The 1,153,433-nt window shown below is 41.3% G+C and overlaps 3 protein-coding genes, 1 long non-coding RNA gene and 2 pseudogenes across 8 annotated transcripts; 3 read left to right on the top strand and 3 right to left on the bottom strand.

The window, feature by feature from the left end:
- Nucleotides 1–103,987: 103,987 nt before the first annotated feature.
- MTCL1 (microtubule crosslinking factor 1) lies at nt 103,988–214,991 on the bottom strand. The gene is made up of 14 exons (XM_081149553.1): nt 213,894–214,991; nt 205,720–205,944; nt 204,216–204,374; nt 154,005–154,064; nt 147,591–148,892; nt 146,334–146,489; nt 138,248–138,478; nt 136,843–137,040; nt 125,191–125,358; nt 121,484–121,738; nt 116,205–116,498; nt 114,483–114,514; nt 110,401–111,940; nt 103,988–105,176 (listed from the first exon to the last, which is right to left on the bottom strand). Exons 1-14 carry the CDS (start codon nt 214,911–214,913, stop codon nt 104,982–104,984), a joined length of 5,835 nt encoding a protein of 1,944 aa, XP_081005679.1. The 5' UTR covers nt 214,914–214,991; the 3' UTR covers nt 103,988–104,981.
- Nucleotides 214,992–237,951: 22,960 nt separating this feature from the next.
- RAB12 (RAB12, member RAS oncogene family) lies at nt 237,952–263,834 on the bottom strand. The gene is made up of 6 exons (XM_081149047.1): nt 263,329–263,834; nt 248,170–248,230; nt 242,854–242,992; nt 240,806–240,895; nt 240,072–240,176; nt 237,952–239,139 (listed from the first exon to the last, which is right to left on the bottom strand). Exons 1-6 carry the CDS (start codon nt 263,831–263,833, stop codon nt 239,026–239,028), a joined length of 1,014 nt encoding a protein of 337 aa, XP_081005173.1. The 5' UTR covers nt 263,834; the 3' UTR covers nt 237,952–239,025.
- Nucleotides 263,835–279,271: 15,437 nt separating this feature from the next.
- On the top strand, nt 279,272–291,379 carry LOC308562303 (large ribosomal subunit protein uL5-like; annotated as a pseudogene). Its single transcript has 4 exons — nt 279,272–279,801; nt 286,833–286,914; nt 290,392–290,502; nt 291,376–291,379. The product of its transcript is annotated as a large ribosomal subunit protein uL5-like (transcript).
- Nucleotides 291,380–337,732: 46,353 nt separating this feature from the next.
- On the bottom strand, nt 337,733–955,004 carry PTPRM (protein tyrosine phosphatase receptor type M). 3 transcript variants are annotated; one of them, XM_081149148.1, is made up of 33 exons: nt 954,437–954,937; nt 806,269–806,391; nt 726,249–726,520; nt 709,408–709,486; nt 694,570–694,685; nt 677,013–677,187; nt 671,893–672,186; nt 598,594–598,902; nt 594,172–594,281; nt 588,465–588,666; nt 585,619–585,721; nt 562,222–562,495; nt 561,191–561,227; nt 554,651–554,725; nt 530,717–530,849; nt 462,097–462,248; nt 458,324–458,398; nt 452,954–453,141; nt 417,559–417,646; nt 407,479–407,555; nt 403,627–403,663; nt 384,874–384,971; nt 368,451–368,567; nt 367,694–367,744; nt 363,863–364,017; nt 363,489–363,624; nt 361,544–361,693; nt 360,701–360,874; nt 358,935–359,066; nt 354,497–354,622; nt 352,275–352,438; nt 346,735–346,870; nt 337,733–338,589 (listed from the first exon to the last, which is right to left on the bottom strand). In XM_081149148.1, the coding sequence occupies exons 1-33, from the start codon at nt 954,504–954,506 to the stop codon at nt 338,536–338,538; spliced, it is 4,482 nt and encodes a 1,493-aa protein (XP_081005274.1). In that variant the 5' UTR covers nt 954,507–954,937; the 3' UTR covers nt 337,733–338,535. The 3 variants fall into 3 exon arrangements, with proteins under 3 accessions (XP_081005274.1, XP_081005272.1, XP_081005273.1); XM_081149146.1 differs by lacking the exon at nt 554,651–554,725 and having other exon boundaries at nt 954,437–955,004; XM_081149147.1 differs by lacking the exons at nt 367,694–367,744; nt 554,651–554,725 and having other exon boundaries at nt 337,740–338,589.
- Nucleotides 955,005–956,374: 1,370 nt separating this feature from the next.
- Nucleotides 956,375–958,445, top strand: LOC308562706. Its single transcript, XR_013999664.1, has 3 exons — nt 956,375–956,569; nt 956,671–956,802; nt 957,433–958,445. It is a non-coding gene; the product is annotated as an uncharacterized lncRNA (long non-coding RNA).
- Nucleotides 958,446–1,050,402: 91,957 nt separating this feature from the next.
- LOC308562302 (G1/S-specific cyclin-E2 pseudogene) lies at nt 1,050,403–1,051,636 on the top strand (annotated as a pseudogene). Its single transcript has one exon. The product of its transcript is annotated as a G1/S-specific cyclin-E2 pseudogene (transcript).
- The last annotated feature ends 101,797 nt before the right edge of the window (nt 1,051,637–1,153,433 follow it).

Here is a 1,153,433-nt window from a genome sequence, read left to right as displayed (position 1 = left end):
GCAGCACTATATGAAGAGATTTGGAAGAGCTATGTAAGGATTAAGTCCCCGATCCCAAATAGAACCACATTAGGGAGGTGAAAAAATAAGATACTTCTCCTATTATTTTGCCTTGTCTCAGTTCTCATCTTCCCCTTATGCCCACATTCTAAAACCAAATCAGCAGAAAAGAAAATGACAACCCAAAGCACAGCCAGTGTGTTAGCAGGGCCATATTCCGAGTGCTCATGACTTAGGAGTTTGTGTAGACCCGGGTAAATCAGAACTACTTCTTTTCAAGGCATGTGCAGTTTAGCCAGACACTGACAAGCCCAGGTTCCTCCTGACCCTGTGCCACCTTACTACTCAGGGAGCATTTACTGCTCAATTCAAAATTAACCCGCCCGGCCAGGCGTGGCTCAGCGGTTGGGCGGCGACCTAGGATCCAGGCGATCGGGGTTCGATTCCCGGTCAGGGCACATGCCCGGGTTGCGGGCTCGATCAATGACTCTCTCGTCGTTGATGTTTCTATCTCTCTCTCCCTTTCCTTTCCTCTCTCTGAAATCAATAAAGATATATTAAAAAAAAAAAAATTAACCCAAGCTGCTAAACTGTTCCAGTGGTCTAACACCGCGGATTTGGAAAGCCGTGTCCCGTGAGGGCACTCCTAAAGAGAAAAGAGGAAATCGCCTGCATGTGTGTTTCTGAGACAACTTCAAGGGGTTTTTAGCGGCTAAAAAATTTCCAGTATGTAGGTTTTTTGGGTCTCATCTGAAAGACACTGTGGTTTTCAACTAGCTTGGTGCAGTTACTACAGTCATTTTACCTGACCTCTTTTTAAAAACAGGCATAAGACAAGGCTGAGCTCATATTTTCATGAAAGCCACTCTGCCATCTAAGCAAAAGTAACACTGTTAGAAGAGCATGCAAATTGTAATTTAAAAAAAAATCCTTAAGCCAGCAGTTTCTTTTGACCACAGTGGTTTTTTCCTCCTGCTCGTTCTGCTGAAATGGCAGCACTGGTGTATCCTGCAAGGCTTTAGCTTTCTGCTCTAATCTGCTGTTCTTCTCATGGGAATTGTGCATTTGAGGACGTTTTGTTTTGTGTGTTAAGTGTTGTACATCCAGCTGGATTTTAAGTTTCTAAAGCTCTGAACCCCTCCTTTCTTTACCCATCTTTTCTCTTCTGTGGGATTCAATACGGCATTCTGCTGTGGGTGCTTGATTACTGTATGCTGAGTGAATGTGTGGTTGAATAAATGAATGACTGAACAAATATTTACAGTCCCATTTTCCAAACTAAACAGTGCAAACTGGACGGGATCCATTTCAGTCAGAGAGGAGGATCTGCAGCAATGCACAAACAAAAGGATGAGCATTAGGACCCAACAGAATGAGGCAGGAGCTGGAGGTCACGGCCCCACAATGGCTTAGATTATGTAGGTGAATGTACGTAGTAGGGTATATACGTATGTATGTATGTGTGTATGTATATATAATATGTATTATATATTTAATTATGCACATATTTAAGCAATTATATATTTCTATGTATTCTATAATATGCATATGTATGATATGTATGTGTATATGTGTTTTTGTGTTTCTATGTGTGTGTGTATATATCTCTTTTTAAAGAATTAACACCAAAATTACTTTTTTTTTAAATCCTAACCCGAGGACATGCTTAGAGAGAGGAAGAGAGAGAGAGAGAGAGAGAGGGAGGGAGGGAAGGAGGGAGGGAGGGAGGGAGGGAGGGAGGGAGGGAGGGAGGGAGGGGGGGGGGGGGAGGGAGGGAGAGATGAAATTCCACAAGGCTTTGCTTGGGAAAATTGTTTTGGGGGAAATCAAAGAAAAAAACAGAAAAAAGATGACAACAGTGGAAGTGGATCCCAAGAGAGAGATGAGTTCAGAAGAGCGGAATTTTGGAACTAGATGTGAGTACAAGCCTACAAAATCTCAACAATTAATAAACAAATTTGGGAAGATCATTAGACTCCTCACAGAGATTAGAGAAAAGGCTCAAGCAAATTTTAATTGAATCTTAAAGGTGCTGCTACCTCAACTTATGTCTCTGGGTTCCTTAAAACCAGGCTTAGGGTGAATGATTGAGAAACCCCCTCTTTGATTCAACAAATCACTCTCATGTATGATCTTCTTAAATCCCAGAATTATAAAACAAAACAAAAGCAAGAAAATAAACAAATAACCGACCCATAGCCTCTTTCATAGGTTAACAATAGACATTTGAACTGGGGAGACCAAGTTAGGGACCAAGTCCTGATTCTGGTGCCAGGTCTGAGCAGCACTCCATACAGAAGGTCCTGGGTTCAGGCCTGTGCCCTCCAGACCTCGCTTTAGCAATGTGGGGAGATAGAACACCAATGGGGCAAACTGAAAATATGTCAGGTTAGGTAAAATGCTCACAATCTGGTATTAAAGTATTTTTATCTTTTTCCCCAGGGCTATATTAGTTAATATATTAAAATACCAAATAATTTTATACAGATGGTTATTGTTCCGGTTTTACAAACAGGAGGACTATGACATAAGCTTGCTCAGCACTAGCAGAGCAGGATTCTGCTTGAGGAATTATGATTTCCAGAGTAGGGGTTGGTTCACTGGACACCATTGTGCTTCTCTACAAAGAGTTTATTGTAAAATGTTTACAATAGCACTTTTAGGAAGAGTTCAATGTCTATTTCTATCTTGGTGAAAATGTGGGTGAATCTATTTGAGTGGTGGCAGAGTCCACTGGCAGAAGGAAGCAGGAAATTAACACTTGCTGTGTCCTTACCACGAGTCCAGCACCAGGATTCCTTACCTACATTATCTGCATGTGCTTAAAGATAAAGCAGAAGTGGGGTGATGTCATGTTCTATAACTTAATAGGGTGGGTACACAAGGGTCTGCATTTGTCAAAAGGCATCAACTGGCACACTGAAGATTTGGGCGCTTCATTCTTTTCAACTTTTACCTTAAAACAAAAAGAAGCATGAACAGGTATTGAACTCTAGTGAATGATATCGATGCTAGAGTGTTTAGCTGTAAAATGTTCTTATGTCTAACTTACTTTGAAATGCATCCAACAGACAAGATGGATTGGTGGATGGATAGAGAGAGGGATGGTTAGATGGACTGATACGTGATAAAGCAGAAATAGCATGATGTTCATTGTAGAATCCAGGTATAGGTACACAAGTATTCATGATAGATTTTTTTGTATGTTTGAAAATTTTCATAATTAAGTAAAGGGCGGTGGTGGAAGTGATGCAATTAGCTTCTACCAATCTGGCAGCTACAGAAAGCCCAGGTATGTGAGTGCTCGGAAATCAAATATTCCTGTTGGGCCAGTTTTATAGCTATGTGGGTAAAAGTTCCTCCTTGAAAGTAAAGAAGGAAGCCAATTACTTCTAGTTGAAGTTGAATTTCTAATATGCAGTGCTCTTTCCTTTGAACTACTGCCAGGTGCTTTTCTAAGACACAGGTTATGGCCCTGGTCTGTTGGCATCTCGGCAGCATTTGCACCCTTGGCCACTCCGCCCTCAGGACACTCCTCTTCTCGGCCTAGTTAGACGCCACCTCTCCTGCTTTTCCTCCTACCGCTCTATGTTCCTTCTCAAGCTCTTCTCCTGTTTCCGTCTCCTTTGCCTACTATTTATTTATTTATTTATTTAATCCTCCCCTGAGGATATTTTTTCCATTGCTTTTCAGAGAGAGTGGAGAGAGGGAGGGAGAGAGAGCGAGAAACATTGGTGTGACAGAGACACATGGATCGGTTGCCTCCCACATGCGCTCTGACCTGGCCTGGGGATCGAGCCTGCAACTGATGTATGTGCCCTTGGCTGGAATCACACCCGGGACCCTTCAGTCCACAGGCCGACGCTCTAACCACTGAACCAAACCGGCTAGGGCAGGTATTTCTTAAATGTTACATGGAAGAGGCAAGAAATAAAAGCTTAATGGCATATGCTAAATTTTCAGATTATTAATAAATACAGGCAGGATGATGGCTTCGACTTTACACAGCAGCAGTTCATCTGTACTGTCACAAGGAAAGGACCCGAGAATATTACTAATTTTAAATGCCAGCCTGTCAGTAAGAATAAAGCTGAAATCCTGGGATGGTCCAAGAAAAGGCAGAAACATGCCAGGAGCATTGAGTAAACTTTCAGGCTAGTTCATGTGAATTATTGGATAACCCTGGGTTTGTAAGTTCTGCAGCGCAGATGAACCTGTCAGTAAATATGGCTAAGGAAAGGGCTCTTCCTGTTCTAAATCGCCATCTAGTGGGCAATGATATGCTCTTTGGTGCATTTGCTTCAGACAGACTTGCCCTAGTTAGCAAATGAGCTGGTGGATATTATTTGAGACACAGAGGATGAACTAACCTTTGAGTTTTAGTTTCCTTTGGACTTTAAAATGTTTATTTAGTGAAGCAAATCTGGTATTTCGTCATCTTTAATCTGCCTGTAGGAAAAAATAAGCAACACTTATAAAAGCAGCGTTTCTTCAAAAATTAAAAATGCATAAGGATGTTAATATTTCCACTGAGTTGCCATCAATAATTAATTTTTAAAATCTCTCTCTCTTTTGCCCCCCCTCTGGTCTCTTCTTACCTGCTTCACACGTCTTCAATGCCACCTTTACTGTACTGTACAATTTAAAGCAAAAAACAATTCAAAGTCCCTTGTAATGAATGTACTTCAAACACATATGTGGATCCTGACATCAATACAGCGAGTCCTGACTGTATTAAAAAAAGAAAGGATCTATTTTACATTTTTTGAGGAGTCTTTCTACTGTTTTCCACTGCAGAATCCCACTTATAGGAGACATCTAAAATAGTCAGACACACAGAAGCTCCTGCTGGTTGCCAGGGGCTGGGGGGAGGGAGAAATAGGGAGATAGATGTTCAATGGGTACAAAGTTTCAGTTATATAAGATGAATAAGTTCGAGAGATCTGCTGAACCACATTGTGTCTATAGTTAACGATATTGTATTGTAGCCTTAAAAATTTTTAAGAGGGTAGATCTCACGTTATGTATTCTTACCACAATAATAAAAATAAAGGATCACTAAGGAAGACTATGAACAACAAAAAAGACTAGACTAGAATCTAAGATGCCTGAGTGCTTGTTGAGTGTGTAGTGAGTATTTTCTGTGAAACTTCTGTTACACATGTGTGCATTTGTGTGTACGAGGGTGTGATGTAAAGGGCTTTTCATCTTGTGGGTCAGGTTCAAACGAGTTAAAAAGCCTCTGCTCTATTGTTCTAAAAAAATCAAACTCAAGCTAAGAATCTGTTGTATTTCAAATGAATTAAGCTTCCTTGTATGTAAACATGTTTCTTTGTTTATTAAAAAAAAAGAAAAGCGATTTAAGATGCCCTGAGGCAGTAAACAGGATGGCCTTAGAGGTACATAAATGGGAACCTGATGTTTGCCAGCCCAGTTGGTTCTTTTCTCTTTGATGGAAGATAAGGTGGGACTGACCTGGAAGCTTTACGGGGTTAAGACACAGCCTTTGGGGCTGGACAAACCTGGTTTTGAATCTTGATACAGAAACTCCTAGCTGTATGTTAGCCTTTCTGAGTCTCGGCATCCTAACCTGAAAATGAAGCTAAGAATTCTTGCTGCATGGAGTTGTTGTGAGAAACAAATGGGTAAGTAGGTGATGTGCCCATCTCATGGTAGGTGCACAATCTAAGTAGCTATTAGAAACTGCAAGAGCCACCAGTTCACTGACACCGTTTTAAATAGTTCTTGTCTTCCTGCATTGCCCTAGATTTCTCATTCTTGGAATTGCAAGTATCCCTAAAACAATTTAAAACCTATGAACTAGCTTGAACCCCAATAAGGATTTTGTCTTCTTCAGGACAGTCTAGTGAGAGCCTTAACTCTGCACTCTCACATTCTGTTTAGGACTATTTCATTTATGGTAATCTCTGGAAGTGTTTTTCTTGCTTCTGTAATGCCTTCTATAGTTTACAGAGGACCTGGGTCTCTTATGGTTTTTCCTTCTCAAGATGGGGTGCTGTCCTGGGGGACTTACTGCCTAAACATAACAATAGTGTTTTATGTGAGCAGAGCAGGTCCCAGGAGAAGAGTGACATATAAATTGACATACAGCATTATATTAGTTTCAGGTATATAATATAATGATTTGATATTTTTATATCTTGGACTTCTAGCCTCCAGAACTATAAGAATCAATATCTGTTGTTTAAGCCACCTAGTCAATGGTACTTATATCAGCCCAAACTGACTAAGACAATGACCAATAAATACCAATGGTTGTTATTCCCAGATTTTATGTCTTCAAAGCACCAGAAAGGGAGTTCTTAAGTTAAAATTTCATATCCTAGCCCAGTGGGTGTGGCTCAGTGGTTAAGTGTCAACCTGTGAACCAGGAGGTCACGGTTCAATTCCCAGTCAGGGCACATGCCTGGGTTGTGGGTCTATCCCCAGCAGGGAGCGTGCAGGAGGCAGCCAATCAATGACTCTCATCATTGATGATTCTATCTCTCTCCCCCTTTCCCTTCTTCTCTCTGAAATATAAAAAAAAATTCATATTCTATAAAACCTGTGCATTGTGGAGGAAATGGGAGAAAGGCGAGAAATCTGGGGCAGAGGAGCCTTCTGGACACTCTGAAATCATACAATGTAAGCAACTACCCTGGCTTGATACTGCTGTGTATTGCATTAGTAAATTTTCACATTTACTTGAAATTTGGCCACAGAGTGGCCAGTGTAATGAGTGGCTCGAATGGTTTATTATTCTGTCTTAGGTTAACAATCTTTTCAAACCACAGGGTCTGGTTATTGCTTTCTGACTGCCATGATACTATCTGCTCAACAGTCAGAAATCACCTTTCTCCTTTAGTTAGTTCCTGCCTGTAGAAGTTTAGAGTCATAGGACGCAGGGAGAGATGAGGCACAAAAGGCTCCTAGGTGGTGAGGACCTGGGGAGGAAGGACAGGGAGGGGGAGAGAACAGTGCTAGAAGAACCACTTTCCTCTTATGGCTTGTTTTTAAAGGGAATGTCCGTCAACGGGTACTATGTGTACCATTCAGAGTGTATGAGGTGATTTTAGTTGGTACACAGTTAAACATTTTGAAATGTCATAGTTGCTGACTGTCAGCTCCTAAAAGACCATCAGAAAAACCTGTTGAGCAAGTAAAGCTGTGTATTAGACTTACTGCCGAAAGAGATCACTGCTTTAACAGTTTTAGTTAGTTATGCCTCAGAAAGGAAATTCAAGGAAGAATATTTATAGGGTTTTGAGGTCTGCGCTCAAAGGCTTGAAGGTAGATCTTTCAAGGCAGAGAATGGATTGGGATTGGGGTTGGGCACAGTTTACGATATAATGGTTCAGGCTTGGAGGGGACAGCAAGGCGAGGGTCTGGAGGAGTAAACTGCTGTCTAATAACAATTGGCTCAGGTAAGCAAACTGTTTACCTGAGTAAAGCCATTTGCGGAAATTTCCTGAACCAAACAGTAAAGTTATTTATTGGTGTATGGTCTTTTCTTCTTGGGCAAGAATTTTCTGGAATAAATAGTTGTATCATGTTGACGCAGATGGGCTCAATTCTCATAATTATGTGTTTAGTTAATGTGTATTTAAAAATATATAACAAGCACTTCAAACTACTAATCTTGAAAATGATATTTTTCAGGACAACACAAGTAAATTAAATTTAAAGTTAAAAGCTGACCTGGCCCAGCCAGTGTGGCTCAGCGGTTGAGCGTCGACCTAGGATCCAGGAGATGGGGGTTCGATTCCCGGTCAGGGCACATGCCCGGGTTTCAGGCTTGATCCCTGGGGGTGGGGAGGGGTGCAGGAGGCAGCCGATCAATGACTCTCTCATCATTGATGTTTCTATCTCTTTCTCTCCCTCTCCCTCTGTCTCTCTGAAATCAATAAAGACATATTAAAAAAAAAAAAAAAGCTGACCTGATTCAAAGAGAAACAGCGAATGGTATATAGGTGGTACTCAACCATGGCAGAAACTGTGTTTACGGTGTATGAAAGACTGTAGTGTGAGACACACTGCTTAATACTGAGGGTGTCCTGGTAGAAACTAGGCTGGAGGACGGTCCCCCCAACGGGGAAGATGTGTAATCCACAGATGAATAAGCAGAGAGAGCCAAGGGAGTAGAGTGGGTTGGCAAGAGCTAGTCACCTGGGCTGGGAGGGACATGGGAACCCCTGGGTTTAGTGTCATCTCTGTTGTGCAAATGAGCTAAGGACCAGAAAAGTCCCCCAGGGCTGGAAACTGACTTAGTGGTGGGTCTTCGTGGGGTTTGAGCTTTCAAACAGGAAGTAGCAGCTGCTGCTGGAAGGTCCCTGCGAGGCAGATGCGTTCCTCAAGAGTAGCACCTGCCATTGTGATCATCAGGCTCCATGGCCCCAGATGCCAACTGAGCAGCATAGTAAAGAAGAGCCAAGGCTCATTGAAGGGCAAACCGGCCAGAAAGGTTTGGTGATGAATATTTTGGACAAACTGAAAGGATAAGAGAAAGGGCAAGAGCAACTTTTGGTTTTCTAGGAGCCAGAGCCACAGCAACTTCCAGGCTGGGCTTGTTATGGGGGAAGGAGAACACACGCCAGTCAATTCAGACCAAAGTTAGCTTGACTTCAAGGAGAGGAACCTTCCGAGGAACCTTAAGATAGAGAGGGTCCTTTCTTAGGCAGAAAGCCAGAGATCGGGGCAGAATCCTGCAGGATCTGCTGTCCTCAGGAGACAAAGCCTGGGCCTGGGTCAAAGGGATGGTGGGTAGGAAGGGAGCGGGCATGAGGAGGCAGGTCCTGCAAGTTGCCGAGAATCTCACTAGTGTGCTCATCAGTGATGCCAACTGGAATGATCTGGGGCCTAAATCTGAGGGGATTTACCACCATTCTACTCAAACCGAATGAGATGGTCCTCACTCCAAAGCAAAACCAGGAGAACCAGGAATGGGGCCTTTCTAAAACGAACCCTATTACCTTTTCTCAAAGATGAGGACCAGCCATGGCCATGTTCTACACATTGACAGCTCCTAACGGTGTCTGTGACTGCTGCCATTTTGCTCACCACGCTGTCACTCCTTGCCAGCTTCCGGGACCATTGTTGCATGGTTTAGTAACACCAGCGTCCCCAGTCACCGTTGTCATCAGCAGGTGGCTTACAGAATGAATGACCGTTCAAAACAACAACAACAGAGCAAAGCAAAAAGCAGACAGCAGCCTTACCAAAACCAAAGAAACATCCCAGCAGTAAAGTAGAAGAGTAACCAAGATGTGGGCTTAGAATGTTCACTGTTATTCTTTACAAAGCGAACAGTTACAAAGAGAAACTGTCAGCAGGTGTTCCCAGCGAGCAGAAATCCCGGAATGCCTGCATCAAAAACAGAGCAACCTCTCCAGTTTCAGCAGCCACTCGGTTTATATATTTTTTCCTGGTTTTTACTGTTTCGGTGATATGAATTGAAAGAAGAAATACCAATACCACATGGGGAAAACCCCAGCCAAGGAAATATAAAGTATATAGCACGTGCTTTCCCCCGCTCCATCTTTATTCATTTTGGACGCTGCTACTAAATTTTTAGGTGTTGTGATTTAAAAAGAAATGTTACCCCCTTCTTGTTTGTGTCCAGGATGAAAGGAAGATAACATTTGTTCTTTCCCTCGTGACTTGTTTTTAAATTTAAATGTGCAGTATGAAGTTCCTCAAAAATAAAACTTTTACCCTTAAAGGAAAAAAAATAAGTGTTCCACCGCAGAATGCTCAGGTCGCCTGAGACAAGGTGCTGACCCTCCCCGAGCGAGGTTTGCGTTTGTGCCGACCTCGTGGTGCTACGAGGATCAATAGCAGAGAATGCGCAGAATCTTGGCACGTTGACAGTACTTACCACGTATTAACTGTTAGCTGTTGATTTTTACAAACTTGAAGGGGATTTTTTTTGGGGGGGGGATTCCTGCTTCCCATGGCCTTGGGAGAAGAGAAAGGCAGCAGGCCAAAGAGAGGGTGGTGACAGTGGGAGAGGCACCAGGCAGAGCTTCTGGGTCTATGGGCAAAGGAATGATAATTGCCTTTTAAGAAAAATGATATTCTCCTTTTAAGAAAAAGACACCCTCCCAAAAAAGAAACCTCACCAAAAACCAACAAAACACCAAAACTTCTAGGAATGTAAGACAAGATAAAAGGATAAAAACGCTGATCTTGTAACCCTGGGCCTATAGGGAAAGCTGCTGATCGATGGCTTGTTTGAGCCAGTTGACTAAAGAGAGAGAAGTCACCAAAAAGCTGAAACAGGGCGACTGAGAGGGTGTGAGAAAGCCACACAGACCATGTAAGGGAGAGGTGTGTGCAAATGAGGCGATATTCCATGAAAAGGTACAGATTTTAAAAAGGTACGTAGGCACATACAATTATAATTTTGTGAAACATATGCCCACATTAATAATAATGAAAAATAATTTGACATAATTAGAATATATTGTTCAGTGAAGTTTTAAAGACACCTAAGTTCAATGTAAAAAGTATACACTACACACTAATTTAAAATTATTTAAAAATAGTTTTTGTTGCTTTAGTTGATTCCCAGGCTATCACTTGTTTTTTTTAATGCTCACCTGAGGATATGTTTTTCATTGATTTTTAGATAGAGGGAAAAATGGGGGGGGGGGAGAGGGGAGAGAGAGAGAAACAACAATCGGTTGTCTCCCCCATGCTCCCCGATGGGGGATCAAACCTGCAGCCTAGGTATGTGCCCTGGCTGGAAATTGAACCTGCAACTTTTTGGTGAATGGGATGATGCACCAACCAACTGCGCCACCCGGCCAGGGCTCGGGCTATCACTTTCGATAAGTAAATGTTCCCTCATTTTGCTATTACCTATGAAGGCAACGACTGACACATTTACAATCACAATTAAAACAAAACCACCAGAACTCGTTGGGTAGGCTAGGATGCTGGATATGCCAAATCAGGACACGCAGGATGTCAGAGGGACTTCTGTGAGAGTCCTCATTTTCAAAACAATTCCCATCTGACTCTCCTCAATCCAGTCCTTCTTTCTGACCCTGGAATACTTTACATTTCTCTATATTTGGCCCTAACCCCACTGTATTATAATTTCTTGTTGATTTGTCTTTCCCACACTCTTGGACTGCAAACTGAAAAGATAGTAGGTACGTGTTGAATTAATCAAGTCAACAATCATTTATTGGAAGCCGAGTGTATGGCAGGAGCTGTTCTAGTCATTGGGATATAGCAATGAGCGTAAGTGGAGAAAGAAACTCTGACTTTCCTTCTAGTGGGAAATAGACATCTGTAGTGTGTCAAATGGTGGTAAATGCCATGGATAAAACTAGAGAAGAGGTGTGGGGAGCGCTGGGTAGGAAGGGAGCAGAGACCTATGGACATTTAGGGGAGGAGCTCCTCAGAGGGACTAGCAGTGCAAGTGCCCTGGCCCCTGTGTTTGGGAGCAGGCAGGAGGCCAGAGTGATTGGAGGGAGGCAGTTAGGAGGGTAGTCAGAGGTCAGATCAGAGAGGTATAAGCAGGGGTTACAGATTAAATAAAACCTGGCAAGTCAGTGTAAGGACTTTTTAAAATGTTGAATGAGTTGGGAGTCAATGAGAAGTTTGGAGCAGAGGATCTGGCTTTTCATATTGAAAGGATCACTTTGGCTGCTGGATTGAGAATTAACATGAGAAAACAAAGACTAAAGTAGCAAAAACAGTTAGCAGGCACTTGTAATAATACAGGCAAGAAATTATGGTGACTTCACCTTGGAGTGAGCAGCAGAGGTTAGGGCCTGGGTTCACCGAGCTGGCTGTGGAAAAGGAGGTAAGATAGCATGACTCTAAACTGCTGGTCTGGGCCACCAGGAGCGCCTCCTGCTGCGATGGGGACCCCAGGGGAGCAGGCATGAGGTATGGGGAAGACCAGAAGCTTGGTTTTGGACAGAGGAAGTTTGAGTTGCTTATTGGACATATATATATTTTTTATGTTGAATTCTCCATCCAAATTGGAGAGTAGGTGGTGTTTCTTTTTCAGTATTGCAATTTAACAGGAACTGAGAGTTTATGTAACAGTCTGACAGGAACTGAAACTGTGAAAGGGTTGAGGAAGGTATGTTTGAGTGTTTTTGTTCAAATATAGGAAGAGAGATTTACATACTACAATCCCGTTTTCCTTCAGCATTGAATACAACATTTGATGCAGTCTTTAACTGCCAGCCCAGAGCTCTTAGCCCTCGGTGTTGTGGGTTTTTGGATTAAGGTAATTTTGAATGGAATTATAAAATGTATGTGAGCCCTGCTGGGAAAGGTTGTCCACTATGGGCCCTTACTGTCCCAGCGTGCTTCTGCTGAGTGAATGAGCATGTTAGGCTGATCTGTCTTCTGATACAGAGCAGTTTCTCTGGTTAGTCACATAGGTGATTAAGTAGGTCACAGTGGAGGGGGAGTGGCTTGTTTGTTACCTGCTCAGGTGCTGGGCCTTTGACCCTGGGATCCTCTACTATAATAGAACCCACTGCATGTGCAGGTGTCACCTGAGACCAACACATCAACCCCGAGTTATGTGGGAGCCAGGGAAACATGCAAATGTGCTGATGTTGATGGCCGTGCTGTTAGTAATAAAGTCTTTTATCTCTGACCCAGGAGTCTTGTGTCTTCTGCCAGCATCCATAGAACAGTAACAGGATAACTTGTTAGAGTGTGAGTTGGGTAAAATTTCAGACACTCCACATTTTCTGACAGACCTCATCTCTCTCAAAGGAGTTGTCTAAAACCCCCTTCTGGGATGGAGAGGTAGTTGAGTGGAACATAAAGGGGATCAGGTCAGATGCCCAGGACCGGTGGACTTTCATCCCTGAGACTTTGCTTCTGAATGAAGTACTTGATGGGGCAAGATGAAGAAAACAGATTACATGAACATGAAGAGCTTAAGCTAATTTTCAATTTGTTTATACCCCTTTACTCCCCATATAGTGGTAAATGTGAGTCCTTTCTATAATCTCTTAGGATTGAATAAAGGATGGGGACAGGGACAGAGGAAAGATCATTTTTAGGATAAAGGTAGAAGATAGTGGCTGCTGAAAATGAAGGAAATCCTAGTCTACTTTTGCCTAGAGATAGACAGGCAGGTAGCCAGGCCACCAAAAATTTCAGGACTTCTATTTTTACAAATAGAAAATCTATTAACACTTATTTTTAAGAAATTTAAGACAGACTAGGCACTGGTCTGCCTAATTGTCCTCGTTCACATTATTCTAGAGTCCACCTCCCTCTTCTGTGGAACTGATGCTCAGACACCCCTGGAGATTGTTGGGAAGAGTACAAAGACCTAGAACAACTACTAAATGTCCAAGGGAACACGGGAATGGAGCACCATCTCAGCAAGTGTCAGCCTTTCAAAAATGTACCGTACTAATTTAATGCACTGAATTCATGCAGTGTTGCAAATCCAATCTTTCTTTATATTGTGTGCACTGTAATCTCTCTTCCTTCTATTGGAGCTCATCTTTTTGAATTGATATTAGTGATGACAAAAGGGAAGGAAAGCCTGATGGTGCTCCTATGGGACCATCAACACCAAGAGCACACAGATTAATCGATATTGCAGCACTGGGTTTGAGTGAGATATGGTGAGATTTCATTTCCCCACCAGTGAATTCCTCAGCGGTGTATCTCCCCCAGCTTCTCCAGCCCTTCTGGCTGGCCAAAATTGGTTCTTAGAGGAATGAAGGAGAGAGTCGGAGAGGCACACTGTGACAGACTTACCTAAATAAGCTGATGTTGATCTACATAGTCCATGCTCATGTTTTTTTCCCCAAGAAAATAGGAAATACTTGAATCCAGTGCTACTCTTTACGCCTCTGAACTATGCTGTCAGTCCAAATATATAAGAAAATGGAAAGGTAGTACTTTTGTTTTACATAGTGTGTTGGCTGAATGAAAAAAAATCTTTGTCTTCTCCCATATGAAATAGCCTACCTCATCTTAATTTGCAAAATTTCTTAGTTACTCCTATTACTCACTGCTCCAGGTGTTTAAATAAAAAACAGGCATAAGGTCTCAAAGTGAAATCTAGATCGCTGATGTTCAAATTAGATTTTAATCATTCCCATGCTCTTTTGCTATCATGACATACAACAACAGAAAAAAAAAAAAAACATTAATTGCAAACAGTCTGAAGCAGGTCTGCTGCAGTAGAATCGATGAATGAAAGGAAGTTTCCCCATTGTTTACAAACTGAAGAGGACAAGTGCAAATGCTCATTGCTTCTCCAGCAGGGATTTTGTGGGTAATCACTACCTGTTTGAATCCAAAGATAGAGTGATAATTACTTTCTTCCCCCAGGGAATGATTTGTTGAGAAAAATACAATTGGGTATGTTGTGGAGAAGCAGTATTAGGGTAAGAAATGAAAGAAATAAGTACCGCTTTTCAAGTGTCCTGGGAAGGGGTGGACTACTGGCTTGAGGAAGGAAACATTTGCACTGGGGAGTTTTGAGTAGAGGGATGTTTCTTCAGGTCCTGAACCTTTTCTGTGGGTGCCAGACCTTCTCCAAGTTCTAGGACTAGGTAAGTAAACTGGGCCATTTTTCAGGGAATCTGGACTGCAAAGAGCCAGCTCTCATCAGTGGGGCTCCATTTGTGCGCTGTCCACTCCTGGACATAGGATCTTCAGACATCCGCCACATGGGTACTCACAGTGTGGTTAGTTTGAACTGAGATGTGTCGTAAGTGTAAAATACAGGCTGGATGTTCAAATATTTTTGTGCTAAAAAGGCTATAAACTATCTCATTAATTTTTACAGTGTTGACATGTTGAAATAATATTTTGGATATATTGGGTTAGATAAAAGACATTATTAAAATTAACTTCACCTGTTTCTTTTTACTAGAAAATTTTAAATTAAATGTAGTCCTATCAGAAAGCACTGCTCTAGAAATCCAGAACAATGGAATGACTGCATGTCAGAAAGGGAGAAGAGCCCTGGCCAGTGTGGCTCAGTTGGTTGGAGGGTCCTCCTGTAGACCAAGAGGAAGTAGGTTTGATTCCCTATCAGGGCACATACCCAGACTATGGGCTCAATCCCAGGGGCACATGCACAGGTAACTGATCGGTGTTTCTCTCTCTCTCCCCATTCCTCTCTCTCTCAAAGCAATTTTTTAAAAAAGAAAGAGAGAAGAAATACAGAGGGGGAAAAAATAAGCGTGTTGACTTTTCTTCCTTCTTTAGGTTTGAAGGAATTTAGTGAGGAAAAAAAAATCTTTTGTCTTAGAATCTGAGAGCTAGCGAGGCCATTAGAAATAACCTAGTCTGATAATCCTCAAACTTGAAAACGATCCAGAGATCCAGAGATGTCCTCAGACTCCAGCTGGAGAATCCAACAAACTTATTTTATAGATTAGAAATGCAAGGCTCATGTGGAGACATATGACTAGAAACCAGGTCCAGTCTAACCGGTCTGCTCTCTGGCACCTTATGGAAATGTGTGTATGTGTTTTATATAACAAGAAGAAGTAAATTCCACTCTTTCATTTCCAAAAACATGTCAGTATATGTGGAAAAGTGACATGTGTCTCTACAGCAAAAGGAAAATATTAGGATAGACTCGAGGATATCCAAATAAATGTCAAGTTCAGTTCACTTTCTTTTACTCAACTGCTATAACATCTTCTTATTTCCTCTGTTATCCCAAATATTCTTAACATCCTCACTTGGATTTTGTATTCTATTTTATGCCAACCCGATGAGCCTTTTAAAAAGCTTATTTGGATATCTTCCGTTTTGGATTCACATACCATCTGAGGGGATTACATTTCCTTTCCAGAATTCTCTCCTCTTCAAATTCACAAGTTTCCTCTTAAAAATATATACTCTCTACCTACCTACTCCAAGTTTTTTCTTCAGGCCCCATTAGTGAAATATATGTCATGTAGCAGCAGTGTCTACGGCTCCCCTGCAGCTAACACAGCTAAGAGGCCGGCCCCAGACAGTGCCCTCTGGTGAACTCAGAGCTTCCTTCTATAGTAGCACGATGTTTCCTTCAGAAATAGAACATTCCTGGACTCTGCCTAGTCCCTGCCCACACTTCCCTTACTTTTTCTCTTGCTTGAAATCCTGGAGTGGGTATCTGAGCCTCTCCCAGAGCATTTCCTTATCTTAGGAAGTCCAGCCTTTTGTTCAAGTTCTTGGCCCCGGCTATTGTGAAATTGGCTTTAATGATTAAACAGAGAAGTTCTCGATGTCTCCTCGTTTTCTACTCAGAATCTTTTACAATTATTAAATATAATTAGCAGTCTTAGCCTTTAAGAGAATCTAAACAACCCACCAGCACTTTCTATGTCCACTCTTATAAGAAAAAAATAGATTTTGAAATCTCTGTGATTACTTTAGAGAAGAAAGATATGAGGAAGTAGTTTAAAGAACTGACTCATGCCAGACAAATGTTTCTGTTCACTCGATGACTAATAGCATTCTTCCCGCTATTAAGCGTAATAATTTAAAATTATTATATTGTGTAACCAAAAGATGGCAGTACTCGCTCTTCCTGTTTTCTCTTTTAGGACAAAATGGAAAGAGCATCTTGTTCTTATCCCATTTTTCATTTACTCGCCACAAAATGAAAATAGTGAGTAAAAGTTACAAAAGCAAATAAATAATGTCCCAAGCCTCTTTAGTACAACATTAGTAATTTGATACAGATACTTCTATAGCAAAGAATACAAGACATTTTCTTTTCTTTTCTTGATTTACTTTTCTAAGACTGGATGGCTGCTTCTATTTCTGAACATTTAAAACGGTGCCTCAAAAACATCTCCATTCATCCCAAAGTGAGAGAGAATAAATAGGTGGGTGTCACCGAATGCAGTTCATGTCTCTATGTGATGAGAAAATACTGAATAAAAATAAAATTCAGCAATAGTGCTAGTTCATTTCACAGAAACCTCTAGGCTCAAAGAGAAAGACTAGAGCTATTTCTAAAGAAGGATGTGTATCTACAGATGGTGAAGGCAGCGAAAAATTATGTCAGAAAGGTTGAGAATCCCAGGACGGGCAGGTCACCCATCCTGAGACTGTGAGTGACTTTGGATGCATTTCTTGGTTCGTTGAGCTATTGTAGGGCATTAAGAATTCTTCAAAAGCTTCAACTCCACATTTTTCTGTGAGCAGTTATTTCCACTAAAAGGTGAGGCTCTTCATGGCAAATGAATATCCTCCCCCTTTCAGCCAGGGAGCCAGCTTTTTCAGGTATGAGAGAATAACCTTGCTCGATATTTTATTTCCATCTCTGAGTTAAACCCAGTAAAGGCTGTAGACTTCCAAGGTTGCTTAGACCTAAAACATTAACTGGGGTTCTGGTTTTCATGGCCACAGGTCATTGCTCTGCCAGTTCTATCGCCGACCTTGGTGGAATGAGGTGCACTGTGCTTCATCATGTTCTGCCACCGCTGTCCGACATGCCGATTTTCCTAGTCTTTCGTTCCCTTTGTCACCCCATCTCCTTACTGCCGTGCTTTCTCCACAAGTTCCTCCCATTGTAGACCTCCTTCCCAACACTTTCCACAGTGCTTGCTGGGATCCTGATTTCATTGTAAACTCCCACCCTGTCATTTGACTTTTAATATTTTAAAAAATTGAAAAATGTTATTCGGTCCAATATAATGAGTTATTTTCTCAGTTTTCCCCCACTGTTTTTATGCTTAGGAAGTTGGCAGACCGCTTTGAAAATCTCCTTACCTTTGTTCCAGAATAGCTTTTTCTCACAATGGGCGGCCTGGGTGGTTTTAGAGCCAATGGAGTCCAGAATTGTGAAATTTCCAATAGCTGCTTGAAGTTGCCATGTAAGCACTTAGATGCCTACTAATGTTTAAATAATAGAGCTAAATGTTCATATGGTAAAGCAGGCTGTGTGAAGATATAGACCTACTCTATAAATAATATCTTCGCTGTTTATAACTTGCCTTCACATACATTAACTCACTTGAGCCTCACTGTGGTCTCACAGGGTAGATATGGGCAGCCTTGTCTCCATTTTATGGATAAAGAAATTGAAGTTTGGGGAACTAAAACACATAGGACAAAGTCATTATAATCTGTGGATTTGAGACCAAATCTATGTGTTTTTATCTTTATGTGCTATGCTGTATAAATTTACAAAACTAGACCAACTTTATCCAAGATTTTAAAAAAACATTAAAAAAAGACCTGCATTCTTGTGTGCTGTTGGTGGGAATGTAAACTACAACTATACTTTAGGAGGGCAATTTAGCACTATCTAATCACAAATTGAACAAGCATATATCCCATGACTAAGTACAATCACTTCACAGAATCTTTCCTTTAGAAAGATGCATCTTTCCTTAAGATGCATGTATTAGCTAGATGTGATTAATCATAAGACCAGCAGTATTTACTTAACCCTTACTATGTGGAATACACTATTCAAATTCTTTACATGTATTAAAGAATCTTCTCAACAACCCTAAGTGTCATATATTACCAAATCCCATTTTTAAGGATAGGTGAATGAAGGCACTGAAAGATTAATTGCCCAACATCACTGTAGCAACTAGTATTTTTCAGAAATGGCTGCAACAGTATTTCCCATCACAGGTGCTGTTCCAGAAACTTCCCATTTTCCCACCAAGAGGTAGAGTGTATGTCCTGATGGGGAGACAAATCTCCATGGGTCTGTCACATTTCTGGATGTTTTGTGAGCGTAAGCATGAGCAACCCTTGGAAAGCTTTAAGATCGCAGAGGGCACGTTTTTCTGCAATCCAGTGTAATAAAGACACTGTCTCCCTCTGGGGCAAAGGTCAGGTGGGGTTCTTTGTAGCTCGGGGTTCCTCATCTGTGATGTAAACCCCCTGTGTGTAAACCCACTTGGGTCCCTTCGTATTGCCTCTGTGGGACTTGGTGGAAAGGGTAACCAACACAGACCCAAAGCTCTGGCTGCCAGCACTTTTGTCTGGGAGAAGCTGCCCCCCCGCCCCCTCAGCACCCAAGCTCTGGGCCTGATGGCAGACAATTCAGCTCCTCCCCTATGTCCCTGGTGCCTTTCGAGCTGCTGCCCCAGTGCTGAAAGCTTAGAGGGAGTGAGTCCCAGTAAGTCCCTGCGTGGGAACGCCTGGGCTCCAGCGGCCTCCGTCTCCCTCAGCCTCGGTCCCCGCTGGTTTTTACAGCCTGAAGTTATGGGGACTTCTCTTCCTGGCACTGGAACCTGCGCTGTGGGGTCTGGTGTGGGGCTGGGACCCCTTGCTCCTGGGGCAGGGGGGCTCCGCAGCTGAGATATCCCTCCCTATTTTTATCTGCCACATGTGCATGTGGGACCAGCCCGTTCTGCATCTCTGCCCCTGCTACAGCCTTGATGTGGCTTCTTCAGTCCCCTAGCTGTAGGACTTCCATTCAGTTTGATTTCAGGTGGTTCTGAATGGTGGTTGCTCTATAGTTTAGTTGTAACTTTGGTGTGGTTGTGGGTGGAGGTGAGAACCACATTTACCTATGCTGCCATCTTCACTGGAAGTCCCTAAATAATTTTTTAAGACTTTAGCATCAGGCTGTGAGATGCTGGCCAAAGTCTGGGATTATTTCTGGAGATACTTGCAAAGAGGGCAGGTATCCTTGTTGAAGATACTGAACATATGGACCTCATTTGAGAATGATCATTTTCAGTGTCGTCACACACTCACATAAGCCACTTCTACCTGCATCTATCTGTCTGCCAGGGAGAGGCTTGTTTTACAGGTGCTATGAAACCTGTGGGCTCTCCGAGGTCCTACAATCCTAATGGCCTCTTGGGGAAGCAAATCTCTAGATTGTTTTTGCCAATTCAAATACCTGGCAAAGAGAGGCAAAGGGAGGCTGACCCTAAAGGGCCACAACAGCTCCATTTCTCCCCTGTAGGGTCAGCTGAAGCCTCTTTGTAAATGAATCACAATTGAACTTCTCCCTTTGCCCAATCCTGCTTATCTTTCCCTCTTACTGGTGGTGGTTCCCAATAAACTCCTGCATAAAACATCTGCTTCAAGGGTTTGTTTGTTTGTTTGTTTTGTTTTTAGGGAGGCAGGGGCTGAGGGAGAGCTGGAACAGGAGAACTTGATCTTTGACATCAGGTGTATATAACTCTTGTGTTTAAACCCCCAGCCACTATTTTTACTACTTCCATTTTTCAAGTACTGGTCTTAGATTCAATAATTGGGAGCAGTGCCTCAAAAGTAAAAACTTGAATGGGTCTCTGCCCAGGATTACATTTGAAGATGTAAAAGGGCTGACTCTAAGTCCATTGGCAGTTTTTGGTTCATCACATGATAAATCACCATCTTCTGCATGGGCCGGGTGGAGAGGGGAAGAACTGAGCTAAGTTTTGAGTTTTGTTGAGTAAGGTAGTTGGTTGTGGGATAGAGAGGAACAGGGAGGAGGTCATAACTGAGGTTCCATGATATTGAGATCAATGTTCTAGAAACATTTTGGAAGCAACTTTATACAGAGAGATGCAAATGAGAGCAGAGTAGCAATGCAGCTGCGGCCCTTCATGGTAGTAGCTGTCTGGAGAGGTGCCTCCTTTGCGAAGCCTCGGCTAGTGATCCGGTTGCTATAGCAGCAGCAGTAGGCTTCTACTGCAGACTCCAGCAGAAAAACACTCCAGCGAAAACACTCCCCTGAATTTCATTCTCTACTCCCCCCTCCCCAATATTTTGAAATATGCTTTTGAACTAAAATATTCAGGCAGGTAGCCTTCGTTCGGTATGCAGTAAAGCAATGCCCTTTCCCTCTTTTATCCTAGCTACATGTGTAAAACCAATACTTTAATACTTGTGATTTGTGTAGAATTTTAAAAAGAGGGTTTTATGTAGCTGTGGCCAAACAATTAGGTGAACATGACTGTGTCACAAATATTAAACATCTACTTAGCTGTCCAGATAATTGACTTTTTGTTAAATATTTTGCTTAAGTAACTCCTTTTAAATCAGAAAATGGAGGAAATCAAAATGATTATAAATCAATGCAATTTTGTATCTGGTTCTTGTTTGGATAGGCAGATTCATGAATAAAGATGCTTTTAAGAGTTTTCTTGTAAGGGATAATAATAGTTATAATTGCCATTTATTGAGGACTTACTCTGTTTCAGGTAATTTGCTAAGCACTTTCATACGTAATTTTATTTAATTCTTTTTTTTTTAAATTGATTTCAGAGAGAGGAAAGGAGGGAGAGAGACAGAGAGAGAGAAATACCAACTTGTTGTTCCACTTATTTATGCATTCCTTAGTTGATTCTTTTATGTGCCCTGACTGGGTATCAAACCCACAACCTTCATGTATAAGGGTGGCCCTCTAACCAGCTGAGCTCCCCGGCCAGGGATTTTATTTAATTTTTCTTCTTTCTTTTAAAACCTCACCAGAGATCATACTTAGAGAGAGAGAGGAGAGAGGGCCCTTCAGCTTAGACATTCCAAATGCCATGGCACCATATTTTGGGGTATGTGTCCAGAACCCCATCAGTGATTAAGAGAAAAAAATACCCATTGGAAAAATATTAATAAACATGCATGATCCAATTTTATTACTATCACTAGTAGCTGTCCTATCATATTTAGCTACTGAATAGAATTAAGTATATAGGTTTCATTCTGAATGTTTACCTACTCAGAATTCAGTAGTGAGATTTTCCCCATGTAATTTGGAATAAAAAGCCAAGAATGCCCAGACATATGTAAATTTTGCTTCTGCGTACTCTGAAGCACTGTTTTCTATTTGTATCATTTTGTTGTTAAACTTTCTAATTTGGTGTAAACAACAACAGCAATAATGTAAAAATTGTATTGATGCTGAAAGTTACTAAGTGAAACCCGCCACAGTGGCACCTGAGTGCCGTTGCCATGGGGACAGGATGTAGGAAAGGAATGGATGAAGCTTGAAATGCTAGAAAGACAATAAGTGAGTCATTCTTCAGAAAACCTGTGATTAAAATACCTTAAACTTGTGCACCTGGTTGCTGTTTTTTAACAAAACAAACAAAAAAGCAGTAGCAACAACAGAGAACATTATCAAATTCCTAAAAAAAGTAACTCCAGCTCAGATGGCCTGTGATTTGTGTGTGCCCCTTGCTTGTGATAATTACCTAGGTTTCTCTGTAAAGCAGTGCCCCTGAGTGACATGGCATCTGACACGACTGCAAATTAACAACCCCCAACCTCCTCATTTTCTGCTCCTGAAGAAAATGGGGTTTACCTGATGTTTATTCAAATACTGTGTATTAACTAGGAGACAAAAGGGGATTCTTGCATACGAAGCTGTAACTGGCACAAGAAACGTGTTCATTCTATCAGAAAATGCTTCTATATTTTGCCCTTGCAATTTCTCTGTTCCACAATATTCCTTCTCTGTCAGGTCATGCTATTTGTCTTGACTGAAACAAAGGGAAGCAAATGGTCAGTGGAAGATCACTGAGCTGGGTAAATTGGGGTTGTAATTATGACTTTATCGCTGCCACTGGGCAACTTATTTGAATACGACAGAGAAAAAAATACTGACGTACAAATATCTACAATTTTCAGCCCCTACCTTCCAAGAAGGAAGGGCTCTTTATCACCACCGGTGGAGCTTGTGCTTTGCAGATCAGCAAAAGGGTGGAGCTGTAGAGAACTGGATGTTGCTGAGGGCCGTCAAAATCAATTTCCATTTGACAGGAATGAATGTAATATTCCTCAGAAAGGGAGGGAGGAGTAAAGGGAGAAAGCTAAAGGACGCTGATCTGGGGAGAAGGGAAATACAGAGAAGAGAGGATTTCTTCAAACCCACCTTATTAAAGTATCGTTTACATACACTAAAGCACACCCATTGTAAGCGTACTGTTTGATGAGCCCTGACAGTTGTGTCCAGCCACGTAACCGCGCCTGTGGTCAATGTAGAACACGTCCATCATTCCAGAAACCCCTTTCTGCCCCATCTGTTTTCTGTCACTAAAGATTAGGTTCATCTTTTCTAGGGGTTCATATTGACAGAATCGTACAGTTGTACTTTTTTGTGGCTTTATTGGTTCCACATACTATTTTTGAGATTCGTCCATGTATCAGTAATTTGGTCCTTTTGATTACTGATTTCTATTCTGTCGCATGGATATACACAGTTTGTTTGCCATCTGTTGATAAGCATTTGAGGTGCCTTCTGTTGGGGGCTCCGTGGGTAAAGCAGCTTTGCACATTACTGTGTAGGTCTTTGGACAAAGGTTTTCTTCTCTCTTGGAGAAAAAACTTAGAAGTGGAATAGCTGGGTCATATGCCAAGGGTGTGTTTGGTTTTATAAGACATCGCCAGGCTGTTTTCCAAAGTGGTTATACTATTTTACATATTTGCCAGCAATGTATGAAAGTTTTAGTTGCCTCCAACCCTCCCAAACACTTGGTATTTTAGGACTTTGCAGTGTGCGCGCAGCAGAGCTGTCTCCTGTGGTTTCAGTTTGCTCTCCCTGAGGACTAATGAGCTTGAGCACCATCTTGACATCTCTTTATCTTCTGCGGTGAAGTGTTCATTTAAATCCCGTACTCATTTTAAATTGGAGTATTTGTCTTATTATTGAATTGTAAGAATTCTTAATCTTAGGCTTTTAAAACGTTGAGGTATAACTCACATACAACATTATACTCGTTTCAGCTGTATAACATAACGACTCAATATTTGTACCCAGATATATTGTGAAATGATTGCCACACCGTACATAGTTACAGAAGTTTTTTCCTGTGACAAGAACTTTTAAGATCTGCTTTCTTAGCAGCTTTCAAGTATGCGCTGCAGTGTTATTAACCATAGGCACTATGCCATGCGTTGCATCTCCGTGACTTATTTATTTGACAGCTGGAAGTTTGTACCCTTTGTGTCCCCTCACCCACCACACCTGTCCCCGCCTCTGGTAACCGCTGATCTGTTCTCTGTATCTATGAGCCTGCTTTTTTGTTTGTTTGTTCATTTCTTTTGTTATTGTTGTCTTTGTTTTTAGATTCCCCATGTAAGTAAGGTCATATGGTATTTTGTCTTTCCCTCTCTAAATTATTCCACTTAGCAGAACGTACTCGGGGTCCATCCATGTTGTTGCAAATGGCAAGATTTCATTTTTTATATGGCTGGATAATATTTCATTATAAGGAGGCTTCCATGTCTTGGTTATTGTAAATCATGCTGCAGTGAGCATGGGAGTGCACTTATCTTTTTGAGTTACTGTTTTTGTTTTCTTCGGATAAATATTCTGAAGTGGAATTGCTAGACCTTATGGTAGCTCTATTTTTAATGTTTTGAGAAACCTCTGTAGTGTTTTTCATAGTAGTTGCACCAATTTACATTTTCATCAGCAGTGAACAGGGGTTCCCTTTCCTTCATATCCTTGCCAACACTTGGTATTTGTTTTATTTATTTATTTATTTATTTATTATTATTTTTTTATAAAAGCCATTCTAGGTGATATCTTATTGTGGTTTTTATTTGCATTTCCCTGATGATTAGTGATGTTGAGCACATTTTCATGTACTTATTGGCCATTTGTATGTCTGTTTTGGAAAAGTGTTCATTCAGATCCTCTGCCCATTTTCAATTGAATTGTTTTTTTCTTTAATATTAACCTCTTATCACATGTATGATTTGCAAATATTTCCTCTCATTCATTAGGTTGCCTTTTTATTTTATTGACAGTTTCCTTTGCTGTGCAGAATCTTTTTAGCTTGATGTAGTCCCACTTGTTTATTTTTGCTTTTTTTGGCCTTTGCTTTTGATGTCAAATTCAAAAACTTATTGCCAAGACAAGGACCTTACCACCTGTGTTTTCTTCTAGGGGTTTCATGGTTTCAGGTCTTATATTCGAGTCTTTAATCCAAAGAAAGTCAATTTTTGCATGATGTAAGATTGTTGTCCTGCTGATAGGCAAAGAAGGTGTGCATGGTCGTTTGATCAACAAGAAATGTGATGAAATGGCATTCCATCTGTACTGACCTCGTCTGTCCCTTCCCCTCACCGCTCATCACCCCTCTTCTTTTGCATCCTCTCCTTTTAATACACACATACACTATTTTTATTTTGGTGCATCATCCCACACCCCTTATTGTTCCCAAACCACATGTGCGGAGGGTTAGGGCTGGATGGACAGGACAGATACCTCCCTCTACCCATACCCCTTCTTGGTGTGGTTGAAAAACATTTTTTTCCCCCCTGAATAAAAGAGATTCTACTGACAAACTAATAATAACAACAACCAAAACAACAGACCATAATACAGGCCATATATGACAAGCCCACGGCTAACATCATACTCAATGGTGAAAAGCTGAAAGCTTTTCCTCTAAGATCACGCACAAGACAAGGATACCCATTCTCACCACTTTTATTCAACAAAGTATTGGAAGTCCTAGCTAGAGCAGTTAGGCTAGAAAGAAAAAAGACATCCGAATTGGAAATGAATAAGTAAAACTGTCACTATTTGCAGATGACATGATATTATATACAGAAAATTCTAAAGATCCCACCAAAAACCTGTTAGAACTAGCAAATGAATTCAGTGAAGTTGCAGGATACAAAATCAATATACAGAAGTCTTTGCATTTCTATACACATTCATGAAATATAAATTAAGAAAACAATCCCATTTATAATTGCATAAAAAGGAATAAAATACCTAGGAATAAATTTCACTAAGAGGGTGAAAGAGCTGTATACTGAAACAATAAGACACTGATAAAAAAATCAAAGACACAAGGAAATAGAAAGACATTCCATACTCATAGATCGAAAGATTTAATATTGTTAAAATGTCTATACTATCCAAAGCAATCTGCAGATTCCTATCAAAATTCCAATGGTATTTTTCACAGAAATAGAAAACAACAATCCTAAAACTTGTCTAGAACTACAAAAGACCCCAAGTAGCCAACGCAATCTTGAGAAAGAAAAACAAAGCAGGAGGCATTACACTCCCTGATTTCAAATGATATTACAAAGCTATAGTAATCAAAACAGCAGGGTACTGGCATAAAAACAGACACACAGATCAATGGAACAGAGCAGAGAGCCCAGAATAAACCCATGCCTATATGGTTAATTAATTCATGACAATGGAGTGAAGAATATACAATGGAGAAAGGAAAGTTGCTTCAATAAATGGTGTTGGGGAAAATGAAGAGCCACATGCAAAAGAATAAAGTGCCCTCTCATAAGCCAATACACACTCCCCATGGGGGATGCCTTTGAAATGTGGGTAATGAATATGTTTGGGAACCTGTTTGTTAGACAAGAGAAGATGTCTCTAACAGGTTCCAGAGTGACTTGACACTCAATTCTGCCCTGAAACTGCTCTTACATACTTTCTACAATGGAAGCTATTCAACAATGAATTGGGTGCCTCATTGTCATTGGAAATGTTCAGGCACAAGACGAACACTCCACTGTTTTTGGATGTTAGAGTGAAGATGCTTATAAGCAAAAGAGGTTTAGAAGCCATAACCACCAAGGACTTTAAAAATTCAAACACCGTGGGACTGAAGGGAACTCTAGTTTTTCTGGGTTGAAGCATAAAACCCATGTCATAATCTCTCATCACAATGGATGCTAGTGCTTTTGTTAACAGTCCATGGAGCGTAATGATCAAATGTCTGTACATGAATTTACTGGCTAATCTAGCATAAGGAATCTAGTTACTGTGAGCAGTCAGGTGGAGAAAAATGATTATAATGAAGAGAAGACCCCAGGGAAAGGATTTTTCTGCTTGAGTAACTGTCAAAATTAAATCACTTCTGCTAAGAAAAGTGTATCAAATTTTAAAAGGAAGGAACCACAACAATTAGAAATGGAGACTAGCCCTTAGCATATGTGTTTTTTTTTCCAATTTTTTTAAAACCACAATCAGAAATACATTTTATTTTACATCATGATTCAGTACACACACACACACCCTTAACTGTAACTAAAGTTTCACAAAACAACATTTACCCTTATTATGGGCAATGTACTTTGACACTTTCTATTGTGAGTTTAGAGCCTGATATATTTTTGCACAGTGAGCACATCTATAGAACCTATATTTTATTTTATTTTATTTTATTTTATTTTATTTTATTTTATTTTATTTTATTTTATTTTATTTTATTATTTTATTTTATTTTATTATTTTATTTATTTTATTCTAATTATTTTTTATTGTGGTAAAATACACATAATATAGAATTTACAGTTTTAACCATTTTTAAGTATGCGGTTCTGTGGCATTTAGTATATTCACATTGTTGTGTAACCATGACTACCATCTATCTCCAGAACATTTTTCATCATCCCCAACTGAAATCCTGTCCCCTTAAACAATAACCCATTCCCCTCTTCCCCCAGCTTCTGGCAACCACCATTCTACCTTCTGTCTCTATGAATCTGACTACCCTAGATACCTCATATAAGTGGAATCATACAGTATTTGTCTTTTTGTGTCTGACTTATTTCATTTGCCATAATGTCCTCCAGGTTCACCCATGTCGTAGCATAGGTCAGAATTTCCTTCCTTTTTTAAGGCTGAATTATATTCCACTGTGTGTGTTTACATTTTGTTTATCCACTTGGACACTTGGGTTGCTCTCACCTTTTTGTTATTGTGAATAATGCTGCTATCTATGAACAAGAGTGTGTAAGTATCATTTAAAAAACATGCTATTTCCAACACATTAAATTGATTTTCTTGACTCTGAAAAACACTGGCATGCTAGTTCACCAATTGAAATCAAATGTACTCTTTCCTTTGAGCCAGATTAAGCTAACCAGGGCACTGTCAGATTCTTCATTTTCCTTTCTTGAACTGAGAAGAGCCTTAGTATGTGCCAGAAGGGATGACATAGCAGAGCACTTCCCTTTAACAATGGAAATTGCCCAACAATGAAGTGTGATGCATCCTGGAGAAAATTCCCCTAATCTAGCCACCGTTCTGACACATAGTAAGTAACCTTCTATTGTCTCTTTCTGAAAGTGAGATAGTTTGGTGCTCCAGCCAAATTTTTTGGCATGTTCAGAATTGAGGTGTATCTGAATAGTTACACCACCTACCACTGACCACAAGACTAGCCAAATTGGACTTGCTTAGAAAACTTCAGAGAGTTCACAGTCTCAGGCTTCAGGAATTGTAGGCCCACTGAGATGGAAGGAGAGGGCATGGCTTCTCATGCCCCTCGAAGCACTTTAGCCCCTGGGGCCGCTGCTTGGTGCTTGTGCATGAATCAGCCCTGACTCACCCAGCCCAGAAGAACAAACTTCCACTGAAGTTTTCCATCAAGGCAACAAGCTCAGGACTGCACTGTAAAGCATCCAGCTCGGAGGCTCCCATCTCATTTCCCAGGGAATCTGAGAGAAAGAAGGCAGCTGGGGAAGAAACTCAGAGTGCCAACTTAATTGTGCAGTGCCGCTGTTTTGGCCACAAGTGATCTGGAAGGTTTTTTCCCCTTTGCGGCTGGTCCTTTAATGGAGGCATGCCAGACACCCCAGAGGCACGGCCTCCTTCTCTGGGCAGGCGCACATTCTGTTTTTATCTTTGGTTGCATCGGGGGGAAACTGCCCTTTGAGGAGGAAAAAGGTTGCTTATTGTTAAAGAGGAGCAGTCTACCAGGAGACTGCCTGTTTGGGGCAGATAACACGCAAGGCACATCCTATGCTGAGTATCAAGTCAGCACAGGGTCAGCCTTAAGGTATTTCACAAGGGGCCCTGCTGGCCTGAGTCAGGGCCAGCTCAGAGTGACCGGGGCTGGCTGCTTCGGGCCATGTCTATCATCTGAGTGGAAAGACTGCCTCAGGTCCATCCTTTTGGTGCTCAAGTCACTTCCTTCCTCTCTGAGGTGTAGGTGACCCTGCGAGATGGGCATGGAGGGGACCAGACATCGCTGTGTGCCGGTGCTGAGACCTGGCTGAGAGGGACAGCAGCCGGGAAAGAACCACCGCTGAACAGGGCCCCCTTGGGCTCTGAAGGCTGGCCGCCTGGAGCGCTGGGCCTGCCACTCATAGTGTGTGCCATCTGTGTGTGCACTGCCTCATGGCCTCACACTGTCCCCCTAGACCTTGCCAGCCCTCTTTCCAACACAGGCCATTGGTCTCAAGGTCAAATGAGGTAAGGTAATAACAACGAAAGTAAGAATAGTGTTAAATGATTTCCACCTGAATTACGGTTCTTATCAGTAGCCCTCAGCCCCTCTCCTAAGGAGAAGTGATCTTTTGTTTGGATACAGCAGGCCTTTCTTGGAGGTGGGTAAGGAAGGGGGTAGTTCAAATGAGAGATTTGTTGTATAATAAAACAAGAACAGGAGAAGGGAGAGGAAAGTTAGAGGAGAAAGTTTCTAGTTCAGTGGGAGGAAGGCTGGGTAGGGAAGGGTTTTGAGAGACTGGAGGTGTTGGAGGGAAATTTGAGTAGCTGGAGCGGGGAATGGGACTTTGGGGGAAAAGTGATACTGAAATGGGAGTTTTAGGAAAGTTTTCCATGAGGTACGTGGTGCAACTTCCCTTCTCTTTACGTATTTTCAAAAGCACGTCCTTAAACAACCAAATTGCTTTGCAATGTGTTGGGATCTCATGTGTTTCTATCTATATTTTAAAATGCAGACGGATCCAGGGAGGCTATTAGCTCAGTCATGCCAGACTTGGCCCAGGTTCCCCAGACAACAGTGCCACCTTGCTGTATGGGTGGGAGGCGGGCAGTCCCGGGCTTGGGAGGGAGGGGAAAGGACTGTGAGGCAGGAAAGGAGGGAAGCAAATACAAGGTGTTGTGATTTAAGTCAGCCCCAGTCTCTGCCCCAGCCTCGGACCCAGCCTCACAAGGAAGAGAGCAGCTGTGCATAAGACATTCTGGGGTGGTTGGCTGAAACCATTGCTCTTGGAATAGCCAATGGGGGGTGGTGGGAAAATGAGTGAGCAATTTATATGTCAGCCCCAACTCTCTCCTGACTCTCACGATGCAAGTGTACTCCATGAGGCATTAACCCTCTCGTGTTTGTGTGTGTATTACCTACCTCCTCTGGCAGCCATGGGGCAGTAAAGCCTCTGGGGGTCCGCTTGGCTCACCCACAGTGGATATTATGGAGGTTATCCGAAAGCCCAGCCTTCTTTAGCCAGGGAGGCTAGGCAGGAGGCAGTGTTGGATGGTGGTGTAGCAACTGTGGCTGTTCCTGGAGCAAGCGGCTGGGGCTCAGGGGTCAGGACAAGTAAATCTGGTGGGGAGCACCAACTGGTGTAGTTCAGTGCCTTGATGTTAGTGGAAAATGGTATATCTTCCTCAGTGAATTGTATTTCTCTTTGTTTGGTGAATGGTCATAATTCATTGAATTTTGTTAGTACAAGATCTATATTTTTATATGCCAGAACCTTGTGTAGTATGCAGCATCTGTAACTGTCCATGGCCTTGAACTGGCCTCATGGGCTCAGGTCAAAAGCAGGTTAGCACAGGAAGTCCTTCATAAAGTCCTTTCATGTTATATGGGAACTTGTTGCCTTGTTGACTCTGAACACAGGTTTGCTGAAGGTTTCTGGAAGGAGAATCTCCAAATGGGAGTAAATGCTAAATGAGTGAGTGAGTGAAAGAATGGAATAGTCCAGTCACAGAGATGCCTTCTCTTTCCCACTATCCACACCCTCATCTCCCTCACTTCACTCCAGTTAGCTTCATTTTATATATTAAAATCCAGTGTAATGTTTCATTTTTATAAAAGATTCCCTTGCTTAGAAATTTAAACACCATTTTTCTAGCACACAGCAGGAATGCAGTTAACATCAATGACTTACTAGATTGGCTCAGACCTGCGTGAGCAAAACAGCGATACAGCGGGCAGTCTGTGTGGAAGTGGCATTGACAGGAGGCTGGGCAGGCTGTCCAGTGCTCCGCACCGAGGACTGGGGGTCTGCAGTTAGTGGACTGAGGGACTCGCTCCTGGGGACCCCTCCTTTTCACACATACTGTAGATTCCTTATTCCTTATGAACAGCCTCTGGCTCAAAGCTGAGGACAAAAGTACTATGGTGAAGGGATCTCACTGGTGTAGTGTTGAAGGTACATTGTTTAAAAAGAGACAAAAAGAAAAAAACCTGAGAATGAGGTTGTTTTGGAATTAATCAGGTGACCATTAACTCTCATACTGAAAGTATCTGTTCAGTTCTTGGATGTAACTGTTTCTGAGTCCAGAGGAAAAGATGCAAGGTTGTCAACACAGAGCAGCCTTCAAATGGATACACAGCTGTGCATAGCCAGGTGACCGCGTCATTTCCGTGCCGGAGCCGCGTTCCGCCAAGCCTGTGCTAACACAGGAAGGACGGCGTTCACCCAGAAAACCTGGGACGCCAAACTACCTCTGTTTATAAATTTTAAAAAGTTTATTTCTATCCCTATCTTGTTCCAATGGTGGTTTACCGAGATGCAAAGACTATAGCAAGAAGACATGACATTGAAGCAGGAGAGAAAAAATGAAAGCAAGGAAAAGATATGAAACAGAGCCTGAGGTTGATACAAAAATGTGCACTGATGGGCCAGACATTTGACTCTTAGCTTTTCTTTTCCTGCGAGACGAGAGAAACCTGATAAATTGATAAGACCGTGTTTAGAGTAAGTAAGACAGACAGGTGCTCAGGGAAAAGGGAAGGAGCTGTGATCTGTACGCGTATGAAAAGGAGATGGGGCACAGAGGAAGGCCAGCGCAGAGAACGCAGCGGGACAGGAAGAAGCAGGAGGTGACAAGACACAGGCTCCTGTGCCCATGGAAATTTCCAGAGAGAGGCCGCCAGCAAGGTACAGTTAGGCCAGTCCTAACTGGTCTGTTGTGGTAATGGGGTGCCTTATTGGCTCTGAGAGATCTGAGGAAAAGACACCAAAACAGTCTTGTCTAGCCTTCATACCACTTTATGTTTTTATTTTGCTATAAGGGTTATCCGATGTTTCACACGTCTTCTTACGACTTGACTTTTCACATGGATTAGTCAACATTACAAAATAGTCTCAAAACTGTTCTTTTCTTTTCGTCTGGGCAGCCTTATCGCAGGCACTTATATTATTTTCAGTAAGCTTTGCGCATTTTTGAAGGGTAAGGTATGCAGTGTTAATATGTTGGAAAAGACATCGTTTCGGAGAAAAAGAACTTGGATTTAAAATCCAGCTTCTCAGCTACATAGATATGTATAAGTGGCCTTAACTAGAAAAGGGAGATGATACACTCCATATTCCTCTTGTCCAGGGTCTGCTTAATAAGTGGCAGTTATTATTACTGGAAACAGTTTGTAACGCCCCCATTGCTTCTTTTAAGGATCCAAGGTTGAGAATCCTTAACCTATGTATTTCCTCCTATAGAATTAGGAGAGGGAATGCCAGGACCTGGTGAAGGGGAAATTATTCATTTATGGCAATGTGATCTAGTTCGGTGCTTCTCAAACTTTTTGACCATGACCTAGAATATGAAATCTATTACACCACTACTCTGTACACACACACCGATCTGTAACTTAAGAAAATACCTGAAACAACACTTGGATATTTTCTTTTCTTTTCCATTCCATTTCATTTAAAATGGCTTGTCAAGACACATTAAATTGATTTTATGACCTACTAGTGGGCCTCAACCTACAGCATGAAAAACACTGGTTAAACAGCTTTGTCCTATAAATATGTTTAGTGCTTATGGATTTAGATCTACCACAACCTTCAGACCAAGATACAGTGATTATTTCAGTTCACTAATTTTCTCTTTAGCTGGATCTAATATACCATTTTCCCACGCAGTATGCTTTTAATTTCAATAATTATACCTTTTATTTCTACTGTTTATATATGGTTCCCTTTCCAAAACACATGTTCTTTTCTCATATTACCTTGTACTTAGCCTATGGCTTCTACACCTTCTTTTATTTCTAAATATGTTAAACAAACTTATTTTATAAACTCTTTCAGCTATTCCATTACTTTTCATTTTGCGGAGTGCAAATTCTCCTGTTCATTGTTCCTTGTAACTCTCTTTTTCTTTGTGAGGGCTATAAATTTTTCTTGTGAATTCAGGGAAGGTACCCAGGGTACCATGTAACCAGGAATGCCTTGGACTGCTTGGGCTGTCATATAAAATACCAGAAACTGGTATTTAAACAACAGAAGTTTCTTTTCTCACATAAATAAATGTGGAGGCTAGAAGTCCAGGATCAGGGTGTCAACAGGCTTGTTTTTTCATGAGGTCGTTCTCCTTGGCTGGCAAACAGCCATCTTTTCACTCTATCTTCTCATGTTTGTGTGTGTGTGTTCACAGCCCTGGTGTCTCTTCCTCTTCTTATAAGGATACCAATACAATTGGATCAGGGCCCCACCCTTATGACCTCCCTTTGCCTTAATTATCTCTTTAAGTGTCCTATCCCCAAATATAGTCAAAATGGGGGGGGGGGAGGGTAAGGCTTCAAAATAAGAATTGTGGGGGGACACAATTCAGTTCATAACCAGGGATAAAGAAATGTCTCTGTAGAATAGTTTTGCATGGATCTCTGCTGTTTCTAATTAATTTTTGTATTAATAAAATTTCAAAATAATTTTATATTAATTTCTTAACTTGGGGGTTTTCTTACCATATCCAAATTGTAAATTCACACCTCACATCTCTGTTTTGATATATTGAAGGTAGCTCTTTCTATCCAGGGACCAGAGTAGATGGCAATCATCTTGTTTCTTCCCCAGGTATGTAAGAAGAGTTTATCTATTCTTGAAAGGGATGGGATTTTAAGATTCTTGACATTGTATAAGAGCTTCTTTTTCCCATGGCCCTAGGACTAACTCTCCTATCTCAGTATGTGTGTTAAAACTTCAACTCCCAGCTGATAAAACCTTTATTTCAGTATGACACCCCCTGGGCCATGCTGCTTGAGCTATTAATAACCACTTTAACTTTGGTTCCTTTTATTTTGGACTTCCTTTCTAAATCTTGTAAGATGGGCTATGCATTTAAATATATTTATAGGAGATTATATATACTTAGAGGAAGATGGTGGGAAGGGTAATGAATCTCTTCCATGTCCACTCAGTCCTCTATATTGACTGAAAATCATTATTCTGGAAAGCCTGTCTTTACTAGCTCCCTGCTCCTGGCCAATAACAGTTCTTCAGTTTCAAAGCTCATTTTCTCTCTTGTATATCATACTACCTTCTGTTTCCTGAGGGACACCTTTAAATCTTCACTTGTACAGTAAAAAATTATTATGGGTGAAACGGTCAAGTTCTTCATGGTTATAAGTTTACATTTTATCTACTTCTCCGCCTTGGGAAATCTGTCAGGCTCTTTCCTCCACTTGCTGCCTTGAGGAAATGGGCCTTTTTTTCTTACATCAAGTACCTTAAAATTAGAAGCCCAACAAAAATTATTGCCACCAAGAGAAAGGATGCTATTCCCTCTGGGGCCGTTAAAATGTGGTTGGTCATGGTTCTGTAAAAGGGGATGGAAAATACTGCAAGCCTGAATATCTTCTTTGACATGATTTTGTAAGTCAAAAGCATCCAAAATGTTTCAGTGAAGCACAGCTACAATGGAGACTGTGGCAATCGAACGCTAACCAAGCTCCTCAAGCTCACGTTTCCCGTCCTTTCTGGATAGACTCTCAGTGAGGTCTCCAGAGAGCTCTCTACAAACAGCAATGAACTGATCATGATGGAAAAACCGTGCCCAGTGGGATTTGCATAACAGATACGATAATTACAAAAATGGAAAAACGGCCAAGAGCTAATGGATTTCTCCACTGTATTTTCAGCAACACAGGTAGAATTATGTTTTAAGAAATTTGATTCTGTGCAACTTAAAGATCTGCTGATTTCAACATTTGGGGTCTCCTATATTTGTTCTGTCAGTTCCTTCTAAGGAAAAGAAATCAATTCCTTCTAAGGATAAAAGGAAAAGATGATATCCCTGACCCCCCCCCCCACTACTCCCCCTTCACAAATTACTTAAACTGGAAAAGATTCATTTAGAAACTAAGAAAGATTCTACTTTTAAAAGAATTAGCATAACAAACATTTCCTTTCAGATAGAAAGCTATTGGGCAATTACAGCTTTAAAGGCCTTCTGGTTGTAGCTAGAAGTGACAAAAACACTGCAGGTGAACTTAGATATCAATATGGACTGTGCTTTCATAATGTTCTGTGCACTTAAGTTATTTTCTTGTGTCAGCTCCTTCCACAGAAGAATTGGAGCATGGCTGTTCCCATTTTACTGGGTCTCTGAATCAACCCATAATTTTCTACCACCTGTCACAGAACAGTGATCGGTTAATGTCAGCTTTTGATGACTAGGGTCAACAGCAAAAGTCCCAGCTCTATCTCAGGTCTCCTGTATCACCTTTACTTACCCTCTCCAAGTTTACTCATCTTTAAATAGTTTGACCAAAAAAAAATATGAGCCAACCACATCCAACCTCAAAGAAGGTATAGTGAAGAAGCAGAATTCACCAAAATCTGAAAGCACCCAACTTCAACTGGTGCATAGGAGCCGTCACAGAGGATTAGCAACTATGAGGTTTAGGGGACCGGGCACTAATCTGGGATTCTAGAAGCTTGGGCTGTAACCAAAAGATAATACCCGTCTCACCCGATACTAGTTTAAATGCTTTTAAGCAGCACAGATATAGAGACATCTGCAGAATGAGGGCATCCAGCCATCTGTTACCATTCCCGAGCCCCTGAACACAAACTTCTTGTGAAGCTGTGCAGTCCTGCAGCCTGCAACAAAGGGTGAGGCTGGGAGAAGGGAGGGAGCAAAAGTTTCCAGAGTGGTCTGGGTACATCTGTGCACAAATAATGAATATTTTGGGCAACTTGTGTGTGTGGCAAGTTAATACTATGCTTCACTTTCCTGAAGAGGAAGGCCAAATATGTTATTGGTCCGTACATATCTTATCTGCCTTTGGCCCCAAGTTGCTTATTTATTTATTTGTCTACCCTTTTATCTATTCAGCCAATGTTTAGGGAACACCTGTTGTATGTCATGCCTCATTCTAGGTGCTGGGAGGCTGGTATTATATAAAAGATATTCAAATGAAATTCTATGAAGAAAAATAAAGCAAGATAAAGGGAGTAGCAATGACAGGAAAGATATCCTTAAGTGAAGGGATGGCTTATATTTGAAGGAACATGATGTAGACAACCAATTTGCATAATAGCTTTTAGAAAAACACTGTGATTTTTGATTCTCAATTGTTGTTTTTGGTGCTCAACTTTTCAATCTTTCATTCCAATAATCATGCTATAAAAGTATGTAGCCTTTTCAGGTTGTCTTGTTTCACTTTGAAATATTAACTTAAGTTTCCTCTATTTCTTTTTATGGCTTCATTGCTCATTTCTTTTTAGTGCTAAATAATATCCCATTGTCTGGATATGCCACACACATTTCATTAATCCATTCACTTATTGAAGGACATCTTGGTTGCTTCCAAGTTTTGACAATTACGAGTATATAGCTTCTCTAAACATTTGTGTGCAAGTTTTTTTGTGGACATAAGTCTGTTTAGGTTTGTAAGAAACCTCCAAATTAGCTTCTAAAGTGGCTGTACCAGTTTACATTCCCACCAGCAAGGAATGAGAGTTCCTGTTCCACGTCGTCACCGGCATTTGGTGTTGCCAGTGTTTTGGATTTGGGCCATTCTAATATGTGTATAGTGGATTAATTCTTTTTTAATTAGTATTTTTCTGAAGCTGTCTGCTCACATAATTCAAAAAGGTCCTAATTGTGAGCCTGAATAGAAGAATTGAAGAAATTAAATGGTTTCAACAGTAACCAGTTTCTGAGTACCACTACTGGCTCTACCCTGACCAAAGTTAGTAAAAGATTCATGCTTTCATGGTTTAAAACTGCTTTTTTATTATTTTTGGTAAATGATAGTTAAAGACAAAATATTAAACCAAATAAGAAAATACTATTTCCTTTTAAAAAATAACTATTTTGAAGTAACTGAAGAGTCACAGGAAATTGCAAAGAAAACACTATTTCTTAATTTTGACATCAATAAACAAATATTTGTGTGCTGAGATGATTTTAAACTCAAGTACTAAAATAATTCTAAAACTGCTTATAAACTTTCTAATTAACAGGTAGAAGTTGCTTTTCGTATAGATTAGATAAAACCGATTTTAGATTTGCACACCTGAAACCTATATAATTTTATTAACCAATGTCACCCCAATAAATTCAATTAAAAAAACTAATTTTCAATCTGATTCAAATTCTTCATAGTCAGCATTTTAAAAGATACCTTAAACCTGGGAGACTTCTTCAGGGGTGCAGGTATAGTATTGGAAATATAAGAAAACATCCCAAGGTATAGTCCTAGTGTGAATTCTAGGGACCACGGGCCTGCCTGAAGCAGCAGTAGGAAGGGGGAGATACAGGAGAAAGGCTGTATTAGAGGAGGTGACACTGACTGGGTCTTAGAGGGTGAAAGGGATCCTTGGTTTTTTCTATGCCTCCGTAGACAGGAGGGGATGAAGTCCAGGATTTTGGATTTTGTTCCCCTGACTGACCTCCACACCAAACATAAGACTGTTGCATGTAGAACTTTGAAAACATCTCTGGTATATTCCTTGGGAAAAACACCACCACGAAGTTACTCTTTTCTAGATTATTTTTTACCTAACTAGGGCAGATCTGGGAAGATGAGAAGGAGAGGAAATACTAAAAATAACTTTCCCCAATTAGTGATAGCCAAACACGTATGAGAAGACGGAAATAGTTTCGATGGCCTAAAGCAAAACTGTTATGCAGAATGAACTCCCCAAGTGCAAGGAGTAATCAGAAACAGCCACAAAAATGTACTCAAGGGAACAACTGCTGAATGTGGCACTAGCAACATTCAGGGACTCTGGAAAGGTGATTATGGTCTTTCAACTCTTTGCAACCGAAGATATCAAGGAACTGACTCTGAAAATATTTCTCTCTATTGTAATTTTCCACAAAGGCATGGGAGCTGGGTTCCTTCTGAGAAAGTCAGAAATTCTGGACTTTTAATAGAAATTCCAAGGGGTAGGGAGAGTGATGAGAATTGCACATTTTGTGAAGCCCAGAGGCAGATAGTTGGGCCGTTCCTTGTCAGCTGGCAGAGATTTTGTTTGTGACTCCAGCACGTGGGGAGAGCCACCTGTGGGCCGCGGGCACGGATGAGAGGGCCCAGGGGACTGCCAAGATCAGACTGCGTCTCATCACCGGGCTTGGACCCAACTGGCCAGCTGGCGACCCTGCCTCGGGCATGTGGGCTGCCGTCAGCCAGCTGGACAGGAGCTTCAGCCAGGCCGCCTTCCCTGAGCACGGCGGCCGCCAGACCCAGCGCCACGCAAGCAGGGGTGCGTGCCCCGTCTCACCTGAAGGGCGGCTCCTCTATGCCGCTGCCAATTTCCCTTTCCCCTGCCTTCCATGTTTGTTTAGGATCCCAAATATTCAAGTTTCTCTTTCCCACTCCCAGCGCAGATATTCAACCAGGGCATACCTGGAAGGAGTAGTGGTCAGTAAAATACCACACTGCTCTGTGTGGGTCAACAGCCAGTTCCCTAGCCCCCGGGCACCTGCTCGCTGCCAGGCACCTCTCCAGGGTCTCCTGAACCTCCCCACAGTCCAAGGGGTGAAGAGTCATGCCTAGCACGGCAGGGACTTGAGGATGGCAGGGTCATTTGTCAGATGACTGTCCTGCGTCTGCCCCACGTGCTTGTTCCATGTTGAGACCTGAACCTCTGCCCTCACTAATTCCTTTCTTTTCCTTTCCCCCACTGACCCTTAATTTCCTACCTACTCAACCCAAATTCTGCTTTGGCCGCCTCTCTTATCCCATGCTTCCCCAGGCACTGTGCAGGCAGGACCCCTTCCTCCCAAAGCCCTGTGCTTGCTCTTCTCCCCCCACTGACCGAGGGCTGCCTCCCCCCCTCATCCTGGGCAGGTGGCAGTGAGACTGCTCACCCCCTGCAGGAGGAATCTGCTCCAGGACGAGCAGGTGGAGGCCCTGGGGACTCTACACAGACAGCCAGTCGCTCTCACTGCAGCCAGACTCCTAAGGTTTTTGGGAATTGTTTTCTTTGATGCCTCTACTCAGCCTGCTCAAGGATGGAGCTCCCACACTGACCTTTTTGCTCACCTCCCCAGCTGCCAATCAGTTTACCAAAAAGTAAATGTAAACCAAAACTTCGTTTTCAGATGGGTCTGCTTTCAGGCAGCCGCGGCCCTCTCTTCAAATATCTATGCACATCACTAACGAAAGGTCCCGAGTTATGCTGACGCCAGGGATCCTTAGATCCACCTTTGGAAACTACAAACTCAGAACTTAGAATCTTTGGTACTTGAAGCAGTTGCAGTTTCACAAGTGAAGTGAATGAATGAACATGCCTTGCCTGAATGGGTACCTCCTACATGTGAGGTTCTGTGTGTACATAGATCACACAGCAGAGAACAATGCCCTCTTGGAGTTTGAGTTTCTAGTGTAGAGAAAGAGAAAATGTGATCTAAAGGGAGTGGGGGTGAGGGGGAGACAAAAATGGCATGAAGGAGACAGAAAAAAATACTAGCTGAGGATGGAGATACCACTTGGCTAGGGGAGTCAAAGAATGTGTGATGAAAGGAGTGTCCTAGGCCTGGGGGGCGGGGGGGAGGAGGCAACTAAGTTTAAATCCTATCACCTCACTATGCCTCAGTACCCTTGACTATAAGTTGGAAGGAATCATACCTACCTCATAGGATTGTCATGAGAATACAAGAAACATGCTCATAAAGCCCCTGGCACATGGTAAATGTGGAATCAGCAGAAGCCATTCTTGTGCAGCTTTCATGAAGGAGACAGCATTTGACCTGGCCTTAAAACCAAGGTGGGATATGGACATGTGCACGTGGGTGTTCATGGTAGAGTCAGAGAGTCTTCTTAAAAAGTGACAAAACCCACTTTTGGGGGCTGAGAAGACTTAAGTGATGTCAATCCTCAATGATACCAAATTTTTATATTTCTCTTTAAATGCAATAGCCTTGGAAACAACTACTAAAGAGGCTCCTAATAAAAAATACAAAGCACACAGGTGTACATCGTGGAAAGGACTGTCAATGACATTTGTGGAGCGATTTGCTCAGAGAGGACACTTCTCCCCAGGATGGCTAGGTGGCGATAGAAGCACGCAGAAGTAGTGAATATGTTCCTGAAGGTGTAGTTTGTGCAACGCACAAGCTGGTCCTGGGGCCTGCTCTGTTTACCCATGGCGTGCACTTCCAATCCCACCCCACATGGCCATCCTCTCATCCCTTCCTGCCTTTTTCTCTTCAAATATTTCCTGAAGGACTGATATGTCTCAGGCCTGCAAAGCACTAAGGAACAAACATGTGTAGAAAGCACTATAGAAATACCAAGCCTTAAACATATAGCACTAATCTGTTAGGATGTCATGTTTGAGAAATGCATGCCTGTTAAGAAGAGGTCCCATTTGAACTCTTGAAACTCATACCTATCTAAACACTTCAAAGTTTGGGGGACTACACTCTATTTGAGGAAGAAAACAACTCAACAGCCAAGTATGAAAAGGGTAAAACTTTGCCACCAAACAGTTCTGAGTTCAGTTTCCAGCTGCAGCATGAACAGCTGCATGACCCCAGACAAGATATTTAATGTTTCTAAGCCTCCGGTTTTACAACTGTGAAAGGTAATAAATAATTGTATATATGCAGTATGTGGCATTTAGTATGTGTTCAACAGATGTTAGCTCCTTCCACTCTGCTCTCCAGTGCAGGAAAAGAACTGCATCATGCTACTGAGAAAGGGAAGTGTCTGAGCCAAGGTGCAGCTCATACTCCACACGCTCGCTGGGTGGATGGCTGGCGGACAAAAGGCACCGTCTGTACGGACACAGCTCTCTATACACAGGGAACGTCAATGAACTCAAATGCTCCCAAACACTTGAAACTTCAGGGGAGAAAATCAAGATAGTCTGAAATATGCTTATGACCAGGTGAGAAGTGTTCAATCCAACAGTCATTTTGTGAATGCTCACTGCATGTAGGGCACAGGGCCAGGGTAGGGGAGAATTATGACAAGCTGAGACAGGAAACTGGTCAAGCACAGAAGCTTCATGAGCAATGGTGTGACACCTGGGCAAAGACAGTGAGAGGAGACGAGAAAGAGAAAAGAGGCAACAGAGTACGGATGTCTGCTCCCTTGCTTCATGTGTCTTATTAATAGTTTGTATCAGCTGGTTTCTGGGTAATTGGATTGATGGCTCAGCCTAGAGTTGATTGACATGTGAGCTGAGATGTACTCCCAGGGGGATCTTGAAGTAGCTTTAATCACAGCGAACTTTTCATATAACAAAGTATTTCATGAACTGCAGGTGCCTCAGATGGCATCAGTGAAGGGTTTATTTTGGGGACGTGAAGTTTGCTGTTAGAACAGGGGTGGGATGTGTAAGACGGGGCTTGAGCTCAGGACTCTCGCACTTGACTGCAAGTCCAATTTTGCTCCTTATTGCCCATGGAACTTTAGACAAGCACCTTATGACTTTTAAGACAGGGCTTGTGGCCGAGTTTTAGGATGTTCCTCAAGATTTCTGCCCCCTCGTGTGCATGCCGTGGGTAACCCCCTCCCCTGAGTGTGGTGGGACCTGTGAATACGGTGGGACATCACACCTGTGATTGAAAAAATATCCTCGGGTGAAGATTAACAAAACCCGAAAACAACCAAAAAGAACTACACATTGAGAAATGCAAAGGGACTGTTTTCTGCAGCGACTACACCAGAATGTGTGTCCATGAGTGCTGAGCAGCAAAGACAGGTCTGGTTGGATGCAAAAAAAAATAAAAAAACCTCAACCATAGAAGGGTAGTTCAGATCGTCACTGAGACAGTTAACGTCAGAGTCCAACTGCAGCTGGATATTATCTCAGCTTTCCATATTATTAGGTCTAAGTTAATCGTGGCCAATGGTAGTTTGTTAATCCCATTAGTTCTTTTGAAAGAACCCTCATGTTGTTCCTAACAAACCCTGTGTCTGAAGAACTTGTGAGGATTGTCACATGGGTGTACCCACTAAGCACTATCTGTAGACTGAATTGTACAGTGTAAGAGGGTGCTGCTGTCATCTATAAGACAGGAAACCAACTTTAAAGTGTTAAAAACGTTATTGTAGTTTCTTTAAAGTAATTTTAAAATAAATGATGACGTGTTCTTAGTAGGGCCTATACAGTTTTTTGATGTGGAAACATCTCAGACTTGAACAGGTGGGGAGCCATTGCCCCACAGGGCTATGTTGGGGAGGCTTCCCTGAACCAGGTGGACTGCCATTTGGTGACCTATGGTGAGGACAAGCTGAGCCACCCCTTGAGTTTGCATCTACAGTCAACAGTTTCTTATCAACTGGCACAGTCATAGGATAGGCTCCCCCTATGGCATCTGTTAAATCTGCTAAATCTGAGCCTCCTCCCAGGCTTAGAACTTACTAAGATAAGCCATAAAAAGCACAATATTTAAATAATGTAATTAAAATGAATTTATAAAATTTATTATATAAATAAATTTCTATGCTAATGCTTAATAGATTAGTTCCCTATGATACTTGTGAGAAGTAAATGGTTAGTAAAAAAATAACAACAAAAACCACATTAACATTGAGCCTAAATAGCTTTGGAACTAAACCCAGTGCTAGCCTGAAGCAGGTGGGGTGTTGTGAGGTATAAACTGGCCTGGATGGAAGATAGCTGGTACCACTGATAAGTTGTTTTTGTTTTCGACCATGACCATCGCAGACCAAACATGAATGTGAGGGGAAGCAGAGTTTGCCACCCCAAAATATGCCGTTTTGGAGCTATTGAATATTTTAAGCTGGTTATTTTTAAGAAACAAAGATTCAGGAAGAATCTCTGACCTTCCTGTAACTGCTGTGTTCCATTGTTAAAGATTACACAGCAAACATTTATCTACCAAACATTTGCTTTCTATCTGCATGTGAATTGCCTTCCTACACTCTGAAACCCCAAACGACAACCCCCCCCCCCCCCCCCCCCCGCTGCCCCTTAGCTCAACTGCCTTATTTGTCCTCAGATCCCATATTCTTATGAAACCCCTGTGTGTACATATGTAATAAATTTGGTCATTTCCTTCCATCAATCTGTCTTACGTCAGTTTGATTACTAGACCAGTCAGAAGAACTTAGAAAGGTAGGAGGAAACAATATTTTTTCTCCTACACAAATGATTAATTCTTAATGATTTCTGCTCCAAAGCTGTAGCTTCTGTGTCCCATGAAAGCTGTTTCTCCTACTCCACACACAGTCTATGAAACTAAGCAGGCCCTTGACCTTTACTGAGATTCCCTCAGTTCGGCTCCGTGGCTTGAAGTCTAAGCTTTTTGGATAGACTTGGCCTAGGTGAGGCATTTTATTAAACAAACTGTTATTGAGCATCTCTTGGTCAGGGCAGTTGGAAATTGTCAGGAAGCCACTAAGACCCTGGGCCTTTTCTTCGCACCTTCTGCTGGTCTCTCCCCCTCGCCTTTCCTCCGGGCCTCCTGTGCTCTCCCATCTCTCCCTGCCTTCCTGTCCTCCACCAACAGTGCGCAATGAGCAGAAGAACTGGGAGTTCAGTCTCTGTTTGCTATCTCAAGGGTATTTGATTTTAAAACCATTTCTATTACTGTGCATCAAATGTCCTTTAAAGTAGTTCTAGTTCCAGACTCAGTGGTGCTGGTGGGAGAGAGAATGTAAACTCCATAAATCACACAGTTACTAACTTTCTTTATGTGCCCAGTGTATAAAGCTTAAGTGAAAAACAGTGAAGAGAATGACTTTTTAGGTGTTATTCTGTCCTGAGTATGTGGACAGAAGGTTTTATGTCAGTCTCAGCCTATCCATAGTGATGCTATCAGTGAGGAATGCCTGGGGCACTTGCCTGGGCCCATCCTACTTGTGGCAGCCCCCACAGACATTTGGACCAGCCCTTGTGGTTTCTGTGATTGCAAGACACACGCATGTCTACACCAACCCTCAAGGAAAACAAGGTTATTACTCGTAGGTCCTGGAGGGTACCTGGCATGCCTGGAGCCACACAGCCAGGTCACAGGTAGAGAGAGAGGGAGAGAGTACAGACCTGGGGTTCTGCTTTTATTGGAGTTGAAGATGAGGTGCCTAGGGTTTTACAGGTTCATTCTTCATTGGTGAATTTAAAGCATAAGAGCAGGCGTTAAAGCCTGGAAAGGGAAAAGTAAGGTCACTCAAGTGCTCAGTTATCTAGGTCATCCAGGGTTTTCTGAAACAGAAACTGCTTGGGTGGGGTGGCCTGGCTGTTTATCTAGTTGTGTAGTGGGCAATATATTTATAAGGGATGGATGTTTTTGAACTGGATACCTCAGTAATTAAAATTTAATGTTAGGCACTTACATCACAAACACAAAAGCTAATTGTCAGGCACTTCCCTTACCCAGCACACACCTCCTTTCATCGTGGCTGTGACCCTTCAAGGCAGGAATTAGTTCCATATTATGAAAAAGGAAGTGGAGTCTGATGAGGTTAAGTAATATGCTCCAAAGAACCCCGGCACTGGAAACTGCAGCTGCCCCACCTTGCACTACTAATCCTCTTTAAATTGTTCGTTTCTTTTCTCTGTACCATTGATCACTTTCTCATTACTTTTGGAGCTTTCTTATTTATTAGGATTATTGTATATAGTCTGTCTCCCTGCCTCTTCTCCACTCCCCCTCAAGAATCCACCTGCCCTACAAAGGCAGGGATTTTTGTTGGTTACATTCGTGGGGGTATCCTGATGGCATAGAGGAGCGCCGGCCACACAGGAGACACCGAATAAACATTTGTTAAATGAGTGAACAAAAGTAGCCAAGGCAAGATTTCCAAAGAGGTATTTTACTCCAACTTTAGCACCAACTTAGGTATCACTCAAAGCCATCTTTTCTTTTTTTAAATATAAAGACACTCTTTTGTGTCCTGTGAGAAAACAGTGTTTGGGGATTTTACGCAGACAAAGGAAGCCATGTGGCTTTTATCTGAACCGACTCACGGGGCAGCTTCGGATTTCTTTTTGCCCACCTGACACAGAGGCATGTTCATTGCTGACAGATGGAGAAATCCATATTCATTACAAGAACTGAGCCACTCAAATACCATTATGGAGCACATTGCATTAGTGCCACTACCTCGAGAATCACTTCACTGTAAGCTTCAACACACACTTCCGGGCAGTCCTCCTTTTTGTCATTGGGTTTCCCATATGACGCTGGCTGCTTCTATGTTTCTGCTCCCAGACCGTCACACTTGTGAACACTGACACATCCTTCACCTCTCCTCCAGCCCTCCCTGCCAACTGCCTTCCAAAAATGAACCTGACTCTGTGATTTGAACATGTGTTTATTTGCATGCTTGTCTTGTACCATTTTTCTATATGCTCCTTGTATGAGATTGTTCTAGAATTTTTCTAGATCTCTGTATGTGGGATTCTATGTCTGTTTCAGTGCTGTCTTACAGATTTTCCCCTCTATTCATATAGTGGTTTGTTGGTCCCGAAAGATCACATGCTTGCTTTCTACAACCCTCCCACCAGCCCATGAGGTTGGCAACACAGGCATAATTGTTGGTGATATTTTACAAATGAGTAGCCTGAGACTCAAGGAAGCTAAATACCTTTTCTATGGTAACAAGCTGGTAAGAGGCAGCAGTGGGAATAGACTCAGGTCTGCTGAGGCTGTGCTCCCAGCCTTCCTCACTGTCTCAGCCTGGTCTGGACTGCTGTTGGCTGTTTCAAGTGCAGTGCCATGTATTAGGCGCTTAATAAATGTTTCTTAAGACTGATATTCCCTGAAGCTTAATGAAGTAATAGTCCATGCTGAACAGTGTAAAAATAATTGAGCTAAGGTGACAAAAAATAATCCAAGGTAATTTGAGAGGCATGGGGATATCTCATGAAGCATGAAAAAGAAATAGTAGATTGGGTGGAGAGAAGATAAAATCCAAGGGTGAAAGACCAGGGACAGACTGGAAAAGGAAAGAAAACCTTACACTGGTATGGTTTTCACATTCAAATAAATGATCTCCATTGTTGAACAAACTTAAAAAGAGTCTAAGGCATTGCTAGAAATAAATGATAAAGATTTATTCAAGTGCCTTAGGGTTTGGAAAATAGAAACACAACTAGGCAATACCCAGAGTGTTCCGAAGGAAAAAGAAAAGCTGAGTTCTCATAGTAAAAAGTGCCTGCTTGAGAAGAATCAGTCCAGCATTCTTAGCCTCTGGGTCGGTCTAATGTGGCAATCCTCTAGATGACCAGTGGTCTGAATACTGGATGTCAGGTGGTCTGGATACATAAACATTTTTTCTTTAGTCATTCAGGGGGTAATCAGAGGGTTATCTGGAGGTTTGATGTATATCCAGGCATTGATAAAGGACTGGAAAGTTCAAAAGTTTAATTCCCAGGCTAATTATAAGAACAGGATTGTTTCCTTATGCCTCAAACTTATTGATTTAGAAATGTAGCAGCTTGACTATAGCGATTTCATTTTATGTAACTTTTACATATTCTGAGGACACATCTATTTTTTTTCTGGGATTAAAATAATCATAATCATAATGATAAACATTCCTGATAATCCTGAAAGAAGCTTATTGAAAATTGACCCTGTTTGAACAATCCTTATTTTTCCTGGACATTTGAGGCCCCTCTAATCTCTCTCATCTCCAAAGCAGATTCTTTTCCTGATGACAATCTCCACCTCCTGGGTGCCTCCCAAGTGGACCCAGTTGTGCATATTTTCCAGTTAAGTTTCCTTTTAGAGGCCTTGACCCTGCCCTTCCACCCACACAGTGCTGTCTGTTCAGTGTGGGGTGACACTGCGAGCCTGGCTTCCTCCCCACAGTGGGTACCCTTTCCTTCACTCATTCTTTTCACAGAGCTTCAGATCTGCTCTCTTTAGCTTTTGAAAGCCTTCTGCTGTTTCTTGCCAAGGCTTCTGTCTTTCCTCTAAGTTCTATCTTAAGACATAGAACTTCTCTGAAGTCTTTTATGGAGCTTTTTGCATCAGACTGTTCCCAGGATTTGTAGCAACTGCATGGCGGTTTCCTCCTCTGGATTTGTCTTGAGAACAAGGAACAGCTCATGAGCCTATGTGGAAGGAGAAGTCACTGGTGGTACTTACTCCTGCAGCTCTCTAATAAAAAGGTTTTCCTTAAAGACAGGGATGTTATTGAAAACTGACAAAATGTGAATTCTAAAGCCAGCCTGAGTTTCCTGGCAGTTTATGTAACCGCTAAGGGCTGGTGGCTGGGGGACGACAATGAGGAAAGGTGACCAGATATGGGGATGTCTGATCTCCTGCCCTGGATACAGACACCTCAGTTCTGTAGAGCAGGATGCCTCCAATCTTTTTTTTCTTCTTTTTTTTTAAATCCTCACCTGAGGATATTTTTTCCATTGCTTTTCAGAGAGAATGCGAGAGAGAGAGAGAGAGAAGAAAACATTGATCAGTTGCCTCCTGCACGTGCCTCAACCAACCGGGGCCGGGGATCAAGCCTGCAATTGAGGTACGTGCCCTTGGCCAGAACTGAACCCGGGACCCTTCAGTCCGTGGGCCACCACTGCACCCACTGAGCCAAACTGGCCAGGGTGGATGTCCCCAATCTTTAGGTGCATACGAACTTGCCTGCTGTGATCCGAGCCTGCCTGGTCTTAATTGCACAACCCATCTGGACCTGTTTGACAACAGCACTTTGTGGCAAAAACTAGAGCAATGACCAGCTCTAAAGGAGACTTTATAAGTCTCTCCTCAAACAATCAAATGACACCCTTCAGAATCCCACCTTACTGGAGCAAAGCCTTGTCTTTTCTTCGTATATGCGGCCTTTCCCTTTGAACTGAGGCTCACTGAGCACACCTTTGAGGGAGTGAAGCAGCTCTCCCTGTCTGGCAGGCAATCAATGGAGCTTTGTTTCCTAGTTTAAAAGCTGTCTCTGCTATTGAATGAGAAGCGTAACCTTAGGCAACCTTACTGAACCTCAGTCCTCTCGAAGAGGGTAATAATAGTACTAGCCTCAGAGAATAATTTGAGGATTAAAAAGATAATCCACATAAGCACTTGACACAGTGCCTGGCACAGAGTAAGCATTTTATAACTGTTAGGGGAAAACAATGAAATGGCCATAAATAGACAGAAATCCCTAAGTAACTGAATTCCAGGCCTGGTTAGCTCTGGGATTAGCAAGTACACGAGACTTACTTATCCACTGTGTCATTTGATTCTCATAGCACCTTTCAGGAAATTCGGAGCGGGCATTTTCACCATCGTCTCACAGATGGGGAAATGAAGGCGATGAGAACTTATGGGCCTTAACCCAGGAAGCTTCTTGGCTAGTGTTGCCAATGAAACACCATGGGACTTCACTTTTACTCTGCATTGGAAACTAGAGTCTGGAAAATGGAAGAACAAAATGTGTGCATGACCCAGCAGGCTCGGGTTGTTCAAACCTTGCATGTTCCAAAGAAAGGTCTAGCCTTCGGCTGGCTTCTGGGAGCTAACTCTAAGCCCATGGACTCTCCTGCCCAGAGTGTCTTTACTTACCTGGGGTATTGGGCCACACTGGAGTCTATGCTACAGTGTGATTTATGGTGGGGTGGGCCATAAATCATTTTGGAGAAACTGAAATCTGAGTGGCTAAAGTTGGTCATGAGGGTACCCCATGCTTACATAATTACCCCAATAAAATCCTTGGACACCAAGGTTCATGTGAGCATCCCTAACTGACAGCATTTTGTACATATTATCACACCTCATTCCTGGGAGAATGAAGTGCTGCCCACAGGACTCCTGGTGTAGATAACAGGACGCTCCTTCCTGAAACTCTCCTGGGCCTTGTCCTCTGGTATTTATTATTCCTTTGCTGATTTTAATTTGTATCCTTTCACTGTAATAAACAATAACCATGATACAACAGTTTTTCTGATTGCTGTTAGTCCTTCTAGTGAATCATTTAATCTGAGGTGGTCTTGGAGGCCCCTGACACAGTGGGGAACCAAGGATCTGCTACCTCATGATGGGGAGGAATCGCATTTCCAAGAACTCCTTTCCTTGCATGTGTCCAGTCATGATGATCCATAAAGGAGATTCTTGTAGGAGGTGAGGAGGGTGAAAATGAAGCAGGAGCCATTCTGAAGCTGACACATGCGGTCTCTTGTCTGCCGCTCACCTCACTGGGCATGAGACGGGGGCTGTGCCTGTATTGCCCCACTTCCTAGCTTCCCCCCCAGCCTCTCCCACTCCCGGGCCAGGTGTGTATTTTGGTCCATGATAAAGGGCCTGGCTTGTGCCCAAAACCCACACCAAGGACAGGCAACAACAGGGCTTCTTTACCTGCCCACTTTACATCCACCTTTCCTTTTCAGACTGTCTGCTTTATGGACTTCAGGCTCCAGCGTCAGACGTGAAGACAACAGTCTTACAGTGTCTGTCTTTCTGTGTCTGGGTTATTTCACTTAGCGTAATGACCTTGAGGTTCATCCATGTTGTAGCATGTGTCAGAATTTTCTTCTTTTTAAAGGCTGAGAAACAGTTTACAGTATGGATAGGTCACATTTTGTTTATCCAGTCATCCTTCAGTGGGCACTTGGGTTGTTTCTACCTTTTGGCTATTGCAAATAATCCTGCTATGAACATCTGTTTGAGTCCGTTTCAATTCTTTTAGTTATATACCTAGAATGAACTTGCTGGATCCTATGATAATACTACATTTAATTTTTTGAGAGACTGACAAACTGTTTTCCTAGATCCTAATTTTTTTCTACCATCTCAGAGTCCAGACCAACAAGATTTGTCATAGGGGTTGTTACGTTACTATTAGATTGAGCTTTAGTCTGAAAACTGGAAGAGGGCTCTCAGCAGACAGTGAGTCTGCCGGCACTCTAATCTTGCACTTCTCAGTCTCTAAGAAATAAATGTCTACTGTTTTTTTTAAAAAAAATTGGCTTTGAGGCCCAGGCCAATTTAGAGAGCGTTACAATAAATACTTTAGGAGATGACTGGGGTTCAGGACATGGGTTCATCACATCCCAGGTAATGATCCTGGGAGAGCTATTAACCACTTTGACTGGTGTTCTCCTAACCTGTAAAGTGAGCATACTGCTTTACTTCCCAGGATCACTGAGAGGATTAAAACAGATAAAAATACACAGAAAGCATTTTGTGTAGTGCTTGGTAGAATAAAGGCTTGAGGAAAGTTAATCCCTGTAGTCCATTGCATTCCATGTCCACACCCTCTCCACCTGGAAGCTCTTTCTCTCCTCTCTCTGCACCCCGCAAAATCTGTTTTTCTCCTACACTCTTCTCTAGAATACCCACCTCCATTATTTCCAGGCCTCCCTCTTTGCAGATGCCATTTGGAAAGGAGCTCCTAACCCACTCATGTCGAGGGGTTCATAGTCCATAATTGAATGCATTGGGCTCCCTCAGGCATTTGTTTTTTTTAACAGTGATCAGGCTTTCAACCTAAGGTGAATCCTTAATGACAGTGCTTCAGACACTTGGGACAGAACCCTGGATGGTAATGATTGCAGTTGACCTTCACTATGGACTTTAGGCCTCACTGTGGGCCCCACCGTCTGCTCTTCCTGGCCTAAGAATAGTGCTGAAGTACAGAGAGCAATCAACCTGAGAAACTGAACATGACCAGCCAGCTGTCGGAACCTGAGAGGCGGCACGCGTTTCTGACCAAACTGCTCAGAAGCCAAGTGGTGCTTCCATGCCTGAAATGATCATCTCTCAAAACCCCTGGAATATTCTAATCACTGTAGGCAGAGCAGAAACCTTTCTGCTAAAGAGCGGTGTATACCACTGAGGAACCCAGTGAGATCACGTTCTGAAATGGATACTCCAGACTAAAGTGACTTGATATGCTGCTCTTTGGGCTGGAGTTTACTAAGGTGGAAATAAACCTCATCATATAGTGTGCTGGTATATGAAAGCAAAGGGAATTAGTTTCAACCAACAATTGAGGTAAAATGAATTTTTGTATTGAACTTAGTGTGAGAAGTTGTCTGATAGATGTAGTTTGTACACAAAAATATTGGAATTTCTGGGGCACTTTGATGGATTACAGAAACAATATTAGAAATATCAGAAACTGGGATGGTTTCAGAAACACTAGAGCATATGGTACCCATCCTAGTAGAATTCACTGCCAACATCGGGAACCAAAAACAATTGAGATTTTTGGTGGGTGAATTTGGAAACACTGCCAAAAAGTGGACTCTTCCTGTACCTACCCCTACTGCCTGCAGTCTCTGACCAAATGCTGTCCATAGACAAAAAACAAGGTCTCACAGGAGGTTGCTTGCTAAGTGGATGACACCACGCAGGGGGCTGGGTTTGCCTCACTGAGCATGCCACAGACTTGACAAGGCACATATGGTGCTATTCTTGCAAATGTCAACTCCTCATTTCAAAACCTAAAGATGAAATAAAGTGAATTTTAAACATTTGTGCATGGATCAATTGAGAATATGGTTCCAAGGATGTGAGTATGAAGCCATGAAGCTGTTTTCAATGTGTCTTGGATATACCCCTGGTAATCTGCCCTGTTCTAACTTACACTGTCGTAGGGGAACTGAAGGGCATTGTGCCTTTCAGCTCTCACACAAGTGAGACTGCAGACTGAGTAACTTTCCTCAGGTGGCTTTTAATCCTAAGATCCTGCCTGACTGATAAGATTGAGGTCACACAACAACTAAAGTTTGGACAAGAAAATATCCTCAGGAGCATTTATGAATATAAAATATACAGCCCCTTTGCCTTTAGCTTTTCCTTCAAGTGGCCATTGGCTGTATTAGTCAGGATAGGCTAGGTTATACTGCAGAACAAAAATCCTTCAACAAAGGAATATTTCTTATTCATCGTGTGTATCCAACACAGGTCAGCAGGTATGGAGGAGTAATCTATTCCACACAGTCACTCAGCAACTCAGGCTAACAGAGGCTTATGCCATCTATAAGGTGGCTGGTGGCCTAGGCAATAGAAGATCCTGCACAGAGAGTGAACACCTATGGTTTAGACCAGAAGAAGTAACACATATCACTTCTGCTTGTAGTCCATTGGCTAGGATTAATCATACATCCCACTTAGTGGTAGGGAAGTTTGACATGTAATCTATTAAGTACCTGGAGGAGAGGAGACTTGGAAGTGAGCACTAGTAATGCCTATCAGATTTTACAATTTCATTCATTCATTCATTCACTCATTCATTCATCTAATGAGCCTGTAGTAAATGCAATTCTAGGCCCTGGAGGGGATATAGGCACATATGAAATACACCCTCCTTCAAAATCAGGAGACATCATAGCTCAAGCTGGGAAAGGTGAGGTTTGAGAGTCTGACCATCCATAGTGAAACAACTATATCATTTGGAATATCTCTTCCCTAAAAGATGGAGAATGATTGGCCAGAGGAAGGGAAGATCAGATAGTGCCTGACAGGCTAATGCAGGAATTACAAATGACCTCTACCATCAAGGACTTAGCAATTCCCTCCCACCCCCTCCCACTGCTGCCAACCTTATCTGCAGGACCCCCACTCCTGGGCCCTGAAAACCAAAATTGGGTGGAAGGGGGTAGTGTTCAGAGAAATGTTAGAAGAAGATGTGAAAAGCAAGAATATGTGGTTGATGATTTATAGTAGGCTCCGAGGCAGGGCTGGATCTGCCCATCACAGTGGCTTCTCTTAACACTGCCCAAGAATTTCTTTTGATTTAAGTTATCATGCCTGCAACTCAATGACTCTGAGATTCACCATAGTTATTGAACATCTTCTTTCAAAAATCAACATACTGCCCAGAGGATTCTGAAGCTTATAGCTACTGAGTGTGGGTCCATTTGATCAGATATTTTTCCTTTCTAATACCTTGCTGGAGTTGGGGAGAGGGGTTTGATTGAGTAGAAGGGATAGCAGGACTAGCTGGAGTGAAGGGCTGGGCACCACTAGTAAACTGGGGGTGTTGTGGGGAAGAAACACATTAATCCAGGGAAAGAGGTGACTGTTCAGGCCCTTATCTAGGGCTGACTGCACTAGGATGGTGGGGAGGTGAAAGAGAATATTAATAGTTCACTGAGTCCCTCTTCAGTGCCAGGCACAGTGCTAGGAGCTTCACATACATTTAGCTCATTTTATCCTTACAATAGCCCTATGCAACTGAGGCTAAAAGTTAATAAGGCATTTGTTCAAAGAGCTAGCAAGGGTTAGAGTAGGAATTGAAGGCTCCGTGATTCCACTTTCCTTTAGGTCACTGATCTCTCCCTTATTCCTGCAATGATGGCCTCCTGGTGTCCAGAGGGGACTCGGGAAAGGCCTGAAAGGATCATAGTTCTCTGACCTTCATGGGCCAGCTCAGAAATCTCCCTTCTATAAGTGATGCCTTTCTATGGCAAAAGGCACACTGAACCCCAAGTTGCTTACTTACAAATGCATTTGGGGGGGAAAAAATCATGGAAACCTGCTCATGTAACTAACCTCCTTAAAGATAGCCAAGCAGTCCTAAGGTGTTATTTTAATAGACTGTTCTGTGATGTATGATGGTTTAAACCTTTTTAAAATAGATATATCTTTATTGATTTCAGAGAGAGGAAGGGAGAGGGAGGGAGAGATAGAAACATCAATGATGAGAGAGTCATTGATTGCTGCCTCCTGCACGCCCCCGATCGGGGATCGAGCCCACTACTCGGGTATGTGCCCTGACAGGGGATCAAACCCCGATCGCCTGGATCCCAGGTAGATGCTCAACAGCCGAGCCACGCCCGGCCGGGCTATGATGGTTTAAAATGTCGCTCTTTATTCTCCACCAGCTTCCTGGGGTGAAAAATTTGGAATCTGACTCAGGGATATTCCAGTCCTCACCTTTCCTGCACTTGACAAGTACTGTATACTTTTCTATGATAAAGTTGTCTGGTTCACAGCTTCCCCATGTTACTTATTGAATCTGACGGAGAGGGCTGTGATTTCTGACATGACATGTCTTCATCCTAGGTTCTTAAGTAACACAGAGTATTATAATAAATAGGATCATTTTTCTCTTGTGAGGTAAAACACCTGTGTCCATCTGGGTTCCTTCTCAAACTGGATCTGCCACCAGTTAGCGATGAATTGATGGGGATCTCATTTAACCTGTCTGTGTTTCGGGCAGTCTGAATCTCAGCTTGAAAAATGAGTGTGATGAACTGCAAGATTTTCAAGTTTTTTCAGCACTCTGGGATTCTAGGATCTGGGAAGAGAGGGATTGCTGGGAAAATCAGTTCAGGATCAATGTGAGGTTCTGGGTCTTTTAAATGAATAGACACAGAGTTCTGGCCAACTTCCTGCTGCCTGGTGGACATCTGGCATGCTATTTTCCTTTTGGCACCTGTTCTGGTGTGCGATCAAATATTGTAGACAGAATAATTTCTCAGAGCAGCAGAGAGGCTGCCCTTGGTTCTCCAGGGACTTGGGGGGTAACAAAAACAGGTGCAAGAAGCAAATAAACCATTTAATGTTGTCGCGGCCTGTTCCTCGGGAGAACTTCACCAGCATCACGTAGACTCCTAACGCATTCTCTGAGGGCAAGGGAATCACAAGAAGGTGGCCTGCTAGCAACCACCTGTTTTAAAGAAGAGGCTCACCAGAGACTCCTTTCACAAAGGTCCAAGCCCTAAGGTTCAAAATAAGGATAAGAATCTGTTGTTGGCCTTTCTATACATACAGTTCAGTGCTTTGGCCTTGAAACCTTGGGAACCTTCCTGCTCAAAGACAAAACGCCCTATGCTACATGAAATTCACTCGTTTTTCTACGGCTTTCTTTGGTGAATTCAGGTTGTTCTGAGATACCCAAACTATTGCTTACTCAAGTCAATTCAATAATTAAAACAAACAAACACTGGGGTGCATATATTCTTAATAATGAGGGGTTTTGTACTCTCTTTCTCTGGTGGGAGGTTGTGCCCTGAGGGGTCTGGAAAAAGGGGATTACAGTAAATCCTCGATTTTGTAGATCTCAATTTAATGGACTTTGGATTTAACTGACAAAATTTCCGGTTCATATGTCATATGTGAAAATTAATACCCTGTTAATCTTAAAATGCTTTTAACTAAGATTTGCTTATAACTAAATTAACAGGTTATTTTTTTTTTTTTGGTATTAATTCCCTGTTGTTGTTTTTTAAACAAATTTTAGTAAATAGGCCATATGTTGGGAGGGAAGAGGAAAAGTTATCCTCCCTAAGAACATGTAAACAGTTTTTAAGGTATGTTCACATGATCATTGTTAAAAAATCACGATAAAAAAGATGTTAAGAGAAAGAGTGTGAAAGCAGGAGAGTGAGACAGGTAGAGAAAGAGGTCTAATGAGTGATGTGTTTTTATGTTAATTATCCCACCCCAACGAAAGAGCAGGGCCCATCCCCTTCCCTACGGTCACCTCACCTCAGGTTGGTTCCTCCTAACATGGTTCCTCCTAACATTACACCTGACTGAGCCTCTGAGGCAGAGAGGATGGCCTTGAAATGGTGAATGAGATCGGCAAAGTCCTGGGGGCAGAAAAATCCCAAGAATGTGCAGAGAATATTGACTAATTCTATTTGGTTGGAGTCTGGATTGCAGAAGAGAATAAAAATTAAGCCTGAAATGATAAATAGGGATCTGATTTAGAAAACCTGAAATTTCAGCCCAAGGACTTTGGACTTTTATCAGCAGACAAAGCAAAGTTTTGTTTAAGGGAGTAATACAATCAAAATAGTGCTTTAAGAATAGGAACACCCTGAATATGTTTGAGAGTCTTTTTACAGGTTAACTACTTGGCAGAAAATCTTGGGTAAGCAGGGATGAGGTACTACTAGGACCCTTATTGAAACCAATTGCTCACTTGGCATTGATCACCTACTCTTTTGAATTATAATTACTATCTCATGTGTGCCGAGGGCTATGACCAGATAACCGGATTGCAAACTTATTAGTCAGTGAATTGTGCGTGGTAACTGCTCAGGACATATTCCTTATCAGAAATGATGATGAAACAGGATATCATACTGGAAACCAAGGGGAAAGGACCAGTTTTGAGAACCCTTGATTTGTACTCAGCTTTAGAGGAGTATCTATTAAGCTGGGAGAATTTGTGCAGAACTGCATGTATTTTGTGCATAATTTGTATTTGAGACAGAATGTGTGAAAAGTTATGTCTGTTACTTTTAATACACAGTAAGTGATGAGTATATTTCTAAACCCATAAAAATACATTTAGAAACTTCATCACAAATAACCACCACAGCAAATACACAAATCTTCTGCTAGGTCGTAAATAAATGTAAATCTCCTTTGTTTGCCAGAGTAACTACAGTGATTCTCAGATGACCAACTTGGTCAGTGAAGACTCTTGTTATGGGGCCAAAGTCTGCATCCATTAAAACAGACATTCCTACCCAATTCTGATCATTCCCTAAGTGCCCAATAGCCGAGGCGTGCTGGATGCTGTTCTTCACACCTCTAGCACACACACTACCCATTTGGCAACTATTTCGGAGCCTGGGAAGGCCAGTCAAAAGTTAGCCATTAACTAAGCAAGATAAATCTGATTCATCTGAATAAATGCAGACAAAGTATATAACATTTAAGTAAAATAAAGAAGTTAAGGGCATCAAAAAACTCTTACAGAAGTAAGAAATTTAACATCAGTTGTTATTTCCTCCCTCAGGTGAGGCAACTCTTTCCTTAACTCTCACATGTGAAGAGCATTCACTGATGTATTTCCTGATCTGTTTCTCAAATGTTTCTTACATTTTCTCTGTTGAGAAAAGGTGTGGGTTGGTACTAACTCAGGTCAGACACATCATAGGTGAGTAAAGTAAAAACAAACAAACAAACAAAACCAGGTCAGTGTCATGGTAAGAAATGTCTAATGTGCCATATTTATTCTGTATTACTATTATTCACATCTATTTTGTATTGACAGTTGTCTTTTCAAACATACCACCAGAAACACTTGTTGATCAAACAAAGCTAAGCGTGTTAGACCTACAGCAGGCTGGGAGAGCACCACATTGTCAGTCTTAGTAGTTGTCTCAAAATGAAAGAGTTAGAAAGGGTATTATGAAGGGTGTTACAGCCTCAGTTGAGTGATTTGAAGGTGTGTCTTGCAAGGCAGGGAACAAGATGAGACTGGGCAAAGTCTAAGACATAATAGCTTTGAATCTTTTCCATGCTGAAAGTCTTTGTTAAGACACATCCCTAAGGCCAGGAGAAGAGGTGGGGCCTCTGCAGCATCTGCCAGCTAAGCACAAGTACTAGACCTCACTAGGGCAGGGATGGCCACCTCTTGGGCCCAGAGGGTCCAAAGGGCACTGTGGAATCCTCCTCCTCAGGGCTGTCTATCGAGATGGCCCTGTCCCACATTTCGAGATCCCAGGCTTTCCCCACCAGGGCCCTGGCCTTTGCAGGACAGACCTGCCTTGGCTGAGCCTTGAAAGCTCTCTGGAGCTCCTGGACTCTAACAATGCGGTTTTCAGTCTGCATCTGGGCTGTGTCTGTCCCTTCTCTGCAAGAGAGAAAGGTCCCTTTGTGAGCTGTCACAGAGACCCTATGTTAACAGGTCTCAGTCACTCATTATTCTTCTGGGCAGCAAATCAGCTTAGCAGCATCCAGCCCATACTGCCGCTTCTGTAGGCAGTTTGACCTGTACTTGAAAAATGCCTGTGTCGTGGCACCTGCCACAGTATTCCCCTTCACCACAACATTTTCCAGGTCACCACTGGTGAAATCTTGAGCAATCGAGCCACTACCTTATACTAGGGCTCTCAGTGCCCCACCTGTCAGCCAGGATGGCAAGTTCCTCACCTGCCGGGAGGTGGTTGGGCCAGTTCCACATCCCCATTTACTGCCTGTTTTCTCAAACCATTCCTGTCCCTGCTTGTGTTATTCCAGGTCCTCCAAGAAGCAGATGCCACAATAGGGTTAATAGTGCAAGAAATTTATTAGAGGAAAGGCCTGTGAGAGGAAATGGGGAAGGAGCTGGGAGAGAAAGAAAGAGCCATCAGACTGCAATACAGGTCTGAGCACAAGCGGAGGAAGGAGGGGGGAGGGAAGTGTAAATGGAAACTTCTGGACTATTTTGATGTTCTCAGGGAAATTTAGCAAGGCTGGTGCCAGATCCTGAGCTAGAGTTGCCCATTAAAGTCCCAGGAAGGGCCTGCCTCAGTGTCCTCTGCGCTCAGTCTGTCAGTCGTGGGCAGGCCGCAGATCTTGAAAATGAAGGCCTTGGTGCAAACTGAGCAGCGGACTTCACAGCTCAGCACCTGGGTCCCTCACTCAGTCCCACTCCAGGCAGCTGGAGGTGTGAGAGACACTCCCCACGTCGCGCGCACACGCAGTCTCACAGTGGACAGAGGGATATGTAAGACAGTTTTTCTTTTGATTTCTTGCTATCATTTAAATATCAATTTTATCTCAGTAAAAGGCATACGGTTTAAGTTTTTATGATAATGTACTTTATAATTGCTAAACTGGAATTTCAAATCTGACCAAATGCCCTAGTTTCAAATTCAATTTGGGGGAAAAATGTGCATGTGATTAATTTAAAATACTAAAATTTTCTTAGCGTAATGATCAAAGGTCTCCACAACCTATCTCAACCTACCTTGTCAGGTTTCTCATGACATTTCCCAGTAAAACCGACACCCCGGCTGCACGATTTACGTAGCGTCACTCCCCACATCATTTGCTTTTTTGACTCTTTACCTTTGTTTCGCTCTTCCTTCTATCTAGAGTTCCTTTTCCTTTCATTTCCCACAAAGTAACATCTTGCTAATGATTCAAAATCCAGATGAAACAGTACTCTCTTGCCTTCCTGGTGCCTGATTTGGAATGAGTCACTTCTTACTAAGGCTGTAAGATTCCCTGGGAAGATAGAATAGAAAGTGTCCACTCGTTTCTGGGATTGTGGTGGCCACTCCCATATATCTTATGTTACCCTCACGTCAGTCTGGCAAGGCAACTGCTATTATCCTTATGTTTACATATCTATTCTTTTTTTTAATGCTGTGTACCAAATTAGTGGCTTAAAACAACACACATTTACTAACTCAGTTTCTGGGGGTCAGAGGAGTCCAGGTATAGCTTGATTGGGTCCTCGGCAAAATTGCCATTGAGATATTGGCCAGGGCTAGGTCCTCATCTGAAGGCTCAAATGGAGAAGGGCCCGCTTCTTGCAGGGCGTTGGGAGGATTCATTTCTTTGCAGATGTGGGCCTCATGGTAGCTTGCTTCTTCAAGCCTTTCAAGGTGAGCAAGCCTCTAAGCAAGTCTTGTGCACGACAGAATCTTATATAACATAATTATGAGAGTGACATCCCATCACCTTTGTGATATCGTACTATTTAGGAGCAAGTCACAGGGTCATGGTGGACAGTCTTACAGCCTACCTGCAGACACATGTAGAAATTTACACTCAGCTACATTAGGCAATATTCTAACAGGAAGAGGCAGATGCTGGAATTCTAGTCTTGTTCTAACTGAACTTAAAAGGCACATACTTGGCACGAGACTGTATGCATTTATTTTATTAGTGTTAGATAATAGAAGGGATGGGGTTACCATGGTGCTAAGAAAGCTTCATTTTGGGGGTTCCTCATTCATATAGACTCTTTTGAGGCCTTGGGAGGGCCCAGGGGAGATCCAAGTTATGTGGGCCCTGAACCTTGTACATAAATGCAAAGTAAGAAATATAAAATTGCTAGGGCCCCTCCCAGGGCCACAGAAGGAGCCCTACAGGTAAGGAGCCCTGAAACTTACGTGTCATGGCTTCATGGTACTGCGCCCTGCTGACCTGTCTTCACCATCACTCTGTCACTAGGATCTTTCCCTTTAGTCTGTTACAGGGTCTGGGAAAGAGTAATCACTCAAAAATACTGTGCATTACTGAATCAGCAGAACCTCTCTGAGCATGACCTCTTATCCTGCACTTGGCTTGCTCAACTCCCTCACCACGAGGGCTCCCTGCACTCACTTCACCTCCCAGTGCAGTGGCCTCTCTGCTCCTTCCACTCCCTCAGCTCTTTTCTCCACCTTTCTTCCAGCGGGCTTGGCTTTCACAGAACAAACTCCCTAGCTCTTCTTTCTTTTTGTTGTACTCATCTGGCAAAACCCCAATCATAGATGAGACAAAAACATTATCTATATAAAATATTATAAAATAAAAATATCAACTATAAAATTAAAATATATATATTCCCTCTGCTCTGGGAGTATTACACACCAGAGCCCCGTGGTCCCACCACACTTGGGATCATCGTGCTCTGTGGGGTCACAGAGCTGCCTCGAGCTCATATATCTCTCTGGTCACCTCACTCCCTCACTCTCCAGACGATCATTTCCAGCATCACCTCTCCTCTGTCCCAGATGCCCACTTCTCCTCCGTCATCTTGGCAGATGACTAAGCATCCCACTTCACAGAGAGAATAGAAGCCACCAGATGTATATGCCCTGTCTGTCTGCTGCCATCTCTGCAAACATCCTTTAAACTTCACCATTCGGATCTTCCTCCAGAGAGAACCCAGCCTTCCTCCAACTACAGGGCCACTCCCCACCTGTGCTCTGGGTGCCACCTGCCCCAGTCCCCCCTCCATCTCAGAAACCTCACACTCTGGATCATTCTTTTTTCCCCTTTGCATTATCTCTTTTATCTTTTTTATTCAACTTCTCCCTCCCAAAGGGCTCTTTAGAATCAGTTTTAAATATTCACAAATCCAACCAATCCAAGTCAGATGAAAGGAAACCCTTGGTCCTTTCCCCTCACCCCCGAAGCTGCTGGCCCTGTCTCTTTCCACTTCTTTACAGCCAATTTTCTCAAAATTCTTCATTATTCCTGCTGGCTTCACTTCCTTCCTTTGCATCCACTCTTCAGTGCTCCAATCCTGCGAGTGCACTGGTTCAGCTCCTGTTTGGGCAACCAGTGATCGCTGCGTTCAAGAAACGCTTTTCAGTTTTTCCTGCACTTGTCTCCGCATCATCCGACACCACTACCCGAACCACCCCCTCCCCGCCTTCTGTGCAAGATACCGGGGCTTGGCTCTGCCGCATTCATTCCACTCCCCTATTTGCATACCTTCTTGGCCCAGGGTAGAGACCTAAAAACAACATTTTCCATATTCCCTTGCCACTGGTTCCAGATGAGATTGAGGTTTTGCCAATCAGACGCCCTCTCAGAGGAGCGCCATTTGAAACTGAGACAAATGGTAGACAGGTGGGGCTGGAGGCCTCTGCTGGCTGGTGCGAGCTGTGGGGGAGGCAGGGGGTGCTGAGGCCAGCAGCTGGGTGTGGCTCCCCGAAGGGCAGGCCCCTGGATGCGCGCAGTAGCTCTTTTGGAGAAGCTACTCTGCAGTGTGGTTTTGGGAGTTATTCCTGGAAGTTCAGCCTAGAGTCTGTTTCCTTGCCTTTCCTAACAGTTATATAAGTTGCCTATGACTTTTAATAATTATATTAGCTAGCATGGACTCTATTGTCTGAGACTAAAAACATTGCCAAAATAACAAGTTTCTTTTTTTTTTTTAAACTGATGAATCACTTATTTGGACAAGACAAAAACATCCCCACATTGTTTCCTTTTATACAGAAAATGGAGCATTTCAAATGTATTCACATTTTTCTCTTTTTCAACAAAATTCATTTCACTCTGGTGCCAGGGCCTGTTTCCCATTTTAGAGTTCACATTTAAGTAACACACACGCGCCCATTGGAGCCGCAGGAGCTTGAACTCTGCATAGCCATCCCTTATTGTGGTGACCATAGCAACATGTGGTTAACAACCCTGGGGCTCTTCCCACCACGTCCTTGTTTGGAAGTCAGTTCTGGCCTCATTTGGACAAGCCTCGGTCATCAACTGCACTGCTCTCTCCTTCTGCCAGAAATGTGATGTCTCCATTATCTTTCATGAAGTTTGATTACTCAACTATTGGAATGTCTCACCCTTCAAGTTTCAAAACAACTGTTTCACCAGCTCTCATAGGGTCTTTCAGGACACTTGTTAAGACCAGAAGGTCTACCCTGTGAAAGGCTGGGTCCACACTGCCACTGAGTGCCCCCATGGGGCTCTGGCCACCAGGGAGGACCACCATCACTGTTCTCACCTTCCTTGCGCTGCATGGCTCCTCCTGATTCCGTTCGGCCACCACAAGAAGCAACCCCTGGGGCTCCCTCCGAGACTCCTTCACCTTCTTGGCCTCCCCCTCCCTGGACACCCTTCTCCATGTCCACGCTGCTCTCACTCCCTGTATAAAGCGATGCACAGTTGACATGTCCAGCCAAACCCTTTTTCTATATATAACAAATGTATTAGTTTTTTTTTAATTGCTACTCTAACAAGTGACCACGAATCTAGTGCCTTAAAACAATATCCACTTACTATCTCACAGTTCTGTAAGTTAGAGATGCCAGCCCTGTGGCTCAGCGGGACCTTCTGCTGAGAAGGGGAGGCTGGATCAGGAGCAGCCGGTAACATTCCCTTTGGAGGCTTGAGGGATGAGCCCAGTTCCAGTGTAGTCAGGTTGTTGGTAGAATTCCGTTCCTCCAGGTTGTGGCGCTGAGGTCCCTGTTTCCTCGCTGGCTGTCAGCTGGGCACTCCTCTCAGTTCCCCAAGGCCCCTGCCTTCCTCACCACACTGCTCTCTGTCTTCAAACCACCCATAGTGTTGAGAACTTCTCATCCCGCGAATCTCTGGCTTCTCCTTAAGCCTCATTTTTTCTGATTTCTTTTTTCTTTGTTTTTGCATTTTTTACTGAGATAAAGTTCACATAACATGAAATTCCTCATTTTAAACTACACAATTCAGTGGTATTTAGTATATTCATAATATTGTGCAACCATCGCCACTATCCAACTCCAGAACATTTCCATCATCCCATAAGGGAACCAGGTACCTGTTAGAAGTCACTTCCAATTCTTCCCCCTCTCTGGTCCCCGGCACCCGCTCATTTGTTTTCTGTCTCTGCGGGTTTGCTTGTTTTGGACATTTCATATAAATGGAATAGTATAAGGTGTGATGTTTTGTGCCTGGCTTCTTTCACTCAGTAGGTTTCACCCATGTCGTATCACATATTAGCTCTTCATTCCTTTTCATGGCCAAATAATATTCCATCATATAAATGTACCACAATTTGTCTATCCATTCATCAGTTGATGGACATTTTAGTTGCTTATACCTTTGGCTCCTGTGAATAAGGCTGCTATGAACATTCGTGCACAGGTTTTGTATAAACATATGTTTTTATTTCTCTTGGGTATATGCCTAGGTGTAGAATTGCTGGGTTATACGGTAACTTCATGTTTAACTTTTTGTGGAATCTCCAAAATGTTTTCCACAGTAGTTGTATCATTTTCTGCTCCTACCAAGTGATGTGTAAGGATTCCAGTTTCTCCACATTCTTACCAGCACTTGTTACCCCCCGCTCCCAATGTAGCCATCCTAGTGGTATTTCATTGTGTATTTAATTTGCATTTCCCTAGAGATTAGTAATGTTGAACATGTTTTAATGTCCTTATTGATCTTCTTTGGAGAAATGTCTATTCAAGTCCTTTGTCCCATTTTTAATTGGGTTTTTGTCTTTTTTTTTGAATTGTAAGGGTTCTTTATGTATTCAGGATATTAGACCCTTGTCAGACAGATGGTTTGCAAATATTTTTCCCGTTGTTTTCACTTCCTTGATAGAGTCCTGTGATGTGCAAGAGTTTTAAACTTTAACTAAATTAATCGGTTTTTTGGTTGCTTGTGATTCTGATGTGTCATATTTAAGAAATCTTTGTTCCTTAGCTCTGCAGAGGAGTAAGCATCTCAGGATGGCACTCCCTCCCCACCTAATGGCTTCCAAAGTATTACAGATCTGAAAGAGTTCATCCACCAAGCCCTAGCAGAGCCAAACGCTAAACACCGAGAACTGCAGTGGAGAAATATTGGCTATTTTATTATGAATGGTGCCATCCAGGACACCGGGAAGCTAATGCCCAAAAGCCCGAATTCCCTGGTCTCATGTAGGTTACCTCTGAGAGGTAAAATCCCCCCAGCCCCAGCCCCAGTGAGAACCACCAGTTTATAGTTAATAAACATGCATCTTGTCACTATTACGCTGACACAAAGCACAGTTAGAGTAGAAGTAACATCGCTCTCTCAGGATGTTTTTTTTAAAGTAGGAGGGATGAATAAATCTGCTGGGAATATCATGTTTCAGGCATTATGAAAGGTCATGAGGGTTATGGGAAAAACAAACATCACTGAAATACAAAACAGAAGCCAAAAGTTTTTGTTGCTTTTGGCAGAAAGCCTTTGGTTTAAGGGCAACTTGGGGGGGGTGTTCAGTGTCCTGAGGTCCCCAGGAACTGGCTTGGGGGAGGCCATCACCTGCCAAGAAAAGGTATTTGCTTTGGGTTACTAGGAATTAAAGAGACTGAATGCCTGAGGTATTTCTTCGAGCTGCATCTATCCTAGGAGGGCCCCATGGATAGTAGGTCGATTCAACATCCATTCACTCACTCACTTGCTCATTCATTCATTCACTGACTACCCAGCAGGGGCCAGGAGCTGTGTGCTGGGTGAGGAGAGGGCAGAGATCCAAGGCACTTTCCCTTTCTCTCATAGCCATGCTAGTAGCTTCTACTTATTGAGTGCTATGTGCTCATTGTAGACATCTTCTTATATGTTTTATGCTCATAATACTATGAGCACAGGGATGATTGCTTCCCAAGAGAGGAAACTCGAGAAGACGATCCAGCTTGCCCAGAGTCACACAGCCTTTGGCAGAGCAGGGCCTGGGGTGCAGCCTGCGTTGGGGCCGCTGTGCGGACCATGCTCCTCCCTCCCCACTGCCCTCTGCTTCATGCACGCAGACCTGCAGGCCCACCTACACCGGACACACAGGCCCACCTACACCGGACACACAGACCCACCTACACCGGACACACAGACCCACCTACACCGGACACACAGGCCCACCTACACCGGACACACAGGACCACCTACACCGGACACACAGACCCACCTACACCGGACACACAGGACCACCTACACCGGACACACGGACCCACCTACACCGGACACACAGGACCACCTACACCGGACACACGGACCCACCTACACCGGACACACAGGACCACCTACACCGGACACACAGACCCACCTACACCGGACACACAGACCCACCTACACCGGACACACAGACCCACCTACACCGGACACACGGACCCACCTACACCGGACACACGGACCCACCTACACCGGACACACGGACCCACCTACACCGGACACACGGACCCACCTACACCAGACCTACAGACCTACCTACACCGGACACACAGACCCACCTACACCAGACACACAGACCCACCTACACCAGACACACAGACCCACCTACACCAGACCTACAGACCTACCTACACCAGACACACAGACCCACCTACACCAGACACACAGACCCACCTACACCGGACACACAGACCCACCTACACCGGACACACAGGCCCACCTACACCGGACACACAGACCCACCTACACCGGACACACAGACCCACCTACACCGGACACACAGACCTACCTACACCGGACACACAGACCCACCTACACCGGACACACAGACCTACCTACACCAGACACACAGACCTACCTACACCGGACACACAGGCCCACCTACACCGGACACACAGACCCACCTACACCAGACCTACAGACCTACCTACACCGGACACACAGACCTACCTACACCGGACACACAGACCCACCTACACCAGACACACAGACCCACCTACACCAGACCTACAGACCCACCTACACCAGACACACAGACCCACCTACACCAGACACACAGACCCACCTACACCGGACACACAGACCCACCTACACCGGACACACAGGCCCACCTACACCGGACACACAGACCCACCTACACCAGACCTACAGACCTACCTACACCGGACACACAGACCCACCTACACCGGACACACAGACCCACCTACACCGGACACACAGACCTACCTACACCGGACACACAGACCCACCTACACCGAGAACAGGGCAGGCCGGCTGAGAGGACAGCTTCTCAAAGGAGGTGACATTTGAGCTTGGCCTTGAAGCGTGACTAGTGCTGGCATGGCCGTGTGTGCTTGTTCCCATCATCAAACATTTATGGGGCATCTTTACGGGCTCAAGGACTTTGTGCTGTGAATTTAAAACTAGGCTTCGCCTCACGGTTCATATAAATGAAATTATACCACAGGTGGTCTTTTGTGTCATATTTCTTTACTTAGCATAATGTTTTTGAGGTCCATCTGTATTTTAGCATAAGTATTTATAATTTTTGGAAAACATAAAATCAATCAAGATTGAAGTTATGTTTATTTTCTTTTCTCCACATTTAAAAAATTTTATTTTTAAATGTCCAGGTAACACAAATTCATAGAGAAGTATATTGGTGGTCACCTTGAGCTGGGGCTTGAGTACAAATGGGCATGAGCTTTCTTTTTGTGATGATAAAAATGACTTAAAATAAGATTGTGGTGATAAGTAACTATGCAAATATAATGATCATTAAAATGTTTACTTAAAATGGGGGAACTTTACACTATGTGAATTGTATTTAATAAAACTGAAATCATAAAAAAACACGAGGCTTTACCTCTGTCAGGTTTTTAACATTTAAAACCTGTTTTGGCCTGGCTGGCGTGGCTCAGCGGTTGAGTGTTGACCTATGATCCAGGAGTTCACAGTTCAGTTCCCGGTCAGGGCACATGTCCCGGTTGCCCCAATAAGGGGCATGTAGGAGGCAGCTCATCAATGACTCTCTCATTATTGATGTTCTCTCTCTCTCTCTTCCTCTCCCTTCCTCTCTCTGAAATCAATAAAGGTATATTTAAGCAAAACAAAAAACTTATTTTGTTCATAGGTTTATTTTGTTCATTAGAATCTCAGAGGGAAGGCAGGAGTGGGGGAGTGGGTGGGGAGAGATTAACCTAAGAATTTATATGCATATATGCATAACCCATGGACATGGAGCATAGTGTGGTGAAGGCCTGGGGGGGGGCGGTACAGGGTGGAGGGGACCAGTGGAGAAAAAAGGGGACATCGGTAATACTTTCAGCAATAAAGATAAATTAAAAAACAAAACCTATTTCCTGTCCTTTATTTTATGTGTAAGTTGTATAACCCAGGTTCCCCAAGTTTTCCAGAATCAGCTGCATGACTGCAAGGATTGCTTTTCCCCTTTTGTGTGTCTGAGGCTCCCCAGTTTCAGGATGGGGGTGCTAACATGTCCTGGCTGCACGCATTACCTCCTGCTTGGAACTCCTGGGCCCACTTTTCCTGCATTACCTCTGGGTTCTGGTCTCAGCCCTGCTATGCTCACCATCTCCCTTCTTGAGCCCTTGCCTGACCACGGAGACACACGTTCCCTCCGCTCCCCAGGAGGGTGGGAACACATGCTCCCCACAGCTGCAGGGGTTACGGTGACTACTGAATGCGGGTAAGGGAGGGTAGGGAGCAGGATATCCGCACAGCACAGAAAACAAGGCGAGGTGAATGTGCAGAATTATTACCAAGTTTATGCTCCCCATTAAATTGCTGAATTTGATTATCAGTGCTCTTATGCTTTCCTGTCTTTAGTCAGAATTAGACTGAGAATAAGAAGGATTGAAACTGCTTATTAACTAGTGAGACCCTTCTAGCTGGGGCTCACACTCCTTCTCATGGATGCAGGGGAAACTTCTAAAATACTAATTTATATTTTACAAAAAAGTTGGAACAGTTGCCACTAGTGGTTTTTTTATGGTTTGTATTTTTTCTTCTAATTGTAGTAAAACACACATAACTTAAAAGTTACCATTTTAACCATTTTAAATGTATAGTTCAGTAGCATTAAATACATTTACAGTTTTCATCTTCCCAAAGTGAAACTCTGTACCCGTTAAACAGTAACTTCTGAGTCCCTCCTCCTCTCCGCTCCTAGTAACCACCATTCTACTTTCTATCTCTATGAATTTGACTACTCTAGGTACCTCACATAAGTGGAGCCATTCCAATTTTGTGATTGGCTTATTTCACTTAGCATAATGTCTTCAAAGTTCATTCCTTGTTATATCTGAATAATATTCCATTGTATGGATATACCATGTTTTGTTTATCCATTTATCCACTCATAGACCTTTGGGTTGCTTGCTGCATTGAACATTGGTGTACAAGTGTCTGAGTCCCTGTTTTCAGTTCCTTGGGGTATGTGCCCTGGAGGAGGATTGCTCAGTCACAGGGTAATTTTGTGCTCAGCTTTTTGAGGAACCGCCAGTACTGCTTTCCATGGTAGCTGCGCCATTTCACATTTCCAGGAGGGCTTCCATTTCTCCGCATCCTTGTCAGACATATGATTGGCAAACTTTTTCCCTCATCCTGTGGGTTGCTTTTCACTCTTTCAATGGTGTCCTTTGAGGCACAAAAGTTTATCATTTTGATGAAGCCCAATTTATCTATTTTTCTTTTGTTGCCTGTGCTTTTGGTTTCATGTCTATGAATTCATTGCCTAATCGAATGTCATGAAGCCCTTCCCCATGAAACTCTTCTAAAAGTTTTATAGTTCTAGCTCTTACATTTAGGTCTTTGATCCAATTTTGGGTTAATTTTTGTATATGCTTTAAGGTAAAGGTCCAACTTCATCCTTTTGCATGTGTACATCCAGCCGTCCCAGCATCATTTATTGAAAAGACTGTCCTTCCCCCACTTAATGACCTTGGCACTCTTGTCAAACATCATTTCATTATATATGCAAGGATTTATTTCTGGGCTCTTTATTCTGCTCCATTGTTCTGCACATCTGTCTTTATGCCAGTACCACACCATTGATTTTGATTATTGTAGTAGCTCGGTAGTAAGTTTTGAAATCAAGAAGTGCGAGTACTCCAACCTTGTTCTTTTCTTTTCAAGACTTTTTTGGCTATTCGGAGTCCCTTGAGATTCCATATGAATTTTAGGATGAGTGTCACTACTGATTTTAATGGCACAAGTCCTAGAGAACATTCTAGTATTCAAATGTGTAGCTTCTTTTTGATGCTTGAATTCTCTCTACTTAATTATCTGACCAGCAGTCTACATCATTGCTTTTGATTCCTTTTGATTAACAGAAAAAATTCATATACCCTAAAGATTATATTATACCCTCTTGGTTGAGAATTATTGTTTTCTGTGTATCTCTAGAGTCTAGAGGTTTTCTGTTGCCTTTTCTTTTTTAAAAAATATGTTTTTATTGATTTCAGAGAGAGGAAAGGAGAGGGAGAGAAAGAGATAGAAACATCAATGATGAGAGAGTCATTGATCGGCTGCCTCCTGCATGTCCCTGAATGGGGATCGAACCTGCAACCAGGGCGCGTGCCCTGACCGGGAATCAAACCACAATCTCCTGGATCCTAGGTTGATGCTCAACCACTGAGCAACGCTGGCCAGCACCTTATTTCTTTTATTTCTATCTTGAAAATATTTTTTTCTGATTTTAAATAGAAAATTATAATAATAAATATGCCTTTTAAAATGGTACTCCCTTGGTGATGAGTCTGTGATACAGGGATTCTCCACCTCTCCTCCCTCTGGAATCGCTGAGCTGCAAGGACAAGACGGGCCCCACTCTGGACACCAATTCCTGTCAGAAGGCTCCTCCTGGTGCTCGACCATCTGAGGTTTGTGCACTTAAATCAGTGTTTCGCCTCCTCAGATAAGAGCTGGCTCTGAGGTTCCTTTTAAGAAACACGTAGGCTGCCCGGAGACAGCTCCATTGGAAAGCTGCCATGAGGCTGATGAACAGCCTCTCCTGGACCAAACTCTGCTCAGGCTTCTCCAACTTCTTTCTCAACTAGGCCTCAACTTTTGGGCTCTCATGTTTGTCTCTGCATTGTCCAGTTTTAGCAAGAATCCTTCTAAGTCAGTTTAGCCAGAATCTCCCACCCTTGCTCTCTCATCACCCTTGGTAATGACCGTGTTCGTCATGCCCCCAACATCCCCCCAGGTGATAGTTGACCACCCTGGCCTGCCTTCAGAGAGGTCACTTTAGCCAGAATCCCCCTTACCCCTGATGTTTCCCCTTAGTAATTGTCCACCCACTGACCCCTGCCCTGTTCCTTGGCTATACATGCCCACTTTTCCTTGTATTTGAAGTTGAGCCCGATCTTCCTCCTCTCCACAAAAGCCCATTGCATCAGTCCTTATATCTATTTCTGTACATCTTTGAATAGTGAAATAAATGAAATAAGGCAAACACAAAATTGGAATGATTCCACTGATATTCTTTAACAAGTATCATTAATGGTTTTTTCTTTCATTGCACCTTTTCATGAGAAGGTGTGGGAGACGTTTCTCTCAGACTCCAGCATCAGTAAAAGCTGTGCTTCTTGTGAATATCTGGTTTGTTTTAGCTTCTGGAAGAAACAAATATCTTACAATATGGTATTTTTTTCTCTATCAAGTGTGCAGAACTATATGGTGTGCATTTTTTTGTTATTCTTACCTTAGTTTTATTCTTTTCAGGCTTATTGTTTTTCTGACATCAAGTCCCTCAAATATTTATTCATCCTTAAACAGTATATGTATTTTCCGGTAAGCAGCCTCAAACCTTTACAGAACATAGTTAACATAAATAGCTTTTAAAAAATAGATTGAATTGTTGTTATCCTCAATGAAACTTAGTCTCACTTTTGCCCCCAGAGCCACACCAAATCCATCCAATCCTGTATCAGTTTGAAAGGTGGCTATATGTCAACCCTAAGCTTTTATGGGTTGAATCTTAGTGAGTAAAACTTTTAATCCAGCCCGGCCGGCATGGCTCAGTGGTTGAGCATCGGCCTATGAACCAGGAGGTCACGGTTTGATTCCCAAGGTAGGCTCGATCCCCAGCAGGGGGCGTGCAGGAGGCATCTCTCCTCATTGATGTTTCTATCTCTCTCTTCCTTTCCCTTCCTCTCTCTAAAGTCAACAAAAACATATTAAAAAAAAAAAGAAACACAACTTAAAAAAATACACACTTTAAATCTATAAATAAGGAAAGCTTAACTTCCAAAAATTATCTCATATTGATCCACTCGTCAGAGGGGTCAATAGAGGGGCCTATTAATAGTATTTCTAATCACCTAGCCCTTTACATGTTTAAACACTAAATAGGTTAATGCTAATGGGTATGCCTTTTATTCCCACAGAATAGTGTTTGGAGAGAATCTTGAGGCATTTGAGCTCTTACGATACAATGTAAAACCAAAGCATCCTTAAGCCTGTCAGTGTTTTAAAAAAGATTAAACCAACCAAACACAAGTACGGTCTTTGGCTAACTTTTTAGAGAGAAGAAAACAAGCCATCTGCCGGTAACAGGCTGCTTTGGGGCCGGCTGATCACAGGGCCGAATGAAACATTCATAGTAATTAGTGGCAGCACCAGAATAGAAACTTCAGCAGTGCTTTTCCTGTTGTTATGGTGACAGCCCCTCAAACAGCCCACCCCTCCCCTTCCAAGGCACTCAGCACTTTCTGCGGCCTCCCATCTGGTGTGCGTTCTTGTCAAGTGCAGTGAAATTAAATTGACTGCTCATTTGTCACCCTGGCATTGTGTGTGTGAGTTGGGTTGTGGGGAGGAGGACATGGATTAGAAGCAATGGGGGCTGGGGGAAGGCTGTCCCCTGTGTGCAGCAAGAGGGACAGGACAGCAGCTGGTGCATCAGGCCGATCGCCAGACAGGTGCTATCAAGGGGCCAAAAACTTGATGACGACTGATAGCGCCTGAGTGACAATGAATTAGAGCTGGCCTTGGGATCTTAACGTGCCAGGAGGGAAAATGGTGCCGAGGCCCTTGATTTAGCAAGACACCACTCACATAACTCTCTATTTCTAAGCTGCTGAGTAATATCCATGGGTTCTTTAGAAGCTGTGAAGTGTAGGAAATTGTGGACTTGCTGAAAATCCAAGAATTTGCCCAGAAAGACTGGTTTGTTCCCATTCAAAGACTGTAAAGTAGAAAGTGGGTTGCTTGTTTTTCTCAGGGTCTTGTTGATTTTGGAGCTGGATGTTAAGGACACTGGTTTGATGACCAACACCGTCTGCCGTTGTCAACAGCACCATCCCTCTGGGGCGCCCGCGCTGCACACTGAGGGGCCTGCTGAGGATGCCGCTCCTGTCACAGCACCGGGAACCACGGAGAAGGTGCGCGAAGTGCTCTGGAAGAAATGTGCGCCGTACTCAGGAAAGGAGCATGGTTTGCCCGTGGCATAAAATCTTTAGGTTTGGATGTTATATTCCCTTAATAAATCTTCCTCATACCGCGCTGCCCTGTGGCTTGGAGTGTTCCTGTAATGCGCAGAGTTGATGCCATTTGTCTGGGCTGCTTAGTGAAGAGATTTCCTGAGATATGTGAGTGGAGCCTGAGAGTGAGAGGCTGCTAACAGGGAGCACACGCTCTCAAGCCACACCTGTCCCTGTATGTATAAAGCACAGCCTCGGGGTTGCCAGTTAGACAACTGGTGTTTTCCACGCTGAGCTTTTGTGATGTTCGAAGACAACTTTGAGGTCCCTGCACTCGATGCAAACCTGTTTATTATTTCCTGTTTTGGGGAGCTGGATTCTGTCATTCATCACACAAATTTATTTCTAAGAACATGTTTCTAGTGTGACATTTTAAAAAAGATCCTACTTGGGGCTGATAATCTTCATTTAAGCTGGGTACAGTCCTGTGAAATGGAATCAATTGCAGTAGTAATTCACTGAATTATAAACTGTTAGAGCTGGAAGGTCTTAGGGTCAACTAAGTTGCATTTGGCAGAAAAGCCAACTCAGGTCAGAGAGCTGCTGCATGGTGCAGAGCTGGGCTAAGAGGGGACAACACCTCCCATCCCTCTGCAGTCTGATTTCATCAGAGATGTTTGCACAGATTTGGTGGGGAGACTGAAAAGAGAGAAGATGTGGCAACTTCTGATCTGGTCAGAGAGATGAGATGCAAGATCGTGTCCCAGCTGGGGAGCATTCTACTGTTGCAGGAAGCACGTGTATGATCGAGGGGTGCCCACGTCTGTGGGTGTGCCATGCCTTGCCTGTGGGCTCACTGTCTGGCCCCAATTGTCTGTTCACCCCTTGCTGGCTCTGTGTCCCTGAAAAAATTATTTGAATCCTATGACTTTCATTTTCTCAAATGTAATTGGCATTAAGCAGACTTCTTAGGAACGTTGCTGTGAACATTCAGAGAGATATCACAGAGAAAGTCTGGGCACATTGCTGGCACAGAGTAAACGCTCAGCCCATTAGTTATTCTCTTCAGTACAGCGAATCCCCATCGCTTCTTCCTGCCCGACCTTTTCCTCACTCATTTCTTAGACCTTAATCTTCCCTTCAGGCTCTCAGTAAATAGACTGTATGCGTCTCCCTGCCAGGCAGCTGTTCAGATTCCAATGGCAGATGGCCAGCGTCCTCATGCCATCAACATCTGATAGTCTTTGTGAACGGTAATGGCTCAGGCCTGCCTTGACCCACACCACCCACAGTATCAGACCCACGGGTTCCGTTGGCAGTTTCTGGCACCATAGGGGCAGGACCAGCCTCACCACCTGGGGAGAAAGGCAGCCTCACGGGGGCAGGAAGCCAGCATGAGTTCGTGGAGCCTTGCTCTCCAGACTGCCAGTCCTCTGGAGGCCTCCAACTGTAAGCCCGCTTATCTTTATTTTTCCAGATAAATTCATTCAACAAACATGGGCCCAGCACTAGGTTCAGTGCTGAAGACACAAACTGAATTTGATAGAGTCCTGGTCCTCGAGTTTCCCATGGTCTAGTGAGCTGGATGCCTAGACAATAAGACGGAGAAGACAAACAGCCGTAAAAATTTAGTGGTATTATCAGAGAGGGGAAGTAACACCTGCCACACTTCGGGGCCGACTCCACTTCCAGCGCATTCCTATAAGATCGTATGCCATCAGCCCTTACACATGGCCGGGTGTAGGTGCCCTTACTGCAGAGGGGGAGCAGCTAAGGCCTGGAGAGGTTCACTGCCTGGTCAAGGTTGCCCAGCCTGTCTGCGTGTGCTCAGAGTTGAAAGTGACACGCTACACTCAAGATGTGCAAAACCGAGGGTCCTCATCATCTGTGACCAAGCTCATCTTCTACTGGATGGGATTCCCACTGATGTTGGCATCAACTTAAACATGTTCCTTACATGTAGTTCCACCTCTTCTAGCCCTTTTGGGTATTGGTCATGACTCTCTATTATGGAAATAAGAGAATTCAAATAGATGTGCTCTAAAGTCCCTTCTGCTGGTTCTCGCTATTTCAGCTTGAGTCTAGGCTTAGCCTGGAAGTAGAGTTACTTTGGTTAGTTTATATTATTTCCTGAGCAGGCATTTCATCTCTGGCTAGTCCACAGGCAATTCAAGTGAATTCCTGCTGTCACATGCAGATTTTTAAATTGGTAACCAAAGTTAAGGGTAAATATTCTCAACATACGAGTCAGTCCATGATGTTGTGCAGAGAGGATGGGCTGGGACCCTGTCAAGTCCTCAGGACCTTGGAGAGAGACTGCACCTGATATGTAACATTATGTCGTAAATTGCTGAGTTTTTAATTCTTAGGGGAAAGAAGAACCTTTTCATGTTCATTTACTACTCGGTCATTAGATTCTATCATGTACTTAAGTTTTGTATTTTGTAGGGTTTTAGGGTCATCTATTGACATATTTGGTAACATAGGCAGAAAGTAAGACAGGGTTTGTATTATTAAAGATGTTATGTTATTAATATAATGCCTCTTCGAGGTTTTGTGATAAGAATCGTTCTACATATTTCCCATGATAGGATAAAATGAGATGAACTATGTGAAAATGCTTTGCATACTGCGATTATCACTAATAATCACTCACTAAATAGGTACCATGTGTTATGAAAGAGATTTTGTCTTCTCTTTTGTGCTTTTTCACTTCCTGTTTGGTCCCTGAATCACATTTTCTTGGTACTTGGGAAGATACATTGGCCAATTTGAAGTTGGACCAATTTCTGTAAATTGGCAATATTTCTTGATACAAATACCAAAGCAACAGCCTTTGAATTGCAAGAAGACTCGGAATTGATGCTGGCCATTTTCCTACTACACTGACTCACATTTTCATTTATAAAATATGAGTCAAAATTTATGCTTCAAAGAGTAGTTGCAAGAAATAAATGAGCTATTTGTAAAAGCGCTTCGCAAATATATAGCACTGAACAGTTGTATCACTTTACTAGTTGCTCAAAATATCCGAGGATGTAGTGTTACCAGCCTTATTGTCTATAGTCTATATCTTTTCAACTTTTCTAGGGATATTGGGAAACTTATTCTTAACACTGAGATTTATTAAGGCATAGCTTTATTTTGCCATCTTATCACAATACAGGCCGTAATATTTCAGCTATAACTAACATAAAAATGTCGTTCAATTACACATATCTTAGCCTAAATGAACATACATCATTATGCTGAATACTTTACTATTTGTAGGATCGTTGTCAGCCACAAACACATTAGCCTATCCATTAAAATTAGTTAACGCTGTTGTCACAGAAAATAGGACACTAAAAATGAACAAATGTCCATATGCTTATTGTTAAAATAAGAAACATTTATCTTGTTACAACATAGGTTTTCAGTAGCTTTATTTCCATTATGTAAGTGCCAGGCAGGAATTGTTAACTTTGAAGAACATAAGGACTAGTTACTTCATCATCAGAGAAAAAGTCTTCCCATTAAAGCCACATGTGGCTTAAAATTCTAGGTTCCAATTCAACTTCTTGATTAAAAAATTTTAAAATTGTATATTCTTTTGATACATATTATAAGTAATGATACAAAATTCAGAATTTTTAAAGGGTATATAATGAAACATCCCCTATCCCTCCCCATCATCCAGCTGTTTAGGTCCCCTCCTTGGAAGCAAATAGTGTTAATGGTTTCTTTTGAATATTCTATAGATATTTTATGCATATACAGAGATATATTTACATTTATAGCTATCTTCCTTTTTTACCCTATTATGGGCTGAATTGTATCCCCCTCAAATTCATATGTTGAAATCCTAGCCCCCAGTATATGACAGTATTTAGAGAAAGGGCTTTAAAGAGGTGATTACGGTAAAATAAGGTCACACTGATGGGCCCTAATCCAAAGTAACTGGTGTCCTTATAAGAAGAGGTGATTAAGACACACAGGGAAGAACATGTGAAGACAGAAGGAGATCTACAAGCCAAGGAGAGGGGTTCAGAAGAAACCAACCCTGCCAACACCTTGATCTTGATGTTCTAGCCTCCAGCCCCTGGTGTACATGCACCTTCTCCCAGTTATCCAATGAAATGCCCATCTAGGTATTGCTGTGATGTCATTTTGCAGATGTAATTAAGTGTTCCTGATCAGTTGGTTTCAAGATAAGGAGATTATCTGGTGACAGTTGTGCCTGGGGTGGGGGAGTGGGGCTTACCTGACACATAGACCCTTTAAGAGCAGAGTTTTCTCCACCTGGTTACAGAGGGGAAGTCAGAAATTTGAAGCATATGAAGGATTTGATGCACCCTTGCTGACTTGAAAATGGAGGGGGCCGTGTGGCAAGGATATGGGTGACATCTAGATGCTGAGAGCAGCTCCCAGCTGACAGCCAGCAAGGAAGCCAGAACTTCCATTCCACAACCAAAAGGAATTGAATTCTGCAGATAACTAGAATGAGTGTGGAAGCGAATCTTCCCCCAGAGCCTTTAGACAAGAATTCAGCTTGGCTGACACCTTGATTTCAGCCTTGTGATACCCTGAGCAGGGAACCCAGCCATGCCATGCAAAACTTCTGACCCACAAAACTGTGTTAATAAACGAGCATAACTTAAAACCGTTAAGTTTGGGGCAGTTTGTTACATATGCAGCAATAGAAAACAAATGGGGGGGTACTGAAGTAGGAGGGTCTCCGGATAAGCTCTTCCCCACCAACACAAAACTGCATTTAAGTGGGTCTATAACATCAGCTTCGAGAAGAAAGTGGGGAGGGCTAACATGAATGCGGCATGGTAAGTAGGATCTTGTATATGGTATTAGAGTGTCACTACTAAAAGGATACACTGAGTAGGTCCGGGTACATTATTTTCCAGTGCTATTCGTTACCAAGGAGAAAGCAGTCATTTCCGCTCACCATTGAGCTTATTTTTCAGAATACGCCGTCCTGACTGGGCTCCCCAAGAGCTGCCCTCCTGGACCACCCTGGGATGACTCCGCACGCAGCACGGTGGAGGTGGAGGTACCTGCCTGTGCTGCCTCTGGTCCCCAGAGTGGTCCACTTGAAGTGCTCTGTGAAGGTAAGTCACAGGAGTGGCCTACAGGCTTGGCGGAAGGATGACTGCTCAGATGGTTCTATTAGAGAAACAGGCAAGAAAGCCATGTCAGGGGATGAATGTCTGCCAGGACTTGTCTCCTTAGGACTAGGAAGGAAGAGGAATCTGGCATGGGACAGGGCCAGAGGGCGCAGAGAGGAGGCTTTTCTTCCCACTGTTCCCTGTCCTGCGAGCCCAGGGAGCTCCAAGAACATTCTCAGGATCTTGGCCTGGTGGGGCTGGCTGGGAAGCACTCGGCTGCTGCCTTGCACCGACTGGAACCCTTCCGCTCCTAATGGACCAGAAGCCATTAGCACCATCGATCGCTGGCCAGGATGTGGCCCAGCTCCTCCCAGGGTGATTAATGAGATGGGTGTCAGGACAGGAGCGCTGACTGACTGCCTTCCCAAGACATGGTCCCGGCTGCACTAGAATCCTTTTAACACGAGTCTTTAATCAGGAGTAGAGACATCAAAAGTCGAAGAGGGAAAAAAAGCCAGACAGAATTTAAGGCTGACAATTTGACATCAGTATGCTACTTAGAAAAGCGGCTGAGGGGTTTAGGAGAAGAAGGCTGGCTGGGGGAATGCGACAGTGGGAAGAGCAAATTTTGGGTTGAGCAGTTAAGCTCTGGGGCAGTCAGGGACCGAAGTAAAGGCTTAAAGCCTCACCTTCTCTCTGTGGCCTTTGCCTTCCCGGCTTCTTCTGGACGGGGTTTTGCCTGTGAGCCCCAGAGTCAGCCTGCGGAGTGTCTGCATCGGTCCTCAATGGGCAGAGAGCATATTAGCAACAGCCTATCCCCCCACCCAGGGGATTTAAAGATTAGAGATTTTGGGGCACAGGGAGGCCTACTGGGCACATAGCACAAATTCATCTTTTAGTATTGAGATAAAATATACATAACATAAAATTTACTGTTTTAACCCTTGTTAAGTGTACATTTCATGTCATCAAGTACGTTCACCTTGTTGGGCAGCCACCTCCCCCACCCATCTCCACCGCTTTGGCATCTTCCCAAACAGAACCTCTGTATCCACGAGACAGTAACTTTCATTCCCCTCTCCCCAAGCCCTGGTAACCACCATTCCACTTCTGTCTCTACTCGAGGTTCTTCATATAAGTGAATTCATACTATCTTTGTCCTGTTGTGATTTTCACTTAACCATATGTCTTCAGGTTTCACCCATATTGTAGCAAATGTCAGAATTTCCTGCCTTGTATGTTTACATAATAATATGCCACTTTATGTTTAAACCACATTTTGTTTCTTCTGTCATTCATTGACGAAACTTTAGTTTGTTTCTACCTTTTGGCTATTGTGATTAATGCTGCTATGAACATGAGCGCACAGATATCTTTTCGAGCCCCTGTTTTCAATTCTTTTCCGTATATACCTAGACATGGAATTGCTGGATCATATGGTAATTCTATGTTTAATTTTTTGAGGACTTGCTATCCTGTTTCCACAGCAGCTTCATGTTACATTCCCACCAGCAACTCACCAGGGTTCACATTTCTCTACATCCTTGCCAACACTTGTTGGTTTCTGTGTTTTGTTGTTGTTATTGTTTGTTTTATTTTTTATGGTAGCCATCCTAATGAGTATGAAGTGGTATATGATCAAGGTTTTGACTTGCATTTCCCTGATGACTCACCATGTTGCACATCTTTTCATGTGCTTATTGGTCTTCTGAATATCTTTTATTCAAGTCCTTTGCCCATTTTTAAAAAACTGGTTATTGATCCTTTAACAGATAGATGATTCACAAATATTTTCTCCCATTCTGTGAGCTGCCTTTCACTCTGTTTTTTGATAGTGTCCTTTGATGCACAAAGTTTTAAATTTTGATGAAGTCCAATTTATCTATTATTTCTTTTGTGGCCTGTGCTTTTGTCATATCCAAGAAATCATTGCCAAATCCAATGTCATGAAGTTTTCTCCCATATTTTCTTCTAAAAGTTTAATACTTTTAGTGCTTATGTTTAGGTCTTTGATCCATTTTGTTATTTTCTTTTTATGTATGGTATAAGGTAAGTAGGAGTCCAAAGTTATTCTTTTGCATGTGAATATCCAGTTTTCCCAACACCGTTTGCTGGAAAGACTGTCCTTTCCCCATTGGATGGTAGTAGTCATTCATTTTTGACTTTGATAGATTTTGGTCTCCCAACCTCTTCAGATTCCATGTAGCTCTAGGTAGATTCAAGTGTCCCTGTTGCAAGTCTGCGACCCATTCTCTGCATTCACAGGAAACAAATGTCATGTGTACTTACACAGGACTGAGGTTGTCTGGTCAGTACACATGGTAAAATTTGTACATAGTCAAAATTAGCCTTGAAAATCCTTCTATTAGCCACAAGTTACATTGTGATACCTCTCAGTCACTCACAGCTGGTTTCCTCTTCTGTGTTGGAACTGATTACTTTTGGGAGGAGTGTGTTAGTGTGTGTGTGTTGGGGGTGTGGGGTGTGTTGAGCATCAGATGCAGTGGTTAGCCTGCATTTAGAAGCCATTTTTGTGAAAAATATGAATCTATACCAACAAAATCACTTCCCAGATGGCAAGATGCTCAGTAGGTGTGCTGCCCTAGGCACAGAGATTGTCAACAGGGACAGCAGAGCCCTCGCTCCCACTCACTATTCATTCCAAGGAGCATGCTGGCCAGGTGAGAAGGTGAGAAAGTATGCTACTGGCACTAGTACAGTGTGTTTCTCTCACTCTGAAGATAGCAGATTGCATAAGTTAAAAGGCATATAATATGGCTCCACTGTGAGCCATAGGTATCTGGGCAGCTGGCTTGCTTGTGGGACTCAGAATCACTCCCGGTCTACCCTTGTCCTGCTCCTCTGTAGGCCCTGTCAGCTGGGAGTACCTTGGCTTTCTGACTCAGTGTGGCTTTGGCCTTGGCTCTACTCCTGGACTGATTGCTCCTTGTGATTTGGCTTCTGGATGGCTGGAACTCTGGTTCTTGGGTTGCTGTTTGTTGAAGCTTGGTTTGTTTTTGGATTTACTTCTCGGATTAGACTGCTGGACTGTGGGGCTCAGGTTCAAAACTGAAGGGCCTGTCCTGCCGACACCCTTGTGTGTGCCTGCCACTGCCCAGCAGAGGCTTTTTTTTACCTGCCCCATCTCTCCACCAGAGAGTGAGATCAGACAATGGAGGGCTCCCAGTCTTCTGGAATCTGCTTCCCAGGATGGCCTTGGATACAGCTTGGAATCTTGGGGTGGGGTGGGCTGCTCTTTCTCTGGGACGTCCTAAGAGAGAAAGGACATTTTCCATATCACTTCTGAAATACCATCTGTGATCTAAGTGGTCGCCATGAACACTTAGCCACCTCCTTTACTCTTCTATGGATGCTCCATCACCCCAAATCTCTGACAAATGTCTTCTCAATTTCCCTTTGCTCTTGATTTACCTCAGTGTGTCACTAGTTAAAGGCCACAGCTGGCTCTTCAAGGAAGATTCTTAAGTCCTGCAACAGGAAGTGATTAGCCGTTTCCAGTGCTGGCCACTGTCTTGGGGTTTTCTGGGTGGACCGGCTCATTTGTCAGATGACTCTGGGAGAAAGATCTTTCATGGTTCTCTCACCACTGGTTTACAGGAGAAAATCAAACCAAACAAATCAAGTCATAGCAGTATTTTCCATACTGAGAGGTCATAACCATTTCTACCAATGCTAAGAGGGTGGACCTTCTGTCCCACACATGTCCACCTCTGGAGCTGGTGGGGGAGCTGAAGACCCAGCAGATTGAAACAGAGGCTCCCACTCACCACAGAGTGAGCAGTTGAGACATCTGTCTCCTTGCCCATCTCCAGCACCCACAGCCTTCCTGATGGAGTTTCTGAGCAGCACATGAGGTGCCATTTCTTGAAGCCCTTCGTGTGTTATTTCTGTGCTGCATAGCTTGCCTACATAATGGACAAGCAATAGTCATATTTATGACCCTTTAAAATGTCCAATTTGTGATCGGTGAAAATGGCGATCCAGAAAGGTCAAGCAGCTTGCTCAGGGCACACAGTTGGTGACCACAAACCCTGTCCTGCCTGATTCCAAAGCTCTTATTTTTAACACTCTACCACACAAATGCCCAGAAAATTCTGAAGTAGGTAAATCTCATCTGTATTGCTTTCAGCTTTTTCCCTTCCCCCTATACTCAATCCACGAAGCCACAACTCACTACAATAACTCATTTTGTCCTGGGCTTTCAAGTGGAATCCTAAACTACAGTTCATTGCCTAACTTATCTCCTCATTATGAAATAATTGGTCCTGGGGCCATCCCAGAAGGCTTGGCACTGGGCTGGCTAAAACAGTATAAAATGGCTGCAATGTGAATGGGAAATAATGGCTCCACATGTCTTCCCTTTTATTAAAATGTTTGTACTTTAACAAACTCTAGCTCAGAGGACTTATTGGTAGAGATTTGAGGTATGTAACAATCTGGGAATGGAAAATATTTTTGGATAAGCCTTGTTAATATCCTGTTACTCTCAAGCCACACAACAGAGGTCACACAGATGGGTGAGGACTGAAACACTGACCAGCCCCTTAGCAAGGAGAGAAAAAGGCACCATCTCCTTCCTGACTCTCTTACTGTAAGTGCTGTGATGAGATGGAAGGACTTTGTGGTCAGCGCTCTAAGTACTTTAATGGGATATATGAGCTCAGAGACATTGAAATCACCTTCTAGGAGCCAGACAGAAAGGCAGGGGGACAGAGCAATAGGGAACCAGCCTGTATCAGACAGACATGATTTAAATCTGAGCTTCTCCATATGCTCCATGCAACCATCACCTTCTCTATGCCTTAGTTTCATAGAGATAATACTTAGTTTGCAGGTCTGCAAGGATTAAGGGAGTGCTCCATACGACTAGTTACAGATCTCCTGGAAGAGCACTCAGCAAATGACATTTCAAAAAGTGCAAAACACCACTGCACCGTACACTTAAAAATGGTTAAGATGGTAAATTTTATGCTATGCATATGCTGTGAACTGAATATTTGAGATCCTTCAAAATTCATATGTTGAAACCCTAATCTTCAATGTGATGATATTTGAGATGGGGCCTTTGGAGGTGATTGGTCATGAGAATAAGGACCTCATGATGGGGTTAGTGCCCTTACAAGAAGAGACAAGAGCCCAGCCAGCATGGCTCAGTGGTTGAGCATTGGCCCATGAACCAGGAGGTCACGGTTAGATTCCCGGTCAGGGCACGTCCCCAGGTTTTGGGCTTGATCTCCAGTAGGGGGCATGCAGGAGGCGGCCGATCAATGACTCTCTCTCATCATTGATGTTTCTATTTCTCTCTTCCTCTCTCTGAAATCAATAAAAACATATATATATATTTTTTTTTTTTTTTAAAAAAAGAAGAGATAAGAGAGCTTGTTCCTTCTCTGCTCTTCTCTATGTGAGGACACAGTGAAAAGACAGCCATCTGCAAATCAGAAAGAGAACCTTGCCAGACACTGGATCAGTTGGACCTTGATCTTGGGCTTTCCAAACCTCCAGAACTGTGAGAAATAACTGTCTGTTGTATATTTGCAATAGTGTAAATAGTGTAAAATGACACAGTGCTGACCCTCTGGCTTCCTTCCCTTGCTCTTCCCAGATTAAGTAATTCATTGGGGATGACACCTGGCTACATGCTAGGTGTATCTACAAGTTACATGCATAAATCAAACAAGAACCTGCCCTAAGGAAGCATGGAGCAGGTAACAGTATTGACAATATAAAAGATACGATCCCCAAAAGTCATAGTACAAGATAGCTAGTGATAATGTCCCTAAGAGAGATAGGTACAAAGTGACATCAGAGGTCAGAGTAAGGAGGAAGAACTGTGTTGGGCTTCATAGAGGCAGCATTTGATCTGGACTTTGGAGGAGTTGGGCAAGGTAGGAGAAACAGCAGAATCAAGGTAGGATGAGAGTATGTGTAGGAAGCAGCAAATTGTTCCATTTGGCTGAGATGCAGATTAGAGAGCAGGTCTTGAATGTCAGGCAAGAGTCTGGATTTTATTAGTAGGCAGTTGAGGGGCTTTGAGCAGGAATGTGATATTGGTGTAATATACAGGTTAGACTCAGGAGGGGGAGTGTGGAGGGTGGAGCCTGGTTTTTATAGCCATCTATAAAAGCCATCTTGCTACCCAAGAGTGACCCACAACCAGCAGCACTGGGGTCGCCTGGGAGCTTGTTAGAAAGGTGGACTACCTAGGCAGTCAGACCTCGTGAACTACAATCTGCATTTTAACAAGATCCCCAGGTAATTCTTATGCACACGGAAGTTTAAAAATCCCTGGTCTGCAGTTAGATAATGGAAGAGTGGTCTGTGTGAGGACAGGGAGTTCTGAATCAATCCTTTGTTGCCTGAAGTCCTGAGCACAACAGGGAAATATCTGTAGATAATGAATCTTTATGTGTTGTTCGGTGTGACTGGAAGAACTGTTCCTTTCTGGAGACTGAGGAAGGGCAAACGAAATCTCGGGGTAAGGAAGGGGTAGAAAATCCAAAGCAGATACGCAGTCACTGCTCTATCTCACACAGGCATCTTAGAAAGAAGGCCTCTGTGCTTGAGTAATGGTGGGATCAATATTCTTCTACAGTGAGTGGAAGCCAGGGTTATTTCATTTGAATAATTTATCATCCCCCAGCATTAGAAGTTGAAGACTTGCCAACTATTGAGTTCTTAAAAAGGTTGTGGTCCTTTTCTATCTTTTCCCGGATGCCGTTTTAGCTCAGCTCTCCATGTGTGTGCCAGACTTTGTCAAGATATTGCCAGTGTTGTTTTTTTTTTAAGCTACTTAGTCTTCTTTGAATTCTGCTTTGGATCACCATGTGGCCGGCACCATAATCATGACTTGTTCATGATGAAAACTGGAGAGGCAAGGAAAAGATAGGCTTAGCCCATTCAAAGGCTGACTCCCTTCGCCTTCCTTCCCAGCAGTTCAGCTTCCCTGGTGATCTTACATGACCTTCTGGGGAGAGGTGGAGAAATGACGGAACAGGTAGAAGAGAGGACCATCACGAGCATACTAAGAGCTAGTGACGATGTAGGGATCTACTTTTTCTATCCCACCCAGACTCACAGGGAATATTAGGGAGATGACAGGTCATGTTCTCCTTAACCCCAAACCTGACATAGGGTCTCAGGGAGTGCCTGACAGTTCCAAAGTCAGTCATGAATCCATAAAGCCACAACCTAAAATGCTAAGTAGAGACTCCCAGGCTATTATCCTGGTGAGTATTAGAAGGAGTGCTATAATGGCTGGAGTTGGGTAAAACAGAAATCCAAATACGGTGGCAAAAAGAACATGCGGACAGGCAGGACACCTTGCCTGGCCTGGTCCATCCTCGTACCAGCTGGACTACTCTGATGAAGTACTTATCGACTTGAGTCTTAGTTCTCCTTTTGCACAATATGGATAAAAGAACACCACATCATAGGGACCTGGGTAGAACCGATCCCCAAAGTGTTCTACAGCAACGTAACCCCAGGACTTTCTGACAAATTCCAGACCTGCAGGAGCATCTATGTAGCCCACGAGGCTCTCAATTAAATGCCACGAGAAAGCTCATTCTTCATGTACCAAGAAACAAATAGGCCCCCATCTCATTCGAAGAATGGTTTGGGAGCACTGAATAAAGAAAGTGGAAATGGACTTAATTTGTTTTAATGGAAACAGACTTAATTTATTTTAAATGCATCTTTGGGGGAGGTACTCTTGTCCATGAGGTAGCCCATCAAACGTCACTGTCTTCAGGGCACTAAGAAAATCAAACCTAAGTTGGCTCAGGCAGACCTTGTTTTGCAACAATGCCCAGAACCTGGACCCCACCTCCCAGCCTCTCAGAAGGCTCCCCAGAGGCTCTCCCCCCACAGGTTGTGAATAGTATAAGAAAAGATGTTTGTAGTCCTCATATTATTCCTGTCAGGTTAGACCCTGAGAGAGAAAAAAGAGAGAGAGAAAAGTGATTAAAAGACTCTCCTACCTCCTACATTGTCTAAGTTGCTAACCTAAACCGCCCCTAGAGATCTTGCAAAAGTTGAGATTCCAGGCCTGTTTCAGAACTCTTCCAGACTTCCTGGTCTACATCAGAATGTGCAAAGAATACCTCCAGTGTCAGCAAAAGAAAAAAAATATTTTCAACAGTAGGTCACTCAAAAGCAGTTCCATTCTTTTGGAAAATATCAGAGGTACAGATTGAAGAGGAGTAAGATTGACCTAGAAAGGTGATGTTTTCCATTTGTGCAGTCGCATACCTGCTTGTGACTTTATAATGCCCCACCGGGAGTGCTATTTCTGTATGTATTTGTTCATCTATTCAGTAAATGTTTATGGCGTGCCATATTTGCCCGCACGATGCCTGTGGGCTGACAGCAGAAACAAGAGGGAGAGATGGTCTCTGCCCTCATTAGAGCTTACCCTGCAGGACCTCAGGTCCTTATAGCCCCTCTGCAACTCTGGATCTACCCTCTGCCCAATCAGAAGAAATTTAAAGCGCTCTATTTTGACAACTCATCAGATCATCTTTGCTGTCAAACCTGTTCTAACTTTGAATGCTGGTTTGAGTAAGCAGTGGTGTGTCTTCCCTCTGGAGGTAGCAAAGGAGAGACAGCCTGGTGGATGAGCCCTGGGATCTGACAGGCCAGCTCTAAACTTGGCTCAGCTCCTTACTAGCTGTGAGGTGGGACTTTGGATGAGTTACAGAAATCCTCTTAATTTAGTGTCTTGGCTGTAAAATGGATTTGTTGGGAGGCTTAAAGGAGCTGACTTTTGAAAAGTGCTCTGTTCAGGGCCTCGCACAGTGAGTATCCCCTAAGTGATGGCTACTGTTGCTATTACCGCCTGTGCTTATTTAACTGGTCCTATAACTCAGATGCTTGAGACTCTGCCCTAGTACTCTGGCCTAAGACTGGCATCTTGCCTCACTCATTTAACAAAAATTTCCCCACCAATTTACATTATGAAATATTCAGACATAAAGAAAAGCTGAAGGGATTTTATAGTGACCAGTGATCTACCAACCACCTAGACTTTGCTATTATATTAATATTTTACTCTCCTTGTTTTATCACATATTTACCTGTTTGTTCATCTTTCCATTCATCAATACATTTACATTTTTAGATGCATTTATGTTTTTTCTCTTTTGAAGTAAAATTTTACAATCTTTTAAGGTCGTCACTTGTGGAGTTTGATAACTGCCTAAATCTGTGTAACTGAAAGTGCCACTACCTAGGTACAAAACATTCACACAGCCCAGAAAGTCCCCTCAGGTCCTTTCCCAGTTGGTTCCCAGCTCCTCCCTCCGCAGAGGCACCACCAATCTGATATTTTTTTCTATCATAGAATGGTTTGTTTGTTTTTTAAATAGATAATTCTCTTTTTTCATATAGTAGTTTTGCCTATTCTAGAATTTCAAATAAGTGGAATTATGCAGTAGGTATAGACAATGCTCTTTGTGGTCTGGCTTCTTTCAGTTCACATGATGTTCCTGAGATTCATCCAGGTTGTTCTGTGTATTGGTAATTTGTTCCTTCTTGCTGAGAATGATCACACTGTATGAAGGTACTGTGCTTGTATGTCCATCCTCTGCTGATGGACGCCTGGGAGTCTCCAGTTTGGGATATTATGAAAACGAGCATTCTTTCATAAGTCTTTTTGTGCACATGCTTCATTTCACATGGATAAGTGCCTAGGATGGAACTGATGGGCCATAGGGTAGGTGTATGTTTAATCTTACAGGAAACTGCCAGATACCACTATACACCCCCCCCCCCCCCCCAACAACAGATGAGCTCTAGTTGCCTCACTTTCTCACCAACATTTGGTGTTAGTGTTTTAAAGTTAAAACATTCTGATGACTGTGTAGTGTTATCTTTATGGTTTTAATTATCTCCATCTTCCTGATGACCAATGGTATTGAGTCATTTTTCATATGCTTATTGGCCATTTGTATACCTTGCCCGTAAAGTATCTGATCATATCCTTTGACCATTTTAAAAACTGGTTTGTCCTTTTGTTATTGAGTGGTAGGAGTTCTTCATTTATCCTAGATACTAGTCTTTAGTTGTGTGGCTGTTTTATCTCAGTCTATAGCTTGCCTATTCATTTCTTTAACTAAAGTCACTTGATGAGCAAAAGTTTTTAGTTTTGATGATGTCTATCCTTTTTTTAAAGGTCACTATTTTCTGTTTCCTGTCTAAAAAATGTTTCCCTCTTCTCACTCATAAACATGTATGTTTTCCCTTAAAAGCGTTGTTACACTTACAAGAACTTTTACATTTAGGTTTATGCCCCATCTCAAGTAACATTTTCTGCCAAGGGGAGGCAGGTACCGAGGTTCCTTTTTTCTGGGTGAATACCCCGTTTTGCTGCGAGTTTGTTGGGAAGGCTCTCCTTGCTCTATTGCATCGCTTTGGCGCCCTTGTTGAAAAAGCAAATGAACTTTGGCTCCTGGCCACGCTGAAGCAGGGGGACCGGCTTTACCACTGAGTCACAAAACACCAGAAACCTGGATGAGATCTATGAAACACGGTTTCGACATCGGAACACAGGCAGCACAGGAAAGCCATCCCTGAGAGAGGGGAGACAAGGGAGGTGGGCCCCGCGGCGCTTCAGTGACCACCTGCAGAGTCTCCAAGCTGCGGCACAGGGAGGGGACCCCAACAGGCCCTGGTGGTCTCCCTGAGTTGAGGAGTCAGAGGAGAGGATACATGGAGGTCAAGGCAGCTAGAACTGCCAAGGCAGGAAGCCAGGGAGGGGAGAGCTGCCGAGATCCTGCTCTGGAGAGCGGCAGGGGCCCGGGGAAGTGGGCTCCACTTGGCCAGGTGGCGAGTGGGGCTGGGGGGCCAGTCTGGGCAGAGAAGCACCACCCCTGTAACCACCATGGGATGTAAGAGCATGGCTGTCTTTGTGGGATCCTGGCCCCGATCCTCACGCTTGCTCCCAGACAGTCACTGCCTCAGAGCTCAGGCCTCTCTTAGATAACATCCAGTTATCCCAATGTTCTGCCAGATAACACTCACACAAACACAAGCCTAGGCAAGTGGGCCTCCCCAGGCTCCCACTGTCCCCGTTATAGCTCTGTCACACAACTTTGTGTTGCACGATCCATATCTTTCTTCTCAACCCCACCAGACAGTAAGCCCCTCAAGGGCAGTGACAGTTTTTGTCTCTGCATTCTCAGCACCCAGACAGTGCCTGGCTTGGTACGAACTCTGAAAGTGCTAGACAAACTGAAATAAAATAAGGTTTCTGTAACATCAGGGTGGTGGGACCACTCTTTGACTCTCAGGTCTGGACTCTTCTCTCACCCAAAAGTGGGGTGTCTGGGACGTTAACATACAGAACCTGAAGTCAGTTTGTTTATTTTTAACTGAAAAGAGGAGATCATCTTATTCTAGGCTGTCACTACCTCCTGGAATTGGCAAGCCTGGTCTCTTCTAAATGTTACCTTTTAGTGAGCTAAATTATTCATTCATTCCTCTAACCCAGTGGCATTTTGATTGCTGCGTTCACTGTTTAAATTTTGAATGATCTCAGATTTTATTTGAGATTCTCTCAACAGAGTGATAACTGGAACAAGAGGGGAAGGAGTCGCTTGTTCTGCAACACTGGTTTCAACTGTAATTTTACAGAGCAAGTAACTTGCGCTTAAACCGAGGAAACAACGAAGGCATCTGTTTTCAAATGTGACATTCTTTCCCATGGGAAAGGCTTTCAAATGCGTTTTGTTCCTGCCTTTTGCTTTCTCCTGCCTCCTTGCCTCTTACCAGCATAACAATGTCATATTTTTCCAGAACATAGCTCAGTCTTGGGAACATGGAAGAAAAAGATGACCTGAAATATAAAACACTAACATTTTCTAACTAGTAGTTAATTGTGGAAAAGTTTTGATTATCAGATGAAAACGTAAGGAACGGCTTCTCTATATATGCACAGGCCAGTAATTACTTAGATGTTTAAAATAAGCAAAACAACACATCCTTGTAGTGACGCATATCCATAGTTCTGGTTGCAGAGCTGAGGGAGAAATGCGATCGGGGCTGTAGAAAGGGAAATGGCTTCAGAGACATCACTGCAAAGCTAGTTTTTGGATGAGTGAGAGCTGGCTGGGGATGTCCTTCCAGAGAAAAATAGCATGTGCTAGGATGCTGGATTAGCGGCTATAGCAAATTTAATCCACCCGACTGTAACTAAATGTCTATTTTTTTACATGCCCATTTTATGTACCCTGTGTTTTTCCCTTTGTTTTTAAAGAAACCACCACACCACCCAAAACAGGAACTCTTTTCAGATTATAGATTCATGTTATTGCCTCCTTCCCTAACTAAACTCTTCATCTCATTTCTATCTGACTCCAGGACCTTCGTGACTTGGCTTCACGTGCCTCCCACATTGCTCCTGAAGTCCTTCTTCCCCTCTTGCTATCATGTGGTCCCTCTGTCCCCTCTGTGTGCTGGTGGGTAGTGGGCCAGCAGTTGGAAAGCTCCTTCTGAAGATGAAAGTGACCAGGTCTGAGAATGGTAGACTGATTAGCAAATAAATGCACAAACCTCTGTTTATATTTTCATCACTTACATACATTTAACAAATTCCTTTTGAAAAGTTATTATTGAGACAGGTGTCAAACCAGAAATGAGTTGATAAGCCCTACTACACTGTGTGAAGTATTAGACACAACATTAAAGTGCTATAGGACCCCAGAGGGCTTTCCTTTAGGGAGGTCATGGAAAGTTTGACAACAGTAGCGATTGGGGGTGGATCCAGGCTTTGAGGGGTCTGAAGGTTATACCATTTGGGCATCCCTTTAACAAAATATATCTTAATGCTGTCATTTTACAAAAACAACAAATGTCCACGTGAGCAAGTTGCTAGAACCCCTCCCTCCCTTGCAAGGCCTGAAGCTTACGTTTCATTGGCTTCACAGTAAATCTGCCTCTGAAGATGACATTTGAGTTGGGTTTGAAGGTTGTCTAGGAGACTGTGGGAAAGAATGAAGTGAATAAGCCACCTGACAAAGTTATTAGTGTTTGCAAGGACCAAAGACATGAAAATGATGCGCATCACAGCATTGACTGCATGGGGTTGAGTGATGGGGGTGATGGGGTCGGATTGAAGATGACCTTGACCTTGATGTACTGAGGCAATTTGATTATATTCTATATCACATGCTCAAGAGTTTTACACAAAGGAATAATATGGCCAGATTTGTTTTGTAAGACAATTCTTCTAACGTAAGGTGAATAATAGCTTTTCACTGGAGGTGACTAAAACCCTTAATGACTGATATCATCTAATTACTGAGTCTGGAATAACTATAGGGAAGTTCCATTAAGTGAATTAGATCTCTATGTTTCCATATGAATAGATCTTTAAAACATACAATTAAGTGGATAAAGCAAGTTGCAGAACATTGGAACCGTATAATATAATTTATGCAAAAAAAAGTATAAACCCTACAGAACCATACCACATTCTGATTATGGATACACACACCAGAGACTCCTGGGAGCCTCACCATGTTTCCCCTTACAGCAATGGTTCCGTATTCGCTAATTAAGGGCTGGGGCAACTTTGCAGAACTTTACTACCACCAATAGCAAGGATCAACTGTCACTAATATGTAAATGTCGACAAATGCTAACTATTCATTTTAAATAGTGGGTGCATGAGTATTGTTATTTAATCTTTATCCTGAATCTACATTTTGTTGTTCAAAGAGAAAAGATACAAACAATTTGCTTTGAAGTGTAAGCACAGGGTCATTTAAGAATTTTTTTCTTTCCTGTTACTGATATTAGCTTGATACACACTTACAATTCTCACATTTAAAAAAAGAACACTGAGCTGAGCCGATGATATTTTGTGGGGTTCACTTTTGTTTGCATTTGCTACCCCGAGGTGGAATTAGGCTCACTCTCCTCTGTGCTTCCATAGTGCCCTGTGCTTGAGTGAAAGCAATTATACCTTTCTCTTGGATGCTGAGGGGCTCCTTGACACAGGGTCTCTGCTCGTCTCCATACCCCTGGCTAGGAGGCTGGAATGTAGTAGATGGCTGATAAATATTTGTTGACTGACTGAGAGTCTTGACTGCAGTATGGACATGTAACTAGACTTGACACTGAAAACATAATCACATAATAATAATCCAGTTGACTTAGATTTATTGAAAAGGGAGACTACACTCAGGCGTTGTAAGATGGCTGCACAGTGTAATTCCCGGGGTAATTTAGTAAGAGCATGTGACCAGAAGTGGAAGGAGAGTAGGATCGTTGTTGGACTTGTGCTCTATGTAGAATTGCACTATGACTAATAGAATGACTCTAGAGACCTGTGTGAGCTGTATTCACGGCTCTCTCTTTTGCGCTTCATGCATATGAGAGAGAGCAAGTAGTCCAAAATAGCATGGCTCCTACCCCAAGAGATCCTGGTGCACAGTCCATGAACAGGAATGTCTTGGAGGGAGGGGAAAGGTTTCCCTACCTGCTTAGTGTAGGGCCCCACCTGGACCAGAGCTATGACTTTCTGAGAGATGGGCTGGCCCTCTCAGGAGGGAATATGGTTTTGGGGTGACTTGATCTCTGATGGCATCTTAGGTGAGGGATGACTGTTAATGCCCAGGTGGAGGTTATCAAGTGGTTCTTCCCTTGTGGGAGCCATGGATCTATTATCAGATGGGGCTTTTCAGAAAGTATCTTCTCACAAGTCCCATCAATGCTTTTATTATTCATATAAGCTTTCCCACTATAGCTTTTTCCTTTCTTTTCCTACAAAATTATCTCTTATTCGGAGCTGGTAGGAGACATAGGGGATCTCTTTGTAACCAGTGCCTCGGCATGAACAAGAGTGTGAAATGAATGGAGGATGGCCAGGCAGATAGATAGATGGCTGGACAGAGAGATGATTAAGCAACAGGAAGAAATGAGTAATAACAATAATAACAAATATTTCTATTAATAACATTAATTATTAATATATTGATTAATTATTGGTTAATATTAGTTATGAATAATAGTATTTTTTAAATTAAACCAGGAATTAAAGCAGACATTTACCATCTCTTTATCATCTGGCTTGGCTGGCAAGATAGCATCTAGAGTTATCAAAATCCAACAGGAGCTTAAAACACATTCTAGTCCAAGCCCTGCTTATTTGTTATCCAGTAATTATAAATTTTATGATGGCTTAACCTGCACAATTAATAAAAGAATATAAATTGGAGGGTAGTGAGCAAGACAGGAAAAATATGTGTATATTTTCTGGAAGATTTTGAGACATGGCTTATTCATGTGAATCACCTATTTTTGACAAAATGTCATCTTACAGCAACACAGTATTTGACAAATGTCAGTACATTAATGCTCTTGTCTCCAGGCTACTGCAGACACTGGCACACCTCTGTCCTCAGTCACCCTCAGCTCCCGGTGCAATGACTCCAACTTAAACCAGCTTTGTTTGCAACTGCATGCATGTGCCAGCATTTTCAAGTTGCACCACAGTAAATTTCAAAGTGCTGATACTTTAGTAAGTGCCTGGCTGGGCAATTTTTGAATGTGATATGTCTGATAACAAAGCTGTGAGCTCTATGAAGGCAGGAACCTGGCCTGTTCTGGCTCCTGCCATATGTGCAGCTTGTAGCAGACAGCCAAGTACATGGTAGAGGTCAAATACTTGCTGAATGAATGATAGTGACCACTGTGGGGAGACTGGGATGGGACTTATCTTTTGGGGACTCAGGGAGGTAGGTGTCTGCTCATAGGTCTTTGGGTATGAGCCCCTTGTATACCATCTGTGGGGCTTAAGCAGTGTTATTTGAAGATGACCACAGAGGACTGAGGGACTGAGTTTCTCATCTCCTCTATGGCAACAGTGGAGTTGCCACCAGCAGAGCAGCCATGCCTTCCCCTGTGTCTCATGGCACTCAGGCCCATTCCTGTCCTGTCTAGAATGCTATTCTGAACATATTTGCATGCCTATGTATCTCCTTCTATTGAGGGCATGAACCAGGTTCATTCGACTCTTGTCTAGAGTGTAGCAGAGGGGTCCATGGGGGTGGGTACTCTATGTGTTTGCTGAGTGAATGGACAAATAGACATAAAACCTCATTTCACAGATGCCTTCCAAATGGTACACGGGTAGGGAACAGATTACCAAAGATGTGTTTCCGGAATATTCAGAAATGCTACTGGGGGACTTCTGCCCTGAGCCAGGTGCAGAGGATGAATGGTGCAAAAGGATCATGTGCTGGCTGCTGGCTGCGAGCATGGTCTTTGAGCCAGACGACCCAGGATCTGAACCACTAGCTCCACTCTTAGTGCCTATAAATGACCTAACCTCTCTGAGCCTTGTTTCCTCATCTATAAGAAGCCTAGGATTGTTGTATTAAATGAGAAAATACCTGGCATTTGATCAAGTGTTCAATACATTATTATCATCATGTATATTATTAAAATTCTTGGACATATTAGGTCCAGCCAATAATCGTGAGGCGTAAGTGGAGGGAGGAATACAAATTGGAGGCAGAGGGGAGATGTGAGGTTTCTGACACTTCCCTCTCCTGTCAGCCCCTTCCTTCTTCCTCTGAAATAGCTCAGGATCTGCTTCAGTGTCTCCTGAAGGTCCCTCCAGGGGACTCTGATGGTGGGCAGGGGCCTCTGAGAGGCTCCGAGGAAGAGCAGTTTATGGCTGGGGGAGCAGCCAAGTGACCAGAAGACCTGAGCGAGGAAGAAGTGTGGAAAGGGTTGAGAAAGAGTGATTAATGGGAAACAGGCACTACATTCAGGCCCCCAAATCCTAGATGTATTAAAGGAATGATGTGTGCAAAAGCATTTTGTGAAGCCATGAATACATATGCAAGCTGTAGGTACTGGCATTTCAATGGGCTTATTAATGGGCTATGTGTATGTTTATGCCAAGCAATGTGTCTTTCAGGCTATGTGGTTAGTCTCTACCCCTTAAATTTTAATACACACACACACACACACACACACACACACTGGAAAGGAGAGTACTGGATCCAACAAGCATTTCTGGAGGGTCTACTAATTTGTGTTGCACTGTGAGGTTGCATGCAAGGAAGAGACCCCTGCCTTCACGGCTCACCACCCAATGCATTAGGGTGCCTGCAAAGCCCTAATGCATTAACCCATGGCTCCCCGGTGGCCAGGGAGAAGTTCCCTCAGCTTTCATCTCACTGCAAGGGGCAGAGCAGAACTAGGCTGAGGAGGTCAGAAACACAACCAGCCCTCCTTGGCAAGTGCACAGCGGCCTGCTGGGCGGGCCACCTGCTCTGGGCACCTGAGGGGTGTGCGCCTGCCCCGGGGAAAGGGGGGCTGGTGATTTCAAATACAGAGGAAGGGGCAGTGTTCGGACTCCGGGGCACACACCCCATTCGCTGTATCGCCCACCTGCAGCAGTGAACTAAAACCCTTAGTATGTTTTTTTAAAAAAAATGCTAGAGTAAGGTGCTCGCCAGATGCAGCTACTTAGGCTCCCCAGAGTTCGGGCTTCGATGTTGCCAGGCAACCAGGCGGTGCCCCTGCACATCCCCAAGGGACAAAGCAGTTTGCTGCCCACCTGATGCCCCAGGCGGCAGGTTAATATTGGATCAAACCTCCAAACTGGTCACTGGCTACTCTATGGGGCATCTGTGCCTTGAGTACAGCGTCCCAAATTTCATTTTTAAAAGGTCTGCTTAGTTCTGGCTCCTCCCCTAAATGGGTCAGGTAAATTGAGACAAGATCTTCAGTGCCTCTGAGAATTCAATTCAATTTGGACGTGGCTTTTGAGGACACAGTGTTCTCAGGAGGAAGATGTTCCTGTCCTATTTCTTGGGATTTTTGCCTTAAGCAGTATAGTCTGGGATTGATCTCCTTCAGATGGAGGTGGATCCAACAAAGCAAGAAGTGACTGGAGAGGTCCCCTTGGAGGAGAATGGTAGCTTTTCACACCAAAAACTACCTCTGCTTTCTTGGGGTGGCAAAATTGTCAGCACAGGTGGCCCTCCAGCCCTGCAGCTCATAGCCACGGGGATAAATTCTGCCTTAGCAAAGCTGCTCTAGGGTTCCTATATAAGAGCAATTTAGGGGCTTTGTTCTAGTTGAATGGAGACTAGGAAAGTTTTTGTTTTTTGATTCTTTGGAGGGGTGGAATTGCTTTTATTGAGGCAGGCACCACAGGCACACCCATGGCCAGGTTAGTGTTCTGCCCTGAGGCAGCTGGAAGCCTGGCCCTTCCACCTGCCTCCTGCCTGGGTTAGTAGAACATGTAAAACTTAGTCAGAGGGTGGAGGAGGGGTGACAGCCACCCCTGGGCTGGGTGGAGCAGGGGGCGTGGCACTAGGCTGGGCTCCCTGAGTCAGCACAGACGTCCAGCCAGCATCCCTGGGCCCAACAAAGGGCAGAGGGTCAGGACTAGGAAAGTTTTCAAAACTGTTTTCATGTCACCTTACATAGCAGTGGTAAGTCAATTGTTCATCCCTAAATAAAGGGTTGGGGGTTAATGGAGATGAGAGGAGGTGGGCTGAATGCCCTGTCTCCCCCTCCTTGTCCCACCCAACTAGGGGTTGGGGGAGAGGAAGTCCTGGGACAGGGCACAGACAACCCTTCCTTAGTGAGAACACACATTTTATGTAAATAAGGGTGGCCCATCTAGTCCTGTGGTTCTATACTTTTGTTCACATGTTGGGTCAAAATATTACATTATAAGTTGTAGAAGTGCCTTTGCAATTTCCTTGTCTTCTCCATAATCTATGCAGCAAATATATGTAATGTGTCCCCAGTGTCTGAAGTCATCCTTTTGTGTCAGGGGTTATGTGAGGATTTAACAGGCCACAATCCCTAGAAAGGATACCAGACTAATGAAAGAAAGAGTGGTAGGGAAACATTGCTTCTCCAGAACACACTGAGAAAAAGATTCTAGTCAAATGGGTCAGCTGAGGTTATTTTACAACCTTGAAAAAAAATGAAGTCAATGAAATTCAAGACATGATTTCATCTATTAAGCTCTGGGACAGAGCAGATGAGCTGCGATGACTACAGATCCACCTGACAGCTTAAATGTGTCCCATAATGGGGCCAGTTCCACAGCACAGGCTGGCCCATCTGCTCACCCGGGGCAGGGTGGCTAATGGAGTGGGCATGGACAGCGGCAAGCGTCTGCCCAGAAAGGCCTCAGTAAATGCCAGTTACTGCCATGTGATCTTGAGGCAGCCAACCACCTTTCTATCCTCCGTTCCTTTAGCTGTCAGCTTAGGACAATAATCTTGATTCATAGGATTACTGAGAGGTACTAATTGAATGGTGGGGTAGGTAAATGTGTACCTATCCCACCACCTTGACGGAAAGTCCGACCTGTTCTTTTAGATTAGGTTGTGCAGCGCCTATTACTGTGCCTTTCCAGCCCTCCCCCATCATTCCCACGCCCAGAGCTCTCAGTTGTCCTCCTATAGAGTCAACTTTAAAGAACAGAAACCCACGTTTACTAAATTACAATGACTGTTAATAGCTTACAAGGGCTGACTTCCTTTTGGAGAAGGATCAGACCTTAAAAACAAATCAATCAAAACAGGAGTGAGAACCTTGCTGTGTAATTCTGTGGCCTGAAGGGAAGAAGCTAAGAGGGCAGGCTGGTTCTTCCTGGCCCCAGGCCACTGACAAAACTGCTGGCCCAGCCTGAGGCAGCAGAAGAATAAACAGAGGCTTGGTTCAGCTTTTATCTGAACTGAGGTAGATTCTAGAGTATGGAAGCAGAGCCGTGTGGAATCCTCAGCAGCAGATTCTAAAGCCCAATTCTTAATGAGCAGCGTGTGGCAAGCCTTTGGTCGGTGATGCTAACAATAGCAGCATAAAAACTGTCCAAGCCACCATCAAGATTTCTCTGGGTCAACACAACAGCCTTCTATTGGGAAGCCTTCCAGTCTTGCCTTTTCTTACCCTACATCACAGTTATCTATTAAAAAGTACCTTCTTTGATTAATATCTTTCAATGGATTTTCCCTCCACCTAGCATAAAACCCAAACTCTTTCCTGTGGACCATGAGGCCTTTCCCAAATTCCTTGGTCTCTCCCCCTAGCCTCCCCCCACCCAGGCCTTCTTTTGCTTCCTGGAACACACCAGGCTCATGACCACCTTCTCATCTCAACGCTGTGTCAGATATTCCCTCTCCCTGGCTGACAGCTACTTCTAGTGCAATCCTCAACTCCTGTGGTGTCTCCCCAGGGAATCCTCTTAGTCACTCCCCACCACACTTCACTTATAATTATTTATTACATGTTTCTCATCACCTGAGTTATAAAGAAGCAACAGGGCCAAAATGGAGTCACTTGTGCTAAGCCCCTGTCAACAAACCAAGACTTAATAGCGAGCCTAACTGCAGCTTCAGCTTCTCCCAGAAATGTATAACCTTTAACCAGTAAACTTGGAATTACCAGTTCAGCACTAGTGAGGTAATCTTTGATAGGCCCCTTCCATTCCCCTTAGGAGGGCGGCCTTGTCTGAAACAATGCATTTCCTGCTAATAATTTCCTTTTCCTTTTCTGTCTTTAAAAACCTTCCATTCTGTACAGCCCTTTCGAGCTCTTTTCTATTTGTTAGATGGGATCCTGCCCAGTTAACGATTCCATAAAGCCAATTAAATCTTCAAATGTACTCAGTCAAGTTTTTGTATTTTAACACTAGAACAGTGTTCAAGAGCCAGAGAGGAGAAACAAGACGGCAGCGTAGGGAACCGCTGCACCCGCCGCCTCCGCAACCACATCAAAATCACAACGAAAACACAGAACCGCCATCACTCAGAGCCTCCTGAGATCTGGCTGCACAGAAGCCCCACAGCCAGGGAGCTGAAGAAGCACTGAGACCGGTAGGAGGGGCGCAGACGCGGGCAGGTGAGAGCTGAACCCCAGAGAGGCGGCCGCGGGCCCACACCGGGTGCCGCGGGGTAAACCTGGGAGGGAATCTCGGGGTGGGGGTTTCCTGGAGGAGCGAGGGGTCCCAGCCCCACAACAGGCCCCCAGCCCAGGGCTCCAGGGCCCAGAAGAGACGTCCCCACAACTCCGGGCTGTGAAACCAGCGGGGACTGTCCCTGAGGGTCGCGGAGGCTGCGGGAGCCCCAGCAGCCCTCTAAAGGGCCCGGCACGGACTCACTTGGACGCACCCTCTGAGCCCAGCGCCGGGCAGCAGCTGAAAGGACCCGGGACACTCGGGGAGGAACTAACCTGCTTGAGATCCGGGCGAGAGGTGGAGGGCGGCTGCCTCCCAGGCAGAAGGGCTGGTGGAGGCCATGGCTCCTTTGGCGGGTCCTCCCCGCACACAGCCGGCAGGCAGGCGCCATGTTTGAATCGCCAGCACCTGACTCCCACCTTTGGCCCCGCCCCGTGATTCCCGGAGGCCACGCCCCTCCCCACCTGCAGCTCATCCAGGCCATTTCCAGGGGCTTTTCTGTGCAAGTGGCCTCTGGAGCCTCATGCTTAGGACTTTCCTAAAATCTCTCAAACAAGCAGCAGCTACCCCATACGCCTTGATAAGTGGCCCCAGGCCTGGCACTAGTGGCAGCCTGCATTGGATCATAGCTTGGCCTCTCCTGGACACCTCCAAGCCCAGCACAAGTAGCAGCCAACTACGGTTTGCTGCGTAGCTCATGCTGGGTGGCCCTGGGCAAGGCACAGGCACAGGCTGACTATGCACCTCCCAGGAGGCCCCAGTGACAGTGCACCCGGTGGTCAGACCCAAACACACTGGATTACAACCCTACCACATCCACGAGTGACATACTCAAGGGGCACACTTGGTGAACACCAAAGCCCCACCTAAGTAAATCCTGCTCCATAGGGGTGTTTCCAGCATAGCAGCTCTTTCGCTATAGTTGCAGCTGGTCCTCACAGCTGAGTGGCCGGGGAGTCAATTCCTCCCAGTGACGCCAACAGCAACCAAGGCTCAACTACAACAGGACATTGCATACAGCCCACACAGGGGAGCACCTAGAAGGCCCAGCTCAGGTGACTGGGAGGCTGAGCCACTGGACACTACAGGACACCTACTACACAAAGCCACTCTACAAATTCCAGGGGACATAGCAGCTCTACCTAATACACAAACAAACACCAGGAAGCAGCCAAAATGTGGAGGCAAAGAGACATGTCACAAAGGAAAGAACAGAAGAAATCTCTAGAAGAGGAATTAAATGAAATAGGTCCAAGCAAGCTAACAGACAGAGAGTTCAGAATTTTGGTTATAAGGATGTTTAAGCAGACTATTAGGGAAATAACTCAGAAAATCGATAACATAATAAAGTACCAATTTGAAATGAAGGCTACACGAACTGAAATGAAGAATAATTTACAAGAGATCAACAGTAGAGTAGAGGATGCTGAGAATCAAATCAGGAATTTGGAACATGAGGAAACAAAAAACACCCAACCAGAAGAGCAAAAAGAAAAAAGAATCCAGAAATATGAAGATAGTATAAGGAGCCTCTAGGACAACTTCAAGAGGCCCAACATTTGTATTATTGAGGTACCAGAAGGGGAAGAAAGAGACCAAGAAATTGAAAACTTATTTGAAAAAATGATAGAAAACTTCCCCCACCTGGGAAAAGAAATAGACTTACAAGTCCAGGAAGCACAGAGGTCCCAAACAAGGGGAACCCAAAGAGGCCCACAGCAAGACACATCATAATTAAAATGCCAGAGGTTAAAGACAAAGAGAGAATCTTAAAAGCAGCAAGAGAAAAGCAATTAGTTACCTACAAGGGAGCGCCCATACGACTGTCAGCTAATTTCTCGACAGAAACCTTGTAGGCCAGAAGGGAGTGGCAAGAAATATTCCAAGTGATGAAACACATGTAACTACAACCAAGATTGCTCTACCTAGCAAAGCTATCATTTAGAATTGAAGGTCAGGTAAAAAGCTTCACAGCTAAAAAGCTAAAGGAGTTCATCACCACCAGACCAGCACTAGAGGAAAAGTTGAAGGGTCTTCTTTAAGAAGAAGCTAATGAACAAAAGAATCTGACGAACTAAATAGATCCAGAGACACTGACACATGCAACAGACAATCATATCTCAGAGGAAAGAGGGAAGAGGGGTGGAGAGTGGGAAGAGATTAACCAAAGAAGTTATATGCATATATGTATAACCCATGGACACAGTCAATAATGGGGTGAAGGCCTGGGGAGGGGGTGGGAGCAAAGTGGAGGGGGTCAGTTGGGGGGGAAAATGGGACACCTGTAATACTCTCAACAGTAAAGATAAATTTTAAAAAATAATAATAAAAAATAAAGAGCCAGAGTGCTTCTATTATGTAAATTGGTTGACGAGCGTCCTGGTTATCCATTGTGAATTGCCTCCTTTTGGGGAATGCGCTGGGCTGTTTGAGGTAACCAATAAGTACATTTCCATCAACTGATGAATGAACAAAATGCAGTATATCCATAAAATGCAATATTATTCAACTATAAAGGAATGAGGTACTGATACATGCTACAGTATGGATGAACCTCAAAAACATCATGCCCAGTGAAAGAAGCCCAAAAGGCCATATATTACATGATTCCGTTTATATGAAATATCCTGAAAAGGCAGATCCATAGAGACAGAAAACAGATTCGTGGATGCCTGGGGTTGGGTGAAGCAACTGCCAGGGAACGGGGAGCTAAATGCCTATTTCCTTTTAGGGTGATGAAAATGCTCTGAGACTAAGCAGGAGTGATGATTGCACAACATGGTGAATGTACTAAATGCCACTGAATTGTATGCTTTAAATGGTTAAAATGGTAAATTTTACGCTATGTGTATTTTACCACTATTTTAAAAAAACCCAACGAATTAGAAAATGATAGTTGTACTTCTCAGTTACTTTTTGAACTACACATAACTCTGATAAGCTTAATAGAAAAAGGGTGAAACACAAATGTACTATATAAAAATTAGAATTATGATATGCATATTTTTTAAAAGACACATAATATTGAAAACCTTAACCTTCTCATAAAGAGGAAAAAGGGAAGAGTGGACTGTGTCTGCTATGGCCCAGACTGACCACAGTTTGATGAGAAATGTCTTTGGGCTGCTGGTGCTGGCCATGACCCAGTGGGCAGGGCATGCCCTGTGTGCAAGGGCTGTTAGCTGTGTTGAGGAATCCACTCCTGACTTTCTTTAGGACATAAAAGCAAATGGCACATTAATGCTGGCTCCTGGAGTCATAAACAAACACTTCATGCAGGCTGTCCCCTGTGCAGCTGCTATCCTTCGGAGCCCTGCGTTGCCCACTTAGCTGCCTCAGCATTCATTTGGACAGGAGTGTAGAAAGTGATTTCATTCTACCATCTTGCCTTTGCAAAAGTTGGAGTGGTTCCACAATAAATGGATTCAAGAATACAATGCCCAACTATTAAAAAATCGGGTTGTTGGAGAAGTTCCAAACTGGCTTTCAAGGCACTGACGTCAACTGACATGGCTTTGCTCACCGCAGGACATGCTCCCAGCCCGGGTACCCCCTTATTGCCCTGGTCAGATGTTCATATCACCACCTCCTCACATCTCTGCTCCTACTGTTCTCCCACCAACCACTTCTGTCTTCACATTTAAATCCTGCTCTTCTTTCGAGGTCCAACTCAAGCCCTTTAATTTATATTTACTCACCTTTTCTTTTTCTTCATTTTGTTTTTGTGCCTGGGAATTCCTCCCCCCCGCCCCCCATTTAGATAGCAAGTTCTTGCTGATGACCGTTGGGAACCTTTCCTTAAAATTCTAGGGTGCCCTGTAGTCGTGAGCAGCTGTCATTTTTTTCCACACACTCTCTCCCCTCTATTCTAAAAGCTCCCTGGTTTTCCTTTGCTGGGCTAATCTGTCAGTGATGGGCTCAGGGCAGATTTGTGAATTAAAGCAGACCCAGGAGACTCATAAGTCCTGGGGCTTCTGCAGGAGCTACTGGCAAGAGACCCTCTTTCTGTAGGCGTTGCTAAACTGATAGGAGCTGCTGGGAACCATCACTGCCAACTCCTGGGATGCTTGTCTGAGAATAAAGCCACACGGAGAAGAGCAGAGCCAGGAGATAGAGCAGAGTCCTGACGGCTTTGCTCGAGGCTCTGGATTGCCCTTGACGCCAAAGCTTTTTCAGTTATGAGCACTGACAACTTTCCTTCTTGCTGCTGGCTGGGTGCTTCCAGCTGAAAGGATGTTATTGTAACTCCCAGCATTTACCCTGGGTACAGGGTAGGCACAAAAAAATTGTCAAGTTGTTGATAGTTTATTTGCAGCTATGTCTAGGGCGGTTAAGTGGAATATTTATTTTTTGCATTAAAACATTGTTATTGTGGTAAAATACAATGTCTACCATTTAATCATTTTAAGTGTAGAGTTCAGTGACATACACTTATAGTGTCACGCAACCATCACCGCTATCCATTTCCAGAACTTTTTTTTAAAAACAGAAATCTGTACCCATTAAACACTAACTTCCATTCTTCCCTCTCCCCACCTCATGGTAACCATTATTTTACTTTTTTTAATCCATGAATTTGACTACTCTAGGTCCCACATAGTGGGGCAAAAGTAGGTTTACCGTTGAGGACACAAAACAGTTTATTCTTGTGTCATTTACTAATTTTTGTATTATTTTCCATATGAACAGCTGTAAACCTATTTTTTGCCTCACTATAAGTGGAATCTTACAATATTTGTTATTTTTGTGACAGGCTTGTTTCACTTAGCACAATGTTCCAAGGTTCACCCACGTTGTAGCATGTATTAGAATCTCCAGCATTTCTAAGGCTGAATAATACTCAGTGGAATAATATTCCACTGTATGTGTAGACCACATTTTATATATCCATTCGTCCATCAACGGACATGGAGGTTGAGTACTCTGTATTGTAAATAATGCTGTTATGGACATGGGTGTACAAATATATGTTCAAGTCGCAGCTTTCAATTCCTCTGGGCCTATAACCCAGAAGCTGAATTGCTGGATCATGTGGAAATTCTGTTCAGCTTTTTAAGGAATCACCATGCTGGTTTCCAGAACAGCTGCACCATTCTACATTCCCACCAACAGTGCACCAGGGTTCCGATGTCTCTACGTCCTTGTCAATAGCTGTTACTTTCTATTTTTTGGAAAATATTTGAAGATGGAACTGTGATAATGCTCGGAATAGAACTTATTCTATTAGCCTGTCTAGATAAGAAAAAAACTGTTGAGTTAATGAAACATTAAAGCCAGATGACCTGGGCTGAAATCATCCTTCGTGTGCTCTGGGCAGCATCGCGCCTCTATAGGCTCCTACGCCATCGAGTACATCTGTGTCAGGGGTGGAAACACTGTTCTGGAGTCACTGGCCGCTCCTGCTTTCCCAAGGAGGGAGGAGGGACAGAGGCTCGGCACACTTTGACCTGTGGATGGCCAGTTTCCTCAAGCCCCCACACCCACCCGTTTTGGCTTTTTCAACAAGAATGAAGTTGCCTTTTTATCTACCCCAGGATGCTCTTACAGGGCAGTGAAACGACATCATCACGCACGTGGTGCATTCCCTGATAGACATGTTAGCAGCTGCTGCCTTTTACACGAGCTCCCCTTTCCCAAGGTCGCCTGGTTATGGCCACTTTCCTCTGAGCCCTCAGGAAAGAGGAGGGCACGTGAAGCATGAGGCCTGGGCACACGCTGCCGTCTTGTAAAGGCTTTATTTCTACTTCATCATCGTCTCATACAGACTCCGAGGACCATCCTTTGCTTCAGTTTGGTATCCTCATGACTTTTTATAGTATTTTTTTCTTAAACAGAAAATTTTGAGTAAACAGTGCATATTGCCAGTTACTCTTTTAACGATAATTTTAAAATGCCATTGCTGTTGTATCGTCGATGCAAGAAGACAACGAAAGTACAGTACAAGGGAATTCACAATGTGCCACAATGGGACAGATGACTCACACTTAGGTGATGGGGAGACCACAGCAGCAATATGTACATGCACCCCAGTGCTTCGAACCCGGAGGCGTGCAAGTCGAGTAGAATATGTGGATTATACAAAGAATTTGGTAAGCCCAGCTGAGGACTCAGTACCTTTTCCAGAACGCTGACATGTGTCCCCTCCAGGATATATCTGTCTTGTCTACTGGCTTCCTGGCTTTTCTACTACAAAAAGTTCACTGAATCACACAGTCTGAAGTTTTCAAAAATTCTTAAAAACCAAAAACATTGACAAAATAAAATTAACTTAAAACACTCTAATTCAACGTGGAAATAAACCAAACCAAAATGTAACAGTGCAAATTTAACAGACAGGCAGTCAGGATTGAGAGCGAGGGTGTTCAGAATCTCTTAAAATGTACATCTTTAAAACTTTTATTTTTTAAATTTATTTATATCTTATTAACCTTTTTTTTAATATACTGTGTGTAAAAAAGATGGAGACAAAAATAGTTTTCTGAGCTATGAAAAAAATTAAGTTATTACAGGCACATTTACTGTTTCATTCTAGAAACATCTCAGGTTCACAGGTTGAACATTCAGCAGCCATGTGTTTTTTTAAAAACACATTCTTTGACCTTGGGAAAACTAGATCTCTCCTTTTGGGCAGAGTTTGGTTGACGATGATGGTGTGGTTATGCAAATTACAGTGAATTATTCCGTGATAATCCATGCAAACTTGCATCACGTCACTGGTGCAGCTTCTCCCCGGGCAGCTCCTCGTCGCCGAGCTCCTCCAAGGAGGCCGGGTCTCCGAGTGACTGAGCCGCTGAGGCAGTGGGGGAATGTGGGGCCCAACGGGATGGAGGGCGACGGTTTGCTGGTCTCTCGGGCCTGGAGAAGCAGGGCTCTAGGGATGGAGCTAGTGCGGAACAAGGTAGTTCCTTCAAAGCCAGAAAGAGAAAGACAGGGTTACTCAGACTGATAGTTCCTCCGGGGCGTGCGTGCGTGTGCGTGTGCGTGTGTGTGTGTGATTTCCCCCAAACACACATCTTGACAGGCTCAAGTTAATGCAATAGACCAGGGGCAACTTCTGAATGCTAGCTTATATTTGCTCATGGAGCATGACTTAAAATGGTAAGTAAAGAATTCATCAGGAATGATCAGAGATGACAGTAATGGGAGGGTATCACATGAGGATTAAAATGGCCAAGCTGTGAGATGGGTGTGTTTACAGAGCACCGTGAGAACAGGGCCGGAGCATGTGGAAGGTGGAAGAACCACAGGCCTCATGTGGTCTACACAGGCCACGTGGTCATATTCTGACCCAGCTGGTCCCATCACTTTGGCCCTCCTGAATGATCTATTTAGTGACAAAGACGGTCCTAAGAGGCCAGCCTCCCTGTGCCTTGGCCTGTTGAGGGCCCATGATTTCATCCATCTGGATTAGAAATGAGACTCACCTTAACACAAAACTCTGCTAGCGGTAATTCCAAACTGACTGGCAGTGGGTGAAACAAATTCCCACAACATGAAAAAATGCTGCCGGCAGAAATTTTAATTTAGGTCTAGTTTTCTTTAATGACCCTTCCTTGCCATATTTTAAAAAGTGGAGCCAGAGTGTGCCTGTGCTTTTGTGTTGCAGGCATCCCACACCTGAGAAGAGGTAATGCGAGACACCCTCCACCACGGTGCAGACCACCTGGAGTGCTTCCTCTCACGGCCTAGTCTCCACGGCAGGGAACAACGACACCCACACTTGGAATGTGCTGGCACAGAGAAATGGGAGAAGCCATGGCATGAGGAAACGGTGGGTTCCACAGGGTGGGACCCGTCTGCCCAAATGACACTCAGAAGACAGAAAGCTGGGATGGTCCACCACGGCAATGGCGATGACACAGAGCAAAGACCCTCGGAGCCAGTGAGGAAGTAAGGCGGAGAATTTAGAGAGGTGACAAGCAACTGCAAAGATCAGAGTGAGGAGCGTTTCTTCAGCAGAGCAGGGAGCGACACAGGAAGTCAGCGGCTGTGTTGAAAGGTGATGTGACAAACACTGTGACAAGGAGGAAGATGGGAGGCGGACCAGGAGAGCGATGGTGAGGAGGCTGCCTCCCTGTGGGGTCCGCAGAGAGGGAGCACTGACACTGGGGGCGCTTCTGAAGGCACCCTGCCTCTTCTGTGGGTGGCACCTTATATGACAACGGGGAAGCCCCATCAGCAAAGCACTTATGCTAATGAGAACCATGGCAACCAGAGATACCTCGCCTGTGAAAACGCTGTCAGCCCTGAAATAGCTGAAATGTGAACTAATGCAGGGTGAGCCGTGTCCTCACCTCACCTCAGTGCAGGGTATGCGGGGACATGTGGTTTGGGAAATCAGCTATTTTGTGTCTTTTGGCGTCACTGCTCCTGGTTTTGTAAGAGTTTGTGTGTGCTTGCGTTGTGTAGGAGTGTGTGTTGTGTTGTGTGCAGGTGTGTGTGTGTGCTGGGAGGGCTGCAGCCAGTTTCCACCTGGCTGATGCTGGATGACGAGGGGCTTCCCATTAGTTTTGGGCTACCTCCTCACTCGCATCTGTTTGGGGACTCCTACAGGAAGAAATGTCGCGTGACCACACCAGCACACACAAGCAGACCATGCTGTCCTTTTCCTGAGGCCACTGCAGTGGGCTATGTAGGGATGTGATCCTTGGAGCGCCTCTCTGGGTAGAGAGACAAATGTACTTTGGTACAGAATGCTCTGAGTTGAGATCAGTGAATGAGCGAGATGGGTAATTACGTCCTTGATTAAAAACAAGGCTCCTGATTTCTCATGTGGCTTGATTTAGGCTCTGAAGTCATTTCTGAGAATATTTTTGGAGCAGGGATGACTGTGCTGTTTATCCAATCAACAGGTATTTATTGAGCACTTGCTAGGTCACCTATGGTGATCACCTGGAAGGACAAGATGTATTTGCTTTTATTCTGGTGTGGTTGTTGTAAAAAAAAAAAAAAAAAAAAAGGCAGCAGCAGCCTCATTATGGTCACACCTGACATAGCACATAGCAATAACATGTGCCACCAAATACCGGTAGCAGGTCCAGGCCCACTGGGAAAATATTTGGCTCAAAGATCCCCACACACAGTCCCCTCTCTGGCCAATGTCTCTTACCCCTCTGACAGCATATTGGCTGCAAACTGCACAGGAGAGCAGAAATCTCAGCAGGATCTCTACAACCTGGGAGCCTTCGTTTGCATCGAGCAGTCAACACTTGGCAAAAGGGACTGTCCAGGCCACCAATCTCCTTGCAAAGGGACCCAGAGCCAGTGTGGGCGGCTGCCTCTACAGAGCAGATCTACCTGGGATGATTCCGCCTTGTTTCTAAGTGTCAGATGCCAACCCCGAGTTACACAAATGACCTCTCCAGACAGTTTGGAAAGAAGGACAGAAAGCACTTACGGCGTGAGGCAGGCAGGGCTAGAGTCCCCAGGGGGCAGTTAGTAAGACAGTTTGGTTCTGGACAGAACAGACAGAGAAAGAAAAGAAAAGCAAGTAGGTTGAGAAGTGTTTTTAAAAACAGAAGAACAGTAAAGGTTTAATGTCAACAAGCTGGGGGCCAGCCCCAGGGACAGTTATCGGAAGAAGCAGGAGGCCCGCAGAAGCGGCACTGCATTCCCGGGGCGCACAGACCTCTCTGCCTGGTCCAGAGGGAGGGGGGACCTCACTGTGGAAGCAACAGCCCTTTCCCTTCTGATTTCTTTCTTCCCTGAGTTGCCCTTTGGCTTTTAACATTTCAAACACCCTTTGGCAGAGAGAGATGTAAGTCACGGGACTCTTGTATTTGAAAGGAAGCATAGAACAGCCAGTTTCAGTCACAATGATCAAGCGACTGCTGTTCACACTAAAAACTCCTCCCATTTTCCACTTAGACCTGGGAGAGAAGAAAATAATTACATTTCCAGATTACTCCCATTCGCCTCACACCAGAACTCCTCACAGCTTCTCTGCATCGCTGCATTAGTGCTATGGCTTCAAGAGAAAAATAAGTAGCTTGTGGGGTGAGAGTGGGATGTTCCGCTGTGCAGGGTCCTAGCCAGGATCCCTACATCCCCAACTAGCTGTCTGAACATTCAGGGAGAGTCCCCGACAGGCCTCGCACAGCAGGCTGGGAAATCAGATTTGCTTCTGGTGATTTTGGAATGAAAACCCAGAACTACCACAAAATTTATGGAGTGGCAGGAAGGGCTCTCCAATGGGCCTAATACAGTAAGTCAATTCAGGCAAGAAATAATTCCATTGGAATCTAGAATAAGCAAAATTGCAACAAAAAAAAAAAAAAAAAAAGGAAGAAAGAGCCGATGACATTGCCACAGCTCCAGGCAGGTTCTGGACCCCCGAAATTGTGCTGTGCTCCCATCAAATGGGCCAATCATCTCTGAGGCAGTGAACGCACCAAGTGAGAAGAGAAAGGGAGTGGGCACAGCTTTGCATGGATAAAACCATTTTCACACCTTAGAGCTGTGATTCAGTCATTAAACCATCCTTTATATTATCATAGATCACCTGGAGCATTTAACGCAAAACATTTTTTGGTTCCTAAAAATTAATAATTTCTATTTAGTTTCTAATATAAATGGACACTCCAGACACAGCCAGTTAATGCTTTGGGACAAAGCCCTGATTTCAGCTGATTCCTGCAGAGCTCCGAGAAATCAGGCATTCCCACAAAGGGGATGACTCACTTACCTGAGGGCCCCGAAGAATGGGGGTACAGAGGCCTGCAGAAGACATCATCTGTCACCTGAGAACACTCAACCACGGTTTGTGTTCTTCTCAGAGCATGTAAACCACTTTATCACAAAGACTCGCATCCTCAGAACATGTGCACCATGCACTGTCAAGATCAGGTTGAACCACATGGCACTGCCATTTCTACAGGTGACTGGCAACTTCACGTGGTTTAACCCATTTCACATTTAAACTCTATATTCTGAGTTAAGTAGTACTTGGTGGGTTAGACTGGGAACCTGACCATCACTGCTCCCCTTGTGGGAAACTTGGGGCAGAACGTAGAAATACACCTTTCTCCTCTCCTCACTCATGAGGCCCAGGCCATGGCGGGTGGGAAAGCAGCAGGCTGCTCGAGGAGGGTATTTCTCTCCTTCCCACAGACCCTGGCCATCTGCTAGGCTGCCTGCCTGGAGAATGCTTGTGGGTGTCTGGATTCCACCGGGGTGGACTTTGTCCATCTGGGCTACTGGTGAGTTGGGCTTGCACTGAAGTCTACATGTGGCATCGCTCCTGCACAGGGGCTGCCGAGGGGTGGGGGCCGTGTTGTCAGCACTGCGTGAGCTGTGAAGCTGGGGTCACTACTGCTTTCACCCCCAGCGTTGTCATCGGGCTTTGTTTTATTTTGCTCACTCTTAAAGTGGAAATGGGAATTGTCTTTTTAAAGTGGTGTGGTACAAATATACCACATGTGGATATGCGTCAGAACAGAATTCAAGGTTGACTGGTTTGAGAATATTGTTAATAGGGATATTAATAATAATTACATAATGTGATAATATGTGTGGTTATATAATAATAATGAGAAAATGAGGGATGTGTCAGGGGGATGACAATCATCACCCTGTATGAAGGCAGGGCTGTGACTGCATGTCTGCCTCACCTGGGTTTATTACTGGAGGGATTTGTGGACAGAGACAGTAATTTGTGAGATGTGTGACTGCTACTTCTCACTGAAGCCAACGCTAGAGTCCAGCCATTGTAGCTCCTCATGAGAGATGTTCTCGAATCCACACTCTCAAAACCCTCCCCACACATAGAGATCTGGAGCCAGAAAGCCCTAACGCAACCCTCCCATACTTCCCACACAGACATTCCTAGGACAATTTTATCCAGAAGGGTGGCAAATTATGACCCCAAGTGAAAAGCTCAGATAAACAGATGAGCAGCCATGACCTGGACCTGAGAACCTGAATCACTTCTAAGAAGTAGCTCAGGGCTAGTGTTTCTGCCCATTCCATTCTCCCATAGGCCAGGTATCTCCCCAGCTCACAAGAACCTATTATGGACCAGGATTCTTGAAGTCAGATGACCTAGTACAATCCCAGGTTCAAACTAGTTTTCCCAACATTTGAATGTAAGAGCTGGTAGGGTGAGGGTGTGGAACTCTCAGCTTTCATTACCTCGATGGACCCTGGTTCGGCTTTGATGGTTTCTCCCATGTGGCTGTCACTGTTAAGACTTGGGAGGCTGTGAGGCGCCTGCCTCCTCCCCTCCTTTAAGGCATGCTCCAACAGCTTCTTGTTGAGGATCCTGGCTACACTCTCTGTGAATGTGTAGCCAGGGGGAGCAGATAAGTCCTGCCTCACAGGCGTGCTCTCTCCCCCTTCCTCCCTATAGGTCTCTGAGCCAACCCCGATGGGGCTGGGTGACCGTCCCCGGGAACTGGGGCTGGTGTCTTGGCCTGGGCCCAGCTCCAGCTGGGGTTCAGCTGAGCGTGACCGACTCCCAGCCCGAGTCCCCTTCTGGAAGGGGTCCTGCACCACGGGGCTGTGGTCGATGATGTTGAAGAGGCTGGAGAGGCCATCATTGATGGCGGTGTGCACGGGGCTCTCCCGCGTGGTGGTGGAGCGGGCCCAGGCCGACTCACTGCATCCCTTCTGGGCCAGCCCTGGTGGGGTCCTGTTATTTGGCTGGTCAGCTTTGGGGAGGGGCTTCCTCTGCAGCTTAGGAGACCCATACTTGGGGGAGCAGCATGTGCGTTCGAACTTGGCCTGCACCTTCTCGATGGCGGGGGCCACCTGCCTGCTCCTAAGGCCACGGGATGGAGATGATGCGGGTGTGGAACCACCCCCTGCTTTTGGCGTGAGACACTTGTGGGGGCTGCTGGTGATGGCACTGCCACGCAGAGCTTCGGTCTGCAGGCCGACACTGATGGTCTGGGTGGTCTGTGTCCCCGTCGTCCGGGACCCATTGGTCTGGCAGGCCATGTCCTTGACCAGGGGCTCGGGGGAACTAGGGCAGATGGCATTCCTGACGGAGAAGGCCACTTCCTTCATGTCGTCACTCATGTTCTTGGACATCTCCAGGCTGTGCAGTGGGGAGGTGAAACCCAGAGGGGTACAGAGGGTGCTATCAAGGGGGTGCAGCCCTCTCTCCCCATAGTCTCGGGGTTGCCGGGAAGAGGCACAAGGCCACCTGCTAAGCATGTGTTCTGAGGGGCCCCCCTTAGTGTCTCCTGTGCCTCCTCTGGCTCTGCTTGTAGGAAACGGGACCTCAGGCTCCAGCCGGCCTGAGCTCTCACTGCCCGCCACCACGATGCTGTCCATCCTGCGGACGGCAGGGGGGCTGTGCAGCACCCGCACCCCAGATGGCTCAGTGCGGATGTGGCTCCGCAGGGGCTGCTTCTGGCAGTGCTCTGGGCTGGTCATGGTGTCTGTGGTCATGGTGACACTCGTGGTGAGGTACCAGGAAGAGTCAGGGAAAGGCTCAGCTCCGGCCTCACTCCCTGCCTGCCCCCCCTCGGTCCTGTCTGCCCAGGGCTCTGGGGGCCTCTCATCCCAGCTCTTGCTGTTGAACTCCTCGATGTACTTCAGATCATCAGGAGACAGGGGTGGGGTGATGTCCTCTTTGCTGCTGGCAGTGGGCAGGCCTTTCTCCGGCAGGAAGGGAGAGACATCCATCAGGCGCTGGAACTCAGACATGGAGGACACGGACACTGCCCTGGGAGAATGAATGGGAGAGAAGACAGTGTCAGCTGACCTGAGACCAGCCAGGGAGTCCGCTGACCTGAGACCCCCTGACCCAGCACAGCACGTGTGTCCTGCCCACGCAAGTGTGTTTTGTGTCAGCCTCTGCCAGAACTATCAGAACACTTTCCAGCTGCTTGATGTTCTCCACTCCTGAGCTAACCCTGTGGGTGTTTGATGGGCTTTTTACGGCTCTGGAATTGTTCCAGGAGCTTTGTATTGGTCCTGAATGTAATACAACCAACCCTCAAACCCTGGAAACAAGTGGAAGGGTGGGGCTATCGGGCAGGCATAGCTAAGCTCCAAATCTACTTTGGGGGTTTCATTTTAGCCTATGCTGCTTGGCAGGAGGAAGGGACACCTGGCTGTGGCGTGGCCTCTCTATCTATTGAACAGTGTGCCTTCAGTTCCCAACATACTGGGAGTCTCCTGAGTGTGGAGCATTGTGTTGGGTGCTCATCCCACAGACATGAACACACTGCAGTCCTGATCCAGAGCCAGCTAATGGTCTGGGGGCGGAGGAGATACCACAACAAAATAACTGTAATCTGAAGTCTTTCTCACCCACTGGTCTTATCCTCTACTGACCTGAAGTACTAACCATCTCCAAAGGCCAAAAGGAAGACGGAGAAGGAAGGAATGTGGAAGATGTAACCAGGTCGACAAATTCCCAAACACTATTTCGAATGAAAATTGCATCTATCCCTGCCTAAATCTACCCATGGGGCTCTGCTCTCCTCTCCCCTCTTCGCTGCCCCCTTTGCAGTCAAGCCTTCTCTTTGTTCTCACTCCCCCTGTATTTCTGGACAAGAGGAAGATGCCCACAGACACATGCACACAGTGGAAAGTGAAGACAGGAGACCTAAGGCAACAGCCAGTTTTGGGTAAGCTCTTGCCTAATAGACGTGGATTTGGATGTAGATTCCTCAATATATTAGCACTTTAATTCAATATATTTCTATTTGACATGAATTTACTGACTGCCTCCTATAGGCTGGGGCAGGCGCTGAGGCAGGTGTTGGAGATTCTGACACACTAAGACGGGAGGTTGCTGGAGGGCTTACGCAGCTTGTCAGCCCACACAGGGCAAAGAAGTGGTGGCCAGGAAGGAGGCTTGGGGCTGGCCATGCCTGTGGCTCAGACCCTGGGCCCTCTGACCTGGAGTCCCTCTGGTTGGGGTGGCAAGGAGGTGAGGTGTGTGCACACTCACTGTCTCTGCAACTAGACCGCTTTCTCATAGGACAAATTAATATCCACCTACCTCTGAACAGAGGCTTGAATACCTGGGGTTATAGACCAGCCCAGGCCTTGCAGAAGGGGTCTTAGATGAAGTCCATGGGCCTCTCCACTGTAGGATCCATTAATGGTGGTGAGGCCAGAATTGGGGTCTGTGTACTACATGGACTGGGCAACAGAACCAGCATAGCTCCCGGTGACTTTGCCTTCACCCCGGGGCACATGCTCTGTGGTCATCACCATGGGGTAAAAGAACAGGCTACAAATGCCACTGTTAAACTTTCCATCTTGTTATTTCTCACTGAAGGCAAAACTTAGTACTATTTCATGGACTTGAAGTTCATAGGAAAACCAGGGATGAGAAGATCTGAAAATACTGAACAGCCCAGAGAAAAAACTGCATGTAGTGGAAATGATACGTATTCATCTATAAAGAAAAAGGCTGCGTTATGTGGCCTGGTAGGGAGGTTGTTATGAGAAATCTCTGAACATTACGTCAATTGTATATTTTTAAAGTTTAAATTAAAACAAATTTGCTATATGTGTCCCATCACACAGATCACCTAAAATATCTGACTACAAACATCAACAACATCAGCTAGTTTATATCTACTTCAAGGATTACTGCAGAGAAATAGTTTAATAAATCCTACAAATAGAGCTTTTAAATGTACAGTGATTTTCAACTTCTGTGCCATAAGAATTTTTAAAACATGCAATACCTGACTATTTAGTTAGAGGCACTGACCTCTTTCCCCTTAGACTGTCAAATAAAAAAATGACACAATAGCCTCTTTTTTTTTTGGTCAGATCGGCAAAAAATATATTTTTTGGTGTGCCATAGAATTTTAGTAATTAGTTTATGTGTGCCATGAGATGAAAAAGGTTGAAAATCGCTGGTATAGTGTAATGTCTCATAGCCTATCAAAAGGGAGTTTTTTCAGACTTTAAGTTAGAAGAGAGGAATTTCCATGGACTTCTCAAAAACCGTTTACCACAATCATTCCTTAATATACACAACACACAGCTGTAATGGCAGAGTTCTTACCCTAACACTAATATACAAACACAGCACATCTCTGGCCTTTTTGTGGTTAATAAAAAAAGTAAAATACCATATTTATTAAATTAATAAGAATAAAGCAACTACTTATTCAGAAGTCTTATTTTAAGTCGTTTTTGAAGAGAGTATTATAATAGACCGCAGTGACAAGCTGGCGTTTTCAGACAAGAGGGTTTTATTTTGGTCGACTACTATTGTTTTCATCAGTCTCACTTACCTTTGAAGGTTTCCCTTGTGATTTTCTTCTTCCTACAAAGAAGAAATAAGTTCGTCTGAATCAGTTAATATTGGTTGCCTAGGAGCTTTCGGTGTGCTGTGTGATCTGTTTTGCTCGCCTGCCTAGGAAAGCACCACTGACAATGCACACGGAGCCAAGTTCTGCCCGGAGTGCCACTGCCCCCAGCCCTTTGCAACACAGTAATAAAACCATCACCCACCGCGTGACGAGGGGCTGGAGCTTCAGCATCCAGGGCGGAGGCCACATGAGTAAGAAAAGCTGGCTGTAAACTTTGTACAAATGTTGTCATGGAGAAAGTGGCTCTCCTGTGCTTCCTCAAAGGACTTCGCTGACTACATGGATTTCAACCTTGATTTGTAATGACCTGGATACGCCTGCGTGCGTGTGTGTGTGTGTGTGTGCGTGTTTCTGTGTGTGAGAGAGAGAGAGAGAGAGAGAGGTGGGAAAGGAAGATGAGGCTGGTAGAGTGAGTGAGAAGACGGATGTGCCTTGGTCTAAGCCTCGCTCTAGAAGTTGGTTTGAGATCCTTAGGCCCAAGTACTTTCTTAATTTTAAACTTTGCCGTTTGGAATCCAAGACGAAGTTCTGCTGATGAAGAAAGACAGCTGTGCTGGCAGAGGGCAACATGAACACGGGTTGACTTGAAACACCCTCGAGCTGACGTGGTCTGGGAGAAAGAACAAGGGCCCTAGCGAGCCCTTGACAAGGGAAGTTTATTTGTCGGCACAGTAAGCAGCCTGCTGCGCTTCCCCCAGTGAGCACCGCCCGCCAAGCAGGTCAGTCGGGGTCCCTGCCCCTGCCCTGCGGGGCTGGCACCAGGCCAGCCTCCTGACCCGTCTGACTTCTCGCTGCTGTGAGATTGGACCATGGGAGATCGCCAACAGGTCAAACAGGGAGGCACATTGGTAATGTCACATCAGCTGGGAATCTACTGCTGAGGAGAGGGCGCCTGACCTCACCGACATGTGACCAAGTATAATTTCCCCACATTTCAACAACACTATTGACATGAACCCTTCTCAGTCCATTAAGTACTTGGGACGGGTTAAGTGCATGTATAGCAACTGTTAAATGGACTCACAGATAACGATTCCTAAAATCAATTTTAAAACCTGGTTTTAAAAAGGGCTTAACCAGGAAAACCTAATGCTGTGCTGTGCTGTGGAAATTCCAGCACAGAGCTTAGCTCATCTACTTGCTCATCCAGTTTACGTAAGGTTTCTAAATACTGAATTGCCTTCCCCTTGCGCGGAATAAGGTGTTTATGGTATGTTAATGTTTAGTGACATTTGCTACTTCCAAATATCAGGTATTTTCTTTAAAACAGATTTTTTTCTGTTAGTAACAAGTTTTCAAGAGTCAGAAGACTGTGCTACGATTTTAAGTGAAGTTGAAAATCTCTATTCCCTAGAATGACCTCCTTCCTCCCATGTGTTTCACTGGACATGCCCATTCATGAGACCTTTCCATTTACATGGGACACGACATTTACATGGGACATGAAACCTGAGAGAAAGTGGCAGAATAAAGCTGACCACAGCACAAGCTAGGGGCCTGCGGTTAAGGCCACCAAGCAATGCTCTTGGCACTGTGAAGGTTTCATGTGTCCGTAAGCCCTGGTGCCTGCCTGCCATGTGGCCGGGTTTCCCAACAACCCCTTGGTCTTGCAGTGGTTAACTGGACCCGAAAACCCAGGCCGACCTCAGGGAGGCAGTTCCTGAAGTCCTGGGGCCCGCGGGCCGGAGGCTCCTCCGGTTCATCTTCCATAGACAGGGCGTCCAAGTAGAGGTTCTCCCGGGCCGAGCACCTGTCGGACTCCTTCAGCTTGGAGAGCGGCCGGTCTTCAAACGGGGCTGAGTCCGAGTCTGTGCCGGGCCACATCCCCACGGGTCGGGGCACGCGGGGGCTGCCCGGGGGAGCAAAAGGGCGGATGTCGCCTTCTTTTTGATCACAAAGGAAATTTCCACCTCTGCGGGGACTGTTTTCTTTCTGCAACTTGAAGGTTTAAAAATCAAAACAATTAGCCTCACTTTTCTATCTGTTCTCTCCTAAGACCTCGGTCTCACCACAGCTCACATCTCAAAGACTTAGAGAAGTAAATGTTCTTAAGTTCTGGCCTTGATTTCCAAATGCAACCCACCATTACAAACGCTTTTTAAAAAATCACAATTTTGTTTGGACTGAACATCTGCATTAACCACATATAAGCCAACTCCTTCTGACAAGAATCCATGTTACTGTACATCACTTTGAGTGCTGTGCTCACAGGAAACTATACATTTATTTTTTTTAAAATCTAACATTAAATGGCATATTTAGAACTCTTTTTATTTTTGTAATTACCTTCAGAACTTAAGGTATACTCAGTGAAAACCATTAGTGACAGCAAGCTTCTGAGGGTAAATTTGATTTTCCTAACTAGCAGAGTTTGCTAATAATAACAGAGTATTATTTCCAAATCATGTGGAATGGGTCTTATGTATAGCCCGGGGGATCAAACTATTATAATCACTGGATGTCAAAACAACTTATACTTTGCTTGAGAGGATTGAAACTTAGCTAAAAGGTAATTAAGATCTGCTATTACTGAAAACAAACAAACACAAGACAGATACTTCTGAGTCATGCTTTTTTTACCTGGCGTGGGAAGCTCAAGAAGCAATTGTGGGAAACACATAGGACCACTTGGAGTTAGAGAGACCTGAGTTGGAACCACTGTTGAGTGGCTTGCTGGTTTGCTCTCAGGTACAAGGTCCCTAACTCTTCTCAGCTCAGTCTCCTCATCTATAAACAGGGATAGTATACCGCCCTCCAAGGTTCAGGGGGGACTCATTGTTTGTCGGGAGCCGCCGCTGACTTCCCTTAGGCCTGCCCTCTGGGGCTGGGTGCACTAATAACCACCTTGCCTATTTACAGCGCAAGAACCAAGTGGTGGATGGTCAGGAAGCGCCCCGAGGTGAAATCACAGGGACAGTCAGAGAAATGCCTGTAGGCAGATACTCTCGCTCCTCCCCTCCCCTCCCCGGCTCTCCCTTCCCCAGCCCTCCCCTCCCCTTCCCTCTCCTCTCCTCAAGAAGCCCTGATGGTCGGTTTTCCCTCTACTCGCCTGAGCTTTCCTCACTCAGCTCTGCTCACTGCCTCCCTGTCAAAACACGCACAGAAAGCACCGTTGAGAACTGAGGGTGTTTCCACCTACATATCCTTAATGGGATCTTTGTTGAATGACATGCTCAGCACTCTACACATTGGCTACTCTTTTGAATAAGCAATTATTTGAATGACTGAAATGACATTTGGATTTGTCCTGAAGGGGTGGCAGGATTTCAATCCCTAAGTGCTGGGACAGTGCCAGGAAGTTCTAAAACTCCTTAGAAGCATTTTAATTAATATTTTTAAGAAAGCATCTTTCATAAACTTTACCTCTGTGTCCCAATTTCAGCCTTCATCCACAAACTGGCTGTGAGTGTGGCTGTATCATCAGGAACAAAGCCATGTGAAATAATGGGGATAAAGGACTTTGACTTATTTTTAATTTCTGAGTTGGTGGAACCAAAGTCCCCGAGTATTATCTTCATTTTATGAGAAAGATGAAGATTCGAGCAGCCAGAGCTTCAGTGTTAGGGTTTGAGGCAGGATACAGTTGTATTAGGAACCAACACATCACTCTGGGTTTCAGCTCCGCCACCTCCGTTCTCTACCCCTCCCTCCCCATGACACAGTTCTTCACAGTTCTCTTAAAGGATGCTAAATGCTTTCTTTAATCAAAAAAATGAAAAGGAAAGCTTTCTATTATGTTTATCCAATGCACGTCAGCGCAATTTAGTTTCAACACATGATCATCTCCAAGCTAATTTGGGCAAGGAATTAAAATGCAAGCATCACATTTGAAGCTGTAAATGTGCACCGGGGGTGTGTGTGAAGAGGGGAAGAATTACTAAAGAGGAGAGCTATGAACTAGCAGGTTCAAACTCAGTAAAGTGGAATTTCAAAAATAAACCCTGCAGCCAGGAGTGAGGAGCACTGGAGCTGGTGTTAGGTTTCCTAAAAATGAACCGGAGTGGTTTTAGCTGGAGGTGTCTGCTGCTGAGATGCCTCTGGGGTGTTGTAATAGAATAATGGGTCCTTAAAAGGATAGGGTTTCCTAGGAGAGTCATTTCAAATCAGGCGTCTGCAATTACTGTACTGAGAATCCTGCAGCAGAAGAACTTGTAATGCAAATAGAAAATTTTAAAGATTTGCATTTCAAATAATACAGGAAACAATAAACCCTCAAGAGTGTCACCTTATCTGAACTGGTCAAAAGAAAAAAAAGGTCACTTTGTGAACAGGTTTTAAAAGAATGGCCTTGCATGTTGTAGAGGCAACTGACTTAAGAAAGTCAGTTGGGAGAAGAATGAACTTTCCTTTAGCTCTTTATTGCTGCAAGTCCTAGATCATCAGCATGTTCATTGGGAACTTAGCAATTCCAAGGAGAAATGCAGTGTAACTCCATAAAAGTTAACTAGCACCCAATCGTGTTTGGATTGAGACAGGAGATGTGATAAGATAGATGATATGTGTTATATGACCTTAACCACATTCCCATAGTCATTCATCATGTAAAATGCCTCATGTGGCACAGAAATTATGTAGGAATTCAACGACGCCACACAAGTATGAAGCATGTGTTCTCAAAGTGGAAAATGGATTTAGTGCTACTTCTTTTACCATCTGTATTAGGTTGTCCTAGTCAAGGTTATATGGCTCACCAAGTAGTCAAATACCAAGAGCATATACTATGAAGAATGTTCATTCTTGTTTATCTGTAGAATGTGTAGCTAAAAGTTAAGTGAGTGAGCAACTAGTCACTGATACACAAAATCTATACACACACATACACACTTCAGCCAATTTCCTCTTTCACAGAGAATGTCTATAAATGCTTTACTTAATTTTCAGGATTGGGCACCGAGATTTATAAAATCTTCTTTTAAAATCTCTAATATTTGGGGGGAAAGGCCAGATTTATTTTTGAAAGCCACAATTGCACATCTGAAGCATCATTCACTGGCAACAAACCCTCTTCTAAAAACAGCAGTGAAGTCACTGTACGAAGCCTGTGGGATCTGCCACACACACAGATTTCAGAAACAGATGAATGCCCGGAACCTGTTATGCTCAAAGATGTTAACCTTGGGGACTAAAGCTCTGGTGCTGTCAGCTGGGTAGAGCTGTTGCAGTATTAACGATCCAGACATGGGGTTCAGCTCCTGTCTCCTTTTCTCCTTCCAAAATACAGTCTAAAAATGAGGCAAATGCTCATCCCTTTGTTGTTAACTATTTGAAAGCTGAATATCATCAAATGTCTTGCCAATTTTTCCTTTACAAGAAATTCCTCATTCTCCAAAGTAAAATAAAACCCTAAAGGACCTGCTTAACTTATATCCAAGGTGTCACTTTCAAAATGAAGCCATACAACACCAACAAGCCCACGGCTAGCAGGCTAAGGGGGCCCAGAAGGGCAGGGATTGGGATGGTCTTGCTGGGGTACAGCAGGGAAAGACAAGTGAGCGATCCTAGGGGGAAGACCAAGAGGGAACTTCCCTGGTACCAAGGTGCCTAGAGTTACTGTGATACTGATCAGCTACAGCTGGACATAGTAAATCTGTGACCATTATTCTTATGAACACATGCCACTTTGCTCCTACAATTTCCACTAACAACTGATGCACTCGGTAGAACACAGGCACACAGAGGATATAATACAGAAGAACCTCCTGAAGTGCTGGCATTTCTAGGCTGAACCGGAAGTGGCCGACTTTCCTTTGATGATTCTGAAATGAGCCATATCACATGTCAGTGTGGTGACTCAGTTGAGTGAGTAATCCGGCCTAGGAGGAATTCAGCTCCTTTCTACCTGCAGTGCACTTCCTCCTCCTCAAGGCTTTCTGAGCCAAAGGCTCCAGTTCCTTTTCAGTTCACTCTCCCTCCCTGACTCCCCTACAGCATGCAGAAACTAACCTTTGCTACTGCGCCTGCGTAACACAGGTACCATATGTCTAAGGATAACGAAGCACATTTTTTAAAAGGCTCCCTCATAAATGCAGGCAGTATGGGTATTTGTAATAGAATAGGGAGGTTACTTTTCCTGAACTCAGTTTCTTATTGATGAATACATTTCCTTGAGGCCTCATGAATTTATAAATGTGACAAGCTGAAATAAAATGTATGCTGTGGAAAAATCCAGCCAGGGAGGAATTCCAAATCTTCATCAATTTAACATAAAAATGTAATCTGTGCATCACTCAGGTACAGCCACAGCTACGCAAACTGTCCTAAGTCTGACGCAATGCAGAGAATAATGATCTGGGCATTAGGAAAACAACTACCCCTCTCCCCATGAATTCATCTGGGTTTCTGAATCATTTGTTTAGCTGAAGACAATGAGCTACCGGCTACCTCCCCTGACTATGGTCCTATCTAATTATAGCTCAGCAATATCCACAGCAGGTGCAAACAACCTGACTTACAATTTAATTTAACAATTTCTTAACTAATGGACAATAATCCCATTTAAGCTGGAGCAATCACTGTGACCACATCTTTAGTGGGAAACTTAAAAGTTAATTTGCTTTTTGGCAGAAATCACTTTAAAAGACCTGAAATAACCTCCTCTTTCAAGTTTAGTCTTTAAATTCCTTTAAAAAGTTACCTCCCACCCCAGAATATACACACACCACACATATACACCTACAGGGAAATTACCTACAAACTTTGCAATGAAGAGATCTGTGTAATGGAAGGGTTGAACCCAGGTTTCCAATACTAAAAATTCTAGCTTTTCTTTTCTTCTTCTTCCCCAGGAAGCCCATGAAAAATCCTGATGTAGTAAGGACCTCTGAGTAACCTGGTTGTTTTTCCCTCTACATGCTCTGATCTCCAAGTCAGTTTGGCTGTCTCCACTATCTTCCCTGTTCTCTGGTGTCTAGGAGCTTCCTTACCTGTTCTACTTTCCACAAGAGTTCCTTCTTTTGCCGCTCCCACTCCTGCCGATCTCTGTCCAGGCGGTCGAGAAGTTCCACCTTCTCCCGGTTCCAGTTCTTCTCATTGTGATGGATCTGCCAGCGCAGGTCCATGACCAGGCCGTGGCTGTCAGCGAGGAGCTTTTGGTGTGTCTCCCTCTCCTTCTTGAATGCCCCTTTGCTGTCAGGGGTGGAGCCTGGTTCTCCCAAGTTTTTCTCAGTCTTCTCTTCCAGCTGTCAAGGAGAAAAAAACTTAGGAACTTAGTCCTCACCAAGTCTCACATTAGTAGGTGAAGAAAATCTCAGATATTAATGTATTATGCCTGAAGACATGTTTAAATCAAGATTTGACCAATCCCATGGAAGAAACCAAAAGTCCTAATTACAAACGTTTGACAGAGTCACGCAGAATGTCAATGTTCTCATAGTCTGCTTCTCAGCTCTACTTCCCTACTGAGTCACCACCATCTCTTACCTGTCTTTCTGTAGAGCTCCTTGAGGACAAGTACAAGTCTGTCCCTATATTCTTAGCCCCTACTGGAACCTAATGATGGGGCAATGATGGAACCCTAGGCATCTACAATATATATTTGTCAAACACCCAGCAGGTTAAATACCAAAAACAAACAAACAAGCAAAATAACTCCCATCTAGACATATCATATTCAAACTGCTGGAAACTAAAAAGGAAGCCTTGGAGGCAGAGAAAAAAGACACACACACACACACACACACACACACACACACACACAGAGGCACATATATATGAATGACAACAGATCTCTCCTCAGAAACTATGTAAGTCAGAGGACAATGGCGTGACATCTTTAAAGGGCTGAAGGGAGAAAGTGGCAACAATATCTTTCAAAAATAAAGGAAAAAACATTTTTCAACACATAAAATTGGATTAAAAAAACCATTGCCTGCAGACTTGCACTTCAAGAAACGATAGAGGAACTTTTCAGGCAGAAAGAATATATACCAATAGACACTGTCCTACAAAGAAAAAAATAAAGCACAATGGAAATGGCATAAATAAATACAAATATAAAATTCATTTTCCCTATTTTTAATTGCTTTAAAAATCATTGAGTGCCCAAAGGAAAAATAGTTGCAACATACTGTGTGTTTCTAGAACATGTAGAAGTAAACTGTATGACAACAGCAGCAGAGAGGACAGGAGGAAAAATTTAGGAGTGTACTGTTGTTAGAAGACACAATAAATTCTAGGTAAAGATTAGTGAATATACAGACTATCTCTTTCCTATTTTGGTTCAGCTGATCCCATGGACCTATGTTAATCCATTCAATTCTAATAGCTTCTAATCCATTTTCTACCTTGTAGCCAGAATAACCTTTTAAAAAGCAAATCAAAATGCTTTACTTCCACGATAAAAATCAAGATTATCCCTTCAATTCTTTGAACACTCTTTCTCTCACACCTAACTAGGTGCAGCTCTGCAGATGTGGCTTACTCCCTTCCTTATGATGTTTATTTTCTGACATATCCTTTCTCTCCTTTTCCAAGTACTCACTCCTACTTATCCTCTGAGATTCATTCCAAGCAGGACTTTCACAAATAATCCTTCTCTAAGCCCTCAAGCTGAGGTGTGTGCCCTGCATGCCCCTACTCCCCGACAGCACTGTGTACAGGCCTGGCAGGGCACTTCTCACACTATTATAAGTTACAGCTCTTGTCTGGGCCTCCCACTGCACTGAGAACCCAGGCAAGAAATATCTTATTTGTTGTTTGATCCTTGGCATTTAGAACAAGGTCTGACTTAGGAGTCAATTGATGGACTCATAGATTTGGTAATTGATGCAACATGGCCTTCACTGAGAGAAAATACTTAACTTTTGGTAGAATTCGCCTGTTTTGCTTTTAAGTAGAAAAGGGTAAAGATGGGACTATGATAAATGAATAAGCATCTGCCCACATTCATTGATTCCTGGGCTGCAAATGTTTAAGAAACATCTTAAACAATTCGGGCAGAAGATGAATCTTACCTATAACCACCTGCCTTCTAGGCTTGAAGTCCTAGCATTATTTCATAGTGTTTAATGACTCTACCTGAGGCTTTATTTGTAGCAAACATGTGGGTGGATACAAGGTTTCTCTAAAACAAAGATGAAATGTTTTCAAACTGGTTTGCATCAAAGATTATGCCTCCTTTCTTTAGCTACACTTAATGTCTTTGAAAATAGTTCCCCTCCCATGAACAAATTTTTAAATAGGTTTAAAGGCAGCTCATCAAAAAGTGTTTTTACTCATATCCCCTCTGCTGCTGACGGTTCAGGCTGTGTCCTAACATAAACAGAGCATCTATTAAGAGTCTGCTACCAGGCAGTGGGCAGGATTAGTAACTGGGTCAGTGGCTCTGTCACCTGACCAGCTTGGCCTGGCACTTTGGTTTTCCTGTGCTTTGCAGCTTCCTCTGCAGAAAACACTGTGTCTCTGCTCTTCCCAGGGCTGTGAGCCTCACACCACTGCTCCCCTGAGCCAGGTGGCAATGCAGGTGAACCTGTGGGTACCAAAGGAGCTGTTTTCTATTTTTTTAAAGTACGTTTTTATTGATTTTTTTAGAGAGGAAGGGAGAGGGAGAGAGGGAGAAAAAGAGAGAAATATCAATGTGAGAGAGAAACATCAATTGGTTGCCTCCCTCAAGTACCGACTGGGGATCAAACCCGAAACTTGGGTATGTACCCCGACTGGGAATCAAACCGGCAACCTTTCAGTGCACAGGACAACTCTCAACTACCTGAGCCACACCAGGCAGGGCAGGAGCTGTTTTCTTTTGATATGATAAGTCCTTTCCTCTTTTATTAAGGCCATTTAGAAGATGTCTCCTTTCTGGGCGATTTCTTTTTCCATGAAGGACTGAGCCAATTAATATAAAATATTAATTACTTTATGGTTTGCTTCAGAACAGGGCCTAGAAAATAGATTATCAAAGATGCACAGACTTTTCCTCCCTCATCGTGATCAAAGGGCTGGAAGAAACCTGAATTAACAATCTGAACAAGGAGACACCCTGCAGGAAGTGACTGTGCTTTTAAGATTTCCAGGGAGAAAATGTTTCTGAAAATGTAGAAAAGGACGCCTCTGGCTAAGTCTGGCCTTAATAAACAACCATGCCACGCCTAAACTCTCCCTGGAGGCTGTGTTCTGCGGGAAGGGCGGAGGCAGGAACCCACTCTCCTCTCCACTTGGGCACTGAAGGCTCTGTGATCCGAGACCAGCCACTTCCACTGGGCTCCATTTCCTTCAGTGTGAATAAGAAACGGATCCGGCCTCTAGGGCGTGCAGTGGGAGGCCGCAGTGCTTGGGAAAGCCAAAGGAAAGCATGTGTGCGCCTTTCTCAGACGTAACTAAGCTACGATCTGCTTTTCCTCGGCTCCTGCCTGAATTCCCTCGGCGCATACTCTGATCCCCACTTCATGCCGGAGGCCCTCTGATGGGGCAAAACACAACCTTGTTCAACGTGGAGTGAGAAAGCAAATGCTACTTCAAAAATGCTGACCGTCTTCCACACGTGGGAGAGGGAGCATGGGGGAAGAGGGTGCCTTGGGAAGGCTGGGGACTTGAGAAGAGGCAGAAGGCGGTGCCCCGGTCTCCTCAGAGCCCTCTTGCCCTTGGACGAGGGTCGCCGCGGTGGCCTGGGCCCCCCCACCTGCCGGGGCGGTACCTGCTCCAGGCGGCACCTGAGCACGGCCCACTCCACGTCCCAGGCGGCCTTGTCGCTGGCGTATTGCCGCTGCAGCCGCAGCCGGGCGCGCTCGTCCTCCCGCAGCTCCGCGCGCAGGTCCTCCAGCAGGGTCTTCAGCGCGCGGAACAGCTGCTGGTCTTCCGGCACCTGCGGGGACACGGGAGCGGACTGTCACCTCGCGTAAGGGTGTTCTTTAGGTCAGAAGCGGGGAGAAGCCTGGCAGTCGCGGTGGTGCTAGGCCGTTTCCCAGGTGCCACTGGCAATGGGAGCAGAACCAGGGGTCCCGTGCCGGCCGTCTGCTACGGGCTTGTTGGGACAGCAAGGCCAGGGCTGGGGCTGGTGCGACGGGGACCGAAGTAGAAGGGAGGAGGGTGCAGGAGGCCAAGGGCGCCGCGGAGGCAGAGGCCGCAAGACACTCTGTGGGACGTCAGGCGTCCAAAGCCCTGGTTGGGGAGGTGGATGTAACAGAATGCAAACGCTCACCTGCGCGTGCTGTCCTTTTAACGCAGCTGTTGCAACAGCAGGGAATGCACAAAGGCCCCGCGCTTCTTACAAACGTGGGGTGGTCATCCTCTGACTTGTAGTTACTCAGAGGTGATATGAATGGCAAACATGGCCACGGGGAGGAGGGAACTTTTAAGGTTTAATAATTAAAGCCAAAGTCAAATGCCTACCCCGTTCGGCAGGCTTCCTCATGGTCCCCTGAGGTAGAATCGCTGCCCCTCCTTTCTGCTTCACTCACAGAACAAATAACCACTGCAGCTGTTTTTCTTGTGCCCCCCTCACCAGAGTAAGACAGAGCCTGGCTCACCCCAACATTTCCAGCGTCTTGCACAATGCCTGGCTCATGTGAAGTATGCAAACAGATTTGATAAATGAAAACGGGGTTTTTATTACTAATCTGCTTATACCTAACATAAAAGATTTTATATTTTCTAAAACCCGCTCTTTGAAGGCACATTTCAAAACTATGACAGCTGTCTTCGTACATTTCAGCATGGGCATTTTATCAGTAAGGTTTGTCCAAATGACTTAACTCTGTACCTCAATAATAATAGCCAAATCAGCCCATCTCTTCCAACCAGACAGAAAACACAAAGTGCGTCACGTGGTCTCGGGGCAATCTTGTTCGGTACATTTGTGAGACTGGGGGAAAAAAGCTCTAAGTACTACTGGATGCAGACCGTCTCTCCAATAGAAAGGCAGAGCTCCTACTCTCAGGTGGAATTCCCCCTACTTGGCAAACCAAGGACAGTCCCCCTGGCTCCCTAGCTTGGGATCTACGCACGCATCACCTTCTCCCCTCCATCACATGCAGAGTCAGTTGTACTTCTAAAACCATCTAGTTAATGCACTAAGCAAATACACGTACACACACAAAGATGCTCAGGCAACCACACATGGGAAAAATTCAAGATACTTTGGATATATGCTTGGATTCAAATAAAGTTTAATTAGAAAAGAGAAATTCTTTAACATGAACAGATTTATTACTGAAGACTCCATACTTGCTCCCATAATTTATATGAAGTTATAATATTAGATACAGTATACTTTTGACTGAGTAGAAAGACTTATTAGTTAGACTTTTTATGTATTGCTCCTTGATTTTTCTCACCTTGAACACCAATTTTCACTTTAATAGCTCTGAGATGAAAGGCTTATTAAGAGTACAATTCAGTTAACATTTGCAAAGCTCAGTAGATAGAAAACCTTCTAAAAATCCTATGCAGTCTTTCCAATCTCCCGAATGTAAATAAAGACCCCGAATATTCTCATCAGTCTTGAGAAAGACCAAAGTTGGAGGTATCACAATACCTGACATCAAACTATACTACAAGGCCACTGCAATCAAAACAGCCTGGTACTGGCATGGGAACAGGCATATAGATCAATGGAACAGAACAGAGAGCCCAGAAATTTAAACTCACACACTTACGATCAATTAATATTTGACAAAAGAGGCAAGAGCATACAATGGAGTAAAAACAGTCTTTTCAATAAATGGTGTTGGAAAAATTGGACAGGTACACGCCAAAAAATTAAACTAGACCACCAACTTACACCATACACAAGAATAAACTCAAAATGGATAAAACACTTAAATGTAAGTTGCGAAACCATAAAAATCCTGGAAGAAAGTGTAGGCAACAAAATCTCAGACATCTCTCTAGCAATATTTTTGCCCATATAGCTTCCAGGGCAAGGAAAACAAAGGAAAAAAATGAACAAATGGGACTACATCAAACTAAAAAGCTTCTGCACAGCAAAGGAACCATCAACAAAATGGAAAGGGATCCCACTGTATGGGAGAACATATTTGCCAATGATACATCTGATAAGGGGTTAATTTCCAAAATGTATAAAGAACTTACACAACTCATCAGAAAGACAAACAATCCAATTTAAAAATGTACAAAGGACCTGAATAGACACTTCTCCAAAGAGGACATACAAAGGGCCAAGAGACGTATGAAAAAACGCTCAACATCACTAATCATCAGAGAGAAGCAAATTAAAACCACAATGAGGTATCACCTCACACCTGCCAGAATGGCTACCGTCAACAAATCAACAAACCAACAAACAACAAGCATTGGCGAGGATGTGGAGGAGAGGGAACTTTAGTGCACTGCTGGTGGAATGCAGACTGCTGCAGCCACTGTGGAAAACAGTACGGAGTTGCCAAAAAATTAAAATTGGAGCCGCCCTTTGACCCAGAGATACCACTTCTGGGAATATATCCTAAGAATCCTGAACACCAATTTGAACAAATATATGCACCCCTATGTTCACAGCAGCATTATCTACAATAGCCAAGATCTGGAAACAGCCCAAGTGCCACCAGTAGCTAAGTGGATAAAAAAGCTTTGGTAGATTTACACCATGGAATACTATGCAGCTCTAGAAAAGAGGGCTCTTACCCTTTGAGATAGCACGAATGGACCTGGAGATTCTAAGTGAAATAAGCCAGTTGGTGAAAGACAAATACCATATGATATCACTTATATGTGGAATCTAATGAACAAAATAAACTGACGAACAAAATAGAAACAGAGGCATGAACACATGGAACAGACTGACAGTTGTGAGAAGGGGTGGGGGAGGGGAGACAGGGTGAAAGAAGGTGAAGGGATTAGCCAAAGAACATATATGCATAACCCACAGATACAGACAATAGTGTGGTGATGGCCAGAGGGAAGGGGGAGGGGGGAGGGAGCATTGGGGGAGAGGAGTGGGGGGGTGAGGACATCTGTGATAGTGTAAACAATAAAAATAAAGTAAATAAATTACCTCTATATTCAAAGAGGTGCTTTTGAAATGTGTGAAACTGTAATAAATGCAGAACAGTTTCTTTAAACTCAGCACCAAAAGTATTTAAAAATTATATAAGTGCAGATGAGTGAGAAAAGGTGTTGCAACAATCTTTTCAGAAATATCATTCTAAGTAAGGATTTGCTGAAAAACTATGTATATTTTATGGTAGATTTATTTGGTATTTTCATCTTTGGATTTTTAAAGTTTAAATATATCACTACTTTTTAAGGCAAAGTATTTTGAGCATAAAATAATGATAATGTTTGATCCAGTCTTTGGAGTAGTCATCTAATTTTCACTGAAAAGCAGAAAACCATATAATAAATTCTTATTTGTAATCAATAACTTCCTGTAAACCCCAGGTCACATCTGTGGTCAGCCTGTGGGGTTCTTAACCTTACACCAAACAGCTCTGACAACATTAGGGCCAGCACTTTGTGCTTCTTGAAAGCAAATTAAGCCTAATGTTTTCATGTACATTTGGGTCAGAGAAATCAACATAAGGTCCTATTATATCAGTATAATATTATTCATCATGGAATGAACTCAAAATTGCTTTGGGGTAAAGGTGGCCAAGATAGCCAGAGAGTTCAGAGAATCCATGCTATTGGTACTTGTCACTATAAGCACCCAGGAGTGGCATGTGGCATGGCAAGAAGCCGCACCAGCTCTCTGCCTTGGTGCACAACAGCAAGAACTGATGTCCAAGCAAAATTTTCTGAAGACCCTGAATCAGCCACTGATGGGCATGATCCTTCTAAACGACTTTTTTACATACAAATCCCCCAGTAATGATAACTAATATTGCTTCCAGTGGGCCAGGGGTACGCTACCTTATTCATCTACATGACTTGCATTTCACATCAGTCCTGGGTACGCACTGCCACGTTCCCCGTGTTACAGAGGAGGACCTACATGTGCAGAGGTTGCCGAGGTCTTGCTGCTGGAGTGCAGAACCCTGACTGCAATCCAGGTCTGTCCCTTCCAAGGCTGAACAATCCAAGTCAGGATATTTGAATTCTGACATCATACCCTGCCTAAGCTTTTATTATTATTATTTATTTTAACTTGGCCTTAGAGAAGTCATCTAATCTCTGTGAAATGAATTCCATTCCCATATCAAGGGAAATAATAATAGTGAGCCACCCTGAAAAAGTACCTAAAAGTTAATTCTCTCAAATTTTTCCTCTGGCGGTGGCCCTTATTGGGCTATGCTTTGGGTAAAAAGATTATCCAAATTGAGTCAAGAATGGAACAGAGACTCTCTGGTGTATTTAAAGGTCTTTAGGTGGAAGTATTTTTGATTCAGAGCTTCTAAACCTTCTGTGCAAGGAGCCCAGATATGCAACCTTTCAGCTATGTATCTGTTAAATGTAGGTCAATTTCAATGAAAAAAGGCCAACTTTTCGATCTCTTCAAGGTCAGCTGCTTGGTTTACTCACAAAGAAGCATGATAAAATGGCTCTACCATTTCTTCTCCCCAGTCTAAAGGCATTTCAGCCCTTCCAAATTCATCTCTCTTGGGTGAAGCTTAAAATAGTCCCAAAAATGGGATCAGGAGCTTGGCTGTGCTATAAAGTGTTAAACTTTACAACAGGTTCAAGGTTGGGCATCAGCCAATAGGACTGCTATCCAAATATACAATAAATATTATTAGTAGAAAGTGAAAAGGAAGCTTATGGAAAAGGTAACATACCAAGCTATAGTGATGCAATGCCAACAATTTTACAAAATCATTCTTGCCTAAAATTTCTAAAACCTGTGTATCACAATTCTGTGAAAGAGCTAAATTATTATCAACTACTTTGCTTGCATCAGAGCCATTAACTTTGGAAATGATTTTAATCTAAAGTTGGAAAAGATATATTGACCTGCTACTGTAGGCTGACCCACAAAAGCGAGTCACGAAATAGAGGTGATGGCCTTCACTTCCTATTCATTTAGGCTGTTAGACGCAGGCGGGGAGCTCTGGAACGCTCTGGTAGCTGCTCCTGACCACCAGCATTCACTGCATATTTCTTATTTGATACAAATGAAGAAGGGGAACTCATGCAGCGCTCAATAATAGTAACTCCTTTATTAGTGTAGTCCCAAGACACGTCCTTTTCAGTAAGATTAGCCAGAAAGGATACATTTGCACATCCAGCGACATTTTAATAAATAAGCCATTTATCATTCTTACCTTCATTGGTACATTCAGATTAACTTTAAGATTCTTTTCTAAAACCATTATCCCCCCAGGGATAAAAGACAACGAGTCATTGAAGACTGGCCGTGAAAATATGATATCTGTTGGAGGTTTGCAGAGATGATAGACTCATTTATGTACAGAAATCATTTTTCCTCTGGCTGAGAATATACCAGGTGATCTTGGCCATGGGGGCTCTGTGCCTGCAGGCCACCATAGTTTTCACTGAGACCTTCCCAAGAATAAATGTAGGTTTAGGAAAGAACTAATGGACATATATTTAATAAGTTATAAACCCAGCGATACCAGTCAAAGGCTTCAAAGGAGCCAGGGCAGGTCTGAGGAAAACCAAGTGGCTAGATGGGAAGAAATCACTCATCAGTGAGGTTTAGAGTTTGTTTCACACTTTGAAAGGTATGTTGTAAACCGTACACCTGGGTTAACTCTGGGAGGTGGGACTGGGGCAGACAGAGTCCTTTCCTTGAAAGTACTGGTGACTTTTCACCTCCAGCTGCTATTTCCACAGTAACAGAAAAAAAACAAATAAAAGTAAACAGAAAAATTAAATGTATCATAATCATAAGCTCTGGTCCGGTTCCTTTTATATAGAGTTGCATGTCTCCTAGGTGAGGTTATAAAGTTGCAGAGTCTGAAGAATAAACCATGGCATAACATACAAAATTGAAATGTGACAGCTACTGAGACTCAAGAGGAGAGTTTTCTTATGACCAAAAAAAAAAAAAAAAGAGGAAAAATTCAGTGCATGTTACAGTTCTGACATTCAGGCCTTGTCTGAAAGAGGTACTCTTTCTGGAAGTTTCTGTATTTGGGCAAAGCAAAAAGGTGGGCAGCCAAAAAGTGAGTTGCTGGGCACCCAGATGAGTCGAAGTCTAAGAGGTCCAGGGAGCCAAAGGCACTTTGGCTACAGAAGAAAGGCTGGTTTTTACGTAGGGTAGCCCCTGAAGATCCTAAGCTTCAGACTGAGCCTTGGATCAGTGGCAGAGGAGCAGTATCTGCTTGGTCCTAAGGATAGATCCTGAGTGAGACTCTTCAGTGACCAGTCCCAGTTGAAGACTTTAAGACTAATATGAAACAAAATTTCATTAGATCTTGCTCTGAATTTTAGATTCGATTCCTTATATTTATACTTAGATGCTTTAATGAAGAATATTCTGTCACATCCCTGAATGAAAAAGTAACTTCTCTTTTAAAAAAATTAATCCAATTCTGGGAAGACGAGCTGTTGGAACCATGGGGGTCATAATTCTGGCACTACTAATCACCTTGTTTTTTTAAAAAAAACCCTTGATTTCAGGAATTACTAATTAATATAAAATGCTCTCAGCCTTAGCAGTGCTGGTCCCAAAAGCTTAACATAGTGGCAAGTGGCGAGCATCTTAGAATTCACTGAGAACTGTCTACATGCCCTTGCGTATTCCCAGCCTCGGCTCTTCCACAAGGCAAACTGAAAGAGCTTACTGTTTCCAAGGACAATCGGGTCACTGCTGCCAGATAGTATAACCAAAGATCAGTCAACAGGGAGCATTCGCAGAGCCAAACATTTTCCAACCTGCTGATTTTCATGAACTATTTCCAAGGTTGATTCAATACATGTAATTTTAAAAATCTCATTGGACATGATAAATGTTGCCATTTACTGTGTTCGACTCTGAGAATGTTCAATATGACACAAGGCAAAAACCAAGGCCTGGGAAATTTTGTTACTTGAGAGTTTATCCTTGGGAAAGAAGTTGGGCCACATTTCTCATTCTGCTTATCACTTTGGGAGGTTCTCGGAGTTTCTGAAAGGGTGTGGCTCTGTTGGGCAGCTCCGTAAGACACGCAGGCTGCCTCCATAATGCCCAGGCCACTAAAGAGCAGGCAACACTTCTAACGAAGAATGTTCACTCTCAGGGAACCAGCTGTCGCCTACGGTAGAGCTCACTAATCTTCTGTCCTTGGAAGGATGGCACTGCGCACTTAATTACTATGGAAAGATGAGGCCATCAAAGGCAGAGCTGATTCCACCCATCTGGACTCTACCCTGTGAGCCCATTCACGAGCCTCTGCCACACAGCGCACAAGGTGACACCTCACGGGTCCATCTCCACGTAAAGGGGAAGCTCTAAAAAATCAGCGTTGGAAGAGGGGGAAAGGAAAGATATTAAAATACACTGAATGTGAGGTTCCAGCTGAGCGACTTTACATTATTTTCCACCCCAAGGGTAACATTTTCCATGACTATGGTTTAGAAAACCAGATGTTCAATTTTTTTCCTTTTTCCAAAGCATCTGGACACACATGATCTCAGCGCAGCAGGTTTTCGACTAAGTGGAAATCAAGAAATACTATTTGAGTTAACCACAGATGCTGTATAGTACTGATTGCCAATATCTCTTTTAAAAGTAATGAAACTGGTCCAGCCGCAGGGTTGTGCGGCAGGGAAGAGAGACAGACTTGTGAACCCCGGAGTGAGGTTCCGCCTACCCCAGGCCACCACTGTGCGGAGACCCCGGGAGAAGCCACCACCGTGTCTGACCAGGAGGCAAAACCTTCACCTGAAGGCTAGGTGGGTAAGAAGGGAGGCAAGCACATTCAACTCAAAGTCACTGGACAGGATCGCTGTGAGATCCACTTCAAATGAAAATGACGACACATCTCAAGAAATAGAGAATCGTTCTGTCGAAGGCAGGGCGTTCCAGTGACTTCGCTCCGGTTTCTCTTTGGAGAACAGAGACTGCTGGCAGTGATACTCCCAAAGAGCTAGGAATGGGGAAGAAGGCGTGACTGGCGTTTATCAGGAACCCTGGGGCGTCGGTCAACGGTTTAGATATTCTTGTTTTCCTCTCTTCCCTCAGTCCATTTTTCTTTTAAAAAATAGCTCTTTTGTAATGTGGTGTTCAAAATGGAACTGAAAACCGGCACCCATTTCTTTAAAACACCTGGCAATTGGAATTCCAGTGCCCATTATTCACTATTGTTTGTTTTCGTTGTGCTGATGACTGGTGAGCAAACCTCAGCCCCCCTCAGATCGCCCTCTCCTTTAGAAATATTACATGTGTGCACAGGGAGGCCACCTTCTCCAGGACCGTGCATTTGCAGGCTTGTGAGAACGCAAGTGCTCATAATGACTTCTAACCGGCCCCGAAGTCCTAGCCTGGGATGGCTTCACTCCTGGACTGACTTTCAGTGGGAGACGGGAAAACGTCCTTTCCTTAACTTGAAGCTACTTTTAAAATCTGAGGGTCTGGGCAAAAAGAAGAGGAATATGAGACTGGAGTCAAGAAGACAGATAAGGTGAGAGTAAAGGCTAACAACGATGGCTTCACTACAGAGAAAGCATTTGAAGAAATCTTGTCAGAAGACCCCAGAAAGTTCTGATTTTCATGAGCCATTAATAAAAGTTATCTGTATAGAAGTGTGTACAACAGAACACTGATCTTTTTTATTTTATTTGTACTTTTTGGCCTGGGAAATGGGTTTTAAATGGACATTGTCTGTGCCAGCTTCATTAAAATAAGCAAAATATTTGTTAAAAAAAAAACAAAACCTGGCAGATTTTAAAGGATTATTTTGCAAAGTAGCATTTTATTTTCTAAGTCATTGTTGGAAATTCATCCCATGAGCTAAATTCTCCCCATGGACGCTGGCATTATGACGAACTTCCTAATAACTGTAATTAAAAGCTCCTTTGAAAATTCCTCTTTCTTGAGTCATATTAGTCAGGGAAAATGAAGGCTGGATGGGGTGCAGAGAAAACAGCTCTTCAGAGGGAGCACTTGCAGCTGCTTGTTAGCATGGAGGACCTCTCCGTTCTGTCCAGGGAAAACCCAACGTGCACTTGACATAGCAGCAGACTGGTTCTGAACTACGAAAACTGCTATTAGTAAACTAGCAAATGACGCACATATTTTGTTTTTCATGTACTTGGCAATATAAATAAAATTACATCTGTCCCTTTTTCCCCCTTTGAATGAGGCTGCCCATGTTTGAAAAAAGTCTTGCACTATATTTTGGGTACACAGATATTTAATAGTTTCCATTTGGGGGGCCCTAAAAATTTTTTTTTCCTGTTTAAAACACTTTTTACACTTTTAGGGGTATATAGTACTTGAAGTTCTTACCAGAAAACTACTTGTGCATTTGGAAACCTTTATTCAAACTACTTTTAAATTAGTGGTTTATTGTCAGTATTTTTTTATAGTGTATTTTCCATTTACTCTCTTCTTTCTTTCTTTCATTTTGTATAGATATAAAAGTTCCAATCTAGGATATTGCCCTGCCACTCATGAAAAATGTTCTGGCACCAAAAGTAATGACAAATGTCAAGCATAATAGAAAATTAGAGCAAAGAGCCATTCAGCTTCAGTCTTTACATACCATGAATAAATCATTAAAACATCACATGGAGAAGTTTACATGGTGATTGTTCACCTGCAGTACTGTGGACATTTTGTTCCCTTTTTGGTGGACCAGAGTGAAAATATTCATGTACCATCCCTGTTACTTGCTGATATTTTTTCTTTTATGGTAATAGTCTATCCTTATGACATAACTGCAGCCAAATTGGCTTGACCATCCTGCTTTAGTTGGTATAGGAGACAATGATACCATCTTTATTGCTGTAACCTGGTAAGCATTATATGCTAATAGAATCTAGTTAAATTGTTTCAGGTGAAAAGAATTCTTTCCGTTTCCATTTTGAATGTGTTTGGATTAAACAATAAATTACTAATGCCTGCAGCAAAAAAAAAGAAAAAAAAAGGAAGAAAGAAAAAAGAAAGCAGCTCTTCCGTTGTGAAAATCTTATTTGTATATGGAGAGAAAGCAGTAAGTGCAGAGGGGAAAACACACATTTCCCCCAGGCTGTGCTCAGACCTCACCGCTCTTCCTCATCTGGATCTGAGCCCCAGTGCTGATGACAGCCCTCTCCCGCTGACCCTCGGAGGCTCTGGGCTGAGGAGGGGCTGCAGCTGTGGCCTCCGGGCACAGGGAGTGCCCAAATATGTTTGTGCTGGAGCGGCCACAGCCCGCACCCGCCCTCCCAGAGTGACTCCAGCCCCGCCCCTCACCCCAGAGCCAGGGTCCAGGGCTGGGGCCTCAGGCTCTGCTCTGTGGAACCCTCGGAGAAGCAACACAGGGTCCACAAAGACTCGGAACAGGAAGTCGGGGGGCGAGGAAGCTTTAACACCCGGTGCCTTCGAGGGTCTCCCACTCCAAACCCACCACAGCTGCTGTTTTGTATAAAACTGCAAGAAATCTGGGTGGTATCAATAGTCTCCTTTGGCTTATTAAGCAAGGTTTATCTTCTTAATAGTTAATAAACATGGCCTTTGGTAACAGCAATAACTACTTAATATTTACACGGAAAGCCCACCTCTCTTTAATGCTTTACTTTTTTTTAAGTGTCATCAAATATTTTTATATTTCAAGTGGCCCCAAAAGGATCTGAAACACTTTACATGCTTGGAATATTTTTTAAAAAGTACTTGTTCTTTCTTCCTTACGCATTAAGTTACTGAATTAGTGATACTGTCAAGTGCCCATTCGCTAAGCATCAACACAGAAGCCCTGTACTTTCGTTTTTCTGCATGATGAATGCGCGGCACTCGGTATTGTCCCCTCCTTGGAAGAATGGTCCACTTTCATAAGGCCTCGGACCACTCTACAGACTACTTTCCTTCTCTCTTTCTGTGGCACATTTGCTAGCGTTGAGGGGACACAGCTGATCTGCTCTCACTATGGTCCTTATTTATACATGTAAGCCAAATGAATTAACGGGCTGACGCTAACATGCAAGCCTTAACGATGTGATTTCTAGCAAAAATACAGCAACAGGTCAATCTGTTTAATAATTAACAAATGTGGCCTTTGGCAACACTAATAATTACTTAATATTTACACTGAAATCTCATCTCTCTCTATTTTTTTTAAGTGTCATCAAATATCTTTATATTTCAAGTGGCTCCAAAAGAAGCTGGAACACTTGACGTGTGTTTACAGGCCACCAGAGAAGTTTTCTGTTCTCCAGAACACCGGCCCATGATAAAAATGATACAAACATAGATTGGGAGTCTTCCCTCCCAGGTGCGGGCAGAATGGGGGGCTGGAACCTCAGCACCCACCTGCCCGTGTGGCTGTCCTCCATCGGCAGGCTGCACCCGAGATCCGTGGTTGCTGACATGCACAGGGGAGTGTGGAGAATGCTCCCCCACTGAAGAGCCACAGCCTGGACTGTCATCGTCTCGCTTAGGGCCATCCGCCTTTGGGTCCACCTGGACTCCAAGCTCACCAAGCCTGGGATAGAGCTCTGGGTGCTCACTCTGAAAACAGCAAGAGAAGACAATCACAGCTTTACCCAAATCTTCCTGCTGGGCAGTCCGATTTTTATGGCTTGAGGATTATTATTCACTTTATGGGATTTATCAACACTTCACTTCTCAGCCCTTACCCCTCATATGCTCATTCTGGCCATTTCACTCATTGGCCACTTTCTCCATTTAAATAGCATCAGTATAGTAAATACAGTTTACTAGACAAGACTAAAAATTTTACTATTTATAAACTGTTACTGCTTACAGTTAAGGTTTTATAAATTAGAGGAGAAAGTCCAAAGTATTGATCAACATGGAACTTTACAGCTACTTCTAGGTTTTGCTTAATGATGGTTTTCTATGTCATGGACATTTGAAAGCAGGCTGAATTAATTTTTGAAGACTTTCTCCACTCTGAGAAAAGAGTATCAGCTATCTTCCCATTCTTAAGATGACTTAAAATTACACGCACTGCTCACTAGAGTGAAGAACACATGAAAGGTCTCTGGGGACTAAAAGGAAACCAGTGTTCACAATGCCTTGAAGCAGCTGACAGAGTAGCCAGTGGTGCGGATACACCCAACACCAGTGACTCCAGCCCTGCGCTCACCAGAGAGCAAGGCCAGGAAAAAGCCTGCAGAGCTCATGGCCACTCTAATCAATAAAAATCCATCTGCAAACACATAACTCTGTTCTGGTTCTCTCATGAATCTTGGAATTGCTCTCTTTCTTAGGAGAACATACACAAATGTCAGAGGCGGCAAGGCCTCTTCCAATCTGGAGTTTAGAAGATACCTTTATAAAACTGTGTTGGCAGAATGGGCTCTGGTATTTAGGAATAAAAACTGAAATGGAAAGGGGAGAGAAGCACTTAGAGCTGGGTTTTACAAACTAACAAGGTAGAGGGAGACGTCGGGGATCTCAGGATGATCACTTAAATGAATTTATAAATCAGCAACAAGACAGATGGCAGCAAAGCTTTGTTGCAGAACGGAGTTACAGACCCATATGCTCTTAAAACGAGGTCAAAGGACAGCACAGAACTCTTGGTCTGACATATAACTGGATGACCCCTTGCATTTCCATTGTCTGGAGTGGACTTGACAAAATAATTTGAATAGAACATGACTTTGTGTGCAGGGGGAGGGGGACAGCAGTGTCTGAGGGTCAAGAACAAAACCAATACAAATAAAATAAGCTCTCCGGGTGAAGGTACCTCAGTGAAATCCTCTCCTTCCTCCTCCATCTGTTTCCCTTGCCGCCAGTGCTTCAGTAGCCACCTGAGTTTGACGTAAAAAAGGAAAATGTTCTGCTTCAAGGACCGGAGCTCCTGCTGCAGCAGAGTCCTCTCATCCGTCCAGGTCCGCTCGTGGAGGGTGTTCGGCAGAGCCAGGCTGTGCATTTCTAGTTCTTTCCACCTCCAGGCATAGAGGGGCTCCTCCTCCGTCTTGAACAGGAGAAAAGGGAGTGTGACAAGCAGCTATGCCCATCTGCCACCCACACCAAACGAAGAGTCTTTGCAAACTGCCAGTCAATCCATATCATTTTGCATATGGTACGTGAAACACAGAAGCCACCAAAAGTTTAGTGAACTCCTTGAGATGCTCACTCTTTACAAAACCTTATGAGTTTTCTGATTTAGAAGAACGTGCTATTTCAAGGTAAGGCATTATAATAACTTCTCAGGGCTAAGTCTCTCATTGTGTTTTTAGATGTTTCTGAATGCCTTCGGGAAAATTATTTCTTGGATGAATGGCTACCAGATTCCATCTGCCCTCCGAACCTGGGCTTGCACCCAAAGGCACACTGCAGTTGTAAAGGGGGAGGAAGTAGAAACCCTTCCCGCTGACTTCCTGGGCCCTCTGGTTCCCCTGCCCCAGCCCGACAGAAAGAGAACAGCAGGCTGAAGAGGCCCACAGAGAGCCTGAGAGCGAGCTCAGGGGCACTTTTTCTGAACACGGTGGTGAGCAAACAGGAAAGCAGGCCCGTAACCACAGCCACTTCCACGCTGAAGACTTCACATTCCTATTTCACGTGGGTAACTCTTAAGGAAATAAAAGCATTGCTGAAAAAGAAGTGTTTTCCATGTCTACATAAGTTCCTGCTTTTCCAACATAGGTCTAGGCACTTCTCCCAGCAATAAACAATTATTATATGTCAGTAATGACTAAGCAAAAGGGTATGAATAAAATCTTAAGTTACAGACAAGGGCACGGGAATAATATCTGTAGTAGCTGAAGTGGGATGAAAAAGGATTAGAGTGCCAGCCTTATCTTTATATCAGCTCTCCTCTCCTAATTTAACACTCCCTCTTGTGCCAAAAGCCAAGGCAGGGAGTTTTGTTCTGTTTTCCTAAAGTACTAGATTGATGCTCAGAAACCATGGGAATAGGCTGCCATTGCCTGAGGTTGACGAGCGCGACTGCTGTGCAAAGGCCAGAGAAGACGAGAGGCAGCTCTGGGGAGGGCCCGGGTCTGTGCAATGACTTGCGTGGTAACTGTCCTAACATCAGATTTTGTTTGCACTTCTTGCTGATGTAATTCAGCTTCTCAGCTGCCCTGAGTCCCACCATTGGTTCTCTCCCCAGTTCGGACACAAAAACGGCATGGGTAAGGGGGCAGGCTAGTGTACTGGAAATCCGGTGTTCCCAGCTTACTTGCATGTTATCTTAGGCCATTAACTGCCTCTGGTAAAGTTTCAGCTTCCTCAGCTGCAAAATGATTAGGCTAACAGGGAATGCTGTGCAGTGCCTAGCTCCAGGCAGGTGCTCCGGAGGCACCGGGGTATTAGTCAGAGGAGGATATTCTCTTAGCACCTCCTGGAAATGCCCCTCCCTGGCTCGCACGCACCTCCCCAGGCAGGGAGCCACTCCTCTGCCCTGTGTGTTAGAGGCACCTTAGTAAAAGTTGTTGGACACAATTCTGGTCCAGTTGCATTTAGGACACTTACTTTTACTTTTCTGGCTGCAGGAAATTTTTAATTAGATATTAAGAACTTTCTGAGGCCACACTGTAAATACTGAAAAGCATGTTTTAGAGCAGAGGTAGGTAGTTATCTTTATGAGATGTCTGAGGGGGCGCTCCGCTGGATGAGCTTTCCATACGCCCTCCAGCCCTGTGAGTCGAGGAGCCTGTGCACAACAGACACTGTTCTTTTAAAACATACCTCATCCTCTCTCTAGAGGGGCTCTGCAGTCAGTGACATGGTTGTACTGAAATCCATGTTGAAGAATGAGAAGGGAGCCAGGGTCCACCAGAGAGGTCTCTGCAACCACAGCAGCTTCTAGAAAGTTTTATAAACTGCTGGGGGTGATCAGAGCTGGCGGTTATGACAAAGTCAAGCATGACCCCTCACACACAGTCGGCCTCTTAGATTCACTGCCCAAGTTCATACATGTCTAAGTTGCATAATTAACTTGTTTGCATGCTTTCTTATTAGAGTTTGTCTGCCTCTCTTTTCTCCCGCAGTCCTAGCCTGGATGCTCAAAGTAACTGGGGTGGCTCCTTCAACTAACAGGCACAGCGTTTTGGGCCTCTCCACTGCACACAGTCTGTGCCTAAGAGGAAGTGCACAACAATCTGCTTGTTACATTTTAGGTTAAAAATAGTTAAAGGAATCTTTTAAAACTCTTTTTATTGGTAAAATCTATCTTTCATGCCTTTTGTATCCAAATGGCAACAATAGAGTCAGAACTACTACTTTTGAAAGGGTTTTTTTTTCAGAGATGGAAACACTGTTATATTAAAAATCTTAGGCATTGTTAAAATTGAAGCATGAGATTTTACCCCGATTTATGCTACCTGAAGATCGGTGATTTATATAGCTAGGAATTAGAGTGGGTTGTTGCAGTAAAAACCGGGATCATTTCACTAGTTCATTCTCATTACCTTTAACTAATCTGTTATTTCTCATTGAGGATATTGTTTGCTTTTCCTAATCTGATGTTACCTGAGTTGTCATGACTGAAAATCACACCTCCAAAACAGGAAAGACAGAAAATAAAAGGGTAGATCATGTCCCTTAGCACAAGGGATGACCAAGACAGAGTTTATAGAAAGAAAGATCTAAACAGAGAAAATCAGATGCTGGGGATTCACCAACTTTTGGATAACATTTTGGAAAGACTTAAGTTCATCCTACTTTCAAGAAACTCAAGACCTACTGAGACCATTAATGCTTCTTTGATTTGTTAGTTATTAGGGATTCCTATTATAGTCTTTTCTATTTACTAGGCAAGCTTTTGGGCTCTCTTTGGAGTGGCACTTGTCTACACATTGAATTTACTCCAATTCATTTCTAAAAGTTCTATCTTATTATTTTTTAATATGTGTGGTCCTTTACAATAACGACTGACTCTTTTCTCCTGTTTGCTTGTCTTTCATAGTTTTGAACACATTTATTTTATAGTGTCTTTCTGGTAATTCTAGAGTCTGAAGGGCTTAGCATTGAATCCTGCTGTTGGACACTGGCTGACTCCTGCGCCAGGTGTGCGTTTTTGGCTTGGGTGTTTGCAATTTTGCACTGTGAGGTAGTCTTCAATGGGGAGTTAGCTCTGATCTCATATGTGGCCTGGGCTGAGACTGTGCCTCCAGATGGGCTTTGTGCTTGCAAAAGCCAGCAACGGAACATAAACTTTCCTTTCCTTGGGGATTCCTGGACCTCCAGGTGACATCAGTTCAAAGCCTGATCCTGGCAAGGCTGGCGGTCCTTACAGCTACTTGGGGGAGACTCCATGCTGGTGGACAAGCTCCCCTGTTGCCTCTCCTGCTCAGTAGGCAGATGTTTTTCCAGTTTGGCCTTTCATGATGTGCAGCCCTTCAAGGGCTGTGGTTCATTTCTTTCCCTGCCCGTACTGGGCCCAAGGCCATGTCTCCTGTCCTCTTGTAGCTATTAAAGCCCACGGTTCAGGGGCACCAATTGTGGCAACTGTCCCCCCAACTTACCCACCTAAAGGCGACCAACACTGCTCTGGCTTTCGAATCTGAAATCAATTCCAACCCTTGAAGATTTTTCTAATTTTCTTGGCAATTCAGCTATATATTTTAAAGGACATTTTATATTTTATACAGCATTTTCTTCAACACATCTTTATTAAGCACCTATCATCCTAGGCACTATACTGGGGATGTAGCAGTTAGCAAAGCTGCCTCCAATCCCTGCTCCTGGGGCTTCCCTTCTGGCTCTTTAGGTGTTCTGCTGTGGTGTGTTTTCAGGTGACCCCAGCTGCTCCATTACATATTACTGTATACTGTTAAAATGTAGAAATCCCCCATGTTTTAACACATTTGGTATTAGCCCAAAGTTCCATATTAGATGTTAAAATGGGCACCCTAATCAAACATCTTTTAAGAAAAGATCTATTAATTTAGTTTCTATTTATTACACTAACTTATTTAATTCAGTTTTAATTTTAATAAATAATTATTAAATCATTTTTATTTTAAGCAAACATGAGTCTCGTCCTTTGGGCACCATTTGATTAAATGTGTGTCCCTCTGTGAGGCACACCTTTGAAGGGTGGCTCCTCTGGGGCACCTGGTTTACCTACAGTGGTTCCCGGGGTGTCTGCAGAGACTGGTCCACAACAGAAGCTTTTAGATTCTCATCTATTAGAAGTTTACTTTCCTTTACTGTTCATTTTTGCTAACAGAATATTAAAACTACAGACAGATAGGTGCTCCTACTTGGGATGCCATCACTCAAGTGTTACAAAACAAAATACAAACAGGCTACGGCAAAAGATTTTGTACAGAATGAGCCGACTGCCACACCGCCACACACAGGCACATACATCTGAAGACAGTTTCCACATGACACATAGCTCTCCTCCAAGAATATAAACACTTCCCTTCATTGCCCGGTTCAAAAGAGTTGATTCTAAAGCAATCCTTTGCCCACTTAGCTACAATTCCGATTACACATCAAACAAATTCATCTTGACATCTCCGGGAAGGCAGTTTATTTAAACAAATACCATCCTTCTTTGATTCTGAGGCCTACTCACCTCCACATCACAACCACCTTCCCTGTTCATGTTCTGAAACCCTCTGCCACGCTTTCCCCTCACGCCTGGGACCCACACCCACTGACAGTGCCCGTTTCCTGGACATCTTCAGGGAAAGTGGCTTGTATGTTACTTCCCACGCTTAGGAAGATAACTGCCCTACCTCCTTCTACAAAAGAAAGGAATGCTTTCCATGGCAGCCACTCTGACGCCTAGCAATGCTGCTGTGACATTAGGACTCAATGTCACCACCTATATCACCAGGGCTCTCAGTCTGGTGAGCTCCATTTTGCTCTGGCCACTTTTGTTACTGCTTCTTCCAAAAGCGGTTTATGAGGTCAACAAATGTGTACACATACTTGGCATGTAACCAACACACATCACTTTATCGTGGCTGGTATGTCACAGCTGAGGCATAAGTGACCACAAATGCTCCGTGTGCTTCGCTGATTAAAGGATCAAGGGGGAGCTACGGAAGAGAGCCCTTTGAGATTTCTGATGCAGAAACCCAATCCTCTGGGCACAGGCTTGGCTTCATTTATATCTGAAATCTGACCAGTGCCCATGCTTGGCTACTTCTCATTGAGAACTATTTTTAAGGTGCCCTGCACATTCCAAACCACATATTCTATACATTGCTCTCTCTTAACAAATGGAAATCTCGCATAGGGGCCAAGGTCAGGGAAGAATCTGGCGCGTGGTGTGAGAATCTCACTAATATCTACTGAGATGAACAGCAACAGGAATACTGGCCCCCTGAAATCTTTTTTAATTCTTTTTCTGAGCAGTTAATTTTTGTGTGGCCGCACTAACGGGTCAGTGGGTGTCAGTGGATTCTGACTTCAGCCTTCCCTGCCTGTGACTGTGTTAAGAGGCCTGGCGCGGATACACTGCTCACCTCCTACGGTTAGCGTGTGTGCCATGTGAGCAGCAGGCCTTCTTTGCAAACTTGTTATCTGCGAAAACGCTACAGCGCAAGGACGCAGATTTTCTTTTTCTCCTTCTGTTGTTATTCTTACTGCTACTGGTACTCCTAGTACAAGGAGTCATTTACCCTGGCCGAAATGTCAACATTTTCCAAAATAAGAACTTATCTTTAGAAGGTATTTCACAAATGGAACTTGAGCAACTGATCTTTTTTTAAAACCTCAGCTGAAATTCAGAAAGTTGTTTCTTCTTTTAATCCACCAATACCAGGTATCCTATAAGTTCCCACCCCACCCCCTGAGGAAATAAGGGCAAAGAGCTGGAGGAAGTTCACGCGTGGTCATAGTTGGCTTGTGCAGATAATTAGTGGTGATTTCAAGGGTAATGTAAGAGGAAATAAAGAAAACTGCTATGGGTACACCCAGCCTGAGTCTTGGCCTCATTCTAGATGAAAGCATCATGTTTTCCTTTCCCCCAGTTACTGGGGTGTCTTCAACAGGAGCAGCCTCTAAGTCAGCTGCCCTGACAGGAGCTTCGTGTAGTGTTTCCACCATAGCCATTTTACAGATGAGAAAACAGAGGCTGACCCTTGCCTGAGAAACAGCTAGTAATGGACACAGTGGGACTAGAGCCAGAACCTGGATAGGTGCCCATGCCAGGGCTGATTCCAGCACAGCATGATGGCCCTGTTAGAAATCACTAGTGCTGCAGCGTGAACAAAATGCCAGGACACGTGGCTTCCTGAGCTTTCGGTCTTGGAGATGGATCATTCAATTCATTTGAAATGTACAGAATTGTGAGTTTGCTAGTGCCCAAGCAACCAGCATTCTCAAATGAAGACCCTGTGTGGGGCAAGGATTGATCAAAGGGAAAACCCAAATATGTAGTGTTCTGTTTTACTTTTGGTATAAAACCTAGGAATGTCCTTGGAACGTCTTACCTGCAAATTTGGAATGAGAACACATTAAGTTGATATGCTGTAATACATGTCCAAAGCCCGTGCTCAGAAAACATCTTTAAAAATCACAAATGCTTATTCTGGGCACCGTGAACTCCTGACTGGGAGGGCCTGGGCATCGCCGCCCTGGGGACGGCCTGCAGCAGCCACACACAGCACGCTGGGCTTCCACATCTTCTGGGAGCTTGGTGCTGCTGTGTGCGTGGCCCAGAGCATGCAGAGTGTCTCCCTGTCACACCTCCGTGTGGCCCAGTTACTTCCCTCTGGGGCACAGACTTGGATGCTACCTTTGGGCGAGCCTGGCCTCTGCCAAGGTGATGTAAAGATGGTGGGACTACACAGACTATTTTGAAACTGTTGTTTTACTTGAGCTTTTTGGAGGAGGTTTTCATGTTACTGTGTGCCTATCAAGGAGGGTAGAAATGTGACATACTCTCTCACAGGATAAAGGACAAGCCCCAGTGGGACTTGCAGCCTAACCAACGCATTAGCTCCAAGCTGAGCAAAAGGCCCGAGCGCTCCGCTCCTAGCGCCTCTGTGCACTTCATTTCCTAGTGAAATGCCCGATTTTCTTGTTGAGGGAGCTTCTGTTTGCTTCCAGGTGTGAGAGCTCCTCCCCTTCTCCTCCAATCTGCCCTTTGGGAGACACTAAGAAGCCTCAGAGCTGGGTGGTAACATCCCCACTGAGACAAATAAATTAAGATTCTTTATCCAGATATTTTCTAATGTGGAATACGTTGCTCTAACCCTGAAGTAACCTGCCTTCACCATCAGTATCAGAGTCAGGGACTCACTCCTCACAACACCTGTCTTTTTGTCCTGGGTGGAATTACTTAGAGCTTTTGCTGACAGGACTGCTAACAACTGTTTCATACAACAGAGTATCTGTGGTGGCTAAGGGCTTTGTTGACAAGGGGTTACTGTGGCAACAACAGAGCCTGCTGAAGAGCTCCAGGTCAGGAGTGCACTCCTTGACGCTGCCACGGGCTAGAGAGCCGTTGCCAGAAATTATACGGCATGTGAGACACAGGGGACGGTGTTTTCTCCAGAGTAGCACAAGCAGTGCCTGGTTTTACCCCTGCTTTCTTTACCATTTGACAAGAAGCCAGGTGATGCTCACAAATCAGTCTCCTACATCTTGCTACATTTCCAGGTGCCCGCGGGCCCTGGAGACACAGGGGTACTGGTGGGATAAGGCCTGTCTGACAGGATGCATTCACCCTGTGCAGACCTTCCGAGCCTGGTTCCATGCAGTGGGTTTGCTTCTAGTTAAATCCCCGATTCCATGTTCTCCCACTGTGTTCCCTAAGGGCCTTGGACTCAGGTAGGAAGTGTGGCACAGCCAACCACACAGCACAGGGAGGGCTGGGAGGGCAGGGGGGAGTGGCCGGAGGGACCGGCCAGTTTGCTGACCTCCAGATTGAAGCAGCTCTGGCCTCCCGGCCTGCAGCTCCTGGCATCCCCGTCGGCTCTGCGGTGCAGCTCCCGTGTGGCTCGGAGGTGCAGGTGCTCCCGCTCGTCCCCTCGCTCCTGACCCAGCTGCCACTCCATCTGATCTCTCAGTTTGGACTGTTAGGTGCATGGAGGGATTTGGTTGTTTTTTGTTTTTTTAAAAATTTTAAATAAAAAACAAAGGACAAGAGGGTGAGGGTGGGGTGGGGAGGGGAGATAAAGAAAACAGAAATGGGTAAGGTAGACGACTGAGAACACTACCAGACGAAGAAAAGCATGAATAGAAAAACCAACTTGAACACAGTGGCATAAGAGAGTGAAGAGAACAGAACCAAAATGAGGGTGAGCAAAATGATGGGCTGAAAGATCTGAAAAGCAAAGAGAGAGGGGGAGGAATGCAGAACACTGGTTATGAGGCGCATGCAATGGGGGTGCGTGAGTCACAGACGCAACCACAAGCACACTACCCATGAAGGATACGGAAGCAAGGCTCCTCCTTCCTTGCTTGTGGTCGAGCAGCCAAAGCCATAATCCAGGGCGGCAGGTGGGTCATGCACCCGAGGGCGACGCATAGGAAAGCAGTCCTGGGACGACCACTCCACTCCTCCCTCACCCTCGGCTCGGGGAGGGCAGCGGGAGCAAGGCAGCAGCGAGTTTCCATCCAAACCAGCCTTCTCTCAGAGCCACGCTCCTCTCCCCCGTTCTGGTTCATCTTCCAGCGGGAGTGGGGGGGCCTGGCTGCCTAGGGCCTTTCAGAACTGTCCCTTTGGCAATAAACCCGCAAACGCTCCTGAGCGAGTCTGCTAATTATCCTGACTGTGAAATGAGTTTGTGCTTCGGTTTAAATGCCTCTTTGCTTCTTCATCAGGATAGCTGGTCGTTTGAGACACCAAAAAAGGAGAAAGGATGGGCTGCTTCCGTCCCTATCGCTTCCACTGGGACTGGCCTTGTGTCATGAGGGAAGACCTCTAAGCCGAGAGCAATGGCGCAGTTAAAAATAAGAGAGGAGCAAGGAGAAAGAGACAAGGAAATAAAAGAGAACTTAAAAAAAAGAAACCCAACCAATAGAAAGGATTTGGTTGACACTTGAGGCTTTAGTACAATGCAGGTTTGAAATCATAACCAAGCAGCCGTGAGCAGAATGAGTTCAAGTGCAGCAATGCCAGCAAGAAGGAAGAGCAAAACCGAGCAGGGAGGCAGAGCCAGGAGCCCCCTTACCTGCAACTCTGGGACCAGCTCCTTCCCCAGGTTCCCGATGGGGGAGTCCCGGGACACGGAGGTCACCGTAGAGAGGAAGCTGGACGACTCTGTGAGGTGGGGCAAGGGGGACAGGCCTTCCAGGCGCTCCCTTAGGCCGTCCCCGATCCGGTTCACCTGCTCCAGGAAGGCCTGGAGCTCTTTCCTGAAGGCCTTCATCCTGGCGTTGATGGTCCCTAACAGCTGGGGCTCCTTCTTGTCCCCCTCCCCCTGCACACCAGGCCCCGGCGAGGCCAGGTCGTCCACAAAGCCATTGGTGTCTGTGATGAGGCTGTCCACGGTCCGCTCCAGCCGCTCGGCCTCGTGCTTTATGCTCACCAAGCACTCGGAGTCCTCCCTGGCCCTCAGGACCTCCGCCGGACACGGCTCGCTGGCCTCCGACGGCTTCCCGCTGCTGAAGCCTGACGTTTTCTCGAACGTCTCCTCCGAGTCGCTCTCACCGCCAATGGGGCCCTCCCGCCTGGGCTGGGGGAGGCGGCCCTCCTCCCCGTCGCTCTCCTTCTTGCCGGCGTCGCTGTCGGCGTCGCTGTCCCGGGGGCTCGGGGCGCGCAGGCCCAGGTGGGCGGCCAGGTCGCAGCGCTGCACGTTGGATAGCAGCACGCGGTTCTCGTACTGGAGCTTCAGCACCTTCCCGCTCAGCTCGCTGATCTGCAGCCGCGCGGACTTGAGCTCCTCCTGCAGGGGAGCCCCACCGCCCGCGCCCTTGCCTCCGCCGTCCGCCAGCCACCCGGGCTCCGGACGCGGGTCAAACTTGAACTTGCTCAGCTCGTGAGTCAGCTGCCGGTTGTGGTCTTCGATCTCAGATATGGACCTTCGAAGCAGCTCCGCTTCCTCCTCCACGAACTGCAGGTGCCGGCGGAGCTCTGTGGAGGACTCCAGGGAGTCACCAAAGGGTGAGGTAGGAACACTGGGCATGTGGTCCCGGCCTAGGCCCTCTCGCTCGTACTGGCCCCGCATGTCCTCCATCTCTGCTTTGAGACCTCGGTTCTCCACTTCCAGTTCCACGATCTTCCGGCCCAAGATGTTGGCTTCCTCCTCCACCAACTTCAGCCGTAGCTTCAGCTCTGCCTCCCGGGTGCTGGGCGGCCCGCCGGCCTCGCCTGTGGGCAGGGGGCTGTCCACGTCGCCGTACAGGGCCTTGTACTTCTGCAGCTCCTGCTCCAGGTCCTCCTTCTCCCTCCCCAGCTTGGCCATCTTTTTGCGCATCAGGGAACCTTCCTCTTTGGCAAACTGAAGCTGGCATTTCAAATCGGCACTGTCATCCTGCCAGGAAAGAACAGCCCGAGAAAAGGGTTATTTGAAAATACCGAATGCTCGTGTTTTTGATGATTTCCCTCGCACCTCGCCCCCAACACACGCACAAACACAACACACCAATCTTTCTGTCAGTGCATCGGGTTAGGGTAGAAAGGGCCAAAACAAAGCCAAGGGGAGCTGGGGACTTCACAAAGTCTCCTGCTTTGTCACAGACACAAAAGAAACCAAACAATTAGTTTAGAAGAAACGTGCACATGAAAACCATCATACAGGTGATGAGTGAGAGAAGATGAAATGAAACTCAACACTCGCTGGTGATCCCGTGTTACCTTGTGATCCAATGTGACTCATGACCAGTGTCGAGGGGAGAGAGCAGAACCCCTTGCTAAGCCTGGTGCAGGCAGACAGGCTTCTGTAGTCACTTCCACCTGTTGCCACTCACTCCATGGTGCAGACTTCCCTTATCCAAAGTGGTCAGCAACCCACAGGTAGTACCAGGAGGGAGCCGCCAGGTGACCCCAAATCAGGGCCAGGCTTTCCACTGACTAGCTGAGAACCTGAGACATGGCAACTCACCTCTCCCTATCCCCTGGTCTCCCTACCCCCAGTGTATCACAAGGATGACATGAGGACAAAATTATGAGATGACAGGCATGAGGGTGCTTTGGGAGTCAAGGTGTGGAGTAAGTACCAAACTCTGACAGTTAGTATGAGTTGGTTACTGCAAACCTAAGCACCTGGGTTACTCACAACCTTCCGCCATGCAAGTGCAACTTCAGAGCCTGGGGTTACGTTCCGCTCCCTTTAGTTGCTATAACACAGCAGGAAAGTAAGCTCAGAAACCCAAGGCAAGGAGGTAAGTGTTTCAAAACCTGAGATGTAGTTCTTATTGGACTACCAGAGGATTCTGAGGGTCACAAACACGGACTCTCTCTCCTAAATGCCCACACGGTTTGGCTGAGGTCAAGAGGCACTTTTTGGCCAATTGGAAAGTTGACTCTGCCTTTACCATGCAGGTCTCAAAGTCATGAAGCGACATGAACCTGACTTGGGCTTGCACATAAGTTTTCTGTCACATTCAATGGGGAAAATGACCACTTTCATGAATCATTTCTCTCTGATTGGCTATCAGGAGTTTCAAAGGGCTGTCGTGGAGACAAAGACTTCAGCAGAGGCTTCCCCATCACACAGAGAAACTCAACAGCATGCTGGAGGGTAGTCAAACCCATCAGCCTCAGCAGAAGAGGAGTCATCAAACCAATGTGTGGAACAAGTCAACGCTCTGGGGGAGAGTGAACTCTCTGAGATCATACTTTGTGCTCAAATGGCCTGGTAGAGTTGACACAGCTTTCACACTCATGCTCTGCCAATGTTTTTGCCACACTCTCACCATTAGTCAGAAAGATACAGAAAGGCCTCCCTTGGCGACCCCCAACTTTCATCCGTCCACCCACCTAGACCCCTCTTCCCCACACCACAAATCTATGGAAGTTAAAAAAAAAAAAGGGGGGGGGATGTGACAGGGCAGACTTGAAGAAAAACCTAAGGCCAATGGTGCGCCAGTGCTGCATGGAAAGTAGGCCCTGGTGCTATCTGTGCATCTTCTGAGGGACAACACTCCCACTGCCATCCTCTTAGCAGCAGAAAAACCAGTCCTGCCAGTCCTGGGGTCAAACACACTGCCCTGAGTCCCACTTCTGCCCCTTCTGTCCCTGGCACCATGGACTGATCACAGAGCCTTGGTGAACCCATCTCCTCAGTCTAAAGCAGGATCCTCACTCAGTTGCAAGGTCATTTTGAAGGTCAAATGGAATAATGCACAGCAAAGTGGTTTGTATATGTATGATAAATCTTCATACTCTAGCACCCTGAAATTAACTTTCTGCTTTGTCGGAAACACAATTGATATTGGAGGAAGGAGCCAGTAACTGTTTTTCCCCCCTCTTTGTGCATCAGTAATATATAAATATCATTGGGAACAGAGCATTGTCTTCATGTTCTAACAACTTATCCCATTAAGGATTTGTTTTGGGGGGGGGATTAAACAGGTATAAAAAGGGTTTCTGTGACTATCTGGAAAATGAAGCTGTTTGCCCACTCACACCAAGCAAAATGGGTTATCACCACTGCTGGGGTAGTGATATATATATATATGTATGTGTATATATGTGTATATATATATTTTAAAGGAACCTACACTGAATAGATGGGCTATAAAAGACATATATTGTAGTCTCTCCTAATATTAAGGAGAAATCATGCTTATTTGTTCATTCATTTTTTCAGTAAATACTGAGTACCTACTATGAACCAGAAATTGGCATTTTACTTTCAAATGACCCCAGCTTCATAAAACTTTCTACAGTAAAACAATCAAAAGCACCCTTTCAATTTTTTGTTAAACCTAGATTCCCAAGAAATCAATGGAGACAGACTATCAATACTTTGTTAATGGATTAGTTTGGGAGTAAAAAGCTGGGGACAAGAAGACAAGGTAGTGCTCTTAGAGATATCATTAACTCGATAGCCAGTGTTTGTCCTTTTTCCAAAATCACCTAAGTGATCCTATCTCCACCTTGAAGCAGAGAAATTCACCTTAGTACCTGAGGACGGCGGCAGAGATCATGGGAGACAATGTCGCCAGCCACAAGGAAACTCTGCCCTCTGCCCACCCCAAGCCTGGGCAGACCCAGAGATGGACAAGACCACCTATTGTGATCAATGTCCTAACCCTCCTTCCACGGAAACTTGCAACTGGTGAGGCCTTGATATGGCAGGCCAGGTTAGAAAAGGGCAAATGAGGGGCAAAATTACCTGTTCGGTTCTGGGAGATTTTGTCTCAAACCTACATCAGGGAGTCTCAGGTGATCACTCCTGAGGGTCTTTGCTCAAAAGTGGAGCTAAGAAGTTGAGGACATGGGAAGGATCTCTGAGAGGCACATGGAACCCAGACCTCACGTGAGGGTTCTGAAACACTTGGTTATAAATGCTTAGGGTAGAAAAAGCCTATAAAACCCTCAAATCGCCTTCATCTCTGGAAACCTTGAACCTTGCACCATCCCTTTCCATCCGCCTTTCCCACAAGTCTGACTATAAACCAGAACCACTCTCCTCCATCTCCTTGAAACTAAACCCACGTCAGTTAAAAAAGCAAGATTCCATGCCATATGCTAACGATGTCCGATTTCTAGATGACCTGAGGATCTATAAAATATCCAAAAAGTCTTCTTTAAGGAGAACTATACACATAGCAGGAATTCTGACACGATCAGAGCATGCTGTCGTTTCTACTAAGCACCCATGCACTATCAGGCCTGCCACCAAGACTTTAAGCAGTTTTTGAAAGAACGACAATCTTTGAAGCCATGAGAGTGTGCGCAGTTCACAAAGGGGTCAGACATCCTTACTCCGCTTAGGCAGCTGGAGAAGGTGCTGGGCCTTCTGGGGCCGGCGTGTGGGAGGGGGAGGCCAAGGTGCTGGGCTCAGCCTGTTCTGGGGGCGGGAAGTCACTCCTTCTAGCAAGATGGGGAATCACAGCCTCAGCTAAAGCAGCGGGAGGCTGGCTATCCATCTTATCTTGTAACCACAGACTTTCCAAACTCTGCCAAAACTCTGGGGAAGGGGTCTAGGCCAAATCCTAAGCTGAAGGATATCAAGCTCTGGTTTCAAGAGATCATCAGATAGCTCCAGGAATGCAGTATGAAAGCAGAAGGTTGAGTCAAACTTTCCACATGACACTGTCCCTGTGGCAAGCAGAGAAGGCAAGCATGGCATGGGGCAGGACACACCCAGGACCACCACCACCACCACTACCACCAGCTGGAAAGGCCTTGCCAAGCAACAAAAATATATCACTATGGGTATATATTCTTTGGCTTGCAAGTCTGATGTCTAGCCAGCACCCCAAGCGCTGACTGCTCGCACTCCTACCTTGCGCCGGGGTGCCAGTTTCCTTTGAGTTTTGGTTGCAGACCTGCAGTTCCCAAGGCGCTCCGCTCCACCACTCTGCTGAACAGAAACTCCTTTCTCAATGATACTGCAAGCTGAAGGGGGACTGGACACCTTCCCAGTGCCCAGGGCTTCTCAAACACTCCCGAGGGGCAGCAGCGGCTGTTCTCAGCCTGATTTACCCACAGGGGAAGGCAATGCCATGCTATTCCTTCCAGAATGGGGCAGCAGTTACCATTTTAAGAAAAATATCTTCCCTGGTCAAGAGCCAGCAAGCTGAAACCTACTCAAAGCCCAGGAGGGCTCAAGCACCCAGCAGCGGGACGACAGGTTTAAATTTCCCTGGTATTAGTGAAGCCAAAGCGAGACTGGGGAGTAGAGACAGTAGAAGAGAACAGTTAAACTTTGGCATCCCTGCTGTTCACATGGCCTGGCTCCCCTTGAAGGGCACTCTGGGGGTCAGTGAGTTTGGAGACTGGAGAGACCCAAAGGAATCAACGTGGAGTTCACAGGGGCAGGTCAGCAGCTCTTAGTTACCGGACCTACTGTGTCTCTCTAATTACTGCTTGCTTTGAGAGCTCGGAGAGCTGATATCCCAGTAATACCTTTGTTCCATCCAACACTAATACTAGCAGCGATTTTTTTAAGAAAGAAGAAAGGAATCCAGTAAAGCAAGTATTCAGAAAAGCTAAGAAAGTTCTGAAGAACACATACCATGTACATAGAAAAGGCCACACTTTACCATCTTTTGGTAAGAATATTTCACTTTCATTTAGGACAATTTAGGATACTGTTCAGCTTGCACATGTGTATATATATACACATATATATATAAAACAACCAACGCTCAAAAACAGTGCCTTGCGAATGACCCAGCACTACAGTAGTCCTGCTATTTTACTGTGTGAATGACATTGAAGGCCCAAACACTTTTTACCACTTATGAGTACTGCCAGCTTATTGGTGCAAGAAACAAAAGGAAAAGCTGTTGGTTTGGAAAGAAAAGTTACACCCAAGGAGGTTTTGAATGAGTCCAAATTTTTTGGCAGGTAATGTTTTCTTTGAATATCTTAAATATGTTAAAGGCACTGCTAACATCTTTAAAGAAAAATCAAAATGAGGTGACGGCCCCTTGACGAGGTGCAACATCAGAACGAAACCTCTGCTTACCTGGTTAAAGGTTTTCTTTTCTTTGTAGGTTTCCCGACTGCCTCTTCTTTTCAGGGAACTCTGAAATAGATCCAAGTGACATTCTGTTAAGGAGGTGTCACACATGGAATTTGCCCTGGGTGGGCACTGTCCCCACTGGTCAGTGACACACAAGGACGAGGTCTTTTTTTTTCCTCCTCACTGAAATCAAGTAACCACTTACAGTCAATGTTTCAATGCAGTTAAATAGGTTGCTGAGGTCTTTGAATCCTAAAAGGCTTTAAATCCTTATTATTTTTCGGGTACTCCTCAGTTACTCAGTTTCATGAAAAAGGAGGGTGGTTTGGATAATTTGTACCAGTGGAGGAAAGATGAGAACAGGAAAAAGTAGAAAGTTTTGGAAATAGATATGTAGTATTTCTGGGCTGCTGTATCTTCCTAATTATGTTTTGTTTGGACTAATATCAAAATTATTTGATGCTTCCTGAATGCCTAAAAATAAATGGCCAGATTAAAAAAAAAAAAAGTGGTAGAGAGGGGAAAAAGGTGGCTCTTGTTTATGGAGAAAACCTAATGATGTAGGTTGCAACATTCTCCATGAACAAGCCCCAATTCATGATTAAACCTACATCTTAAAGCTCTAAGAGAGTTCATAATTTATTCATTTGTGGTGTGGCCTTGGCTGTCCTTCAGTGCACCTTTGCCTGCTATAGGCAAGAAATGTGTCTGAAATATAAACATAAGTATAAATACAAGGGCCAAGGGGTGTCTGAAATGGAATAACAGGAGGCAGACAGCTCCTGCTACAGTAAAGTATGAGGACAGAACTGACTGGAACAAGAGCGGGAAGCATCCTAGAGGAAGACAAAAGAATTTGAAACCTGAAAGAATTCATGTAATCCTGAGACAAGTTGGAAGAAAGCAGCTTGGAAAGTTAAGGCTGCTGGCTGTCATTCAGACCTTGGCAAACCTGTGAATGGGAAGAGATTCCTCCGAGGGCCGCCCCCCTCCCTCTGCCCTGCCTGAGGCAAGGACCTGGCTGCTCTGGGGACTCACCTTGAGGTGGGCTCAGAGCCCCCACATACCAAAACCTGGCAAGGGAGGCTCTTATGCAGGTCACTTATGTAACAGTCAGACCTTAAGTTAATAAACTCCGTTCTGTTTACATTTCAGTGTCTCACTCACAGAAGACTAGGCCATGCCATTTACTGGATGAATTCAGGGTTAAGAAACAAAATTCTAGTTTCCCTGAGCCTCTAGGAGGCTGGAGGCCAGGGTGAGGGGTGGGGGGGTGAGGTAATTGAACAAAGGGGTGAGACGGTTATAGAATCAGCATGAGAGTGGGTGCTCCTTGGTCACCGAGGGGGTGTGGACGCTTGTCTCTGCGCCCCTCTGCAGGAGCGGCTTTGTTTCCTTGAGGCTTTTTGGTAAAAGCAGGGTCACACTACACAGAGAACCAGTCTCCTCCTATAGGTGAAATTAAGCAAGTCTTAAGAAGGGCTTGAGTGTTCCCCCATAATAAGTAGGTTTTCCTGGACTCTTCACGCTGCAGTGAGGGAGTGTCTTTGATCTGAATGAGCTCAGTGAGATGAACACTTCTGATAATTCCCTACAGAGAAGACTTACAATAAGGGAGCAGGAGAGAGACTGCTCCCAACGCTTCAGCCGGAGGGACTTAATTCTGGGGCTGTGAGTGCAGGAACCCGCCTGCTGTGAGCCCCACATCACACCACATTCTCCCAATAAACACAGATTTTGCCGCACTGCAAGAAAAGTATCCAGAAGTGAGATGCAGCTAAAAGTGGAGACAGAAGTTTCTGAAAATCTAGGCAGATTCCCCGGTTGCCGCACTTCGGGGCTGGAGGAGGGAGCACATTCTGGGTGAGCCCTCCTGCTTGGAGGGAGGCAGCAGGGTAGCACTGCCCAGATTCCTCCAACCCCCTGATGGGTCTTTTCCCCTCGCTGAGCCCTGAATACAACAGCCTCTGAGTCCTGTGATTCTTCTAGCGACAGGCAGCACAGATCCCCCGTAACAGACCCCAGTCACAATAGCAACTGTGATGAAAAACGCTGCAAGGATTAAAGGTAACCAGAAATTTGAAGGACCTACATGAAAGAAACCGTAAAACTTTGGTGATGGACATGAAGCAATGCTTGATGTTAATGGTATCTGATGGAAAGGCCTTGTGTTATAAAGATACCACATTTCTCCCAAATCATTTTCTAAGTATGATAACATTTTAGTCAAATTTCTCTCTCCCTCCATATACATAATGTGTATAATGTAATATATGTACACATACACACAAAAAGTATTTGTATGTGTGAAGATATATATACACACACCTTTTGTTTATTTGTGAGGAAGGTAAGAGGATGGCAAAATGATTCAAAAATTCATCCAGAATGGGGCTGGCGAACTATGGCCCTCAGGACAAATCAACCCTCAGCCTGTTTTGAAAGCAGGTTTTTCTGAAGTGCAGCCTCCTTACTGTGGTCTGTGGCTGTTCCCGCTGCAAGGGCAGAGTTGAGTAGAGACAAATGGTACGGTCTGCAGAGCCTAAAATATTTACTATCTGGCCCTTTTCAGAAAGTTTGCTGACCTCTGAGCTAGAAAAACAGATTGGTAAAAACAGACAAAAACACTTTGAGAAGGAAGACTGATGACCGTAGGTTTGTACTATTAGATATAAAAATATAACATGATGGTTTGGTGCTGGTACAAGAATAGGCAGATCTATTGAACAAAACAAAGCTCCAAAATAGGTTAGAAAGTTTATAAGGTGTTAATAATTGATACAGGTAGCATTTTAAAACAGTGGGGGGAAGAAAGGGCTATTTGTTAGAGGTTGGAGGAACAACTGTCTAACACAGGAAAAATACAGCAAGATCCATGCCATGTACCAAGAAAATTCCAGATGAGTTAAAAAATCTAGATGTAAGAAATCATAAATGAACTAGAAAGAAAGGAGATGAATTTCTATTGTCCTTGGGGCTGGCCTTTATAAGCACAGCTACAAAAGCCAAAACATCTAATGGGGAAAAAAATCAATAGAATGACTTGGAGAGATTTTTAATTTTTATATATCAAAAGAAACCATTTACAGTATTAAAAAGCAAATGACAAAGTGGAAAAAAATTTCTAACCCAAGACAGACAAAAGAGTAGTATTTTGCAAGCAATAAGAAAATACCTTAATAAGAAAATAAACAAGTGGCCAATAAATACATGATTGACAATTAAAACAACAAGATATCATTTTTTCACTTAGAGATTTACAGACCAAAAGAAGTACAACACCCGGTGTTAGGGAGTGTCCACGGAGGCAGGCACTTCCACACAGATCAATGAGAGGGGGGGTGCTACAGCATTTCAGGCGGGCAACTCAGCCTCACAAATGCATATATTATAATCCAGCAATTCCACCTCTGGGAATGTACTCTAAGGAAAAATGCAGGAATACGTGTAAACATTTATGGGTAAGAATGCTCATCACAGTTCCTTTTTTAATAGTAAATATATACTGTGGAGGTTATTAAAATGATGTTGTTGAGATACTTAAAGATTCAGGAAATATTATACATTAAAAGAAAAATATAGGTTACAAACAGCATGTATTTTGTGACTTCCATTTATATGTAAACATGTATGTGTTACATGTGTTTGTTGGAAAAGTAGGCTGCAGAAATATGTATCAAAATGTTAATAATGATCATCATCAGGTGATAGAATTATGGGTGATTTTAATTTTTGTTCTTGTGGCTTTTCGTTGTCTGCAAATTATCTACAATAAGTACTATTTCTTTTGCAAAACAAAACAAAAGAAACCCAGGATAAAATTTGTACTTTAAAGAGGTGAGAGAAAAGAGGCTACTGCTCATCTCCAGTGTTGGAGCAGCAGAGCTTTATCGGAAGTTATTTGACAACGTCTTGGGCTTTTCTCCATAATTAGAAATTGTTTTCATTAGCCTAGTCCTTGAGGTGTAACCTATACATACACGGTTCTCTAAAAAGACCGAGGAGCCTGCTAAGGGTTAGGGGAACTGGCCAGGTGCCCCCTGCACTGCAGGTCCCTGGCATAGGGCTCCCTCGCCAAGTTCCAAGTAGTCAGGAGGCCCCTAGGCTGGGGTGTGGTCTCCCCGCTGCTCACCCGCATATTGGCCAAGGAACCCTGGGTGCCGAGTGATTTGTATGAGATTATTCATGGCCAGCTCGTTCCTCTGGATGACTCAAAGGTCCAGTGGAGAGTCTCTCCCAAGAAACAATGAAGGGAAAGAAGAAAATGTGGACTGTCAAATAAATGGGGCCCAGGATGGGGCTGTGCCCGCTGCTTAACTCTGCTCTTTCTTTTTAGTCTGGCCAGCTGCCCAAAACCCAACTCTAAATTCTTAGGGAAAGGGAAAAAAATGGATATGTGAATCCATCTAAGTCTGATGCCTTTGCTGAGTACCAAATATGATTAAATAAAATATGAAGTCAGGCAATTATCTGGACTTCCATATCAATTCTTAATGCTTCCTACTTTCAGTGAGCCAGTTTCTTCCAAGCAATTTCTGAAAAACTAACAAGCTCTCAATGGCTAAAGTGTCTTCAGCGTTAGGCTTTGGGCTTAAAATTTAAATTGGTAATAAAAGGAGGCAAATACAAATTAGATCGCCATATTAGGAGTCTATGCGGAAAAGCAGGTATAGATGTAGGCGGATGATTTTCAAAATTCTTACAGGTTCTTATTATTTAGAAAGTAGTCTGGGGTTTGGGGGCTCCTTTCTAACACACAGTTACAAAATCAGAATAAAATGACAGTCCACAGGTCTTCCTTTTAGGAGGACATTATCAGGATTCTTCTGCCCATATTGAAGTTCTCATTTGAGTGTTACAGGGTGTAAAGAGTAAAAACTATTAGCTTCCTCTTCAGCAGAAGCACCAGGTCCTGGCTGGAAGATGCCTCCTGCCCTTGTCTCCTCTCCACTTGCCCCTAAAACAGCTCCCAGGGAAGCAGGCTCCCTTCATGCCGCAGAATCACAGCGCTCCACTGAAGCAGCTGCACCACTTCCACTGCAGGCCCGATCAACACAAACCCCCTCGGACGCCGTGGAAAACCCTCCCCGGCCGCAAAGGGAAGGAAACCCTGTCTCTTGGGCCCTGTTCGGGAGGATGATACGATATTAACAACTGCATTTGTTGGGCACTTACGTGTGCCAGGCACAACGCTACTCTCTCATTTTTACACATCTAATCTAATTTAGTTCTGACAAGACCCTAAGAGGCATATATTATTATCACTGACTAACAGACAAGAAAACACAGCAGAAGTTAGGTAATGTTTCAAGGTGCCCAAGACTTGGAGACAGGCCACCAACCTGACCCTGACTCCAACCCTCGCTCCCAGTCACAGACTCCAACCTCAGAGCTGCCTTCAGGCCTTCCACAGCCCAATCTCCTAATTTGGGCTGTTTTTCCCTTTGTTTTCTCAAGGTTTCTAAGCCCCAAATTGCTGAGTGTTCTGATCCAAAGAGTCTCTCCTCTCTTTAAAGAAAGAGCACAAAGAACTATTCTAGGAATGGTTGCAAATTGCTCTGCTCACAAGATACCTCATGGCCATGAAGTACTTGTTGGCACTCTGATTATTTCTGAAAGGATCTGAGCTGCAGACAGCAAAAGTCCTTATTTGGGAAAGATATAAAGCTACTATCAGAGACAAAATACCACAAAGTAAATAAGAGGAGGAAAGTTATATTGAGACGCTGAGGCTGACGAAGGCCACAGCCGCGCTGTGCAGACCATGAGGCCCACCTGGAGCAGACAGAGGCCCCAGCATGCCCAGCCTATCAAATGGCACTTCTCCTGGGAAAGGACATGACGATAAGAAATGACAGGTCGCTGCACACTGGGGAACGTGGTACACATTTGCTTTGCAGTATGGGCTAGTTGGCTCATTTTAAACCTTCAAGACATGTATCTTGAGGCCTAATGATTGGAAAACTGCTGGCTAAAACATGCTACAACACAATGACCTCAACCAAACGTGATAAAATAAACAAACTGGAGATGATAAAGTAAAACTGTAAGTTATCCTTAGTATGAAAGAAAAAAAAAAAAGGAAAGAAAAATTATGACCATCGCAAGACCATGATGATGACTGCACCAAAAAAAGTGTCTTTCCCCAAATTGTAGGAAGCCCAAATCTTTTTTTTCATAACCGTCATCTGAGGATATGTTTTAGTTGATTTTTTTAGAGAAAAAGGAAGGGGGGAGGAGGGAGAGAGAGAGAGAGAGAGAGAAGAGAGAAACATCGATGTGAGAGAGAAACATTGATCAGTTGCCTCCCATATGTACCCTGACCAGGGATAGAAACCACAACCTAGGTATGCACCCTGACCAGGAATTGAACCCTCAACCTTTTGCTGTATGGGACGATGCTCCAACCAACTGAACCACCTGGCAAGAATCCCAACTCTTAATGTGCACATCCATGCAGGCGCTGAGCAACACCACCAAACATTATATGAAATGTAAGATTAGAATCCACACCTCAGAAGTCTCTACTGACTCACTTAGTAGGTGACCAATAAGTGCCCATTGTGCATTTTGAAAAGCTGAAAATTGATAGAAATGTATGCCATTTGCCTGTCAAAATTGAAGATAAGGCTTGTGTCTTTTAAAAAATAATCTGTTTCTGGCTTTCAGTGGTCTACTGGAAAAAATATATATATACCAGTCCATCAAGAGAGGCAAGTTATTTCCTTAGTCTAATGAAATAATACAAAAGAGAAGTGCTTTGAAAAACAAGGAAAGCCAAAAATACAAAAAAACATATAAATTAAAATGTTGCCCCCTTTTCAGAGAAAATCCATCACTTTTTTTTTCAGGTGCATATAACATGAGAAAATATTTAGTACTTTGTTTAGCTTTCAAACAAAACAAAGGGAAAAGTTTCTGAATTACTTGTGGAACTATTTCATAATAATCTGCCATCACACCCCTTGAACCTCTAATTTAATTGTATATTGTTCTAAATAATAGAGTGCACTATCATACTATTAAAATTTATATAACTTGTCAAAACTCAGTAAACCCAAGACCTGCACATTTCAGTATATATAAATCAAATCAAAGCAAAAATTGAGCTCTAGTTAACGATGTGTATTTAGGGAAAAGTGAATTGGTGTCTACAATTTATTTTTAATGTGTCAAAAAGTAAGATGGGTTAACAGAGGGGTGGATGGACAATAGATATGTGATAAATCAAGTATAGTAAAATGTTAGTTTAGAATGTAGGTGGTAAGCGTACAGGTGTTTGCTATAAAATTCTTTAAGCTTTACTGTATTTGAAAACTGTCATAATGTTGGAAAGAAAACCATTATGCACATTAAAAATTATGATTACTAAAAACTTTAAATGACATAGGACATTTTTTATTAAATGCCAGTCTTTGAAATAGAGGGTAAGAAACAAATATAATATCACCAAGGTTAAATATTTTTGTCTTTGAAACGTTTGGAAGCAAATACACTAAAATGCTAATATGCCTTGTCAATAGGCCGTAGAATTATGGGTGAGTTCATGTTTTTCTTTATACACTTTTTGTATTTCTCCAAAATTGTCAAAATTAATGTGTATTATTTTTTCAAATCAAGGAAGATGTTATATTTTAAGGACAACAGAATTGTCTGGTAATGCAAATGTCCCCACTAAACCTAATACTGCATTGCCTTTGCCCGGCCTCCTCTGGAACTGATGGAGAAGACTGAGGGACAAGACCGATTGTGGGCCTTCAAGGGAGGCAGAAATTAACGGGAAATTAAACTGGAGGATTAGCCCCCAGGCAGGATTAGCTCTGTGCTGTTAGGGATCATCAAATACATCTTCAACAGAGGACAAAGAAGGGCCTAATGGACATTTGGGGACAGCAAATGGATCTGAGATTCTAATCACCCTCCCAAGCTGACGGGAGCCCTGTTATCTGGAGCCACTGCTCAGCTCCATTAATCATCCACCAAAACGGTCTGAAATCTCAAAAGTGTCCCTGGTTAGTATTCTGCATAAAGCCAATCCTGTCCCTTAGGTAAATCTTTAACAATTCTTTTCTCCGTCATCGCAACTTGGATTCCCACCTTTAATACCAAGACGTGCTCTGAGTGATTTAAGGGGAAAGTAGGGATGCTTGCCCATGGTTTCATAATTCCTATGGAGCAAAAGCTCTCTCAAATGTCTAACAGCCTCCCCCACCATTCGGGAAACTGTGGATGATTCAGTTAAGCAAGACCAGTAACTGAGCTGCGGGGCAAGGGGCAGGATGCTACTTGCCCGTGTAGCCTGAGAAACCCTTAGAGGCCAAGGGCTGCTGGGACACAGTGGTAGGAACTGGCAAGCCCTGCCTTCAGAGGTGGGCCAGCCAGTGAGCATTGGGAAAAAAACATGCTTCCAGTAGAAGGAAACCTGGGCCCCAAAACACAACAATAGCTGTCTTGGGCTAAAGATAGGCACAGAGCAGAGCAGAGGGAGGGGCTGGCCTGCTTAGCCCTGCCCAGCCTGGTCGGGGAAGGCCTGGGGCATTCTGTGGAAAAATGAAAACAGCCCTGGGTTTAGGTGATTAAAAGCAAGGAAGCCAGTTTTATCATCTGTGGTCCTGTCTCCTTTTGTGAACACACAGGCTAAGAAGCTTAACACTCCAAGCCATGCATATTTCTGCTAGCATGTTATGTCGATGAGACAGCACATCCCAGACAATGTTTAAAAGCACAATCAGCCACCCCATACGCTGTGTGTCCACTGCAGCCCCTCAACCACCAAGAGAGCCCGAGGAGCTCCCCAACCTCCGACACACACACACACACACACACACACACACACACACACACACACGAAAGCTGCTCCTCTCCCCCAGAGAGTTCCAACAGCTCGTGGGTCAGCCTCACGGGACAGACTACACTGAGAATGAAAGAGGTGTCCTGCTAGGTGTCACTCCATGGCGTGGCCCTCCCAAAATGCAGGGCTGCAGTGCTCATTAATGCACTTCTCTCGTGTGGGAAATCTGCTTTGTGGTATTATAGCCACATCAGTCTAGTTTTTTGTCTTCTAAAATGATACCAAATCTATAACCAGTTTCGTATATGAAATGCTGGTCTGAGAAAAGCAGATGTTGTTGGATCTTTATAAGCAAGCTATGACAATTTAGAAAACCTTGTCCAGGTGTAGAGGGGCAAGGGTGTGCTTTATTCCCACTCACAGCAGCACTTTATTAGGATGGCTCCTCCCCAGGCTGGAGGCAAATCTATTTATACAATCAAGCTGGGTTCTAATGGCTTCAGAGCTGACAGAGCAAAAAGGGCTTAATGAGGAAGTGCCTTCTGCTAGAAGATTTATCCTGCTTCCTCCCTGACGCACCTTTCGTGGCCATTCCCAACTGGGAAACTGCTCGCCTCTGAAAAGTCAGCACACCTACTTCTGAGCCGTTGCCTGTCCAAGGACGAAAGCAGATGTCCCAGGTCCTTCCAACCCTTAGATTCTCTGATTCTACTGCTCGACACGAGCACTCCCACTCCAAGCACCCTGGGTTTGGAAAGACCAATGGTGCCCTGGAGGAACTGTGGGAAGAGGGAAGGATCCCCCAAGGTGTGTACAGCGCCTTGCTATTTGCATGGTCCAGGATGGTCAGTGGGAATCATGGTGCCTCACTGACCAGGAGCAAACTCAGGTTTGCAAAGGTATTTGAGCAGTCAGGGGCACGCAGGGCGGAGTCACGCCTCACTCTGGAGAGGTCTGCTCTGAGTGCTGTGATGAGGCCACCGAGAGTTCGGTGACTCCGAGTCCTGGTGTCTTTGCTTTGCCTATCTGCCAGCTGTTCAGTCAGCCATTTCTCACCCCTCGGGTTCTCCAGGGGTACTTGCCCTGCGGGGCTGCGCTATGTTTTCACCCTTTTCATGCCTCCATCCCTTTCACAGGCTTCTAGAGGAAGTCAGCAGCCACCTCCTCTGCTTCCACCTTACTCAGATGCACAAGCTTGGCGGCTGCAAACATTTACTTGGGGATGCAGAACATTAGCTGGTTTCAAAGAGAGTTCTTTGGAGGTTTAAGTAGCAAATACCCTGCAAATAGGAAAATGCAGTGGAAAGGCCTTTTTCCTCCCACTGGGTGTCCACGTACTTCTGTGCCACACAGCTCATGCTTCATGCCAGCACTAGGGTTTTGGCCATACATCTCTGTACTCCACTATTTTCCTTTGATTCTTTTTTTTAGCATTTTATTTCTTCTCTTTTTGTCATCTAGAGTAATAGCACCCGAGATCTCTCAGAGCTGAATGTGTAATTTCAACTGGTTTTTTAAAAGGTTTTACAGTATGGCTTTAAAGGAACTTTGAAAATTCAAATTATAATTCTTTCTGCATAAAATAACACATTTTATTCCAAAATTAGACAAACATCTTCATGAATTTTTCAGTTTCCCAGCAAGCATGTGAAAGCATGTAAGTCATGTGAGTAAGTGGAAAAGGAGAATTAGGGACAAGGGCATTCATGTTCAATCCAGGCACATCATGCATGGCTGTGACCTTGGACTAGGTCATTGGGCTCCTGGTGCCTTAGTTTCCTTATTTAAAAGTGGAAATAAAATTAACAATAAAATAAAAATAAAAGTGGAAATAATATTAATACCTACTTTATATAAAGGGTTCTTGTGAGGACTAAATGAAGTAATATGCTTAATAAGTGACAGCCATAAAAAGCAAAGGTTAGCCTGCTAAACAGTTATAATGCATTCCTTGGTTAATATTTTCAAATGCTATTCACCCCCACTCCCTTTTTTTTTGCAAATCGAGAGTAAAAGCCATTATTAATCACTCCAGCTTTCTTCTCTCCCTAGGAAAAAGACCAATTTTTACAGAAATGTGTTTTTCAGTCTGCGTGGGAAATGTGTGTTTGGAGTGTAAACCTGTACATCTGTGTGGTTTCTGCATGTTCTTTTCTGCATACGGAATGGAATTTGGATAATTCAGAACTCTAAATTCATATCCCAGGTCACATAAAACCTACTGTGAAAATATCTTACTCTTGTCTGTTAATAACTCACAGAACAAATTTTAACTTAAAAAAAAATCTCTCATATTAAGCGAGTGTTATTTGCACCATTTCAGGGAGATAAGTAGGTCAGATTTTCCACAAAGCAATTAAGTCTGCCAAGAGCCAATGGCAAAAAATGGCTTCACACATAATGTTTAGATGGAGTCAAACTAAAAGGAGAAAAGCGATGACAGCACACGCCCTCCCCGGATAGCAGATCCCAGCAGATCCCAATGACCAAAGGAGTGGCACTCATCTCTGTGACTGACAACGTTTTTCTTTAACATATTAACATTACGAGAATAATCAGGCTGCGGGAGATGGGCTGAGAGGGAAGATAGCAGAAGCACGAAGCAGAAGAAAAGGCGATGAAGAGAAGAAAGACTGGAAACCTCTTCCCCACAGCAGCTCCTGTCTGGTTTTTGACGGAACTAAGCACCCAGAGTGAGAGGCAACACGCTGGAAAAACCTCCTCTCTGGTCACGGCATCCGTCAGACAAGCAAACACAGGGAACTGCATCTGGATATAAACCAACATCCAGGTGGGAAAAATGAGGAAAGAGCGAGATTATGCACTTTTCAGGCCTCTAGACAAGCCGGGCCCACGTGTCCTGGGCTGGCCCCAGGCGGGAGTCCCTGCCGGCGGGCTCCCGTTTGTGCGGGGAGAGCCCTCCCTGTGAGGCATTGTTTCCCTCCTCCTTTCTTTCTAACCCCCCGGTAATTTCTGGGTTTTGGTTCTCTGTTTTCTTCCACATGACTGAAAACGGACACAAGGTCTCGTCACAAGGTCTCCTTCACTCTGGGCAGATAGATATTGCACATTTTGTTAGAAATTAGGACATTAGAATGGCCTTGTGAATTAACATTCTAGGGTAGAGATGTTCTTTGTGCAGTTAGCAGGTTATTTCAGGCTAAAAAGTGTACAGAAACTCTAGCTACCAAAAATTAATTAAGAATGCAATTGATAAAGAGGAGAAAAAAAATACACAGAAGCTGAACTGTAGAGCGGGACAGAAGCCACTGCTGTGAGAAGGGGCAGGATGTACACACCCCACCTCACCTCCTGGGCCACCGCTTCTCCTCACGTTTCTCTCCTCCTCGCCTATCTCCTGTAGAGCCTCGGATCTCAGGTGCCTGTAACCCAGAGAGGGTCCCAACTTATCATTCTCACCACACCCTGTATCCCATCTGCTGATACCTTCTCATGCTATGGACATCTCTCTGTCTCCATCCCTGGGGGCTTGGAAGGGGGGGGCGGGTTCCTGGGATCCCCCTCATCAGTCCCCAAGGATAGAAGCCATGGGGTTTTATCAGCTCCTCTCTCCTCACCCCACGTTTGTAACACGCCATCCACTACACATAATCTTTTGCATTTGTCCTTTCCTGCAGCCAAGGGAAGACTTGATCACCTCGATCATTCTGTTGGAAGGCTCCTTGGTGGTGACACCCGCCCTCTGCCATAGATGCTGAACTGTTTAGCAATGTTTTCTTCATGGGGGATCTGCAGAGACACCTCCATCCCATTTACATGTCACTGTGCATTTGCCAGGTGGTGGCTTCTGGCTTATGGACCATGTGCTTTGTGTTTGCAGTGTCCACAGGCACGTGGCCGGCTTTAACTACTGAGGCTGCACAGCACAGCTCCAGGAGCTGGTTTTCCTGATTGCATGAGGGTCATCAATGTGCCCTTATAACTTCTCTGTGAATATCTTTCAGACAATCCAAGAGCCCGCCAACAGATGAATGGATAAGTGCCCGGCTGGTGTGGTTCAGTGGTTGAGTGTGGACCCATGCACCAAGAGGTCACTGGTTTGATTCTCGGTCAGGGCACATGCCCAGATTGCAGGCTCTATCCCCAGTAGGGGGCGTGCAGGAGGCAGCTGATCAGTGTTTCTATCTCTCTCTCCCTTTCCCTTCCTCTCTCTCTAAAATCAGTAAAAACATTTAACGAATGGATAGCAAAATATGGCATAAACACACAATGGAATACTACTCAGCCATTAAAAAGAAGAAAAATCTGATAAATGGATGAATCTTGAAAACATAATACTGGGTGAAATAAGACAGACCAAAATAAAAGACAAATATGTTATGATTCTGTTTACATGCGATCCCTAGATTAGGCAAATTGACAGAGACAGAAAATAGAATAGAGGTGACTGGGGGTTGGAGGGGAGGAAGAGTTACTGTTTAATGGATGCGGAGTTTCTGTTTGGGATGATGAAAGAGTTCTAGAAATAGTGGTGATGGTGGCATAACATTGTGAATGTATCCAATGCCACTGAATTATATACTTAAAAAGGATTAAAATGGTAAATTTTAGGTTATGTATATTTCATCACAATAAAAATAACTCTATCCAAAATAGTCTATTTTAAAAGCCATACCAAAGCACCCCACACAAAACTCTATTGACCGCTATAGCTTATATTTTGGGTGTCACCATAAGATCCCATGACTTATTTCACTTTCCATGTGTACAATATTATACATCCTTTCTCTCCTTTTATGGCCAAGAAGCTAAGATGATCAAGTACTGTTTTTAATCTGTAAAACACACATTTGGATAGATTCAAACTGTTTATAAATGTTTTGAAGGCAGCTTTTAAACAGAGAGCAAAGCTTTAGCAAGTTTTTTCTCCAAAGGCCTTACATTTTTTTAAACAACAGCACACTTTTAAAATTTTATTTTCTTATACCTCTACAGCAGTTTTTCTCTTCTACTGATGTTTCAGGCCACTAAATTTTCACCAACTATTACATGAATGGTTTCTTTATAAGAAGTAAATCATTTCTCTCAGTGATCATAACTTATTTTTATTTACCAGTTGGAAGCAATGCAGGAATACCTGCTACGTTGTTTTATATTTGCTTTCTGTACATACACACACAAATACATTGCTTGTTACTAAAGTATTGGAAGAAAAAGAATGAAAGGAGTGAAGGGAGTTGGAAAGAATGGAGGTAAGACAAGAGGGAAGTAAAAATGGAAAAGTTCCAAGCCTCACATTTTCTTCTTAGATACAGCTCTAGCTGACCATCTATCTACCTTAGCCTCTGTGTCAGCTGAGAAGCCAAGATCATAAAACTCGATTTCTGACAGGTTAGGAGGGCAAACCTGATGAAATGACCACACAGCCACGGAAGGACACTGGTCAAGGACGTCAGGCGGGTCAGCAAACACGCTGTTTGCATCTTACATCTAATAACTTGCTCCATTATAGGCAAACATTTTATATTCAAGATCTTTTCTCCTCATAACCTCTATGAGATATTAGTGGTCTCATTTCATATGCAAGGGAAGAGGAGCTGAGAAAGTAACTTGTCCATCACCACAGGCAGGATTTGAACCCAATCTCCCCCCTCCTAGCCTAAGTTTTCCCACCAAACTGTGTTGCCTCTCAGATGAGGGAGTTTGGGAGAAACCAGTTCAGACGACTGGTGGGCCGCTCACCTCTGTGCTAACTGCTCATTCCAGGTGGGCCTGTGAGGTTAACCTACGTCCCAGGAGAGTAGGCAGCGAGGAACAGCGATGCGTCTTTGGTGTTCTGGGGGTGGCAAAGGGGGCAAAAAGCATACCTTGTCTTGCTAAAGTCACTTCACATTTATCCATCTTTTATAATGCAAGAAAGGACTCCATCCTACAATGTACCTACAAGGTACAGCACACCCAATCTTCCAGGACCCTGAGGCCCCACAAGCATGGGCCCAGCTCTTCAGGGATCCCAGACCATGCCACTGTGCTGTTAGTCAGGACGCCCACAGCTTACTGATGTGTCTCCCATTCTACCCTCTTCAAGTTCGAGAGCCCAGTGACCCAGGTCTAGTGTTTTCTGGGTTGTTGGTGGGCACAGAAGACTATTATAATAAGTTTATCACTTATGAACATTTATACTCTTCTCTAAAAATATATGCCAACTGCATGTTTTTCATAGTCCAGGGCTTGAGAGAACAACCTCATTATGGTGCTCTGCTTTTTAAACATCTTTTCTTCGCAGATTGTTTTCTCATTGTCTGCGTCAAATGAGAACCTCTTCAACTTCATCAGAAGGGTCTCAGAGGGCCCTTGTGGGGGAAGCAGTCTCACCATGAAGTGAGAACAGAGAAGAGACCTTCTTCCTGTGTATTCCTGGCTGTTTGGAAGAAACTGTAACTCTTCAATGTTATAGCAGTCTTGAGATCAGCAGTATCTTTTCAGAAACCCTCCTGAACTCAGCTCCTCCACGCCACTGGAGACTAGCAAGGGTCAGGAGTGATAACAGTATTCAGCTCCAGGAAGAATCTTGAAAACACGCCACAGTTTTCTTCTGCCTTAAGAAGCGGCATTCACTTTCAGACCTTAAGCCACACAGATGCACTTTACAGAAAGGTATGCTTGATGGCCTGTCAGACACTATCGATGAGTTTACAAGCACAATTTGTGTGTGTGATCTGCTACTTAGGTCTCCTACTCAAAGGCAATTTTCCTCCAAAAGTGATCCCAAATGTAAAATTAAACAATAACAACTCCTCCTCCCCCACAACACACTCCCGTCCCTTTCTGTTGTTTTACTCATCTGTTCCTCTGCTATCCTGGACTGACATTCTGGAGGAGGCATTTCAACTGTAGTTTACTGCCTAATAAGTGGAGGGGAAAAAGGAGGAATGTTTGAGAGAAATCTACAATGTTGTTATTGTCAGCCCTCTTCATCTCTCTTTTGAAAACCCTGCATCTGGTTTCTCCAGGTATCAGCACAATTTGCAATAACAGAGTTTTGCTTCCTTGTGCCACTTATTACTGTCTATCAGTTGTCTGATCACAAATACCTGATAACCAAGAATTCTCAGTTCACTGAGGTCCCTGGCCCTTGCGATGAGTGTGCCTAAATATGTGATTAGCATTTACTATTTTCAGCACAAAATAACACAGTCACAGCTCACTTGAAACCAGACTTTTACAGACTGATCAAGTCATTTGAGCTTAGCTAGTATCCTAAGGCAGAAGTGCCAATCTCAGCACAGATCAGATTAAGCAACCTGAAAAATTTACCCACTGCCTTTAATTATCTCAAATCCTATGGATTAAGGAAACCCGAGGTGACATGCACTGCTGTAATCTACAGAAGAAAACGTCACATGGAATTATCTCTACCTAGGAAAAGTGAAGTGAGTCACAGTTAGATAACCGGAAAAATCTCTCTGGTGACGTCTGGCATAATTCCTGAGGGAGATTAGCAGAGCGGGTGCTACCATCCAGTTTGTGAGTCATTATTGAAAACACTTCCTTTTATCTTTCTTGGATAAAAAGCTGACAAACCAGTCTTTAAAACCTTATTTAGCCAAATCCTGTTATAAAACCAGTTAAAGGGAAAATACCTAGATCAATAGAACATGCACATTTTATTAATACCAGCAACAATAAAAAAGACAATGATGGAACACCCTGGAAGGTGTGCTCAGTGGTTAGAGCGTCGGCCCACACACTGAAGGGTCTCGGGTTTGGTTCCTGGTCAAGGGCACATACCTGGGTTACAGGTTCGATCCCCAGCCCCTGCCAGGGCATGTGTGGGAGGCAACCAATTGGTGTGTCTCTCTTCCATCGATGTTTCTCTCTCTCCCCCTCCCCTTCCTCCCTTCCTCCCACTCTCTCTAAAAATCAATGGAAAAAGTATTCTCAGGTGAGAATTAACAACAAAAAGACAATGATATAGTAAAAAATATTGCTTTTAAAGAACTATAAAACTTTATCAGACCACTTCTATTAGAAGACAATATTCCTCAAAATCCAAATGACCTCCTTTTTTACACACTCATCTCCAAACATACCCTTGTGCTGGCACAGATGTGCTTCTGCAGTGTCCCGTGGGTTAGAACATGGAAGCACAACTCTCCCACTACTCAGCGTGCCATGACTTCTGATCGGCCATAAGACTCACACTTGCCATGATCACAGACCTCCTGGTGCCCTGGCCTTCTCAGTTTTGTTCCTCAGCAGTATTTCATGTGAATCACCTGTTACAAAGTCTGGTGGGGGTCTTCTTGGTCACCAGGACACACACCTTTAGTTTCCACAGTGACTGTTTGCTGATGCAGCATCCTCAGGTATAAGAGGAGTTCCACATGATTTCCAGGGAACTAAAGCTTTTCCCTGTAGGAGCTAAAACTCAAAACAATAAATAAATGGAGTCAACCATTATAGATGACTATGAAGTTCCAGGCTCCGGGGAGTTTGGGACTGTATAGGAGAGCACCGTGGTGGCCCACAGAACTCATCAGGGGGAAAGCCAGTATTTCTAGTTACCAGTTAGCATTTAAAAAAAATATATTGTGCTTTTTCCTGCCTTCCTAACTGGAATTTATAGGGCACAGGTCAACCCTGACCTGTGTATGGGGTTCCATTACCAACCTCAGGGACTCTGCTGTGGGCTCCCCGACTCTGCCCCAGGGCCAGTACTGCCCCCCCTCAGTCATCACCAGGGCATTAGCAAAGCCTCTCCTTCGCCCGGCTCCAGCCTGATCCTCTCACGTCAACTCAATTAAGGGCTGGGGTATGGATGACCACAGCCACTAGAAGTAGGTAAAAATCCAGCTAACATCAGGTAGAAGGGCTCTAGGAGGAGACCTCACCCAGTAAGTGCATCACTTGGGGTTCATAACAGCCCCTTTGAGGCTTCAGAGCCTTTTGTGAAATGCTCTGGGATTTGCGACCATGTTCTAGTTGCTTAAAGCTGACAACACCTGAATTCCAGTTAAAGACACACTCTCATCTTCATACTTTATCTTCTGTTTCTCCTTTCTCTGTAAAGTCTCTAAATTTCTCTTTTTTCCAAGAAGCTTGGTTCTATCCTTCAATATTCCTGAAACTGTATCTAAGTGAGAACTTGAATCTCTTGTCTTTGATACATGCAATTCTTTCTCACGGCTCGCTGAGGCTGAAATCTCACACTGTTCTAGACTGGAAATGAGACAAGGGCCAGAAGTCACCAAACACCTTACAACCTCTAGAAAGGCCTGGGACCTTGCAAAGGATACCTCAGCAGTCACGTGCTAAAGCTCAGCAACCTACTCCCCGGACAGAGCCTCTGCCCTCACTCCACCTGTGGATTCTTATCTTGAATATAAGCCTAACAAAATAGATGAGAATAATTGTATTTGTGTGATGTTTTACAACTCGCCATATAACCTCCATATCAAGCCCAGCTCATGCACAGGTCCCTGTGAGCAAACCTTCCATGGACTTTACAGACTGTATGCAATCACACAGGTGATGGTTTGTCTTTCAAAAGTGGCCGAGACATTAAAAATAGTCACGACCCATCACAAAATAGGCCAGGTTACCTGGGAGCCCCAGAGAGATGTCCTGGAATCTAAGAAGCTGCACTGGCTTCAGGAGGATTTTCTGGGACAAAGCTGGTCCCAGGGAAAGTGAGGAGAAGGGTGTGAGATGCCCTCAAAGTGTCCTTGGTAGAAGGAAGCCTTGTTCGGCTATCACTTTCACAGAGAGTGACAATTGCCCACGCTCAAGCGCCAAGACTAGATTATTATCTCTCTTCTATCACCACCACTTAATAAATTTAAGGTTGATAAGGGGAGGACTACACGTCATGCTAATACGGTAGTATTCATGTCCAAAAAATCCTGGTTTACATACAACAACAAAACCCAAAAAGCACCTGAGACCTTGGTGTCAGAAGGCCTGAGTCCTGGACCTTGCCCTGTCACTGGCTGTGTGAACTCAGGCAAGTTCCTTGGCATTCCTGAGCCACCCCTTCTGTGGGTAAACAGAGTGGAGGTGGGGCGTGAGACTGGCACAGGAGCACTTGGCATTACTCAAATGTGCTATATCATTACATAGCCATCTCAGCAGAAAAGTTACCTAGGGATCTAAAGTCATGTGTTCAGTGATTGCAAGTAAAGGGCCACCCCTGCATCCAAACAGGAGGAATAAGAACTGCTTCAGAGCCAGGTGCTCTCGGCCAGGTGCTCTCGGACACTGTCACATGGAAAGGATCAGAGTTCGTGCGGCATTGGGGAGACTTTTTCGGGTAAGTTCCACCTGGCCAGCTATTTTCTTCCCAACAAAAAGTCTGAAGAACTAAAGCCACTTTCCACTAATACTCCTACACTTCACACCTCAGAGACAGAGACAGAAAAATGGACATTAAGAGAGATACGATGGGGGGGGCAGTCTCAGGCAGCAGGCATTTTGCAGAACTGCATGCTGCTATTCTATAGCTATTAGGAAACAGGGTGGCTATGGCTATGAGAATACAGACCAATTAAAAAATGTGTAGCCATTCTTGATAGAAATGTTTCAAAATGATTTGGTTCACTCTTCCCTCTGCCGTCACTGGTCTTTCATTATCAAGCCACTGATAGATTTACACTGGTTGTCTCATGCAAGCCTGTCTCCATTCTAACATGTTACAAACCCAATGGCACTGACAGAACCTACTTCCTCCATATTACCAACAGCACCTGGCAGCATATTATGCACAAAGGGATTGTTTAAAAATAAGGGGGAGAGGAAGGAAGAAAGGGGAACATTTTTCAATTGGTTGCACAGTCTGTAGGAAAAGTGACAGGACTTTCAAATAGTTTGAAATAAGAATATCTATTTTAAATTTGGAATATATAATGTAATTATATGCTATGAAATGGTAATTTATTAAATAGACACCAGTTTTAACACTACTCTCAGGGTTTCACCTGAACATTGTGTTATTCATATTTTTGTATCATTAGGAGATGGTCTCCCATCATTAGAAGATCTCTCCCGTTCCTACATATCTTGCAGGGTGTGCCAAGGACACAAGGCTCAGATCAGTCATTACCTGGACTATTTCTCAGGACTGTGTTTGCAGTGAGCAACCCTGAGGGATGAGGCAGCATCTCCCTCTGCAGCAACGAGCATGCAAGCTTATGGATCCCCAGCTCAGTGCTCCCCAGCTGTGTGCACAGGCCCACTGTGCGCACAGCATCCATCTGACCCACTGGGTCCTGCTCCTTGGACTTCGAGATAAGGGAAACTTGACTGCTGATGCCAACTGCAGTGCCCAGAGAAATAAAAACCTTTGTCTCTGACCCAGGAGTCCCACGACTTCCTCCAGCATCCCTGGAACAGGCTTGATTATTACCTTGCAAGTAGGGTAAAATCAAATTCCAGATCTGCCCATGTCTTACTTCAAATAGTGATTGTCCTCACTTGACAGAAGAGTTGAGTCAAAGGCAAACGACTTAATTCAAAGGTCCTGCTTATAACAATAGAATTTAGCACTGAGTACTTTAAAAAGAGATTTTAATACTTTTTGAAAAGCATCTCACCCACCATGGGCTCTTCTACATCCGGTTCTGAGTGTGCGCAAAGATTCTATCTGTGGCCCAGCCAGGCACCTCCACGGCCGGCCAGGAGGTTGGCCTATGTGCTTCTACTCTCGTCTCTTTCTTAGGTGCTGAGGTTCTGCTGAAGGCAACTGGTTTTGTGGTCTGATAGTTGATAACATACATTTATTTATTTACTTATTTTTCTCTGTAAACAACATATTCTTTCTTTAAACTTTATTTTTATTGTTGACACTATTACAGATGTCCTCATTGACGAATTTTAAATTAAAAAAAAAAAAATTCAAGTGCAACCAGCCTCTGCCTTTGGCCCAGTTCCACCCTTGTCCCTGCAGTAGTAGGTCAGAATGGCCACGTGAGGGCCACTCGTTTCCGTTTGCCCTCTGTATTCTCTGAGGCTTTTCAGGTCCTCGTTGTCCATGGCCCAGTGCTTACGCCTCACTTACGGTTTACTGTTCGCTGTACGAAGCCCAGGGCCTCCCCATCTCATCCCTCTTGGAGGGCAGGAGCTATGCGGTTGCTCGAAAAGCAAGAGGGCTCCCAGTTGCAACTGCATAATACTTGATGAATGAGGCAATCAATTTATCATTTCTAGTTCTCCTCTGCAACAGTATTTTCCAGCATCATGCAGTTGGGTTTGAAAAGTGGGAAAGTAGCAAGTAGGATTTTTACTCAGTTAACCCAGGGACCACAGCACTGCTCTGTGTGTCTGGCCTAAAAAGTACAGCACACCTCAGACTGGAAATGTTTTCGCTCTTTTTTGTTTGGCTCTTCAGTTTGCCATTCCACATCATTTTCTCTGAGACAAGGAGCCACACCAGGCCTTTCTTAAACTTTCCTCCAGATCAAATCTGGAGAAACAAGTAACAGTTGCTAAAGAGCCATAAAACTTAAAATGGTTTTTTTTTTCTCTATTTAAAAGTTATCAACTAGCCTCTCTTTCAGTTATTATGCAACTAGTATGTGGAAGCCTAAATATGAAAAAACAAACAAACATTTAATTAAGTTTACAAAACTACTATTCAGTATACTTCTAATATGCAGATAATTTTTATAGCCATGATCTTCACATATCTTGCTCAAAATGACACTATTTAGATGTTCCCGCTTAAAATATTAGATGATGTTTAATTTTACCTCATTCTGCAAGTCAGCCCTGACCTTGTTGTCATCTTCTGCCCAAGTTGGCCCTCTCCATTTATCACCAAGATGTACCAGATTCAAAGCTCCAGAGTCCTCTCAACCTCTCCCCTTCCTTTTGGTCTTATAGATTCAACAACAAACTCCATTCAAGACACCTCTACATGATTGTTCCTCCACATTTTCAGCATCACTGCCCTAATCTAGGTCTTCGATACCTCATTCCCAGGTTAATGAACAACTTTCCAGTGAGAATATCACTGACGCCTTCTTCTTTTTGTTATTTTAAATATTTTTTTATTTTTAAATTACAGCTGACATACAATATTGTATTAGTTTCAGGTGTACACCCCAGTGACTAGACATTATATAACATACTAAGTGATCGCCCTGATAAATCTAGTACCCATCTAACACCATACACAGTTATTACAATATTATTGACTCTATTCCCTATGCTGTACTTACATCCCCATGACTGTTCTGTAACTGCCAATCTGTACCTCTTAATCTACTGACTCCTTCTGTCTCAACTCAAAGCATGTCTAATCTAATCTGGTCTTCAACATGATGTGATGCTCCCCTCTTCCTAAAAAGTCAATGGCTCTTTGAGCCAGGAGCTGACCTCACTTGCACGGTGCCTCCCCCATATCTCACCCAACACCCATCTTGCACTGGCTCTGTGGGGTTCAGAATGAGAAAGTTCATCCCATATCTCCTTGACTGGTGGACATGCAGCAAAACACCTCAGGAACAAAAGGTGATTATTTTTTAGTGTTGATAGACGAGAAATGAGTGTCAAAAACAGCATCCCAGTGAGAAATTATAGCACAAAATTTAAGTTATCTTGTTCCAAAACAACAGCAATCTACTCTGGAAGGACTGAGATGGTCCACTTTTGAGAGCAGCCCAGAACAGTAGTAGCAGCATTACTCATATCCCCAGAAGCAGACATAAAATATCACGTTACACTCCTGGGTGGTCACTAGAAGAGGCGTGCTTGATGTCTCCCCGCACAAAACTTACAACCGAGAACCAAGCACCTGGCGGAATACCCCACGGGAGACTTCTTTTGACAGAACACACACAAACTATATCCAAACATGTTCAAAATTCCTTGTAAATAGTCAAGTCAAAGTGCAGAGTCAGCAACAGCTTGAGCCTTACAAATCTTTTTTGCACAAATATTTTCTTCTCAACAGATTCCAAACATACACAATCCATGTGCTGAGAGATATGCACATGCACAGTCACACGTCCACGCCCATACCCCACTCCCACACCCCCATGCCCACTCCATGTCTGGTGCTTGGAGAATCTGTCTATTCAACCATCCTCGGATCCTGAGTGCCCGCCGTGGAGACCGCAGGGGGGACCTGGCCAAGGTGCACACTGCAGCGATGTGGCGTACCTGGCCTGCAGCTGCTTCCCACGCTCCCTTGTAACTTGCTTCCAATGCACGTCTAATATATCTACATATAAATAGAAGGCAGCTCTGCAGGCCTCAACCACAGCAAAGCCAAAGGTGACTATCTTGTGACTCCCTGAAATAAATTAAGTTTTGCTGGCAAGTCGCTTCACTGTAATGAAGATAAAACACTCTAGTGAGCCAAGAACTCCCTCAAGTCGGGTGGATCATCTGCTTATCATTGCAGTGTATTCAAAAAGCATGATAATAATCTTGATAAAACTCCTTCCACACTCAGAAAAAAAACATTCTCAAGCCTTTTGCAGAACGGTATCCTCTGGGTTTGTGCTTTGGGGGTCCAAGATTATTAGCCCCAAGGAGAGCTGGTGGCATTTTGTAGTTCCTCTCTGCCCTCCATCTGATTAGAAGATAGAAACGTCCTTCCTTCATCCAACCAGCCAGCCAAAAAGCACACGCTGCACTGATCCTGGGTGCCTGGACCTCTGCAGGGTGCCACACACACAAAAGACAACAGGTGTGGCCCCACCCTTGAGGAGGACAGGCTATGGGTTTGGGCTCTCTCCAGGCCGGTCAGGCTTTGGCAGTCACACATATGGCCACCCAGCTGACAACAACTTCAATATTCCCGATGGGTTAACAGAAAGAAATTCAACATATGTTTTTATGTTAGCCTGTACCTCCTCTTACAGCAAAGCTTTATCTCACTTAAGCATCAGAACAAGCTTACAAGGCAGGTACTGTTATCTCTACTTTATATTTGCAGACACTGAAGTCCAAATAATTCAGCAACCTGCCCAAGTCACAGATCTTTCAGAAGAGGATTTGAAGTCTGAACAATGCCCAACGCAGGCTACAGCCACTATACACTGAGCTCTAGAGCCACTACAAGTGAAAGACATTGCTCTCATGGGTATTTAACAGCTCGTAGGTCTTTCTAGTTCACAGACCTACCACCATGGCATCTGCCTTAGTTCAGGCTGGCTCTTTTCTCCCATTAGATTACTGCAACAGTCACCTAACTGGCCTCTCTCTTCTAGCTTCATGCAACCACCAGTTATCTTCCAAAGATACAATTCTGATCATGTCATTCCCCTTTTATAAAGTCTTCCTGTGGCACCCCACTGCCCTCAGAATAACATCCAACACTGAGCGGGCATTAGATGCCTGTGGTTGTCCTAGCCAGCCTGCCCTGGCCAGTCTTCCCTCTGCGCGCTCCCCACACTGAGCCCCCTGCAGTGGTCCCAGGCTGCCTGACTCCACCTCTCACTCCAGAGCTGCCTTGTTCTGCTGACTGAATTACTGCTATGGCCTGAGCCTTTGGCAACTGCGTTTGGGTATGCTATGGTCCATCTGTTATTTCCTAATTGCTCTTCGATGCCTTTATGAAATGAATTTGAAGACACTGCACAGGGAAGAATGTCCCAGGAACTGAAAATGCTGCTGGTTGATCAAAAGCGCCACCTTTTACTGCTGCCAAACAAATACGGTAAGTGGCCAAATATCTCATAAGGTCATCTGAGGCAAGCCCAGGGTCTCCATTTATAACAGAACTAAAAGTAGAGATGAGGCATGACATTGTGGGGGTGGCACCACGTGCTAGTGGTGCTAACAGAGGACACTTCATTTGTCCTTGTGCACAAGAAAGTACTTTGAAAGGACTGAACCTTTAGGTGACTGTGACAACCCCTGAGGAGCCTTGATCACCTATGACGTCTGGCTGTAACATGCAAGGATCTGATTTATGAACCATGTGGCTTCCTTGCTCAAAATCTTGCATTTAGTCTAGTGATTCCATCCTGAAAGACAGAAGTGGCTGACCCTGATGTAAAAAAAAAAAAATTCTGAAGAATCTGTACTATGTCAATACATTTCCCCTATTCTAAAAGAAATATATGTTTTATATTATATATCTTACGTGTATATTAAAATACATACACGGTATTTTCAGGCACCTTGGTACCTGAAAAATGTGAATCAGTGCTATTTTTCTATAGTTATGAATTTTCATTCATCCTCCATTATAAAATAAGTTTTCATCAGCTACTTTAGCTTTATTTCTCTTGGTTATAAATGTTTGGTTTCATTAAGTTTGTTGAGATTTTTGTTTAGTATTTTCTTCAAATGGGGATTTATCTCACTCAATATATGTATTGTGTAAAGTCCCAAAATATTTTACAAATTGTTGGTAAAAAGCAATCAGAAACCATGGGAAATTTTAAGAAACTTGAATAGAAATGTTTATAGTAGTTCCAAAAATTGTTTTTTATCAACAATAGCCAAGAGGTGGAAGCAACCCAAGTATCTGATGAATGAATGGATAAACAAAATGTGGTATGTACATACAATGATGATATATTCAGCCTCAACAAGAAAGGAAATTCTGATACATGGAATGAACCTTGAGACACTGTGCTAAGTGAAGCAAGCCAGATATGAAAGGACAAATGTTTTATGATTCTACTTGGAGGTACCAAGAATAGTGAAAGTAACAGAGATGGAAAGTAGAATGGTAATTGTCAGGGGCTGGGGGAAGGTGAGAATGAAGAGTTACTGTTTAATGGGAAAGAGTTTCAGTTTTGCAAAATGAAAAAGGTTCTGGACCTGGTTGGTGGCTATAGTTGCATAACAATGTCAATGAACTTAATGCCACTGAATTGTACACCTAAAAATGGTAAAATTTATATTATATATATTTTACCACCATTTAAAAAAATAGAAAAACGAAACTGAACATGTGCATATCCTATAGCCCAACATACCTACTCCTAGGAATGTACATTAGAGGAGTTACACACACAGGAACTAGGAGATGGCAAGGCATGTGCACAGAAACATATTTTTTTGATAACAGCAACCTGGACACAACCAAGCAACCCACAAGACAAGACAGAGATCCAGACAATGGAATAATAAAGGGAAGTAACAATGGCTAGACTACAGCTACATGCATCAGCACGGGTGAATATCTGCAACACACTGTCAAGTGATCCTGTCACAGAAGAGGACCTACAGTATGACTCTCTTTTGTTGCTTCTTCAGAAATAAGCAAAACTAACAATATACTTCTTTGGGATACACAGCTGTCAAAACTAACAACATACTTCTTTGGGATACACAGCTGGCAAACGATAAAGAAAAGCAAGAAAAAACTAACACAATTCAACAGAATGTTGACTTGAGGGTGGGAGACAGTCAAACATAGATTTTTCAAACCAAATGGTAATGTTCTATTGCCTAAGATGGGAATTCTTTCTACTAGTCTTCTTTAAATTATACACACACACATAATTATATATATATAGTTATATATATAATATGTACATATGTATATATACATATATGTGTATATATACACATATATTTAAAATGTTATTTTTATATATAATGTAGTTCATAATTTTTTAATCATTTAAAAAACTAAGGTCATGAATTTGGTTTATGACTGGGGATCTAAAATCTCAAACCCTCTCAAATATTCAGAGGCCGGAGGTGAATCTGTTCCTCTGATCGTCCGTTTGCAGCCCAGGCCACTCTCCAGCTGTCATGTGCTTGTGGATCATGGGATAAGTGCAGACCACAGACCACTGCTGGAAAACTTCAGTGGGGCTGGCTGCCCTGTTCTGGGCCACCAACTTTAAGACATTCCCTGCATAGGTCTTTAGCTGTCCTCAGAACAAGGGCACCTATGAGGTTGGGGGGGGGTGTGAGGGACTGTTTTACAGAATTTTAGTACAACTGAATCCTTACAACAAAGAGAAGGAACAGAAAACAGTATGTGAGTGCCTAGTTTTTAACAAAGGGGGCTGTGGTAGCTATTCAGAAAGCTGACAGATATCATACCATGGTTTCAACGGGACATATACATACAGGAGTTCATACACTTTAAAAAGTTTCCAAATTTGTTAAAGGAAAAAATAAAACAGACAGAAAGAATGTATCAAAGACAAATATATGGGATTCAATCCTAAGAAGCAGCAGGAGGCAGGGCAAGGAATGGAAACCAGGTGGCTTTTATCTTAGGATTTCCATATATATCTTCCGAGGTGTTTGAACTGGGTAATTTACAATAAAAATCATGCTCCAAGAAGATGAAAAAATTATAGTGTCCCTTAGAGAAGGAAATCAGGAGCCACAAAAGTTAAAAAGGCTTGAAAATACCAATGATATTTAAATCTTTCTTCAAAGAGGAAGTTGTGGAAAACATATTATTACTCATGTCACTGGAGGAAAATGTGAGCTGGCAGAATGGTATAATGGAAAAAGAATTCCAGACAGGAAACTGGAGATCTGATAGGTAACTACACACAGCCGGCACATGGTAGAAAGAGTGTGGATGGGCGGGGGCATCTCACGACTGTGGATATGAGATTCTCAGCTCTGCCACTTACCAGCTGCATGACATAGGGCAGGTTTGTCAACCATGGTGAGCCTCAGTTTCTTATCATTAAAGTACGAATATAAAATGCCTATTTTAAAGGATTGTCATAAAGATTAGACAAGCATTTGGAAGCATGTAATACGCAATGGTGCATGATAAATGTTATGCCTCCATTTTCCAAGAATACAAATGCAAGAAGGAATAAATGAGCTCTAACCTCACCAGCTCTGAAATTTGTTTCCCTGAGGTAGGAGGCAGAATAATTCCCCTTTCCCCCAAATGTCCGCTTCCTTAATTCGTGGGATCTGTGACTGCATGATGCCATATGGAGAAGGGTGGCTGTTAATCAGCTGACCTTAAAATAGGACCCACCTGAATTATCCAGGTGGGCCCAATACAATGCAGGGGTCCTTAAAATGGAAGAGGGAGGCAGGAGAGAGAATCAAAATATCTCCACCCACCATGGCTGGAGTTGAAGATGGGGGAAGAGAACTTGAGTGAAAAAAGGGAACATATCTAGAAGCTGGAAAGGGTAAGGAAATGGATTCTCCCCTGGAGCCTCCAGGAAGGATACAGTCCTGCAAACTTTCATTCCAGCCAGTGAGACCCAGTTCAGACTTCTGAACTCCAGTACTGTAAGATAATAAATGTGCACTGTTTTAAAGCACTAAGTTTGTGGTCATTTGTTACAGCAGCAGTAGTAAAATAATGCACCGTCTGTGGTACTAAGACTACTGTGCTTGGGACTAGACCTACACACTAGTAGTGCAATATGTGATTTCATTAATCAATTCATTCATGTATGTTTTACATTAGCATGTGGATATGTAATTTTTAATTGTTTAAGCCTTACTAAACTGCTAGAATATATTCTGTACTAAAGAACAGGAAGATATCAATGAATCAAGGTTAGAGTATCTTCTCCAGTTTATCCATCCTGAGCATGTCCACCCTGGGTTTCACCCAAAGTAATTTAAAGTACCTCATTCAATTTTCCCAGATGTTTTAAAGTCATTCAAATGTCCCAAATAAATTTAAGTTAATAAGGCAAAGTACTTCCAATTGTGATTAGTAAAAAAATAATATAATAACTTATATTACCAACCCTCAAGGCACCATCTGAGGCATACAGGTAACTGAGTAGCACATGCATTATGAAAACTCACAGCATTACGGCTGTCATTATACTTGCTCCCTGGAAATCCCATTTTGTGGGCTTTGTTAAAGGAAGCTGCATAAATTACGGATTCCTCCGCGTGTTATCACATGCTCTACATTTTTTGTTTGAAAAAAGGGAATTCAGAAGTACTAAGTACCATACGTGTCGATATCTGGGATTTGCTTTAAAGTCCTCAATGTAGAGAAAGGGAGGGAGAACAGAGAACTAAGAGGTCAAACATGAGTGGCCACATGTCGATAGTGGCTGAAGCTGGGTAATGAGCATCTGGAGGTTCGGTATACTTATCTCTAAAATGCTGTCTATATTCAAAACTCTCCTTTATTAAAAAAATTAAATCAGGTATGCTTCCTACCTGCCAGTATACTCCCACCCAACTTGGGCTGTGTGTCCTGTTGAGAAGTGGCTTTTTGCGTCTGGAGACAATCGGGCTGGCCCAGCAGCTGTGTAGTCTTCTGCCCTGCGCTAGAGCTCCCGAGAAAACAGGCTGCCTCTGGGGGAGCTGGGCCGGGGGACCAAGGCAGCGCCACCCCGTCCAGCCAGGGGAGAGGCTGCTCCTGGACGCCGCGGCTCACGCGGTTCCCACAGCTTCCCTCGGATACCGCCTCCCCTCGGAGTGCAGCCCAGCGACGGGAACACGGCAGGGCCTCCAGCTGCCCCTCGCCAGCTTGTTTCAAAGGCCATTTAACTCTCCATTAACTTGATTTGATAAGTTCCTGGATGGCCACCAAGAGTACTGAGAAATAAACTCCTGAACAGCATCCATTAACTGGTATGTGAGTCTCTACTGCTCAGCACAAACGTAAATCATTTCTGTTTTCTCATTTCCCCTCATGCCCTTCCTAGTTTGTTGTGCATTTAGTTGGCTCCTCTCACCTTTTGCAGTTTTCTATTTCACTGTTATTCCATTTATTTTTCCTATCGTATGATCTTTTACAGTTTGCTATTGCTATCTGTGTACTTTTTGCAGACCTGACCAAGCTCTTAAGGCAAAAATTCCTCAAACCTTCCACTCACCCCAGTTCAAATGTTTGCCAAGACCAAGGAAAACTTGGCCATGCCACTTAACCACTCTGCCCCCCGGGCTATTCTGTGCAAAGGGAGATGGTCTGGGGTTGCTTTGTGGAGAGAACACTGCATTTGTGGGGAGAAGACTTAAGAGGCAAAAGATCGGGTTTGATGTTTAATTTTCAATTCCATTCACCAAATATAAGAGCAACTACCGTGCCAGGTGCCATCTTGGCATTATGGCTACAACAGTGATCACAGCCCTGCCCTGAGGAAGCTTATAGGCAGAGCTACGGGGCTTTCTTAATGAATTATCTACGATTACCTTTGTTCCTTAATCTCCTCCAGGTAACAGTCTAAAAGGGGTGATGCAACAATCAGCTTGCCTCCACAGTGCTATCTATACAGATTAAATAAAACCAAAGCATGAGGCACTATCCTGAAATGCCCATTATCTTGTTTCTCAAGGATTCCTCGTGCTTGAGCAGGTTCTTGCATCCCTGAATGCTTATGAGTAAGTGAGCTCTAAAGACTGAAAGCTAGTCAGTGGAAGAACCACCCAGATAAAGTGAGTAGAAAGAGCAACAAAGAACTATTTCTTTACTAAACCAATTATCAAGACATACCTGCCTCCAAGCTCACTCAGCAGAACTGGCTCTAGGAGACATTAACACGTTTTCCAAGGAGACAGCAGTTGTTATCATAACGTTGAAAAGAAATGGCGCTCTCACCTCCTCTTTACAATCGTGGATATCTGCAGCCACTCTCTTTGTCCAGCACTTAAACTAAACATGCAGACAGGCCTCCCTCTGATCAAGGGCTCGAGATCAGACAGCGCTGCTTCACACGCTGACGCCCTCCCTGAGCTTGTCAGTTCTTGGATGACTCTGCTCTCTCTGTATATAAGACAGATGCTGATGGTGATCTCTGGAAAATGTATCCTTAATAACAAGGGGGGAAAAGTCCTGGGTAGGGTAGGATCTCTTATAAATTATGCCATAAACATGCTACGGGAAAGCACATTTGTGTTTCCGCAGAGCACCTTCCCGTCACTGCCTCTGCCCCGCTGTGCACACACGTGCCCCACGCACAGGCACACACCCCGTCCTGCTGGAGGATGTGCTTCCCCGTGGAGCAGTCCCCAGCCTGCCCCTTATTCTTGCCCCCACCCCTTGGACCCCCTACATTTTAGGATATATTTTTTCAGGATATATTTAGTTTTTTAAAAATATGTTTTTATTGATTTTTAGAGAGGGGCAGGGAGAAAAATAGAGAGAGAGAAACATCGCTGAGAGAGAGACATCATCAGCTGCCTCCTGCTGCCTACTGGGGATCTAGCTAGTAACCCAGGCAAGTGCCCTGACTGGGAATCGAACCAGTGACCTCTTGGTCGATGCTCAACCACTGAGGCACCCCGGCTGGGCTCAGGGTATATTTTTGGATGAACATGACATGCACTGAAACACACCAATTCCAAACTTCTGTGATGTCTCTTGAGTTAGGCGGGCTCACCACAGTATCTGTAGCTCGAGGTTTTAATTTGTGATTTCTCACTCTGTTGAGCCTGGTTTGCTGATGCGTTATAGCTGCTACAGAACCGTTCATGGCGGAAGGTAGCCAAGCAGGACTCCTTGGGCCTCCCTTCAGACTCTCAAAGCAGCGTATTCTACCTATACAAGGACCAGGTCAGTCTAACCTGACTTTAAAAGGCAGTTCTTGAGCAAAACTGTCTATTGTGTGGAGGGGTGGGAGGCAATCTCAAAATAGGCAGCTCTATTTTCTATTCTGAAAGCAAATGAAATGCCAAGGCTTCATTCTCTGCAAATCATATAAGGTCAACTAGACCTCCAAAATCTCCCCATGCTAGTTTTCTAATTATTTGTGTTTATTGGACAACATGTCTCAAAATATTAAAAACCATCGCTTCAAAAGCTGTGCTATAAACCCTCAGGGCTTCACTTTAAGAGTATCTATAAAAATAACTTGGCAAAGGAAGACAAAAATCACCTACACTCAGTCTTTGAGTTTCCTACTTTATGTAAACTGGGATAAAAATATGTCTGTAATAACCTATAAATGCAAAGATTTATTATTATATATAGAGTAACTTAACTAAAATGACAATATTGACCTATATTAAATGGTTAATGCCTAAAATTACCTTTTAAAAACTGCACTAGTAAGCTCAGGGCAGAGGCAGAAAACGGGCTCCTAAATGTTTCAGTCAGGTGGCTGCCCACTCTCCTTCCCAGCTACAGAAGAGAAAGGAGACGTCCTCTAGTGTGTGGATGGGGGACCAGGCAAAACGTTTTTGGAGGGAAATGCTTTTAGCCATGAAATTACTGACTAAACTGTTATTTCTTGAATAGTATTGAAGGAGAAATAACAAAAGTGAAAAATATGTTTATTCAACACAATCCACAACAGCTAAAAGGGTGCACTTTTTTGGTGAAAGGAGAAAAAAATAGGAGAGAAAAACCCAAAAACCTAGGGAGGCAGAGAGGGGTGGAGTGAATTTGGTGAGAGGCAGGTTCAAACAAATCTTAGATGTCATGCCTATGCTAGAATCTAGCCTTTGATGTGTTTTAGGAAAACTATAATGAATGCACTAGAAGCCACATTGTCACTGCCCTTTACAACTTCTGCTGTTGTAAATATACACCTCGAGACTGTGAACTGACTAACTCACTAGAGCAATTACATGTTGTAAGCTCAATCTTCTGGGGCCTCTGCTTTAATGGAAAGAGGGTACTCCAAGGCCTCATCTTCCCCAAACACCTGCTTTGGAAACTCTTACTTTACCCTTCATTAATCTACTCGACTCACAGCACTGCTTCTGGGTGAGAAATATTTAGCTATAGTTACGGAGATGCTTCAGACACACCATCCCGTGGCAGTGACTGCTGCTCATCTAAAATCACCGGGAAACTAAAAATACCAATGCCTGGGTCCCACCCCCAGAGGTTCTGCTGTCACATCAGGATTTTTAACAGCTCCCGAGGGAACAGAATGTGCAGCCAGGGTGGAGCTTCATGGGCTAAAGGGTTAGGTCCTTGGATCACATTTCTACAATCCCTTTCACTAACTGCCTAATAAAAGCAGAGGTGCAAGACACACCTTGTCAAAACCTGCTCTAAACACTGCTGTTCTCTAATCCTCCTGCAAGAAAGGCTCCACACATCTGCACAGTCATCTCACAGGGCACCTCTGAAGATGTTCTGCAAAAGTCTGAGAGTAAAGGTGAACATGTAGTGCCCACCCTCCACCCACCCCATTGCAGAGTTAGAAAATGTAGGCCCTTCAGAAAATAAAATAACCAACCAACCTCTAGACTTCTAGGACTTGAACCCAGGTATAGTAAGCAGAGAGACAAGACAGCTTGCCTAAGGTACTAGAGCAAACCTTGTGAAACTCCCTCACAATGTCAAATCCTCCGTCAAGAGGAAAGAGCCTGCCTGTCCCGCATGGCTCAGCGGTTGAGCGTTGACCTATGATCCAAGAGATCGAAGTTCAATTCCCAGTCAGGGCACATGCCCGGGTTGCGGGCCCAATGCCCAGTAGGGGGTGTGTAGGAGGCAGACGACCAATGACTCTCTCATCATTGATGTTTCTATCTCTCCCTCTCCCTTCTTCTTTCTAAAATCAATAAAAAAAAACAACCATATATATATTTTAAAAAAGAGGAAAGAGCCTAATACCATTGTCAAAGCCAAATGCAGCTCAACACCAACCACCACATGGTCCTCTGGTCAACCAAGATTCTTCCTCCAGGGGGTGAAGGGAGAGATGGCCTACTAGCCTGCTAGATGTCCTGCTTGTCGCTCTCAGCCAGTGGTGCTCAACTGCCCACCCCCTCCAACATTTGGCAATGCCCACAGACATTTTTGATGATCAGAGATGGGGAGATCTGTTTCTCCTATCTAGTGGGTAGAAGCCAAAGATGTTGTTATGCATTCTACAAGGCACAGGACAGTCCCCAACTACAAATAATTATCCAGCCCAAAGTGTCCAGAGTGCAGAGGCTGAGAACCCCTGCTCTAAGCAGATTACTCAAAAGTGATTCCTGAAGCAATTCCAATGTGTGATGTTTCCATGAGCATTGTATCACATCTGGGCCCATCACCTAGGTGAACCCAGGAGTAAACTTGTTTGAAGATAAATCTAAACCCAAACAAAAAAAGTCCTACACAAGAGAATTCTTAGAAATAAGCAAGAAACTCTCAGTGTTACTTCAAAATTGAAAAGTAAAAAAAACGGCTGGCTAACCCCCTCCATTGAATCAGTTAGCCAGGGGTAAAATCGTCTTTAATTCACACACGAGAATGTTCCTGCAACTCTCTAGCACGAATGTTTAAAGGTCTTGATCATTAAAAGGGTTTTAAACACACATATTAGACCAAAGCAGACAGGCACTTGTTGCAAAAAATTCTATCATCCTTAAACTGTAATGTTTCCTATGACTTATAGAAAAATAATAAATGGAGGATTTTTCAGAAGTGATTTTGTTTCATTCATTTATGGAGAAAAAAGTTGTTGCTAAACCCTGTGAGTACATACAAATAACCAAACATTCACAAGTCTCTTCGCATCCCACTCCCAGCGCGGTGGTTCAACAGTCCTGGGAGGCATGCCTGGTGCCCTGACCTCCCACCACTGGTGCCCCAAACTGCCCTCTCTCTCCATCTCCCAGTCCTGCTCAGGTTCCAGCCAGAAGAGACAAAACTACATGTGATGGGAAAACAACTGACAAAGGTCTACTCCAACTGTTCAGAATTAAATAAACACAAATATGTATTTGATAAATAAACACTGCTTTGCTTGGCAACCAGCTCACGTCAGCATCCAAAGATGAATAGCGTCTATATTCAAATGCCAACTGTCTGATAAGCGCATCCCACATTTTCTGCATTCCCTTGTTCCAGTAAAACTGTTGTGGGCCACAAGAAAGAATATCTGAGATGTTGGGAAACAAACGAGGACCCAACCATCCCACACAAATATTCTTTCAGAAAAAGAATTAACCAACCTGCACAAATAAACCATGAAGGAAAGTGCCCTGGGAGAGCTTAGGGTCTCTTCTCTCTGAGGCTCCTCCTTGGGTCAAGAATTCAAATGCTGCTTGATCAACTGCTCAACAGTAAGACATTCTGTATGATTGTATTATATATGTGTGTATACACACACACACACATATATATCATATATATACATATATGTATGTATGTCTTGGGGCCTTTTCAATGCTGAATAATTTTTTTATTACTAAGGGGGAAAAAAACCCTGCTTATTTGGTTCATAGTCAATGTATAATGGCTCTCACTTGAGTCAGAGAAATACAAAGAAAGTATACTCAAGAAATAGGCAATACCACATAGTATTTTCTAAGCATTTCTATATCTCTGACTCTTGATTCTGTATTTGAGGATATAAGTTTCCCAAATTATATTATAATTTAATATATAATATTATATAATATAAATAACACCACTTATAAAAATTGAACAGATCCCAAGAATCAAATGTAAATTTTGAAAAGGGAAATATTTTTCATTTATTCCCATAGCACAAGCTTGATGTAATTAACTGCCTAGTGAAAATCTAAATTATTCAGAAATGTACATTTTAATTATTTTTTAAGAAAAGCAACATGAACACAGTACATTTCACTAAAATTCACAAAAGTTCCATTCTAACACTTAAACAGTGGCAGATGACATGTTGAAGTTTTGTCATCCACATCATGTAAGATTCCCATCTGCCAAGAAAGGTTGTGTTGGGTGAAGAGGAGGAATGGCTACATCTTAAATCTCTGGGGGAGTGAGTGTGGCCTGCAAACCGACAGCTGCTCACACAGCGTCGCTGCTTCTCATGTGGCCATCCCAAACAGGCCATTCTCTGCCTGAAAGGTCACCTGAGCACCCGCAGTGCCTGTTGGTGAGATCCTACAGGAAACAGGTAAAGAGGAGGTGGTTGTCCGGCTCACAGGGAACAACTAGGTGTGGCGTGACCCCAGTGATGGACACTCCGAGCCTGGCTGGGTGTTCAGGAAGCCACAAACAGAAGCTCTCCTTATCACTAACTCACAGTGATTTTATAACCCAGGGTCATTGTCAAAATACCTGACCTAGAGTGGAATTACTGGTTTGTATTAACTGTCCAGGGGTAATCATTTACAGAATCAGAAATTCTTCACCAAGAGATTTAAAACTAATGTTATGGTTCTTTCTCATGGAAAACGAAAGATGATAAAACCTTAACACATTCAACAAATATTTATTGAATGCTCGGTCAGGGAGGGATGTGTACACACACACACATATATATCCTATAAGGCAGGGATGTGAGTGTTCTGAAATGCCATGAAAGGATCAGATGAAACTCAAACTGATCATTAGATAGACACTGTACCGAGAAGGCGCTTTCAAGATTTATACAGCTAAGTAATTAAGGCTGTATTGGCAGAATTGATGGAACAAAACAGAGAACCTAGAAATAGACCTACACAAATATGTCCAACTGATTTTTGACAAAGGTGCAAAAGTAATTCAATGGAGGAAAAGCAGCCTTTTCAACAAATGGTGCTGGAGCAACTGGGCATCCGCGGGCATTAAAAAAACGAATCTTGCCCGGCCGGGCGTGGCTCAGCAGTTGAGCATCGACCTAGGATCCAGGCGATCAGGGTTTGATTCCCAGTCAGGGCACATGCCCGGGTTGCGGGCTCGATCAATGACTCTCTCATCACTGATGTTTCTATCTCTCTCTCTCTCCCTCTCCTTTCCTCTCTCTGAAATCAATGAAGATATATTTTAAAAAAGCAAAAACAAAACAAAAAACAAAAAAAACCGAACCTTGAACAAAGCCTCATGCCCCATACAAAAATGAATTCAGAATGAACCATGGATTTAAATGTAAAACATAAAACTATAAAACTTTTCAAAAAAACATAAGAGAATATATTCAGAATCTAGGGCTAGGCAAAGAGCTCTTAGAATTGATACCATAAAAGGAAATATTTATAAATTGAACTTCATCAAAATTAAAAACACTTGCCCTGAGAAAGACTGTTAAAAGGACGAAATACAAGCTACAACATGGGAGAAAATATTTGCAACAGACAGAGAAAGACAAATACTGTATGATCTCACTTATACGCAGAATCTAAAAAGTAATAATAAATGAACAAACAGAACAGAGACAGATTCACAGAGATAGAGGACAAGTTGATGGTTGCCAAAGGGGAGAGGGTGGGAGAATGGGAAGTTAAAAAACAAGAAAAGAAAATTTAGAAAATAAAGAAAAGCTAGATAAATAAACTCTTATGCATAAAAAAAGGAAGAACTCTCAAAACTCAAAAATAGTGAAGAACAAAGAACAGTAAAGCAAACAAGTGATTCAATTAGAAAATGGGCAAGAGACCTAAAGAGACATGTCAGCAAAGAAGTTATACAGATGGCAAATATCCCATGAGAAGATGTTCGACATCATTAGCCATTAGGGAAATGTGGGTTAAAACCACAATGAGCTATCACCACTCAGAAAGGCTAAAATAAAAAACAGTGGCACTAAATGCTGGTGGGGATGCAGAGAAACTGGAGCACTCGTGCATTACTGGTGGCAGTGTTAAACAGTGCGGCCACTCTGGAAAATAGTTTGGCATTTTTTTAAGAAAATGAAATACGCAACTACTATATATGACTCGGGAAATGAGCTTCTAGGCATTTATCCCAGAGAAATGAAGATTTACATTCCCACAAACACTTGCACATAAACATTCACAGCAACTTCATTTGTAATAGCCCCAAACTGGAAACATCCCAGATGTCCTCTGGCCAGTGAGTGATGAAACACACTGTGGTACATCCATATCATGGAACACTACTCAGCAATAAAAAGCACAAACCATGGACATGCACAACAACCGGGGTGAATCTCCCCAGAACGATGCTGAGTGAAAAAAGCAAGCCCTAAAGGTTACATACTGTATGATTTATTTATACAACATTCTTGAAATTAGTCATAGAAGTGAAGAACACAGCAGTGGTCGCCGGGAGTGAAGGATATGGGTGGGGACAGGAGGAAAGTGGGCGTGACCACAGAAGTGCAAGGTGAGGGATCCTTGTGATGATGTAACCGTTCTAGTTTGAATCAACGTCAGTATCATAGTTGTAATATCAATTGAGAGTTTTAGAAGTGTTATCATTGAGGGAAACTGGGTAAAGGGCACATGAGACCTCTCTATATTATTTCTTAAAACTGCATGTGAATCTACAAGTATCTTGAAACAAAAAGGGTAATTAAAAGTACTATGCTAAGAAGTATACATGGTATGTTTCCAATTCCATATGAAAAGTCAGATATCTCTGGGATGATAGCATGATGAGAACTTTCTCCCTCTACAATTTTATTTACTTTTCAAACTTTCTACAGTAACCAGGTAATGGTTTAATCATATGAAAACATTTGTTCAGAGTTCAAAAAAGAATACGGTGGTATTTCAGGGAGAATCTTAAAGAATAGGCAGCATTTTAATAAGTAGAGGTGGGAATCTAGGTATAATCTTGGTGTGATATTGTGAGTTATAAGAAATATATATATTTAGTCATTCAGATGAGCAAAATATATTTCAGATATATTTGGTCTTCATCAACAGTTCCTGGCTCACAGCTTCCAAAACCCTTCTAATTTCCTGAGTGATAAGAGCAATGGGAGCATCTTTTATTATATTTGGTCTCTTGTCCTCAGTTCCTAAACGAGGTTCAGAGCCACCAAGGTGAAACGGGTGACTTGTTAGTCCCAACAAGCCCTTCCACCACAACTGGGTTTATATCAATGACAAGGACATTTGCAAAACACCTAAGAATGCAGGCTGGTTGCCAGGGGAACTAATCACAAACTGAGGGTTGAAACTTTTGGTCCCACACCCTGATTTCCAGGGAGGAGAGAGGGGCTAGAGGTTGAATCAATCACCAACGGTCAGTGAGTTAATAAATCATGCCTGTGTAATGAAACCTCCATTAAAAAGAAAAAAAGAGAAGAGGTTCAGAGAGCTTCTGGTTTGGAGAACCAGGACACTCCCACATGCCACTTTGCCAGGTCCCAAGTTCCGTGAGAGCAGCAGCTCCTCTGTTTGGGACCTTGCACCACGTAGCTCTTCACCTGGCAGTGGACTCATATCCTTTAATATACTTCGCAATAAATCAGTAATCTAGTGAGTGAGTGGGTTTCCCTGAGTTCTGTGAGCTGTTCTAGCCAATTAACTGAACCCAAGGAGAAGATTGTGGAATTTCTTCAGAAGTATAGGTAAGAACTGGGACTTACTTGTGACTGGCATCCTGAGATGGAGGGATTGTTGGAACCTATAGTCTGTAGAGCCAGTTTGGCCAGAAGCACCTGCTGGTGCCCAAGAATTGCTCGTTAGTGTGGGAAGCCTACACACACACATATACACACAGTGGAATTGAGTCCAGGAACCTTTAACCTTGGCGGGGAGAGGGAATGACAAGCACCACAAGCTGGATGGGAGGGAACAGGGGCATGAGGGCTCCCACTGAGCAGGGTGGTAAGGCAGGCTGGGAGGACCCACGCTCACTCTCTTCAAAGGTAAATCCTGGCCTCTTCCTATAATTTTCTCAGTAGAGATGAAAGAAGAAGCTTAATAAATACTTCTAAAAGTAGGAATTAATTTTATAGAGAAGCGTTAACGGGTCAAAATAAGATACAGGTGCCCTTCCTCGCCAAGCCACTGGAGTGAGGAACCTGGAGCTGCTTCTCCAGCGGCTTCCCCCAGAGACACTAGGTTCAAGCTGGCTCCACGAGCGCTTACCTCCGGTTCCCACCTGGCAGCTGGCCTCTTCCAAGCCTATGAAGAAAGGAGAGTGCAGGCCTAGAGCTAAAGAGGGAGATAAGAGAGCTGCTGGGAGTCAGGAGACGTGGGGTAGGTCGAGTCCAGCTCTGCTATGAATGGGCCACCCGACTAATGGCCAGACCTTGGTTTCCTCACGTAGGTAACGAAAAGGTTGGCTTACTCATCTCCAGGACTCCTCTGGCTCTAGCACTCAGCGAGCCTGACGTCTCGGGCCTAGGTCCGGCCTCTCATGCCTTCACACCCCTTCAGGAGCAAGCTGTCAAAGGAACTTATTCCTTCCAACATCCTTCCTTTGTCCTTCCCACTGTTTCCTTTCTTTCAACATAAAAAACACACAAAGTAGAAGTGAAATATTCCTTTGAGAGCAGAACTTAATGAAGAGCGTAACCTAAGAAATGAAAGCATTTCAAACACCTGAACCCGGGCAAGCCCGCGCCCCCCCGTGCCTCCACCACAGCTCACGGTGAAGAAAGAAAAGGCCCGCCCTGCACGTCGGAAGGGGCCTTGTGGGGCTCAACTGAGCTGGGCCCCCAGGACAGCACGAGGACTCACTATAAAGTGGGGTGCAGGACTAGCCTAGTAGAAGACTCCAATGTGATTCTGTCTTGATTTTGACAAGAAAGGGCTCCAAGGGCACAGGTTCTGAGTGACAAGGACAGACTGTGAGAGGCTGTCACTCCTTTCCAGCAACAGTGTGAATCAGCCATTTAGTGATATTTATGATTGTTTCACTGAACACAGAACCCCTTTCTTCCCAGACACCAAAACTGCTCCATTTACAGCTTATATATTCAAAACTACATATGCCAAATCTTCCTGTAGTTGCTGCCCTGTTCCTAATCCTCCAACCTCTGACCTCTGGATTTCCAGGCCTGGTATTTGCTCCTTGGTTAAAAGGCCGTTTGCTTCTAGATCCCTATGCAGACACTGTGTGTACACACACACACACACACACACACACACACACACACACACACACACAGAGACACACACACAGAGACACACACACACACACACACACACACCTCCCCCCCCCCCAACCCTTCTCATGTTTCAGTGTTCGGGAAAAAGACTTAACCAGACACCTCTGATTGTTTCTGCTCCCACTCTCATCCCATCTACCTCATCATGAAATTAGCAGGCCATGTAGCTGGGATATCATTCAGGGCACCAGATTTCTCTCTCCTTCCTGTTCCTTAGCTAGTCACCCTGCCCCTCCTCATAAACTCATGACTAGCAAATGAAACCAGATGCCACTATTCCTTCTGAGGTGTCCTAGAGAGCCCATCAAGCTAACACAGCTGCCTTTATCCCACATGGCCTGCTGTTCCTACCATCCACTGTTGACTGGACCAGGAGTGAGGTCCTGACTGATTCCCTGGCAGCCACAGACAGCCTGGTCAGTGCCCCAGCAGATGCCTGGCATCAGGACTCCACCCCAAAGATGCTTTACATTAGCTCACCCAAGCAAATCTCTTTCTTACAAGGGGGACCATAAACTCTGAAAACAAAGATAATATTATTTTATTAAAGTGTAGCATAATAGCAATAAAATCATTTATTATGTTGTACACCTATATCTCCAGACCTTATGGCTGCCTGATAGTTTGAAGGTAATGATATACAGAGAAAAGTGCTTGCCCACTATTGAGATGAAAGTAGAAAGACTATCATAATCTGTTCTGGCTGCTATAACAAAAATACCATAGATTTTAATATTGTAGCTTAAAGAACAAATATTTATTTCTTGCAGTTCTGTAGGCTAAGAAATCTAAGATCAAAGTAGGCTCCACTTCCTGGTTTATAGACAGACAACTTCTCACTGTGTCCTCACATGGTCGAAGGGCAAGGGAGCTTTCTGAGGTCTCCTTTATAAGGGCATTATTCCCATTCATGAAGGCTCCACTCTCATAACCTAACCACCTTCCAAAGGCCCCATTAAACATATGAATGTGGGGGGGGGGTGCACAAACATTCAGTCTACAACAGACACCCAGAGAGAAGACAGTGTCTTCTCTCAGCCATAACGTAAGAAGCCAGAGTTAAAAAGGGCCCTAAGGAAAATGAGAGCTGGTGAGTAGCAGGGTGGAAAAAACTGAACCGAGAAGGAAGAAGGAAAGTACTGAGTCATGAACTGGAAGACGACTGGTGTTACTCATGGACTCCAGAGCTGCTCTAGGAGAGCTTCTGCTGACCCCTGAGGGGTCACATCCTGTTTTGGCAGCATAGTGCACTGGATTATCATGAGCCTTCCCACAATAAACAGCTAGAAATGCTAGGAAAAATGTAACAAGCAAAAATCTATGCACAGCTGAACTCACAAAAAAAGGAAAATTCCCCAGTGTCAGAAATGCATAAGATATTGAAAACCAGAGCAATTAGCTCAAGGGTATGTGCTAAGCATTTTCGGGTAGGAGGAATGATGGAAGCTACCAGACGCAGAAATAGGCCCTCATAGCCAGAAGTGTGACAAGAAGCTTTCATGAATGCACCCGGCAGCCCGCTGAAGAGATGCACCCCAACTGGTAGTAAACTAAAAATCATTCAGGGAGGGGGAGAATTAACTTCTTTTTAGGACACTGGGTGGTGGAAAACAAAACCTCCTTTGGAGTATACAAATACCCTAAGCCTGTGCCCCCTGCAAATTTGATTTCCAATTGACACAGCCCATTGGGTACACAGCTTTATGAGGCAAAAATTAAGAATTATATTTGGACCAATGATACTACCAAGGCCTCTGGAAAAGATCAATGCAAAAATCTCACTAGAGGGACATTTTAACAAACTTCATGGAATTCCACCTAAGAGCTCATAATAAAACCCACTTTGAGAGAGAGTCAGCAGATAGGACGAACAGAAGGATTAGTAACACCAAGAGCTGAAAATAGCAGAACAAACTGAAAGAGACTATGACTTGAAGATGCTTAAAGATTTAAAAGAAGAAACAGATGGGGGGAAAAGAAATATTATGGAAAGGAACAAGCACATTTTTAAAAATTCCTGAAATGAAAGGTGAACTCATTGAAATGAAAATTTAGTGGATAAATAAAACAGTAGTTGTTTTGTTTGTTTTTTGTAAAAATGAGAATTAGTAACTTGGACAAGAAATGAAGAAATTATCCAGAATATAGCACAGAGAGATACAAAGACTTTTTAAAAAGGTTAGGTAAGATAGAGGATGGAATTAGAATGGCCAACAGAAGAAGAGTCCACGTACGACAAACAGGGATGCTAGAAGACATGCAGAAAATAGAGCAGAAACACTAATTCAAGGGGCTAATTTCACTAATGAACACTATTTTAAAAAAATATATTTTTATTGATTTCAGAGAGAGGAAAGGAGAATGAGAGAGAGAGAGAGAAACATCAATGATGAAAGAGTCATTGATCGGATGCCTCCTGCACGCCCCACACTGGGGATCGAGCCCGCAACCCGGGCATGTGCCCTGATGGGGAATTGAACCTCAATCTTTTCCAGATTTCATGAAAGACTCTCATATTGACAATAACTGCTGAGCAAAATAAAAATAAACCCAGATACATCTGAATAGCAAACATGAAGAGAAAAGTAACCAGGAAGTAGAGAGATTATTAACAAAAATGAGAATTATCTGACAGCAGACCTCTTCATAGCAAAATAGAACCAAAAGATAATAAAAATATTGTCTTCAAAGTGTTATAACTGTATGTTCAACTAAATATCTTTCATGACTAAATATGAAATAAAAGCATTTTCAGACACCACCATTTACTGAAAAAAACTACTAAAGGGCAATTAATAGATCAGTGAGAAGAAAACTGAACTCAGGAGGAAGGAGTAACACTCATGAAGCAATAATGACAGATTGGAAAACATGCAAATGAATCTAAACAAGCTGTAATTATTAACTTAATAACCTGGGGGATGCTTTTTAAAAGAAGAAACTAAAATACTAAACAATAATAGGATGAAAGACAGAAGTTAATTGTAGTTGAAGCCTTCTAAGATGCCTGTATTATTCATAATGGAGGCAATGGTCAGTTTTAGATGTTAAGTGAAGCATGTATATAAAATATGCAAGAAAAATCACTAAAATAATAGTAATAGAATGTATAGCTTCCCTACCAAGAGAGAGAACATGAGAATTAAAAACTCAATCAATCAAAGGAAAATCAATATTAAAAAAAAAAAAAAAAAGGAAATAAATGAAAGGCATGGAATACAAAAATCATAAAACAAAATAATAGAAATAAATGCAAATACATCAATAACAGCAATAAATGTAAATGGAAAGTTTTTTAAAAGAAAGAGATTCTCAGATTCCATTTTTCAAAAGGTAGCTACAGCCCCAGCCAGTGGCTCAGCTGGCTTAAGCATCATCCTGTAGACCAAAAGGTTGGGGGTTCAATCTCCTGTTAGGGTGTGTATGGGAGGCAACTGATTGGTATTTCTCTCTCACATCAATGTTCCTCTCTCTCTCTCAAATCAATAAGCATATCCTCCAGTGAGGATTAAAAAAAAAAAGAAAGGTAGTCTATTCACAATAAATACAGTTAAGTGACACAGAAAAATAGAAACTAACAAAATTACAAAAAAGCTATACTAGGCAAAAACTAACCAAAATAAATCTAGTATAGAAGATAAAACAAAGTAGACTTTATAGCAAAATGCATTACATGAAAATAAAGAGGTCATTACCAAATGATAAAGGGAACAATTCATTACAAAGAATAGTTCTAAATCTGTATGCATGTATATTCAAAGTATGTAAAGCAAAATTTGACAGATTACAAGAAGATTGAAATGCAAAATAATGCGTGATTTTAACATAACTTTATCCCACATAGATATATTTAGCAGACAAAACTATAAAGGATATAGAAAATTTGAACAGCACAATTAACAAATGATCTGATAACATTTTTTCTAAATTGCAGCAATCCACTAGTGGACTATAAATCAAATTTTCAGCCACACTAAAAAAATAAAACTGAATAGAATTGGAAATATCCGAATGTATCCCATATAGCAAAGATAAGCATTATTTTGTGAAACCTTTATATTTGTATATTGAGTGATAATATAAAATGTACTTCTTGCTGTGGGTTAAAGTTTGAAAATTTTCAATCTCATGAATTTAAATGTCTTTACCCCAAAATTGGAGCATACATATTATTCTCAAACACTCAAGAAATATTTACAAAAACTGACCATTTACTAGGCACAAAAGATGTCTCAACCAAACCCAGAGAATCATATCCTAAATGGTGATGACAGATGTCTCACAAGAGCTATCTGACTGCTAGTTGGTTCCCCGAGCTCCATTCAACAATCCCAGGGGTGGGTGATTGAAAGTAATAAAAAGAATCAGGAGGTATAAACTTCCAGATATAAAACAAATAAGTCATGAGGATGTAATGTACAGCATGGTGACGATAGTTAATAATACTGTATTGTATATTTGGAAGTTGCTAAGAGAGTAGATCTTAAAAGTTCTCATCACAAGAGAAACAAAAAATGTGTTACTAAGAATGATGTTGGAGATTACTTAGACTTACTGTGGTGATCATTTTGCAATATATACAAACAGCAAATCATTATGTTGTACACCTAAAACTAATATAATGTTAATTTTACCTCAATAAGAATAAAACAAAACACCAACCCTAGTTCCCTGGAATGATCTAGAACAAATTGCTGTCCCTTTCAAGTGCCAACTAAGTTAATATTAGTTGTGTCTAGCATGTAATAAGTACTAAAAAAATTTTGGTAGAAAAATATTTTTAAATTTTCTTAGGAGAAAGAAATGTTGCTAAATAGAAGCACTTGGGCAATCTTTGAGAAGCTGAAATTAAGTTAAGGTTAACAATTTTTAACCTTTTGAGATATTTTACCATAGAGTCGAGTACTAGAAGAAATATATCCCCTCCCCCCAAAAGGCAAAATTTTTGAGCTTGCACAAATGGAAGGGTGTATGGGTACACATTTGGGCACATGGACCATGGTGTGAACATGCTAGGCACAGGAAGCAAGCAACCAGAAGGGATAATTCGCAGCCCTCTTTAATCATCTCATCTATCAGTGGAGAAATAACTTTTCCTAGACACTCCTCTACTAGTTCAAAGAGGAGCAGAGGGCACAGTCTCTTTTTATCTTTCTCAGCTGCCTTTTATTCCACTCCAGGGTTTATAGCCATGGGGTGGGGAACCGAGCTGGGAGACAGAGATGGGCCAGGCAGGGAAGGTCCTCTGTGTCATGCTAGAGTTAAAAATTGGGAACCAAGGCAAGTCAGTTTGTTTGAGCAGAGAGTAACATAGATTTGGGGGAGATGTAGAAGATAAAACAGAGAAGGAGAGACTAGAAGTAGTAAATGGCTTAATGTGGTGATTACAGAGTGTCAGCCCTTAAATATTCATTTGAGAGGACACTGATGAAGAGTATTGATAGGTTACCATTGTAACTAGCTAGTTAATATTAATAATAGAATGAAGCAAATGGAAGGCCAGACATAATAAGCATGGCCATCTGGGCAGCTTCACCAGGAAGCTGCAAGCTTCCGATTCCCTAGGGAACCACTGGTCCATTCCCTGCAGATCACTGGGGGAAGGGATCCAACAAAGGGGAAGATGGGTGCATGCGCAGTGAAGTTGAGGTGACATAGGAAGGGTGCTTTCCTGTCAGTCTAGCCTGGGGAGCCGTGAATTGGCAAGAGGGGCAGAGCCACTGCAAGCTGTGAAATCCTGAAGGCTTAGTGGTTAAGCCCCTGGTTATAATCCTGAGACAAAGAGTTCTCACTCTCTTGTTCCTCCTGCTTTGCTCCTACTTCCTTGCACTCTGTGACCCGAGCTACTCTGTGACCCCAGCTAGCCTGTTATGTGGCCCTAGAAGCCGCATGCCCATTCGGACCCACACACAATGGACTGCAGCTGGGAACACAAGCTAAGCGAGCCTGATGCTAGACTAGACTGTGCTTTAATATGGAATGGAAACTCCGGGCAGTGGCTTTGATCCTAGCCCTGCTGAAGACAAAACAGAACTTTTTCCATGGTTGGCTGGAGGGAGATGGAGCCTTGCAGGGGAACTCCCTTAAGTTTACCTCATCAATAAAGCTTTCTACAATACCTCATCCTCCTGTGGGAACCTCCGGAAATTCATGTTCCTGCAGCACCCCAAGAACTCCACTTCCACCAGTAACAGGTGGGGATGCAGAAAACGCCCCATCATAACAGAAAGAATAGAGAAAGTAAAAAGTTTTCATTAAGGTTAAAATTAACCGTTATAAAGTATAAGACTCAGTGGCACTCAGTACACTCACAGTGTTGTGAAACCCTCACCTCTGTCTAGCTCCATTTTCATTATTCAAAAGGGAACTCCACACCCATTAGGCAGTTGGTCCCCTTTCTTCCCTCTCCTCAGGCCCTGGAAACAACTAACCTTTTTCTGACTCTATGGATTTACCTAGTCTGGATTATTTCCTATAAATAAAATCATACAGTATGTCTGACTTCTTTTACTTAGCCTATTTTTGAGGTTCATCCATGTTATAGCATGTATCAGTGAGAAAGGAAATTTCTAAGACTGCCAAGACAAGTAACAGTTGAACCTTAAGCACCTGGCAGGCAACTGAGGGTGGGGAGCAGGAGATGTAAGAACAGTCACAATCACTTAAGCTGGGTGACTAAAGGACAGGGGCACCATTAACCCAACTGGGAAAGACAGAAGAGGTACAGGTGGAGGTGAGGGTGATAAGTCTGCTTCTGACACACTGAGTTAGAAGTGTTAGCAGAAATCCATCTTGGACAAGCCCACCAGGCAGCTGAAAACAGTCTCCAGCTTCTGAGAGAGCAGCCCCAGCAGGGGCTACAGAGCCGAAGAGGCACAAAGATGCGCTGTTTCACTGTCTGAGGCCAAGAGGGACATATGCTTCTATCATGGACACACACACAAACTGACCTTGCCTTTTTCGGAAGTGATGGATCCATTTACAAAACTTCAGAGGTGAACAGTAATGAGGAAGGCTCAGGAGAGAGAAATATTATCCTTACCCTAGAGCAAAACTCGTGGAGTATTTTGTTCTGGCTTTCATAAAAAGAACCCATTCATGGAGACCACTGCTGGCATTTTCCAAGAAATACCTCCTCCACCGCTTTTGAAGCTTATCGCTGAGCTCTATCACTCCCTGCTTCCAGCATAGTATACCAGAGCCTCACCCTCCGCAGACTCCTATCGGTTTTATGATTTCTTTAGAACAGCGATTTTCAACCTTTTTCATCTCATGGCACATATAAACTAATTACTAAAATCCTGCAGAACATCCATCATATTTTTTGCCAATCTGACAAAAAGCGGGTATAATTTTAATTGATATACAAAAAATTAATAATAGTAATTACCTACCCTTTTTGCTCCAAAGTGACCTTTTTAAAAATCAATTACCTAAACTTGTATATAAGGATTGCTGGTACCAAGAATTAACCATTCAGATGCAACCTTATGCGAAGTGATCAATAGGATGCAACTCTGTTATATGACCCATATATTCATGGTTCAAGACAGGGCATCCACACCAGATGGCTATTGCTGTGTTGGCTGTTGTCATTTTTTATTTGATAATCTAAGGGAAAAGAGGTCAGTGCCCCTGACTAAGTAGGTGTTGAATGTTTTAAAAATTCAGCACACCAGCTGAAAATCACTGGTTTAGAAATTTGGTGTAAATACGCAGCCCCACCAGTCTGAGTGTAACTCTGGAGGGAAAATACTTATTGCGTTCCCACTGAGCAATTCCTCTCTGAGTAACTTTCACCCACAAAGGAAGGGAAGGGCTGACCACTCCACCTTCTCTCCTCATATCCAGCCTGACCCGACATCACAGCTCTGAAGATCCTTACCTCACACCTGCCTGTGGCTATGAATGGCAAGAGCAACAGGCAACAGTAATCATTTCTTTCCCCAAGGAGCTATTATTCATGACCTGATGCCAAGTCCTGCACAAATCCATTTAAATGCATGCAAAAGAATTTTTGCTTGCTTAAAATACATGTATTTACTTATGTGTATATAATTTATATATTTATACACAAACATACATACACATAAAATTTATAAAATGAACTTCTAAGTTGTTTTCTATACCCTCAAGGTCAGGATCAAACCAGAAGTTTTGAGGAAAAAACCATTATGGCACACCTTCTAGTAAGCTTAGACCAAAGGAAAAAGAGGAACGTAAACTACTAGGAACAGTAAGTGTAGAGATAAGAGATCCACAATCAGGGAATTCCTCCAGTCCTCGGGGCGAGGACGTGTGTAAGGTACGGGGAAGCGTTCCCGGAATGAAGAATGTCAGCATCTACCTCTTCCTCTGTGGAGCTCGCCAAGTCCCCGGGCAAGCTGCAGTCACCACAGCTCCAGTCTCACCCTCCTTCACCCCCTCACTCAGCAAGTCTCCAACGACGCCTATGTGCCAGGCACTGTTCTAAGCACAGAAACACCACAGTGAACCGAAAAACAAGGCCCCAGCCCATAGAGCTCGAATTCTAGAGGAGCATTAGCGAAGGGGGAGACAAAGAAATAAAACATGCCGCATTTTCAGATAAGTGGTGACAATATACATGTACTTTCCCCAAATCCATAGAGTATCAGATGGGAAGGCAGACAGGAATGGCCACGGTGCAGACAGGGGACAGCTTAACGTGTACGTGTTGAGGGGAGGCTGGGTGAGGTGAGACGTCAGGAGAGACCTGCAGATGAGGGAGTGAGCCACAAGTGGTTGGGTCTCTGGAAGGAGAATGCTTCAGGGGAGGGCAAGCTCGAGGCTGGATGGCTGTGAGGAGAGGGACGGGGAGGAGTCAGAGAGGTCGCAGCACTGGCTCCTTTGCTGAAATTTGTTTTGTCATCGTGAGCCAAACTGAACTGTAAATACCTTGAGAGCAGGGCCTGTGCTGCCACACTCACATCTGCACGCCCAGCGCCTAGTTCAGGGCCTGAATTAAGTTGGGTGGATGGACGGGGAATGGCTGGTGAGTCAAGAAGGTTAGCCAAAGGAAAACGAAGCTGCTAAGTAAGGCTGTCAGCAGGTCATATGCTGGCTTTAATAAGCATCTTTTATTTTTAACCACCATCTTAAAGCCTTCACCAACAGTTTTCCATTTCATCAATATGCAGAATATTTTCCAAGAAAATACTCGGCTTTAATCTTATAATAGAAGTCAACAACTAAACAGGGTTTACATTACTGTATGCAAATGAGTATGTGTGTGTGTGTGTGTGTGTGTGTGTGTGTGTGTGTGTGTGTTCATACACACACAAATAATATATTTTCATTTTCTAGACCACTTTGCTAGGATATAGCCACTTTCCGAAATTTTAAAAAAATCTATATTTTAATCATTTTGGCTGAATAACAGATATACCTAGTATATACATGTTACCTATTTACACAGACAACCATAACATATTTCCCAGCTTGTTGGAAGAGAAGACTTAATGTTGTATTCTAGTAATGGTACACAACATTTGGACACATAAAAACAATTCTTGGCCAGCTCACTTAAATAGAAATTATTAAAAATAGCTTCAGACCAGGGTTCAACAAGCCTTTTCTGTAAAGGGTCAGAGGGCAAATATCAAGTTTTTGCAAGCAACATACAGTCTTTGTCACATAGTCTTCCTGGCTTTTTTAAGTTTATCTTGTATAGTGGTAACTCTTTTTCAATGCTACAAGAAATGTAAAAACCATTCTTACTTCCCAGGCCACACATACAAGCCATAGGTTGCCCACCCCTGCTTTAAACCACAATAATAATGGGACACTTGGAGTCCCAAGTTCCTCACAATTAAACCCAAAGGAGAAATCCCCATACATTTCTGGGCAGGTTACCTCTTTCAGTCTCTCCAGCTCATTTTGGAGGGCCTGTTTGGATATTTCCACTTCAATCATCTGCTGTCGGAGGGTTTCGTTTTCATCTTCAGCTTTAGCACGCTTTCCCTCCACAGTTTCAAGTTCATGGTGCAGTCTGACAGACACATCTTTGGCTACCTGCAGAGACGATCATCAGTATGTGAAGCTTCCTGTGTGCCAAGGCTACATCCAAACAACTTTTGAGGCAGAATCACTAAGTGATATGGTATTACCCCAAAGAGCGAAGACCTCAGCAATACTAACAAACTTATTTTAAAGGAGGGTATTAGTTTAAAGTGTGATGTCCACATTATGAGGAAGAATACAACATTTATCTGGACTAAAACACTACTTCGGATAGCCCTAATTCCTTATAGGATATCACCAAGAATGATAATTCTGCTCAGGTGCAGATGCTTTAAATGACAAATTAGAAATAACAATAATAAACAACAAATATTTCCATTCCCTAAGGTAATACTAAACCTATCTGCTAAAAAAATAATAATAATTCTTTAGTAGATGTTTAATGTAGTCAAGTTTTAAATTGTCTACTGTGGTAAAATATTTGAATGTTAAAAGCAGTTAAATAGTTTTACACTCTAAAAGGAAATGAGAAAGAGATTTTGCAAAAGAAATATAAATCACCCTTATATCACATGAATGACAGTTTCTAAGTGTTTTATAAATCTGATAGAATGACATAATTCTTTTCCTGTTATCATAATGAAAGGCTAAATGAGGTTTCATAAGTACTCCCATAATAAGGAAGACATTATGCGTGGTTCATCTTTAGATGAGTGATCTGATAATTGGGCATGAGAGGAGCCGTGCTACCCATGGAGAGAGCAAGTGGTTTCAAGTCTAGGATTTCTTCATCTCCTTCCCACTTCTGTCCATGGTTCTCAAAGACACTTTCAACAATTAGTTATGACCCTATTTCTCCGCAGTTAAATCATCACTACACCATACAAATCTCACTTGGGTTCTGATAATTTCAGGTTTTCTACATCCTAGAAACTTAAATAACAATAAAAATGTTAAGTGATTATGGCCAACTCTTAAGAGTAGTCTTTGACTATAACTGAATTAATAATCAAGAGATTTTTAAGATATTTCAGATCTTTAGAAGGAGTTTCTGTATAATTTCTATACAACTGCCAAACCAATTGCTAGCTTTTAATTCTTTTTTATTACAGATCTATTACTACGATTTCTTTTCTTTCTTTTTTTTTTAAATTTGAGGATTCTACTTCATATGACAGATTTAAATCTTGGGCCATCAAAGCCATATCACTACACATACCCTATGAACCTTCGTTCATAAAGTGAACAAAATGTTCATGCTGAAATCTGTTGAGAGAGGCATGAACAGAACATTAGGACCACAGGTAAGTGGGGCCCAAGGGCTGCATTTTCAGACCTGCGACCCCGTCAGCAGCTCCTTCTGGAAGTGCACGTCCCATCAGCCCTGCTCGCTCACCTTTAAGTCCTGTTCCAGGCTTCGGATAAGCTCGCCGTCGACTTGCCCGGTCTCTGCCACTTTCAGGCTTTTTTGCTCGGCTTTCCTGAGGCGGTACTGCAGGATTCGGCAGTTTTTATTAGCGCGGTCCAGTTCTCGCCGAAGCTCCTGCAGCTGGTAAACATCTTCCTCTAAGTAACTGTCCCTCATCTCTTCCATTTCAGCCCGGAGTTCATCCAACTCATCCTACACAAGCCAGACGGAGTACATTTACAAGCCGAATACATCATAAAAAGGATTATGTCTCCCCTCCACCCCTGCTCCGTGATACTAAATATTAACTACCAGTACGCTTACCATTGGCCTATGGCCACACCTGTGTGATATGGCACAGGAGCCTCTGGAAATTCTTATATGAGAGAATATCGCCAGATGTCTGTTCAAATCTTATGGATCCAGAAACTAAAATCCAGCCTGGATTATTCATTGTGACCTCTCAATATTTATTCCATTTCCAGTATTTCCTTACATAATCACGGTCATAAATGAAGTAACTCTGCAGATAATTAAACCTCTAGATTCAAACCAAACACTGACCTCCATTTCTAAGGCACAATCCAGGTTCAAAGATGAGCTGGACAGATTCTGCCTTCAAAGCACATAAGCTTTAGTGAAATCATAACTGTGAACTATCCTGGAATTATAACACCGCTGCCAACGTCCCTAAAATTCTGTTCCACAATACGCATCTCAGCACTGACTAAGATAAAACCTTTAGCATTGTTTCAAATACACACGGGGTTTGTTTTTTCCCCACCGGCCTATCTTTTATTTCCCACCTCCATTTTACTTTGTTGTCAATATGAAGACCCTCTAAATATGGGAAAAACCCAGGCGTTGTCCCTGGCTCCCCTCCATCCCTCCTGTTCCACAGCCAATGCGGCGCTGTCAGCTCAACACCAAAACACACCAGGAGCCCTCTTCCTGGACCACACCCTCCATCCCTCTCAGGGGGCAGCTGCACAAATAGGTTAAGTTCACCACTTGGGACCCCCTGCTTCCCCTCTTACCCTCTCCTCCTCCACAGTCTATTCTCTACCCAGAGAGTTATCCTTTTAATATGTAACTCGGACCACCTCCCATACTCAACCCTCCAGGGGCCTCCTATCGCACCCAGAAATTCTTCAAAGGCCTCCCCAGGCCTCCGAGCTGTCCCCTTCTTCTCTGATCCCACGAGGCAGAGAACTGCTCCAGGCCTGTCACCTGTTACGCCCTCTCCTTAAAATGCTCCTTCCTCCCAGCACTTCGTGAGGCTCTATTTGGAGGGCACACAGTGCATTCGCTGACCAACTCCCCCCCAAACCCAGTCTCCCACCCTTTGTTTGCTCTATTTTCTTCCACCTCTTATCGCTGTCAATTTATCACCTGTCGCCCACACTAAAAGGTAAGCTCCACGAGGGCAGACACCTTGAGTGCCTTCCTCTTCTGCATTCACAGCACTCAGAGCGGTGTGAGCCATAAGCAGGCCCTCAATAAACGTGTGGCGTGAGTATGCAACGTAGAAACACCAAATCATAGAGATGACCAAAATCAGACATAACTGCACCTTTGCTTTGTTCCAGTACTACAGCCCAATTATAAAAAAATTTCCCAGTCCCCTGGACATAGCTGCAATATGTGAGATACAAATTCTTCTGAAGTATTATAAAAGATTTTAACAAAGAACAATTTAGAAAGAGGGAGATTAAGGAAAGCGTGCTAGGAATTTTCTTGATTCATTCGATAATTGATGGTTTAGATGCCTCCAGATTGGGATACACTCAGTCATTCCCATTTGTTTTGTTCAATTAATATTGAGGCTCAAGAAAAAAAAAACATCTCTACAAAACTTCACCCTAAATTGTCAGCTCACATGCTGCCATTCAGTTTGCTCCTGGATTGTCCCCACTCTTGCTAATCCTGCATTTGTTCTTCAAACTGTGGATTTACTTATAATGAAGCACAAGACTGTCCCAATACCAGAGTCTCAGGTAGATAAAAAATTCAACAGAAAGAAACCTCCCGAAGAGTACTGTATCCTGCATAAGATGAAGTACAAAAGTCTAACAAATAAATAAATTGGAAATCTTTAGGAAAAATACAGATTGGTACAAACGGCAAACACAGTTCTTCAGCCAACCTCAACTGTATGCAGTGGTCTATCGGAAAGCACAGAGGTGCCACCTCATTCTTTCGACCCGGCCTATAGATTCTCCCCACCCTGTCCACACTACCCTAACCAAGAGAATCGCCTCCACTGAACATACATAAGCAGAATGGACTGGCTGGGCTCTTCAGAGGCCTGGAGAACTCAGGTATTTCATGAAGGTCCTTGCCAACCTTCGGCAAAGAGGTTGTAACTGACGCTGGATCCCCCCACTGAGGCTTGGATGACACAGTGTAGGCAGGAGCTGTGCCCCTGACTCAGCCTGTGCTGGAGGAGACCAACTGCTCCAGAAAGCTTTACCATTCTTTTGATAAAGAGAGTATCCTCAAAATCAAGGTCAAGTTTCACCCCGGTTCCATCCACGAATATAATGAATCAGACTTTGAAAGAGTCTAACCTTTACCCTTGTGTCTGAGGACAGTTAAAAGGCATTTGTGTCACTGGATAAATAATAAAAAATGGTTCGATACAAACTGGATATGTTACATAGATGCGTAAATCATCAATGCAGGCTAAAAAAACAGTTTAAGGGCTGGAGGAATCCACACCTTCAAATCATTGAGTACGCCAGATTTAACAGCTAACTGTTTTTGGCATAAATAATTACCAATATTAATTGCACCAAGGCAAAGGTAGGGAAAGACCATAATTGCATGTATTTGAATGATTGCTTTTATAACTCATATTTTACCTAACTTTATAGAATAGAAGACATCCTTTATTAAGCACTTTACCTTCATTACTAACCCTATAATAATCCTTCTAGGAACCTATTACCCCCATTGTATAGACAATAAAACCAAACCCACACTGGTTAACATATCTGAAGTCCCAGATAATAAATGGAAGCTAGATTGCAAACCCAGGCTGTCTGGTTCCAAACACACGATCCTTCCAATAAATACCATAAATTATTTGCAACAACCAGGACAAATGAAACAATAATAGGCTTTAAATTGCACTTTTAAAAGCCCACTGTCAGTGTAAAACAACAAAAGCAGGCTAACATTTAGAGCTTGACAATCGTCAATGTGCAAGTATATCCATTATCACAATTGGTCCTCAGAAAAACACTGCAATGTGCAGCAAAGAGATTAATATCCCCCTTTTTAAAATGAGGAAATTGAGATTCTAAAAGTATAAATGGCTTCCCAACACTAGTCTGTTCCAGAGATGGGATGAAGCCAGTGTTTAAACTCTTTTCATAGAGCCTTGGAAAAAAGCAATTTTCAGGTTCAGTGAAAAGAAGTTACAAGAAAAGAAAATTATAAACCATGTAAGCTGGCAGCAGACATTTGGAAAGCAAAAACTGTGATTATTCAAGTGAGGGTCATGATGGATAATGATTTTCAAACTAACTACATTAATTTTTTGACAGCATGCTCTAATTTGTAAGATGTCTGCCGTTTAAATGCTTAAGAAAGCCAAATCAAGCAGAACATATAATGTTTCTGGCAGATATAGTTTAGACATAGTAAGTAAAAATGAAAAATTGCTATTTTTTTAATACACAGAAATTAATAAGAAAAAATTGCCCTTAAGTTTCATATTGAATTAGCATTGGGTCTGTCAGATACTTAAATGTTAGATCATTATCTCACTGAAAAACTCGTCTAGTTTTTAAATTAAATATATTCTTCAAATTTTGTATATAAAATGAAATCTTAAAGTGGTATGAATCTTTTCAACTATTCCCCTTTGCTTACAGATAACAAATTGAGCCTATTTCATATACCAAATTAGAGTAATAACAAGATATCACCATGTATTCACTAGAGTAAACCAAGATTAAAATGAAATGTTTCAATGAAAACCTCTATGACAGTAGTTTTAGCTTCAAATATAAAATAAAACCCGAATGCATAGTTTCTTAGTATAATTGATAAAAACTCTTGATCATACTGATAATCTCCTTTAAACAACCCAAAATCAATAACTACTATTGATTTAATAATCCCTTCTTAAATAGACCCAATTTGGACAGTAGGAGGAGTCATCTGGCTACTGCTGCAATAATTCCATCTTCTGGGAGTTGTAGACAGAAACTACTGCCTGTTGTAATACACAAGTAATCCACCTCATTTCCCTCTGGACAATGGAAATGTTCTCTGCAGAGTCCCAGCTGTAGCTAAGAAGGCTCAGGGGCTGCCACCATTGTTTACCAAGTGACAGTTCACCCAGCAGCTGACGGCCTGTTTGCCCTGGTCTACATTACCTTGCCACCCAAGATTATTACAGCCTCTCTTTCACAGAGTGAATAAAGAATGGATGTGGAAAGTGGAATGTCAGGAAAGAATTGAAATGCTGTCCACTTTAACCCTTCCAAAGGGAAGGGAGGAATAGCAGGGGTCAGAGAAGGCAGGAGGAGCTGAAACACTTTAAAACTGCTGGGGCCCTGCCTCATAGTGTCTCCGCCTCTGGGCCATACTGAGCGCTTAGAATCCAGACAGCCAAATTTAACAAAACCATTTCAGAGCCTGAAACTCAGGAGGCAACCTCAAGTGAGAAACAGAGTGGTACGATTAGATCAGTGCATCCTATAAAACCAAAAACCAAAAAGACCTTCCCAATGATCTCCCTTAGGAAATCATTCCTCTCAAAGAATTCAGTGTTGTCTGTCCTTGAAACTAGCACTGGCTCTTTTGTTTTAACCAAAAATAATTTTTATGAAATAACAGAAACAGAGCAAGAATAAGCAACCCTTCCCCACACCAATCCTTGCCCATCCCTACAGGACATCGGGATTATACTATTTGGGAGCAAGGGTGTGGGTGTTAGGAGTGCATCACCAGTAATATAAAAAGTAATTTTCAAAATAGGCCAAAGAACTCAGTTATTAAATCCTTCTGAAAAGCTTGTGGAAACAGAGAACATAATTATGTTCACAATGAGCACTGAGGTTGCCTGGTGATCTCAGAGCACTCAAGCAGAGCACAGCGGTGGCCGACAGGTGGGCAGGGGGAAACACAGCAACAGCATTTTGTAGAAGTGCTCATCATTAAGAAACATGCTTGGGATTGGTCTGAGAAAGAAGCAAAGACCTTTGGGTAACCGAACCGTAATTTCTGAATACTTCCAAATACATCCGAGTTCACCAGAGGTAAAGGGACAACAAGAGTGTTTTTCTGACTGTGTTCATGAAAAATGGATTGAGCGATTTTTGCATTTTTCATCGAGTCACCTTGTTGCCCTTGGATGAAGGTAGAAAGGAATAGAGAGCAGGCCCCATACAGCACAAGAGAAGGCATGCACTTCTCTGTTGACATTTGCTATTTTTTAAAAAATACAACAGTCTGGCTAAAAACCAAGAGAATTCCACCTGAATTTCCTGATCAATAGGACATTCTCCTATGGTTTTGCAGGGCTTGTGTTTCTGCTTTGTTAGCCCGTGGTCATTCTAGCTCAGAAATGACCATCTTGTATAGTAATAATGACAAAACTGACTCAGGAAAGAATGTTGTCACATTCCTCCAGAATATAGTAAAGTGAAATTTCTGGGCTGCATCTCTTCTTGTTAGAAAACATTTGAACAGAGAGATGCTCTAACCAGTCGCCAGAGTTCTGGGCAATAGTCCCTAGGAAAGCAGCAGGTCAAGGATGCATTTTTACCTACCATCTTAAAAAGTACTGCTGAGCAACAAGAGGAACAAAAAGAGAAGTTCCAACTTATAATGTGCATGCTCTAAACTCTACGTGCAAAGGCATGCCTACCACCGCTGCCCCAGGAAGTCATGGGCGCTCCCCTCCCCACTCTGCATAAGTGGGCGGGCTCCCTGACCTTTGGAAAAGTCTACCAGCATTGCTGTGTTTCTTTCCCAAATTGAACTGTTGTAATGTAAGTTTTCGAATGATCAAACATGTAACTCACATATATATTTGTTAACATTCTTCTGGCATCTTCTTCTCCTTCAGACCTCCTCTACCCACTTCTCTCTCCTGCTGTCAGAGAAAGGCTGGGAGATTGGACTCAGGCATAGTAAACAGTTGGCCGTGACATTTGCTCCACAGGAAATGGCAACTGAACATTTCCCACAGATCAAACATTGCCAGTGGGACTTATATGACCATTTGTATACAAGCTAGTGGAGAGATGTTCATTATGGCCTTTTCACCCAGAAAGAAAATAGGGTCCCTAGGAAAGTTAAACACTGGGAACATTTGTAGCTAATACAAACAATGCTAAGCAAGCAGCGTGCCCAGAAAAGCAGCCTTGCTGGAAAGAGGGTGCAGCCTGGTGCAGTGAAGAGCAAAGGCTCTGGAGGCAGAGAACACAGCAGCTGCACCCTTACCAGCTGTATGACCTTGGGGACGTCATATAAGTTGTCTGGATCTCAGCATCCTTGCCTGTGAAATCGGGATTATGATAAATATACCAACAACCATACCCTATGTTGCTGTGAAGATTCACTGAAATATCAAATACACCGGACCCGACTTCAGGATCAGACATTTATTCCATTCGCTGAGAAACTAGCAATGTAAAAAAACAATGCAAATAACCAGTTACCTACGAATGAACCCTGAAATGATGTCAGACTGCCTACCTTAAGGTCAAAGATGTAACATCTTTTCTTTTAAAATTGGGGTTTTTTCCTGCTTAGCAGTCATAATGTGCATAAACATCATTTAATCAGAAACACGGTGGGTCAGGGATTATGCTAACACGATTATCTTTCTCACCCTTAGGGAATTTGCATTTATTGAAGATTTACCACAGTGCTGTTTTCAGACAGTCACGAAACACAGCCGCCCTTTCTCTTCAACACCTTTGAATTTCACCGTCGTCTATTACATAAGAGTAGGTGACAAAAGCAAGTGCACTGTTTGAAACATCTCCCTGCAGGTCAGTCTGCTCGTCTCTCGGGTCTCTCCTCTGCCTCACTGTTGCTTCTTTGCACAAGATAAAATAACTGCTGGGTTCAGTGGGTCAGAGCCGCGCCGGGTAGCAGGTGTAGGGTTAGGAACGCTCGGCAGTTACCTGACCCCAGTTTGGGCCGCGCTTCGCACCATTCATCATAAAAGCACACACCTTTGGTCCCGCTGGCCAGAAACGGCCTCAATCGGCTAGGTGCAGCCCTGGCTGAGAAAGCCTCGAATCGCATAACCCGGGATAAAGGAGGGCCACCCCGGGGCTTCGGAGGGTGCACATCACCACCTAACAGAAGCCTGGACGTGCCTGTCTCACCGGAGCTACTTCCCAGCCCGAGGACTGCAATAAATTAAAACCACTGCCCTCAACAGAATTCCCCTCATTTTCCCCCAGGCCTCCTCGCACCTCGCCTGCCTTACCCCGCCCCCCGCCCCGCGCCGTGGGAGCCGCTGCTCCGCAGCACCGGCCAGCCCCCTCCTCCGAGACAACGTGGGTTCAGATCCGTTGCCCCAAAGCCAGCAGGGCCACGAGGCCCCGCCGGAAAACCCCCCGGGGCGGGCGGCGGAGGCTGCGATTCCCTCGAAGGTGCGGGCCTGCGCAGGGAGTCGGGGGCCCCCCGCGACCCGGGAAGACCGGCTCCCGGACGCGGGCACAGGCCTGAGAAGCAAAACACTGCTGTCCCCCAAACCAGGCCCACTCAAAGCACCCCCTCTTCCCGTGCTGTCTGAGCCCCGGAGGCAGGCACCCCGGGCGCCTGGTTTTCGGGGATTAGCAGACAAGCAGCTGGCTCCTGGGCTGCCTGGCGTCCCGCGCCCCGGGAGCCGGCACCCCCGCGGGTGGCGGGGACCCGAGCTCCTCACCGGGGTAACCCGCTCCCGCAGATGGGGGGCGGTGCGCGCAAAATGCGATCACAGCCCCTCTCCCCTGCACCTCGACAGGGGGAGGCGGCGGGAGGGGGCGAGGCTTCCAGGAGCGGGGCAAGCCGAGCGCCGAGGACCTGCCTGGGCCCACGGGGGCTGCCGCGCCTGCCAGAAGTTTTGGCCCGAGCGCCCACGCGCAGCGTGCTCGGGGCCGGGCAGGCGAGCGGCGGGGGGCGCCGGCCGGCCCGCGCGCGCTCACCTTGAGGTAGTCGTTCTCCGAGCGCAGCTCCTCCAGCTCCCGCAGCAGCTCCTCCTCCTCGGGCGCGCGCGCCGGCGGGGTCTGCTCGCCCGGGGCCGGCTCCTTGGGGGCCCCGGGCGCCGCTCGCTCGGGCGCCGCGCGCCCCCCGCCATCCTCCGCCCCGCCGGGGCTGCTGCGACCCCCGAGGAAAGCGCCGGCAGCTGGGGGCGCGGCGAGGAGCGCGGGGGGCTCGGGGCTGAGCAGCGGCGCCCCCCGAGCTGCGGGGCTCGCGGCGGAGGCCGCTCGCAGGGGCTCGCGGTCGCTGGATCCCGTCCCGGACTCGGCGTCGCTGCCGGCGGCGGGGAGCAGGCGCTGCTCGTCCGACAGGGGCTCCGAGGGGCAGTCCGAGAGGTCCGAGCTGCTGTCCGTGTGGCTGATGCGCGAGCCGGCGGCGGGGGGCCCGGCCGCGGCGGTCACGGCGAGGATCACCGCGGGGGCCGGGGCGGGGGGCGCCTGGGGCCCGGCGCGGGCCGGGAGCGCCCCGGAGCCCCGTTTGGTTCTGCGGCTCTTGGCGGCGGCGGGCGGCGGCTCGGCCGCGGGCGGCGGCGGTTTCCCAGCCCGGGGCAGCGGCTCCGCGGGCGCCGCGCGCGCCGCCCTCCTGGGGCCCGGAGCGGCCTTGGCCCCGCCCGCCCTGGCCCCGGCGCCCGGCGGCGGCTTGTCCTTCGCGCCCGGTGCGCCGCCGCCGCGCCGGGAGAGGCGGCCGGGTGCGGCCAGGGAGGGCGAGGGCGGCGCCTTGCCCGCGAGGCTGGGCGAGCGCGGGGCGCCGGGCGCGGGGGACCGGCCGGAGGGCGCGGCCGGGGCCGGGCCGGGCGCCGCGGGCCGGCCGTGCAGGTCCTTGAGGAGCGGTCTGGCGGGCGAGGGTGCGCGGTGCAGCCGCCTGCGCTCGGCCAGCGGGTGGAGGTGGTGGTGGCGGTGGGGCTGGCCGGGCGGCTGCGGCTTCGCGTCCGGAGCGCCGCCCGCGGGGCCATTCAGCGTCTCCATGGCCGGGGCCGGGGACGCGAGCGGCGGTTCGGGCGGCAGATGCTCCAGGTGGCGGCGGCGGCTCGCAGCCTCCCAGCGCGCTCGCTCATCACTGTCCCGGCCCCGCCCGGTCTGCGCCCTGCGCTCCCGCGCCGCGGCCCCCCCCCCGCACACACCCCTAGCCCGAGGATCCCGCGGAGCTCGCCACTGCCTCGCCCTCTCCTTGCTGAGGTCACGGCCGCCGGAGTTCTCCGGGTGCAGTCGCGCGGAGGCTCCCCGCCGCTCGCATCCCCGGGAGGCTGCGCCCGGGCTCGCGGGTGAGCCCCGCGTCCTCGCACACCCGCCCTCGTCCGGCGGCGGCGCTGCAGGCGCGCTCCCCGTTCCCGCGCCGAGCTCCCAGCGCACGGCCGGCCGGCCCCCTCACTGGCGCCCGCTCCGGACGCAGAGCTGCACGCGCGCTCCCCGCCTCCCGGCGCCCCGAGCCCCGCCGCGGGTGCGCATGTCCCGCCGACAGCCAGCCGGCGCCGGGCGGGGCGGAGGGCGGAGCCTCGCTCCGGGGCTCGCGCAGGCTGCGTCCCGCAGCTCTCTCCGCCGTGAGACCCTACTCGCTTTTTTACTCCCCAGAGACAGTCCTGGTACTGGAAGGGAGGGCAGGAGAGGCGCAGTGGGTGGGGTGCGGGCGCCGGCCACTTGGGGGGACTGGAAGTCGGGGAGGCGAGGGTGGGCCCCTGTGGAGTGTGCCCTCGGGCGCCTCTTTCCCTCCGTTGACCAACATCTGCCAGAGCCCCCTCCATCCAAACCCTGCCTCCCAGGCCCCTTGGCTGCCTGCCCCAGTGCCCGCCACGCCGTGCCCGCAGTCCGCACACTCCGCTGAGGATTGCTGGTCCCCGGTGCAGGTATCGCGGCAGACAGACTGGGTGCTGCACAACTGGCACCCTCAGTGGCCGCCGGAGCTCGGAGAAGGAGTTGCTGCTGTAGAAACAGGAGAAGCAGCTCGCCGAGCTCGGGGTTGGAAAGGGGAATCAAATTTATAGTTCCGGCTGCGAGCCAGACGTTTTATTTCAGACTCATAACGAGCCCCAACTGGAATTGCTGCCTTCTTTAAGGCAGAGGACACAAGCGCCGGGAAGCGCAGTCGGTGCCTCGGCCAGTCCCTGGCTGCATCGGGATTCGCACCCAAGCCCACAGAATTCTCAGTCCTGCATGGGGTCCCCTCAGAGAACCAGGAGCTCGAGCACCCCGTCTGCCACTTGCGAGCCTCACGCGGGCCACTGACCTCTTTGGGCCTCAGTTCCCCTGCCTACATAATTGGAAAATACTGCCGAAGTGTTTGTGGGGTTAAATGAGCAAGCCGGAGATAACACTGTATAAACTGTAAAGTGCTTTTCAAATACCATTGGCATAGTTTTAATCTCAGGCGTTGGAGGTTGGGCAATCCTCAAATGAGCAAGGCCCAGCCTGCGGTCTAGGTCCGACTTCGCCGGGAGGCAAAGGGGCGGCAGTAACTGTGAGCTGGGGGCTGGCCAGTCCCGGCCTGACGAGCTTGGAGCTTTATGGTACGGGCCGGCCTTGGAGGTGAGGGCCCAGGACTTGCCAGAGCAGGCACCCTAGGTGCGATGATGCAGAAGAGCGGGTGGGGCCAGCTTTTTTTTCACCAGGGGCTGGGGGAGCAGGCGGAAGATCCCGAGTACGACTGATCTTCTTTGCTTAGAAATACCCCACGCGGAGAGGGAGGCTGGGGAGGCCAGCCGTCAGTGGCTGTAGCAATGAGCACAGCAGTGGTCGTAGGGGGTAGAGAAAAGGGGACAGACCTGTGAAAATAAAAGGAAAACAAACTTCAAAGTCTGTCGTGTTAGCCACCTCTTTAAAAAGACGCAGGATAAAATGATTAAAAAGTAAACCCTGTAAGTCAATGCGCCATGCACCCAGAAGACCTCCTGTCTGCCCGGCCACCTCCTGCGACTGGGCTCTGGGCACCTCGCTGCTTCGGCGGCTGCCTCATGTTCTCTGAGTCGTTAACCTGGCAGTTCCTCTAAATGTGTGACAGCCCACACAAAATATAATCTGTACCGAATCTCCTTTGAAGCAATATTTAATAAGATCAGGGAGTGTTTGGGTGGGGGAAGGACGCTGGTCGCGACAACACTGCGGAAAGGTGCGCAGCCGGTACCAGGTCTCCCCTAGAGGGCGCCCTAACGTCCCCCCTCCGGAGACTGCCGGTTAATCCGAAAGTGGCAGCTGTCAGTAACCAGAGCACAAGTAACTGGATCTTGGGGTTCAGGACCTTCACCTAGAACTTACTCCAGAGCCCAGAAGTCTCCAACACCCTCCCATCCCTGAGGAATTATGTCCAAGACTCTTAGCACGAACTTGCCAGCTCCTTAGACCATATGTAATCATGTAAAAAGCCACCTTTAAAATGTTTCACTTAGTTTTCAAAAAATATGAGCCAGATGACTATACAATTTGTAGCCAGCTTCCATTTTCCATATTTTTCCAATATATAGTGAATTACAAGCAGTATTAAAGAGATATCTGCTTGCATAAGAGATGTTTTTAAAGTCACATGTGACAGAACATTTTTTTTGTTGTTCAATTGAGTTAGTCTAAAGCCGGGAGGTTTACTATTTAAAGGAGCCTTAAAGTGCATTATTCTAGAAAACAACAACAAAATCCAGCGAGGGTGTGCCTGTTGGGTCTGTCTGTCCTCAGACCCAGTCCTTGCCGTTTTCTCACTGAGTTCTGTAGAGAGGGGAACAAACAACCCAGAAAGCTTGGTTTTCAAGGTTGCTGGGTTTGGCCAGTTAGGAGGAGGCTGGAGTGTGAGGAGATCTGAGTGTAACAGCAAAGGAGAAACCAGGGTATTTCTTATCTTCTTTCTCTGCCCCAAGTGGCTACTTCAGAGTGGCTGGATCTCCTTTATGGACTGGCTTATTGGGGTTCCAGCTTTCACTGGAGGACCTGCTCCCTCTGGTAACTTTGCTGCCTCCTGTTGTCTCAGTCAAGGGTGTTAGTGGCTTCCTGTGGTTGCAGATCTCTGGGTTACTTTACCATTCCCTGTTTGACTCTTGATTCTCCCCTACCTTTGTAACCAATTCCCTTCATTGTAAGCCCTGTGTCATAAATACTGCACTATACTCCAAGGTTCCAATTTTCTCATTCATTTCCAGAGGCCTAAGAATAGGCCCAGGGAACTGCATGCAGAATCATTGGTGTAAGATGTAATTTGCTGTGACACAGCCATGACTTCCTTGCCAAAGAGCAGTGTAGTATGGTGACAAGAGCTGAGGCTTTGACAGCAGGTAAGTATGGGTTCAAATCCTGCCTGAGTCACCTGTACTCTGCATGCCCTTGGGTAAGATATTATTGTCAACATCTTCATTATGATTTCATACCAGTGGAATAATCTTCAGTACTCTTTAACTGTGAGCAAACCAAATTTGGCGGGGAGGGTTAGAAATCTAGTCTGAGTCTATACAGTTATATAAAAAGAAATATATATTTTTTTACTTTGACTCATAGAGGAAAAATATGACTTAGGACTACACTTCCTTTATTGCTCTATACTCACAGACAAGATTACATACAGAATTTCTGCACCCTCAAAACCTTATCCACACCTAGGCACGTATCTATATGCCGGTTTTTTCCCTTATTTTAACACAACAGCACATTTAGAATATAAGATTATTCCTGGTTTAAATAATAAGATATCATCCTCTGAAAAGAATGGAAAGAAGAGATTTTTAACAGTGGCAATTTTTTTGGTGCTTCGGGAAAGTTAGGGTTTAAAAGGGACAAGCTGAAGTCAGGTGACTCTCCTGAGGTTGAAGTCAATACATCCAACCCTGGGTGTGGGTAGGTGCCTCCCAGATCCTCTTGCAGGGCTACTGCCATATGGGACCTAGAGCAAGCCAGTCCTACATGGATCGCTGACTCCTCCTCATGGCCAGACTGACAGTTGTGTGTGGTGGTGGTGGTGGTGGTGATAATGATGAGGACTTCAGAGGCTCTTAAACCTTGAGTACAAGGTTTAAAATCATCTGGCAAGCCTGTCAAAAATGCAGATTCTATGGCCACATGTTTACATACAAAATAAGAATATGTTTATATAGAAAGCAAAAATAGAACAATTTTTGCAAATGGAAGAGTAACTTCACAAAAGGTTCTTTGGAAGATAGTACTTATGAAATAAATTTCCTGATTAATTTGGGAGATAGAATACTGCATAAGATCACACATAAAAATACATTTTAATTATTAGTTCTATGTAAAATTTCTGTCAAGCAAATTTTACTGATGAGGGGATAGAACAATGTTTGTTCTATGCCTGGTCACAATGATTGTTCAGTTACCTTGGATAAAATGGCTTTTGCACCAACATAATGTCATTTTATAATCTAGGCTACAGCACTCAGCCATTTCATGCACTCCTAAGTCCTCTCTGCCAAGCAACTGAATTTGTATTTATTTCTATTTTCTCTGTAGGATGCTTCTCAAATATAATCAGAGAGCTACTAATGTGAGTTTGGAAATTTATCTAGTAATGAAAAATGAAATAATTACAGAAGCATAGAAAGAGGAGATTAAATATAAGTCATTGCTTATTCAACATTTTAAACATTCTGTGTTTCATTAATACAGTATTTGAAAAATATAATTGTTTTCATCCCTAAAAAGGTAAGTAAAATAGAATGGAATGACCGTCTCCAAAAATATAATTGCAAGGGATTGCCTAGGCAGATGGCCATCTTTCAAGGATGCTATAGAGAAGGTTCTTATCTGGACAAGGCGTTCTCTCTCGGCTCTGTGGTTATATCCTTGATCTCTTCTGTAGAGTGTAACCTTCTCTAGTATAGAGCCACAAGGCAGTACAGAAATCTACACACAATAGCTAGTTAATGTATCTTTACTTGTTATATAACTAATATAACTCACCAGTGGAGCAAGTAGGTGTCAAGGAGGAAGACAGCTAGGAATTTGCATAGTTGGAGAGTTGCAAAAGCTGCCACTGTTACTATGGTTTTCCTTCTGGTCTTTATTCTTAAAGACGACAAGAGTAATATCTTTGTCCTTGCCTGGCACCTTGAATGTTCCACACGCTGAGAACATTCCACAATTGTAAGAGTTGCCTTTCTCTTTCTTTCCTTGCTCCTACTCTTAAAAGTTTCTACAAATGTATCATCAAATTCAAGGGAGTTGTTATTTAGAACTTAGAACAACTTAGCATTGTCTCCTGCTCAAATCCCTTCTTTGGGATGATGCCCTTCCATCTATTCACTCTGTAGGATCCCAGAATCTTAGACAACATTCTATCAAGTAGAGCATTCTGGATTTCACCTTTGCTTTACTCACTGAAAATTATGGAGACCAAGGCTTTCCTTTCTGCTACTTCCACACATATGCCCAGGGAGAGAAGAGGGACCAGAAGTATCATTTTCTTGTAGTTTTTCAAATAAAAACTCATTTTAATCTAAAATGATGAAGTGTAGAAAAATCACCATAGAAAGAAGCAGCAGTTAATATCTTCTCGATGCCTGGAACTTTTCAAAGTGAACTATAGAACAGATCTGTACCCTTTAAAGAATTTGTAAACTCAGGAACTACTGAGAACAGGCAAGTGCTCCTGCCAATTTTGAGGGGTGAAAATCGGCAAAGAATTCACAACGTGTAATGTTTATATAAATGTTGTGTCTTGTACCTCCTGAAATGGACATAAAGTGGATTGAAAGATGCAATTGAGAGGTAACTTTCTTACCTAAACCACAGTTGATATTTTCAGTACCACTGGGTCCTTTCTGTGAATCTTTAAGATGCCCAGAACACTTGCATTTCAACTGGGAATCCACCGATCCAAGTCTTCCTCTTGGGCAAAACAAGGAAACAAACAAAAAGTCAGCCACATTAAAACCATTTAAAATTGACAAAAGCTGACCGAAATGGAAAATACAAATACTAAACCAGTTGTCCTGATGTATGAAGGTAAACTAATTCTCAATTACATAGGGTGTTGAGACTCACCAATTGATTTCTGGCTTTGTTTCTTGGCCTCTGAGGACTGCTGATTAGGAAAGTAATCCAGAGGTGCCCTGGAACACATTCTTTAAATATCTGCCGCCCTTCATTCATTCATACTCACTTTTTATTTATTCTTTCAAAAGACATTACTGTGAAAGGCACTGACTATAAAAGATAAAAAAGCCTGTGCCCTGCCCTTTAGAAGTTTCTGAGGAAACAGGCATTTAAAAAATTAAAATATTGAAGGAAAGCTGCTGTACCAGCAGTAACCAGGGCCAGCTACATCACTGACAGGACTCAGTGCAAATGAAAACGCAGGTTCCCTTATTCAAACAGCAGGGGGAAAGTGTTATTAAGTGTTTAAAAACTGGAAGCTTTTCCTTTCATTCACGGTCTCTCTGTCAACTTGTCATCGTGATTTTATTTGCTATTTAACGTTGCTCTAAGTAAAGAAAAATTAAGATTTTCAAACAATTAGCATGAATTTTGCCATAAGTCTTTATATTGAGCAGTGCCACTTCTAAATGCAACAACATGAACCACAGAAGTTACACAATTTGTATTTTGAATCTCATACATTTACATGTATATTATTCTTGGCAGAACAGTGGAAATGCTTCCCCCAGACTAACTCAACTGTTTTTATTTTGCCTCTTTATAGTTGCACATTACTTATTACTAGTGGCATGAGGCAATGTATCATTGCTTTGTAATACCAGTATCTCTGAGTCCATACCACCAACCAACTTCCTGACAGTGGTTTAGCCTCCCATATAAATCTGCTTACAGGCAAAGAATGTGCTTGATAGTTCATTTGTCACTGGAAAATAAAAAACAGATTTTCTGTTTTATAAATTTAAAAAAAACAACACAGAGGGAAATAATTAGGTCTGGCAAGGCTTTAGACTGGAGACAGCAAATGAGCCTTATCAAATGGGCTAATGGGTCCTAGATATTATTGTTCTCTTGGTTTTCCAGATGAAGAAACCAAGGCAGGAGATAAACAAGTAATTCGCCAGCCTCACAAGGCTGCGGAGCGGTGGGGCCACGCTGGTGCTGAGAAGCCCGTGTCAATGCACACCCGCCCCACACTCTGGCCCAGCTCCCAGCACGGGCCCCTGCCTCCCCACCCTGGGCGTCAGGCGCCCACAGAGCCCTCTGGGCCTTCCCTGGGGTGAAACGAAGCCCACCTTGCGAGGTGCACAGAGGACAGAGCTGCCAGAGAGGCAGCTGGGAGGGAAGAACTGGTCATCACGCGGACGTCTTACTTCTTCACGGGAGATTTAATGCCAGATGGCTGCTCTCTGGGGTCAGAAAGCCAGGAGCATTTTTAGAATTTCCATTCATAGTGAGATGATGGTGGAAGGAAGGTTTAATATTGATCAGGAATCGGAGGCTTTGGGAGTACACGGAGTCGCTATAGGAAGGGCGAGTTCTGCTCAAACTAATTCTATATAAGCTGACATTTGAAAAGGTGGAGAAGTGGGTTTTTTTTAATTAAAAACTTGATTAGGCCATTGAGTGTGGAGCTGCACAAAGCCATGCGGTGCTCCAAGGAAAAGCTGGCCTTGAGCTCCTGAAATAACTGATTAGCTTTAGATGCCTTCAGAAGCTTAAATGTCCTGGGAGAATGATATTTGAGAAGATTGAAAAAAGAAGCAATTAGATTCTTTGAGATGTGGGAAAACAGGACCTACTTGTGAATGTCCAGTGTCCCTTCATTGACACCAGGGTGTCGGGACCAGTTTCCCTTTATTCACAGTGCCGCACAGTGAATAAATAGTGCGCGAGGGCCAGCTCGCCAAAAATGCTCTTGGCTGTGTTTACGTGCCATAGGGTATATTGAGGCATGAGTGTGACCCACGCTTTCAAAAACTGTAAGTATCTCAGTCTCAGACATTCATTGAGCACAGAGCAACATGATGGGATCAAATGCTGACTTAGGAAAGGCCTTGGTATGGTAATAATAGCATCTTGAATGCAAAAACCATGTTACCAAGGTACATTAGGTTACTGATGATTCTGTGCACTCACGTGTGTGTGTGTGTGTGTGTGTGTGTGTGTGTGTGTGTGTGTGATTGACTTAGCTTATTATGTCACGGATTTAGACGCTTCCAGCTCCTTATCTTCCATGGCAGTTTTTCCACATTAGTGATTAGGGAGAGAGTTGCCACAGTCCATGCTCCCTGTCTGTTCTGGAGGACACTGAGGTCTCATTGGAGTGATATTCTGTCTGAGGGGTGACCTAAGAAGAAAGAAAAAGTATGGCCAGCACTGAGCCCCTGAAATTCTAATAGGAAGGCACTTTGGAGGGCTGGGGAGCAGGCAGATGCTTAGAGGAGAGACCCCTTCTCTGTGTTTCCTTCCTGCTGCCTCATTAGTATGGGCTCTAGAAGTTCCAGAAGGTTCCAGAGCTTTCTCCTTCTCTTTCTTCTTCCCCAAAGACTTCTGAGCCATCCATCAGAGAGCACTGTGCTGTGGAGCATCTACTGCATGCCAGGCATAGCCATCACCTGTCTCCTTCGCCATGCCCCTGCCCCAGCCGCCCAGCTCCCCCCTTGCACACCATATGAGTGCTCTTAAGGCCTCTGGGTCAGGACTGACAACCAATCTCCTATCACAGCCTGCTGGCCAGCTCCAGAGCGGAGCACGGGGAGGGGAATGCCTACACTGGGCTTGTGGCATATAAATCACACCACCTCTGTATTTATCCTGTGTGAACAGCCAGGACCAGGCTGTAAAAATTTCAGGATAAGCCCTGCTAGTTGCTGAGAAAATTTTTGAATAAAGGAGGAATCTGTCTATCTATCTACTTACCTTTGTCTGTCTATTTTGCTATGCAAAGGTATAAATACTCCTCTTCAAATATGTAAGCCTGAATGTTTACTTTTTAATTTTTTTAAATTAAGAACAGAATATACCACATCTATCACTGTTAGATACACTCAAATGAGGAGGAAAATTTTTTTTGCTCCTGATCCTCAATGTTAGTAAAATCTTTGTTGCAATTTAGACAACCTTTGAATGGAATGAGGTACAAATATTTTGTTAATAGTAAGTTTGACCAGGAACCAACTAGAAGACTAACTAAATTTATAAAAAATGTATATTTTTTTCCTGATATAAGAAAACAACCTCTAAGTATAATCCTGGGGAGTTGGCTGCATATGCTCCTGGCTGTTTTAAGGACTGGGACACCCTGCAAATGTCCCACTTCGGGACCAGAATGATCTCAGCAGACACCTCAGCGGAACGCACTGGTCTCAGCGCTGGCAGAGAGGACCTGGGCATGCTGAGGCTTCACTTCTGCCCATGGGGCCTCCCTACCTCATGAGCAGCATGACAATAATAGTAATAAAATGCTCACCCAAGAGCTGTTGAGAGAATTAAATGAAATATTGTATATAAGACCTTTTGCACATTCAAAAGACACAGAAAATTCCCAATTAGTCAGCCATGTGGCCTTTGAGCAAGTCACTTAACCTCACAGGTTTCAGTTCTCTCCAATTCTAAATTCTCTTTCCAAACAGTCTACATCAATGATGACAGTATTATAATTAGCACCCAAAACACTGGCCCAGTGCATGCCAGCTCCTGCCATCACGGCAGTTACACTGTTTCTCTGTAAACGACACTCCAAGTCCCCGAACAGTCACTCAGCTAAGAAAGCGGTGTCTTATCTCATTGACACTCTTCCTTTCCTGCAAACTTGCTCACTGAAAACACAAAGGTACACTTCTGACCAGCCGCTAAGGAACTCACAAGGTTGACAAAAGGCAGTTTGAAATCTCAAGATATTTTTTTTTGTCCAGTGATAGGACTAGAAATGAGCCTGCATGTGAATAGGACCTTCCTTTGAGAGATGTGTGTTGTCTGGAAGTCAGGCGGTGGAAACGGATTCTATTCAGATGAGCTTTTGCAATTAGCTATGACAGCCATTTAAAGGTTTTTCTAAAGTGAAAGAGTATTTTAACTGACCTGAAATCACCATCAAGGGGTGTGTGTGTGTGCGTGTGTGTGCGCGTGTGCGCCTGTCCAACAGAGATCTGCAGAGTTGGGCAGGTTTGACTGAATGGGTCTTAGGATCTGCTGGCTGACTTCATTTCCCACCAAACAGCTGGATCAGTCTAGGTAAGGCTCATTCATTCAGCAAATAAATTTTGCCCAACACAGAGAATACAAAGATGACTAATCCTTGCTTTAGTCCTCAAAGAGTCTTGTTAAGGAGCAAGTACACAAGCAAGGATAATGTATTATGCTGTGTCAGCGAGAGGCAGGATAGCAAGAAGCTAGGAAAATGCCTTGGCAACTGGAATGGGGAAACTGAGGCAGGCAGCTGAACAAACTGGTCGAGCAATCTACCGCCAGATAATAAATCTTAAGGTCTGGTCTTCCCTAACCAAGGACACTTAGGAGCAAATGGTTTACACTGTGGGGCATTTTTTGAAGATGAAACTGACCAGAGAATGACCCTGACCCCTCTACACCCTCATTTTGCAGAATCAACAAGTTGAAAGATACACCTGGAAAGCTGATGAATATTCTACTGAGATCCTCCTTTAAATCTCCCCTAAAATTCCCGCCTTTAGAAAACAGATAAAAACCCTGAAGATAAAGAAAGCCTGTGCCCCTTCTTTTATCGGCAGGCACTCTTGCTCTCTTTCTCCTAAACTCTAAGGGTCCCCATGAGACTTGCAACTAGGGGAGCAGCAGGCAGCAGCAGCTTGTCCCGGGCTAACACCCTGAACCTGTCTCTAAGGCCCCCTTTTCTCTGACTTTTCAGTGAACTAACAGCAGCCCCACCTTCGCTCTCCTCTGTCGCTGTGATTCTTACTTTTCAGTGAGTCCACACAGCCCCTTGTGGCTCACTTCTTTCCTATAAGGTTTCTAGAGAGCCAAAGCAGCACCGCCTAGGCTCTCTCCTGTTGCCTCTATCCTAAACCCTTCCTTTGTTTCACTGTCTCCAGCTTTAATAGATGCACTCTCAAAATCACCTGAACTTGTGAAATCTTTCCTGCATGAAGAACCCACACTCTACAGACTGGCTGGAGGCAGAGATGCTCTGGGCCTGGTCCCTTTCTGGTGATAAGGGGAGATGGGGGCTGCAGTGGGGCACACAGCTTTCCCTTGATGGAGGTGGGAGGAGTTGGTGAGAAATGGTGAAGAATGGTCTGGAAAGGAGGTGATCATTTTCGTCTTTTCCAAATTTGTGTTCCCCCGATTATTAAGGCTCCTCCCCTGCTCCTCATTCTAAAGAAAGACGCCCTTGCCACCTGTCAAGTTTGAGGCCTTCTGTCTGGGGACGTGACTTACTGTGGAGATCATTTTGCAACATATACAAATATTGAATCATTATGTTGTCCACCTGATACTAATAGAATGTTATATGTCAATTATACCTCAATAAAAAAGAAACTTAAAAATTAAATTTTAGAATAAAAAAATCATTAGTTAATCGTGTTCCTGGGTATAAGATACACAAAAGCCTCTCTTTAGACAAGTTAAGCAAGTATCTTTCCACTTGGATTCCGACGGTCCACACGGGCTGGTGCTGCCCTTGGCCTTGCACACAGCGGTCTGCGGTCAGCAGGGAACAGCAGAGGACCGAGGGCCAGGCGCAGGAGTGTGGGCTTCTTCCTTCAGGCCCCGGTCACGCAGGACCGCGGGGGCGGAGGGGGAGCTCACCCCAGGTGTGCTGGGGAAGAGCCAGCCTGGCGGGTGGCAGCTGGGCTCCCGCCCCTGGGGTGGTCCAGATCTTTGGATCCCCTTTGGGGCTGAGGCCCGCGGGCGCTCAGGGTGGAGCCGCCGGGCTGCGCCCTCCCATGGCCATCGCTCGCTCTGGGGCCGGCAGATCCTGCCCCCTCTGCGCCTGCGGGCCCCCAAGTCTAAAATCAGAATACAAACAGTACCCATTTCGTAGGCTGTTGTAGGAATTAAGCCATTTCATACAAACGAAGGGCTTAGAATAGCCCCTGGTAGAGAAGGGTGTAGCTGCTGCTGTTACCTAAGGGAAAGGAGGAAGTCCAGGAAGCTGGTGCTAGAGAAACAACGCGCAAGGCCCACCCTGGGGACCCGCACTTTGCATACAGCTGGAGCAGGCTCCGCAGAAGTCGCCGAGCCAACCGGCACACAATGGGGCAGAGAAAGCAGCCGCTGTTGGCAAAGCCACAGAATAAAGACTTATCCTGCTGGCAAATGCCCCCAGATCCCTATTGTGCAAACACAATCTCACGGGCCCCGCCCCGGCCCGCCCTTTAAAAAATTAACATAGCTAACTGGGGTCCAAGGCTTTTGTCCCCCTCTCTCCCAGTCTCTAGTTCATGCTCATCTGTAGGCTCTCTGGGTGCACAGAGAAAAGAAAGGTGGTCCAAGTTAGAAACCACGGGTGTGCACAATCACAATGCAGAGATTGCATTATTTTTATTTTTAATCATTTTCAAAACAAAAATACTTTGCAGCCTCCTCCTCAAGGGAAGAAATGGGTGTGTTTAACAGTTTAAATAAGCTCCGGTTGAGGCAAGTCCCCTGCACCCTCCTTCACCAGCGTGATCGGATTAGCTTGCCGTCCTCAGGAGAGGTCACCCGGAGACCAGCTGCAAATGCAAATTTGTAGTGATAAAGGGCACTGTCTCCAATCTCTCAAGTGAGAACCAGTCTCCTAGGTGATAGACGGTGCCATTTTCCTGGGTAATATCTCAGAGAGAAGGAAGTGAAAATAAAAATAAAAATGATCGTTAGTGACGAATGAAACCCTCCTAACTAATAAAGGCTGGCCTCTGACAAACACTGAGAATTGCAGACCGTACTCTAATCTGTCCTACCTCCCTAATCCCTCCTCTGATCAGCATCATCAATGGCAAGTTGGATGACTCACTATTTATTATTCAATTTGTAGTAATAGGCAAACAAAAACAAAACAAAAAACGCACAACAGTGCAATTTGCTTTTTGTGTAGCCATTAATGTTAAATTCCGCAGTTACAATATGACAGTGAAATTTCAATGGGTGTAAAGACTTTCTCTGTCTCAGAATTATAGAGAAATAGCAATCTTCAATAACTTCGTAAATTTGTGGTTTAAATGTATCTGTGTATCCTTCCATATACCTACACAGAAACACACAGCTATATACAAGTACATTGTATTAAAAGAAAAAAACCAGATTCATGAATAGCTTAAAGCCAATTAGATCTTCAAATTTACTAGGCTGAAATTTGTTTATTTAACAGTTGCTTGCTCCCCTCCCCTCCCCCCTCGTCTTTCCTGGCACATTTATTGTCAGCATACATTTACTGAATGTTTGCTCTGGGTCGGAGACTCATTTACAAAGACTGAAATGCCCCCTGCCCTCAACTACTTCACAATCTGGTTGGGGAGGCAGACACAGGAATTATAACTCAAATATCAAACAGGCTTCATCAACCTGTGGAACCAAGAAAGTCACCATAACAATAGTGTCAACAATAAAAAATGTAAATCAAAAATAAAGAAAGAAAGAGAGAAGGAGGGAGGGAGGGAGGGAGGGAGGGAGGGAGGGAGGGAGGAAGGAAGGAAGGAAGGAAGGAAGGAAGGAAGGAAGGAAGGAAGGAAGGAAGGAAGGAAGGAAGGAAGGAAGGGAGAAAGTCACCATAACATTGGCAATCCTAAATTCCCGTTCTTGCCCCCACCTCCACACAGATCCTCCCTCCCGCTTTCCCTCCCCTCCCATGTGGCTAACAGCTAAAGCAGGATGGGCAAAGAAATGAACAAATAAATAAATGAATGAAATGCAAATACATTCCAATCAGGTATGTCTTCACATAGTATGTATGACTATGTTCCTGAAAATTGGTTCAATTCATTTTAGATGTACATATTTTAAAATGCAGAGAGGGAGCTCACTACCTAAAGCAACCTGATAGTGAATCATTTTGCAAATCAAGGAAATTACCATGACTTTGTTATGACCCTGATTAACCAACTTTATTTGGTTTGTATTTTCACATATGAATTTTTCTTAGACTACACATGTCTCACAATACCTAAGAGAATGGTCCACAAAGTTGCATAGAATCTGAGACACCAGGAGGCCAAGCTCAGAAGACCACCTGAGTATATACAGTTCCCATGGGGCATTTGGTAGGAAACCTTTTTTTTCACCCCAAGGTTTCTCTTTCCAGAAGTTGCTCCTGACTGTGCCTGCAAGCAGGTAAAGCTCCATGAAGGGGGAGCTCACCAGTCTCCAATATCAGAGCCCATAGAAACAAAGCCAGTTCTGTAAAAGCCCAACGGTAGGATACCTTGTGCGTCCGTTTGTATGATATTCAAGGCTGCGCAGCTGGTCTGCATTGGCAGAGGGCAGGTGGTGCCTTTGGCGGGGAGGGAAGAGCTATGCAAAGTGGAACGAGATGAATGCCTTCAGAGGCCTGCTAAGCGCTGCAGCCAGCCTAGGGGTGGGAAACAGGACGTGCGGTTAAGGAAGGAGGGAAGCACTGCCAGGTTCCTCTGAGCTGGGACTCTGGGTGTCGGTCACACAGAGGCCCCGAGTGTGAGTGTCCTCCGTGAAGTGGCTCTGATACCTATCCACAGGCTCTCAGGACTCAGTGACAGGAAGCATCGCCGAGGGCCAGGGAGGCACTGAGAGCACTCACAGCTGTGCTCCGGGCTCCAATTCCAGCTCCAACAAAGTCACATATTGTTCCTCTTCGGACACTTCAGAATCGTCTTCGAAGAGCCTCCACATGGCCAATAATGAATCCTTGAAAGCCAAGGGCGACTCCAGTTTCTCCTTGGGGAGAGGGGGCCGGTCACCTGAGGAGGGAGGGGAAGGCGCCGAAGTCAGAAGTCATGGGGCTGCAGGAAGAGGGTTTGTGGGCAGCTGGGCCGCAAGGACCCAACCTGACTTCTGCAAGGTTGCCTGACTCTCAGGGAATAGGCTTTTTCTTTTTTTCCTTTTTCACCAAATGAAGAAAGTTTGAACACTGTAGCCAGTGTTTCTCTCAGGACTTTTACATATAAGCTCCATCAGCTGAGATGTATTTTAATAAACACTGCCTTTATAATTATATAGTTTTTCTGGGACACCTTACTTGGAGACATTTTTTGCTCTTGTACTCCTCAGATTCTCATTTTATAGATGAAAGAACATCGAGGCTAAAGAAAATCCAATGAATTTTCCCAACTCACAGTTAGTACGTCGCAGACTTAAATCTGAAATTGAAATCTGTTGGAGTTCAGGGCCTCTCCCTAGTTACAGTCAGGGGACGTGACGGGCTGGGCCGGCTTTACCCGTCCCCAGGCAGACGAGCTGCGTCACAGCCAGCGGTCTCCAGCGGCTCCTTTTTCCATTTGCAGCCTGTGAGGAAACAGCTTCAGTCTGAGCATGGTTATTAATATCAGCATCATTAGTGGCGAAGTCACACAAGGCGAAGAATGAGCCCTTTTCAACTTCATGAGCGTGAGTGCTCAGACAACCGCCGATCAATAGGGCTTCCTCTTTAGTGTCAGCCGGCGGCTGCTTCTGCAGCTGAGGTCACACGCAGGCCCAGCACAGTGGAGCCAGCTCAGACAGCCAGTGTCCCTCCCCCGCCCCTCCGCCCCTGCGCCTGCCTCGGGAGTTGTTTCTCTAGGAGACTAGCGCCAGAGATCTTTTGTTACAAAGTGGTTTATAAATGATGGTGGATCCCTCCACGTTGGTTCAAGCTAGTTTATAGAGAAGCATTCAAGAGGGAAATTCCACAGGGCTGCCATAGGAACCCTTCTCGAGGAGGAATTGCTACGCATAGTCCAGGAATGGCGAGATGTTAAAAATGCAATGAAAACTGCCTCTGCAAAGGAGATACAAAATCTGTCTGGCTGTTCCCCTCCAGTTTCTCAGTCCTTCTGTCTTCCCTGCCCCAAGCACCAAGAACAAGTGGGGATTGTCGTATTAGCTTAAGACATTCATTCTTGATTTTCAGTATTGAGTGTTCTAAAAAATTGATTTGAGAGAGAGAGAAACATCAATGGGTTGCCTCACATACGTGCCCCGCCTGGAGATCCAACTGCAACCTGGGTATGTGTCCTGACCAGGAATCAAACTGGCCACCTTCTGGTATATGGGACAATGCTCCAATCAACTGAAACACACCGGCCAGGACCATTCTTGATTTTCAAATAAACCTACTCTGAGGACAGAATTATGACTGATTTTCCTGCAGAGAAATATGTACAGTTTCTGTGAGCCCTCAGTGGGCATAAACTTCATAAGTAACTGCCAGGACAGGTGACCACAGGGAGGTGGGTGATCCTGCTGGGACCTGGGGGACACCTTACAGGGTTGTTTCTGAAATGCTGAGAGGGGTCTGCTGGCTGGGCCAGCCCCAGGCCACAGCAAGCATGCCCTGAACTAGCTGACTCGGCAGGCTGTTAGCTGGGACCCAGTATGCCAGTTACCTCCCCCCTCCCTCTTGTGGAGTTCTAAGAGGAGGAAGGCCAGGGTCAGCTGTTAGACTTGCTTGCAGGGGCCTGGTGGGTTCAGCAGTTTGGGAAAGAGCTTCAAGTATATGCAAGACTGGATAAAAAAATAATAATAAAATGGTGATGATGAAGAAAATTGCACAAATGGTGGAGAAAAGGAAAGATGGCAGTAAAAACCTGAAAGGGACCAGCTGCTGGACAGTAAAAATTAAGGTGCGGAATAGTGAGAGAACAATATAATAGTGGAATTAAAAACCCTGCCCAAGGAGAAAAGGCAAAGGAAGAAAGGACCAACCTGGACCTTTCATGCCAAGGGAGAAAGGCACCTCCCTCAGCCTGCAGCCGGGGACAGTGAGTGACCAGGGAGGGGCAGGGAATGACCTTGGCAGTGGCCAAGCCAGGCTTTTGTTGGAATTGCTGCAGCTACCCTCAGCATCCAGGAACAAACCAACTGTTTTATGTCGGAGCTGGTGACGGCTAGAGGTTTTGCACGGCCTTGAAGTTAAAGTATTTCTTCCTGTGAAATTAGACCTTTCTTATAGTATGAAACTGGATTTCATTTAAGTGCCAATTTGTGCCACTTAAATTATGCCAGGCACAAAATGCAAAAAAATAATAATAAAAAAAATTTCCCTCTCTCTCCTCCTTAGAGAAGTTTTTACACTTCCAGCCTCTTTGTTCCCCATGCTGTACTTGACATTGTGTGTCCTCTTTAAACTTTTTCCCAGACTTGCAGGGACTGTGACCCTCTGTGGAAACTGGTCCCTTGTTACTTCCCTTTCACGCTCTATGGATTCCTTGCCCATCAGCGTTCTCACTGTGTCATCAAAGCCCCCGCTCCTTTCCTCACCTGGTCCTGAATAGATGCCCACAGCCATGAGTCATAATTTCTGAGTGCAGTCCACAGCTATAAATTAAAGGGCAAATGCCAAGTAGATTTAATGAATAAAATAGTTTTATCTTCCTTGAATGACACCTAGATTAAAAAGAAAACACTAGCCCTGGCTGGGTGGCTCAGCTGGTTGGAGTATTGTCCCACACACCAGAAGGTTGTGGGCTCAGTTCCTGGTCGGGGCACATACCTAGGTTTCGGGTTCAATCCTCGGTCGGGGGTGTATGGGAGGCAACCAATTAATGTTTTTCTTTCACATCAATGTTTCTTTCTCTCTCTCCCTCTCTATCCTTTCTAAAAACCAATAAATACATATTCTAGGGTGAAGATGAAAAGAAAACAATAATTTTTACCAAAATACTTATCTTTAAAACTATTATTGCCCTGGCTGGTGTGGTGCAGTTGGTTGGAGCATAGTCCCTGTGCACTGAAAGGCTGCAGGTTCTGCAACCCATCGATGTTTCTCCCTCTCTCTCTCTCTTTTTCTCTCTCTCTCCCTTCCCTCCCCTCTTTCTAAAATTAGTAAAAACATATCATTCTGTGAGGATTAAAAAAAGGAACAACCATTATTGCACTCTGTTTACCTCTTAATACTTCTTTATGCTTAAAAATATTCAGCCTCCTGTAGGAAAATTCCCCTGAGTTCAAACTGAATTCATTAGGTCTGTTCAAATTACTGTTAAAATGTAGGGCATAATTTTAAAGATTTACATTCCTCTTCCAAAATTATATCATATATAGATATCAAATGGTACATTTTAATTATATATGCCTTTTATGTATAATAGAAAGCATAGAAATGGCACAATTTGTAAATATTTTAATGTGCAGTTTTTATCATTAGTGCTCTGGCTCCTCCTAATGGGCAGTTTGAATTATTGCAGAAGCACCTCAGCAATGATTCCAGGACCACTAAAATATTTCATTGTATTATAGTCATATAATTTCCCAAGGGATCTGAGTAAAAAATAAATAAGTAGAAATTTAGGCTTACAATGCACTCCCTTACTAAAGGCAATACTGGGTTCCACAAGGCTTTTCCTAAGGTTGTTCCCTGTTAGCTGAAGGCATGACATCAGGGCAATGTGAAGACAATTCCAAGAAGCCAAGACCATGGGTTTCTTTTCTTTGTTTAAATATATCTTTATTGATTCCAGAGAGTGGAAAGGAGATGGAGAGGGAGAGTTGAAATATCAATGATGAGAGAGTCACTGATCGGCTGCCTCCCGAATGCTCCCGGCTGGGGACTGAGCCTGCAACCCTGCGTGTGCCCTGACCAGGAATTGAACAGTGATCTCCTGGATCCTAGGTCGATGCTCAACCGCTGAGCCATGCCCTGCTGGGCTAGAACATGAGTTTCTTTATCCAGCTCTCCTGTGAGCTATCCTGACCTGAGGAATACTACTAAAGGAACAGAGAGTGTGACTTTTGAACTCCGCAGCACAGAATTTTTGATAAAGTTGAGCAGCAGATATTTGAAGCTTGTGTTCAATTTTAACAGCTTGGAGTGTGGGTAATTTGCGTAGCCGATTAAGAACAACCCATATGTTTTATAAGCACCGAGCAGATGGTTGGGCTGCCTCCATTTCTGTGAAACATAAAAAGCCTAATGAAAATGCTAGACTGAATGAACGGTCACCCAGGCTGTTCCAGCGGCATTCTTGGTACTGTGTTCAGCTTCTGCACGATCACTTAATACTTCTGTTGGCTTTCTAAAACAGGCAGCGCTAAGTTGTTTTAGGATTACTCATGGGGAAGATGGAGAAGTCACAAATGAGCCAATATTTAAAGAGCAGGGACTGCATTAGCCACCGTCATTTTCAGTGTCATTCACTCTTAACAATCCTGTCAACCTGCTCCGTCAGGCTGAGAGGGCTCAGGACCTTGCTGAGAGAAAGATTCCCCCCATGTGTTCTTTTAGAGGGTTTATAGTTTTACGTGTCACATTTATGTTCAAAGACTGTGAGAGAAGACGACTTGGGGCTCTGTCCTAGCTCTAATCTTGCTAGATCTGCAGATTGGGACACGTTCTGAATCTCCCTGAGACTTGATGAAGTAAAACACGTAAGCCATTCGAGGAGCTACCTCTGAACCTTGGGTAGAGCTGGGAGAGAATCTCTTGATTTGGGCAAAATGCTCCAGAGATGATAGGATTTCTAAGTGTGTTTGGATGATAAAAGGGGATTTAATAAATAGTTGCAGTCAACTTGAGAGTATTTTTTTAGACAGAGGGAATTACAATATATACACAAATCATCAACTGCTGTGAGGATGCAAATGAAGAACTGTGAGGCTTCAACCGATGCAGGAGGCTGGGGAGAAGATTCAGTTCAAAGGGGTTTGAAGGCCAATTGGAAAGAGAGCACAGAAAAGGGAGAGGTCTAGGATCACTTTTCAAGTTTCAGAATTGGGAAGTTAGCACATGGCAGTTCCTTTCACAGAGACAGGGAAAACAGAAAGACTATTTGGAGGGGGCAGGCTCGTAAGTAGAAGGTAATATCCATTTCCATCAATGTCGATTCTTGAGGTGTGTGTGACAGACGAAGGTGGAGGTGCCAGGAGGTTGGCTTGATCTCTGTACTTGGAGCTCATGAGTGAGCTGGGCCAGAGACGTGGAAGACATTGGCACAGGTGGAGCCACAGGCGTGCGGCGAGTGTACACACTGGGAAGGAGGCTGAGGGCACACGGGACCTGAGACGTCAGGGAGGACGCTTTCAGCTGTTCGTAAGGGCAATCCCAAGCAAAGTGGGGTAAACTGTTACTTCCCATTGTGAGGTGACAAGGTTAACTCAGTCCTACAATGGAAGGACGTGATTCTTCCCACTTTCCTGGTCTGCCTTGACACTTTGTCCAAAGGCAGAATCCCTTTCCAGTTCTGAGGTGGCTGCTGCGGCGCCAAGCATGCCACGAAGATGATTAATTCGAGGCGCCGGAGTAGCTGTTTGTGTCTCTTTTTTATTTTTTTAATGGATTTCAGAGAGAGAAAGAGAGTGAGGGATAGAAACATCGGTGATGAGAGAGGCTCATCGGAGGGCTGCCTCCTGCACGCCCCTTACTGGGGCATGGATCTCGCAACCTGGGCATGTGCCCTGACCGGGAATCGAACCCCGATCTCCTGGATCCTAGGTCGATGCTCAACCGCTGAGCCACACCTGCCGGGCTGTTTGTGTCTCTTTTTAGGAATAAAACCCTTTCCCAGAAACCACTTAGTCAAGTTGAACTCCCGTTTGTTGGCCAAACTGTGGTCACAGGGCCGCTGGAGGCTCTGCCCACCTGCCCCCAAGTGCAGCAGCCTCTGCCTCTCACCTGGGGCTGTGGCTTAGGCTCAGCTCAATCCAAGGGTCTGACCATCTAGTTTCTGATTAAGTTTGATCATGTGAGAACTACTGAGCAGAAGTAGGAAGGATGAAAGAACAGCAACAGGACCACACGCCGGCCCCCTGTGAAGAGGGCCCATGCGGAAGGAAAGCAGCAGCTGCGTGTTCTCATCAGTGCTGAGGCCGGGTGAGGGGCGATTGTTACACAGTAAGAATTAAGCGGTGTGAAGTTTCCTACAAATGAAACTAATACATTAAAAAAAAACCACTCAAATCTTGAGGTAATCTTGAAAAAAAAAAAAAAAAAGACTGGTCACATGCTCATCCCCAAACAATCACAAAATCCTACTTATTAGATAAAAAACCTACAAGTATACCGGAAAACCAGAAAACAAAAATGTCATCAAACTCAAGAGCTATATAAACCACACTAGGGCTTTCTGCAAGTCCTACCTTTAATCCCAAAACTACTCTACTGAACAAGAAAGGTACTTTTGTTACTACTACAGCTGACAGGCACAAATGCAGGAGCGAAGATTGAGTTGTAAATATAAAACAGACCACAGATTACTGAATTAGCCACAAATGTCCATGGCACTTTTTTCTTAAACTCATCTTTGAGGATGTTTCCTGAGACCCCTTCTGATACCAACTACTCCAGCAGTCAGGAAAAGACACAGGCATCATTAAACAGAGGAATTTAATACAGAGAACTAGCCAGAGTTGTTAAAATGCTAAACTGACAAAGAGGAAATGCTAAGGTAACTCAGTGATCCACAAAGGAAGGAAGCAACTGGTATTCCCAGGGCTGGGGCAAAGAGAGGGTGTTGCCAAAACTTAGGAGCTAAGGAAGGATCCTGCAGGCTGGCCTAAGCTGCTGAGGAGGGGTGTGGACAGAGGTGCTCGGATACAGACAGGAGGACCTGGTGGGGACAGACAGGAGGGCTGTCCAGCAGGGGCGGGATGGCCCAGGAGCGTGGCAGGAAGCACGCTGACCAGCCCAGTGCTCCGCTATGTCCAGTGGGGACCAGTGAGGCTGGAGCTGGGGGGCCCACGGGACGCTGGAAGCTAGAGCCAGCTATGGGGTGTCACTACAGGGGGCTGACGGGAAGGAACAGGGCAAGCAAGCCCCTTCTTTCTCCCCTCCCCAGTTCCCAGTTTCTCCAGGCAGCAGGCCCAACTGGAAGAGCAGTAGGGTCTGGCAGGTCCCGCAGAGTCCAGCCCTGCGAGCAGACAGCAGGGCCTAGAGGGCAGGCGTGGGCTGGGCTAACAGGTGAACGGCCGGCACCGCCCGCGACTGACTGCTGGGTGATAAAAGGTACATACATTCAAAGCTTTGTGCTCACTTCGGTGGCACATACACTAAAAAGAAAGTTTTCTTGAGGACATCATATGTACGCTGTCTCCCCCAAAATGATACACACTTTGAATAATTATGTATTTATTAAATGCATTTCATTTTCAAAACTGAGCTCTCGGCTGTTAAAGTGTGCATACAGTTTTTTGGGACACCCTGTACATTTGACCCGTTTTTTCTTTTTTAATCCTCACCTGAGGATATTGTTTCCATTGCTTTTCAGAGGGGGGGGGGGAGAAAGAGAGAGAGAGAGAGATCCGTGTGAGAGACACACTGCCTGCCTGCCTCTCAGGAGACCTGACCAGGGCCGGGGCCCCAGCCTGCAGCCGAGGTGTGAGCCCCGGGCCGGAACTGAACCGAAACCCTTCAGTCCGCAGTCTGACGCTCTAACCGCTGGGCAACCGGCCAGGGCGGACCATTTTCAAGTGTACAGCTCAGCGGCATTAGGCACATTCACACTGCTGTGCGACCATCGCCACCATCGAGCTCCAGGACTTTCATCTTCCCAAACTAAGTCCAGGTCCCAATTAAACAATGACCCTTTCCCCACCCCCAACCACTATTCTTTCTCTTTATGAGTTGACTACTCCAGGTCCCTCATATAAGTGGAATCATACATTATTTGTCCTTTGGTGACTTCACTTAACATAATGTCCTCAAGGTTCAGTCACTGTGCAGACGCATCAGCATTTCCTTCCCTATCCCACTGTTTGGACATACCGTCCTTGCTTATCCATTGACCTACTGACGGATATCTGGTATGTTTCTACCTTTCACCAATTATGAATAATGCTGTTATGAACACAGGTGTATAAGTATGTTTCTGTTCCTGCTTTCAATTTTTTTTGGAATATACCCAGAAGTGGAATTGCTATATTTTGTTAAACCTTTTGAGAAAATGTCAAATTATTTTTCCACAATGAAGGACACTGTATTTTTCTTATCTAAAACAATCAAAAGATTAAGAAGTGGAGTATATGAAGAATTATTGTCAGATATTCAATTTATAATTACACAATAAATGTGGCAACTCAACCATCATTCATAAATACAAAATTTTATTTGTACTTCATTAGTGTAGAAAGACCACAATGCTTTTCATATCACAACACTCAAGACACGCCAAGTTATTCAAATACATAATTACTTATTTATCTTGACTAAACAAAACAGTGCAGTTTAATAAAAGATATACCAAAGATAGAGCTCACAAATTCATTATCAGACCAAAAAAAAAAAAAAAAAAAAAAAAAAGAACACAGTCTAGGATTAACAGGAATAAGCTTCATCATAACGGGGAGAAGTTTTACCATTACAAAGATATAGAATGTTTAAGCAAATACATGTATGTTCTTTGATATAGTAAAATGTGTCTCTTTAAAATTCCTTTAAACAGGATTTGGTTAGGACAGCAGCGTTTTCTTTCTTTATTGGATCTTCGTAGTTCTTAAAAGCTTAAGGGATATCCATTTGGAAACTATGAGAGAGACTGCAGTCTCAGGACCAAGTCAAATCCTACCCTCTAACTAGTAATATTCTACCATTATATAACATTAATAAATAACCTTCAGTGACGGCTATGAATGGAGCTTTGCTTTGTGGTAGAAACACTCCGATACTTCAAAGATGCTACAGCTGGGGAAATGTCTTGTAAGTAAAGAAAAAGCACTTAAGATAGCTTTTTTTTTCTTTCTTCAAAAAGTCCTTAGTTTTACAAATTTTCTTTAAAACAGTAAGCAAAGCACCACATTCTTTCTTCTTATCATAATATCTTCTGTCCTCATAATATAATTAACAAGGACAATTATATTATTTATTTCAAGAAACATTATACCTTTCATTTCTCCCATTCTTCATATTAGAAGTACTACATTTCCCAGTGTATGTACACTAGACACTGGGATAACGAATGAAATATAATAATTTGGAGGGATATATGTAATTTATAACCAAAACTTACCTAGGATTGCATATTTGCATATTTACAAATTAGTGTATAGCTCTGACTTGGATTACAAAGTGCGAAAGGAAATTTTCAAAATGATTGTAGTGCAGAATAGAACATTTTCCCCTTTCTAGGAATCGTTTCCACTTTGTCTCCAAAGTAGCAAATCAACAGCATCTGACGTGTGGTCTTGGTGGAGGCAATTCTGGTGGAATCTCAGGTTCTGGTTGTAATGAGAGGATACTATTGGACAACTCATTCCTTAAAATATCCAGGGGCATCTTCAGGATAAACAAAAGACAAAAACACATTTTAACTATACAGTGTGTATGTAAGTGCTCTTCAAATTGTACCATTACATATAAACAAAGTATTTTTATATAAAGTTCTCTAATCATCAATGTTTAATTAGACATTCAAATATTAAGCCGAAAACCAAAAACCAGGTTCAGGATGCATCATGGCAGAACATAAACACTGCCCAGCTCCCTTTACACCTGTGGTGGAAGAGACAAGATGGACCTCATACATGTGTATTTTCATAACCCAGTACAATGGAAACTCAGTGCATTAATAAATGAAAACACTGTTCTGCATTCTCAGGGGTACAGCATTACTGAAGAAAGAAATAACCTCTCTGAATTATGTCTGAACTGAGCAGATAAAATGTAATAACAGAAAGTTCTTACTAAAAAAAAATCTTTGAATGTAAGCCTAAAGACGCCTAAGAAATTGCTGCTGCTCAGTGAAGCTGTCTAGCAATTTTCCTGGAACTCAGCATCACAGAAAGGCTCTGGCAATGGAATCAGGCCCCTGCAAGAGAGCAGAGCACTAAGCGAGGCAAGGACCAGGGGCTTCTCAGCTGACATATCTGCACATTCCACTAATCTCTGTCTGTATCTAACTTAATTCTTGTAGGAAAGCAGGAAAAAAAGAAAAGCAAATGTCAAATAAATACAGCACATTGTTATACCAGCTCCACTCACTCCACCAAACTGCAAATATACTGGACATAATACCAAGGACACTGAAAACCACTGGATGGGAAGCAGCTGCCACTATAGCAGGCTGGATGCCTCTGGCCGAGTAATAACTTCACCCGGTTCCTAAGCCTGAGAAAAACTCCTGTACTTTCCTTTCAAAATAAAAAATTCTCAACCAAAAAATCGTAAGTTTCAGATGAAATACTTTCATGTAGGTATTTTTTTTTTACCTTTTTCAGAATGTCATCAACAAGTTTCAGAAATATCTCATCCACGTTGAAGTTGTCCTTGGCACTTGCTTCGCAGAACCGCATCCCAGTTATCTGCTGTGCAAACTAAGGGAAAGAGTCGTTTTTGCTCTGCGTGGGGTGCAATGTAGTCTGATGTATGGGCATGAGGCCACCGATGGGGGAATCATACCCTCTGGGCTTCGGCTTGAAGGGAAGGGGTGAGCTAAAGGTTTGTAAAAGCTCATTTATGCTTAACTGTCAAGTTCATAAGTGCGGCAAATTCCTACATTATAAGTAAATAACCAACAAAATGGTGATACTATGACCTTCAAGTCAAATTACGTGGCCAAATTTCTAAAACTGTAATGTATCTGACATTTAAAATGTGAATATCACTGATTCTCTGAGGAAGGTTAAAATACGTTAGAGTAAGAGAAAATCATGAAAACAATTTTATGCTTTTAAAAAAAAAAGTCTCTGTATAAACTGTCAGGTTAGATAATAATACAGCATACACTAATGTGGTTTTTCCCTTCCATTTCAAAATGAATTTAAGGAAGAAGTTAAAAAAAAAAAGCAAACATATGAGAGGGATGTGACTGAGTGATAATTGCACAACTATTTCATAATTTAAAAAAATGAGTAATTTGTTAAAAGAAAAAGTGTGCCAACTGCTGAATGTACAAAGTGTGGGAACTGTGACTTCTCTCTCCTGCTCCCCATATTTCTCTCACCTTTTCACCTTGCTGTCTGGTGATTTCTCTGTCAGTTTCACAGTCCAACTTATTTCCAACTAAGAGAAGTTCTGCATCTTCCGAAGCATACTGTGGAATTTCAAAAGAAGCTGCATTTCAAAGATGGGCATTGTCATATGCTGACAGGAAATGTAAACCAATCCAGTATTTTTCACTCATTTGTTCATTCACTCTACAAATCTCTGAGCTCTCCTCTGCCCCAGGCAGGCCTGGTTATCGTGGTGTGAAGGACGGCTCACGGCGTTTTACAAAGAAACACAGTCATAGATACTATGAACCACTATGTTCTTAGCCTTTCACCAGTAATTCCTTAGAATCTACCCTACAGACATGATTCAAAATACAGGCAAAGCTCTATACTTAAAATGATCATCAATAAAAAATCGTAAAAATCCAAAAAAAATAGACAAAGAATGAAATAAATTAAGGCACATAAAAGAACGCAGCCATTAAAAAAAAAAATGCTTTGAAGAATAGTTAATGACACAGGGAGGCCTTCATGATAGAATACTTAGTGAAATAAGCAGGATGGAACACTAAATTTAAGTAAAGTATAAATCCAATTTGGTTTTTCAGGGCAGCAGAACTACAGATTTTTAAAATTTACTTTTGTGCTTTTCTTGATTTTCCAAATATTCTATAATGTGAGGTATCATTAATTTTATAATCAGGAAAGTATAGTAGGTAAGCTACATTTCTAAGTTTTTAAAAATATATAGGCACAATAGAATTTCTCTTTAAAAAGTTAAGATGTCTTGAATAACTCATTTAATTTTGTGTATTCTAACAAATTATTTGAGATATCTAGACTGCAATAAAAGGCAACTGAATGATGTGACCTTGGCCAAGTTACTGGGTCTTGGTCTCCTTATTAGCAATGTACAGGGAAGAGTAATAGGCTGGTATAGAGTAAGAACAGTGCCTGGTACACAGTAAGCACCCAAGAAATGATTGTACTTCCTTAAAAATGAGTAAACAGCAAGAGAAAAGAAAGAAAGAGAGGAGTGCACTAGACCTCAACACTGGCATATTCACAAAATGAAGTACCTACTGGGACCCTTAAGGTTGAGGCCATTGCTTTCGGTTTTCAATTCACTACATTCTGAAAAGTTTAACCAGCAATTAGGACTGCCTTTTCTAATTTCCTTAGGAGCCCACCCTGTGGCTTCAGTATAAGAGGAAATCAGCATCCAGTGACACACCATCACAGAGCTGGCCTCAGGTCTCATCTCTGTAACCTTGGTCCCTAACACGTTTTAAAGAGGCACACACTGATAACAGGCTTGGTAAAATAGGCAGACAAACATTCTCCAACATTATCTAACAGATGGGTTTAATACAATTTGTAAACAAAAATTCAATTTATAATATATAAAATGTGCTTGTTATGCAAAGGAACTTAAACATCAATTTGTTGCATTAAGGAGAAGAAAACTCAACATGTGGTCACTGTATACCACTGCATCTCACCCCCAACTGCTGTCTTCTAAATGTGTATTTTGGGTACACATTTCTTAGAGGGGAACCCACAGTTTACATTAGTCATACAGACACAGGGTATCTATATGTAGTCGATCATGAGCCAAAGAGGAAAATCTGTTCAAAATGAGAAACCAAAGGACACCTACAATTTTAAGGGCAGATGTTGTATAGATGACCGAGGCCCTTGGAGTGTCCACAAGCACTGTGGACAAGGCCATCTCCTTGGTGTTTCTCTGCAGACACTCACAAAATGAGCGTCTAAGTGAATGTTATGCAGAAACGAGAATGCCCTTCATCTAATTCCACAGAAGCAGTCTGATATCGTGGAATGAGCATGTCTGGGCTCTGACATCAAACAGCCCAAGACACAATAAAAATCATGGTTTTATTCCTTAAAATAAAACTGACTTAATATGTTGTAATATGGATTAAGTGACCTTTAGTATGTAAAAGCATGCTTCATAAATATGTTTTCTCCTTCCTTTTATAAGGATTAATACCCACGAGCAAAGAGTTCACAGCTGAGAGAAAAATGCAACACTTACCTTATCAATCATCTTCATCCATTTTGGCAAATCATCAAATGTCTCCTTCTTTGTAATATCATATACTAATATGATCCCCTTGGCACTTCTGTAATAAGCTGAGGTAATGCTGTTGAATCTCTCCTGACCTGCTGTGTCCCTAAGAAATAGTAGCAAGAAAATCAGTTTCCAAACAATACCCATAGTAAGCAACCCCACATTCTGTTGCACAAGTGGAGAGCGCTGGCCCTACCAGGCCGAGTCCTTCTAGCCACCAGGCAACTCTTCACATCTGTGCATGTTCACTATTAGTGGGGATAGCTTTTCTGAGCTCGTTAGATTCAAACAAAAATATAAAGGAGTCCTGATGTCTTTCAAACCAAGTTTAGGGAAAAAAAAAAAAGAGAACTTTTATGGCAAAAAGTTATAATAAAAGGGGGGGAGAGAAGGTAGATCCCACATAATTTAACTAAAGATGCTAAAATTCTATACATAACAAAATCTTAACTTTAAAAAAAAAAAGTTTTTAATGTGAAAACTCATGCAAAAATATCATTAAGCATAAAAGTGATTTTTTAACTCATACCTAAGCGGCTCGCATAAGCTAACATTAACTTTGGGATAAATTTTTTGACATTCTAGAATGAAATTATGAAAGCATGAGAGAACTTAATACTATGAATTACGTAAGCACACTTGGCCACACTTTCTCCCCCCCACTCATAAACTTTGTTCCAGAAGGTCCTAAGTTTCTCATCTACACTGCGAGGAACTGTTCTGGAGGGAATAAGAGAGACAGCAGAAATGAACAAGGAGTTAGGTGGCAGGCTGACGTTCGACTTTCATCTTCTTTATTATTATTTTTTAAATCCTCACCCGAGGATATTTTTTCCATTGATTTTGGAAAGGCCGGGGGGCGGGGGGGGGGGGAAGCACTGATGTGAGACACACAATGATTGGTTGTCTCCTGTACACGCCCCACTGGGGGTGGGGACAGGGCCTGCAACCCAGGTACTTGCCCTTGACTGGAAATCGAACCCGAGACCCTCTGCGTGTGGGCCGATGCTCTAACTACTAAGCCACACAGGCCAATGCTCAGCTTTTATTTTTAAGTCATAAAGTATTATGCTCGAGTCGGTTTTTCTAGGTATTTTAACTCTATAATTGGTATATTAACAGGTATATATGCTGTTATTCCCCCAATCTCCTCAAAAGCAGGGACTCAAATCCTATCTGGGATGCATAGCAGCTGTTCCTGGTAAGCTCTGCTCCAGCAGGCAGGGCGGCCACTGCGGAGTCCCAGGCACCTGGGTGCCTAGTCTTGCTTCTTTAGAGAATTCAGCTTTTCCGGAACGAGCTCAGTTTTGTAAAATGGTAGAAAGAGTAACACCCTCTATGGGAGGCAGTTATCAACAAGGAGAAAATGTATGGACAGTAATTTAAACTACTAAGGTGTACAACTCTCCTTTAATCAACCTCAGTGGCTAACATCGGATTTTGTTGATAAGAAGCCCCACTAATGTAAAATGTTACAGAATCATCTTGTTCTTTCCTTAATCCTTTTGAACAGAAAAAGTGGTCAAAGGGAACGGGAGGGGAGATACCAAATAGTTTACAGATACAGTCAAGTTCATTATTCTCTGACTGCTACTTTGAAAGAACTATTTATTCTCCGGGCTGAAGCTGCCCATTTCGACATGAGAAATGACATAAGCACACTAACAGTGTTCAGAAGCTGGCTGAGACCTAGTTTCTCCATCTAATAAGCTAAGAAACTGCTTGAGACAAATGTGGCTCAGCAGGGCAGGGCTTGTGATGAGGGAAACAATTTCTCTAAAGATGATCTTTTAGCTTTCCCCCAAACCCTAACTGCTGGCATACCCCCAGGGGCCACAGTGGATGGAGTAAGCTAGGGGCGGTGGAGTAACAAAAATAAGGTTCCTTACTGCAAGGCTATTCAAAGCCTGTAGCAAGACAGTGCGTGACTTAGGGGAGAGAGTGTGCAACGTTTTCCAAATGCATCTGATTGAGGTGCAACTGTGAGGACTGTGTCCCTAAAATACCCTCTGGCAGCGGTGCTATAATTTATGTTTTCATTCAGACTGAACCTACCACTAATTAGTTCACATTACTAATGTTATGCCAAACAAATAAAAAAACTCGTTACCAAATTCATTTCACATAAAAAGCAAAGCCACTTGCTTTGTTCCAGAGGACATAAGAATCCCATGCTGCCCTTGAGTGGAAGGCCCAGGTGAGCCAAGGCTGGTCTGTTTTTGTCCACCAGGGTCCAGTAGGGTGCCTGACCCAGAGCGGCTGTCAATAAACATGCACTGACCAAAAGGTTACATGTTTAAAATGTAGAATTCAGTTCCATAAATATTTATTAAGTGCCTACTATATGCCAGTACCATAAAAAAACCTACACAAGTCTCCCCTTTTTAAAAAATCAGATAAGGTACCAATCTGATCATGCTTTCATCTTTCTATAAAGATGCACACTCTAGTATCCCCCCCCCCCCCATTATCACCATGAACCTGAATTGTCACTGTAATGACAAAGAGCTTATTTCTAGGGATTTGCAGTTTATTAGTGCCAGCGAAATCATCATTTACTATGGCTAGCATGTGATCTTACTATTATTTCTCTCTCTATTTTTGTTGTAAATTAAAATATTCCTGCAATTCTGTTTCCCCAATTTGGTAATACAATGATGTTTTAAAAATTCAAAGATTCTCATTTGTTATACTTATTATATCCAGTGAAATGATACAATTACTAATCTGAAGGGCAGGAACCAACTTCAGTATGTGAGATGCTCTACCTCTTCCAAGCACAGAATGAAAGGAAAGGGGTCTGATGTTAATATAAGAACACTGGTGAAAACCAAATTCCCCAACAGTGAAGACTGACATGATGGACAGAATGAGGGGCCCTTATATAAGCATTTCAACTCTTTGCCTAAAGATAGGAGACAAATTTCAAGGCTTCAAGTCCATTTGAACGCAATGACTCTAAGTCACTGTGTATAGTTTTCAGGATAGTGTTTGGATGTAAATTCATGAAACAGTATTCTAGCAGAAACATTTTAATTTTAATTATACTTTAAGCTCTTATATACATACACGTACAAACACTCTAAGTACAGAGATGGGAAAATGGTCCTTCTTCTAACCCCAGATATCAAGGAACTGAAAAATGTGACCTAAAAATGTGACACCTGTAGCTTTTGGTACCTTAAACCTTTAAGAATCTACAGTAAATACTATTTTCTTAGATTGGCTATATCCAGAAATCATCAAGAAAAAATGCATTTCTTCTGACGACATCTCTCTGTAAAGACCGACTGTCAGTGCTCCCATGGACTGACAGTGTACAAAACTGGAGCACAGCTATTATTAGCAGTCTCTTTGAAGAGCTCCTTCCAATTACATGAGCTCCTCCTATGCCCTCAACTGGTGACAGTAGTGACGAAAACATGCCCTTGACAAGCAAGATTACAGCAGCAACAGCACAAGGACTGCTGCTCACTCCAAAATAAGCCACGTGTTACTTTAAGCAATGAATTACGACTCCAGTGTGCTTCCTTTCTACCTACTGGACAACAAAGTCTTTCCCTTCAGGAGAAGACAAGTCCCACTTCCTAACTCAATCACCGGGCTAGTCCCATGCAAAACTGCCATCATGCTTTCAGCAGGTTCAGTGAATCTTGTTTTCCTCTTTTCCCCATGGACTGCGAATCATAAGGTAGGGCCCTCAAATCAGATTCAAAGGCACTGAAGTGAGACTCCAGAAGTACCCAATGTCACCAGCAGACTTCAGGGAGCAGAGCCAAGGGAGGCACAGGGCATTTGGACACACTTCTGTAAAACAGACTACTACTGCCCGAGATGAAAACAAAATTATTAATACATTAATTAAGGTATGTTTTTAACACAGGCCACCATGTCATCACTTAGACACCGCTGTCATCCACTAAGCAAGCTTCACCAACATTCTAATATTAGCTTTATCTTGTTTGTGAGGCAATGTCCATCAAGAAGTATCTCACCTACAGGTGCTATGTACAAAGGTGGACATACTCGATACTTTTAAAGATGGTTTTTTTCCTTGAAGAGCTTATAAAATTAAAAACAGCAGCTCATATGAAAGATACTTTGTTGCCATTTCCAGAGTTCAAAAAATAGACAGCAAAACACAAAGTTTGCTGCCTTTCTAATCATGGGCTAATCTAGTTAGAAATATGCATTATTTTTGGTATCAAGTATTTAGGCGAGACTGTTCGTGTTTCATAATTAAGTTAAAACAAAAACCAAAAAAACAACAAAAACCAAAAAGTCTTAAAGTGGGTTATATAGTCACAGATGGCCAAATAAAGATATTACCTCAGACACCTCCGGTGGGCAAGCAATGCTGGTTCGGCTGCAGCTGTGCCCCAGACAGGGACACGGATGAAGAATGAAGGCATGGCACTAACATTCAAGCATTAGGTGACCGATGATGCCACAGATGAGGCAGCAATTAACGCAGATGAAAGCAAACACACACATGGTGGACAAACACTCAGAGCTGAGGTTGACCTGCCGAGAGGAGTTAGTAAGCTGAGTACACTGCAGCTGTGCCGTTAAAAACAAAAGGGCATTCTCAGGACACCTCCGTGGCGGCTTTTAAACCACCACCAGACCTGATCCTTTCTCCACAGATCGGTTTCCTAATGACCCCTGTGGGCTGCTGAGAGCCAGCGGAGAGTTCTTAGAGCTGAACACAGTTGGTTTGGTCTCTCATACAATTATAATGTGAGAAAGGGGCTATGGATTCATTTCCAGTTGACATTAACTGGGGCTTACTTCACGTGGCATCAGCAATATGGCCAGAAGGAGAGTGTGTGTGTCCCACAGTGATACTCACACTGTGCCACCAAGGATAGTCTCTGAACTATCTAGAGGTTTTTTGGCTTGAAACTGCAAATCTGGTCAGAAACATACTGAACTCTCTTTGAATACTATCAAACAAAACAACTGTAAAAACATGAAGACAAGCATTGCAGCAATCATTTTAGTGGTGACAGTTTTGTCAAATGACTCTTGAAAATAGAGGCATAAAGGCTCCATATTAACTATCATTAATGTTCTTCTTTGCACAACTCCCCACGTGCGAATGGCATATGAAATAAGTCGACCCTTCTAAATTCTCTCTCACTGTTCATTGTATTTAAACATGAGCAAAGGAGAGGAAAAGTAGGAGAGGCAAACCAGCTCAAATGGTTAATTGAATTAGACAAGCATATAGATTGTTAAACATGTATGGCAATTACTGAGTACAGATTCTCCACTTACCAGATCTGTAGCCTAATTTTCTTTCCTCTTAGCTCTACAGTTTTAATTTTAAAGTCAACACCTGCAAATAAAACAAATGAAGATGAAGCAAAAACAATAAATATGCAATTTGTAAAAAACAAAACAAAACCCATTTATACATTTTAATATATCATTATCAGAAAAACAAATAACAACAACATGGACATCAATAAATCTCAAAAGGGAAAAGCAGAAGTAGCGAGTATCTGTAAGAGCCCAGCCATTCCACACTTCACAACTGCAGGTCAGCCTATGTATGTTTTACCCTGAACACTGTGTAGCATTTACTAGTCATTACATAATTAAAAAGAATTTTTAGTTTTCAATTACCATAATATAATTTATTACTACCATAAATTTAGCATAAAAATCATTTAAAATTACATTTATCATTTTAACAAATGGCTTGAAAAAATGTTATCTTGGGCAAAATTCTTATACAGAACACTGGACATAATCTTGATTTCTAACAGCTTTAGTCTGAATTTAGAAACTGTATTAAATTTTTTAGCATTCACACAAAATTTAGTTATATATAAATATGACTTCTTTATTATATTGTCAAGTGTGGGAGAGGAATTATTTTTTTAAAATTTACACATAAAAATTAACATACCCAATTTTTATTTATTTTAATATTAACAAGCAAACGATCATGTATTACTGTCCCTTTCCAATTGAGATAACATTTAAACCAAGTTTTTGTTTGTGTAGGTCACTTTATATGCTTCTCAGTTATAGAAAATGTAAATATTTCATAGTACAAATTTTTAAAACTAAAAAAAAAAGTAAATCAGAGGCATATGCTGGCTAAATTTGAGAACTAGAAACCTATTCTTCATAGGAACTACTTCCTGACTGCTTTTAGGACCCAGGGTGCCCATGCTACTTGGCCTCCAATAAGCAGGGGGAATGTGTCTACCAGTGAGTGTCACGTGGTCACACAGAGAGCAGGGACCCCACTCGCAGGCTCTCCATCTCAGGGGACTGATGAAGCACTTCAAAGTCAGATGATGTTCTTGAGGTGAAGGGAAAGGCATATGACTGGCTTTTATAAAATTAGTAACACACTGTAGACACCAATGCAGTACCAAAAGACTTGTTTACAACCTTGGTGGAGGCGGGGCAGTAGCCCTCATCTGTACAATACAGAGAAGTTACATGAACATAAAATGTCACAAGAAAACAAAGCTACAGCATATTCCATTAATTTAATCTCTTACACCAGATATAATTTCAAATGTCACTGAGTCAAACCTGGTTAATTCAATTTCACTTTCAGTTCTGGAACAAATTTGCTTTCCAGAGTCAAATGACACTGAAACAGCCTTGAAACAGGAAGCATGTTTGTGCACCACCAAAATCCTCAGAATTCCTTAATGGCTCAACCAGAGGGGAAGAGTGTAGCTTAAAGTGATCCTCTACAAGGCACAAAAAGCAGCCTGGAGATATTTGCTATGTTTTGATTTTAAAAAGGCACAGCTCAATGACAAAATACTGTCTTCCTTATATTAGCACCAATTTGGGACCTCACTATGTTACTCTGTGATGGCAATTTACAAATCAAATTCATATTTTGTTATGGCTATTATTCTTACTTTTGTTTCCAGTTATTTTTATTTTTTAAGCTTTAGTTAAGGGAACTGTAATTTTTGTAAAACGTATCACAGTGGCTGCTACTTTACTGAAAAGAAGTGGCAGATGATACTTGTGAGCTCTGCTTCAAATCAACTAAAAGAATCCTTTGAAACAGCCAGCGCAAATAATTTTTGTTTTGATTAGTCTGTTTTCTCTAAGAATTGCTCTGAGCCTAAACATGTCAGACACTCCCAATCAACTCGAATAACTTATCCAACTTTAGCAGTCCCACACTAGGACTATTTTGTAACCACAAAGTTTAATAAATAAAAGGTAAGGGCACTAATATTCAAAATTAATAAGTGGTAATGTTATCATTATGAAAACAAAGATGACAGTGAACAGGATTAATAATCTGTTTAGCCAAAATGAAAACTGTCTAGTTTTAGTGAGTAGATTAATGACAAAGTAACTAACAACAGAAAAGTATCCAGTGGCTAATTCTAAACCCCCATAAAAGAAAACAGCTCATTAAAATAGTCCTCTCTTGAATGAAATATCCTTTACATCCAACAAACACTAGGTGGCTGTTGGACGTACTCCAATTTATAGCTTAGAAACATATCATTGTATCAGAGCATGACTAAACTTTTTTTTAGTATGTCTTTATTAATTTCAGAGAGAGGAAGGGAGAGGGAGATAGAAACATCAATGATGAGAGTCATTGATTGGCTGCCTCCTGCACGCCCCCACTGGGGATGCAGCCCAAAACTCAGACATGTGCCCTGACTGGAAATTGAACCTCAATCGCATGGACCATAGGTCGATGCTCAACCACTGAGCCACACTGGCTGGGTACGACTAAACATTCTTAAAAACCTTCTTACATCAAGTCAAAGTATCTCTTAATGTTGGCCATTTTTTATATTTAAATGTCACAGAAATGGTAATGATCCCCACTAAAAGGTATCAAGTCATTAATAGTTTTATATATTCAGATTAGTTTTGGAAAAAGTCAGCAGAGAGGCTCCTTCTCACTGACTAGGAATGAATGCCTAGGACCAATGTTTATAAACAAACAGGGACAAAAAGGGAGACAACGGAATTTCCATCCACAGCACTTGCTGAAAACCCAGTTTCCTACAGGTCTCTTGACTGACAGAGGAAGTGATCAGGCCTACTACTCCCATCAGTTGAGGGGGACAGTCCCTGCCCTCAAAGAGCTTAGTCATACTGACCTAATCAACCAACACCCCATGTACTTGGCAAAGATGCTTTTCTCTCTGCTGTCCTCTCTTAGAGAACCTCCTTGTCTGCCCAGAAACCATTTAAGTCCTTAGTGATTTCCAATCTGAACCCTTATGATGGTCCTACCCCTTACGCTCATTCCTCATGTGTGTTCCATTCTTGGACCCTAACTCTTTTCTAGACCTTACCACCTAGCTCCTCCTTTGTTGTTGGTGTCCTCTCCGAGGACAGTATTTCACTTCTGAAAGCCTAGGACACTGCCTGGCACACAACAACAACTCAATAAATCTGATGAACGGAACTCCCCCTGGGCCCCCATCAAATGCTGGATATGTAAGGAGGAATGCTACTATTTTGGGGAAATTCAGGACTTACGTTTTTAAAACCCAAACAAACAAAGCACTTAAGTAGTAAAAAGAAAGGGCAGTCCAGCTAGCAGGGCTCAGCGGTTGAGTATCAAGATCCAGGAGATCACGGTTCAATTCCCGGTCAGGGCACATGCCTGGATGGCAGGCTCTATCCCCAGCAGGGGGCGTGCAGGAGGCACCCGATCAATGACTCTCTCTCATCATTGATGTTTCTATTTCTCTCTCTGAAATCAATAAAAATATATTAAAAAACAAAAAAGGAAAGGGCAGATGTCCTGTGTCTGGTGGGCAGAGCACTGGGATTCCTACAATTTCTAGTCCTAATATGTTCATGTCCTCTCCCTACACACACCCATCCCAGGAATTATGGTAACAGTTAATTCAGTTGCTTAGATGGGAAGTAGAACAATAAGTGAATTATCCTGACAAGAGCTTATCTGTCTTTTTAAAAAATCCTCACCCAAGGACATTATTTTATTAATTTTAGAAAGAGAAGGAGAAACACTGATGTGAGAAACATCGATCGGCTGCTTCCCGTGCCCGCCCCAACCCGAGAACCTATAACCTTTTGGTGTGTGGGATGACGCACCAACCAACTAAGCCACCTGGCCAAGGCGGGAGCTTACCTTTCCTTAAGCCAATGTTATGTAATAAGTCTTTCCAGAAATATTTTATTATTATTTATTTTTTTATATCTTTATTGATTTCAGAGAGAGGAAGGGAGAGGGAGAGAGAGAGATAGAAACATCAATGATGAGAACCATTGATCGGCTGCAGCCCGCAACCCAGGCATGTGCCCTGAGCGGGAATCGAACCCTGATCGCCTGGATCCTAGGTCGACGCTCAAATGCTGAGCCACACCTGGATGGGCTCCAGAAATATTTTAATCAGAAAGGACACAGGTCTCAGGGCTGTAACCTCTGTATCAATGGTTGTACAATGCTCTGAGTCACTGTGTCTTTTTTTAATTTTTATTGTTGAAAGTATTACAAATGTCCCCTTTTATTCTTCATTGATCCCCTCCACCCTGCATCCACTCCACCCCCAGGCCTTCCCCATACCAATGTCTCTGTCCATGGGTTATGCTTATAAACATGTAAGTTCTTTGATTAATCTCTCCCCACCCACACCCCCATCCCCACCTTCCCTCTGAGATCCCTGTCTGTTCCATGCTTCTATGTCTCCAGGTCCACTTTGTTTATCAGTTTATTTTATTATATTCCACATATAAGTGAGATCATGTGGTATTTGTCTTTCTCTGACTGGCTTATTTCACTTAGCATAATACTTTCTAGTTCCTTCCATGCTGTCCCAAGGGATAAGAGATACTTCTTTTTTACAGCTGCATGGTATTCCACGGTGTAAATGTACCAAAGGTTTTTTACCTACTCATCTACTGATGGGCACTTGGGCTGTTTCCAAATCTTGGCTATTGTAGATAATGCTGCTATCTACACAGGGGTGCATGTATCCTTTCAAATTGGTGTTCTGGGATTCTTAGCATATATACCCAAAAGTGGGACCACTGGGTCAAAAGACAGTTCCATTTTTAATTTTCTGAGGAAACTCCATACTGTTTTCCACAGTGGCTGCACCAGTCTGCATTCCCACCAACAGAGCACTAGGGTTCCCCTTTCTCCAAACCCTCGCTAGCACTTGTTTGTTGATTTATTGATAGTAGCCATTCTGACAGGTGTGAGGTGATATCTCATTGAGGTTTTAATTTGCATCTCTCTGATGGTTAGTGACCTTGAGCATCTTTTCATATGTCTCTTGGCCATCTGTATGTCCTCTTGGAGAAGTGTCTATTCAGGTCCTTTGTCCATTTTTAAATTGGATTTTTTGTCTTCCTGGTGTTGAGTTGTATTAGTTCTTTATATATTTTGGAGATTAATCCCTTATCAGATGAATCTTTGGTGAATATGTTCTCCTGTACAGTGGGTTTCCTTTTCATTTTGTTGATTTTTTGCCATGCAGAAGCTTTTTACTTTGATGTAGTCACATTTTTTCCCTCCCATTGGTTGCCCTTGCCTTAGGAGATATATCAGCCAAAATACTGCTCCGAGAGATGTCTGAGATTTTACTGCCTATGTTCTCTTCTAGGATTTTTACGGTTTTGTGACTTGCATTTAAGTCTTTTATCCATTTTGAGTTTATCGTGTATGGTGTAAGTTGGTGATCTAGTTGCATCTTTTTGCATGTAACTGTCCAATTCTCCCAGCACCATTTATTGAAGAGACTGTCTTTACTCCATTGTATGCTCTGCCTCCTTTGTTAAATATTAAGTGTAATGGCTTGGGTTGATTTCTGGGTTCTCTGTTCTGTTCCACTGATCTATATGCCTATTCTTGTGCCAGTACCAGGCTGTTTTGATTACAGGGGCTTTGTAGGATAACTTGGTATCTGGTATTGTGACCCCTCCAACTTTGTTCTTTCTCAAGATTGCCCTGGGTATTCGGATGTTTTTTTGTTCCATATAAATTCTGAAGTGTTTGGTTCAAGATCTGTGAAATATGCTTTTGGTATTTTAATAGGGATTGCATTGAATTTATAGATTGCTTTGGGTATATGTGTCTTCTTTTTGATCTTAATGACTTAATAGTAATGACAGTGGACATTTCTCAGGCACGCTGTGCCTTGACACCCAACACATGGAATCCTGCAGCAGCCCAATAAGGAATGTACTATTACCCTCATTTTACAGAGAACAGGAGAGTGGAGAGAGGACAAGGGGGTCTGCATTAAGGTCATAGCACATGCTGGTTGAATGGCAGAACCTAGATTGAAATTTATAACACTGCTCACAATGGAAAGTTGTTATAATGAAAATCAGATGCCTGAAAAAAGGAAAGTGTGAAATGTTCTGTAAATGACCCAGAATCACCACATCAAGCTGTTAGAGAACAGAGCTTAACTCTGCAATTTGTCTTTATTTTTGTGTTTAGTGAATTTTAGCAAAAGCATACGGAATTTGTGTACTTAGTGCTGATAAGACTTTTAAGTTCCCCTCCCTAAAAGCAAAACATTTCCAAAACATTACTGTATTTCTTTTTGGGCCATAAAAGTTACAAAAGTGAATATAGCAAAAATAAACAGAGGCTTCTTTCTGCACATTCCTTTCCAGCAAAAGCTAAAAAAGCAAAAATAACACCATGGCCCATGCCTACGATTACAGCTGAATGGATAGGACGTCTTCCCTTTTTCCTCTCTGCCCTACCGCACCACCAAAGATCAGTTTTTATCTTACTTAATGCTTCCAGGAAGTTGAAAAGATTTAGATATATTTCTACCAAGGGAGAAGGTGTCTAGCATTTTCACTGAGAGTGAGAAATTAAGAAATACATAAAGGTCACATAGAGGTAAATTTAACATTTAAAAACAAGTCACCCAACAGTGAAGCCGGTCTTCTGTCTAAATACCATCTACCAGAGCAGAGAACAACAGAAATTCCCACAGGGAAGCAGCACATAAAGGAAAGGAAATGCATACTGGCCGTCAGGAGACCACCTTTCGAGCACCGACCTTGAGAACTATTATTTAATATTATCTGGCTTTTCCTGCTTTCACTGTTATGAGTATTTGATGAAATAGAAACTAAGTACTATAACGTAAAACATTCTGATCATTCTCAGAAGTAGGTACCATTAAAATTAATAAAGCAACTGCACGTCATTCAAAACTGCTTATCAGGCCTGAGGATATCAAAAGTCCATCCTAAGTTTATGACCTGCCTCCGCTCCAGCACCTCTATGTCTCTGACATATACAGGAGCACAAGGAGAGGGCCTTGCACTTGGCTGCAACAAACACAGTGACACCACGAACTACATCACGCAGGGAGAGCAGGGAGTCCGAAGTTATCAAAGGAGAGGCGTGGGGAACAGAATGCATGTGCCACCCGGGAGCCCATCAGAACAGACGGGCAGTTCCATTTCCATAAACCATACATGTATAAAAGAAATTCACAGACGGGTTTATCCCCTTCTTAACAAAAAGATTAAGAACTATTTTATCATGTTTACTGTTTCAGGTACCAGTCTAAAGGCTTTGTATTTACTCACTATACATTAACTCACTGCAGTATATCCTCTTAACAATGTATGAGGTAGATAATATCACTGTCCCCATTCTACAGATGAAAAAACACATCAGAGGTTAGCTACTTGCCCAAGGTCACCAAGCTGGTATTAGATAGATCTGAACCTGGGCTGAATGGCTCCAGGCTATGCGCCTCCCTGCACAGCCTGATCTGATGAATGAGAATGGCTGGAAGAGAGGTATAAACAAATATTCAATGTTAAAAAAGAATTCTGCATTGTTAGGGAAATACTGTCCGAGTAAGAGTAAGGGTTGCTGATTGGCTTGGACAGGCTGCTCCTGCATCGCAGGCCTTCCTTCCTCAGCTCCCTGGTTAAGCAGGCCCTTATCTGAAAAGGCAGTCATTTTGACCTTAGTCACAAGAAAATATGGATGGGGGAGGGGGAGGCAGGAGGGAAGAATCTGGAAAATTAAACACACACACACAGAAGCCCAGATATCAAATGGTGGATCAGTAATATTTTCTTCTTATGCAAAAAATATTAACTTTACTACTATTCAGGCTGGGTCCCTAAACCTGCAGCGACTGTCAAGTAGATTCTGTACTTCACGCAGGCCACGTGCTTACATTTTATTCATGTTCTCCTGTATGTATTCAGTAGTCATCTCTACAGGGAAGGGTGATTGTGGGGAGTGTTTCAGAGTTTTTGCATCTGAATTAGGAGAAGGGAACATAACTGGCATTTATAATAGCCTTTTCTAGGCCAGGTACATAAGATATTTTATCCCCACTTACTCCTATACCAGGAGATAGAAAAAAGAAGGTAAGCCCTATTTTTTTTCCTCCTTTTTAAATGAGGAAAATGAAGTTAAGTCACTTCCCTAAAGACACAGTGACAGCTGTGGTAGAACTGGGGCTTAAGTCCAAGACGTTGAGCCCACCTCTGAAACCACACCCTTCTCACAATTGCCATCACCTGGGAGAGCTCCCAGAATGAGAGTAACAGCCAAGAGAAGGTCAAGGGGTTTTCTTCTGACGTGAAAAATTAAAAGTGGATATTTGATGGTAGGTGTGTGATTCCTTTTCAGTCAACAAGAGAGTGGAGTTCTGCTGCGTAACAGGCCTAAAGAGGGGAGGGACAGTGTATAAGGGTAACACAGCTCCCCATTTAGAAGGGGCGTGTTCCTTCACCTGGTTTAGGGGGTCTGAAGCTTGTGCATTCAATTAAGCCTGGAAAACCAGAGGAGTTTTATTCATCAGCTATTTCCATCATAAGTTTGCCTGAGGAGGAAATGCAGGTTGCTGGGTTTTTTGTAGACTAAGAAGGTATTATGTTAAGCACCAAAAACCACACTGGAGGCTGTCAGATTTGGTGGGGAAAGGTTTTCTATGGAATACAGTGTTCTGTTAGGCATGTGTTATCTGTTTTTAAAGGAAAAGCATTAACTGCCACCATCAGCACCACTCGCCGCCCCAACCATCACATTCAATTAAGGGCACTATTTTACGTCTGTACAGTTTTGGTTTTCCAAATATTTCCCAAACGTCAGACGTGCAATCAAAGGAGGAGAAGAATCCGGTTCCTCCTCAGCTGTAGCACAGCAGCAGGGCACTTTACCTTTCCTAATGTCTCATTATGGCTACTTCCCCTCATTATGACTCACTTCCCCTTCTGAAAAGGACAGGCCAGGTAAGCAGGCCTTAGCTTTGTGTCCTACAAATGGTTAGCAGAATGGCATCTTACGTAAGTGTGAACAGCCTGTCAAAAATATTTGCTGACTACTGTACAAAGCAATGTTTTCTTTACCAATTCAAACAAATACTTAATTAGAACAATGTATGTGGCACCCAAGGCTGGAGAATAATTTGGACCTCTCAAGGGAACCAGCTCTGCCTTCAAAGATCTGTACCAGATTGCTCCTGGCAGGCTCCACAGGCTGGAGGGAGAGAAGCAATCTCTAAGAATCTGGATCTCTCTCATGCATAATGAAACCTTTCTTCTTCAGTGCCAGTGCTGAACAGGGAAAGGCTGAATGCTTAAGCCAGGTCTTTAAATAGATTTTTATTCAACCTAAACAACCCCACTGCAACTACATTTCCATGTTTTCTGTGAAAGATAGCTCCTTTATTTCACAAAAAACGGATACACTCTGCACAGGCCTATCAGTTCATTAAATAAACCTAACCACACAATGCACAGCATATGCTTGTATACAAACTAAATATTAACCACGACGCACTGGTCCCTTTCACACTCACATCTCCCTGAGTCATCGTATTGGCAGGGAAGTGCTGGGCTTCTGCAGTGGGAATTCTGGACAACTTTCCCTAATTCTCTTTCAAGTGAAACACTTGGGCAGATCAGTGATGGCTTGGAAGACTACATACGAATACAGAAGAGCAAAATAAAACACACAGTTTAGAATCTGAATCCAATAGATGTTCATTCTGGGTTTCTGAAAAATCTCTAAGTTTCCAGAATAAAGGGCAAATCACCAACATCCTTATTAGTGGTTCCACTGCTGCTAGGTAAAGTTGACCAGGCACTCGTGATCATGTCTCCTGACTTTCAAGGCCAGACCCACAGACAGCCATTTCTGCCAGGGGTTTATATTCCCGTTTCTTGGACCCCTCAATTAGGCTTCCAGTTTGACTGCTGGTCCTGATAAAATGCAGTCAGTTGCACCACCAAGTTTCCCAAACTTTGAAATGGGCATTCTGAGTGCACCTTCCTCTCAACACTAGACTCAAGAAAGATGAGTTCTCATGGAGAACACAGGCACTACGGCCAGCAACGGAGTGAAACCAGGGCTTCAGTAAAGAGCACCATTTTCTAAGACCAGTTACACTCAGGGGGCAGCCTGTGAAGTTTAACGCACTGCTACAAAACAGAAAAACAAAGACAGAGTGGGGGGGGGTCTCAGGACTAAATTTTAAAAACTTTTTAATTCGGATATTCTGTTCTTTCCTAATTTGGGGAGGTTCTACTTCATCTTAAGTCTTTTTTCTTTTCTTTGGAATAGTTGGCAATTTGTTTTCATTAAATGTCTTTATTGGCAAAATAAAAAGAATTAGCAATCCCTATGTTGGTCTCCAGCACTTGGGGGGGATTTTTACTGCCCAGGAAAACCAGAATTCTGGTCTTGATGGCCTTACTCCTACTTTACTTAAAATGTCAAATTTTGAAAAATTTTTTATAAATGTGTAGAAGGCTTAAGACATATAAGTGACTGAATATTTAGGTAAGAAATCTAATTCTTAGAGCATTATTTTAATATCAAGAAGGCAAGTGACAAGTGATGATAAGGGCATAGAAGTCAATTTCATTGATATCATAAATCAATGACATCACTATCTTCAAAGAGCTGTAGGGAGAACCAAATTAGATAAGCAGGAAAGGGCTTCATGATTCTGATTTTGATCCATCAGAAATGTCACAAAGCAAAGTAAATATAAATCTCAAAGTAAGCTAAGGAACATAGAAAGAACTTATTGTAGCCCTGCCCTGACCACTTGCTGACCAGCTGTGCCACAGTGGCTAAGTTGTTTCTCTCTCTGAGACTTTGCTTTCTTATCTGTAAAATGGGGATAACCTTCAGGATTGTTAAAAGGATTAGAGTGTACTTTTGCTGATACATAGTAAAATGCTCAAAAAATTGTAGCTACTAAGAGAATGTTGTATTTTATATGTAGACAACTAAATTACTTATCCAAAGTCACAATCTATCGAGTGGCAGAGCCTAAATAAAGAACCCAGGCAACTTAATCTTACTCTAGTGTTTTTTCTAGAATGCAATGCTGCTGGAGTAGGGGGTGGGTGCTGCCTGATAAAAACCATTTCAGTCCAAATAAAATTAACAGGTAGCTTCCAATAGTTACAACTATTGGAATAAAACAAAGCAACAATTGAAATAAAACAACTATTGAAATAAAACAAAAGTGGTCAAACACATAATTTTATGGTTTTTTTTTGGTATATTAGATAGTTGTGGATTTCTACAGCCAACTAGTTCCCCCCCCCCCATTTCTCAAACTTTAAAAAGCTGCTCCTGTACTTTTTAAAGAGGCTGTCAAATTATGCTAGCTGTATCAGACTAAGCAATTCAATTCCATGAATACAAGATACCAATTATTTGAAAATAATCCTCTAGACAATTTCCATTAGTCAATTATTAAAAAGTCTTTTTAGCTTTTCATATCCTAGTGAAAACAAATCAACTTCTGACTTAATGATTTTTTTTAAAAGTCAACATTTTGCTCACTTAAAATAGGTTATCTAAAATTCCCCAGGACTTCCACAATGATCTTTTATAGGAAGTCCAGGTGAGTGTGATTCACTTTAAAAAGGCACATGGAGCCAGGCCAGTGTGGCTCAGTGGTTGAACATCAACCCATGAACCAAGAGGTTGCCAGTTCGATTCCTGGTCAGGGCACATGCCCGGGTTGTGGGCTCAATCCCCAGTACGGGGCATGAAGGAGGCAGCAGACTGATGCTTCTCTCTCAGCGATGTTTCTCTCTATCCCTCTCCCTTCCTCTCTCTCAAAGCAATAAAAAAATATTTTTTAATTTATTTTTTATTTTTTTAAATACATCTTTATTGATTTCAGAGAGAGGAAGAGAGAGATAGAAATATCAATGATGAGAGAGTCATTGATCGGCCGCCTCCTGCACACCCCCAGCTGGGGATCGAGCCTGCAACCCGGGCATGTGCCCTGACCGGGAATCGAACCCTGATCGCCTGGATCCTAGGTCGATGCTCAACGCCTGGCTGGGCTATATATATTTTTAGAAGGCACTTCAGAGGCAGTCTCTTCTAAGCCTCTCAATTACACTGGCCATCACTTTAGTGAGGCACCTTGGTCTGTGCATGCTCAGACTCTCCCCAACATGCTGCGGGACATGCGCATGGTCTTTTCCAGACTGCTGTCACGAGCAGACCACATCTGCAAGTCCAGACAGGGTAAGGGAAAAGTGCTACTGTGGAAGAGAACCTTTCTCAATGTGGAGCTGACTATACTACATGGAGACGAAACTCAACAAACTGGCCTCCTCAGAAGGACCTATGAGCTAACTGCTTACACGGCAGGCATTCAGGTGAGGCAACCACAATTCTACACCACACCCAACGCCATATTTAAATAGCATTTTTCTAAAGGAACTTGAGGAATGAATTTATCTTTACAGCATTCCAATGGGGAGGAAGCCTCCCCTGACCAGCCCTCATCCTACCTCTGGTTGGAAAGTCTTCCACTAAGCTCCTCAAATATTCTGTACACATCTCCACCGCTGCCCTCATCAACCTGGATCACCTTGTTCCCCAGGACTCTGGGCCACATCTGGATAAACTATGTCCTATTCACCACTGAGTCCCCAGTGGGGAGCATAGCATTCAACACATGGTGTAAGTGCTCAATAAGTAACCTGGTAAATGGAAGGAGAAAGCAACTCGGAGGCAGAGCTCTTGAATGGGGATTAATGAGCTTTCTTAAAGTGTCTTCATACTCTGGACCAGACCGGAAACTATCATCTTTCTCTGAACTTCCCACAATTAATAAACACTTACCAAGCCAAGGACTACAGGCTACGTATGGAGGAAACAAAAATGAGGAAGCAAGAATCCAAGCACACGGGAACCTGGCCGTGGTAGTGGTAGAGGAGGCATGTGCATGTGTATGTATTTATGTTTGTCAGGGGGACAGAGGAACAAACTGCCTGGCCTCCTGGCCTCCCACTTTCTTTCTCATTCCCAAATATCGTATGGAATCCTGCCCAATTAGTTTCACTGTCTTCATGCCAAAGCCATCCTCAGAGGCTTTCTGGCTCCAGCTGCTACAGAATAAGGTCCATGCTCCTCAGCATCCAGCCAAGGCCTTGAAGCATGCATTTCTGATGTCCCCTAATGAGTCTTTCTCAGAATGTGGGGGTGCTGCTCTACTGTGGCCCCAGCTTAGAAAATCCGCCCGGCCGGGCATGGCTCAGCGGTTGAGCATTGACCTAGGATCCAGGCAATCGGGGTTCGATTCCCGGTCAGGGCACATGCCCGGGTTGCGGGCTGCAGCAGATCAATGACTCTCTCATCATTGATGTTTCTATCTCTCTCTCTCTCCCTCTCCTTTCCTCTCTCTGAAATCAATAAAGATATATAAAAAAGAAAAAAGAAAAAAAGAAAAGAAAACCCTTCCTTATCTCTCCTCTGCCTTACTCCAAAGCACACCTTTGCTCATCTCCTATCTCACCTCCACCCACCCAAGCCCTGCTACCCACCCATTAGTGCCTGTGCTGATTTCTGTTCATTAAACAGTACAACTGTATTATCCCTTATTTTTATATATTTTAAGTGTGGAGACATAAAAGATTGGTAATTCTAAAATTGCTTTTGATTCTATTTTATATATGTCAGGCACTACAGTAACAGTATAAACCCTCATTTGATGGTTTAATAACTCCCTGTTACTTTATATGATCCAAGATTAGAATTTGAAAAAGTTATAGTTATGCTACTGAATTTTACTAGCCTGCTCCCAAGGCCAACACTGAAAAAACAAACAGGGTACAGACAGCACAAGGATTTCCAAAGTGATCTACTCCAAACAAGCAATAAGGGAAAGAAATTCTCACAAACAAAGCAAAAAGACAACACAAAATTTGTGGTTTTTTTTGTTATATGGTAATTTAAAACCAATTTGCCCCAAACTGTAGTGCCTTGGAGCTACCACTGGTTACAGTACTAAATATATGTACAAGAATACAGAATGATATTTTTAACTCTGAATTTCAAATTTAAATACAATTCAATGTTTCTTGGACATTCCCTAGGGAAACCACTCACTGCCTATCGCTGAAGGTCAATGCCCTTTATTTTGAAGAACCACCTCATTTATGTGGTTCCCCCAGCTTTGACAGCTTTTAAGGGGTTTTCCATAGAAACTGTTACCCACCGCCCACTTGAAAGTCCTCAATGCCAAGTACGGTACATTTGACCTCATTAAAAATTTCCCGTGCAGTTTCAATTTTAGGTCCCGAGGGCATTCTACTTCCTGACCTGGAGTGTTACTGTATTTACTTCATTGTTGCACTTCATCCACCTGGGTGGTACTGGATGACTTATCTCGACTTTTGTCCCTGGGTTATTTGAGGTCATGGACTGGTACAGCCGATGTCCCTCTGCCCCACATTTATAGTTAAAGCAAAATATTTAGTGTAGTTTTCATCTTAATATTCTCCAAAGATCCTCCACAGGACATTTGAAACGTCATTATTTCTGCATATCATAAGAGTGAGTTCAGATTTATAAAATAAGCCCTGGTTTCAGGGGGAGCGCTCCCCGCGAGGTAAGGCAGAGGCACCAGAGCCCGCTATAGGTGACCCTTTGCCTCCAGCCAGGGGCGGGGCTTCGCCCTCACCGCCCCGCCCCCCTCGCCCCCCCTTTCCCTCGATGAGTAGCGTGAGGGGCGAGCGTTTCCGCGGGGAGATGCTCACCCCGCGTCCGACAGCTGGACGGGACCAGTGCCTCACCCACCTCATGACCGCCCTGCGGGTGCGGGAGGGCACGCTGTGCCCTACAACCCGCGCCCACCGGGACCTCGCGAGGGCGTGAGGGGTCTGTGCCGGGAGCCGAGGCTCCGAGAGCAGGTCCGCGTGGAGGCTACACCACATTTCTCCCTCTGGCTTTGGGGACAGGATCGAGGGCTTCCACCGGGCCCCTCCCCTCCCCCCAGATTTCACCGGGAGACCCAGCCCCCAAAGGCAAGGCCCTCCGGGGCCATCCAGCCGAAGAGGAGCGGCGCAGGGACGCGAGGAGAAACGGGGCGACAGAGCCAAGGGCACTCGCCGGGCCCCGGGCCCCGGGGGAGGCGGCGCCGGCGGCGGGAGGCCCCGGCCCCGGCCCCGCCGCGCAGCCCTTACCCACGGTGGACTTGCAGGCCTCGCAGAAGGTGTCGTCGGTGAAGCGCTCCATCAGGCTGGTCTTGCCCACGCCGCGGGAGCCGATGATGATGACCTGCAGCTTGAAGTCGGCCGGCCTGGGGGGCTGCTTCCTCCGGCGGGCCTGGCCACCCGACAGCGCCGGGGAGCCCGTGCCCAGGCCGCCGCCGCCCCCTGCCCGCCTCTGCAGCGCGGCGCCCGGATCCATGCACGCATACGGCTCCCGCTCGGCCCGCCGCCCGCCGCCGCCCGCCCCCGGGCCGCGCGCCCCGGGCCCCGGTGCCCCCTCGGCCTCCGCCGCGCGCCGGAGGTCGACGCCGGGCTCGGCGTCCGCCCGCTCGAGCGGCCCCGGCGGCCCGCGCGCTTCGCGCTGCAGCTGCGCCGCCGGTTGGCTCCCCGCGCCCGCGTCCAAGCCGCCGCCGCCGCCGCCGCCGCCGCCGGGAGAGGAGGAAGGGAAGCAGCTACTCCGCAGCAGCGGCAGGAGCATCCCGGACGAGGAGGGGCAGGAAGCGCAGGCGCGCGGGGCGGGGGGGCGGCGGGCCCGCGGCGGGCGGCAGGCCGGGCGCGCGCGCGCCCCCTGCCGGCGGGAGGACCGCCCGCCCTGCGCGCCGCGTCGGCCGCTGCAGCTTCTGTCTGCACCTGCTTTGCGTTCCTGCAGCCCTTCCGCTCCGCTTCCACGGTGTCCTGCTCGCCAGCTCTCTCTTCCTCTCTTTCTGCCGACACTTTTATCTTCGGTCGCAAGTCCCCGAGCCAAGCCCCCACCGTCACACCCGGCCACCTCGGGTCTCCCCGAGTCACACCCGCGCGCACCCCTTCGCGCAGACCCCACTCCCAGGCAGAAGCCCCTCGCACCCCCGACCGGGAGGGAGACTTCATCTTTCCCTAGCATGTGTGTCTTCCATTTCCCACAGGAAACGCACGAAATCAGTTATTTTTAGCCCCAATTGCTGCCCTATTCAAAGTTAGGAAGCTTTTATTCCATTTAACTTTCAAAGTAAGTGGGATGCTCTTTCGGGGGAAGAGAGTGAGTAAGCACTCAAACAATAGTAAGAAACTCCCAGACTGAAACTCCAAAAATTTAGAATGATGGACTGGGATATGCCTTGCTGTTTCTCTTTGAAAAGATTTACGGATACAGAAAATCACTGCTCCGACTCATTGCCAGGGATTTGTTTAGCAAATTCCTCCGTGTAAACCTGAGCGCCTCAGAACACGGGGTTCTGAATATGATAGGAGCTGGCACGTCTGCCGAGAACCACGTAACCCACCCAGACTTCAGCTTTATTTAGAACTGGGTTTAGTAATGCATAGGACACGTGGATGTTAGTTTAAAAACTTGATTTGTAAAAATCTAGCATTGCCCACAAAATAAATTGGAAGTTTGCATTTGTGAGAGAATTCTTAGCTTTCCAAAAACAATCACAGTGGGAATCTTTTCAGTTGTTCTTGAGATATTTAAAATAAAATTGGATCTTACTATTTTAAACACAGCTCCATCACTTATAAAAAAATCAGGGAACCATTCTGAGCTGTGGATTTCTCTGCTTTTCTACAGGAATGAGAGTAGTGCCCACTCTTGCCATTTAGCATTTTAGGGGGGAGGGGATCAATGAGCAATCTATGCAAAGTCTGTTGTAAACCATAACTCACTGTGTAAATGTAAGGAATTAAAGCAACTGATTTATGCATGACTTTTTGGGAATCCCATGATTTCACAAAGCAAGATACATCTGCAAAGGTAATCTCAAGATTTTCAGTGAGGTCCATTCTGATTTTTAGCACTGCCTGTCCTCATGGGCAGATGGGTGTGGCATGGCTTGTGGGGCTGAAGACTCTCTTGCCCAGAATAAAATATCTTCCCCATAAAGCAGCTCTCTAATTTCCTCCACTGGAATAATCAGTGGGTTAAATGGCAACGGTTCCAGTAGCACCTCCAGAGGGCGTAGTTAAAAATCAAAGGTAGCTCAGTCGGTTAAAGAGTGTCATCTGTGTACGCCAAGGTTTCAGGTTTGATCCCTGGTCAGGGCACGTACAAGAATCAACCAATGAATGCATAAATAAGTGGAACAACAAATAGTTTCTCTCTCTCTTTCCCTCTCAAATCAATATTAATAATAATAAACTGAATGTGCTGCTTTGCACCAGCTGTCGGCCACTGCCTGTGTTCTAGCACACAGAACTATACCAGGTACACAGTGCAATTAAGCAAATATTTGTAAAAGAGTGAATGACGCTTTCTCAGATATCCGTATCGATAAAGTTAGTTGGCTTTTCTCCGGCTCTGCCCTACATCCAGACTGTGAGATAAAGGGGACGCGCTGCCACCCTTTTTCTCCCCCGAGTTCCTTCCTACCATTTTGCAAAGCCCCTTTCATCCTTATGGCCCTAACACCACTCTCACCGCCTACGGCAGAGAAGGCGCAGCTCTCACAAGAGGCCGTGTTTCCCCCACTGATTATGAAGATCATTTGGCACTTTTTGAGCTTGGTCATTGTTATGGTCCCTCAGTGCCATGCAAAGTGAGGAGTGCCTGTACTTGTTTTATATAGCCATTATATAATTTTTGTCAAAACATTGGAAACTGACTGTTGGGTTATAAGTGTATAAAGAAATGTAAAAAATAATAAAACTAGTATTTATTTAGGACATTAACGCGTCTGAAACGTTGAGAATTAGAGTGTGTTCTTTCTTTCAATGTTATGAAATATCTTCAAAAGCCCCCTTCGTGTTAAACTTTGGGTATCGCTCCCTGTGGGCGACCCTCGTCCGTTTCACCCACCCGCCTTGCCCCGGGTGTTGACAAGCTGGGCTTCACCGGGTTCCTCTGTCTGCACATCCAAAATCTCTTGCAGGGCGGCAGGGTCACCACTCCCACAGCCGGCTTTTCTTCTTTAAGTCCATTTAGGTGGATTAGAATTTTACCCCCAGCATCCTCACTTTTTGTTTCTTTGCTTTGTTGGTCAGTGTCTTCTTTTCAGTATGCGTCTTTGTAAAATGTCATGTGAGTTTAGCATTGGGAGACCAGGAGGTGACACAATGACACGGAAGGGTCACGGGTTCAATTCCAGTCAAGGGCACTTACCTGGGTTGCAGGTTTGATCCCCGGGCCTGTGCGGGAGGCGACCAATCGATGTGCCTCTCTCACATTGATGTTCCTCTCTCTCTCTCTCTCTCTCCCCCCCTCCCTCCCTCCCTTCCACTCTCTCTAAAAATCAATGAAAAAATTATCCTTGGGGGAGGATTAACAAACAAACAAACAAACAACAAACAAGAAGAAGCCCCTGCAGTGGCCCAAGAAGCAGGCCAAGGTCATGAATGAGGAAGATGGGGCATCGGGGCAGAAGCAAAAGCAGGACCAGGAGGAACTAGAGGACCTAAAAGCAAAGGCCGTGGGGCAGGCCCCCTGGTGACAAGTGGAACAAGAAATCTGGCAAAAAGTGAGCTGTTCTTGTGCCTGGGGCAATGGTGATCCTTAATTCCATTCCTGTTTTAATAACTGAATTCCTTGCTGTACCATGTGTTGCCACCTATAGCTAGCATGAAGTGTTGTCTTGGAGCCTGTTGTACATTTAAGAATAAACCTTTGTAAAACAACAACAACAATAATAATCTCTTTCGTTCTTCTCACTCTGCCACTGCAGCCTTTGCTGTGAGGTCAGAGTAAACCCAGCCCAGAATCCCGCCAAAGTGCGTTCTTCAGTCTTTGTTCTAACCTGAATTCTGCACTGCCTGGAATTAAATCAACTCACTTGAAAAAAACACATACAAAAACTTTGCATTTTTATTAATTGTCTGGATCACTTCTGTAACTTTTTTTTTTTAACTACATGTGCTGGCTGCATACATTTGATTATATGACAATGATTTTGTAATACCACCTTTTACAGAGAAAGTTAAAATGCAGCCTCTCCTTTAGCATGGTTGATTGGAGTTTTCTATTTTTTGTTACTGAGTTAGAATGTGTAAAACATGAAACTTCATATTAAACATATTCTCTGTTTATAGTTCTGCTATAGGCGTATGTCCTACAAACACAGAATTCTGACTCCTTTTCACACCATTTTCATCCAAAAAGAAAACAAAATGTATCATATGTTTGTAACTGTCTATGCTTCAATCTGGAGAGAACCCCACGCCACTCAGGCATTGATGAGAACAAACTTCTGCACTTACAATTTTATGTTTCTGATGATTGGAAGAAAGTTCCATGGGCGAGTTTCTGGTAGCTGCACCTGCCATTTTCCCTCCATTGCCCATATATTTTTGGTCCTGGCCTATAGGACATGATTTAATTACAATATGACCTCTGAACATGAACCTTGGTGTCACAATCCCAGAGCTCATTCCTACCTGGAATTATTAGCAATCCCTTGACTATACATACAAGGGACTACGAATCACGTAATATATCCCATTAAGCCTAAACTAAAAGTATTCTCAGTTCAACTTCCCCATAGGTGCGGCCACTCAAACACCGCCTGACATACAGGGAAGTGTGAGAAACGAAGAGAAGGCATGGGAAGAATCAGCGGCCTTAACAAATTGCAGCAAAATGACTCTTACAAGTTTTATAAACACTCGGTGAGACACTCATGAGCACAGAGTGAGGGCGAGATTTTACGGCCCAAGTTCCCTCTCTGCTGGATTACTGCAGGTCAGCTCCGTCTCCTCTTAATGACATGTGACTTGCATATTTTATTATGCTTTATCAGTATGTTAATTTTATCAACATGAAAATATTTTCTGTTGAAATTTTTATATATTCTTTTTCATTTGATCTGAATATTTTTTTACCAGCATGAAATGGCTCAACTGAAAAAATACGCTTGTCTTAATTGTATTATTTAATAACATATCATTGCGAGTTATGCTGCTTAATAAACTGATCCTTGGAATAAATGTGTGTGTGAGGGGGGTGTCATAGTGTTCCCTGTCAAAAGGATGGGAAGTTTAGATATCTTGGTAGAAACTTATATAGTGCAGGCTACATCAAAATCTTGCACTCCAAAAAATGAAAGGAAAGGAAAAATGTACACACACACAATGGTTTTTTAAAAAAAAACCATAAGTGGGTATGTTCAAAAGGTGCCATCTCTTGGTCACAATGTTCTAAATGTGAGCTTTTTTCTTCAAAGGAAATGACTATGGATGAGATTCAGAGTTGGTTGACTAAAGCTACCCAACTCTACCTAGGAGTTTACTAAATCAGAATTCATTCCTTTAGTTAATCAGAAGTTCTATAAAAGTCTATTGTTTTTCATTAATTTACGGTTTTTCTTGTAAAGGAATTAAATGTGGACCGCCTACCCTCTCTTTCTTCTTTCCAACATCTCCTGCCTCCTTGTTTTGTAAATGAGCCAAAGATGGCCAGGGTATACTGGCCCTAGCTTGATTATTTCTTCACAGCTGGCTGAGACCCTCCAGCATAAAAGCCTGCTGGTACCAAATTCCATTTTTATACATCCAGTTGTTTTAAACATAGCCCAAATAAGAAGATTTTTTTAGCCAGTTAGAGCCTGCCTTTGTGTGTGTGTGTGAAAGAAATAAATTCATTCTCATGTAAAGACATTGATTAATGTACTTGGTTTCAGATTACAGAAATTTAAGATTTTCAAGCTTTAGCAAAAAAGGGAAATTTATTTTTAGAGTATGGACACATCACATAAAAACCACAGAGAGAAATGCACGTGGACCACTCTGACTCAGAACCAGAGACTCAAAGGCCATCAGCATCTTCTCTCACCTTCCAGCCAGGCCTCTCTTGGGTGCCAGTTCCATTGCTTATCTCTTGTTATCACTGTTTCCCAGTTTCAAGAAGAGGAAAAGCTGTTATCTGCAGCCCCCAGAAAGAATGTAAACTTGCATCTCTTTGTTCTATTGCCAAGTTCCCAGGGAAGGCCCCTGATTATCCTGGCATGCTCCATCTTTAGACCAATGAAGAGAGCAGTGAAAGTGCATCACCTGAGAGCATGGCAACTCTGACGCGGTCAGATTCATGCCCAGGAAGGCCTGACTCCAGGGAGGTGCAACCAGGCGGCTGGTGTGAGCCGGGAGCTGGGGAGACAAAATTACAGCTGTCTCCTTCCACAAACAGGAAAAAAAGAGGGGAAAGACCTATAATCACACCATTTAAAAATAATAGGTGGAACATCTGAATATCATTGTGTTTTCACTGTGAAAGGACACTTTCTGTACACACTTTAAGACAGAAATAGTGTTAGGTTTGTGCAGGTGTTTTAAAGTTTTCTTTTAATATTTTTATGTAATTTCTAAGTTCCCATACAAGTCTACTTCTGTTGTTTAAAAAAATGACCTATTCTTAAAAGGCAGTAAGAGAGGTATTTCAGGAGACATTGAGTTTTTCAAAGTGTTATTTCTGTCTTCTGAACACTTGTGACCTATGCATTGAACAGATATGATTCATCGGGTGTCAATACGAAGTAATTTTATTGTATCCGTCACTGTTCTTTCTTTTGTTGTTGTTGATCCTTACCTGAGGACATTTTTTCCATTGATTTTTTAGAGATAGTGGAAGGGAGGGAGGGAGGAGAAGAGAGAGAGAAACATTGATGTGAGAGAGACACATTGATTAGCTGCCTCCCGCACACCCCATGACCTGGACCGGGGATTGAACCTGCAACCCAGCTACATGCCCTTGACTGGGAATTGAACTCAAGACCCTTTGGTGCACAGGCCAACGCTCTAACCACTGAGCAACACTGGCCATGGCATCACAGTTCTTTTCAATTTATTCAGTGGGGCTAATTTTTCTCTGTACCTGGACAAGAATTCAGGCAGCTCTATGACTTTACAGATCACTCTTAAGTAATACAAATTGTCTCAGTGCAGAAATGAACATTTCCAGTTCCCTGCAATTTTCTAAACTCAAACTTGATTCAACTGAGGTGTCTCTTCTCTACCAGGTGGAAAGCCTACAGTTGGGGGAAGGGCCGCCTCTCTCTCCTCATCCAATGTTCTATTTCTTCCCAAACCCCTGCAGTTTGCCAACCATGGTTCCTGATGCCTATAGGGTTGGGGGGTTTCATGGAGATAAGGGGGAGACAAGGAACACTCTGGATTAAAGTGATACTGGCATGAGTTGGCTGCTTGTTCTTGGTGCTGGCAGGTGTGTAAGGCTGATTCTTTTCTCTTGTGAGCATTTGTGTGGAGGCCTCAGAGATCTTCCTCCAGCCACCCATGTGTGGGAATCTCCAACTTGTAGTTCCCTATTTGCGGTGGATGACTTCTTCTGGCTCATGTGTTTGGCTCAGAGCCATGGGAACCTAGCAATGTCTTCCTCATACCACAGCAGCCTTTTTTCCTGAGAGGTGCAAGCCCCTCCCAGCAGCAGCATGGGGAAAGGTAGTTACCCTGCACTTGGGGATACAGCTCTCCCTACCCTCAGGAATCTTGCTCCCCCAACCCTTGGGAGTCCCACTGGTGCCACCCGGCATCTATCTCAACCTCTGCTGAGGAGGCAGCAGCAGAGGTTAAGCCTATCCCTCTGGGCAGTCTCAGGGGGTGACAGTGACTGGCTTTAAGGTAGGGCCATTCCCCCCACTTTTCCAGGAATCAGACTGGTGCCTCTCCATCATGGGAGAGCTGATAGAAGCTCCCAGCTTCTGGCAGACCCCACTGGATTGCTTACAAGGGATTCCACCCTGCCAAGGTCAGGAAAATATTATGGGACAGATTCAAACTATTCAAAAAAATTCAAGAGGAGGGTAGATTTCCAAGCTCTTTTCATGAGGCCAGCATTATTCTAATTGCAAAACCAAATAATGACATCACAAAGAAGGAAAATTATAGACCAGTATCCCTGATGAACATAGATGCTAATATCCTCAACAAAGTATTAGCAAACCAGATCCAGCAATACATTAAAAATATCATACACCATGACCAATTGTGATTTATTATGGGGATGCAAGTCTGGTACAAATTGGCAAATCAATAAATGTAATACATTACATCAACAAAACAAAGGGTAAAAATCTCATGATCATATTAATAGATGCAGAAATAGCACTCAATAAAATCCAGCACCCGTTTAGGATAAAAACTCTCAGCAAGGTGGGAAAAGAAGAATCATACCTCAACATAATAAAGGCCACATATGAAAAGCCTACAGTCAATATCATACTCAATGGGTAAAAACTATAAGCATTTCCATTAAGATCAGGAACAAGACAGAAATGTTCATTTTCACCGCCCTTATTCAACATAATATTGGAAGTCCTAACCACAGTGATCAGACAAGAAGACAAAATGAAAGACATACAAATTGGACAGGAGGAAGTAAAACTGTTATTATTTACAGTTGACACAATATTATACATAGAAAACTCTAAAGACTCCACCAAAAAACTACTAGATCTAATAAATTAATTCAGCTAAGTTGCAGGATACAAAATTAATTTCCAGAAATTGGTGGCATTTTTAAACATCAATAACTAACTCTCAGAAAGAAAAACTAAGAAAACAATCCCATTTACTATTGCAACAAAAAAATAAGGTACCTGGGAATAAACTTAACTGGAGGTAAAAGACCTGTACAGTGGCACCTCGGTTTTCGAATGTAATCCATTCCAGAAGAGCATTTGAGTTCTGAAATATTCCAAAACCGAGGGATCAACAGCTGACAGCTAGCTCTCAGGATCTTGTACTCAGCGGAAGCTGTGTGGCATGTTCGACTTCTGAGGTGTGTTTGGAAACCAAAGGATTTACTTCTGAGTTTACGGCGTTTGTAAACCGAAATGTTTGTCAACGGAGACATTCGAAAACCGAGGTACCACTGTACTTGGAAAACTATAAGACGTTGAAGTAAGAAATAGAGGAAGATGCAAACAAGTGAAAGCATATACCATGTTCATGGATTAGAAGAATTAACATCATTAAAATGTCCATACTACCCAAAGCAATCTATAGATTCAACACAATTCCTATAAAAATACCAATGGAATATTTCGCAGATCTAGAAAAAGAAAAGAAAAGAAAAAAGGACACCAAGTTGCCTCAGGAATCTTGAGAAAGAAAAACAAAGTTGGAGGGATCACAATACCAGATATCAAGCTATACTACAAAGCTACTGTAATCAAAACAGCCTGGTACTGGCACAAGAACAGGCATATAGATCAATCAAAAAGGACAGAGAGTCTAGAAATCAACCCATGCCTCTATGGCCAATTAATATTTGATAAGTGAGGCAAGAACATACAATGGAGTAAAGACAGTTTATTCAACAAGTGGTGCTGGGAGAATTGGACAGGTACATGCAAAATAAAAATAAAAATACAACTAGATCACCAACTTACACCATACACGATAAACTCAAAATGGATAAAAGACTTAAATGTAAATCACAAAACTATAAAAATCCTAGAAGAGAACATAGGCAGTAAAATCTCAGACATCTCTTGGAGCAATATTTTGGCTGATATAGCTCCTCAGGCAAGGGCAACCAAAAGAAAAACAAAACAAATGGGACTACATCAAAGTAAAAGCTTCTGCATGGCAAAAAACACACACCCATCAACAAAATGAAAAGGAAATCCACTGTACAGGAGAACATATTCACCAAAGATTCATCTGATAAGGGGTTAATCTCCAAAATATATAAAGAACTAATACAACTCAACACCAGGAAAACAAAAAATCCAAATAAAAATGGGCAAAGGACCTAAATAGATACTTCTCCAAAGAGGACATACAGCTGGCCAATAGACATATGAAAAAATGCTCAAGGTCACTAACCATCAGGGAGATGCAAATTAAAACTACAATGAGGTATTACCTTACACCTGTCAGAATGGCTACTGCCATTAAATCAACAAACAACAAGTGCTGGTGAGGGTGTGGAGAAAGGGGAACCCCAGTGCTCTGTTGGTGGGAATGCAGACTGGTGCAGCCACTGTGGAAAACAGTATGGAGTTTCCTCAGAAAATTAAAAATGGAACTGCCTTTTGACCCAGTGGTCCCACTTCTGGGTATATGTGCTAAGAATCCCAGAACACCAATTTGAAAGAATACATGCACCCCTATATTCATAGCAGCATTATCTACAATAGCCAAGATCTGGAAACAGCCCAAGTGCCCATCAGTAGATGAGTGGATAAAAAAGCTTTGGAACATTTACACAATGGAATACTATACAGCTGTAAAAAAGGAACTCTTACCTTTTGAGACAGCATGATGGACCTGGAGGTTATTATGCTAAGTGAAATAAGCCAGTCAGAGAAAGACAAATACCATATGAGCTCACTTATATGTTGAATGTAATGAATAAAATAAACAAATGAACAAAATAGACCAGAGGCATGGATACATGGAACAGACTGACAAATGTCAGAGGGGAGGTGGGTAGGTGGGGACTGGATAAAGGTAAGTGAAGGGATTAGTTAAAGAATATATATGAATAGCCCAAGGACAAAGATAATAGTGTGGGGAGGGCCAAAGGAGAGGTGTGTGGCTGGGTGGAAGGGGACAATGGGGGACATCTGCATTATTGTCAACAATAAAACATCTAAATAAAAATAAATAAATAAATATTGATTCACTCCTCAATGCTGTTTTTTGTTTGGAAAATTTAAAAATGCAACCATAGCTTGTTCTCAGTACATTTATTCTTAAGCTCTGGGCACATCTTAGGGTTTTACATCATGCTCTGCTTTAGAGTTAAAACTGGAAGTGATAATACCTTTCATTTATATAGCACTTCAGGGTTTAAAAAAGTGTGCTTCCAAATTGCTTATTTCTACACTCAATTGTTCAGAATTAGGAGACATAAAAGAACTGTCAGAAAGAAAGATAGAGCTATGAATAATGTATCCCTCTGTGTCCACCTCAAGCAGTAAGCAAGTGAGCAAGTACATAACAGACTGTACAACTTTGGGAGTTTTGCACCTCAATTGAGATGACCATTTTATTGTTTATTTCAAATATTCTTCTGGATTTACTCATTGATGGTCATGCTGCTAAAAAAAAAACAAACACACACGCAAAAAAACACCCAACACAAAAAACTCAGGTTTTTCTGTTCTTCCTTGAAAGGAGGCATTCAAACTTGAAGATTAAACTCAGTGATGCTGTATTTTAATGCCAAACATGTTCGCTGGCGTTAATGGAGTGAAATGACTGCTCTCCAGGCGATGCTGTCTTTCAGAGTTTCACACATGCATCCTGAGATCAAGGGGGTCTGCCCCAAGCAGGGTGCTTGCAGGGAGGTCAGGGCTTCAAGCCACTTCTTACCCAGACAATACCCGTTGCTTTTACTGCTACCTTAATTTCATTTACAAAGTCTAAGTTCCTTTTCCCCACGGGGGCTAGTCATTTTCTCTGGAATAAAGGTCTGTTAATGGTGGAACTGTGGCTTTCGGCCACACACACACACACACACACACACACAGCAATTTTTAAAAATCTCTCTCAACTTCTTTCCTTCCTCCTTTCTCCCTCTGCCTCTCCCTCTCCCTCTCCCTCTCCTTCCCTCCCCATTTCTATTTTATTGTACATAAACCATTCACTCCAACTTCAAGCCCAGCTAAAGATGCCTATCTTAGCATTTGCCTGGTGACTGAGCCTCTAATTTTTTCCTGTGCTGGAGAAAAACCTTGTCAGTCACAAACTAAGGCCTGCCTTCCCTTCCAGTTGTCCTTCCTCCAGTGCCTGGGCAGGAAACACGGAAAGTCCCCCACCCCACTGGCCACCCCATACGTGGTCCCTCACCAGAGGAAGCCACCAGCCTTTTTGAGGAAGCGGGCTAACCTTCATCTTTATCTCCTGATGACTTCTTCAATTTCTTAAATCTGACTATGTATTTAAGAAATGTGATGAGAGAAAATGGCTTTCTCTATGAGCAATATGGGACCTATCAAAAACCTCTTCACCCTGGCAGCCGTCGGCCTGGGGCCGGTGCTGTATTCTTCAGTCTGCGCCAGGACAGCCGTCACCGCTACCCGGCACCTCCTCTAACCTGCTCCCAGACGTACGCAAGCAAGCCTGGCTCAGCAGTACTGACTTCAGTGCTTTCCCTTTCAGGGCTGTCAGGTACGACAAGATCCAACCTTGCCACTCCTTTTAATGTGACCTGGATCTTTCATTCAATGTTATTTTATCATTTAATTACTTTATTAGCGTATGCAGCCAACACGTTACTCTGTCTGCTGACCTGACACTCCTGTGTCAGCTGATACAGGAGGTCTAGAGAAGGATTCCTGCCATTAAAGAGCTCACAGTCCAGGAGAGAATGTGTGTCTCTTTCTGTGTCCGCCTCCTAGCACGCTAAGAACTCAGTGTATTGATTAGCTCTGGAGCCACTTTAAGTCTCCTGGTCCCACATTGTGCTCCAACTACAGCTGCAGCCGCCTGCACAGGGCGGGCTCCGAACGGCTGGAAGGAGCACCCTGACAGCGTCTTGCGTCTTGGCAGGTCCGTGTCAACAGCCGCTCACTTCTTACCCCCAGGGTTCCTGAGTGTCGGCGTAGGTCCCTCCGTGGGTACCTGCTTAGCACCTGTGCGTGTAGCCAGGACGTGCGGCAGTTCACTCTGGTGGGGCACCCCGACCCATGGGCAACAGGAGCGTCCCCTTTTCATTGCTTGGCCAGGACGGTAAGCCAGGAGCAATACCACACCTTGGGAGACACTGCGGCCACCAGCAGTCATCCAGACAAAAGATGTCGGGGGCTGAGCCCCGTCATATTCTGTTCAATTCTCTGTTTGGTTCCTATAGTCTCCAGGTATATCATAGAAGAGACCAACGGGTCACTGAAAATTACACAAATGGTAGCCAAAGGCAATGGCTGTAAAAATACATACATATAAACCTTTCCTGGAGCAGATTAGCTCCTCTTTTGGCACTCAGCATGCAGCTCTTGATCTGGTAAATGAATTTCTCTCAATGACCTTGCCATCAATAATAAGAATAAAAAGCAGTTTACTTTTATAGAGAGGTGGACCATTACTTTCTTGAGCTCTCCTAATCTTTGTCATAATATAATCTATAGGAGCATTGATTATCCTGACAGTCCCCAAACCACCATATTGGTCCACTCTATTGATTGTATCATGCAAATTGGACCTGGTGAGTATAAAGTGGCCAGAACTCTAGATGCCTTAGGAAAATACAAGTATGGCCTTGGGGGAGAGATAAATGGCATAAAGATTCAAGAATCTGCCACTTTTGGTAAAGATTTTAGGGATCTCTAATAGTTTGGGGAAAGAAGGGAAATCCCTTCTAAGAAAAAGGGGAAGTGGTTGCACCTTATATTCTCAACCAGTTTAAAAAAATAAAACAAAAAGACAAAGCACTTGGTGAGACTCTTTGGATTTTGGAGACGCAGCACATGCACTTGGGAATACTACTCTGATCCACTTGTTGGGTGACTCAGAAGGTTACCAGTTTTAGGTGGGGCTCAGAGCAAGAGAGGGCTCTTCGAAGGTCCAGGCTGCCCTCCCATGAGGCCATTTTACTCAACAGAGCTGATGTCCCCAGAGGTGTCCATGGCAAGTAAGTAGAGGCTGTAAGGGAAGTAGTGACATTCTGCAGCAAAGAAATACATGTATTACTAAAATTCAACAGTAATAGCAGTTGTTTAGAACAGCAGTGCTCAGACATTTTATTCTCAGGACTCCAATGTACTCAAAAAATTTCTGAGCTCTTTGCTCAGAAATTTTCCAAAACGAAACAAAATTTGGTGATAAGTGACCTTGTTTCATATTTATGCAGCTGGAGTCTCATATGTGCTTCTGCATTCAATCTGTTGCAATATACTTGCCATTTGAAATACAACTCCCGGTGTGCTACCAGGCCCTATCAGAGGCTGACTTCCTAACCAGAGACACCAAGCACCTGTGTGACCAGAGCTGACCAACACCAGCTGGTATTATCAGACCTACCACAGTATAAGAGCAGAGGTTAATGCTACATTCAGGATCAGCCCAAGAAGGTTTATAAAACCCAGATATTTAATTGGGTGGCCCCAAATCTCATGGTAACAATCTCCTTGACGACAATGCCTGTGTCCCAACTCAAACTTGTGGCTTAATGGGGCTGGGGTGGGAGGAAGGGTTCCTAACACTAGCTGGCACAGGAGGAAGAAATTCAGGTTTTCTTTACTGATGGTTTATCATGATATTTTGGTGCTAGCTGTAAATGGACAGCTGCTACACTACAGCCCTGCTTAGGAGGGGCCTCCAGGACAGTGGTGAAAGATATCCCTCCAGTGGGCAGAATTGCAAGTAAGAGTCTTCTTTGCTCACTGGTGTGGAGAAGTCACAGGTGTGGGTATATAACCACATTAGTTTATGAAGTTTGCAACACAAGTAACTGGGCAATGATGAGGATCCTGGGCTTGAAATGGGCAAGGGAGTGTGAGCGGAGCTGTCAGAGAAACTTGATGAATTCAAACTATCCGGGAAAACTGGGGTTCATTAAAATTACTAGTCAAGATGTGCATAAATTCCAAATTTATTACTATAAAATAAAGCTGGTACAAGGATAGTCAAACAAATGGGACAGAAAAAAAATCCCACAAGCATACATATGGACATTTGATATGGGATAGAGGTGCACCATAAGACAGTGAGGGAAGGACTGTGTTTTTTAAGAAAGAGCCCTAAGACCACTGGGCATTCATATGGTCATAAAATGAAATTCAGTCTCCACTTTATCCCATCCTTCAAAATAAATTCCAGGTGGATCATGGACTTAATGAAAAGACAGATTGTAAATGGCTTTACAAGTTCATTTGGGAGAAAAACTTCGTGATCTTAGAAGGGAAAGATTTTTTATACAAAACACGAAAAGCTCTGTGCATACAGAAAAAATCGCCTCTCTGACTACATTTAAAATGAAGAATTTCTGAGCAGCCAGGACATCAATAAGGAAAAGAATACCCGAGAGAAAAATGGGCAAAAGGCTTGAACAAACATTTTCCAGAAGAGGTGTTCCAAATGCCATGATCTTATTAAAAGTGCTCAACCTCCCTGATAATCAGTAAAATGCAAATTGAAACCACAATTAAATACCACTGCACACCAGTCAGATGGGCAAAAGGGAACTTGAACTGCAGTGCCCTCTCTTTCATAAATTCAAATACACACGTCTCTTTTTCTGGACACTTTATTCTTTTCAGAGACTCTCTGTTTCACCTGCCTAGAGAATAAATCTCCTTTCTCCTGTTGGGATAACTGAGGGGGAGTTTCTATTGCATAGAATTAGAAAGCGGGTTGGCATTTTTTTTTATTAAACATACAACCAATTCTCATTTCTCCTTCACATAGGCTGCAATTCCTGAGTCCTTTGGAGGGTTCTTCAGTATACAGTCGGCTCTCCATGTCCATGGATTCTGCCTCGGTGGATTTAACCAACCATGGATCAAAAATATTTGAAAAAATAATGTTACATTGTTGCTGACGTGTAATATGTAGACTGGCCTACGATGCATCTGTGTCTGTGTCTGTGTCTGTGTCTGTGTCTGTGTCTGCGTGGTTGTGCTGAACACATACAGACTTGTTTTTTCTTGTCAATATTCCCAAACAATACAGTGTAACAACTATTTGCATAGCATTTACATTGTATTAGGTATTATGAGTAATCTAGAAATGATTTAAAGTATATGGGAGGATGCGCATAGGTTATGTGCTAATACTATGCCATTTTATACAAGGGACTTGAGCATTCGAAATTTTGTATCTGCAGGGGAGGGAGGGGTGCCCTGGAATTAATCCCCCAGGAACACGGAGGGACCACTGTATGTCAGGTTGCTTCTCAGCTTTCTCTATTGCTGACTTAAGATTCAATTTCCTTGCATTTACTGAGTCATTTATCACTCTTCCATCTGCTTCCAAACTTTGTCGTCTCTTTTTTTTAACCCTTGAGGGGTTTTTCCTTTAAAAAACCCACACACCCTGTCTTCTGTTTCTCATCATGGCCAGGGATCAAGGTGGAAAGGAGGCCCCATGCGGGAGCTTCGCATCCGAAAGCTCTGCCTCAACGTCTGCGTGGGAGAGAGTGGAGACAGGCTGACCCCGGCAGCCAAGGCCCTGGAGCAGCTCACAGGCCAGCCCCCCCCCCCCGTGTTCTTCAAAGCCAGACACAGGCAGGTCCTTTGGCGTCAGGAAAAACGAGAAGATTTCCATCCACCGCACAGCCTGTGGGCCTGAGGCAGAAGGAATCTTGGAGAAAGGTCTAAAGGTGTGAGACTAAGAGTTACCAAAAAATAACTTCCCAGATATTGGAAACTTAGGTTTTGGGATCCAGGAACACACTGATCTGGGGGTCAAATGGGAGCCAAGCCCTGGTATCTACGGCCTGGACTTCTGCGGGTACTGGGTAGGCCCGGTTTCAGCATCGCAGACAAGAAATGCAGGACAGGCTGCACTGGGGCCAAACACAGAATCACAAAGGGGAGGACATGTGCGGGTTCCCACAAAACCCAACCCCTTATTATCATCTTGGTGAGATTTCGGAAGGAAGAGAATGTCTATATCTGTATATAAATCAATTCTCTTTCTTTCTCCCTCTCTGTTCTTCTCTCTCTAAAAATAAGTAAAAATATTTTTAAAAAATTCACTCTGTGCACTAATTCCAAGAGAGGTTAAAATTTTAAAGATGCTCACAGATTAGTACACCAGACTGAAAGGCAGCTTCTTGTTTAAAGCACAGATTTATGTAGATGGGTTAGGTCAACAGGTGTGTGATTATTGACTAATTCTTGCTTCATAAATTAATGAAGAATCATATATATTATACGCTCTTGGACTAAGCCACTTCTCTTCATCAAAAATTATCAATATAGACTGATTTTGTTAGAACGAGACACATTACTGCCATCTCCTGGAAACTGTAATAATAAGCACATAAAGGCCCTCCTTTGAAGTGTGCAAACATGTAATCCCGCACAAATCATCCACAGCAGCCCAGCCATCTGTGAACAGCGTCCCCTTGGATCTGGGGTCCTTGTGCAGGGCGTCGCTTCAACAGCTGTGCTCTTAGCTACCTTCTGGGTTCACTCATCTGGGTTTTTCTGGAAACCTTCCTTGTTGAAGGATGGCTCTGAGGAGGAACTTGGGTTTTCTCTCTGGCTGTTAGTAGAGGGGATGGTGAAGGAGAATCCTGGGGGACCATTTCCTTCCAGATTTATAGACAGGGCTTGGGCAGTTTGTAGAGAGGAAGGAGGCAGATACCTCCCTGTACCTGAGTTATCCTATGTGTTCCTGCCCGTCCTAAAACTGTCCCCTCGCCAAGGCTTGGTTTCAGAGACGAGCAGGTGAGGGTGGAAGAGGAGAGCCCCGTGCCTCCTTTCTCCCCCCTCTCCATACCCCGTTCCCTCTTCCTCCTGCCTGCCACGAGCCCAGAAGAGCAGGGCACCCTCTTATTTCCTCTCCTGCATGCATATCCTGCCTTTTCTAACTGCTGAGCCCTACAGGCTGACAGGGTTCCTTCTTTACCCCAAGAGAAGGTCTAGAACTTGCCACTGAGCCTCCAAGAGAGAGCTAACGACCCTCTTCTAGCCCCGCCAGGAAGGCCCGTGCTATGGCTTAAAAGCTCTTATAGTTTTCTGGTAAGCAAATTAGAGTGGCCAGTTATAGAAATTCTTTTTTTTTTAGATTTTTTTTAAGATTTCTGTTTTGTTTTGTTTTTAAGAGAGGAAGGGAGAGGGGGAGAGAGAAACATCGATGTGAGAGTGAAACATCAATTGGCTCCGTCCTGCACACACCCTACAAGGATTGATTGAGCCTGCAACCCGGGCATTTGCCCTGACCACCTTTTAGTGTGCAGGCCAACGCTCGAACCACTGAGCCACACTGGCCAGGGCAATTCCTAACTGTTTTATTGTTACTTGATGCTTTGGTAAATGGAATTGTTTTTCTTTAATTTGCTTTTAAGAGACACACTGATTGTTAAGTGTTGATTTTGTAACCTGAAACTTTGCTGAATTTTTTTATTAGTTCTAACAGGGTATAGCGGTGTGGGGTGTGTGTGTGCACACGTGCGTGTGTGTGCAATGGAATACAACACTTTGAATGCTTTCAAAACCATCCTCTACCTATCTATTAAGAGGCTATCCATGAATACTCTTAGCATCCAACAAATACCGAATGTGGATATGTAGGAAATCCTGACCACTCTCTGCTGGTTCATCATTCATGAAAGCAGCAGATCACAATGATTGCCAAGTGTGCTTTGAATCTCTCAGTTACACAAATCAAGTGTAAATGGTTGATGTTCCAGGTTGAAAATGTTGACAGAAGAGAGAAATGTTTAAGAGGTCTTTTTAGATGTTTTCAATTTGCTTAGTGTTAAAATGTGATCTCTGAATAAATTTAAATTGTGCTTATCCTAACATGTCAGAAATTTCAAAGAAAATGATAAATATTTAGCAGAAAATCACTTTGCTTTGTGGAATCTCCTACCACACCATAAATGAGGTATAAATAGTTTTCTAATCTAGGAAAAACAATGAGAAGATTTTCCTGCCTGAGACAAGCAGTTTTACCTACTCTTAAAGTAATTCGAATGCCTGATTGAAAACATCATAATAGGAGAACACAGAGCTCAGAGAACTTCTGCAATGTCAAATTAGAGCTGCAAATAGAAGATGTGTGTATTAGAGCTATACATATAACTGGAAAGAAGAAGATGTGATTAAAAAAGTGAAATAGCCTTGGCTGGTGTGTCTCAGCTGGTTGGGCATCTTCCTGTGCACCGACAGGTTGCCAGTTCGGTACCCAGTCAGGGCACATGCCTGGGTTTCAGTCTCAGTCTCCACAGGGGGTGTGCAGGAGGCAGCCCAACCATGTTCCACTCTCACATCAATGTTTCTCTCTTTCTCCCTTCTTCTCTCTATAAAAATCAATAAAAAATCTTTTTAAAAAAAGTGAAATAATTTGCAGCTGCTGCCACTGTTTAGGGGGATGTTCTGGGGTCCACTCTCCCTTCTGCTTGGCCTAGCCCTCTGGGGTGATGCCTGCATTGCTCTGAACCCAGGACAACTTCACCTGAGCCCCAGGAGTGTGCGCCTTGGCCTTATCCCAGACGTTTCTTGAGGTGGTGAAGCCAGGGATTAGAGCAGGTTAGGCCATGTGTATTTGCAACCTTGTAGCTCACCAGCTTCCAAAGAGCAGATCAGCAGAACCCAGCAGCTCTCTCAAGCACAGTTTCAGTAAGTGAAAAGCATTCCCCTTCCTCCTAAGGGACAAATTACCACTGAACTCCTCCCCAGATGTTCCCCCTGGTGGAGCAACCAGACCCGGGTAGCCTTGCCTGTAATTACTATTTACTTCCATTTCTCTGGCTCACCTCATTGTAGTTCATTAACACCATGAAAGGATCTCATATGCAACCAGGCAACCGGGGGTGGAACAGGTTCAGTTCAGACTCTGACTCACTGTGTTCCATTGGGCCCGACTCCAGTTGTGCCTGCTCTTGGCTTACCTCACTTCTGTGGGCACCAGAACACAAACCACTCCACTCGGCGGGTACTTTCCCTGCCTTTGCTCCCCCTCTGCCACTTCCTCCCTCACCCCCAACTCTGACGACCTACATAGTTTCCCCTGAGTATAATGAAATGGCTCCCCCCTACCTTTATGCAACAGATCCCTTCTCCCCCCAGTACCGTCCATGAGCATCTACTCCACATTATTCCTGTGCCTTTCTAAATGGTTTTATCCCTCTGAAAAGCAACTGATTTTAAAACTTCCCCTCGTCTCTTCATCTTGTTTCACTTTCTTGGCATAATCTTTTTACTTGCCTCTTATATTATTATCATAAGAAAAATGTTGTGTTGGAGACCTGGTGTTAGACCTGTTAGAGGGAGACCTGTTGTTAAGGTCACGACTCCACCAGACTCCACCACCAAGAAGTGCCCTAAGAGGGCCTTGTCCTTCCCTGGGAGTTACTCAGATCAAAAGGCTCCGAACTGGCGCTAGCACTCAGGCCAGTCTGCATGTTGCCCGCCTCCACTTCTGCATGTGACCAGATCCTCTACAGCCCTCTATCAACTTCTGAGCCAGGACAGGCTCCTGAAGTTTGGGCGCTTGGATCACCAAAATATAAGAAACTGTGGGGGAAGGAGAAACTTTCATCTACTCTTAAGATTCTTTCAGCTGGTCTAATAATCAAACAGACATGGGACTGTTCCAGCTTCACCCAGGCCCTGCGAGTTTCCCCAGTCCAGCACATCAACCATTTCAAGGAAGACTTCTGGAAAGAGGGGAGGTTTGACTCGAGCTGTGGTGCCACAATTCTGGCGGTTTCAGCAGAAACCACGCTCCTTTCAGAGTGAGGAACTGCTCCCTGGCTGTGAGACAGGGGATGGCTGCGTGTGGAAGTGCCGTCCCGGGGGACAGGAAACGGTGCTGTGCACTTAGCGTAGCCACAGCCTCATCAGAAATGGAATTAAAGTATGGCCTTCTGGTAGGGCCTTGCCCTGAGAGGTGCACGGCCGAGAAAATGCTGCCTTTTCTTTCCTCGGGAAATCTCTGTGGCAGTGAACTTGCTCCCTCCTCCATCCTGAGGATAATTAAGAGCCGCCCACGCGAAAACAGACAGGGCTTGCTGGTGCCTGCTTTGTTCTCTGCTAGGACCACACTCGCTTTAATTCCAAGTGGGGAATTTGCTTTTTTCTGTACCGTTTGTCTCCTTTTCATGGTTTTCAGGGGCTCACTTCCCAAGCCTGTAAAATCAGTGACATGTATGTCCAAAGTGGAGGGGATGGAAACCTGGTACTGGGGACAATTTGTATGGGATCTTCATGAATGGAGTCAATCTAAAAAGAATCACTGACAAATTCATATTTAATTTGTATATTATAGCAAGTAGCAGATAATCACAAATTGTAAACTGTTGGAAAATTTCATGAGATGCCAAAGTTAAATAACCTATCAACAGGATTATTCAAGCCCTCCTTTGCTGTATCTTCTTTTAGTGAGTACTAAAAGATAAGAACTGGAAAATGTATTCTTTATAAAGGACATAAGGTTCCAGATATACATTCTAAAAAGTACAAGTGTTCTTAGTTGCCCAATAATAATGCCTTACATTGAAGAGCTAAAGCTTGTTACAGCTGATACTGTTACCAGGAAACCCTGCTGGGGTTCGGGCTGCCTGTCAGGGTATCCAGTTCAACAGAGGCAGGTGTTTATTGAGAAGGCCGGCCAACCAAGAAGGCAGGGAGCATACGAGCATCCTAAATCTGTCTTAAGGAATGGCCTGAGGGATAGGGTTCTATAGGGAAATGGGGTAAACTGAGGCTGGGAACGGAATGCAGCTATTGTGCAGCCCCAGAGGCCCGCAGGTGTCAGCTATTGGTCTTGGTCTTCTGGCGACATCTCAATAAGATGGTACCTTGACTCCTGGTTGGACTGGCTTGACCATGCATCTTGGTGGTCCGGCGATGTCTTGATGAGGTGATACCTTGACTCCTGGTTGGGCCGGCCTGACCATGCCCATTCAATAATACATTGTCCATGGCTGTGTCACCTCCTTAGTTGCTTCTTCCGGGATCAAGGGGAGTCTATGGGCCCAAAGGCCTAGGAGAAAGGAACTTAAGGAAAAAGAAACTTAAACCCCTGTTCACATGAGAATATGTGTTCTGTAATTTATAAGTAATATACTTATATTTCGGATTAATTCAGGTGCTCAATCTTTGGACATTATAAGTGCCCCTATCGATACAACTCTCAATCCCTGTCTTCATTGGTCCTCTATGACCTCTTGAGGCTGTCAGGGGAGCTATTATCTCCTCCATTGTACAGACAGGAAAATCAAGGACCAGATGGCTCCTGGAGGAATCAAATGGCACTTTCAAACTGGGTAATTTAAGGAGCATTTAACAAAGGGACTACTTTTAAATGCATGGGCAGGGTAGGGGGAAAGCAACATCTGGGAGCTGCTACCCTCCTTCAGTCCGAAGCTGCAAAAGGAGGCAGAATCCAGAGCAGGCAGCTTTGTGTGAGTGCTGCCTGTTAGGAGCTTTAGGTAGAAGGACAGCCAACCACAAGATTTTGTTCAGGAATACATACTCTCCCTCCATCTCCTGGCCCTCTGACCTATGCTAACCTCCCTTTCTTGGCTGAAACTAATGAGAAGCCAGACAGGAGAGGCTGGTTAACACTGGCCTCCCAGGTCAGCCCCTAGGGCATAGCACAGAGCAGAGAAGATGCCAGTGGGGCTGGAAGGGAAGACATCCTGCGGAGATGGTTAAGTGATTTGCCTGAGGGAAAGATAGGAAGGAGCAGACCCAAGATAAAAACTCAGGTTTTAGCACTTAGTTAAATGTCTTTCTACTGCACCTTCTGGAAGAGTAAATGAGTTAATCAGAGTGTGAATGTGGCAGCAGAGATTTCTCTTGCTAAATTCTCTGTGAAGATGAAAATTACAATGCATTGCTAAGGTTATGATTTCAGGAGTATCTTGACATGGCCATTTAAGCCTCGAGAATTCTAAATGGAAAATGGCTTTAAGCAAGTGATAAAAAGAATGAACATGTGTAGCACAGTAAGCAGCTGGCCCATCATCTCTTACTCTTTCCTATTTAGTCTTCCATTAAAAAATTAAAATTTCAGAACTATTAGAAGGGACTTTAATTGTATGTGTCATTTTTATGAACAACAGAGGCAATAATTCTCTCTTAGCTGGCTTGCATCTGAAGAATACAGACTGAACCAGGCCCTTAACTTTTCCTGATCATAAAAGAACTTAATGAGATCAACTACAAATGGCTTTTGATGCAACTGTTATATTCAGATCAAGAGTTTCACTGCCAACGATATTTAGGAGTATTTTGGCATAGTCATTTAAACTCCTAGAGAATGTAAGAAGTTGAGAATTAAGTGAGAATTTCCTTAATTAAACTCAAAGAGAATTAACTTAGACATAAAATTCACTTGAGAAAAATATGAGAAACAAACAAATATGAGCTACTGTAGACTGGATCTATGATTTTTGGGAGGTTGAGTAAGTGAGAAAAACAAACAAACAATAAAACACCAGGTTTCTAGAAGGCATACAGTAGAAAATGAAGACCGGTTTGGGGAGATGAAAATCTCCAGGATGCGAAAGTGATGCCTGATGATCGGATCTGCCACTTCCTACATCTGACGCCTCAGGCAAGTCGTTTGATTAATCAAGGCTTCATTCTTATCTATAAAATGAGAAAAATGGCTTTTTGGCCTATCTTACTAGCATTTGTGAGGATCAAATGAGACCAGGGATATGAGAGTGTTATGCAAATTGTTTTAAGCTTAAAAAACTAAGGTGTTATTTTTGTTCAGCTCAAAACATTTTCTCCAGAATGTACAGAAATAGACACTGCAAATCTGAAATCCCTACATACCCAAGTGTTTATTAGTATGGGTGCAGTTCCAGTGATGCCCTCACATTAAGGTTTTCTGTGATCATCTTCGCCTCGAGTGCACAGTTCTTAAATCTAAGATAAGCAGAGGCCTGCTGTCTTAATGACCAGTCTTGGGTGCCATATTGGAAGCCGCGACAGATGCCCTGACTGCAGTTCCAGAAGAGGAAGAACTGAGCAGCCAGAGGATCCTAGAGAGGGTGTTTGCATCCAGGTGAGTCACGGCCCGGGCCTCTGGAAAGAACCCAAGAGCCATCAAGTTGGGCCCAGAGTGTGGATTCTGGATGAAGGAGAGGGCAGCCTCCACAAGAGATGTGGTTAAGCAGGTTGAGCCACATAGGTGGCTCCAATCTGGTGGACCCTGGACACTCAGCCTTTCAGCCAGTTTTGCAGCCACAGCCTGCCCTGCCTCCTAGAGCAGTCCCTGCCAGCCTGTGGTTCTCAGAACTATCCCCACAAGTGGAGACTGAGAGCTGCATTGATTCCTCCTTCACTGAACAGTCTTTGCCTAAAGTCCATGCAATCCCAGCCTGCCTGGACCTTTGCCATTGACAGGGGGACTCACTCCATTTACTCTTTTAGCCTCATCTTTAATTTGAGGAATAGCAATTCTCTCCAACAGGAGCTGTCCCTGAGATCAGTCTGTGGAAGGGCTCAGTTCTGACTCTTCCCATCCCTTTATATATCTGACCTTCTCCTTTTACTTCATGACCTAAACCTGCTGAAGCTCCCAGACACTGACTGCTTCACCCTGTTCATCCACATTTCTTTTGCCTTCACACTCAGAAAGCTCAGGGGGAACTGGAGGTTTGAGTGTTTGGAGGGAGTGGGAAGGGTGGGAGGGTAGAGGCTGGGCTTTGCATCTGCCCCCTCCCTTCAGGAATGGGGTAATAGCAGAAGCCCAGGGAGGGGGAGCAGGGTGGGAGGGCTGCCTTTGACCAGAGGAGGTTCAGCTGACACACTAACAAACTCTGTCCTGTAAGGTAGTTTTATAGCTTTTAAAGTTTTAGGCGTGCCCTTTGACCCTCCTCTCATACCACGCCAATAATTTAACCCAAGATTTAAAAGCCTGGATCAAATGCAACGGTATGCTTTATCTGTTAATGTCATTAATCTAGCATCATCATCATTATTATTTATTTGGTGATTTTGAGAGTGCTTTTGTTAAAGCTGGGGGCAGTGAAACAAAGGAATAACTTAGGGTAGAAGAAGCAACAGGAGAGAGCCTAGGCGGTGCTCTGCTTAGTCTCTCTAGAAATGTTATAGGAAAGCAGCGAGCCAAAGTGGGGCTGCTTTAGCTCACTGGGAAGTCAGAGAAAAAGGGAGCCTTGGAGACAGGATCAGGGGGTAAGCTCGGGCCAAGCTGTCGCTGCCCACTGCTCCCCTGGCCGCAAGTCTCATAGGGACCCTTGGAATTTAGAAAGAAAGAAAAATTCTTGCTCGCTAGCATCATATTTTTAATAATAAAGATTATTCATTCTTTTGATTACAAATTATTGCAGCCCACATGATGTGAAAGTCTGAAGCTACAGAAACTGTTCAGCAAGATTAGTTTAGAAGAAGAAATGAAATTCAATTTTAGATCCACACGGCCCCACTCAGAGATGCTTCTGGAGCCAGTGGTACATATAAGGCAGCAGAACATAGGTGGGTGTACAGCCCTCACCCTGAGGTCTCCTTGGGACTGTGGTGCCACTGACAAGTCACTTCTGCTGGCACCATTACCCCAAAGATGGAACAGAAGGAGGGTGGGAACTGGATGTGAGATATTGAAACTTGGCCGAGTGAGGATTAGGAGGTACTTGCTATCAGAGTTAGTTTGAATTCAGCTAATAAACAAGAGCATAACAAATCTAAGCAGGGCTTCCACTGGAAACTCCACAATTGAAAATACTAATAGTCTTGTCCTGCCATGAAGCCGAATTCATTTTTTACTGACATTGCTTCCGGAAAGAGATCTTCCAGTAAGCTAAAATTTAAGCCTGCTATAAATTCATGCCTAATATAATATAACATTTCTTTTCTGCAAAGGAAAATAAAGCCATTCAGCCCATGAGTAGATAAAAAAGTGAATTGGAGTTTGGTGTTCAAATAAAGTCATGAAATTAATGTTCTGTAAGACTGGCCTTTATGACAGCATATAAGAAAATGCACCAATAATGAATTTGCTCAAAGGATAAACTATTTTTTTCTACCTAAAGCTCATCTGGCTGTCACCTTGAAATGAGTATTTATTAAGGGAATAAAATAAAAGCATTTTAAGTCCACTAAAGGAATGTGTTTAAATATACATGATGACAAAAATATAATAACAGATGATAAGATAGACTGGATTTTTAAAATACTAGAATAAATCACATTCTTCAGTTAGAAAGTGTTAAGAATATGTGTTTGGCATCTAATGCACAGCTCTTCAATCAAGATGTGAAGTCAGCAGAGTAAGAGCTGACCAGGTTTTGGAAATGGGCGCTTTGCAGCTAATTCTAAAGAACCTCAATCTATCGATTATCTCGATGCCCAATTGGATTACTTGTTAGAAGTTCTCTATGGAGACCCTCCTGCAGGCCTTCTACAGGGTGACATCCTCTCTCACATTGCCCATGGCACTGCTCCCAGCCAGTCACCTTACCCACCTGGCTCAGGTGCCATCACCAAGAAACAGAGGTACAAAACTAGATGCCAACTGAAGAGTTCTGGAACAAGGGGACTATACTCCTCAGGCGATGCCCTCCTGCCACCCTGACCTTGCGCTTCCTTCCTGCAAGCAGCTCTGCTTCCTGATGGTGTCGGTGGGAAGGACCTGGTCACCCCGGCACTCCCAGAACTGGCCCCACTGCATTCATAGATAGGGGTGCTCTCAGCACGAGCTCCCTCCTCAGGACCTCCCATCTTAGCATCTCAGTAGTGAAGGACAAGTGTCCTCTTTTCCTGAGCACCGTGGCTAATTCTGCTGTGGAAATTAGGACCACATGCTAGAAGCAGAAAGGGCTGTTGTGAGTCTTGTGGTCCTGGGCACCTGGGACAGAATGGACCAAATCAGCCACAGTTTCAAATGAAACAGGATCTGCAATCAGGTGGAAGGAAGTTTCCTACAGAAAACTGGCAGAAAAAAAAGGTGCAGTGAGAGCCATTGATGAATATGTGTTGATAATTTTTTCTACTAATACAGCTCTCTCCCTCACCTGCTAAATTCCAAGCACCCACCAGGACGCATTGGTTCTCCCTCGGAATCAACCATTCTCCATAACCCACCCTCCCACTCTAACTCAGGCCTTCGCCTCTCTCCCCTCTGCTATGAGGTGGTCTCCATGCCTTCAGTCTCACCCCCTTCCAAAGACTGTCACAAACTGCACACCATTCCTAAGTTCACAACCTCCAGGAGTTTCTTATTGCCCACTGGGATCAGGCTTTAAGGCTCTGGTCACCCGGTTCCAATTCCCTCTGTGGCCTCGTCTCCCACGGCTCTCCCAGCACCAGGTCCCCCGGATGCACACACAGCAGCTCCCTCTTAAACATGCCTTCCTCCCCCTCCCCCCCCGCTAGAACGGGCTCTGCCCTCTCCTCAGACTGCCAGAACCTCGGAGGCCTGAAGGAACATGGTCTCTTCTGGGAGGACTTCTCTCCACCCAGCAATCACACTTCTCAGGGCTTGCCCATCGGTTTTCTCAACTTCTGTCACTGAAACCTTCAGAGTTTCTCAGAATGAGTTTCTGAACCGAAACCCATGGCCTGAAGGGTACAGTGTTGAAGCTTTTGTCCTGGAGAGTCTGAGGGATGTTGGCACCCATGACTGTGGCCTCAGGTAGGTTTATCTGGGAGCTCTAGAAGGCAGGACAATGGCATCTGGCCCCACAGTCATGACACAGTAGCTGCTCATGAAAAGCCGGCTGTGTTAAACCAGCCTCAAGGGGCTGATTTTTAAAATACAAAACATTATAGGTAAGTATATTTCCCTCCTTCCCCAAAAGGAGGGGAGGGTGGAGAATATTGAGATCTAGCCTCTAGACCTAGTACCCCCCCCCCTTTTTTTTTTGCCAGTTCTGTTCATTTGTCTGGAAAGGAAAAGTGGTTAAAAATCCTTTTTCCTTAACTTTTAATTTCATGTAACGGCGGCACATCATGGCATCAGAGCATTAAGGAAATAAAATGGATACTCAGGTAGTTCTCCAATGAAGAGGGAATTAATTTAATGCATATTTACTGTTTTAAAAAACACATCCATTTACGCATCACTCAGGTTAACACGTGTGTTAACATTTTGTCATATTTACTTCAGATCATTTTTTTAAAAGACAAGAAATAGTATAAGTAAATATAGTCTCCTCCTTCCCCAGAAGGAATTCCTTTTGGTGAATCCCTTTCTGTCCAAACAATTTTAAACTGGCCTTCTGTCACTTGAACGGAAAGCTTTTACTAACGAACACGCCTCTCGCCCACTTGGACAGCCAGCTGCCGCGCTGACAACCCTGAATCTCCTCTGATTGGTCTGACAGATGCTGGCGCATAATGAATATTCAGTAGCAGCAACAACTGTGGCTCAACCTCATGCCAAGTCACATGGTCAAAACGCGAAATATTTGGGAGTTCTTAAAAACAACAGCCAACTATTTCTAGGAGAAAGATAAGAAAGTCTTTTATAATAGCAGGAAACTTTTTGTTTTTTTGATTTTCACAGGTAAGCTCTTTTTTTTCTGTTTGAATTTTAAAGAGCAAAAAACAATGTTTCTCCCACCCAAAGCACATGCAGTAAAAGAAGAAAAAAAAAGATAAATTGGATTTCATCAAAATTAAAAATTTTGTGCATCAAAGGATACTATCAAGAAAATGAAAGGCAAACCACTGAATGAGAGGAAATATTTGCAAATCATAGTTCTGACAAGGGGTTAATATCCAGAATTATAAAGAACTCCTACAATACAACAAAGCCCAACCAAGCCAATTCAGCTATCAAACTGGCAAGGAATTTTTTTCTTTTAATAATTCTTAAGGTTGCAAGAATTGAGGGGCATGGAATCTCTCATACACAATGGTAGAGTAAGAAGTGGCCCCTTTAAGATAATATTTAAATTGCCTTTAAAATATGTATAATCAGAGGATTTTTAGGACAGTAAAACTATTCTGTATGACACCATACAGGTGGATACACGTCATTACACATTTGTCCAAACCCATTCAGGGTGCACCACTAAGAGCGAACCCTAATGTGAACAACGGACTTTGGGCGATGGTGATGTGTCAGGACAGATTCGTCAGCTGTAACAAATCCACCACCCTAGTGAGGGGTATTGATAATGGGGGAGGTGCGCATGGGTAGGGGCAGGGAGTGTATAAGAAATCTCTCTACCTTCCTCTCACGTTTTCTGTGAACCTAAAACTTCCCCCAAAAGTAAAGTCTTACAATAAAAATTTTTAATGTGTATAACACGCTCTCTGAGACAATCATTCTACTTTTAGAAATGTCTTCTGAATAAGTCAACAGAGGTGTAAACAATAATTTATATATACAGATTATTCATTGCACCATTATTTTTAACCAGAAAAATGCACACCCAATGTTCAATAATCTGGGAATGTTAAGTAAATGTTGGTACGGCTGCAGGATGGAATACTATGTAGATGTTAAAAACCATGAGCAGACGATTACAACAACAACAACAAAACCGGTTCATGCTATATTAATGCAAAAATCAGACGGCAGTGTTAACAATGTGGTCTCAGTATGGATGTAGTATGCATGTGGTGTGGAGTGCACAAGCGTCCTCAGAAACAAATATTGGAAAAATGTACAGGAAATATTAATTACAGCTGTCTCTATGTGATACAAGTGCAGATGACCTGTATTCGCTTTTGTAGTTTTCTGTCTTGTTTACATTTTATTTTACATTGAGCACATATCTTTCCCCTAAACAATAAAGCTAACAAAATTATTTTCCAATGTATTAGTAACCTATGTAGAACTTATGATATTCTAGTTTGCAACAAACTAAAATAATGCTAGAAGGATATTACCCAACAGAAGTTGGATATTAATTTTTTAAAAAGAATACCTTAATTATTCACATTAAAAGTACACTCTTATTTATACTGGCTTCTGATATATTGGTGGAAAGTCTGGTGACCCTCATTCTGGAGAAGGAAACTGCATTATTCTGATGGACATAATACCAGCTGAGGTTATTTTTGAACAAAGAGCAGCAGCAGCACTTAGAGTCTGAAAGAAAATCTCAATTTTAAAGTTGCATTTTTTCATGGTTATAAATGGTTAGTTGAGGCTCATAGTACGAGGATTTTCCTGAGCTGGAACCTACTGGGTTGTGTTTTTTAAAAACACGCAATTAAATAATTAAAATGATTTTGTTCATTTTAGTTTAGCAGTTTTAGAAATTAAATTGTTGAAGGTGGAAGTGTATGAGCAAGCATCACGTCTTCTTTTTAATCCTATGGTCGTTTCTAAACTTACTGCTAATATACAAAGAAGCTGGAAATCAGCCTGGTACCCAATGGGGCAGAAAACTTACCTTGATGAGAAAAGGAAAGATACCGGGGAAGCTGCCCAATGTTACATTAAAAAATGAACAAACTGCTTCCTGTATGAATTACTTAATTTGGACCTGTCCTCGCTGCCGCTTGGGTTTACTGCCTTTATTCAGGCTTTCCACTTGTCACTGCATGTGGGTAAATTAGCCATGAGCTGATGTTTGGTGCCTCCCGAGGAGTTACTGAGGCACAGGTAACCTTCTGCGGGTCCCTTTTAGAAGCGATTATGCTTTCCTATCATTGACTGTTTCCTTCTGCTTTGCTAACATCCATCATGGAATCAACTGTCGATGATTTTAAACCGTATCTCCAGTTGTCAGTGGTTTTAATAGAAATGCAATTCTTTCCAAAACCCATTCCTTGGGGTTTGGAGTCTCTTTAAATAGTGATTTTCAACCAGGGGCTCCAAGAAGCAGGCCTTATGAAAAAAGGTGAAATTGATAAGATTATCTGAGGTATTTGAACATACTGAGAGATTATATAAATGGTAGAGAATTTGAGGATAAATGAACAATACCTACAAAGAAAACCACAAGAGCCACAACAAAATAAAGTGGTCAAGGAAGAAAATTTAACTAGTGTACATATATGGCTCAGCTGAGAATAATATTTAATTATCACAAGAATGTAAGCCTTCGTGTGTGTGTGTGTATGTGTGTTTATGTGGGTCTGGGTAAAAAACAGCTATATCTTCATCTTCTACAACAGAAACTAATAAGCACTATCTAAATATAAAAGAAAAATCCAGAAATCACAGCATCCACATTGTATTTAGAATTATGGAGGCAAAAGAACAGAAGAAAAAGCTAAAAGAGTGGCTGCCTTCTAGGGAGTCAGACCTGGCAGTGCTGGAGAAGGGGACTTCTGTTGTTTGTTATAAGCCTTACAAATCATTTGGCTTTTTAAAGTGTTTATATACATGAAACTTTGCTCAGAAGGGAGGAGAGGAAGAAAGAAAGGAGGGAGGAGGGAAGGACCTGATAAATTAGTTCATATTAAGATAATTATGATCCCTAACAGTTTAACATATTACCATTCCCAAGAGTGCTTGCATTTTAAAAGGTGATAAGAAAATTCACTTACACTATAACCCAAGAAAATGAATCAGGCCCCATGACGGGGAAATGGGGGGTACGTGTGGGAGTCATGTAAACTGAGGGGATTACCCAGCATTTGCAAACCACAAGGGGAAGGATGGGTAGAACTTGGATGGCCAGAGAAGGTGCTTTATTAATTCCCAGCCTCTAGAGCCTGGCGCAGGGCGGTGAGCGCTGGGACGATGGAGTGGAGCCTGGGGGTGGGAGGTTAGGCAAGTGCCTGGCCTGACCAGAGAAGAGGAATCGAGTGTAGACAGGAAAAAGTCGGAAACTACGTTCATTTACTTCTGTGTACTGTGTGTGTGTTCGGGGTTGGGGACAGGTGCCTGTTATGAAGCGCCTGGGATTCAAACTCAGGAGCCAGAGGTTTCACGGATTCACCGAGAACAGAACGATGATCTGGGGGCAATCCTGAATCCTTTCCTGACTCATGCATCTAGTGCAGAGGATACGGGTCTATAACTATTCTCAGATATTATTTGTGAAATTGCTAATGGGGTCATCCTTTTGAAAAGCAATGTGGTAAGAGAGGCCTGTGAAAATGTTAATATCCTCTGATGCAGTCATTTTATTTCTGGATTTGTATCCTGAAGCAATAATTCTAAATCTAGACAGATTTTTGCACAGAGACTCACCCTGCAGTGTTATTTATAATGGTAAGAGATAAGAAATAATCCTAGTTTACATATTGGCTTCCTCTGTTTTGTGTATCTTTAATAACGATGTAAATGTATATCTGTGCCTAACTTTTAGTCTATATTAGAATTGTTGAGCTGTTATTAAAATGATGTTTATATAGAATTTGGTAACATGGAGATATAGTGTTAAATAATAGAAGGAAAAGGAAACAATATATCTATTATTATCACAACCTATTTTTAAAAAAAATAAATGACAAGACAAAAAACCTTGAAAGCAATACAATGAAATATTAACAGCAATAGGTATATGAGTAATTTATTTTCTTTTTATATTCATGCTTTTTTTTCAAATTTATGTAATAGACATGTATTGCTTTATAATTGGAAGTATAACCAATGCTTGTAAGCAAAGCTCCTATAGCATTGAAATCAGGTAATATATAACCTCTTCAAAAATATCCCAAGATTTTAAGTCCTTTTAAACATACTTACCTACTTTTGTTTCTGAGCAACTATATAAAATATTGGATTTTAAAAAATTAATCAAAAAATTATAATACCTATCTACAGAGTTATTGTGTATCTCGAGTTATTCTGCATATTCTCGGCTAGAGGTCTCAAGCCTATTCCAAGTGGTTCAAGAAATTACTATACTATTCCTTTCAAATGATTTGATAAAGATCTTTATTAGATTTTCTCCAGGCTACACAGCGGTCATAATTAACAAGCCCAGCTGTCATTCAAACCGGAACACATCAGCTCCAAAGGCCACAGAGCCTATTCGCAAGCAGTGCTGTGCTTATGTTCCTGAAAGCAAGATAATGTCAGGCGAGAGGGAGGCCTGTAGATATTGCATGCTAGAGTGCCAACACTGACCTACACTGTTTGACAGAAACATTAAAACACGGGGGGATCTGACACATTCTGCCGAAATTCCTTTTCCCAAAGGCAGCCTGGCTCCAGGCCTTGAGAACTGTTGAAAATTCTGAAATGTCTCATATCTATTGTTGCTGTTTTCTTGCCACTCAGAAAAGGCTAGATGGCTTTTTCTCCTGGCCTTACCAGTAAATTGGTTGTGTAGGATCGTGGTAGGTAGATGAATATGTTATTCCTAAAGCTTTAGAGATTTTCCAGAGCTCAAATTCTTATCAGCTTTAAACCTGCCCTCCTCTTTACGTGGCCTTTCGGTATTACTCACATTCCCCTACTCAGAACGGTTCTACAAACACTTACACAGCGCGGTGTGAAGGAATGGTTTTCACTGATTACAAACAAGGATTTGTTCCAAGCTGCATTTTAGCAGAGCTGAGCCATTGAGAAAGGCTGGGCACCTCGCATTTCCTTGTAACAAACACTGCAGGGAACCACAAGGTGGCTCTGTAGCTACAGCAAAGGTGGTGTTAGAGCCCAGCCACTCTCCCTGCTAAGGGATCTTCAGCTGGGCCAAGCACTCACCAGGCCTGTATGTGGCACTGTTGATGGTCATAACTACATCCTGGTGAAGTTCTAGAGGCCGCTGGGCTTTTCCCTTCTTCTTTAATGATTGCTTAATTTGTTACTTAGGTGACTTTAATGTGTAAACAAACAGGATACCGACACTATATAAAAGCACATCTGTAAATAAACATTTTTATGTGGCTATTCCAGGCACCACCATATTTTCCTTACAAACTTTGTTTAAATGGGGGAAAGATAAGCTTAAAAATAACAGAACAATTTTTTGTTCCTATAAATCCCCCAAGAAGATATTTCTCATTGCAATTTTCAAAATGGGTTGATTTCCTGCTATTAATAGGCAAGAAGCACACTGCTCCTTGTAGCCCGATTCCATTGAAAGCACTTAATTCAAGGTCTCAAGGGAAAAGACAGTTTATGAGGGCTCAGGTAGCTCTTTTTTTCCAGTTATGGAAAGAAAACAGCATGTCCCTGAACAAACTAGGTGCAGTGCTGTGGTTCCATAAGCAGCCATGTCTGTGTGGGTTGTTCTCGGCAAAGTTACCTTTTCTCCAAGACATGGCGATGACATCTAAGACATGTTCTCTCAGCCCAGGAGAGCTGCAGAGCATGAAGCGTGAACCAAGGGAACTTTCAGACTGAGGGGTGGGTGGTCATCTCTGCAGAGGATGTGACATGAGAAGTTTTGAAAGGACCCATCATATCTTCTCCACCACCCTGCCCTGGCAATGACTTCCAGCAAGGTATCCAGAGCCAACGGAGAGAGACGCAAGCTGGGAGCACCTTAGAATCACATCAAGTGATTCCTGTGTATGAATTTATAGTCGAGGGTGGGGACAGACAGTGATGTTTGAAAACCTTCCACCCTTCCCATCTCCCACCCCGCTCCCCCAGCTAGTGATTTTCATGTGCAGACAAGGTAAAGAACCAATGGGTTAGTGAGCTAACTGGTCAGAAGGTACTGGAGTAGGAGACACACCTTCACCCCCTCCCCCCTTAGCACCTTGCCAATATTTGAGACATCACCCCACAGTGCCTTAGACCTTCTGGGAGGCACAGAGAGGAAAGATTTGTCATAGCTTTGAGTCATTAGTGACAGGCAAAGTAATTTCTACAGGAAGTGTTGGACTTCATCCATCCTTGAACGGGGGCAAGGGAGAGACAGAAACAATGCCAGCGGTCAGGATCCTCAGTATATCAGGTGCCTGCATTGGTGCTGCTACGTTTAATCTTGCCACTGCCCTGCAAGGTATTGCCCCATTTACCACAGATGAAGATAAGCGTCTCTTGGTGACTGTTTTGTCCAGAGTCACATAGGAAATAAGTGACAAATGAGAACACCACAGAAAGCAAGCCCGGGATGAAAGGAGGAAGCCTGGAGAACAGACAGGCGGCACAACAGAGACTGGCACCAGCCAGCAAACGGGCATCGGGCTCCAGCAATACCCAGCCTCAGAGCACAGACCCCCACTGTGCCTGGAGCCACGGCCTAGGTCCTATTATCCTGGTCCCCATTTTACAGACACTGGGCTTCAGAGAGGTTAAGTAACTCTCCCAAGGTCTCCCAGAGCGAGTAGATGTGGCCCCAGGCACCGCATTGTGCATCCCACTCCCTCCCTGGAGGGCTCTGTGCTCCTTCCCCTCTGGAAGCCTTTCTCCTTTACCTCTCAAACCTTTGCTTTGCAGCATCCTCTTAGCATCCTCAATCTCCGACTCTCCACCTGCTGGCCACGTGAAACTGGGCTTTCCCCAGGGCCTCTAAGAGGAGCGCCTGCCCACCCTGTACCCCCAGAACCACAGGGCCCAGAGGCAAGGTCAGGATTCACCTGCTCCCCAAGCTGGTTCTGAGGAATTACCAACCTCTCCCTCTTCAAAAATCTCTGTTTACAGAATCTGCCATTCGATTTTCCTTTTCACTTGCCTACACCCCTTGTGTACTGAGGCTCCACCACCCTCTGATTATCCAAAGTCCCACATTCCCTGAGGGAAATCACGGTCCCACAACAACAAACCCACTCCCTAGTGTCCCTGTGCCCTGAACTCCAGTGACCTGAGTCTTGATTCCACATCAGCCACACACAATATCCTGGACCTTTCCAACTCTGCAGATCTCAAACTCCACTGGTCCCTCTCAGATCCTTTAAGGGGTGGTTCTCAAGCTTTAGGGTATATCAGAGTCTCCCAGAGGGCAGTTAAACACAGCTGGAAGGCTGTTAAACAGCTGGCTGGGCCTTACCCCAAAGATTTTGGTTCCGGACGTCCAGGATGGAGGCTGTGAATTTGCATTTCTGAGGAGCAGCCAGGTGATGCTGCTGCTGCTGACACTTGAGAAGCTCTGCTTTGAGCTGTGCTTAGCCCTGATAGCATATTTGAACCACCTGGGGAGCTTTACAAGCCAGCTATGCCCAGGCTCCACCCTAGGCTAATTAAACCAGAATCCCTAGAGAAGGGCATTCCTGTGCTTTAAAAACTCCCGGGTGATTCCCAGGGATAGCCAGCACGGAGATCCACTGCTCTAAGTGTCCCCATCCACATCTGTTTCCTCAGTCCCTGCCTTGCTCAGCAGAGTTGCAGTCCTGGATCAGTCCAACTTTCTGCTGCTTCTGCTTCTAACACTGGGCTGCTGAACACGCACGATCGCGCGGATCCGGACCATTACAAGTGTAGAGTTTCTGGTCTCCGTCGGCTAATCAGCGCTGCTCAGCAGTCCTTTGATGGGTCCCTCGTCAGCTCTGTCCCGCTCCTCATGACAGCTCTTTCTCCCCCTGGCTCCTCAGGTCTTCCGCCCCAGTAGCAGGACCCCTCCAGGTCACAGAGCCTCTGTGCCTCAGTCATCCTGTCAGGAGGCAACAGCAACTACCCAGCAGAGGGTGATCCAAGGGTAGAGACCATGCACAGTGCCAGGTGTATAAGGAACTCGCCACAGTAGCATCAGTGTCGGGATATGGTGGTTGGTGCTTTATCAATAAAGGGTCCCATCGCCAACTGCATAAATAGCTCCGAACCCCTCAATTTCCTCTTTGCCTGCCTCTGAATTTTTATGGAAGTGTCAAAGGAAATATTATCTCTTTCTGTCATTTCTGCCTAAGTCCATTAAATATGAAATATTACCCTTCCAGAAAAAGTCAGAAGTTGGGAAGAGGCTCCCTGTCCTCTCCACCTCCTCACTTACTCCCATGGCCAGGAGTTTTCCAGAAGGAATGAGTCCAGGGGCCCTGCCCATTTCTCTCTCTTAAGGGTGGCTGTCCTTGGAAGCCACACCTGGTAAGTGGCTTTCTCTGACGCTGATGCTGTGATCTGCAGCTTGTCCTGTGCCTGATGGGGGAAGATGTGATGCCTCTTTCAGTGCCAGAGTCAGGGGAGTGTGCGGGGCAGGATGCGGGGCACAGTGAGAGGAAAGGCCCGTGTATAAGCCAAGCTCTCTTAGCACAATTAGCTTGTGAGGTCTCTGGTTCCTTATTTCCCAGTTGGTTCCACACAGGGAAGGAAGAGACACAGGGCCATGATTATTTTCTCCAGGCCCCGTGACAAGTCACATTTCCTGGTACCTCTCCAATCTAATTTTTCCATCTGTGCCCTGGATCCTATGCCGTCTCCCTTCCTCAGGGACAAAGGTCCATCAATCATACCTTCTCCTAAGTGCATCTTCATCTTTTCCCTTTCTGCAGGTTCTTTCTCTACAGCATTTATATCTATATATAGTATCTATATAATATGTATTATATATAATATAACTTGTTTAAATATAGGAAATTTATAAAATAAATTTATAAATATGTTTATATTTATAAATATAATATATATAAATATAAAATTTAAGTCTTTTCTCTCTTAGGAAAAAGAAACCCCAGACCAACTCATTTCCTTTATGTGCTCCTTCTCTGCTTGTAGCCTGGCCAAGTGCACGTGTTGTCTTGTCTACACTCCCCCTTCCCACTTCCTCACCTCCTGTCCCCTCTTCAACCTGCATCCTACCTGCAGCTCCAACCATTCAGCTGAAACTGTTCTCACCAAAGCTGCCCCTGGCCTTCTTGCAGCTAAACTCAGTGCTCATTTTTCAGTGCTTGTCTGACTTATCAAGTCTGCAGCACTTGACACTGTTGGCCAAACCCATCTGTTTGATAGTCAATTCAATTGATTTCTTTTTCTGGTTTTCCTTTTGAGAACTACTTGACCGCTCCATCTCTGACCCTTTTGAAGCCTCCTGTTTCTCTTGTGTCCCTTAAATGCAGATGTTTTCTGGGGTGGGGCCTGTCCCCTTCTGCTCCGCTCTCTTCAGACTTTCTTCTCTGTGGTCTGGACCCTCTAACTGCTCCTTCCTAGAGAGCACTCTCCAGCCCCAGGATCACAACTCCTGCTGCTGTGGACCACCTGCCTGTGTGTCCCAGGGGCAGCTCAACCAGAGTCCAAAACTCACCTTGCTGTCTTTAGCCTTCCCCCTCCCCACACCCCCACTTTCAAACTCCAACAAGAGTGGAAAGCCTTTAGCACTTCCCCATCACCTACATCAGCATAGGATGGGACCGGAGGTATGCCGTGATATTTCATCTGACTAACTCTGCTTTGGCATGGGCCTGGAATCACATCCCAGGCCAGCTGGTGTGGTTGACTAAAGCCAACTGCCCTGGCCTGGGATTTGGCCCCCACTGGGTATGTCACACGAGGGGAGACTAAGACATCAGAGAGCCTTGCTGTCATTAACAATGTTCATCAACAATGAACTTACTATCTAAGTTTGAGGGTCAACCCAGAGAGGCATTCACTGTTTACCTATTTACTCATTTCATTCCATCAACATTCTTGAGTGCCACATTACAGAAATTACTTATCAAAATAATAATAATAATGATAATAGTAACAATAAATTTAAACTCATAGGCTGTTTTGGATGAATCCAGGTACTTCTTTTGTTCCTTGGGCCTTTGGTTTATTTCCCTGCTGCTTTGGATCTTGCCCTCAAAACACTCAACCTGATTTTCCAAGATGATGACAGCAGGGTCGGAGATGCAAATAATCAGAACTTGGCTACCTGCATATTTGAAGATACAATATCACAGCCTCCAGTCTCTAATTAGTTTAACGAATCTAGTCCTCTGATGGCGCTGAAGGAAAATGTATTCCTGAGTGCAAAGGATGGTCAGGTTTTCATTACTTCCCGGAAGCTGGGTGCCCGTTCAGGAAGGCTGCATCTGACTGAAGGTTTCACCACTGAAGAACAGAGGTTTAAATGGCCTGATGCCGTATTTGTCATCAAAGGCGCTAGAAAAAAATCCAATACATAGTCCCATTCTCAAAATCAGTGTCCCCAAACTTACCAGCTCATTCCTTCCCCTCTTAGAAAGGCCCCTGAACAGTAGGTAACTGCACTAGCCTCTTTCTCTCCTACTTACTCAACTGTTGAAACAGACCTATGTGGCCAGATTTGAACGAACTCAAAGTACAAATATCATCAATTCTAAGATGAAGGCCGATTTCCTAATTTTCTACAGAGAACTGTGTGGGTTTTGTATCAGGGGAAAAGTAATTTTTAATGTAAAACACTGAATAGTGTTTCTTGATATACTGAAGCAGACCAGACACACCACTTCGATAAGAAACACGAATGCTTCCTCCCAGAAACTGAAAACGAGCTCCCACCTTTTGTCAACTAGCAGCACCCGATAGAACTGTGCTGGGAAAGCCACATCCGACGGGCTGAGCATGTGAGCCAACGGGCAGAGGGTGGCGCGCACACATGCCTGAGGAGGGTGTCGGCTGAGCAGAGACCAGCCCAACTTTTTATAAAAGGGCACATTATAGGTCTTTCCTGTTGATCAGCCAGAGCGTCAGTAGTGGCTGAGCTTCCCGAGGCTTCAAAGCCTGCGGTGACTCACTTGATCTTTCAGTTCTGCGGATGGGAACTCTCAGGCTGCCAGCCCTGGGCATGGGAATTACCCATGTGGTTTCTTTGGACATGGGAAGGTTCCTCAAGCTTGGCAAGTCCTAGAAGATGGCATGAGTCCACTAGAATAGTGGTTTTTTCCCTCTGGAGAAAAGGGGGTTTTTGAAAATCGTGCTCTGAAGCAATTTTCTTTAGACTATGGGAAAGGATGGATCCCTCCATATACATAGATCAACAGGCTACCATTTAGTGAGACCTGCCCACGTGCTGGCCACTGTACTATGCTTGACATGCATTTTCTCTCTATACCCTTTCAACAAACCTTCGAAACTGGTGTCATGATCTAGATTAACAGATGAGGAAACTGAGGCTTTGAGAAGCCACATGGCCAAACCAGTGATGTGCAGACACAGAAAAATATACAATAAAACAAGGTACCCAGATGTGCAGTCTTTGCGGATTTCTGTGGTATAATATTCTCTTTCTGGCCAGTTTCAAGGCACTAAGAGCTTACCACTGGCTTACCATCAACCCCCCAATCTGATGGAGCTAGCTCCAGCACAGCCCTGGCTGCGGCATGAAGGCACTTTTGAATAATCCTCAGGCCCCACCCCACTGCACTGCCCTTTACACAAGCAGATGTAGGTTCAGTGAGGGCAAGGCCAGTATTTAGAGCAGTTCCCCAGGATGTGGGAATGGAGGCTTAGTGATTCACTAATTCATACAACAAACATTTATTCTGTTTCTGCAGGTTCACCGGATAACCAAGGCCAACAGGATTTCATTTCCTATGAAAGGATTTTATCTCATGCAAGGATGATAGATTTTACTGCCTCTTAGAGGGCACCCACAGCCGCTACAATGATGCAAGTGGCTGTCAAGCACAGGGGAACAGAGGAGACCCATCAACAAGCCCTGTCTGTACTCTATGCCTTTATCACCTTCTCAGCCAAGGATATGTTTTTATTGATTTTTAGAGAGAGAGGGAGGGAGAGAGAGAAACACTGATGTCAGAGCTATACATTGACCATTTGCCTCCAGTACGCACCCCAACCGGGGATCAAACCCACAACCCAGGTGTGTACCGTGACTGGGAATCAAACTCACCACCTTTGATGTTCGGGACGATGCTCTAACCACCTTATATCCTTCTGTCCATGTATTATTTTCTCCACCCTGCTAGTGTCATCTCCCAGTGTTAAAGGCTTATCCCTCCAGCCGACTCAACTTCGTTAGCAGGACTCGGAGAATAAACCCTCTGAGCACCCAGCTCAGCATCTTGCACAAAGTGTAGGCTCAAAAAGTGGTTTGGGCCTCGAAGTACGTGTACTCATTTCAACAGCCCACTTCCAGTTTTGACAGTGCCCCAGAGGGTTTTGTGATTGTCTCAGTTTTCCAGCTAAAAAGCATCGTGCACAGAAAAATCTCAGTCCATTGTAATTAGAGGCAGATCATGGCATGCAGAGACTATCCTGGCAGATGAGAGCTTGGGTTGAGGTGACTTCAGTGTTTGCAAGTGCCATGCCCAGGCTGGCCCCCAGGGCTCAGATATCCTTCCCTAGAAACTACCTAGCAGGCAATAGTCAGTCTCCAGGTTAGAGTCAAAGTATTCCTCATCGAGAGAGCAGGAAGCAGTGTTCTGGAACTTGGAAGAAGCCTAGAACAATTGGGACTTAAAAAGCCAGTGGGGAGCAGAGCTCTCTAGATCCCCTGTCAACGGCTAGATTTAATGAGCTTGGTGTCAAGGTAGGAGACCGCTGTTAAAAAACCTCAAGTGCCTGCAGCTGGTCTCCATAGAGCTCATGGCAGGGATTCTGCTCCTGGATCACAAGAGAGCCTGGGAAAGGGCTGCAAACCTTGACATTGACCCAAACCCAGACACTCCCAGCGTCTGCGGCAGAGCCCAGGTTGTGTGCTGTGTGGTTGATTTGTTTTGTATCTCGTCTCACAGAGAATACCACATTCCTCCTTTTGCTCAGATGATAAGGCTAAACCCATTTTGTTCTAGTGACAGCATCTGGCGTGGTGGCCAAAAGTGCAGAGCTGCGAGCACTGAAGCCAAAGGCTTGTTTGTCCACGAGACTTTGTGACTTGGGGAAGGTCATTTAAGCCCACAAATCCCGATAGAACCTGGCCTCAGGTCTGGCGATGGTTACTCTCTCCACAGGTATTTTATCTGCCTCATCACCCAGCAGACAGAAATGTGAGAAAGACAGGTGTTGGGTTAGCCATTCACATTGAGTCTCATGGGAATTTGGCAAATAGAATGGAGAAAGTGGCTTTGATGGTTCTTCCATAGGAACGATTCAGGGCAAAGCAATTTAGGGCAAAACAGAGCATTTCTGTTCTCCTGTTTGCTCTATTTAATGTTGTTAGCCCACCCTGATCCCAAGAGAGAACTGAAGTGGGTAGGAAGACATGTCAAATCTGGTAGGAAGGAAAACACAGCCGTGGTTCTGCCACTACTGCGCCTGTGACCCACTGTCTAGGTCGGTGTCCTGCCTGGCTCTGCCAGGAAGCTGACAGGGCGTGTGGGACAGCCAGGTGGCAGCTCACTTTTCCAAGCTTCTAATCCTTTCTGGAGAACCTTCAGGCCGTCTGCCTAAACTCTTGTTATTCCCCCTTTTCTTTTGTCAGCATTTGGATCTCACAGAGAAACAAATCATCGGGGATACCACTTCCCCCCGTTGCTTTGAACTGAAAAGAATAAGTCCCGTGAAGAACTCTTCCCACAATCTGGTCTCACCTTAATAACATTAACGACAATGCAGACCAGCTGCTGTGAGGTGAGTCATTTCTAAGAATAAAATATAACTGCTCCCTGACACAGGTTTCCAGGCCTGAAGCTTTGCTTCTGGTGTCCCTGAATGGAAAGCTGCTGCACCCCAGACCAGTGGCTGTCACGTTCCCCGCCTGGTTCATGGCACCGTGCTCCTAATGTGTGCTCTGAGCAGATAACCGCCCTGTTATCAAGAAGAGGCTATTCCAGCGATAATGCTAATATCCAGTGTGCTGGGAGGAACCGTTTAGTCGTTTCCCTGCAGGGTCTCCTTTCACCTGCTGTTCTATTTTACAGTCCACTTACATCCTATTGCAATCGATAGACACATCAGCACGTTCTGCTGCAACCAGGCACATCGGCAATCCGGGAGGTGGGCTCCCACAGGTCCCTGGCATGGCGCATTAGGCAGTGGGCCAGCAGGTTCACATCTGAGAAAGCTCTTCATCTCATTAGTTTCTCCCTGTACAGCAAAAAGCATGGTCATCTAGGTTATAGCAATCAGGGCAGAATTGCTTGCAATTGTGATGGGAGATGCACTAGATTTCGGAGACTTTAGACAACGCCGTTCTGTGAACTGTAGAGTTTTAAAACCGAGATAATGTGGGGATGGGAAGTGAATTTATCCAGCCCAGAGGTTTTGGTTCTTGCAACCTTGTTCTGAAGGGGAAGCCGAGAAATGCTTCCAGGTGTCAGCGTTAGATCATCAATAATTTCAAGGAAGCTCTTCTCTCGGCTTCACAGCAAAACATAACATGTTCCACGAAGAATCAGAAAATGTATTTTGCTCTGCCAAGAATCCTAATAGGAGCTTTAAAAGTCAAATAGGGTTTGAGAGCCGAGAAGTCTTTTTATCTATAAAGTTAAACTAGGCCTGAGACTAATGCTGAAATGCCCACGGTGTCTGGACATAAGTGGATGGACGAGGGATACACTGTTCCACAAGGCTATTATTGATCCTACCATTAATCTAATTTTCAGTGGGCCATTCATTTTCTTAACTGAAAAAAGCAAACGGGTAGATGGCAGTTGGACTTAATGTTCATGAACACAGTATTTGAATTCAGTTTAATTCAACACATTGAGAATCTGCTAAATTTCAGTCACTGTGCTGGGCCTGAGATTGGTTCTTGAAACCTTCTGGTTTATGGGTTGATGGGGGAAGGGTAAACAAACACTTAAACATAGTTTCAATAAAATGAGAAATATGATGGTGGTTTGCACAGAGGGCTCTGCCAGGCTTTATCCTGGTCTGGGACTAGAAAAAGCCTCCTGGGTAAAATGAGTCCTAGGCTGAGTCTTGGTCTTTATCCACGAAGGTTCTGGAAGGTTGTTTTCTGGTTTGATCTGGCCTGGTTGGTCTAGTGGGCCCTCCTACTGGTGGCAGAGACTCAACGCCCTCATGTGCTTAGACCAGCTGGGTGGCCAGGTGTGTAGGTCTCTGGAACTGGCTGTGAGGTCTCGGGTCTGGGGCTGGGTGAGAGAGTTCTGGAGGAATTGGCAGGGAGGAATAGAACTACTACTAGCTATGGGAAAAGTAAACATGTCAAGGTGAGACCTGCTATGCTATTATGAGCTTGTCTTCTTCCTGACAGGAGCTTCCAACCTTGGGGATACAAGTGGACAGTTAAGAACGGTCAGAACTTTAAAAGCAGTTTGCCTTTGAGCTTTTGAAAAATATACAGGCCTCCCCTGGGCCTCCCTCTTCTGCCTTCCAGGTCTCTGGATGGGCGGCATGTGGGCTGTGTGGTGGGGTCTGAGAACCCTCTGTGTGAGGTGGTTGGAAGGGCAGACGCACTTCCTCAGATACCCTGGGCCAGGCCTGGCCTCCTTCTGCCTTCTCTTGGGATGGCTTTCTTGCAGAGACAGCTCCTGGGATGTAATGTTCACCCCAGGAAGGCCGGAGGAAAGGGCCTGGGCCAAGGAGTGGCAGTGCCCAGGTTCCAGGCCTGACTTACTGCACGGGACTGCAAAGCATAGCTGAACTGTTAAGGAGCAGCCAGAACCCCAGAGGCCTGCTTTCTGCATATTTCTCCGCATCAATCTCTGAATCCAAATGATCACTGATAGCCTCCATTCTGCCCTGTGCTACGCCTCTGTTTGGGTGGTGGGCAGGCTGGGGCCCATGTGTTCCTTCTCAGAGCATGCCAAGTTCTGTTCAGGTTTCTGCCCCTCCTCCTGGCAGGCCACATGCTTAAGGGACAGTCGGCCTGGTTGACCTAAGGGCCACTGAGTGCTTCTTCCCTGGAACTGGACAGGAACCCCACTGTAGGCATTGGTTCAGAATGACAGACAAGATTCAAGGACACTTGAGGGAAAGAATCGTCCTTGCTCTGAAAAGTAAGCCACAGGAAGACTGTTCATTCTTCCTGGAGACTTGTCTTTGGGGTGAGACCTGAACCCACTGCAGCCTTCCAAGCTGAGTACAGGTCCCAGTGAGGCCACAAGGAGGGCAGAGCCAGGAGAACCCACAGGGTGGAGGGAAGTCAGAGCCTCCACAGGTTTCTCCTTCCCTAGTGTGAAACCCAGGTGTTGTTTAGGCTGATTCTGGTGGGCTTTTTATTTCTTGCTCCCAAAGCATTTAACAAAAGTCATCTTTTGCTCACTGAGCCTGCCAGCTTCATTTAAGGTGTTGCCACCCGACTTACCTGAACCAGCCTGGCCTCCTGTGCACCCTCCACACAGGGCCAGAGGGAGGCGCCAACATGCACAACCACCCTGCCCCTCCCCTTTCCACAGTCACCCTTGCCCACCTACAAAAATGCAGGCCATCCCAGTCTGTCCGCTACTTCCAGCACCACCTGCCACCACCCAGCTTCTCCCAGGAAGGCTTGGGATGAACACAGGCTGCAGGTTCACTCTCTGCTCCTCCTGGAATCCTGTCCACACTCCACTGCTTGTGGGTGACTAACTGTGCCGGCTTTCGCTGGCCTGAGAGCGCTGCCTGGACAAGTGCCTCTCAGTGCTAACACCCAGAAAGCCCTGGCCTATCGGGATGACTTGGTTGCCCTACCTCTCTGTCCTTCGGACTCCTAACACAAGGCCAACTCACATGTCCCCTCTTCCATGTAGCCTAGACAGTGGATGACGAAACATTCAAACACATGTCTTTCTGATGCCCAAAGCCCTGCTCCTTCTACCGTGTCATGCAGCTTCCTAGTAGCTACCTGGCCCAGCAGTAAGAATGAAAGGAGAAGCTGGAAGTAAATATAGGGTGTCCCCCAAAAATGTTTACACACACTTTGAATAATTATAAAGGCAATGTTTATTAAAATACATTTCATTTTCAAAATTGAGCTATCAGCTGTTAAAGTATGTATACATTTTTGGGGAACACCCTGTATATGTTTAGAAAGTCTTATACATTGGAAGGTGTTCAAAACTCCCTTATCATAGACTTAATTGTGGTCTTGCTCAAAATGTGGGTATGATTTTTACCATATTGCAAAATGTACCCATTTTCTGTGTGTTAAGGAAAAATGCTATACATTACAACTAGCAAGAAACCAGTGAGGATGGTTCTCCAATTTATATGCAAGTAACTCTGTGGATGGTGGATACAGTTCTCTGCCCAGCAGTTCTAACACCCCCTAATCAGCAGAATGGTCATGTCACATTAGCAAGTTCTGTTGGCACACCCCAATGTGGTGCCAATGTGCTGACTGATGTCTGGGTATAGGTCTATTAAAAAGTACCTAAGCTGTTGGCCAAGAAAATATAAGAACATAAATCACATGTAGCTTTACACAGAAATTGCACGTTAAAAATTTAATAACCACACAGCCCTCCTTACTTCTTCCATTATATTGTGAGAATATTCCTTCCTCCTGGCAAGGAGCTGCCTACCCTAGAAGGGACTGGAGATTTGTTTGTCCCATTCCCCCAAAGTGATGTAAAAATAGTAAAGGCTGTCAATAGTGATTGATTAATTTCAATAACGTAAATAATGGTTGTAATTGCAATTGAGAGAGAAATGCTTTCCTCTCTGATTAATCTGACCCTCTGGGCTACCGTTAACACAAGCACATTAGAATGCTAATCAGGAATAAATGCAGTCTAGCTCTGCTGGTCTCCCCAGCCCTGTCCCCTGCTCTCCATTCTAGTTCCAACCCTTTTATCTTTTGCACTGTAACCTGGAACATCCCTCTGTCAAATAGGAAACACACTTCATCTTCAAAGCTGGCTCCTCTCTTGGAGTTATTATCACCAGAGGAGCATCCTGGTTGTAGCACCTTGAGTGTTGCTCTTGGTGATTTTAAAGCTGTTTGTGACCATCAGGGGGTGGGTGAGTTGGCTAAGTGGCTAGATGGTTATGCCCATTGTACAGATTACTGGGTAGGACACTGAGAGGTTAGGTGACAACCCCAACCAGCCATCAGGTGGGAGGCAATAACAGAAACAAATGTGTCCCTCCACATCCTACATTTTAGCTGTGTCTCTCCAATAAACTACTGAAAGTGCTCCAGGGCCGCCTCCCCTGCTGATTGACTCTGCTGTTCCTTCTTCCCGGTCATCCTCAGGGCTCTTGGGCTACTCACTGCCTCCTCTCACCCTCTCTACCTGTCCCACCCAAGCCATTTGGAGCCCTTCAAGTGCCTCTATCACAGTGGGCAGGTCTGAAGGCCTGGGAGAGAGTCCAGGGGACTGACCCTGAGGTCTCATGTTCTTCAGGTCTGTGTCACTGCAGAATATGCATTTATTGCTTCCTTCCCCACTAAGCTTCCTGCTGGCACTGTAGGGAGCTTACTTTCACATGATCTGACTCTACCTGGCAAAACTAGCCAAAAACTGCCCTCCCCTACACACTCACACACATACTCATGCACTTCGTAAAAATTCTCAAAATTTAAAAAGGACATTGTGTCCTTTGTCTTCACATCCCAAAAGTATAGAGACCACCCCCAGAGTCTGCTCACCATCATCCACTTCTGCTCGGAGGTCCGAGGCTGCAAGGTCAGCAGCCACTCTCACGTCACCGTTGGAGAATGACAGCATAGACAGTGACTCTGAAGGAGAGTAATTGGATGGAAGGGTTTTCGAAGGTTGACGTTACATTCAGAGATTTGTATCTAGTATTTCTATTGGTAAATGAAAACTTATAAAGTATATATATGTGTTTATTCAAATGTGTTCAATATAACTTGGAGGACAGGTAGCCTCTTCTCAAAAACAAACCCAGAAAAATAACACTAATTGGGGAATTCTATACCTTTTAATACAAAGGCAGAACTTTAAGTATGTCATAAGGTGTCATTCATCTTAAGTGGAAAGCCATTTGAAATGATTTCCTTTGAAGGAGTGACAACCACGATTTGCTGTGCCCAATGGGCAGAGTGGCCACGCCCATCCTTCCCAGCGGTTAGCCCCATTTGTCCTGTTATAACAATGCAGCCAAAGTGCTGCGCGGTTTTCTGCTGCACAGGCCGAAGCCTCACTAACCCACGGGGAGATGCCTGTAGCATTGACATTTTCTTTTTATTCCCATCAAGCCAACAAAAGATAATTTTTCAAGATCACACTTATCTGTGCCTTAGATTTCATGTGTCAAATTGCAGTAATTTCTTAGGAGAGTGAAAAATATTCACAGCTCAAAAATAACTTTAGAAAGTCCCCCCCCCCCCCCCCTTTCTGGGCAATCACTAAACTTCAAATAGCCACTGGTGAATAGCCTCCCTCCCCATCCTCCTGTCAGATTAAAAACAAAACAAAACAAAACAAAACCCTTCAACTAGCAGGAAATAGGACAACGTACACTGCATTTAAATTCAAGCAAAGAGAAAAATCTAGATTGTGTATTTTATTCTGCCCAGGGCTAAAGAAAATACCTTGGCAAATAAGTGTCTCCTATAAACAGACCATTTTTTCTTTCTTTTCCAAGAGTCTACCTTCTTGGGAAAGGCAGTATTTTCTTCAGGGTCTCCTCAGACGGCCAAATCACACCCTCGGGCAGCCTAAGCCAACCCCAGGCCAGCGATCACTGGAGCCCGGCCCGCATCTAGACCTGGCCCTGGCCACAGGCAGCTGCTTCCCCAGCTTACCTCTTGCTTGGGGACTTTAGTTCCAGGTGAGTGTCTGTTGATTATGTGTACGTGCATGTAAGTGGCAGTTTAGATATCTCTTCTCTCAGTGGATGTGGCCCCATAGAGGGGTGTGCAAGCCTTGATGAGGGAGCAGGGCTTGATTCTGGTCACCACTTACCCGTTGACCAGGTGTCCTCAGGCAGGATCAATCTGTACAAGTCTAGAACGCAGCCCTGAGGATTAAGTGCTCTGACGATTCTTCATGAAACCTCCTCACTAGATTTGAGGAGGAAAGTATCTCCTTTCTCCTGCAGTGTCAGCAGTGTCTCTTTACAGGGTTCCTTTTCTCTAATCTTTACATTGCAACAACTCTCACCTTTGAAGCGGGTATTGAGCTAAGGACTGTAGGGTATAGATTTCCCCTCACCTTCTTTTGGAATGAGGAAGTTACTGAGACAAACACTCATTTTAACTTCCTGCAACACATGTTTATTATCTGCTTGCTCTTTTCATTCTGAAGCTAGATCTTCTAGCTGAGATTGCCTCGTCTCAGCTGTTGTTTGTGGCCTTGGAGCCCAACCAGCCATCTTTTTTGGGGAAAGAAATGGCTGTCACAGCATGATGTAAGCAGTTCTCTACTTTGAGCCCCCAAAGAAGGGTGAGGAGGATGGGGTGGGTGTGCTGGCTTAGGGAGAACATCTGGCAAAGAGAATCTACCTGTCTTGGACTAACAACTGCACAGTGGAGAAGTTGTGGGCCATCAGATCTAAATGACAGTCACCTAGGAGAGGAATGTAGTAGCAGCTTTTCCCTGCACTTAAAGATCATTTGAGATAAACAGAAATGACAGTCCCTGTTCCAGCCTTACTGCTCTCATACATACATGTCAGAGGCATGCTTCTGAAAACCCCAATAAGGATCTAACAGTGGTGATGTCTATTTTACTGCCACTGGTAGCTAAAAACAGTATAGAAAATTGTTCGGATTGCCTTGGCCATTGTGGCTTAGTTGGTTGAGTGTTGTCCCATGCACAAAGCGTTGCTGGTTCGATTCCCCATTATTGATGCTTCTCTCTCTCTAAATTCAATTAAAAATTTGTTAAAAATTATGCTTTGTTCTATAATTTAGTTTCTAAATGAATCTCCATGCTGTTTGTAATCATCAATTGTAAATTAGAGTTTTTTTTAGTTTCCCTTTCTGATAGTTGATTATTGGTATATAAATGGTCTCAGTGGTTGAGCATCAACCTAGGATCCAGGAGGTGGTGGTTCGATTCCTGGTCAGGGCACATGCCTGGGTTGTGGGGGTTGCAGGAGGCAGCTGATCAATGATGACTCTCTCATCATTCATGTTTCTCTCTCTCTCTCTCTCTCTCTCTCTCTCTCTCTTCCTCTTTCTGAAATCAATAAAGATATATTTTAAAAAAATGCAACTGCTTTCTGAATATTTGTTTTGTATCTTGCTATTTTACTGAACTTATTTATCAGTTTTAATAGGGTTTTTTTTTGTGTGGAATCTTTAGGATTCTCTATGTACAGTGTCATACCATCTGCAAATAATGACAGTTTTACTTCCTCCTTTCCAATTTGGATGCCTTTTATTTCTTATGTGATTGCTGTGGCTAGGATTTCCAGTACTATGTTGAATAAAAGAAGTGGGGGACATCCCTGTCTTGTTCCTGATCTTGAGGAAAATGCTTTTAGTTTTCCCCCATTGATTATGATTGTTAGCTGTGGCTTTGCCATAGTCTTTATTATGTTGAGATATGTTCCCATTATTTCCACTTTGCTGAGAGTTTTTATCATAAATGGGTGCTAGATTTTGTCAAATGGTTTTTTTTTTGCATCTATTGATATAATCATATAATTTTAATCCTTCATTTTGTTTATGTGGCATATCACAATAATTGATTTGCAAATATTGTATCAACCTTTCATCCTAGGAATACATCCGACTTGGTCATGGTGTATGGTCTTTTTAATGTATTGCTGAATTTGGTTTGCTAATATTTTGTGGAGGATTTTTGTATCTATGTTCATCAGGATATTGCCCTGTAACTTTCTTTCTTTGTAGTGTCTTTATCTGGTTTCAGAATTAGGATAATGCTGGCCTTGTAAAATGAGCTTGGGAGTCTTTCTTCCTCTTGAATTTTTTGGAATAGTTTGAGAAAGATAGGTGTTAGTTCTTCTTTGAATGTTTGGTAAAATTCACCTGTGAAGACATCTGGTTCAAAACTTTTGTTTGTTGGGAGTTTTTGTTTTGTTTTGTTTTTATTACTGCTTTAATTTCATTAGCTGTAATCAATCTGTTCAGATTTTCTGTTTCTTCTTGATTCAGTTTTGGGAGATTGTACGTTTCTAGGAATTTATCCATTTGTGGGTATCCTTACAATCTATCCAAATCTCAACCATTTAGTGATGGCACAAAGATTAAATGATAGAAAAAATACAAAGGGCTGAGTACAGAGCTTGGCAGATAGTAGGTATTCAATAAGTCTTGGCCTTCCTCATCTATGACATTTTATCACCTGGTAAGGGGAGGACCCCCAGACCCCACCTCCATAGAACCTACCAGTCAGGAATGATGATGGGATTAATTAGATTTAAAATGGCCTGGTAAAACTGATAGTTCTTTAGAGATATGCAGGAAGTAAGATTAAGATGTTATTACATTATTATAGTTTCCCCATTCTGGCTGGGGCTGCAAAATCAAGACTATCAAATATTATAAGCCTTTCATTCTATTTTTTACTATTGGAGTACTGGATAATAAATTTAAATGGGAGAGGCTGAAAATAAGATGACCTTTTTCCTACCAACTGTATCAATTGAGAATTCAGGTCTAAACCTTGAGAACTTTGTATCTTTTTCAAGGGGGAAAAATGACTTAGTAGTTTTGATTCATGCATATGGGTTTTTGCAAAGGTGGTAAAAATAGCCTGTGGAGCTGATGCCTCCTTAGGAAACTATATTGAGTGAAATTTAATGGTGACCAGTCTTAGCAGAACTAGAATTGTTTTTCCTGTCTTTTTCCATCGTGTCTAGGTTCATATCTTTCTTTTTCTCACATATTTCAAAACATGATTTTAAAATATTGAAGTAATATTTCTCTTTCCCTTTAAAGATGTTTGTTCCAAGTTGAGAACCTAAGTTTTTCCCCCCAAGCATTTAATCTGTAATTTTGTAGGTTAAACTCATTTGTAGATTTTAGAAAGTGCCTTTTATTCTTCTCTAAGTGTTAAAGCAATTTAGATTAATGGGCCTTGGACTCTTTGATACCAGTTTTTAAGGCATTTCAAAATGTGTGGAAGACGATACCCTTTCATATGTGATAAGTAAAAATCCTGGCAGATGAAAGACTTTTTTTTCTTTTTGTTTTTGCACAAAAGAAATCTTTGGTACTGCAGGAAAACTGCAGAAGAGAGAGGAAAGATCTTTATTATTGTGATTTTTCTTTGCCCCACCCCCTCAACCTGCTTGAGAACTCAGCTGCTCACAGGAAATGGTAAAGGATGCAGTGTGAGGCCAGCTCCATGGAGAGGGGGCAAGAGGCAGGCTAGGCTGATGTTCATCCTGAGCTACCCCCAAGTTCTGCACCTCATGCTCATCACTTGTTCCAGAAACAAAATTTTTACAGATCTTAATACTCTGCTCATTCTCCTTGCATCAGAGCATGACAACTCTATGAGGACTAATGTTCTGTAATAAAGATAGCGGCCCAGGCCCCTCAAGGGTCAGTTGGTCGTTAGAAGTCCTGAGTGGTGCTGACAGACTGAGGTGCAGGACCTTTGTCCCCCTGATCTCTGGGCAGCACCATGAGCTGGAGACATGGGTGTACAGGGCAGAAGCAGTGCCAACAGTTGCCAATCACTTCCTTTTGAATAAGGACTGTCAGGTCCTGCGTCACCACTGCATTTGAAGGGGGCTTAAGGGAGGCAAGGCTAGACTGTTGGAGCAGCTCCAGGTTGCTGTATGTCTTTGTCCTTGTACTTGTATTTCTGTCCATTTGTCTGTCTTGTGGAAAGGAGGGTTAAAGGTGAGAAGAAAAGGGTAAAGAAATCACACAGTTGTTTACTGCACTTGTTTACAGACTCACCCTTTTTCTTTTTCTTTTTAAATTTATCTTTATTGTTGAAAGTATTACAGGTGTCCTATTCCCCCCCCCAATTGACCCCCTCCACTTCGCTCCCACCCCCTCCCCAGACCTTCACCCCATCATTGTCTGTGTCTATGGGTTATGCATATATGCATATAACTTCTTTGGTTAATCTCTACCCACCCTCCACCCCCCTTCCCTCTTCCCTCTGAAATATGATCATCTGTTACATGTGTCAATATCTCTGGATCTATTTAGTTCATCAGATTCTTTTGTTCATTAGCTTCTTCTTAAAGAAGACCCTTCAACTTTTCCTCTAGTGCTGGTCTGGTGGTGATGAACTCTTTTAGGTTTTCCTTGTCTGAGAAGCTCTTTATCTGACCTTCAATTCTAAATGATACCTTTGCTGGGTAGAGCAATCTTGGTTGTAGTTCCATGTTTTTCATCACTTTGAATATTTCTTGCCACTCCCTTCTGGCCTGCAAGGTTTCTGTTGAGAAATCAGCTGACAATCGTATGGGTGCTCCCTTGTAGGTAACTAACTGCTTTTCTCTTGCTGCTTTTAAGATTCTCTCTTTGTCTTTAACCTTTGGCATTTTAATTATAATGTGTCTTGGTGTGAGCCTCTTTGGGTTCCTCTTGTTTGGGACCCTCTGTGCTTCCTGGACTTGTAAGTCTATTTCTTTCCCCAGGTAGGGGAAGTTTTCTGTCATTATTTTTTCAAATAGGTTTTCAATTTCTTGCTCTCTTTCCTCTCCTCTGGCATCCCAATAATACAAGTGTTGGGCCTCTTGAAGTTGTCCCAGAGGCTCCTTATGCTTTCTTCATATTTCTGGATTCTTTTTTCTTTTTGCTCTTCTGGTTGGGTGTTTTTTGTTTCTTCATATTCCAAATTGCTGATTTGATTCTCAGCGTCCTCTACTCTACTGTTGATTCCCTGTGAATTATTCTTCATTTCAGTTCGTGTAGCCTTCATTTCAAATTGGTCTTTTATTATGTCATCGATTTTCTCAATTATTTTCATCATACTCTTACTAATATCCTTGAGCATCCTTATAACCATTATTCTGAACTCTGTATCTGTTAGCTTGCTTGGAACTATTTCATTTAGTTCCTTTTTTAGAGATTTCTTCTGTTCTTTCCTTTGTGACCTATTTCTTTGCTTCCCCATTTTGGCTGCTTCCTGGTGTTTGTTTCTATGTATTAGGTAGAGCTGCTATGTCTCCTGGAATTTGTAGAGTGGCTTTGTGTAGTAGGTGTCCTGTAGGGTCCAGTGGCTCAGCCTCCCCAGTCACCTGAGTTGGGCCTTCTAGGTGCTCCCCTGTGTGGGCTGTGTACACTGTCCTGTTGTAGTTGAGCCTTGGTTGCCGTTGGCATCCCTGGGAGGAACTGACCCCCAGGCCAATCAGCTGTGAGGACCAGCTGCCACTACGGCCAGAGAGCTGCTGTGCTGGAGACACCCCTATGGAGCAGGATTTACTTCAGTGGGGCTTTGGTGTTCACCAAGTGCGCCCCTTGAGTGTGTCACTGGTGGATGTGGTAGGGTTGTAATCCAGTGTGTTCGAGTCTGACCACCAGGTGCACTGTCTCTGGGGCCTCCCGGGAGGTACAAAGCCAGCCTGTGCCAGTGCCTTGCCCAGGACCACCCAGCATGAGCTACACAGCAAACCATAGTTGGCTGCTACTTGTGCTGAGCTTGGCGGTGTCCAGGAGAGGCCAAGCTATGAGCCAATGCAGGCTGCCGCTAGTGCCAGGCCTGGGGCCACTTATCAAGGCGTATGGGGCAGCTGCTGCTTGTTTGAAAGATTTTAGGAAAGTCCTAAGCATGAGGCTGGAGAGGCCCCTTGCACAGAAAAGCCCCTGGAAATGGCCTGGATGAGCTGCAGGTGGGGAGGGGCGGGGCCTCCGGGAATCACGGGGCGGGGCCAAAGGTCGGAGTCAGGTGCTGGCGATTCAAATATGGCGCCTGCCTGCCGGCTGTGTTCGGCGAGGACTCGCCAAAGGAGCCATGGCCTCCGCCAGCCCTTCTGCCTGGGAGGCAGCCGCCCTCCGCCTCTCGCCCGGATCTCAGGCAGGTTAGTTCCTCCCCGAGTGTCCCGGGTCCTTTCCGGCTGCTCCCGGCGCTGGGCTCAGAGGGAGCGTCCGAGTGAGTCCGCGCCGGGCCCTTTAGAGGAGCTGCTGGGGCTCCCGCAGCCTCCGCGACCCTCAGGGACAGTCCCCGCTGGTTTCACAGCCCGAAGGTGTGGGGACGTTTCTTCCGGGCCTGGAGCCCTGGGCTGGGGGCCTGCTGTGGGGCTGGGACCCTCCCTCCTCTGGGAAAACTCCGCCGCTGAGATTCCCTCCCGGGTTTACACCGCGGCACTGGGTGTGGGCCCGCGGCTGCTTCTCTGCGATTCAGCCCCTACCCCCCGGCGTCTCCGTCCCTCCTCCCGGTGTTGGTGCTTCTTCAGCTCCCTGGTTGTGGGGCTTCTGTGCAGCCAGGTCTCAGGAGGCTCTGAGTGACGGTGGTTCTGTGTTTTAGTTGTAATTTTGATGTGGTTGCGGGAGGCGGCGGGTGCAGTTGTTCCCTACGCCGCCATCTTGTTTCTCTCTTCTTTCCTCGATAGAGACAAATGCCAGGATGTGGGTGAGTGACAACTTGGTGCCTGTGTGAGCAGAAACACCCCAGCCAGACCCCCAGAGAGGGCTGCGATCTGCATAGACTCAGGCTGTGCGCTGGGGAGGGAAGGGCTCCTGCAGGGGTCTTGTTTACTCCCCTTGGCTTAGGGCCTGTGACAGCCTCCACCAGCTTCACTGGGGTGTGATTAGACTCCTGGGGATTCAGGGTCAGGCAAGGTCACTCTAGAGGTTCCCGATAGTAACACCACCATGGACACATTTTATTGTTTTCCCTCCAAGGATATCACATTTTGGGATTTTGTTTGTCAAATTGCACAGAATTAGGTTAGAACTGAAGATACCCCCCAAATTTGAAATTTGATATAATGCATTTCATTCTGATGATAGGTTTTTGAAATTTTAAAAATATCAAGTAAGTCCTTCTACTTTTATGTTAATCAAAGCATTTCAAGAATTCTGTGTAGTCGAAGTAATGGCAGCTGCATCAATCTGGGTCTCTCAACATACACTCCAAAACTCAATGGGGAATGACAGAAAGAGCCGGGGGTCATGTAGAGCCCAAATCAGCAGCACAGGAGGACAGAGAACACCTGAACTTAACTACCTGCGAGCAGAGAAACAAACGCCAAACCCCAGCCGGCTGTTTTTCATGACCCCATCTCAAGACTATAGAAGGCACGGGAAGCCTGGGAAAAACAGAATGGAATAGATGCAGTGACCTGGTGGTTGGACTAAGATTGATCTAAAACACTTAAGTGAAAACATGCCGATTGAGGGAGCATGACTAAAGGGAGTACTCTTCAGTAAACATTGCTTTTGGGGGAGAAGCTATTAAGGAAGGAAACATACTCTTTGGAGAATGGGTATATGGAAGAAAGAAGCCAAAGAGAGAAGTTTTAGGGCTCTGCAGGGCAAGAGAGAAGCAAAAGACATTCACCCACACTCGTCCAAACAAAAAAGCCAGCCATTAAAGAAAGCACACTTCCACACACTGATGGAAGAGGTGCCCTGGATGAGGCATCTTGTAAGCCACTCAGTGAAATGAGCAGGGAAACACTAAATATATACACAACTACTGTAACAGAAAGAACCCTTCAGTTGATAAAATTCTTCTTCCCCCAAATGGTCACAAAGCAGGGCTAAGTGTAACATAACACTCAAACTGAATTCAATATCATCAAGCAAGCATTTTAGGATGTAAAATCCCACCTTGACTCAGAAATTCAAAAGCTCAACCATCAACAGATAGGAAGGAGCATTTAAAAAAGGTAGAAAAGTAACTAAAAAATATAAATAATATAAAGAAAGATGTAAAAAAATGGCTCAGAGAAAGCAATTGAAATGCATGAGAGGCATTTCTCCCACTCACATGATTTTTAAAAAAAATACCATGACTTTATTGATTTCAGAGAGAGGAAGGGAGAGGGAGAGAGAGATAGAAATATCAATTATGAGAGTCATTGATCGGCTGCCTCCTGCATGCCCCCTGCTGGGGACTGAGCCCGAAACCTGGGTATGTGCCCTGACCAGGAATCAAACCTAGATCTCTTGGATCCTAGGTCGATGCTCAATTGCTGAGCTGTGCTGGCCAGGCTCACATGATGTTTTAAAGGTTCTGATTTTCAGTGTTTCACAAACTAATGCAACAAACAAACATACAAACAAAAATCCCCAAACAAACAAAAATGTGTGTGGCCTTAAAAAAAAAAAAAACGGAAGGGAAAATTTCTTCAACAAAAGGGCTTATATGAGCTTATATATAATTGTAAATCCATGACTACAATAAGTCAGAACAAGGGTGGGAGAATAACATTTTATACACTATATGTCATGTTATGTGTTATATAGTCTCACAAAGGATAAATCAACCAACAGTGGGAGAAGAGAACAGAAAAGAAGCAGAATAATCTCACTGATTGTTTTATATGCAATTAATGGGAGACATGGTAAAGATAAAAATAAAATAACAAGAGACTAGTGGCAGTTAAAAAGGTATGAGTATAAAAGTAATCACTAGAATAAACTTTAAACATTCTTAAATACCAAAATAAAATTAAAAGCTAAAAGAACAAAGAAAACACATCATAACAGAAAAAGAAATGTAGCACCTTCAACATAATGGTGTAAATTCAACATAAAATAATCTGAAATAGTTGAGATCAAATACAGACTTCTAGCATCCAGAACAAATGTTAAAGCATCCCTTGTTCTTGGATAGAACTACTCAGCAAGATAAAGATGTCAATTCTATTTTATAAACTTAACAAAATCTTCATCAAAATACCAACAAACTTTTAAAACCCAGACAAGTTGATACTAAAGTTTGTATGGAAAAAAACAAGAGTGCAGAGATAGCAAGAACATTAAAAAAAAGGGGGGGGACTACTGTATTGGACATTAAGATATGCTATAAAACCTCTATAATTAGAGCTGTTTTACTGATGTATGAACAGATAAGAAGAGCTGTGGAACAGATGAGAAAGATCAGAAATAGACCCAACTACATCTGAAAATTTAGTATATGATAAGGGTGGCATTTTAAGTCACTAGAGCAAAAACAGACTTCTTAGTGGTGGTGGGACATCTGGTTAACCATTTGGAAAAAGATAAAAATTAGACCCATACGCACACCATACACAAAAAGAAACTGGGTCAGGGGCCCAAATGTAAAACATGAAATCACACAATAACCAGAAGAAAACACAGATGAATTTCTTTATGAGCTATAAACTGGGTATAGGGAAAAGCTATCACTCAAAATCTAAATGAAATAAAAGACTGATAAGTTTGACTATGGAAAAATAATTTTGCATATCAAAAGAAAATGAAGATCTGGCAGAAAATACTTGCAACATATATGGTTAACATATATCCGGGCAAAGACATGAACAATCACAAAAATAAATAGAAATATTTCTTAAATATATGAAAAAGAATTCAACATCACTCTTAATAAGAAGAGAGCAAATTAAAACGAAAATATACTGTTTCTCACCTATCAGATTGGCAACGTTAAAAAGTGGATGCTATGCTCTGAATGTGTCTCTCCAAAATTCATACTTTGAAACCTAACTTTCAAGGTGATGGTCTTAGAAGGGGGTGTAGGGGTGGTGGTGATTAGGCCATGAAGACAGAGCCTTCATGGGTGGGATTATTGCCCTTATCAAAGAGGCCTGAGAGTACTCCCTCCTCTCTCACCCTGTAAGGATATGACAAGAAATCCGCAACCCGAAAGAGGCCCCTCACCTGACCAGGCTGGTGCCCTGATCTCAGACATCGTCCAGGACGGTGATGTTTTGCTATAACACTCCGAATGGATTAAGACAGTGTAACGACACGTTCTTTTGGCAAGACCACGGGGCTGAAGGATTTGCTTCCAAGCTCGTTCATGTGATTGTTGGCAGGCTTTGTTCTGATAAGCTACTAGACTGAGGTACATGAGATTTCTTAATTCTGTTCTTGCCTGTAAGTCTGAAATTATATCAAAACTGTGTTGTGTGTGTTTTTTGTTTTGTTTTTAATGAAATCATACTGGAACTACACAAAATCTACCAAAGTACCACTCACAGCCTTTGATCCCCACTGATAAGCCGATCTGTCACATGGGATTGGTATTTATCAGCACTCTTCTGGCTTACTGCTCCTAAATGCATGGTTTTCTTAAGCCATGTTAAATATTGAACATCAGTTGATTTCAGGAGAACCTCGGATCTCAGACTGTGAGCCGTGATTAGTCCCTCTGCTTTGCAGATAAAGACACAGAGGGGTTCTGCTGCTGTCCTGGAGTGAGCCCCCTGAGATAGTGACAGACTGGTTGGCACCATGGGGGTGGGAGGAGAGGATGGTGCAGGGCTGGCACTCTGTTTTATTGACATTTGTGGCTTGAGGAGTTAAAATGTAAGGTTTATTCTTTTCTGTCCTGTGCTCAGTTCCACCCTTTGTTGGCCTAATTCCAATAGGGGGCTTGAGTTTAGAGCTTACAGATGCATAGGCTTTCCTGAATGAAAAACTCAATCCATTACAGTTGTTCTGTGGAGCCACTGGACAGCACTGATGCATTATTAGGGAGCAAGCACAAATTTCTAGTATCAGTAGTGATGGTCAGTACCCCATGCATTCATTTGTCACTTCCTCCGAAGTTTCTCTCCTTCTGCCCCGTGATATCTCACTCATCTTCCTTATATTTTCCTCTTTTTGAACTTTCTGCACAACAGAGGTGAAGAAAAGGGGAGTTGTTTATATCCATTTACCAAGAAATGGTGCAAAGCTCAGTGAATTTGTTTGGGTTAATCTCTTGCAAATATAACAGGCATTTTTATATTCGGAATCTAGACTTTTCCCAACTCCTTTCTTGCCCTCCCACTGCCCCCACAGGGAACTTTGTAGGTGTTGAAAAGGAGCCAACTTTTAATGCTGCCTGGCCTGGTGCCCCTGAGGGAGGCCTGAGATGGCCTGGGGTGGGAATATGCCTGTGCTAAAACAATCATTTTGGAAAACAAGCCAGGGAAACCCAAAGCCAGCATCTTCCCCATTTTAAGAGAGCTGGTTCGAATAGTGACATTTTTCCAGCTTGCAGAGATGGCTGGGTGTTTGGGGGATGTTCCGGTAAAATGTTTATGAGGCATGTGGGCTCTGGAGCCACTTACCAAGGTTCAAATTTCAGTTTGCTGGGGACCTTGAGAACATATACAACTTTAGCTAGTTTATCTTAAATGGGGCTAATAGTTGTATCTGACTCAGAGCAGTGGTGAAGATTAAACGAGGTAATAGGCTCAAGCAGACAGTTCAGGCAAACACCAAAAGGCAAACAAGGCAGCCTCTCCTCTCCCCATGCAAAGTGTGTGTGGACCAGGCATAGCCAGACATGCGGTGAGCTGGGCTCCAGGAGCCCCCCTGCTGCGCTCTCTTTTTTAGGGCCTTTGGGGGCAGACCAAGCCAGAATAGTGAGGGACTTTATGGCATTGAGGGAACCCTTGCTGGATGAGACATTAACTGCCTAAGGGGGCTGCTGCCATGCTGATGGCCTCCAGGGACCTTGTGCTTATGGCAACTAGAGACCTCATGCAGCCCCTCCTCTCCTCTGTGGGGGGAGGGAGCCCTCACTCCCAGGTCAGTCTCCTGCTGGGTGAGGTCAGCAGAATTCTAAAGATGTCCCCCCAAGATTCCCATCTGTGACTATCCAACTGAACAGTAATCTAGATACGGCTCTAATGGGGCTTTGCAGTTGCAATTAAATCAGCTGACTTTAAAATAGGAAGGTTACCCTGGATTTTCCTGATGGGTCCAATGTGATCACTTGGGCCCTTAAAAGCAGAGAAATTTCTTTGGCTGAAGTCCACGAGATATGGTGAAACAAGACAGGAGGAGAGATGAGGTGGGTGAGGAGGTCAATGAGCTTCAAAGCTTGGGACTCATTGGCTATTTCTGCCTTTAAAGGGGCCAGGAACCAGGGAATGTGGTGACCTTTGGAATCTGAGCATCACCTCTGGCTGCAAACAAGGAAACGCCCCATGCCAGCCAGAAAACAGTCCTCTATTTACACGGAATTGAGTTCTGCTGACAGACTAAATGACCTTGGAAATGTGTTCTCCCCTAGAGTCTCCAGAAAAGGACATCTGCCAGTTGACACCTTGATTTTGGCCTTGTGAGACCACTGGGGCACCTACACCACACGTGGCATGTGGCAGACACTCAAAAGTCAGCCAGAATGGGACTCACAGCCTGTCCAACCCAGTTTATCTCCACTGTGGGAGGAGGGAACCCAGCTCTGGAGCTCGAGAGGGTTGTCTTCCCAGCTCGGCCAAGTGGGAGAGTGCATTGACCACATGAGGCTTTGCTCCCCTCAAGACCCACTGAGGCCCCTGCTCCATCCCACATAATAGGTTTCCATTCTATTTCCCGCATCCCCCCACGGTGAGAGCAAAAGCCGGACCATGTTAGACAAGCCCCTTAGAAGGAATGGCTCTGGGAATGAGCTTCCAGGTGAGGTCGTCAGGAAAGATGAAGCAACTGGAACGAAGGCTAGTGCAGAACAGCGGTCAGTGTCAGAAATGGCAACAAGAAAAGAATGAGAGGAGAGAAGGAGGTGAGGAGACAAAGAAGGAAGAGAAGGGAGGCCCAGCAGGCAGCCAGGCAGCCAGGCAGCCGGCGCTGCGCCCGCGGGGAAAGGAGCAGTAAGAAAACAGAAGCGCGGCCCCCACGCCTGGCGACCGTGTCTTGCTTAGGAGTTTCCATCGCGCCTCATCCTGTCTGCACCCTGAGGCTTAGGGGACAGGCCAAGTCTATTCTCTTCTTGTCTCCTAGCTGGCATCGGTCACTTCAGGGAGAACCTGTGGTTGCCCATGGGCTCTGCCGCACCTGGGAGTTGAGGTTGCCCGTCTGGGCCTGCACTTGGGGAAACTGAGGTTCTGCTTTCCCCAGTGAGCAACATGAGGGAGGAGAAGGCTGGAAACAGGTTCTGCCTTGGTCCTGACACTCAAGCCGTACCTGAAGAAGTACTTTCCTTACTTCCTTTTATCTATTGTGTCACTGAGAAAATAATAATAGGAGCAAATGAGTGGTGCCAGCCACAGTTCTAAACTCCCTGCACCTGCTAGTTCACTTAGCCCTCTGCACAGCCCTGTGAGGCAGCTCGACGGCTGTCCCCCTTCCGCAGGGGGAATGGCCGCCGGTGGGAAGAAGAAAGTGGTTGGGGCACTCAGAGGGGCAGAGCTAGGCTTCAGGGCCGCCCCCTTCAGGGGGCTTTGCACTTAGGGACATGGCGCCTGTGGCTTTGTTGCTGCTGTTCTGTTTAAATTGTATTAGCAGCTCATTTATTTTACACCACAATAAACCGCGGCTACTTCATAAAAACGGAAGTGGAATTTCTGTGCCTCTGTAGCAGTTTGGGATGTTTACTGGTTTGATTGAGATTTAATGACTGGAAATAAAAAATACTTTCAGTGTATGTACATTATCAGGTAATATATATTCAAAGCAGGATATTAAAAATTAAACATCTGCTAAGATACATTAATTGGTGTGGGAATGTTACTGCCTCATTCTGATATAGATTTACTGATGAAATTCATCAGTCTGAATTCACAAATCAGCTTTCAGTTGTGGGCAGGAGCCTCCCCCTGGATGAATGAAGTGGGTTATGTGGCATCAGTAGGCTAACATGCCATTAACCACAAGGAGGACAGGAATTGTAGCAGAGCCCTGGGTACAATGATAGAGTTATGAGCACGTTCTGTGCTTGTTGACGGAAGAATTTATATATTGGCAACCCGTCCTTCATTGTTGCTATAGTCAGCTGGGTTCCTGCTCTTGCCAGCTGAAGCCCCTGCCCTGGCTCCCTGCCTCCACCCTGAGGAATTGGATTTCAATAACAGCAGCGACACTGTGACAACTGGTGAACACAGAGTGTACTGCTGTAATTAGTTCATCAAAGCAGGCAATTTCATTGCTGCGAAGGGGGCCATCCGTGCATCAGCCCCAAGACGGCAGGCCAGGCGAGGAGGCACCAGCTCCTGCTGTGGAATTGCACCCCACTCTGAAGGCCTGCAGCGGGGGGTCAGAGCACTCTGCCTCTGCAGCTGGGCTCAGGGGCATTAGCAGCCTGTGGAGAGTGGAAAGAGGAAGCTGAGGGCTCTTCTCTCCTTCTAAGGCCAGACAGGGGCAGCTAAGGAAGTAGCTCCTGGACCTCGTGCTTTCTGATGACCATGCTTCCTTAGAAGAAGGACTTAGCACCCTCTGTTCTGGACACCAATGCCAGGATTGGGCTCAAACAGCAAGGGCGCAAGCTGTCCAGTGTTTAGTCTGTGAGGAGCCCTGGTACCCTGGGGCTTTATGGAGAAGCAGAGAACTCCCTATTTCCTACATTTAATTTAGGAGAGAGGAGAGGCTCCGAGTCAATTTTTTATATTACTATCATATTACAAGTTTGCCTCATTTAATGAGGTAATCAATTATCAAAAAGACGCTGGGTGCTCATTATGTGCCAAGCATCCTACTAGGCTCTATGGGAAATTAAAAATGAAGTCAGTATGTTCCCAACTTTAAGGAGCCCCAGGACACACACATAAGAACACTGAAGAAACAACATCAATGATGCACAGGCGACACACAGGGAAAGGGGGAAATATCTGCCCAACCACAACAAGTGTGAGTTGAGACGAGCAAGGGGTGATGGCCTGAGTGAGCTGGAGGACCTCCTGGAAGAGGTGGAATATACTTGCACCTTGAGAGGTGGGCAGGCTCTGTATGGGGGGGAACCACCACATGAGACCTTTTCCCCTTCATTCCAGTCTCATAGAAAAAAAGATTTGCCTGAGTTAGACTCTGAATGTGGAGATTGGAAATGCTCTGGTTGGTAGAGTGAAGGCTAAGGGCTCTGGGCAAAATCCCAGAGCATGGCCCAGAGCTGTAGATGTTGCTACAGAACAGAAAATCCACTTTAAGTGACAGACATGTTGCTCCAGAAAAAGTTAGGAGGGAGGGCAAGAGAGAGGAATGGAGGAAGGGATTTACACGACCTGTTTAATGTACTGGTTTTATACAATCTCATTTACATGATCTTTTAAATCCTCAAGTCGATAACAATAGCTACCATTTATTAAGTGCTTGTTAGGTGCTTTTCATACTAAATCAGTTAGAATGCTTTTGGTTGTAAATGAAAGGAAATGCACTTGAAATTTTTGAATAAAAGGAATTTCATGCTCACATAAGTGAAATAGTAGAGGGATCAGATGTGGTTTAATTGGGCTCTGGCTCAGTTTCTGTCAGCTCTTTCCTCTCTGCCCTCCTTTGTGGTCAGCCTGTTCTTCAGCCTGGCTTCCTTGGTACCTAATGGCTCTTAGGGTTAAAGGCCTCATAGACTATATGTCATTGAAACAAAAGGAAATTTCTCCTCCTCAAATCTTCTAGGTCCTGAGCTTCACTGATTGGGCCAGCCCATGTCACATACCCTAGGTCACAAGATTAAGATTAAGCCAATCAAGCTTATTTCATTTAATCCTCTTAACAACCCCATGACTTGGTCATTAGACTTTTTCTCTTATAGATGAAGAGACTAAGGCTGACAGACAGAGTAGCATGTGCAGGATCACCTTGCTTACAAGAGCTTGGATTGAATCCATGTCTGCCACTCCCTGGCTCATGCTTTAATCACTGTATCTTACTGCCTCTCATTTTAGAGATGGTTAAGTGCATGGCTGATTGAAATTAGGAAGCGTGTGGTGGAAAGGGGCTGTATTTACATGGAAAAAGGCACTTATAAAAGGAGAGGTGGTAGAAGCAAGAATGAGGGTTTGACTCTGGTCAGAGTAGCTGCAAGACCCTGCTGAGGAGGGGTAAGGTGAGAAGGGCCTGAAAGCAAGGGATGACTTCAGAGAATCTCCGTGAATGGGAAAGGCATGGGGAGAGGGTGCCATGGAATCCAGATGAGAACCACAGTGCCATGGGCAGGTCACACACACACACACCTGGCTCTGCCCTAGATATGCTCACCTAAGGACCTGCTTTCCCCATATAAATCACCTTCTGTAAAGATGCCTGGATGTCAGAGCACAAACCCTCCAACACATCTCAGCATCTCAGCCCAGGCTCAGTCTCAAATACTATTAAGTCCAGCCAGATCAGTATTTCCTGCTCAGACATGAGAGATTTGCAAAAACACTCCCCTCCTCAGTAGACTACACTGGCTGATCACAGAGCTCTGCAGTGAAGGTGCTAAGACCAGCAGCCAGGGCCATTCTGGGGCACTGCCCTCAGGTGGAACTCTGCCTTCCAGCCCCGCTGAAGCCCCTCTCGGGGCAAGGAGCACAAATTTATGTGGGGTTAAATTGGAAACCAGAGTATCTGGCTCCCTAACTGATTCCCTGGGCTGAGAAATCCTTAATGCTTAAGCAAGCAGGTGTGAGAGTAAACTTGTGGCCAAGTTGCCAGTGATCAGGAGGGAATGAGCAGGCCCTGGGAAAGAGTGAGGAGTTTCTGCCTCTTGCCGTGGCAAGCTTTCCTCTCGAGCCATTTTCCCTGGGTGCCTGCTGTCACCAATCCCTTCTGCACCTGGGATGGAACTGTGTGTTCTGCTCCTGACCTCGCGGGTCCTTTGGAGATGCTTTGTAAATGCCCAAGATCTTCTTCCTGTTCTTTGTTCCATGTCAGGGAAGTTCCAAATATAGACACTCAGCTTTATGTAATTGTCAAACCAGAGTGATCATTTGCTTTACTCGTGTATTTTAACCATGCTGTGTTTTGAAAACCTTTGATTTACAACTTTTGGGGAAGAAATTAATTATCTAGAGCAAAGATAAACCTAAGGACTAAAGATAGGCTCAGAGGTGTCCATGGAAACAGAAGTGTAATGTTTGTGGGAGTGCATGCACCTTTTAAAATGGAACAGGGTTTCAAACTTTTTTAGAGTCTCCGGTGGATTGGTAATCCAGAAACTGGCTAAGGCCCCTTTTGCATTTTGGAATTTTGTCTCTCACATTGATGTTAGAACCCATGTTGCTTTGGAAGCTTAACAGAATTTACTGAGGAGCCACAGCAGAATCTAGTGTCAGTCACAGGGAGGCATGAATTAGAAGTGGGTGAGGAAGCAAAAGGAAAACACGGGGATTGGAACCTAAAACAAAACTGAGACACTTGAGGCCAATACCAGCATTATTTACAATAGCTGGGAGGTGGAAACAACCCAGATGTCCATCAATAGATGAATGGATAAACAAAATGTGATAAATACATACAGTGGAATATTATTTAGCCCTAAAAAGGAAATTCTCACACATGCCACAATGTGAACCTTGAAGACATTATGCCAAGTGAAATAGACCAAACGCAGAAGGACAAATACTGTATGATTTCACTTACATGAGGCACCTAGAGTGGTGAAAGTCATAGAGACAGAAGTAGAATGGTGGTTGTCATGGGCAGGGGGAGGGGAGACTGGGGAGCTGCTGTTTAATGGATGCAGAGTTTCAGTCTGGGCAGATGAAGAAGCTCTGGAGATGAATGGTGATGGTGGTTGCTCAACAATGTGAATGTGTTTAATGCCCATGAGCTGTACATTTTAAATGATTAAAATGATAAATTTTATGTTTTGTATATTTTGCCAGAATAAAAAAAAAAAAAAAAAAGACAAAAAAGACTTTAGAGGCCAATGTCAAAATACCAGCATCCTATATGTGTGTTACCAGTGGATTACACATTTGGCTTTCAGCAGCCAAGTCTCAACCATTTTTCCTTGGAGAGTCAGGGGCTTACCTGACTTATGAAGCAAAACACTTCGTTATAATGGCCACTTAAGTACTGACAATTAAAACCAATACCTATTACACGGTCATTTAAACGTGTGACAATTTGCTAATGCTTTTATAAGCTAATGGGTTAGGAAAGAGTAGGTGAATTATGTTGAAACTGATCTATATAATTTAAAATGAGGGTAATATCCGATAAATTGGTGCTTTACAAAATAGATGGAGACACTGAGATAGTGTGAGGAAGAGGGAGAGACTTGGGTGGATGAACACAGACCCCTCATTAAATCAGATGAGCCTAAAGCCAAGCATGCTGCCTCAGGTTGGGAGGGAGAGCCAGCCCTTGGGCACACGCACCCAAAATCCAATAGATTTTCAGCACCAAGAAAATCTCTCTTTAGCCTAGGGAAGGCTGCCACTAGCTTCCCCGTTTTGCTAACTAGCCAGGAGCTAACTAGCTGGAAGGATGCAGAAGCCCTAAGGCATAAGCTGGAGCAGGCCCCCAGTAACCCACAGCTGCCCTGCTGGCTTGGACTCTCTGTGGCCTGGCTCCAGCACTGAGATGCCTGGAGTGTGGGATCCCCTGGGAGTTGCTAGTCCTGTAGTCCTGGTCCCCTGCTGGTATCACCTCTTGGGGGAGTTCTAGGCTGATCTTTCTTGTCGCCAGCTCACAATGCTTGGAGGTGGCAAGTCACCCCTGAAATACCATCCTGAAGCAGCAGTTACCTGCTCTCCCAGCGAGGCCAGGGTGCTCCCTCTGCCAGCTGAACTCTGGGCCTGAACTCTCAGGAAAGGAACCCTTGCATCTCCTCCATGAGATGGCTCCCCGAATCCCACCTCCAAGCTGGACCCATTGTGGTTCAGTACATACCTAGGGAGCACTTGGTTGAAAAACCCGTCTTCAGGTGCTGTGACAAGGCCAGGGCAAGGGTTCCCTGACTCATAGGCCTGCATTCTGCTGGCCTGTGGGAAGTAGGCCAACCTGCTATCCCTTTGGCTTCCTCCTAGGGAGCAAGAGTGCGCTCCAATGCATTAACTCAGGCTGGTGGGGCAGGTGAAGCAGGAGGCCTCAGTTCCAGCACTCCCCACAGGCCCACCAGTTCTCCATACTTCCCCCAGGTTAGTGGGGAGAGACGAGTGGTGTGGGGCTGGTGAGGTGGGAGCAGAGGGCAACCCAGGCCTGTGTACAGGAGGGAAGCTGCCACTCAACCTTTCAAGCCCCAGGAGGCCTCTCTGCGCTGCGGTGCTATGTCCTGAGAGGGCCAAGCTGGGTGGGCCAGCAAAGCCTTTGCCAGTTGCAGTTCTTTCAGGTGGTCAGGGGCTTTGTTCAGAGGCTCAGGAGCTCATGGGGCACAGCTGTGTGCCTGTCGTGTATGGCAGGGTCTGAGCTGGCCCTGAGAAGCCCAGAGCAGATGTTGACTTAGCTCCCACTCTGGGCGCTTCTGAGTCTTTGCATCATGGGCATGGGTATCCCATCTGGGAGCTCCAGTCCTCTCAGCAGTTTTTGTCTGGTCTATTTTCCAAGGCCACTAGGAGTGATGCTATAGCAAAGCGATTTTCTGGCCTTCATCATGTGTTCACAGGCTTGCTGATCCACCTGTGTTTCTTTTCATCCTATGAATTAACTGCAAACCTTCTGTCTCCCACGTGGGAGTGAGTGAAAGGAAGCTCAGATGCCCTGGGGTGAGACTGCCAAGTCCAGACTAGTCACAAGACAGAGGTTCATTTTCAATAAAGGAGAAAAAAAGGGAAGAAAAGAACCCGTGTATTTTCTAGATCTATGCCAATTGCCAGGAAGCACCTGATTGAGTTGCCCAGATGTAGAAATTAAGACAGAAATTGGATAAATTGCCAAAGATCCGACAGCCAAAGAGCCAGTGGCTGTGGCTTGAGCCTGGGAGGTTGGCTCCAGAGCCCAGGCCTCCCAGCAAGGGCCTATGGGGCCTGTGGGTACAGCTAGTTCTGAGTTCAAGCCGTGCAGCAGCCCCTTGGCGATGGTGCTACCTCAAGGAAGCCACATCTCTGCTAACCCCCACCCCTATCAGTTTCTTCACCTGCAAAATGGGGCCGATTAAACAGTCTCCTGGGATTGTTTTGGGGGAGGAAATGGTGCAGCTGTTGAGGACAAATGACTCCGTCTTTTCTATACCAGGGAGAAGGGGCAACTTTCAGAGATGTTCTTAATTAAGTTAGCTGTGGTAATTACATTTTCATTCTATTATTTATATTAAAATAGAGGGAAAGGGGGCATCTTAATGTTGCTTTAATGAACCGAGAGACAGCCTCCACGGACTGCCAAGCTGAGCATCTGCGCCCTGGTGGTGGCATTATCTTTGTTTATGGCCCAGCGGGCTGCTCTCCCAGCTCCGGGCCTGGGGGCCCATCTCGATCATGAAAACAGCTGGGAGAGCTCAGAGTCCACACTGGCATTGCTGCCCAGATATAGCAATGAGGAGCAATTTCTTTCTATGCCTGCCCATTGAATTTAGCTATACCAATTAACATTTTATTTACCACAATTTTTACTTTTTCTATGTGAAATCTTTTTGGTAGATAGGATTTCTTACATCTGATACCCGTAGTGGCTGTATTTTACATTTGCGTGCCTTTTAATACCTACCACGCCTTTCTATTTCTTTACGTGGTAGCATATCCTACTGTCACAGGGAAAACCCTACTGTCAGCTGGCTGAGGGGTGCAGGCAGGGAAGGGGCTGGACAGGCAGGCCCCCAGGGGGCTGTAGCTAGTTCAATTTCACTTCCACCTGACAGGGCCACCAGGGCTTTGGAGCACAGTCTCTGCTCTGTAATGGGAAGACAAAGTGGAGCGAATCACTGTCCTGTACTTTTTCCAAACACCCTTGATAAGTACCCAATGAGGTCAAGTTTCTAAGACCATCTGTGATTTATTTAAATGTACATTGAGATTTTTACCAGAGAGTGCTGAGGGGGCCGCGTTGTCTCTCTTACAGGAAAAGGTGAGGGGGTTAAACTGCTGTGGCCCCACCCCCATCACTAGCACATGATTAGGCAATCATAATACAGGGGCTCTGATAAACTGCATCTTTATTTAGTGGGTTCCAGCTCAGTACTAGCACAGTAACAAAAACTGGAAGTTCAAGGTGGGGTCAGAGACAGGGATCTGGTCCAACCCTTTCCTTGCAGAAGCTCCCCCACCCTTTGTGAAGAGAGGAGGCGTGGGAGAGAAGGCCCACAGAGATGGGGGGATTCATCATAAGACCTATCATCCAGTCTATTTTGGGCTGATGCTCACATATGCTGTCTGCCATGGATGTTTCCTGAAGGATGAGATCCCACTGAGAAACACAGTGAGGGCCCGGGTGTGCCATGGGTTGCAGTGAGCTGGAAGAATCCAGAATGGTCAGCGAAGCTTAGAGGTTTATGCAAGCAAATGTTCTGTCACTGTTGTATGAGTCATCTGCATTTGTCAGTTCATGCTGCTAAGTGAATCCCAGGTTATTGTAGCTGGTGCAAAGATGAGCATTTTTTTTTAAACATTTCTGAATTTATTTTATTGGGTGTTATAAAAGTGCTGGCTTCCTGTCAAGATGGTAGCATAGGTAAATATGGTACTTGAATCCTCCCACAACCACATCAAAATTGCAACTGAACTACAGAACAACCATCATTCAGAACCACCTGAAATCTAGCAGAAGTTTTACAACTAAGGATATAAGGAAGAAGCAAAATTGAGACTGAGATTCACTCTTTTCATGACCTCATGTCAGAAGTCGCACACTTTCACTTCTACTTCGTCCCATTTGTGAGAGGCAAGTCACTAATTCTAGCCTCACTCAAGGAGAGGATAATCAGGCTCCACCTTTCGAAGCAAAGCATATCAGAGAATTTGTGGACCTATTTTTAAAACCACCATGGCTGCCTCTAAGTATGAGTGCTGGGATGAAGATAGGGTTGTTGTTCTGAACATGGAACCCAATAGCCTGTGTGGATGTCACTCCCACACTTCAGATTTCCTTCTAGAGCGTGTGTGCATGGCCGAGACACTCTGAATCGCCACAGTCATTATCACGCCATTAGCTGGAATAAAAACAGAGGGAAAACATCACATTGTCTGCTAATTGTCTGCATTTTTAACTTCTACTCCTTTAGAGTAGGTACACTGACTTAGCTTTCTTAATTTTTTTTCTGTCAGGGCCAAGACAAATACCCAGTTCCTTTCCTTCTAACACAGATGAGCTGGGCTTTCTAGCAGTTTCTCAAGTAAGACCAAAAAAATGTTTTTGGATGTTTCAGAGTATATGTGCATACCAAAGGGCATAGCTAGTTGTTTCTAGTCTTCAGGGCTAGGGAAGGCTTTCTAGAATGAGGTAGGATACCTTTCTGAGTTGAGGTTTCCTTCTGGTAGGTTACCTCTTCCCTTTCTCCAAGGAAGCAGGAATTGAGGCTCCACTTCCTGGCCTTGGGGATCTTCGTGGGTGGGAGGAGAGCAGAAGTTGCCTGAGAGCCTACCATTGGAGCCATTATCAGTGTCCTGAAGGGGGTGTAGGGGGCGACTAGGAGAAGAAGCACAAGAGAAAAACAGTATCTCAGGACTGGGTAGAGAGAAAGAGAGCTGTGGATTCTCAGAGAGAAAGTGGGGGAGCAGTGCACCAATCCATGGTTGCAACCCAGGGAGGTGATGAGACCCCAGAGGAGCTGGCTGTGCAGTGCCCCCAGAACATGGGGCCCTCAGTGTCTGCCCAGCCTACCCATGTCCTGTGGTTCAGGCAGTTCAAGGTGGTCTGACCACATATGGGCTGGACAAGGGTTTCCTGGCTATCACAGGGAGATGGTGAGAGGCTCCTAACTACTTAAGACCTGGGATTTTACACAGTTGGGAGATGTGGTAGAAAAAAGCCTCAAGAAAAACAGATCTAATTTCCCTCAAAGCCTGGAATGATAGGACCTGGAGTCAGATATAAACTGATTTAAAGAAAATAGGGTGAAGCTTCTTGCATGCTCTGGGTTGTAGTCTGAGTTATCCTGCTGTATGGAGGGAGACATATTTAAAACCAAGCTGAGAGCTGAAGAGTGGGCCCCAAAGAGAGCCACAGGCTGAGGCAAGAGCACCTGAGAGCATTTTGACATGAGCTGTGGGAAGACGTGGAGATGACTGTGGCCGAGAGGACTAGAGAGGTTGGAGGGGGATGATGTGACCAGGTCATGTTAGGCAAATTGAACAGCCAGGGCTTTTCCTGGAAAGCAATGTAGTGGGGAGGCAGGGACGAATTAAATGGGGGAGGGAGGTGGTGATAGGACTACATTTGGCTTTCTAACAGGTCACTCTGGATGAAGCCTGGAGAATGGGTGGGGAGGGGATGATCACACACTAGTCAGCAGTTTGAAGACTACTGTGGAGAGCAGAGAAATGGTGCTTAAGAGGGTGTTGTTTTGGTTGGGGTGGAGTGACAAGAATGGATCTGAGAGATTTTTAGAAGATAATCTGAAAATGCTCAGGTTTCCTGATTAAGCAACTGGGGGAATAGGGTGTCATATAAAGAAGCAAGAAGGTTATCCCAAAGAGAGAAACAGCAAACCCCCTGTCCATCCCCTCAAATGGTCCTAAACCTGGGGCCTCAGAAATGGTTCTTGCCCTCAGGACCTGTCGTCTCTTAAAGGATAGTTTGTCTGAATTTAGTGAACAGGAGGTGAGGATGGGTGTGGGGATAAATGCTTTTATAGGTATGAAGGTTTGTGAAATAGGGACTAAAACCATTGTTGCAGCATATGTAGCTTGAGTGTGGAAAGTCTTGGATTATTTACCAGAAACGGTTGGAAAGGAAAGATACGCATCATGGATTTACAGCAGCAATAATATGCCCATTTGGGTAATTATTTTTTCTAGCAGCTCTCAGCAGCTTGGGTGTAGAAAAGAAAGCAGATGAATAGGTTTATTTGTTTATGTTCAAAGTGGGTTTCTTGTATGCAACATACAGTTGGGTTTTGCTTTTTATTTAATCCAACAATCTCTGACTTTTAATTGGGGCATTTAGCCCATTTACATTTTAATGTGATTATTGATATAGTTGAGTTTAAATCTACCATCTTGCTTTTTGTTTTCTATTTGCCCCATCTGTTCTTTGTTCTGTTTTTTTCTTTTTCTGCCTTCTTTTGGATAATAATTGAGTCTTTTTTTATGATTCCATTTTTATCTCCTTTGTTGGCTTAACAGTGGTAACTCTTTGTGGCGTCATTTCGTGGTTGCTATAGTGGTTTACAGTATACATCTTTAACTTGTTACTGTTTACCTTCAAATATTTTTTCTGTCACCCTTTTTCCCCACTTTGGAGAGACTCCAACAGTTCATGGGTGCTCTGTTCATTTTTGTTCAATCTTTTCTGTGTGTTTTATTTTGAATGGTTTTTATTAATGTCTTCCAGTTCACTATTTTTTTCTTCTGCAGTCTAATCTGCTGTTAACCTGATCTTTTTATTTATTTCAGGCTTTGTACTTTTCATCTTGACATTCTATTTGGGTCTTTTAAAATATCTTTCATGTCTTTGCTTAAATATGCTAAATCTTTTCTCTAGCTTCTTGATCATATGGCATAGTGATAAAATAACTGTTTTAATGTGTTTGTATACTAATTCTATCATCCATGTTATTTCTGGGTCAATTTCGATTGATCAATTTTTCTCCTCATTCTGTGTCATATTTCCCTGCTTCTTTGTGTGGATTGGATGCCAGACATTGTTAATTTTACTTTCTTGGTGCTGCATATTTTTGTAGTCCTATAAATGTTCTTGAGTTTTGTTCTGTGATGCAGTCAAATTACTTGGAAACAGTTTGATCTTTTCAGTTATTGCTTTGTAAGGCAGAAACACAGCTGTGTTTAGTTTAGAGATAATTTTGTACCACTTACTGAGGCAAAATTTTTCTGAGTTCTCTATCCAATGAGAACAGGAACTATTCTGGCCTCTGGTGAACTCTGAGTGTTGTTACCTCTAATCTTTTTGGGTGGTTCTTTGGTCTCAGGTAGTTTCTTTACATGCTTATCCTAATCAGTACTTAGCTAAAGACTTGAGGGGGACACTGCAGATCTTCAGAACCCCTTCTCCATGCAGCTCTCTCATTTCTGCTATTCAGCTCTGCAAACTCTAGCCACCTTGACTTTTCCAAATCTCAGCTCAAATAAAGGAACACTCATTTCCAATCCGGGAGACCACTGGGCTCCAGCTGGATTTGGCCTCCCTCCACCCATGGTCTGGAAATTTCTACAGGCTGTAAACTGGAGCAATCCTAGAGTTTACTAATTTGTTTCCTGTTCCCTTCATTACTTGATGTTTAGTTTCTTGAAAACGATATATATACACACAGATATATATACATATATATTCCCCCTGCCCTTCAGTTTTTTTAGTTGTTTCAGTTAGGAGGGTAAATATGGTCTTTGTCAGACCAGCTTTTCTGGAATTGGAAGTCACTCAGAGAATGGACTGAACGTTTTCATAAATTCAAAGAACAAGGATGGCAGGAATGAAGCAAAGAGAAAGCTAGTGGTTGAAGATAAGGAGGTCAGAATTTGGGGTGTTGATTTAAGATTTCAGAGGTGGGGTAGTTCAAGGTAACAGCTACAAGGCATGACCATCAGTTAGCTCAAGTGGAATGACAAGTAGCATGGACTATATACTCAGTATAGTGAAATCCTGCAGGCCTAAGATGCAGGTGTCAATTTTAGTGTCCTTGGTGAACGACCTCTGTTCTAGGCATCTTTGCTCACCCAGATCCCCTGAGTGGGTGGTATTCCTGTACCACCCTCAGGCCTCCCCACTTTCCAGAGTAGGCGATGGGCATTGTCTCCTCCTCTCAGGAGGAGTGGGATTTCCTACACCATGTGTTGTAACAAGGGTGCCTGTGCTACTGCTGCCATCCCTCTGCCTCCTTGGGCTCTGAGGCACCTGGTACCAACCATCTAGGATGACTTTGGATAGGTTATTTAATCTCTTCTGACCCAAGGCTCCCCAGCTGTAACATGGTTCCATAACTGTACCTGGATCATTCTGTCGTGGGGAGGATCTGCTGCCACTTGGGAAAGCATCCTACACAGTTCCTGGCACAGAATTGGTGTTTGATAAGGGTTTTCCCCATCGTCTACTGGTCATCATTTAACATAGCCTGGAACTGTTTAAACTCATGTTGTGAGTCCATAGCCCAGCTTTTTCCTCCTGCAGAGGTCAGGCAGAGCCATTGAGTACCCTGTGGTGACTTCCCTTCCCAGGAACTGTTTAGCTTTGTGTCCTGTTTAAATACACTCTGATCCTATAACCCTTTAAAAGTGTTCTCTCAGCAAGTTTCAGGTTTGAACGAACTTGGAGAGGACAGATATTAACCTCAGTTAACAGGTGAAAGAGAGAAAGAGGAGAGGTGGCTCCCAGTCAGAAAGTTACAGCCCTGGTGTTTGGCCCAGTGCCCTTTGTAACTGCCTTCCCACCAGGGGAGAATTCACTGCCCAGGCAGACTCTGTGGCTCGTGTTTCCTCAGCACCAGGGGAGGCTCCCAGGATGGGCCTAGGTTTCTGCCAAAAGTTCTGTTTCAAAAATTTCAACTCTACTTGTTCCAGGCCAACAGTTTCCATGTACAATCTCTCTGCCAGTGACTGGGGGTGACCTGACGTGGTTCCACCACTTGGGCGCTGGGACACTAGGAATACACCACGACTGCTCACTGGTCTTTATTTATTGAGTTGAGAATTCACACAAGGTAACATACAGTAAATCATTTCCTGGGCTTAATAAAAATGATTGTCACTCACTGTGCTTCACAAAAATTTCTTTTAATGAATAAATAATTTGATGAAATCAAAAATATTTACAATATAAACAAATGGAAAAGCTTTCGATCTGTGAATCTGATCGCTGAGCTTTGCATTTTTGAACTGAATTCCGCCCAAGCTTTCCCCTTGGAAACAATACAAATCTGATAGAAACAACAACTCATACAACATATCTTTGTTCATTATATGTTTATCTGTTAGTCTTGGAAAGCTACATAAGCTTATATTATGCAACATGTTAAAATACAAATATTAACTAAAATAATATATTATCATAATGCCAGGTAGCATTCTCCACAGAACAAAAATGTACACTCAGCTGTAACAATAACAAAGGTTCACGGGCCACAAAATAATACCCCAAAGGTACAAATTCCTTCATAAGAATATAGTTGTGCTCTTCAATTTACCAGTTGTCTACGCTGCTCTAACAGGCCGATGCCCAGGAGTACAGTATTGGACGACTGTATGCTGTGTGTGTGTTTCTGTCAGGCAGCAGCATTACTGGGAGTTGGGCAGTGCAAGCAGTTTTATACATACTTCCTTGGGCTCTTAAAAAGAGCCAATTATGCAAAGCAAAATAAGCATATTGAGAAGTCCTGATCTCATCTTCACAAATGCCACGAGACGTCTCGGCTTTGTGGGATGGAAGGGTTGGTTTGCAGAGCTGCGATGTCGTCAGCCAGAATTCAAGTATTCCAGGGCCACCTCGTAGCAGAATTTGTACTGATCCTGGAAAACGTAATCAGAAATAAATTAGAAAGTCATGGTTCTGAATCACAAATTGTTTGTAGATGTTCCCATAAGGCCTGATAAAAGGTATTTTGATATCTATGCTCATTAGAATTCCTGGAAAGTTCTAGACAACTGAAACACATATATATATGTCTGAACACATATATGTTTACCTGTATATCAACATGCTGAGCACGAAGCATGGGGAAATCATGAGGTATAAGGAGAGATAATGAGTGCTGGAGGAAATGCCTTCATGACTTGCTCATATAAGGCCCTCAGTAAATGAGTGTAGCTTCACTCCTGGTCCAGCTTTACCTTTGACTTTTGGTCAGCAGGATTTCCTCCATTTTATGAGCATTTTTAAAGCATCTCTTAAGTACTGAGCACCTGGACCTGGGCTCTGACTTTGAGAAGTCCATGTCCAATGAGGAGGATGAGACAAATGGCCCAAGACAACCGATAAGACTGAGCTGAGCAGGGCCCATGAATGGTCCTCCAATGTGCATGTGGGGGAAGAGAGAGTGGAACTTCTTAGGGAAGATCTGGAAACAGGTAGTAGGTGATAGGAGGGAGGGAACAAATATATAGAGCTGGGATAGGTGGTAATGTGCCTTGGTTTGCCCAGACAGAGCTGGTTTATGCCTATTGTCCTGGCATAAGCATTCTCTTTTACTCTCAAAAGTATCTCGGTTTGAGTTAAGTATATGGTCATTCTAACTGGCATTAAAACAGGCATTCCAGGTAGAGGGAACAGGATAAAGGGACAGGGAGGAAATGTTTGATATCCTCTGGAAACCACATACCAGCTCTTAATCAGGCAGTGACTTCTGTTTTTTGGTGTTTTTTTTTTTTAGCACAACTTTCTCAGATCATGGACCTTGGCCTGAGCAAGCTCTGTGTGAGGTCCTGGTCCAGCCACCTGGGGTCTCAGGTGGCAGGGGAGTGTTTGTGCACTGTGCTGATGGATGCTTACCTGGGTATGGCCTCTGCACCAGCAAAGGGACACAGGGGTTGAGGATGCAGTGGCCCAGTGTCTGGAGCACAGGGGCTCAGCAACTGTAAGGCTCTCTTCTCAGCTCAGTAAGAGGCAAACTTTCATGAGTTGTGAGAGTCAGTAGCACTATCTCATCGCCCAACACAATGGTCACAACCAAGGAAATAGGTCTTTTATTTTTGGGTTTGCCAAATTAATTAAAAACAAATTTCTAATTTTTTTGGGGGGGGGGGATATGTGCCTCCCGATTAGTCACTGCAATTTCCTTTTCTTCACCTATTATTTGTTCTCTAAATGCTCCACCAGTCCAACTTATTTATTTGGTGACAAGGGCCAAAGCTTATCTGTCTCGCTATAGCACACCAGTCGTTGGCACAGAACCTGACATATGGTTGGGGGAGTCAAATGTTGGTCATATATGTAAATGATGACAAAGGGTTTAGCAGCATTTTTCAGCCCAACAAACATGAAAGGCTAGAGACTGGGGATTTCAAGGTATAGCCTTAGTCCTCAGGGAGCTGACATCTAGAGGTGAAGACAGAAGGTACACAGATCATTTCCATACACTGAAGGTGCCACAAGATCAAGCACCAATAGCAGTAACACCTACCAGGGTGGCTAAAATAAAAAGAGACAACAACAAGCACTGGGGAGGATGGGGAGAAACTGGAGCACAGCCACTCTGGAAGACAGCCTGGCAGTTCCTCAAAAGGTCAAACATAGCATTACTCATAGCCCAGCAATTTCATTCCTAGGTATATACCCAAGAGAAATGAAAATAATGTCTACACAAATACTTTGTGATTCACATTCCAGTATTTTTTATTTCAGGATTTGATACTTTTATTTTCAGAATATTTAAAAGAAGTTACTTGAATTTCAAAATTCTGATGTCAGATCACTCCGCTAACCTATTGGCTATAAAGTGCTCCCTTTTTAATTTTTTTGTGAATCAGAGAGACAACTTTTATTTTTCATGGAAATTTAAGAGCTCCAATTCCTTATTGGATAAACATGATTTTGTACAAACCTAATTGTGCAACTAATTTCAGTGTCTACTATGAACCCATCCTTTTAACATATGAAAATGTTAAAATTTCATTTAGTTGAAAATGTGGCTGCTGGCCTCCGGCCACATCACCGGGAGGAAAAGACTTCAGGCTTCATTGCCAAGAGGCTGCTGTGCTGGTCACTGAGGTTGCCGTTGCAGGCATGACTATAATTTTCAAATGAATTCTCTCTCTCATTTTACCCATCCTAAGCAAGCTGACAGTCCCTATAGATTCTGTGATGACTGGTTTCTGAATCAGAAAAATAAGAGGAATGAGGACAATGATCATAAATTGTGTCCCTCCCCCAAGTGCCTCAGGAAATGCCTGAAATCTTCCTACCTTGGAAACTGATTACATTTGATCACCAGGCACAGGCCTGTCTTCTAAGGTTTCCTCTCAACTCACTTGCTTTTGAACTGTATAATTAAAGCCCATGAGCTATTCCTGTGCTTCAGGGAAAAAAATGTTTATGCCTTGGTCCCAAGCTCTCCCGACTTGGGGGGCATTAGCTGGCTTTGGGCATGAAGAAGTGATGTGAGCAGGGGCTCATCCCTGTGTAGGATGGTGACCAGGGTGACCTGCTATTCCTCTCTGAGACCCTGACCCCACTTCAGATCACACCTCCTGTTCCCACAAAGAGGGAGAAAGTGAAATCTGAAAAGGCACCTAAGGGTGAGGTTATATTTCAAAAGTCCTCACTAGCTCAGGGAGGGCTCTGGGAGCCTCCTTGAAGGGCCCCAGCTGTGCCTTTGTCACACAGGCTGCCCGTGTCTGAGGAACTGGAGCCCTACAGGCGGCCTAGTGCTTCAAACACCCCACGCCGCCTGCCTGAGAAGAGTCAAAGGGAAGAGCCTGCTGGCTCATCTGCCTGCAGCAAAGATTCCCTCTCTAGTGCACCTGCTTTTTGAAACTCAGATGAGTTTCATAGTTTCAGCTGGATCCTGTGCTGACAGATCCTTCAGTGTGGAAAAGTCCTGACAGATGCCTCTGTCAGGAGGGTAAAGTGGTCCCCACATTGGGTTCATTGTTCTCGGCCAGCCACAGTACCAAGGAGACCCCTCGATAAGACAGCTGGTTGCCTCTGACAATGAACGAATGGGTCATTACTCTCATCTATATTTTAAAAAATGCTTGGAGAACTTTCTTCCCTCAAAGCCCCATGTAGTCTGTGCCTATTTCCTAGGCGTGTAACCACAGCCTTTCCCAGGTTCCAGATGGCAGCCAGGGGCAGCTTAGGATGGACGTGGGTCTGGGTACAGAGAAGAAATGCCATCACTCAGCAAATATTTACCGGTTACCCCCTTAGAGCCAGAAGCCCAGCTGGTGCTAAGGGGGTTGGCCAGCCCCTGTCTCAAGGAGACCAGGGTCTTGGGCAGAGAGAGGGCATAGGGCATTAGCACAGATTACCCTAAATGCTTCTTAAGATGCAGGAAAACTGACCACAGGAGGAGTTAAGAAGAGTGCATGGCAGGGGCTGCTCCTCTAGGGCTGTGAGCCTCTGGGGCGAAGTGTCAGTGGCAGGGCCAGGCCTAAGAGAGGTGGAAAGCCACCTCAGATTGCCAGCCACAGCTGGTGGGGCACAGCTCAGGGGCCTGAGTGCACATCTCTGATTTCCCACCTGAGTCCTACACCCTCCATTCCAACACATACACCTATACCTACACCCACATACACACACACCTGAATATATACCTATACATACCACATAGCTATACCCACATCCACACATCCACACCTATACACCCCCACACACATGCCTATACACACCCCACACCTACACCCACATATGCACCCCCTGCATATATACCTATACACACCACACAGCTATATCTATACCTCCACCCCCCCCACACACCTATACACACCCTACACCTACACTCACATATATACCTACCCATATATACACTCACACAGCCACACCTACACACCCAAACACACCTGTACCTACACACACAGCCACACACCTCTATCCCCACAAAAGCATACCTCCCCAAACCCACACCCACACATCCACATCCCCACACCTCCATACACCCACACCCTGCCTTTCAAATAGTCTGCAAGTTTCATGCAAGTTCACAGGTAGAAGGGCAGTTTATACACATAGTAGATTCACTGTGTATGGGGGGAGAACGGTAGCCCCACAGCACGTGCCATTTTGCAGGGAGTACCTTGTACAGCACATTATATGTATTACCCTGAAGAGGAAAGTGGGCTGAATCTGGGTGGCCAGCTCTGCATTACTAGTGGGGAGATACTGGCAGAGACATGGTCCAAACAGGAGCGCAGGAGCTGGGGAGGTGGGGAGGTGGGGAGGTGGGCTTGGGCAAGCAGCCTGCTTGGCAGGAAAGGGCGGCCTATTGACCCTGCTGAACCCTGTTTCTCACCTGCAGCACTTTACAATCACCAGGCCCCAGGTCACCTGGGTCAGAGTCTCTGCTGTTGGCTGAGGGGCTGAAATTTTTTAAATCTCCCGTTAAAAAAACAGCCAATGAGACAGAAACAGAAACATCCTAGAAACAGAGACTAGGATGGTGGTTGTCAGAGGCTGAGGGGAGGGGGAAATAGGGTGATGTTGGTCAAGGGTATACATTTTCAATGATAAGAAGTTTGACAATATAATGTACAGCATAGTGACCATAGTAAGTGATACAGTATTATATACTTCAAAGTTGCTGAGACTAGGTAGATGCTAAGTATTCTCACCACACACACACACACACACACACATACATACATACATACATACGTATTAACTATGTTAACTATGTGTTAAATACCTTGATCTTGGTAAGTTTGGCCAAAGTTCCCACCACATCCCAGGGGATAATATGTATCTCTAGGCAAGATCTGTCCCTGAAGGCTGTTTCTCTGTTAAAACAGAGCCCTAGACACTTCAAAAAGCCAAGTGAGGAGGGCAAAGGTGAGAGGGAAGCTGTTTGTTGAAGTAGCCGGTTTCCCCACAACTATCACAGCTTCAAAGGAGTTCAGAATCTCAGGCTGTGGGTCCTGGCCTGCCCCCTGGGACCTAGTCCTTTGATGAAGACTGGAGGCTGGTTGAAGAGATAACTTAGAAGCTGGGCTGAAAAGGGGGGTAGGGAAAAAATATCCTGCCCCTGCTGGATAAAAAACACCTAGCTTTGTGTTATAAATTATTTTGCTTTCTAGCAATCAATTGGCTTTTCTCCAGAGCCCCCACAACTAAAAATTTGAAGAAATAAATCTTTTAGGGCTTTCTAGACCTCTCTTCAAAGTGCCATGCTTCAAAAAAGATGGATGGATCTTCAAACTCAGAAGCAATTTAGAAAAATCAGAGCCTCAAAGGGAGATAGAGATGGAGCCCTCTCTGAACATTCATCCCACTCTGGCAGGGAGGGGCAGTGGTTTTGAATGGAGAGGACCACTGTGGGATTCAGCCTCTACATGTGATACATGAGCAGGTCTAGCGGGGTGCAGGCCAGGGCTCTCCCTACCCCAGCCCACCTGGCTCCCCATTGACAGCACAGAAATGCCCTCCAAAGCTTTCTGGCACACACGGTACCTTCTATGAAGATGCAGCTAAGAAGACTCAGCACTCCGTACTTTCAGCTGCTGACACAACATCTAGTGCTTAGGAGAAACTCAGGTCTCAGGTGACCTTTGTTGCCCAATAGAATTGTACCAGATTTTATCATCATAACCTGAATTAATCCCCTTAGCCAATACACATACACGTATGAGTACCAAACTAAACAGAAATTGTACTTAAAGGCAAAAACAAACAAATGACAAGAGCCCTTATTTAATTCAGGAAACTTCAAGCCCACTGTAAAGAGCACTGTGACATTTTTTCTTCGGTCACTAGATATTACCTTGCTAATATTCACTGTGACAAATTTATCAGCTATTTTTTTCTCAGGAAATTGCAAAACTTTCCTACATTTCTCAGTCCCGGAAACTTATCCTAAAATTGGTGCTAACCCTCCGAGTGCTGGGCATCCAAAAATCCTGTTTACTCTAGTTGAATTACACATAATGACAGAAACCTCTAAGTAGTGAGCTGGGATCAGAAGCTCCCTTCTGGTCCAGACACCCAGGTCTCCATTCCATGAAGAGTCACCTTGTTCCATAGTCAGCATCAACGATTTGGGAAAAGCCACATTGTTTCTGCCCATAAAAATGTGTGAGCGATGAAAGCTGCAGCCAGAGCCATCAGAGGAAAAGCCTGGAAGGGGTCTGTCCTAATGAACTGCTTAATTTAGGCTGCACCGAGAGGGAAGTGACTTTTTTTTTTTAAGCAAGGTCAGCTTTGCTCAGGTACCAACCAAAGTTTGGAAGCTACACATCTGTCTGTGAACCGGGAAGGTTAATTACCAAATGAAGACACAGAATATTCTAACTTATGCACTTCTTTTCATCTTCTGCCAGGCCTTCTTGTCTGTCTTAAACTCAGGCCACCCCTGACTACCCGACTGCCCTTTTCTCAACTGCGTCCAGCCCAGGAGATTGAGAATTCTGTGCTGATAGAACTCTTTAAAATTCACGGTGGGTCCTGCCTCTGGGAGGGTTCTAGTGACCACGGACGCACTCCTCAGCCTTTCAGCCCATCCACTTGAGATCTGTGACAATGTGAAAGGCACTTGGAGTGGTGCCTGGCACACAGTAAGCCCCACATTAAGTACTAGCTGCTAGCCGCCACCTCCTCCTCATCTAACGCTTGTATGTAACTACTTTAGAAGGGTTGCTGGCTGCGAGGTGCCTTGTGGGCACCTACACTACCAAGAACCACCTTTCTCACCTTTGCAGTTTCCAAAACATTTTCAAATCACATCATTACATGGGATCCCTTCTATAAGCCAATACCATCTCTACTTGACACAACTCAGACCCAAGAGAGTGAAGTGCCTTGCCCAAGGAGACTTAAATTGACAAGTTAGTACTCTATTGTTTCTCTTCAGAGCATATAATCTTTTGCCTTTTAAATTGACAAGTTAACTTGTCTGAGGTCACAACCTGAATTAGTAGCAGGCTTCCCCCAGGGCAGGAATGAGAGGGGAGCAGTTGGGGGGGGGGGCACAGTTCTTTTCCCACAGAAGCCAATGTGATAACCTCTGATGGCTGTGTGGGTCTACACCTGGCCAAACAGGTGCTCCTGTTCCAGATTCCCTAGCCAGCATCATGCTTCTTGAAACAGAATAGCTCTCAAACATGATACACATGTCTGGGGAAAGCAGATGCTTCTGGGGAGTGACTTGGTCGTGTCCCAGGAGTGAATGTCATGGGTCACTATCATTACCGAGCCCCTGGTACTGTGTAATAATGACGGGGCCATGGCTCCTTCCTCAACTTTATCTTAAATCTCAACTCTCTCTTTAGTTTATGACATTTTAAATTTTAACCCCACTGCTGCAGTGCTGTGGCCCCGGAACACTGGCTTTCCCAGCTTGTGGGCAATGGCCATCTCTTCTTCCCTCTCCCCAGGCCATTCTCCCCACCTTGGGATTAGTCCTCCCATTTCCTTCAGATCCTTCCTCCACGGACAGATAAGTACAAAACCCTAATCTAAAAAGCTTCCTCCTTTAAACGATTTGACTATTCTTGAGTCACAGTGGTTGGCATTTCAACAGCTCCACACACACACAAAAGGGATTTCACGAAACACTCTAAGAAAATAATTGCACAGAGTCCTTTGTTTCTCGACTCCTCTAATCCTTTCCTCAGCTACGGCCACCATAATTAAGTGCAATACTCTGATGTCAAACTAAATTCACAGCTTTGATAAATATTAGGTGATTATGCTATTTATAAGATATGTAATTTGAAAATCTGGCATTTCATGCGCTATGATTATTTCTTTTCCTGAAGACTAAGTGCTTAGCCACGCGGAAGGCACTGCCAGGAACGGAAATTAATAAGGATGTTCGCTTGTGAGTTTCAACTGTTCTCACATTTCACATGCGCTGGGAGGAAGTCGCTTTGTGACAAAGCAAAGCGAGGGAGCGGGAGAAACACCCCTGCAAGCGAAGCGATTACGGTTTGTTTGTGAAAACGAGCTGCTTCCTGCGCCTCGGTCCCCGCCAGCGGGACAGCGCCCCCTCGGGCGGGAGGACCTACCAGCAGGTCGACCATGTTGGGCTTGTTGTTGCGCAGCGTCTTCACCGCGTGGAACACGTCCACCGCCCGCTGGTGCCGCAGCATCTCGCACACGATGCTGATGGCGCAGAAGGTCCCGCTGCGGCCGCCCCCGTTCCTGTCGGGAGAGGGGTCACACGGTTGGGCCACGTTTGCCCTTAACTTGCACACGACCTGTGGGCTCGCACCACTTAAACCCAGACGAGTGCTGCTGGGAGGCCTCCGCGCCGGGGACCCTAGTGAAAGCGGGAGGCGCTCCTGAGCCTCGGCGCCGCGCCCACGGCCCACCTGCCTGGAGGCGATGAACTGCCCGGCCCGGCCTGATCTCCCAGCTTCACCCCAGCCCTGGATTATAGGGTTTAATACAGCACCTTATCACTTTTATAGCGAGGGCCCACCTCTGAAAATTTTCAATGAACAAACACAGCTTTGATAAATAATAGGATCTGCCAGGAAAATTGGTGCCGGGTGCGGGTTCTGCTCAAAGATGGACTTGGCCTTAAAAATATCCATTAGTATTTCATTATTTATCTCTAAAACATAAGGGTTCTTTTTAAATAAAGCTTTTAATTTTGAACGAAGTTTAGACATACAGAAAGAATCTTTACAAAAATAGCACAGGGTTCCCTTGCATAGCAGCCTTCCTCTGATGGGGACATCTTACACAGCCACAGCACATCGTCAAACCAGGAAATTAACGCTGCGGCAAAATTATTCCTATACTGCAGACCTTAGTCAGATGTCACCAGCCTTTTCATGAATGTCCTTTCTGGTCCAGGATCCATTACAGGATCCCACCTTACATTTAGTTGTCATGTCTCCTTAGTCTCCTCCAAACTGACTGCTCCTCAGTCTCTGTCTTACTTGAAGAGCACTGGTCAGTTATTTTTTGGAATACAACACAGAATGTAGATGTGGGAAGTAGCCATGATCCCCATCCATAATTTGAGAAATCATTACAAAATACAAATTGTAGACTGCCCCTTCATTTGGGTTTATCTGATATTTTCTCATGACTGGAAATAGGGTTATACATTTTGGCAAGAAAACCACAGAAGGGCTGTTGCATCCTACAAGGGATTCATGTTGAGCTGTCTTATTGCTGGTGATGGTAACCCTGATCACTTATTGAGAGAGTAGGTGTCTGGCAGATTTTTTCCATGTGTAGACGTTACCTTTCTCTTTGTAGCTAATAAACATCTTGGGAAGGATACTTTGGGATTATGCAAATATCTTGTTTCTCCTCAAAGTTTCACCCACTGATTTTAGCATACATTGGCGGATCCTGCAACAATGATCACTGTGGTGTTTGCCTAACTGATTTCCTACCTCCCTCTCTCCTTCAACATTCTATTCTGAGAGAGCTGTCTCTTTTCCCCCACTTAACATTGTTATTTGCTTATTTATTTTTATTATTTATGTCAGTTTAGATTTATACATACTAATTCTATTTTATGAGCTAAAATCCAGGGATACATATATTCATTTTGCTGCTGAAATTGTTCTAGCTTAGGCCATGGGGAGCTCCATCAGGCTGGTTCCTGTGTTCTTTTGACAGCCTCCATCCTTCTTTGAGCATGTCCTTACTTTCTGAAACCACAAGACATTCCAGACTCATTCTTTATCATCCCTACACCAGCTCTAGAATCAACCAACCTAGGGATCTTTTAAAAAATAAACCCAATATCATTATCACAGTTAAAATAAATAAACATTACTGTTTTAATATAATCAAATTTCTAGACACTATTCAAATTTCCCAGGTTGTTTCTGACATTTTCTTATGGTTATTTCATATACACATCCAACCACAGTCCACGCATAGCATTTGGTTGAAATGTCTTGCGAGTTTATTTTAATCTATAGGTCCCTCTTCCCTCTCTTTTTTTCCTTGGCAATTTATTTCTTGAGGGAATGGGGCCATTTTTCCTGTAGAGAGCTCCATAATCTGAGTTCTCATTCATTGTGCCTCTGAATAATTTAACATGTTGCTCTCTAATCCTTTATTTCCTGTAAATTGGGAGTTAGCTCCAGAGTTTCATAACAATTTTTTCTTTGAACAAGGATACTTTATAAGTATACTGTCATTAGGAAGCAAGCACAGATATCAAATTGTTTCTTCTTTGGTGATTTTAAGATTAATCATTGTGTTCAAATGCCAGCTTGATCAGTCCATAATTAAGTTCCAAATCAGTTTTTTAAATAAAGTATAACATACCTACAGTTAAGTCCATGAATGCTAAGTATATATCTCAGTTAATTTTTACAAATGCATATGCCATGTAACCACCACTCAAATAAAAATACAGACCATGATCAGCTCCCTCACCGACACTTGGTATTATCGTTTTTATTTGTCTTCTAAATTTCAGCGATTCTGGTGAGTATGCATCGGCATCGGATCCTAATTGTAATGTGTATTTTCCTGAAAACTAATGGTACTGAGGACCAGTTCTATGCTTGCTAGCTACTTGGACATTCTGTTTTTTTAAAAAATGAAGTTCTTGTCAAGTGCTATGCCCAAACAACTGTGTTGTCTTTCCTTTTCCTATTGACTTGCAGTAGTTCTTCGGTATTCTGGCGGCGAGTCCTTTGTCAGATGCATGCATCGCAAAACCCTTCACCAGCTCTGTCTCTCGCTTTTTCACTCTCATTGGTGTCCTAGGTGAACCGAAGTACTTAACTTTACTGAAATCCAATTTATCAACGTTTCCTTCATGGCTAGTGTTCTTTGTCCTGTGCAACACGTCTTTGGTTACATCATGGTCATAAAGATTTTCTCCTAGAAACTTCATTGGTTTCCTTTCACATTTTGGCCTACAGTGCATCTGGAAATGATTTCTGTATGTAGTGCAAGGAGGGACACCAGGTATATAGGCAGCCTTTTCCTGCTGCTCAGCAGTAGGTGTGTTGCTTTGAGATCTTTGTTGTAAATCAGGTGACCCTGAGGTGTGGCTCTGTTCCTGGATTCTCTCTTCTGCTCCATTAGTCTATATTTTGTCTTTGCACTAACACCACACTGCTTTTCCTCCCTTAGCTTTTCACCTAATGCTTTCAGCAGCTGTTGGCAACCACTGTCTACACCCATCATTTTCATCAAGGATTGCAAAATGGTGGTATCTTACATTTCTTCTAGTTTTATAAGATGGAAGGTATGTATATAAAAAAAAATCCCCTCTTTGTTTATTGTGAGTATATCTGGCTTAAGGAACTATTCAATTCACAGCACCTGGAAGTCTGTCTCGGGTGGGGATGCTCTGCCCACAGCCATTAGGTGGTGCTACATTCTGCTGAATAGATGTCCTTACCTTAGAAGAATGGCAGGGAACAGTTGTGGTTCAAAGCATTCTTTGCTGGCCTATATTGGAAGATACCAATTTAACCTAATTTTGTTTCTCACAGCTAAAAAATCTTAGATTTAGATTTAAAAACCTAAACAACAATAAACCTTCTCATCAGACCTGGGTCTCATGGCCACCCCACTGTCAAGAGAGCAAGAGGCAGTCCCATAGGAACTACAGGACTTTATAATGGGGGAGGATGTCCCCCCCCCCCAAATCAAGGCTTTCCTAACAGAGAAAGGGGAAGAAACAACAGATTCCCACCACCATCCACTACAGTTAAATAGCAGTCCCCTGTTTTAGATATCACATGGAAAGGTGATATAATTGTTTAGATCTATGGCCACAGCTGTGTCCTAGAAGATTACAGTCAGTGGTTGTCTATGAGGTCAGTGATGCAAGGGATCCTTGTATCTTCCCCTCAGGCTTGTCCTGGTGCCTCAACTTCCCCTACTGTGACTTAGTCCTTTGGGTTACAGCACTGGCCTGTGTAAGGAAGCCACTTATCAAATTGGGTACCATGCTCCTAGTTCTAGAGCTGGCAGACTCCAGATGCAGAAATGGGTATTGCAAACTACTTTTAAGTTTTTTTTTAAAAAAACTTAACAGATATAACACAAACTCTAATTAAAATGTCAGTTTTCCTTGCCAGGATTGTATCAGCTCACACTGGTGACCTGATCTTATTCTGATCAGAGGTTATATTTGGAATGAAAAGGAATAAAAATAGGGATGTGAGTTGTTAATCATTCTTTTGGCATATTCTTGGTAGAGATGTTTTTAATGAACTGGGTCCATGAAAAGGAAGGGGAGAGTAGTGAGGGGGGAGGGGTTTATAAACAGCTTTTTAGGAGACAAAGGATTAGGACCTCCCGGTTAGAGTTCAGTGTGAGGAGATTCATAAGATTCTTTCCAAGGAATGACATACCATGTTATGACTTGCTGAGAGGCAGGGCAGAGTTCTAGGCTTCCAAGAGGTCTCCTACGGCCCTGACTGGGGGTTGGCATTGCATGAGATACAGGTACCTACTGAGTATAAAGTAACCCAGGCCCCTAGCCAAGCTTGTCATTTTAACTAGGGTAGTGGGCTCAGAGTAAAACTTTATTTTCCCTTCAATTTGGGAGAGATCTCATTGTATACTTCTAATGACACTCCACGGAAAAGAGACATAAGCTTAATACTTTTAAATTTCCACAAATTTTCTAAACATCTTCCCTAATTGCCTTGACTTTCTAATTGCCTGCTCCATTAAGCCAATTCCAGCTGGCTGATTAGCTACATATCATCACCAATGAGAAACTGCAGGTGAAAGTGTTTTGAAAAACATGGAAGTCTCTTTTCAGTGGCTCTTCATCTTGGCCAAACATTGAAATTATCTAGGAGTTTAAAAAAATACCAACGTGTGGGCCTCATCCCCCAGTGATTTTGATTTAATTGGGCTTGGGTGTGGCCAGGACATGGATTTTTTTCTTTAAACTTCCCAAATGACTCTCAATGAGCAGCTAAGGTTGGGAGTCACTGCTCTGTAGCAGAGGTTCTCCCATTTGAGCACCTGGTAAAACTGGTGGCCTGGAGACCATACTTTGGAGACAATGGCTCTAACCAAATCTTCCCAATATATACATCCCCAACCCCAAAACAAAACCACCAAAAATTCTCTTAAAAGCCGCTAAGGAAAAAGAGACAGTTCCTTTGAAGCCTCTGACATGATTTCCAATAGAATCACCTAACTACCTTTGCTGGGTGGGAGGGAGCCCTGATTTGTAGTATTTGCTAATTTCTGTGATGTAGATGCTTTCACTATGGATAGTTTCTCAAGTTTCCAACAGTTCAGAAAGTTTAACCAGCTCAGAAAATCCCCTAAAATGTTAACAACTGGCTCTTAAGAACTGCTAGGAACCCAATGAACCCACACAGGTGTTGTTTTTGGGGGGAGGGTGTTCCTAATCACAAGGTCAGGGCTTGTTTTTATAGGAGTCACAGTCCATCCAAATGCAAAATGAAAATATGCATAACTTGTTTTCTGCAAAGCAAACCAAACCCTCATCAAGTAGACCATCTCCTCTCACCCACACCTACTTATTTCTTCTCCATTTATAGTGAAACAAGAGATAATGAACGAGGAGGTGACTGAGGGCCCGCTGGTCATTCCGAGATGCAGAGCTCTACCCCACACTTACAAGCAGTGTACAACAGTGCGGCCTTCTCCACCGTTGTATTCCTCCTGCCACTTGTCCACTTGGCGGATGAGCTTCAAGAAGGAGCGCTTGGACACTGGCGTGTCTCTGTACATCGGCCAGCCCAGGAACTGGAATTGCTGCACCATCCGATATCCGTCTTGGGGCTGGACAGTCAGGCAGTGATCAGGGAGTGAAAAGAAAACAGGCATTATTTACTTTATTGAATTCCCACGGGCTGATCCCACCTACTCGATCTTCTCATCAAAGCAGGGCAATATTAAAGGAGAGGCTTGCCTATCAATAACAAAGGAAGCTTCTACTGGCTGGAGAGTTATGAGTTTTAATACCGAGCTGTTATAAAAAACCAGGTGTTTTAAATGACAGACCAGACAAATAAAAGTGAAAGAGAGGGCTCACGATTTTGCAAAAGCCAAGTGAAAAATAACACACAACATTGTGCAATAAATGGTACAATGGCTTTACTTTAATTCCAGGTAAATTAAAGGTAAAGGAAAATTACAATCAGATGTTTGTGAGCTCAGGGTCTTATAGATTGCAGTGTGTTTCTTGTGAGCATAATATGGTTTTGCTTACTGGTGTGAATCTTGCTAAGATATTAATAGTTAATCTTTAGCCATAATTAAACAGAATTGCAGTATTCAAGAAAGTGTTAGAAAAGGCAAGTTTTAATCCTGCCATGGCTAAACCATCTGCACTACGTCCTCCGGGACCCCCAGCAGCCTGACACCGGTGGTCATGCTTTTCTCATCACTCCCTCACCGCTCTCTCCCCTCCATCTCGGCCTCCCTTTCTCCCAGGCCTCTTGCTGATGGAAACCCCAGGCTCAATCCTTGGGTCTTCTTCTTTTTTGTCTCCTACTTGATGATTTCATGGCTTTAAATATTCCAATAAGTCATCAATGCATATCTCCAGGTCAGACTTCTGTCCTGAATTTCACCCTCATAGATTCAAATGCTGACTCGGTATTTCCACTTAGGTGTCTAATAGTCATCTCAAACCTAGTATGTTTCAGATTGAACTCCTCACCCTTCCTCCACATATGACCTCCCCCCCCCCCCCCCAACAGTCCTGTTTATACCCACTGTCTTTCCTAACTCGGTTCATGTCAATTCCATCATTCTAGTTCTCAGGACCAAAATCTAGAGAGTCACCCTCAGCTCCATAGGATCCAAACTGCCAACAAATCCTATTAGTTCTGCTATTAGAATATACCAGAATCTCTCTACTTATTACCTCCAACTGCTACTACTCTTGTCCTGCCATTGTCATTTCTCACCTGGACTGTTACGATAGCCTTCTGATGGGCCTCTCTTACATTCTGTTCTCAACACAGAAACCAGAGTGGCCCCTTTTAAAGGTAAATTATATCATGTGATTCTTCTACTGAAACCCTGTGATGGCTCTTTATTTCCTTCAGAGCAAAAACCCAAATCCTTGCAGTGGACAGAAGGCCCTACATGATCTCTGCTACCCCACACCCATACCTCCCATTCCCTCTAGGTGACCTTAGCTTACTGCTCCAGCCACATCAACCTCTTGACTGTTGCAGGAACCCCACCTCAGGGCCTTTGCACTGACCATTATTTCTGCCTGGAAAGCTAACTTCACAGAATGTTGGATGGCTGCTCCCTCACTTCCATCAGGTCTTTGCTCACACTGCACATCTACTTAAGACAGAGCCTTGCGCTCCCTCCTGTTCATGCCCTAGCACTTTCTACCTCCTGCCTTTTTTTTTTTTTTAAAGATTTTATTTTTTCAGAGAGTGGGAGAGAGAGAGAGAGAGAGAAACATGGATGAGAGAGAGACATGGATGTGAGTGGTTGCCTCCTGCTCGAACCCCCACCAGGGCGAAGCCTGCAGCTGAGGTACATGCCCTTGGCTGGAATCAAATCCGGGACCCTTTGATCCGTGGGCCGATGCTCTAACCACTGAGAAAAACCAGCTAGGGCCCTCCCTGCTTTTTATTTTTCTATAGCATTGATCAATTTCTAACATATCTCATTATAAATGTTATATCTATTATTTATTGTTTATCACTTCCCATTAAAATGTAGGTTCCATAAGGTCAGGGAGCTTTGTTTTGTTTACTGATATAGTCCATACTCCTAGAACAGTGACTGACACAGAGTGGCACATTAAATATTCAATGAATGAGAAAACAATGAAACCACAATATAAGTGATATTGGCCGTGAGTCTTACTCTGGATGCATTATAAATACGGAATATCCTGCTGATGATGTCTTCTTCTAAATCAGCAGAAACAAATTCCACTTGGATCGGACCATGTCTGTGTACTCCGTTCTCTGGCCAGTACTGTGGACACAACTGAATTCAAAACAAAGAAACACGAGGTTATTTACAAGAAAAGTTTACCATGAACAGTTTGGATAAGGTCACTATTGACATTCAGTACTTCTTAATACTTCTTTGATTCACTTAGTTTTCTTTCCTTTTCCTCTTTTCCTTCAATAAAATAGACTTGAGGACTTTCTTATTGGCTGATTCCGCAGCTCCACCTTCATTTTCTCGGAAATGAAGCCATGAACAATCTGCTTTCTGAGGAGGTCATGTGGATGCTGTTTTACAAATCCCATTGACTCTGGGGAGATGTCACTAGCTGCCATTACAAGAGCTAAGATACTTAAGATGGCACACATACATGCAAATACCCAAATCTCCATTGTCCCCTGGAATTGCTTTGTAATTTGTAATCACTTTGGGGAATAGGGCTATTTTGTGACAAGATACTGATAACAGTGTTGGGTTGCATTTCCATGCTCTGGTCCAAACCCTCCCGGCTCTGTTCTAGAAAACCTAGTGTAATGAGAGTAAATGTTTTACTGTTTTACCTGGACGTGGCTTTAATAAAAAACTCAATTTCTTAGAGTCTCAGATTCTAGGTACTGGTGATACTAGGTTACCAGAACTTTTGCATGAACGGGAAGTGATGCGCAACTGTATGTGGTAGAAGTGCAGCTGGGCATGGTGGCTTATGAAACAGGCACTTCCATTTGCCACCACCCCACAGAAATACTAAACTTGGAGATAGGTGAGAGAACACCGAACATCTTTTCTTCTTACAAACATTTCCTAAAGCCCTAAGACTTTAATAGGCATTTAAAGTTGGAAATTAAACTTCTTTTGGGACTTGATATTCCAGTGACACTTTGGGGAGTATTGTGTAACTTTTATCTTTCTGATTTACCTGAGGGAAAAATAGCCGTGGTGAGGCAAAAAGGAACTATTTGATTACTTTACAATCAGTTCCTATTAGGCCAAGAGCAGAAGAAAACACATATCACCTTGCTTTAAGCAGAATGATGAACCACAACAGGAGAATCCACTAGTTGAATTTCCTTTTTGATGACTTTTATATTTCAAAGGACCTCAAATCTCATTGTCAAAGGTTGCAAAGGTTGATTTATATGTAAGAGTTTTCAGTTAACAGTGAGTCACTCTAAGAGCAATCTTTCTCTATTGTAAAGAAGTTAGAGATTTGGACTTTATGATTAAGAATGAAAGTAGGATAACTAAGGGTACTTTCTTAATAGTATTTTAGAAATTACATTCATTTATTTTTAAAATTCGTATATTAGTTTCAGGTATACACCCCAGTGATTAGACATATTACCTGCTAAGTGATCATCCAGATAAAGCTCGTACTCACCTGGCACCATACATAGCTACTAGAATATTATTGACTCCATTCCCTATGCTGTACTTTACAGCCCTGTGAACTATCCTGTAACTACTGATTTGTACTTCTTAATCCCTCCACCTTTTTCACCCAACTCCCCAGCCCACCTACCATCTGGCAACCGTCAAAATGTTCTCTGTATCTATGAGTCTGTTTATGATCTGCTTGTTTATTTGTTTTTTAGATTCAATTGTTGACAGATATGTATTTATTCCCATTCTATTCTCATCCCTGACCCCTTCTTTCCCTTTCTCCTTCTCCTTCTTCTAAAAGAAGGCCCTTTAACATTTCTTATAATACTGGTTTGGTGGTAATGAACATCTTTAACTTTTTATTGTCTGGAAAACCCTTTATCTGTCCTTCAATTCTAAATGATAGCTTTGCTGGGTAGAATAATCTTGGTTGTACGTCCTTGCTTTTCATCACTTTGAATATTTCTTTCCACTCCCTTCTGGCCTATAAAGTTTCTGTTGAGAAATCAGCTAGAGTCTTATGGGAGCTCCCTGGTAGGTAACTGCTTTTTACTTGCTGGTTTTAAGATTCTCTCTTTGTCTTTAACCTTTGGCATTAAAAAATAAAAAAATAAAAATAAAACATATATATATATATTTCCAAGAGAGGAAGGGAGAGGGAGAGAGAGAGATAGAAGCATCAATGATGAGAGAGTCACTGCTCGGCCCACAGCCCGGGGCATGTGCCCTGACTGGGAATCGAAGTGCGATCTCCTGGATCCTAAGTCGATGCTCAACTGCTGAGCCATGCCTGGCTGGGTGGCTTCTTTATATCCTTAGTTGTAAGACTTCTGTTGAGCTAGATTTCAGGTGGTCCTGCATGGTGGTTATTTTGTAGTTTAGTTGTACGTTTGATGTGGTTGTGGGGGGATTTGAGTACCATGTTACACTATGCCCCCATCTTTACCAGACATTTATTTATTTTAAAATAATGCTTTCATGATATTTTTCCTTCCTCATCAGCACTTCCTGGTGACAAGTTATAAAAATGCCTTATCAAACTACAGAATGCTAATGTTTATTTTCTTTTTGATATCCAAGTGTACCCACTGTTAAAATTAATAGGCATTGTGATGGGAAGCCGAGATGGTAATAAAAATCCTAACACGCACATTTGAATTGTTCTGCCCATTTTGCTCCTGACTGAGCTAAGCTTTGCTTTTTGCTTGCTCTCTCATTTCAAGCCCTGATCAAAAGCTCGTCACTTACACCTAAGAAATATGAATGGCCTAGGCTGGCGCTTGGCACACTGCATTCTGTACTCTGTCCAAGTAAGCCATGTAGAAAATGGCTTAAATGGTGTATAACACATCCATGAACCAGACCTATAAATACTTAAAATAGTTGAGTGCTATTCTTGTACAGTTGCAAAGCCTTTAAGTTCAAATGCTCAGTTTAGTGTTCTCTAAAAGACTAACTCCCAGGAGCCTCTTTTCTCTCACTCTGAAAATCAGCTCTGTCTGCTGAATGGAATTACAGTCTCTTTGTCTCTCCTCCCACTGGCCAGGCAAGGCTTGGTTTGAGTCCAGGCAGTTTGGGTTTAGAAAGCAGCTTTAGAATTCAAACACTGCTGTTCAAAAAGAACACACAGAAATCACTAACGTCTGGCTCACTAATATGAACAAAACAGTACATCACTGCATTTCAGGATTCCCATTAGCAGAAAAAGAATGATTCTGGAGAGGGAACAAGACCCTTATTCTATAACTGTCTATGACTAAGGAATCTTGAAGTAGTGAAATTTAACCCTGGACATAGTGAGTTAGAAAACCAGGATTCTTGGTTCTATTTTGAGTTGTGTCTTTGAAGCTCTCAGAGCTGTGGTGTCTGCTTGTCTTTATAAATGGCTGCAATCTATCCTTTGGAATGGATCAGTCCTAAAACATTTAAGCTTCTTAGACAAAAAGGACTAGATTAGGACAAGGATTATCATTATAATTTCATTAACTTTCAGGCTAGAGCCTTAACAGTATAATGTAGTATCTCAACCATAATTAAAAAATTACAGAATTAACTTGAATGTCCATGCCATTTACAGCAGATTGATGGCAATAAAGTGGATTTTAGGAAGGAAACAGCTTATCCAGTTTGGATGCTGAAATACTTCAGTCCTTTTTTTCTTTTTTTTTAAAGAATTTGTCTCTACTAGATAGGAAATGAATTTAGTTCCAGAGCAAGTTTATTCTTAAAACACACTAAGTTCAAACTTAGCATTACTGTCATGACAGTTAAGCCTGTGCCTGGTATAGCTGTACCTTAAAGCAGCTCCTAAAGGGCCACTGTGCTAATGTTCGCCTGACATGTCTCTTTAAGAAACTGTTTTTAAACCCCATTACTAATATAGAGTCATTACTGTCCATTCTATATCTTTATGTTTAAGAAGAGGAGCTATGAAAAAGCCCCATTTATCATTCTGAGCTTCTCTTATCTTCAAGTCCCAGTTATTTCTTTTTAATATCTTTATCAAAGAGTTGACAAAACTAATTGCTGCCCCTTAAAATCAGCAGTTGGTGTCCACTGTCACTCTACCATGACAATATCCCTGATGGGATCAAGAACTGAGTTAGATGCTGATATCCTCGTGGCTCTCTGGTTTGCTTGCTCTGATTTCCTGTTCCTGTTCAGCTCTGACTCTGCACATTACCTTGTTCTCCATCCAATCAGTATTTCCATCCTTTCTGACCCTGTCTTGCCCTCTCACTTTCACCATCTATAATTCCAGCCTGTCTTTTTGGTTTCAGACGACTTTCTGCCCCAATTTCTAATTCCATCTGATTTTTAACATTCGTGTTTCAGCATCTCCAGTGCTTAATCCTTGCCTGGCTTTTGTGACCTGGAACTGGAGGCCACACTTCTCAATGTGCAAACAAAGCAGACACAGATCTAACCGTGGGCATGAGCTTTGGCTGTAATAACTCATGAGTCTCACCTGGGCCGGATCCACATCATTTAGCATAACCACAGATGTGCAGTGATAATCCAGGACCAGTCTCCAGAAGTCTTTCACTGTATTTGGCAAAGGGTGCTGGGTGACTATAAAAGCTGAAGGCTGTTTATAGCTCTGCAAACACACAAGAAAGATCCAAATATACCAGGAAATATGAAGGGAAAAAGCTAAGGTTATTTTGTATACATACAAATTTGTGACATAAAACACTGAACATATTTAACAACTGTTGAATTCTATCACCGTCAATGTCAAATAGACTAAATATAAACTTATATGCAGAATAGTAATGATAAAATATTCTTACTTTGACACTAAGGAAACAATAGCATCTCATATATCTGGTTGCAAAGTAATATTGGCCTTATACACAATTTTTTTCCCCTGAGGAATAAGCTTTTGTCTAGGGCTTGGGATGTAGCTCTCAAAGCATTTTAAAAATTTAACCCTTTCTCATCAGTAACTGATAGGAATATCTCTGTGGGAAGCACTTAAATGTTTTGGTCCCCGGCTGGCAGGAGGTGTATTCAATTGTTCAATACAATGCTCTACTTCTGTCGTTAGGTCTAGTTTCCTGATTGCTTTTTAAGTTTACTATGTACTTAAAGGACTTTTTGACTGTTTCTTTTTTCAGGTTCTGAAAGAAGCACAATACAGTCTCCCTATATGATGATGAATTTTTCCATTTCACTTTGTATTTCAATTTTTGTTTTATGTATTTTTGATGCCATAATTTTAGTTTAGCATTGTTATTTCTTGTGAATGCATCAAACATTATTTCCTATGAAATGACTCCATAAAATAATAGTCATCTTATCTTTTTTAAAGATATCTGTAAAGTCTTTTTTTACCTCGAAGCCTATTTTGCCCGCTATTAATACAGCTACTTTCACTGCCTTCTAGTTAGTACGTAACCATATTTTTCTATTTCTTTTTTTCTTTCAAATTTTTGTATCCTTTTGTTTTAGTCAATTCTCCTATAAATATCATAGAGTTGGATTTTTATGTTTTTAATAAAGAAAATTTAACTTTAATTTTAAAAATATGGATAATTAAAATAGTTCTGCTTTTCCTAAAAATCTTCCCTTGTCATTTATATGTGTGATGGTATTACTTATTTTTGCCATAAAAGGATACACATGCTTTTAATAGCTCTGGAGAGCTTCAAACAAGTTTAAGCACCCTTTTACTGAAATCACACCAAGAGAATTAAAATTTCCTTATTAGCACTAAAAATAGCCATTCACTTTCCCATCAATTGACTAGCAACTGTTCATTCAGCTAGAAGTAAATAATGAGTTGTGCACTCTTTTCGTACTGTTAGGCAATTCCTCCGCACTGTTAATTACTGCTAAGTTAGGAAGAAAGGGCACTAAAATAACGCCGCAAGCCGTATTGTCCCCCTTCCCTGCCTCAGTGACCGGTCTAAGAGCGGCCTCTTGCTCTCTGGCAGCAGGTTAGACATTTAAGTGCTCAGAGAGTAAGTGGGACTGTTTCATTCATCAATACTTTGGGACTAGTGGTTTCCCAGAGACCGAGATTGTTGGTGCGGACACAAAAACACATGTGGAATCTGAAATGCACTTTGCTGAAAAACCAGTTTCTGTCTTAAAAACAAAAATCCCCAAAAAGCAAGGGCAGATGAGTCAAAGAAGACCCAGGCCGCACGCACTTGGTCATCTCCCAGCTGCTCCCCTGAGAAAGACCTTCCCGGGCCCTTCCTGGCGAGGGAAGGCAGGCGGGCTTACGTCCATGAGGGCGGCGTTGATGTAGTTGCTGCTCTCCCCGTCGATGGTGATGAGGAAAGGCAGGCAGCGGTCCGGGGGCAGGACGTCCATGCACCGGTTTTTCTCATGGTTCCGGGGCAGCAGGGCGATGCTACAGTCTTCCACGCGCAGTGTCGGCGTCACCATGTTCAGGGTCTACGTGACCAAACAGACACGTGGGGAAGAGAACGCCGGATGGCACACCGTCTCAGGTCAGACCAGCACAGCCGAGTTTCCCGCCGCTGAGCACAAGACGGGCCCCTCCTGCGCCTCCCCGTCGCCCACTTACACAGTGCCCGTGAGACGTAAGGGCCGCTGTGGCTCTGTACGATTACGGGCCATGGAGCCCAGCGAGGGCTAGACCTGGGCACTGGGGAGCAGGAGTTTGGTCTAGAGGCAGGTCCATCTGGACTGAATATGAGGAACTCTTGCCTGGCAAGTGCTCTGTACCTTGTTTGTTTTTGCTGCACCCATGTGGCATTATGGGACTGCCTGGTGCCTGCTTTTGAAGCAGGGAAATGGCATTGCCAGACCAGTGGTTCTCAACCAGGTAACTTTGACCCCATGGGACACTGGCAATGTCCACACACATTTTTGGTTGTCACAACTGACGTAGTGGAGGTCTTGAGGCATCCAGCTGGCAAACGCCAGGGATGCTGCTCAACATCCTCCAGGACAGCCCCACAGCAAAGAATTATCCAGCCCCAAATATCAATATTGCTGAGGCTGAGGAACCCTGTGTTGCCTGATGGTTCAAGATGTGACTTATATATTTCTTGAGGAACAAAGTCACAGCCACTTGCCTCTCCCTTTAGCATGACTTACCCGGAATTCCTCTTTAATCTGGCTTGAATTTGTCTGTGGATCCAGTTTGTTCATGTCATAATACAGAGATCTCACTTGGGAAGCGGGGATGGAGGTGTCTCCACAGAGACAGGCTTCTAGGATGGCATCATGGATAAACACATATTGCTCCTGGTGAAGCAGACGGGACTAGTTAGTAACAGAGAAACCAAGGTAACTGAGAGGTCTAGAGACAGAGGGAAGATAGGCCCACATGGTCAGGAAAATGGAACAGTGTTCTGATGGAGAGAAATCCAGTGTCAGGACCTGACTGCTGGGAGAGGGGGTATTCTCATGTGGCACAGCTGGCACATTACCAAATGGAGGAAGAGACAAATGGGCTCAATGCACAAGTATTATATGGACTGGTTAAAGCCAATCAGACATTGATAAGTACTAGGGCAAGCACTGTAATGCTAGAGTAACTACGGCTAAAATACTTCTGTAATTCTGATTCCATGAGTTTGAAACTCAGTATTTCAGATGAGGAAATGAGCAGAATCTTATCTATAATATAAAAAGAATTTGCTCACTCAATTAATAATGCAAAGAAGGTCCAGGGAAACTTGACATTACAGTGGGGGGGGGGAGTTCTGAGCACTTAGAACTATTTATTTTGAAACATTAATTAATGTGATAATTACGAAAGTCCTTATGTGTCCAGAGAAGGGCTCTTGTTTGTATGTAGAAGTCCACAGTTTAAAAATGGGTCCTCTAATTCAGAATAGGCACTGAATTTCCCTACAATTACTTACTAAAGTTTTACTATGCTTATTATTGACTTTTAATATAGGAGATGCAAAAGAGTCTCATTACTTTAATTTCTATAAATAACCAGGATTCTTAATCCTCAAAAACAACCCATCACTATTAAACATCACCTCAAAAAAGAGGAGCAAGTCAGAAAGTGGGGAGACAACATTTGATCAACTGCGGGCTCGATCCCCAGTTGGGGACGTGCAGGTGGCAGCCGATCAACGAGGACTCTCATCATTGATGTTTCTCTCTCTCTCTCTCCCTCTCCCCTCCTCTCTCTGAAATCAATAAAGATACATTAAAAAAAAGATATATTTAAAAAAATACATTATCATCATCATATTTTAAAAAAAGAATCCCTATTCTAAAGAGAAAGAGACCATGAAAGTAGCATTTACAGTTTCTGCTATGTTTCATTATGTTAGTTAAAAAAAAAAAGAAATTAGGTTTCCCAGTGGCTTGTGTAAACTTGATGCACAATCAAAATGTAATATTCTTTTTTGTTCTTCTTCCACTTCATGAATCATTTTTCAGGTGGTAGGTGTAATGTTTACTTAAAACAATCAAATATTAGTAAAAACATGAATTTCCTAGGAGCAGGATGTAATACTTTCCCTCAAAAGCTCAAATTCCTGATATCCCTTGAATTTCAGTTGATAGAAGTACTAGTTGGTAGAGTGCATCTCTAAAATGGGCAAACTCTCACGATGCCAGGCCACTGGGCAGAGCTTTTAGGGACCAGGAGAAGAACAAAAGGTATAGACATTACCCTTAAGCTGCTTGGCAAATGCCTGGCTAGTCTCAGGAGTGGTCTTGCTCTGGTTACCAGCTAGTTTAAAAGACTTAATACGAAGAAAGGTATTGGAAACCCGAAGCCGTAATGTAGAGACTCACTGGCTCCTTGACACAGAAGCACGTGCAGATTTAGGCTCATGGCTACGGATCCTGTTACCTGGGAGACTCAGGCCTCTTTTGCTCGTTTATGAAAGGAAGAGCCAAAGGAAGGAGGGAGGAAGGAAGGAAAGAGAGGCTGCCAGGTACATCACTTTCTCTTTAGGGAGTTGGGAGAGCGAACTGCCAGCCTTTCTCTTCTCCTCGGCTCGGGGGTGGGGACGCAGAAGAGCCCTGGGGACCAGCCCAGGACCCGGTGGGCCGACGGGGCGCCCAGTACCTCCGTCTGCACCATGTTCACTCTCCGGGACCGCAGCTCCCTGACGCAGTTGTAGATGTCCACCACCCCTTCCCTTTCCGCCATGTCCAGCATGATGTCGATGACGATGAAACAGCCGGTCCTCCCGGCGCCAGCACTGAATGGAGAGACGTGTCTGTTAGAGGAGGCAAGGGGCCCCCTGCGCTGCTGCTGCTTTAAAAAAAAATCTTATTATGGCGAATTTCACATCACATAAAACGAACCATCGAAAGCGTACGATTCAGTGGCATTTCACACCTTCCCAATGGTGTGCTATCACCGCCTCCGTTGGGTCCCGCGGCGTGTTCACACCCAAAGGAGGCCCGCGCCCCCGCCCACTGTGCCCCGCCGCTCACCTGCAGTGCACCACCAACGGGCCTGAGTTGGGCGGGCTCTTGGATTTGACCTGCCGGACGAACCCCAGCAGCCCGGTGGCATGGTAAGGGACCCCGTGATCCGGCCAGCCAGTGAAGTGGAACTGCCTGATCTCTCGGATTTCGTGAACGCCCCTCTGCCGTCACCAGTCAGCGCAGTGCAGGGAGAGAGCAAAGGGAAACACAGGATGAGCGGCCGGCGGAGCATCGGGCACCCCTCAGCAGTCAGTAAGCCTGGGGATAGAAACTATGAATGCTGGGAGCAAGGTCATTCTTATTAGAGTTTTTACACACTTTGAAAACCTTATCACAGGCAGGGAGATATTCATGGGGTGAAAGGGGGGGTGATGTTTGGGGAAAATGTTAATTGACAGTGCAATTCCAGCAAATGAATGGATTTCTTTGGTTCCTTGAAATTCCTTTCTAAAAAGTAGACTCAGTTAACAGTTTGTGTATCACTTAAATCCTACTGTGTGAGGTGTGAGTTCACAGAGAAAGAGGCACAGAACAGGGACCTGAGGAAAAATGGTATCTGTGTGCTCGAGAGATTAGCTACTAAAATCCAAGACCCTTATTCTGGTCCCTCTGTCCTAGGTCCTTGAGCAGCAGACACTCTGGATGCAGAGAGAGTGTCACTGGAAGAATGAATGAGGACTACTTTCTAACTACATAGGCCAGAGAACTAATTTTCATTTGCAACTCATTTTGTTAGATTTCTCTTTTTAATTCGGATAAACACTTAATCCACTCATCCATTCACCGAAAATCTGAATGAATGCAATGCTTCCTTCAGATATGATGCCAGATGCTGGGGACAGAGAAATGTTCAGATAGTGCCTCCTGTCTTCAAGTTGTCACAGTTGTCTTGTGGGAAACAGGCATGCATGCAAATATATACCACGGAAATGAAATTTTGCTGGAATTCTATGTTGGATCAGTAAGTTGAAGTGGGAGAGATGCCTGCCACTGAGGTGAAGGGAAGGCAGAATAAAAGAGACTCTAAGGTTTTGTTTTTAAAAAATTTACTCTTGTTTTGAGAATATTTAAGTTGATTTATATCCATCAAATTTTTTTAAAGTATGAGCCTATGTACTAAGACTGCATCTTGAAGCCAAATTCTGTTTTGAAAACAACAATTACTTCCAGAATCAAGGCTGGATGTAAATTTGAGATCAAATTTAATTTTCTCCCTTCTCTCATTTGGTGACTGTTCACTGAATACCATTTTTGCGTTAGTCCCTGGATTTGGTTTTATTTATCTTAACATTAAATACCCACTAACTTTATCACATTCGCCATCAGTCATTGTTCACGTATACTTAGTGAACAAAGAAGAAATCAGAATTTTATGTGCTTTGAAAGACTGGAAGAGGCTAACAATTTACAGATTTTAAGATAAGACTTGTTTGCTATAAGTGTATTAATATGTCTTAGCTTAGTAACCCACAAATATTGAAGCTTTATTACTCTTTGAAAATCATGCTATTCTTTAATGAAGTTTAAGCATTAAGGAATTAAGCTATCAGGGAGTTACAAATGAAAATCAACACTGTCGTCTGCTAAATAAGCTCTATGACCCCAGAGTAACATTATAAGATGGTTAGGAGCCCACATTTCTTATCATTGACACCATGGTCACATTTGGCCAGTCCCAAAGCCTCCATCAGAAGACAAAGGGTTAAGCTGGGTCATCCTCCAAACCCCCAGAGAGCTCCCCTGGTTTTGTGTGTGACAACTGGGCCAGCGGTGGTCCCAAGCAGTGGGGAAGACTCTAATACATATTTACTTATTCCAAAGACCACTACAGGGATTTTTCTCTTATATACTGTTTTGTGTTTTTTTTTAATTTTTATTTTTTGAGAACTTCCTCTTGTAGCTTTGCTGGACTTCAGCTCCAGCATCCTGTGTCCTAAACTCCATCCATCCGATCTCTTTAAGACTCACTTTCAGAGCAAGGTAAATGTCAGTTTCTGGGATGCAGAAAACCTTTTCCCAAAATAAACCTCCACCCTCTTCTATGTTCAAGATTGGCAAAGGAAACAGCTTCTGAGCTAATTCATTTTGGGGGGGGGAATTACAGATGTGATTATTGATCACAGCAGAAATACTTCCCAATTCGATATCATTATACATTATTTTTATTTATTTTGCATTATAACAAGTATTAATGCAATATAAAAAAGTAATATTCACTTCATTTTTCCATGTAATTTAATGGGAAAGAAGAACCCAAGATATAGTGCCTAGAACAAAGTGTGTACTTAATGTCTGTGGAATGAATGAATCACTAAGTGTATGCTTGTCTCTGAGACAGCAGGTTCATATTCCCACTGCCTTCTTGGAGCCCCAAACACTTCCTAGGTAGAGAGAATTCGGTGGCCACTGTCAACTTCCTTTCTGCCAGGACAGATGGGGACAGGTTCACCAGACAGCCTAGATCCAGGGAGACTTTTGAGCTGCCTTCCTCCTGACACAATGGGCACTACACCTTATTTAATATCTATTTAGCTTTGAGTCATCAGCTACGTGGGAAAGGAACGATGACAATCCCACGCAAAACAGGACTTCATCAGTTTCCAATTGCAATGTGCCTGCTTGTTTTGCAGAGTGGAGCCCAAATCCATTTTTCACCTTAGGTCCCTAGATACAACATACTCTCAAAATAGAATCAGAACTGCAGGCCTCTCACAGTATATGCTCGATTGCTTTCCCCCCCCTACTAATGAGAAAGTTTCAAATCTACAAGAAGTGCTCCACAGAAGTGCTAATGATTTGTTTTCCTTAAAGTTTCCAATTGCCCAGTTAGAAGAATCACTAACAGGTCATTTTGATTTCCCCAAATTTCTGAATAGGCTCCTCGTCCTTCCCTCCACCACTTCTTTGCTTGTCTGGTGACTAAAATAACTGGGTATTTGTAAAACATTTCTGTGTAAATGGGGATGTAGGAGAGTACAGTAAGAGGTTTAAAAAGAGCAAAGAAACAAACAAACCCTTCCTTTAGCATCGGAGATGCATTTTCAGCTTAATAGAGAGCTGGCTACTGTTCAAAGAACTCCATGTTTAAGTGATGGCTTTTGGATGATTTTTTTTTTTAAGAAAAAATACTGAGGGTCCTTTATCGCTGTCTCTTTTAATGCAGTCATCGTGAGTGCTCTTGCCAGGAGCCATACAGAATCCTCCATATCCTCCCCTCCCCCAAACCTGCCCAAGAAGGAAAAAAATCCAACATCAAAGTGTGAGGTTCAGAACTTGAAGAATTGAGGCAACTAGAGCTCCACATTCTTTGAAGTCCCCAAGCCTCCTGACTGCTTATTAAAAATGACAGGCTGAAAAAAACAGTATGAGAGACAGATTAAAATAAAGTGTTTTCAGCCTTGTGATTCTATGACGAATATGGATTTGAAACCCAAGACAGGTAGTTCAAAACATAAGGGTAAATTAGCCAATAAGCAGATGCTGCAATTTCCTTAATTTCCTGAAACTGGTCTTGTTAACCCAAAAAGCGCCCTTAGGAGCAGTGTGAATACAGAGTAGAGAAGAAAGCCAAAGCCAAAGGCCCAGCAGCCCATGGACAACCCAGGTCCTCCAAGGGGACCTGCTACTGTAAACGAGTACAAGCTTGCATTGAACAAATTCACAACAAAATTGCAACGTCCAGTGTGACAGTGTAGGGCTCAGTTCTGACAATCAGCTCTTGACCAAGTCTGTGGACCTCAGACACAATATCATGAGTCCCCTTCATCAAAGGCAAGATGAGGACTGGAAGGAAGAACGTTTCTCGGCCATGTCACCTCCACTTTCCCCACAGCCTACCTGTGACACTTCTCTGGATGGGCTGCAGTTTGCTTCACTTCCGGCCCCTCCCTATATCAGCAGAAAGAGGGGGGATAAGGAAATTCCCTGTTATGCCCTACAGTGCTTCTCGGGGAAGCAGCCCCATCCATGCACATGGGATGAGGCAGAGGAGAGCCAAAGCAGAGCATTCACGACCCAACACCAGCAAGTACCAAAGGCTGAAACGAGTATGGGAGTGAGTATGGATGGAGGTGCTGGTTCATGCAAAGGTATCTTATGTTTCCAGGTAAGTCACCTCTACCTGGAAAACCCATCAGTCCGTATGAAACCCGAGGCTGGAAAAGCCTCAGGGAGTAGAGGGATTCCAGGAGGAGTTAGGATCTGGGTCTCGACACTGATACTAACTCACTACGGGAACCCCATATGGACATACTACGTGAAGCCATTTATCAAACTGTCTATGAATGAAGAGAGAGAGAGAGAGACGGGCTGCACAATATCAACCAGGTTACAAAGAAAAAGGAAACAGACAGATAGGCATTATCTTTCGGTTTAGTTGCAAAATATAGACTTTTATGAAATGGGAATGATTTGTTTCGAAGATGAAACTGAGCTGTTGTAGAATCAGAGGGTGAGATGCAATCTTGAGAAATTACTAGATAGCGCCTACCTGCAATCAGGTGTGACCATGTATAAATTATCCTAGTAAGTTAATAAGGCTAGTATCACTAATGTCTGACCGCGGCTTTTCAAAGTACGTAGTGTGAAAACTTACCTTTTCAACAGCAAATGTTCTTATCACATATTCTGCCAGTAGTTCTGTTTCTATTAGGGTAACTTTAATGTCTTTATATATCTCTGTGTCATCTGGCCAGTATTTGCAGCATTTGACCTTTAGAAAACACAAAGAAAATAAAAAGTTTAGTTTTTTTTTTTTTTAGTTCCCCAAATGATGGGTCACAGTATGATATAAAGGATAAAATTTGCACAAAGCAACAGAAATTAAGCTGTATACTACAGAGCAAGGTTTATTTTTTTAGATCATGTATGCTTTTCTTCTCTCCCCAGGAAAAAAGAAAATGTGAGTTATGGAAGGAGTAAAACCTAGGGAAATGGTCTAAAGTTAACAAATTGTATTTATACTGCAAATATCCCAGTTACAGTAACCATTCATTTCCTGTTTATCTCTACTCAGGGAATGGCCTGGAAAAATGAACTATAAAAGGTAGTTTGCAATATTTTAGCTCCTCTGAATGTTAAATTCCTTCTAGTTTCAGGAATCGATTGAACATTTTTGTGAAGGAGTGAGCAGGAAATCAAAACCAACGGTAAGATTAGAGATTTTTTTTTTCTTTCTGAAAAAGGAAGTAACTATGTGGCTTTCCCAAGTTAGAATTACAGATTCATTTTAATCTAAATAAAGTCAATATACAAAACTTGGCAGAATATGAACAGTCTTTCCATATTACTGGAAGCCTCTAATCTAAGGATTTTTCAGGTGGAAAAAATGTTACACTTGGCCCCTCCTGGTAATTTTTTTGTCCTGTAGCTCTTGCAGGCTTCAGTAAAAGCTTGGGAGGAGGGAAGAGCAGGAGGAACCTGGGCAGGGCCATGGAGCTGTCCTCAGGGCTCTGTCTCAGCCTCTGCTGCTCTGTCTTGAATTCCTGGCAGCTTCCTCCACTCCTGTCACCCCTTCTCCAGGATAAACTTTTCTACCTCTGGCCCTATTTCTCCAAGTGCTGAATCGATATCTAACTTCTTTTGTGGGTATTTCCCTCAGAGGTCCTGCCAGCACCTCAAAGGCAATACGCCTGAAAGAACTCTGTGTCCCACATCAAGGGGTTTCCTCCCGATTGCCTGCGTTAATGATGCTACAATATCCTCAGTTACCCAGGCGCAAAATCGGTGATTCCATCTCCCAAACCCAACCAGTTGCTAAGTGTAAGACATTTTTGAAATATCTCTCAAATACGTTTTCCAACTTTTTATTCCCTTTGCTACCATCTTAGTTCAGGCTCTGGTAACTTCCTGCATGAACATTCTATACACACACCCACACCGATGGCATTTACTTGCTCTGCTCAACAAGCTTCTGTTTCCAATGACTGCTCATGACATTAAGTAGGAATTGCATGTGGCCTGGCCTTCAGGGGTCTCTTTCATTTGGCCACTACTACTGTTTTCATCCTTACCTTTCACTGCTCCCCTTTCTATCCACTTATGTTCAAAGACAAGTGGTTTGCAGGGACCCCAAACAGACCTCATGATCCAGGCTATTCCTGCTGCTCCTTCTGTTCAGAATGTTCTCCTTATGACCATGGGGTCCCAGCTGAAAATCTCATCCTTTCTTCAAAGTATATCATGAACGCTATATCCCTTCCGAGTCTTTCCTTCATAGACGTGAGCTCTCTCTCTTTTTGATCCTCTGGTCAAATGTGCATGTTTTGCTAGGATATTTGATACCTGCTTATTACCTGCCAGCACGTGAAAGCATTTTATAGCTAATTTCTGCAAATCCTGAAAGCATTTTATTGCTAATTTCTGCAAATCCTGAAGGCATTTTATTGCTAATTTCTGCAGTCCCCCATTGTGTCTCAGACACACTAAATATGCAATAGATACACACAGAGTTGAATTTTATGGAGAAAATAATAGGGTCAGAGTAAGAAGGAAAATCCCAGATTGGGAAAGTTTACAAAAAGAAATATGAGGTGACCTTTCCCAGAATGCCACGCACCTTGGTACTCTAACACTTCCAGTGCGGGGCTGGCTGGCTATGATCTTAGCTGCTTCCTTATGGAACTTCCTGGCAGCTGTTTCAGGGAGGTTTTAGATAAGCCTTACTACCCTGACTTGGCAAGATGTAAGCCAGACACACCAAGAGTTGCAGATACAGTGCAGCATAAGACAATAATGGTCCCTGCCCTCATTTAAATTTTTAGTTTCCATTGGGAATCATTTTATTTCTCATGGCAACATTATCTGTGACTTTACTAAGTATGAATACTTATACATATTATGGTTTATCCATAACGTTTCGAAGATTTACATCATGGATCTAAAATGTTCCAGTAAAAGAGAGACCTGTAATCTCTCTGTTCCTTTCCTGGATGCAAAGTGGACCTGAGCAGAGCATGTATAGTTGTGGAGATGTCTAATTTGATAGGACCTCTAATTTCACCTACAGAATGTCTAATTACTTTCACAAGGGTAATTAACAAAGATGCTTCAATGGTCCTCTATAGTGGGGGATTTGTTTTTACTTTGTGTGACTTCAATTATGCAAGCAGAGGGTAGTGGATAGACATAAAAATTACAAATAGAGCATATATGTGCACTTGTGAAATGACACAGTTCTCAATGGAAGGGACATACAATTCAGTGAGGTTTTAGATAAGCCATGTTTCAAAAAGGTTTCAAAAAGCCATGTATTTCTCCAAAAATTAAAAGAGAACCCCCCCACCCCCTGCAAACTGTTATAGGATGCAACTGATAGAGAACATACAGGGTGGGGTAAAAGTAGGATTACCCTTGTGATAACCCGAAACAGTTTATTCTTGTATTATCGTTTCCTTGTAAACCTACCCTTGCCCCACCCTGTGGGGCATGGTCACCTATTTTATCTCCGTATCCTTCCCGCCCCCAGTCTTCAATGAGTGTGTGTGTGTTTTTGGGGGGGGGCTCGAACGTCTTCAAGTCAGGGAGGGCAAAGGCCCCTGCAATGCATCGAAGGCCGAGTTCTCTTTGAGACTTCTCCCAATTCCCGGGGTGCGCGCAGGTTCCCTGGGAAATCGGATCCTACGCGCCCACCCCAGCCGGGCGCCCCCTCGCGTTGGCGGCAGGAAGCGGCCGCGAGACCCAGAGGTCGCCAAAGGGCCAGCCGCGCCCCGCGTGGGACAGGTGCCACGCTCCCTCCGCGAAGCGAGCCACCGATTTAAAGAAACCCGCTCTGCCCCAAACGCTCGGTAAGATTCTAACCCGCACCGCCCGGTTTCCTGCAATGGGCGGTCACCGGGAGGAGGGGGGCCTGGGGGTGCCTCCTGCCTGACCCGCACCTGCTCAGGACGCGCCTTCTGCGCAGGGCACCTCCGGGGCGCACCCGAGGCGGCGGCCGGGCCACTTCCCACCCCGCCCCTCCCTCTCGTCTCCCGAAGATCCTGAAATGGTTCACCACATCTGTCTGCGCCTACTAAAAACCTTTCTAAATTGGGCTCCTTTTAGTATCTTTTTGACTGCTTGGATTTGTGTCAAGTTCTTTTGCTTTAAAAAAAGAAAAGAAAAGAGGAAGAGGAGGGGGGTGGAGGGGCGGAGAAGGGGGAATGTATGCTGCTTTCTGGATGCAGACTCTCCACGCCTGGTGTTAGGGGCTTGAGTCGCCTCCTGCTCCTAAGGTCTACATACAGAGGTGTTAAGACGGCTGGTTTTGTGGCACCTGCTGGAGCAGAACCAGACACGCCTCTCCTCGGGAGGAGGCCAGGCTTGGCTGCCTTCTGCAGCCGGGGGCTACCTGCACAACATCCAGGAGAGGCCGTGCTTCCCACACATCCTAATCCTAAAGCAACAGCCTTCAGCCCAGAAAGGGGGGCCCTGATCAGGTTCATTACCTGGGTGCTCTGCCCTGGTTCCATCGGCCATCAGTCAAGCACCTGCCACTGAGCCCTGCTGTGTGCCATACAGTGAAAGGCTGCGGGGTAGCATGGTGTGGTCCCTGCCTCCAAATGGGGATCATTGTCGGATTTAAAATTCACAAACATGAAACAGTACAGAAAGCAGAATACCTCCAGGATTTCGACCTGCCTGAAAAAAATTATTTGAGGTGGGTCATAACTGCAGCCTAGATGATCCCCGTGTACAATAAAGTCAGAGGAGCCTTGGTGGGCTGGAATTGTAGCTCCCCAGGCTAGCAGCACATTACTGTGACCTTCAGGGCATCCCGAGATGGCGAGAGCTGTGGTGGTCAAACTTCAGCAGGCAGCAGAATCCCCTCTGGGGCCCGTTACAACACCCCAGTGCCCCACCCCAGGAGCTTCTGATTTGGTAGGTCTGAGGATGTGGGGCCTCCCGAGTTTGCATTTCAACCCAGGTGCCAGGTGATGACCTGGAGACCACACTTTGAGTACCAAGGATTTAGACAACACAAGTTGACTGCAGAGTCTGGTTCTCCCTAATGCTGATATGAGCTTGCATAAGTTACTCAAGTTTGCTTAAGATTCTTTGTCTGTAAAGAGGGGATGGTTTTAGTTCCTATTGCAAAGTAATCTAAGATTAAATCAGGGGTCATCAAATTTGTCTGGACATTAGATTTATTTTTTGGGGGGAGTATTAAATTCCAAAGCCCAGGAAGCACTCCAGGACAATTAAATAATAATTTCTGGGGTGAGACAGAAGTATCTGTAGTTTTTCGTAGCTCCCTAGGCAACTCCTAAGACCAGATGAGTTTGAGAACCACTGGATTAAATGATATAATGCAATTAAAACATCTGCCCCAGTGTGGGCTCATTGTAAGTGCTCACAAAATGGAAATTCATATTTTTATTAAATGATAATTTTGTGATCTGGACTCTAGGTGACACAGGACTTCAGAGGGCAAGGGCCCACTAAGGGGGTGGAGAGGTGAGGCAGGGTTTCTGGAGAAGTAAGAGGGTAAACGGAGCATTGCTAACTTGCATGGTTTATGGTGGGGAAAACCCTGGGTGAAAACAAAACAAAGGGAAACTCCAAAGCTTCCTTTAAACCTCTTTCCTGCAAACTTTATTCCAGGGATGGAGAAGACTCGAGAGAGCTGCCAGCAGGCCTGTTCTCCGACTAGGGTGGTCTGGTGAACACTCAGCAGAAATTAGGAAATGCTGCCTGTGATTTGTGGGGAGGAGATTCATATCAAATGAAGCTGCGAGGCATCACAGAGACAGCCCAGTTTCCAAACACTCACTTTCAAGATCATTACAACTGCCACATAAGCCTTTCATGCTTGGATTTTGTTGTTTGGAATCACTCCATTTTCACGACTGGGGCCTCATGTAGTGACTCAGGGAGGGCAAGTGACTGGCCTGAGAGAGGAGGGCTAGCTCTGGACAGGGCTGCTCACCATCCTCTTCATTGCTTCCATTTCCTCCTGTCCTCAGATAAAGAAACAAAGGACAGGCCCAGGGACAGCCAGTGACTTGCTTCAGGTGTCGAAGGAGAGGCTGTGGACTCAAGCTCAGCTCCAAGCACAGGGCATTTGGGGAGCTGGAACTCAAGGGGCATCATCCTTTCTTCACCCTTGCCAGGTCTGGCTTCAGGAGCAGATGCCAAGTGGGAAGCCCTAAAATGACTTTAGCTTCCTTGCCTTTTGGGGGGCTGAGAGACAGTATGTGGGGTGGAGGGGCAAGGAGAATAGAAGCACACTCTGAAACCATCACTCGTTTTTGACACTGATCACAAGTTGCTATGCTTCCGCTGGTGCCATCACCAGCTCCACCAGTTGCAGGGAGGTGCATGGGGCAGAACGGGAAGGCCTGTTCTGTGCAGGGGTCCAAGGACTAAGAAAACCATGATTAAGAGGATTAAGGAACTGAATGTTAGCTCTTCAGTTGGGGCCACCACAGTGTGATCTAATAACTAGTACTCTACAGGGGTAGAAAGGAGTGGGAGGGGAAAAAAGGCACTGTTAGGAGTTTTGATTTCTCAAGGGGTTTTCAACAGCCTCTCTCTCTCTCCCCTAAAAAGAGACACCCAAAAGGAGTGACCACAGCTCTATTAATAGTTGTGTTCTGGGCCAGCCGAGTTCAGCTTTGACGGCAATACTGGACAGCAAGAGCAAGAAGGCTGCTTGCTACGCAGCGCGGTTACCAAAAGAACCCCAGCCATGAGCAGCTGCCAGGGAGGTTTCCAAGAGAACAGATGTATTGTATCCAAATTATTTTTTATTTTACAGAGCTTTCACAGCAATAAAAACATTCACTCATTTAAATATCTTGGAAATACAGATTTTTTGTTCTCTGTGGGATGAAGAAGATGGAAGTACATTCGCTCTTTTTTTTTGCTTACTTTTGACTTATACCCCTGAGCCTCAGTTTTATCATGCATAATATGGGGTGAAAGCATTGAATTTCTTAGGGAGGTTGTAGAAGTTAAATGAGATAATATGTATAAAGACTTTGTGTAAGTACCTGGCTTATAATAGGTTTCCCAGCTCCTCCCTTCCAAACCTGTTTCATTTGGTCCTGGGGTCTCCCTTGGGCACCATCCTTGAAGCCTATTTGAAAACTGGCACAAAAATCAAGAACTTCTGAAGGTCTGGACAGTTTGAATTGGGAAAATCACTGTCTAGCCTGAGTAAATCCAGTTTTCACACTGCCAGGCTCCTGCCTGAAGTTCCTCCCACCTGGTTTCCGGTTTTCTATCTGGTCTTCCAATGGCATCTATTAATTAATATTATTAACTGATGGACATATAATACGATACACACAAAGAATTCTCTCTCCATCTGGAATTTTAAATTATAAGGGTACTGTATCTATATCATGGTAGACAGTCCGAAGCCAAAAGCTAGAAGTAAACCCCATACTGGTTTTGAAATATCTATTTCCCCTTAGTTTTCATATTCCTTCTGCAGGCAGTGTTCTCCACTGTATGCCACAGGTCTCCTTTAGTGTTTCCCTGGCAGCCTCTGCTTCTTTTTAGTAACTTCCAGCAGGTAATCCAGTGACATCCTTGGCAGTTAACTCATTTTGTTACTATACTCACTGTTGGCTATGTGACCAATCCGCTTCTGTAATCCAGCAGCACCCCCATAATTTTCAAATCATGTTATCCAAATGCATATTCCTGGATCCTGAGTCTTACAGGATAAAGAAGCAATTTACTCGACACCTTCTTGACAGGTGTGAAGGGGGCTCTTTAATTGGATTTTTCATCAGGGAAGTATCCAGAGCTGTCCACATTCTCATTGCTAGAAACCTGGTCCCAGAGAAATGGGGCAGCAGCTTCAGCCATCAGATGTTGTCTTCTATAGCAGGTACTTTCAGAGAAAACGTTCTGAGGCAGTGGCTTCTGTTTGTCTGTTAGCCTACCAAATTAAATCCCTCATCACTTAAATTCCTTAATTAGTTAAACTAAAGTAGAGATAATGATGTCTTGCCACTTGGCTAATCTGAAAGGAGTTGTATACAGACTATAAAACTACTCACTGGATTATTCTGCCTCTTTGGCTCTCTTCTCCTGAGAAGTCCCCAGCATTTCTCACATATTTACTTAGCCAGAAAACCTCATGCCTTCAGGGAGAGGCAGAGCCAGGCCTCAGAAGATGAAGTTAGCAGATTTGGAGAGTTGAGAAGGGAAAATAGAATTCTGCACTCCAGGTGAGACATCATTTACTGTTTTCCAACAAATTATTCAAGAATAGGATATACCTATAGTGTGCAAAGTGAGGGAAAAAACCCAATTTTCAAGAGCTCATGTGAGCAGAACAAAGGAGGAGGGCTGTTGCAGCTTTGAGACCATCCCATACTGCATCCAATTACACTTCTAAGAAACTACAGATGTGCTGCCTGAGCAAGTATGAGGGTGACAGGGACTGGGCTATAAAAACTCTGAGGCTAAGGCACATTTGTCCCAGGTGCACCTGTTCATCTGAATTCTTTGTGTGTATCGTATTATATGTCCATCAGTTAATAATATTAATTAATAGATGCCATTGGAAGACCAGATAGAAAACCGGAAACCAGGTGGGAGGAACTTCAGGCAGGAGCCTGGCGGTGTGAACGGTTCACCTGTTCATTCAGGCCCCCTACCCTCATGAGTGCCTTATAGACAGTAGGGAGGTTACCACCTACATGCACCCCCAAAACAACGGCAGATATAGTTAGAGGTGACAGAGTGAGACAGCCGAGGATCCACGCCCAGGCCAGTAAAATGATGAATACACGGGAAGCCCAGACACTGATGCACATGAGGACTTATCCAGGGCCAGGCAAATGTGGCAAAGAAGCAAGAGTGTCTGCTGAGGGCAAGCAACAGGGCTTGGCGAGGGTGACCCTGAAAGCGGTACTCAAACGCAGTCATCTCCATGGATTCGGCTAGAGACTGTTACACAGCTGAGCTGCACGCAGCTCGTAGTTACCTGGGGCGCCAGGAGAGTGTGTGCTGAGAAACACTTCTGATTCAGACCTGCAGCTTGGCTTTGATCCTGCAATATCCCACCACTGTGGCAATATTAGAGACGGCTGATAGGAAAGTGTCAGATGACTTAGTGCACATAAAGAATCATCTCTGAAGCCTATTTTATAATTCATCACTATTTGGGTAAAAATGACAGCTTTTTAAAAAAGGGACATAATGAATTGCTAAGAACTTAATACGTAAGTGTTAATTAGGTAGGCTAAATATCACACAAGCTGTAGAACGTCACTCCCACCCCTAATGACCAGGTTGCACATATACGCGTGTGACTTTAGATTTCAGTCCGTTCACCCAGTGTATGAGCAGTCAAGGGAAGGACAGCAATACACAGAAATTTCCCTTGTATGAAATAAATGATTTCCACTAGTTCATATGTTCCTTTGTAATTCTTTTCCAACTCTTCAGAAACATTCACTGAATGCTCTCTACTACTTTCTATGTGCCCAGCCTTCTGGGACTCAAAGGTGAAATAACCTAGTGTTTACTCACAGAGGCCTGGCCTGGTGGAGGAGGGAGAATGGTACCCAAAGGTGTTTTGTTCCTTCTGGCACCAACTGCATGTCACTCCTCTACATTTGGATTGTAAGTGTCTTGAAGGCAGGGATCCCCTCTTCCGTTTTTCTGGCCTTCACTGACAGGAGGGCGAGAGGTCACCTGATAACCAGTTAACTAGTTTCATGTGTACTAGGAGAGAGGGGTACTAGACTCCAAGGGATTAAGGTCTCTAACACTGACAACAGCAGAGCAACAGGAAGTGTGAGAAAAAGACAGGTGACTGATGCTGTCTTTCCGCAGGAAATTCATGAATCCACTGTGACAGCCCACGCAGAATTCAGGGAAAAAAGAGACAGTGGTCTGCACTCAGAACAAATAGCAGCTCGCTGTTCCCAAGAAGGCAAAGAACGTTTCTACAGCTGAGCAAGGACGTGTGAGCAAAGGAGCGTGTGCGCGTGTGTGATGCTTGCATTCGGCAAGAACCTTTTATCAGGTACAGAAAATGTGTTCATGGAAAGGGATCTAGTCTGGTTACCCACGTGAGCAAAGGTAAGGGAGGGGAACAGCTAGCCTTAAAAAATGCATGTATGTATACACACACACACCACACTTATTGGCAGGGACACTACTGAGTAAAGTTTACAGAAGCCAGGATTAGCATTACAGATATGAAATTTTACATAAGAAACCCCACTACTTTAAGCTTTCAAATGCGGTGCTTAGGAGTTAATTTAAAAGACTTAATAAGCCTTCAGTCAGAATGAAGAATAAAGTTATGTGGTTTTCTCCTTGCTTTATTCTGAAAGTATTTGTTTTCCTTTAGTCTCACATTTTTCAAAATCACCACCCAATTTGGTAGTCAATGAAGTGTTTCCTAGTTAAATGAATTTGTTTTACAATTGTATCTGGTTTTGCATGTCCCTTATGCCACAGTTTACCTTTCAATTAAATACATTTGTTCTCCAAACTGGAATGATGGACATTAAGTGATGATGCCGACTCTCTATTGATTTCAGTGGGGGAGGGGAGGGTAAAAGAACTATTTCTGTGCACAAGGAGATCTTCTAGATGCAAAAGCTACACTTGCAGTTCTGCAGAATACGATGGGTGTGCAGAGACATCTTTATTAGATGGTTGCGAGAGTTCTCCAAAGTAGCCCTGCTCTCCCCAAGGGCCCCTCCCTGCGGCAGGCAGGAACCAGATGCGGTACTGCTGATCATGGGTTCCAGAAACAGAAATGTGCTTGGAAGGTAAGACTGCTTGACTGTGCCAGCTGATAAGCCAGTGAATTGCTATAAGCAATTTTGAGAACTTTTGAAAAGAAGATATTTTCTCAAAATCGTAATTTACTATAGTCAGATTAGCTCATTTTCAAAGGAAGGTCTATAAATTTTAGACTGAGCATCTTTTTACAGTCCGTATAAATTAAAAATGGATAGAACACTGGCAGAATTCATCTCATTGATACCAAATCACACACTACAATATTCTGCTCTAGATTTTCTATAAAATGTGTATAAAATAGTGCAGAGGAAATAAAAATGGACGGCCCTCTCTTAAGGAAAGAGCACACATGTCTTTTTATGGACTCATTCCCTTTTGAAAATCCAGACTCCATGCTTTTTTCCTATGGCTGGCATTCAGAGCAGACATAGTGAGTGAGCCAGGAGGGTCCGGAGGCCACGTGCATTAGAACATATCTGGGCTGCAGATGCGCCTGTTATTTAAATGGATTTCTGAGACAAAGTGGAAACAACAAACATAAAAATTCTTCATATAAACATGGAATTTTAGGGTTCATTCAGCCAATTTCTCTTCATTTTAGGGATGTGTAAACTAAGGCTCAGGGTGAGAGTTCACTTAGAAATGCACACATGCAGCCTGAGCTGTGGTAACCTGTCCCCCTCAGAGTCAGTTCTGTGAGGGCTCTGGCTACTGCTGTCCCAGGATTCCCATTACCCAGGTCCTGCTGCCACCCCTGAGTCTGGCTTGCATCTTCCCCTATTCTTCTCTCCAAGAAAGGAGCAGGCCAGCTCCTGCTCCAGGCTAACCCTTCACCTGTGTCCTTCACGCCTCCATAATCTAGCTATTTCCCCCATGTCTCTCAGCCCCCAGATCTTCACCAGAAAACTGAGGTCATCAGGAGAGGGTGCCATTCCAAGTGTTTTTGTTTATGTTTTAGTTACAGTGACTTAACTGCATCCTCATGTGTCTGTGTTCTCCAGGCTCAGAAAGATGTCTCTTACAAGGCTGCAGGGCAGACCTGCACTCTGGACCCCTTCCCTCCTGCCTCCATGGGAAACACTCCCTCAGCACTCCGCCTTCTAAGGTGTCAATCGCTCCCTTTTTCCTGATTCTTTCTGTAACACATAAACTTTTCAAAGGTCTTTCACCTTTAAAATATCCTTTGATTGTAAATGTTCCTCTATTTCTCTCTCTTCCTTTCTCATCTGAGCTTCTGATGAGTTTGAACTCAGTCTACACATCTGTATTTTCTACTCTTGCCTTGACCCTACAGACTGCCTTCAGTCCTCACCATTCATAGTGAATGCAGGTTGTTTTCTGGTCACTCAACATCACTTCATCCATTCACCTTTCCTAATGGTCCTTGATGTCCTTTTGGGGAATTGCTTCTTCCCCAAAGGGTGGCTTGTCAATTAGGGGCCTTGGAGAGCAAGGGACGAGCACATGAACCAACCTGGGGGAGTCGGATGCTCTGTCTTTGTTCTCTGAATCCTGAACACAGTGAGAAAAGCCTGGAAATTATTGGCGCTCATCCTCTCAGCACCAGCGTGACCAGACTGGCTGGCTGTGAGACCCCTCCACTCACTGTCCCTCTGAAGCTGGTGCCTTTTCTCTCTCTGTTTGCAAGACTTATCCTTTACATCAACACTCTGAGCTCCTGATTTTCTTCTAATAAATTTTCCTTTGGTTTAAATTAGCCTGAGTTGATTTCTGTGGCATATAATCAAAGAACTCGGATTTGTCATTCCTCTGAAACTACTCAAGCAAAAGCTTACCAATGACCTTCTCCGTGTAAAATCCAGTGACTATGAAGATTAGATTAGACCAGCAACTCTAGAATATATGATTCACCAGCTCGACGCCTTCTATTAAAACAAACACACCATCCACTTCCTGCGTCTACCTTTGCTCCTAGAAACGCATTTCAGACCCCCATTGAGAAGGCCTTGACAGGCCGAACAGCCTCAGAGTTACTATACTTCCCCATCAGCTCTCTAACACAGCCACACCAGGCCACTGGCTCCTTCCCCACCTTGCCATTTGTTCTTTCTCTTTTTTTCCTCCTAAAGTGTCTCATTCTTGCCATTTAAAGTTCTTTCTCTTATTAAGGTCCAGCTCCTCACCACATTCTCCATTAAGTCCTCTGAGAGTCCCTCAGGCAGAATTGGTCCCTTCACTACTGTTGTCATCATTCTGACCCACATGTATTACAGTCAACTGTTGGAATATTCCTATTATAGTATTCTACGTTCTAAGTGAATTATAAACATCTTTGAATTTCTTAGTGCCAGGTATATAATAAGTGTATCATTAAATAATGAAAAGGCATTAGAAAGCCTACTTTGAGTTAATTTGTAAACAAGACAAATCAGGCTCTTTGGTTGATTTTCTAACTTTTTACAGAGAGAGTCATATCTTTGGGCAGAGAGAATCTCCAAGGGAGTCATCTCTTCTGGAAGAGCCCTGCTGCCATGGAGGGCTCTGTAGGGGGTCCCTCTCCTACTGATAATAGCTCAGTTAGTGCCTTGTTTCTTGGGTAATATGTTGGGGGGAGGTGATGTGAAGTGTATCATTGCCTGGGTGGGAATTATGGAGGGAGGCAAGGCTTGAATCAGCTACATTAATATGATTGTTGAAATGGTTGACAGTAGGTTGAAATGGAGAGGAATGTTTATTGAACAAGTATAAATTGATCAAAGTTAGAACTATAATTACCCAGGTCAAAAAATATCCATCTTAAAAATTCAGTTCATTAAAAAAGAGCTATGAAAGGTAATAGTGACAGTTCAAGAGAGAAAAAACTTGGCAGTGTCTATGAAAAGAATTTGTTTCTTCCCTTTCATGGATGGGTTTGATGTCTTGGAACAACTTGAGAGATTTTGCAGAAAATATTATCATTATTTTGTACTTTTAGGCATTACCTACATTACTTTTTCTACTAAGCAGTATTTCCACATTTTATAAAGGGCCAACCTTGCCTCCTTGCTTTTTCCATTGACCCTGGCTCTGGTGACTTTTGTAGAAAAGTCAGATGTTCTTGGAATGTGAAAGGGACACTTGGAATCTTAATATACTTTCCTTGCATGTGAATTAGAAAGTTAATTCTGATGTGTGGTGTTGATCTTAAACTTTTTTCTTTCACTACTCTTCAGTGACAAATGTTACGAAAGGAATTACAGGTGAGCTTCTTTGGGTGGGTAATAATCTTTAAAGCATCCATTTAGGTGGTTCCCTCTATACTGACAGAGGTTAACATCTCAGTCCCTACATCTTTTAGCTCCAAAACACTTTGTTGCCTGTTATAAGAACTATTCAGAGCAACTGGACAATAATCTTCCTACATGACTAAGAGATCTTATTTGGATTTTTAATACACAGTCACATTCTAATGAGGTCTTCATAAAACTTACTAAATATGTTTAGAAATCATTAGCTTAAATTACCAGTGCAAAATCTCCTTTGGGAGTCCCACAGATTTGGTTACAAGACTTTTGGCAGATGGATTAGTACCACACAACAGAGTTTGTGAACCTCCACACAAACAGTGTAAATGGGAATGCCTGGGAAACAGGCGACTGGATGAAAAGTTAAATGTCCCTCAGGTGGGTTCATTAAAGAGGGAAAACAATCACAACACATTCCACGCAATCTAAATGCCAGGTGTGCAGCCGTCGGGCAGGTGCCAGGCAAACTGACAAGGGTCCCATCCCAGAACACACGGGCTGAAAGGGGATGCTCAGTGGTGACAAGGAAGTCTCAGATAATGACAGGTCCTGGCAGATGTGCCGGGGACCCTGCTGGAGGGAAGCGCAGCGTCGGTGTCTTCTGCACCAGGTGCTGCGACAGGGAAGGGCTCCCAGTGGCCCAGCACCGGCAATTACGGCGCCTGCTGCAGAGAGCTTCGGGGCAAAATCAGGGGAAGGCGGCTGCTGCCTGATGGATCCGCAGCCAGGCCGCGTAAACAAGCGGCACCCAGCTCACTCATGCCTAATTCATGAAGGGTGCCGTGCGCAGCAAACATGTAAGTAGGTAGTCGCGGGCCTCAGAAACCATGGCATTTCGATTTCTTCGGTGGTTTGTTGTTGCTGTTTTTCAGCGTGGAAAATGGGGGAGTCGTCTCCAGACAAATGTGCAGCATTAACAATGAGAAACGGCCTGGAAGAAGGTCAGCACCTTGGCCTGGAGGGAATGTGACCTCTTGTCAAAACCACCAAATCAGGACAGACATTTCAAGGGCAGATGCCATTAAATTCATTACTGATTGAAGACAGGCCCATCCAAGGGGCTGATGGTAACGAGGGGGGGACTCTTCAGAGCTTACCACATCCCCACAACCTTGGTAAGGATTTAGAAAGCTTTAAAACAAAATTAGCCTCTGGGCTTCCATGTATGGGTAAACCTGAAACCTAGTCACCCTCTCTCCATCAGCTGCACACTTTTAGCTGGAGTTTCCATGGTTATGTGTCAGAAGGAACAGTTTCCATAAAAAAAAAAAAATCAAGTGACTACCCTGTATGCGACGGGTCCAAGTGCCTGATGGAAGGAACAGAGGCCACCACTGCTGCATGGCTTTATTTTTTGGAGATTTATTATTATTATTATTGATATTAGAGAGGAAAGAAGGGAGAGGGAAACAGAGAAAGAGAGAAAGAAGAACATCAATGTGAAATTGAGACACTGATTTGTTGTCTCTTATATGTGCCCCAACCAGGGATTGAACCCGCAACACAGGGATGTGCCCTGACTGGGAATTGAACCTGCAGCCTTCCCGTGCACGGGGGCATGCTCCAAGCAACTGAGCCACAAGGCCAGGGCTGCATAGCCTTTTTATTTTTTAAGTTTCTAAACCCAGGTAACTCAAAATGGAACATGGCTCTCTGCAAAAGAGACAGTGGGCTTTAGTGTAGGTGGTTTTTTTCTTTTTTTATTGCATACTCTTTTTTTGACCTTTTAGCCACGGACTATACTGTCTTCATATTTCCTTAAACAAAAAAGGTTTATCTTATGGAAATAGCCTTTCTCCCAAGACACTGAGTCTGGAGACAGTGTACTTTCGAATTTCAATTAAGTAACAAATATAGGGTGTCCCCCCAAAAATGTATACACACACTTTGAATAATTACAAAGGCAGAGTTTATTAAAAATGCATTTCATTTTAAAAATTGAGCTATCAGCTGTTAAAGCGTGTATACATTTTTTGGGACACCATGCACATGTGTGCCATTATTTTTTTAAAAATTCAGGAGTTATTTTGAATGACTTTTTACTTTTCAAAATAATTTACCTTGTAATTATTTTAAGTAAGGTCTGATGCACATATGTAACATTTTGAGGAGGTGAATAATTTTCAAGGAATACAGTTATTGTGAAAGTACAGTACTGAGAAAGCAGTCTCCAGATATTTTTTCTCCTTCTGTGACTGGCTTTTTTCACTTAGCATAATGTCCTCCAGGTTCATCCATAAACGGTTTATCTTTTTAAGGCTAATCAAGAATCTTAAGAAGCAATACCTTTATGATTTCTGCCCCCATATTTTAATTCTAGGCTGATCTCTAGGCTGCCTTTGCTGAGGGTAGATCTCACAATGTCAACTTCTCTAAGAAGTAATGGGTTCTGGAGTTGGGCAGAACCATGGAACTGACCCTACTATAAAACAAAGCAATTGCCCTCTTTTTATTTTCTCATTTTAAAATTTAACTTTGGAAATAATCCTGCAGCATACCAGCCCCGGGATTAGAAATATTTTAAGAGTTTCCTGGTTAAACAAAAATAGCACTCATCACCGGTTGACACAGATAAAGTAACCCAAGATCCCGGGCAGATAATGACCCCCATTTTGCAGGCTGGGAAGTGGAGGCACAGGGAAGTAACATCTAAGCAAGAGGAGATGCTGGAATTCTAACCTAAGGACTGAAGCCAGTGCTGCACACTGTTTCTAGAGTCAGTTTTCCTGAAGCAGGGAATGTAGTTATGTCTAATGCGGCACCCATGAGTTTTGACATCCAACAACCAGCATTCATGCTTAGAGGTGTTTCTGTGTGCTCAATAGAGTCAGATAGCAACTGCTTTTAAATCTTCAGTCAGTGCCTTTCCTGTCTGTTGCTATCGCAACAAATGAAAGCAATGCAGACTATGTTTGCTGATAATTTATAAGCAAGTGCAGCAGGCGGTAGGAGGAGCTGCGGTAGTTAATGTTTTCTGGAGTACACAAAATACTACTTCAAAAGCTTGCTCTTGCCTTACTTCATATCACCAACTAAGCAAGGAACAGACGGACAGGCAGGTGTCTCACTTACCCTCCCCACTTCCACAAGGTTGGTCACCATTATGATGCTCGCGGTGTTTTCGTGCCACACCATCCTCCAGAAGTCATAGATGGTCTCCTGCATTGGTCCTGCAGCAAAACAGAACAGAAACTTTTCTTTTTCCTTTGTAAGTTTGCGACTGGAAAATTTCTGGGCTTGCAAATAAATCACACGCAGCTCTCTCACTTTTCTAGATGGGCATAGCTCTCCTTTTTAGTGCTGATGAAAAAGGGCACTCTTTCTAAAAGAGTACCTACAGAAATACTGAATTTGTCACTCACGGTTGAGTTTTCTCATGTCATCAAATGCGTCTGTATTTGAGCTCTTTCTCCCTCTTAAACTACTGCCATGAACGAAAGTGACTTTCCCGTCATTTAGCTATTTGTCGCCGTGATACTCAAGAGTGATATTTTAAAACAGGGATAACATTACTCTCCCTCCTAACAATTGGCAGACATCCCAGGGAAATGGTATATAGAATGAAATGGGCCTCTATAGGAAAATGTCCTTTTCTTGTGTCTAATATTTTTCTTATTCTGTCAAATTAATCCTTTTTGGGGGTCTGACTTCCTAAAGTGAGAGAAAAGTTAAGAGTTTTAAGCAGTTGTACTTCCTGTCACTGAACATGATTAGGTTCTCCTTTCTTAGCTCTTGGGAGATCTGAGAATTACAAAACTCGTTCTAATGGACTGGAATAAAAAAGTGGGAAAATATATATTACAAAATGCCAGTGCTGCCCTGGCCAGTGTGGCTCAGATGGTTGAGAGTCATCCCCTGCACCGAGAGGTCGCTGGTTCGATTCCCAGTCAAGGCACATGCACGGGTTGTGGGCTTGATTTCCAGTAGGGGGCGTGCAGGAGGCAGCCGATTGATGTTTGCTCTGGCATCGATATTTCTCTCTCTCCTTCTCTCTCTCCCCCTCTCCTCTCCTCTCTCTAAAATCAATAAAAACATAAAAAATGCCAGTGCTATAGATACTAGCACATATAGAAAGCTGAAATTCAAAATTTCTTTTAATCCAGATTTTAGAAAACCCCCAAACTCCATTTGATGATCATGCATATTTGGGGGTATAACTGTACCCATATAAATCTTTCTAAGCCAAGCAGAAATGCAAGGAAGTGTGAGGAGTATCGCCGCAAAGGCGTGGAGAGTCCCACGCTGCGAGCGGAATCCGACAGACACTGGGGTACGTGCTGGGACCGGCGCCCAGTGGGCTGTGGATCTGGCCGTCACCGACTACTGGATTTGGAGCTCAGTGTTTGAACTGGAGACCGGCCCTGCCTGTGAACTGGCTGTGCGATTTTGGGCAAGCCACTTAGCCCCTGTGAGCTTCAGTGTCTTCGTCTTTATCTACATAATGATTTCAAGAACACTTGTCGGCGTTATTTTGAAAATTCATGGAGGTGATTCACACTCAGGCATCTTATAAATAGCAAAGCACTAAACAGAAACAAGGCGCATTGAAAGGTATCTATTAATGGTGTTTCCTCGGCTGAGGATCGGATACTGAGCAATGGTGGCACACGCAAGGGGCCCCTTCAGTCACCTCCTGTTTCTCTTGATCAATTATCCAGTGGTTCTGTGTAATTTTTTTCTCCTTCCTCACTATCCAAGTCTCCCTCCTTTCTTTCCATGATACAAGTCTCTACCATTCCTCCTTGTGCTTCTGGAGACATATTTCAGCTTCCCCGTGAAAACCTGACTCCACTTCTGGATATCGCTGGGTCTAGTCCCTGTATGGAGCCTCGTACACAGCCGCCCGGGAAGTTGCACCTGCCATTTCGGCCCCTGTCCCTTGGCACATGCGTGCCATTCTCTTGATGTACAGGCTGAAGGTTACAGAGGAGACAAGTGCACAGCGGATCCAGCAATCACTACATTGCTAGTTTGCAGAGAGGTACCTCCACTGTGTACTTAACAGCTTGTTGCTTATTCCCAAGAAACAAAATACCTTGAGTCCATCTTTGTGCAAACAGATAGTCTTCCCAATGTGACCCATGAAATAAAGGCGTGGCCTAGCCACTTTCTACCTCCTTCATTAGATACACAGGCCTGTGCCACCTGCTCTGAAACTTCCAGGAACAGTTTTGATGACAAGGGCTACAGTGGATGCACCCGGTGTTCCGGCATCCTGCCCGGCGTGTGCAGGCAGGAAGGAGAGCTACCTCTCTCCTCAATGCCCAGCGGGAGTCTTCCCCAGAGACATTCTAGGCTATAGGGCTGAAACCGGGGGAGGGAGACCATGAGAGGGCCAGTACTCCTCTGCCTTCCATGTCTGTCTCCCCAGAGCTGGTGTGGCAAGTGCCCTTACCATGAGGAGAATAACCCGTAGAGGTCACTGGGATCTCACAGAAAACAGACAACTAAACTCCCAAGACAAGGAATCTAGGATAGCAGGCAAAGGACCGAAAGCCTTCCCTCCTTCCCTCCTTCCCTCCTTCCCTCCTTCCCTCCCTCCCTCCCCAGTGTGAACAGCTGCGATCCAGTCCCAGGATTTGATTTCTGCAGTTTCTGGCTGGGTGGGAGCTGACACAATTGCTGTGCCTGTGCATTTACAGATGTTTGCACAGTAGGCAAGCAAGTTATTCTCAGCAGTCATCCCCCTGTGGGACTAAAGCATTTAAAAGGTAAGGCCTTGAAATTTCAATAATATCAGGCCAGTAATACATTCCATTTCCCTCACATTAGTTGGCACACGCAGACCTCTGCTGAGAGGGAAAGGTGTGGGGGGGCCATTCTTACCACCACCAAGGCCTGAAGGAACAACAACGAAAAAAGGGCAGAAAGAACTAGAGCACAAAGAAGAAAAATTAAAAGCAATGAAAAGCATTAAGTGAAAGACATTCAAGGATAGACTCTATTGTGTAAGATGAATTCTCTAGTTCATGAAAAGTGAGACATATTAAAAATTATCATTTCAAACCTTGATAGATGGCTTGTATCCTTCTTTTCACATTCTAATTTCTATGCAGTATGTTTTGTGTGTTAACTAGAGCTGTGGGAAGTCAAGGTCCTTTAAGCTCACAGTGGCATATTAGGGGAGAAAGATAGTACAAATAAGAACTGGTATTCAATCATAAATACAATAATACCTGACTCCTTTTGTGCACTTACTATTTCTAAGATCCTGTTGGAAGTATTTTACATGCATCAACTCACTGAATTTAAAAACCACCATCCTCTGTAATAGGTGTTATTGTTTCCCCCCATTTTACTGAAAAGTCAGGTAAGTTGTCCAAGGTCACAGGGCTGGTGAGTGTGGAGCTGGGTTCTGGGGTCTGACCCCATGTGTCCCACTGCCTCCATTTGGACGTCAAAGCAACTCAGAAGGGTTCTACCTGACAGGCCTGTGTGGACAGTTATCACGGGCCCGGAGAGAATAAAATATAAGAAAACCCACGTGAATCTCTGAAAACAACCTCTTTAAATGTGTTTTTACATCAGGTCAGTTCCCTTCTTTAAACGTCTCAAGGTCCCACTGCTACAGGATAAAATCCAACTTCATGAGCACAGCCAGCTCCCCAGTCCCCTTCTCTGAGCACTCGGACCTCTGCACACATCCAGAACACAGCATGTTCAGCTCTCTCCCCGGGCCTAGCCCATGCCATATAATCTCCCTCTGAATACCAGACGAGCCTCATAACCCGCCAGAGCTCATCTCTAAAAAACATCATTGTCCCACCTAAAGATCTTCCAAGAGGTCTCCATTGCTCATCAAGTAAAACCTATTTTCTTTAAACGGCAAATGTGGCCCCACACACTTGTGCCTGCATTGGGTCTCTAGTCTCGGCTGTTACTGTTCCATGTGCCACCCATCCCTGGCCACTTTCCTGAGACCTCCTCATGGATCCTCTGCCAGGAGCCCTCCTCCTCCCACTCATGCTTCATTTCAAGCCCACGTGGCCTGCTGGTCTCAGCTTGGCAGACTAAATGTCACTTCCTCAGGCAAGTTTTTCAAGACCCAAGTCATGACTCCCATTTCTTCATGACATCTGATGCCGTGGTGCCCGTGTGTTTTAAATGCATGTCATCCTCAGTGGTCTGTGGATGTGGATCTGCCCATCCAGGTCACACAGCTTCTCTGTGCCCTCGGGTCTTATACCCACCTTGCTTTGCTCATTCAAATCCCCTTCCTGACCCCAGTGGGAATTTCAGTGTGCAGCCCAAATTTACAGGTAAGCACTTTTCCTGCTCTGTGCCAGGCACTCTGTGAGGTATGGTAAGGGATACAAAGGTAATAGAAATAGAGCCCCTACTTTCCAGAAGCTTGCAGTTGTCTGAAGTAGAGACAGGCAAGGACATACCACACTCATACGAAGTGCAGTAAGGTAAGCATCCTAGGACACTTAAACTTCATACTGAGATATGCATACCTCTGAAGACACTTGGAGATTTTCCAGGGGGTACAAGTAGTTTTAAAAGTTTTAATCTCCAGGTATTTATTTTCTGTATGGATTCTGTCCAAACTGATCACCCTGAGGGGTCCCCATGCACAGTCATCATTCTTGCACTTGACAAAAGACATCTCAAATATTAATATGGGTGAAAAAACCTCCAGATCTGCAACTAAGAGATGGATTGAAATATTGACTCCAGAAACTTACAGAGCTTCCTGCCTTCCCTGTCTGAAACATATTTCTGTTAAGGATAAAACTTGGTGTTAGAAATGGGATATTTTGGTTCAGGTTGGGATGCTCTGAATTCAGAACTCCCGAAGTGGTACAGGCTGGTAATGCTCATTCTTTCAAATCGAACTGGAATGTTGGGCAGGAGGCCGAATTTTCTTGGATGAAACCCATGTGCCTTATTTCAGGTTTGATATGCTTTAATCTATCAGGTAGTTAAAATATATTTTTCACATGTGTCCACGGTGGAAGGTTCTTCTCTATTTATTGAACAAAAACTCCCAAGAAATAGGAGTATGTTGAAAATGAACAGTAAAGAAGAGTAAATAAAGAGACGATGTTCCATATTGATTAATGAAAAGTAAAACTTTTAAATATTTTGCTCCAGATACATTTAAAATCATTAAAATAGCTTATTTGGAAGATGGTTCCCTGGCATCCAAATGGCCAGTGGAGACCAGCAGCAAAAATGTCCAGGCTGAGATGCCAGGAATCCCAAGGACAGTGGCAGTGTGGGTCCCGGTGGTGATTCAGTTTGAGAGGCACAGGGAGCCTCAGGGTAGGAAGGTGAGAGGTGTGCTGGGCAGGGTGACAGGCCCCAAGCTGGCCTCACACCGCTGGCACACTCAAGGCTCCCCAAGTCCAGACACAAGGCTCAGGTGGGCCTGGGCCAGGCTGGCTCAGGAACTGGGGGGTCATGGACAGGTTTACGTTTGAGTCCCACTGGGGAAGGGGCTGCCCTTGGAGGGCAGTTCTGAATGAAAACGAGCAGGATTCTTGCTGTCCTAGTGCAAGACTACTGCTTTGTCAGCAAAGGCTCTGGGCTGGAAAGTGTGGGGGATCCAGGAGCAGGGCTCACAAGGATGGTGGACAAATAAAGCACAATGTTAATAAGTCCCGTGGGCCAGGTGTGTTTTATGTCCAGGGTCTCATTTGTTCGCCACTGCAACTGTGTAAGTTTCCACCTTCAGATGAGAAAGGCTCAGGACACTAAGAATCTTTGAAGATGGGATTCCAACCCGGGTCCCTTTTTGAATTTCAGAATGACCTGAACAGAGTGGTGCCTTGTCTGCGCACATCAGTTCTCTAAGCCCCTGATGTGACTAGTCCTGGGAGTGGGAGGAGGGGCTGTGTGGTGTGGGGTACACACTGAGTGGTGGGAGTGAAGAGGGAAGGGACAGTGACCCTGCGGGCAAAGTAGCTGTAGGAAACCTAGAGGTCCTTGCTTTGGGCACTGGCCTGCCTTGGCTCGGTCAAGTCCTTTGGCATCCAATTCACGCCATCAGAACTGAAGACTGCTGAAGGTGGAAATGTGGATGTGGGAGAAGATGAGCCCGGGATTGATGCATTTATTTTAAAGCTCTTGCTCATAAATAAAAATGGCCCTGTATTTTTGATGCATTACTGTTACTGTTGCTGCTGGCGATAATCTAGAATATTATGAAGTCGGTTATTCAGTATTCAGAGCATTAGATGTCCCTTCAGTGGTTTCTGAATAAGTTTTTATTAAAAAACTTTATGCGATTTTTCAATATGATGCTTCCGTAACACCTACGTCTATAATTTTACATTAAGTAGCTTTTCATTTTTGTGGGAGTGAAATCTACAAGGTAAAATATGCCACCATGCTTTACGGACTGAATCTGCCTCGCGTGTCACAAAAGCGATAATGGTGACACAAAAAACAGCTGGCTTCGGCATTAATAATCCTTAACAACACTTATTTGATAGGTGCATTTGCTTTCCCCTGAGGCTATGGATGTTAAAATCTTGGAATTTTGATGAATAATTTTTGGTTTCAGCTGCAGAAAAAGAAAACCCAAGTTGAGATGGCTGGGTGCATGGGAAGTGATTAGTTCATTTTCCTGAATTGCTAAGGATCCCCACCCCCCACCCCATTAAAGAAACAATAAAAATCAACTAATGAATTAGAAGCAAATGCTGAGAATTGTTCTATGATGAAGAAAACTTGGGAATACTTTATTTAACCTAAATTCAAAAATCTAACTGGCAGCATGTTACAAGAGCATTTTCTAAGGATAGCTCTCAGGTGAAGCACCCTCCACACCCAGAATTACTGGGTTAGAAATGCTCACCAGTCCACTGGAATTTTAATTTAGTGGCAGTAAAAGAGGAGAGAATAGGCATTGGAGCTATAATAAAATACACCTTTTTAGAAGTAGTGTCAAAAGCAATGACTTAAATAATGATGTTAAACAGTGGTTTCAGTTAATAAATTTCAGTGGCTCCCACCCAGTGATAAATCTCTGCTCAGTGGAGGAGGTTTCCCACGGCGTGAGCCTTTTTCCTTCACTGCCTCACTCTGCTGCTTGGCAGCCACTTGCTAATTACCCGGTTTCCTCTAAATTGGCTCACAGGTGTGTGCTCTTCTTGTAACCTAGAACTAGGCACACACTTTCTATTCTATGCATGAATAGCATTTCCTCTCAAACATGTACTCCACATGCTGATGTTTATAGTTCACTCATAACATTCCCTAAAGCTCCCATTTCAGACTGAAATAAAAAAGTCTGTCAACGTTAACTGCAAATATTTGTGGCTTTTTCTAGATAATTAGTTTCATGGAATGCTGGTGTCCAGGCACAATTAGAGAACATAGGAAATGCTGGCTCTGGACACCAAAAGGTCATGTCAGATTTAGGTAAGAGAAAATTGGTATAAACCAAACACTTAGGGGCAGGCTACATAGAAATTCTAACATAGCTTCAGCAAACAACAAGTGTTGGCGAGGCTGTGGAGGAAAGGGGACCCTCTTGCACTGTTGGTGGGAATGCAGACTGGTGCAGCCACTGTGGAAGGCAGTATGGAGTTACCTCAAAAAATTAAAAGATGGAACTGCCTTATGACCCAGAGATTCCACATCTGGGAATATATCCTAAGAATCCTGAAACACTGCTTTGAAAAAATCTATGGCCCGGCTGGGCGTGGCTCAGCGGTTGAGTGTCGACCTAGGATCCAGGCGATCGGGGTTCGATTCCCGGTCAGGGCACATGCCCGGGTGGTGGGCTCGATCAATGACTCATCATTGATGTTTCTGTCTCTCTCTCTCCCTCTCCTTTCCTCTCTCTGAAATCAATAAAGATATATTTAAAAAAAAGAAAAAAAAAAAAAAGAGAAAAAAAAGAAAAAAAATCTATGTACCCCTATGTTCATTGCAGTGTTATTTACAGTAGCCAAGATTTAGAAGCAGCCCAAGGGTCCATCAGTAGATGACTAGATAAAAATGCTGTGGTGCATTTACACAATGAAATACTACTTGGCCGTGAAAAGGAACTCTTCCCCTTTGTGACAGCATGGGTGGACCTGGAGAGCATTATGCTAAATGAAATACGCCAGTTAAAGAAAGACACGTACCATATGATTTCACTCATAATGGAATCTAATAAACTAAATTAACGAACAAAATAGATACAGACTCACAGATAGAGAAAAGACTGACAGCTGTCAGAGGGGAGGGGGGGTTGCAGGGTTGGGTGAAAAAGGTGAAGGGATTAAGCAAAAAACCCCCAAAACTCATAGACAAAGACAACACTATGGTGGTGACCGGAGGGAAAGGGGGTGGGGGAGGCAGAGAAGGGTAAAGGGGATAAATGAAGATGGAAGGAGACCTGACTCCAGGTGGTGAGCACACAATACAATATGCAGATACGTATTACAGAATTGTACATCTGAACCTACGTAATTTTAGTAACCAATGTCACCCCAATAAATTCTCAGCCCCATTTAGTTCTCCAGTGGTTTCTTAGCCTTCCAAACCTCCTCTTTAAAACGCCCTTGTGCGAGTCTCACAAGCTGGTTTGGACAAAGTCTTTCGGGAAGGAACCTGTCTGGTCTATGGAATTAAGCTGTTTTCACTTACGTGTAGTCCAGCCTTAAGGGTGCGTCAGGGCAGCTTCAGACACAGCCAAGGCTGCTGTTTTGAGCTGCCATCAGAGCTGCTCCATTTCTGCAAGACTTTAAAAACTGAAGGAAAATATGCTTCTCCCAGTTTATAATCTAGCTTATTGCCTTTCTAACCCATGTTTGTTTTTTGTTGAAAAGTTTAGAACAATGATGATAATCTTTGTACTTTGGAGAAAGATGAAGTATGTTGGTGAAAACATAAGTGGTTCCCTTTGACAATTCTTTCTGGAAGGAGGCACTGACATGTGTAGAATGTGTTAGCTTTTATGAAAGCTAGGAGTATATACTATACTTGGGTTAAAGCCTGAACTACCTACGTGCTACTGAGATATGTGTTCTTTGGAACCCAGTTAATCACAATGATAAGAATGTAGCTAGTATTTATTGAGAGGGTACTTCCAGAGCTGGTATCTGAGCCTAGCCAGTCTAGCTCCAGAGTCTACACTCTAATCAACCACTCTGCTCTATTATCTCTTGAAGGGAAAAGGTATTGTTCTGGTTACTGACATAAAACATGTTTGTATATGGAAGGAGTTTTAGGGCCAAGTTTGAAAGACATGACTGTGACCATGTTGCATGAGCAAAGAAATATTTGTAAATAAAAACCAATAACGGGGTGACTCCTAGCAGGACTTAAAATTATAATGTTCTGAAGCATTTCTGGAAACACCATCTACCTAAAAGAACCATTATTTGGATTGCATTCTTTTTGGATTATATTCAGCCCTCCCTAGCAGTTAATAAACATTTCCAGCTTGCAGTGGTACCACTGTGAGCGGGAGTGCAAAAGCTGCTATTATTCTTGACATGGAAAGCAGAATAATAAAGGCAGACAAGTCAGATTTGAGTGACAGGGGTAAACATTAGGCCTCCAAAGAGAAACTCTTATATAGAAAAGAATGGAAGGGTTGGTAGGCAGGGCGTGGCAACAATCTGCTCTGCTACCAGAGGGACCTTTGGTCCTTGATCCCTGAGACAGGTTGTACAGCAATATTGTATGAAGAGCTGGGAAGAGGCACACAAGGAAGTGTTTGTAGCCTCAGAAGGGAGGAACATGACAGATGTTCACACTACAAGAGCCTCCCACTGGCTGAGTCACGGAGCATTCATCAGGCCTGTCTCCAAAGAGAACCCTCATAAACCCATCCCGAGTACTTGTTCATGCCGTAAAGAGAGGAACAGAGAGAAGGCAATCAAGGAGAGAAAAAAGAATGGCAGCCTTCAGAATGGAGGGGTTTGGTGACCCAAAGGATCTGGCTGCCTTCTGTCACAGAGAAGGAAAGTGAAGGGAAAAGCCTATATTCACATGCTTCGGGGCCACTGCCAGATAAATAAAAGCTTTCATCGCTCTCTATCTTCTTTAATTAAGCTTTTCCCACTATACAAGTGGGATTGCTTTTATTTAAGAAAGGGGAATAAATCTAATAAATGAGTAAAATAGAGGTAAGTTGACTCCCTAGACATAGCTCAGTGCAGGCAATCTCAAATTTTCAATGGCGGGGGGGGGGGGGGGGCATCACACCAGGAAATTCCCAGAGGCACTGAGTGAGAAGGAAGACAAGGGAAGTAACTTGCAATGGCCAGAACTTCCTAAACTGTTTGCTGCCTTGACAAACTTGTCCAATGCTGTGTCCGTGTGTGATAAAGGAACTTGTCATGAAAGTCAGGAAGAGTGGTTCTAGGTCCTCACTGGGTCTCACTTTTTCACCTGCTATACGGGGTAGAGATGGGGAGAAAGAGTCTAAAGTAGTTTCCAAATCTGGTGTTGCAGCAAAATCACAAATTAGTAAGATCTGGTTGTTTACAAAGATACCAGTGCTGTGTAATTCCTGAGGTCACTGCGGGGGTCCTGACCCCTTACTAAGCCAGTCACTTGGTAGGTGCACAGAAATGTTTGTTCAATTTTGGATGAACTAGGCCTGAAGGAAATTGCTTTGCTTTGCAAGGGATGATGGTGCTGGAGGCCTGGGGAAGCCAGCACCAGGGAAAATACCTGGACACTTAGCTCCTTGCAAAGGGCTGAAGCTGGAAGAAAGATGTGACCTCATATTTTCCTTGCTGTTGAACAAAAGGCCCCTTAGGAGATCAGAAACATACGACATTTCTCCTAAGTTGAACACTGCATACACGCCATGAAATATGCATGTTAGTCCATACAGTTTGCAAATACTTTTGCACACATAACTCATTTGAACTTATGTGGAGGAAGACCAGTTAAATCCATTTGTTCTTTAAATTTCAACTGTTTCAATTACAAAACAGGAAAGTTGGGCTTCAAGATTCTGAAGTTTTAACCAGCTCAAAAAGATTTTATACCTTTCTACTTCAAGTGAGGAACACCTCTAAAGTACTCTTAAAGATTGAAAAAGCATTTGTTTTAAGATAGTCTAAAACTGGGTGCCTGCTTAATAGCAGGACGTCATTCATCTTCAAATTATTTTATATTAATTTAGGCCCCATTATTCGATGGATATATTCCCACTATGGCATCTCTAACAACATGGGTGGATGCTACCTAATGCGATCTATTTTTGGTTTTAATATTTATTTATTTATTTATTTTCAACCCTCCCCCGAGGATATATTTTCCATTGATTCTATAGAGAGGAAGGGAGATGGAGAGAGAGAGAGAAATATCGATGTGAGAGAGAAATATCGATCAGGGATCAAACCCACAACCTGGGTATGTACCCTTACAGGAATCGAACCCATGGCCCCTCGGTGCAAGTACAACAATGCAACCACTGAGCAACACCAGCCAGGGCAATTTTTTGTTTTATCTTTTAATTTGCAACCTGACTTTAAACATTCTCACTAGTAATGAGCAAGTTTATTAAGAACACAGGAATGAGAGATGTCTATGATCTGACCTTTTAGCTAATTGGCCAATATCTTTTAAAATTAATCTGGTGAAGAGAAACTAATCTTTCAAAGGAAGTTTGTGGATAAGCTGTTAATTCTAATTGTTTAATTGTTCATTTTTCCTTGGGAAAGTAGAAAACGAGAGTGAAATTCGGGCAGGCCCTGCATGGAGATCTTGGCACTGTTCTTTAGAATACTTAGACCTCATGAGGGTCTCTGTTTGCCTGAGTATGAATCATACTTCCTCACAGCCTCCCTATTTAAATTTGGGCCCCAGAGAATACTCCAATTTATGGGGCAATACTTTTAAATCAATCTCAAACAGGATTGAGTAAATGAATCCAAACATAACCTGCCACGCCCTGACAATGTGGGGACATCTTAGCCGGGAAGAGCAATGCCAGCTGACCTACAATCTGTACTTAAGGAGTGAGCTGTACTGGAGCTTGGAGGGATAAAAACAAAAGTTGTTTACAGAAGGCTTAGCTTTTGATTAAAAAAACGTTTTTCTTTCAATTCTACTGAGAAATAATTTCAACTGTTCACCTGCATCTGGGGGCCAGAATGCAGGAGCCGAAGCTCCTTTATACAGTGTGGAGAACTTGCGTAGATGCTCGCACGAGTCTTGGCTGCAGGGGTAACAAGCTGAGGAAAGCTGGGTCTTATTCTAAGAACTGTTATTTATTGCTTCAAAGGCCTGAAGGGGAACTTTGAGCTACGAAAATATAAACCATATTTATCTTTCTGAAAATCCTTATTAAAAATGTTCATTCCACATAGAGTATGTGGAAGAGATGCAGAAGAAAAACAGATGAGCAGCAAATAGAAGAAAGTCACTAGAGCCAAGCTTACTCTGTGCAGAAGTGGAAGTTCTAAAGGTATTTCCACTTTAATCTTCCCTCTCTGCACCGTTATTTTTTTCACACAAAAGTTTGCTCCTAGCTCAGAGTCCCTGGAGGAAATCTCTTTTAGGTTTCTCTACTTCAAATTATCAGCAAATTATAATTATGAACAAATAAAACTTATTACATAAGGTGTAGATGGAGCTGGGGGGATATGTACGAAGAGGTAGGTCAGTGTGGAAATAAGCATTTAGTTTAACAAGATGGACTATCACTAAAAACAGTGCCTTGATTTCCTGACATGTCTAAAGAAAAACTGTTAGGAAGACTAGGAGTTGCCCAGCCGGGCGTGGCTCAGCGGTTGAGCATCGACCTAGGATCCAGGAGGTTGCGGTTCGATTCCCAGTCAGGGCATGTGCCCGGGTTGCGGGCTTGATCCCCAGTCGGGGTGTGCAGGAGGCAGACAATTGATGACTCTCTCATCATTGATGTTTTAACTCTCTCTCCCTCTCCCTTCCTCTCTGAAATCAATAAAGATAAAAAAAAGAAAAAAAAAGAAAAGGGGTTGATTAGCCCTTAACTTAGAAAAGAAATAGTCAGAGGTGCTGGAGATGACGATTCTCAAATTCACCCAGGTGAGTAGATGCTTTGTTGGGCCAACATGAGGTATCCTTCTTGCCTAGTTGGAATATTCTTCTGCTTAACTGGTGTCTGGCACACAGTAACTCCCAACTCGTTCATTCATCATTCACTCGTTCTTGGCTTCTCATTGAGCATCTGCTTCTGGCCAGCTCTCTACGAGGCAGCTGGTAGGTACTTGCTGAATCAATGAATGCGCTCTGTGGTGTTCTTGTGGTGTGAGGTCACGAGGAGACATTCTGCTGAGGCATCTCCCTCTTTAGCTGGCCTGTGACACAAAATGTCCTTGCCAGGCTGAGGGCAGTTCTGTCTGATGGACAGTGACATTTCTCATTGCAAATAACTGTCTGTATCTGGTTGTCTATATCAGTCCCTGTGATCTATGCTAGTGTGACCTGAAGTCCTGAAGCATGACACTGAGCATGCAGAGTCTCTGAGCATCACAGATGTTGTAACTTTAACTCTACATTGTTAAAATCCATGCATTGTGCTCTTCTTGAGTACAGGTGCCCTGACATCCACTTCATCATTTCTTTTGTCTGAACTTCGCTAACTTGGTGGGTTGGCTACTGGACTGGAGCTCTGAGCTTAGCTTTGATCTCACCATGTAGGGTCTCCCTTTTTGTCACCATCAGCGTGAGCCCCATGCAGCACCCTTGTGGAGCCCTGGACTAGTGAGTCCCCAAACAGGTGCACAGATGCCTGTGTGGGAACAGGGAGACTCTGGATGCTCAGTGTTATATTTGAGGACACCTAAGACAATTTTAATTAAGAGGTATTTTCAGATATGACTGTATTATAGAAAATTTGCATTTTTGGAGAAACATTATAACTTAGAAGGAAGGGGTTGCATTGGAGATTCATTTATTAAAGACTAACCATGTGATTTTGAGGGGTGTGCTATGTAAAGCCTGTGAAAGAGGCCACATGAAATACATGGGAAGGAGCGTAAGCCCTGAGCCTCTTCTCAGGGGGGGCATCACAGGTCATCACACATTACTAGAGTCCCTGTCCCCACACTGCAGGCATGCAGCTCCATGTTAGTTCTGTTCCTAACCCCCACTTCTCACCTCACGGGTCTCAATTCTTCTATTTATGAAATGAGATGAGTAATACTAATATAGTCAGATAACAAAATACCTTAAATTGGTTATAGCACAAAGCCTAGTACATGATCGGCACTTCATATTTATTGAATGAATAGACAAAAATGCTGAGTTTCAGAAAGAAAAGTATTATATCAACCCAAACTACTAATGGAAAAAGTACATATTTATCACTTTTTGTTAAATGAGAAGGAAACACACTTAAAAATAAATAAGCTTTGACACTATATTTAATATTAGAAAACATATTTTAGTCATATGCAACCTAGATTATTGAATAAAGTAAAACCTACAACTGCCCCACTGCTATTACTGTTGTCTGAATTACTCACTTCTATCCCAGATTTTTCTGATTACTCCCTATTATCTTTGTTTCCAGTTTTCTCTCCAGGATAATTCCACACTAATTAATCTTCTTAAAGCACTGTTTTCACCACTACGTAGCTTAGAAACATCCCTTTTCTCTCCCTGCCTTTCTGCCTTTCATTAAATAACACCCCTTATTCAAAGTCTTTTCACAAGTGTCCTCACTTTAGCTCTCAGCCCTTTGTTCTTGGCCCCCTCCAATTCAGCGTTTTTATCTGGGGTGTACAGATTTTTTCAGGCTGGATTTTATTAAGTTTGTGAATGCCTGAACATCTACATAAAATTGTGTGTACCTGTGAATTTTTCCTGAGAGACGATCCATTTCAACAAGTGATAAAGAAGACTCAAGATGCCACAGAGGTGAAGACCTTTCCCACCTCACACCTTCTGCAGGGGGCAGTGCTCCTCCCTGACCTCTGACAACAGAAACCCCCCTTCAAGGCCGGCTGACGACTTGCCCTGCCTCCCTCACAACCCCCATCCAGGCCCCCCACGCCCTCTACCCTTCTTCGGCTCCTGGAAATCCCAGCCAAGTGCTGGGGCACTGGCACCTGACCATGATGTGCCCTCCAGATTTCACGATGCATGGCCGCTCTCCCTGAAGGAATTGGCAAGTGCCTCTGGCTGGATCCTCTGATATTCTGTGTATCCAACCCACAGACGAGCTTAGAAGTGAGAAAGAGGGACTTGGTGCTGGGCAGGCCGTGCCTGTCACCATCTTACTGAGTTTCCTTCCACAACGACCTTGCACCATCTTTTCTGAGTTCTCTAAAGCAGGAGTCTTGAAGTCAGTTTTGAAATAAAACTAAACAATAATGAAAAGAACACTACTCCAGGGCTCCCTCGTTTGCACACCATGTGGCTGGCAGGTGTTCTCCGAAATCATTTTGGAGGAGTGGTTCTAAATTTGTTCTAAATGTGTGCTTCCCGCTCAAGGCCTGCATGCTCTGTGGGGTATGTGGGCATCTTTCATGTGAAATATGATAAGTTCTGGGCAATCCTACCCACCTGCGTGCTCATCTGCCCCTCACTGGGAACTGTGCTTTTGAAATCCCAACTCTGCCCTGGCTCTAAGTGTGGACATGCAGTAACAGGCATGCTTCCTCTCCTTTGATCTCTGGTGTGACAAATCCTAAATCCTAAATGCTACAGTTGTATTAATGGCTGGTCAGGCAGATGTGATGAAGTGAATACTGGGTCATCAATGTATTAGCCGCCAGACGGGAAACAATTAAATGGAGGGGAGACAGGAAGAACACACTAAAAAAGCCACAGATCTGGCTTGAATGTGGTCCCTTCAATTTGCAGAAACATTATCATTATCATCAAAGGTCAAAGTCAGTTACTGGTAGAAAAATCAATAAAGTCGAGGGGCGGCGGTACTGAATAGATAAATTCATGACATGCCCTTTGTATTGAAGGAACTTTTGAAAATCTATGTATTTCCAACCCTTGGGAATAAAAGTGTTTGTCAATAAACTGGACCACTCATGTAGTTTCATGGGTTCCTGCTGGGAATAGATTTTAAAGAATTATATCAGTATAAAATAGAGGGGGGAAAGGGAGCAGAGATGTAAAAACTGCATTTGTCTGTTAGTATTGATCACCCATTTTGTTAGACTCTTAGAATAAGGTGTTTGTGTTTTTATTTTAATGAAGGTGATCCGTGAGCATGTGCTACCTGTCCATGGCAATTACTGAGGTGATCAGAGTCTTTATTACTGGCAATCTGAGACCATCAGTTATATTATACTTGTAGCATACTACACAGGTATGCCTCATTTTACTGTGCTTTGCAGATGGTTTGTTTTTTTACAAAACGAAAGTTTGTGGCAACCCTGCGTCAAGCAAGTTATTGGCCCCATTTTTCCAACAGCATCTGCTCACTTCATGTCTGTGTCAAATTTTGGTAATTCTCGCAATATTTTAAACTTTTTCATTATTATATTTCTTATGGTGATCTATGATGTTAATATTAATTGCTTTGGGGAGCCACCATCATCATAATCATCCGAACCTGCAGATGTGACTGAATTGTTACAATCTCATGATAAAACTCTAATGAATGAGGAGTTGTTTCTTATGGATGAGCAAAGAAAGTGGTTTCCTGAGATGGAATCTACTGGTTAACATGCCATGAAGATTGTTAAAATGACACCAATGGATTTAGAATATTACATAAATTTAGTTGATAAATCACAGAAGGCTTTGGGAGGATTGACTCCAATTCTGAAAGAAGTTCTACCGTGGGTAAAATGCTATCAAACAGCATTACATGTTACAGAGAAACTGTTCTTGAAAGGAAGAGTCAATCGATATGGCAAACTTCATTGTCATCTTATTTTAAGAAGTCGCCACAGTATCTCCAGCCTTCAGCACCCGCCCCCTCCCCCATCTGTCAGCAGTCATCAACATCGAGGCAAGACCTTCCACCAGCAAAAAGATTATGAGTCGCTGAAGGCTCAGATGATGGTTAGCATTTTTTAGTTTGGATGTAAAGAACTAGAACAAAGGGCTTCTCCAAAGGCATCAATTAATTCAGTTTGGAGGTGGCAGGGTATAGGAGAAGGCACCTAGGATTGGACTAGGCACATGTCCTTGTTGTGTCTCAGATGTAAGAGCTTGAACCAGAAGCTTGCACTCTGAAGACCTTAGCAACTCCTAAGAAAGGGGCTGTTTCGTACCAAGTTCAAGCTGGGTACTCTGCATGCCACATTTCTTCTGACTCGCAAAGATACCTTGGAAGGAGGCATTACTGATTTAATTTCAGAGGAGAAAACACTTGGAGGTCAAGCAGGTTACCTAGACACAGGTGTAGAGTCTGAAAGTGGTGATGTGTGGCTGTGGACTCTACACCTGGCGTAGACTCTACACATGGTGCCACACAGGTTCTGGCCGAGGCTGTCAGGATTAGGAAGATAAGGCTCCACAGTGGCTCCATTTCAGCCACACTTAGAGTTTCTCACCCCAGAGCTTTGCTGTCCAACACTACCAGCAGGAAACAGCAACATGCAGCTATTTAAATCAATATTACAATTTATAATTCAGTTCCTCATTCATAGTAGATACTTTCTGACTATCAGTAGCCACATATGACTAGTGGCCACCACATTAGACAGCACAGATAGAGACAATTTCCACCACTGCAGGAAGTTCCACTGGATAGTGCTCCTGCAAGCGCTGGAACTCTGCTCTCTGGCTACAACTGCCTCTTCTCCTGTCCTATGACTTTTTAACTGAACCTGGCCTCCTTCCCTCTCCTTGTGGCCCACCAGACATCTCTTACTCCCCTGCCACCAAGCCTAGACCTTCCAACCACGGTTTTCTTGGCATCGCTGACTCCGGTGTTCCTTGACTTTCTGTGTACAGCCCCCTGCAAATCCCTAAACAACGGCAGATCACATCCTTTTGATTTTCCTGCGCTAGTTTCTGGGACATAATGCGTTACCGGAAACAATGATATAATAATATAATGGAGAGAATGTAAGCTCTTTAACCCTAACTGGGTCCTCTCCGCTTCTTAGTGCCTCTTCCATTCATCTTATATTGACTCACTAACTCATCCTTTATGATACCTTGCTCCCGAAAACCTCAGAATTCTCACAATCTTCATTCTCCATAGATAACTTGCCTCATACTTGGTGGGGAAGATGAAAGAAAAACCAGGCCGTGAACTTCCTCAACATGTTCCTATAGCTTTATTTCAGTTTTCCTTTAGCCAAAGTGATCCACCATCTGCTTTCCACCCAGGAGTACAAATTTCTTGAATTCAGATCTTTGCTTATGATGTCTCTGCCATTTAGAAGTTCTCCCAATCTCACCTCGGCCACAAAGCTGTTTTTGGATCATTACATCTGATCCAAAATATATTTTCTTCTCCAACTTCCCCTAACGTTTTCTCTGTACCTCTCACACAAGTTTTTAATTGATGTTGTGCGTACTAATGTGTAGGTCATCTCATATCTTCCCCACTAACCCACAACCAGTGTGGGAAGGAGAGCTTGCTCAGCCCAGCTTGCATCTCTCGCAGCAACTGACACAGGTCTCTGAACAGAGGATATTCAGTACACGTACATTTAATGAATATATATATATATTTGCAAAGGTCAGATTCATTCCTAAGGTGGACAGATTTAATTCGGTAACGAACTGATGAATACAATTCTTCTAATGATCTCAACATGAAGTTCTAACTAAGCAATTACAGTATCAGAACTTGTGCTGAAAAACCAGGGTGTATGCGTTGGTGACTAGCACCGCAATAAACGGTGCTGTAGCAGTGCGCACATACAGTCCCGAGGGAGGGTGCAGTAGGTACGCGATGACAGAGAAGGGGCAAACGATTAAAGACTGATTCCAAAGCTGCAATAAACTTACCTTGGGTAGCAATATAATGATTGGGTCGATGATAGCCCTAAAAATAAATGAGAAAGAATATTTGATCAATAAGCAGCACAGGAGTCACATGCTAAGTTTGCCAAAATGAATGCATGCACAAATACCAACACGTGCATCATCTGAAAAGTCAAATTATCAGCCTAAGTACCACTGAGTTCCTCTTAATAAGCAAAGGTGCCTCAAATATTGCAGTTCCAATGCTTGCAGAGGGGGTGTGAGTAACTGAATCATACACGGGCTGTAAGATGACAGATGAGCAATAAGGACCAACAACTTATGGATTCTCTGAAATAACATGACCGGGACTCTTATTAGAGTGCAAACAGTCTGAGAATGTACAGTAGAATTGCACTTATGGTTGGATGTTATTGGCAAAGAGCCAAGGTTGTAACACATATTCTGTTATATTGATATAGGCAGTTATATCGATAGTCATACTAAACATCATTCTTAAACGCTGCTAATACCGTGACATGATGCTGCAGCAAAGGCCAGGAATTTAAAGAGGCAAGACCCCTTCCTTTTATCATCACCCTATAAGAAGGGAAAGATGAAAACTGAGACCACATAAAGAAGGGAGCAAAAAGCACTGTAGAATCAATATCTGGGAAAGATAAAGTCAACTTAGAGAAAATGACACACAGGTAACATAATATCACCACGGACCTTAATATTTCCCATTTCTGTCCCCTGAGATGACCTAAAATACTGTGCCCAAAGCCACATGGAAAACAGAATAAAGCTACTTTATAACAGAATAAAACAGAATAAAGCTTGTACAAAAGCAAACACATTCTTCTGTACAACTAACTTGCTATAGGTTTCAAATACAGAATCATGACACAGATTAAATACAATTATTTCGATGATCCCTCATTTCTTGCTGGCTGATAAGCTCCACAGGCAAGACACTGATCTGACTTATTTGTTCTATATATTAGTGCTAGCAAGGTGCTAGGAATAGGAGGAACGCGTTTGTCAAACTGAAGTAATCCACACAATCCATGAATGACCTATATTGTTAAACACAATGGTCATTTTTCAATCCTTACTACTTGGCCAATCAGCAGCATGAACACAATCCCCTTGAAATACTTTCTTCCTTGGTTTCTAGGATATAACCCTCTCCTGCTCTTCTTCCTATCCACTTCCCTCGCTACCCTTCCTCACTCATTTGTTGGTTCCTTCCCCTCCCCTGATGCTGATGTTGGAGAGCCCAGTGTTTGGCCTTTTCCCTCTGTCTACACTCACTTCCTTATTGATCTCACCCACTCCCACGGCCTTCAGTACTGTCTGCACACGGATGAGTTCTGCATTCTTACTTCCAGTCTGGGCCTTTCCCCTGAAATCCTGAGGTGATACCAATTGCTTACCTGGCACCTCCACTTGGGTGTCTAACATTTATTTAAAACTTAACATCTGAAGTGGAACTCATGCCCTCCCTACCTCCCACCTGAATCTGCTCCACCCACATTCTTCTTCTCAGGTAATTGCAACTCCCTCTCTTGAAGGCATCCTGACTCCTCTCTTCCTCCTACACCCCACAGCCAATGTGCCAGCAAATCCACTGTCTCCACTTTCAGCATAAAGCCAGCATCCTACCATTTCTCACCTTCAGTGCCACCGCTCAGCCAAGCCACCATCATCTCTCTCTGATTGCTTCCACAGCCATCTAACAGGTCTTGCTTCTGCTCTCACCCATCTACAGTTTTTTCTCCTCAGCTGCCAGATCATGTCACTCTGTTCAAATCCCTCTTGTGACTGCCCATCTCACAGTAAAAGCCAAAGTGCTTGTGACTGTTTCTATTACCTGGCCCCACGACCTCTCTCATCTCATCACCTAGGACTCTCTTTCCCTTCACACCACTCTACCAACACTAACCAGCTTGTGTGTCTTCAAGTTCACCAGGCATCCTTCATACCAAGGCCTTCTCACAGCTGTTTCTCAGCCTGGAATGCTCTTCCCCCAGACATCTACATGGTTCAATCTCTCATCTTCTTTGCTCAAATGTACCTTTTCAGTGGATCTGACTCCAGCTGCTCTATTGAAAATTGCAATCCACCTCTGCTTGTCTCCTTATTCTGCCTTTATGGTTTTTGTTTTCTACACAGCACATACTACCATCTAATACCATACAGAATTAACTTATTTTATTTATTGTCCCTTTTTCTCAATCGACTCATCAGCTCCATTAGGTCAGAGGTTTGTTTTGGTGTGAATTGTTCACAGTTACATCTCCAGTACCTAAAACAGTAACACCTGACGTATAATAGGTGCTTGATAAAATCTTATTGACTAAGTGGATAAACGGGCCGTGAATATTGACTCTTTTCTATGTTAAAATGAAAACTAATGAATCTGGTTTTTTCACTACTTTTATGTCTTTCTTCTTCTGTAGTTCTACCCACCCATTTTTAAAGCTTAGTTCAAATTACCTCCATTATAATGCCTAATCTGATCACGGTTACCTCTGCAGTCAGATTCAACAAACACTTCTTAGGTGCCTGCACTACTTCGGGCATGTGCAGGGAATACGAAGGTGAGAGGGCCACTGTCCCTGTGCTCGAGAGCCCGGTACCGGTTGTAGGAGCTGAAACCGGAGCATGAGGAGGGCTCGCTTGGACTATGCCAAGGGAAGGAGTGTTACAGAGAAGATGTTTCTTGCTTTGTCTTCTAAAATGTGAGGCCTTGGGGAGCAGGTAACAGGCCTTGCACACCTCTAAGTACTCACGTAAGATACTCACTAAACGATTATTGGATAAAAGAATAAGTGCAATGCACTTTACTCAAAAAATCTAACAGGTTGAGTATGTTTTTTGGTCGTTATCAAAATGGTATAGGGGTCTGCATCTGAGGAATAACATATGAACTATTCTTCAAATAACCATGGCTCAGGCCCCACGCGCAAATCTATAACCGAACTGCCAACCCTTTTCAAGTACCACTACAAATAACATTGTTATTGTAATTTTTAGATAAATCTTAGAGATTGTGATGCTAGGACTTTTAGTAGCATCTGAGTAATACTCAACCAAGAAAGTAAAATAATATATATGTGTGTACGTGTGTGTGTGTGTGTGTATGTGTGTAAAACCTGTCCATGGAAGTATTGTCTATGGGAGCATTGGTGGACCAGGAAACAGTGTGACGGCCACGCAGAGAATGGCTTGGGAACTGTATGAAGGCTGAAATCTGTATAATGTAAATTTGGGTCACAGAAGTAACAGCAACTTTCCCTTGATTTTCAGTCTACTTTTGATTTCATTCATTCTTTCAACTGTAAACATGCTGTCGCCTAAAGAATTTATTCTAATGTAAGACATTAAGTTAACATGATGCAGGATGAACAAAGAAGCAGTCTTCAATAATTAAACAGCCTGCATATTTAATGGCATGTCTTGTGTGCATCAGAAGCCCTGGTTAAGAGCTGTGGACTACTTTGAAGGCAACTTAAAAGTGCAGTGATGACAAGAGATGGCAAATCACTGAATTAGGAATTAGAGAGTTTTGTTCTATTAACATGCAAACAGATTTTTTAATGTGTCGAACAATCAAAGCTGTTGATAAAAAATGGAAATAACATTTTCGGAGTCCACATTGGCATGGGACAGCAAAAAAGGCACTGAATGCTCAGAGGAGTTGCCAGCAAATAGGCTGACTTGAGAAAAGGAGTGGCCATACCCTCACTGAAAGTTCTACAGTGTACAGGGCAATGTTACGGTGTTTGCTTCTGGAGCTGGACCAGCATGTGCCCACCAATCCTTGAGGCAGACACACCACGTGGCATATGTCAGAACAGGCGGGCTTACTGACACTTTCAAGGTACATACATCGATATAATTTCCATTGATATAGTCTGAGTTGGTGTCTCCTTCTATGGTCTGCAGCCTCACCCTGGAATGGTCATCTGAAAAGGGAAAGGAAAACGATTAACAAATCAATCTGCTGAGATGCTCAGAGCCCCCAAATATAAGCACATTACATGGAGATCATCAACATCCATGACGCTTTAAAGATAAAGAGTTAAATACTACACACTTTCTATACTTCCTATTTTGCTATTAAGATTGGTTAAGAATTTATAATTCTTTGCATTTCACAGTAAATCTCATTAACTTATTCTTTGATCATTTATGGATGTGTAGAGTTGGGAGAGGTTTGAAACTTCTACATAAGAGTCCTGTGAATCACAGCAGAATTATTCCTTGGATTTAAAGTTTAGCAACTTCACTAAATCACATATAAGCCCTGAGATTTTTGAAGGTTGCCTATGACATCCACTTGACAAATGATGGTTATAAACCACACTCCAGCCTTCTGGGAGGCGAGGACATGGCTCTAACTTCAGTCATCTGTGATTTCTCTAAGCCCTCCCTCTGCACCTGAGGGCACAGGCAGGTGGAACAAGGCTCTCCCCATCAGTCATGTGACTACATACCACTCATTTACGCCAGTAAGCCCGAGCAACGCGTCTGGGGAAGGGACTGACAACACAGGCCTCAAATTGGGCCATTTTAAGGATTTAATGAAAACAGAGATTGCCAAGCACGATGTCTGACACACAAATATTATGTAGGGGTTGTGTTTGTGGTATTAGTCAACTATATTTAAATTCTTTTCTGAATGAAAAATTTCTCCACAAATACCATTAAGATATCTCAATTATTTCCTTGAAAATCTATACTATAAAAAGAAAAGTTAAAAAATACCCCTATAAGGGCAGGAGTTTTCCTCACTGTTCTACTCCTGACCCTTAGATTAAGGCTTGGAACATAGTTGGTTTTCTCCCCAATTTTTTTAAATGAGTAAAAAATGAACCTTTTGTTTTTTGAAAAAATACATGATTTAAAAATTATTTTCCTAAATTAATGCTGTTTTTAGCAGAGGAACCTTTCTTTCCAATTAAAGCTTCACCCGAATCCAGTACTTAGAACAGATAAAAGCCAGATGCTCCAAAAGGGAAGCAAGTGGCAGGAAGGGAACACTTTGCAGAACTTCACTTCCAATGGCACTGGAGCAGTTGAAGGACCTTCCCCTCTACACTGCTAACTCACCTCAACAATTCATTTAGGTTAGTGGTGAGAAATGACACCTCAGTTTGAAGCAAGAGCCAGGAAGCTTGCAGGTGACAGACCTTTTCTTAAAAATCCTCACCCGAGGATGTTTTACTGATTTTTAGAGAGAGAGGGGAAGGGGGAGAAAGAAACATCGATCGGTTGCCTCCTGTATGTGTCTTGACCAGGGATCAAACCCACAACCTAGGTATGTGCCCTGACTGGGAATCGAACCCACATCCTTTTTTGTAGTGTCTGGGATGGCACCCTAAGTGGCCAAGGTGACAGACCACTTGGCCAGGTGACAGCCCATTTTATCCACAATCACTGGAATAAGTGTTGATTTGGGCCTGTTCCTTGGTCTGACCTGCTAATGGATGAAAGTCAACATTTCATATCAGTCCCTCAAGTTCAACCCCTGTGGGATGAATGTTCTCAACAGTGTAGGTGGAACCTTCCATCACTGATGGGATTTTTCACTTCAGTTCATGATAGTCATTTTATTTCATGTCAGTGCTTTATAATTAGTTGGGGATCAATACATTTATCTTGAATGTGGTGACAAAGTGGGTCAGACAAGGAGAAAAACCTGGAGGAAGCCATGTCTTCCTGCTCTGCTCGAAAGATAATATGGGGGGTGGTGCTGTGCGCGAGCTCCAGGGTTGCTGCGCAGGTCAGAGCCCCCCATTTGTGATTCTGGACAGGTTGTTTAATCTCTGCTTTAGTTTCTTTATCTATAAAGTGGGGATTAGCAATGCCCACCGCATGGGGTTATGGTGAGCAGGAAAGTAAAACACAAAAAGAGATTAGATACAAGCCCAACGTGTAGTCAGTGACGGATAAATGTCAGTTGTTGCTCTTTTCATGTGCTGCATAACAGATGCCACATTTTTCTTCTGTCTTTATATTTGATGCCCTAACAGACGCCAGTAACCCAGGAATGGACGCATATGCAGTCAGAATTTCTCTTATGATGACCTGCTTTAAGAACTAGTTTCCTAGAATACATTTTGCTTAAGACCCGAGGCTCCCTGTCCATAGATTGCTCGTGCTGAGGGCCAGGTGAGTCCGTGGGGCGCCGGGTGTGTGTGGATAGTCACGGCTTTTGTATTTGTTAGGAGAGCTGGTGCACACACAGCTATTTCAGAGTGGAGCTATAAGCAATTCCGCTGGTAAAGCCGCTTGAGCCTCCCAGATGAAGGATGCTACAATAGAACTGAATCATGGCCATTGTACACATATCAGGCTTTTAGGCAGCTTCTCCAGAGGGAGATTAGGTTTACCTCCCTGTAGTCCTCGACTTTCCCTGGGCAGTTTTTTAAAAGGCAGGCACCGCATTAGAGCCTCCCAATCTTTAGAAGCAGGCCTGTCTTAGGATCTATTGCACCTCCTTGTCAGAATCCCCCTTTCACAGTTTATTTCTCTTAGACCTTTGGGATAAATGCTACCCATTCCCCGTGATTTACCACCCCTGGGCTCCTCAAATCGTTCAGGAATGTTCTCACTAGGGACTTCAATCTCTGACAATACTGCACTCTCATGTCCCACAAATAGCACCTTTGAAATAGAGTTTTCCCATCATTGCCTACCGTTCATCAGTTAACTCTTCAAAATTTTTTAAATTCTGGCTGCTACTTCTCCAAATTTAATAGCTCCACTCCTCTGATGGTGGAGCAAGACACACAGAGTATTTCCTGAGAAGACAGACTGTTTTTCTTTCTCTTTATATGCATAGTAGTATCTTCTATTTATTTTAAAGTTGATTGTACTAAATTATAACCTCTTGTAGTCAGAGACCACATATTTTTCAATCAAAATATCCCCAAGAGCTTCTTTGCCAAGGCCACAAAGCTCAATCACAGCAAGTCTGCATGGCCACATGCAGCGGTCCTGCCTAACACATAGCAGGTGAGCACCAGTGTTCTTATAAAACAATGGACTATGATACAATCATTAAAAAGGATTACTCTACCTTTACCTGGAAAGACCCCTGCGACATACTGTAGAGTGAAGTAGAGCAGGTTACAAGGAGCATGTCTCGTAAGAGTCTATTTATATGAGACACTCTATGCATTTGTATATGTGTAGGAATGCAGGGTGGGATAATTGAATGGATGGGATTTCTGCTGGGTGCTAAAATCTGGGGTGGTATTTACTTCCATCTTTGTGATTTTACGTACTACTTCAATTGTCTACACAGTTTATACTAACTTTATAATCAGAAAGAAAACAACAGACCTATCTTTATTTAACAAAAATAAAGCCATCAACTTCAAGGCAAAGAACAAAAAGAGATTTGAAGGAACAGACAAAAAAAGCTGGGTCTGAATTTTGTTGGTGAGGTTCTGGGCAATTTTTCCCAAGTTTTCATTACTGCACAATTTTTCTTTAATGTGTATCAACTGCTTTTATAATTAGGAAAAAAAAGAAACCTACTTAGCCATGGATGCCTGGAATATGATCAAAAGCCAACTAAATTTTATATTATAATCATAACTCAATGTTACCCATCAAGAAAGTTAATAAAATCTGACATTTTGAGAAACAATCTGCATAAGGGCCTTGTTGCCATTCCTTTCATTTCTTTCAAAAAATCCTTTAATATATGAAATAGGGCAAAAATTATATTTTAGGGGTTAAGAAACAGGCATATAAAAAACCTGTTATAAAGCATAACAAACCACTGCTCACTGCTGAAAAATTATAATCTGCTGGTGCTTTTCCCCATGTATGTATGTGTCCATGCATGTATGTGTTTACATATGCATGAGTGTATGCATGCATGCATGTATTTATGTATGCATATGTGTATGCATTTATGAGTATGTATGTATGCATGTACACATGTGTGTATTTATGTGTGTGTGCTGCATGCATGTATTTTTTATGTGTGCATGTCTGTAGGGTACTTTGAGATTTAAAACAGCTCTCTATGCTCTAAGCCCCTAAAACATGTTACTGATGCCCTTTTCTTCAAGTAACATTATGTTTAAAATACTGCTAAGTAGCTTCAAGTATTTAAAGATTTTCACATTAAACACAACAGGCATGGGTAATAGGCTTGCTTGTGTGTGATTAGATATTACTATAGCAGCCGAAGTGGATCATGTCACTGATAATCTTCCACCTCCAACCAATTCGCTCTTTCTGCTAAAGATTGGTGACATATTTAAGGTAAACTGGACCCACAGTGATCTAAGTAACCTTTGCCCTCTGAGAGGAGACTCGAAATTAATTTTAATTACAATTGATCTTCAAATAATGGCTTTGCTCCTCCTGTGGTTACATTCTTGCCACTACACTGGTTTCATGGTTCAAGATGCAGAAAGGCCAGGTAACCTTTGGGAAGTGCCGGGTGCCTTACCTCTTGGTGATCCTTACCCTGGCCTGGTGTCCCCGCTTGTGCGCACCTGGTGCTCAGGCCACGCAGGTTCTCAGCATGAAGCAAGTAAGGAACCTTTGAGTGCAGTGGTGGGTGGCTCTTGCGAAGCTTTATTCTTGCTGTTGGTTTTAGGTGTTACTAATTTAGTTTCTTTTTACTTAGACACTCTGTCAGAAACTCTTACTCATTATCCTTCAGAGTCTTGGCAGGAGCCCTGTCCTATACTTTGCCTGATTTTTCTAGACTTACTTTTTGCCTTCCTAAACATGGTATATCAATCTGTCTGTTTCTCCCCCATTCTCATCCACCTGCGTTTTCATGCCAAAAGCTCTCCCTGCTGTTCTCATGTAACTAAACTCCGGTTCCCCACTCCTCCCTTCATCTGGAGTCCTCAAAAGTGACAGTGCAGGAGTCACTGAGTTAGCAGAGAGAAGCACGTTGCTATTACAACAGGAAAAGTGGTCTTCCGCAGGGGCCATCAAGTTTGGGTTATTGGTTAAAAGGATTGGGTGGGACAGCCTGGGTCAAAGCTTTCACTCTCCACTTAGTTACTTCCTAATTAGCAGGGAAAATGGAGTAGGAAGGCATGGGTAACCTAGTCAAGATGGAAACCAAAGCCCAGAAGGGACCCCTTTCTGTCCCTTCATGAGACTGTCTGTCCTCACTGTCTCATCTTCACTCCCTTGCCTTCTCAGCCCTCGCCCACTCCGTTCAAGCGGCTCCTGCTGTGCTCAAGAACGATCCTCAAGCTGCTGCACCGGGCTTCTCTGGGCTTCTCTGTACTGTGTCCTCCAGCAGGACACTATCGATTCGCCCTTTGTTCCATGGTGCAGTGCTCTTTGGTACGGTGAGGCGGTTTTGTCTCAGCATCTCTCATCATTAAAGGCCCTCTAGGCTCTCGATGCCCTCTGAGCCATCCACAGATGATCTTACCACGCCAATGGCTTCAACCAACACCCGAAAGCCCCAAGATTCACTAATTTATATTTGGACCCAGACCTTTCGCTTTGGGGTTCCAGAGCAGTCTATTTAGCTGCCTACTTGCTTCTCAAGTTGAATGTTTCAAAGGCATCTCAGTATGGCCCCAGATTCAACTCATTAGCTTTTCCCTGCTACCACCAACCTCACGCCTACCTGTAAGCTCCCCTCTGAATCTGGCTCCCTTCCAGGGTTACCCATCTGAGTAAACAGTCCATCCTTCCATCTGTCCATCCATCCAACTGTGCACACACCCATTCTCCTGAAAGTCAGAAACACAGGAGGCACCTCTGATTCTTGACTTCCTTACCCTTATCCATTCAGTTTGATCAGTTATGTCTCTTGAATCCATGTACTTCTTTCTAGTCCATGTTACCATTGCTTCCCACCTGGGCTACTGAATCTCTGAACGAGTGTTCCCTTCCACTTAATTTTTTTTTAATGTTACAGTTAGGTTAAATTTTCCAAAGGCAAATTTAATTAACAACCCTCACCCCTTCTCCTCAAAAAAAAAAAAAAAAATCCTTGAATGCGGTTTTCCTTGTTCTTATAATAAAGACTAAAATCCTTACTCTCCCCTAGAAGGCCCTGCAGGTCTGACTTGGACTTCCCTCCCTCTTTGAGCAGCCACCTGGCCTTCCTCAGGTCCTCAAACTCAAGGGTTCCCTCCTGTGAGGGTCTGTTCAGTGGCAGTGGTCTTCCACTTCACGCCCTCAGGGAAGCCTTCTCACACCTCCTGAATAAGTCAGCCCCCATGATGGGGTTTCACAGTACCGTGTACCTCTCTTTGTGGCCCTTTATTTCACTTATTTGTATAATCACTTAGTTTATTTGAACAACCATTTAACCTTCCCCTCCCACCCCAGGGAATGTCCGTTTCCTGAGGGTAGGGACTGTGCCTGTTTGGCTCACCGAGGCCACTGGAGCATCTTCACATTTCCCACCTCCCCCTTTGGTCATGCTCACTCTGCTCTAGTGACTGGCTCCTTGTTGGCCCCATACCGTGCTGAGGCAGAACCACGCCCTCGGGCCATCTGCCTGGACGGGGCTCCCTTCCTCAGGTACTGCTTGTATCTTAACCTCTCAGGGAGACCTTGAATGACTACAATTTAAAACCTGAAATTTTTGTCCCACCCATCTCCCTTCCCTGCTGTATTTCTTGTTATGCACCTCACTTTTCTAATATATGCATTATACAGTTTACTTAGTGGTTGTTTCTCTGTCAGCCCCACATGCATGTTAAATGTTATGTGGGCAAAGAATTCTGTTTTGTTTCCTGCTCTCTCTTTGACGCCTAGGCTAGTGCCTGGCATGTAATAGAACTCAATAAATATCTGTTGAAAGAATTCCTTCAGCTTGGCATGGAGCCTGGCACATGTCAGACCAATATGTCTTTGTTGACTGGACCACAGAAAGGAGCAGGGAGCCTGGGAAGGACCTGCAGGTTCTGGCTATTTATTATCTCCAATTGCCTGCCCCCTGAAGAGAGGAACCCCGGATTTAAGAATTGCCATTAGCTGGAAGATTTGGTATATGTTTAAACTCTGACTTAATTATAATTAGGAACTGAGAGTATCAGGAGGGCTATGTTTGTGTGTGTGGTGTGCTAATGGTGGACTGGGTATTAGTTTATATTTGGAAAGAGCCAGCTCAGCAAATTTATGGTGTAAATAAAAAAAAAAGTTTAACTTACTTAAGAGCAAAAGCCAATAAACGGGTTTTAAGCACCATTAAAAGCATTTTATATTCAAACACTGTTGCAAAACAATGACTGTGATCATCACTAGCACTTCTTATGTTCTCAGAAAAGCACTAATGAGAATCCCTAAGACATGCTGACTGAATCCCCCCATTGCTCATCCCAGGTAGTGTGTTATTCCCAAGGCCTAGGTGCTAGGAAGCAGGCTTCCCAGTTAGTGAAATCATCTTCCCACAATCACATACTTTCTGGGGGGGCAGGGAGACAGTAATAGTGCTCTTCACTATGACTTAAAGAAACAGCCAGTATGGGTATATACATAAGTATGATTTAGAGAAGTACTTTCATTCTTTATTCCTTAAGTCCTTCTACAGCTCTAACAATACTGAAGATTTTTTTTCACTGCCTTAACTAAAGACACACAGACAAGTATCAAATGAACCAGTTCCAAATGATGGCTCTCGGAGTGATCCAAGCACTGCAGTGGCTTCAGCAGACTCACCTGGGAGGCTCACGCCAGATCGGGGCCACTCCTTAGGGGAATAACACTCAGCCCGTGAGGTCTAACACGGAGAGTGGGCAGGGGCCAGCACCAGCCAGTTCCAGTATTTAAGCCAATAGCAGTGGTATTTCTGCAGCCCATATGTGGTATTAAACTCTCCCTAGTTAGCTGGGATGGATTAAGAGTAGTATCTAAGTATTTGGATACCTTATTTTAAAAGCATGAATAATAGTTTGGCCTCAATAGATACAGAGAACAAACTGTTGAGGGGATGGGTGAGAAAGGTGAAGGGGAATGAGAGGTACAAGCTTCCAGTTATAAAATCAGTAAGTCATGGGGGTGTAATGTACAGCAGAGGGAATATAGTCAGTAGTATTGAAATACCGGTACAGCGACAGATGGTTACTAGATTGATCAGGGTGATCACTTCGCAATGTATAAAATGTTGAATAACTGCGTTGTACACCTGAAATTCATATACTATTGTATGTCAACTATACGTTAATTAAAAAATAATAAGAGCCTGGTTGGTGTAGCTCAGTGGTTGAGCATCGACCTACGATCCAGGAGATTGTGGTTCGATTCCCCGTCAGGGCACCTGTGCACATGTCCAGGTGGCGAGCTCGATCCCCAGCAGGGGACATGCGGGAAGCAGTGATCAATGACTCTCTCATCATTGATGTTTCTCTCTCTCCCTTTCCCTTCCTCTCTCTGAAGTCAATAAAAATAAATTTAAAATAAAATAAAATAAGATGGTACAGCTATGCCAGGAATATTACTTGGTAATAAAAAGGAATGAAGTATTCACATGTGCAATCACCTGGATGAATCTCTAGAGAATTTTGCTAAGTGAAAAATAGCCAATTTCAGAAGGTTACATAATGTATAATTGATATAGCATGACTGAGATGACAAAATTACAGAAATCAGAAGAGATGAGTGGTTTCTAGGGGTGAAGGAGGGGAAAGTGTGTGTAACTATAGAAGAGCAATATTAGGAATTCTTGTGGTGATGGAAACGTACTGTATCTTGACTATATCAGTGTTAATACCCTAGTTATAAACTATATACATTTTACTATTACTATAGTGTTATAAGATCTTACCATTGGGGGAAAGTGGGTAAAGTGTATACGTTATTTCTGTATTATTTTTCCAACTACATATAGCTCTGCAATTATCTCAAAATAAAAAGTTTAATTAAAAATAAAAACCAAAACTCAGTTCCTCAGTTGCACCAGCCACATTTCAAGTGCTTACCTGGTGAGCATTGGAGAGCACAGGCACAGGCCATTTCTACAATCACAGAAACTTCTATTGGCCGGTGCTGCTACAGAATCTCTACAGTCCTACTTAGAAATGTTAACTCAGGCAAATAAAGTTTAATTGCACTTTCACAATCAATAGAGCCAATATATTGCTCCCCTGGACTATCCAAACCTTTCAAATGTGTTCTTTTGTAAGTAACAAGACATGATGAGCTAGATGCTCTCTGGGTCTATTCCCACATTTTTCTTTCTTTTTGTGTGTGTTAATTTATGTCTATTTAGAATTAGTACTAATTCTGTTAGTACCCTGTGAGTACTTGGTGCAGACGGTGTGATTTAGAGCAGCTTAATGGAGGGGATGGATGGCCTCGGCCCTGGGAGGAGGCTCATCAATCTACCACGTGTCTCAGCATCGTTACGGAACATTAATGAGGTTGGGCTCAATTTAAAAACCGTCCGAGGCATTATGGATTGGTAACATTCAGTTCCACGGGAACTGGGGATTTCTGAGATATAATCCTAGCTCTTTTGCTAATGAGTGTTGTGATATGGGGACTATCATTTAACTTCTGAGTTTCAGCTTCCTGTCCTTAAAATGGGGCTATTACTGACCTACCTAACCCAAGTGTCTGTTGGATTAATGAGTTAATGTTTGCGGAGAACTCTGAGCTCCTTGCAGCAAGGCGTGCTGGGCATCATTATTTCTATTCATTCCCATGTAGCAGCTGGATAACATTATGACTGTTATGTTTACTCCTAAAATGCATTTTCTCTCTCAGCATTTTAACATTACCTGTGTTACCCAAACCTTAAATCTAACAGTAAAACTGGCCCCATAGCAAGACACACTGATGTAGTGGGGTATGTAGGTGGTTTTTCCTTTCCTTTAATATGAACATGACACCAGCCTTCCAGCAGGATGAAGGCAGTAATTGCCCTGTAAATTCTCACTGCTTGAGGCTGGTGGTCAATCTCAGCAGACACGGAAGGAAGTTATACCACAGCACAATTACACTGTCAATACTCACATGCAATGATATTCCCATATCTGTTCTTCATTCTGTTCTCATCTTTCTTAGCAGAGTCCCATGGCGCAGACTGCCCTTCAAAGAAGCTCTGGAAGAAAGAGAAAAGTGACACCAAGAATTACAATTTTGTGCAATAAACACAGGATCAACGATGGAGAGATGGTCTTAAAAAATGTACAAGGGTCTAGAAGGAAAAAGAATGTTCACAGGAATGAGGTAACTGATTAAAGCATTTTATATCTTAAATATTTCATTTAGCTTTTTTTTTCCTTTTAGGCAAATGTTACAAATACAAATGGGGGCTGAAGAGTGATCCCACAATTTATTGGTACAATCCATTAAAAAATGGTCGTGTTTCACCCCATCCTATTTTAATATTTAATACAGAAAAATTGAACATTTTTCTCAATTTCTGAATTATATTACCATTTTTCAATATTCTCTTGAGATATAAACGTATTGTTTTTCTTCCCAATTACTAACTGGAAGAAGGTTATTTTTGGTTAAAACTGTGAAAGTAGGTAAGCTGAGACACCATGACTTCAAGGCTAAACTTCTTTTATAAATTCTGCTAGAATTTCCTCTTCATTTTTAATGGAGCTTAGATGTCCATTTATTTAAGGATTTGGCATTATTATACCCAGGGTCTTTAATCTTCATGTTATTAGTCAGATATATATTTTTTTCTGTTCAAGTTATAATGAAAATGTCCTTTGCTGTCAGTTGACAAGTGAAAGAAACATCTGGGACTTTTATTTCCATTTTTCCTTCACATGGTCAGCTATTAAGGAGGTAATGAGAATAGAGATGGTAGCAAGAAGCAGTTAGTAAAACTGATTTCTTGTCTGCCACAGCTACTCTTACACTTCTTGGCACCAACTGGGAAAGAAGAGAAGGAAGGAGACGTACAGGCAGAGCGGATAAACGAGCCCCCTTCTGAAATGCGTCAGGGCCAGGAGCTCCCCTCCTCTAACATGCCAGATGGCTGTCCAAATACTCTCTAGAACTGAAGCTTTTTACTCTAGTCTCCACCCCACCCACGGTGTTGGGTCATCTTGGTCATTTCCAACAATTCCCAATATTTAGTGATTAGTTTGTGGTTGTTATTCCTTTCCATGGGCCCAGTTGTGCCTCATTGGTTAAACTGCTGCAGCAGGGAGGCCGCACCTCTCACAGACCCCCGTGAGCCCGGCCCGCCCGTGTGTCGCGGATCTGACCACGCGCTGGACGGTGCTCAGCACAGTCTGCTGTCTCCCTGAGGACAGGGGCTGTGTGGTCATCATTTTGTTTGCACAGAGCCCATGCCTCACAGTCAGAATCCAGTCATTAATTATTAAATGAATGAGCAACTTGGTGTTTGGTGACAGCCTGTGTGGCTTTGCTCTCAAAATAAAACCTTACTTCTGTGGCTTAAGTGTGTGAGGGGTTGGAATGCTTGGGAAACCTGTATATGCACAGTTTGCAGATTTCACTCTGCCACTGTTTGTAAAATCCACACCTTTTCTGTGACCTGCTGTCACCGTAGAGCCGAGCCCTCATCAGAGGACTGGCTGGAAAAGAGCACTCTCCTCCTGGACCCAGTATTTCCACACAACAAAACAGCAGGAGGGCACCCCGTTTTATAACATGGCAGAGCAAAAAGCTAACAGCACAAACATGAGAGTTAGAGTTTTAAACTGCTGTCTTAATTTAGGGTACCTTAGTCATGATCATCACTGACAACTTATTAGCATAGTAGGTTTTATATTATATTTATTATTTAGAAAAAAGCTGGGGGCAGACCTGGATCCCATGTACTATATACCTATAGCTATATTAATAGATCCACACCATACATGGCTAACTGAAGGGTTAAATACTGTATAATACTGGACAAATACAAGTAAAACACTTTCAGCTTATTAATAAATTAAGTAAATAGAAACACTAGCATTAAAGCACTAGTTAATTCCATCTAGAACAAGACCATGATATCATCAGGGGACTTATTCAAACATGTAACTTCTATTCTGCTATAAAATATGCATTTAAAAATAGCTTCAGGGATTTTAAAGTTATACTCTTTTTTGAATAGTGTCTTTGTTACTCTATGAATGACTATTTTACAGTTGAGTAATAACTATTATTTAACTTCCCTTATAACAATTTAATTCTACTTTGAGTTTGTCGTGATGTAATTACCAATTTCATTTCCCTCAGTCTTTTCCATCCATCTAAACGTCTTCAAATTTTGTCTTTTTGTAGAAAGATGAAGAAGGTTAGTGACTTTGAGGGAGATCTCGGCATCTTCCAGCAGATCCGTGGCCACTAGTTAACAGTATCACATATCACAGAGTGTATGTGTGTGTGGGGAGGGGTGTGTCAATGATGAATTAGGGGAAAAGGTACTTGTTCAACTAGTAGAAGAAAATGCTCTTAGGTCACCTGAGGCAAAGCCATACCAAGCCACACAAGTCCCTTCCCACTGTTGACACACAGATGCTCTCCTGTGGAAGACGGTGCTCACATCACAGCTGTGTTTCTTTAGCATGTGTATAATCATAGGACTTCTAATAGCCCTGGTTTTAAAAAACAGTTATTTTAATTTGATTGTTTTCATTTAACTGATGACCAGGAAACAGTCACAAACCAACAATGAAGTGATAACCAATCTCCTTGCATTTGGGCATTACCTATAGCTCCCAGCATGTTTTCATGGGGGAGGAGGGGAGATTGCTCTCTATCTCCAGCACTAATTATGGTGAGCATGAGTGAGTTCTTGCAGAATAAATAAATCCATCCACTCAACTAATCCTCAGGAGCAGTCAGGCACAGAGGGACCACAACCAGCTCATCACAGGCCAACCTGGGTCAGACCTCAACGTTTTCTCACTCTTCATCCATTGTTTCTCCTGCAAGGACTCTGAAGGGGAAACCAGTGTGAAACCTTCTTAAATACACATGACTAACAATTGCTTTCCATGCCTTGATTACATCTTGTTTCTACATGAAGCTTTACAATAAGAGAATATAAAAGATGCCAAGTAAACTTTAACTGTCAATTACTTTTACAAAATAGGAAAATTTCTTATTTCATAAGATAATGTGATCATTGCAGGGAAGCCACAGCAGGAGAGCAAGCAGAAGTTGCAGTTCTCGCCATGCGTGCCCCAGCTTTCTGACCAGGAATTATTCGAATCACTTTAAGCAGCAAAATTTAGTTTTTTCTTAAACAAAAGCAAGACAATCAAAAAAAGCTGCCAAGAAAAGATCAGATAACTAGCACCATCCATCGTCTCCTGACTCCTCATGGATGTGGTGACTGGGTCATTCATTTCCTGGAACAGTTTTGTTTCCAATTACATAGCCAATCTCCCCACAATACATTTGCATTATCAAGACCATGTCTCTGTATCCTTGACTTGCAGAGCCCAGAAAGAGGAAAAATGAACTTCTGAATTGGATAACTTGGCTTTTGTTTCCTTTTGATATGGAGATGTAAATTTTTTTCCTAAGGTGGACACAGTTTTAAATGCTATGAATTTCTGTTAGCATATTTTAAAAACATCTGAGAAAATATTTATCTTAGATTTTAGATTCCCTCTTATGCCTGTTTGCATATTTAATTAGAGTATGTAGCTCTAGAACCATTAGGCACGCAGAAGCTGTGATGTGACATATGGGTCTACTGCATTGAGAGTCCCGGGTTGCTTTCCTGGTTTGGGAATTCTAAGCAAGAATAGTAGTCAGGGCAGGACCGCAGGCCATCAGTGCTGGAGCACCCTGCTTCCTGCCCGGTCCACAGCGAGGCCTGCACAGGTGACCCCAGAGGCAGCACAGGTACTTCCCCATCCACTCCCTGCTGCACCGAGACTGCAGACTGAGCCTTCTCTCACTACCCTGTAACCACCTCTTTTTTTGGGGTCAGATCATAAGGTAAAGAGAGAGTCACTGATAAACCCACAGGAAATGTATATCTGAAGGAAATTAGGTAATTTTGCTAAGCAATCATCCTACTATATCCTATTTCACACCCTTTTTAGCTTTTAACAAATTAAGTAAATCAACACACATTTATATAATTTTTTCCTGCATATTTTTTCTTTGGGCAAGAATAAAAGGTTCTTTATCTTCAAGAAAACCAAAAGTTACATGTGTTTCTTGAAAACTATATACATTGAATTACTGAAGGCTTTGCGAAGACTTCTACTCTGAACCAACTTTCTTGGGAAATGAGTTAATTGCCACATAATTCACATGGTATCTAGAGAAGAGCTGGTCTTATCGCATCTGTTGGGAGTAAAGCCAACCCACTTTTGAATTCTCCCAGTGCTGGGGAAGAGAGAACTCTGCTCCTGGAGGGAATCAGAGGATTGATTCCTGAGCATGTGCCAACTCCTGGCTTCTGGCCACAGGGGGATACTCTGCTGCTGAAGTTTCCCTTCACCCGAAACAAACTTTCATGTTCAAGTTTACGTACAACCTCTAACTCCGCCTTAAGTTCTCAGTTTTTGCTTGACAAGAGTATGAGCAGGTTCACTAAAATCAAATCCAACCAACACGCAGGCGTGACTTTGAAAAGACGACCGTTGAGAGAGAGCCGCGGAGGTGACAAGAGAAGCTGGCTGAGACCACCCTGTAGCAGCTGCGGGCTTCCCGTCCTTGGAGCAGCCGCCTAAGGACAAGCTTGGGGGACAGACCAGGATGGCCCATGCTCCCAGGACACTTTGGATGGGAGGGAGTTTAAACATAATATGCACACTTAGGCAATATTTAGTGTTTAGGGCAGATTTTTAATAAGCGGATACAATTTAACACACCAACTATGGACTTTTATTATTAATAAAACACCTTATATATTTTGGGGATTTGAGTTAATGGTCTCACTGTACCCTCTGCTAGAATTTTCATAAATATACTTATGGTTTGATTCTCCTTAAAATGTAATTAAAGTGTTTCCTCTGCCTACTTGAGCTCATACATACTGAGAAAAGGCAGCAAACCTGGGAACAACTCTGAGAGAGTAATAAGTCCCTGAAACAATAAAAATGAAGGCAGGCAGGCTCCAGTGCATACCAATGACTTCTCCACTTCAGGATGCTGCGCTCTCTGCGGGCACAGAGCAGAAGAAATCGAACACCCTGCGCGGTCATTTTTTTCTGAATCGGAAACATGTTTTCGTGATTCAGTAACCACCTCCCCGTCCCTCCTGCCACCGTCATTTTCCACAGCATATAATTATACATCTCAGTTGCCCACCTCAAGAGAACATTACTCCAAAATGATGCAGTCTGTTAAAAATGCCACAGCTCCCAGATTAAAACAGGAGAAAACAATTCTATTGAAGAGGAAAGCTGCCAGGCGGGGACACGGGTCCAGGCAGGGCCAGGTTTCTCCAGGAGCTTCTGAAATGGAATTTTCCCTCCCTTTCTCGTATGAATAAAACTGTGCACGTAAAATGGCTAAAATCTTCACCCGGAAAGAAGAAAGATGAACTCGCCGGGCATGCGAAGTCTCTGAACTGTCTTTGTTTTCTGCTCACCCTTCTCTTCTGCTTCTTCCAGGCGCTGCGTTTTATGGGCCCAGATGAACTATTTATTGCGGTCATACTACCGCAACTGAAGCCACCTAATGTGGCCCGATGGGCCACGGAGTGGAGGGCCAATGGGAAGGGGGCCCCAGAAGCTCAGGCCCAGGGCAGCGGTGGTCACCAGTCACTGTCATAATCCAATGTCCTGGAAGGAGGCAGCCGAAGGGAGCGGGGACTGGGTGAAAACAAGATTACAGACACACACAGTGTTGTTTCTAAAGACATTTAAATTTAAATGTTCTGATGTTTTTAAAAAGTTGCTAGTCCATCTCAGCGCTTCTAATGGCCTCGTTTTATGGCAACTTAATCTGATTACAAATTCTGCAGAATTTTTCTGTTCTGCAGGATCCAGGTGGGTGATGACCTTGGTAATAGTTGTCACATTGCCTTCCTTTACCTAACATCTCTTTCTCTTTTGATGACTGAACTGAGTCTTGTGGTCTAAAAATATCATGTTTTTGTGCACAGAAACACCCCCTCACCCACACCTCCGGGTGTTTGCCTGAAATTCAGAACGTGTTTTTTATTCTGCTGAATATTACTCAGAATGAATGTATTTTCACAGCAATATCATAGTCTTCCTATCAAGTAAGACTTTTTATTCCTATTACATAGATAAGGAAATTCCGGATCAAAGGCATGAAATGGTTTGCCTGAGATCATGCAGACCGTAAGCAGAAGAGCTGGGACCTAGAACTGAAGTCGGCCAGCTCTGAACTTAATGCTCCTAATGCTTGGCCACAAAGCTGGGCGAGAACATGTGGTTCTGTGTCCACTGTGCTGCACTGTGCACATAGCATTCTAAAGTCACCCTTGCATAGGTCATAAGCCACCAAGCATTTCTGGTTTCCACGTTTTATAGAATAAGCCTGTTCAATTACTGTTTGCATAGTGATTGTCCCAGGGATTTGAAGCCATGTGTGCCCTGGAGGGGCCCTCAATCCACCTGCTTTTCTTTAAATTTGCCCAATTTCAAAGTCCCCTTTTTTCCACCTGCAGAATCACTATAGTAGTCAGCTCTCGCTAATGATGTAGCAGATCCCTCAAGTGTATTGAAGCAGAAAACATCTGCAAACCACGATCAAGTGGCCAGAGAGAAAAAATACTCTTCAACTGAGTGACAGAAGAAACAGTGATGAAGAAGGTCACTGCGGAGCACTGGCTGTTGCTGAACTTTCCTTGAACAAGGCCAATATTCTGTTTAATTATTGAGACTGGTGCACAGCAAGGTGGCTTAAAAAGGCGGCTGTTTTGATATAACTGGGGTGAGTTGTGGTCGAGCAGATTAGCTGTTCAGGGATATTCGACCCTTTCCTGGCCTGCATTCCTCTTTCCTTTGTTCCCTAAAAGAGACCTTGGTGACAAAGACACTCTAGGTCCAGCAGCGACCGGCCTCCTCGTGTTAGGATGCCTTGTAAGGCCAGACACCTCTGGCTTCCTACACCCTCTGATGCTGCAGAGGCAGTTGAGAGTTTTGGGGAGTCCCTGGTTCCCTGGCACTTGCCCCTGAAGGGGGATTTCAAGGGCCCATCACGAGAAGGATTTTCCTCAGTTTGAAACTCAAAGGCTGCATTTGCAGACTCATTCTTCTAGATTATGCAATGAAGACTGGGTAGTGGAGAGGCTGGACTGCAAGGGGTTTATGGCAGTGTTAATGTTTATTATATAAAACTTGGTTGAAGTTTACTTTTGGGGGCTGGGTATTGCCCATCTCAAGATCATGGTGTACATCATACGATTAACCAATTTTATAAAGATGCTGGAACTTGGACCTGCTCTTTATCATTGCATTACCCTGACAACTCCAAGAAGGCCACAGTAATTGGATGGGGTGTCAAAACAGTGATGTCAATGAGCAGCTTGTCACAAATGGTACCAAAAAGGGGACTATTCTGTTCAAAAGGCAGGTGAAAATATCTGATTCAATGGCTTTGCAGTTTCTTTGTAGGGTTTCAGTCAGACCTCCAGGATTGCCACCTACATTTCAGAGAGAGAGCAATTTTCATGTCCTCTCAGATGCAGACATTGCCAGGGTCTGAGATGTTAATACTCAAGGACAGTAATTCCCTCCACCTCTGAACCTCCTTTGGAAGAGTGATTTGTCAGTGAGCTTGTGCTAAATGTGCCCAGATCTTTAGAGATGAGGAAGACTACCTCCTTGGAAAAAGGCTTCCCTGAAACATCTAGAGAAAAAAATGGATGTTTTTGTAGAAATGTAGCTGCTCCTTTCCTCCTGAGAGCTTGAGTTCCTAGTTATCATTATTGCAGTAGCTTCCTATCTGGTTGCTTCACTGCCCTCCAGTTTACACACTTCTCACAGAGTAAGCTCTTAAACATACACCTGGGCACCCTGACCAGTGTGCCTCAGTTGGTTGGAATGTTGTCCTGGACACTGAAAGGTTGTGGGTTCAATCCCCAGTTGGGGCACATGTGGGAGGCAACCAATTGATGTTTCACTCTCACATCAATGTTTCTTTCTCTCTCTCCCTTCCTCTCTCTCTCTAAAAAAAAAAAAAAAAAATCAATAATCCCCCTTTCTCTCTAAAAGAACACCAAATCAATAAAAGCATGTCCTTAGGTAAAGATTAAAAAAAAAAATTAAAAACACACCTGGACACCTGCCACTTACCTATTTGAAAACCTAGCAAGTTTCCCTGATGATAGCTTGGCTGTCACAAGGGCTGGGGGCCTGAACTTGTGCAGCCACCCGGTGCACAGTAAGTGCTCATCAGGACCAGCAGTACTGTTCTTGTTCTCATATTAGAGCTTGAGACTTTGATGACAATACATCCTATTGACTTGGCTGCCATTTTTGTTACTGTTTCCTTGACAATAATCCCTTTCAATTTTTTCCTCTCTGGCTCTATATTTTTTCTCCACTGATTCTACACAGTATTTAGAAGTGGGGTTATTGCTGTTTCACTCTTGACTCCCTCTTTAAAAAATATCAAACATCCTTTCCACGGTATTTCTTGGAGAGCTGTGAGTTTTAAAATGTCCTTACCTCAGAAATAACAGCACATAAGCTCCATCAAATGTGATTGAAAATCCAATGATACTTTTTTAGACATGACAGACTTGGAAATGAATAAGTGTGGCAGAAAAATGAATTTTAATGAGAGATTTGTGACTCTCTTTTTGACATCGATTAATTTATAAAACCTATCAGCATAATTCCCAGGCTCTTTCATAGTACTAAGTCATGATGATTAAAGATAAAAATTCAGAAGGAAGAATTATTTTAGAAATTTGGACATCAAGGTTAGAGATACTTTTCAAACAGCTTAGTGAAGACTAATTGCATCTCCATTTACTGTGTCAGGAAGTTCAATTTTTACTCTTAAAAGCAAACATTTTCATTGAAATTAGAACCTAAAATGAAATTCGAGTCACAGCCGCTCTTCTTTATTGACTGATGTTTTGCTAAACATTTCTTATTGGGATTTTGGACACTATCACTTCAGAGGTCCACAGAGGAAAGTCTTGGCTCTTAACCTTAGTCTATAGGCATGAGAAGGAGATTCTGAACAGAGTCAAAACCATGAGCCTGCACCAAGCACAGCGCAGGAATCTTGGCATGGTGGAAGTTTCTAAGAGTTGCCAATGATCACTCACTCCTTCAGAGAGACAGAGCTACTCACAGCCTCCGTGGGGAGTCCTGAAAGAACTAATTCACCTCTCAGAACAGATCAAACATTATTGGTTAAAATCACCGTACCACAGACCCTAGGTGGAATGCCTTATTCATCTGAATGTGCTCCCTATGAACGGGTAGCACCTTATTAAGATACTTTTGGACCAGGTTTGCAAGTAGGCGAAGGAAAAGACGAAACAAGAATCCCCAAGGCGAGTGATAATGACCGAGGCGTCAGCAGCAATACATAAGTTCTTCCCAAATTTTATCACCGTGAACCACCTTTACCATTTCCCACAGTCCCTCTAATTTCCCTCTACCATTTCCCTCTAATTTGCCTAAGGATTTAAGTTTTAACTCTTGTATATTTAAATACATTTATTTGGAAATGATATTTCACATCATTGTAGCAAATGGAAAGCCAAAACATTTACCATGGGTAAAGATAATAGGAAAGGCAAATAAAAAACAAAACAAAACAATGGTATTAATTCCAGCCTGGCTGTACTGCTTGGCTACGTTCTGAGCCCAAGGCCCCTTACGCGCCGGGGAGGGACGCAACAGCACTCTAGAGTCCAACCGAGACTCGCCGATGAATGAAAGGCTCGGCAGAACTGAGCAGACCGCAGCCATTCTCTCCCCCTGCAATTCAGTACTGTTATTCCTTGAGAGTGGACCTCCTAAGAAAATCACTGTGTACATCATCGGTTGCTTGCATAGCACACTTGGGGAGAACCCTGAATTCATCAGCAATCTTGGCTCACAACACCGGGTACAGAAGAGGAAAGGAGCATGGAGGTATTTAGGACCAGAAGACTTGGGTTTAAACTCCAGCTCTGACTGATTTCCAAATGTGTGGCCACAGGTCAGTTACTGGATTTGTTTTTTAATTTATGCAACAGAAACATGATGATAATTTAAATTACTTAATAAAATTGCCTTCAGCATTAAAACCAATGAATGTCAGTGAAAAGAACATGTAAGGCACTTGTACATATAAAGTGCCACACAGCTGTCATGTTATCAGTGTAAAATACGTAACTTTTAGAACCTCCATGGAAATGCGCATAGTATTGGAGCAGGACCGCCTGTCTCCTCTCCAACCACCAGCCCACAGGGAGGAGCCGAGCTTCTAGGCCTCCTCTGAACCGAGCATCTACTTGCCACGTAGGAGGAGCTCTGTAAGTATTAGTGAATAATACTAATTGTAATTGGTGACACTTACAAATCAGAAGATTCCTACATCATAAATGCATTTGAATTTTTGAGGCCTGGTTCTTAAAAAGGGTTTTAAAAAAGTATATGATTGCATCTGGTTTTAAATAAACTGCTGTCATGACTGAGGGAGTAATAAAAAGGCACATTTTACATGAAGTGTATTCTACTCAGAGTTTAAAAAATTCCTCTAATGTTCTACAGTATAGTTTTTGTTCTTGCTGTTTTTTTACAATTACAATCTGATGAAAAAATAACAATTAGTTTAAGTGAACTAAGGTCAGATGCTAAAAGGAAATAGCCAAAAGTTGTATTTAGAATTCGCTGATGCTTTAAAAAATGAAGAGTTGGCCCTAATTCAAGGAACCAGATATTAGATTAAAACCTGGGGGGCACATGGTTCAATTTTTTATTTAGAATCACAAGGTTTGGGACTAAACTAAACTAAGATGCTTCATGCTATTAGAAGTACTGCCTTAAAACATTTTAGACCAGGCAAGAGAGTTGAAAGTAAATTAAAGTAAACTTCAGGGTCAGTTTTGAAATGCAAACAACCAAGATCTAATGCCCTTGGAGGACCTATATTACCATCTCCATCATAAAACAGAATGAACTTTCACACAGTGTCCTGAGACTTGTTTCAGCAAAGAAAATTCCTGAAAGGAGATTTGAATTTTTGCCAAGTGGAAGAAGAAAAAACGTTTGGCTCAAAAGATTTTGATTACATAAGAATTCTTTTCATGCAGTCACAATAAGCTATCAGTTCAGTAGTATGAATAATAACAACAGATAATATTAATAATAGATGACATTAATAAAACAAGTGCAGCATACTTGTTCTATTCTAAATATTACTCTACATATAGATGCTAAACTATATTCTAACTGTACTAAATACAAATGCTAAATACTATTATACACTATTGCATATCTGTTACTTATCTATAACACCGATTGCGTTGATATCTTAACAGACATGAATCCTTCAATTATTTTCCTGTTATAACTGTAACTTATGCTCATGATAAGTGATTCCAGCATATTTATAAATATCGGTTAATCTTATGATTATTATCACCTTACAGTCATTATCCCAATGAGTTAAAAAAATCATTATGCTGGTAACAAATATGGTTGAAATGATTTTGTAAAAATATGTTTTTATTGATTTCAGAGAGAGGAAGGGAGAGGGAGAGAGAGATAGAAACATCAATGATGAGAGAGAATCATCGATCGGCTGCCTCCTGCCAAAAGTTACTACATAATTGTAGTACAATATCAAAACCAGGAAAGAGAAATTGGTACAATGCATTTGAGTAGTTCTACGCTCTTTCATGGGGGGAAGGGTGGGCATTTTCATTTTTCTGAGATAAAAGCTGAGGAGTGTGATTGCAGGGTTGTATGGTGAATGCATATTTAGTGTTTTAAGAAACTGCCAAACTATTTTCCAGAGTAGCTCTACATTTTACATTTTCACCTGCAATTTATGAGCAATCCAGTGTCTCTGCACTCTCACCAGAATTTACTATTGTCCTTATTTTTTATGTTAGCTGTCCTAATATTTGTGTAGTGATATCTCATTGTGGTCTTAATTTGCATTCTCTTAATGGTTGATCATGTTGAGTATTTTTCATGCGTTTATTTGCCCTCCCTATACCCTACCCTCTCTGGTGAAGTCCTTTATTGGATATGCAGGTTGCAAATATTTTTCCCAGTTTAGAGCTTGTTTTTTCATGATCTTAACACAATATTTCACAGATTGAACATTTTTAAATTTGATGAAGTACAATTTCTTGATTTTTTTTTTTTATGGATCATGCTTTTGGTGCAATGTCTAAAAATTCTTCACTTAGCATTAGGTCCCCCCCAAATAACTTTTATTTATAACACTGTAAAAGTCTATAATGTCTGATAGCTATATTAATAAATTGGATAATTATAATTAAATAATCAACACTGAGTCAGTGATGGCAGTGTATCAGTATGCAAGACATCAGGAGACGTGTTCATGAACACATCTGCGGACCCCATCACACAGGCTCTCCAAGACGACTCCTAGGTGCTCTTCTTTCCTTACTCTACTTCTAACTCTGAATGAATTGGGAGTCGGCCCCAGTTTCCCAGGGTTACTGATGTGTCCTGCATCCTTTAGAGAAAAGATGGAGTCGCTAAAAGGGCTGAGACAAAAGAAGATGATGACTCAGTTGATGGCTCATTCAAGCTCCCTAAACAACCTCAAGGGGTTCCAGCCCCAATGCTCTGTTCCTCACCCACTGCAGCCACACTCAATAGCATAAGTGGCTGGTGGCCATGGTACTGGATAGTGCAGACTTCTGTCCTTATGGGGGGACCATGCTCAGTGGATCTGCTAGTCATGAAGGTAGTTCCTGAAACAGGCACCCTACTGTAGGTTGAGGGACAGATAGCACAAACAAAACAGTTCTAGAGGCAGATAGTAGAGTGAAGGAAATCTCTGTGGAACTTCCAGGATGCACAAGAGCCAAGGGTTGTGCCAATGAACGAATAGGAAAGGCTGTGTGAGAAAGGAGCAAGAGATGCGAAGCATAAAGGGTTGAATGAAAGCATCCACGTTAATGTAGGCCCAAGAGTAGGAGCATAATGACAGTTTTCTCCCAGGACTTTCTATGTTCCAGTGTCTGTGGGATATGATTTGCTCTAGCCAGGTGCCCCTCCTTCCCTTGCCCTGCCTTCAAAAATTGATCTAACTATTGTAACTCAGCTCAAACCTAGTTTTTCCACGCATTTTCTTCTATAGTTTCCATTGATCTTTTTTTTCCCCTTCACAATTCTACTGTACCTATAAGTATGTGCTATGTACATTTTCTTTACAGATCGGATATGTAACACTTTATGTTACTTTTATCACCACAATTAAATTATGTGCTGCTCAAAGAGAGGCCCATGTTCCTACTTTATACCCGCAGAGCAGAGAGCTGAGTACAAAGCAGGTGGCTGTGGGGTGCTCCTTGCAGGAACTACCTCAATGACTGCCAAAGCCCATGACCATTCCAGAACATGAAAGGTAATGGCAGTTCTGCGATGATGGCACTTGCAATGAGGTTAGGGTGGTTGAGAAATGGAATTTTCAACTTTGTTTCAATTTAATTTAGATTTAGATAGACACATGTGACTAGCAGTTACCATACTGGACAGCTCAGGTTATGATTTACAGAGGACACACCCATGGGGCTGATGGACAGGAGTTGCCAGAGGATTCCTTAGCCCAACGTCTCAGGGAAAGCCACTTGGTGGGGTCCCAAATGGGAAGATCTCTCAGCCTTTTTGAATAGAAATATGATTTTTTCTCAGTGTTAGGGGCTGAACTGTGTCCCACCATTCCCCTTCTCCAAGCTCATATGTTGAAGCTTTTACTTCCAGTACCTCAGAATGTGGCATGTGACTGTGTTTGGAGATAGGGCTGTTAAAAAGCTATTTAAGTTAAATGAGGTCATATGTGTTGGCCTTGATCCAATATGCCTGGTGTCCTTATAAGAGGAGATTTGCACAAAGGGATGACTATATAAAGTGGCACCAAGAGGGTGCCATCTGCAAGCCAAGGAAAGAGGCCTCAGAGGAAACTCACCCTTTGGGCACCTTGATCATGGATTTCAGCCTCCAGAACTGGGAGAAAATAAGTATCTGTTACTTAAGCTACCCAGTCTGTGGTATTTTGTCATGGCAACCCTAGCAAACTAATACACTTAGCACATAGAGACGAATTTGAGCACAAATATTAAATTGAAGTGACTCTGATGTGTAACCTAGGGTGCTAATGTACTAATTTAAAATGGGGATATTTTCTTTCGGAGTGTCCATTATGCCCGTGGTGCTGTGTGCAGTGGCACTGCCGGAAAGCCAAGTTGTTACGCTGATGCTAGACGGTGAACACTGGGTTCGAGCAAGCCAAGTGGAATGTTTTGTGGGAATGAGTCACCTAAATGTGGAAACAGAAAGCCTGGCTCTGGCAGACACAGTCTCCTTCTGCAGGCTGACATGCAGAGCTGGATGTACACATACAATTTCTGCTCCTCTGAACATCTTTTCCATAGTGAGCATTCAATCCTTCACTTCTTGGGGTGTTATTATCACTGAATACTTAGTCAAGCCATAATTCATGCAAGCAGGCAGACTTTCTGTCTCAATACTACAGTCCTGTGATGTGCTGATAAAACAGACCCACTCACAGAGGCAGACAACCCCACTGCCAAAGCCTCCAAGACACAGCATCAGATGAAAGAAAACATGGTTCATGGGACTTACCGTGGCCATTAACCCACTCCTCAGGTAGGGCTTATTTCGTAATGATTTAGTGTGGGCAACCCCGGCAGCTAGAATTAATTAAGAACTATTTGGGGATGCTGAAGAGCCAGCAGCAATCTGCAGAGTCTTGGCAGTTAATTAAGGGTCAGAAAAAGGTCTTCCAGCTTTCTCCAGCTCTGCCTGCTCTGTTGGGCCTCAGAGCTATGAAGTCTCGCGCATATGCCGACTTCATGCCTTTTCCTTTTCACATTCCTAGTGGTAGAAGACGACCTCCAGAGAGGTCATTACTGCACTGCCATCCTTTGAAAATGCTCATATTTAGATCATCCTTGACAGAAGAGAATATTTTTCAGATATATGACCTTTGAAAATGGGGACTTTGCAAGCATCCTAAAGAGTTTGTCTATTTAGACTTGGCAGTTACAAAACCACTTTGAAAAAAAAAGTAAAAGGCACATGCTACCTACATGAATACATCGCTGGGTGCAAAACCAGGTCACAAAAAACAGTGAACACTTCAATAGACAGAGAATTTGGGGCAAGCAGCACATACGGAGTCAGACATCAGCACCAATGAGCTGTATGGCAGGGCCCCTTTCTTAATTTCAGCAGCTACATGCAATTTTGCACGTACCCAAGAACTTCAAGTGAACTTATAGGCAATTACATTTCCATTGAAATGTATAATGTGATCAGGGCTTTCATTTATTTATTTTTTCATTTTGCCTCTGCTCTCACTGACTCCTGCAGCAATCCCTCAATCAGAAGTGAAGCTTGAGGTTTAATGGCTTTATGTATAATTTAGTTTTCTGCAAGATGCCTCTTCACTTTCGGTTTTGCATAAGCTTAAGAAAGTATGTCAGTTTATAAGATCTACAAGGACACCAAAGATACGTATTTCAGCTCTACCTTTTTATCCTGCAACTCCTTCATTAGAACTGTGCACTCAAGTTAAATTAGCCACTGTAAAATAGTAGAAAGGTTCAGACCGGGAGATAGTGGTCGCTTTTGCTTTTTGCATTTCTCCTCAAATAAAATTTTTTAGGAAACTTTGGCTACTATGTAAATATTATCTTTACAAAGACTATAGGCCTTTCTTTTTCATTAGATCCCTTATAGATTTATTTAGGTTGTTTCTTAGATTTTGTATGGGTTCTGTACTACAAAGCACAATAGGGGGCTGGCCAAAAAAAAAAAAAAAAAGAGCTAAAGAAAGGGTGTGGGGCCACCCATTCAGAATAACAAAATGAAATATTATATATTAGGTAACCAAGATCCTACTGTGCTAATGTTTTCAGATAATCATTATTATCTGAAGTCTTTAAAAGTACCTATTGTGATAGAAACAGAACAATTTGAAAATGTGTAGCTCTTTCAGTAGCATACCTGCGATAATCAGTGAAATACTGTCCAACTCACCATGCCAAGAGAACTTTAAACACACACAGACACATATACACACAAACAAACACACCAAAAAACAAGCTTTTAAAAGTCTTGATCAGCTCTGGCTGGTTTGGTTCAGTGGCTAGAGCACAGGCCTGCGACTGAAGGGTTCGGGGTTCAATTCCGGCCAAGGGCACCTACCTTGGTTGCTGGCTCTGGCCCAGTTAGGGCAAGAGTGGAAGGCAACCAACTGATAGTTTTCTCTCTCTCATTCCCTCCCTCCCTTCCACTCTCTCTTAAAAAGCAATGGAAAAAAGGTCCGTGGGTCAGGATTAAAAATAATATATAAAAGTCTTGATCACGTTAAGCTTTGCCTTTCCCCTAGAGGATTTTAATTGGTTAGTTTCGGAAAGTTTGTATAATTGGGAGATTGGCTTTTTAAAAAATCCTCACCTGAATATATGTTGTTGCTTTTTAAATTGATTTTTAGAGAGAGAGGAACGGGGGGAGAAAAACATGGATGTGAGAGAGAAACATCGAGGGGTTGCCGCCTCCCAAACGCACCCTGACTGGGTATTGCACCCACAACCTAGGTGTGTGCCCTGACTGGGAATTGAACCTGTGATCTTTCAGTGTGCAGGACGGTGCTCCAACCAACTAAGCCACCCGGCCAGGACTAGGAGACTGACTTTTAAAAATGTTTATTTCTACATATTGAACATTGACAAATTGTGTCTCTTTCCCACTGCTCCTTTACTTGATCACACATTCTGCACTTATTGCAAAAAACTATTGCGATGTTTTAAGTGCAATATGGCATCCCATTGGTGCCAACGCCAAAGGACAAACACACTTTGCTCTCCTTAGCCTTCTTCCACCGTGCCTCGTCAGTGCGAACTAGAGCAAATCTACACTTCAGACTGACTCAACACTTTCAAATAAAGTGAAACTTGTACCACAAAACACAGAAGGCAAGGCCAGTTTACAAGCTTAAAATTCTTACATCAAAACACTATCATCATCCTGTCAATAAACTTAATTTCCAACATTTCTACTATTTCATATTATTTTGGAAAACTGTGATTTGTTATTTACAATTAGGAGAGAGTTGTCAAGCTTTCTGGATATCTGATATACATGGAATACCTTTTCCAATCATCTCATCTTTTCGACCCCTTCAGCTTTTAGAGGTTCAAAGCACAGGGTAACGATGGGAAAGATTCTACTTCCTTCTGATGTCCAGAAGGTGGCATGGGCCCTGAAGTCAGATGCCCTGGGTTCAAATTCCAACACCCACGTAAGCTTTCTGACTTGGGTAAGAGACTGAACTCTCTAAGGCTCAGTCTCCTCATGTCTATAATGGGGTAGGTGTGGAGAGCTTCTAATGAGATAATGCATGGACGTGTTTAGCCCAGTGCCTGGCAAATTGCTGATGCTCTACCAATGCTAGTGGCTATTTTGATAAAAATATTGATTGTTCTTACTACCACCATGAAGAGGCCCACCATCTGGTTCTAATAATTTTCAAAACCATGAAATTATAATAATTGGTTGTTGAACTTCAGCATCACTGGCTTATGCTGACATACCATAAGACAATCCTGTAATGAGTTCCTTGCCCAAAACAGTCAACCACCATGCCTACTAGGTGCTAAAGCATAGTGCTGGACACTGCAGAGATTACAACAAAGAATAAAAGGCCTTATCCTTGGAGAAGATACAATCCAGCTGTAACACTCATAAAACAGACAGCAAACAGTAAAGAGCTGTATATAGAGGCTAAATTATGCAGCAGGGACTCTCACGTGCTACAAAGGTATGGAGAAAGGAGAGGTCAGTGGGGCCTTGATGGGTGAACAGGGGAAGGCTTATGGAGACAGGTCTTGACCTGGTCCTTGAAGAACCGACCAAAAAACTTGGAAAGGGAGAGGGAGACACAAGTAGGCTCCCAGCAGAGGCCAAGTGATGCCTGCCACCAAGACAGAGGTGTGGAAATGAGGGAAGGTGGGAGGGGGGGTAATTTGACTTGAGTGCAAAGTTTTTATGACAGAAGAAGGGGCCACAAGGAGAGGTGAGATGAAGCTCGCCAATGGGGGTGGGCAGGTCATAACCACCCAGTGCTTTAGACACTGTGGGTTTCAAAACACAGGGGAGTAAATAAGATTTCACTGTGACTCAAAAAAGCATAGCCTGGGGGTGGTATAATAACTGATTTGATCAGAGATGTTGGCTTGATGTCTCCAGCAGCGATCCTAGAGATGAGTTTAGTAACACAGTAAAAAGATCTATTTATACATTTACATATAGACATAGATGTGTATACACACAGTATCAGTCCCACAGCAATCCTATGAGGCAGACAATCCCCTTTCCTAAAGGACTCGGAGGTCTTGAGAGGTGCTTCAGAAGGGGCACCCATAGCCAAGTGTGCCCTCATGGACACAAGGAAACGTCTCTTTCTTAATGGGTGTGCCTCATTTCGTAACCACAATACCAAAGTTGACTGAATGAGAGACCTGGATGATAAAGGACCTGAACAGAAGTAACAGGAGCCTCCTTTCAAATGTCTTGAGATTTTAAGACTTTCTGCCCACATTCATCTCACCCAAACAATAGAACAACCCCCTTACTTATCTGCTCTCATATTTGCTTTTCTGCAAAGGTCTGAACACAAGAGAGTCTCTTGGAACCACTAACGTTTTCACTTTTTCCTTATTAGCCTTCTCATAAATCAAACGGACATATTTGAAAGAGGATGCTTTGATTTTTAGTATCCATTTAATCACAATTTTAAAATCTTGTACTAATTTTTTAAGCAGTCACTTTCTGACAGCACCTACCAGTTTCAGGTTGCAGAAGAAACATGTTTTTCACAATGACTATGGGCTGAAGGATAATCACATATGTCCCATCAATTAGGGGGCGATTGCACCAGTGATCCTTCAACATGAGACGTTGGAATGGTGTCTGATGTCAATCAAAATCCCTGTGAGCTCTTCCTTGATTAATTATGCATGCAAGCTCCTGACAATGACAATGCAGGGATGTTCCTAAGGACAAATAACTCTGACTCTTATTCATCTTTGCTCAAAATTTTCTTTCCTTAATAGGGTGTTGTGGCACTTACAGTGGTGAACAGTCTTTGTCCCTAAGGCTCAAAACGTCCAACAGTACTTCTGAGGGTCCTTGTGGGTAAAGTGTTTATAGGTCTAATTATTTAACAAATGCTTAGAGGAATGTTATTCTGAAAAGTGCTCTTCCAAGGGCAATGCCAGTGCAGCTCAAGTACTGATTAAATTGTTTTGACATACTTGCCAGTTCACAAGAATCATGACAGCCACTACTCAAACAATTTTGGAGGAAAACTACTGGGAAGAGTCACATGGGAAAAGCACTGGAAAAGCAATTATGAAGAATCATTTATTTACTTTATGGGAGCACTGATGTCACATTATTGGCATTAAAAAAAAAAAAAAAAAGCATTAAAGTTATCTGACCAATGCAGTAATCATGGCTAGAACTCAAAAACATAAATTAAAATTTTCAGTTAGGGCGAAATAGATCAAATCCCATGTCCTGCAACCCACCCAATGCTCTTTAAAATGGTTAAGGGGTCAATAATATTAATGAGATCTGTGCCAAGCTATAAACAAAAAGTTGGACAAGGAAATTGGACATCAAAATCCTAAACAAAGCATAAACCACTGAAGACTCCAAGAAAGATTTACTCCCCACCGATAAAGCATGGAGCAGCACACAATGCGCAATGCCAGCCAGCTCATCCAGCAGTGCCACCATGCTCCAGCACAGTGACGTGGCTTCCAGCACACTGGGAGCGGGTCAGCTGCCACCTGCTGCAGAAGCGCTGCAGGACTAAAAGGGAAACACTACCGGGCTGCGCGCTGACAGTCAGAACGAACATCTAGGGGAATTTCGAAAGTGCAGAGGAAAATGGGCGAACACCAGTTTTAAATTGTTTATCAGCTCCATTTTCTCCTTTCTGGTCATCAGACTTCACAGGACAAGTTGCATTGTTTCTGAATACAGGCAGCCTTGAACTGCAAGTACTACTTATCAAAGACCCATTTATATCAACTATCACCATTTTACCTGCTGATATCCCGCAGCCACTGACACTGGAAAAGATGTTTCCACTGGGACAATCTTGTTTAAAAATTAGAGCTTTTAGACAAAGATGAAAAGGCTCATCAATGGAAAGAAGAGAAGACATGGGAGCTGCAATGGGAGATGTGTGGGCCTAGCTGAAGTCCAGGCTTCAGGGCAGTGACGAGAGAGGAAGGTCACTGGTGAGCCCAGGGAAACAGGAAAGAAGAGGTAACTGAGCAGTGGAACATACAATCCTTTTTTTAAAAAAACCCATTACAATTCATAGAGGAAAATGCAGCTAGCAAGGGGCTGACACCAATTATCAAGACTAGAGAGGTCCATGTAGTCAAGGGAAATTAGATAGGAATGTTCATTCCATTTTACAGGTGTATCCTACGTGGAAACGCAAAGGGCAAAGCTGGAAGGCAAAGTCAGAGGTGAGCGGTCTGCTTTTGGGTGAGAGAGATGCAATAACTGGCAACTGCAGGAAGCATCTCTGATAATGGGAGGATGGTGGCCGACTGTGACAACTGTCACCAGTATCAACAGCAAAGGGTAGCAGAGGTCCATGTGGCAAGGAAAGCATGGTCACCACTGTTATAAGCCTGCAACTGCTTGAACTATGTGACAACCAGGTCGAAAACATGGTTTTAGGATGTAAGAAAGAAATGCAGACTCTGGTAGGTTCCTAATTAGTAGGTTCCTGAGGAGAAAATAAATACAGGTGGTCTTAAGGACAGAAACCAAGATTTATTCATCTTTAAATCCTAGGGCTAGCATTGAGGGTCCTCAGTAAACAGCCGCTAAATGAAGGAGCAAATGAAAAACACTGCCCTGCAGATGCTGCAAGTCCCAGGGAGCCTGTGCTACCCGGGAACCCCTCATCACGGCATATTGGGAGAGGAAGAAAGAGATTTACGTGAAGTTTACACAATTAAATTACTTCTAGCCTTTTAAATATGCATGCTAATATTTCTATATTGACTAGCAAAAGAGAGTGCATAATTTCCAAATTGGTAGAGAAAAAAATAGGTGAGACAAATAAAAATTCCATTAATTAAAAATAGGCAAGAAAAGGCAGGGCTGAGGGGAGAAGCATAAGAAAAAGTGGAACAAACAACTCACAAAGGTGATAGAAATGAATTCAAATATATCAGTAAACAACAAATTAAAAATGTACTAACTAGTAGATTAGTAGAATTTAAAGGTAAAAGATTTAAGACTTGACAGAAAGAATTAAATCCAACTATATGCTTATTTACAAGAGGCTCAATTAAAATAAGAAATGTCCAAAGTATATTCCAGGAAAATACTAATTAGAAGAAAACTGGAATAGTTATATTAAAATTAGACCAAATAAACTGTAAAGCAAGAATATTACTGAAGACAATGGTGGCACTGCCTAAGGATAAAATGCTCAATCCACCTGGAAGAGATGACAGTTCTAAACTTGTATTTACCTAATAGCCTTGCTTCAAAATATATGACCTCTTTCAATAGACTCTTTCAGTAACTGATAGACAAAAAGTTAGTAAGTATACAGAAAATCTGAACAACAAATGGTTTTAAAGGCTTGATCTAAAGAATATACAGGATATGTTCACTCAACGTTGTTGTTAAGAATATGTAAAATATTTAAGAAAACTGACCATGTGTAATGCTCTGAGTAGTGTCCACAAATTTCAGCGAGTTTTCTCTGATCATAACGCAGTTAAGTAAAAATCAGTAATAAAAAGATAACAAAAAGTTTCCCATGCACTGATAAATAGAACAAACACTCACGCTCTCATATACTGTAAACAACTTAAGGGTGAAAGAAGAAATTGTAGTGAAAATTTTAAAATAATACTCAATGATAGCAGTACTCAACTGCTGGAGAAAAAATAGTTTTAAATAAATATTTATATTTGAAAACAGAGTGGTTAAAAATTATTGTGTTTAACACCCATTTAAAAATTAGAACAGAATAAGCTCAAAGAAAGTAGAAAGAAATTAATAGAGAACAGGAACAGGAAAAACATTTTTAAATGCAATATGAAAGATAAACAAAGCCAAAAGTTATTTCGTTGAAACAACTAATAAAACCAACAAATTGCTGTCAAGAATATTCAAGAAAAAAGAAAGAAGGCACAAAAACAATGATGATGATGATAAAGAAAAAACACACCCATGAGTACAAATTAAAAGGTAATAAGAACAAATGTATGCCTCTAAATTAAGACAATTAGACAAAATGCAAGAATTCCTATATCAACTGAAAAAGAGAACTAGAAGTACAGAATAGTCCTATATCTATTGAAAAAATTAGCAATTAAAAATTTTATGAGGAAACTGCCCAACCTAGTCAGTTTACAAGTGAGTTCTAAAGGTAATTTGAATCCTACATAAACACTTTTGAGAGAACAGAAAAAATACAGAATGTCATCTCCTTCATTTAAAAAGGAAGATATACTTTTCATTCTAAAATGCTCATCATTCATGCATATAAGTGCAAAAATCAATAATGAACGGTATTCAGCAATAATGTATCATATCCAAGTTAGGCTTATCCCAGGAATGCAGGGTTGGTTCAATATTAGAATATTGATTACATTAACTTACCATACTAACATATTAAGAAGAGAAATCAAATCATTAGTTTGCAGAACAATAAATGTTGAAAAGTCATTCTATCAAATTTAGTATCTACCCACAGTAAATAATATTAATAAACCAGGAATGAAAGGGAATATCTTCAGCCTAATCATAAGTAATTGTTAATCATTAAAAGCCTTTTCTTTAAAAATCAGGATCAAAACAACGATGCTTGCCAACATAAGTTTTATTCAGTGTTGTCCTGATGGTTCCAGTCAGCTTTATGAACAAGAAAGAATAGATAAGTTTATTAAGGATTAAAAAGAAAAAAACTAATGAGAATCGACATGATTTCTCCATAGCAAACTCCAGAAAAATCTACAAATGATTGAAATAAAGATTGCTGAAAAATGGTTTTGGACAAAGGAGCAATATATAAATGTGTGTATATGTTCTCTATAAACTTGCAATAAAAAGAAAATGTAACTTTAAAAGATACTCTTGCTATAACAAAAAACTGCACATAACTAAAAGATGTACAAGATTTTATGAAGAACATTTTGAAACTTTATTGAAAAATATAAAAGATCCAAATAAATGGAAGCAGAAACCATGAACGAGTAGGAAGATCCAATATTACCAAGAAGTAATTCTCCCAAGTTTTATAAATGGATCCCATGCAATTCCAAACAAAATTACACAGTTTTTCATGAAGCTGACTGTATAGAATGTCCACATTTTCCATGTACAAGGTGATTCTAAAATTATGGAAGCACAAAGCCTAAGGACAGCCAACACATTCCTAAAGAAGAGCAAGGCAGGCCACAGAAGAGGTCAGACAAGCCCATAAGGGACATTTACACCCCAGTAGAAAATAAAAAAGGGCATATGAACAAATTCAGAAAAAGAAAACTTTCCCATGGCCAGTAAACATACGAAGACATGTCCAGTTTCAAATGGAACAATAAGGAGATACTCTTTTTTTCACCTATTAAACTGGCAAAGACTAAAAAAAAAAAGAATGCTGATTTTAGTGCCAGTGTGTTGAGGTGAGCGTTCTCATGGAGAAAGCCGATGGGGACTCTGAATTCGCACCTTTCCAGAAAGCAACTTGCCAAGATATATAAAGAACCTTAAACACCTTATACATTTTGAACCAGTAATTCCCTCTCTTGAAATCCATCCATAGAAAATAATGAAGGTAAATCCAAAGAATTATTCACAGCAGTGTTTGTGGCAAAGACATAAGAAACACCTGTGATATAATATTAAGTGGGAAAATAAGACAGAAAACTATTTATATAAATATCCCAATGCATTAAAATATTGAATGGAAACTTAATGAAAACTGGTAACAGGTTTATGGGTAATTTTTACTTTTTCTTTATAGTTTGTTTAAAATTTTGAAATTCCTTTCAAAAATGGTGTTGCTTTTAAAGGAAAACAACAATAAATCAGGACTTGCAAACCTTACAAAACACGTTTTGTTACTCTCTATCCTTACAACTGTTTCTCATTATTAAAATAGAGAAAAAATAAAAGCAAGCACTCTCTTTAGGCAGATAAATTATGTTAATTGGATTTGTAGTATATTCTCTCCATGTTTCAAGAAGTAAGCTTAAAATATACTTAGTAATCAACCAAGTAAAATATTTTGGCCATAAAATTGGAAAGAAACTAAAATGTATAATTACCTAAAGCATATAAATACAATACATATAAAAACATATGCTGTGTATTTATAATTAACACTGAACATGTTATAATTATTCAGTATCTCTTATATAATTTCCCTGAAGTAAACAGATAAAGGGTTTTCCATGTGTCCCTAAAGGACAACAATAGAAGATAAAGAGAATGAAGAAGTTTTTTAAATTTATAAGATATTGAATAATATGGATGAATTCCATCATGGATATAAAACTACTTTTATTTCAGAAGATGCAATAGAAGAAATTGAAAAGGTCAGCATATTCTCTTTCTTTTCAGTGATATGACAAGTCAAAAAGATTATGGGTTCTGATTCAATATTATTTTGGTATGAATAATACATGTGACAATAATGTGAATTTATACAATATAAAATATGAAATAAATTAACTACTGTACTTTGAAACATTTAATTCATATATTCCCTTATTATTTATGATCCTTAAAAACTGGGATAGTGGGGATTAGAGATATAATGGAACTATAATCATAAACACATTTTAGAAACATGAGAGCTTGATAAAAATATGTATTAATATCATTATCATTTCCTCTCAACTCAGAGTTCCCAGCATTTTGAGATGGGGTGGGGGTTGGAAGTGAGAAAGGGAATGGGTTGGTACGGGGAAGAGAGAGGAGGGAAAGATAAAAAGGGCATATCAGGATAGAAACGACTTCATTGAGAAATGCAGAATAAACTCAGAATTGCAAAAGGAAGCCGGAGAACAGCCTGTGCATCCTAGGTGATGGCACTCCACACAGCAATGACTGCCACCTGCTGGAAAAGATCCCGTCCAAACAGGAGGCCTGGCGTCACTGAGGTGAAGGCACCACTAAGATCAGAGACCTGCAGTGAGCACTTGGTCTTCTCAACTCACTGACTGCTTCAGTGAGCTGAGTGATTTGCTCAGGGGTCCAGCGTTAGGGTCTCAGTGGAGACTCTTCAGTGACATGGCAGGTCAGAGACATGGGATCCAAGTCTTCTGACTAACCTATTGTCCTTTCTACTATACAGCACTATTGTTTGGAAAAAGTAATTGACTTTTCAACTGGTCATTCGTTATTCAAAGTTAAAAGGTATGACCTTGGTTCTGCCTGGAGGTTAGAAATCCAGTTAATGTGATCCAGTTAACAGAGGATATCCTGTTATCATGTGTAACAGGGGTCCAGGTAATATAACAGTCATCGTCATGTTGTGTTATGCCACTGAATATCAACATCTTCCAGAGAGGCTCTTTTAGAAAACCTTGGCTTTCGCACACAACTCACGTTTACACATTCCTTTTTCTCCCTCCCTTCTCCCTTCCTCCCTCTACTGGGTCGGTTGGTTGGCAGTAATAATCCAGGGAGGTGGCATATAGAATCCATGCTCTCAAGAGCTATAGCTTGATTTCAGCTTCTGGTGGGTTTTGATGAGCCAGGCTGGCAGATATCTGCAGAATGATTTTCCTGCATCTCCGGACAATGAAAAACCGGAGCAGGAGAGGGGCAATGTCGGAGTGACCTCACTTTCAGAGCTGGGGACTGAATGAGGTTAATGGGCAGCATCTGCCGCTGCTGAGATGTTAAAACACACCAGAGCTGGCACTGTCAACGGGGCCCCAGGGCTGGATGGGTCTTCTGCCAAAGGACAGAACACTTCAAAGCAAACAAAACTGCACAGAGGAAAAATAACACTCTTGCCATGGAATCACAAGTCAAATCAATTATACACAAAGTTAATTTCCATAGGTTTATGTCCCTGTGGTGTTACATGAGGAAGTGACATGCACTGGAAAGAACATGGACTTTAGAGTCAATAGATTATGGAATACATTCTGCCACACCACAATGTGATGGCCTTGGGCAAGTTACTTAAAATCTGAGTCATTTTCTCATCTGTAAAATGGGTATGATAATACCGTGATAGCCCTGTGGTTAGAAATACATCTGTGTGTGTGTGTATCTTTGTGCAGTACTGACACATTAGGTGTTAGACACAGTTAGACACCATCGACATCATCAAAATTCCAGGAGGCAAGACCTTGTTCCCAACTAAAATACGTCCATGAGAACACAGATTACCTTTATGAGCTTTGAAACTGTGTACGATGATATATAGTTTCTCTGCTGGAACAGTTATGAAATGCACTGAAGTTTTACTTAAATAATTCTCTATTATTTTTATTAGTGGTTACATAAGAAATTTAAAGCAAACATGGATTATAAATATTTATCCTAAAATTTTTTAACATATGGTTAAAATGATCAGACAGAACCTTGTCCATGCTTGCTATTTTTAAACAATTAGTATTGGTCAGGTTCAAGTTGGTTAGCAGTTTTTTTTCTGGTTAGATGCCACTAACTCACTTGATCCTACTTGACGATTTGTACCATTCTGAGCATATATTTTTAATAGTTTTATCTATCTTTAATTTCACTTCCATTTATATGTGTTTAAATACACATAAATCAATTCAGCAAATATAAAGTAAATTAACAGTGTCTGTCAAATATCTCTGGAATCAATCAATCAATCTATTGCCTACTATATTATAAATAATTGCCCACTGTATCATCAATTAATATACTGTCCACTGCACTATCAATTAACATGTCTACTGTGTTATTCAAACACGAAGTCATGAGCCTGTGAAGGGAATGGTTGTTTCTGGTTGGGAGGCCAGGGGAAGCTTCGGGAGGAGGTGACATAGATCTGAAAGGACTTGGCAAGAGAAGACGGAGCCAGAAGTCACCCTAGGCAAAGCTACAACACCAAGCACAGCTCAGAGACAGGAAGGTGTTTGCAGCGTGAGAGATGGCAAGTCACTCAGAAGAGCTAGACCATAAGGCACATGGCAGAAAGCAGCTGTGATGAAAATTGAAGCCCGAACTACAGGCTGCGGTCATGTTGTGGAGGGCAGAGTGTGCCACGCACAACAGTCTTTATTTCTGGAAAGGAATCACAGCAGATATATGGGCCTTGGCCAAACATGATAACATCTATGTCTTACAAAGAAAATTGGTTGCAGAGTGGAGGACAGATTTAAAAGAAGGAGACTAAATGTCTAGAGATCAGTTAGGGGACTCCTAAAACAGTGCAGGCCAGAGATGAGGGCCAGGCGAGGGGGAACTGAGAGGAAGGGATGGAACTGAAAACGGAGGGGAGAGAAAGTAGTTAGGATGTGTGACCTGCTGATGTGGAGGTGACGGAGAGGGAGGGGGCCATGACAGCTGTGAAGAAACTTGCTAGACCAAGTTAGTGGGAGGTGACTCCATCTAAGTGATACCAGATACTCGTGAGGTCAGCAGGTGCTAGGACATCAGTGCATTTACAGTCCCTCCTGGGCCGGGTCCTGCGGCTAATGGCACCTGACACTAAAAGCATGTTAACAAGTGGGAAAAGTGCTTAACTCCCAGGGTAGAAAAAAATTCTAATAACCAGCTGCAAAATAAAAACCAGACAGTTGACTAGAAGTGCCTCAAACAAACTGGAAAATGTCTACCACCATGAACTATCATCAGGATGGAGAGTCATAGGAAATAACAATTTTTAATCCAATTTTCTGAAGTTCGAGCTTACACATGATATTATCAGGGGCACGGGCAAAAGGAAACTGGATTTAAAAAATCAACTAACACCTAAGAGGCCCTTAAAGTTACTATAACAAAATGGAGCATGCAACAAAAAAAAACAGATACTTTTATAGTTGTAGTTTAGAAAAAAATAAACCACGTATTCAGGGTATAATCAACCCTCTCTATTGCACTATTTAGAAACATGCAGAAACATCTATCTATAAGAAAGTATTCATAAACACATACATCTGACCTGCCCAAATAGCTTGAAGCAACCTTGAAATTTCAGATAGAAGTTTCTGTCATTTTGTTATGGACCTGGCTTTGCATCACCATAATAATTATAGGAAAAAACATATCAAAACTCACTTGGCTGCCACAGCCACTGGAGGCGCAGCTGTTGTGATTCTTAATGCATTTACAGTGCTTGCCAACGCTCCCCACTCCCGTCCTGAGCTTTCAATGGCTTTGTTTTGTTTGTTTTGCATCCTGTGGGATAGAAAATAACCTGCACTGATTGTGGCAATTGATTGACTCAGCTGGTGCCTGAGAATATGAAATGGGAACTGAAAAGCACATGTGAGAAGTGTGTGGGCTGGAGGTGAGCGGAGCGGGCGCCTCCACCCGGACCGCGCGCAGAGGCACGGAACCAGCTGTGGCAGGCAACGGTTCCATCGGCTAAGAAAGCAAAGTACCTATTATCCCAGCCGCCCTGCCTCCCTTTTCAACACCCCACAAAGGGGCTGATGTGCTCTTAAAACTTTTCCAAAAGTACTTGCAGTTCTCTCTCTGCCAACTAACCTCCCCCAGGGGAGAGGCAAGGCACCTGACCCTCTCCTCGAGCTCTGCTGCCAGCCCTTCGACGACAGTGCCCTGTCTTCCCAGCCACGGGCCTGTCCTAAGGGCATCTGAACGGGGAGCCATAACTGCAGCCTCCACAGAGAGGAGGCGGCTTTCAGGCAGAGGCTTATTTCTTTATTTACTGTGAAGGTTTCACTGGATTCCCTGGAGTGGGAGGCAAGTAAGTAAGAAATAGATTCTGGAGGACAAGTGAGATGTTTTAATGATAATTCCTTCTTAACTTGTTACAACTTTGTGAGATATGTAGTGGGCCCTCCCTTACCCGTAGTTTCATTTTCCACAGTTTCAGTTACCTGTGCTCAATCGTGGCTCAAAAATAATAAATGGAAAATTACAGAAATAAACAATTCATAAGTTTTAAATTGCACACTGTCCTAAGTAGCATGATGAAATCAAGCGCATTCCCGCTGCGTCCCGCCCGAGACATGAATCATTCATTCCTTTGTCCTGCGTCTCCTCGCTGTGTACATTCCCTGCTCATTAGTCACTTAGTAGCAATCTTGGTTATCCTACTGTGTGGTTTCGAAGTGCTTTTGTTCAAGTAACCCTAATTTTACTTGACAATGGTCCCCAAAGCCATTCATATAACTTTTATTACAGTATATTGTTATAATTGTTCTATTTTATTATTAGTTATTGTTGTTAGTCTCTTACTGTGCCTAACTTATAAATTAAATTGTATCATAGGTATGGATGTATAGGAAAAAATATAGTATATGTTGGGTTTGGTACTATCTACAAAATCAGGCATCCACTGGGGGTCTTGGAACATATTCCTTGTGGATGAGGGACTCCTGTAGATGAAAGCATTGAACACGACATTGTGCTTGTATTTAACAAAATCAGATGTTTTACTTAGAAGACGGGGGAAGGATGAGAGGGGAAAATATACAACCCATACATTTAAAAAAAGTTCTATAAGGAGCTATAAGGGGATAGACATGTTTAAAGAAAATCCAGATTCCTTAGAAAAAATGCATAGTTGTACTTAAGCCTGAACAATTTCCCAGTTTAAATTGAGCTCACAAACAATCTCCATGTTCAATTATAAAATTAATCACCATTGTTTGTACCCTGGAGATATACACAGGGTAAAAGTGGGTAGAGTAAAAAAGATAATGGTTTCCTAAATATATTTAAATATTTATACTGTATTTAGATACAGATATACATACTTTTTGAAAAGTAGGCTGCCAAGAGTTACTTAGGTTTGTAAGTTTCATCTGTAGTAACTGGGAAATAAATTTTTGTGTCCCAGAGGGTTATTGATTATTAGCTAACAAAACAATGCCATCTGTGTTTCTCAGGGTGCTCTATCTGGGAGTAATTTTAAACTGCTGTCCTCCCTTTATCTTAATTTTACAGTGATAGAAAAATGTATTCTTTCAGAACCACATGACTGTTTTCATACTGAAGGTTAATCTCTTTCTGCTTGGATCCCTAGAGATGTAGGATGAGTTAAAAAATAAACAACCAACCAGCTGAGGACCAAAGAAGGCCTCTGGGGACTAGAGAGGGGGAGAAACTCACGCAACCCTGCAGGGCCACCATGGAGGTGGGGAGCCCCTCCTGCTCACTGCCTGTGTGGAGTACTCCAGCTCGAAAGCTGCAGGGGCAGAGAGAAGTGGGGGGCACAAGTCACCCATGTGTAGACAGGCCTCACGGGTTCGGGGCAAAGCTGCAGCACCATGGCCATCGCCCTCTCTGACCCCAGGTCACACAGGCCCGGACGCCTGCAGGGGCAGGATGGCTCAGTCCTCACTGCCCCCGTGGGCACAGCTACCCCCATTTTTCATTTTTGGTAAACCCACAAATTTCCCCGAGGGGTGAGCACAGATGCCCTGCTTTTTGGGAAAAAGAACCAGCTCCTCATTCATAGCAAAGTAAATAAACTTGCCCTTTCTGCTTTGTCTTTCTCCAGAGATCTCTGATCCACTCTCTACAGACAATATGCCATTTTCTGTTCAATTCAGCATGTTTACTTTTTTATTGTGATTCATGTCTGAGTTTCTTTTGAATCAAATTATTGCATTTCCCTAGTGAGACATGCCATACGACAGTCTTGTTAGAACAAAATCAAATATAAAATTTGTACCGAGCGCTGCTCCGTCTCATCCCCACCACGCTTCCCCTTTGTTTGGACACACTTCTGTCATCTACTTGAACAGTAACAAATCCTCCCGGTGCTTAGGCCAATTTTCAGACATTTCTGTCTCGGAAAAGATAAAGTTGAATTGGCTGAATCGCTATCAACAGAGAAAAAGTCCCTGTTTCGAAACTGTTTTACCATCTACGCAGCTGGTTTTCCCAATATACACGGATTGAAGAAAACCAGGAAGACCGGCCGGATGATTACACGGAGTCACAGCAGCAACTGAAGACTTTCCTGACATTTATCCCCCTGTATGCCTCAGTACTGAAGCAATTCACTGCTTCGACAAGTATCCAAGCCAAGGATGCCATAGCATTTTTGAAAAGGGACAGCGATGTAGTTCATATTATACTTTCTCCCTAATACACTCCTGCTCCCCTTTCTTCTGTGGGTATTGATGACTATCTTTTGGTCAATTCCTGTGTGCCTTATACAAATAATGTTTAAGAATTAAGCTGTTTGTACTAAATAGATCTTCATCCAAGTACAAGCATGAGACTCATGTTATCTGTGTCTGTCTTCTCGTCCCATGGCTTCCAGAATGAAGTCCAAGCTCTTCGGTAGGACACACAGGGCCCTTCGTGATGGGAGCCCTGACTATCCGCATCCGCCAGCCCTCCCAGGATTCAGGCCAGTCTCCCAGTGCGCTCTGTTCTACTTTGTGTCTACCTGGAATCTGCCCTCTTTCGCCTTCTCAGGCCAACTCCCACTCATCCTTCAAGGAAAAAGTCATGCTTGCCCAGTATTGCACCCCAGGCTGGCTCAGGTGTGGCCAGTGGCCTTAAAAGCACCACTGCAAATCTGTCTTGTGGGGTTTAACCCACGGCAATTTCTATGTGTCTCCTTCCTCCTGCAGACTGAGCTTTTTGAGGGCAAGGTGCCCAGCACCCAGCAGTGTCAGATTCATAGCACCTATTTAGTGTTCTCTGGTGAATTAAATGCAACTTATTAAATTAAACTTTACCTAAGTCCTGCCTTGCCAAAAACACTAGTAGAACCTCTTTTTGAAAAGAATATTCTGTGGTCTCCAGTTACACTGTTCCTTAGGACTTTCCTAACAGATATGAAAACACTATTTTAGCAATTAAAGGTGATAGCATATATTTAAAAACACTTTTTTCTCAGTTCTCAAACTTTACCCACAGAATCAAACCTACCTACTTACGTAAGTTACTTTACTTTTTAATAGGAGCTTTTGATGATATATGATGCATAGTAGGGGAATTACCTAGCCTTAGAGCTAAAACAAAAATGCACTGAGCCCTTTCCATAAAGTGGCTGGCTCGCTGTATCCACAGAGTGCTGAACACAAGAGACGACAGCTGTACTGAACTGCAATGTGGTGCAGTTTCCCTACAAAGAACACCATGTGAACTGCTCTTGGTCTTATACAAGGTGGGGCAAAGTAGGTTTACAGTTGTACATAAGCAAAACAGCTTATTCTTGTATTATTATTGTCCTATTTTCCATACAAACATCTGTAAACCTAATTTGCCCCACCCTGCATTAGTTAGTATTTTTCTCTTTTACTAGCTAAGACTTTAACTCAATGTCAGACACAGTTCTAGCATTTATGATGCATAAGTGGGTTAATCCTCATACAACCTTATGAGGTTGATACTATAGTTATTCTATTTTACAGATGAGGAAACTGAGGCCCAGAGAGGTTAGATAAATTGCTCAAGGTCACATTCCAGTAGCAGGAAGCAGAGTTGAGTTGCAATACAGGCAGTCTGGCACCAGAGCCTGTGTCCCACACCATGGCCTCTCAGTATTTGCCCTGAGAGATTCCCACTACGCCAGGCCGCAGGATACTTCTGACTCTCTGTGCAGGTTAAAGGGAAAGATGCACACTTCCCATCATGATTCAAAGAGGTACCTTTGGTTAGAGTTCTAAAAGCCAAATAACTGCTTGAGGACTTTCTAGATTCACACTGGAATAAATATTTCCTAAGGTTAGAGAATGGAGAGCAGAGTAAATACAGCCTAGACGGGTCACTGCTCCTTTAATTCCCATCAGCTTGGTTGTGCCTCGAAAAGATCTGGGCATGTAATTCAGGGACACATGTGGGTGAGGATGGCAAAGGTAGGACTCCAGGCTCGACGTGAGACACAGCTTAGCAGGCAGCCCTCTCCCTGCAGCTGCTGCCCAGGTTTACTCACGCACCAGCATCACTCCTCACGTCCCACTTCCTGTCCCACCAGGGTCCCCCCGCCACCGTCAGCACTCAGCACTTTGAAAATCACTCAGTGCGAGGATTATTCCTAACAGAAGTTTCCATTTTATATTCCTCCCAATCGCACTTCTTACTTATTCCTGCCTTCCTCTCTAGTATATGTTGTTTTTTCATTTTTTCCTCCTTTCTTTTTCCTTTTTTAAAACTGATAATGGTTTTGATGTTTAAGTATTTACTTTTGTCCCCGGGTTTATGGAGATATAACTGATACACAGCATTATGTAAGTTTAAGGTGTATAATGTGATGACTTGATATACTTGTCTATATTGCTTTTAAGCAGTCCTCTCTGATCTACCAACTAAAATGAGAAAAAGAGTATTTTGAAATGTAACTAATTAATAAAACATTTTATTTCAAAGTATAGCAACTCAATGAATCATGTTTTATAATATCCTTAAAATGAGTATAAATTGTTTAAGTTTGCTCTTACAAATCATATTTCTGTAGGATATCTGAATAGGAAATATTTTTTTGCATACTTTCAAATATGTATCATCCATAGTATATTACAGGAAGTGCCAAGGTAGATATTTTTAAATAGTCCATGAGAAATTGGAATTGGGTTATTTTATGAATTGCTATTTGAGCCTGTAACTAATCTCTTTGACATTAATAACTTTAACAAACATTTGAGCAATATCTGCATTCAGAATATTGGCTAGAATTCAGACTTCACTTCTATTCATTAGGCTTATATTTTCTCAATAACCTAATTTTGTCTTTCATAAGATATTAATGCTTTTGGAAGTCTCACTCTTAATCCTATTAATTCCTAAGCTAGCTTTTAAAAGTGCATGAGGAAATACGTGAAGGCAGTCAATCTCACTGAATTATAAATCGCTAAGGTAAAACTAAAATAACCGCTAAGTAAGAATTTCAGGATTGCTAAAATGCAGAACTTCAACTGAAAATATTTGCTGGACTTAAATCAAACCCTTGGGGCCTGGTTTGAGTTAGTTTCCGTGGCTTTGCTGTCTCCTGAACAGAGGTCCATTGGCAACATACGAGGATGCGCATGGCAGCAAAGTGCGTCTATCTGTCTGCCTTGGAACAAAGGCCTGGTCTTAAAAGACCAGCCATTGCGTGGCACGGCTCTCACGGCTATAATGAACCTGGCCATTAAGCTCGGAAATGGAACTAAACCTAAGACGGTGCAGCATCTGGGACATAAAATGAAGTCTCATGAGTGCTCCCCAAGAGGAGAGAGGAGCAGTTTGAAACTTGCAGGACAGACAGACGGCAGGAACTGATTCAAAAATACTCTCATACCGGACAAGATGTTCTCCAACTGTGAGCTAGTCAGGTAGGTACGGGACCAGAAACAAAGTCTAAGGTTTGAAAACACCACATATCTATTAACCCTATTTTCACTACAAGTGTCTCCTTTATCTTCACCTGTGACTGTGAACTAATTTTAAGAAGGTAAAAAGAGAAACCTACTCCCCTCACTTGTACACTCAAGTAACCAGGGCTTCCTCAAATCACACTTCTTCAAATCAATTCATTCTTTTCAGTTCTTGAATGACTTTCCTAAAGAACTAGCTAATAACAGAGGTGGTGAAGGAGATGAACCCTACATTTTACATAGGGTGAGAGAATATCACTGCTCCTGGAAATGCCCCTGAAAGCTGCCTGCACTAGATCCCAGGATGGTGACAAGCTCCTGGGCTGGCCGGACAGTAACAGCTGTCACAATTACGATACTAGCCAGTCCCTCTAATCTCTACCACATAACATTGCTGGTTGGTCTATAATTGTTCTAAGTGGATAGTTTCTTCCTGAGATAACTACTACAAAATTATTAGGATTTAATTACAGGAAAAGCCAACAACATGATCAAGAATGGGGGAGAGCCTGGTAGGCCTCTGTTTTCATTGCAGAGTTATGCAAAATAAAAGAAAAAGGGATGTGACCCTGCTCTTTCCATGTAACATGTTAGCTTCCTAGTAATAAATTTCACCACCAGATGGAAACGGAGCCATGGCTGAAGCACCTGGTCCCCTTCTGGCAGCCTCGTGAGGCCCCCAGCTGGCTGGGCGTGTCGGGAGCACTGTCCCCAGCATGGTGCCCAGGGAGGCTGAGGGGGGCCCGGCGCCGAGCTCGTGCTCACCTCGTATTCCTCCTTGAAGCCGTAGCCCTCGGCACACTTCATCTGCGTGATGTGCTGGAGCAGGTCTGCTACCCGGATGGCGGGGTGCAGCTGCCCCGTCTGGTAGGGCACTTCGGCCGCCTCCCGCTTCTTGTACGTGTGCGACTGCACCAAGCTGCTGGTGTCACTGGCCATCGTGTGGGTTTCGTCTAGGGAGAGAAGGCGTGGAGAAAGTGAGGGTCACCCAGCAGGCTCTGTCGAAGTCACTAAGAATGCTAAGAGGTGGCTGCTGACATCCCCTCAACCTATAGCTGCACTGATCCCTACAATGGCTTAGCAAAAAAGAAAAGTTAAATGTTTAGGAATTTAAATGGGATTGGCCATACCGATAGGCATGAGGCAGAAATCTCGGGTTTTACAAAGCAGTCCAAACGATCTATTGCTTTCACAAAGCTGGTTGATAAGAACCCTTTAGCCTTTGGGTGCTAAAGTTTATAGAAGTTTCCTCCTGAAACTTCATCAAGGCCTGGTATAAAACCAGTCTTGTGTTTCATCCGAAGATTAGTTAACTCATTTGTATGATGAAGTAAGTAAACTGTACAAATGTTCTGTGAGCAAAATAAAAGTGCACAAAATGGGTTGGCTTATAAAGCTAGCAATGAGAATGGGCTCGATGCATGAAGTCCGAGAAGAGCCGGAAAGGAAAAGGGAAGTCGGTGTGATGAGTCACTTTGCATGCTCGGTATTGGAAAGCTTGACGAAATACTGTGGACCAGCACATCACGCATGGAATGCCCCACAGGAGCTAGCATGCAGGCCAACACGCAGCAGAGCCAGCTGGCTTCGTCGGGATCTACAGACGAGAAACACACTCCCACGCCCTCCACACCTTCTCCATGGGGCAAGTGGGGGAACTTACCATTTATTGGCACTTTTAAGAAGATACATATCAGGAGACAAGAGGAGAAAAAGGAAACAGGGCATAAGCAATAATACTGTGTGAGTAATTACAGGTAGTTTTTATTTTGTGCTTTAATTTTACAGTTAAGTTTTCTATACATAGGTGGCCAGAGGGCAGAGCCTCAGTTCTCCCATCACGTTAGGATGGAGGCGTTTACGTTTTTACTCTACAACAAAAAGAAGCTAAAGTAGTATTGCAATTGCTTCTCACCCCCAAGAACCAAGTAATGATCAAATAAGTCTTATTTGTATTCGACACATCTTCTTATTTGAATTTATTGAACAAGTCAACCAAATTGTACTACAAAATTAATGTGAAAATTTGGTCAAACAAGCCTAAAGAGGCTGTATTTTAATGGAAGACTACTAATAAATTAGATTAATGAACTGCCAAAATTGTAGCTATTAAAAAATGTCTTATGTAGGGAAGTGCTATTAGATTAAGAGTTCTACATTCTACAGGTTAACTCATTATAATGCTGACTCCCTTTAGCTGTTTTATAATTGAGGATGTGTCTCATCAAAATAGAATGCAAAGTCACTTAAAATTAGGATATTAAATCAAAATTGATTTTAGGTATACATAATTAAGTTTGTTCAATTTTTAAAAAAATTACCAGATTGTTTATCAACAGGGAATTCAGCTATGGGGTTTGTTTTTAAACTGGGAAGTTCAGGTCCAAAAGAAATTTAGTTCAAGGGCGCTTCGTTAGCTGGGCCTGGTTCTGAAACCTCACTTCTATCTGCATCGCAAAGCACCTGGGGATGCATGGTATGAAAGGTGGTACACAAGTGTGTAGCTATGTTGCTGTTGCTGAAATGGCACCTGGATCACTACAAGGTGGCTAAAGACACAAAGACAAAATAAAAAGGGTGGTAAGTTGATTTTATGATTTTTGTTCATTTGGAATTGCTTTGAAATTTGGAAATTCGTATGTTCTCATTTTATTAGAACAGTCACCAATAAACCGGGTAATTTTCATGACAGATTTGCTTGCTGGCAACTGCCAAGCTCATAAAGTGGGATCCAGGATCTCCACGGAAGTACGGACTCCATTGAGTTTTAGCTACTCCAGTAGGAAGTTTCTTCTTTATACTAAAATAAATGGAACATTAATTAGTTTCCCCCCTGTGCCTCTCTCATTCCCTCAGTTTTGTATCTTTCGGGATGAACATAATTAAGTGCCCTCCACTGTGGACTGACCTTCCAAACTTCCCTGAAATTAATCATCTGGGCCTCTTATGTGCATACACTGGCAACTGAGCAGAGCTTTGATCCAGGGCTGGGCATTCTTCGAAGTTTGAACCACGTGATTAAAACCACTGTCACCATTATATGTATCATCTCCCACTGCACTGTGACATCTTGGCCTCATTACTAGTGTGGCTGTGTCCTAAAGCATTTGAACACTACAGAGACCATCTAAGAAAAGAGTACTGTTATCCAGTATTTAGATATCAAAGAGGGAATAGACTATCTGTTATGAAATTGGGTCACGGAAACTAGTAGAAATTCTTGATTCCATCTGCCTCAGTGATTAATCAGTGTCCTCTGACTTCTTAAAAAAGAATGATTTCTGATAAAACCTATCATTTGTCATTAATTTGCTATACTTGTTAAGATTTACCCACTGACATATTTTTAAATTAAAAGTTATGCATGAAAGAAAATCAGAAATAAAGATTCTCACTAACAGTTCTGATGGCTTTCTAAGAACTGAAGATGAATTCTACCTATATTCTTTAATAAACTACCTTGAATTTTTCAACAAGCCAGCTAAAAAAGTCTTGAATTGAAATAAATGCTGTGTTTTTGAGGTTGGGGAGGATCTATCTGTCTGTCTGTCTGTCTATCTGTATCTATCTATCTATCTATCTATCTATCTATCTATCTATCTATCATCTATCTGTCTATCTATCTATCATCTATCTATCTATCTATCTATCTATCTATCTATCTATCTATCTATCATCATCTATCATGTCTCTCTATCTATCTATCTATCTATCATCATCTATCATGTCTATCTATCTATCTATCTATCTATCTATCTATCTATCTATCTATCATCTATCTATCTATCATCTATCTATCTATCTATCATCTATCTATCTATCATCATCTATCTATCATCTGTCTATCGTCATCTATGTATCTATTTTTTTGCAAGAAAATAATAAAAGGCATACTAACTCTACATATCAGGGCTGGGCACCTTAGCCTATGGGGATAAAAGGTGGAGGAACTAGAGGATCTAGTTGGGCCGTGCTCTGAGTCACAACAAACATTTCTTCTTGTCTTAAGCAATAATAGTACTATTTTCAACAAGTGCAAGTAGATGTACAGCTTATTTTCTTTCCAGTTCCAGGTGATAACCTCACTAATCCTTAGTATGTACTATAGACTCACATTTGCACTAAGTAATGTGGAAGGAAGAGTTCCCAGCAATGCCCTTTGTTTCGGTGATGCAGATATCAGCTACACATGATAACGGCCATTTGTCTATCTAGCGGACTTATTTTTCACAATGTGCATCATTTTGCTCCTCGAATTGTCTGTTCAAATGATTCTCTCTCAGTCAAGAAGCCTAACCAACTTTAAAAGATGACATTAGTGTTCACAATAATGAAGCAGTGACTTTAAAAAATGTTATTTGTTCAATAAGCTTATCTAAATCCTGCTGTGAAACCTGAACATTTTTCCGACTCTGACAATGCACAACTCAGGCCTCCCCGCTCAGCTCTTCCAAGGTCAGAATGTGTACTGGAGGAACTGGGAATGAATGCCACAGAACACAAAGAAATGCAAATTTTCACCGATCAAAAGATTCTGCAAACGTCATCTGCATGAAGATTGCATTGTTCAGGAGCCTAAGATTAGTCTGAGCCCCTCACTTATGAGAAGAATAAAAATGCAGCTTTTTTCCCTTATTGTTGGTATTAAAAGGTGCTTTAGTGGGTTCTGTTTGTCAGCCACCAAAATGATGCAAATTCAAAAATTCTGATTTATGTCCATTCTTAAACTTCTGAGTTCATTTTTTCCTCAGGCAATGAATTTGCTTAAGCCCAGAAAAGACCATAAGAAAAAAAAATTACCCTCTTTACAAAAATCATAACGACTTAGAGAAAAGAGAAGCACAGGGGGAAAAGTTATGTTGCAAAGATATAAACCCTTGTAAAGAGAATTAGGAGGCAGAAGTCACACAGCTGAGGATGGAGCTCTGGCTAAAACCAATTGTTATATACCTTGAAGCCCTTGGTGTTGGGCTCCTGGCCGGGAAGGTTAGTGGTAGAAACAACACAGCCATGATCCACTCGAGTTACATGTGCGTCTCAAATGCAGGAGCAGCTCATGCTTGTTTGGTAATGCCATCTCACAGCCAGGTAATATTTCTCCTCACCCTTCTTATACTGGACAAACGGGATTAGTTTTTTCTTTAACTCCCCACTTGGAACATTTCATACTTTCAATGCATTATGCCCCACACTTTATTTCTAACTTTTTATTTCATTTCTAGTGACATTTGACACATAATAAACCATGTGATTATAAAGTGCCATCCTGTCATTTTGCTGTTGGGAACATCAGCTCCTTTGCAATTCCACTGTGTCAATAGACATTTTGGAATGCTGGGGTGCCCCGAGTGTCACCAAGGAGGGGTAGGGGGACCAAACTCTACTGTGATCATTTTTCTGCACAACATTTGGCATAATTAGAAAAACGCTATTTTTGAAATTGAAGTTTTTAGTGCTTAGCAGTAAGTGAAAATAACAAGCTATTTTCACTTTTATGACTGTCACATTGGACAGAATTCAGCTCTTAGAAGTAAACAGCTGAGTGATTACATACTGTGTTTTTTCCTGGGATCAGACCTGACTTAAAACTTGGAACACAGAAAGGGAGAATACTGGAGCTGGGATTGTTCATTTGAACCTTTTGGTACCATTCTCAACATGCATGAAGCAAACCCTTCTTACCAATGGAGGCTATTTAGAGAAAGTATTTTTATAATCTATGCCCCCACTCCCCAGCCCTCACCCCAGGCCACCCACTACCCTCGTGTCCTGCTTGCAATCACTACATCACACAGAATTAAAACGCCAGTCTCCCACAGAGTGGCCATTGACTCTCTAAATTACTCCTGCAATAAACTGTGATAAAGGGAAATGTTCTCACCTAAAATTGCAGTTGGCACAAATGGGTCTGTCATACATCATAAGCAGGTCAATGCAGAGAAAGTAAAAAGAGAAAGAACAGTAAATGATTGATGAAAGGCCCCCCAGTATTCCCACAGAAAGCCACAGAAAGCACGGGGTTATAAGACATCAAACATACTAAGCTCCTACAGCATCATGGACAGCAAGGTGAGCACGGGTTGGATCTGACTGCTAAGGCTTATGAAGAGGTGAGACAATGGAAAAATCTGTTACCTGGGTAGTAGGAATTAGGCACCGATGTACTCAGTGTGTTTGTTTTCATCGTGAAGGACGATGGTGAAGACACAGCTGTAAAGGAGAGAAAGGCCGGTCAGCGGATGTGGAGAGGCTGGGACACCCGAAAATGTGGCACTCAGATCACTCCCAGGGACACCAGCTGGTGGAGACTTGACTGCAGATACATCACAGGTTTACTGAAGTCTCTGTGGTAAACCTGACCATTCCTGCTGTCTTGGGCCAACCACTTGTCTTTTAGGGAACGGGCACCCTTTTGTCACTTAAAAGATTTTCTTGCCCCACAAATGAAGAAAAACCAATAACGAAAGCTGCCATTGGGAATCAAGAAATTCTTAGATCTCTATTTTGACTGGTAGCCTTTGCCTGTAAATTCTAGTGTCACATTGAACTGATTTCTCACAATTAGGAATATGGGAATCTGTCTACAAATTGTTTTTATAGTTTGCAGAATCCTCTCCTTCCTCATATTTTGGATATTCAGAGAAATTTCCATGGTGCTAAGACCCGGTTTATGAAAAGTAAAGGTGATGTTTCATGTGTGCTACATTTCAGGTGAACCCTGCATGCTCAGTTGTCCTATTAGTCTTTTCAGTGCTTAAAAATGCTTGTTTTTATTTGAAATATCCCTCTGAAACACATGCCTATCACACCTTCTCTTCCTCTCAGTTAGTAAGAGGAAAGCCGCTCCCATCCAATTTATCTGATTCCACTGAAAGTGGGTATTTCCAATTTGTAGTTTGTTAACTCTCTTCAACATCTTAATTGATTAGTGCTTTAAAAACACTTTAATTTCATTAAAGTGTATGGATAAATAATTTGAATGTGCTCAAGCAGGTTAAATGTAAGTCTAAATTTTAACTCCTGTGATGTAGGTATATTATCTATCATGTTGAGTTTCTACCCAGTTACATCATTTTATTATGGGAACCACTACCAAGTTCTGATGGATGTTGAATGTTATCTTTATTCTGATGATTAATATATTTAGCTCTCCTGGAGAAGTTCCTCTAGGACTGTGTTTTCCCTGTGTTTATGTTTTTAAAATGTAGAATTAGTGAGTAGCAGAGCAAGAACCAGAACTCAGGCTACCTACGATCTACAAGATATTTTTCTAAAATAGAAAAGTATCCCATTTATAATGCATGTTTATGGTAAGCTGCCAGGAAAAAAGAGAGCAATTGATGAAAATAAGAACAAAAAAACCTATAAAATATGCCTGGGTCAGCAAGAATAATGCCTATTTCCTGCAGACATTTTTACATGGTTGGTAAAAATGTGCAAAGCAGATACAAAGCAACTATGTTTATTTTTGTCTTTTAAAAAAAAGGCATTTTAAATACTTTTGTTTTTTAGTATAAAAATTAAACTCATTCCCACTATATGTATCTACTTTCCTCCTTTTTATGTACAACTCCCATTTGCTTTGGTGGATAGATTTTATACGCTCATGCTTCTTGTTAAATTCTCCAATCTCATTTTTCGCTGTCTCATTTCTAAAAGCTACTCACTTCCCAACTGCTAGCACTTTTTCTCAACCCTAAAAGATCTCAAACATTCTCCGATTTGTAATAGGTTTGGGGCTAGAACCTCTGTGGTCTAATGAACACTTTTCCTCCCTCAGTAACTGCACTCTTATTTTAAAGGCATTAAGAGAGCATTATGATAAAGTTTACCATCGGCGTCACTCCTGATGGATGGAATTTGATGAGCTCGACTCATTGTTCGGAGTGGGAAGAAAATGGAATGCCTGTTGCTTTATTTCCTCTATTGGCTACATTGATAGGAGGCAAAAAATAATGCCTGATAGCAGACGAGCTGGCTTGGAAGCTGACGCTGGCTTCTGCAGCAGTCCTCTTTGCATGAGCGTTTTTGGACTTCCACAGATATGTTCACTTTTTAAAAAGGAATGTCAAATTAACTTTCCTGTCCAGAGGCAAATATCTCCTACTCTTCAAATTTATTCATAAATTTATTCGTGAGGAATTTCACCATGAAATAGAAAATTTGGAACATTAATGGGTTATCCTGGAAAGTGAGAACATACATCTATGTGGTCCCTTACATAGTGCCATTCAGGAAATAACTGCAGCGACAATTCTAACGTCGTCTGTGGTGGGAGGACTTCTCCATCCCAGGCCAGAAGAGATGCATCATAAAGTGAAAAATGTCCTATGTAGTTCGTGGTGTACCGAGGCACCACACATTCTGTCACCCACATTGAAAATGTCAGGAAAGGGCTAAGAACGACAACCAAGGATGAGGAGTGTTGGGTCAAGGCCGTGCCTTCAGAACTCCTGCTCCACCAGGCTAGTTGTGCATGTAGAGTACATAAACGGAGCACCTTGCCCTGGCCAGTGTGTCTCAGTGGTTAGAGGTTCAGCCCATGCACTGAAGGGTCTTAGGTTCCATTCCTGGTCAAAGGCATGTATCTGGGTAGAAGGTTCTATCCCCGCCCTGTTTGGGGTGCATGTGGGAGACAATCACTCGATGTGTCTCTCACATTGATATCTCTCTCTCTCTCTCTCTCTTTCTCCCTCTCTCCCTCCTTTCCACTCTTCTAAAAATCAATGGAAAAAATATCCTTGGGTGAAGATTAACAAAATAAATAAGTAAATAAATAAATAAAGCACCTCTAAGTAGGAATAGGTGGACAACTGAAGCCATCACAAACAGAGAAGCAGGCAAATGAAATCTACGAAGCTTTGCTGAATGTAGAGAAAGGCAAGGCATGGGAGAAGGCATGTGTGGTGACCATGTGGTGACAATGTGGTGACTGGAGAGAGAAGTGGATGGGGAGAGCTGCAGAATCAGAACAGGCTAAATGGGTGGTCAGGACCCAAGCATGCACTGTCCGCCCTGGTATCTGCCGTCTCTCCTCAGAGACCAGATTCCTATGCTTCTCAGTCACGAGGTCCCCAGCTTCACACATTTGTATCAGTCACGGTGACAGTGCTGTCACCATGCTGTCCCACATCCTGATCGCACAGCCAGGGGAGCATCAGTCTGTGGCATGGATTTCACATGGTCAAGAAACCTGGAACCCAGCAGGGCTGTGAACCATAGTCAGGTATACACCCTGGGATTTTCTTCTGGCCTCTGAGAAGATCACCAGGGATACTACAACTGCTCTTTTTGTATTCTGTATAATCAACATAATTGTTAGCTTCCTAAAATAGCGCCTGGTACCTGGGTCACAGGTGTTAGTGTGGGAAGGTATCAGCTGACCGTGGTGTACCCACCTGGTGTGACATGTAAGACTTGTGAAGTGGAAATACAGTCTAACTTATTAATTGCCACTGATCACCTTCTAATAAAGGCAGAACCTGTCAGCTAAACAAATAAACAATGAACTTCTAACTGTCCCTTAGTGAACTGCTTTGTAACAGGCTTCCCTTGTGCAGTCCCACCCCGGGTTAGCCTACAAATAGCATCTCAGCAGCAAAAAGAATCATGAGAAGCAGGTGCCTTCTTCATGGAGCGGAGAGAAGCCTTTGTGCCACTGCTAAGTCTTTCCAGAAACAGAACTGTGGCTTCCTATCCTCTTGGATCTGGCCCTGTCACCTTTACAATATCACCTCACCCAAGCAACCCACGGCACATGGAGAAGTTTCCAGAACTGTTCAAGGGGACTGGAAAACCAATATGACGTAAGAATTCTTAGGGAGGTTTTTGTTTTTTAATCCTCCAGTACCATCTGGAACTCTGGAAAACCACAGAGATGTACCAGAAGCCAAGAAACATGCACTTACACCTCCCGTTGAGATTGTGCGTGTCCATGAATGAGAAGGCCTCGTCGCAGCTGGTGCCTTGCTCGGCGTAGCTCTTGTCCATGGAGTTCACCATCACAGTCATCTCCTGCCGGGTGCTGCTCATGGTCTCCTTCCGCTTCTTGGCGAGTTTCCTTAGGAAAGAGTTCATTATGTAGGCATGCATCCGAATGAAAAATGGGGCACTGGCATGTACACCCACAATCAGGACTAACTTCTACTGAATTAATCGTATCCATTCATAACATTGATTTATTGTGCCTCGTAGATATCAGGTTCTCTGTCAGCTGCACCGAGACAGAGATGGAAATCATCCACTGCCTATCCTCAAATAAGTCCACAGTGATGAAAACATTCGTTTCTGTTCTTGCTACTATAAGCTAAATTAAAAAAGACAGTGACCGTTTTAATTTAGTATAACAGATTCCTTTTCTATTTACTGATATGCTTCTAGTTACTAACCTTTTACTAAATTATTTTCTACATGTCCATACTCAGTGGCAAAGAGCAGATCCCCCTAGGAACTATTTACCAAACACAACCCTAATAACCTAAGGATGACTCTAAGAGGCATAGGGCAGAACGAAACAGCAAAGGGAAGTGAGGAGCGAGTGCATAAAGGGAGCAACTGGGACGCTCCTGCGGCGGCCAGGAGAGCCCCGACCTCCGGGGCACTGGGCCGCACCCCAGATGAACCCAAATTAGTTCCCCATCACGGGTTGCCAACAGAGAAGGTAAAAACCCCTCAAGTTGCTGGCTACCGTAGAGAGTTTAGCGGAGGGGTAAGCACCCTTGTTCCCTCCCTCAATGGAAGGTCGGACACGAAGGACTGAGGAAGGCAGAGAGATTTCCAGTTCTTCTGGAGACACAGCTTAACACTGGCCTCCGCCTCCTTCTCACTGGCCACCCAAAAGCTCCTGATCCAAAGTTACAGATACCTGGGCAAAAGCCATAAACCTAGGAGAAGCTTACATACAAATAAACAGGTCAAACACGTTTTTCTAGCTGTTACCACCGGAGGAGGTGGTTTTATGCACCCAAGACAGACAAGAATAGAATTAAAGATGCTTAAGGAGAAGGTACACAAAGGGAGGTTTAAGAGGACCATGGCACCATAATACCTAAAATATTATGTCCTGAAATATTCTAATTCTGCCTAAGCACCTAGCAACATTTACAAAAGAAAATGGCAGCTATTTCTAGTAAATCATCTTGACTCTGATTGACCTAGAACACAGCAGAATTTAAAATAAGCCACATAATCAAAATCCCCCCCCCATATTAGGTGATTGCTAATGCAACGTAAGGCATCGACAACATGAGACCATATGGATAATCTTTATCATCATTTCCAAACGCCACATAGTCCAAATGCTCTCTTGCCTGTAGTTATAATAATCTTTTAATATTGTACTTTGAAGGCAGAACTGTTTCATTAATAAGTTGCCCTTTTTATTGCTAAAACTTGTTGGAAAAAAGATACATTTTTTAAATAGAAAAGTAACAATCATCTATAACTTCCATGATAGTGTTCAGGTTGTAAAGATTTTGAAAAGTAAGCCGTTGTGACTCCCCTCGTGCTGGCATTCCTCTCTCACCAGTGTGCAGACCATGATCGCCTTCTCCAGAGCCCCCCGCTTTCCTAGCCAGCCGTGCTAGTCTGAGGCAGAGCTGGGCTGAGATGTTCTCAGTGGGTGTTCTGGACGGAGGCAGCACCGGACTCAAGCTCCACAGCTGCGGTTACAAGAACACATTTTCTCTCCACTTCTGACTGTGCCAGCTCATTGGAAAAGCATTCTTAGGCCAGGTCTCCCCAGGAACACTCAAGTAGAGGACTGAGATAATTAGCTCCATAATTCAGGCAAAATATCCCCATTTTGCTGGAATTTCTTTGATTGGCTTTGGACTGATTTATGCTGATAGTTGTCTCAATGTTTTCTTTTGTTCTGCCTACGAAGAAAGGCATAGCCAAGTTCATCAGATTTCCCTTTTTGTCTTTTCCTGCTTGTCTTCCTCTGATCATTATAAGTTAGGAAATGACAGTGAATGTGCTCCTGGTGTTGTTGTTTGTGGGAGGTGGTGGTGGATGGGGGGATGTGTGCACCAATGAAAGCCAAGCTTGAACTCGTGAAGCTCTTTCTCCTTGATAATCCTCCACATGTGTGAACTAATTTCAGTAATGTCATGCTATACACTTCAATGGTGATCTTCTTTAAGCACAAAAAAAGCCTCTTAAAGATTCAATAGAACCTGTTCAAATCAAACACAGACCTACAAGTCAGGGACCTACAGCTTTAAGCTCATATCTATTAAGCACATACTCTATCTCCATAAACTTCTTCAAAACCCAGCTCACAATGTGCTCAGCAAGGCTTCCTGCATTAATCTTACTGTCTCACCACATTTTTAGTGGCATCAAATGTCACAAACACAAATATCTCACTAGAGCCAGGCAGGTGACATAAGTGAAGTAGGCGTAAGACAGTAAGGAGTGGTGGAGACTAGAGAAATGGAAGGGGATAGCAGCCACTCAGCTCCAACCGTCTGCTGCCCCATGGAGGTTCCAGGCATTGTAAATTTCAGGAGAAACCACAAATCCAGATTTTATGTGAACTCAAACAAAGCATGTTTGTGGGCACTTCTGCTCTCCATTAATAATGGCACTTAGAAAAATATACTGGAATGGAAGGAAGTAGACATTAACCTACAGGGCACAATTACTGTAAGACAGTACTCTATAAGTGTTATCTCATTTAATCCTAGAAACCTGATAAGAACTATTCTTACTTCTTGTTTTATAGATGAAGGAATATTGTAACTAAATATTAGGTTTTGAAAAGTAGGATTGATTTACTAGCAGCTAGCCAACGCTTTATACAAAGCAGGTGGTGCCCAATGTGCTTGTTAACTGAAGTAATCATTGTCATACCAAACCACTAGAAAGGATAGCTATTGCCCTAACTGGTTTGGCTCAGAGGTTAGAGTGGGCCCCCAGGCTGAAGGGTCCCGGGTTCAATTCCAGCCAAGGCATGTATCTTGGTTGCAGGTTCGATCCCTGGCCCTGGTCGGGGAGCGTGCAGAAGGCAAGCAATCGATGTGTCTCTCTCACATCGATGTTTATCTCTCCCTCTCTCTCCCTTCCACTCTTTCTGAAAAGCAATGGAAAAAATATCCTCGGGTGAGGGGAAAAAAAAGGAGGGTTAGTCTGCAGCCTCCCTATCAAAAGTACCTTGCCTGGTTGTGATGTTTAAGTTGCTGCTTGGGATTTCCATGCTCCTGTACACAGCCTAATGCGTGGTCCGTAATTACAGGTGGCTGAGGAAGGCTAGATCTGCAGTTGAAACTTGGGAATGACTGTGGATACACTGGAGTTCTCTCCTCTTTTCCTCTCTCTTACGGGTTTTGTGTTTGGGTATTTTTTCCAAGTGAAACTTCAAAAACTGTCAGGAAAACCTTGTAAACAATGAAATAAAGTGTTTTGTGCAGGGAAACTCATAAAGTGGAAGCAATTTTCTTTGCAATCTATCTAAAGACATGAGACAATTTATTTCCCATTTTATTTTTAACAAATGGTTTGCCTGAAATATTTTAATCTCAAATCTTCAAACTTGAACTGCATGAATCGCAAAGGCCATTAGTAACAATAAAAAAAAGTTTCTACCGACATTAAAAACAAATCATAAAGAATTAGAGAGAGGCCTTTGGGTTTACTGTACAGTGTGTAAGAAGCTTGGAAGTCATCACTCTGTCTTATCAAGTAAAAAGCTTAACAAACTGAAAATCAACTACTCTTCTTAGGCAAGTCACCAGATAATTGAGGTCACAGGACAAACCACTGCCCCTAAAATTACAGAGACGAACAGGTGGATACAGAGAATGACAACTCACCTGAGCAGAAATCCATGAGCAGAAATCTATGAGCAGAAATCTCTGTGAGTACTGGCAATGGGTTAGGAAAACCTAAACTGTAATTGATGCATTACTGGAGGTTCAGTGTGGACAAGTCTGAGACTTATAAACTACAGGGGGATCCAGCCTTAGGGGGGCCCCATACTTTTGTGAGTCTTATCTCCAGGAGCCCTACCAGGTCCTCACAGTAAAGACTGAAAGAAAAACCCCCTATAGCTTCTGGCAGAGGAGTAGGGAAATACTTATTTTGAAATACAGGATAGTGAAAGATAGATTATGCTAAAATTAATCAACCGAAAGAAGGAGTAGCTATATTAATTTCAGACAGAGATGTCAGAAGCAGAAAAGTTATCAGGGCAAAGAAAGGCATTCTATAATTATAAAAGGGTCAATTCTCCAAGAAGACTTAATCTTTAACATGTATGTCTAACAACAGAGCACCAAACTATGTGAGACAAAAACTGATAGCACTGCAAGGAGAAATAGATGAATCCACTATAATAGTTGGATACTTCAACACCCCTCTATCAGTAATGGACAGATCCATAAGGCAGAAAAATCAGTAAGAACATAGTTGAACTCAACAGCATCATCAATCAACTTGATATTACTGACATCTATAGAATACTTCATCTGACAAAACTAGAATACACATTCTTCTCAAGTTCACAGAGAACATTCACAAAGATAGAGCACATTCTGGGCATAAAACACACTTTAAAATAGAAATAAAAATAGAAATCATGCAATGGATGCTCTCAGAACACAATGGAATTAAACTACAAGTTAGTAAGAGAAAGCTGGAAACCCCCCCCAATATGTGGAGAGTAAACCACACACCTCCTGTTTATTTTATTTTATATTTTATATTTTGTTTTATTTTTTTTATCAGGTGCATTTGCCTAAGACTTTGAGTCAAGAGCTAATGACACAAAGACATAGGGTGTCTTAGCATTTCTTTTTATTTTCCTTTTTCTTATTAAATTTATCTTTATTGTTGAAAGCATTACAGATGTCCCATTTCCCCCTTCCCATTGACCTCCTCCCGTCCACTCCAGCCCCCTCCCCAGGCCTTCACCACACTATTGTCTGCATAAAAATCTTAGAAGAAACCATAGGCAGCAAAATCTCAGACATCTCTCATAGTAATATGTTTGCCGATACATGTCCTAGGGCAAGGAAAACAAAGCAAAAAATAATCAAATGGGCTTACATCAAAATAAAAAGCTCCTGCACAGCAAAAGGAATGAAAAGGGATCAACAAAATGAAAAGGGATCCCACTGTATGGGAGAACATATCTGCCAATGATACATCTGGTAAAGTGTATCAAATTGATAAGGTTAACTTCCAAAATGTATAAAGAACTCATACAATTTAATAAAAGGAAGACAAACAATCCAATTAAAAATCGGCAAAGGATCTAAATAGACACTTTTTCAAAGAGGACATACAGCTGGCCAAGAGACTTATGAAAAAATGCTCAGTCACTAATCATCAAAGAGATGCAAATGACAATGACAATGACAATGAGGTATCACCTCACACCTACCAGAATGGCTACTGTCAACAAATCAACAAATGACAAGTGCTGATGATGTGGAGAAAAGGGAAACCTAGTACACAGTTGGTGGGAATGCAGACTGGAGCAGCCACTGTGGAAAACAGTATGGAGTTTCCTCAAAAAATTAAAAGTGGAACTGCCATTTGACCCAGTGATCCCACTTCTAGGAACATACCCTAAGAAACTCGAAACACCAATCAGAAAAAATATATGCACCCCTATATTCATAGAAGTGCTATTTACAATAGCTAAGATCAGGAAACAGCCCAAGTAAATGAGTAGATAAAAAAGCTGTGGTACATTTACACAATGGAATAGTATGCAGCTTCAAAAAAGAAGAATCTCGTACCCTTTGAGACAGCATGGAGGGACCTGCAGAGTATTATGCTAAGCAAAATAAGCCAGTCAGGGAAAGACAAGTATCACATGATCTCACTTATATGTGGAATCTAAGGAACAAAATAAACTGACAAACAAAATAGATCCAGAGACACCGAAGCATGCAACAAACAGTTGAATTTCAGAGGGAAGGGAGGTGCGGGGGTGGGAAGAGATTAACCAGAGAACTTATATGTACATATGCAATAACCCGTGGATAAACCACACACTTCTTAACACACAGTCAAAAAATAAATCTCAGGAGAAATTTAAAAGATTTTTAAACTACATGAAAATGAAAATACAACTTAGTAAAATTTGTGAAATGCAGCAAAAACAATGCTTAGAGGGAAACTTATCTCACTGAATGCAAATATAAGAAAGGAATAAATGTCTAAAATCAATAACCTAAACTTCCATCTAATGATAAAAAGAGCAAATTAAATCCAAAGTAAACAGAAGCAAAGAAATAAAAATTAGAACAGAAATCAATAAAATTGAAAACAGGAAATCAACAGAGAAAAATCAATGAAACCAAAAGTTGGTTCATTGAAAAGATCAACAAAATTGATAAGTCTCTAGCCAGACTAAAAAAAAAAAGAGAGAAGACATACATTATTAAAATCAGAAAGGACATCACTATAGATCCCATGGGCATTAAAAGGATAATAAAGAAATGTTATAAACTACTCAATGACCACAATTTGATAACCTAGATAAAATGAACCAGTTCCTTGAAAGACACAATATGTCAAAAGTCACATAAATAGAAATAGACAATATAAATAAGCTTATTTCTAGTAAAGAAATTGAATCAATAATTAATATCCTTCCAAAAACATAAAGTACTAGGCCTAGATGGGTTCCCTGGTAAATTCTACCAAACATTTAAGAAAGTAATTATAGAAGTTCCCTACAATTTCTTCTAGAAGACAGAAACAGTGGGGTATTTCCCTATTTTATGAGGTCAGCATTACCCTAACACAAAAACTACAGCCAGTATCTCTCATGAACATAGGTGCAAAAATCCTGAACAAACTGAATCCCATGATGTAGAAAAATAATTGTACACATGATCTATGGATTTGATGCAATTCCAATCAAGACCTCAGCAAGTTATTTTGTGGGTATCAACAAACTTACTCTAAAGTTTATATGCAGAGGAAGAGGACCCAGGCTAGCAAGCACAATATTGATGGAGAAAAACAGGGTTGGAGGACTGAGACTACACACTTTAAGACTTACTATAAAGCTCCAATAATCAAGACAGTATAGTACTTGTGAAAAAATAGTCAAACAGATCAATGGGACAGAAAAGAGAGCTCAGAGACACACACAAAACAGTTAACGGATTTTTGATAAAGCGAAGGCAATAAAATGAAGAAAAGATAGCCTCTTCAACAGATGGTGAGGGAACAACCGTACAACCATATGCAAAAAAAAAAAAGAATCTAGACACCAGACCTTACACCCTTCATAAAAATTAATTCCAAATGGATAATATACCTAAATGTAAAGTGTAAAACATGTTAAGTAGAAGATAATAAAGAAAATCTAGATGACCTCATAATTGGCAACTAATTAGATAAAACACCAATGGCATGACCTATGAATAACATAATTGATGTTATAGTTTATTAAAATTTAAAGAGTTCTGCTTTGTGAAAGACACCAGACGATGAGAAGACAAGTCACAGACTGAATAAAAGTATTTGCAAAAGACACAGGATAAAAAACTGTTATCCAAAAATATACACACACCCCCCCCCCCGCACAAAACCTTAAAACTCAACATTAAGAAAACAAACAACCTGATGGAAAAATAGGCAAAAGACCTTAATAGATAACCTAAGACATGCAGGTGGCAAATAAGCCTATGGTAACATGCTCCACACCACATGTCATTAGAAAATGCAATTAAAATACCAAGATCCCATTGTGCACCTATTTGAATGACTAAAATCCAGATCACTGACACCACCAAGTTGGGGTGAGGGTGTGGAGCGACAGGAACTCTCATTCATTGCTGGTAGGGATGAAAGGGGTACTGCCACTCTGGGAGCAGTAGGACAGTTTCTTACAAAACTGAACATACTCTTACCATATGATCAAGCAATCACCCTCGGTATTTACCCCAAAGAGTTGAAAACTTAAGTCCACACAAAAACCTGTATACAAATGTTTACATCAGCTTTATTCATAATTGCTAAAACTTGGAAGCAACCAAGATGCCCTTCAGTAGGTGACTGGATAAATAATCTGTGGTACATCCAGACATTAGAATATTACTCAGCACTAAAAAAAAGAGCTATCAAGCTATGAAAAGACATGGAAGAAACTTGAATGCATATTACTAAGCAAAACAAGCCAATCTGAAAAGGCTACATATTGTATGATTCCAACTATATGGAAAAGGCAAAACTGTGGATAAAGCAAAAGGATCAGTGCTTTCCAGGGAGGGAAGGAGGGATGATTAGGCAGAGCACAGAGGATTTTTACAGCAGTGAACTATTCTGTATTATACTATAATGGTGGATACCTGCGAGTCAGGGTGTCTACAAATGAACACACACTAGGGCAAGAGAAGCCAAGAACCGTGTGGACCTCTTAGGCAATTAGCTGTCAGGCTCTCTGTACACATGTACCCACACACTCAAGATGATGTGTATTTCATGTTGAAGAGCATCAAATAATAGTAATATTATACAAATTTAATTTAAAAGTTACTTTTTCCAACTTAGTTGAAAATGGAATATTTGGAAAAAGTTGGCTTTCCTTTAAAACAAGTTGAAATTACATGCATTACAATCTAGGATCACTTCAAAATCATGACACATATCTTTTGCATGACCATGATGATGATTATTTTCATGAGTTACAATAAATAAGGGGTTTGGGCTTCTAATGTTATTGATTTCAACAAAAGTCATGGACTCACAGATTAAATCAACATGTGAGAAAAATAATTTCAATCCTCATATAGTAAAACGTTTTTATTTTAGAAATTAACAATGTTAAGAATAGAGTCTGCCATTTTCTGGAGGGAGCCCAACCATCTAAAGCTTTTTAATTGTATAGTGTTAGACAAATTAAAAGGACACTTTTCCACACTCTTGAGTTTCAAAGGAACTTCTGATTAGAAAGCATTCTACACACACGGTTTGAGAGCCTCTGCTTTTATTCTGAGCCAGCAGGTATTTTGCGATGCCTGTAGGCAAGTGTTAGTGTCAGCTGGATGAGGGCAGGGCTTTTTGTCTCTTTTGTTTGATATGTATCCTTCCTGGAACTGTGTCTGGGACACGGTAGGCACTTACATATTTCTAGTTTTTCCCATTTCTCTGATTAACCACACCTCCTTTCCTGATCAGAAGAAATTCTTGATGAACATCACTGTGTGTGAGACAGACAGTGACTCTGATGCACGTCTGTGACTCATAAGGATGCTGAGTCAGTGCTTGCAGGTGATGCACACTTCTCATGGCTTATTCCCATGGTGTAAACTTTTAAATATGTGGGAAGAATGAAAAAGATCATGGCAATTGAAAACATATACCCAATTCACGGATATAGATATTTTGTATTTGAATTTTTTGAAATAAACTTTTTTTTTTTTTGTAACCTGAATTTACAATTATTCCTCTAACAGCCTTGGAGGAGAAGCCTTTGGGTCAATCCTGAAATGCACTTATTTGTCACTCTCCTTCATTTCTACCTACGTGCTCAGGCACCTTTCCCACTCCCTTAGGTTATCTTTCTTATCAAGAAGAAATTCCTTGTGAACCCCACTTTTCCCCATTTCCCCCCTCATTGTACATTTGGCTCATGTGCCCCGAGGGTTAGAGCTATGTCTTGTAACTGTTTGTTTTATGCTGGGCTCCTTTAAACACATGCTGCAGAAAGAACCAAGAAATGCACACACATTCTGTTCGCCAAGATCCACCTGCAGATAGAGCCCTCCTGACAAACACATCCTTCATTCCAGAATAACTCACAGCTCACATTAGCACTGAAGGTAATCTCCCAAACTAGCTGAAGATTTTTAAACACTAAAAAAAGTCAGCAGTAAAAATAGCAGATGCAGTATCTGTCATCCTTAGTAATATTTTGTTTAGTTTTATTTCTCATAACAGGGAAATATGAACCCAGAGGGACTGGAACCAGTGATGGCACAAAAAATATGGAACAGGTACAATCTACAACAGAGCACAATGGGAATAAAGTGACATTAGTGATAGCGGGTCTCCGCTCAGTCAGCTTATGTTGCTGAATTCTGTGTGTGCACATTCTCTTGAATTTAATGGTTTCAAAAATGTCACTCTGCAGCAAGACTAAATTGGTATACTGTTGATCCTCTATCAGACTATAAATACAAGTGAGAAAGAGAGGACTTTTTAATGCATGCCATATTGGAATAGTAACTCCAGTTATCTCTTGACGAAGTTTGTTAAACTCACTAAAAAATTGGAATGCCTCTGTCTAATAAAAACAGAGCAAGGCATTGGTGTCAGCACACAGGGAATTTGGAGCCCAATAAACAAGAAAATTGCATGTTCTGTATCTTAATTTAAGTGGTGACATTATCATAAAATCCAGGTGACCCCTTGGATATTGCAGAGCTAATTATTCAGAAAGCTCATACACATATAGAATGAAAAATTTAAAAAAATCATATATTCCAAGTTTAAAATATAGCTGCTGATTAATTTATTCAGGAACAAATACAAGCTATTTCTTTAGGGGCTCTAGCAACCTGCATGGAGCATAGTAACTAAAAGAGATCCCTAGCTTTATCCCGGGAAGGGATGTCCTATGTTCTTGGATCCAGATCTCATTCACTAGGCAGAATGGCACACTGAAGATGTCTGCCTCCTAATCTCAGAAACTGTAAATACATGGTAGGTTACATGGCAAAGGAAATTAAGGCTACAGATGGAATTAAGGTTGCTACTCAGATGTTTTTAGAATAAAGAGATTATCCTAAATTATCAGCGTGGTCCACTGTAATCTCAGGACATCTTAAATGTTAGAACTGTAGGTCAGAGGGAAGTGGTGTGAGAAGGACTCAACCCACCCTTGCAGGCTTTGAAGATGGGGGAGGGGCCACAAGCCAAAGAATGCGGGGAACCTCTAGAAGCTGAAAAAGGCAAGGAAATAGATTTTCCCCTAGACTCTCCAAAATGGAACATAGCCCTGCTGACTCCTTGATTTGAGCCCAGTGAGACCTGTGTCCAACTTCCAACTTCCAGAACTGTAAGATAATAACTTGTGGTATTGTAGCCACTAAGCTTATAGAAATTGTTATAGCAGCAAAAAGCCCCTAATACAACTGCATTTAATCAGTGTCAATAATTTTAATATTTTAGCACTTACAGGCATTCTTAACGTCATCTGACTGATCATTTGGTCATTCTAAAATGAAAACAGGGTGGAGTTTCCTCAAAAAATTAAAAATGGAATTGCCATTTGACCCAATGATCCCACGTCTAGGGATATATGTTAAGAATCCTGAAACACTAACCAGAAAGAATACATGCACCCCTATGTTCATAGTGGTGTTATTTACAATAGCTAAGATCTGGAAACAGCCCAAGTGCCCATCAGTAGCTGAGTGGATAAAAAAGCTGTGGTACATTTAAACCACGGAGTACTACATAGCTGTAAAAAAGAAGGATCTATTACCCTTTGAAACAGCATGGAAGGACCTGGAGATTATGTTAAGTGAAATAAGCCAGTCAAAGGAAGACAAGTATCACATGACCTCAGTTATCTGTGGAATCTAATGAACAAAATAAACTGACTAATAAAATAGAACCAGAGGCATGGAAACTCGGAACAGACTGATAAATCTTAGAGGGAAGGGGGGAGGGGTAGTGGGAAGAGATTAACCCAAGAACTTATATGCTTATATGCATTGCCCATGGACACAGACAAAGTGCAGTGAAGGCCTGGGGTGGGAACCAGGTGGAGGGGGGCAATGAGGGAAAAAGAGGTGACACCTGTAATACTCTCAACAATAAAGATAAAAACAAACACATATTTATCTATCAACCATTTTCCCCAACACAGGACTACATTTTTTTATTAACTTATCCTAAATGATTGTTACATCATTGTCAAAAATACCATTTTCTCCGTGAAAAAGTATAAAAATCACACTTTAAAAGTCTTTACCTTTGATTTTGAACTTGTGAGTTTCTCTTTTTTACAGATAAATCTATCAAAGCAAATTAGATTTATTTTAGTTTTTTGGTACACTTGCAATGAAAGGTTCTTACTTTTTAACAAAAATGTGAAAAGCAAATAATTTGGCTATTACATGCTATTTATTTGTGTGTGAGGGGGATGGTGGGAAATAGAGGGATCTTTATTTTCAAAAATAAAATGAAATCTCAAAAGTATCACCAAATTTATACTAAGCTAGCATATTTAACAAGCTGTGTTTTCTCACACACTTGCCAACACTTGAGATCAGTTACAGAAATATTTGCTCATCTGATGGGTGAAAAAATGGCATCTCATATTGTGTTTTTGCATATCCCAATTATGTGTGAGGCTGATTAGCTTTTCAAATGTTACTTAGCATACATTACTATTCTATGAACTGCCTATATATATTTTATATCAATTCTGCAATTTAGGTTGTTTACCTTGTTGCACTTTGGATATTTTTTTATACTTAGGCCGCTAATACTTTGACATATAAGCATTAGAAAGATTTTCTCCTAATCCACAGCTTGTTTTAAAATTCTCGTTATGGTATCTTTAGGTATACAGAAGTTTATAACTTTGATGTATTCAAATTTATCAATTATGTCTATTATTATTTTAGGGAGTTCTCTACCTTGAGGTCATAAAGATATTCCCTTATGTATATTATTATATACCAATGGCCTTTCTCTTCCTAGTGACAGAGTGAGTTAGATGCTGGCTCGTCAGATATGGCAGAAGGAAAAGCAGACAACAGGACTCAAGATGGTGGCGAAAGTTGTTGACGTAGGTACAGAAGCTGTGGCTGACCTGGTTCAATGATTACCCCTTGCAGCCAGATTGTGGTCCCTAAATGCCATTTCCCACTAAAAGAAACCAGAGTTTCTTAGAGAAATGGTTAATTCTAGTCATGGGGAAGACAACGCACAAGCTGAGTTGAGAACATCCTGTTGTAAGGAAAATGGAAGAAATTCTCAGAGTTCTGGAGTCAAAAGAACACAAGAGACAATGGGAAGGGACTTCTGTTGGCCAAAGATGAGATACTCTGAAAATTCAAACATTAATTACTGTGAAGTATTCAAACATATCAAATACACTGAAATCCTGAGTCCATAATGACACCATCGGTCATGGCATAAAGCCATTATAGCACCAATTCATTCTGAAACCGGAAAATAAAGGAATAAAATAAAAATAAAATGAACCAAACATTCATCTCTGGGTTCCTGTATGGACTGTTTCGGGGTGAGCAAACAGTTGAGAAGAAAATGGCACTTAATAAATACAGAAGAATGATAGAATTAGGATGTCACTATTTTGAAACCCCTAATAAAATACGAGATCTAGGCTATCATCTTCAGTAGCTTAAAAAACCATTAAGTGACAGGCTGATGTGGAACTTTATAATGGATGGATCAGCTTGGCAAAACCACCCACTAATCAATCAGTCTGAGCATTATGTGCTCCCTGATGCAATGTAATAGGAAGTACAAAGTATTACCTATGAACAATTCTTACCAAAATAAGAAACCTGAATCTGATTAAGCCTCTAGTTCTGGCCCTAGTTTGCACAAAACAGAGATAATAAAGGACATGTTAAATGACATTACAAGAATGCATCACCCAAGTTCAGCACATGGGAAATTCTATAGAATGAAGGGTTTATTCAATAAATAAATGAGGTATGGACAGAACTCATTATTCTATGTTACAAATAAGGAATCATTTATACAAGGTTAGGTGACAAAAATCCAGATTTCCATGACTTTAATTCATTTTTTCCAGGACATTCTCTCCAAGAACTCTAGCTTGACAAGTTGATAGTAAGAACTAACTTTTGTATGGGCAATTTGGTTTTTCATGTTCCAATGAAAATTCGTAGAAAAATGAATTGAGGTGCACATGCCCCATGAAGCCATTGAAAAGAGTGTTCCAAATGCATAGTCAAAAAGCAACAACAAGGCAGATTTTCCAAAAAATAAAAAAATAACTTTCTTTTTAATTGAGTGTTTCATACTGAAAAGGAGTTCTTTTCTTCATTGACTGTCTTTTACCCAAGAGTCACATGATTTAAAAAAAAGGAGAGAAACGGAGCCTACTCAGCTGATAGCCCTCAGGTGATTCTTAGGAGCAAATAACACAGACATGAAAGACATTTCCTGCAATGTATGACAGACTTCCAAATTATCTTTCTCAAACTAATTAGCATTTCAGGAAAACTGGGTTTAATCATTAAAGAAGCCATCTGCTTATCTGGGAGCTGTCTGGTGACTAGTACTGGCACGTTTTAGGGGATATGTACCCAGCAGGTACTACATTTTCTTTTGATTTCTGAAGTAAAGAGAAAGACTCTACTGTCCCCCTGCACATCGCCAACTAATTCAGACATAATGACCAGTTTGTGTCATGCTATGGCACCCTTCACTCACGTCAAAGAGTTAAAGGGGAACAGGCACTGGGTAGAAGGCATCTGAAAGCTCCTCACACACTATATGCCGTCGTTCCTCAGTACCCAAGGAGGGCAGGCCCCTCGGGGTGCTAAAGTCTTCGGATGCTCAGGTCCCTTATAGAAAATGACTTGAAGCTCCCTTAACCTTTTATTCTGACTAGATACAATAACCAATTTTTACAATTACTATTCTATGGCTATGCGTTTCAGAGTTTATAATTAGTCAATCAACTTTAGAAAAACACATCAGGTATGAGCTGCCTGTAGTGAAGCCCAGGTGTCATTCTGTGGAAGGCTTCAGAGGTGACGCTGGGAAGTTGGGATATAACGCTTAGATAAGAAAAGTTGGGCTGAGCAGAAAATAATATATTAGGGATTACATTTTAGGAAAACAAATTCTCCATTTTCTCTTACCTCCTTATACTTCCACCAGCCCCTCCTCTCTCATCTGTCAGATGAATGTGTCTTAGTTCACCAAGTAGCAACCAGAGGGCCACCCCACCCCAGTCAGTTCTAGCTCTGCATATGAAGGACACGGACACTCTCTTAAGTCTTGGTTCTCCCATATGTGTAAAGCGGAGAGCACATCAACTACTCTGTAGTGGGATTATGGGGATTAAATGAGCATACAGGTAAGGCACCCTTCCTGGTACTTGGTAAGGACTCAACAGATAGAGGGGAAGTGAGACAGGACCCTTTCCTAAAAGCTGAATGTTGCTTTAAACAATAGTGCTGTTTCACCTCGGATATTTGGGCATCCATAAAAGATACCTTTCAGTATTCATTCATTCAGCATTTCCTAAGCACCTCTGTGAGCCCAGCACTGTGCTAGCAGCTTGGGATACAGGATGAAGACAACAGCCCTTGCTTCTGAGAAACTCGCAGCTGCTGGGATAGATGGGTGTGTCCGAACCACTACAGCAGCAGCCGCGAAGCGCGTCACCATGCAGGCTACAGATACCAGGGAACACAGGCAAATGGGAAAATAAACTCCGCATTATCATTTGGATAATGCTTTTCTTCTTGCTTGTTTCTATCCGATTCCTCTAATTGTTGTTTGCAAAATAAATGCCCTCTCAAATCAGCTGGGCAGGGGCAGATAAACAGAAGTAAGAGTTCATGTTTAAGTTCAGCAAACTGTTTCTGTTTTTCAAGGGCAATCACTTGACTATTACTTCACCTGATAGTTATCACTTTGTTCATTGGGATCTTATCTCCTAAGGATTTTATGATGTATTTAGTGAGTAAATGGCCCTCACACCATGGTTCTCATTAATAATTAGAAAGGAGATGTTGTGTTTAATAATATCCATCAGCATGTATAAATGCTTACATTTAGTCCAAAGTAAAATTAGGTATTAAAAAAAAAATCAATGATCTTTGGATAGGTAATTCAAGGGATGGTCAAAGAAAACAGTTCTATTATAAAGTCAACCAACAATTATAGTCACAAGTGTCAAAGGAGATACCCAAGACTTGGTTCTCTTTCCCAAGGAGTCTTATTAAAGAGAAACTATAGCTTTCCTATCTTTCAGAAAGATAATATGGATTTAGTGCGCCTATCTGCTATATGTGTTTTTTCCTGATTCTCTCTTGACAACTGCTTGTCCTAAGACAGGCCAACATGGGGAATGCTCTAGCCTGACCACTGAGAGTATCTAGTGTAAATTTCTTAGCTTTTCAAAAAAAAAAAATCATTGTGCATGTGTGGTGCGGTATATAACAAAATACAGTATTTTTAAAAATCCTCACCCAATCATAGATCGAGCCCATAACACAGGTATGTGCCCTGACCAGGAACCGAGCCTGTGACCTGCACCTATGAGACAATGCTCCAACTGGGCCATCTGGCCAGGGCGAAAGCAGTATTTTATGACTGCTTTGTGCCACATAAATGATTTCAATAAATGGCTTGCATTATGTAATGTCCACATGCCTCCAAAAAGCAAGTTGGTACATATTTGAAGTACATAAATTCAGAACCAGCAGATATACGTTTAAAGTTTCTAAAACCATCCTCACAGTTCCCACACTTTCTTGCTCTTGTTTTTCTCTGCCTCTCTAAATTTCTATCTCCCTCTTCCCCTTTAATTCTCACTATTTAAAAAAGAATTTCATATTAAATTTAGCAGTTCCTCTTGATGATAATCTTACTATGTAATGCTTCGTCAATGCAGAACAAGGTGAGCACCAGAAGAGGACCTTTGAAAAATAACGCCTTCTCTGGGCGCGGGGCTGACTTCAAAGCTCCTGTGCGCTTAGTGTCGCTGCGCATGAGAGAGGCTCCACCGTGCAGGACCCCGGCGCCACTCAATGAGCTGGAGGACGTCCTGGCTTTCACCATGAAGGGGAGTCTTTCTCTTCCTTCACCCGAAGCACCAAGAGCCAATCCTCTTTCCCAGGATGGGTGCACGGCGGCGTGAATTCCGCTTGCTCTTTGGAGAAAGCGCATGGCTACTCCAGGCAAGAACAGGCAGGAGAAAGGCCAGGGTGCGCGCCCCCCTCGGTGCTTTCCTTTGAACTGGCAGAAGGCTGGTGACCGTGACCGGTTCTTCAGGTTCAGAATGGTGGAGGTGGGAGTGGAAGGCAGGGACAAAGGAGCCCCAGAAAATGTTTCTTTCCACTGACTGCCACGCTGCCCCTTTGCCATGGGCTTCCCAAGTCCCCCACCAAAGTGCAACAGTTAATCTGCTGTTCATTCAAAACCACCTACAGAAGTTAACAGACAGTTATAAACTAATTGGTGCGGCCGTGGTGCTCATTTATCTTGTTTATTCAATTTAACTCCCTTAGTCTTCCATAAGGCACAGTGTCCCTGCTGCTCAATCAAAACAGCCGCTTGCTGCAAGAAAGGCCCGGGAACAACAGGAAGCTAATAGTTTAACTGTTCCTCTAAATTTGTTTGACAAAACTGACATTTAGTGCATTATGTCACATTGTCGGTAATCTGCAATTTACCCCTGGGCGTGCAGTGGATGTTCATTTTATTTACCTCTCATAGTTAAAAGCATAATTAATATTCCACTCTGTAACAAAGATTAGAGATTTGACAAACATTGTAATTTAAATTCTCCATTATAGCAAACATTAAAATCAAACATCTTCCACACGCCCCATTGCATAAAGAACACGTGTAGCTGTAATTTAACTTTTTAGTTTTTAATACCACAAACTAATTTCTGCTGTCAGTTTAATGAGCTGGAAAACACAAATCTTGCTGCTCTCCGTGTGGGCACGGGCTGTGAGAGATGAGCCAAAGGGAGAGAGAGCACCAATTCCTTTCAAAACACATTTCTGAATGCACCAAGCACACTGTATAAGTGTAAGCTAGTAAGTGCAATATGATACTATGGATCCCTGCAACCGACTTAAAGCTTGAAAAACAGAACTGAAAAAATAAAAAGATTTCAAGAGAAAAACAAAAAAAAAATTACTCTGGTATTTTCTGAAGTAATTGTGTATATGTATAGAGGATGCATGAGATTATATGCAGATACCAACCACAAATAAAACATATTGAGACCAGCAAGGGGGCTCCTGGGACCCTTAATGGTGGGACAAGGTGGCCAGGCCTGCTGAAGTTCTCGAAGAAGCACTACCACTATTCTAATACATGCTAATTTCCACTAGAATCTCAGGTTCATAAATTTTATGTGACTGATTAAAATTATTGTATGTAGAATACCTTCAGGCAGCTAAAATGGCTCATTAAACAAGGAAGCTGGCTGGGAATTATCAGTAATGTAACAAATTTGTATACATAAATGTGATGTCTTTAGAAAGAACGTAGGAGGAATATTTAAGTCTCCCTCCCCGCTGGAGCTGGGCCCAGGAGGGAAGGGAAGAACCGCCTTCATCTCAGAGCTTCTGGCCACTTCCCTCTTCCTCCCATACGCAGAAACCCACTGACTTGTCAGCTTCTGCACGAGACTTCATTAGTCACTGCCAACTTCAATCTGTTCCAGTTATTTTACATTCAAGTCCCAGGAGGAAGCGTACTCTCTGCTGCAATTTCGGGTTAAACCAAAGATAAACTGATTCACTTTAAAAAGGATAAGCCAGCAACTTCCAACTTATGCTAACATCACACAACACAGAGAAAAGTATGTGTAAACGTCATTAACCTTGCCACAGCAGCAAACGGAACAGATATGTGTATTACCGAGGAAGAGGTTTCCAAATGGCCCAAGAGCCAAACCTCTCCACAAAGCTGTTTCGTAAGGAACACAGTTCCAGAGGTGAGCACATACATTTCCTTTCACCCCGGTATACACACAAGGCCTTCAACACAGATTTTCCAGGGAGAAGTCGGCTTTTCCCCCAAGCAGCCCATCTCAGCAGCGCTGAAGGCGCTACTTGGTCATCCTTGATGAACATCAAGAGTGGGTTGGGTTAGAGCATTTATAATAACAATCTTTGCCAGTTCTTTGTAAAAAAGAGCACCCCTTTCTGAGGAATGCTTGTAATTTTCCACAGTGCTTAGGCATGCCCCGTGGAAATTATGTCACCATGTGACGCAGAGACGGTTTGTTGGGCAGAAACTAGTTGGGCAAAAAGTTAAATCAAGATATACCTAGAATTTAAAAAACAAAATGTTGGGGAAGAGTAACCAAGTGAGAGAGTTGGTCTTTCAGAAAACACCCTCCCACCAGCCAAGCCCCCCCAAGACCCCCCCAAAACAAAACAACAAAAGGAAAAATTATTATGAGCATTAATAACAGGTTTTACTGTTATTATCTGAACTGTTATTACTATTATGTGTAGATATAACTGTCTGTGGTTTTAGAATAATTTATTTATAGATTGAAATCAATTAAAATAGGATATAAGGATCTCTCCTAACCACAAATTCTCTTTATTCAAAATTTTAGTGTACATAAATTTATATCTCCAAATATTTGAAATTATTGGGGGAATTTCAGACACAGAGGATTTAAACGGCAGGCAATCCTATTGGGAAATAAGTAATAAGAGAGAGACCTGGGTCAGAAATAGAAAACCAAAATAAAGTTTAAAATGGAGCAGGAAAAAAGGTTTTTGCAATAAAACCGATCAACACGGGTTAGGGATGTGGCTGGGTGGAGGGGGGCAAAGGTAGGGAAAATGGGGGACATCTGTAATACTGTCAACAATAAAATAAACAAGTAAATAAACAAAAACAAAACAATGAACATGAAGTGAAAAGCAGGGCCATGGAAATGCATCTTATGGGAGGAGGCGTCCTAGCATGTGCTTTAGCTGAGGCTAAATAACTGGCTGTTGGGAGATGGGGAGAGATTATGTGAAAGACGTTATGTTGGTAAAATGAAGGTGACTCCAAGCCTTTTTTATTCAAATCAGCCAAGTCACTCTGTTTCTCAGAGAACTACATTCAAAGTAGAGGAAAGCTTAAGGAAAGTATTAAAGTAAGGAGAGAATAGCTGAGTCTCAAAAACCAGGAAGGCTTAGAAGAATTGTCTGTAATGCCAGGCACATGGGGAAAATGGCTCTTCTATGAATATTTCCAAGAATAAGGGAAAGTACTTTTACAAGTCCAAGTTATCTTCCTGAAATTTTGGGAATGGCATATCTTGAAAAGTTCCTACCAAGCAAGAGATGGTAAATGACAGCTATTGCATGATACTGGTTATTACTATTTTAAGATATGTTTATGCAATTGATGGCCCACTTGCATGGTGCTTCTATAATACAATCTTTATTGTATTGTTGAATGGAGATATGACTGTTTTAGGGATGCCACAGTCTTCTCTTCCCATTGCTTCCCAATCTGTTCCTCAACCATGAATTTCCCTAAAACACGATTTTTTAGAAGACCAGTTCTGGAGGTAGGGAACGTACTTTTAAAGAGTATAACTTTCAGATTTCATCCTATTTGCTGGGGTTAATGATGTAGTCAAAATGGTGCTAGTCAAAGAAAATCAAGCTTGGTCTCACCGAGAATGTATTTAAGTAATTAATGCAGATGTTCTGAATTTTATATAGAAACACAAACCAACCACTGAAAATCCAATTAAAGTCTGGATTTAAAATACAGAGTCACTGCAGTTAAAAATGCATCAACTAATAGAGAAAACATAGAATACTAAAAAATACAAACATATCACTTAGTGCAATGAGCACTTTGTTTGCCATCAAAGGTAATAACCAATCTTCTTAACAACAGTTTAATAAATTAAATTGGAAACAACTATCGCTCAAACTTTTAAAAGCTGTGGTTCAGAAATTGCTACTGAATGTTATTGCTGATTAATGCTGTCACTGTGTCATCACAAATACAGCACCAAACAGAAGAACACCCTTTGTTATAGGTGCTAGGGGTCATAATTTCATCTAGTGACATAGTAAGACATACTTTCTGCATTACTGAGAGCTCTGTATGCCTTTCATGAAAGGCTGTGCTCACAGGACCCTGGCTCTTGCTGTACCAATGACCACTATCCAAAGCCCTCTATGGGTGGGGCCTGGTATTCCAAATGTGGGAGAATCCCAGTGGCTCTGGGGATTCTTTCAGTCCCCAATATTTTTTGGGTCTGAACTTAAAGTGTGATATAAGTAATCCCCACTTCAAAGTTTAACCCAGTCAAAAGTAATATCAACTTGAGTGACACATATCTGAATCTCAGGAATCCCAGACTCTTTTGTTGATGACCTCTGCCATTCATGAAGTCTCCAAAGAATGATGACAAGGAATCCATTTTATGAAATCTCCTGCCAAAGGCCTGCCATAGAATGTATGTTTAATGAATGCTAGGTGAATGTGAGACTGACCATCCTGAATATTTCATGTCGAACACGGCCTCATAGGTATTGAGGCTTGTTTGAGGCCAACAGTAATCATCAATCATTCTCTATTCCGTTAAAATTTTCCGCAGAGCACATAGCACTACCTTATATTTCTTTTATACACTCACTTTTTAAAGTTGTCTTCCCTCCCTAGAATGCAAGCTTATCTGTCTTACTATAGTCCCAGTCACTACAACAATGGGGGCATTCAATGAGCACTAGTTGAATAAATGAATGAATGAGAAAGGTGTCACTGTGCCAATCCTCTCCCTGTCCCCAATCCATATCCTTTACTACTGTCTTATCAATAGATTCTTTCACACAGCAGTTGGGAACATGCCACTAACAGAGAAGGTGCTCCAATAGAGTGCCTGCTCTCTTTGCTACCCTGCCCCCCAATATGCTTCTGCCCCAGTGAGGTGTGTGTGTTCAGCTCCTGTTCCAATATACCTTCTCTGGTCCACAGCTTTTTGATAAGTGGAATTTTTTTAGGTTGATAATTATCGAGGACACTTCGTTCTCTAGGATTGTTCCTGCTCTCTTCTGTGGTCCTCTTTTGTAGTCCTGGTCACTTTGTTTTTATGACTCTTCTCTTTGCTATACTGGGAATTGGGAATTGTTTCAGATGATTCTTTCTTTCTTCTTTAAAAAAAAAACAAAACTTTGCCCATTCATTCAATGAGATCTTTATATCTTTTCATGTCCTTACTGCTCTTCCTACCCAGCTCCCATCCCATGGCCAGTCCTGACAATCACTCCTTTATGAAACCCTCAGCTCCTCCATCACATCACAAGAGCCTGCCCTGGGTCGGTTCTCCACCCACCCCTCTGGCTTGCGTCCACACTGGTGCACATGACCCGAAACACACGCACAGTCCTTCGGATGAGTTTGGGATCACTAACCTCCAGCGAGCCCTTCAGGCCACCTGTCAATCCCACTGTGTCTCCCCGGACTGTGTGCCTTCTCTCTCTGCTACAAAACAATTTCAGATCCCAGCCTTTCTCCTTGAATCTTCATCTTTCCACCTTCCTTCTCAGCTGAGGACTTCACTTCCTCCCTCACTGAGAACACGGAGGCACCCAGAAGACGCCACACCTTGCACCTCTTGCTTCCCATCCCGTTATGAGGGAAAAACGTGCCCCGAGCTGAACCCTCCCCACAGGCATCGCGTCCCACCCTTTCCTATTACTCAAGGACACTGCCCTAGAAATCCTCCCCTCTTTTTCTGCATCCTCAATTTTTCTTCTGTTTTTCATCCCATCTTTACTTTGTATCTCCCTCCAGCTGGATCCCACTGCTCCACTTCTTTTTAGAGCAAAACTCTAAAGAGTTGTTTATACTGTCTCTAATTTCTCTCCAATTTTCTCTTGAACCCATTACAGTAAGGACTTTGCTCCTACCTGAAACCATCAATCAATATTTCTTGTGACCACCACGTTACTAAATCCAATGGTTTTTATTTCAGTCCCTATCTTATGTAACATATCAGCAGTTTTTGATCAAGATGATCAGTCCTTTCCCTTTGTTTACTTGGGAATTATCTTTTCTGGTTGTCCTACATATATATAGAAAACACTTCTGTTTTAAAATAGAAATTAGAAGGTCACTCCTTTTCTCAAAATTAGTAAAAGCTAAAGTCCTTACAACAGCTACTGTGCCCTAAATGATTTCTTTAGCTTTCCCATTGGCTCTCAGGCCTTGCTTCCCAACATTTGCCTTCTTACTCATGCTGTTGCAACAGAATCCTTGCTGTTCCACACAGGATCCGTGCTGTTCCTTTGCACACCAGGCATGCTTTCCTGCAAGCTCTACATTTGCTCTTCCCTCTGCCTGAACACTCTTCCCTCTGTCAGGGCTCACTTCCTCTCCTCCTTTCATCATGAACTCAAAATTAACATCTTCTCTGCTCAATCTATTTATAAGTTTAACCTCTGCCCACTTCTCTCCCCCCACTCTAATCCCTACTTACTTTCTCAGCTTTATTTTTTTCTTGATAGTACAAAGAAATTCCTGATTTCTTTATGGTCTATCTCTTCCCAGCAGAGAGCAGGCTTCACAAGAAAAGAAATTTTGTTAATTCTGTTCTTGAGGGGGGGGGACGGGGGGGGGGGGGGAGGAAGCCTGTTTTCTGAAGCTCAGAACACTGCCTGGCTCCTAACAGCTGCTCATTTGGTATTTTCTAAATGAATGAAGACACATATTCAGCATCTCTATATGTACTAGCCTATGCGAGGGGGTTTATTATAGGATTAAAATAACTCACTTGCATTGCAAATGTATTGTATCAATACATATGAATGAAGTGGCTGTACATGTGGGTGCACATGAGGTCCAGACCAGCATGAATTTGAATAGCCCTTGGCCTGTGATTATGCTTGTTGACAGTGCCTATCACTTGTCCCTCTAGGTTCTAACTCTTTGCTCATTTCCTCTGAATTTGGTACTTCCTGTTTGTCTGCTGACAGGTAATGCTTACGGTTTTTAGACATAATATCAAATTTCTGAATATCTGTTGGCCAAATATATTTCTCTCAAATTGCCAAACATTTTTTAAAAGGTTATATTCTTTACTATGAATTTTTTAATTTATTGTGAAAGCTAGTAAATCAGACAATGGTACAAATATTAGAATTAATTCCACTTTGCTATTCATCATGTTTTCATTTATTAATATGTACTAGAGCAAAAATATAAGTTTTATCCTAAAGTTATGATTTTCTTTAGCGTTTATCTATCTGAAAGTTTTAAATTGTTTTTATACAGTTGACAATGTTCACAGTAATCATTAATTAGAATCATTTTTTTTATTCCTTTATTATAAATATACAGGTATATTTAAAGTAACTGGTAGAATTTCAAACAAAAGAGCCCCCCAAAAGGGATTTTCTGATATCTAGATTTTGCCTATATTTGATTGTGACTATTTACAAACAACCAATATACCTGAAATATAAGCATGAATCACTTCATTAGTCACTGATGTTGTCACACTGATGAGATATGATGATTTGTTGACATATGGGCAGGTCAGGCCAAAATGACCCTAAGAAGGACACTTAGTTCTTAGGATTTACATTCATTTGAGCCCAATCTGTGTGTAAATACATGACACAATGTTTCTTAGAAAAATTCCTGCCCTTACTACACAAAATGGGTACCATTAAAGTCCTTGCTATTGTCTATTATGTTTTACTTATTTTAAACCATGCTGGTTCTTGCTAATCTTGTGCACTGATTCCCACTCTACTCTGACCCCCACTAACATTTTGGCCCAGGTGTGACAAGGTGCCTCTTTAGCTCCAGACTATGGATGAGACCCGGACTTTTCTCAGCATAGGGTCCATTCAAACATTTTTCTTAGCCTCTCAGTACATCAGCACACACACATCCTTTCTTCTGCAACTTCATTTCATTTAGTTGATCAAGGAAAATACTGGCACTTATTGATTCGTAAAATCCTTTCTTTGAGACTTTATCTTATTTGTCCTATTTCAATAAATTTTGTTGAAATAAATGAAAGTGTAATATAATTTTTCTAAAAAAGAACTGATTTTCATTAAATAAAATCTAGAAAATAGAGACATCATTAAAGAAAAACAAACCACTCATAATTTTACCACTCAGAATAATTGCTAACAGTTCACAATATTTTAATCCAGTCTTTTTTAGCACATAGTTATTTTAAATAAAATTTGAATTTTATAGTATCACTTATTTCTATGATTTCCTCATGTCAAGAAAATTTTCTGAAAACAGGTTTTAATGACTAAACAATACTTAATCAAATGATTATATACTGTATTTCATTGTGTCACTTTTGGAAATTTGGGTAGTTTCCAAATTTTTTACTTTCATATGTAATCCTGTGATGACCATCCTTATCTATAAATCTGAAATTTCCCTTAGAAAACATGCTAAGCAGTACTGGACTGACATGTCCATTTAAAATAGCAGAGATGCAAACTACAAACTGCTTTTAAAATTTTTGTTACCAATTTCTCTTCTCACCAGAAAATGCATGAGGATACCCTTCTCATTATATACCCTACCGGATTTTAAAAGTAGCTGTGAATTTCATGTGAAAAATTAAGGGTATTTTACTTTCTAAATTTGCATTTCATTGCTTATTAATGAAGTTGAACAGCTTTAAATACATATATTGATCATCTGCATTTCCCCCTCTATTAACCGACTGCTCATATCCTTTGCCCATTTTTCTACTAAAATCTTAGTGTGTCATTCGTGGATTTGAATGGATTACATTAAGAATATCAGTATAACATCTGTTACTCACAAAATGTTGAGGCTGGATTTAAGTCTCTTGTTGCCTCTACCGCTCTGTCTCCATTGTATCTCATCTTGCATCTGCTCTCTTCTTCCACAACTACTTCTTTCCCATCCTTCCTGGCTCAGTTCCTCGCTGCATCTAACCTTCTGGGCAGTGGTGACCTCACTTTTCTCTGAACTCTAAAGCAATCATTATCCTCACTTCATCTTGTCTTATTTAATTAATTATCTTTCAATATGTGTAATGTCTTATGAGATCCAGGAGGTAAGAAACCATTTCTCACACATTCTAGCCTTAGCATGTTGCCATAAAACAATACTGAATCCTAATCACAGGGCACTGCAAACATACTGTAATGCCAAAAAAATGAGCACAGATTTTTAAAATGTTTGCAACTTTCCTTTCACTGAAATATATTTTCCCAAAGAAGAAAAATGTCATGAAATGCAAACAACTCTTAGACACAATAGATATTCATTATGCACCTAGATGAGATTATTTTTTATTACAAAGTACAAACTGACATTATGTCCTGAAATGAACAAGTGAGTAATTATGTAGGAAAGCTAGCAGTGTGCAAATGGAAATATTTTTGGCAGACATGATATCCACTGAACATAGTGGATGTGTCAAATTATTTTTATAACTCAAGCATAACATATTCCAAATATAACTATATATGAATCACAGCAATGCAGCATATTGCTGTATTCTAAAATGCCAAAATATTGAAAGTTATAAAGTCTATGACAAATTAAACATATAATAAAGAATGCAAATCCAAAGAGCTTAGTGTAGTTTATTTTTAGCAATGGAAACCATATGGATGTTTGGTAAACATTTCTACAAGTGATATCATAGAATCATAATTTAATGCGATACGTGCATGTAGGAATAACAGGGCTATTTGTTTGAAGAACCCACAAGGGGGTCAATTGGAAATATATTTTTTTAATATCAAATAATTAAACTTGATATGCAGGGTGAGGCAAAAGTCGGTTTACAGTTGTGAGTATGCAAAACAGTTTATTCTTATATTATTATTTATTAAGTATGGTATTATTTTCCATGTGAACTGTAAACTTACTTTTGCCCCACCCTATATTTCCCTTTTCTAAATAGGATCGGAATTTACAGCAGTGAGAAATGATGGTTTCTTTGCATATTAAGTGCATAGTTCTTAAAGCTTTCTTCTTCCTAAATGGTTTAATATTTCACATTTAAACCTTGGAACAAATTCTTAATTTTTTTATGATGAATATACTTTGTTTCCAAGACTAGAATGGTTGTCTAACTGTCAAGCAAATTAGATAAACTGAAACCATTTGGCCATACAATATTTTGGCTAATAACAATGTAAGAGCAACTCGGTACAAAAAACACATAAGCACTTAGAAACTTAAACAGTAAAATATCGTTTTATCCTTACAAATGCATATGAAACAAACAGAAGATGGTACATGCTGATAATGCAAACCTTTTCCATAGTCTGACCGGACGAACGACAAATCCGATACATTTGAGAGAAATTATTTTCTCAAAAAGAAAAAATTCTGGTTTTATAATGGGAAATATTTGGTTTTGATTTTTTGTTTTGTTTTTAGCTACCATATCAGGATACTTATGAAGAGGGGTTCTCAGTCCAGTCATTTTCTGTATCAAGTCCAAATACAGCTTTGGGCAGCTCTTAAGTGAAGCAAAGTGTAGGCAAATGACCCTCCGGCCGCACTGCTTTCAGCTGGTGCATTAATGCTGCCCAGCCACCGAGGCAGCGAGCAGGCCATTTCCCTCACTTCCTCCCAAAGCTGTGTGGCCATCAAGGAATAGGTTTCATATTTTTTTCTTTCCTTTTTTTCGTATTTTCTACAATGGCATTATGCTCTCAAAACTAATCTTCTTTCTATTTATATATCAATAAAAACAACCTTACTGGAGTATTTCACTAAGTACTAGAGGGATTTAAAAAGAAAACAAACCTATTTTATTTCAAAATGTCAAGACTCAATTCATGTTCCCACACAATTCAACACACATACAAAGAAGAGGGCCAAATACATCCCTCAACCTCTATCCCCCAAAGTGCTGATAAATAAAAAGTGTCAAATTTGGGGCCAGGGGAGTTGCTATTGCTGAAAGTGCAAGAAAAAAAAGTATAATAATGACTGCAATTTACCCCTCCCCTATTCCAGTCCTCTTGCGAGAAAATGACATGCGAAAGATAGCAATCCTTTTGAGATAATTTGACATCAAGTGATTTAAATTTCTTGGGTTCATTCTTTCAAGAAATCGCCAAGAGCCCGGCCGGGCGTGGCTCAGTGGTCGAGAGTTGACCTAGGATCCAGGTGATTGGGGTTCGATTCCGGGTCAGGGCACATGCCCGGGTTGCGGGCTGCAGCTGATCAATGACTCTCATCATTGATGCTTCTCTCTCTCTATCCCTCTCCTTTCCTCTCTCTGAAATCAATAAAGATATATTTACCAAAAAAAAAATTATTAAAAAAAAAGAAATCGCCAAGAAAACCTTCTGCAGTCAGCATGTGGTTTGGTTCAATTCTGCACATATGGAACACCATTAGGATGTATTTCCATCCACACCTTGAAACAAAAGGTCTTAGGTGTTCTGGCCTCTTCCAGTGGCCACATTCTTCAGTACGAAGCATGAAAAAAATCTTACCTACCAGTAGGAAACTCAATTTAGAAACCTATCTTTTACTCACTTAGAAGAAATAAGGAATGGAAAGAATGAATCTTTGCAACTTAGATTTCTCTCTCTCTCTCCATGTAAATGTACACACATGAACATGTGTGCGTGTATATATACACTGTTTTGCAGAACCATTTGAAAGTTGAAGACATTATGAAAATTTCTCTTAACATGTACCACCTAAGAACAAGGAATTCTATATAATCACAGATTTATTATTATTACTCACTAAGAAATCTAACAATACTACAAACGCATTATCTAATATGCATATATGCATATTTAAATCTTCCAAACTGTCCCAATAATGTCCTTCACAGGGTTTGGCTTTGTTTTGCCGAAGAGTCAATAAAGGATCATACGCTACACTTACTTGTCAGGTTTCTTTAGTCTTTTTAATCTAGAACAGTCCTCTGAATTTTTTCCTTTCATGACATTGACCTTTTTGAAGCATTAAGGCCAGTTGTTTTATACAAACTTTCAGAAACCTGTGCGTGTGTTTTGAATATGACATATGTTGGGGCATTCACTCCACAGCAGTTTGTACCGGACTTCTTCAAGTTCCAGTTATTTAAAGTGCACAGGAGCTCCATGGATATTGATACACGACATCAGTTACATCACGGTGCCTTCGAAACCTAGAGTCGCTGGACACGGGGAGCCGCACCAAGTAACTGAATCAGAGAGGAGTCCCGTCCTGTATTTCCCAAGAACAGTCTGAACTAGCAGTGACCACACAGAATCAATTCCGTTTAATTCACTGTGTATTTGCCATGGAATTATGTGTTGTTTTAATTGAATTTTTTAAGATGATTGACTAGAAGAAGGGGGAAGAAAAAGATGACTGAGACAGAGTCAAGGAGAAAAGTAGTTAAGATAATAAGAGGACGGCCTTGATCTGTGACGAAATGATAAAGCTGCTATGGGACAAGGAACTGACATGGAACTGAAAAGTCTGCTAATGTCTCATCATTTCCAAAGAATTAAGAGAACAAATGAGAGCAGGAAGGAAAAATTATAAATTTGACTGAAACCAGATACCGACATCTTAAAAAACAAGGTTATTCTAGATATATACAAACCTGTGGGTGTGTTTTTCCCCCCATATAGATAAATTCTGAATATGCGCTGAAAAGCAGGTAGCAGAGGAGAGGTGTTTAATTACTAAATGCGCATTATTCAGTCCTCTTTGGGGCCAAACACAATACAGAATAAAAGTATGGTAACCGTAATAGAGCGCAGCGAGGCACCTCCTCTTTCTAGCATCACTTCGAAATATGGCTATTTGCTGTCAGACAGGTTTGTATAATATTTTTAAACAGGACCACTAGGTGTTGCCATGGGAGGGTTGGGAAAATGAAATTACTATGAACATATTAAGAAATCAAGAGAGAATGGAGGTGGGGGCGGGAGAAGAGGAGGTGGCCGGGACGGGGCGGCCTGGGCTGATCTTTCCCAGGAAGCAGCCGAGCCTCTGAAGGAGGGCGGGGCCCGCGTCCTGCTCCTCCAGGCAGGCTCCGAGCTTGTGCCTCAGCTCCTCTTTTGCTGTCACCAATACAGGACCCAATAACATCAGTGATTTGGACAAGTCAATCCTGCCTGCCCAGTTACATACATCATCTTAATGACCTAGCTATCTGATTCTGGAATCCGTTAAAGGGGATGTCAGTATTTCAGCCCATCTAACTGGGCAGATTATGTTCAACAGAGACTATGAGCAGGCTGTCTAAGCAGCTAGAGCCACGAGGGCCAGGTAGAAAGCACTCGTTTCACTGTTCAGGACAGCAGGTGTAACCCTTCGGACGACTTTATGCTTCAATTGTTCCTCTCTCCACTACTGAACCAGCACTGAGCAGAGTGCCCTGCAAAAGTTGGTTGCTTAGTATATATCTGTTGAAGAAATGACTATTGCTGCTGGTTTGTTATAAATCTGGGGGTCTGTAAGAAGACACAACTTCAGTATAAAATTATAATGCAATTTCTAACAATCAATGGAAAATTTTACTTTAGTGAAACGAATGCACCCATCTTCCTAGTTCAGTCCAGCCAAAGGGACTGATTTCCCAATAAAATACCCAATTACGACAAATTCTAGAAGCAGAGGGTACACGTAAGAAAATGTGGCCAAAGAGCAGGGAGGACCTGTTTCTACCCATCAGACTTGGAAGGCTCTCCTTCTACCAGGCTTCTCACTGATTCCTTAGGAGTGGAGCTCCTGGAATGAGCTTCTAGCACCTAGTGAAGTCCTGTGTGAAGTTTCAATGAGAGTGTGTTTGGCAGCCAAATGCCTTGGCTTGCTCTATTTTCTTATCACACAGTTAAAGAAAATTATCTTGTTCATCAACCACACCAGAAAAGTTAAACTTCATCTTTAATTATGTCTGAACATTTGCCTGTTAGGACAGCTTACATACTGCTCTGTAAGGCTTTTTGCGTGTGGTGTGAAAGAGAAAATGCCGACGTAACCGAGAACTATATTAGTGAAACCACAGGACAGCATGTGGCCTGATTAATCTTATGAACTCAGCATTAACATATTGCTGGAACATAATGCAGATTATAAATTTATGAATGTACAGCACCAACTCCCAATAAACAGAAAAGCTTACTCCTAAGCAACTTCTTAATTCTATTTCTCTTAACCTTGTCCTGTGAACAGAAACTAATCTGCCAAATTAGCGACTCATGAAATTCCACAAAGTGATGAAAAGTAACTTTTTTTAGTTTTCCCATCCTTTCATTGTAAATATGTCTTTTTCAACAATTATGTATTGATGACCATATTAAATTTTATATGTAACAGTCAACTGAGTGAATATCAATGATGCTCCATAGATGCTTGCTTATGACACAGCATCTGTGTAACTTATTTTCCATGAAAACACATACTGGGTAACCAGAAACATGATTACCTAAAATAATACATGATAAGAACCTTGAAGGATTTGCCTCATTACATAGAGCACTGGCCGAAAGCTCATAAAGATCATGACTACAACACTATCTGATGCCTTGATATGCACTCAAATACACAAACAATTGTTTTTGAGCATTTACTATGTGTACAAACTATTCTAGCCTTTGAAACAAACCAGAATCAAATATTGTCCTTACTGCAAAGTGCTTGAAATGAGTATTTATTTGGCTTTCTACATAATATATTCCTGATTAACTACTTAGAGATGATCAAAACTTAGTTTTTAATGACCCTCCAGTTTGCCTTTTTCCATACCTCAGGTCAGATAGTTGCCCAAGGTATGATATAAGTATACTGGCTACTTTTGTCCCACCACATACATACCTCATGCAATTCTGAACTTGAGAGTGCCCAGAGAATTCGAAAGTTCCTTTAGTGATGTCTTGGTTCAGAAGGATAGTGGCTTCTAACTTAAGCTCATGACAGGGAAGGCCAGCACCAGTATGGGACCATGACAACATGGCACACCATTTGGAAACATCAGTGCTGGAGTCCCTCCAACTGATAAGTGTTTCTCCAAACTGCTTTTTGATATAATCTCAGGTCTTTCTTAAAAATAGCTGCTGTCAAATGTGAAAAATTATGTGAAAGCCAAATACAGAGAACTTCCCTGTCAATCCCCATACTGGGCACTGATCCTAAATAGTGGGACAATGTAGGCAAATGCTACATGCTCGCAGGAGGATTGCAGAATGATGCTGGTGCTCCATCTATCTGCACAACTTGCCCTTGTAGCAACATACCACTTTCTTCAAGGAAATAAACACTGCTTATCTCACTCCCTCCTGCTCCCATCTCTCTACAGTAATAGCACTCAGGAGCAGAGGTATAAGAGTTTACCCGAAAAAAAGAGATGGTATCTCACAGCTTTTGTTACATTTGTGGTAAAAACCTGGCTGACCTAAGGTACCCAAGACAGGCTAACCTATATACTGTAGGAAAGACATCCCAGAGTTCTTGGGAGATGTCGATGTAAGGTAATCCTACGAACATCCCTGACCACCTGTTATATCCAATCCCAATTATGGCTCAGGTTCTAGAAGACAGTTAATGGAAGCTGAGGCTCAGTAATTCTAGCTCTTGAAGACCTTCCTAAAAGTCTGCCACCAGCTGGACAAGCTGCTTTACTGAAAAGGAATACTACCTAGTAACAAGATAGTACTCAAGTTTAGGGGAGGATTCAAATGGGGCCTTTTAATTTTGTCTTGTCTGTGTCACGTTGATTTTATATTTCTTTTTTACTCTCTCTTTGCCCATTCAGAATGGATAGTCTATAACAGCTGCTGAGCTTTGTTAAAAGGCACTCAGCACTAACCTTATGAGTGAGCCAGAGATCAGAATCCGCTCGTGGAGTCCCTGTGAAAGGCCTCTGCTCTGGCTTTCCCAGAACACACAAAAAGTGAAATTCTAAGGGTTCAAAATTTGACTCATTTCCACCCTGGCGACATCCCAGTACTCCTGGTCAATGTGTGGATAATAATTCTGCAGCTTCTAAGAGGTTTTTGTGCAGGAATGTCAGTCAAGATGGAATGTGTTCACAGGCCGAGTCCTGCTCTGAGCGGCTGGGCTCTCAGGTGCCTGAAAGGCAGTTCCCAGGAGATCTTCCACTCCCAAGAGGAAGGCTCTGTATGTCTGATACTCCCAGTAATAAAAAGCAGCTCAGATCTAATGAACCAAACACCCCACGTCTTGGGCTGACTGACACTATTTCACTCTAAGTAAGTGGCATTCCCAAACAGGAGTGTCCAGAACAACATACTAATTCAAAAGCAAGAAAAATAAAAACACAGCACAAAATTGTCACTGAGAAGCGGGTTTCTACCTTTACTTTGAACAGACAGGATATGTTGGGTGAATGGAGCTGTGGCTGCCCTGTTTCTTGTTCGCATCATTTCCAGAAGCCTCCGGCATAAATCACTCTGATACCACATGCACAACGATAAATGAGGCCTAATGAAGGACCCCCAGAGCTACCACGGATGGATCCTAAGGGCTTGGTTGTGTCCAGTCTGGAGTCCAGTGCGCTCCCATGGCTCCTGCACGGCCCTGAGCGCACTGTTCCGCTATGGACAACTTTCCACAGACAGAACTTTCTAGAGTCAGATAAAACCTTGTTTTAACTCTTCTTATTTTTCATATTATCTCTTTGTTTTGAACAACTTTCTCATACTCCTCTCACCATCTCAAAATTCTGTGGGCTAAAACAACCTGCACACTGGTTACCACAGGACTATGCAACTATCTTGGATGCAACTAGCTTTTAAAACAGAAACGAATGTCTGGAAATATATGTTGTTGTTTGGTTCCAAAAATGGCCTAACAAGGAGGATTTTGACAGGAGTGTGATATTACAGAGAGTCACAGAGAGACTCTCAATGTCCATACAAACCATTCATACCGAATCAATATGACCGGATGCTTTTCTTAATACGGCATGCATGTACAATAATCCAAAATATAAGGCCTGCTGTGCCTGAAACAATTAAAAAAACCCACAGCACTTTCGTAAGACAGGCCAAGGTACAGAGAGTGGGCCAAAGGCCGAAAGCCTTGTCCTTATGGCCACTGATCTTGGAGCGGAGACAGCTCAGCACCGTCTCTCTAAACCTTGGCACACGGCCCTGCCCTCTGACCTCCCCACCATTCTGCATCTTAATCAGAGCAGAGGTGCTGCTCTCTGCCCCCCCCCCCCCCCCCCCCGCTCCCCACATGCTGGGCCCTAATGACAGACACCCTGAGTGCGCACAAGAGGCTGCCTGAGGGAGGGCACCCGGCCACAGGCTGCAGGACGGCCCCCGGGCCGCTTACACTGCTCACAGCGGACCATAACTCACGGGGGAAGAAAACCCTTATCCTGTCATCTGCTCATAATTTTTAAAGGGTTTTGGGAGTTACACACATTTTGTTGACATAACTTTTATACTGGAAAGTATAAAACTGGAAGGAAGAGTAAAAATAACATGAAATCAATTTATAAGCATCTGGAAGAGAAGATGCAGCTTTATTCCTGTACTACTTGATAGCTTTCTTCCTCACAACTTTTTACCTTAAAATTCTCAAGTCTACAGTAAAGGCAGGAGAACAGAACAATATACATCCAAATACCCTTCCCCTGGATTCAGCAATTGTGAGCATTTGCTCTCTCTTGCCCTCTTTTGATGTCTATATATACCTGTCTTACATGGGTTTTTCCCAGAAGTATTTGATAGTGAGTTTTAGATATTGTTTCTATCCATAAATACTACTTCAGCACGCATCTCCTAAGATACTATTACCACAACTGAGAAAAATAGTGACTCTATAATGCCATTTGGTATGCAGTCTGTATTTACTCAATATTGACAATTTTGTTTGTTTTACTCTGCATCCAGGTTCAAACATTGCTATGGTTACATCTTTTTAGTCTCCTATGATCCACAACAGACTACCTGCTATTTTTTAAAACAACACTGACTTTCCCAAGAGCCCAGGCTAGTTATATTACAGAATGTCCCACATTCTAGGCACATATTTCTGATTGCTCCAGATTAAACATTTATGTTACAATTACTACAAGCTGATTCCGTGCCCTTCTATTTGGAGCACATTAGGGGGCACATAATGTTAACTTGTGCACCATTGGCTTTGTTAAATTTGATGAGCAAGGCATTGGCCACCAGACTCTTCCATTGTAGTCTCAGTTTTCCTTCATAATAAGATAATCTTTGGGGTGATAATTTAAGAGTAAGTGAATATTCTGACTCCCAGACTATCTCTCACTGAGTCTTTTAACAAACACCGATGATTCTTATCTAAATTAATTATTATATTGGATTTTGCAAAATGGTGATTTTTCTAATCCTCTCATTTCCACATTTACTCACTGGTATTAAGCTGAAAAGAAAAAAATTTTCCCTCATTCCCTTCTCTTTACTTCTTTTAATTTTATTTTTAAAAGTTTTAAAAATTTTGCCCTGGCTGGTATGGTTGAGTTGGTTGGAGCGTCATCCCAAGAAAGGTTGTGGGTTTGATATCCCCGGTTGGGGTGCATAGGGGAGACAATTGATCAATATTTCTCTCTCTCCCTCTCCCTTCCTCTCTCTCTAAAATCAATAAAAAGCATATCCTGAGGTGTGGATTTAAAAAAAAGTTTAAAAATTAAAAAAAATTCAATGTGTTATAATCAATTACTGCCATTATTCTTTCTTATGATCAAATTGTCCCAAATTTGGCCTGTCACAGCCCTTTCAAGCTGGTCCCTCCGTCCTTTGACATTATTCCATTAGTTGCTGATAACAACCTTGCTTTCTGGCAGAAGATGTCACAGGCTCACTTGGGTTTTTCCCCCTGACTTAAACTGGGAATTAGATATTTCTTCAAGAAGCACTAGTTTTTTTTATTGGGGATAGCATTTGGAAATCAAGATCTTGGTGTTATGCATCTCAGTGCAACTAGAGTTTCATTATTTCTAGCTCATTTGAGTAAACAGGGCTTAGGAAATTTTATATGTATTATATATTATACCAGGGTGGGCAAAAGTAGCTTATAGTTGTTCTTATGAAAAATAATACAATAATTAATAAATAATAATACAAGAATAAACTCTGTTTCGTGTACTCACAACTGTAAAGCTATTTTTTGCCCATACCTGTATATATTTAAATCATCATTTCGTTCATACTGATATTTGCAATTCAAATTTAACATTACAAAGATTTTTCTTTTAAAAAGCTATCTGCATTTCTTCTCTCAGAGTGAAAATTTTGGTCCCTAATTACAGCAATATTGGCTAATTTGCTTTATCTTAGTACATATATTATGTATAAAAATATATATATAATTATATATATAATTTAATAATAATACCAGTATTACTATAAAAACAAATCTACTAAAATGTTTAATATTTCATGGTAGTTCTTTTTGTTCTTCGAATATCTGCCACTAAAAATATATAGTCAGAGAGTTGTGTTCGAAAGTTACTTGAATTCTTTTTTTCCCCTCTGGGTGGCAAAATTATTAATTTGATATATGCTTAGATTCATTTGTTTCTATCTATATTCAATCTCAGGGTTAGATTGCTTCATATTGGTAATTAATTTAATTTTTTAAATATGCAAAACATTTATAGGCTTCGAAAGTCAGAACTACACAAAAAATTATACTCAGAGAAGGCTCTTGCTCAGCGCCCTTGATTCCTTCCACCCCATCCCCACTCCCTTCCCATGCAGGTAACTGCTCACAGGTGTCTGGAGTTATCCTTCTCGGGTTCTCTTTGTAAAAATGTGTGTGCGAGTGTGTTAATAGACAAGCATACCCATAGGTTTCCTTATTTCTCTATCTTATGCAAAACACATCACTGCACATACAATTACTTTGCACCTTATGTTTTCCTGGCCTTTTCAAAATGGTAGCATTCTAACCCCACCACCCCTTCCACTTTCACTAGCTGGCATCCTTCTGTAAAGAAGCACTTTTCTTCTGCCTGTCTCCTCTGGAAATCTCTCTGCTTCTACTCAGAAGTGTCTTTTCCCATCTCTCACTCTCTTTTTTTTTTTTTTTACAGGGGATTCCTCCACTTTATTTTTTATTATTATTTTTAAATTTTATTATTGTTTAAAATATTACAGATGTCCCTTTTTCTCCCCAATGATCCGTTCCACCCCGTTCCTTCCCCCTCCCCAGTCCCTCTCCGCACCATTATAGCTGTGTGGTGCTCTCGTGTGTGTTCCATAGTTTCTCAAGGCTTTTCAATAAAATGGGCCGTTCAGACGTGTCTCCTATATTGTACCAACCTGTGCCTTAAACTCGACCTCCAGACCAGCTGCTTAAGTATCAAGAGGAACAACCTGAACAGCGCCCTACCGAAGCTGAGACCACAGCTGAGCTCCAGGAAGCTGCCTTGGCTGGCCTGGCAAAGCTATAAACAGGCTTAATCTGACCAAAGCCTCTCTCAACTATCCTGCAACTTCCCTGGTAATTCCTTCCACAACAAATTTAGCCTTCTCCAGAGGCCTGCCCAATTTCCTAACTGTGCTCTTAGTAGGCCTCCACCCAATAAAATATTAAATAATCTTTGCTATGCCAGCCTCTAACAATTAAGGAATGACCTTCCCATGTGACATTTCCCCCAACACAAATTTTTTCATTAAGAGGAAATTCAGTCAAGTAATATTGTCAGATATGTGATGACTAAGTAGTTTTCCACCTTTCCCCACATATATTCTCTGGAATTACAACTATTTGCACTCAATAAAGTAAATATCTTATCTATTACTTTTAATACCCATGTATTTGAAAATAAATTATCTGTTAAGTTAGCTTTATATAAGATTACTACATGTAAACAGTAGAACACGAATTTATTATTTTCAAACAGGCTGGACTAAAATATAAGATATTCAAATAAAATTTATTTAGTTACTGATTCTTAAACACAATTATATTATCTCTGTCTAGCCAAAGAAGTCTAGAACAATCACTAGGAAAAACATGTTAGCAGCTGTAACTGTGCATTCATTTCAGAAAAATGAGATAAAGTAAACTCAGTCATACAGAGTTTTATTGAGTGTGTGTTTAAAAATATGGGATTGCTAACTTTAATTTTTAAGTAAATAAAAGTAAAAAAGCATCTTCAAAGGTGGACATATTCCTAACAATTTATAATACAACCAATTTGTATGCCAGTAAAATAAATTTAATAACTTGTCGCATCTCAGAAGTTACTTCTTTACAGTATCAGGGTGGTCTGTGGTCACTCTGGGGTCAGGTCTCCTGGATGGGAGTTTCCCCTGCATACGCCAGGCCAGCTGAGGAGGTGACCTCTGGCAGCGGCAACCCCGAACTCCTCGGGCACGGGGTTACCTGCCCCTCCACTTCACACCAGGAAAGAAACAGGTGAAGCCCTCACTTATCAGCTCTGAGGGATGCCAATCGCAGGCAGGTAAGTAGTTCTCAAAATTTCTTTGTCATTATCTCACTCTGGGCTGAGGATACAATAAGAAAATCAGCTTCCTTAGTAGCAGGAATGCTTTAGCTTTTATAAGAACTGTGCTGACAAGATATTGTCCATAGTGACGTCCTGCAAAGAATGGTATGTCCTTGCCTTGGCCACTTAGGAATCCCAGCAACCACCCTGAGCTGATCTCGCTCCAAAACAGGGAATGCTGTCTCCATTTACCTTCCTTCCCTGAGGTCTCTGAATGAATACAACAAAAATCATTTATACCTGGCAATCTTAAGAAAGGCATTTTCTGAAAAGTTGGTTGAATGTGGCCACTACTCGTCTTACTATTATTTTTAAATATGTTTTTATTGATTTCAGAGAGAGGAAGGGAGAGGGAGAGAGGGAGAGAGAAGCATCAATGATGAGAGTCATTGATCAGCTGCCTCCTGCACGCCCCCGACTGGGGATCGAGCCCACAACCAGGGTATGTGCCCTGACTGGCAATCAAACCATGAACTCTTGGTTCCTAGGTCGACACTCAATATCAGCCGGGCTACTCTTGTCTTATTAATCCAACGGCTTTTAGCTGGAAGTGGTGTAACTTTTTTTGTTATAAATTGTTAAACATGTTTGTACATAATCCTTGGAGATTCTTAGTAGGTCTGAGGTGGAGTCTGGGTCTCTGTATTTACAAAACAGCAACTCTCCTGGTGCTTCTGATGGATACCTCTCCATTTTAAGGAAATTACATTTTGTCCATTAAAGTAGTTATAGTGAAACTAAGAAAATTTTCAAGGTAAAGACATGATCTTCACTGTTAGGTCATTTGTTGCTTACCAAATTTAAACAAATAGAGCATCACTCACTTAGTGCCTTTTAAAGGGCTGAATGTAAACAACATATGCAAACTATGACGGCTGAGGATCCTTAAGATGGACATGTTCTTCAGCATTATGGTAATGCACTGCCTGTTACACAGCAAACATTCAGCACTCACTTCATTAGAGAACAGCATTATTTACTTACATCTTTCCTGCAGAGTTTGCTTCAAAATTATGAGTTGTTTCAGTGTTACGGTATGCAGAGCAATGTTGGCTGCTGCTACAATGAAAGACTGTACAAATTCCAGCTGTGCACATTCTTTGTATAAAGCACAGAAGGAACATCCCTCTGACTACACAGTACTCAAATTTTGTGCACGACTGTGGCTAGCTTTATGCAGAACTGCATCCTTCTGGACTTATTTTTGTTTTGTTTTACCCTTTAAAAATGAGACATTCTGCTGAACATTTCCTTTCCACCTCTCCATCAATATCTGAGAAATAATTAATGTTAGAAAGTTTAATTTATTTTTTAGATTTAAGAACCTACACTTTCTGACAGTTTCTTGTGTTTACGAAATGGAATATATTTTTAGCTCATGGAATGAAAAGCTTGTAATGCTTTTAAGAATGGATGAAAAGAAATAAAAAAAAATGACGTTAAATATAAGCATCTGAAATTGCCATCTGCATATAAATCTCCAAAAGACAAATGGAGTAAAGCCTGATGAATTGTTCAATATACACAGGAGAGCTGCTCTTCTATGGGAAAGTAGCTCTCAAAGAAACGACAGCCGACCTGAGTCCACACGCTCTCCAGCTGGGCGCAGATTCCACACCTGGTGTTCCACTTCACATTGTATTTTGGCCAATTTGGAGAACAGCACTACCATGCCTCCTGCACATCTGCCTGGCCCTAACCTCCTAATATCCGCGTCCTGTTAATTTCACTTCATGAATCTGTCCACTTTCACTGTCTTCTTATTGCCAGCTGGTGTAGGCTTCCATTCTCTTGCAATTGCCTCCCTGCAGGTCTCTGGAAGCCACACTGTCACCACAGAGAGCTTTTAAAACACAAATCTGACCATATTATACTCTTAGTTAAAATGCAGTAGTGGTTTCTACTTCTCTCCTAATGAGATTAAAACTCTTTCCCTGACCTAGAAGGTACCCTGTGGTCTGCTTCCAGCCCTGTCTCCAGCCCCCTTGCCAGGCTCTGCCTCCTGCCTGAGAAGCCTTCTTCTCTTGGCCGTTTCCTAGTCACTCATACTGCCCACGTTCCTCCTGCCACAGGGCCCATTACGCTGTGGCTGCCATGCTTCCACTGCTCTGCCTTCAACTTCATCTCGTTAACCCCTTTCAACCGTAGATTTCACTGGAGTCTCTTCCTGAGGGCAGTCTTCTTGGACATGCTAAGTCACTCCCCTATGGGGTTGTAGATAGAACACCTTGTGCCCCACCTTCTGTTACACCTGCCGCAAAGCACTTGCATAATATAATTTTATTAGTACCTGTGAAAGGCCCCTGAGGGCAGGCATGGGCTGCCTTAGGTTTTCACGGTACTTCATCTAGCGCTGTGCTTGGCTCATTGAGTGTAATGTGGCGGCTAAACAGACATTCTGGCCTCAGTTCAAATCTTAGCACCACCAATTGTTAAGTATGTTACTTTGGCACTACCAGTTATAAAGTTATTTAATCTCCTTGCACCTAAGTTTCTCCATCTACGAAATGGAAAAAAAAAGTTGTTGTGAAGATTAAATGAATTAGTTGGACAACGAACTTAGAATGGAGCCTGGTCCACAGACTTATATAAGTGTTTGTTATTACTGTCACTACCACCACTACTCTGCTACAGTTATTATTGTTAAAGGCACTGCAGATAGTGAGTAAGTGATTTTCTAGGGAATTCTAAAAGACCACAGAATATACTTTGGTCCGTATTCCTGCAGAAGGGGACAAATGTCACTGCTGTGGAAATGGAGGTCAGAGTTGTCCACAGAAAGCAGATTTGAGGGCAGTTGTTGCTGTGAAAGCAAAAAGAAAGCAAAAGAACATCCTGGAAAGTACCTGAATTTCCACTAATAAAGGAATGTCAAAACAATGAGCAATGGTTTAAAAGAATAACACAGATCAGTCTATCCTGCTTGATATGAAAGGGGCTTTAAGACATAGTAAACCAAATACAAAACCATACACTGTAAGTATGGAATAATTCAGTTTATGCTGAGTATAAAATAGTATGCTGTATTTTTCATCTTTAGGAACCAGATTCCCTCTCTGGGGAATGAATCTGTGGAGCAGGCAAGGGGATAACATGGGGAGATGCTTTACTTTTTTACTATATGCCTGTACTTGCTGATTAATTTAATTAGAATTGATTTATTATTATTATGTTACAAATGAGCCCGTATTTATATACTGGCTACAACTGTCAGATATTTAGCTATTTTTTAAATGTTAGTCTGATCCCAAGTAATTCTGTGCCTCATTTTCCTTGGTTAAGGAAAACAAGACAAAAAGCTAATAATCATTCAACTTCTTTAAAATAAATGAGATGAATGAGATTTTAAAATGTATTTACCAACTATAAATATATTCACACCCTTGTTCAATTTTGTTCTACAGTGAACAATGTGAGGAATTCCCTTTCATGGCACATAACAATAATTAAATTGGAGTAAGAACTGAAAATATCAAAGGCAGCTCATGAGGTGAGCCAGAGACCTAGTATAATTAACCCCCCCAAACGAATGCTACTCATCTTTGTCCTAAAATTGAACCAAATAATTAAAGAAACAGGCTCCCTCTGATGTCCAGTTTTTCTTTTTAAGAAGTTAAAAGGCTGAACTACTTTTAGGATGACCAATAACAGAGAACTGTCTTTGCCAAGTTGCCTGCACCGATGAAGGAAAATGGGTTCTGAATTATTAACCTGGGGAGGGCCTGGTGCAGGTTCACATTCCCGGAGAGGCCCTCAGTTTGTCCGATTCAACTGGATGTCATGAGAAGCACCAGTGGAGATATTTCATAGCACAATTTTAGTCTTCTAAGGTGCACAGCAGCAGAAAAGAACATTAACTCAGGCAGAAGTCCAGCTGCCCAAGATAGTCACCTTTCTCGTATCAGGCTATTTGCCTTGTCCACTTAGCCAAGTTCAGCCTCATTTCCTTTCACCGCCCCAGGCTTTCAAGCACTTGGAAAGGACAATGTGCTCCAACGGACGGCCCTATCCTCTGCGAGGCCCAACATCTTTCAGTGAGGCCCCAGGCCGCACTGCTCCCACGTCCCTGTCCACAAAGGTCACTGCCACCTTGCACTAGGCTGGGGCAAGTGGGTGGGGTGGGGCAGCTCAGCGGAGGACGCTGCCTGCTGCTCGCTGCCCCCACCCCTGCGCTCCTTCCCAGCCCTGCAGACGCGCCGGGCACCCTTGCCTCTGGCAACTGCATGTCTGCCCTGGGCTAGTTTTAGCAGATTGGTCATTTACTCAGCTTTGGCCAAACGAGGAAGGACAGGTTACGCTAGGACAAGGGCCAAAAGCACGCCAGGCTCACGTTTCCCCCTTGATTGTTGCTCAGGGAGCAAAATTTCTGAGGTAACCTTTGAATCTCCAGAAAGGTCAAGATTTGTTTATTTTGTTCATTTCTATATCCACAATGTCTAGCACAGGCTGTGGCATGGGACAGGGTCTCAGAAATTTGTGGCATGGACATATAATAAAGAGGCATGGAAAACTTTGTAAAGAATTACTAGAGAAACTACTTATTTTGTTGGGTGGATGATAGGCTGAGTAAGTATACACTGTAAGTCTAAGAAAAAGCTCCTCATACTTTTAGAAAGGTAAAACAAAACAAAACACTTAAAATCATTTAGCTTGTTCCAAAGGCTACCAGTATTTGAGTGAGTAGTAAGAAAACACATCCCCTTAGAAAGGCAGGAGACAATGGGGTTGATAGAAAATGTAAAAAGAAGTGAAAAATAATTAAGAAATGACTGCACATATAAACAAAAGGGGGGAAAAATGAAGGGCAAAAGGAAAGGATGGAAAAGAAACAAATGCATTTCTGTTCCTCCTGTACCACAAATAATTAGAGATGAAACTGTCAACAGGGCTGTCAAGCCCCAGTGGAGGATATTATTCATCAGTTCTGCCTGGGTTTGGAGCACTGCTAGATAGTGGCAGCCTTTGTTTATTACCGAGGTTGACTTCCCTTTCAGAAGGTTACTGGCCTTGATCTTTTCCCCTGACTGGCTGCTGGTGTCTTGCTAATCAGAGCAAAACCTATCTTGAGTAACAACTGTGCATGTCTGGAGCTAATCTTCCGATGACCTTTCTCTCAGCCCTTCATGCAATAGTCATTTGGACGTTTAAAAGACCTCACAAATTACCATCCTGTTGGTGATGATGTGCACTTTGGTTCCCTTTGTTAAGAGAGAGAGTACTTTGGTGTTAAGCTGAATAATTGACAGCAATGTTCTATAATGGGAGAGCTGAATTCTAGATTTTTTTTTCACAATGAAAACTGGAATAAAGAAAATCACGTCTGTATTTATATTTGAGTGAATAATTATGGGAATTACTAAAGTGGAAGGGACTTAAGAAGTCACCAGCTCCAACTCCCTGCCTCCAGGCACATCACTCTGAAATCTCTGAAGATAGATGGACCTATTTTTAGAGACTTCAATGGACAGAGATTACACAGGCTCCCTTGTTAGCTAGTTTCTGAGAAGAACTAGATTATGTCTAACTGTTCTCTTTTTCTGTTATACAACAAGCAATTCATTAATCACTCAAAATACTAGATGAATTAGCCCTCAGGAAATTATTAATGATATAAGCTCATAAATTTTTAAATTTCCCAATTTGACCCTGGGTGGACTAAATCTTCAATTTTTAATACTTTGTGATTATTGCTTCTCTTAATGAACATGCAAAGTCCTAACTGTTAAAAATGCTGCTTTCCCCTTCATAAGAAGAACATGTGCTTGTCTTTTAGTCTTTAGCATCACAGAAAACAGAAATAAGTAAGAAAGCTTGGAGCACCACAGGGCGGACAGCTCACAAATAAACCTGCGTTTCTTTTTCAGTGAGAAAATAGAATTCTCTGCCTGTGAAACAATCCTCATGCTAAAACATGTAATGTTTCAAAGTAGAAATCCTTGCAATTGTAATTCTAAACTATGTGCAACCAACAAAATTACCTTAAAGATATCTATTTGACTCAGCATGCTCTGCCAGGCCCCCCTTGCTTAAGGCTATTACCTTCACAGACGCTGAATCTATAACCAGTCACAGTTTACTGGCTTTAAACATTTGGCCTCCTGTATTAATAGGTGCAGACCTTAAAACAAGAAAATTATGTACTGTCTAATTAAACTCCCAGTTGCAAATGCTGCAAGTTGGTGTGGGAAATGGGTATTTATAGATTGCTAGTGTGATTATAACATTGGCATAGTAAAAAAACAGCACCTTCTGGAAAGAGAACAAAAAATAAAAACAAAGGAAATATACATTAAAGCTTTTACAGGATTTTAAAGCCCTTTTTGGTCTAAAATTTCAAATATATAGCTTTTATCTCTAATAGCTTCATGGGGTGAATGCTTATTAATTCCAGTGTAGAAATCTTTCTTGAGCAAAAAGCATCACTTCCTTACATTAGATTTCTGTAAGCCATTGGAAAGTTGAAAAATAATATTATAAATTAAGTTTCCTTGACTATGGTATAGCAACCATAATTAGCAGCAAGTCCCTTTGCCCTGTTTTCATGTGCTGAATTTTCCTTAATTACCTTGCCGTCTAATTATGAGGCCCAATCTAGAGAAGAACTCACAAAAGCCAATGATGCAGAGAGCAGAAGACGGCTTCCTCCACCTCATGGATTTACTGCTCTGGAACCCTCGAGCCAGCCAGCTGGAACCGACTCTATTTGCGAGGGCATTAACATGTAAACAGTGTCAGCCAGAAGACGCATGGCGCCGACTGGCCATGCTAATGGAAAGTGATATTGAGTTTACTAATTCAGATAAGGGCACACGGATTGCCTTTTCTCCAAAGCACAGGGGCTGTCAGAGAAACAAATGCGTGGCCCATGTTGCAATTAATTTGATACTTGTTCTTTTAAGGCTCTACTTGTAGATTTAATTAAAGCTTTCACACTCGGGGCACATTCAGGAAGTGCATGAGTTTAATGGCTTCTTTTGAATGAAAGCAGCAGTGGAAGTTATGACTCGAACAATAACAGGCAATCTTAAGACAGAGGTATTTTTAATGAGAAAGTATGCTCCTACTTCCTCATGTAGCAATTCCTTTTTATTTTAATAAGAGACAGCAGACTGTACTTTCTCTTTAGGTATTTGCCCCTCCTACTCACTGCTTTACTATTTCTGAGGTAAGAACTTCTCCACACCCCATCAGTACTGTACTTCTACCATTAGGTTGATAACTTCATTAGTTAATCAAATTAGCTATAATATATTACGGATACTTAGGCTGTGAAACCTCAAACCCATCTGTCTTTGCTTTGGTGTTTAAGATTACTTCCAAAATCACACTTATTTTGCTAGCTTTGTAAACAGACCAGTATCCGTTATTGGAAAGCAGTCTTTCTACCTGACCTGTTTCTATCACTTGGGACACACTGACATGAGATGAGTAAGCTAGGTGCTCTGATATAGCAAATGCTATGAAATATTATGAAAACAATAATAATACGTTCTCCAACAACACATATACCACCTGTTTTACATTTTTTTAATATCTTAAAATTTCAACGTAATTGGCACTCCTCCTTGAAGTTTTCCTGATTCCTCCAGCTGAATGCAAGTTTTCCCTCTGAACTCACACAGCCTTTGCCCAAACATCCTGTGGTATTCTATCACTTTGAGCTTAATATTGTTTTTACGTGCATGGTTTCTGTCTCCTACTACACTATAATGCTCTTGAGATCGTGGGTTAGTCTAATATGTATTGCCCCCATGACACCTAGCTTAGTGCCTTGATTAAGCAGGCACTCAAGCAGCCACTCAATGAATGACTGTGACACTCTGCCACTCCTAACCCCTGAACTGAGCACAATCTTTTACTAAGGATGAAAAAATACATCATAAATTAAGGAAAAAGCATGTGTTTGTGTGTATACTTATATACATGTACACACAGTCACACAGAGCTGTTTTATCTACCGTCACACTCTGGTACAATTAATTATAGTGAGTCCATCCTGGGAGCCATTCAAGATTAGTCAATGCCATTCCCAAAGGTGTTTGCTATAGGATGGTCGGTCACTCAGTACCAGCACAATCAGGACCATGAAAAGTGTTTCCCTGGAAATCTTCCCTCTGTTCCAATGGTTTATTCTGAAGTTAAGCATCTAGTTCTTGTAGTGATTAAGCCAATATTCTACGGTTGAGAACCTTCTAATAATTAGGGTCTTGTTATACACAGGAATGTCAGCCGCTGGCCTACCCCTCGAGGGCAGTGGTTCTGAACAGTAAGGATCACTATATCACCTAAAAACTTGTTACACACATTCTCCCCCCACCACTATGCCCGGGGTATGACTCGGACGTAGTCACTAATCATAAGCACCCGAGGTGATTCTCAGGTAGAGGGTCCTTGGACTAAACACTGAGGAACACAGCTGTGTTGTGAAACGCTCTGACCTGCATAACACTAAATTTCCCAGTGCATTGAAGACCTAGCTACTAATTGGCTATAAATAGCAGCAAGACCATAAAAGAAGGCTGAGATGATTTACACCTTGCATGTGTTGCAGGGAGTAGGTTAGCCCATGAAGAAAGTGTCAAACTTGAAATGTTACATTGGCATAGCCAGGTTTATTTGCACCACTTGCCATCTTTCATTCATCATATAAATATGAGTGACATGAGGGAAACTGTCTGAAAATATAGTTGCCAATCCTTACTTAAAAAAAAATTAACTCATGTTTCCCCTTTAAGCCAATGAAGTGATGTGTATGATGCTGGGGCAGTAAATCCTTAAATGGAGTAGCTGAGACCAAGATCATGTGTATGGGAAAATACAATTAATGAGTTTCAAACTTTATTTGTAGCCATCACATGGAATAATTATAACAGGAAACAAATTTCCCTATTTGTTTAAGGCTACAGATCTGACAGACTAGAGTAACTGTCATAGAAATAAATAAGTGAAATAGCTGGACAGGAGTTCTCACAGAAGCAATCTGAGTTTTAGTTTATCCAATCTATTTCTTTGTTGTAAAGGTCAGACTGGTAATATCAGAATCACACATCAGTAGAGCTAAGGAACCTAACGCATTATCTGGCAGTCCTTGAAATGATCAAACAGGGGAGGTCTAGAGAGGTCCCGGGACTTGCCAAAGGTCACAGACTGACTTGGTGGCCCTGCTGGGGCTATAACCAGTGCCTGCTCTTCCAGACCAGGATAAGCTTAATTTTTTTCAGAATCATCCTAACATTTTTACTCCCCTAGGATTCCCTTGAATGGACTGCAAGAAGTAACTACTGTACCATAAAATGGGTACAAATAGATGTGTATAGAGCAGTCACCATGGCTTTTACAGGGACCTTGACAAGAAGAGGTACCTTCTTTCCTTTAGCTTTCAACCCTTTTTCTGGTATCAGTTGCTAAGGATTGGCCTAGGACCAAACCTTACAATTTCATAAATAAGGTTTCCAACTAAGTTGTCTATCGAGAAGTATTTAGGTAAAACTGTTGACTTTCACTTTTACATTGCTAAAAGCTAATCCAGGCTACATCAGCAGACAGTTATTTAGAAAGAAATGGCTCCATAAACATGAATCCTTATGGGCTTGACTTTTTTTTTTTTTTTAAATATATCTTCATTGATTTCAGAGAGAGAAAGGAGAGGGAGAGATAGAAACATCAATGATGAGAGAGTCATTGATCGGCTAGCCTGCAACCTGGGCATGTGCCCTGACCGGGAATCGAACCCCGATAGCCTGGATCCTAGGTCAACGCTCAACCGCTGAGCCACGCCCGGCCGGGCTGGACTTGACTATTTTTAAAGCCACAATTTTTGTTTCAATGGGGAAGTACATTTGAGTGTCTGACAGAACTGTGCCCTGGTAGGCACTGGTTTAGGATGGGCCATACAGAAACAAGAAGGCTCTTTAGAGTAAGACAACTAAGGTGCATTTCTAAATGCCAACTTTTAAAATCATAAGCAAAATAAACAGGATGATGCTCCAAAAAATGTTTGGAGTTGAAATAATTGCATATAAAGAGAAAATACCTAAGAATACTTGCCTTTCTTAAAGATAAAAGTCAAACTTTGAACTTACAAGTTGAATACTTTTTTTTGAGAAACTAGCTCTTTTCCTGATGTTGATAATAATAATCATAATCATAATCATAAAAAGAAATAGTTCTAAAATGTTAGGGAAAGAGTTTAATTACCAAGGCTCTCAAAATAACATATTAGAATTTCATTCTGAAGGGACTGTTTTCTTTGCAAAAATTTTCTAGTTCAATCCTGATGTCAATTATTTGATAATATTGTTGAAAATGGGAATACAGCAAGAGCCTGTCCAGGGAATTACAGGGATGCTCAGAGAATTAACACAGGACAACAATGACACAGAAAGACCTCCGCCCGTTACCTACCTCCAGGTTTAGACAATTTTGCTGATGCTCCAAATTACCCCGGGCTACACACAACCTCTTATTCTAAATGAGCACAGGACACAGACGCAAACACATTTAAACAGAACCTGCCATGTTCTCTCTTGGCTGCGATTCTCTTTTCCTGAGGCCCCAACAGGCTTCCCCGGCACAGAGGCCTGAGCTGTTTACCAAGCGACGCTTCCTCATTTCTCACAGTCCCACGTCCATGGCAGACCAGTGGCATCTGGTTCAATATTTCATTAAACCCTCCTGAAAACTAACAGTTCAATCTATTAGAAAACTACAGTCCCTAAGCAACATAAATTACCTAGCAGGCCGTGGCTGTAACGCCGCGCAGCCCATTTGCCGCGGACACATTTATAGCTGTGGACCTTCCACAGGCTCAGGATGCGAGAAGCAAACCTCCTGAGCCTCCCTCAGACAGTAAATGCCGAAACGTAAAAAAAATGTTTTGAGCAGGAAATGGTTACTTAGGTCTAGAATGAATAATTTTTGTGTTTTGCCTTAATTGTCCAGGAATTGAACGCGAACTCTTTTCTTGGAAATGCGAGTTTTGGTTTTTGGTTGCCACCTCTGTAGCTTCTGGTCACCCTCAGCAAAATGACTGAAGGGCATTCCCACGACGGCCCCATCTGAAGGCTTTGCTCACCAGAAAATTTAGAGCTTATTTATTTTGGCTGCAGGGCACCTACAAATTATGTGACTCGGAACTAAGTGTGGGTGAGCAGTTTCATTCTGGACTCGTTTGACAATCAGTGGTCAGTCCACACAACCTTGAAATGTGGTTGTCACTTTAAAAGTGACAGAAGCTGGGACACCTATGATGGCTATCGGGAGGGATGGAAAGGCCGTTTCCTCCAGTTACAATAATAATGCCGGGGGAGACAAAAAGTGCCTGGACTGGTCCAGAGATCGATTCTTCAGGAAAACTCCTGTAATTTGCTCCTTTAATGAGTTTCTTCTACCCCAGGCAATGAGTCTAAACTTTTATTTGTAATAATAAAAAGAAAGGTAGGCAAATCTTCGCATATTACTTTTAAGGGCCCTGAACAAACTAGCTACAGACCAAAGACTGCCTATATAAAATTCTGAGGGCTGCTTTTTCTTCTTGGGTTTAATATTAAATGTTTGTCGCATAAAGAAAATACTAAAATGAAGCTTTAATAACAACAAATGCTCAGCTCATTTATAAATTTACTGCTTGGTAGTTGGAGGGAGCACAGACTGTAACTGGCTGTAATTGTGTGGCTGGCACAGCGATCAATCACACAACACTGGGGCCTCTTCTGGGCTGAGCGCTTTTTGCAAGCATCTGGGGACTGTCACAGATTAAGACTTCTTGCTTAGTGGAGCTCACCTAGCTGTACTAAAAAAAATACAGACGTTCTCAAATTAATCGAGTGGCTCTTGCATTGTCAGTGACATGTCATGAAATTAGCATAGCTGACATCATTCAGTTAAGCAGTCACCAGAAAAGTCACATTAAAGCAATCTGGAGAAATCGCAAATTCGGATTCGCAGCTGTGGGCTCCCCCTTCCCCCACCAAAGCATTTAACTTATCTGGGCTTCTGTTTTTTCATCTATAAAATGAGAGGTTAGGACTAGATGAACCCCAAGGCTCCTTGCAGCTCTTGAAATTCTATGCATCATTTAGGCTGAACAATCTTGTGCATTAAATGCATTCCAAATGACTCAAGTATAAAGTGAATACTTGCATACTAAATCATCTCTCCAGATTACTTAGACTGTTGTTTCAGGAATGTGTACTTGCAGAAAACAAAAAAATGGACCCAATGTAAAAGAAATCATATTGCAGGAAATTAGTATCCATTCAGTCTATATGAATATATACATGCTTTGCAGAATAAAAAAGACACATTAGCAATCAACATGTGATTCCTCAAGGCTAAATAAAAGTACATACATATAGCACACAAAATTCCTGCCTTGGGTAAAATTCTTACTGATACTATGATGTATATGGAAGCTCATGATAGCTATAGGTTAGACAGTTAAGTTTTTCTTCTTCTCTGTTGTTGATAATGTTTTTATGTCTAAATCAAGGCTATCTGAAAAAGTTGCATGGAGGTACATTTTATATAGTGTTCAGAAAATGCACTCAGCAGTGGGGGAAGTAGCTTTAAATAAATCCATTACTTGTACCCCTCCTTCAACCCCCTCTGCAAAAAAACAAGCAAAACGTTTTTGTTTCATTATTTTGATAAATGATACTTGCTCTATTCAACAAGATATTTTTGAAGATGTAAATTTGGGGCAGCCATTGCTAACATGTGTCTGTCACACACTGCAACAGGACTTTCTAAACTAACTTTTTGGAGGGACAGGAAAGAAAATAAGGAACATAAAACGGAGGTGAAAACAGGCCTTTTGTCTTGTGTTTCTCACTGTGATACCTCAGTGACACTTATCCTTCTCAGTCTTTTTTCTTCCGTGTACTCACAATATTTCTTTAAGAAAATGATTTCTAAGGTGGTTAATATGATATTTATAAAGAAAGTTAATTCAGAAGTCAAACAGGGACACAATATATTTCATTTAACTTATTCCATTGAGTCTAGGCAGAGCTTACATGTGTATTAGAGTATATGTATTACATTATATCTGGGTTATGAAGGAGCATATGTTTCTGTTTATAACCCATCTATGGTGACAGGGGCCTGTGCTATAGTGAAGTCGTACACAAAACCGCAAGGACCTACAGAAGGGAGTTCCAATGCAATATTTCTCATCATGTAGATTTACATTGGTTAAATCCTGCTCCGTGAAAGTTAATGAGAGGAGGAAATGGCCAGCACTTTCCCCCTATATAAATAAGTAGTGATTACCTATTGTTTTATCTGGATCTTCCTCTGTCCTCCATTAATACAAATAATTGATTGTTGATTCTACTTAATAATTGATTGTTGATTCTACTTTTCTTAAAACAGTTATTTTAAGAAAAGTGAATATGGGAACTAACTTATTTTTCTCACTAATAAAGGAAAACAAATATGTAAATTACCAAAATTAGCAAATTTGTTAGAGAGAAGAAAACGGTTAAAACAAGAGTATGGTAGGCATTAAATGTATTCTATGCATTATTTCTGCTAAGTTTAATTTAATATATTTATAATGGTACTTATTTTGTAATGATTATAAAAGATGTTATAAAGACCTTACCATGGTTTCCTATAATTTAGTCTTAGCTATAAAGTGGTCTGGGATTGCAAAGTCAATGTGAAAACCAAACAGTTTGGTATAAAATTGAGATTAGATATGATAAAAAATGAAAATATGTCTATATCAAGTTCATTTGAAAATATTTAATAATTTTCAGGAAATACCTTCCAGATTAAAGATTAATACTGTAAAATAATGTCGAAATAGGTGAAAAAAAAGCACACAGATGTCAGAAAGTATTTGTAGCTGAGCGCTAGAAACATACTCAGTGTTGTCCAGAGCTGAGCAGCTGACTGTTTCCTGTGTGGTGGAGACAATCCGAATGGGAAATGCTTACAACTGGGATAAACAAACAAGGGCAGAAAACTGGTATGGACATCAGTCTAGAGACCTAATGCCAGCCAAAATGGCAAGGCAGAAATCACTTTCAAGGCTTAGCATCCAGCCCTGGCCACGCAGCTCAGCTGGTCAGAGCGTCGCCTAGATACGCCAAGGTTGTGGGTTCGATCTCTGGTCAGGGCACATAGAAGAAGCAACCAATGAATGCATGGGTGGAACAGCAAATCAATGTCTGTCTGTCTGTCTCTCCAATCAGTAAATAAGTACTTAAAAAAAGGCTTAACATCCATTTGCCTGCATCATCGAAAGGTAACATTTATCTCGGTATCAGATGCCACACTGTCAGCACACACACAAAAATAAGAGCTGCTGTATCACATTCCCTTCACCCAGGCTTTCCATGTATCAGAACTACCAGCCTGTGTGTTTCTGAAGGAAGGGTCTGCAGCCCCACTGGGAGCCTGTATCTGGCCTGCTAGAGTTCAAACCTCATGCTGCAGAGCATCTTTTCACTCCAGACACTCGACTTCTCGCCTTTGAACCACAGATGCTCCTACCAACACACCCAATCTCCTCCTCATTAGCCCACGGAGGCGCAGCAGTGACGGATCGCAGAGCAGGAGCACGTCCCACATGGAGTCTGGCAGCCTGAAATTCTCTTCCAGAATCTCACAAGTGAGTGTGTAAGAAAGGAGAGCACAGCTGGAGTTTCAAGCTCCAGTTTTCTGTGGGCTGGAAACAGGCTATTAATTATGGACTTCTGAGGCTCAGAGGTGAGCCCAGTGGGTCAGGGCAATGCGGAGACGCAGCAAGCCTGGCCTTCTTGGATAAGGCAGTGTACACACAGCAACAACAGGCTTTGTTTGTTCAAGTCATGGGGCTAATGTCGTATGGTACCAGGAGGGGAATGGAAGTCAAGTATTCATTGCATTTTGGGTGAGAGAGGCTGCCAAACTTACTTGGTTTTTACAATGTGGGTAATGTGTGTACTATAGGGCTTGAAAGATATTTATGCATAAAGGTGGCCATTCATTTGTAGCATATTTCAAGTCTCCTGAGATGCTTGATTGTCAAAGACTTCTGGAGGAGCCCGAGTTACCCAGGTCCCTCTCTGCTTCCTGCCCTGAAGGCAGCAGAGCTGATGTCCGGTGGCGGTTTTCAGATTCCCTGCCTGGGGTTCCTCTTTCGCACGGGGCACAATTTTCCTCTACCATCAAATGCGTGCGGTGAAATCTACAGGAATGCTGGTCACAATACAGGTCATGAGATTTTCTTGTGGCTTCTTTCCAGCTCAGCCAGTAGGTACTGTGTCCACCTTTTTCTATTTCTATTAAATCTCAACTGAAGAACCATAACGTTTCCAAATGGTAGCTCCGGAGGAAAGCTGGCTTCACCTCGGTGGTGTCTCTTAGTGGCTGTGCTTCTTTAAAAAACTTACTTTTCTCTATCTCAGCTTCCTTGGCTGCAAAAACAGGGTCTTGGTACATATATCATAAAGTTGTTACAAGGCCTAACTGTGATAACACTCATGAAAAACAGCAGTGCCTAGGATGAGGCAAATGCTTATGCATAGGCTATCAGCAGCAGCAGCAGAGGCATCACCACTATTCAAAAAGTAACAACTAATACAAATGGAAAGACTATTTAGTACAGTCAACTCACATTCATAAATGGATGTCTTATTAGTCATTCAGATTATTCAAGGCACATCTTGCTTTTATTCTTTCTTAGTCATTACCAACCCCTTTGGTTAATAAACTTGTTTGGAGGAAAGATGGGCTCTTACATATGCTATACTTAATATGTAAACACAGTGCTCAAAATAGGGCGGTGACGCAGAACTCCACTCATGGGGTGCTCTCCACGTGGTAGCTTCAGTAAAAGGAGAAGGCAGCGGCTCAGGCAAAGGGGCTTTGCAAGGGGAAGAGGCGGAAGCAAGAACAGGCTTGTTCCCTGCGTCAGCAATGACATGAAGCGAACAGTCTGGGGCCAGCTGGGCCTCCCTGAGCAGCTGAGGGGAAGAGCACGGGGGCTCACATGTGGTAAGACCTGCGGTTTATTCACTCATTTCTTCAGGGATCACAGACAGTCATCTAGTCTGGGCTAGAAATGCGAGACAAAGATGCCTAAGCCGTGGGGCCTGCCCGCAAAGAGTTTCCAGTCAGCTCAGTCTAGAAAGGCTACTCAGAAACAGGCAACCCAGAGAATAAGTCAGAATTCAGTAACTGAAGCTTCGATGAACTGAGAGGAACCCCAGCCCCAAGTTTTCGGGGACATATACTGAATTCTGTTTTATTTTTATTTTTTAAAATCAAACCCACAAGACTGAAGCTGCATATACTCCGAGGCCTGCTTGCGGGGAGCTATGTGGATTTCACTTGAAGCACTGTGAGCCTCTGGATGCCGAACATAATTCATATTCTGTTTGTAGATGATCTGCGCCAGTCACTGTTACTAGTAAAGAAAATAAAAAGCTGACGAGTGAGAAAGCCATGGGCCTCATGCTACCTATGTTTCACTCACTGGCATCTAAAAACGCCACAGCAGAACACACTGTTTTCTCCACTTATTGAAATAAGTGCATCACAAGTAACGCGAGCACGTATTTCACTAGTTCCAGGTCGATGGCCATCCTGCCTTGCTTTGGGGGTGCTATGGTAACAACTCAGGAGGTGCTTTTTGGAGGCAGTTTGGTTTTGCACTGTCACCACTGTCAGTAACAATGTTGGAATACTTCAGGCTGCAAGCTTCCAACGGGCTTGATGTATTTCTGAGACACTGCTAGCCTCGGGTAAACACGTCCCAGTTTCATCAGTATTCCCTTGCTGTGAGCTGGACAAAGTAACTGTCCTAACCAGCCCTGGCCTAACAGTCCAAAAAGTAGACACTCCATTACAAGCCTAGTCTACAGCTACCACAGGCTGGTCTAATGCTCTGAGGCTGACCGCTGATTAGAACGACGAGGGCGGCAATGAGAGTGCAAAACCTGCCTAAACATCATTCTGTCCACCAGTACTAACACATTTTTTAACACTGTAATATATACATGACACAATTTACTAACTTAACCATTTCCAGATGTCCAGTCCAGTGGCACTCAGTACATCCACACTGCTGTGCAGCCGCAGCACCCTCCATCTGCCTTACACACTCACGCCCCAGCCCACCATTCCCCCGCCTCTGGCGTCCACCACTCGACCTCCTCTATCTGTGGATCTGACTATTGAAGTATCTCATGTACAGTATCTGTGAATGGCTTATTTCCCATCGCAGAATGGCCTCAAGGGTCACCCATGTGGTAGCATGTGTCAAAATTTCCTTTATTTTTAAGGCAGAATAAAATTCCATTGAATGTATATACCCAATTTTGCTTACCCATTCCTCCATCGATAGGCATTTGAGTTGCTCCCACCTTTGGGTTATTGTGAGTAATGCTGCTCTGAACATTGGTAAACAAATATCTCTCAAGACCCTGCTTGCAGTTCCTTTGGGCAAATGCTGAGAAAGCCATTTTCGTAAATAAAACCAGCAGTGCTGCATTGCTGAGTCCTAGTTTAGAATGTTTTTCATTTCATGCACACCTAAAAAAGGGATTGCATGTTGCTAGAGAAAAAAGTTTAATAGACTGTGTTTGCCAAATCACAAAAATTGACGAAGTAGGAGACTTGGCTAACAAAGCATCCTCCACTAGGCTCCTTAAGGCATCATAATAAGGAACATTTTAGAAACCAAAACTATGCTTTAATTGGTTTTTCTATATTCTACTTGCTTTCTCTCTTAATTTACAGATCTTCCATATGGCTATTTCATTTACCTCAGCTTAGCTTGATGTGTAATTTGTTCAGAGCTCCAGTTTAACTGTTGTAAGTTCTTCACTTATTATCACGAAAATTAGCAGTGTAACATCTGAAAGAGAAATGACGGCTGAGTGCCCCCAATTTAAGCTAAAAAAATGCTAAAGCTAATTCAGTGGTCTGAATAGTAATTAAAAGATATTTTGAGAATTCAAAGTTTTGTAAGTCATAGAACACACAGTATTAAAATAATTGTTGGTAAATTCCTCTAACTTTCTGTGTTAGGGAAAGAACCTGAACATCAATGAAGAGCGTTGCATTACACATAATCAGATCGATAACGCTGACCTTTGAAACGGTGAACTTGTTAATGATGCTCATTAATCAACCACATTCTTCCTAGAGCTGATTTCTCCCTTCACATAATGAGTTATCATTTTAGTTAATGACTTATAACTTCAGTTCAGTTGCCGTTGTTGCTCTTTACATCAGTGTCAATCATAAAAGTAAAAAGGAACATGCAGGAAGAACCATTTATTTATGTTCTCTCCCTTTGTTAAAGTGTTGTCCTGGGCTCTGTGTTCGTCAGGGACCCTGGAAGTAATCACTAGCAACCTGGCTATCGGCTCTGGGCAGCAGAGGGGCACTTCAGACTAATTATGAGGTGACAGAGCCTGGGCCCCGCCATCTCAACACTGACAAGTGTGCAGTTACTTGAGGGAACATTCACTATCCTGGGCTTACTCTAAGGTCAGGCAAGGTTTATAGAATCAGGCTAGCACCTCAAAGTTCCAGGTTATAAAAACCCCACAATTTTAGAACTTAGGGAGACATTTTGGGACAAGAGTTAGAAGCTGTTTGAAGATCCAAGCGGATGGGTCATTTAAGTCCAGGCCCCAGCACAGCAATCAGGACAGCAGAAAATTAAACTGCTCTGGGAGGGAAGCCTGTGGCGCTCAGGCACCTGAGCAATTTCCTGTCAAGGAAAGAAAGTGGGTTGGCCTGGCCCTGGGGGGCCGGCTGCGGCGAGGCTGGGCAGTGGCTCCTAGGCTTCTGTGGGCTCCTAGGAAGGCGCTAGATGCCGCTGAGCAGAGGGTGGCAGGGCTGTGGTGTCTGGTCTGTTAGATGTGCCGATGGGGCTCCGGTGTTCACTGGAGCAAAAGCAGCAGGACATTTTCATAACTGCAGCTGATGTCAAGACCAAGTGGGGTCACCAGGTAGTGGATTGGACACTGGGGCACTTCAGGAGATTGTTTAAATTTGAACTCTCATAAAGACTGTGTGTGTGTTAGGGTGGAAGCTAAAGGATATATGCATAGGGATATACGCTATCTGCTTATTCTCAGATTACAGCAGATCGATAAATCTTACTCTTTCTCAAACCCTGAATAAAGAAAAAATAGCCACAGTGTTGGCAAAGAGCCTGTTCTCACACAATCTCCAGGTTTCCTGGTTGCTACGTGCACTGAGCTAAGCAGCAGGAGAACCCAGGGCTCTGACTTGGTCAGCCAGGCACAATCCATCAAGTGACTCGGGAAGGAGGGCCGGGCTGGTGTGGGCAGTGCCTCCCTAGGCCCATCCACAAAGATGAACATTGTGGGGCAGCCTGGTACTCCCTTCTACAGTTGGGGAACTGTTTTAAAAGACCAGAAATATGCTCACTGTAAACAAAATTTTAAAAAGTCGATGTTACTCTTATGAGAAAAGCAATCGTGTAGATGTAAGTTACTATCTGAGGCTCGGAGATTCCCAAGTTGGATTAGAGAGAGAGTTGGAGCAATGCATAATCCAAACCTCCTGGTGGCATCACCAACAGGGTAAGTGAAGCTTAGGTTATCATGTATTTCCAAGTAGGAGCTACCTATTCACAAAATACGCTGCACGCCCATTTCACTATTTGATGGCATCATAGGTACCAGTGAGCACTTGGATAGAGAGGAAGCTTGGGCAAAGAAAGTTTGTTGTCTTTTCTGGCATAAGACAATACTTATAGCCAGAAACATGTAAGTGATCAAATAATTTTAAAATATCATTTATATGTCTTCCTCTTGGTTTATCTTAAACTAGAATTAGGAATCACAAATTGGTGCGGTACCCAACACATTTAAAATTTTATGTGACCAACACAACATTTAAAAATTGATTAGTTGTCAATGATAAAAAAATAAAAAATTTAATGAAATAAATCAAGATTCCTTGCTTCCCTGAGTGGGCGAGGGGCAGGGACAGGAAGATTGGTGACATTGGAGTGAGTATACCTGACTGAACTTGAACTGGGGACAGATGCCTTCTCAAGACAAACTCCTCACCAGGGCTTCCCTTACTCGGCTGTATCACCTTTACTGGCCCCACAGGCAGTTCAGATTATGACTGTTAAGATGGTTTTTAGGATCAAAATTCTGAGTCAACCCTAGCTTGACAAATTATAAAAGAAAAATCTTGACTATTAGGGCAAGACAACTATACAATCAACAGACACAATTATAATGAAGCAATTCCCAGTAAGATAACCTTCACAAATTTTCAAGTGTCCCCTAAGTGATCAACACCATTCCCTGATGACAGCCATTGAGTTAATGCTATGTTACCGCTTCTTTTTTAAGATTGTAACATATTACTGAGATTTCCCACCCTTCCCTTTGGTGAAGAATAAGACCTTACCTAAGAATTAGGCATTAATAGCTGATCATTCTCTTTGAGAAATGGCCAATTTCTTCAAAGACTGACTGCTGACTCAGACCCACAACCCACAGGCTTTTAGACAAGGCAGGTAAAACGATAAAGAACATTGTGATAGCTCCCAATAACTTACACTTAGGCTAAGCCATTCAGTATATGCTTTTTCCTGATTGTGTTTTCTATTAATGTTTTCTTTCTGACAAAAGGACAGTAAACCATTGTTTACCAAAAATTCGTATCAAACACATACACTGAAAGGAACAATCCCATGTGAGGATGCAAGGGGAAAGCTATTAGCAGCCTGGCCTGGAAATGAGAAGACCTGGATGAATTACAAAGAGCCCTGGCATAGCAAGACGTCAGCCCGAACATTTCCATTATCAACCCACTGAATGGGAGACCTGAAAAATTGGATATTTTCATTTATTTAGGACCAATCTCATAACATAAAGAAAAATTCATCCGGAGGCTGTTTATTCAATTTTTGAATATAACAATTTTTATCTAAATTGATGTTGCAGCCCTAGCTGGTTGGGCTCAGTGGTGTGGGCGTCGGCCCTCAGACTGAAGGGTCCCGGGTCTGATTCCAGCCGAGGGCACGCGCCTCAACTGCAGGCTCGATGCCCGGCCCGGTCGGCGCGCCTGCCTCGGGAGGCAGCCAGCGGATGTCTTTCTCTCTCACATCCATGTTTCCCTCTCTCTCTCCCTCCCACTCTCTCTGAAAAGCAATGAAAAAATATCCTCAGGTGAGGGTTAAAAAAAAAAATTGATGTTGCCTTTGAAAAATATGCAACAGAGTATACCACATATAAAAAGACTCCAAGGAGTTTTAAAAATAAATGATAATTTAAGTAAATGATACTTATGAGCAAATTTTTCTTTTGATTAAGCTGTATCTGAATTTAAATATATCTCTATTCATTTAAACTATTCTAATATTTCAAATGAAAAACTTAAGGAATTCAAACTTTAAGAAATCATACTATTTGAAAAAGGGAATATGTCCACCAGAACACCTGCACTTCAGAAAAATTAATAAAATGTATTATGATATTATAAAATTCACATCCCCCTAAATAAAAAGCCAAAGCAATTCAAAGTCCAGTGTTGTACTGAAGGGCTTGTATTAAAGAAGTATCTTTTGTGTTTAATTATTTAATATACTGCATATCTCCTACGGGCAACGCACTGTGCTGGGTGTGGGAGGTGGGGAGTCAAAGATGATTTAAAAAGATCACATCACAGCCCTTAACATGCTATAATTTAATAGAAAAGACAGATGGCACCCAAATAATTCAAGAGCCTGAATGTAAGGAGAGTGTGCTGTGAGCTCTGTAATGAGGGGGTGAGTAAGGAAAGTACCAAACTTCTGGGTACAAATTAGAATTCTGCTCTTCAGGCAGGTGCTGCTTCAAGCCATCTCAGGAACATAATTAACTTTAGAAAGTTGTACTCATGCGTATGCATGTGCGGGAGAGAGAAAAGGGGCCATTCTTAGATAGGATAACCGGGAGTACATTTTTGCCAATTTTTTGTTTTGTGTTGTTTTTGCAAACAAATAGAAGTACGTTGAATTTAATAAATGAGTCATTTTTCACTTGTTGCAGTAAAGCCCATAAAAATAGCTTTACTTTAGTTCCACCACAGCAGTGCCAATAAGGAAATAGTATATGTGGAAATAACAAAAACAGCATCCAGTAGATCTAGGGGTGTATTATTTACTTTCAAAGCTCACTCTGGGAGGACACTGGGCAAAATGCGCCTTTCCTGTTCAAGTCAGTATATTATTTAATACAGTATTGCATCTTGTATTGCTGATCTCCGCTCAAACAAACCAACAAAGCATTCCTCCTTTAATTAACACAGTAGCTCCTGTCTATTTTAGCTAAAAATTAATTTTATGTGACTTTCTATAAATGAACCTAAGTTAAAGATTCCAGATATGATTCCTCTCTTTGTTAAAAAGAAATTTAGATTTATGTTAGAAGGATCATGAACCTTTCCAAAGAAGGATCATGAACCTTTTCCCCTATACTCTAAGTATTTTTCACTGTTTTACTCATTAATACAAAATAAAAATAGTAAGAATTGAAGAAATTATACCATTAAGTTTGAATTCCTGGATTCACTAAGTAAGATGACAGTTTAGCCAATGATCCCAAGTAAAACATCCTGTTTTTAGGCCCTGGGTATTTCCAACTCTACAAATTACACGCAGGGCAAAAGTAGGTTTACAGTTGTTTGGATGGAAAATATAATAATTAATACTTAATAGTGCAAGAATAAACTTTGTTTTGCTCACCCACAACTGTAAATCTATTTTTGCCCCGCCCTGTAGAAAGTGAAGCCAGATCAACGTGAATAGGAAAAAGGAGAGCGAGGGTAGGACTGAGGTGGGAATGGCGACATACACTGTGGACATCAAGTGTGGAGAACCATTGATTTCAGTGGTAAATATGCAACCTCTTCTTAACGTCTTTGTCTGTACTGTTAGACTTGAACTTCAGAGGTAAGGTACACAGAAAAAACATTTTAATAAGCTATGCTAACAGATATCAAATAAAAACGAACTGTGTTGAAAAGTTAGAGGGCATTAAAAACAGAAATCAGTAGGACAATTGTGCCCTGAGATGGCCCACTGAAGAGAGTAATTCTGTTCTTTTGTTCTGACCCCAGAAGGCAGACCACTTGGCCCCTTACTGGGTCTCAGTCTGATTTTTTTTTTTTTTAAATCCTCACCTGTGGATGTGTTTATTGATTTGAGAGAGACAGGGAGGGAGGGAGGGAGGCAGGAAGGGGGGGGGGAGAGAGAGAGACAGAGATTGGTTGCCTCTTATATACAACTGACTGGGGATCGAACTCACAACCTAGGTATGTGCCCTGACCAGGAATTCAGCCTGCCTGCAACCTTTTGGTATATGGGATGACACTCCAACCACCAACCAACTGAGCCACCTGGCCATGGCCATGCCCACTCAGAAAAACTTGGGGCTTATTGGGAAGTCCGCATACATGGTAGAGGACTTTGGTTTACTTCTCTGTAGAGAATGTTTTTCCATATTCCAGCCACCCCCTGTCCTGAGCAGGAGCCTCTGCATCAGGAACACTGCTGGGTGAGTGTGGCCAAAGAGCAGTTCACCCTCCTGCTTTCAGCTATAGCACTGTCACCAACACCAAGGCCTGGCCTCAAGTGATGGGGACAGTGAACTGTCTTACTCCAGGTAGCAGTGTTCCTAGCTATTCTCATAATTACAGACCTCTGGTCTCCACAACAAGGAGAGGTGTATTCCCTCTAAAGGAGAAGCTGTTCCTTGCCCTTGCACTTCTGAGCATGGAAACAAAGACTTTGAGGCATGAGTGCAGTGGACATTGAAAGCAGAGTCAGCTACAGCTCATAAAGTAAAGTTATGTGCTATGTATATTAACAATATAGTTAGTATTTGTTAACTTCAATGGTAATAACTTGTTTTCTTCTCCTAACACTCTTATGGGGTAAATACTATTATTATGCCTTGGCACACCTGGGAAAAATGAGGAACACAAAACTAATTACCCTGCCCAAAGCCACACAGCTAGTAAGCCACAGAGCCAAGGTGTGCACGCAAGCATTTGTCTACAAGCCCCCTCTCGCCTAGGCTCTAGTGTTTGTCTCTGAGGGGGAAGGGGAAGAGCAAAGGCTCCCCTGATTCACAGTTTACAAGAAAACTTCACAAAGTTCTCTCACTCACTAAGCCAGACAAGGATGCACTATCTTTACTACTGTGAGTTATCAGAAGTAAACTTAGTACTCAAAGAATACACAAATTCACATATTTGAAAGTATCTTAAAAACACTTTCTTGAAGCAAGTGGAAAAAGCTTTTTATTTAGCTAATTCTCCAGTGATAGCTCAAAAAGAAGATTAAAACATGCTGGCAGGGTTTCAAGTATTTGTAGGCTTACAGCAGAGTAAGCTGAAACGAGATGGCTATATGCTGTTTCCCGCTACTGATTACAGAGTATCTGAGTGTTCCAGAGCAGGAGGCATCTGTGAGTTTTATCGTGTGACTCTGCAGCAAGGTGGTCAACAATCAGACACACCTGGATTTATCCTGGGCGTACTACCTATGTCACCTTGAACTTCCCCACCTCCAATAATATCCCTTAAGCTACTATTTATCAAGCACAAACTATGCACATGAGTTATTTAATTTTCATGCTTCCCTTATGAAGTACGTATTATCATCACATTTCACATTTGCAAACTAAGCTCAGAGAGGTTAAGTAACTCATCTAAGTTTACGCTGCTACCAAGTAGCAGCTGGGATTCTAACCAGGTTTGTAAGATTTTAAAGCCCAAGTTATCATTCGCTGACATTTTCCTCCTTTAAAATGAAAAATTGGTGCCTATATTCCCCACACTCCTTTTTACAATATAATCTTCCTTATAAAGAGTTCTCAAAGAACCCCTAATATAACATAATTAAACCATTAGGTTGAGTCCAGAAATACTGGCTCATACAGGAGGTATCAGGGTAATCACATGCGGTCCAGGTTAGAGGAGGCCTTAAAAAGGTCAGTTTGCTTAACTTACCTCCATACAACAAGCCATTTCAATCATCGTCTATAAAACTGAAGGGCATGAGAGCTAGTTGTCAGGTTAGGACGACATCTCCATGTCCATTTGTGTGTACATGTTTCTTATTTCACGCATGTCAACGCATGCTCTAGTGTACAACACTCTCAGCCTCTGGCTATCATTTATATGGCTGCATATTAAATTCACACATTCTAAATAAAAATCATAAATGTTTACTTCTCTTTCTTTTTAAAAAATGTTTTTATTGATTTTTAGAGAGCGAGCAAGCGACAGAAACACTGATGAGAGAGAAACATCATCGATCAGCTGCCTCCTGCACCCCCCCCACTGGGGGTTGAGCCCACAACCTGGGCAGGTGCCCTGACTGGGAACTGAACCATGACCTCTTGGTTCCTAGGTGGATGCTCAACCACTGAGCCACACCAGCCGGGCTGTCTACTTTTCTAATGTCATTTCTGAAAATGTAACTTTGAAACAGGAATTTGAGTAAAGCTTCCAAAATATTTTCCACATACAACTCACACTTGGTTATAATGGAACAGAAATTCCCATCTCGTGGGGAAACAGGTAGAGCGGGAGAACTACAGTTAGTGCCAGCTTGCCTCTAGCCACGTGCTGCAGGCAGCTCTTTGAAAAGAGGCCTTTCATCAATTTCTCTTTCATCCCTTTTGTTTCATGATGTCTTCAGAAATACTTCCTATTTTTATTGAAGTTTTTTAGTTGGAAGTGCCAGTATTGTTTAAATATAATAGAATGGGTGCTAAATATTTAATGACATATGCAGCACTTGCATTTAATGACAAATATACATCTGTTAAAATGTATTATGGAAAGAAGGTAGAGGTTTAGTGCTTCAAGATTAAAATAGCTATATTTACCTGTAACACATGCTCATGTAGTTGAATAACTAACATTTGCTATTTTGATCAAGAATGCATATCTCTTTAATTATTTCCATATAGCCACAACTTCTGTAATTTCTATTTGCCACAATGGCTGAGACTGAATTTTACTGAAATCAATATAAATATTCTCAAATTTTTAGAAGATCTATAGCAATTTTAGAAACAATAGTAAATATAATTCATCAGGATAAAATTGATGGTGCTTGTATGCTAAATTCTGTCAAACATGTTATTGAGATAAATTATTCCTTATGAAAAAATGTTGAAAATGCAGGTATTTTAATTTACACAAATATATTTAATGACACATGATGAAACATGATAAACACTACATATATCCTACTCAACTTCTTTTATATGAACTTTGAGAGTATATTGTCATGTATGAAACTTTTATATTCACCTCATACCCTTTCTTAACACTTGTGACATCAAAACACTGCACCCTCAAAAGAATGCATGTTTTTGGGTAAGAGAAAAATATAAGAAATTGCTTTACTTAGGGAATAAGGATAATAAATGGAAAAGTCTTGCATCAGTTTTTAAGGAAGAGATAAAAATTAGTCCAGGCAAGGCTCAAATGGATTAACATTTTTACACAAATTAACAACCACTCATTAATTTGTGAAGGATTTATGAAACATTCTAGCCAAGTTAACTGGTCATTCCTGGATTGAGTCATTATTGCTTAGATGTAAAAGAATTCCACAAGTTAGTATGAGTTTCCTTGTTCTACTAGAGGCCTACCTTCAGCAACCATTTTTTTATAGAAGGCTAGTCCTTCAGAAGGCAACACAATCTTAGTTAAACTGATAGTGGAAAACGCTTCCCAATAGTATTTGCTGTTCTTCCTCCCAAAATCTCAGGCCGACCTGGCCTGGCCTGCTGACCAACACAGACAATAACTACTGGCTTTTCCTCAGCAGGACAGGCTTCCAACTGTATTTCAGGAAATATGAATGACTTTGTTTCACCCACACTTCCTCTTGGGCCCACCCTGTCTTTATAACCAATGGCAGGTATTTGCGTTGGCTGACTTGGTACTGTGGGTAGAAGAAAAAGAGGCTAACTAGCCCGTATAGGACAGAAACTCAAAGTTGGCTCTAGGCTCCAACCTGCAAGATGACTAATACTGTACTGAAACCCACACCTGAGTAATTCTTTTCCTTCCCGTTTTAAAATTGAGTACCTCCTATGTGACAGTGGAAACATGGCTAAAAGATGAACCACTCATCCACTAACAGTTCTAGGCTTGAACTGACTGCGCAAAGAGAGCCTTTGGAAGAACCATTGGGTATGTTTAAATAATGAAATACAGTAATGAGCCACCCACTGTACTTCTAGAATAACAAATGCACAGTACTGTCACCACAGGGTGCTACATAATTGAAAAGCTGATATTTTGAAATGGGGAGGGACTTCAGAGATCATCTAGTGCAAATCTCTCAATTTACAGATGAGGAAACTAAGGCCCAGAGAAGTTCAGAATCACAAAGTTAATTAACATACAGATCTAGGAATTCCCAGTCTGAATTCAGTGTTCCTCTGGGGGGTCAGAGAGCAATTGAAATGGGTGAAGGAGATGAAAAGGTATAAACTTCCAGCTATAAAATGCTTGTCATGGGGATGTAATATACAGCATGGTGACTTAAATTAATAATACTGCACTGTATATTCAAAAATTGCTAAGAGAGTAGATCTTAAAAGTCCTCATCACAAGAAAAAATATTTTTGTAATTATGTATTTGGTAACGGATGTTAACTAGATATATTGTGATTATTTTGCAGTGTATACTTTATACCTGAAACTATAAAATCATATCTGTCAATTATACCTCAATGAAAAATATATTCAGTGTTCCTGGTAACCAAACAATGTAACTTATTACATATCAATTACATATTACACTCCAATAACTCATCCATGGTTAATATTATGTTTTAACTATTCTGTTTAAAAAGAAAACTTTTAAAATATAGATTTACATTTTTGGGGAAAACCTTGAACAACTAGAAGTTTTAAGAATTTCTGTTAAATATGACAGTTTGTACCACATGACTGTTCAGGTCTCAATCATATAAGTCTTGTACTCACAGGCATAGTATATTGGCAAATTTGCCTTACAGAGAACATATTTTATATTTTGAAAAAAAAGCAAATATGAAAGTGGCACACACTGTGAAAACAACCCTTTTAAGATTAATATTTAGTAAATAATCATGTAAGTTTAGTATGAGTTATTGGGACTTCGTCTAAAATTATATCAAGGGCATATGTTACCATAGGTAATATCTTCAAACGCATAATTTATAACATTACCTCCATGACTACCTGAGAGACCTAGGTAAACAATGAATTAACCCGGCGGAAACAGACCCTGGGAGGATGAGTTCACATTTAGCTAAGGTAACAAGGGCAACTGCTTGCCAGATAACACAAAACTCCACATGTTCTCACAACTAAAAATAAATCTCTCCAGAATGTTTAGTTTTAATATGCAGGTATGGAAGGGCCTAGTGTTGCTTGGAATTTATACATCATCATACTAAAAAAACCACAAGCTAACAGTACAGGCCACTAGTACCAAAGATAAGCTATCTACATAAACATCAAGGCGGAGAGAGACGAAGTACATCCAGGAGTAAGAATATGAGAGGTGAGACAGACGTAAAGAAGTAAAAAAGGAAGATATGGAGGAAGAAAGAAATAAAGAGATAAACTGGTAAAAAAGAAGACAAGAAGGGTAAAGAAAAGAGGTCCAGAGAAGTGACATGGAAAGGAAAAAAAAAAATTAAAAGCAACAAGAGAAATCAAATGATGGGTGAAAAAAGAGAGAAAGGAACAGAGGAATATGGCAAGTGGAAAGGAAGAGTTGAAGCGATGGGGACCACTGGTGACACACAGCTGGGACAGGGCATCCGTTCGTCCCAAGGCCTGACTACAACCATACACATCAAATAAGCAAGAGATAAGAAAGGAAGAATAAGAATGCATATATATTTGGGTGCTAACTCACCCCTTAAATGTTGCTGCTACCAAAGGGTTTATCCCATCCTTGACTTCCTTCTCGCTCTACAGGGAACTCTGAGTGACCTCACCCAAGCCCATGGCTTCCACTCCAGGACGTGTGGACAACTTTGACTATGGCACCTGGGTATCCCAGTAACACCAGCACATCCAGCGGCCTCGTGGGTATCTCCACTTAACTTTACAGGAACAGTGAACTTCAGAAGTGCAAAGCTGAACTCTGTACTTTCGCTCCCCAAAAACGTTCTACTCCCTATATTTCACATTTTGGTCAATAGGCATATCTCCTCTATGTTGTCTAAGCCAGTAACTAGATTCTTTCTATATTGTTCCATCACCCTCTGCTTCTGCCTCCAAATGGCTACTAAAACTTACCTCCTCTCCTAATTTTTCTAAAGTTGCCCCCTCTTCGTTCAACTGGTCTTTCCGGCCAGTTCTTTCTCCTTCAGACTGTGCTCAACCCTAACATCAGAGCGATCTTTCTCAGATAAAAATTCTATCACACTACTACCTGCTTAAAGGCCACCAGCAGGTTTTAGGGTCAAGTCCATTCTCCTTAGATGACCGGACAAGGCTTTCAAGGCCTCACTTTCCCAGCCTCTCCTTCACCCCGCCATCCATGACTTTACTCCCACTCTATAATTGTTTTAAAACTATGGAGAAACAAAACAAGATCTGAGTATTACCAGTTTGGGAAAATTTATCCTATCGTTCCTTTACCATCTATATTTTTATGTTGGTAAATTTTTATATAAATTGAATATTGTATTATTAAGCAAGTTTTTGCTTATTTTCACAAAACAAGACACCGTATTTTTCAAGTATCAGAGGTGAGGATTGCTCAAAATAGCCATATCTGTTTCCTCCTCCTCGAGACCACCCCTTGGCTAGACAGTGCAACCTTATAACATGCAATGTGCTCTATCTCTTGCCCTTAACTGTGCCCAAGCCCTGTGTTTCCACCAGGCTGTCCTTCGGGTCCCTTTCTCATGGGGTGTTGTGCCGATTAACCCCCTAGCAAGGTGCCTGCACATAACATGGGCTCGATGCTGTCATCGTCGCTATCTTCATTATAATGAGAAGGAAGTCTGCTTGCTCGTATCTCCAAGAACATCAAATAGGTTAATATGTCAGTAATATGTTAAAAATTTCCTGGTGAATAAATGCCTTTAAAGATGCTGCAGAGCTTTATGTACCAACTTGTGGGAAAACACGTGATTTTTATGTTAACTTGGCATGATTTGTTTTGCCTGTTCATCCAAAATAAAAATGTACTCTAAATTCTGTCCCATAACCTTGAATGCTATATGACGAAAAATGCCAACAACTGGAGTCACAGGTGTGTCCTGGTTATCAAAGCCATCTCAGTAACTGAATATTTCCACCCGTATGAAGCAGCTTGACAACAATGGGACAGAACCACATCTTAGGCAGGAGCGAGGACTCACCTTTTCTTCATCACCAGCACAACTCCTAGGAATATAATAACAAACAGCAGGATGCCAGCAATGACTCCAGCAATTTTAACTGTGTGGTCTGTTTGTTTCTCAGGTTCTGGGACAGGTTTTGGAGTAGCAGCTCCTAAAGATGAAAGGAAATGAAAAAGGAAAGAGGGTAAGACAGAATAAAGATGGCACATTAAAAAAATTTCTGCTGCGTGTAACAGTATTAAGACCTGTTACCCGAGGCTGCAGGCAGATGAGCTTTGACTTTTCCAACAGCTTTCATGTACACTGAGAGGAGTGTAACTGTTCACACTGTTCTTCAGAATTTCACCAAATTATAATATGGGCTGGATAGCACACCCATAACTGACCCTTGTATCAGAGACTCTTCTCAAACACAGCTTTTTATATTTTGATTATCTCTATTGGCTCCCTGCTCTTTCTGCCATTTTAAAACTTGCTAACAGCACAATAGCTATCCTAAGCCTTTATCCAAATTTGATTTGCTGGAATATTTTCCTCCATTATTTTTCATAAATGAAGCAGTAATTCCATAACATATTAACCCAAACACCTGGAAAAGCAAGATAAGCTCATTTACCATGCATTTTACCAGCAATTGTTGTTGTTGTTTTTTAACACAATAGAGACTTCCCTCCCCTTGCCGTTGGAACTCTAAATCTAGGTCAAATCTGGTAGGCAAAAGATTCCTTCTAAGCAATTTATACAAAGTAGGAAGCAGCTGATGATCGCACTACTGGCACCCACATTTAATATCTGTTGAAATGAGATAACCAGAGCCTTCCAGTGGCGGCTGTCTTAGCTCGCCTGCTTTCCCATTTCCAAACACCGTTTGTCCTGTTTATGGTATAATGTGATGGAATGTCACATCACCGTCCGATGAAATATCCATTTCCTCTGCTAAATGAGCTCAGGATGAAAAATATTAGGAAGGTAATGTTCAATTCACTAAACAGAATCTATTTTTTTTAAGGGCTTCTACCTTTTTAATCAGAGAGAGATAGTGCTCAGCATCTGAGCCATCGCGTCACCCTCACTAGGTTGACAAATCATGCCAAAAGGAGGAAAATTGTATGTTCAAATTTCTCACCTTAGAATTTTGTTTTTTGTTGGTAAAAATGTAATTAAAATTGCATGTTGGTACCACCTCTCCCTACCCTTTCATTGGGTTTTCCATTCGTGCTTCATCTGGTTCTTGAAAAACTTAACCATCCTTGTGTCTTGTGCATTCTAGATTGGGTTTTTCTAAGATGAGTCAACTCAGAGAAGTAGGGAGTGTCAAGCTATAACTTTGCATCCGTTTCCACTGGGAACATACTAACAATGTTTCTTTCAAAAGACATTCACATTAAGATTGTACAGATGACTCTGCAGCCTAAACACAGAGGGCCATGATCATCTGAGTTTGCACCCTGTGTGTATGTTCCAGTCAAAGTGACAAGCGTAGAGAAAACAGTGATGTAAAATTCACACCTTACTAAATACAGAATCTTCTGGATAACCCTTTTTAGGTCATTTTTATTTCTGACAACTTCAGGAGGATGTCCTGTTATTTTGTTTGAATGAATATCCTTCAAACTAGTTGTCCAGATAAACCTTGAAAATATCAATGCTTACTCCTTTCATTGTAATTATGTCTTAAGTATTCTTCTGCAATATGCCACTGGAACATACAACCAAGAGGTAGACTTGGAGGAGATCATTACATTAAATAAATTGCTAGGAAAAATTTAAAGATAAAATGTGTATTTTATAACCTTGGCTGGGTGGCTCAGTCGGTTGGAGTACCATCCTGTACACCAAAAGGTTGTGAATTCGAGCAACCCGTGAGTGTTTCATTCTCACATCAATGTTTCTCCTCTCTCTCCCTGATCCTCTCTCTCTAAAATCAATAAAAAAACATATCCTCAGGTGAGGATTAAAAAAAAAGTGTATGTTATAAAAAGATAAATGAAAAGTAAAAAAAAGCAATCCATGTAAAAATAACATATTTCAAATTCACAAAACTGAAAAAAGGTTCAATGTTTCTAATTCTGATGTTTTCTACCCAAGTACAAAATCTTAACTTAAAAATAGTAAAATTAAATTATTTTTATTCTTCCAAATGTTGGCATATTTAGAGTCATTCTATGTATCTCACTAGTTACAGACTGTGAGTTCTCCAATTATTTTTTCTACATAAATGATTCACTAAGTTTTTTGGTAACTAAATTATGCCAGTAAATACAACACTTGGGAAAGAAAATTTTTGGAAAACCTTAATCTAGCTTAAAAATTTGAATGTAAAAAAATAACACGGCTAGAACCCATACATTGTGAACACTCAGTAAGAGAGGAGTTTATCCTGATAAGGCCATGCACTTGCTTCTGCAAACCAGGCAAGTAGTGTGTGTTCCTTGAGCCTTTTACCTGTGCTCTGTGGGAACTGGTGAATGACTCTACGCAGCTTTGGGTCAGGAAAGAGCTCACCCCTGCAGCCCTCCATCCCCTTTAGGAAGCAGGCAGGCCCATTGCTATGCAGCCAGCATAGCCTCAGTATTATCATTCCTTAGCACTTACTTTTAACTCATTTCATATTGCAGGTCAAGAAAATGAAATGTTCTATCTCTGCAGGACACAGTTGCAATGTGATTAGGGTAGCAATCATACAAAGTGGGAGGGCAACTCAGGGCGAGGAGGGCTGCCTGGTGCTGCCTGCGAGCCACCCACCCTTTGCCTGCAACGGCTCAGCCACTAGATCCTGTGATGTGCCTGAACGAAGGCACTGATTCGGATGTCTGGGTTTAGCACGGCTGTGGGGAAGCATGAGCACAGTCACGAGTTGGGATGAGATAAATCAGGACCCGAGATAAGCTCATGGGGATGTGCGTCACTAATTCCAGGTTCACTCTAGATACAGGTCATTCCTGCCTTTCTCCCCTGCCCTGCCCTCCAGCCCCCTGAAATGGGTATCTTCATGTTCTCCTCCCACAGGATGCTCTTCTTTCCACTTTGTTTCTTGGGGAACTTGTGGTTGTGAGCTGTCGGTCGGCCTCGGACAGAGGACAATTTAGTGACAGAATGTGGTTGCAAATGACAGCTTGTTCCCTGCCCCCCACCCAAATCTCTGAATTTAACAGTACAATTTACAAACGGCCTGGCAAAAGAGTTGTTTTCAAATTTCCCCCTCTGTCTTGTTATTTTCTTGCCAGGTTCCTAATGGCATAAATTTTTATTCTTTTTTTTTTTGGGGGGGGGTATAAATTCTAATTATTCATGGAAAGGCATTGTTTTCTCTTCTACTGTACATTCTATTTAGAGTTTACTGCACATTTAGGTCATTTTAAAGAGAATAAATTCAAATATTCAAATATATACATTTAACAACGAGCACTATCTAGGCTTAAACGTATTCATTAAAATAATGAATATGCTAAATATCTCCAGAGATGGAGCATAACCTTCACAGACGCCCACTCTACTGGCTCCTACTGACAGCTCTGGGTTTTGCTTCCCCTTTGCGGTCAGCCCTGCAGCCGGCACCCTTTCCTCTCCCGCCCTTGTCCCGGCCAGCGCTCTAGTATGCGGGGTACCGGTCCTCATATGTGTACGCGCACAGCCTTGTAAAGGAGTTTTGTATGCTTATGTTTTTAAACTACATAAATGGCATGCTGTAATAAAAAAGAGACGCTTTGAAATAGCTGCCTGGGACAGCTGGAAGGTGAACGGACAAGGCTGCTGATGTATGGGATTTGCGGGCGACTGGCCTCGAGGCCCAGAGGACACAGAAGAAGGGTTTTGAGAAGTGGACAGAGGAAGGAGACAGGGTCGTGCGGAGTGGCAAGGGGGTGAAGGTCTAGGGAGAGGAGGAAGAGGAGGCACCGGGGCTTCTTGAGCGGAAGGGCACAATGAGACGCAGCTAATGACTGCAAAGCGGACAGTGACGGCGAGATGTGAAGGCCGGGGTGGGAGCCGTGGGTCTGCCCAGGAGCACAGGGCTCTAGGGCCCTCTCCCTGCTCCTCGTAACTCGGGTGAAGGAGGGGACGAGCGGGGGAGAGGCAGAGGTGATCCATGCAGTTTCACCAAGGTGAGTGGGCAGTGGGCAGTGGGCAGATGAGCGGTGGAAGCACTCCTGGAAAGGACGCCTGCTGAGCAGCCCCACTCACGTGACGCAGGCCACTTGCTCTCTGTAGTCTTCAAATTAGCAGCAACTTATGGAGGGCTTTTTATGCTCAAGGCACTGCAACCAGGCTCCCCAGGGGAATTCAAGGTGAGTGAGGAGACGAAATCTCATCCTCCTGTGCCCAATACAGAGAGCCACGCGAAGCGCCACGGGTGAGCGACAGAGCCCAAGCGGGGGCAGTGCAGAGGGAGGGCAGGGGAGGCTTTCTCAGAGGTGACAATACATGGGGGCTTGAAGGACAGCGAGGACGAAAGTGGATGGGTGGGGAGGACGCTTCATAAGCCAAGGCAGGGTGGTCGGGAGCACAAAGGGGTCTTTGTGATAATATCGTTGTTGAGCTTGGCTGAAGCCCAGGGTGGGTGGGGAAGTCATGGAGACAGCTTGGGAAACGGAAGCGTTACGGGGTCATGGGCATTGCTTACCGGCTAGAACAGCCTGTGCTAGATTTAAGAAAGAGATGCCACGGAGGACAATGGAGCTGTGCCCTGAAAACAGCTGGGCAGTACTACCCAGGCTCACTGAAGAAAGAAAAAGGACATTCAGAGAGCCACGGGAAGGCTACTGCCTCACCTAGGCCAGGAGTCTTCAGTGTGTGACCTAAGGGGGCGACTGGGACTGAATGGACACAGGGACTCACACAGTGCGCCCAGGTCTCGGAGAGGGAAGGGCTGGGTGGATGTTGGTGCCATCTGTGGAAAAACATGGTTGGCTTCCTGCTGGGGAAACACGTTTGGGTTCAATGCTTGAACTGAATCCAAGCACAAAATACTTTGTCTCACTAGTACAATATGTTTCACTGGTAAAACAAAACCAAAATATCACTCCTGATATATGGGGGGGAAGAGGGGAAAAGTTGGGGACAGCAACCATGGATGGGTACTGCTGAAGAGAAACCGACGAGTTCAAGAAAACTTATGAAATGAGACATGAGAAAAATATTGTTCTTCCAAGTGCGCCTCAAAGAGCACTGTTTCCAAAAGACACTGTAAAATTTCAATTAAGGAAGCCTTAGATGTTTTGTACTAGCATTTTTATGAATTTATAGAATAGAGAACTTTAATTTTCATAGGTTTTAAAATTTTTTTATCTTTATTGTTTTAAGTATTACAGATGTGCCCCCTCCCTATTGACCCCCTCCACTACACTTCTGCCCCCTCCCCGGGCCTTCCCCAGCACTATTGTCTGTCCATGGGTTATGCCTATAAATTCATTAGTTAATCTCTTCCCACCCCCCCTTCCCTCTAGGTTTTCCTTTTTTGTTGTTTTTTTTTACCTTTTGCAGAGGTAGATTTATTTTCTTTTTCCTTAATAATAGCAACCGCCCGGTTTTAAAGATTACTGTGAGACAGTTCATTCATGTCTTGTGCTCAGAGAATTTGAATTCTTTGCAGTCTGTGTTTAGGTTTTTCAGCTGGACCTTAACATTTCACATAATCACGAAACATCTCCATGATTTTTCATTTAAATTACATATCATTGTTTTTCTCCCTGGGAATGCAAAGTCAATCACTACTCTTGGAATAATCTACATTCACACTTTATGTGTTATTTGTAACCTGATTATGCTTTTGAATTTATAACTCTTCCTTTGTCCCTAATTTCCACCGTTGGGCATGCAGAGCATGTATGACTTACAAATAATAATCAGAATCATAATTTTTCATATAAAACTGAGATACTGGATTGTTTGATATATGCCATCTTTAAAAAATTAATCTACTTTTAAATTTTTTTTCTAATTTCATGACAGTCACTGTCTCCTTTATTGATGTGGCCAATACCCTGCTGGTAAGATGATCTATCAAAGCCTTATCACTTACTATCAGGGCACTAAAAGTTTCAAGAGAATTATCAGTGCTGCTACTATTCTGATGAAACAGCTTTATGTTTTCCATTTGCATTTCTCAAATCATGATCAGGTAATAAAATGAAGAAACGATTTGTCAATAATAAGGTATCAGCTGTGTTCACCTTTCATACAGAGTGAATAATCCATAAAGGCAATGGGAGTAGATGTTTCTGAGGATGCACCAGTTACCAGTGGACATTTCTAACAGTTTGTCTGAAACTAAGTTTGAAGGCATTAAAATAAAAACTACTGCCCCTCAAATTTTCTTCCAGACTTTGTGCCTTTCGGTCATGGTCTAGCCTATGTTTAGCTTTTAAACAACATGCCTGTGGGAGAAAGAATCACCACAGCTTCCTGAACAAAGTCATAGCTATTTGCAAAAACCCCTTGTAATTTGCTGACTGGAATTTGTCATTCCCTATCTTATCAAAAAGTAAGTACATAACACCTAACAAATTCTGTGCTTGATAGAAGAATCAGTATTTCTGAGGTGCAAAAAGATACAGTCCAGCAAAATACACGCAGAAGTGTGATGTGCCTCACAGGCTGGTAAGCTGCATGCACACAAGGTGGCCCTTAGAAATGCACAGAGTATTCCTGGGGTCTTAGGAGAGGGTGGGGGTCACATAATCCCCCAATTCTCATTCAGTAAACATACAACTTTTCCTCAAACAATGAAATTCTTTAATAAATAAGGCTGGTATTAATTGTGTCATTCTGTTCAATTTATTCTAGAACAGAGGTTCTCTAATGAAAGAGACTTGAAGAATCATTTGGAGACTTTTTGAAACATGCAGATGGCTGGGTTTCCCACTGACTCCACATCCAGGGTCTGAGGTAGGATCAGGAATCTATATATAACACTATAGGTGATTCCTTAGGCAACATGAAGAAAAATCCAACTCAAGAACCATTGCTCCTAAAAATCTGTGAGGAAGGTTTTCCCAGACTATGGCAAAGGGAAAAAATACTTAATTGGGTTGTTGTTTTTAAAACACCTAATATATTAATGTACTTTATCAGTTAGCCAACTTCTTTCACTGCACTATTTTAAAATATCCTTTTACACAATTAAGAGGCAAACCTGGTGGAATAAAACCTTGGTTTTATAATTAACCACAATAAGTAGAGATTGGAAGATATTTTTAATTGTAAAGGAATTTAAAGCATGCTGACCAGATGCTACTAAATAAGACAGGAAGAAGGCTGACATTTTGGAAGAATTACTTTATATTCCAGGTATCTTAGACAACTTTTGTTTAATATTGCACCAGGAGGTAAAAATAATGCCATTTTCCAAATGAGAAAACGGAGGCAGCAGAAGCAGTCAAGATAAGGAGCTTTTCCTTAGTGAGTGAGAAGGAAAGTGAAGGGGCTACACTCTGGATCTAGGTCAGTCTGTGACGTCCACTCTTGTTTCACTACATCACAACGTTCCCCAATAATACAGCGAACTCTGGTGATTACTCCTAACACTTTAGAAGACCAGATTCAAGTTTAAAATCATCCTGATCAGTTATAAGGAGGAGAGCCTAACACAAGAGCAAAACCAACCGAACAAACAAACAGATGTACAGAGCAATGCAATAAGAAGAGGAAAATCCTGAAAGAAAAATACGATAAATATATGAGGACAAAGGACTTTCTGGGTCTAAGTGCAGAAGAGAAAGGCCTGGTGATACAGTCAGTGTGATTTTGAGATGCACTAGGGGAATGACATGCACATAATAATCCTTCCAGGGTACGCGATGCTGGGCCAAGTAGAAATGCTGAAAAGGAATCAAAGAAAAAAAATACGAATGATCTACAGGGCAGAAAAAAGGACTATGAATAAAGAAAAAAGAAATTGAGGTCATTTCTGTAACCAAGGGAAAGACCGGCAAGGGCCCTGATGCTCTTTCCCTGGAGCGTTTCAAGGGTGCGGACTATTTCTTGTCCACCGCTGGCTTCTTGCGATGAACACAATGTCTTTGACATAGTTGTCACTTGGCAAGTCTCTACTGAATGAATGTCTTAAGACACGTAGGAGGCATTTTTAAAGAAGACAATTTTCATGTGTGATCTGTGTATGAATGTGGCATATTTTTTAATATACACACATAGGCTTGAACGAGCCGGAGTTCAAGTTCCTACAGAGAAAAGCTGCATCTTTTCCCTCTCTGTGTCCTTAGTGCTTAGAACACATTAGCTACACAGTAAAAGTCAGAGCAAGTAAATAAATTTTGGTTGTACACAAAGGAAATTTTGACCCTCAGCACACAGAAATGAAACATATGACAAAGGAGGTTTTACTCATTTTATCATTCAGTTGAAGAGCAGTCCCATGATATTAGACAGGTTTTCTCACCTCCCCCCTCAATCTCTAAAAAGTCAAAAGACGCTATTCGTTTTTCGTCCCTTCTCATTCCCACTGTCACCAACATGTCTACTTCCCTTTGGACTTTTGCACTTGACTCCCGAGCAGACATCGCATCCAGTCCCTTTTACAGACTGCAAGCATACTTATCTTCTTAGAGAATAGCGCTAATCAGGTCACTCTTTCATTTTAAAAACAGAACAAAAATACGATGAGTTCGCCACTGCTTATTTCAAAAGGCAATCAAGGTCTTCCATGAGCGGGCTCCATCCCCTCTCCTAACCTGATGCCTGTCTTCTTTTCTACTTTCTTTCATCGGCCTGGGTTCCAAACAAATGGAAATGCTCAGTTTTCCTCCTCCATCCAACATTTCCCCTTCTCAGGGCCTTTGCTCCTGCTGCTCCTTCTGCGCGGATGCATTCCCGCCTCCCTTTCCGTAGGTTTAAATCCCACTCAGCCTGCAAAGGGCACCCAGCCCCCATACCTTTCCCGACTGCTTTGGAGAAGGTATTCTCTCTCCACTGGACAGCAAGAGCACCTTGTTTCACCCCTCTTGCATAGAACTTACTATTTTCAACCTTGAGTGAGGTTATTTTGGTAAATCTCTTATCATATACTATAATATAGGCCCCTGGGGACAAAGTTGGTTTTGCTTTTTGGCCTTCACAGACCTGGCCTAGTGTCTCTTTATGTGTCCACAGTACGTGCAGAAACATGTTTGCTGAATCAAAGATTTCTCACAATAAATCTCATTCAGATGTTTCTGTCTCTCTCGTTTGCATGGTTTGCATAGCCCACCTATTCATTTTCCACTTATATTAAAGTTCTCAGACACAGGACAATGGGTATAAGTGGAAAGAGGAAGAAAAGATAAAGTGGAAAGGAAAGGCAACAGGCTTTATCTGGTGGTCTTTCCTCCACTGATCCGCAGTATTTGGTGAGGGTGTTATTAAGGAGACAGAAATCTGCAGCTATTTTTGAATGACCTACATGGGCATCAAGACAATATGCTGAGAAAGAAGGAAAATGTCTGAACATGCTGAGAGACAGTGCACAGAGGAAGGGTGTTTCTCAGTATGTTGGTGACAGATAAAAGTCTTTACCAGTATATTTACTGACCAAACTTTCATCAATAAAAAAAATGAGATTAGTAGAAAAAAAGAGCATGGAAATAAATACCAGTGGCAAAATGTTATATTTCCAGCACTAAAGCAGTGAAATATATATCCATCAATGACAAGAAAGTTAACTGGGTACATATCAGAGAAACAGGAAATGAGTATCCGTCAAGAATAAAGTGTTATGAACTCAATACTTGTAATGATTAAGTGGCTACAGACCATTTTTCATGATCACATATGGAATTTGTTTTAGAAGTCTTTAAACTAGCTAAAGTTTTTGCTGCAGAGTAATTACAATGGTCTGAGGCTTTTTAGAAAGCACAAAGGAGAAACTTCTAATAAATGCAAACATGATTTAAACTATTTAGAATAATTTCATTTAATAAAGTGATTATATCACTCCCAGGACCCTTATTTGAAATCATCTTCCAACTTCCTTGTTACTCATAGAAGAAATAAGGCAGAAATCTGAAAATTCTCTTTATTAAGCCTCTAAGCTGAATAAAAGACACATGCAACTCACTCTGATGTATCTTTACCCATGTGCATGCATAACTGTACACATATATACAGCATAAGATAAAGGAAGTTTTCAAAGATATAGGAGAAGAACCTGCCAAACTGGTTAATAATCTTGAGTAAATAAGACAGCACCTAGGCAAATTCCCAGACAAAAACTGATCTGCCAAAATGCGCTTTGACTAAGAGAGCTCCAACTTGAAGAATAGTTTGTTACAATTAATAACAAACCATAATTAATAATTGCATCATTAGCAATACCAATAAGTAAATTATACATATTAAACTGAACATCAATTACATTGCTGAAGTGATGTATTGCTTGGATATTTACTAGAGTAAATGGGAAAGCTCATCAGAGATACTGATAGATGTGCTGAGCAGATGCCATTTATTAGGCCCAAGGCAGGTGCCAGGCTTATTTTCAAAGACTGTTTCTCAGCGATAGATACTTACTCTTCTAAATGAAAACAACATGTTGAAGAAAACTTGTGATGCTTCTCATTCCCTTACAAACCACTCTATATTTTCCAACTTCATACTCAGTGTCTGAAAAGTTATTTAATGAGATCATCCATAACCCTTCAAACACAGGCCTATTAAAGTGCATCCTCTTAGGTTCTCTTGAGAATTGGTGCTACTGAAGGACAAACACAAAGAATGGTGTCCACATTTAAACCAAAGACAGTGAGGAACAAAGGAACCCCGAATGGCCAGGACAACAACGGGAGCAAGGCATTTTATTCCATGTGCTGGGCTACAGGAAGCACAGAATAGGTTATACACTGCTTTGGGCATATTACCACTTCAAATAAAGTAGTTGTCTTTAAAATGCAGTCACTTTTTTCATTGTTATCATCATCACCATCACTACCGGTATCAAGATAATGGCCTGGGTCATGCTGCTGCTGTTTATAGCCCAAAGACTGGCAAATGGAAAATATTATCTGTGGGGGACTCATTGCAGGTTCTGACATATGATAGAATAATATTCCTCTCATGCTCCGGTGCTCCTGGACACCATGCCATCCACATTGTGTTCATGTAAATAACACCCTATGTAGCATGAAGAAATCCATTCATTTTCCCAGAAGTTCAACATCGTACCTCTCTGAAGGGCTGCGAAATTCAAACTTGGAATGGCAGTGGCCCTGGTATAATTACCTAGTTCTCTTGAAAGCCCTAAGAGCCATAAAACAATCCTCTATTAGAATAAAAACTACAAAGCTACAGAAAAACTTACCAGCAACTGCCATTTCCAAATTCTGCCTTTACCCTGGACCAGCTTTGTGTGGGGTCTTTAATATGCATATATTACTGTATTCATTCTCCCACTGCCCATCATGAAATTAAGAAACAGTATTCTCCCTGTTTTACACATATGGAAGCTGAAATTTATTAAGAGATTTGCCCAAGAGCCTTCTATCTAAACTTGAACTCACTGCCTTCTATATAAAGTAAATGCTTTCCAAATGATGTGCACTGGGATCCGGAGTGTCCATGTAAACCGCACTCTTAAAATTTGGTGCAGAGAATCCTTAGGACCAGATTCCTGTCTGACATATTTGAAAACTGCCCTAGGAAGTGTGCCATGTAGTTTAGAAAATGACCTGTAGTCTAAACCTCACTATCCCTATGAGTTGGTCATTTGTCCCCCTAAGTGCAGAAGAGAGACAAGTACTAGCACCAACCTGAGGTTTACCCCTAGAGGCCTACCACTAGATTGAAATTGTTTTGAAGCTTTTTCTTTTGTTTGAGCTTTTTAAATAAAGCATGCAAAAGTTGTGTTTTATTCCACAACATATTGATTTTTTTAATAAAAATAATGTTTTAAATGATTTTCATCAGGGAAAGTGATACTCCCTCTTTGAAGGCCAGGATTCCAGTCTGCCAAGCATAAGGAAAGGGAAGCAGCTAGGTGAGAGTGCACAGTTCCCTGAAGGACAGCCACCTCTCTCTTCCCCTTGCCCTCAGGACAATATATGGTAGCTAAGCTAGAAAAGCCACGACTTGTGAACAAATCAGGCACTAAAAGCCAAAGCCCAGATCCTCTCACATGAAAAACAATAATTCTAAAAGTAGTAGGTGTATGGGGCATGAGGGTAGGGAGGAGGGAGGTGTATGTAATTTGAACAAGCCAGAATTTTAGAAGTCAATCTTTTTATCTTTGGGCCACACTGAAGACACTGATGAACATGTCTGGACACTGACACTGTCAAAAGGGCAAGTAAAATGAGGTCTTTCTGTTGAAAAGATTGTTGTTGTGTTTCCTCCTTCCACTGACCGGTCCCTACTTTCCCTTGATTCTTTTACATGGTCAGAAAAGTATTTAAAATAAGAATTCTTTTTTCAAAAGGGAGTTTTGTTTATTCTAGATCTATCCTTCATTTTTTTTTTTTTTTTTTATCTGATCTGCCATCTTTTCAACTTTTGGCTGAGTTAGGATAATTAAAGAAATTCTGACTTCCTTTCCATTCTGATTAAATATATTGGATCACACCCATAAATACTTTAAAAAAACTCACAAATACTAAGCATTTTACAGTATTCTAAAAATACTTGTTTACTAGAGAGACTAGTCCAAAGTCAACCAAACAAATATCACACAGTAGTACAACATGGCCCTCTGCCTACAAATTTACCTTATATCCTAAACTGTAGTAATTCTAAAGCAAGTAAATAGATGAAAATCACAATATCATAATTGATATCTACCAACAGTACAGTGGAATCTCATGTTAGCCATTGGGGTAAAGAGAAAGACCTAGTGACATGATATTGTCACTCAGTTTTGATAAATATCTTTAAAATATCCGTGCCTTTTCCATGCTTATTAGTATTGAAAATAAATTAATTTATCATAAGATTGACGCAATATATTTCTTTATAGAAAACTCAAGAATAAGCAAACTCATGCAAAATTCTTAAAACTATTTTTTAAACTTCAGGCATTTCCTTTTCCAAGAATTTTGCATCTTTTGCTGAAATCTTGGTTTATTTTGAGCTTAAAGCTTTAGTTTCAGCATTCTTTTTGGACATGCACAATGCACCAGATTGTTAACAAAATTAAGAGGTAGATTTCCTAAAATACAAAATTTCAATTTATGCTTTTCAAGCCAGAAAGCTCTATGCTTTAAGCAAACAGAAGACAGTTAAGTACATGGTTTTGTTTTCCTTCACTACACTGCTGACAGAAAGAGAAAACACAAAAAAATATTGAAAAATTTAATTGTCTTATATTGAAAAGCTTTTACGTAGTAATCCTAAAGTTTATGTAGCAAAAATGGAAAACAATACAATCTCAGTGCAGTATACATCTTTTAAAATATATTATTTCTGAAACCAAATGCTTGACATTTGACTCAGTATTTCCTTACAAAAAATGACAAGGAAAAAGGGACAGAATCTCCCATGGCAGTCCTGTATCCTCTCACCATTTTCTTGTAACTATACTGTTTTATAGATGAAACTGCCATAGCAGAATGACAAATATAACACATAAAAGAACAAAAAAGGGCAATAAATCACCAGTGACACTGCAGCCCATTAAAATGCATTCAGCTGGTGTTGCAGGAAGAATAAAAATTTCCCCTCACTTTACATTCTTTCCAGCTGAAAGGAAATTTTAGATTCCTCAAGCAAGCCTTATAACAAAGTCCAACCAAATTCTCCACAAACCAAGTTTCTATATTGGCCTCCATGGCTCAAATATATAGCACTAATACCCTGTTCACTGTATAATAAGAAATGCCCAAGATGGGGCATACAAATCATTAATTCTCCATCGACATGCAATACTACATTTGAAAAAAACAGGATACCTAGTTGGAAAATAGAAGTTTCAATTAAGCCACTATTTCCAATAAACTGATTATCAGCTTAAATGAAGAGTTCGGCTATTATGACTTATGAGGAAGCCTTAAAAGAGGAAGAATTTCCCCTTACTTTTTACCTAAAATTCTCTCAAAAGGTCAAATCAAAGCTCCTAACACTGAAAATGACTCTGGTCTCATATAGATATGCCATTTTAGAGTTTAACTCAATGTATGTTAACTTATTTCATTACGCACTCATTACACATAGTTTAAGATGCTGGTAAATCTGTTTAAGTGAAATATATATTGAACTGTTTATGTTGGTCTTAACAGAGATGATAAATGTAAGTTCCTTGAGAACAAAGAGCACAAGTTACACATCTCTGAATTCTCATCTCTTAACACAGCTAATTCCATAGAAAAGTGTTCAAGGACACAAGAAGCTTTTTAAGAACAGGATGACTGAGTGAAACCTTCCCTCCTATATTAGGGACAATGAATACTCTTGGAGCAGAACAGGGCAGGGCAGAGCAGAGCAGAGCAGAGCAGAGCAGAGCAGAGCAGAGCAGAGCGCCCTACAGCTAAGTATTTCAAAGCTTGAAAGGTTGTAACTTGTATTTCTATCAGAACTGAACTGCATGCACTTCCTAAAAGTGTCCCATGGGAGGCTGACCATAGGAGGTCTATGTGACACTTGGCCCCACTGCAACTCCTGGAGTCCCACTTTTCCTGAGGCAGTCACAGTTGGGAGCTCCTGTGTGATATTTTTGAAAAAAGTGGTGTGGAAATTAGTCCACACCTTTAAGGCAATTTCCTCTTTTTACAAATGAATTCATTCATTGGAAAATTATAGCTGGCCTTTGAGTGCCTTTTAAGTGCCAAGGGCTGAGTAGAGGCTGTGAAAAATATACAGATATGTAAAATATGGCCCCTGTAGTAGTAGATAAAAATACTTCTACACACATCTCATAGAAGATCCAATTAACAATCTCTAATACAACACTTTATGAGTCTAATCACTGAGCTGTTGAAGGGGAAAATATAACTGCTTGCAGCTAAAGGTGGTGAGATTTTTAATCTCAGTGTCCATATATTCAAACAATATGGCTGAGTTTTATCGTTTATGTTCTTTGTCAGTTTTTATTCATATGCATACCTCAGTAAATAGCTCTCAAAAAGAAATGAAGTGGATATCTCAGGCGAGAGGTTGAATGAAGCCGTGCTATCTCTAAGGTACTCAGTGCCCTTTGATATGTTTGAACCTGTCCCTTAAATTCCCTATCAAGTGCTCTTCTGTGCTGATCACAGATTATGCATACCCCAGGGCCAGTACTTGAACTGTTTTAATTTCCTGGCATTTAGCTCTTCTATTCTTATCCACTCACTCTATTTGTTTTTTCTAGGCTGGACAATCTTCCATTTCTTAGTTTTACTTCTGTCTTTTGGCCCCTTTTATTTCCCCTCCAATGTTTCTAGGCTGGAGTCCACAGTGCATACTTGAACCTGCCTCCCCCTCTGGAAAACACTTCAGCTGCTACTCACTGCTCCTGCGATCAAGACCAATGTCTTTCACGCTGGCCTCTTTCTGCCTGCGCAACCTGACTGCTCCCCACGCATCCTTCTGGCCACGATGGCCTCTGTGCAGTTCTTCATTTTGGGCATGCCACGTCCCCCCGCAGGACTTCTTGCACTTGCTCTTCCTGCCACTGACTTAGCTAAAGTTCAGTGAAGAATCCCACCATCTTCAAACTGTAACTAGTTGTCTGAGCTACTCATTGTGGCTAAGACCTGGTTTTAGTTACGTCTTCATCTTACGAATAGAGAGCCTGAGGTCCAGAACAGGATAATTCCACCTCTCTGTATGTAGCCCTGTCACAGCTTACTGCTCACAGAGTCCCAAGGATCCCTGGCTGGGTCTGAGAGGTGAAGGAAGAGAAGTGGGCAGACACTGTCTGGGAATGGGAGTAGAACACAGATAATGATGGTGTGGAGTGAGCAGGCCACTCTCTGAAACGGTTAAAATAAAATTAAACCTCACGATAGTGATAGAAGCTATCAAATACCTAAGAATAAATGTAATAAGATCATCAACTGTTCATTATTCAGTAAAGAATTCTGAATCCATGCTGGGTGCCTAGGAGGCTACATTGGAAACAAGGTAGACAAAGACCACATTCTAGGAGAGAGACATAAAGTCATCAGGGAACCTCAAAAGGTGGCAGAGTGATGGGCTGGCAGTGGCTGGGAAGCCAGCAGGGCCACTGCACTTCAGGTATTGTGGTTTGGTAGGCCTCTCCGACAATATGACCTTGGTGGTAAATCCTAAGATGGAGCTGGCAATACGAAGCCCAGGGGAAGGTTTCAGTCAGAGGGAACAGCACACACAAACATCTGGCACATGATCCAGCGGGGTGCTCCGGGGAAACAGTAAGATCAGAACTGAGTGAGAGAGTGAGATGAGCTGAGGACTGAGTGGGAGACCAGGGATGGGGCAGGCCCTTTATGCTGTGATTGGGAGTCTGGGATTTATTCTCAGTGCAGCAGGAAGCTATTCGGGGGCTTTAAGAAGAGGAGTGAAGAGGAGTGATGGAACCAGACTTCAGTTTCAGGAAAAGTCAGTCCAGCTGCTCTGTGGCAAATGAATGAACAGGGAGCCAGAAGAGTAAGCTGGGGCGCAGTTAAATGTTTCTGCAGTGGTCCAGGCTGGTGTGGTGGCCGTGAGAGAGCAAGATGTCATTGAACCTGGAATATATTTTGAAGGGAGACCTGAGAAGACAGGCTTATATAAAAACTCTAACTTTGCATTAGAAGTCTTATGATAAGGTATGAATAAATGGAGAAATTGATAATATTTTCCACAGTTCTGATAATGTATAAATTTAATAAGACTCCAATGAGAATCTCAGGGGCATTTTTGGGACCTGACTGCCTACTGTGCACTGACTGGGCCACCTTCTTGGTGCCTGGATATATCAGAACACAGCAGATGACGATTCCTGCCCTCAGGAGGCTTATATTTTAGGAGGGGGAGAAAGACAGGAGCAAACATAACAAGTAAGCAGAGGGTGACAGTGCTATAAAAAAGAAGAAAGTAGCAGTGTGAGGGGACAGACCGTGTGGGAGGGATGGGGAGGTGTCACGGCAGGCTGCAGTGCTAAGACGGGTGGGTTCCCAAGGCAGACTTCGGTGAGCAGGTAGATCTGAGCGAAGACTGGAGGCGGTGAGGGAATGAGCCAAGTGGGTATCTGCGGAAACTATTCCAGCAAGGGGACAAACGGCGGGGACGGGGAAGGTTAGGGTAGGAGCGTGGCTGGTGTCCAAACGACGGTGAGGCCACGGTGAGTGGTGTGGAATGAGGCGGAGGGAGAGAAGGGGAGTTAAAAAGGTGAGAAGGGGCCCATCATTTAAGTCCATTGTAAGGATTAATAAATAGACCTGGAAACATAAGTGGGGAGGGGTTTTTGGCAAAGAATTAGGAGAGAATTCTAGTTTTAGCACACAACATCAGTATAAGCAAAGGTTTTGATAATAGCTTAGGAAGAGGCTAAGAGGACCATACAAACCTAAATGTGAAAACTTAAATATGACAATATGGCATTTCAATCCTGTGAGAAAACAATTGTTTACTTAATAACTGGAGCAGCCTAACTGGTTGCTTATCTGGAAAAAAGCAAGACCTCTTCCCCGGCCGCACTCCACACCGTATCAGTGGTAATTCAAGAGCTAAAAATCAGGGCAATGGCTGAATAATCTGACATATGTGAAGAACTTCTCAAATTAAAAACCTGAGAAAAAGAGACGAAAATGAGAACATATTTGATTATCTAAAAATGAAAGATCCTTATGCCAAAAGAACAGCCATTGACAGGAATATGTAGGAACAGGTATAGAAGAAGAAATGCAAATAGCTAATGAACATAGGCAAAGACTGTAAACTTCAGGGAAAGTCATGAGAATACCATTTTCACGCCATACTGGACACATTAGGTTGTAAACGTCCAGGGCAAGGAGTTTAACGGACACTGGCGGGAGGGTGAACTGCTACCACTTGGGAGGAAGGTAGTCTGGTCAGATCCCTATGAAAAACAAACTTTCCCTTTGACTCAGACTTGGGAATCATTTAGAAATAAAAGTTGTAATGTAAAGAACACATAGAAAAGGCTGTTTATTTCAGTTTGTTGTTGTTGTTGTTAGGGAAAAAACTGGTGAAAATCTGAATGTCCATTAACAAGAGACTGAGTAAATAGATCATAATATATCCATACTGTACAGAGGAGCAATAGTCAGCTACTAAAAAGAATGCCTTAGATTGATATGCATTGGCTTGAAGGGGAATTCATGACATATTATGAGGAAAATGTAAGTTGCATAGTTAAGTATATAGATGGTAGTGAAAAAAACTGTGTATATATATATATATATGTTTGTATATTTTTACATACAGAGAAAGTTGTGGAAGGTTCAAAACATGGATTAGGTTAGTGAAGACACAGGGTGGACTCTTTCAGTATTTCTAAGATGTCCCAAGAGCCTGGCACAGTGTCTAGAATATAGCAGGCACTCAGGTAATATGTGCTCAGTGAATCAATGAAGAAATGGGTTTGCATTCTTCCCATAATTAAAAATGTGTGTTCAGATAAGAAAACAAAAATATCTAACATTTATTGAGGGTTTACTAAGTACTCTATTTGTTTATTTAATCCTGACATAACTTTTTGAGTGTAAAAAAAATATAATTCCTACCTCACAGATGAGCAAACTGAGGTTCTGAGATGCAAAATAACTTGCCCAAAGTCACTGTGCTGTTCAGTGGCATAGCTGGGATTTGAATGAAAAGTAGCTCCTAAGGCTTTTTTATGGAACCCACAAAGCATTTTTTGAGAACCAATGGACCAGTCACTTTATAGGATTTCCACTTCTGATGGTCTATATGATATGGCAACTGAGTAATGAGCATTTGTGGAATGAAGGATTTGAAATCCTTGCCTTCCCTGGGGTAGGGGTGGAAGCCGGTGTTCCAGCAGTGCATAAGCAGAAGAAATTTACTGATCAGCAGAAAACACCAAGGTGGGTGTAGGGGGGCAAAGCACATCCCTCTAGTAGAATTAATCTGCCTGTTTCCGCCATTTCTCCAGTAATGCCTGGAAGTATGGAAACAGGAGCCAAGAAAGCGGGCAATGGGATTTTCTCAGGGCTGAGGATCAGCATAATGTGTGGAGCCAAGGGGTCCAGGTGTTCGTGAGAACCCAACTGAAAGGGCTGCAGAGGGTGTGAGGGCTGAGCGGGTCTGGAGGGCCCAGGAGGAGGGAGGAGACACTAGGGCGAAAGGGGGTATGTTCAAAGAGACACTGAGGTCGAAGGACGCCAGGGCTCGAGTCACAAAGCCTGGAATCAAATTTACACCCCTCACTTAACTGAATATCAGGCCTCTGGGCCTATGGAGGTTAGTATCACCCCTCTGCGTTTCCTTTTCTCAACCGAGAAGCGTTAGGATGCTTCTCTCCTAATGCTTGGTTGTTGGGGGAGTCTGTGAAGTAATGCACGTGGAAGTCTCCAGCACAGTATCCAGAACCTGGAAGTTTCTCTGTAAATACTGTAGTTCCTTTTCTTCCTCAGTGGGGATCTAGTTCAGTGACTCCCATGTTTTATATTTTACACTAAAAAACCCTCTATATTTGCTTTAAGGGCTACATTACAAAGAAAAAGGGAACTTCCTTGGGATTTTTTTCATGATAGCTTTGCCTATACACTGACAAAGCTTCTCTCCGTGACTAAACCAGCTGGGCTCTTCGGAGTCCTTTTGACACAGAAGAACATTTGTGTCCTGAGGACAATGCACAGAAGTTGATCAAATATCCTCACTTCCTTTTTCAAATGTCATCCATCCAATAAGTCCCTGCTCTTCACAAGGGAAGGGGTGAGAAGTGACAAAAATTGTCTCCTTGACCAAAGTCTAGCCAGCGTCCTCAGCCCTTTCTCAACTAGGTTTCAACCTTGATCTATAAAGAATTAAACAAAACATTAACATAGTTTCTAGGTGACCCTAGTTTCTCTTAAAGTGCTTGCCTGAGAAAACTTCAGGCTTCCCAAGAACTGACTTCCAGCAAACAGAGCCCGTCTCCCAGCCTCCCGGGGGCGCAGGAGCCTATTTCAGTAAGTGCCAGTTAGCAAACGGGGATGGATTTCACGCACACCAAAACACTCTTCCAGCTTTCTGTAATTTCCCATTTCCCTGACTATGGAGTCCCTATTTGCCGCCCTCCCTTCTCCTTCAATCTCTGTTAAAACTCTCAGTCACCTCTCTACAGCTTGGATGAAACTCAGCTCCGTCACCCATCAGCAGTAATTGAATAAAATCTCTGTTCACCACTTTAACTAACATCTGCTGTGTTTATCTCTGACAATACAGACACATGCTACTTGTATCATTTTCAAAACCTGGAACTTTATGTGGGAATAACTGTTGGTTAGTTCTGTTATTTTTTAAGGTACTAATTATATCTAGCAAGTAATTCTACATGCTCTGACATAATCAGATTTGTACTTGAATCCCAGGAGTCACCCAGTTTATAAATACTTTAGGATGCAGATCTTATCACATTAGACGAATGGGTTAACCAAAACAGATGATAAGTTTGTTTAAGGAAATCACTCCCCACAGCATCTCAGAGTTGGCTAGGTCATTAAATCATAAATAGAAATATCTTAATATAAAACAAATAGCCTAGACATATTTATGAAGTTAATTAGATAATCTTAAAGAGAAGTTTCTATCATGTGTAGCTTTACATTTTCTTTCCAAAGTAGTTCTATATTACGTATATGCAATTAATCACAAAATAAAAGGAATGAAGTAGAAACCAGAAGCATGTCCAGTTTCTAGAATTTTCTCTGTGTGCACTTGAGAGTAGGATTTTTGAGGTAGACAGAATTTTTATTCCAAGCATATATTCTATTTTATCATCTCCTAAATCCAGTGGTTCAGTAAAGCATTTTTAAAAAACTGTGGGTTATAACCCATTGGTGAGGAATGAATCAATTTAGCTGGTTGCTAGAACTTAAGACAATGAATTAGAGTAAGATGGAACAAAATAAAACAAATCAGAGTGCATCTATTCAGTGAATAGCACTGCTAATACAGTGTCTAGAGCTTTCTCTTCAGTTAAGTGTGTGTGTGTGTGTGTGTGTGTGTGTGTGTGAATTGAGTGCTGATGTATTCTTACTGTTCACTGAGGACAAAATAGTTTAAGAAACATTCCCAATGCAATGACATACTAGCATTCTGTAGGCTGAGCTGCCTTCATTCGGTGAATTAAATCAGCCAGTATTTATGAACACTTTTTGTTGTGTCTAGCACAGTCCTGTGCTGAGGTCAGCTCACCAGGTGTTTGTTTCCTTTGGTGTTAGACAAGAAAGGGAGGTCCCACCTATGCCAAGGCAAACCTAACCTTCATGTACTGCATTCTGAGCCAAAAGGAACTACAGAGGACTCACTGTCTTATCAAAGTCTCCTAGTGTAGGTATAGCCTCAAGTAGCATTTGTAGGAGCATGATGTCAGCACAATTAAAACAAAACCAACAAAAAGTTGCTGAAGGCACTTCTAAATGTATCCCTCATGAATCTTCTGTTTGCTTCTGGAAGGGACTGTGCTCATCTAGTAAGCAAAACTACAAATGTTCAATGGGTCAAATATTCAGACCTGCCCCACTGAACATTTCTATGCTGCTGGACACAATGAGAAAGGTTTTGAAATATATGTCCTTTCCCCCCATTAGCTACATTAACTGTTGTCTTTTCTTAAAAGGCTAAATGACAAGTATGCTAGTAATTTTTCATTCATAAGAGCATGTGTATGTGTAGGTTTTGATGTTACTAATGCAAATATGCCTGGTGCCAAGAGTCTGGGCAACCACAAACTAAAACTCTTTGGAAGATCTATACCTGGCACACAGAAGGTGCTCAATAAATGTCAAATCAGTGATTGAATGGATTAAGTCTCCAGCTTGCACTATGACTCATGAATAAATCTATTAAAAAAGACAGTGTTACTGCTATCAGAGTTGATGGCTGATGCAAATGAAAAATGCAAAAGAAATATTACTTGAGTTTGAATTTATCTGGGTAAGATTAACCATCATTAAAACCAGCAGTAAATACTAAAAAAAGAACAAGAGTAGTTTTTTTACTGGTTTTTGAGGCTTTTTCTAACACTCTATCATTTTAATCCCTAATGAACCAAAGCAAATGATGGAGATCATCTGCAGCCTTTAAAGGGATGGCAGCCATATATTCAGCTACATATGTGTCCTTCACAGACTAGTTCCAGAATAACAACACATACTGGATCTGAAAGCCTTACAAAGGAAGCTGATTTACGAGGTATCTTCTTACTCGTGCAAGTCTTAGAGAAAAAGCTATAGTCAGAAGTTTCACTTACTTCATGTCTCATAACAGCATGCTTAATTTGAAGGTAGCAGATTATAGGTAAGGCCTGAGAAAGGGGCTATTAAGTTGTATTTCCCATAAATCCATAAGTACTTATTTTATGATAGTGAGGGCAGACAACCCATTTTTAATGATTGACTGGCAAGACTGGTGCCAGCTCAGACATAGTGGGCTCAGACTTGCTGAAGGATCCCAGATTACCTTCAAGGTGGACACCTAACCCTGCACAGAGTGCCATGGGCCAGTCCTGAAACATCGAGGTTTTAAAGGGGAGCACTTATATAAGAAAGACACTGTCACTAAAGTACTTTTGTTGGGAAGAACACTTTAGAAGTTCAGGGTAAGAAAGAATCTGTAACAAGAAGAACTTCAATCAATAAAAGAAATATGCTTGAAAGAAACCTGAAAGCAGGGGAAGCAGAACTGTTAATAATAAGTTTATATCCTGTAGGCCTGAAACAGAGGGCTGAAAATATGTAGAGAATTCCAGCAGAGAAAGAAGTGGAATTATCCTACATTTCTTTACCTTATAAAGATTAGTCTATAATTTTCCTGAGCCTCAGTTGCACAACTTCCAAAATAATAAGCTCACAGGACCTAAACATTTATGAATTTTTGCCATGAGTTAAGCTTTACTTTTCCCCCTTAAATGTCAGGGTACATTCCTTAGCTTCATACATACAAAACAATTGCTGGAGTAGACATTTTATGGTAAGCAGTTGTGTTTATTACTCAGCTTTAATCATGCCTATGCTACATGCAACAAAACTATGTTAGAAATCTGGACAATGGCTTGTCCTTCCTTGTTACAGGACAAAAAGTTTGTCTTCTGGGGTTTTCTGACCACTCACCTTCAATCTGGAGTAATTTACGGGACTCTTTTCCTATATGAGTTTATACAGATGGCCATTCACCTTTAGAGGCAGTATGAATGGGCAAGCTCATTTCTCTTGGTAAACAGAAGCACACAGTTCAACTCCCTGACTCTAAGCCATTTGGTTTTTTAAAAGCTTCCCTAAATTATTCAATGCATTTGACTTGCAGATGTACCACTGCTTTATATAAATACTTTGCTTTGAAACAAGGATCTAAAAGGAATGCAATCAGCTCTGCTCCAGTTGTATGTACAAGACAAGCTATTTGAACAGCATCACCCCAAACAGCTTTGAGTGGTTTCAATTCATAACACTGGCAGACAAGCTCCTGTATTGCTAACTGTGTGTGCAAACTAGATCCTGCGAGGTGAAAATGAACCTCTCTCACCCTCAAATCACAGCGCCTTTTAGCTTAATTTGGATTACTGTGAATTCTTCTTTATGGATTTTGTTTGAAATCCTGTTTGATGTCATTGCTATTGAAAGTCCAGCAAATTTCATTTCTGTATAACATTAGGCTAGAAAGGAACACACCAACAGACAAACACACAATGGAAACATGCAGTGGAGTTGTGCTTAATGCATGGGTATAAATGTGCACAGAGAAGAGGCCAAGCACATCACTTCATTTAACGCGGGCACAGGTCTGTACCAAGAGTTTGAAACATTGTAAACAAGCCTTAAGCAAAGGAGGAGATGTAGAGGGGAAACGAAGCTGAGAAAAATGAGCAGGAAATGGGCAAGATGACTCATCTATACTTGAACGTCTGACCTGTCAGCTGGTCGTCGCCTGCGGCAGGGGCGATGCGAATGTAAGGTGTTGTAAGCTGAGTCACGATTATCGCAGCTATGGCAAAGGAAGATCCCCGGGTCAGCATGCATGAGGGAAGAAAAAGCCAGACTGAAGCTAGGCTAGCAAGGAGAATCTCCATCAGTATATCACATTGTCTCAACTTTGTTCCAACAACAGCAAAAAGAGAAGGAAAGGAAAACACAACCACCCACAGCAAGGTGCTGAATATTCTGCATTCTTTTCCCTTAAACAGGCTTTAGGCAGGCAGTTATATTGGCAACTACGACACAGTTGTAAGCTTTGTCTGAGGTTTTGGATAGATCCACTGAAGAAAAAAGTGCAAACACACACATTAGTCCCAAGAAAGGCTCTAGACTGAGCAATATTTCCAACTGCTATAGAGTAGGATGTATAAAGATTCATTGCTAACTCCGATGATCTGAACTTTAGGCTTTTAGCGTTTACTAGGTTAAAATTCTGCTGCTTAAGTCACAATATTTTCTCTTCTTGCTAAAATCACCTTTGTGAAGAACATTATCCTCTTTTGCTAAAAAAATTTTATGTAGAGAAACCTCTGTAATAACTGAATTTCATGTAGAGCATTTCTATTTAGGAACCTCATTGTGTCACATTAAGGGAATGAAAACATGCATCTCAAAGCATTGGTAAGAAAAATAAAAACGAATCACTGCCTTTGCTAGAGTTGTCATGGCTAACAGGTGACCGAAGAAATCATTTAGAGTCTTGAAGTAGACCAGGCGGGCTTCTGGTTTGCCTGCAGAGCTCAGTAGTTGTGTTTAAATGGTTAACAGTTATGACACACAGATATTAAAAAAAGAAAAGAAATTAAAACATCAGTTCTAACATGATACAGCTGGAAATGAAGCAAAGAAAAAAGTCTGAAAAATTAAGGACAGGCTTACATGAAAGATTACTAATTTACACGGAACAGCCTGAGTGCTATTAGAAATGTGGCAGCGAGTAAGGAAAATAGATCATCTACCATCTGCAGACAATTAAACCCAAAACTGCTGCTGCATAATATTTTGAAATATCCCTCTGCATCGTTCAAGCAGTGCTGCTCCTTATAACTAGACAACTGCAACAACTGGGTTTCAAAGTGGTAGCATCATCTTTCACACATTATTAATGAAAACTTTCTAGTCTTGCTAAGTGAGATGAATAAACTAACAGTTTGGTCAGAGAACAGAGACCTCCCAGGGTATTACAAAGATAATTTTCTTGATATGACATGGTATGCAATTTTGCATACTGATATAATAAACTGTGAACAGTAAAATGTTAGTTCTCAGACTCGTTACAGAGTTGGCGCCAATTCCAAGTTCATACATATAATATTTGCTTGGTCATAGACGGCTGTTGTTCAGCCAACACCCCTGTATGTTTTTCATTAATTACAGGAAAATCGTACCTACCTACTTTTGAGAAAAATTATATTGTCTTACACAAAAACCGAGCAACTATACAATTCTGAAAAAAGCAAACAGTATGAACAAAAGGTTACTTGAGAGTGGCTATGATGGGCAGCCATGACTCCACAAATGACAGGAAGGCTAACTGTAATCTAAGGCTCAAAACTCCCATCAAAAAAGTACATTACACATATCAGGAAGGATTTTTATCTGACCTTTATATTCTGCATTGTAAAATGTTCTATTATTATTATTTTTAGTTACAAGGAAAAAACTGGATTATGTTACAAATTATTTAAAAATAGCGGTCAACCAGCCTACCGCCTGCTTTTGCAAATAAAGTTTTATTGAACACTGTCACGCTTACTTGTTTATGTGCTACCTGTGGCTACTCTTGCACAGCAATGGCAGAGCTGAGCAGTTGTGAAAGAGACCATCTGGCTCACAAAGCCTAAAATATTTACCATGTGCCTTTCACATAAAAATTTGCTGTCCTCTGTCTTAAAATATCAGTAAGATGCATTAAAAAGAAAATTGCTAATTTTGGTAGAATAAAGTCAGAAATTCCAATCCTATGCTTTGAAGATTCTTCTGGTGCTAATAAATTTGGGTCTCCCTTAGGTACAAAAGTATGCACGGAAGAGCGACAAAGGCACTCAGTGTGTCAGATTTCCAAAGTGCCATTTCAGTTGTGTGTAGTGGGATCTTCTGGAATTTGATGAACCAGTATTTGCTCAACTGTGTTTTATGTGACTCTAGTGTTCCTTTAAAAATGAGTCTGGGTCAAATAAATTTGGGCAATATATAGGGCTGAATAAAGTTAAACAGATTTTTTGTTTTTTTCCCCCCTTAGGAACTTTCCAGAAGCCCTAATGTATTCATGATGTACATTATGAAGACTATTTCAGATCAAGAAAAGAAAATATTCTCTATAAAATGCTGAATGACAAACCTATACCATGTTTATGTTTCTATTTTTAAATCCATAGCTCAGTGATAGCAGATTAGCATATGTAAGTGGACTTACTATATAATTTGTTTTCTCCTGCATTGAATATGAGTAATTAAAAGGAATCTTAATTAGCTTTACATCTCTACAGACATTCTTTTCAGTTCTTTTGTCAGAGAACTTTCATTCTGTAGCATTGTTGCCTAGAAGGGACGGTATTCCTTTGAACAAAATAGTGAACAGAAAAACAGTCTAGAAAAACTTCTTAAAGAGCATGGTGATTAAAAAAAGAAACATTCAAATTTCTGAATATAGTTAGAAATTGTATCAGAACAATGAAAATCCTTCAAAGTTTCCTGAAGGTCTTCCAGCAAAGCATATGCACATCCCAGTACAAATGTAAGTTAAATAAAACACTAAACTTAAAAACACTGAAGGAATTTTAAATTCACCTTAAAATATGACATTAGAATAATGATTCTTCTTTTTGTTTAAGATTTATGGTCTGACTGTTATAATACTTTTGGAAGGAATTTAGCATATATTCTCATGCAGTTTTTGTTTTGATTTCTAGCTACAATGCTGTTAGCCAAATCTTAGCATGTAAAGAGTTAACATATATAACCCCATTCCCCATACACTAAAAACAAAGAAACAAACAAAAACTCTCAAAACCTTTATGAACTAAAAATCCTCCAAATTTAAAAAGCGATGTATTATAAGAAAATTCACAAATGGCTACATTGTCAAGGAGAAACACAGCTGGCACGATGTTATGAAAAATACTATTTTATTGAAGATTAATGAAAAGTATACATTTTAAACTGATTGTTATATCAATCAGAATGAATATACCTCATTTAATATAAGAAATCTAATTTACTAACAAGATGGATTTGATGTTTAAGTGTATCCTGTCAGTTTAGAACTGATCAACAAAGTCTTCCAAAAGTAGCATAAAAACCATTTCAACCCTATCAGTTACCATAAGGCAGCCATAAGGTATGTAAGAATTAAAGAAAACACATATACAAATTGCTAAGAGACAGTTGGACCAAATGATCTTGAAAAGAATCCAACTATAAAAATGTGAATGTGATTAAAAATAAAAATTAGGAGAATCTAAGAATAGCTAAAAGCTACTATCTATTCCACTGTATAAATTAAAAAAAAAAAAGAATCCTATAATTGGGAGGGTAACATCCAAACATCATGTATAATCTGTCATTGTATGGTGTCTTTATCTTTTAACTCAACAGACAGAATACTGTCATGTCTGTCTACAGTGAACAATAAAATACAGAAACCTATATCTATGAGGAATCTAGATATACAAATTAAAGGAGGGTACATAAAAATATAGGCCATCCCCCACACATATGAAGATATGAAATAACATACCTTAGGTTTTTTTCCTGTGTTTATTTTTTATGAGGCTTTAGGGTTGAGATGATTAGTGTCAAAATATATCCTTGGTATATGATTAAAATAAGCAAAACATTAAATTTATAAATAGTATGAAATGGATCTTTAAGAGACATACCCATACTTGAAATTGCAAATTAGTTCCTTGTAAAAAATACCCACCTCCATACTTTTTATATAAAGATACTTGTCAACAGTTGTTTCATGAGAACACTGAAGTCTTTATAAATTCAAAACATTGCTTAGGAAAATGGTTTAGTATCTGAAAATTCAATTAAGCCACCACACTGTCAGCAATATGTGGCAGAAAATAGGATGTCTGGACTCTTAAATTTCAAACATCTTTATTATATGGTACCAATAAAGTTATTAGACCTATTTCTCTGTTATGACTAAGTAGTCAGGATGGAAGTGCTTCCCATGCTGCAAAAAGAATTTTTAGTATGAATGAGGAAAAATAATGTGATTATAAAGGTGGTGAAATAATAAACTGTGCTGTAAAGGGAGGCTGCTGCACCTGTACATGTAGAAATTAATAAAATAAAATAGTACCAGACAGTGTAGTTTCTCCTAGAATAAGAATATCTCCCAAGGTTTTCTCCTGTATTATGATTTTATGAATAGAAATGACAATGTTATATAATGAATATCAAAATTTGTTTCCCTCTTACCCCTAAAGAGGTTATTTGGATAGTTTATTGCTGTGTAAATGTTTGCAAATGACTCAGAAAATATGAATGGAGAATATTCAGTCAATCAGGTCATCTGACTGCCTAATCATCCTTTGGTGAATTGAAAAACAAATTACAATATTGATTAAATCTGGCTGATGGAAGAAACGATCCAAATCACTAGCTAAGTCAACCTATTGTGAAAACTGCAAACACCAGCTTTCCATATTTACTAGTGTGCTCTTCATGTAATTATTTAAGTAAATGAACATGATGACAGGTATTTCACTGTTTTCAGAGTAAAGGGGCAGTGACTTAATTCTAATAAAGAGGAGGACAGACAACCACGCAACGCAAGACTAAAGCTGGCGAGAGGTTCTGCTGGGTGAGGGCCCTGACATACAGCGAGCCACTAGGAGTAGGAGTCCAAAGGCTCGGGATCAAGCCCAGACCCACTGGTTTTTAGCTGAGTGACCTTGGTAAGTCAATTTGTCTTCCAAAATACGCATTTTCTTCATCTCAATAAAAATTGCAATACCTGTCTCCTTTCTCAATGCTAAAGAAATAAATGAGAACATGTGTGTGAAAGTGCTTTTCAGCTGTGATGTTAAACATAAGGCATTATAAATTAGGCATTCTGGAACTGGATTTACTTTTTTGAGATCTCAACGATATGTAGAATTCAATAAAGCAATTTGAGCATGGGCAATGACCTGGAGGTCTAAGAACATCAATACCTCATTCAAGGGCCACATAATACTATAATAAATAATAGTTAATAGTGTATTACAGCTTATAAAGCCCACCAATATCTTTAATTTTATTTATTATTAATTTATTCCTATAAATAAAGGTACTAATGAGGTACACTATATGAAGAGTTGAGCATTTTAAAATCAATATAAGTAGATTCTTGGAAATAAAACTATGAGCCCATGAGAACAAAGAAAATACAAATGGGGTGAGTACCTCACACAACCCCTGGCACATAACATGAAACCAAAAACTATTTGTCAAGTGAACTGAATAAAAAGCTCATGTATGTTCATTAATAAGAACTCAATGAGAATTTTGAAAATCCAATGGACATCTATAGTACACTCAAACTATGTTGCCTGGCAGTAAACAACGAAATCAACAGGATATTTTACCCAATAGAACTCATCCAGTGACTGCCACCTACGACCTGCTTAAACTTAGTGCCACAGGCCCATGGTGCCTTCTGTCATCACGTCTAAATTAAAACACAAGGAATTTGCTCACTGTCTCAGGGCTACTCTAATGTCTGGAGGGGCGTATTTAACTACAGATGCTAATTTATAATGCCTCATTTTAATGCAGCATTTTACATTTCTCACACTTTTTCCTCCTACACTTCCACATGTGATGGTTCAAGTCGCACTGCAATGTTGGCGAAATGACCTGACAGCTCAGGCACACCCACAACTGTACTTTGTTGTTTAGGAGGTGCTGTGGTGAGCTCGTGGTGGTTGGCCCTAACTGTTTCTACTGCTCATCCCTGGTCATATTTTCCAGGATTTGAACCACACCTGGGAAACAGAGGTTCCACAGTAACATCACCTGGTTACTGGGTTCAAGGAGACACATCATCAGTAAAAAGAAAAAAAGAAAAGCCCATGTAGACTCTATAGAACTATTACAACTTGATAATTCCTTTCAAACAGCGGGCAGTATTTTACTACTTTGCATACGGAGAGGTACTAAATCCAGTTGTACTACATGTGGTACTATGGTTTAAAAAATGTGTATTGAGAGCACAGGACATTTTATTTTAAAAGAAGTTTTAAAAAGATAACCGTTGAAAACTGCTTGGAACACAGCAATATGACTTATTTTAAAAATTATTTCAATGTTAATGTTAACTGCCGGTCAATATTAACTGCCATTAGATCCTAATACATAAATACATGCACACACTCATGCACACGTTTCAATGAAGTTAATATTTCAAGAAGTTTTAAAATACCCTCTAAAATCTTAAAGGACACGATTTGGAGAGCATCCCACAATTTCAACCTACCTTTTGTGGCCACTCGAACACAGTCTATTTTGGTTTCCTGTATCAAATAAAGAGGGGGGAAAATCACTATACGTGTTTTATTTAAAACAAATGAAACTATCTGCAGTTCTATTCAAGTACTGCTAAGGAAAGGTGACATTGCTCCTAGTGTAGCATTAACCACCTGATGGGTACTCCTGGAACCAGCTCGGATACACCTTCTGGCTCCAGTGCTGACCGTGGCGGACATGTCCAGGGCAGCTGAGGAGTGAGGAGCTAAACACGAAATGCCTCTGCCTGGTGGCCCCTGGCCTTCTTCAGACCCTCACTTGCTCCCCGAGCAAGCACTACTAGGGAACTCTGTGTCCCAGATGTCCTCCCCTTCACAGGCAAAGGCGTCAGTGAGGACACCGGGACCCATGCCCTGAAAGAGACAAGCCAGTGTCCCATCTGGAAAGCCTGCCCTTCCTTCTCAGGACACTTGACTATCTCATCAGAGTTCTGCGTTCGTCTGAACAGGAAAGGGAAAAAAGATTCAGAAATGACTTGATAGTTTTTATTTCGTTAACATCTCATCTTTCTAACACTGTTTTCTCTTCGAAAGAAAAAAAGATACCTAATTTAGTCATAGTTATAGGAAGCATAAACTCTCGTGGATCCAAAGAAACGGGGCAGAATATGCTGAAAAGACAGATGCTGTGAATCTCACAAAATTTTAAATGAGCTGAATGTGTGTGTTGTAGCTACACTATTTCCCTGCAAAATAGTAAGCTAAGCAGAATTACTAGCCACTTTTGGAAACAAGTAAAAACTGAAAATAAAAACCATCATGTTGACAATATATTCTTTCTATCAAAGCAAATATGAATATATTCATTTCTTTCCATAAACTTCTCTAGGTGAAAATAATTTTAAAGAGAGGAAGAGACAGCACAATTGTTTCAAGTAAAAAAACACAAAAGCATGACTTTTCTTTACTGTTTTCTTGTTTAATCTATGTTCACATTAATAACCCTAAATAGCCTAAGTAAACAGCCATCTATAAAACTTACCCCATTGGCTCTACTAGCAGCTTGGAAATAAATTCTGTAGCTTTTATGGGGGAGGAGGGGGGTGTTCCAGTATCCATTGTATGTCTTGTTATCACCAATAGTAAAAGGCTGAGCAGCCTGCAGGCTGTTTGCTGGGAATTCTGCAGCAAAGTAGTACTGTGAGTTCAGGATGGAAGCATTCTGGAAGTGAATTGGCACGGGGTAGCACTTTAAGATTTCTGTTGTTTTTTTAGTTCTTCGAGGGCGTTCTTCCTCAACAACTATTTGGTAGACACTAGAAAAAAAGAGAATTATCAGTGATATTTTATGATAACTGAGCTGATATCCTTTGCCTCCAATTGCCTCCACAGTTTATCCAAAAAAAGAGTACACTGGATATAGTCAATAATAAGTACTAAGTGCCTAATGGACACTCACACAATACTTGCTCAATGAGAGGGGGACAGTTCTTCATCTTTCACAGAACTCTCTTACCCCAAATAATACAATTTATTGAGGGAAACAAGTTCACATAATTACGAAAGTTTTATATAAAAATATCTGCTGTTTCTGTAAGCAGGACACTAAAATAATACTTTTTTCACATGTGATTAAAGATGAATTTGTAGACAATCCAGTTTACCTAATAAATGGAATTATATTAACTGTAAGATTATTTTTAAAAGGCAATATATTATGTTTGTCAATGACATTTGTATGAATGCATGTGAAATTTTAACAAGTCACAAAATACAATGTGCAATGACTCGTTGACTAAAGTTTGACTTTGGTATTTCCTTACATTCCTTTGCCCTCTCCCACATTCAGTCAGTGGAAAGAGATGGCATAAGAAAAGCAGATAAAAAGGACTGGAATTTCAAAAGCCAAGGCCTTGGACTTATAAGCAGTTTCTAAGAGTAAATCATGAACAGGGCTACTTGAATTATATATGAAGATGGAAATGATCATCCTTCGAAGATGCCTGCAAGGACAGACACCCCACGGAGGAGTGGATCTCCCACCTTCCCCTCCCACCCCTCCAATGTTTTTGAATCTTGAAGTAACCTGAGGAGAATGGAAGAAACCTTGAAGGGATGACCTTATTTATTAAGATATATACATTTATTAGAATGAACATTTGTGCAGTTTTTTTAAAATAAAATTTTCTAATACTGAGAAAAACTAAACCTTTAACAGCTTTCAAAAACTGAATCCAGATTCGATTGAAAGTCCTTCTGGCAAAGAGATGTATCTCTTTCTAATCATATCAGAAAAGCGCAGTTTCTCCACCAAACAATGCTGTACTGGGTACTCATTCCCGCCTACAGTGCCTGCCTGCCGGGGGAAGGCCTGCAGAGGTCCCTCTTTGGGCTCGTGTCCGTGTGAACTCTGAATTTGCACTCAGTAAAATCACCTGTTTCTGGGAGTACAACCACTTAGTGCATTAGCCTAATGCAATGCAGCTGCTGTTCAGTTCGAAATTCTGTCTAAACAAAAATCAATTGTTGTAGAACATCAAAATGATTGCTCAGTAGACAGGCAGTCCAGCATGTTTATAGTGAAATGATAAAGTGAATTCTGAGCCGTGATGGAACCTTAAAAAAAAAGAAATACAACTCTTATTTCCTAACATCAGAGACTTCTGCTCTGCGAAATCGGGTAGAATCCTCACTGTGTGATGGGCCCAACATGAGAGGAACACAATAGAGGCAAAGTGGGCTTGGATTTCTTGTCATTTTCTCCCTGACTTCTTACAGCTACAGTCAGACGTGACTACTTTAAAATATATCTGTAGCTCGGCCCGGGGGTTCAGTTGGTTGGAATGTCATCCTGTATACCAAAAAGGTTGTGGGTTTGATTCCTGGTCGGGGACAGCACAGAAGCAACTGGTTGATGTTTCTCTCTCACATCAGTGTTTCTCTCTCTCATCAGTGTTTCTCTCTCTCTTTCTCTCTCTCTCTCTCTCTCTCTCTCTCTCTCAAAACAGTAAAACATATCCTCAAGTGAGGATTAAAAAGTGATAAAATACATCTGCGAATTCTTTGAAATTTCTCCCATCAAGAATGGGGTTGGCGAACCTTAATGACTACATTCAGCCAAGAGAATATAACAGAAGGACAATGTGGAAATCTCAAGGCATTGTTCAGAGAAGGCCATGCCATGCGTCTTTAGCCTGCTTCCCCGGGGAAGCCAGCTGGGCAAAGAGGCCAGCCTCCACGTCAGTGGCCCAGTGAGCCTGAACCTCCCACGGCAGAGAGGCCACGTGCAGGCACTGTGCCTGGCGCCCGGACCAGCTCCCAGCCAAGGCAGCGCCACCGACAGCCGTGGCCGTGCGCCGTCCTGGAAGGCCACGCAGCTGCGTCTTCGGATGAGGGCAGCCCGGGAGACACCCTAAGCAGGAACTTCCAAGCCAGAGCTTTTGCTGGCCCACAAAATCATGGCAAAATAAGAAAGTTGTTTTAAGATACTAAGTTTTGGAGTAGTTGGATATGCAGCAAATATTAACAAGAGTATCAGGTCACAGAATAGCAGGAGTGAAGGGTCAAGGTCAAAAAAGGACCATAGCACCACCACAGCTGACAGCTGACCCGTGAAGAAGTTTAATCCAGTGTGCCAATAAATACAACCAGCATTGAGAAAGTGTGACTTTTCTCTTGAAATGCCTTTAATAGGGGTGGAAGAACACGGCATGTACACCAATCTAGGCTCTAATCCTTCTGCCAACAACTGAGGTTTAAATTAATTTCTTTAGATCTTATTTTTTTTTCTTTTGAAATGAGAGAATTAGATGGATCTCTATGGTACAGTTTATCTTTTTATTCATAATTTTTATCCAGTATACAGGAACTACTATCACAAAAGGGATACATCAAAGGTATAAATTGCTTTGCGAAGGGATTCTCCATTAAATAAAATAATTTTTAACACTGGCTCCTCCTATCAGTCAGCTTTTACAATTTATTTGCTATATGACATGATTTCCAAAATTTCACTTTAAAAACTATTTCTGGGAAACCCATATAGTAGGAGAAGTGGAATTATGAAGATACATAAAAAATATTTGCAGGAATTATAATATACAGGAAGTGCTAGGCCAGGCACTTTTGCAGGTGTTTTTTTTTTTTTAAGTTTTTAAAATGTTTATTTATTGATTTTAGAGAGAGAGGAAGGGAGAGAGGGAGAGAGAGAGAGAGAAAGAGTGATACAGGGACAGAGGGAGAAACCAATTTGTTGTTCCACTTATTTATGCATTCATCGGGTGATTCTTATATGTGCCCCGACTGGGGTTGAAACCCCAACCATGGCATATTGTGACAATACTCTAACCAAATAAGCTACTTGGCTCACACATGCAGGTTTTATTTTCCCATTTTACTGATGAGAAAACTGTGGTTCAGAGGTGAAGTGCTCGTTTCTAACAGGGGCACAAAGCTAATTAAATAGCGGATGTCGTATCTTGACCATCAGCAAGACAGTACTCGTATCTCCTGTTAAAAATTCCTGGTTAAGGCACTCATGTGAAATGTCTGCACCACAGGCATCTTCTCCTGCTCATGAAAACACAACCAACACACAAACCAGTCCGCATCTACTTCCCCACAATCAGTTCACTTTGAGTATTGTGTAGAGAGATTCCTTCTCATTTATCAGATCAAGGGAGCCATAGATGGTAATTATACCTTTGACCTCAGTTCCTTCTCCCATCTGTATTTGGGTCATTAATGATTTCCAAGAAGGACACTCCTGGATTCTGCAGTGACGCCAGCTGGTGTCCTCTCCAGCTCCTGATCCCTACCAGGAACCTTCTCATCAATGGCACAGAGGACAGTGATCACTCACTTCTCAACCTGGAGGGAGCTCCCTCCTGATTCTAACTCTGCTAGACAAAAGATTGGCACAACCACTTCTGGACTTTCCCAATGCCAAGCTCTTAAATTCTACCACAAACATCTTTTCCTCTATTCTCTCACCCTGGCCTGGACTGAACTTGTTATTTATTTATTTATTTTTTAAAATATATCTTTATTGATTTCAGAGAGAGGAAAGGAGAGGGAGAGAGAGAGAGAGAAACATCAGTGATAAGCGAGTCACTGATAGGCTGCCTCCTGCATGCCCCCGACTGGGGATCGAGCCCGCAAGCAGGGCATGTGCCCTGACTGGGAATTGAACCCCGATCTCCTGGATCCTAGGTTGATGCTGAACCGCTGAGCCACGCCCGGCCAGGCCCAAGCTTGTCATTTAAATGCTGTTCTCTCCAACACACCGAAATCTTTTGTCACTCTCAGCAGATGACCCTACCTCATAAAGAGTCCTAGGTCCTTTCATGAATTTTCTCTCAGGGGCTTACAATCTGTTCCCCATTTCCATGTACTCTTGCTCTGCTCCAAACTCACAAAAACATATTTTCTGTAAAGGCTTAGAGTTATTTATGTCCTTTTATCAATATTTCTAAAAGTCTTGTAAAGTTCCTAGAGAAGGAGGGCTATGATTTAGTCATTTCTGTACCTCATGACACTTAGAATGAAGTGGCCACGAAGTACATATTTTTGAAAGCATAATATAATCCCGAAGTAACTTCTATTCTCTCTCTATTATATGTAGTAGTAGGGAGGAAATACACTGGTATTCACGAATATGCTTTTCTTTACTAAAATTCAATACTAAATTTATTTTGTATTCATTTCCTGAATACCAAAGAGATAACAGAGGAGGAAATTAACATGAAAAAAAGGTTTTGTGATAAGAGGGTGCTGGCATGATTGTAAGTTTATCTTGGATAACCCACAATTAAATAATGAACCCTGAGAGCATCAAAAGCTGTGTCTCTGCTTTGTCTACCCTCTTCTCTCACTTCCATCTCTCACTTTCCATCCATCTTTTCCCCAGCTTTGCTAGTATGTGTGCTGTGTGTCTGTTTACTAATTTATTAACTAAATATTTTTGAGTGCCTACTATGTACCAGGCAGTAATCTACTTTAACTAAAACAATATGACATTTGACATTCCCTAATGAAAGAAAATTTTTATAATTTAAATATCATCTGAGTATGGATTAATAAAATTAATTTTTCCAAGAAACAATTTTATGAGGGTTAGATGATAATTTGAGAATTAAATGATCATGTAATGGGTCTCCATTTTAGCCAGCTACTATGTTATACTATGTACTCTATTCCAGATATATTACTTTTTAAATGGCTACCGTCCACTCATCTTCAGATATATTAAAGGAAGAACTAAGTTGACTAGAGCAATTTCGAACTCAAAATGTCTTTTCATCCTTGCTCCACAAGACAAATTAGATTTGCAAGCATCCAGACCTCAAATCTATTTGCTCTTTAATAATTTAAGCCCTGAAAGGTCAAGAAGCTCTTTTCTATTCCCCTTTATCAAAGTTCAAGTGCTAATGAAAAATAGCTAAATCCTATCTGCTGACCAATTGCCACACACTGCTGGAAATTAACACATTATTGGCACCTAGGTCAATGGTACCTTGCCAGAACTTTATGACTAATATGTTTTTCATTTGTACAAATAACATCATTTCACTAATGAATTTCATAAAAGCTTTCCAACCACAACTGTAATCTCAAAAGTAGCTTTGAAAATCTCACTGTTTGAATGTTCGTTCTTAAAAGATGATTAAAAAAACACACAAATCCTCAAGAATGAAAACCAAGCAGAAATTTCTGGCTTAGTGAGCTGAATTAGAATTCTATTATCCCTCTAATGTGTTATTCATTCTCTCTTTGTTTATTAAAGTCACACCACTCCTGGCCTTGTTCCATCATTATTCTGGAATTTAAAGTAACATGAAATCTTCCTAAGGCATTGGCAATACGAAGGCACAATCCACAGTGAAGATGAAACTGCCAAAAATGTGACATCACTATGTCATAACTTTCTTATGGAATGAAATTTAATTTCAAGTTTAACTTATGCTATGCTTTTCTGTAACAAAACTCGAAGGCTTCACAAGGAGAGTGGGAAATCTGCATTTATATAGAACAGCACATGAAGTATACGCTAGAAAAGAACATCTGAACATCTTTTATGTACTTTGCTAAAAACCTGAAAGTTCAAATGTGATAAAATGTTTCTGGTATTTTCAAACTTTGAAGACTGTGAGGGAAAGCCTGCTGCAGATTTGAAGTTGACTTTACAATTTTTGTCGTCATTCATTTCCAGATTAAAGCCTTAGTTGTATGTCTACTTTTCTTACCCACTCATTCTGCTTCTTAGCAGCATAACCCATGGGGGGGGTTAAGTGGATAACAGAACAGGGAGAGGAGTGAGGGAGGAAAGGAAGGGTCTGTTTTGTTGCTTTGCTAATCCTTTACAGTGGGCACTTCTATTTCAGGGGCTTGGAAAAGTGCTCATTTCATGGTACCTAAGAGCGACCTTTAGCTTGATTTTCAATTTTTGGTAAAAACCATCCATTCTAAATGTATAAAAAATAGAGCTTAGTGCTAATATCTTCCTGAAGATTAATATTTGGGGGTGAGGGCAAATAAAAGTATAAACTTTATGCAAAGCATGTAAAATAAATATGTAATTAAAGTTCACTGCCATGTAACAACACAAAATTTATTTTCTTCTTGTACTGTGTTCAGTCACACCCCTTTCCTAAAGCTGTCAGCATTCACTGAAATGACACCCTACTGATACAAAAAATCTGGTACAATTGAACTAATTTTTAAGAGTTTTGCCACCAGTTTATAATTAGAAAAGAAAAAAAAGGTTAGTTCAATATGTTCAATATGTTTGTTATCATGACTAGGATTCCTTAGAGTCCTTCGTGCAACACTGGTGCTGAGAGTAGCTGACCTAACATAGTCCTGTTCATTGACCCATAAATGAGTACTGATAACTAGTTTTGCACAGACGATGGGCACTGCACAGCATACACAGCATAAACAGATCAGTGGGGTTGAATATTCTGTGTTAGCAACTTTAATTTCTCTTTGCTCTGCTTTGTTCTAGATAAGATTGGCAATATATTGCCGTGGAATATTTGCAGGGCACCACAAATACACTTTATGTTCTCTCGGCCATAAGTCATCCCGAGAAGCGTGCTTAGCATGTGTAGGTCACTACTGTTCTGCGCAAGTGTGTGCGTGCGCGTGTGTGCGCAGGCATGTGTGTGTGCACGTGGAGCATGTCTGAGCATTCGGACCAATAGCCTGCTGCTCTGCTAGTTAGAGATAAAATCTGATATAATAAAATATTAATTACAGCTGAAAGGTTGGGTGAGAAATACGAACTCAATTATAGTTCCATCTTGTGAACAAAAGGCAGGAAGAAAAAATCCTTTAGTTATGGAGGTTTGGGATAATAAAAGAGCAACTAGGACATTAGACTCAGGCTGAGAAACTCCATAAAAGGCCACCTGTTATTAATCTTCACAACAGGCACCAAATTTCTAGTAAATTAGTCCTAGATGGAACATCTTTAAGAGTGACTTCTCCCTTTTTTAACAAGTAAAGACGTTTTTCTTTGCACATTTTATTTCATTCAAGTTTATCATAACTTAATCATCACAATTTCACAAAAGTTATAATTCAAGGTCAGCTACTATTATTAAAGCCTTTTCTCATTTTATTTTTTAACTTTATTTTTATTGTTAATGCAAAGCATTTTCTCTTAAATAGTGCTAGTGACTTGAATAAAAAGAGAAACTGAATACTATCAAAGCCACATTAAATATCTTAATTATTATATGTTTGTAGTACATTCAATCCTAAATCTTTCAGTTCCTAAAAGTAGTGATACTGCAGGTCAGGTGAGCTGAAATGCAAATCCCACCATCAAAGAGGCAGGTGTGTGGAGAGAACCTGAACTGGAGTCACACACCATAGACAACTCGTTCCAGCTTTGCCACTAAATCATCGACTGCCCACTAAGGCCCTTCCCAGGTCTAATATTTTATAACTCCTGGTACAAGATCAGGCAAGCTGTAAGATTAACAAATGAAAATTATTTCATTCACGTTTCCTCCATCATTTCACTCTACAGTATTTTTCATGCATCAAGCCCTGTGCCAGAGGGAAGAATGAAAAGAGGAATGAGGCACAGACTGTCCTTGTCCTTGAGAAGCCCAGCCTAAAGGGTGCTAGAAACAGGCCACTCAAACAAAGAACTGCTGCGATGATAAGGATCTGATAAAGGGTTGTGCAGTGTAAGGGAGCACAGGGGAGGAGTGTCAAAGTCTACATCAAAATCTCCTGAAGCATCTGCTTCATTGAGATCTGTCCTGAACTGCGTGCCCCAACATTCCTAGACCAGTAACACCTGAAGGCTGCCCCTGCACTGCCTACAGCCACCAACTTTCTCCCCCAAATAGAGGTCTTTAGATTCCCAGTGCAGTCTCCATTCACTCCAATCATTTACAAACAAAACCCCTCCAAGTTCCAAGTTTTCCCCATCAGACTCACTAAAACAGAGGAGCTTCCAAGAACCCATGAGGATGCTTTATCAACAGTAGAGAAGACTGAAGGTCATGGGCGGGGACCAAGCTCAGATACCCGAGGAAGTCCTGGCAGGCATGTCCCAAGGGTCCCCTGAATGATGCTAAGAGGAACGCTAGAGTGGCAAGATTTCCCTCACAGTTTCATGCTGCCCAGCCGCTGGCAGAACTACACTGTCCCGACTCCCACCTGCCTGAGACGCCTGAGGCCAGGAGGAAGAGTGGAGGCTCTTTGGGGTGGGCGGGGAGAGCAGCCTGCAACACGCAGGGTTCTGGTCTCTGTTCCCCTCCACCTCTCTCCTAATCTGTCAGGCAGATTGAGAACTATTCTTTCTACCTCCTGTCATCACGCCTCCATACAAAGATCCATAATTTCTCAGTTTTAGCATCTCATTTGACATCTATTTTAATCATTAAGGTCAAATCAAAATATTGCAGATGTGTTTTGTTTCTTTGGGAGGGTGGTGGTGGGAGAATTTGGCCATTTCCTGCCTTCCCTGTCCACAGGCAGCCTCACTGCTTGGCTTTCTCCACAGAAGGCCTGGCCAGTGCTTCTGAGTATGGGGGTCTGGGCTCACTTGAACCTGCCCTTGAGGCCATGGTAGTAAGACTGGCGTTCTGACCTCATACAGAGGATCTTTCAGAGGACATTATGTGCAAGATTTTTTTTTTTCCCCCCGAAAAATCAGGGAAGAAAAGCTATGCACTATATTTTCATGCACAAAAGCAAGTTTGAAACGGAGTTAGAGGGAAGGTTAAATTAAGTTTCATTGTATAAAAGCTCAAATACTCTATTATTATTATCTTCCCCTGCCATTTTTAAAGCTCCTTTTGAAGGGTCTTGAAGAACAAACTTAGTTTCCAAAATGAATTTTCAAAGAGATGGCTGACATTATCATCCTAGAAGGAACATTAATAAAAATGATCTTTGTTTCTTGGCAGTAAAGGAATCCAGAGTATTATTTTTTAATACAATAAAATTCACCTAAAATCAAGTGGGGGAAGGGTGGCAGTGACGGGAATAAGGGATCCAGCACGGTTTGGTTAATACACATTGTAGCAACTCAGCTACAGTAAGTAATAGAAATACCCAGGTCAATGTAGGAATACAAAACTGAAGCTTCACTACTGAATGGCATTTCTGATTATGTGTACCCCAATGAAAAAAGGAAAAGTTTTAGGTTGGAAGTCAGATATTAGACCTCCTTTCCTTAAACAATTTTTGCCACGGATAGAACCTTCCCCAAAGATTCAAGAACTGTGACAAAAGAAGATTTAGTCCAAAAGGTTTAAGGTGTTCTTACAGTTTATTTCTTCAATAAGTAAGAGGGAACAATTAAAAAGCTACTAGTAAGCACTTCAAAACAACTGGTTTTGTCTTTCTTGACCCTCTGGAGACTTTTAAAATGGTGAAATAAAAAGGAACATATATATCAACAAAAAAAGATGGGATGATTTGATTAAAACAATCTAATACACTAAAACAACTTTGTTTAATCCAAGTTATTCAAGTCCTCAAAATTTCTCTCCTCCACATTGAGCAGACTGTGATAAAGCTGGACTACCAAAAACAAAGCTGTAGTTTAAAAATATTAATGAAGAAATACGGAAGAAAACAACAAGAAACCATGTTTCTAACTTCTAAGAATTAAGTAACAGGACTAACTCCCAAGAGTCCAATGGTCATAATCTAAAAACAAAGGTGTAATCTGTTTTTTTAACACTAGAAGAGATAGATAGTAAAGAAATAATATTAATTTTCAGAATAGCCAATGTCTGCAAAGGAAGGTGTAACCACCTTGGTTCCAAAGAGAGTCTGGAGGAAGATGCCTGTGGGCTGAGGGAAGGGGAGTGGGGATGGCTCCTGGGAGGGGACCAGTTCCTGCTGGCTAATGTGGCGTCCCAGCCATGTAAGGTTGCACAGAGAGAGCACAGCAGATATGCCTGTTAACCTCCCCAGATCTCAGTTCCTTCACCTGTGGATGGGGGTGCTCACATATGACTAGGGAGTCTGCTTTGGATGGCTACAGATCATTTCATAGAGGACCACCCATGGGCCTGGTGCACTAGAGCTACTCAGTCTAAGAAACAATGATTATTATTTTTATTGAAGTTATTATTCCTCTATCACAAGCTGCTCAGAAGATCATAACTCAGGTTCAGAAATATTGTACTAGAACCTAGAAAATTTCCCAGGATACCACGTTATTACAAGTCATTGCCATCATTACAGGCTAGAACAATGTCAATGATAAATAAGAAAAGCTTTCCTACATTGATGAGATAACACGTGTGTTAAATGCTGTCCCGAGAGCTTTCTTACATGTCATTAATTCTCCTGCCTCCTCTGAGGTGGATATTAGTATTACTCACATCTAACTGATGAGCAGAATGAGACTCAGAAAAGTTACACAACTTGTCCAAGGTTACAGAGCAAGTAGCGGCCAGGATTTAAACCCAGGGTCACCAAACTCCGTGCTGTGGTTGGCTGCATTTTTATGGTCTGCATATCTCTGTACCTTTCTTTCTAGGAAAGAGCTATTATTTGTAATTATTCCAATCAACAATGACTTCTCATCTCCCTGGTGTTTGATGGAGCAAAAGATCTTCTACAGAATGCATATACAATATTAATACCAAACACACATTTATTACAGCTTCCCTAAAATTACTCTCACCCTGGCTGATGTTGCTCAGTGGGTTGGAGCCTCGTCCCGTGTACCAGAAGGTGGTCAGTTCGATTCCCCGGTCAGGGCACATACTCAGGTTTGATCCCCCGAGCATGTGTGGGAGGGGACCAATTGATACTTCTCTCTCACATTGATGTTTTTCTCTCTCTCTCTCTCCCCCTTCCTCTCTCTAAATGTCAATAAAATTAAAAAAATTATTGTCAAAATATGGGTCACTGTACTATTATTAGAACATAGATCCTATTAAAGTGATAATCACAGTATATTGGTGTAAGTTAAAGGGCGGTAATGATTAGAAATGCTAAGCGTCGTACAAAAAGCAAGGAATAAAGGGAATAAAGACTGAATAGCAATCCAGTCAACATGTTTTGTTAAGCAAATCCTAATATTACAGTTTTGCCTTTTTTTAGCTTATCAGTTTACAAAGAACTTTCACTTATGTTAATCTTCATGACCGTACTGTGAGATATGTGAGCTGCATATGAACTCTGATTGCAGAAATGAAGAAAGACTCTGAGTCTGCAGGATGGCCTAGACTACACAATAGCAAAAACACAGCCCAGATGTCAGCCCAAAGCTTCTGGTCCATGCTACATGCTCTTTTAATTTGTGACACCATCTTCCTAAGATATTAAGTCCTATGAATTATTTACATCAGAGAGACAAGATTCCACTCAGTCTAAGTTAAACTTCAGTCATTTGGAGAGAACACAGTGAGCACCACAGAATTACCTGCCAGCTTTCTCCCCACCAAGACCCCTGCGTTTCTGGAAGCACATGGGCCCATTTACTCCTCCATGTCCCTGCCCAACGACTGACCCAAGGTGAAAATGCAATCATAACTTTGTCCCATTAAAAATCCTTTTACAGTCCAATTAGTTCTTGAAAAACAAAACATGAATTGAGGGCTCTGCCCAGTGCAGAACCAGGGTTGGAAATTCAGAGGTTAAATCACAGAGGGCAGTTTAGCAGAGCAAGCAGTCACCACAGTGAGGTGAGCAAGTCCTAGGTAGGCCAGGGGAGCAAGGCGAGAGGAGGCTCTCCGAGGAAGCAGATATCTGGGCTATACCTCAGAGGGTAATTGAGTGAGAGAGAAGGAGTGTGTGTGTGTGTGTGTGTGTGTGTGTGTGTGTGAGAGAGAGAGAGAGAGAGAGAGAGAGAGAGAGAGAGAGAGAGAGCAGAATGAAAGATCCCTGCAGCCCCAGTATGGAGCACCGATTGGACAGTTGGAAAAGCAGAAGAACTAAGGCAGCAAAGGAGTGATGAACAGCAAAGGAGAAAGTGGGGTGCGAGGTGAGAAGTGAGAGGTGAGAAGAGAGGCAGGTCTTCGAAGGAGTTAATACAGGCGGGCAAGACTCTAGTCACCTTCCTGATGGAATGTGAATTTGTAGCAGTGGCTTATTTGAAGGAGTCTTTCTGAATTTCTCTTCTCATTTAACAAAACATAAGAGGCTGATTCAAGGATAAAGGCAGGGTATGCTTTTATGCATATGCATTATATGGAAGGGTCAATGTATTTAACTTTTATTTAGAGATGAAAATATAAATTTAAAACCCTTCTTACTCCTGATATTCTGGCTAGTTAAAAGGCAGCTTTAAACCTTCAGCTTCTTATCTATGAAAGCTTCTGTGATAATTACTCTTGGTAAGAAAAAGAAGAGGTTCGAGTCAATAAACATTCATTGCACACTAAATTAGGTCTGAGGTACTAATGATAGAGGCTAAATTATGAAAATCATTTTGCATTTCCTGTGATATTTACATAAATTTTACATAATGATTAACCTGGGAAAATGCTCACTTTCAGCATTAACTGCATAAATCCAATACTCTTGCGTGTTGGTCAAACCTCATTTACTCTGCATGTGTTTTTAATTGTATTTACTAGGATGACCACTGTTTGCCTCTTAATTTTCTCCTATCCCAGGTTTATTTATTTAAAATTTTTTTATTGATTTCATAGAGAGAGGAAGGGAGAGGGAGAGAGAGAGAGAAACATCAATGTGAGAGGGAAACATCAATTGGCTGCCTCCTGCAGGCCCAGTATTGGGGATCAAGCACGCAACCCGGGCATTTTCCCTGACTGAAAACAGAACCAGTGACCTTTTGGTGCATGAGACGATGCTCCACCAACTGACTCACACTGGCCAGGGCATCTCAGGCTTTTTTATAGGTTGTTCTTCTCCTTGGTGGACCTATACCTGTCTTCCAGCTCCTCAATGACTATCTTCTACTTCTCCTTAGGGTTTCAGCTTAAATCGCACATCCTGATTCCCTTGTTGGAATTCCACCCTTATGTCAGATGCTGGTAGAGTGCCCTGGACTTTTCTCTGCAGCATTCAGCACCATCCTAGCACAGAGACTTGAACAGAAAAGCATTCAATAGATATTTGGTGAATGAATGAAGAATGAATGAATAATAGTCAAATGTCAACCCTAAAATTTCCTGTAACAGTTTGCAGTATTATAAAGAAAAGAACTTTAATGAGATACTCATAACTGCAGAGAGCTCTTCCCACTTCTCATTGAGCAGAAGAAACACTGATGCTGGACAGGAAAACACTTTGCAGTAAAAGGAGAGAAATGCAAGAACTGGGACATAGAGAACACCTCAAAGGGGATATGGTAATATGGAAAAAAGCTAACATCCCTTCCTAATCCTTTTACTACAGGTTGAAGAATTGAATGTTAATTTAATTAAGTAGATGAAAACTAAATACAGGTAACCATCACAAGAATAATATAATAATATAATATATATTTATATCTTATATTTTATAACATAAAATATAAAACATATACTTTAATTTTTGATGAAACAAGGTGAATCAGCATTTTTGTGTTCTCATGATAAATAATTATTTGTAAGTGCTGGTTGAGAAAATGTTCTGCTGAAGAGAATGATATAAAACAGAGTTTATTATATGACTGTGCCCCTCCCCCTGAAATGGGATTAAGAAGCAGTGTTAAGGAGAGGCAGGTGGTCAGGTCCTCTCTGAGTTGTTCCTGGGCTCGAAAAGGCTGTGCCTCTAAGCAGCACAGAGGGTTAACTTTCACTATCTGCCCCATAAGTGACTTTATCAGTCTCTTAGAACTTGTAATCTTTTCTCGTGTACACCTGAGATTTTAACACCTTAAAAAAGTGAAAGTGAGGCATCTATATAGTCAAATCAGTCACTCTTTGTCAAAATTTCCAAGATCCCCTCTCCCAAAGGCCATCAGTTTAGCTTAGAACACCTCTAGAAATTTATCCCTTAAACTCCCTGGAATCAATAATTGTGATTCGGAAGACCCAGCAGTTCCTGAGAGCAAATGGCATAGCAGCTCTGAGATTCGTAAGGCAATATACAGTTCAATTCAAGGCATTTTCAACTTCTGGGTTTAAAATTGAGACTACTTTGAAATTATTCCACTGTTCACATTCATAGAGAGATGAGGGGGAAAAACAGCATGTAACTCTCTCTGTTGTCCATGGAAAATGAAAATGAAATCAACTTGTATGTGCACCTCCCTCCCCGTGACAGATGGCTTCTGGGCTACTGGTCAGTGACGGGGAATGCGCAGCACACCTGCTTGGCCTCTAGGGAGGCAGCTGTGTGTAACGTATGGCCTCTGCTGTAAATGACACTCAAGGGCGTTCATGTAATCTCTAGTTCCAATCGCAGGCATTTATCTTTTCTGCGACAAGCAAGGGTTCCTTTGGGCATAGTAGGAATGAGAAATAGTCTGATCAAAAACTTAGTTCTTCCCTGGCCCTGGTCAAGACTTAGCCACAATCATCTGCTGAGTGTGCTGGCGGCGTGGCATTCCTTTAGGAGCTGAGGAGCATTTGCACTCTGGCTTTCAATAAGCAAAAACCCTGCTGCACCCATTCAATAGGCATTGCATACGTACTCAACACACATGATAATCGCTACAGAAGTCAGGGCAAAGAGGCCAGGGTAATGCCGTAGATGGAAGGCATAGAGAAAAGGGGAAGATCCAGAGGAGTCTTCTGAACAGGAGGGACTAATAATGCCACATATTTACCGCTTATGAAAATCTGGATTTAAAAATATTCAGACGATCTGTAATTTCCAATAAATTATCACGGTCACTGGTAAGCCAGACTTTCAATTTCTAGTGTTCCAATATTCACTTTAACAGTACTTTAAATGGCCAACATCACCACTTTGATTAGTAAATACATTCTCTCTTTTTTATTTTTTCTAGAAAGGACTAAATGGTTTTGATTTCTCTAAATCTGGTTTCTATTAAAAATTAGCATTTGGCATTTACAAGACCCCTTCCCTTCAAGCCCTACGAGTTAGCTATATCTTAACCGGGCCTAGTGGGAAAGAAGGCCGGCTGGGAGGACTCAGCACAACCTGCAGACTGCGCCTCCCTCACCCGCTCCTGCGCCCGCCCCTCTGGTCCATCCTGCAGGCTGCTGCGCTGATCTTCCCACTGTCCTTCCTAACCTAGATTCTTGGACGACTTACTCCCGCCATCACAAGCTCCTCTGCATCCCCAGTGCTTAGCACAGTGCTCGGACCCTAGTGAGTATGCGGTAAATGTAATCGTAGCAGCTCCATGACATACAACAGTGTTATCCCTGCTTTGGAAAGATAAGGAACCCGAGGCTCAGAGGATTAGGAAATCTGTAATGGTCACATAGCTAGTGGTTGAGAGAGCTGGGATTTGAAACTAGGTTTAATTCCAAAGAGGATATTCCATCTCTATATCATGTGGCTTATTTCAAAGTTAGGTCCACAAATTATATGGCCCAGAGTAATCATTTGATACTAGAGTAGTTTCCTCCTTAGAATATGCCAAAGGAGGAAAGAGTGATTTTGCCTGTCCAAAAGGCTATAGGTGACACCTGACACTATATTGTGTTTTAGGCCATACTGATCTTGATTATTAATTATTGGTAGATTTGGTAGTTTCTAATTAATTTAGAACATAGCACTGTTTAGATCTGGAAATTATACATCAGTTTCTAACAGGTTAATTTAAAATGAAGCTACTTTATGCCCGGTCGGGCGTGGCTCAGTGGTTGAGCGTTGACCTAGGATCCAGGCGATCGGGGTTTGATTCCCGATCAGGGCACATGCCCGGGTTACGGGCTCGATCAATGACTCTCTCATCATTGATGTTTCTATCTCTCTCTCTCCCTCTCCTTTCCTCTCTCTGAAATCAATAAAGATATATTTAAAAAAAAAAAAAAATGAAGCTACTTTTATATGTATGTTATAGAATCTTTGTATCTGAAGGCAAACTTTGCATTGTGAGATTTTACACTTCAGTTTTCTCTTTCTCAAAATAACATTGCCATTACAGCAAGAAAATAAAATAAAGGGATACACTTTTTTGTGAATCATTAGTAATAAATATTTTTAAATCATTAACTGGCTCCTCTGAGCCAGTATCAAACTCTTAGATGAAACTATTTTGATTAAACTGATGAACAAAATAGGTCTAGAGACATGGATGCATGGAACAGACTGACAGATCTCAGAGGGGAGGGAGGATGGGGTGGGAAGAGATTATCCAAAGAACTTATATACATATATGCATATCCCCTGGACACAGACAGTAGTGTGGTGAAGGCCTGGGGTGGGGCAGGGGCCGAGTGGAGGGTGAAAAAAGAGGGGTAATGGGAGACATCTGTAATAATGTCAACAATAATCTCTCTCTCTTTCTCTCATCTCTCTCTATCTCTATCATCTCTATCTCTATCTCTATCTCTATCTCTATCTCTATCTCTATCTCTATCTCTATCTCTATCTCTATCTCTATCATCTCTATCTCTACCTCTACCTCTACCTCTACCATCTATCTACACAAACATGAAAAAAGAAAAAAACAAAATTTGTGAAATCTGGGGATTCAATTCTAACATAATTGTGAAATGGCACCTGCACCACAAATATCTTTCTCTGAAGAAAGTGGAGAGATTCAGATTCTTCGAGGGTGAACAGAACATTGGACTTCATCAAGACAAGCAAGTAAAATGTCTCACTGAATCTTCACTGGGATGCCATATTGTGAATTTTACTTTTAGAGCAGCCATATAAAGAAGGTCAGTTTCCTTTTGTTGTATGCTTATGTTTTTTCAGTAGATCTGATAATAACCATAATTAACTAATGATTCAGGGGTCAACAGGGAAACACTTAACCTTTCAAAAGAGTTATGTTGTTTTACAGAACAGAGGCCTGCAGAAAGTTCATTTCCTACTTATAATAGCAGTTCCTAAAAACTTGGAAATGCATAAATAAAAGGTAGCCAGATGCAATCAAAATTTGAAATGCGGTAAAGATAGTAGAATTTACAGAAATTCTATTTATGATTTTTATTGATAGAAACAATTGTTAAATTTTAATTTATTTTTCATGTAAAATTAGACTTTTCATGATATCAGATTTGAATTAAATGAAACACACAAAGAAAAGTCAGAGGACCAGAGCTGGTCCTATGAAAAGAAACAACACCACAAACCACCCATTGACATGGTCTGAAGCATGCTGCATAAGGAAAAAACACTTCCATAGTAGGTCTAGTATTTAGTATGTGTGAAGTATGGCTTGAAATGTTTTAAAAATATTGCCTCATATAATCTTCACAAGAACCCTATGATGTTGATAGCTCAAAGGCTCCTTACACAAAACAGAAGTGAATGGGACGTCCAAGAAGGTGGTAATGGAATGAACATGTTTTCCCTTGGACTTACAAGTGGTAGGCAATCATGAAGATTGCTGCTGCTTAAAAAAAATGGTCCATACTTCTTAACATTCAACTTCCAAACAGTATTAAATCATATGCCAACAATTATAATTCCTAATATTAGAAACTTCTTAAACCAAAATGTGTGATTATCTCTACCTTTCATTAATAATAATGATCTCTTTTCTTGTTTTTATGTCAAAAGATCTGTTTCGCTGTCCCATCTGAGGTGCCATTTCACAGACATCCTGACTCCCACCCTCGTGCTGAGTCCCTTTAACAAAAACTGCTGTGTGATAACCAGCTAGGGACATGAGTGCAGGCTGATGGCCTACAAGGAGAATAAATCTCATTTCCCATATAGCCCCAGGATCAAATACAAACATTTTAAGAAGTGCAACACATTACCTTAAAATAAATACAATGGCTTTACTGCCTATTTATCTTCAATGGAATGAAAACTTGTCCTTCACCTTGTTCTAAGAAAACAGTATGGGTTCTTCAAAGGACAAAGGACTTGATAGAAAAAAACAGCATCCTTGAATACACTTCTAATTTTCTGTCTAATTTGTTACAAAAGAATATTTGATGAGTACTTTGAGTAAACCAGGTTAACAATGAGGCTTTAAAATGTGCTCACATTTTCCTAGTTAGCTACTTAAGGCAAAGCAGCATAAGGGGAAAATTGACAGAGAGAAGTAAATAAAAAGAGCAGACATTTGCAAAGTCTACCACAATAATGAATTCAGGGCAAAACCAATTAAATAAAAATCTGGACATATTATATAAAAATAGTTCTTTATTTATATGTAAAACTGAAGCTACTCTATGAGACAAGTCTTTTTTAAAATCAGAAGTGCTGACCTGGCCAGTATGGCTCAGTGGTTAAAGTGTAGGCCTGCACGCCAAAGGGTCACTGGTTTGACTCCCTGTCAAGGGCACATACCTGGGTTGTAGGTTCCATCCCTGGCCCCAGCTGAGCACATGCAGGAGGCAACCAATTGACGTGTCTCTCTCACATTGATGTTTTGTCTCTCCCCTCCTCCCTCCCTCCCACTCTCTCTAAAAATCAATGGAAAAAATATCCTTGGGTAAGGATTAACAAAAAATAAAATAAAATAAAATCAGAAGTGTTTTGGACGAATGAAATATTTATGCTTGCCATAATAGAAAACATTTCTTATCTCATTTGAAATCTTACTTAACTAGAACACATCCTTAAAAAAGTAAGACAAAATATTTCTTCCATTCCTTATGCCCTCTTCTCTTCCCTATTCATAATGTTGAGGTTCCTATTTGCTGTCCTGATTCTCAGCTACAGAAACTATTCACTAGTTTCTTTTTAAATATAACCATTGAGGAAGCATTTGGTTGCAAGGACTAACACAGTACAATAAGTTACTAGTGACAATAAAAGCACAACACTAAAATAACTGGGGCTCCCTTTATTAGAATAACAACAAAGTGGCTGCCACAAATTAAAGTTACTTTTGTACGTTTAGGTGTCTGGGTTGTTGATGTGATTACTGCCCACCTCCCACCCCCACAGACAGACAAAACTGTAACAGGTCCTTCTCCATTTAATAGTATCTCCTGAATGAATGAGTTAAAAAGTAAGAACTTAATCTTTTATCTTTTCATCGAAATAAATATCAGAATGTTTAATTAATCAACATATCCAAGCACTGAGTTTTAATTAAGGAGACACGAAGGTCCAAAACATTTATGAACAAACTGAAGCAACAATGTCCTAAGAACCAAAATGAGAGTCATTTGAAAACACCATCGCCTAGGCTCAGAAATGATTCTCAAGCATACTGACCATTATTAGAAGGTATAATACATTATTAATGAGGGATAGTGCAAACAGGAGAATATATATATATATATGAGTGTGTGTCTATATATATGTACATATATATGTGAAAAACAAAGTCACAGGTGGAATTTTTGTTGTGTAAAGTTTGTGTACAACTCATTCTTTATTTAGAGCTGCTCTTTTATTGGCAAATTACAAGGTTTTTCACTGCTGGGTTGTGTCTACATGTGATGAGCAATGGAGAAAAGAGAGAGAAAAGAGGTGACTCTAAATGAGTAAAAGAAAATTAAGCTTTTCCCTGTATTATTAAAGACAACAACTGAAACCATGAACAGACATTAAATTCTGTCCTAGGTGCTTGTTTACCAGCTGGAATGATGAAATTTGTGTTCTTCTAGCCACCTTAGGATTTAAATAATTGTTTGTGACAGAGCTGATGTGTTGATCAATAAAAAGACAACAATTGCTTACATTGAGAGTTTAGTGCAATTTCAAGAACCTGCACTAACCACGCTGAGTGCTCGTAGTGGAATCAATGCCTTACTTAGTGAAGTGCATAAACGAAGTACGAGTGAATCTGTAACACTGATGAACATGGATTAACAAAATCAAATCAGTTGAAAGAATGTGTTTTGGAAATCACACAATGACAGTACTTTTGAACACATAACACTGTGAAAAACCCAGGAAAGCAAACAGATGTTCCTTCCATTTCCCTTCTTTCTTCTAGTATTTATCTTATCATTTGGGAAACGCTTTCTTGCATTGCAGTTTGATTACATGTGCATTTTGCAAATTTCCAGATGTGTTCAAATGTTTTAATCTACATTATGGCTTTATATTTTAGGTCCCTATGATTCCCTAATCAGAGTTCTTATTTCTCTAAACACCAAATGAAATGGAAAATTTTCATATAGCCCATTTAGTTTGAGAGTATTATAGGCTTCCCCCGCCCAAACGAATCCTTCTAGTTATATTGGTCTTCTATTTACTCAATAGATCATCAGTCCCACTTTGTTGTATTATAATAATGAATTCTTTGAAGAGAATATTTACTTTCCTGCAAAAAATCTTTTGACAGGTGAGACTGAGATAATTTCCTCTCTCAAATTTGTGCAATAAAATTTACCCATTCAAGACAAACATCCTTCCAATAAAGGCAGTATCTGTGGCGGATTTCCCTGTCATGCTTACTGAATAGTGTCCCACAGGAGGTGAAATTGGTTCTAGCATTTTGGATTTAGATAATGAACATAGATAGTAAATTTATTAATTTCCAGACGCTAACATTGTGGGTGAAGGTGTAATAGAGGCAGAGTGCAAAGTGACCCTGTCAAATTCAAAGAATATTTAGCTAATAATAGCATGATGTTTAATCAAAGTAGAGCAGTGCTGAACTTGGACCAGAGGGCATTACGGCGATTGTGAAAGAAGATGTCACAACCTAAGTTGTAATCGTAGCAGAGGTAGAGAGTTGGGCCTGACGAAATGATGTAAGACCTGTGGTAAAAGCTCTGTATCTTGGATACTCTGACAAGCATTCGAGTCTGTATTTTTATAAGCATAAGATATCTGAGGATATTTATAATTAATGAACTAGTAAGGCTTCAAAGTCTCCAAAAACAACTAGAAAGGTTTAAATGGAAACAATAAAATCATACTTTAGCAACACATATGACAGAAAATATGAACAGCAGTTTGAAATGCAGGTGACAATTTACAAAGATAAGGGAAGGGGGACTAACCTGGAAGGACTAACCTGCCCAAAGGAATATTATTTGAAAACTTAGATTTGGAAAGATCCATAAAAAGACATAGATGGAAATCTGACAGAAAGGGTTTGAAGGAACAATGCAATAAGAATAGAAGATGTGAAAAATGAGTTTATACAGGAATAAAGTAGAATAGGGAATAACTGGCTGTTTGGAGAAATGGTTAGGATTTCAGTCTCCTTCTGCCTGGAGGCACTGAACGTGAGTGACCTCCACCCTTTCATTTTATCGTGATGTTTCTATTGGGACCACCACCTCCTGTCCTAATGGCCCACTGCTGCTGAGTCTGAGCAACTGTTAAATTGGTCAGAAAAAATGATGTTCCAAAGGCCATGGTTAGAGCACCAACTTTCATTTAATAATAATTCAGCCTTCCGGAGCGAAAAAAGAATGACCCATGGCCAGTGCACTTGGGTCTTGGATAGCCATCTAATGAGCGTGTGCCTTGGCTCATTCAGATCAGTGCAACCAGTCAACACCACACACAAATCAACCCTAAGGTTTGGGGTGGTGTCAGTGGCATCACTCTTTTAGCAGTGATAATAACTGAAGTTTAGAATAGAGCTTTCACATAGCTCATAGTGTTTTCACAAACTGCACCTATGAATGGCAATCCTAATTCTTTTATATGAGCTATAAATTATGCTGAGAGAGTCAACGGAGTAAATAAAAAAGTTTTACTATAATTTTGTAGATTTTCAAATAATTTCTGTGATTCTACCCTGATGTGACTTCACTATCAACTAATGCTATTCTCCTCTTACTCTTGATTCTGTGGACTAAAACTAGTATATATCTTCTCAGAGATCAAGAAGTCCAACTGATCACTGTGTGATACTATAGTAAAAACATGATAGAAAACAGCCAGGTTTCAAAAGGTTAATGAAATAAAATTTTACAAAAGGAACATGGAAACAAATCCAATATAGCCTTAATTGTGAATGTAAATGTTTCCTCGGAGTATGCTGTTGAAAGTAATAGATTATTATGAAAGGAATCACTTCTCATAGTACAGAACATCTGAATCCCTCTGAAACAAGCAGAAATTTCATTTATATAGATTAATGAGCTTATGACAAGTTCATATTCAAGAGTTATTCAGGCATTCCTTTGCTCCTTCCTAGGAAGAATAAATTTATTTTATTCATCCACTGTAAAAGTTACACTTTGTAATTTCTTGGCTATATAAATCATCATGGAATGAGAAATGAGACCTACATGTTGGTAATAAACTTAAATCTGTTCAAATAAAGACCTCACAATGCTCTTTCCAATAGTCTATTTCAGCGACTTTCAACCTTTTCATCTCATGGCACACATAAACTAATTACTAAAATTCTGCAGCACACCAAAAAATATATTTCTTGCTGATCCGACAAAAGTAGGTATAATTTTGATTCATTCACATCAAATGGCTATTGTCACTTCGTCAGATATCGCATGTTTTAAAAATTCTTGCGGCACGCCAGTGTGCTCTTGCAGCACACCGGTTGAAAATCGCTGGTCTACTTCTTTCTAAAAAATTATCCACCACATATTCAACTAAGAAATCAGTCAATTCAGAAAAAAGGTAACCAAACTTAAACCCCAGGTAAACAAACAAACAGACAAAAGGTCTACTTAAAGAATAGAGTTCAGGACAAAGATGTCAGGTGCCCTTGGGTAGCTAAATGGCTGCAAGCCAACTGCAAAGCCACCTCCCAGCAGACTGGGGCTTTTGTTCCTTGTGTTCAAAGAACAACCTCACTTGCAGCCTCGAACTCTTTACACAATACTTGATCACCCCACATCAAAGCACTTGCCTTTTCCTCAGTCATTTCTTTTAATTAGAACTAATAAAGATACGAGTTTACATGCTGACTGAGGTTTGCAGCATATCCCTAGAGAACACATTGGAGAAATTAATCAATTTGACTTTAGTTTCCACCTCTCCAGAGCCAGCCCAGCCCTCCTCTGCTCAGTACCTGACAGGCGCGCCTCGGCTGTGCGCAGGTTTCAGCATGACTGTCACTGTATTGTCAGTTTGATTCAAAGGGGCCTCGAGTTCATAAGCTGGCATAGAGGGTGCTGGGGAAAAAGGCATAAGATGGGAGACTCATTATTTCTGGTTTATCTTTTCAGTTTCTGTCTACTTTCATTTACAAAAAACATTAAGAACACCGTGCACTTAGATGAAATTGCAGCGATCCACTGACCATGAGCAGCTGTTACATATATACCCTACACAAAATATCAGGGACAACTGCTAAAACCAGTATATGCTGACTTCTTTGATCTCAGAGATCAAAGCTGGAGAGAGCATGAGCAGGGCATGTGAAGTGTTAGTAAATTTCTGTTTGGATTCTTGCTAAATAAGTGTAGTGAGCTGGTGAAAATCCATTAACCTGTACGTTTATAATTTGTGTTCTTTTCTTAAAAATATATACTTTAAATGCCCATTTAAGAAATAATTAGTAGGATCATAACATTGAACTTTACAGTTTGAAGTCAAGTTTTTTTGTGTACCAAAAATCCACCAGGGGTTTGAAGCAGATGGTAGGAGCCAGAGATGCCTGTTGAAATTAGTGGCCACTGGTGGGCTCCCAGGAAAAGCAAGGAGTGGAAAAGATAAGGCAACTGAAGTAAGAAAGTCCTGGGCTTGACTTTACACTGTGCCTCGTTCTAACCAGCAGAGGCGCTTTGGCACATAATCTCTGGAGCTTTGGTCTACCCATCTTTCCAAATAGGAAATTACCCTCTAGGGTTGTTATAGGAATTCAAAGAGAGCCAGGCAAATATAATTCTATAAATGTTAGTTCTCCTAATGTGACTCCTATTTCCAAGGTCATTTCCTGGCATTCTTTGTTTTCTAGATGGTTGGTTAGCTCTTATTCCGAGAAGATAACAACAGAGCTCTCTGGTAATTCTGTCATCATGATGAACAAGACAAATCATTTCATAAAGGCTGGGATGTGAGAGGGCACATGGTCTTTTTACGGCCCACAGGGATAGGTACCTGGTGAGAACATTAGAGATCATTTTTTACAAATATAGTTTTAAAAATCTCTTAGATATAAAGAGCTTTCATGTAAAGACATAGGTTATATCTCAGTTCCATTTATTGGATTTTCTTAGCATTAAAAATTAAATCCGATTCCATTAAAATGAACTTAAATTCATAATACAGAATTACATTTTGTATAGAGAGCAGTTCTCTATCTGGGATCCATGAAAGTAGAAAATAGGGGCTCATAAATTGTAATTTTTTGAACTATAAAAATTACATAGTTATTCTTGATAAGCCTGTGTAGGCTAATTAAAATGTCAACTGTCTTTGCTTTTGGATAGAATTGTATGAACCTGGTGGGCTAACAATGCTCAGACCCATATCAACCAGAATTTTAATTTAATGAAAATGGTAAAAATGAATTATTTTTCTAAAAGAACACATCTTTTAAGATAATAATCTTTTGAAATGCGGTATCCATGGGGGAAAATTACAGAAAAAAAAGAAAAGAAAAAAAGGGCTAAGAGGTATACACATTGGTACACATTTCCTCTCTAAATCTTCGTGATAAATCCATGCATCAGATAATATCATCTTAATTTACATCTGGGAGTAAATTCCTTGATCAAAATCAGAGAGGAAGTACATGGAAAAATGAAACAGAACCCATACTTTCAGACTGCAAGCCAGTGGTCTTTCTGCTCCCTCATCTGTACAACATGTGCTATTTTCCTAACCTCCCAAGACTTCTTCGTCTTTACGACTCTCCAGGTTGTTCTTATAACCTAATGCTTCATATCAAATATTGACTGTATATTAAACTTCAAGTCAAGCTTATGCTCATAAATAAAATCTTGTACAATGAAAAATTTCCCTTTAAGTTATAATTGCTTAAAAACAAAATTCCAAACCTTCCTCCCTCAAAACCCAGTAGAACACTTACAGTACTCTGGTTGCATTTCCCTTCCTTCATTTCCAAACAAGAACTTTTATAAAACAAGGAATGAGGGACAATATATATGAAAATCGGGCTAAATATTATATAGCTACCCCTGACTAAGTTACCTTCCTCACCCGCCTTCTGCTCATCTGCCCCCAACCCAAACAATCAAAGCCCAAACTCAAATACTTCCCCTCTCCTACCCAAAGGGGAAAACAATGGAAAAATAAAATGTCCACGGAAAGTGTTTATTGCTGTTACATATCCCACACCAGATGGCAACTCCATTTCCTCTAGTCTGAAGCACAAAGAAATTTTCTGCACAGTTGCATATGCCCAGAAATATTTTTCAAATTATATCTTTTGTTGGATGGCATAATTGAGTCTACAAGCAAAAACGCTAGAGGCCGTAAGTGCCTGGTGCAACTTCTCTGTTGTCGCCTCTCTTTAGGACGTGAAACTGCTAATGGGGAAGGTCCCAAGGAAGGCTGATCCTTCTGGCATTGAACTCCATAGAATGCTGTCTTTCTGTTGAGCACTCAATCATTCATGGCTCATTACAGAGATGTTTCCAGCACTGCTGCTCTGGTAACTGGGGACTGGGAAGGGGTAAGAGTGAACAGAACAGAACCTTCTGCTCATGCCCAAGTCTCCAATGCAAACTACTGAGACAGTGCCTACTTCTTAACACAGAAGGATCTTAAGCTCTCAAATTATGAATATTTGTAGTATTTCATTTAATTCCATGATTCTGATTTTCAGACATCCAAAAGTATTCATTTGAATGTGATGTGTAAGTTTGGGTGAGCTCTGCATACTTGACAATGGGAATGAAAAAGTACAAAATGCCACTTCTGATAAAACATGTAAGACTGATACAGTACCTGATATTTTGGTGGTAAACTGATTTGTTGCTGGAGGTCCAAAACCCTTAGCTGTACTAGCTCGGATGGTAAAGGAGTACGTTGTCCCTGGATACAGTCCAAAAAACAGAAAATGGGTTTCATTTCCAAGTTTCGAGACTCTTCCACTTTGATTGGATAAGTCTATTTCTGGGTCAAAGGAACTGACTGCTTTGTAAGTGATCTGCAAGAGAACGAGACAGCGGTTAAACATCTGGAGCAGATAGGCCAAGATTTCATCTTTATCCATAAACCCTCCTGATGTCTGCACTGTCAGGCGCTTTATGATAAACTCCCCCATTCATTCAGACTCTTCAAATCCTGGACCCAGTGAAGGGGCGCGGGAACTCAGCCAAAACTGTTATGAGTGATTACTTTTATAGACAGAGGAACTTCAAGCCAGTAGATTAGAACATAAAGGATGAGTTCAGGTTTAAGCTAATACCTTGAAGTCATTTGCTTTCAAAAATGTCATTTTGGAAAACAACACTACAGTTGGTTCAACACAAAATAATATACAACTAGCTCAAACAGATAAGAAGCTGACGAGCGTAAGGCCTCATCTCTCATGTAGTGGCCACAGTTTGACTTAGCACTGAATAGGATTACTGTCTCCTGGAAACAAGGACACTTTTCAGTGTTTTTATCAATGTGGGCAAAGAAGTCTGCTCCAAAAATAAATCCTAGATGTGTCAGTAGCTCCTGATGCTATTGACTGTCGTACTCACGATGGGTCATATTTGCATCTTTTCTTTAGAGCTGTCCAGTAGAATTTTCTGTCATGATGGAGATGCTCTGTTCTGCACTGTTGAGTATGGTGGCCACTAGTCACAAGTGGCTATGGAGCACTCCAAATGCCGCTCGCGAGGCCAAGGAACTTAAGATGTAATTTAATTTAATTTAAATTAACTACAATTCAAATTTAAATTGCCACCTGTGACTAGGAGCTGCCACTTCAAACAGTGCAACTCTAGAAGCTTTCCCAATATTTGCCACATAACAGGTGTTCAAAGCATGTAGGGTGAGTCTGGAATGTGTGAAAATAAATGTAACGTAGGTGCCTTTAGATTCTTCCCTTCAAATGAATTTTAAAAGAATTTCACTGTAAGTAGTTCATCAACTATTCAAGAACATACATTTTAGTGGTGATTACTAACTTCTACTGGTTGTAATGACATAATTTTTAAATGTGGCATATTCAAAAGTTTTAAATTACACAACTGAGCACTTTTCTTGCTTTTAAATAGGTAAACTTACTTATAATTTATGTGCCTGAACAGTAACACTGTTATTATACAAAGCGATAACTGGCATTCTCTCTTCTTGTATTTATACCATGTCATTATAATTAAGGAGACCTCTCTGAAAGAATATTTAGATTCAGTCAACTAAGCTTTGGCAAGAAAATGTTTGCTATATATATTAATCACTGCGGTGACTGGCACTCTCAGAGTCAGGCAGCTTGTCTGTGGTTACCCCTCTCGCATATGTCCCTCACCAGGTAACTGTGAATCAAGAGGCAAGGCCGAGTCTACCACCCGGCTTGCGGGAGGGCCTTCAGCAATGTCACTGCTGTGTGCTCACTGCTCGCTTAGTCCCCCATTCTGATATCCCCAGAGGATGATCTAAGCTGCGGCAGCAGAACTGCTCCCCCGAGGTTTATTTATTCATTCAGTCGGCCAGTTGAGGATATTAACTGCATGCCTCCTTATGTACCAGGCACTGTGCTCTGGGCTGGGTCTCATGTGGTGGTTCAGACATGGTACATACCCTGGAGGAGGTAACAGTCTGGCGGGGAAGGAGAGAAGCAATTCAACAATTATGATAGAGTATAATTAAAATAAGGACTAGCACTGCCCACCAGGGCTAGGTTAATGGTCCTGTTTATTTTACTGCCTTGTTGAAAACTTTAATGGGACACAAATGCATACGAGACAAAATCCAAGCTCCCTAACTTTGTGTTTGAGACCTGCCTACATCTTCCCCACTTATTTCTGAATACTTGACATGATGGCATTGTATTACCTTCTGTCCTGGTTACTCTGCTATGAACACTCCCTGGGCTTTTCTCACACTGCTTTTGTTCACTAACTTTCATCTTCCTGGAACACAATAAGGTTATCCCTGTCCTGTTTTCTCTACTTAATCAGATTTATTCAATCCATTCAAATGTTGATTAATTGAACAAACACTCTGTGACCAATGTGCTCAGCAGGTATACACAAGCCCTGCCTTCAGGTGATTAAGAATCTGGACTGGGGCGGCTGGAGCTGGGTAGAGAGACACTAAGTAAATTAATGATTTTAAAACACAAGGTTCTGTAGAAGAAACAGGGTGCTAAGATAAAGAATATTGGGGGGGGATAGTAGAGAGGTATTACTTTTTGTAGTTTCATTACCCAGGGTCAACTGTAGTCTGAAAACATTAAATGGAAAAATCCAGAAATAAAGAATTCATAAGTTTTAAATTGCATGCTCTTCCAAGGAGTGTGATGCAATATACACACCGATCCGCTCCATCCCACCTGGGGACATGAATCATCCCTTGTGCAGGGTCTCCATCCTGTGTACACTTCCTGCCTGCTAGTCACTTAGCCATCACGGTTATCAGATCCACTGTCCTAGTATTACAGTGCCTGCACTCAAGTGACCCTGACTTTATTTAATAAAGCACAAGAGTAGTGATGCTGGCAATTCAGATATGCCAAAGAGAAGCTGGGAAGTGCTTCCTTTATGTGAAAAGGCGTGTGAATAGGAAAAAACATAGTATGTATAGGGTTTGGTACCATCCATGGTTTCAGGCATCTACGGAGGGTCCTGGAACTAATCCCCTGTGGATACAAAGGGACGACTGCTAAGTTTTTGGGGAGTCAAAAGTTATAGGTGGATTTTCTATTGCATTGGGGTTGGCACCTCAACCTTCATGTTGTTCAAGGTTCAACTACATTACAATAATGTCTCCTCTATTTTCCTCTATGTTCTTACTATTTAATGTTGATATTTAGATCATGAATCTATTTAGTATTTATTTTTATATGATGTGAGGTGGGGGTCTTATAAGGCATATTATTCTTGTAATAAAATGCTGAGTTTGCTAACATTTATTAAATTTTATCCATCTGTATTCATAAATGAACTTGCACTACAATTTCTACCTTGTATAATTTTGCAAGGACATGCATCTAGTTATTAACAATAGATACCTCTGAAAAGTGAAATTGGGAAGCAAAGATATTTTATTTTGAATACTTCTGTACTTAAAATATCCTTTCAGAGAGTAATATTATAATTACAATTTCATAAAAAGTTTTTTATAGCTATTGAAGAAGAATGTAATTATCAATCCAGGTTTAGGAAGATGCCTGATAAAATTAAGTGGCTGATTGGTACATAAGGTATGAGAAGGGTTGGAGCCAGAACAAAGGCATGGAGAAGGGAAGGGAAAGGAAAGGCTAGTATGAGAGGCTGAAGATGGACATCAGGGGAACATAAAGGAGGGGGCAAAGGATGACAGCGGAAGAATGCTTTAACGCTGTCAATTGTCATAACTCCTGGCAAAATATGTACAATGACATTAATGGTTGGTGTATATCTTTCATAAGAGGTAAATAAAGAGAACTTGAGAATAACCTGAACTTATAGCATATTCATTTATAACACCTACACCATTCAATGTTTTTCTTTTCTCCTTCGAAAACTATCCAAGTGTGCTTCCTGCCTATGAAACACCTGTATAGTTTATTGCTAAGCTTTTTTTCCCAGCTATGATAATTTAGCTCTTCTTCCAGTTTTTACCTATGCTCAAATGTGTTTCTATGACAGGATACACTGTCCCTAAGGCCCCTGCTTCCCTTTGGGCAATGGTTCTACTTCCTTAGCATGATGTCTGTCCCGGAGACTGTTGTCCTCCAGAGAGGGGACCTAGTCTGGTGTGACATCAAGCCTTGGCTCCAGAAGGAAGCTCTATTGTTGACTCCGGCACAGGTTGGGTGAGTCACAGTGTGCAGTGTTCTTAGTTAAAGAAGAGCTCCCTCCTGAGACCCCATCTAAGGAACCTAGAACTCCCTCCTTCCTACTTCTAGAAAACATGGACAAAAGAGAGAGAAAGATTTGGTAGTCGGAAAACTTATATTTAATTACTTAAGCCTGGTTCACACATTTGCCATTTTCTCTTTGGTATCTAGAAAAATGAACCAACCTGCTTTATTTGCCTACATCTGATTTTTAAAACTCTGATTTATGACACATTCACACATCCCCATTGTAGTAGCATTTATTTAGATCAGTGTTCAACTGGGAGATTCTGGCTGCTGAAGCCAGAGAGATTAATGGGTCTTCTTGTGAATTATTATTACTATTGTTTCCATGTTAAAGTTACTTTATTACACAAAGATATATGTTCAGTGGGATCAGTCTGTCTAGATACCAACATGTGAACCTTAGGACAGATAGACTTATTTCTTGGAACTTCAGTCAATTTCAAAGACTGTATCTTTTCTGGTAAAAAAAAAAAAAAAAATCCTGTTATTCTTGATGGCAAGAATCTCCCCAACTGAGACTTGAAAATGGTCATGGGCCAAAAATATTCATTGAAATACTCCCTTCACTGAGAACAAAAGCATGAACTTGTTTGATTTAATTATAAAACTTCACTCTATAGAAGCTAAGCCATGATTTTCATAATACTGGGCTCTTTTACAATGAAGCAGCCAATGAACAGCATCAATAACTTAACATAATAGTCATTTTCTTTTATCTCTTATCTTACTTTGTTTAGCTTTCAATTAACAAAATTTTTTTTTTTTTTTTTTTGCATTTCAATACCAATTTTCAAAAGGTATAAGGAAACATCAGTTGAGGCTAGTTGGGTCATGAAAGGGTTTAGCAGTGATTACTGTCTGACAGCTAATCTGTTCAGGCTTTTGTCGGTAGTTCTGAAAGGTATTCAAGCAGAGATGCCATAGGAGGAACTGTCGAGGTTTTTAGAAGCCTAACAACATATAATTTTGTTGAATTTGCATTCAAATAAATGCTAGCTTAAAAAATGCACCTGCTTGTTTCTATGACAATAGGCATCGTAAAAGGATGCTCATACAGATGTGATGACTGTCACCCCATTACTGCCATTATTTTCCTCCTTGAACAATTCATCAAATTCTTCTGTTATCTATTATTCAACCATTTGATATGCCTCAGTAGACAAAAGTATGTCACAGAAAGTCTAATGTATTTTTGTTACTACTAAAAAACCAAAAGACAGTATTCTATTGTTACTTCTGAGACAACATCTATTGACTTTGCTAATTGGATAATCAGCATTCTATAATTCAGTAGTAAAATATTTTATAGTAAGCAAAAATAGAATTCTGTGGTTGCTTCCTAATTCAATGTATACTTCAAAATACTTATTGTTTTTAATAAAGTTGATTCAAAAATATATTATCTAGCATCTTTACGTATAATATATAATTTGTAAACATCCAAATCATTATAAATATGCATTTAAAATATATATAATTCAAAAACTCATTTTTACATTTTTTGCTTCTATACAGTATAACCATTTTAACTACTCAAAGAATTAACTTCTTAAAAGATATTATGTCATTATGCATTTTTAAATGCTAGATAGCCTAGCTATCATAGAAATTATAATAAAAAATAAAATTACTAACAAATGTATATACTACCTCATATAAAGTGATGACACCATATGTTTGAATTGGTTCTCGCCACTGAAGAAATATCTTCTCTTCAAACGTACTTCCTTGAATGGATTCAGTAGGAACAGCACCTGGCACTAGAAAGGGGGAATAGTAATAAATATTTAAGTAACAAATCCCTCCAAAAAAGATTTTTCTATACTTGATAGGTTTTTAACTCTCTATTGAGGCACATGATTTTAATAATCCATAGATACACTGAATTTTCTTTTAAAATTCTGAAATTCAAAACCATTGTGACTACACTGTCCTTATAAAGAAAAAAATTCCCTCATTTTCTAAAGTTTGAACCAATTAGATAAAACTCAGTAATAATCTTTTAAATAAACTTTTTCATTCTTCAAAAATAAATAAAGAAGTCTATAGAGCAATGAAATTCCCACACATTGTTTGTTAGAGTGTAAACTGGTACAGCCATTTTACAAAATAATGGCTGTATTTAAGCAGAGTTAAGGAGGCATGTATTATAAGACATAATAACCCAACCTCCAGGTACATTCCCTACTAATATTCTTGTACATACGTATCAGGAGACATGCACTAGGATGTCAACATAGCAGCATTTAAAAATAAAACTAATAAAATTGAAATAAACCAAATAGCTTAATCAATTGTTTTATAGTCACACAGTAAAACACAAAAATGATTGAAAATAAATGAGTGATACACAACATCTTGGGTGAATTTTATAATCATAACACTGAGTGACAAAAGCAAGTCAAAGAAGACTATATATGAACTACTGTACTTATACTTAATATATCTATTAAAATATATACTAAATAGGAGTTTTTAAAAGATGTAATATAGATGAAATAATATATTTAAAAAATTACTTTATTTATTAATAATATAAGAGATTTGAGAAAGTTTGATGTCATTCTTTTAAACCTAAAATATATAACACCTTTTGATTAATTTGTAAAAAATACTAATAGATATAAGGAAAGATAGAAATTTACTTGACAATTTTCTATAGAATAACATTAATATTATTTAAAAAGTATTGATTTTCTCATTTTCATTTAAATTCAGTTTTTGAGTATGCTACATATTATACACAACTCAGTGTATAAGTATGTCTATCCTATTTATAAATCAGTATATCAAAACTACTTACAAATGTACATATATTTGGGGATCACAATAAAAAGTTTTTGTGCTGGTATGATTAATCAAAAAGTGGTTGAAGAGGACTCACACTTCTGAATTTCAAAACTTACTATAAAGCTACAGTATCAAGACATTGTGGTATTGGCATAAGGATTGACATATAAATCAGTGGAACAGAATTGAAGGTACAGAAATAAATCCCCACATTGGTAGTCAATTGATTTTTATCAAGGGTGCCAGAAAAACTCAATGAGGAGAGAATAATTTTTTCAACAAGTGGTGTTTAACAACTGGATATCTACATGCAGAAGAATAATGTTGGATTCCTACCTCACACCATATATAAAAAGTATATAAAAATAAATTAAAGAGCTAAATGTAAGAGCTAAAACTGAAAATCTCTCAGAAGAAAACATAGGAATAAATCTTTGTGACCTTGGTTTGTTAGGGAGAATATGGTGCCTCATAGGAACTTAGGTGTAGTACCTGTTTTAGAAGTTCTAGGAATTCAGGATTTGGGATATTTAGTCTTAAAATCTAAGCTTGTGGAATTGAGCTGTATTCTGTCTAGTGATACTTTAAAAATTAATAAAAGATAAATTTATTCCACACACTTTCTCATGAAATAAACAACGTTTCAATAAAAATACTATACTATAATAAAACTCACAATGTTCAATGGTAGTGACCCCCCCATTCTTTTTTCTTCAAATTCAGTATTGTTTGACAATTATTTTATTTCTGTCTTTCTTTTCTCTGTCTTTTTTGAAGTATTTTTGTTTTGGCTGTTGTTAGGAAATATAATTTGAAATTAAAAATTTTCTCATTAACTGGATGTCAGTGTGCTATAATGACAATAAATTTTTATTTGGAAGTAATGCATGCCCCAACTTCAGGGACTTAAAAGATCATTTAGACAAGCAAAAAATAAGTTCTTCTATTTCTAACTCATGTCTGTTCTCAATTTGAAACCCAAAAGTGTTGAATGGTGTCATGCTTCAGAAAGACACATCTGCTTATCTCTAGAAATGACTTCATTTATATCCCTCTCTCATTGATTAAAACATTACTGTTAATTAAAACATAAATTAAATGATTATCAACAAAATTTATTGTTTTATTTAAAAACTAATAAAATACTTTGAGTGTTTATTACCTACTCAATGTCATGCATGTTGCTGTAGAAGAAAAACAGATGGCTTCTTTTTGCAAGTCGTTTATAGTTGAGAAAAAAATTACATATAACACAAGAACAAGGGAGGGTCACAATGAGTTGCTTTGAATTGTCACAATAATAATAATTGTGCTCACCTACTGAAGGCCCCTCTCTGGCAGCTACAAATAGCTGTCTATGTGAATTTCTTCTAACCCTAATATGCCTGATTATTGTTATTCTCAACCTCCCAGATGAGGAAATTAAGGTTCAGAGATTTACAGATCCAATCAAATGCAAATTAGGTCAGAAGAATGAGAGGAAAGTGGAGTGGGGAAGTTGGAGACAGTTTTATGAAGGACCTGATACTTGAGAACTTTGGAGGGTAGTGGAGGAGATGGAATTGAGAGGCCGCCAGGTAGAAAGGCAGGTGGTGGATGACAACAGGAGATGAGGAAGAGCTCAGAATATAAGAAGTGTGGCATGAAGGACCAATACTGATGTGACAGTTTTGAAGAATGAATGGCAGTGGAGAAAGTTAGAAGTTCTAGAGTATAAGTCAAGGATACAGAAGGCCTTGAAAGTCAAGACTTGGATAGAGTCACTGAAGGTTCTTGTGGAGAGAGTGACATGATGCAAATATATTTCAAAGATTAGTGAGTAGGGGGAGCATTAGAATGGGAAAAAGCTGGAGCCACCACAAAGAAAGGGTAGAAACTGTTGCAGAAATTTCAGTATAAAATAATGAGGAGCTGAATATAGGTCATAAAAATTGAGAGAAAAGAGAAATGTAATGTCATGGAGATAGAAACAACAGGAGTTAGGACCAAATTAAACATTTAAACAGGGGAGAAAAGGTTGAGAGATGACCTGTTGGCAATGCTAAGAGCATTCTTATTTCCTGGGAGATGAGGAAGAGTTGGAAGAAATAGAAATAGGGCTTCTGGTCGCAGCCCTGACTGACTGACTACTATAAAACTAATACTCCTAACAAAATTCATTGTAATAAAACAACTATTTGACAGCAACCAACTATTTTCAGTATGGAAGGACTTTAAAGGCGCTACAAAATAAAAGAGAAGGATGTGGGGTGAGCACCTCATTTACTCTGGATGTTTCCACGTTTTTCTTCTACAGCAATATGCACAGTATTGTGTAGATAAATACTTAGAGTACTTTGTTAGCTCTTTAAGTGAAATAATCAAGTGTTATAAATATTTGTTATAATCAACGATCAAAGATCATAATCAACTATGTGAAGAAACAAAAAAGTAAACATTTTTTTTTTTCCAAGAATAAGGAAGTATATTCATTTAATGAACTTCCCAAGTTCTTTTGAGACTTATTCTGATGCCTGACAAATGAGTTGGAGGTCAAATATATGAAATACTACCACTGTATCTTACGTGCTTTATGAACATGTGATTGTACCCAACAGTCCCCTGTATAACCAGTGTAAAAGCACATTTATATCCTTGCTATGAAATTCAAGGTGTAATTTTACTATTTTAAATTGTTTCAGAGATTAATTGCAATATGTATTTACTTTTACTGATGAGTTTCTGGTAGTATGGGTAGTATATTTGTTAAATTCTTGTTTATTAAGGTAATATCCAATTGCAACATTGTTCCTATGGGAAAGTACAATCTATTTCATGACCGCAGACCCAATGAGGTCATTTCTCAGCACTCCACTGAAAAGTAAGGGCAGCCCCTATTTTTGTCTAAATTTTTATCTGAACTATGAAAAATGTTTCAGAATGCCTTTTAAATATATTTAAATAAGCACTTCATATAAATAATCTAGTACCCAAAATAACTCTTCAGTCCAACATGATAATAAAACTTGAATGAAGAACTATTTAGAATAATATAGAATTATTATACATAGAAAAGTGAATATGTGATGCATAAAGAATTAAAATAAACTTCTACATCTTTATTCCCTGTACCCTTTTAATCAGTACTTAAGTACACAGAAGCACAGATACCTGTTTATATTTCATTATTCAACACAGTTAAGCAGTTCTTCCTTCTATTTTCATTTTAAAGATCTCAAAGAAACAAAAGCTGCTTTTTTGAAAGGATATAGATTTCAGGTAAACATCTTTAAAAGTACTCACGGTCTTCATCCGTCTGTACTATGAGCTCCTGACTTTCCTTCCTGCCCTCGGGATTCATGAGGATGAGTTTCACACTGACGTTGGTGTAGGGCGAGAGGTTAGTGATGGTGTGCTGCGGGTGCGAATTGTCCGTGTCCCAGCTCACTTCCTCCCGCACCTGTTCCTGTCCTCCAACTTGGTAGCAGTAGTGGACTGTGAGATTGTAACTATGGCAACGAGTCACATTATATCCAAATGGCTCCCAGCGGATGGTGATTTGTCGAGATTTGACTTCCACTACTTCCAGTTTTCTTGGGCCTCTCATGGGATCTATTTAGAAAAGAAAAGAAGGAAAAAGGAAACATGAGAGAAATGAATTTTAAAAGCTCTGGTGAAGCCCAGACGTTACAGATAGTCCTACTTGTCCTCAATATGTGGTCTCCCCTTCTTCTGGAATAATAAAATCCTCATCTTATCAGGGCCCAAGGCCACCCAGAATAAACGCTAAATAAAATGTCCAGCCTCTTCTGCAGCGGATGTGGCCACGTGCCTACGCTCTGGTGAAGGAAGAGAAGTCAAGAAGAGTTTCTGGGAGGCGTCCTTATAAAGAAGGGGCTCCCCCTCCTTGTTCTGTCTTCCTTCTTATTAGCTGGACTGAGGACAGGGTATTTGTTGCTCGTGCGGCCACGATGAAGCATGAGGTTCTTACACATCAAGAAGTCAGAGCACCGACGAAGCACCGAGTCACCACACCAGCTCTGAACCGCCCACTTCCAAGTTTCTCAGTAGAGAGAAGTAAAATTCTTTCATTTAAGAGTCTTTTCCTCTGGGTCTCTGATATAAGAAACCAATCTTTTTTTAAAAAAAAAATTAAATTTATTGGGGTGACACTGGTTAATAAAATTATACAGGTTTCAAGTGTACAATTCTATGATATATCATCTGTATACCGCATTGTGTGCCCACCACCCAAAGTCAAATCTTTCATCACCAAGTATTTGACCCTTTTTACCCTTTACTGCTCCCCCCACCCTTTCCTCTGGTAACCACCCTACTGTTATCTGTGTCTATACATTTTTGTTTGTTTCTTTTTCTTATTTGTTCATTTGTTGCTATTAATTTATAATTATATAGTTGGGAAGCATAAAAGTAAAAGCTTGAGAATTTACCATGAAATAATATGATGATGAAAGAGTATAAGCTTCTGAGCAGAACTCCAGGTCTTTTGAGTTTTGATTTGTACACAGTTCCATGCAATCAGTGCTCATGTATTTCTTTCCTATCCCTCACAAAGTCTTAGTATTATGCCTTAGCCTGAGCTCCAGATAGAGTTTCAAGCTTAGAAATCTAAATGACATGCAGGGCATATAAGCACTTTGAATGGTTTAAAAGAAAAAATATATACAGAGAAAGCTTAAACCTGTTTATGAAATGATGATGAAAATAGAATAATATATAATATTTATTGAGCGCCATATGCTATAGATTTTTCTAAAAAATTTACTTTTCATGGTTTGGGGAGAACCTAATCTAAAATGATCTGCGTTGGTATGTTCATAAATGCATTTGATCCATATATTTTGATTTTTATTTTCCTGAATTGTAGTCATCATATATGAATTTAAAGTGATCTACAACTGGTAAGAGAAAATAAGCATGAGAACTTGAGAAATAACAACTACCATTCACTGTGTGTGCACTTATGAAGTGTGAGTCCCTTTATATATATTCTCTGTTCTTCAAAAAATCCTGTGGATTAAGTACTATTTTCCCCAATACACAGATTAAAAAAAAACCTATGGCCAACGTCAGGTCAATAGCTTGACCAGGACTGAGATTTTTGACTACAGCACCAGAATTCATATCTGTCTGACAACTAAACGTATGCTACTTTGACTCTACTGCGGAGTTTCTATCAAAAATGAAGAAAGTAAGACAAAAAGAAGTTAGGATGTTAAAGATACCAAAAACATGACCAAAATAAGTAAAATACAATAAATATCCCATTTATTTAATCTTAGAACAAAAATGCTGAAAAGAATCCTCTCCCTTCTCCTAATTCCAGAGAAGAGGACTCCCAGGCCATGTTCCCCAGCTCAGCTTTCCCAGAAAACCCTACCAATCTATACTTTGCAGCAACTGGAAATTTGCCTGGACGATTACTGATTTCCATTTGTGTATACAATCCGCATTATCTCATCACTTAGAACCTAGAGAGAACTTCGAACCACCCCTTCCTTGTGACCTCCAACAAATGAAAACATTCAAAATGAAATAATGATTTGGTTTTATATACACTAGTTGGGATTAATCACCCAGATATATGAAAAAACTGTAAAATGAAGTTAATGGTTATTCATGCTACTCCATCCTGTAATAACTGGAGAAATCAAGGATGAGTGAGATGAAAACACCCCCAGAGAAAATTGAGTGGCATTCTCGTGGAATAGTCCTTATTACAAAATTAATATTTTATACATAAGTTACTAATGATAGAGAAAATATCACAAATAAGCTATTTAAAAATAACAATGTTTTTTTTCCAGTCTAGAAACTTTTCACACTATAAAGGAAATGTCTAATTTTATATAATGCTTCATTAGTTGAATGTTTACAAAAACTTAATAAGCTCCAGATCCCTTATACATAAACAGATTAACATGCATCTCTCTGCCCCTTTCCTTATTAATCACAGTCTCCACGAGGACTGTTCTTAAGCATTTTCCCAAGGTTTTCATCCATTTTATTGACTAATAAAATGACTAAATGCTTCAAATACCAGTTTAAACAAAACAATGCAGTTCTAACTTAATTTCAACAGAAAACTACTTTCCACTGTATAAATAGGCCTGTATCATTTCAGTATTCCTTAGCCAAGAGGATACACACATGAATTAAGCCCTAGGATTAAAAAACCAAAGGTTCTATCTATCTACTGGCCGTTTTCTTGAAAACCATACTCTCTTCCTCTCTGTTACTACCTCTTGGAATTCCATCATGGTAAAATTATGTCTGAAATTTCCCATAAATTTGTCAAGTGTAATAGCTAAACCTAGCACAAAACAACCAGCTCTGTGACCAAGGCTCCAGGGTCCCTACTGTCATGAGTGTTGAGTAAGAGGTTTGAGAAAGAGGCCGTATGTCTGCGGTCTTGCATATAGACCTCCTATTAGGTCAGCATCAGCAGGGCAGGGCCCACTCACACAGAGAGGGACGGGATAAATGCTACTTTGACTCACATTCATAAACACTCCTCCCAGGAGTCAAAAGCTTAAGAGAGAAGTTGAATCAATACCATCACATGGATGAAACAGTCCGCCTTAGACGCACAGCTGTCATTCTTCTTGCCAGGGCCCACAGGCCTGAATTAAGCGAGCTGCGAAAATGACGTCTGGTAACGTCAAGTGCTACCAAGCACCTGGGATAACATCCTCCTGGGACGCCAGCACGGAACGGCTAAGGCCCGTGACTAAGGGAGTCTGGCAAGCCTTTCAGCTCACCCTTGGCACTGCCTGATTTCATTGCTTCTTTTTCCCGTTTCTTCCGCCACCCTACAGAACTGAGCTCTGATGCAGCGGTGGTTTATAGCGGTCACATCTTAAGCTAGTGCTTCATAGGGCCTGTCCCTTCCGTGTTTCCGCCGGAGCCGTTTCTACTAGTGTGCTGCTGAGTGTGAACGCGGCCTTCCACGGGGACCTTTACCCCAGTGAGTTACACTGATGATCACTAAGACTTAAGAGATGTATCATATTGCAGGAAATGAATGGCAACTTCATGATCAGAAATGTGTAATTTTAGTAGGCTGATTACAACTCATACTGCATTTCTGGGAGAATACACACTGCCACATTTGGCATCCTATTACTACCATTCTTTGCGTGCAAAATAAGTCTCTTGAAGATAGATAACAGGGTAATAAATTATATTCATGGGACCACTACTTGCAGAATATTTGCTTCTCTTTTGTCATAATCCTAAAGATGCTAAAAGGACGTGGAGTCTATTCCAAGGCCCCGTCTCTTCACACTCACACCCTGGGCGCACACTGAAATGGGCACAGTGACAGGCCCCGCTGGCATGAATCATGAGGCCACCCACCCTAACCTGGGCCTGCTGACTTAGGATAAAGGACCAGAAAATCCTCTCGAAGGAGTACAATGGCTGTCATGCTGCAGCTTCGTCCGGGAGTTCTCACCAATTCCCCTGCTGGCCGGCAGCATTTTTCATTCTGTTCTCTTTCTGCCAGTTTGAGGTTTCAAGCTCAGAAATCTGACAGTTGCAGTCCTGACCCCAGGGAACCAGCAAGCCCAGTTCTAGCCTCCAGCACTTTAGCATCCTATTTAATCAGTGATCCCGGCTCTATCTACACTCACTCCCGTTTTTCTATGAATCAGGGACGAAACTGACTGATAGGATCAATTTCCATTGCAGGTTCAATTCACAGCTCATTTCTCCGGAACTCTGCACTCTTACCTTCTATTACTACTGGAGTGCTTTTTCAGAAACTCAATTTCGGAACTTGTAAGAGATATTTGGGTGTAATTTTAGGATCCTGTCATTAATAATCAAAAACACAGATTGCAACCAAGGTTCCCACTAACAGGTTTCTCTTTTGCCCTTCTTCGTGAATTATCTGGAGGTCTATTACAATAGAAGGGATAACCAGCAGAGTGACACGGTGAACCCCCTTTGGCACCTGCAGCTACTGTATTTCTGCCTTGCCAGTTACACAAAAGAAGGTGACAAAATAATAAAATAATAGCTTTATTAACTTTACTATTCAGTTAAATCAAAGCAAATACCTGATTAACAAATATTGTATTGGCCTACCCAGTCATTCATTATTCCTAAGTAGCAAGAAGTTAAATTCCATGTAGATGATGGCACTATTTTTAAGTGAAATAGCTATAGTTTTTAATAGTCAATGTTTTCCAGGGTTTAAAAAATGCCTTTTGTCAGTGAAGTTGAAAATTCTGAAATATAACAATTCTTAATTTATGCTAGTCTATGGGCATCTATTTTCCTGTGCTGTAATTGAATAAACGAAAACTTATTATAAGAATTATATGAATTTGAATAGTCCCTTCCACCAAAATATTTTTCACAGATATTACATTAATAGTTTTTACATTGTATCATAATTAGAATCAAGAAACGTACTTGAAAAGTCTGTTTTTCTTAACTATATGACATAATCCTATATCAAAGAATAATTTCTTCCTAAACAACAAACTGAATTTCAAAAGTAGTACTAATTTTAAATATGAAAAACCAGTCTTACTGAATAAGTGAATGATAGTGCAGCAATGCCAAGCCTTATAGAGAATCAAACACTCTACTTTATTTCTTGATTTAGGAGGGACATATTCTTCGCAATGTTTTTCATGTGCTCCAAGTGCTGGTTTGAACTTGTTCTAAATCAGAAAGATAAGTAACCTACTACTCCATGTTGCTGGGAAATGGACTATCCACATATCAGGTATATTGATTGTTTTAATTTTGATCACAGTAGAAAGCTGAAATTCCTATTCACATTTTATGGGAAACGTAAAGGATTCTCTTACGTAACAAAATGACTGAGACACACACTGGTGAGCACTCAGACCCTCTCAGGCAAGAGGCTGAGACTGCTCACTCTCCACACCTGAGCGATGAGTGAGGCCCTGGAGGAAGCATTCTTCAGTGGGGTCAGGTGACCCTGAAACAGCAGTGTGTACAAAAGCTGTGTTTAATTCAGTTCGTACACTGAAAAAATAAAAGGCCTGGCCGGTGTTGCTCAGTGGCTGAGAGTCGACCTATGATCCAGGAGACTACAGTTCGATTCTCGGTCAGGGCACCTGTCTGGGTTGTGGGGGCTCGATCCCCGGTGAGGGCTGTTCTGGAGGCAGCCGATCAGTGACTCTCTCATCATTGATGCTTCTTTCTCTCTCTCCCTCTCCCTTCCTCTCTCTGAAATCAATACAGACATATAAAAAAATAAAGTAAAATAATACATTTTAGGCCTCAGGGTAGTCACCAAGGTGCCTGGTTTCAGGATAATTTCACCATGTCTTTCAGGATGATTTTTAAAAAGAATCCTTACTAAAGAGTTTGTTGAATGGCAGTTGGAAAAAAAAAAAGGCAGTAAAAATTTTACTACTGACACCTTCTGAAATAAAGAAATATGAGCATTGATAAGGTACCCAATGGCGATAATATTCGTCAGACTGTATTTTGCCTGAATTGGTTAACTGTACAAAGTAAGGCTAGGAGTCCCATAATTGTTAAAGGACATTATTCTGTTGAGCATGAAGTATTCTTTTTTGTTGGTTTTAATATAAGGTTTTTGAAATTTTAAGTAATACAACTTTAAAACACATTGAAAAGTACAAAATCAATCAATCACTGTTGTGCCTACTAATATCAAATGTTAACATTTTGTGTTTTGCTTCAGATCACTTTTTATTAAAGAAATAAAATATTACTGATATAAATCCTTTCCACATTCCTGCGGGCTATCCCAAGGTTATTCTGTATCATTCCCAGACATGTTTTTGTACTTTTATTACATATATCTGGGATGGTTAAAAATTTAGGTAAATGCTACCATTCTTTGCAACTTGAGGTTTCATTCAACATCAGACAAGCTGAAACATATAGATCTAGTGTAGATGTAAGAGATAGATCATATAGATCATTTTAACTCGTGTACAGAATGCCATTAATACACGAACCATGGTTTACTTACTCACTGTACTACTGAGGACCAGACAGGGCTAGTCTACTTTTTCTCTATTACAAGCAGTGTACAATGAGCCTCCTTGTATATATGTCTTCTTGGCCACCGTTTCCCTTGGGTAAACACAAAAATAAGACTGTTGCTTTTTACAGTTTGCACATCTTTAAGTGTTCTAGACAATATTAAATTGCTCTCAAAAACGAAAACAATGTTCAGATGTTCCTTTTTCCCCAAAGACATTTTTATTTCAAGGCTCTAAGCTAATGCCAGTTTCTGAGGATAGATCTTAAATTTTGGTACTGGCTCCAGTAAAATCTAAATAAACAGATTCTGCATCACTTATCTGACACAACTTTTGAAATAAAAATATATACTACATACAGAACTATTTCTTTCCTCAGCTATAGCAACTCTGTTTAACAAGTGTTTATGTCAAGACTCTCTGCTAATAGCCACTCATCGTGTCATATCACTATGTGTTTTGTATCAAAGCAAAATAAAATAAATTCACTTATCAAGAAGAATTAAATAAATCAAGAAACTGATGGGCAATATATTTATGTCTCTAAAATAATCATTAAGATTTCTGATTACAAAAAAATAGCATACATGTCATTTACCATGAAGGACTCTCCACTTCAAATGGATAATATAATTATTTTAATATGAATAATATAATTATTTTATTGCACAAGATGGGATATCTTCTTAGCGGCACCTGACACCATATTTCTTGTCTAAAACAAAGTGTAAGCTCAAATGATAGCTTTCTACCTGATCTACCCTGTATCTTCTATATATATGTGTATATATATATATATATATATACACACACACACACACACACACAGATATATCAGGTAGAAAGTATTATATATATATATATATATATCTGTGTATATATATATATATATAGTACGTAAACACACCCACATACACATATACATACATATAGATATACAAACACACACACATATATACACACATATTACACACACTGAAAGTTTTTAGAGAAGACATTTTTAAAGAACAATTTCAAAACTTAGGAAAAACCAGTTCAGAAGTAAATATGCTGTGAGGTTACACATGTTGACAGAGGTTGACGAATTTTTTTTTCAGGGGCCTAATGCCATTTACTTATTTACCAGATGTCAATATTCATACACACATGTAAAGTACTTAAACTGCATTTTCACAAAGGTGCCAATTCTAGCTATTCCTCCCTAATTTATCAGTCCCTCCTGCTTCAGACAAAATGCCTTTCCTATGGGACATTTAGCTGAATGAAAGGAATTTTAATTGTTGCCCCCTTATCATATAAACCAAATAAAAAACATTTCCATTAGTAAATCAGAACTATCAAACAAATCACATAACCATTCTTACTTTCTGCACTCGTCAGGTGAATCTATCTGCTGGATTCCAAATACATTCTCCCTCCAAAATTAATATCTCTGCTCTCAGGGATCCATACACATACAGTAACAGTCACCTTTCATCTGCCAAAATGTAGCCTTTAATTTCTTTTAATATTCGATCAAAATCAATCTCTCTTATGACTGTTTCTTTTTAGTTAAAATAAAAGCTTAGAGAGACTTTCATAGATCCACGTGGTCAAAACCCTAATGTTCATACGCTCGTTATGTTTCTACATGTTTTATCATGTCTTGTAACAATCAAGTTCACTGAGTACAGATACCATGTCTAATGTGAATGCTTTAGAAGATGTCTACATCTGCTAATCAACACATTTAATAAAAGGATAGTAACACGAAATAATAAATATTCACCATCTAGCTCAGTTCCTTTGTTCTCATAAGTCAATTTAGGAAACATCTCCTTTTCTCCAGTATTTACCAATTTTCTATGAAAAACCTTTCCAAATTCTGCGCTGGGACTTGCATCTCTGTTTTACTTTATCGCTTTAAAGTAGTTGCCGTAAAAACGTGGCTTCCACTAACCACGGGAATGGTCCATTTTTGCCTGAGCTCCTTGGTGACATTTCCAGAGGGTAAAGGTCATCGCTGCAGAAGGAACAGTGCTGCCACACAGCAAAGCCAGAATCTTCAATTGTTTCGATGCACTGGGATGAACAAACTGCAATTCATCCTATAGATGAACTTTACAAGAAAACTGTTGTATGAAATAAAAATGAGTCTGCAGTAAAAGACTTCCTTGGTATTTATTTCAGACCATATAAAATAGGAGGAGGCAAAATGATTTCCACAGAGTTGTTCAGAAGTGTCAGAAATTGGATTGGAATGGGTTTTGACCTTTTCTAACCCTCATAAAGCTATGATACCCACAAAAAGCCTTGGAAGTTTGGATCTGATATTTTACCCGGAGCAAAAGAGTACCCAAACCATTCATTCTTTGTTACAGAAGTCATGTGATTAGTGCTGGAAAAAAGCAAATCAAGTACAATATGGTTTTACCTATGGTAACCATTCTCTCTAGTTAACGCTAAGCAGATAAATCTTATTCAAATTTTTTTACCTGTTTAGAGCCTCCTATTTCAGTATTTACAATCTTTTTATGATTGCATAGTTTTCTGTTTTAAGTTGTTTCTGAGTCTGGGCAAATGGTTTTTCAAAAGACCACACTCAACTATGCCAGACTGATCACTATACTAGAATTATTCTTCTGTGTTTTCATCAATAACTTGTTTTAGAAAGAGCTTTCTTCAATTTAAAACTGCATATGATTGAAAAGTTTGTATTTAAAAAAGCCTAAGTTTTCCATCCTTCATATCTTCCAGCGCAGCTGGGAGAATGAAGGGTAGAAAATGCAGTTTAAAGGGCAGACGGCATGCTGCTAGCATCCCACTGAGGATTTTAATATCAGAACACAGACAGGTATGGTCCAATTTCTTTTATTTTAAAAAGATAGGAAAAAAGAAAACAGAAATTCTACCTTGAAATTTTTTGTTCCCCCAAACAACTAACAACTTAAAGAGAAGCTTGCTCTTTCTGTCAAGAGTAGTTTACCTCTCTGCTGAAGTATCTCCAGATTTTGCTATGAAATTAGCACTGGTTTAGAGATAATTTACCTTAAAAGTAGTTTTTGTGTGGGATTAACTCCATTTCCCCACCTTTCTGACTTTGCTATGTTACTTTCCTAACCCTTTCAAAAGCTCAATTTTCTGACTTAAAAAATGGAAAGGCAATATGAATTTTTGTGTTGTTTTCCTACACGCCAGAAAATCAATCAATTATTTATTGAAGATGTACTGACTCACAGTCGTTTATCCCAACACTCCTGGAGGCCTGTCATCTGCTTCACATCCGTTCAGAGTAGCCTGTTACATTTATTTATGAACAACTACTCCACACTTCTCCTTCAGATGAACTTTTGTCTCCTGATTTCACAGCACTCAGCTGGAGAATGTTCCAGACATCCCCATCCCCACAGTCCACAAACAAGAGAGGGGGGCGCGCGAGTCCCCCAAGGAGCCCCTGCCATTGCATCACTGACCTCACCGCCCGCCTCCCTAGGTTCTGACGGTCAGAGACCTGCCTGCGGGGAGGGCCAGGGCTGGGGTTAGGGACCAAGGTAAAGTGGGGTTTTACAAAGCTCCCCCCACCAAGCCACCTGGCAGGGAATCCCTGCATTACAAACATTAACACACATGTACTATTAACTTACCACCTGGAAAGGTATGCTATGTGACTGATATAATACCACACACCTTTGATCTTAGGTTGTTTGGTGCTATCTTTTCTTTTTTTAAACTAGCTCTGTTTTCCAGGTATTATTTTCTTGAATAAAATAACAAGGGAACTATCACAAATAAGGTTTATTATAACAGCTAATTCCTCACTCAACTTGTGAAAATAAATTGCAGTTCATTGATATACATTTCTATCATTTTTTAATTATTTGCCACAGAAACTTAAAAAAAAAATTACCAATATGTATGCTTCCTTGACCATTGCTTAGAAGTGGCTTAAAAACTATGGATTATATTGAATAATCTTACTAATGCAGATCATTCATTTGCCATCTAGTGTTCAATTTAGTTAAAAATACTCATAATTTGTACATTTTGAAAATTCACTAGACATTTTCATGAGGATCCACAGATAATAATTCTAATGGGTTATTGATATAATAAACAGTAAAATATAACTTTATAATGCTTTCTGAAGTGGAATCCTTAATAAAGAATAAAGTCTTTCAAAAGTAAAACCAATATTTCTTTGTTCTAGTGCTCATTTTCTCACATTTCCAGATGCTTTCTTGCTTCCTAATACCTTGTAGGAAGAACACGTGGTGGGCTTGACTCACCTGGATGGGGTGAGGAGGAGTGATACTTAGCTTTGACATGGAGGCCCGGGAATCTAGATTTTGAGGGGAGCTGTTTAATATGATCATATCTATGCTCTGAATGTAGCAACCTGACAAAGTCAATTGACCACACTGGGAATACTGAGAATTTCTGAGACCTTAAACTAGATCTCCTCGCTGGATAGGGGAAGATAAAAAAAAAAAACCCAAAACAATAAATGGTGTCTATGGGTAACATAGATTCAAGCAAGGAAACCACATCATAGAGGACCAGCAGATGCACAGATTGGGGGGTTGTGGGGGAGGTGGTTTCAAATCATCACACTTCCTCCCCAACTGCTCCCCTCTTCAAGTCTGCCCTGCATGAGGTCAGTGAAAGGTCCTGAAGACAGGATTCTGCCTACATCTGGGCTCCACTGGCTCCAGCTATGGGGAGAGATCTGATGAGCCGGTGAAGCTGACATGGGTGACCAGCCTGTCCGCAGCAGAGGGACAGAGTGGAGAAGAGAAAGCTGAGGAAAGGTGTCAAAGCTGGAGGTTCTCACAGGACGACTGTCTTGGCAATGGTAAACTCAGCCTGTACAGGAAAATGGCAACGTAAGACATAGCTCAGAAACACAAACCATGGGATGTGGTTGATTAGATGGTCGGGGTGAGACTGTGAAGAGTGGGGCAAAGGACAGGAAAAAGATGAAAAGATGACTCGAACTGAAGACAGTCTTGTCAAGACAACACACACAGGGAGAAGAGCTTGGATGGAGATGCTTGTGCAATATCCATAAAAGGATACCTGGCTGCCACTTAAAATAAATCTGAAGCTCAAGGTCAGGGTGGAAGATTTGGAGGTTATGTGACTCTTCAAGCCACTGGTGTAGATGGTGGTTTCAAGGAAAAGCATTTTAAAAGAAGAGAGGAATAATGAAAAAGAGCACATTAGCTGAACTTCATTTTACTTTCATTTTATGGTTTTTTAAAAGATTCTTCAAGGCATCTGCCCTCCCATATGAAACTGACAGTAATAAGATATTAAGAGTTATAATTTTAAGCCATTCATTCTTTGATACATGCCATTTCCAGTATATTATTTTACAATAGATTTTCCTTGAATTTTAGAAGAAGATAAATAAGTTTTTAGTCAAGAGAAGAATTTTCAGCTCTGAACAAGAGCCAACTGGTATTTGGATTTTTATATTTGATACATATTAATAGTTATACATTCTAGAGAATGCCTCATTTAAATTCTAATGTATTTTAATAAGGAATGAAAGAAAATATCACCCAGGATATTTTTTTCTTAAATTACCCCAGTGCCTGATTACTCCTCCACAATCAAAATCACGTCTTAAGTATGAATGATACAAAACAAGGCTACAGCCTGCATGTCTACAAGAGAGATTTTAGCGGCTTGTTTAAAATGACATACCTAGCTATTCAGTAATCACTTTATAATAACCCCTTTCATTTCCAAATCTACTTAGCCACCAGGCAGCAGTGAGGAAAAGGCTGGCAGCAGTTTTTACAACTGCACATTAGTTTTACATTTCATGACAAGCTAATTCTAGAGAGTCCTAAAGAGAGACAAGCATGGGTTCTTGTGATTTTCTTTCCTTTGCATGAAGGAAACATGTGGCTTGCTGCTAAATGAAAGATAAAAGACTACAGACATATACTTTTCACATCATCTTTCTGCCAGTGACAACTTGCCCCAGTTGCACCCCAGGTGCTATGTGACATACCTAAGTCAACAAAAAGTAACTAGGCTCACACTTGGGCTTCAACCCAAGCTAAAGAGTTGCAATGCAGAGGCTCAGAGTCCCAAACACAATGGGACTTAAACACAGTGTGATGGTGGGATCCTCATAAGCGGTGGTGGGTTTAAATGCTATGTAAACATAACGCAGACCTTCAGCTTGCACATTCTATAAGGCAGAAATATAACCAGACTGCAGTAGAAATGGCAAGTACGCTTGGCCATGTTAATTTGGTCACACAAAGGGCATTTTGACGCAGATAAACTCAAGGTCATGCCTATGACACCTGTTATTGAATTCAAAACCCTCACACGTGTCAAATGTGTGTCTATATAGCACCAAATAGCTGAAAGAGTAAACTGATTTTCGAGGCATTATTTTAGACAATCCATGGTCCACACCTGAGCAATACTTTAATCTCTTGGTTTAAGCTTTTAAAGTTGCCATGAAAATCACCTGGTAAAATGATAAACCATGGTATAAATCTCAGATTTTAGCAGCTTCATCCTTACAGGAGAGCACAGGCACACATGTTGTTTATAATGCTTTACAAAAATAAATGGGTCAGCTCTTTCATACATCAGTCTGAAGAAGACGTAGCAGGATGTTCTTGCTATCACTGCAGTCTATTACTGCTGACAAACTGCATTGATTCTAAGTCATTATCCCCAACAATGGTAGCTAAATCAAGGATTTAAGACAGGGCTTCACTGAACCAAAGTGACAAGACTGCATGGCCGTATAAATCTATGCTAAAGAAATGTTACAATTAATGCTACATGGCTAAAGAGCAGAGCTAACTTTTTTCAAAATGAATACAGTCTGATATGTGTAACCAACCTGAACCAAGGAATGTAGAATGAAATCAACTTTGGCAAATTAATTCACAAATGAAAGAACTGATAAATGAACACTGCTCTCCAGATCAACTGGTGAAATAAACTTTGAACTGCTCAGTGCATTCAGGCCCAGAATGAACAGAAACAGCTCTTTCACCAAGCAATTATGCATTAACTGTTTTAAATATCTGGCAACAAGACAGAACAGAGGATAGATGGGAAAATGGAGCAAGCTGAGATGAAAAGGTAACAAATGAAAAGAAATTCACTTGTAAGTTTTGACTGACCCATTCTCTTTATATTTCCCCATACAAACAATCCACATCACTGCTTGCAAAAGGCTGTGATTCTTTTCTTCTAAATCCTATCACTACCAACGACCTTGAACTATACCTTTTTCTTTCAGTCCAAGTCAGCTTTGGGTTGAGTTGCTATTTTAATAACAGCACACATACTGCTAGCCCTATGCGACCGTATACTTAATTGTACCCAACTGTAATACAGGGAGCAGGAGTAGCTGGCTCTGGGCCTGGGGAATCACCCAAGGACAAAGTAATTCTGAATGGGAACGCTATCTGGGTGAGGGTGAGAGAGCAAGAACCAGACCTGGCTGCCACACAGCAAAGCACGCGGTGCATATTCAGAGAGAGCATGCCAGCCAGCACGTGTCTATTTTTCACAAGCTGAAACACACTGCCCCACGTTATTGCTCGCATCTGGAAGCTTGGGATGGGTCAGCAAAGACAACACATCATCACCCATGAGGGCCCTAAGGGCAAGAGGAAGTTGAATTGAGTTGCGGAGATGCAAGAAGTGTCAGAGCCTGAGAAAGCTGTGCTTGGGGGGAACGAGTGGTCAAGCTGGGAAGGGGACCCACGATATATGCGTCAGCGCTCAGCTTAAGGGGAAATCACCCACCAAAGGTTTCACTGTTTTCATCTCATAAAAATGTTTACTTCTTCTGTAAAGCTATGAATGAAAACGATTTAAATTACTAACCCTAATATTCTATCAGTTTGTAATATGTCCAGTTTGAAATATACCCAAGAAGTTTTTTTTTTTTTTTAAATTGAGGCCTTCAATTATTATTTTTGACCAGAGCATGGGTATCCACACTATGGGAAGGTCCTCTCAATAATCTCAAAGCTTCGAAACTTTCTTTGGCCTCATCTCAATTGCCTGCTATCTCCGAAAATCTATCCTGGAAAAGAATAAATATGGATCTAACCATGTATCGAACACCTCATTATAAATAATGACATTAAAGATGATATCTACCATTTTTGAAATCTTGTATTCTAAGCAGTATTCTGAGTAGGTAGCCATAAATAATTTTTAGCAAAATTATTAGTTAAATGTAGAAGGAATGATTCTAAAAATTACACTTCAAACTTTGTGTAAGTATAAGATTAAAGCTCCTTTAATTTAAACAAGAAAGCAGAATTGAGTAAGTACCAAATTGTTCAGGAGAGAAATACAGTAGTCTTAAAAGTTCCCAGAACTGCTTATGAGGCTTCATTTCCTTATGATGGTTCATATGCATACAAAATAATATACAAGATTTAACGGGTATTTGCAACAATGACAACTGCATTTTATTAACTTCAAAGTCTGGCTTCTAGACAATAAATCTGTTGTGTTCTAATAATGTAGGTATTAAAAAATCTGCTACTTACAGAATTATGAATTTGGTAATTACTTCTGAGTTGCATGAAATCATAAAATGTATCAGGCTTTCTCTAACATAATTTTGGTAAAAAATAAACTGAAAAAAGGTAGTTCCAGTTATTTATTAATATTAAGACCTTTACAAGATGTTATAAAGATGTGTTTTCAACCCTGGATTACGGTAATAGAGCTAACTCTAGCAAATGCCCTAATTCTGGCTATGTGCTTAACTTTAATCACTTTGCAGTTTCTCAGAATTCAAAGTGGGGAGGAAGGCTCACCTGATCAAAATGAAGAGGCTGGCTAAATGGCTACTGAAAATACTGCTAACACTGTGACAATATTATGACTAGAAATATGGCTACCTGCTAAACACTCAGGATGCTGACTGCAGGCGGGAAAAAGCAGAAAGCTAGTGTGCATTTTTACAAATGTGTAGGCTCCTTTCTTCCTTCTACCCACCCAGCTGTTTCCCTCCTGCTAAAACAGATGAAATTTTGATTAACGTGACAATTAAACTTACTCTAAATTCCAGAGGTGTCATCAGGGTCTGGTGGGAGACAGAGGTAGATACAGCTCTCATTCCATTCTAAAGATTCACAAGTAGTATTTGGGGAAAAATCTTCAGTCACTCAATGAATGGTGAATGAGCATGTTTCATGAGTTATAAGGGTATATAGATATGAAGAAGACAAGGAGCTCAGAGTATAACATCAGTCACACATCAAGTTTCAGAACAGAGTAAGAATCTCAAAAGTAGGATGATGCTCTTTCAGTGGTGACACATATGAGGGGAAAAGAAAACCAAAGTATTTACAGGCAAATGTCAGCGATGCCCAGCTAACAGGGCAGCTCTGGCCTCAGGGCCATTCCACACACTCGGGGCGAGGGGGCCTCTCTCCTGGGTCCAGCCAGTATCCCCGACCTCTTCCTCCGATGGGGAGGGCAGTGCTGCCCAATCGCTCAGCTTTCAAAAAGCACCTCGAGATTAACTGAAGGAAATATAACCCACTTAGAAGTTCTACAAATCTGAACTGGGCTGAGAAAAAAGTAATCAGAGAATTAGAACCTAAAAGTATTTGTAAAACTATTATATTAGGGAAGGTTTACTTATAAGGGTGGAGGGTTCAGACTGCTTTTTTCACATATACATTTAACTCATTTCTCAAAATGTGAAAAGATTTTTTTCTCTGTTAATCCTCACTCGAGGATATTTTTTTCCATTGATTTTTTTACAGTGAGTGGAAGGGAGGGGGAGAGACAGAGAGAGAAACACATCGATTGGCTGCCTCCAGCATGAGCCCCTCTGGGCGGGGGATGGAGCCTGCAACCCAGGTATGTGCCCTTGGCTGGGAATCGAACCCGAGACCCTTCAGTCTGTGGGCCGACGCTCTAACCACTGAGACAAATCAGCTAAGGCTCAAAATGAGAAACTTAATACCTCAAGAGGAATGGATATTTTTCAATAACTGCAGTTAACTAAACATAGGCTTCTCACACTTACAATGTTGAATCATCAGTAGAAAAATGACAGTGTGTGCCTCAGTAATTAAACAGTAAAATCATATCTAAAAAGGAAAGAGAGTTTCAAATATCTAAAGAAGCCATTATCTGAGGCACAAAATATTTTTCCTTATAGGTATGTTCTGAGAGCCTAGAAAAATTAGTAAAGATGTAAGAGGTTTATTTTCTGCTAAGCAGATGAGATAGTAATGTGGTAATTCTAACTAACGACAGTACTCAGTGTGGGAGAGGTACAAAGCTACTGTGCGCGAAAGCACACAAACTTTGACAAAGCCTTTATTCTGAGAAGACAGCTCTAAAAAATGGGACTTTCCTTCCCCTTATCCTAGGTGTTTTATTCTGTTTCATTTTTCACTTATACACGATGCCCCTATTTTTTCAGATTGCTTATCTGGCTGAAAGTCTCACTCTCTCTAGAAGGTGCATGTTCTTTAATAAAACAAGTTCACCATGCCAGCCAGTTCAGGGAAAGATCAAAGCACAAGCCCCAGCGTTGATGAACACCCTGGGACGGCCACTTCCTCTGCACTATGAAGTTACAGCACTGTAGACAGAAGGAGAACCATATTTACATCGTCAGGTACAAATCCAGCAATCTTTGAAAGGGGATAGTGCATATTAAATTTAGATACCTGTGTGAAATGTGCACGCATCCAAATGTCTCTTCAGTGTTGCTGATGCTCAGGTAACAGTGGAAGAAATAAGCAAGAGTCAGACAATGCCTGAGGGACACGCCTAGGTCTTCAATGTGAACCGGTGTTCAATCTATCCACGGTTAGTATTAACTCTGGGAAAGAGTAACTTCAAATTTGTGTATATCTGAGTGCCTACAAACTACATTCTGTGCACAGAAATTAACTGCATGATGCACTTAGAATAATAAAGTCACTTTGAAATTGTTTTCCGTTTACCATTTTCACACCTTAGCTGGTCCCTCCATCCTAGAGAAAAGTATAAAGTTAGGGAAACTAGAAGTCTTCCACTTATAGCCTGGCTTCCCACTGTCTTAGCATTGAAAAGGAATCAGGGGTAGTTTAGTACAACTTCCTACCCAATGCATGAATACCTCTTAAAAATCTTTAAAGTTTACTCTGCCTTCTGTCTCAGCAAGCATGGCCTTGAGGTAGCCACTTTGCTTGGGACAAATGTAAATGTAGAATATTTTTTCCCATTGTGTCAGAAGCTTCCTCAAAGCAACTCATTTTTCCCTTGAAGTCAATGGAAATAATCTTTACCCTTCTGCCACCCAGAGGATCTGTCATATGTGAAGGGCTATGATGATCCTGCAAGTCTTATTTTTAAAACTGTTGAATGGGTTGAAGCCTTTGGGGATGCTGAATTAAGGGGAACGTATTTTGCACATGGGATGGGTGTGAATGTTTTGGGGCCAGATGGCAGGCTGGGTTTGATTGAGTTGTGGGCCCCCAAAATATGTATCTATACCTGTGAATATCACCTAACTTAGAAAAAGGGTCTTTAGGGGTTAAATTCATTTAAAGATCTAAAAATGAAATCATCCTGGATTTGTGAGTTGGCCCTAAATCCAATAATCAGTGCCTCTATAGTAAACCACGGCAAAAATTTGACAAACAGAAGAGGAGAAGGCCATGTGAAGATGGAGACAGCGAGTGGGGCGACGCAGCACAGGCCAAGCAATGCCGGCCACCCCCAGACACTGAAGAGGCAACGCATGGGAGCTTCCCTGCAGCCTCCGGAGGGAGCACAGCCCCCGCCAGGCACACACCTTGAATTGGGGCTTCTGTCCTCCCGGTTGTGAGAAAATAAATTTCTATTGCTCAAGCGATGAAGTGTGAGGTCAGTTTTATGGTAACGTCACAGTCAGGGTACTAAAACATAATACAGGTACTTTTTGTTTTTAATTGACAATCTGATATATCATTTAAATTTGTATTTTTTCTATGTAGAACTTATGCTAACTTTTAAAATGTTTATAGCCATTCTTACTTCTGTTTTTATAAATTGCCTGTTGCAGTACTTTCCTCATTTTTGTAGCATTCACCTTATTGATTTTTAAGAGCTCACAATACGGGCGTGGGCAAAAGTAGGTTTACGGTTGTTCGTATGGAAAGAGAGGTGCAGGTCATGATTATTACAATAGCAAATAAACTGTTTCATGTACTCACAGCTGTAAACCTACTTTTGCCTACTCTTGTATATTGAAGATCGTTTTTTTATTTAAGGTTTTAAATATTTTCTCTGAATGGTCAATTGCCTTTCGTTTTTTATGATTTCTGTAAGAAAGAGACTTAAAAATCTGCAGTCAAACCTAATAATCTTTCCTTAAACAGTTCTGACATCACGCTGAGAAGAAACTCATGGTCCTTGATGCCTGAGAGTACAAATACATGTACCTATCCTATTTTTTAGTACTTCCAAGGCTTCATCTTTTTCTATTAGGTCTTAACTGATCTTAAATTTACATTATTAGAGTGACATTAACATCTAATTGTATTTCTTTCCAAATGATAGTTTGTTGTCACAAAACCATTTATTAAACAATTCATTTTTGTTCATTTAGATTTGAAATGCTACTTTTATCGACTTAATATGCTTGTACTTTCTATTTTTATACCATTGAAATATAATATTTTTAAGTATATAAAATGTTTTCATATATGTAGAGCAAAGCACCTTCTCCTGAATGCTTCTATTTCAATTTTTAAAAATTAGTTTCACATGTCTATAATTTTCCAAATAAACCATAAAGGTGTTTTGCAGGCCCCTATAAGTTACTGGAATTTTAACTGAAATTATATTAAATTTATAAGTTACTTTTGGGAGCAGTGACATCTTTAAAATATTATTTTCTCCATTTATCACAGTATGTCTTCTTAGGTTTTGTCCTAGTAGTATTGTAAATGAAATCTTCTTCAATACATTTTATATAATAAACATAGAAAAGCTAAGAACAGCAATGAAAACAATAGTACAGCAAATATTTACACTGTACTAACCATGTAGCAAGCACTGTTCTAAGGCTTTACATATAATAAGTCATTTCATTCTCATAACAATCCCCCTTTTTACAGATGAGGAAACTGAGGTACAAGCATTAGGTGATTTGCTGAAGATTACATAATTAATAGAGGGCTGAGCCAGGATTTGTATTTAGGCAGCATGGCTCCATAGTTATTGGTGTTTATATTTTTAACTTTGCAACTATCTATATTACTGGACTCTAATAATAATTTTAATCAATATTTAGAGAATTCTATATTTTCCAGTAAGAGGACACCATGAAAAAAATAACTAATAATTTTATTCTCTTTTAAAAATATTATACTCCATTTTCCCCAGTTTACTAAACTGGCAAACAATTCCCTAATATTGAGTAACTGTGAATCATTTTTTACTTTAGGACATCAATGGCTACTGTATTTGTAAGTGTTTTGCATATTATAAATGTGTCCTCAGTCATAGCTCTTACTCCTATTTTTGGATAACTCAGACCTTAGTCATCCTTCACCAAATTTAGAATGAGGCCAAGCTTGACTAGCCTAGAAAGGACTGCTCATTTGTAACTTCCAAAGTCACAGCACTCTGTTAACACCTCTCTCCACATCTTTGCCAGACACTTGTTATAGTCCCTTTGGTGGCAAGGCCACCTATTACTCCTTGGCCCAGGTTTCCTCTTTGCAAATGGGGAGTAGAGCACTGCAAATGTGCCTCCATTTCGACTCTACTACACTGTCTGTTCTTTCTGTGATGCATTCACTTTAGATGCAAGAGGAAGACATTTTTTTGCAGACCTGGCTTGCTGTCCAGACTTCTTTGTTTCTGGCATTTTCATTAATTCCACACATATTGCATCTGACAGAATTACTGCTATGTTTGTTGACAGAACCCTCTGGCCTCCAAACATCAAACGCATGATGTTCCTATCAAACTTGACACCTGTTTTTCATTCCCAGGCATTGATTTTCCTCCCACAAGCCAACATATTTCATAGAAAAAAACTGTTAGCACTATCTGCAAAGTATTGATTGCAGTAACACTGAAATCCCTACCTGAAAATGTATGGCCTTAATTCCTAGTAGGTTATATCAGTTATCTGCAAGTGGGTGAAGACTCAGAATGTGATCGGGATGTGCTAACTAAAATGGTTATTACTGAGCAGGCTGCACAGCCTGCCACTTATGACAAAGTTGAAAGAGAGAAATAAATATTAATTGCTTGATTAAGTTTCTCAAAGATGAGATGAAATGGCCACTGTTTTCCAAGGAAAGAATCAAAAGTAAAAGGATCCAAACAGAAAGAAATTATAAGTGTTCAATGTTGTAATTTAGGAACAAAAGACTGGGTAGTTCACAAGTGATTTATTCAAAGACTTTAAGAATAAAAAGTCTGTTGCAAAGTTTTGTGACACAGAATGTTTCACTTTATATATAAAACATACAGAGTCTTATGTGGATTTAATGAGCTCATTCATCATTCAACAATAATATGTGCAGGAACTATGTGCTAGTTGCTGTATTAAAATTTCACTGGAATCGCCTCATATTGTCCTCACGTTATTCGTAAGGTTGGCACTACTCTCCACACTGTTGGAGAAGGAAGAGCTCACTCTGGAATTCTCTCTATTCTACACAAAGGAGAGGCGGAGGAAAAAGTTTCCAGTAATGGTATTGAAAGGCAAAATATTTCAAAATTTATTACATTAAAACACACAAATAAGCTTTACGAGAACCCCAGGATCAGCATGCTAACCTATCACTGCAGGACTGTGCATCACAGCCCTGGCCTGTGGTGGCTCAGCTGGCTGGAGCGACGCCCCATACACCAGAAAGGCTGCGGGTTCGATCCCCGGGCTGGGCGTACAGGAGGCAACTGATAGATGTTTCTCTCTCATACTGATATGTCTTTCCTTCTCTCTCTGAAATCAATAAAAAATATATCCTCGGGTGAAGATTAAAAAAAGAAGAATGTGCACTACAGAAACACCACTAACACATATAAAGTGCTCAATACATGTGATTTTGAGTAAATTCTCACTTTAAGGCTACAGGGCTAGGGAAGAATTACTGGGCACTTACTCAGAAGTGACTCTGAGAAGTCACTACCTCAGGGTCTAGGCCTCCAAATCACTTTCCACTCTATTTTCCTATAGAAACAAAAAACTGATTACCCGACCAATTAGGCCCAATACTATGTTCAGTACTCCTGGGAATACAAAAGGAACATAAGGTATAATATGCTCAAAAAGCTTGCTATTTTTGGGGTGGCTATGAATCTAATGAAGATGGTCCATAATGGCGATGCTGTGTTGTAATGTGCAAAGATGATACCATTTCTTTGAGGGCTCTGAGGAGAGACAAAACACAGCCTGCAACTGGCTAGTTTATGAAGATGGTGATACCTAGGCTTATACTTTAAGAGAGAGAGTGGTCTGAGTTGTTTGTTTGGTGAGGAGAAAGGAGATGACATCATCAGCAAAAGTCTGATGTGGAATGAATGTGCCTGGATCGAGGGCAGGGGCCACGCGGACAGGCGGCTCCACCACGGGTGAGATCAGCTCGCCCGAGGCTGCAGCAGAGTCTGAACTTCACCCCTTGGCCATCAGGAAGACACAACAAGCAAAACCTTCAATTGAACAAATATTTACTGAGAGTTACTGTGCACCAGGACTATATTGATGTTGGGGATACAAAATTGAATGAGAAATAACTCTTACACTCAAGAAGCTTGCGTTCAGTGGCGAAGGTTGATATATAAACTAAGAATCATAAAACAGTATGTCTGGGAAATAACAGAAATATCCTCAAGGTATGACAGAGCACAGGGGAGAAAGGAATCGTTTCTCACGTGGGGCATGAGGAAAGAGAGGTAGGGGTCAGTGCACGGAAGGGTTCCCAAAGGGGGTGACACTGCAGCTAGGAGGAGAGACGTAGACAGATGAGGGCCAGGCAGGCAAGGCTGAGGGGCACTCCCCGTAGGGCAAACAGGTCCCGCAGGGGGAGGTGAGTCTGAAGTGAGGGAAGCCATGGGAATGACACCGGATAAGGAGCTACTCACACCCCATTTAGGAAATACATGCACAATCCTCTGCATAATGAAGCCCAGCCTAGGGCATTGGGGAAAATGAGAATACAGGATTTCACTTTCGTTTCCAGGAGGATTTAGCTGGATTAAAATGTTCTACAACTAAAAAGCAAAGATAATGAATTAAAATGTATTGACCTTGCCGGCACTTGAGATATAACTGGCAAATTATTAAAAGATTGCCCAGCCGGTGTGGCTCCGCGGTTGAGCGTTGTTCCATGCACCAAGAGGTCGCTGGTTCGATTCCTCGTCAGGGCACATACCTGGGTTTCAGGCTAGATCCCCAGTGAGGGCCGTGCAGGAAGCAACCAATCGATGTTTTCTCTCATCTATGTTTCTATCTCTCCCCTTCCCTTCCCTCTCTAAAAAAAAAAAAAAAAAAAAAATCAATAAAATTTTTTAAAAAATTATTAAAAGACATGGTAAACGGGGCTCATCTTCAAAACTAAACTCATGGCCTCTATTGCACACTTTGTGTTCTTCTATTATAATCTCTTGGTAAATTTTATTTCTGTTTAACCAGCTGACTATGCTAGAATGTAGAAGTACTATTTGATACCTCACTGTGTCCCTCCTCTCTTCCCCTTGTATGCAGTTGATCATCAAGGTCTGTGTTTTATTTCCTAAATATCTTTAGAATTAATTTTTCACCATGTCCATTTACAACATTGCAGACCAAGTTACCACCTTTTATCTAGACGATGGCAATGACCTCTAACTCCAGTATCTGCTATAGTAAGTACTTAATAAATATTAGCTAATTCAAGAATAATTTAGTAATCAAGGGAACTGCTAGGTAGGGCTCTAGGAGGCAGCACAGGTAATAGTGTATGTATGGTTTTAAGGGGCAAGTTCTGGACAAGAATTCATACTAGTTGTGCCCATGGATCAAATGTACTACCAATAAATATAGAAATGCACGTGTAGTAACTACATGTATTTAAAAAATTTTCCTGTAGTGATACTGAGTAAGGGCCAAGCATAACGGCAGAATTTTCTTGGTTGTCTTCAAGAAGAAAAAAATAGCTTATCAGATTAGGAATCTGTACATCTAAGAGTGGTAGTTAGGATGGATACTCTGATTGGAAGGTGTTTAGAAAGAATGAATGGCCTTGTTAAGCAGCGTAAAGATGACCAACTAGAGGGCAATGGTAAAAGATCAGAGGAAGAGATGGCAGTGGAAAGGAAGAGAGGCAGGACGATGGAGCTAGAGGTAAAGGAAATGGTAAAAAGATGCAAAGAAACCCAAAGATAAGTTCCACTTTTTTATCTGAAATTTAAAAAAATATAAGGCCAGTTTTGTGTCTAGCCAATTTTTCTCTAAAACTAGCAAACCTATCATTTTATCCTTGCTTCTACTTTGTCAAGTCTTCCATACTAATTCAGAATTATGTTACCCTTTTAAAATCAAACTTTTATAGGTTAAGCTCCTTCTTGTTTAGGTTGCTGTGATTTTGTTGTTGTTATTGTTTTGTTTTATTTTGCTTTGTGGGAAGTCTCTTCGATGTTTGACTAATAGATATTTTTATACACATATATTTGGCTATGAAATGTTAGCAGAAATGTGCAGAATTTAATTAAATAGAAATTTCATAATGATTTACAAAGGTTAGTACCTCACAAGGGTATACATTTCCATACAAAATGTATTCCTGGGGAAAGTAAAATCATAATAACTTTAATATGTCAAAGCCACAGGGACTTCCATTTTCTTAAGAGATAAAATTTTCTCATTCTAGAATATAAGAGAATTAAATATCAAGCCATCTCTCACGTAAAAATTGATGTAACTAGGAACACAATATAATTTTCTAACTAATTTATATTACGATTATAAAAAGACTGAATTATATGTCAGTCAAATATTTAAAGACCAATCCTTAAATGGATAGATGAAAACTTAATCAACTTTAAGAATATTTTATAGTGATTTGTTATAAGTAAAAAAAATTTTTTTTGATGAAGAAATGAGTATTAGCAAATTCAGGCAAAGGCTCTTTATTTAATGTACATATTATAGAAGAATATAAATCGGTACCAATGAATATCTATTTGTGCACTAATAAACATCAATAATTTGGGGTATTTTGGTATCTACGTTTTATTTATTTTCATTTTTTAATTTTTTCTTTATTGTTGAAAAGTATTACAGATACCTTTTAAAGAGGTTCTTTGACAGGCGATATAGTTTGTTTATGAATATATTACCAGCCCCAGGAGTTTAGTGCCTTATAATATAAGACACTCAGCAAAGCCTAAATATTGTAATTTTAAATGGCATGCTTTGATTTTAAGTATGCCAAAATTTGGAAATACGATAACTGAAATACTGGTTAAATATATTCCATATATTAGGAAGTTAGCATGAAATTAAGTAAACAGAACTACTATTATTTTTTTTACTTCTCTTGAGATTCTTAATGTATAAATTTGTATAGTTATTATTTTTGTACCTAATATATTCTTATATCACTATGCTATACTCGCAAGTATTATTTTAATTACTACATACCATTCAATTTAGACCTGACATACATCAAGTATTGGGAAAGGGCTTGAGGCCTTGGATATGTCTAAGCAAATCTAAAAAGAAGTTATTTGATACCATCTGTTTTCCTTCTCTAAGTCTTTCTCTCCAACAAATGCGATGCTGTTCTCAGACTGTATCCACCATCCAAGGAAGTAAAAACATTGTATGAACTTGTAACTCAAAAGTGAGCTGAGATACCCTGCCTCTTCAATGCCAAAGAAATTGTCTTTGACCCTGTGGTTTAGTCCAAGGGTGCCGTGTCTGTGGTTAGCAATTTCTCTAAAAATTCTTGAGTAGGCACATTGACTGGGGCTCCAAGTCAGGCAGCACTGAGCTACCTGACCAGCTAGGGCCAGCAACTTAGCTCTGGAGACAGGTGTAGCCACCAGCTGGGATTCTCTGTTTAGGTACCACTATAAGCAGGAACACAGTGCGCCAAGAATTGACTGCTGGTTGCTATAAGTCCCGCCCCCTTTCTCCATATCTATCTGATTCCCAGGGTCATGCTCTGCTGATTTCCCCAATGATCCATCTGAGGTGAGACCCCTGGAAAGTGTGTCTCCTGGAAAGCATCCCACAATGCTGGGGAAGCTGGATGTCCACCCCGGTTCTCTTCTTCCCACTGGAGAAACTGTAGCGGGAGGAGGCCCCTCTGGGTGTGGCATGTGCTGGCCTGAGGGAGACGTGTTGTGGTCAGAGTCTTACCCTTCTGATGCAGTCTTTCCGGGTCTCTGCTGTCCAGGGGGTTGCTTCAGCCTCCCCCCTGGGGTTCTGGGATTTTCACAGTGATGTCTTATCTATGGATAGTGGCTAGTTGGTCTTTTTGTGAGGGATACTGACCTGGGGAATGACCTACGTCCCCATCTTGATGATGTTACTCCTCTTAAGTTTTTAATTTTCTAAGCCTCCCTTCACATCACTTAGTTCAATTCTGAGAAAAACACCAGAATGCTTTAAAACTACTCATTTATATACCAATTTACTGCAATGAACTATAAAAAATTTTAGTAGTTTCTTAGAATAAAATCCTTTGTGTCAAATTATGAATGCAAACTTATATACCAGCTTTACTTAAAATAAAACCATACCTATTATTATCTTTAGTTAAACATAGATAATAATACAGCCTGTCTTGAAACCAATCATAAGATACTATAGGTCTTTTACGTTAGTCTATGATTTCAGCAATCCACGCTCCTGAGAACACATAAGTACTTTATTATTACCGGGAATTAATGTCCTTTCCAAATTCAAACTTGACAGAATCTTCAGTTTGTACAATCTTTCCATTTCTCCCAGGCTATCCATCTCTTTCCTCCCTCACTTTTCCTTCCTTCACCCCCGGCTGGGGTGTCCCGGCTCATCCCCTCAGTGAGCCTCACTGTCACAGCACCCTGCCCCTGTCCTTCCTCTGCCTCGCACGCAGATCCTACACGCCTCGTTAGACTTCCATCCTCTGACTCTCCCTCCTAAGCCGAGGGCTTGGTAGGCTGCTGGCTAACTGAATGAGAGGATGGTTCTACGCGAGATTAACGATGTCCAGTCTTCCTGGGGCTCAGACGTTATTAGAAAGCTTCCACTTCTCTTCTGTTACCTTCCATTCCCTCAGTTTCTTTTCTGAATGTCTGCCAAGCATTTTACACAATACCCAGTAATCTACAGGCACTTAAATACCGTTAAGTGAACGACAGGTTAACTTCTTACATGCTAAGGAATCTGAAGTCACTCATATGACGGAAGGCCATGACTGATTTCACATTGCCCCAGAGAGAAAGTGCGGGCCTTGGGAGGAAGCTACAGAGAAACAAACTTCGGATCGATAAGAGTGCATTCAAAGGCTGCCTAAGTGCTACTGACTTCGTAAGGAGTGAACTTCCTACCCCTGCATGTCCTTGGTAGTGGTGGGTGGACACCTATTATGGCTGTTGGCTGGTGACTGTGGCTGAGGTGAGGAGATGAGCTTTAAAGATCCCTTCAAGATTCGGATTCAAGAGCTGTGCCATGAGCTGTGAAACATGAGGGTCACGCATGGAGAGGAGTGAGCAAAAACTAGTAGTGAGAGAAAAGAATCGGTCTCCGAATTGCTGCCCCAAATTGCTCGGTATACTCAGCTCTTGCCTGTGCTTAGTGAAGCGGGGTAGAAGAACCAGAAATATCTGGAGCAACATATCACCACATGAGGACGGCTTTAGGGGCTTTTGCCCAGCTTACAACTAGTCTTTTTAACTGGTCCTTTCATCCACAGAAGTAAGGCCCAGAGGTAATTTTCCTTAAAGCATTCCTGACCCTGGGAACTCAACTTGGGAGCTCTGGACAGCATTTTAATCTTCCATGAGACCGACAGGGCAGGAGTTGGTGGCCTTTAGAGAGAAAGAACAAATGAAGGGAGGGAGCAAAGATGCCAGGCAGAGAGAGAGCACTGATTTACATTTCAGACGGTTACAGTCCTCTTAGAGGCAAGTCTGTCTTCTTACCATCCATGTCTTAAGCATGTATCACTTTGTTTCTGTCCCTTGGAAACAAAACAGGTTAACTAGCACACCACAGCTCTGCTTGAAGCAGCCTCCTCACATCAATGAAGGCTAGGTCAGAAATGCTTAACTCATCAGGGAGAGAAATTAAGTGTTTTTATTGCCCAATGCAATTGTCCAACATAGCACGGAGCAGGATGGTCACTAGGTATTGCTTCTCAGAAGGCTGCTGGCCTCTAACAACTTTCCTCAAAGACCTACTGACGGGTGTTTCTGGCCAGAATCTCCACACATTTATTATCAGAATGTTTCTAGCTACAACCAAGTCCCATTACTGCACTGGAAACAGAAGGCTCGGAGAACGCCACTGGAACTGTGCTTAGGAAGCTTTGGTGATCACAAGTGCCAGAGCTTTAGAGAAGTCAGAGTCCTGTACAGAATGACTCCAGATAATTCTCTGCCGAGCACATTCAGATTCTGTGCTCATCTGCTGGATGAAAAGCAGTGTTTACTGTGTTGGTGGACTGTCATCTTTTAATACCACCAATCCTCAAAAACGTCCAGCAAGAGTGGAAGAAAAAACCCTGAAAGAACAGTGCACAGCATAGTATAAATACACCGTAATTGGGCTGTCAATGCACCAAGTATTAGGAGACCAAGAAGCAATTCAGCCGATTAGGCAGAGACATCCACAACTCTGTGTAGCACAGAGAATGCTCCATGTTCTAAAACACTTTTAATAATTCTCCTGGGAGCTATAAATATTTTCAAAAGTGCTTTCATCTTGCTAAAATGTCACTTTTCAAAAAAGCAGAATGTGAAGCATCGCACAAGTCAGACTTTCCCCCCTCAAATTGTGAATATTCACAGGACTGGAAAAATTCTTTTTAATCACATGCACTTTCCTTCAGACACATAGTTTATAATAATACCGATATGACTCTCTCCTTCTTTATTCCATAAAGACGTGCGAACCTACAAACAATGAAAATCGCACTAGTGTGAATCAAATTAAATTTATGCTTATTTGGACAGGGGATTTGGGATGACTTTGCCATATGCATGAAACAAAGGATGGGGTGGGGTGGGGTTTTATTAAGTTGAGAGTAATGAGCAAATACCTCAAGTACTTTTTGCCACAGATACTTCAATAAAAATAGCTAATGATGATCAGTGTCAACAGATAATTACAAATGATTCATTTATATTAAAATTTGCCTTCAAGGCTTTTCCTTGATAAGATTTCTTAAAGTATTAATTCTTGTTACCCTAGATTATTGGGAAAATGTAATAGTGCCCCCTTATAAAATAACAGTCAAGTTTCTTGGGAGAATCTTTTCTTCAGTTACTCTGAGTTGCAGGGTTTTAACTCATGAGAACAATCTCAATGGCTCAACATTTAGGCATATAATGAACTTTAAGTCCATTTGACAAAGGTAAGGCATTACCTCTAATCCTCGTGCAGTTCCACTGACAGTCAGCAAGGAATGAGATCAGGAGGGGAAAGGTGTTTTCTTTTCCACTGTTGCATAGTTTAAAAAGACTGAATGACTAGAGAGATGGTGAAATTATTAGAAACAATGACCAAATTAGAAATATGACCAAAGCATCCTATGGTCTACTACACCATTATGTCAAATATACAGGGTAATAATTCTTTTATGTGTTTTCCTTCCGAGGCCAAAACTGAAGAGAGAAATTTAGGTAGGCTTTTCTGATTGTGAATGCCACTAAACACTATAATAAGTCAACTCATTTAATTCTTACAAGTCTGAATTATGCACGGAATCTCCAACTACAAGGCATGAAACAGACGCAGTCAAATTAAGTAACTTGTCCAAAGTCACACAAATAATAAGTAGCAAAATCAATGCCCTTGCGCTTCCACTGCACCTACTCATTCACTAACCCGCCTTACAAGTGGCATTGACACTGCAGAGGAGAGCTGAAGTGTGCTCCTTCCTCGAAAAATGAAGGGCACTGATGATGCGCTCTAAGAAGCCTAAAGCCTGTCATAGACATTACCTTACTCATCTTGACCACTTATCTTGGTACTCTGGTTTTTGGTGTTATTACTATCGTTACTACGGACGGGAAAATGAGAGTGAGCCCTGGTGAGCGGGAATGTCAGCAAGTGAGTGGCAGTTTGGACTAGAAGTCTTGCCACCTAATACATAATCCAGAGCCCTAGCCACTAAATCTTGCATTTTGTGATATGGTAAAACACACATGGCCACGCTGCTATTAATCTTTAATGAAACCAAATGTCAACTATACTATTCTGAGTCATCATTCAGTTTCTAGCCTAATATTCAGTATACATTCAATCTTAAGACCACACAGCCATATATAAAGGTTGAAAGAAAATCCAATTTCCTTTTGTAATTACATAAATTATTTTTTACATGTCACAACAATTTACGTGAGAAAGGAAAATGAACTTCTCCATCACTTTACACTCAAATATTTTTGCTCTCTTTAAGGAGTCGATCCCCTAATAATGTCGATTAATTATTTTTTTCCTTAAAGAATTCTTTTAAAAAAAATGATGTCATTCTGATGTTTCTTTTCCCATTCATCAGTGGCAGATATCTACTTCTGCCTGGAGACAAGTCTAATGCTCTGGGATAATAGGGGAGCATAACAAAATCATAAAGCAACCTGTGTCTCTGCTCAAACTGGGTTCCTGCAATGCTATTTCTTCCTTTTGCAAATGCAAAGCAAGTACAAAAACTGCCACATAAAAAGGCACCCATAGGTTTCCCAAATAATCCCTAATGTTATTAATTATCAGCTCCTGTTTCAGTTGTATCTTAGTCAAAAAGTTAGTTTTAAAGTGGTCTCTTAGCAAAATAAAAGTGATTTCAGAAAGACACATGGAAGTCAGGCTGTAAACTCTCCACATATGAAACATGGATTATTTATATGGACAGAAGTATTTTTATTTTATTTTTCCATCACTATTTATCCCCTCTATGGACTCTTCCACATACACCCAACTCCCTCCCCATACCCCCGAAATCACCACAGTGTTGTCCATGCCCATGAGTTCTCTCTCTTTTTTTCTTTTTTGCTCAATCCCTCCCCTCCCCTCCACCCACCTGAGCTGTCTGCCTGCTCACTATTTATGATCTGTCTCTATTTTGCTTGGTAGTTCAGTTTGTTCATTAAATTCCACATGTGAGTGAAATCATATGGTACTTGTCCTTCTCTGACTGGTTTATTTCACTTAGCATAATGACAGAAATATTCTTTTAAAAATGAGTGTACATTTCTAGTGATCAGATGGTATCAACAGCTATATTAATTATACACTAGTTGTCTAAGTAATGCTATCATCAACTTCTTGTCCTCTAGCTTCTGTGACTACACCCTTAGTTTCTTTTTTATCCTGTACCCACCAAATGCAGGAATCAGTACCTTTTGGATCCACCAGAAAGAATCCGCTTATAGAAGGAATTGATAACCTTCTAACACTTTTGTTAAACATTTTTTTTTATGTGAGGCAAATCAGGGTGTTTACATCAAACACTCAGGATCAAAAATTGGAATCTGTTTTCTTTCATTCATTAGTAGTTCTAGTTCTCTCCTCTTTCCCTCTCTCTCCCCCAACCCACCCCCCAATTATTTGTTTTCCTAGTAATAGCATCTCAAGACCACCTCCAGTTTACTTCAAAAATCTCATTTCAGTGTTTATGCACACAAAAGAAAAGAATCTTAGTTAAGAGGCTATATTTCTTAGATGACATTCTATGTAGCATCTTAAGTTACTTGGTTATACTTTGAGGTCTCACCACCTCAGCAGCTTTCCAATTAAATTTAGTATTCATTTCGAGATTAATTCTGACAAATCCAAGTTTTTCCTATCTCTAGGCACCTAAAAATTTGTAAGGTTTTTTTTGGGAGTGGCATTTTCAATTATAATTCTGATTTTAAAAGCCTTAAAATGATAAATACTCAATTCTACACTTATCTTTAAAATAATTAGTAATAATCCTTTCAAAGCTTAGAGACATCTATATGAAGATAACTTCCTCTCTGACACTTATGCACTTAAGCATCCTTGTCACAGATCCATGGGGAAGTTTTGTTCTAAATTAATTTTAGAACGATCATACTAAATGAAGTAAACTACCAGAGTAAGCTATGCTGTCAAGAACAGTGATCAGAAGGCCAGAGATTCAAGTCCTAATGTGTTATTCAAAGGGTTAAGGGCATTTATCTGTTGAATTTGAAGTTATGTTTCATATTTTAAATGAAGTATAAACAACTTTAAATAAGAGGACTTCCTTTAAAAAAACAGAGGTTTTAGAAGTATAATTATTCTCTGTCATCTTTAAAATAAAATAAAAAAACACATAACTACAGGACTCCTGTAAGAGCAATTTTTCATTTTGTCTCTGGAGAGGGCCTTTGTGTTAGGGCAGAAATTGGGGTCAGTGTGGGACCATCCGTACCCATTGTACTTGTCATGCAGAAACCTGATGCCCTTTCTTGCTAAGAATGAGTCAGTGAGAGGCTCCCTCAACCACATGCATAAGCGTGGATTCATTGAGAAAGATAATCTCCGAATTTCAGGGAGTTTATCAGGACTAAGTTCAGCTGGTGAACTCCAGTAACACTCCCAGACATCAAAGTAAGGGGCAGAGACGAGCAAAGGCCTTTCCTCTGAGCTACCAGGTAAATACTGGATCATGAAAAAATGCATTCTGTAATGGACAGATCTCTGGATTCATAGCAATGCATTACCGAAAGGCACCTGAAAGGAAGACCTATTAGAAAGGATAAATCCCTGTTTTTCACCACAAATTTTTGTCACTAAGTATACACTTGTTCAGTATGTTTGGTGTGTATATAGGAAGTCTGTGTGTGTATATGTACACATTCACTCACATGCCTGCGTATATATATGTGTGTATGCTTCTTAATTTATTCTTAATGTAGATCTATCCACAACTTTTCAAATAAAACACTACTTCTTTTGTATTTAGATCTATTTTGTGCATCATTAAGTCTAACATACAGTTTTACATTTCATTTAGCAGTAAACAGTTGAGGCATAATATATACAGAAAAGGCAATTACTCTAACAGTTCTAATTACCCTGTAACACTTGCTCTTTTCCTTAAGTGTGTGGGTACACAAATGTTTGCTTTCTTAAAAAAAGAGAAAAAAACAAAGAGAAGATGTTCTTTTTAACAATTCACTAATCCAGGAGAATGTTACCTCTTCAAAAACAAAAAAATCTTTCAAATGACAAAATATGAAAAATAAAATTACCAGTCAAAAGATTGTTTAGTTACCATAAATAACTGAATCCTTGAACTTTTACATATTTTTTAAAAGTTTGTCTAAATTCCTGGTGATAGGTAAGTTGTTTTTATTTTTTTAATTGGCCCAATATTAATTTCTTATATTCTAACAGTCAGGAAAAGAGTTACCTAATTTCCTCAAAATCTAATTAAATTATTTACACCAAATAAAATCTCATTCTTACATTGCCCGTGTTAAAGAAGAAGAAAAACTGGAAGTGAGACTAAAAACCTCAGTTTTTGTGTGTTTTTTTTTTCATTTTAACTTGAATTTGTTGACAATAAAATCTTGAATTTCTGGATGACATGTTTAGATATAATTTTCACTAATGGGTGTAAAAGAACTCTGTGCTTAAAAGATGTATTGGTACTTTTCTCTTGAAAGCCTAAATTTTTAAAGCTATGAAGTATAATCTCCATAAGTAGTGATATAACTACTACAGTTTGATATTTTTGAAACTATAGGAAAACTTTTAGAAGCTCAAATGGATTTTCTCGTCCAAATGAATCTCTGTTATCCTGAACTCACATCACTCCTCTGTCAGTGGGGCTAACAAAGGAAGGTGCCTCAGGAGATAGTATTTTCTAAACTAAGAGAGACTGAAATCTAGGATTCTAGTTGCTACAAATTAAAATATTCTGTTATTTAATACTATTTTAATACTGCTTTCTGAAGGTATACATGCTGTCGAAAACTGAACCAGTCCTTATAAACATAAATACACTAAGAATAGTGTTTATGTCGTCACCTTCCCCACCCCCAAGGAGCAGCTGGGGGCATCCCCCTTTCACCCTTGAGTGGGTCCAGCTCTTTTGTGTATTTCCGACTCGCCCACACTCTGGGTTAAAAACAACATACTTTATTTGAGAGACATACATTCAATAAATCATGATTCCCTTTGTTAACTGAGAGCACTTCCAAATATGACAGAGGTGCTCATGCAAAGAACAAAGGTAATATCATTGGAAGGCTGTGGAATGCCAGTGGGACAACCTGGTAGAAGCAAAGTAACTATTCTAGAGAAATTCTCCACTAGTCAATCTATCATGGAAATAGATAACCTTTAGAGTTTCAGAAAACAAAAGAATTTCAAAAACAACTCTTAAGTTTGAAATAAAAACAGATGTACCATTTCCCAGAGTTGTATGGAATCAATAAAGAAAACTATGTGTCTAAACAAATAAACTACCAGAGGTCTAATTACTATTTTGAAGGAGGTGAGGATTCACTATAGTGCTGTAAAATGCACAGATTAACGTTACTCATGGTCATGTCTCCTGACCCAGGGCAACCATGATCACGCACAGACTGATCCACTAGAGAGTAGCAGAAATATAGAAAAGAAAACCAGAGCAACAATAAATCCTGATTTTCTTCTCTGAGGAAGAGAGGACTGAGGTATGAGAAAGAAAAATGTACAAGAAAACACTACATTTTATACATATTCCTATACCTATAATTTGGTTGTTCTACTATAAATAAGCCCTAAGAAATGTATATTTTTCCTTTTATCCTTTCAAAAACCAACAGTTTATGTTAAATGGTTAGTTGTGTTACAAGCACAGCACTTTAAATTTGTACCTGATATTCCAGGTGATTGAGATCATTAGCCACCAAAAATTCGGTTCATCACCTGTAATAATTTTACTAATAGCTAAAGTTTGCCTTTACATTTGAAAGTTAAGATGGAGGAGCCATAGCAGGCAATTGTCCCAAGAAGTTTCATATTTCTGCAAGAGTCCTCTCCAGGACTCTTACAATCATTTGCCTTGGGCAAAGAGTGATTCTGAGCAAAGCATTAGTAGCAGAATTCAGTAGAAATGATCAAATCTTAAATAAGTCCAAAAATGGATTAAAAGAAACTTAGCGGAATGAAGTAAAACCATGCAAGTGGTGCTCTAGGCTACCAATGTTTGGCCCTGAAGGACTGAACATCAGAAAATGTTCCAGTCAGCCTCTCCCTTATGGAGGAAAAGTCACCTGCTTCCCAACACCCTGTCACTAGGCAGGCCCAGTACCAGACACCATATAGCAACAGTGATGTTGACAATGAAGAACGAAGTTGGAGGAATCATGCTACCAGGTATCAAACTGTACTACAAGGCCACAGTAATCGTAACAACATGGTACTGGCATAAAAACAGACATACAGATTAATGGAACAGAATAGAGGGCCCAGAAAATAACTCATGCCTTTACAGTCAAATAATATTTGACAAAGGAGGCAAGAACATACATTGGGGGAAAGATAATCTATTCAATAAATGGTGTTGGCAAAACTGAACAGATATGTGCAAAAAAAGAAACTACAGCACTTTTTTTCACCACACACAAGAATAAGCTCAAAATGGATTAAAGATTTAAATGTTAGACCTGAAACCATAAAAATCCTAGAAGAAAGCATAGGCAGTAAAATCTTGGACATTTCTCATAGCAATATTTCTTCTAATATATCTCCTTAGGCAAGGGAAACAAAAGAAAAACATATGGGACTATATCACACTAAAAAGTTTTGGCACAGCACAGGAAACCACCAGCAAAATGAAAAAACCCATGAAATGGAAGAAAGTACTCACCAGTGATACATCTCATAAGGAGTTAATATCCAAAATTTATAAAGAACTTATAAAACTCAACACCAAAAAACCAAACAATCCAATTAAAAATAGGCAAAGGACCTGCATAGACATTTCTTCAAAGAGGACATACAGATGGCCAACAGATATATGAAAAGGTGGTCAATGCCACTAATCATCAGAGAAATGCAAATTAAAACCACATTATCATCTCCCACCTGTCAGAATGGCTACCATTAATAAGTCAACAAACAACAAGTGTTGGCAAGGATGTGGAGGAAAGGGAACCCTCCTGCACTGCTGGTGGGAATGCGGATGGGTGCAGCCACTGTGGAAAGCAGTATGGAGTTTCCTCAGAAAATTAAAAATGATACTGCCTTATGACCCAGAGATTCCACTGCTGGGAATATATCCCTAGAAACACTAATTTGACAGAATATGTGTATCCCTATGTTTATTTCAGGATTATTTACAATAGCCAAGATTTGGAAGCAGCCTAAATGTCCATCACTAGATGAGTGGCTAAAAAAAGCTGTGGTACATTTACACAATGGAATACCACTCAGCTGTAAAAAAGAAGGAAATTTTACCATATGTGACAGCATGAATGGACTTGGAGAGCATTATGCTAAGTGAAATAAACCAGAGAAAGACAAGAATGTATGATTTCATTCATATGTGGAATTTAATGAACAAAATGAGCTAACAAGCAAAATAGAAACAGACTCATAGATAGAGAGCAGGCTGACAGCTGTTAGGGGTGGGGAGGTTGAGAGGGGCTATAGAGGGATTGAGCAAAAAAGAAAAAGAAAGGAGAAAAAACTCACGGACACAGACAACGGTGTGGTGACTGCAGGGGGCAGGTAGGATAAGGGGAGGTGGAGGAGGCTATGGGGGGATAAATGGTTATGGAAGGAGACTTGACTTGGGGTGGTGAACACACAATACAGTCTACAGATGATGTGTTGTAGAATTGTGCACCTGAAACCTATATAATCTTGTTAACCAGTGTCACCCCAATAAATTCAACAAAAAACAAAGAAAAATAAAAGAGGAAAAATGGGACATATTTGAGGCCTGTGAGTTAATTAGGACAGCAGGAACAGAATTTCGGAAAAGGAAAATAGTGAAAAGAAAAGCTGAACATGGACAAGAAAGACTAATACTTTTGTACTTTATCTGGACAAAAGTAACTGAAAGCTTCTGAGCAGGAAATGACTTGACCAAAGAGGTATTAGGAAAATTATTTTGGTAATGGGATAGAGAAAAAGAAAAACAATGGGAATCATGATATAAATAATGAAGTGGCCTTAAAAAGTCATTTAGTCTAGAATGTTCTCCCATCTCTGCACAACTCGCTATGACAGGCATCACACCTACCATAAAAATAGACATTCTCTGATTTCCTACTTTGTTTATTTCAGGATGGAACAGATACTTAAATATAAAATACACCAGCCAACTCTAATCTACCTATTCTTAAAATTTAATTCCCAAACAATTTAGTATTTTACTATTAGTAGGAAGGTAAAGTAAGTGTGCATTCAAATAAAAGTTACAGTTTAAATGAAAAATATAAAACAGAAAAAAACTAACAAAATAGTTTACTACTATCTCCAGTCCCAGTTTCTCTTGCTCATTATAGCAAAGTAAATTTGCTATATTTTAAAGTGAAAGGTACAGTAAATACCACTTAGTTCAACTGACATACTTTACATGGAAGAAAAGTGATGCTTAAAGCACTATTTAATTTAACTACTTAACAGCAAAATTAGGGTTCTAACTAGAGTAAGAACTGACTCAGGCTCCAAGATATTTTTTTTAAAGGTACAGAGGCAAAGGAAATACAATTGTTTTATTCATTATCTCATAATTCCATATCTTTTAACCACAATTTGTCAAAGCAACAGCTAATATTTATTGAGCACCTTATGGGTCAGACACCATGCTCCACGTTTTACACTTTGCCATGACATCTCACCTAGTGCACAAGATCAGCTTATAAATAAGCAAGGCCACTGTAGACATTCCCTTGTTTGAAATCCTTGCTTCCTCGCCTCCATTTATCTTGCCCCTATCTCTCCAAGTCGTCCCTGGCTTTCAAAATTCAGCCTAAGCTCCAAACTCTCTGGAAAGCCTTTCCTGCGACCATTGCCAATCTAAGCAAGTCTTCTGAAGGGCTGGTACCATCCATCCAGTTGATTTGAGGCCTCCTTCCATTGCGATTAAGCATCTAATTGTTACCCTTTGCTTTTCCCTCTAGACTCTAAAGTCCAAGTGGGCAGGATTTAGCTCTTGTATCTTTTCATATTCCCAGTGCCTGCTGAATAATATAAGCACAGAAACTATGGTAAGTGAAGGTGAAGTCAGATCTCCAAGCACATGCTCATTTCCATGGGGTTAAACACGAAGGAGAAGGGGCCTCCAGCAACAACACTTTTCAAAATTCAGAGGAAAGAAAAAACAACATCCACATCCAAAGCTATGAGGTGTCAAAGAGAAAAATCCGTTCGTTTTTTCTCTGTCAACCAACCACATTATTAAATCCTAAAACACCCAAAACACAAAGAAATAACATTACTAGTTATTTAAGTTTTGAACCAAGGCATTCAAGTGCTAGCATAGAAAAGACTTTCTTTTCTGATTCTTTAATTATCTATTCCTAAAAATAATAAGACATTTTATTTAAAAATACAAAACATTTTTGTTTTAAAAGAAAAGGGGCTTTTAACATTTTAAGCTGAAAGATCTAACCTCTCACCAACCTTCTTCGTCAGCCCTTAATTTTCCCATAGTTAGTCTTGTCAGCTGCTATTTATTGATTTCTCACAAATTTATTCTGTGTAGTACAGACCTGAACTGCCGACCCCCCACCGCACCCATCTGATTCTCTGCTGTTTCGGGGGCGCGGGGGGAAGACCTGTGGTCGGCTGGTAGCTGGCAGCTGCATTGGCACGTGAGTACGCAGGCGCGGTCTCTAACACAATGCCTCACTTTGTGTCAGCTGACTTTCTAGTCTTTAAACAACAGTCCAACTTCAGATGCCTCATATGTAGTTCAGGGATAATTTCCATAGAAATATTTCTTAGTTATTAAATGGGCCCTACAGAATAGGCAAAATTGCGCTGTCAAAGTGAGGACAGGCACACAGGAGGGAAGGCACCTGGCAGCCTAGGCATGGGAAGGCAGTCAGTTACCTAAAGGGACTCAAATGCGTCAAAAGGATCAGGATCAAATTTTCTCCCGACATCTTTAACCGTTAGATGAGCACCTACCACCAGAAATAATCACAATGTATAAGATAATTTAATATATAGTTTTCTAGTCAATGTTAACATTTCAATTTTTAGAATTTAGACTCCTGGTGGCCAATGGCAGATTTACTATTTAATCTAAACACCAGGTCCATACCCCTGTTTTACCCTGTTAGACTGTTTCATTCTCCACAATAGCGGACCACAACCATGGGGTCTCAATGGTTCGACCAGCTGCAGTTTTGTTCCTACTTGGTAAGTCAGGATGAGCACTGCTCGAGAAGCCCCCTTTGGAATCCGTTCCCACCTGATGGCTTGCTGGGGGCACCCGTGAGCGAGTCACTCGAATTTCTTGCGTTTTAATATCACTTGAAAAAGAGGTCAACTATTTACTTGACTCATTCAAGAATGTTCCAGTATTAGAGACAGAATACAGTGCCAAGTGCTTTGAGAAGCATAAGTAACTAGCTAAAATTAAAGGTAATATTTATGTAACAAATGTTTGTTTAAGAAACAGGTTTCATTATCTGAACTTGCCTCATCATAAGGCTCACTCCCACTTGTGACCATGCAGAGTCCTACATTCCACCCCTGAGATTCGAAACAGGCAAGTCAGATTCTGAGGAGGGTAACTGTAAAGGGAATAGAAGGACAAATACATTTTTGTTCAGCTTCCTGGATCTCATGGAATTTAACACACAGTCATTCAGTTGAAGTGATATTGTTTAACTTGGGGAGGCAGAGGTTAGGATCCAGTTGTGTGTTTTTTGTTTTGTTTTTTTGGTAAAGTTGAAAAGTACCCGATAGAGAGGTGAAATGGAAATTAACCTCTTCAGGCACCTCAAGAACAAAATTATATATATGTATTTGTTATATGCGGTGAGTTCCCCTCAATAGGACTTCAAACAGCCTTGAGTAGAGTCAGATGACTTCTCAGAGAATATCCACATTAAAATTCACACTGAGGAGCAAGAAATGATACAAAAGACACTTTTGCCCAAGGGCCATTTCTGGCCCATCTTTTGAGGACCTGATTGGCTGTATGACAATAGGGAAGGTCAAGAATGGCGGCACCCTGTGCTGTCACTTGGGAGGCCCGGCACTTCCCTGCAGAGAACCCAGCACACCAGAGCGGTCCTGAAGACCTGACCCTGTCCAAGGCTGCCATGGTTTTAGGACTAAAGAGTCTTTTAGATTTAGCTCTCAACTTCTGGAAATCGGGCCAGAAATATACCAGCTTCCACCCTCAGGAAAGACAACAGGTAAGAGAGAAGTAGGAGGGAAACTGTCTCCACCACGTTTTCTCTGGACATATACTTACAATGATATTTTTGATACACAAGGACTTTCCAAAATACTTCGTAATTAATCAAGTATAGAAAGGTTAGATGGTAGGTCTCATAATGTAACATGCAAATAATTTCTGTTAAATATTCATTATGCTAACTGGACCACGGCAACTCATGTGCATCTCACTCATAGAATCACTGATCCTGGCTCTAAGTTTCGTTTTCCCTTTTGCACAATGTGTACACCTATTATCCTTAGGAAGTTTTATAAGGAAGTTTAAATATCCCTGACATCTCTTCAAAGTATTTATGTTTGTTTGAGACAAAGGACACTGAGCTAGTAATTCATAGAGCAGTAGCTATTAGCCAGTAAAACTAGATTTTTCTAATTAGTAATCAAAACACACATAAACCTGTCCTGGTTGGCAGCAGGCCTAGCAGGAGCTAGTTCGGAAGGTCTGTAGTTCATCTGTTTCAACAAACCCTCAGCTGGGCCTTCAGCAGCCACAGGCAGCCATCGGAAAAGGAGATCATGAATCCTTTTACCTCACATCCCTCTAAGTCACCCTAACACCAAATAAATTAAGTAGAGCTCCAAAGATCTGGTGTGATTCTAAGGACTCTCTGAAGCATATCCCCATCTCCAATACAGGCTTATCCACTGTCGCTCATGAAATAACTTTTAATAAGGAAAAAAGCCATTATTCCATAATTAGAAATTAAAAGGCTTAAAATACAAAAGACTGATTAAGGCACTGGTTAAGTATAAATGAGTTTCAGCTGTATAATAGCAATAATAATAATAACATAACTAATGAAATTATTGAAAACTGTAATTAGAGGAGAGGAAGACTGTGAACACCATGGGAAGTACTAGGCTCCTGAAATGGGAGAGGCAACCCCTGAGGTGACAAAATGACACTTGTCTACAATGACAAATGCCACTGGAGCTGGGGGCAGGAGTCTTGGATACAAACATGTGTCCTGCTGTTCACTCACTGTAAAATTCCAAGAGTCTTAAATTTGCTGAACTACAGTTTACCCATTTATAAAATGGAAGTGATGTCAACCTCAGCCATTGCTCTGGGTTTAGATGCATTACTTACCAGGGGTGGTAAACATCCGGCCCGCGGGCCATATGTGACCCGAAAGTCATTTGATCTGGCCCTGCCAAAGCAACCACAGGCAGGACTCAAAATTCAATAAATCTAGGAGCTTTTTTCATAGCTAATTTTTAAGTTGATAATTTTGTATGGCCCTCAAATGATGTTATAAATATCCAAGTGGCCCTTGGCAGAAAAAAGGTTCCCCACCTCTACACAAAAGCATTTTGAACGTATATAATGATGTACCAAAGTCAAGTCATATTTGTGCAGCAGAAGCCTAAGGCAAGAAAAGTAAACCTCCCAGAGACATGACTTTGTCCAAAGTAAAGCTGTTTGCTTTTTTAAAGAGATAAAGACAAAGAGACACAGCATGTGAAGCTGTTTTGGTTATGCAGCTATGAAATCCAGTGGCTCTACTGGAGAGGATTTCTGAATCATGTGGATTGTTTATAGCACAGTTGACTTGATTATCAAAGGGGATTCCTTGATTGAGATAAACCTTTTCCAGCTTTGTTGCCCTGCCTTTAGGTCTTACATTTCCATGCAACAATTCACCAGCCATGCCCAAAGGACCATTCTTTAAACAAGCTTGGAAATAAATTTAACACTCAGCTATACAAGCTGGAAACATGCTTTTAGGAAATACAATATAGTCCATGCTTATCATTTACATAACCAGACAGCTGGAGTCTACAGAAATGCAAATTTTGTCATCACTCAAATGCACTGAAAAAATATTCTTCACTGAAATGCAAGGGTGAGGGGGAACCATTTGAGAGATGAGATATCAACAAATCCAAACCTTAAGCAAATAAAACACAAGTTCAAGTTTTCTATAAAAGTAGACTGGGAGTTGATTTTCTTTATATGATTCTATGTTTATTCTGACTTACGCCATGAGCCATGAGCTCTCCTTATGGTTCTTTTCAGCTTTGTGAAACCCATGGTAATTAGCTGTCCAAGGTCTTTCCTTTTCCTGGCACTACAGGCTTTTTCTCATTAGGACTTTCTCTTGTCATACTAGAGGTCAACCATTTTCTGAACTGAATTATCAGGGCTGCAAAGGCTACTAACTCAGGCCCACGCCCATCTTCTCTTTGCATCACTCAGCCTCAAGCCTGTTAGAATATCCTTTTCTCTCTCTTTCTTTAAGTCACTAGACAGGCAGGCAACAGCCAGTCAAAATATGCTAACTTTAGTGCCAAATGTTATCAATACGAATTGCCTAAGCAATTTTTCTATCCAATTCCCTCCCCCACAGATTACTCACATGGCAAGCACACACTGGCACACAGGCGCGCACACACACAATTTACACAAAAAAAGGAAAAACCCACAAATTGAGAATTTACAGAGATTCTATGGCTCTCTTTCATTATTTCAAAACAAGGGGCTTATCCAACATTGCAACCTCTCAACCCTCACTCTAAATGAGTGGCTGCTTTCCACTGAAAGCCCAAATCACTATTAGCCTTCAAAACAATCCTCACTTCACTCCCAAAGCAGAGAAAGTGATTTGGATTAGCGAAATTCAGTGCACAGCTGAGATTCCCCCCATTCCTCCGGTCACTTTCTCTCCAGGACACATGGGCTCATGAAGGTTAATAGGTCGGTCCAGGAAGAAAGAATTTCCATTTCTTTTAAGATGCTTCTGTACCAGTAGCACACCCGGCCATCAGGAAAGTTAAAGTAAGTGCTTTTTGAGGCTGAAGAATTCACTGAGCTCCCACTGGCCAGAACTATAATTGCGCTCTTGGGGCTTCTGGCAGGAAACGGGAAACTGGGCCTAATGCTCTGTGCAGAAGGAGAGGGAAGGGGACTTGTCTCTTCCTCCTTCTCCAGGTTTCCTGAAACAGACTGGCCGCAGGAAGAAGTCCAAGAGGCAGCACCAGCGAGCATCAGTAAGGAATGCCACCTCCTAGTAGCATTACATGAAGCTGTTAAACTAATGGTGTAGTTGTATAAAAGCAAAGAAATACACACTCTTAAAATCTTTAATGTATATGATGTAATTAATTCCCAGAGATTCAGTTTACGGCTTTGAGCCACAGCTATGATTGTTTTGCAGAAGTTAAAATCTTGCTTTGCCTCTACAACTTTGAGATGGCATGAGGGAAAGGGCCGATCCCTTCACCACTGGGCAGATTTAAGGCCTGGAAAACACCTTCTGCAAGTATGGAAACCACATGCTCTGAGGAGTGTTCTTCCCTCCTTGTAATCTGGAGAACACAGTTCTGTCATGTATACACAAAGAGGGACGCCCGCTTTGCCAGCTTTCTCTCCCAAGCATGACACGTGAGAAGCACTCTGATTAATTCAGCACAAAAGCAGACATCAGACTGTTCTGAATATTTCATTTTATTTTTGGTCCTAAGAGAGAACGTTTAGAGGAATTTTTAATATTTCGGTTTTTAATGGAAGAGAAATATTTGGAATTACAAAACAACTACTGCCCAGACCTGTTAGTCTCTTGAGTTGTGTGTCATGACTGTGAGCAGAGATGTATCAGCATTTCTTACCCCTCATCTCAGCCTGAGAATTGCCATCATGGAAAGATAGAAGAGAAATTCACTTTATGTCTGTTGGGAGGTGATTAGTAATTGGTTCTCCAACTTTAGAACACATCAGAATCACCTTTCAGGCTTGCTAAAACAAGATTATCGGGCCCCACCACCCAGAGTTTCTGATTCAATACATCTGAGCTGGGGCCTGAGAATTTGTCTTTCCAGCAAGTTCTTACACACTGCGGATGCTGCTGGTCCTGAGATCACACTTACAGAACCCCTGACACAGTTGAGAATATACGGCTGGTCCACACAAGCACTGAGAAACAAGGATGCCCAGCTTCTCCCAGACTCATGGATCTTTCTTACCAGCATTTTCCACCCACTAGGCGTCCAATGATGACATTGTGTCTTCTCTGCCAGTGGCTCTGACTTTTCTGTAACCAACAGTGGGTGCTGGTAGGTGCTAATGAGTTAGCATATGTTTAAGTCAAATCACACCTGGTAAGGAATTACTTGCTGTGCTCCCTGAATGTATCCCGAGAGCAGGATATTCATTCCTTTCTAATATTTGCTTTTCAATGTCAGCAAGGATTTAAAAACCAAGCTCAAGTAAGAAAGGACAGAAAGTATGTGTATGTATGTATTCTCAGCATCCAGACACCTAAATGTCTATTAGCCACCTATTCCAGGTGTGTGGTTTTTACCGTGGGGTAGGGCTTCATAAATCTAAATGTAGCTTGAATGTAAGTGACTAGATAACCTGCAATTTTTCTACTATCTCATCCATGTGGTAAATTGATGGCCAAAATAATCAGGAGCAGTTTTCAATATTTAACAATGACTTAAAATTCTGAGTCTTAATGACATTAGCTGATGCAGAACTGCTCAAGGAAACCAAAGAAAACATCGATTATAATGCACAGGAGATGATGACAGTAAACTTTGTGCTGAAGAGACATAAATATATGTGTTGACATTAGCAGAATATTTTTTTTATAAGTAAGGCCAGTCTTACAGCTTTCTGCCTCTACGTTTTCCAAATGCCTGACAGAGGTACCTGACATTAGTCAACCTGATCAGGCCAACCTGCTGCCAGAGTTCAGCAAAGGGCAATCAACAGGGACACTGCCCACTTTCCACTGGAAAAGATCAGGGCACAGAATGGGTTGCAAGGTTTCTTTTTTGTTTTTTAACAACATATAAAGTATGATTTATTTTTTAAAATTTTCTTTTAATTACAGTTTACATTCAATATTATCTTGTATTAATTTCAGGTGTATGGCATAGTGGTTATTACACAATCATGTACTTTACAAAGTGATCCCCCTGATATTTCCAGTACCCACCTGGCACCATACATAGTTATTACAGGATTATTGACTCTATTCCCTATGATGTACTTTACATCACTGTGACTCTTTTGTAACTACCAAATTGTACTTCTCAACCCCTTCCCCTTTATCACCCCCACCCCCTCCCCTCTGGCAACCACCAGTCTGTTCTCTGTGTCTATGAGCCTGTTTCTGTTTTGTTTGTTCATTTATGTTTTTCATTAGGTTCTACGTATAAGTAGAATCATAGGGTATTTGCCTTCTCTGACTGACTTATTTCACTTAGCATAATACCCTCCAGGTCCAGAATGGGTCATAAGGCTTATGAGCAACGAGGACTTGACTACTGGATTCTTGGAATCATTTCATAATTATTCCTAATATTGGAATATATATCTGAGAATAGGCCTCTGAGGTCAAAAAAGTCAAGTGTGTGTGAAAGCTGGCAGAGGGGCAAGTCAAAAACAGCACCTTTCATCCAGACTTCTCAGTAGAAAACTTCCAGCCTGAGTGCGATTTCTCACAGCTTTTGTTCATTTCCAGTAGAACTGCCTGTAACCCTTCAGGCCACAGGCTGAGAAGGGAGCAGTCATCCCAGCAGCAAAGGCACCAGCACCCTCAGGCCGAAGCAGAGCCCCGTCCTGGGGCTCCTGACAGGTCTCCGACTGTGTCCCCTCAGAGAACACAGGATGGGACGGGGCAGCCTGCTCAGCAGAGTGGCGACGATTCGCCCCCACACCAGTCCTGTCAAGGGGAGTGAGTGATGGGTGTGGCTGCCTGGCCGATTACTCCAGGCACACGCTGGATCAAGTACGTTCGTCTGCTCTCCTCCAAAGCTTCGGCTGCTCACTCTTCTGCCTCAGAACAGACACTTCCAGTTTGTTCTAAAATGCCATTTTTCACGAAACATTTTGGAAATGCTAGGTGCCCACAATGTTTCACCGATTTATCCCAACCACCATTTTTCATGTGTCTCGAAGTCATTCGCTGTGTTCTGATCTGAGTAGTTTATTCAAGCGCCTGCCACCAGGGGAGGAGGGAATAAGTCTTTGGAAAAGCACAAAGAAGCAGGAGCAACTGCGAGAGCCGACTCCCTGGCTGACGTCCTGCGCGGGAGCACTTAGCGTGTGCCGCCACCCCGAGCGGACTGTTGCCTTCTTTCCTCGTGGCCTCATGGTGCATGGTTTGCAATGGGCGAGGCAGCCTCTGCGAGGTGCACCCCTGTTTCTATCAGACTTAGTCTCAAGAGGTGGGTCTCAGATCCCACATGAGTATTTATTCCTAAGGTTCCTATTTCCAGCTCAGTTATAGAGGGTGATCATTTGTTTGCTTAACCAAGGCTTTGTACCATATCAATAATTATTTTTGCATAAAAATGTGAGATGAGGCAAGGCTCTCTCACAAGAAATGAGATTCTGTTATTCAAATATACCCGTAAAACTCTAATTGTATTATTTCTTATTGACACATAGTACGACCATAATTAATCAGAGTGGTATAAACAAATGAACTTGATTAATAATATACATGTCACTTTAATAAATATACTTACTAGTAAGTTTATCTCATATGGAAATTTTGCCTAAATACAGCACAATTTTTAGCTATCTACAAATTAAATTTAAATTTCTGGCATTCACAATCATGATGGTGAATTTTATGTGTTAACTTGGTCATTTGGCCAAATGTTATACTTCTAAACAGAAGTTGTTAATCCTGAGAATCTAAAACATCACCCATATACATGATGGGTTCTTTCCTTCATAATTCCCACAAATTATGAACTTCCTACGCACATCCCATAAGTTACGAGCCTTTACAACATTCACTGCTCATGTTTTTCTGGGAATCAGGAACCACATGGACCATTAGCAAAAGCTTTAGTGTCAAAGCAGTTACAAATGGAAACAAGCTCTCCTAAATCAAGCATCTAATATTTTATTAGTTTAAAACTGAACCAAACCAAAGATGTTTCATATAAAGTTGCTAGAATGGGTTGCTACTAAAAAGTATAAATCTGCCGGGTATAGCTGTTTTCTGTTTTTTTCTTTAAGGAAAATTGCTTGTTGCAAAGATGTTAATGGAATTAAGGCCCTGGAATTCTATTATGTGCTACTGCCTTTCAAACAAATATTTCTGTTTTGCTTTAATAATTACTTCTGCAGTCCGCCTTAGATTTGCCTCTGTCCCCTCCCTCCCTCCCTCCCTCCCTCCCTCCCTCCCTCCCTCCCTCCCTCCCTCCCTCCCTCCCTCCCTCCCTCCCTTCCTCCCATGCTTCCATCCCTCCCTCCTCAGTCATGGGCCATTTTCCAGTCACAAAGACTAGCCAGTCATTCCATTAACATTACTGCTAATGTCACCACAGTCCTCAAGAGGGTAAAAGCACTGTGTTGCTAGAGTAAAACCCACACCCTCTATTTTGCATTATTCTTCACTTAAGAACGGTGGCCAGTGAACATGGTGTTTAACTTTAATAGTGGGTGGGGTGAGAAGGGTTTTTGAAGAGGGTTTTTAAAAATTTCCCCAGTGCTTTCATGATAGTCTCCCTGAGATTAGGGCACAAGTAGAAAAGCAAATTAGGAACCTCATTCATGTTTTTTTCATTCTCAAGAATATATTGATATTAACTGTAAGAATATAAATTCACTGATTCCACTGAATTACACTCAATTATGCTGGGTCGGTAAGCTTCAAGCAAACCAGAAGCTTAATCTTAATCATTTCCACAAGGCCTCCATTAGCTGCAACAATCATTCATGTAAGAAACCATTAAAAACACCCTGTCGCCTGTAAAACCTGGCACATTGAGACAAGCTTCATGCAATCCACCCATCCCCCTGCCCCCAAGGTCCCACCATCATTTATATACATGGAACTGGGCTGACAAGAACACAGCATATTCCTGAGGGGAAAAACAACTTATAAGAAGGCAGTGCGGAGGGAGAAGGCTCTCCTCTGTCTGGGCGATCACTGTAGTCTGCCTGTATGTGAGCCTCCTGCCTTTTTTCTTCAAGGACAGAAGGTTAACACCTTCATATCCGTGAAATCAGTGCTAGTCAGCCTTGCCAACCCTCTGGGAAGAACTAGTGAATTCTGAAAATAATCTAACTGAAGCTTTCAACCCTAAGATATTTTGGCTGTATGTTGAATAATTTTTATATTAATATTTTTAATAATTATAAATAGTTACCCCTCAAAAATATCATCACTGAAACCATTTAATAGACAGCAATCTATATGTTACATTATCCAAAGACTGTCAATCTGAACTGACTGCAAAGAAATATCTAGATAAATCAAACAACAAAACACATGTACCATACATACAATCACAAGCATAAACAATTCTTCACACTGTTAAAATGCAAAGGCACTGGTCCATTTGGAATGATGGTTAGTGTCAGAATAAATGTGAAAGGTACATATTCAGAAAAGGTAAGATCAGAAGAAAATACTATCTTGAAAATTAGAGACCTTAAGAGCCACATGAAGGAAGAGAGAGTAGTGAGGCCTGTGGGAGGGGAAGTGAGGACCAAGAGAGTAGAGGGTAGCAAGTTCATAATATAGAAACACAGCTTTCATATCCTGGCCATAAAATATAGCTTTATAGAAAGGTGAACGTGAATGACCTCAACATTAAAATTGTTGGCTAACATACAAATGGCCAACAGGTACATGAAAAGGTGTTCAACATCACTGACATCAGGGAAATGCAAATCGAAACCACAGTGAGATATCGCCTTACATCTGCTTGAATAGCCATTATAAAAAAGACAAGAGATTAACTAGATGGGGGGGGGGTGTCCTTTCACAATGTACATACAGCAAATCATCACGATGTACACTTTAAATATCTTACAATTTTATATGTCAATTATACCTCAATAAAGGTGAAATTTAAAGAAATGTTGACCAAGAAGAATTGAGTGGATATGGTGGAGAAGCTGAAGTCAACAAGAGGATAGGAGGTTATCCAGAAGGATGCAGTGAAGGGACATACATGCGTAATGGGTGGAGAGGAAGCTGCAGCTTCTTGCAGGAGGTCAGAAGGTAGAGAAGTGTTTCTTAGTGCTTGCAGTTGGGTACAGGGAGGGTCATGGTTAAACTTTAAGAAGTGAAAACTGATATGCGTTGTAAAGATTAGACGGATCAAGAGGAGTTTGTTTAGGGATAATAAGAGCTATAAGTAAGCAAGATGAGTGCAGATTTCAGTTGAGCCCACCAGCCTGTGGCATACTGCCCATGATTCAGCACAAGAGTGCTGTTTACTAGAGGCATTGGTTTTTTTCCTGTTACTTCACTTGCAATTAGGATAAGTTAGCTACATCAATCACATTGTTCTCTCACGTTTGTGTTAATAGTCATTATAATAATAAACTCAATAATCATAGAACAAAAATCCTATTACCGGTAGTTGTGTGTCTACTATGATCCAGACTATACCAGGTACTATACATTCACCATCTTATTAGGCTTGGCAGGATCCCAATAAGGAGGAATTGTTTTTAATTCCATTTGATGGGTTGGGAAACTAAAGCCTAGGCTGGTTTAACAATTTGTTCAAGGTCATGGCTTAGAAAACTTTTTCTGTAGAGGGCCAATGAGTAAATATTTTAGGTTTTCAGGCCAGTTTCTGTCAAAACAACTTTGCAAATACAAAAACAGTCTGACAATATGTAAAGAAATGAGTGGGACAATGTTTTAATACAACTTCACTTATGAGCATTGAAATTGACTTTATATAATTTCATGTGTCACAAAATATCATTGTCCTTTTGAATTTTTTTCAACCATTATATGGTTCTCAGGCCTTATAGAATGAGGAAGCAGCCTGGCTTTGACCCAAGAACCATCGTTTACTGACCTCTACTCAAGGTTATCTACTAAGGTGTCAGAGCCAGAATTCAAAGCAGATTTCTCATTCTACAGAAACTGTGCCACCTCCCATATGCTTAAAATCAAATTAGTATGGATAGTACAGTACAGTAGACAGTATAGTCTACTGTAATCATTTACTCCGTTTGGTGTATGAGACAGATTACTTTATAAAATGGCTAGCCCAACATTACCTAATGTTAACATATATAATAATAACCGATGAACATCAAGTGAACTTTCAACTTATTTAAATCTATCAATATTTACTGAATATATGTTAATATAATAGGCAAGATACATAACCATCTAAGAAAAGGTGCCATTTTCTCTAACCTTTAGGTGTTAGCAATAGCGATTTACTTTGTGGTTGATTTTCCGCATGCTTCTACTGGACTCCACCTTCAACCTAAACTTTTGTGGGGCCTAAATGCAACTTGTATCAAAATCCCTTTGAATTTTAATGGATACTTTTATGCAAATATTCATAGCAGCTTTGGAAGCAACTCAGGCACCCACCAAAAGATGAATGGATGAACAAAAGGTGGTCTATCATACAATGAAATTTAGTTAGCCATAAAAATGAATGAAATTTTGATTTATATTACAACATGTATGGATTTTTAAACATTATGCTTAATGAAATTAGTCAGACACAGAAGGGCAAATATTATATGATTCCACTTATATGAAGTACCCAGAACAGGCAAATGTACAGAGATAGAAAATAGAATAGAGGTTACTAGGGGCTGGGATGGGAGGGAGTTATTGTTTAATGGGTACAGAATTGTATTTGGGGAATGATGAAAATGTTTTCAGTATAAACAGTGGTGACGTTTACACATCAATGTGAGTATATATAATGACAATGAATTGCATACTTATGAATGGTTCCAATGATAGCTATTGTTACGCATATTTACCACAATAAAAAAAATTAAGGCCCTCACTTGGGAATCCTATGACTTTTCTTTTAATCAAAACTAGAAAGGTTCTATTCATTCTTTTCAAATGATAAACTAATGAAAGAATTCCATTTATTTCACCAAAAATTTCAGATTGTTGTATTTCTAAATAATTTTTTATTTTCAAACACATATTTGCTTTGAAGGACATCAAGGAAAAATGAAAAGTTTTTTGTTTACTTAAAATTTCAAAATAAATCAATATGCATTATGAACAAAAACAAATCATAACAATGTTGACTCTGAAAACTTTATTTTTAATATTTAATGACATGTTATAAAAAATAGCATGGCCTGGTTGGCATTTTTTCAGCGGTTGAGTATCGACCTATGATCCAGGAGATCATGGTTCTATTCCATCAGGGCACATGCCCGGTTTCGGGCTTGATCCCCAGTAGGGGGTATGCAGGAGGCAGCTGATCAATGACTCTCATCTTTGATGTTTCTAGCTCTCTCTCCCACTCCCTTCCTTTCTCTGAAATCAATAAAAAAATATATATATATCTATATTTTAAAATAGCATGGTATTAATGAGAGCTTTAAATGTATTCACTTTCCATAGGTTTTTATAAGCCAGGTAAAATAAATCAAAACATCACCCTCCATTTGAACACCAGCCCTCACCGTGCCCTGGAGTCCAGTGGTCCTCACCACTCCCCATCCTTTGTTCCCCAGGGAGTCACTGACAGCTTCTGGCTGCTGGTCTGCTCTCGGCTGACAGCAAGTCTGTTATTACACGGTGGAATGACAGGTAGGCTGCCAAGAAATATTCATGGCTGCTCTTCCCCAATCACTGATTCTCACATCTTTTATGTATTAAATATTTTGATGGCCGAGCTTACGCTAGTAATAATTTAAGAACAATTAAAGACAGTAAAGATGCCTCTCCTTGTTCTTTTACCAATGGCTTAAGGAGCTTCACTGACTCACATGAACTGAACTGAGTTACCTTGCTTCTAATTATAATGTAAAAATAATCCCTATAAAATCGTATTTAAACACAACCTAACAAGGGCTTACATAAATTTTAACACATATTTCTCAAGAAACATACTGTGCAGAGTAGGGAAATAAAGACGAATTTTTGGAGTACAGTCATAGCTTGAAAGAGCTGTGTTTGGCTGTCAGTCTCTATGTTGGGGTTAACAACTGTATTAGCTTTCTATGGCTGCCATAGCATAGTACCTACAGACTGGGTGGTCTAAACAACAGACATTTAGTTTTGCACAGTCCTGGAGGCTGTAAGATCTAAGATCAAGGCAGCAGTAGGGTTGATTTCCTCTGAAGCCTCTCTCCTTGGCTTGTAGATGGCTGTCTTTCCCTGTGTCTTCCCATTGTCTTCCCTCGGTGTGTATATGTCCTAATCTCCAATTTTGACAAGGACAGTAGTCATATTGGATTAGGGTACAACCTACTGGCCTCATTTTACCTTAATTACTTCTTTCAAAAACCTATCTCCAAATAGTCACATTCTGAGGACTCGGGGTTAGAACTTCAACATATGAATTTGGGAGAACACAATTCTGCTCATAACACTTATTCAGAACACCACTATAACTTCCTGTGTAGAAATATATTTTCTAAGGTTAAAAATGTTTGCTCAGCTTGGACCATGACAGTACACACTTAACTGCCACTGCTTACTGAACCTCTAACAAATCACAGCACCTTCATGCAGGGACCTTGGCTGTGGATGCGCGTCCACGGTTCCCAGGGTTGGGTCTGAGCTTTCTATCTCCCCTGAAGCAACGCTCGCTCTTTCTGGCACACAGAGGCAATGCGAAACACTGCCCTGGTGATGGCTGGCCCATCGCAGATTTTAATATGTGCCACTGTGTTTCTCTGGGTTGCTCAAAGAATGGACCCAAACCACAGAATATAAAATATTCCTCGGCGACCAGGCACATGAAAGTAAAGAATCTGCTCTTCTCTTCCCTGAGAAAATGAAAACACATTTCAAAAACCCTCCAAAAGTCTTTGATTCTGTGTGTTAGGCTGAGCTAAGCTTCTTTAAAACCTGTTACAAAGAACTGAAGACTTGAACTACAGGGGATCTGTTACCACATTCATTTCAAATTCTGATAAGCTCTCTAGAATTTTTAAAATGTTTTTATTCCATCTATTTGAGCATTGGGCCTTAGACAGCTCTCCTTTTATCTTTTAAGTTCAAAGTATAATTTTGAAATAAAGGTTTACTTTCCTGTGAATTCTGAAAGTTTTATGCTGTCAGGAACAGTGGGCCCAAGGTCTCAGACATGTATCCCCCACTCTAAAGGAACTTTCATTTGCCTCCTCATCGTCCTCCTTAGATGGTGGTTAGGGCTACAACTGCTCGAGTCCACCTAACCCCGGGCACTACATGAAGTTACTCTTTGATTAATAATTATAATGGTAGATTTTCATAATATATTCTACATTTGTATCACCTTGAACTGGCATAAAAATTGTATCAAGCCCTACCTAGCTGGTGTGGCTAGGTGGTTAGAGCATCAGCCCATGGACTGAGAGTCTCGGGTTCAGTTCTGGTCGAGGGCATGAACTTTGGTTGCACGCTCGATCCCCAGCCCTGGATGGGTCATGTGTGGGAGGCAACCCATCGATGTGTCTCTCTCACATCAATGTTTCTCTCTCTCTCCCTTCCACTCTCTCTGAAAAGCAATGGAAAAATATCCTCAGGTGAGAATTAAAAAAAAATTGTATCACTTTTTAGTTGCCTAGCAATGAAGTAGCGTGCCATAGCAGAAAGGACCCGATTTGGAGTCAGACACACTTGGCATTGCACCTCAGTTCTATGTGACCTTTGAATATCTCTTAACTTCTTGGAACTTTAGCCTTCCTGATTTGGGGATTAGGTAATCATTTGGGGGTTAGGTAAGAAAATGGATGTGGCAGTACCTTATAAATTGTATGTACTAACGATGGTATCACTGGGGGGCATCCTCCAGTTCCCCTGATTCTTCAATGTCTGGTGCCCGTCAGCAGTCTTCACTGCCCTTCCTTGTTGAGAACACCAGGCGGCCTCGTGGCCAGGGGCTACTTCATATCCTGACTTTACTTGGGGACTGTTCCATATGGAACACTGCTTCCTAGACTACACTGTAGTGTAACGATTTACATTTTTTCTCATCAAATTAACAATATTCCATGGCAAACTGCCTACCAATCTTGATAATGCCGATTTACTATTATAGATGAAAATCTGAAATGTCTCTTGCTCTTTAGCATTAAATATTGAGTGGAAGCGGAGCTTTTATTGACAGTTTTATTACTTTCTTTTACTACCACACATTTTTATGTGACAGTAAAGCAGCTAAGTACACATTAAATAAGTGCTGCGATAACTTGATAATGACCTTCCACGGATTATTTTCTCCAAGAAGTCCGGTGGCAAAGAAGACAGGGTGATGTGTGAAAAGGAAAAGCATCCTGACCTAGACAGAGCTAGGAGCAGCTCTTAAACGTCCAAAACCTATCCGAGCTTTTGCATGTGCCTGGCACTGGTGTGCACGGAATGAAAAGCAGCGTCTCTGTTCTTTTTCCTGACCTTAGAGACTAATGTGGAGCCAGAGACACACCCTATTCCTAGTATATGAGACCAAAGTCATTACAAAGATCTGTTCAAGGTGTGAGCGCAGGGTGGGGACAGGGCACTGATTCTGTGCGGTGAGTAGGACAAAGCCTCACAGGTCCTTCACACACAGGAGGTGTGAAGTGCTGACAAGCAGAAAAGAGGAGGAAGGAGAATTCTGAGAAAGGGAACAGCATGTGAGAAGGCTTGGGGCTATCACAGAGAGTGCCCGGATGATGTGCTCAGGGACGTGGAAAGGGCCCATGTGACTGAAACAAGCTGGCGGGGGAGCATCTGGTCAGGAGTCTTGAGTCCTGAATGTGAAGGCCCTCGGAGACCTTGCTAAAGCCCCCAATTCTGACAGCTCCCAGAGGATCCGTATACTTAATACTCGCTTGTACTTAAGAGCTGCACGTGCTGTTCCTTGGGAGCACGCCTGGGAGGGGAGGCCTGCAGCTGGCAGATGAGGCGCGGTGAGGAACGGATGCTGGGAGCTGCCTATTAGGTTGACGTCTTCACACTTCCACTAGTGTAACTGGCCCCTTTGAGGAGAAAAACTTATAATTCACTGCTCACTGGACGCTAATACAGACTCTGAATGGCATGGATTCATTCACTAAGTATTTGCCAAGAGCCCACAGACATTATTACCGAAGACTTGAGGCTTCCAGGGCAGCAGAGATCTGATGTTTAAAGTAACTACAAGGGAACGCGTGGTTCTCTTGCCTAGAGGTAGGTTAGGGGAACTCCGGGAGGAAGGGATGTTTAAGCAAGGGTCTGAAGAGGGCGCACAAAGGAGGGGAAAGTGCTGTTTCTTAGGCAGGAAGGAGAAGCTTGAGTTGAGGAAAGAGAAAGTGCAATAAAGCTGAAGCGGAGACAGCACAGGAGCCACGTGGAGAGCCGCTGGAAGGGGAGGCCAGAGCCAGGCGGTGCGGGACGGGAGCCTGTCCTCCATCCCTGCCCCATCAGTGCCTTCCGTGGCGCTGGCACTGCGAACGAAACGGGCAAAAGCCCTGCCCTCCTGCAACTTACGTTCTGGTGGAGGGAGACAGACTGACACACAGAGTGCACATGTGGTATGTCAGGCGGTGAGAACAGCAACGCAGCAAAAGGCAGCAGGGAAGGGGACACTACGTGCTGGCAAGCTGCACAGGAAGGAGTCTGTATTTTATGTTCTTTTGCTTAGACATGGTATGATTAGATTTGCATTTTTAAAAGACCTCTGTCTATAGGACAGAGAAAGTCCGGAGGGGAGCAAAAGGAATTTGGGATGATGGGCCACAGGGACGCAGAGTGAAGCACGGTGGGTGGCGGAGGCTGGTGCGTGGCACTGCGGAGGCCCTTCACGCACCGAGGCTTTGGGAAAAGAATGGGTAGGATTCAGACATAGATTCAGTGTGGGGGTGAAGTAGCGGAAAGAGTCAAGGGTGAGTCAAAAGGTTCTGGCTGGAATAAGTGGGAAGTTCGTGGCAATATTTATTGAGCTAAGGGACACTGGCAGAACAATACTTATCTTGGGGGCACGGGGCAGGGAAGGCTGTGGGGAAAGATGCTCAGCTGCATTTTCGGGATGAAGAGTCAGAAATACACAGGTAATTAAGTAAAGACGGAAAGAGACAGCACACCTAGGGCAGCCGAGATCTAGCAGGCACTGCCTGGAGCTCCCTCTGAGCTGGGCTACGGACAGAGACACGGAGATGCAGGTGCACCCCCTACATCAGACCAGGGTGAGGCTGAGCTTCCGCCGACCCCGCAGTCCTCCTCGGTCAGGGCGAGGAAATGGGTCCAAAGCAGCTGCAACTGAAACGCCAGTGCAGCCATCACAGCTTTCCTGCGTGCCCCCCGCACCGGCAGCAGGCGTCAAGGTGACAAAGGGACATGGACCGCATCACCAAACACTGGAGCTTACGGTTTCCCATTCTGATATCTTACTTTATATTTCAATTCTGCTATTAATTATAAAAAATATGTCATTTTCTGAGCATAAACTGCTGGGAAAAGATAAGTAATGCAAATATATTATGAGCTATACACTCTCTTTGGGAAAAGAAAGTTTAACTTAAATATTTTTCATTTGGACTAATAAATACATCACATAGCACATTAACCATTTGTCTCAGCTGAAACATCCTAGATTCATAATCTGTCCAAAAGAATAGCTTAGGTCCATTTCTAAACCTATTATTAAAATGTTTCCAAGGTTGCCCAAATGATTAACTTATCGGGAAGAATGATCAGTTGCTAAGTTGGAATTTCTGCTTCCTAAACCCTCAATAATTTTATATACAAACTAACCTACATTGCTACTTTCTTTAAAAATCATCTTTAGAAACTCCAGGATTCTATCCTAGAATGGGGTGCTTGTGTGTTTTATATACTCAGACAGGGTTAGACAAAGGTGGCCAGAAAAGCAACCTGCAGTGGAGGGTCAATGATTTCCTCTGTTGGCTAGATACAGATCATCTGCACAAATCATTTCTCTGCCCTCGCTTCCTTTTTCACTTTGACCACAGTGAGAGCTCCAATAGCCACAATGAAATTAAAGACCCAGCTTATAGATAGGTCACCTAGGTAACATTCAATTTTCTTTGACACGGGTATATGGCTGAGTGAAAACACAGGTTGGAGCCCAGAGCCATGTTCTCTTAGCTTCCACGGCAAAGTATTACTTTTCTAAAGTCGCTATAGGCAATTCTGAGGGCAAAAAGGTGTGTCTTTGTTTTAAAAAAATTATGAAATAGTACTGGAATTTATATGAAAGAATACTCTGTCCCCTGCTCACAGACCTTTCATAACAGTAAACAGTCTAACCTTGCTATTGTAATATGAACCTTTTTAATAAATAAAGCTGATATGTGATCAGTATGCTATAAATGGGTCAGATATAATATTGATAAAATATAGAACAAGAGTTACAATTTCACAGTACTATAAAAATTATTTTTTTAAAGAGAAAAAGATACATACTAATGTATTAAAACAAAAAAGCGTCACCATTGTACACCTAATAAGTGAGCGGGATGGTCTTGCTAATGTGAGAGAGTAACTGAGGACAAAACAGTTAATGTGACCACCTTGCTAAGTCTACATATCCTTTTAGCTAGAAAGCATATTCGTATCTGGTAGTCAAGCAGAGTTACGCTTTATAATTTAAAATAAATGGACACATAGCCTCAGAATTAGAGCAACAAGCTAACACACAAATTGGGAAATAGTAGAGAAGGTCAACTAACCTCACGTTTCACTTAGTAGAGTTACACCTAAATGACTCTGGCAGATAATTATCTTTTCTTCTTCCAAATATCTCTTAGGGCTGAATAGCCCTGTCAGGTTATATCTATATACTATATACAACTAACCACCCCACTCAATTTATGTCAATTTTATCTGGTTTTATCTTGAAATGAGAAGTTCTTATTGTCTAACCACATCCTTAAATCAACTCTAAATGAGGGCTATAGGCTTTTCTCAAAGAGCTGGGGTTTACAGCAAGGCAAAGAACAAAGTGCACCGAGAGCCTCAAGTGCTGGCTCTGAGCTGCTTCTGCAGCTACAGATTTGCTGTGTACTTGTGCAAACAGACACTGTGCATTTGTGTACACAGACTGGCTGTGCTCTCATATAAACAGACTTGCTGTGCACTTGTGCAAACAGACTAACTGTGCACTTGTATACACAAACTGGCTATGCTCTTGCACAAATAGACTTGCTGTGCACTTGTGCAGAATGGATGTGAACTTGCACAAACACTTGCTGTACATTTGTGTAAAAAGACTGGCTGTGCACTTGTGCAAAGACTCCCTGTGCACCTGTGCAAACAGACTATATGTGTACTTCTATAAATAGACTGGATGTGCACTTGTACAAATAGAGTCATTGCTTACACGTGCAAATGGACTAGCTGTGCACTATGTGACTCACTCCATTCTCCAGGTCTCAATTTCCCAGTCAACAAAATGCAAGAGTCAGATGAAATTATAAAGAACTCAATTTTTTTTCTGATACGTATATTCTGTCAAGAACTGTGAAGGATCTGAGATTTTACCCAACTTTCATATTAACAAGTTACTGGCCCTAGTTTCACATACGTTGACAGATAGCTAGGTTAGAGACAATGGACTTCATTACTAACAACACAGCAAGTAGCATGAGCTTCAAGTTGCCCTTGGTTCCCCTTGCCCTTAAAGTCCATGGGAGCAACACACTGGGTCCAAGTCATGTTGCACACACAGTAGGTTTGTGTTATATCTGAAGAACCCTGAGTTTAGGAAATCCAAACCTTTTATTATGGGTGTAAGTAAACCTGTCTGCCTTTTGCTCCAGAGAGATACATTATCTTTATTATATTATACTGAACAATAAGACACTTCTCCTCTGCTCCAGTGGCAGGCACTATCTCTATCTGCCAAGGCACTTCACTATACAAACACTCTTGAAAAGGCAGCCCAGAGCACAGGCCATCAGTGCCTCTTCTGGCAAGTTGTGCCAAAATATGAGAGGTCCACAGAGAATGGCATCCCAACATCCTCTAACAATTCAGGTGCTGTAAATTTCCCTCATTATAACTGGACTCAAGGTAAGATCCACAATGACTATGAAGAATGGATTTCCAATTAATCCTTGTAGTAAAATTTTCTAGTATCTCTAATAAAATCACGTTGTTGTTTTTTTTTAAAAAAGCAAGGTTCTTGCAGATCTCAATTCTGATTCATAGTATATAAGTACTTAACCTCAAACACATTTACTCAAAATTAAACTTTATCCAATTTCTCAACAGTAATTTGACTACAAGTACTTCAGTTCATATCAACTATAAAGGACCCCGTCAATTCTTCTCCAGCATTCATTTTTCTCTCTCCTTTCCCAGCAGCTTGCCAAATCCCTGGTTTCATTCAGCTATTTAGCTCTTCACACCTTGTGGGTCAGGGACAGCTGATCCCATCTCTAGACCCAAGGGCACACTAAAAAATTTTTATTTTTTAAAATATATCTTTATTGATTTCAGAGATAGGAAGGGAGAGGGAGAGAGAGAGAGAGAGAAACATCAATGATGAGAGAGTCGGCATTGATTGGCTGCCTCCTGCAGGCTCCTGACTGGGGATCGAGCCCGCAATCCAGGCGTGCGCCCTGACCGGGAATCAAACTGCGATCTCCTGGATCCGAGGTTGATGCTCAATTGCTAAGCCACGTCTGGCCGGGCTACATTTTTTTTTTTTTAAGAGCAGGTTTAGGCGCACAGCAAAATTGAGCAGCAAGTACAAAGATTTCCCATATACTCTCTGTCCCTTCAAATAATCTCCTTCATTATCAACATTTCCCACCAGTTTACATTCTGTGGGTTTGGTCCAATGTACAATGACATGTATCCACCATTATATCACACAGAGGATTTTCACTGCCCTAAAAACCCTCTGTGTTCTGTCCATTCATCCCTCTCTCCCCTGCTAGCAACCACTGATCTTTTCACTGTCTCTATAGTTTTACCTTTTCTAGAATCTCATATGGTTGGAATTATACAAACATAGCCTTTTCAGATTGGCTTATTTCACTTAGTAATATGCATTTAAATTTCTTCCATGTCTTTTTATGGATTGATAGCTCTTTTTAGCACTGAATAATTTTCCACTGTCTGGATGTACCACAGTTTATTTGTCCCACCTACTAAAGCACAACTTGATGGCTTCCAAGTTTTGGCATTTATGAATAAAGCTGTTATAAACATCCATGTGCAGGTTTTTGTGTGGACATAAGTTTTACTCCTTTGCATACATTCCAAGGAGCACGATCGCTGGACTGCATGTTAAAAGTATAGTTTTGTAAGAAACTGCCAAGCTGTCTTGATAAGGAAATGTATTATTTTGCATTCCTATAAGCAATGAATTAGAGGTCCTATTGCTGCACATGCTCGCCAGCAAGTGGTGCTGTTAGTGTTCTGGATTTTGGCCATTCTAATAGGTTTGTAGTGCAGGGGTGCAGCTTCATTACTCCAAATCAGTAATTCTCAACCAGCAGCAGCAGCAGCACTTGGAAACTTTTCAGAAACAGAAATTCCTGGGCCCAACCACAAACCTATTAAAGCATGAACTCTGGGGTGGGACCCAGCAGGCTATCGCCGAACAAGCCTCCCGTGATTCTGACGTAAATAACATCACTGAAGTACAGTGAGGCTTGAGACTAAGGACTGAGTCAATCAGCTCATAAAAATGTCCCAGTTATTACTACTGGCACTTCTGGGCCTAACAGATTGAAAGGAAGGAGTTATAGCCTAGGTTTGAGAAGTTTCTCTCTCCCTCCTGTCAGATTTGAACAAAGCTTGTTTTTCTAGTTGCTTCAAAAGGCCACCTTATGACAATGAAGAGGGCCAGTCCTGGGTTAAAGCCAATGCAGGAGAGATTTAGAAAGAACTCAAGTCCCTGATAATATGACTGAGCCACTAAATCAACAAACTGCAAAGTGTGATCATCTATGGACTTCCTGTTACTACAAGTTAATAAATATCCTTATTGTTTAGTCTGCATGAACTGGCTTTATGCTACTTGCAGTCCAAAACATCCTGATTAAAACAGTTTATTTGTAAAGTCTGCCCTAATGTTTATGCTTACTTAGAACTTCCTCCCTACACTGTTCTATGAATCCGTTCAAGCTTTGCTTCATGTAAATATGCACCCACATTGCAAAGCAATGGAGAAATATAAATTAGAAAGCGATGTCCATGAGGCCAAGGTACTCATTTGTTTTACTCACCACTGTATCCCCAAAGCCTAGGAGAGTAACTCTCAAATAACAGAATCTCAATAAATATTTGTTGGATAGATTAATAAATGAATAAATAAATGAAGCAGCCCGGCCGGCATGGCTTGGTGGTTGAGCATGGACCTAGGATCCAGGAGATCATGGTTCAATTTCTGTTCAGGGCACATGCCCGGGTTGCAGGCTCGATCCCCAGAAGGGGGTGTGCAGGAGGCAGCTGATCAATGACTCTCTCATCTTTGATGTTTCTACCTTTCTCCCTCTCCCTTCCTCTCTCTGAAATCAATAAAGACATATAAAAATAAATAGATAAATAAAGCAAACCAAAATTAGGTGTGGGGGTATTTTAATTCAGTTATGCCTACTCAGTTTTTATGCTGTGGAACTTTTAGCTGGCTTCCCTGTGGTCACTTGATGCCTGCTGCATTCCTGGACACCACATCACACTCCTTCCCAGAACAAAGGTGAGAAAGGGCCATTTCCTTTGTTCATCATTAAAGAGTGAAGAAACCTTGCCCAGAGGTCTTCCCAGCCCTGTAGACTTCCCCACAAGATTTCTGACCTGAATTTCACTGATTGAAGACCTAAGGAAAAAAATACTCTTTAAAAATATTCAAAGAAAATGTTGAAAAATACCTTCTAAAACAAGATTGGAAAGCAAGAAGCTACAAGGAAAACAATGGTGTAATTAGCAAATGCTACTGCATATCTGGCCATCTACCTAGAATAAGTTATGTTTGGATTGATTTAAATTCTAATGAAACTTTTAACATATATTAATATATAGTGGTAGCCCTAAAAGATATGATTGATTTAACTATAGAAAATGTAAACATTTTCTCCTTAACAAAATGTACCATGAATAAAGTCAAAAGGCAAATGGTAGAATGAGGGAAAATATTTATAAAACATGTATGACAGACAAATGGTTAATAACTTACTGATATAAACCACTCCTACAAATTGAAAAGGAAAAGATTGGAAAAACATCCTAAGGATAGAAATAGATGATCTGATGGTGAAAGAATATGAAAGAATATGAAAGAATATGTGTTTCAATGAACACATGAAAAAAAGTGAAATGCATATTAAAATAAACCATTTCTAAACCAATAAACTGGCAGCAAATTTTAAACAAGCATTAATATTCACTGCTCAAAAGCCTGTTAGGAAACTACTGTTCTCACACCTGCTGGTAGAGTTTAACTTGCTAGCCTTCGGGAAAATAATGTGACATCTACTAAAATCTTAAATGCACTTATCTTTGGCCCACCAATTCTATCTTAAAACTGTAACCTATAGGAATAAAATAATTTATATAAGGGCACATCTTTATAGATATTTACTGATATATTGCTTTTAATAGAAAATAACAAGAACCTATCCATAAAAAAAAAAAAAAAAATGAGGGCTGAATAATTAGAGTGTAGATACTCCAGAATAATAAATAGCTACTACTAAGAGTGAGTTAAAACTGTGTATATTGCATTAGACTTCAGCAACTAGAGAGATGTTTAGAAAATACTGAAAGACGTAAAATAAATTTGCAGAATGCTACTATGTACAATATGATCTCATTTTGTCATAATCAGTAAGGAACAGACCTGGGACATACATTGACATTAATATGTCTAAATGGGCATAGAGAGAGATGCAGAAGGATAAACACCTATGTATTAGCCACAGGAAAAGCATGGAAGGAAAGATGAAGAAAGATACTAATTACTTCATCATACATTTCTGTATTTTTACCTCTTTATAGCATCTTTGATTTCAGTAATTAAAACAGATCACTAACAAAATATAAACATTAAGATGTCAAATATTATTTATGATAACGCAGTGATACAAATTAAGTGCAATATAGCCTACCTAAAGAAAAGTGAAATGACAACATATAATATTTAATGGAAACATTTTTTCTTTTTTTTATTGATTTTTAGAAAGGGAGGAGGGGAGAGATGGAAACACCGGTGTAAGAGAGAGACATCTATCGGCTGTGTATCCCACCTGCCCATACCTGGGATTGAATCCCACCTAGGTATGTGCCCTGACTGGGAACTGAACCTGTGACCTTAAGGTGCACGGGCTGACATGCCAAATGAATGCGCCACATTGACCACAGCAAATGGAAATTTATTTTAACATCTGTATCTTTTCTACCATTTATTTACACTAGAAGGGGTTTTCAATGCCAGTTATAAAAGGTGTCTACAGTTACTTGTCTAGATCTACTTGAAAGAAATATTGCTATCTGGTCATTAGAAATGCTTTACCTGCATAGTGATATTACTCCTATTACTCTACAAAGGTAATAACATGGATGGGAGATCGGCAATTTTGATATCAAACAGTGCTATTATCTTTCTTGTTTTAATAATAGGTATAACCATACTTTCTAATCAAATTTCTTGTATTTGTAGTTTTAATTTCATTTATATGCATTATTCATTTTTAAAGCTTTCTATTCACTTGTAATTTATTCTAATAGGTAATGTAATCACCTGTTCCTTTTATTCTTAAAATTAATTTATAAAAAATATTACACAAACAAAGGAACATGGTTAACCTTTATAAACTAAAATTTTGACATATCACCAAGCTTTTATAGTCTGCTGTTATTCCGGTGGAAGTGTTAGCTCTCGTCTATTTTACTTAGTTTGAACAACATAAGCAGTATATCCTTACAGATGATGTAGGCAAGTTCTATTTGGAGGCCAAATGTCACTGCGTGTCTTCTGATAAGTTATTTATCCACATTAATGGGGACAAATAAGTTGAGAGCAGGTTGATAAGAGAATGGATCTGAGCATGCTTAGGGAACAACGGACAGAAGCACACAGGACATATAAGGTCAAAGATAAAATCCAACTGTTTCCCAATTCATGAAAGTGGTTCTGACCACGCTGAGTTCGAGATTCCAGGCACAAATAGCACTCCTGGTTGGGTAAGAGCAAGTGAACTTTTCCTAGTATGTTCTGAAGACAAAGGCCATTCTAAAACCGGTTCTGCTCTTGGGGAAGGGGCACAGAATACAAGCTTGCCTCAGAAGCAACGTCGCAGTGGAAGATTTTACCTGTGAATTTCAACTCCTTAGATCCACAGCATCATAACCTCATCACAAATCTCATTCAATAAGGGTCCTCTGCCTTCCTGAGATCTGTAGGTGAGTGAACAAAGGGAAAGATGTCCCCCAAAACACCTTGGTCGTACCCCAGAGGCTGCCTTGCTATTCAAATCATACTGTGGTTGTCAAGCTTTGTGTGTTCTGGACAAACAGGGGTTTCAGGGTCAGGGCAGTGCTCTTCACTCTCCAAAAAGTTTAGGTGTCAAAAGTATTCATCAAGTCGCTGATAATTGTTAATACTTCCTCTCCCACAGAATAACGAGGCCTCACAGGTGAATTAAACATTCACATTCTGTTTTCTTTGCCACCCACTCTAGGTCACTATGCTGTTTTCTGTCCTGACAACAAGCGAAAGAGTCAGAATGTTCTCCGAGGTTCTAAACATGTTATCATTTTTTGACATTAGCTTGAGAAGATACATATTCTTTTTGTTTTACTTAAGACAACTTGATGTGTGTGTGTCAAACAAAACCCAACCTACTGAGTTTAATAGTCTTAATTGGGGAGATTTTGCCATAGTAGCATGTATCCTCAGTTGTAACAAGTTTATTGATTTTATAAAAGGATCAGAATTTACTAGCAAGCCTACTTAGAATTCAGGGTGCACCAGATGAACAGGTACTCTGCTAGCCATTGTTTATGCCTTAGCTTATTTAATTCTCCCAGCGGTGCTACAAAGAAGGTGCCAGTATTGCTAGAAAACTAATTAGAATTATTAGAGAACTTACATTCAGGACATTTAAGTAATTTCTTGTAGTATTTTCTAGCTATTAGTGTCGGAACCAGCATTCAACCCAAGACAGTCAGCTTTAAAGTGAAGGAAGTTAACCAATGAACATTCGTCTTCTCTAAATACGACCAACATATTCACAAAGGCAGTGATAAAATTATAAAACTCTATGATAATTTAGAATGGTCAATCATACTGCAAGTTCTATCAAAAAACATAAGTATGCAGTATATATTGATTATGTAGGGGCCCCCAGTATATTATAAATGCTTACATGGAGACCATAAAATACAACTCTACTGCATCACAAATTTGATAAGGAAAAAGGCATTTGATTTAATAAAAACTAATAATTTCATTAACAATACTTTATTATTTTTGGTAAATATATGAGATTTTGGGGGAAATTTAGATGACCCAGGGTCTTTTTAAAAATTGTGCAAAGAAAATTTAGTAGGTGTCATCGTTTTTCTAGAAGACACTGCTGTGGGAAGCAGAGGCACCCCTTAGCATTCCAGTGGCCTTAGGGCCACACGCCACATACTGTAGGTGGTACCCAATGAGGGACTAACGCTGATAACGCTGTTTCCCTAAGATAGCCAAACCCTATTTAACAGAGGCTGATAGACTCAGAGCAGTAGAACAGGAATTGGCTCAAGCTCCTAATGGATAGACGTACAGGGCAGGGCAAAAGTAGGCTTACAGTTGTTCATATGGGAAGTAATACAATAATTAATAAATAATACACGAAAAAATTCTATGTTTCGCATAGTCACAACTGTTGCCCCCACCCCTATAAAATGTGGCCCCAAACAGTTCTATGATATTTTTCAGGGTTAAATGACCCATCAGAGGCACGGCTGGGCGAGGCCACTGATAATCTCCAGATGTTTCTCTTAATTTTCTCAAATTCCTCAGCTAATTCCTCAGCTTACTCAAAGCTACATAGGAAGCTGCCTCTGGGGGGCTTCCACATCAGGCCCAGAGGAAGTGCCGCTAATATTCTCATTCTTCACAGACAAGGACCCTGCTGGACGCACTTCGAGAACGCTCTCGGCACTAGAGAAGTCAGTGGATGACTCTGAAAGCAACTGCGTCCATTTGTCGGGTCTTTTTTTTTTATTGAATTTATTAGGGTGACATTGGTTCAAGCACTTCTAAACCTCTCACACAAGATTACTCTGTGTGGCCTAAAGGTTCAGATGGGGGAAAGTGCTGACCCAATGTTTAAAGGCAGCTGGATTTGAGGTTCAGATATTACAAGGCCCCTGGGGCATAAAAATCTGTAAGGAAGGAACAGAATATTATAATAAAAAAGGGGCCACATTGCTACTATGTTCTTGTCCCCTCCCCAATGCGATGCTAACCAATGTGATGTTTTTACCTCTGCAGTCTAAATAGGGAAGACACCTTTATGCCCTTCTAGTACTTATAATTAAAAAAGGTTCTTAATGGTTCAATGTGTTGGAAATGCATTGAAAACATGTTGCCCTTTGGCAGAGCTATTTTAGAATCAGAGTTAGAACACTTTAATTTTTTTCCCTGGTAAGTAAACTTATATTAAAAATAAATTATGTTCCATTCAATGAGGTGCTTGGGCTGTATTCATTCTGAATAACAGCCATTGTAAGATCTTAGAGGGGTTCCCAGCTGCCCCCGAGGGCTCATGGGTCAGCCCTGTAAGTCCAAATACATGTTGTAATGCTGGCAGCAGTTTTATACAGAAAAGATAAATCTGACTATCCTTGATTTAGAAAGAAAACAAATCTGGTTTTGGCAGTGTTTAATTTCAGATCAACGCCACTGAAACCAGACTGCTTCTTTTTTTCCCCATAAGAGGAACTAAAAAAAATAAATAGACATAGGTCGGCCTTTGGTGGAATGCAGGCATCACAGTTTGGGCTTCATGCAAAGCCCCCTTGCCAAGAAATCTATTCACCACTCAATTCCCATATGTGAATCTCATTCAGGAGTATTTAAAACAAGCCATTCCAGGGTCACATTTCACAAACGGGGTGAATTAAAATTTAAAAACCAATATGAGCCTAAGTCTCATGAGATTTAGACTGGACCTGGTGGGAAAGAGTATGCTACTACATAAACCACACTGAGAGATGTTCTCAGGGTATATCTGATAAGACAACGCAAAACTTCAACCCTGTAGTTGGTAGAACATTCCCACAGGCCAGGTTTCTGGGCCTCTGCCCAGAAGGACTGCTGAGCCCTTGCTCACGTACATGTGTGTTCATCTAAGTTATGGCAAGGACATAAGAGGGCTACACAGGTATATTTGCTCCAGTGCCACAGTTACAACTACCATGTTGGATACAAGAACAGGTGATACATGAAAATGCGTACCACAACAGGCTGGCACAAACTCAGTCTCTCTCAGACCAAGATGCACTGGAAAATGGAGTGATTGGAAGTAGACGAAAAATATGTCCCACCTCTTGTGTCACTGAAAATACTACAGATAAAATGGCTATAACTGCATGTTATCAAAGCAACTGAGAACAAAAATGAATTTTAATATAACACATATTCAAAGTTTTTATTACAGTTATGTAAAAGGTACTAACTAGGCATATATAAACTAAATACATGCCTCTGCAAATAGGTATTATATTCACTCACCCATACTAGTTTCATACTAGTTTAAAAGAATAGTATATTATTTTTAAAAACTCTCATTGCTTATATCGCTCTTCATTCTTGACAAATAGAAAGCTGACAGCTGATGGGATGGCTATTCCACTCTGACATAGTACTTCTAGGTACCTATTTGTACTTCGACTCTCTGGAAACACAGCAGTACTACCTGCTTTAGTAGGCAAGACTTCCATAAGTCATAAGGATAAAGCTTTTTTAAACTTTGGCGATCATTAATTGAAAGAACAAATTCGGTATGGTTCCACTTATATGTGGTACCTAGAGCAGTTAAATTCATAGACACAGAAAAGCGAGTGGCAGTTGACAAAGCCCCGTGGAGGGAATATGGTGAGTGAGCATGGGGACAGAGTTCCAGTTTTGCAAGATAAAAAAGTTCTAGAGATTGGTTGATTCTACTTCACATTATTGAACTGTACCCTTAGGAATAGTGAAGATAGTAAATTTTGTTATTTTACCACAATTAAATTTTTAAAAATTAATCTTTAAAAAAATTTCCCGCCTGCACGCCCTCTCTCTTTTCTTTTCTTTATAGCATTTATCATATTATAAATCCATTGATGCATACTTGTTTATTGCCTATACATTTCCTCCCTCCAATACTCCCAAATTTATCAGTTCTGAATGCAGGATCTTGTCCTGTTGTTATACCCTTAGGACCTGGGAATGTATTTTGCAATATGGGAGTTCAATAAATATTTTATGAATACAGTTTTAAAAGGTGCAATCATTGTTTTTTCAAAGATTTTTAGTATATTAATTCTAAAACACACATTTCAGTTCAGCTTTCCTTCACTCTCACCAGTCTTAATTGTTAAGTCATTAGTTTATCATCACCCTTTTTTAGCTCCCGGGGACAGTTATTAGCAAGCCACTTAACCACAGTTAAACAATAACTAGAATACATAAAAAGCAATATCCCAAAATAAAACACATAAAAAGTCCACTGTGAAAATTAATCTAAATGCATTATCCGTTTCTCTTTTTCAAGTAGCTACCACTTAATGGCTTGTGATATACAAGCTGCACATAATTATAAGAATAGGAGATATAATAGAAAACACAAACTAAATTGCATTTTGCTTAACTGGATACTGAAGTAATTTCAACTCCCTGAGGTTACCCAACTATAGCTGAACTGCAAAGCTGGAAAATAACAGGATGTGTGTTTAACTCTTGAAACAAGTTCCTGAATATAATCATTAAAAAAAACCCACCACGTAGGCAGAGCACTTTTATAATTTGTAAAATACCTTCACAGATAATATCTAATCCAATCTTCAAAAACACCCCTGACAGGGCAGATGTCACAGCCCTTGTTTAAAGAAGAGGCAGTAGAACCAGAAAAGCTAAGTGATTTGATCAAGGTCGATGTGGAGAGCTTGTGCATATATTTGACAATAATTTTCAGAAGCATCAGGAGCACGGACTTGGGAAGTGTGCCACAATACAATTCTTGAGAGAAACCTGAGCAGGTAATGAGATTGTGTCTACTAGCCACACATGAAAATCGATTCCGCTGCATAGAGAAGGACAATAAATAGCGATTTTGCCATTTTAACTCAAGAAGCAAAATATATTTTCATGGGTGTCACCAAAACATGATAGGATGGATCTCATTAGTTTAGCACAGAAATGAGAAGAAAGCTTGCCGAAAAGAAAGAGATTTAATTTACAAGAATGAGGGAATGATGTCTGTCACGAAGGCAAATACGCAGGAAATTCTATGAGCCCATATTATAAAACTGTGGTCCTCGGATTTTCAATTTATCTGGGACAATGAAATCAGGCTGCCAACATCTAACTCTTTTGATTGAAAATGTTAAAGAATTAAAAAAAAAATTTAAATGGCAGTTAACTTTTATTGACCACTTGCTATATGTAAAATTCTCTTCTAAGCACCTTCCCATTAGCTTACTAGGGTGTCTTAGCCACACTACAAGACACATATTATTATTATCACCCCTGTTTTACAGATAAGGCAATAGAGGTCCAGAGAAGGTATGCAGTTTTCCCAGGTCACATATATAGCTCCGGGGAGCCTGGGCCTAGAGCCTGTGTTCTCAAGCGCTGACTCTGGCTCTAGTACTCTCTGACTTCATCATTTCATAACACAGATATTTTAGCACAACACCCAGACAGGATATCTCAGAATAAAAGTCATTTCTTAAAATTTAATCTATTTAGCAATATTAAAAACTCACTATTTTCCCCCCTTTTGCTCAGTTTTTTGTAAACCTCCACAGGCCTGCAAAGCAGGCCTTGATAAGCATAATTGTGGAGTACTTGCACAAGGATAACACAGAAGTGAAATTCATACTATCAGGGTAGAAACATATGATGGATCATTTCATTAGAAAGAGAACAATACGTGAATCATAGAATCTTCATGTTGAGATTCTTCAGGTTCAACCACTCAGTCCTCTTTGGAATACAGAAATCCCTTTCTACACTCAGGTCCTGCTGGAATGTCTAAGCCATTGGAAATCCACTATTCATGATTCGGCTCTTGAAAATTTGCAGACACTATTTTTTTCCATTACCTTTCTCATTTCTTTCCATCTTTCCTCACTGGTTGAGCAAGGTTTCAGAATCTTTCCTATCCTGTGCTATCCCTTGAGGCACAGTCTATTTTGTGCTCTTGCTCTTAAAATGCAGGAACAGAAATAAATATAGTAGTTACAGGGGGGCTGAGTAGCACTGGTAGAATAAGACTATCACCTCCTTCAACATAGGCAGTTTGCTTTCTTAATGCAATCTTGGATTACATTAAATTATTTTTTGGGGGTGAGGCAATAGTATTACAGAGTATTTAATACAATATGGATCATATTATAGATTCATATGCATTTAAGCCAAGCTCTCAGTATCTTTTTTATGTATGTTGTTGCTAATTTTTATTACTCTAATTCTGTACTAATACTCTTGGCTTTTTAAATCATACCAGATGAATGTGGAATTATTCCTCCTACATATCACCCTAATAGATTCATCCACTGGTTCAAGCCAGACCAAGGACATTTGGACATTTTCCACTGACTCTGCAGAACGCTTGGAGTCCCTCCCAGCTTATGAGACCCATGACTTGCTCCTTATGAACCCTAAGTGCTCACAAACCATCTGAGTAATAGTCTGGGACCATTACCCAATTTTTCAGTCTATAGTTTGCAGCAGCTGTCTTCTTCATTGTAACTAAGTCTGCTTTCCACAATGTCCCACTGCTCACCAACAGCAGTCACTAGTCTTATCTTCAGATTTTCTCAAAAGCCTCAGGTCAAGAGAGGGTGAAACTATATTTCTTCCTACAGTAAAAAGTCTCATTTGACTTCACTTTCCTCACCCACATACCATGCCTCCCTGTCTTATTTCTAGCTTTGATTCTGTCACCTGACATTTCCTAAGACTGACTTGTTCAACTACAGTGATTTCAAAAGCATTTAACGCCAGTGCACGATACACCAGGAGTAGAGTCAATGGCAAGTTGCAAATGGCAAGAGGAAGACAGTGCTTTCTCGCTGGGCTTCCTTGCTTAAGTGAGGCTTAAGACTTTAAGATACAGCGTTGGTATGCAAGTATCAACTTGAAATTGGTTTTAATTTTTTAAAAAAGACTGTCAAGCTATTAAAAAGGCTCACTGTCTCTTTGAGAGTTATATATTTACACATCATGCAGCAACAACAAAGACACTTTCTGAAAACAGAAATGCATGCATTGTACTCCAGGGAAATGTATATAGTAATTGTGTCAATAGCTGAAATGTACAGGCAGCGAACCAAGAGAAAAGACAAAATATGTAAAAACAACAGAACTAGAAACATAAAGTAGGTGGGGTTGTTAGTGACTAGAATAAAACAACGTACCCTCTCTCCAGTCTAGACAACAGAATTCTAACCTTCTTTTGGAAAGCAAAGGAGACTATATATTGGCACATCCCACACAGGATTCCTCAAAATAACACTGAAGTGGAAGAACACTAGATGTACTGCTTACAGAGCATGCTCAGACAGGGACAGAGATCACACAGGCTCCCATCCCACCGGTAATAAGATCAAGTATCTGCCCTGGAGACTTCACAGGTAGTTAAGGAATAAATTACAGATTTGAAAGCAATTCCTATATTGTAGAATGATATGTACAGTGTTCTCCATAGCTATTGTTTGCATTACAACAGATGATAAGAAGTTATTTCACAAAAAGGAAGGGGAATTTATTCAACTGAAGAGAGCGAGGAAATGACAGGGCTTATAGAGGCCAGGAGGGGAAAGGGTTAGCACACTCCTTCCTTCTTGGAACTGCAACCAGGGCTGTGAGGACGGCCAGTCCAAACAGCAGTTCTTATTCCAGAGACCCTGCACTGGGGTCACATGAGCATGCGGGCGTGGATCTGGCAAAGACGCAGGGCTGACTAAAACAGGCCCGACACGTATCCCCAGAAGAAAAAGCTACCTGTTCCTCTCTCTAACAAAAACCTTATTTTTAAAAAGCAAAAAACAAAAAAGCTAAACTAAGTAGAATTTTTTCCATGAGTTTTGAACTTGTGGAAACAGTATACTACAAATCACGAAGAAAAAATGAAACATCTACTTAAAGCATGCTATCTAAAGAATTAATTAACTACATAAAAATTTATGGAATCTCTTCACCTAAACCCATAATTCAATAAAGGGATCACTGATTTAAATGATCAAAGAACACTTCAGTATCCCAAGATACTATTTCTACTTCTGGTCAGAGCGTAGCCATACAGAAACGACAATATACCCTCTCATGGGAGCAATCTTCGGGTTTTGATTTTTTATAAGACGCACCATTTCTCTGTCCACCAGCCCTACTTCTATTTAAGCTGCAGAGTGGGTTCAGCACAGTCAATCAGAACTATATAATCTAAACTCAAAGACTGCATGAAGCCCACAAATCACCCTGCTTATTTAACAAATGGGCCCATGTCATTGGCAAGCAGCCCTCCATTAAATATCCATCAATAAAAACACAGCTTTAATGCTATCTCTTCGATGAAATCTATTATTCCAAAGCTCCTCCAGGCTATAAGCACATTAACTGTGAACATAAAACAAAGGGACCGGGATGAGAGGCTATGACCTATGAACAGACATTATTAAAGCAGACGGCTGTCAACTTTAGCACTAATTCCCACTTGAACTGTGTGATACAAATAGGAAGGTGGAAATAAACAACAGCAAAAGAAAGGAGTGGGAGCTGCCTGAGAGATGCCAAGCCTTGAGGTCCCTAAGTCCACAGGTTGTTGGGCTACTATTCACAGGCGAAGGGAATTATTTGTTCCTGTACAGGATGCTCCAGCGCTGGGGAAGCGTGTTAGCCACCTGATGAGCACCAGTGCTACAGGTCAAGGCCCAGAAAGACAATGACAACAAGTCCCAAGTTTCCCATACTCACCGGCACACTTTGTTCTTGTTCTGAGTGCTGGCCCAGGGGATCCAGTGCCACCTTCCCCCGGCCGGGTGAGGAGCACACTGATCTCATACTCGGTGTCTGGGTCGAGGTGCCCAATCTTGTAACTCGTGGAATCCACGGGCTGCCGGTCATTCCAGCTCCCACTTGCCGTGCAGTATTCCACCTCTCGGGCAACAATGGGCCCGTCCCCATTGATGGAGTTGGCATTGAGTTGTATCCACAGGTAGGTCGCCCCCACTGAGGCCAGCTGAGGTGGGGCAATCGGAACAGGGGGTTCTGAAAAGCAAACCCAAGAACCATCTTTCAGGCACTCCAGTCTTTAGTTTTGAAAGAGCTAAACGTAAATCACTTATTAAAATATAGAAGACATTAACACTTCTAGAATAAACTGATGAGAATAGTTTTGTTTAGGTTATTAACAGAGAACATGCTGATACAGGTTTTCACAATGTTCAAATCTGTGAAATAAACCATTTTTCAAACCTAAGCTTGCTCAACTAGGTATACCTCCAATTTGTTTTAGAACACCACTCCTTTTTCTGACAGTTACACAGACTTCAAAGGATTTTTTTTTTTTTTTTTTTTCACTAAAAGTAACTTCTCAAAGCTCTCTCAAGTGGCAGTATTTAAGCTCTAGGAGGTACTCTATTGTCAACCTCCTTATTGAGGATGTCTGAAATCATCAAAGGTGCTAGTTATCTGTATCATTAAATTCAGTTTCCTTATATTTATTTTCCAAAGATATCATCACTTTAAAAACATGGCTGAAATTATAGTTTATCTCATCATAAATGCACATCCAGGAGGACTCATTTCCCAAGAAATGATCACAATGGACTCATTTAGCTTCAGGAGAAGCGAGCAGTGTGGATAATGAAGTCCACCACGGCTGCTGTTCAGGGCACTTCCCGTAAGGAGTCTTATTAAATCAGTGAAAAGAAAGAAAAGCTCTGAAGCAAAGCACAAACTATGCCAGCTTGATAAAGCCCTAAGTAATCAATAGCAAACACTCTTCACCACCCAAGAAAGTCTCTCATTGTTTAAAACCTGAGACCAACTCTCTCCAGATCACTGTCTGAGAAGAGAAGGGAGAGATAGACAATCTTGTTTTAAATAGTATTCCCAGAATATTCCTGAGGAGCTAAGCTAGTTGAATGGCTCTTCAGGCACCTAATGAAGGCATTTCATATGCCATTGTCACTGTGAGTGGCACCACACATGATAGTAGGAAAGGAGGTAATTGTACAAAATAACATATTAATGAATCTCCATCTGAACAAAAAAACGTTAAGATCCAGTGATTTTTTTCAACAATATGTCCGCAGGTGGTTTGTGCCTCTTTGGCGTGTTTTTGCTTTTAACTCCTCATTTAGCCTCATATGAATGCATGGAAAATAAGGCTTGCTATGTTCCATTATGCTTACAGTGGCTTGCATGATACAACTTCTCTCTGCTCCGTGGCACATGCAGCTAATTGATCACGGTCATGTTTCCTGCTGAACAGAACCTCAGGGCACCTATACCAGCTGACCTGGGCTTTTGAGATGATGCCAGGTGATCCCTACACTGACTAACACACCAGCACATGGTTCCCTTTGCTGAGATGGGGTGTCCTTGTTCTGTTCTATATTCAAGGTGCACTAAGCCATACTGATTTCCTAAAAGAGCTGGGGAATCTCACTAGACTGAGTCAAAAATAAGACACTAAAGGATTCTTTTATTTGGGGGAATACAAATTTAGTGTAATGTAGTAGAATACTGTTCCTATTGTTTATAAACTACAACTTCGTGCTAACTTTTCATTGTTTTAAATAGTTCTGATTCAACTCATAATGATTTAACATCAATTTCTTTCATTAGGTTGATTCCTTGAAACAGGACATGAAATGTGCCTTTTATAGTATCTCCTAAGACATTTATGCAGCTAGACTGAAAGAGCAGTTAGTCACTCTGAAACTGTGAATGCTAGCAAGGATTGCTGAACTGCCATTCAAAATACAACTCGGGCAAGGCCACAAAGGTTAGTGAGCACACCAATTCATTTAGGATATTATCCATAGCCTAATACAGACATATCTTTAATGCTTGTTTGTCCTGAGAATATTTTCTCTATTAATTCCCTATTAAGAAAAGCACAAAATATGTTCAATCAAATGAGAGATTTAACTAGAACCTGGAAATAACTGAGACAGATATTCAAAAGGAATTGTGGGTTGCTGGAAACATCAGTACAAATAAAAGTCAGTATTTAAATTTTGAGTACATTTTTGCAAAGGGAAGGAAGGAAGGGGGGAAGGGAGAGGAAAATCTATACTAAGTGATAAAAAACAATTTAAAATATTTGAGTCAAGTGAAAGTGAAAGGACATGATAAAAGTAATTCTAAATTATACCAGCAATAAAAGAACTTATGCATGTATAGATACATATTTCTAATTGATATCCATATGTGAATGCCTAATACAGATCTCATATAATTAAATACGATATTGATATATATGCATATATACATGCATTTGAGAAATTATATAAAATATTTTCGTTGTTGACTACCCAAAGCAATGGTACCAGAGGGAAAGGGAGGTAGGGGGAGGTGGAGGAGGGTAACGGGGGCATAAATGGTGGCTTGACTTGGGGTGGTTAGCACACAATACAATATACAGATGATGTATTACCTATACAGTTTCATTAACCAATATCATCCCAATAAATTCAATAAAAAAGAAAAAAAGCAATGGTATATATCAATAAGATAAGAGTAACAGTTAAAAAGTGACCTGCGCTTCATTTGGGAAACTGGCACCAAATTAGTGTGTGGCCACAAAAAAGTTATAAATTCTATGGACTTTAGTTTTTCCCATTAAAAAAGAAAAGTAGCACTCCAAATATTACATGCATATAGAAAACTGTTAAAATATATACAGGTGGCCCCAAAATGTCATTGTATATTTTAAAGTAATCATCTCAAGATAATACTTTATTGAAATAGTAGAATCTAGCATGTTATCTCATTTTAAAAATAAGATATATGCAAAATATGGCTATAAAATTAAGTGGAGGAAAAGTCAAGTTGCAGATTTGAGCCATGACTGCAAGCCAGTTGTCGCCGGCTTTGGCAGTGTGCAGGGGTAGAAGAAGTGCCTGGATATTTTTATCACAATGAGCCAAAGTACCTCTACGCAGTCATACAAGACAGGAAAACATGCTGCAGAAGGGTGAATAGGACCCACTCATTCTTATGTTTATGTTTGTTCTGCCAGACAAGAAATTTCTAACTCGCTTATAACTCCCAACAAATTAACGTTTCCACAGAGGCAGTTTTTAGAGAAGTGACCTGATTTGCATCATGTTGGTCATGAAGCACGGATGCCTCAAAAACACGGGCCCTGGCTGGTCAGAGCGAAGCTAATGTAGCAACCATACACCAGTAACAATCAAAAGGAACTCCAAACCAAGATGACAATTACAAATAACAATGATAACAGAGAACTGAGCCGTGGGAACACCGAGGCTGCTCTACTGGCCCCTACTGGTAAGCAGGGGCCTCACTCCCCAGAGAGCTTCTGCGGGGTCTGGGGAGCACACTTATAAAGAGTTTCACTTTCCTCAAAGATATCAAACCTAAACTCAAACATTAGCCAGACAAGCTAGTTCAAGTTTCTCTAGAAAACAAAATTCATACGGATCCAATATGGTAAATATATTTTCAAGCGGGTATTTCGGTGTGCATTTCCTGACACAGACACCCTTGCTCTAGATGAACACTGCCTGAGGAAGGCTTGCCGATAAACACTTTCCCTTGTAAGCCAGAGACTGATACTGGCAGCAGTGATTCCACAACAGAAGCATATGCCCAAATCACCTACAGCTTTTATAACAGATCACGTCCCCCAAGCTTCTGATTCAATTTGGATGTGGTGAGGGAGGGGGGAACAGGTGGGCGGGCACTTACACTTTTTAAAATTTGCAAAGGCCATAATGACATGCATTCCCAGATGATGACCACTAATGTACAGGAGCAGAGAGGAAGAATCACCCTGTCTTCCTCCACCTTTCCAGCACAAACAGGGGCTGGCTGCTTACTAGGTACACTGTTCTAAGTGCCGTTCATATACTTTTTGCATGTGATCCTCCTGATAGATCTAGAGGGTACGTAATGTTTTCATGTCTATTTTATACATGAAGAAACAGAAGCATAGAGAGGGTAAGCTACTGTCCCATGCCCACATAAACTAGTGCTGGGGTTTGAACCCTGAAGTCTTTAAAACTGCCTGCAGAGAGAAATTTCCTAACAAAAGGAATAGCTTATCCAAAAGAGATCAATTTTATGTTCCATATTTAGCAAATGGAGGGGAAAAATTCTAGAAAACAGACATCACTCTGTTCTACTAGGACGAAACAGCAATGGCCTGCCACATGTCTACAAATGTCTCATGGGACATCTAAAAGTCCAAATTATTCTGTCTGGGACCAAGACTTGTCTTAGCAGTTTAATACTATAAACTCTTCAGCTCACAAAAAAAAGCATTAAACCAGGTAAAGAAAACTTATTTCCACTTCTTTTTCCCTCATCCCCAACCTTCCTGGATATAATGGCTCAATTTTTAGGTTATGCAAAATATGGTAATAGGACCTAACTGCAACATTATAAATGTTAACTCAGAATTATCAATATGGCTTGTGTGATATGACTGAGCATTTTTATACTGACATTGCTTCATTTTATTAACCATTCTACTATCATAAACACTGGCTGGTGAATATTTGCATTTTAAGTGATTTTCTATCAGTAAAAAATTTTCATCCCTTAAAAAAATTTATAGGTTGTAAACTCTGTATACAGAGTTGGAACAAGAACTTGCCAAGAGCACATTCGCTGCTTTGTATGCAACTAAACAAATATAAATAAAATACATTTTTCAAAAATATTGCTCACGTGCAAAATTTGTACTTAAAATGCAATCCATCAATATAGCCTGTCACCAAACTACTGTTCAGAAACATACAAGGATACGTTTGAGCTTTAAACAAATAATGAATTCACAACCGTGTAACATATCTATTTTAATGGACTATTTTGGGGTATAAAAATACATTAAATACCTTTAACAACCAATTCTGCATAGTTTGATATTCCAACACCTCCTTCTGTGCGAATCATGCAGCGGTACTTTCCAGCATCTCGTTTTGTTGTGTTCACCACATTAAAGGAAGCTATGAATCGTCGGGAACTAGTCACCTTTATTTCCTTCAGAGGAGCATCTTGTACATCAATGCCCTGTACAAACGGGGTAGGGAGGGCAAAAAGAAACAATGTCAGCTGTCATATCAAAAGAGTAAGATACCTGACGACTTATCATCGATGTAATTTCCATGCAGATCTTGGTTCCGTTGTTTATTACCCGTGGGCCGTTGTTCCAGGCGAACAGCTGGCCAGGAAACTGAAATTCTGCTGCCATCAACAATTTCAAGATTGAGGGATACAAAATTAAGTGTGCAGAAATGTCTTGTTTTTGCCCCTTCAAGATATTAATTATGTTAAATTAGCTCAACAGGAAGAGAGAAAAAGCATATGGAAAAATTCTTTACTTTGCTCCCAAACTATCAAGACTTGGTCTTTTTATAACATTTTATTCTTATTTTCATGCTTGGCTAGGAAACAAAATTAACTCACACACTACCCTATTACTGACCTCATTTTATATATGAACATATAAACAATTTATCAAGAATTACATTATAAAAATGTAAGTAGGCATTAGCATATTCCTTATTGAGTACATTTGAACGACTAGTCCAAGCTCTATGATATTCCTCCTGAATATACAAAATCCAAGCAGAAGTTTATGCTTAACATTACCTGACACTGAAATGCAACAAGAGAAGTTCCTCTCTACATCCCATAGTCTCAGGACCACATAGAGCAGGTTCCACCACTGGGGCAGCTTTGTCTTATACCATCCCTGATATATTAAGTAAGTGTTCAGTTTGCATACTTGGGAACCCATTCTATGCTTTCTATAGTTTAAAACCCAAAAGAAGTTTACAGATTTTAGTTCTATAATTTTTTTACAATTATCAGGAAAGAGGCCATCTTTAAAATGTTATTTGCAAGTATTAAGTAGAAAACAATGAGCAAAGATCTAAAGGCTAATGCAGGATGCCAAGCACTATATCCATTTACTCACCTAGCAACGATTTGGGGATGCCAAGCCCATGCTCTCATTGAGTTAAGACACTAGGCTCACAACAATGAACTAAAGAAAAGTGGTTGATGTGCTCATGGGGCTTGTTAGTGGAAAGTAGAGGCCTAAGTACATAATCACAAAGGATGGCTAAAGTGATGAAGGGACAGATCAGGAGGCTGGCAGAAATCACAAGGTGAACCAACTTTAGAGATGGTGGCCGTGGGAGGTCAGTTTGAGGAGGTGACATTGGAGCTGAGATCTGAGGAGTAAGTAGGAGTTAATTAGGCAAAGGGGGAGGGGGAGGGAGGATCATTCTAGTCAGAGGAAACAGGGCAGGAAACCTAAGTGACTGGAAAGAGCTGAAGGCTTTGGATGTATTTAAGGCAGCCAGGGGAACTGAGAAGGGAGGCAAGCACCTTTGCATTCAGGAACTTGCAGGCTACATTAAAATGCCTGTATTTATAGTTTTGAAAGTACTAGTCTACAAAATAATAGAATTCATCTATATTACTTTGTGATTTATATTATGCAAAATCCTTAAAAGCTTTTTATCTGTGATATTTTCTTTGACAGTATGTCCTAATGGACATGAATTTGGGAGTTAGACTGATCAGGGTGTCAAATCTAACTTCAAACTGATTTACCTTCCTAGAGCCTCCCTTTACTCATCTGTAACAAGAAAATGATACAACTCACTTTCAGGGCTGTTGTGAGAATTTAAAGATGTATACAAGGACACCGGCGTAACGACTGGCTCCACACGAGTTCAAGGAGAAAGGCAGACAGACTGTCAAAATACCACCTTTTTACTGATGCTGCAGAATATGGCTGATGTGCAGTAACAATGGGATTCCTAATACTGAAGCATAGAATTAAAAAGACTCACCCACACAGCCACAGGCCGCACTAAAAAATCACAAGGCCTCCTGCATGTTGGGAGCTGCTGTAAAACTCCCAGGATGGAGGAACGGGGTTCATTCATACAGGGACTTAGCTCCCAAGGAAGGAGCCGGTCTGTGCAAGCGCAGAGCTTCCTTCCCAGGCAGCCCCGCCCGGCAGAGAAAAGGCCTCGGGAGCGCCGCGCTGGCACAGCTCCTGCCACAGGCAAGGAAACAGCAGGCGCGGGGAAGAAGAGTTCCACCAACACGATCTTTAGTATCACCTGTCACAGCAGCTTTGTTAATAGCTTAAAAAGTCGTAAATCAGAATGTGAAGCTATATATACGCCTTATATGTCTTATATTTGTCCTCTCAATTTGGTCTGAAGAGGGCACCAAGATGTTAGAAAAACAAAATCAACCTAGCATTATTAATTACATTATTCCTCTCTGTATTCCATACGTTCAGTCTCCCATCCTCTCCCTCAAATAAACAAATAATGGAATTCTACTAGTAGGAGTAATAGAACTACTACTCTATAAAATTAATGTCTTTTTTTGAACTGGAAAAAAAAAGGCAATCTCCAGTTTTGAGGAAAAAATTAAGCCCTATGGATAGGCAGATTTCATATCTGTAACTATTTGTTTTGTTTACTAATAACAACAACAAAAAGGGCTATCTATACTTATTCATTTACTTAGTTGTAGCATGTATCTTATAAGAATATATTTCTGTAGTAATCTGGTAACATTTTTCCTAGTAGAATAAGCTTATCTCAAAAGAATGTTTATTCAAAAGAATTTTTAAGTATGCACTTGTTGATTCCTCACAAATGTTTATGGATGCCTTTGACTGCCGCAGTCCTTCAAGGAGGAGACATCTGCACAGCCAATGCTCCACGGGACTTGGTGTTGGCATATCCCTCTTTCTACGCTTGTTCCCCTTCCTGATGCTGAGTCCTTACCCGAGTCACTGCACCAGAAAAGGGTTTTGCCCTAGCTGAAAACTTTTCCCTAGCAGGGGAGTCGGACAGAATTGGAAAAGACAATGATTCAGTAAAAGCCCCAAGTATTACAAAGATATCATGTGGCGCCTATAAGGAACCTAGACTGTCAGCAGAAGAGTTAGGACTTGTTAGGCCCACTACCCCGGGGACCTTCCCACCAGGGAAGAGGCCTGGGTCGGGGCCCCTGCTGACTTTGCTGCGCAGGGCCATCCACAGGGAGGCCACCAGTGAGTTCCCACTAAGGAACGTATTACTGGGGGAGGTTTATATTCATGGAAAACTCTGGGAATCCCCACAAGGAAAGAGCAGTCTAGGAAAGAGATTATTTCAATCTACACCTGAACCCTTATCATACACAGAATAATCATACGCAGAATAATCATACACAGAATACTACAATGAGGACGGACTGCTGCAGGGAATGTAAGCGGAGAGACTGAGGCGGGTGCCAGACAGGCGGTCAGTCACCACAGCTAAAAACAATCACCCGCAAGCTACAGAACCCTTATTTAGGACTTGCATAACCTTCACATAAGCAAAGCTGGCTTAGTTTTCTCCTTTAAGCTATATGGTAGAGCAATAAAATAGTAACTTCAGAATATAAATAACTAGAGATTAACCTGTAGAATAGCCTATAGAAATATAAACAATAGATAAGACTAAAATTAACATACCTAAACAGATGTAAATTCTTTAGCAAAGGTCAGATAATAAGGTATAATCATTAACTGTGAAAGGCTAAAACCGAAAAAGGGAACAAAGCATGATGTCATGCTGTTTAACCAGCAATAAAATCAAATAGTATAAATACAGTTGTAACAAGGCAATAAGAGAAGCTGATTGTCCTGATGCTCTGAACTCTGTCTCCGTGTCCTTCATTCTTCCCCAACGCAGTCCACACCTTTGGGGACCCCTGGACCCCTGGGGCTGGACCCCAGAACTGACAAAGTCTTAGATCTGTTTGTCAAATGTACAGGTGACAATTAACCAGCATGTGAATGAATAAAATGGGATAAAAGAAAAAGACTTCAACAAAGCCTAACAATAAATTTAAATTAACAAGATAAACAATAATCTAAATAAATGTAAATCAATCCTGTACTTCCTCCTTATAAAACCAGACTTTGCAAGTAGATAACTGGAGCTGTGATTTAGGAGCACCTTCATCACTTAAAGGTATATGAAGATTGGGAAGTGGGTATTTTAAAACATTAATTCAATTTTCAGTTGTATTAATAGAAATAAATTATCTAGCAAGGTGGTGCTAGGAGACACCCCAAGAAGACAGCAGTGTGCTCCTGGCACCCCCCCCCCCCACCACACACACTTTCTGAGGAGCATACGAGAAGCAGTCTTGCTCAAAGGATGGTGAACAGGACACTCATCTCCCCAGGTGAAGTGCTGGTAAGTGCCTAGAAAGAGATGGCTCAAAAGAGAGAGGATAGCTGTTTGCCCATATTGAAAGACTGGGCCCTGTAAAATGGGAACTCTACTTGAATGTCATGGCCATGGGGCTCTACCACTCCTCTGAAACTCTTGGGTTAAAACGTGGTTCAGAATTCAGATACGTTTTTATTTTAAATATATAGTGTGTATACTGTATATTATGTGATGTCCTCAGGAGAGCCTGAGTCAGCACCTTATAACCAGACACACTGATATTTCTGCAACAAAAGATACGACTATTACTATAAGGAGGTAAAACGAAGGTCATGAACAGCTTCACATCAGTTCTGGTCATGTTTTGTCACCAAATGAATCACAAAAATGGGCAGGTTTTGCTATTAAGTTAGATATGGAAAACGTTCAGTTTTTAGATTTGGGAATAAAAGAATGACCTCCAAGAATGTACACAGCCAGTCTCACCACCGCACACACCATCGCCATTTCCCCATACACACTCCAATATCACTCTGCCATAAACCCCACTCAGGTCTCCCCCACCCCCACCAGGTACACTCCTCCTTAGGGACCTCTGCCTTCCTCCTGGAATGTTCTCCCCAACTTATCCCACAGTTAACGCCTTCATCTCCTTCCAGTCACTGCTCAAATTTATACTCTGAGGCCCACCCAGAGCCTAGATTTAAAACTGAAACCTGCTTGTGCGTGGCCCTGCTTACCCCTATGTCCTGCCTAGCTTCTCCTGAATGCACGTGATCACTTACTGACATACTAGTTACTTACTAGTTTCAGTCGTTGTCTGTTTTCCCCCACTAGAACACAATTCCACAAAGGCAGGGATCTTTGCCAGGTTTTTTATTGCTGTTTCTTTAGCATGAAAGCCATGCCTGGTGCAACCTAGGGAGGGCTGATGGTAATATTAAAAGGGATTTAGGCACTGAATGGATGACTGAACAAGTTGATTTTTACGATGCCTTTTGGTCCCCAGATACTCTTCCTCGGGTTGGAATTAAACAGGGAAGTGTGGGGAATAGGAGCCAGCCAGGCAAGGAGGTGTGAAAAGGCACAAGCGTCCCACTCCCTGTGTGCCTTTCCACATGACAGGGATAACCAGATAGGACAATGCGCTCAGGATCCAGTACTCCCGCGTATCTAGGAGCCTACGGGGAAAAGCTTTGTTATTCTGGCAGAACAAAATGATGAAAATGTACATTTGGGTAGAGACAGCAAAATTGTCAGCCAGTTTTCTCTCAATTTTCACAGTTAGAAAGAGGCAGTCGTGCCAAGGACTGGAGCTCTATGTTCTTAATACCATTACAGCAGGACAATGAGAAGTCACCAAGGATGGGCATTCCTATTGTTCTTCACAATCTCAGAGGTCACTGGGGGAGAGGGCCTAGGATCCAACTGTCCAGAACAAAACCCCGTGCTGAACACAAAGCACAGCATCTGAATGTTCAGGGTTGTTAAAAAATTTGCTGACCGATCTTTTGTTAACTTAATGAAACCACTGTAATGGTCATATCTGAGAGGAAATGATCTTGGTGGGTTAAATATAGCTTTTTATAAACACAAGAGTATCTTCAAACATGCATGTATTTCAATTTGAGCAAGCTAGAAAAAAAGTACTTATAGTTATTTAAATTAGACTTATAACCTTCTTTGTGCAGTGGACTAACTCGAGGACTTCTAAATGAGCAGTAATTTACCAGCAAAAAGATACATATTAAGTCTTTCAGAAATAGTTCGAAATAACCAGAGCAATGATTGAAAGAAATTGAGGTCTGGGAAGTTAGCGGCACTTGGAGAAAATTAATCAATCCCAGGCATTTTTGCAGGCCCTCTGAGTGCACAAGCTTAGAGGGGAGATGGGCCAATCACCCTTCCTTAGTCATACAGGTGGGGATTAAATTGCACTCTCATTTATTCAATAGGGAAAATCATCTCTATTATCCCACCTTCAAATATGCTCATTTGTATGATACTGATTGAAATTCTTAACATTGGGCTCACTAATAATATCAGCAGGGCCTAGAATAATTTTGTTCAAAACATTTTATGTAATCTAAATCCAATAATAATTGAATACCTCAGCAAATCTATTTTCTGGGGCCCATATGTGTTTTATTTTAATAAAAAATAAGATAGTGTCGACCTCTGGTTTCTAGGCCATAACCAACCTAACACAAATATTTATCAATTTGGGATGTGAGAACCAGAAGTTCTTACTTATATTATCATATACTATAAATATATATTCACAAGTATACTTTAATTGGCTAACGGATATTGCCGAGCAATATGAAGATATCCAAAGTGATAAATTATTTGAACATATAGTCTTTATAGGCATGTTTGAGCAAAAAATTTGATTATGGAAATTTAGAACCTCACTCTGATACTTAGACATAGTCCATTTAATTATATATTTGTAATATTTGATAATATTAAAGCAACTTGTGTTTAAATTTCATTTAGAAGTTCATCCAAATAATATAGGGTATTCATAATAAATGCATTAATTATGAATACCAATGAAATTAGAAGTTCTTTAGCCTTAAAATCAAATATCCAATTGTTGACGGAATTAACATAGTCACATCAAACTAAGAAGCCTAATAGTGACTGACATTTCCTTTTGGGCTAAAGGTCTGGGTGTGGAAGGCAAGGACTTGACCCTGATTACTTCAAAACTGTAATAATGGCATTCTAATATGGGGAAGATGGCAGTGCCTACGTAACCATTCATCATCTGAAAGACGAGACCAGTCAGAAACAAGGCCTGCTAAGAATATAACTTTTTCCCAACCAATATGCCTTAAAATACACTACTCTTTCTGAAAACATAGTTGAAGAAAGATAAAGATGCAAGACAATGGAAGCTAAAAGCCCTGCAGTTCTGAATTTGAACTGGAATTGTCAGAATGATCTCAGGACACCGATTTTATTTTTAAATGTGTATGTGTGCACAATACATATATATCCTACCACTGTCTGATGGGAAGATCCAGAAACATTAATTAGCAGTAATGATTATGTCTATGGCCAGATTATAATTTCTAACAGTTTCCACTAAAAAGGAATTGGGACTCCCTGAAGTAATGGCTGATTCTAGGTCATTAAGGTGGAAAATGTAAAAATATATTAGCCTGGAATATATTATCACACCAGAAAGCAAGAAAGCTATCTTAGATGGCTTAGGGCAGGGATCACCCATGCTGAGGAAGCCCCACTGTTCAGGGGCGGAAGATCTGAGCAGCAGTTAAGATAATAAGTATGGTGGATCAAAACACATCAAATGTGTTGAAATTTAGAAGCTGATGAAAATGACAATAAAAACAATGACAATCATACGAAAAACCCCGCTGGTCACTTTTAGGTGATGTCAGTGAATGACCTCATTATTTTGGAAACTTGTTAAAAAAGACAAAGTATCAAGTATTTATGCCATCTTCCCTTTATTATTGATTTATCAGGGTAACCAAATAGTTGATACGAAAAAGCTCTTCTCTTAGAAGTATTCTAGCTACTCAACAAAAAAGGGCGGATATAATTGAGCCATTGGGCAGCCCAACCCTTAATGAATTAATAAACCTAGGAATAATCATCAATGGGTGAAAACATCACAAAAAGAGACTAAAACAAATAATTATAAGACGGTCAAGGAAATGTAAACATTGTTTTTGTAGGGTTTACATAGTGACTCTTACTATTATTTTAAAGTCTCTTACCTTTTAGACCAGGAGCCTGAGGCTAAACCCACCCCCCTACATCCCATTTGGTACAGCTCGCAAATTAAGAATGGTTTTTACATTTCTGAATGGTAGAAAAATATCAAAAGAATAATATTTTGTGACAATGAAACTTATGTGAAACTTGAATTTCAGTGTCCATACATAAAGCTGTATCGAACACAGTCACACTCATTCTTTATGTGTTGTCTGTGGCTGCTCTCCTGCGACTATGGGAAAACTGATTAGCTGTAACAAAGATGACTGGCCTGCAAAATTTGCTATCTGGCCCTTTACAGAAAAACTTTGCCAACTACTGTTTTAAAGAAACATTTACAAGTTAAATGATAAGATGACTGAGATTGTTCCAAAATAATCAGAGGGGAAGCAGGTGGAAATATAGATGAAGCAATTGGCCACATATTGTTAGTTGTTGAAACTGGATCCTGAATATATTAAGTTCATTATATTATTCTCTCTACCTCTGAATGTACTCACAGTTTCTATAATGAAAGTGAAAAGAAACGTTTTTTCGAAGAAGAAATTAGAAAGTAATCTCCCATTTTTGTATGACTATGATTATTTCTCCTGGAAAAAAGATGATTTTGCGCTGGCTTACACATACTCCAATGCTATATGAATTGAAGAACCATTTTGTCAAGGTAGCATTCACTTCCTGCAGAAGAATCAAGCCATTTATATGGTAAAGGTACCACCGCAGAAGAGAAAATGCAGTTTGGCAAAAGAGGCAGCAGCCTTATTTTCCATCAATGTTTTCATAAGTAACAGTCACATACCCAGCACACGGAATGTGTGTAATATACATTTCTTGAATGAAAGTCATAATTAGCTTCCAAATCTTAAGAATAAACAGAAACTACATCAACTTGTCACTTTTCCTTTGTGCTTAGTGGACATCACTTCTTATAACAGAGGAAAACAGAATTTTATTACACTTGGGCAATAGCCAATTTTCTTTCCTTTGAATGAAGGGAATGAAGGATGGCATTTTTATAAGCAGGACAGATGCAGAAGAGAATGGTCTGCTTTATAATTTCAAAGCTCTTCCTCTGTAGAAGCTTCCTGGCTGCCACTGTGTGCCACTCAGAGATGTCTATAGCTTTGTCTCAAACTGGGTCATGCTAGGACTAGAAGCAGCATGGTTTGTTCTCTATTCTACTTCTACAGTCCTAAGGAAATTTTTGAAATTAAAACCCATCAGAAGTTGTCAAATTTTCTTTCTATCTCAAGGAAGAACTAAGTAATTTGTCCTCTCTCTTTTCTTAGTGGATAATTCCAGATTACCAGACTGAAAATCCAGGACTTTCAAGGCCACCTAAGGTAGATACATAAACCTCCTAGCTGAAACTTTTTCCAGTTTTTTCCTTCTATCCCAGAAAGGAGAGACAGAGAGGAAAAACTTAGACATCCTAACAGCATCCACATGCTCTAGGACACTTGCTCCAAGGCCTGGATCTCTAAAAGGAGACAGAAGAGGCTGATTGTAGGTGTCCCGGCCCTCAATCACAGAAATTCTGAAGGCCCTTTCTGCCTTCCCTTCTCATGACAGAGCTGCAGATTCTTGGAAACAAGATAAACAAATGAAGTTTTTGATAAAATGAGAAAAGAAACAGAATAAATGCTTTTATGGTTCTTGGGTCCAAAGCAAGCAGTCCTTAAAATTAGTAGTTGCTGCCTTTCTCTTCTACCCTCCAAACGAGCCATCCGGACCTGCAGTTTTCCAAGTTCAATTTCACATCCTGGCCCAGAGGCCTTCAGGTTGCCATGGAGGAGAAATCCCACTGCTGCTCCCGCTTTACCTGGTGCATCCTACTCAAAGCAACAACTGCTCATATCTCTTTTGACTAAATTAGGTAATATCACAAAGTGAAATTTAATAATTAATTTCTCCTAGAATCTCCCTAGGCATATCATACTGTTTCATCAATGTAAAATAAATCTTAACCTTCAAATTAATGTAATCCAAACTCATACTAAATTAAAACACAATATATGCTTCAAAGGCTTTTAATGGTTTCTGTCTGAAGGTACAATATTGTATCATATATATGAACAATAATGGATGTGATTTCAACAACTCATAATTTTAAGGAGCAAATGGTTGCTATAGCAACTGAAGACAGTCCTTTTTATGCATTCCTAGTATTTTCTATGATGGTAAGTGATGTTAAATTCATGCTTTAATATATATGGTGTAAAATGCTCAAGTTAAGCTTGCCCAGGGAGCTGTAATTTTACTTCTTTCCAAATCATTTTATGGCTTTTATATATAACAGCAAAATTGTTCTCATATACTGTTGTAACTTCTTCCCTCATTATCCATAAATGAAACTAAAAGCCACTAAGAAAAGTTGACCAAATGTATATACATCCCTCAACACAAAAGGCAAGGCAAAATTCCACATATGTGAATATAACTTTAATTTTAAATTTGATAAAAATTATCACTTAAGTCACTACATGATGTTTATAAATCCACATGGAAATATTTGTGTCTTTACTATGCAAGAGGAGGAATGGTTAGGAATATAGATTCTCCACTTACATGGCCTGATTCAAATCCCAGCTCTTGTTACTAGCAGTGGGCCACTGGAAAAAAATGACTGAAACTTCCTGAGCCTCAGTTTCTTCTACAAATGGACATATAAGAAAGAGAGTTCTCCTAGGGATCAGTTGAGGGGGAAAAAAAGCCTGAATACAGCCTAGCAGAGTATCTACCACACAGCAGTGTCTAGCAAATGGAGTTGTAATTATTTTACTTCAAACACTTCTGTTGAAGTCAGTAATGTAAATGATATTAATACAATTTGTAATTTATTCATTTTTGAGCAAAATTTTATAGGTCAGAGGAGCTATTCTTACGAGAATCATTTTAAGTTACAAAAATGATTTTCCCTTTTCTCTCAAAAACAGGTCTACAATTATCTGAGCTCAGACAAGGAATGTGAGAAATTGATTAGGCTGGTGAAAAATACTTTTTTCACAATTGGGTAGCTTATACCCAGTTAAGTGGAATTATATATCAAACACTCAAAAGAAAAACAACTCTGAGCCAGCAACTAAAAATGTTTTGATCCCAAGTGAATATTATTTTTAGAAAACAAAGCTTCCAAAATTAGGAGCTCATATTGAATTACATGTCATACAAAAAAAATGAGTGGGGTAGGTTTCATTCATCAATTACTGTGGCACAGGTCTGTTGTCATGGTGAGAACTCAAATGGGTTATCCTAAATAGAGGTATATTTCTATTACATTTAACTGAGGTCCTATGGCAAGAAAATTTTTTAAAACGGGAAATTAAAGACGAACATTTTACAACAGGGAATAACAGTGCCTAGGAAAGGGGTACATGAAATGGAGGCTTAGGAAAGGCGATATATTGATCACATTTGCTTCTAAAATTACTCTTACTTGGAGTGATATTTGCCATATATTCTGAAATAGCAGGAAGTACCACTAGGTTCTGTATGACCCTTTCTCCTCAAAGACCAACCCTCTCTGCAAATGAACCTAAAACAAGCATCCCCGAAGGACAGAGTTGTGCCCATTTTCCTGGTCTAATATGGACCTTTGAGATTCGCCTGAAGGAGAGACACCTGATTTTTTCAGGCACTCAGTAAGCCACATGCCATGAACTGGTATTTACTATTTGTTATGTGACAGGCAGTATTCTAGATGCTGTGTTGCAACCATTGTTTTTAATGAGTACTTCACAGAAATGCCACCCGATTTTCTTTTCCATTTCTACGAACTGACGCATGTTATGAAATCATTTTGAAATGCTACTCAGATGCATTACTCCTAATGAACACCAAGCTGTCTGCTAAAACAGTAAAACTCAAACATATTGTGTTATGATGATTCTAAAGTTAACACATATTTTTGCAGTAAATATGAGAATATATGGTTCGAAGGCCAATTTTACTTGAAATACAAGGTTAATCAATGAAGAAAAATGTCCAAGTGACAAAATTTACTAATTTGTTAATAAGTAAAAATATTTGTACTTCAATTGAGGTTCACTAGCAAATAAGTATCATAATAAATGCAAATCTATGACTGTTAAAGTTTCCAACGTTTTCTGGGCTTCTGTTTTCTCATTAATAAAATGAAGAATTTAGCTTAAAGACTGCTCAAAATTCAGAAGTCACATAATTTTGTGATTCTAAAAAGTAAGCCATTGAATAATGATAGGGGCCTCTAAGATCGGTCAAGAGAAAATGATTATTTTCCAGGTTTCCTTCGCCAGCTGCTCTTCAGTCAACATGCACATATAAATCCCTGGCTTGATCGAAGAGACCATTTATCTACTGTTGAAAAGGCATCTTCACTGTCTCCCATCTCCATTGCCTCCTTGCTTTCTGCCATTGTTCTGGAGGCTGAACCACTTTCATTTCCCACCCACTTCTGAGTTTGATGTTGTAGCTGAGGACTGTAGACCGAATATCTGTGTCCACCCAAAATTCATATGATGGAACCTATTTCCCAATATGATGGCACTGGAGGTTGGGCCTTTGGGAGATAATTAGGTTTAGATGAGGTCATGAGAGTGGGGCCCTCCCATGATGAGATTAGTGCCTTTATATGGCCATGATAAGCCCAGATCTCTCTCCCTCTCGCTCTGTAAGGATACAGAAAGAGTAAGGCTGTATTCGAACCAGGGAGTGGCCCTAACTAAGAATCCTGCCATGCATGCACCCTGATCTTGCATTTCCACTCTCCAGAACTGTGAGAAATAAATGTCTGTTGTTTAAGCACCAGTCTATGGTAGTTTGTTGTAGTAGCCCAAGGTGACTAAGACACTAAGAAGAGTCAAGAATGGAGGAGCCAATGCAATGTTTCAAAAGTGAATTAAACAGCAGAAGTTAATAAAACGCCCACACTGGAGCAGATCCAGAGGAGGGAGAGGTGCCTGTGTTCCCTGGAAAAGAATGTGCACAAGACAGCTTCAGATTTACACACATCAGTACTGTCTTTGGTGATCATCTTTACTTATTGATAGGCTGAAATATGTGCTATAAATATTAATTCTCAGAGAAAAAAGCAGATGTAGGAAAATAAAATTTAAATATTAAGAAAGAACAGTAATTTTAAAAAATCACATATAGCTTAAAGGGTCAAGGACTGCATAAAAAATATATAACTAAGAAATAGTACATCAGCAAATTATAAGTATAAAAGAGAACATCTAAAATTCCATTTTCTCTTCTCAGTGATATGTATATATTCGTATATAGTCATTCTAAAATATTTTCAGAATGTAAGCTCCACAGGTGATTAGAAAGTTGATAATAACAAGATATATGGTCATGTTTGGGTGCTTGAATGATTTTACAAATTCATTTCATTTGACTATCTCCCATGGTTATGTCAATGTTCTATGCATAGACCACCATATCTGACAGAATATAGCAAGTATCTTCAACCAACCCATTGCATATCAGTTTTGTACTATAAAAAAGTTTTATAGATGCCACCTTCCTACTGTAATTGTCTGTAAGATGTTTTAAGCACTCTGCAGCTATAATAATAGATGTTCTTGAACTGTGTTTTATTTTGTTGTTCAGTATTCTACAAAAACCAATTCTGCTTTGGCAATAACCTGTGTGGCCCATAGATGCAACAAAGAAAATGTAAGCAGATGGGACACATCTGTTAATCATAAACATTTCTTCATTAGTGTCACCATCAGATTTATTTGTGCTATGTTTTTGTGAAAGACTCTGACAGTGATCATATTTAATCTATATTTTAAAACAATCAAACCACTGACCATTTTTCTTAGATGTGGATCAATATATGTACATGAAATACATATGGACTTTTTAATTTTGTCAAGATGGCTCCTTGATGTTAATCATGTAATGTCAGTCACATCCAAATTCTTATGACAAAGTGGTAAGTGAATGTTGCCTATTCGCCTAGCCTTGGGGTATGAGCAGACAGCATAGTAGAGTAGAATAAACAGTAGTAAAATAAAAGTCAAGACATAGAGGTGTACTGTTCCCAGCTATGCCATTTACCTTGTGACCTTGGACAACCTCGCCTCTCAACCTCCTCACCTACAAAAGAAGTATAAGACCGTGCGATACACCCATGAAACTCTATGCAAAATGCCTATGGTAGAGCTCAAAAGATGGTAACACAAGTAACACAAATTACTGCAAATGCTGATACTCCAGAATACTGATGTTCCCCAAATAAAGATGTATTATTAATTTCTAAATCTTGACTTACTGTTGGGAAGATTCAAATTATAAAATGACCAAAACAATTTTTGTATTCAATTTTCTGCCTGGATCTCAGAATTATTTTGAGGATCTAAGTGAGTTTATGTGCAGGAAAGCATATTTGAAACTTAGAGTACTAGTGTAATAAGGAAGAAATGTTCATAGTAATACCTCGAGACTAGACAGACATGGTCCATGATTCCAGGTTTGCTTCTCTCCACGTCTAAAGAATGGCCTGAGGCAAAGGATTGGGGCACAGCACAAGGGGGCAGGAGGGCTCTGTGAAACCATTACCTCCTGCAAATCTTCACTGCTACTGGAAGTCACTCCTCACAGACAGGTCAATAGAAACCATCATTGCAAGTAAAGGACACTATAGTGTCTTATTTCATCAGCTATTATAAAAATAAACATCTTTCCACAAAATGCCTATCCAACTATAGGAAATAAATCATTTAACAGTAAAATTATTCTAACATCACAAAGATTCACAAACCAAAAAGCATACTGAGCCCAGGACAAAGTAAGTTTCACTTAGAATTTCAAAGTTACAACAGTTCTATCTTTGTCCCCTTCTGGACAGGACCATGTGGAAATCTGCAGGCAATATGTAGTCACTGATGATAACAAGGGCAAGAAAGGACTGGGCAATAGATAAAGAACGACATTAATGGATTGATTGTAAAAACAATTTACCAACACGATGATCAAATTTAATAGAACAAAAGCAGGAGAGACCTGTACACGAGAAATTCAACATGAGAGTCAGATGGATGCTATTGAATACAGGTACCAGTTATCATTTATGTCTGCCTTTTACTTTCCTAAACTGGAACATGTGTTTCACTTTGCTTCAGACTCGTGATTGTCAGCCCTGGACACACACTGGCATCATCTGGGAAGCCTTTAACAAAATATTGAAGGCAGGGCCCGACCCCAGACCAATTAAATCAGAATCCTGGTGTAGAACGGACATTAAAAAACAAACAAACAAACAAACAAACAAACAAAACTTTCCATGTGAGGTAGTGGAGTCAGGGCTGAGAAATCTGCACTTAGCCTCCCTCCCCTGCTCTTTTTTTCAGAACAGCAGCTAGCTTTCTCCCTACAACATGAGAGATTCTCTTTAAAACAGCCTCCCACTTTGTAATAGGAAGTGAGGATCGCCAACCCCCAAGGAAATACTCAAGTTTAAGCATGAGCATCCCAAGTCCACGATACTTGCAAAAACATAAAGAGCAAATTGAATCCTCAACTTGCCTGTAAATTCTTGGGAATATCTAAGACTCTATTGAGGCTAAAACCTAGACTTTATATTGTATTCTCTCAAGTAACATTAATATAAATATCAGGAAAAAATTTCCACGAAGAATTAAGATTTCTAGAGATAAATCAAAGATGACAAGGATAGTTTCATTTTTAAAAGGTCATTAATGCATTGTGAAAAATGCCAATTAAAAAATCTCATCAATTACCATAAACAGCTAATCTTGACAGAATTTAATACCAAACAACCACTAAGAAAATAATTCTCAATCACTAACATTAAGAATCTAAAATAATTGGAAAGTGGGATAAAAAGGAAAAGGTCAAATACTGAAGAACAGGGTGAAGCACAGTTTTCACACACTACAAAAGCTTTTAAAGCAGCGATTATACAACTTTTAGAGAGAAGGAAACAGTGAAGATGAATTCAGTCCGCTGCACACATTCCTCCTTCCTGGCCAGGGCACACTCCCAGGGACAGAAGGATGAGAAAAGAGAGTGACACCAAAGTAGAAGGGTGAGGGATTGTGCAGAGGACACAGCTGTATTTAAAAAGCCTCCTCCGGAATGTATTCCCCACTTGTCAACACATTATTGACTAATCTCGGATAGCACATTTGGCTATCTTCCATTTTCGCCAGAAAGGGAAGAATAAAAATGGCCATTTATTTCAGTTGTGATGATTAAAAGGGATAAGGGATTTAAAAATTATAGTGTCACCGACTGTGACACATTGCAATCATTATTACAGTGCAGAAGAAGAGGGGTAATGGAAGGTGGAGAGGTGACCTGCACAGAGGAACAGTCGCGCGCAGGAAACGGAAAGGAAGGTGAACGGAATAGACACACAGGAAGGTTAAAAGGAAGCAGATCAGAGCAAACACAGTAAGTAAATAATTAACCAAACCCAACCCAACCCAACTACAGGATCGGTAGGTAAGGGGAGATCAACACAGCTCAAGATGAAGAATGAGCGGCCTGCAGATTGACGCTTAAAAGGAGGAAAAGGAAGGAAACCGGAGAATTCTGTGGGAGCGTAAATGAAACCTAGAGCCTGAAGTGGGTAGGACTCTGGTCAGAGGGGGCAGGTCCCTCATTCTGTCAGAATCATTGAGACCAGGGATCTAACCATGAAATGATTTATCATGCGAAATACATATGGTGAAATGGGAAAGACTGTAAAACACATAAATTATGATTACCCTAAAAAATGTCCACTTAAGATTCTCAAAGTTAAAAGATGTGTTATGAATGTTGTCTAAATTGAGGCTTATTGCTGTGTAAAAGCAAATTACAAAAAGGCCTATAAATGTGTGTGTAAAAGAGAGGAGAGAGGAGAGAGGAGAGAGGAGGGGAGGGGAAGGGAGGGCAGGAGAGGGGAAGGGAGGGGAGGTGGGGGAGGAGATGGGAGGAGAGAGGAGGGGAGGGGAAGGGAGGGGAGGGAGAAGGAGAGGGGGAGGGGAGGGGGAGGGGAGGGAGGAGGGGAGGGGAGAGGGGGAGGAGGAGAGGGGGAGGGGAGGGAGGAGGAGATGGGGAGGGGAGGGAAGAGGAGGAGAGGAGGAGAGGAGGAGAGGAGAGGGGAGGGGAGGATAGTATTCTTGGACTTTAGAAGAGTAGGGAAAAGGTACTGTTTTGTACTTTAATATATTGCTTTTAATGTAAATTGACAATCAGCTCTTCAAAGTAAGATGACTAAACAGAAGGGCAAAAAAAACAAAAACAAATTCAAAATAAGGGCTGTGATGAATAACAATTAGCTTCTCTAGAACTCTTAGTAATCTGGCTCTTGGTAAGAAGGAAAGGAACCTGAAAACTCTCCACAGCATCCATCTTCCATTAAGCACGTGGCACCGATCCATTTCCCTGGGCCCCTCCCCAGGGGCAGGTATCGATTCCACAGGACTTTCAATGAACTGGTGAAAGTGAGTTACTGTACCTGTAACCAGAGCCTGTCCCCTGCCAGGGTCCTGCCAATGGCACTGCACTGGAAGGTGGCAAACTGGCCGGCATTCACTTCCACATTCTGAATCCGCAGGAAGTGGGGAGTTCTGGCTACATGGAGAAAAATAATGAAAGATATTAACAGTGGAGATCTATAGCTAATACGTGTCTTTTTGAATGTCTCTATAATTTTAGGCCTTTCCATTTTGTTTACCTTTGAAGAAAAGAATGCTTTTGCTTATCAGGGCTATAAAGATTTCATTATGATTATAAAAGAGATCCTAAAAGGCTTTGGTGTGCTCTGTAAAAAAAAATAAAAAAGCCAAGTGTTCTGGGGTAGAACCAAACAGAAAGAAGATATTTTATTGTTCCTGCTGTGCAAATTATCACAGCTCAGCAGTCTTCTTGTAATAACAGATCTGTATTAATAAAGATTATACTGAGGCCTAATTGATGTTTTGAACAAAAACATATTAGATATTTATACTAGCAACGTGAAAAGAACAGTAAGAAGTTAAATGATGTTGTCAAGGAAACTTTTTAAGCCAAGTACAGAGCTGTGCATAATGTATATTTTAATACAACTAATTGGTATGCAGCATTGCTTGTATAATATTTCCCAGTTACCAAAAATACTATCCCTATAGACAGACTCTGAAATTATGCTGGGACTGCCATAGCACGGCAGTTTTTGCTGATTCTTATTTCCCATTCAAGAACAAAGAATGATTCCAAATGCCAAACAGCATTAAGTCTCATAACATACATTGGCCATAGGGGACAGCTGTTTAAATAAAGGATACTTCTATTTGATCTGAGAAGTACAGACCAATTTCCACAGCATACTGAAAACATGTGTCAAGGAACTGGAGTGATAGGTCAGGAATTAAATTTTATGATAACTTCTACTTTTAGGAAAAAAATTCTCTTATCACAATGATAGAGTGAAAGAGTAGAAGGGGTGGGGATGGGAGAGGTTAGAGAGTAGAAAAGGAAGAGAACTGGGCAATAGTATTTTCTGGGAAGTATGGGCAAAGCTGGACAATAACTAGAATAAATTTTTTTATGCCATGACAGCTTTCTCTCAGGGCCAACATGTCTTTAGGTCATGTCTAGACACTTTCAAAGAACAGTGCCCAACTACTGGGTACCCAAAGATGATAACTAGCACTAATATGAGCCTGTGCAGAACATAATTAGGAATGGAAATGGGTTACAATCCAAGGACAAAGAAAAATGAATTTTAATATCAACAACAGATAGGAAACCCCCACTGCTAATTTGGAGATCACGAATAATTCAGGCAATGTATTAGTGATGCTTAGCTTTCAAAACCAAAATACCCCAAAGAACTTCTAAAGAAGCAGTATAACAATGGGTCCCTGGTTGTAATACTAATTTAAAACCTTATAAACTATTTTTCAGTAACTTAATCAAATTACCCTTGGTCAAGAATAACATTATTCTATGGTTTTTATAGATCTCTGTAAAAAGTCCCAAAATAAAATTTCTTTTCTATTCTCTGTTCCCAAAAAGCTGAAAGATCCATTGTTTTTTAGAAAATAGAAAAATATAACATTTTTTAGCATTTCTATGCCAGAAACTAGTCCACTGAATACTCACAGATGTCCTGTGAAGTAGATTTTTCCATTGTTCAGATGGGGATGGGAAAGTTGTTGGTACTCAGGCTAGTAAGTGTGAGAACCAGAGTGTCCACCCAGTTCCAAAGCCCAGCATGGCCCACGGTGCCACACTGCCTCTGCCAGCCTTGCCGCCCTGGGTTTGCCGTTCCCATGCTCTTCAGCCCCCTGGCAATGGCTCCCTGTCTGACTGCTGGGATTTTAGGTTCTTTTAAGGTCCTTCCCAAATCCTATTTCTTCCATGAAGCTTCCATGGACTCTCTTATCTTGTTAGACCTTTCCAATATCACATATCCTCTGTCTTATATATAGTAGTCACCCCTCATCTGTGGGGCATATATTCCCAGACCCCGAGTAGATATCCGATACTACAGGTAGTACTGAATCTTACATAATCCATGGGTTTTTTTACATACATACTTATGATGAAGTTCAATTTATAAATTAGGCCCAGTACGAGATTAACAGCAACAATAATAACATAGAACAATTATAACAATATACTGTAATAAATACAAGTTATGTGAATGTGGTTTTTTTCTCTCTTAAAATATCTGATAACTGATCTGATAACTGAGATGGCTACTAAGTGACTAAAAAGCAGTAGCAGGTACAGTGTGGTTATCATGAAAAAAGAGATGATTCACGTCGCAGGTGGGACAGAGTGGGACTGTGAGAGATTTTGGCACACTACTCAGAAGGGAGCACAATTTAAAGCTTATGAATTGCTTATTACTGGAATTTTCCACTGAATATTTTTGGACCACAGCAGACCACAGGTAACTGAAACTGCAGAAAATAAAACTGTGATAAGGGAGGACTACTGTGTTAGTTATTGGGATGACATTCACTGTTGTCTTAATCACGTGTATGTACAATAAATACATGACAGTAATGCCTCCCACATAGCAGATACTCAATATCATAATTAAATTGAATTCATATTATTTAAAACTAATAAAACCACTCAGATATCCTTGAAAATTGTTTACAGTTGACCCCTAAACACAGGTTTAGGGATGCCAACCCGCATACAGTTGAAAATCCACATATAGCTTTTAAAGAAAATTTTATTAAATTTATTGGGATTACATTGGTCAAAAATCCACATATAGCTTTTGACTCCCCCATAACTTAACTACTAATAGCTTACTGTTGACCAGAAACCTTACTAATAATGTAAACAGTGGATATTTTGCATGTTATATGCACTATATACTGTATTTGTAAAATAAAGTGAGCTAGAGAAAAGAAAATGCTATTAAGAAAATCATAAGGAAGAAAAAATACATTAATAATATTTATTGAAAATAATCTGTGTATAAATGGACCCACAAAGTTCAAACACATATTGTTCAAGGGTCAACTGACCTTGAGATTTCAACTTCTGTAGAATTCTACTCTCCTACCTCACCTCTGATAAAAATGAGCAAACTTTTTCTATACAAACATTTGTAATAATTACTATTTTAGATTTACCTACATCAGAGATCCCCAACATTAATAGAAATCACTAAGAATTTGAGATTTGATTAATTAATAGAACTACATTGGAAGCAGGAAAGCTGTTATCTTGCCAAGGAAATTGAAGCAAAATTGAGTATTCTTTTTCTTCTAATCCAACACAATACATCTATTATATTTCAAATGTCAACAATTGGAAACGTTTTCAAAAGTTTTTCCCCTGTAAAATAATTCTAAGCACTTTATCCCTGGCCACACGGACAATGAAGTACACAATGTACATACCATTAAGAAAGACAAAAACAGAAACTGTGGAAGTGAAAACTCCTGTGTTCACCAGTATATTTGTACAACAGGAGATTTTAGCTACTTCACATGAATTCTACGGGAGCTGATCAGAGCGGTTTATTCTCTGCAATCTTTCAGGACACACACACACACACACACATACACACAGCCTCTCACTGCTGACTCCTTAAGGAGCTGCTAGATCAATGCCAACCATCATCAGCCACCAGTGATCCCCTTTTAAGGGCTCTCCCACTTACTATCACAGCCTCTGCCCCTCTAAGAAAACTACTCTCCTCACATCTCATTTCCCTGTAATGAGAAATGCTTTCAGCCACACGGACCTTTTTTCAAAACTTCTCCCAAAACTTTTAAAACTCTACTTTCAAAGTCATTTTCCTGCAGCTCTTTCCTTTGTTCATTTGTCTTCATGCTCCTCCTGTAAACGTAGATTTGTCCCAGAATTAGGTTCAATTTCCTTTGCAAGTGTGTGCTCTCCCCGGTAGATGCCTTCTGCCTCCATAGAGTCACCAACCCAGAGCACAGTGAGAACTCCCCAAGTCCCATCCCCAGTGCTCTACTAAAAAACATAACAAAACAGAAAATAGCATTTTTGAGGCTCTTAGAAACAAGGAATCTGTGAAAGTCTCAGTGGGCAACACTTCTGCCAGTCACAAGGGAAGTTCTTGACAATTAATAGTCTGGAGCCACTGCTGTCAACTGAGTGGCCCCCGTAAGGGCAGACAGGCCCCTCCAAAGTCACACCCGGCATCATACTGGGCCCCAGACAAAGGGCATCCAGACCAAGGAAAACAACAGCCACTAGCCCACATGGTCACTTCTGTCCTGGAGCCAAAGTCCACTACTGGAGTCACACCAAGATGAAAGCTGACAAGCTAGTTGTGGTCAGAGAGTGATAAAGACTACAGGGAACTGTTGTCCTATGAAGAACAGTTTGTTTTTTAAAGAAACCCTTCAATCTAGTGAGGAAAAACTGGGGCACAGGGGAAGGGTAGGGGTGGTTAAGAATGACTGCTGACTTCAGATCTGTGAAATGGACACAGTATGCAGGGACTATGGAGAGGCATGTTTCCCTAGAGGTAAAGGAGGCTTTCCAGACACGGACTGACAGATGTGGTGTGAGCTGGCCAGTGGGAAGCTATTTATGGAGACAGATTTAGCAGTTGGTGAGGAGGAAAGGTGGGTAGCCTGGGCACTCCATTTGTGACTAGCGTCCTATTGAGTGTTGCCAATTCTCAGTGAGTTTGTTCAAGTCTAAATAAATGGCCCTTGCACCTCCGCCTCCAGTGGTTAGCCTGCGGCAATGGGGTCCTTGCTTTCTTTCTCCTTGGCTATCTTTAGGTATGGGGCCTGCATCTTGTGTGCCCTCTTTGGGAGCACCTCTTGCATCCATGGTCAAATCATAAAAAGGCTTATGGTTTGAGCCACATTTGGAATGAGGACACTCTCTGAAGCAGGGTTAGAATCGCAGGCTTCTTTGTTTGGAAGGTGTCTCCTGGGCCGGAATTTCTTCTGCCTGGTTTTGGTTTTGAAGCCTCAGCTCACCTGGCCCGCTCCTGCCCCTCGTCTGAGGCCTGTCCGGTCAACTGAAACCCCCTCCCCACAGCCCCCTGACTGCTCCCCCGGCACAGCGCTAACTCGGTCTGCTTCCTTTCTTGTGGCCATGACTTTACTAATGATAACTTGGAACTTCAATGGCTCTTTGAGAAAACTTAATCTCCCAAGCCGGCTCCTATATACTTTAACTGGCCCTGCCCCGCTTCCATATCCCTGCGGACTGCTACACTTGGACTACCCCGCACACTCAGGTAGCAGGGTGTCTCACTCATGTCGCCCTCTCCTGTCTGTCCCCTGGCCTCCTAATTCCGCTCGCCTCTTGCTGCAGGTCGGGTTGGGTCTCTGACACAAGGTGTTTGGGTATGTAGCCATCTTTCATTGTAACTTGGGCTAAAGGGGTGTTACATCTGAGGCTGCTATTCTGCTGTTTCACCCCCACTTGGTTAAGTCCAGGTCGAGCCTGTGCTGAAGTGTTGTTAAATATTTTCAGCATCACCCCTAGTATATCCCCACATAGTTAAGTTACTAAATATTAAAAATTAAAAGTATTCCCTAAAAATCCATTATAAAATCTCCATGTATTGTTCATATACATCTTAGGCCTTGGCGTCTTACCTGCACCCCACCTATGACCCACTCTCCTTCCTCCTTTTTCTCTCCCTCCCAACCCTAGGCTGCCCAAATTCTCAAAATCCCTCTTGCTTTTTTTTTCTTTTTTTTTTTTTTTTAGAGAGAGAGAGAGGGAGAGAGAGAGAGAGAAACACCAATGTGAGAAACATTGATTAGTTGCCTTCCACACGCATCCCAACCAGGGAGCACCCCTGGGACTGTACCTGCAACCTGGGCATGTGACCTGACCCGGAATCGAACCAGCAACCTTTCTGTTCATGGGACAACATTCAACCAACTGAGCCACACTGGCCAGGGCCCTCTTGCTTTTCTTATGAATTACAATTGAGTTTTCTTTTCTCCAACAGAAGGACCATCAGGGTGTTGTGGGAACAATGGAACTCTACACCCACCTCCTCCGGTGGATGCAGAAATGCAGGAAAGGTTTTCTTTCCTATAGGTACCTTTCCTCTCCTGCTATCTGAAATCTGCAGCCCTTCAAAAGCTTCCACACTTTCTGAGGGGCATAAGGGGAAAGCTAAAATACATTTAGTTTGTAACATCAGAGTAAGCTTCCCCGGACTAAAATCATTGAAAGAAAATGAATTCATTCCTTATCAAGTGTGTAAGGAGAGTTATTTTGGAAGAGCAAAAGTGGGCTACCCATATAGATTCTCTTCTTTTTAATATTATATAGCATGTTTCTGAACGACCTGAGAAGTAATATAATTTTTCCCCCAAATCTGAATGGCTTCCTGAAACAACTTACCTAGACCATCTTCATTTATATATTCCTCCTATTAATAGGACTAATATATAAAAAGCTGTCCAAGATATCTGAAATCAATTTAATTATTTTTTCTAAGAATTATGATTTAAATAATTTATTTTTCTCTTCTAGAAAATATTTTCAATAATAAATACTTAAAGTGCTTCATTTTTAAATCATATAGAAATTTATCTCTAAGAAGTAACTTTTAAAATATGCCTCCATTTCTGCACACTTAATTTATTTTTAATGAAAAGCATCCTGAACCTGTTAACCTGTTGAGAAGACACATACATACCATGTTGACCAAAAGCTTGGGCCTCTTGAAGGAGGCTGGGAAATAAAACTTTGATTCATCTAGGCTCACTGAATTCAGGAATGTTCCTACAGATTATTTGCACTAGGTGAGGAGCCAGATGCTGAGTACAGATGGGGCAGGAATCGGGAAAGGGGTTAAGGTAAAAAAAAAAAAATCCTAAATTTCTACTGGAACTAAAAAAGGCAAGCTTCTAGCACCTGGCAGACTCCTCTCATGTGGACATATTGTGGGTGGCTGTTATTCTCGGCTGCTCTGAGAGATCTGGTGGGAGTATCTGGCTTTGCGCAGAACCATCAGAGCAGCCCTCTTGTCATTAAAAAAAATTCACATCCTCTGAATTGGTCTATTGATATCTTTTTACCTTTTTGTCGCAACAATGCACCTTTTTCAAAATTTAACAAGATATTCAGAATTTTTCCTTTTTAAATATTCATTTAAAACTATTTAAAAATCTGCCTAATATATATCAATGGTTCCCAGAGGCACTGTCATCCCCCAGCTGATATTTGGCAGTGTCTGGAGACATTTTTGGTTGTCACAACAAGGGTGGGGAAGATGGTGGTACCACTAGTATTTAGTGGACAGAGGCCAGGGATGGTGTGAAACATCCTACTGCATAAGACAGTGCCCATGAGAAAGAATTAACAGGCTCAGGATGTCAACAGTGTCAAGGTTGAGAAATTCTGGTATGCATTATATGGACACAGAAAAGTCGACTGAAACACTCCCCTACTGCTGGACATTTGAGTTTCTTATACACAATGCCAAGATAAAGGTTTTCATAATTAGTCATGTAGACAATTTTGTTTTTTCCTTAGGATAAGATTTTAGAAATCAAATTACTAAGACAAAAAATATTTATTTTTAAAAGACTTTTGACACAAATTGCCAAAATGCTTTCTTTAGAGCATATAACAATTTGCATTTCTACCAGCAGGGTATATGAGAGGACTCTTTTCATCACCTGCTCAAAAACACTAAGGATGAATTTCTGTAAACTCTTTTGATAAACTTAGGAAATATATGTACTCTGCTCTATCGGCTAAGTGAATAATAGTAAATAATTTGAACATCAGGATTGTCTCTGGTTCTATCAGTTTGTTCACGTGCAGGAATCCGTCCTTGTAAGACAGCTTCCTAAGGGTCTTGTTTCTAACAATGGCTACCTGAGCCACAAGAGAAAGACACAGCAACACTCATTTATCAACACAATCTCCTAATACTTACTGTCTGCAGGGGACTGTCTGTTAGGATATAACTTGCATTTTTAATTTGGAGGCCAAAGATATGATTGTGTTATAGTCTTTTTTTGTTCACCCCATTCTTAATAAAGACATGTCACACAGAATGAAAGTTATCACTTTTCCTTTAGAATTGTTTTGCTCTTCAATACAGCTTTCTCAAAGAGGGCAGTGCATACTCCTTACATAGTGACGTTCGGGGTCTGAGGAATTTATATTTCTGTTCAAATTGTATTTTGGGGAGGGCCCTTCTCTGCAAAGAGATTGACTCTTTTGGTTTGGAAAAAATAGTGTTGCTTAGTTGAGAAAAGACTGCTAGAAAAAAATAATTTGATGTATAACAAACAAATATATTAAGAATGAACACACTTAATCAAATTATCCCTTTCAAATGAAAGAGAATTTTTGACCTGAATGGAAGCTAGTAACTCATCCACCCAGGTAAGTAAGACAAAAGGACTGTGGGATTCTATTTTCCAGTATCAGTTCCCTTCAAGAACAAGAAAGTCAGAATTTCTACTAATGGCATTTGTAAGTTTTTAAAATAAATATTAAAGGCCTATCTAATCTTTCTAAAGTTTTAGGATTCCTGGATCCTCCCTCTCCTGTGCAGTAAATCCTACAACTGTTTGCAGCTGGGAAGCAGTTTAAGACTGATAATATTTTAAAACTGGATTTTAGTACATGTGTGTTCAAGCATCAATACTCCAGCGCCTTACTACCTCTGAATAGAAGCAAAAGTTCCTAACCCACACCTTAGTGGATTTTTTAAAAATTTGTAAAATAGGGATTTTAAAAGTACCTATATCAGAGAGTTGGGATAAAGATTAAACAAGATGATGTAGGGAAGGCATACAGTGTGCCTGGTGCTTAGTCTAAAAAATATTCATTACTATTTAAAAGAATTGATTTATTACTGGAAACTGGATAAGATCCCAAGAAAAAGAGCTCTACAGCCAGGAAAGTTCTGATCCCATGCTGAGCTGTATGCTCTGAACCTTGCCAAACTACCTTAATTGTAACACCAGGTAGAGCACCGCTAGAGTAGAAAATTTCAATCTATCCCATATTCAAAAAGACAAATTCTCTCTCTCTCCAGATTTATAGGCCCATTTGTCTCCTAGATACCCTTTCAAAATGCTATGCCAGCTTTCTTCTAAAATCTGCAGGAGTTCTAAAAAACTATCCTCCATGAATTTCAAATAGTTTTTTAGTACACATCTCCTACTTTCTCATCTCTGCCATATTCTGTTGCTTGTCACTAAGAAAACAGTTTTTCAAAGAAGAGATGTTTGGGGATATTAATTGATCTCAAATCAGCCTTTGATTCCTTGATCAGGAATTATCATTGACCAAGATGCAAATCTTTTTCTACATGTTTCATATTATTGCTTCTTCAAAGCCTGCATCAAAATACTAACAAAATCAGAGAACAGTAATTTGTGAGATCAAAGTGCAAACTGAAGTGGGACAAAAGAGGACTGTGTGCTAACCCCTTTTTATTTTCATTTACATTTTGAGGTAACGGCATAGGTTGAAATGAACTGGAGGCATGCCCAACTGCCAAAATAAACAGCCAGTGTTTCTCTCTATTTGTGTAGCAAATCATCACAAACAAACAATAAAACAGCTTCTGCCAAAAAGAACTGCCTGGTACTGCCTACTCTAACACTGGAAAACAATACATTCGCAATTTTTGTTTTACATTTTAAAATGGACACTGATAAATTACCCCATTTAAATATTAAATCAATTTAGCTACTTAAGGTTACAATCTGCAGCTAACTCATTTTAGTGGGACTGTCAAGATGTAGTGCCTAATAATAATAATAATAATAATAACAGCTAACATTTATTGAGCTCTAGAATGCACTAAGCACTCCTCTAAATTCTTTATTATACATTAATTCATTTAACCCCAACATTCACCTTGTGAGGAAAGCCTTAAAGTTATTAATCCATTATGTGAATAAGTTTGTGGAGCCAAAGAAGTCAAATAACTCTTGCGACAGAAACAAGAAAGTTTGCTCTTAACATGTTTCAGGACAAAACTTTTTTTTTGCTTGAAAGTTAAAATAGATCTTAATGGGATAATTTTTCAAGTAGAAAAACAGATTCAACATTCCTATCATAGAAAAATAAGTTAGCCGCTATATACAAATAAATGTTACAAGTCACCCATATCGTAAAGAATGATAACCCTTTGGAGAAAAATGCAAGTTAAGTTTCGACGTGTTTAAAATGAGATGTCAGTTCTGAGTCCTATGCGCCTCTGAGCCAAAGCACGTGGGTCTGTCTTTATGCAATAGGACATAATTCATAAAACAATTCTAATTTTGTAGTTGTCACTGCTATTCTTATTTTAATCACACTGTTTAATGTCTTTATAAAAAACCCTAAATTTGGAAGTAGGCAAGTAATGTTTGGGTACACCAATATATCAATAAGTAAAAAATTAATTTTCCTTTATAAAATAAAAACAATTTTGAACCATATTTTGAACTCAGCATTTCTTAAATATTTAAACTGCTGACTTATTTTATATTGCAAAGCAGCAACACAGAATAGTCATGCATTTTGTATTCACTTTGTATAATATATGGTGCAAAGGATTTTTTCAATCTTTTTTATTATATTGTTATGTTTTAAAAATTTTTATTGAATTTATTGGGATGACATTGGTTAATAAAAATTATAAAGGTTTCTGTATCTGTAAATATATCTTCTGTATATTGTATTGCGTGCCTACCACCCTGAGTCAAGTCTCCTTCCATCATGATTTTATATTATTATGTTTTTAAGTTGGCAGAAAAATAGTGGAGCATGATTCTGTGTAATTTTTAGATTTCAGGATTCAAGGCATCACATATGCAAATAACTTTTTATCTAATGTGTTATATGACAACATATAAAAAAGACTATAGACCGTAACCAAATGGAACCTACACTAGGAATGCTAGGTGGTTTTAACATCCAAATATCAATCAATATAATAAACCCCAATAGAATAAAGGTCAGAACCACATCATGCTCTACTAGCTGGTGGGATTCAGGACACACTACCCCAAAATAAGGCACCTTGGTATACCGAATATTTTAAGCTGAAGGAGCATATCACACAATGGAATATTACCCAGTTTTGAGAAAGAATGAGGTATTGATACATTCAACATGGATGAACCATGAAATGTTATGCTAACTGAAAGACAAAAAGAACCACATATTGTATGATTGCATTTAAATGAAAAATGAAGAAAGACAGTAAATTGCTGGTTGCCTAGAGTTGGGGTGGGGGGCAGGGGAAATGGAGAATGATTGCTAATGGGTAGAGGGTTTCTTTTTGGGGTGATGAAAATGTTCTAAAATTGATTGTGATAATGGTTGCACAACTCTGTGAATATACTAAAACCATTGAATTGTATACTTCAAATTGGTGAATTGTATGGTGCATGAATTATGTCTCAATAAACATGTTAAAATGCTCCATGACTTGTAAGATATAAAAATATATATATCAGCACCACATGGCAATAATAGAAATACCTATATATTTATAATTTATAACCTACTTAAAAATAGGAGATAACATTATGAAACTGATAAAATGCTTCTTTGGTTTCTCCTACTAGGATTATTGAGCCAAATTCAAAATACATTTTTAGTGTGCATACCAAATACAAAAAGTATCTATGTTCCTTAGAAGTGGTCTTAAGACAGAGCTGCCATCAGCACAGCCATTTCTACATTTCCAAGCTGATCCTGCATCTGACTGTGACTACAGTAAAAACAGTTTTATGAGCAACTGTATACTCATAACAGAACAGCTACTTTTTAAAAAATGTTGTAATGTTTACTCATAAACCTATATGAATCCAAACAGGAGCCTTTAGGGTGAAGCAAATAAAGTTTAGCAGCTTTGCATCTTTTGAAAAGCATAGTTTTGGATATGAAATAAGGATTACTTATAAATCTTGATAGGAAATCCCTTAAAATATTACCTTTAAAGCTTTCCATTTAATGACTAAAATTTTGCTTTCTTTAAAATCTTTATTTGCATGTTTTTTCCATAAACTTCAAGGTTTGGAAAAAATAGCTACAGAAGGGCTATCATCAAAACCATTTAAAGCTTACAGTTCAAAATGCTCTTGTACTGTACCTCACCTTGGTACAGAGCCTGTTTTGCAATTTTGTGTCTCCTAACAGCAGTCTGCAAAGCCAATTAGGTATTAGCACCAGTATTCTCCAAAGGAGAGACCATAAACACCTTTACATGACCACAGGCAGCTGGGCTTGGAAGGAATGAGCAAAACTGCAGGAGATACATTTCAGGAAGGCTCTGATAGGACAAGCATTAAGTCTTTTTATATGACTGAAGGCAGGGACTCAAACCCTGTGGAATGAGAGGGGCTACACTTAGGAGCTGTTTTGTTGGCCAGTGGCCAGATGTAGAAGGAACCCAGGATGGACACATTACAAGAAAGACCTGCGCAAACTCGGCCTTGGCCACTGCATCTGCACTCAGGGCAGCAATAAAATCTGCCCTGTGGCGAGATTTGCTCTGAGAAACAGGGAGCCCTCAGCACATAGTAGGCATTCAGTATTACTGCCTCGGATTTTTACTTCCTGGTAAGAGGTGAATCAGAGGCTGTGACATTTATGCACATTGGTACAGTCCATGTGTGTTCTCCAAACCACAGGCTATTACTCCAAGGATTTGGCCAACTTCCAGCTCAGGTCATTATGAGCAATTAAATTGCCCTGCTGTTTCAATTAGGTACAGCACTGTTCGTTTTTCTACCTTTTCAGAAAAAAGGGGGAAGAAATCCTTCTTGAGCTCACCGGTCTTGCTGACAGAAGAAAAGGCAAAAGCAACGTGCTACGAAAGTAACGTCTACCTCAGTAACGAACAAGATGATTGCTATTCTGTGAACTTCAGTGTTGTAACCAGATAAAGATCTCAGAGAGCAAAACCCCTCTGGATGGAATCCGATGACTGCCATGATACCCACATCATGATCACAACCACAGAGGGCTTCTCTGTAACTAGTACAGGGAGTGAGCTCATGATCTAGTCAATCCATGCAATAAAAGCAGTGTTTATATTTCTAATACCATTGTAGATGTAACCTTTCTTTTGTGAATTTGGGTAGGACCATCAGCAGAGATCCAGGAATGTATGAACTAGCCAGTTTCTCTTTAATGCCAGGGACCCTAAAAATAAAGCAGGCTTCCATCCCTCAGCTGGTCAAAGATTTAAAGTCTGACAATATCAATTTTGGGCAAGGATATTGGGAAAATAAAACTTCCACGCATTGCTGGTGGGAATAGAAACTGTTTCAGACACTTTTCATAGCAATTTGGCAGCATGTCATAAAACTAAAACTGTTGCTACCCTACAACCCAGCAATTCTGCTACCGAGAACATACCCTGCCCTCCCACATGGCTCCAGAGACACACACATGATGTTCACTGCAGCAATGTTTGTCATGGAGAAAAACTGGGGGAAACTAAATGTTTGTAGAAGAATAAAAAAAATAAAATGTAGAATAGTCACATGAGAGAATATCATAGATTGATCTAAATAATGTAATGCCAAGAGGGGGCAGAAAGAATAGAGAGTAATTTGTACAGTTGGATATCATTCATTAGAATTTACAATAGGCAAACAGTACTTTCTTACTTTTCATGAATACATGGTGGTTATGAGAAACACAGCGTGGGTAGTGCATGCACACACACACACACACACACACACACACACACACACCTGCAGCTTTCTAGTTGCTCAGCTCTCAAATCTCTATCCTGGGACTGGGAAATTCTCCCCTGTATATTTCTTGGTAAAAGCCTAGGCCTATCTCCCATGATAGGGGCTGTAAAAGCCACAGCTTCCTTTTCTAGATCATCCTGTCACCAGGCGGAGGATGAGTACACGGTTTAGCTTGTCCACCCCGACAATGCCACTCAGGGTTTTGTGCTGAAGGCTGAGGGTGCAAAGGCACAGAGACAGTGACGGATGTTCAGGCGGGTGGAAAGGGTCAGAGGGCCCGAGGAGCGGGCCGCAGCAGCCCTGTCCTCATGGGCACAGCGGTTGTGCCTGCAGAGCCTCCCTTCAGTTCCTGCCCACTATGGGAGCCTTTATCACCAACGTTCCCAGTGATTCTATTTGCCATCAGTTCCCTTTCAATATAAAGCTTTTCTGCTAAAATCAGCTGCATCTGTTTCTGCTGCTTGTGGACTAGAAACCTCCCAGATGGAGAGGGAAAGCGGCAAGTTCACTACAGTGGTGGCCCCTGGGGAGGTGAGGGAGAAACAGGACTGGCAATCTGCAATACTTTACTGATTTAAGGACAAAGTTCAGGTGCAAATATGACAAATTATTAATGATTGTTCAACAAGTCATACTGGGTGGTAAAAAGAAAAGTGTGTGTTACTATCATTGGACTTTTTTAACAAACTGATTTATAAAAGATGAAGAACAGGCCATTTCTGGGGGCCCCAGGTGGTTTAGGAAGGTTTCTTACATTCACCAGATCCCAGGCCTATTTGGGGCTATACTGTTTGGAACTATGCCAGCAACATACTAGATTTAGAAACAAAATACACAAATTCTCAATGTTTAACTTGTGCTACCATTCAAAAGGGAAATCCAAAGATCTTTGCAAGGATGTTTGAGCACACCAAAGTATTCTGTTAGTCCGCATTTCTGATTTTCATTTTAAAGCCACTTAGATACATTCAATGACGTTACACCCGAAATACATGTTTTTGGACTTCTGGGCTGGCAAAGCAACACCTAGAGACTTATCAGGGAACTGTCTCAGCAGGACTACTGCTCCCCAGGCTTCAGTGCCTTCTCTTAATCTGTAATGTAAATATCCCAACAACAATGCACTCAAATGTTTAAAAGTTGAAACAACTTACTACATGGATGTCCTAACACCTTCACTTCATCAATAGCGAGGTAGCCTTGATGTCCAGAAGTTATTACTTCAAAAATCACCTGGAAAATTAAGAAAAAACTTACATTATTCACTCATTTTGTCAGACTTTTACCAAATGTCTCCTATGGAGAGGTAGGCAGCTTCACTCATTCATTCATTCGTTCATTCCTGTTCCCAACAATCATTGATGGAGCACCTGACATCTTCCAGCCAATGTTCCAGGTTCTAATATTTCAAAGATAAATAAGATCCACACCCAGTTTTCAGGGAGGCTAATGGGAATGGGTGGGTCGGACAGCACCCTACCTCAAGAACTCACTGGTGAGGGGGGAATACCGTGGCTAAGAGCTGGTATTTGGAAGATAAAGGCTTAAAGTCATTACAGGAGGCAATGTTAAGATTCAAACTGCTTTAGATAATGTACTTCCTGGTTAACTCCTTTGAGTGGACTCTGACCAGACTGAGCCATGTGGGGCCCTAGGTTTTAAACAAGTAAAATTTAAAAACTACCATAAGTGCTATGAAAGAAAAGTACAGATACTAGAAGAACATATACCAAGAGGACCTCTCATGAGGAGGTGGCATTTGAGCTGACAGCTGAATGTGAATGAGCTCCCAGTGTGAGGAGGGTCAGGGTCCTTCCAGGCCATGGCAAGAAGAGGAGAACTGGGACCTACAGCCTTAAAGGTCTGATGTGACCAGGTTACCAGGCTCTACTCACAGGGAAGAGATTCCAGAAAAGACACCATATTAATAATATAGAGAGAAGGCTATGCTGACTGAAATTCAGATGGCAGAGGAGAAAGATAAAATCTCCGCAGTGGTGAAATCCAGGGGGCTTTAGCAGCTGCTTGATCACGGCAGAAGCGGGGCAGAGAAGAGGGGCCACATGCTCGGAGGGTCTCAGGATGGATGGCATTTCTGAGATGGTGGAGCCACCTCAGAGAAATTGAGGTTAAAGGAGAAAAAAGAACCAGTAAGAAGGTTATGAAATTTCTCAACATGATTGCCTAAAGGTGGCCATCGAATGGCTATTATTAAAAAGGTCCATTAACGTTATTTGAACCTCTATGCACAGCAGGAAACAGTATCACCAGGGCCACCATGGCACCTGACTGGGGATCAAACCGCAACCTACGTATGTGCCCTGACCTGGAATCGAACCCCTGACCTTCCATTGCACAGGATGACGACACTCCAACCAGCCGAGCCATTGATCAGGGCTGAAGACGGTAAGTCTTAAAACACAACCCAGCAATTGTTCTCCTGGAGAAATGACATTTTCCATTCATATAAAACCTTCACACAGATGTTCATAGAAGTTTTATTTATAACAGCCCCAAACTGGAAACAGCCCAGATGTCATTCAAATGATAACTGATTAAACAGACTGTGGTACATCCATCGCATGGGAATATAACTCAGCAATTAAAGGAACTATGGATATAGATATACTCAGCAACTTGGATGAATCTCCAGAACTGTGTTGAGTGAAAAAGCCAATCAAAAAAGATTACATACTATATGATTCCATTTATGTAACATTGTGTAATGTCAAAATTTTATAAACGAAGGACAGATTAGTGATTGCCAGGGGTTAGGAATGGAGGGAGCAGGGACAGGAGGGAGATGGGTATGGTCACAAAAGAACAAAGCAGACAATCCTCATGATGCTGGAATTGTTAAGATCTTCTCTGTGGTGGTGGAAACACAAACCTACTCAGTAATAAAATTATACATAGTTCACAGTAGCATGATTCACAATAGATAAAACATGGGAGCAACCCAAGAGTCCACGGAAGAAGGAATGGATAAGCAAAATATGGTATACACATACAATGGAATATCACTCAGTCCTAAAAAGGAAGGAAATTCTGACATGCTACAACATGGGTGAATCTTGAGGACACTATGCTAAGTGAAATAAACCAGTCACAGAAGTGCAGTTACTATATGACCCCATTTATATGAGGGACCTAGAGTAGTCAAATTCATAAAGACAAAAAGTAGAATGGTGGTTGCCAGGAACTAAGGAGATACTTAGGAGTAGGAAGTTATTGTTTTATATGGTGCAGAGTTTCAATTTTAAAAGATGAGTTTTAGAAATGGACGGTGGTGAGGGTTGCATAACATTATGTGTGAATGTATTAAATACAACTTTAAAATAATTAAGGTGATAAGTTTTATGTTATATGTATTTTACAATAAAAGAGTGAAAACAATTGTATAAAGCTAACTACACACATGTATGCATGCATAAGTACAGGCAAAACTGGAGAAATTTGAAAAAGCTCTGTAGATTTAAACAATGCCAATATTCTGGCTCTGATATTATATATATTACGTTAGCAAAATGTTACCATCAGAGGAAACAGGGTAAAGTGTACACAAGAATCAGTATGATTCTTACTAATATATCTGACTTTACAATGATCTCAATAAAAATCTCAATTTAAAAAAGGAACTATAAGTTGCCATTTACATATTATGTTACATACACTGGGCAGATGTCACATCATTAATTTATGTATTAGTTCATTCTTCAAGGATTAAATATTTCAAAAACATGCACTGAGTGTACTGTAGATATAACTTTAAAACCCAATCTTTCCGATTCCAAATATCAAGATGCTCTCTCTAGTACACACTGCCTGAACAAACACTTCAATCCTAGCACTATTTATTTGTGCAACCGATGCAAAAATGGAGAAAGCAATCAGTAGAGCCTCAAATGGAACGCTCAGGTGGCCTCCTAGATAAGAAGTCATCCCAGATACATCTGCCAGACTAGATGACACTGTGCCACAATGCCACCACATTGAAACACAAAACACACGGGAAGAGAAGAGGCCCAATGGTAGAGCGGAAATGAAATAAAGCTTTGTCCTGTTTATAAATTTAATATATTTTTCACTGATGACACACAGGAAGAAAGAGATGCAGGGATAATCCAGCAATTGGAATATTCCCACCAATTAATCTCTTTACTTTAGTCTATAAGAGGACAATTGTGGGGACCCAGAGTCGGTGAACACTGCAAGCAAGTAGAGGAAAAAGGCTTCCCAAGGCACTCAAAACATGGCCCCTTGGAAACAGTCATAGCCTGCAGAGCCAGGGACAGCGACAGTGGGCAGTGCTGGAACTGGCTAGCTCTCCTGGCCAGAATGGCCACTTTACAGACTGACATCCACCCGCAACCCGAGGGCAGCATCGCTCTGGTCATGAAATGGTATTTTGAAAGCTGAACCCAAAACCTTTATCCAGTATTCCTTCCTCTCGTCTGTTCTCCCTTTGTTCTTCCCTCCCTCCCTCCCTCCCTCCCTCCCATTCATTCATTCATTCATTCACTCACTCCCCCGAGTGTCACCTCCACTCCAGGCACTCAGATAAGCACTTGGAATGTATCATAAACATAACAAATGAAAACCGTTTTCCTCATCAAAATTGTCCTTACAGAAAGTTATATTTCTACTTTATCAACTACAAGGTCCAAGGCCTCTCATAAAAATAGAATAACCTTTATAGTGTACATATAAAACACATTCATATGGATCTATTTTTGAAGCTGACATGTGTACATTTAATGCACAATATTTTATTTAAACCAGTATGGGGTCATGGCCCTACCAGAGAGAGAAGGGAAGGAGGGGAAGAAATCAGAGGCCTAGAAAAGCCACCTTAAAACCCCTGAATCTGTTTTTCACCCATCACTAAATGCTCAAAAATCCTGAGTGTTATTATCCAAATATTTACAGAATATTTACTACATGTTCTATGGGGATACATAAAAATTAAACAATTTTATGAAATTTAAGCTTTAGTTGGTGAAAAAATAAGGAATATTTTAGTTGGTGAAAAAATAATGAAAGAACCGAAGAAGACAACTAGAGCCAAATAACAGTCGGGCGCAACAAGGAGCTCCCAGGACTGTGATCCCTCTCCACCACAGGGCCGCCACCTCCTTACCAAACCAACCACGAAGTCGATGATGCAGCCAACATGACCTTCCACCCAATTTGCCAGCCCGTCAGTATAAACTCACAGACGCCTGAGCAAGGACTTACCCAGCGTCCCTTTGAGACTAGAAAAAGAGACTGTACCAAGCGATCCAAATTTCCTAGCAAGATGACTCACCAATGAGATATCCTTGAAAGGATTAAACTCATGCTTATTTCTGAAACTGTTTCTGCGCCCCTCAGTCCTCAAGCTGAAATACCAAGAAGCAAAGAAAGATAGCATCTGATAATAAATACACTAAGAGAATAATGGACTGCCCTTTCTAGTTCATTAGAAACTTTGGAAAGTAAACCTCTGGAACTTGACAGTTTCTAGAACTAATTTACAGCTAAATATACAGACATAGGTAGGAAAACAGTCTTTATACATATGCTTGTGTGTGTGTGTCTACACATATAAACACATATATATACTTATATATAACATATAATATGCAATTTTATATGACATATTTAGGTGTTTTTACATAAGGTTACAAATTTGAAGCAATGACTTCAATGTTGCTTTGAAAGCAGATTTTTCAAAAGACCATCTCCCAGCTCTTTCTTCATAATTTCAATTAAGGGACTTATATTAGCTGCTTTATCAAGTTAATAATTTAGTATATAAATGTTTCAACACAGCCCAGGCCAGTGTGACTCAGTTGGCTGGGTGTCATTCATGCACCAAAAGGTTGCTGGTTTGACTCCTGGTCAGGGCATATGCCCGGGGTTGTAGGATCCGTCCCCAGTCGGGGGTGTGCAGAAGGAAGGGAGTCTACTGATGTTTTGCTCTCACATTGATGATTCTCTCTCCCATCTCTCTCTTAAAAAAAAAAATCAATAAAAAGAAATCTTTAGAAATAAAATAAATGTTTCAACATAAACCACAAAAGTATCATTTCTACTGAAAAGTTTGCTATTTTGAAATAAATATGAAGAGATCTGAATTTAAGTGCTGCAGAACAATATTGGATGATTTCTAACTTGATTTTAACACCTGGCCATTAAGAGATTTACTTTGTTGTTTCTAACAAACGAGAAGGTTAAAACATGCAGCTCAAAAGATGAGGCCGATCTGAAAGAGGTTCCTTAAAAACAGATTTTAGCATCCCATAAAAAGGTTTCCTTGTCGCAAACTCTTGTTATATGGCAAGTTTTCCATTTCGTACTCTTTTTTCTAGCCACTGTACTTACCAAGAAAGCTTCAAAAGCAAAAATATTTTTGTCTTTTGTCAAGTAAGAGACTACTCTATTGAAAGTATGGGTATTGCCCTAGTGAAGTATAACAAGTGTATACAGAACCCAGTGGGATCCCTGGAATGTCTGAAAATGCCAGCATCTGGGGCCAGAAAGATTGAGGTCAGAGGAAACACTAACACTAGAGCACTGACAGCACCACTGGAAAGAGAAAAAGAGAAAAGTTTAACCGATTGACGTGGGAGGTGGCCGTGCTTAGCAAACAGATCAGCATCCATTTACATTTGTATTAGAGGTGAGGCTTGGGTCTCCTTACGGAGCCACACAAAGTATTTTCTTTTAAAAAATTCAATTCAAAAAACATTTGTATATTGTATACATCCATGTCCCCAGTCAGCCATATGAGGAAGGGATGAGTAGGCTGATTTAGAAAGTAATTTTTCTGAGGTCATACAATTAGCACATTGCAGGGTCAGGGTGTGATTCTAGGTCTGTTTTACTTCCAAGTCTATAGACTCTTTGTGTTACATCAAAGTGCCTGAACTAGCAGCTAGAAGAGGCTCTATATAGGGAGAATACACATACATATACACATATATATATAAAATACACAACTATGTATACACACAATGATATAAATCTTTAATGCATATATATATGTTCAAAATTTTTTACTTCCAGATTTTAGTAAGAGATGCAGTAATCACCTATTTGACCTAGAAATGTGGATGCAAGGAACAGTTATATGACATAGTTTTAACAACATAACTTTTAAGACAAGGGTCAGCAAACTACAGCCAATGGGGCCAAATCTGCCCCGACTTCTGTTTTTGTATTGCTCACAAACTATCGATGGTTTTTATAGTTTTAAGTTGGTGGAAAAACATTAAGAAAATAGTACTTTGTGAGAGATAAGAATTTTATGAAATTCAAATTTCAATGCCCATACATAAAGTTTGATTGAAACACAGCTATGCTCATTCATTGACTTATTGTCTAGGATGACTCTCACACAACAGCAGAGTTGAGTAGTAGCCGCAGAGACCATCTGGCCCACAAAGCCTGAAATATTTACTACCCAGCTTCCTGCTTTAAGAGAAAATGTTCCTGCTTGGCTCACCAACAAAGCGTCATTACTCTGGATACCAAGAAAGTACTTATCAATGGCAATAGTTTGTCACAGCCAAATACACTATGCCTTGCACTTTGTGTGGGAACCGTGTATTCCAGCAGTGGCAGGGAGAAAAACCCTGCTTGCATGACTTGTTTCAACTGTATCACACAGGTGAGGTTTTAAATGCCCACTTCAGTGTGTAGTATCATTATCAACTTTTAAAAAAGCATAACTGCAATATACCAAAACAAAACCAAAGAAACAAATTATTTTATAAACCTCAAAACATTGTATAAAATCAATTAAATTAAAAATAAAACAAATCTCAATTCATTCAGCAGTCAAATCTTCTATAAAAACCTGAACTACTGAAAATTTATAACTCTTTATCATTGAAACCTGACCCTCAGATCTCATTCTACACAATGTTCTCTGGCATTAGCAAACCAACGGTTTTTGGTTGTTTTTATTTAAACACACACATTTTTTGAAAAAAATGTTTAGTGCAACCTAACTTGTGATTACAGTAGTCCTCTCCCCCTTATCTACAGGGGATAAATTTCAAGCCTGAAACTGAAGATAACACCAAACCCTATATATACATTTTTTCGTATACATACACACCTGTGATGAAGTTTAATTTATAAATTAGGCATAGTAAGTGATTAGCAACGATAACTAATAATAGAACAATTATAACAATACATTGTAATAAAAGTTAAATGTGGTTTCTCTCTCTCTATCTCTCTTTGATAACTGATCTAATAAATGAGATGGTTACTAACAGACAAGTGGGCAGGGAATGTCCTCAGCGTGGATACACTGGACAGAGGGATGATTCTCCTCTTGGGTGGGACCAAGTGTCAAGTTTCCAGATGTCATCATGCTCCTCAGAACTGCACATTATTTAAAACTTATCAACAGTGTGGTGATTGTGGGGGTAGAGGTGTAAGAGGGCATAGAGGGGATAAATGGTGATGCAAAAAATAAAATAAATTTAAAAACATGAATTGTTTAGCTCTGGAATTTTCCATTTAATATTTTCAGACCACAGTTGACCACAGGTAATTGCAATCTCAGAAAGTGAAACTGAAGATAAGGGGAAACTAACTCCTATATTTGAAAAGTTGAAAGCTAAGGTAGTGGATCAGTATAACAGAACCACAAAGCCATCCTATCTTACTCTGGAAAAATTTTGCCACAACACAGTATTTAATCTTATAAAACCTTTTTTTGGATCTGGCTTAACAGGAAATAGAATTAATCCTCATTATTTGAAGATTCTGCATTTGTGAATTTGCCTACTCATGAATTTATCTGAAACCCCCAAATCAATGCTTACAAAGCTTTCACGATCATTTGTGAATGTGTAGTGTGGCAAAAACTAGAGTTGTCCAACATACTCATGCCACCTGAGGTTGAACAAGACAATGCTCTGCCTTCTTGCTTCAGCTCTTACACTGTAACAAGTGTCCTTATTCCAGTCTACGTGATGCCATATTTTTCACATTTTCTGCCTTTTACTGATGTTGCTGGTCACAATGGCTCTAGTGCAGTGCTGAGTGCTGTTTAGTGTTGCTCCTACATGCAAGAATGCTGTCATGTGCCTTATGAAGAAAATATGTGTTAGGTAAGCTTTATTCAGGCATGAGCCATAGTGCTCAATGTTAAGAATCAACAATATATATTCATTTTAAACAGGTGTCTTTAAGAGAAACACATATAAAATAAGGTTATATATTGATCGGTTGATGAAAATGTTTTGACCAGAGGCTTACAGAACTAATCCTGTATTTCCTACAGAGGCAACAATTCAGTATTCATTAGTTCAGTGGTTGCTGTGACTTTATGGAACAAAACAACTGAGAATAATGAGAATTGACTGTATTAGTACTTTTTGGTTCATTCTGAGTCCCCATTTCTATCAAAGTACTTGGACATAGGAAGGCCTCAATACTCATTTTTGCTAATGGTTCCCAGATACTATTTATAACCATGAGATGTAAGCAAATGTAGAATTGAGAGGACCAATATTCTTTAAACATGCCCAGCTGGGCCTGGCTCAGTGGTTGAGCCTCGACCTAGGATCCAGGCGATCGGGGTTCGATTCCTAGTCAGAGTACATGCCCGGGTTGCGGGCTCAATCCCCAGTCGGGGGGCGTGCAGGAGGCAGCCAATCAATGACTCTCTCATCATTGATGTTTCTATCTCTCTCTCCCTCTCCATTCCTCTCTCTGAAATCAATAAAGATATATTTTTTAAAAATATTTATTCAGTTGTTCAACAAATAACATCCTAGGAGACAAGATGCTGTATCACCATGGCCTTTGGGAAAAGCCATTTGCTCCCAGGTAGGAAATGTGAATGAAAATGGGGCTATGTAACAAACCTGACAAGCTCAAGGGGGCCACATGGCAGGCCTGACAAGCTCAGTGACCAAAAGTAATCCCATAGGATGGCCTGATAATAAATTGCTAACTGGGGTGGCCACGGCAGGTAGTCACGTCCCAGGCCTAGAGATTCCTTAGCAAAGGTCAATCTTTACCTTAGGTGACCCCTGTCTGCTGTTCTTATGCACTTAGGAAAACATATCTTTGAAATGTCAGAATAATTTTCTTTTCTAGACTCCTCAAAGGCATAATTACAGGCATTCGAGCATGAGACCACAGAGCCCCTCACTGTCATCTTGCTGCTCACATATCATCTCTATGTGCTGCAAATGCTAATTATTAACAATCCTGTATCCACCAATGTAACAGAAGTATGTTTCTCCTTTTTGCTTTTTATCTAGTCCTAGAGATTTCCCTGCTTTGCTTTCTCCCACCTCCTCAATCTACCTCCAATGGTTTTCATGTACCTTCCTTACATTTTCTCCTTTGACTCTAAATACATAAAAGGGAAAAAAAATTTGTCATTTTCCAGAGTATTTTCTCAGTCCACTGACATCTTGTTTCCAGGCATGTCCTCAAACATTTGGCTCTTGCAAACTCTTATAAATAAACTCTTATAAAACTTTTCTATAGGTTTGCACATTCTTTCGTCGATGGAAACCACCGTTTAACCACAGGCTCTTTCATTGCTCAGGAAAAGCCGTCCTGGATGCTGGCCTGGGGAGGGTTTGACATCAGGCTCTCCTTAAGACGCCTGCCAAACGGGGGAGAGGAAGCAATTTAACACGGCAGCATCTCGGACCCTCCCTGCTTCAGTGAAGGGCAAAATTGGCTTTCCGTGCTGCCACTTTCCCTGGCCATGTGCGAGCAAAGACCTGCTCACCAACACAAACACTCAGCACAGAAAACGTGTTGATGGAAGCCTTCTGTCAGTTACTTACAATAAAGGGGATTAGATGGTATATGTCTCTTTTTCCATGCATAACCTAGTAGATCCTTTCTAGTTATGATTTAAATAAAGAGCTAAGGTGGATCATACGCATTTACAAAGTCACTGCTTTTTTCCCCCCAAATGAGTTAAATAAAAACCAAAACATATACAATAAAATAAATGTTTCTCTAATGATAAAGAGCCAAAGCACAACCACAAACTGTGTGACCTTAAAAAATATCAGGAATAAAATACTGATGCACTGGTTTCTATGGACATGTTAGCAAAGTAAAGTACAAACCTACCACTGTCCCAAAGGTAAAGGCATTCAGAGGACAAGCTCCGTGATGCAGCTCACTGCCCATGCCTTGTCATGACTGTTCATTTAAGTCATTCTTAAATGGCTTCATCTGTTTTTTTCCGGACAATAAACATGACTTTCCTCACTTTTCTTTCTGTTTCCCTTCGAATTTTGAAAACCACTAATGTTCTTCCCCAATTTTTTCTAATCATAGCTCAAATACTCATTCCATAAAGTGGAATATGGAATAATATTAAGGTAGAGTGGGAAAAAACCATAGGAAAAGTACATAGAGCAAGAACTAACAGACCGTGAAACAAGTATAAGATGTTAGCCCAGAAGAAATACTCGTCCTTGGTCATCAAGTAATAAGTACAAGCTGAGAATACAACTTAGGAGGTTACATTTAAAATAAATACATTTTTAAAATATTACCTTTAAAGATAAAAAACCAACACATGAGTCCATGTACTTCCTAAATGCAGCTCTGGGTCCATACTAGAGGGCCTGCCTGGTGTCCCCACTGATTTCTTAAAACAGACTATTGTTGATCTTTTTTAAGCACAAAATGCAGAGGACTGGGGCAACTGCTTAGAATAGCTTTCCTGCTTAACACAGACTTATATGTCACTGCCACACCTCATTCCCCACATCAGCCTCAAGGAATGATGCAATTCAATTGCCTTGCACTTGAAATAAGGGCCATAAGCTAAGAAATTTATGGAGTCAGGGAATGTTCTATTTTTCCATTAGTACATATCAGTATTTCTCAAGTGCGCTCTAGGGAACACTAGGCTCAAGAGATGCTCTGCAAAAGCCTAAATGATGCCCCAAACTCCAGCTGGGCACCTGTACCTGCCATTTGTCCCTCCCAGAGATTTGGAAACAAACACCGGCTCCAAAATGTCTTGCAGTACAGAGGGTGTCCAACTGTGTTTAAATCAGTGCTGCTTCTCACTGTGCCAATTAATATGCTCCAACATCTATTGTATTTGTGGATCGAAATTTGGAAAACACCTATTCGAATCTAAAACGTTGTCTCTGAACAGCAAATTTATGAGGAGCTGCTGTCACTCAGGGTGATGTTTGGGTAAAATAAGTGAGCTGGAGGCAAACACAGCAAAGAAACCGAGGTGGGTGGGTGGGGAGTAAAAGCTGGAGCTAAATGTGAAGAGATGGGTAAGATCAAGTCATTCCGATTACCACAGCTGCTCATTTACCAGGAAAGACGTCAGACTGGTAAAGGGTAAATCTGGGTTTAGCCTCCCCCAAAGGGCAAGCTCCTCATCTCCTCCCTGCAGAGAGTTTCAAGCAGGGCCTCATCTTCTCCCAGGACCTTCAGTACATCTAAGGAATTTGTTTGAACAGGGAAGCTCTAGAGAAACAAGAAGTTTCATCATTCCATGCTTTTATCCCCACTTCCCTCTTGTCACTGCCCACCGCCCCCAGCCCTGTCCCTTTATTGAGAGGCATGGGGGAGGAGATTTCAAGGCCACCTGTGCATTTTTCTCTTTGCAGGGCAACCATTTGTATTGAAGATCACTGCTTTCCTGGCCTCGGGCTAGATTCAAAATAACTGTGTTCCAAAGCAGGGAGAAAGGCAGTGCGTGTGGGATTCCAGCAGCCTCTCTGCTAGGTGCCCGCAGGGTTAGGAACCCAGAAAAGTTGGTGGGTGGCCTCTGGAAACTTCTGGGTTCCAGAGAAAAGAGGAAGGAAAAGTCAAAGCAGAATCTCTGTGGGTGTTTTTTTTTGTTTTGTTTTTTTTTAATGAGCACAATAAAGCAAGAGGGTGCTTGTGAAAGTAAAATACTATTGTTAAAATGGTAGGAAGTCAATGCCAAAATGAAAGGAAGCAGGTGCTACAGCCCAGGTGCCCTGATGAAAGCAGGTAGCAGGTACTTCTCACTTCCCACTGCTGCTGCCCAACAGAGGGGCAGGTTGTAAGCAGCAGTAATTAGGACAAACATTAATTAAGGAATTAAATATGTGTTAATCAGCAAGTAGTTGACAATTTATGTTTTAATGAATAGTAATTAACCCACAATTAGCTGTATTCTGTGCAGGTTACCACTGTGTTTTGTACCTGTAGAATACTACTCTCCGATAAATAAGAAAAGCTACATAAAATGACTACTGTGGCAAGAACAGTTTACTCTGCAAAGAAACGTTTTGAAACTCTACAAATGCATAATAAAGATACCACTGGGGAAAGATTACAAAAGCAAGAGATGCCCAAAACATCCTACTATGATTATCAGAAGTACATAGGATGGTTGTGTCTCATTTTATTGAAAACATCCCCAAATCAAACTACTATAAAACTCAGATCCTGACCAAGATAAAAAAACAACTCAGTATTTTGCAGCCAAAATGGAGTGAGAAGTGAATATTTTTGAAAAAGCCCAAGCAGGTAAGGGACAGAGAGAGGGAAGAGCCCACCCCAGCATCCCACCATGGTTTCAGAAGCACTGGCTCCCCAAGATGAGTCAGAGTCCAGAGAGGCTGGACTCTGGACACCACCCTCATGAACCCTCAGGACACCATGCTTCATGCTTCTGCGTGGTAGCACTTCTGGAAGGTTCTAGTGGAAAGGAACTTGGTTTACCTCACTTCACCCAGTGTTCTACTAAAAGGTTTGTTCTTGAAACTCTTTCTCATTGAACACCTTTTGCCATTCCATGGAACACACTGAAGGAGTGACATAGCAGAAATCAAGCCCTCCACTATTAGTTGATTCCCTTTTTATTGTCTTCCACAAGTCTTTATCTCAATAAACTACCACCATTTATTGAGAGGCTAGTACATCCCAAATGTGCTCTTTCTCTCATCATAATGCCCTGCACAGGCTTTATATTTTGTCCCATAATTAGGGAAGTAAGTCCCAGTAAGTTTATATCAGTTGCCTGAGTTTGTAAGTAAACAAAGTTGATATTCAAATCCATTTCTGTCTGACCCAAAGCATATGTTCTATTACTACATTATGATGCTGCCCATTTTCAAACAATATGAAATTACTTTAAAAGAATTAATTCATCAATCTTAACTCATTATATCCAAACTACTTTAAAAAGTGTAAAAAGCATGTTATGGAAATAAAGTGCTGTATGAGTATAAATTAACATACTAGTATTTCAAGTATCCGTTCACTTTACATTAATTGTTTTAGATCTCTATAATGTATCTTGCAGCGTAACTATTCATGCAGAGGTGATGTCTGGGGGAAACTGAGTCCCTGTGCACTGAGAGGGTTTCTCAATGGTAATGCCTCCTTTAGATGTCTTGTCCTCAGCTTTTGGGCTCAGAAACAGCCTAGTTGTATCCTAAGAATGTACCATTTGGCTATTAACTTTTATGAACCATGTTCACCAAGGAAAATGTCACACATGCATGCACATGTGATACCAGAAAATTAATTTTTTTATATTTTGCAATTAGAAATATAATAGTCACATAAAATAGACTCACTTCCTCGGGCTAGTGCAGAACTCCGTAGAGAGAAATCTATATGGGAAATTAATTCAAAAGCAGACAGGCTCATGCACGTTTCATGTTTTTAAGAGCATAAGGATATGACAGCCTGTCTCCTCAGTAGGGGTGCACCAGCCCCACTGGTTGAGGGTTGAGGACCACAGGGTGCTGCAGGGAAGCCCCTCCCTAGGGCAGTGCTGCCAGAACACAGACAACTTATGTTTCTGACTTTTTTCTGATCAATTCCTGTTCGGGTGATACGTCAGGCCAGGGGTGGAAACAGGATTTGGTAGGTGTTTTCCTTCTTCACCTCTGTTAATACAGCTTGTCTTTCTCATCCCAACTGGGAAACATCATCCAGGTCTTATGTGGTGATTTTAAGATCTATTGCTCAGAGTTTGTAAGTTTCCTGCTGACATCTCTCTTGTATCATCTACAGAGTGCCATTTACCTAATAGCTTATGTTACCATTAGGGTAATGACTTCAGTATGTTTACTACAGCAGATAAAGCGAAAATACAAGGGAAGTACTACCTTAACTATGCTTTTAAAACTTGAAAGGGTGATGCTCGGTTGGAGTGCTCAAGAATTAAATGAACAAGTGCATTTTTAGTGGCTCCAAGCCCTTTACAGATGTTGATTACCAGGTTCTTCAACACTTAGCAACACTATATTAAAGAGTCTCTACAAATCCACCTTTAAATTCAAAGTATGAAGCTATTCCTAATGAATCACCCAGTGAACTGAAAAGCTAGAATGAGAATTAAGTTCCAGTTCACTATGATGAATCACATACTGTTCAGTAATGTGAAAGAAGTCAGAAGAAGTGGGAGGGCTTGGGGGTTAGGCCAGAGGTTCACAATTAGGAAGGCAGAATATTTTATTCAAAAGAGATCAGTGAAAAGAAAAGAATTCACTGAAAATAAAAATGGTTTGATATACAGTAGTACCTTTCAATATAGTTGATAACTCCCTTTGAAAGGCTAATCTGAGACTTTATCAATTAAATCATTCCTTTAATTTTGATGGTCTGAGCTAGGTGTGTTAAAGACTGCTATGAACTGAATGTTGTACCCCTCTCCCCAAATTTATGTTAAAGCCATAACTCCCCATGTGATGGCATTTTGAGATGGAGTCTTCGGAGGTAATTAGGTTTATATGAGGCCATGAACGTGGAGCCCTCATAATGAGATTAGCGTACTTATAAGAAGAGGAAGAGACCAGGGCTCTCTCTCTCCACTTATGAAGGAAAGACATTATGAGCGCACAAGAGTAGATGAGAAGGCAGCCATCTGTAAGGCAGAAAGAGGGCCCTCACCAAAAAAAAAGAGAAGAAAAGCAGGCACCTGTGAGCAGGACATACATTCTGATCTTGTCTGGAATTGTGTCCCACTGGCCTCCATCCAGTGGAAGCCTAAGGAAGAGCTGAGCGCAGGTGCCAGAGGCGCAGTGGGAACGTCACCAAATGAGGCCTTCTCTACTTTTAGACAGGCTCCTCCAAAAGGAGTTTCTAAAGACATTCAGCTTCTTAGCCTCGTCCACCATACAAAAGCCCTTTGAAACCTGGCCTAGCCAAACCCATTTCCCCTGCTTCCATTTTAATCCTATGAAAGACAAAACTTTCCCCAGAGGCCGTATTTTTTAATTATACCACAGATAGATAATACAGTTATAAAAAAGGTTACTCATTAAGTAGGATATTTTCCTCAGGAAGAAAAATTAGTTTTTACTCTTTTTTGTCATAAGTAAAACAGTACATGTACATTGGGGAAAATTCAGACTATGACAGATGGCAGAAAGAAAAAAAATCAAATCACTAGCTGGGGAGATACCATTTTTTAATATATTTCTATCAGCATACATTGTAGAATATATATATATATGACCCAAACCTTAATTTAATTTAAACAATAGGATTTAACATATTGCTTCATATAGGGTTTTCCCACCTAACAGCATAAGCTCAAATTCTTCATTAAATGGTTCTCTACATTATTCTTAATGGTTGCAAAATAAATGTTTGTATTGAACTAGCATGAATTAACTAATCTATTAGAAATAATACTGTTTCTGATTTTTATTATTATAAATAAACTGCCATGAATATCTATCCTTATAGCTAATTACTTGCAACCACTCTTCATTATTTCCTTAGAAAGAATTCCTAACAGTAGATTGCTAAATTTAGACACACCTAAACTTTTAACACCTTTAAAATATATTGCCAAAGTGTACTCTAAATAAAGATTTTAACAATTTATATGTGAACTAACAGCTTTCACTACACCTTCATTTCCATTTAAGAAACATTTATCACTCCTTAAATACCAGAAATTGTTATAGGTATAAGGATACAAAAATAAATACAGCAAGAAATTTACAGTCCATTTATTCCCATGATCAAATCCAGGGATAGAGGAACTGATGCATTTCTCTAATAAGCACCAAACCTATAGAATGGATTCCTGGGTGCCACTCATACCATTAAGGAGACAAGTGGGCTTGAGAAGAGCCACTTTTCCCTTCCCTGAGTCTAGCCAAGCACCTCAATTAAACATAAGAGATGATCTTGGATACATGTTACATTTGGCTCCTGAGTGAGCCAAAGGAATTAAGAGAGAAGCAAAATATCATAATCCTCTTAATGCATCCTCTGAGCTGGAAATTGAGTTATTTTAAAATATCAAGTTATTTGGAAAGGTGCTGTGGACAAAAGGAGAGAGAGCACCAAATGCCACTAATTTCCCGCCTGTGACACCAAGTCAGGATGCTCTTGCTTATAGAAACTCTCCAATGGGCAGGATGTGACATCAAAATTGCTTTTGTGCCACTTCTTAGCTTCTCCTGGACCTCAACCCTTGTTACTTTAAACTAGAACTCAAAGTGGGAGTCAAGAGAGCATCTCCAATAACAACAGCAAGGACAGCAGCCCCCACAATGACGACTCGGCTGACACAGGGCATTTTCTTCCCATTGCTTATGGGATGGGAGTAGGGACCTGCACCTCACTAGCTGATGTCCACGAGGGCTCTTAATGGCTCATTTACTCCTGAGATCCACTGATGGAAGAAGGGACTTCTTTTAAAATCAAGTGCTCTGTCTCCCTGAGTCAGACTAGGCTTCCTTAATATAGAAAGTAAAATATCCTTGCAGATAGCACTTCCTGTCCTGCTGCAGGCCACCACTTTTATTTCCTTACAACAATATGTGTATAAACAAGTTTGAATTGTGTCTTTTACTCCTTTCTCAAGGTAATGTTACAAACAAAGCCTTAATACACTCCCTATCAAATAGCATAAGCTTTCCTTACATTGGTATAAAAAATACCAACACTTCTTATACATTCTCTGATTATGGAATATAAAAGTAGATTTTTAGAAGTTAGAGAATGCATCCAAACATGAAATGGAAACAAAACATACCTGATAAAAGTTAGGCCAAAAAGTACTAATGGCCAGTTCTGCCCTGTTCCATGTACGCGTCGGCTCTCCAGATAGATTCCAGATAGGATTCCCCAAAGGCCCGTTGTTGACTTTCACGTAGACATTGAGTAATCCGGGAGCAGAATTACTCTTACTGGATACAAAATAGTGAAAATCAATGCAGTGGGTATCATTTTCTTTAAGCTGAGGTAAGAGGAGGTGGGCTCTCTGACCCTCAGGTCTCCCAGATGTGTTCACCAACATGAAAGAACCTGAGGAAACAAAATCAAGGGACAGTCACAATCTGAAACAATTTCCAGGTCACTTCTGAAAAGTCACCATCATTTACATGGATTGACCCTGAAGTTCCACAACTATGTAGGCTTTGAAAATCCCATCTCTTTCATACCTTTTCACCCCAAATGTATTCTCAAGATCAGTGAATGGGAAATTCCTTTGATGTCACTGCAATTAGTCTCCGAGGTAACAGAAATGTGCATAATTTGCAGACACGCACTGGTCACTCTGGTAGTCACCAGCCACATGTGGCTATTTCAATTAAAATTAATTAAAATTCTGTAACATTAAAAGTTTAGTTCCTCAGTCACACCAACCATGTTTCAGTTACTCCACAGACACATGTGGCTGGTGGCTCCCATATTGGGCAGCAGAAATAGTGAACTTTTCCATCCTCTCAGAAAGTTCTACTGAACAACAATACATTACAATGGTACCACCATTTGGAAATCATACCCACTTGCAAGATTCTCACATAACCTAGAGAAAAATAACAGATTGGTTTGTTTTGTGGCATCTTAGAAAGCTTGACTGGTTCTTGTAGTCAATATAATAAAATTCTTGCAGTTCAGCTCCACCATTCCTCGCACATTGTTATAACAACCGACTTGTTGATAGGGGGATGTTTTCATGACTGGGCATACTGAGGCAATCACTGTGCCAACTGGAGGATGGTCATTTCCAGAAGTCTCCATGAGCTTTTTTCTATCTTTGCATCCATGGCACTGACCCAACCATGGAAGTGTTTCCACATGGAATCAAGCTTGCCAGATACCCTGGCATCAACTGTGTCATATGGGCCCTCCCCATGTTTAAGATTAACAGAAATGGCAACTAAAATAATTATATGAATTTTATAGATCCCATAAAGAAAGGTAAAAGCAAAATGTTCTAAAATAAAAGAGAAAAAAGATCATTATAAGTTTTCTTAAGCAAAGAGGAAAAATGTTCTGAAACTCTGAGGGGGAACACCTAAATTTGGAGTATAAAGATGAAAAATAAAATACTACTCAGGTGTGGCTGAATTCAAGATTTCTACTGGGTGAGGAGACTATTACCCTTGCGTATTCCTGTTAAAACTCTTCTCTTATGAACCATAATTTTCAAGGAGGGGTGTATGCACACTTGTGCGTATATATATATATTTTATATATACCACACATATGTATAAACATACATATACAATACTAAGAAAAAGTGTGGAATTTTTATATTGTTTATAAGTTGTGATTTCCTAAACAGCAAAATGAGAAGACTACTTCCCCAGAGAATTATTAGGAGAACTAAATAAGAAAACAAATGTAGATAAATCCTTTATAAATTAACAGGCTACTGTGAAGTGATCTGGTATTGGAAAATGTTTGCTTATGGCTGTTACCTTCACAGTGTCCCTATATGAGGCGAGCTGGTGTTAATGTCATTTAAGATAAGTAGGAATTATCTCACAGAGAGATTAAGAATCAGCTCATCCAGACTTTAGGATGAGTTAGTGGCAAAACCAGAACTTTGAGCCTCTGAGTTTCCAGCCCATTACTCATCCTGCCACACTCCAATAACCCCATGTTTCTCTGTGTGCTGTTTGAGCATATACGAAGCAAACAAACCCCTTCATAACAGTGAAGGAAAATTACAGTAGCTATTTGAAAATGGAGCCGTTTTTCAAGAGATGAATGTTATGTACCTGTAAATGTGAAAGCCAAGCCACAAGGGAAGGGTTATCTATGGAACATATATTCCAGTAATAAGGAAAAACTGAAATGTGATTTAAGAAAGAGTTGGGGACAGAGAAAGGGAACAAGTGGCAAGAGGATGCCATTGAAATGATTTGGGTTAGCTATATACTACAAAATGCAGAAAAATCTTCAAAATACACAGGGTTGGCCAACCCCATAAGAAATCTAAAGCAAGCTTTTAGTGTTTATAACATGAGTTAAAATTGTACTTTTCTGCTCTTAGTAAAATATAAGCAGATTTATTCCATATTCAGTCATTTGGGGCTCTGTTACCTGCAACATAGCTATAGTGTATACTGAAGCATGACACGGCCTTGAGGCCAACTCCCAATCACCAAAACTTCCAGTATCGCCACACTGCCAATAATATCATTTCCTGCAGTGTTTCCATCATTTAAACTTGGGCAGCCATGGGTGGCAAACATGACAATATGCAAAGGATGGCAAAAGTGCATGTTTCCCAAATCCTGTGAAGTCTAGTTTGGATGCTTGAGTAAAGCTGAAACAGACGAGTCTCATTTCACAGCTTGGTAAAAACTTGGTAACTTCCTGCCATAACTGTTCAGGGAATCACCAGGGTTCCCTAAAATAGTTTTCCTACCTACACAGCCTAGAACTCCAATACTTCAATATGCTCCATTACAGCACAAAAGGCTCTGTCAGCTTTCTGAGCTGTTGAAAGTACGCAGAAATTTTTGTGTTGATGTCAGGGTGACATTCTAAGTTACATACTCAAATGATCCTAATTTTCATACTCCTTTCTCCTTCCCCCCCCTTTGGAGCCAGAATCCAGTCTGATTTGTCACATGGCATGCTTCTGTAACACAGATGAACTGAAATAGGATTACCAAACAGGGGAGTGACATCCATGTAACGAACAAGTCCCTTTGGTTCATGTGTGATTTTTTTTTGCAGGGCATTAAAGTTTTAGAATGATCAGGGACAAATTTTCACTGAAATAAAAGGCTACGTGATAGCTTTTAAACAAAGCTAAAAAGGCTGCAGAAGTGCCTTTGCTTAGGCTAGGAAGCGGCAAGAAGTCTAGTGGTTTCCAGAGCGAATTCCCCTTCTACTCTGCTAAGATGTCTGGCAAACTGCAAGAGCAAATGAAGAAGCTGTGGAGCTTCTGCTCCCCTCCTGGGTTTCAAAAGGAAAGAACATGGACTGATGAAGAAGACAAACCCTGCGTCATATTTTTAAGTTGGTGGGAAGTGCTCTCTATTTGAAGAGGATGACTTCGAGGACCTGTTAGTGAGGAGGAGGGAGGCGGGAGCCCGAGGGTACAGGGCTAAGGACGGGTTCACGGGGATTCTAAATGCCGGGTGGGAGTTCATGGGCCAGTGTTCTGATCAGAGTTGTTACTGTTTTTATTGGCAATCTGGCTACAAATCTGCATAGATTATGAGTGGTCTGCCCCAAGCCCCTTTTTCTCACAGGATCTGTCCTTGTGTGTGATCTTGTGAAATGAGTCAGAGCTGTTCCAAGTACACTTGTGTAGTGCTGGTGAAAACACCTGCTCTCCTACACTGTCTTCCTCCTTCGCTTGTTCTGGCCCCAGAAAGCAAGCCCACCTGGGCTCCCTCCAGGCACACACAAGTCACCCCTCCCCCAATGTCCAGAAACCAACTGAGCCTCACTCTGATGGCCACCCACACAAATTTTCAGAGGAAGAGTCTCTCTTTACTGAGAACCTATCACTGGGACATTCCCCTGAGAGGTCCCCTTTTTCCTTCCTCCAGAGTCTCTCAACTGGTATTTCTATGCAGCCCCTGCAATCGATGATTAATGCCCATAAAGGCACCTAGGACAATGTTTGCCGTGTAGCATAAGCTCAAAAAGGTTTGTGATTATCATTATGGTTATTTTGTTTCCTCATAGCTCCTAAATGCACAACTTCTCTAAATTTTCTGCAATTCTTTAGCATTTAGCTCTCTGGATTTCCACTTGCTCACTTCACAACCTTCCTAATTCTATCCCATTTCACTTAAATGATAATTTTTTGTTTCCTTTTTTTTTGTAAGAGAAGACCATTAGTATTAAGTATTACAAAGCTCAATGAATTGAGTATTGACTCAATCTTGCCCCTACATTTAAGCTTTGGGAAGGGAAGCTTTGTTTCCATGCAACCATGAGAATTTACTTCATGGTTTCAAAGTACAGGAGGTAACATTTCAGCTAACACTGTATTCCCTGACAGTGCTGCACTACTGTATGATTGTGAGTTTACAGAAGAAAGTGTGAACACTTATGTTTAGCATAGTCTAGCAATCCAGAATCCTCTGGCAAACTCACAGTTGTGCATGAAGGATGGAAAGTGGGAGGAAAAGAGATGCCTTTTCATTGTTTGTATCACCTATTTGCTATGAAAGTAAAGTCAACTCATCAGCTGATGTTTAAAAAATTCAAAACATTTTATATTCTTAGACTAAGTCTGTTTTTTTTTTGTTTGTTAGTTTGTTTTTTAAATATCCCTATATGGCTGACTGTTCAGTTTTCGCTTTCTGCTTCAATGTTTTCACTGTGAGGGAAGAGAATTCTCAAAGAGTAACTGCGTCTCCCTTGGTAAGTATTTCCTTACTTCAACTTTTTTCCCTTATAAAAAACACCCCAACTGGGCACATAAATAAAAGAAATCAGAATTCAAATTGGCATAGAAATTCTGTTTGTGTTTAGATAACGAAACACTCTTAAATCCTACTATGGAAGTAGAGATATAACATTGCAGGCAAATGAGAAAAGCTCCACGTAATGGAGTCAACTTCAAAAGGGACAATCTTCCCAAGTAGACTTTGAAGGTTGCTAAGAATAATTATTTTCACTTTTTTGAAAAGGAAAACTCTGTTACGAGAACATGCAATGTTCACATTCTTGAATCTTTGGGTGAATTAAATTTAGCTTAATCATATCCACTGGCAAATGCTTTTGATTAGACTATCTTCCATCATTGTTTGCCACAGTAGCAGTAACTACATATAATTAGTTATTCCCTTCTACCCCATCATTAAAATTTGCCCTGGTGTGGCAGAGGCTCTAGATTTTTAAAGGCCGAGGGAACTGTATGAATTATCTTCCTCCATTTGACAAACTTTGTGCACACAACAAAAAAGGAAGCGTTTTCTGTCATCCATCAGGAAGAGAGAATGGTGTGTGTTATTAAATACTTAGGCTGACAGAGAAGAAGCATTTTATGAACTTTAAAACCATTATAAAATTCACTTTTTAAGCCTCTTAGTTTAAATAAAAGTGCACAGATCATTAGTCTTTCACTCCTTTTGTCTGTTTCATCTTCGTTTTCCCCTCTATGACCATGCCTTCACATTTATGAACTTAAGATCCAAAAGCCACATAAAAAGTTTACAAGTTCCATCCTTGCTAGCATATTGCCTGACTCTAGTTTACATGGCCATCTGTGCTTCCTTGGACCTACTTAGATACACCGTTTGTAACAATGAAGTTATCTAGAGCAAGGCTTCTCAACCAACCTATGATAAAGGAGCAGCTTTTTAAACTTCTGGAACCTCAGACTAAGTGTATGTCAAGCACAAAAAACATATGTTTTTAGAAAAAGACAGGCAAAGTGAAAGCACAAACTTTTATTAAATAAAGATAAAATTATTCTGTCAAATTCCTCTAAAAATTTCTAAAGACTTGCCCTCAATTTCTGTACTGGTCATGGACCAGGAACAATGTGTGGACCACTTTTCATCTGCAGAGCACACTGCATGGCATAGCCTTAAAGTTATAGGGTTATGGCATTGGTGGTACCCAAATATATATATTTTTCTTAACAGTGGTTATATTCACATTTCCTATCTACCCTGTTTCATTTTGCAACATAAATAAGTAAATGAATGCTGGGTGCAACCCAAAAACTGATTTCATAGCCCACGAGTGCTTTGAGGCCATACTGCAACTCCGCTCCAATAACCCAAACCAACAAGATATAAAGTGTGTTCCGCCTCCTTAGTAAGAAAGCTTTTCATTTTTAATTTGCAATTTCAAATTGATCTCAACCCTCAAATATCAAGATACCCCATTATATCCCTCCTTCCGCTCCCTCAGCCAGTACTAACAATGGTCCTAAAAAATATGTCTTTTCTGATGAGAAACCTCGTGAAACAGGGAAGATGGAACCTGTGGAGAAATAAATGAACTCAGGGAGCAAAGCTCAAAGTGAACAAAGCCTCTGCAGGGAGCTGTCACTATCACTTTAAAAATACTTATTAGCACCCATATCAGCCTGAGGAAACAGCTGTCTCCATGGCCACATTTACGTTCTGCAGGCCAGATGTCCTGCGCCCTTCCGAAGCTACTGGCCCTTCTAAGCCCTTTCAAAAATCTCACCCTGGTGCAAACAATACTTACTTTGCATCTACTAGAGAATAAAACTCGAATAAAAAAGGTGTCTTTTCAGCCAAATGTTCTATCTCCCTTTCTATTCCGCCCTCTGTCTTCTTACCTTTCTTGTACATTCTCAACAATTACTGGGCAAGACCATTTGTTAGCTACACTAATTTCTGCCATGTTCCTAATATGATCATGAATGTACAGTAGGAGGCAAAGAAGTAACACTGTATCACAGCAAAACTCTAAGCAGCTGCACAACCTCTTCACCCCTAAAGAGCCCAGCTGGTGCTCTCCCCGGGAGAGAGCAGGGCTCACTGACCAGAGACTTCTTACAGGCCGTGCCAGTTAGTACACACACCCTGTTCTCCCGAGGGAATCCACATCGCTCTAAGTGCTATACAATTAATATAAGCATACTTCATATACCTAAAGTGTTCATGAAACACTTTCTTTAGGACATTTATATTAAATAACCATTGTCAATTTAAGGATTCACAGCATAACTGAATGGGTATTACTTATTACTCATAAAAATACTGAGCTGACTGAAATAGATTCATTTACCTTAACTAGTCACCTTTAGCCATGACAGGACTCATCTGAGCACCCATATGTGCTGGGCATTTTGAGAACTACAAACAGTAAAACTTGGACCGATTCCTCCAGCAAGAACCTCACAGATTAGGTGTATGTCATATTTTAAATATTCTGTATTCAGCACAGATAGAAAAAAATTCACAAAATTAACAAATCAGATCCATTGAATTTAGCAACATTTACATAACTACAACCTGAAGTGACTGTAAAATCTGTGAATTTAGAACTGTCAACTAATAACTTTTAAAGAAAGAGTTTTGTGACACTGTTATCATATGAGACAAAGAAGGAATGAAGAGGTTCATGGAAAATGGAAGAAGCCCTGGGGGTTCCACTGGGAAAAGTAATGTGCTCCCCTCGTACAAGAAAAGTGAAGCTTTAATGAGAACTGACTATATCACAGTGAGTCATCTAGCCAAACTGCTTCAGTGACGTAGCTGGAAAATACTAGGTGCGTGTTCTGTAATTTTTAAGTAAAGACAAACAGAGTAAAACAAACACAACCTTTTAACTACCTGATGGCACTAATGACTGTATCTCAGGAAATGATCCACAAGTACAACAATGGAGAAGTGAGAGAATGTTCTTATGAGACTGATTAATTTCCTATGTCAGGATTTTTATTGCTTGACATCTTTAGAAAGTAGTTCATTTTTGTTCAAAATCTCAGAATGACACAAGTCATTACAATATAAGCTTCCACTTATTTTTTCCCCCTAAATCACTGTTGATTTAGAGATGATTTCTTTTTCACATATATAACTGGTGATAGTCTACCAGCTAAACTATGTCTTGCTTTAAGAAAAAAATATATAATTAGCTTCAATGTAAAATATAAACCAAAAAATATTTTTAATAGTGCATCATTTAGACATTTTCAGCTTAGAAAAAGCGTAACAGTGTTGCTCTGTCATACACACAAAAAAATAGTTCTCCAGAAAACTGCAAGGGTTCTGTTAATATCCCTGATTTGAGAGCTCCCCATATTCCTGAACAGGAAATAAAAAATCTTGCTTAAGATGTTTCATTAGTCTGGCTGGGGTAGAGGCCAGAGCCACACAGAGGCTGTACTGTGTGGTCAAAATGCAGAAAGAAAGAAGGGATTATCAAAACTTAGCAAAGTTATTTTCTTAATTTCTCTTTTTGATAGTTCGTTATTGGTGTATAAAAACGCAACTGATTTCTGAGTATTAATTTTGTATCCTGCTACTTTACTGAATTCATTTATCAGTTCTCACAGTTTTTTGGCAGACTCTTTAGGCTCTTCTCTATACAGGATCATGCATTTCCAATTTGGATGCCTTTTATTTCCTTTTCTTGTCTGACTGTTGTAGCTAGGACTTCCAATTCTATGAGGAACGGAAGTGGTGAAAGTGGATCTCCTTGTCTTGTTCCTGACCGTAAGGAAAACATTTTTAGCTGTGCACCATTGAGTATGATGTCAGCTGTGGGTCTGTCATATATGGCCTTATATGTTCAGGTATGCTTCCTCTAGTACCACTTTACCGAGGGTTTTTATCACAAATGGATGCTTAGCAATATTTTTTGGATATGTCTCCTCAGGGAAGGGGAACAAAGAAAAAAATAAACAGAACTCTATCAACCTAAAAAGATTTTGCACAGCAAAGAAAACCATCAACAAAACAAAAAGACAACCTACTGAGTGGGAGAAGATATTTGCTAATGTTACGTCCTATAAGGGATTAGTATCCAAAATATATAAGAAACTCACACAACTTAACACAAAAAGATACAATCTGATTAAAAAATAGGTAGATGACCTGAATAGACACTTCTCCAAAGAAGACATTTAGCTGGCCAACAGACATATGAAAAAATGCTCAATGTCACTAGTCATCAGAGAGATGTAAATTAAAACCACAATGAGATATCACCTCACACCTGTCATAATGGCTACCATCAATAAATCAGCAAACAACAAGTATTGACAAGGATGTGGAGAAAAGGGAACCGTGTGCACTGTTGGTGGAATTAAAAATTGATGCAGCTGCTATGGAAAACAGTATGGAAGTTCCTCAAAATATTAAAAATAGAACTACCATGTGACTTAGTAATATGTTTTGGGTATTTATCTGAAGAAATTGAAAACACTGATCTGAAGAGATATATGTATCCCCATGGTCACTGCAGTAGTATTTACAATAGCAAAGACATGGAAGCAACCAAAGTGCCCATCAATAGATGAGTGGATAAAAAATGCTGTGACACATATATAAAATGAAGTATTTTTTAGCCATTTCCTATGTTTTCTCAAAGAATAATAATCTAACATGTTCCTGTGTAGCTTTGTCCCTTAACCAATAATATAACATGGACAACTATGTTATATTATTAAGGGTTAAAAATCTTCCCTGGGGTCAAACAAAAACTAGGATTTTAACCCAGTCAGTCTCATTCTAGGGTTAATGTTTTAACCTAGCATGTAATAAAGATTTCATAGCACATCACAAAGGCAGACAACCAAATATTTGTGGTATATGCTCTCTAAAGCAAATTAAAAATAGAGGAACAAAAAAAAAACCAAAAAAAATGCGCTTGCACTAGAAGCTATTAGAGTCATCTTCAGCTTTGAATTACAACTCTTAAAAATTAGTTTATTCTCAAGTCACATGAGCCATTCTCTTACTTAAAAACAAAAATTAAAACACACCATGCTTAGACAACAATGTGGAGCCAAAATTAGTTATATTATTTTTTCTCAAGTAAACAAAAGAGTTAGTGACAAAGTACAAGAGAAAGAGATAAGAATAAACCTATTTCTTTCAAAACTACCAAGGTTCACTAAAAAACATGAATTTTAAATGAGACATTTAATATCGTATAAACAATTAGATCAATTCCTGGATCTTTTCAGAAGCCCAGAGGATACTGTTTATTCTTCTTGCTTCCTAATGCAATAAAATTATATAATAACACTCATGTGGCTTTACTTAAAAATGTGATTTAAGGTCAAATTACTCAAAACAGATGTCCTATTTCCTTAGTTTACACAACCCCAGAGAAGACAAACATTATCTGTTAAGTGCTAATGCAGCCGGGAGTCAGAAACATTTGTGATGAACTACAGAGGTACTCGATGACACTAAGTACACTTTGTTTTCTTCCTCAACAGAGAATCCTCCATTCACATGTTTTGTCAAGAGTCATCACAAGAATCATTCCCAACATTTATTACTGTACAATTAATAATACATTTATGGCTGCTGATAATGAAAGGGGAAGAAATGTGGAAAAGAAAAATACTGATTATCATAGGTATTTTTATTCAAAACTAATTTCTCTTTCATTTAACCAATATTTTTGTGAATAACTCATACAAGACATTGCTCTTAATCCACATGGAGAAACAAACCATGTAGACAAAAACACATTAAGTAGAATTGCAAAGCAACATAAATATAAATGCACAATCATGTAATGTTTTATGTTAACCTATACAGGGGAAATATTAAGAATAGTAGACCAATCTAGAGCAGTTATTGAAAGCAGGGAAGGGTAAAACAGACATTTTGAATTACAATCAAATAATTTTTTGTCTAAATAAATATTGAGAGGCTGGGAAACTGATGGTGTCTAATATGGTTCTTAGCCCAATGATGCGTAACAACAGTGATTCCATATTATTCTGACAACTGAATTTAACCTTACGAAACAGCAAAATAGTAAATTTTGTACTTCTATATCCCCAACCTTGCATATTACTTGGTATACAGTGGGCACTCACTTAGCCGCTGAATAAATTACCCGAATGTGTTAGAAAAAAGAAATGGCAATGAATGTATTTTAAAACCACTTCATATATCTCACTGGTAGGGGTATTTTTTCATTAATTTTTCCTCTTTATCACTGACATAATTAACACACGAGGAAGAAAGAGCAAACTTTAGGTATTTTGCAAGTGCCTCCAGGATACATTTGCTCACCGTTTCTGAGCAAGGCGTTCAGGGCTTCACCAGTCTACAATCACGGCCTTGTCTCCTTTCAGTCCTCGCCCTATGAACACGTACGGAGGAACTATGGGGGCCAGGGCCTGCTGCAGGCGCCGCTGAGTCTCAGCTGCCTAAGACCCAAGCCCCATTCTTAATTCTAGCGTATAGGCCAATAGCTCCACTGCAATGGTGAAAGCAGCGACAGAGCTGTTCCAACAGGCGTTTAGGGCGCAGAGAAAAGGGGCACTAAAGCTGGCCCGGGAGGTGGGTGTCAGTGATGGCTCTTTAGAGGAAGCCATCTCTAAGCTGTCCCCCAGAATGAGAGCCAGGCCAGCGGTGGGAGGGAAATGGGTCAGGGGGTCCGCATTCATTCATTCATTCATACACTTATGAGGCTCCCTCCAGGTAAGACACTGGAATTGGACATGAGGAAGACAGGTCCATGGCCCTTCAGATGCTTCAAGTCTAACAGGGTAGGCGCCACATAATCAAAGAAGCAGAATGTAAAGTTGTAAGTGTATGTCGGAGATATACCGAAGCACTAGGAGAAGCAGTGAAGAAAAGAGACGCTCGTGCAACATCAGCATTATTGTCAGCGTAAATTAAGAACTAAACCGCTCCATCACTGAGACATTTTAAAGCCCCACACAAATACGAGGATGAAGGAATACCTGTGTTTCACTTTATTCACTGTGCCAACTTTAGACGGATTAACCAGGGCTCAGCAACTGAAATCAAAATGCGACTGAGGAGCAGAATTTCCTCAGTTGCTTTAGGAATCTCAGTACGTCTTTCCAGGAAAGCAACAGAGCTCGTCCAGAAGTAACAGTGGCTCACGTTAAAATGCTTTGTTCCTACAGCTTGATGATTTGCTTTTATAAAACTTTCAAGAGCTGCATTGCCACCATAAGTGGTCTTCCAGGGAGTTGAACTCCCACCTGGCACACAAACACATCAGGTACTTTAAACCTAACCATTACTGGGAGGGGTTTGAAAGCTACTTTACCCCCGTGAGAGTTAGCTGCCAGAGAGGCAGTTCTTTGAGAGAGCATTTTAGAGAGCATCCTTAAACCTTTTCATTAGGCAGACTTACTTCCACACCCAGGGGAGAACACTGAACTACCGACAAAGAACACTTAAAAGTTGTTCAGAAAAAACTTAAAATGTTTTTATAATGTTTTTAAATAAAAATCACTTGGTTTAATACTTAAAGTTATCTATCAGACCTTATATTTGTTGGTAGGCAGTGAAATAAAAAGACAAGAGAATGGGGTACTTTCTATTTAATTCAGTTATTTATCAGAAACATGAAAAGTCCTAGAGTGTAAGTACACTAAAAACAAACAAACAAAAACAAAAACAAAAACCCCACACAAACAGAATTCACCAAGTCCATTCACTTATTCAGGGGACTCAGAGCCTGTACTCCACACATACACAAAAATTGTCGTCTGGTTTCTGAATCTTCAAAAATTTACAGGAAAGGAAGAGACTTCTAAAAGCAGACAACGACGAGGAAAATGATCTGCCAAAAAGGAAGACACTATAAAAATAAAAGGCGGTCAAGACAAGTTCAAGTACCACAGTTGTGGGCATACTAAGCCACTACTCTGCAGGACTGTGGGAAAACCTTTATATTCTTCATGACAACCTTCACTTACCACCCAGTCAGCGTATGCTCAGCAAAGCAGAGGGGTGCCTGATAGAGTTCAGAATGAGTGTCATCTAAAAGTGGTTAAATATTTCCTGGTACTAAAGGGGATCCATCATCAGCCGCCTTGAAAATTCAGCTCTCCAGACTTCATACTAAGGACACCCATGCTGTGTTGTAATTTCACCTTCAGTTTCACTTTTAATTTCAGAACATTAGCTTTCATGATGACATGACTAAGATTAACCTACACATGGCCCAATCTCTAGTCTATGGGAAGGCACTGGATGCTTAGCTTTTAGAATATTCATGGTGCTGGTTCTAGTTAAGAGCTTACAGAACAACAACACATGGTCAGACACCAACTGATCTGATACTCATGGCCCCATAGGTCTTTCTGCTGCTCATGAGTTGTTTCAGTTCTTGGCCTCAACCAAGCCAACAACCTCTCAAAGGTTTCCAGAGAGTTTGCTACTGAAAATTAACTTACCTAAACAGAATGTAGAGTATTAACTAGTTCCATCATGCTTTGGATAGCTTTGGACAAAAGATTCAAAATAAACGGCTATTCTCCTTCTAGAGTGCTGCAAGGCATCTGGTCCCAAGAGGTGCCTATAAATGCTCCATTACTGATACCAAAAGGCAGAAAGTTGCTAAAATCTGGCATTCAAAAGGGAGTCCCAGGCACAGGGTGAAAAGTGCTGATGAAAAACAACTTACCTTCCACCTTTAAATTAAGAATGCCAGGCAGGGTGACTGGTTTATCTTTTAAGGAGATAAAGTCATAAATCCAATCTTAACCTGGATTTAGAACATATATTACTGTTATTAAAAAAGAATGGCAAAAAATACCATTTTCTTTCTCCATCATAACCTTTGACTCGAAGGGTTTTGTTGAAAGACCTTATTTTATTTCTTTTCGAAGCAGGTAAATTCTGGAGTAATCTAATAACCACTAACATATAAAACGTTAATATTTTTGTTGGCAAATGCACAGACCATCTTTACACTGAGAGTCTAGGATGTTACAGAATGTCACCTATAATTCATCATTGGTATAAAAAAAATAATATATCTGGTCTCTGTCCCTGGTTCTTGGCAAGAGCTTCAAAAACCCTTGGAATTTCCTGAGTGACAAGAGTGTATTTGTGATGTTAATGAGTTGACTCAGGGAGGGTCCCCTCCATAGCTTCTGGATGGAGACTGGTCATCAGAAAGACAAAACAACTGATTAGAGGGTTGACATTTTTAGAGAGATTGGCAATTGAGTTCTATCTCACAGCCAATGGTTTAATCAATCATTCTTATGTAACAAAACTTCAATTAAAAGTATGGATGCTCAAGCTCAGTGGAGCTTCCCAGTTGGTGAACACAGTGACGTACTAGGAGGTGGCATCCTTGGATCCTATGAGGAGAGGGCATGGAAGCTCTGTGTGCCCAGCCACATTGCCCCCAAACCTTGCCCTAGCACTTCTTCAACTTGGCTGTTCCCAAGTTGTATCATTTATAATAAAACTAATTGTAAGAATAGTAGGGTTCTTGTGTGTGTTCTGTGAGTCATTCTAGTGAATTATTGAACCTAAAGTGGGATCATAGGAATCCTCAAATTTGTAGCCAAGGTGAACACAAATGTGGGTGACCTGGAAACCCTCCTTGCAGCTGGCATCTGAAGTAAAGGTGGTCTTTTGCGGGGGGCTTGTTCTTTAACTCATGGGATCTGATGTTAACTGTGGCTAGTTAGTGTCAGAATAAAAAAATTTTGCCCCTAATTTGTGGGGTCTGTGCTAACTCTGGGGATTCAGAGCCAGTCTGAACTTCAGATAGAAAGGATATTTATGCTTGAGATGAATTAGCAAAGAAAAAAGAACCCCCTTTCCCAGCCCAGCCTCGGCTTCTGCTCCTCCTCCTTTAAATGCTATGTTCTGCCCGGCTGGTGTGGTTCAGCACTTGAGCATCAACCTATATGATCCAAGAGATCACGGTTTGATTCCCAGTCAGGGCACACGCCCGGGTTGTGGGCTCCATCACCAGTAAAGGGCGTGCAGGAGGCAGACCATCAATGACTCTCTCATCATTGATCTCTCTCTCTCTCTCTCCCTCTCTCTCTCTTCCCCTCTCCCTGAAATTAATAGATTTTTTAAAAATGTTCCACCAACAAAAATTATTGCCTAACATGCCACATCTCCAAGGTCATGTACATCCTGTTCCTTCCTTCCATCTCTACCCCAATCCTCCTGGAGAACTCCTATTCTTTCCTCACAGTCCCCTCTGGATGATTCTCCTAAAGTCTTATGATTCACCTGCTCTTCCCAGCTGGGGCCACACAGTTCCCGCAGCAGCCGCTACTAGCACGTAACACCTCACACTGCATGTGTGCCGAGCCACGCTGCCATCTCTCAGGACAGAGGGCTTCTCTCTCACTATCTATCTATACCACATTTGCCACAGTGCCAAAAATATAGTGCAGGTGGACTAATCGTTGGATGAATGATATCGAGTCTCTTAGCTTATTCCCAAACAGTAGGCAGTGTTAAAAGCATAATTGGCTGAAATCCACAGCCCTGTGTTCCAGGCCCAGCTTATCACAAAATTATCATACAACCTTTAACAAATCTGGGTCTGGATATTAGGATAGTAATAATCTGAAGTCTCCCATAAGTGTGTATATATAGATACATACAATTAGTAGAGAAGAATGCAAATAATTATGGCATAAGTAAACCAAGAGTTAGAAACAATATCTCTTACGTATCTGTGAGATTTTAACTAGAAGAGTTCTTAGATCCATAGCCATGAAACATTACCAGTGGCAGGATAAGCAAAATGTCAGCTGTACTTAAACCACAGAAAGCATCCAATAAATAACTGCATTAGAAAATGCTCAGAGAAATGAGAACTCCTAAAAAAGCCATTGGTTTAATAATTGCCACTTACTGGCCATTGTAGGAAGAAAATATAATTTCTTACCCAAGGAAGCTTAAAAATCTAAAAAACTTAAAGCCTCATCACACATCTACCTAGATGAAATTGTCTCAAACCCACAGTTTATATTACATTTTTGAAAAGTATGTTTTTATTGATTTCAGAGAGAGGCAGGGAGAGGGAGAGAAAGATAGAAACATCAATAATGAGAGAGTCATTGATCAGCTGCCTCCTGCACACCCGCTTCTGGGGAACAAGCCCGCAACCTGGGCATGTGCCCTGACCTGGAATGGAACCATGACCTTCTGGCTCATAGGTGAACACTCAGCCACTGAGCCATGCCACCTGGGCTATGTTACATTTTTATACTTAAAAAACTGAAAGCACTTAAGTAAAATGGTGGTAAAATTTTGATGACTAATGCTATTGCCAAATTTTTTCCCATTATAAACCAAATGGTAGAAAGATAACTATGACTATAGGAAGCTGAACAGAGTTTCCATAGAAATCTTCCAGAGCCGCTACATATGTGCATGTTTCATTTTGTCTGGCCAGTTTCTACTTTGGTGACTTCTAATAACCTAATGTACTTAGAGAGGTTGTAGGTCCTGCCTCCTTAATCCCCAGGTAATTTACGCAGGCCTGCTGTACAACAAGGCCTGGGGCTGGGCAGATCATGATTCTGTATTTAATGAAACAGGGGTCTTTTCCTCTTATATTCAAATGAAAACGAAATTATTCAGACTCTTAATCACATTTCCTGAGTAAGTGCACTTAGCCTGTTCATATCATAAGGACGGCATTAACAGTTTTAGCAGAACTAGACCCAGCACAAGAGTCAAGTTCATAATTCACCTTCCTCACCCCATTTTACTTCTCTTACCGTCCACCTCCTTGTCACTCCATTCATTTGCTTAAGAATTTCTTCAACTAAGTCAGAAAAATCCCTGAGAGGAGTTCATGGATAAAATTCCTGGGGTCCATGAACTCGGGTCAGAACAAAATTAGTTCTTAATTTTCAATACCTTCTAACTGAATGAAGCATTTCCTTCAAATATAGTGTAGGCAACAAACCACGACCTTATTAGCTGTACTTGTGACTTTGTCACCAGATAGAAAATCAGAGATTTTCAAATCATATTATCATGTTAAATTAGCTAACTACTTTGAAATTATCAGACTTGATATACTCATTATTAGTTTAGTGACATATAAAGACATTGTTATTATTGCATCACAATATATTAAAGATTTAGCTTCTTTCATTTAAAATTAATTGGTTCCATTGTAATCTTGTAGATCTTATGCATTTAGAAACATCATTCTGCGAAGTGGTCAGCCAAGGATGTCCATGGCTCCAAAACAATCAAGATCCTATGTTCTATATGTTCATGCCTGTCTATGATTCCCCTTCCCTTAAGACCACTGCATTTTAAAGATTTCACAAAACAGAGAATGTCAGGAACCTAGATAAATATAAATCTGGAGGACAGGTTTTCTCTCCAAATATTCAATCAAACTTACAGCCTACAAATCCCTTTTTGCTTTTTTTTCTGGTAAGTACTGTTATTTATATCAGGATTTTGCTTCCTAGATACATGAGATTTTGTTCTTTCTCTCTCTCTCTCTCTCTCTCTGTCTAACACACACACACACACCAAACAGCCTCTATCCATCCTACCATCTCTTCTGTGGAAGAAGGGTGTGCAGGGTTGTAAGTAAAAGATAGAAGATCTTTACATGTAGACTCTCTGTCCACCAGAGGATCTAGGTGTGTGTGCCTCATGTGTCCACCAGAGGATCTAGGTGTATCTGTCTTGAACACACCCAAACATACCACATGCTCAGAAGGATAATCCAGTCTCACCTCACCATGATTTAGTTAACAAAAGCCTTCAAAGTGTGATAGTTTTTAGGCTTGTTTTGTGGATATTTTGCAGAGTTTTTAGGCTCATTTTAATTTATCCAAAATAAGCTGTAGAAAAATGCTTATTAGGTGCAAGTATAAATATTTTAAAATATTTCACTGTCACTTGCAAGCCCGGCTGCAATGAGCCAGACTGCATTCAAATATTAAAGACGTGAAAATTCTCGGTGAATAATTGTTAATCTCACTCAGTTTTCATATTACTATAAATACTGAGTGTGTTTCATTTTACTCATTATTCTGTATACTTTAGAAGCGGAAACTTAAAAGCACAAAGCATAAATTTTTTAGGGGATTTACAGAACTGAAAACCTCCAGTTCAAAAAACATTTGCAGAGAAAGCTGAGAGGCTGAGAAATCATACATTCAGTCACTCAGAATGCACTTCTTAATGGTCTAGACACTGAGCTAAGGGTCAGGATTCAAAGCTGAAGAGGACAGGGACCTGGGCCCCAGGGAGCACAGCCTCATCCTGCCGGGAATACAGATGTGTCTATGGCGTAACTAAGAACCCAGCATGAGTGAGGCTACACAGTGGAAGCACAGAGCAGGGAGTAATTAAGGGAAGATGGAACTGGAAGGTCAGATCAGAAGTGGCTTCTTTCTCAGAGGAGATATTTATAAAGGATGTGTTTGCCCTCTGAGGCAGAGATTAACAAGGAAAGGATTCAAGCAGAGCATAATTGAGAGCACTGGTCAGCTTAATTCCTTTGAAAGAGCAGGGGTAGGAACCAGAGATGGCCTGTAAAATAAAGACTGGCCACTGAGATAGAGTAAGGGGTGGGCCTCTGCCATGCTTAAGGGCATCATGATCCATGGGCAATTTTGGTACAAATCACAGATCCTCATGTGTCAAATACAATTATTCCTCTAGAGTATATCTCAGATCATTTCCCTAAATATTGGGTAAAATTTGTTTCTGCTAAATACAAGTATTGCAGGGGACAAAATGGACAACTAGAAAGAAAGGGAAAGAGGCTGAGCAGGTGATGCTGGCTTGGAAAGGCTCAAGGGCTCTACGACATTTGCGGTTGGGTTTCCCAAGTTGCATGTACCAGGTACTTTGCCTAGGACCTGAGGCTGTTCTGCTCTCACTAAGCACTTACAGCCATCTGTTTATCTCAATCTGCTTTATCCTTCCCAAACTAAAAGAAGAAAATCTAAGATATATGGTACAAATGCTCACAATGCAACAAAAATGGGAAAATTCTCCATAAATTTCTCAAATGTGAAACTCAACTCCACTAGTCCTCCATCTCCACTTTATCCAGGGTTGTCAAAGGCTCATGTTTCCAGCCACAGAAACGCCAAGTGAAATGTCGACACAGGTAGAGTCTCTTTCCTCTCCAGCAAATTACCCATGCATTTGTTGTCATCATTCTTTCCTATAATATTTCAACTGTTGCATGAAGGTTTACTTCATCCAGAATCCTTGAAGCTGGTGTCCAGTTGGAAGCGTACCTGTTAGTACGGCTATTCGATCACAGTGCCAAACAGACCCAGGCTGCTTATTTTAACACAATTTTTAAAAATTTAATTTGGCAACTTTATTTTAAAGTTTAAAAATCTAGTTTCCCAGCTGCTTATAGGATGGAGTCCTGCATCTTTAAGCATGAATCAGAGAACCTTTCGAATTGGGCTCAGTCTGCCTATTGTATTAGCATCTCTCAACCCATCTGCCCTGGGCCTCCACACTACTCAACACAGAGACTTTCAATGAGCTCCCATAGCAGAGAGAAGCCAGCAACTGATTCTCTCAGCAGGAGTCAAGAAGAGTTTCCCAGAAAGAGATGGAACCTGGGTTTAGAAGAGAAGGAAAGTACAGAAGAACGATGAAAGCATTCTGAATTCACAGGTTCTCCAAAAGGTAGTTTTAGGAGCAAAGGCAAGGAAAGTCTGGCTGGAGATAATGCTCTGATCTGTGAGTTATTTATGTCATATGTATATGCAGTGAGTACTGCTTCTATATAACACAGAAAATATAGACACTGCCCTCCTGTCCCTGAAAATGCACCAATGAGATACTGTTTAGACATATAAATTACACTGTGATGATATCTTTAATTGGTCCAGTGCTTATGAACATTAGTTAAAATAGTTTATCAATGTCCACTTTTAGAATTGCTATTGTAGTTGCTTCACATGTCTTTGAGTGTGTATATGTACAATGCGTAAATCTTCTTTGTAAACTTTTGTTATCAAGATAATTGACTATTGTTTTCAAGGCCAGCATGATATAAATAAGCATAAATAAGAACAGAGCAGGCACCTGAAAAGTTTTCTTTTCCTATGGAAGGTAGAAGAAGTCCAGACTATTGGATGCTGTTAAAGTCACTAATCACATATCCACTTTGGATCAATATTTAGAAGGAGAAATGGGGATGCCTAGCACCTGTAGGGCTTTATACACATTGAATGATTAATAATTGAACTGAGACAATGAACAGTATTGTATAAGTTTTGCAGAAGCTGAGAAATAGTAACTTAATCAAGTCTCCAAGGCCAGTAGTATCCAAACCCAGGTGCATCTTATTTCCAAGTCTGTACTTTTTCTACCATGACCTATTTACTGTGGGGATGCCCCTTTCAACCACATTCCTGGGCAATGTTAAACATCCGAATTATGTCACTAATTCTTCTTACTCTGATTCTGTGTTCCTAAATTACACAATGTCTCTCCCAGTAGCTCATGTGTTAGCCAAGACGAGCCTAGTCTTCTCTCTGATTGATGGTTATATTTTTTTCATTGCAATATAATAAATTGAAATTTAACTTTGCACAGGTCTTCTAGAATTTGTTACTAAGAAGCCGGTCCATTCTCCATGTACTGACAAAAACTCGCTTAGTCACAAACACTTCACGGTGAATTCAGTGTCATTATTTCCATTTCACAAATGATGCAGTGAGGTATAGTGCGGGGAAGCATGTTGCCCCGATTGTTTGGCCATGAAAGGTGATGACAAAATAAACAGGCAAGCCAGGTTTTGAGTCTTTGCGACTAGGACCGTATCACGGCCACCTTCTTGTCTTGTGTGGGTCTCACCCTCACTCCCCAAATATGAAAGACACAAACAAAAGTGAGTGAAGGGACCTTTGTGGGTAGGGATCAATCCCATATGACAGAGAGGTGCTGGGCGGAGATATGGATGAGGCAGCATTTCCAAAGCCGTAAGGCTTGAGCCCCATGCCTGCAATGCTTCAGGAGACCACATCTCATTAATTACTGTTTGCCAAGCATGTCACAGAATGTCTGGGATACTGCTCAGTACAGCTGAACTTGAGGTGAAGACCCTAATGCATAGCATTCTAACACTTTAAGAGGCTGTGCACACAGAGGCAAGTAACCAGCTCTTCTCCTTCTCCCCCTGGTGGAGAAGGGGAACAAAATGGCTTATAATACAGCACAAGTCACTTTAAAATACTCAAGAACATCCTCAGAGCAGATAACGCTATAAATTCTCCCCTGGAAACTCTTCAGGATAAGATGCTCATCTGCCCAGGGCAGTTGGTGGGCACACTTGGTGTGCCAAGTATGAGATACTGCTATGCCAGCTCCAAGGACATGCATAAAATGGTTACTTATTAAAAATGATTTCCTTGGAAACAAATCTGTCAAAGATCAAAAGTCTGGTCTGCTGAATGAAGCAATAAGAAATGAAACTTCTCTTCCATGCTCCTTACATAATAATATAACATTTACAAAAGGAAACTTCCAGGTGATTAAAATCCCTTCTTAAAAATTATTTACCAGTATAAAAATTTCTAACATTTCCAAAGTTTAAAGTGTAGAAATTAACTGTCTCCCATTCTTGCAAACCTTTAATTCCAAGCCTCAGAGGTGATGAAAGGCTAAAAACCTCATGTGTGCACTCCCAGGTATTAGATTCATCTTTAAATAGTATTTTAAGGTTAGGAAGTAAATCAAAGACCATTTCTGTTCTGGTACCTGCTTTTTCAAGTAGTTGCTAGTATCTTCTACTACAAAGTTTTATTCAGTAATGGAATTTCAAGTAAAATGAAATGAGGCTCCATCACATTTTTTACACTAAATTTTTTTGACAAGATCTGTCAAGATTTTACATGGAAAACTCACTTGATTCTTACAAAAGTTAAGCAGAACCTTTGCGGAAGTATAAAGGGGTAACATACTAGATTCTCATTATTTCTACTTGAGCCAACAGAGGAAAAAAGAAGCATGAGACCAGAATTGAGAGTTCATATAATTCTTTCCCTAATATGCTCTTATTTCTCCTATATTTCAGCAATAAAAACCAGAGGTCACACAGTAAAAGAAGAATGACAATTACTAAAAAATGGTAGATAACCATTTCTTCAAAAGCAACTACATCCACTATTTCCTTTAGCTAAAGGAATTATTTTCTTTCATTCTCTTATGGTACATAAAAACTAATATTGCTGTTTAAACTTTCTGTTTTGTGGAACTTCAGGGGAAATACTGAAATGCATCCTAACAAACGGCCAATTCAGCAGTCTAGGTCCAACAGATAGACAGAGATCATTTCATGGCTCATTTTCACTCCAACACCTGCTCTCATTAGTTAGGCTTCTTCAAAAGAAAACACAACCAGACTGAAAACGTAATCCCACTGACTCACAATTTACAAAATCAGTTTCATTGGCGTTCAAAGCTGTAAACTTGATTAGAAAAAACTGCTCCCTGACTGAAGCTGTTTATCTTGGTGGTCAACAGAAGTTCTAATGAGAATCAGCTTGGTAAAGAATATTATTTTAATCTCTTTCAAAAATACTTGTTTTTTAAGTTATAGATTTCCCTTCCAAAGGCACATGCATGTCTCCATCACTTCTAGTCACTGGAGATGTTTCACTAGGCAATGAAAAACTGCAACGTGGGAAACGAAGTAAAGGCTCAGAAATCCAGTGCTATTTTCTTGGCACTCACATTCTTGATGCAGTGGGTGAAATGCCAAAGAAAGAAGGAGGGTGAGATTCTCACTCACCGTGGATGCTTTAGCTTCTTACTTCTAGACTCAATGTACTCCTGGTACTTCCACTAATGGCACAACAGCAAACAGCCTTACTACCAATTTTTTTTTTTTTAATTTATTTATATTGATTTCAGATAGAAGAAGGGAAAGAGAGAGATAGAAACATCGATTGGCTGCTTACACACCCCTTACGGGGGATTGAGCCCACAACCCTGGCATGTACCCCAACTAGGAATCGAACCAGTGACCTCCTGGTGCATGGGCCGGTGCTCAACCACTGAGCCACACCGGCCAGGCCCAATTATTAACTTTACCTCAAGCTCCTGGAGGGAGGGGGCCCACCCAAGCATCAACTTCAACCCCTTGGAAAGGCAGACCAAGTCTGTTCTCTCCCACCTCACACAGAGCCCCATGTTCCATTTCCTCAACTATACAAGTGAGATGACAGGAAACATCACTCTCCTTTGAAAGGGATGGTGGAAAGGAATGACACAGGCTGAACCTGAAAGCTACATAACGATGGAGTCAGTATCAATGTTTTCCCAGTGCCCTGGCAGCTATCTGTTCTGCCTTTGGCAAATTCTAGTCTTAACAGTCAAGCTGCCAGAATATTAGGTAATATGCTGTCTCTTATAAATTTTGAAGTTATGCTATTAGGTAGGTAATATTTAGAAGGGTACTATTTTCTTGTTATATGGAATCATTTAGCTGTACGAAGTTTCTTATTGGTGCTAATACCTCTTGCCTTAACTTTTTCTGATTTCAGTTTAGTACGACAGCTTTTCTTTGATTTAGGGGCTGTATCCTTTAATCTTCACACTTTCTCTTTATACTTAATATTCATAAGCAGCAAATAGGCTCTTTTTCCTCTTTTTTTTTTTTTTTACCCAATCTATCTCTGCCTTGCGAGTGAAGCTCTACTTTGTGTCTATTTAGGATAATTATAGCTATATTGGGACTGGGACTTTCTATCCAGTCACCTGTTCTGTGTTTCTTTTTCTCCCCTTTATCAACATCCTCTTCTGGACTAAAGGTTTTTATTATTTTAATTTCCATGCCAGTAGCTTATAACTTACATATTCTTTCTGTATTCTTTTCATGATTACCCCGGAGATTACAATATGGCTCCCTGAACTACTGAAGCTCAAGATCAACTTGTATTTATACCAGTTCCGAAAAACCCAAGAAACTTACAACACTTTTAACTCCTGATTTAAGAGCTACTGCTGTCATGCATTTCAAATGTCTAGGTGAGACCCCAAAAGCTACTACTTCTGCCCAGCCGGGCGTGGCTCAGCGGTTGAGCGTCGACCTGGGATCCAGGCGATTGGGGTTCGGTTCCCGGTCAGGGCACATGCCCGGGTTGCGGGCTTGATCGGTGACTCTCTCATCATTGATGTTTCTGTCTCTCTCTCCCTCTCCTTTCCTCTCTCTGAAATCAATAAAGATAAATTAAAAAAAAAAAAAAAAAGCTACTACTTCTTTTGGTTTTCACAGTCAGTTGTTATTCAGATTTACCTTTGTTGTTACTCCTCATGGCTTCTTGCATGAAGGTCATGCTTTATCTAGGATCATTTTTCCTTTGCCTAAAGTACTCCTTTTAGTATTCCTTTAGTACAATTGTTTGGTAATTAATTTCCTCAGCCTTTTTTTGGTATAAAAAAATAACTTTGTTTCATCATCACTGTAAACTGGTATATGCTTTCAGTACTTTGAAGATGTCACTCCACTGGCTGTTAGCTTCTGTCATTTCTGCTGGGAGGTAGCTGTCCATCTTATTATTGCTCTTTTGAAGGTGACATGTCTTTCCTCTCTGGCTGCTTTTAAGACTTTTTCTTTTCTTTGGTTTTTAGCAGTTCAACTACAGTGTGCTTAAATTTTCCTTGCGTTTATTATGCTTGGGTTCATAAATCTTCTTCACATTTGTGGCTTGAAGATTGTCAATCTTGGAAAAACTAGTCATTCTCTCTTCAAATATTACTTCTGCCCCTTTACTTGTCTTCTTTCTCTCTGGGACTCCAATTTTGTCAGCTAGACCTTCCACTTCTTGTGTTTTGTGTTTTCCATCCTGTTTTCCTTTCTGAACTTCAGGTTATATTAAAGTTCTTTGGTTAATGCTATAATAAAGTTAAAATACTCTAATATCTGGATCACCTAAGGGTTACTATTGTTATGCTTTTTGCCCTATTGATTTTCAGTTAAAGCCTGTGTTTTAGAGAACCTGGTTATTTTTAATTGCATAACACTGTAAATGACAAATTACAGAGAAAATGTGAGGCTCCAATTGATGTTACTTTACTCCAGGGAGGATTTACTTTGCTTCTGGAAGATGAATGAGTTTGGGAGACATTACTTTATTACAGGGTTTCAATCACTGGCCTCTTTCCGGTTCATTATCGTTCCTTCTGCACAACCCTTTGGATCCCAGTGGAAAGCTTAGGCTATTTACCAGGGCTCCTCTTCTTTGGCAGGACCTGGACTCCAAAGCTTCATGGTCTTGCACAAAATCTAGTTCTCTTTGCAGCCTCCCAGATGACACTTTTGATTTAGCAAATGCCTGAAGGTGAAAACTTACACCAAAGGCTAAGCTCATCTTTTTGGGCTTCCTGCTGACTGAGATACTAGCTCCACAAATTCTTACTGTCTTACAAATCTCAGTGATTTCAAACTGATATCCCTCAATCTTTCCAAATTGTCTAGTTGTTCTAAATGAACGAAGGTCCCAAACAAGCTAAGTGGCCACTGCTGGAAATGGAATCCCTACACTCTCATTTAACAGCTCAAGAACGAAGCCCAGAACCTTAAGTTCCCCTTTCATTTTCTCCCAAATTACATATAATTTGAAATGTGCCTTGGGGCAAAATTATTATAAATATGATTATATAATGAAAGTTCTTATTAAAGATGATGCAAAGGTATGTGAATTATCCATATATGAAGGTTACCAGGGTGCAAATCTTGGCTGTTAGACCTTGGACAACTTACTCAACCTGTGCATCCATTTCAGTATTTGTCAAATGGGGATAATTTTACTCCCTATGCCATAGGTGGCTGTGAGGATATAAATGAAACACTTGAAAGTATTCAGGAGAGTATATTCTACTATATGTGGTAAACCTCAATAAGCTTTAGCAAAATATTATGATTATTATTAAAATAAATATCAATGTTAGTAGTATTTTGCATACCATCCATTCCTAAAGACAGTTCCATGGTTTATACTGGAAGTTTCTCTCCTGAGTTTGTCACTTTTCATTCTCACATTTTTCTTTCAATCTTTTCTGAGTAAAAGACACGTCTCAATGCTGATTTCTGCAGCATGGTCAGTCTGTTCTTTTAAGTGATTTCCCTACAGTTCTCACTGGCATCTCATTATTCTAAGGTGTTTCAAAAACTTCTACATATCATAGTCACAAAGAAACATGTTAACAGACAACCCAATTTGATTCATTGCATTTAAGCTGAGACAGACAGAAAGCTCAAAAACCACCTTGTAGTTGGGACCAGCATCCCCAGAAGAATGGATCAGGCAGCATTGGCTTTTATTTCCTACTCAAGGATGGGAGCTAGAGTTATGGATATTTTTTTTAGAGATCTACCAGATCTGAATATTTCAACTATACTTCTTATGTCTAAAACAGACATCTAGGATTTATTCTCTGCTTAATAAAGATTGCAAGGGCAGAAAGTGAGCATGGGGTACCTGGGGGAGGCCTAGAGAGAATATCATTAAAACACACAGCAGACTTCTCTGTGAGATCACCGTCTTGATAACCTGAAACAGTCTGTCCCCACTGAAATCTATGAGACTTGCTGCATACAATCACAGACATATGGTTTTCACTCAAAATGAAATGAGCAAAACATAACAGTAGGCCGCCAGAGGAAAATTCATTTCACAGGTAAGAGGGAAAGTCAGAATCATTCTGGGTACAATATATTCCATTAAAAAAAGTATATATTAATGAGGCAGATGCCATCTCAGATCAAGCAAATCAGCCATATGCTCCCCTGTGGCACTAGAGGGGAAAAGAACTTTCAAATTTCTAAACCAGAATCAAGGCTCAATCATACTTGATAGTTTATTTATAAGAAAATGACCACATTTACAATGAAAGTTATTTAACTTCCAGAAGTTAATGTGCTATTTCATACAATAAATTACCACAGTTTTAAAATAAAATGAAAATATTTCATTTTAGAAACAGTGAGTTTATTCTTACGGTGTAAAGTAGGAACACTCCAAAACAAATTTTATTTGTAAGCAATTCCTTGTAATTCAGAACTTAATGTAAACAAAGACATTGGACAACAATAGACCACATCTTTTTTCCATGGGAAATATGGTGGTTTGCCTATTATTGCATGAATAAGGTTTATCAGTAGCAAGATAACCTGCATAGATAGTTAAACTAAATAATGCAATTTTCATACTGTTTCATCTGATTATAGAAAGACAAAATCTCTCAGAGATGTCTGGCCAATCTTACTCTGAAATATTCTACTTACTTAGATACGGATGCAAAAATGAACCCAGATACTCTGGTCCCAGTTTACTCCAGCAGACTACGTAATGCCTCCTATAGGCTGGGCATGCGACCAGGCAGGAGGGGCATGGGGGAAGGAGACCAACTCACATGAAAGAAGGTAAGTACAATGTGACTATGAAGTAACCCTATGTCTACATATTTTAAAAGGAAATGTATCTGGGCACAAATTCTGACTCATTAAGTCACTGACCTTACGGACCTGTGATATGAAGCTTTTGTCTTTATTTGCTTTGTCTGTTTCTCTCTTGAACTAGCTCTCTATACATTCCCTCTTCAGTGACACAGGACACTTGAGTTTGCTCAGTGTCCCCTCCTTTGAGGGGACTCTCCATCTGCACAGAGTCTGGGTCAATCTGTCAATCAAAGTGAGAAGATAAGTCAGGCTGGCAAGTGAGAATTCTCCATCCCCAAATGGTAATTAATGGTGAGTGCATCATTTGTATACATGACCCTCTCCACAAAATATGTAATATGGATGCTGAAAGGGAGAAAGGAGTTCCCACTTCCTTTTCAATCTTGAGTTATAGAGAGCTAAACTTGAGGTTGTCATTAGTCATCTCTCATGCCATAGGGAGAAACTTGCCTGTGAATGAAGCCACAGCATGGGGAGAGGTAAGCTGAGCTACAGAAAGGGAGACAGCCTGGCTGGTAGTCCCTGGATCCAGCTGTGCCTAAAGTCATACTCTACCACCCTCTACTAACTACTAAAGCCAATAAATTCTCTTTTATGATTAAGTTAGATTTGAGCAAGTGGACTAGAACACCTTCTACATCCAACACTAAACAGTGCTCTGTCAGTAAAGAAGCAACTACTGGATAACTAGCTTCAAGTTAAATTCTAAGGGAACTTCCAAAGACTCATAGTTAAAACCTGCTTGGTTGCTCTGCCCTTGAAAATAAAGTAATACTCTGAAACAGGTAGAGGACTGAATAGAGGTAGGTTTTCAATAAAGTCCCAGGGGTCAAATAAAATATAGAAGAAATAAAGAAAAATAAAAGTATTTGGAAGAGGGACCAATATCGGATACAAGTCCAGAAACCCCAGTAAGATTAGGGATTAGATTTAGGAGCAGGCAGCAATTACTCAGAATAGCTGAGTGAAGTTCCATAGATAAGAAGGAAGGTAAAACAATGCCTTATGACCGGGAACAGCAGGCAGGAGCCAATCACTAAGCATTTCGTGAGTGCCTTCGAGTGTCTGGCACTTTGCTAGGCAAATAAGAAAGGATTAATAAAACATGGCTCCAGCCTTCCGATGCTCTGTGGGGCAAGGACACATAAACCAACAGCAACCAATTATACTGCATACGGGTTACTGCTGCTGACTACAGATGCATGGGGGAGGCCCACGATCTCAGAATGAAGCTTCAGGGCACAACAAAGACTATTGGTTGCTGCAAATGATATCCTAACACCTCAGAGAAAAAGTTTTTACTAGTTACAGAAAATATAGAAAAACAGTCAAAAGCATATCCAGTTATCTGAGATTCCTGTGGAAAAGAAGTCATTGTTTCATTCACTACACAATGACTTAAAAGAATTCTTCCTTGATTTAACAATGTAAACAAATCAACCAAAAAGACCACATGTTCTATCTGATTCGAGATCTACCACTACCCCCTACATATAATTTATCTTGCCTTCCTCCACCTCATTCCGTTTTAGGTGCGTGTGCTGCACACTGTGATGTGCTACCCAGGTCGCTCCCCACCTTTGGGACTGAAGGACATCTTGCCCCAGTTGCAGCAAATACCACTGCTTATCAGCTGTCAGCCTCTAGTATTGCCTTGGATGCAGAGCTTACCTCACCCAGGTAACCCACATCCAATGACAGGTCAACACTGGGGAATGAAGACTCAGTCTCCTCACTCCAACTCAACTCTGAAAGGCCATCAAAGCATCCAGTATTTCAGGAGGGGTGCCTGAGGCTTCAGAGCTTCAGATGGGGTTGGCTGAGGAGTTGGTTGAAGCTGTATTTCAGGACTGGGCAGAGGTAGAACTGCTTCCTTCCCTTCCTGTCCCTTCCATAGACTTTGATTCCAAGAGCACCCCAAAAAGACATTCTGCACATTCATCTGGATCCCAGGGAACCCAATCTTCAATAATGTGCTATATCAATGGATACTTGGAACGCCACAGGAATTCCAGAAAGAAGGGGGGGAAACCCTCTTGTTCCTAAATTTCTACCATTGAAAGATAAAGAGCAAAAATAAAAAGATGCTGCCAAACTTATAGTAGAAGGGAGTTTTGTATATATAGTAACTATAAAATGGAGTGATCAACAGCAATAGAAAAATACTGTTAATCAGGCTGGTTAAACAGCTATTTATCTAATAGATATTTAAGTTTCAGCCTACTGAAAAAATTTCACAAAATAAAAGTTTTAATCATAAGAAAATCCTGCAGAACCTGTGTGGTCATAAGAAGGTTGGATGCTTTTCATATGAGTGGCAATATAAGTAAGGGGTCCATTGCTTGATTTAAAGAAAAAAAAAAAAAGTGACTGGACACCTAACCTAACTTATGTAAAGTATATATAGGTCTGGAAATTTTTTATATTTACATAAAGTTCTCAAAAGTGTTGCACATTCACCTGAGGTTTATCCAATGCAAGCTTATGCGATGCACTTTGAACACGATTGATCATATTCTAATTGTTGTTTAAGAAAAATGTAATTTCGGAAGCTCAAATTTTTCTAGTTTAATCTTCTTCTGAGATAGATAATAATGAATTCCACTAGAAAACAGATTTGCTAATGAAGTCAAGGGTACACTATAAAATTCTCTAATAAAATCTCAGAAAGACACAAGCCAGTGCCTCAAAAAACTGTGTCATCAGACAAAACCCTAAGGCTCTTAAGGACATGCCTCATAGATCCTGTCTCTAAATATCTTAACGCTGACATCTCCCAATAGAAGTTCAAGGGCTTATCTCAAAGAGGTGGGGGTGACTGTTGTCTAAAGGAGTGGACCTCAATTAGATGCAGGTGAAAACCACTAGGTTTTTAAGAAAGTTGGGTTGACAGAAGCACTGCCAGCTCAGATCAAAATGGACAGTTTTAATGAAAAAAGACCTTTGAGTGCCCAAACTACTATGAGCAGAAATCAGGCTGGGTAAACTACTCAATGAAATTGGCCATTTATTGTAGAAGAGGAAGAATAAGACAGAATGAAGGGAAGAGTCACTGAGAATCATTTCTAGGCAGTGGAACTGAGTGCTAATCAGGCAGCTGTACCACACACCAGGCAGTTTCAGAATTTCTCTGAACCAGTGACTCCTGCAAGCTTCCCATTCTAGCCATTTTTGAACAGGAGGCTCTACATAACAGCTCTCCTAGGCCTGTCCCACTACTGTATGTTGCATGGGGGTGGAGAGGTAGATAACATGTCTCTTCAGTTCACAGGTTTTCAGACTGAGAAGATCTGTACTTGGGAAGCTGTATAAAACCACACCAGAGGTGCCACTTCTGCACCTGAACCTGAACCTGAGTGAGATGGTGAAATCCCACACTTTGAGCTGATGCTTTTATGAGGTGAGACTTTTAGTTCTTGGGGGGAAAGGAGAGTGTATTTGGCATGTGGGAGGAATGTGAGGTAAACTGTGGTGGATGCAGAGCAGACTATATTTTCCAATGATGGGCATACCAATATAAACTCTGTTCACATGACCTTCTAAAAAGTGATGTTGACATGCCCCCACTGGAAGATGGGGTCTATGTTCCTTCCACTTGAATGTGAACTTGGAGGGGGGGGACCTTTGCAACTGCAGCGGAAGTCATGCTGCATGACACTGAGGCTTAGTCATAAAATTCAATGCAGCATCCAGCTCTGCCCCCAAGGATGCTCGTCTTTGGAACCTGGCCACCATGCTATGAGAAATTCCAGGCCATACATGGGTGCGCTAGCCAGCAGCCCCATTAAGGTCCCCATATTACAGCCCCTGCTAGACATGTAAGTGAACAAACCTTCAGATGATTCCAAACTCTGACCTTCGAGACCTCCAATTGAATTCCAGATATTATGAAAGAGATAAGCCATGACCCTGCCCTTATTCTTGTCCAAATTCATGACACATAGAAACTGTCAGCAATAATGACTATTGTTTTGAGCCATGTATATTCCTAAGCCTCAAAATATTAATCCTGATTATAAACTCAACACAGGAATTTACCTCTCAGTGTAATGTAAAAATGAAAGTTTAAATGTTTCTTATGCCCATACATTATTAAGTTCAGAGAGTTACCTAGTCCAGTAGGTTTGGGACATGCCAGTCTGTTGCATCATGTCTGAATCAGTGTAACTAATAATGACACTGATCATCTATTGGTAGGCCTGGAGTAGGTCTTCCCCTGAAACACCTACGAGAAATTCTAAAAATGCACAGGAATATTCTTCATATACCCTAAACAAACTTGGTACAAGCACAATCAAAGAATGCTCAGTCTTGAGGAGCAGAACCTATGACCCACTGTAATCCCAGTCATCAAAAAGGCTTTGGCTGGTGCTCAGTGACAGTAGTAACTGTCAGTAACAATGAAGAGACTCAGAGAGAAAGACTCAGAAGGAGATTTTTGTTTTTGGAAACAAAAATCACATTAGGGCTTTTTATTGTTGTTGTTTTATTTTTGTTTTTAAGAGACAAGAACTCTTAACAGTAAAAAGTTTGAGCCTTAGGGTCTGAAAATCTAGGTTCCAATCTCATGTTTTCCATTTATGAACCGTGTGACCTGACTTTAGATGAGTTATATCCGTAAAGTGTGGATTGTATGAGTCAGAGTTCTCCAGAGAAGCAAACCCAGCAGTATATATTGGTTTTATAATAGTATGTTTTGGAGAGAGATTTAAGAAATTGTCTCATGCAATTGTGGGGGCTGGAAAGTCTGAATTGTGCAGGGCAGCAGGCTGGAAACTCAGGCAGGGTTTCTGTGTTGCAGTCTTGAGGAGAATTCCTTATTCAGGACAGCTCGATTTTTTAAGGCCTTCAATTGATTGGATAAGGCCCACCATGTTATGGAAGGTAATTCGTTGAACTCAAAACTGATTTAAATGCTAATCTTTACTCAAAGTCCCCTGATTTCAATGTTAACCACATTTAAAAAATATCTTCACAGCAATATCTAGACTAGCATATGACCAAACAACTGAGCATCGTCGCCTAGTCAAGTTGACATTAACCATCACAGGGATAAAAGAGCCCCTAGTTCATCAGGCTGTTGAGTGTCTTAGTGAGATAATACCCACAGGTGCTTAGCACAGTGCTGGACACTGAATAAATGCTCCATCCATTTAACACTTAACATTATTAAGTGTTAAAACATTACAGCGACTCCTTTCTCAGGTTCTAGAAAGCTTAAGTTCTGGCAACATCAGAAACTGTTTAAATTAACTCAGGGTAGTAAAAAACAACAACAAAAGTGCAAATATCATTTTTTGTATGCCCAAAGGACAGGAATTTCAAAGTGTAAGTTAAATAGCTGTTTTGTGCCATCCTTTCCCACCCCCCAGTCCTAAGCCTAGGGGCTCACTTTACAAATGTTCTGACCCTACAGTTCAAGGTGGCATCCTACAGAATTCTCAAATCACCCAGCAAAGGCCAGGCAGAGCATCAGTAGCATGAAGTCACTTTCCTTTCTAGGCAATTGGCTAATATCACGATTATACTAAAGCCAGGGTATTTTAAGCAACTCTGGTGCTGGATAATCTACAAATTGCTGTCTGAATAACCAAGTGCTGACCATGCCTCTCACTAGACAATGATTTGAGCCCCAAATGCCCTAATCTGTCTGACCTAAAGTTAGAAACACAACTGTTTTGTTCTTGTAATGAGGATTCGGCAGAACAGTAGCTCCAGAACAGCCCCTATATCTCTTCTGAATTATACAATTTTGGTCATATTATGCTCACTTACAACTTGCCAGGAGCTTCAGTGTTGACAGAAATTCCTTCTATATGGAAGAATTCAGCTCATGGAACTTACAATAATGCCATGTGACTATAACATAATGAGCCTGATTTCTGCACGTAGCTTCTCCAGTTACTTCCATTGTGGTACCTTACAAATTGCATCCTGTCCTTTCATCTCAGATCAAACTGAAATGAAACAAAAGAAGTGAAAGCCTGTCTTATGTAACAAAAATCCCAATAAAATTTATATTAAGTTTAAGACATCAAACGCATTGACCAAAGCATCTTGGATTTTCAAGGGCATGTCAAAGCCAAAGAGCAGCTTCTGGGATTCCAACAAAACAAACAAATTCTGCAGCCAATTGCTGCACCATATGCTTCTAATGGTTTTCCCACTTCATAGGGCCAATTTATCGTTTGGACAAAACACAGCATCATAGAGGCACGTCACTGAAGGCACATTTCTGACCATTTGTCAGTTTCTTGCCATAGCAAGCTCTGAAGTCTGAACAAGAAGCTGAATCCTGCCTGAAAATAATGACACACATTGCCAACGGATTTCCCAGCACAGAGCCTGACAGAGCAGTAATCTGGATTCCTTTCCCTGTGAACTTCTGGAGATTGACCTACAGAGTGATTCTTGGTGCCCCCAGGCATCTTCCTCTAGAGCCTCAAGATCTGAAACCATCAAAGGAAGAATTTGCCTAATGACCATATGTGGATACGTGTCTTCTAATAAGTAATTTATTTCTTAACAATCATATGTCTATTTTTTCCTTGCAAATTATCTAGAACAAAATTTAAAACTCAAGGAAGTCTTCCTCTGTGTCAGTGATCGTGCCTGGACTATTAATTTAAATGTTTGAGAAATAAATATATTTTTGTGTTGGTTTAAGACTGACATGATAAGAAAGGTACACTTGCTCCTTCCTCAAGGGTTTTATTTCAAAGGAAATATAAATATCCTTTGACAGTATTTAAGACCATTGTTCCACCTCCCAATATAGATAATCAATAGCTGACAACTGCAATCCAGCCCTTGTTGAAAATGAAAGAGGAGTATGTGATTTTCTCAAAACTAAGTGCTGTAATATTGAAGACTGTGACTGTCCAGAACTTTCAAGAAACTCAAATTCTCCCCACCTTATATCACAAATTTACCTAAATCACAAAATACATTCAAACAAATTCCTTATAATTCCTTTCACTATACTTAAATTTTTTAAGTAGTGAGATGAGAGATTCAAAATAAACTCTACAACCTACCTCATAAACAAACAAAGTGCAGTGTCTATTCAGTTTCATGGTGACAGAAAACTCAAATCAAACCAGGCTAATCCAGAAAGGAAATATATTGGCCCATGTAACTAACAGATCCAGGGATAAAAAGGCTCTCAGGTGCAGAGTGAAAGCAGGCCTCAGATGATGCCTGGCCTCGAATCTCTATCTATTAGCACTGCCCTCCCACGGCTGCCTTCATCTCAGCCAGGAAAGGTGGCAGCAGCAATGGGCCTATAGCCTGTCTATTCAAGGCCATGGGAAATAGTGCGTCTTCCTAGCAACTATGACATACATCTCATGATACATTCTTACTGGATGATCTCTGTCTCTAAATAAGTAGTGATGGCCAGGGAGATGGGACTACATGGACTTGCAATATTGAAGTCAGATCCCCACCTCTGAGCCAATCTTTATGCTGGGGGAAGGGAGGCTCTGAGCAGCCCTGTGTGACATGTCCTACTCTTGCAATTGGAGTGGAGCCCCACCCGAAGCACATGATCTGCAGGAAGAAAGGTGGGGCCCAAAAGAAAGGAAGATAAATAAATATTGGAGAGCAAAACACAATTTTTGCCACATTCTATTATATTAAACTTAATAAAATACTAAAGTGCTTTGAACTATATTCATGAGATTTAACTCAAAACAGTCAAAAGGAAGGAGGCACTCCATTTAGGTCCAAGTTAACCAGAACATTCATTCTATAAAGTATAAGACAATATTTGTTAAATAATTTAACTACCAACTGAACATAAAAAATGAAGAAAATCAATATTCAGCTATTAAAATGATCAACACTAACCTGAAGGGGAAAAGTAGACAGATAAACAAGTAAATAAATAAATGTACAGAAAGAAAAGAAGAAAACTGCAAATTTTCAAGGGGAAAGGACTCTGTTTAGGCAGTTCTTTCCCAAGAAGGAGCAGTCTAGTTTCCACTAACAATAGAAACATTTTAGGAGTGCCATATAGAAGTCTTTCTTCCTATAAGCAAATGAAAGAATTCCACTTCATGAGACCCACAGTTACATCTACTAGTCTTGCAGCTGACCTTGCAGATCCTTTCTGATGCTCTGAGATTTGTATGTCACATTCACTTAAGATATCTTTAAGGGTGATCTCACAGCCATGATTTAAAAATTGCAATAACATAACACAAACACTTGTTTTGGTTACTTATACATATAATTTTTCAATTGCTATTCCACATATCTACAAACCCATAATATAAAAATGCCACTGTACATTAGCAATCTAGTTTGGGCTATCTGTATCTGGAATATAAATACCTTGATTAACTAACACAGAATATACTACTATTTTCCTGGAAATAAAATATGCATCTATTGTTATCTTGACTATGAAAAGAGTGTCATCTTGAATTTTAAGGCAGGCAAATATGTAATTATTATGTACTCAGGTTTTCAGATTTTCTGAAAAAAATAAATATCTCTAGCATTTATGTATGTTATTTTGTTTATTCCTCTCAACACAGAAGTGATTTGCACCATACACATTGTCACAAAGATATCACTATTATTATCATCATCTATATTCAGGTTTTCATTATTTATGATAAAAATGGTACAGATAATCCAAATGGGAGGCGATCTGAAAATCATCTCATTTTGATTTCAAAATACAATTCAGTTTTTATAATCACTGCACATCTTTGATATTGTGGGACTCAGCAGCACTCGATGTGAACTGCTGGGACTGACTAGGGGCCAGACAAAAAAGAGACAAAATTGGTTCTTTATTGCAGTACTGATAGAATGCCATCACTCATTTGTGTAACAATTTTTCTTTCACAAATATTTTTCATACCTGTTACTTCACTTATCTTTTCAAGAACGCAGTGTAGAATTAGCACAGGTGTTATACCAACTGCAGTACCAGCTGGGCTGGCTCCACATCCAGTTTTCCCACATGGCTTCTAAAACACTGTTTCTCTGTTAGACTGGAACAGCGCCTTTCACTGTGGTCTTTCTCACTCCTTAGTCAGTCTAGAGAAACAGCATCTTTGCCCGTGGATGCATGGAATGGAGCATTTCTATTACTCTCAGCCTGGTTCAGCAGAGCTCTTGAACAAAACGCCTTCCCAGGTACAAGAATGACAGGCCCACGCTGGCCAGTGTGGCTCAGTGGTTGAGCATCCACTCATGAATTAAAAGGTCACCAGTTCAATTCCCGGGTCGCGGGCTCAATCCTCAGTTGGGGGTATGCAGGAGGCAGCCAACTGATGATGTGTCTCCTCGATGTTTCTCTCTCTCTACCCCTCTCCCTTCCTTTCTTTCTAAATATCAATAAAAATATATTAAAAAAACAAAAAAAAGAATGACAGGGACTAAACCAGCTCCTGCATAAGACATGGCTCTGCTCTAAAGGCTTACAGTCTTGTTGCTTTCAGATTTCAACTTACCTTCTGACAAATTTTCTTGGTGTTAAAAATTCTAACTCAGTAGTTTCTAAACCTGGTTACTATCAAAACTGTGTGAAAGCTTTTAAAACTCCAGATCCCTACATGCATTTGATTCAGTAAGTATGAGGTGGGACCAAGTGTACACATTATTCACAGGTGCACATAGTCACACACACACACACACACACACACACACACACACACACACACACACACTGCTAACCAATCTGGAAGTCTTTTACATTAAAGCCATTTTGGTCCAATTACCCAACTTCCAAATCTTCATTTTCTTCTTTTCTCACCTTCTTTCCTACTACTCCCCCATCCCTCACAAACACCTAGCACTAAAGGACCCTTAAGCAGAAGCTCCCAAGCCTTCTCTGGCCATGGCACTCTCAGCAGTTCAGTGCTGTTTGTGATGGTACCCCTAGGCCAAAGGAACCACTCTGTTTAGTGAACAGCTAAATCTAGACAATTTAGTAGTAATTGCTGTGTAGTGTCCAGCTGACATCGCTGTGTTTCCTTTGGAAATATAAACATCCCACCACAGTCTGCTCCAGGGTGCTCGGGCACACAATTTGGGAAGCAGGGCTTTGGCAGTTAGCCTCTATTCTCTTCAGGATAAACTACAACTAAACTGGGAATGGCATTTAGTTCAGCATCCTGGCTCCTAGCTGATTTCCTCCTTCAGTCGCTGGACAGAGACTGACCCCAGCAGTACCAACAGCCAGGGCCTGCGAGATGACAGCAAGCCTCATACCAAATGAAGCAAGAGAAGGCCAGTATGGCCAAATCTTAAAAACAAAAAGACAGGTACTTTTAAACATTTGGTATAGAGTCACAAAGAAAAAGCAAAGTCTGGAAAGCACAGGAGCGATCCCATTCACGCAGGAGATCCAGTCAGCGGCCAACACCATCTCCAGTGGCCGGCCCTCCCCGCCAAGCTTCCCCTGTGCCCCAGCCGCTCCCCTGGCAGCAGGTGCGTGACAAGCACTACGTCACCTTGGACAAAGCAAGCTAGGACACTGAGTCCTTCTTCTTTCACCACATCCCAAGAGGGAGAGAGTATGAGGGGCTGTGTTTTGTTTGATTGTAAATGAACCTTAATAATTGGATAGGGAAATAAAAAGTACACTATATTTAAAAATGTACCTTGCTGATAGGACTATTTTACTAGTTAAAGAAAAAAAAGATAAGATTAAAAAAAAAAAAGAACGAAGAGAAAAAACACACCCTGAAAGTTATAGAGAAAAAATGAGCAATAAAAGTGATTTAAAAAAACACACTAAAGGATCTCTTCTCTCAGAAAAAGAGAATGCTATTGAGCAAAATAAAAACAAAACAATCAGGACCACAAAAATACAACAGCTTCAAAATGCTCTTGAGTGATCTGAAGAGAAACCAGAGTTTCTCTTCAGCAGTTGAGTGGTTCAGCAGCTCAGTGGTTGAGCGTCAACCTAGGATCCAGGCGATTGGGGTTTGATTCCCGGTCAGGGCACATGCCCAGGTTGCGGGTCCAATCCCCAGTTGGGGGCATGCAGGAGGCAGCCAATCAATGACTCATCATTGATGTTTCTATCTCTCTCCCTCTCCTTTCCTCTCTGAAATCAATAAAGATATATTTAAAATATATATATATTAAAAAACAACAACAAAAAACCAAAATGCTCTTGAGCTAGCTGGTGAGGACCATAGGCCTCCATAGATTGTTCATACATTTCCACCATGACTGGGGAGCAACTCTCCAAATGCTGCTGAAATTTTCAAGTGAAACAAAAACTGATTAATTAATTCTATTACTGATGTTGTTTTTTGGTCAGTAGAAATTAAAATATTATAGCTGGAGATTATTAGTCAAACTAATCTCAGTGGGAGAAAGTAATATTCACACATTACAGCCCAGGCCAGGCATTCTGAAGCACACAAAACTTTTTTGAGTTCACATTAATAGCTCTGGATATATATAGTTGCAATGAAACTGAACGGGGAAAAAATAGTACTGAAGTTTAGAGAAAAGGAAAATATAGTTTAAAAGCACAGATCACAGTCAGGGTGATGACAATAAATATAAATGAAACAAATTATTGATGAAGGAAATGTAAGTAGAATCACATCTCAAGCCAATATATTTACAAAATGGTAATACTCTAACATGTGTCTATCCATTTGTCCATAAGTAAGCAAAGGGTGCTTTACATCACCACCTCACACAGGCTGCTTTAACACCTTAAACATCTTGGGTTACAAGAAGGCCTTCTTCGTGTTTCACATGGCATTTTTCTAAATTATAATGGAAGTAGTGTGCAAAGGAACTGTTCCTGCTTGGCACAGCCCACCTTGTACTGATAGTTCATATACCTCACAGGCACTGTTTAACTTCAAAGATCCCAGGCCGTGGGAACTGTGTCCATGCTGTTCTGTTATGGAATTGGTTTGCTGGGGCAATGAAGCTAGACCAAGGCACCAGGGTGGAGAGAACCTTTCCAGATGGCTTTTCTGCCCATCGCTCATACTAAGGTCAGTCCTACTACGCAATGTGGAGGTAGAACTTCTCCTTTCTAGAGTCAATAGTCCCCTTGATATGGACTGGGAGGAGGGAGGCTGCCTTGTGGAGGGCTCCCAGTCTTGCAGGGGGGAAGCTGGGTCCTGCCACTGGAGACAGGCTGGGGCCAGCAGAAGCCTCCACAAGTAGGTCCTGACAGGCTACTTGATTCCCATGTTACACTTCCCTCCTCTGCAGCTGAACCTCTGGCAAAGTCAGGCTGTAAATGGGTCTCTCTGTTCTGTCTAGAATCAGTGGGGAGGGCCTGACTGACACTTGAGATGGAATAGCCAAAGGAAAAGCACTTGCCTTTCCCTACAGGCCACAGTGGCTCTCACAGCAGAAGTCACTCGCAGCAGGAGTAACTGATGGTGGCTGTGCTCAGTAGATCAGCAACCTGGCAACATGACACAACTGGAGTCTTGGAGGGAAAGTCTCTGCACAGAGGTGGCAGAGCTCCCCAGGGAAGGAATTCTTGGACCTGGGAATGCCCTGGAGGGGTGAGTTTCCAGCAGGAAACCTGGGGACCATGTCATCATAATTTTCTCTACACACAGTATCAATGTCTGTTGCAGAGAGATTCTAAGTGTTCTTTCCTCTGGAATCACACAAAAATAAAAGCAAAGCAGGTTTAACTGTGTAGAGTGAGTAGCTATTGGGTTACTGTTCAAAGAAGCAGAGAGGCTGCATTCTAAGATAAGTACCTTTGATTTAGTTGGTGATACTGACTGGCAGGAGGGAGCTGGGGCAGCTTAAATCAGGTATTTCATTACTATCCCAGCAGGTGCACACCAGCAGGGCTATGGCAGCACAGCAGGGAGCTCACCCGAGAGGAGAGAGAGGCAGCAGGAGGGACACAGCGGACACCTGGAGACTCACTGCCTGCTTCAGGGCTCCAAGAAGAGGTCTTACTCGAGAACGCTCCCTGCTATCAGGCAGAACAGAGTCTGGATGAGTGTGGATGTGGCTGACTTGGCGGGTTTAGAAGGGCAGGCGAGCATATCCTTCCTGTAGGTTACCCACCATTTCCCTTCAAGAAGATCCTGCCCGGTCTCACCCTACTTTAAGGTAGAGTGGTAGGTATAAATCAGCAATGCACTGGTATTAGTTTTTCACATATTCATATTTGACCATGGCCCTCTAGCATACAGAATCCTTCAGCCACTGGAGCCACTGTCTGTGCAGAGGGGCCTTGCTTCCCTCTCTAATGCCCTCTCCCGGCATTCAGCAATCCCTTTCCCTTCCCAGTATCACACCCTGGAAGGACTACCCACTTGACATCCCTCAAACATATTATCTCTACCATATGGCTGTCTAGGAAATGGTACTCTTTCCTCAAAGCACCGCCCAGGCCTTATCTCTCCTGAGAGCCTTCCTCAACCCTAACCTTTAAATGAATGAAACCTTGTGCTCCTGAGTCTTCCTGGGTTCCTAATAGAAGCCTTCCCTCTACTGTCCTTTTGCCTTGAGTTTCCATGTGTCGCTCTATTGGAACATGAATTCCCCGTGGGCAGGAGGCCCCTCTCCTCATATTTCAGCAGCAATGTCAGCAACTACACATGTGGATTCCCGCATTCACCCCCATAACAACAAGAACGGCAGTTAATGCTAACTAAGCATTCATGGCACAGGCACCAAGTAAGTATTTTGTAGACATTCAATTTTGACCACAATTCTGTGTGTAGAGTTTATGATTATTTCCATTTTGGGGTATAGAAACCTGGACCAGAGGTAGATAACTGTCCCCAAGATATCATAGCTACTAAGTATAAGCACGGTTTCAGATGTGCTGTGGACAATTCTTTATTTGTTCTCTCCCAGAATCCACTGTGTGCCAGGTTCCGTGGTAGGTACAAAGGCGGATAGAACCCAGAGCCCATTGGGCCAAGACAAGGTATGTGATGGGTTAATTAAGTGTCCTAGAGACTAGGATGCCACTCCATGCCAAAGAATGAGGCACAAAGAGTTTTATCTCAGGATACTCAAAACTGCTATGGAATAAGTGAATGAAGTAAAGGAAGCGAAGGTGCTTAGGTGAAGCTCTCATCCAGAAGCAGTAATATGCAGGTCTAGTCAATTAATAAACTTTCTTTACCTTTTCAGCTACTTTTCACCCCAAGTCTCTTAAAAAATATCTCAGTTAGTTTAGAAGAAACAGTATTGTTCTATGAAATCCTATTCCCCAGAAATTAAGTTACATCTTTCCTTGACAACTTTAGTTAAAAGCTCCCTCCAAAGAGGGTGCTGGCCAAGATAAAAGCAAACTAGTTTCGCTCCAGGGAAAGGGACAGGTAACTTGTAAAATCCCTCAGCCAATCTGACTGGGCAGAGAGAGGCTAAGGACAGACACCATTCTCTGTGCTACCATCTGCCTGGCAGAGCATCCCTTTCTGGCATGAAGCCTTTTTCATCCTTAAAGAGCTCAGATAGAGAGATCAGGAGGCTCAGTCCCTACTGGCTTCCTGGAAACTCATTCCAAGTGAAGACCAGCAGTGTGATTAACACTGCTCAGAGGAGCGCCTGACAGGCTGCCCTGGACCTGAGCCCAAATTCCATGACTTCTGAGAATCGCATGGGGCAAGGACAAGTCCAGTTTCACAATGTGACCCCAATTATCCTACTGGAGATGTTTCTATCCATCATCCTGTTATGGGACAACAGAATAGCCAAAGTGCATCCCTGCACAGGTATGTATTATTTCACAGAGTACATATGAAAAACAGCAGAGAAATCGTTTCATAAGTTGAAGCATTTAAAACCCTTCAAAATCTAGGAACACTTTTGTTATAATAAAAACCATATCTTATATTTTACCCATTGTGCAAGTTTAGGGTCATACAGTGGCCAACTGTCAATTATTAAAAATGAGCAGAGGTAGTACAAAAATAGCCCAAACTGTTTTCTAATGCTCTGTTATCTATTTACCCCCATGCAAAAAATGAAGTTGTCTCTGAACTTCAGAAACTTCAAATAAATTAAGTACAGAAGTCAGATGTCATTATATTTATATAAACTTATTTCACATAATCCATAAATATTTTAGGTATTATCACTATGTTTCCTTAATGTCAAATTTACCTTGAATTATCAATATGATCTATTCACCTGGTCTAATTCTAGCAATAAGTAACTATCACCCACAGGTAAAAAGGCTAACTAGAAAAAATAAAATACCCTTTCTTCTCAAAGAAATGCATTTTTAAATAAAATTCCAATCATTATGCTGAGAAAGGGGGAGGGGAAGAGAGAGAGAGATTGATTTGTTGTTCCACTTACATATGCATTCATTGGGTGATTCTTGTATGTGCTCTGACCAGGGATCAAACCTGCAACCTTGGCTTTTGGGGGCAACACTCTAACCAACTGAGCTACATAGCTAGGGCCTATGCTAAAATATTATGTATCAGTCATTCATATATTTGTGTTGTTCAGATCAACTGTGTGCTACTGATAACTGCAATGTTAACTCAAACCAGAAGAATTTGATTTTAACACAGAACTTTTATGATCATGAGAATTTTTTTAGAGCATTGATTTAATTTATATGTTTATTTTTGATGTAGATAAACAAACTATGGTGATTCATAAACGTTTCAAAAAAGCACACACATGACATTAGAAATAAATTCAGTGGGGAAAGTGGAATGAAATTATGACAAGAAGAAAAAAGAGAAATAATGTAAAATTTCTGAATTTTAAAGAAGAATTTCCTCATGATTTAAAATGAAAAATATGAGCCTCAAATTACTATGGTATTTAGATTCCAGATGATATATTTAAGAGAATAATTATAACATGTCAGAATGTCAATGTTTATCATTTATTGGAAATTATATCCTTTATACATATTACAACTTCCGATGGAAAACTTTGCTTGTCAATTTATAACTGCTTGAGAGGAGTCCATTATTGCCTTAAAAATTTTTCAAGTTTGAAGACAAAGAGACTGGCATACCTCTATGTCAACTCTATGCCATGTCAACTCTGAGACTCCAGCTTCTAAGGACTACCACACATAAGAGAAATATTCCTTAACTAACAGAACACAACTTTCTTTCTTATTACATTGGCATTTTCCAAAGCCAATGCTAGTCTAATTAGACACTCTGGAAAAAGGGCTCCAAATTCAAAATCTGAAAAACACTGCAAAGGGAACTCTGCTTGCCACAATGATAGAGTGATGGCAGTTGGATTTACCATGTCATGTAAACAAATTAAATGTTGACAAAATGTACAAAATAACAGTTTAGAAGACACTGGGTTACAGGAAATGAAGGACAATTATCCTTGAAAGATGGGAAACAAATGAGGTGAACCCTAAAATTACCCCAGTTTACAGACTGTGAACAAGTAGGTAGAACTCAGGCAGAGCCCAGTGGATTCCCTGGGTTGAAGGGGCTAAGTAGAGAAAGGTTAGAGGCCAAGGTGGCTACTGTTGGCAGGACAGAGCAGTGGAGAAAAGTGACCTGCACAGAGGGAAAGCTCTGGAGACCCACAGGGCTTTCCCCTCAAGTATTCAGTTAAGTACTCCTCAGCACAAGCATGTAAGAAAACTACCCAAGTCTAGAAAAAAATTACCCAAAAAGATTAGAGATGATAATGTCCACATGGAGCAGGAACAGCGTATGTTCCCACCAGCCATTCTGAAAAAACCTCTTAATGCACATAGTATTGTGAGGACCCAGGAGAGTCTTGCCTCATGTGAGGAATGATTAACGCTGGACTGCGCACTGCTCCAGTTCTCTAACAAATCCTAAAAGCAAGATTAAAAAAAAATCAACTTGTTTCCAAATAACACTTCCCAGAACAAAGCTGAAGATCATTTACAGAAATACAAATATGTCTGGTACCCAACAATGTAAATTTCACAATGTCTGGCATCTGATCAAACATTACCAACCATGCAGCCTCCCGCTGCTTTCCATAGGCTGTATTCTTACACTGACTGTAGAAAAAGAGGAGGCAGAGTAAACCCACCCCATACACACCTCAGCCCCAGCCCTGTGTCTGGTCTGTATCATGAATGGGAGGACATGGTGGGAGAATTATCAACTATGCAAACAAACAGGAAAATAGGACCCATAATGAGGAGATAAATCAATCAATTAACATGAACCCAGAACTTACATAGACACTGGAACTAGTTGTCAAGGATATTAAAAGTTATTACAACTATATAGGTACAAAAAGTTAAGTAGAGACATGAAAGACATTACAAAAAATAAGTAGAACTTTTTAGAGCTAAAACCTACAATGTGTAAGAAGAAAACTACATTGTATTGATTACAATTTAGACATTGCAGAATAAAAGATCAGTGAACTTGAAAGCATAACAATAGACATTATCCAAAATGACACACAGACAGAAAATAATTTTTAAAAAAATTAACAGTATCAATGGTGTGTGAAACAACTTCAAAAGACATAGTAAATATATAACTGGAATCCCCAAGGAAGAAGAGAAAGAAGGGAAGACAGACAAATTATTTCAAGAAATAATGTCAAAAGTTTTCAAATTTGATAAAAACTATGAACTGACAAATCCAAGAAGTTCATGAACCTCAAGCACAAGAAATCTAAAAAACAAAACAAAACAAAAATTATGTCAAGGTACATCATAATCAAATTGCATCAAGCTAGTGATGCATAGAAAAATCTTAAAAGCAGCCATAGGCAAAAAAGAGACAATACTTATAGAGAATTAAAGATAAAGATGAAAGCTGACTTCCCATCAAATACAGTACAAGAGAGAAGAAAGTAGAGCAGCATATTTAAAATACTGAAAGAAAAAACTGTCAAACTAGAATTCCACATCCAGCAAAAATATTTTTCAAAAATATTGAAGGCAAACTAAAGATATTTTCAGACATAGACGAGCTGAAAGTACTCATTACCAACAAACACAAACTATAAAAAATAAAGTACTTTAGGCAGAAAAAAAATACCAGATGGAAATATGAATCTACATATAGCAATGAATTGCACCAGAAATGATAACTATATGAGTAAATATTTGGGTTTCCCCCCCCATTATTTAAATCTCCTTAAAAGAAAGTCGTATAATACCAAGTAATAACAATGCACTCTGGAGTTTGCAAAAGATGTAAAAGTAAAATGCATGATGATAACAGTAAAAGGTTGAGGGTAGAGTGCTGGCTGGTGTGGTTCAGTTGGTTGAGTGACCTTCCAGGCACCAAAAAGTTGCCTGTTTGATTCCTGGTCAGGACAAATGCCCAGGTTGCTGGTTCCGTCCCTAGGGTCAGGGTGCATAAAGGAGGCAAATGATAAATGTTTCTCTCTCAACATCAATGTTTCTTTTTCTCTCCCTTACCCTTCCTCTCTCTCTAAAATCAATTAAAAAATATTTTTAAAAAGGCTGAGGGTAGAGAAATGGAAGTTCACTATTGAAGGTTCTTATTCTGTACTTAAATTGGTATACTATCACTTAAAGGTAACCTGCAATATGTTAATTACATAAATCAATACTATTAGACTTATAGCTAATAAAGCCATCAAAGAATTAAAAATAATACTTAATATAAAGGAAAGCAGAAAAAGAGGAAAGTCAACAAAAAAAAGATGGAACAAACAGAAAACAAATAAGATGATAAATTTAAATCTAACCATATCAATAATTACATTAAATGTAAATGGTCTAAATATGTCAATTAAAAAACAGAGTAACAGATTAGATTTTTTTTTAAAAGCAAGTCCCAACTACATGCCACCTACAAGAAATGCACTTTAACACAAAGATACAAGTAGGTTAAAAGTAAAAGGGTGAAAAAAATATAAAACTAATACTAATTAAAAGAAAGCTAGAGTGGCTATAAAATAGATTCCACGGTATGAAATATTATTATCAGGGATAAAGAAAGTCATTTCATAATGATAAAATGGCCAACTCATCAATATATAACAACCTATAACATTTTTGCACCCCATAATAGAGCTTCCAAATGTATAAAGCAAAAAATGATAGACCTACAAGGAGAAATAAATTCACAATCACAATCAGTATTTCAATACCCCTTGCCTAATAATTAACAGAACAAGTAGACAGAAAATCAGTACTAATAAATAAGATTTTTAAAACATTATTAATCAACCTGACCTAATTAACATTGATAGGACACTACACCCAATAACATCAAAATACAAGTTCTTTCCAAGTACACACAAACATTTGCCAAAATAGCATATTCTGGTTTATAAATAAACTTAAATAAATTTAAAGAAGACTCAAAAAATACCAAAATATGTTTCTGACCACAATGGAATTCAATTTGTAATCAATAATATAAAGATATCTGGAAAATATTTAAATATCTGTGTATTTCTAATACACTACAAAATAACTCAGCATCAAAGAAAAATCTAAAGGAAAATTATAAAGTGTTTTTAACTGAGCAAATATCAAAATACACTTATCAAAATTTGCAGGATGCCCCTAAATTTGGGGGGGAGGACACTGTATATATTCAGATGAATTAACTTTGGGAAATCCTAGAGTAAACAAACTGTCAAACTATTTTGTCACAGAATTTTCTGGTTTTGATGAAGCTATTAAATCTTGCAGAACATAACCTGGGACCCAAAAGTATTTATCACTCACTTTGCACTAGTCAGTGTTGCTGAATGTTTCATTCAGACATGTCTTATATCCTCTGTTAAATTAGAATTCCTTCAAAGGGAGAGAATATAACATACACTGACATCCTTCAAACAGTGTAGCAATGCAGACGTTCCCTTACCTTTAGGAGTTTTCATTGGTTTTGTACTAAAACTTCATTTTACCCCTCTGTATTGATTTTCCTTCCAAGCATTAAGTCCATTCCCATACTTTATAATCTCTTCCAAATCTGCTGCCTTTGCTCTGAACTTTTTCTCAAATACTAGACCTCTATTTCTAACCACACACTGGACATCACTATGAAGAAAACTCACTATCAATAAGATAGAAACATGCCCCCAACCAAATGTATTACTTAGCAAAATCTATTTTTCTGTCTTCACAGAACAAAAGTAAAATTTAGTAGCTAGCTATTTCATCAATGACTGAGGCAAGCATGGTAGAATGGGAACAGAGAAAAGTAGATAGGTTTGAAGGATATTTAGAAAGAAGAAAGTATAGGAAGTGCCAACTGCCTGGACGAGGGGAAGAAGCTGGGGCATCTCTCCAATTTCTGGTTTGAGCAACTAGATAGATGGTGGTACAGTGTATAAAGTGAAAAAGCTTCTCTGTGCTTGACACATGTAAGTCTCAACTGATTTCATCCACTATCATTCTTATTCTTATTATCATTATTACCCCTCTCTAGTGAACTAGATGATGCGGGTTTCCCTTCTGTCCACTAAGTTGTCTGCACTTAAATTGCATTCCCTCACATCTATTCTTCAAGGCCTGTCTCAGAATCCCCCAAAGAGATCCCACCTGGCACAGTGCATGCACATGGCAGGTCTTTGCAAGTCTGCTATAGCAGGCTGCTGATATCCTGGAGGAACAGGGATCCGCACAGAAGCTACCAAACACCCCTCCCAGTACCCATTCCCATAATCTCAGGAGAAAAGTAGCTGAAAACAAATACTGCCTTAAGAATTTGGGTAATATCAAACTTCAAGTAGAGAGATACACAGAAAACCGCAGGTTATTAAACATTTGAAGAAAACAAATACCAAGAAAGAGAAGCAGTAACAACAACTAGTAGAAGTAGCACTAAAAATGTGACTTGGGAAATATTTTAAAAATATTTTTAAAATGAAAACCACAATAGTTGGTCTAAACAAACAAGTAAAAAGATACAGCTGAAAAATATATTAGTAATCTAGAAGACAGAGACAAAGAATTATCCTACAAGGCAACCCCCTCTCACTAGAAAGAGAGGAAGGGAGGGAGGAAGAGAGGGAGGAAGGCAAGGAGAGAGAGAGAGACAAAGACAGAGAGAGAGAAATTTAAAAATGTGATAGAAAAGATAAGCAAGAAGTTTTGAATTAAGTCTAATATGAACTTTGAAAGAAGAAAATAAAGTAACAGAAAGACCAAAGAAATTATAGGAAAAAAATGTTCAGTCCTGGCCAGTGTGGCTCAGTTGGTTGGGCACCATCCCATGTACCAATAGGTACCAGGTTTGATTCTGGTCAGGGTACATGCCAGGGTTGCGGGCTCGATCCCCAGTAGGGGGTGTGCAGGAGGCAGTGGAACAATGTTTCTCTTGCATTGATGTTTCTCTTTCTGTTTCCCTCTCCCTTCTCCTCTCTCTAAAATCAATAAAAACATATTTTTTAAAAAATGTGCAGAGTTGAAGGCACATGTCTTCCATCAAAAGGGCTCATGAAGTTCCAAGCAGAATGACGGGAACATTCATCCATATCTGGATAGGAAGCTCCATGGAGCCAAGTCCTCTTTCATAAACACTTGACTATTTCTTTTGTGGCTACCAGAAATGTTGCATTTAAAGGATTCTCACTACTTAAACTAGGGCATGGAAGGAGAGCCCATAAATGAATGGCTGATTCCGGCTACTAAAACCAGGCTCTTGATCTTTGTAAATCTCAGCAAAGTTTTTGATGCAAAATTCCTCTTCAAGATCATACCTCTAAAATGTGTACCTACTGTATTCCTACATATTTTTATATTCACATTCATTCTCATTCTCTCTCTCTCTTTCTCTATCTCTGCTTGCCCCCACTCCTTACACCCATCTACTTTCATGTCCATACAAAACCATGGGAACCTGGTCTTGGCATATGATTATGTCATGGGGAAATCAAGTAAGAGACCCTCTTATAGAGAAACCTCACCAAAATGGGCATAATCTGCAATCACATGTAAGTCCCAGGGGTTAATTCATGAGCATAATGTTTCAGAAAGATTTGGAGGCTAAACCACTGCCAGCTGCATTCTACATGAGCAGCACAAACAAGCTCTGTCAAGTTTTAGAAACACCCTTCTCTCTGCTTTAGTCCAACTTCAGGCTGACACGTTTTACCATGCCCCTCTGCACTCCCGCTGCTCATTATGATTCCGCACCCCATTCCCGCTCTGTGTAGTGGTACTTAAAGCTCCCTCTTCAAAGAGCTGGGCCATCTAGACCCAACTTCTCCTTCATAAGCAAGTTCACTTTGAACAAGTATCACTGTAGAAGAGAAAACCTTTTCAAGTCTGTTTTCAACCTTCAGTAGTAAGTTGGCAACTGGATATTTTAAATTCCGGGCAGATTACACAGCTCTCCCATACTGCTTTGTAGAGATTTATTTTCATACAGTGCCACGACAATCCATCATGTTCTGGCCCCTACGGGGAGAGAAAGAGTCCACCATTTTATATAAATAGCTGCAGGAGATTCCTGGGGCAGATCATGCCTCTCCTGCACTAGACCCATGGAGTTTAAGATCTAAGAGGCTCACTTCCCACTGTGAAAGGTCATTCTTCACCTTTGGTCACACAAATATTAATGGGGCCGCCTCTAGGTACCTCAACTGGAAAGAGAAAAGTGGCTGGTAAGAAATGCTCCTGCTATGGGAAAGGAGAGGTAAAAGAGCAAGCAATCACAGCACACAATGGACTGAATAACCTACAACCTCATTAAAATAATTTTTAAAAAGGTTAAGTCACTAGAAAAGCTAAAATAAGAAAAAAAGGAAGCCTTAAGGAAAGTAAAAGATGGCCATAGAAGAGATAGGATTGAAGGAGTATCAGTCACTCAGTAATGCCTCATTTACCTAATAATGTTATCACAGAGATAGGATTGTTAATGAAAATATATTAAAGTGAATCTGAATTTAATTCTTTTTTTTTTCTTGATTAGGCATCAGTGGACAAGGGCCTTGATGGACGTGATCGATCATACAAAAGCTTTCAGAACCAGGGTTGACATTCACCCAGTGACATGCGCTGGAGCTTAATTTTATAAAAAGTAATCCCAGATATTAATCTATCTGGGGTCTCTCACAAACAGAGGCTGCCATATATGTGCAAAAATCAGTCCTTTGTCAAACAGTAAGACTGAGCATGGCAGGGAAAAATCCAAAATATGTCACCAAATTCAGGCTCATTTTCTACTATATGAATCCAAAGAAATCTCATAAAGATGGAGTTTCCTTGAGAGATACAGGCTATGTTTTCTCCATGTGGTCAGATTGTGTCCAGGATTCACTGCTCGGAATCTCCCTGTTTTTGCCACTGATACCAAATCCCTCTGGGTTCAAGGATGGGGCCTCCTAGGCCAGCGCACCCACTCTCTGCTTCTCCTCTCTGCCTTCTGTTGTCTGCTTTTGAACCACTTCATCACACATCTCTGTTCTTCAAGGGAGTATAAAAAGACATAAAAAGGGAAAATTAAATTCCACCATAAATTTTGTTTCTTGTTCACAGATTTAATGAAATAGAAATGAAGGAAGAAATACTAGCAAATATGAGGTTTGGGACATGCCTTTACTCAAGCTCTTTCCAACCCTCATGACAGACTTCAGTATGTTATGAATATGTATAAGATGCTGGGACACAGGAAAACACATCTTTTCCTGGGATGGCTGGAAAGATTTACTACTGTTTTAAAAATATGTTTTTATTGATTTTAGAGAGAGAGGAAGGGAGAGGGAGAGATAGAAACATCAATGAGAGAGAATCATTGATCAGCTAGCTGCCTCCCACACTCCCCCTATTGGGGATCAGGCCCGCAACCCGGGCATGTGCATGGGACGACACTCAATTCACTGAACCACACCAGCTGGGCTTACTACTTTATCTTTAAACTTACAAAGAATGTTAAGAATCTGAGACTAAAAAAATAAAAGATCATGCCTGTACACTGAGAGGAATTATGGGAGGCAAAGCCTATAGTATCTGTGTAACAAATAGTAAAACTGCATAGACACCACCTACACTGAGTCAAATGTAAAAATTAAGTCAAAAATTACATATATTCAAATACTTATACCTATTTCCTTAAACACATGAAACCACCAAAAAACAACGACCAGCGTCTCAGCAGACTATGCTGCTTTTCATTTCTCAATGTAGTGATGCACCTCTTTGTTTGCTTGGGGGGTTTCTGGTCTGTTAAAATCACAAAAATATCTAGGATTAAAATGAAAAAGAACAAATGCAAGCAACTACTTTTTAGGCACAGATGCTTTTTTCTCCAGATGCCTTTCTAATACATAAATAATAACTTGAGTCAGACATCCAGAAATTTTTGATGATGGAATATATAAAGTGTGAGGGGGGAATAGCTAGATGGATATGTGGGTGGGTAGCAAACAAGCTTTTAAAAGCCTATAAGTATTAGGTGTTTTGATTTGTTTTCTTTAAATTGAAGGCGAGAAATAAAGTGTGAAAGGACTGCCTAATACCCTGTATTTTAATAAAGTTTAGTTAACTTACAAAAAGTTTGATTTTTTCTGTATCTCATTTTTGCTGCCAATGTTCCATAACCTGTATAAAAGGAAACATTCTTTCCTAAAAAGGGCATTTCAACAGATACCTTTTTAAAAAATCTATTCTATGTTAGCCCTCTAAGAAAAAATAACGGCATCAACAATTTCTACTTTAAAAATTGGAATCTGTGAAGAAACATGACCACCTGGAAGCAGACTCAGGTTTATCAAGGAGAAAAAGCTGGGGATACTGGAAGAAAACTGCTTATCCTGTGAGAGTACCTGTCCGAGGCAAGACTCCCAGCAGGAGTACTGGCCGGGTACCCAAGCTGGAGTAGATGCCACCTGCAGCCATCTCCAACGAAGGTGGGACGGAATCGCGAGGACAGTAACACCTGGCAGGAAACAATGCAGTCGGGGGAGAGGGAAAAAGGGAAAGAAAAGGCTGTTCGGCTCTCTGGGAAGCCAGCTTGTTTTCCAGCCCCCCTCCATCGCTGGAACAATTTTGGACATCATATCATCTCACCAACATGGCAGCCCTATGACTCAGATACAAGCGTCACACCTTTACTTCCACATCCACAGGTAATAAAAATAAGGTCACCTACATTGAAAAGAAAGGGGGCAAAAAAATCAACCTCACCTATCGAATGCTTGGAATCCACTGGAATGGGGGCAAGTGAGTGAAGAATGAACATCCCCAAACAGCATCATTTACCTGCTGTGTAGCCCCTGTCTCTGGGCACAGCCCAATTCTGCACAATTCAACACTGCTGTGGCCTCCATTCTATCTTGAGAGAGACCAATCCCCTCTTTGCTGTGTTTGGTCTATTCCTGAACCAATCTGTTGAATATTTTTAGAATTTTAATGGCCCTATTTTTGTCTCTAGAGTCTCCTTCCCCAAATTACTCTGTAATTTATTTTATTGTTCTTTGTAGATTATATTCTTTAACTCTTATCTATAATTGATTAGTTTGATCTTGTTTGTTGTGTCTGCTGACCGTACCCCAGGACAGTGGATTTTCAGATGTGTTCATAATATTCATCTGAGAGTTCGTAATAATTCAGAATCTGTCTTCGCCTTGGAATTCTCATGAGTGTCTTGGGGTGTGGAGGCATCGCTGACAAGGTTCTTTCGGTACACTGAACTACAGACTGAAGTTTATGTTAGTTACTAAACTTGGGCTTCTACAAAATGAAAATTTTGCTCATCAAACATGAAAAGGCAAGTTAGGGGGTCCAATTTCCAACACAGATTTAGTTAAGAGTTTTTCCAGAGATCCTCCCTGCCCCAGTTTAAGCCCATTTCCAGTATGCCACTAGGCATCTGGCCTGAAGCCCAAGGTTAATACTCTAGACCCAAAAGCACAGACCTGCCCAACTCATCGCCTGGCTTTTCACTTGTGGTAAATCTTCATTTGAAGATTTTACTTTCTTGGTTCTGAGCTTAAGTGTGTATTTTTAAAATATTTTTAATATTAAAATTTTGACATTTTTCTATCATTTCCTTTGATTTAAGAGTGAAGGGGGCTACTCATGTCAATGGTTCTGCCATTGTGAAGGAAAGACAAGTTTCTTACCTAATCTCAAAACTCTCCTTTATCATCCTCTTATTAAATTTGCTGAGCACCTACCTATTATAAAAATTAGTACTCAGTGTTGTGCATGCTTTGTAGGGTAAGTATAAGCCATGCTTTCTTCCCACCAAGAACTTTTAGTCCAGACTGAAAGAGACAATTAGTTGCTTAAGGGAAGAAAGTGATTTAAAGAGAAGAAAAAAAAAAGCATGATTTTATTTCATTTTGATATGAAGTCTAATTAAATATTTCCATTTTCAAAGTCAAGCAAATGATGTCAATTAACAAAAGTCTTTGTGCTTATTTTAATGGTAATTTTGCAGAACATAGACATGTACATTCTAAGATTTCAAATCTGTGTCCATCTGTCAAAGAGCAACAGAGACTAGAAATAATATGATAGACTTCAGATCCATACTGATGATAACATATAACAAAGAATTTAGACAATGTACCCATCTGAGCAGTTTTAACTGAAATTTGGTTACAAAGCTCAGCCCAACTCTCATACTGTTATTTTCAGAAGCAAGCTTTCTAAATATCATTGCCTAAATACCAAATTAAACAACTATTACTCTGGCCTGTCCAATTCATATATCACATGTCCCTGGCCACAATGATTGGCTCAGGAATGAAAATGGGACTCAAAGTGGTCCAACGGGACTGAATCCTAGGATTTCTATTTGAACTCCTGGCCCCTCGTGGTGCTGGGGTGACTGATCCAGTAGGGTTACAGCCAGGGTTCCATTTGGACATACTGTCTTCACAAGCGAAGCCTACTTTGACAGATGATGAAACCAGCATGGAGAGAAGCTGGGCTGGCATTATTTGAACCCCTGGTCCCAGCTCTTCCTGAAAGATTACCCTTGGAATTTTCACTTACACAAACCAATAATCCTCCTGCTCAGTCTGGGTCCACCTGCGATAGGTATTCACAAAATGGAAGAGTCGTAATTTAAATATTGATCAATATTATTAATAGTCTGTCATAACATTATTTTCAGAACTGCATTTTCAGTGTCCTGCCTATATATACACAAATATTCATTTTTTTCTTAATATTTTTCATAGTTCAGATTTAGTTCTGATGGTTCTAAATTAATAAGCTTCAATTTATAGTTAAGGAAGCAGGCTTGTGTTACCAGTTAAGAGTGCCAATTGGAGGTAGAGGACATTTTCAATAACTCAAATCTAATTATTTCATTTTTAATGGTCCCCCTATTTTCCTTACGATGAAATTAAATCTTTTTTTTTTTTTTTTAATCCTTGCCCAAGGATATGTTGAGAGAGCGAGAGAGAGGGAAACATCAATGTGAGAGAGAAACACTGATTAGCTGGCAGATGCACCGACCCGGATGAAACTCACCACCTAGGTATATGTGCCCTGGACAGGGATCGAACCTGCAGCCACTTGTACAGTACAGGATGATGCTCTAACCAACTGAGCCACCTGGCCAGGGCAAATTCAATCATATTCTAATGGCTTCCCTCTTCAGTCCCTTAACTTTTATTTGCTCCTCCATGGGCTAGGCTTTTAGCCATTCTGGACTTTAGCTCTTCAACTATGCTATGTTGTTTTCTGTGGTAAGCAAAATAATGCCCTCCCTCCACCCTCAATGATGCCCACGTCCTAGTTCCAAGAAGCCCGCATCCCTAGACTCTGTAAATATGTTAATTTACGTGGAAAAGGGGAATTTCAGTCGAAGATAGAATTAAGGTTGACCAGCTGACCTTGAGATAGGAGATTATCAGGAATTATTGGGGGGGCCCAATGCCCTCACACGAGTCATCATAAGTGACAGAGAAGGCAGGAGGTCAGAGTTAGAGATGTGAAGATGCCAGTCTACTAGCTTTGAAGATGGAGGAAGGGACCACAAGCCAAGGGAGGCAGTCAGTCTCTAGAAGATGGGAAATGCAAGCAAATGGATTCTCCTCTAGAGCCTCCACAAGGGGTGTAGCCCTGCTGATACCCTGACTTTACAGTGAGGTCCATTTTGGGACTGCTGACCTTCAGAACTGTAAGATAACTTTAAAAAAAAAAAAATTTAAGCCCGGCCAGGCGTGGCTCAGTGGTTAAGCGTCGACCTAGGATCCAGGCGATCAGGGTTCGATTCCAGGTCAGGGCACATGCCCGGGTTGCAGGCTGCAGCCGATCAATGACTCTCTCATCATTGATGTTTCTATCCCCCTCTCTCCCTCTCCTTTCCTCTCTCTCTGAAATCAATAAAGATATATTTAAAAAAAAAATTTCAGCCACTAAATCTGTGGTAACTTATTACAGCAACAACAGGAAACTAATGTATCTGGTCTGGAATATTCTTCCTTTCCCCATCCTCTCACCATAAATCCTTACCATCTTTCCAGTCTAAGATTAGACATCACTTCCTCCTCTGAGCACTGTGTGAACTTCCGATGTCAGGTGCCCTTCTCTGTACTTTCATAACACCGTATATTCCCAGCATTCATTTTCCTTAAGTCTGCTATTACACAATTGGAATTACCTCTATACTTGTCTATAAATTGTAATTTCCTTGAAAGTTCATTTATTCTTGAATATGCATTACCTAACAGAGTGACTGATACATAATAGTTTTTCAATAATTATTTCAGTGAATGAATGACATAATCAATGAATGAATCAATAAAGAGATGTAGTACTTTCTGTCCAACTCAAACAGACTAGTTCTCATGAGGCAGAACTCAATTTACAAAGTGCTTAGGTTCAGAAGTGACATCAATGGTAATCAAATGCTCAGATTAGTCTACATGTCTTTACAAATTGAAATACAGATTAAATATTGCACATCTGTAATAATATCAGTGGGCTGTCATATAGATGGTAGAAAACAGGCAGAAATGTGAAATGGGTAGCAGGGTAGGCTGCCTAAGGTGAGAGACCTCAGGACACAAGGGTCAACAACAAAGTTTAGGAACTACAGTTAACTGAAAAAGATAGAAGAAAGCTTCAGGGAAAGAAAACAAGGAGAAAGGAATAGTTCTTCTAGCTATAGGCTGCCAGACTTAAGAGAAGGCAAGAAATAGAGTATTTTTAAATGTAGGTTCTCTACTGCATTTTCAATACAGTAACCATTAGCTACATCTGGTTATGTACATTTAAACTTTAATGAATTAAAATTAAAAAATATTATATGGTGAAAATAATTCACATTAGAATGCAGCACATTATCAATTTAAATTATCCTAACACAGGCATGGTTAGTATTTGTTCAATACTAAGAAGTGCCATGAATCAGAGAATATTTATTCGCTTAAAGACAGGTAATGAACATAAGAAGTTCCAGACTAAAATAGATTTTTCATCTCAAATATATCTCTGAGAAGATGTTGCATTTGCATTATGGCAACATAAAGGGGTAGTTTAATAGGTTTGTAGACTCGCTTTTCTTTTAATTCAATCATTTTCCAGGTTTATGAACTATGGTACAAGGCACACACTTAGATGCTCTCTTCTTTTTTTTAACAGTCATAAAAAACAGGCAACATGAGCACTGAAATTACTATGCCACATAACTGCAGAATTAAAGGTCTTTAAAATATCTAGGCCAGCTCCCTTATTTTAGTGCTTGGTTGAGTTGTCTGCCCTTTTCTAAGGATTACATTACTCAAGTTAATCTATACATCTATTTTAAAAACATTTAAAAAAAATTCAAACACTGATTTTGCCATCACTGCAGTCTATTCTGTGAGGATAGACTGAGGAGGTTCAATACTAATGCACTTGCAATATTTTCATTCTCAAGCTTGCATGAGCAATGAAATTTTGTCTAAGATAATTAATTAAAAGAATGTTAATATACTTTAGATTTTTAAAATACCATGAAGTCTTACATTAATCATTTTAGTGATGATTAAGGCAAGAAAGAGATAAGTCTTTATTTCTCGTTTAAGCAAATGTTCCCACAAATCAGAAAATAGGGACCTATAAAAAGATCATAAAGAAAACTCAACTGCCTTAAATTGTCATTGTAAATACCTTGGTTATATCTTTCTAGATACCGCCTATGGTCCTGTATTTTTGCAGGATGCAATTACACCATGTAATTTTGTAATCTGATTTTGTAATCTGAACTTTCCCTTAGTTAATGTTATGAACAATTTTAAAAGTCAATACATGTATATGTACAACTCCCTTTAATGGCTTCAGAGTCTTCTAAAATACAGAGTATAGCCAACCCGAGGTTGTTGGACATTAAGAATTTTTAAAAATATCACAACCACGCACACACAGAAAAACACAGAGAACAGGTTTAACCATCTAAAGAATAAATTTTGCTTCCAAAGTAATACTATTTATTTTTACAAACTGGTCAAAATAGGCAAATCCATAGACACATGTAGAAGCTAGGTGATGATGGGATGGGTAGGGAGAAGTGACTGCTTAATAAGAACAGGGTGCCCATTTGGGGTGATGAGAATGTTCTGGAACTAGATAGTGGTGATGATTGTACAACACTGTTAATATATTTTGCCCAATAAAAATTAATACTAGAATTTAAGCACAAGGAAAAAGTTCTTTTAAAACAAAATATTGCCAAATGCTCTTATTCACATTCCTCTAATTTCATAAACCAAACCCAAAAATGAATACTCGCAATATTCATTTTGAACAACTTTGTTGTCTTGAACCATAGGTGTTTTCAGTAAATTTACTGGAGCCTGGCAAAATCAAGACATGAACTTAAGTGCAATATTGAACATCCTGAGTTTTAAGTATCTGTCCAGTTGGCTGCTAAAAATACAAGTCTGATTGCAAAGAGAAATACAGTCTAAATATTTATAAGTGGAAACCAGAAGCCTACTGGTGGTAAAAGAACAATGAAGAATACTTATGAAATATATTATTTATTACATTATCTCATAAATTCTTACTAATAAAATATCAACATCAATATGAGCAAATGGTAGAAAAATTAACTTTTCTTTTTAATTGATTTTTAGAAAGAGAGGAAGGGAGAGAGGGAGAGACAGAGAAACCTCAGTTGGCTGCCTCCTGCATGTCCCCTGCTGGGGATTGAGCCTGCAACCTGGGTATGTGCCCTGACTGGGAATCTAGCCAGCAACCTTTTGGTGCACTGGACCAAACCCAACCATTTAAGCCACACGGGCCACAGTGAAAAATTAACTTTTAAAATGCATATTGATTAACTGGGTTTGGAGAAGTATCTTTTAGCCTACTGAGATTATTAATAGTTTCTGAATCCTAATTCATCACTAATCATGGGAAGCCTGGAAGAGACTTCGAGGTGATTTTTTAAATTAACAAATTATTCATTGTGATAAAATACACATAACATAAAATGTACTATCTTAACCATTTTGAAGTGTACAATTCAGTGGTGTTAAATAGATCTACACTGTTGTGCAACCAATCTCAGTGATTTTTTTAAACTATCAACCTTCATGGGTATTTTATTTCCCCTTTTATTCTAAGATAGCATATCACAACTCGTATATTTCTGTCACTCAAGAAAGAGAGCTCTAACCCTAGGGTAAATATAACCAGCAGGCAACAGGGCGACCTTTTCATGAATCTAACTGGAGCCCTAAATTGAACGGGAGAGTCCACACCTGCTTGGGTGAAAGTAGCACCGGACATCTGCAGGCAGGCAGGCAGGCAGGCAGGCAGCGTCAAAATCAAGCCCCAGTGGCAAAGCTAAGGTTACTCAGTCAGAGGGAGTCCTTGTCAGTGGCAGTGCTGATAGCTGTAGCAACGGCAGCCATTAATCCTGTACCTGGGATTAGCCACTTCCAAGACTATGGTGAACGAACCCACTGGGCTGCCCAGAATATTGCAGGAGCTACTAGGCTCTTGCCAGGAAAAAGGCAGGCTTCGAGGGGCTCAGGTCCCAGGGATTCTGCTGCTCCTGAGGTTACATGCATTCTCCTTGGTGTTGCTCCCTCAGATCTGGAGGCCAAAGGAAGTAAGGGTTATGCTCAATTAAGTAGTTTCCAACCCAAGGCACCAGACAATAGCCTAAACACCTATCAAAGTTCACATACATGTAATAGCTGGTAAGCCACAGAGGATGATCTGCATAATTAACTCTTCTCGAAACTGTCATCTTCAATTATAGAGAACCAATGTGTGTTAAACGAACAAACCTACAGGCCAAAGAGGAGGCTTCTCTGAGTGGAAGGCGCCCTGGGTCTTAGGGAAAGACCACATCAGAGTGGGAACATTACAGACAGCAAAGAAGGAAGGACAGCACCGTAGAAATCTCCGCAGGAAGCAGCAGGAGCACAGAGCACACAGAGCACACATCTCAGGACATCAGGAGAGGAAAGGGGACATCACAGGGAAAGTGTCTTGAGTAGCAAAGGTATTGGAGAAGGGCCAGGCCAGGTACCTGAAAGCAGTTCAGGCCAGCCAAGAGGGCGAGGAGGGAGGGGCCACCTACACTGATTAAAGCCCAGCCCTGGACACTCGACTAGCGTAAGAGGCATTCCATCTGATTTTTAAAGAACTTAAAAACCAAGGGACTCAGGTCAGAAAAAGTCAGAGAGATGAGTGGCAGCACCTCTGTCCTTGACAGCTGGCCTCATGAAGCATTTACCTCTATCTGGAGAATCCCCCAGCCAGTGGTCCCCCAAGGTGATCCATGGGTGATGCGTCAATAGCAGAGGAAAGAGGGTTGAAGCCATTTTATTTACATACATTTGACAGATTTGAAATAAAGAATAATGATGTTGTTTATGGTCATCCTGTTAGGATACTAAAAATTGTCTGGCTCCTGAAAGTAATACCCGTGCTGGGCATCCAGAGGGGAACGACAGGAACATTGTCCTTGGGGGTGGCATCCTCAGGCTCAGTAACAGCCCTTCAAGATGGTCACCAGACAGGAAACTGCGGCAACTGTGGTATGCTAATACTGGTATGGGTCTGGGTTTGGATACTTTGATTTGACTGGAGGTTGACGACAGCATCCAGAGATGCTTGGACTCCACTGAAGTAAGAGCAGCTACACCTATTAGCTCCATGAAAGGCAGTAGCCTTTCATCCGATCCCCTCTCCTGCGAATGGTCCAGTGCGTCAGAGACACTCCATTGGGTGGGTGACACCACTGTCCCTGATAGGATTTCTGAAGGAAGTGAAGTGAGCTCTGTCTCCCCTTCTCCTAGACTAGTCAGCTCCCACTCGCCCTTTCTGAGCCAGGTGGCCAAGTGCACACAGGCATAGAAGCCTTTGCTTGATCTGAAAGGTTATGCATGTGTGTGTTTCTCCTCCCTCTAAACTCAGAGGGACCTGTAATCTGATCTGCAGCGCCGTGGTGGACTTGAGTGACCGCCACAGGCACCTGCCACCCACAAGCACTAAGCAGCTCGTCTCTGCCAAGTTCAGCGCAGTCTGCAGTTCACAGCGGTTAATGTACATTCGCATCATCAGTGCTACTAATCACACCTGTGAAATCCATCATCTTCATTACTATTGTGTGGTACTTTAGCCACAATCTGCAATAATGAATCCAGGTTTCAAAAGTGTTGTTAAAACAAAAAGTAATGACAAAAATAGTAACAAAATGTATAGTTCAAAACAGTAATATCACGGTGAACAAATACCATAATGCAAATATAAACTGCAAGTTAGTATGTTCTGGTACGAGAGCAGTTAAAAGAGTGATGGTTTCATACAATTTGCAAAAATAGATGAAGTGTAAATAGGAAGAAAGATGCTGAGTATCTGAAAGTGAGGTTTGACTTGTCCTGTGTACCAGGTACTGGCCTCTAATTCTCAGTAAGTGAACCATCATAAAACTTTCACAAACAGTAGCACAACAAAAAGTTTGCAGAACTTTCAGTGTCATCTTGAGTAATCCAATAGGGGTTTTCCAGAAAAGGCACATTAATTTCCTCTATAAACCTAAAGAACATTGTCATGAGAGAAAGCGAGGGTCCTCAATCACAGAGGCACCATTCGAAATTGTTCTCAAAGAAAAAAAGATGCACAAATCACACTTTGAGACCCGCCCGAAGCCAGCCACAAGGCTGATGAGTGATATTATGCACAGGGAGAAAGCAGAAGGCTCTCCAGGCAGAATTCCCCTATCAATGACACTCTGGCCATCAATCTAATAGAAAAACACAATGTCAACAGAAAATTGAAACCTGTGTAATTTTACTAAGCAATGTCACCCCAATAAATTCAATAAAAATTAAAAGGAATAAAAAGAAAAAGGAAAAAGCTCTCAAAGTCACCTGATGAGAAATGACAACTGTTCTCCACAATACCTGTCAGAGAACCACTGAATTTAACCTGTGAACCAGCTTTTAGAACAGGTGGAGTTAGAGGGGAGAACTGCTCTACAGCTTTTGGTGTTTTGACAGGAATAAAGAATTCTCCCTAATGCATAGAGGCCGGTTTAGTAAGTCATGATGCAGACTTGGAAGGGTGCTCTGGGTTGTCTACCGGAGCCCTGGCCAGGCTTCCATCAAAGGATTTCAGAGCTGCACCTGGCTACCACCCCACACCCTGATTTAGTCATGGGCAACAGTTGGCACAGAGCAACTCAGGGTCAAAGAGTTCCATGACAATACTATTTTTAAGATCTCTGGCACATTAAAGATGCAGAGATGCCAAGATCTGATTTTTAAATGGTGTTATTTTACACGTGTAACATATGAACACTTTAAACGTCAAAAATAGTAATAATGCATTATAGTTATGTTACTCATAAGATAATAAAATAGATTAAACATACTAATTTCTGGTACACTATAAGCAGTGTGATCCAGTAGTAAGACATAGATTTGGCCATATGATGAACACATTCTACTTTCAATATTGTTCATGTGTCTCTATGTCCTGAAGTTCATCTCTTTTTTTTTTTGAAGATAATGTTGAAAGTCCAAGTGTGATGTTTGGGCCCATGGTCCTCTAGTCCCTCCACCTCCACCCCATGACACACTGGGCAGACTCAAGACCATAAACCTCCTGATCTTGATTCATTGTTGAATAAAAGTGAGAATGGAGAAATTACCAAATTCTAGCCAAATTTCCAGCACAGTGTGCATGGAGAAAAAGAGCTACTTACTACAGTGAAATGTCCTGGCTGGGCACAGACAATGCCAGGGAAGACAGTCTACGCCTTCATGCGGCCAACTCAACTCATGTATTTCAGCAGCATACTCAGTGTGCTGAACCACTCGCCACTCACTGGGGGAAAATAAGCCCATGTAAGGGCCATGATAATTCAATGGGAAAGGATGGTGGATTAGTTTGCTAGAACTGCCATTTGAAAATATCACAGACTGGGGGGCTTCAACAACAGAAATGTACTTTCTCCCAGCGTAGGTTTGGAAGCCTGAGACCAAGGAGCCAGCAGGGTTGCATCATTCTGAGTCCTCTCTTTGGCCTGCAGATGGCCCTCTTCTCACCATGTCTTCCTGTGGCTTGCCTAGGTGCATGCACCCTGCTGGCACCTGTCCTCTTCCTTTGAGGACACCAGTGACGGGATTAGAGCCCACCCTAATGAACTCATCTCAACTTAATCACCTCCTGAAAGACCTAATCTCCAAATACAGCTACAATTGGGGGTTCAGACTTTAACACGTGGATTTGTGCGTGGAGGGACATAATTCAGTCCATATCAGATGGTCTTTTCAACAAATAAGACTGGGACTTTTGGATATAAATGTGCAAAATAATAATAATAATAAACTTAGATCTTTATCTCAAACCATATATAAGATTAACTTGAATGGATCCTGAACCTAAATATCAGACATTTAGGACAAAAGTAAATGTAAAACTTTTAGGAGAAAAAAATTGAGAAAATCTTTCTGATCTTGAAATACAAGACCAAAAGTACTCTCCAGAAAAGAAGAAAATAATTAATCGGACTCTGCACCAGACATTGTTATAAACTCTGTACACAGTCTCTCTCATTCAATTCTTACAAAAACATTATGGCATGAGTAATATTCTCCACATTTTACAGATGAAAAAACCGAGGCTTACAGGGGTCAACTAACTTGAACAAGGTCATACAGGTAGGAGGTGCTAACAACTACCCTTCTACTAGGCACATTACAAAGCATAACAAGAACCCATACCCTAATACACCAATATAATCAGAAAGCATTTTCTGAAGCTAAAGAATGCAACCAAATTTTGGGTTGGGAATCTATGTATTATTATCTCCAAGTTAAAATATCCAAGCTTCCAGCTTTCAATTGTGAAATGTTCCTTGATGTGGTCCTTACACAGTTGAAATCCCAAGGGCCAGCTATATAGACACCTTGAAAATAAAGTTTTAAAAATTATTTCATGGTAAAGAAACAATTTTTATTTTTTGCCAATTTCAAAAAAAGACCTTTCAAATTTTATTTTAAAATTTCTGATTGACCTTTTACAAAATGTATCATGTGTCAGTCATATAATCAGCGGGCACCAAAAGTTTGAGAAATACAGGCCCATATAGTGAGAGGTATGGGCCCCAGGAAATTGAGCACAGATAGTCAGAGGGATGGTAAACATGAGAGCAGCAAACTAAACAGCACTGAACAGAAAAAAAGGAGGGAAGAGAGCAGAAGTGCCATAGGCTCCACACCCTGTGGACTTTCCTGTATAGGAAGAGAAGCCAGAGTGATCTTTATATACCTCTACAATAAACCACTTCTACCTGGCCCAAGGTTAAAATTAAAGTTGATGTATTGCATCAGACCACTATGAAGAATTATCTACAAAAATTATTATGATGTCATCTGTAAATACCTATTGGTATCAATAGCTTTAAATTATAGGTTGGCATTTTAGTTTATTAGGAAGCTTCTTCAGATGTATTAAAAATCTGTTTACTCTTAGTATTGATTTTTTGATAAATATATTATCCAGAGAGGTTATATGCAGTGATTTCCCTGGAAAAGCTGACATTTATTCAATGATATTTACTTTACTGAATTAAGTAGAAATATATACTCATATATCTTTGCTAGATCTGGGAAATTATCTTCTCAGAGTTAAGGTAAGAGACTATCTGTTTTATAGAAATATTAGGGCATAGTTTAATAACATAAAGCTTAGGAAAGGCTCTGGGTGTGTTAGATCCGCCAGTTATGGATGAATTCTTCACTGACTTTTATATCAAAATACCATAAAGTTAAAGTTAACTCTCCAAATTTATTTTAGTCAATTAACTGGACATTTTAAAGGAAAAAAACCCAACATTATACTCAATTTCAAGTATTTTTCTCTTACAGTAATTACCAGGACTATGACCTTTTCTTAAATAAAATCCTCTAAAGCCAAGAGTGGCAGAAGCTGCAAGCTAGCCATTAAATATTCTGTTCTTCTTTCTCCTGGGCATCCAAGTAAACTACCCAGCAAACCTTGCAGGCTGCAGGGACTACATGACACTGTTCTCTCCACTTCCAAATCTGGGAGAAACCTCCCACACGATCCTCCAGAGATTTTTCTCCTTTGCCATCTAGTTGTGCACATGAGGACAATCTTGAAGAAGGCATGCTAAAGATGGCAGAGTCATTTTCATCCTGGATGCCGGTGTGGAATGGGGTTCCTAACCCCCAAACCTCCAACCCCTCTAGACTACTATATGAATGGGAAATACATGTCTACAGTGTTAAAGCACTGAAAATTTGGGATTTGTCACAGCATTAATATATTTTTGTATTTTATAAATTCTTAGCAAAAAAATGAAGAAAGCTTCATTTTCTTTAGAAAACTCTAATCGTAAAATAAAGATCTACATTATAAGGCCTATTGAATTTGGATGTACTCTGTTCTCAAAACTCACTCAACAAGTCAACAGATGTTTGTGGAATAATTTCATTTGCTCTTACAAAAACTTACAAAGTAAGTGAAAATGTCTCCCATGAATATAATTAATTATTAGCTTGGAACCAACCTATTTGTAAATTGCGCCTTCCAATTGCAGAGAAAACCTAATAATGGAAAAAATATAATAAACTAGCTCCTTAAAGAACAATGCCTTTGTCACAATTTAGTTTTTCATTTATTCCTTCGGTTGGTGAGTTGCATTCTGCGTTTATTTTTGTTCACCAGTTTTCATTTTCAATTCTTAAGTAAGAAGGAAATCTCACCATTTGCAACAGCAGGAGGGACCGACCTGGAGAGTATTACGCTAAGTGAAATAAGCGAGTCAGAGAAATACAAGTACCGTCTGATTTCACTTATATGTGGAATCTAATGAACAAAGTAAAGTAAAAAATAAAATAGAAACAGACTCATAGATACAGAGAACAGACTGACAGCTGTCAGAGGGGAGGGGGTGGGAGGCTGGGTGAAAAAGGTGAAGGGATTAAGCAAAAAAACCCTAAAAAACAAAAATAAACCCTCTTAGACAAGACAACAGTATGGTGGTTACCAGAAGGAAAGGGGGGGGAGGCAGGTAGAAGAGAGTAAAGGGGATAAATGGTGATGGGAGGAGACCTGACTTTGGGTGGTGAACACACAGTACGATATACAGATGATGTGTTATAGAATTGTACACATAAAACCTATATAATTTTATTAAACAATATCATCCCAATAAATTAAGATTTAAAAAATAAAAATAAAATAAAATTCCCATCTTTGCGTGAGTGGGCATGTAAAGAGGCATATGAGGATAGATAGCCTCTCTTTACTCCCTCCACTGACCTCAGAAAATCTGTGGCTGAAAAAGATCTGACTTCTGGGATTTACTCAGAATCAAAACATGGGCAGGTTGTGGCCTGTGAAATGATCACATTGGATTGAAATCTGCTCCCCTGGAGCTCAGGAGGCTCTCTGCTCTTTGCTTTGTGGTGAATGTCATTAAAGAAAATACTGTTTTTATCTACTAGGGAAGGTCACTAATGATTACCCCTTTTTAACAGCAAGGATGGACCTAGAGAACATTATGCTAAGTGTTCCATATGATTTCCATGAGCACCATATGATTTCACTCATGTAGAAATGAATGAACAAACTGAACTACCAAGCAAAATAGAGACAGACTCATCGATAGAGAGCAGGCAGGCAGCTCTGGCGAAGGAGGTGGGGGAGGGTGTTGGAGCGGCGTAGAGGGATTGAGCAAAAAAGAAAAAAAGAGAGAAAGAACTCATGGACATGGACAACAGTGTGACGATTTTGTGTGGGGTGGGGGGAGAGGAGGGGGAAGAGAGCATAGAGGGGATAATTGCTGATGGAAAAAATAAATTTAAAAAAAGACTTCAGGAAACTCAAGAATAAATAAGAACCAAAGGAGAGTAGGAGAGGCCTGCAGAGGGCATATTCATTAGTTCATCTGCAAAACCTGACACTATATCTTTTTAATTTTTTTCAAAGGTTTTGGTTTTTTTTAAATTAATTTTTAGAAAGAGAAAGTACGGCAGTGTCACCTGGGGCAAGAAGTTGACCATCCAATAAAAAAGCAAAGGATTACAGGTCTCCATCTGCTGGGGGAATGAAAGAATTACCCACGTTAGAAAGTGTGACTTGGCTTAACACTTGTTAAAAATGTTAAACTGATGAACAGAATAGATTCGCTGACATGGAAGCATAGATCAGATTGAGGAATCTGAGGGAAAGAGAAGGGTGTGGGGAGGAGAGATTAACCAAAGGATTTATATGCATATATGCATAACCCAAGGACACAAACAACTGGTGTGTTGAGGGACTGGGCAGGAGGGTGGGGCGGGGTAAGGGGTCAATGGGGAGAAAAAGGGACATTTTTAATATTCTGAACAACAACAAAAAATGTTATTAAAGATAAATTAAATGAGAAAAGAAAATACTTCATTTAAAGAAAATGTGACTGCCATCCCAGGCACAACTATATACTTTTGATACTGAAAAGTTGAAATGAAGCAAATTACATGCCATTTCTCTTTTCAGTGTTAGGGTAAAAATGTATGAACCAAACAGAGGCATTTTAGAATGAAGGCAGCCACTCCCACCATACAATTCTACTTGAGAAAGGAGCCGGTCAAGATGTATGTTCAGCTTCTTGGGGGAAGCTGTGGATGCCAGCTACAGCAACCGGGCAGATGGCCATTTCCGACTCTTGATTACATCTATCAAGTCTTCTTAGGAAGCTGAAGTGTTCTCAGCCTGCGGGGGTCTCCAAATAACAAGGACTTTCTAAAGCTAGCTCCAGGCTTCAAAAGCCACCGTAATGAGTAGGCAATTAGTAGATGAAATTAATCCTTACTGAATCTTTGTCACTTCATGAATTTAATTTTCTTTCTTCCTTTATTCTGCTTTATTCTACTTTAATACTTGTTGTATCAAGTAAGGCATCACCTCCTCTTGCTTAGGTAGTCTGTGGTGTTCCTTCTCTCCTAGGATAAGAAACTGTGCCTGCCCACAGGAGGTGCTTCATGAGTACTTTTTGAAAAAGGAGAAAAGGTCCTAGCGCTAGACAGAGCTAGGAAGCCACTTCTTCCACAAGCTGGAGCATTCACTATTCAGAATAGCTGGACAAATCTGTGAAGATCACTAGGGCTCCCTGGTAATTCTCTCCATGGCTATAGTAACATTAAGCTAACAAAAGGTTTATGTAACATGCCTTTCCAATACTAGCAAATTCTGTTAGAACTCAGACCTTTGGAAATAAATGTATTATCTCACATAATGGGCCTACTGAAGGAAGAAGTGAGAGTGGTAAGTTCACCTACAGGATTTCTTATCAATTCAGATGCAGTTCCTACCAAGCACAATTTCCAAGTCTCCCTCACTAGGGTTCAGTCATCTTTATATCATTTTGTCACTAGACACTTCATAATAAAAGGGGTTGAAATTATTTTATCATGATAATATATATGACAATTCCACAGTTAAAAATCTCAGAGGTAGCACTACTGAATGAATTTATAGGAGTAAGTTTAAATAATTCGCTTTATCCAAACCTCTGCATATATGAAAAGCCTACATCCAAACAATTTCACATATATGAATATTAATCCTACTTCCAGATTTTTCTGGAACATAAGATTTAAACCCAACTTTCACAGTTAGTAATATTCAGTTATGTGGCTTTAGACAATGTAATTTTATATGTATGATTTAATTTAAAATGGGTTTTTATTATTATAAGGAATAGATTTCAAAATAGGAATGAACTAATTACATTGTCTTTATGGGAAAATAAAATTATAGTCCTAGCCAGTTTGGCTCAGTGGTCAGAGCATCGGCCCACGGACTGAAGGGTCCCAGGTTTTTTTCCGGCCAAGGGCACAGACCCGGGTTGCAGGCTCCATGCTCAGCCCTGGATGGGGTGCATGTGGGAGGCAACCAATCAATGTCTCTCCCACATCGATGTTTCTTTCTCTTTCTCCCCACACCGCCTTCTCTCTCTCCCTTCCACTCTCTCTGAAAAGCAACGGAAAAAATATTGTTGGGCAAGGAGTAAAAAAAAAAAAGTGAATTATAACACTCAGACATGTCCTTTTTGCAATATTTCCAAAATCTTTTTCTCTTCTTTATTTTTTTCCCCTAGACTCTTTCAAGCCTTTAATTATAGGTCATCAGGTAGGCAGATCTTTTAAGAGGGTCTAAGGTCAGTGGTTCTCAAAGTGTCTTCTAGGAATCCCAGAAATCCCCAAGACCCTTTCAGGAAGTCTACAAAGTCAAAACCATTTTCATGATAATAATATGACATTATTTGACTTTATTATTCCCATTTTGCTCTCAGTTACTAGCAGGTGTACAGCACTGCACTGCTCTGATAGCTATAGGAATCTATGCTTATGTACTCTGTTCTCAGAATTTTTCAGTTTTAATTTCTAATCCAGAATATATAGATACTACTCACCATGAACAAAAGCTCTTAGAATGTTTCTAAAAAACTTTTCAAGAGTGTAAAGGGGTCCTAAACCCAAAGACTTTGAGAACCATTCACCCTCCAAATCTGGCATAATGCAAGAAATTTCTCACTCAGGCATGTGCCCCTGTAGTCAGCTGTGTGTGCATGTATGTGTGTGGGGTCTAGAGAAGTAAGTTCAACATTTCCTCACTCAGGTAACCAGGCTAAATAAAAGCATCTCAATGCTTCCACGGCTACTAAGGTGGGAAAAAGGGACAGGAACACGGGGAATCTCATACAGAAGCTGCTGCCTGATAGTGACACAAGTTACTTCCACTCACATTTCACCACCCATATCAGGTATGGCCCCATCTAAATAAAAGGGGCCAGAGACACACAATCCTCCCATGTTTCTAGACGGTGAAAGCTGAAAGCAATGAGTTCTTCACCACCACTGCTAACTACCACGAGGTCTGTCTTTGGGCAGCTAATCTCCTTCCAGCATCTTTTCCCAAAGTTATTCTCCCTCATGATCATGTATTCATGGCACCTCACAAAACACACTTTTAGAAACCTGTGGAAATATACTATTTAAATATGACATGTACAAATTCACATACTGTTTAAAAAATTTTTAAACAATTGAGACTCATCAAATCTGAACAAAATATATTATGGTAAACTCTTGCCAAAGCTAGTCTGTAGCACTATTGAGCAAAATGGGCCTTCTACAGCCTTTGTTTGACTGATGCATAAAACCAATTATTTCTAATAATTTAAAAATTAACAAACGTCCAACACCCTTTTATAAGAGCAAGAACCAGATCGATTCAAATAAATTAACATTCCTGTCCGAAATGACTCATGAAGCCCAAGTAACAAATTCATGTGTCAATGGTGGGCTGACCCAATGACCCATCTGCTAAAAAATACAAATTGTATCATTTTGTTTTCCAAATAACAAGCATTGATTTGCAGTGTTAGAAAGGTCACTTGTCATCAGCTCAGTAGTTGACCTGCTTGCAAATTGCAGCCTGTCACTCCACAGTAGCCAGGACCATCGGGAGGAAGTAAGGCACTCTGTGCTTATAGAGTACAATTGGGGAGGTGACACCATTTTCACAAGATGTAGGTTTAACAGGACAAGTGTCATATTCAATAGAGCTGAAAAGAGGAAGCAGCATGAAAAGGAATGACTAGAGAGAGATTCCATATTTCCCAGGATGAATACCAGAAACCTAATTGATTTATATTTGCTTTAAACAGCAACGGATCAAACCCTGTTTCTAAGTCTTATGCCAAGGATTTCAATATTTTGTACATTTTCTATGAGTAACAGAATAAATACAAAAGATGTCTCAAATTCTTTCAAAGAAACCAGGAAACATGAAATTAAGAACTCAGTATTAGATAACCTAAAGCATACAAATAAGGACAGGACATTTGAAAAACAAATTTTCAGCAAAGTCCTCTCTAAGAGTAGCACTATATTCATATGCTACCCCACATATCTGATTCAGACACTTACTGCCACATAATCAGTTGTCTCATTTGCCCATCCACCAGAGAGAGGAGTTGGGATTGTCCAGCAGGCAATTAATAGCCATATTTATTTCTCTTTCAACCACTTAAGATTTAAATATCACTGTGAGATGCAATTTATCATAAGCTCCTAGAATAAAATAGCACTCTATGCATTAAAGGTCAATTATTTAAAATAATGACCTGCACAATCACTTCATGAAGTTTGCCAAAAAATTCTGTATGATTTTTTTTCTATATAACGTCCCATATTATGGACTGGATACAAATAAATGCAAGCATGAATCCAAAAATAAAATGTAATAATTCCTTATGCATCTTCTTGCAAAGTTTCAGTCAGTCACCAAAATATCTCCTGATAGAACAAAGATCTTTATATTTGATACACCCACTGAAGCAGAAGACCACAGTGTGAAGCATTTGTCCTATTTTAGAAAGTCCTAAAATTATATCCCTGAAGTTTAGTCATTGTAAATCGGTCCATCAGCTCCACTAAACTGCAGTAAAGACCAAGGAATCATCCCGATATGCTCAGAAAGGGAAGACATGAGTCAACCCAGGTTTTTAAATATAAAATTTTCAATGGGATTTGACAAGATGGCATATTGCCTAAAATGCATCTGTAGATGAGAATCGCACTCGCGTGGAACTAAGTTGGCACAACTCAGTCATATCTTTTGTTTTCCTACATATATAGCAAATTTTGCTTCATTTCAAAACTATAGAAAAATTGAAAAAGTAGTATAAGATATGCTTATATATACTTCACCTAGACTTAACAATTGTTCACATTTATCACATTTGCACACACATACTTTCTCAACACACACTATACACAAACACAGACACATGTACTTTTTTTCTGCACAAACATCCAGGCACTTACCCCTAAATAATTTAGCATGAATGTCCTGGGCATTCTCCTACATATTCATATGCTTTGTGATACTTATTTACTAACCAGCTTTCCTTATTTTCACTTTTCCCTATACCCTTTTACAAGAAACTTTGAATTTTCCTCTATGCATACACAGTCAAATAATTTCTTTTTTCCTCTCTTTGCCAGAAATCAACAAATTACCTCCTGACTTCACATCCTTCATCAGCTCCACAAGGCCTGGGAGGGTCTCACCTCTAGCTTGTCTCCCACCTCTCTGCTCCTCAGTCTACGAAATTCTTAGTTCCCTGATTCTCGCAGCTTCCTGCGCCACTTTTCCTACGCATGTGCTCTACCACCCTCCACTCGCTGCCTCAGGACAGGATGCTCCTTCCTTCTCCCTGGCCTGGCCTCATCATCATATTCTCAGGGCCCCTCTCAGGAGCCACCTCCTCCTAGAGGCCTTCCACTTGCCCTCACCAACCAGTCTCCGTCTGGGCAACAGCGGTGTGGCCATACCACTTGTATGTCTCCTGGAAGACTGAACGCAGCTCACCACATCTCCAGTGCCTGGAACACACATCTCCAGCACCTCACACACAGCTGGTGCTCCAAAAAAGGAGTTTCATTTCTTCCTGGTCTTAAGGTGAAAGAATAACCCAGACTTAATCCTTTCTTATTTAAATTTATTCAGCTCTTCCATTTCTTGGACCACGGAAAGTCCTGAAGGCACTTAAAAGGGAGCCTGGGCCTGTGATGATTTGGCCTGACTGGAGCAGGAGAATGGGGGAACGGGAGCCCTGGGGCCACACAGAATTTCCAAGGCCTTCCCCACGTTGATGTCTGTGCAAGGGTAACTTTAATGCCATCATTTACCTGCCAGTGGCCGTGCAAACTGGTATATCGGTGGTCACCCAAAACTAATCTGCCCCAAAAATCCTGCCCTCCATAAAGAGAGGCTACTGCTGGACAGCCCCAGACCCAAGTGGAAAGTCTTCCTCAGCCTTAGGCTCTCTGGTCTTTAAAGAAATTGTGTTCAAATTTTCCCATCTTACCCCACTGCCCCTCTGCAGTCCAATGAGGAATTTGTACTCAGAAGACTAAAAGACTGTCCCTAAGTTTCACATCAAAACCCAATGTCTCCTCTCTTGACTTTTATTGCCAAAGAAGGTTTCTCCAGTCCAACAACTTGACCAGGTGCAGCTCGAGGTGGCTTGCACTGGGGGACCAATACACAGAATGCACAATATGTGGGTGCTGATAACTCCTCAGTGCGATCTTCTCCAGCTGCCTATAATAACCATAACATCATCCCATTGCCCTGGACCTCCCTCTTGCACCTCTCACCCCCTCCTCAACTGGGATTCTGAGAGATTTACAATTCTGTCATGATTGGCCCGCCTGTTTATTCCATTACTGGACTTCACATAACTCTTATGTGCAATTTTATGGGAAATTAAGCAAGACATAAACCTATCTTAAAAACACATATTTATATATACAGGCTCATTTGTATACTTTTAAGCAAATATTTAAAAATAGCTAGCCACTGTTCTTACTTCTTGTAACAGTTTTCCAATTAGCCAACACAGGAATTTAGAACAAATTTAAAGGAGAGCATTTGTTGGACACTGAATATAAACTATTGAAATAAGTGGTTATACATAATACATTGCCCCCCTTGAAGCACTTAACTATTGAAAATCACGATGATTTTTTTTTTTAAAAAAAGACTGCCCTGATCTTGGAAGTTCTTGCATGCAAAAACATGTCAAGTGAAATAAGCCAGACACAAAAGAACACACACTGTATGAATTCACTTGTACCTAGAGTGGTCCAACTCATAGAAACAGAGAGTAGAATGGTGGTAGCCAGGGGATGGGAAGAGTGGGGACTAGGTAGTTAGTATTTAATGGGTGCAGAGTTTCAGCTTGGGAAGATAAAAAAGTTCTGGAGCTGTATGGTAGAGATAGTTGCACAACAACGTGAATGTACTAAATGCCACTGAACTGTACATTTAAAAATGGTTAAAATGGGCCCTGGCCAGTGTAGCTCAGTTGGTTGAGCATCGTGCCATGCACCAAAGGGTGACCGGTTCAACTCCCCTGGGGCTGTGCAAACGATCGATGTTTCTCTCTCTCCCTCTCTCTACAAAATCAGTAGAAACATATTAAAATAATAATAATAAAAATGATTACAATGATAAATTTTATGTCATGTTTTTAGCTTTGAGTGGAACAAATTGTTTTCATGTTAAAATGAGGCTACCCAGAGCCCTGTGCTGTTAATTAAGAACCACCCTGCTCTGAAATGTATTTTTTTCATTATTACCTAGTTATTTTTCTAGATTTTGTAACTGAGAAACTGCTGTCAGGATATAATTCCAGTTCAATTTCTTTCACTGCGTCTCATCAGTCACTGTTTAAAAGCTAACTGGAAACCCAGTGTACATACACCTCGTCAGGGTGAAGAGTGTTTGTCAGTGACTGTCTTACAACTGCATGCCAGGCAGTGCCTCATTATGGGACACTTGAATGAGATGCTCAAGGGCAATTAAAATGTTTCCAATTCCTGACTTCAGTGCCTGGAAATAATCAGAATCAACTAAAATAATACCAAATTCAATGACCCCGCCCCCTTCAAATTTTTAAGTGTGTTTTACTTGATCTTAAAGGAATTATTTCAAATAGAATGATGTCAGTTACCCCAAAATCCTAGCATGACGACAAAAACATTGTTAGTATTTTAATGGACTTCTTTCAGCTTGTTTTTTAAAATATGCATACATTATATGAAGGTCTATATCTTCTGATTCTTATTTGGTATCATTTAGAAGAGAAAATAAGAACTTTGCATGAACTGCCTACTTCACAGAGAGTACAAATTTAGCTAAAACATGAATTCATATCAAATTACTCTGAAAATTACTTAATAACAATAAAAGGAGGGCATTTCCCAAATGCTGTGCTGGGCCAGGCTCAAGGCTAAGTTCCTGAAGCGGATTCCTTTGTCTCACCTGGTCCACAACCGCATGAGGCAGATTCTAAACATCTTTCCAGAGCTTTCCCTGACCACCCACTCCCTCCAGCAGAGCTCTCCCTGCCTCAGCGTTTGCTCCTGCTCTTCCACCCTGATAACTCAGCCTCCATGGCCAACTTGCCCCACGCTGGATTCCAGTCTCTGCTCAAAAAGGCTGCTCCTGTCTACTGCTCCCATCACTCTCTAAGGCCCTCTCCTGATTTAGGTTTTCTTCACAGCCCTTAGCATGTCCCCCCATTGCATCACATGTCTCTCTGCTTATTACCTGCCTGCCTGCCTCCTCCACGGGACAGAATTGGCAGATGGACAGAGACTCTACTACTATAGCTCTGTCACTCCGCAAACACAGATTATGAACTAATAGTTTATGGTTGAGGAGCCTGAGAAACTGCGAGCTTTAGAACCTGCCCAAGGTCAATAGCTATGAAGTGAGAGAGCTAGCATCTGACTGGGCAGGGCTAGCAGCCCCCTAGCCTTCATGTGCACTTCAAGATCCTCAGAGCCTTTCACCTGGGATAAAGACTAACCCCCTTCACCAAATAATGTGCTCACATGGGAAGTTCACACTTATGGCATTCAGAAGAGCAAAAATGGGGGCTGCTCCTCTCAACTGATGCCTGAGGCAAGTTTAATTTCTCTGAACTTCAGTCTCCAAAGGTACAAAATATACATAATGCCACCCAGTCTCCCAGGGTCATCATGAGGATCAAGTGCTATACAGCGAAAAAGCAAATTTTACCAACTGCTGAGAGTCATTTATCGTACAAGATTGCTTTGTTTTATAAAGAGGAATTACCAGGAGGTACTACACTGCCCCTTGCCTGTGATTTAGATGTTTTTGCTCTTTTTTTTAAGGACAAAGCATAAAGAAAAGTTGAATTTGATGTTATAATGTGCTGAGTCTGATGAACTAAATTTCGTATTATTTATTAAGTATTCATTTCTGGAAAGTTGTTAATAGGTGACGGAGAGCATGGTATTATAGATAAATTTTTTTGGCAGGCCAAGAGCAATCTTACCAGACTGGGAGTGTGGGGTGCACCAGGGAGGGAATCCTATTTGGTTCACTCAGTGATGATCCCAAGCTTCTCCAACAGTGCCTAACACATAGCAGGTGTTCAATAAATATTTGTTGAATGTTGACAAGATTTGAAGAATGAATGAGATAATTAGACAACTGTCTGAATATTCTGTGCCAAAAATATTATCACTAGAGATACACTGAAATTTAAGGAGGAAAAATGTCTTTTCAAGCCTTTTTCAGTCTTCTCTTCACTCACTAAGCCCTATATAAGCCCTGAAGTGTAAATAAGTAGGGAAGTCTTCCCTCACAGGAGGGAAACATGCCTGATGAAAGGGCCCAAAGAAAAAACTTCAATTCCTCTGTCTGTCAATCCATCATGCTCCCAAATGCGAAACTGACTCTACACAAATACAGACAGTCATGTTTTCTATTTTCTGGGTCATCACACTAAGAGTGCATATTGCTCCTCCATCCTGGCACCTCCCTCTCTCTATACCCAGAGAAATTACCCAGTCCTTAGTCATAGCATCTTCATAAAGATCAGAAACAATACCACCCCCAATTTGCAATATGTAAAGCTGGGATGTGGGAGGCTAAATGAGCTTCCCTTAGACACATGCTATGCTGCTCAGAAAAGCACTAAGCATAATGTTTCATTTCCCCAGCCCTAGGACCCACATTCACTTAACTATAGCCTTTTTAGAGGCATGATATCTTAAGGGGACCATGTGGGGTAGAAATAAATGTCAAGTTTATGTGTATCAAATGCCTACAGCTATAAGCTACCTTTATACTTTTTATATTGTAAATGGATTTATTGTTTATTTTTTAAAATATAAAACATGGCGATATATTCTTATACATAAGCTATGGAACTTGTAAAATATCCATTTTACAGAACTGGAGCACTAAGTTACACAATATATTTTAGTAAAACATAAAAACATCAACCATATCATAACAAATGAGCACAAACTTAGCGACTTAAAACAATAGACATTTATTATCTTGCAGTTCTGTAGGTTAGAAGTCTGAAATGGGTCTCACTAGACTAAAATCCATCTTCCCCACTAGACTGTAAGCTCCCTGAAAGCAGGACCTGTGCATTTTCTGTACCCATTCTGGAAACATATTTTGAGAACTACTAAGCTCTAAAAATTGTGCTATGTGTTGAAGATATAAAGATGACCCTCGGAAACTTATGGTCTGGTACCAAATCAGGCATATCAGAACCTCTCAGTAAATGTGATTTGAATTGTTATGTCAAATGTTCGGGAATGTCAATACAACAGTAAGGTGCAGGGTGATGTAATTGTGAATTCTGCCTTCTTTTTTGTAGATCATGCAAAGTAAGGTGACAGGCCTTATTATTAGAGGAAAACTGTATTGATTTTAATACATTATGCTTTGAATTTGGAAGTGTCTATAATTTTGTAAGATAATAAAAATCTTTTAACTAATGTAAATAAAGAACTTGAGAACATAAAAAAACACATCAACCATTGTCAAACTGTGTAGGTATTTTTAAATCATAAAACTAAATCAATACTTCCTTTTTTAAAAATATATTTTTATTGATTTCAGAGAGACAGGAAGGGAGAGGGAGAGAAAGATAGAAACATCAATGATGAGAGTCACTGATTGGCTGCCTCCTGCATGCTCCCTGCTGGGGATCAAGCCCGAAACCCAGGCATGTGCCCTGTCTGGGGATCGAACCTAGATCTCCTGGATCCTAGGTCGATGCTCAACCTGAGTCCTGCCAGCCGGGCATCAATCAATACTTCTTAATCTACTCTGATAATTATACATGCACTATGGTATATAAAGTGATAGCATGAACCAGTGTAACAAAATGTACCAGGTTATTATTTGGTTACTTAATCAAAGGTTCTTGTGCTCGAAGTGGTAATTCTTATGACAAAGTTTAAGAAAATTCCCCACCATCAGAAAAACTGTATGATTCAAAGCCAGCTGTAAAAGCATAATCTATTATAACATAAATGTCGACTTCAAGTACAAAAATATAAATGATTGGGTATTTATTTGCCCTAAATATGTATTTCCAGAGCAATGTCAGAGCCTCCGTGTAGTTATCATGTCAGCTTGTATAAAGCTACAGACTGTAAATTTTTAAAATGTGGCTAAAAATAACCTCACACATGAAGATAAAGAAAAACAAACCCTACATACTGGATCACCTATTTCAAAGAAGACAGAAAAAGTAAAATTTTAATTAAATTAAAAAATTAGAATATACATTTTAGTCTCTCACTATCATAATTTTTAAATTCATCTTGATGGGTTATTTGCTTCTTAGACTCACAATAGTCCCACAAGAATTTCGTTACTAAACAATAAAGAAAATCACAATGCTTTTAATAGATAGCACATTTATGGGAAAGATAGAAGAAAACCTAATCATCATGTTTTTTTCTTACTGATTTTAATAGCCCCAATGTTTGGAAAACATACAATCTGAAAGTGAAACAAACTGTGAAATAATGCTTGTATGTTAATAATTATGAGTACAGAAAACAATAACAATATAAACCAAGAGTCCAAAGCCACAATTATATGCTGGTGCCAAAATGGTTTAAGATGGGCGGAACAAATTTCTCTGTAAAGAGCCAGACAGGAAATATCCAGGCTTTGTGGACACTGCCGCGTGTCTGCAGCTACGCACCCTGCCGTGGTGGCGTGAAACCAGCCACAGGCAATATTTAACAAATGGGCATGGCTGTGTGCCAATACAAATTTGTTTATGGACACTGAAATCTGAATTTCATGTGACACAAAATATTACCATTATTTTGGTCTTTCAACCATTCAAAAGTGTAAATACCATTTTCAGTTTGCAAACCATACACAAAGTGGCAGCAGGCTGGATCTGGCCTGCAGGACACAGTTTGCCAACCCATGGTCTAAGGATCACAGAACGAGCCTGCACAAGGGAGACCAAACACAAATACACGGGCAAGAACACATCCAATGATACTGTACAGGAAGATTTAAAATATCAAGCCTCACAGGGTTATGGTTGTATCTGATTTTGTCACCTATTTTTCCTGAAAAATTCATAAAACTAGTTTCTGTTTTAGTGTGAGAGGGCCACCTTTAGAGTTTGTTTAGGAAAAGAATAAATTGTTTTACATATTAATGAAAAGGGAGGAGAAAGGGGAGAGAACAAAGGAGGAGGGGAGGAAACACTTGAAACTAAATAGTATTTAAATCTCAAGGCTATATATACATTTTGACAACTCAGTTTAAAATTCGTACCTTAGGATACCATCCACAAATTTATAAGATGATATCTCCTCACTTCTAACAATGACATTTCACCGAGAACTTAACTTCTCAGCTGGGCACAAGTCCATATTCTTTATACAATATTGGTTTTAAGGTCAGACAACTGCTCTTCAAATACCTTCAGCCTATACCGAATCTGTACATCATTATATCATTATATATCATTTTAGATGGTTCACTAATTCTAGTTTTGTAACTTTTTCTTTCCCAAGTAGATAAGTTCCAAAAGAGAATCATTTCTTATAATCTTTCATCTTCCACAGTAATCAGCATTGTGATTAGCATATATTAGGGCTCAAAGAAATTTTTTAATGACTAAACTTTGTTTAATACATAGTAGGAAAAAAAATACCAGTATTTGCAGTTGTATATCAAGGCAAAACATTTAATCTGATGGGATAATTATCAATGGAACATTTATTACATTTCAATGAAATGTGTTTTGTTTTTTTAAAATATGTATTTGTTGATTTCAAAGAGAGGAAGGGAGAGGGAGAGCGAGAGAGAAACATCAGTGATGAGTCATTGATGGGCTGCTTCCTGCACACCCCTTATTGGGGATCAAGTCGGGCATGTGCCCTGACTGGGAATCGAACCTCGATCTCCTGGATCCTAGCTCGATGTTCAACTGCTGAGTCACACCGGCTAGACTGAATGTGTTTCATCTGGACCATTCCCATAGGCATAGAGAGGTAGAGGAATTGGACTGCTAGTCTTTCCCCACCTTCCTGCTGACACCCAAACCACGCGCATGTCCCAACAATGACTTACAACCCGTTTGGGAATGGTTGAGGGCACACTGTTTATAATTATTAGAAATCATATGGAACTAAAAAAGTTTTAGAATAGGTAACATTCAGAGATATTAAGCTACAAAAACCTAATATTCATCACCAAGTATTCTATTAGTCAATAGAATGAGAGTAAATTCAAACAGAACATCTAAATATCCCTACTTCATTCTTCCAAAGGCTGAAGAACCTTCAAAGGCCAGATATTTACAAAGTTGCTTCCCCTCTGTTCCCTAAATTACCCAACTGATTGTTCCAGGATACAACTGGTCTTTGATCTTTAACACTGTAGGGGTGAGTTAATTAAATGTTTGACCAAATATAGCAGGCAAATTTTTAAACTGATAATTTTGTATGGCCCTCAAATGATGTTATAAATATCCAAATGACCCTTAAGAGGAAAAAGGGTTCCCGCCCCTGCTAAAGAAAGAAGGACAAAGGTAAACTCTTTGTAACCAGTCCTCTTAATTGCAGTAGCATTCTCTCTAGTTAACTGGCCCTTGACTGCCACACTCAAAGACCAATACCCTCATTCATTCAACCTATATCCAGCGAATGTTCACTGTGATTAAGACTCTTGTGAACCTTTGATTTAAAAAACAAACAAACAAACAAATTTAAAACTAAATGCAAACCTGATGGCATCCATGGATCAGAAGTTGGTTTGGTCAAGGTGTTCACCTGCTCCCAGTTGAAGTCATCATCTTCAGCTTGATTATATCCACACGTGCTATATGGTTCATCGAAGAGACAACCTCCTAAAATGTAAAAGAATGAAAAGCAATGTAAATAACACCAGACCTCAGGAAAAAGCTATGATGATTACAGGTTACCGTTAACCTACCTGATGCTAACTGAATTTGATTTAAACTTTGTGCTGAGGAACTGCGGATCTTGACCCTACTGTACCCTTGCTAAGCACTAGCTGAGTATTAACCATGTCTTGCCAGTACTGCTAGATTATATTGTTCCCCCAAAAGAACCAATATTTGTAAAATACATTCAAAGTATGACCTAAGCAAATTTATAATTCATATTTTCCAGATTCACAGGAATTTAGAATAACTGGTCTTGTGTTCAAAACTTTAAAAGAACCGCCCAAAGTATTCAATTCATTTTCAACAGAAAAGCCATTATAATTTGTTCAAAAAGAGTAAAAGAGAAATGCTTTCACCACAACACTGGCATGATAGTAGGGGACAAAATGCAATAGAGACCATGGGCATAGCTTGTAAAATATTTTTCTAAGGATTATTCTAAATCTAACATAGAAACTGATTTTAGTTTAATAATTTGAATAATTGAGACCTCAAAATTAAAAGAGATTATAAATGTGCTTATAGTCCATAATTTTTAAAGGCAAGAATAAATTAAACCTAAACATGTTGTAAACATCTGCTTAATTTTGGTGCTAGAAATAAGGCTACTTAAAAAAAAAAGAAGAAAACAAAATGCAGTATATACAAAGCAATTCAGCTGTTTCAGCTTCCTGGGGCACACAGATGATTCTGAGTCCCACTCCACATCTTTAAATGTCTCCTGTTACTTTAAATTACTATAGTAGCAGCTATTTTCTCCAATGTTTCATATTTCAAAAGTGAATGGTTCAATTGGCCATATCAATTATTATGAAAATTCTACTATCCATTATATAATTCTATTCATTACATTCATTAAAAATATTAATTACAATTACTTGTCAATGATAAAAATTAAGGGTTCTGATCAATCACACACACAAAAAGGAATATTATTACACTATGTCTGCAATGTATGCCCTGGCAGCAATAAGATAAATAAAACAGCAATTGTACAACCTCAGAGGTAAGACACATGTTAGGGGTCATCTGGTTCAACTTCCATCCAAATGCTTAAGTCAGTTTTACAATCTTCTAGACAGACAGACAGCTTGTGAACAGGTGAGGCACTGAGAATTTTAAAAAGCATCCCTACAATGTAGATAATTCCCCCTTATAAAGGCCCAAACTGTGCTTCCTGAAATGTCTACTCATTTATCTTAGCTCTACCCTCTGGAGAAATAGTAAAAAGTCTCAGCTCTTACACAGGAAAGCTGCTTATTTGAAAAGAGGTGTCATGTTCTAAGTCTTCACTTCTCTAGGCAAAACATGCTTTGCTCCCCCCCTCCCCCCCCCCAGTTCTTCTGACTAGAAGGTAGGAAGACTTTCACCATCCTGGTTTATCAGCACTTTTCCAAAAGAAGGACTCCCAGTACTAAGTTAACTGGCAGCTTTCCTGGACCTCATGTTCTTCCAACAGTCTGAGCAGAGTGCTGGTGCACTTTGAGCTTGTAGGGGCCTGAAATCCCATAGAAGCCTGAAATTCACATCACTGCCATTGAGCCAATTTCTCCTCTCCTGTACTAAGGTAAGTGACTTTCGGAATGCAAACACAGGACGGACATTTATCCTCACTAAACCCCATCTCTTTGTTTTCAGTGCATCACTCCAGCCTGTTGTGAGCTTCTGGAATCCTGGTTTTGTCATTTGGATATTAGTCATCCTACCTAGGCTTGAATTATCTGCTAATTTGATAAGCATGCTTTTATGTCTGCCTCCAAATCACTGATAAAAAAATGTTAAACAGGGCAGAGTGAGGGAGCTCAGGCCCTTTCAAAAAGTCTCTTCCAGCTTTCTAACTTTCTCATAGTTGCTAGCTCCAGGCTGACAGTGAAATCAGCGGCCTTGGATGCTGTTTTCTGTAACACATTTAACAGAACTGGTCAATTAAACAATCCACTGGGAACAGAAACATACTACAAAATGCAGCATCAACTTAATATTTCAGCTTGACAAGTAGTAATTTATACTTCCCTCTCACTCAGTTTTAACAAGTTCAAAGAAACAAAGTGGATTTGTTTAAAGCACATAATACTAACAACTTTCCAATCTGGGGTAAGAAATGTTAGAAGACTATGCAAACATGTAAGAAAAATATTTTCCCTTGGTTGCAAACCCTAAATTTGATGTAGAAAACAGCTTCTGTACTGTAGCAATAAGTCCAAACAGTGGGTAGCACTAATAATGTTCAGAAAGAAAAAAATAACCATGAATTTTGACAGAGAAGGGACCCCTCGATGGAAACATAGATAGCACATTGATGGAAGTCCTGCAGTGCAATCTTAAACAGTGAGAAACAGCTATGGGCATCCACAAAACAACTCAAGGCTGGTTAAAGACCTGGTTTATGAAGCGACTGTTGGCACTAAAGATATAACCGAATATATAGGGAAGAGAATGCACCGCTGACAGCAGCCCCAAAGACTAATGCAGCGCTGGCGCAAGGATATAATTTTCCTATTACATAAAGCTACTTTTATCACTTGAAAGGAAGCATAAAAATTATGATATGGTTCTTTCTGGACCCATGTATGATTATCGAACCACTGGAAAATGGGAGAGACTATGAATTTCCTATTGCTGGAAGATATATCCCCCTACACACCAATTTTCAGATCTATTGGCACTCATCCAACAGATGAGAGACCCTAAAATACCAAAGGTGGTTTATTGAGCTAAAATGAGCTGAGATTAAGGCAAACAACATCAGATTTGAAATAATCAATTTGAGAGTAAGCAAATTAAACTTTTGGTTTTTAAGGCAGCTCTGTGTAGTGGAAGAAGTGAACAGGTTCTGGGGTCAAACACCTGGCACCCCCTCCATTCCTCCACTCCTAGCTTTGTGATTGGAGACAGCTCTGAACTCTCATTTCCTTACTTGCAAAATAAAGATAACATGTACCTCATGCGGTATTTCTAATCATTCAATTGCACTGCAAATGTAAAGCTACTGCAACACAGTGTCAGGCATGTTCAGCCATATCAGTTATTATTAGTTTTTACATTTCTTCTTGCCACATAAACCTCATACAACAATTACTCTCGTGAGTTCGTTTCATTGCCAATAGCTGGAATATATAATTGGAAATTTCAAAGTGCATTTCATAAGAAGGTAAAGAGTTGTGAGGGCTCCTGCAGCACACTCCTGTGGGCTCCTCTATGGAGCATGTGGGAACGAAGGACAGAGGGCTGGCTAGGGTTTGCGAATGCTTTGGGGCCGTGAAGAACAGGAAAAGGAAGCAAAGTCTGCTGAAACTCAGTGAAATAAATGAGCACTTCCAAAAATAAGTCTCCTTGATTTCCAGAATCACACAGCTTGCCATCATGTACAGGCATGTGGTCAGCCGCAGACTCCGCCATGGTTCGTCCAGGATTGTCTTACTTGGACAGACGCCCAACAACTCATGGCTGGACTATATTCCTCTGACAAATCAAAGTAAATTATTTCTCTTCTGTGGAGGAAAGGTGATGCAAGATGTGTGGGGCGGTGGCCTGCATCATTCATGTTCTGTCGCACACACACATACTTACACGTATGGACGTGCCCACATGCTTCCATCATACCTTGTTGAGAAAGAAAGGCTTTTCCGTAACCAATGTGAGCACAACACACTACAATACTACACGTGCTGAATGAACAATGAATTGTTATGCAAAATAAAGTGTCAATGGGTGTCAAATACTCAGGTCATGGACAACACTGATGATTCCTGTGTAAAAATGATTCCATGACCTATTCCATGACATGCTATGCTACAAATGACATAAAAATTAAATTAACAAAATCAAAGAAAAGTAAAAGTTTAAAAAGCAAGGAAAGTAAGCAAAAAAGAAAGAAAGAAAGAGAGAGAGAGAGAGAGAGAAGGAAAGGAAGGAAGGAAGGAAGGAAGGAAGGAAGGAAGGGAGGGAGGGAGGGAGGGAGGGAGGGAGGGAGGGAGGGAGGGAGGGAGGGAGGGAGGAAGGAAGGAAGGAAGGAAGGAAGGAAGGAAGGAAGGAAGGAAGGAAGGAAGGAAGGAAGGGAGAATAAGATTATACCAGGAATATAAGGAGGATTCTACCATCACCACCAAGTAATAAAAATTGTCACCAGGGTCATTTACTGGAAGTTAGCCACAAATTTCACTTTGAGCTTGGGATAGTCAGTGCAATGAAGAAAATAGAATTGATTTACATAATTCACAGCATCCATGAGATAATAATATTAATACTAAAACTACTAATAGGGGCTATTATTTACTGAGGACTTGTTTAATCCTGATGTCAACCCTATAAGGTTGATACTATGATCTTTGTTTTGCAAATTTAAAAACTGAGGCACAGAGGTTACAGCTTACACAGGGTCTCAAAATTGGAAGGTAATAAAGCAGAGATTTGAACCCAGGTATCTTGTGTTGACAGCCCAGATTCTTAACAAGATGTGACAGTATTTTCCAAGTTGCAAATCCAAAAGAAACACAACTACTCCCAATCCAGAGAGAATTATCATCCCAGGACCGTGGTAAGAAGCAATCAACATAAGCTAATGAACAGAGCTCTCAACAGCATCCACCAGAGCAGAGCAATGGGTTTTAGGGTCTATTAAGTAACATGGTATGATAGCATGTCATCAAACTTTGATTCAATAAACTTGATTTTGTGGGAGCTCGGTACATTCTAGGATTAAAGCTGTAATATCCTTGAAAATGGCCTTTATGAATATTGTTTCTCTCAACAAAGTCTTAGTGGGCTGCTAAAGTTTGTGTATTTACTCCCCAACTAAAAATTGCAACTAGTCTGTGCTATTACTGAAGTGTAGAACCATGTACTTTAGACAGCAGTAGGCCGGGTATTTTTTCATGAAAACTGAAGAATTACAAAAGAAAGGTATCTGAAAGCCTATAGGTGGGGTAAGAATTCTGCTCAAAAGTCATTTTGATTATAACTGTATCTTTGCCATCTTGTTATTTCCTAGAGTTGGTACATGACAGGAACCAATAAATTCTTTTTAGAAAAATAGGTAATAAACTCCCCAATATTCTATGCAGAATTCAGCTGCAATAATTTTGTCCAAATTTTTTTACAATTATAATGTAATATCCATCTAAACAATGCAAATAATTTTAATGGAGCCCCACAAAACACCCAGCCCTGCCCTGGTGTACTCCAAGATGAATCAGCTACAAAGGTGACTACATCACTGAATACGTTCATTTTTTATTATGGCTGAAAACTATAAGCCGGTTAAATGTTAATGAAGTCTCCACAAATTATGGCCTTCGCGTTAGAAAAGCTGAAGTCTTCTTTTTCTGGCAATAATTACATAGCAAGGCTAGTTGTCTATAAAGGTCATTCTTGATTTATGAAAATAAAATATTGTCATTTGCATATTGGGGAGAATTTATCTTTCTTCTTGCTTTAGAGTAGCAGAGAATTATTCAGATCTAAGAAGAGGATGACATCACTAACAGAGAAGCTGTGAAGACGAAGATGGTCCACTTTTCCCGCAAAGGACCCTGGAGGATCTTTCGCAGGACCATTCTATACCCTCCTGAAGCGCCAGGCTTGGTGCGAAGGCAAAGAGAAGCAGACAAGGGTCGGAGCCCACCATTTAGGGCAGTACTTAAAATTATTTTGATTGTCACCCACTGTCTTTACCCAGGACATGCAGACGTACATTTTACAAGCCAAATTTCTCTCTACTGCCATAGCATACACTGGTATTTTTTTCATTTCTGTACCGTTCAATTTTGTAAAAGGCGAGTCTAGATCCACTAGACTGACTTAACAATTCTTCCAACAGTGTTGCCTGTGGTCTTAAAGATTTGGAGTTAGAACCATTACCTGGGGCTATTTATTCATCCTGAGGTTATCAATCAAAACTACTATGTGAGAGCCCTACTAACACAGTCGGGGTGCAACCTGTGACCCACAAAGTTCTCTGGCATTAATAGCTACCATTTTGTGAACATCTGTCACGTGCTAGCCAGAGTCTGCTCAAGGCAATAAATACTAATTATTTCACTTACTCCTCACAACCAGTATAAGTCTATTGTCTCAATATGTCTGATTCAAAGAATGTGTTACATAGCAAAAACCATGCAAATGTCTACATGTATTATTTAACCTTAAAAACTCTAAAGGCAACTATTAATATTATTTGTGCCAGTTATCAACATATTCCTTCAGCTCTAAATTCACATTTCATTGCTTGCTCTGCAAAAAATGTATCCAGGCCAACTAAGTTTCCTGCCCCAGTTGTTAAGATGTTAAGCTTTGACAGTAGTGGGTTCTGGAGAGGCACTGCAGGGGGAAGGAGTGGGCTCCCTTGAAGGCTTCTCGGCACTCGAGGCTTCTCCAGCACAAGGCTGGCGGTGCAGGGGCCCTCCCAGTGCTCAGCTGCCCTGGTGCATGGTGGCCAGCAGAGAGAAGCTTGCCCAGCCCCCCTCAGTGGCTTTGTAGCACCTCCAAAGGGGCACCTCAGATAAACAGCTGTCCAAGCCACCCTAAAGGACACATTTCTTCTACATTGTATCAGTGTGTCCCCACAGTGACTTTTGTGTCATCCACTGAGCCACAGTCATGTCCTGGATCTCAGCTCTAGAAGGATCTCCTCCTTGGAGCTCTATTTCTGTCCTGGACCAGTGGCTACTCCTCACATCTGCTATTCCTTTATTCTTTAGAGCTCAATTCACTCCACACTAGCTAATCTCTTGTGATCAAATATCTTGCCCAAAGTCACACAGAATTCTGTGTAGGGCCAGCAGTTAAACTGAGGTCTGAGTCCAAAGTTCATACTCTTTTCAGTCTACACATTATCACCCTTCACCCACCTTTATAAAGTAAGCAAAGCACGTGTACTATTTATATACTGATTGTTACATGAATTGAATTGCAAATAAGCTCCTGATTCTGAGAAGCGAGTGGAAGACAATCACATGTTAATTTCATAAACTTATTTATAACATACATACACATTTTGGGTTCTGCCTTTAAAAGGTTAAACTGACTTATATACTCTAGCAATGGTTCTTCTTGTTATAATTACAGTCCATTTAAAGCTATTTTGTAAAAAGACTAATACTCCTGGAGGAGATTTCTGGAACATTTTTCTCATTTGTTCTAAATACAGAATGACCCCATTTAAGGCAGCCTTTATCAAATGCATGAAGTATTAAATGGGTCTCTCTGCCGAGAGGGCAGATCAAAAACTAGTGCTAAAGTACCCCCCAAAAGAATTGATGTTATATGTTCTATTTTCCTAAATTACATGTAATCTCAAGTGGTCCTCCCCATTTATTTCAATTTTAAAACAGTGAGATAAAAGGCAACAAACTACACATTTCAAAGGATAAACAGAAAGGAAGTGTAATACACATATAATTGTTTTAAGAGTTGTAAAAACAAACCTGCACCAACATAGCAAAGCCACTGCTTTCTTCTTGTAAATCAGTCCAGTGACATCTACATTTAATTGCCTGCCAAACAGTGAAAGTATATAATGCCTCTTAAACTTCTGAGTGCCCCAGTGACGGTGAGTGAAGCAGACACTAAGCATTATAGAAATGCTCTTCTACATCATTTAATCTAGCAAGCAGTTTTTACACATTGCACAGGCATTTAAATGGCTAATGTAATGCACTATTGTAAAAGTGCTATTTGCCGATGGATATATTTTATATAATTCAAAGGAAATGAATTGTCTTGTTCCTAAAGTTTCTGTGGCATTTACACTCATTGCATACTTCATTTTATATCAATCTATTGATTCCTAATTTTAAAAAAGACCTGATTGTAACAACCGTATATTTTTCTTATTGACTTAAAATCTGCTCTTTAATGGATAACAGTGTTATTTCTATTCCCAAATATTGTACAAATCAGCCAAGCCATGAGGGACCTGTCTCAGTTTTCCAGATGCAAATAAGTACCTCACAGAGTGGCTACAGGACTGACTTAAGCCACCCATATGTATTCCCTGTAAGTCTGAATCTGCCTGAACACACTAGTGCTCTTACCCTCCATACTAATATTGAAAACTGCAGTGTGAAAACCAGCCGCTTGCCTCTCTCACAGTAACGGGAGTAAAAAAGAGAAAACAAAATGAACGAACATCTGCAAGAACTGTCTAGGGGAGAAGAGAGCAAATCTAGATCATGTTTATCACCTGAGCTCAGAGAGGCCCATGTCCTGAGTCCACACTGGACCGGCGGTTCTCAAAGTGCATCCCTGAAGCAGCAGCATCACCTGGGAGCTTGTTAGAAATGCAAATTCTCAGGCCCCACTCCCCAAACCACTAAAATCAGAAACTCTGAGTTTTAACAAGCCAGACCTCTGGGTGATTCTGAAGTGCATACTGATGTTTGATAGCTACTACTCTAGACTGACCCACTTAACCAGAATCTTCTGGGAGCAGCCCCAGGAATCTGTGGTTGTAAAAAAGTTCCCAGAATAATCTAATCATTGACCTATTTTAGAACAGTGCTCTAGATCAGTAGTTTCAAATGTTTTAAAGAAGGAAGCAGGTTTTTAAATTTTTTTAATTATTTATAAATTATAAAATGTAGTACTCTACATATGCAGATTATTACTGTACACACACACATATAATTGACCTTTAAAAGTACAAACTAGAAAATAAATAAGAATTGATGTTCAAATTATAATCCTCAAAGGGTGTGGATAAGAGAATAGCACTGCTTGATCAGTGTTCCAGACTGTAATTTCATGCAAAGAAACCCCCAATCTGTAATTTCTCTCCAAGTGGGACTACTCAACAAGAGATACCCTAGGTAGAAAATGATCCTGGTTGTTGGTCAGAGATACCCAAAAATTAATTTAAAAAATAGAATTTCATTTTATGCCCAGTAGCACACCTGCCAGCTGAGTATGATTTACAAAAGTCTATCTCCTGATGATTTTATTAGCATAAAATCATCATCTGGGACAACTGATAAACTCCTGAACTAACCAAAATGCAGTAGAGCCAAGCCATGCTATTCAGCTTATGACAGCCAGACAACTGTTTATTTTCACTGAATGCTGATTAACCAAAACTCAACTAAATATATTTCCCTCAATGAACATTTTTTCTACATATAACATTCATCGTGTAGAATCAAATTATAAAGAAAATTAAATGCAATTTCCTATATCCTCTTGGTAAAACATTCATTCCAATTTCCTATCATTATGAATACTTATTCTAAAACAAAAATTGGTAAGATTCGCCTTAACTGGAATCTGAGACCTGGGTACATTAAGTCATAGCTCTGCCAGCTAACTATTCTATCTTTGGACAAGTGACAGATTGTGTGTCTGGCTCACTGTATAAAAAGGGGACATGCAGTGCTTATGCCACAGGTGTAACTAACATATATTACTTCAACAATGAAAACGGAGGGGTATGATTGGGAAATCTTTCATTTAGCCCAGGAGCCTAACAATCATATGCCCCAATGAGCTGGAACTGAGAAATGAGAGAAATTAACTGGTGCCCCGCCCCCACCTGGAGTCACTGTTCCTTCTTCATGCCTCTCTTAGTGAGCACGTCTCACTGGGTTCAGCATGCTTCTCATGTTTAGAGATCTGAAGTCTTTTTGAGAAATAATAAGCTGGTCTTCAACCCAGAGTTCCCTACAGGACTTTCAGGGGCAATTTTGAACAAAAGCAAATACCTGAGGATTAATTCCCTATAGAAGATATGACCCTTTTGTCATACTTACTACCTATTTCCCAGGGAGATGGTAAAGGCTGAACATGGTGATGAGCGTGAAAGTGTACTCACTCTTTCAAGAGCCTAAATTTCAAACAAAGCCACAACTGTGGTTGGTGTGTGCTATCTGAAATAGGAAATTAAAGTGATTGGCATTTCTTTATCAATGTTGCCTATATTGGTTGATGGCATTACAAACCAGAGACTCAAGCCAAAAACCTGAGCTGACACCGCCTCTCCATTCAACAACATTCTAAATGGTTCCTCCTATCAGTTTCCTATTCCTGCCACACCAGTTTGAATTTCACCTCATGACCCAATGACCTCAACCCATCCCCTCACACCTACATTCTGCCTCTCCAGTATATCCCACATACTAACAGAAAGTTGACATTCTATAAAACACACAGCTGAAAATAGTCTCTCCCTACTTAAAACTACTCATCAGCTCAGCACTGCCCATCAGATAATGTTGAAATATTATCATGTGACATATGAAGTTCTCCTGATTTGATCCCTTCCTACCTGTCTTAATTTCTTACCACCACTTCCCTCTCAAAGTATACTCTAGTAATTCCAGAACATCTGTAGATTCGTGCCAATGACCATGCTGCCCACATGCCACATGTCTGCCTGTGCTGTCCCTGTGCCCGCACCCCAGAGTCTGGCTGGCAGACTCCTGTTGACTGTTCAAATCCCAATTCACATGCCACTCTCCTGGGCACCTGTTGCTGGTTCCTTTTCACAGAGAGAGTCAATCACTCATTCCTTTGTACCATCACTGGAAAATACACAGGGCTTCTCGATGCCCTTATCACCCCACACAGCACTACGAGTGTGGGCATGTTTGTCTTCTCAACTGCACCTTGAGCTCCTGGGGCCTGGACAGTGTTCCCTTCACTTGTGTACCCCAGTCCTGGAAAGGTGCTGCTACTCATTAAATAACTATTGTAAAGTGTTTCGTAACAAAGGTAAGATCAAAAACTATTCACTATTCTATCTTTGTTAGAAAAGAACACTGAAGAAAAAATACTAGTGGACTCTATTCACAAAACACTCTGGCTACACCAAGGGAAGAAGTCCTGATTCTAGAGTTCTTGCCCTTTTGATCTGACTCAACCATATCCTTTCCCCCTTCTCTCTCACTTAGTGCCAGGCATTATGTGAGCACTGAAGAAGAAGGGGGAGGGGGTTAGAGGACACACAGAGGATTAAAAAGAAGCCCTTGTCCTATGGAAGAAAACTTGAGGGACAGGAAGAATTTAAAAAGAAGAAATATAAAAAATGATATAGGAGCCAAGAGAAAAAAATAACCAGAAAAAACCCCTCATCCTGAAGATCTGTTCCTAAAATAAAAACACCTCATCTTGAAGATCTGTCCCTAAATGGTCCAGATTTTTAAAAAGATACAAAACAAACAAGCAAACAAAACCAGAGTGTCAGCAACTAGAGGCAAGAATCTAAGATATCCATGGCCTGTTATTCTAAGAATCTGCATAATAAGGCTGTACTTGGCGTACCTCAGCATAAGTCAACAGGGCACATTCAGATTTTCTGTGTATCATTTTGGAACTCTAATGTCGCAGTTGGTTGTGTTTGATTTTATGTTCCAAATGTAAAAGTAATGTTAATGATTACATAGTATGTATCCCTCAAATTTATGAAACATTAAAATAGTGAATACTTATTCAATGTCAACCTTCAATTCTCAGGCCATAAAGAAAGTACACTTTGAGAAAAAATAATTCATTATATAATTTTTTGAATTAGGAAGCTGGGTTTCATGCAAAATTCTCCAAGCTAAGAGAAATGCTTACATAGTATAAAAATTATTGTAAACCAGCTTTTCTTCCAGTCATTTGACACAACCTTCTACTTGTTAAAAGATAGAGAACTGAGAACATTAACCCTTCTCAAGGTGAATACAGCTAGAGTGTCTTTCCTTTTCTATTTGCTCAGTTTTTTAGCAGGTACTATTTTGTCACTGACTAAAAAGAACAGGTGATCTGAGGGAATAACTCTGGGTCAAAAAGCAGGTCTGGGTCCCAGTCCTGTCCCTCCCCATGTGTGGCATTGGGCAAGGTGACCAGCTGACATTGTGAAGATACAACGGAAAGAATGTAGATTTGTCCCCAAAAAGACCTAACTCTATCAACTTAAAAGCTTTCCTCATCTACTTATCTATAGAACCATATACCTTCTAGAATATTATAAGGATTAAATGATGGGATATATGTGTATGTTTATATATATACATATATATTATACTATTCATCTAACTGCCTATCTACATACCTACCTGCCTATCCACATATCTACTATCTATCCATATATAGGTAAACATTGGCACTCTTTTCCTTCTGGTTTTCAGTGTCCTGATTTATATAAAATAGTATGAATGAACTAATCATTGGTTTTTCAAACTCAGATCCTCAGAGTGATCCTCAGTACCCTCAGATACCCTCAGATTGTGAAGGTGAGCCCACTGCAGGCCTTCCTACAACCCTACTTCAACTCTCATTTACTTTAAATGTTGGAGTTCTTTGGGCAACAAAAGACTTGTACCACAAAAGTTAATATTTAACAATATTTGACAACTTCAGGTCTAGATGATCTCTAAGGTAATATTTCTATTCTAATTTTATACATTTTATTATTTCTCCCTTCTCTAAATACAATACTTCTTTATAAGGAAGATGATTAAGGTTAAAATTCATTGCATGTATCGTACGGTTGAGGGGAGACTTACTATAAAATATAACTTAAATAAAATGATGTTAAATAAAACAAGCAAAAAGGATGGTTGAGCTCAATGTTAAAGAAAGAAGACAAGGTTTAGGAAGAGGCAGTGAGGTGGTAGAAGAAACCTGTTGATAGGAACATTGGTGCAAGGGCTGGCCAGGCTCCTGGCCTAGGAGGAGCATACTCTAGCCTATCCATTCCTAATACTATCCCTATGAGGAATAATTATGATGAGCTCTATTTGCTTACGTCAAACAGACCTAAAATCACTAATCGCTTACTCATCAGTTAGCCATATAGCACCTACTGTTCTCAATCCTATGTAAGCTGGGGCTGATATGGTGCAATCAGTCCTATCTAAGTCAATCCAATGTGACTGCCTCAAATTTCCCAAAAGAATCATTTGAGAGCATCTAATATAATTTCAGAAGGACTCTTCTCAAACCTCCTCTCCCTCCGCGCCCCCGCATCTGCTTACTAGTGTCTATAATTTCTGGAATCAGTTTACATTTTTCAGTCTATAACAAAGACGAGCAAAACCTAAAACTCAAAAAAACACTATATTAAAATGGATTCATACAATCTGACCTCTAGCCACTTCCACTCCAAACAAATATTTATTTAGACCTATCATGTGCAGACTCATGCAAGGAATCCACAAGTACAAATAACTAGATATGAGATAGTTCTTATTTTGGTAAAGATAACATAAGGACAGTAGACATAGGAAAGTTGATGGGGAACAGTTTTAAAACAAGAAAATATCAAATTCAATGATTTCATAATATACCTGGCATGAGTCCTATTTGCTTCAGAAACTATTCATTGAGATATTTTAAATATAAAGCCAGGAGAGTGGACAGCTTTGCTTCTCATAAACCCTTTTTCCCCACCATATGGCTGATTTGTTATAAGAAGCTGTGGTTACCGGGGTTAGTTAATCAAAGTGTCACCATAAACTTGGTTTTAATAATCTGAGTGTGTAAATTTACATTGAATTACACATGGTCTGGATCTCTCTTTCTCATAGAATGATCTTTCAGTGAGCTTATTGTTGGCCCTTGGCCATACTGGATACTTACTTTTAACAATATCTAACCTAGCACTGGGTACTAGAGAACAAGAATAAACCCTTGTGGATCAATATAATATTGACCGGGCTTAAGAAATAGGAACCCTTCATGGAGCCAGAAATTTGCGTAGATTAAACTTCATAGGCCAGCTTAATTCTGTAATGTTTAAGTGAAAAATGCAGGGTGGCACTCTGAGAGCCGAACCCCACCGCTGCACAAGCCAGAGTTCCCAGAGGGCTGCTCGGCCTGAGCCACGCTGGGAAACATCGCTGAGCAGAGCCCTCCTCTCGAGTGACTACATCCCATCTGTGGTACTGATTCTGCCAGTATAAACAATATGCCCACTTTTCCCTGGGTTTAGGAAAAAGAGGGAGCAGTCACCACTTTTCAGCAGTACACTTGACTGATGTGAAAGCTGGGAGTAAAAACCAAGTTGCATCAGTATCATTTTTCTTCCATAAATTTCAGAAAATGTCTATGATAGAAATGCAGATATGACCTTAACCACAGGAGAGCAAAATGTGGCACCATTACTAATAATTTACTTCATAAAGACCTTCATTATACTGAACTTTTATATATCACTAACCTCAAAATTAAAAAATGAAACCCAGGGGAAACCAGAAGATTTAATTAGGTCAGGAAAAAAACTTGTTTTAAAAAAACACACAACACCCTGGAATAGACAAATTGTTAAATCTCTACATCCACCAAACATTGCACTATCTCCTTTAAACATTGAGATATTAACACAAACAAAATTCTGATTTATAAACTGAGTGGCAAGACTTTACTTTTCTAATCTGTTTACAGTCGGCCTCCTAAAAACACCAACTTTCCCTCCACCACAAAATGGTTCTTTAAAGGCTTCTGTTCTCTAGCCTTCCTGCCAATAGCACTGTTCTCAGTCTGTTTTACATACTTTCCTTCTAGCTCAGTGATTCTTAAACTTTTGAGAATTTAGGGATCTTTTTGAGCCCCTGAACAGACCTATCCAGGATCTGTCTCCCCAGGGCAAAGAGTAATGTACACATTTTATAATTTCTTGGCTTTACAAAACTCTTAGGGATAATTCAGCAACTATTCAAAGGGCAGTTCACTGACCACCTGCACCAGAATCACCCAGATAATTTCTTAAAACAGATCCTGTGCCCTACTGTACACATATGGAATCAGAACTGTTGGAAGTGGGGTTGTGCTTCTGAATTTTAGATTGCTCCCTGGTGTTTCTGCCACTGGGTGAAGGGCATGTAAGATCCTTCGCTATGGGCATTTTCCTACCCTCTCATGGCATCAACTGGTTCAGAAATAGACGCTCCTCTGGCACCCACTCCCCTCTCTCGAGGAGCCCGAGCACTTCAAGGTCACTTCTACATGATCAGGGGGCATCTCCACCTGCATCCTCACCTGCTCTGCACACAGGCCTCTGAACATCACAATCACTCCGGCCTCACACGCACAGCAGGCCCTTGGATTCCTCCCTACATTAACTTGAGGCACTTCCTACCCACCTTCCCAGCAAACTCTTGCTAATCCATCCTTTCAGAGCCATTTTCATAGAATGCACTAGCTCTCCTCTTTACTCCTGGGTTATCAGTTCCTCCCTGAATGCCCATCATTCTCACACGAATGAGATTATCCCTCTGCTCCCTCTGGACAGTGTGCATTTGTGCACTGGTCTTCCCAACTACATGGTGAGAACCTAGATTTTATTGCAGAAGCAACACCTGGTGCCTGGCTGCCCAGGTTCATCACTCCTTAACTGTTTGTAATAAGACTGAAGGATGTCCAATTTGGGAACAGAGATCACTCAAAGTAGTATGCAATTAAAAAAACAACAACTGGGGTATTTGCCCGATTCATCAAAGGCATGCCAGTCAGCATCCAGTAATTCCGGGTCCATACAAGGGCAGTGTTGTCTCAGATGCCAAAACACTGGGTTTTAATTTAGTAAACAACACATGTGACCAGCTATAATTCAGCTTTGTGAAGACAAGGTGGTGTAGTGCCAGAGGTTACTAAGAGGCTACTGCAGATTAAGAAGAACAAGGGAGAATTCCTGGGGGAGGTGGCATTCAAGGTGTGGCTGGGGAGACGGGTCAAGTCCTGAGGGGCAGATTCCAGAGAGCATAAACACAGAGGGGAGAATGCATGTTGTGAGAAGGCTACTAGGTGTGCGCGGAACCAAAGTTCATTGAGGTTAGTAATAATACAAAGAAGGGCTGAAGATCAGGATGCAAAGGTGGACCAGAGCCAGGCTGGGGTCCACCCTGGGCAAGAACAGGATTGCCACACTGCCACACTCACGATTCCATACAGCCATCCACAAGAGTCTGTGACAAAGGAGGGCAAAAATGTTATCCCACCTTACAGACAAGGGAAGAAAGAGGTCATAAAATTGGTCTGACTTGCTTACAGTCCAGAGGTAGATGACAGCAGAGGTAGAACTTGGCCCTTGGTTTCCTAACCCCCTAGGAGGCACCTTTTCCTTACAGTATAATTGTTATACAAAATTACAGTAAGATGACCATTCTGTGGATGCTCCTTGCATTCCTACTACTTAAGGGAATTGCATCTTTACTAAAATGAACAGGTTAGAGGTCATCCTTGAATTACCAATAATTCTGCCCAACAAATCAATCCTTTACAAATGGAAGCATGTTAAGCAAGAGCACTGAGAGAGGTAAAACTGCAGCAGGGAAATACAAGGATGCACTGAATTAACTGCTTGCTTGCTTTTCTATGTGCAGCAGAAAGCTGACCTTACACTGAAAATAGCCACAATGAATCATCAAGAAAACACAGACACTGTGGCAGGGTTCTTAGAGATCAAATCTCCTTTCAAAATTGAAAGGACATGCTAATGAACTCTAGCTCAGAACTGCTGTACTAGAAAGGAAATTAATATCTAAGCTGGAACAGCATCTACTGTTCCACCCAGTAAGATGAAAACAATGGTGCTTGGCCAAAGAGTACAAGGAAATACAGGGGTCTGATAGGAACAGAGGAAATGAAGACAGATCTTACAAAGAATCCAAAATGAACAAAGCCGTGCAAGTGAAACTCGAGAGGGAGAACAAGGTTTGCATCGAAAAGGATATGACCATAGCAGCCTCTCAGTTTAAAACCTGGTATTCTTTAAACTCTTTCCTCAGCCTCCCACACAGAGGGTGACATATAATTGGAAAGAAACCAGTGCAAAATAAAAAATGTGTAGAAGAGCACACATATAATTAATTGTATCCTATCTTTTTTTTGAAAGCAGGATTTCTATATAAAAGGCTTGGTCAACACACTGGGCCAACAATATTTAAGAAAAGAAACAAGGACATGGAGGCAGACTATTTCCATTTCATTTCATTTCATTTCGAGTTGGTTAAAAAACCCAGTGACACACACTGCACAGAATACAATTCTTGCACTGTCTTCAAATCCTATTTTTGCTTTGGACCGAAATTCAATCAGCTATTAAGCGTTTCAATGGCTCCTCCACGTGGGCCACACATGCCCCTCTCAGCCGCAGCAGGAAGACATCCTTAGACATACTCTAAAAGGATGCGCTAACACCTTCCTACCCCTCCTCTCACTTCGGGCCCTCCTTCGCGCTAGAAAAAAGCCATGCCAACTGCACCGATCCCACGATCCAGCTCCTCGAAGGGCCTTCAAAATGAAAATCCAAGCTCACTTTCTTCTTTGTGTGCCCTCTATCTTCCAGCCCTGCCCTTCCATTCTCCCCTCTAATAGATCTACCCTGGCTCTTCCTGGCTGGGCCTTTCTTTTCCGCCCCAATCTCCGGTTGGTCTGTTTTTTTCACTGATAATTCCTCCCCGCCCTCCGCGCCCCCCCCCCCCCGTTTTCCTGTAAAGGTACAAGTCCCCACTACTAGTTGTTTCATACGTCTGATTACTATCATCTTCAGAGTTCTGGCTCAGAATAGCACAGAGTGTACCTTGGTAAATTTATACAGAAGGGCAATTCATCAGGAGGGCAGCTCATAAGTGGTGGACTAGAGAACCGTGCTCTCACGGTGACCCGGCAAGAAGACACAGACAGGATCAGGCCGGAGGAGCAGTCTGCTTCGGAATACTCGATGCCTGTGTCACCCTGCCCTCTGCAAAAGCCACGCAGTTATCTCTAACTAATCCCACGGGTCATTCCCTCGTGGTTCACATTTCCGGCATTGAGCTTCTAGTTCTGGCTGCTCGTAGTCAGAGATCCACGTTGCAACTGCCAGGGAGAAGACAGAGGGACTCCCCATCTCTCTTTGGCCTCCTCAGAGGCAGGGAGGTCCTGCCTCCCACTTGCCTGAAGATTCCCTGAACTATGTGCTGTCCGCTCCTGCTGCTGATTCTCAAGAGAACAGACCATGAAGAGAACAAAGCAACACCGTTGCCACAATGTTCTCGCAGGTAGTGCAACTGCCAGTCCAATTAAAGGACCCGTTGCCTCCTTTTCAAGTGGCACAAATGTCTAGCAATCATCCTAGGCAATGTGGCAAGGAGCCTGGCATTTCAACACCTACACAAAATGAAGGCAGTAAAGGGAGGTAACTCCCTGGGAGCCAGAAGTCTAGTCTATGGTAAAGGATACTCATCTCTATTTGTTTACCAGTTTATACACTCTCCCATTCAAATATTTGCTTGGACTACGTGTCCATATTTGTTTTAGACTCAAGCACCTAAAGATGATCATTTGTACTCTATAAAATTCTGCCTGAAATAAGCACAGAGAAAGGAGGAGGTGGCTGCACAGGGTCTCTTTAAGCTGCTCCATGCACAACCCAGCACAGTGCTATGGACACTGGGGTCCTTAAGTATCATTCACTGATGACAAACCTGTGAGGAGTATGATGAAAACGGTACAGAAGAAACAGAAAACTAAAACACAACCACACAACCCTGGTTAAAATGTCAACTAGTCTATATCCAACAAGAAGTTCTAAGGCATTTTCACATACTTCAAAATATAAGCTTGTTATTATGAAAAATAAAAAAGAATACTGCACCCTTAAAGACGTATTGGGTAGACTTACAGCACATACGTGAACAGTCATGTTAGCAAATGACAAAATGAAATAGGAAGAGATGGGCCAAAGAGGAGAAGGGGGGGAAAAGGTGAGTAACGGCAAAAATCCAACAGTAAATGGGTCTCAAAATGAAACAGTACAGACAAAAAGAAAATAGAATTACAAGTTAAGCCAACAGAAAGTGGTGCGATTCCACCAAAAACACTAGCAAACACAGCCAAAAACAAAATGACATGAACATGATAAAAATGGCATTTTTAAAGAGAAACAGATTTAACCATTTGGATCTTCTTAAAGGCAGCATGGCGAAGCCAGACTGTAGTAGTATATGAACTAATCCACTGTGTTGATTTAAACTCTGGTTATATCTCTTGTAGGGAATGAGATTCTTATTAATTATCGGCTGTGTAGTATTTACTTAACATACCTCACATTACTCATACACAAAACCCGATCGTGTAAGCAGTACTGTGCTCATTTAACTGATGACCAAGCTAAAGTCTGCAGAGATAAATTTCTCGAGATAATATAAGCAAGTTAATATAACAGTAACTAGCACTCAAATCAAGATGTGCCTGCTTTCAAAACATAGCCACCTCAATTTTTTTTCCTTTCACAAATATTGGATGAGATACAGAGCTCACTGGCTACTTCTCAATGGATATTTTAGAAAATTAATAATTTTGCCAAATATGCTCAATCAGATTTATATGGCTACCAAAAGATCTGTATCCCCTTCCAAACTGGCTTCAATACACCACTACGGCAAAAATTGTAAGACTGTTCCTCAAGTCTTAGCCATAGTAACATTTCCAGAATCTACCCCTTCCCAATCATTAAACTCCTAAACGTCGTTTCACTTTAAAGAGGGGTTAGACAATTAAGAATACTTACAAAAAATAAACATAATTGAGTTTAAGCCAAGAGCATCAATCAAAGTAACCAATAAAATTGTAAATCAAATTATCTGCCGAGTGGCCACAACTAAGAAGCCAGGGGATATCTGAGCTGAGCAGTTGTCTCTGAGTATCTTTTCCATGGCTCATAAGTGCATGTCCAGCACTAATAAAACCTAAAATTAGCTATTACTGTCATGTTTCTTACTTGTAGAAATCACAGAAATATTTAAAAAGAAGAAAGTACTCAAGGCCTATAAGATATACTTGTCTAGAATGTCATACAGTCCAAGCATAAATTGAAAGAATTACACCACAAAGATTATAAGATCCAGAAAACACAGAAATGCATTCAGTATAATTCACCTTGGCTTATTAATTTAGGCAGGAAACCTAGCTAATCCTTACAAGGTGAGATTTTTGTTAAGAGTTGAAAAAAAAACAATTCATTTGATTCTGAATGTATATGTGTGAAGGTTGGAGGGAAGCAAGAGGAAGGAGAGTATTTTTTAAAGGGGCTATCAGGCTTGGTAAATGCTAGGTAGAAACGTCATCCATTCAACAAATACGCATGAACACCGAGTGTGTGTGGTGGTCTGAGGACTGAGTATTGGACTATAGTAGAAAACACAATGAAAGCTTGCAGATGGCAGATCGTGGAGCCTGTCAGATTCCATAACTATGATAGCTCGTGTATCTACCAGATGTACCCTTGGTACCTGGCACGGTGCAAGTCACGCTGCAAAGATGGATCTCATTTCATGCTCACAGCAACTCTATCAGGAACAAGTCTATATACACTCCACAAATGAAGAAACTGTGGTTTGGAGCAAACACATTTTCTACCCAAAGTCACACAACTTGTAAATAAAAAATTATCTTTTTAGACACTGGTTTGATTCCAAAATTACATGTAAAGAACCCAACTGCTGATTCCCTTCATTTTCAGATGAGAAAAATAAAGATCCCCGGCCATGAAATCACTTACCTGGGTGGCAGAGCCGGTAAGGGCAGGTGATGGCAGTGGCAATGTATAGAAAGGAACAGAAGTGTGTACCAATGGGAATGAAAACCCAGGCATGTTAAATCTAGGGCTGGAGACATAAGGAAAAGTCAAATCTGACCCTAACATTTCATGCTATTTACAAAACTAAATGAGTCATGAGAGGTACTCATGGGAAACGACGTTAAGACACATCCAGCAGGCAATCAGCAATGGCAGATCCATCTCAAAAGTGTGTGAGGACAAGTGTAAGCCAAGGAGCACAGACATTCTTGGATTCAGCAGATCAATTTGGGAAGGTAAGCTGAGAACAGCACCCAGGCTTCCTCACATCACAGAACATACAGAGGACAAGTATCTGTACATCTCACTGGGGTCAAGGGTAACAAGGCCAGGATCTGCCCCCTGGGGAGAAAAGTAACACCTGGAACCCATATGAGGCACATGGGTTGGCGATTTCTGCTCCACCACAGGCACCAAAAAGAAACTATCTTTGTTCCTCTCCTGAGGGGACTTGCTTCCATCTTATCATTTCAGGCCTTGGATGCTCAATGGTAGATGTTTAAAAGTCTCAGTGGAGGGAGATCCCAGATGGCGGTGGGCTGAGTGGAAGCTACACTGACACTCTCCCGGGACCAATCTGGATTTACAACTAAAACATAGAAAAACCATCCTGAAAACCAACTGAAGACAAGCTAAAGAGCACCCTTATAGCCAAGGAGGAAAAGTGGAGACCGCACAGAGACTGGTAGGAAGTGTGGACGCGAGAGGCCTGGCTGGGCTCCCACAGGCAGCAGCTGAAGGTCTGGAGGGAGATCTCAGCTGTGGGGGTCCCCACAGAGGGCTCGGGCCTGCACCCCAGGCTGGGCTTCCCAGCCCAGAGCACCAAAACTGAGAAAGGTGCCCACATAACACCTGGCTGTGAAAAGCAGCTGGGTTTCTGTCTGCCAGGGAGAGGCATCGGGAAATGCAGGCCCCCTATTAACAAGCCAACGCACAAAGTTTCCTGTGCAGACACTCACCTTGGGCTCCGGCGGAGGAGTGGAGTGGACGGGAGCTGTGTGGGGAGAGTCTGGGGTTGTGGCCTCTGGAGAGTGAGGTCAGGGGATGCCTGTCTGGATTCCTGTGCCAAGTCATTCCCCCAGACTGTGGAGGACATCTTTATTGGCAGCAGCGAATTTTTGGCTTTTGCCTGAGGGGGAAAGCAATTGCCCCACCCTACTGGAGAGTCTCTCACCCTATCCAGAGGAGTTTCTACAACCTGAGGCTTGTTAAGAGACTGATAACAACCAGCTGCCCCTCCATGTAGAGCTTCTACAAACTGAGGCTCATTAAGAGAATCAAATTAATCAATCTGCAGGCAGAGGCAGACCTCAGGGTGCTTTGAGTCTGTGCCTGATCTGCTTTGGGACCCGAGCCTTAGAAAAGCAGACTTTGGTGTGCATCTTGGTCCTGTCCAAACGCACCCTGCCCCAGCAGTGGAGACCTCAAGCCTGGGGTTGTTGATAACTCCAAACAGCGTATTCAGGGCCAGTCACAAACTGGGTCTGACATTGGCCTGTACCAGAGACCCTCCAAAAAGACTGAGAGTCCTAGCAGTTCTACCTAACACTTAAAAAAAAAAACAACAAACCAAAAAAGTAGCCAAAATGAGGAAACCAAAAAACAAGTCCCAAATGAAAGAACAAGAGAAGTCTCCAGAAAAAGAGCCAAATGGAATGGAGATAAGCAATCTCTCAGATATAGAGTTCAGAATACTGACTGTAAGGATGCTCAATAGCATGAAAAAAGATATGGAAACTATGAAAAATGACCAGTCAGAAATGAAGAATGACATAGCAGAAATAAAGACTACACTGGAAGGAATAAACAGCAGATTAGAGGAAGCTGAGGATCAGATCAGTGAATTAGAAGACAGGATAGAAAAAAATCACTCAATCAGAGACCCAAAAACAAAAAGCAATTAAAAAACAGGAGGACAGTCTAAGGGAGCTGTGGGACAGCATGAAACGTAACAATATTCATATTATAGGAGTACCAGAGGAGGTCAAAAGTAAGCAGGGGTTAGAGATCCTGTTTGATGAAATAATGGCAGAAAACTTCCCAAACCTGGTCAAGAAAAAAGTCACACAAGTTCAGGAGGCACAGAGAGTCCCAAGCAAGAAGAATCCAAAGAGGCCCACATCCAGACACATCATAATTAAAATGCCAAAAATTCAAGACAAAGAGAATTTTAAAGGAAGCTAGAGAAAAGCAATCTGTTACCTACAAAGGAGCCCCAATAAGGCTGTCATCTGACTTCTCATCAGAAACTCTACAGTCCAGAAGGAAATGGAATGAAGTATTCAAGGTAATGCAAAACAAGGATCTGAAACCAAGACCACTCTATCCAGCAAGGTTATCAATAAAGATAGATGGTGAAATAAAGAGCTTCCCACAAAGTATTTTGGAGATACATTTGGCAATATAAAAGATGGTATGTTAAAAAAAAAAAAAATAGCCTGTAACAAGCTTGTTTCACTGACAGGCTTAGAAATCATTTGAATGATCTTGAAATAAATAAATAACGGGATGTTAAAGTGAACAAAGGTTATAAATTTAAATTTAGCTTTATCAGAACAAAACTTATCCCCATGGAATTTCCTTTACCATTATTAAAATAACTGAGAAAAATAACCTTTAGTAAAAAAACTATCCTATAATTCCAATTTTAATTCCAAAACCTAGAAAGATATTATGTGTTCAGGGATTTATATGGAAACCCTTATCAAGTAGGATACCAGGTCTTAAAATCTAAATTGAATAAGGAATCTTGCTTCAGAAGTCAAAAAAGCAACAGTTAACGGACATTTACTGTCATTTTAACATTAGATACCAGGCTTCTTAAGCCATCTGCAAACACGGCTTTTATCCAACTTGCTTTAAATGAATTGTTTAAATGCTTGACAAAGCAGAAAAGATCTGGCCCGCAAAGCAAACAACTTCACTTAACAGAATTGTTTAACCCTAGGGATTTCTGCAAAGATTTCTTTTTAATGTCCTTAACACTGGGACTGAGAATATACATTCATGCTTTATAAATCACAAAGCACTTCATTCAGGTAAATCATCTTTAAGGTTAGTGAATCTCCCAGCAAGCCCATCTTTCTGCCTGTGACCCCGTAAGCACCAACCATATGCCACCTCATTATGAGGGCTCAGGCTACTATGAGCAAATGCGGTCAGACTGTAATTACACTTAATAGGGCTCCAAGTCCAACTGCAGTCATGCATTTTCCCCACATGATCCCAAAGAAGTTTTTATTTTCTTAACACACCCATAATCTCAGTAAAAATAAAAATATATTGGTTTATGTCTTTGGATATTCCAAAGTTTACAAGGAGATGAGGCAGGTTCTGGGTTGTAGGGAAAAATGCAATTAATGAGAAATTGCTATTTAAAGACCAAATCCCTGTTAAAACAGCTTGACACAAAAAATGGTGGTTTTAATACATACAGCTTGCAGTAGTGCTGCCAACAGAAATGGGGTGGTAACTCTGTCAGCTAAAATGCTGCTAAATGGTGGTAGGATGAGGAGAACCACTCTGGCCCTCTATGGACTCTCTTTCTAAAGGGACAACCATGTCCCAATCCTGTTTCTGCAGAGTCCTGTTCTCTGGTTCTTACCAAGGCCATCTAGGAGGCCACTGCAGCAAGTAACCCCAAAGACACATACTAGAAGGGCTAGCAGAACTTCAAAGAGTGTCACACTAAGTAAAATTGCTCCTCAAATGCAAGTAGTCTCATCCTAAGCAAACTTAGACCAACTGAGGAATTCTAAATTTAACCTAGAGAGAAACACTGGCAAATTGCCTTTAAACTTCTTACTGAACAGAAATTTCCAGGACACCTCATCAATGTTGAGGGTTGCTGCCAATGGGGGAGGGAGAGCTGGGGCTTCCTTAATGGCACACTGTCTCCAATCACTGTGCTAAGAAGCTGAAGAATTCTGCCTCTTGCTTCCAAAGTAGCTCATTTTAATGGTGATGGCAAGGATTTGGGGTGCTATTAAATATTTATCTATCACTATCACTAATGATGCTGGGAAATTATATTTGGCTTTTGCATCCTGTATCAATTAGTGATTAGATTAGTCAAAAGAGCAGGAAAACTCAATGTCAGGGAGTTAAACAAAACACCAGAGTATTTCTCTCCCAAATAAATGGAGTCAGTGTAAATAGCCTGGGGCTCCTATGGCAGCTGTATTCCACATGTCCACAGAGACCCCAAATCCCTCCAGCCCTTGGTTCCACAGTCTGAAGGGGTAGCCTTGATTGTCACTGTCAATATGGGGCTCCTTCCAGCATATCCAGATTCCATACAGAAGAATGGATGGGAGGGGAAAGTTTGTGTTCCACCTCTGAAGACACTTGGTGGAACTTGTGCACAGCACTTCCACACACAGCCCACTGTCTAGAGCCAGGCTGTTCAATTCAGTGCTCCTAGCCACATGCAGCTATGTCAACCAAGGGCTCATGTCTGCAAGAGACCCGGGAGCCACAGAGGTCTTCATTAGCTTTCTTCTCTCCCTTGAATATACATATACAGCCCCTGATGCCTTTCTACCTCCTTCCATCCTCACACACTACAGCATGGAAATAGAAATAGTCCAGACATTCACCATAAAGCTGGTAAAAGAAATACAGGGAAGGGGGGGGCTTTGCCCTGCTGTCAAGGCTATAGTGGGGTGAAAAGACAGAGGGAAGAGGTATTCTAGGTATATCAAGTTGAAGCTCTGAGCACGAGTTTACAGAAAGATCACTGCAACATGACGGTCAGGTTGTATTGACTTAAAATACAGTTCTTTGGATATTCTGTTGATGGCTCTAAAGAATTTAGGGGGTAGATAAAATTGTAGATACTTGAAAATATTTGAAATTATGTCTTCAGGATCCTCATTGAATACAGAATTTGAAATTGGCAGAATTCTTCCAGGACTTCCAAGTATCATGTCACTGCCCTCTGGATGTCATTGTTTCTGATGAGAAATCAACTCAAAATCCTATTGTTGCTTCTTTGAAAAACATGTATTTTTTCTCTGACGGTTTCTAGCCTTTTCTCGTTGACTTTGATTTTCAGCAATTTGACCATGATGTGCCTAGGTATACTATTCTTTATGATTATCTTGTTAAGGTTTGTAATTTTCCCAAATCTCTGCCTGATAGCCTTTATCAATTTTGGAAATTCTCAGGTACCATCTCTTCAAACATTGCTTTTATCCCATTCTTTTCTCTGCTTTTTCTGGGCCTCTAAATTCATATTCATATGTACCCACCATCACCATATGTCTCTTAGGCTCTTAAATATATTTTTCATATTTTTTTCTCTTTGCATGAGTCTGGATATTTTATACTGTCTTTTCATTAATTTTCTCTTCATATTTTTAAAAAATATATCTTTATTGATTTCAGAGAGAGGAAGGGAGAGGGAGAAAGAGATCGAAACATCAATGATGAATCATTGTTCAGCTGCTTCCTGCACGCCCCCCACTGGGGATCGAGCCCGCAACCCGGGCATGTGCCCTGACTGGGAATCTAACCTCGATCTCCTGGATCCTAGGTCGATGCTCAACCCCTGAGCCATGCCAGCCGGGCTTCTTCATATGTTTAAATCATCTATTGAGTTTTTAGTTTTAGCTATTGTACTGTTAAATCTTAGAATCTCTAGTAACTGATATCAAAATCCTCAAACTTGTCTTTTAATTCCTCTGACATATAAATAATAGTTATTTTAAAGCACATACATCTCAATTCCTTTTTCAAGATACCTTGTAGATGATTCTACTGTCTGTATTTCTCTTGGGTTTTGGTCATAGGCTTGCCATCTCTTCATAAGCCTGGTTATTTCTGATGGGCTTCTGACAAGCAGAGAGGCTTGGGATACTGCAATTCCAGACCACCTTAATCCAATCAGAGATCAAGGCCCTATGAACTGGCCTATTTCCTATTCACCCTGTCATGTAAGATGTAGGTTTGTGGTTCCAAAGCCTGGGGTACTTGCCTTCTCCTTGGCAGGCCCGGAGCTCCAATCTTGTTACCCTACCTCCAGCCCTGTGAGAATCTCTTGAAAGCTCTGCTCTTTGATACCTACTGCCAATTACCAAAGCACAGGCTGGGGAGCTGAGATAGTCCCACAGCTCTGGACTTTCTGGATCATGCAACTACTCTTTAGCTGGTTTCTGATGACTTCAAATAGATGCCTACACATAATTCAGTTTTCTCATTGTTCTCAGCAAAACAGTTGGCTTAAAACAACTTAGTCCCACTGCCTTAACTGATGGGTTAATAAACTTTTATTCCAATCCAACAACCTTAGGAAGTACAACTTATTAATGACTTTTTACAGCAGAGATGGAAAATTAGAGAATTTTGATAATTTACTTAGGTTCCTCAGCTACCAAAAGACTAGTCAGGATTTGAGCCCAGTTTAATAGAATTTCAGACCTGGGTTTTCTAATCACTATTTATTATACTTTACCTCATTTTATCCTTAATACAACTTACATTATAGAAAGACTCAGAAAATGGCATGCTGGGGTTCAGTGCTAGTATTCTGGCTTCAAAATTCCACCTATGTCTTGGTTTTTCTACTGGAGTTTGGAATCAACATACACTTAGCTTTTGTTTTTCCCTTTGGAAAATAAATAAATTTGAACTTCAAGAAAATGACATTTGGAGAAGCAATCACATCTCAATTAAAAATAAGATAATGTCTATTATCAGAATTATCCTTATAGTAGCTCTGGAAAAATGTTGGGGGTGTCTAACATAGTACTCATGTTTTTAGACAATTAAGCTGAAGACCACAGAAAAAGACCCTGACTTTTGGTTCATTTATTCATTCAAAAAATATTTATCTATTACCTACTACATGCCAGGCACTGTCGTAGGCAACTGGGATATATTTTAATAGGTGAAACAAAATATAAACATAAACATCATAAATAAGCCAATTTACATAGGTCCTAAGTTTTATGGAGGAAAACAGAACTGTGCAAAAGGACTGGGAGGGCAGGACAAGGGATAAAGGACAGGATGCACGACTTTACTTTTATATAAGATTTTCTAAAATATAGTTGATAATGACTCCACCCACCCTTACTCTATTCATCATAAAGACATGTTTCTTTACAGAATAGCTGAACCTTTTTACACCTGCCAATTCATTTTCCTATCACCCTTAAATGCACTAAGACAAAAACCTTAGCTCTCAATATTCATTCTAACTATTCTGCTTTTATGCCTTATAGGGAAACAAACACACTGATTACTCTTTTGCAACAAAATATGGTATTCCCCACACTGTGGCCTTTTTGAGCCCAAAATCTACAGACAAATGAGGTCTGCTAATTTCAAACCTGATTTTACTTCTTTTTCACAAGACCTTTTAAAGAGGCTCTATTGAGTAATTCTAGAAACTGTATAGTCTGGTTTAGGCTTTAAGAAGGATTTTCCCAGTCAATCTAAATAACATAAATCCAAGTGTGATGCTTTCCCATTAATTGCAGAAAAATCTAAGTCAGAAGCTGATTTCATGGTAATCATTGCCATTTGTTTGATGAGTTTTACAGTTATTTCAAAATACTAACGAAGCCTCTCAGATAAGAACACACTAAGCCCAGAATAAGAGCTACTGAATAATGCATTTCTGCTTTTATATAAACAAAAGTATTATTAATTTTGATAGCTTCTATGAATATTCTTAATCTACAATTTAAAAGAAGAGAATAGGTTTCCACATAAACCGGTCTGCAAATCAAAACACATGTAAGGGATAATTCATATTACATATAAATTCCCCTGTTTTGTTTTATGTCCAAAATATTCAAGGGAAACTTCATTGACATTAGCCAGCTGCATACTTAGTCCTATAGTGATCGAGCCCCACATCTACTTTTAAATAAGGTAGGAATTACATTTATCTAGTCTGTTAAAATACCAGGTTTTAGCTAGGCTCTCCCTTTTTAAGGATATGATATTACTTAAAATTTGTCAAGTAACTGTCTCTATCTCTACCACTCTAGCATTCCACATTAATCACCCAATAAATAAACACTAAAGAACAAACTGACAACTCACTGACATTAGCTAGGACAAAAGAATTTCTTAGAGTGTTGTGAAAGATGTGATGAAATAAGTATAAGAATATTAACTTTCACTTACAGAAGATACATTACAGCAAATATTTTTACATGCATTCTTCTGTAATATTTTCACATAGTGTATTAAAATTGATAAGAACAATTCCTATTGTTGTAGGTGATAAAAATTAGGCAAAGGAAAGTTAAGGGACAATCAGTGGCCACACAAGGTGGTTATATAGAACTGAATACTTGGATTCTTCACCTTTCTACTCGGGACAACTTAAGGCTTCACTGAGCACTCGACTCTAATAATTCCAACTAGATTTGAATGCTTATGGTTAGGTGACAGTTGGACATGTTACTTAACATCTTTGCCTCTCTCTTTGCTCATCAGTCCAATGGGAATACGATCTCTGATTTCACCACACTGTTATAAGAATTAAATCAGGAAAAGCACACAAAAACATTGGGACCGGTGCCCATGTAATGGGCAAATACTTTCCTATATAAATCAATGCAGTTTAATTTCCAATTTTCAAGTTAAATTTCAAAATTCAGTAGAAATTATTAACAACTTTATAAATTTAGGCTTACTATAATTTATCTCTGGTTATTTCTCACAGTTCTGTCTTATGAAATTCACGTATGCTTCCGTCTTGTTGAGTGCCTGAACTGTGATCTGCTACGCAGAATCCCACGGTCTCCTTCAAACCAAAAGTTCTTTTAAAATACAGAGCTACATTTCTCAAACATATATCTTCTTGTCCAATTTCTTAATACAGTACCTTAAGTAGAAATGAAGACTAGATAGGTGAGGGAAAGATGAACTGATGAATGGAAAGATACATCACTGGATGGGAAGAATCCAGTGACTCAACTATTTTGCACAATCTGACCGAGAAAATCGCAGGAGGCTATGCACTGTATAAGAAAAATAATTTAAAGCCCAGTTCCACATCCATATATCCAAAATTATGAGTGGGATATTTTTCTCAAAGTTGTTAGAAACAGCCAACAGATTTTTCACTCACTGCAACTCAAAATTAATTCTGCTTTAAATGTCCACAATGCCTTAAAAATGGGAAGATAAAAACTGAATGTAGGATTCCTTTAATTTTAGATATTTAAAGATATCTGTCCATGGCTTCCCATATACCCATACCTTGTCTTCCTTCAAACTCTAGGAAACTTCAAGTGGGGAACAATGTGTTAATGCCATCTGTAATTAGCTTCTAAAAGTTGTCCTGATTTTTACAGAACTGGGAGGGATAGAAGGTGGCACATCAGAATAACAATTGCTCTTGACAAATGGGTGCACAGTCTTTCCTGTAAACAGGAACTTCCCTGCAGGAAAACTTCCTCCCCTGGGATCTATAATTTGGCTGTTGCCTTAGAGAACTGAGGAAAGCAATTACAGGACAAAAAGGCTGGTTTCCCCTGCATCTGGAGAGGCTAAGCCAGGGATGAGGTTTCATTTAGACTGAAGGAATTCTTGCTTTCTTTCAGAATACAACCCTGAAAGACGAAACCAATCTCATCAGAGGCACAGGCAACTTACTGAGATGAAAACCCTTAAGATTTAGTTTCCTCGATCTTAAAGGTCAAGCCACTTATTAACAGTTATAACAGTTTTGTCAAAAATGACCACCTTCAGTGCTTCAGAGAAGCCATATGGGAAACACAGAGCCATTCCTGTGCATTTCCATTAACTGAAAATATTAGCGACTGACAAATGTAACGTTTTACTAAAACTCACAAGGGAAATTGGGCACGAGAAAATTAATTTCTTGCTGTCAATGTTTTAAAATGCTCTGGTCTGGAAGCCCTTTCTCAGTGGCAACGACAAACGTTTGCTCCACGTGGTGAAGTCAGTCAGGCACGGCAGCTGGTAGGGTGCTTATTGTGTGCATTCTCCACAATCAGCTTGAAGAGTGAGAGCAAAAGGAAAACGGTCTCCTAATCAAGGGAAAGGCATCAGTAATGCGAACAAACAAAAAATCGAACTATGTGTCCATGGAAAAGGATTATTCTAAGTAAAGGGCAAAATATATTGACAGCAATTTTTAGAAGCATGCATTAAGAAGGCAGAGTGAAACCCAAAATATTTTATGTGCATGGTCACTGGAGAAGCTACAGTGCCTATAACTGGCCATACACGGGTAACACTGGGGTAAACCAATGGCCGGCCATAGCCATCGCCTGGGGTTAGTGGAGCAGAAGGCCTGTTGGGTACCAGATATTTGCCTTTCCATGTATCTCATCGCCATCCCACTGGGAAAGCCATGTCCCTGTCAGGGTCTAGGTCCATATTAGCCAAATGGCTACTTGGGATGGGGGATGGGCAGAGGAAATGCAGTGGACAGGTTGGCAGAAAAGGGGCTAGGACAGGCCCCCAGAGTCAATCGCACAGGAAGCTTCCCAGGAGCTCCAGCACCAGGCAGTGGCTGCTTATCAATACATATACAAGTGTGTTAACTTGTTTAAAAACCTGTTGCATACTGAGTGAATATGAGGTCTGAGTCTTGTCTAATATGTGGGGTCAAACTAAACTTCATACAACAGAGTTGAGAAACAGCAAACAGGTGGCCTGAAGGCCATATTCAACTTTTATTTCATTCACATAGTGTTAATCACCCAATGATCTGTATTTTATTTTATTTGAATTACTGGCAGCATAAAGAGATTGGAAAATTTCTATTTAAAACTTCCAGACTTGGAGCTTTTATGAAAACTCAGGAGATTTGGCAAAACTGGGCCCATCTTTCCACATGAGCAGTGGTGGCCCCTCTTATCCTTGGCCTGCTTCACTCACTAATGTCACTTGCCCCTCCTCCAAGAAGTCATTTGAGTTTGTGTCCCCTGCCATGAGCATTAGGTGTCTGTGCTATAAAGTGGTACTGCCACTCACACAGCCTGACTGAAGCAAAAGTACCCAGAGGAAGACAGGTCATTTTTGTCCTAATGAATTTGGAACCATCGTGCTTCAGAGAATTAAGTTTTTCCCCGAGTATGCCAATGGGGCTACCATAGACTAATTTTAATTGAACTTCAGCAATGTCTTAATGCCTCCCAGAACACTAATGCCAATAATGCTTTTTCAAGCAGTAGTAAAATTCCATACCATCTCCTCCCCTTTTCTAATTAACACATATAATAGATCTGTAGTCAACATCACCTAAGAAAGAAACTACAATTCCAATAAATTTTAAATATCAACTCTAATAGAATCCAGATTTGCCTGGCCTCTCCCCCAAATTTTTATCTGTTCACAGGATTATATGATACTCGTGATTTAGTACTTAGAACACCAGTACTGACTTAATTATACAATTAAACTCTGAAGTATGTATAAATCACAATTATATAAACATAGTACAGATTTATTAGATAAGCCAACACCTACTTTAAAGCTGAAATATCACAGAATGTGGGCAAATGCACAAAATTTATACTGCAACCTCATTTGCACACCCCATTCCTACTTTTCCTATGGAAGCTTTTCCAGTCGCCTCCCAAAACCATGCTCCCCTGACACATACAGATTTAGGGGAGTCTGGCCTCTGGCCTCCGTGGTGCTTGAAATTAATACTAATCATTTGTCCTTTGGTCCATTGGCACAGCTGGCTCAGAAAAGGCTTCAGCTGGATTAATACGAAGCTAGAGTGAGCCTCATTTGGCTTTGCATGTAGGTATGGGACATAAGATTGGGAGTTTTGAGCCCTTAGTAGGTGTGAACTGTTTAGTGTAGAGAGCTTTTTTCCTTTTTTTTTGGGGGGGGGGGTTATCTAACTCCTGTATTATATATAATGCAAAGATCCTAAATGCAGCAGGAAACTGGCTGGCTGCCTATAGAGCCCTGGAAAAGCTTGTTAAAAATCAACCCGCAAGCCTTCTAACCAGAAATTCTGATTCAGTGGTTCAGGTATAGGACCCAAGAGTCTGCACTGTGAAAATGTTCCCCAGGAGTTTCCAAAGATTAGGTAGATTAAAGAATCAATGTTCCCTACTGGCTTGAGCTGCACCGAACCTCCTCTCTCAAGGATGCAGCAAGGTTAAGGCTACCGCAGAGGCCAGAAGTGTATTGGAAGGTGATGCATGGATAGGAAGAGGAACCAAGGGTTTGGTTGGGGAGAAAATAAGCCTGAAGATACATTTCATAACAAATCACAGCCTCAAAGAGATCCTTCCTCAATATTGATAGCCCTGCATCTTGTGTGCACAAGTCTATTTAGTGGGAAAGCCTGGACCTAGAAATCCTTCCAAGTCTGACTTCTCACTGAATTCTACCATTCATTTCAAATAACAGACATCAAAGAGAACTGAAATATACAGGTGCTCAAAAAAATGTCCTCCCCCCCCCCCCCCCAAATATTTTATCCCTTACTTGCAATAAAAGGTTTAGTTTCACCTGTTTCAAGGGATGCCTTGCTGAAGTCTTCCTAAAGGCTCAACGCTTTCTGGCTCAACAGGATGATCTCAATCAAAACATGTTTTCTGTTCATACCTTCCACCCATAAATTTAATGCTTTTCCCATCTTAACTAAGCACTTGATCAAGCAAGTGGCTCCAACTTTTGCAGTTTGAAGTGCAACAGCAGAACTAGCAAAAACAAATTTCTTTTTCCTTCACAATTTCACAGATAGGAGATTTGCTCTTATCTTAGATCTCAGCAATCTCAGCATGTGATTATTTTTCTTTCCTTATTAAGTCAAGAATGTTCACATTTTCACTTAAAGGACGTACCTTACGGCTTCTCTTTGGCATATCCAAACTGTCTGCATCAATACACTTGCGCTTTGGGGCCATTATTAAGGAAAATAAGGGTCACTTGCACACAAGCACTGAGACATGTGATGACTAAGATATCTGATAACCAAAATGGCTATTAAGTGAGCAAAGGGCCAGGAGTGTGTAATTCCGGAGATGCTGGACAAATGGGTGATTCACGTCCTGGGCAGGATAGGGAAATGGTACAAGATTTCATCACCCTACTCTGAATGCAACTGAAACTTACAAATTGTTTATTTCTGGAATTTTCCATTTAATATTTTTAAACCGAGGTAAATCATGCAAAGTGAAACCACAAATATGGGGTGTACTACTATACTACAGAAAATCCAGATGACCTTTTTATGGCAGTCAGTTACCTCTGAGGGCCCAGTTTTCTTAGCTGTAAACTAAGAAAACAGTAAACTAAGAAAATTGGGATTGGACAAGATTTTGTTGTTGTTAATCGTCACCCAAGGATATTTCTTCCATCGATTTTCTTTAGAGAGAGTGGAAGCGGCTATGTGAGAGAAACACATCATTTGGTTGCTTCCCAGATGCACCCCAACCCAGGCCAGGATCAAACCTACAACCTACGTACATGCCCTTGACCAGGAACTGAATTGAGGACCCTTTGGTGGGTGGGCCACACTCTAACCCTGAGCAACATAGGCCAGGCCTGGATGATACCTTTAGCTGCTCTTCTAACTCTAAGATTACCTAGTCCTAAAATGATACCACTTAAAATTTCTTAAAAGGCTCCAAATTAATACTTTCAATGCCAACCAAGTTTATTTCAATTCAGAAAATTTATATTTAAGAATAAGCCACTATTCTTATACCGTTGTATCATAAGAATACATTTTCATTGCTAGTCTACTGAGTTTGATATTCATTGTTATTGTTAAAAACAAAATTTGGGGGAAATGAAGGGCCATAAAGACTTTGAATTAATTAAATACTGAATGTTTTGGAACAAACTTCAAAATCTCAAATTCATAAACACAAAGCAAAATCTTGATGAAGAAAAGGTACCCCTTTTTAGAGTGTAAATCCTGTAAGATAAGAGTTGTTAAATACAATTTAATCCGCTCTGGAGTGCAATAAAATAGATATGATGGATGGCAGGCTGTCTTGATCTTTTCCATTTGTTAAATGATGATAGATGAGCGATGTTCACCGCTGAGGTTCCAGACAGAGCCTGTGTTTGAACTCCGTCTCTATTGAGAGCTTCTAATCAACAACTGCTCTAAATCCGTCCCCTTCAGACAATGTGACACTCCACAATTAAGATGAAGGGGAAGGCCGGGAACCTTACAGACCAAGTCCCTCTTATTGTGTGTAACGTGAGTCAGTGACGCGAAACTGTCTCAACAAATTTGCAGTTTTGGGGACTTTCAAGTAAGCTTTCTAAGTAACCCTCTCCCCCTACCCTAGGAAAATATACTTCTGGCTCCATCATCCTTTGCCTTCAGGGAAAGAATTTAGTATGAGACACTGGTAAATTTTACACAACCTGTTTCCTGAGTAATACAATCATAGATAAAGGACTTTTAATTTAATGGTCTAAATTTGAATGAAGAGTGATACAAAACAGCTAAACCCTAGATAATCCAAAAGTAATCGTTTGGACTTTAGGTGACAATATAGGTGTTTGTTTAGTCTTATATGATTCTAATTGTATATGGATTAAGGTAATAGAGACTGCCGCCCCATGAAAACACAAATTTATAACTTAGGAGGTAATGTAGTAACTAACATGGAAATGACTAGCAGTTAAATCGCTAACAAACTGATTTATGCATCACATTTCTAAATGAATAGGTTTTAATGCTCAACAGAGAAGAGGTGAACACGACATGGCCCGCTGTGGGCATCCATCGTCCTGGTGACACACTCTCAATAACCTGGGGAAAAGATTCTTTAAAGTTCTGTGTTTTGGCTTAATACTGGGAGTTCACATTCATTCACAAAAGTCCATCTGGGACGTTACAAACCAGGTCTTATTAAATAACTGCCAAATAGTTACAATAATGGGCTCTCCATACCTACACAACCTAAAGATAATGTTACAGTAAGGTTTTAGGTATAATAAAGATTTAGGGTCAAAGCAGAATTTTCCCCTATATATTTTACACTTGGAAGATATTTAACATAAGCACTAAAGTATATTTAGATTACATATTTTTCATTCATGGAGTATATAAATTTCATTATACACTAGAGAAAACTTTAACAACACAGAATGCCCAGAAGCTGGATTTAAATTCATTTTATCTCTAAGAGAAAAATGAGACTAGGGTTTAAATTTAGCTTAGCTTTATGTGGTTCTATAGGATTAGAGGTTTTAAAAACCCTTGAAGTTAGAGGTGTTTAAAACATCGAAGCAGCAAGTAAGGATAATAATGTAAGTAATAAACTCAAATGTGTGCTTTGGGACGATAAGGGGAAAAAACCTAAGAGTGCTTTTAAAACAAACAGTAAGAAAGAAAAACTGAGACGCCCCAAACCATTTTTAATTGCTTTAACTTCAGTGATGCTACAACTTCCTTCTGACATGAACTCTGCTTTGACTATATTCTTTTGAATGTCTTTTATGTTTGCTTTTCTTTTCGCCTTACTACAAAATAAATGCTGTTTTTATATACAATAGAAGTTCTGTTTGAGGCAGAAAATTAAAGTCTAAGGGGAAACCAGGGAAGAGATGATATTCCACCAGGGACGAGCTTCATGGTCATCTATACCCGATCCTGAGGATCGTCACTTCATTCCTGTGCCCTGAATCAGGGACACAAGCACCCTTGCAAAATCCTCTGGAAACAAAAGTTAAGCCATAGTGGGAAACGTTTCTCAGTTTCTCTGATGTACAACAAAGGTTAAGGCATTTCATTTAGGAATACCTCACACAGAAAGTTGGAGGTAAATCAGTTTTCAAAATGATTCAAAGTTTCTAGATCCTTCAGTTCTTTTTAACCTATGAATATATATGTAAATTAAGATAGGATTCGCAAATAGTACAGGACAGAAGTCAATTATTGTTTTTAGCAACTAAAATACAGAAGAGCTGCTATTTTAGACTTCAGATAGACATCAAAAAGCAGAATAATTAAACATATTGAAAGAGTGTAAAATGAGTCCAAAGTAATATTCTTAAAGATCAAAATACCTGAATGTTAAATAAGTATCATATCATGGTACCAAAGTGCTGAAACTAGAAGAACTGGAGACACCTTAAAAGAAAAGGCCTGAAACTGAAGACAAGATTTGGGTTCTAATCCCAAATTTGTTATTCATACTTAACTAATGCTGTGACCTTGACCAAAATTACCTAAACTCTGATGCCCTGGATTTTAGTGCCTATAATACAGAAATGATCACTATACCTACAGTACTATTTGGGGGATTACATGAGATAACATTTGTAAAACACCTGGCACACATGAGAGGATCCTAAGTAATTGATCTTTTTCAGTCACTTAACATAATTCTTTGGGGTTAAATTTCTCACATTAGGATTTGCTGCAAAATTCTAAATGCTTAACACAGCACACAGGAAAACCTACTTATCCAGAAATAAAAGCCAAACACATACTTTCCCACATGGCAACTGGGTGGAAATGGTAATTTGACGGTTTATTTGGACTTTCATGTTTGCAAAACAGCTTTCCAACATAAATTCAAATTTGACAAGCCATTGGCTTGCCACAAAAAATCAGCCATTCGGCTCTCTCAGAAGACTTTACTATAAATAGAGCTGTGAAACTTAAGAACAAAAAAAGTGAGAACACACAACTAAGCAAAAATTTCCCATTATACTCTTAAATGCATCAAGGCTTAATACTGAGGACAGCATATTTTCCTTATACACCAAAATCATTTAGTAAGGAATGAAAACAATGTTTTGAAGTTAAAAGTATCTGATTTTAAAAAGTTGAAAATATCATCTCAGAATGCACACAAACACAGAAAGAACTGATCTGTCTCATAAGTATCTTGGGCACATAATAGAATTAGAGGAGAAAGAGGCTGGTCTTTAAAGTTACTCGGTCCATAGTCCTATCTAGTCAAGAGTCCCTTCTATCATATCTCTGACCAGTGTTCATCCAGCCTCTACCTAAATAATGCCAGTGACAGGGAAGTCAGTACTTTTCAGATCCCCCACTCCATTATTTTACCTCTCTAACTGAAAAGGGGCTCTTCATTAAAAATAAAACCACCAAGAAACCCCAAACAACAAAACAAACAAAAAACAACAAACACTTTATCCTACTAGTGAATTATATATAATGAGGTAACTGAAAAGTCCAGATCTTTTCATATGAACTGCAGTCAAGACTGGCCTCCTCCGTTCCTCGCTTATGAATAGATTCTTCTCAAGCTAAAGGCACAGCTATGTGTTGCTTCCATCTGTTATTCTGAGATAGAATATTACAGTTCATTTACCTGAAAACAATAAGAGTTGTTGTGGTTAAAAGGTCATAAAACCTGAGGCTGAGCAAATAGAAAAGTAGTTTCAAGTCAAAGGAGGTGATGGCCCCAGGGTGCCCACGTCTGGTTGTTGTATTAGGTCTGAGTTAGAGCATCGCTCTTCAATAAGGTAAAATGGCAAATCACAGGCTTCCTAAGAATAGCCGCCCCACTCTTAGTGAGAGATTAACAGATGGCAGAACATGAGACTCAACTACGTACTAAACTATATTTACTGTGAGTGGCAGGCTGAGATAGGAGGTGAGGATACATAATTCATTTACTCATAAACCTCTACTGTAGACCTTCTAGGTACCAGGCAACTACCAGTACCTTCTAGGCACTGTGCAAGTCATGTATTTGCAATCCTTAAATATTTGAAGGGTTATGAGGGTTAAAAAATTAAAATTATATGATACCCTCAACAACCCACAGAATGAAAGCATTTTTAAATCATATATCTGATAAGAGACTTAAAACCAGAATATATAAAAAAACCTCTTAAAACTCAATAAGCAATAACTCGAAATGGGCAAAGGATCTAAAGAAATAATCCTTGGAAGATTACCAATGGCCAAAAAGCATACGAAAATATCCTCAACATCATTAGTCATTAGGAAATACACCTCAAATCCATAGTAAGTCCTGCTTCACACCAATTAGGAGGGACAATAACAAGAACTGTCAAGGATGTGGAGAAATTGGAACCCTTATACAATGCTAGTGGGAATTAAAAATTATATAGTTTCTTTGGAAAGGTTTGGCAGTTCTTCAAAAACAAATCATATGACCCAGGAATTCAACTCCTAGGGATATAACGAAGAGAAATAAAAACATACATCCACACAAAATCTTATATACAAATGTTCATAACAATATTATTCAAGAACAGCCAAAAAGTGGGAACAAACCAGATGTCCATTAACTGATGAATGGATATATAAAATGTGGTATACCCATGCAATGGACTATTATTAACCTATAAAAAAGAATGAAGTACTGACACATGCTACAGTATGGATGAACCCTGAAAACATATGCCAAGTGAAAACAATCCATTCACAAAAGACTATATGATTTCCATTCATATAAAATTTCCAGAATAAATAAATCAATAGAGACAGAGCTGAGATTAGTAATTGCCTAGGGCTAGGGTTAGGGGGGTAGAAATGGGGATTGACTGCTAATGGGCTCAGAAACTGAGTAATGAAAATACTCTAAAATTAGACTGTAGTAATGGTTGTACAACTCTGGCTATACAAAAACCACATAATTGTACACTTTATGTCAGTAAATTGATTTTTGTGTGGTTTATATATCAATTAAGCTGTTAAAAATACAAATAAACAAACAAACAAATTGACACACAATTATTTCAGAAGGCAGACCTAAACGTCAATGCTTAAAAGAATGAGAGTTCAATTTGTGGGCAGAATAAAGTTGACAATCCATCATTTAGATGGGCCACTATCCAGAACGAGCCATCTCACAGCTGAAGACTGCAAGTTCAGGGAGAAGCTGAATAAGCGTCCGAACTGGCTGCCAGAGATGGAATGCCTGCAGTTGAGATAAATTATTTGGATCTTTTGAAATCCAGGGTCAAATGCAACTCTAAAATACTAACAGTCTATGTAACTGATAAGTGTATGAAGAATAAAAACATGCACATTTTAATTCAATAGTTATTCTTCAAAAACAATGTTATAATTATAAATAATCTAAAATAAAAGTTACATTAAGAGCCAGAGTCCCATCAAATTTTCAAGTTTATTTCGAATATATGTCTATACCAAGAGCAGCCGAGCTGCCAGCAGGCCTGTAACACGGCTTTTTTTTATCATGCTAATCATGCTAATCTCCCTGTCTTGAATTGAATTGTAAGCTACCTTCAGTTTTACTGTTAAATTTATCTGAGTGTATGTGCTCTGACCACTGGGAACTATATGAGTCCTGTGTACCCATAATGGAGTTAAAGAAATAATAAAAGTTCACAGCTGGACCCTGAAAACTCTTTGCAGTGAAGGTCAAGTAATTGATCCTTGCGGAAAACCATGTTGCAGGAAAAAATACAATGCACCAGTAGTCTACAGGTGTGACGATGTTATAAACGAGTCAGTCTTCTTTTTATGATATTCACCACTTGTCTAGGGCCAGGTTTCTTATAGGCTTGGTCTAATTTAATCCAGGTTTGACTGGGTCAACGTGACTTTCAATTTTTTATTTTAAAATTAGAAGTAGGAAAAAATAGTTAAAGTTACACTTTCCAACAACAGAATTTTTCTTATATAGACTTGGTACATATGCTTAATTTTACGCTTAATTTTACTCCCACGTTTTGTTTTGTTTTCTATTATTGTTGTTTCTGCCATAAATAGGATTTTCTATTCAATTTTATTTTCTGATCAGTTAATGTTTGCTTTTTAAGTTAATTTTATATCCTAGTACTTGACTGAATTCTTTTACTGTTTGTGTCAGTTTTCTCACTGATTCTTTTGGGTTTTCCAAGGATAGTCTACAACAGATGGTTTCACTTCCTCTTGTACAATTCTTATGTTTCTAATTATCTCTCATCTGATTTCATTGAAGAATACCTACAATATAAGAAGTGAGGATGGTGTCATCCATGCCTTGTTTGGGGGCTAGTGGGGAATACTTCTCATATTTCAACATTAAGTAAAATGTTGACTTTATTTCTGCAGTCTAAATATTTCAGCTAATGTAAAAGAATTGTTCACCAATTCCTATTTTATTGAGTGTTATTTTTAACACCAGGAATGGGTGCTGAATTTTGTTAAAGGCCTTCTGAGCATCTATAAAGAGAGTCACAATAAAGGTCTTGACCATAATCCCATAGACTCCATGAAGGCAGGAACCTCGGCTGCATTTTTCAACACTCTATCTACATCACGTTAACACATAAAGTTTAGTCTTTTATTTGATAAATCAATGAATGAGCAATTTTAAGTTGCTAATTCTTCTATATAACATAATGTTATTATATGGTTTTCTAGTGTTTATAATATATGACGGACATAAAATGCAAATTTTAACTGTTAGAGCATTAATACTTGCTCATCTAATATGTGGACCCAACAAATAAAGAAAAACTAGCAGTGAAAGGCTACAGACTTTACCTGTACAATTTAAGCTTTAGTGCACTGGGTAAAAATTCCATCTCTGTACTAAGGAACTTGTTTCTCTTCTCTCTCTGGGGGTCAAAAGCATCAATAGAGAGCTAATCTAAGCCTATTTTAAATAATCTATACTAGTTTCAACACTCATTATGCTCTCATTATAAAAATGTTCAGGTGAAAAGCGCAGGGCATCTAACAGCAGGTTGAAAGCTTTAATTCAGTGGGAGGAGGGGACACTGTAAGCCAATAATAGAAAAGCCTTTTTAACAAAGGCTGCTATTCTCTTAAAGCAGTAATCTATAGCAAATTACACAGAAAGAAGTTGATTACAGTTTTCAGTCTTTTAGAAAAGGATAATTTAATACGAAGTTAAAAGCTGATTCATTTTCGCAAGGGTTTTACTAGCTGTCAATTATATTCTTTATGAATCGTCCACTGAGTTGATGTATAGTTAAATACAGACTGGGAAACATTATTTGGTTATAATTAAGGCTCTCGATATGATACTGTAAAAGTTGGACATACCACCAAAAATATACATTCTTGAGTCCCTGTTTAATTTATATTTCCATAGTCTAGATATTTACTTTATTTAAAAAGCATACTTTACTTACTATATGCTTTCTGAAAGCCAACTCAAGAGCTAAATAAAGCAGTTGAGTATAAATAATCAAAAACGCTTTTAAATAGCATATTCTGCAACATTCTAGTGCTAAAGTAACTCTTGATAGAATACTGGAAAAAGTCAATAGATAGGGTATTAACTTCTGGAACCATTATGTCTGAACACACCAACAGAATACTGTAGTAAGGACTTTGAAGTTCACCTACTAATAAATTCAACCTCTCCCATAATAGAGAAAAAGACTGAACTCAAGAAGGTTAAGTGATTTTCCAAGCCACATGTCCCTTTATTGCTAAAGCCAGAAGTAGTTTTAGGATTTCCAATCAAATATGAACTCCACTATTTCTGTCTTTTTTCTTCTTCCCTGAATCAGTTAAGACAGAGAATATGGGGCACATCTTATGAAGCACTGCTCACTTAACACCCTCTATTCAACTGCAGAGCTGTCTGCTAAGGAAAAGCATGAACAGTAATTCAGTTCCACTCCAAGAAATTTGGGAATCGCACTGTAGTCCTCTTTTATCACCCAACTGGACAAGATACCTTCTAAATTCCTCAAGTGTGTGTACCAAGCTTTCCATAAGATTGAACAAACAGGAGACCTTCAGTATCTGTTAATCTCTTTATTTGTTAATAATAGTCCTTTAATTCTTTTTAGGATTTGGAAAACATTAAAAAAAAAGAACTCAGCAGAACTTCAATGAAGAGTACATTTTAATTCTGGCAAGATCAAGTAACTGGGTACCTGTCTATCTGCAAACCGTCCAGATGGGCGAGTTCATGATCTTGGAAATCTCTAGCAAACTGCTTCACTGAGCTAAACAAATATCAGCTCTAGAAAGATAATGTGTCAGTGATGATCCTTTGCTGGATTGTATTCATTTCCCTTCATAGAAACACACCCCGACATTCAACAGTGATAAAACGGCACATATGGATAATGCTGTTTGGTATATGCTAACAATCCTGGCAGGTTTCCCTTTAATAAACCGCTCCAGATGTTAGTCTCAGTAATTACGCCTGCCATCGTTCAGCTTTAGGAATGAAATACTGGTGCTACAATTCCTCGTTTGTATTTTCATGGATCATCAGCAAACAAAAAGCCTGCTCAGTTAAGAAAGCCCCACGAACGGTCTCTGCATAGAAACGTGTGTAAACAGAGACCCAGCAATCAGGTGGCCAGTGTGAACTGGTAACCATGAAAACAGAGATGCCATCAGAACTTTTTGAATTATTCTCATATGATGCCTTTGCACTTCTATAATTAATGAAACATTTACACATTCCTATGCATTACTACTTCAAAAACAAAAATCTGATTCAAACAATTATCTGTGGTACAGATACAACAGACTACTGTATATGAAGAGAGATCTACTCTGGAAATCTTTTTCTAGGAAAATTATAAATGAGATGTGTGCTCAACTTTTACCAGTGTTGTTAGAATCAGAAAAACGTCAATGTTTTCATTTTCCAAAGCCTAATTTGCAAATATACTTTTTTGTGATCCCATTGAGAAATAAAGTAAGTCATAATAGATCTATAAGTAAGTGCAAGAACAGTTATGACAATTTGATTTTAAGAAAAACCCCTGAAAAGGCATATCTAATGATGCAATTTTCTTGACATTAAAATGAATCTATTTGGTGATGGATAATCACCCCAATCTTTGGGGGGTATTTAAATGATCATGCTAAAAAGCCAGCAGTCACTAGTAAAATCATTAAATAGCAAATGACTACTGACATTAGAATGTTGAAAGTATGAGTAATGCTGTCAGTGTCACCAAGGCACTGAGAAAGGAACTTGTAAAACAACGAATTTTACATTAAAGAGCATAAGCAACATATTTATCTGCTTATCTTCAAACCATCCATGAGAGCACTGTCAATATTTCTGTCAAAACCCATTTGCTTCACGGAAGGTGTCAAGTGAAAGCTGCACTTTGATGGGAGGTTGGCCACACATTGTGGGCCAGGCCACTTGAACTGCCTTAATAAGCAGCCTGGCCCTAAACAACACCATTCCTATTAACTTTCCCGAAGCCAGCAGTCAGAGCGGCTAATTCTACATAAAAGTCCTCTGAGATAGATGAAATCTAAACAAGAAATACCAAGTAAATCGAAAATAAACAACTACGTGTCAAAGCCAGACAAGAGCATTTTTAAAGCTTAAAATTGCATGGTGATGCACAGAGAGATCAAGTAAATTGCTGTAAACTCAGAATAGCACGTGTTGCTGAATGCACTCAATGTTCAGAAATGACTGCAAGGCAGTGCAGCCACCCCACAGGGCCTGCATGTCCCATGTGAGCATGCAGTGCCATTGACTGGCACATGTTGCAGTAGCTGGAATGATTGAGTGACGGCCCATCTCTACTGGCTGAAGGGAATCTGGGCTGCATGCTTCTCTGCGCTCATGTACACACAACCAACAACAGACAGGGGCAAAGTATTATCAAAACCCACTTGACACTTAAAAATTACATTTTTTATCAAGAATAACCCAAAAGACCTGTCACTCCTTTGTGGTTTGTATGTCTTGCTGAGACACTGTGCTGACACCATGAGCTCTGACTCCCCACTGATATAAGGGGAGGTTAAGGAGAGCAGCAGCCTCAGGGCTGAGGCCAACCTGGGTGCAAACCTCCACTCTGTCACCTGGCAGCAGTTACTTCACGCTGGTGAAGTCGCTCAAACAGTCTAAGCCTCTGTTTCCTCCTCTGCAAAATACCGATAACAACCACCTCTCCAGCGCAGGGCTACTGTCAGAATTAAATGAGATGATACCTGGGAAAAACTCGGCACAAGGGCTGGTCTCAGTAAGCCTTCACTAAAGCTTTGTTGCTGTTTCCTTTCTTTAAGGGTTTATCTTTTAACCTCAGTGTTTCAAATACTGTGATAAACTTATTCATTCTGACCTTTATAAACTTACCACATCCTATAAAAGAACTATAACCTTTCATGTATACAATCTTATAGCCTATTCCTTCTCTTTACATTTAATACTATCGTAGAGAGGAGCTTCCTGTTCTTGCTACTATTAACTGTCCACACCTGATCAAATTCAACCTAAGTGTTTCCCAAAGCATTATTTTCCATAAGGAAGAATCATTATATACCATCAATAACTTCTCACATGTCACAGAATGGAAAATGACTGCAGAAACATGAGACACATGGAACTTATTAAGACTAGAATGCACACCCCTCCTATGCCCTGGGCAGATGAGTGCTTAAATTTAAGGGAAGCTGACAATACAAAGGACGTTACAAGCCTCAGGAAGACCATTTCCCCAGATGCAAACTACCACGCTTCTGTGACCTCGTGTGCTGTGCTTGAGCACTAGGTTGGTGCAGCAGAAACCAGTCATGCCTAAAACAACTTAGCCCCAAGCTTTCTATAACATCCACTGTCTACTGAACAGTGGGTGGGTTCTAAGGCTTTCTAAGGTCTGGCACCTTAAATCTCTCTCTATAACACACTACAATTCAAACTACACTTCTCATTTTTGAAAACACCAGTTCCATTTCTTCCCTTTCCTATATGTATTCATTCTTGTCCCACCCACTTAAGCCCAATCCCTACCCCTCCCTCCCGACCCCCAGTCTGCATCTCTGATAGCCACCTGGCCTTCCAGACCCCAATACAAATGCCACTCACTCTATGACACCTTCCGAGATGGTTCTTAGGCATAGTTACTCTCTTCTTAGAACCTTTACAGCGCACCTGCTTTCCATGTTGAGCTGGAGTTCATTACAGATTGCAGATTGCCTCTATTTCCCCGACTCACCGGCAGGGCAAAAAGCCTTGTGTGTGACTCGTCCGACTTTCCATGGAGCACTGCACGTGGTAGATGGTCAATATATCTTTTTGGCAGAAGGAGTGAATTTAGTTAAATATTTTCAAATTTTAGAGCTATATATTTGTTTCTTTCTGTTCACTGGCTTTTTAATATTTCTAGAACAGAAGGGCATAACAAAAAAGTAGAAGGGTTAGTCTTTGGGATCAGACTGTCTGGTTTTCAATCCTCCTTCTGGCCCCTGTTAACTGAGGGTCTGTGGACAAGTTACTGCCAACAAATGGGGCACATGTAAAAGTGGACAGTAACAGCCCCTCCCTCACAGGGTCCACAGGAAATGGAATAAGATCATGAACGTGGAGTGTAACCCCTCCAATGTTAGCAATTAAATTTTTTATGACAACACATCCATGCAGGGCACCAGTTTCCCTCACGTAAGAAGAACATAAGCAATGTCAAGGCAAGCCAGTCCTCCTAGCCCATCTTCAGAGACAGCATTTACAGAACTCAGCTCGAGAATTCACACAAGGCAGGGTATGGCTGATGCGAAGCTGGTGTGAGCTCAGAGCCCCAGAAAAACTACTCCCAAAATATAAGCAAACTAACTCCAGGAAATCTCACTTCTTCAGATTCCCCTGTAACTTTCAAGGTTTGTGTGCAGCTCTCTCTTTCTCACTGGGAAGTAAATCGAGGAAGGATGAAGATACCTCCTCCCACCCGAACCGCTCACGTATGTATGCTATACATAAAGACACTTCTAGAGAGTCCCCACATTTCTTTGCAATCATCCTGGAATCTGTGTATTCTGATGGACACAGTGAGGGCCTATTTCTGGTATCATTAGAAAACCAAGATGATTTGGTTTTAATCAACAAAAACAGAGGAGATAGAACTGATATGACTAGCTGCACTCATCCGTAAACCCATTCATGAACACAGGAATAAGTATGGTTGACCTCACAAATCACTTAAAATTTTCTAATTACCCAACTGTTTCCGCATTATCATTCAAAAGGAAAATGTTGGTGGCCTTTTATAATGCCATTATAGCAATACATTTTCTGCTCTCATTAAAATGTTCAACTATCTACACTCTGATTTTTAAAAACTACTTAATACACTTCAGGCTTAATCAAAGGTACTATGATGGATTTTAACGCCTTATTTTACTGCTCTTTGCTTTACTGTGGTTACAGATAGAGCTTTTTTATTTTTTACAAATTGAAGTTGAGATCCTGTACCAACCACCAAAGGATTATAACTTACTGAAGGCTTAGATGATAGCATTTTTTAGCAATAAAGAATTTTCAATTAAGACATACATTTTTTAGATCTAATACCATTGCACTTATTAAACTATTGTGTAAACATAACTTTTATATGCACTGGGAAACCCCAAAATTTGTGTAACTCACATTATTGCTACATTCGCTTTATTGTGGTGACCCAGAACTGAACTGGTATCTCTGAGGCATGCCTATATAGTTAGGACTGCATGAGGTACAGTGTCCCAGAAAGAGAAGGCAAAATACTTACATTGTCTTTAACATGCCTGAGTCAATTTTTCCTAATTCACTCATTCCACAAACATCATTAGTTTCTATTACGCACAAGGCTCTAAAAGTCAGATGGGTAAAAAGAAAATTAAGACATGGGTCTCTTCTTGAGGGGCTTACAGTTAGAAAGGGGTCTAGTCTAATACAGACTTAAATCTCAAAATATAAACCTATAACCCAATTCAAGTTTTTATTTAAGACACTGCTCAAAAAGGTCCATTTTGTTCCCATATGTCCAACACAAACATTTTAGAACTTTTGCTTTCAATATATCCAAACATAAAGAGCTCTGATTTTTATATTTCCCCTATAAGGAAGTTGGTGAAGTAATTAGAGGTCTTAAAAATACAAAAATATACAATCAAAACATTTACTGAACAACTCTATTTTTAACTATATCTTCATTGATTTCGGAGAAAGGAAGGGAGAGGGAGAGAGACATGAATAACTCTCTTTTTAAAATTACTTAATCAATCGAGATGTGAAATCTAAGAAATATTTATCCCTAAAGTGAAAAAGGGTAAATATTTTTCTGGGTCATAGGACTAGACTTTTGACATCCATTGTAAAAGCATTATTCACTTTCCATGAAAAGTCCAGAAAACAAAGAATTCAATATATAATCATAATTCAAGTTCCCTTTGGATTAGAAAAGAACTATAGAATTGAAGAAGGCCGGTCTTGAATCAGTACTAACACTATTTCTGATCACTATACAGCTGAAGAAACGGCAGGCTTTTCCTGAAGGGTTTGATCAAGACCAGCAGAATTAATGAAGTTTACCAAGAACCATAATTTTCAAATTCTGAGCTACATTGCTGGCAGACATTTCTTCAATGTATCTATTCCAGGAGTATTTCCTGGCATCCAGACTTGGAATTCTGAATAGATTTCTCTCCTGTAAACACCTCAGATATGGAGTTTCTTGGAACCAATTAAAGGTTATACTTCCATTCATAAAAAAACAAAACAAAAAAAACCTCATAATAAATCATATGTGCCCAGAACAGGCTGGAGCACTTTTAAAGGCACACCATCCTGCTCATAGGAAACTCTCAGTCCAGAAAGCAATACCAACAAATAAAAGCAGGTATAATATACAAAATATAGTAATATAAATAACGCACAAGGCAGAGCAATGGAAGAATACATAGAGGTTTAATATGCACTTTGAGAGCTGGCCTCGGAGCCTAACCACAGTTTAAAACATGATTTTTCTACAAAAGTCATTACAAACAACTAACTAACAAATCATTTACAAAAATGCAGCCTTCTGCTTTATACTGGGGGCTGCCTGTGACCAGAAGGCCATTTAAATCTGTTTCTACTTACATGTGCTTTTCCAGATAGGAAGAGTCACAGAGACGTTTGGCCTCCAGTAGCTTCTGTCATACAGAGTCCAACTATCACAATTCAGGGTTTGCTGCTGAATGACATTAATTCCTATAGCTATTTATAAAAGATCCTGATTGTACCCCCTCATTCTGATTTCTGCTGATATTTGACCAACAAAGTGTTGATAGAATAGTCTCTTCATACAGTATATATGCCTAACGTACCTGAATGTGAAAGATAATATAAGTGGAACTATTTGACAATTTTTTAATTGGGCTCCTTGTGGTAGAATGATTTATCACCTTCAAGGTAAAATAAACCCTTTTTTAGGAAGGCATACTTTTCATTAAAAACACTGACAGTATAAATCACCAATATGAACTAAAAAATTATTTTTTAAAATTAAAAGGTACTGAATACTAATTAAAATTTTAATGAGATGAGTGCAATACATAAGAATAGAGCCAGGGTTGTCAACTGATAAAGCAGGTAAACCCATGCAGCAGGAATCACTGGCTGCTTATTTTCTGACATTGGTCTGTAGAGTTTCCAGTAGATCCTTAAATTGAATTTCAACTACACATTTGTACTGCTCACTCCATTCCCTCATGTAGGAATGGTGCACATCAGCGTTGATGGTTTGTGCCAGTCCCCCTTGCTGCTTGCCACCACAAGGAGGCAACATGCAGAGTGAGGTCTTGCAGTGTGTGGAGAGGCACTAAGCTACCTGCTTGCTGTGAGTGTGGGGTGCAGAGCCCGTCGACATGGGTCAAGTTCAGGTTTCCCATACTTTTTAACCCAGAGCAATGGTTTCCTTATCTATAAAATAAGGGCTATTATGAAGATTGGTAAGTATATATGCCATTTGCTCAGCACAAAGCACTGGTGCTTTCTGAAGGATTTCTGCCTCAGCAGCCCTTGTCTATATACATTTGCTCTGGTCTACAAAGTCAGGTTCCCAGAATAAACATCCCCTAGCAACTTGGACTTAATCAACTGGACTGGGTGTTCCAACCAAAGTAAAAAGAACAGGTTAGAGATACCTGAGGGGCAACTGTTATCACCCTAAACAAAACCCCATGAAATGGAACGCCTGTGCCCCTCTCTTCCGGACTTCATGAACCACCTACTGTTGATACCTTACGCATGAAGTCTTCTGAACCTTCCTCCACAGCTCTTAGTAGTCCATCACCTGATGACCTTGGGATTCTCCTGAATGCCATCATCTGGGACACAGTTTTCCCCAACACCTATACCTTGTCCTCAACACTTGCAGGAACAGAGGAAGCAGCTTCTGTCCTACAATGATTGGCAACGGATACACAGAAAGCATCCTTAGAAGCTTAGGGTAATACTATCCCCAGAGCTTTCTGGAAGGATTGACATTGTATTTCCACCACCATCTTTCCTTTGAAGATTTTCCATCATTTTCCCTCCTTTTTTCTAGTGAGGATGGGTACACTTAAGGATTTCTCTGGCATTTCCTCCCTGCAGAATAAAGCTCCCTGCAGGAAGCCACAGTCCTAGGCAGGAGAGGGCTTGTCTTCCGTGTGTGGGGCACAGGTTCAGAAACAGGACATCTGGATTCTAAGAATCAATCTTGCCCATTTTCCCAGGAAAAAGCCAGATACAGGTCTTCAAATGTGATACCATGCTGGAGAAGTAGCTCAAACTGGAGTATAAGCGAGAGCTAGCAAAATATGATGTCATAATCTCAGTTTACCCCCATGAAGGCACTTCTGGGGAATATTTTTAATGTCTTAAATTGTAGCTCCTTGTTTATACTACACACGAACACAGAAGGTACATGTAGTAAAAGTAATTTCAATCCATCTCCATTAACATAAAATATGAAACATAGTATTGATGTCCATTAAGGAAATTATCATTCTATATAAACATAAACATCTTCTGTTGCCAAACATATTTTATCGTTGTTTAGATGTGCATTTTAAATGGAAAGTTAAATTATTCTAGGGAATAAAATTATCACTAGGAAGGTTTCCTAAAGCAATTGCGGCAAATTTTTAAATTATCATCTAACAGGCGGCTGATATCAGATAAATTAGAGTAAATCAAAATAAGACTAAATGTGTAATAATGTGTTGCTTCAATTTCACTATAGGGGTAAGTCATTACTTGGAAAGGTTTTTATTTAAAATGAAGACATTCACCAAAAGTATCATTTTTAATTTTCCCTGGTAGTTGTATCCCATTATTTTATTTCCTTGCTAGAATACAATTAAATATTAGATATTATCTAACTCACCAACAAACCCCCTTTTGCCTATTTATCCATTAAGTATCTCATATTTTAAGAATAAAAATTCAATGCTGTCAAACATAATGATTTGCTCTTGTCAAAATTATACCATCAATATTTAAGACACTTTATGCAATCTAATTATAAAACTGGCCAGTGTTATTTCTAATGTTCACATTAAAATTTTACTTTGAAATATTTATTACAATATTAGTTGGAGTTAAAAACTAGAAAAAGTCATTTCAAATAAGTCAGAAGCAATAACCTTACTTTACACCAATTCTTTCTAGAGCAGCTTATAGTTGTTTTATAAAAACAGTCAAAATCTTTTTGAAACTATTACTTCTTTCAAGAGCTTTCTCTTTGATGTTATTAACTTTGGCCTCTTTTTTTTTTTTTTAATCTTCAATCTTAAATTAATTCCCTGGGAAGCATGTAGCTTGTTGGCTGGCTGGAGGGATTAAATATAAAGGTTTATAAAGAAAAGCAGCTTTTGATACAATGCTATTACAACATGATCACTTACCCATAAATTGTCAGATACAGAGGGTTTTTTATGTTAGACACAAATGTTCATTTTAAAAGCTATTATCATGCAACAAACAGAATGAGGATTACTTTTGTAGCTTGTATTCACTTTACAAATAAATAAGCAGTTAACAAGACTGCAGGACAGCAAACAATGCTTTTTGCTCCTATGTTATTTGCTGGCAGATTTCTCCCCCCAACAGTTTTGCATTGTGATATGCTAAATGGGCCCTTCTTATCCACCTAGTCAAAGGATTTCATTGATAGTATGCAAGAAAGGGGATATGCCTGAAATATTCTAATTTAGATATTCTAATTTGCATCAGACTGACTATTGGATTTCTATGATTTGAGACAGCAATTGTGTAACATAAAAGACTATTTTGTTTAAGGCAGAAGTGTGTTTTTTAAATCACCACCCAATACATTTGTTTAGAATAGCTTTTGAGAAAGCATTTTAAGCAAAAAGATCCTAGAATAAAGGTCCTAGGGTTTTCCCCCAGCATCTACTCGCTCCTTGCTTGGTAACTGCACCCAGAGTCCCTTCAAGGTATGTACGTATTCCTCCATCAGTGGGTGCAGACTTGGGGTCCCTGCCTTCCTGGAGAAAGGTCTATGGAATAGTCTCTTCTGGGCTTTGAGTCTTGATTAGTGTAGTGCCAAAAAGAGAAAAGGATTCTGCCTTTTTCCTGCAGCATGTCCTGAAGAGACAGGGTGGCAGTTAGGTAATAAATCTTGCTCCCTAAAACTACGCTGGACCTCTCCTGATCTTTATCACGAGCCCAGCTTTCTGACCTGCCACTGGATTCTGTGAGCTTCCTGATGTCCTTACAATAAATTCCTTTTCTGCTTTAAATTAACTGTGCTCCAATTTTATTGCTTGCAACCGAAGAACTCTAACTGATGCAGGTGCCCTTTTGTGAGATTATCTCTGATAAAGTAATGAACATCAGGTGCTCTTCCCAGAAATGAATAATTGCCTGACCTTGTCTGGTGGCCCTGAGGAGTCCTTAGGAGGTAAACTAAAAAAAAAAAAATCAATAGCCTGAGGAGAACTTTTTGTTTTGTTGTTCCTACGTCTCCCTAGGACTTGGTAACTGATCAACATGGTACTACCACATCTGCCCATTTATATAATGGCCCTCTAATTTATGACCCATAATCTCAATTACATCTACCGAAACCCCAAATGACACAATTCCACAGACTCATTCCCACAATAAAATGAGCAGTGAACTGTCCCATAATATGCCGTTGGCTCACCTGTAAGACACATTAAGAGTCTATATTAGAAACAGTTCTAAAAGCCCTGAACAATACTTTCCCCTTTTCTAATATGCTCACTATCATCTTTAGGAACCTCTAACACCCTCTGCAGCATCAAACTATCATGGTCATACTGCAGCTAAAATTTCTGCCCACAAATTCTTCTTCTTTTTTTTTTAATATATCTTTTTATTGATTTCAGAGAGAGGAAGGGAGAGGGAGAGAGAGATAGAAACATCAATGATGAGAGAGTCATTGATCGGCTGCAGCCTGCAACCCGGGCATGTGCCCTGACTGGGAATCGAACCCTGATCGCCTGGATCCTAGGTCGACGCTTAACCGCTGAGCCACGCCCGGCCGGGCTCTGCCCACAAATTCTTAAAAACAAATGAAATTAGTGATCCCCACTGAAATAAGATGTTTGCTGGAACACTGAGTAATGATGGTACAGGATTCAGCTTGTGCAGCAGGGCTCGCTGGGCCAGGCATGCGGGAAGGCATTCTCAGATACCCCTGTGGCTGGTGGAATTCTAAAAACGTATCGCTTCTATGATATGTTCATTGTTAATCTTATCATTCTATGCATAACTATGATTTTGATAGAATGACTTGGCCACGTTGTTATAAGGCAGAGTTGACCTTAAGAGTGGGGCATTCTAATCTCTGGGTCTGATCAAATCTCTTGAATTCTCAAAACTGGAGAGCTGTCTTGGGCTGGTGGCAAAAAGGGAAGTCAGAGAGACTGGACTGAAAGGGCCACTGCTGGCCTGGAAGATGGAGGGGTGAGGAGAAGGAGTGCAGACAGCCTTACAGAATCTGAGAAGGACCCTGCAGAATGCCAGCAAGGCCTTGGGGACCCTCAGGGGATAGCCACAAGCAACTGGATTCTACCAGCAACCAGAATGAGCCTGGGCGTGAATTCTTCCCTAGCGCCTCCCACACCTTGATTTTGGCCTTGTGATGCCCTGAGCATAAGAAGCCAGCCCAGCCTTCTAACTGAGAGAACTGTAAGCCAAGTGCCTGTTGTCTTCATCTGCTAAATCCGGGGCAACCTCTTAAGCAACAATAGAAAATAAGACATTCCTCAGTCAAGAAACTTTTGATCAGTTAAAACTACTTCTCACACCAAAGAATCTAGGTCTTTTTCTATGGAAAAGAGGGTGTCTTTAGGGCACTATGCTCCACGTTCCTCTACCAACTCCACCTGCCCAGTCAATAAAGGGGAAGAAAGATGAAGGGAAAGGACAGAAAGAGTCAGTGAGGATTAGCGTCAGGGATGTCACCAGGGAACTTCATTCACGGGCCCAACAAACCTGGTCGCAGAGGGTGCATCCTCATTTCACAGAAGGAGAAATTAAGCCCCACGGACATTAGGTTACATAGAAGCTCAAAGTTCCACAGCAGCAGGCAAAAGAAAGTGAGGAACAGGCTGTTCTCTAAACTGGGTTTTGGCTGTTAAATCTATCCCAAGTTACAGGTACCTGAAAAGTACTGCAGGGCACTAAACCCCAAGGACACTCAAGAAACCCAGAGTAGGCTGCAGTCCCAGGACCCTCTGGCCAACATAATCCTCACCTCACAATGCCTAAGACAGAGGAAAAGATAGCTTGCAGTGCCATCTAAAATGAAAAATCCTAAACAACTTCCCCAAAGCCCCTTAAGCAAGTTATTTATGAACCTTAAAATTTTGTGATTTCTTATAAATAAATAATGTCTAATTTTTAAGCTACATTTTAAAACTAACTTGAAGAGATCATATATTTCTCTAACCCTTCAATTACACCACAATGGGTCTGCTTGTTGTCGTTTTGGCATCTCTAACAAACCGAGCTGTTTCGTACCATCACGTGCAAACCAAGAAGACACTGTGCCAATCATGTGACAGTTGCCCTACAATCCTGAGAAAGCTAGAATAAATCAGGTAGAGGCTAATAATAAGAGTCAGGAAGCAGACCTGAGTGAAATTAAGATGCCACAGGCTATTCTTCTATATTTCTTTGTTTCCCAAGAACATTTAAAATCTTAATGACACAGAACACATAGCCAAATGATTCTAAATAAAATTGCCAGTTAGTATGATTTTTAATGCTAGTTTCTCAATCAAGATGCTTCATATACCTTTTTAGACATTCCGTCCAAATAGCTCCAGCTGAGGCATCCTCCAGCCAGAATATTTAAATACCCGTGAATGAGGGTAAGGTTAAATTTAGCCTACGGATTGAAAACTGGGGCTCAAGAACCTGACCAACTGGATTGGCACCCCCTCTCCGCCACTCACTGGCTGCCTGGCCTTGAGAACCACACGTAACCTCAGCTTCCTCTTCTGAAAATGCAGACGGCAATACTAGTCACTACCTGGGGTGGCAGAGGTGAAATGAATTAACACACACAGCGCGTTTCCACAGTACTAACCAGGTGCCAGGCGCAGTTATAAGTCTCAGCTCTAACAAATGTTTTGCTCTGTTATACTCACAAACTCTCCTCCACACCCATTATCAATGCTTGTGGAGAGATTGCAAGGGGAGATTTCTGAGAACTTCTCTTCCGGGGCCCCCATCCCTACATCTGCCCAATTCAACCACAAATATACTCATCTCCAGCCACAGGGATGAGATGGCCACATTTTTAATACATAAATAATAATTTTAAAATAATGTAAATTAAATGTAAAACCTTTAGAGTTGTTATTAAGGGAAAACGTAATCAAGAATTAAGTATACACAGATATAATTTTTAGTTAAATATTAACTGCTGGCAGTAAAAATAGAGCCCATTTGGTATTCTTTTTAAATATCTGCCTGATATCAACTGCTCCCCAAACTCAGGCTATACTCCTAGTCAGATCTTGTTAGTTTCTTTGTTTAATGACATAGCTTCCCATTAGCAAGTCTACTACCACCGCCAAATTGCCCCAGACTCCCAGAACTGAAGCTGGTTAAGTGAGGGCTTGCGGGATGGGGTGAGGTGAGGGAGTGGGTGTGGCTTCCACGGGTCAGGTAGACAGACTAGAATCTCCTAAGATCTTTATCATTCTTGATATTCTTGAGTCACTGTTGAGTCCACTTCTATAGGAACTGATAGACAATGCAATAGCATTTGCTGGTCCGGAACTGAACACGCTCGGTGGTTCTTTGAAGGACCATCCCACTCCCCTGGGGCCATGTCCAGTAAAGGGTACAACATGCTAGTACCCCCAAAGTTGCTTCTCTGGCTGCTTCCCACTTTTAGGTCTCATACACAGAACTACATCCCTGAATGCACTCAAATCTCTTAAGTAGAATGGCCATATATTATCATCCAGTCAGGCAAAATTCTGAGAATCAAAGAGGTGCTACCAAATACTGAGCCGGGAGAAATGGTGTATGCTGGGACTATCCCAACAAAAGAGACATAGTCACCAGATCCATGAACATCAAGCCATGACTGGCTAACCAACCCCTTTCCTCATGGGGGCCCCTCTTTAGGGATGTCTTCCTTTATCCAGTATAACCACCAACTACTTCCTAAGGGACAGGGCCTTCAGTCATTCCACACGCAGATGCCGTAAGTGCCACACCCTCCCTCACTCACTAGTGCCTCCCACAAATACATCTGAGCACCTCCGCGCCTTCATTTATTCCTTCAGCTACTAAGTGAGTGTCTGCCATATACTCAGGCACCAGGGATACAACAGCGAGGAGCACAGAGACCCTTTGTGGGGGTCACATTCTGCTTGGGGTAGACAGAAAATAAAAAATAAATAGATATGTAACAGCTTGAGTAATAAGACACACTGAGAAAAAGGTGACAGGTTAGGAACAAAGACAGTGTGGGACAAAGCATTTAAGCAGAGATCTAAGGAGTAAGAAGCAGAGATTTGGGGCAGGAGAAAGGGCAGGGAAGGACTCCAAAAGAAGAGCATGGTGCTCAAGGAGTGAGCACAGGGAAGTCGTGGGCCGATCAGCTGGGGGTGGGCTTCAGGTTTACTCCTTCAAAGCAGCCAAATAACACATGCCAAGAACCCTGCCACACCACAGTGAGCAGACACCAAGCAGACTCTGCCTTAATGGAATTAGTGTCTAAGGGGGTCAGGAAGATATTAACTAACCAGAGAAATAAAGGCCTTCTAGGGAAGGCAGCTCTCATCAACTGGCTTTGAAACTGTGATCCATCCACTTCTCTTGCTAAAGATAAAAGTGAAAAAAACTGAAGTTCTGGTGAATTGCCATCCCTATATATACATAATTGTTTGGCTATTGCTGCTGAAACATACAGCTGTTGAGCCAATAATCACTTGTCATTTTTAGTCGCAAACATCCAATATAACCGCTGAAAAAGTAAAGTAGTTTCCTTACATAATCCATTTGTTAATTTCCAAACAATTCTAAATGCTCATGTTCAGAGTAGTATCTGGTGGGTTTTTATAAACTATAAGGAATGTGTCATCATTGGCTGCCTCAAAACAATTCTAGAACATGCAGTTTCTACACAACTGCTTTATCAGATTGAAAACAGTGTGATCTTAGGAGGACACAAGAAGGTTATTTGGAATGAACAGGATATTAAATGTAGTCTGTCCAGAAAGTGTCTGCTATAATGAAATGAAGAGAAAACTCCACTCTTTAAATTAAATTCCCAAATAATTTATATCGCTGGCCCTAGACTTGGCTTATCAGTGACTTCATAGGCAAAACTTCGCAAAACACAGAAAATCAGTATTAGTTCAGACACTTGTATGTGCCTCAGAAATCTGTATCTGCCCCAATTTTGAGGAGTGTGCATACTCACAGCCTCTTCTCTCCTTTGGTCCAAATATCACATTTGGCAGACATTCCTTATAGCTTGTGGTTTGAGGATGTAGCTATTTAACAGAAGGCAGTATTTTCTTCTTTGCTTTTCGTTCTTTTTATTCCTTTTTGGGGGCTTCGGGGCAGAAAAATTGAATGAAAATGCCTTTACTCCACTATCTTTAACTAGGTCTTTGTTTAATTTATAAACAGTTTACACTAAGGCCAATAAATGTTTTTTTCTGTCAAGACCAAATAGTAACTATCTTAAAAGTGTTACTAAGTTGATTAAACTATGGGAAAAAAATCCCTTAATCTTCAAGTTATACTATTCTGAATATTTCCAAAGACTGGACTCATTTATAAAAAACAAATTATTATTTTTTTCTGCATTTCATTATGTCCTTACACAAAAATCATAAATATATATTTTGCTTTCTAGTCATTAATAATCCCCATGAGGAAGCACTCCACCCATTTCAATAACCACGGAGTCCAAAATTCATTGGGCTTGGGAATTGCAATTTTAAAAATGGGTCCTTGAATGACATGCCTGAAAAAATTATGATTCCTACCAATGCCAAGGATTAATTTTCATTTGACTTAATCCTGAAAAAAATTCAGGCTGAGTGCTTTGAAAAGGGAGGGTCTTCCCTGAAAAATTACATTTAAAAACTAACCATGTTTATTATAGATGACCACCTTCTTCTCTTAGCCTTGCCAAGTATGAATAAAGATTTTATAAACTTCACCACTTGCACCAGCCAAAAAAGAGGTTACTATATAAAATTCTAATCTCATCTCCATTTATGTTTTAAGTGTTTTATTTGCTTATTTCTTTTAAAATCAAGAAAAAATAACTGAAACTAAAGCAACTGTATGGGCTTTTTCTTCCCTTCCCCCCCACCCACCCCAGCTATCACAACCTCAAACGCAAACCAAGATCAACTGCAATGGCCAATGACATATTTCTGTGACTTACAAATGACAAATGATCACTCATTTTCTCCAACTCCATTTACTTTCTTTGGAGAGAATACTTTAGAAATAATAATTGTTTTGTGTTCCATAGTATTATATATTCATTCACACAACTAATGAAATGCTCCTCTATTTTATATGTAAATATTTTCTTCATAAAATGACAGTTATCTGGGAACAAAACAAATACAAATTTTGGTTAGGCTATTATTATATTTTTTTTCCTACTGAGAGTGGCAAAGTGAAGAACTGCTAGATTGCGAGCCCTCAGACGCTGCAGTCAGCAGTCGGGAGGAAGGCGGGGAGGAGAGGCCGGGCACAAAGCATCCCTGGGGACCAGGGCACATGTCCTGCTAACAGAGGCAAGGTGGGAAATGCAACCTGACAAGTCGTCAGAGGCTGCAGCAATGTTCCATCAGGTATTTTTAAATTCAGTTCCACACAAGTCAACTCAGTTTTGCCCTGAGATTTTACCAGACATTTAGCTGGTGTGTATATAATTACTTGTCTCTCTGAATTGGGATGGGGAGTGGAAAACAGCACAAGGAAGGCAAAGCGTTTACAGAGGAGAATGAACTAGAAGACCTAATGTGAAAGAGAACTGAGCCCTGTTCCAACATAAAATGTTTTCATTTTTACTGTAACATCTTTAAGCAACATTTTTGTTTGTTTCAAATCTAAAGGTTGTTACTTTTGTTTTGCTCAAAAGGTCAGGAACAAAATAATGTGGTGCTACTTATTTCTGAGTTGAAGAGCTACCGTCTTCACCTCATTTATCACTTCCAGTCATCATTCACAGTCAATCAAGTTGCTTGCCATATCACAAGCATTCTTAGAATATTCAGAAATTTGGGGTGTTTACTAGCTAAAATTCCTTGGAAAAGATCCAAGATATAACTACTTTATATGAACCTGAGCTCCGTTTTGAAAAAAAAAAAATACTATGATACACAAAAAAGAAATGTACAGAAATTCTTAAGCCAGACCAAATCTCATGTAGCAAAACAGTATCAATGTAAGAAACATCCAAACCTGTAGTGAATTTTTATGAATTTGAGCAAAACTGATGGCAATTGCTGGGAAGCAAAATCTCAATGAATTGAGAAAATACTCCAGATCATGGCAGTTTTGCAGCTTATTTTATACATTAGAGTAGGAAAAGGCATAGGAGGGTTACATGAAATCCACTGCTGGTAGACTAAGGGGGAGGTAGAAAACAAGAAGGAGAAATCTCTGGGACTGGATAAAAAGTAAAACAGGGAGACACATACGTCTTTTACATTGGGGGGTTCAGGATAGGTAATTAACACTCAAAGCACGTAGAGATGTTATTTGGGGGAACAAAATAACAATGAGGGGTTCTATGGTCTAGTGCTCTGGTGCGGTGGGTGTGCCCTGAGGGGTGTGGAAAAGGAGATTACTCTGACATTTCAAAGGTACATATGGTGTCAGATGGGTACAAGATTGATCAGGATGATCACTTAGTAAGTTATATAATGTCTAGTCATTGGGTATACACCTGAAACTAATAAAATACTGTTAGTCAGCTGTACTTGAAAAATAAAAAATTATTTAAAGCCAAATAAATGTGGTTTTGGGAAAAAAGGTTATGTTATCTTAGATGTAAAAAGACAACAGACTGGCTCACTTAGGTAAGGACTGATCTTTGTCAAGGAAGCTACAGGCCTTGTAGGGGAATCCCATGTTGCCAGGACACAAAAGGGTGTCTTTCTAACTCTTCACTCAAGACCAGGTGTGGGAGAAATGCAGCAAGGTCTGCACACAAGCTTGCGGTGAAATTCCTTACTGCTCTTGGCCTTTGGAACAGGACTACTTTCACAGGAGTTTGACTTTCCTTTTCATGTGAAAGAAATTCTTTCCCTAAAAGCAAACAAGTTACAACAACAACACAAATAGAAAAGGAAGAACACAGTTGACCCTGGGAATTCCAACCTGATTCAACGTTTCGTGCGGACTGCCTTTAGGTTACCTTCTAGCAGGAAAATGTGAGCATGTAAAGGGGGAAAAAATTAACAATATAAATAAACATTAATACAGAACTAATTTTCTAAGTTCTCATTTCACTGAATAATTATACCTTTGGGCTACCATGAATAATTTATTAAGTAGCATGCAGTTTATCATAGGCAGGCCTGCAACTTCTACCCTCATTATGCAATTATTTGAAATCATTCCCGGGCAAACCATGGGTAAAAGTGACTTCCATATAAATGTCCTTTTCCTATCAGTCCGTGGATAGGTTACTAAGTGTCTCTTTAGGTTAACAAGAGCTGTTCAAAATGCTATTTAAAAATCTGTCTGAAATATGTTTAATAATTCATTCAAGTTCTAAGATGCCAAACTTCTTTTTTTTTTTTTAGATTATACATACTGATCTTTAACTCGAGCTTTTAAGGAATATAAAACCGTATATTTGCTTTCTGGTTACTCCACAGTTATCAAAGTGGTCTATAATTCAACTAGAATCATGGTTACAAAACTATCCTCTTAAAACAATTCCGTTTTGGAGGTTGGGGACTGACGGCCCTAGGAGAGTTCCCCTCACTGAGGCATCAGGACATTCATCCTCAGAGGGGACCTGTTTTGATAAGTCTCAGAGTGAAGACCCCTGATTACACAGACGCAAGCGGTCCTTCTTGTTTCTCTTGCCGCTTCATGTTCTCTGTGATGCTGCAGATCATCACAAATGGCAATCCAATTACTATAACTATTAATTATGCTCATGATTAATTTGAAATACCTGACAACATGTAAATGGCATGGTGAGAGACAACACACAGTCTTAATGAATCCTAACACCTGAAACTGTTTGGCATCATTATCAGTCAAGGAACCGCGCTTAATTTCCTCTCAGCTGGGCATATTAACAGAGTTGGTCCCTAGTATTATTTTCAAAAAATGTGCTTCAACACAAGGCTATTAGTGTGCACTGAACTATGGCCTGGAACTGCAGACTGGCTTCCCTGACCAGTCTCCCAGGCAAAGCCTAAAATGAAACCATTAGTCCCTGCATTCTACCTCCCCCTAATACCTTCCTACCCACCCTGCCCAACCGCCAGGCCCCTCAAAGTCTGATGATTGCCTTGGAACCTCCAAATATAAGGTTTACTAGCTTTCTGTGAACTGCTATGCAATCGTTTGTACTGGAAATAGTGGGGAAAGGCTGGCTGAGGGGGATACATAAAATAGACATGCTTCACCAAAAACACCAGGGCCGCATCTGAAGGCTGTGCTCCTGAGAGGTGGGGCTGAGGAGTGAAGGGGCCTAGATGGAACCACCTGCTGGGTTTCAGAAGACTTGGCCTAGAACTCCAGGGGCTGAAATTAGATCTAAATGACAGCCTGAGTGCTGGCACAAAGCGCTGTGAAGATTCCTTGGGCATTGGAGCCTTCCCTTAATTAAACTAAAATACAACTGTTAACCAAAGCATACGGCTGCCCAGTATGCTTTGAACACAGTTGACCCTGGGCGTCTATCCTAGTCAAGCACCCTGGTACCTCGGCTCTCTTCAGGTTCAGTTATGGCGGAAGGAGAGAGTAGCACAGATGTGTTATTATTGATCTAACTTGGGCTTTACTTTCCAACTACTTTTCAATCTCCCCCTTGCAAGCAAGAATCCAGGTCTTTGTTCTGGGAAGGGAGGGGAAGAAAAGGTAAAGGAAGGGAAGGGAAGAGAGAAATAGCAGGGCAGATAAGGAATATATACAGGGGATTAAGGAGAGAAGGGGGAGGGGAGGGGAGGGAAAGGAATGTTAAATTCAGGGATACATTTTTTTTTAACCAAAACTTTCATTAATAGATTTACCTCTTAAGGCTTTTGTTGTTGTTGTTAAATAAACATTATTTTACAAAATGTATTTTAATAATATACCTTTAAAATATTTTATGAAATGCCTTTCTCCTAAGATCAAAACACATCCTGTCATTTTGCCATCAATCAGTGTATCTCATTGTTTAAATCCAAGAGTATTTGCCACCTATGATTCATAATATATTAACAAAATTTAAATAACACCTATTCTATAAAACCCTGATTCAAGTATTTGTAGGGCAAGCATACTGATCCAAGGAATAGCTCCAAAAATCCTAAATGAAGTGCTCTTTTAAATCACGATACCTTCCAAAAGAAGCAGACCACTGGAAGGCAGCAGGAGGAATAATTTGGTCTCCCAATTTTGAAACACTATTGAAACTGGACTGGAGTCTATATGATATGCCTTAACAAAATGTACAAGTTAATAAGTAAAGTGTACATAAAATATCCATTTAAATAAAAATTAGAACATCTTAAAAATCAGATAAGCTAAAATAAAACCACAAATTATACAATATCTCAAAAATAGATCAAGTCTGATATTTCTAGAAAGCAATATATACAAATACACCCCTGGGGATGCATGCACCCCTTAAAAGGAAAACTGAGTGGCCAATTGAATATCATTTCTATCCAGACATATAGGATGAGGAAATGTGATACTAACACCTAGTTAATCATCAGTCTGAACATAAAAGGAATATTCACCTTCAATGGCAGGTTAACTGTATGCATGTGGGGACTCCTCCCAAGAAATATATTCACTCTTATTAATGTCTTGATGACAACTTCAAATTTTGTATCTCCAAGCTAGACCTCTTCCACAGCCACCAGCCTATACGTCCAATTTCAACCTTAATGTCTCCACTCAGATATCTTTGACACCTCAAACTTAAAATATCTAAGAGAAACTTGATAATCCTCACCACACCCCATCTTCAAACCTGTTCCTCCCACAGCCTTCGACATCTCTGTCGTTGGCAACATCAATCCAGTTGCTCAGGCCAAAAACTGTAATAGTCAGTCTTGACCTGTCCCCTCCTAACTCAAATCTAATCTGTCACCAAATCCTACTGGTTCTACCTTTAAAAATATACCCAGAAACTGATCATTCCTCATCACCTCCATTGTTACCACCAGCTCCAAGCCAACTAGGTCTCTTGCACTATTTCAATAACTTCCCAATGGGTCACCCTGCTTCCACCTTTGCACCAGTATAATCTAGTCTATAAAACGCAGCTAGAGTGGTCTTGTAAAAAAGTGAATCAGACCATATGACACTGGCTTAGAAACCTTCAGTGGCTTCCCATATTCAAGTAAAAGCCTTCCAGTGTCCTACTGAACTCGATGTGACTGAGCCCTGCTCCCTTTCTGACCACCCCCATGACCCTCCTCCACTCTCACTTTGCTTCCGCATCTCTGCTTCACAATTCACTCGAGACAGGCTCGCTCTTCTGCTTGGAACACTGTTTCCCCAGCCATCTGCATGGCTCCATCTCCAACTTTCTTCAAATGTCAGGAGGCATGAACTCACCACAGTATTTCATGTCGCAAACCATCTCATCCCCACCAATGTTCCTTTTCTGCTTTTCTCTGCTTTATTTTTTTCCATAGCACTTATTCCCATCTCTACACTAACTTAAGGTGGCAGATTATGCTTTCTAAAAATGCAGCTCTAGCAATATGTCCAGACACACGTTCCTCGAGAACGCTGCCACTCCCAAAACAAAAGGGGCGTCTGTATGCTCTCCCTGTGAAGCTGGGTGCGCCTCTGTGATCGCCTCCACGAATAAAGTAAGATGGGAGTGACTCTATATGATTTCCAAGGCTAGAGCATAAAATGCAATGCAGCTTCCGCCTGGCTCTCTAGGGACACTCATTCTTGGAATCCAGGCTCTATGCTACAAGGAAAGCCAAGCCACATGAAGAGGCCCATACAGAGAAAAACCAATCCTCTCTCCACCCACCTGAGCCTGGATCGAGCTCCCTGCCCAGAGCCAGCACCAACCTGCTCAACAGGAATGAGTCACCTGGAAGCACCTCCTCCAGCACAGGGCCCTGAATGTGGGGCCAGTGCAGTCACACAGGGCCCAGTACCCACAAGGGCTTGCACTATGGGGTTTAATGCTCTGTGGTCGCAGTCCTGAAATTCCTAACAATTTTATCTTTGAACTTGCATTCTGTACCTGAATCCTGATGAGACACTGGAACAGGCGCCAGGGACTTAGAGCCTCAAGTCCTGCATGGTCCCTCATCACCAGGACAGGCTCTTAGCTGCCCACTTCCCCAATCCCTGGCTCCCTTGCCCACCCTCATTCAGTGACCGCTGCCTCTTCTGTTCTAGGCAGGGCCTGGGTGCAAACATAGGGAAGGTATCCTGTGAGGTCTCAGAGTACAGCATGGCAGGGGCTTTCCCCACCCTGAGCTGGCAGCAATGGCACGTGTAACAAGTGACCTCAATGTGGGCAAACTCCCGTCCACCCCAAATTCAGGTACCAAGCATGTCCAGCATGAAGGTTGCATTCCCTTGAGTTTCCAGTCCACTCTGGGTTTGGGTGGCAGGCCCAAGGGAAGGGAAGCAGCCTGGCTTGACATCCCCACCCCTGCCCAGGGTACAGAGTGTCCATGTTGGGCTTGGCAGCTGGTAGGCTACTTCTGTTGAGTTGCAAGGTAGAACCCCCAGGTGCCAGTGATGGTCTGCACTACCCAACAAATATCCCTAAGTCCAAGGGAACCGATCATTACAAAGCAAATAGGCAGTGTGGCTCAGCTGGTTGAGCACCATCCCGTGCACCAAAGGGTCGCCAGTTGGATTCCCAGTCAGGGCACATGCCCAGGTTGCAGGTTATGGGAGGTGACTGATCAACGTTTCTCTCACATCAATGTTTTTCTCTCTCCCTCTCCTTTCCTCTCTCTCTAAAAAAAAAAAAAAATCAATTAAAAAAACGTTTTATTTTTTAAAGGCAAATAAAAACACCATGGCATATTGAGAAAGAGACCGTGGAAGGAAGGGAAAATGTTCTGTATTTTAATACTTTCAACGGCACTTTTTTCTGCTTTTTAAACAAGGGTCCTCTTATTTTCACTGTGCAGTGGGCCTGCTCCAGCCTTCACATGAACTGCCCCAGCCAAAGCCAGTTGAAGCCAAGATGAGACTTCCCCACTGAGCCCTGCCCTAACTGCAGATTCCTGAGCAGAAGCAATGGTTGCTATGCTTTTAATTCACTCAGTTTGGGGCTGGCTGGTTGTGCAGGGAAAGATAAAGAAACACTTACTTAGGTGTTTACCTTGACTCCTTCCCCAACACTCATCCAAATAACAGTGCACACATGCTCGGTGAAGGCAGTGATTTGGAGAGTGTTTTGTTCATTGCTGTATCCCCAGCACCTAGAATAGTGCCTCACACATAGTAATTGCTCAATAAACAATAGTTCAATGAACTGAAAAAATCCCATTTGGATGAAACATTATCTTTAGATGAGGCTACAAATAAGTGGTCACCAATACAGGAATATGCTACGAGTTTTAAACACTGAAGGGTAAACAGTTGGAAAGTGTGCAAGGCGTGCCTGCTCATGGCCAGTGCGCTCTGGGAGGGTGTGGTTTTCCCCCATGGCCATTAGTAGTGTGTTGGTTTTGGAAGGATACACCATGCAGACAGGGCTGCCCTCCCCACCCTGACCAGCCACTTAACCCTCAGAACACAATGTCCTGGCCTGTGACCACCATGCCTGCCTCACAGGCCCACTATGAGAAACAAAGGGGAGAATGCACTTACTTTTCAAACATGGCCAAAATATCTCCCAGATGCCAAGAAGTATTCCAGCCCATGAAAGGAGGTACAAACATGAACAAGGCATAGTCCTCAGCATTAATATTTTATTAAGATTATACATGTGAAATGCTTGGCAAACTATATTGCCACTTGCAAAGAAAACCATTCATAGTAATAATGACTATTATTCAGGCTCTTTCCAGGATTCTCGGATGTGGCTCAGTACTTGCTCAACCAGGACAGAGAAGGTATAAACCAGGGGTCTACCAGGAGTACACATGCTGGCAGCGTGGGAGATTTTCTGTGCAGTAGGAGCTACGAGTCTGCAGCAGAAACATGCTCACCTTTCTGCAGGATTACTGGACTTTTCTGAGCCACCCAGTTTGTTTTATCCATGACTTCATTTTCATGAATGGTTGGGTGAAAGATATTCTCTGACCAAGTGTGGGTTATGTTTCCATTAACAAGCCTGGAAATTGGCTAGAGACAGATTTCCTCTTCTCTTGCCACATTCATCATCACTGCCTTCCCAAAGACGCTTCCCAACTTTTCCCTACTGAGAACTCGGTCAGGGCCAGGATCTTTAGAACAGCAAACTCACTGGCGAGAATCCCATGTAAGCCATGTAAATGGCCCACAGATGCAGCTGATGCAAGAGACAGAACCAACTGCCCACCTCGGGTCTTTTCTCTTGGTGGAATTCAGAAACTGAACCACATCTGTAAAGGGAGCTTCTGAAAGCCACATCGGTGCTGCATTATGAATATTCTGAGTGTCAGAAAACTAAATGAAGATGGATGCTAAAAGTCATTTCTCATGAAAAGAAAAATTGCTTTTTAAAAATAAAATTTTGTTGCCCAGCCGGGCGTGGCTCAGCAGTTGAGCATCAACCTAGGATACAGGCAGTCGGGGTTTGATTCCCAGTCAGGGCACATGCCCGGGTTGCAGGCTCGATCAATGACCCTTTCATCATTGATGTTTCTATCTCTGTCTCTCCCTCTCCCTTCCTCTCTCTGAAATCAATAAAGATATATTTTAAAAAATAAATAAATAAATAAATAAAATAAAAATAAAATTTTGTTGCCAGTGCATCAATGGTTTCTTAAAGAGATCTTTCACTTTGTCTCGCCATCCCTCTGCCCTGTGCAAAGACTCTCCTGCTCTCCTGTACGAATTGCTCCTGTTGCCCCACGTGATTCATCCTGCCAGCAAGCAGACAGGAGCATGGTACACAATGTGCCTGACTGTGGTCTCAGGAGAGCCAGCGGGCCCCTCGAGGGGAGGACAGAGCTCCAGGTGTCCGGGGAAGTTGATCTAAGTGTTGTGCCTAAGACGTCTGCCTGTCCCTGTACAACCCTGCTATTTACTGAGCACCTACTATAAGTAAGACTTTAGGCACTGCCCTTTCTCTGTAAGTCATGTCATGCTTCAGGGATCACCTCCTACCCTACCAATAAAAAGTCTTCATAAGGAGTAGAAAGCGAGCATTCAAAAACAGAGTAAATAGCTTAAGTGTGCAATCCCTAATGTGATTGAGATTACAATGCTGGAAACAGGAAGTAGAGGCTAGCTGATCCAATCTAAGTCTGAAGGCTAAACCCTTGGAAAATGCATCAGTCACTGAGCGTTCTTCTACCCTCTGCACTTAGCTTGTTCAATTCTTCAGTATATACCTGGGGTGGGGGAAAAAATAGGTTTGCAGTTGTTCGTATGGAAAATTATATAATTAATAAATAATAATACAAGAATAAGCTCTGTTTCATGTACTCACAACTGTAAACCTACCTTTGCCCCATCCTATATTTATGAAAGGAAGCTACCTTTGTTTAAAGCCATCTCAAGATGTTAAATAGATTCTCAGGCCTCCTAGGGATGGCTCTGGAGATAAAGAGGCAATACACTTGGGTTGCCTCATGGCCAGAACAGCATTCGACAACGAACAGCAGACATCAGGGTTCTCTTCCCAAAGGAATGGGACTAAAATCCTCATTGTTCTTTTCTGGGAAAGAGGCTTCCTGATAAAACAAAGCAAGCCCCAGCTGGCCTGAGTAAATCATAAATGAAACACCCTTTATCTTACTACTGCTTTTGAGCAGCTACACTTTATGAAAATCTCAGTCCACCTTGAATGACACCCTGTACAAGGCCAGAACACAATTAAAACCCTAATGCTCCTTTCATGGCTCAGCACGGGTAAAACCCACTGTGTTATCTGACTAGAATACAGCCTATGAAACGAGTAATGGAGCCTGTATGTGTAGTCTGTCATTTTGTATTACTGTGGCATAGAGAAAAAAAGATGCAAACAGTTAGTGATGAGCGAGGTGAAGGAGGGAAATGAAAATGTCAAGAGCGCAAGGAAACTGTTAAATGGCACCAAATGCCTGGGCGGGGAATTTGCCTGCCCATGTGCTGCTTGTCTCCCTCAATCTATCACCAGGAAGGACGAGCCACCTCAGGAGGAATGAATGTCCTAAGTTAGGAGGCTGGAGAGGCCTGCAGTCCCTGACTGCCTACGGCAATAGCAAGCCTGCCCTAAACTGTCAGTTTATGGGCTTCACTGGAATCTGGCTGCTGTCACTAGGAAATCCAGAAATAGCAGCACACAGGCACTCCTGGCCTCCAAACCTTGCTCACCACTCGGCAAACGCTAAAATCACAGGGTAAGTCTAGTGATTCTAAGCATCTTTTTAAGGAAAAGTAGATAGATCAGAAACAGCTATCTCCTCTCAATCTTTTTAAAGAAAGCAATACATGATCAGATCTATTTCGAAAGAGAGACGGGGGGACCAGGAGGGTGCCACAATTAGCCAAGAGAGGATGAGGGGGGCAGGACACAGCCCTGCCATGAAGGGAAGCCTGAGAACTGGGAGTCGCGGCACATGAGGCTGCCACCTCAAAGTCAAAACTGCATAGCTCAACACAACGGGTCACAAAGACAGATAAGTAACCTTTTACAGAAATGCAGCAAAGGAAAGGCCATGCCGATGCACTGTTGTCGCCTTGTCACCCACGGAGATCCTCAAGGCAAACCTCAGCAATGCCCATCACGGAGAGGAGTGATGCCCCAGCCGCCAGCTGCGCCTGGCCTGCAGGGACACAGGCGTGTCCTACTCGGGCAATGGACGCACGAGGCCGGCCTAACAAGGATCCCAGCTGCAACCAAAGCCATGCTCCCCCTCTCCCAACAGGAGCTGGGGTAGCCCATCTGAAATGTACTCACATAAAAAAATGAGGATCCCACAGGGAGGCTGAAGAATGAAGAAATGGCAACGGCGCCTCCATCATCAGGACAGAGGCAGTTCTTAGCTGCTGAGACGTGCCTCCTGTTCAATTCCTCTCTCACTCACAGCTGAGCTCTATGCGGAGGGAGTTCCCAAGTAAAACATGGACCCTGTCACTGACAAGTCTGGCCACCAACATGTCAGGTTTGGACCCTCTCTAGTGAAGGGGACACTAGGAGGAGGGTACCAGCAGCCCTCACCTGGGCACACGGGGCAGCCACTGAGGAAGTGGAGTACCAAGCAGGCGGCAAAGCAGGGCACAGCGATGTCCATGTGGGCAGTGGGCACTGGTCTGCCTCTCCAGCCCTGCCTGCTCTCCCCTTCCTCACTTCACTCCTGGCACTGGCCTTGTCCCATCCTCGGGAATCCGCTCCTCCTCGCCTCAGGGTGGAATCCCTCCCTGCCATGCTCTGTGCCCCTCATTCCATGAGTAACCCCAATCTTTCTTCAGGTCTCAGATGGGTGTCTAGTCCACAAGGACCCCAGACCTGGTTTGATCCCCCACCTCAGGCTCTTATAGAGCCTCAGCATGTATTTAAGATGCCTCCTCTCTAGACTGTGAACTCTATACGGACAGGACTGGTGCTTGCACAGCGGATCAGCATGTACAGGACATAGGCAGGGACAGGAATGCATTACTGTTAATGTTAACATGGCCCAAGTTTAAACCCTGGGCTTATTTTTACGAATGACACCGAAATTTTCCAGTACATTCCATTCCCTGCTTCTAGGCCTACCTAGAACAGTGAGATTATAATGGGATCTCCAAGAGCTTGCCAATAACGAAAAGCTGTCCTTGTTAAAGGTTGTGGGTACCCAGTTCTTTTAGGTCTGTCTTACTTTCTCATTATAAATAATAAAATACCAATATGACTCTTGTTTGGGAGAGACCCGATCCTGGTGAAAGGACTGCTTCTTCAAACCTAAGGCCAGACTCTGGATCTTAGCAAACTCATAAAGGAGACACCGCCCTATTAGGATCATCAGGCAGCTAAAAAGTCTATTCCTCTTCAATGTGACTCACTAGATGGATTTTCCTTTCAATTTTCACAGATGTTATAAATCTAGAGGAGAACAGCACCATGGCTTATCATTATCTGTGTGGTATACTGAATTATTGTTGGTCTGACAGCCAAAATGAGTAGCATTCCACAGTGAAGAAGCCAGCTCAAACACTCGGTGCCTGTGTGACTGTATGGTTTATATTAGCATTTGTTCTTATGATCTTTGCAACAATCAACATGCATTTCAGCATTCTATCACTAAAAATGGCTTCAAGTTTTATTTCTACACGCTTTCTCAAAATGTCTTTTATTTTTGCATGATTAGAAGTGATCCAAACAAAAGAAAACCAAAGCTGACCATTTTGATAAAAGAGGTGGGTCATGAGTCAATTTCATTTCTAAACACGAAGATTTTCCTGGAATTGTTAAAATGGTTATACAACTAGAACTGCCACATCATTAAGTCATAGGCATACAAATATGCCTGGCACCGAACTATTCCCCCAATAAATATTGTCAAATAGGTGGGTTTTTAAAAATTAGATCTTATATGATTAAGTTAAAAACTGGCTTTTACTTCAATTAAATATTTAATGTTTAATTAAATACTCGAGTTTCACCTAAAAACATACCATTTCTGCAGAGCTACTCCAAAGTTTAAGCATACCTTTTTAAAGAGTTTTAGGAAAAAGCAAATCCTTTTTCTTTTTACTTTCACCCAACAGAAAATACATATCTGTTTGAAACAGCTGACAAAAGTTTTATATAAACATACACTGTATAAACTGAAATGAAATCTGTGTGGCAAACATATATTGAATATTTAAAAATAATCATTAGAGAACAAAGCCCCCATTCAACCTTAAGGAATAGGTTTTTAGTTAACTGAAAAGAAGTTTCAAAATGATATTTAAAAAACAATAAATAAATGAAACCATTTATTTTGAATGTAAGTGATACAAGTGTGTATCATTCACCAATCTAATGTCTGGCCCAAGTCTTTTCTCAGAGTAACAGGTCTGCTGATCAGAGTTCCCACTCATCTGTCTTGAATAAACCTCAACCATTTATGCTTTTTGTCAGCTTCAGTTCAAGGTTTCCTCTCATTCTTTTTTAATTTTTTCCAGCTGGATTGCTTACCTTAGTGCAACAGCATTTGTTTCCCCTAAAGAAGCTCACCTTTAGTCTTTCCAAAGGATTCATCTGAGTTGTTATAGGTCAACTCTCTTTCTATCCCCAATTCACTTTCATCAATTTCTTGATAGGGTAATTTGTAAATTAGTTAAACTACAAATGCAATCAGCATAAACAGGGTTGAGAACATATATAACTGACACTTCTAGACATACAATTCTACTGTGTTTAGCACGAAGTCGACATTAATTAGCATGTTTTACAGAAGTAATGAAGAGTATTATTTGACTGTGTCAGTTAAAAAATGTTTCCACATGAAATCAAGACTGTCTGATTTGAAAATAAAATAAATACAAATGTCCTTCACTCTAAGAATAATACAATATACAGTAAATAAATTTATGAACACAAAGAACAATGCTTATTTTTAAAACTCCTCATTTTGCAAAAGAATTAATATCAGTACCTCTTTAGTAAATGAAAACCCTCAAAGTATTATAAAATATTATATTTATGGCATTTAAATTAATATGCTACTTTTAAGAGAAAAACATTCTTATTACAATAAGAAATGCTAGGGTACATGAAATTTGTTTAAAAACAAATTCCTACATAGTTATTATGTTTCAATATGTGCTGCCTGATTAATACAAGTTTTCTTGCCTTTTAACATTTTGATTTCATTGGTATTAAATTGTAATAGAATAAAATTTTGAAATTAGTGGATTATCCATTCATGAATTGTGTTTATATGTACAAATTCAACAAAAGAAATAAAAAAGGTAATCTAGTAAAATTAACAACTTTTCCTGGTGCTTCTTTAAAAAAAAAAAAAAAAAAAAGCCCAGGTTTTTTAAAATTGCATGTTTGCTTTACTATTTAAAGAATGTAATTTGGATTTCACAGTCCATTGAAATAACCTAAAAAACATGGATTCACACTAAAAATAGAGAAATGTAGCTCTGAGCCTTATTAAGAAACAGAGGTCTCCAATAATGGCTTTTATTTCATGCCATGTTATTATATAAAGTTTTATTTTATAAAGAATCACACTAGGTAAAACAAAGCACAAGTAATTGCAAATGAGCACCCAGCCAACACTCATGAGAAACATGTTTTCTGTTACGAATGCCTCCATCTCATGATTTCACAAAGGAATCTTATATCTTTGCTCATGTAACAGAGCATAAAGAATACCTATTTTAAAAGAATACTAAATTTAAATTTTATAAAATACTAAACTGTATCCCTAAATATCATGAAAGAATATGTTTTATAAAACCAGCAAGTGGAGTTCATTCCCTTTATGCTATCAAGCCCCCAAACATGGAAAATTTATTAAGATATCAGTAATAAAAGATAATATAAGGATTACAATTTTTTAAAGTACTTAAATAATGAGAGGCTGTTACTAAAGTCTCAGACCCCTTTACCTTTCAAATGTTTTCAGGTCGATGTGGCTTCAGGGAATGAAGCCAGAAGGATAAAAATCACCTACAACTTTTATGATAAATGTTCAAATAAGCCTACCAAATGACAACATAAACATTATCACAGCTTCTCACAAAGAAGGTCAACACTTAAACTTTCTGTATCTGGACATGATCAAGCCAGAAAAAAAAGAAAACAAAATAGGGGCTTACTGTGGTCTTTTATTTCACACTGTGGAATAACTTTTTCCATCCCCAAGATGATCTGAGTTGACAAATTGCTTCTTCTGGTTACTTAGCTTCCTAACCTCTAAAGTCCATTTTCTAACTTCTGTCTCATCCAGATGTTGACAGGCTAATGCCACCAACCAATGTAATAAACTCCCTGAGGGGTTTAGGATTAGGGTAGGAAGTTGTAATGACAGTAGAGGAATCAGATGTGAAGCTGCCAATGCTTAAGCCCCGATCACATCTCCAGAGGAGAACAAACAGCTCTCTAGAAGGGGCTAATTCATATTCCATCCCTCCCAGGGGACACTGCTGTGGCGCATTTCTTAGGAAAAAACTGGAAACTCTTCTTGCCTACAACAATTCTTGAAAGCTGACAAAATTTTAGGGCACTCTGCGTGTTGGTTCATTCTCAGAAACAAATGTTCAACTGTCTTCACAGAACCGTGAGTCAATAGCCTACTGTAACTACAATAATCCTCCTTATCTGTGGGGAGACATCCCAAGACCCCCGGTGGATGCCTGAAACCACAGACAGCACCGAACCCTGTACATACTGTTTTCCCTATACACTTTCACTTTCCCCGACACCTTTTCACTGAAGGAAAGCACTTTACGGCTTCTCTTTGAAATATCCTAATTGCCAGCATCACTACTCTTGTGTTTTGGGGCCATTATTAAGTAAAATTAGGGTCACTTGCACACAAGCACTGAGATACCACCTCAGCTGATCACTAATCAGGAATAGGCTCAATTGCCATTATTAATAAAATTCATAATTTCCTCAGGGGCCTGGTGTAGGAAACACAAAAAAGATGCACAACTGCTGTTGTGTAATTTTCTTTTGTCATCTCAGGAGAGAATAGAGCCAACCCTGATAGAACAGCTATGCCAAGAGGTGGAGGGACATGTCCTGGTGATACTTCAATACCTCTTTTTATTTTTAAATTTGCTCCAATTAATTTCTTTTTTCCCCTCTGTACATTTCTTCCCCCAACTAGTTTCAATTGGGGATTCTGTCCCTTGCAACTGAAAGCATCCAATACACAGCGGCCTGTGAAATGTAATCTTCCCTGCACCTCAGTTTTCCTCATTCTCACAAAACTCCTCCCAATGAGATAATCTCTAAAGCTCCTTCCATATCATTATTTGTTTCATATTCTGTGACTGTCAGGGAATTCGGAATGGCATAACGCTGTCTGTCGTGAGGTCTGGCTCTCAAACAGCACTGGTGCAGAAGAGCGCACCCAAACGCTAGTCATCAGTATAATGAAATATAAAGTATATAACATTTTCCTTAACCTTCTAAGATATAGAAAACACAGCGTAAGTATCACTCCCTTTCTTAGGTCAATATCTGTCTCTGCCAATTACCCTTCCATTCCACCACTCATCTTGAACTACAGACTACCTCTACCCCCGCTATTCCCACCAAATAAATTACCTGGAATAGACTAAGTATTCACTTCTTTCCAATGATTTAGGAAGTTGTATCCAGTTACAAGTAAAATAAAGCATGAAACAAGTCTGCTACCTATGCTACTAATGCACTTACTAACATGTGGCAGCATTCTCTGGGTACTTTTCAAGCACAGATGTATTTTAACTGAAGAGGAAAACGAACGTGAAGACATTCTGTTTGTTCACAGAAAAAGAGTCAATGACACAGCAAAAACATTGCATGCTCCACAACACAGTGACAGTACCTGCTTGCTCAACATATGTAAGAAATAAAAAGCATTTAGAATAATACACATCAATCAAATCAGAAAAAAAAAGTTTCAAAAATAGAAATGAGATATCTAGGTTAAATGCACCACCTGGAAACTAAAAAAACTAACAAGATAAAATACTACAGATTTAGAGAAACAAACATGGCTACGTTTATTTAAGAAGCTCAGTGTTTCCACTGTGAGAAAAGAGTTTATAATGATTATTGCCTGCAGAATAATTTAATATTTAATTTAATTCAGAAGTGCTATTAAGAAATATGTCTTGCACCAAGTGATTAAATCAAAAGAAAGTCATTTTCTAAAAGACCATTAAAAATACATCTGCATTTTGAACTATAAAAGTGAATGCTGAGTCAAGAGAAAATTAATAATAGGCAGACTCAAGTAGATCTGTTAAAATCTAAAATTAACATAAGAATCAACCTAATAATACTCAAGTAACAAATGCATTAAAACTGCAATTCTAATTTAAATAACTTCACATTATAATGTACTCCTCCGTGATTTTGCCTCAGAAGACAGTCTACATAATATCAACCAATAAAAATGAACTTAAAATCATTAAAAGAGTAGACACAAAAGGTGGATGCTTGCAAGAACTTGTAATTAGATCAATGTTTAAACACATGATAAGCCACTGAGAAGTTTATACAACACAGGACAGGCAGAAACACTGGCGGTTTTTAAATAAGAGAATTTGAAACTTTAATTATACTCTTACACTGTCTTTCTCCATTTCCAAAAATTTGAGCCCTAGACCACAATATTAAAAAGCGTAAATTTTAAAATGAAACAAATTAGATTAATCACATAAAGTGAAAATGATTAAACGTCAACTTCTATAACCCAAAAGATTTTCCTCCTATAGATATAGTGGTCTTCATCAGACATTTTATTCCGAATCTCTTTCTATTAATCTGGCTCTGCCAGGTCACTTCAGGAAATGTGATTAATTAGATTTTGGGAGGTAGGGTAGAGAGGTCAAATACTGTGAGGCCTTAACTAATCAATCTTTAGTTTTCTGTTTGGTTGACTGAATGGTTTCTTGCTCACCTTCAAGAAGAGCTGAAATAGGCTAAAGAAATTTTAGCATTAATAAATATATGAAGAACTTTAAATATCTATTCTCCTGGCAAAAGCCAAGAAAAAGTCCTTCATGCTTAAATCACTACCAAAACTCTATTAGATGATAAGGTTAGTCTAAACACAAAATTAAATTTTTAAACACTGCTCTGATTCATCTGTGAAATTACCTATTAAATTAATGCAAAACACTAGGAAATTTTCAAAAGTAGTAAGAAGTAAACATGGTCTGTTCTGATGATGCTCTATGAAACACTGTGTTTTATATTTTTATTCAAGTCCTGTGTTTTATATTTTTATTCAAGTCCAAAACTTGTTGGCATGTCCAACAAGTTCATCTTGCTCAATGCACTAATTCCCTTGTGAGATTTTTCAATCTGCATTCATTTGACAGTTATTAAGAACTTACTATATATCCCCCAAATGAATTTAAATAGAAGAGGTGAAAGAAAAAGAATATAAAACATACTATAAGTCACGCAAGCACAATTTAAAGACACTAGACACTGCCTGGCACATAGCAGGTATCTAATGAATAATGTTGAGTGAGTGAATGAGGCGGCTCCATGTCAGTGGGAAAGAGGCAATTCGCTTTCCCTACTTCTACCAATGACGCTCTCCAATGTAACTTCAAAGGAGAGCACAACATGTGATTCTATTTTTTTATTTTGATTATGAAGCATCCCACTTCTTCAAAGAAATAAAATAAAAATTAAAATTAAAACCTGAATATAACAAAACTTTATTCTGAAATGTCATGTACCACAAGAGAAAAGAGAAAATCAAACACATCTTAAATTTGACAAAATCTTAAGATACATACACATGTATTAATAAATTAAAATTTTAATTACCGTAACTTTATTGCTATGGCCACACGATTACTAATTACCATGCCTGTTACTTTCTCTTACTGTAATGTCCTCACTCTGAATCTCCCACTAGTCCATTTCTTTAAATCCAAAGTATTCTTCAAAGCCTTGTTCAAAATTCAACTTCTCTAAAGTCCTTCGGATTTCTCCAGCTATCTATAAAATTTCCCTTCCCTTGAGTCTCTCGGCAAATGACAGGCCTTCTACCCTGTACTGATTGATGTGAGCAGCTCTCCCCTCCTGCAAGGCTGCAAGTACCTCTGGCAGCTGCATGCATCTTGTTTATATGTTAGCTTCACTATTGCCCAATAGAAGGATTTACAATTCTGACTACACAGTATTTTTTAATCATTAAGAAAATAAAAAATGTAATATGATCATGACAGGGAAGACTGTAAATGGAATAAGACAATGATGTAATGACCAATTCCATCCATTGATCTGAAAATCATTTAACATCAGGCAAACACAGCCTTGGGAGAACCAAATGAGACTTAGAATTGCATTATCTCCAGCAACTGAGTTATCTCCTCTACCTGGAATCCTGCCTCCTGTTTGTCATCTAGCCCTCCAGGTATTCCTTGAATGACTACTACATTCCAGGTGCTGCAAATGGTTAATGGGTATACAAAAAAAAAACATGTTACAGGCAAGGTCCCAGCTCTCAAGATCAACTCTCATCTTAAATGTGAGGCACCCAAGCAAATGCTTTTAGAAAGGCTTTCTTTCATGTGACTATAGTCAGAAAACAGAAGCAGTTGTCTGCTGTGTAGTCACCGACATTCTCTCCATTGCTTTCCTACCTTTCTCTAACAAATGGAAGCCAAATGAGTCATTAACCATAAATAAACTGAGTAACTAATCTTAACCAAATGGGTAACTCAATCAAATTTAGTTGAAGTGGGCATTCTGTGGGTTTTATGGTGCCTTAGAGGTCTCTGAACACTGTAATATATCCCCTGTTAATTTAGTCAAACTGCCTCAGCCAGGAAGCCGTAGACAGTCAATGTGACTTCTGGTTAGTCCCCAGGGGCTCCTGCTGTCTCCAGTGGCTTTTCTGGGATCATTTAGGCATTAACTTGTCTGGCTCAGGCGTTTCCACTATGTTTGGGCTCAGTGTTATGGAACATCAAATAATAAAAGCTACTTAAATTTTAAAAGAATGTTCACAAATTCATTATTTATTCAGTGGATAAATAATGTATTAATCCCCTCAAATGTAAAAAATTTTCTACAATCTTAAAATATAGTAAGCTAGAAAAGGCATAAAAATAAGTAAAACATAAGACAATATATGATGAATGATAAGTCAAGGAGGAATCTGAAAAGGGAAGGTCACTTCTTTATGAATAAGAAAAGCTAACATTTACTGAGCACTTACTATGTATTAAGTACAGAGTACCGCACTAAGCATTTGAGACAAAATACTGTGCATTAAATCAAGTAGTACTACTTATGTGGTGGTGGGAGGTTAAATAGGAAGAAAATGAGATTTGGGCCCTGCATGATAAAATTGCCTTTGCCACTAAAATCAGAAGTACTTTAAAAATGGTAATATAAAATAAATGTTAATTTAAGAATGGACAGAAAATCCTGGATGGTGTGGCTCAGTTGGGTGTCCTCCTGTGCACCAAAGGGCTGCAGGTTCAATTCCCGGTCAGGGCATATGCCCCAGGTTTTGGGCTCAATCCCTGTTGTGGGGCATGCAGGAGGCAGCTGATAGATGTTGCACTCTCACATCAATGTTTCTCTCTCTCCCCCCTTCTCCCTTATCTCTCTAAAAATTAATTTTTAAAAATCTTTTTTAAAAAAAATGAATAGAAGTCTTTTCCCCCCATGTTTCTATACTTTTGTAAAAATATTTAAAAACCAACATACATGAAATATTCATTCCAAATTCATTTGGAGCATACGTTCCAAATATATGGCAATATTTTAGAGGACTCAATGCAAATGGAAGGTTTTTTTCTCTTTTTAGCTAGCAATTTCTTTTTAAGTAAAAATATTCATTTCCCCTGAAATCCTAAAGACAAGCTATTGAAACCAATTTAGTAACCAATTTACAAAACAAAAATGAAATAAGATGTATGCCTATGTGCTACATTAATAATTCATTGTTTATTATCTTAGGGACATTTAATGTTAAAGTAACACATTATGATTTATTACATGCATGTTATTTCTTGTTCATGTAAATAATTCATACAATTTCCACACTAATTGAGATCATTTGAAATACGAACTTAAAGCTGTTTCTATCAGTAAGTTGGTTAAACACAGTTCACGAGGATACAATAATCAAAAATGAAATCAAAATAAACCCGTCATCAAGGAGTTTACAAAGATAAAGAGGAGAAAAGTGTTCACAGATAACTTACATGAGGCCAAACGTGATTGAAAATTCAGAGGACAGAAGTATACATTTTTACTTGGAGGAATCCAAGACATGTTTCTGTGGGTGGCAATTGAGTTCGGCATTAAGGATAGGAACAGGCCTTCAACAGGTAAAAATGAGGAGAGGACTTTTCTCACAGCCACCTTCACAGCCACGGGAACAAAGACACAGCCAAGGCAAACCTGGGGTCAAATAAACACTTGGGATAGCCAGGGCACTAACTGTAACGGCCTACACTGTGGAGGAGATCAGATGCTATAGTAAGGAGCTCGAACCTTATTTCATAGGTATGCATTTCTCAAACTACACACGGGAGATAGGGAGAGGGGAAGGAGACGGGTGCAGCAATGAACAAAATGCAAAAAGCCTATTCTTCAAGGAGGGAACATTCTTGTGGTGGCTATAGACAGCTAAAAATTAAAATTTTTTTTAACTAAAAATATGGTATTTTAATGTATAATACAAAGGTAGGTATTTAATTTGGGGCGACATTTGACCTGAGGAATTGAGAGAAGTCACGAGGAACACTGGGGATGTGTATTTCAGGCATGAGAAGCAGCAAGAACAAGTCTTCCAAGAGGAAGCATGTGACGTGTGAAGTACAGTGGGCCTGTGACGGGAGGTAGGATTCCAGGCAGAGCAGCAGGAGAGGAAATCAGGGAGGTGTTGGGAGCAGATCGTACAGCACCTGGACGCCTTGACAAGGACCCTCTATTTTGCCAAGTGAAGCAGTGAGCCACTGAAGATTCCATAATCTGTTCATATGTTGAGAGTATTTGAGTAGACCAGCATGGGGCAATGTGGGAAGCAGGAAGGGGAGTTCTTAGTGCAATAATCCCTGGAACAAATCATGCTAACAAAGACCCCCATGGCGGCAGGGAAGGTGGTTAGAAATATTTCGAAGGTAGAACCAACAGGATTTGCTAACAGGTTGCCCGTGGGTGTGAGAGAAACAGAGAAAGCAAGGATGACACCACGTTCACTGTTTGGCCTGAGCACTACACAAAAGGCACTGCCATTTACTAAGACGGGAAAGATACAGGAGGAGCATTTGCAAAGAGAGATGAGAGAATCAAGAGTTTCAAGTGAGTGGTGCCTGGTCACTCTACCAGGGTGACATATAGAGCAGGTGAGATTTGAAACTGGATCTGTCAAACTCCAACGCCTACACACTCCCCTTCAGCTTGGATAAAGGCCAAGATGCTGGAACAAATAGGTGAGGACATGAGGAATTCCAAGCAGGGAGGAGGGGGGTGGGAGAGTTGACAAGAATGGGGAAGTAAACAGAAGGCAGAGTGCCAGGAACAAAGGGAGGGGAAGGCATTTGGGGACTTGAAGACATCAGAGAAGATGTGAAATATTTGCTGAATGATTCTGATACAGAATCAACAAAAGATGAATTAATGGAAGAGTGAGAACATGGAGACCGCTGCTCAGATCAGGTGACATGGTCGTGGAATATGTGAAGGGGAGCCCATTTCAGCAAGGAATGGTTGCACAATCTGCACTCTCTGAATTTAGCAGCAATGCTCCTCCTTCCAGGAGGCACTTGGAATGTCTTGTTTTTACAACAAGGTCTTATTAAATCCAATAACTACAAGGCCCACTTGCTTCCAGAGAGTGTAAGAGGCCATGGTACAGACCACTGCTTAGCGATGTGCCCATGTCACGGAGCACGCTGGACTGAATCAGGAAAAGGAACACACTGCTGCCTTTAGAGCACTATTGCCCCAGCGTTTTCCACTTCGCGTGCCGTCTCAACACCACTGCTGTAATAACATCCTGTGGTGTGATGCAGGGGCGGCTAATCCTGAGGATTCTCTATTATCTCCCGCTTTAGGATGTGCAGCATCAGAAAGCCGGTGGATTAATGAAAGATTGTTAATGCTAATTGCTGACATAAGACTATTAAGGGCACTGAGGCAATTGCTGAATTTTTTTCAGATGTTTTCACAGCTTTCCAGAGCACTATACTAATCAGTCACGCTAATTCCTACAGTAAACAATACACAGCTTTGGGAAGAGACCACTACAACTCCCCTTCATTTCATCTCTACAACCCCATACCAAATACTATCCCTAAATCCAGATAATTTGCCTTAGGTCATTTATCAGCTGCAATGTTCACTCTATCCAGACGCCAGGCATAGGGGATGACTAGAATTTTACACACCCCTAATTGGAAGAGATGTGGCCCCAGTGACAGCCAGGGAGCCTTTCTCAGCCAAGTGACCCAGATGCTCTACTCATGGGAAGGCCCTCTCGTGCTGCAGCACTGAGATTCCTTGAAGATCATTTGTGCCACCGAAGACTGAGCCACCAAATCTTGAGAGCACAGTACAGTGAGTAGAAACACAGCCTTTAGAATTAAACATGAGTTCCAATTCTAATTCTGGCCCTTATTATCTGTGCAATTGTTAGGCCAATTACACCACCTCTCTGAGCCTCCTTTCCTCATCTATAAAATGAGGGTACCACTTCATGTCTTTGCACATAAAACGTGTACTAGATAGAGCACTGCTAGAAAAATGGCACAGTCACTGATTCAGAAAACAAGGTCTGGCTCTTGCCACAGGTGTGTCACTACAGTGGACATGGAAACACTAGTCCCACAGCTTGATGACAACTGGCCATTGACATCACCCCCTAGTGCCTGATTCCACAGGCAGCTAACTTACTAACTTGGCTTCCGCTTAGATTGTTTAGATCTAGGTACAGTGTGCCCAGATCATTACAGAATATTACATCACATTCTCAATGTAACCTGATAAACTGACTGTTGCCACTTGGGTCTTTATACCTCTACACCTTGTGATTTTGTTGAACTTGAGGTACAATAAGCAAAGGATATATTGACAATCAAATTTCACTCACATCCAGAACCTGGAGGACATTATACTGAGTGCAATAAGCCAGACACAAAAAGGCAAATATTGCATAATCTCACTTATATATGGAATCTAAAAAAGTCAAACTCATAGAAGCAGAGAGCAGAACAGTGATTTCCAGGGGCTGGGGGGATGGGGAGATGTTGGTCAACAGATACTAAGTTTCAGTTATGCAAGGTAGAGATCTAATGTACAGCATGGTGACTATAGTTAATAATACCATACTGTATACTTGAAATTTGCTGAGAGTAAATCTTAAATGTTCTCACCACACACACACAAAAAGGTAACTGTATGAGGTGATGGGTTATGGTAATTATTTCACAATGTATACACATATCAAATACACATTCTTATGTATACCTTAAAGATATACAATTTTTTTGGTCAATTATACCGCAATATATCCAGAAAGATATTTATTAAGACCCATAGCTAGTGTTACTGCTTCATCACTGATGGATACGTAGCACTAGAACAATGGAAAGGAAAAGCCCAGACTCAGGAGAAAGGGACAGTCTTAGGGAATCACCCATCTACGCAGGAAACAGTTCTGTATCTCTGAACCATTATCTCACTTCCAAATTGGACTCTACAATCTTCAGGAGCACCCCAATAATTCCCTGGTCTATTATGAAAATAAAAAGTCAGCCTTATGGTAGTTAACTCCCTCACATTTTGAATACAAATGTGTTATTACAGCCACGTTAATGGGAATAAATATATCTTATCACAGTTACTAAAGTTGAGAATCATTCCTGCAGAAAATCAAGTTTATTGATTATTTAAGAGAGGAAGGGAAAAAACAAAGAAAGAAATTAGCATAGGTTTTGATGAGACTGGGTAATATTTTCTCAGTGGGATTCAGTTTCAATTTAAAGCTGAAAGGACTCTTTGAGCTTAAGGATATTGGGTGATTTGGTTAAAATTCCAGAGGATTGGATTCAAGATTACTTTGTAATCTCATGACTTTAAAGCCTTCTTAATTAAAGACTTACATTTGTTTTAAATGAAACAGGACATAGATTTACAGACCAGAAAAGCAGATCAGTATGAGAAAAAAATGGATCTGAAAGGTAGTCCCCGAGGCTCCTGAATTTAATGGGATACTCAGAGGAAAATCAGATCCTGGACGCAGGCTATCACATTCACATGGCACGTAAAGTGAGCTGACCTCAGGCCCCAGAGCAAAACCGCAGGCTCATATTAATACTACAGTATTCATCTGGAACCATCCTCCGCTTCTTAGATAACAAGGCAAACCGTGGAATTAATGGTGTGTTTATCTTATCTCGAGGAGGGCAAAACGAAGCTTTGGTCTCCCTTCACAAGGGCGTGCCTGTGTCAAGGCACTGACCATGGAAATCCATCATCAAATCAAAGATTTCTTCAAGTTCATGACAAAAAAAATATTTTAAAATAACAAAGATGAAACTTTGAAAGCATTACTCCAATTTTCTTTATTTCTCTCACAAGCAATTCTAAAATAGATCAGCAAATAGGTTAAAAATCTATTCCATTTTTTAAAAATGTTCCAAAACCTCCCCTCATTTCCTTGGAGCGACTGTCTACTTCTCTGCTGCTCTTCGCAGCCAGTTCTCAGGAGCACTCTCTGTAACGGCTCTCTGTCCCCTGCCCTCTAGCTGACCACAGCCTCCGCCACCGCACATAAAGTTCTCCCACTGAAGTTGCGGGGATCTCCAGGCCAGGGAATCAAAGGCCAGTCTTCTCAGGCCCATCTTTCCTCCTGTCTTGACCACTTCACTGCCTTGAAACACTCTCTCCCCAGCTTCCGTGACAATGCCACCCTGGCTGCCCTCAGCCACCAGGCGTTGGGAATCGGCCCTGGTCCTCTATCGCTTGTCCTGCTTCCTGACGATGTCACCCACCCGCTGGCTTCCGTTGCCTGATTTCTCTTTCTGAGCTCCCATCAGCCATCTCAGAGTGGCTGTCTCAGTGCCTCAAATTCCATACATTCAAAACATCCCCACAGCCCTGGGTGTCCTCCAGTGTTCCCTCGATAAGTGGATGGCATCACCCTACACCCTTTCCCTCACCCCCATCATCCAATCTATCATCAAGTCCCACTGACGTTAGCTCCCAAGTACCTCCTCATTTCCCACTGTCCTTCACCTGGAATACTTCAACGGCCTGTGAACCCACCTACCACCATCCGCGCTTGCCCCTCTCCATCCACACTTTAAATCCATTCTCTTCACGGCTTAAGTGAGCTTTAAAAATATTATGTTTGTGTGTGTACATTCACACACGCCTATATAATCTTGTCACTCTGTTGCTCTAGACTAAGTGCAATGGTTTCCAATTGCACATAGGCTCCTTCACATGGTTCAGGGGACTCTCACATTTCTGGTGTTCATCTGTATCTCCACTTTCTTATAACACAACTCTCCTTTTACTCTTTGTGTTACAGTTTCCAAAACATTCCATCGACTCTCCTCAATAAAAGGGCTTTTGCACATCTGTGATCTCGGCTGCACCACCACCACCACTACCTGCAGATGGGCTGTCTAGTATGTTGATTAAACATTAATTTGGTACAGCCACTATGAAGAATAGGATGGAGGGTACTCAAAAAATTAAAAATAGATTAATATCAAGCAATTCCACTTCTGGGAATATATTTAAAGGAAAAAAACAATCAAATAACTGATTATTTACAATAGCCAAGACATGGAAACAACCTAAGTGTCCATCAATGGATAAATGTATAAATAAGTTGTGACACACACACACACACACACACACACACACACACACACACGACGGACCATTTATTTTTCAGCCATTTTTTTAAAAACTAGGAAATTCTGCCATTTGCAACAACATGGATGGACCTTGAAAGCATTATGCTCGGTGAAATAAGTCAGACAAAAACGAAAACTGAATGGTCTCACTTATACCTGTAAGTGGAATAAAAATTAAAATTAAAAACTCATAGAAAAACAGACTTGTAGTTACCAGAGGTGATAGTTAGGGGGTGAGGAGAATTGGAGGAAGGTGGACAAACGGTACAAATTTCAAGTTATAAGATAAATAAGTACTAGGATTAAAGTACAACATGATGACTGTAGCTAACACTGCTGTATAGTACAGATGTGAAAGTTAGGAGAGTAGATCCTAAGAGTTCTCATTACAAGGAGAATGTTTTCCTTCTTTTTTCTTTCTTTTCTTATTATTGTATTTATATAAGATGAATGTTAGCTAACCCTACTGTGGTAATCATTTCATAATACATGTAAATCAAACCACCATGCCGTATGCCTTAAACTTATGCAGAGATGTATGTCAATTATTTCTCAAAAAAATGGAAAAAACTATATGATCACTGATAAATGCAATGCAATATTATTCACCTATAAAAAATGAAATCTTGCCATTGTAATAACAAGGATAAACCTCAAGGGCATTATGGTAAGTTAAATAAGTCAGAGAAAGACAAATAATGTATGATCTATCTTGTATGTGGAATCTTCAGAAAAAAACAACACCTCTCCCCCCCCCCCCCAAAAATAGCTCATAGATGAGAACAGATTGGTAATTACCAGAGGCTGGGGTTGGGGGGTGAGAGTGATGGGTGAAGAGGGTCAAAAAGTAAAAATAATAAAATAAAATAACATCAAAAATCATATGCTCAGTCTCCATCCTAAGCATAATGAATCAAAACATTTCAGGGTAGCAAAACCTCCTCAGGACTAAAGTATGCATCCTATCAACAAGTGGGTAATTCTGATGAGCAGGTCTGGGGACCTGCTATAAGTGATCATCCATCGAAAGACCTGAATCTTAATCCTCTTGGCCACGTGCACAAGCCTGAGGTCTTCAGGCACTGCCCACCACTAACGAGGCAATCCATCCCTCCCCTGGACGGGCTCGACAGCTCTTCCTTATACTGATCGGGGACCTGCCTCCTGGAACCCTGTACCAATTGATCCTAGTTCAATAACTCCTTTAAATCTTCCTTGTAGGACATGATTGGCATCCCCACTATCTTGACAGCTTTCCTCTGAGGCAGCTTCCATGTGTCTGCACCAATTTTTTTTTTTTAAAGACTCATATTTTTAGGGCAGTTTTAAGTTCATAGCAAAACTGAGGGAAAGGTACAAAGATCTCCCATATACCTCTGCCTCCAAACATGGATAGCCTCACCCATGTCAACATTCACCAGCAGAGGGTAGATAAGTTACAACTGGTGAACCTCCACTGAAACATCATTATTGCCCAGAGTCCTTAGTCTCTCACCATTCTAAAAAAAATGTTTTTATTGAAGGGTGAGGGAGAAAGAGATAGAAACATCGATTGGCTGCCTCCTGCATGCCCCCTACTGGGGATGGAGCCCACAACCTGGGCATGTGCCCTAACTGGGAATCAAACGGGCAACCTCCTGGTGCATGCGACGATGCTCAGCCAACTGAGCCACACCAGCCGGGCTACCACCATTTTTATTCAGCAAAGTTCCTAATGCCAAATTTAAGCGATTCTAGGCTAATTCCTCTTTAAAGCTAACTCAGTGGTTCAAAAGGACTCTTTCAACTGCACAGTGATCATGAAACTAGCATTGGGGTAGATGGAGCAGGGCTGGAAACCTAGCCAGTCACTTATGAGGCTCTAGATTGTAAACCACACTGAAGTTTCAGCTTCCTCATTTGTTAAATTTAGGTAATAATGCCTTCCTTTTGGGGTGGATATAACAATTAAAAGAGCTCACACATGGAAAGCTCACAGTCTGACACCTGGTGCAGAGAAGTACACATAAATAAAATGGGAGCTCCCCGAAGACACACATGGCTTCATGTCAATTCTGTTTAGTACTGCTAGCATTTAGATCAGCGCCTGATACAGAGTGGGCATCTGATTATTTGTAAAATGACTGAATTATTCACAGTCGTGGACAAAACTAGAATTTAAAATAACAAAGTTTTTTGTTTTGAATATACTGAAAAAGAAAACAACGGGAGTAAGAGAGAAATGAATTCCACTTTAGTTTTCCTTTGGTTCATTTAAATACATTTTTCAAGTGACTCTTAAAATGCCAATTAATGGTTTTGACATCTTACAATGATTTAAATGTTTCATTCTTTTAAATAAAATGGAATAAAACTGTCTAATCTAGAATCAAGTTTTGTACAATATTTGCAATGTTCAGAAAGTTATATTATCTTTTCCAACTCTCATTTCAAAGATAATAACTATCATGTAACAATGGTACACTAGGAAATAACAGAAATACATAAAAACAGTTGCACTGATTTTAAGTAGAATCATTAAACTACTTAACAGGCTTTGTTTCTGAATTATTTTAATATTTTGATATTAAAGTGAAAAACAGTGAATGCTTCAGACACAAGAATCCAGTCTGGCATACAGAAATCTAATTAGTGGCTCACAGAATATGTATCCTGACAAATGCATCACTACTGAAACATATACTAAATGTATTTAGCACATCTACCATATGGCTATTTGAAAATTCCACAAATTCTTTTAGAAAAAAATAAGATGACTGTTTTGTTTTCAAATAGAGGTCCAAGGGGAGCTACACACACCAGACTGTCAATGTGTTCAGGGCTTTTTCCTTGGCATAAATGGAACTCTGCTCACTTTAGCATCCCAGAAGCAACCTGCTTCCTACCTAGCCTGTACTGTCGGTTTCCTTACTGCTCCTTTTAGAAGGGAAGTAACTGGGTTAAAGTTCAGTTCTATTCTCTACCACAAAAACTCCCCACCTGAAATGTTTAAGATGGCATTAAAGGTGAGCACTGCCTAAGCACTCTGCACCCACCCAGAGGCGTCTTCTTTATATGCCTTTAGGGTGCAGCACTGAGTCGAGTAAGGACCAGGTACTTCCTAAACACTTGCTGGAATGACCTGAGCATTACCCCAGGCCCCTGGGCACCCTCTATCCCAAAGACTCCCTTCCAAGGTACCCCAAGACCTGGAGTTCAGCCTTGAAACACTTGAATAAAGACCTTCACCCACTGGGTGCACTGGGAGGGGCCAGTGCTCTGGGTAGACAAGATCTCACCCCCAGGGGCCAAGAGGCCAACAACAGGACACAGGGCCCGATTAGCAAAGAGTAAACTGCTTCCCTGCCTTTATTTTGGGCGTCATCAGGCCTTCAAGGGAGGGAACTGTCACTCTGGCAAGGGAAAGACCAACAGCTGAGGTAAAAAAGGACTGTGATGTTTGGTGTTTGGTGGCCAAAATTTAAAAAGAAAAAAATATCCTACTGAGCATGAGGGCAGAGTGACTGATTGTGCAAGTCAGTGGGGTCAGGAGGTGTGTCAAAAACAGTGCGGGATGGAGGCAACAGCTTCAAGCAGGAATCCCAATTCCATCACTCTTTTAAGTGTGAGCCATTAAGAGCCTTGAGAAGAGGAGGAGACCAGAGGAATCCCTCTGCAGAGAGGAAGAACACTAAGCCACCTGCATTGGGTGAGGAGGCCTGGAGTCTGGTGTCTAAGCGAAGGACAGCCAAATATAATTAATTCCAGTAGGGGATATGATCAGACAGAGCATAAGAGCATCTCAAAGCCTCACAGCTATAACCCAAGCAACTCCTAACCTGGAGTAACAAAGGTTAGACTTAGACCCTGAGCAAGGGGCTGGGTCTGTACACATTACAACTTCATGACAACAGGCCTTTTATGTCCATGAACCTGCTAGCTTAATTACAGGGTTGGGTGTGGAGTGGGGAGGCTATGCAGGAAGTTATCAGCATGCTCCCTTTCACTCTACATACAAATTTTACCTCCCAGCCACATGTTCTGGTCATCCACCACCAGGGTGACAGCTGAAGTTTCCGAAAGCAGTTTATAGGTCCCTATGTATGAGACTGAGGAATGAGAAATGTTTTCTCTGCCTAAACTCTGTATATCAGGCATATACTATGTGAACCCAGCTAAAGTCCAAAGGTGGTTAAGTCCTTCCAAGTGGAGGGGGAACCTCCTTTTCCAGAGTGGAGTGCTAGTCACACAGAACACAGGCCATCTCCTGTGTCATACCACCTGACTGGACAGTGTAAGAAAATAACCTAGTTTAAAAACAAACCTAGAACACAGTCCTGGTTTGAAGAATTAAGGTCTGATGCTCCATCTCCTTTCTCGGGTGGACATCATCATCATCATCAGGGAAGGTGTGAAATCACAGGAGCCCTCCATTAAAGGCTTTCAGAAGTGTTAACTCATTCCATGCTCACTGAAGAAATGATCATCTCTATCCTACAGAAAACTGGAGCACGGGTGTGACCTGTTGCGGGTCACACAGCTGCACACTATAGACCTGGGTTTCAAATCCACGCCTGTGACTGTCAATGCCACACACTATCCGCTATTACTAGCCTTACTATGACTTCACTGGTGGTTGACAAGGACAGAATAAGTGCATCTTGATGACGCTCCCCTCCCCCACTTGCTGTCTCCCAATGTTTTCTTCAGGAAGGCATGGGGGAGTTCTAATGAAAGTTTTATTTTCTATTCTCTTACCTCACAATATAAGTTCACTATAGGGCAAGAATCAGGCCATATTCCTTCTTCATTTTTAAAGCCAAAAATAGCAAACTGATTCAAATAGTGTGGGAAACAAGACTTTTAAAACATCTATTTGCATTCAATGTGATAAGAGCTTGGAAAATTACTAGTAGGTGAAACCAAATCAGGAAATCTCTGGCTTATTGATATGCTATTAGGTTGTGCTGTTTTGGTTTTTTTCCAACAACTTTCATATCAGAAAACAAAGGAAACACATTTGAGATGACATATTAAATGCCTGTTTAAAAAGATATTTGAACTTGCAGTTTTCATAGTCTTCTAAAAGCTTTTTTCACAAACACTTTTATCTTATTACTTTCCTTAAATATATACTCAGTGACAGCTACAACTGTATTTCAAGCTTTTACAGAACTTCTATAAATTTTGTAAGAGGCAAAATAGGATTCCTCCAAGGTCCCTGAAATTCTTAGCTGAAGGAAGGAATTGGCGAAGGCATCATGCTTGGTTCCTCAGATGGTAGCCACACACACACACACACACACACACACACACACACACACACAGAGTACTCACTACACCCTGAGCACTGTCCTAGGAGCCTTGTATATGCTCACATCTTCACAACAACCCCATGTAGCAGGTACTGTTGTTCTCTCCATTTTAAAGAAGAGGAAACTGAGGCACAAAGAAGTTAAGTAACTTGCCCAGGCCACACAGATAAGAAAAGGTAGAGCTGGGATACAAATCCAGCCAGTGCACAATACTGCCATCCTTCTTCAGAAGGGACGGACTGATTTCAAACCAGGGAACTTGGGGAGCAGCCTCTGTACAGATATAATCGGATCTCATTATGGGTCAAGAATGGGGACCTCCTGTAGAGTCTGCTACAATGGAAGGAAAGAACATGGAAGACCGACTGCAAGGGTTATGGTCCCACTCACAGCTATGAGTAATTAGTTGTGTGGCCTTAGACAAATCATTCTAGACCTTTTTTTTAAATTTAAAATGCCAGAAGCTGGGGGGAAAGAGTTCGTATGATGGTTTCCAGTATATTCACATCTGCTCTGGTTTCAGGTTCACTAGTATTGCTGGTTTTGTTTAATCATAATAGCTTTTTCCCATACAGTTTTCAATAGTCCTCTCATAACTCGGTCTCAGTGCCCTCCACGTGTGACCAAGCCAGAACAGAGGAGCAGTGCTTGACCCAGAAAGTCCTGTGTTCACATCCCAGGCTCCACGGCCTACCAGCGGCAGGCACCAGACAGGTTTGTATTTTCCTTTAGGGGGAATAATGCCAGTAACCTCACTTGGTTGTTCTCAGGGTGCATAAAGGGGCCAAGGCCTAGCATATGAATAGGAGTTATTTCTATTACTCTAGACCAACAATTTTCAATTGGTGTACTGCAAGAATTTTTAAAACATGTAATCCCTGGCTATGTAGTCAAGGGCACTGACCTCTTTTCTCTTTGATTGTCAAATAAAAAAATGACAGCAGTCAACACAACAATGACTGTCTAGTGTGAATGAACAAAAATTATACCTATTTTTTTCTCAGATGAGCAAAAAATATATTTTTTGGTATGCTGCAGAATTTTAGTAATTAGTTTATGTGTGCCATCAGATGAGGAAGTTTGAAAATTGCTGCTCTAAACCTTAATTCTCACCTAACCTATTAAGCCTCATAAAAACATGGAAAGAGCTGAGCTGGTGTGGCTCAGTGGTTGAGCATCCACCCATAAACCAAGAGGTCACCAGTCTGATTCCCAGTCAGACAACAGGCCTGGGATGCAGGCTCCATCCCCAGTAAGGGCCATGCAGGAGGCCACTGACAGGTGTTTCCATCTCTCTATCCGTCTCCCTTTCTCTCTCTCTAAAATCAATAAAAACATATTAAAAAAAAACACATGGAAACAAAGATATGCAGTGTGGCCTACTAATAGTGAAAGATTACTAGCAGTATTAGCACAGTCAGCAACATTTGGGAACCACGAAAGGATCAGGAGAAGCCCTGCCTTGTGGTAAGAAAATTGCTTGAAGATCAATCTTTGCTTTACCCATCTCTGCCCCCCGCTGCTGCCTGCGTTTCCCAGTTCATCTTCTCTGTGTTCCCGACCCACAGTCCGGCTCAGACCCCACAAGTGTGCTGCCCAAATGACCCTAGCCTGACAGCTCTCAGGAGTCAGACCACAGCTTGGAAATGACCCTTCTTTTAGCAGTCCCATCTGTTAGCCCCGGCCCTGTGGGCTTACGGTGCAGCTTACAGCACACATCTCACAGCCTCACCCACCTCTCCATCCCCATGGCCACCTCTGAGTTGCGCCCTTGGGCTCTCACTCCCTCTACTCCAACTTCGTGGGTGTGGGTCGAGTGGCCTCCTCAGCCACAACTGCCAACCACCCAGCACACATTGAGGATGGGGCCACCTTTCTGTTAGCCCACCCAGGGTCCCTTCATTCTCAGCAGCCATGCCTAATCACAGCACTCTCTCGGTCACCCTTTGTTCTTAGAGCCAATGCCACCAAGGCACACAGGCTGGGTATTTCCCTCATGTCCAGCTTGTGTGCAAAACGGCCCCAGCCCTTTCAGTCCCCGTGGAGTGCCAGGGAATGCAGAATGGGAGAAGTGAGCACAAGGAAACCAGTACTGATTTTATGGGTTTTGCTCCTAGCACAAAAACCTAGGGTGTGCCCAGCTGCCCCTGCTAGGGCCTCAGCCTGGCAAGCAGGAGAGGGGACTTCCTGGAGCTGCCACAAAGCCTAGGAGAGCTAGCATCACCTGGGTATGGGCAAACAGCTCCACTCCCCTTTTGCTTCCCCAGGCCTCTACCCTGGTGGCTTGCATGGTCAGAGGGCAGCTGCTGGCCAGAGCCTGGTAAAAGGGAAGCTGCCCCCCTCCCCTCCCAGAGTGCTCCCAGCTCATGCTGCAAATGCAGCAGCTTGGCTGCAACCCAGGGCACCAAACCCCCAGTCCTCAATGCAGCTACAGGTATATAAATAAGTAGAGAGCCTCAGATGCAAATACTCACAGAAATAGAAAAGTTTATATTGACTGATCTGAAGACTGTTAAATTAACTTCTCTCACAACTCTTACGCCCACTCCTACCCAGAAGCACCAGCATTTATGATCTTCCTAGAGAAGACTGACAGGATTTGCCTCCAGGTCAGAGGTGCTATCAGGAGCAGCTGATTCTCAGGATGCTTTAAGAGAAATGCTCCCTCCCCTCCTAGGGGAAGCTATCTCCCGAAGGAATGGCTTCTGGGAATATGAAAGGCTGGGCAACCTAGAGGCCAGAGTTATAGGATGTTTTCTCCCACCCAAGGCACTGAAGGTACCAGACACCCATCATACAGAGTCACAAGGGTGAGGACCTCCAGTAAGGATACTTGAGGCCAAAGGACATCAGAATCACTCCTGAAGAGTTCACACCAGGACATAACTGTATTGCCATCTTTAGCAAGGTCTCCGCCCTCATCAGGGGAGGGGCACGGCATGGACCTCAGGGCACTGAGGCTGGCAGTGGGGGCGTCCTGTGCCATCCTAGGCTCTAGTTACATGATGTGAGGCTAAGGAAAATTAGGGATGTCCATATTTTCCCTCAGCTACCCAATTTCTTCTGTTTTGAGGAAGAAAGTTTTCTCTTCCTGAAGAGAACAGGCAATACCATCTCCATCCACAGTGCCTCAGAAGACCACTTTTAGGGTACATACTCACCAACTGGCAGAAATTTAACTCTGGGTTCCTCAAGGAAAGAGCTTATAAATACTTGGCTTTATGAAACCAAAGTCTGTACCTGAAAATGCAAATATCTGATCTCCAAGAACTCTTACCTGGGCGATCTTTTGAAATGCAAACTTCTGGGAGGTAAATTTTATCAAGAGAGAAAAACCTTAGCCATCTGAGCAAATCAATTTAACTTATTTCAGATGTTCAAACTTTCTAGATCATTGAGTTTTGCTTCGTAATACCTGTCTCATGAAAGTATGTCTCTTAAAAGTGTGAGTGTGTTTGCCAGTAAAGGAGCCCATGTTTCTAGAAGATAAAATGTGTTTGCCAATCAAAGGAATGCTAATTGCTTACCTTTTAGCTGTCTAATACAGAGTTGGAGTTAGGTCCTTTCACTCTGTTGAAAGAACAAGAAATTTCTTTTTGCTTTATATTTTGCTCCTTACCTAATCCTTCCAGAATTTGGCAATTTTTAAAGTCATGGCAATACGTTTGTTTGCATAAATCCAATAAGAACCAGTTTCCAATTGCAGTTTATTAACCAAGACTTTGGAATGTCATGTCTGAGAGAGACATGCCTGGAGTCTGGATGTCACCAGAAAGCCTCAAGGAACTGAGATTGACTTTTGAAGCAAACGGAAGCCCACTGGAGAAATGGGCTAGTACCTTGCTTAATCACGTGGTTCATGGCAGTCTTACTGGGTAAGAAAGGAAGGTTGCTTTCCCGAGAGATGGCAAGGAAAGAACCTCAAGACATTTTGGGGTACTTCGAGAACTTGAGGAACTTACCCAAACCTATAGGTATTGCAGTCAAATCCCCTTAACAGCTGTGTGGCTTGGCTTCTATGCCCTGACAGGCTGATTAAAGCTCAATCTGAAGATTCCTTATAAGATTCCAGCAAAATAGATTTAAAGAACCTATAGGATCAGTTGCTATTCTTGCTGTGTTTATGCAAATCATCAGGCCAAATTGAAACTAGACTTAATACAGTCTCTTAGATAAAAAATAATGGTAATTTAACAGAGAAAAATTGTGTTTCAGTGGAAATAATTTCCAATTATGAATATTGGACTCTAGTGAAGTTAACTTTTCTCAAAGTTTTGTTTTTCACCTGTGGACTGGTTCCTGAATTCTTCTAGTTGTCTTCAACCCTCCAAACTAATGTTTCATTTTTTTCCTCCCATCTTTGGACTAGGAATTATTGAGAACTAAAACTTTTTGTAAGGCTGGGTCTGTGTACAACATACAGACAAAGAGGATCTATCAGACTGTCCTGTTCGCTTTCATTCCAGCAAAAGCCTTGCATTTGGAAGTTTTCTCAACTGACAGTCTTGCAGACTCAGAAACTGCTTCATGATTTGCTGTGTTCATAAACCTTTGTGTTTCTTCCTTCTGTTTTCATAAGATGTGTGCCTTTGACCTTATTTACCTGATTGCTTGTTTACATAGGACAGGCCTCTCTTTATGCATTGCCACCTCCTGAAATGAGACTCAGCAGTTTGGCTGGATTGACTTCTTAGGACTAGATAGTTGAGTCAGTGAAGTATGGAGCAGTCTATCAGCCTCACTTGAAACTGCTTTCCTTTTCTGCCCAAATGATTCAGACAGAAAAGGCCCAATGTTCTTCAGGGGGGAAACCTTAAAATGTTCCCCTCAACCTAATTTGAATTAAATATGGTAAATAAGAGGGCTCCAGAGAAGTGTGACACACCTTCCTCCAGGGAAGCCACTCTTTCATCTTAATCTGAGACTCTATAAAGTTAGTCCCTCCCTCTATCACGTGGTTTATATCCACTTCAAGAATACAACAGGATGCCATCTTGTCCAGCAGCGCCATCCTCTAGACATGGCCATCCTCTCAACACTGAGTATGCCACTCCCAATGGACAGGACCAAACTGACCTGGACTTTTCAAAATGCTTCTCCCTCGCATGAAGATTCCCCTTCCCTTTGGCTCCTTTCTTCCTTTGGCAAATAGGAAGAATCTCTGGGCCTGGGAATAGGCAGGACTATGCCCCTTGACAGCAAGAAGAAGCTACAGAAGATCAGACCTTCATCCATTTATCCTTATAAGATTATAAAGCCCAAGGTTCTTCAGGTAGAAAATATGTTAGAGTAGCTAGGTAAGTACTAATAAAGGAAATCAGATACTATTTAGCATAATCAACTAGGGAGCATGAGCTTGCTTCCCTGGGAAGCTACAGCACACACTCCCCAGGGATCCATCAGTCCGTTTCACACAGATCACTGGGGGAAGGGATAGAGCAAAAAAGGGGGAGACAAGCACAAGCATAGCAGGAGCCAAAATGGTGACCATAAAGGCCTGTATGTCTAGCCTGGGCAAAGGATCAGATTGGATAAGAGACCCAACCCCAGAAGATCTAAGAAATAGACTGGTTGGGAGGTGAATCCATAGGAAGCCGAAGAAAGCTTGGGAAGTTGATTGGTTAGTTTGAAAAGGGTACCTGGTCCCTCCCAAGCTTGAGCCTAAGAAAGACAAAGCCCCTTCTCTGTCTCCCTTTGTTATGCATTCTCTCTCCACAGCACTGTGTGGCCCTAGCAGCCACCAAGTGCAGCCGGGACACAGCGCCCCCTGAAGTGCAGCCGGAACACAGACCAAGTTAGCTGGCTGGGGAGAAAGACTGGGCTGGAATGGCCTAGGGAAGGCATACATTCTCTGGACACTGGCCCTATTTCTGGGCCTGATGAAGACAAGATTGGACTTTTTCCATGGCAGAACAGGCAAAGATAGGAAATTGGCAACCTGGGGGAAGCCTTCTATTTTCACCTAAATAAATTTTACCACCAGACCTCATCCTCTCCTGTGGGTCCCCAAAAATGCTTTTCTCATGACACCACAAGGACCCCACTTCTGCTGGCAACACTAGCAACCTAAATGCCCAACACTGCAAAAATATATATATATAAATTACGGAAGAGTGTTAAATTATATGCAGCTACTAAAAAATCATATTTTCCAAGATTATTTCTCAGCATGGAAAAATAATTATCTTGATCACTGAAAAGGGCAAGCTTTAAAAATTGCATATATAGCATATTCACTATCACGCACAGAAGTACACATGTATAATGCATACATACATACATGGAAATCTGGAAAAAATACAACAAATTGTTAACAGTGCTTCTCTGAGCCACTGGATTATGTTTTATTTTCTTATTGATACTTTCTGGCACTTTCTAGTTTTTCTTACAATGATGATACAGGACTTACATAATCAGAAAAGGGATTAAAAACAAAGTAATTTTTGACAAAGAACAAATACACATTTTTTCAAATACAGGTAAGGTTTACACTAAAAGCAAAACCTTTTTTATGTAACTAAATTGTAAAATATTGCCTCAACAAGAAATCACCTTACACCAAAAAGAAAAATAGAAAAATAATAATTTCCAGAAATTCAAATTGCGTTAAAATAAGCAAGGTTAACATACTGAGAATTTAAAAATAAAAATGGTATAATAATAATTTTATACAAGTGCCTGCCTAGAATCACAGAAAAATCAGAAATGGAAAGACTTAGAAAATGATTTTTCCTCTTATGCCTGGAAAAAAATATCTTGGAGGAAGTACGGGTTCAGCAGAGAACTTGGCCAAACTTTGGCTTGCTTCAACAACCCCATTTTTTGTTCTCTTTCTCTCTCTGTCAACACAGACCCATATACACACAAAGCCAGGCCTAGTCAGGTATTTAACTCTGTCCTCAGGTTAAAAGAGCTAAGTTCCCCTGCCCCCCACCCCAGAGCCTCGCCCATAGCAGAAGAGCTTTCTGTCCTCAACACTGAAGTTGACATAGGAGGCCTGTTCTGTGCTCCTGTCCCCAACTCACTGACCACCTCCCAAACTGGCAAGAGGGCTGCCAGCCCATCCTGGGGCGTGCGTCTGGGTAACCACCCTATTAATCTAGAGCTTTGCAGAACACAGCCCACAGGGGACCTGTCATTCAGGCCTGTCTCTGCTGCATTTATACTTCTTAAGGTTCCACATGGCAGCACCTTTGGAAGACTAGCAAATCTCAGGTACAGTCCCCAGTCAGTTCACTAGATCTTTTCCTCTAATTGTTTTCATCCTACCAAAAAATACCTGCATTTTTTGACAGCTCTTTTTGAAAGGACAAAACTGATAAACCAGAGAACCTGGCACAGGCCTGTGAATGATACTGGGAGCCCAGTATCAATTCCTCTCATATGAGAGTCCTGACAACTACTATACTATGGACCGCAATAATAAGGGGGGTGTGGGTGGGTGCAGGGAGTGACTGGAAGTTTAAAAGATAAAGCAATAATGCATACATAGGCTACATATTTCATAAAATGCAGGCCATAAATTATTTATAAAAATTCAATTAAAGAATACTCTTCTCTTCTTCATTTTACAGTAAAATGTAGTTCTTTAGAGCAAGGGTTCTAAAACCTGAGTTCAAATCCCAGCTTACCAGTTTTTAGCTGTGTGACCCTGAGCAAGTTTCATAACATCTCTATTTAAAGCATTTAAACAATACGCCATATAGTAAACACTATGTAAGTTTTAGCTGCTATGCTTATTTTATTAGTTGTTTTATTATTATTGTTATCTATTAAAATTGGCATACAGTTTCAAATATTTCTGATTCTTTCAACTACATCTATTTAATTATACTCAAAAGTCATGTGATAATACAGGAAAAGGGGGTCTGTTTAGAAATCAGGATATTTTGAAGCTGGTCATGTGGATGATCTAAGTACGTTATCACCTTTTCTGACCCTCAATTCCCCATCTATAAAATGCATATTATATCACCAAGCTCCCAGAGTTCTGTGAAGAGAGAAGAATTTTTGTTGAAAAGCAGATTTCAAAAAGTGCTGAGATGCATCCTAACGACAATAGGTCTAGAAGGTGACTGTGCCAACAGCCCTGGCCGTGAAAGCATATAAATCTCACCACTAGGCAGTTATGGTGATCACTTTCATCACCTTGGGGACACAGTTTTTCCTCATCTGTGGCAGATGATAAGAGAGTGCCTAGGATCCCATCACTCAGGGGCAGATATCAAGAAGACAGAAGTTGCTTTTCACTTTGGGGTTGACACAGACTTGAGAATTCCTGCCAAGAAAGCATCCAAAGGATAAAAGAGAGCTAACTGGAGAAGAAAAAACAAAAAACAGAAAGAATGTTGGAGACAACCTATGAGAGAAAAAGAAAAGAAACTAAAGAGAAAGGCCAATCCCCTGGTGAAGTTGCTCTAGATTAGGAGCCCCGAGGTTGTCTATCCCTCACGTACCACTCACCACATCAGCACAGGAACTGCCCCACTCAGCCTCGGGTAATGAAACACCAGTGCACCTCCTGAGCACATTCCCTTTTCCCAACAAGAATCTAGCACCTTTTGGGTCTATAAGTCAGGGTAGGCCATTATGCTGCAATAACAATCACAAAATATCAGGAAATAGATCACTTTTCATTCCTACTCCATGCCCACTGCAGGAAGCTGAGGCTCTTTCCCAAGCCATCCTCACCTGGGAGCCAAGTTACAGCAAGTGGCCATGGCAGGGGGCACAGGAGGTAGTGAAACTCACACTGGCTCTTAATGCTTCTGCACAGAATTGACATTTAATTAGCCAGAGATGTCACATGGCACAGTCCTACTCTACGCCAAGAAAGAATCAGGAATTTTGTGAATATTCATGCATGGGAGACTCCCAAGACCTGCCCTCCCACCTGCTCATTAGAGAATACTTGGGAAACATCTCCACCATGGTTCAAACAGACTGACTAGACGATGTGAAGCAGAAGCCTCGATCGGCCACCATCAGACGAATTGTGACTGCTTCTCGCCTACCTCCTTAACAAGAGTTTTCTTAGAGCCTAACCATTACGCAGTATAGAACTTAAATGGTTACTTAAGACTCTAAGTAATCATCACTATCCTGTATTTTAAACATACACACAGGCATACATACACAAGCAGTAATTGCCAACCACCTGTACTAAAATGAAATACTTCTTTTTAATGAATAACACTTTTCCAGGATTGGAGTCCCCAGTGACAAGCTGCTTTACAAAGCTCAGTCAATCCAGAGTGAAATTTCTTTCTTTCTTAGGAAACGTCATCCTCTGTAAATGTTCCCTGGGGCCAAGCTCAAGAAGGCGCTCCAGAGCTTCTCCCAGAACTCAAACCTTCTGTGAATCAAGCCTTCAGAGAGTCGCCACACTTCTGGCATCCAGACACTCGTACAACCCTGAATTACTTATTCATCTATCTTTGCACAACTTCCTAAACACCAATGGAGACCGGGATGGCTTCAGCTATTTGATGGTACATCTTCTCAAGTGGCTAAAGAGGCTATAAAGCACCCCACTGCTTAAGCCTGCCATCTCAGTTCCATTAGCAGCACAGACCTCTCCATTCAAACAGCTAAGTAAATCCTGAGCGCCCAGGGACTGCTTCATGCTTGAAAGCAACTGTTAAGAATTTGACAACAACCAAACTGTTCCTATTTAATCCCTCTCCCAAGGTAAAAAGAATTATAGGTAAACATATGCCTTCATTATTTGCTTTGCTGCATTTCAATACCCAATCCCACACAAAATTGCCAGCCAAGGATTTAGTGCAATCACTTCTATATTTCAGAGCTATTGCCTCTGCAGAATGGAAAAAGCTTAACAAGGGCTATGAAGCTAGTTAGCCAGCTACTGTATTTTGTGTAGCATGCATCTTAAATGTCACAGGGGTGAAGTCTGATCACAGTGAGGCTTTTCTTTCTTTTCTAAGATTTTTTTATTGATTTTTAGAGAGAGAGGGAGGGAAAGGGAGGGAGAGAGAGAAACATGGATGTGAAACAGAAACATCAATCCGATGCCTCGTTCATGCCCCCCACCAGGGATGGAGCCTGCAATCTGAGCATGTGACCTGACAGGGAATCAAATCAGCAACCCCTTAGTGCACCAGATGACGCCCAACTAGTTGAGCCACACTGGCCAGGGCTAGTGAGGCTTTTCACAAGAGTTTTGTTTTTGTTTTGCTTTTTGTTTTTTTAAGGTGGTTCAAAGTAACAGTCCCACGTGTTTTTGTTTTTGTTTTTAAAACTGGTACCAAATATTTAAGTTTTGAACTCAAATCAAAGGTTACACCGAAGTATGAAAAGGAAAATGAACAAAGATGTAGTAGAACAGAAATTCTTATTATTTGGTTTTAAAAGACAGTAGATATGGGGTCCTTTGGGATTTTGTTTCAGATTTTTTTCTTTCAAGTTGTTTTGTTTTGTATTGTTTTTAGCCTTTAGTAATTTATATGCTTGTAAAATTTCTAAGAACCAACCAGGGTTAGGCAGGCATCTTTTCCAGTAGAGGAATCTTTGGATAAAATTAAAGCAATTTTTTTCAACTGGTCTATGATCTTCAATATTTCCCCCACCATGACCACAATCCTCCAACACACATGCAAACAGTCATCATAATACTAGTTCCTTCAGGGAAAACCATGGAGTAAGATTATCAAGTGAACCACCAAAATGTCTATTCCAAGTTAGTTCGTACATTTTATGAATATCACTTCTCATTACACACCCGCTAACCAAGCTCTTCTCTAACTCCTGAAGAGGCTCCCTAGTGAGGTATCACTCTCCATAAAAGCAGTTCCTGCTGTTGGTCATTTAGAGGAAAGGATTCTATGGTTATTTCTTTTTTTTTTTAATCCTCACCAGAGGATATTTTTTCCATTGATATTTTTTTTTAGAGAGAATGGAAGGGAGGGGGAGAGACAGAGAGAGAGAAACATCGATGTGAGAGAAACACATCGGTTGGTTGCCTCCTGCACTGGTCCCTATAGTGGCTGGGGATCGAGCCTGCAACCAAGGTACATGCCCTTGACCAGAATCGAACCCAAGAGCCGTCAGCCGGAGGGCCGACGCTCTAACCACTTAGCCAAACTGGTTAGGGCTACATTACTTCTATTACGAAGTAAAAAACAGTTGGTCCCTACTGGGATCTTGACTTAAAAAACAATGATGACACATTTCCTATTTTAATAATACCTTCTCCAGTGCAAATCTTCCTAAATTAAAGAGCCACTGTATTTCCTATGGCACTGGGGCATTATTTTTTCCAAACATACACCCTCTTCTCTTATACTAGTATTTTTAAAATGGCTTAGAATACACACTCTATAAGTCAACCACCAGTTGGAGGACACCCTTTATAAGTCCATATATATCAATTTAAAAAACAGATCATTTTCAAATCATGTCGCAGCAATTTCTTTTGCTTTTTTTTACTTCCAGGTATTCTGTCGGACAACAATCAAATATACATTAAAATTTCCTTTTTCTTTTACAGTATTTCATATTAGGTTTGCTTCTAACAATATGGAGTTTTACTATAGAAGGGCACTTTCTGGCTTTGCTATTATGGGCAGTGAAAATATGACATGAGAGCTGATTATACCTGACCAGAAGATTCAGAAGCACTGTAGTAAATATCTTGATATTTTCTCAATAATATCCAAACTATAAAGACTTCATATTTGATAAGGTCACCTCATTATTCAAGACGTATTCTTAATCCTAATCTGTTTTTTTCCTGCTGATTTAACACATTTGGGGATTCTTCTCTCATTAATCCATTTTAATTTGGGAAACTAATTTGAACGGTAGACCAAACTGAAATAACTAAGATGATAAGAAAGTTCTGAAGTTAAAGAGATATAATTGTCATTATTTATATCATATTATACTTGTTACTAACAACCGACCTTCCTGCTGGGAAATTTGCCTTCTCTCAGCTAGTCAGTCCTAGCCCATGCACTCTTCGCTGCCCTACATACATGCTATACAGAAGTTAAGGGGGGAAAGTCTGTGCATGGGCCCGTGCAGTGCCCAGGTGCCAGTGAAGAGGATTTGTTTTCAGGTATAAGACCCTGAAAAGTATAATCAAAGGACACCAACTCTTTTTTAAAAAAACCCTCAGCCCCCGAGGACATGCTTAGAGAGAGGAAGGGAGGGAGAGAGAGACAGAGAAACATCCATCAGTTGTCTTTCGTATGTGCCCTGACTGGAGACTGAACCTGCAACCCAGGTAAGTGCCCTGACCTGGAACAGAACCAGCACAACCAACTGAGCCACTCCGACCGGGCACAACACAACTCTTTAGGCACAATACTTGGCCATTCTGTTTCTCAGTCTACCTGTGACCTCCTAGATGTACGACTCCTCCTAAAGCTAAGTTTATTAATAAATTAAACAGAAGTTCCAAAATATGTTGTCAGAGTAAAAGTGAGGGGGAAAATACACTTTAAAGGATGTGCTATTCAAGTAGAATAAATAGTCAATAAATGAGAAAAAGAAAAACAGCAGTAATGAGAGAAAGATAGAGGAGTGAACTTACTGAACTGTGATACCTTTATATATTTAAACTTACTGAACTGCGATACCTTTATATATTTAAACTTGTCAACCCAGCTCATTTCCCTCAGGGAAGGAAAGACAATGTTTTCTTTATTGTAGTGTTTTAGTCAACTGTCTGTGAAATGTGCACTATTAAGTAATCACTTCCAGAGAAGTTTCTGTGGGTTTTTTGGAGGGTGGGGGGTAGGGGGAAGGGGGTTGTTTTGTTTCAGGATTTTGCAAATTGCTTGTGAAAATGAAATATTTTTACTAACAGTGGAAGAATATTTCTAATGCGAGGCTGTCATCTACAAATCAGACACAAAGCAACATCTTAGAGAACAGATTCCAGTCCATTCACTTCTCATGATCTCAGGCCCTGAAGCTCATAATTCCAACAGCTACTTCTAGCATTCCTCCTCCTCAGAGCCAATTCACAGAGAACCAAAAGTCCAGGGCAGCGTTCCAGAGCATCCAGACTAAGAGTAGGTAAACCAAATTGAAAGCAGAAATGTTCACAATTTATTCAACGATGCAGCATTCCTAAGCCTCCCACTTCCCAGACATTCCACCACACTAACTCATGTGGTTAACAATTATTGTCTTCAAAAGACTTAGAATGAAATATATATATATACACACACACATGCATATATATGTGTATGTGTATGTATATGTATATGTATATGTATATTTACATGTATACAGGGGTGGGCAAAAGCAGGTCTACAGTTGTGAGTACATGAAACAGAGTTAATTCTTTTATTATTAATCTATTATTGTATTATTTATTTGAGCACTTACAAGATTGTACCTAAGTGCACTGTGTCATTGTGACATTGAGTTTCTAAATCTATTGTAATAATCAAAACCTGCAGGTCTTTTTCCACAAAAACAACTGTAAACCTATTTTTGCTCATCCCGTGTGTGTGTGTGTGTGTGTGTGTGTGTGTGTGTGTGTGTGTTCAAGCTTGATGCAAACCCTCTTTAAAATTAAGTTTTTAAATTAAAGCTTATGTTTTTTTCATTTAAGCAAATAACTTCTAAATTTACCCAGGAAAAGTACACTTTTACCCCAAACAGAAAGAGAAAAACTATCTTACATATTTTAATTCAATTTCATGAATCTTTATTGAGTATGTAATTTTGCTCCAGGGAAATAGAATGGAAAAGGAGAGGTTATGCCTTCAAAGAGCTTACAGATTAATAGATGAGAAAGTCATTTTATAACCACACAGGAACGTCTTTTCCTTAATATAATTTTCTCCTTAATTCAAACTAGCCTCGTCCAATCTAATCGCACCATGACTCACTTGCCCCCTTTTAACCAGATCCTTCCACCTCTGCATATATTGCATGTCCAGTCCCTCAATCCTTAAGCCTTTAGGACACTGGGTTCTGGTCTGTGTCAAACTGTCTTAAGAATAAAGCATCGCCCGGCCAGGTGTGGCTCAGCAGTTGAGCATCGACCTAGGATCCAGGTGATCGAGGTTCGGTTCCCAGTCAGGGCACATGCCCGGGTTGCAGGCTCCATCCCCAGTTGGGGGAGTGCAGGAGGCAACCAATCAATGGCTCTCTTATCATTGATGTTTCTATCTCTCTCCCTCTCCTTTCCTCTACTTGAAATCAATAAAGATATATTTTTAAAAAAAGAATAAAGCCTCAGGTCCATTCACCATGAGAACCCAGGTTAGGTCAAACAAAAAATAACATCTTGACCTCAGTTATGTTTCAGCCCCAGTCCCATGAAAGCAGAACAATCCTACCAACCACATCCTCATGAAACACGACAGAACACCACCATGGCTGATGCAGTGATCCACTACTCCCTACCCTGACTCTGACCAATCAGTGAAGCCAGGACCCCAACTCCCTTAGCTACCGTGACTAATGACTTTTTCCCTTTATAATCTATCACCTTGAGGCCATCAGGGAGCCAGGTCTTAGAGCACTAGCTCACCTCTGTCTCTGGGCTTGGTGCCAATTCCTTAAATAAACCATTATTTTCTTTGTGGCAAGCTCCTGTTCCTGTCTTATTGGGCTTTGATGCATGCAGGCAAACAAACCCCTTTAGTTCGTTAATGATTCAAACAAATAACAGTAATTTCTGCAATGTGTAATGACCACCTATTCTGGGAACTAGAAAATCATCAAATGGTGATATTAGTTCTCAAGAAGAATCTGGGGAGGCTTCAGAGAATAGGTGACATCGAAGCAAGGACTTGAAAATTGAGGCTTTTGATTATTCAAACTATAAATAAAAATGTCTGTCCTACCACTTCAAGTTTCCCAAGTTCCCCTTTCCAAACTCATCTTCAAACTATAAAATACCCTCAGAATCAGGATGGCCACACGTCCACTGACAGGGCTGGGTGCCCTTCAAACGATTTAAAGCCCTAGATATTCTGTACTGGAAAGAATTCCATTTAGCTGTGAACTATATTTCTAAGGCATCTACTCAAATATATTATTTTAAATTCCTCCTGCTTTTTGTGAATGCAGAACACCTCCCTCTCTGCACTTCTTTTGATCAAAGAGGTGGTGATGGTGAGAACAATGTCAAATGACCCAACCCAGCTCAGCCATTTACATGTGGAAACACTAAGAAACCCACATCTTGGACACAGGCCAGGAAAGCAGGCCAGACAAATGAGACACCAGGATCAAGTTGGCCTTGTGAGTGGTGCAGATGGGCGGGCCTCCTTAGGCCTCTCATAAATCCTCGCCCTAGAGGCCACCAGCAGCTCTGCTCTCCTTAGAGGGCAGGCAGGAAGGGAAACAGGAGGAGAGTCTGCAGTCATGTACTTCCAAGCACAAACTGGCTGCCTGCCCTGGAGGAGTCTAGGAAGCCAACCCTAGGACAGGGGAAAAGAGGAAAGGAGGCCCAAAGAGGGGTGGAGGCGCTGAAGCTGGCCACTCCTCCACTGCCCGGGCTGGGATCTGGCGAATGGATGCAAAGCTCTGCAGAGCAACCCAGGGCCTTTCTGAGAACTGTAACCAAAATGGCTAAACTCAGCCAGAAGAGTCTCAACAACCAAAAGAAATCAGCAAGTAATCCCTAAGGCTTTCGGGCTGTTACTTTGAGTCAAGTCTGTGGATATCTGGTATCTGCAGAGGGGAGCATTATGCATGTCTGTAACACCAGCAGCATCCGACACAGAAATCCAGGTTTCATGAAATCCCTTACAAGGAGGGAGGGAAGACTTCTTCAAGAGCACCTCAGGGACAAGAACTGGCACCATCTCCTCCCTCCTCCTGCTGCTCTGGACCCAAAGTGGCAGGTGGAGGCCTTCTACACTCTTTCCTGTTGCTTCTGATGTGACACAGATGGCTCCTCAGGTCAAATGGAGCCTATACTTCTGCGAAGGCTCCCCTTCACTGAGGTGTTTAGATGCAATACTGAGGACATGACTTCTGGCCCTGCTCCAAAACTTTGCTACTTTTGGTTATATAAAAGCTTTCCTCCTTTGTCTCCCTGTTTCATCAAAGCAGACATTTGACTTTAGAAAGGGCCCCAGGCTCATCCCCTCCAGGCACACAACACAGAGCCCACCAGCCTGCCAGTGGCAGCACCTATTACTCTGTTACTCAGCACATTTCTGAGTGTGTCCCAAAGGGCACCAGCCGCTCAAGGGCTCCGCAGGTGAGTACATTTAGGATATTCTGCAAAGCATCGCAATCTTGGCCTTAAAGAAACCTGTTTAGCTCTGTTAAACTTATTCCTATATCCCGCATAATGTTTTAGGGAAAGGAGCCCATGAGGGAATGCACTGCAAGAAAATTCCTGCTGCCCTGAGCACAACCCCACCCCTTTCTCACCTCCCCCGTGAAACCAGCCGTCCCTCTGAAGCCATGAAGAACGGACTCCCTCTTTAAAATGCCTGCCTGGACAACTCTGAGGGACCACGTCCCCTCTTAATTTGGGGGGGGGGGGTGTTGCTGATGGTGGTTGTTAATTGTGCTCTCAGTAATTTAACGGAATAGAAGCTTAAGGACAGAGACTTTTCTGGTATACTGATGTCAAGTCTTTCACGAACTGCATTTTTACAGTGCTAGCAAAATAAAGGGGTGAGGGCTCAAGAATAAAGGTTAAATCTAAAAAGGCCAGGTCATCTCAAACTGTATCGACTCCCCCAAATAAGCAACATGTGGAGAGTTTATTTATTGGGGAAGCACAGAGATCTTTCAAAGGGAGGTCCCTTTACCTTGCGGGAGGGGAGCCATCAAAGCCTTTCAGGACAGTGCTCAGTTGCCTCTTCCTGAGGCTGGTCTGCCCGCAGGCACATCTGTCCTGGGTGTGCATGTCCCCCTTCCCACTGCCACCCCCATCCCAAACGGACTCACACACACCCCTAACCTGTCCCTGCAGAGCTCCCCACCCCCAGCCTTCTGTGGGAATTCACTGGTGTGCCAAGGAAAGGGAAACCAAGGGAAAGATGCAGGAGACAGAAAACTCTGCTAACAGGGCCCTACACCTTTTCTATTTCAGCATTAGAATGCAGAGGAGAGAGGGCTGCCAGAGAGACACCTATTAACACATAGGTGTGATTTGGAAAATGAAGTCAGGCCTTTGCTGAAAAAACATTAAGCCTCAGTTGGCTCCTTGGTTTGATGGGGAGGCCTAGCTATGCCAATTAGTTTATGCAGCTCCAGAGTTTTCACAGAAGTCATATGCAGTAAATGTTAATACACAGGTAGCTTTTTAGACATACAGTGAAAAGTCTTCCAAGTCTAGATTATTTTATGCAAACAGAAAGTTCTGAAGGGAACTCCCACAGGATATACAGTCTTTCAGAGCATCGGCTGTACAGAGTGATGGTATCTTAGGTGAGGGTCACCCGTCCCCAGTGGTCCTGCCCTGTTGTACCCTCATCCTTCCACATTAGACGAAGGGGCTCTTTCACCTTCAGTCAGATCCTGACCCTAAACACCAAGCCAGTCACCCCTGTGCAATATGTAAAGGAATAATCACAGATAATCCACAAGGCCAGGGTCAACCCTCTGCACTTGACATCCAGCTGTTGGGTGTTTTTAGCTACACTGAGATCAAATGAACCCAGAGAACAGAGTATATAAAATAAACCATGCTCCTAAAAAAAAAAAAAAGAAAAAAAAGAATGGAAATTTACAAATAATGACAGTAATTTTATTTGTGACAAGATCATGGGTAATTTTTCCCCTTTAGAATTCCCCTATTTTTTCTACTGTTACATTAAGAATATAATTTAAAATAATTTTATTTAAGTAAGGAGGTTTATGTAAAAAAAAATTTTTAAGCAAAATCAAACCCACTCCCTCTCCAAATTGAAAAATTATCAGAATTAAGCAACAAGGGATTTTGAACAAGGGATCCCTTAAAATTCTCAGTGTTAACCTCCTGGAACATCAACTTAAAATTTTAGAACAGAGAAAGAAGCCACTTGTTGGATCTTTATATTCTACTGTGTATACTGGTGAGGGGAGGGACAAGGGGGGGAGGCACAATTAATTTCTCAACTGCCGTCTCATCCTGATGCACAAGACAGTTAAAAACTCACGAGTCATCCACTTAAAAATTTGATGACACTTCTAAAAATAGTTGTTAGAATGAAGTTTGTTTATATGTCCCCTGGAGTAGAAAACAACTCGTTAAGCCCGTGCTTTAAGAAGCCACATTGCAGGTAAACACATGTCTGTGCTAAAGACTGATGGCAATATTGATCCTGTGTCAAACCCATTATCTGCTTGTCAATGACAGCTGACAATTTCTTAATGACAAATGAGAGGTATTCTGAACTAGTATTGCACATTAGGCAGGGAAGGCAAAAAAAAAATCATCCAGATGATTTGGTTGGAGCTGGTAAAATTCAGATTATTAACTGGATCAATTGCCTATAAGTGATCCAATTTTCTCTAATAAAAAAGACATACCTTCAGAGTGACAACAAGCTATTCTGTTCTTTTTTAGGATCACTTACCGTTCATTCCCTACTTCTAAGCTTACAAGAAGCTCTAATTACTTCAAACACAACCATTCCAACAGGAACATTTAATGTTCCTTCCGTTTCTTAGCTTTGAAATGATCTTTGATCACACTAAATCAAACTTCCAGCATCTTTTTTTGTTTCTGAAACCAGCATTCCAGATGTACTCTAACTATTGCTTTACATATACCACAGGCTCATCAGCTTGTGTACTTTATCACTATGGCAACTCTGGTGTTGTTTCATGTTTGTTCCGTTCTCTGCTGAGTTAGCAGTTTAAGTAAATTTCCACAATAACCCTTAAATCATTTGCCAATTAGTAGGTTTGATTTGGATTCTATTTAAAACATGTTCTCTGGTGTCTGCTTCTTACCCTAAACTACTCTGTGGAGGATGGGAATTTTTCTCCACTGTGATACATTCACCACCACCAAACCCTATCCCCTCAATGAGCCAAATCCATCAGTCTCCCACTAAAGCATCCATGTGTTGTCTTCTTTTTCTACTAACTATCTAGCAGTTCAAGTAAAGCTATCAGAAATTCCACTCAATAGGGTCATTTCCATCTAAGCAACATTACAACTTACCTGGTCCAAATGAAAAAATAATGAGTTAGCCCTGTTGGAACTGACAATAATTATCTGCTGATCCCAGGAGATTAATCAGAGTCACCTCTTTGTTGCACTAAAATCAACCAAACATTTCTGTTCTGATCAATAATGGCGTAGGCAATATGGTCTTGGACGAGACAAGGTAGATAGATCAGCATCAGTTGCAAGCATTATTTATTGAGTGCCTACTGAACAAAGCAAAAGTGACTACGGAAATACATACGAAAGGGTTAAACTGTGTTTAACTCTTAAATTAAGGGTCTATCTTAATTTATAGATATTATCACAGGAACTGCCACAGGGACCCAAATTTGAGAACCCCATAATTGTCCTTGGAGGCCATTAGCAAAGCTATCTTCTTATGGACATGAGTTGATAACTCCCCAAAGGAAGATAAATATTACAGTGGGGAAAAAGGTAAAGTCACCAAAAACATGGGAAACATCACTCATTAGCAGTTGTCAATAGTAAAATTCTCACCATCTGGCGATGCCAGTTTCCCCTAAACCATTAGATATTGACTGGAACAACCTGTTCACCACTGAGGAAGTATTTTCCCTAACTTAAGGCTAGTAGCCATAACTGGGCAATAAGCACAAATCCCAGAGTTGACAGAATCTGGGGATCCCCTAATTCCAGTATATCAAAAAATGTTTCTTTCCACAGTTGGGGGTGGTGCCTGCAGGGGGCACATTGTACTGAGGGGCAGGTGAAGTGGGAAGGTTATCAGTTCCATTTTCTAAACTGAGTTCCATATTAAACTGTTTGAAGATAGGACTTTTTCCTTGCTCCTGAAAGGGGCGGGTAAGGCTTGAGAATGCAATGCTATTCCATGATCTCATTCTACATTAGATGAATCTGAATCTCTTTAAGGTGAGAGGACATTAGAAGGTAGCAAGCATCCAGTGGCAGCAGCTGGAAAGAACACCTAGGCTTGTCCTCAAGCCAACCCTTCACTCCAGGACCTACCTGAGCGCCTGTCCTACACAGGCTGGGGCTCCTGAATGAACTGACAGCTCAGTCTCATCCTCAAGAATCTACCATCACTTACAGCAATGTAAAAAAAGAGTATGTGGGCAAATCCACTATGATTTTAGAAGACCAAAATCTCAGAAGAAGAAAGAAAGGGATGGGCAGAAAAAAAATCTCAGGAACTCTAAGAACTACAAAATTATTTTTAGCTTTAAATGATATTAGCTAGAAAGTATACAATAGGAAGGAATGAACTAGTATGTGTAATCATTTAATAATAGCATAAATGTACCCTGGGGGAGAAAACAAGAATTACAAAAAGCATCCCAAATAGCTAACCTCAACATCTGCCTCCCTAGCCTCTGATCACTCGACCTTCTGGGGCGCACAGGGACTCTGCACTTCCAGAGTTTTCCAGATGTTCCTGCAGTTGCTCTTTCTTTACTTCTTACATCTGTTGTAACAGGGAGAGGCTACTCTTTTTTTTTTTTAATCCTCACCCGAGGATATGTTTTTTTAATTGATTTTTGGAAAGAGAGAAGAGGGGACTAGAGAGAGAGAGAAACATTGATGTGAGAAACATTGGTCAGTTGCCTCCCGTGTACATGCCCTGACCAGGAATCAAACCTGCAGCCTGGGTATGTGCCCTGACTGGGAGTTGAACCCGAAATCTTTTGGTGCACGGGACAATGCTCCAACCAACTGAGCCATCGGGCCAGGGTGGGAGAGGCTACTCTTTAATTAGACTGTCCCTACCCCACATCCCCAATCCAGCTCTCAAGAGAATTCTTCTAAAAGTTCTCTAAGCTGTTTCAGAGCTAGCAACACTACTACAATTTTTTAAGCTCCATTTCACCCCCAAATCTGCAGGGCTCAAGAATGGGACCAAAGAATGGAAATATCCCCACATGAAAAAATTTAGTGCCTTTATCCCAAGTCTGAAAGGGTTAAGTGGAAAATCTGAGGAAAATCTAGACTCTACAGATATCCACACACCAGCTTCAGTCACTTTCCCAGGGATGAAAAAGAGCCAGGTCCTTCTATTCTCATTTTAGAGACCTCAAAAGCTCACCGACATTAATTCCAGAGATCAGTGTGGCGCTTCAAAGGAAAAAAAAACTCAGATAACCAATACCCTGTATGGTAGTTTCTTAATGTAATCTCACAAATCAACGGGAATGTACTTTACAGAGAACTCTGAGATTTTTCATAAAAATGAGAGGTAGAAAATTAGTGGAAACTTTTCTTATCTTAGACAAGCTGTATTTGAATTGGTGTGATGTCAGGAGTGTGCAGCACACCAGCCTGAAATAAAACCTGAATCAGGAAAAACGCTTCTTCGTCTCTCCAGATGCTGGCCTCCCCTTCCATTTAATCTCAATATTCTCATAGCACTTCTACCCTATCATCTCCACAGGAGCCTGCTCAGACGCAGAGGGAATCTCTTTCTTTGACGTGAATCCCAGTTGATGTGAGGCCTCTCCCAGGAGCTCTAGCCCTTCCAGACTCTTCTCTAACTAGAGAATGGAAGGCTTCAGGGTTTCACTCATTCCTGGAACAGGTGGGAGAGCGATCCTGCAGAGCAACCCTAAAAGGCCAGCATGGGCAGCTGGTAAGGCTAGAATGGCAGTAAGCCAGCTACTGAGTTGCTCCCCACTCCGTTGCCCCCCATGGCATCTGGGATTAAATATCAGACAATGGGGCAGAAGAAAATCACGTTTGGAGGGTGGGGGTGCTGGAGGGCTCACAGGACTTTGACATATGTGGAAAGGAAGATCAGTTCTCTGAGGGCAGCAAAGAGAGGAATGAGTGAGTAGCTTACCTATGGCATCCAGGATTCTTATTTTAGAAAAGTGACATCTTAGCATTCGGCAGTCAGGCAGCAACTTGAAACTTAACAGCCTAGAGCCTAACCCCAGCCTCAATCACATTAAGCTGGCATGTGCAACAGAAATCTTTGCTCATTTTCTGGTTAAAAACTTCTATTAGGATCATATTCAAATGCTTAATGTATTTAACAAATATCAGAAATAGTGAAGCACAGAGAGGCTGAGTAATTTGCCCAAGGTCACACAAGTCTCAAAGCCAGAAATCTGTCTCCAGAGTGTAAACTCGGGTCTGACCCCTACACTAGGCTGCGTCCCTCAGGTGGGTGACGCACGTAGAAGAGACAACTCAGCACAGCCAAGCATATCAGTCATTCTGACCACAGTTTATCTGCAGGCTTCTCCATCTGCAATGAGTGAAGACGGAATCATCAACTGGTTGCAGTGAGAATTTCTGTAGTAAATATGTGTAAGCTCGCTCCATTCCTTGCAGCTCTGAATCTCAGTTTCTGCAACATTTAAATGGTGAGAATGGTAGCGTCTCCCTTGAGAAGCAGGTGTGAACATTTAATGAACTAACACCTGCACAGCACTGCAGCCAGGACCTGGCACACACCCAGCTCTCCTCTCCACCTTTCAGAAGACATTTGTGAAATTCAAACGCAAGACTTCAGGTGTGGATTAGGAACTCCGAGGCAAGATGTAAACAGCAGGAAGGGAAGTCAATGGTAGAGCAGAATTAAAATTCAGGGAGTCACTGGATGAGCTGCTGGGTCAGGGACCTCCAGTACAGCAGTTTCAATCAAAATGGGGTGGAAGGAGTGCACAGAGACACCAAGGCAAAGGAGGTCAGAAAAACTGCTTCTGAGGGAATCCAGGGGCCTGAAAATAACATGGGAGCTTCCCCCAGCAGCTGTAGGGCAGAGTGAAGGAAGCAAAAGACATTTCTCCCCTCCCACTGAACCAAAGCCAGGGTCTGTATCTAGAGAAATCTTAGGGATTAGGAAGGTAATAAGGGCCAGAGTCCAAACAGCCTCTTCATGCTTTAGGCCAATATAAATTAGCCAAGTAACACAGCACTACCTTGCTCACCTCCACAAAGCAGGAAGTGTAAAATGCCATCACACTCTGCTAGCACATGGCATGCATGACTGTACATACGGCACATAGGAATTGTAACCCCTGGATGAATTCAACAATTTAAAGTCAGCCAGCCATGAAAAAAAATCACATCAAAAATAATTTTTACCTTCTCTGAGGCTGATTTGTTCTTCAAAGAAGAAGGGTGATAGACCTCAGGAGCAACCACAGAGAGAGTGCCTCTTCTCTCTGGAGTTGCGCAGAACCAAAAGGCCTCCTCAAGCACCTGTGCCCAGGGAACTTGGGGTGGTGATAACTTAATTCTCCAGCTCTTCAACACCATTAGCTAGAGGGGTGTTCTTCCAAACACCTAAAGCAAGCCACTAGATCCTCAGGAGTTTTAAAGATCCTCAGTCTTCAATTCAGAAAGAGGGCAGCTAGCAAGACCCAGGGCAGCCACTCTACACTTCAGTCCTGGGAGGAGCTAAGGACTCCTCCCCTCCCCACTCCGCTCTATCCAAGAGGACAGGTAAAGGGAATGGCGGCTCTGAGGGAGGCCAGAAGAGTTTCTTGCCTCCCCCATTCCCAAGGCCCTGCTCATGCCCAAACACATTTGCCCAATTCCAAACTGCAGCCTCTCTCTGTCTGTTCTGTTCCACAAAGGCTTATCCCAGGATGAGAACCAGACCCCCCACCACACACACACACATATCACCTAACCCCATATAATCTTTCTGTCTATACCCAAGTGAGCCTTGGAAAGCAGGACTGGGCAGGCAGGGTTGGCAACACAGCAGACTCCTCCCCAGTTCACAGACACAGGCCTCAAGAGATCTGTAACTCACAACCTAAACAAAACTGAAGTTGTCTGGAAGAGGTGACATCAGAATAAGCTGTGCATGGTTAGCATCAACTCACTCCATACAATCCAACTCCACACAGTAACCAAGGGACTAATCCTTAAAATAACCTAGAAGATCTGGCTTGATCCCCTGCAAGGTCTTGAAAAGACAAGCTGATTTTTCACCTGACTTCCTTATATTTCTATCGAAGAAAAGAATGTTGATGTGTCAGGAACAAGAATATGTTTTCATTCCTAAACTTTTTGGTATGAAGCACGCTACCAAAAAAGGAGAGGGTTTGTGTGACATTTTTGCTGATTTCTTAAAAAAAAAAACCTAAGGTAATAAACGCAGCTAATTTCTTAGACTTTAACATTGAAATTTAACATAAGCATAGCCTTTTTGCTACACAAAATGTATTAATATTCTAGTGAGTAAAACTGACTTAGTCAATCACATTAAAAATTCATCTGTGTTACACTGGAAGTTTTTCTCAATATTTCAAATTGTACCAAAGTGTCAGCACCAAAAGAGAAAAGACAAAACCCCATTTTAGGGGCCTATGACAGCTTTAATGTACTGTAAATTGAAAGTTACTGTGCAATACCACTGAGAAATACGAGAATATTAGAACTGTTTTATCATTCCATCTGAAACTAAATTAGAAGAACCAGTTCTCTTCTGACCACAACTGAAGGAAACCTTGACTGGCTGCTGTGTTCCCTCCCGCATTTCCATGGAATGAACACGAACAGGACACCTCCCTGGTATCTTCCAGGAACTAAACCCTTTATGCTTCTTTGTTTACAGTTACTGGTAGATCGTGTATTTCACAGACAGTGATGGCAAAATAAAATTGAAGATACCTTTTAATTCCTCCTCCTGAGTACACATATTCCTTCCATATTCATACATCTGGCATCACCATCAACACTTAACATTCCCCAAAAAGCATCACTTGCAAATTTCCCCCAGCAGCCCCTACAGGGCCTACTTTAGACTAATCTGAATTAAAGGTAGAATTTCCAGGTGCCACCACTAATGCTGAGAACTACACCAGGAGATGCCTCACATCAGAGAATCTTTGTTTTCCAGATTTTTAGCACATATTCCATACGAATCAAGTTGGGTCTTTTTGGTTTGTTTTGTTTTAACAGGGCAGAAGCTATGTCCCTGTGTCCAAACCCCGTCATGGACCCCCAGCGTTACCTCCTAGCATGTGGCATGTGGTCAGGCAGCCACCATGTCTCACTCTTAACTTTCCACATCCTAAAGCTGTCTCCTGAGGTCCCTAATTTAGCACAGAGCCTTGCTTGGCATGAAAAGAATTGGAACAACTCATTCGAAATCTGGTTCATTTTTCAGTCTCCCAAAGAGAGAGACAATTTTAGTAAATCTCAAATAAAGCAATAAATGAATCAGTCTCAATATGCAGCAACTACACCAATCAATGCACCAACGGAAAATAATTTCTTGTATGAGGAAAAAAATCAGCACATTTGATGTAATCTGATGATTTCATAAATGATCATGTGGGCATAAAAGGATATAAGGTAGCAGATCGCCACTTTCTAAAGGATGGAGATGAAGGGGAAGCACACCCCCAATTTAACTCTAACAAACGCCAACATGTCCGATCTAAACACGCACTGAAAGTACGTTCTGACTGAACTCACACTGAGCTGCAGAAGCCTGGGTTCCACTCAGCCACAGGATCAATGCTCCATTGTGAACCCGCAGGCTCAGCAGAAACTCAACAGGCTACTGTGTTTCACAGCAAGATCCCCAAAAGGATAAAAATCACTAATTCTGAACCAGGGAAACGGGAGGTCTGTCCGTTTTAAAGCCAAATCTACCAACTGGCAGTAGAAAGAAATGAAGGTGGAGGAAGAGAGTTAACAGGCAGGCCTCAGAGAGACAGAGAGTCCACACAAAGCAGAGGGGGAGAGGGAAATGGGAGGTTCTGTAGCCCTCAGGACCGGTCCGCCAGACTCCCCTTGTGACAGACCCCAGTCCTGGTTAGGAGAAAAAGCCATGCCAGACAAGTAAAAGCCTGGCAGATGTCAACAGGCAGGAGCCCTAAGCAAAGGGTAAGTAGTTTAATATCCAAATCAGACACAACCAGAGAGATTCAAAATGACTCTCCTAAAATGGAGTTCCAAGAAGGTATTTTCTGAGTTTTGCAATGAAATCTCAATAAAACAAATTCTATAGTTAAGGAAAAATGCAATTATTTCTTCACCATAAAGTTAAAGGATAGCATAAACAAAATTATGAAAATGGTTCTAAAAAATTGTTCTTAGATGTTTTCATAATACCTTACTTTTTTTTTTAAAATTTTTAATGCCCAATACAGGTATTTAAACTCATTAAAGCATTAAAAGCATTTTTGTTATTCTTAACAGGTTTATTTTTAAGGCACCATGGTCATATGTTACAAGGGGAAATGGGAATCACAGAGTAACGGTATCATTTAACATTCAACCTAAGCCCACCTAACTTTGGTCCAAACTTAAAGCTTCTCATTGGCTTTCTTTGGATTTTTCCCTCTTTATTTATTCCCTATTCATAGTTCTTTTACTGGGTAAGACTGAAAGTCAACTTCATAAAGGTGGACTATGCCCATGGTCTTACCACCATGTTAGTGGAACCTAGCACAGCAAGACCCCTGCCAAGCCCTGACTTGCAGCCACCTCTCTGCATCCCTGAGTCTTTAGGAGCACAGACTCTGAAGGGGACCACCAGCAGTGCATTGCTGACTCTGCTACCAACTCGCCAAGCAGACCTTAGCAAATGACTGAAATGCCCCATGCCTCAGTCATCTCATCAGGAAAATGGGGATAATGGTAGCACCTTTCTGCCAGGGAAGTATGAGCTGGTGCACCCTACAGTACCTGGCACATACTAAGGGCTCAAAAAACTATTTCTGTCGTTATTATTCTCTTTCCCTCAAATATGGAAAATTCCACGCAGCAACCAGAATTCCAAAGTTATCTGACATATTTAGCTTATGAAATTGGTATGAGGTAACAATATATGATCATGTAAACTCTCATCACCCATATACAGTAGGCTGAATAATGGCCATGCAGAGATATCAAATCCTAATCCCTGGGAAGCTGTACATGTTATCTTATTTGGAAAAAGGGTCTTTTCAAATATAATTAAAGATTTTAAGATGAAGAGACAATCCTGGATTACCCAGGTGGGCCCCAAATCCAATAACAAGGATCCTTAAAAGAGACACACAAAGAAGAAATACAGAGAAGGCCACGTGGAAATGACGACAGAGGCTGGAGCGATGTGGCTATAAGCCAAGGACTGCTGCAGCCACTAGAAACTACAGGATTGTCCCCCAGAGCCTTTGGAGGAAGTGTGGCCCTGCTACTACCTTGAATTTGGACTTCTGGCCTCCAAAATTCAGAGAATAAATTTCTGTTGTTTTAAGTCAACAAGTTTGTAGTACTTTGTTGTGGCAGCCCCAGGAAACTAATACACCATAGAAAACAAACATAGTGATTTGTCAAGCAAGAAATAAAAAGGGGAAGAGAAATTTCCACAGCTGGGATTGTACTTCTTGCCAAAACTGCTAAGAGAGAGAAAAACCTGATTGGAACTTGGACTTAAGATCTGTGAAACTGTTTAGAAACAGTTTGGGAAAACTGCTATGGTCTGGAAAAACGATCATTTGGATACTCTGATCAGTTTTCTACCTTCTAAGAGGTAGGAATGTGGACATTTGTTCCCGTGCAGGACAGAGCCATGTAGCCTGGGCAGTGACTCTATGAATGCACAGATGCAACTCACAAGCTCCGTGCCTTTGAACGACTGCGGTCTTTTCCAAATGCAAAATCAGGCTCTGCATTTCTGAGGAAAGGAGCTGTTCCCAGGAAAGCAGAGTTCACTGCAAACGACGGAGCAGTTGCCTCCAAGGAAGCACAGGGAGGTCCAGGGAGACCCAAGTGCAGCACGTGGAAACTGCAGGCATTTTCAGGGGGATCCGGAGAGACATCCTGAGTGCAGATGCCAACAGCCCACAGGGCACATAGCCAACACCACCACAGGTGCTCCTTCCTGCAGCTTATGAGGACCCAGAGGAAGGGCGGCGCCCATCGTGGAGACGGCCTTAGGAGCAAGGGAAATACAGTAATCTCCCCTTATCTGCAGGGGATATGGTCCAAGACCCCATAGATGCCTGAAACCACAAAGAGTACTGAACCCTATACATACTATGCTTTTTCCTACATATACATACCTAAGACAAGGTTTAATTTATAAATAAGGCACAGTAAGAGATTAACAATAAAATAGAACAATTATAATAATATACTGTAATAAAAGTTACCCTATAGGTAGTCTTTCTCTCCCCACCCAAATATATTATTGTACTGAACTCACTTTTCACTTAAAGGAAGCGCTTATGGCTTCTCTTTGGCATATGTGAATTACCAGCATCACTACTCTTATGCTTTGGGTCTACTATTAAGTAAAATAAGGGTTACCTGGACACAAGCACTGGAATACCTGGACAGTTGATCTGACAACCAAGACAGCTACCAAGTAACTAATAGGCAGGGAGCTTATACAAGGTGGAAACACCGGACAAAGGGATGAGTCATGTCCAGAGTGGGAAGGAGTGGGAAAGCTCCAGATTTCATCATGCTTTGCAGAACAGCAGACAATTTAAAATTTATGAATTGTTTATTTCTGGAATTTCCATGTAATAGTTTCAGACCGTGGTTTGACTGTGTAACTGAAACCTCAGAAAGCAAAACTGCACATAAGGGGGGACTACCGTATGTCCTTAGCAGAGGCTCTGAGGCGAGCAATGAAGAGGTATGCTCTATAGCCACAAACTGGTGAGGTCTGGCAACATCCAAGTCAAGAAAGGTATTTACTAGTAAAGTCAATTCAATCAACATCTGCAGGGCACTCTGGGGAGCGAGTGGTGTGTTAGGTGTTGGAAATGGAAGGGGAGACAAGAGTCCTATGTTGTAGGAAAAAGTACAGCAGAGACCTGACATGAAATTAGACTATGGAAGATGAAAAGACTACCACGAGGAAGGTGGGTTGGACCTCACATGGGAACTTGGGCAAGAGGACAAGGTGAGAGGTGAAAGCCAACCCTTCATCAGGAGCAGCACTGCCATCTGTTAGGGGCTCCCCCAAAATGGACCAAGTGTGATGGGAAAGGAGGCCAAGATCAGCTTTTGACCACAAAAAGGCCTTTGGTTTCTCCCAAGAGGGCTTTAAAATCACCCAAGTTGCTTTTTTGAAATTGCAGGTTCTCCTAGGCCCCACTCCAGCCTTCTGAATCAAAATTATTCAGCGCGGTCCAGGTCTCTGTGCTCTAGCAAGCCCCCCAAGATGATGATGTGAACCCCATGCTGGAGAAACTCTCCTGTGGCAAATGGGACCACTGTAGCAATCATCCGGGCAAAAGATGGAGGGTCCCAATTAGACAGTAGAATTTTCATATAGTCCTTCTTATTAAACTTAAAATTGTACAGAAAAAAATGAAGAACCATTTGAGACTAATTAGACCTGCATTAATTCTCATAATACAATCCACATGCTAACTTTAGTAACTCAGCTCTTAATTACAAATTCAATCTGTCTAGGAGTAGAGCCATTTTTTATTCCAGTTTGAACATGACCTTATAGCAATTAAAAATGTGTATTTTAGATATATTTCAAAACATAAAGCACAATGAGTATATCTTATTATCTAATCAAGACTTTAAAGTTCTTTTTTCTTTAACAGCAAATTTAGTAGTTGACAAAAATTTAGTAGTGACTGAAGAATGACCTCTTCTCAACAATAGCTGAGTTAAACTCTAAAACAGGTTGCAGCCAAGAAATTCTAGACACTTGATTAAACTACTCAAGTCACAGAAGGCCACTGTGTTTTGGAATGGCAAAAATTAAAATGATACAGAACATTTTTATTTGGTCTAAAACTTGATAATAATGCTTTACCATGTACAGAGTTCCAACAACTCGAGGGTCCTTACAGGGAGTACAGAGTTTATATACTTTAGGAATGAGATTTTATGGCACAGTAAGTGGGTAAAAATCATCTTAAATTGGCTACTGTACCAAGAGACACACAGTTGCTTGATTATTCTATGCTGATTTTTTTTTAAAAGATTCAAAACTGAATTCTTAGCCAAAGAGCCAGTAAACAAAAAACAAATGCTAAGATAACAATGTTTACCAGAAAAAAATCTAACATGAGGCAAAAGTTGAATAAGCAAAAACCCCTTCTTCCAAGAAAGTGCTGACATCAACAATGCTATTAATACAGCAAAACTCAACTACGGCTAGGAACCCTATTAGAAAAGGATGCTAGATTAGCACTATTTTATATCTGCCTAAAAGATAATGTTACTTAATTCTGGAAAATTCTCTCCAAGTACCTAACTTCCTCCCTCTCACCCCAAAGAACTAAGCACTGAATTGGGGATATAGTAGATGATCAATAAACACATACAGACATGGTGGATACAGTTTAATAAATACCAAACAGGTTTATCTTAACCTCATAATTATGTTTTGTGTTTACTCATCTAAAAGTATGTATAACTTCAAATATAATTGCAAACATTTAACTCAGATTTCAGTTACATAAACATAGGATCATAATTTTGAACCAAACTGTTTACCAGAAGAAATTACTTGGCTGTTGGCAATAAACATTTTGTGTTTTGGGAAACCAAAGATTTTCTTAGTAATTCTGAGTTCAGAAACAAAAACATCAACCTATATATATTTTAAGATAAAATTTCATTTTGTTTTAGTATTATATGAGTAGACTTTTTTTTAAAAACAGTTTAATTCAAGAATCTGATCTAACGTTCTATCTGAAACATCTCATTAATTTCAAAAGGGCTCCTTCTATACAGGCCTTTATATATATATTGATTTGAGAGAGAGGAAGGGAGAGGGAGAGGGAGAGGGAGAGAGAGAAACACCAATGACGGTAGAGTCATTGATTGGCTGCCTCCTGCACACCCCTGACTGGGGATCGAGCCTGCAACTGGGCATGGGTCCTGACTGGGAATAGAACCCCAATCACCTGGATCCTAGGTCGATGCTCAACCACTGAGCCATGCCCAGCTGGGCTATATAGGCCATTTCTGAAAACGCAAAATATCCCATTTTGGAAATGCATTATTCCACATTTGGCTATTTCAGTGTTCATTATGCTAATATGGGTTAATTATAAGGGTTCTGACACTTGATCCTAAACTACCCAGGCCTGGACAGTTTTAGGGAAGACTCTTTTCACTCATCAGTTATGTTTCTATTCTTTGCAAATTTGCATTCTCTTTAGAATAGTGTGGTTTCTGAAATCTTTGCTGAAACTCTAATACTTAGGTATATCTAAATTAGCATTCTACATAAAATCTGTAATACAGGTTACTAAAGGATACTTTTATTCTGTTTCATCTAGGTATACTGGCAGGGCAATAATCCACTCTGATTCTCCTCTCCTTTCTGCCTGACCAGCATGGTGCAGCAGAAAAAGAATGAATTCGGAAGGAAGGCAGAAACTTTGGTACAAAAACAACTTTTTTAAAAACCTCAGCTAACCTCAGGATTGTGACAGATGCTAACCACCTGTATCTAATTTCACTCTACCTGTATTTTCCCACTAAAACAGAGAAATACCCACACAAAAGATAGTAACAAATAACTAGAGTAAATCAATAATCTGCCCTTTAGGGGCAAGAATTACCTCTAATTACAACATTGATAGAATGAGTAAAGAAACGGTAAGCATCAAAGTCTAAGACAGAGCAAAAAGAAAGGAAAGACCACAGGAACTGCTTCTAGCCCACTTAGCATCTCTCCATCAGGATTCAAGGCCCCTACCTGAGATCCAAAAAAACAGTCACCTCCCCTTTTCTATACACACATGTACACACACAGTACGTTAAGAAAATGCTATGAATTTAAAATAAGTGAAGAAAGTGAGAAAAATACTTTGAAGAGAAGGGTTAGTGACATTCCTACAAAAAAATTTAAAAAACAACAAATGACAACTCCAATAGGAAATAAAATAGACAAGTCAATAAATAAACACAAATGGCAATACCTTACCAATATATTTCCAAAGAAAACCATCTTTGTCAAACAATTTGGCAAAGACTAAAATATTTCTGTGTTTTGGGAGTGTGAATATATATAAAGGGATACACCTTTCTGGAGGGCAGTTTGTTAGAAATTCACTAATAAATTTTTGGTGATTTGTCCTATTTAAATAATCAGGGATGTGCAAAACCTTAATATATGTAGAAAAATGCTAACTGCAGCACAATTTAGCATTTAGCATAATAGCCATAGCTTGGAAACAATATCCAGTGTAAGGGAAAGTTGCATAAAAAACTTGTACTTCTATATCAAAGAGTATTATGCAGCTAAGAAAAATCACGATTTTGAATGACTTCCTAAATTTTAAGAAAATATAAAAATATAGTTGAATATTATTTAAGTTTAATTTAATTTAAGGTCACAGTTTCAGGTTAAGTTTAAATAGAAAAATATAAAATTACATATGTATGATTCTCATTTTTAAAAACACACATATAAATTGCAAACAACTGGAAGGAAATGTATTGAACTATAGTAATGACAATGAGTAGCAGCATTATAAACTTTTTTTCACTGTATATGTATTTGTGTGTCCTGTCCACTAAACTGCAGGCTCGTGGAAGACAGGGACCAAACCTGTTTGCTCATTCCTTCGCCCCCAGTACCTAGCACAGTATTAGCATTTATGTATAAAAAGATCAGGTAAGTAAAAGCCACGGTGTTCTGGGTGTGAGAAGACTCAGATATAACTTATTAAAACATAAAGATGATTAGTTCCCAAGGTTTTTCATGAGTTAAATTAGCTGCATTCAAAGCAAAACATGCTCCTTTGCTCCAGGATAGCTGCAGAAAGGGCATTAAAAATCACATATCCTGCCTGGCTGTCGTGGCTCAGTGGTTGAGCGTTGACCCATGAACCAGGAGATCGCTGTTCCATTCCCAGTCAGGGCAAATGCCCGAGTTTCAGGCTCAATCCCCAGTAGGGGGCATGCAGGAGGCAGCTGCTCAGTGATTCTTTCTCATAGTTGATGTTTCTATCTCTCTCTCCTTCTCCCTTCCTCCCTCTGAAATCAATAAAAACATATTTTTAAAAAATCACATATCCTATTCCAAATTGGGGGCAGGGAGGCACTGGGAAGCCATGGGAAAAATATCCAATATGAACTCTGATGGCCAGTGTTCACATCCTGGAATCTGCTAATTAGTAGCCAAGCCAGGCCTAAGCATATTTCCCTATCTCTAAAATGTGAGTGCTACCACCAATATCATGGGATTATTTTTTAAGGCAATAAATTTCTTGAAGAAGAACAAAATAAAAACTGCAAAACTATGTAAATGTTAGGTTTTATTACTATTATTTTTTACTGATTTTAGACAGAGAGGGAGAGGGAGAGAGAGACAGGGAGGAAGAGGGAGAGAGGGAGAGAGAGAGAAAGAAACATTGATTTGCTGTTCCACTTATTTATACATTCACTGATTGATTCTTATATGTGCCCTGATCAGGGATCAAACTGACAACCTTGGTATACTGGGATGACTCTCTAACCAACTGAACTATCCGGCCAAGGCCTATTATTATCTTAATAAGTGAAGACTTTACTGCTTCAGCCCCAAGTGGTCTCAACACAGACATGTATTGCATTATCAAATATTTCCAGATAAACAGCAGAGTAGGGCAGAGACCCAAGAAGGGACCGAAACTCTTCATTATACAGGGTGTGGCAAAAACAGGTTTACAGCTGTTCGTATGGAAAATAATACAATAATTAATAAATAATACAAGAATAAACTCTGTGCTTCACATACTCACAACTGTAAATCTACTTTTGTCCCACCCTGTATAATCAACAGGAATGTCTTCATCTATTACTGACAGTAAACACATTGAAAATGCAGATATAATAACATTATCCACTTTCTTCTTTTAATGCAATGACCTGAGACTTCGCAGCAGAATAAAATATATCTGACATGCTGAGCCTTCCTTGCAATGTTGCACCTCGTAGGATGACACTAGTATGAACCAGTGTTACCAAACAACCTCCACCTAATGAGTGCCCCCCCAAAAGTGGGTGAACATTAAGTATGTCAGAACAAAAATCACTGTGTGACAGACATCCCCACTTATGCTGCAATAAAAAAGCCATTGCATAATTAGGTCAATCTGTTTCCTTCCTGGAGGGGCTTTTTTGCAGCCAATTCCTCCTCAGAGGCACATCAGGATGGCACCAATGTTGCTTAGGTTTTGATATTTCAAAGGGGCCTTCCTGAGGTTTTCCTAGAGCCATGGTGACTTCCTGGGTACTATCAGCTCCAAAATACTCCAGGCAAAAACCATCTCTGCCATCATCAACAGTGGGGAGCTCTGGGATCACTACCAACCCCTATCTGAGCCTGAAGAGTACTCTGGCTCCTGCTCATGTCCAGCCTGCTGACGTCATTGAACGAGACATTCAGAGAGACCTTCAATTCCAAGATACTGGGAGAGTACTGCTGTGGTCGTGACTGTCAGACCTCTGCCCAGAAGTGGGCTTTGAGGATGATAATTTAAGAAACAAGCCATTTTTTACTCTGCTAAGTAAGCTGATTTCTGTCCCTAAATCAAATCAGTTATACATCATCTTTGCATCCCACAGAGTTGCCTGAACTGAATTGTTTTCAAGTTATTCCTTCAATCTGGGGGTCAGGTTAAAAAAAATAAGCTACATGCATTCTGTTGCTACAATGACACCAAAACTATTTATGAGAAGAACACCACTCATTAACTCACTCAACCTGCTAATACGGAGCTCTGGGAGTAAACAGCCACCAGGAAAAACGGTTTCTGTCTCTCAGAGAAAGACTTCTTGCATTTCCCTTTTCCCATAACTGCAAGGGAGCTTAAGACCAATATCTAATGGTATATACCTTTATATTTCACTCTTCTGCTAAGAATTTTCTTACTCCTCCATGCCTCACTTCAAATAAGTTAAATGGAACCGACTACTACTTCTATAAATTCGATTTTTTTTCTTTTCCCAATAAAAAATGTCTACTGCTTCCCTAACATCCACAGGACCTAGACTGGGGAAGGAGTTGGGAGAAGTGTATAGAGAGAAAAAGTTAAGACTTAATCCTATCCTCAAAAAGCTCTCTAGGAAAAAGCACTTAGGAAAAAGAGCATTACAGCTGACCGAAGTGTTCCAGGTTCAAATTTCAGCTCACCCCACTTGGATGCCACGAAAACTTAGATAAGGATGTAGGTTTTCTGAATCTCAGTCTCCACATTTGTGATCTGTGGCTGTGTGGCCTCCCTCACCAAGCTGTTGAGATTCACAACTGGTAGAGTAGGTGTAGGCAAGTTATAATCTGTACAGCATTATATCTGAGTAAGCTCTTTATGTTATGAATACGCAGGTTCAAGGTTAAAGGCTTGCAAAGTAAAATTCCTGCAATGCTATTTCCTCTAGCAGGGAACTAGTGGGTAGAAAGTGGACTTAAGCGATTGCTAATGCATTAATGACTGACATGTGGCAGCAACAATGAGACACACGGATGCAATCTGACATTAATGGAGAGATTTGCCTGCGGTCATGTACACGGTGGGGAGGAGGCACACACACGGCCTCTTGCCTTTAACTTGGGTATGAAATCAAACGTCAGCCAAGATTAATTAGAAGCCTGGAGTTTCATTCTCCGCCGTCGATAGGAAAAGCACATTTCCATAATGTGAGGAAACACTTGTGTGGACAAAAGTCTGGCTGACACTGAGGGAGGGGCTGCTTCATTGCGAATGCTGCCTGCGCCGTGCCTGTCAGGGCAATTACTTTCCACTCAAGTGGCTTGCTTTTTAACATTTTATTATCTTAACAACAAAAAACCCTGGAAGCAATAATTATTTATTATGTTAATTCTTTAGCTTTCTTCCTGAAATTTCAGTAAGACCATTAAAAACTAGCTGTGCCCTTGAAACAAACCATGAGTTTATTAATACTCAACCAATTAAGGGCAGAAAAGCAAAGTCACAGAATGCTCCACACCAGCAATTATTAACTAAGCAATCCGTTTGCACACTTTCCTTGCCACAAATTTTATTCCAGAAAGCATCCTATATATTTAACCGACTGCAGAACTATGTGAAATGTGTTTACATCATTACAAGGACCTAGAAAGCCAGGGGAATGGAAGGAACCTGCTGTACATGTCTAGAAAATGTTGAAATCCAGGTTATAATGGAAGCCACATTCCTTTTTCACCTCTCACAAATATGGAAAGAACCTCCAGAGTCTTTTTCAACCCACTACGAAGGCCTCCAAAGCAAAGGGGAATGTCAGGGTCTGAGTTCAATTCCCTTTCCCAGCAAGCAAGCTCGCACACAGGCACACACACAAGACCTTTGTATTTATTATTTGTTTGTTTATTTGTTTATTTTAATCCTCACCTGAGGACATGTTTATTGATTTTAGAGAAAGAGGAAGGGGAGAGAGAGAGGGAAACATCGACCAGTTGCTTCCTGCATATGCCCTGACTAGTGATCGAATCCACGACCCGAATGTGCCCTGACTGGAAACCGAACCTGAAACCTTTTGGTCCATGGGACCGGGACGATGCTCCAACGCACACGGCCGCACTGGTCAGGGCACGACCTTAGTATTTATTAATTAAACCTTCACAATGTATCTCTTGCTGGAACTCTATATCAACATCACCCCTTTTTTTTATCACACACACTCCAATCTTTTAAAACTCCCCAATTAGCTCCAGAGCAGAGCCACTAAACAAGGAGCCACTTCCAATGCCACTGAGACAGCACGGGAAGCTGGGAGCGGCAGGTGCGTGTCTGTCCCCTTCCTCAGGTGGGCAGCAGCCCACCAGCTCAAGGGCGGGGAAAGTCCAGAGCACGAGGGACACAGCAGCCCACAAGGCCGAAAGGCTGGTCTATGCTTATGGCAGTAAGAGATAGGGACACCCCCATGGCGCTAGGGACAGAAGGCCCTGCCCGGTAGAGGAGAGGACAGCTTTGGGAACACTCACTGGACGTCACATAGCTTTCCAGGCCTGGTGAGGCAGCCTCGCTGACCCCTCTCTTCATCGTTCAGGTCCGCACGGCCTGAACACACACAATTACATAAAACTTCAAAAGTTAATTATAGCCTTTACTTTTCTATTTTCCAGATGACTCTTAAAACCTGTGGTGCCACACAATTTAAAACAACAATGCCAACTAGAAAAACACTCTAAGTAAGGTACAGTGGAGCTATTAAGAAAGTAAAAATTCTGACTGCCTCTGGTTTTAAATCAGTTTTCATTCTCAATGGTACTTCAGTATTTACTTGGAAAGGGCTACAATACGTAATACAGAGAACCAATAACTTTAACTCAAACAACAGGCTGCTAAGTTATTTTACACGTAAGCAACGGGACGCGTGGTCAGTACAGCCGGAGGCCAGTGTTACTGCTTCCTCGCCCATTCCCCCATCCCCACTCTCCGAGGCGTGGCAGACATTCTCAGGGCCTGAATTCATCCCCTTACTTACAGAAGCAAGCAGCTGCCAGCATGGTTTTTAAATATCAGTTATTTCAGGCTATTATCTTTAGTTTTCAAAATAGACACGGTCCAGTTATGTTTTCTGAAATTGTTTACCTGTCCTGTTGTCTGGTGTCTAAATATAAACACAGGCAACCAGAATTAAAAATCAAGCACTTGAGATTTTGTTAATTCTTGCTCATTTCTTGCCCCCCAAATAAAAGTAAATCCTAACAGATCTAAATAAAAAGAACAAGCTGGCTCTCCTTCATTCTCTCTTCCTCTCTCTCTTTCTCTGTCTGTAATGATGTGAAACATACAGCAAGGAAGCCACTTTATGTCCTTCAGGATACTCCTGGGTTTTCAGCAGCACAGTTTTCATTCTGTATTGTTTTATGTTGTGGGGGGTGGCAATGGGGGCTCAATTAGAGCCTCATCCATCCTTCCTCCTCTCCCCCCCCATACAACCACTGGCATGCTGCTTCCCTAAGCTCTCTGATCTAATTCTGCACAAATGCTTAATAAGGTTGTAGAGATTTAATACAATTAGGAATGTTGCTCACAAATTAACCAATCCATTAACACCCTAGCAAAGAAACAATTCCAGAGGAAAAGCAGCCAAATGAGATTAGAAGACAACTGGCTATGGGTACAATCTGTTTAAAAAATCACACTGCAATGCATTTTCACATTTACACTTATATGTTTTGTGTTTTACACATTTCAGAGCAAAAAAAAATGGAAGTAAATTGTATCATCTGAGAATTTTCCTCTTTCACTGTTTCTAGAAGTAGGGGATGGTCATCAGTCTTTGCCAATCCATACTCACCAAATCATCACAGCTCTTTATTGAGTTAAATACTCAGGGATTCAACTCTTACACAGTCACTGTTTTAAATAACTTTCATCAGAAGATGGATATATAAACACACAGAAGAAAATCTGGTAAGCACAGAACAGTTAAAAGGAAGCGAAAACATCGATAAATCCACTCTCCAGAAATAACCACTATTAATATTTTGGCTTGTATTCAAACATTTCCACAGTTTTTTAAATAAACATTTTAAATCATTAAGTAAAATTGGCATTACCCTATATACATGATTCTGTCACTAGTTTCTGTCTCACATCATTTCACTGTGATCATCTCACATCCTTAAATATTGTTCTTTGTCATCATTCTCAGTGGCTGGATGACATTCTAATATATCAGTATACCATGCCTTAATCTATTCTCTATTGTTGAGCGTTGGTTTTCCCAATTTTTCACTCCTCTAAATAATGCTTTAGTGAATATGCTTTCAGGTTATTCTCTGTATGTTTCCACTGTTATTTGCTTGGGATGAACTTACCGTATTTGGATAAAGTTCCCCTCTTTTTGTACCCCAGGGCACCATCTTTCTAGGCTCCAGGTGTGTACATGCTCCTTTAGAGAGCCATGCTTTAGATGGCCCATCACTCTGGAAGCAACCACTGGCCATGGGTTGACCTTGGATAACCTACGACCTTGCCATCTTTTTCAGTCCCCGCCTCCAAACATATTGTAAATATTCTTATGTATGAAAATTACTAAAATTCTTACTAGACGCTAGTGCTGTATTTTCTGTAAGAAATGTAAAGGAGAAACTTGACTTATTAGTAGTAAAGCCATAATGCGTCTCATCACTTTCCTAAGTAGTGTGTTACAAAAGGTTTGCTGCCTCCCTTTAGACTCACGGGAAACCTCAGCTCTGGCTTTCTCTAGGGCCTGAACAAACCATTTAACCCATGCTTCAAGTTCTGTGGAACGAAAAGTACCTTCAAATAACTAAAAGTGTGGATGTTCCTGACACTGATTCTTTTATGTATTTATTTATTTTTTGTCAAATTCAACCAATCTTATATTTTTAAATGCTGTTATATAGTAGACACTACAGAAGAGCAAAAGCTTTTTGAATTCTAAAACTAGGAGGATATATTTTTGGAGCTGAGCCTTATAAGCCCAAACATTATTCTTAGTATTCATCTTATTTTATTTTTTTATTGAATTTATTGGGGTGACATTAGTTCACAAAACCATGCAGGTTTCAAGTGTACAACTCAACAAAACATCATCTGCACACTGCATTGTGTGCCTGACATGGATTCTTTGGAATATAATTGCAGTACTTCCTAAAATTTTCAAATTATACGGAAAATTCACAAATAAAATACATGAGATTTCGTTTAGTGTGCATTTTACAGTAAGATAATTAAAATCCACTTTATCCAACATGCATTTATGATGTAATTTTTTTCCAATGAAAGTCAACCCTTATAAAATCTTTAATATATTCTACCTCTTAACAAAAATATGCTATGCCAATTTGCTGCTGTGTCAATTTACTTGGAGTAGCATACACCTCTCCTTTATTAAATACAATAGGAAAAGTTGAATCCTTTTATCTTCAGAAATTGACATGTTACTTCTGAAAGTATGCCCATGATTTTTTAATTATTCCCGGAAGTCAAACACACAGTCACACACATTTACCAGAAAAACAGTATGCTTTTTCATTATAATCCTCTTTATAATTCCTCATAATTTAGGTGTCCATTATATTATATTACTATAAATTAATGAAAAACAGAATAGATTTGCCATGGTTTTATAACATATTACAAAACATAATTAATTCTATTAAATCTACATCATTTTAAACTTGACTAAACTGCTTTTAATGTCATATCATTTCTTTATACTTGTTAAAAAAATGTTCCACAAAATGCAAATTAACACTTATTTGAAATTAAAAACTAAGTTAGACTTTTTATGATAGAAAGTATGACTGATTTGACTGACAGCTTTGATGAGAATCGCTGTGCTAAGAGGATCATACGATAAATATTTTTCATTCACTGATTAGCCTAAATCTTCATCTCTAAGATTTGACAAAAGAAGTTTATACACACACACACACACACACACATATGTATATATAACGCATGCATTGGCTAAAGTATATTCAAATTAATATTATTTTTGTTTTCTCAACCATTTCTGTATATTTCTGTATTTCTGGGATAAACAAGGTGTCCTTAATTAAAAAGTAACAAGTGTAATTAATAGTTATTGATGAATCTTGGTTTACTTGGTCTACTTGATTTATTTCCCAGCAAATGAGAAAGTATATGACTGGACAATAAATCTTTAGGGACTAGTTGGTTTCCAGTTTTTTGCTTTGAACAATTTTGAAAATGAAACTAATCAAACTGTCAGCTTATAGGTCATTAAAAATAATTTCTGGTGCTAGATCTCAATGTGAATCGTCGCGTGTAATTTGAAAACAATTCAAAGTTGCATTGCTCTAACAAAAATCATCTACTCCTGTCTACCTCTTTATATGAACAAGATTCTCTTTACATACGGAAATAGAATTGTTGTTTTACCTATTTAGCAGTAAGTAATATCTATCCACAGATACATGAACTAATTTTTTAAAGCTCAGTTGATTTCTGAACTACTTTCCCAATAAATTTTAACAATGAGTCAATTACATACTAATAATTTTAGTGAGAATTCTTCTGAATAAAATTTAGCACTTAGAGCTTTATAGTCCCATAAAGTTAAAGATAGAATTAAAATTTCAATTTATACATATTTTGTTACACAGAAGATGGATAAGTAATCAGTAAAAGACTTTCAAGCTTAAATATGTTATAATAGGATAATATTCTATGAGGAAAATAAAATGTAAATACCAGTGGAAGGAGAAAAATCAAGGAGGTAAAATTTCTTTCAACTGAATAAAAGCTTTTTCATGTAATTTTAAATGGACAATGGAGTGTATCAAATCCCTTTGATAATTTGAATTCTGTTTCTGATGGATGCCTTTAAAAGAATTTCATAAAAGTTTTATTGTAAAATATCAACAGGTACCATAGGGCATAAATGTCCTCCGTCTCAACTTTATAAACATATGTTGCAAAATTTCAGATGTAAGCTTATCAATGTGCAAGGAAGTGCCCAGTTTTTAAAATTCTTTAACTGAATACACAAGCATAAAAGTCAGACGACTCTCCAGGGTCAGCGCCTCCCTGACCTTGGAGCTTATCAGCACCGGCTCCTTCTCAGGGCAACCATTTCACTAGAGCAAGACCTCATAAAGCGGTCTCTATGCCCTCTTCTGTTCCTCACCCTAACGGTTTTGCTGTTATGTTACAATGTACTCTTCAGAATGAGGAAACTCATCTGTTGACTCTGTTCTGAAAATCAGCCTCCAAAGTAAAAAGCCTAGTCTGATAAGTGTCCGGAGAGTCAGGGTTCTCCCCTGTCCCTTCACCCTGTCATTCAGGGGCCAATGCCCTTCACAACTAAACCATCCATACGAACCCTGTGGACTCCGAGCTAACCAGTCCAAAGGATACATACACAAAGATCCAGGGTGTCGAAAGGGAAGCAGGTTAAGTTCATAGTGTGTGCAGAGTGAGTCTGTGTGTGAGACAGACAAAGAACTTGGCAGGAACAATATGCTAGTGGCTTCAGATTCAGGCTGGGCAAGTTCAAAGCTCCAGATCTCAGCTTTTCCTTTACAACTTTTCTGAGCTTGGTCACTTTGCTTAGCCTGTGAGCTTATTTCCAAGCCTGTAAAATGGGGGTAATTTAGGTAATACATATAAAAAAGCACTTATAATATTGTCCAGACATTGTAAGTATTCAATAAGCATTAGCTGTCCTTTGGTTACATTATAATACTTTTATCCTTAAGTACTCTGTACTGATTAGATACAAGGCAGATAAATCAGCCAGTGGCTGACACAGACATGGCAGTGGTTACACTTCACTTACCATTTCTCTCCATTTGGACCAACACTCACTGTCCTGTCCACACCCATCAAAGGAGAAAGGGAACGCCAGTAGCCTGGGCAGTGATAGTTGTATTGGGAGAGGAATGGTGATGGTCTTTCTTTCTTTTAAACCCCACTTACTGCTCAAGATGAAAATGCAGGAAGGAAAAGAACGAAAAAAGAAAAAAAAAATAGAGAAAGTCTCGGACCCTGTGTAGCAGGCACGAGCATAAAAGAAGCCAAGATTTTAATTCCCAAACCTTCCTTAATCCCTCACACTTTTCCAGCTTCTGGTCAAATTCCCCTCCAGCACAGTCATCCTTAAATACAGCAACAAATACAAGCTACTGCAAGGAGACTGAAGGGAAAGAGGCCAAGTCACTAACAGGATCTTCCAATTAAAAAAACAAAACTATTAAAAGTTTGTTCCTCTCTTCAATTTCCCAGGCCTTTTCTCTTCTGCATCTGCTCTAAGCAGATGACAGTACCTTCAAAAAATAACTTGCTTAGGAGACATTCCATTTTAAGAGGAGAAAAAAAATTCAAAGAAAATATTATTTAGAGGTCTCTTCTCACCCTTCCCTCCAAATCGCACCCAGATAATGCCCACATGCCTCCTGGGCAGCTCCTAATTCCCACTGACACGCTGCAGCCCCACATCCTGCCACTGTGAGCTGACCACTGCACAGCCCTGCCTCAGGGTCTTCATTCCTGCAGACTCAGTTTCCAACTCGCTTGCCAGGCCAGCCCCCAGCTTACCTGTGTGCTCCTCGGGATTTTCTGTGAGCTCCTGTGAGCAAATCCTCACCTTGGACACCCTCAAGTCCTGAGCGGCCAGCCCAGCCTGGCCCCCTGGCCTCACACGGACCTCATCCAGGAGTCCTCTCCCACAGAAGGCGCGGCCACCTCCGAAGGCAGGAGGACTCTGCTGCCTCATTCCACTCCAGTCCTACATAATTATTTATTTTTGGAAAACTATGCCTTGCAAACAACCCTTGACAATTCTTCCAATCACTGAGGATCCCTCACCCCTGTGTTCAATTTTAGTCTATGGAACTGAGGCATGAACGAATAATCCTGGGGTATGAGGGGTGGCCCAGAATAGAAAAAACAACAACGTTATGCATTCAGATAGCATCCTGAGAGGAAAAAAAATGCCAACTTAGTACCATTTATGAAGAGATAGAGAACAACCTGGTGGCTGGTGGCTTTGTGATTTTCATGAAAAGCAGGCCTAGGAGGAGGGCTGCAGGGGTAGAGTGAGGAACACAGATTAGCTCCACAGAATGTCCTGCTCCTGCTCAAACTGAGACCCTGGGAAACAACGCCAACCCAGGCTGTGTGACAGTAAGGCAGCTCACATGTGGCGAGGACTTCAGAGCTCAGGAATCAATTTTTAAAATCATTTAATCTGATCCACATAATCCTTTTAGGTACTCATAGTGTTATAACATCTGTTTTATTCTTCAGGGACTTGAGTCACAATTAGAAGACCTGACCCAAATGACATGCCAGATGGGAGCAGAACCAAACATTAGAACCTAAAGGTCCAGTCCTGGGATCCTCCTCATCCTCAACAACAAGCAAACCACCTCCTCTTATTTCCAACTGCTCAGGCATATTTCCAAAATAAGTACTTATGCATAAATTTGCATCTATTAAATGATCATCATTTCATAAAAAGAATCTAAATCCATGTTTCAAAAATCACTCTGAAAGATACTAAGATTCTTTTAATATTGACTTATTCTACTTTTACTAATACACAGCTTATTTTGGTATGAATCTCCCCAATAATACTGCAAAAAAGTGATTTAAATAAGCAAAGTACATAACCTATTTACTGTAGACTATTACATACTAAATAGCTCTTTTCCATTGTGATTAATTAGACCCGACTCATTGGATTGTTTTAAATCCTTCAAATATGGATCTACATGCTTTCTTTGCCTCTGTTTAACCTCAAAAGAAAAAGCAATTTGTTCTAAAGAAAGTGATTAACATCAATCTCCAAAGGCCTGCCCCGGCACACCTAGAGTGAGTCTTAAAATAAATTCTCTCTGACTTCGTGGCACGTTGCCCCTGAGGTCACTGAGGCACACAGATAAGACATTTACAAAGGGTTTTACACTTTCTACTTCAGTCAGATATGCAGATGCCAAACACAAGAAATTACAAAAACAATGCTATCTAGAGGATCTGAAGTGACACAGAAGACAACAGTCTGCCCTCTTCTGCTCATGAAAAATATAGATAATGCCTCTAATCAATTAATTTCATTCAGGTTACTTAGAAGCTAAGTGCTTTTCCTTTTAATTCACTATTTCAGAGGGCCGTAGAACAGCAGTAGTTACATTGCACTGCTGGGCTCCACCAAATTTATGATTGTTTTCAATGTCAAAATGAGAAATTGTACCAAATACTTAAGCACACCTGAAAAGTATGATGTGTGTTTTGGGCCCAAAAGGCAGGGACAAGAACACAGGCTTTGGGCCCAAGAGGCACTGGAGGAGAGGAACACTTTGGGGGTCCCTAAAGAGCTATACCCACTACCTGTGTGACATCCAAAAATGTGTTGGGGCCTCAGTTCCATAAACCATAAAACGACAGTACCACCATTTTTGCATTTTAGGACTGCTTTGGTAGTAAGTAATATGTAAAGGACTCAACACCTGGGTGACAGGCAATGTTCGTATAGCTTCTTCCTTTGCTCCTGGGAAACCAGGGGAAACAGAGGTAAGTTTATCAACAGGATCACAAGTGGAAGAAAACCTGGGGCTGGGGAACCACCACACCTATGGAGTGTGCAGACAGAAAGGAAACAAACAAGGTGATGATGGCTCAAGGTTATTCCATGGTCTAAGGGCTCCGACAATGATAGCAGCTATCCTAGACCAGGCACGGTGTTTCCACAGGAGAACCAAGGACATAAACATCATCCCCTTTTTGTGGATGAAGAAACTGGCCTCAGACAGGCAATGTGACCTTCACAGCTGGTAAATGACACAGCCACGAGAAAAACTCAAGTTAAACTAGGGCGTCATCACCTTCAGAATACACCTAGGGACACGAGTTTGCAGAAGCTTTATTTATTTATTTACTTACTTACTTACTTACTTATTTATTTATTGTCAGCCTGTGTGACCTCTGAAGCAAACCTAGGCGTGAGAATGCCACTAAATGGCCCTATTTACAGATAAGGAACTGAGTTCACTGAAGTTAAACAACTTCCTTCTCAGATGACATATGTGGGAGGGTGGGCCCTGGAATGCAGATCTTTCAAGACTAAATTCCTTTTTTTTTTTCTTCATGCTGCTAGTGACTTCCCAACTGTCTTCTGCAAAGCAGAACCATCTCAGAGCAGGGACACAGGGTTCTGGCAGATCCCTGTATGGGACTCAATTCCCCACCTCTCCTTGTATCCTTTACAGTGTGGCCCTGCAGCCCCACACAGCAAGGAGTAAGGTCTACTTCCCCATCCTTGACAGTAGGCTGGCCTTGCGACTGGCTTTGATCAGAAGAATACAGTGGAATGTGTCCTTCCCATGAGTACACCAGGGGGCCTGGGCACACTTCTGCCCTCTCTTTGGAAACTACCTGCTGGCTAAAGAAGGACCACATGGAGGAGAGCCCAGTTGTCCCAGGCGAGGCCATCCTAGACCAACATACAGCCAGCCAACTCCAAAATATCAAGAGAGCCCAGCCAAGATCTGCTGTATAGAGACATATAAATAGAGTATACCTAGTCCAGCCTAGATCCACAGACCACCCATAGGACATAAAAAATAGTAAATGGCTATTGTTCTAAGCCGCCAAGTTTTACAAGGTTTGTTTTATAGTAGTAACTAACCATTACACTTTGTTCCCCAATTGGGTGAGTCATTTTTTAAAACCTGCAAACAAAAATTTTGTTTAACCAGAATATTTTTATGCATTCTTACCTATGTAAAACTTGGCTTAACCAAAAGATTTTGAGGTTTTAAAAAATAAGCTGAAAACTACTGAACTGGGTTATAATAACTTCTATACTATCTTCCCGCTCCAATGTTCCTCACCTTTAGTGAGCTATGAATGTGTCCATGGTGTCACTAGGAAGTAAAAGAAATGCATAGACAAAAAAGTTACATTAGAGCACTGACTCAGATGGGAAGATTTGGAACTCATTTATTTTCTGCTACCACCTCCTGGTTCTAAAAAGATTTAATACATTTATAATGATATATAAAATACAGCAAGGTAAATTAGACTGAGGTGAGAAAAGTGAAGAGGAGTCTCAGAATCAAGCCAAGAAAAGGAATCAGAAATGAGTTCTATTGCACACATCTGTGCTCTGGGTGTCTTGTTGGTTTTGCCCAACTAGCACCTACTCTCTTCAACTGGTAACAGGAGCCATTTGTCTGTGGAGAAATCTCCATTTCCCCACTCTTACTTTATGCTGTTCAGGTGTGCTGACCACACCTTGATCCAGTAAGCGGGCCAAGCAGAGGGTGAGATGAAAATAGAAGCAGGTGATGTGAACTGACTCCATGAGCCCAGCAGCAGGAGTGATTTATACTGTTGCAAGAGAGAGTCTCTCTTTCCACTGGGCTTGGAGCTGGAGGATTCAGCCAATAACCACTTAGAAACATCAGATAGAGGGAAAGGTGCTTAGAGAGGAAAATTCGGAACCCTGATGACTGAGTTGAGCCCCTGGGACCAGTCAGGCCCACTCACACCCTTTTCTGGTACTTACAAAAGCCAACCACTTCCCTGTTTGATGAGAGCTGGCTTTGCCTGAGCTTTTCTGTTCCACTCGGAACACATATTTGAATCTGGCTTTCTAACAGCTAACATTAAGAGGAAAACTTGATGCGTTATACGATTTACTTTGTCCACAAGAAGAAACCAACTACACAGGAGAACCATAGCTTTCCCTGGAACTAAGACCCAGAAGGAAATATTCCTCCCAGAAGGTCATTACAAAGATTCAATATTGTGTTATATAACATACCTCAACATCCTTCTAACAGACACAACACTCCATTTAAAATGCTTTTGCATAGAGCACACTTCAACACAGGTGGATGGCATCAAATAAAAGCATAAATCAGTAAAAAGTAACTCTGCATCTGCGTGTATGGGGAAGGCAAATATAACACGGTGGACATACCCCATGCCCAGAGGACCTGGCTTTGTTAGGAAGGGAGACTGCTTTACCTCCCAAAGCTTCCATCGATCTCTGTCAAGCGTTCATTAGCTTCTGGGCAGCAATAAGTTTGAGAATATCATATCCTCTCAGCATAGTACCAGCACATAATTAGTGCTCAATACATGGTTTTCACTTACTACTATCAATTCTAAGCTCCTGAAATAAGTTTTTTATCTATGTTGGCAATATTTAAGTAGGAAATCACAGACTAAACAGTCTAGTTGCTGCAGAGCTTTTGGCGGCACCTGTGAATGGCAAAGACCTCCTCAAGCATGAGGGAGAAAAGCGAGCTTCCTTTGTGCAGAGGCAGCTGATGGCAAGTGTGGGAAGCATCTAAAATCCTTCAGACATCCCTTCAACACCCACTACTTTTTAACTAGCAACTTCATGCTATATCAGGCACGCTCTCAGATCGGACTCAATGTTCTAAACATTTCTCCTAGAGTCATCTATCAAAAATGACCCATTGATCCAGGTCTCATTCTCTTATACCTTGCTATCTGACAAACTAATTTGAGCTAAGATATAGTAGATGACAAGCCTCACGCTCTTTAAGTGATTGGAGAGACCTCAAAGATCCTTGAATCAAATGTCTTCATTTCACGAATGAAAAATCTGACATCTAAGGATGTCAACTTATTGAGGTGACAGCTAGTTGAGGATGTCATCTTTAAGATGACTTAATAAGCCACCTCTCCCAGAGATGACATTTCAACAAGCACCTTTCTTCCTTGGTCAAAATGATGAGCTAGTGGAAATTTCAAGTGCTTTATTTAACAGACTGGTATGCCCATTTTTAGGTTTGTGAGTTTTGAAGAATTCCCACAATCAAAACGCCAAGTTTTTGGCCCATACTTATAGGGTCCCCAAGTCCCAATAACTCTACAGTGTCCATATGTTTCAGTAAACATGAGGTAAAGGAAAATAATCTTCCCAATATCATGTCTCATAATCTTCTGTGAATGAGACATCTCAAAATGCAGCTCCTATATATAAATTTAAAGATCTAAAATCATCTGTGTTACTTTTGTTCTAAAATGTCTTTATTCTTTCACTACAATATCCTAAAAATTCCAGAATGATGTCACATTTACTAGAGGTCACCAAGTTGGAAGGTGGGTATGACGCAGATAAGGTCTTATAAAATACCTTGCTTCACAATTCATTTTCTCTTCTGACACCAGAGCCTCTGCTTCAAAAAAGAAATACTCTCCAGTCAATTATAGTTTGGGATGTAAAATTTCATGTAATGATCCTCAGATGCTTTCTTAACTCTAGCCAGAGAAGATGTAATAAGTTCGCCAAAGGGCAGGATCTCTGAGTCACTGTTAATTTCAGTAGTCTCTCAACTTTAATGAGCATACAACTCCTCTGAGATGTTTCTTTACCAGTTTCTATGACCTGGCTCGAGAGATTTTGACTCAGTAGGTCTGTGGGGCCAGGAATATGCATTTTTAACAAGAGCCTCGGCTGATTCCAAAACAGGTACCTCACACTGCCTCCCATGGCACTGAGTAGTGCTGGCTTTTCATGGTGTCAATTCCAAGGTGATCACTTTGTTATTTTCAGGTTTTTTTCTTTTAAAACATAATACTGACCATAAATTAATGATATATATACACATCTACACAGCCTCCATGCACAACTATCAAAGCCTTGGACCAAGAAAGGGAGCTCTTAGTTTAAACCATATGAAATTGCCAACATTCAACCACTTCTGACTTATAAAACCAGCAAGTTCATATGGTTAAACCTACAATGGACATGGACAGTGGCAGAACACACTGATCCCCTCTTTTCCTCACGACTGAACTGATAGCCCTATCACCTCAAGAGGCCTCCTAACATCATGGCCCTGGTTTAGTCTTTCAGAGAGTCCAACAAGGTATTTTTCCGGAAAATAAAACTGGGGCTCAGAAAAATTAAATAACATGCCCAAGGCCACATGGTATTCAGTGGTAAAAACAGAATTCAAAATCTGGAATACCTGATCGCCCAGGCAGTAGGAGGAGGGGTAGGGGAGGGGGATTCTGACTTTCTTTCCACATCCCAGGGACCTCAGAGCTGACATCAGGGCCGTAACACCCTCCACGTCCCAAGTCCCTCTGTGACTGGGTGGGCCCCCACTGGAAACCTTCCGAGAGTCAGTAACAGAGCTGTCAACAAGCTGCCCACAGTGGCTCCCTGTCCACCGACCAGTCCTGGAAAGAAAGGGAGGGGCTCTTTAAACAGCCACACAAACCACAAACAGGAAGAAGATGGTAACTGAGGAACTGAGAAAATAGGGCAAGAACCCCCATAACATACACACATGACATAATGCCAGCAGGTAACAGCTGTGAAGATTTGCACCCCTGTCAGTGGTCCATATTTCAAAAGTCAAGGAAATGAAGACCACAGCTTATGAGACTGTTGTTAAAGTAGCCTCTTTTTATTAAGTTTCATCCCCTGAGAGTGCGCCACACAGGATGGAAAAGGAAGGAGAGCATGCCAGCTGTGCTAAAGATGAGCCAGTGTTACCGGGAGGAAGTCTGAGCTCTGCATAGGTATAATTAATTTCATTCTGTATCAGATGTAAGAACTGCAGAGATAATATCTATTATCCCCTGTCATGGCACCTTCTTACTAGTGAACCATGGTTCTGTTCTGTTAATGTACCAGCGACTAAATCAAATCCCCCCAAGAGTCATGATAAATTTAGCGTAAAATAAATTTCATATTTTAGTGATCAGTATTATACTGAAATTCTACTTTCTGGCAATAAATGATTTATACATTTTTATTATACATGATAAAATTAAAGGCTTACTTTTACATATTTAATTAACAAAAGGTAACACTTTTCCCTTAAATTTAGCAACTGAATCTCTACACCCCTATAAACTGCTAAGGGTACCAGCACAAAACCCGCCACCTGGGCCTATGGTTAAGGTTATTACAAATGCTTAAAAAAGTCAAAGTTGATAAAAGAAAGAAAAAGTCAGCAATAAGCATAAGGAATTTGATATTTTTTCTCCCACAAGGGAACTTCATTCAGTCATTTATTTATTCACTTATTCAACAAATATTAACTAAGTGATTACTACATACTAAACACTGATCAGTAATTTGAATTATACATTACCAGCATTTATTTTAAAAGGAATGCTTTAGACCACTTTATAATTTTGTATGTAAAAAGAAAACAGTGAGTCAGTTTCAAGCATGACATGATTTAAAGTACCTCAAACTACTCCAACTGAGAAGAGAGATCAAACAGGATCCGTGAGAACTGGACTGTAACATGGGTGTGGCCCAGTTCCCTTTCACCTGCTGCCAGAAGCCCACCTTTGGACCTGTCCTGATTCTACCTCTGGAAGCAGGGGAGCAGTAGCGAGACATCAATAACTCAAACTGAAATATACTATGTTCATTGCATGCAATAACTCCGCTTTCTGCATACTGAATAGGAATGAGAGATTAAAATGAATATTCGCCCATCTAAAAGCAAACTGATGCTTCGTAAATGTAGCCCATAAAAAAGTAAATGCTTTGCTTCTGCTTAGGCTGCTGTGTTTTGAAATAAATCATTCTGTTAAACGGTGGCCTTTCCCTCCAAGGGAGATTCTCTACAGTCTTATCCATTTTAAGTCTCTGACAGCTCCGCTCTCACTCACTCTCTGCTGCCCACCCTGCAGTCATTGCTCTTCGGCCTGTGAGGTTATGCCCCTCGCCCATTCGCCTTGGTTCCAGGGTCAGTGACACAGCCTTCTTCTGACGAGCACATCCTCCGTCCTGTCCTGGCTTTCGACTCACGGCCCGATACTTGTGCTTCATAGAAAAAGTTTTTGATGACTCATTGGTCTTCTGAGTTTTAAGCAGGCAAACTGACTGAATCAGATTTCCATGCGAATTTTAATGACTTCCTGATTTATAAACCTAAACCAACAGTGTTGGAGAAGTAATCTCTTGCAGAAGCAAGCACAGTACTCGAGCCACTTCACATGAATGTTACACACCTACACATGGCCATTCGCCCCACTGCCTTTTCTGGTCTACTACTAAAAGGCCTGATCGAGAAGGCCCCAAAGATTAGTGTGAACTCTTCCTTAGCTGGCAGACACACACTTCTTCTAGTTCCACTGCTATACAGAGAATAGCAGCAACGTATCTTACAGCCAGAAAGAAAAGATGAGGGAGATTATCACAGATGAGTCTAAAGCGGTCTTGGGGTCGATGTGTGAACAACAAACTAAACTGCAACTACTACTAGTGGAGCTAGAGCTTCCACTAAAGAATTTAATTTTACAAGAAAGAGTCAGAGATGCACGTACAGGAAGGTGAAGGTCCACTAAATAGCGTGCCTTCCTTCTGCTGTGAGCCCGGGAACCCTGCCAAGGGGCAGGCTGGGCCTTCAGGCTCAGGCCGGTGGGGGTGGGCCGCAGCTACACCTAGTGATGGGCTGTGGATCGCAGCAGCAGGAGCAGGAGGCAGGAGGCTGAGCTGCGAAGAAGAGCACTCCAGCTGCTCCTCTCAGAGTCTGGTGACAACGTTTTCAAGATAAATCCGTCAAACGACATCACAATCACTCTTATTTGCCTGGAGTGTTAAGTGGCAGAGATGCAATGATTGTCTTTTGTGGATAACAGAAAAACAAGGCTCGATTTTGGGATATACACTGTCAGTACTTTAAAGAGATGCATAATGAAAACCTTTCATTTTCTATTTTAAAGTTGAGTTCATTTCCAAAGGCAAAGTTTCACATTACCACATTACAATTCCAACATCTGTGTATATTAATTCCCAGTTCTCTGCTGTCCTTGTTTCTTTCCTATTTGAGCAGATTTTGAAACTTTTTATAGATGGCTGACTTTTCAAAGGATGGTAACTGTATCTTTCTTACCTCTGCTCACTGTCAGCCAGTGCTCCCTCACCAAAAAGGGGCCTTACAAAGAGTAAATGCTCAATAAATATTTACTTGAATTAAAGGCATCATTTTAATAGGCACGTTGGGCTCTGTGCTTATTACGACAAGCCAACAAATGTCTTCTATACACGATATCCATCCAGAAACATTTCCAGTGGCTGATCATCACTGCAAAATTTAATTAAAACTTTATATTGTGGTAAGTAAAATTATAAAAAACTTTTCTTTTACAACTGGCTGGATCCAATATCTTCCCCAGATAAGACTATTATTTGAAATGTCACGCTGGCAGTTTCACCTAACAGTCACATCAGCCTGCTCACAATTTTGGCAGTGCTCACCAAGAGGCTAATAAGTGCATGGATGTGAGTTATATTTTCACCCTTCTCTTCCAGCTCTTGTCAAGGGAGGCTGAAAATGCAGGCTGAGGAGCCCAGTGCTTTTGGGACAGTAGTTATCACACTTCGGCAAGTATCAGAATCCCCTGGAGGGCTGTTCCAACAGACTCTGCCTGCAGGCCCAGAGTTTCTGATTCAGTGGGTCTGGGTGTGGCCCCAGTGTCTGCATGTTTAACAAGTTCCCAGATGCTGCTGCTGCAGCTCTAAGGACAACACTTGGAGAACCACTCTTTTAGGACAATGTTTCTCAAAATGTGGCCGCAAACCAGGATAGCTGGGGATGCAGTGGGACCTTCCACTTCAGAATCATCATGGCTCACCATAGAAATCAACTTTGGGAAGGACCACTCTCCAGGTGATCCTGGGACACACTAAATTTTGAGAAGCACAGGTTTAAACAAAGTTCGCTGTCAACACTGGCTCAACACCCCCAGGCCCTCCCAAACCCACTGAAGCTACGGGAGTGCAGAATGTCCACTTGATCTACCTGCACATTTTATCACTCTCTTGACTACCCTCCCTTCCCTATGTTCCACCCTCGACAGTAAAGAGAGTGTAAGGACAGCGACCCTCCCCTGCTAGGATCTCCAGAAATTATGCTGCTTACACCTGAGCACACAACCCTTTCCTTCTCATGCCTGTTTCATTTTATTTTTCTCTCACAGCCCCACCTCTTAATTATGCCCTGGCCTAGCGAGCCACCCAACCGATGGAAGGGGACTGGGTTTACAGACTACCAAGGTTGATGACTAAAGCTTTCCTACTCCCCACCCAACACCAGCCCTACTTACTTTTCTCTCCCCAGTTTTTTGGAGCTACAGTGTACACTCGGGCTTTCTGATGACTAAACTGAAAACCACAACAGTATTTTAGGAACCCAAGAAGCTAAATCTTCCTATGATGGGAAGTTTCTACTGTTTTGTATCTTTTTTAAATTTGTTATTAGTGAGTTTGAAAAACACTTTAGTAATTAAACTTTTTCTCACTTATAACATAAGCTTATTAATATGTTGATCACAGAGATAATAAGCACACAGTTTCTAAGATATGAAACTGTAAAACTACGTCTTAGGGTGCTCAGATAATAACACTCACTGAAAGGAAACAATACTTAATCCAAAGGAGTTCCTCCACCAAAGTGGATATACACAGCCCACTAATTCCTAGGATGTATTACAATTGCTATGGAACTATGAACAATTTAAATAAAGTCATCAACTTTTATAGAGTTGTCACAGAAATACTTATATGTTAAAACTTACATTTCCCCAAACTAAAGATTATGCTTGATTCATATAAGGCTTATATAATCTAACACATAATACAAATCACTTGTTCATTAAATTCATTTAGAATTACTCTAGTTATATATATTCACTTATCCATATATCACTATATATGTAAGTAACTTCTCTTCTGAAAACCTTTAAACTAACCCTTTGAAAACAGGAAAGACTAAACCCTTTAATTTTCCAGATCTGAACAATTTATTGCATGCAAGCAATACTTCTTTACATAAATATAACACTAAAAATGTTATAGTAATTTCTTGGCATATTTCCTTCATGCCTACTGATTTCAGTTTTAAGTATTTTTTTTTAAAATATATCTTTATTGATTTCAGAAAGAGGAAAGGAGAGGGAGAGAGAGAGAGACAGAAACATCAATGATGAGTCATTGATCAGCTGCAGCCCGAAACCCGGGCATGTGCCCCGACCGGGAATGGAACCCCGATCGCCTGGATCCTAGGTAGACGCTCAACCACTGAGCCACACCTGGCCAGGCCAGTTTTAAGTATTTTAATCACATCAATTATCAATCTAGTTAAAGCAAGCACCATAAAAATGTAAAATGTCATGACTCTCGTTATCTGAAAAACAAAAAGTCCAACTGCTAGACAAATCTACCCCCACTATTTGTAAATTTAAATACTTTAAATTTTTGTATTTTGAAATAAATTTAGACTTAGAGAAAAGTTGCAAAAATAGTACAAAGATTTCAAGTACACACTTTACCTGCCTTTCCCAAATGTTTACACTTAGCATAACCATAGAATTACCAAAACATTGCTACAATATACTAAATTAGACTGTTTTCCCACAAATGTTCTTAAAGTAATATTTTGAAAAATGAATTTCTCAACTAGAGTCCCAAATTCACATGGTTATGTTAAGGTTTAATCTATTCCAAATACTGTAGTGAAACAAAGGGCCTAATCTGTTTGTATTTCTATTTCTGTAGACCAAAGTTTGCTTAACAGAACTTAACACATCAGTCCCATTGCAATGTAAAACTAAGCACTTTGTTGTATAATATATATTACAACCTGGCTTTTTGAGAAACTGGGTCAAAGAGGAATGACTTGCCAGCTGTTTGGCTTCTCATTACGGAAAAGAATTTCAAGCAAAAGTAAAATGATTTAACTTTCTTCCTCACAGCTCACTTGTATATCTTTTTACAAAAATTATTTTTAATGATTATTAAAAGCCTAGAAGACAGAAAGTGAGCCTCCAATATTTTGCCTAACAAGTTAAAAATTATCAAAATAGATAGTAATTTTTAAAATGGAATGTTCATAGTTAATAAAGTCCTCCTGGGCCAAAAACCTATTTCTTCTCTTTTTTTCTTACAATAAGTTTAGCACTTTATTTCTGATGTCTGGCATCCAAATTACATGTAGTATACTTCCAGAAATGATTAATTAACAGTCATATAAATTCCAAACCCATTCCACAAGAGGATATGAGAATATCCTCATAAGGGGAATAGCAAAGTACCTCGTGTATAAATCTTAGTTACACAAAAATACCTCCACTAATGACATAAAACCTCATGATTTAGTCCTCTTGATGGCCTAAAGAGGACCCCAGAGAAAAATGCTCATTTCATATGAAGGAAAAATGCAAGCCAATTCTAATTTCTAACAATCACTTCTCTCCCTCCCTTTTGTGTCAGTCAATTCACCTACAGTTTGAATGTTTGCAAATGATCAGGATTCTCATTAGTAATTTATTTAACAAATAATGAATGCCTATTAGGTCGAAGGCTCTACACTAAGTGTTTTATGGAGAACCAAGAGGTAAATAATTGACTTTGCCCTCAACAAGCTTACAGTCTAGCTTCTCTTATCTTTAAAATTGATTCCCATGTCAGGTGAAAAGTAGCCAATGAATACAATTTCCAAAAGAATCACAAAAAGAAATGTGTTAGTGTCACTCAATAATATAATTAACTTTTTCAACATACAAAAAACCCTGACTCTTCCACAGTATTAAGTGTCTCACATCTGCATTACCTAAAATACAAAGAAGAGAGAAAAACGTTACGGTAATGTGCTACAACGTATCTGATCCTTGCACACACAAAATTTGCCAACTTTGAATTTTAAAAATTTCAACATTTCTAAGCAATCTCTCAGATACTGTCCTTCATTTCCCTTTACCCATGAATATACTAAAATAACTCTAGCTTTCCAAATAAAAAGAAAGCACACTTCCAAGTAATGGTATGGTAACTCAAACAAATAGAATGATTTATTTCCTCCAAGAAAAAAAAAAAAATCTGGCTAAATTTTAGTAAAGATCTCTTTTGGTTTCATAATTTAAATCAGACTTAACACAGACACGGGTCAGTACTACCCAAGCTGAAATACTTTTTAATGATGAGGAACTAATTGTGTAAATAAGCTACATAAATATTTGTTTCCATCCTCTTGCACACAACTTAAAAATCCATCCAAATGCTATTTGATGCAGCTTAACTTTAAAGAAATCCCAGGCAAGGAGTTCTAAGGTCCTCACACTTGCCTTCTGATACTAACGAGCTATCAAGTTCTAAAGCTGGCGAGTCTACTCCATTTTCGCTAAGAAGAAAGAACGCAGGCTAACATCTCCATCAATTTTATATCAGGCAGCAGCGTCTCATTTTGTTAAATCCTCTGGAGCAAGTTCAATTACCAGACAGTTAAGAAAATATTAAAGTTAGGAAAAGAGTATTTCTCTATTGAAGTTGATGGCTTGGGTTTCACAGCGCTGAGCCAATCAGCCAACTAACTACAAGCTCAACTTCTCTGCCGCCAGCTGTGGTCAAGGGTCCCGCAGCTCAGCAAACACGGAGACAGCCTTTCGTGACTCTATGTACCTCGGACGACAAGAAGTGAACATGTATGTCTCCCCAGGCCAGAGAGCCCAATGTCATTTCAACGTTTAAAATATGCATTTACTGCCAGTGAAAGTCTCCATCAAATTACCAAAAAAAAAAAAAAGTCCAACTTATTCATTCCTGCAGAATGGAAACCTACTTTGCAACCCAAGTTTAAGGCCAAAGAGCTGGCCTTTTATGAAAAGAAAAAGCAGCCCAGTGCCACCACTGTATCTAGCCCTTAATGAAATTAATACACATAAGAAAGTGTGCAAATGTGCAAGTGTTTGCTCCACGTGTGTGCTCCGGGCACTACTGGCGACATACAAGTAATCCCTGTGACACCCTGAGGGGTCCGGCCCTCCCTCCCGCCGGACTCGCCTCCACCGGTCCTCTCTGCAAGGGGCCCCTCCGGCTCTGGACGCCCCCGCGCGCGCCAGCAGACAGGCGCGCACACTCCCACACACTCCAGCACGCACTGCCCGTCCCTGTCCTGCCCGCCCGGGGCCCCCGGGGCGGCGCGGGGCGGCTGGGCTAGCAAGTTGCCACTGGCCAGCCGCGCTCCGCTGGGGGCCGAGGGTGGGACCGTGGAGCCAGCGGGCGCGGGGCCGCGGAGGCGCGCGGCCTGGGGTCCCGGCTGCTCCCTCCCCGGCCGCCGCGTGCCCCCGCCGAGACAGCCTAGGAACGCCCGCCTTGGCTTTCCGGAGCCGCCACGCGACCGCCGGGACGATTCCGGGTCACCGGGACGGCCGGCCGGGGCGGCGGCAGGAATGGCAGGGAGCTGGGCGACCGTCACAGTCCCTGGAGCTGCTGCCGGGTCCGGACGATCGCCGCGGGCGCAGCTGAGCACCGCAGACACCGCCTGGCCGCTCTCTGGGTCCGAAGGACCGCGCAGCGCCCACGCCCGGCGGCCGGCTGGCTGCAGCTCCGAACTTCAGGCAAAGTTTTCTGCTGTTCCTCTCGGAACCGGCCGGGACTCGGAGTGGTGGCCGCCTGCCCCGAGCACGAGCCCAGGCCGCGGAGGAGCGGGGACCGAGATGGGGGTCAGCTCGAGTTCTAGGTGCCCGCCCTCCCCACCCGCACTTCACCCAGCGCCAGCTCGAGTTCTAGGTGCCCGCTTCCTCCCCACCGGCCCTACGCCCGGGGCCGGCAAACAGGCGGGCGCGTTGCCCGGCCCGCCGCGCCCCCTCCCCGGACGCGCCGAGCGGGGAGCTGCCGCGGAGCTGCCGGCATCCCGGGCTCCCGCTCCGGCCCGCGTGCCCCAGGCGACGGCAGAAGTGGCCCCGCTTACCTGAAAATGCCTCCCCTGCTGCAGTTAGCAAAAGTCCGGCCAAAGTCGCCAGGCAAGTCCCAAGTCTCATGTTGCAGAGTGTGCGCCGGGCCGCTCCCCGGCGGCGGTGGGTGGGCGCGGGAGGGCGGAGGGCGGTCGAGAGCTTTGGGTTCAAGGCAGCGGGAAGAGAAGGGTAAACAACCCAAAACAGACCCAGTCTCCCAAAGTGCCAACAGTTGCAGAAGTCCGAACTCCAGCGGCTCCCCGGGCCAAGGGAGAGGGTCCTGGGTCCTCCTCTCCGGCCGATGACCCCACTGGGCGTCTGGCGCTGCTGCGAGAGGGAGCGGAGGGCGCGTCCGCCGAGCCAAAATCCGCCCTCCGTTCTGGCGGCTGCACCCGCCGCCGCTCTCCTTCCCCTGCTCGGGACCCGAGCGGCCGGCCGTGGCCGTGGCCGTGGCCGTGGCCGTGGCCGTGGGTGCGCGCGTCCTGCCCGCTGCCTCTCCTCCGGCAGCCCCGAGCCCAGCCCCCGGGAGGCGGCGCGCCAGTGGCCGAGCCCGCGCCGGCTGCGCGCGGGGCTCTTGCTCCCGGACTGACTGGCGGTGCCCCGCAGGCCGGCTGAAGGGAGAGCCCACGTCACGGCCGCCAGGCGCCGCCGAGGTCCACTAGAGGGCGTGAGCGCCAGCCCGCCGGCCCGCGCCCGGGCGCAGGGAGGCGGCGGCGCCTCGGGGAGGGAGCTGGGCTGCGGGCGGCCGCCGCTGCCGCCACGGCCGCCGCAGATGCGGCGTCACCCAAGGATGGAGGGAGGGCGAGAAGGCGTTCCACCCTGTCCCTTCCTGGCCCCGGACGCGTCTGCCGTCCTGTGGCTGACCGTGCGAGGAGCTGCGCCTCGGCCAGAAGTTTGTCCCGGGTCAGGAGCCGCTAGTAGTTTGTGAGCGCGGCGAGTGGGACCCGCGGCCTGCGGCCCCGCGAGCGCGGCGAGGCAGTCGGTGCCGGCGCCAGGCGCCCGCGTTACCGAGCCGGGCGCGCCTGACTCCAGAGCGGGGATCGCTCTCCCTGGAGGGAGCGGGAAAGGCGAGCCAGGGGTCAGGGAGGCTCCAAGGGCCGGGCTTGTCCGCGCCCCGGGCAGAACGAAGTTGGCGGGCGCCCGGGGAAGAGGCGGGAGCCTCGAGCGCGGCGACCCTGCAGCGCTCCTGCTCGCCCCGCGGGCCCGCGGGCCCGCGGACACACGGGCTCCTGGCCCAGCGCCCCCGAACCCGCCAGGCCGCACGCGCCCCGCGGCTGCACCGTGCCTCCCTCGTCCCGAGCGGGCCGCGGGCAGTGCACGCGTGGAAAGCGGCGTCACACCGAAGCGAGGGACGAGGGTTTGGACATAACCAGTGATTTCTGTATCTGGTGCAAAGTGTTACGAAAATGGGGAGGAGGTGTGGGTAATGAATCAAATAATGTCTTGAAATATTTAATTTACCATTCGGGGTATGGGATGACTCTAACAAGTGAATAAAAAAGCTTCAGCTGTTTCAGAAAAGAGATCCACTTTGTAAAATTACCAAAAACCAATCCCAAAACCCTGTCTCCCTGGGGATATGCATAATAATCCAGCACCAAACAGCTATCAACACCTGGCCTAGAGCAAACTGCACACAACAGAAGGCCTGGGGAGAGGTTAAAGCAGAAACCAAAATAGCTAACCATAAGTAATGCCTGTTCTAGCACAGGCAGCCACGTGGGCAAGGAGGCAAACCCATGACACAGGTGCGCCCAGGCTCATCTGCTCTGCTTTCCCCTAGTATTTATAAAGATTCATAAAGTACACTGATTCCACACTCACCTTGATCATGTCTCCAGTGGACTCCAGGACCAACCAGCAGCCATATGTTACAACTGTCACCCTACAGGGCCACACTTACTAGACAACTTTGCCTCTGGTGTCCCAACCACCACCAGCTCTTCTTTTTTCAGGAATTCCACTTACCAGATCCTTGTTAGAAGTGCTCTTTAAAAGGCTCCACGTTAATCATTTACTTTCAGCATGACCTTACATCACCCTGCTACTTCTCCCAAGTATGTTCTTGTTGGACCTTACTTTAAATTAGAAACCAAACACCTGAGGCATCAGAGAAGAAGAGGAGCCGCATGCCTCTAAAGGATCAGCAGGTGAGGACGGTCCAATCTGCTACCCAGTTTTTCATTTTGTCGAGGTTGTGTGTGCACTATGATGGAGGCAAATTTCTTTTTCTTTTTTTTTTTTTTTTAAGTGGTAATGTGCTTTCCATTGGAGCTTGTATGCTAGAAGATGCGTGGAGGATCCAGAGAAGGAGATAGAAGTCAACCTAGTCACTTTAATTCTGAGTAACTTCTTTACGTTGCGTAAAGGAGTTAACATTAGGGTAGGATTTCATTTGCAAAGTATGTTAATTCTTTCAATATTAATTAAGGCCATACTATATGCCAGGCAGTGTGCTGTATGCTGGAAGTTGTCTTAGGCTGGGCTCCCCAGAAACACACCTGGAAGTAATTGGGTTTTAGTGGGGAAATAATGCCAGGAAACAGTACAAGAGGAATGGGAAAGTGAAATAGAGGGGAGGAAAATAAGTCAATATAGGGTATATTAATGAGCAGGTTACCACTGTGGGCAACAAGGACTCAGTCCCCTGGTGACCTCAGTAAAAAAGTTGGAAAAGCCTTAGAACTGGAGCAGTCAGGGGCATGGAAATGTGTAAAGTGCTTGGTGGGGGGAGGGAGGGTTGGAAACCCCTGCATGCAGTATGTCCCCAGCTCTGCAGGGACTCCAACTGTTGCCACCCTGGTAACCTAAAGATACCTTGTCCCTTCCTTCAGTTACTTAAAGCTTAGTGGGAGGGTCAATGAAATTCCATCATCTTTGTTCTCTAACATTCCAAAGTTAAGCTGACTCTACCCTTATTAACTTGCAATCCACATTGCAAACAATGATGTGGTTTTGCCAGCAGCCCCTTCCTTGCAATTCACAACTACTTTTTCACTACTCCCTCTTACAGGTAACTGGCCAAGGCAGTGTTGAGCCCAAATGGAAGGCCTCTATGGAAAACGGATGGATTGGACTTCCTCTAAATGAAAATGGATGTATTGGAATTCCTGTTAGAATCCTTCCAGTGGGACATTTACTTTAACTTCTTTTTTCAGGAGGGGAGATTTTTTAAATTTTAGGCCAACCACGTGACACTCCTGGCTCTCTAGGGACAATGTAACATTAGCAGAGTGGCTGGTCAAAGTTGGGGTGCTATCAGGCCAAACCTGAACATGGTAGGTTTGGGGTAAGGGTACAAATGGAGACCCATCATATGTCTAAATATTACAAGGTTACTAATTAAGCTAGCAAGCTATTATATATCTTCCTACTTGACAAACGAATCAACAATATTGAAATATAAGAAAACCTATAGTTTTTATATGATAGAAGTCAGCAAAATATCAAAGACAACTGAAAATTTCATTATGAATATCTAGATTTTCTGTCTGTATGGATAAGTAATAAAATAAAGACATATACAATTCATTCATTATTATATATTTATTCCATAAACCTGATTTTTCCCTTTATTTTACTAAAATCATTAATTATAATGAAAATTGTCACATAATTTGTGTTTCAGTGACAGCTGTGATCTGAAGCTACGCTATTCCGCATATGACATACCCAGCCACATTTCAGTTATGTTTCTCAGTGGCCTTAGCTACATTGCAAGTGCTCAGTAGCCACATGTAGCTCATGGCCACTGTATTGATTGGCATAAATATAAAACATTCCCATCATCATAGGAAGTTCTTTTCGACAACACTGATGAAGGGTTTTTTATCCAAATTAGTCAAAATTTGTGTGTATATTTTCATCAAAAATATAAATTAAAATTTTGAAATCAGAAAATTAAAATTACTTTTCTATAGTTGTTGAAAGTTATTTTCTTCCAAATGGTTCAGTTATCTACTGGAATTAAAATGTAAACTACAAGTTATGATTATGAATACCAACATTTAAATAAAAATTATTTGTAAAAAACTTAAAATTTTTATTATTTGAAAATGAATGTTTAATTTTGCCTTAATTTTTAATAAAATAGAAAACTATTAGCAAGTCTAGCATTCAAAGTTCACCTAGTTGTCAAGGTAAAGAATCAGTATCATGTTTCACATATGTTAAAACTACATATCTATTACTTTAACAGTAATATTATTTAATTTTGCAAAATATTCCTCCACTATGTTCAACTGTAAATACTATACCAATGTGCGATTCCCAGCAGGAGCATGGAGTGGAAGACAAAGAGAAGCAAGAAACCTGATGGCACTACTAGAACACTCATCATTTTTTAAGGTCGTTTAATTAATATTCTTGCTATCTGAAAGGAAGGATCTGATTTTTAATTAGTTTGACTCTTTTTTTTAAACTAAATTCCTCTGCCATGGCATTATCCACACACCCAGGAGTGTCCACGTGCCAGAGCAGCACACCCCAATAACCTTCTCGGTGCTGTGTCAAGGACAAAAGTTATGGGAAAGCATTTTTCTGGGGCCCAAACAGAGAGATAGTCTTAAGAGCAGACATTTCAGGTTATGTTTTATGCACTCTTAGCACTGAGCACCAGATCCCTCATGACAGAGGTGACTTTGTGTCCCTTAATACATTTATTTCTATATGTTTGTGATACTCAGCTCCCCCCAAGGCACAGGCACAGGGCAAGAGCCCACCTTGCCAGGTCTGTGGGCAGGTCCACCATCTGTCCTTACACAGTGATGGTATCTTTGGCAGCAGTAACTCTGTAAAACTTGTCCAAACCCTGTTAAAGTCAAATGTAAATTAAAAAGAAGAAAACTGATCTGACCATAACCCATCCCTACCTATCTGAAATGTTATATTGAATTTGGAGGTTAACCATATGCAGAAAGTTCCCAATTTATCCAAAGTATCACCACACCTGCCAAAAAAGTATAGACAATAAAACCATTCAAACACCCCCAAGATTGCATAATTGGGACTTCTGTGACCCAGCAGAAAAGACTGCCTCTATTTTTGTTGCTCATGTTTTCTTCTCTAGGCCTTGCTGCAATGATTATTCTCCATTTGTAGGGGCATATTAAGATCATGAAAGTATATTTTGAGAAAATAAATGGAAAATGTAAATAAGCACCCTTGTATAGGTTTCCATAATGATGTATTGTCTTTAGGTGATCAAAGATAGCATGTCCTTGAAAAGAAAGAAAGGAAAGGAGGAATTGTGGCAAGAGGGAGGAAGAGAGGGGAGAAGAGAGGGAGTCAGACACACAGAGAGCTAGGAATTTGGAGTCCAACCTGACTGAGTCTCAACTGTGTAAGTTACATTAGTTAATTTCCAATTCCTGGCTTGTAGAAACACTATTCCATGTGAGCTGTGTGTGAGCTCCCAGGCACTGAGCGAACCTGATCATTTATTGCATTGGTCTCTGACTAAGCAAAGAATTAAGGGAGCCGTGCATCGTCATCTTGACCTCAGAGGGTGTGTGAGCCACAGGCAGCGGAGGGGAACTTGGGCGCAGTGGAATGCAGACCCCCGCACTGCGCACACGCTCACCATCGCAGCCCACTGTACTTGGATTCAGACATGAGGAGCAGACAGAGCTGTTCCCCCAGCACTTCACAGCTCGCTCCCTTTTTGAAGGCGTATACATGAAACCGGGTGGATGAGACGAAAATGAAAAACGCATCATTAGGTGTTAACAGCAGCCAGAAGAAACCAGGTCATCTTAAACTTTCCCAGTGAAGCCCTGTTCTCGCTTAAATAGAAGAAAGAATTCAGGACAGGTGCCCTTTTTTGTAGCTGTTCATATCTTACCTAAGGTCAGAACCTGTCACTGACAAAAGGCGAAGCTCATTCAGGCACAGTTCAAAGCTGCTTTTATACAAAGGCTTAAATCACTAGGATAAAGTATTAGAGGCCCCAGGAATTCCTTCTCATGGTGTAATTAAAAGGGGGAGAGGGCATAGGTTTTAGTTCTTTCCTTTGCTCACATTACCCTCAGAATTTTAATTCAACGCCTGATACCTTGGTACTAGGGTAGTGCATTTGTGTGTTCTTTTTAAAAATCTTAACCCTAACACTTCGTCTGTGTGACATTTGGCAAGTCACTGAACTTCTTTGTGCTTCAGTTTCCTTCCTTGTAAAATGAAGGTAATAATTGTACCCACATTACAGAGTTGTTGTGAGGATTAAATGAGATAATGTAAAGTGATTAGGACAGTTTCTGGTGCAACTTATATATCATATAATGGTATCTAAATTGTTATTAACCATTGATTTTAAAATCAAATACTGTACTAAAGAGAGTCTGCTATGCGCAAAATTCTGTGATTAGGTTCCATACAGGTGGAAATGGGACAGAAATAGCTAATTGCAGCATTTAGGTGGGAAAGACCTTCAACAGATGTTTCTGTCCTTTTGCCTTGAGACTTTCTTTCACTTGCCAGACCCAACACCAGACGATATCCAGGGAACCTACATGATTTATCATGGCAGGCCCTTCTTGTTTGCTCATCTGCAAAATGGGAATAATAATTTCTGTCCTGTCCACACTATTGCATTGCAAGAGAATAAAGGACAGTGCATGAACGTGTTTATAACAGACCCTCACTAGACTTGGAGCTCATTATGTAGTTCTTCTATTTTACCAGAGAGGACTAAAAAAAGTTCACAATTTGCAAGTAGGTCATATTTTAATAAAAATACTTTTTCTGATTGGAACTTGTACCTTTTTGCTATTTTAGTGTAAAATCTTTAGGGACATTACTATTCCAGAAAAAAATCCATATTTAGTCGTAGTTTCAATAGCAAAGTGGATCCTACATGGAGACCTCAGTATACTAGGTAATATAACTATTACTGCTATGTCTGTGTTCCCAGGAACAGTAATCATAGGAAGTGACCTGCTGGAGAGTCCCCAGCAATAGTCTGATCTCCAGAATGTCTGTCTCCTCTGCGGGTTGTTATGTAAGCTCTGCAGGGAAGGACAGAGACATCCGGGTGACTTCCCCTGCCCTGTGTAGGCAGGACATCAGAGCTGCTTCACACCCAGGGCCCTCTGGCGATACAGGTCATGCTGTACCCTTTCCTTCCGCTCCTGCATCCTGGACTAGGGGAAACAACTGCCTACACAAAAGCACTCCTCTGACCAGAATAGCCTGTCTGCCCTGCTCCTCTGGCACAAGAGAGCCAGTGGCAGGCTTTTTCCTGTCTGGAAGCAGAGCTCCATCTACATGACCAGCTGTGGCAACACTATAGACGGTCACCACCCTCCCACACACACATCAGCAACAGTTTTCAGGCTGGTTCACTGAATATGAAAAAAGACAAAGGAAAAAAAACTGATTTATGAAGATTTTATCAGAGCCCTCTGGCAGTCGGTCACTTTAGAGTCACTCCACTTCTTTTAAGTCACCAAGAAGCCCTGGAAGAAAATGCTCTCTGCCATCTCTCTGGAGCTGGGAAGTTGTAGAGATTCGGCTGCCTCGCTCATGGGCAGTGAGAAATGACACCTCACTGTCTGAATCACAGGCCGTTCAAAGGCCCAGGCACCGGCTCACCGGCGGCAGCTACTTTCCATGTGGGGGTCCATTAAAGGAAAGAGTGACGGTCTTTGTGCCCCTCTTTTTTCCCCAGACGTTTTGAACTAACCTTTTATATTAGTTCCTATGCCTTTGTATGAGACAACTGTTTTTCTAAGAACACAGTTTGCAGGTTAGTCAGATTTTCCAAAACTCAGGGTGGAAATCATGGTACTGTATCATGTTCCCATGGATACTTATTTTCTTTTTATTTCACTTTTTTACAAAACACACCCTTTGAAGTCAATAGGTGTATTTCTTAAAGCTTGGTTTGACTAATACTTATTAAGAAACGTTACACTTACAATGTCAATCCTACCTCAGATTAAATGATCTCAACAGTGTTGTCCTGGGTCCTGTGATCTGTAATAAGGCTGGGTTTCCACTAGAATAAAAAAAAACATTTTACTGCTAACATCAAAGAAAATATCATCTTTATTTTCTCTTCCTCTTTGATATTTTAAAGTTTTGAAATGTTGCATTTTGAATTGAAGATTTCTAGACAGTCATTACTGTCAAGATGAGACAAATCGTAGAAGAAAACATTCAAACTTAACACAGTATGGTTTTGGGTTAACATTTACTGAAGTCTTCCTATGAGCAAAACCTTTTGCCAGGGAATTAAAACTCTGAAAGAGGTGAATGATTATTATGCCCATTTTAGAGGTGAGGAAAATGAGGCTTAAAGACAAAATGACTTTCCTAGATGGTGTTGTTCAGTGGTTGAGCATCGCCCTATGAACCAGGCCATCAGGGCTCAATTTCTGGTAAGTGTACATACCAGGTTTTGGAGTCGATCCCCAGTAGGGGGCATGTAGGAGGCAGCTGATCAATGGCTATCTCTCATCATTGATATTTCTATCTCTCCCTCTCCCTACTTCTCTCTGAAATCAATAAAAACATATTTAAAAAAATAAATTAAAAAAAGATAAAAGAACTTAAACCTTGTAAAGATAGGGCAAAATACTAGGCCAGGGTCACTCAACTAGTAGTAACTAGTAGAGCTATGACTTGTAGGCAAATATTCTCGTTTCCAAAGCTCCTTTTCTTGATAACTCTGCTGTATTTTCTATCTTCATCTTTGTCTCATTTCTTTCCATAAATTCATCAAATTGTTGTCTATCTTGCCATCTTCTGTTCACACACTGCACTGATCTTTGTTTATATGATGATCTTTAAAAGCTCCCATCTAAATTTCTTCCACCCCTCAAAGATGTGTTAGGTAGGATTGCGGTTGTCCATGGGTAACAGAAAACCCAGCCAATACTGGCGTATAGAACAACGGTTAGGGGAAGAGGGCCAGGCAGCACTCTGCCTGCATCCAAAACCCAGCTTCCCCACTTACTAACTCAGTAACTTGGGTGCATTACTTGACCTGTTCATGCCTCAACCTCCTCATCTAAAAACTGGGATAACAACAGTACTCACTTTTTTAAGATCTTATGAGGATCAACTATGAATTCAAATAAACTGCTTAGAAAGTGTTAAAAAATAAGCTACCGTTACACAGCTTCTCACATGGAGGCAGGCAGTCCAGGTAGTGGCCACATCACCACGCCACTGAGGACCCAGCTTACCCTGCCTCACTGCTCATTCTCAGCTCGCAAAGCCTACGTGCCACCTTCTGCTTGCCTGGCAGAAAGAAACAGGAAAGGAAAGGACAACATGACTCCTTAGGACTTTTGTCTTTTAGTTGGGAAGGGAAGGCCCCCTAAAGAACTTGCTCCTACAGCTCAGCAGCGAAAATGGTGTTGTATGGCCAGGCTCACTTCCATGGTGGCTGGGCATTTTCTTCCTCCCTTCCCCAGCCTCTCCAGTGGAGGAAGGCAGGGAGCAGTGGTTGGGAATGGGTTGAGGGAAGCGACCTCTAGAACCACCCAAAAGACCCAGCTCATATCCCACCTGCTTGTCTTTTCTAAATACCAAACTGAAGGACATGACTCATACTATTTCTTTGGAACTAATGTATGGTTCTGTCTTTCTAGGATCCACAGTTTTGCATTTTTAAAAAATATCCTTCAGGTTCCAGTTACTGCCTTCTCCTTGGAAAAGAATCTCTAACCACCCCAATGAGTACAGAACTCTCCTCATAGCCTCTGCTTTAGCACTCTCTTTACTTCCTTCATAAGGCTTAATGCAATCGGCAAGATGAGAGGCAGAATACCTTTTATATTCTTGATAAGCAAGGTTTTCTCCTGGCCCTTGGTCCACCACTATGTCCCCTACTAAGAGGACAGAATGCTGTCACCTCACGAAGGAGGAGGGTATACTGCGGAAGTTCATGTCAAAGAGAACGGGGGGCAGACAAACATTGGAAGAAAAATAAAATGAAAGCAGAGCTCAGAGGACAGACATCAAGGCAGAGGTACCCAAGAGCACTGGGGTCAATGGCCCAATTTCAGAGAATAGTCTGAAAGATGGCACACCTCTCATAGAAACCCAAGTTTACATGACACTAATCTAACCAGGTCAGCCACAATCACTCAACAGCTGCACAGGAAAGCAGCTCGATATTTTTGAAGGAATAAATTATTTTGAATAATATATTTTGACAGGATGTGAATATCCCATAATTTGTTGGAATCTGCGATCCTGACCTCAGTAAATTATAGCTATAATGTGATGTTTTATCCCCTCCAAAGATGATGACTTCTTCAGGGCAGAGAACACCTTTTCTTTCTTGGCATCTCCTTCAGGGCCTCCTTCCAAAGTACTCCATGGGTATTTGCTAAGTAATTAAATAAGGGACTGAAGAAAAAAATGACAGAATTGGGAAGAAACAACTGATCATAAGTCCCAAGGTTACCTGTATTTTTCTTCAGAATGGGCCTTATAACTCAGCAGATAAGAGAGGTACTAGTAGGGGGAATGACAGATTCATCTGCTCACTCTGTTTTAGTGCTACTTTAATGTAGAAGAATGGCCATGAAGGTAATATCCCCAGAGGACATGTGAGCTAGAAAGTCAGCATTTAACCCTAAGAAATAGGGCTTCATGCTTACGTAACGACTGGTGGTGGCACAGGCATCCTTCCCAGGGAATCTAATGTGATGTCTTGAAATCTTGATTAAATTTCTTGGTTTCATTCTGTTTCCCTAACCATAGATGCACTTCAACTTTCTAAAAACTGGTAGAAACTGGGATCTTTTATTCTTGCTTAGTACTCTCATTTTTGTCAAATTATGTAGACACTCTGTCAGCTTCCAGAATCAACCCTAGTGCTCTCTTGCTCTCCCTGTCCTGTTTGTTCAAATAACTCCCTTAGGCCACATGACCACAAAGAGCTTTAGTCCAATTCTACCCCTTGCTGGCAGAGTGACCTCTGGGCACTTGAACCTCTGTGATCCCCAGTTTCCACTTAAAAACACTAACAATACCTGCCTTGACTGACTTATAAAAGCAGGAGGAGGAAATGAGATGTAAAACACTTTGTGAAGCATGAAGTGACATAGAGATGAAAGTTATTATATTTTATAAATGGTATCATGAGCCTAAATCTTATTCTGTCGATAGGAAAACATGCTGATAGCAGAAAGGCCGGCAAATTTATCAGTGCTTTGGGTTAAAAATGGCATACTGAACCATCCCTTTGCCTTTGCCTCTGCCTCCTCCCAGAGGCTCAAAATAAGGATAATAAAGAGGTAAGGCAAAAAGTGGAGTTAACCCACAAAGACAATAAATGGGAGAGGAGGCAATGGCAACAGAATTTTGAAGGTGGAAAAGCAGAAAGAAGAGTGGCAACCTGCCCAGCAGAGCAAGAAAAAACTAATCCTAAGCTGGCTTTTGAAAAACCCAAGTACTCAGTCTGCACCACTGAAGCCCCAAAGGCTTCAGGAAGTGGGGGTCTAAGTGGGCTGCACACAGGAGGACTGGTTAAAACGTTTGTTTAAATGTAGTTAACAACCCCCTAGCAGACTCATCCTTTTTCCACTGAGCCAAGGTCACTGCCAATCATTTGCTCTTGCTAAAGATTAGAGGTTGACTGCCTGGCGAAGTCATGACAGTCAGTGTCTGCACTGCTTGGGGACATTAGGCACAACCAAGGTTGGGAATAGCATGTTAAAGATGGAGAGTGATGGTATGTGCAATGAATTTTGAAACACCTCAACCCTTTTTTCTCCACTAGCTTCCAGAACACTGAAAACCAGGCTTTTCCCCTCCAAAACGAAGATGGGAAGGGTCTTCTCTGAGGAATATGACCAGCCCAAGAGACAAGACACAGATTCTGACATTGGGATTCCCCCAATCAAACCATCCAGTAGCTAACTAAAGTTCACGTGCCTCACCCACATACTTGGGCCTTCCCATAAGCTTCATAATGCCTCATTTTTTCTTTTATCTGTTTAGAGTTCTACTGAAGTATAATTTACAACCATAAAATAATGCCCCAATTTTAAATATGAATAGAGGACCAGAGACCACCAGAAAGCTGAGAAAAGTCTTTAATATGAAAAACATAAATAATACCAAAAAACCCAACAGATATTGAGCAGAGACATGAAAACTTAAAAAAAAACTATCAATAATATTCTTAGAGCAATGAGATAGAGGCTCTTTAAAATAAGAACAGGTGGGCCCTGGCAGGTTCAATTCCCAGTCAAAGTCAAGGGTGCATGTCTGGGCTGAGGGCTCGGTGCAGGAGGCAGCTGATCCATGTTGTGCTCTCACATTGATGTTTCTATCTCTCTCTCCCTTTCTCTCTCTCTAAAAATCAATAAACTATTCTTTATAAAAAACTAAGAACTGGATGCTATAGAAAAGGAATATTCAGAGGACTAAAATGAATTCTTAAAGAGTAAAACTATAATAGCAGAGATTAAAGATTAAACTAGAAAAGATGAAAAATAAAGTTGATGAATTTATTCATTAAAATAGAATGACTTTAATTTTCCTCAAAGTGGAACAAAAAGACAAGAAGGTGAAATATGGGGTGGGGGAAAAAATGAGAAAATCAAATTAGGCCAGGAAAATTTATCATCCAGAAAAGAAAGTTCTAATGGGAAAGAAAAAACAGTGGGAAATAAGTGATCAGGAAATAAACCAAGAAAATTTCCCAGAAATGAAGGACATGGATTTGTAGTTTGAAAGAAACCTTTGAGTGCTCAGTATAATAGATGGAAATAGAGTCAGACTGTGGCATATCTTTGTGAAATTTCAGAACAGTGAAACAAAGAAATGATAACACAAACTTCCAGAGAGGAAAAAATGGGTCCAGAAAACAGATTGTGAAGCAGAATGATTTCAGACTTCTCAATAGCACCCAGAAGGCTGGAAAACAATAGAGCAAAGCCTCAACATTCTAAAACAGACCAAAAAAAAAACAAACACCCCTGTTTCCTATCTGGAATTGTATTCTCAGCCATACTATAATAAAAAGTGAAGGTAAAATAAAAACATGTTCAAATATACAAAGTTTGAGAAAAATTAATAGTTTCTAAAGAAAGTATTAACAGATATGTTCTACCCAAATGAGAGAGTAAGCCAAGAATTAAAAAGGCATAGAATTTGGGATACAAGAGTATCAACACAGGAAAGACAGAGAGAATTTTTAAGATTGTAGCTTTTCATAGAATGAAACCCTGCAGGAGATCCAGAGAAGGCTGGATTGAGTCAGAAGGTCCATGAGAGACATCTTCAAGAAGGTGAAATAAATAGAATACTTAAATCTTTAAACATATTGAGAGGAGAATTTAGATATTTGTATGTAGAGTTTGGAATGAATTTGTGATAGAATTTAGATGAAATAAAGATAGAAATTAAGTTGAAATTAGATAGAAATTAAGCCAGCAAAAACAACTCTACTATTAACTACAAAAAGTTGTGGGGGAAAAAAAATGCAATCATAGGATACAACATGTCTCAGCTGTGAACAGCATTTGCTTGTTATAATAAAGTTAACAATGAGTATTTATTTGACCAAAGTTATGATATAACCGTATTGAGAAGATGGAAGCACAGAAGTATGGTGCTTCTGCTGTATGAGGGTAGATGGGTGGAAGTGATGAGGAGTGATGGTAAAAGAGAGCATAATCTTTACCTTCCAAGGTGAGGACTCAATAGCAAAGTCTTAAATTGCAGTATATAAACATATTTAGATATATGAAGGTAAACATCAAAAGAAATGGCCATCCGATTTGACAGCAATTGGCCCCAAGAATGGGAAATGTGCATATGTGTGTGTTTGGGTTGTCATAATGTGCTCATTATGACAGATTTTGTGCATATGTAACTGTAATACAACTATGAAATAAAATTCCCAAAAAAATCAACCAATTGACAAACTATATTTTTGGCACAGGGGACAAAATTATAGTTTCTCATACCCAATTCTTTCTTTGCTCATTGGATTATACAAATGGCCCCATTTGTAAAGACTTGAAACACTGAATTTAGAAATGGACGGTGGCCAGACAAAATATAAAAATAGGACTCTGACCCGCAATCTATAGCAACTAGCCCAAGAAACCAATCCATTATCCATTGTAACCAGCCCAGCAAGCCAACCTGCTGTAAATCGGAGTTTTTAGGTCTGTAGGAAATCAGACCATAACCCTTTGTAACAGTTGGCCCCCAAATGGCCAGAATTTGATCAATAACTAACAGCATCCCTAATCTTTGTCTCTTTTTCCAACTTAGGACCAACCAGTGAAGACCAAATACGCACCCCTAACCAATCAGGGTAGGTGCTCCTCCCCTAGTTAGCTCGCTTACAGCCACCATTCTCCACCAAGGGCACACCTGAAGCCTTCTCTTTGTCCCACTGTAAAGCTTTCCTCTGCCTGCCTTTGAGTCATGGACAAACACAGGTGACAGTGGCTGACTCCCTTGCTGCTGCAGCAAGCTCTTAATAAGCACCATTTGCTTGTTCTCACTTGATTGGTTTTCATTGACGTCCACCCACTATTTTGATGCATTGCAAATTTTCAAAGACCAAAAGCCATTTGATTGGTCAAGAATTAATATTAGCTAAACCAACAATCCAAGTTCAAGAAGACAATGAATTCTTGACAAGCCCTTACATTTATTTATCCACCCACATATTGTGCTCTATTTCCACATGCCAAGTACTGCACTGGGTGTCATGGAAGATGCAATGATAAATTTGATAAGTTGAGTAGTTCATATCATTGGGTTTAATAATTTTAGACTTTCTTAAATTCAGATATTCAAAATTATCTTAAGTTTAGATAATTAAAGCTGTATTCATAATTTTAAGAAAATGAACATAATTTTAAAAAGCAGGTTTCCAAAAAGAGAAATCAGGTTAGTGTCAGTTTTAAAAAATTTTTATTTTACATTTTCTCTAAAATTGCCCAATTTAAATTTTCTTACTTAACTATCTTGGCATATGTCTAAAATATGCCTTTACTTAACCCCCTTGAAACCTTCTCTTAGGTTTACTACTGCAAATATAAATGTTAAGTGCATATTTTATTCATGCACATTTTTCTCTTTGTACTTAGAACTGAATTGCAGATGTCCTATGAAGGGACACAGATATGATTATAGAAAATTATTCTATTGAAAATAACAGTAGTTTTATAATGATGTAAATCCAAGTAAGATTGAGGTTGGAAAAACAGATGTATTCATAAAAAAAACTACTGTGTGCATGTGATAAACTAGTTTCAGCAAGATTCAAATAAAGTAATCAGTGGGAATTTGACTAGTCCATGGAGTTGTCAAAGGCATGTGAGATATACAAATAATAGCTGGAAATTTGTTGTGGACATGAGGCTATTAAGCTTGTCTTTCGTTGCATTCAGTATAGTAGTAAAAACTGTTATTAAATAACTGATTTTATAGCAACTGTTAAAATTATTTGGCCAAAGTATAAATTAAAGTTTATGATGGATGCGAATGTATGCCTTAAAATGTATAATGCTAACTTAGGTTTCTTTCCCATTTAAAAAACAACAACACTCAGAATAGTGATTACCACAGTAACTGCAAATTAATAAGGCTGCCAAGTAGGCTTCACAAAGTACGGACATAAAATGTAACTTTGCTTTTCAAACACAGAATCCCACAATTATCAGTGATCTCTTCCCTAGCTGAGTACACAGAGCTGGCATGAGCAGTAATGGGGGTGACACACACGAAATCTTGAGGACCAATTAAGGAGAACAAATTATGAATCTAATCTCCGGGAACCTTCTGTGTTACAAGAGGATGTGGGGAGTGTCAGCCGACACCTGCCACACCTGGAATTTGTTTCTAGTTGCATCATTTCTTCCATCACACTCCCTGAAATAAAACTTGTCAATTTATAAAAGGCAAAAAATATTTTTTCCTTGCTAATCCTCACCCAAGGATATTTTTCCCATTGATTTTTAGAGAGAGTAGAAGGGAGGGAGGGAAGGGGAAAGAGAGAGAGACAGAGAGAGAAAGGAGAGAAAGAGAGAAACATCAATTGGTTGCCAGTCACCTGCCTCCTGACCAGACGGAAGTCGAACCAGAGACCCTTTGGTGTGTGGGCCACACTCTAACCTCTGAGCCCACCCTCAGGGCGAGGCAAACATTTTTTAGCAAATGAAGTATCTCCTTCAATGTATCATTGAAGCTTTTTAGAAATGTTTCCCAGGCCCCACCCTGTATTTACAGTGTGCATGGTAGGGTGTTATTTCCTGAAGCTCCTCCAATGATTGAGAGCTGGGAGGCTGAGCAAGGTTTGAGAAACAGTAGCACTACCCTGTAATATCTAACTCAGTATTGGACGTAAAGTGAACACATAATACATATTTGAGGGCAGATCAATTTTAAGAAATATTTAAAAAAATATGTGCAATTTGGAAAGCGAAATTCTTGGGAGTGTAAAATGAGTTGAAAGCTTCTCTAGAAGTCATATAACCCGAGTTTTGAAAATTATGTCTGATCATCACCTGGGGAGGTTTGTGAAAACCTCCTGAAATCTCATGCCTGACTACTAAATCTAAATTTCTGAAAATATGGTGTGGGACTCTGGATGGTTTGAACTTTTGAAAACTCATCTATGACTTAGGAATTATAAATTTTCTCCTAAGCATTCTGGTTCTTTCAGTACTTCCCCAGATGGCATGGTTTCCTGCCATTCACCATCTCTGGACCAAACTCAGTTTGCCTGCGACTCACTGAAAGTGCAATGACTGATACAGAACTCAAAGGTGTTATCATTCCCCCAGTTCTGGATTCTGTTGGTCAGCCAGAGAACTAAAATTCAGTTAACACATTTTGGGCTCATGTTGATCTAGCAGTTAACCAAAAAATTATTTTTCAAAAGTGCTGTTAAACGATAGTTACCGCATCTTACGTTTGGGAGGTTGAATATTAACCTAATATAGAGGTCAGTTAAATTTGGTCTCCTTACATTTAGTTCAAGATCCAGCCTGTCAGGTTCATTTTAGATACTATCATTCAATATAGTCATCTCTGTCTCTTCCAGCGCACATCATGCTTGAATTTGATAAACATGCCATTTCTGGCCTAATTGGTGTTATTAATAAACATATCAAATGAAAGAGGGCCTTTGGCAGATTTTCTAAAGACCTCCCTCTGGATATACAATCTCTTTTTCCCCCTGTCACTCACCTACTACATGCTTAACTATTAAGTCCAACTTTCCTCATCTTGTTAATCTGAAACACCATAAGGAACTTTTAAAAGCCACCTTCTTGATAAATCTTGAAAGCTACATTGTTTCACATTACCTCAAGTCTCTGTATCTGCAACATATATTTTACTTTATATGCTCAGAATATTTCATATAAAAACGTTGTCAATAAATACAGTGCCCATTTTACAACTTAACTTTTTTTAAAAAAATTTCTCTTCATAGGAAGAACTTTACCAATATGAAATTTCTTAAGATTTATTTTCCTAAACTTCCACCAATATGCACTGTCTCCTTTCATGACAAGATTCTAGCTGGTCCAAAGGTTACAGTGTCTGACAGCAATTCGCTGAGGTACCACATTTCAATTGAGTTGGCACATTTCATTTAGGAGACTTTGAAGTGAGAAAGAAAAAGAAATAGAGCGGGAGTCAGGTGATGAGAAAGAAGAGGACAGGAAGCATTTCTAGACAATGGAAAAAGAGAAAAGAAAACCTAACAGGCATTCTCAGGAATAACTTGATTTTACCTTTGACTAGAAGTAGAGAGTCATGAAATGCACACATGGGTATTCCAAAGCATTTGGTTTAAGTAGACAATTTCCAAATCCCTATGACTATGTTTGAGGATCTTCTAGCTCTTCCTCTTATAAGCTGTTGGACTTTGGGTAAGTTAGTTACACTTTCCTAATGTCAGTTTCTTTATATGTAAAATGAGGATACATATTTTCACAGGATCTGTTTTAAGAATTACTTAAAAATTTGTGTGAAAGATTCTAGCAGGGTGTGCAGCATGAAGGAAGATGCTAGTAACACTCCATGATGACTCTGTAATCCAATACCCACAATTAAATCATTATTCCTAAAATTATTCCTATAATCTGTCCTCTTCTTACCCGCACTGAAGATCTTCTAATGGCACATTTCAGCTTCAAAAGATCTACACGTGGCTTCCATTTGGCTTGGCATGTCACATTCTCTCCCTTTTTAAAACTTTATAATATTTAAAATAAGATCAGTTTCAGTGCTGAACCATGCAGAGCTCTACCTGCTTATTTATTCCCAAGCTATTTTTTATGCAAACAAAATTTCTTTGATGGGAAAGAAAATCATAGCCTGCCTCTCCAAACTGAGATGGCTCATTTGCCTTTGTTTTGAAACTGTCAGATTTTATTTTGAAGTTTTAAATTAATTGGCTCTATTAGTTTTCCCTTAGTTTTTTCATTATTTACCTCTCAAAAGCTCTAGTAGATAAGTCAGGTATAATTTCCTTTTATGTACATTTTGCTAGAGGGAACAGGAAAACTGGCACTGTTTGATCTGGAGGGAAGAGAAGTCCCCAATTAGGGTACAGAATTGCCCCGATTTCCCATGTTTCTCCTAGTGAGCAATGAGTTCCTTGGGGGCATTTGGGAAATCAATGGCCAGATTGAACAGATTTGGGAGGTTTGTAGTACTCCGTCTTTGCCCAGGAAATTTTAGAACGCAGTTGCAGGACCCTCATAGGCATTTGATTGCCAGCCTGGTGTTATTTCATGAATGCCTCCTTATATTCAGGATAGCTTTCATTCCAAATATAAACCACATATAAAATAACTAAATTTTAGTAGGCTTCAGGGTCTTAGAGAGAGAGACAGAGATGAAGTACAGAGAGATGGCTTTTATAGATATAATTTAAATGTTTGATAAAATTTAAATAATGGAAGCTTACTATTTAATGAGCAATTTTATCTACCTTGTATTTATAATTTATACCTTGTTGGATATTCACAAGATTTCACTTGTGACTGACATGCCTTCTGGAAATAGGTGTGCCAGAACACCAAATCCTAAAAGTGGTAGGATTATGAGCAATTTTTAATTTCTTCTGTTTTCCTAGGAAAATAAAAATTATATATTAAACAAATGTCACATTAATAACATGAAATATTTTGACTAATATTTTTAAAAAGAAAGAACTTTTATTTTTTTATTTTGTAATTAAATTTATTGGAGTGACATTGGTTGATAAGATTATATACATTTTGAGTGTACAATTCTATGATACATCACCTTGTATATTGCATTGTGTGCCCACCACCCAAAGTTGCATCTCCTTCCATCACCAGATATTTGACCCCCTTTACCCTTCACCACCCCCACCTCTCTTTCCTCTGGTAACCACCACACTGTTGTCTGTGTCTATGAGTTCTTGTTTGCGTTTCTTGTTTGTTCATGTGCTGCTTTCACTTTTATATCCCACATATGAGTAAAATCATATGGTTCTTAATTTTTTGTCTGACACATTTTGCTTAGCATTGAGGTGTGGTACAAAATATACAATGGAATACTACTCTGCCATTTATGGCAACATGGATGGATCCTAAGAAAGAACTTTTAAAAGAAACAACATCATGACTATCCATCATAGTGTTAGTTTTATAGATTAAAGCTGTAAAGGTATCCAATAACAGAAACTGTTTAATAAAGTTTTATATTCATACAGTAGAATGCAATGATTTCTTACTTAACAAACATTTGCATACATTTGGAGGGTGGTTGGAGAGCATGAACTTAGACATGTATACCCACTTCCCCAGTTACCTATATTTTTCACTCTTTAGCCAAGAAGCCATCCCCTCTGACCCAGTTTCAGTCTTCATCAAAAACTGTTGTATTCTAGCACTTTGATCGAAGGCTTATATCAGTGAGAAGCAAGAAAAGCAAAAATGACATTAATTAAAAGAACACCGTCTGGACCAGGGCTTTTGTTTGCTGGGAGTTTTTTTTTTGCTGCTTCTATTTCACCAGATGTTATTGGCCTTTTCAGGTCTTCTGATCCTCCCTGAGTCAGTTTTACATGATCTCATGCATATGTGGAATCTAGTAAACAAAATAGACTGAGGAACAAAATAGATCCAGAGACACAGAAGCATGAAACAGACTGACGAATCTCAGTGGGAAGGGGGGGTGGGGAGTGGGTGGGGAGAGATTAATCAAAGAACTTATATCATATGTGCATAACCCATGGACACAGACAGCAGTGTGCTGAAGGCCTGGGGTGGGGCGCGGATGCAGGGTGGAGGGGGTTAATGGGGGGAAAAAAGGGGATATCTGTAATACTTTCAACAATAAAGATAAATTTAAAAAAAAATTAAAACTATTAATTAATTAAATGTCCACATCAAGAAAGAGAAAAAAAGACCACCGATTTACATTTTCACTTGGCTCTTCTGAGAGCCTGACTTCACTGCTAATGGCCAACTTGAGACTAAGATGAAAGGGTCCTTTAAGTGGTGAGGAATTAATATCATGAATATAGGGACATTCAGAATATAGACAAAAGTGTCTGGAATTCACAAATGAATGTAGATATGAGAGTGTGGAATATTTATAAGTGTTTTACTTCTAAGGTTGGAGTGTAAAAATATGGTTCAAATTAAGAAAAAGCAAAACTCCCTTAGGATTCAAAGTAATTGTATAAAACATTGTGAATGATGGTGAAATATGGGAACTCAGAATTTGGTGGAGCAATTCCAACAGTTAAACACATTTCTAGGGAATGAGGGATACACTGATGTGGTTGCCAAGTAAGCAACCCGATTAGAAGCAGAGTATCATTTTCAGGGAGGGAGTCTCCTGCACTGCTGCTCTTTAGCTGGGCAGATGAAATCCAGGTCCTAGAAAGAAAGACAGTTGGTGTCTCCAAGTGTCATCCAATACCATGACTAGAGGGACAGAATCAGCCAAGGCACAGATAAGTACCTATCCACAGTAATTAAAGTTAACAGATAATACAGGCTTTGTCACTTGAAGGCAGAATAGACCAAAATGGCAAATATTTATATCCTATTTATCTAAAGTTTACAAATACTGTGCATAATAGGTGAGCAGAGCCAAAAACTTTTTGAGCCCAGAGACTCAATCAGAGTGGAATATTTATTTTCTATTTAGCCTGGATAAAAAAAGTAAATTTATATTAACTATACTGATGGCATAGTAGGCAGTTAGACAGGCGTGAACAGTGTAGGAAAGATAGGCCAGGTATGGAATGTCACCAGGGTGGAAAGCCCTGAGTGCCTAGCAATGGACAATTGTAGGGTGGGACCTCACCTGCAGAGTGACCTTTCCTCCCCTAGCAGATCCTTGGCCATGAGATTTAGATCCCTTGACCTTTCTTGTCACTGGTCATGTGGTTTGGACCCTCCCCTGACCTTTCCTCCCCTGGAATGTCTCTAGTCATGTGTAGACCCCCTTAGAGGGGGAGCAAGTGGGCCTGAGAATAGCCTCATAGGACCACCATAAAAGCCATTGCATGACCATTTCCTGAAGCATTAAGCCCTAGAGATAACGTCTAGGCCTCAGTTGTGTTTCAGCTCTAGGCCCAGAAAAGCAGCAAACGTAGACAAAACGACTCCACAGCTGATATCAGGACCCCCCCAATGACTAATGACTCCTTGCTCTGGCACCAACCAATCAGTAGAGACCACAATCCTGAAAGGACACTCCTGGAAAGCTGATGAATATTCTATTGAGACCCTCCCCTGAGATTCTCCTTCCTCCAGGCACATATAGCCTTGCCTATTTTTTCTCCTAAACTCCAAGGGCCCTTCTTTTATCTCTGTAACTTGTTTCCTGAGCCCAAAGATCCCAGTTGGCTCACTTCTTCCACAGCTCACTCTTTCTACTTCTGTGACTTTCTAAATAAACTTTTATTTGTATTCGAGTCATGGCTCAGAATTCTTTCTTAGCCAGAACTCAAGTACTGAGGTTGCTGAACCAAGGTAACATTGCGGTGCCATTACACTGCTAACAATGACAGTCAAATTTAATGATTATAAATGTTACTTTGCCTTGGTATAAATATTTTTTGAAAGTTTTTCCACATTTATCCCATTCTTATACCAAGAAATTAAAGATAATGTATAAATATTTATGCTGTTATTTCATTGAGTTACATGCATAAAGAAAGATCATGATTAGTTACACCATGATCATTACATTCCTGCTTTTTCTTATAGTAGTCATATCTTACCTATGGGGGATAAGTTCAAAGGCACCCAGTGGATGCCTGAAACTGAGGATAGTAATGAGCACTACATACACTATGTTTTTTCCTATACATATATACCTATAATAAAGCTTAATTTATAAATTAGGCATAAGAGATTAATCACAATTACCAATAATAAACTAGAATAATTATAAAAATGTACTATATGAAAGTTATGTGAATGGCTTTGAGGTCATTATTAAGGAAAATAAGGGTTAGCTGGACACAAGCACTTTGATACTATCGCAGTGGATCTGATCATGGAGAAGGCAAAGTGACTAAGGGGTGGTCAGCGTATACAGTGTGGGTACATTGGACAAAGGGATAATTTACATCTCAGGTATAACAGAGGTGAATGGATTAAGATTTCTTCAGAAAGGCATGCAGATTAAAACCTATAAATTGTTTATTTCTAGAATTTTTCATTTAATATTTTCAGACCACAGTTGACCATGGCTAACTGAAACTAAGGCAAGGAAAACCACAAATAAGGGGGGACTACTGCAGTTGTCCCCACCTGAAAAATCTAATCAGTGATCTATGCAACCAAAGCCAGGCCTTATCATTCACCCTGAGGGATATGGGTCACATATTAGAAATGGAGTGTAGTTAATCTTTCTTGTTTTATCAGTTCGGTCTCTTAAGCCAGCAACCCCCTGAGGAAGGGATCTAAGTAATTCCTTCTCTGTGATCTTTTTAATCAAAACTAAAAAAACCCAAGCTTAAAGAGAATGGCACAGAATTTTTAATCCACTCTGGCTATTCTTTACATTGTTTTTGCAAACTTTATACCCGAACTCAGAATCTATTCCTTTCCACTCAATCAAAGCTGCAAACCAGTGGACTTTGTATGTAAGAGTCCATTGCAGCATGGAGAAAAATTTTCAAGTCTGACATGTTTCCAAAGAGAAGCTTCTATTTAGTTTAAACATTAAAATAGATTCAACTTGGCTTCACGTCTACCACATCTATAAAAGACATACTTCCATGTTAAGTCCTCCTTTGCAATTGCAGGTCATGATTCTTTATTACTGAGATAAGCTCAGAAGGATTGGCCCTAGAGGGGGTCTTTGTTTCTTCCTAGGAGCTGAGTCTGGAACCATGTGTTTGCTCTCAGCTACAGAATGATGTCTCCTTCAGGACAGGTGCATTTTGAAGGCCTGTTTCAGGCATGTGTAACAGAAGACCACAAAGCCACCACTTTGTGTATCTACTTACTTATATGGACTTCCAGTTTTTCTCAATCTGCTGCCACAGTGCTTTAACATCCCCTTTTTTCTCTCCTCTTCCAAGTGGCTCTGGAGAAGTTTCTATATAGTAGGCGTAACGAGATGTAGGCCTCATTTCCAGGAGTGTTTATAACGAACTCTATGGCAGAAAAATACAACATCATTTGTAACTTGCAACGTAGTATTTCCAGAGCTGAATTCCTAAATCTTGGAAGCATTCCCAAGAAGGATTTCATCAGTGAAGATCTAGATACTGTACTCATATTACAACTTTCTCCTCTCACATTATTCCTCCGCCTGCTCCCCCCCGTCCTGCTTCATTCTCTCTGCTTGTTTTAACACCAGCACATGGTTGGAAGCATTGTGAGCTGAAGGATCAAGCCATTTAAAAAGATACATTTCAATCTGCTTGACCACATTTCTTTCAAATGGGAGTGAGTTTCCTAAAGAGAATAAAACTATGAATAAACAAATTCAGAAATAGAAAAAAAAGAGTCAAGCTGGCTGATACACTGATTTTCCCAGGTACCTCTGACCTACGTAATTGTAAAATGACATTTTTGTTATACTAAGCTGCTAAATTTGTTGTATTGGTTAGCACAGAGGTAGAAAATAATACTTTAGGTGAAAAATAAATAAATAATAAATAAAAATGAATGAATGGAAGGATCAAATGTGGTTTAAGAGTGGAAATTGTTATATATACATTTCCAAATGAGTTTAAGACTCACACATCCAGTTTACTTCCAAGGTCCTTTGAAGCTTTCCTGTCACTTTGCTGATCCATGTCACAGTTCTGTACCATTTACAGCTCCAAGAGGACACAATTACATGCTGAAACCACCATCCCTGCCCTGCTGTGATAAGATTTATTATCATTTTTAGTGTGTAGTAACTATTTTGTGCTTGTGGTTTCTCAAAATTATTGCTTGAAGAATGGGAGCATTTTCCATCCAGCACTCAAACCACTGCTCTTCTTACCCAGTGAATTCAGACAGAAATGCCTGCATACATCTGGTTTTTTTCCAACAGGTATTTACTAGCCTCCAGTTATGAGTGTAATTTTCTGCTAGGCTCTCAAACTATTACCAAAAAACCCCCACAAAAAACATAGTTCCCAAATTAAAAACTGATTTATGTTCTAGAAGTTTCTGTCTAAGGTAAAGCTTTGCTACTCAATGCATTTCCACATGAAACAATATTAAAACATTGACTCTTTATCTAAACCAGCTCACAAATGCCAGTTTGACTCAAAAATTATTTGAACTTATCCTAAAAATATTTAACTGTATTTAAACACTATTTTTTTTTTCTATGAAAAAAAATCAGTTCTCCAATATGCAATGTTAGAATTTCAACTTCTTACCTAGAAGAACTGGCTCTTTCAGCAGTGATACTGGGATCAGTTTCCATTGAGCAACAGAGCATAAAGTTCTGAATCTAAGAAAAATCTTTCCTGTAAGCTTGAACCATCTTGTTTTGTTTAGTTTTGCTTTAGTTCGTTGTATCAGAAGCACCTGTTGTTCTTGCGTCAGATTATCTTGTTCTCTCTTTAATGTCCACTGTCTTCTCTCTAGTTGCTTTTATTGCATCCAGAGTCTTTAATCACCATCATTAACTCTAAGCATCTGTTCATGTCACCTTATATATTTCGTTTTTTAGAAACACTAAATGAGATATAAATGGCAATTAGGTCCACAGAGAACTCAGTTCTCAGTTCTAGAACCTGTTTCCCTAACTTCTCATGCATTGCCACTAATAAAGTTGGAGCTACTCAGTGAGAAATTGTCTGTGATTTTTAAGAGGTGCCACTCACACCCAGCTAATGTTTTTCTAGTTGGAGGTAAGTCATGTACATGAACCATCCCAGTAGGTAGGTTGATAGATAACTTAAGTAAAGTAGTGTATACAGGGAGATGATATGGTGTATAGATATGTTACATACAAAAGGAAGTGGAAGAGACAACAAATATTTGGGGAGTTAAGAAAGTGGAACTCGGTTTGTGCCTGATTCAAACATTTAGCAATCCCCAAATGTACAGGTAATTTCCTTGCTCATAGTTTTATCTCTTGTGGAGTCCTCTTCCAGCACCTCCTCCATCTCTGTATTTCTAAATCTTCCCCAGCTTCATGGCCAAGCACATGTGCACACTTTCTGTGAAGCCTTCCCTGACAGCCCTATCTAGGAGTAATCTACCTTTCCTCTCATTTCCCAGGTCAGCTCACCGCCACTTTTCTTAGGACATCATGGAATAAAAATGGATAGATGTATTTTAAAAACTACAAGTATGGACTTTAAAAACCATTTGTTAAGCAAATGAGAAGGTAAGTTGAGATCTCCATAAGAGAAAGAAAAGAAGCAGGGAGAAGGCTTCAGATATGGTGAAGGTGGCTAGAGGAGATGGTGAACAAAGGCATAGGGTAGAAGCTGGAAGGCAGAAGGATGGCTCCCTGGAAACAAAGAGTTCCTATTGGAAATGGCAGAAGGTAAAGGGTGAAAAGCAGTTGGGGAGCAGATGGTGTGGGCCTTGCACAATGCTTCAGGGATGGAGAGTTTGGACTTCATCCTGAAAGCAACAGGATGCTATCAAATGCACTGTTAAAGTCGGTATTTAGGAAGATTAATTTGGCAGCAATATGTAAGATAGATGCAGGGAGCTTATTAAAAATATATTTTAATAAGATAAAGGTAGCAGGTACAAATTTTAAAGACCCTAGTCAAGTGTGCAGCAACAACATAAAAAAAAACTGGCAACTGTTCTCATTTTCTATAATTCACTTTAATTTCTGGTGCTAAGTCTCCATTCTACTTGCTGAAGAAAATTTACTCTAATCACTTCCAGGTAAAATAAGTCCATTTCTGTGTTTCTGGGGGTTTTGAATTCCATCATTTCAGGATGGGGTGGAAGGAATGAGAAGGTGGATGTGGGAGATAACCATTGTAACCTGTACTCACTATGTGGGAGTCTATTCCCAATGCCACTCCTCTCATCTGTCCTCTCAGGCAAAGGGTGAATGGTCATTGGGAGCTCTGACTGTCTACACAAAATCCTCTTTCTGAGAAGTTCCCTCATTCTGACTATGAAACCCCTTGCAGGCCCCTCTCTTAGATAACTTTAGTCTCCAGAATTGAGGGCCATGGGAGTGTTCAGACATTATCCACACCACTCCAGCCCATAGGCACCAGGTGAATTGTCTCCAGCTGTTATCCACACGTGAGTCACCACCAGTTTCACCTCGAAGCTTCTTCTCAATGATGGTGAGATGGTGGGGGTAGGAAAGTGGGGTTGTCTCCCACATATGCTGTCTTCTATCTCCCACCTCCACTCTTTCAGATCAACTTTCTATCCATAGATCCCCAAACTTAACTAAGAGGATCTATTTGATATCTCTTAGGATTCATCGCACTCATGTTTAACTCTGTTGCGTTTTCTCTGCCAACCTCTCCCCTCATTTCCTTCTTTTTCAGCTTGGGTTTGTTGTTGTTGTTGTTGTTTATCTGTTTGCTTGTTTTTTAGAGTTTTTTTAGTTTAGTTTTTTCCTTTTAGTCTATGTAAGGGAATCATATACATGCATCTGAGTCTTTCAGTGTTGCCTGAAGACCAGAGGGTTTTGAACTTAAGAATCAAGCATTTTCTGCCTTTGCTGCCTTTTTTTCTCCCCTGTTTTTTTAGTGAGTTTCACAGTGACCATGAGTGTTCCCTGTCTAACTTTGATCTGGGTGGGGGCTCTCAGGGAACAAATGAATGACAAGTGGGATTAGGAGTGAGCATAGGTAATCACATAAATTAGTACTTTAAAAATTTTGCCACCACATAATTATGATGTTCTCAAGGCCTAGACTTAGGTAGAAAAAAGTTTAAGAAGGAAAAATACATTGGATATACGGTTGGTGTTAAAATATAATGTCGATTGAGAATTTAAAGAAAGTTTTAAGATTTTGAGCTTGAGTGAATTGAAAATAAAGGAAGCTGAGGCAATTAAAAAAATAATGAGATAGACAAACTAGTTCTTTATGCCCCATGTTTTGATATTTCTGAACCTGAATGACAGCAACACTTATAGAATACATATTAATTTATTAATGATCTAAGATAAGCATACTCTAGAGGATCAATTCCTTTGATCCAATTCACTAAGAGTGATTTGGGAATGAGCATATCCATTCATTTATTTACCTTAGGAATTATATATAATAGGATGGCTCTTCGTGGTCATTTGCATATGATTACTGGGCCACTGAAGTGGGAGTTGGTGCTGGCCCATCAGTTGGATCAGCAGGTGATTAGTAAACATGGAACAAGAATAAGATAGATCTGGTTATACTCAGGGGCCATCCAGTTACTGAACAAGATGAATAGCTCCTCTTGGTTTAGGGCTATTTCTGTCTAAGATAATAACCCCTAGTAATCTTTGGTAGCAGCACATTCCCTTCCCTAGAAGTTGTGAGGACATAGTGACAAAATCTACTATACTATTCATTTTCTATATTCTGTATCTGTCATTTAAAACCTCTGTCATTTCCTTATGACAGTTTGCAATTTCTTAAATTACTGCTAATCTTCTACCAGTTACATTTTAAATTGATGACTTCCCTTTTAGGGAAGCATGCTAGAGCCCTGGTGAGACTTAGAAAGCACCCTCAAATTGCTAGCAATATGTTCATGAATCATCTCTTGGGTGGCTTATTTCCTGAGATGATTTTGCAGATGGCTAATGTTATCCATTTTATGTTGATTCCTGTTACTGCTAACCTCTAAGCATTATATCTGACTCTGTCCTAATTTTAGGCTGTGCTTTCCTTTCTGTTAGACTTCAGCCTTCCTTTCTAAATTTCCATATTTCTGGCATTCGCCAACATTTGTAAAGGAAACTGCTCAAGGAGGACTGACTTTTGTTTAGGGTATATAGAGAATTTGACATGCATCCCATACTGAGCTAATTAGAATAAGTATGTTAATTGTAGAGTTTTAAGTAGGTCAGTACATTATACCTTTCTCTTTCCTTCCCCAATGAAACATTAAGACCCAGGAATTGGGCAGACAGAGATAAAAATAACAGTTTTATTACTTTGTCCCAGGTACTTAGAAGAGTGACTGGGACATACAGATACTCAAGAAATATTTAGACAAATGAATGAAAACAAGACTGAAAAACATAGCTTATTGTACAACTGCATTGGTGGCCTAACACATTTCTGAATTTAAGTAACCCATCTGGTTCCAGGAAGATCTGGACAACCCATAATCTCTTTTGTAGAGATGGCAAGGCTTTCATTTATGGCAGCCTCCTCCAGGCAGGATGGTTCAAAGAGAGCGAGTCAGAGCTTGCCTAGCAGTGCAAATCACTTTTCCTCTCAAGGAAATGAAGGAGTGAGAGAATGGAGAGAGGCCAGAATGTTACTCTCAGGGGAAGTCCCATCATAGAACAAAAGACCATTAGATGAAGTCTCTTTTATAACATTTCCAGCTATGGCTCCTTTAAGTCATTGAAACTAACAATTAAATGTATGATCAAATAAAACCTGTCCAACCCTGGGGAACATAAGCATAGGCATTAGAAGATTTTTTTATAATTTTTTTTTATTGTGGTAAAATAAACATAACATAAAATTTACCAGATTAATTATTTTTAAGTATATAGTTCAGTGGTATTAAGTACATAAGTACATTCATTTTGATGTGTAATCATCACCACCACCCATCTCCAGAACCCATTTCATCTTGCAAACCTGAAAATATATACCCTTAAACAATAACTCCATAACCTCCCATCCCCCCAGGCCCTGGCACCCACCATTCTACTTCCTATCTCAATGAGTCTGACTATGGCAGAAGGAGATTTTAAAAAAATCAGCATTGTTACAAATAAATGCTGGATTGAAAGATGAAGCTTAGATGGGTGGTCATAACAAGCTTCCTAACTCTACATAACTCTCCAAATCTAAATTCATGCAACTACTTGCCAACCACAGACTCCTCCCATCCTCTTGGCCTTTCTCACAGTGACAGACTGGCCAAGGAAGCATGGGTGCAGGCTAGACTACTCTGTGGACAGGCAGACCCTGAAGAGGTGCCCAGAAGGGCTTGGCCTGTGCACGTTCAATCTTTCCATCAAGCTGTCCAGGAAAATGTGACAAGCCCTCCCATAGGAAAAAGACAGTGGGGATGAAGGTGGGAGAGGACAGCAGACTTACTCTAATGGAAGTTCCTTTAAAAGGTCAAAGAACATCAGGAATGTGGAAAGAAGTCCTAGAAATGTAATCTCACTCTCACACTAATCACTGTCCAATCACAAAAGAGGAAAGCCAAAGGTAGGATGAGTTAGGAGGACAAGAGCCATTAGCTGGAAGTTATATTACCCTATCATCGAATCATGTTTACCCATCTAAAATTAAAAGTAAAAAAACCTGACTTCCTCAGAAGTTTATTACTGACAATGTTCATATATATGTTTTTTCTAAGTTGATTTTTTTTTTTTTTTGCATTACTAAAAGAGTGAGTAACAATTCTACAATCACAGCCTAAAGAGATTGTTGTCCTCAGGAGATCACTTTTTCAACCCAAACTGAATCAGTGGCCTGTGTCAGCTGTTGTCTGTGTAAGCTATGTTAAAACATTTGCAGAAAACAGACAGAGCTGGTGTTAGATGGGCCAGGCAGAGACCCGGGTACAGAGACAGACCCAGGTACAGAAACTCACCAAGGCCGGAAGCCCCCGATGCCTAGCAAGGGGGGAGACTGGGAAAACAAGACCCTTGTCCCCAGGGTAATCTGTCCTCCCCTCACATATCTTAGACCCCAGAGGGTTCCTCTCTAAAGATAACATCCAGGCCTCAGTTGTATTTCAGCTCCAGGCCCAGATAAGCAGTCAGACCAGACAAATGGCACTGTGGCTGCCTCAGGACCAGCTACACTGACTAATGACCCCCTGCCCTGGCACCAACCAATCAGTGGAGACCACGAACCTGAAAGAGCCACACCTGGGAAGCTGATTAATATTCTATTGAGATGCTCCCCTGAGACCTACACTAAGATTCCTGCCTACAAGAAAGAGATAAATACACTCAGGACAAAGGACCCACTGTGTGCTCTCCATCAAGGGAGCATGCCAGTGATATCTCCATCTCTCCGAGGGGACCCCCAGGAGACTTGCAACCAGGGAAGCAATGGGCAGTTGCAGCTTGTTCTGGGCTTAGCCCCGAACCTGTCTCCAAGGCCCCCTTCACTCTCTGACTTCTCAGGGAACCAAAGCAGCCCAGCCTTGGCTCTCCTGTTGCGTCTTCTATGCTCTTTCTTGTTTCGCTGTCCCAAGTATATTTTTGCTGACATCATGGACCCAATGCCCTTTGGCTCAGTGCTGTGTAGCCCTTCCCTCTGGATATCCCAATCCCCTTTTAAAAATTTTAATTTTTCTTTATTTGCCCATCTGAGATGGCTATTTAGCCTGCCCGTGCACCTTTCAGCTGGAAGAGAGGGAGGGAATGAGCTAAGCAGGTTTCTCCTTTCACTGTCAGGGTTTGCAGGCATTCCTTTCCCAGCAAGAATGGCTCCTGTCTTGTCTCAGAGTAATGGATATCTGAACTGCTTCCTAGCAACACATCTTTTCTCTCAAAGTAATTCAAAATTGTGACTGAAGCTATAAGAAGTTGTGCTAGTGAAGGACACTCTGTGGGCTCTAATGAAGGGGGCATTTGCACTGCAAGAAGCATTGTCTCTTGGCTTTAGAAAAACTGATTGCCTCCGTTACCAACACAATGAGAAGAGTAGATAACCCAGGCATTTGGGTTTTGGTTCATTTAACTGGCTGTGAATTTTTTTCTGAATGCTTTCAGGGTCTTAAAGATTTTTTATCCTTGCATAAATTGGAATTGAGAGAGTCTAAAGTTGGAAATATGACAAGCCAGCAGTTGAAGGACTGACTTTCCTGGGAAAATGCCAAATGATCCTAAATCTCTCAGGCAATACCTGCACTGGTATTTAATAGGCTCTCCAGGAACTTTCTCCCTCTTCTCAGAAGATCGTATTGCATTTGGCATTCCGTAAGGGACTTAATCTTAAAAAGGTACTTAAAAAGGTACTTAATCTTAAAAAGAATAAGTACCTTGCTGAAGCAATGATGTAAAAAGGTATTTTGCATACAAGAAAAGCTGCTTCCATGAAATCTACCCTTGCAGGTCAGCTATGGTGTCACAAAACGATTTGTCTCACTGGTGGCCCTTAAATATAGTTCTTATATTCCTCTGTAGAAACATACGATATTTAAACAGAAACCAATGCTTTATGTCTTGAACAATAACCTGGGACAATAAGGGTTCCTGCCCAAGACCTACTTTAGGAAGAACCAGGTGGGATTTGCAGCTTCTCTGCTCTTAGATAAAGGCTCTGAATGTTCTCTTCCGAAAGGGTGCTGCTCTCTGCCTTGCTGTTATTTCTCAGGATGGGGAGGGAGGAGAGAACGTAATCAGATAATGCAGGCCCCTGTGGGTGTCCCTTCTCCTGTCCTGGAAATAGTTTCCTTCTGCCCATCACCCCCTTTACTTCCCCAGTCTTAGGATTTGCTTCTTGTTCTTCAAGTTGTTCTTAGGGAAACTCTAGAAAGCAGCACGGGGCTCACCTGGTGGATCCCACCAACAGATGCGCATTGCCCAAATTTCGGAAATCTCTGAAGACAAATTTTCGTAATAAGCATTTTATTCTCTGTAAAAGTACTGACACATTTTGTACAATTGTCCTTCTGAAAGAGGTTGTTTCACAATTAATGGACTTTTTAAGCTGATCTGCAATTCAGCTAAATAAATAAGTGGTGATAGGATGCAGGCTCAAAACACATTACTCTTGAATTAAATTAATGCATTGAAAAATTTGGCTTATGGAAGGGTGGTCTTTGCATTCATGTGGTCTAAGCTAAGACCAAAAATCATAAATAAATTGAAATAATGAGTTGATGACATTGTTTCAACTGCAGAAGCATTTTCTAAGCTTAGGCCTATTTTTTTTTTTTTTTTTTGCATGTAGTTAAAAGTTTCCATTTAATATGAGTATTACAGTCAAAGTGTCTCTGTACTTGGGTGTCAGCTACTTTCTGCTGACCTTTAGCTCTGGTGAGGTGCAGTAAGCATGAGACTTTCAGTAAAAAGAATGGTTTGAAATTTTGCCAGTTTCATAATTTTGGTGAATATCAATTTCCTTTTTTCTAAAGTAAGGAAAGTAATATTTATATCTCAGCAAGTGTTTCAAAAATAAATGGTACAATGCATGGAAAAGCAGTGAGTTCACTACCTAATTAAATCCAACAAATGTTGTATCTGATAGTGAAATGGGAGCTTTCTTCCTCTAGTGCCAGCTCTACCACTTCCTCATAGCATGACCCTGGAATAGCTACTTAGCCCTAGTAAGCCTAAGTTTCCTCATCTGCAAAATGGGAACATAGAAATGAGATACTGTTATATAAAATGTTTAGTGCTGTTTTAATCTCATGATAGGTTTTTACTTAAAAAGCAACTTTGACAGGAGGAAATAAGATGGAGGCGGAGGTTACCGCTGCACCCGCCGCCTTCTGCAACCACATCAAAATTACAACTAAAACACAGAACCACCATCACTCAGAGCCTCCTAAAATCTAGCTGAACAGAAGCCCCACAACCAGGGAGCTGAAGAAGCACTGACAGCCGGAGGAGGGGCGGAGACGCGGGTGGATCCGGGCTGAATCTGGGAGACGGGGCAGCGGGCCCACACCTGGTGCCACAGGGTAAACACAGGAGAGAATCTCCGGGTAGGGGTTTCCCGGAGGAGTGAGGGGTCCCAGCCCCACAGCAGGCCCCCAGCCCAAGGCTCCAGGGCCGGGAAGAGATGTCCCCACAACTCCGGGCTGTGAAACCAGCGGGGACTGTCCCTGAGGGTCGCGGGGGCTGCGGGAGCCCCAGCAGCTCCTCTAAAGGGCCCGGCACGGACTCACTCGGACGCTCCCTCTGAGCCCAGCGCCGGGCAGCAGCTCATCCAGGCCATCTCCAGGGGCTTTTCTGTGCAAGTGGCCTCTCAAGCCTCATGCTTAGGACTTTCCTAAAATGTCTCAAACAAGCAGCAGTGTACCCCATACAGCTTGATAAGTGGCCCCAGGCCTGGCACTAGCAGCAGCCTGCACTGGCTCATAGCTTGGCCTCTCCTGGACACCTCCAAGCCCAGCACAAGTAGCAGCCAACTACGGTTTGCTGTGTAGCTCATGCTGGGTGGCCCTGGGCAAGGCACTGACATAGGCTGACTTTCACCTCCCAGGAGGCCCCAGAGACAGTGCACCTGGTGGGCAGACCTGACCACATTGGATTAGAACCCTACCACATCCACAAGTGACACACTCAAGGGCACACTTGGTGAACACCAAAGCCCCACTGAAGTAAATCCTGCTCCATAGGGGTGTCTCCAGCACAGCAGCTCTCTGGCTGTAGTTGCAGCTGGTCCTCACAGCTGATTGGCCTGGGGGTCAATTCCTCCCAGGGATGCCAACAGCAACCAAAGCTCAACTACAACAGGACAGTGTACACAGCCCACACAGGGGAGCACCTAGAAGGCCCAGCTCAGGTGACTGAGGAGGCTGAGCCACTGGATCTTACAGGACACCTACTACACAAAGCCACTCTACAAATTCCAGGACACATAGCAACTCTACCTAATACATAGAAACAAACACCTGGAAGCAGCCAAAATGCAGAGGCAAAGAAACATGTCACGAAGGAAAGAACAGAAGAAATCTCTAGAAGAGGAGCTAAATGAAATAGATCCAAACAAGCTAACAGATACAGAGTTCATAATAATGGTTATAAGGATGCTCAAGAGTATGACGAAAATAATTGAGAAAATCGATGCTACATCAACTGAAATGAAGAATAATTTACAGGGAATCAACAGTAGAGTAGAGGACGCTGAGAATCAAATCAGCAATTTGGAACATGAGGAAACAAAAAACACCCAACCACAAGAGCAAAAAGAAAAAAGAATCCAGAAATATGAAGATAGCATAAGGAGTCTCTGGGACAACTTCAAGAGGCCCAACATTCATATTATTGGAGTGCCAGAAGAGGCAGAAAGAGACCAAGGAATTGAAAACCTATTTGAAAAAATAATTACAGAAAACTTCCCCTACCTGGACTTTCAAGTCCAGGAAGCACAGAGGGTCCCAAAGTAGAGGAACCCAAAGAGGCCCACAGCAAGACACATCATAATTAAAATGCCAAAGGTTAAAGACAAAGAATCTTAAAAGCAGCAAGAGAAAAGCAGTTAGTTACCTACAAGGGAGCACCCATACGACTGTCAGCTGATTTCTCAACAGAAACCTTGCAGGCCAGAAGGGAGTGGCAAGAAATATTCAAAGTGATGAAAAACATGGAACTACAACCAAGATTGCTCTACCCAGCAAAGCTATCATTTAGAATTGAAGGTCAGATAAAGAGCTTCACAGATAAGAAAAAGCTAAAGGAGTTCATCACCGCCAGACCAGCACTACAGGAAATGTGGGAGGGTCTTCTTTAAGAAGAAGCTAATGAACAAAAGAACCTGATGAACTAAATAGATCCAGAGACATTGACACATGTAACAGATGATCATATTTCAGAGGAAAAAGGGAAGGGAGATGGAAGGTGGAAAGAGATTAACCAAAGAAGTTATATAAATATATGCATTACCCATGGACACAGTCAATAACGGGGTGAAGGCCTGGGGAGGGGGTGGGAGCGAGGTGGAGGGGGTCAATTGGGGCAAAAAAATAGGATGCCTGTAATACTTTCAACAATAAAGATAAATTTTAAAAAAACACGAAACAAACAACTTTATTGAAATATAATTCAAATATCATACAATTCACTCACTAAGTGTAAAATTCTATGATTTCTAGTTTTTAGATAATGTTCAACCATCAAAATTGTCAATTTTAGAACATTTTCATCACCTCAAAAAGAAACCCTGTATCCTCCTTTAGTTATCACCCCTCTGTTTCTCTATCCCTAATCCCCAGTCCTAAGCAACCCTCAATCTATTTCATGTCTCTATAGATTTCCCTGTTCTGGGCATTTCACATGAATGGAATCATATATTACGTGGTCTTCTGAGTGTGTGTTCTTCCACTTAGCATAATTTTATCAAGATCCATCCATGTTATAGCATATATCAGTATTTTAATATTTTTTTGTCTGAATAATAGTCCATTATCTGGATATACCACATTTGTTTATTCATTCTTCATGTATCCATTTAGATGTTGCTTTGAAGCCATTGTAATACCCTGATTATTATTTAACAGGATCAGGAGGCAACCAAATGATGTGTCTCTTGCATCAATGTTTCTCTCTCTCTGAAAAGCAATGGAAAAAATATCCTCGTGTGAGGATAAAAAAAAGAATGCTTTGCCAAATCCAAGGTCATGTAGATTTCTCTCTATATTTTCTTCTAAGAGTTTTATAGTTTTAGATCTTATACTTAGGCCGTTTATCTATTTTAAATTAATTTTTGTATATGGTGTAATGCAATGGTCCAGCTTTATTCTATTTCATATGACTACCCAGTTTTCCCAGCACCATCGTTAAGATTATTTTTTTCCCATTGGATGAGCTTGGCGCCCTTGTTGAAAATCAATTGACAATAGATTTATGAGTTTATTTCTGGACTCTCATTTCTACTCCATTAATCTATGTGTGTACTCTTATGTTAGTACCACATTGGCTCAATTAATGTTGCTTTGTAGTAAGTTTTGATATTGTGAGGTCTGAGTCCTTCTACTTTGTTCTTTTTTTTTCAGGATTGTTTTTGCTATTCCTTGTTCCTTGTAATTCCATATGAATTTCAAAATCAACTTGTCAATTTCTACAAAGATATAAATTGGGATTCTGGTTGGAGTTGCATTGAATCTTTAGATCAATTTTAAGAATATCATCACCTTAACAATATTGTCTTACGATCCATGAACACAAAATGTTTTTCCAATTATTTATCTTTAATTTCTTTCAACATTTTGTAGTTTTCAGAGTATAACTTTGCACGTCTTTTGTTAAATTTATTCCTAAATATTTTTATTTTTATGTTATTATAAATAGAATTGTTTTCTTAATTTAATTTTCAGATTTTTTTTCAAGTGTGTAGAAATACAATTGATGTTTAATAATGGATCTCTTAATCTGAAACCTTGCAGACTAGTTTAGCAGTTTATTTTTAATGGATTCCTTGGGATTTTCTATATACAAAATCATGTCAAATGCAAATAAAGACAGGTGTACTTCTGCCTTTCAAATTTAAATGCTTTTTATATCTTTTTCTTGCTTAACTGCCCTGGTAAGAACCTCAAGTACAATGTTGAATAAAAGTGGTGAGAGTAGACTTTCTGGTCTTGCTCCTGACATAGGAGGAAAATATGCAGTCTCCCAGCATTAAGTATGATGTTAGCTGTGGATTTTTTTATATGTGGTCTTTATGTTGAGAAAGCTCCCTTCTATTCCTAGTTTACCAAGCTGTTCTGTTTTGTTGTTTTTTTTCACCATCAAACAATGTTGGATTTTATCAAATGCTTTTTCTGCATCTACTGAAATGATCATGTGGTTTTAAAATTTTTATTGCTATGCTGTATCATGCTAATTAACTTTCAGATGTTGAATCAACTTCACATCCTTGAGCTAAATCCCACCTGGTCGTGGTATATAATCCATTCTATATGTTGTTGCATTCCGTTTGCTAGCATTTTGTTGAGGATATCCGTGTCCCTCTTCATAAGAGAGATTGGTTTTTAGTTTCCTTTTCTTGTAATTTTTTTGTCTGTTTTTAGTATCAGAGTAATATTTGCCTCATAAAATGCGCTGGAAAGTGTTCCCTCTTCTACTTTTTGGAGGAGTTTATGGATAATTGGTATTAATTCTGTAAATGCTTGGTAGCATTTAGTAGTGGGACTCTGTGGGCCTGGGCTTTTCTTTGTGAGTGTTTTTGATTACCAACTCAATCCCTTCACTTGTCGTAGGTTTATTCAGATTGTCTATTTTTTTGGCAGTTTTAGTAGTTTGTATTTTTCAAGAATATTGTCCATTTCACTTAGTTTATCTAAGTTGTTGGTGTACAGTTGTTTATAATGTTGCTTTATGTCTCTTTAAAAAAACCCTGTAAGGTGAGTAATAACATCCTCTCTTTTATTTCTGATTCTAGTAATTTGAGTCTTTTCTTTTTCCCTTGGTTGTTCTGCTTAAAAGTTTGTCAATTATGTTGATGTTTTTCTAAGAACCAGCTTTTGGTTTCACTGATTTTTTATATTATTTTTCTATTCTTTCTTTTGTTAATTTATGCTTTAATCTTTAGTATTTTCTGCTTGCTTTAGGTTTTGTTTGTTCTTCTTTTTCCAGTGTCTTAAAGTGAAAGTTAAGCTTATTGTTAGAAATATTTTTCATTTTAATATGTACATTTACAACCACAAATTTCTCTCTAAGCTCTGCTTTAGCTGCATCCCATCAGTTTTGATATGTTTTGTCTTCATTTTCATTCACCTCAAAGTGTTTTCTGATTTTCCTTGTGGTTTTTTCTTTGACTCATTAGTTATTTAAAAGTGTGCTGTTTAATTTCCACATATTTATAAGTTTTCCATTTATTTTCTGCAATTGCTTTCTAATTTTATTTTATTGTGGTTGGAGAACATACTTTGTATTATATTTATCCTTAAATTTTCTAGGTTTGTTTTATGGCCTGGCATATATTTATCCTAGAGAATGTCCCATGTGTACTTGAGGAGAATGTATATGCTATTGTTATTGGGTGGAGTTTTCTATAGCTGTCTGTTAAGTGTAGTTAGTTTATAGCTTTGTTCAAGCCTTCTATGTTCTTGTTGATCTTCTGCCTGGTTGTTCTATCCATTGTTGAAAGTGAGGTATTAATGTCTCCAGCGATTGTTGTGTTGTTTATTCCTCCCTTCAGTTATGTCAGTTTTTGCTTCATGTATTTTGGACCTTTGTTTAAAGTACATGTAAGTATATGATTGATATATCTTCGAGTCTAAAGTCTATCTCCTGTAGACAGCATATAGATAAATCTTGTTTTTCAAAGTCACGGTTGACAGTCTCTGCATTTTGATTGGATTAGTTAATCCATTCACATTTAATGCTATTGTTGATATAGTTGGATTTAAGTCTGACATTTTTCTTTTTGTTTTTTATGTCTTATGTCTTTTTCTCTATCTCTTCTCTACTGCTTCCTTATATAATAAATCAGTATTTTCTAGTGCAGCACTTTAATTTTTTAATGACATTGTTACTGCATTTTCTGAGTTATTTGGTGGTTGCTCTAGAGTTTATCAAATACATTTTTTTTTTCTTTTTACTTTTTAAATTTATCTTTATTATTGAGAGTATTACAGGTATACTATTTTCCCCCACAACTGACCCCCTCCACTTCGCTCACACCCCCTCCCCAGGCCTTCACCCCGTTATTGACTGTGTCCATGGGTAATGCATATATTTATATAACTTCTTTGGTTAATCTCTTCCCACCCTCCACCCCCCGCCCCTCTTTCCTCTGAAATATGGTCGTCTGTTGCGTGTGTCAATGTCTGGATCTATTTAGTTCATCAGGTTCTTTTGTTCATTAGCTTCTTCTTAAAGAAGACCCTCCCACATTTCCTGTAGTGCTGGTCTGGCGGTGATGAACTCCTTTAGCTTTTTCTTATCTGTGAAGCTCTTTATCTGACCTTCAATTCTAAATGATAGCTTTGCTGGGTAGAGCAATCTTGGTTGTAGTTCCATGTTTTTCATCACTTTGAATATTTCTTGCCACTCCCTTCTGGCCTGCAAGGTTTCTGTTGAGAAATCAGCTGACAGTCGTATGGGTGCTCCCTTGTAGGTAACTAACTGCTTTTCTCTTGCTGCTTTTAAGATTCTTTGTCTTTAACCTTTGGCATTTTAATTATGATGTGTCTTGCTGTGGGCCTCTTTGGGTTCCTCTACTTTGGGACCCTCTGTGCTTCCTGGACTTGAAAGTCCAGGTAGGGGAAGTTTTCTGTAATTATTTTTTCAAATAGGTTTTCAATTCCTTGGTCTCTTTCTGCCTCTTCTGGCACTCCAATAATATGAATGTTGGGCCTCTTGAAGTTGTCCCAGAGACTCCTTATGCTATCTTCATATTTCTGGATTCTTTTTTCTTTTTGCTCTTGTGGTTGGGTGTTTTTTGTTTCCTCATGTTCCAAATTGCTGATTTGATTCTCAGCGTCCTCTACTCTACTGTTGATTCTCTGTAAATTATTCTTCATTTCAGTTCGTGTAGCCTTCATTTCAAATTGGTACTTTATTATGTTATTGATTTTCTCAGTTATTTCCCTAACCATTTGTTTAAACATCCTTATAACCAAAATTCTCAACTCTCTATCTGTTAGCTTGTTTGGATCTATTTCATTTAGCTCCTCTTCTAGAGATTTCTTCTGTTCTTTCCTTCGTGACATGTTTCTTTGCCTCCATGTTTTGGCTGCTTCCGGGTGTTTGTTTCTATGTATTAGATAGAGCTGCTATGTGTCCTGGAATTTGTAGAGTGGCTCTGTGTAGTACATGTACTGTAGGGTCCAGTGGCTCAGCCTCCCAGTCACCTGAGCTGGGCCTTCTAGGTGCTCCCCTGTGTGGGCTGTGTGCACTGTCCTGTTGTAGTTGAGCCTTGGTTGCTGTTGGCATCCCTGGGAGGAATTGACCCCCAGGCCAATCAGCTGTGAGGACCAGCTGCAACTATAGCCAAAGAGCTGCTGTGCTGGAGACACCCCTATGGAGCAAGATTTACTTCAGTGGAGCTTTGGTGTTCACTAAGTGTGCCCCTTGAGTGTGTCACTCGTGGATGTGGTAGGGTTGTAATACAGCGTAGTGAAGTCTGACCACCAGGTGCACTGTCTCTGGGGCCTCCTGGGAGGTGCAAAGTGAGCCTGTGCCAGTGCCTTGCCCAGGGCCACCCAGCATGAACTACACAGCAAACTGTAGTTGGCTGCTACTTGTGCTGGGCTTGGAGGTGTCCAGGAGAGGCCAAGCTATGAGCCAATGCAGCTGCCGCTAGTGCCAGGCCTGGGGCCACTTATCAAACTGTAAGGGGCCCCCTGCTGCTTGTTTGAGAGATTTTAGGAAAGTCCTAAGCGTAAGGCTTGAGAGGCCACTTGCACAGAAAAGCCCTGGAAATGGCCTGGATGAGCTGCAGGTGGGGAGGGGCGGGGCCTCTGGTAATCACGGGGCGGGGCCAAAGGTGGGAGTCAGGTGCTGGCGACTCAAACATGGCGCCTGCCTGCCGGCTGTGTGCGGGGAGGACTCGCCAAAGGAGCAACGGCCTCTGCCAGCCCTTCTGCCTGGGAGGAAGCCGCCCCTCCACCCCTTGCCTGGATTCCAAGCAGGTTAGTTCCTCCCCGAGTGTCCCGGGTCCTTTCAGCTGCTGCCCGGCGCTGGGCTCAGAGGGAGCGTCCGAGTGAGTCCGTGCCGGGCCCTTTAGAGGAGCTGCTGGGGCTCCCGCAGCCTCCGCGACCCTCAGCCACAGTCCCCGCTGGTTTCACGGCCCGGAGTTGTGGGGATGTTTCTTCCGGGCCTGGAGCCCTGGGCTGGGGGCCTGCTGTGGGGCTGGGACCCTCCCTCCTCTGGGAAACCTCCGCCGCCGAGGTTCCCTCCGGGGTTTAAATTGCTGCACCGGGTGTGGGCCCACGGCCGCGTCTCTGCGATTCAGCCCCGATCCACCCGTGTCTCCGCCCCTCCTACCGCTATCGGTGCTGCTTCAGCTCCCTGGTTGTAGGGCTTCTGTGCAGCCAGATCTCAGGAGGCTCTGAGTGACAATGGTTCTGTGTTTTAGTTGTCATTTTGATGTGGTTGCGGGAGGCGGCGGGTGCAGCTGTGACCTACGCCGCCATCTTGTTTCCCCCTCTCAAATACATCGTAATTTATAAAATGACACTGGGATGGCAGTGGTTTTGGTGGGGCTCTATTTCTCTCCTTCTTTGACCATACCCAGTTGTTAAATTTTAGTAGTTGCTGATTTTTACTCCAGTATTTTCAGCAATGTTCTGGGGCATAACAATTTAGATAGTACCTTGAATGTCCTCTTAATTGCCTTTCACTATAATCTCTACTGTTCTTGAGAGTGCTTTAGGTTTAAATGTATCCATACTTTGTTGTGATTGGAGGCAATTCATTTGGGAAGAGATTGAGAGCTATGGGTGTTACAACGGCTTCTTCTCCCAGGCAAAACCTCTAAGCCAGGACCCTGGAGCTGGGAGTGGAATAATGGCAACCTTCTCTCTGACGCTGCTGCTCCAGGAGCTGAGCACTTGGTGGACTGTGGGATGGAGATCTGCAGCAGCCTGAGGTTCCCTTGCTTCATTTCTCTAAGCATACAGCCAGGAGGTAGGGCAAGGTTCCATGGCCCCAGGATTCTCAGTGCGCTGTGCCTGAGACAGAGCCTCTATTCCGTGAGTCAGAGCTGTGCAGACGAAGAGAGTCCCCACTTTTCAAGCGCAGAGGGCAGGATGAGAAATACTGAGGTCTTTTTCTTTTGGGGAAGGAAGCCCTTCTATTGGGAGCTGGGGGGAATACCAGACTCTCATCTTTCTTACCAAATTTTCATAGATTTTATTGAATAAATGTTTTCTTTATTTTCTCTTTGCTCTTAGGACCATTTGCAGAGGCTTTAAACGGTTGCCTTTTTCATGGGAAGTATTTAATAAATGTCAGTTAGCCTTTCTTTTACCCCTGTTTCCTCATAAAAGACAAAAAAAAAAAAAAGAAAACCAAAAAAGTGAAAGCCCCTTATAGCTAATATTTTTTATTTCAGTGACTTATAATCATTAATTACCTTTAAAAGACTTCTTTAATCACACCTTACTTTTTTGTGATGCAATGAGGGATCAACTTCTTTCTATATACCAGGTAGAATCACAAAATAGTGTAACAGATGAGGAGGAGGGGTAATTTAATACCATCTCTTCTTATGGTCCAGAACCTTCACTCTCCTCTTAGCCTTTAGATATTACCCAGTTCCTGAGGGTATTTCTTAATAAATAATGACTCAATATTGCTCCTGGGCCCTGTCAAGAGAAATACTGGTAAGTTATTTATTCATGACGGCATGTTTTCAAGAATCTTTGTGAACTGTAATAACATTCCATAAGCACCTTTTGCCTACTCCATTATCAGATTTTCCCTCAAAGTTATAATTAGTACAACTCCTTCCCCACCATTCAAGAGTTCCGTTGACATTATAGCAACATATAAGTTTACACTCTGCTGTATTCAAGCTCCTGATATAATTTTCTTGCACTTCAGCTTAGTGATTTTGAGTCCTGGTCACCCTTTAGTCCTTGTGTCTACTTTCTTCATAAGTACAGCGCCTTATTGTGATGAGATCAAGCCATAACTCTGAGCAACAGTGTAGAACATATAAAATGATGTCAGGGGCACTCTGTATTGAGGGCTTCATCTGATGTCAGGCTCAAATGGGGCTGTTATGATTATCACCTTTCTCACTTCCAGATCTGACCATTTGCCACACGATACTTCAGAATATCATGAAGACTAAAGTGATATTATGGACAATTGAGCCTTATTTCCCCAAAGGTTACAACTCAAGGGTCCAGTGTGACTAAAAATGGGGAAAACTATAGAAAGTATATTTATGTACAACTCATAGAGATGCAGTATCACAAAACAGAGGTGACTCAGAGAACAAAAATGAGAAAGAAAAGTCGTGAGAGAACAGACAAAGAAAATACTATATCAGCTAAAGAGTTAAAATTAAAAAGAAGAAAAAAAAACCCTCCAAAATTTTATAATAAATTTTAAAATACTGCAAAGCAATACCTCCTGCCAGATCAAAATGAAATCCCTTGTAATATCCTATACTGTCTGATTGCTGATCTCTAATTATGACATTTATCTTTGTAAATTGATTGAGTTCAGTAGGGAGAAAGGCTAAAATAGCATTGCCATTATCTTGCCTTTCTTAAAGAAAAGAAATGTCAATTTCAAAATAAACATGAGGTATCATTTACAGATTTACAATCCTTTTATATTATATATTTTTAAAGATCAGCTTCGTTTTTTAAATGTCTTGTTTAATAAAAGGATATGGAAGAATATATACACTGTTATTGAAAAACATTCGACATTATTTCTATTTGTTTTTGGAAAATAAATTTTGGACTGCAATATGAATTAGGGTATCTTTGTTATTCAGTGCATTCATAGCAAATGAAATAGAGGCTACCTTGTGAGGATTCACTCAGGAGGAATTAGCAACATCTCCATATTTTACCTCTGGTTCTCTAATCTCCAGTCTGAAATTCCATACCTGCAACAGTTGCCACCACCTTTCAGTCTTAGCCCATTTGCCTTTCTAAACTTGCTTGTCTGTCAAGCTCTCGGCTTTCCCTGGGGCTGGAAGAGATACATAAATGGTTTTTGAGAGTTTTGAAAAGACTTTTCTGATAGTTGGGAGGAAGAACCTGGAATATCTTTCCTTCCAGATTCTGCAGGCTGCATATGTAATCAGGGAAGGTGACGAGTCGATAAAAGAGTTCAAAAGAGAACAGAGGACCTCTGGGAGAGAGCTTAATGCTTTCCTTCTTAGGAAATAGTAGATCATTATTCCCCAAACTGGTTTGTAACATTTGTTAAGCTGCTGTTATATGTAGACTCAAGTCTACATTTCTGGTTATATGTCCATTTCTGTTTATCCCATCTATAGCTATAGATGCTCCTAACAACGAGAGAAAGGAACAGATGGATATAAACACAGTGACCTGCATAGAATGGCAAGATCTTTCACCATGGGGCTGGCTTTCTTTTTAGAGGCTATGATTCTGAAGTACTGTTCTGACCTGAGTTGCTGAATCTCTCATTGCTTGTTACTGACCAAAGGATATGACCAAATATATTTTCCATTTGTGTGAGGCACACTCAAAATTAATGCATAAATCCAAAATCATTGTATCAAGGACACATTCTAGTGTTCTTGGAAAGCTAAGTACTGTTATTATATCAAAACGATGAGAATGCCATTATTAATTTTGATTTTCCTACTGATGGGTAACTTATCAGGTTTTCTCAGGCTATTTTCCACAAGCATATGCTTTTCATTTGCATCAGAAGTTCCCTCATTAAGATGATCGTGTCCAGCATTCATGCCAGCTGGTATTGAGCAACAGACCTACTGACTAACTGCATGAATAAGGCTTCACTCGGGTAGAAAGATAGTTTACTTTTCAAAAAATTTTTTTGCTTTTGTGACTTAAGGGGGGAAACAGGGCTATACAGCTTATGTGCCTGGTGATTTGAAATTGAAGCACATAACCCAGAGAGAAGCTGAGTATGAGAACAGAGACAAACGATCTATAAAGCAGAAAAAGATCAAAGGAAAATGTCAGCGTGAAGTAGATTGGGAAGAAAGGGGACAAGTGGGTAGAAGAGGCTGTGAAAGAGAGAGGGAGCAACCCGCCTGTAGCAGTGGAGGGCGACATGGTGGGGGCAGTGGGTGGCAGGATAGGAGGGAGGCTGAGCACTTAAAGCAATCAGACAGCAGCTTAGGGCAACAGACCATTCTTCTATTTTAATAGCCCATTGAGCAAATAGTTCATTGATTTAGACTTGCAAAATGAGCACCATATATCATAATAAGGAAGAAAATGTATTACAACTAAGACTGGATCATGAGGTGGAGGGGGGAATATTTAAGATTTTAAATAGCTCAGAGAGAGAGCAGGAATCAGTGTTTCCTGATTTTGTCACTTTCAGAACTTGTCCACATAAAGTTAAGATGGTAAATGTGTTACCTCCTAACAAATGTGGGAGAGCGATTTACCATCTTCACTTCCTGAGAACAGAGGGTCGTAGATTGTACAGCAGACATTATGAGGACCTAAAGTAAGAGGCACCTGCATAGCTCAGTTTGAGGAACCTAATGGACACCTCGTTTCAAAATACCAATTTACTTGAATCCATTCCATTCTAACACTTCACTACTCTGGTGCATGATGTATTTTCCTTTGCTGTTAGCAGGAATTGATGGACAGTCTATTAGAATAAAGTCCCAAGTAGCAGCAAAGAAGACGGAAGAGAAAAAAAATAGTGAGGAAGCCACTTACCGAAGTGCACAAAGTTTCCTGGGACTTGGAAAGGGTTCCAGCTGTTAAACACTTTCCTTCTTTTCTTGACCTGGATTAAATCATTGCCATTATCTTTTTCTTAATGCATATTTTATAGGAAAACCTGACAAGTCAATGTTCAAGTGTCTCAATCAGGGTTATCTCTCCCACCTCCCCCGGAATATTTGGCAATCTCTGAAAACATTTTTGGTTGCTGCACTCGGAAAGTGGTGATACTATCATCTATTGGGCAGAGACCAGGGATGCTTCTAAACATCCAAAAATGCCCAAGAAAGCCCCCACCTCAAGGAATTATCTGGACAAAAATGTCAGAAGTGCCAAGGTTGAGAAACATAGCCATAAGAACCCATATATCAGCAAACATTCGGTGCGTGTATTCAAGGTCGTGTGCCAGGTGCTAGGAGGTAAAGATGAGAGGCACACAATCATTTCCCTTAAGAATTTGCCGCTTTCAACAAGAATGATATCATATATGATCCAACCATTCAGAGCAAAGAGAGATTAGTCCCAGGTGTGCTCTCAGAAAGGCTTTGGGAAATGGCAATGTTTAAATGAATGGGTGGTAGACATGCGGGGAGGAGGGGGATGTGCTTTCTGAAGGAAGGAAGAAAGGAACAACTAGGCAGAACAGGAAACAAACCCATGGATGGGATCAGAAGTCACTGGAGGGGGAGAGGAAAAGAGTGTTGGACGGACAGTTGGAGCCAGACCGCGTAGAGTCAAGGCTGAGAAGGCTTTGTTGTGCCTGTTCCTCAGTCTATTTGTTGTCACCACATCTTATAGAAAAGGGGATCCATTAAGGGTTTTAAACAGGAATGTGCCATAATCAGAGACCTGAAGCGGAAAGATTTTTCTAGCAGAAGTGTGTGAGTGATGACCCTTAAAAGCCACCGTGTCTTCACTGCTCCCTGCGCCGGCCTTCACCTAGTGAAAGAACTGAGTACATGCTCTGTTCATGGCCTTGAGTCTGACAGTCCTCCCTAACCTGCTCTGTAAAGCTCAGGCTGTCTTTCCCAGACAACCATCTTGCTGCTTATCTTCCATTTCCTTCATTTCTTCACTGTTAGCATTTCATTTTTATTACTATTTCTTGAGCCATGATCCTAGGTCCCCTCCTAATGACAGAATTTGTTTTAAGACCCCAGTGGTTGTCGTGCATTCACATCAGACTCACTTGGGGTGGGGTGGAGGGAAAAACAGGAGGGAGGGACTACCAAGGGGAGATGATTGTGTTGGCTGTGGTGATAGTTTTATGCTGTGTGCATTTGTCAAAACTGACCAAATTATATATTTTAAATAGATGCAATTTACTATATGTCAACCATATTTCAACAAACCTGTTTTAAAAAAGAATCAACTGGATGGCTTGAGACTTTGCATTTCTAACACTCTTTGAGAAACACTGCTCTATACCAACCTTGGATAAATCAATTTCCTTCCCCTTTCTGCATGATTTCCAGAATTTTTGGTCAGGATCCCCCTTGAAGGACTATTGGGCACATGCTGAGTTTACTTCATCAGCTGCTATTTATCTTTGCTCATTGCAGCCTGGCTTCTGTCTTCTGCCACTCTAACAAAATTGCTCCTTCAAGGATCATAGATGATAATGATAATCAGCGTTTATATAGTTCTTATCTGCTAATTTTGTTCGAAATACTTTACATGTATATTAACTCATGAATCCTCAGAACAAGCCAATGAGATGGATATTATTAAATTTTCCACTGTAAGTTTGGAAAACTAAAGGACAGGAAGGTTTACCAAAGGACCCAGGTGACATAACTTGTTAGCGATGAAGTCAGGACTTGAATCCAGGCTGTCTGACTCCAGAGTCATGTTCTTAGCCCCTACTTGTCTTAATTACACTATCGATGGTTTCTTTTAACTTGACCACTGAGAAAGGAAGAAGAGCAGGCCCTGCTACTCTGAATGAAGCTGCCTGGCACTCCTGGGTAGGTCATGCTATTCTTCCATTAGACGTAAACAGCTTCAGAGAACCTCAGCCAAGGCTACTGTTAGACCATGGCAAATGGGCCAGAGTAAGTCCATTTCATCATTTTGTCCAAGAATAGACAAAAGCAAGGTCCCTGTGCTATCACAAAATACCAAGCACCCCTTTTCTCGGCCAAAATGATTACAATGCTATCCTCTTTCTAATTCTCCCTCCCTGTAGATAAGATGCGTTGAGATACCCAATCATGGAAATGTCCCTGCTCCCTGACAGAAACCACACTGGGTCTCTCCTTCCTTAGACTCCCCTAAATCAGTCAGCCAAAACCCAGATATTACTAGATACTCTGTGGTTCCCTGTAGTGTGTGCCTTCATACCTGCAACATGCATGCCCAACTGTTCAACTACCGGTAGGTGCCTAGAAGGCTTTGGCTGGGGTGCATTGACATCTCTCTGCCATGTATGACTTCCCACTCCTCTAAGTCCTCGAAATCCTCCTCTTCCTTCCTCCAAATGAATAGAACACACAAAAAACGATAGGATGTCCCCTATGAGATTAGGCTACAAAAAGACACTAGCTTCCATCTTGCTTGCCCTCTCTTGCTCTATCATTTGCCTACTCTGATGAAGCCAGTTGCCGTACTGTGAGCTGCTCTGTGGAGAAGCCAATAGGAAGTGGGCTTCACATGTAGAAACCCAGAGAAGAGTGTCAAGGATCTAAGGTAGGCCTGCAAGCAATAGCCAGTGAGGAACTATATCATGCCAACAACCACTTGAGTTACTTTGGAACTGGATCCTCACCTAGTCAGCCCTGAGAGGACTGCCATCCTGGCCGACTCCTTGATCACAGGCTCAGGGAGACTTTGAAGAGAAGCATCTAGCTAAACCATGTGGATTCCTCAGCCAGAGAAACTATAAGGTAGTCAATTTTTATTGATTTAAGTCTTTAAATTTTGGGGTAATTTGTTACACAGCCATAGAGAACTATTACAGACTTCCGTAATTCAAAGATTAATTATTCTACAGCAGAGAACTCATTGTGTCACTAGCATAGAATCTTTCATTACTGACCACTGCCTCTAGGATAAAGGTTCACAGTCCAACCCAAGCTTTGACATATCCTTTGCTTTAGCCACAATAAACTACTCATAGGTCCAAGAACATGCCAAGTGACTTTGAGCTGTTTCCTTTCCCTAGAGAGTTGCACATTCTGTGAAGTCTTCTTAAGAGCTAAGAATGCCTATATTAGAATTAATTGTTCTTTCTATGGGGTTTCAAAGCCCAGGTAGAAATAGAGGCAGGAAAAGTAGAGAAAGCACATAGAAATGAGTTAGTAAAGAAAAGTAAATGTAATAACACAAGAGACAGCAGCTGGAAGAATGATAATGGAAATTCATCGGCTTCAAAGAGAATGAACTGTGCACTGCAGCAAAATGCAGACTTGCTCACAATGGAACACATTTTTTTGTAAGTGAATCAGTCTGATTCTTAGGTTGGGAGTTACATTTGTAGCTAGGGGGAATATTGGTAGAAACCTTAGGTGAAAGCTTGCTGTTGCTATTTTTGGCCAATCAACACAAGCAGCCTGAGGTATAAGCAGATGCCTAGGGCCCTGCTCCTGTGGGTGCCCATCATGCAATAGCCTCTGGGTACATTTACAAAAATTATTTTTAGATGTCATTTCTGGCTCTCAGAACTTTTGGTTATCAGAGCTATTTCACTCTCCACCCTTAAATTAGGTTTTTTCCCTGTGGAATGTCAGGGATTCTATGATGAAACAAGATCAACTCTGCTCAGAATTGCTATTAAATCTTTTCTTTGAGAGTCTTGTTTTTATTTTTCTTGTTAGGGCTGGCCATTTGGTCTCAAAAAGTTTAGAAGGAAAAACATTTGCTAACGGCAGCAAAGCTGAGAAATATTTAACAGTATGCAAATCCAGTAGTCAGCTCTTGGACTGAAAGAAAAGGAAGGGAGGCAATTCTACCCTTATGAAAAGGGGATGTATTAAAATCAGTCATTAACTGGTGGAGTGCCCTAGAATTGGCAGTTACCTACCCAGTATTTGGGTTAAGTTTTTCTGGGGGTATGACACAGCTGTACATCCTCATGGGAAGCCAGAAAAGAGGATTTTAAGTGGTGGAGCATGGATCTTAGCAGAGAAGAACTGAGATGGCAGGAGACAAGAATAAAGAAGCCCTTCTTTATTCTGATAGAAGGTGAGAAAGGGTGGCTGAGACAGGTAGAAACTTCTTAACTGTGTAACTGGGGGAAAGCAGTCCCGCCAGGGCTAGCCGGCTGCCCTGTGTTACTTATTTACCCTGCTAGAGTTTCCACACAAGTTAAAAGGCAGGTAAATTTAAAAGAAGCACTCTAATTACTGTTTAGATCTGTAGGTAGTTGATTCGAAGGATAATAAATTGAAAGGGAATAAAATATACAGTGTATCTGACTGTCACTGAACCATGGAGTTTCTTCGGACTTGGAAGAGGCCTTAGCACTGATAATAAGATTTCTTACTTGGGTTGTCTAAGGTCATAAAGAGACTTTTTAATATGAAATGCATGCTGATATCTTATCTGGTTTATGATTTTCTAGAACTAATATATGTAACCCAGAGCTGTCTTTTTTTTTTCCCATTGCTTTTCAGAAAGAGTGGACAAGAGAGAGAGAGAGAGAGAGAAACATCCATGTGAGAGAGACACATCTATCGGATGCCTCCCGCATGCACCCTGATGGGGGCCGGGGATCAAGCCTGCAACCGGGCACGTGTCCTTGGCAGGAATCAAACCTGGGACCCTTCAGTCCACAAGCTGACGCCCTAGCCACTGAGCAAAACCAGCTAGGCCCAGAGCTGTCATTTTTAACTCATTTATATAGCTTTTCTGTTTGCCTGCTGCCTTTCCCTCTCTCTCTCCTTCCCTCCCCTTCCTTTATATCCCAAGAACCCCTTTAGGAACCAGGCAGTGCCTGCACTTAAGGAGCTGCCCCAGACCAGATGCCGGCAATACCACCTCCAGAGATCTTCACTGCTGCATGTTCCTGTGCACTAGCCAAGGGCAAACCGACTTCCCAAGGCCTTCAGTTACTGTAAGCTCCTCCAGCTGCCTCAGCACCTCCACCCACGTGGAGCTCCCCCAACCTGGAGGGTCTAGCTCATTAAGCTTCTCACCACCCAGGCTGCCTCCATCAACATTAGAAGTCTAAGCCTCAAGATCACCATCGTTGTCCCAAATATGTCCTAATCTGACCTCATCATCCACCTTCTCCCTCCCCCCAAATCATTTGAAAAGCTTCCTTTGAAATTCATAGGTCATTATCAACGAAGTCCCAATGTATCATTAACCTCTTGCCTGAGTATTCCATTTCCCTTCTTGCTCTAACTCAGGTGTTGGCAAACATTTTGTGAGTAGGGCTAAGTACTGCATATTTTATGCATTGCGGACCATATAGTCTCTGTTCCAGTGACCTAACTTTGCCATGCTAGCACACAAGCAACCATAGAAAGTATATAAATAAGTGAGCATGGCTAGTTCCGGTAAAGCTTTATTTGCATAATCAAGGGCCAGACGTGGCCTGGGGTGGTAGTTTTCTGATTGCTATTTTATCAGAAAGCTGGCTACCCCCACGGGAATTCATTTTCCTCAGGTTTCAAGTGAAAACTCTTTTTTCCCTCTTCAACCTTCCAGGTCAGGGCTGTCAGTTGCCAGTCTCTGTTATGTTCCCTTATTCTTTGATGACTTGAACATTTGACTCAGGTGTCCAGAGCAGTAACCAACTCTATAATGTATACTATAGTGACTTTTACTACTCCCATCTCTCCCAGGTTTCCTCCCTCACTTCTGCTTCTGAGGGTCATCTCCACAGTAAACTACTGTGCCCAAATCCAGTCTAAAACACTACCCCCCACCTCCCTGCCAGCAGTGTGTGCTGTCTAGCTGATCCCTGTAGTGAGAAACTTACACTATACAAATCTTCACTAAAGGAGGGAGGCCTGCAGCCCCTGGGTCTGTAAGGACTGGCCAGGGTAGTACCCCAAGGGCAAATCTAGGGCCTCTGTGGGTGACAGAGCACAGGGTGCTGGCCTTCACTAAGCTCTAGTCACTCCTTTGTTTCTAAGAAAAAATAATCATGCCCCTTTTCTCGGGTAGTCATTTCAAATTTAGCTGCTTGTTTTAGGTACACAGTTAGGAAAATTTCTGTATTGATTAGGAAGAGTTTAAAACGTCTCCCTCCTGACTAGAATTGAAATTTTATTCCCAAACTCCTTAGTTCTACCCCAGATAGACTGTTTTTCATAATCACTATCTTTAAATCATTTTGAGTTGAATTTGGTGTAAATAAGGCACTGCATATTCGTGCATTGGTTTATTGCTTTCATGCCCAAGTTCTTGTTTCATTTACATGATTTCAACTTGGAATGGGCAGCTCCTGAAAGACAGGAGATACGCTTGTGAAAATCTCTTTGATATGCATTGAGGTGATATATATAAAATGGTGAATGCGTTTCCTTCCTCACTTGAGGATGAAGTGCAATCTTCTGCTCATTCAGTTATGACTATGGTTAAATGTATCACCCATGAAAAAGAATTATTTTGAAATTATATGTGTCTTTTCTTATCTAAATCAGTTCAGAACTATCGTTTTCACAAGTGCCCTAAAGTATTAACAGACCTAATTTTCCAGAGGTCAACATGTGGCAGAAAGAGGAATGACATGGGGAACATTTGGTTAATGGCTTCCCAGGCTTGAGTGGGAAAATGGAGCCATCACATACGGCAATGATGCAGGGGTGCCCATCTTCCTACACTTCATCCCATCTCAGATACTATAAAAAATGCCAACTTTCATTAGATTCCTAATGGATTGCTTTTAGTTCTAGCAAGGGAGTGTCCCTTCTCATGATCTTTCTTTCAAAAAGTACATTCATTTTCTTTCTAACTAATTGCTCTCCCTTGTAAGAAAGAAAGTGGTTCACAGAGCAGTGCATCTCTTGACCAAATGAAATCAATAAAGAATCAGAAGATTTCCCTAGGAATTCCAATAGTCTCCCCAACCAAAACAACCCCTTCTGATAACTGACAATGATTGGACAAATTAAAAGCAGAATTTTCTATTCTAGCTCTGAGCTTCTTCTAATGTTTTTGAGATGTCACGCTGAGCTGTGAGAAGTGAGAATAGCACCAGGCATCTTTTCCAGATGGTTCTTTTGTCCACTTACAAACCCTGATTCCCTGAACTAAAAATGCTATGCAGCTATCAGAAATGTGTTTTCTTTATTATGCAACACCCTGATTGAGGTAATTAAAAGGCAATTGAAAAGTACTGTCTCTGTGTCTGCTTTTTTTTTCTCATTTAATGGTACAAATTTATTACTTAGCAGCCATATATGTATAATAAATATTAAGTTCATTTATTAATCATTTAAGAATGTGCTATTGGGCTTTTCTTAGCTTTGGCAGATACATTTAAAAAAGAACTAAGATTAAGTCAATAAAAAAGGCACTGTGTTTTATTATTATAAATGTCAGGGCAAACTAGTGATTTGAGTTTTTCTGACTGCACAAATAAGAAAGTTTTATTAGAGATGAGGGGCTCTATAATCCTGCTGAGATTAGGTCATATTTGCACTGTATAGAAGCTTGCTTATGTGGAGTTGGGGACTGGAAAAATAACAGAAACTCCAAAGTAGATGTTTGGATGGATGAATGAGGAAGGAGTGAATGCATGAGACTGAGAAATGACTGACAAAGTTTTGTAGTGATTTGGCCACTTCAGAGACATTTCTTGAGTTACCCTGGGAATGAATGGCTCAGAGGGCTCTGTGCTTTGAGGCCATTGCCAATTAGAAAGATACTACCCAGCAGATGGCTTATTGTCTTATTACTATTCTAAAGAGGCCTGCGTTTAGCATGCTGTTGAAATGAAATATAAGCAATTACTAAAGGAGACAGAGTGATTAATTTTTTCCAACTTCAAAAACACAAATAATAGGCATAATATTTTTCCTATTGTATCTCTCATCTTTTTAAAGGATGAAATAAAATTCGAAAGAGCAAGAGCTCAGACATCAGCACTAACTTTCTCCCATGCAGTCACAGCACACTTGAAGATGTTCAATGCATGGTCCTAACATCCTGTTACTTGCAGTTTTAGTAGGGTTGGTTTATGAATTCAAAGTGTCTATTTTTTGGGAATCACATTGGTCTAAAAGTTCAGTCCTTTAAAGATAAGTTCTCAGTCTCAATTTCAAATTCCTATGGTTCTCTTTGCTTGCCCTAGTGAAATAAATTTGGCTTAAAGTGCCTCCATTCTCCTAATTACATGTCAAAATTTAAAAATTATTTTATTAAGAGGTGAGAAAGATTTTCAATTAGTAAATATCAAATGAAATATTTACATAGCAGTTGTTAATAATAATCTCTGGATTTTAGTTTGTAAAAGATAATATGAATTTTAATTATATCTTGGTCCCCTCCATCTTTGGTTCTGGTTCCATTACCACCAACATTCTTGATTAAAACATTTGGAGCTTAGAAGTTGTTTATAGCCCAGCCTGTGTGGCTCAGCAGCCCATCAGGGCACATGACTGGGTTGTGGGCTCGATCCCTGGTGGGGGGCGTGCAGGAGGCAGCCGATCAGTGACTCTCTCTTACCATTGATGTTTCTATCTCTCTCTCCCTTCCTCTCTTTGAAATCAATAAAGATAAATTTTTAAGTTGTTTATAAACCTTTATAGTGTAGCTTACATATTTTGAAGTTTGATTATCTGGTGAGGAGCATTAAGTATTCATATTATTATGATTAAAATTCATCTTGAAAAGCAGCACTTTGCTATATTAATCCTAGTTCAAGCAGGACTTACTAAGCTTCAGGTATCCCATTCATTGTGCCTCAGGGAACTGCAAACTATGGGCTGCGGGTCTGGCCCACAGTCTTGTTTTTGTATAGCATGTGAGCTAAGAAACAGTTTTACATTTTAAAATGGTTTAAAAATTCCAAGGAATAATATTTTGTGATGCACAAAAATTACATAAAATTCAAATTTCAGTGTCTGCAAATAAAGTTTTATTGGAACATAGCCATGCTCATCCATTTATGTATGGCCTATGGCTGCTTTTACACTATAATAGCAGAGTTAAGTGATTGCAAGAGAGACTGCATGACCCACAAAGTCTGAAGTATTTCTTATTTTCTTTCCAAAAGAAGGTTGATGACTTCTGCTCTATTCTGTTAACTTGTTTCAGGCAGATAACCCTGCCATTTCCCTTCATTTGCTGGCTCCTAGCATTAATTACCTTTGACCTGACTCCTAACACTCTGTGAAGTTTCTGTTCAGATTAAAAGTCCACACTGAGTTTTTCTTTCCTCAACAACAAAAAAGCCATACCAAAACAGGTGGACTGCAACATGGGACTTGTAGTAACCAGTCCCTAAAGATGGTCCCAGTGATCCTAGCATTTACACCACTGTGTGGTCCCCTTTCACATTGCACTAGGGTCAGTGTGTGACCAGAAGAATATGGTGGAGGTGACTGAGTGCCATTTCTGAGATTACATTATTAAAGACATGTTTCATTTTGATCTCTTTCTGGCCCTCTCACTCTCAGATCACTTGGCTTGGGAAAGTTGTGTTATGAGCAACTCTATGGACAAGCCTATGTGGAGCGCAAACTTCTTGCCATTGCCACGTAAGTGAACTTGGAAGTGGATCCACCAGCCCCAGTCAAGAATTCAGATACTGTAGCCTGAGCCAACAACTTGATTGCAACCTCATGAGAGACCCTGAGCCAGACCACCCAGCTAAGTGCCATTCCCAGCTCCATGACTCTTAGAAAGTATATGAGAAAATAGATGTTTGTTGTTTTAAGCAGCTAACTTTAGAGGAATTTGTTATGCAGCAGTAGATAACCAATATGAAACTCAAAAAGCTTCATATTGTCCACCATGGCACTGCCTTTCCCCCACTCTTATATTTAGTCTATATATGGTCTATTTTGAAATGTGATTTTCTCCCTCCTTTATGGCTGTGCCTCATTGGTGGAACTTGATTTTTTTTTTTTTTTAATGTTCTTGACTTTGAACTTCTGCTTTTTTCTCAAACTAGACTGCAGCCTCTCCCTTTGGCAGTTGCCCTCCCAGAGACTTTGCAGTTCAGTGCATATCCCTTGCTCCCTCTGATCACAGATTAGGAATCATTTCTCAGTTGTTAATGTCGAGGTCTCTCAACCAATATTTTAAATAGGAAAGGAGAAAAATTCCCCACTGAAAAACACTTGCTATGTCTTTTTTTGAATATTCTTGCTAAGATCATCATCTTAATGTTAGCCTCTCATCTGAAGAAAATAAAGGATATGAAAGAATTTAGAAGAAGGGAGAAAATCTAGAAATGGCATAATCTGACTACCTGATTTATACATGATAAAAGGAGGCCCCTGAGGTTATGTGATGTTCCCAAGGTCACTCAACTAGTTACTGGGTCCTTTAATGCCATGAAAGACCATTTAAATGTAATAGGTCTGTGAAGGGTAATTGAAGCTAAATTGGGCTTTTGTGGGGGAGGAGGGGGTGGTTTGCCAAGGATATCTGTCAAGCTCTCTGCCTGGGTGAGTCCTGGTTCAATTATCAGACTGGACACTGAACACAATGGACCGCTGGTGTGACTCAAGATGGCTGGGTCAAGAAGCAGCTGCTAGATCCGAGTATCCAGCTTCTATAAGAAGACATAAGAATCTTTTTTCTATTGATTATTGATGTAATTTGATTCAATCAATCTGTGTTTCTTCTATTGTTATATAAACAGAGAAAATAAGCCCTAATTGAATCTTGGGAAGGCAATGGGAGGGGGGGGGGGCAGGATCAAAACGGACTGACAGAAAGCCTGGGATAGGAACTGGACTGAGAGTGTAGGCAGAAAAAGGTTGGACTAGAAACCGGTGGGGGAGAGGTGAGAGGAAGTGTCAGTGTTTTACTTTGTATACTTCCATGTTTTTGAATTTTTTATAATAGGAATATATTTGGCATTTCTTGTATAATTTTCACAAGGTTTTACAAATTTTTAGCAAAAAAAGTGACCCCACTAGTCACAACCGTTTTAGAAACTAAGTTTGGAAGTAGAATTTGCGATTGTGTGTTGCATGTACACAACTCAAACAATTGTCCTTGTCAAACAAATAAGCACAAGTGGATTATAAGCAAGACAAAGCCAAAACAGCCTAGAAATCAAGACTTATGCCTCGATAAAAGTGAAAGTCACAGGCAATAGATTCAAACACAACTGATCCCAGGAGAAGAAATGGGGTTAAGTTATGGTTTTAGAGATTTTAATGAACTGAAATGAAGAGCTTCTTTATGGTAGAGCTATTCAGAGCAGGGAGGAGATTTAGTGACAGATTATTCTTGCAAAGTGGTGGTCTTTTGCCTTGGTTATTTTACAAATGGAATTAAAAAGCACTTGCTTCTGACTAGTTAGTTGTAGTTCAGCTAGTGGTTTGAAGTAGTCAACATCTCTTTTTGGATAGTAGAGAAAAAGTTCATGGCAATTTCACAGTCACAATCCTCACCAGAGGATATGTCCTTCATTGATTTTGAGAGAGAGAGAGAGAGAGAGAGAGAGAGGGAGAAACATAGATGGGCCAGGATCAAACCCACAACCTGTGTATGTGCCTCATCTGGGAATCAAACCCACAACCTTTTGGTGGTCAGGATGACAATCCAACAAACTGAGTCACACTGGTCAGAGCTGAAATCATTTCTAAATAAAATAAAAGTGGATGATAAATCTGAGTGTCCTAAGTACCCAGCTAAATCTTGGTAAATAAACTCAAATCTAATTTTAATAACTTTTATAAATATCTTCACTTTATTATTCACCCATGATTCAAGTTCAGACCTTCAAATTTTTAACTGTCCTAAAACAGCTATATTCCCTATTTTTTGTATAATGGACAAATTTCTGGACAATTTATTACAGTAAAATCTCACTATTTTGGACTTAAGATAAAAGAAATATTTTACTTTAAATGATTTTAATACATTAAGATAAACATTATGAATAACATAAATGAGGCTAAAATACTTTTTAATGGTAAATAAGAACAATGTGACACCAGAACTGTGTAAGACAAACTTGTTAAAATAAATATTTTAAACATCTATCTTGATTAAGCTATTAATTTATACTCGCAGTAAAAGGAGGCTGACTTGCTTGGAAAGTCAGCTCCTGCCTACACTGACTCACGGTCTTCAAGTAGAATCCGTGTGGTTTTGCCCCCTTGTCTTCTGCCTCTGTGAAGGGACAGCCTCGGTTTCTGGCTGCTGGGGGAACAGGACAGGGCCAGGCACGGTCACTAAGCATAACTTCCGAGAACGAGAGCAGCGAACCAATATGCGAGCAACTAAATCTCGAGACTAGTTTTAACACATGATAAATTATTTGGCATAGCTGATCTGCTTTAAAATTTATCCCTTGAGCATACTTATCGCCCTCGAATGTTTACATCTTGGTGGAGAGAAGATAGAGGGTAAGGGAAACTTAAGTTAATCCAAATACCATATTGAAATCCTGCTTACTAAAGAATGTGAGAAATTCTTAAAATAATGATTGTTTTCATTAAAGTCATTTTCAACCCCCCTTTTTGTATTGTGATTTCTAGATGTGATAATAACTTTCCTATTTAATTTGTTTTCATTTATTTCAATTATTAGCTCAGTAGCCATATCACTACTTGACGATTAAACAATTATATAAATGGTAGAATTACAACTATTTAAAATTTTATTTTTGTCTTCATACCTTTACATGTTTTCTGCTGTTTTATGCTAATAAGCATGAACTATTTTTACAATAAGAAAGACCCTCCATGTTATGGGTTAATAAACAAACAGTTGATTCAGAACCTGGTGTCTTTCAGGGGAGGGGTGGTCAATAGCTGTGCCACACTGAAACCCCGTCTGGAGAGAGATTTGGAGGACGATTCTTTCCAGTGATCTCCCCCAAACCATGAAGCCTGGGAAAACTCTACGCTAGAGTGAGCCCTCTTCTTAGAGCAGGCCTGGAAAAGCCAGGGACCAGCCTGAATTTCTCAAAGACTCCATGAGCCTGGAAGAGGAAAGAGCTGGTCAGACATTGTCTCTCCTTCCTCCAGCTCCCCCCTCCTCTTTCCTTCCTTCTCCTCCTCAATGAGAAAATGAGGGTAATTTAAAAAAAAAACACTTCACTATGAAAGTATTGTAAGCAAAAAAAAAAGTGTATGTATGCATTCGTTCGCTCACCCATCCATCCATTCATTCATTTACAGCTTTCTTCTAGAGAGGGGAGCTGGGTGAGGCTGGGGAGGAGAGGCTTTTCAGTGTACACCCTTTAGCACATTGTGACTTTTTGACCAGTATATGTAGTACCTATTCAAAAAAAGTAATTACCAAAAGAAAATTATAGGTAGTCTATATATTCTCTCTCCTAAATGCTCCTCCCAAGATATTTACATGGTTTGCTTTCTCACTTAGTTCAGACTCTGCTCAATTGCAACCTTATCAGTGAGGCCTTCTGCCCATTCCCCCAACCTCTGTCTTTCATTACCCACTTAGCCAGTACTTTTTTCTTCTCTTGATATAACCTCTGGTACCTATTTGTTTTTGTCTGTCTCTCCTGACTAGTGTATTTAAATTCCATGAGAACAGGGACTTTGTGTTTTTGCTGCTGTATCCCGGGAGCCTAGGACAGTGTCTGGCAAGTAGTGGGTACATAATATCTATTTGCTGCTGAATGAATGAACGAATGAATGACTTGATAACCATCCTTTGCCTTTGCTTTCTGAGTCTACTCAGTCACTAATATCTGTAATTGTCCGTAACGCCTTTCATGCTTTCCTTTTCTCTTCATTATCAGCACCTCAGTGAACCTTCAGTCATATGGATCTTCCAGCTTCTACTCAGTCAGCTCCTCAGATCTCCCCTGAACACTGATGTCAGTTAATATTCCTAAAACCACTTTCCCTGACAGCTGAAAGAGACGACTGTGTAGATTTACTTTCTTTCAATCTCTCTCTCTCATCATCTCATCACGGTATGAAAATATTTTCAAACTTTATTTCCAATTATTCTACATGAATCTCTCTTTCCACTCTCTTTGGACCATTCTAGGTCCATTCTTAATTATAGATCTACATTCTTGCCCCAGCCTCTTCGAATTTAGCCTAAATTACAAGGGTTAGCTTGAAGCCCACCTTCTTTTGTTAACCTTTATTCCAGTCCCGCAATCCAGATACCACTTCTGAATCTGGAGCACTTGCTCTCCATATCACTCACTTTTCACCTAATTACATGATATATCCTCAAGAAATTTTTCTTCTGTATTTTTAAGTTGTTGTTTAACTTTCCAGTGACAGTTATGTTTAAGTTTGTTTTTGTTCTTTTCATCCCAGGATGTGATCAATCGGGTTAATTAAGTCACTCAGTGTGAATATTAGTATAGATTAGGTTGTGCTGCAATAACTAAGTAGCCCTCAGATCTCAGTGGCTTAGCTGAGCAGAGGTTTCTTTCTTGTCCAGTGCAAGTCAGTGGGGTACTTGTCCCTCGCAGTCGCTTAGGGACCCCAGCTGACAGACAATTTAATACCTCACAGGTAAGCTCCATGGTCACTACAATGGGGAAGCTGAGGGGGTGGAGAACTTGCTGCAGATCTTAAGTTCCTCAAATCAGATGTGAAACTCATCACTCCCATTTGCAGCCCGGTAACCAGAGAAACTCAATAGACTCCACCTAACTGTAAAATGTGGGAGGGCACATAGATATTGAAGCAAAATCTATCGTGATTAACTCACAGATCATTACACAAATTGGTTGACTTTGTCTAGAATGAACCAGAGAGTAGATAAGTTTCAAGAGAGTAGCTGTTTTATACAGCTGAGAGATATCATATAATTTATTTGCATATTGAGAATAAGTATCTTATCACTGTGATTTAATTTAAAGTGAAAGTTCAACTCAATGCCAAACCATAACAAGCTTATTTTTATGTCTTGGAGTTAAGAATCAGTTGGTGTTGATTCTTGTGTACACCAAACCACTATTTCAAAAACTTATTTGCAAAGTCTTAAAGGATTTTTATATATCCTGAGATGGCTGTGGAAATCATCCCCTTATTTAATATGTGGCTGGTGCTTGGTTAGAAAGAAATGTCACTTTCTCAGCATCTCTTACTATCAATTGGATGGGGGATTGTAACACTTGGTATGTCACTCAATCTCTACCGAAGGATTTTCAGGTCAGAAGTGCACTTCTCAGTTCCCCCACCGAAGCGACAAGATCTATAATCAGTTAATGAAATGTTCTCATGAATCATGACTAGGGTATTTCATTCAAATGTAACTGAAATAACACAGCCTATTCTGGCTTGAAAAGATAAAGCTATGTGCAAACTTATTGTGCAATAAAGAATAGCTTCATGTTCATTACGTTCAAATCACGCTTGGTAGACTTGCATTTAGATAAGTCAAAGTCAGAGTAAAGACTGGGTTACTTTTTAAGATGTAGATTTTGGAACATAAGGCAGACTTTTGGTAGGCACTGCTGCAGTCCTAATAGCTGTTCCTTACCCTGAATCAAATGACATTCCCTTTTCCTTTTAAAGCTAGATTTTCTAATTGCAGCTTTCAAAAGACTTTCTCTCATCATGTGAAATAAGATTTTAGAAAGAATCTTTATAATTTGCATGTGTGGCAGATACCTGTAGTATCCAGAACTCCTTTTCTTCCCTCCTCCCTCCTTCCCCCTCCTCTCATGCCTTCCTTCTTTTTGCCTTTTGCCTTGGGTACAAGGGGTTAACTTCAGTGTTTCTTAAGCATTAATGCTCATGGGTATTATCGTTGGTCCGTACAGGGTTTTTCTATCATTTGTTAGTGAGGGAGTGAGTTTGGTTGTTTTTATATTTGGTCTCTTTTATCATCATACTTTACTACCCTTCCTGTCTCAGTGTCACAGGCAAATATTTAAATGTAATAGGCATCTTTGTATTTGCACGCTCTCTTGCAAAATGTGTAATTGTTTTTGGTAGGTATCTTTAGTTTATGTGAATAGTATTTTAAACCTCATTCTATTTATCACCATGCTTCTTAGGTGCATATAGGTTGATATGTCAACTTCCATTGTCCTAATTGTTGCACAGTAGACATGGTGTGCATTTGCCACAGGCCACTTTCCTAGTAATGGGAACCATATCACCACCAACCCCCTGCCACCACAAATAGTGCTTTGGTGAACATCCTCATGTTCATCCTCTGGGTACACATCAGAATTCCCGTGGTATTTATGCCAGAATTGAAAGTTTGGGTCACAAAAGACTTAGTCATGTCATATTACTCCCTGAAATGGGTGTCCAGCACTGTACTGTGAGCCTCCCCTCCCCATCCTCATGAATGCTGAGGAAGCCATCATATTAGCACCATTCGATTGTGCCTCCTGGCTTAAGTTGGTTTGACCAGGGGTCAACACTGACTTCATGTTGGGTCAATGTGTTCAGTCCCAGAGTGTTGAAGCTCAATTAAAGAGGGATTGGTTCTAGGAATAAGAAATTTAAGTGTGAGTCAAGGCAATAAGACAAAAGCCAAGCTATCTGGAGAGAATAATCTTGCTGAAAATTCCAGGGAAGCTGTAATGTGATGGATGTGAGGGTGCCCAGGGCTCAGTGCACTGTTAGCTTAGGGGGCTGCAGACAGGCCACCCCACTTAGACACCCCTGGTGCCTCAGCAGTTGGTGCCAGAGCCATGTGGTGAGCAATGATCCAGTTTCAGCAAAACATCATCATCTCTCACATTAAATTAATGATGTTAATTTGAATGTTATTGCTTTTGTAGGCCTGCTTGTAATTAATTTGTAAATTTGTTTTGGTTTTATAACTGTAAACGAGCCCTGATCATAAGGAGTTTATACCCAATTTTATGTTTTTTTATATTTGAGTAGCAAAGAAATAGAATCAACCCTGAGGGGGTCCCTTTGTTTTTAAAAGCGTCTGTATTTTCCAGCTCAGGCTGGAGAAGTGTTGCTCAAGTCTGATCTTATGGAGTTGGCTCTTGGGCCCCATTTTAAGCATGTGTGCGTGCACACACACTCACACAAACACACACACTCACACAGGCACACACACACGCACACACATACACACACGTGCCCCTGTTTGACCTCATCTTATTAGGCTCCAGTCCTGACAATCTTTTTTTTCCCAATTCTGTCATCCAGTAGATTGCCTCCTTGCCAGCTTCATGCCTTGGTAGATTTGAAAAGCATGCCACCAGTCAATGTTCTTAGTTGCAAGCAACCAAATCAATTTGGTTGCAGTCAGTAGAGAAGTAATCGCAAAGATTGGGGAAGAGGGCGTGGCTCATAGGCTCAGGGGGAAGGCCACAGATCCTTGGGCTGAGCTGTAGGAAAGATGCCATCGCAAAGCCGTCTACAGATCCCAAATGTGGAGGATGTCGCTGCCCCTGTGCCTGGATGGCACAGCCTACCAGGCTCTCGCCCTGGACCATGGACGCAGGCCTTACAGTGTGCCAGCACTCAGGACCCCCAGAGCTGCTGCCTTAGCCCATCTGCTGCCATTAGAAGGATTTACCCTGCTCACTTCTGAGCCCCCGTCCTCTGGTTCACAGCAGTATGTGAGCCTTAGTGGCCAGGCCAAGGTCACCTACCCACACCTTTGCTGCAAAAAGGCTGGGAATGCAAGTGTCTGGTACTCTTCAGTGGTAGAGATGAGCTCTGTCCCCTACCGTGGCTTAATATGTCAGTAATTCTTTAAACACAAGGGGAAGGTTCAGATGCCAGACAGGGCAAAAAAGACAAATTTACACTATCCATACCTTTTATGTCTTAATCTAGGTCATTGTCAAAAATGTGAAACAAGAGCAGGATGAGGTCCTCCTGCCCCTCTGCCCACACTGATGACTAGCAGGTGGATTCCCCGGGGTGGGGCCAGGCAGATCTGATGTCTGCCCCTGCTCTCTGCATCACCCACAAATCATATTTTCCTCCAAACCCACATTCATGAAGGGAGGAGGGAGGGAATAGGAGTAGTTCTTGTTTCCTTGTGTTCTTCCATGTGGCTAGATGGATTTCCAGAACCATGTAAGTCAATGGCTTTTTTAATTATTGCAATAAAATGTGTCTGTGTACCTGACTCCCCAGGGAGTTGGAACATAAGCAGAGCTTCCACGGGTCACACTCAGGCACAATGCCTTTGTTAAAACTGGTCATTTCTCTTTTGACCTGCCATCCCAGTCTGCCGAGGGCCCTTCTATGGCAAATCCCCTGAGAAAGCCCTCTTAGGACCCAGATGAGTTCCCCTTGGAAGAACTTTTTAGTCAACTTTGGCTCATGACTCAATCAAACTTTGCTCTAAGGCAAAGCTGCCAGAATTTACGGAGTCCAAACGCACTGAGAGTCCAGGGGATGCTTGTCAACATCCTTGTGTTCAGGCAGCTGGGTGTAAGACAGAGGTGGAAGGTGGGAGGCTAATGAGGGCATGGGAAATTGTATCAGCCATCCCAGGTGGCCAGTAGCTGGTCAACTAGCACCAAGTTATTTTCCCTTTTGGACCAGAGAAAGAGGGGAAGCCCAGGAAATGCTATTTTCCTTTATGTTCAAGAAAATATGTTCAAGTAACAGATGCAAAGGGATCCCAACAAGTATTAATCAAATAAATGTATCTAAACAATTTCTCTCTCTATTTTACAAACAGTAATAGATCAATGAGATTTATAAACAGCAACTGTAATCTTAGATCAAAATCCAGGCAGTTGCTTACTTTCACATGGAAAGAGTTAGAAAAGCCAAAGTCTAAATATGGTGGGGGAGGATCCCAAGAGAGCTAAACAATGTCATAAAAATGCTTGAAATATAGCTCTTCTGGGGAAGCTGCCAGTACCCGTGGCTTGGGCACGCCCAGACGGGCATCCTTTCTTCTCAAGGAGGTAGTCCCATCCTATCAATGGCAGCCCACAGAGCCTCAAACCTCAAGCTGAGATGCCCTAGTTCCCAAATGCAAAAATAAGGGATTGGGTCTACCCCCTCTTCTGTCCACCCCAACCAGTTCTACTCAACCTGGAAAGGATGAGTCAACATGTGTTCACTCTACAGAGAAACTAAGGCAACTTCTAAGATGAAGTGAACCACAATCTTTAGAGAGATGCCTTACCAACCATTAGTACTTAATTATTTGTGAATGTTAAAATGCTATCTCTAAAATATGATTTCTTGGTTATTTTTTAGAGCAACTGTATTTGGATTAGGCCTTTCAATGTGGATAGAAGCTTTACTGGAAAATGCCTGGCCTTGTAAGCTGGATACAGAGGCAGCTCGGCATTCGTTTGCTGCAGCCATCAAATACTGAGGTACTTTGATAAGAAAGCTTTTTATCCATTTTTGTTTAATGAATTGGAAGCAGAGAGATAGGAGAGCTGGGCCTACTCAGGGTCACATCTATCTGGTGTCTGAAAACTTGGATAATTAGAATGATTATTATTAAGCACACTATAGGCAAATTAATCATGTGTAAGTGAAAACACACTTGTTATCTGTTCAGGGAGAAGCAAAATGAAAAATTTCGACATCAGATGATAAGAAGCCAAGCCAGAATTCCTTCTCCTAATTACTTGACAGCCATTCGTCCTGGGTCTCTGTGTGTCTTTGTCCACTCTCATTCATTCTAAGCAGTGGAGATAAAGCTCAGAAGAACTCTTCCAGTGTAGGGTTGGTGAAGTGTGGGTCCCTCTCTCTGGGTTTTTTTCTCAACTCTACCATGAATTTGCAATCAGGTCATTTCTCTTCTGCAGAGGACTTACGGTGTCCTGCCTAAGCGGCAGTCTCAGGCTGGAGTCCCATTTGTTACTGAGTGGTTGTGGACTCTGGAAAAGTTAGCTCCTATGTTTTCTCTATTAAATTATGAGAACAGGAACAGTGCCTACCGCATAGTGTGTTAATAAGAGAATCCATGTAGAACACTGGCCAGAGTGCATGGCACATACTAAATTCTTAATAAACATCATTTATTGTTATTTAAGTAATGCTCCTAATTGTGCCCTTTACTTGGCAAAATGATTGAGAAGACAAGTATATCAATGATCATTCATTTGTGTTACACATACAAGTGGAAGAGACTCTCAGGTATTTGATAAAAGGAATATTTGGTGCTGTTTTTTATGCCTCAATATAGGAATGAGTAGCACATTCTTCTTAAAAGCAGTGCATGTTACATGACCACTACAGAGCATCTGTTCATGATGGAACCAAACTCTAGTTCTGCTGTTTAAGGGACTCTTTCAGGGCTCTGTTACTGTGACTAAGCACAAATTTCAAATACAGTAATTTCCAGATAATTCTTATGTACTCTATCTGGGTACACTCTAGTCTGGACCAAATTTTGATTCCAAAACATTTATTTTTCCTTCCTTATTAAGTCTAGTACGATGACATTATAATTCTGAGTGGAAAGTTGTCATATAGTTTTCTAGAACACTTTTTTAATTTGAGAAATATATTTTGACCCCAAAAATACATTTTGACCATGATCAAAACAAAGAAAATAAAGATGGAAGTGTTTTAAGGGGTGAGATGCTTTTACTTTTACTAATTTATTCCTCGATTTAGAGGAGGTTTTCAATAATAGAAATCATGCTTAATGTGGAAATGGTGAGAACTCTGTCAATGTGACAGTTTTAGAAACATGCATTTTTTTTTTTTTTTTTAAACAACCACAACAACAGAACCCTGTGCTTAAGAACAAAGTGATATGTTTTCATTTTCCCATCTTTAGAACATCTGAATTTATAACTTCGGGCACACTATTTCTTTTAGTCTTTTACTTTACTCCAGAAATGTGTCTACCAATTTCCAGATCTCAGGTTGAGTCTGTTTAGCACAGATCTTTGAAAGAATATCTTCTCAACAGATGGATTCTCTTAGTGTGGATTTTAGGTTATGCATTTTTAGGATGTACTCAAGGGGTTGGGGGTTTTGAGCATGTATTTCCCCCAATTAATGAAATAATTTATTCCAACTTGTTCCTCAAAAAATATTGTGATGGCTTTCTAAAAGCTTTTATTAGAGTTACAAATAGGAAAGAGAAATGAGTACCGTAAGATCCAGCTTAACAGCTTCCAATGTTATTGGTCTGAGGCTCCTCAAAGAGGCAACAAAGAGGAAAATAAAAGTAGTTACAAAAATCACATTGTTTTAAAGCCTAAATGCCCTCTATTTGCTTATGAGGAACACATTTTGTCCTGGCCCTGAGGCCTGAGGGAAATTTCTCCCATTGTGTCTCATAAACAGAAAACTATGTAATAAAAATTTTTAAATGTTCAAAAAATATCCCTAAAATGAATGCAATACTGGATTTTATATAATTGTCTTTATATAAGTAGAAGATACGATACAAAACCACAATTCAATAAAAACAATTGTACAAAAGGCCAAAGCAGAGATGAGTAATGTAAGACCCATGGGCCATGTGAGGTCTGCCTTTCTACCATTATGGGCCAAAATCTAATTCCAGGAAGCTCTCCCAAGTAGGGGGGTGCCTTATCCGGTCCATCGCAGGCTGGCATCAGTCAGAGTGAGGTAGAGCTTTCTTCCGTTGACAGTGACCTAGCAGAACTCTCCGCCCAGACTCATCAGCTGCAGGGAACAGGAACTTTCTAGGGCAGCGCTGGCCAAAGAACTTTCCGCAGTGACGGAGATCTGCTACACTCTGTGCTGTCCCATGTGACAGTCATTAGCCACATGCGACTAGTGAGTGTGTGAAATAGTGAAACTGAGGAACTGAGTTTAAAATTTTATTTGCGTTTAATTACTTTAAGTTTGAAAAGCCACAGTGACTAGTGGCTGCTCTATCAGACAGTGTGGCTCTAGAGTGCCATGAGGTGGGCACCAAACTATTTTTATTACATAGTTTTCTCTTTCTGCTCTGAGTCTGGGGCCTCCTGTGTTGCTAGAGTGCTTCTACTGGCCAGGTCCGGCAAAGAGAGGAAGACACTAATATTGAGTTTGTCTGGAGAGTGGTTCTGAGCATGATCCGGTAAGTGCCTCAGACCGGGATGACAGGGAACAGGAGATATCTGGGCATGTGGGTGAGATGCCTCAAATGGCCCCGAAGCCTGCAGTGCTCACTGGTGCTGGAGCACTCACAGCCCTCAGAGCCTTCAAGAGTGGCTACTCCTGCAGCATGCATCTTGATGGCTGCCCCTGGGAAGAAGTGGCCTGGAGGCTGGTCTGGGATGGAGGGGCCTGACGAGAGCCAGGCTGGGGCCCCAAATGGCAGCTCTGGCGACTCGTTCAGGCTCGGCTGTGGGCCTATTGGCCTTCACCCTCTCAGGCAGCTGAGGAGCCGCAGTGCCAAAGGGTGGGAATATCCGGGCTCATTCTAGTTATGCTGCTTATAACACAATCCGTAAGCTTAAAACATAAAAAAGTTAAAAGAATACAATAGTCAGAGGTGGTAAGAAGCAAACTCCCTTTCAGAATACATGTCCAGTAAGGAAAGGAAAAATAAACCAGTGCCACAGTGTCTTACTCAACAACAAAATGTGGCTAAAGGGCAACAGTATCACAAGTTGTCCACCACGTTACAGTATTTTTTGCAACTTCAGCCTCCACAAAGATACTCTTTGGGGATGAAGAAATAATGAGGTAATATTTTGGAACATAGCTGATACTGCATTCATTATTTGAAAATGTACAAATTTAAAACAAAAAAAGAGAATGAGGCTTGTAACATTTTATTATTTTCTGCAAAAGATTTTTTCTTGTGAGGGAAAATTACGAGCTCAGAAATGGACCAGTGTAATGCAGTGCAAGTAGAAAGCTTCGTATCCACTGGCTTAAACCACGGTTTCCCCTAAATATTATTATGTGTTTTGTAAAATGATCATAAATATTAAGGTAAATGAAAAACCATTACTCTCTCTTTTGTTCTAATATATTGCGTTAGCTCTTTAAAATGATTTCAGATTCAAGTCTAATTACTTCTCTTTCATTTCTGCTATTTTTCTATTCTCTTTATTGTTTTGTTGTCTGAGCTTTCAACCATTTCTTAAAAGATGCAATATTTCTTTATCAAGTAGCAGCAGAAAGAATGTAAATAAATAATTCCTTACAAATTAAATGAAACCAGTCATAAGAGTAGTATAAAACAAATCATTGCTCTGTTTCAACAGAAACCTTATGGAGTAAATAAAAAGCTGTGTTAAATAAGAGTAAGATTTACACTCAGGTCTTTCTGACTCTAAGTCGTCCTGCTGGTGGCTGCATTCTCACATGGAAAAAAGATTTTTAGGGCACTAGATTCCTCAAAGCATCCTAGCAGTTTGAATCTATTTACATTTCTTACCTCTCTCCCTTTTTGGATAAGAGTTGCACAGATTTATCATAGAGAAGAGCCCTTCCTCTTTATATTTTTATATCAATATAATTGATATATAACATGGTGCAAGGTTAAGTTTTAAATGTGTTGATTTAATACATGTATATACTGCAATACGATTGCCACCAGAGCATTAGGTAGCACCTCCATCCCATCACTTAATGATCATTTCTTTTTTGTGGTGGGCACAATTAGACTCTAGTCTCTTAGCAACTTTGAAGTTTCTAATACAGCATTGTTATCTGTAATCACTACACTCTCCAGAACTTAATCTACCAGTTCCAAGTTTGTACACTTAACATCTTCCCAATCCCGCACCCTCCTACCCCCCAGCCTCTGGTAACCACCAGTCTACTTTATCCATGGCACTCACAATATTAAAGATTATATTCATGAAGTCCTTTATTCATATTTTCTTTTCCAGATGGGAAGTCCTAATCTCTTTTGTATTAATTCAGGGAGGATAGTTCGGGTCCTGGCATTTCTTGAGTGGTTGCAACATTGGAGAAATAAAGATTTGGAGACTATTTTTGCATGATGGAGGTCTTGGCTTTAAGAGAAGGCCAATAGGTGCTGTTTGCCCAGTAGTTTGATAGGTACCTGGTTAATATTTACAAAGCCATGTAGTGCAAGCCTTGCTTCTGGGCAGGCCTGGGTTTGAATCCTGCTTCTGTCACTGCGGACTCTGGGGAGTCGCTTAACGTGTGCTCTTCTTCCGATTTCTCATATATTTCTCATATGTGAGGGGCTCTCTACCTCATAAATGAGAGTGTGAGGTTTTCATTGGGTAGGATGTGCAAAGCTCTGGCCCATAGCGATCGATTAGGCAGTAAATGACAGGCCTGTGGTCCCAGGCGGAAGTGATGTGACCAGTCTAGGGGAACAGAGTGGCACATGGCGAACAACGTGGCCCCTCCTTCCTAAGTGCAGCTCTGAGCAGACCAGTGCAGAAAGCGATGGCTGGATGGCTGTGGTTTCCTTGGGCTCTTGCCTGGTTGAGACAGTCTATTGCCTTTATACACGAAGAACAACTTGGCTTCTTATACATGCTGGTCTCATGCTCTTTCTCCTTCCGATTCACAGGCGTTGCCCACTGTAGTCTGGCACCGATGACGGAGGACAAGTCAGTGCTACCCTGGTGTCCCCTCCTCCCCTCCCCTATAGAATATATTTCCTTCTTCTGCCTGGATCCCCATAGGATTCTTCAGCTGAAATTGAGGCCCTATAAATTTACTCAAATGTGTCTTGTTGTTGACCATTCTCTGTCACACAGATATGCTGAATGCATTCATTCATTCATTCAGCAAATATGTGTTAAGTACCTATCAGGTGCCAGGCAGTATTCTGGGTGCTGTGGATATGTCAGTGAACAAAACAGACAAAAGCCTTTCCCTTTTAGGGATTATACTCTCATGGAGGGAGACGGCCAGTAAACATAATATAAAGAATAAGCTATAAAGTGTTTCGAGAGATAATGAGTGTTCTGGAAGGGCTACCGCACCTGCAGAATAGAGGTGGGTTGCAATTTGAAGTGGGTTGGTTTGGGTAGGCCTGAATTGGAAGCGACATTGGAGCAGAGTTGGAGGAGGAGGGAGGGCCTAGCAGAAGGGGGAGGGAGAGCTGAGCAGAAGCAGCAGGAGGCTGGTGTGGTGGGAACTGCAGAGTGAGAGGGGAGAGGGGGAGAGGAAGTGAGGTTGGAGAGGGCTGGGGCTGGATCCTGCAGGACCCTGTGGCCACTGGGGGCCTTTGGCTTTCTCTCTGAGTGACCTGGGAGCCACTGCAGGGCTTTGAGCAGAGGAGAGATCTGATCGGACATGCTGTGAAGGGAACATTATGGCAGCTATATTAAGAACAGACTAGGGTGGGGAAAATTCAGTGTTTTTCTTCAGAAACACTTTAAATAAATAAGCCCATTGTATCTTTGGTTGATTTTTGTTTAATTTATCCTGGTATTTTCTTCAGAAATAAGAATGACACCTATCTATCTTGGGCCTCTTGGTCCGTACCTCACATGTATCATCTATCACTTTTACAGATTTCTGCTTCCCCATCGTTTTGGTAAGATTTCTTCAAATGGTTCTCTATTTATTTACTCATTTGACAGATATTCACTCAGTGTTCTGAGTGCGTGATCACTGCTCCACAGGTGAACATACAAAGGTGAGCAGATGGCAAAGGCCTGCTTCACAGACAGTTACAGGCTAGAGGAGGGGACAGACGGCCCTGCGGCTGCACAGCACGAGCCCGTGATGGTTTCATACGGCAACAGCACTATAGAGAGCGTAAAACGGGAGAGTTCTAGAAAGGGATGGCGGAGGAGCACTAGAGACGGGTCAGAAGAGGTCTCGCTGAAGCGACGTCGGAGCGGAGACCTGAGTGGTAAAAAGAATCCAGCCGTGCTCCTGGTCAGGCCGAGATCGACCGGAAAGCAGCGAGTGCCACGGCCTGAGAGACGGGGATGAGCTCGGCGTCTCTGAGGAGGAAGGGAAGGCAGCGTGGAGTGAGCGAGGGGCGGTGTGCGCAGCAGGTCAGGGAAGGAAGCAAGGAGGGAAATTGGATTTCATATTCCAGGCGGAGAGAGTCGTTGGAGGCCTTTGGGCAGGACATGGGCATGGCCTGGTCTGATTTGCATTGCTCGAAGGCCAGTGTAGGGTAGGATTTCTTAAACAAGGCATAACAAGCAAATCATAAAGGAGATTTATAAACCTTGCAATGAAATAAAAAATTCTGTTATCAAAAAACATGATTTACAAAGTAAAGCAACAAACAAGCATAGAACCAACCAATAATTTTTATCCGGAAGACGTATCTTTTTCCTATAAGTCAATAAAAAGGAATAAAGTCAATAAAAAAATGAGTTGAAGGTATGAATGGGAAATAGAAGTCAAACGTGTAAAAGATGTTTACTGTGGCTGGTACTCAGATATAAGGCGCTACCAGATACCATTTCACATCCATCAGATTGGTAAAAATTATTAGACTTGCAATGTAAAGTGTTGGAAAGTATATAGAGAAGTAGGAGCTCACACACTGCTGGGGGATGCTAAATTGGTAAAAAAGTTTTGGTGAATGGTGTGGTACTATCAAGAAAAGCTGAAAATGCTCAATCTCTTCAACCCAGAAATTCCAGCACAGAATGTACACCTTAGATAAATTCTTGCACATGTATGCAAGGAAATATCTCAAAAACATAGTAGTTGCCTCAGTCTGTTTGGGTTTCTATAACAAAGTACCTTAGACTACACGGTTTGTAAAAGACAGACACTTATTTCTCACAGTTCTGGAGGCTGGAAGTTGGAGGTCAGGGTGCCAGCATGGTCAGGTTTTGGTGAGAGCCCTATTCTAGGCTGCAGACTGCTGACTCTTTGCTGTATCGTTACATAGCAGAAGGAAGCAAGGGAGCTCACTGGGGTCTTATTTATAAGAACATTCATCACATTCATGATGGCTCCACCCTCATGACTTAATCACTTCCCAAAGTGATTAGGGGGTTAGGTTTCAACATATGAATTTTTCAAGGACACAAACAGTCAATAGCAATAAGTTGCATTGCTTGTGATAACCAAAAGAAACAAATTAAACATCAACAGGAAAATGAATACATTATTTTATATATTTGGAATATCATACAGCAGTGAAAATGAAGAAATATGAGTCATGGGTATCAAAATGGATTAATCTCGCAAACATAGTGTGGAGTAAAAGTGTGTAGAAAATATACTTAATAGAATACTCATAAATACATTTTTAAAACACAAAAATTATATATTGTTTAAAAAATTGAACAAAAGGATAAAAATATATAGAAACACATGTTAATGACAAACAAAATCCAATTTAATGCTTTTCTTTGATCGGGAGGAAAGGTAACATAACGAGAGAAGACTACCCAAGGGCTTTCACTACTTTGTAATATTTTATTCCTTAAACTTCCTTGTGGGTATGTGGGTATAGATTTGGGGGGTGGGGTTGGTTGTGGCTGTTTTCACATTACAAAATGTTATTATGAAATATTTAAGATCTAGAGACAGGCATAAAAAAAGATCCCTTCATCTGCTTATGGAAAATGACAATCAAAAAAGAAAGCAAAGCTCCCTAGGGGAAGGTTGACTAACACATTATTAATCCAGACAAGAAATGATGGAGGTGGGAGAAGTCATGGTGGTGGCAATCAGACTTGGTGACGAATCAATGGAGTGAGTTGAAGAGAGGAATCAAGTATGACTCCTAGAATATTGGCTTGAAGAATATAATGAATGTAGGACCACTTATGAATAAAGACCAGGAGGTAAACATGTTTGCACGTGGGAGAAGATCATGAAATTTAATTCAGATATATTAAGTTTGAGATTAGTAGACGTCCAAGTCAAAATGTCAAGTTGACAGATATGAGTAAAATGCTCAGGGAAAGAGTTATGAATTTGAGAGTCAATGACATGCAGATGGCATAAGAATACCTGGAGAGAGAAGGTCGGTAAAATAGACAAAACCCAGGAATGATCAACGGGCATTCTACCACTGGCTGAGGAAGAGCTAAGACAGAAGCCTCAAAAGGAGTCAAGTGACATCAGAAGTCAAGCAGCAGAATGACATTGAGAAGAAGGGAGGATTTGTTCCTGTTGAAGTCAAGTAAAATGTGGACAGAAAAGTGTCAATATAGAAGTCTTTGGATATCATGACAATAGATGTTTTAGTGTTGTAGTCAGGGCAAAATCCAGATTGAAGTGAGCTCAAGAATAAATGGGAGGAAATAGGAAGAGATTAATGAACCAATAAACATAGACAACATACAAATATAATTGAGGCCTTTTTGTTGTTGACATTATTACAGATGTACCCCCAACCTTTTTCATTTCCCTCTCATCTCATAATGAACCACAGTTTTGACTTTGGTAAGTATCTTCTCTATCACATTTATATTTCCACTACATATGCATATTTGCCTAATTAAAATGCTTTATGTTTTTAAAGTTTGTACAAATGCTATCATGTTTGATATGTCAGTGTTTTGGGAATGACACAGATGGCAGAACAAGAGATCTCCAGCAGCAGAGAACAGTGACAGTGGGATGCAGAGTGGCTCATCTTCAAGAAGGCGATGCAGGAGAGTCAATGGCATTAGGCAGGGCTGTGGAGAGAGCAGTCCCTGTCACAGCTGGGGCTCAGTGAAGATTTAGAGACCCAGGCCTTGGACATGGAGGTGGAAAGTAATTAGAGCTCCAGCACTCAGAGGAGCTGAGGCAGCTTACCAGGATCCCAATGCATCTCCCAAGGAGATGCCCGGGCTAGGCCAAGATGGACCTCAGTATTAGTGCCACAGTACCCCGGCAGCAGTGTGACTCACATATAGCTCCAAAGATGGACTTATAATCTTTCTGGATTTGGACTGCTCCTAGGAAGAGAAGCTGAGGATGGCCTTTCCTGTAGGTGGGACTCAGCGGGTCGCAGCTGTGTCCAGGAAGGGATGCCATGACTGACGTGAGTCAAGTGGTCACTGGAGAGCGCCTCAGCTTTGGGGCCTCCCACACCTACCTCCCAGTCCTCTGTCCTGCCCATGAAAGAAGGTATTTTTTGGAGTTGAGAGGAGCAGTAAAAGGAGACAGATGTGAGTAAGAAGAGCAAATATGTCGGTAAGTATGATTGAAGGTCGCTAAGTAGAAAATGTTGGAAGGCCAATTATTTTTAAAAACAGTTTGCAATGTTTATATATGCTGCCGCGACTTGTGGTTGTTTTCCAAATATTGTGCTTTGACCAATGTAGATCTAAGAATGAATCATATGTCAAACTTCTTAAAATATAAAAAGAGGGACATTATGTGGGATCTGTTGACAGCTGCACAAATGGAATGAAATCCTGACAAGTTCTTTGCTCATGTCAGCGTGTTGTGCTGCTTTGCACAGTCATTTCAAGATTTTAATTGACCTCAGAGTAAACGAAATTGAGAGCACTTTAAAAAAAGCTTACTAAAGAAATACTGTCTATGGGTTGGATCAGCTACAGAATTCTTAGAGGTACTGGCAGCTTCTTTTACCAGCACCCCCTGTAAAGTCTGGAGTAGATGCTGTATCAAACGGGGAAGTGTTTGCTGGAGATTATAACAGGGCTTTTGGCATATATGAGCCCCTTTGCTTCTTTCTGCAATGCAGGCATTTCAGTGACTTTAAATAATAATAGTAATTATAGTCTATGTCTAGACAGCAACTTTTCCCCTTTGTGCAATGATAGCTATGAAAGTCTTTTGGCTCACAATTTTTCCAGATATAAGAGGAAATATTGGTTGTCATGCAGAGGTTCTCGTGTCCTTAGGGGACGGGGACAGGGAGGCAGCTTGTCTCCCTGACTGGACAGCTGTGTTGGGGTCTGGATGCTCTGTACCAGTGATATGAGGTGCTGCCCCTTTGCCCATGAGCTTCTTTGCATCTACAAAGTTGCTGTATTTTATTAAATCTAAGATGCCACCAATTGCAGAATGCACTGTTTTTTATGCACCAACTTAAAAAGTTGCTGCCAGTTCTGATTGTGAAAAGCTATTGATGCTGAGGCACACCCTGCTTTCAGAGCTATGACCATGTGAAGATGCTAAGAAGTGGAAATGCATCTTAGAGCAGATGAAAATAGCATCCTGGAAGAAAATGAGCAGGGACCTTAGCACAGCCTGAGCAATCAAAAACTAAAATAAAAATTGCTGGAAAGGCACATTTCTGTAAAAGCCCTTAGGAGCCCCAAGGAAGAACTCACCTGGTGGTATGAAGGAGCCTGGCAAAGTGCCCTAAGAAGGCTCGAGGGTCAGTGCCAGGTCCTGGAACCTCCCGGTGCACATGGGGCAGATAAACCTTCGTGAACAGAAAGGGATACAGTGCTGGGGTTGGGGGGACATGACCAGAGTGCCATCGATCTCTCTCTAGGACGTGAAAGAACAGCCATCATGAGGCAGGGAGGGGCGGGAGCTCGATCACATGCATGGGCTGGTGGCATGGTTTGTCACTTCCTGGGGAGGGGTGGGAGGCCACATGTTTGAGAACCTTGGATCTATTTAACTGGAGTTATTCCCAATCCCAGGAAAAGCTGGGATTCTTGCTGGAAGGCAGATACAGACTTGGCCGTTTGAGCACACATGTAAATCCAGCCTCATCTACGCTTATATTAGATGAAGATGACACCAGCCAGTCACATCCTGTTAAATGAGGCTCCATAGAGATGTTGGAATAAACCCAAGTGCATAAACAATGATATTAGTAACAGAATTTGGCCAGGAGCTATAGTCTACTCGGATTTTGACTGCTAAGCTGAAACAATGGGAAAACACCCCAAGTTTCTGTCCCCCAGCCTCCAGCAGAGTTCATTAGGCAAGGAAGAGTCTTCTCACACAGGGACAGTATTACTGCTCTCAGGGGTTGTCTAGCTCCCTCAGAGGCTGGTCACTGTCGAGAATCCTGGTTAGCTGTGAATTCATTTTCAGCTCCTGCTTATGTGGGGAGAGCAGAAATCTATAGACATGGCAAGTAGGCCTCTTTGCTGGGGGCAGTGAAGACTAGTGGTTAGTATTGGGGGTCTCTGGGTAGAGTTCAAGAGATACTAAAGGAAGAGGGAGAAGTCTGACATACCTCTCAGTGGAATTCCAGCAGGAGTTAATGGAGAAAATGGAGGAAAGGAAATATATGAGAAATCAATTAAGGAGAATTTTTCAAAAGTGATAAAGCTGATAGAAATTAGAATGTGTAATGTGTAATCTTCAAACTAACAGAAAAACTAAAATAAGGGGGAAGGGAGAATACTCTCTAACAATGCAAAAGAAAGCCAGAAAGGAAAAGAAAAAAGCCACCTAGAAAGTTGAGACAAACAGAATATACAAAATAAAATAGTAGCAATGAATCCAAATATATAAGTATTCACCATCAATATGAATGTACTAAATTTCTGCCAGACTAAATTTTTTAAAATCCCCAGCTATAGGTTACGTATAAGTCCATATCTATAAGACAAGCCTTCGGAGAGATTAAAGGAAGCAGGGTGGTTAAAGTACCCTAGGAGTGCCAGGTTGTATTGCCTCAACCTCTTTATACTGCAATTATGTTTCCCAGGAGACTCTTTTTATCTTAGACCACGGCTTCAAATTTTTAGATACCCTATTTTTTTTTCTGTAGTCCTGCGTTAATTTTCTCCACTAACTTAAATTAGTAGCTGAGCAGCATGAAATCTCAGATTTCTGGTTTCCAGACAGCATTGTGTTCTGCCTGAGATTTTTGCTCCCCACGAAGGACTTGGGGGAGCAAGCCTCCCACCACCAAAGAGACAGGGAAGGATGTGCAATTTTCCCAAGGTCAAGCATTGACTTTAAGGCCAGTGGTGAGCACACTTATTTCCTTTGAGCTTTCAGCCCAGGAGGCTGACGCTCAATGGTCAAGGGCTCCTTCATGCCACTCATGTCATTGGCAAACTTATTCTGGAAGTCTGTCTGCCTGTTTCATCTGTCTGGTCCCAGGTACTCATCTCCACATGCAACTCCTGCAGCTATTGCCCGAGCTTTTCTCCTTTATTTGCTCACCCTCTTTCTCTCCCTCAAGTTTGGGCAAGTTGTGAACTGGTTAGGGGGGGAAACTCCAAATACATAATAATTTTTCTTAAAGGAACAACATTTCTCCAACTAGAAAACAAGAATTCAATAAATTTTGGTTGAGAATCTACTATGTATAAAACAGATGTTGATGACTGAAAGATAAATGAGACACTCTAGCCCCTGTTACTGAAGCCCTGGAGCCTAGTGGATGAGAGTAACAAGTAAACACCTGGTTTCACTGTCACCCTATTATCCTAACAGTGAAGCAGACACAGGGTCCCTGACTCAGGAAGGGGTTTCTGGAAGAAATACGCCTGAGAAGGATTCTGAAGGATGAGTAAGAATGAGATGGGGATGAAGGACATTTCACACAGATCTGGCCAAAACACATGAAGAAAACAATGTGCATGGTTTGGGGAAGTACATGGGGTAGAAGAAGCAACAGGGCACAGCCAAGGTGGTGTCTGCTTTGACTCCCTAGAAACGTTATAGGAAAGAAGTGAGCCAAGGTGGGGCTGCTATTGGCTCATTGGGAAGTCAGAGAAAATGGGGGCCTTGGGAACAGAATCAGGAGTAAACCCCAGAAAAGCTGCCACTGTCTGCTGCTCCCCTGGTTACAAGTCTCTTGGGAACCCTTAGCGTTTAGGAAGAAATAAGAAGTGCATGCCAGAGAAGGGACGCGGGAATGCTTGAGGCAAGTCTGCAACAGGCCTTTGTCTTAAGGGTTTTTATCTTTCTTCTGTGGGTGAGAATCTTAGGGGAGGGTTTCAGTAGAATATTTATTAGCTTTCCAGGTGTGTTTTTAATATGTTGATGCATCAAAATGAGAGTGTAGGTGAGTGTGGGATTATTTTTGGTCTGCTTTGCTATTTTACTTTTATCTTGGGTCTGTCTGGCTCTAATTGAGTTTTTATTATTTGTTCCCCTGACTTCACCTGTCCTTGGGTTTGGCTGGTACAAATGGCATTAATTGGGTCTCTGTCCTTCATCTCCCGGACCAGGATGATTTTAGCTGTTTATTCTCTGGTTAGGGAGAAGAGGTATAAACCACTTGCTCTCAACTGACCTTAGTTAGCGAAGATAAGGTCTTGCAATTCACCAGCTGGTTGTAAGTTGCTTAAATTGTTTGGCCTTGTTAAATTATTTTGTCTCAGCCATTCTACTTGCCCAGGAATTTTTTTTTGCTTCTGACTACCCTGCCTCAAAGTCTGTGCTATGGAGGGTTATAGCATCCACCACATTGGGCTGCAGTGAAATGGATTCTAAATTGCCTAGTTCCCAGCAGGTACCTGAGAGAGTGTGGCTATGACCCCGTGCCTAAAGCTATCCCCACCTGCACCAGTGGCTAGTCCCTTCTTTTGACTGATGGTGGTATTTGAGGGAGATGAGGAGCTATGAATCTGTCAGCACTAATAATCAGATGAGCTTCCTCTTGATTATCTGTAATGAATCAGAGGTGTCACTGATTTATGGCATGTGGTTTAGATTCCATTTACACTGCTGAAAAACTAAGCATTGTGAAGCTGCTCATAGTCACATTCTCTCTTGTGTGGATAAAAATTTATTAATTTCCTAATCTTGCCTGGTACTTCACACACTGGATGCAGCTACTTTGCCCACATAGAAAACAACTTTGAGAGACAGGAATTTCCTTCTTCTGATATAAGATGACACTCTATTTTGTCTTTAAAAATGATCTTCCTGGTGAGTAGCTCTTAAGAGTGTAATGTGAAACGAAGCCAGGTAGCAGTGAGACTGGCAGCACAGATATCTGTGGAGAATTAACTTGTCAAAATATAATCCAATTATTAGACACACTCTCTTTGTTTCCCTCTTTCATCTTTAAACCATTACAAATTTAGACCAAATCAGGAAACATGAAAGGGAGATGAGGGGTGATATGAAGCCAAGGCGGTAAATGAGTCTATCCTATCCATTGATAAACATTTAAATCTCTTTTTTTAAAAAACTAAAACAGTCACTTTTATTTTGGGTGTATATTCTGTCACATGTGTAAGAACAAAACAAAATAATACAAATACATAGAAAACATGACACTCAACTATATAGTAGTGTTTGTTCTTTGGGTTGATTTGACGACACACAAAGGGATATTTCCTAAATTGTAAAAATTATACAGACTATGTTAATATGATTATATCTTCAAATAAAAAATTGGATGATTCAGTTTGATTTCTGTGAGCTTAAGAACTTTTTCACCAGCTTTCCGATGTTCACTCTTGTAAGTCAAACATCATTTACTTTTTACATATCCCTACCAATATATTCTGTAAAGATTTTTTATGGTGGTATAATTGACATAAAATGAAACTCTAACTCTTGCTGCAAATGTATGCTGGCCATGCCTGAGCCCCTGCCCCCAGCCACCTGATGGAGTCTCAGTGCTCAGCCAGGCAAAGCTGCCACTCTCCACAGCAAGTGCTCGTTTCCAAGCTCTGAGTGCGAGTACAGCTCACTGACTGGACCACTGTTGAATGAACCAGCCAGAGAGTGACCTGTGCTCAATGATATCACCACAGAATGTGAATGGCTGATTTCCCAAGCTAGAAACGATGCATTTTACTAAATTGCCTAGAGAAAACCACATTTATTTAACCACATGCCTTTCATCTGACAAAATATGTATCACCACTTTCACTTAATCACTTAAATAATCATTTGTTGAATTTGAAAAATTCAAAACCAGTCCTAAAAAAGGATACCATCCTCTAACATATTTATTATTAGTATTATATAGAGAGAAGAAAAAAATGAAATATGCTGCAATCATGGAGAACATCACAACCACATAGTTTCAGAAATTGTGTTTGGGGTGTTTAGGTTTGGTTTTGGTTTTGAAACCCTTTGGATTTTGAACCTGTGTCCAAAATTCAAGTCCCTGCTTTACTTCCTGGAGGCATGGACATATACTTCCTCAGGAGAGTGAAAACTAGTCGGTGTCTAAACAAAATATAAAATAATAAGGATTTCAGATTAAAAAAACATATGTGCCAACCTGGTTGTGTTAAAGACGACAATCTTGAAGGTGCCAACAGAAGGCAAAAAGCATCAGAGAGCCCCTCCTCTTTTGCAAAGCTGCTTGCAAAAGCCACATGTCCCAGCATTTGCTTCTCAGTTCACCAAAAAACAAATAAGACTTATTCTGCATTGCAAGGCTGACAAACAAGTGAGCTCCAGAAAAGAAGGCTTCCTCCTGCAATCCAGTTTTGTTTACTCTTCCTTCCAAACCACAGGATAGGAAACAAAATATTTCGGCACATACCTCCCAGAAAGAGCACTCTCTTTCCTTCCTGCCTGAGCACAGCCCCTGAGTATCACCTAGTTTTATCAAAACCTGTTTGGATAACCAGTGTTCTCTTTCCACGTGTGAGAGTGGTTCCCCACATGCTGCAGATGAGCACCTGAGATTTCTCTGAGCACATAGGTTCTTCGAAGGAGACAGAGAAACAAGCATTGTACAGGTTTGGGAGAACCATCCCCTTTTGCGCACGTGGGAGACTGATGACCTGTTTACAACTGAAACCCATGCAGAGCATTTTTCATTATGGAACAAGCAGCTGACATTACGCCACTGGTGTTTGCACAGTGAAATAAGAAGGTGACAAAGAAAGAGACTCGCATCAGATAGAAGATACAATCCTGCTCTCACTTTTTTTTTCTTGGCAAAAATATACAGCTAATAGCCCTCTTCGTGCTGTTTTAGAAATTCTGAATAATGGTCTATCTGGGAATTTTGGTACCATTTTCTGTAGTTGAATCCAGTTTGTATTATCTTTCATTCCATTTAAAACTGACTTTGTAAAGATCTAACTTTCACTCCTGCAAAGTGTTCCAACACTTGTATTTATTTCTCTCATTTCTAAAACTCAGTTTGAATGTCTTTGTCAGAGCTTTTGGTATTTGGGGTCTGGCTGAAGCAAAATGAAACTGCATCATGCTGGCTGGAGTTCAGCGTTTAGCATTTCAGAGAAAGTCTTTAGAGAGAGCACAGCTGAAACAGACAGGAATCTGCATTCATGTGGCCATCAAAGGAGCAGAGTGAGCCGGCGGCCCCAGGGCCCAGTGTGCTGTGGTGGGCCTCAGAAGAAATACTGGTGATCCACAGGCACACTGGCCAGGGCCAGGAGAGAGAAAAGCTTTCTTGGAGCTACTGTTCCAGAATTTTTCATCAGAGTATAAAGGGACAAGAGATCTGATCGCTGACAAGGATGTTGCTGCAGCAAACCCAGCTTCAGGAGGCTGCTTAAAATGGTCTCTACTGCTCCTTGTGGCCTGATTCACACGCAGTGTGGTGGGAGGGGAGCATGGAGATGGCTCCAGCCCAGACCCGGCCTGCAGGGCTGGAACAGAACAAGCAATAGATGTCTAGGGTCTTAGAAAGGAAAATTGTGCCTATGTGGTCTATGCCAGTGAAACGCCAGGGTGGCCTGGCGCGTGGGAAAGAGCAGTGACACAGTGAAGGGCACTCCGTCCAGGTGCCAGAGCTGCTGCAGGCTGTAAGGCCTGCGCATTTGCCTGTTGCCTGTCTGCAACAGGGCAGGTGGGTGAGCTCGGCAGCTCCGGGAAGGCTGCCTGTCTGTCACGTCCCTCCCAGGCCTGCGGATCACACAGGGAACTCTCAGCTCCCACACCCATCTGAGGGGAGCCACACAACCCACCAACAGAAGAATGAAACACTGGTTCTCCTGGAGCACACACAACCCACCAACAGAAGAATGAAACACTGGTTCTCCTGGTGAGGGGAAGGTGCCCTGTCTCCCCATGGGGATAACACAGATCAGTTGCCTCTCAATAGATGAAGACATTTTTACTGTTGTGCTCAAGGAAGAGATATGACAATTCTTGGCAAGTAACTAAATATTAAAGAAAGTGGATTTAAATATCAATGATTTTAAAAGGTAAAATTAGCTGACCTCTTAGGAAGGAATTGAGATGAGATAGGAAGACGTCTACCTATTTAGAGAATTTGCTGGAAAAGATTTCAAAGAGTTATTTTTTGTTTGTTTTTGTTTCCAGTAATAACAGCTCTAGCAAAAGCAATGTAGACCATGAATAGAAATAATCATCATATGTAGTGATCCAGTCGCAGGAGAATGTTGAAAGCTCATAGTTCCATTTCTTTCTTGTATAATTTAGATTTTCCTATAAAAGAGAAATAACAGGGATTGTGGTAAAAAGTTTTTTCTCTCCTCTTTTTAAAAACATTTACTCCATAATTAGAATTTTTTATCCATGCTGATGAAGTGATATTGATGCAAAGATATTTAAAATTCACAGCTAATTCATAAATATTATCTTGCCAAGAATTTCAGTCTCTTCCCAGTAGACCTTTCTATATAGAGCACTGGAAGTAAGCAATTTGTTTTGAGTTTGGATAGTTTAGCCTTTTGGTGCCTAATTTTGGGTGAACTGACACAGAGGAAGATTTGGCATGGTCATAGCTGGAGGAAGGCTCATTTAGGGACTATTCTGGGTGTCCAAAGAGTTTGGCAGGCACGACTGGAAGCTGAGGCCTTGTGCCAACTGCTGGGAAATCTGGGAGTATGGAGCAGCTGTAATCAAGTCTGGAGAAGTTGGCAAAATTCTAATTCAATCTAGTAAACACCTATTTTCAAAGGAGGTTGTAATCAAAGGGGAAATAGGGCAGTGGCCTTAAGAGTTCTGAGATGAGGCTTAGAGTGGACAAGTGTATTGACCATATTTTCTAATTTTCTCTATTCTTAATGCACTGGCATGTGGTGCCTTGATCCTGGAGGGGCTGCCTTTCCCTAGGCTGACCCATTCCTAGAGATAGCAAACAATTCCCTGGCAAGCACATCTTTGCTTTATAAACTAAGCTTCCAGAGCCCATATCCCCAACTTTCTCTTTCATCAAATTCTCACAAGTACAACACACCAAGCCATTATTCCTTATTTCCTAAATCACCCCAGGGTCAAGTACAAAACAACTAGGGACCACCCTATAGCTTAGGACCCACCAAAATTGTTCACACTATTCAAGACTAAGTTCACTCCATGTACTTACCCTGCTTTGCCCCCTTTTCCTGAGAAAACCCTAGCACAGGCTTTGGGCCATGCTCTTTTTCCTCCTCTGCAGCGTCCCGATGGACCCTGGTGCTTTCCCATGTGGCCCTGCATGGCTTGGTGTGCATCCTGATTCTAGGGATCTGTGAGTATAAACATATTCCTTCATGACAATCACTTCCATATCTGCTGTCTTACTATACCTGATTAAAACAAATCTAGTACATTTTTAACACAACAGGGTTACTGGCCATGTGAGACTGAGTGGTGGTTCATGACTTTCCTATTCCTGAGCAATATTTTTGGAGAGGGTTAGGTATGCAGACCCTTGAGTGGCCATTCTAGGTATGGGTGGGGTGGGACAACCAGGAACCTGCATGTAATTCTTCCAAAGTGGGTCTGATATCGGCACTGACAAACATAGGACTAGGGAAATCTAGCCATGGGAAGCAGAACTGATAGAACCATGGTAAGAAATGAGCTCTCACTCTAAAATGTGCTTACTTTTTGAAGCAACAATTTTAATTGTGGAAATTTTCTATCAGAAAATAAGATATTCACAAATATCCTTGGAAATCTTTTTATATTGCACATTATTTATGATAAAAAACAAGTCACCCTAAATAAGAAGATTTAAGTATGTGACAATAATCATTTGATGCATCACTTAGCAGTCATCCGGCACAGTGTTTCATGTCATGTGAAATAACAAGATATGATTAATTTTTAAAAGTCAGTTAATAAAACAGCATTATGATATAAATAAAATAGACATTGACATGTATTCAGAGATTTAAAACTGGGGTATCTCTGGGTCATGCCATTACACTTGTTTTGTGTGTGTTTATTTTTCTGCATTTTCCAAATTCTGTACAGTGAACATGTATTAATAATTTAATGATTCTTCGACATACAGGTTAGGTTGCTTCTAGAGCAGGACAGAGAAACCCCGAGAAGCTAATAGATTCCTGTAGAAAGAATATGGACAATGAGTTCTCCTCCCCCAAAGACTAGAGAGGTTCTACACTGAGGGCTTTGTCAATAGTGAGGGTTCGGTAAGCTCCAGGCAGTTTGGCCTTAGGACAAAGCATTGTAGAAGTTTATTTCCAAGCCCCAACTGCTAGTGTATCTGAGCTCCCTGGCTCCAGGTGACAGGAGGCTCCCCAGCCACAGGGGTGTTAATACGGTGATGCTGTGGTAATGATCCAGTTGGTGTAGAAAACTCATAATTAGCAACAGCAGGGTTACAAAGCAAGGAGCCTGAAAGAGAAAGAAAGGAGGAGAAATGACCTACCAGCAAAGGGCAAGAATAATTCTCTCATGAGGTCATCAATCCCTTAATAACCAGGGGATGATAGTAATTACAGTAAATACATATAAAAAAATGGATGCAATGCAATAATGTGCCAAAAAGGTAAACATAAGAGCATACAGTAGATAATCTATCTACAGGGAAAGGAAATCAATATTGATCAATTCATTTTAAGATCTGTTTTTATTAAAAAAACATTATTTCTCAAATTTAAGGATGAGGGCAGCAGCACCTGTTACTTTCCAATCCCTCAGGAATGCTCAGAGGAAAACCAAAATCTGGAAACCTTATGTGCATTTGAAATAAATGCTCAGAAAATACTTGTTGCATATAATTGAAATCGTAGTATTTTCATAATTATAATTTTCATAATTATAAAGAATCATTATTAAAATCTGTATACTCCACATTTTAAGCCTGCAATAGTGACAAGCAGCCTCTCTCTGACAAATAACCTGTGACAATTTCATAATATAGGGTTCAGAAACCTCATTAGACCACATGCATGGTGCAGCTGAAGCACTCAACGGTTTCCAAGGGTTTGTCAAAATGTAATTAGGCAAACCACAGGCGTCTGCAAATGTGACGCTTCTGCTCCAGGCGGGTGGAATCTCAGGGTGCCCCAGAGCTTTCACAGGGACGATTTACTCTCAGTGTCAGTGACTCGAACACACACCTAAGACAGTCTTTTTGCTCTTGCAGAAGAAAGTATTGCCAAATCCATGTATTAAATGATGTATAACTTCCAAGTTTTGGGCTATCAAATGTCAATGGGAGTTGGTACACTTTTTGATCTACAAAATGGGCACATGATCCTGGGCCCTTGCAAGATATGTTTATAGAACTGGCTACAGGTCCCAAGCAGAAAATATCATCTGTCCCCATAGAGCTAATTCCCACTGCTTCACCTAGTGCACGCTCCTCCCTGGAAGCCGCGAGTTGGCCACTCCAACAGCATCAATGATGAGCCCTGCAACAGATGTTAGATCTACAGGCTGCTGAAGCAAATGGTCAAGGGAGGAGACAGATGAGATCTGGACAGTATTTCTGGAAGAAAAATGTCAAGGAAACTATTGGAATGTACTATGGTGGAAAAAACACAGGCTTTGCACTGTGGCAGATCTGAGTCTGGGCTCTGGATATGCCATCTACACCTTTATGATCTCTAACATGCTATTTAGTATCTCTCAGCCTCAGTTTCCCTTATGAAAAAGCAGGTTAATAATATTTTCCTTATGGGGCTTTATTGAGGACTAAATGATATACGGCAAGATTATTTTTTAGAAATAATAATTAATGTGTACCTCCAAATTCATACACACACACACACACACACACACACACACACACATGCACACACCCTTTTACCTTTTCCATTCTTTATATGATCTGCTACCATTGGGGTCTCTTAGCACTAAATAAAAGTTGAACCAGAAGAAAAAATAAGTCAAAATCTTGCTTTTAATGAAAACAAAACAGAACAACCCTCACCGAAGGAGTAAGACAGGACAATCTGAGAATTATTCTGTCAGATCTGCCTCTCTCTCAGGCCTGACCCTGAACCTTCCCTGAACACTGCAGAAACAGAGCAGGCCTAGGCGCATTTAGAAACTAAAGAGGCTTGACTGGTCCACTAGGAACCTAGGCTCAGAGGCAGAGTTTCCCCTCCTGAGGCCCAGAGGCCAGGCTGCAAGTGTAAGATTACCTGCTCCTTCAAGACTCTGCTTTCGATTCTTTTGCGTGTATACTCAGAAGTGGAATTGCTGGGTAGCATGGTGCTTCTGTGTTTAACTTTTGGAGGCACCACCAGCCATATTGTTTTCCACAGCAGCTGCACCATTTTTCACTGTCACCAACAATGCACAAGGGTTCCAACTTCTCCACATCGTTGCCAACATTTATTTTTTTAGTAGTAACCATCCTAATGGGTGTTCCATAAGTTTTTGAAAGCTCCCCAGTTCATTCTACTATGTGGTCAGGGCTGAGAGCCTGTGATCTAGGCTCTGCCAGGCCTATAGAGAGATAGCTGAGTGGAGACTCTGCCTCCTCCCCTGCCTGATGGTCCTGGTGTAGGGAAGCGGACTAAAGCCTGCAGGAGTATTTATTCCTGGTGAAGGGAGGTGAAATGTCAGCAAACACCCAGATCTCAGGCTGGGGAGAGGTGAAAGAAACATAGCATCCTTTGTGCAGTAATAAAGGTCCACTAGAAAGGACACTTATGATAATTTTTTGAAAGTGTTAATTGATGCATTTCCCTAACACACACTCCCTATTAAAAGCATTGACCCTCACATATTTCATTCATCCAAGCCCCAGAATATGAGGTCTCCAGTGTCCTACGAGGGAGTGGCACTAGAGAACAATAAGGTCAAGTTCTTGGCTTTTAAGTTAAAAAACAAATAAATATCATGGGATGAAGATAGACAGCCTTTAGAAAAATACCACAATACCTCCTCTCATCACTAGGTAAAACTCCTCTTACATGTAGTGTGTGTGTGTGTGTGTGTGTGTGTGTGTGTGTGTGTGTGTGTAGAGAAGAGGGGGGCAAGTATCAGGAAAGAAACAAGAAAAGTAGGTATTGGGGATGCATTGGTGGAACTGCTAATATAACATGGGTAGTGCTGGCAATGACAGAGCCTAAGGTTGTGTATCTATGGGCAGAGGGACCTTGGGCTCCTGGTATGGACAAGGCTGGAGGAAGCAGTGAAGACCCGAGTCCCCTCCACATCTTCCCTGTATGGGTGTGCATGTAGGCAGCTGTGGAGGTCGCCTTGTGTCAGGGCAGTTCTGGAACCAGGGGACCCAGGACAGGCTCCTGCATCTTCTGTGTGCTAAGAAAGGTGGACCATTTGAAAGCTTTTTCTGCCCCAGAGAAAGAATCAACAGAGGGAGTGCAGCAGGCCAATGAAAAGCTGTGTGGAAAGAGGTGGGGGGCTGGGAAGTACGTATCAAAGAGGAGTCAACATGGAGGGATGTCTGTGGCCACATGCCACCCCAGAGGGAAGAGCAGACCAGGAGGAAATTTGATGCCTGCGATGATGGAGAAAAGCTATAACTGCCTAAGATTACATTTTCTGCCATTAGCCAAAATGGGTCTGGTCCCTTTTTAGTTGAGTTCTAGAAAAATGAAACATTCTATTAATGTCTTGCATATGCAAATAAATGTCAAGAAAAGGCAAACCTTCCCACATCTTCAGAGCAGATGGTGCTTAGTAGACCCTCAATAAATGACAGCTTCCACTGATGCAAACCAAATTACTATGGCACCAGCCCTATCAGCTTGATTGCTAGAAATTAACTTCTCAGTGTTCTGCAGGGATGCGAGGGGTCCCTGGGACCTGGCTCTGGGCTGCCACTGCACTTCTGTGTCCACTGGTGCTCTAGATATGTGGTCAGTGGTGGTGCTACTGTCCCCCTGGAGCCCTGCTTCAACCTAAACATCTTTCTCTTCAGCTTCTCTCTATTAACCATGGGACAGGGTCCTCATCTGTCATTTTGCACAGTACAATGCACACAAGAGGATATGAGTTTCATAGTCACAGTGTGTAAAAATGAAACTATTTCTCTATAACTGAACTTAGTTTTTGATCTCCCATTTCTGCTGATGGCAGAGAGCTTGTTATTGTCAATTGAATTATAAACTATGTTCCTAAGTAGTTCCTGCTCTATTTTGGGTAAATAGTTCAGGATGTTTTCCTCTCCCTTCTCATTATCTCTCCCCCTGAGTAATCTAAGAACCAACTAGGCATCAGTGGAAGGGAGCGTCTATTTCTTCTTTATCTGGCTCAGTTCAATATTGTATCTACTGCCTATTTTCATTGAATTCAACCATGCTTTGTCTACAGCTGAATGTCCCATGTTCCTGCTGTGTTTTGGCTTTCAGGCCTACCTAGGTCACTCTGTCCTCTTAGCCCTGTCCATAACTACAAAACATCTTCAATACCCCTTGCCCATCAGTCCTTCCCTGACCTTAGGAGCTTGGAATGCTTTTGGGTGGGCCTCCTCTAATAGCTTTTGAAAAACAACCTCTCCCCTAAAATCTCAATGGCTTGCAATAATATAGGTTCATTTTCATATTACATATCAACTGAGGCTTTGCTCAGTGTCCTCTTATTATTGGAATCCAGCAGCTTCTATGGGAACAAATGTTTGGAACAAATAATACAATCTATTCTACTCACCATTCAGGAGCTGGGAGAGACTTGAAGCAAAGAAGAGGTAGATGTTTGGTGCCTCTCTGCTAAAAACACCCTGCACCCATTTCTACAAGCCACCACCTTTTCTTGGAGAGCTGGTGGATTGCTGGTTCTCTACTTCCATACCAGCTGCCTTCTCAGACTCTACCTCTGTGCTTCCTCCACCCCCATCTTAGGGGGTTGGCCATTCCCTCTTCCCCTGGAGCTTTGCCCAGAGGTTTCAGAGAGTAAAGACCTTCCTTAGGCACTTGTGACCATATGTGCTCTGGTCATGGTTCCTCTAGAACTTTTCTCCCCATCAGCTCCTTGAACTCCTTCTTTTGGGTGAAAACACTGTGAAGATGTCATCATGCATTTTGTCCCACTTGTCCCAGACTTTGGGGCTCACAAACACTCTCTACCTCAAAAAACCTAACTCTTGCAATAGAAATCATCTGCTTTCAGCATCTTAGTTATCAGTTTAAAAAAACTATGTTCAAACATTCAATTGATACCTTTGTTCTTGGTGTGTTGGCCCTCCCCCGAAGCAGTGGTAGCACTGATGTAATGGTAGAGGGTTTATACCGCAGAAGATGATATGGGAAAAAAAAGTTCTCATTTCCTCAGAATGTTATCCTGCCACACTTTTGATCAGGCTTTATTGAAGTTTCAAAAATACCAGAAAAGAATGAAACGAAGAGAATAACTTACACCTGACTCCAGCTTCCTCTGCCCTCACTGCCATCTTACTCCCCCTTCCTCATCTCCAGGACCTGAAGTGCCCCATGCATTGGCTCACCTCATCACATCAGATTGCTCCTGGCTCCAGAAAAATGAAGTCTTTTATCTTTTCCTTCCAGTCCTGGTTTACTTCTCCAATCCACATTTTCTGCGCTGGGATGGGATAGGCCCCCTTTCAGGGTGAAGGACAGCAAACTCATCAATTCCATTAGGTGGAAACTCTTCACCCTTCAGGCCACCAGGATTTGTTCTGCCCCTGTGGTTCTAACAACACAGTCACACTAATCTGATAGAAGGACTGGCATAAAAGTCTGGGTTGTTAAGTCTTAAGTAAGTAGCAATAGCCTGGCCAGGCGTGGCTCGGCAGTTGAGCATCGGCCTAGGATCCAGGAGATAGAGGTTCGATTCCTGGTCAGGACACATGCTTGGGTTGGGGGCTTGATCCCCAGTCAGGGGCTTGCAAGAGCAGCTGATCAATGATGTCTCTCTCATCATTGATGTTTCTGTCTCTCTCCCTCTCCCATTCTCTCTCTGAAATCAATAAAGATATATTTTTTTAAAATAAATAAAAAAGTAGCAATATGTAAGAGACATCCATAGGCCAGTTGGCTTTGGCTGCACAAGGCTCAGACTAGTTCTTTTTCAGTCTTCCCCATCAGCATTTCAATAAGCCTCAGAATCTACCCTCACCTATGGGTATTTTGTTATTATTTTAATAAGTTTCAGAGCCAAAAAGCTCTGGGCCAAGTCCACCTACTGTCACCCCAGCCGTTTATTATCCCTCATCTACTGTACTCATCCAAAGGGTCTTGTCCTTTAAAAAATTATATTGTAGGTGTGGTGCTGTCTTGACTGATTTCAGTGTACTGTGTGTGATACCCCCTTTTTAAGTGCCCTAGTCCTATGAACCCTGCACTTTTGTAAAGGCCCCTAACCATTCTTCATAAAACACTGGTAAAAGAACATATTTTTTCTCTTTTCTGAGAAATAAAAAAGCAACTAAGAAATAATTAGTGAAAAATTAACCAAACAAGTGACCTCTGGGGCTGAGCATAATTTTTCTGTCCTCATGGGCTCCCAACAGCAATTGAATAAGAATTACCCTAATTATTATTCCAGAGAGGCCATAGCCCTTGGATGAGCACCCAGAAGATGACATCTGATGCCTGGACTGCTGCTGATGCCTGCTTGTCATTTAGCCCCAGGAGCTAAGATAGATGCGATTGCTTCTGCCTCCCACCCAAGGGTTTCATGAGGAAGAATCAACTACCTTTAGAATGTGGTGACATCATTGGCACCCATTTTATGGAGTCATGTGAGCCTTCAGTTTTTAAACACAGGTGAGATATAACTAACTCATCCATAATTCTTTACAGATTCATGTCAGGGTGTTTTTGTTCTACTCAAATAGTACCATTGTTTTACTGAAAATCCAATGAAGGCTTTGGAAAGGGGCAAAAAAATAATCAGTTATTGTTAGCCTATTTTATTTCATCTTAGAGTGACTTCTTTTTGGAATACACAATGACTGGTTTTGAATACGCCTGCTCTACTGGACCGTGTAAAGGAAATTAATGTCAAGTATGACAGCCAATCCCTGGGCAATTTCAGTTTTTAATATTCTACAAGTGTAATCATTTTTTAAGATTCTATTCATAAAAAAGATTTTAGAGTGCTTATTTCCCTGTAATTCTTATAGACTAATGGATACTTTTCAATTTAATAGCACCTTACATTTAGACTGGTGTGGGTGGTCTTTAAAGTGTCACTCAGCAGTCTCTCATCTGCTCCTGTGAAACAGATAGAGGTATCCTTCTTATCACACAGGTGAGCCACACAGCTGACTTGCAGACAAGTTAAGGCCTAATGAAGGCTCAGAACCCCAGCTAGAACTCAGCTCTTCAAATTATAGTCCAACTATTTTATCATACATGTTGGAAAGAGCATTGGGTTTGGTGTCAGATTGGCTCTAAACCTGGATTTACACATGTGGCTGCTCATTTCACTGGGTGGTTGTGCACTGAGTGAGCACATGAGTGTAATAATGTCACACAAGTGTGAATTCCTGTTCCACTTGTGAATCTAGATAATCTGGTTACATGGAGGGCATGGAAAACTTCCTTCTACAGGGGAGATGATTTCATAAAGTTTCATTGTGGTTTCTCTACCCCAGTGTTTCCCAACTGGGAGGGGAAATTTCTGGAGGCATTTCTTACTGTCACAGATGGAGAGGTTAAGTGCTACTGGCCTTTAGCGAATAGAGGCTGGCATGTTGTTGAATATCCTACAATTCACAGGACAACCTCACAACAAAGAATTTTCCAGCCCCAAGTCAATGGTGCCAACTTGAGAACTCCTGCTCTAGAGTAGAGCTTCTTGATCTGACATTAATGGACTCACAGATGAGTTGTGAGGATCCAGGAGCCCATTTTCGTCTACTTGGGGCAAGTGTGCATATTTCTGGAAAGGGTTCATGACTCTCAGTCGGTAGATCCTCATGGAGGTCTGTAGTTTCAGTGTGGCTATCATCCTTGCTCTAGCTGTTTCTTAACACCCAGTAAAACTGCTGCTTTCACAAAGTTTTGAATCTTCACATCCTGTTGGGGAACATAAATGACATATCACATAAATAAATAAACTATAATGTTGTTCTGTCCTCAACCAAGTAAAGAAAGATGCACTGGAAGATCTAGTAGATGATGGGCCGCTGTAGCTGGGACCGGGCAGAGCATGGGTGGTGCTGAGAGAGGAACATCATTCCCACTTTCAGCTTCTTTGCACTTTGTCTGGAAACAGTGAGAATGAGACTGGGAGGTATCTCTGAGAGTGAAGTGCTCATCAAGTAAGGGAAATAAACTTTTTTTAGGGCAACAAAAGGCTACTTTTCAATGCATTTTCTTCCACGTGTTTCATAATACCCTAAGAAGTTTACTTTTATTGCCTCATTTGTGATTAGTTTATAGATTGTTCATCTCAGATCCAGGTCTGAGTCTCTTCCTAGAATTTGGAAACTCTAGTGGAATCTAAACGTCATATTCAGACATCCTGCCTAAGTGGCCACTGACAGATGTAATCATACTGTGAAAAATTCAACACTTCACTAGAACAATGATTCATGACTGACGTGAGCCTGATGAAGCTATGAACCCTCTTCTCAGAAAACTGCTCATGTGCCTTGAACACACCTGATAGTAGCTTTTCAGAATGACAAGGATTCCTATTCCCTCTGATACACAAACGATGACATCTTGATTAGAGCACGCACACACTTCTCTGTCCCTGTCTCCTGTAATATTTATTTCATAAGGTCTTGAATCAACTTTAACCCTCCTCTAGCTTAACTTTCTAAATTATCTTCCTCGATTTTTTGACAGTTGTGGGAAATAAGATAGAGGAGATAGTTCAGACCGACTTTCAGACAGAATACTTTATTTTAATGGCTATGAACTGCTAAATTGTAATACATTTTTCTTTTCTAATCTCTATGCATTGAACATGTCCAAAATACAAATAGTTATTGCTGGTATGATTGCCCAGTTCATATTGTTTCCAGCGGGGCATGAATTCTTTGGGAGAAAATAACCTGTTCGTCTTTCTCTATATCTTGACTATTACTCAAAAAAGTCCTGGAGGTAGATTATAATCCTTACCTTCCATTTCCTTTTGGATTATTTTGCTCTGAATCCAAACCTCAGTTCCAGAACATAAATGAAGTTTACTGCAAATCAGGCAGTTATAAAAATTTTTTTAAAGGCAACCTTAATGTGAAAGTAATCCTTTAAGAAAAAAAAAGAAAAAAGCTAACCATACCCTCATATGGAAAATGGATAAAATCGAGAAGCACTAATGGGTTATGGAATTTATCACCTGCCGCTCACATGGTCCGAGCCTATCATAGCAGAAAGTAATCACATTGTTTTATTGCCACTCTGCCGCCTGCATGGTCTCAGCCCAGCTCCTAATTCAAGTGCCCGTGTTTCAAAAGCTATTGTGAGCTGCCGTTGGCCCAGGAGGGAGCAGTCACGGAAGCTGAGCTAGTCCCCCTTTCTCTGAGTGAGCACTTCAGGGTAGGGTTTGGCTCATTAGCTGTAACAGAGTATGGCTCAAGCCACACAGCCCCCTTGTAAGCGTAAACTGAAGAAACTTGTTTCTCCAGAGGTTTCAATACAGCATCTATCTTCAGAGCCAAACTCATTCACAGACTCAGAAAGAAAAGCAAGCCATCTTCCGTTAGGATGAGTGGGTAATCCAGGTAGAAGTAAGGGCTCCCCACAGCCTGAAAAATATGGCCATAGCCTGAAGTCTATCGTTAGTTGCCTTTTACAGTCTAACTTCTGCAGATTGATCAATTCAAACTTTGCTGGAGACTCAGACAAAGACAGTTAAAGGGGCAGACAGAGAAGAACTGCCATTCCAAAAGGTAATATTTCCAAAGTGTCAGAGCATTTGCAGTAGACGTTCTAGAAACAGAGAAACCAGTCTTGTCATGAACCATGTGCAACACAATAAGGTGGTTATGTTTTCGTATAAAATAAGTATGAAGTATAGACTTTCTGAGCTGAGAGTCAGTGTGCATATGGTTAAGCGTACACACTCTTCGGACAGACCGCTAGGGTTTGAATCCTGCGTCTTTCACCTCTGGATGTGTGGTCTAGGGAAGTTGCTTGACTTCTCTATGACTGGTGTTCTCATCTGTACACTGGGGTGTGCTCAGTATCTGTGTTATTCAAATTGTTGAAACTTAAATGAAATAATATATCTAAAGTATTAGAACCTATGAACAGTACTTGAAACAATAACTCAATCAACAAGTATTTACTGAGTGCCAGTTATGGGCCAGGTACTGTTCTTGGCACTTGGGAAATAGCAATGGACCAAAAAGACAAAAATTATACACACACACACACACATCCCCCAAACTCATGAAGGTCACAGTTTATAACAAACACTCAATAATTAGTTAGTGCTGTGAAAAGTCTAATTGTTTTCATCACAAATGGAACATGCATTCCAGGAAGCCCAAATCCTGATCATCCAGGCACATTGGTCAGGAGAATTTTCCTGGTTTTCTAATGAACCCCTTCTCCTCCTTGATATTTTTAATATTGCTTAAAATATGGCCTCACCCATGGCCAAGGAACTGAGATTGTGCATAGCGTTTATTAGCTGTCCCTCTCAGCACACAGCCCGCCTCCTTAGGGCAGGGAGGCCCTGCCAGCATGGTGATCTGCTCTGATTACTGTAGTTGTAGCAGGTACAAGTTTTTGGCTTCAATGTGACATTTGAGCCCACCTGGCTTGATAGCCACAGCCCCTGTTGACCTTTAGCGTGTCCTCACCCCTCCTTAGTGTGCGGAAGCGGTGAATAGAGGCATTGTTGGTGCTCTGCTTGTCGGACTTGGAGCATGCTGGCTGGTGCAGGCTCAGCCCATTGTCTGTCTTCAACAAATCACTGAGGTAAGAGGTGTTAGCTGAAGAGACCCGACACCTGAGACATTGCCATCCCTCGTCCCCTGGGTAATAGAGGGACCAAAGTTGCTGACCTCTCTTTCAGTACGTTTCAGTTCACTACCGTTAATCTTTCTCACATTTACGATTGCATGCACAGCTATGCAAATGAGCAGAGGCATATAAGCTCAGGATTTGAAAGAAATTGAGCTGATCTAAAATGAATTGATGGACAAGTAAGAACTAACTAAAAATTTTGGAACATACTCCACAGCCCTGGAGGAATATTTCTGTCTACCATCAGGTAAAGAACTGTTAAACAAAGATAGATGATAGATTACATAGATAGATGATAGATGATAGATAGATAGATATAGATAGATAAGAAGATATGTCTGTATCTGTATGTAGTATAGAAGATAGTTTTTAAGCCATCTGTAAAGTATAGCAATATTACATTATGGTATACATTATATTACATTATATCTGTATGTATACACACATATACATTATACATATATCTACATAAATCCACATATATCCACATCTGTGTAAGTTACTGAAATGATATACAACTTTGCTACATGAGCACAATCTGTTCTAATATGAACCTTTTAAAACAAAACCTACATGGTTAGCTTTTGAGGATGATGTATTCATGACAACTTTGAAATGAGATAATAAATAAAATTATAGATTTGTAGAGCTGAGATGCAAATCAAATAATTATCAGGAGAGCCTAGCAGTGAGGTTTTTTGCGCCTGAAGAGAGAATGTCAAAACACAGCCATTTACAAGCTAAGCAGCAGCCCCAGCCCAGCCAGACCGATTCCCCCCAAGAAGCCCAGATAATTCAGGCAGAAAAGAGGAAAACAGCCCAGAAGAAGAAAAGAGGAGAAGGTGGCCAAGAAACATCATATGAGACTAGGAATTGTGGGCCCCCTGTGTTGTCTGAGGGGATTGGTCCTTGCGTTATCATTGAGACACCCCACCGAGAAATAGGACAGGTGACTTCTCCAGATTTACAAATTACGGATTTAAAAATCTTTGTATCAATCCTTCACCTTTGCCTGATTTATGCTGGGGATGTTCAAAGGGTGTTTGCCTCAACATGTTAAAGAAAGAGACCCGATACATTCACGGCAAATAGTCTGAAGTTCTGCGTCCTGACTTGAAACCACGGACGAGGTCAATGCTTCTAAACTGGGTTTAGAGGTATGTGAAGTATGCACACTTCATAGGGAAGCATTTTATCCTGTGCAAGACTTTTCTGTTGGATTTATGTTGACACAAAAGGATATAGATAAAAATGTGCTTCAACCCACAGGAATTCTCATCACTCATTGCCTCCAAGTGTGAGGAAGTCTCTGCTCCCGAGCTGCGGGCGTCTGCTTATGTCGCGCAGGTGCTTGCAGCCAAGAGGGCGTGTGACGGTGGAACTCTTTACATTAAACGCTTTAAAATGGGGACTTTGTCCTGAAACAATCACCTCCTGGTGAAATCTCTTCCTCCAAGCCGATGCTCGTAAAGATGCTCCTACAGTTCTTCCACCTCCGTGTTCCCAGGGAAAGGTCACTGAGCGAGCTCAGCCCCTGATGGGTGTATCCAGCCATGGATTCCTTAGAGTTCGGTGCAGACGCTGGCTGCCGCCGCTTCCCGGCTCACCTGGCTGACGTCGTTGGCACAGCCTCAGCTTTGGAGCAGGACAGCATTTCGGAAGGCGTAGGTTGGATGGTGCCTTTGGTCACGGTAGTAAAAAGGACTAGTCCAGGGAAGCTGAAGATTTTTCAGAAGATTACTATGGGAGACAGACGCAGTATCCAGACACATACAAATTATCTGGCCACGCTGGGTGAAGTAAATTACGTAAATGCCTTCAGGAAGGGGGGACAGTTGTCACCAGTGTGCAATGCAGGCATTATGACACCACCGAAGAGCACTGAAAAACCACCAGGGGACACTAAGGACATTAACCAAGCAGACAAGCATTCACTGAGTATTGGGTAGATTTTCATAAAAATAAACTACTAAAGTTTTCCAGGAAAATAGTATTGTGACTGTTCTGGCCAATTCAGAAATTTCACTGCCATTCTTTGATTAAAACACACACACACAACACTTAAAATTGGCACTATGGTAGAAATTTATTTCATTCCTATGTTAGTTGTTTAAAGAAACAGCAGGACTTATTTATAAATATGAATTAATTCCCAAGGTGACTGGATAGAAGCCAGCCATGATTTATGCCACAACATTTTCTTATCTGGTGCTACTATGTTTATCTTGATAAACCAGGAATTTTATCATTAGTTTTAGACTAGATACTTATTACCTTAAAGGGTACATTAAGTGACATAGTACTTTGGATCTAGTTTTCAGATTCTTAAAATTCATATACTCTTGCTTAGTGCAATTTGGTTCTTGAAAATAAAATTTAAACTTGTTTACAAAGGTTTAGTTTTGTAATAAAGTGACTAATTTATCTAGCTATAGCAAGCTATTATAAAACTTGAATTTTTACAAATGGTGAACTTTCATCTGTGTTTTAAGTAGTTTACTTGCCTTGCCATAAATAACATATTTAACTCTCGAGGCTTAGAAGAACATGGTGTTTAAAAAATTATAAGCAAGATAAATGCTGTGGCTCTAACTTGGGGCTTTGACCTATAGGTTGCTTTATAGTCATTTTTTGTACATTATGATTTGAGTGAAAAATCTGAAGTATCCTTTCAAAATATTTATATGAGCAAGTCACTTCATTACTCTAAGGTATCCCTAATTTTTTTTTTTAATTTAGCATGACTAAGGCTTTATTTATGTTTGCAAAATGATTAAAGTCCTTTTTAAATTGCCATATGGGTTAAGGACTGTGTCAGTGATAAAGTGTAACACCTGACTTAAACCTCTGTAAAGGAGAAGTATTAAATGTACACTAACTCCCAGCAATCTATCTATTTAAAAAAACAAAATAAACTTCACAAAGGAGTTTGCTCGATAAAGACTAGCTAATTCTACAGAGATTTTTTTTATTTAAAAAAAAATGAAATTTCAGCCTCAGAAGTAGATTTAATTAGAAAACATGTTATACTAGACTGTTAGTTTATTCTGTTACTGAACATGTGAATCTCTTCTTTGAAGAAATTATAAATTTAAGCTATTATGCCATGAAGTCTTCTGTATAGTTTTTGTTTTTAAACTGTTTCAGTATTTTAGCTGAAAATACCACTAAATGTGTACACATGTATTATATAGAAACTTCACCTTTTTTTTTTAATCCTCACCTGAGGATATATATTTTTTCCCATTGATTTTTGGAGAGAGTGAAAGGAAAGAAAGGGGAGAGAGAGAGGGAGAGAGAGAAACATCGATGTGAGAGACACATGTCTATTGGTTGCATGCGCCCTGACCGAGTGGGGAGCAAACCTGCAACCCAGGTACCTGTCCTTGACCAGGAACTGGACCAGTGACCTTTTGGTGGGGGCAGATGCTCTAACCACTGAGCAACATTGGCCAGGGCTAAACATCTTTTAATACTGTTTACATTTAGTCTATTGTGTAAAAATAAAAGTTAAGCCTTGCTGGGCGTGGCTCAGAGATTGAGCATTGACCTAAGATCCAGAAGATCACGGTTGGATTCCCGGTCAGGGCACATGCCTGGGTTGTAGGTTCCCTCCCCACTCGGGAGCGGGCAGGAGGCAGCCGATCAATGACTCTCTCATCATTGATGTTTCTCTCTCCCTCTCTCCCTTTCCTTTTCTCTCTCTGAAATCAATAAAGACATATTTTTTAAAAAGTTAAAAAATTTTAACTAACTGCTTAAAAGTAACGTTTTAACATTGCTTGGGAAAAAATTATTAGTTTGTTTCAGGTTCAGAAATTATTTTCATGTTCTAAAATTATGTTAGGAAATACTCGACACTGGCTCTAGCCAGTGTGGCTCAGTTGGCTGCAGCATCGTCCCATGCAAGGAAAGGTTACAGGTTCCATTCTGGGTCAGGGCACACGCCTAGGTTTCAGGTTCCATTTCCACTCGGGGCATGTTAGGGAGGCAACTAATTGGTGTTTCTCTCTCCCTCTCTTCATCTCTCTCTCAAATCAATTTTTAAAAAAACTCTTAAAAAAAAGAAAATATTCAACTTTGTTTGCAGTTAAAGCATATTTTCTCATTGTCTCAGTTTGCTGAATGGATAAAAAAAAATTATGTCATTTAGATTCGGTTTAGACAGAGGCTCTGAAAAACTGATGTGACTTCTTTTGGTGCCATTACAAAATGCCAAAAATCCACAAATTTCTTTGTAATGAAAAGGTTCAAGTTTTCTCCAACTACGTATATTACAATAAGCTGAAAAATGGACTTACTTGGCCTCCATTTGCAGTAGCAGAGAGTAATTATAAAGAGGGGGGGAAATGGTGTAATCCACAGACTGGGTTAGAAATAGCTGAGCTGAATATTTGCAAGATTCAAGTCTCCAAAGTTAGAAACTGTGTAAGAGTTGGAGGAACATGTAGAATTATCTCTGAAAAGGCAGAAAAGTAAGTGCTTTTGTAGTTTGACTTGCCCCTCCTCTGAATATTTTTCTTATTGAAAGAAAGTAGATGTTATAACCTTAGTTATAACTTTAATTATAACTCGACTTGAAATGGTACTACAATTGCCCATATGGGTAATCTGTTTGGAATAAGATATTCAGCAAGGGCTCCAATTTTTCTCTGCTTTTTTTCCTAGGTGCCAAAATAAGTGTTAAAAAATTATGGTTTTTGTATTACTTGGTTTCAAAGCCTTCTTAAATAAAGGTGATCCAGCAGGTGAATTAAAATGTTGCAGTCTTAAAAAAGTAAACATAACACTGCTTCCAAGAAAACAGTATTTTTCTGCTAAGTTCAGAGATGTTAATGTTTACTTTTTATGTATTTCTCTCTTTATTCTCAAAGTAAGATCACATGATAGAATCATTAAAATAAAGGGTAAAAAGAGCCAGGAAAGACATTGAACTAATGTTTGTGCCAGACAATTGAGGTTAAAGGATCATTTCTGCAAGAGCTATGGAGTGTTTTAAAATATTTCTTTTACATATTTTTGGCTCTTTGTTTTCATTCCATTGCCTAACTTGACTTGTAATGACCTACGGTCGCTTGTTTATGGTTCAACATGGATTTGTAGACCTGGGAGAGTCTTTAGAGATTCGTTAGTCCAGCCTTCTCACTTTGCCAGAGAAATGAGAGAGACTGGGAAAGCAGAATCACCTACCTGAAGCCACACAGGTAGAAACCACCTGCCTCGGCCCAGTGCTCTCTCCCACCCGCCCAGCACACACACTCACACTAACGCTTCTAGCTATCAAATGTGCATTGTCCGATGTAGCAGGGCGGAGAGGCAGGATGCACTGGTCTCCCCACTGTACCTCTTTACTGAAATGCTCAGAGCTGTCCGCTTAACCTCAGCCCTGTCTGTCTCCTCTGGCATTAGGAAAATGAAAGAGACAAAGTATCCCTTTTGTGAATGAGCACTTGTAAAGGACACAGGTACTGGAAGGTCTTTCAAAATAACCCCAGAAGTTCTTTACCCCTGTGGCCATCTTTTCCTCATCACCAGAAGTGGAAACAAACAAATTTCTGGCTTAAACAAAATTGTGGGGAAAACAGGTGAGTGAGTCGTCCCCTGTGGCTCTGGGTAGGGGAAGGGATGGGCGATAGGCAGGAGGAGTCTTTTGAGGCTGATGGAAATGTTCTGTATCTTAGTTGTGGTGATGGTTTCTCTGGTGTATACAACTATCAAACTCATAGAATTGCACAGTTTAAATGGATTCATTTTTTTTTGTACATAAATAATTTCTCCGTAAAGTTGAGTTTAAGAAAACTGTCAGGAATCCTATGATAAAAATGACTAAATTATTATTTCCTTTGATAGCTAATGAATAAAATAGACTCTATTCTTCTTTTATGTAGCTTTATAAGATTATCATAAGGTAATTTTAAGAAAGCAGAATCACCTACCTATACAATACGGAAATCGAAGATTTCTAAGTATCAACACAATTTGAAACATAAGACTATGTAAGAAAGGTAAATTTCGTTCAAGATTCTTCTTTTTCCTCCCCAGGAAAGGACTGGAAACTGAACTCCTTGGATGTGAGAGGAAGAAGCCCTATCTTTTTACATGGTTGCTGACCGGAGTGTCCACCTCAGTTTACAGGCAAAGAATAAATGCCTTTTAAAAGCTCACTACTTTCTGAACTTAGGTCCATTTGACCTCCTATCTAAAAATACACAGCTATGCAATAGGCTCTCCTTCTCCATCACAGCAGATAATTAATCTACAGGTCTGGTCAACCGTCTTAAGTCTGCCAATTAACTTCTATCTTTAAGCAGGCCATTGCACATCGCCTCTCCCAGAGTCTCCAGGGAGAATGTCTAAATGCAGTGCCCTATTTTCATGCAATTTAATGCTCTTAAACCTGATACTATCTCTTGGATCTTGAATTAGGGTTGGTGTAGGAGGCGCAGAGTCAGAGCAGCTGAAAAGACCTAAATACCTCTCCTGTAAAGCCATGGGAAGCAGATGGTGCTATCTCTGCTCCTGTGATACAAATGAAATAATTAGAAGTTTAATGCATTAACCAGGTGAAATTTTACACAGCATATAATAAGTAAGACCAATTAGGCCCTTTGCCAGTACTGTCGAGTCTTTAAATAACAGGACAGAATGTCCTCTGGGGAAGATATTGTCTACATGCAGAAACAGCCCTGGAATGGGCAAGGAAGAGGGTCTCGCTCACCTGGCACACTGACCAGAGAACCCACCCCTTAAGCTCTGGCTTCCTCAGCTCCTCTGTTGGCCAGAGACCTTCCCTTCTTTTATTATCCTGTAGAGGCTTAGCTATTTATAGATGTGACTCATGAGAAGTCAGGACCATAAGTAATTTAATGATAAGAATTTAGGAAAACAAGCTAGATATTTCTCTCTCTGAAGCCCTTCCCCTCAGGTTATTGATTCTTTGGATAGTGGTTTTATTTTTTCCTTTGATCTGGTATGTCTCCAATGGAGCCTGGAGGAAACAGCATGACTTTGGAGTCAAAAGACCTGGTTATGGGGGAAAGTACCACCTTATTAGTGGGATGACCGTGGAAAAGAGGTTTTCTGTTTTGCTTTTAATAATAAGATTGTGTTTTCTTAGCCCTTGTTGTATAAAAACAGAATTTTGAAGTACACGTTTGGTTTTTAAGACACCACTAATGCCAAACTAAACAATAACAGCTGTTTATAATTCAGTGACATCTCAGTTGACAACAACTTAGAATCAGAAGCTAAAATCTAAAAGTGGAAAGGGAGATGAAAATGCCACAGGAGGAACATCAGAGATGTAACCTGGAGGAAAAGAAAAGAAGTGGGAAAATGCACACCTCTGAAAAAGAAAAGCAAGTATGCATGAGGCATTTGTAATGCAAGACCAGGGTAAGTAAACAAGGATTGGCCAAGGAGAAATCAAGGCGTGTGGTTGACGCAGGGCACAGTGAAGCCCGTAGTGCTGGGCCCAGTGACACTACTTGTAAAATTCAAGAATGGGGAACAAATTGGCTGAGTGTTTGGGATATTAAATTTTTGCTTGAAAATTGAAAAACCAAACCCAACAATATTTAGTGGTTGTAAACAGGTCCCAGTGGACATGAAACAAATGAACAATGGAGAGATGTGGTGAAAAGACTCAGAAAACAGCCACTCAGGCTGATGAGCCTGGTTTTCCTCAGTGAGCCTGTGTGCTCAGGGTTGTAGTTTATATTAACTGCATATAACATAGTCACGTTTTCTGCCACAAGGATTATAGTAGTTAACATTTATGGAATGTTTACTATGTGCCCAGCACTGGGCTATGTGCTTTTTATGCACTTAATTCTCATAAGCATCCAAAGATATAGGTACAGTTCATATCCATGTCAGAAAAGAAGACCTTGAATGAGCAGTGGTCAGGTAATGGGCACAAGTCACACAACTGGCGGTGCTTGGGGTCGGAGCCCGTACCTCTCTCTCCAAAGGCCGGGCTCTTCATTTCTCCCTATCCAGGTCCTCACATCCAAACTGAGAATGGTAATGCCAGCCTCTCTGACTCACAGGGCCGTTTTGAGAGAAGCATATAAAAGGAGATATGTGAAAATGCAATGTGAACATAAATGACCTGACCAATGTGTATCATAAGCTGACTAGTGCTAATTACATGCTAACTGAAAACAATTTGACCTTTCTGGAGTTTTGAACACATGATCATTTTTAAACATTAATTAAAATATTTTAATACATTTGGATGGGCCTAAGGTAGCTTATTTAAATCAAACAAATAATTAACATTGATAAACTGTGAACATTTACCAATGTGGATAGATCTCAAAAATATACTCTTGAGCACACACACACATACATACACACACACAAACAAGTTGTAGAATGCTATATATTATTTTTTAACCATTTGTTCAAATTTTTGAAATACAAAGTGGTACTATGTATTATATTATAGGTAAATACTTGTTTAGTAAAATTATAAAATCATGGATTTATTGAAAATCATATAACACCAGCTGCTCTAACAGATAAGCCCTGATATTTAACGGTTTTAATGCCATAAGTGCTTATTTATTCTCATTTACATCCCAGTGTAATGAAGTGTTCCTGGTTTTACATGGCCACTCAAGGAACCTGGCTGTTTCCACTTTGTGGACCCTGGTCCCCCTCTCTTCAGGTGGCAGATTGGGAGGATCATGTGCAAGACATATTTCCAAGTCACTACCTGGGCATAGAAGTGACATCCCTTCTACCCAAGTTCCAGTGGCCAGAAATCAGTCACATGCCCACAGCTAAATGCGCGAAGGCCTAGGAACTGTAGTTTCACCTCGGGTCCAAGAAGAAAGAGAACTGATTTTGGTGAGTGGCCACAGGTGGGAAGGGCACACAGTAACTTCTGGATAGTTGCTATATGTAGTCAGGAAAAGAGGAAGACTGGAGTAAGTATGCAAAATTTAACGTTTTTATAGCTGGGTGAAAGGTACATGGTATTAAGTCACTGTCATACTTTTCTTCGTGTTTACATGTTTTACAGTTTTAAAAAGAACAAAAGTGGTGCAAATAGGAAACCTTTCTTAATACTACATATTAAACTCTCTATGGTCTTTAACCAAAACAGAGTTGGCAAACTAAGGTCCACAGGCTAAGTTTTTACATTTTTCAAGAACTGTAAAAAAATAAATAAATAAGGAGAATAATATATAACATAGTCAGGGTATGGCCCACAAAACCTAAATTATTTACTATCTGGCCTGCTGTTCCTGCTGCTGCAAAAAAGAGATGGTTTACCCCTGTGCTAGAACAAAAGAAAATATGATTTACTGTCTAAAAAACATAAGTTAAAACTCACATAGGCCCAGCAGTGGTCCTATATGCTCACATATAATTTTTTTTTAATAAAAAAAAACTTACAACACTGCTATCAAGTAGGTAAATAGGAATTTGAAACAGAGAGATGAAGTAACTTGCACGAAGCCACATGGCTATGAAAGGGAATCTTGTGGAGGTGAAACCCTGGCAGTCTGATTCCTGAGCCTGTGTTTTTTACTCCTATACCATTCTTTTTTTCCTAATTTATATTTTGATCTCTCATATTTAAAAGTATGTTCTCTATCTTAATAATGAACTGATGAAACGACAGTTTACATTTAAAGTCATGTTTACATTTTATCTGACATTTACACATACATACACACACAAACATATAAAATTACATTTTTCAGCAAGTGAGATTCCAGAAGGCAGTGCTATTGTCCGCTTCAGGATAGTAAAGGGGGCGTTATGAAATACTTGCTATTAGCAGCGTGTGGGTCTGCTGGTTTGGGAACCGGTGCTGTGGAGTGGGAAAAGAGACGAACGGAGTGTGCCAGCCCAGGAAACACTGAAAATCAAAGGATGGGGAAAGCAAGAGACTGTGGTAACAAGGAAATCTAGGGAGCAGAGATTTGCAAGGCACAAGGTATCCTAGTTGGTTCCCTAGAAACAGCCTCAGATGGAGCTTCTTGGGCAGGTGATTTATTGAGGAAGCCCTCTTAAGAGAAACCTATAAAGATGTGAGGTGCAAAGGATCGAACAGGAGAAGAAGCTAAGTGGAGATGGGTGCTTAGCTGGCATCTGGCTGCAGCCTGACCGGAGCATAACCAGCCCGAGCACTGAGGCAGCCTCATCAGCCGGTGTCACCTGCGGGCTCCCGTCAGCTGTGCTGTGAGCCCTTAGCAGTCAGTTCTTGAAGCACCTAGAAGATGGGCGTACGGCCTGATGAAGGGGGGCCTGGGGGGCGAGAACATTAGCGTGACTTCTGCAGCCCCACACCTGGTAAGGCAGAGACTGCAAAGTGTCCGCCGGAGTAACCGGCACAAGGCCATGCTGAGCGCGAGCACGGCTAGAACACGCTTTCCCGAGCTGTTGGGAGGGAAGTCGGTTTGAACTGGGTGGAAGGATGGAGGTGGGAAAGCGAGTTTAAATCACTCTTTTGGAAAACTTGGATTGAAAACAGAATCTGAAAAATCAGCTGGAGGCAGATGTGAAGATAAATCTATTAAGTTATAAATACCTCCCAAGCCACAGCCTCTTCTGAGTCTGTTCTTTACTTATAAGTCACCATGTCTTGTCCCAGCTCTGGCCACATGTGACTAGATTGAAATGAGTTGATGTCTAATCTATATAAGCTGCAATAGCCTGGCAAGAGTCTTGCTGATGAACCTGATCCTTTCTTTTACTGAGCTTGAATGTGAGGCTGACTTTGTAGAAGCCGAGAGGGGACAGCTGAGTCATGAGCTGGCACCAGAGTTGATCCTGGATGATCATTGCTGTATTGAGTCATTAGAGCTCCTGCTGTTCACCAAAGAGCCACGACCTCCCAGTTCTGCTGGCTGGGGCACTGCCAACACGGTTTCCTCTCTGTCTGTGGCAGCTTATACTAAATCCTCATTAACTAAGATATCCAAGTGATCCCATTTTTCTGACAATCTCAGAGAGCCCACCCCAAGGCAGGTGGTATGGTGGTGGTGGGGGGGGGCGGGGGACAAAGAAGAGCTTTGCTTTGTATTATGTCTGATCTAAGATGTCATCAGTTGTAAGGCACACCACTATTTATGTTCCAAGAAAGAAGAAAAAACTTTCAGGAGAATTGTAAAGGCCTTCATTGTAAGGAACATCCTGATTTTAAAGATGTTAACTGTGAAAAAATGTAAGTCTTAGAATTGGTGAAATACAGTATATTCAGAAAGTGAGAGTTAGAGATGTTTATAGATTGAGTGGAGGGAACTATTCGGCAGACAGAAAATAAAGATACATCAGGAGGGAGAGTGGGATGATAATGGAGTGAGGTCCTGGCACAGGCAGGAGGGACCAGCTCAAGGACACAGAGGAAAGCTTCATCCTCATGAAATGGACGGTAGACTATACTGGTGCACATAAAAATACATATGTCAGTGAGAGAAGAGTTGTTGAGAAAGCTCAGGCCTTGTGCCTCACTTTTTTCAGTTATTAGGTGGCAATTTTGTATTTCATTTTGGAATTATTTCAGGACTTTTTTATGAGTTCTTTTATAAGCTCAGACTTGTGTTTCTGGGTTAACTGAATTTTACCAATGATTTTAAGAGATGGCTGAGAGCATAAGGGTGTAGAATTTAGTGTTTAATAAAAGGACAAACAAGCTCCAATATGAGAGTGCTGCTTCTGTGATCACGCTGTACTTCAGCAGAATTGCAGACAATAAATTTCTTATGATATTACCACATGATGTAATCTCAGATTGTGATGTTTAATGAAAATATTGCCAGCTTGGAATTACAATGCTAGAAAAGTCTGAGTGCATTCAAGCTGTTTATGATCCAGAGGCCCCTGTTTATCTACAAAGGCCTGGAAGTTCAGGTGAACCCACCACTCGACGATGTACAGATGAGATAATGGGGCCAACAGGTAACATCCTCGCCCAGAGTCACATAGAGTGTGTGGAAGCAGGACTTCAGAGCTGCTCTGCCTGGACAAGGGCGAGTGGGGATGGTTTCCTCCACACCACTCCATCACTCCTTGGCCGTTTTATAAATTCTCTCTCCAGTTTAAATATTTTTATTCATTTTGGAACAAACTTATGTGTGTTCACAGCTTGCTTTCCACAAAGATAGCCATTTACTAACATTCAGCTCAAGACGAAGAGATTCTTGAGTTTGGGATGTGGCATTCAGTGCCAAGGTGCTACACGATTTTGATTTGCCCCCCTTGGACATAAGCTCAAGGACAAAGGTTGTTCTGTGCAGATCTCAACTGTGTTCTGTTAGGGTCTTACTCAGGGCCCCACCTGTGCTTAGACCTCAACTTAGTGCTACTTTAGACATGACTGAGCATTCAGGTGTCCCACCATCTCAGGTGTGACCAACCTTCCCAAGCCAGCTTTGGAGAACCTCAGAATCGGACTGGGTTGGAGCTTCCAGCATGTTCTTCACTGGCTGTACCTACTACTCGGGTTACTCAACTGTGTGCTGTGACATAGACCTCTCTGTCTTTGTCCATGCTAATCTCTCTGCTTGGAAGCATTTCTACCTGCCAGCCTTTTCAAATGCATCTCCAGCTGCAGAGTGTCTCCATACTTAGTGTCTGCAGGGTGCAGGTGCTGGGGCAGGCTTGGTTCTCCAGCGGTGCCCCAAAGTGACCTGATCTCTGCTGTCATAGGTTTCACAGTGCAATGGGAGAGAAATACGCCAGACACACAAACACATCATCACAAATAGCAGAAACTGATGTTATGAGAAATAGGAGGACAACCGACGTTAGATGACTTGGTGGTCTGGAAAGGCTCCTCTGAGGAAGCAGCGTTCAGGATGAAACCTGAACACCCTTTAAGCTCCAGAAAATACTGCAGTGTCTCCTGCTGGGCCCTTCTGCTCGTGGCATTTCCTTCATCTAGAACCTCCTCATTCACCCACACTGCCCCCTTCTAGTGTTTCCTTCCTCCCCTGACCTGCTTCTACTATACTCCAAGTTCAGCTTAGATGTCACCTCCTCAGAATGACTCCGTGAGCCTCTCCCTCTCATCAGTTGATTTTGGTGCCTCCTTTTGTGACCCAGGGCACCTCGTGCAAACCATTACCATAGTATCTGTTGTGCTGACATCACCTGTTCTGTCACCACCTCCCCAACTGTGCTCTTCTAAGGCAGGAACTAAATCACCCTTGTAAGCCCAGACTCTGGAACAGCATGTGGTACATAGTAGGTGCTTTGCAAGTGTTCTTGAAGTTCCATAATTTATTACCCAAGTGTCTGAAGCATACTGGAAAGTTATGGTTCTCATTTGTTGGAAATTACAACTATAAGAACATACATTCTGGGTGGAAGTTAACTCTGACATCACATTTGTTTTAACCAATGTTCACTTGTCTGTGTTAAAGATTTCAAGACTCAAGGAATATTTCTGAATTTGTGAAATCAGACTGTGAACCAGGAGGCAAATAGCACAGGAAGAAGGTCACCACTGTGTGGTCACATAGTCTCAGGTCAGTGTCTAGCTCCTGTCCTTTCCAGCTGGGGCCTCAGGCAAGTGACTCTACTCCTCAGTGCCCCACACTCTGCATCTCTGATATGGGAAATACATCATCCACCTACCTTATCCAGCTGTTTAAAGATGACAGGAGACAACATATGCAGTAGTTGTTTATCTTGGTGATATTGATTAGGTATGGAAGTAATATTACAAAGACTGAGAAAATAAGTTTTCTCAAAAGCCATGAACACTCAAAATCTTTTTGTTTTACTGCTTCCAAGATAGAAAGACTAAGAAGTATTTGGTTTTTATCATCTGGCTTGATATTTGATAGCCATTAGGCAAATATTCAGGTGTACCAATAGAGCCTCAGTTATTCATTTTATGGGAAAACATCAGAAGTGAAAGGGGTATGCCATCCATTTAGATGTTGCTCTTTTTTAAATTTAACATATTTAAAAACTGTGTTTAATAACTGGAAAGTACTCTTTAAGTTTTTCACAGTGCAGAGACCACCAGAAGGAGCATTAGAGGGAATCTAGGGAGTCTTGGGGTCTGGGGTCTCTGGGATTTCAGTGTCACCACTGTGGTCCTGGCTAAGCTCTCTCATCTTTCTGGGTGCCGCAAGCACCTCAGGCCCTGTAATGGACCCTCTGGGGGTTGTCCTCTTCCTTGTTGTAAAGCCCTAGTGATCCGTGTATGCCGGTGCATTTCCTCGACATCCCAATTAATTAACGCAGGGGTTTGGCTTGAATATGCACTGCAAAATGTTGACTGCTTACTGAGCTTGTTAACTTCATCCATACCTGTCAGCCTCTGCCTGGCTCTCTCCAGCAGGGGCCCGCTGTGCCCGCATTGTATGCATAGTTGATCTGCTGGATCCAAGTTCTGGAGTTTGGAGGACTTCTGGAACCCTATTTGGTGAAAGTGCCGTTGCTGAACTGGAGACTAAGCTGAAAATGACCAGGGCATAGGTGCAGGGGCATCAACTGAGATGGCTCAGTGTGGGTGGGTCCTGTTAAAATACACCATGCCGAGTCCAATGGGCCACAGGGAGATATTCAATCATTATTCTATCCACATTTTTCTTTCTGAGTCTAAGGTATTTGTAAAACAATTTCATTTACAAATTAATGTAGCTGGGTTGAGAGTTTCAGTAAATGTTAAGTGTGTGTAATTAATGACAAATATTTTGCTCAGAGACTCTCAACAGATCATTTGCAATTAATCAGTTGATTCTGAAGGTTAATCAAATAAAATCGTTAGCCACATTTTCCTAAACTATACCCTCAAAATACAAAGGCTCGCATGCACACGTGCGTGCACACACACACTTATGGCACACACTGGCATTTCACATATTAAGCCTTAAAGAGAATAATTTCTTCCTAACTTTGCCACTTCAAATGTTTCTTGAAATCATAATTTATTTCCACTTTCCCCATTCCCTGTTTCCAAACTCCTCATTTTCTCCTCTTATCAAACATCAAATACAAATAGATTTGAAAATGCAGTTTTAGGCTAGAAGCAGCTTTTACTTACAAATTGCACATCCCATCAATATGTGTCAGATCTCAGTACAGAGATGTCTTTGGCTGTGACACACAGTGTTCTTGTTGCAGTTAAAAGCAGGCCGTGTGGAGGTCTCGAGGATGAAAAGCACCAATTGAACTCAAGTATTTGGACGATTAAAATAATAAGATCCATTTTAAGCCCACAGTTTTTGCTGACCCATAGACATAACCATAAAACTCACAACCCTGACATTGTTTTACAAATACGTTAGACTCAGAAAGAAAAATGATTAAATTAGTCTTTTAACTTCAATTTTCCATGCTGAGGAAAGTTCATAAAAGTCCTTTTTAAAAAGTAGCCTCATAAATTTTAGCAAGTGTTGTGTCGTCCCCGATTGTAAGACATCTATAAAATAAAACAAAGTGGTGGCAAAACCTAGGCCTATCTGGGACCCTTAGGGAGAGCTGAGAGCTCTGGCTCTAGGGGTTGGCAGATCTGGGAAAGGTTGTCTTGCAGCAGCAGAATCATAAACCCACCCCCTCCCGCTCTGCCTCCACCTTCAGCCTGGCCCCTAAAGCAGCCACTTCAAGTCTGCACTGTTTATAAACCGAGTGCTCTCAGACATCCAATCGTATTTAAGTTTTCTGTAAAACTCCTTGAGTTTGCGGCTGATTTCAAGGAGTGGACTTTTAAAATAAGCAGACAAGTAATTTTCTCTGGAGCTTTTAAATAGCTTTGAAATCAAATATAAATTCTTGGCTTTGAACTAAATATTTATGACAAAAATAACAACTACAGAGCTCTCCATTCTTATCTAGTTGTTCTGAAAATTTTTTGAAGCATTGTCAACAATTTTTACCTTATATAATATCCTTTCAGTATAATTTAACCCCTTTTAATACTGAAGCCAAAATGAAAATGAAAATAGCTATAAAAAAAAAAAGAAAAGAAGTAGCTTCGTGGTTAAAAGTAGTATTTTTATTTATTTATTTATTTATTTATTTATTTATTTATTTATTTATTTAATCCTCACCCAAGGATATTTTTTCCACTACTTTCCAGAGAGAGTGGAAGGAAGAGAGAGAGAGAAACACCAATTTGTTGCCTCCTGGGAGGTACATGCTTTTGCCCAGAATCAAGTCCAGTACCCTTCGGTCCATGGGCCGATGCTCTAACCACTGAGCTAACTGGCTAGAGCAAAAAGTAATATTTTTGATCCACCAAATAGTTGTCTACCTAACTTACAGATTCTTCATGAGGATTCAATAGATAACAGATAGACAAATATTAGTGAGTTCTGAAATTGTAAGGGGACTACTTTCATTATAGTTATTATTTTTTATTATTATTGTGGCTAGGAGATTGGGGTGGGCCTGCAATCAGTGAGAGAAACTTTAAAATACTTTTTTAATTTTTTAATTTCAGTTGACATAATAGTAGAGTAGTTTTAAGTGTACAACATAGTGATTAGACATTTATATAACTTACAAAGTGATCACCCCAATAAGTCTAGTAGTCATCTGGTCACACATAATTATTACAATATTATTAACTATATTCCCTATGATGTACTCATTTACAGCCCTGTGACTGTTTTTATAGCTGGCAATTTGCATATATTAATCCCTTCCCCTTTTTAACCCCCTTCCCATCTGGCAATCTTCAAAATGGTCTCTGTATCTATGAGTTTGTTTCTGTTTGGTTTGTTGATTTATTTTGCTTTTTAGATTCTACACGTAAGTGAAATCATATGGTATTTGTCTTTCTCTGCCTGACTTATTTCACTTAGCACAATACCCTCTATGTCCATCTATGTTATTGCCAATAACATTTCATTCTTTTTGTGGCTGAGTAATATTCCATTGAATGTATTTATCACATCTTCTTTATTTGTTCATCTATCAGTGGACACTTGGGTTGCTTTCATATCTTTGCTATTGTAAATAATAAATACTGCAATGAACATAGAGGTGCATACGTCTTTTTGAATTAATGTTTTGGATTTCTTCAGATAAACATCCAGAAGTGGAATTGCTGGGTCCTTCTTTGTCTCATTATAGCCTTTATTTTAAAATCTCTTTTGTCAGATATTAAGTATTACTACCCCAGCTTTCTGTTTGTTTGTTTCCATTTGCATGAAACATCTTTTTTTCCATCTCTTTACTTGCAGTCTATGTGGTTCTTTTAGTCTGAAGTGGGTCTCTTATAGGAAGAATATGTATGGGTCTTTTTTTCTTACCCATTTGGCCACCTTGTCTTTTGATTGGAGCATTTAATCTATTTACATTTAAAGTAATTATTTATCAGTACGTACAGTATTTATTGCCATTTTATTATTCATATTTTTATCTTATTTTTTTTCTCTTCTTAAAGAAGTCCCTTTAACATTTCTTGTAATACTGGTTTGGTGGTGATGAACTCCTTTAGGTTATTCTTATCTAGTAAGTTCTTTATGTGTTTTTCTTATCTAGTGAGCTCTTTATCTGTTCTTAGATTCTAAATAATAGCCTTGCAGGGTAGAGTAATTTTTGTGTAGATCCTTACTTTTTATCACTTTGAATATTTCTTACCAATCCCTCTGGCCTGCAAAGTTCCTGTTGAGAAATCAGCTAACAGTCTTATAGGAGCTCCATAGTAGCTAACTAACTGCTTTTCTCTGGCTGCTTTTAAGATTCTCTCTTTCTCTTTAAACTTTTGTATTTAATTATGATGTGTTTTGATGTGGGCCTCTTTGGGTTCATCTTATTTGGGACACTACTCTTTCTGGGTTTGTATTTCTATTTCCTTCACTAGGGTAGGGAAATTTTCTGTCATTAGTTCTTTAAATGGGTTCTCAATTTGTTGCTGCAAGATAATCTTTTGGAAGAAAATAATAAATGATCATCTAAAACTGAATATGAAAACAGCAACAATTTCCTTAGTGTCTCTCTGAGTTTTCCTAGAATCTAACTATCAGCACTGTGCGTTCATGAGTTCCATTTGATCATTACAGTGCTTTACTTAGATCTTACCAGGGAGAGAAGCTTATGACAAATATTGTTCAGCAATTCACTCAACAAATATTCCTAGGTGGCTTGCCTATGTGCTAGACTTAGATCTATGTGAAGAAAACAGACAAAAATCTTTATCATTGTGAATCTTTATAATAATGGGGATAGACTACAATCAACACAGATTAAAACTAAGTGAATTAAATAGTCAGCTAGAAAATGAAAGGTAGGTGTAAAAAAAGGGATAACACAGAAGAGGTTCTGGAGAACTGGGAGAATTGGGGGGGGGGGAGGGAGATATTGCATTTAAAAAAGATGACCAGGATATGCCTAATTGAGCTGGTGACACTTGAGCAAAAAATTGGAATGGAAATGAGGGGTAAACCATGCAGATTCCAGGCACAGCCAGAGCACAACCAGTGCAAAGGGCCTGAAATGAACACCTGCTTTTCTTTCAATATCTTGTTTTTCAATATTTATTGTATATGGTCACCTGATAAGATTTTTTATTGTTCCTAATTTTTGTGCATTTGTTAATCCTAGGTTTTCAATATGTAAAAGTATCATCAGAAAATAACAATAATTTTCTTCTTTTTTTTGTTGTTAATACCTTTTCTTTCATTTTTGTTTTCCCTTATATATGTCAGCATGTCCAAGCTAATATTAACAGAAATCGGTTAAGTGAAACATAAACTGATTCTAACTCTAATTTGAGGGATTATGGGTTTTTTTTGTTTTCTGTTTTTTATCATTATGCTTGCTGTTTCTAATTTATGCATATGTGCATATAACAATAATTTTTCAGAAAATGTAAAGAGTTTAAAAGATGGCTTTTTGTCATCTAAGACAATCATTTTCTCTTTTGACTAACATGGTAAATTATTCTAACAGGTTTTGTTATATTGAACATCTTTGTATTTCAGGACTTTAGGAAGGAATCTCATTTGGTTAATTATTAGTTCTAAAATATAATTAATATATTTTAGTTAATGCTATAAATAAAAGTCACTCACCAAATCAGTGCAATGCCACATGATTTTAGCCTTGTTTCCAGTGGCTCCTGTTTGTTAAATTAATTATGAAAACCAACTACTAATAAAATGTAAGGAAGAAAATTCATAATATCAAGGACTAAGTTTAATTTTACATTTTGGATAGTTCTGAAGACATAAGACACAATTGGCAGAAAATATTTCAGTTTTATAACATAAACTAAGAAACAAGATGAAATCCACTTTGGGCTTTAGATGTAGTAGCAAATAATTGCAAAATTCCTGGTAAGATGATGTAAACAAAATCATGTTCTCTAACTCCATCCTAATTGTTGAATAAGGCTGGCAACCAGCATGCCTTCCCTTCCCCAATATACATTTAATCATAAATTCCAACATATAAAATAGTGAGTTGTTTGGTATTAAATTGCTTTACCTTTCAAACTTCAAGAAAAAAAATCTCTTGGCGACATATTTCTGTAGGGGGTAAACCAAATAAAACTTACTTTCTCTTATTGTGGGATGAATTATATCAACTTTCAGACTCCAGTTTTGATTAACAACAAAAAACAACAACAAGCAAGGTCAGGAGTGAAGGGTGAATAGGTGGGATTTTTAGGGCAGTGCAAATACTCTGTATGAGACCATAATGATGGATACAGATCAATACACATTTGTCCCAGCCCATAGAATGTAATAACACCAACAGGGAGCTCTAATGTAAACTATAGACTCTAGGTGATAATATGTCAATGTAGGTTCATTTATTGTAACAAATGTACCACTCTGGTGATGTTGATAATGAGAGGCTGTGTACGTGGGGGCAGAGGGTGTATTGGAAATCTATTCAATTTTGCTTTGATTCTAAAATAGCGCTAAAAGAAAAGCCTTAATAAAACAAAACAAAACAGGCAAAGCTGGTGGAGAGTTCTCCCTCTAGTCTGTTTTATTCTGACTCCTCCAGCCTCACTCTCAGCTTCTTTTGGCCCCCGGTTCTCCCCTGGCGTCTCAAAGTGGCACGCTCAGGTTTCCATCCTGTCCTTGTAAGGCTCTCTAACCTTTAAGCCCATCTCCCTTTCCTAGAAGCTCTTCTTCTGTGTGGATGGGTCACTCCCTTCAGAGCTGCCCTTCTGTCTTCAGAGAGGAAGCCGGGGCCAGCACTTAACGTGGAAACACGCAGGCCAGCGCGAGAGGAATAAGGGAGAAGGCTCTCTCAGGTTCCACCAGAAACTGCATTTCAATATTTATAAGGCCAGGAAATGAATTCAATTTTTCAACCGTGAGTCCTGCAAACTGATCAAGACAGAGCGGAGGTTGCACTCGCTCTCAAGGCCTCGTCTTCACGCATATACGCCGGTCCCGGTTCACGGCAGGCCTTCCCGGGGAGCGGGCTACCTGTCCCAGCGTCCAGGGGCCAGAGCAAATCCATCTCACCAGACACTGTAACATTATTTCCCCTCTGAGTATGTATTTTTTATCTTTTAATTCTAAATAATCTTGGCGAAGGCTCCTGTCTGAGGATTTCCTCAGCATTTTTTCGTGTGCATTAAATCACTTCATCTCTGTGCTGCCTGACACTTTCTAATAAGAGCTTCCCTTAGGCCTCGAGACGACTCTCCCTGTGAGAAGCCACGAGGGTCTGCTCATCTTGTCTTCCCAGAGTCACAGACACACCAGGCTTGTGGGGGGGGGGGGCATGTCTTGTACTTTCTGTCTCAACCAGAAGAGATATGACGAAAGGGCTTGGAGATGCCACGGGCAGTTCTGGTAGCTGGGTCTCTGAGAGTGTACTTGGTGAGAGACAACCCTTTCTGCCCGTGGCTCAGAGGGGGAGTGTTTCCGCAGCGGATGTGCAGATGCGTGAAACCTCTCTGTAACATAAAAAAGGGGCCTGTATGGAGTTCGGGTGATGCTGTGGTTTCCTGGGCACTGTTTCTAGGGATAGATGCTCTGTTTTCCTTTATTCTTTCCTGCTTTCTCCTCTCCTCCCTCCCTCCTTGCCATTTCCCTCCCTATTTTCACCAGATATTTCCCCAGTGCCTCCCATGTGCCAGCCACCGTGCAGGCCTCCTTAGATGCAATGGCGAGTAAAACATCAAAATAAAAACATGTGCAGTGAAAAACCTTGTTAAGAGGATAAGAAGACAAGCTGCAGACCTGAAGAAAATGTGTGGAAACCACTATCTGGCAAAGGACTCAGAAAACATAAAGAACACACAGAACTCTCCAGTAAAAAAAGCAAGCAGCCCAGTTAGAAAATGGGCAAAAGAGAATACCCAGATGGTAAGTAACCATATGACAATATGTTCAACATCACTAACCATTAGGGGAATGCCAGTTAAAGCCATGATGAGACATCCCTAACCTACTAGAACAGCTGAAATACAAAGAGTGACAATTCCAAGTGCTGGCGAGGATGCAGAGAAACTGGTTCTCTCATGCATTGCTGGTGAGACTATAAACTGGTACTGCCACTCTGAAAAATAGTTTGGCAATTTCTTTAAAAACTAAGCATATTTAGTATTTAACCAGAAATCCAACTTCTGAGAATTTATCCTAGAGAAATGAAAATGTATGTCCACACACAAAAATGTATACATGAATATCCTCAGTATCTTTATTTGTAATAAAGATTACAGATTTGGAAATAACTCACATGTCCTTCAGTGGGTGACTACTGGCAAAACAAACTGTGCTATAGCCATACCCATGGGATACTACTCAGCAATGAAAAGGAACAGTTTGTAAACACAATTTGGATGAAACTGGGAGGAATTATGCTGAGTGACAAAAAGCCAGTCTCAAAAGGCTACATGCTATTGTTCCATGTATATAACATTCCTGAAATGACCACATCACAGAGATGGAAATAGAGAACTGATCTAGTGGTTACCAGAGGTTAGAAACAAGGCCGGGGGTGGTGATTATCAAAATAGAGTATGAAGGCCTTGGCCAGTGTGGCTCAGTTGGTTGGAGCATTGTCTCGTACACCAAAAGGTGGTGGGCTTGATTCCGGGTCAGGGCACATAACCAGGTTGTGGGTTCCATCCCTGGTCAGGGTGTGTGCGGGAGGCAGCCGATTGATGTTTCCCTCTCACATCAATGTTTCTCTCTCTCTCTTTCCCTTCCTCTCTCTAAAATCAGTGAAAATTTTTAAAAAATAGAGTATGAGGGATCTTTGTGGTGATGAAATTATTCTATATCTTAATTTTTGTAGTCATTGCAAGAATCTACATGTGATAAAATCACATAGAATTTTGTGCACACATACACACACTCAAATAAGTGCATGTAAAATTGGAGTTGTACTGATGTTAATTTCTTAGTTTTGATACCATACTATAATTATGTTACTATTGCTGTTGTCATTGGAGGAAAGGTGTAAAGTGTACACAGGACCTCTCTGTACTATTTTCGCAACTTCTTGTAAGTCTAGAATTGTTTCCAAACAAAAAGTTTAAAAAAATACTAAGAAGCAAACATAATGAAATAAAAGTATCTTACTTCCCAATACTCTGCTCTCAATCTGATTTGGTTTTTTATTTATCATCTTTTGTATGTGTGTGTGTAAAATGAGTATATTTGCCAAAAGGGCTTATAATGTTCATAGTTTGTTGTTACCATTTTTAAAAATTTTAGAATGTCATAAATGGGTTTCCATGTTTTAAATTGTTTCTATAATATTCTTTAATGTCTTATTGGTATTAAATAGATGAAAATAACCCAGTTGTTTGCAAATTCCTTTAAATAGCAGAACCCTTCTTTCTTACAATTTGGGATTATAGAGAAATAAAGGTGGAGCTGCTCCTTTTAGAGTGCGGAGCAGGAGGCTCAGTGATATTTCATGTTGGCCTCCCCAATCGTTTACTGTGCTATAAAGATCCTGACACATCTCTAGCAGAACTTAAGGCTCTGCAGGTGGAAAATTGTGTCTATTTTTAAAAAAATAATGACAAAAATGCTATATCAAATATGTTCACTGCTAAATTTTTAATTGTACTCAACTCTGTTCCTACCCTTTATCAGATGTGGTAACTACCTCAGCTTCATATTTTGACTTTTAAGGAAATGAAAAATATAAATATTTGAGAGGTTTGCATTGGTGATAAACAGAGTGAGGGGAATGGGCTATCTGACCTTTTCCGTGTCTTCCAGAACTTTTCATTTAGAATTTCTACTTTCCTAAGTAGTGTCACTACAGACCCAAACCATCCATCTTGACAGCTGAGATTTATACAGTCATATATTTTCATTTATAGGAATTAGTTATTGGCATAACACCCCTAGCAATGCTGCATTTTTCTTACTGAAATTGAAAATATGTCAGGACCTCCAAAATCTTCCTGGCAGTAATTAACCTAGGCATGCCCTATATGGTTTTTGCTAGTTGAGATAATTTGTAAATTTGGCACAATGTCTTTAAAAGTTTAAGCATTTAATTAAATAGTCAGCTACATAAAATGCCTCTATAAAGGAACATACTAAAAATTATATTTACACTGCAGCTTCCTAAGAAAACAATTAATGCTCCATATCGAGTAACACATACTTCTGCTAAAATGGAATGAAAGGCAATGTCACTAGGCCTTTGGCAGTACATCCCATTTGCAGAAGTCTCAGGTGCCAAATTTGCTGCTAATCAGGTTTTCTGTCTCAGCTGGCAGTCCTGGTGGAGTGCCATGCTTTTATTTTCTTGTGATATTTAATATTATGACTAAGAACTTTAGAGGAAGTGGATTGTCCCTTTCCCTGGGGGGAACAATCAGGTTTTTGTAAAAGGAAAACCAGGTTTTTGATGTCCCCCATTTTCTGGGGAAAATAATTATTAATACAAATCTTAAAAATCGCTCTCTCAGATAACTCTAACAATCAGGCAAGTTTTAAGGTAAGCAAAGCAATCATCACCCTTCCTACATGAACTTACTGGAGCCCATAGTCATTGTGAAAGCTCAATTACCTTGCTGCCTGCGCTAAAATGCAGTTCCATGGGGGTCCCAGAGTCCAAGATAGACACAAAGGCATTTCAACTTCATCAGTGTTTCTTGTGAATTTCCACTCATCGTTTTCCATTTCAAGGACTATCACAAATGCTTTCTGAAAAGCAGCCCATGAAGCGATGAATAAAACGGAAGCTTTAACTCAATATGTTTCTGTGAGATCTTGACCAATGAAAGGAGTGAACTAGGAAAGGAGACTGAGCAAAGAGATGACGCCATGTGGCTGGGCTTTGCTGGACCTGCAGTTCACCTTGTTGCTTCTCATGTGTACACCATGCGTTATTTTTCTCTGAAGATGCTGGAAAAAGACACTGTACCCTTCTGTGTGAAGTCAAAGTTCACTCATGTATCATTGAAGTTTACCTCTTAAGGTGTAGGGACCTTCGTTTCCCCATAAGGCAGACAGATAACGGGGCAATTTTTCATTTGTGAGATAAGGGTTCCTAGTGTACAGCTGGATTCATAAGGAAGACTCATGCTGGGTAATCTGGTTTCACGAAGACGCCCTGACCGCCAAGCTGGGACTTGCTTGTTGGGACCAGGCCGTGTCGTATGAATTTGACTCACATCGTTGCCTCCTTCTGAGCTCCCATGATCCGCAGTATATGGTTATCAATTCACAACCAGCACATCACGTATTCTGAGCAGTTCACACTGGCTGCAACACAAAGCACATACTTATTAGTGACATAAATCAAGAGTTCCTGTGTCTGAATAAAGATTAATCTGCAATCCATACCAGAAAAAAACGAGAATCAGGGAGCAGTACTGGCTATCCTTATGATAAACACGAATAACTCCCTTCCCTGGACACTGGCCACAGAGTGCAGATTCTGTTTCCATGGCAAGAAAGGGCAAACAGAAAAGCCTGTCTGGTTTAAATCAGGACCTCAGAGGACTCTAGATGTTGGAGCTTTCTTTTTCTTAACTGTGATATATTTTCATAACAGAGAAGGAGGCCTGGAAAAAAGAGTTGTGAAAAGCATGACAGATAACACAGGGGCCTTCTCTACAAATAAAACCCCGCTGTCTGCCACTTATTTTCTGGAGATAGGTCTTTGCAAGAGACAGATATGACACAGGTGAGAAAGTGGCTTGAAAATGGCAGTCAAGGGGTTAATTAGAAATTAAGTGACTTTTAAGGCCCAACTGAGACACCTAGGATTTGGACATCAAATGTTCACCCAAAGGAGGTGATAAATGCTCACGGGGCATCTGTGAAGCACAGAGGTTCTTGGAAGTGGTGGGGGAATTCATTAAATGAAGAAAGCCATTGCCCATGTTACTGCCTGTAGGCTCTGTGTTGGGTGAGGAGTTGCAGCCCTGTACTGATGAGGCCCAGCCCCTCAGAAGACCTCCCAGAAAATTCGCCAGCAGCACAGTGGTTCACAGGCCCAGGGCCTGCCTCCTGCCGCACCTGAGCACCGGACAGGCAACTCTCAGAAATGATCCTTACCTGCAGTGGGAGCATTGACTTCCCATCAGGCTCAGAACCCCATCATGTCTGGGAAGGCTACCCCACCCACTTTGCACATTAAGTTAGGAACGTGGAAAAAAATATAGGTATCCTCTGGCCCTGCTTGACAGCTGATGAGTAAATTGTCTTTATTTATAAGAGGAGATCAGGGGACACATCATTGTGACTGGCATATAACAACTGCAAGGTCGAAAGAATAAGCTGCCTGAATAAAGGCGTCCCAGTTCCAGGAACATAATTCCCAAGACGGTGATCTGTCAGGGATCAGAGGGGGTGAGCGTGTTAAGTGCAGAGGGTGTGTGTGCCTGCACACGTCTTTCCCCTAAACCAGTTGCTTAAGGAACTCCCTTGGAGGCTATTAAGCTGTTCTCACTGTAGTTAAATGCTGAATCCACAGTTTTCCCCACCTCCCTCTTTTACCTTTAGAATACTCTGGGAGGTAACTAACATTTTGCTTATTGGAAGCAGCATTAAAATGTTTACTGTTATCACACTCAGTTCTTTCTCTTCCCACATACATTTGTTCACAAGATGGGATAAGCCATTTAATCAGGATCATACTCTTCTAGTTTGTGTTTCTAAATTTATAGATTTACATTTCTTTCACTCTCCTTCATTTACAATGCCATGCCAAAATTAAAAAGGAGATGGGGCAGTCTCTTTCACTTCATATGAATCAGATTGTTGTCCCCCATCCAGTGAAGCCCATCAAATCAGCATCAGCTAAAAGAACAAGCTTCGAGCTGGTCACTCCTGCACTGAGAGAACAGAGCCCCCTCGAAGCACTTCCACCCGCTCCCTTCACATCTGCAGTCTGTGCCCACACACTCCCTCCCCATTGCTGCTGTTGAGCCGCCCAGGGTCCTGTCCAAAGCTGGACCTTCCTCTTGGCCCCGTCTTCTCTTCTCAGAGGCATCTCACCAGGTTTTTCCTACTCCTGTTCCTCTGATCACACACAAACTGTTTTTCCTCCATCTTAAAAAAAAAAAAAAAATAGAACCTCTATTTGAGGCAGGGTAGAAAGAAGTTAGGGAAAGCCCCCAACAAGTGAAATGAGGAACTAGGAACAAGCATCACAGGCTGATGAGGCACTAAGTCGTCCCACCTCCATGCAGGATCGAAGGGAAGCAGTTTAGGGCAGGAAATTCTTGTGCTGTCACAGAAATCAACAAGAACTGGCTAGAACCAGATCAACCCAAGATGGAGGAAAAATGACCCCCCAAAAGACCCCAAAACTTATTATTCCATCATTATAATGAAAACTGATACTACAAGTAGAAGGGGGCTGAGGGGCATGAACACCATGATACTTCTGGAATGAGCAATATTAGGAATAAGACCCCCTCCCAACCAGAAGGCAGAGACAGAATTTGGCACCCCGAAGTTCAGGAACAACCTACCCATGGAAACATATAAAATCCCAAGAACTGACTGGCTGTGGTGCGAAACTCACTCGTGTTTCCCCGCCCACTCGGACGTGTACTTTTGCTTCTTTCACAGCAACACCCAGTGCGATTTGCAGCTGGGGGAGCAGCCGCAGCAGCAGCTCGCCCAGCTCACCCCGATCTTGTCCCCAGGAACCCATGTCCCGGCCTCTTTTTCTCTACCTAGATAAAACTTGCTTTCACTCTCACTCGATTTACTCTTGAATTCTTTCCTGTGCAAAGTCAAGAAACTGCCAGCCTTGGACCACAGTGAAAACCCCAGCCAGGCCCTGGCCAATGTGGCTCATGCAATGAAGGGTCATGGGTTCAGTTTCCAGTCAGGACACATACTGAGGCTGCAGGTTTGATCCCTGGTCGGGGTGCACGTGGGAGGCAACTGATCCACATTTCTCTCTCACATCAATGTTTCTCTCTCTTTCTTCCTCTCTCTCTGGAATCAATGAAAAACATACCTTCAGGTGAGGATAAGAAAAACAAAAAAAATAAACAAAACAAAAAACCCAGCCGGTTCAGCCTGCTGTGATGTATTCTCCCCCTTCCAGGTTCACCTTCATAGACATGCTCCCTTTACAGCAAACACCTCGAAGGAGTGACTGCTACTTTGTCCCACTTTTTCCCTCCTGTTTTCTCTTAAATCTCATTTGTTTGAACTTTGGACCCTAGCACTACACCAAAAATTACTCTTGTAAAGGTCGCCAATGACCCAAGTGTTGTTTACTTGGCCTGTCGGTAGCATTTGGCACAGTTTCCCTCCTTCTGGAAACTATTCATTGACTTTCTGGATAACACATTCTGCTGACTTCCCTTCACATTCTCTGCTGGCTTTTTTTTTTTTTTTTCCTTTTATCTGTTTGCTTTGCTGGATCCTTTCCATCTTGCTGACCTCTTGCTTAAAGTGCCCAGGGCTCCAACCCTTTGTGACCTCATCTATGCTCATGACTTTAAACACTGTTATCATAACTATGTCTTTTATCTTCTTCAGGATGATGTTTTGATATTTGGGGCCTTGCTGACCCTGGAGGGACTGTGCCTGACCTGGTTAGACGATTCCTAGGGATTGTAAACAACTTGCCTGCCTGTGAGCGTGCCTTTCAAATGCAAACCAACCACTCCAGAACACTAAGCATCTGCCCTCATCATCCCTAATCTGCCTGGTGCCAGTTATATAGATATAATCACTAGGCCCCAGAGCGTGTTGAAATTATTCCAATTAGCCAGCCATTCAACAAGCCTGTTTACCCTGCCATGCTCATTCCTTCCTATGGAAACTACAGTAAAGGCTTTTGCCCACAATTCCCCTCTTTTAGTCTGCCTGCCCATCTCACCTTGGCAGGCACGCACGCACACACACACACACTCCAAACTTATATCTCTATTCCAGACTTTTCCTGTAAACTCCTGATTTATATATTCATCTGCCTTCTAAATATCTCCACTAGATGTCAAATAGTACCTCACATTTAACATATCCAGGCCTCAATGTTCTACTATTCTTTTCAAACTTGCCCCTCCCATAGCCTTCCCCATATCAGTTAATGACAACTCAATCTTTCCTGATATTCAGGCCAAAAACTGTAATCCCATTGTTTACTCTTCTTTTTATCTTGAATTTCATATTTAACTCATCAGCAAATTCTTTTGGCATTATTTTCAGGTGATATTTACCTATCCTTGTCTTACAACCATGCCAAAATAAAGCTCACTGCCACTACATCAGTCTTCAGCTCATAACAAGTACCTGAAACACTCTATATGTTCAATAATTGTGTTGAATGACTGTCACAGTAAATGAGTTCTACTTATTTTATGATCTGAGCAATTAATAAATTAATATATACCTTACATCGTTACAAATGGGGTAATATAACACTTTATTTCAACCTTCACAGACCTGAAAAAAAATTAAAAGGTATTGCCCCAATGCAAGTTGAGCCATTTATATCAAGATGAGATTGCTTCAAGTCCAATTTAATTCTCTGTAAAAATTCAAACCCTTTCCAAAGGTTTCCATGGTTGTCTAAGGAGCCTGATTCTCATGGTCACCTATGACTCTGACTTCCATGGAAAGGGGAAAATTTAAGGATTGTCTTGCCATCCTATATCTTTGACTCTCCTACAACATGAAAGTTGACACCTGACTCATTTTCCACTTTCACAAATCATTTTGAGTGTAGCACATTTACTGAATAATTGTGGGGCAACATGAAACATAATAATATTTGCATCATTAGACTTCCAGAAGATATAGAAAGTAAGCAATGGTTAGAGGATCTGTTTGAAGAAATAATGGCAGAAAACTTCCCTAACCTTGTGAAGGAAAAGTTACACAAGTTCAGGAGGCACAGAGAGTTCCAAGCAAGAAGAACCCAAAGAGGCCCATGCCCAGACACATCATAATTAAAATGCTAAAAATTCAAGGCAAAGAGAGAATCTTAAAGGCAGCAAGAGAAAAGCAATCTGTTACCTACAAAGGAGCTCTCATAAGGCTGCCAGCTGATTTCTCATCAGGAACTCTATAGGCTAGAAAGGGACAGCATGAAGTATTCAGTAAATGAAAAGCAAGGATCTGAAACCACAAATACTCTATCCAGCAAGGTATCACTCAAAATAGATGGTGAAACAAAGAATATCCCAGATAAATAAAAGGCTAAAGGACTTTATCACTACTAAACCAGCATTGCAAGAAATGTTAAAGGGACTGCTATAATAAGAAATTGAAATAGAGAGAATGAGAAACATAGGCATAAAGAAATAAAAAGGCATACAGAAATAAAATGGCAATAGGTAAGTACCTATCGATAATAACCTTAAATATAAATGGATTAAATGTTCCAATCAAAAGACATAAGGTAGCTGAATGAATAAGAAAACAAGACCCAAATATATGCTGTCTACAAGAGACCCATCTCAGAACAAAAGACTCACACAAGCTGAAAAACAAAAATGTCTGGAAGACTTTAAGGGAAAGTTCAACAGCAATATAGTCATAGTTGGAGACTTTAACATCCCACTTACTTTACTGAATAGATCTTTCAGACAAAAAATCAACAAGGAAACAGTGACTCTAAATGACACACTAGATCAGATGGATTTAATTGACATTTATAGAATATTTCACCCCAAAGTTGCAGAATATACCTTCTTTTCAAGTGTACATGGGACATTCTCATAATAGACCATATATGAGGACACAAAACAAGTCTCTACAAGTTCAAGAAGATTGAAATCATATCAAACATTTTCTTGGACATTCACACCATGGAAGAGTATGCAGTTGTAAAAAAGAAGAATCCCCTTACCTTTTGAGACAGCATGATGGGACCTGGAGAGTATTATGCTAAGTGAAATAAGCCAGTCAGAGAAAGACAAGTATCACATGATCTTACTCATATGTGGAATCTAATGAACAAAATAAACTGATGAACCAAATAGATCCAGAGACATAGAGCATGGAACAGACTGACAAATCTCAGAGGAAAGGCAAGGGTGGGTGGGGTAGAGATTAACCTAAGAATTTATATACATATATGCATAACCCATGGACATAGACAATAGTGTAGTGAAGGCCTGGAGGGGGCATGCAGGGTGGAGGGGATTAATGGGGGGAGAAGGGGGACATTTGTGATACTTTCAACAATAAAGATAAATTTAAAAAACAAAACAAAACAGCATTCTATTGCAATAAAATATTTTAATATGGTTGCATGATTTTAAACACTTCTCTTTGTATGAAGTGAAGACAAATACCAGTAGCCAAATGCTCTTTATTAAATACTTGTTGTAGTGGCCCCATACCATTAAAGTGGGGTCTCCATTTTACACAGCTGGTTAATGGAAGAAGATGTATGGACTCATTTGTTAAGTTGGGATCTGTAAACAAAAACAAATGTGAGGAAGAGCAACAGAGACAATGAGTAATGGAAATAGTTTTCAGACCGCAGAAGCTGGGGCTTCAGTAGAAAATATGTGCAGCCGGAGGAAAGACTTTCTGGGGTCCCTGTGTCTGTTACCTAGCAACAAGCCCATTACACAGGGAACACTGAAGTCCAGTTAACAGGGCTCAGGGAGAGCACGTGGGTAAGAGGACCAAATTTCTTCTTTAATACTATGTTAATAATTCAGGTCTTTGGCAGTCTCTGACAGGGGTGAGTGCCTGAAGAAATCATTCCTGTATAGTGGTTTCTCCAGGTTAAATCCCTAAAAAAAGAAGATGGCTGTAGCTTAATTTGCTGTGCACATGGCATTACTTATTTGCCCATATATCCGTCAGATCAGAGTTAAATATATCATATGAAAAAGAAAATCATCCAAATTCAAATTTGGTTTTTTGTTTCATAGTATAAGGATCTAAGACCCATCCAAATTCATTCCTAATGGCAAATGAAGTCTGTGTCACAGATTTACTGTACTATTTTTATTATTTTTTGCTTTTAAATAAATGACTTCAGTTTTCAGGTTTGCCCTTTCTTCTATTAGGATGTTAACATGAGCTGATAGGAGAGCTTCTCTGTCATCTGTTTTCGCCTAAAATTTGTCAGGTAAAATGTTCGTTTCATAGTATAGTGTTTTAATAGTGACATATGCCAATAGTCATTAATAATAATATCATCCTTTTTTAAAAAAATGCTCAAAGTGCTGCTTCTCATTTATTTTTTAGGTAAGTCCAAGCTAAGATACACACTAACCAAAGTTAGGACAGCAACCCAATCTCCTGATCCCTGCTCTAACTTTCTAACAATTAAGCTGTGTTTTTAAATTTTTTGTATGTGTGTGTTTTTAAGTTTTTAAATTATGGTAAAATACACATGACAAAATTCACCATCTTAAATGTATAATTCAATAGTGTTAAGTACATTCACATTATTGCACAACCAATGTCTAGAACTTTTTCATATTCCCAAACTAAAACTCTGTACCCATTAAGTAACTTCCCATTCCCTCCTCCCCCTTGCCCCTGGTAACCACCATTCTACTTCCTGACTCTATGAATTTGACTACTCTAAGCACCTCATATAAGTGTAATGACACAGTATTCATCTTTTTGTGATTGGTTTATTTGATTTAGCATCATGTCTTCCAGTTTCATTAATGTTGTAGCATGTGTTAGAATGTCCTTCCTTTTAAAGAGTGAGTTATATTCAATTGTATGTATACACCACATTTTGTTTATCGGTTCACTAACTAATGAGCCCTTGGGTTGCTTTCATCTTTTCAGTATTGTGAATAATACTATGAACATAGTGTTTCTCCACATCCTCCCCAGCACTTGTTATCTTTTGTTTTTTGTTTGTTTGCCTGCTTGTTTTATAGTTGCCACTCTAATGTGTGTATGGTGACATCTCACGGTGGTTTTGACTTGCATTTCTTTGATGGTTAGTGATGTTGAACATCTTTTCATATACGTATTGGCTATATGTAGATCTTCTCTCTAGAAATGTTTATTCAAGTTCTTTGCTTGTTTTTGAATCAGGTTGTTTATTTTTGTTGTTGGATTGAGGAGTTCTTTATATATTCTGGATATGATTCATAAGTATTTTCTCTTATTCTGTGGGTTGCCTATTCACTGTTTATTGTTTCCCTTGATGCACAGAAGTTTTTAATTTTTAAGTAGCCCAATTTCTCTCTTTTACTTTAGGTGACTGTGCTTTTGGTGTCATATCTAAGATATCATTGTGAAATCCAATGTCATGCAACTTTTCTCCTACGTTTTCTTCTACGAGTTTTATAGTTTTAGCTCTTTGATTTATTTTGAGTTAATTTTTGTATATGTTATAAGGTAAGGGTTCAACTTTATCCTTTTACATGTGAATATCAATTTTCCCAGTATTATTTGTTGAAAAGATTCTAATTTCTTCATTGAATGGCACTTTCTTAAAAAGTCATTTGACCATAAATGTGAGGGTTTATTTCTGGACTCCTCATTCCATTGGTCTCTATGTCTGTCTATATGCCAGTACCACACTGTTTTTGATTACTATAGCTTTATAAAAACTTTTACAACTCAGAAATGTGAGACTTTCAATTCTGTTCTTCTTCAAGATTATTTTAGCTATTTGAGTCCCTTAAAATTGCATATTACTATTAGGATAAATTTTTCTATTTCTGCATAAAACATCATTGGAATTTTGGTAGTGATTTCATTATTCAAAATTTTTGAGGTTGCAGAAACTCATTTGCTTAGCATTATGCTTTGAAATCTTGAAGTTCTGCAGGCAGTGAAAGTGAGGCTTAGGGTTTACTTAAAAGGCAATGGCCAACCCAGCCAGTGTAGCTCAATGGTTGACTGTCGACCCATGAACCAAGAGGTCAATGGATAGATTCCAGGTCAGGGCACCTGCCCAGGTTTTGGGCTCGATCCCCAGTAGAAGGTGTGCAGTAGGCAGCCAATCAATGATTCTCTCTCATCGATGTTTCTCTCTATCCCTCTCCCTTCCTCTCTCTGAAATCAATATGTGTGTGTGTGTGTATAGAAAGGTGGTGGGAGAGACAAAGTTTACAGAGAGTAAAAGGGAAATTGACAAGGGGGGAAAGAACAAAGATAAGCAGGAGAGAGGACAGAAAATCCAGACGTGCCTTCTGCCTGCTTTGCTACTCTGGATTTGACCTCTCTGCTTAGAGACCAGAAGAGGAAGGAGAAAAGCAGAGATGGTCGAGCAAACAGCTCCAATGCCGCTGGCCGTCCAAGACCCCTCACAGGACCTTCCGAATCGTTCCCACGGCACTTCAAGTCTTCTGGAAATTACTGCTTAATAGTTACACTCTGAATTTTGTTTCTCATCACGTTCACACAAATTGAGAGTGTTAATTTCTTTTTTTCCCTCTCTGGGCTGGAAGATGACAAAAATGAGTTTTATCTTCCTAACTCTTCGAGTATTATTTACCCAAAAACTGAATTGCAGCAAAGTAAAATGCTTTCTTGTTTTCAAATTTGCAGGCATCCCACCATCGAGGGAAGTCCATTTTATCTGCCTGATAGGAAAACATGGTGTCCTTTGGACATGGGATGGCCCTGCTGACACAGGGTTAAAGACGAGGACCCCCTTGTGTGTTTCCGCCGGCCCCCTCGGACATGCAGGCCGCCTGATCTTCTCATTCAGCCTCTTCAGGGGCTGAGAGAGCCACAGCCAGGAACACAAATAACACGTGGCCCCTGCGATCTGTGAGGAGCATCCAGCCCAGGGACTGGGATAAACTTTGCTCTGTGGAAGCTGCCCTGAGATATTAAATGTCCACAAAGAGCAGATGGGAGATCTGCTTCTCAGAGGTCCTGTTCCAAAGGCCCCTCCACTCACAGCGCTGGGGATTAGCCCTGACTCCCGCGGAAGGAGGAGAGGCCGAGTCGTTGCTTCTGTTCCCGTCTGAGGTTTTGGCTGGATTCTAATGCAGGAGGGAAGCAGCCGGGGGACACACACACACACACACACACACACACACACACACACACAACAGCAACAACAGTCCTATCCATAGCTCTACTGCTGGGGCGGGCTGCCCTTGTCATGCGCTGGACCTCTCTCCCCACCTGTAAAATGGGGCGAGGAGGCTGACCTCTGATGAATGCTGGAGATTTAATTTATGTGGGTAGGGCTTTCAAGTCAAGAACAAAATGTGTGATGTGCACATAAATCATTGTTGTTATTTCTCCCCTCCTCTGCCGGCCTTCTATTGTTCTTCTTGAGAAACTTGCTGCCTGTCCCACAATGCAGACCCCACCAGGCCTCTGGCCTCTGAGTTGTTCAGAGGGTGGCGGCCCTTACAGCATGGGGACAGCCTTGTCAGTGGCTCTGACATTTTTGCTCATTAATTAAATGAGAACTTAAAAATACACAAAGATCGTGATTTCCCATAAGTATGGGAAACTTTCTGCTTTAAATGAAAGCAAAAGGCCTCTTTCACCTTCCGTCCCAATACAATGTACGCACACTGATCATCTCACCTTTCTTTAAGGAACCCAAGACTCGGAGGAGCAGGAGGTGCTGCTGGACGGACACAGCAGTGCTTGGAGTTTATGAGGATGGAAGGTTGCCAGTTATTCAGGACCACAGAGCTCAGGGATTGACGAGGCGATGGGAATCTCTTTACTGTTATCTCTTACATTGCCTACATAAATAGGTTCTTTTTATTATTATTTTTGCTGTTTTTAGATTTTGTTTATGGATGCAGTTAACGCTCTATCTGAATGTTAAGGGAATTACTGTCCTTGTTAAGATTCTGGCCACTTGGGGAGATGTTCTTTGGCTTTTATCTCCCTTGCAATAAACACATCTGGTGGATGGCAAGAAGTTTATTTTTTCCTGGATGCCCTGGTGTGTGTTTGGTGGGAATGAGTTTTAAGTACCAAAGAGGGCATTCCCTCAAACATTTAACAAGCTTTAATGTTGGCTGACAAAGGTGATCATCCCCGCGAGCAGTTATGGGGGAAAGCACGGGAGCCCTACTGCAGCACCAGGCTGTGTCTGCGTGTTCATCCCGTAAGACTGATGAAGGAGCACAAAGACAAAACCGAACGATAGGGGCCCATCACATGGGCTGCACCCACTGTCAGCTGCTGAGCACTAGCTATGTTCCCATCCTGTCCCAGGGCCGTAGGTCTCTTCTTGGAGGGATGACTAGCTGTGAGGTGAGGGATGACTCACTGTGGGTCTCTCAGTCAGAGTGTGTGGGGTAAGTTGTGGGAATCAAATCTTGGATTCCTGAGACGGGGAGAAGCAATATGGTTTCTTAAAGAAGCCATAATGTTCTGTTTGTGCTCAAAGTTCAGGCCTATCTACTCCTAAGGTAGCAATGCCAACTGCTATGAAGGAAAGATTAAATGCCTTGATTAGAGCTTCAAGATTTTTATCCATGGCTTTGACTCAAATAGGAATTAATAGGCTGATTTTTGGTGCTTTAAATGCCAAAGTGTTGAGCCAACATTTCTACCAGGGAAAGATGGCTTCTAGGTGAAGCCTTTAAACTCCCATGTGTCCAGATAAGTCAACACATTTATTGGGCACCTACCCTGTGCCCAGAACTGAACTGACTCAACTCTGAGTGTTTGGCAGCAGCAGTGTACATGTTTGCCTTTATCCTCGGGAGAACAGAATGGCAGAAGGAAAGAGAAGACAGCCTTCTTGAGAAGTGTGAGTTCTGAACATTTCTTTCAGTGTGTACACTTGTCTCAGTCATTGGTCAAGTTTCTTCCTTCAGTGTATTTTTAGTTGAAAATCTCACTTCTGCCTTCTCCGTAGATTAGCCGTATGAGCCTAAGCGAGCAATGCAAATGGGTAGGTAACATGAAGCCTGGGATGAGAGGATGCTAAAAGTGGGCAGCCCCTGGACATGCGGCTGGCAGAAATTTACTTATTTATTTCTTAATTGTCAACACATATAGTTTTTAATATGTGCCCAGTCCCTGTTAAACACTAAACATAGATTGATATAGCCTATAACAGCCCTATGAAGTAGTAGTAGCAGTATCCCATTTGATGGGGGCACAGAGAGGTTAAGCAACTGCCTAAAGTTACACAGATGTGGATTTTATTTGTCTAACAACATGGGCCAAGTTCACTTACCAACGTTTACAACTTGGGAAATTTTGCACAAAAAATATCCAGATCTGTGGTGTTTCTTTCAAAACTGGAAACTCTGATGATGATGGGTCCTATGGCAAGAATGAAGCTATAAAATGTCAACATTTGTTAGAAATATGCATAAAATGTCATATCTATTTTGTAAATTCTGGGAAGTCCCCAGTCCTGTCTGAAGGTACTCTGAAAAACAATATTTCTGAAAGATTCGCTCAGACAAAAATGAGACAGTGTTCTGATAGAAGATTGACTGCCCTTCTGATGATATTAGTCAATGTCATCATTCAATAAGTTATGAGACAAAGGACCAAACAGAGTTCCAGACCAAAGGTGCCACTCCCAATATGTTGGGCTTTCAAGATTCTCAAGCCCCATTCATGCAAGAATGGAAGTGTATGAATAAAGTGTATTCATTACATCTATAAGAAATTGTTTCTAAGAACCCTTATGAACAGGATTAACTATATAATCTACTGTCTAAACCAGGACACTTGTAAGTATAAAGGTGGTTGTTCCATTTCTCAGTTTCCTGCATCTCATCTTCAGATCCATCCCCCATTGCCTGCTCCTCTGTAATGCACACGAACCCGTGAATATTTTCCTTCACCAGCTGGAACGTGGTGATGCTTTGTCAGTATACAGAACACTGGAGGGACGTCGGAGGAGGCAGGGTTTCCCTTCCTTATTCTGGTATATTCCTCTCCAGGATTTTACACATGTGGTTTCTCCAGCACCTGGGTCTGGCAGCGCCTAGTGGCCAGCAATGCCAAGTGGCCAGCAGCTTCCCCCAGAACCCTCTTGAACAGCTTTGCAGCCCAGTGCCACCAGGGAGATACTGCTCTGTGCATGGCTTCCCTGGAATCCCCTAATGACTTTGTAGCAAAGTTCTGAGACACAACACCTCCTAGTGGAAAGCTTCTCCTTGTGCTCTACAAGGCAGAATTACAGTAAGTTCCATCTGCGTGGCACTACAATGATTGATTTCCCCAGGGACCACAACCATGTCCTCTCCAAGGAGGCCTGGAACTCAAGCCTTGCAGGTGCAGGACTATGTCCCTTACATGGGTGCTATATCCTAGCCTTGTCCCCAAGGCTGTATCTTATATCTGCAATTCTACAATTCTTTAGAATTCTCTTTAACTCTCACCAGTCAAGTCCCATATCCCAATCTCCTGTGACAAATTCTTTGTATTAAACATTCCCTATACAAATTACTGTGTGTTTCCTGTTTTCTGATTAGACCTTGACTGATACGAAATTGGTACATAGAGTGGTCCCAGGAAATAGACTTGCAAAAGATGTATTTGGGATTGGTTTGGTGCTGCCTTTGGTTTGAGCACAATGCTGAGCTCATTAACAATAGAGATGGGATACCAGGAGGCCATGGCACAGTAACATCACATTAATCAAGTTATTACCTGTGGTGGATTGTGATGAAGTGCCTTGGGAGCCCAAGTTACTGGTACACTTGACCATTATAATAATTACTAAAGGTTTCTGGTGTGGGATGGATTCCTTTGAGTGTACTTGAGCATATACAGAAAAAAAAATGACAAGTTCAGATCCTCTTACTCAGTTCAAATCACAGTCTGAGAACCAAGGAAGCTCCATGACAGCCCTAAAAGAATTTCTTATTTCTTGTTGCCATAGGGTTCACATTGCCGAAAACTGAACTCAAAATTTAATTGTATTAGTTGATTATGACAGTTGGATTCACAGTCTCACCAAGTTTCTCACGTAAAAGCCAGGACATTGAATGGGGGAAAATAGGCTCCTGAAACTTAGAATGGGAACATCTCGCTGGATGCATTGTCACCTGAAACTGACATCCGAGTCTCACCTACCAGGAAAAGTGGCTTGCCCTCCAGTTTTGGGGAGACCAGACGTGTTTGCTTGAAAACTCTGTGATAATCTCACCCCAGTGGGGCAGGTGCCCTGAAGGAGTCTGCCCATTCTCCTCGACACCATCCAGAACCACCTCATGTCACTAACCCATAACTCGGCTCACATCTCAGTATGTTCGAGGGGTACAGGCACACACTATGGCCAGGGAGAAATAGGCTACACACCAAAAGAACTGCAAGACTTCTCTAATATGTACCCATAGAAACCTGGGGAACACATGTAGGGGTGGATTCCAAGGGTGATAGATAGGGAGGGAGAAATACAGTAGTGGATAAGACCAAATTCCTTGATGTCAATTCACTTACTAGTTTTTGGATTTCTTGTGTCAGCTCCTGCCATTGGAAGTGGCTCTAACAATAAACTTGTTTGGTTAGCTGACACTGTGACTCAGCAGTGGCTTACTGAAGGTGACATGCCAGAGTATCCCTGGCATAATGTAGAGGAGGGAATCCAAGGTTTAGGACAAAAGGAATTTGAAACTGGGTTTATCATGTATGACCTATACATCCCCCCACCCCCCACAACTGCCACGGAGGTCTGGGAGACCTTTGTTTCATTAAGGTACTGAAAAATATATTAATGAGGGGAGCACCTGCAGCCCTGAAAAACTCTGAGGTCAGTCTCTTTTGTAGGCCAGGTATGACCATAGGGAATTAGCCATTTCGAATGGACTCCCTGATTTCAGTGGAGCTGATGGGATCCTGGAGTTGTAGAGGGCAGGTGGGTTCATACTGTATGTGATTGTGCTTGAACAGCAGGTATACACCAGCAACACTAGGAGGTGTAGTCACCCATTTTAGGATTATTAGTGAACCATTTAGTGCAGATTTAAATAGCAATATTTGAAGTGTTTGTGTCTGAAATGGAGACCTTTGATTAGGGTCTTTAAAATGTTAACTAACCACCCCAGGAGTGTGGATTTCTAATTTGGAAGGTACTTCAACTGTTAACTGCACCTAGGGCATAGATTAAAATTAAATTGTATACACTTATGTATCACACTGAATGTGCTGGAGTATTTTAAAGTAAATTATAGGCAATATAATCAACAGTGTTTCTCATGTGATAATAATCAGCTCCAGCTGAGTGCCAGTCCCTGCTAGATGGGGCATGCATGGGCCACTTCACCACAGTGCCTACTTCTCCCCAGATTTCCCTGTGATAATATGAGCTCCCATTTGTCATTATGCTTGCACTGTCATTTTTTTTTCATAGATGTGTTCAAAGGAAATTGGAATATTTATTGTACTATGTCTCTATCAAAAGAAGGAAAATGAAAAATAGACCTGGGAGGCTTGTGTATGTCAAAAAAAATAGGAGAGAGTAGAGTTATTATTTGTAAAGAATACATCTATTCAATTAATGTGGAAAGCAAAGTGAATCCACTCGGAAAGAATGCTTTTCCAAAGATGGTTGTGGCATGGTCTCCCATCTCATATGCTTTTCTGTAGTGTGACTGGCCACCCCTCAACAACAGGTACAGATGAAATGTCTTGTTCTGAGGTTATCTTCAGCATGGCCAATTCCCAGGTCCAGTCCTTCTGACTCCTAGTACAGTGCTCATGGAAAAGAAAAAGTTAGTTGAGTAACAGGGAGTCCTGGACATTGGCTCTGTTTCTAAAGTGTGGTGCCTGGTGGGTGAATGCAAGTTTGGAGAGAGAGAATTGGAGATAAAAACCAAAAGGTCAGATGCAAGAATGTAGAGTAAGAAACAAATACACTTGAATCTGGGCTAACAGTGATTTGCTTGACCAATAAAATGTGGAAGTAACATGCTAAGACTTCTGGGAGCTAGGTCCCCTCTGAGTCAAGTCAACCCATGGAAACACAAGCAATAATAATAAACTGTTGTTTTAAGCCTTTAAGTGTGGGCATGGTTGTCATATAGCAGCTGATAACCCAAAGAGATGCCTTATGAAATAATCTTGTTTTCTACTTACTACTTTTCTGTCTTTCCCTGTTGGCATGTAAGCTGAAGCCTCCCATTTTAGTTTTGTCATTGTTGGATACTGATGTCAAACACCTATATTAACTAGCACTTATCCATCATGAATATTCATGGTGCATGAACACATATTCAACCGGCTTCTGTTGAACAAATGTTTTGTTTGTTTGTTTGTTCCCCTGGGGGAAAAAGAATCTCCAGACCGTCCTAACAATTTTCTACCTCAGAGATAGGTTCCTGTTCTGTTCTTGGGCCCTATAGATGCCCTTCACACAGGCATGCAATTTACACTTAAAAATAGTAAATTTTTTTTTTCACTTTAACAACTAGGTTTGCTCCACTTCCCCAAGAGACTTGAAAAAGAAGTTAAATGATGCTGTTTCACCGTAAGTGTAATGGCCTCACAAACCCTCTCCCAGCCCTGCACCCTCTCTGACCTCTCCTGGCTTTGTTCTTTACTCTGGATATTCTTGCATTTGATCTTCTTGTCTTTATCTCCAATCTGCCCATTTTAATTTGACCATCAGTCAAATTGAGAGCTCTCCACAACCCACCCTCTCTCCAAGCTTGTCCTCACCCACCAGGCACCTCCCTGAGAACACAGCCCCTGTTGCTCATCCTAGTTTTCCATGAGCACTGTACTGGGAGTCAGAAGAACTGGGTCTGAGACCTCATTATGGCTGAATAAGCTGTTTGGCCTCCAAGCAAAAACACTTCACCACTGTTTCCTCATTTGAAAAAAAAAAAAAAAAGAAGGAAGGGGCTCCTTCTAGCTCTATGTTCTTACTCTCATATTCTACTCCTTGGTCAACTTTTGGCTTCCTCAACAAGCAAAGTGTTTCTCTTTCAAGCACTTGCAGGCTATTGGAGCACTTCCTTAAGTACAGGGATGGGGTGCGACCACTAATATATTTTATCCCTCTTTCCTTCGTATATTATTTTGCACTTTGCCCTTAACTGCTTTAGAAATCCCAGTGAATATCTGCAAAGATTAAATCCAAGCTTATTGTGATTTTCGTATTTCAGAAAAGCAATTGCATCATCCATCATTAACTCAGCTACACAATAATCAGATGGAAATCACATAATAACCTTTTTCATAACACAACAAAACAGTTGAGTTCAAATAACGCCTTTACCAAGACCCTAATCTATTGTTCCAAACAATTAAACAGCATTCCTATCAGAGAGGCCATCTTTTTCCTGCCCAAGCCAGTGGACCCTACTTTGGGAAAGATACACACAGACAGGAAGCCACCCCTCTTCCTCTTCCTCCATCTGGCTTCAGTGCCAGGACCTGGCTCCGGAAAAGGTCTTGGCTGGTCCCAGCTGCTCTGGCCCCTCCACTCAGAGGGACCTTAGGGCAGCTGAAGCCTCTGGTGTCATCTGAGGTCTGGGCTGTGCACAGAATCCAATCACTGAGAGGGGGCCCTCCCACTCAGGCGTTTATCTCATTCTGTTTCCTGAGACCCAGCCTGGCCAACACAGCTCACAAATGCTATCAGCATTCTGCTCCTTCCCCTGCAGATATGCTTGGGAACAACTTCTGAATATAAAGACTTTAAACAATGAATAGCGTTTGAGATAGAATTAGGGCTAAGTCCTGAGCAAACAGCTGGATGAAATACATCTTTATCTGTGACTGTCTCTAATTTAAACTACCCATAAGATGTTTGTTCAAAACACTGGCCCTATCTGACTATGCAGCCTTTGCGAATTCCTCCCTCCCCCCCCTTTCAACTTCTGGGAGAAAATGACATCTTTTCCTGAAAGTCAATTACTTTTCCCTCCTCTCAGGATGCCCTCCCACCAGAGTTAGCACTGGGTCGGTTTTCCCAGGGCGATTGCTGTGCCCTGCTCAAGGTTGCCCTGGCAGCCTGGCAGCGGCTCCTGGGCTGGGCTGGCGTTCAAAGGCCAGCACTTTTGGGGTGGCACCGGGTGGGGAATGCTGCTTTCCCCCAGTCAGGAGTATTTGGCATTCAGCTGCCTGTCTGCCTAGACCTTTCTGATCTTCAGTTCAGTTTTTATTGAATCCTTTGCAGAATATGACACCAGGGAACAAATGACATGGAGAAAGTCATCTGTGTGAGATGTACATGTCATTAACAAGGTGAGTGAGGGGCCCCAGTGGAAGGCTGGAGAAGGAGCGGCAGAGAGGAGGGCCGCGCTGTCGGACAGACAAGGGCTGGGGGAGCAGCCCAGGGCAGGTGTGAACTTGACCCTCGGGTTTATGTCTGCAGTGGGTCCCACACATCCCTCAGGAGGAGGAGGGTTCTTGGATGGTGTGATCCCTGTTGACTCCCCCTCGTTCTGTCTCACCCCATCCTCAGTATCAGGAGATTCTTAGAGCTCTCTGACCAACCCTAACATTTCCTTGCGTGTCCCAGATAAAGGGACAAGTTGTGCCTGTGTTTGTGTCAGCATGTGTGTACCTGTCATCCTCACGGCCTTCCTTTAGACACCCAGATCAATGCGCCACTAGAAAGGTGTGCTCACAGCTGTTGTGCACCTGCTTGGCCCTAGTGGAACCCTCTCCCGATGACTGTAAACACCACAGTGACAAAACGAGAAGAGCGCCGGTGGGCCCTTCGAGCCGGGGTGACGCAGGCAAAGGAAGGGTGACTGGCAGGCACCCTTTCACTGACTAGTTTCCATGTCTGCCTTAGGGCTGGTGTCTGAAGACTCCTCACACTGGGAGGTGAGAGGACTGCAAACTTTTCTGGGAGTTTCTTTCATCAGACATAAAAGACCTAGCTGTGTCCTAGTTTCTTCTTCTTTTCTTTTTTCCCCAGCTTCCAAAATATTTTTGGGAAATGGATTTTGCTGGGTGGCACAGAATAAGTGCATAAATAAAAGGGACCTAAGATAAAGTATTATGAATGTACCAAGTTTCCTTTCGCGCCATGATTTAGGGGTCCTCTCGCTGGCCTGCCACGGTAGCTCCTCTAAACCTGAGTAAGCTGTACAGGACACCTCTTTTGCTTTCCCAATAGGAATGGGTGCTTGACTCTCCACAAACGGCTGTAATCATCAGGGCCAGATCACCATGCAGCGGTGCAGCACAAATATTCAAGTCCCATTCAGAGCACCCTGGAAATCATCACGTTGCTAATTATAAATGTGGCCGTGAGGACCCCAGCTTCCTTCTATTCTTCTTACATCCTGCAGATGGCCAGACTTAGGAACTAGTCATCAGAGTCCCGGGAATGGCAGCCGCTAAGTGATAAGGCAATGTCTGGGCTTTGGGCTGTGGCAGAATCAGTGAGGGTCTGCACCTGGATCCCAGCGCTGGTTCCGTCTACATGGTCAGGACTCCCCAGGAGCACAGCCCTGAGCCTCGGCGTGGAGCCCACACTGCAGCACTCGTGGATATACATGCCACCTTCTTGATCCTTGGGCAGCCCCAGCTCAGCTATAGTTTTGTCCAAAGGACCTGCCCTCCTTTTGGGGTGACTTTCCAGAGTTGGGAGGGTGGCTTGGAAAGTGTACAATTTTATCAGCGCAGAGGATTAGATACAGCATGTAGGCTTGACCTACAACAGTCTGCCTTAAAAAGAAAGCTTGGAGGGGGAGAGAGTAACCAAAGAATTTATACGCGTATATGCACAACCCAAGGACATGGACAATGGTGGGGAGAGGGACTGGGGACGGGGGTGGGACGGGGTGCAATGGGTCATTGGGGGGAAAAAGGGACATCTGTAATATTTTAAACAACAACAAAAAAAGATAATATAATAAAATAAAAAAATAAATAAAGCTTGGGATCACCTTTCAAGAAATGTAGTGTTTGCCTCCATCCAAGGCACATGGTGACAACTGGGTACAGAGCATTGCCCTTGTGTCCTTCTAGCCCTGAGGCTCCTAGGTGGTTAATGGTTCTGGATTTTTTTCTTCATTATTATTTTTAATATGGCTAGAAATCTGCTGGGCTGTATGTATCCTGCAGAGAATCGACGTGAGAAAATGGGTACTACTACCAGTTCAGGTTTCTGAGAGCAGTGGGAGAATGAAGGGACTCAGAGTCAAAGTCCTGGATTAGAAGTGCCTCTGCCCCTCCCTGGCTATGCGACCTTGGGCAGGTCCTGTAATCACGCTGGGCTCCAGCTCTTTACGCCTGTAAAATGAAGGATGTACTAGGACCTTTCTTAATCACTGATATCAAATATGAAATCATTTAACAGCCATTGGCTGTTCACTTGTGCCAGGCAATGTGCTGGTTGTTGAAGACCAGTCACTGCCCCCAAGAGGCTCTCCCTACGCACTGGGGTCCAGACAAGTCCAGAACAAGCAGCACCATCCACAATGCGGCAGGCGCAGAGGCCTGCCGCCTGTCCTCACTTAGGGAAGAGCTTGCTGCCCGGAGCAGAGTCCTGGGTCCAAGGTCGAGCCCTTCCTGGGCAGCTGCACCCAGTGATGCAGAGACGTCAGGGGGATAAAGGCCCAGTGCAGGACGACTTAGTGCTGCATTTGTTCCAGAGCCTGCAGGGTGGGCCGAGGCTTTGTAGGGCCTGAGTTGCATTTGAAGCCCCCTTGTTCCTGATTCTGCTTTGCTTTTCCTTCCACATGCACCCATCTCTAATCCACACCTTGTCCCCCAAACTCCACTTCAGCATCAACTTCCAGAAGACTGCAGTATGTCCAGAAGGTGGTCCTGGGCCATCACGATGACTGAGTGGGTGGAGGAGCTCAGAAAGAGGCTCCGAGTCTTGGGATTTCTCCCTGGCTGTCATTGCCGTGGAAGGGTTACACCCTGAATAACTCCTGTCTTAGCTTGGTTTCCCCCCAAAGCAGAGCCTGAGACAAGGCCTGGGATACAGGGGTTTGTTAGGTGACACCAGGGAGCAGAAGTAAGAAGGGAGAAATGTAAGGTGGAAGAGGAGGGTAGGTACTGTTGAGCTGCCTAACCCCATGGATAGTTAGGCTCAGTCCTTCTGGGGACCCTCTAAGGAACATATAGACTATGTGCCTTGGAATTTCCTTTTATTCACTGACTCCAGATCTTGTTGGTTGAGGGTTGTCTGCCTTTCCGTGCCCTCCCCCCACCTGCCAGGCTGCTTAGCTCTTGGGTTGAACGAACTCTGAAGGTTTTGGACAAAGACCTGAAGCCGAAGAGATGAAAGACTCATTGGACACTTGAAGTGGCCCCACTGGGAGCATTACAAAGACCCTCTCTCACAACAGCAGCTGAAAGGAGAGGTGGCCAAGGGGGGTGGCAAGGGGCCCTGTGGTCACCGTAGCCTATTCACTCGAGCCCCTATATTGTGTGGCTGCCATTCCTTCCCTGGGAGCTGCCCTAATCTTCCCATGGGGCCCATGACTGGGAGGCTGAGGCCAAAGTGGGCCACAGACAGGCTATTTGGACATGGCACAGGGAACAGCAGCAGTTCCTTGCATTCGCCTGAAAACCCGGGATAGTGCCAGGCCCTCAATGCCTGGGTCTCACAGCGCAGAACTGTGGGTCTGTGTTTGGGCTCAGGAGCCAAATGCCCTGGGCTTTATCACTTAGGAGCTGTGAGAGCTTAGGTAAGCTATGTACCATTTCCTCATCTCTGAGATGGGATCATCAAAGTGCTTGTCCCAGAGGATGGCCACGAGGTTCACATGCACAGGCCCACCACAGAGACGAAGGTCAATACCTATTAGGGGTCGGTGCTATTAAACCTTTATCTGAGGGTCTTTCTTACAATGGCAGTCTGAGCACTGCTTCCTCAACCCACAGGACAGCTGTGGGACGTCGCTCTATTGTCCAGTATTATAAGCCCCACCGCTGCGAGCACAGGAATGCAGACTATTTCCCCAGCTGTGTGAGAAGTATTTCCTTCTCTTGTAGTGTGCGAACGGGCAAAAGAGGTATTGTTGACATAAAGAATAGACTTTGCCCCTTCCCCACCTCAAGCTTCTGGGGCAAGGTCTGTTGCTAACTCAGAGCTTCTCTAAGGTCACTTACATCTATAAGTGCTTCGGGATAGCTATTGTAATGCTTGCACCCGAATCACCCTTTATGCTTCATGAAACAAACTGCTTTTTCAGCAGCTTTGTTTTGTGTTTATTGAATTGTTTATTCTACAATAAACCTGATGAGAAGCATGCTTCATTATTCTTGAGTTCTACCCCAGCAGAAATATAATAATCATGGATCCAAGCACTTCTGGGTTGCTTGTATGTTTCATTCATCCTTAAATTCCTTCCCTACTTTCAGCATCTTGTGGATGCTGGCACACCCCATCCTGCTATGACTGGGGTCAGTTTATGGAAGGGGGAACCCTCCCTGGTCACCATGGTTTTCATTAATCTTCTGAAGGATATAAAGTCAGGACAACAGAAGAGCAAATATTAGCACAAAACAGTTTTAGCCAAGGAGTCTGAACTTGGGCTAAGGTTCCAGGACTGACTCTGCCATTTGGGAAGGAATTTCACTAGAATTAATAACATCCATCCCACCATATAAAGTGCTTAGCACAGTGCTTGGCACATATAAAGCTGAAGACAAGTCCTGTTTGAACCGTAGCCTGGTACACTGGAACTAACAAAGGTTTTGAATTTGGACACATGTGGTTGAAATCCCAGATGGAACATAGCTAGCATGTCTTAGGTTTGAATTTCAAAACCCTAATTAAAGCTTTTAAACTTTTCTTCATAACAGGTATTTCCCCCCTAGGGTATTTAAAGGTAAATCTGGAACATTATCAAAAGCTTCTTAAAATATCACTTAATATTTATTATTATAATTATTCATTACTGTGCCCAGGCACAACAAAGAGAAGAGAAATGTGTGTATTGGTTGGGGTTAGGGGACTGGGCAGGAGGGAGGGCCCACAGCCTCTCCACTGGTCCTGGCTCAGTGTGATTGTGGAAAGAACCTCCACAGGGGAAAAAACACTCCAGACAGTCCTCTGATCCCAGAGCAGATGAACAGGGGTGCTCCTCAAACAAAGCAAAACAGTCAAACAAAAACAAGTTTGGAAGTAGTTTGTGAAGGGCCTTCATCTTGGAGTGGTTTGCTCAGTGGCCATCCACTCAGTTGTGCTTAGTTACCATCATTTAATAAAAGCCAGAAGTTTGGAATATTGATCCTGGGTGTCAGTCCCTGAGCCTTGATGGTGGCCCATGCTCCTCATTTAATCACAGAACCTTCCTACCTTCTCTGAATGTGGGGTCTGCTCCTTGACATAATTCTAACTTGGTATATTATTTAAGGTAGACAAGGTTTTGTTGTGTTGGTCAGGTGACTTTCAAGGTCAGCATCAGCAATCCTCCAACTTTCTCCTTAAATGTAACCCAGAAATTAGGGTCCTGTCATTGTATGCCCCATAATTATTGAGTCCTTCGCTCTTAGCCTCGCAAATGGGAAAGGGAGAAATCAAGGAAGATCATGTGAATGTTTAATGACTAGCCTGGAAGGCAAAGATACTATTCTGCCCATATTCCACCAGCCTTCTGCAGGCATGCTGGGAAATGTACATTTCTTGAGTGCCAGGACACCTAAACGTTACCAGTGAGCAGATAGCCAGTCTCTGACACCATGGACACTATCTCAGGCCATCACATCCACTAATAGTCAGCTAATGCTTTTCTCTGCAATGACCTTACACAATTTGCAAAAATGAATTTCGGTTCAGAGGAGTTAAGTGAAATGTCCAAGTTCACAGAGTTTATGAAAAGTTAGAATTATGTAGTTTTTCAACACCCAATTGCATTAGTTGGGATAGGTTAAGCAATGCTACAGTAACAACTTCCAAAGCTCAATGGCTTATGACACAAAGTTTATTTCTCACTCCAAATCCTGTTGTGACCTGAAATGGCTCTTAAATCTCTGGCTCTTTCTTTTCTCCATAAGAATTCCTTCATGATCGTGGCTACAAGGGAAGAAAGTATGGAAAATTGCACGATGACTCTTACATGCTTCCACTTATACGTTACCCACATCACTTCTGCTCCCATTTCATTGCTCAAAGCAAACCACGTGGCCACAGCTCATCAAGGAGTCAGGAAGTGTGATCTTCTCAGAGCCTGGGAGGGGAGGAGAACAGGAAACCTCTGTGAGAGCTCTTAACACCTTCTACCCCTATAGATACTGAGAAAAGGGCTCCTGAATGTGTGTTGAGCTCGATAGTGCTTCTTATTTCTCTCATATCAGAATATAGAACCTTGACAGTCTCTTAGACCCTAGGATATCTGATGCTTTTCATCCACCCAACACCCTCCCTTCTGTTCTAGATCCCCCTTTATCTTGACCTTTATGGTTCCGGTGGGATTGTCTGTCATGAGCTCTTGCATTTGTGTTAAAATGTGACACTCCTTTAGATATTAAGGCAGGGCAGCCTTCTATTTCCATAGTATTATGAACTAAAAGGAAAGGGCCTTGAAGAAAGGAGCCCCTTTCCTTATTCCTGTCCCTGCCAGGAAAAAATGAGAACAATAAGAAAAGGAGAGTAAAGCTAAGCTAGACAGACAGACACACACACATACACACATACAAGGTGGGAGTGGGTGGTGTGCTCTGATGTGTTTGGGACCCAGGAACCAACCACATCTGATCCAATCTACCCTTGGCCTTCAGAGTTACAGGCTCCAATAAAGCCCCAGCCTCTACTGTTTCCCCCAGGACTGATTTAAGTTGAGTTTCCTTCACTTATTAATGAAAAAATTCTGATTAATATACAAAGAGGTCTTCTCTGGGCTCCCAGATCTTCTGATTGCTAGGGTGGAAAGGTAGTCAGGTCTTATCTTGGTGTTAACAGAACTCAAGGGAGAATAATAGGGAAGAAATGAAATGAAGACAACTAACCGTTTTTTAGCATTTACTCTCTCTGGGTGTTGCTTTTGCATATGTAATGTGTTTAATCTTATATGATCCTGAAAAGAAGTTTACTGTTTAAATGAGGATGTGCAGGATGAGGGAGGGTAAATAATTTGCACGGTCTCAGAGCCAGCATGCAGCAAAGCTGGGCTGAGAGCAGCTTTCTCTGACTCCAGCAGCCATGACTTCCAGGGAACAGTGTTGCGGGGGCAGACGCCCTCCACCCCTCTCACCTCCACTCCCATGTGCAGATGCCTCAAGTTCTATGGGAGAAATTCAAACACTAAAGGCTTTCATTTGTAATAAAAAGCAAAACTCCATTAGTCTGAATGAAGGAAAGAGTCCAGGAATCAGGAAGACTTGTGTTTCTGGTGGCATGATTCCTCCATTTCATAACTTTGTGGCTGGTGGCAGCAAGTCGCGAGGTCAAGGGCCGGGTATCAGTGTTGCTGAAGTGGGAGTAAAGTGTGAATCAGCCCAGGAACTCCACAGCCCTCTGGTGGGTAAACAATGACCTGTATACAAATGAGGAACCTCGATAAGAGTCAGGGCTCCCAGAGAAAAGTTTCCATTTCATTTCTTCTTCTATGTGTAAAATGATAGAGAATGAAGAGGGGGAGAATTGCAGATAAAGCAAAAGGGTAACATAACAGCACCAACACCAACACGCACTGAACAATATTTTGCAAAGGTAACATTAGAGAAGGTATTTGCTCTCTTGACATGCTCTGGAATTATGGGGGTGGAAATGAGTGGGAGATACTTCACTTCCACTGGCTTTATACAGGAAAATAAATGTGAGCGATGAATTTCAAGGAGAGCAAGTTTAGTGGGAAATCATACAATGGGATACTTTATAGCAGCAAAAGTAAATTAAGTAGAGCTTCAAGTAACCACATGGGTAAATCTCAAAAACATAATGTTGAGTAAAGGTTACATGTCTTGTATTCTTTACATAAGCTTAAAAACCATGCAAACCAGTTAGTTTGATATATTGTTTAAAGGTACATGCACATGTGAGTATAGTCATGCATGGGACATATAAATACCAAATCCAGGGTGGCAGTTACCTCTGCATGGGGAGGAAACGGGATATTTGGGCTAAGGATCAATACAGGGAGTGCCCATTGCTTTTGTGATGTTCACTGGTTAAGCTGAAAAGGGACAAATTAATATGTGATAAATTAGCCTTTGCATATGTTTTTGATGTCTGAAATATGTTCTAATAAATAAGTGAGAATTAGGTGACAAAGATTAAGTTAGCATAGTAAAATAAGGGGCAAGAGGGCCATACAGCTGGGGAAAGATTCTAAGGTCTCCTTAGAACGGTTTGAACAAATGTAGGGTCCTATTGTATTGCATATTTGGCTAACTGTAAAAGACAGTTTAAATGTGACATTTGCAAATTGTTTTTGCTGATGAATCAAACACTTCATATGTCCTACCCTCTCACTTTATGCAAATATAATGCTGGCTACACAATACAAAAATCTCTTGTGGGTGATTCATTATAAGAAATTGATGTTTTCTTTTCTAGTCTTTTTATCTTGGCCAAATTTTAAATATTTTAAATGTCAAAAAGGAGGAAGAACAATGCCATGTGCTGTCCTTTGGGGTGAGATAGCTAATTCAACAACAGAAGGCAGGATTCAGGATGAACAGAGGTAGTGCATTCAGTTGTAGCCAATACCTATCTTTGTAAATTTATAAGATCAGAAACTTGTGTTATTATAAAATAAGAAAATAAAACTCCTTTTATTTATATCTTTAGATTTTTGTCAATTAAAATATCATAATAACCTTTACCATACAAAGAAGTTTCTTTTTAAATCCAAAGGAAGGCAAACACCCTTTAAAAGGTGGTGAAGGAATATGAAAAGACAATTTACAGAAAGAAACATAGATAACCAAAGACATATTAAAATTTTCTTTTTTTCTTTATTGTTGACACTATTACAGATGTCCCCCTTTCCCCTGGCCTTCACCGCACTATTGTCTGTGACCATGAGCTAGGCATATTTATGTCCTTTGGCTAATCTCCTCACCTTCTTTTATCCAGGGTCCCTCACTCCCCTTCTCTCTGACATGTCAGTCTGTTCCATATATCCATGCCTCTGGTTCTATTTTGCTTATCAGTTTATTTTGTTCATTAGATTCCACATATAAGTGAGATCATGTGATATTTGTCTTTCTCTGACTGGTTTATTTCGCTTAGCACAATAATCTCTAAGTCTATTCATGCCGTTGCAAAGGGTAAGAGTTTCTTCTTTTCTATAGCCATGTGGTATTCCATGGTGTAAATGTACCACAGCTTTTTTTATCCACTTATCTACTGATGGACACTTGGGCTGTTTCCAGATCTTCGCTATTGTAAATAATGCTGCTAGAAACATAGGGGTGCATATATTTTTTCTGATTGGTGTTTTGGGATTCTTAGGATATATTTCTAGAATTAGGATCCCTGGTCAAAAGGTAGTTTCATTTTTAATTTTTTGAGGACACTTCATACTGTTTTCCACAGTGGCTGCACCAGTCTGCATTCCCACCAACAGTGTACTAGGGTTTTCTTTTTTCCATATCCTTACCAGCATTTGTTGTTTATTGATTTGTTGATAGTAGCCATTCTGGCAGATGTGAGGTGATAACTCATTGTAGTTTTAATTTGCATCTCTCTAATGATTAGTAATGTTGAGCATATGTCTATTGGTCATCTGCATGTCCTCTTTGAAGAAGTGTCTATTCAGGTCCTTGGCCATTTTTAATAATTGGATTGTTTGTCTTTCTGGTGTTGAATTGTGTAAGTTTTTTATATATTTTGGAAATTAACCCCTTATTAGATAAATCCTTGGCTAATATGTTCCCCCATACAGTGGGCTCCCTTTTCATTTTATTGATGGTTTCTTTTGCTGTGCAGAAGCTTTTTAATTTGATGTAGTCCCGTTTGTTTGTTTTTCCCTTGCCCTAGGCAATCTATTGGCAAAATACTGCTATGCAAGATGTCTGATATTTTATTGCCTATGTTTTCTTCCAGGATTTTTATGGTTTTGTGACTTACATTTAAGTCTTTTATCCATTTTGAGTTTATTCCTGTGTATGGTGGTCTAGTTTTTTGTGTTTTTTTTTTTGTATATACCTGTCCAATTTTCCCAACACCATTTATTGAAGAGACTATTTTTATTACATTGTATGCTCTTACCTCCTTTGTCAAATATTAATTGACCGTAAGGGTATGGGTTGATTTCTGGGTCCTTTGTTCTGTTGCACTGATCTATATGTCTGTTCTTGTGCCAGTACCAGGCTCTTTTGATTACAGTGGCTTCCATTAATAGTCAAAGATGTGCAAGGTAAAACATTGGGATTTCATTTCCATTTTTGACTTATCAAATTGCAAAATATTAGAAAAATTTAAAAGATCACCTTCCTATCATGAGGTTGGTTCAGTGGCATGCTGTAGATATTGTTTTGCTTAGGATAAGAACCAGTTCCACATGAAGAGGAAACTATGTCTGCCTTCTGAAATGTCATTGTAATAGGACTTAAAGCATACTGAAAAATCTATGCAAAATATCTCCAAATTAGCCTAATATAGGTAATTTAATTTCTTCTTCTGCTCAATCTTTAAATAAGATGTTCAAGGAGTTTATTAAAATCCAATATATTACTTATGGGTGGCAAGCCATTATCAACTATTAAATCTTCGCTAAAATTAATTTATCATATTAGCTACTAAATCACACACTCTTTTTCTTCTAAACTTTTTATAGTTTTGAGCAGAATATACAAAGGCAATAGCAAAACTCATGATACATATACAATAAACTATGACAAATATATTTGTATATATACTTATATATTTATATTATACATATATAAGACAATATTGTAGAAATTTATTAACTTTAGGTCTCTCTCCATAATAAATACTTCTTTATTTTCTTTTGTAATGAAATGAAACTTATAAGAAAGTTAATTTGTCATATGCAAATTTGCATACTATGCAGTAGTTAAACATAAGAAGAAGGAAGCCCATTAAAAAGAAAGCAAACACCAAAATTTTAATTTTATCCTTTCTTATTTTACAAGTTTCAAATACTTACAATCAGCATCAAGTAAACATTTTTCCCTAATGTGATTAGTCATAGAATATTTGCCCTTCATACACATTACATCACTCATTCTTGTTAGAAAAAGAATGTTTCAACAAAGCTTCCCAGCCCTGCCAGTTCCCTGACTTCTGACAAAGGCCTGGAAGTAGGTACTCAACATGACTAAGTGTCTTGGGTGTGGAGGAGCTTGATACAAAAGTAATCTTGGCTTACACAGTTATGGATTGTAGACTTAGGGGTGATAGAGATGATCTAATTAAGAATCGGTGGCATGAAGAAAAGAACTATAAGGAGAAGAGAGGTTGAATCCTCCAAAATAATGGATCTTGATAGGTATGAAAAATGGGAAGCAGGAAGCTAAGAAAGGGAAGAAAAAGATGAACCAACAGAAGCATCCTCTTGTTCCTGCTGAGTTGGCATTGAAAGGCATCCTAGAAAGCCTACAACATGCTTACAGTCCAGCCTGGGCTTAGAAATCTCCCTGTATCAGGGCAAGCCAAAACCAGATCCTGCTGACCCCACATTTTTCCTTATCTCCTCCCAATGGCCAGTTTTCTTTAGCTTAGACAAAGCCAAATATAGGGATTAAATATGTAAATAAATGAAAAAATATACACTTAATGAGAATGACACTGAGTTGGAGAAAAACTCACACATGGTAATATGTCTTGTTGGAGGAGCAAAAGAAGGGACTGCAGCAGAGGTGGGCAAGAAGGCAGCAAGTTCCTGCAGAAACACCCAGATTCCATTTTAAACACAAAGCTATGATAAGAAAAATATTTAAAATATATATTTGCTTACTTTAAAAGACTCAATTAAAATAAACACCCAGTACTTAAGAAGCAACATAATCATCTACATGGGCCACAAATAAATGGGAACACTGAATGGTGAGCAGGGGCCAAATCCCAGGCCTGTTGGAAACCATGGGCAGAGATAAGCTGGGGTGGCCAGTTCTACTGCAAAGAAAGAAAAGGGATGGAAAACTAGTCCTGCACAACCAGGCGGGATGACCTGGTGCTCCCTACAAAAGAACATAGTCTGAAATGAGTTATAACTACTAACTAGAGCTGTGGTAGAAAGTTACCTTCTTTCTTGGGTGAAAGAAAAGAATAGAAATAGTTCTGTAATATCAAGTTAGGCCTAACTTTATAGTGGCAAAAAATTGAGTTTGCTTACATGTAAGGACTCATGCTCTCCCCACATAAAACTTTATTATAACTAGGGATGCTACAGTGCTGGGAGATGACAATCTCAAAAAGAACAGACATGAAAATTTGGACACGAGGAGAGGAGATGAAAAACAAAGAATTCACACTCAAAATTTCAAAACACATAAGAAAACTTACTCATAAAAAGTGGCCAAAACACTCAACAACTAGAGAATTCATTCCTGAAGAAATGAAAGTAATAGAGTAATCTTAAAGGGTTTAAAATAAGTATGGTAATATCTCAAATTAGGTAAAAAAATAAAAAGGAAAAACTTTACTTAAAAAAGTCAAAAATTGGAAGATATTAATCATCAATAGGTAGATATAAAAAAGCATGTTAGAAGCCTGGAAATGAAAAACATAGTTATTGAAAAAAAATTTAACAGATGTAATCAAATCTGTATAAGATACAGCCAAAGAGAAGAAGTAGAGAAATGCATTACGTATTGAAGAATTTATTCAGGCCCAGCTAGTGTGGCTCAGTGGTTAAGCATCAACCTATGAACCAAGAGGTCAGGGTACATGCCAAGGTTGTAGGCTCAATCCCCAATAGGGGGTGTGCAGGAGACAGCCAATCAATGATTCTCTCTCATCCTTGATGTTTCTCTCTCTTTCTCCCTCTCCCTTCCTCTCTCTGAAATCAATGAAAACATTTTTTTAAAAAAGAATTTACTCAGAATACAACACTAAGAGATCAAAAGATGAAAGAAAAGTGAATAATGTTGAGATATGTTAGAGAAAGAGCCATCATCAGACATCTATTAGTAATTCAGAAGGAGAGGAAATAGTGGTGAGGCAATATTCAAAGAGATAATGGCTGAGAATTAATAATAAATAAATATACAAGTCTTCAGATTGCAAAAACACAGAGTTGTGAAAACACAGATTAACTCTACATCATCAAGAAAAAGAGAAATTAAGATACTAGAGAAGGAAAAGTCCTAAACCCAGATTATCCCAAAGGAATAACAATTGGATTGAGAGCATTCTTTTCATCAGGAAACCCAGGGACCAGAAGACCTTGGAGCAATATCATCCATGTGCTGAAGGAGAACACTATCAACCTAGAATTGCACAGAGAGCTAAATTACCATTCAAGAATGAGGGCATGATCATTTGAAAGCTACAAAGACAAAGGATGTACCTCATCAAAAATATAAGGAAATCCAGAAGGAAGCAGTGAGATGCACAAAGCAGTGGTCACTATAAATAATGCAACGAAGACCAAACTCTAACATTGACAATGCCAATATCCCAGAAAACGCTCATCACATGACATGGCCCACTGGGATTACGTAGACATTCGAAACGTGGTAATTGAAAGTAGAAACCAACTTCTAATAAAGCATACTTCTTTTCTCTCTAAGGAATGAAGGGGAGCAGGAGGGGATAGAGAGAAGAAAAAAGGAGGCAGGGAGTGAGGAAGGAAGGGGGAAGTTTGTTCTCCTGCCTCTAGATTTCTGGAGAGGTGGAGAGATGGAATGTTCCTAAAGAGATATAACTGGAAATGTGAGGAGAATGGAGTTTAAGCCTGTTGAGCACCTCCGTCCCTGGGGTATATGGGGGATGGGAGATGGCAGGCAACCCATAGAAAGTACGAGCCCAGGTGTTTCTGACCAGTGGGCAGGTGTTCACTCCCCTTGACACCAACTCTACCCAGAGAGAATGGCAGGCAGCAGCGCTCCATGGAAAGGGCGACCTGGAACCCAGCTCTAGGGGACCCAGGTTGGGAATCAGGCAGAGTTCCCAGGACAGAAGGATACCATAAAAGTCACAGCTTCCTGTTCTGTGTCAAGCCAGGCTCACAGAGGGCACCCCTCAGGCTTGGTGAGAGGTTCAAGTGCAGCTCTCTGCCCCACCACATCTCTGTTAGGCACTTGAGAAGCCAATGGAGGCAGCTGCTGTGTTATCATCAGTGGGGATCTGGGGAAATATATGGGAAAGAAGATTTTTAACAACTTTGCTCAAATTTATGAACGAAATACCATTTTGGTCTCTTTTGAAAATTTATCAAGACTTAAAAATTACTTTTAATTGCTTCTTTTGATATCTGACTGGTGTTTCTTCTTCTTTTTTTTTTTTATCCTCACCTAAGGATATTTTTCCATTGATTTTTAGAGAGCAGAAAGGAGGGAGGTGGGGAGAAAAAGAGAGAGAGAGAGAGAGAGAGAGAGAAATATCGATGTCTCACATCAACTGGCTGCCTCCTATATGCACCCCAACCAGGGCTGACTGGGGCCAGGGATTGAACCTGCAGCCCAGGTACGTGCTCTTGACTGGGAATCAAACCAGCAACCCTTTGGTGTGCAGGCTAATGCTCTAACCACTGGGCACACTAGCCAGGCTGATTGGTGTTTCTTTTGAATGTGATGCCGAGAGTTTGAAAGTTCAGCTTTTTTTGGGTTACACACATCAAAGGTAACTTCTGTCCCTCTGGTGGAGGAGAAATAAACCAGCCTTTCTTCCTGCCTCTCAGTTCTGACCTGCCCATGCAAAGGCTGAAAGTCGCCATCCTAGGACCATTAGGCTGGAGAGCCAAGGGCTGGGCCAATGCTAACCAAAGAACTTTTACAGTGACTCAGAATTTCATGTAGTCTAGACTTTCTCCTCAGCACACCCAGCACAGCCTTTCCTGCACATGGGCATCTCCTCTGTGGGGCCACATCCCTCAGTGGGCAAGAGGACAGGGTACTGTCCTTATCTGTCCTATGGCATTAAAATCATTCCCATGCCTAGAATCATGCCTAAATATCTGTTGACTGAAACCACATAGATGGGGAATAGCCCTTGATATGACCAGCTTTTGAATAGGCTCTTTTTCAAGTACCTTTTAAATATGTTTTTATTGATCTTTTAGAGAGAGAGGAAAGAAGTAGAGAGAGAAACATCAATGAGAGAGGAACATGGATCGGCTGCCTCCTGCATACTCCCTATTGGGGATCAAGTCCTCAACCCAGGCATATGCTTTGACCACTAATTGAACGATGACCTCTTGGAGCATGGGGTGAAGCCCAACCACTGAGCAACACTGGCCGGGCTATAAGTACCTTTTAGAATGTGCATTACATCATAATAGAGACCAAGCAAAAGTTGGTGTTGACAAACCTGAATGTCACATAGTGTACAAACAGGCCAGGAAAATATGGTTTAAACAATAGGTTGCAGGGTGCAGGGTGCATTGTAAGTGAAGGGAGAAAGGAGTCCACACTGCCTGCTGCCTGAGAGATTTAGTCTAAGAAGCATTGCCATGCTGTGAAATTAATCACTATCAAAAAAGAAAGCCTCCAGTGATTTAAAATTATATTGCACATATCTATGTAGTATATTACAATACATTAAGAAGGTTAAAGTAAATTAAAAGCCCTAAAACAATCCACATATTATTTCAAGGCCCCAGTGGCATATTAATTATGCCTTCTGTTCTATTCATTTAGTCTCTTGTAAACATAGGCAGTCTCAGAATTAAACCACTTGACTAACAAAAAGCCCTTGCATAAAAACATCCATTGATCCTCTGTCCTCTTATAATGTCACAGTCACCAAAGTCCCTGGCTACCACTGACCCAGCCAGTGCCCCAGAGCTATTGCTTGTGGAGGCCCTGCGCTCATTTCCAATTTCAACTTCTCTTTGTGCCTTAAGGCTTCCAACACTGGCTCTTTGGGTACTGAGTAGTAGTCCAGCTGTGTTGATTCCAACTGTGATGAATTAGGCTTTGGGGTCTAGCAGTTCTGGAGAGTTCAAGTTTCCAGGCTCCAACATTGGTTAAAGATATAACCTTGGACAGTGAGGCTGCTCTTTGCCTTGTTTTTCTCATCTGTAAAATGAGAACAGTAATTGTAACTGAACTTAAAGGTGCTATTATGGGCTGAATTGTGTTCCCTTAAAATTCATATGTTGAAGTCTTAACCCCAGTACCTCAGAATGTGACTGTATTTGGAAATAGAGCCTTTAGTAGGGTAAATGAGTTAAAATAAAGTCCCATGGGTAAGCCCTATTTCAATATGACTAGGGTCTTTATAAGAAGAGGAAATTAGGACACAGGCACACACGGAGGGAAGACCATGTGAAGACACAGGAAGAAGGTGGCCATCTGTGTCAATGAGAGAGGTTTCAGAAGAAAATAACCCTGCTGACACCTTGATCTTGGACTTCTAGCCTCTAGAATTGTATAAAATAAATGCTTCTTGTTTAAGCCATCAGGGATGTGGTATTTTGTTATGGTGGACCTGGCAAGCGAATACAGGTGCTTGTGAGGATTCCAAGGGGCAATGCATGAATGAAACGTTAGGAAAGTGTCTACCATAGTAGGCATGTGATAAGTGCTAGCTATCATTATTCTGTAGGTAAATATGTTGCTAATTCTAAGTAACTTTCTTAAGAATTACAGTTTACATAACAACCTGTTTATACTGTGAATATTATTACATATTAGGGTTACCTTGAAAAATGTCTTTTTTACATTAAACATTCACTTGTCCGTTCATTCATAAAATAAACATGCATTCACTGCCGATTTTGGTCCAGGAACTATGTTTCGTGTCAGGAGTGCAAGATGAATAGGACACAGCTCACAACCCTTCCTTAAGGAGCTTATGGCATCTGGAAATGGTCCAGCATGGTGCTTGGCATCATTAGAGTGACGGAGAGGTGGCTGGAGGCCGGTAAGGTTGAACACAGCAATAAAGGAGAACAATTGCCTGTCTGCAGGGCAGGTAGAAGAGGGGCTCTCTGGGCCCGTCGAAAACCAGCGTAGCTCTTATAACGATGTGGGTTTTCTAGGGGATTTCTGCGGTCACCTGGTGCTGACCTGCAACATCCAGAGAAGGATGGCTTAGTCTGAACAAAGGTTTCATGCTGGGCTGGAGGTTAAAAGGTTGCAAAGAAAGGCCAGCTCTGCCGGTGCAATTGTAGTCAGGGCACAGGGGCTTGGCAGGTGCATAATCTAATGGAAGAAATGCTGATGCCGTCCCCTTTACCTGCCACACTTTCTGGCAGAGAAAGACTGGAGTAATGTATGTGTTCCTTAGCCTGGCTGCTTACATAGCCAGATCAGATTTCTTTGAAACTGTAATGTAGCTAATAGGTTTCAGAAATTTTTTTATTATCTTAATTCAGGTATAATTGATACACATTCAAATGCATATATTAAAATTATAATATTTGATGTTTTGATATATGGATACACCTGGGAAAAATTTGCCGTGATCAAGATAGTAAACATATCCATCATCTCACAAAGTCTTTTCCTGTCCCTTAGTGATCCTGCCTGGTCGCTCTTCCACTCTCCCTGCCTGCAGGCAACCACTGATGTGCTTTCCTCACTCTAAATTAGCTAGTGTTTTCTATAATTTTATATAAATAGAATCGTACAGTCTCTACTCTTTTCACGTGTTTTTTCATCCAGCATGATTATTTTGAGACTTCCCCATGATGTTGGTATATATCAATAGTTCCTTCCTTTTTCGTTGCTAAGTGGTATTCCATTGCAGGAATGCGCTGCAATTTTGTTTATCCATGCGCCTGCTGAGGGACAGCTGGCTTGTCTCCTGGTGTGACCTTTTGCAAATTAAGCCACTGTAAGTATTTGTGTACAAGTCTTTGTGTGGTTTGATCGTGTGCTAGGTTTATGTATACCTTTCTAAGAAATTTAAGACTATTTTCTAAAGTGTTTATATCATTTTATATTCCCACCAGCAGTGAGTAAGATTTCTAGTTCCTGCATAGCCTCCTCAATATGTTCAGTTTTTGCTTAAGTTTGCATCCTCTAAACAGCGTTATTTAAAAAGCAGCCTTTAATTTTAATGAAGTCTAATGAATAAACTTGTTTTTTGTGCTCTCTTCGGCAGCACATATACTAAAATTGGAATGATACAGAGAACATTAGCATGGCCCTTGCATAAGGGTCACTCAAATTTGTGAAGTGTTCCATATTTTCAGAAAATAAAACCAAAACTAAGCAGAAGAAAGGAAATAAAGGTGGAAAGTACCTCCAGTCACCAAGAGCAAGGTTGTCACATGGCAGGATAAATTAGGAGACTCATCTGGAGCCCTACACCATAAGGGAGATCCTACTGTTATGGGGTGGGAGAACTTACAATAAAGTGAATCCAACCAGTAAGTAAATAAACAAACAAATAAATAAATGAATAAATTTGTTTTTTATGGTTCGTGCTTTAGGTGTCACATCTAGAAAATCTTTGCCTCACCAAATTTACAGCTCTTCCCTTCTAGAAACTCTATAGTTTTAGATTTTACATTTAGGCATATGATCTATTTTGAATCAATATCAGTTAGGTTATGTTGGTTCATAAATGTGTTCAAGTTTTCTATTTCTTTACTGGTTTTCTATCTAACTTTTCTATCAATAATTGAGAGAAGGATACTGAAGTACGTAACTGTAACTGTTCATTTGTTTGTTTTTCCTGTACTTCTATCAGTTGTTGCTCTATGTATTTTGAAACTTTATTATTAGGTGCATATTGAAGATTTTTATGTCTTATTGATGAATTGACCTCTTTATCATTATGAAATGAACTTTTTTATCCTGATAATATTCTCTGCTCTGAAATCTACTTTGCCTGAAATTAATATAGCTACCACAACATTCTTTTGATTAATGGTAGCATGAAATATATTTTTCTTCATTTATTTTTAATCTATCTGTGACTTTATATTTAAATTGTGTTCTTTGTAGGCAGCATACAACTGTGTTGCTTTTTTATACAATCTGACAATTTTAGCCTTTTAGTTGAAATGTTTAGAGCAATAATGTTTACTCTGAATATGGATATGTTCAAGTTTATATCACTGCACTCCCGGTAAGTGGGGCGGCAGGCGCTTCACTGACACGACATTTGAGTGGCACATCACAGTGTCCACATCACTGCCACCCCCAAGTCTTTACCTCCATCCTTGCAGGTTAGTTATTTGGGGTTCCCATTACTTTTTTCCTGAATTGGTGTAACAGGGTCCTAGTTTATTTCTGTTTATTGTCTGTACCTCTCTCCAATCCATTCCCATACTGCTGCTGTGATGATCATTCTAAACACAGACACAATCATGCTATTCTTTATCCTAAAACCATTCAATGGCTTCTTGTCACCTGTGTGATTCAGTCTGGACCTCCAGCCGGCCTGCACTCTTGCCCTGACAAAGCTTTCCCAAGTCTTCTGGTTCTTTCTCTGCCAGATATCTTCCTTCTCTGACCTGATTTTTTGCTTAGCTAACTCCTGCACTGTCCTTCAGGACTCACCTACTTTTTGTACCCTTCATGGTTTTGCAAGCCTGAATGAAGTGGCATTTCATTATGTTATTATAAACCCTCATTATTCGCCTTTTTGTAGCATTTATTACATGATGTTCCAGTTGTTTGTTACCAGATTTTCATCTTGTTGAGAGCACAGGCACACAGCTTGCTCTTTTAACTCAGCACCTAGCACATGGCCTGGCATATAGGGGGCCTTCAAATGTTGGAACAATAGATGAATTAATCAGAGAATATTTTAAAAAATACACTTATTCTTCTGATTACCTTCTTTTGGACACCTGGGACAGTTTTCAAAGGCAAGAATCAGTTTATAAAATGAGGCTTATTTGTGGATCAGCTCTGAACTTCCCAGTAAAAATACTGCAGTTTGTGAAAGTTTAGCCAAGGAGCTACTTTGGCTCATTCTTGAAGATCTTCCCTGTGGCTGCTGAGTAAGTTACCGTAGGGAAGAAAATTGCTAACTGCTCTAATCCCACTCTCTAACTTTCCCTCTGTTCTCTTCCTCTCATATCCCATGGGGTTAACCCAGGAACAGAAGACAGAGGGAGGGCGTCCCTCAGGTGTCCCTCCCCCTCCTCAGGAGGCATAGCTGAGTCCTTGTCTCCTTCCTCCACTGGTTTCTTGGCTCCAGATTTCTAGACTGGAGGAGACAAGATGGTGACTCTTGAAGAACCCCCCCTGCCTCCACCCCCAGCCCAGTATTGTCCAGACTCCACCCTCTCACTTCTCTTCTTCCCTGGAGTGAGAGAAAATCTAGAATCCTCAAAGCCACTCGTTGTTAACACACATCCAGTGCCCGCCTCACTCACACATCGCTGAGCTCTGGATGAGATGTGTGCTGCTCTGGATGAGATGTATGCTGCTGAACAGAGGTAATCCTGCTCTCAAAGAACCTTCTAGTTTCCCTGCGAGACCTACATGCAGGAGATTAGAGATAGCTGTATAGATGACAGTGATCTTTCAATAAATCCTCGGACCTTATTCATTTGTATTAGTTTATGATTATTTCTAACAGGACCTTTAAACAGAATCCCATATTTCTTCAGACACCATTGGCTTTTGGGGAGTCACAGAGACACTTTGGGAAACTTTAATCTATTTTACAAGGCCATGTCCTGTCCTGGGAGGTTTTCATGTTAAATTCTATTAACAGCTTGTCTTTTGTTATAATGCATATATTAGCAATTAAAAGCCACTTAAAATAATTGATTCAATTCACTAAAGCCAACAAATTAATTAACTGATGTATAACTAATCAGAGCAGCAAAGCATCCCTTCTTAACAGTCCCGATTGGAAAGCTGTGATTTGTGTGCTCATGAACAGAGCAGATAACAGTCAGCTGTGCTCTTGAACCAGATACTGACACAATCAGGGTCATAATTTAAGAGCCGAAGGCTGTTCAGACCACAGAAGGAACACGTGGCCTGGGCTGCTCTGCTCAGTATGAAGTGATACTCTATGACTGTCTGGGTCTTAAGGTAGACATAGGACTTTGGATGCCAGAGTAGGAGGCATGGGTGGGAATGAAGGCCTTGAGAGAGTTTCCACTGCTCAACACATTGAGTATATCCAAATTGCATTCTGGGGAAAGTGCCCATATGCAATTTGTTTCAGGTCCATGACGGGGGTGAGTCCAGAAAGTGAGAGTAAGCATTTAGAAACTATTACAGGAATTTGACAGAGTCATTGTATGTCTTCTGAATCTTAATTTTAATTTGGGGGCTATATCTTTATGGGTTTTTTTCGATTAATTTTCTAATAATTCATTTTTATTGTATTTAAATTAAGTATCAGCATGTAATAGATTATAAATTATAAAACAACAACAACAAAATGAACTGGCCCTGGCCATTGTTGCACAGTGGTTAGAGCGTCAGCCTGTGCACCAAAGGATCCCAGGTTCGATTTCCGGTCAAGGGCATGTGCTTGGGTTGCAGGCTTGATCCTTGACCCTGGTTGGGCACATGCAAGAGGCAACCAATTGACGTGTCTCTTTCACATCAATGTTTCTCTCTTTCTCTCTCCTCCTCCGTCCCTTCCATTCTCTCTGAGAAGCAATGGAAAAAATATCCTCAGTTGAGAATTAACAACAACAACAAAAACAAACAAACAAACAAACTGGTCCTTTAACACAGATATTCCTAAAACCACTGCTGTGGATCATTCCAGTGATCCTTAACCCCAGACCTTGCAAGATACTGTTTGGCCTGAACATGTTCTAGGGGAGGTAACGTGAACTCTAATATCCCTTTGCAGCTGAGTTGAAAAGGGGGATTTAAGGTGTTTGCGTTTGTCTCTGTGCTCTACAGAGCCAATGCTATCCAGAGAAAGAGATGAATAAAGATGAGTTCAAAGCCATGGAAGCTGTAAGTAATACAGCTGCATTGATATTCATTTTGAACATGTGTGTACTGCGAGAGTCGTGAGTTAACTGTGAAATGTAATATTATTATATGATCCCGATCCACAGCTGAGCATTAGAGTGCACCACACTGGGTCCATGGTCCCGATTCCCATGACAAGAGTGTTGAGAACTGAGGGCCTGCATCATGGCATTTTTAGCAATAAACAACAGAAAAGAAACTTAAGAGTCGTCCTTTTGGATAGTGGGACATTGAACTGGTTAGAAGAGAGGTAGTTAGCCATACCCAGATTTTACTAATAAAAGTCAAATGAGTAAGCCACTTGCTTGAAGTGGAACGGACACCCGCCGGGGCCTGACTCTAAGTTGTCCTTGGGTGTGGTAATGGAAACACCTTCTAGAAAGTTTACCTAAAGCCTGTGTGTGTATGTATGTGTGTGTTGAAGTAGCTGTAATAGCTTTTGTAGCCCCTTCGATGGGATTCAGGGTGGGCTTGTCTGCGCACTTTGCAGGTTACTGTATATGCACATACAGACCACCAGGGATGACTCCTCACAAACCCACGTGTCATTCTCATTCCTTAAACTACCATATACAAGAGCCCTGACTTGGAATGAAGAGGGTTTGTGGTTTGGTTTTGGTGCATGAGTGATCTTGGAAATACTATTTCAAAATTTTAAAAAGTGAAATTGCTATTTTGAAAATAAAACTTGCTTATTGTAAAAACAGCTACCATATTGCCTTACCATGGTAGGAAAGTCCCTCACCCGAGATGGTATGTGGGATCCATTCATTCACATGAATGGAGACAGATATAATGTACTGAATCAGGAGCATTATACTTCCCAAGCCAGTGATGCATACAATGCAATGTAGCTCATACTTATGGCGTCCCCTAAATAGCAGTGGAGAATACTGGTAGTGGAGAAAATTAGATCTGGGTTTAAATCCTAACTTATCTGCTTTCTAGCTGTATAATCTTGGACACTTTACCTCTCTGAGGCTCAATTTCCAAATTTGTAAAAGGGAGACAGTGAAACCTCCCCTGAAAGGCTGACACTTACAGAGCAGGTCTTACATGCTAGCTTCTGTGCTAAGTAGTTACATACGTTTTTTTCACTTATCCTCACAGCAAATCTTTAATGTCATATACTATGATAGCCTATTTTGCAAATCCAAACACTCAGTGAATGATCAGAGCTTTAGAAAAGAAGTATATAAAGAACAGAGCATAGTGCCTCGCATACAGTAGGCACTCCTGAATAAAGGAGTTATTAGTCTGTTATTATTGCTGCCACTGCTAGGAAGACAAAGGCAACATGGAAAGTGAAAATGCCCACTCTTTGCTCGTTCTGAATTCTCCCCACCCCTCTGCTCTGCTTTAATGGTGCTGGGAGGTGGCCCAGACTCCAGGTCTCTCAGGCCCCAAGCACATCAGTAAGGGAAGCAGGTGTACCTCAGGGCAAGCCTTAAGGCAGAATATAATTTTAGGGACAACCAACCTAAGTCTCTCCCTTAAGGCCTGGATGTTGCCTAAAACTCATTTCAGGGGAGTCATGCCATTCATTCTGCTGGAATAGCAAGAAAGCTCAAATATGCGAATCCCCAGGGGAGCTTACACAAAAGTGTGAATAAATTTCTGGCAAGCAGTATAAAATGACATCAGGTCTTAATAGCTGTGACAGAAGAAATGTAGAAAAGCAATGGTCACCTGGCATGGGTTAGAAGGAGGTGCTATTGAAATAAAAGGGAGCTCAGAAACAATTTTGGGAGTGTCTCAGCTTTGCATCTGGCTGGCCCTGCTCATCCTCATTTGCCTGCAGACAAATGCATATTGTGCGCAAAGGGAAGAAGCCTCTGGAAGACATGTGCCTGCACTCAGTGCGCCTCTCTGAGGGGACTGTGCTGGCCACTTTGGCCCAGCCAAGCTCTTCTCTTGTGCTGTGGTCCTGGGTGTGTGTGGTCATGAAATTTTCCCTCCACTCCTCTCCTCCTCAAATTCTTGCTGCATATAGCACACTAGTTATTAAAATTAGGCTGCATGGGTTCAAATCCCAACTCCCCACTTACCCGACTTTGGGCAAGTACTTAATCTCCGTGAACAGAGCTTATGGAGGTGTGTGAGAATAAAATGAGGTGTTGACTAAAGAGCTCTGTGCTGTTCCTGGTATGTGGGAAGCAACTCCCCCATTCCATCTGTGACCCATAGGAAGTGACCAGTCAGTCAGGCAAGTGCCAGGCCACCCAGTTTTCTCAGACCAACTATGCCATTGGCAGTGGCCCACATTTTACTACATGAGAAAGTTATTCATTTACAGAAATTATAGTTTCTAAATGTTTCCTTTCTACTTCACAAGATACAAACCAGTGACTCATCTCTTTTACGTGAATGTAAGTTTTTAAAGATACAAGCCATCTAGGGCAAGAGATAAGGGCTCTGTCACATATTCTCTGTCATGCCAGTGGGAATGAAGGGAGAGTCACCTCATCTCACCTCTCGGTGTTGTGGGCTCCCCTGAGATAAAAGGAGGGGGTGACTGAGACAACTCTCAGCAATAACTCCACCTGGGTATTGACCAGGACTATCTTCTAAAGCCATATGATATTTCCTGAGCCTCAGTTTGCCTATCAGCACACCCAAATTGCCACTGCCTAAGACTCTTTACTTAATATAAATATTAATGAGCTTCACATTTTCCCCCAGCTCTCTGTAAGCATCCCTCATGCTGTTTCCCCCACCCCCTCCCACCCACCCTACACACACAAAGAAAGAAAATGAGAGTTTCTGAGGACCGTACATGGGCTGAAACCATCTAACGGCAAAGCCAGTAAGGAAATTCAGTAAATATACTCTGATATGCAGTCAACAAAAAATAATCAAAAGAGACTGTGTAAGTATCACACAGTCAACAAATATCTACTAAGCATCCACCAAGTACTAAAACTAAGTTCCTTGGATAAATTACTGAGCTCACATCCTTGCTCTGAAGGATTTTACAGTATATTGTGGGAAAATAAATGTGTGAATCCAAGTAACTAATTTCAGGTTGGAGGGGATTGGTGCCATAAAAGAGATACAAATTAAGTATGATATGGGCTCAGGGGAGAAAATGTTATAGTTGGGAAATCGGGGCCCCTGACCCTTAAAATGCTCACTGTAGAAAGGCTTGTGAGAGAGTCGGGAAATGAGCTCTGGGGGTAGGTAGGATGCAGATCTATGAAGATGGAATGGGGATAGGAGGTCTTGAGGAAAGGAGGGAAAAGAACCTTGCAGAACAAAGGCATGGAAGAGGAGAGGGACGTCCAGGCTGGGCCTGTAGGCATTGAAGGGTGCATTCAATTGGCCTGGTTCTGAGCCATGAATGTATAAATGTTGTCTGAGGTCTTAGAAAGCCTTGAACTCGGTACATAATTTATTCCCTATTCCTTATTAGGAAACTGAAAGTTTTAGAGCAGGGAAGAATGTGGGGCACTCAGTGGAAGGGGAAAAGTGAGGAGAGGGCCATCTGCAAGGAGGATGTGATGCTAATGATAATGCAAATTAGAGGCCATGGTGGTCTGATGAGGGCCTGCCCACCAGTGACGGGAAGAGAAAACGTTTAAAGACAGAAGGACCACACATCTCTCTAGCTTTCCAGGAACTGTTGTGGCTTCGGCATGCTCTAGTGTAATTATTAATAGTGTTCTCTTTACAAGAGCACCAGTTTGGACAATAAATTACATGATTGTCTCAGTTAGAAGTGATGTTGAGTTGAGTAACTAGAAGAGTGAGACAGTGAAAAAGAAACAGGTTTAGAGGAAGGTGTGTCTGGTTGTGGACATAGGTTTGATGTAGTGTTTGGGCTTCTAAGTGGAAAAATATAACAATAATAACAGTCAGCATTTCTTGAGTGCTTACTTTACGTCAAGCAGATTGTCACCCCATTTATTCTTCGCGATAACCCTATGACAAAGGTACTACTATTACCCTCATTTTAGAGGTGATGTAACTGGACAGAAAAGTCATATGACTAGTAAACAGTTGGAAATTCTGGCCTTGGCCTCAGGAGAGAATTCAGAATAGAGACAAGCATCTGGTGAAGGGGGCCAAGAGGTCCAGGTGAGTTGACAAAATAAAGATTAAAACAAAGGACAGGGGAAAGAACAAAACTGGAGATAGTGGGAGGAACAGGTCAGGAAGACCCAAAGGGAGCAAGTAGAGAGGGAGATCCAATTAGAGAGGGCGAGAAATGAAAATGACAGCCTCATGAAAACTATGGCCAGAGTAGAGAGAGTGACCAGTTCATTAGCGCAGAATGCTATAGAGAAATGGGGAAGAGGAGGAATGGAAAAGTGTGTTGGAATGGTATCTTGTACCAGATAAAGGACAGATGTCAAGCTCCTGACATTCTGCATGGTGTGGAGGTTGCCTCCTGGCCTCATGTTCTTGGGGGCAGGAAGCCCATTTGGAAGCTACAGTTGGCTCTAGGAAGCAGGGTGGCTGAGGCAAGGAGTAAGAAAAGGGGTGTGTGTGTGTGTGTGTGTGTGTGTGTGTGTGTGTGTGTGTGTGTGTATGTGTGTGTGTGTGTGTGAAAGGTCATTTCTGCCTGGAGCTACCATTAAACCAAGCTTTTTAAAAGAAAAGTGATCGAGAAACTTCCTCAGAATCAGAGAAGTATGTAAAGTAGATGAGAAAGAGCTATGAGGCTTATCTTGCCTTTGACTATTGAAGGAAGTTCACTAACCTCCAAGGATAGAATTTCACTAATCTGTTAGCCCAATTTGGCCCGAATCTCACCCAACTTAATGTGGGAAGTGTTTGTTATGCATGCCAGATGGTGATGAAATAAAATCTTAGTGTTTTTGTTGTATTGTGTGGCTGTTAGTAGTTTGAGTGTTTGTTTTGTGTGCTATTGGAAATAGGATGCAATTAGCTGTGAAGTTCTTTCTTCTCTGGGTGTTAGATATCATAAATTACCATGCGGAAACTACTGGTACTTCAAAGTCTAGAGTAGTCTAGAATTTATTTTTCTCTCTGTTTCAATTTATATTCTTCCTCCATCTGTACCAACTTCCTCCATGAGGAATTTGATCCTTTTGTGATGAACTTATCTTTTGATTCAGGAGAGAAATTGAGGGTTTCTTAACTTCAGTACTATTGATATTAGGGGTTGGATAATTCTTTGTTGTGGAGGTCTGACCTGTGCATTGTAGGGTGTTCAACAGCCTTCATGGGCTCTTCCCACTAGATGCCAGTAGCAACCAACCCCTCTCCCCAAGCTGTGACAGCCAGAACTTCTCCAGACATTGCCCAGTGTCTTCAGGGAGCAAAATCTTCCACTTTTGAGAGCCATTGTAATAAGATCATGCATACTAACATGTTAGTGACTTATGATGTTATTTCTTCAATGAATACTTCCATTTTGTAAGTGGTATTAAAGAGAAGCAATGCATATGAGTAGAATTGTGAATTTTTCTGTATCCCAATTAATTTCTAATTTAACCCTCCTGATGACAGAAATATAATTTCTGTAATGAGTAGACTTGGTCATCTTCAGGATTGAATTCAGGAAGTTCAATTCAGGGTTTCTCTCTCAGTTGGCGTGTTTACAAGGTGCTGCAATGTCTCTCAGGAGGGATCAGCATTGATACTGAGACTCGGCCTGCTTGTGTGGCACTCACAGCACGGTGCAGGCATCCTCTCTGATCCTTCTGTGGAGTCATTCCTGCTGCACCCACTGGAGTTCTACCAACACTTCAAATGAGCTGTCTCCACTTTGTATCTTTCTTGTCCTGACCACAGGCTCCTCTAGGACTCAGGAAACTTGAGAAAGCTCTCCCTGATTTCTCTGAGACAGAGGCAGACTCTCCCAGCTCCAGGCCCACCTTGCTATATTCCCGTTCCGCTGTCCTTGCGCGCTAGGGAGATCTCCCTCTGTCACTGCGTCCTTGGCCCATCTGGACTTCTACTCCTTTTTACCACCCTCAATACAGCTAGGGGTTGGGGGGATTGGCAGCCAGTGTCCACCTCTCTTGCTTGGGTGAGGGAGGGGAAAAGAGAAGGCTCTTGAACTGAAAAGCCAAGAATTTATTGCCCTTGGTTCTTCAAAGGTGACTTCCCCCTAAGACAATGATGAATCATTGCTAGCTGCGGGGGCTGGAGGGAGGCCCCTGGGGCCTGTGGAGAAATTGACTGGAAAGAGAACACATGGCTTAATATCTTCCCTTGGCACCCTCCTCACTTGGCACTTCTCCTTTTACAGGTACTATAGCCCTGGATGTACATACAAGGCAGCGTTTTCCAGGCACATCTTCTATAAACTGCATGAAAGTGCACAGGGTGACTTAATTTATCTAATTCTTCCAGGTTTTTTAATGGGTAACTAGGGGCCAGAGGTATGAACTCATTTTTCATCTTTAGTCATCAAAACTATATTAAAGTACATATTATAAAGCAGTGTCTCCTCAACATCTCCATAGACCTGAGGATTACAGTGGGAAATATGGGAGGGTGTCAATAGGAAGACAAATATTATTGAATGTGTGCATTCAACCAATAGAAAATAGTGATGCCCTTTATACTGGGGACACATAAAACACAGCGAAAAATAGTGCTGCCTTCCCAGATCTATAGTTAAGCATAAACAGCATCAAGCATTTATTCAGAACTAAAGAATATGTACGTGGTCTTATGACTACCATGATAACTATCTCACACATTCTTTTTTTTTTTAAGTTCCATCAACTCTTACCCCAGCATAACTCTCAATGATGCACTTGCTTCCAATTTCACTGAGGAAAGAGAAGCAGAGAGAAAGGACTGGCTCACTCTCCATGCTCCTGCATCTGTACCCATGTTCTCTGTCTCCCTCCTATCACCCTGAGCAAGGCCAACTCCTTCACATCTCACTAGACTCCTTCCTCTCTCCTTTCTAAGAATTCCTTTATGCAATTAATTTTCCAGGCTCTTTTCTGTCTTGTCAAAGCATGCTTTTCTACTCTTTTATTTACCTGAAAATTTTGGCAATACTTATTCATAAAGATAAATGCACCCCCTATGTTCACTGCAACATTTTTCACAGTAGCCAAGACACGAACACAACCAAACAGTCCTCCAGGGATGATTGGTAAAGAAGATGTGTTGTCTATGTCCATGGAATACTACTCAGCCAAAAAAAAATGAAATATAGCCACTTGCAACGACATGGATGGACCTTGACAGTATTGTGCTAAGTGAAATAAGTCTGATGGAAAAGGAGAAGAACCATATGATTTCACTCACAGGTGGGTTAAAAAACAGAAATCTACAAATGAGCAAATAAAACAAGCATACAAACGAAAACCCAGATGCATAGACACAGACAACTGAATGATAGTTACCAGAGGGGAAGGGGTTGGGGGAGGTCAAAGAGGGTGAAGGACATCAAATACATGGTGATGGAAGGAGACTAGACTTCAGGTTGTGGGCAGACAATGGAGGACACAGATGTCATATTATAAAGTTGTATACCTGAAACTTATACAATGTTATTAACCAATGTTTCCCCCAATAATATTTCCCCAACATTGTATAAGTTTAATAACAATTAAAAAACAAGAATAAGAATACTTTTTCTCCTCTATCAAAAATAAATAAATTAATTTAAAATGCTCTTTGGATTTTGCACTCCCTCTACTAACACTTGATGTCTCTCCTTCCCATTACAGCAAACTCAACAGAATTGTCCATCCTCGTGTTCTCCATTCTCTCACCAACTCACTGCAGTCAACTTTCTCCCACCCATCCACGGAAATGCTGTGATCAAAGGCACCACTAACCTCCAGTTGTAAACTCAGTAGTCAATACCCACTGTTCAAGATTGTCGACACTTTTCCTTAACATCTTTTCTTCACTTGGAATCCAGAAACCCACATCTCTTCTCTTTCTACTGTTCCTTCTCAGTCTCCTCTGCTCTTTCCTCTTCTCTTCAGCTCTGGATGTTGTGGCATCTTTGGATGTGTCACCCTTTATACTGGTAACCCACTCACTCTTAACCACACTTGCTCCTGGAGCCAGTTGCACGACTTTAAATGCCGCTATGTGCTGGTGACGCCCCAAAAGCATATCTCCAGCCTGATTCCCTCTCTTGGACTTCAGACTTATATGCACATCTACTTACTTGAAATCTCTACCTGAATACCTACAGACACATAAAACTTATCATGTTCAAAACAGAACTCCTGATCTGCCTGCCCTCCCTGTCCCTGCCACCTCAAGCCTGCTCCCCAAGTCCTCACTTTAGTGAAAAGTTCTATCCTTCTGGTTGATCAGACCAAAACCAATGAGCAATTCTTAACTCTTTCTCTCAAACTACACATGGTCATCAGTAATTTATGTCAGTTTTACCTTCAAAATATATTCAGAATCTAAACACTTCTCAGCCTCCCCACTGTCAGGACCCTAGTCAACCCACCATCTGCCATTGATATGGCCTCCCAGTCTCTGCTCAACACAAGAAGCCCCAGCTAACCTTTGTTAGACCAGCGGTGCTCACGTGTTTGGTCTCGAAACACTTTATGCCCTTAGGAGAAATTGAGGGCCCTGAAAAGCTTTTGCTGTGGAGATGAATATCTATTGATCTTTACTGTACTATAAATTAAAACTGAAAGTTTAAAAGTAATTCATTTATTTAAAATAATAATAAACCTATTGCATATTAACATAAATAAAACAATTTTATGAAAAATAACATTTCATAAAACAAAACAATAAAGTGAGAAAAGTGGTGTACATTTTGAAAAGTATACAGGGGTGGGCAAAAGTAGGTTTACAGTTGCTCATATGGAAAAAGACATGCAGGTCATGATTATTACAGTAGCTTTATTAACTCTGTGTTTCATGTACTGACAACTGTAAGCCTACTTTGAAAATCTCCTTAATGTCTTGCTTAACAGAATGTACATGGCTACTCCTATCTGCTTTTGCTTTCAATCTGTGAAGTATTACGCCTCTAGAAACTCCACTGTATACTCCTGAGAAGATGAAGTTAAAAAGAGCACATTATGTCTTATTATTACTGTGAAGGTATTTTGACTCCACATGGAGTCCCCAGACAATGCTTTGAAAAACACTGAGTTAGATCATATCATGCCTTCACTAAGAATCTGTCAATGGCTTTAGACACAGGGACAATACAAGCTAAGTGCTTACAACACGAACTGTCCCCATTACCTGGCTGGCCTTAGCTTTCTCACCCACCTTGTTCTTATTGACTTCCTTTCTAAAACATTCCAGGCATGGTGCTGCCTCAGGACCTTTGCACTTTCTGTTTCCTTAGCCCAGTACACTCTTCCTCCTGATATCTTCATGGCTCACTCCCTCATCTCCTTCAGGATTTCACTCAGCCATCATCTTTTCAGTGAAGTCTTACCTGGCTGCCTCTCTAAAACCACAACACTGTCCCCTCTCTCACTGCCTCTTTGGTACTCCTATCCTCACCTCTCACTTTATTTTTTTTAAGCATTCATATTCATTTAAATTACAATTTATTTTACTATTTATTTTTAATTCCTCTTCTCTACCACTAACCACACCCTATAATTGTTTATGACCATAAAAATAGAAAATGTTCTAAATATCAAACAATGAAGTATAAGTTAAATAAATGATGTTGCAGCTGATGTATGTGTCCCCATTTAAATGCAGGCAGGGATTGTGGCTGTTCTGTTCACTGCTGTCTTCTCAGCAACTAGGACAGTCCATTGTAGGTACTCAATAGGATTTGAAGAATGAATGAAATAAAAGAATGAATATGTGAATGAATAGCCCTGTGATGTAGGCATTATTACATCTAAGTTCCAGTTAAGGAAGCAGAAACTGAATGAAGGTGAGACTTTCTCTGAGTCATGGAGTTAGTGAAAAATTAATAATAAGCCTTGAATAATACAGGTAGACTGACTGTAAAGCTTATGCCCTTTTTTTTCCTTTTTATTGAATTTATTGGGGTGACACTGGTTAACAAAATTATACAGGTTTCAGGTGCACAATTCCCCACAACCATCTATAGACTGTACTGTGTGTTCACCACCCCAAATCAAGTCTCTGTCTGTCACCATTGACCCCCCATACCCTCCTCCACCTCCCTCCACCCAAACTGTCCCTCTTGGCAATAACCACACTGTTTTGTCCATGTCCGTGAGAATTTTCTCTTTTTTTTCTTTTTTGCTCAATCACTTCACACACACCCCCCCCGAACTCTCCTCCGACAGCTGTTAGCCTGCGCTCTCTCTAAAAGTCTGTCACTATTTTGCTTGTAAGTTCATTTTGTTCTTTAGATTCCACATATGAGTGAAATCCTATGGTGCTTGTCTTTCTCTGCCTGGCTTCCTTCGCTTAGCATAATGCTCTGCAGGTCCATCCACACTGTCCCAGAGGGTAAGAGATCCTTCTTTACAGTCACGAAGTATCCCATGGTGTGAATGTCCCACAGCTGGTTTACCCACTCAGCTACCGACGGGCACTTGGGCTGCTTCCAGATCTTCACTATTGTATATAACACTGCAATGAACATAGGGGTGCATATATTCTTTCAAATTATTGTTTCAGGGGTTTTTTTGGATACATTCCCAGAAATGGAATCACTGGGTCATAGGCAGCTCCATTTTTAATTTTATGAGGTAGCTCCATGCTGCTTTCCACAGTGGCTGCGCCAGTCTGCATTCCCACCAGCAGTGCATGAGGTTCCCTTTTCTCCACATACTTGCCAACACTTGTTGTTAAGTTTTTTACATTTTTGAAAAGCAGATCATAAAACAGCCCATATAATATGATATTTTCATTAAAAGGAAAGAAAAAGGAAAAGCTTAGAAGCAGAGACTGGACATAAAATACAGACTATATTTCAAAATTACAGGACCAGAGCTAAGCAGCTGGAGGGTACATTTGGGAGAAAATCATGGAACAGACACATTGATGGTGGCCCAGGATGTGAACGCACACTCTCCTACCCGAGGGCCAAGTGCAATGCAGGGCTCAGCCAATACTTGCTAAATTTTAGAAGCTCCTCTCTGCTCTGCTCTGCTCTGCTCTGGGAATGTACTTTCCCTGAACAGAGAGGGAGAACTGAGTTCATTACTCTTCAGATTGGAAAGTTCTGATGAAAGAAATCTCCTTAGAAGAGAAAAAAGCAGCAATGAACAGAATAGCAGGGAAGTCGCTCCTGAGAGTATCACTGGCATCTGTCTGGTGACAGCTCTGCGGAGGAAAGGGGGTGGGCTCTGCCTGCCTTCCAGTGGAAAGGGGGTGGGCTCTGCCTGTGAGCTCCAAGAAAAAGCCAGAGGTAGAGTAAACAAGCTCATTAGAATGCTGCTGGCACTCAAGGGGGCGGTGTAGTAGCAGCAGATTCACATTGTGTGGCTAAATGGAAAATCTGTAATTCAGACCATGCAGTAGGCAGCTGGGCTTGTTGCTTTAGATAACATAAATCTAAGGTCAGAAATCTTACCCTGGAAGTGCTACAGTGCAAGGCTCTCATCCGTATCCTTTAACCATCAAGTGCTAAGCTAATATGTCCACGTAAAACTAATGGGACTCCATGGATAGTATTACTCAAGTGTCTCCAATCAATTAGGGGTTTTAACTTGGCCATCCCAACATAAATAACCTTTAATACCAATTAAGGCCACTGTTCATCATCAGGATGACTTTATCATGGTATGTAGGGTGTTTTTCTTTCTTTTTTTCTGCTGAAATTTTATCAGGGAAGAAGACAAGACACTCAGGACTGAGTGGAAGAGTCCCTAGCCCCTGGGCCCACACAGGTGTCAGGGAACAAGATCACACCTGTACAACGGGTGTCCCATATTCAGGTGCTCCTTGAGCTCGGAGAAGGGAGGCATTCAATGGGACAAATATTTTTCAATAGCCTATATTGAGTGAGAAACTCTGTTAAGCCCTGGACTTTATTTGCTATGCTGGATAAATATATAAATAAGTTGAAGCTCATCATCTTCTGACAAGGTTTTCAAAGTTAAAATAACATCAGTAAATGTCTAAAGGCTAAAGAAATGTTAATTGATATTAAACATCACCACCTCTGATTTAGGATTGAACTGCATTTATGGCAAAGAGAAAAAAGCAGTTCTATGATCATTTTCACATTGTTTCTACTGTCACACTCCTTTCCTGTCTTCCCCATATAAAAATCTACAGTAGGGGGCCTTTTCTGTTCCAATTGCCCTCCCATGGTGTAATCTTGTTACATGAGCCATTATAATCAATAAAATGATCTGAAGAATAAAATGCTTTTAAGCATCTTGAATTACATTATGTCATAAACACTTCTCTAAAAGTTTCCCCCAATTTTTAACCTTAACCTTTTAGGGATATATCATGTGCAACTTTAGGTGGCTCTCAGAATCCCTGACACCATTGGGGGACCCCATGTTACAGTAAGTACAAGCAAGCACTGTCAGTCCTCCCATCCCTCTGCCCACCCACCTACTTGTTCATCTTTGAAATTTATGTTTACCTGTCTTAAGAAAAGGAAATTGCCCTGAGACTGGATGGAGCCATTGGCAAATTAAAATTGATATCATATATGTACTTAAATATTTACTAATACTCATTCAGAAGTTATATACAACTCAGGTGCGATATATAAATATTCAGATCAACACTTTGCAAACATTTGTATTGTAATACTCTCCACGACAAATTTTAAGCATCCTCAATATATACACATATATTCTGCATATTTACATGTCATTGTGCTAATGTATTATGCACATTATAAAGGATAGATAATATAAAGCTTTAAAAGTTGACATTAAATTAAATATAAAGTTCTGATATTTTCTTCCCTCACCCAATGATCACATTGTGTACTTGTGTGTACACATCCACCTGAGAGGCGAATCCCATGTTCCACACTTGAACAGATATAAGAAATAAACATTGGCAGGTCTATTTTCTTGTGGAATCTTTTTGGGGAAGCAATGCTTCCTTTGTCCTTTCATATAAGCTGAGAGGTTTTCTTAAAAGATATGGGCATGGTCACTTCCTTTTCTTCATACGTTTAGTTAACAGGCACTGGGGCTATCGTGATCAACAGGACAGTGGCCTGCACTCCTGGGCTCAGAGGCTAATCCGGAGGCAGACGCAGGGCTTGGTCACCAGTGCTGTGTTCTCTGGGGCCCAGAGGAAGGAGCTACAGGGCCGCCACCTCGGTCCTTCCTAAGGTCGCTGATAAGACCCGAGGCCACTGTCTAAATGCTCAGTCAACATGCGTCTATGAGCTGCTGCTTCTTCGTAAACCTCAGTTAAGTCATAAATTAGGCTTCGCCACCAGGACTCCCATGTCTCATCCTTTAGCCACCATGGGACAAAAACAAGCACACAGCCCTGGCCGGTGTGGCTCAGTTGGTTGGAACGTTGTCCCGTACAGCAAAAGGTTGAGGGGTTGATGCCCATTGAGGGCACAAACCCAGGTTGCGGTTCAATCCCCATTTGGGGGGTGTATCAGAAAGCAACCAATCGATGCCTCTCTCTCTCCCTTCCCCTCTCTCTAAAATTAATAAGCATATCCTCAAGTGAGGATTAAAAACCAACAACAAGCATACACACCAAAGAACATATCCATTAAGCTATATTCCTACACTTCTTCTATGCATTCATTATAGTTTCACCATTATCAGTGTCACAACCAACAGTACACCTCTTTCCACAATGGATGGGGAAAGCTCTATACCATTGTATCAATTAAAAAATTAGAAACAGAGACCACCAGTGACTTGTGATAAAGCAGATCGGTGTGGAGAGCTTTGCTGTCGCCAGGGAAATAAGCATTGTTCATCTTATTTCACCTCCCCTAGCACAGCACCTGGCACATAATGGAATTTCTATAATGTTGAACCAGGGCACATAGGTGCGGGTAGGTCTCCTGGATGCAAATTAGCTTTTAGGACAGCAGTGAAAAATCAGGTTGGGGACATCTAGAGACAGTGATAGAACTTGGAATGCTATACCTCTAGATGAAGACCTGGAAATGATAGGAAGTTTTTGAAGCCAAAATGGGAAATAATGAATGTTGCTTTTAGAAAGATAGTAATGATAATGCTATGGCCTGCTTCTGCTGGGTGTTCACCATGTCAGAAAGCACAGTGTGAAGGCTTCATCTTGATTAGCTCAATGCATCTTCATAGGGCCTTATTAAGTGGGTGTTTCATCTTCATTCTTTTTAGATGGGGAAATCGAGGCACAAAGAGGATGAGTAACCTCGACACTCATATTGGGCAGAGCACTCTTCTGCGCCAGCTCCCAAGTCCTGCCTGTCACATGGAGGAAGCTGGGTAAGAGTTAAAGTCTAAGGGAATTTCTAGCAAGTGGAAGAGGGAGAGCCACGAGCTGCTGAGCCAGTGTGATGGCAAGGAATGGAGAGTGCTGGGAGGGAAGCAGTGAGAAAACGACCAAGGAGGCAAGTAATTTCCCTTTCTGCCAAGACCATCTTTGCTGTCTGCTTAAGCAGCCTTGTGCAGATTTTCCTGGATTCTCCACACACCGCCGGGAAGTTAGGATGGCATAACGCACAGCAAATTCCTCCGCTCAGCATGCACGCCAAGTAAGCCTGCAAATCCAGGCCCTGGTGTTCCCCTAGAATGCTTCAGCCACAGGGGAGAGCGCAGTGTTTCCTCTGAAGGTATTTTGAATACAAAATTATCTGATCTGAGTATGTTTTATCCAATTCGACTTCTGCAGTGTTTCAGTGGTGGAAACATTTGTGGCTGTTCAGGGACATAGCCATCAGCCTGCTCAGAGAGCAAGCCAATCACCCTTCTCCCAGGTTTCATTCTCTTTCAGTTTTTCTGGAGTGGATCAGCATGGATTTTTATAGCTGCTGATGGACTGATTTGTAACCGCCTTTGAATGCCAGTTTAAACACAAGTGGTGACTTCTTTTATTTTTGAGAAAATGAAAACAGCCTAAATCTGTTTGCTTCCTTGTCGTGGGCTCTTAGGTCTGAAACCCAGCTTCTTTTTGTTTTATTTCTTTACTTTGTGTTCCCAGGGTGTGATACAAAAGTGACCATCGCAGAGCTGAGCCCTGTCTTCTATCCTTGGGCAAAGGTGCTCGGCATACACAAAACGACCAAGACCAGGGCCAGTGTGGTGCCTCATCACCTTTCTCTAGCCCACAGAAGCCCCGCCGCAGGCTGCTTAGAGATATCCATGTCATCTGAGACCCTGGGTGTTGGCAGAGCCTTCTTCCCCACAGTTGTCCCCCATCCTCACCCTCCTTTGCACCCCTCTACCTCCCCTCACCCCCGCCATATGCCTCAGCTCCTTTTAGACACCAGTTCTCCAGGATAGTGTAATTTTCCTGCAGGACAGATGTGATTTGGTGGGACAGAGGGAAACGCTGGGAGTTATCTCCTGAGAGTCAGAAGGCTATGGTGTTGAGAGCAGGGTCTGTGGACAAAGACCCAGTCGCAGTCTCAGCTCTGACTGTATCAGTGTGGGACCTCGGGCAAACCACCTCTCTGAACTTCAGTGTCTTCATTTGCAAAACCAAAAATCATGCTAGCACTGTGGGCTAGTCGGGTCCCCTTCTGTTGCAAGTGTTAGAGACTCAGCTCAAATTTGCTGAAACAGAGCTCTGGTCGGTGGCTCAGCTGATTGGAGCGTCTTCCTGGGTTTCAATTCCCAGTCAGGGCACATACCTAGGTTGCTAGTTTGATCCCTGGTTGGGGCGCGTCCAGGGGGGCAAATGATCAATTTTTCTCTCTTATATTGACATCTCTCTCTCTCCCTTCCTCTTTCTCTAAAATCAATAAACATATCCTCCGGTGAGAATAAAGAGAAGAAAAACCATTTGCTTAGGCGGAAATGGGGCATAGGCTCACATACTAGGGGCAGAGGTGTGACTGAGGACACAAGGACTCTGGTTCAAGTCTCTGTCCTTTCTGTCCTCTCTTCATAGCATCTATCGTCATCTTAAATTACATTATTTATTGCTTACTCAGTGTTTGTCTCACCCAAATATAATCTCTATAAAGGTAGATGCTTTCTTCTGTTTACCACTAAAACAGTGACTGGCACATAGTAGGTGCTCAATAAATATTTGTTGTGTCCTTTAGAAATAAACAGCATTCTGCCCTGTGCTCCACTGCAGGCCAGGGCAAGAAGAAATCCAGCAGGTATTTCTTTTCTATTTTGGAGGGTATTCAGAAGATTGATTGGATATTTCATAAATATTTGTGGGAAAGAAATAAAAATCTAAAGCAGGGGCTATAAAATGTTGTCAATGTATGTATTAATTAGTGTTTATCAAACTTTAAAACCATGATTTCTTTAATTAACATACAAATGTCCCAGCACTACCTCCTCTGGGAAGCATTTGACACACACGCCTCTGGGGTAGGGATGGGGGTGGTGGCAGGGGTTTGGGCCCTTCCTGGGAACCTCTGTCTCCAGTATATTAGACCAGGAGGTAGGAAGAGTTAGCTGAGGTTTGCTTTTGCTTGTTTGTATCATGGATTTGATAGAAATCCCCTTCTCACTCTTTCCCTTCCTTGCTCAAGATGCATAACTTGAGAATCAGTTTTTCCAGCAAGCCAAGGTTTGGGTGCCTTTTAGGAACAATGTGGTTTTCCAGTTTGGTTCAGGACCAAGGCTGCATTTGCATCCCAGGGAACATGGTCCTTAGGTGCTAGAATGACAAGGACCCTTTGTGGATAGTTTATGGTGCTCTTAGCTCTGTAGCTGCTTGAGCCAATTTCATCCTTTTATGAATCAAAGGAGAGAGATAGGTAGTGATATTCTAGATGCGGAGGGATGTCAGGCCTAGACAGATGCTGACTAAATTAGCCAAGGCCAGGCCTGCACCGGTCCTGAACCCTCGCTCGGAGCCATTTCTCTGCTCCTCAGAGTGTCGTAGAGGAGCCCATACGGCCTCAGTGTCCACTGGGGCAGAGCAGGAGCACTCTCTGGAGGAGGCGTGACCGAGGCCGCTGCTGTCCATCTCACACCTGACACTTGGCTCATCTCAGGAGGCAGCGCAGCCTTGTGGTGGGAGGTCCCCGGAGCCGTGCTGCCAGCCCACTTTGAGAGTGACAGCAGCGTCGTTGAGATAAGAAATAATGCAATTCTCCAGGAGAGCTGCAGTCTCCCAGCCCATATAAATGATTCCGTTAGTAATTTTGCCAAGGATTATGTGTTATGTGTGCTTGGGGAACCAACACAGCCTGAGAATCCGTCAATATTTCCAGAGAAGGGGCCGCGTAATCAGTCAAGCATTCCTGAAAAAATGTAGTCGATTTTTAACAGCAAGTGGTTTTAATAGCAAGTGGTTTTGAGTGAAAAGATTCAACTATAGTTTTTAATTTTGTTTTCTTTTTCCCCAAGAATAACCGTGAGCAATTTCTTAAAGAATTAGAATGAAATGTCTCTAGGGTAACAAATCATCCCATCTTAAGGTTTAGAGCTGTGCCACTCGCCAGCTAATGGGAAGAGAGATTTCAGAGGAGTCTCGAGTCTGCCGTAGAGACCCTGCAGCCAGAAGAAAACACAGGGAGTTACTGTCAGGACATAAATATCTGGGGTGCAGTTACCCCTTTATAATGCCCCGGAGCAACAAGGAGGCGGGGCATGCAGGGGAGGGGCCCGTCAGTCTACATGCGGCCCCAGGGCGGAGGCCCAGGGGAGGGCTAGTGAGGAGGGGCTGGTGTGGTGGCCACTCAGTTCATGTCATTTGCTAACCTCTCCCTCTGCTATGCATCCAGACCTGGTTTGGTTTATTTAATGGCCGTCTCAGTATGGGGCCATTCGTCATTTTGTGAAGAACCCAAAGTAGAGATCTGTCGTGGAGGTGACATTTTTTTTGGAAAAGTGGGTATCATGATTTATAATCAGGTTATATATTGTGGAGACGGGCTCAAATTTGCAGTCCTGCAGGAAATATTACTGACAGAGCCTTGCCAGTTTCTGAAAAGTATCCATTAACACCTTTGCAAAGGGATTTACCTTTGAAGGGAAAAGAAGAGAAGGGTAACCAAAGTCTAAGAACAGGGCCAAATGACATCCCCTGGGACCGAGATGAAGTTGTTACAAATGCACAAAGTTCTGCAGGGAGAGGAGGGGTGGCTTTGATCTTAACTGAACTGTCTTGGGCATCCCTGGGAAAGTAACCCATTGTGAGCCCTGCTGGGAGTGGGTTCTGGCTTCCCTAGCTTCTCAATGGTTATGTCTTTTCTATGTCTATCCTGAAATCAACAAACAAGTCCAAGTTCCTGTCCTTCCATAGCGTCTGGGCCTTCATGCACTAAGTCTGCCGACTCCCGTGTGTCATTGACCCACCATTCCCCCAGCTTTCTGGCTCTCTCTGGGCCTCTCCTCCTTCCCGCTCCAGTCTAGACCCCACGGCTGATTATATAACCACTCTTTCCTCAAGACCTTCCACCCCTAGCATCCCGTCCTGCAGAGCTTCAATCAGAGCAGTTCCACAATCTGTTTTCCCTCCCGGTATCAGTTGAGATTGTATTTTGTTGTATGTGATAAAACCTGACACTGGTGGCTTAATCACATAGAGGTTTTACTTTTTCCCCCATTAAAAAATCTGCAGGGCTGATGTGTGCATGTACAATGCTCACAACAGGCTCTTTCTTCTTCTTCACTCAGTCATTGTTGGGATGTGGCTTTTGTCCTCATGTTTGTTGTCTTATGGTCCCAACACGGTTGCTCTACATCTAACATTGTGTCTGCATTTCAGGAAGGAAAAGAGTCAAAGAGTAAAGGGCGCATGCTGGGTGAATGTGCCCACAAACAAACAAATAGTTGAAAAAAAAAACACAAAAACTTTCATAAAAGAACTATCTAGGGACAGGTCACCCCTGAATGCAATGGAGGCTAATAAATGTGTTTTCACTTGTCACATTGCCTCTCTAAACAGAATAGGGCTCTATTAGTAAGGAAAGTGGGGAGTGGATCTGGGCTAGACAACCAGCGGTCCCTGTGGTCCTCCACCCCCATGCTGCTGTAGAGGGCGGCCACTGCAAACACCTGGTCCCCTGCTCAGCGTGTCCCTCTGCCCCCAGACACTGTCCCATACCTCGCTACTGTCCTCAATCCCTCTGCCCAGCCCCACCCAACCCATTGTCCCTCTTTTCACAGGGCCACGCTGACCAACACAGGTCCTCATAAGTGTAAGCTCACTGACGCCTTTCTTTTCCTAAGTCTCAGCAGACAAGGTCTCCTTGTGGACTTTGCCCCACTGGCACTCAGATCTTCAACAACTTCTCAGCCTCTCAACACAATAGTACTGTCTCTTTTGGGGAGTACCAGCTGAGTTAATATGCGTGAAGCACTTAGAATGGGGGCTGACCCATAGAAGTAGCTCTACAAAGATTAGCTGCCATGATGATTATTCTGAAAAACAGGCAAAACAATACAAACACCCTCTTACTCCTTATATGTTCACCTGCTTGCGGACCCAGCTGCTTGAGTCCCCCAGATACACCAGCTTCAACATGTTCTAAACCAAGGTCATCTTTCTCCTCAGGCTTCTTCACTGTCTCAGTGAAAGGGACCAACTTCCAGTTACTCAAACCACAACCCGGGGGCCATCTTAATAGCTTTACCCTCTCCCACTTTGTCCCAACCCCAGAAATCATGAAGTCAGTCAAGTAAACTTCTTCAATATCTTTGCTCCTTCCGCTCCACCCTGTGCTCACAGCCTCGGTGAGCCAGCAGCATCCTGATTGATCTCCCTTGGCTTGGAGCAGAGTCCCCTCGAAGTTCTCCACATCGCCACCTGTGCGCCACAGAAAATGCAGGCCCGCTCCCGGCGCTCTGCACAGCCGTGCTGACAGCTCGCAGCAACAGGGCTCACGAGTATTTCTTGTAGAAAGCTTGCTTTTCACAGAAGTTAAGAAAAAAATAAGTAAGAAGTTTGTTTTTAAATACTGCCTTTATTTTTTAATGGAAAAAATAAAAGTAGAAAACACCTCCATGTGGTTCTGAGGGCTGAATCTAGTTCTAGAATGCCTGCCTGTTTGGGATAAGTGGTAGTATTTGCCGGGGACAGCAGTCCTGTGGTCACTTCCCCCATCTCTGTCCTTTCCTACCACTTGCTCCAGCTGGCTCACCCCTCATCTGGACTGAAGTCACGATGATAATAAATACTCTCTCCCCCTCTGAATTGTCAGCACAGAGCTCAAGTCCAGAGCTACAATTCGTGACATGTATAAATCTTTGTTAAGCCATAAATCACCCTCGTAAGGACGAGGAGAGAGTCTTGTCTTTAAATGGGAAAGTTTTGTCAAAGAGCTTAAAGCTTTCTGATCCCAAATCGCTTTTCAAAAGCCTGAACTAGGTCAGAAAGGGGCCGCGATCCTCGCCGCAGCCTGACAAGAGCGGGAGATGAGATACCAGATAGGAAGGCGAGCGGTAAGGAGCACAGAGGTGGACGAGACGGACTCGAGCCAGGCCTGAGCCCCGCGCAGCGTTCTCTCCACAGCTCACGCTTCTCAGGCCAAATGCAGTTTGTCATAAATCTGTGTGTTTGGACTGTTTGGTGTTGGAGGGTGAAGGGCAAAGGTGGTCATGCCACCAAATTAAGAAAGTTTTCAGAACTAGTGGGGAGAAAATAAAAGAAGAAAAGTACACTATAGAATCAGCTTATTTCAGTTCTCAGACACTGTCTGATGGCTCCCTATCTTTCTGTGTTTAATCATATCGCTTCCATCAACATACCTAACATAACATCTTTATGTCTACCCCGAGGCAGTGCACACTGATTTCAGGCAGAAATGGCATTCTGGGGCCAGGGCTAAGGGTCATATTCCTCTCAGTGGCCAGCCCAGCGCTGTGTGGCCCAGTCTACATAGGGCTCCCTTGATCCTGGGGGGGAGGAAAGAGAGAGCAGGTGGCAGGTGCGATGCACAAAGCCCAAGAACTGGGGAGCAGTCAGGCAACTGGAATCATATAACTACCAAAGGGAATAATTGTCCTGGAACCACAGTTTTCCCCCATTATGATACAAAATTCTAAATTTTAAAAGCCAGAGGTAAATAACCTGGATGTAAGCCCACTTGCAGTGTGGTCACTGCCTAAATTCTCATTCTCATCTCCCCAATTCTTTCCCAAGGGAAATCTCTGTTTTCAACCACACTGAGCTGCCCTTCATGGGCCACACTCTCTTATGCTTCTGGCCTCTATGCTCTACCCCAATTCCTGAAACACTCTTCACTGCCTTCTCTACATGCTGGACTTTTATTTGCATTGAAGGATTCTATTTTCCAGGACAGTGGAGTAAACACTTCTGTAAATCCATTCCTCCATAAAAGCAATGAGAACACTAGTGAGAACTGTCAAATTCAACTTTATCAGAATTCTGGAAATTAACTAGAGGCTTGCAATAGTCTGAGGAAAGTTTCTTCAAGAAAGCTCAATTTCTGTAACTACAACAAGATTTGTACCATTTTTTCATGCACTAACCCTATCTCCCTCTCATCAGCTCTGTGATAATCTTGAGAACCAGCAAGCCTCACAACTGTCATAGCTAAAAACCAAACAAACAAACAACAATGACCAAAAAAACAACAACACACACACACAAAAAAAACCCAGCACCCCAGCAGCCACTGGAGGAGGCAGAATGGATTTGGAGCTCTTCCCAAATCCCATCCTTAGAGTATTATTACTATTTGACCTGTCTGTTCTAGAGATTTTAGGAAAGTCCAAAGCATGAGGCAAGAGAGGCTAGTTGTATGGAAAGGCCACTGGGAACGGCTTGGATGGGCCCACAAGTTGTGTGAGGCAGGACCTCAGGGAATCACCAAGGCGGGGCTAACGGTGTTAGCTGAGTTGATGGAGATGCAGGTGTTGCTCAGTGGCTAGAGTGGGAGTCTCCCAATAATGGCCCATGTCCCTGTAGGAAATACGGTTAAGAGATTGAAGAAGTTAGAGTAGCCATGTTGGCTGCTGGGGGCCAAGGAAGGCTGGAGTGGGAAGCAATGGGAGGCAAGAGATGCAGATTTAAGCATCTTTATGTTTCATTGGAGGAGAATGTTTAGGGGCATAATGATGGATGATGTGAGAATGTTTACATGCACTTGGCATGATATTAGGCATGTCCTTGGATTCCAAATTTCATTTCCATAACAACCCTATAAGATAGGTACAATTATATTGCCATTTTAGAGATGAGAAAATTGAGGCGGAAAAGGTTGCTTACTCTGGTTCACTCAGTTGGTAGGTGCAGAGCTGGAGATACAGGCCACATGCTACTCAAGGAGGGAGGAATCTGCAGGAAAGCTGGCAACAGAGGGGTCCCTCTCCTGACATGAGAAGCATGGGTGTAGATGAAGGGTACACATAAACAACCACAGCACTGGGCATATTTCTGGGTCTTTGTTAGTTTAGGTTTTGAGTCTTAGTTTTGTATTTCCAGCCACAAGCTCTGGATTTGGTAAGGGCACAGAGAAAACAGGTTGAAGTGGGTGTGGCACTAAATCCACATTTTATTTCATTGTGAGTAAGGACAGAAAATAATAGCCTGTAAGAAGTCTGTTTTGAAAACTCAAAGTGCTCACCCATCCAGAAACACTGAGCTTTGAAATCCAAAACAAGATGAATTTAATGCGTTTTAGAGCCAGAATGGAGAAAATTAATCAACTTTTAATACAATATGTACCAAGGCACCTGCAGTGTAAAAAGGAAGGGAAAAAAACACAGGTAGAATTAACACTACAATTCCTGTGATTCTGATAGATGAGTCTAACTGGGATCTGTTTAGCCTTTTTTTGCAGGGGGGGGGGGAGAGAGAGAGAGAGAGAGAGGGAAAGAGAGAGACAGAGAAGGAGTAGTCATAAAGATGCCAAAAAGCTCTTTCGGCATGATGGGAGTCGAAGGTCAATTTTCCTGTGCTCTTGTGTATGTCTCCCCAAGGCTTATGTGGATGATGCGGCAGGGACTGGGGGAGATCTGTGGTGCTTAAGTGACTTCTTTATAATCTTTCCAAAGGAACATATCTGTGTTTATGATATCAAACCAAAAGTAGGTAATCCATTCTATATTGATATTTATATTAAAGATACCAAAATATGGGAACAATGTGGACAGGATACATAATTTGATGATTAAATGATACAAATTTCACAGTGGAGAATTTATTTTCAGATTCTTATTAGAATCAAAATTGGCTGTGTGGATTCTTGTTCACTCACATGGATTACCTTGTACATTATATTAATAAAACTCTTCACGTCATTTCTAAAGGAGTTAAGTAGCCAAGATGGAAGATCAGAGAAAAATACTGTCTCCTGTGAGTCCCCAGGCCTGGGGCTTTGAAAAGGCCTGTGTGTGATGCAAACAAAGAGCCCTCACCGATGGTCACTGGAGATCCCTACAGGATGCTGGGGATCAGCCATCAGATAGGAGCAAGAGACATGACCTTGAATTCCCTATGGTAGACCTGGGGCCCTGGGACTCTATTGTTCTTGAAGAGGGTACTCTGTGACCCTCCTCCCAGCGCAACTCCCTGCTCCACAAGGAGGGGAGAGACAGGACTTGGCTGTTTCTGCCTAAATAGAGGATCCCTTCCCAGCATTGAAAATGTGCAATCATCAGAATTGCTATTTGCTTAGGTAATCTTCAGCCCAGCCAAGGGGATTTTCTGGCTTACTGTTCATACAATTTTATTTAAGCTCTTAGAAAAAGTACCCTTGTGCCAAAATAAACCAGAGCCTCAGCTAATTAAGTGTATAGATTTAACCAAGTTACCTGAGTCATTAGCACTAACCAGTCTCAGTTCCTCTTAGGCCCCTTCTTGTGAGGAAGAAAGACCCTTGCTTGGCTGTGCTTATGAATCAGAAAGATGGGTGGGCTTCATCCATCTGACTCTTGGACTTGGACCAAGACATAAGTCTCTATTTCAACCAGGGAAAGAAAAAGAAAGAAGTAGTTGTTATTTTTGTTGACTAGCTAGTCCCTATGCCTCTTGTGTATATATGTTCTCTAATTTAGTTCTCATGAAATGCCTAAAGGTGAGTGTTGTCATTTTACTTTACAGATGAAGAAATTGAGCCCAGAGAAGTTAAGCAACAGGCCCATGGTCACAGAGCTCTAATTCAGAGCTGAATTAGAGAATGGGATCTCCATTTTGTATAGGTCTTCAGCAAAGTAATGTAGCTCTCTGCAGGCATCATCATCTCCCATCTCTCTTGAGGAAGACAGATCCCCAAGTCCTGAAAGAGGACTCACAGTGTGTGGGAGAAAGAAACTCTACTCAAAAGCACCAATCATGGACAGCCAGGAACAAGAGAGCAGGCAGGCCTGTGACGCAGACCTTCCCACTTCCCTCTCCCCGCCCCACCTCCTTCCCCATCTTTGCCCACCTAGTCTGGATGTAAATAAGTAATTGAGAAAACAAACATGTTTCTTGAAGTTTGCTTAGTTTCCTATCTCCGCAGATTATGGGAGCATGCGCATTTTTCCTCTCTGCTGAAGACAGTTTTCATATAAATAAGGGATTCAGCGTGACTTCTTTTTACCAATGTTAAACTTCCATTTAAAAGTAAATTGATTTTCTAAAATATGTGTATTGGCAGCAGTGGCCACTGCAGCTGGTATTACATTTTACATTTAACGTAGTGCTGTTTGCCTGGACACACTCCATATTTTTCATACATGTATCAATAGAGTCATGTTTGAAAATCTCAAGTCTTTCATCATTCCCCCCACTCCAACTCTGCCTTCTGAAAACCATAAAGAAGTAACTCTCCAGCAGGTGTCATTTAGTTGGAGAGTATTATTTACAGCATTTGACTATAACACCGTCCACTGTAAACTCAAACAGGAAATGCTAGGAGGGAAAACCAGGAATTTGTTTCTAAGAGGAAGCATTGTGACAATTTAAAAAAAAAATCATATATGTGTGTGTATGTGTTGTGCATATGTATGTGCAGGTGTAATGTGTGTGTGCATGTGTTTGTGTGTTGTATGATCAATTACTATCTATCATCTATCTATCTATCTATCTATCTATCTATCTATCTATCTATCATCTATCTATCATCTATCTATCATCTATCTATCTATCTATCATCTATCTATCTATCTATCTATCTATCTATCTATCTATCTATCTATCATCTATCTATCATCTATCTATCATCTATCTATCATCTATCTATCTATCTATCTATCTATCTATCTATCTATCTATCTATCTACCATCTATCTATCTATCTATCTATCTATCTATCTATCTATCTATCTATCTATCTATCTATCTATCTACACTCATGATCTCTGACCTGGTGGACATGATATGGCAAAGAACAGCCATTTGAGGCAAGAGCCATTAGGCTGAGGGGCTGGGAGAAGTAGGGAATGAGCAGCTGTGGGAGATGGGTGGGTGGGTGGAAGTCAGAGTACATGCGTGTTTGCTTGTTGGAGCTGCACCCTTTGAGATTAACATTTGACCTTAGAAAGTAAAGCCACTTAGGTCACTGGCCACTACCTCAGCTCCTTCAGGCAACCCTCAAGGAGGGCTGATCAGATAATCATATTTCACTCTGGAGATTTGGTTTCTTTTCCAGGGGATAGGAGCTTGAAGCTCTGCAGACAAATGAACATCTCACTGGCTCCTTTAAAAAAAAAAAATGTAGCAGGAAGGTAAAACCTTGGCTACAATCTCCCCCTGCCTTTTTTTAGACTAATGACCCATAATTTGTTGTTACCATAGAATGATATGAATTGTAGCCTTATTTTCAGTGATTGGTTGATCAATTTTAAATAGTAAGTCAAGAACTCTCTAGGATCTTTTACTACTTAACATTTTAGACAAAGCCAGAGATGCTGAGTCATGTGGTGGTAGATAAATGTTATAAGTGAAAGCAAGGGTACAAGGGTGCAGAACTGGCATTTCAACCAGGAGCTGACCCAGTTGTCAATATTTGGATGGCCCAAAGGGTGCCAAGTACAGAGATGCTGTAATAATCCTGATATTGCAGGGAGTCTCTGGTGTTCCCCTCCCCAACTTGTTTTTGAAGAGAAGATTTTTACTTTTATTTTCATCTGAGACATTCTGTTTATGTATATAAACAATCAGAGAATATTTTACCTCTTTCTCTGGTCTTTATAGTGCCTAGATTTTCACATCATTTATTCTTTTCAATATTCATTAGAAAGAGCATCATATGTGATTTAAGTATTATTCCTTTGCCAGTCCACTGTAGTGATTTTGGGGTCAGGAGTAAGGGTCATGCCCTTGACTCCCTAGGGAAGAGTTGTCTCTGTCCTCTTGACGCCACTGTCAAAGAGGAGACCAGTTGGCCCAACCGATTAGGCCACATTTTCAGGTGGGTTGAGCTTGATGATAGGCATAAGCTTCTACTAGGAAATGAGAACTCTCTGTTCCAATTCTTTTCTGTCAGGACTGTATATATTTGACCTTTCTTTGCAGCGTGGTATAATCTGAAATTTAGATTTAGGCAGAGAGAAAAGTGGCTACTTAAGCTTCAGTACTGGACAAATGGGTCTTTGCCAGGACCCAGCCCAGCCTATTGAAGTTCTTCAGTGGGATTTGGGTCAAAGCCATACGCAAAACAAACATTGCTTAGCCCTTGATTTGCTAATCATTGTCCTAGATCCTCAGAGGCTTAGGAGGAAATTGTGATCAAGGGTGAGTTTTAATAGTCCTGGCTCCTTGACCAAGTGCTCTCAAAATACCATGGGGTAGTTTCCAATCTGACCATATAACAACTTTACCAAAAAAATCCCATGATACCGGTAGTTGGGGCATAAAGAGAATTCAATTAACGAGGATGCATGGCTAAGAATTGAGTTTGAAGAACCTCATTTAGATTCACTGGCCAGAAGAGCACTAGAGAAGCAATCTGGGGAAGGTGGAAGAAACCAAGTCAGTCTACTCACTGTGCCTTTGATTCTCCAGCTGTTTTTCCTAGTGGAGTTTGAATAGGAGTGAATAAGCAACCAGCTGGCTCCAGGAGGTCTCAGGTGCATTTGCACATCAGAGCACTTTGCTCTTCCCCCTCCTAGTAGAACACAGAACCCCTACCACCACTGTCCAGATCTTACACATTCCTCAAGATACAGTTCAAGTCCAAAGTCTCCCCTATGGTGCCAGGCTATAGTAATCCTTCCAGAATCATTTGCAACATAATACAGGATGGGGCAAAAGTAGGTTTTCAGTTCTGAGTATGTAAAACACAGAGCTTATTCTTGTATTATTATTTATTAATTATTGTATTATTTGCCATACAAACAACTGTAAACCTACTTTTACCCCACCCTGCATAATGGCTTCCTCTGTTTGTTAAGTTTTTATTTTTATTTTATATGATTTCTTGTCTCAACTAAGTTATAAACATCTTAAGAGCTATTACCACAGTTTATATTTATTTGTACTCTCCACAGACCCTAGCACACTAACTTGTATATAGTTCTCATACACTATTAGTGGGTTTTTGAATGAATAGTTTAAAGGGCCCAGGAATGGGAAAATATGTTTGGATTTTTGATAAAAAAGAAAAACTAACTATTTGAATCTTCACCTGCAAGGCTAATCCTGAACTGCAATGAGAGATTTCTTTGACACCGTCTTGGCATACGATCACTCCTAGCTACTAATTTCAAACTGCAGATAAATTAGAAAATGATCTAATTTTGGAAAGAATGCATATACTGTATTCCATCAATTCTAAAATGCACATTTTTTCATTTTAAACACTGATGGCTTTTATAATTGGTAGTAATTTTTGCCTTTCTTGGCATTATATAAAATAATGTTTCTTATAATGGATGATGACTTATAGCTAATGGAATGCCGTGCGATTGTATCTATCATTCGTCACATGCCTATCTAGCAATTCATCTATAACTCCACCAGTGACCTTTACTTGATGGATGCGTGTGGAAGGAGTCCATAACTTACATCAAAATGTGACAGTGCCCTACCCTGTTCCTTCCCCCTGTTGCCATTGACATGCATGTTCTCAGGTGTCTCCTTAGAGCTTGTAAGGTGTCAGTGGACTGAGAATTAGGAAAGAGAATATTGCATAAATGGAAGGAGTAGTAAAGAAAGTGTACCCCGAGGAAGACACCTAGACATAGCGGGACCCAGGCACAGCTGGTTTGCTTGTCATCTCTACTTGCGTTTATTATTTCTCTATGTTTATGCAGCCTGAAATTTCACCAGTCTGCAATCTATTGGAATGTTGGGGTAGAAATAACCATCTACTTTAAAAACAAGAATATCTGAGTTAGTGACTTACCAACTTCAGTGTGTCTAGCTTCTATTTATCTTCTTCTTACTAGTCACCTAGTCTTCTTACTAGTTGGAGGTTTGGAAGAGAGAATGGATGGCATGAAGAACTTAGGAGAATTGAATGGGTTATTCTTTATGTGCACTACTTTGGCCTCAGTGAGGGCCTAGGTGTGCGGAACAGAGGGATTTAGTAAGGACAGGTGACTTTCAAGGTATATAACCTGACTTTGTACAAGAAGCCAGAAAGAAAACACTTCTTCCTCTTGCTTCTTTCTGCAGCACACGAGTAGTGAATAGGGCGCTGTGTGAGGCTGTCCAGCATCCTCCCTTCATTTCCCTTATTTATTCAGCTATTAGTCCTTTCACCTTTCAGTCCAGGAGTTTCAGGGAGACTTTACATCACTCCCACCCCCAAATGGCTGAAGTCAATGAACACATACCATCCCCAGAGGAAGTGTTTAGAAATGGACATAATTTGGGGCAATGAGTGTTTCTGAGAAAGAATCTTCTCTCTGCTTCTGAGAAAGCTAGTAAAAGAAATACTTTCCCTTGCTTTGGACTGAGTGGTGTAAGGCTGTGGTGTCCCATTCTCTTTCAGAGTTATATAGATTTTTGTAAGTTTACCTGGAAACCTAACCAGCATATATATAATTTTTGTAACAGAAAATTTCCATCTTGGGAAAAACAGTTGACTTCAAACAAACTTTTGGAAACCAACTTGTTCATCAGTTCATGAGTAATAGTGGCAATTTTTGAATAAGAGTCATTGATAAGTAGCAAAGACGTGAAGAATATTTCCTATAGTATTTCAAATATTTTAGAATGACATTGTGTCCTGAAGTGATATATTAGATTAGAAGGGAATATGACATCCTGATATAAAAATGCAAGAAACTAAGGTAATTTATGAAGTGTTAGCAGCTAGCTTTATGTGAACTCTCACGGTGTGGGCATTAAATTACTCTGGATGCTGTGGTAAGGTGCTTCAGTACACCATGCTGTGAAAGTACTAAGTTCAAGGTCTAGTGGTTAAAGGTGGGAGCTCTTGGGAAAGGGGGGGTCTTCCCAGTGTATTAGAGAATAGGTCTATTTCAGCCCAATCTGGTCCACGGAGGGGACCCCCGGACATCTGAAGGTTGAAATCCATTTGGGTCCAAGGTGGTTCTGAAGGGTCTGCTTTATCTGTGGGTAATCTTCACACTCACAATAAATAAATAAAATAATGATAACAGCCAATGATTTTAGAAGACTTCCTAGTTCACAAAATGCTTTTACTTGTCTATCTCAGTGGTGCTCCGGGGAGGTAACGTTCCTGCTCTAGACAGCAGCAAACAGGTAAAGAAAGGAATTCTCAGGATCCCTTACGAGAGTTGGGACTCCAACAGCTTTTCTGACTCCCAAACATAAAACTCGAGTTTATTAACTAATCCAGATGTTTCTACTACATCTTGCCTCAAGCTTTACCAAGAAAATTGAGATCCCCAGGTTGAGTTCCCTTGTTTTCCATCTTCTGCATTTTAATGTATCTTTGGAGTCATCTGCACTCTCTTCATTTTCTCTTGTCTTAACTAAAAGATTACCCCTCCTGCCATGGCCAGGTAGCTCAGCTGGTTAGAGCATCATCCTGAAAGGCCAAGGTTGTGGGCTTGATCCCCAGTCAGGGCACATACGAGAATCAACCAATGAATGCATAATTAAGTTGAAGAACAAATCCATGCTTCTCTCTCTCCCTTCCTCCCTCTCTAAAAATAAATAAATTAATTAAAAATAAATAAATAGGGACTATCCCTCCCATATCTGAAAGGAATTTCTTTGCCTGTTTTAATCCCTTCTCTGTGCTTCCTTGAATCATCTTTGGTTTCTTTGTCTCCTGCCTCCTTCCCCTTTGTTTCTAAATCTGTTGAACTTTGCTCTATACAAAAAATAAAGCTTTTATGTGTGGTCTATATTTATACTTTTTTTTCCTTTTCTTTCATCCCTTTCTTTTTAGAAAAAACAAACTTTACCCACAGCCTCACCAAGCAGCCTTCTCCCTTCCCCACACCTTTCATCAAAAGTTGTTCCAAGGCCCCCAGTGTTTGCTTAAAATCATAAATAGTACCAAACCCTATAGGTACTATATTTTTCCTATACATACCTACTTTTTCACTTAGAGGAAGTACTATATGGCTTCTCTTTGGCATATCTGAGTTGCCAGCATCACTAATTTTGCTGTTTGAGACCATAGTTAAGTAAAATAAGTATTATTTGAACACAAGCATTGTGATATCATGATAATTGATCTGATAGCCTAGATGCCTACTAAGTGACTAAAGGGCAGGGAGGGGAGCATATACAGTGTGGAGACACTGGACAAAGGGATGATTCATGTCTCCTGTGGGATGGAGCAGGATGACTAGAGATTTCACCATGCTACTCAGAACAGCATGCAATTTAAAACTTATGAATTTTCCATTAAATATTATCAGACCACCACTGACTGTAGGTAACTGAAACCACAGAAAGCAAAACTGCAGATACGGAGGGACTACTGCCCCACAGAATGTAACAGTATTTGGAGATAGGGCCTTTAGAGGGGTAAGTAAGGTAAAAGGAAGTCATATGGGTGAGCCCTAATCCTATATGACTGGTGTTATGGGAAAAGGAGATTAAAATCCACACACAGGAAAGATCACATGAGGCCAAGGGAAAAGATAACCATCTACAAGCCAATGAGAGAGGCCTCAGAAGAAACCAACCCCACTGATACCTTGATCTCAGCTCTCCAGTCTTCAAAACTATGAACATAAATGTCTGTTGTCTGAGCCACTCTGTGTACTTTGTTAGGGCAGCCCTAACAGATTGATACAACCCCCAAACCCTAATTAGCTTACTAACCACTTTCCAAGCTCCCAGTCCCTCCCCTTTCAATGACAATGTCCTTCTGCATGACCAAGGGCAAGAAAAGTTTCCCTAAATCACCAAGTTGACTAGTACACTCCCCTTCTCAAAAAATTCCAACAGCCTCCTTCCACCTGTATAGTAAGTTTGAAAAGCTTCGTTCTAGCATTTAAGGCTCCCACGATTTTGTTGCCATCTCCCTTTCCAGCTGCATCTTCCTGGCCTTCCTACTGGAATTTTTGCTTCTTTCATACTCAACTATTTGCCATGCCCACCATGCTTTCCCAGGGCAGGTCCCTTCCTAGCCACCCTCAGCATCTTCATGTATGGAATCCCTGTCCACATTTCAAAGTCAAGGACAAATGGCATCTCCAAAAAGTTATGCCCTAATTTCTCTTTTCTTCTAAATTCCAAAGGAAAATACCATGTATTCTGCTCATAAGATATACTACCCAGCTCACCTAATTTTATAGTCTTGTGTACTCTGGATATAACTCCTTAACTAGGCTCTAATCTCCTGGAAGACAAGGATCAATGTTTTATGCTTTATTTGGTATCCTCTACATTCTTGCAAGAATATTTTATATGTAGCAAATGATAGTAACTAATTATTAGTGATAAATAAATCAAAGTACAGGTTGAAGTATTTATTGTTTCCTCAATCCTAGGTGAAAAAATTAATATTTTGAGGGGTAAAGAAGTATGGAGCCTAACTCGATGTTCAACGTTGGACCTTATTTATTCCTGCATACCTCCTGTCTTGGTTTTTATTTATCTTTCTCCTGTGTCTTTCCCGTATTGTTTTGTTTTTCATTCCGTTATGAAGAAGCATTGGTATAGAACACTGCTCTACTTCACTTGAGTTCTCACTTCATTACTTCTCTAATGTATTCATTGCATTATTTGAAGTAAGCAGCTCCCCCATAACTTCTATGATTGAGTGTATTCATTTCATGAAGATTAAAAATGGAGAGCAAACCATTTTTATTTTCATACATGTGTTATTAAGGAAAGTACGCAATTGCTTTGTAACTTTCGATTCGGAGAGAATTTCCTTTTGTTTACTGGGTTACTGAATAATTCCCCTGCTCCCCACCCGAACTTCTCTCCAGAATAGCTCTGGCTTTGGCAGCGCTTGCTGGCTAGACAAATATATCACCACGATTGGAAAAATATCACAGGAGGGACAGCTCTAGGGTGGAAAATAGGGCAATTAGCTCTCAGCACGAAAAGGTGTGTCAGATGTTCCTGAAACTGAGTGACAGATAATGTTGGCTTGAGCCACGCATAATACCCAGAACAGCCATGTAGGATGCCTCCCTGCGTGTTTCTATCAGAGAGGATGACTTCTGAACTGAATTCTACTGCTCACCCCAAGAGACCTTGCCAGTGGGTACTTGTGCCAGAGTGTATATATATGGGTCAAACATTCATTCTCCTCATTGTTTCCTTTATTAACAGGAGGAATTCACTGCACAAATGATATGTTGACTCTTCCAAAAATCACCATAATGGACACTCGATGTGGATATAATAGCCGCCCCATTTTGGCAGAGCTGCTTTTCCTCAGCTCTACTCGGTTCCTGATAGCCGGCCTGGAGATTGATAGCACCAGCCCACACTCAGTGGCTGGCCGCAGCAGTGAGTGCGCCACCCTTGGCAGGCCAGTGGGACACCTTCCCTGGGAATCACATACACTGAAGCAGGAGGGAGAGGTTCCTTTCCTCTGGGGTTGCTTCCTTGACATGGCATAAGCCTGGCTTCATCAGTGCCCTATGCCCAGTGGATATAATCTGTTTCAATTAGAAGGGAAAGAAGAAGCCAATTTACCAAGCTAAGCAAAGACCAACTGGAGAGAGAGAAAAAAGAAGAGAAAGAATGGTGATATTATTTGCATCACTGTGTCCACCCTTCCTTAGGCCATTTCGTCTACTGTGTTCCCAATTCCATGAGTTCACAATCCTCTTTTGCTGAAGAGCTAGCTCCTGGAGAAGAGGGTGGGTGTAAAAATGGGAGACACTGCCCTACAAGAAGGATTGCATCTTTGTCCTCTGTGCCGGAGCTGTGCTTGGATATGCCAGGGAAGGCTGGAAGGGGGTCAGAGGTGGCCACATGGTGTCCTGGGTCAACCTCATGTGAGCTGGGCTGACTGGTAGGATAGCCCCAGAGTTGTGTGTGGCTCTCCAGCACACAGTTTTTGTCCAGACTCTTTCAGTCTAGTCAGGAGATAAGACAAGACACTGAGAGAAATAGAGAGCCATCTGGGGCACCCTGTGTCAGCTCACCAACATCCATGGTGTGTTCATTGGAGCCGTAGGGCTGTGAAGAGGAGCAGACAGGTGGGGCTTGTAGGGTCACTGAGGGATCTTGGTGGCTGTGGTTCTTGATCAGGGGCTTGGAAGGCCAGCTAGAGTTTGTAGTCAAACAGAATCCCAGTTCTTTGAGTGACAGGATAAAATTATTCTCTTCACCCTTTAGGGTTTTAGAATAGCTACAAGTGTTTGATTCCTACTTCTCTTGAACATTTTAGATTTTTCGTTTTGTCTTACTCTGTAATTGGTCCAAGGATTACCTGGGCAATGCCAAAATTAGTGGTCAGAATCTTCGGTAATTCTGTTCTTGGCCACACCGGGGCACCAAGATCTCGCGGCTGCTGAGAAAAGTGTGTCTCTTTTCAGTGTGGTCAGATGGGAGCATGCTACCATGTGTTCCACCCACTTCACAGTGCCATCGTGACCAACCCATAGGACAATCTGTGATCACACTTAAGAAAAGCAAATACTAAGTGTTGTCAACCAATGTCTCTCAGCTCTGACACCAAATATATCACCCAAATGAACAGACTGTAGCTTTGCAGAGTTGATGGTCCTTTCTCAGAAACACCATGACCAGAGGTACTAGGTGGCCTCCATCCAGACTGTTATTTTGGCCAATGAACGATCCTTTTACTCTTCAGTATTTTCAAGGAAGAAGTTATTCAAGAAATTATGAATGAGAAATGATTAGGAAGTATTTATTTAACCATCTGCAATTTACAATATTGTCTTATAATTATAAACTCATAAGATAACGCATATTTAAGACAGACTTTTAAAAAGATAAAGAGTGGGAAATAGAGCGAAGACAAAGAGTATATTTAAGACAAGTACTGATGAAAAGAATTTTGTTTCGGGGACTAAATTCTTTTCCTGCAAATCCAGAACCCCTGGGAAGACAGAATTGAAGTGGCCTTCTCAGTTCATCCCGTGTGCATACTGACACCTGAGTGAGGTGGTGAGCAGCTTTCAAAGAGATGAATCTTCATTCCAGAGATGAATATTAAATTTCACATCTCATAAAGGACTTGAGCCAGATCTATTGCATGAAAAGTGACTCTAGGTTTATGTCATCTGCAAGAAGGAGAACATCCCCTCCTTGCTTCTGACTTAGATTGCCTGGCTCAGACCAGCAAAAAAGGGTAGTCATTTCCTCCTCATGGTCACCTCAGCTGTCCTTTGTATGTTAAAGATACTATGAGGATATTTTAATTCTGGACTGAGGCCAAGAGGTTTCTAAATCTCCCGACAACCCATCCAAATCTAAGTTGGGTCATCAAGATATGTAGAGAATATAATCTCTTGAGCTTCTTAAAACCTGTCTAGCTGGTAAACGTGGTGAAATAAGACTAACTTATCAGAGAAAATGACTTTCTCATGGAATGCGCCTTTTTGACCTTACTCCCACACGCCTCTGAATCAGTGTGGGTGTGCTCAGGAAAGTAGAGACCTCTCTTGGTAGGTCGAGCAGGAAGGGAGTGGGTAGAGGGATTGAGGTGCTTGTAAAACCACTGGAATCCTGAAGAAGGGAAAACCTGGGACCACCTTAACTTTGGGGTTTGCTTTTAGAAAGTTAAGAGGGGACACTGCTCTGAGTCAGGAACCTACAGACAATTGCTGCAGGTCTCACAGGTGGTCCTCTGTAGGCCTGAGGCGAACAAGATATGGAGGCTTGAGCTGCTGGACAACTCCTTTCTGCAAGACCACTCCATGGCTTCCAGAGGGAGAAGAAAACCGGCTCCTGTCACCATTTCACCTGCCAACTATCAAGTAAATTCAACTCACTGATGGAATTTAAAATGTGTGCAGAGCTCCTGGCAAGGGAGAAGGAGAAATGTGGTTTCCAAGTTTCTGGCCTGTGAAACATGAGAAAAAACATAAGAAAATTTATTGCCAACAGATAACACCCAGTCCAACCTCTATCTTAGTATTTCTAATTTGGTGTCTTTCCTTCAACAACAGCCTCCCTAACTTTCAGCCACTGTACAGTTCTGACTGGTGCTTACCCAACTTTTAAAAAATTGATTTTAAGGAGAGGAAGGGAGAGAGAGAGAGAAACACTGATGTGAGAAATAGCACTAAGTTGCCTCCCGCACGTGCCCCAACCAAGGATCCAACCCACCTACTTTTGTTGTAAAGGATGACGCTCCAACCACTGAGCAACCCGGTCAGTGCAGGTGATTACTCACTTTTGCTTACTGTCCTAGATAAACGCATTTCCTAAATAAAAAGCAATGACCAAGTGGTCTTCAAAATAATTCTCCATTCACTTCTGTTTTCTCTCCTTTGGACCCAAACTTCCCTAATCCCTTCCACTTCTACTTTTCTTGAATAAAAGAAAAAAATGCACAAGTCAACATCCTAACAAAGAATGGGAATGCCAATATGTGTCAAATTTATTAGGCCTGACAAGAGGTGTTAGCATCACAATGAAAGCTGTTGAAAGTGTAGTCACTCTGCCTAGTTTGAAAGCGCATTAATTCAATTCACCGTGTCCATTTACATTTAACAAAAGACACATGATGACATTTTGACATACTTTCCCTCCTCTTGGATCTGATTTGTGTGAAAGGTAAAACCATGCTAAGAAAATATGAGGATGTAATGGGGGAGGGTGAAAAGGTAAAATGAGGAGATTTTATTTTATAAAATAAAAAGAGAGAAAATCAGTTGTGCTGCTTTTTGTGACGTTTTAAGTCGCATCAAAGCAATGAAAGGAAACGAGTCAACTGACTGCATTCTCCCTCCTGGGCTCCGAGCCTCATCAAATACAGAGGACCAGTCCTTCAGGCCCATGGCCCTTGGTCCTGGGTAGAAAGAAGTCCATGAGGGTGGGGGAAGCTCTGTGAGTGTGTCTGTAGGTGGTGACTCTCTACTGTCTCCGCACCCTGCCCTGGGAAGCTGCGCTGGCACCTTAAGCCACATCACGGCTGTGCCCCCAGCACAGGCCAGGCTGTGGGGGGGCCGCTAGAGGGAGGAAGGAGAAACGATCCTGCTGTTGGCTCCCCATTCCTGAGTGTCCCCTAGCCACAGTTCATTCTCCCAACGGTGGCGATTCCTCTCCACAGCAGCAGCCGAATCCAAGCAGCAGTTTTTCTGAAGCTCACAGAAGCACCCTCATGCCAGGCACCAGCTGAGCAGAGCCCCCTCCTCAGAGGCCGAGGCCCAGCACCACGCACTGCTGAGCTTTCAGAAGGAAGCTCCAGCCGCAGGGAGGCGGCTGCTCCTCGGTCACCACCCTGGATGCCTTGCTGTGCTCCTTTTGTCTGTTTAGTTAACTAGTTAACAACTTTATGCCTCGCTCTCAAAATACTAGTGTGGTTTCTGTCTCCTGACTGGCACCACGAACAAATAGCACTTTTGGAATTTAGGAGGCCCGTACTTGCCGAAGGAATGACCGAATGAATGAACCAGCGCTCACGGTGCTGTTTGGTAGCTGACCAAAGGCCATGCTCATTGCAGACTCAGTGGAGTGAGCAAAGGTGCTCCCGGGGGGCCGACAAGGAGTGATGCCAGCACACTCCCTCACTTGTCACCTGGACCACCACCCAGCTTTCTAGGCAAGCCCTTTTCTGACTCCCCCCTCTGGGCTCCCTAGCCTCAGGGGAGGGCAGCAGACAGTCTCCACACCCAGAGTAAACATGCCCCCTGCCAAGCCGGTGTCTGCATGAGCACTGGGCGTTATGGGAGGGACACCCAGCTCTGCATGTAGATGCAGCATGTCTGTTGTCTGCCAGATCTGCACTTACAGCTAAGGCCCAAACTCTGGCAAATCTAAAACCTCACACTGGGCTCTAGGAAAGAACATAGCCAGGGGAGGAGTCTGGTTGACTATTACCCAATTGGAGGAACACAGTAGGAAGCAAATGAACCTGGTTAAAGAAAATAGAGTGCATTTCTGGCTTGGCAGAGGGAAAAAATATATATATAAATTTTTAAATGCACCTGAAATTTTCCCTTGTTACTGCCTTACTTACTAGCTGGAATCCTAAAACAAGAGTGCCACCTGCTGTCCATTGTCAGACCTGAAAGTGGTGTTCACTTTGACCCCGATACTCAAAGTTGTACAACTGTGCACAAAAACGTCCTCTGTTGATGTCGTATGAAGGCATGCAGGCATGCTGGCCTATGTCTCTCAATTTCCACACTATGTTTTGCCCTGCCTGGAGTTATTTTCACATTTCCAGAGATATCCAGGGAGGCATACTCCCACGCATCTAGCTCTTTGGAAAGATTCTTCATCTGAAGATTGGAAGTACGCCACACTTCCCAGCAAAACTCCTGGCAGATGGAACTAAAACTGAATAGTTAACATATGGAAATAAATAGTTGTCACTGTGGGTTAGATAAAATAATAAGATTGCAGGAAACTGTTTCATGGAATCAGTGAACTGTAGCAGGTTAGAACTAGAAAGGGTCTTTGAAAATTTTTTGCAAGGGCCAAAGCAAGCCATGAGAGTAGGTGAAGTGGCTGACAGAGCATAGGTGCCATTTCAGGATATCGGAGAGGATGGTGCCCACGCAAGGGCTTTGAAGGTATAGAGTGTGATGATGATGATGATGATGGTGATAAACATTATTTGTTAACTTCCTCCTTGTAGTGAGGGCAGGGATCTACTTTTCCCAATCATTTTCTGAAACTTTAACAAGAGTTAGCACTTCCAGATAAAATTTAAAATGAAAATTAAAATGCAAATACCACAGAAAAGAAGAACACACAGACTCACACGTGTTACTCCAAAAAACAAAGGGTTTTTCATTAAATTCTTTCTGGAAACAACTTTTGGATCTGTGCATGTGTGCGAGAGGTGTGTCTAACCTGAGTAAGCTAGAGACAAAATAAACCGAAATGGATTGGCAATGGCGATCAAGACAAAGGGGCCACAAACCGAGCACAGCTCACCGGGCCGTGATCAGGAAGGTGATCGCAGACCCGTGTAGCCCAAAGGTGAGACGTAACCCTTCCTTTTCCTGCCCGCGCAGCCCCTCCACCCACAGCCTGGGAAAGTGAGGGACAGGCCCATGATAGCTACCGACCTGCTCACAACATGTGATCTAGGTAAAACCAGGATAACTCGATACTATGTCTCCAATGTGAGAGGGTCTTGTTTTCTCTTTCAACCTTTTCCTGCACCATTTTTATTTCGTGCAGAACTTACTTCACAGCTTTGTGACAGATACGTGATTTATCCCCTGTCCTACCACCATTATGATCAGAATGCATTCACACCGCCTCTCCCTGCTATCTACCATATAATTCTTCATGAATCTATTCCCTGGCACATGAGCGGAAGCAAGTGATAGTCACAGGAGACACTATGAGACCTTAAGGTGCCTCTAAATCATCAATGATTGGATTATGTTCAGTGAAATTTTAGTGTCAAGTATATTTTCCTGTGATCCAATTTCCTAAAATTGAACATCAACGGTGCTAAATGTGACATTCGGTGACTCACTGTTAACTGGGATATCAATGACCAGAATTCCTCTTCCAAGGATGCTCACACATCATTTGCAATAGAAGCCAATAAAGTCAAATTAGTTTCTATGGTGATATAACATTTTCATTTCAATAATTGAAGGCTTCCTGGGCAAAGGAAAAATATTTTAAGGTAGATCTCAAAAAATTATTAAAGACTATCAAAGCATGTCAGTCATAACATCTATTTTCATGATACTGATAACACTGACTTAGTAAAGCTGCTTGAGAGCCTACTGGGCCTCAGACTTTGTCCTCAGCACCCTGGGAGGGAAAGAGTACGATATAAACTTGCCTTCTCTGAACATTTGGACAAAAATTGCCTCCTTTGCAACCCCTCCACTCATGTTACTACCTACTGTTAACCTTGGTTTATTTTTCTCCAAGCAGTGAACACCATCTGAAATAATATATGATGAATATAATGCAAAATGAGGTATTGCACACTCAGAAGCACACCACTGCTATGCATTTCCTTCCTTGTTGAGAGGGACTTTGTCTCACTCGATACTGAATCCTCAGTGATTAGAAGCACAAAATAAGTGTTCAATAATTATCTGTAGATCCAGGAATGATGGTTGAACAAGTCTATGTCAGTATATGGTATTTTTTATACTGGCTTATTTTTTACATTTCAAGTAAACTCACATGTTTCTGGTTTATGCCAAATGATTAGGGAAATTTCATAGGTGATTTAATTGCTATGCATGCTATATTTATAAACATGCAACATTTTGAAGCCAAATGTATCTTCTTAACTGTTCATTTC

Source organism: Miniopterus schreibersii (genome assembly GCF_964146895.1).
Source record: "Miniopterus schreibersii genome assembly, chromosome: 10".
In the NCBI taxonomy this organism is placed as follows: Eukaryota; Metazoa; Chordata; class Mammalia; order Chiroptera; family Miniopteridae; genus Miniopterus; species Miniopterus schreibersii.
Note: the sequence above shows the minus strand (reverse complement) of the source record. Positions and strands in the feature narration are given on the sequence as shown.

Excerpts from the sequence above, each read along its gene's own strand:
- MTCL1 (XM_081149553.1), bottom strand. The coding sequence starts at position 214,913 with ATGGAGACGCTGAATGGCCCCGCGGGCGGCGCTCCGGACGCGAAGCCG. Across the intron at positions 204,375-205,719 it reads GCCTGGAACAGGACTTAAAG|GTAGCCAAAGATGTGTCTGT; the intron begins GTGAGCGAGCAG and ends TCGTCTCTGCAG. Across the intron at positions 111,941-114,482 it reads CACAAGGGAAACCTTCAAAG|GGCAGTGTCCGTGTCCTCCA; the intron begins GTAAGTGAGACT and ends TCATTCTCCCAG.
- RAB12 (XM_081149047.1), bottom strand. The coding sequence starts at position 263,833 with ATGCTCCTGCCGCTGCTGCGGAGTAGCTGCTTCCCTTCCTCCTCTCCC. Across the intron at positions 242,993-248,169 it reads AAAATTAGGCTACAGATCTG|GGACACAGCAGGTCAGGAGA; the intron begins GTAAGTGGAGAA and ends ACTATTTCTTAG. Across the intron at positions 240,896-242,853 it reads GGATGAAGATGATTGATAAG|TATGCTTCGGAAGATGCAGA; the intron begins GTAAGTGTTGCA and ends GAAATTCCACAG.
- PTPRM (XM_081149148.1), bottom strand. The coding sequence starts at position 954,506 with ATGAGACTTGGGACTTGCCTGGCGACTTTGGCCGGACTTTTGCTAACT. Across the intron at positions 562,496-585,618 it reads AGCCGAGGCGCGCCTGTCAG|TGTCTACCAAATAGTTGTTG; the intron begins GTACTGAGCAGA and ends CTTTTTTTCTAG. Across the intron at positions 367,745-368,450 it reads GAACATTTGCTGTTGAAAAG|GGAGGGGCCGGAAGTGAAGC; the intron begins GTAAGTTTTCAC and ends CTGCTGATATAG.